Here is an 862495-nt window from a genome sequence, read left to right as displayed (position 1 = left end):
CTATGCCTACAGCAGAGGTCTTCAAACTTTTGGGTGCCGAGACCCCCCTGTCAACATTTTCAGTCGTAAGGACCCCCTCCTGACAAACATTTCTAAACCTGTAGGTAGGGCTTCTGGAATTACGAGGCAGGTGAGGACCAAATTACACGACAGGCTTGACTAAATTGTGTGGGAAGAAAATTTAAATAATGTTATGTGATGCCGCGTTATTTTGGGATAGAATTGCTTCATTATTTTGACATTTTTTGCACACAGTAACACTGAGGAAAGATTTCACCCCATCAGTACCAGTTTATAACCAAAATACAGCAATTAACATCAGAAAGATGTCTAGTCAACCTTTGGAATGGGCCTTCCACTCCGCAGGAATACGTGCTGCCACGTTAGAAGCTCACCTGGCCCTGGCCGGGAGCAGCAGGGGTCCCTTAAAACCCTGGCAGTCTTGTGCAGAGTTAAGCAATATACCCATGCCGCTTTCCTCTCACCCCTCCATTCCATCCCTCTCTCCTCTCCCAATCCCGGATCCCTCTCTCACTTTGCAGGCAATTTTCTTTCACCCCGTTTTACAACTTCTGAACTCTCCCCATTCAACTTCTCACTTTACCCTTAATCACTTCTTGCCATTCTGTCTTTTAACAGCCCTCATCTCTAACAGTTTCTTGCATTTATCTCATGGCCTCTCTGGCCCCATCACTTCCCATACCCATCTGCACTTCTCATTCACCTCAAGTCTCTCCATTCAAATTGTTGTCTATTTGTTTCTTACACCTCTCCAGTCCCCCAATTCATCTTTCACATCTTTCCTTTGTTTTTAAACACCTTCTGGAACCAATGTTCCTCTCCCCTGTTACCTCAGCACCAGTGCTTAATTTGAGCAGGTGGTTTCCGGTGCTCCGCACTGGCACCTGATTGTGCACACTGGCACTATGACCGTCTGCCACATGGTGGCTCTGTCTGTGTAATTTAGAGATGAGCAGAACAGCTGTTTGTGAATTCAATGTAAATTAAAAACGATAAACTCCTGACATCCATGCCATTCTTATAGCTTTGGGGGCTTGAAATAGTCACACTTGTACAGTGTTATGGTTGGTAGTTGCATAGGTATTGTCATTGGCCGCACACGCAAGGCAATGGGTGGGTGGTTAAAGTTGCAGTGGCCTACTGGTGAGGTCCCTGGCAAATGTTTTATTACAAATTAATCACTGCTCAGCACCCACCTCAGTACTCCCTCTCTTCCCCTATAGCTGCTGTCCCTCACCCCTGTTGCATCAAATTACTTTTTAGGTCACAGATCATCTCTCAGCTATCTTCTCTCACAGTCTGACAGCAGCCCTCCTCTGTGCCCTCAACTTTCCCTCACACTCACTTCTTGCATATCTGCACTTCCTTCAGCACTTCACATTTCTCCTCATCCCTGAACTCTTCAATCAAATTCTCTCACTCCCTTGCAGTCCTTTCTCATCCTCTCATCTCTCCACACCGAGCACACGGGTTGGACCCGTATGCTCCTCTTGGCCTGTGCCACTCTGCTTATTGTTCCCTAATTCAGGAAGGCATGAATTGTCTGTCTTGCTGTTTTGGTAAAGGCCACACAGTTATGGAACATGCACCTTCCTTTGCTCCACCAAGAATCTATTATCCTTTAGGAAGATATAAAAACCTGCCTCTATACTCTGTAGGTCACCCCATTTGGCAGGTTCTCCTTGCCCTTCTGTATGTTTCTCATTTGCCTTCAGGCAGCAGATGGCTATTAGCCCCAGCACACCTTTTGGTAACAGTAGCGCACTACAAATGTAAATAATAATAGTAATAGGCAGAAGCATGGGAGCCACTAGACCCAACCTTCGCGGGGGGCCTACACTCCCAGGCAGGGCTGGCCATAGCACTGGTCACACACGGCGCAACAGTCTTTTTTGGTGCCCCATCCCCCGTTTCCTCCTTCTCCATAAATTCCCTCACTACCACTCACCAACAAAACACCTCATCTCTCTGTAGCACCTTTCTGACAAAATTTTTTTTATAGTGCTACTCATAGTTTACTCACACTAAGTTCTGTGATCTGCATAGTACATGTTCTTTGTAGCAGGCACATTAACCCTCTGCACTCTGTGGATGAGAAGAGTGCCCATGTAAGTGCACGGTGAGTGATGCAACAGTGTGAGAGTAGGGAAAGAGAAGTGAGTGCAGGATGAGTGAGGTGACCATATGAATTTGGGTGCGGATGTAAGTGCAGAGTGGGACGAATGAATGCATGGTTAATTATGGGCTTGTTTGTGCGAGTTGCAAATTGAGCAGTGTGGGGGCAGGTGAATGAGGTGTCACATAAGTGCAGATGAGTAGTGTGACTGCAGGCTGAGGTACAGGGTGAATAACGCAAGTGCATTGTGATTGCAGAGTGATCACTGTGAGTGCAGGGTGAGACGGTGAATGATGTGAGTGCATTGTGATCAGTGTGAGTGCATTGTGATCGCTGTGAGTGGAGGGTGAGCGTGTGAGTGGAGGGTGAGCGTGAAAGTGAAGTGTGAGAATGAGAAGTGAGTTCTCTGAATGCAGGGTGCATTCCCAGACACTTGAAGTAACTCAGCATATAATTGACGGCAGCGTAGGGTTTAAAGATATAAGTTAAACTATTGCTATTATGACATTAATCAGGGATCGAGGGTGGAGGAAATAAATAATATGCTGATCCTGCTTCACACTTCCAGTCCTATGGTTAGGGTTGCCTGCTCATTATTTTGATGTCCCAGACGGTACAAAAATAAGAAGTCACCTAAAGCTGTATATTTCAGCACTCATCTGTGCGTACTTGGAACAGCAAATATAAATAGTGATAATTAAAGGGAACAAAGACAGAAGAAAAGTCACATTACGAATGAATGCATATGATTTTATTTACAATCCCATTTAGTGTCAAGAGGAGGCCTTTGCAGGCTCTTTAAACATCAAATGGCTGGTATTTTCCTTCTTGCAACACTACTTTATATTTCTTTTCATGAAATGCATTCTAACACACTGCTGCAGTAAATGTAAAATACAAATGTAAGGAAAAGGCAGAGTTGGGGCCCAGGGGGTACTGGAACTACAAAAAAAAAACTAAGCCTCAGTAACTAGTTTACAAAAGGTATGTAAACATGCAAATGGTCTTTATCGACCTGTGAAAAACTCAGGCCTGCCGGGCTGTGCTGGAGATAAGACTGCAGACACAGCCCAGCGTAGCCCACAGCAGCTCGAGCTGAGACACACTACGGGGGAGGAGGGGGGCTGAATCGCTTGTTGTCCGATGGGCCTGGGCAGACGTGTGACCGGGAATGCGCGACCCCCTTTCCATCACTTCACGGCCCCCCTGGGGGTCGCGCCCCACACTTTGAAGACCCCTGGCCTACAGAGATAGGACATGTGAAGAAAGAAGAAAAAACGCACAGAAATAAAAAAAAGAAATGCAAAAAGAAGCAACAGAAGTCCTCAAAGACGAAGAAAAGTGCAGGAAGAAGGATAACGAGCAGAAAGAACAAACAGAAGAGCAGAAAGAAGCCTTGTTGCAAAATCATCCTGTACCCTCAACTTTTTCAGACGGATACTGGTGGTAACTGAGTCTGACTAACCAGTCCTAGAGCCAGTGCTATGTTAAAAGACACTCAGAATACAGTGAAAACACCTACATACACTAGGGAACACTATGCGTTGGGGTCCCCCTGTGATCAGCATGACCTCCTCTGTAAGCCCCTAGTATATAATAGGGCAGGGGATTAAAACTACCTCTTAAAACGCGCCACGGGGCATGTTTGCACACGTCACCTCAGGCCCCGTCCCCTCACTTCCCCACTGTGTAAACACGCCCTGTGGCCGTTTTAAGTTGGGAGATTAAGTCCCCTTGAATCCTGAGGGTCCCTAGGGTCCAACTAGCCCACTAGTTACCTCCAGTAAGCGCCACAGAGCTGCGTTGCAGAGAGATGTAAAAAGGGGAACGGCCTAGACCACCTCTCTGCAACGCAGCACAGTGGCGCTTACTGGAAGCACCTGGTGGGCTAGTTGGCTCCCAGGGTCCCTCAGGATGGAAGGGGAATTATTTCCCCAACTTAAAACGCGCCATAGGGTGTGTTTGCACATGTCACCTCAGGCCCCGTCCCCTCCCTTCCCCACTGTGTAAACACGCCCTGTGGCCGTTTTTTAAGTTGGGAGATTAAGTCCCCTTGAATCCTGAGGATCCCTAGGGGCAAAATAGCCCACTAGGTACGTCCAGTAAGCGCCATTGCAGAGAGGTGTAAAAAGGAGCACGGCCTGCACCACCTCTCTGCAACGCAGAGCAGTGGCGCTTACTGGATGCACCTGGTGGGCTAGTTGGCCCCCAGGGTCCCTCAGGATTGAAAGGGAATTATTTCCCCAACTTAAAACGCGCCACAGGGCGTGTTTGCACACGTCACCTCAGGCCCCGTCCCCTCCCTTCATCACTGTGTAAACACGCCCTGTGGCCGTTCTAAGTTGAGAGATTAACAGGCACATGCATCAAAGTGACAAATTGCGAGTCCTTATTTGCGATTTTTAAGGAATCGCAAATAAAGACTCGCAAAACGCGCTGCACCAAAAAAATAGCGAGAAAATAAAGAATCGCAAACAATCGCTAATATAATAGCGATTCCGGCAATTGCGAACTCGCTAATAGCGATTTCGCTATTAGCGAAATCGTAAATACCGAAGTCGCATTTTGATGCATCTTGATAACATCAGAACCAGGAAGTGAGCAGCTCCAGCCTCATTTTCAGTGCACAGTCTCAGGGAGAGGAGGGAGCTGGCTCTGAGAGCTGAACAGGAGTGGGAGAGAGACATTACAAACACCTTGAAGCACAACTAAATGGAAGCCTCACAAACAGCAGAGGAGAGCCAAACAGGCAGGAAGCGGAAAATAAAGTTTTCTGAAAAAGAAATTGACACCCTCATTGAGGGAGTAGTCCACAGCCATGATAAGCTGTTTGGAAAATTATCCCTAAAAGTGGCAAAGCAGGAGAAAAGAAAAATCTGGCTCCGGATCCAAAACAGGGTCAAGGCCATTGGGGTGACACACCACACCATCGAAGAACTGAAAAAATGATGGTACGACTTGCGCAGTCGGGCTAAGGTGCGCATTGCTGACCGGCTCAAGGAGGCAAAGAAGACAGGAGGGGGAACACCAACAGACACTGGGAACACTCCCATGGAGGACTTGGTCGAATCCACCATCCAGGCAGAAACTGTTGTTGGTGGGACCCAGCTTGACACGTCAGGAGCAGCAAACACATCTGAAGGTTAGATGAATGCATGTTACCATTGTCCTAAAATGTAAAGGTGGAACATGACCTCAGAACAGCCCAAGTGCACACTTTGAACATCCACTACACAAGGTATTCATAAAGGGAGGTGCATTATGGGAGATGTAGTCAGGTGAAAACAGTCACAATGACAAACACACAAATCTGAGATAAAAAAACTCTAAATAGTGTAATATATTATAAATTTAATAACAAAACAAAAATTATTTTAGTGTGACATGACATCACAGACATTAATTAATGCAATTTTGCACTGTTTCACCTCACAGATGCACAACGTGTAGAAGCCGAGGATAGTGATTCCCACGACATGCAGGACACCAGCGCAGGTGAACACATGGACACACCCGTGTTGGAAAAAATTCCATCACGTGCCCCAAACTCACGCAGGGCACCTGTCGCATCACTGGTCACCATGGATTCTGATGATGAGGCTGATGCAACACCAGGTACCAGCCATGGCCAGGCCACTTCCATCCCAATACCCCAAACACAGGTCCACAGAAGCAACGTCAGAGTCCGGCGTAGAAGAGGAAAAGCACTGTGAACACAGCAGGAGGAGCAAACAAATGATGTCTGGGGTGGTCTTGAGGGACAGATGCTCCGTATGCAGCGCCTACAGACAAAAAACACATGTGCAGTGCAATTACAAATTGGCAAGATGGCAAGCAACATTGCAGTACTGTCCGATAGTGTGCAGCAACTGACCAAGGTCATGCAGGAGGGACATGTATCCCACAAAAAACACCATCGCGAACTAATGCAGCACCTCAAAATGTTTACCAAATCTAACAATAGGCTGGCCACGACAACTGCACTGCTGGCACGTAGGTCTGTGACCATGCAAACAGAAATGTGCCATTGGAGTGGGGATGTGGCTAAAGCACTGGACCAGGTGACCAATGCAGTAGAATTGCTTAATGCTTCCACAATTGCGGCCAACATTTCCACGCCGGAACAGGGTAGTGAGGGTGCCTCAAGCCTAAGTAGTTTGGCAATGCCAGTCGACACTGCAAGAAGACGCAACACACGCAGCAGTACCCCCTCCGCTTCCAACATTAGGGATGACCATGCTGGCTCTGACAGGCGTCTGGGTGTTCGTGGAAGAAAGCGCTAGACTGCCATGTAGAATTACATTTCACTATGGTGACGTAACCATTGTTGTGATCTGACCTTTTACTGACTTACAAGTAAATTTTGTTTAGCAAACCAATTATGTCCATTACACTGATCACATTGAAAGTGTGCTTCAACACTCATGTCATTCTTATTTAATTAAAGATCACTTTGATTGCAATATAAAGTTTCTGAGTCATAATTACTCACCTCAGAAATAATTTTGTGTGATGTCCAATCTCTTCCTGCGCCCTTCTGCTGCGCTTGCCCCTTGTGCTGCACGGTGGTCTGGCACTTGCTGGTTCCCATCCTCTGATTCGCTGTCAGACACCTCGATTTCCATTCCTCCCATTGTCGCAAGATTGTGCAGCATGGCACATGCTGCTACTATCTTGCAGCATTGTTCAGGGTTGTACTGAAGTTCTCCACCGGTCTTATGGAGACATCTGAATAGGCTCTTCAGCAGCCCAAATGTGCGCTCTATGATGTTCCTTGTTGAAATGTGTGCTGCATTGTATCTCTGTTGATTGGCAGATGTGGGATTGAGGTAAGGCGTCATGAGGTAATTACGCAAGGCGTATGCGCTGTCACCTACATGTATGGAAGCAAAGGGTCAGTGGCAGTTTGACATTGACATACGTACAATGACTGTGAGAAACAATTACACATATTTACCAAGCAGATGTCCTTCTCCAAATTCTCCCCTGACAAGACGGGTGTGTATGCCACTTTGCCTGAATATATAAGAATCATGTGCACTCCCGGGAAATTGCGCAACTATGTCAGTTATTATGTTTTTGGCATTGCAAACAACCTGAATATTGAGGGAATGGTAACATTTCCTATTTCTATATAAATATTCCTGTGCTGCAGGGGGACATATTGCCACGTGGGTGCAGTCAATACAACCCAAAACATGTGGGAAGCGAGCTATCTGGTAGAACTCCTGTTTAGTTTTCGCTACGTCAAGCGCGGTGGTAGGGAAATTGATGTGTGACCCGATCACGGCCATCATGGCATCAAGGAATGCTTTGAATATTCTTGAAAGTGCGCTTTGTGACACACCTCCCGCTACAGCAATGACTCCCTGAAAACTGCCTGACGCCAGAAGGTGTAGGCAACATAGGACCTGCACATGCATTGGGATAGCATTGGTCCCACGTGTCTGTCGTTGCAGAATGGGATCCAATTCATTGATTAGATCATGGATCATTGCTGCATTGAGACTATACTTATCGTATATCTCATCCTCTTGCTGTCCTAGCAAAGTTATGCGGACTCTGAAAATGCGCTCATTTATTCGCCTCCGTCTGTGTGCAGCAGCCTACAGCCTCATGCTCCTCCCCATCAGGTAAATCCCTGCCATTGTGAAATGTGCTAGCTCATTCTGGGTGTGTTTAAATAGGTTTTAGTTGATTTTCAGCTGTATCTGATTTGCACTCATGATTACCACCTGGTTGTGATCCTTCTTATTTTGCTCTTGCAAAATTGCGATTTTTGGGTAAATCGCAGTTTGTGATTTTTCATGCATATTATTTGCGATTCTTTATTTGCGATTCGCTATTTGGGAGATGCAAATACCGATTCGCAATATGATTCGCAGAATGTTTAGCTATTCTTTATATTTGCGAAAACCTGTGTTTTCGCAAATATACAGTTTGATGCATGTGCCTGTATGTCGCCTTGAATCCTAAGGGTCCCTAGGGTCAAACTAGCCCACTAGGTACCTCCAGTAAGCGCCACAGAGCTGCGTTGCATAGAGGTGTAAAAAGGGGCGTGGCCTCAGAACACCTGTCTGCAACGCAGCTCCCTGGCGCATACTGGAGATACCTGTTGGGCTAGTTGGCCCTCAGGGACCCTCAGTATTGAAGGGGAATTAATTCCCCAACTTACAACTGGCCAGGGGGTGCGTTTGCAGAGTGCTGCAAGGAGGGGGCGTGGCCTCCAGCGCGATGCCGGTCTTTTATTTATTTTATTTTTTTAAGAAGGAGGGCTGTGTGGCCCCCCTTCTTTTTCTAATTTACTGGCCCTGGGGACCCCATCCCCCAGGGACTGCACCCTAATTTTTTTTGTTGAAATAAATTAATTTGGCCCTCAATCGGCCCCGGGGACCCACACCCCCGGGTCATGGGCTTTTTTTTTTTTTTTTTTATTCTGTAGGAGGGGGCTGCGTTGCCCCCTTCCACAGGCCACTTATGGCCCCGGGGACCCCATCCCCCGGGCCGGCCTTTGTTTTTTATTATTTTAAAAAAATATATATTTACAGAAACACCTAGGACATGCTGGACAAACCGTATGTACCTATCACCATGACGATTTGCGTGATATTCATTAAAAGGCGACTATGCATAGAATGAATCCACATGAAATGTATTTACACCGCTAGTGAAGCTCTGACGTGTCTGACGCCCTATCGTGCCTAATCCCGGCGCCCCCGCCGGTGGGTACTCTCCAAGTAGACACCCTTGTCGTTTATTTATACAAACATGGGTAGCTATTGACGGGCACATTTAATATACATGCACACCAAGCCATTCAAAGGGGATTCGACAAAAATTCGACCAAACTATGCAAGAAACCCCCCTCATGGTTAATAAAACACACATCCACCGCCGGATGTGTAATACTTTTTATTTTACTCTCTGGAAAGGAGACGAACCTCACTTGAGAGTCACAGCGTGCTCCTGGCTGAGCCCAATGCTGTGTTACACCCACCAGTGCCCGCCGAGTGCCCCACACCTCTGTGTTATATTCCACCAGCTAGTGCGTATGCTATGACACTCTCTATCCCATGTGCACTGTAACACCACCCCGTGAATGTCATGCCACACTTGCCTTCGCCCGATTTTGCCCCATCTAACGTGCCTTCCTCGATGCCTATGTTATAACGCACAGCGCTATGTCATACATATTACAATCTGGGATCCATATCTTTGTCACAGTGCATATGCAACGTTACACTCCCCAGCACATATTTTATATTACAACTTTAGAGACTAGTTAGGTTACACAACACTGCCCTGTGCATATTACACTCCAAGGCGCATATCACATAGCACGCGCTAGTGCCTGTGCTATCTCGCGCTCCCCAATTAATCTGTCATTGCGCACAATGTATTGCATATTATATTTCACGCCCCGGTTCATCTTATATCACACTTTTTGGTGCATAGTTTATACCATATACTATATCTAGTTTTCATTTTCAACCGTGCTCTCAGGACTATGTTCTATATAACACTGCGTCCACCTACCCTTTTCACGGGCATTACATTTTGCGATGGGGGGTGGAGGGTCAGGGGTGTTTCTGCCAAGTGAGCCCGGAGTCACAGTCACAAACGTCCTCTTCTTCCTGAATAAAAGTGAGATTATGCTGCATACTTGTTCATATTTTAAGTAGTTCGCACAGACACACATTTTAAAAACAATAAAGTTCCTAATACCCACCTGAACAGTTAGCTTGCTGCCCCATCCACCTCCTCCCTATCGTCTGTAGTCTGAATCCATGGACTAGCCTCCTCCCTCCTGCCATGCATGGTCTGATGTGCTGCCACTGCCCTCCATTTAGCATGATGTACCAGTCCACTCCTCCTGCCCTCCATTGCCCAATTCTATGGCCCATCATTGACCTCCTGCTTAGCCTCTGTGCTTAGCTTGCTGCCCCTATTCTCCTTCCCCCTGCCCTCTGATGTCTTTGTGCATGCCCCTGCTCCATCCTTTTTGCCCACCATGTTCCATGGACCTGCCACTCCTATCTACTCTGAGTGTTCTGTTGAGCTGCCACTCCCCTCCCACCTGCCTAGCATTGTCAGATGACTGTAACCTGTCCCTGCCACCTCCACCCTGCCTTTCCACATGCCATGCCCCTATCCCCTTCCTCCTGTCCTCCATGGTCCATTTTACTGCCACACCCTTCTGCCCTCCCTGGTCTGTTGTGCTGCAACTGCTCCTCCTGCCTGCCCCGCATGGTCTGTTGTGAGGCCCCTTCCACTGAACTCTCTTGTCTGTGCCCAGGTCCTGACCCTCCCTTCTATCCTCCATGGTCCTTTGTGCATGCCCCTGCACCCTCCTTCTTGCCCATCATAGCCATTGTGCTGCCACTAACCCTCCCGCTTGCCATGCATGGTCTTCTGTGCTGCCATGGCCCCTCCCACCTTCCCTGTGTGTTCAGCTAGCTGCCCCTGACCCCCTCCCACCTTCCCTCCATGGTCTGTGTGTATGCCACCATAGTCTCATTGTTGCTCTCCATGGTGTGTCTTGTTTCTAGTGCCCATCCTGCCTGACCTCCATAGTCATCTTGCTGCTCCTGCCGTGCCCCCTTGCCCCCAGCCCTCTGTTTCCATGTGCAGACCCCTATTCCCTCCCTCCTGGCTTGTCTGTTCCATTGTAATGCCCCTGATCCGTCCGTCCTGTCCTTTATGGTCTGTTATGCTGCAGCTTTCTCTCCTGTCTGTCCATTATGGTCAGCTAGCTACCATTGCCTCTTTCCCCTCTGTTCTCTGTTGTCCATGTGCATGGTCCTGTCCCCACCCTATTGCTTTCTATGGATTGTTGTGCTGCACTCCCGTCCCGCATGCGCTGTGTGGTGTATTGTGCTGCTGCAAACCCTGATGCCTGCCCTGTAGGGTCAGTTTGGTGCACCTCTCCATGTCCCTCCTGTCCTCTGTTATCCGAGTCCATGATCCAATGTACCATACGTGCGAACATTTTGAACTTGGTAAGAGGGAGATTTTGAAAAACAAATGGGGTATTGATTTTCCCCTTTGAGTTACATTGAAATGGAGGAGATTGTAGACAGGAGACAGATCTAATAAAGCCCATTTGAGCTTAAAAACATTTGACGTTTCCTGGCTGAAATGGGTCTGTTGGCATGTATGGTTGTACTACCACTGCCTCTTCCTTCTGCCCACAATGGTCTATTATATTGCCACAGCCTCTCTTGCCAGTCCTGTATTGTTGGTTTGTTGCCCCTGCCCCCCTTTCCACTGCCCTCCATAGTCTGTTGTGCTGCCACTGCCCTTCCTGCCTGCCTGCCCAGTGTGGTCAAATTGTTGCCTCTGCACTCTCCTACCTGCCTTCAATTTTCAGAGTCCGTGCCCCTGACCTCTGCCTCTCAACAGTATCCCGAAGAACAACTAGATTGCTAACATTCTATATTTATTACAAAAGTGTGGAACGCCTGACGTCATCTTGATGTAGTCAAAACTGTAATACCTAGAGTATTTCCTTTAGAAATTACATATATGAGAGGGTCTTATTTGCATCAAAATTATGGTTAGTGCTCTAAAAAACTAAAATGAGGACATATTTTCTGAGTTTTCAAATAGCGACAAAGAACTTTTAAATTATTTGTAATCTTTATGTTTTTTTATCCAGTTGACCACTTGATTAAATGTTGCACCTAGGGGAGAGGATGTGGTGTTACTTCCAGAGCTGCAGACTTTGCAACTGGGGAACCAGGTTGGAGTTTCTGCTTCAGCTCAACATTCTGTAATTCTGGTCAAATCACTTAATCTCCCCATGTCTACAACCAAAATGAATTTGATCTTGTGTAATGCTCACGTAAAGCACTCCAATACCTGACAAGTCTGAACTATATAAAACTGCAAATACACAAAAAATAAGTGTTTTGCACACTTCTGTCATTGGGCTACATGTGGGCTACATCTGGGTGATATTTGTGCTGCATTTGGGCTCTTTTGTCTCTGGTGGCCATCTTGGGAGATTTATTTGTTATGAAGTTTCCTAATTTCCTCATTTACTGCAGTCTCCTCAGTAGGAAATGCTTTCAGTTTTTTACTTTGATTCCATCAAGAAGGTATTCAGATATGTCATAAATTTGCCATAAATTTTGAATGTTAGCACTCTAGTTGCTCATTAGATCACTGTAGTAAAGCTACTGCTCACCACGGAAGTCTGCTGCTGGTATTAAAAGTGCATGTTTCAGTCTGCATATCAGAATTTTTTTAATGAAATAGAAGAGGATTTGAGAAGTCACTCAAAATGTGCCCTAATTTTTCTTTCTTCGGCACTAATCATAATTTCTATGGCAAAATGAGCCCCCTCATTGTGTTCCTTTTTAAATTAAATGTTTTAAGTGTTACTAGTTTATTCCAATCAAGATGGCTTCAGGTGTGCCATACTTTTGTCATAAGTAAGACAGTAAGCGCTCTAGTTGTTCTTAAGAACACTCTGGGACATTCTGTCATTGGGCTATACTTGGGCTACATCTGGGTGATATGTGGGCTACATTTGGGCTCTTTTGTCTCTGGTGGCCATCTTGGGAGATTTATTTGTTATGAAGTTTCCTAATTTCCTCATTTACTGCAGTCTCCTCAGTGGGAATACTTTCAGTTTTTTATTTTGGTTCCATCAAGAAGGCATTCAGATGTGTCACACATTTGCCATAAATTCTGAATGTTAGCACTCTAGTTGCTCATTAGATCACTGTAGTAAAACTAATGGTCACCAGGGAAGTCTGTGGCTGGTATTCAAAGTGCATGTTTCAGTCTGCATGTCAGAATTTGTTTATGAAATAGAAGAGGATTTGAGAAGTCAAAATGTGCCCTCATTTTTCTTTCTGCAGAACTAATCATAATTTCGGTGGCAAAATGAACCCTCTCATTTTGTTCCCTTGTAAATTAAATGTTTTAAGTGTTACCACTTTATTCCAATCAAGATGGCTTCAGGTGTGCCATACTTTTGTCATAAGTAAGACTGTTAGCGCTCTAGTTGTTCGTTAGAACACTCTGGGACATTCTGTCATTGGGCTATACTTGGGCTACATCTGGGTGATATTTGGGCTACATTTGGGCTCTTTTGTCTCTGGTGGCCATCTTGGGAGATTTATTTGTTATGAATTTTCCTAATTTCCTCATTTACTGCAGTCTCCTCAGTAGGAAATACTTTCAGTTTTTTACTTTGGTTCCATCAAGAAGGCATTCAGATGTGTCACACATTTGCCATAAATTCTGAATGTTAGCACTCTAGTTGCTCATTAGATCACTGTAGTAAAGCTACTGCTCACCAGGGAAGTCTGCTGCTGGTATTCAAAGTGCATGTTTCAGTCTGCATGTCAGAATTGTTTTTATGAAATAGAAGAGGATTTGAGAAGTCAAAATGTGCCCTAATTTTTCTTTCTGCAGCACTAATCATAATTTCTATGGCAAAATGAACCCCCTCATTTTGTTCCGTTGTAAATTAAATGTTTTAAGTGTTACCACTTTATTCCATTCAAGATGGCTTCAGGTGTGCCATACTTTTGTCATAAGTAAGACTGTTAGCGCTCTAGTTGTTCGTTAGAACACTCTGGGACATTCTGTCATTGGGCTACACTTGGGCTACATCTGGGTGATATGTGGGCTCCATTTGGGCTCTTTTGTCTCTGGTGGCAATTTTGGGAGACTTATTTGTTATGATGTTTCCTAATTTCCTCATTTACTACAGTCTCCTCAGTAGGAAATACTTTCAGTTTTTTACTTTGATTCCATCAAGAAGGCATTCAGATGTGTCACAAATGTGCCATAAATTCAGAATGTTAGCGCTCTAGTTGCTTATTAGATCACTGTAGTAAAGCTACTGCTCACCAGGGAAGTCTGCTGCTGGTATTGAAAGTGCATGTTTCAATCTGCATGTCAGAATTTTTTAATGAAATAGAAGAGGATTTGAGAAGTCATTCAAAATGTGCCCTAATTTTTCTTTCTGCAGCACTAATCATACTTTCTATGGCAAAATGAAACCCCTCATTTTGTTCCTTTTTAAATTAAATGTTTTAAGAGTTACCACTTTATTCCAACCAAGATGGCTTCAGGTGTGCTGTACGTTTGTCATAAGTAGGACTGTTAGCGCTCTAGTTGTTCTTTAGAACACCCTGGGAAGCTGCAGTAGAACACAAAGGAATCAACTGACAGTCTCTACCCTTGTTGGATGTACATGTTTTACTGAGAATGTCAGACTTCATTCTCACATGACTGAGAAAGATAATGTGAATTTACAGAAAATATGCTCTCAGTTTAGCTTATAGATCACCTTCCAAACCTCTGTGGGAAAAGCATGAGAAAATAGGTTTCTCTCAAACATGATTCATGAAATCACAGCAGAAGGCTTTTTCACATGGTATGGTAAAATCACAATTCCTAAAATGAGTATGGTACCATCAACAAATGATTTATAATGTAACTAAAGTCTTAAAACCTTCTATTAACTGCAATGCTTTTTAATGAGGTGCTATCATGTATATTGGTCCCAAGATGGCTGCCAACACTTCTTGGATGAAGTGCTGACAGCCAATCAGATCTCACGATGAGATGTGTGGTTAGGCTCCGCCCAGATATATATGTGATTTTACTTTTGATTTTCTCAGGAACTACTGAACGGATTTACACCATTTTAGCAAAAGGCACAAGTTTGAACTGAGGACTACCTCTTTGCCAAATTTGGTGTAATTCCGTTCAGCACTTCGGGCTGTAGCTGCGTCAACAGGTCCTATGGGAAAATGCATGGGGAAAACGCGTTTTGGGACCCCCTTTTTTCTTGGCCCCCGCTTGACGACTCACTGTGAAATTTTCAGGATAGGAGCGGACCGGAGCTGGCCAAGGTTTGGAAAATTTCGTGAAGATTCATCAATCGACGCCAATGTTATTCCAAATAGAATGTTGCGGATTTCCTATGGAAAATAGGTCCTAACTATAACTACCTACTGGCGACTGCCAGTAGGTATTATATATATATAGAGAGAGAGAGAGAGAGAGACTGAGGACCTTTATACCTGTATTTAAACAGGTTAATTCTTATAATACCAGCTTTTGTGCAATTTATTTTGCCTACAAATTAACAAGCTATGAGACCCTGGCAATAATTATTTTCAGTTCCCCTCATATATATACTCATATATACATATATATAGTTTTTAGTCAGATTGAGTTTGTAATTCATATATTACCATGACAGGTCTAGCTATTTGCTGTTGCATGATGCCCCCTTGTTTTGATCAAATTTTAAATTACACAAAAACCTTTTTTTTTATTTTAGTATACTTATCAAGCACGTGGTGTTACACTACACTTTATTATCAGCATTAATTGATGGTTAAGCAACATCTATCTGTATTACGTTTCCTCTATTTCATAAGTTATTTTAACTTATAACAATGCCTTCATGCATTTATGCAGCTATGTTTTAAAGGTGACAGATTTTAACATCGAAACGTAATTCTCAGATGAGTATGATAGAGCTTTGTTTTAATATGAAATTTTAGAGCTATATTGAGCACATTTAAATTTTATGCACTGTGATGCGATTATTTATTAATGTGTTTTTAATGCTTTTTAATTGAATGATATTAGGCATTTATGTTTTTAATAATATCTAACCTGGAACTAGATTGATTTGTACTATGTCCAGTGAAATAACAAAGCACACATACACTCTTACATTTTTAGTATTCTTACTTGTGATTAATCAGGAGTATTTCGTTGCTTTCCATGCTGTTTTTTGCACTTTGCACTTTGCACTTTTGAAACTATAAAATGGCGGTTGAAGCCTAGAAGCGTTGTCATGTGATCAAGGTCCAGGAGGGACCGAAACGCGTCATGGCCGACTAAGCAAAAAATAAACGAATCTGCACTGAATCGTGGTCCGTGCCTGCTTTTTGTATCTCGGAGACTGGGGAGCGGAGTAAGCAGCATAATTGCATATATATATATATATATATATATATATATATATATATATATATATATATATATATATATATATATATATATATATATATATATATATATATATATATATATATATATATGTATATATATATATATATATGTATATATATATATATATATATATATATATATATAGAGAGAGAGAGAGAGTGAGAGATATTTACACACACACATATGTGTATATATATGTGTACACATATTGTATATATATATATATATATATATATATATATATATATATACATATATATATATATATATTGGGAATCTTGGCATGTTCTTTGAAAATTGGACCCCTCTGAACCTAAGGGAATTGAAATAACTGTGCTGACTTTAGTGAGTTTTTTATAACTTTGAGTGAAGGCGAATCTCACAGTAAGTGGCAGCCTGCATGTAAGGATGTTAGAGGGGCGGGAGAGAAAAAGAATAAAAGTTATTAATAAATTTGAAATAAAATTACTCTTAACTTCAATCCTGGTGCGATGTCCTCCTTGTTCAGGTCCAGGCAGCAGGCTCCAATGCGGGACTAAGAAACTACGGTGACAAATCCTGGTGCTGTTTTCATGCAGCATGAAAGAAGCACCATGATTGGGGGAAGCGGTCTTTCTCGCCGCTCCTGAGGGCACTAAAGCCCAATGCTTTAAAGGGCTTCAAACTGCGCATGTCTGGCTGACTGTCGCAAGCTGGCAGGGCAATAAGACATGCACACTTTAAACTTAAAGTGCCCTGCCCATTATTAGTTTCTGCTGCTCCCTGACTGGCACCTGCAGAAAGTCTCCCCTCCCTGCCCCCCCCCGTCCTGACACTCTGCTCAGGATGGGGCTTTGGAGAAAAAAATGGTAAGGAATGACTTTATTACCATTTTCTTTTTCCATATCTGGGGACAATTTGGTTAGTGGAGCGACGCTCCTCGACCTTAAAGGGAGAGCAGACCCTGCTCTGAGTTAGTTGATGAAATACTGTTTATGAACTTGTGCAGGTGTATTAGTGACTGTTTATTAATATTAAGTATAAATGCCATCAGAGACTTTGTGAATTGGATTTCAAGCACTTGGGAGCATTTAGGAGGCATTGTGGGACTTGACGGCTGCCTGTGTCTCCGAACGTGTAAAGAGATCAAAAACATAAACATTGCAAAATAGCAGGGGCGGTTTCTTCGTTAGGACCCAGGGGCTGCGCCCCTCTGAAATTCCTACACATTTACATGAAAATTATTAAATAGATCGATTTATTTAGAGATACAATCATATCTTTAAATACATTGATGTACTTAAGTCTGGACTGTTGTTTCAGGCTGCCTGCCCTGCCTCGCTCTGAAGCAGGAGACGGAATCAGGTTTCTTAACAGTGATTCACGATGCAGGGCTTTCTGTTGTAAAGCTCTTCATTGCCATTGTGGTATAGGGTTGTATGCACACCTTGGGCCAGTGACGCAATAAGCGTCATGTTTTCGGGCATCGGAGACTTCATCCCTGCGTGATTTCAGACATCTGTCATTCAAAGGCATAGATCCCACCCTTTCGTCATACGTGAGAGTGGATGGAAGCACGTCTGATCTGGTGCCTTGTTCTCGGTAATGGTAAATTTTTGCAAGTTAATGCTTTGTTCTGTTTATTGTGCTGAGACCCCTCATCATGCTAACCTCCTCCACTGTGACACCCCATGCCCTTACTGCACATCCCACGCTCCTTTAAAAGTGGAGCTGCTGCATTTGTTCTCTTGCGAAATGGATCCAAATAAGGAGCAGGGCTCGCTCTTCTTTTGCGAAGTTGATCCAAATATCTGAGTCAAGCCCAAAGCGAGAGGTATGTGCTTACTGTGTAACATGTGCTTACATTGGCCAGTTCTCTGATGTATGACATTAAAACTAGCCCTGTCTTCATGCCCCTAAATTAACCCTCATGCCAAAAAAATGGATTGACTTGCAAACAATGAATGTTAAAAACATCTAGGGAATGCATTTCAGCGCTTTAGTTCCTCTCTTATTTCACATGCTTTACTTAATCTTGCATTCCCCAAAAGTTAGCTATTTTATAATGTTGTTGTTTATCTGTATTTTTTTCTGTGCATACTTTGAGGCTTGAGCCATGTCAGATGTTTATGAGGGGCTTTGATTGAGCCCTCAGGCGCTAAGGCTGAAGCCAAACAAAGCGCCTGTCAGTGGGTTGGCCGCTTCGCAGAGCACACAGAACAATGTATGTGTATTCCATTTGCAACTGAAATTCTGTGGAGATGTGTGTGAAGGGGTGCCCAATGTCAAAATATTTGCAAGGCAAAAGTAAAAGAAATTGAAGTGCCTAAATTTGAGGGAGTACAGTGCATGTTGGGGGCAGTGAAGTGACAGAGATGCGAGGCAGTGCATTCGCGAAAAAGTGAAAAGAGGATGCTGAAGAGGAAAGAGAGGGGGTTGAAGATGTACAGATGGACAAGATATGCAGAGAAATAGCGGATACATATCTAACATAAAGCACACATAATTGAAGGCCAATACTCCTTCCACAGACTTCAATGCTATTTAATTCACAGACTCCCTATTTCAGAACTTAAACATTTCCAATGTTAATTATTTATAAGAAATCATTGTTGTTACTCATTTACCTTAAACAGATAACACCCAGTGACAAAGCCAATCATACTGACAGGCTTTGGATGTATGTCAGTTGTTGTGCGATTTATTTGGATAAAATTACATCTCAGAGAGAAACCACAATACTGGTCAGGTGGCACACTATAGGAATCACCTAAATGTATTTGACATGTTCCTTTATAGAGAGCACCCACTTTTTTCATACCACTTAAGGACCTTTCTGCACATATTTATATATGACTGGTTATAGCCAGCATCTGCGGGTGCTCTCGAAGTCTTGTTAGAGCATATTTACCCAAAGTTAATGCTGCATGCAGTGCAAGACACCAAGCAAGCATATCTTTTAAAGGGCTAAAGTTGACATGCTGAACAATTTACACATTATAGTAACTGTTGAACAAATGAATGCAAGAATATATGGAGCAGTTTTAATGTGTTTAATATTTCAAACTATACATTCCCACTGCTTAATAAGCCTTGCTTTATTGCTACATTCATTTGCATTAAAATGCACAATTTGCCAATCTTTTTTTCATTTCTTTCTCGGAAAAGGGACTCACCCTGGACGCCAGGTTTGTCCATTGAACTTGTTCACATTGCTCGCTATATAAAAGTCATGGGCAACATTTACGCTCACCACCTTCAAATGTCACCACCCGCCACTGCAAAAAAGCACACCTATTTGCGGAGGCGTATGAGTGAGTTCATTTTAATTTCCAGCACAGTGCCATCTGAGACTTTTTGAAATTGGAATCAAAACATATGGGAGCAAGTAGAAGGCTGTGTGGGATTTGAAGGTGCCCGTGCCTCCGAGCGTGCATAGACACTTTGAAAGGCAAACATTTAAAGCACATGCATTTGGAATATATATATATATATATATATATATATATATATATATATATATATATATATATATATATATATATATTATCTACTGGCGGTCGCCAGTAGATAGTTATAGTTAGGACCGTGTTTCCATAGGAAATCCGCAACATTCTATTTGGAATAACTTTGGCGCCGATTGATGAATCCTCGCGAAATTTTCAAAATAGGTGGGGCGCTCCACTCCGCTCCTACCCTGAAAGTCTCGGGGGAATTCGTCAAGCGGGGGCTGAGAAAAAAGGGGGGTCCCAAAACACGTTTTCCCCATGCATTTTTCCATAGGGACCTTTAGTCCAAGGTACAGCCCGAACGGCTGAACAGAATTACTTGAAATTTGGCATAGAGGTAGTCCTCAGATCAGGGATGTGCCTTTTGGATATCTGGAGTCAATCTGTTCAGTAGTTCCTGAGAAAATTGCAGTTAAAAGTACATATATATCTATAGGCGTGCACCGTGCGCGTCCGGTAAGCATACCGGACGCGCACGCTGCCGTGCGCGAGCGCAATTCTGATTGGTTGTTAGATGTCAGTAAACATTCAAATGGGTCGAAATCAGGAAGTGTCGGCCGCCATTTTGTCTCTCGCAGTCTGAGGCAGTGAAAAACAAAGGTGAAGAACGTGAAAAGGGGGCAGGGTGGACAGTTCCTGACCCCCTAGCCTTTGTCAGGGGGTCACTGAAGGACCCCCCAGGGCAAAAAAAACGTTTTTTTATTTTATCGAAAAACCGCGAGGTGCGCGCACCGTACGCGCACAGCACGCACAACGCATCGTGAGCATTCGGAGCGCGCACGGTGCAAAACCTGAAGAAAAAAAAATAATTAATAAATACATAACTTAGCATTTAAAAAACCGTACAAATTCACTTAAAAAACCATAGGTTTCACACACGTTATAGTTAGGAATTAGCATTTAAAAAACCTTGCAAATTCACTTAAAAAACCATAGGTTTCACACATGTTATAGTTAGCTGGACATTTCCCTCGTAAAAAACCAATGAAATTCCCCCGTTATAGTTAGTGCAGGCAACTATAACTCACGCGACCGCAATCCTCTGCTGATGATGTCAGATATTACATCACTGATGACATATGTGTCTTTCTGAAAAATAAATATTTGTAATATATGTATAGCTAAAGATTAATGGAAGAAGACATGGGTAAATAGGTGTCTAAATACAGTGATGTAATATCTGACATCATCAGCAGAGGATTGCGGTCGCGTGAGTTATAGTTGCCTGCACTAACTATAACAGGGGAATTTCATTGTTTTTTTACGAGGGAAATGTCCAGCTAACTATAACATTTGAATTTTGAATTTAAAAGCATTTATTGAGCGCACGTATACCATGCGGTTTCATGGCGCTTTAAGTGATGCAGTAGCGGTCGGTAGTAGGGCTAGACAGTGTAAGCTTGCTCGAATAACAGGGTTTTAAGATCTTTCCGAAACTGTATATATGAAGGAGAAGTTCGGAGAGCAGGAGGGAGAGAATTCCAGAAAAGCGGGGCGAGAACAGCAAATTTCGCTCCGCCAGATTTCTTTTTCTTGAAACGAGGAGTGGTCAGAAGAGCCATGTGGGCAGAGCGGAGCTCGCGACCTGGGAGGTACGGTTTTATGGCGGCGCAAATAAACTCGGGGGCTGTACCCGATCTAGCCTGAAAAGTGAGGCAGCCGAGTTTAAAAAGGGCACGCTCCCTCACCGGGAGCCAGTGCAGAGCTTTAAGCAGGGGAGTGGCACGATGGTATTTGGGTAAGCCATGAATCAAACGGGCCGCTTGATTCTGAATGAGCTGCAAACGATGGAACGCATATGCTGGAGCTCCATTGTAAATGATGTTACCATAATCAACTCTCGACAGTACCATGGCCAGCACAATAATTTTTAAAGCAGAAAGGGAGAAAAAGCGGGATACTTTCCTAATTAGTCTTAGAGAAAAGAAGCAAGCAGAGACCACTGAACCCACATGTGAGTGGATAGAGAGTTGTGTGTTAAGAAAGATCCCAAGGGTTTTGACCTTAGGAACAGGAAGAGGGGGAGCACCGAGTGACAAGGGCCAGTGGGAGGAGGTCCATGGACTGCAACCACCTCCGGTCAGGACTAGCTCAGTCTTGTCCGGATTGAGTTTGAGGTGGTTGCAGTTCATCCAGTCCTGAATGAATGTCATTACAGTCTGAACATTGGGGGCAGATGAGGGGGAATTAGAGAGATTAAAGATTAGCTGGAGATCATCGGCGTAATTAAACACCGTGACCTCCATCTGCTGTAAAGAAAAGATGAGGGGATAAATGTATAAATTAAATAGAAGTGGGGAAAGTGATGAGCATTGTAACATGTGTGAAACCTATGGTTTTTTAAGTGAATATATATATATATATATATATATATATATATATATATATATATATTCCAAACGAAGATGCTCAAACACTTGAGAGTGCCACACACAGCGTACAAATTATCCAATTTATTGCAGGACTGCAAGACATTAGCCTCCGTGATTACAGCTTCAATATCGCCATCATACCATACGCGTTTCGGGCTCTCTCAGCCCTTAATCTCTGGCTTGGCTCTGCAGGAAAAACAGCAAGAATAACATCGCACTCGCGATGAGCTTTTAAGTCCCGCCTCAGTGGGCGTGTACACCTTGTGCATTGTGGTTAATAGAGTTCAACTTGTCTTTAAATCCACAGTGGATACTGTTCTTTTCTTCCCAATTTTAAAATATATACCACAGTGGGTTGCTGCAAACTCACCAAGTCACTGTCCTGCATTTTTATGTCCATGCAACCGGGCACACTGTTCCATATTGCGCCTAAACTTCACAGGCAGCTGGACACGTTCTGTCCACGTCGGGGCACCCTCGTGGCCTGGAGCGGGCCACTACATATTCCAAACGAAGATGCTCAAACACTTGAGAGTGCCACACACAGCGTACAAATTATCCAATTTATTGCAGGACTGCAAGACATTAGCCTCCGTGATTACAGCTTCAATATCGCCATCATACCATACGCGTTTCGGGCTCTCTCAGCCCTTAATCTCTGGCTTGGCTCTGCAGGAAAAACAGCAAGAATAACATCGCACTCGCGATGAGCTTTTAAGTTCCGCCTCAGTGAGCGTGTGTATATATATATATATATATATATATATATATATATATATATATTACCTACTGGCGGTCGCCAGTAGGTAGTTATAGTTAGGACCCCTTTTCCATAGGAAATCCGCAACATTCTATTTTGAATAACTTTGGCGCCGGTTGACGAATCCTCGCGAATTTCTCAAAATAGGTGGGGCGCTACGCTCCGCTCCTACCCTGAAAGTCTCGGGGGGATTCGTCAAGCGGGGGCTGAGATAAAAGGGGGGTCACAAAACGCGTTTTCCCATGCATTTTTCCATAGGACCTTTAGACAAGGCTACAGCCCGAACGGCTGAACAGAATTACTAGAAATTTGGCAGAGAGGTAGTCCTCAGGTCAAGGAAGTGCCTTTTGTAGGTTTGGTGTAAATCTGTTCAGTAGATTCTGAGAAAATAGCCTTTAAATCAATATATATATCTGAGCCAGCTTACGGTACGCTTACCGTAAGCTTACCGTACGCGTACGGTGGCGTGCGCGAGCGCGATTCTGATTGGCTGTTACATCTAAGTAAACATTCGAATCAGTCGAAACCAGGAAGCGGCGGCCGCCATTTTCTCTCTCGCACTCTGAGGGGGGGGCTGTAAATAAAGGCAAAAAACATATAAAGGGGCTGTTTAGACAGCGCCCATGCACATAGCCATGTTAGTTGAGTCCTCAAAGGCCAAAAACGGTAAATTTTTATTTTTTGAAAATTTCGCCGATTACGCTTACCGTACGCGTACGGTGCGCTTACGCAAAAAATTGCATGGCATATTATTGTCATCACTTACAAATTAAATTTAACAGATTACCTATCACAAGGAAGCGCATAATATGTCCTCCATGTGCGCACAGTGCGTAACGTGGGCATGCGGTGCGCGTAGCGCACTGCGTGCCCACCTTGCGTGTATGGCACTAACTGCGTAAAGTGGGCGCGCGGTGCGCGAAGCGCACCGTGCGTGCACGGAACGAACTGCGTTAAGTGGGCGTGCACGCCACGAATGGCGTAAAGTAACTTAGCATTTAAAAAACCGTACAAATTCACTGAAAAAACCATAGGTTTCACACACGTTATAGTTAGGAATTAGCATTTAAAAAACCTTGCAAATTCACTGAAAAAACCATAGGTTTCAGACATGTTATAGTTAGCGGAAATTTTACTGATAAAAAACCAATGAAATTCCCCCATTATAGTTAGTGCAGGCAACTATAACTCACGCGACCGCAATCTTCTGCTGATGACATATGTGTCTTTATGAAAAAAAAATATTTCTAATATATGTATAGCTAAAAATTTATGGAAGAAGACATGGGCAAATAAGTGTCTAAATACAGTATTAGCATCAGCAGAGGATTGCGGTCGCGTGAGTTATAGTTGCCTGCACTAACTATAACGGGGGAATTTCATTGGTTTTTTATCAGTAAAATTTCCGCTAACTATAACATGTCTGAAACCTATGGTTTTTTCAGTGAATTTGCAAGGTTTTTTAAATGCTAATTCCTAACTATAACGTGTGTGAAACCTATGGTTTTTTCAGTGAATATATATATATATATACCACCTACTGGCAGTCGCCAGTAGGTAGTTATAGTTAGGACCTATATTCCATAGGAAATCCGCAACATTCTATTCCCAATAACTTTGGCGCCGATTGACGAATCTCCGCGAAATTTTCAAAACTTTTGGCCAGCTCCGGTCCGCTCCTATCCTGAAAGTCTCGGGATGATTTGTGTAGCGGGGGCCAAGAAAAAAGGGGGGTCCCAAAACGTGTTTTCCCCATGCAATTTCCCATAGGACCTTTAGCCGCAGCTACAGCCTGAACTGCTGAACGGAATTACACCAAATTTGGCTGAAAGGTAGTCCTCAGTTCAGGCTCATGCCTTTTGCTTAAATGGTGTAAATCCGTTCAGTATTTCCTGAGAAAATCAAAATTAAAATCACATATATATCTGGGCGGAGCCTAACCAGACATCTCATCGTGAGATCTGATTGGCTGTCAGCACTTCATCCAAGAAGTGTTGGCAGCCATCTTGGGACCAATATACATGATAGCACCTCATTAAAAAGCATTACAGTTAATAGAAGGTTTTAAGACTCCACAAAATTTTCTGAAACAGTGGACTACATTGCCTAGTTCTGCATGGACAGTTTCAGGGTGATTCGTCAAGCAGCGTCAAGATAATGGGGGGGGGGGGTTCCCAAAACCATTTTTCCACATGCAATGTCTATTGAGATTTTGTCATTTTTAGACATGGCTACAGGACCAACTGCTGAACAGATTTACATAGTATTTGGCAGAGAGCTGGCTGTTGGCCCAGAAAGAGCCCTTTTTGTAAGTGGGGTAAACCTAATCAGTAGCTTTGGAGTTATTAAAGAATAAAACTTTGTATATCTAGGGACAACGGTACCCACGGATCCAAGTATATATCACTTTACTTAAAAGAAACCGTGCAAATTCACTGAAAAAGCAAAGATTACAGGGACATTATAGTTAGGTTCACATTGTACCCACACAAAACCATAGAAATTCAGCAGTTATAGTTATACTTATAGTTATACTCATCTGAAGAAACTATAACTCATGCTGGTAAGTAACTTTAGGCCACAAGTTTTAGTTTCTTAACATAAATATAACTATAAGTATAATTATAACTGCTGAATTTCCAAAGTTTTTTGTAACTGTAATGTAATGTAAATGGATACTTGTATAGCGCACTACTCACACGCAAGGGTCTCAAGGCGCTTGTACGAATACCGCTGTGAGGCATCCATTCCTGGGCACCCCCACGGTGGAGGCCTCCTTTAGCGTTGTGGGGGCCGTTGTGGAGATTAAGCAAGCTATTGCCCAGAGTTGCAGAATGGGACTTCATGATTGGAATAGGCACCGAGGCAAGAATTATCAGGTCCGTGGAATTTTGAGCCCAAGACCCGCCGAGGCGGGGAATTGAACCCTGGTCCCGGGCCAGACCTCTACATCAGGGTCTGCCACTCTAACCATTGAGCCACACTTCTCCACTGAGGTTAAAACCTAACCCTAACTATAATGTCCCTGTAATCTTTGTTGTTTTCAATGAATATATATAAATATATATATATATATGTATATATATATGTGAATATATATATATATTCAATGAAAAAAACATAGGTTTCAGAGACGTTATAGTTAGAAATTAGCATTTAAAAAACCTCAGAAATTCACATAAAAAAACATAGGTTTCAGGGGTGTTATAGTTAGCTGGCCATTTCACTCGTACAAAACCATAGAAATTCCTCCGTTATAGTTAGTTTTGCTAACTATAACTTGCGCGCCCGCAATGCACTGCTGATGATGTCACATATTGCATCATTCATGACATGGTCAGTGACATCACTGATGACATCTCAAATGACATCACTGATGACATCACTGATAACATCATCCAGTGAATGTGGTTTAGTTTGAAATTTAAATATGTATTATATATATACCAATCTGTATTGAAGATTGAGTGGATAAATAACTGTCTGGATGGAGGATTTAGTAGCTGTCTGACTGTCTGTTTAAGTGAGTAATTAAAAGTGTCTCACTTAATACATGGATTAGTAACTAAACTATGTGAATGTGTGCATCACTGTCACTGTTGTTTTAACACGCTGCATCAGTTGGTCACTAACTACATGAGTGTGTATATTAGTTATTGATTAGATGGGTGAGTATTTGTATGGGACACTGAGTTTGTGTGTGGTTCGATGGTGTGTGTGTAACTCTATGCATAGATGTGTGAATGGTTGATTAACTAGGTGTATAGGTTTACGAGTGCATGTGGAAACAGTTGTTTGGGTGAATGAGTATTTATTTGTGTGTTGGTGAGCGAATATATGTTTTAGTTGTACATCTTCAACAAAGTAAAAAAATAAAAGGCATTGTATGTGAGAGTTGGTGTATATAAATAAGTATGTGTAAGAGTCAGTGATTGTGAGAGTAACTATATGAATGAGTGTATAACTGTAATGGTGATTTTTTAACATATTAACAATGAGTTACTATGTGTTTGAATAAATGAGGTGTTGTTGGATAATTGTGTAAGTGAGTAAATGTAAGAGTGATTAATTTTTTTCATGAGTGAGTAGGATGACTGCATAACCGACTAAGATGACTGCTGATGTGTCAATGTCTATATATGTGTATAAGTGCATTTGATAGTGTTCTATTAATTAGCGACTGCATGTATAAATGATTCTGTTGTTAAATGGGTAGTTGTGTGTGTGTAGAATAAGGAATCAGTGAGTCGGTATGTAGTAACTGGTATTGGTGTGTCAATGGTTTCAAATATGGTACAATGTATTTTACAGTGAGTGATGAAAGGTTATAATAGTGTATGATGAGGTGTATCAGATTGTCACGTGGATGATATCATCAGTGATGTCATTTGAGATGTCATCAGTGATGTCATCAGTGATGTCACTGACCATGTCATGAATGATGCAATATGTGACATCATCAGCAGTGCATTGCGGGCGTGCGAGTTATAGTTAGCAGAACTAACTATAACGGACTAATTTCTATGGTTTTGTACGAGTGAAATGGCCAGCTAACTATAACACCCCTGAAACCTATGTTTTTTTCTGTGAATTTCTAAGGTTTTTTAAATGCTAATTTCTAACTATAACGTCTCTGAAACCTATTTTTTTTTTCTGTGAATTTCAAAGGTTTTTTAAATGCTAATTTTTAAGTGTGATAGTAGTTATACCTATTTTTTTTGTACTGATTTTCTACATTTTTTTAACATGTTTATTTATAAAAATTTTATTCATTAAATAACATTATATATTTTTCTGAAAATAACAACAAAAAAATTTAAAATATTCAAACTGAAATATTGATTCATTTTCTTGTTTTCATTTTTTTATTTTAATATATTTATATTATTTTCTTTAAAAAAAAAATCCAATTTTTTTTCGGAGTTGCATACTCAAAGCGTACACATCACGGTGGGTGCGCGCATTCTAGCCGCCATTTTAGAAAAGTCGTGAAGGATCCACGTACGGTGTGCGACGGCTGCGTGTTTTTCAGTTACTTCATATACATTTAATATTACGTGATGTGCGCGATTGGTATGCGACCAGTCCGCGACTCCTGCTCCCGTGCATTCGCGACACATGCGCAGTACGGTACGAGATGCTTGCGCAGTTGCGGGTCCCGCGTGACGTTCTATACGTGCTGGGGCGCGCTGGGTGTGCGACTCCCGCAAAAAAAAATTATGTTCCAAAATGGTATGGATATGTCTTTTATATACATATTAGGGCAAGAGATTATCTAAGATATTAATAAAAATAATATATTTGTACTTATAATAAACTTATATTATTTTTAAATATATTTTCGGGAAGTCGGGTGCGTGCATCGTGAGTGCAGAGAACCAGGTCAGCAGAGCTGCTGTACAGCCAGAGAAACCAGGTCAGAAGAGCCGTTGTAGAGCCAGAGACTCAGGTCAGCAGAGCTGCTCTAGAGCCTAAGAAGCAGGTCAGCAGAGCTGCTCTAGAACCAGAGACCCAGGTCAGCAGAGCTGCTCTAGAGCTAGAGACCCAGGTCAGCAGAGCTGCTCTAGAGGTCGAGAACCACGTCAGCAGAGCTGCTGTAGAGCCAGAGAAACCAGGTCAGCAGAGCTGCTTTAGAGACAGAGAACCAGGTCAGCAGAGCTGCTTTAGAGCCATAGAACCAGGTCAGCAGAGCTGCTCTAGAGGCAGAGAACGAGGTCAGCAGAACTGCTTTAGAGCCAGAAAACCAGGTCAGCAGAGCTGTTGTAGAGCCAGAGAACCAGATCAGCAGTGCCGCTGTAGAGCCAGAGAAACCAGGTCAGTAGAGCTGCTTTAGAGGAAGAGAACCAGGTCAGCAGAGCTGCTCTAGAGGGAGAGAACCAGGTCAGCAGAGCTGCTCTAGAGCCAGAGAACGATGTTAGCAGCACTGCTTTAGAGTCATAGAACCGGGTCAGCAGAGCTGCTTCAGAGGCAGAGAACCAGGTCAGCAGAGCTGTTGTAGAGCCAGAGAACCAGATCAGCAGTGCTGCTCTGTAGGCTAAGAACTAGGTCAGCAGAGTTGCTCTAGAGCCAGAGAACCACGTCAGCAGACCTGCTGTAGAGCCAGAGAAACCAGGTCAGGAGAGCTGCTTTAGAGGGAGAGAACCAGGTCAGCAGAGCTGCTTTAGAGCCATAGAACCAGGTCAGCAGAGCTGCTCTAGAGGCAGAGAACGAGGTCAGCAGAACTGCTTTAGAGCCATAGAACCAGGTCAGCAGAGCTACTCTAGAGCCAGAGGACCAGGTCAGCAGAGCTGCTGTAGAGCCAGAGAAACCAGATCAGTAGAGCTGCTTTAGAGGGAGAGAACCAGGTCAGCAGAGCTGCTCTAGAGCCAGAGAATGATGTTAGCAGAACTGCTTTAGAGTCATAGAACCGGGTCAGCAGAGCTGCTTTAGAGCCAGAGAACCAGGTCAGCAGAGCTGTTGTAGAGCCAGAGAACCAGATCAGCAGTGCTGCTCTGTAGGCTAAGAACTAGGTCAGCAGAGCTGCTCTAGAGCCAGAGAACCAGGTAAGCAGACCTGCTGTAGAGCCAGAGAAACCAGGTCAGGAGAGCTGCTTTAGAGGGAGAGAACCAGGTCAGCAGAGCTGCTTTAGAGCCAGAGAACCAGGTCAGCAGAGCTGCTCTAGCTGACACTGACTGACTGACACTGACTGACTGACACTGACTGACACTGATTGACTGACACTGACTGACACTGACACTGATTGACTGAGACTGACTGACTGACACTGACTGACACTGATTGACTGACACTGACTGACTGACAGACATTGATTGACTGACACTGATTGACTTACACTGACTGACTGACACTGACTGACACTGACTGACTACTCTCCACTACTCTACTACTCACTCTCTACTACTCACTCTCTACTATTCACTCTCTCCTACTCACCCTCTACTACTCACTCTCTACTACTTTCTACTACTCACTCTCTACTACTCTCTCTCTACTACCCACTCTCTACTACTCTCTACTATTCACTCTCTACTACTCACTCTACTACTCTCTACTACTCTCTACCACTCACTCTCTATTACTCTACTACTCACTCTCTGCTACTCTCTACGACTCTCTCTCTACTACTCACTCTCTACTACTCTACTACTCTCTACTACTCACTCTCTACTACTCTCTACTACTCACTCTCCACTACTCACTCGCTACTACTCTGTACTACTCACTCTCTACTACTCACTCTCTACTACTCTCTACTACTCACTCTCTACTACTTACTCTCTACTACTCTACTACTCTCTCTACTACTCACTCTCTACTACTCACTCTCTACTACTCTACTACTCTCTACTACTCTCTCTATTACTCATTCTCTACTATTCTCTACTACTCACTCTACTACTCTCTACTACTCTCTACCACTTACTCTCTACTACTCTACTACTCACTCTCTACTACTCTCTCTCTACTACTCTCTCTCTACTACTCACTCTCTACTACTCTCTACTACTCACTCTGTACTACTCTCTACTGCTCACTCTCCACTACTCACTCTCTACTACTCGCTCTCAACTACTCTCTACTACTCACTCTACTACTCACTCTCTACTACTCTCTCTTACTCTCTCTACTTCTCACTCTCTACTACTCTCTCTACTACTCACTCTCTACTACACGCTCTCTACTACTTGCTCTCTACTACTCGCTCTCTACTACTCAATAGTACTCCCTCTACTACTCACTCTCTACTACTCTCTACTACTCACACTCTACTACACGCTCTCTACTTCTTGCTCTCTACTTCTCGCTCTCTACTACTCTCTAATACTCACTCTACTACTCACTCTCTACTACTCTCTACTACTCACTCTCTACTACTCCACTACTCTCTACTACTCACTCTCTACTACTCACTCTCTACTACTCTACTACTCTCTCGCTACTACTCACTCTCTACTACTCTCTACTACTCACTCTCTACTACTCTCTCTACTACTCACTCTCTACTCCTCTCTACTACTCACTCTCTACTACTCTCTACTACTCACTCTCTACTACTCCACTACTCTCTACTACTCACTCTCTACTACTCACTCTCTACTACTCTACTACTCTCTCTCTACTACTCACTCTCTACTACTCACTCTCTGCTACTCTCTACTACTCACTCTCTACTACTCTCTCTCTACTGCTCTCTACTACTCACTCTCTACTCCTCTCTACTACTCTCTATTACTCTCTACTACTCACTCTCTACTACTCACTCTACTACTCACTCTACTTCTCACTCTCTACTACTCTCTATGACTCACTCTCTACTACTCTCTCTACTTCTCTCTACTACTCACTCTACTACTCACTCTCTACTACTCTCTAATGCTCTCTCTGCTACTCACTCTCTACTACTCTCTACTACTCAATAGTACTCCCTCTACTACTCACTCTCTACTACTCTCTACTACTCACACTCTACTACACGCTCTCTACTTCTTGCTCTCTACTTCTCGCTCTCTACTACTCTCTAATACTCACTCTACTACTCACTCTCTACTACTCTCTACTACTCACTCTCTACTACTCCACTACTCTCTACTACTCACTCTCTACTACTCACTCTCTACTACTCTACTACTCTCTCGCTACTACTCACTCTCTACTACTCTCTACTACTCACTCTCTACTACTCTCTCTACTACTCACTCTCTACTCCTCTCTACTACTCACTCTCTACTACTCTCTACTACTCACTCTCTACTACTCCACTACTCTCTACTACTCACTCTCTACTACTCACTCTCTACTACTCTACTACTCTCTCTCTACTACTCACTCTCTACTACTCACTCTCTGCTACTCTCTAGTACTCACTCTCTACTACTCTCTCTCTACTGCTCTCTACTACTCACTCTCTACTCCTCTCTACTACTCTCTATTACTCTCTACTACTCACTCTCTACTACTCACTCTACTACTCACTCTACTTCTCACTCTCTACTACTCTCTATGACTCACTCTCTACTACTCTCTCTACTTCTCTCTACTACTCACTCTACTACTCACTCTCTACTACTCTCTAATGCTCTCTCTGCTACTCACTCTCTACTACTCTCTACTACTCACTCTCTATTACTTTCTACTACTCACTCTCTGCTACTCACTCTACTACTCTCTACTACTCAATCTCTGCTACTCTCACTACTACTCTCTACTACTCACTCTGTACTCTCTATTACTCACTCTCTACTCTCTATCTCTCTCTACCTCTCCCTCTACTACTGTCTACCTCTCAACCTCTACCTCTCTACCTCTACACCTATACCTCTACATCTCTACCTCTCTCTACCTGTCTCTACACGCACACATATGCACATATATATGCATATATATGCATATGTATTTATATATATATGTATGTGTATACATACCTATCCAAACCTGATGAACTCTGGGAACTGTAGTCAAAATTCCAAACTACAGAGGGAGTACACACATGTGACCATGGGGTGGAGTGCTCTAACCTATACGAGCGAGGCAGGAGATCTAAAGGTGTGGGTGGAGCAGCACCGTGATTACAGTGGCATCTGATGAAGGCGATGGAACGCCGAAATGCATTATGCCCGATGTCCGAATAAAGGCTTCCAAAAGGAACCTTCCTGAGTGGCCTCTCACTTCTCTGCACCGGAGGGGTTTGTGTTTGATGTTTTACACGCCTGCCAGAAGCGTGTTAATGAGGCCCCGTTCCACTAAGCGGCCGGAGCTTTTCTGGTTCAGCTGTTGCTGTTTTGGGTCACCAAGGGATTGGTTTGCTTCGGCCCGCCTCGGACAAAGGACAGAGCTGCTGCCAGGAGTAGCTTGTGACTACACAAGGAGCCGGGAATCATTGCATCTCGACTCGCGGCCCGCCGGACGTCTGCATGAGGGGCTGGAACGTCAAGGGGACCAGAGGAAGCCCCAGGACACTAAACAAACTCAGGACCATCCATTTTATCATTTTGTACCTTTGCCCTGGTTAGTGTTTGCCCACACGGGCTGGACATTCTTTTCCTCCCCCATGCACTACCTATCCCAACCTGATGAACTCTGGGAACTGTAGTCAAAATTCCAAACTACAGAGGGAGTGCACACATGTGACCGTGGGGTGGAGTGCTCTAACCTATACGAGCGAGGCAGGAGATCTAAAGGTGTGGGTGGAGCAGCACCGTGATTACAGTGGCATCTGATGAAGGCGATGGAACGCCGAAATGCATTATGCCCGATGTCCGAATAAAGGCTTCCAAAAGGATTCTTCCTGAGTGGCCTCTGCACCGGAGGGGTTTGTGTTTGGTGTATATATATATATATATATATATATGCATACATATATAAACATATATATAATCTGCATACCTATATAAATACAAATTTAAATGCATGCATACATATACATATATGCATACATATGCATGTTATGTACATGAAAGTTTGAAAAACACTAATACAAGCAAAGCTAAAAAGCCACCTAATTACAAACAGAATTGCTTTAACTTAAACGAGGGCGAGAGCTATTGCATTTTCAATGCTTGTTTACTTTGGTTCCATCAAGAAGGCATTCAGATGTGCCACACATTTGCCATGAATTCTGAATGGTAGTACTCTAGTTGCTCATTAGATCACTGTAGTAAAGCTACTGCTCACCAGGGAAGTCTGCTGCTGGTATTCAAAGTGCATGTTTCAGTCTGCATGTCAGAATTTTTTAATGAAATAGAAGAGGATTTGAGAAGTCAAAATGTGCCCTTATTTTTCTTTCTGCAGCACTAATCATAATTTCTATGGCAAAATGAACCCCCTCATTTTGTTCCTTTGCAAATTAAATGTTTTAAGTGTTACCACTTTATTCCAATCAAGATGGCTTCAGTTGTGCCATACTTTTGTCATAAGTAAGACTGTTAGCGCTCTTGTTGTTCTTTAGAACACTCTGGGACATTCTGTCATTGGGCTATACTTGGGCTACATCTGGGTGATATTTGTGCTACATTTGGGCTCTTTTGTCTCTGGTGGCCATCGTGGGAGACTTATTTGTTATGAAGTTTCCTAATTTCCTCATTTGCTACAGTCTCCTCAGTAGGAAATACTTTCAGGTTTTTTACTTTGATTCCATCAAGAAGGCATTCAGATGTGTCACACATTTGCCATAAATTCAGAATTTTAGCACTCTAGTTGCGTATTAGATCACTGTAGTAAAGCTACTGCTCACCAGCGAAGTCTGCTGCTGGTATTGAAAGTGCATGTTTCTGTCTGCATGTCAGAATTTTTTTATGAAATAGAAGAGGATTTGAGAAGTCACTCAAAATGTGCCCTGATTTTTCTTTTTTCAGCACTAATCATAATTTCTATGGCAAAATGAACCCCCTCCTTGTGTTCCTTTTAAATTAAACTACTCACTCTCTGCTACTCACTCGCTACTACTCTCTACTACTCACTCTCTACTACTCACTCTCTACTACTCTCTACTACTCTCTACTACTCACTCTCTACTACTCTCTACTACTCACTCTACTACTCTCTACCATTCACTCTCTACTACTCTCCACTACTCTCTCTCTACTACTCCCTCTCTACTACTCACTCTACTACTCTCTACTACTCACTCTCTACTACTCACTCTCTATTACTCTCTTTCTACTTCTCACTCTCTACTACTCACTCTCTACTACTCGCTTTCTACTACTCTCTGCAACTCACTCTCCACTACTCACTCTCTACTACTCACTCTCTACTACTCTCTACTACTCACTCTCTACTATTTTACTACTCTCTACTACTCACTCTCTACTACTCACTCTCTACTACTCACTCTCTACTCTTTCTACTACTCTCTACTACTCTCTCTACTACTCACTCTCTACTACTCTCTACTACTCACTCTACTACTCTCTACTACTCTCTACCACTCACTCTCTACTACTCTACTACTCACTCTCTACTACTCACTCTACTACTCTCTACTACTCACTCTCTACTACTCTCTCTCTACTACTCACTCTCTACTTCTCTCTACTACTCACTCTCTACTACTCACTCTCTAGTACTCACTCTCTACTGCTCTCTACTACTCACTCTCCACTACTCACAATCTACTACTTGCTCTCTACCACTCGCTCTCTACTACTCACTCTACTACTCACTCTCTGCTACTCTACTACTCTCTCCACTACTCACTCTCTACTACTCTCTCTACTACTCACTCTCTACTACTCGCTACTACTCACTCTCTACTACACACTCTCTACTACTTGCTCTCTACTATTCGCTCTCTACTACTCTCTACTACTCACTCTACTACTCACTCTCTACTACTCACTCTCTACTACTCTACTATTCCCTACTACTCTCTCTCTACTACTCACTCTCGACTACTCTCTACTACTCACTCTCTACTACTCTCTACTACTCACTCTCTACTACTCACTCTCTACTACTCACTCTCTACTATTCTACTACTCTCTACTACTCTCTCTACTACTCACTCTCTACTACTCACTCTCTACTCTCTCTACTACTCCCTACTACTCTCTCTACTACTCACTCTCTAGTACTCTCTACTACTCACTCTACTACTCTCTACCACTCACTCTCTACTACTCTACTACTCACTCTCTACTACTCTCTACTACTCTCTCTCTACTACTCACTCTACTACTCTCTACTACCCACTCTCTACTACTCACTCTCTAGTACTCACTCTCTACTGCTCTCTACTACTCACTCTCCACTACTCACAATCTACTACTCGCTCTCTACTACTCGCTCTCTACTACTCACTCTACTACTCACTCTCTGCTACTCTACTACTCTCTCTACTACTCACTCTCTACTACTCTCTCTACTACTCACTCTCTATTACTCTCTACGACTCACTCTCTACTACACACTCTCTACTACTTGCTCTCTACTACTCACTCTCTACTACTCTCTACTACTCACTCTACTACTCACTCTCTACTACTCCCTACTACTCACTCTGCTACTCACTCTCTACTACTCACTCTCTACTACTCCCTACTACTCTCTCTCTACTACTCACTCTCTACTACTCTCTACTACTCACTCTCTACTACTCTCTACTACTCACTCTCTACTACTCACTCTCTACTACTCACTCTCTACTACTCTCTACTACTCACTCTCTAGTACTCTCTACTACTCACTCTCTACTACTCACTCTCTACTACTCTCTACTACTCTCTCTCTAATACTCTCTACTACTCACTCTACTACTCACTCTCTACTACTCTCTACTACTCTCTCACTCTGCTACTCACTCTCTACTACTCACTCTCTACTACTCTCTACTGCTCACTCTCTACTTCTCACTCTCTACTACTCACTCTCTACTACTCTTTACTACTCACTCTCTACTACTCTCTACTACTCTCTACCACTCACTCTCTACTACCCACTCTCTACTACTCTCACTACTCACTCTACTACTCACTCTCTGCTACTCTCTCTACTACTCTCTACTACTCACTCTCTACTCTCTATTACTCATACTCTACTCTCAACCTCTCTACCTCTCTCTACCTCTCTCTCTACTACTCTCTACCTCTCTACCTCTACCTCTCTACCTCTACCTCTCCACCTCTCCACCTCTACCTCTCTACCTCTCTCTACCTCTCTCTACACGCACACATATGCACATATATATATGCATATACATGCATATGCATTTATATATATGTCTGTGTATATATATACATACATATATAAACATAATATATAATCTGCATATCTATATAAATACAAATATAAATGCATGTATACATATACATATACATATATGCATGCATATGCATGTTATGTAGATGAAAGTTTGAAAAACACTAATAAAAGCAAAGCTAAAAAGCCACCTAATTACAAACAGAATTGCTTTAACTTAAACGAGGGCGAGACCTATTGCATTTTCAATGCTTGTTTACTTTGGTTCCATCAAGAAGTCATTCAGATGTGTCACACATTTGCCATGAATTCTGAATGGTAGCACTCTAGTTGCTCATTAGATCACTGTAGTAAAGCTACTGCTCACCAGGGAAGTGTGCTGCTGGTATTCAAAGTGCATGTTTCAGTCTGCATGTCAGAATTTTTTAATGAAATAGAAGAGGATTTGCGAAGTCAAAATGTGCCCTTATTTTTCTTACTGCAGCACTAATCATAATGTCTATGGCAAAATGAACCCCCTCATTTTGTTCCTTTGCAAATTAAATGTTTTAAGTGTTACCACTTTATTCCAATCAAGATGGCTTCAGGTGTGCCATACTTTTGTCATAAGTAAGACTGTTAGCGCTCTAGTTGCTCTTAAGAACACTCTGGGACATTCTGTCATTGGGCTATACTTGGGCTACATCTGAGTGATATTTGTGCTACATTTGGGCTCTTTTGTCTCTGGTGGCCATCTTGGGAGACTTATTTGTTATGAAGTTTCCTAATTTCCTCATTTACTACAGTCTCCTCAGTAGGAAAACTTTCAGTTTTTTAATTTGATTCCATCAAGAAGGCATTCAGATGTGTCACACATTTGCCATAAATTCAGAATGTTAGCACTCTAGTTGCTCATTAGATCACTGTAGTAAAGCTACTGCTCACCAGGGAAGTCTGCTGCTGGTATTGAAAGTGCATGTTTCTGTCTGCATGTCAGAATTTTTTAATGAAATAGAAGAGGATTTGAGAAGTCACACAAAATGTGCCCTAATTTTTCTTTCTGCACCACGAATCATACTTTCTATGGCAAAATGAACCCCCTCGTTTTGTTACTTTTTAAATTAAATGTTTTAAGAGTTACCACTTTATTCCAATCAAGATGGCTTCAGGTGTGCCATACGTTTATCATAAGTAGGACTGTTAGCGCTCTAGTGGTTCTTTGTAACACTCTGGAAAGCTGCAGTAGAACACAAAGGAATCAACTGACAGTCTCTGCCCTTGTTGGATGTACATGTTTTACTGAGAATGTCAGACTTCATTCTCACATGACTGAGAAAGATAATGTGAATTTACAGAAAATATGCTTTCAGTTTAGCTTATAGATCACCTTCCAAACCTCTGTGGGAAAAGCATGAGAAAATAGGTTTCTCTCAAACATGATTCATGATATCCCAGCAGAAGTCTTTTTCACATGGTAAAATCACCTTAGAACATACCACAATTCCTAAAATGAGCATGGTACCATCAACAAATGATTTATAATGTAACTAAAGTCTTAAAACCTTCTATTAACTGTAATGCTTTTTAATGAGGTGCTATCATGTATATTGGTCCCAAGATGGCTGCCAACACTTCTTGGATGAAGTGCTGACAGCCAATCAGATCTCACGATGAGATGTCTGGTTAGGCTCCGCCCAGATATATATGTGATTTTAATTTTGATTTTCTCAGGAACTACTGAACGGATTTACACCATTTAAGCAAAAGGCATGAGCCTGAACTGAGGACTACCTTTCAGCCAAATTTGGTGTAATTCCGTTCAGCAGTTCAGGCTGTAGCTGCGGCTAAAGGTCCTATGGGAAATTGCATGGGGAAAACACGTTTTGGGACCCCCCTTTTTTCTCGGCCCCCGCTACACGTATCATCCCGAGACTTTCAGGATAGGAGCGGACCGGAGCTGGCCAAAAGTTTTGAAAATTTCGCGAAGATTCGTCAATCGGCGCCAAAGTTATTGGGAATAGAATGTTGCGGATTTCCTATGAATATAGGTCCGAACTATAACTACCTACTGGCGACTGCCAGTAGGTGGTATATATATATATATATATATATATATATATATATATATATATATATATATGTCGCTCCAAGTTGCCCACAGGCGAGGGAGCACTCGGACTACAGCAATCCCCAGGAGACCAAACACAGAGCAGGAGCAGCCTGACGCGTTTCGGAATGATCCTTATTCATAGGCTTAGTTCACCAAGTGCACAGCGTTTCTGACCGCACCCTTTATTTAAATTTTATACTGCCTTCCAATAGGCTAAGCATTTGACTCACGGCCCCCCACAGGATTATGGGACCTGTAGTGCAGCAATTCCACCCAAATGGGTGCCATGTACTCAGAGTTCCTGATGCATGCCCTTAGATGAGCCCCGCAGTGTGCAAAGTCTGGCGTTCTCTGGCGCTGTGTGTCCCATGTAGAGCTGAGCACGATTCACAGCTCCATGGCCCGCTTCCTTCCTCGCGATGGTGCTCCCTCCACGGCCGGGCCGCCGTGTAAATATGTCGCTCCAAGTTGCCCACAGGCGATGGAGCACTCGGACTACAGCAATCCGCAGTAGACCAAACACAGAGCAGGAGCAGCCTGACGCGTTTCGGAATGATCCTTATTCATAGGCTTAGTTCACCAAGTGCACGGCGTTTCTGACCGCACCCTTTATTTAAATTTTATACTGCCTTCCGTCAGATATTACATCACTGTATTTAGACACTTATTTACCCATGTCTTCTTCCATTAATCTTTAGCTATACATATATTACAAATATTTATTTTTCAGAAAGACACATACGTCATCAGTGATGTAATATCTGACGTCATCAGCAGAGGATTGCGGTCGCATGAGTTATAGTTGCCTGCACTAACTATAACGGGGGAATTTCAATGGTTTTTCACGAGTGAAATGTCCAGCTAACTATAACATGTGTGAAACCTATGGTTTTTTAAGTGAATTTGCAAGGTTTTTTAAATGCTAATTCCTAACTATAACGTGTGTGAAACCTATGGTTTTATCAGTGAATTTGTACGGTTTTTTAAATGCTAAGTAAATTATTTATTTTTTTTAAGGTTTTTCACCGTGCGCGTACCGTACGCGCATGGTGCGCTTCGCGCACCGCGCGCCCACGTTACGCAGTTCGCGGAATTTTTCCATTTCTACCGTAGGCGCACGCGACGCGTACTCTGCGATTTTTCGGTAAAAAATCAAAGGAAATTTTGGCCCTTGGGGGTCCTTCTGGGATCCCCTGACAAAGGCTAGGGGGTCAGGAACTGTCCACCATGCCCCCTTTTCACGTTCTCCACCTTTGTTTTTCACCCCCTCAGACTGCGAGAGACAAAATGGCGGCCGACACTTCCTGGTTTCGACCGATTCGAATGTTTACTAAGATCTAACAACCAATCAGAATCGCGCTCGCGCACGGCGGTGCACGCTTATAGATATATATATTGATTTAAATGCTATTTTCTCAGGAAATACTGAACAGATTTACACCAGACCTGCAAAAGGCACATCCCTGACCTGAGGACTACCTCTGTGCCAAATTTCAAGTAATTCTGTTCAACCGTTCGGGCTGTAGCTTGGACTAAAGGTCCTATGGAAAAATGCATGGGGAAAACGCGTTTTGGGACCCCCCCTTTTTCTCTGCCCCCGCTTGACGAATCCCCCCGAGACTTTCAGGGAAGGAGCGGAGCGCCCCACCTATTTTGAAAATTACGCGAGGATTCGTCAATCGGCGCCAAAGTTATTCCAAATAGAATGTTGCGGATTTCCTATGGAAACACGGTCCTAACTATAACTATCTACTGGCGACCGCCAGTAGATTATATATATATATATATATATATATATATATATATATATATATATATATATATTATATATATATATATATATATATATAGAGAGAGAGAGAGAGAGAGAGAGAGAGCGAGAGAGAGAGAGAGAGAGAGAGAGAGATACAGATGTGGAGTTAAGAATGGCAAATCTATACTGAATTCTATGATGTTTTGTTTGCTGATATTTCTGCTGATGGTGTTGTGGCACAGTAATTCTGTAGTCTATGTTCTGACATATGACCATGGGGTTTTTTTCTTGTGTACCCATCCTGAGAGGATGTGACCTCACATTTTCTGGACTATTTCTAGTGGAGCATCACCAAGACCAATTTGCACATGGCAGGTCTCTGTCTAGAGTGGCATACCGGGGAAAACAATGGTTTGCAATGTTTTCAGAGCAATTGTCAGTGACTGAGAATAATTCAAGCATTCCTTCCATCAATCTATTGTTTTCTGACATAAATCTAAGTAGTTAAGTAACTAAACTTGAGTCCAGTGTGAACAATAACCAAATGATATATACCAAGTTTATAAACTTTTTATCATAACGATAAATACTTTTGCATGTCTCTTGTCAGGTTTATTTTTACAAAAATAAATCAAACCATTCCATATGTTAATATTCATATACAAGAATTCAACTGGTCGTTTACAAGTTTCAGAATTTACAGTGTTATAAAACAGGTTTAAAAAACAATGTTTATCTTCATGCCCCATGCATTTTGGGACTTAGTCCCTTCTTCAGAGGCCAATCTGTAAAAGGACAAAATAACAACGTTCAGGGGTTGGTTTCAATCTTAAGAAAATGTCCATTATCACATGCTGCTGGTAAAGTAACTATTGTGTGTTATGCCTTCTTCAGTTTAAAGATCATCATTCATCATACCACTCTCACTCCTCTCCAACAACAACGCAAAATAAATCCAAAAGCATAAAAATACGTAACATCTTTGTCAATAGGGTTATAAAAACTGAGAAGAAGCAAAGTGCTTCAAGTGACTGACTTCACTTATTTAAACTGCAATAAAAGAAGAAACAAAATCATGCAAAGATAGTCCAAGCAACAGAACCGACAATATCCCATGTGTGCTAATTCACCAGTTACCTACTCAATGCCCAATGTCGACCCAGCCCTTCTTTGTATGAATATCTCAAGACATCCAATTGGAGAGTTTGCAATAAAAGATCTACTAATCGGCACCATTTTTCATGTATACTTAACTGTACATTCAATAACTTTAGAAAACTTCAATGATCTTACTTATGTGGTTCCAGCCTGTTCACCCGCTATGTTTCTGAATACTTCTAGTTTCACGACTGTGTCACTTCTTCTCCATAAGAAAGACTGAAGATCATCTCTTACTGAACTATTCCATGATTTCTGCCACAATGCGATATGTTCCAGGATCATAAACTTCATAGGTCATAGTTTAATCTGCCATGCCAAACGGTCTGGCAACTCCAGACGTAACATCGTGTAGCCTAAAGCTGTTCGATTTGAATGTATGATGTATTCATTGACATAAACAAAGGACGTCTGCACTTCATCCTGCCTCTATCTGTTTCGAATGTGCCATCTTTAAATGCTGTACAGTAAACCCCGAAAATGGATACTCAACAGTTACTCCCATCTAGAGATTTTTTACTACCTTTGATATAAACTATATTCATCAACCTCATGCCTCGTAGTTCAATCAGCCGTACCAAATGGTCTGAAAATGCCGATTGCAGACTCATGTATCCTACAGCTGTCCGATTTAAAATGTACGATTTGTTCATGTACAGAGAACATCTTCACGTCGTCCTGCCTTAGCCCAATCTGTAAGCGCCATCTTCAAACAGTGTGTAATACACACAAATTGAAACTGCTAAATAATTGTTCCCCTTTGGAGACCTGTAGATGAGAAGCGCTGACGTAAACTAGCTCATGACAAGGTAAACTCTGAGATCCATAACATCATCCAAAATGCCATACAATCTAATCCAACTCCCTATTAAACTACACGTTTATATAATCTCTTAATCCTAAATGCCTAAAAACCACATTCATCCCCACTAGATTTACTCTCAATAATCACTTACTCACTGTTTCACACTGTTGTTTTAACAAGTATCTATGTGTTATTGTGATAATCATACACAAACAAAATGTGATCATCTCTGATTGACCCTCCAGCCCAAAATGATTTAAAAAAATCTAAAGAATGCAATTTATTTTAAAAAATGTAGTTTGACAGAGTGTGTTGAGATCATCTGAGATAAGACCAATGCTGTAACTAATGCGTTGTCAAAAACAGCTGTGTTATAAAAAAAACAGCTCATATCCACCTTGTGATTGAGACCTCTGGGATATTGTTTGTCTAGCCTTTTTATCCAGAATATTTCTCTTTGTAATAAAGATCTGGTGATATCTTTTCCTGGCATTTATTTAACACCTCAATCACTTGAAAACGTAATTGTGATATCATATGCCTTGCTTCTGACCAATGCACCGCCAAACTTGAAGTTTTGCACTACGGATCCTGCTTTTATGTTCAGTTATCCTCGTTTTGATTTTTAGCTCTGTTTTCCCTATATACATTAAGGGACACGGGCATTTGATGGTGTAAATCTGATTTTTTGAGTTACAATCAGTCATGTGTAACAACTTTATGACTTCCCCATTCCTGGGATGAGTGAATTTCAAACCTGTAATTACATTGTTACAGTGCATGCAGTTCTGACATCTCTTTGTTCCTTCTGGTGAGACTATGCCCTATCAATCCAATGTTGCCAAAAGTTCTTGCAAATTCTTTGATTGAAAATATAATTGAAATCTGATTCATTTTGTTACAATTCCCATCTTGAATTAATGATTTTTTGATGGCTGATGAGCTAGTTGAATATCTGGAAACAAAAACATGCAGATGTTCTTTGTTTTTGGATTGTTTCAGTAACAAATTATTTCTGTCCAACAGTGAAAATCTTGATGTAGATTCCTCCAAGACATTCTTGGGATATCCTCTGTCTAGGTATTTAAGTTTTTATGCAGTCATGCTTTGTTCGCAAATCTGAACAAATCCTTTTGATCCTTAAGAATTGTGAAAAAGGTACATTCTGTATTAATTTCTTTGGATGAAAACTTGTATACCACAAAGCATTGTTTCTGTCTGCAGGTTTCCTATACACCTGAGTCTGCAATCTGGTCTCTGATTTGACAACTAATACATCTAAAAAAGAAACTTGAGTATCATCAATGGTATGAGTGAACTGAATCCTTGAATTATGTTTGATCAGCTGTTCTATCCTCTGTTCAAGACTTTCTTTTGACGGAGATCAAATGAGGAAAATGTCATCAATGAACCTGCAGTACAGTCTTAGATTGTTTTTCCAACCTGAATCCTTGAAAATGTGCTCATCTTTGAACTTATCCATAAATCTATTGCCGTATGTTGGTGGGCCCGCAAAACCCATAGATGTGCCTGTCAACTGTAAGTAGTAGTGTTCTTGCCATTGAAAGTAGCTGTGATGGAGACAGAAGTGTAGAAGCTCCAATACAAATATTTCATCTGCCTTGATGTTTGATTTTTGTAATAATGCCCACTCAACCGCCTCCATACCTTCTTGATGAGAGATTGAGGTGTACAACATTACTACATCTATTGTGCAAAGCACCAAGTTGTCTTTCTCAGGTCCCGCTAGTGTTTGTAGTTTCAATAACAAATCTGTGGTGTCTTTCATATAAGTACTCCATTTTTGAACAAACGGATGTAGGATGATCAAGACATTTTCCTAATGGTTTGAATAATGAGCCCCACCCTGATATAATAGGGTGAAAGGGAAGATCTTAGGGATCTTTATGGGTCTTTGGTAACATGTACAAACATGGTCTCTGAGGGTTAAAGACAAAAATGATTTAGTTGACTAACTAATCAATCCAATTTCCAGGGCTTTTTCCAACATATTGTTTAGTGTGGATATCAGTGTGTCAGTGGGATCTTACTCCAACATCATGTACATTGATGAATCAGAAACATGATGGTTGATTTTAGTCTGATAGTACTACGCGTCCATTATTACCAGTGCCCATCCATTACCTGCAGATTGAAAAGTAATGTCTGGATTATTGATCAAAGATCTTAGCACACTCCTCTCTGATTTGGACATGTTTTGTCTTTCTTCAAATGCAATTTTTTTATGTCTTTCTTCACCAAAATCTCAAAGGTGTCCAACATTTTATAGGAGACTGCAACCATGTCATCGCTACCCCTCTCTATCCTCCCACCAAGGACACACTCAGGAGAGTCATTACAATACATGGTAATAATGCTTTATAAGCATAACTAAAGAGAATACTATTGTTAAACCTGTGTAATGCATGACACCTTCTTTGCTACATCACCTCTGTGCCATAGTCATCAGAGTAAAGAAGGGGATGAGGATATGTCCTTTTTCAGCAGACCACCAAGACACTGTGGCTTTTGCAGTGGTCTGTAGTAGTGAATATGCAAGGATCCTTGAAACTAGGAAGAAACACATACTCCCCGAGCTGCTGGTGATACCACTGTCCACACCTCCGCTTTACCAATATAGTTCCCATCAAAGGACTGTTCAGAGTCCACTACAAAGTGATGGTAGCATTGTGTGGGAAGCCTTTATGAAGCCAGATCTCATTCATTTTATCTGTGCTAGTGCCTGTGGTTAGTGTGTATTTTTTCATAGAGCCATGTTACAAGCATTATCCTTTATCTTCCCTGGAGATCAGTGTTTTCTTTGGAAATGAGTGGAGTGAATGATCTTCGACTAGGGAGTTAACTTTTTCTCAGTTTATTTTGTTAGCTAACTTTAGAACAGTGGTATCTACATTTATTGTTCTAATTTTTGTTTTGAACATTTTACAGAGAACTATGGCTAATGTAAAGGCACCAATCTTTCTTGGAGCAACCAGGAGACGCTGAAATAGAAATGTTTATGTGGCTTGATTTGTTTAACGTCTACTTTCAAAGTTTTATAACAAGTACATTCCCCAGTTCAGAAGAAAATTGATCTTCTTAAATTGAATCTAGAAGCAGAAGGACTATGGGGGTACATGCATCTACCTGCATTAATTGAACCCCTACAGACTTTGGTGCTTAGAAATATGGCATCCATCAGATGAACGAGAAATATGGTAAAAAAATAATTATTGTTCTAATGAGAGATAAAAATTACTCATGTTACCAAGAAGAAGATGTGCGTACAGAACAATGCATTGTGGTATTGAGTTTTAGTTGGCGTGTGTGAATATGAAAAAATATTCTCAACGGTTTTCAGGGAGTAGATCCTGATTAAAACAAAGAGCAAAACAGTTCAGGAAAGAATATGTACTGGGACAGACATTACCTTGTCGTCAACTGTGAAGATTGTCATAAGTATAAAGCAAATTTAAGCAAAAGATATTCTTGAAGGTTAATTGGAGGCAAATGGTGTCACAAATTACAAGAAAAAATAAGGGAGATATTGGTGTAAGAGAAAAGAAGAATGGTAGTTGTTTCAGGTGTGGTAGTTTGAATCACTTAGCTCAAAAGAGGTTTTGTCTAGCATTGGATAAGTCATATAACAAATGTAGCTGCAAGTGGTCATTTTACTAGGGTTTACAAAGATTTCCTCAAAGCAAGTTTGATTTGATTTCTGAGTGCCACGAATGGGATGTTGCATATTCAGTGTGGAAGATAATTGCAGATCTGAAAACCATGTTCTGCACAGTGAGGATTTAGTAGATGAGGTTGTTGAGCAGATGGTGGGCTCCATTGGCTAGTACACCATTATGAAAAAATTAAATGGTTGGGAGATTGCAGGGAAATCAATATTTGTGTCCTGTTGGTGTGCAACCTTGCTGCTACACAGGTAACAGAACAGTCCTGAACTGTGCATCCTGGGTTGACTTGGTCTGAAAGAGTAGGAGAATGAAAGGAAAACCTATGTAGCAAAATGGTGTGGTAAATTGGACATCTGTTTCCTGTGCCCCCTTGTATAAAGTATGAGTGTGTAGTATTCCATGTGTCCCCATTCCCTGTATGTTTGAGCTGGCAACTGGAATGATGAGCTTGAATGATGTAACAGAATGTTGATGTGTAGTCTGGAGTTGAAGCTTGACGATAGGTGCAGTTGGAGGGAGGATGGAGTTGTGACCGGGCACATCTGCTGGTGCTGTAATCTAAGAGTCTAACTTGAAATAAACAATTTAGGTAATACATGAGTGGATCAAGACTCTTGTATGAAGAAGCTACCTTTTAACTTCAACAGAGGTCAAACATGATTTTGTGTCTAAACATGGAGAAATTGGGGTTTGCCCACTGTTTAACAGAACTGTCATTCCAGACTTTTTTCAAACTCAATTTTACAATGTATTTAGCGACTGTTTGGGAAACTTAGTGGGTTTTAAGCATTATCACATTTTAAAAGACAGTTCTATTCTTGTTAGACATTGTGTCATAAATGCTCCTCTGTAAATCTAAAACATGTTCAATTACTTGTGTCGCAAAGACTTTGTTGACTTAATAGACTCTTCAGGCTGTTTAACTTCAGTTGTTTTTTCACACAAATGGTTTAGGGATTTACTCCTGTGCGGTGACTAAAGAAGTCACAGTGAATGTATATGGGTGGATCATCCTCCATCAAACATGAGGCTTAATTCCTGCTTGTACAAGGTCATGGGCATAGGGCGGCTCTTGATATAATGAAGATATTTGGTTCTTCCTCAAAAAGAGTCTTTTGCTGTATACCATATAGCAGCGGTGGCCCCTCCATTACAACGAAAGAGTGTCACCCGCCGGCAGCAAGGGCAGCAAAGGTGAAAAATAAATACCATTTTTTTTCACTGTTCCCATCCCAAGTCGTTTTTGGGGGCGGGGCCACTGCTGCTGACTGGCAGCAAGGGAGTGGTGCTCACTCCAGTTTAGAGTGAGCATGTCACTTTGGCCGCCTATCTTGCGACGGCATTCCAGACATGTGCACTTTAAACCTCTCCACCTAGCTGTCTTAGACAGCTGAGTGGAGACCAAACACACACAGAGCTGGGTCGAGGCAGCCTGCTTCAAACAATCCTAGTACTGTTTCCATGCCGCTTAACATTATCAGCAGCATGAGAGCAGCACCTAGATTGGTGTAGAGAATTGCTTCAGACAAACACTGTAAACTTGCACTACCTTCAGCCTCAACGCCAGCACTCTCAGTTGTGGTACGTTATTGACACTGTTTATCAGAAGCCATGACTGACTGCCTTATAGAATAATATTCTACATGGTCAGAGGTGAGAAATGTGAGAAATATTATCACTCATCTTATTATTGAACTTTTAGAGGACATGTTGCGAGAAAGTTACAGTTAATGTTGGACAACAGAGTAAACTTTACTTCTGAAAATATGATATGTATTGGAGAGAACTGTGATAAAACTTAAGAGAGTGGCATTGTACCATCTAGAAAGACATTTTTTAACTTTAGCAAAGGAATCATGGTGTGAAAGAGGTAGTACAATTAACTGTAAAGTCCATATTATGTTGGTGCAACTCTTTACAATTGACTTCGGTGGATTACTGGTCTACCCACTCCTATTCAGGAATGGGGAATTGTCATTTGAGTTACTGAAATTTAGGGTGCTCACATCCAAGTAATGTTCTTGATGGTTGTCTGAAAGGAGGGGTATAAAGAATGGTTCTAAGGGTTTTTTGAACACAGAGGCAGGGCCGGCTTTAGCACTGGTGGCGCCCTGTGCGACAATGATTTTTGGCACCCCCCTCAATGACCACCTCCGCAATGGATTCCCCCACTACCACCCTTTAACTGTCTTTATAACCACTCTCTCTCAGATGCATTTAATTAGTTTTATAGTGTCACTCATAAAAGTGAAGGGTGTCAGAGCACTTTACATTGCACACACATTACAGAGACAATCAATCATGTGTAATTCAACGTATAGGAAACGTTACATAACACGGAAGACTACAAGGGGTAGGATTTATATGTCATCCATACTGGTAGGCAGTATAGTTTAGGGAGGATTGGTCTGGAGAAGCACAAACTCTGAATTTAAAATGTAACACCATGGTTGGGGGTTCTCTGTAATAATCAGAAATGATTTCTACCCAAATGAACCCTTTGTGAAACATTAGGATAATGAAAGTCTGGGGAAAAATCAATACGTTCTAATCCATACTTGAAATCTGCATTTCAGTTTTCTGATGACAGTTAGTAGCTTACTGTTTTACATTAAGTGTTTAACTTGTAAACTGCAAGTAACAAAAGGAATTTTCTGACGAAAGCAGTAACCCACTGACCTATTTATGTTATATTCACTTTGTCATTTGCATGGTACACATTCTTTGCAGCAGGCATATTAACCCTCTGCACTACCTTATGAGGAATCAAAACTTCCAGCAGTCAAAACTTCCACTAGACAAAACTACGATTTCTCTCCGGAAGAACATTAATCACTGGAGTTAACTTGACAATTATATTTTTAGCTTAAAATTGCCAGAGCCCAGGAACCAGCAGCGTGTGCTTTAAAAAACTATATAAAGTAACAAACAGGCACCCCCACGCAAAATCTGCACCCGGTGCGGTGGCACCGGTCGCACCGCCCTAGAGCCAGCCCTGCACAGAGGTAATTGGTATGATCCCAGCTCCCCGATCCTGGTGGAGCTTCATAGCTCTACTTGCTAGCCAACATCATCTTCAAAATCGACTGGATGGCTTACAATGTCATCACGACCAGCACTCCTGCTTATCTTACATACAAGTTCACCATGTCTGGTGGCCCTTGGAACACCAGCAGACAGGACACCATCAGACTGGTGACTAAGAAATATAGACAAGAATAAAAACAAGTCAACAGGCCCTTTCCATCTACGCACCCACGATCTGGAACAACATCCTTGTATCCATCAGGGCTACCTCAATGCTGCTCCAATTCAGGAAAAAGTTGATGATGTACCTTTTTAAACAAAACTGCATTGGGAAGCAGTAGCAATCTATTTCTGCTCCAAGAACCCATACACCTCTTCTGTCACTCACTGACTGTATGCTTGCCTTTGACCCTGTACAGTGCTGCGTAGCCTTTTGACCAGGTTTGTGCTACACAAATACCACATACATGCATACATACATGCTTACTGGCTCAGAAGATGACAGTACATGAGTCACAGTAAGAATGTGGTTATCTACAAGTGAAATGTCAATAGGTGAGGTTTGTGGTAGAGGTAGGCAAGCCATTGAAACCTCAAGCCATTCTCAAACCAGATACCTGACTCTGGCTCAGCTCGATGTTCTCTTGGACCCTTGGAGTCCAAAACTAGCCAATCTTTTGTGTGTTTTTTGTCTGCCACCAATGCTCTAACCTCATGAGCAAAGCATTTTAAAGACAAAGCAGTAACCTTTCATTTATATAAGCAGGCAGACAATATAGTGGCTGAATTACACAATATTAAACCTGGAATCAATCCTGGTTTCCGTGTTTCCCCAAATTGTTTGATTTTAGGCAAATATTTATTTGTAGTCACTGAATCTCCTATTTCTTCATTATCACATATGACCGCAAATTCAAAAACTATGACTGTCACTTTTAATAAATGCCTCTCATTGCAGTGATATTATATGACGTATTAAAGAAAAACACTTTAGCATGTGAAAGAAATGTCCTTTTTTGAATTTTGGAAAGATTGTATCATATTTTTACATGGTATTTGTTGTGTGATTTACAAGAAAACTATATTCAGGGCTCGGCTCATGCACAGGCTCTTAGAGTGAAGCCAGACCCTTGGCTTGGCTCTCCTTATTATTTTGTTCCCTCACTGATCTCTAGGTTGTGGTTGTACAATTCTCCCATACGAAAAGCCTTCAGACAGTGATAACTGTACCTCTAGGTGGTCGAATGCTTTGAAGGTTGCTGAAGTCTTTTCGCAGTGCAGTGATATTGGAACATGGCAGAGTTTGGAATGTGGGGCGAGTTTTAATACTTTCTTGGAAACTTTGGGACGAGGATGGGGAGGAGTTAGCTCTCTGGTAATGGTTTGAGGACTGATGCTGATGTTGGTTTAGTTAGGAGTTGGCTGTGGTGATGGCAGTGATAGTGTATTTAAGGGTGAACACCTACCTGTAGTCTAGATGCAGGTTTTCCGCTGTCGAAGGTAAGGGTGACTGTTTCCGGAAGCCATGCTGTCACCACACACTGGAACAAGTGGTAGGCAAGGCCACTCAAGAATCTGTCACCTTCTCAGGATGAAAAAGCCAAACGCATAAAAAACCTCCTTGCTGATGAAGTCTTCGCAGAGTTGGAGAAAGGCACGAGTCAGGAAGCCAGGCAAGGAAATCAGAAATCACAAGAGTGAAGAGTCAGGATCTGCAAGTGGAGGGAGAGAGGAAACACGTGAAGAACAAGCATTTGCAATGCAATAGGTCTCGCATTTATAAGAGTTTGAGCTATTGGCATTGTAAAATTACAATGCCTTTTATTTATGTTTTGGTTTTAAAACAAATAAAAGGCATTGTCATTTACAATGTCAGTAGCATAAACTCGGATAAAAGCAGTGTGTGGAGTGCAGCAGTGTGCGGCGTGCAGCAGTGTGCGGAGTGCTGCAGTGTGCGGCATGCAGCAGTGTGCGGCGTGCAGCAGTGTGCAGCGTGCAGCAGTGTGAGGCTTGCAGCAGTGTGCGGCATGCAGCAGTGTGCGGCGTGCAGCAGTGTGAGGTGTGCAGCAGTGTGAGGCGTGCAGCAGTGTGCGGCGTGCAGCAGTGTGCGGCGTGCAGCAGTGTGTGGTGTGCAGCAGTGTGCGGCGTGCAGCAGTGTGTGGTGTGCAGCAGTGTGTGGCGTGCAGCAGTGTGTGGCGTGCAGCAGTGTTTCGTGTAGCATTGTGAGGCATGCAGCACTGTGTGGCGTGCAGCAGTGTGCGGCATGCAGCAGTGTGCTGCGTGCAGCAGTGTGCTGCGTGCAGCTGTGTCGTGCAGCATGCAGCAGTGAGTAATGCAGCAGTGTGCAGCAGTGTGTGGCGTGCGGCAGTGTGTGGCGTGCAGCAGTAGGAGGCTTGCAGCAGTGTTTCGTGTAGCATTGTGCGGTGTGCCGCAGTGTGTGGCGTGCAGCAGTGTGTGGCGTGCAGCAGTGTGTGGTGTGCAGCAGTGTTTCGTGTAGCAGTGTGCGGCGTGCAGCAGTGTGCGGCGTGGAGCAGTGTGCTGCGTGCAGCAGTGTGTGGCGTGCAGCAGTGTGTGGCGTGCAGCAGTGTGTGGTGTGCAGCGGCATGCAGCAGTGTGTGGCGTGCAGCAGTGTGTGGCGTGTAGGAGTGTGCGGCGTGCAGCAGTGTGTGGCGTGCAGCAGTGTGCGGCGTGCAGCAGTGTGCAGCGTGCAGCAGTGTGAGGCGTGCAGCAGTGTGCGGCGTGCAGCAGTGTGAGGCGTGCAGCAGTGTGAGGTGTGCAGCAGTGTGTGGCGTGCAGCAGTGTGTGGTGTAGCAGTGTGAGGCGTGCAGCAGTGTGAGGCGTGCAGCAGTGTTTCGTGTAGCAGTGTGAGGCGTGCAGCAGTGTGCGGTGTGCAGCAGTGTGCGGCGTGCAGCAGTGTGTAATGCAGCAGTGTGTAATGCAGCAGTGTGCGCAGCAGTGTGTGGCGTGCGGTAGTGTGCTGCGTGCAGCAGTGTGCGGCGTGCAGCACTGTGTGGCGTGCAGCAGTGTGTGGCGTACAGCAGTGTGTGGCGTGGTTTGTAAACAACAAGAAAAGCGGACATCAAAGGAAGGGTGGGAGGGAACGAGCATATGGGGTGTGAGTTATAACAAAAGTTAATTGTTGTAAGAGGGGATGCAGGAAGTGAGGCCGAGCGCGCGCTGGCGAAAGCAGTCTGCTGCTTTCAAGTCCGATGCCAGATGCCAGCTTCGCACTTGAATGCCTCACATGCACTGGCCATAAACCGCATTCCTAAGGTCTTGTGCCCCTTACTAAATCTCTCTGAATGCGTGAGGCGGCGCACGCGCAGGAAGTAGCTGGTGGCAAATGGAATGCACGTGGTTGTGCGCGTAACCGCCACCCGATCCGCCTTGGAAGCCTTTGGGAGCATTTTCTGAAGCCCCTACATAAGTCTCGCTGAGCGATCGCTTACGCGATAGCCAGGCGAGACCTAAAAATGGGTTGCTTGAGCTGCACCCTCCAACTAGACTGAGTCCTTTAAACTGTAAAAGAACAGGAAATTGAAATGACATCTAACATGATATGACAGGAAACATAATCGAACCAAGGAAGAGGCAGCCATGATGGAAAGGGAAAAGAAACAAGAATGAAACCTGGACGTGGTCTAGCTGTGGATTTGCCTTAAAAGGTAGTTGCGAACTCTCAAGCAGGACATTCCCATTTTGGAGTGGAATTAAGAAAGAGCAGCAGCCAGGAGCCCAGGAGCATAATAAGAAACAGGCCTAGGTGAGAGACTCTCAGAGCCCACAGCTGTGGGCTTTATTTATTTATTTATTTATTTTAAAGTTTCCAAAACCTTTATTCAGCATGAACACAATATACACAGCCCCACGCCTACAACCAACCTGTGGCCGGCAGCTTGGTATGAAACTGAAAGTGGACGTGAACACAGCTGCCTGCCTACAACCCTCAAGGGGCCGGCTGCGGCGTAGGAAAGAATAAAGACAGTACAACCGCATGAAAGACCATATCTCATCACCAACTGAACATTTTGCATTGAATAATCTAACCACAGGAGTATGCCTACTTGTGGCGAGGCAACCTATAGTCACGTGCAGTGGCCTTCACATTCCTCATCCCAGCATAGTGCCCGGCAAAGAAGCAGGAGGAGTCCCACCCCGGGTGAGGCAACAATAGAGGACGTCCATCCCAACCCCCGTCGACCCAACTCCCGCTCCCGTCCCATCAGTTGGGTTGACGTCGTAGAAGTAGTGCACTAGAAGACAAGGGGTTAAGTGAGCAGATAGGTGTGTTACACCTGTGGGTGCGCTAATAGATATGTCTGAAGGGGTCCCCAGATGTCAGTCGGTCTAGAGGCGGAGGGCAGGAGTTCTGCATAGCGAAGCAAAGTATCTTGACAGTGTATCATGTCCCTGATCCAGTCCTTAAACTTAGGAGCTCTGCCCCTCCCCCATCTACAGGCTATCAGTCTTTTTGCCATGAGAAGGGCGACCGTGGCAAATCTACGGACCGGTGTTTTTATAGTTTTGGTGTAGCCCAAGAGTGCCTGCGTTGGAGAGGGTGACAATTGCACATCTATCATTTCCGAAAGCCCGGAGTACACTTTTTGCCAATAGTTGGCTACTTCCCGGCACCCCCATGCCATGTGAAGGAAGTCCGCCGCCGGGGCCCTACAGCGCCAGCAGAGATCCCCCTCCCTAAGGCCCACCCTATGCATATGAGCCGGAGTACAATAGAGCCTATGTAAAAACCTATAATGAATTACCCTGAACCTGCTGCTAGAGGAGATTTGTTCGGTTTGTAAGCAACAATAGCTCCAGAGATCATCATCTATGGGCATGCCCAGCTCCTCCTCCCATTTGGTGCGTGCCCTGCAAGGCAAGGAATCTGGTGTGGTACGTAGAGAGTGGTATAGGTGAGAGACTGCGTGCGCCGGGGTGTTAGCACAGCTGTGGGCTTTATATGACGTCTTGTGAGCCCTGTGGACTGCATGCCCCGAAACATACTGCAGTTCTTGGATGCCAAGGTGACCAAGAAGCCGCTGATGCAACATAGTGGTGCCTGAGTGGACAAGTAATCCCCACCTAGCCAGCGTGTCAGTCATCACAAGAACCCACAGATCTCATAGCTGTCTGGCTTAGGTAATTATAATTTGAATTAATCTTTTGTTCCTTGTTTAGTTTGGGGTTGTGGTACTGTTTTGTGCCTGGCAGGGTGTGGATGATTCATTTGTCGGTGCAAGCTATGAGCACTGATTTCAGGGCAGGGAGATGGTGCTGCTGCACTAACGCCAGGGTTAGGGGGAGACCATTTGCGCTCTGCCTGAAATGAGCGCCGTTGCCTATTTTTCATTTCCACTACCTCAGTTATTGTAGAAATAAAAAACAGACGACTGTGCTCATGCCTTGCTCATGAAAATCACCTTAGTGAGCTGCGCATCAAACTTCGATGTTCAGAGTTTAGAGCTGTTCCCTCCCATTTGAAGGGAGGTGGTTTTGCTTCTTAAGTGTTCTCCTTTTGTTCTTTATGTATATTTTGTTAGCAAAATCGTTTACTAAACATTTTTTGCGGTGCATTACCTTCCATGCCGATGAGGGAGGCTCTGTTCTCTTCCAGGGATGGCGCTGATGTTCCCAATAGCCTGGTACTATCCCCTAGTGCAGCGCTCTTGAGGTCCCCATTTTAAAAAAAATGTATCTCTTATTGTTGTTTCCAACGCTGGGAGGCGGCAGTATAATCCCACCACAGGCTGACGATGCCTGTGGGATGGTTGTTTACGACTCTCTGAGTGAAACGCATTGATTTTCACACTTTTTTAGGTCTCGGCTAGCGAAGGCTGCGCTTGCGCAGTCTCGCTCGCGAGATTTAATGACTTTGAGAAGAGGGGCTTGCACCCGCCCCTCTTCTCTCCTGTTCTCCATTGGCTGGCCTCTTAAATGCTGGCCTGCCACTGGAGAAGAGGTCAGCCACTCCGATTATGCCCCGTCCTTTTCGGATCGGGGGGCGTGGTTTTACCAAGAAGTCTCAATCGTGCCGGCCGTCCCCTTTTTCAGATGCTGGGCGTGTTTTTTTTTTTTTTGTTTTCCCTGTTTGGAAGGTCATTTTGTGTTGGTTGCTGTGAGGCGAAGGATTCCTGGAGCTGTGTGGTAAGTGATCTTTTTTTGGGGGGGTAATTAATGTTTTTTTTTTCATGTTTCCTTACAGGTCTCCAGCAGTGTGGGTCGTTCCGGTGCAGCGGCTGCAGGGAGCGCTTTCCTCGGTAAGTATGGTGGTGTTTGCGGGGCTTCGGTAATGTATATTGTATGTGTTGTGATTAACGGTGTTTTTTTCATGTTTCCTTACAGATCTCCAGCAGTGTGGGTCGTTCCGGTGCAGCGGCTGCAGGGAGCGCTTTCCTCGGTAAGTATGGTGGTGTTTGCGGGGCTTCGGTAATGTATATTGTATGTGTTCTAAGTAATTGTGTTTTTTTCATGTTTCCTTACAGGTCTTCAGCAGTGTGGGTCGTTCCGGTGACGCGGCTGCAGGGAGCGCTTTCCTCGGTAAGTATGGTGGGGTTTGCGGGTCTTCGGTAATGTATATTGTATGTGTTGTAATTAACGGTGTTTTTTTCATGTTTCCTTACAGGTCTCCAGCAGTGTGGGTCGTTCCGGTGACGCGGCTGCAGGGAGCGCTTTCCTCGGTAAGTATGGTGGGGTTTGCGGGTCTTCGGTAATGTATATTGTATGTGTTGTAATTAACGGTGTTTTTTTCATGTTTCCTTACAGGTCTCCAGCAGTGTGGGTCGTTCCGGTGCAGCGGCTGCAGGGAGCGCTTTCCTCGGTAAGTATGGTGGTGTTTGCGTATGTGTTGTAATTAACTGTGTTTTTTCGGTAAGTATGGTGGGGTTTGCGGGGCTTCGGTAATGTATATTGTATGTGTTGTCATTAACGGTGTTTTTTTCATGTTTCCTTACAGGTCTCCAGCAGTGTGGGTCGTTCCGGTGACGCGGCTGCAGGGAGCGCTTTCCTCGGTAAGTATAGTGGGGTTTGCGGGTCTTTGGTAATGTATATTGTATGTGTTGTAATTAACAGTGTTTTTTTCATGTTTCCTTACAGGTCTCCAGCAGTGTGGGTCGTTCCGGTGCAGCGGCTGCAGGGAGCGCTTTCCTCGGTAAGTATGGTGGTGTTTGCGTATGTGTTGTAATTAACTGTGTTTTTTTCATGTTTCCTTACAGGTCTCCAGCAGTGTGGGTCGTTCCGGTGCAGCGGCTGCAGGGAGCGCTTTCCTCGGTAAGTATGGTGGTGTTTGCGGGGCTTCGGTAATGTATATTGTATGTGTTGTAATTAACGGTGTTTTTTTCATGTTTCCTTACAGGTCTCCAGCAGTGTGGGTCGTTCCGGTGCAGCGGCTGCAGGGAGCGCTTTCCTCGGTAAGTATGGTGGGGTTTGCGGGGCTTCGGTAATGTATATTGTATGTGTTGTAATTAACGGTGTTTTTTTCATGTTTCCTTACAGGTCTCCAGCAGTGTGGGTCGTTCCGGTGCAGCGTCTGCAGGGAGCGCTTTCCTCGGTAAGTATGGTGGGGTTTGCGGGGCTTCGGTAATGTATATTGTATGTGTTGTAATTAACGGTGTTTTTTTCATGTTTCCTTACAGGTCTTCAGCAGTGTGGGTCGTTCCGGTGACGCGGCTGCAGGGAGCGCTTTCCTCGGTAAGTATGGTGGGGTTTGCGGGGCTTCGGTAATGTATATTGTATGTGTTGAGATTAACGGTGTTTTTTTCATGTTTCCTTACAGGTCTCCAGCAGTGTGGGTCGTTCCGGTGCAGCGGCTGCAGGGAGCGCTTTCCTCGGTAAGTATGGTGGTGTTTGCGGGGCTTCGGTAATGTATATTGTATGTGTTGTAAGTAACTGTGTTTTTTTCATGTTTCCTTACAGGTCTCCAGCAGTGTGGGTCGTTCCGGTGCAGCGGCTGCAGGGAGCGCTTTCCTCGGTAAGTATGGTGGTGTTTGCGGGACTTAGGTAGTGTATATTGTAGCTTTTGGAAGTAACTGTGTTTTTTTTCTGTTTCCTTACAGGTCTTCAGCAGTGTGGGGCGTACCGGTGCAGCGGCTGCAGGGAGTGCTTTAGTCGGTAAGTATGGTGGGGGTTGCGGGAGTTAGGTAAGGCATATTGTATGTATTTTAAGAAATTAGATTTTTTTTTCTGTTTATTTACAGGGCTTCAGCTGTCTGGGTCGTGGCGTTGCAGTGGTGTATCTTGGGCGGTTAGGTAAGAGTACGCCATTTTTTATTTCATTTCTAGATTTTTTGGGGGTACTGTTAGACGTTTTAACTTTAGTTAGTTTTGTTTGTTATGGATTTGGTTGTATAGCAATAGGGTTTTATGTCGTCGGAAGTGTTGTGTATTTTTACTGGGTTTGGGCCAGGGTTTGTTGGGAATCTGCGTATGTTGAATGTTCATTGTTTTCACGATGCAACGGTCGGCGGAAGAGAGCTAGAAACAGGTAAGTGAATTTGTATTTTACGTTTAAAGTTGGACTTTGAGAGTTAGTGGGAGGTAAATGTGTGGGTCGTTCCGGTGCAGCGACTGCAGGGAGCGCTTTCCTCGGTAAGTATGGTGGTGTTTGCGGGGCTTCGGTAATGTATATTGTAGCTTTTGGAAGTAACTGTGTTTTTTTTCTGTTTCCTTACAGGTATTCAGCAGTGTGGGGCGTACCGGTGCAGCGGCTGCAGGGAGCGCTTTAATCGGTAAGTATGGAGGGGGTTGCGGGAGTTAGGTAAGGCATATTGTATGTATTTTAAGAAAATAGATTTTTTTTTCTGTTTATTTACAGGGCTTCAGCGGTCTGGGTCGTGGCGTTGCAGTGGTGTATCTTGGGCGATTAGGTAAGAGTACGCCATTTTTTATTTCATTTCTAGATTTTTTGGGGGTACTGTTAGACGTTTTAACTTTAGTTAGTTTTGTTTGTTATGGATTTGGTTGTATAGCAATAGGGTTTTTGGTTGTCGGAAGTGTTGTGTATTTTTACTGGGTTTGGGCCAGGGTTTGTTGGGAATCTGCGTATGTTGAATGTTCATTGTTTTCACGATGCAACGGTCGGCGGAAGAGAGCTAGAAACAGGTAAGTGCATTTGTATTTTACGTTTAAAGTTATACTTTGAGAGTTAGTGGGAGGTACATAGAATATGTTATGTCTGATATCTAATTCTTGGCTATGTGTCTGTTTTGGTAGGGTCTTTCCGGTGCAGCGGCGTAACTTCGGCTATTAGGTAAGAGTACGCAATTTTACATCGTTTTATTAAATTAGTTTTTGGGGTACTGTTAGATGTTTTATCTTTATGTCGTTTTCTTTGTTATGGATTTCGTAGTATAGCAATAGGGGTTTTTGGCGTCGCAAGTGTGGGGTCGTTTTCGTGGGGTTGGGCCAGGGTTTGTTGTGAATCTGCGGATGTTGACTGTTCATTGTTTTCCCGATGCTACGGTAGGCGGAAGACAGCTAGAAACAGGTAAGTGCATTTTTCTTATACGTTTAAAGTTGTTGGTAGGTAAATATAATATGTCTATGCGTAATATCTCATTCTTTGTTATGTGTCCAGTTTTGAAAGGTCGGTCCGGTGCAGTGGCGTCACTTCGGCTATTAGGTAAGAGTACACCATTTTACATCATTTTATTCAATTATTTTTCATTGTACTGTTAGACGTTTTATTTTTAGGTTGCTTGGTTTGTTATGGGGTTTGTAGTAGAACAAAAGGCTTTTGGGTGCTCGAAAGTGTGTGTTTTTAGTGGGGTTGAGGCAGGCTTTGTTGCGAATCTGCAGATGTTGACTGTTCATTGTTTTCACAGCGCGACGGCCGGTGGAAGGAAGCGACAAACAGGTAAGTGTATATATTTTATACGTTTAAAGTTGCAGTTGGAGAGTAATTAGGAGGGAAATAAAATATGTTTGTGATTTTTTTTAAGTGTTTGTTATGTCTCAGTTTTAGGAGGTTCGTACCGGTGCAGCGGCTGCAGGGAGCGCTTTAGTCGGTAAGTATGGTGGGGGTTGTGGGAGTTAGGTAAGGCATATTGTATGTTTTTGAAGTAATTAGGTTTTGTTTTCTGTTTATTTGCAGGGCTTCAGCGGTCTGGGTCGTGGCGTTGCAGCGGTGTATCTTCGGCGATTAGGTAAGAGTACGCCATTTTTTTTCATTGCATTTCGAGAGTTTTTGGGGGTACTGTTAGACCTTTTAACTTTAGGTAGTTTTGTTTGGTATGGATTTGTTGTATAGCAATAGGGTTTTTTGGCGTCGGAAGTGTTGTGTATTTTGACTGGGGTTGGGCCAGGGTTTGTTGGGAATCTGCGTATGTTGAATGTTCATTGTTTTCACGATGCAACGGTCGGCGGAAGAGAGCTAGAAACAGGTAAGTGCATTTGTATTTTACGTTGAAAGTTAGACTTTGAGAGTTAGTGGGAGGTACATAGAATATGTTATGTCTGATATCTAATTCTTGGCTATGTGTCTGTTTTGGTAGGGTCTTCCCGGTGCAGCGGCGTAACTTCCGCTATTAGGTAAGAGTACGCAATTTTACATCGTTTTATTAAATTAGTTTTTGGGGTACTGTTAGATGTTTTATCTTTATGTCGTTTTCTTTGTTATGGATTTCGTAGTATAGCAATAGGGGTTTTTGGCGTCGCAAGTGTGGGGTCGTTTTCGTGGGGTTGGGCCAGGGTTTGTTGTGAATCTGCGGATGTTGACTGTTCATTGTTTTCCCGATGCTACGGTAGGCGGACGACAGCTAGAAACAGGTAAGTGCATTTTTCTTATACGTTTAAAGTTAGACTTGGCGAGTTGTTGGTAGGTATATATAATATGTCTATGCGTAATATCTCATTCTTTGTTATGTGTCCAGTTTTGAAAGGTCGGTCCGGTGCAGTGGCGTCACTTCGGCTATTAGGTAAGAGTACACCATTTTACATCATTTTATTCAATTATTTTTCATTGTACTGTTAGACGTTTTATTTTTAGGTTGCTTGGTTTGTTATGGGGTTTGTAGTAGAACAAAAGGCTTTTGGGTGCTCGAAAGTGTGTGTTTTTAGTGGGGTTGGGGCAGGCTTTGTTGCGAATCTGCAGATGTTGACTGTTCATTGTTTTCACGGCGCGACGGCCGGTGGTAGGAAGCGACAAACAGGTAAGTGTACATATTTAATACGTTTAAAGTTGCAGTTGGAGAGTAATTAGGAGGGAAATACAATATGTTTGTGATTTTTTTAAGTGTTTGTTATGTCTCAGTTTTAGGAGGTTCGTACCGGTGCAGCGGCTGCAGGGAGCGCTTTAGTCGGTAAGTATGGTGGGGGTTGCGGGAGTTAGGTAAGGCATATTGTATGTTTTTGAAGTAATTAGGTTTTGTTTTCTGTTTATTTGCAGGGCTTCAGCGGTCTGGGTCGTGGCGTTGCAGCGGTGTATCTTCGGCGATTAAGTAAGAGTACGCCATTTTTTTTCATTGCATTTCGAGGGTTTTTGGGGGTACTGTTAGACGTTTTAACTTTAGGTAGTTTTGTTTGGTATGGATTTGTTGTATAGCAATAGGGTTTTTTGGCGTCGGAAGTGTTGTGTATTTTGACTGGGGTTGGGCCAGGGTTTGTTGGGAATCTGCGTATGTTGAATGTTCATTGTTTTCACGATGCAACGGTCGGCGGAAGAGAGCTAGAAACAGGTAAGTGCATTTGTATTTTACGTTGAAAGTTAGACTTTGAGAGTTAGTGGGAGGTACATAGAATATGTTATGTCTGATATCTAATTCTTGGCTATGTGTCTGTTTTGGTAGGGTCTTCCCGGTGCAGCGGCGTAACTTCGGCTATTAGGTAAGAGTACGCAATTTTACATCGTTTTATTAAATTAGTTTTTGGGGTACTGTTAGATGATTTGTCTTTATGTCGTTTTCTTTGTTATGGATTTAGTAGTATAGCAATAGGGGTTTTTGGCGTCGCAAGTGTGGGGTCGTTTTCGTGGGGTTGGGCCAGGGTTTGTTGTGAATCTGCGGATGTTGACTGTTCATTGTTTTCACGATGCAACGGTAGGCGAAGAGAGCTACAAACAGGTAAGTGAATTTTTAATATACGTTTAGAGATAGACTTTGAGAGTTAGTGGGAGGTAAATAGAATATGTTATGATTTATATATCATTCTTTGTTATGTGTCTGTTTTTGTAGGGTCGTTCCGGTGCAGCGGCGTAACTTCAGCGAATAGGTAAAAGTATGCCATTTTACATCACTTCATTAACTTATTGGTGTAGTGTTAGACGTTTTATCTTTATGTCGTTTTCTTTGTTATGGATTTAGTAGGATAGCAATAGGGGTTTTTGGCGTCGGAAGTGTGGGGAACTTTTTGGTGGGGTTGGACCGCGGTTTGTTGTGAATCTGCGGATGTTGACTGTTCATTGTTTTCCCGATGCTACGGTAGGCGGAAGAGAGCTAGAAACAGTTAAGTGCATTTTTCATCTACGTTTAAAGTTGGACTTTCAGAGTTGTTTTTAGGTAAATATAATATGTCTATGCGTAATATCTAATTCTTTGTTATGTGTCCATTTTTGTACGGTCGGTCCGGTGCAGCGGCGTCACTTCGGCTATTAGGTAAGAGTACGCAAATTTACATCTTTTCATTTAATTGCTTTTGGGTGTAGTGTTAGACGATTTGTTTGTAAGTAGTTTTGTTTGTTATGGATTGTTGTAGTATAGCAATAGGGTTTTTGGGTGTCGAAAGGGTTGTGTATTTTTAGGGACGTTGGGCCCGGGTTTGTTGCGAATCTGCAGATGTTGAATGTTCATTGTTTTCACGGCGCGACGGCAGGTGGAAGAAAGCGACAAACAGGTAAGTGTATATATTTTATACGTTTAAAGTAGAACTTGGCGAGTAATTAGGAGGTAAAAATAATATGCTGAGGATTGTTTTCTACTTGGCTGTTATGTCTCTTTTCGTCACACGGTTTCTTGCTAATCTGCGATTGTTGACTGTAATTTGAGTTTTAGATGCTACATTGGGCGGAAGAGAGCTACAAACAGGTAAGTGAATGGTTTGTATACGTTTACTCTTTTTTAGTCTCTTATCAAGGTAAGTTACAGGTCTTATTAGCAAGGATTAATTTTTAGTCTGTTTATTTTATAGTAATACTGGTGTTTTGTGACGACAGTACTATCACGTGTGTTGTGTGTTATTCAATATGTGAGTACGTCAGGGTGGGGCACGTTTTTGTGATGAATCTGCTGTTTGGGTGTGTCTCATCCTTTTCCAGATCGGACGGTTGGCGTGACGCAGCTACAGACAGGTAAGTGCGAATCTTTTATACCTGTTATGTTCTATTTTGAATTATTTATAATGTGATTATAGTGTTTGTGTGATTGATTATGTATTTTGGTTCAAAGGGTTTTCGTATTTATTGCTGAATGTTACACTGTTTATTTAATTGTCATACAGGTTTAGTGATGAAAGTACTGTCACGTGTATTGTGTGTTATTCTATATGTGATTACGTCAGGATGGGGCACGTTTTTGTGATGAATCTGCTGTTTTGGGAGTGTCTCATCCTTTTCCAGATCGGACGGTAGGCGTGACGCAGCTATAGACAGGTAAGTGTGAATCTTTGATACCTCTTATGTTTTATTTCAAAGTATTTTTAATGTGATTATAATGTTTGAGCTATTGGTGATGTATTTCTAATACAAGGTCATCCTATTTATTGCTGAATGTTAGAACGTTTATTTGATTGTGATACAGGTTTTGTGATGAAAGTACTGTCACGTGTATTGTGTGTTATTCAATATGTGAGTACGTCAGGGTGGGGCACTTTTTGTGATGAATCTGCTGTTTGGGAGTGTCTCATCCTTTTCTAGATCGGACGGTAGGCGTGACGTAGCTACAGACAGGTAAGTGCGAAACTGTTATACCTGTTATGTTTTATTTGAAACTATTTTGAATGTGATAATAATGTTTGAGTTATTGGTGATGTATTTGTAATACAAGGTTATCTTAATTATTGCTGGGTGTTAGACTGCAAAGTTGATTGTGAGACAGGTTTTGTGCCGAAAGTACTGTCACGTGTATTGTGTGTTATTCAATATGTGAGTACGTCAGGGTGGGGCACGCTTTTGTGATGAATCTGCTGTTTTGGGAGTGTGTCATCCTTTTCCCGATCGGACGGTAGGAGTGACGCAGCTACAGACAGGTAAGTGCGAATCTTTTATACCTGTTATGTTCTATTTTGAATTATTTATAATGTGATTATAGTGTTTGTGTGATTATGTATTTTGGTTCTAAGGTTTTTCGTATTTATTGCTGAATGTTACACTGTTTATTTAATTGTCATACAGGTTTAGTGACGAAAGTACTGTCACGTGTATTGTGTGTTATTCAATATGTGAGTACGTCAGGGCGGGGCACGTTTTTGTGATGAATCTGCTGTTTGGGAGTGTCTCATCCTTTTCTAGATCGGACGTAGAAGTGACGCAGCTAGAGACAGGTAAGTTTGAATCTTCGATACCTCTTATGTTTTATTTCAAAGTATTTTTAATGTGATTATAATGTTTGAGTTATTGATGATGTATTTGTAATACAAGGTCATCTTATTTATTGCTGGGTGTTAGATTGTTTAGTTGATTGTGAGACAGGTTTTGTGACGAAAGTACTGTCACGTGTGTTGTGTGTTATTCAATATGTGAGTACGTCAGGGTGGGGCACGTTTTTGTGATGAATCTGCTGTTTTGGGAGTGTGTCATCCTTTTCCCGATCGGACGGTAGGAGTGACGCAGCTACAGACAGGTAATTGCGAATCTTTTATGCCTGTTATGTTCTTTTGGAAATTACTTTTACTGTGATTAGAATGTTTGTGAGTTATTGCTGATGTATTTTTATTCTAAGTTAATTCTTATTTATTGCTGAATGTTAGAACGTTTATTTGATTGTGATACAGGTTTTGTGCCGAAAGTACTGTCACGTGTATTGTGTGTTATTCAATATGTGAGTACGTCAGGGTGGGGCACGTTTTTTGTGATGAATCTGCTGTTTTGGGAGTGTGTCATCCTTTTCACGATCGGACGGTAGGAGTGACGCAGCTACAGACAGGTAAGTGCAAATCTTTTATACCTGTTATGTTCTCTTGGGAATTAATTTTACTGTGATTAGAATGTTTGTGAGTTAGTGCTGATGTATTTTTATTCTAAGTTTATTCTTATTTATTGCTGAATGTTAGAACGTTTATTTGATTGTGATACAGGTTTTGTGACGAAAGTACTGTCACGTGTATTGTGTGTTATTCAATATGTGATTACGTCAGGGTGAGGCACTTTTTTGTGATGAATCTGCTGTTTTGGGAGTGTGTCATCCTTTCCTAGATCGGACGGTAGGCATGACGCAGCTACAGACAGGTAAGTGCGAAACTTTTATACCTATTATGTTTGATTTGAAAGTATTTTTAATGTGATTATAATGTTTGCGTTATTGGTGATGTATTTGTAATACAAGGTTATCTTATTTATTGCTGGGTGTTAGACTGCAAAGTTGATTGTGAGACAGGTTTTGTGACGAAAGTACTGTCACGTGTGTTGTGTGTTATTCAATATGTGATTACGTCAGGGTGGGGCACGTTTTTGTGATGAATCTGCTGTTTTGGGAGTGTGTCATCCTTTTCCCGATCGGACGGTAGGAGTGACGCAGCTACAGACAGGTAAGTGCGAATCTTTTATACCTGTTATGTTCTATTTTGAATTATTTATAATGTGATTATAGTGTTTGTGTGATTATGTATTTTGGTTCTAAGGTTTTTCGTATTTATTGCTGAATGTTACACTGTTTATTTAATTGTCATACAGGTTTAGTGACGAAAGTACTGTCACGTGTATTGTGTGTTATTCAATATGTGAGTACGTCAGGGCGGGGCACGTTTTTGTGATGAATCTGCTGTTTGGGAGTGTCTCATCCTTTTCTAGATCGGACGGTAGGCGTGACACAGCTAGAGACAGGTAAGTTTGAATCTTCGATACCTCTTATGTTTTATTTCAAAGTATTTTTAATGTGATTATAATGTTTGAGTTATTGATGATGTATTTGTAATACAAGGTCATCTTATTTATTGCTGGGTGTTAGATTGTTTAGTTGATTGTGAGACAGGTTTTGTGACGAAAGTACTGTCACGTGTGTTGTGTGTTATTCAATATGTGAGTACGTCAGGGTGGGGCACGTTTTTGTGATGAATCTGCTGTTTTGGGAGTGTGTCATCCTTTTCCCGATCGGACGGTAGGAGTGACGCAGCTACAGACAGGTAATTGCGAATCTTTTATGCCTGTTATGTTCTTTTGGAAATTACTTTTACTGTGATTAGAATGTTTGTGAGTTATTGCTGATGTATTTTTATTCTAAGTTAATTCTTATTTATTGCTGAATGTTAGAACGTTTATTTGATTGTGATACAGGTTTTGTGCCGAAAGTACTGTCATGTGTATTGTGTGTTATTCAATATGTGAGTACGTCAGGGTGGGGCACGTTTTTGTGATGAATCTGCTGTTTTGGGAGTGTGTCATCCTTTTCACGATCGGACGGTAGGAGTGACGCAGCTACAGACAGGTAAGTGCAAATCTTTTATACCTGTTATGTTCTCTTGGGAATTAATTTTACTGTGATTAGAATGTTTGTGAGTTAGTGCTGATGTATTTTTATTCTAAGTTTATTCTTATTTATTGCTGAATGTTAGAACGTTTATTTGATTGTGATACAGGTTTTGTGACGAAAGTACTGTCACGTGTATTGTGTGTTATTCAATATGTGATTACGTCAGGGTGAGGCACTTTTTTGTGATGAATCTGCTGTTTTGAGAGTGTGTCATCCTTTCCTAGATCGGACGGTAGGCGTGACGCAGCTACAGACAGGTAAGTGCGAATCTTTTATACCTGTTATGTTCTATTTTGAATTATTTATAACGTGATTATAGTGTTTGTGTGATTATGTATTTTGGTTCTAAGGTTTTTCGTATTTATTGCTGAATGTTACACTGTTTATTTAATTGTCATACAGGTTTAGTGATGAAAGTACTGTCACGTGTATTGTGTGTTATTCAATATGTGAGTACGTCAGGGCGGGGCACGTTTTTGTGATGAATCTGCTGTTTGGGAGTGTCTCATCCTTTTCTAGATCGGACGGTAGAAGTGACGCAGCTAGAGACAGGTAAGTTTGAATCTTCGATACCTCTTATGTTTTATTTCAAAGTATTTTTAATGTGATTATAATGTTTGAGTTATTGATGATGTATTTGTAATACAAGGTCATCTTATTTATTGCTGGGTGTTAGATTGTTTAGTTGATTGTGAGACAGGTTTTGTGACGAAAGTACTGTCACGTGTGTTGTGTGTTATTCAATATGTGAGTACGTCAGGGTGGGGCACGTTTTTGTGATGAATCTGCTGTTTTGGGAGTGTGTCATCCTTTTCCCGATCGGACGGTAGGAGTGACGCAGCTACAGACAGGTAATTGCGAATCTTTTATGCCTGTTATGTTCTTTTGGAAATTACTTTTACTGTGATTAGAATGTTTGTGAGTTATTGCTGATGTATTTTTATTCTAAGTTAATTCTTATTTATTGCTGAATGTTAGAACGTTTATTTGATTGTGATACAGGTTTTGTGCCGAAAGTACTGTCACGTGTATTGTGTGTTATTCAATATGTGAGTACGTCAGGGTGGGGCACGTTTTTGTGATGAATCTGCTGTTTTGGGAGTGTGTCATCCTTTTCACGATCGGACGGTAGGAGTGACGCAGCTACAGACAGGTAAGTGCAAATCTTTTATACCTGTTATGTTCTCTTGGGAATTAATTTTACTGTGATTAGAATGTTTGTGAGTTAGTGCTGATGTATTTTTATTCTAAGTTTATTCTTATTTATTGCTGAATGTTAGAACGTTTATTTGATTGTGATACAGGTTTTGTGCCGAAAGTACTGTCACGTGTATTGTGTGTTATTCAATATGTGAGTACGTCAGGGTGGGGCACGTTTTTTGTGATGAATCTGCTGTTTTGGGAGTGTGTCATCCTTTTCACGATCGGACGGTAGGAGTGACGCAGCTACAGACAGGTAAGTGCAAATCTTTTATACCTGTTATGTTCTCTTGGGAATTAATTTTACTGTGATTAGAATGTTTGTGAGTTAGTGCTGATGTATTTTTATTCTAAGTTTATTCTTATTTATTGCTGAATGTTAGAACGTTTATTTGATTGTGATACAGGTTTTGTGACGAAAGTACTGTCACGTGTATTGTGTGTTATTCAATATGTGATTACGTCAGGGTGAGCCACTTTTTTGTGATGAATCTGCTGTTTTGGGAGTATGTCATCCTTTCCTAGATCGGACGGTAGGCGTGACGCAGCTACAGACAGGTAAGTGCGAAACTTTTATACCTATTATGTTTGATTTGAAAGTATTTTTAATGTGATTATAATGTTTGCGTTATTGGTGATGTATTTGTAATACAAGGTTATCTTATTTATTGCTGGGTGTTAGACTGCAAAGTTGATTGTGAGACAGGTTTTGTGACGAAAGTACTGTCACTGTGTGTTGTGTGTTATTCAATATGTGATTACGTCAGGGTGGGGCACGTTTTTGTGATGAATCTGCTGTTTTGGGAGTGTGTCATCCTTTTCCCGATCGGACGGTAGGAGTGACGCAGCTACAGACAGGTAAGTGCGAATCTTTTATGCCTGTTATGTTTTTTTGGAAATTACTTTTACTGTGATTAGAATGTTTGTGAGTTATTGCTGATGTATTTTTATTCTAATTTTATTCTTATTTATTGCTGAATGTTAGAACGTTTATTTGATTGTGATACAGGTTTTGTGCCGAAAGTACTGTCACGTGTATTGTGTGTTATTCAATATATGATTACGTCAGGGTGGGGCACGTTTTTGTGATGAATCTGCTGTTTTGGGAGTGTGTCATCCTTTTCACGATCGGACGGTAGGCGTGACGCAGCTACAGACAGGTAAGTGCTAAACTTTTATACCTATTATGTTTGATTTGGAAGTATTTTTAATGTGATTATAATGTTTGCGTTATTGGTGATGTATTTGTAATACAAGGTTATCTTATTTATTGCTGGGTGTTAGACTGCAAAGTTGATTGTGACACAGGTTTTGTGACGAAAGTACTGTCACGTGTGTTGTGTGTTATTCAATATGTGAGTACGTCAGGGTGGGGCACGTTTTTGTGATGAATCTGCTGTTTTGGGAGTGTGTCATCCTTTTCTAGATCGGACGGTAGGAGTGACGCAGCTACAGACAGGTAAGTGCGAATCTTTTATACCTGTTATGTTCTCTTGGGAATAAATTTTACTGTGCTTAGAATGTTTGTGAGTTAGTGCTGATGTATTTTTATTCGAAGTTTAATTTAAATTATTGCTGGATGTTAGAACGTTTATTTGATTGTGATATAGGTTTTGTGACGAAAGTACTGTCACGTGTATTGTGTGTTATTCAATATGTGATTACGTCAGGGTGGGGCACATTTTTTTGATGAATCTGCTGTATTGGGAGTGTGTCATCCTTTTCCAGATCGAACGGTAGGAGTAACGCAGCTACAGACAGGTAAGTGCGAATCTTTTATCCCTTTTTAGGTTCATTCTAAAATTACTTTGACGGTAATTAGAATGTTGGAGAGTTATCGATGCTGTAATTTTTGGGGATGTGTTCACTTTTTTATCGTTGTATGTTAGACGGTTTATTTCTTTGGAATACAGAATTTGTAACGGAAGTACAGTCACGTGTATTGTGTGCAATTCAATATTTGCGTACGTGAGGGTGGGGCACGTTTTTGGGTTGAATCTGCTGTGGTGGGAGTGGCACCCTTTTCTAGATCTCACGGTAGGCGGACGCAGCTACAGACAGCTAAGTTGAATTATTTGAAACGTAATATGTTCAATGTAAAATTGCGTTTCCTTTTATTGTAATGCTTGGAAGTTATCGTAAGGGCACGTTTTTTAACAGAATCTGCTATTGGGGGAGAGTGACAGTCTTTTGCAGATCGCATGGTAAGTGCTACGCAGTTATAAACAGGTCACTTGAAGTTTGTTCACCTATTGTAGGCATTACCTCATGTTGTTATTGGAATAAATTACTTTCGGTTTATTTTGCAGGTATGCCCCTCTCTGGCCCGTTCCCGGAAACAAAACGTGCTTGCACTGCTTTCCATGGGTATGTATAATGCGTTTGCCGCCTCTGTAGTAAAAGCATCTTGTCTGTCCCTTATCTAACGCTTGTATTTTTACTTTTTGTTCCACAGGGATTCCCCGGTCCGATCCGTCCTTGGGAAGCGTCATGCAAAGATTACTTCAGCCGGTATGTATGCTGGTGTTTGCGGCTCTTTAATAAGACATCTTGTCTGATTCATATTTCACTTAGACATTTTTTGGGGTTGTTTTACAGGGACTTCCGTGGGCCTGACTATCCCGGGCAGCATCGTGCTTTAGGAGCGTTACTCTGTAGGTATTAATCTTTTGGCGGGTCTAAGGTAAGGCATCTAAAGGTAAGTCTGTTTACTTATTTTCGTAATTTGCCTGTATTTAGAATGTTTTGTATTCGTAAAGGAGGTTTTAGCTTTACAGCGCATTTGCGGTGAATTCTCTTTGATAAAAACTTTGAACGCGGTCAGACAGGTTGGAGCCGCGTTTCCTTTTGCTGCATCGCTATCTGTCTCATGCATGCTTTCACATTCAATTCGCCAGGAATTCACACCTCCTTGCTAACGATAGCACACACTCTCAGGCAGACATTCCTTTCATCCAAGGAAGACCACCACCCAAACATTAGCATACGGCTAGACAACAAGATTTCACACGCGTGCTGTTCGTAAACAAGTGTTACTTCTCTATTGTTATTCATTTAAAGTAACTCCCCTTTCCTCCGGTTTGACTGTACTTAAACTCGAAGAGCAGCCATTCGAAAACATTGCTTGGTTACAGGTAATCCAGTATGAGCTAAACTATCTCTATTGCGAAAAGGTAAGCCACTTTATTTGTATTGCCGTTTTGTAAATAAACGCATTGAACGTTTTCTATCGTGTTTTGCTAATGTAAAGTGCAGGTGTTTTACAATGTTAACCTTAGCAAACATGTTAGGCGCTTTTATTGTTAGCAAAGTCCGCTCAGTATCTTGATGCCTTTAAATTTTCAAAACCGCGCTTTTATTTACTATCTGCAACGGGGAAATTGACTAACTTATATTGGGCAGGATTTAGAAGGGGCACGCACCCCATATAACCTTAATGTTTATGCTTTTGCCGGGATTACTATATACATTACGGGACCGCTTCGCCATCGTTTGGTATCTTGCTCCCTTTAATTGTCAATGCCGCGATTACTTACATTTTAAAACGAAAAACACTTGCTAATAAATATTTGTCGAAATTTGTGAGGACCACGCACACACACCACATTACCTTGCATGCTTTTTGTGTTCGCCGCTATTAATAAATACATTACGGTATCGATTTGCTATCGTTTCCCGTGTATTGCATACTTAGTGAAGCGCTCTCTGCATAATAGACTTTCCCATGCTTTACATTTCAGACTTGCTATTGTTGTCAGGGATCGTACATTTATTAGTTAATACAACTTAGAATGCCTTTTGCTTTCGAATCGATGGTTACATTTTTGAGATCATTTAAATTAAATACACTTCATTTCTCTTTTCCTCGACCTGAACTGGAACAGCAGCCATTCTAGACATTTCGTGGGTCATCCGGTACGAAGTATACTATCTCTATTGCAAAAAGGTAAGCAACTTCAATTGTATTGCCCTTTTTAAAATAAACTCAACGAACGTTTTCTATCGTGGTTTGCTAATGACAAGTACAGTTGATTTCCAATGTTAACCTTTGCAAACATGTTATGCGCTTTATTTGTTAGCAAAGTCCGCTGAGTGTCTTTATGGCTTTCAATTTTCAAAGCCGCACTTTTATTTAAAAGCTGCAACGAAAAGATTTGCTAGCATATGTTAGGCAGAATTTAGAAGGGACACGCACACACACCACATTACATTAATGTTTTACCTTTCGCCGCGATTTATATATACATTACGGTACCGGCTCGCCATCGTTTGGTATCTTGCTGACTTTAAGTTTCGAAGCCGCGATTACAATCTTTTAAAAAGAAATCACTTGCTAGGAAAGATTTAACACGATTTATAAGGAGCACGCACGCACACCACATTATCTTGCAGTTTTTGGGTGTTTGCCACTCTTACTATACACATTACGGTACGCGTGTATTGCATACTTAGTGAGGCGCACACTGCATTACAAAATTTTCCCTGGATTGCACTGCAGACTTGCTCTGTTGTCCGAAATCGTACAATTATTACTTAAAATACAACTTACAATGCATTTGCCTTTCGAATAGATGGTTACATTTCAGAAGACATTTGAATTAACTCCCTTTTATTTCTCTTTTCCTTGACCTAAACTGGAAGAGCAGACATTCTAGACATTTCGTGGGTCATCCGGTAGGAGCAAAACGATCTCTATTGCTATAAGGTAAGCAGCTTCTATTGTATTTCCGTTTATACAATGAACTCACTGAACGTTTTCTGTCGTGTTTGGCTAATGACAAGTGCAGTGGTTTTGCGATCTCAACCTTTGGAAACATGTTAGGCGCTTTGTAGTTACCACAGTGCGCTTCGTATCTGAATGCATTTAAACTTCCGAGCCGCGCTTTTTTGTCAAGTTTGCAATAAAATATTTGGCGAGCGTAGATTTGGGCACGAGAATTCATTTGTTTTTCTCAACAGCCCTTGTGTAAAAAAAGTTTAGCGCAGCGTACAGCTGTAGGGTTCACACACAGAAAATATCTGCAAAAGGAATCACTTCAGTGGACTTTTACTCTCTATCCTCTCTAACAACAGAATTTAGAAGGGACACACATAGACAGCACATAACCTGGATGTTTTTGGGTTTCGCCAGTATTTCTGTATACATTACGGTACCGCTTTGCCATCGTTGGGTATCTTGCTGCCTTTGATTTGCAAGCGTTACGTTTAGATGCCATCATTTCTTTTTTATCTTAAAACCAAACAGCTTTCAAAACATATTAGTCCTACTTTAACGAATGCACACGCAGTACATTGACTTGCTCTTTTTGCTTGCACCACTAATGCTAGCCTTATTACGGTAACGTTTTGCTTTAGTTTGCCGTTTATTTCATCCTCACTGAAACACTCTATGCATAAGATACTTTAACATCGATTGCATTGCAAATTTGCGACTGTTGCCAGTCATCTACAATTATATGCTAGTAAACAAATTTCGCACCCGTGGAATATTAATGCGCTTGATACTGTTCGTTACATGTCTTACGACTGTTTTACTTTTGTTGCCAAAATGTGTTTTGTGATGCAAAACATTTATGTGAAATGTTTTGGTGTGCATGCCTCCTTTTGGATCTGACTTTTGGCCTATGATTGCAGTTATGGTGCGCGCATTCTATAGATTTGGCTTTATTTCTATTCGTTTTGCTTGACATTTGAATACATTTACCATCTTCCGGTTGGGATTCTTTGCATATGCTCCAAGGTGCATTGTTTACGTATAGGTACCGTCTAAAACGCGTCTTTACCTTACTTAAATCTCTAAGGCTTCTATGCTAATTTAACCAACTGAAACAAGTGTGTGATGAGGGGGGCAAAAAGGGGGGGGGTTAACCTTATACTAGCAGTGACATTTTGTCATGTGATGTTTGTTAGACTTTTGGAGGGGGTGGGAGGGGTTTCACAAAGTACGCTAGCGGGACGAGGTATCCTTTTCTAAATTATTTCATCGCTCCTCGAAGGTTACTTAATTTTAGTGTTTGCTGTACAAACATTGGCCTTCATGTATGTATTACCCGCAGTAATGCAGATATTACTGTGCAATTGTTTTTGGGGAATCACGCGTTGGAAAAAAATTCATTTTTTCATTCAGAACATATGGTTCATAGCTTAAAAATGTCATGCACTGCTTGGCAATTAAGTCCTGCATTGGCAGTTTTTGGTATACTGCATATATATGCTCCTACTGCGCAACACTTTTTATTAACGGCTTAACTATAGACTTTCACACGCACTCCTCATCCAGTTTACACCATGCGTTCTCTGTTACACATTTTATAACATGCACTCTTATGCCTACTTTCTCCTTAATGCCCCTTTCCATTCACTCTCTACATACACACTGCTTGTGTGACTTCGCGCGTGTGCCTTGGCGCGTATAACTTAGCACGTGTCGAGATTATGTTGCATGCCCTCTGTTGCACGTGCTCTGTCATACGTTCTCTCATGCACTGATTTTACATACTCTTTACCATACTACCTGTTGCACACATTTTTATGTACATCTCCTCAACATGAACCACAGCTAATGCTTACATCTCTACTGCCTTTATCTTCAATACTAACCTTTAATATTTGTATACTACATAAATTACTCCTCTCGCTACTCCTTTATGTATATTACACACTGTATCTTCTTTAATCTTCTCTTTGTTTTCCATGCTTTTTCATATTTTACAACTATAAGTTGACAATAGCTAATGATGAGAAAGTGAGCATGCAGGTAAGAACCAATCTGCTAACTCAAATGGTGTTACTGACGTGAGGCTCTGCCAACTTTTTGTACAAGTTTTACCTTTTGCTATTCCTATTTTCAGCAGTAATAGCGCACACTCACCACCATGCATTTCACATCATGCATTCTCCAAAACACACTCAACACCACACACTCTTTAGCGCACATTCGAATTCACTCTCTTCTATCTACTCTCTACAGCACACTCATTGTGTAACTTAGCGCGGGTAACTTACCGCGTGTAACTTAGCGCGTGTAACTTAGCGCGTGTAACTTAGCGCGTGTAACTTAGCGCGTGTGACGCTCTGTTGCACGCGCTCTGTTGCACGCGCTCTGTTGCATGCGCTCTGTTGCACGCGCTCTGTTGCACGCACTCTGTTGCACGCGCTCTGTTGCACGCGCTCTGTTGCACACGGTCTGTTGCGTGCGCTTTGTTGCACGCACTGTGTCACACGCTCTCATGCACTATCATTTCACATACTCTTTAGCATACTACTTTTTGTACACATTTTTATATACATCCCCTCAACATGCACCACAGCAAATTTACATCTCTAATACCTTTATCTTCACTACTATCCTTTATTATTTGTACACTGCATACATTACTCTTGCTCCTGTCGCTACTCCTTTATGTATACTACACTCTGCCTCTTCTTTATACTCCTCTTTGTTTCCCTTCCTTTTCTCATACGTTCGACCTATAAGTTGACAATAGCTTATGATGAGAAAGTGAGCATGCAGGTGAGAACCAATCTGCAAACTCCAATGGTGTTACTTACGTGAGGCTCTGTCAACTTTTTCTGTTATTTTTTCCTTTTCCTATCCATGTTTTCAACAGTAATAGCGGACACTCTCCACCATGCATTTTACACCATGCATTCTCCAAAACACTCCACACCACACACTCTTTAGCACACATTCTCATTCACACACTCTTTTATCCACTCTCTACAGTACACTCATTGTAAAGCACTCTCTACATAATATACTTTAGCATCGCTTGCATTACAAACGTGCTACGGTTGCCAGCCATCTACAATTATATGCTAATATACAAATTTTCGCATTTGCATTTTCAGGCACTTGCGGCTCGTTACATATGTTACAACTTTTTTACTTTGGTTGACAAAATGTGTTTCAGGAAGCAAAACGTTTTTAATAAATGTTTTGTTATGCATGTCTACTTTTGTATCTCACTTTTTGCCTAAAAGTGCCATTATGGTGCGCGCATTCAATAGATTTGCCTTTATTTCTATTCGCCATGCTTTGCCTTTCAATACATTTACCATCTGCCTTTTGGCCTTCATTGCATATGCTTTCAAGGCACATTGTTTACGTATAGGTTACATCTAAAACGCGTATTTACCTTAGTTAGCTCTGTGAGGCTGCTATGCTACTTTAACAAACTGAAACAAGTGTACTAAAGCATGTACAGATTTATTCACACACACATTAAAAACTCGCATAGAAAATGAAAGAGATTGCCTCCAAAGATCAAAGGCAGGTACTCTTCAGCCATCAGCATCATTAGCTACTGATCAGCATATTCCCCCCTCAAAAAATTGCATTGTGCCTATAACAACTGCACAACTGACGCTACCTACCTGCACTAGCATAGATACAACAGAATATGCAAGTAACTCACATAATACTCCGACATACGCAAATATACTTAGAAATACACTTAGACACAACACAAGAGTCACGAGTTGTGATACAAAAAACATACATACACAAAACATCACAGGCTCAACAAGTGATTTGCATAATAACGCATATATACAAAGCTCCCATCCTACAAACAAACCTAACACTCGGGGTAACAAAATACTTAGCCCAAAAAGTAACACCAATACTATATTGTCCAAAATGCATATTAACATCAGGAACAAGATAGAACAAACTTTTTGGCCACAAACACAACAACATATAAATGTCGTAAATAGTACAGACAAACAGCAAACACAAACAAATCTTACACTACCATCAAGGTGTACACAATCTATACAAAATAGTCTATTTGCTATTCTACATAACTACTGTAAACCCGCACATAGTTGGGATAGTCAAGACTTGCAATCTATTATGGGACTTGGAAATGCACTATATATTAAAATGCAGTCTCTTAATAAAGAAAATTGTATGCAGCCACAATATTTACCCAATTACATAGAGCACAATAGCATTATATATGCAATTAAGCAAAAAAAGAGCATAACGATGGAGGAGAAGCAAACAGAAATGCAAAATGCAAGGCTTTTGAGAACCCTTACTTCAATGCATTTTAACAATGGTATATTGATTTGTTTTAATGCATACACTATTTCAATATTCAAAACGATTCATGCATACTTTGTATTTAATTCAAATAGCCAAAATGAGGAATTAATACCTCCTGCTAAGGGGACCTCTATTGCTTTACAAATCAAATCACCTGAGCAGGTTATTGATTACATCAGAACGTTGGCTCTCCAGAACAAAGTACCAAATTCATTAAGTTTTACTTTATACTTCACTCCAGTTACAGTACGCAAAATTAGCAAATTGTCACTTAAGGCAACACAAAGAAAACATAGAGAGAAAAAAGTTACACCTATAAGAGACATGTATATCCATACTACTAAGGTAACTCTACATGCCTCTATACATATCACACCTATATAGTTACAACTAGAAAATACACTTACAGAAACACTCAACAGTGATAGGCAAATGCATACAGAGAATTCCACAACCACAAGTCATATTGAATCTATCATAGCTATTAACAATCCCAATGCAATAACAAGCACATTTACACATAATGCTGGGATTCACAATGAACCAAATGCAATAGAAGTACAACCAAATAACTGTAACAGAAAAAGATTGCATGCACAAGAAACAGAGAATACACTTAATGCCACAAATATAACATCTTTGACAAATGCCACAATTAGTACTTTCCATGCACAAATTAAATATGGCCCAGAGTATGCTTGCACTATTTGCAATCAGTTATGGCATAAGCAAAGTTTGCAAACAACGCACAAGTTAAAAAAAAGGGCTAAATTCATAGAATGTAACATTAGTCAATATCAAACAGAAGATATATGCCGGACATGTTACAAATATATTGCCAAGGACAAAATACCACCATGTTCTTTCTATAATGGGATGACATTTCCTGATATCCCACCTGAATTACACTTGCATAATTTAGAAGAGAGATTAGTATCGCCAAGAATACCTTTTTTACAAATCAGAACGCTGCCGTGAGGCTTCCAAAAATCTCTCTCAGGTGCAGTAGTTAACGTCCCTGCCGATGTTATGACAACTGTTACTGTTTTACCAAGACAAATTAATGATAACATGACGATTCCAATAAAATTAAAACGCAAATTAAGCTATAAATCTTATACCCATTTCGAAAATGTAAGGCCAAACAAAGTAAAGCGTGCAGCTCTATATTTAGCAACTACTAGCAGTATGTTCCAAGAATATGGAGTCACTGTTAATAAAGATTGGGAATATACACCAGAGAATATGCCACCTTGTAATGACACTTCTGATGCAAACAATACATCAGATTCATCAGACAACATTACAGCTGGGAATTTAGATACTATGCTAACTAATGAAACTATAACTACAGAAAGCATTAACATTATTAACTTAGCACCTGCAGAATATAACACACCAAGGGGTCTATATGAAGACAAAGATTCTGAATATTTAGCTTTCCCCACTATTTTTTGTGGAAAGCGAAGGCCAACAAACAAAGAAAGGCATGTACCAATACATTACAGTACAATATGTCAATGGGAATTAAGAAGTTATGATTTAAGAGTAGCAAAGTCCATGACAAATGTTTTCTTCAAATTGAAAAAGTTGCATATTAAGCAAATACAGAGCAAAATATACATCTCACTTAGAAAATATTTTAACAATGGTAACATTATTACAGCAAAAGACATCAAACAAAAATTAGATAGCATTTTCCAATTTAATGAGGGATATAAAATACTAAAAACAATACGTGGCTCACCACCATATTGGGAGCAATGCAAAAAAGACTTATTTGCTATGATAAGACAATTAGGGATACCGACATTTTTTTTAACATTATCAGCAGCAGAAACTAAATGGTATCATTTAATCAACATACTATTACGCACTGAGAAAAAAAAAGAATGTACGGAAGAAGAATTCAAAAATATGTCATGGGAGGAAAAATGTAAATTAATACAGAGAAATCCCATTACTTGTGCCCGACATTTTGACTTTCAAGTTAGAAAATTCTTTAATTGTATATTACTGCATAAAAGTAACCCAATTGGCAAGGTGATAGATTACTTTTATAGAGTAGAATTTCAACAAAGAGGATCACCACATATACATGCAATAATATGGATTGAAAGAGCTCCACAGTATGAAACTTCAGAAGTTACTACTGTTACAGCTTTTATAGATAAATATATAACCTGTGCAAAACAACAAGATACAAATATCGAGCCTTTATTGCCACTACAAAAGCATGGACATACCAAAAATTGTCGTATTAAACATAAAAGAACATGCAAATACCAGTACCCAAAATATCCAATGCCAGAAACTTTTATACTGGAACCATTACCACTAGACAAAACTGATCAAGAGCTCTTACAGAAAATCGAACTAATCCACCTAACTATGAACACGCAAGAGTTCTCAAATTATTCCTTTGAACAGTTTTTAGATACGATGCAACTAGATCTAAGTCAATATGTAATATGTATACGCTGCATTATAGAAAAAAATACAATTTTCCTAAAAAGAACACCAGCTGAATGCTTTATTAATAACTACAATACGACAATTTTACAAGCATGGCAAGCAAACATTGATATACAATACATCTTAGACGCATATGCATGTGCCGTATATATAGTATCATATATTAGTAAATCACAGCGTGGAATGAGCAAGTTGATTGCACAAGCAGCAAAAGAAGTTTATCACAATCCAAGCATAAAAGAGCAGCTTAAGCATATAGGTAACAAATTCCTAAACTGTACAGAAATAAGCGCGCAAGAAGCAGCCTATCTTATACTTCAAATTCCTTTACGCAAAAGTTCTAGATCGTATGTTTTCATTAATACAAGCCCTCCAGAAAAGCATACCTACTTATTAAAAGACATTGAGACTATAAATTTGTTACCTGATACATCCAATCAAATACAATATGATAATGTAATAGTAAAGTACAGCAAACGTCCTACAGATTTGGAAACGTGTACATTAGCTGACTATGCATCTATGTATCATGGAAATCATAAAAATAGAAAGCAGAAAAATGCAACAGACCATGATAATTTCCTCACCGAAAACAACTTTTATGGCTCGGATGAGGAAGAACTTGAAATTAATATACCAAATGAAACTGCAGAAACAGATTATACAAAGCGGCAAAAACAAAAAATAATTCGATATTGCAGGTTTAATAAAAAAATGACCCTGAAAATTATTACAGAGAATTGCTAATGCTTTATTATCCCTGGAGAGTAGAAAATCAAATTATTGGTAATAAGGAAACATATTATGAAAAATACCTAGAACTTCAAAATATAGTTGACACTAATCATACTAAGCATAATAGGCATAATACCCCTTTAACACCTAATGCCAATGGAGACTGTACATTGGACGCATTACTTATACCTCCAATGGATATAGAAACTGACGAAAACCTTTGTCCTGAAGTTCAAACAAATGAACCACTATTATATGACTTGTCATTTGATTTAGGCATTAGAAGTACAAGTACTGATGAACTTTTAACCAATAATATAATGCCAGATGACCAATATCACAGTTTGATGCAAAATCTTACAAATGAGCAACTTAACTTTATATACCATCACTTGCATTGGATAAAAACCAAAGAAACACCTTGCTATACGTTTTGCACAGGTGGTGCAGGAGTAGGGAAAAGCTTCCTTATAACAGCCCTTTACCAAACATTACTACGCTATTACAATACCAAAGCAGGGGAAAATCCTGATAACATGTATGTATTGCTTACAGCTCCAACAGGCAAAGCAGCACATAACATACATGGTAAAACGCTACATAGTACATTCAAAATACCAGTTTCGCAATCGCTATCTCATAAACCACTCACTCATGAGAACAGGAGTGCACTTCATAATGAATTATTGCATCTTAAATTGCTAATAATTGATGAAATATCAATGGTAGGGGCAAATCTTTTCAATTTTATACATAACAGGTTACAAGAAATTAAAATGTCCAAACTCCCTTTTGGTGGAATATCCATATTAGCTATTGGAGATTTTTATCAGTTAAAACCAGTATTTGACACATACATATTTGAAAATTCTAGACATTCATACAGACCAGTAAGTACAAATTTATGGCAAACACACTTTAAGTTGTTTGAATTAACAAAAATTATGAGACAGCTAAACGACTTACCATTTGCTCAATTACTAAATAGATTAAGAGAAGGAAAACAAACTAATGACGATATTATACAAATACAAACACGCGAGCAAGACCCACCCCAAAACATTACCAAAACCATCCCTTATATAATGGCAACAAACAAAGAGGTTAATAATATTAATAATGAAGTTTTGTTACAAAATATAACAAAATACCCTGTATACACATCAACCGCAATAGATACAGTTGCATCTGACCTAAGCGAAATTGTAAAAAAAAAAATACTAATGCAATTACCTGCAGATGCAACTAAGACCATGGGCCTGCCATTTATATTGCATATTGCATTAAAATTACGATACGATCTAACATGCAATATCAATGTTAACGATGGCTTAACAAATGGTGCAACAGGTATAGTTGAATTAGTAGAAACTATCAATAGCATTCCAAATGTGATATGGATTCTTTTTGATAAAGAAAAGGTTGGCAAATTAACAAGACAGGAAAATAGGCACATATATCACAATAACATTTCACCTCATTGGACACCAATTCATGTTATCTCTAGACATTTTCAATTTACACAAAAATTTATAACAATAATACGCAAGCAATTCCCACTATGCCAATCATCTGCACGTACTATACATAGAACACAAGGAGAAACTATTGAACCACTTTACATCCATTTTAACAATAGTAAAATACATCATTTGCATTATGTTGCTTTAAGCAGAGCAAAATCATTAGAAAACATATATATTAAAAACTTTCAGCAGGACAAAATAGTTGTCCACCCAAAGGTTCATGAAGAAATGGCCCGCTTAAGGACAGATATGCTATTAGAAATATCAGTACCACAATTATGTAATTATCTGCTAAACTTTAATATTATTGTACACAACATACGTTCACTACAAAAAAATCACAAAGCTATACAAGCCGACACAAATATCATGAAGGCAGATATTATATGTCTCAATGAAATAAACACAACTAGGGAAGGGAACAGTAATTCATTATATATTGACCACTATCATCTGATGCTATTTGATAAATTCCATAATCAAAATACCAAGCATGGGATTGCTATTTATTACAAAAAAAATATTTGCCTTTTGCCAATTTATGAAACACAGCACGAAATTGACATTTTACATTTTACTTTAATTATAAAGAATTGTGATTACTTATTTGTGATAATATACAAACCACCACATGTACAACTACAAAAACTTTTTCAAGTATTAACTAGCGTATTGAGCTTTTACCCAAACTACAAATATATAATAATGGGCGACTTCAACATAGATTTAGCACAAGTATCACATAATGCAACACTACTTTTAGAATACATGCAAAACCAATTTCAATGTTAGCAAAAAATACAAAACTACACAACAGACTACAATTCAACCTTAGACCATATATATGTTAATGAAGAAGTAACTCACTTTGGTATACTAGAGTCCTACTATAGCGATCACAAAGCATTATGGGTAGCTATTTAATAAGCTGAAATTATCAATTGGTATGTTATTTTGCTTTAGGAATTTGCTTTCTTTACATGCTAGATTCAAAAGGTCTACTTACATTATTTGTCTCGTTGCAGATGATTTCTATACAAGAAATTAAGGAAACCAAACACGAGGAAAGCAAACCGTATCAGAAAGCAATACGAGCAAACATAGTCAAATGCTCTGCAAAAACACATTACAAAAACGCTAAGCAAGAAAATAAGATTTTATTCCACATTGCTCTTGCTGATGAAAGTGGGTCAATTAAAGGAACTTGCTACAATGATGATTTTTTCAAGCTAACAAAAGAAGGGAATGGAATTATAATTCGGAATTTTATAAACAAGAACAATGTCATCATCTTAACGAAACAAACAAAGATTTCAAGAATGCCACCATTAACAATCCCGGAAACAATAACCCAAGAAGCAGTATATTTGCTACAGCCGCCTGCACCCCCAGTTTCTCCAATAAAAACAATAAGGAAAGCTAATTTACGGACATTGATGAGCATATTAGGGACAATATCTGAGGTACGTATCATAAAAAAAAAAGGTGCTTATTAACTATTGCATGTAGTAGTCAGTAAACTTACATACTGTCAGCAACACTATCTGCCACACACACTTTGTAATAGCACTCTTCAAACCACTATGACATACATTCTATAACACATTTAGTAACTCCAACTCTTTAAAACACACACTATTAGCAGCACACTTTACTATAAACTATATACAACACTCACTACAACACACATGCTATCTACAAACATTTCAAGTAATAGCTGTTACTTACTCCTTTTACACACACCACAAGGTTACATATAGTTAAAAACTAACACTCTCTATCTCATTCATTGCTACATAAACTTTGCCAATACTCTCTAGTACAATCTACTACAAGCATACAACAATTTTTTATAGACAAATAGCATCTAAAGGCTATATTTAGGACTAATCGATGTAGAAAATCAAATAGAATACACAACGTTGCTGCTAATAGCACTATACTTACTGCACAACACATACAATTTCCTAGCAACTCTACTCGCTCATTTTACAATATAAATTATATTTAACTAATATAATTTACGAAAAAAACATTAAAATCTGTAAAAATACACGTCGGACACTAAATGCACTGTAAAGTGTTGATTACATGGAACAGTCCCACCAGTTTCAAACATATGTAAAGTATTTTTACTATTTATTTGAAACACTTGTAAAATTGATAGCTATACAGAATATCATCATCTACTCTTTTATGTGCACTCTCCTACAAATTATATCATATATATACTTCCATACAAAAGTCTCTAACACACACTCTCTAACATGCACACTGTAGCACACACTATTACACAACAAATAAACCACACCAATCAACAAACTTTTCATTCGCATGTTCTCTCCAATAAACAAAGATACAGCACAAGTGTATACTATCTATGCAAGAACCAATAACAATGATTGTTTATCAAATTTAACAGGAGGAAGAAACCAAAACTGTATTCATTGGAGGACAAGAAACAAAACTAAAATCAATAACAGTCAACGATGCAACAGACTCAGTGAAAATAACACTGTGGAGAGACGCAGCAGACTTTCCCATCGAACTTGGGAGCTACATCAAAATAACCCATCTGACAGTGCATGAATTTAACAACGAAAAAATATTGAATTCTACTCGGAATACACAATTGCAAGTAAGGACAAAGTTAAAAAAAAATGCGAAAAATAAAAAATGTATTCTTTACAAAGAACTTACTTACACATCTAGAACAGAACACTAATTAAATTCACCATTTTTATATCACACGTAGTAACATCAGTTGCTCTTTTTTCAACATACAATTTGTGATTCTACACATAACTCTCATACACATAGATGAAACACCAAAATACTATATCACCTTTAAATACATGCATATACATTCATACAAAACACTCTCTCTAAATATCTCAAACAACTTTTCTGTTTACCTTTCCTACAGCTCAACACCTAACGACAAACTGCAAAACATGTAGGTAAATACATTGCAAATCATACTACACCTTTTGGTCTAATAATTTTGCACACATTTTAAAATGCTAGTCCATAACCATGCCATAGTAACTTTTTTAGTCCATATCTATACCTTACCTACTAACACATGGAAACATAAAATAGCTTACTTTATATATAGCACTAACTTTCTATCGGAATAGCACCAGAATCATACATTACTACATCTCAAGCAAAGCAACATCCAACTCTCTATCTATGTCTATATTTACCTTTTTGGAATACATACTAATAAAAAACTGCCTTAAATGCACTTTTCAATTTTACATTACCTATTACTTAACTTCTAGTTTAGTTGCACTCTCTCACTACTTTCCTGTGCATATTCGAATTCTATTGCAAAGTTTTCACATAATGTGCTATATAAACATACGTTTCTATAAATATCTGTCACCTTTAGATCCTCTTGCATTACATTTAGAAACACTCTGCATCAAAAAAAATACAACACCTCCTTCATAAATTCCATAAGTACTAACACATAAGTACGCACTTTGGGTCTTTGCCTTTAACTAAATATACACACATTCTCCAAACCACGCAGAACAAATGCAATTCACAGAAAAATCTTGAATAAATTCCTTCAGCATCTATAGAAATTTTTTATTTCTCTCAAAAGCACGTTAAAATATAGCAAAAAAAAAACATACAGTAAAAAATGTGTTTCGTAACAGATGTTTTTTTCTTTTTGCAGAAAATTGAGCCACCCCAAGAACAACTGCAAATAACTATATATGGACTCGAAAATACCACTCAGGAAAAAAGCACCATCACCATACAAATTAAAGATAATGAACATTTAAAATCTGCACAAATAACCAATACGCTTTTAATGGACCACCTACAAATTCCAGCAGATCTGAGGACTTTGCAGAGGCTCTTATGCCACACCTACCGAAAACACTAAATATAATATTTCAAAATGAACACATTGTCGAAATTCTCGACGAAGATTAAATTATGCAATATGCAAAAAGATAACTATTTTTGTAACTTTGAATAAAATGAATACATACAAAATAAATATTTTAGTTAATAAAAATCTTAAATCACATTTGGCTTACTGTTTATTTTTTCTAAGAAATAATAATGTTTGATATGTACTTGCATGTATTTATGGGCACCATTTGGGTAAATAATTACACAATGACTTATGTATACATTTTGCAAGAATTGGGTACTAGTATTACAAAAAAAAAAAAATCTAAAATTTCTCAATATTACTTAATGCACTCTGCTAAGAATACTTACTCCTCCATTTAGGATATAGAACTTCCTATTCAAACCTTTCTCTTTCTCTTCACAACTATTACTCATGTAATAGTACACTATCTAAACACTAGCTCACCCAACAATACTACTATTGTTAAAGTTACAGCTATTCGCATTGCTCATGACATTTTGGTTTGCTTTTCTTTATAAAACAGTACAGAAAAAACATTAGTATTTACTGTATCAATAGCTTACTCAATATGTGTGTAGGTAACTCTGTCTGTAGGTCCAAAGGCAATAAATGTTGCATTTAAGACTTATTAAGGTATTAACATTGGAAATAACAATACCTTTTGTTTAAATGTTTTAAAAACAAAAACTTAACCAAAAAAAATGTCATAAACAATGCCAATAGCTCTAACTTTACTAATGCCGAGACCATTGCATTGTAAATGCTTGTGATTAATTGTCTCTGTATAATATATGTGTATGATGTAACGTGCTCTGACATCCTACATTGGGATGAATAGCGTGTTTTTTCCCGGAGTTTTATAATGCACGCACTTGACCCAATGTATCAGGAATCAGAGTGCTTTACATAAGCACCAGTTGCTTTACGCAAGGACAAATACATTTTTAGTCAGGCACAGGTAAGTGATTTTGCCCAGAATCACAAGATGTTGAGCGTCATTGCCGAAACTCGTACCTGGTTCCCCAGATTTGAGGTCAAACACCCTAGGCGTTAGACCACATACTCTCCCCTTTATAAAAGCGTTATAAAATACAATTAAATAAATGTGAGAGAGGGGCTTTGGTGAGACGAGGGGTACCCTTGGAGGGTGGCAGTGAGGATATCGTTGAAGAAGGAGGTCTTTGGGGGTGCGCCAACTAAGACTATTGCACTGGGCGCTACTAATGCAAAAGTCTGCACTGCTAGTTTGTTGTTTAATGTGTAAAGAAGAGAGTAGTGGCATCTAGCCATGTATTGCCAGAAGGTGTGTTTATGTGTGATGGTGTGGATGTTGGGAAGTTTGCATGGGTAAAAGCAGAATGTTGACAAGCATATAAAAGTTCAATCAATCAGGAATTGTAGAACGTGGCTATTCCCCCGGGAGAGTATCCAGGTGCTGGGACCCTGTAATCAGTCACAAAGCCATATCTTGAGTGGCTTTCTGAATTCCGTGAGCGATAGTGCTGTTTGGAGGTGGAGAGGAACGTCGTTCCAGGACTTGGTGGCGAGTTAGGAGAAGGAGGGGCTTTGATGGATGTGGGGGTGTGTGCGAGGGTGACTGAGAGCAGGTGTCTGGAGGGTTGGTGGTAGTTTAGTCAGTGGTTGATGTTTGCTGGTCCTTGGTCATTAAGGACTTTGTAGGCATGTGTCAACAGCTTGAATAGGCATCTTTTCTGGACGGGCAGCCAGTGGAGATTCCTGAGGTGGGGGGTGATGTGGGTCCTTGGGGAGAGGCCCAGGATGATTCTTGCTGCTGAATTCTAAATGGCCTGGCTTCTCTTCAGGAGTTGGGTGGAGATTCCTGCATAGAGTGCTTTGCCATAGTCAAGTTGGCTTGTGACTAGGGCTTGGGGGACTGTTTTCTGTGTGTCGACGGGGAGCCATCTGAAGATCTTCCAGAGCATGCGAAGGGCAGAGGTGACTGAGATGATCTGGAGTTTCATGGATGGTGAGTTTGCTGCCTAGGATGGGGCTGAAGTTGCGGCCGTGATCTGTCGGTGAGGGTGTGGGTGTGAGTTTGGAAGTTGAATGTGTGACTGTTGCCTGTCAGTCACTGGCAGGTGTTTATGTGTATGGATGTCTCACCTCCTCTTGTACTTCAAGCCTCAATATAACCAGTGTTGTAAGAGGGCCAGGGCCTGCCAGGACTCAGACCTGGCTTGTCCTTAACTGGCTGAAAAAAGCTGTACCCGCCTGTCACATGCTGAAGCTGCAACGAAATGTCACTGGGAGTGCAATTGCTGATTCAGGGATGAATCAGCAGGAAAGATACTGTCATTAACCATTGGTGTACCAGACCCTAACATTCAAATGCATTCCAGTGGAAAAACCAAGCTATTACCGATGCATGCTTGATTCCAGTATATGTTTAAATTTACCACGTGAAGTGCTTTATTGCTTATGGCCCAGGATAGCCATGGTATATAATCTGTTAAATAAGTATGTTGCTTTCAGCTCATCTTTGTACTCCAATTTAAACTTATTTAGAGTCTGGTGAACAGAGTACATTTGTCAGACGTGGCCGATGTCCCACCTGCCTTGTTTAGAGAGCCATTGAGTATAATGTCCTTGTAAAGTAGGGCGGATGTCTTGTCTGCACCGTTTTTTGACGGCGCACCTGTCCCTGAAACTCCAAATATGGATCTAAGACTCCAATTATGAATTTATCAAACACAAATGTATGTTTCACATGTATAAGGGGCATGCTTACTTACATCTGCCAGCCTTTAGTGGAGGTTTCTTGCACAGTTTCCTAGGCCACACTCCCTTTAGAATCCCCTTCCCAAACATCCATCTTTGTTCAACCCACTTAAGGCCCTGAATGCATCCTTGAAACTTTGCCGTATTCGATGCTCTCCGGTCAGCCCCGACCCTCCAAAAACACTTATGTTCTATCGGATGGCATGGAATGTCTGCCACAACCTGACAAAATAAAGGCGAGACCTGAAGGTAGGCCTCGCAGTGCCGTTATGACTCTACTCCAACCCTACCTGCTTTAGTGACACCGGTGTCACCGTCTTACCGACCACACTCTAGGCCTGGCGGGAATTGTGACGCTCTCTCCCTAGGCTAGGCGGTCACCTCTGACTCGGTAATTGTGTCACACATGGGGAGCATGGACGGGCGAGGCAAGATAACAGAAAGTGGAACCACCGAAATTACCAAATAACTCTCCGAGTATCGGACCGAACGGACGGCCAAGCGCACCTTCTCCGGGCTTCATTAAGGCCCAGGAAGAGCGATGGATTAATTGATACCGCTGTCACTTAGGGAAGCCTGAGCGCAATTAAACGGTAACCATGGAAACAGAAAAGGGCCATTGACAAGATGACAAACAGCCCCGCAGAATCCCAAGAAATGAGGGGAGAAGTGGCGTGACCGCGGGCGGGGCGGGGGCGCTGTGTCAATGACGGTCGCTGGCACTGAGCCCGATGAAAGGCTGGCAGGTGGTCAGAGGGCTGGAGGGAGTGGTTTGCGTGCAGAATGGCATCCTGGGTCTGGGGTACAGCTATCAATACAGGGTCTGACTCCTTTCTGATAAGGCAGCTCAGTGGGCTAATGCACTGCCTGAAGCGATCTGCTTTGAAAGTGCGAGCCACGATTTGAGTCTAGCAGGGCCGACCCATCCTGCTCAACAAAAGAACGTCGGCACATGAAATAAACCACAACTTGTAATAATACCAATTAGGCCTGCAACGTACCATGGGCATGCCAACCACTCAAAGACCATACCTTCTGACAGCCTTCTGGTGTACCCCATCAATCATCGAGAACATGTATCCACAGAACATAGGAGCTAACACCATCACCTAACAGTGGCGCACCATTTGCACTACTGACAGCCTGTAGCCTCGCAAGGTTGCAAAGACCCTAAGGCAAGCGGGGAAATGGGTCCCATTCCTATGGCTTAGCACTAAAAAAAAGAGCGTTCATTGGGGTAAGATGAGCGCCTCTGATGCCTGGGCTCTGGTGCCACTGCACCTGCTGAACCATTCGCAATTCATCCCGGACTCTCAAAAGCACTGCAATGCGATAGCCAGGATGGAATATGCTCTATTCAAATGCTACAAAAAAAACATGATTTTATGAGTTCTGGATCTGGCCATAATATTCATCAGTGACATCTTTCATCAGGGTCTGTTGACTGCAAGGATATGTTACAGATAATGGTCAGTGGACCCTGGAAAGGAAACATCGGGGGCTGTACTCTGAGGTCTGGACTGATTCCTAAGTGCAGCACTTTAGCCTTGAAGAGAACCTCAAGTGGGTGAGTTTATGTTCGTTCTTATTGAGCACGTTTTAAGCTGGCGTGGGGCATGCTGGGGATACCCAGCTGTGAATTCGAGTCCGCGGCCTGGCACAAGTCTTTTCTGACCAACAACAGCAGGGAAACCTAACAGAGGCCTTCTGGCCTGCAAACACTGATTAACCGTGGCGTCCCAGAAGCGTCTGCTCTCTTCCCTTAATCTCTTCAACATTCATAACACCCCCCCTCCCCCCACCAAACAATACCCTGGAAGCCCCTGAAGTTAGAGGTCACCCACAGACAGAAGTTGAAAGGTGGCCAGGGGAATGCACTAAGTGGCAACCTACCTGAAAACGGCCCACATTTGGATGCCGTGCGCCTAGCTCTGCCACCTAAACATTGCACTGGAATTCTGCTGACTGGCACCAATCTCCCTTCTCTTTCTACCACCCTGACTCTCTGTCCTCCTCTTTCTTGCAATACAGGAGGCGTTCAACCAGGGGGCGCTGTTTGATGCCGAAACTTGAGGCTGTGCTGCACAGAAGCCAGCGCTGCTGTGTCATTTATTTTATAATGTCCCTGTAGCTCTATGGTCTGGAGGCGACAAACGTTCTAAACGGGCAAGCATTTATTTACAAGTTGATCAACGTGAAATAAAGCAAGTAACTTGGGTGTCCTGCACAGCTAACATTTTGGCCACCTTCATTTTTAAAGACATTCTGCAACAAATATATCAAATATGGAAAGAACTCTTCCAAAATTTCAAAAATGTATTTATTCATGCAAAATTGATTAATCTTAGTAGGAGTAGTACATCAGACTAAAAAAATGCAAACATTTTTTTAAGGAATAGTTTTTGAACGTGAATTTTGAAACGTTCATGGTTCCATTCACCCTGACAATGCCAATAGTGAACTAAGAGGCAAGTCAGTTATATGCCACCTTGGGATGGCCTGGGTTGCTATTCTACATGGACAATATTTTATTACAATCAAATGTTGGAGAAGTTTTCATACAGCGTGTTAGAACTGGGGTCACCAATTCCGACACGATAGCTTGGCGCAAGGTAGGAAGGCACCCGAATGCAATGTGTAAAGCAGTTGTGCAGCATTCACTCACACGGATTCAGCCATGCGCACACAATGAAGGACACAACACCAAGTGGTTTGATAAAAACAAGTTCTTTTATCTATCCCAAGTGGGGGTGAATCAACTCATTTCAGGGCTAATGTAGGTAACTTCAAAGCCACAATAAATTCATTCAGGTCAAGCGATCGATGCGTTTCAAGGTAAAAATCAATTCATTCTGGGAGAATGAAGGTCATTCAGAATAGCAGTCAATTCATTCAGGTGGCTGAACAGATATCCGCAGGGCAGCCATTAATTCATTCAGTTAAATGGAACAGGGCATTGCAGGGCAACAATTAATTCATTCCTGTAACAAAGCAATGCAAGTCAGGGCATCAACTAACTCATTTCGGTAATAGAACAATGCATTTCAGGGCATCAACTAACTCAGGCAGGTGACCTGTAGGCAACTTCAGGGTAACAGTCTCCGTGCTCAATCTCACCCTGGCATGAATATCCCTCACTTCCCTCTCGCGGGCAGCCTCCTTCACTTCAGCCCAGCAGCAGGGGAATACAGTGTACCTGGGGGGCCCCAAGGCCTGGTTGCAGTCCCTGGGAGGTGAGGGGCGGTCGCGGGACTGCCACGCGGTTCGCGCAATGCTCCTCAGCAGCCCCGCCGTCCCCTCCGAGTTCGGACCACTCCCGGGGGTGTTACCTGTGGGCCCCGTCTCCCAGAAGGGTCTCGTGGCTCTATCCTGGCCTGGGGGCAGGTCGAGGGCTCCCGCTGGCTTCGGAGCCCCCGCGACGATGTCCGAGGCGGCCTCGGGGCATTCCCTCGACCCGGGAACCAATCAGCAGGCAGCTTTGCGTGGGCGCTGTTCCCAGGACCAATGGGGCCGCGCCTTCCACGAAGAACAGCCAACGTCACTCCTCGGGCCTAGCGCGGCCTCCCTCGCGGCCAAGGCGGCCCTCCCGGGCTTCCGGGGCCACGGCGGCGGATCTCCTGCGCTGCAGCGCCAGGGGCAGGGGCGCTGGGAGCCGCGACGGCGGACTCCTCAAGGTGAGCTCTCCCAGCGGCACGGTGCCCGTGCGTGGGTCCCGGGCCGCGGCGGTGATGGCGGGTGCAGTATTTCCCCCTTTTCGAAGCGAGGGCCCGCGGCGGTGACTCGGGGCAGTTAGCGCTACACTCCCGTAGCGCTAGGTTGTATTTCCCCGGGCAGCGGCGGTGATTTAAGGGCTTACAGCGCGTAGGGTCCAGCTCCTTGAAGGCACGGCGCTTGGTTGGCACAGCGCTTGAAGGCACAGCGCTGGGTAGGTACAGCGCTTGAAAGGTACAGCGCCCAGGGATGGGGCAGAGAAGTAGCGCTGAAAGGTGACTCAGCGTGCAACAGCAGACAGCTTCTTTCTCAGGGGCACAGTTCTGGCAGCACAGCGCTTGGGGGTCACAGCGCTTTACCTGTAGTTCTTGTAGGGCCCACAGCGACAGTCCATGTTTCCAGGGCAGCACTTATCTTAGGGGGGAAAGAGGTTGGCAGGTCCCCCTGGCAGGCTTATGAAGGGGAGAAGGGGGTTGAGTTGGCAGGCATCAGAGGCAGGGTGGGACTCTGCAGCACACTGGAGATGGTCCCCTGGGTTGCCCCCTTACCAGGCAAGATGAGCAGGCAGGCAGAGTCCCTCATCTAACTTGGGTACCGCAGGGCTTAGACACAGTAAGTCCCAGTAGTGTAGGTTTCTCCCCTAGGCCCAACCACCTACGCTCCAGCAGAGGTTTCCCCAGGTCCAATGGTGCCCCAACAGACTAGTTCAGCTTCCCTCCTTTCCTCTTATACCCCCAGGTCAGGTGACCCTCCTGTAAAGGCGGCAAAGCATAATCCCTCCCAGGGCTGGAAGGTTCCAGGAGCTTCCACATAACTGTCTATGGGACAAAAAGTGGGATGGTAAAGATACTGTATCAAGATGTCCCCGCCTGCTCCTAACCACTAGTGCGTGTATGCAATGGCCACTCCGCAGTAGCAGGGGCCTGTGGCAGCCATGTTGTTAGGAGAGAGCACCTGCACCTCAGCACTGTTTGCAAGTGGTAAGGAGCCCAGAGACCTAGGGCAAACAAAAAGATGGTGGGAAAAATGAGGTAAGACCACCCTAGGGCTGACAGGTCTAAAATGCGTCCCCCCCAGCCGAAAGTGGGGAGAGCTACCCAACCTCTAGGGAGTTCTCATCACTAAGGCAAAAGAACAGAGAGAGACCGTCAGCGTTGGCGTGGTCTACTCCGGGTCGATGTTCCACCCTAAAGTCCATCCCCTGAAGGGAGATGGACCACCTCAACAATTTGGGGTTTTTGCCTCTCATTTGCATGAGCCAGTGAAGGGGTCGGTGGTCGGTCTGAATGAGGAAGTGAGAACCAAAAAGATATGGCCTTAGCTTCTTCAGGGCCCAAACCACGGCGAAGGCTTCGCGTTCTATTGTACTCCACCACTGTTCCCCGGGGGAGTAGCCTTCGGGAGATAAAGGCCACTGGCTGGTCTTGGCCTTCCTCATTCAGTTGAGAGAGCACAGCTCCAATGCCATGCTCAGAGGCGCCTGTCTGCACGATGAATTCCTTGTTGAAATCTGGAGTTCAAAGCACCGGAGCGGTGCACAGCGCGTGCTTGAGGGTGTCAAATGCCTCTTGACAGGCAGCCGTCCAGATAACTTTACGAGGTTGCTTTTTAGAGGTCAACTCAGTCAGGGGGGCCACAATGGTTCCATACCCCTTGACAAACCGGCGGTAGTGACCTGTGAGGCCGAGAAAAGCTCAAACCTCCGTTTGGGTTTTGGGGGGCTCCCAGGCCAAGATGGTCTCAATTTTGGCCTGGAGGGGTTGCACCTTACCCCCGCCCACCAGGTGTCCAAGGTAGACGACAGATCCCTGTCCAATCTGGCACTTGCTATCCTTGATGGTTAGGCCAGCCCGTTGTAGATTACACAATTTATTTTACTCCAACTGTCCGTCCAGTGGTCGGTATTGGTGCACGTAGATGGAATGATGTGAAGGAACTGGTGAGGGGAAATTTTAACTTCACCAATAGGTGAGCAAGGAAACAATTCCTTTTGATTTAAGTACCCTCACACACCCTAGTGGTGTCATGCTTCATCATCGGGTCACCCCAACGCCTAAAAGGCGGGGTGGGCTCAACCACAATGTTGGGAGCTCTTTGAAGATATTACAGACCAGGGGGCCTAGAAAATAAAAAACCTCAGGCAGATCCCCAGTTTCCTTTTATTATTGGGTCTGTCTGGGTTAATAAATTACTAAAAATGGGGTCTTCATAGGAGTATTATGGTCCTAGGACCCTAGTGCCAACATGTTTCAGTCCGTATATGGCCGTAAAGGTCCAGGACTTTCTTCAGGGCAAAAGAGACCACCCTGGATAGCAGAAGAGGGAATTCCCTATTCTGTTTTTATGAAGCAAGGGCAGAGTAGCTGCTCCTTGTATGAGCGACTGATTAATTAATCTGTCATGCGTCGTATTCCATCTACAAGAGAGAACATAGAAAACAAAACAAAACAAACAACTTATACTTGTAGGTTTTCTTAGTGATGGTTCCAACGTGATGTGTCTCACAATCGTGCTTCGGGTAAAGAACAACACCTACATGTGCCAAGTGATTATAAGGCATAGTGGTGTACAGCTATATCCAAACATGTGCCACTCATAATTGTATCTGTACACAATTAATCGACGTGACAGATGTATTGTGCGGTGGCGAATTTGCTCGCATCCTCACTGAATCTTCATGCCAGTTAGTACATACTATCAATGTAAATGTAAAGGACTCTCCTAGAGTCCGCTCACACACAACATTCTTGCCATATCTGTGAATAAACGCAGTAAGTTGATCCATGCGTGATTACTAAAAAACATATGTGCATCTGTGAAATCAAACCACACACATGCATCCTTTCTTACCCGAATTTCGGATGACTTCCGTTTCCCAGGGGATCGCAGAGCTAATGGGGGTAGCTCTATAGTCAAACCCTATCATTGGAGCCCAAGAGCGAAAACAAGATAGGAAATGAAAATTTGGAAAAGGCGGCGTAAGGGCAGTGGAGATAATGGATGTATTGAATTCCCTCTCTGTAAAGATGAAGCATGCCCGTATCCCAGGCCATTCACCATATCCTCCCGACTTACTTCGTCAAGAGTCCTGCCCCACCTGTCCACCTACTCGGTCCCGATCCCCGGCGTTATGCGCCGTGTTTCGTTGATCGGTAGGTTTATACCTCCGTGTTCGTATTGTTATCACGGGATTGGTCAAAACAGACACGTGATGGATGACGTGAAATTGTAGTTCCAATGGTTCATAGAATGTTGGGAAGTGCGGTTTTTTGCCATATGAGGCCGTGATTTCAATAAGCACATTATATTACCTTATAGGGTACCATAGAGGCAACTGCTGACTAAAATAATTAGTCCCAGCGGAGATTTTACCCCCGTATCGTTAATCTGTAGGATTAGACTTCCGTGTTTGTGTTGCTATCATGGGATTGGTTCTATCAAACACGTGATGGGTGACGTGAAAACGTAGTCCTATCAGACACGTGATGGATGACATAAAAAACGTATACCCGATGGTTATCGAATCATGGGAAGTGTTGTTTTTGTCATTGGAGGCTGTGTTTTCAAACAAACGCTATATGTTAGTTCAACTGGTGCCCTTAAGGTTACCACTGACTAAAAATATTCAGTCCCAGCGGAGACTTAACAAAGAATGAAAAGAAAGAAAAAATTAAAACCATTTGAACTCATTGATGTCAAAATAATAATAATAAGGACACGTTAGTTACACGCAGTGTAGGATTATTGAATAGGAGTTCTAAACTCCTCATGGAGCATGAACATAAATATAAATATAAAGAGGCCCCGATAACGGTTATATTCTCAAGATTAAAGGTAGAGTGATGCACTATCAGCCATGCTGATCAATGCTGTGTGTGGGGGTCTCTTTACATATCTCAAGTGGTATGACCCTATAACGTGGTCTGACATCCTATATTGGGGGTATTTTTGATACATTTGTACCCACAATATGGACACAGACTCTCCACTTGTATTGGAGAGGCTCGTGATGATGCTTTAACAGTTACAACCTCTATTAATAAATAGAAAATTGTTATAATCAACCATCCAATTGACATATGGTCATACTAGAGGGACCTTAATCGAAGTGATGAAGGGAAACTTCTCAATTTACCTATTAAGTTGATTCCAGGGTATGCAATCGTTAAGGCCCTTCTCATGGGTCTTCAAACGATACACCCATCTTTGTTCTCGCTCTAAGAGTTTTTGCTGTTGGTTGCCCGTATTTTTGTCCTTCTCCAGTACGGTCCATTTAATCTCTGTATCTTTGTGGTTTTTTTCATGATAGTGTGCTGTTAGTCTAGTGGCTGTTACTGCTCTTCGTATGGTACTTCTATGTTCGCTGATACGAACTTTTACCTTACGACTTGTCATCTCTATGTACAACATTTCACATGGACATTTAATCATGTAAATTACGGATTCAGAATTACAATAGTGTGCGACCTTTGCTCCCACGGTGACTGTAAGCCTAGTTCCAATGTTTTAGTGGGTTCTGTAAACGGGCAGGCCGCACATGATCCGCAAGGATAATGTCCCATGACAGGCGATGTTCCCCATAGTGTCATCTGATTTGTAGATCTCTGTGTAAATGTGTTGGTGTGCACTAGGGCATCTCTTAGACTTGAATTATTTCTAAATGAGAACATAGGTTTCTCAAATGATAGTCTATTGGATGTTAATATGGACCATTTTTTGTTTCTTATCTTCTTCAGGTCATTAGATGAAGAGTTGTTCGTAGTCACACATATTAGTTGGTCCGGCTGTTCTTTTATATGTGTTTCTAAAAGAGCTTCTCGTAGAGTGTTACGTGCTCTTTTCTTTGCTCTTTCTACGATCTTGATGGGGTACATCTTTTGTTTAAGTTTGTTTGTAAGGATGGCTGCCTCTTTTTTGTACGTCTGAAGATTGGAGCAGTTTCCTCAGGAACTGACCTACTGGGATATTCTCTCTTAAGGAACGCGGATGGGCACTATCAAATCTTAATAGGCTGTTCCTGTCTGTAGGTTTTGTATATAGGGAACTTTCAAGAGTACCTTCTTTAGCTGTAAATGTAACGTCCAGAAAAGAAATACTTTCCTTGTGCACATTCATTGTGAAATGAAGGTGAGGGTTCAAAGAATTAAACCACGTCTTAAAGTTATCTAGACTCGTCATATCACCCTTCCAAATAATAAAGACGTCATCAATATACCTGTACCATTTACAGATATTTTCACTGAATGGATTACGTGTCCATATGTGTAGGTCTTCAAAGAAACTCACATACAGGCACGCTAGACTTGGGGCGAATGTGCTGCCCATCGAAGTACCGTGTACTTGTAGATATAGTTGATCTTCAAAGATGAAGAAATTTTCCGTGAGGGCCAAATGTATGAGAGTAATCACCCACTCAATTGGGGCTGCCCACAGCCAGTCCTCTTTTTTCAGAATTTTGTGAACCACTCTGATACTTTCTGTCTGAGGTATATTTGTATACAGTGCTTCCACGTCCAAACATACCAGAAAGTTGTCCGCTGGATTGTACTCCACCTGCATTAGAAGGTTAAAGAGATGTTTGGTGTCTTGGACATACGATTTTATCTTCTTCACTAAGGGGCGTAGGAACCAATCTGTGTATTTTGATAATGGTTCGAGGACAGAACCAATGCCAGAGACAATGGGTCTGCCCGGAGGAGGAGTCTTTCCTTTGTGTATTTTCGGGATTGTGTAAAACAGTGGAGTTCTAGGATCTTCCTGCTTCAAAAAGGCATATTCCTTTTTAGTGATCCAATCTTTTGTGAGGGCGTCTGCTGTGAGTACCATGATAGCAGTTTTAATACGTTGTGTTGGATCCCTGTTGATCTTCGTGTAATATCTAGTATCTGCCAAGAGATTTAGACAGGCCGTCCTGTATGCAATGTTGCTTTGAATGACCGTAGCTCCACCCTTATCTGCTGGTTTTATGACTATATCCGTCCTGGATTGAAGGATTGTCATGGCCGTGCGTTCTTTTTTACTCAAGTTGTTAAACCCATTTTTCTTGGGTTGGAGTAACTCAACCTCCTTGGTGACTGCCTCTTCAAATGAAAGTACCTCTGGGGGCATCATGTTAGTGGGGGGGAAAAAAGTTGATTTTAGTCTTAGATCGGTATAGGTATCATCTTCCATGGGTCTTTCTTTACCCAAAAAGAAAGTCTTCAATCGTATCTTTCTGAAGAACTCGCCCAATTCGCCCGTTGTAGAGCCTGTAGCACCTCCTGGAGGTGCTCCAGATGGTCCTCCCAGCTGCTGCTGAAGACAGCTTTGTCATCCAGGTAGGCAGCTGAGAAGGCCTCTAGGCCACAAAGCACCTGGTTGACCAACTGTTGGAAAGTGGCCGGAGCATTCTTTAGCCCGAAGGGCATCACACAAAATTGAAAGTGGCCCTCGTGGGTGGAGAACGCAGTCTTCTCCTTGGCTCCGTCTGCCATGGCAATCTGCCAATATCCTGACGTCAGGTCGATGGTACTCAGATACTGAGCTGCTCCCAGTCAGTCAATCAGCTCATCTGCCCTAGGGATCGGGTGAGCATCCGTCTTGGTCACGGAGTTCAAGGCACGGTAATCCACACAGAACCAAAGTTCCGGTGTGGTGCCCGGTGGGGCCGCTTTCGGCACCAACACCACCGGACTAGCCCAAGGGATTCTGGAAGGCTCAATCACCCCCAGCTCCAACATCTTGGCTACCTCACTCTGAATGCTGGTCTTGATCTTGTCGGACAGCCGGTAAGACTTGGTTTTCACAGGTGGGCTGTCCCCTGTGTCCACGTCATGGGTACACAGATGCGTGATCCCCGGAGTAAGAGAGAACAATGAGGCGTACTGCTCCAAGACCTGGCGGCAGTCCCTCTGTTGCTCAGGGGTGAAGGATGGGGAGAGGACCACTCCCTCCACCGATCCATCCTTCTCTTGGGCCGCCAGAAGTTCCGGAAGAGGCTCGCTCTCTTCCTCTTCGCTCCCATCCGTCACCATAAGGAGAGCAAGCTCGGATCGCTCATGGTGCGACTTCAGGCGGTTTATGTGGAACACCCGATGGGGTTGTCGGGGGGTCTTGAGGTCGACAACGTAAGTGGTCTGGCCTCTCTTCTCCACAATGTCGTACGGACCAGTCCACCGGTCCTGGAGGGCGCTAAGCTCTCCGGGCTCCATGACCCACACCTTCTGTCCAACATCCAACTCCACCGTCCGAGCGTTGCGGTCATACCACTCCTTCATGACAGCTTGACTAGCCTCCAGGTTGTCTGAGGCTTCCTTCCACAGTTGCCCATCTGGCTGTGGAATGCCAAAATGTAGCTGACCACGTCACGGGGAAGCTTCGTAGAAGTCTTCTCCCACCCCTCCATCACAAGACTGAGGGGCCCCCTAACAGGGTGGCCATAGAGCAGCTCAAAGGGGCTGAAACCGACCCCCTTCTGCGTCACCTCTCGGTAGGAGAATAGCAGACAGGGTAAGAGGATGTCCCACTTCCGTCTCAAGTCCTCTGGCAGGCTCCGGATCATCCCCTTCAGAGTCTGGGGGTGGTAAGGAGTGGAGAACCTGTAGGTCACTCCGTACTCCTTCCACATGGTCTGCATGTAGGCCGACATAAAATTAGTGCCCCTATCTGACACCACGACCTTGGGGAATCCCACCCGGGTGAAAATCCCCATCAAGGCCTGTGCCACCGCAGGTGCAGTGATGGCCCTCAGAGGGATCGCCTCCGGGTACCGGGTGGCTTGGTCCACCAACACCAAGATAAACCGGTGTCCCGAAGAAGTCGGCGGGTCCATCGGCCCGACAATGTCAATGCCTACCCGCTCAAAAGGGGTACCGACAACCGGGAGCGGTTCCAGAGGGACCATCAACCTAGTGCCAGTCTTGCCACTCGCCTGGCAAGTCTTACAGGTCTTGCAAAAGGTGTCAGAGGCGACTCGCATTCTGGGCCAGTAAAAATGTGGGACCAAACAAGCAAAGGTTTAGTCCTGGCCCAGGTGTCCTGCTAGTGGTATCTCGTGTGCCAATTCTGCAGAAAGGCCCGGTAGCATTGGGGGACCACTAAGGCCCTTGATGACCCATGCACCGGAGCCTTAGGCTCACTGTAGAGGAGGCCATCCTCTAAGTAAATATGGTAATTGCCGGTCTCTTGGTTCGTCACTTGGACTTCGGCCTGCCGCCGCATACCCTCAAGCGTGGGCCACTCTCTCTGTGCCCGACAAAATTCCTCCCCGGGTAGGACCTCCTTCTACCTGCCACTCTGCAGGGGTCGGCAAGTCCCCCACGGGAACAACATCCTCCCCGTTAACCCGTACCCTCTGCCGGTACTTGGCAGTGTTCGAGGGCAACTGTGTCACTGGGACCAGATCTCTATCCCCAGTGAGACCAGGGTCAGGCCTGTACACTCAACCCCCCATCGAGGGACAACTCCTCCCCCAGCGCTACACTAGCCACCCCGGGGCTCTTACCTCCTGTGGGGGCTGGGGTCCGTTTGCAGCACTGGGGATCCCCCTTGTAGTGCCCAACCTCCCCACATTCGTAACACCGGACAGTTCTGGGTTGCTGACTCTTGTCAGGGTAAGTGGGTTTCGGTGATCCAGATTGGGGTGGGGAACCTACCCCCTAACCTTGCGGTCTTTTTTGGGGGCCTTTGAAAAACTCCTTCTTTTTATCTCCCCACTCTCTCTTCTGTGGTGCTCCCTGTCCACCTTTCGGGGTGTCTCCCCCGGGTCCCTTGTGGGACACCCGAGTGCTAACCCAGGTATCTGCCTCTTCTGCAAGCTTCCGAGGGTCGGTCAGCTTACGGTCCACCAGGTGTTGACGCAGCTCTGGAAAACATTTATCGAGGAGGTGCTCTCTTAAAAGCAAGTTGTACAGCCCCTCGTAGCCGCTCACCTCGCTGCCACGCACCCAACCCTCTAAGGCCTTACGTGCATAATCACAAAAACCCACCCAGTTCTGTGTGAGAAGCTTGTGGCTGTTGCGGAACCTCTGGCGATACTTCTCTGGAGTGAGACCAAACTTTCTAAGCAGGGCCTCCTTTATGACAGGGTAATCTGTTCGCTCCTCTCTGTCTAAAGTCAAGAGTGTGTCCCTTGCCACGGGAGGCATGTACCGGTATAGGCCACCCCACAGTAACTCTCGGGCACCCCATGGGCTACCAAGGACACCTCATACGCCGCCAACCACTTGTCTATGTCATCCCCGACACTAAATCTGGCCACCACCTCCTTCGGTAGATAGAACTTAGGCTCTTGTGGAGCCTCAGCGGGTATGCTGCCACCATTCCTGTTGCCTTGCGCCCCTAGCTGCAATGCTCGCAACTCCAACTCCTTTAGGCTGAGCGCAAGCTTCCTTTCCTCCATGGCTAGCCTCTTCTCCTCTCTCTCCTTCTCCATCCTAGCAAGCCCCAATCTCAATTGCCTCTCCTCCCTCCTGTCCTCGTACTCCTCCACCGACACACCCCCTGCTGACACACTACTGCCTGCCCTGTAACGTCTCCCTGGCAACACATTCTCACTGATGTCTACCTGCAGTAGGTCCAACTCTCCTGGAGTGCCCGGTTCCCCTCGAGCACCCGGCTCCCCCGAAGCGCCCGGCTCCCCCTGTCCCTCGTCCCCTCTTCCCCCCGGGTGGGCCACTACCCATGCCCTCAAGGCTTTCTGAAGCTCCTCTCTCTTGGCGCCTCGCCTGACGGACACCCCCATCCCCTGACAGAACTCCTTCAGCTGCGCCACCGTATACATTTCTAGTTTGGTCAGCTCGAACTCCATCCTGACAGGTGGGGCCCCAGACAATTCACACGAAAAATACTAGGACGTAGGCAACAGGTTCAAAACAGGAGCCTATACAATCAATCAGACAATGAAGGGCAAATTGTTAGGCTTGTGATACAACAGGTGTCCAATTGCGGCGCACACTAAATCCCTGTAGGGTGCTGCACAAGCACAAGTCCCAATCCCACCACTGCCACTAATGTTAGAACTGGGGTCACACGAAGGCAATGTGTAAAGCAGTTGTGCAGCACTCACTCACATGGATTTAGCCATGCGCACACAATGAAGGACACGACACCAAGTGGTTTGATAAAACAAGTTCTTTTATCTATCCAAAGTGGGGGTGAATCAACTCATTTCAGGGCTAATGCTGGTAACTTTAAAGCCACAATAAATTCATTCAGGTCAAGCGATCGGTGCGTTTCATGGTAAAAATCAATTAATTCTGGGAGAATGAAGGTCATTCAGAATAGCAGTCAATTCATTCAGGTGGCTAAACAGATATCCGCAGGGCATCCATTAATTCATTCAGTGAAATGGAACAGGGCATTGCAGGGCAACAATTAATTCATTCCCGTAACAAAGCAATGCAAGTCAGGGCATCAACTAACTCATTTCAGTAATAGAACAGTGCATTTCAGGGCATCAACTAACTCAGGCAGGTGACCTGTAGGCAACTTCAGGGTAACAGTCTCCGTGCTCAATCTCACCCTGGCATGAATATCCCTCACTTCCCTCTCGCGGGCAGCCTCATTCACTTCAGCCCAGCATCAGGGGAATACAGTGTACCTGGGGGGGCCCCAAGGCCTGGTTGCAGTCCCTGGGAGGTGAGGGGTGGTCGCTGGGCTGCCACGCGGTTCGTGCGATGCTCCTCAGCAGCCCCGCCGTTCCCTCTGAGTTCAGACCACTCCCGGGGGTGTTACCTGTTGGCCCCGCCTCCCAGAAGGGTCTCGCGGCTCTATCCTGGGGGCAGGCGGGGGCTCCTGCTGGCTTCGGAGCCCCCGCGACGATGTCCGAGGCGGCCTCGGGGCGTTCCCTCGACCCGGGAACCAATCAGCAGGCAGTTTTGCAAGGGCGTGGTCCCCAGGACCAATGGGGCCGCGCCTTCCATAAAGAACAGCCGACGTCACTCCTCGGGCCTAGCGCGGCCTCCCTCGCGGCCACGGCAGCCCTCCCGGGCTTTGGGGGCCGCGGCGGCGGATCTCCTGCGCTGCAGCGCCGGGGGCAGGTGCGCTGGGGGCCGCGACGGCGGACTCCTCAAGGTGAGCTCTCCCAGCGGCACGGTGCCCGTGCGTGGGTCCCGGGCCGTGGCGGTGATGGCGGGTGCAGTATTTCCCCCTTTTCGAAGCGAGGGCCCGCGGCGGTAACTCGGGGCAGTTAGTGCTACACTCCCACAGCGCTAGGTTGTATGTCCCCGGGCAGCCGTGGTGATTTAAGGGCTTACAGCGCTTAGGGGCCCAGCTCCTTGAAGGCATGGTGCTTGGTTGGCACAGCGCTTAGGGGGCACAGCGCTTGAAGGCACAGCGCTGGGTAGGTACAGCGCTTGAAAGGTACAGCGCCCAGGGATGAGGCAGAGAAGTAGCGCTGAAGGGTGACACAGCGCGCAACAGCAGACAGCTTCTTTCTCAGGGGCACAGTTCTGTCAGCACAGCGCTTGGGGGTCACAGCGCTTTACCTGTAGTTCTTGTAGGGCCCACAGCGACAGTCCATGTTTCCAGGGCAGCACTTATCTTAGGGGGGAAAGAGGTTGACAGGTCCCCCTGGCAGGCTTATGAGGGGGAGAAGGGGGTTGATTTGGCAGGCATCAGAGGCAGGGTGGGTCCCTGCAGCACACTGGAGATGGTCCCCTGGGTTGCCCTCTCACCAGGCAAGATCAGCAGGCAGGCAGAGACCCTCATCTAACTTGGGTACAGCAGGGCCTAGACACAGTCAGTCCCAGTAGTGTAGGTTTCTCCCCTAGGCCCAACTGCCTATGCTCCGGCAGAGGTTTCCCAGGTCCAGTGGTGCCCCAACTGACTAGTTCAGTTTCCCTCCTTTCCTCTTATACCCCAGGTCAGGTGACCCTCCTGTAAAGGCAGCAAAGCATAATCCCTCCCAGGGCTGGAAGGTTCCAGGAGCTTCCACATAACTGTCTATGGGACAAAAAGGCGGGATGGTAAAGATACTGTATCAAGATGTCCCCGCCTGCTCCTAAACACTAGTGCGTGTATGCAATGGCTACTCCGCAGTATCAGGGGTCTGTGGCAGCCATGTTGTTAGGAGAGAGCACCTGCACCTCAGCACTGTTTAGCAGTGGTAAGGCACCCAGAGACCTAGGGCCAACAAAAAGATGGCGGCAAAAATGAGGCAACAAGGGCAAAAAAAACGGGGTGAGACCACCCTAGGGCTGACAGGTCTAACACAGCGCACATCCTGAAGGTCTGTATATCAAGATCGTATTATATGTAATAATAAAAAACAAGCATTGGAAAAGCCAAAAGGCTTCGCCTATGAAAAAACGATTGTCTTTGTCAATGTTTTTTGCACATGTTGCAGATGACTATGATAAAAATGTGAAATAACGGAAAGAGCCGCCGACTTGGGGAACCGGGTTCGAGTCTTGGCGTTGGCTCAACATTCTGTGGTCCTGGACAAATCATGTAATCTCCCCAGTGCCATAGAAGAGTGTCTTAATGCAACATAACTTGTACTCTTATAAAGCGCTGAAATACTTTATAAAACTTTTAAGTGCTTTTATAAAAGCCACTCATACAGTGAAAATAGGTAATCCGTACACTTTTAAGGTGTGAAAGTGTCTTAGGTGAGGAGAAAAGGAAGCCTGCGAGGTAGGAAACCTGTGAGGGGAGAGAGGGAGAGTCAGAAAGGGCTGAGGCGGCGGTGGAGGAGGCAGGACTCGCACTGCGTCACAGGGAGCACTGGGGCAGCAGACTGTCGCTAGGGAGCGGGGAGATAGCGGCCAGAGCTAGTTCTGGGTATGGAGTAGTAGTAAAATATAGCAATAATCGGTATTCATTGGGTTTCCTAGAGCTTTTGGCCCCTGTGCCACTGCACCCAATGCACCATTCAAATCATTATCCTTGTGCCGGCAAGGTAATTGCACTAGTGACTGCTTGTGTAGTAATAAAATATAGCAATAATCGGTGTTCAGAGGGTTTCCCAGAGGTTTTGGCCCCGTACCACTGCACCTTCTGCACCATTCAAAGTAAGGCCCTAGTGCCTGCAAGGTAATTGTTCTTGTGACTGCTTGTTTACTAGTAAAATATAGCAATAATTGGTGTTCAGCCGGTGTCCTAGACTTGTTGGCCCCAAGCCGCTGCACCTGCTGCACCAATCAAATCATGGCCCTAGTGCCTGCAAGGTAATTGCACTTGTGACTGCTTGTTTACTAGTAAAATATAGCAATAATTGGTGTTCAGTGGGTTTCCTAAACCTTTTGGCCCCGGTGCCACTGTACCTGCTACACCATTCAAATCATGACCCAAGCGCCTGCTAGGATAAATGAGGACATTTTTCATATCCAGTAATATATGTTTTATGACAAAGGCACGTTGCAGAGGGAATACATAATTATTGTGTAGCTAAACATAAACACAAAAGGTTTCATAAAAAGTGCCTATTTATCTTCTCCAACTCTCCAAAATGAGTTGCCACAGATATCATAAATGAAGCATATGCTTTACACATTAAAGTGAAAACCAAGCAGTGTTAAATTGTGTTACAGTGTGGCTGGGTCTTTCCTGTGAAACGATCTTATCCTGAGCTTGACAGTGAATGGGCCATAAACAGCGTAACTTGCCCAAGATCACCATATGTGAGGCCGACGCTGAGAACGAAATGCAGTTTTGTACTTTGTTCCTAAAAAGGTAGATTCACAAATTAAATGGACTCACTAAAGAAAACGAATTTTGCAAAAAACTTGCTACATGTGAAACAATCCTTGCAAAAATTCAAAAATGTATTTTATTCACATTGAGAACTGTTTCATCTTTGTAGACTAAATCAGTGGGGTCTGCAAACGCACTTCTTAACTTTGCATGCGGACCCCCGTTGAAAACCGTCCAGCATTTAATTATAAGTTAATTGAAGTGAAAGAAAGCAAGTAACAAGGGTGTCCTGCTCAATTAACTTACGGGCCACCTTAATTTGTAAAGGCATTTTGCGAAAAATGTGTTAAATATGAAAAAATCTCTGCAAAAAATTCCAAAAATATATTTCATTGACATGCAGAATCGTTTCATCTTAATAGTGCTAGTACATCAGGCTAAATTAATGTAAGTTGTTGTTGTTGTTGTAAGTAATAGTTTTCAAGCATGATTTTAGAAATGTTCATGCTTCCACCCACCCTGACAATGGCAACAGTGAACTTCATGCCCAATGAATGGAAGACAAATGTTTTTGTGCAGCTGAAGAACAAGATATCTTTTGAGATGGCCATGTGTGAATTAAAATAATTTTAAAAAAAAACACAAGCAGGCTCCATGGAGAAAGTACTCTGGATTCCTCTTTCTTGTTAACACTCTCACTTTGAAGTCAGACAAAAGCAAAAAAAACACCAGGCTTCCTTGAAGACACAGCCTGACATTTGACATTGTCCTTTGACTGCCCAGCAAATGTGATGAAGTGAGAACAAGATGTACAGGCCTGTTTATTACAGAAAACGAGTTTGTGGAAGAATTCTATAAACACAGTTTTGGTATGGGGAGGTACGACCTCAAGTTGGACATCCTAAAGCAAATAAAGCCAGCAAATGGAAAGTGAGAAACAGTGAGTTACAAACCAGGAAGCTAACAGCAAGCATTGGGCGGAATGTATTCCCAGGTCAACTTCCTGAAAGTCCCCAGATGTCTTCAGCATAGCCAGACAGCTATGCTGTCTGGTAGGCTGCGACCCAAAAAAATAGAAGAAAAGGTGCGATGACTGCTTCTCCTCATTCCTCAATCACGTGGGTCACCATGGATGTGCGCACATATTGAATGATGCAAATTGTAGAGGCCCTCCAAAAAGAAATAAATAAAAACACATTTTAAAGAATCACGAAGTAAGAGGTAACAGCTGGGTGGTTGGGGGATGGAGAGAAAACAGGAATTAAAAGGGGGCGAGGGACCAAAGGAGGCACGTGAAAAAACTTTTTGTAATCCAGCTCCAGGTAGCAGTAGAATCTATTTCTTATTTATAGGTTTTCTGTTATTCTGGACTTACATGAAATAGATGCAAAATTATGTATTCTTGAATAACAACATTTTATTGTTTTTAATGTGATTTGTTGTGATTTTTATATAGCAATAGAATACATTCATACTACTACTATAATGGCACCGCTCTGTTTTAACGTCAGTCGAGTACCCAAGAACCGAAAAAGGCACACAGATTGAAAACACTTTTGGGCCCATATAGATGTTATTCTCAAAAAGAGGAGCTGAGAGGCAGAATAAGGAGTCATGGGGCGCCCTCCACTCCAACAGCCAATGAAACAATGAGCCCTTGTTCCAGCTCTCCGCGTGCTACGCTTTCACATTAGGAAAAACCTTTACACTTGAACAACTTAGCTATGGATGCCCAGAACCAGTTTCTTTCTGTTCATAAAGGGTACTAATGATTTAAAACTATATAGAAGTGGGTGCTGCTGTGCAAGAGGTAGGAGACACCCCATGTAAGCAACCACCTTTAGGCTTCTTTAGCACGCTAACTCTGTGGCGCGTGAAACAATGGTCTTGTAAGGCCAGGCATGGGCCCCCTACTCTTTGGTGCTGCCCATTTTCAGCCTGGTAAGTCTGGGTTTCAACAGAGGTCCTGTGGGTAAACACCAATGCCCACTACCTGTGAAGTTTTCGAGGCAGGGCCGTGCTCTCCAGAAGCCGGCTGACTTTAATTGAGGAAGCTTTTTTGATTGCACCCAGGTGACAGGAATAGCTACTTATACTACTAAAAATCCTTTTTTTTATCAAGCATTGAGCCTTAGTTTCCCGATGCTATCCAATCAGTCGACCTTCTGCATTTGTGGCTTTAGAAATGAATGTGAGAAAAGCGAAATGCCATTTGTCTCCTTAGTGAGTGGGCGAGATGGCGGATTTTACCACACAATGGAGGTTGATGGGCTCAAATCACTTGAGAGTGCAGAGAAGCCAGAGGCGGCGGCTTCATCACAGGAAACTCATTATAGTATTGCTCGCATTCAAAATAATCGAAGCATCTATGTGCTCCAGGCACTTTAATATTCTCCTGCTCAAAATGCCCCATCTCCAAACCTGCCAACTCACACGGGCGTGTGGCAGCCGCAGCTTATGCAGGTGATAGAGCGTCATGTGGTTCTGAAATTGTAGGGGTGCATCATATTCACCGTTAGTCAGCACCCGCATATTAATCGATGTGTGTTAAGTAGTGTCATAGAAATGTATTGCTGAAATCGTTTAACATAGAGGTGATTAGAAATGTAATAATGCTTTCCGTGAAGGGTAACGCTGCAAATCATGGTGAATGTATTCAGTAAAATGCATAATGATTAGTTTTGTGTAATGCAATGTATTAGGTTAACGTGTGCCATGTTAGAATTTCACGTGCAAGTTGCTTACTCACCTATATGAGAATAATTAACTAATGCTTGGAGTGTGATTTAATGGCGTGATTTAGCAATGTGGTTAACAGTGTAAAGGCCTGATCGCATATATGTAAAGAGAAAGGCCTGTTCATTTTCTTATGTTAGCTAAACGTTGTAGGCCGAAAATGATTTCCCTTGGTAAAGGCTTTGGGTTGCAGGGAGATGTAAAATCTTGGAGACGTGAAATGTTTTTTGTTCCCATGCTTCTGTTGCAGGTGCAAGGACATTTAGCTCGTTAGTGAGACTAGGTCTTTGTTTTAGGAGCTAGGATGCTGCGAGAAGCCAACAGGGGAATACACTGGAATGTGAGGATGATGCTTTCAGCGGAGAAGGTGCCTGGGACCCAAGGTCAAGCTAACTGTCGTTGGATGCCAGACGAGCTTGTAGGAAAAGTACTGGAAGAAGACCTGGCTGAAGAGGTGTGCCGAAGGGCGCGTTCTACGATTTTTGGGTTTTGTATTAGGGACAGTGCCCCGTGGCTTGAGCAGTTGAGGTTTAGACGGGAAGCTAGAAAGAGCATCTTAGATCGAGCTCTGACTAAGTGAATGTACTTCTTAGGAAGTCTTCACTTCTGACACCTTTATTCTCTTGCCTGGGAAGGGAAATGTTAAGTAGGGATGCCACCTTAGAGATAGTGCAGGGATAGACTAACGCTTTTTCTTTTAGACTAATGATTGCTAATTTGGATATTGGCTTAACCATTGCTTTCTTGATGATTTTGGAGTCAGTGATTCTTTTTGTCTTGAGCCGGATGGGAATCCTCCGTAGACTTGCTTTTGTATTAGTGCCCATCTATCTCCTACACCTTGTATTGAGGTGTCTGTATGTTCAGCTATTTTTGGTTGTAATAAAATCTTATAAATTTTAGATTCGGAGTCAGTGGTCCTTTCCAAAGAAATCTAATTTTGGTGATTATGTTTTGATAATTGTATTTCCTCCCCTCTACACTATTTAGCAGATAAAAAGATCCTGGCGACCTGAGAGAATTCTTGGAGATAACCAGATAGGCATGAATCAGGCCGTATCACAGGTTAGAGCGGTGAGGCCGGGTGAGGGCGGATTTCGATGGACGATGACCAGGGAAAATTAAAAAAAGAATTGATTGCCCTGGTCATCGTCCATCGAAATTCCCCCTCACCCGGCCCCACCACTCTTACCTGTACCTTCCGCGGCTGGCGTGTGGCACACGATATCGGCTCCCATCACATGGTCTCCCCGTGAGGAGCTGATACAACAGCGTGGCAGGGAAAATAATCTGAAAACCACTGTAAATAGTGGTTTTCCAGCTTGTTTTCTGAGCCTTTGAACAGCAAACGTCAAATAACGGCAGGGTCGGATTGGGATCACAATTAGGCCCACATTCCCTGATCCTCCCTTTCATGGATCACCATCTGTTTAGTCTCACTGGAATCTGGCTGGTTATTTTTTGTTATAGTTTTGTAGTGTGAACTCGGCCCAAAGTCATTGGAGCAGTGTACATGAGCACCAGTTACATTACATAAGATCAAAATCATTTTCATTTTCGGATTAGAGATTAAGTGATTTTCCCAGAATCACAGGATGTTGAGCTGACGCTGGGACTCAAACCTAGTTTCAAGGTCTGCAACTCTGACCATAGCCCAATTTTATGCAACCCTCCAAGTCCTAGTAGACACTGGGGATGCGGTCATAACATCGGCCATTTCTCTTACTCACCCCCTCTCCAGCTCATGAAAGCCTCAGGGCATTTACCTGGCAAGGGAAGTGTCAAAAGCACATTGCTTTTGGTCAAGGGGTAGTGGGGGTGAGAAGGTCCCAATAAGACCTGCCCCCCTGTGTGGCCCTTTCATTCAACCTACCCTCCCTGCACCCGCCATGGCCTAAAAGCAGTAGCGGCTCGTGGAGGTAGTGCCGCGGGGCGGGCCGGGGGAGGGGCAGCGTGGGGGTTAGTAAACTCCGGCTCACGGCCGACCGGAGTGATATAAATAAATAAATAAATAAAACAAATTTCATTGCGCCTGAGCCGGAGTTTACTACCCCTCACCCTGTCCCTCCCCCGACCTGCCCCACCGCCCCGCGGCACTCCCTCCACGAGCCGTTACTACCTAAAAGTGATGGCCCGGAGAGGACAACTGCTTCTGGAAGGGCTCGCGAGGCAGTGCGCCGAAGTGAGAATGCCCCTAAGGCTAAAGTAACGCCTGGCCCCCAGCCTCAATTTACAGCACGGCAGGGGAGTGACCTAGACATTGGCACCACAGTGAGGTGGCCTGGCGGGGACTGTAAAAGAGAGTCGGTCTCTTGGGACGGTATACAGAGGCCTAAAAAAACGGCCCACAGGTGACCCCCGGTGCCCCGGCCTATTGACCAATGCCAGATTGCCCGCCTTCCCAATCTGAGCCTGATTAATGGGTGTGAAAACACCACAGGACATTGGCACTAGCCCCAGCAAGATTGTATTTCTGGGAGGAAAGGGTTTGGGGGCAGGGTGGTGTTCAAAAGTGATCTTATGTACTTCTCGGTACGAGGCCACGCACCCTCCTCACAACGTAAGATTTTTGTTCAGTTTGGCAGGTATGCAGCTCTGTTTGAAGGTTACCCTCTCCTGTCCAGGTTTACCGTCTTCAATGGAGCAGGAGTGAGTTTTGCAGACAGCAGTATTTCGTGCCAGCATGGGCCACAGCCTTTAAACTCCCAGGGTAGAGTAAAGATTAAACTATAAAATCATTACTTTCAAATTTATTTTAAAATAATTGACATAATGTTGAGATGGCAGACGTGGCAAGAGTCATGGGAGGGCAAATAGATTTCATGCAGTTTAATGCAGAAAAGGCAATCCAGAACCCAGTAAATATGAACTTGCTCTGTCACTCTCCTAGAACTTTCCCAAACAGATCCCTGAGCATTTCATCATCTGTCACCCCATTCTGCATCACATTCCCATCAGTGTGGGGCATGCTTACCTTAGAACATATCAACTCAACAGCACTGTTGCCCCTTTAACATTCAAACAAAAGTAGATGGCGCACAATGATGGTCGGTTTAGAGGGAACTAACTTACCACTTCCACTGCATATAAATCAAAATCTTTCAACAAAGTAATTTTGAGAGGCAAGCAATCTTTCTTTATTTTTCTTCAATCCTTAAACAACTTTGTCCACTTTTTTCATCCTCAATGTCCGGCTCGTCTGACAAATGAGAATGACATCCCCATCATCTCCCTTACCATTTTGACTACAACTTCCTTCACCAATGTCGTGCCCTTAAGCATCATTACATGTTTCCCTCTTCTCCAAAAGACTCATTTTCTAAACAACTTTTTCTTCATCAACCAAACTCCCATACCTCTTGGCCCTTCCTTGCTACTCTCTCTCCTCTTTTCTCGTATACAGCACAGCCCTACCCACAGGCTATGGCCCCTTGCCATTTACATTTTTATATTTAGCCTTTTGGTTTTCAACGGCCTGCTTTAAGTGACTGTAAATACTTTGTCTAATAAGAAGTTAATGTCACATGTGCTTTATATTGACTAGATTGCTACCCAAACCCAATAGCGGCTGGTATTAGGGCAGAGTGACGCAGCGAGACAGTCAGCAATGCAAAAACCAAAAACTGAACTTACCTGCTCTGCTGCCCGCCGCATCACCACTCTTGTGCTACTCACTGCAGGACAGGCTCCCAGTATACACTGCGGCCAATCCTGGTGCTGCTCTCATGCATGAGAGCAGCACCAGGATTGGCCTGAGCGCCCTCTATTTGCACTCCCAGGGAGACTGGGAGCCTGTGCTCTGCTGTCTCCAACCTAGCCAACCAGCTCGGGTTGGAGACAGCTCAGTGCGCATGTTGGTCTGGCCATCCTGAGACAGCCGGCCAAACTCACATGCACACTGATAGCAGTGCACCTACCACTCCTCCTGGTGACTGCCCCGCAATGGCCCTGCTCCAAGGACTTGGCCCGGCCTAGAACTTGAAAAATAAAACTATAATAATCTTGTTTTATTATCGTTTTATTTTCCAAGTTTTGGAGGCTGCTGGCAGGGTGTGTGATGCTCCGAGCTGCCGCACAAACCTCCATAATAGAATATTATCCACTCAAGTACCATTACTTCTTTATATTTGTTATGTTTATTTGAATAACAAGCTTATCACCCATGAGGGTATCCAGGTGCTTTGCAGGTCAGTAGGTGGCTGTCTCTCTGGTGAGCTTATTTGAAGAGACAGTCATTCAGCTTCTTCTGGAACTCAAGAAGCTATGAGGAGTGCTTGTAAATCCATTTCACTGACAGCTCTTCTGCCATCAGGATCTCTTGCTTCCAATATGCATATAATGGGCTTTGGATCAGCCCGCTTCAGCCATTCACCTATTTGGGGTCAACAGCCTTTCAGAAATTGCTTTGCGACTTTGTCAGTCACATCTCTCACCTCCTGCTTTTGGCTGCTTGACGCATTAGTCTGTCACCAAGGAACCCCTTGTAACGAACTACTTGAAGTGCACTGTTTTCAGCTTGTGGCAGGGACTAGTTGGTGCATGCAGAAGCCACCTTGAAATGCTGCTTCCCTCTCTATGATTGTCTTGTAGTCCCAGGTTCACATTTGTTTCTGACATTTGCTCTCTGGTCTTCTTTTCTCCCTTTTACACACACAAACATATAACTAATTGGTCTCCTCATGTTACATTTGCTCACCACCACCTTTCTCATGGTTGGTAACCCCAGGATATGGGCACTTAGAGTGACATTAACGCTTGTTGCTCCTCACTGGAATTTCAAAAAGAACAGATGATGGAGGGGATGCTGAACAAATTACTCATTCAGCCCCAGTCACGGATCTGGGTTAAATCCATTGTTTTTTTGCACGCCACGCCATTCCTGATTAGGACCAGCCATATGAAAATCAGTCCTACCCTGCTCCCCATGCAAACAGTCCAGCCCAAACTGCCAGGACAGGCCCTCCCTGGACCAGATACAAACATCCTGGGACCAGTTTCGGGATAATACCACTGAACCCCATGCTATTTATTTATTCCGCACTTTAGGCGTAAAGATGCGGCGGAAGCCTGGGGGATCTGAAGTGGCCCGGCGGTCATCAGGTAGGCCGCAGGGGGGGACTCTGACCCAGGGGAACACGCTGGTCGTGCCACCTGGGGGAGCTTTCCCTTCCCTGTCGCCACAGAAGATCTACCTGGGGACAAGAAGACACATACTAACTGCTTGAGGAGAGGCCAGCTGCCATTTTATACCTGGGGCTTCTGGAAGATGCCCTGCGATATCCTGTGGCCAGGGGCTGCCTGTCCCTGTGGACGCCATGGTGGGGAGGATCCCTGCTGCGGACTTCACCTGCTGCTGGTAGGTGTTATACGGGCACACTTGGTGCCCACAGCGTGGTGGAGCCACGCTTGCTGCCGGCAGGTGATTGTCTGTCCCTGTAAACAACATGGCAAAGAGGAGCCCTGCTATGGACCTCGTCTGCTGCATGTAGAGGGCTCTGGACAACACCAGCTCGGGGATCTCTCCAGGCCCAAGATCACCGTCCGCAATTGTAACAACACCCTGAAAGCCTAGCTGAAAGCAAGAACCCAAACAAAGGCGAGAAGATCATGCTGTGTAAATATGTATTTTATATTTTTCCAACCCTAACCGCTTTAACTTTCAATAATATTTTATCTTGAGTGAATTTGCAACTTATGTATATGTAACACTAACCACTTGTATCGGTAGTAGACTTATGTACTTACTGTCATGCTTATGTGAATTTAGAGTTCATCTGTGTGTATCTTTTTCTTGAGTTAATTTACAACTTGTGTCTATGTAACTCTAACCACTAGTATCTGTAGTAGTCTTCTTATGCACTGATTACCATTCTTATGTGAATTTAGAGTTTTTCTATTTGTATCGTTTATGTAACTCATGTAATTTGAAGCTCTTATGTAATATAACTGGTCCTTTTGTAAAGCGCTCTGAGACCTTTGGGTAAAGTTCGCTCTATATAAAATCGCATTCAATAAATAAATAAATAAATGAAGTGAAGGGGCTACTGGAATGTTCAACATTAAATAAGTAGGGCTGGGCAGTGTATAGCTAATGTATTCTGCAATACAGCAGCAGCCCCAAGATGCCTTCTTGGAAAGGTTTGTTCAACCACAGGTGCACGTCTTGCCTTAGAAGGCATTTGAGATCCTCAATTCCTCCCGCAATCCCCACCTCTATTTTGCAGAACAGTCACCAGTGCAGGACCTGATCTTGCAACTCTCTTTAGGAGGAGATTTAGTTATGGAATCCATAACAAAAAACATGAAGAAATCCCCTTGTGCAGAAAATTACATTAAAAAACTGATTTTTTTGCCAAACATTTGACAAGCATATTGCAGTCTCATTCAACTTGCTCTCAGGGCACCAAGCAACAGTATATGTGTGGTGCCGCGGGCTTGTGTTCACTCTTGGAAACACCAAGTTATAGCCTGTGGTATGGAGCTCTTGAGATGCTCACTCTGGACACCTACCATCAGCAAGGTCTGGCTTTCATGTGTTAACACATGCAAACAGCATTTGTCCATGCCTTTGCACGCGTTAGCACATTAAAACCGGACTTATTTGGCTTTGTCAGTGCTTATTACATTTTTATAACCAGTCTGGGTACATGACCAAAGGCAGTTTTCTGCCTCTCAACATCCTGTAAAGCCATAAACCAACTGACACGTTAGGAGTGATTACATTACATCAGCACATTGTCAGAGACAGTGTATTTAATGAGTTTTGAAAACATTTTTCACAACTTTATTGACAAATGTTACTACTCCATTGCTTGTTGCATGGGTTAACTGGACCTGGAATCCTGTGCCATAGTCAATTTTTAATTTGTCACTGGTCCCAGGCCTGGCCCCGCAGCCATTTATAGTGCAGCTGTATCACCCTTTTAAAAGTATCCCTCCTTGGATTTCATTGACCCTGGCGTTTTCCAGCCAATCTCTTCGTTGCTGACTGCCACAAAAACCCTGGAGGCCAATGTAGCCTTATAGTTAAGATCTAACTTGGAGCTCAATGGGCTCCTTGAAGACTTATCAGAGGGAAGCAGCCTTCACTACGCAATGCCTTCGCCACGCAGCCTTTACCACGCATGCGTTTGCCACACAAATGTCTTAACCACGCATGGCAAGTATATAAGGTAAGTATGTAATAGGTGGTAAGGGTAATTTTTGGGTTTTGGGGTAGGTAGAGGTAAAGGGTGGTAAGGGTAATTTTAGTGTTTATGGGTGGGTAGTGGTAAAGGGTCGTAAGGGTAAATTTAAGGTTTATGGGTATGTTGGGGTAAAGGGTGGTTAGAGTAATTGTAGGGTTTAGGGGTGGGTAATGGTAATGGGTGGTAACGGTAATTTTAGGGTTTAGGAGTGGGTAGTGGTAAATGGTGGTAAGAATAATCTTAGGGCTTAGGGTGGGTACTGGTATGGGTAATTATATGGGTTGGGTAGTGGTAATGGTGGTAAGGATAATTTTAGGGTTTAGGTGTGGGTAGTGGTAGTGGTATAGGGTGGTAAGGGTAATTTTAGTGTTTACGGGTTGGGAAGTGGCAAAGAGTGGTAAGTGTAGTTTTAGGGTATAGGGGTGGGAAGTGGTAATAGGTGGTAATGTGGGTGGGTAAATTATCATGCAATGCCTTTACCATGCAATTACCACACAGATGTCTTTGCCACACATGGTGAGTATATAAGATAAATATGTAATAAATAGTAATGGTAATTTTAGGGCTATAGGGTGGGTAGTGGTAAAGGGTGGTAAGCATAGTTCCCTCTAAACTGCGCGCCTGAGTGGGCATGCACACTTACATTTCTCTCCGCACAGAGACCAACAAACACCGCACACCACAAAGGATTCCTCTGCACTTGTAAAGTGCTTGATTTGAACCTTTGAAATGTGGCAGTAGTGCGCTGCTAAATGCATTTTTAAAGACCTGCTTTTGACCTCAAAAATCCTAATTGAGGAAGTTTAAACAACTTCTGTGAGGGTAGTCCAGAAGCAGCAGGAGAGCAATCAATGCATTCACTGCAGCCCAAGAATCCAATCTGAAGCATACATTCAAGATTCAGGTGTCAGTCACCAGTAACATTCCAGAAGCTGAAAACTTCATATCTAAATAAGAGTCATCAGTTTTGAAGCTTATCTTTTAAAATTCACTAGCTGACAGGACTGTGTATTTTCATTGCGTAACCCTCTCTTGTTTTAAAGGGCGACATGGATTGGTATTGTGCTGCTGGTGCAGTGGCGCCAGGTACCATCTGGAAGCTCCAAAATTAATGTGTGATTTAAAACTTCTCCGATTTTCACTTTTGCACCTTTTCATAGTTTAAAAAGTAATCAGTAAAATAAATCCTCACAGTCCGACTACTTAGGTAATTCTGTTTTCAGGGTCATCTATCCAAAGTAACAGATAGGTTACAGAGAGGAGTATCACATTACTATTTCCTTATAGTCAGGGCACTGGAATTGTGGACAGGGAAGACCAAATTATGTGTTAGGGTTGACTAAATTATGTGGCAATAAAAGGCAAATTATGCTGCACAATGCAGCACATTTTGTGATAGTATTGTTTCCTTATTTTGGCATTTTTGCACAGTTTAACACTGTCTTGAAAAAGGGATCACTTTATCAGTACCAGTTCAACTCCCAAATACAGCATCAAACAACGGAAGAGGACCAGTCAACCTTTGTAAAGGGCCCTCTGCTGTGTGACAACGTGCGTCATTGCATTTTTAGTAACATATTATCTGTTTGCGCTAGAAACAATCTGTTTTTGCTTAACTCTGCAGATTATGCAGCAGATGATAGATTATGTGGTAAATGCAGAAAATCCATAAATATGCAGAAAATGCTGCAACCATAAAATTTCATAATTCTAGTGGCCCTGCTTATAGTCTGCAAATGCTTAGGAAAACTCCAAGTACCAGAATCCTTTGCAGTGGTCTATCTGATTTCTAATGAAATTGACTACAGTGAGAGAGAATCAGATGTTTTATTCACATTTGTAATTCTGTTTATTATAAAAAAGATATGACAAAGGCAGTAGGCCTAGCTTGGTTATTGTGAAAGCATTTGTTAAAGCCAACAGGCCTATGCTGGGGAGTGTTATAGTACTTACATGGAATTTCACAAAATACTGTAGTTGGCAAGGGTTTTGTTATAGGCGACTTATTTGAATACACTGTGAGCATAGAAGATTTGCACTAAAATAATCCTTATTAGGCCTTCCTAGGGGGGATTTTTTTTATTTTCTAGACAACTTTAATTATGTATACCTTTGCATTTTTACTAATGGTTGGCTTGTAGTAAAGTTTATGCACAGTACAGCTACCCTTCCTCTATTACAGTGCTGAGCCAATGACAAATGGTATGGACCTGATTGGTCCATTGGGAAAACGTATTTCACATGCCATAGGTCTGATCTATCTGTAATGAAAAGTTCTGACATAGGCTGTAGGCCTGATTTATTTATTATGAAACACAGCTGTTAAAGCCTATAGGCCTTTATGGGTGGATTGTTATTGCACCTGCCTGCCTGCAGAAGCAATTTGTTACATGGAATCTCACAGATTCATTTTTAGGCAAGACTTGGTGTTTATTACCCTTTGGACAAACCTTAGAGGTACACGATTTGCGCTGCAATAATTCTTTCTAGAATCTCTCCAGAAAGTTTAACCGGCTTAGTTGTTTGCCAGGATCTTGCAATAAAAACATATATACCAATGTTATATATACACAAATGGTATATACACCACTTCAGTCATTGGCTCTGTGAGTGACGTTTGTCTGACCATATGTACGCAGCCACCTCAAAATGAGTGCATTTCAGTGCCAAGGCTGGTGAGCCAGTCCCTTAGTTTTCCATGTTCTAGTTACGTGGCCCTTTCATTTCTTTCTCTCTCCTCTTTATTTTCATGATTAAAGCCTGCTACATCTCCAGAGACAGTTCTAACTCGCTGCTTGCTTGCCGCTCAGTATAGTGTACTTCAACATGTACAGCCACTGCATCTAAACCACCTGACCACCGTGGAAGAATATTGTCCATAGGGTTTCATTGCTTTTATCATTGCAAAATGGTCAACAGGTTGGTTCTAAACGTGGCAATGAGATGCAACTATAAAACAATACACTTGCAAGATGACCACCTATTGCTTTTTTTCATTTGTTACTGCAAGTATATGTCTTTTATTTTTAGGATGATATTACATTTTCTTTTTTCTGTTTTTCTGTTTTTAATTTCTTGCATACGTTGCTGCGTTTGTGCATGCACTTTATTGTGGTTGTGTAAATGAGTGAATATAGGAGTTACTCAGTGATGAATCAAGGATGAGTAACAGAATACATGTATGATAACGTATTCTGTACCTAAACTCATCAATGACTAAGGAGGCACTTTACATATAAGCCAGACCTATTGACATTGCCAGTGCTTATCAACTTTCCAGTGGTAGCTAGTCAATTGTCCTAGTTCCACATCTTATCACTCGGTTGCGCACACAAGCTAGAAACGTGTGCATGCAAACATTCTGTTGCTGTACACGAGGAAGAATAATTAGAGGGAACATTGGTGGTAAGTGTACTTTTGGGTTTAGGGGTGGGTAGTGGTAAAGGGTGGTAACGTTAAAAGGAGGATTCCCCTAAAAAAAAGAAATGAAATTATATATATACACACACACACACACACACACACACAGGTTTTGCTTACCTTAAATATTTGTACCTTGGATAGTTAATGTATCGGCATGGTAAAGACATGTGTGGTAATGTCATACATCCCTTAATTGGTTTCAGAACTAGCACACCCTGAGAATTTCTATTCCATCACTCATCTTGAAACCCAGTTTGATCACATATGATAGCCCCCAATGCTTTTCTCCGTACCCAACTTTGTTCATTATTCATACTGACTGACTTTTAGAGCTATACATATCCACATATCCACAACTTATCTTTCAGTCTTGCAATGTATAAATCAGGTGTCTCCAACCAGTTGATCACAAGCTACCAGTAGCTCCCAAACACCTTCAGAGTAGCTCACAATCTTGAGTTCATTTTTAAATAAGCACAACATCATATTTTCCTTTTATAGTTAAGGAAAAGCCATGCTTATTTTATATTATTATCATCAGGCTCCAGGTATCAGGCCCCGATGATGAGTAGTGCACAGTCAGATTTATGACCCAGGCTGGGGCTGGGGCACAAAGGTGAAGAACTGAAGCAATGATGTATTTTTTGATAAACACATTTTTATTTTCTTTGTGGAAAGCAAAATCAAGGATGACATACAACAGTCTGATTAACTTTGCATCGATAAAACCTATCACAGAAGCCTTGACAATCAATCGCAAGACCCTTCCCACCTCCCCGACCCCCCGCCCCGGTTCCTCGTACTCCCCCCCTTAAAACAAGCCCCCAAGCCATTTCCCCCATACTCTGCGGAATTTTTTGGGGCAGCCCCGGGCAACGTACAGCGACCGCTCCTGTGCGGCACACCAGTCCACCCATCTTCTCCAAGTAGCACCTTTGGGTGGGTCAGTTTGCTTCCAAGGGGCTGCGATATCTCTTTTAGCCACCACCAGAGCAGTAGTTAGGAAATATTTTTCGTTACGGGATCCATCTAACCCATCCGTTAGGCCCAGCAGAGCCATCCTAGGGCATGGGGGACCTCCCATCCCAGGACCTCAGTTAATTCGGCTTCAATCGCGGCCCAATAGTTCCCCAGGCGTGAGCAGGACCAGACCATATGGAAGAAGTCCGCCGGATCTACCCCACACCGAGCGCATGCAGCGTCATGACGGAGGCCCGCTCGATATAGGCGGTCCGGGGTCAGATATGCGGCGTGGAGATAGTAAAGCTGGATGAGCCGCAATCTAGCCGATGTGGTAATCGTCCTGGGTGCCATAAGGGCGTCCCTCCAGTCAGCTTCATCCAGAGGACCCACCCAGGTCTCCCACCACTGCCTCAATCCGGTCCAGTCCACCGGGGTGTTATTGATCAGGGACCTGTAAATCCAGGATATTCCTCCCCTCCCCAGACACCCCAGCATCACCTGAGTCTCGGGCGGACTATGGTCGGGTAGTCTGGAGTCTAGAGGGATGTGAGATTGGACTGCGCGGCGCAGTTGGAGATATTTATAGAATTGCGAAGACTGTAAAGAGAATCGGTTCTAGAGCTCCTGGAAGGAACACATGTGACCCCCCCGCCAGACATCACCCAAGCAGTAGATCCCCAGAAGATCCCATGCTCGAAATCCCTCAAGCCCCGCCACCTCCCGCAGCCAAGTGCCATGCCAAAGTGGTGTGACCAAGGTCACCGTTCCCGACCAACGGGTATGCCGCAAGGCGGCGCGCCACGCCAGAAAGGGGGCCCGCACCACATCCGGAAGCCACCGGGGGACCGTCGCCCCATAGAGCATGTTTTGAATAGCTGAGAACCCGGTGAGCTGCACCTCGAGCCTATAAGCCGGATCGTCCCACCCGCCCGAGAACCAGTCATGAACCACCAGCAGCTGAGTGGCAAGATAGTACAAGTAAAGGTTGGTCATGCTCAGGCCTCCGTCATATGAAGGGACCCGACAACGGTCCAGGGCCAGACGGGATCTGCCGCCACCCCAGAGAAATTTAGTCGCCATCTTATCCAGGTCCCGGAACCAAGGGCGGGGGAAGGAGCAGGGAGTGTTTTGTAGCATATAGAGGAACTTGGGAAGGATCATCATCTTATAAAGAGCGATCCTCCCCAATGGGTTCAACGGGAGCGACTGCCACCTAACCATGTCCGATCTGGTCTTATTGACCACGGGAGCCACATTGAGAGCCCAGCAGAGCTCCGGAAGAAGGGTGACCCAGATCCCCAAATATTTAAAGGAGAGCCTCTGGAGGGGAATGTCAGATTGCCAGTCGAAACACTCCCTCGACGGGTGTAGCGGGACCAGGACAGATTTCCTGGGGTTCAGATGAAGACCCGACGCCTGACCAAACCAGCTAAGAATCCGATGGACCCGGGGCCCCGAGACCGCCGGATCAGAGAGATAAAGAAGGACGTCGTCTGCGTATAGAGCAATTTTATCAGGGGCCATACCCGGCCAGTCCCACCTACGGAGCGTAGGGTCCGACCGGATCAGGATGGCCAGGGGCTCCATTGCCAGAGCGAAAAGGAGGGGCGAGAGTGGGCAGCCCTGCCGCATCCCCCGTCCTATGGGAAATGGGCGAGATAGAGCCCCATTGACCAGCACTCGTGCTCGCGGGTCCGAGTACAGGACACGGACCATGGCGCGAAACCGGGGGCCAAAACCCATTCGTTCCAAGGTGTCTCCAAGGTAGTCCCACCCCACCGAGTCGAAGGCCTTCTCGAGGTCGACCAGCAGAAGGGCCAGATAGGGAGAAAGGCGCTCCCGGTGTGCCAGGGCGAGATGCAAGCGCCGCAGGCAGTGTCTGGTCCCCCGGTTTGGCATGAAACCACATTGGTCCGGGTGGACCAATGAAACAAGGAGTGGGCGCAACCGCTGCGCGAGGACAGTGGCGTATATCTTAAGCTCAGTATTGATGAGGGATATCGGCCGGTAATCCGAGCAGGACTGCGATGGGGGCTGTGTCTTGGGAAGGACGACTATAGTGGCCATGTCTGTTTCCCGCGGGAACGAACCCTTCTCCACCACTTCCGCAAATAGATCCCAAAGCCTCGGGCCAGGGTCTCACGGTAGTTAGCATAGTATTCCTGTGGGAAACCATCTGGTCCCAGGGTCTTCCCGGACGCCAGACGGCTGATCGCCTCATCAATTTCCTGCAGCGTGATGGGCAAATCAAGGGTCTCACAAGCCTCCTGCCCCAACTGCCCGAGAACCGCCCCGCTCGGCCCCAGCAGCTCCGCAAGGGAAATCCCCGGCGCCCGAGCCCGGTATAGTTGGGAGTAGTAGTCCGCAAAGGTCTGGGCCATTGCCACGGAGACCGTGTGGGTCTCACCCGCGGAGTCCCTGATGGCCGGAATGATCCAGCTTGCCCGGGGGTAGGTAGCCAGCCGATGGAGGAGCGTACCATTTTTATCCCCCCATCCGTAGACCCGGGCCACCGAGGAGCGCCAAAGAGTCTTTGCCGCCTCCAAAGAGTGCAGGCGTATCTCCTCCCGCAGCACTGATGTATTTAACTCTGAAATAAGTCCTTGTCAACTCAGTTTTGAAAATGTGAACAAAATGATGTTTCTGGATGCTTTCAAATGGGAGAAAATTAAAATGAAAAGTTAACTTAACGATTAAGTTAACTCTTCAATTATATGTTCTCCTATTTCAAAGTGTTGCATTTACAACAGTAGGCCTCTTGCCCCCAGTGGGCAGTAGACACTGTGCCATAAGTATAACTGAAAAATATAGCCATCTGTTTTAAAGGAGAGAAATTTAAAGTGCATAAAAATGTTCGATATTCTGAACATTTTTGCAGAACTTTTTCTGCACTTTAAATTTTTCCCATTAAAAAAATTACTCTATGTTTGTGTTATAAATGTAACAGACTAGCAGCAGAAAGATGCCAGGTCGGAGCAAACAGAGCTGTTGAGAAATGAAAAGCGAAAAAGGAATAATGATGTCCACATCTATTTAAAGAATTACATATTCTTGGAAAGGGGTGTATTCACAGAAGCTAAAGCTGGTTTCTCAGTCCTGAGGAGAACCCACAATCAGGTATGGGTTCAAAACATGTTGAGAGGTAAATAAAACCAGGGAGAACGTGCACAATTGGTGTTGTTACATAGGTATAGAAGATTTCAAACGAGGAGAGGTCACTACTGAGAGGTTTTAAGCCATAAAAACTGGATTATACCGACAACAGTGAAAAAATATATTCAGAACATCCCCCAAAATGCATTGGGCAATTTGCTCTTTCTCAAGAGAATGATTTAAGATAAAAAGTGTTGTCACATATATGCTATTATTGTCTTCAATTTATGCTAATTAAGTCATTGTTTAGGAGATTCAAGAGTGGTCATTGTATTAGAAAAGATTTCATGAGAGTTTGAAGACAATTAAAGAAACATGTTGATTATTCTTGATATATTCTTAACGCAGTGCTCTCTGGATCTAAGAAACAAGTGGTTCTTGGCTGAACATCTCATAAATGTAACAGTGCCACATATGGCGAAACGTAAGTTCTGTGCTGCAAGTACATATGACACAGGGTCTCAATCACCCATACAAATATATCCCATTCATACACACACATGTTCATACATCCCCAAAGACCACACTCTCACTGACACACTTGGCAGCCCTGTCTCGGTGACCCTAGTAAAAGTATTTTGTTCAAACTATATTATCTAGTTCTATGGATATTAGGCTTAAAGTCAATGAAGCTGGGCGTAGGGCTGTCTGGTAACACTGCACAAGTTACTTGGCCTTCAGTAGCTCACAAATGATTTTCACTGATCAGAAGTAGCTCTCACTTCAGAAAAGTTTGCAGACCCGCGTATAAATATTTGCTCCTGTAACATTCGGTCCACAATTTCCTAACATTTGCTAGTTGATAACAAACCAGAGAAATACTGCTTCATTTCCTCATGTGGCTGCTAACTTCACAAATACATTCTCTTCTCCATCACCACATTTCATTTGGGTGTGAAATGTTTCTGAATTTGTGGTACAGGTTCCGTAAATAGGTCCACTTACACATCAAATGTCGTCCTCTGTGGTAACTAAAAAGCTGCCTTTCCAGGACACTCCAAGAATGGTGTAGGCACATGCATTTTGTTATTACTCAGTTTCCTCAAATTATGGATAGTTTTGTTCTTGCAGTCATTCATTTTATTTTCCCCATACTGCCTTTCTTTGAACTGCTCTTTTAGCCCATATCCAATCCAAGCACATCCTGACACGTAGACTGGTCCTGCTCTCTGACTATAAAGGGAAACCTTTCTGTACAAAAACAACTCCCAGAGACAAATTGCAGCACGTGTATAAATTGGAATAATAATGAGGAGGAATAAACATATTTCTCCCTGTTACTCTGCCAGGGAAGGCGTAGCATTTTGATGCATTACCAGGTTTACTAGTCTGGGAAGGCACCATTAACCAAGGGTGGATGCATGGGAACACCCACGTTCCACACATGCAGTGCCTTCCCCACGCAGAGTAATTAACGCAAGGCAGCGACTTGCACTGCCTTCTGTTATTGCAGATTTACTATGCCACGCAGAGTCATGTAAGGTGGCTCTGCAAGGCATAGTAAATCTAACTTACGGCCTGTGTCGCCTTGTGTGATGCAAGGGCAACACAAGCTCTTAATAAATCTGGGCCAGATCCCAAAACAGGGACATGATTTCCCTGCAGCAGTGCAACCAGGAATAAATAAGACAAGAAGTCATATAACACGCCACTTTTGTTGCCTCAAATGAGAAGACACATTGGAAAATATGTGCAACAGTGTATAACGTGCACTCAAGGTAAAGTTCCCAGGAAGAAACCTCAAGGAACATTATAGGCATTGCCACAAAGCTCAGCAACCATGGTACAAAGTATCGATGGACTTTAGTACTGACATTTCTCCCTCAGAAGGCAAACAGTACTGTTAGTAGTTGTAGATTTCCTTACAAAGAGTGCACACTTCATTGCCTTTTTCAAGGTGTTTACAGCCCCTTTTTAACTATCACCTTCTTAGAAAAGGGATACCGAGGTTTCCCAGAATACCAGCAGTCATCATAACAGATAGGTAGTTCTAGTTTATTTTCAAATTTGGAAGAGCTTCACGGCAACAGTTGGGAGTCATACATAGTATATTCAGAAGTCCCTGTCCACAGACCACACATTGCCTGATAGGTTAAAGCAAACACTGAAACAGTACTTGAAATGCTTCTTGATGAATCATACAGGTCAGTGGGCACAATGGAAATGTATAGCAGATTTCTCCTGCAACACCCTCCATAGTTCTTTAGGACATTCTCCTTTTTTCTGATCTTCTGGTTTCTGATCCTTTGGCCTCCTGTATTTTCACCCTCTGCAGTCCTTTCAGTTCAGACCCTCCTGCATTACATACAGGAGATCCAAAGGTCAACCCTAAATAGCTTGAGACTTGCAAACGCAGGCCGTAAGTCTTTCGCTGATAGTAATCACACCCCTGGCTCAACGAGTAGTGTAGGTGAAAAGGTATGGTTGTCCACTGACTATCTTGCACTTCCTAATATGCATCCTAAGTTTTCTCCCAAATTTGTGAGTCTGTTTCCCATTGTGAAGATCATTGGACCACCTGCTTTCAGATTGGGGCTTCCCAGACATTGGAGGATACATCCTGTGTTACACGATTTTCAAATTCAGAAGGCACATTTTTTAACTTCTCCCATCCCCTTCCCACTTTTGTGGATAGAACCCCACAGCACGAGGTGAGGTCCATATTGGACTCCCTGCGGCATAGGGGAGAGCTACAGTATCTTGTCATCTGGAACAGGTATGAAACTTCCAATAACTCTTGAGGACCAGCCTTTTTTGTTCACATTCCACTACTGGTCTCTGAATTTCACAGAACATTTCCATCCAAGGCCAAACCCTAGCAGGAGAGGGAATATTTGGGGGTTGGGGTTAGGGATACTCTCAGGTACCAGACAGATTAGAGCATTAGAGGTCGCAGAGACCGGGGACATGGAGAAAGTCGAAATGGGAGAAGGGTGAACACGGAAGTGCATCAGCAGAACTACAAGTCCCAGAGTCACAATTCGGGGGTCCCAGCAACAGGTGAAATGTTCTCCACAGGTTCAGTTCCAGGTAGACAGTATATAAGACCTTAAAAGTACAGAAGCAAGTTTTCTGGCAAAATTGGTTGTTTTGACTCTCCCGACCCTCGTTATAGTTCTTACCTGGGTATTCAGTTTCACCTTGTTCGGTTGGCTCGGTCTCCATGTGGTTCCCTGAGCTCTGCCTATCCTACATTGTTACTTTCATATGTCAGTGATTTTCCCTCTACCAGGATCCCGGCTTCCCAATTCTGCAGTGACCTTCCATCCTTGTTCGGTTCCAGAGCAGGACTCCCTGTACAACTGTGGGATGAGTTACAGCTTATCATCGGCTTGCATCAGGTGGCTACCTCGTCCATTGTCGCTTGTGATCCTGGCCTTGTGCGGAGTATCCAATCCGGATAGTCTGACAACCAATTTACAGGAGTGTATCTCTCATTCTCTCTTTTAACCCCCTTTTCTCTTTACCACCTTTGATACCTTACCATAGGAGTAGGTGGACTTCTAAGCTAGAGAGAGAGGATTTGGTCTCGACCTCCACACATCAACACTCCAAGATTATGAATTTTAAATAAACCCTCAAGCAACCCCCAATATTGGCCCTACATTCAGCTAGCGGCTTACTTGCAGAAGTCAGGTGAAATCAGATAAGGCACCTGCAGCTCCATGATTTAAGGCCGATGTTGGACACTGGGCTGCTGATGCTCTAACCTTTTATCTTAGACTTGGAAAAACAAAAAAGTTATGGGTGAAATACTTGAATTCATCTCAGTCGCTGCTATTTTCTCTGTCTGCATTCAAATCCATCATTGTTTGCCCATTATGCCACTTTGGAGAGATATAGCCATATGCAAATCAGTCTTCGTCTTGCTCCAATAGAAACAATTCATCTCAAATTGCTAGGCCAGGACCCTTCCAGGTGTCCAGATGGGAACATAAGAAATTGCATACCTGTTTTGGCCTTTTGGGCCTGTTCAGACTTACTTAGAAAAACAAGAACATGATGAGTCTAATGCTTGACCGAATTTTGGTCACTGGTAATTACTCTGGCCATATTCTGCAATCTATCATTTTCTGATCACTATGTCACTTTAGATAGAGACCAGCCATGTGAAATCAGTCTAGACCCTGGCCCATTAATAACAATTCAGCCCAAACTGCAAGCTCAGGTCACCTTGCAATCGGTTTCCAAAAGACATGTCTTTAGTTTCAAAGATGTTTGCTTTGCATTTTTTCTTGAGGTCTTAAGGATTAATTTTGAAGCTGGGGAAACAGATTCTTCCATTGATCTTTCATCGAGCCCAAAGTTTCAGTTCTGAGATCATCTGATTACTTGATGACTCCCTTTCATCATCGTTTACGTTAAGGTTGTTAGTTCAGATCAGAAGAGAGCTAATGTTGGAGATGAGCTTACCTGGAGTGTCACTGGTCCAAACATTATTAGGTTATTTGGAAGATTGGAGATGTTGAAGGAAAGGGATCTAATGGTGGTTAGAGGAGTTGGTGACTATGTGGTCATCTACTGAGAGGTGTGATGGAGAGCTATAACCATATCCAAATTGGATCCCATAATATGAGCTGTTTCTGGCAGTGTTGTTGAAGGAATGTCATTTAAGGAAGGATGTCAGCGTGATCACTGCTTAATATGAGCTGTCGGTACACGGGCGACAAAAATTAGCAAAAACCTAAAGATTGTAGGATGAGTGTAAAAGGTTTGTAGAGTATTGAATGAGATCTTAGTTGAATATGATAGTATTACCAGGAGCATGATAAATTAGGCTGATGGTGAAGTTAGTAACACCAGGGTTGGTAATATTAACATGAGAGCATTCAAATCAGGGGTATTGTACTGACTGTATTTATTGCAGCTCATGGATACTTTGTGTTTGATTGCCGCTCCCCATCTTTTGTTTTCCTGGTCAGATTGTATTATTCACAGCCTGTTATGAGCAGGATGTCCAAAACGAGGAGTGAGGATTGGGAGAATAGGGTTTCAGTCTGCAGTGCTCAGTTGCTAATGGCATGGGATGCCACTGAGCTGCAGGTGTGCAGTATGCAGCATCATTTGGACTTATGGGTGACATTGCAGAGGCAGGCAGAGCCCGATTTCTGATTATGGAAAGATTGTCTCTGGGTGGTTTGCAGTCTGAGAATATCTGTACTAACTGGAGCAGTTTCATTACACGCCATTGGAGAGACCTGGTCCATACTGTCAACCCCTTTCCAATGAAAGCACATCCCTGCAAACGTTTGCACTGTAAAATATATCATGGGTGATAGTCTTTAAGCAAATGCGTGTCCATGCAGCTATTCACAAGCAGCCCACAGTGATACAGATGTTTTTACATCTTTGGAGTGAGTAACTCTGTGTCTGGGGTTTGGAATGCCCCAGTTAAACTGTATTTGTCACAAGCGGAGGCCTGAAATATGTGTTGGCATTTTGGGCAATGCTATTAGTTTGTTTGATGTTCAAAGGGCGTCAGATACATTAGATATTTACAGACTAGGCTGTGGTGAGAGTTCTGGTTGTTCATATATGCTATTTATTGTACATGTTTATTTTATCCACACACTTGTGTTCTTTCTGTGGGCATCCTTGTGTTATTATGTCGCTTGTAAAGAAGGGGACCCTGGTCCTGAAGAAAGCCTTAGATCCTATTCTGAGATTTCATACTAGCTGAAAAGATGTCAGCCATAGTATGGATCCAGGGAGTAGTCCTTACATTTAGTGTCCAACATTTATTTTACCTTAACATAGTGAGACTTCATGAACTACATTTCCCACAAGTCACTGTAGTTTTCTTATGTTACTGGACGTCAGGCCAGCAGCATGTATTGAAACCGCTGCCATTGCCTTCTGTGCTCCATAACGCTTCTTCTGCTGGTTTTGACGCTTCTATTTCTGTGGTCTGTGGATGTCTTCGCGTCCTTCTTGCTGTGCCTTTGGGTTATGTATGCTTCATTGCCTGATAAGAAACTCGTGGATTTTTTTTAAACTCAGCCAGCTTTCTGACTTGCCTTTTTATTCCCTGCAATTTATTGTTTTTTAAAAATAAATTGGGATTGAATGTAGCATTCTCCTTCTCTATATAATCTTTAAGCAACCCTAGACACATTTCACGTGACATTCAGTGCCTGTTCATAAGGACATATATGTTTTCTGCCTTTTCCTATGTTCTATCACGTAACTTGCCTATAAACTTTTTATGCAGTTATGTTATTTACCTAATCTGTTATTGCTCTTTGCAGCTCAGGGGTCTTACTCATCCAAGGCATTGTCCCCCCGTTTATCATTAAATTCTGTAGGCCTTGACGTTCTTCCTGGCCCCGTTTTTGTGTGTTTGGTTCGGTGGTTTGGAGCCCTGCCTCAGTAGAACCCTTTCAGTCACTAACACAATCACGCTCGATTCAGAGTAGCTACCTAAATGTTAGATTCTCCAAAAGAGATTTAGGATGGACATTTTGAAAGCCAAGAGCAAGTTCGTAACTGTTGCAGTTATGCAAACCAGACTAGACTGTGGTTTTATTTATACATATCACCATCCCAAAGGTTCAGCACCCTCCAGTCAAAGAAAGTGGCATTCATTGCACACAGTAAAACAAGCACACATGATTTCCAGCTTTAGTTGTGTACCTTTCGAACATGGAAGATGTCATCGACCTACCTCCCAGTGTCGTAATGTGTCAATAATTTGGCTCATAAGAGACAGAGATTAATTCAAACTTACAATGGTCTGTGTATAGGTTTGCTAGACTCAGCACCAATGATCCACCTTTAAAGGAACCCTGTTGTTGCTAGAAAACATCATGTAAGAACAAGAAATAAACCATGAGCAATTCTAGTTCAATCATTGTATCAGGCTGTCATGGGAACCAGAGTCAGGTTTTGCAAGTGTTATCTGACGAACTGTGACAACAATCTGCTTTGCTCCCTAGAGTTTGTCTCTTCCTGGTCGAAGCTCTGTGCATCCATATTTGTATGCATCATTAAGAACATGCAAAATGTGGATTTACTCTCAATTATACATGTATACACTTATGAAATTGAATTCCTATAATATGCAGATGTGTGTTAACTCATATTAACTAGGCATCAATTTTGTCCTGGTTGCCATCTTTTTCAAGATGGCTGTTTCCACCTGGTGAGGGAACGGAAACGGTGAATGAACTCGTGTCACACGAATAATCAATATAACATGAAATTTGTCAGGCAGCTCCCTAACGTCTTTGGGGGTTTAAATACTGCAGCTTCCTGGTGTGACTCAGAAGCCCTGCCTTTGATACAGGCTGGCTTGCTACTCACACTGCCCCAGTCACTTTTGTGCTGTCTAACACAATCTTAAAGGGATACGGCTCACAGGTATTCCCGTTGCCATCTTCAAACTCCTGATGCCTTGCTGATTGCAGACAACCTCATTTTTTAATGGTTCATTCTCTAAAGACTATTTTGCTGCTATCCATCTAATTCAATGTTTAAAGAAAAAAACTGGTGGAATGCCAGAAGTTAAATGGGATAAGATTCCCTGTGAGACATTTTGTGTGTAGATAGGGGAGGCAAACATGGAAGATGTGAGCAGTGAACATATGGCCATTACTAGTCAAATTAAAAAATCCTGCTTTAGAGTGCATTGGAGTTAATATGTAGCATTTGAAGTGTGTCACTTTTCTTTCCAAACAAGCCCTTGCAGTTATAAACACCCTGACACAGAAACCAGAGCCGGACTGGCCGTAGCGAGCACCCGGCAATCCCCCGGTGCGCCGCATGTGTGGGGGCCGGTTTTGGGCCCCTGGGGGCCGTTTTTGTTACAGGACCGTTTTTGCAGCATAGCTGCAAAATCGGCCCTGTAACAAAATCGGCCGAAAACCGGCCCTGGCAAAGAGCTCGGCGGCACCCTCAAGCCCCGGGGGGCGGGTCGAGCACTTTGCCAGGGCCGGTTTTGGTTCCCAGTCCGGCCCTGACAGAAACCCAAAAATGTGCTCAATCGGAATGTGTGGCAGCAATGAAATTTATCAATGAATATTAGAACATTGGAATGTTGTGAGCTCCATTGAAGGAAATGGAGGAATAGGAGCCTACAAATTCTGGTATAGGCCAGCTGCTCTCAGCATTGCACTGTCCTAATACGCAGGCTCTGCCTCAGCTGCTATCAACATCACAATGTCCTAATACACAGCCTCTCTCTTTCCCCTGTCTCTCCAAAATATATTGTTGGACAGGGATAAGCGAAAGGCAGAGCCTGTGCAGTAGGGCACACAGGAGCCTTCACCCCACCCTCCTCCTGTAGCTCAAAGTGTCTCTGGAAAGCACAAAGCACAAGCCAAGCCATCAAAATATTTGGCATGTAAAGTTTTGCAACTAACATCATAAAAACATGAGAAAGACCCTTCCCAATAAAAAACATCTTCAACCTTGGTGTCTCAGTTCAGGTTCAGTACATTAGAATATAATATCGAAGTTGACACAGAAAATGGAATGAGCCAGTGGGTAACATGCTGGGCCTGGCTCTACTTTGGGTTTCTACATAACGCAGAGCTGTGCCAGACTTTCGTCCCCAGCCAGGGTTGAGTCAATGCGTCTCTTCCACTTTTATTTGGATTACAGCAGCACCACCAAGGGAGTCCTACAGCATCGGCACCCGGAATCAACCTACACACTGGCATCAAGAATCCAGGCTCCTAAGAATGGCGTGTGGAGGATTCTGCAAGAGAGCAACATACCAAAACAAAATGTTTAGTGAGAGCTCGCGACCTGGGCACACTATTCCAGGAGAGCCTCTTGATGTGGAAACAGTTTTCCAAATGTAGCTCCTGAGCTTGTCACTTTGTGGCTTTTAGCACTAGACAAAACACATCAACGTGACCTAAATATTTTGGTACAATCCCAATGCTGTAGATTTGTCCTCCAGAATCGCACTAACGAATTTAGGTTTGTTCTCCAGAAATGGACACAACATTATTATTGCAGATGTACCTTCTGACCAGGGCACCTCATCAAAGTCCTGGACTCCGGCTGTTGGCCCAATGCTCAGAAGTTGTAAATCTAAACTGGGAGGTTTATATCTACGTCATATTGTAGGTTAGTAATTCACAAACATTTCCAGAAACCCACGAAGGAATCTGAGCCAGGGGCAGGTGTCCAAGCAGATTCCAGGAAAGTCATGTGATTTCCATATCAGGATCCAATCCCTGTGGTCTGGAGTTCTCAGTAGCAGAGAACGAAGGTAGCATGCGAGGAACTGGAGACACGACACCTCGACCTCTGCACCTTCTCCAGACTTGGGGATGTTTCATTCTCCTTTCCGCCTTGTAAAGGGTATTTACGTCAGATCCGTCCTGGAGTAAAAATCCGACTCTTTCCAGGGGAATGATAGGAGTTTGTGAATGCCCACAAATGTTTGTGGCAGTGGCGTAGCTAGGCCTTATGCCACCTGTGACGACCCCCATGTTTGCCGAATGTAAGGGGGGTGCGTTAGGTGCTGGCGATTCCTGCAGCCACCCTGCGACGGCCACAGGTAAGAGTGGTGGGGGTACCGCCCCTTCCCCCTTGCTACGCCACTGGTTTGTGGGCATTCACAAACTTCCAAGAATAAATATGCCTTGCAATACCCAGAACTCTCCCATTCCCAGCCTCTGAGTGAGATTTATAGGTGTGAAGAACTCTGGACGTGTGGTTCTCACACTCACAGGTAAATAGGCCATCGCCTACCCAGAATTCATTCATGAATTCCCGGCAGGTGTAAGGTAGATTTGCTTGTAAATTTGTGCTAAAAACCAAAGTTACCTTTGTGAGCAATCACCTAAATGTTGTTCTTTCTTGATTGTTTCAGGCTCTCATTAGATGTCACAAACCCTAATCCAAAACACGATCTTTACCTGTTCCAGATTTATTTCATACTGTGACCCGAAATACATTCTAAGCAGTTACGGCTGTATACAATGGTAGCAAAGAAATGAATGAAAGCACTGGAAATACTGCATTTTACCTCTGTAGCCGACTTTTCCAGTTTAGGTAAAGGTTTCCATTAACTCATTCACAACACTCTCTGTTAAAGCCTTTCAGAGGGAGAGTCTGTTGCAGGCATGGAAAATAAAATGAGATAACACATTACCAATTTAACCTCCTCACTGCTCTATAGTTTATTTTATATATATATATATATATATATATCCAAGTTACATCTGCTCCTTCTGGACAGCTAGCCCCATGGAAAGTGGCGTACATGCCAGCGAAGCAACTGGCAATAAATATCCAATATACCAAAGTTCCGTACGCTCTCAGGCAAGTAAACAGCACATCCAACAAATGATGGTGACCAGGTTTATTTCATTACGCGTTTCGACTGCGTCCGCAGCCTTGCTCACATGAAAACCGTGCATCATAGCACACAATGCGACTATATACATCAGGTACGGCACTCACTGTTTCATGTGAGCAAGGCTGCGGACGCAGTCAAAACGCGTAATGAAATAAACCTGGTCACCATCATTTGTTGGATGTACTGTTTACTTGCCTGAGAGCGTACGGAACTTTGGTATATTGGATATATATATATATATATATATATATATATATACATACATACATATATATATATATATATATATATAAATGTATATATATTAACTGCATAGGAAAGCCACTGCAGGAAGCAGCATTTTGCATGCCCGCAGCCATCACCCTGTGAAGCTGAAATGGAGCCTCCCTTACGGGGAGCTCCCGAGAGCTAAGAGGAGCTGCAGCACTGTACAATCCTATCACACGGGAGAGAAGAGTATGGTAGAAAGATACCTGTGCAGGGAGTACACACACACAAAGTGATTGAGGAAGCGAGGGGAGTGAACAGGAGTAGCCTCCTTAGTCCTAAACCCAAGGGGAAAGGAGAACAAGTAGTGAGGCTAATTACCACTTACCATTTTAAATCTGTTGAGTTAAGGGCTATTGTTAAGAAACATTGGCATTTAGTGAAATCGGATTTCACTATTGGGAAGCGTGTCAGCCCTAGCCCACAGATATCCCATCGGAGGTGCAGTTCACTCAAGGATATGCTGGTACACTCCTATGAGGAGACAGGGCCGTCCCTCAGAAGTACTTGGTTGAGGGAACGCCCGGGTTTCTACAAATGTGGTAAGTGCAAAGTTTGCACACATTGTACCAATGTAAAAATAGTGGCACCTCCGAATGACAGTAAATGGAAAATCAGGCATTTTATCAACTGCAATACTGATTTTGTTGTGTATGTCCTGGTCTGCGTCGGTGGATTGCGCTATGTGCGTTGCACCATGTTTCCTGTGAAAAAGAGAATTCTGGAACACTTGAGAGCTATCAGGAATAATAATGCATCTTACCCCACGGTGAGACACTGCAATACACTGCATGGCCCTAACACTGAGAATCTCAAGATTTCCTTATTTGATGTTGACAGGGTTTCAGTGAGAATGAGAGAGGGAGACAGAGAACGAGAGCTGAGGAGGTTAGAGTTAGGTACATCATCTGTCTACACCGTAAACAGCCAGGTGGCCTCAATTAGGATGAGGAGTTTCATGTGCACCTGGGTTGAAAGATGTAGCTACAATTCACCTGTTGCAGTGCTCCCCCAGATTAGGCTGTTGATCCTGGTTGTCCCCCCTTTTTCTGTCTACTCTAAATTGAGTTAATTCGTCACAAGATAGTACTCCCCATGTGTTCTACTTTCACTCACACTGGTTCAGGCATAGGTGTTCCGCCCCCCTCCTATTTTTTTTCTTTCCCCGGGTAACTTTTCTGATGTTTGGGGTTTTTGTGTTGCCTACCAGCTTTTTACCTACAGTATATTAGATGTTGAGCCAGCAAAGGGTCACTTGACTAGGCACGTAGGTGGCTATTTTGATTGCGGATCTCTTGATCCTGTGTAAGCAATATTTGGGATGGTGTTGGCCCACTCGCATGAATTGGTGACACAGAGCTGTTTGAGGTATTATGAGACTCATGTCACAACAGGCACTGGCCAATTGTCAACACAAGACTTTCTGTAGTTTGGTTTCACAGGATAGTGTTTGCATTGATAGAACAATACATATATAGTTCTTTGCATTATGAGTTACCTGGGATTTGGACTGTGCATTGATGATGAAATTTACTTTTATCTTTCATTATACTTAATTTCTCACATTTTGGTCATTGTATGAATTATATGGCCATTGTTTATATTGAATGTTTTCTCGTAACATTGAGTTTGTTTTCCAATGTACATAATCAGACTCGATGTAGTGTGATAGTCTTTCCATTATGTTAACACCTTGGAGTGTGTTTTGTTTTCTTAAGGGGATTGTGCACAATGAGAAATGTTGACTGTGGTTTGACAAAGACTTTGGTGGTCAAAATGCGTTAGCTTGCAATAAACGTGTGGTAAGAAACATTCCTGGAGTGCGGACATTTCTTGCTGCCGTGGAGTGACCATGTCGCATTACTGCTATATATATATATATATATATAGATATATATATAAAGTTTCACAAGCACCCAAATGCAGCGCGCACTCCCAGTCAGCTCTCTCCAAGTAAGGGAAGATACAGGTGCAACCAGCGTCAGCAGAGCCTGACGCGTTTCGGGCATATGCCCTTCCTCAAAGGCTTTTCTGCTACTGAATGACTGCTACCATCAAGATTACCAGCGCTGCATTTGGGTGCTTGTGAAACTTTATAGATATATATATATACATTCACTGAAAAAACCATAGGTGATGTCACTGACTATGTCATGAGTGATGTAATATGTGACGTCATCAGCAGTGCATTGCGGGGGCGCGAGTTATATTTAGCTGAACTAACTATAACAGGGGAATTTCTAGGGTTTTGTATGAGGGAAATGTCCAGCTAACTATAACACCCCTGAAACCTTTGTTTTTTTCAGTGAATATATATATATATATATATCACTGAAAAAACCATAGGTTTCAGGGGTGTTATAGTTAGCTGGACATTTCCCTCATACAAAACCCTAGAAATTCCCCTGTTATAGTTAGTTCAGCTAACTATAACTCGCACCCCCGCAATGCACTGCTGATGATGTCACATATTACATCACTCATGACATGGTCAGTGACATCACTGATGACATCACTGATGAAATCTTAAATGACATCACTGATGACATCACTGATGACATCATCCATTGAGTATGTGTTTCTGAACAGTTTTATTATGTTTAATATATATAGGGAAAGGCCTGTTGAAAAATAAGTGGGTGTACAAGTGTGTGAATGGATGATTTTCTAGGTGCGTAACTGAGTCTATAAGTGAGTCATTAAATTTATCTTACTGCAGACTAGTGACTAAACTGTGTGAATGTCTGTATGTGTCTGTGTGTTGGTGTATAAGTGGCAGCATGGTTTTGTGAATAGCTATATGAGTGTCTATATGGGTTATTGATTGGTTGTCTGAGTATCTGTATGGGTGCCTGAGTGTTTGTGTGGGTAGGGTGTGTGTGGCTCTGTGACTAGATGTGTGAGTGGGTGATTCAGTGGATGCATGTTTATAAGAGTGCATCTGTGATGGACTGTATGGTTGGGTGAGTGTATGTATGGGTGTGTTAGTGATTGAATGTATATCTCATTTGTACATGTGTCAGTAACTACATATGTGAAACGCAGTGTAGTGTGTGTAAGAGTAAATAACTATCTATATGTGAGAGTGTGTGATTTTGGGAGTGGCTGTATGCGCCATAGTGCAAGGATATCTGTGTCATGTGCTGTTTGTTTTTGTGCAGGAAGACACAGAATTTGTTAGTATTTTTATGAGTAAGTGAACTTGAGTATTTTTAACTGTATAGGTGAGTAAATTTTACTGTGATTAATTATTTGCATGACTGACTAGATGTGTCAGTACCTCAATGGAATGATTGGCGGTGTGTGAGTGTCTATATAGGTGTATAAATGCACAGAGTGACTGTAAGTATGAGTGAGTGTACAGGTGAGTGAGTGGAGATGTATGTAGACCTAAAAGTCAATGAGTGGGTGAGTAGTTATTGGTATTGGAGTATCTATGGTTGTCAAAATGGTCGTCTGAAATTTTGAGTCGGTGTATCAAAGGTTATATTAGGGTGTGAGAAGATGCACTAATTTATCACATGGATGACGTCATCAGTGATGTCATCAGTGATGTCATTTGAGATGTCATCAGTGATGTCATCAGTGATGTCACTGACCATGTCATGAGTGATGTAATGTGTGACGTCATCAGCAGTGCATTGCGGGGGCGCGAGTTATAGTTAGCTGAACTAACTATAACAGGGGAATTTCTAGTGTTTTGTACGAGGGAAATGTCCAGCTAACTATAACGCCCCTGAAACCTTTGGTTTTTTCAGTGAATTTCAAAGGTTTTTTAAATGCTAATTCCTAACTATAACGTGCATGAAACCTATGGTTTTTTCAGTGAATTTCAAAGGTTTTTTAAATGGTAATTCCTATCTGTAACTTATCTCTGAAGATATCATGAAAAGCATTCTTTTTTTAAAGTAGGGTGCACATTAGTTTTGTGGAAAAGCATCTTTGTGATTGGTTAAGAAAAAGCAGTTTCAACGTGGAGTACATATCATAGGATAAAATTTGCTCAGCTCAACCACACCTGCTACTTGCATTTGGAAGGCACTGTTCGAACTTAAAACAATCGTCAACTTTTAACCTGCACGTGTCGTTAAATGTTCAAGAAAATGTTACAAAAAAATATCGTAAAGTTTTAAAAACTTGATGAACTTTTAACCTGCACGTATTGTAGAATGTTCTAGAATAGATAGAATACGTTGCACTTCTGACTTCTATGTGTTGTTGAATATAAAAAAAAACGGTTCATATGGAAAATTAAAAAGAAACCAATAGAGAAGTTTTGAAACCTAAAAGAATCAAGGAACTATTCTAATTTACTCTTTAAATTTATTTATGTGTGCAGCAACAAAATTATACACAACAGCACTAGGAAGAGGAAGAAGCAGGGAGTGGGGGGAGGGGGGAGATGGGCAGAATGGCCCACATGCACAATTAAGTACAACACACATATAGACTAACAATGGCCAAAATGAAACACACCAACAAGGAGCACAAGTCACACAACCTGCCAACATCACACCACTGAACGAGCATAGAAGTGAAAACCACGCTGCATTCATACAGGATGTGTACAAAGGCCAGTCGTTGGTGTTGTGGGATGTCTGCGACCGTGGTCATCATGGATGAGATGTCCAGCATGTGGCACATGGTCGAGTTCACTGTGTGTTATGTTGCCAAACGGCTGCTCCTCCCTCCCACGAGCCCCCACACTTTTGTACGGTGAGCTGTTGTATCTCGTGCACTCGTACGGCACGCCATTGTAATGCCTATTTGCGCATGCCCTGCTACATTCCAACTACAACATCACAGTGCCGTTTGGAGGTGGTGCATGCCAGTTTACAACATCGACTGCTGCGGCTCTTGTAACAGGCCACACCAGAACACAGAGACACACTTACCGCACTTCCTGTACACGGACATGTCCGAGACACCCCATTCCCCTTGCCGGATAGGCACACCCCTGCACTGACCTGTGAATGACAGACCAGCACACACCAGTTGTGCATGCAGGAGGATGCATACGTAGCTACACATCCAGGCTCACTGCCAACGCTGAGGTGACAGCACACTGTGATGTTGCAGGGCTCGTGCATATCATGCTAAGACAATGACCACAGGGACACACTTACTAAGATGTGGGTTTGGGGGGCATTGGCGGTCCTGGAGTTGTTGAGATGAGTCTTCTGGCCCTCATGGGTATCCCTGTATCATGATCATTGACTCTATGGCACCTGTGGGTGTTCTGGTGTGGCTCTTGGCTGTGTTCCCTTTCATGGTGCAGGTAGTTGTCCTGCTTAACACCAGCAGAAAGCAGGTGTAAAATCCCTGGTGCTAACGTGTCTTATCGCCGGAATTTGTTTCGCATTGCAATTGGTGTGAAAGTTGTGATGTGATTTTTTTCGTGTGCACAACAATATACGAACTGAGTAGTGTATCTCGTCAAGATCCAGCACCTGACGCACTATTCCCAAGCAATATAAATACAATGAGATTTCTTAATAGATTTTGTGTGCACACTGTAAGTGCAGCCAATACCTCAGTGCAATACAATACAGGATTTTAGTATTTAGAATAAATCGCAAAGGTGCACCTCGTGTCTTTTTGCACGGGAACGGCTACTCTCCATTTCATTATCAGCACTTTAACGGAAGTAAAGTTGAGATAAATCTAACACACTATTCAGAAGTTGGTGCAAACTGCAGATATCACCAGTATTCCAGCGATAAGTGCCCCAAAATTTAACACCAAGGTGGACTCCATCAAATAACAGTAATAAGAACAAGAAAGAGTCACACAGCAGTTAAGAGAACAACCAAAAACATTATTAATTTTTTTTTCAAACTTTATTTTTTATAATAATAAATATATAAACGATAAACTATTTTCAAACTTAATTTTTTTATTAACATAAATATAAACAATAAACTAATAAACAAAATGTAACAACAATAATACAAAACAACAAGGCGGAACACTCCTGTGGGAACCACGGATGTCGACGACAGACCTGGAAAATCAGAAAGATTGTTAAAAAAAAACACAACATGGTATTCTCAACAAAATACCACAAGAAACAAATGATATATAAAATGTATACAGCTAACAAAATGTTATAAGTTTAACTGACAAAAACTGTAAATGTTGCTGCTTTAAAATATTTACCGAATCTGAGGAATTTTTTTTGCAGAAGGCGCCACGCCCACAACGTTTTTCTTCAGTGGTGAAGAAATTTTTAACTTTTTCCAAGGGACAAACAAAGACCAATGCCACCTTCTTCATACGCAAGATTTGCCAAAGAGTTTTGTTACGAGGGGATCCTAACAAAAAATACTCGTGAGGCACAGCAAGTATGATGAAACACCTAAGGACCCTTCATCCAAACAATCTTTCACGAGAAGAGTGCAAACAGATGAGAAACACTCCTGTTCTGTATCTGTAAAAAAGAATCACACATAAATGTATATTAATAACTTTCAAATGTATACTATTCCATTACTGTACAAACACATTTTATATAAAAACTGACTAAGAAACTATAGCCCTGAACCACAAGTGTGATGATCGTTAAAACACTACATGCATAGTGCATACTACTTTGAAGCAGTTCATGCCCTAAAGCCTACCTCACTAAAAGACTACATGCTAACTAACTAAATGATTACAGTACTATAAGGAGACACACTGGGTGAGTGACAGGTTGTTTGCTAGAAGAGTATGAATACTAACTAGGGAAATGAAGGTGTGAAACACAACTGTGTATGTGATTAGAGGCCTGCATCCATACTGCATAGGCATTTAAAGCAGTCCATGTGCTAAGGCCTGGCTCACTGCATGACTACTTGGGTACTGACTGAATGATTAGAGTACAGCGAGGAGAGTGCCTAGGTGAATTTATAAGTGCTAGGCTTTTCGCACAGGGAATGGATTAGTACTTGGTACTGAATGGGTCACTAGAGGAGTGCAAAGGCAGTCACAAGTGCTGGACTGTATGGATACTGACTAGGAAATTGAAAGTGTGAAAGACAAGTGTCTAGGTGGTTAGAAGACTGCATGCATAGTGCATAGGGGTTTGAAGCAGTCCATGTGCTAAGGCCTGGCTCAGTGTATGAATACTTAGGCACTGACTGAATGATTAGAGTACTGCAAAGATAGTATCTTGGTGAATTTATAAGTGTTTGGGTTTTAGCACAGTGAATGGATTAGTACATGGTGCTGAATGGGTCACTAGAGGACTGCAAAGGGAGTGACAGGGTATTTCCTAGAAGTGTATGGATACTGACTAGGGAATTGAAGGTGAGAAAGACAATTGTGTAGGTGGTTAGAGGACTGCATGCATAGTGGATAAGGGTTTGAAGCAGTCCATATACTAAGGCCTGGGTCACTGGATGAGTACTTGGGTACTGACTGAATGATTAGAGTACTGCAAGGAGAGTGCCTGGGTGAATTTATTAGGGTTTGGCGCAGTGAATGGATTAGTACATGATGCTGAATGGGTCACTAGAGGAGTGCAAATGGAGTGACAGGGTGTTTGCTGGAAGTGAACGGATACTGACTGGGGAACTGAAGGTGTAAAAGACAAGTGTGTAGGTGCTTAGAGGACTGCATGCATAGTGGATAGGGGTTTGAAGAAGTCCATGTGCTAAGACCTGGCTCAGTGCAAGAATACTTAGGCAGTGACTGAATCATTAGAGTACTGGAAAGAGAGTGTCTTGGTGAATTTATAAGTGTTTGGGTTTTGGCACAGTGAATGGATTAGTACATGCTGTTGAATGGGTCTCTAGAGGACTGCAAAGGAAGTGACAGGATGTTTCCTGGAAGTGTATGGATACTGACTAGGGAATTGAAGGTGTAAAAGACAAGTGTATAGTATGTTAGAACACTACATGCATACTGCATAGACATTTGAAGCAGTCTATTTGGTACTTAGAAACTGACTAAATAATCAGACTACTTCTAGGACAGTGCTTAGGTAAAACTTTTAAATTTTCAGTTCTGCCACAGTGAACAGAATAGTACATGGTACTGCACCTTAGTGTCAAACCCTGACTCATTTTATCAATGCATAAGCAAAGACTAGCTTCTAATGCTATTAAAACTTGACAACATGAGAGGTTTTAAATTAGTTATCTGTCAGCAAATACACGATGTTACCAAATGCTTCTCTCACAGTGGTTCTCAAATGCACACAGACTCACAGTGTGATTCTAGACAACAACCACTATACCTAGGAGTTTACCAAAAATCATTCACTACTGTGGAAGTGGTAAGCGAACTGCACACAATCTTCATATTTCAGGACTGCACTTTTATGTCAAAGCCTAACTCATATTATCAAAGCATAAGCAAAGACTGACTTCTAATGCTACTAAAACTTCACAACATGACCGGTTTTAAAACAGGTATATGTCAGCAAATACACGATGTTACCAAATGCTTCTCTCAAAATCCTTACCCAAATGCACACAGACTCACAGTGTGATTTTAGACAAGCAACACTATCCTAGGAGTTTACCAAAACTCATTCACTAATCTGGAAGAGTTAATGGTACTGCACACAATCTACATATTTAAGTACACCACATCAGTGTCAAAGCATGACTCATTTAATCAACGCATAAGCAAAGACTGGCTTCTAATGCTACTAAAACTTCACAACATGACCGGTTTTAAAACAGGTATATGTCAGCAAATACACGATGTTACCAAACACTTCTCTCACAGTGGTTACCAAATGCACACAGACTCACAGTGTGATTCTAGACAAACAACACTATCCCTAGGAGTTTACCAAAACTCATTCAATACAGTGGAAGTGGTAAAGGAACTGCACACAATCTACATATTTAAGTACAGCACATCAGTGTCAAAGCATGACTCATTTAATCAACATATAAGCAAAGACTGGATTCTAATGCTACTAAAACTTCACAACATGACAGATTTTAAAACAGTTATCTGTCAGCAAATACATGATGTTACCAAATGATTCTCTCACACTGATCCCAAATACACACTAACTCACAGTGTGATTCTAGACAAGCACCACTATCCCTATGAGTTTACCAAAACTCATTCACTACAGTGCAAGTGGTAAGGGAACTGCACACAATCTACATATTTCACGACTGCAATTTACTGTCAATGCCTGACTCATTTAATGAAAGCATAAGCCATAACTGTCTTCTAATGCTACTAAAACTTGACAACCTGACTGGTTTTAAAACAGTTATCTGTCAGCAAATACACGATGTTACCAAATGCTTCTCTCACAATCCTTACCCAAATGCACACAGACTCACAGTGTGATTTTAGAAAATCAACACTATCCTAGGAGTTTACCAAAACTCATTCACTAGTCTGGAAGCGTTAATGGTACTGAACACAATCTACATATTTAAGTACAGCACATCAGTGTCAAAGCATGACTCATTTAATCAACGCATAAGCAAAGACTGGATTCTAATGCTACTAAAACTTCACAACATGACAGGTTTTAAAAAAGTTATCTGTAAGCAAATACATGATATCACCAAATGCTTCTCTCACACTGATCCCAAATACACACTAACTCACACTGTGATTCTAGACATGCACCACTATCCCTAGGAGTTTACCAAAACTCATTCACTACAGTGCAAGTGGTAAGGGAACTGCACACAATCTACATATTTCAGGACTGCACTTTTCGGTCAAAGCCTGACTCATTTAATCAAATCATAAGCCATAACTGTCTTCTAATGCTACTAAAACTTCACAACATGACAAGTTAAAACAGTTATCTGTCAGCAAATACACGATGTTACCAAATGCTTCTCTCACAGTGGTTCCCAAATGCACACAGACTCACTGTGTGATTCTAGACAAACAACACTATCCCCTGCACTATACCAAAACACATTTCTTCATCTAGAAGTAGTACTACATTTTAGTATAGAAACATAACATAATTCATTTCACAAATTCATAAACAATGACTGGTTTCTAATTCTACCAAAATATAAAAACTGCACAGTTATCTGTTTACAAACACATGAAAAACACAAATGTTTATCACAGAATGGTTTCTACATGCACACACATTGTAGAGAAAAAAAGTACTCCCTACACTTTAGCAGGAGAAATACATTAATCTGATTAAAATCAAAATAGTCTACATACATCCCCTCACAATTAAATAACTCATCTTTCAAGTTCTTTTGTAGATTAAGAAGTATATCAATCACTTACCATATTTTCTTTTACAGAATCTCTGCACTGTGCACCTCTCAGCAAAAGCAAAGAATGAAAATGTTTCCCTTTCATTTTCCACACATATACATGTAAACATCAAATCACAATCCTTAGCACATAAACTCAAACGCAAACACACATTTCTATTGGTTAAACATTTCAACCCTTTCCAACTGAAATACATTTCAACCCTTCCCCCAATCTACCTTCTGCCTGATACTATAGAAACAGGTCATGGAACACTGCACTGAGCTCACAGGTCACAAGTTCAGCACACAATGTTCCTACACAAGACAGGAAGTGTGCTTGACTTTTCAACATATCAGCTTATCATATATAATGTTCCTTACAATCTGTTTTTGTTAACCAATAACAATCATACCTTTAAAAAACAGAAATATACACCCTACCTTTCAGTGTAGAAAGTTGTCATACAACCAATGATTTCTTGTCGGTTTTCAAAAAACGTTGCCGTGGATCCGCGCACCCACCGCGAGAGAATCCGTGCATCCAACGCGATAGGATGCGCGCACCGTGCGCGCATTTCCCCGTGTTTTTTTTTTTAAAGGGGGCCCCAGGGGGTCCTTCTGGGACCCCCTAAGCACCTCTAGAGGGTCAGAGTATTTCCACTCTGCCCCCTTTATATGTTTTACACACTTATTCCCCTTGCATCTTCAGCCTCGCTTCTACCGAGGCAGAAAATGGCCGCCAACAGTTCCTGGTTTCGAATGTAGAGAGACACTCGACAGCCAATTAGCATTCAGTGCGCGATCGGGAAGGTGCGCGCTGGGTTCGGGGAGGGTGCGCTTACGGTGCGGGTACGGTCCGCGGATCCTCCGCGGCCATAGATATCACTAACTTTTTTACCCTAATTTTCTCAGGAACTACTGAACAGATTCACACCATATATGCAAAAGGCACGAGTCCGAACTGAGGACTACCTCTTTGCCAAATTTGGTGTCATTCCGTTCAGCGGTTCGGGCTGTGGCTGCGACAACAGATCCTATGGGAAATTGCATGGGGAAAACACGTTTTGGGACCCCGATTTTTTCTCGGCCCCCGCTTGACAGATTACGGCAAAACTTTCAGGGTCGGAGCGGAGCTGGCCAAAAGTTTGGAAAATTTCGCGAGGATTCGTCAACCGGCGCCAACGTTATTCCAAATAGAATGTTGCAGATTTTCTATGGAAAATAGGTCCTAACTATAACTATCTACTGGCGACCACCAGTAGATAATATATATAGCTATATTACCTACTGGCGGTCACCAGTAGGTAGTTATAGTTGGCTTCCTTGCTGCCATTCAAAAAGTGTTTTTTTCCCAATAACTTTGAAGCTGGTTGACGAAATTTTCAAAACGTTGGTCTCGCTCCGGTCAGCTCCTATCCTGAAAGTTTTGGGGTGACTCGCCAAGTGGGGGCCGAGAAAAAAGGGGGGTCCCAAAATGTGTTTTTACTCCATGTTATTTCCCATAGGAAACTTTAGACACAACTACAGCCCGAACTGCTGAGCGGAATTACACCAAATTTTGCAAAAAGGTAGCCCTTGGTTCAGAAAGAGACCTTTTTTCTTTTTAAATGGTGTGAATCCGTTCAGTAGTTGCTGAGAAATTCAAAAAATAAGAGTCAAAAAATCAATTTTATATAGGAAACTTTATGCAAGGATACAGCTGAAACTGCTGAATGGATTTACCCCCAAATTTGGCAAAAAGGCACTGCTTGGCTCAGAAAGTGACCTTTTTTAAAATGGTGTAAATCCGTTCAGTAGTTGCTGAGAAAATTAAAAATAAAAGTTTCGATATTTAGAGCCGCGGAGGGTCCGCGGATCCACGTGGTGGATTCGCGCACCCTCCCGACCACGAGCTTTATTCTAATTGGCTGTCAATATTCCAAACCAGGAAGTGTTGGCAGCCATTTTGTGACTCGGTAGAACCGAGTCAGAAGAAAACAGGGAAACAAAGGTGACAAAGAAGAAAAGGGGGCAGGGTAGAAACACCCTGACCAGCCTGCTCAGGGGGTACCCCCCAGTGCCCAAAAAAGCATTTTTTTAAATAAAAAAAACAGCGGAATGCGCGCTGGGTGCGCGGATCCGGACAAAAAAAAATAAAAAACCGAAGCGAGGGCTTTCTCCCTTTGTTACTTTTAACCCCTGGGTGGGCCAGGTCCCAGGGGGATTTGTTGAATGAAAAGCGGAGGCCCCCGCAGCCTCGGGGACTGCCACCTCCCCGGGGCTATATTTTTTAAATAAAAAAAAGTGTGTGAGGGGGCTGCAGCCCCCCCCACATGCCCCGGGGACCACCACCTCCCCGGGGCTTTGGAATTGTTGGGAGGAGGGCTGCGTGGCCCCCCTCCTGGAGCCTGTGATGGCCCTGGGGACCGCCACCCCCCAGGGCCGGCTCCTACAGTGCTTAGGGGGGCCCACCCCCAGGACACTGTTTGCTACAGTAGGGTGGGAGCATGGTCTCCCGCCCTATCGTAGCAAACTGGTTTGGATTTTAGAAGAGAGAGCAGGGAATTCTGCTCTCTCTTCCAAAATCCAAAGGAGAATTGCTTTTCCACACGGGGAGTGGCATGTTAGCTGCTTCCCATGTGGAAAAGCAATGCCGGCTCTCGCAGGACGCAGGGAGCCGGTGGGATCGTGGGGGCATTGGGGCTCCACCGACGGTCCGCTATGAAGTGCATAGGCCCCCGGGGATGGGGTCCCTGGGGCGAATATAAATTACTGGTAGGAACCGTTTTTGTTTTTAATCGAAAAATTTGGAGTCGCGACCCTAGCGTGACGCTCAGCGTGGCCCCCTGGTCTGCACGCGAGGGGTGTGTGACTCCCAGCGTGGCCCCCTAGTGTGAACACGAGGGGAGTCCGACACCCAGCGCGACCCCCTGGTGTGAACGCGAGGGGTGCGCGACTCCCAGTGCGGCCCCCTAGTGTGAACGCGAGGGGTGCGCGACTCCTAATCGTGCTGGGTACGCGACTCCTAATACAAAACAAATAATAATTTTTTCTGTAAAAAGATATATTATATGTTAGCATCTTGGGTGGCTGTAAAAAGAGCCCTGTGTCAGGATTTAGCCGTGCGCCTGCCTAAAAAACTACATCTCCCAGGTTCACCAGGTTTTAAACTACCGTTCCCATCAGCCTTTGCGGCGGAACCCGGATATAGGAAGACGGTGGGGAAGACGTTCGCGATTTTGGGAGTTTAACGAGAGCGGCTGCTCTCGTTTTTCCGGAGCCTCTACGTGGCAACTTTGTCCGAAGATCGGGGGCAGACTAACGACAAAAGACCAGGTACCGTTTTCAGCCCGTCGATTGACACCTCGCGCTTGAAGCAAGCAGCTCCAGGAAGCCAGGTAACTGTCAGTGGACCTACCATAGAGGTCTGACAGTGGACGGCAGCTCGTGAGAGCAGAGTATTTGTCTGTTGCCCTTTGGAGGCATTTGAGTGGCGGATACAAGTGGCGGAGTGCTAGGGGAAGGCGTTCCTCTGCATTGCCATCACGAATTACAGATTACCTTGTGGATTACAGGTGCCAAAGCGGACGGCGGTAGTTGATCACTACGCCCTACCGTGTTTGGAGGAATCTAAGTTTGGAGGGAGATTATTGTCATGCAACCGGAGTATATGATGTAATATACCCCGAGACCGTTCTTTTTTCACTCATCAGGGATTGGTGAACCCTCAGGAAAGGGAGCTAGGGTCCAAGCACATTATCCTGATTGCATCCATTTTGGGGTCCTAGTTTTCAGTTGGCAAGGGTAGGTTAAGTAGAGATCTACAGTATTCTAGGGAGAAGGAGGACGATATCCACGCTGCCAACTAACGGGGTTCTCTGTGTTCTACAGGGAGAGGGAGGATCAGGAGAGATTCGTTGAAGTGCAGACCTTACGCTGAGTAACTTCAGGTGAACAGTCATTTAATTTAGCGAGACTTTATTGAGAGTAGACTATGATCAAGGTACTAACCTGTGTGTCTTGTTTTTCAGCATCCTTTCCCTGCTGACCCTTCCCTTTCCCTTCCTAAGGTTTTTTTCCCCGGATAGGGGTTTTTTCCCTCGCCGTATCATTCGAACACCCTGTGTCTTTATACACTTCAGGGTGTTCGGAAGGTCCGGAGGTGGAGCTTATTGCTGCGTCTGGATTCCGCAGAACAAAACCTGACAGAATCGCGAACCCAAGAATTGCGTTCTGCCCGGTTCAGTCGCAGCAATAATGGCGTCCATGGAGGATGTGTTACATGCGTTAGTCCTGGTACAGCAGGAGTTGGCATCGGCTAGAGCCGAAACTACTGCTCTACGAGACAAAGTGGAACAGTTGTCTAGGAACCCTTTTAATGCCTCTTCTTCTGCCTCTTCCATTCAAGTGACAGTGCCCCCACCCATTCCTTTGGCTACCCCCGAGAGGTTTTCAGGTGACCCTCGTAAAACACAAGTGTTTTTAACTCAAGTATTGTTACACTTCTCCTGTAAACCAGCCTCGTTCCCTAATAACCATTCCCGAGTGGCCTTTGCAATCTCTTATTTGGCGGGGGACGCCGCAAATTGGGCTGTGCCGTTGGTTAAGCGCAACGACCCCATTTTGTCAGATTGGTCAGCCTTTAAGATGGAATTTGAGAAGATGTTTGATCGTAGAGCCACTACCTTTAGTGCTGACAAGGAACTTTTGGAATTAAGGCAGGGAAGGAATGAGTTGAATACCTATTTAACTACATTTAACCGACTGGTGGCTGAGGCTGACTGGCCGGAGGAAAAGAGGATGTCTCTATTTTACCAAGGATTAAAAGAGGAGTTGAAAGACGTAGTGGCCCAAGCGGACCCTCAGCCGACAACCTGTGTGGATATGATAAATCTGGTGTTAAGACTAGATAGTCGTCTGTCAGAGAGAGGGGGTAGCCGGAGACGATGGGACAGAGGGTCAGGCAATTACGAGCGGTCCCCCCGTAAGCCATTGGGAGGGCTAGAAGACAGTTCAGAACCTATGGAAATAGGAGCAGTTAGAGCCCAGTTGTCCAAAGAGGAGAGAGAAGCCAGGAGAACGCAGGGTCTCTGTATGTACTGCGGGAAGAAGGGGCATTACGTTAGAGAATGCCCCTCGAAACCCAAAACAGCTAGCGCCAGTCGATTTAAGCGCGTTGCGGTCTCCTCTCTAGTGGCAGATAAGGGTCAGACTGAGAATCCAAGAGCTGGGGAGGAGGGAGGTCTCGAATGGAAGCTCACTTCAGTATCCACCTTTGGGGTAGGGGAAACTGAGTCGCATCTGGTTATAGGCATGGCGCTTGAATGCGGACACGAGATCCATCAGGTGTCGGTAATGGTAGACTCAGGCGCAACAGGCAACTTTATAGACGAAGGCTTGGTGTCCCGTCTGGCCTTACCCCGTGTTCCAAGAGAAAATCCTGAGGAAGTCTTAGCGGTGGATGGGCAGCCGTTGAAACCGGCCAGATAACTGAGAGAACAAGTGAGGTGGGGCTCTCTGTTGTGGCTCATGGGAAGACACATTCTGAGGTTTTGACCTTAAACATTATTGCAGCCCCCCAATACAAGGTTATCTTAGGCATGCCCTGGTTGCGAAGGCACAACCCTGTTGTTGATTGGAGAACCAAGGCACTTCGTTTTGTGCCCGAGTTTTGTCAGGAACACTTGTCACCCAGTCCTCCGGTACGTGTTGTAGTGCTAGCTACCCCCTACTTGGCGGCGACGGCAGTAGAAACCGATGTACAACTCCCCATTGAATACCGCAGTTATAGTGATGTGTTCAGTGAAGTTAGGGCAGAAAGGTTACCCCCACATCGGGAGTACGATTGCCGAATCGATTTGGTGGAAGGGGCTACAATTCCAACTTGCAGAGTGTATGCCTTGTCGGTACCCGAAACTGCTCATCTAAAGGAGTACTTAGACCACTACCTTCGCTTGGGATTTATTAGGCCTTCTAGATCCCCGGCAGCCTCTCCCATCTTCTTTATTGCAAAGGCCAATGGGGATCTACGGGCATGTGTGGATTATCGCGTCTTGAATAAAAACACCATACGCAACCGTTACCCTCTCCCCCTCATCTCGGTGTTGCTGGACCAGGTGAGGGAAGCAAAGATCTATACCCGTTTGGATTTGCGGGGGGCTTATCACCTGGTCAGGGTACGCGAGGGGGATGAGTGGAAGACGGCTTTCAAGACGCGATACGGCCTATATGAATATTTGGTGATGCCGTTTGGGCTTTGTAATGCCCCGGCGGCTTTCCAATTTTTTATTAATGACGTGCTAAAGGACTATGTGGACCGTTTTGTGGTCATGTACATAGATGACATCCTGATATATTCCCAGGACGAATCTTGTCATGTAGAGCATGTGAGCAGAGTGTTGGAGAAATTGAGGGAACATCGCTTGTTTGTCAAACTAAGCAAGTGTGAGTTTGGTGTGCATGAGGTGGAATTCCTGGGGGTGAACCTCAGTCCTAAGGGGTTGCAGATGTCGGATCGGAAGGTCCGGGCCGTGCGGGATTGGCCAGCCCCAAGAAACGTGCGTGAGGTGCAGAGTTTCTTGGGGTTTGCCAACTATTACCGCCGGTTCATTGTGCAGTTTTCTCACACAGCGGTCCCTATAACTAGGTTGTTGAGAAAAGGGGTACCGTTCGTGTGGTCCAGAGAAGCTGATGAGGCTTTTATTGCCTTAAAAAAGGCGTTTACTACAGCGCCGGTATTAGCACATCCGATATTGGAACACCCCTTCGTGGTAGAAGCAGACGCTTCGGAGGAAGCGATAGGGGCTGTGTTGTCCCAGCGTGATGCACACACTGGCTATCTACATCCTGTAGCTTTCCTGTCCAATAAATTGACTCCTGCGGAGGTCAATTATACGATAGCCGAGAAAGAACTGTTGGCGATCAAGAGGGCTTTTCAAGAGTGGCGGCACTATCTGTGGGGGGCTTGCCAGGCAGTAACGGTTTACACTGATCACAGAAACCTTCAGTACATGACCTCGGCTAGACATCTAACGCAACGACAAATGCGTTGGATGCTTTTCTTTGCTGAATACCATTTTGTGGTAACCTATAGACCTGGCATCGACAACCGGAAAGCCGACGCATTGTCTCGACAGGTGGTGCCCTGGGAGCAACCAGACATCGCTCCTCAGGCCATCATTCCGGCCACGAAGGTGGTGTGTGTGATCCGTGCGGAGAAGTTCCTGGAAACAGTTAGGAATTCTAGGTCTTTGGTAGCATGGGAACGATGGGTGGCGAGTAAACCAGGAAGGGTAGTGAGACAAGGACTGCCTTTTCAGGGGGAGTGTTTGTACCTACCCACAGTGGATATGCAGAAAAAGGCTTTCGTTTGGTGTCATGTAATTCCCATGGCAGGTCACCCGGGAGTGACTAAGACAGTACACTTGCTTCAAAGATACTTTTGGTGGGACTCATTGGCGAAAGAAGCCAAACTGTGGGTGCTGGAGTGTGAGGAGTGCGCCAGAGCTAAGGGGGAAAATACCAGAATGAAAGGATTACTAATGCCCATGCCCACGCCTGCTCAGCCGTGGCAGAACATAAGCCTAGATTTCATCACAGGGTTGCCCATGGATAAGGGGTGTTCAGCTATCCTGGTGGTGGTAGACAACCTAACTAAGATGGGTCATTTCCTTCCATGTAAGAACCTTCCCACGGCCAGCCAGACAGCACAACTGCTTGCTTCTCAGGTCATCCGATTACACGGCATTCCCCAGGTGATAGTGTCAGATAGGGGACCACAGTTTATTGCCCGTTTTTGGAAAACCTGGTGTAGGGCCCTGGGAATTGAAGCAGCACTTTCAACGAGTTTTCACCCGCAGACAGACGGGCAGACTGAAAGGCTGAACCAGACCCTGAAAAAATACCTGCGGTGCTATTCTAAAGAAGCTCACGAATCATGGGTGGATCTGTTATGGTTGGCCGAATTGGCCTATAACAATGCTTGGCATAGCTCCACTGGCATGTCACCTTTTAAAGTCAACAATGGGTACGAAGCCAACACTTTGCCCGTCAACATCCCTTCAGAAGTCCGCAACCAGCCTGCAGTGATGGCTCGCTTACGTATGTTGAGGAAAGTGCATAAGGTGGTGCACGCTCATGTGGTAAAGGCCAAAGAGGTATATAAAGATTGGGAGGACAAGCACAGGAACCCCGGTCCTCAGTTCCAAGTGGGAGACAAGGTGTGGTTGTCCACCAGATACATCCGCTTTAAGCTGCGAAGCATATTTCATCCACGCTTTATTGGGCCGTATCCTATCGTGAAACAAGTCAATCCAGTGGCGTACAAACTACGACTGCCGTGTTCCCTAAGGATACATCCAGTGTTTCAGGTGCACCTACTGAAGAAAGCTCTGACGTCTCAGAGGAAGCGTCCCCCACCGGTGCTCGGTGACGGAGGTCTCGAGTACGAAGTACGGTCCATACGCGATTCAAAGCTGCGTCGGGGGGTGCTTTGGTACTTATTTATTTATTTATTTATTTTTCACATTTATAGAGCGCACTGTTACCCAGAGGTGTCCTGGCGCTAGTTGAGTGAGTGTGAATAAGCAGGGGTTACTGTGTGAAAAGCCAGGTCTTCAGAGCTTTCCTAAAAGACAAGAGGTCCGGTAGTTGTCTGAGTTTTAGTGGTAACGCGTTCCATGCCTTTGCTGCTCCTAGAGAGAAACTCCTGCCTCCCCAACTGGCTTTCCTAACTCTGGGGATGACTACCAGACCCTGCTCGGCTGATCTCAGAAGTCTTGTTGGTCTATACCACTGAAAGAGTTGGGAGATACAGTGGGGGCCAAGGCCGTACAAGGCCTTAAAAGTCACGCAAAGAGATTTAAAAATAATTCTCTTGCGAACTGGTAGCCAATGTAGCTTAACCAGGTCCCGTGAAACAGAGGCAAATTTAGGTGTACCTGTGATTAATCGGGCTGCAGCATTCTGCAGAATTTGGAGTTTGTTGAGGAGCCCCTGTTGGGCGTTCAGCAGAAGGCTGTTACAATAGTCCAGCCGGGACAACACCAGCCCTGTAACCACGGTCTTCTTATGCTCTTCTGCAAGGAACGGCAGGACTTTTCGAATAGTTTTTAGAACAAAATGAGTTGCTGATGAGAGTGCATTAATTTGGGGCTTGAAGGACAAAAAGTTGTCCATAAGTACACCCAGGTTTTTAACCTTTGGGACCGGAGCTGGAGGAGTGCCCATTTCCTCAGGCCACCAGCGTGGGGACCAGAAATTATCGTTGGACCCGAAAAGCAGAACTTCGGTTTTTGTAGAATTTAATTTGAGGCAGTTATCTGCCATCCAGTTGCTGACTTCCCGCATACAGCCTCTAAATCTATCGGCTGTACTGTCAGTTTCCCCTGGTAGCAGAGATACCACTATCTGAGTATCATCTGCGTAAGAGGTTAACTTGAAGCCGAAAGATCTGATAACTGGTGCAAGGGTGGAGACGTATATATTAAAAAGGGTGGGACTCAAGGAGGACCCCTGAGGGACTCCGCAAGGAAGCGTGAAAGGGTCTGATTCATAGTCCCCTAGTGCAACCTTCTGAGTCCTATCGGACAAGAAGGCGAGCAGGAGTTTTAGCGCCTTGCCTTGAATCCCCGTAGCCTTGAGTCGGTCCCCAAGTATCTTGTGGTGGACCGTATCAAAGGCCGCGGACAGGTCCAACAGGATCAGGGCAGCTCTACCTCCTGCGTCCATCACTGTTCTCACGTCTTCTGTTGCTTTAATCAGGGCGGATTCGGTACTATGCCCTGCCCTGAATCCATGTTGGGAATGGTCCAGGCCCTGGCCAGCCCCTAGAAAGGCGCTTAGCTGAGTGTTTAGGAGACCCTCCAGGATTTTCGTCGGAAGGGGTAGCCTAGCTATTGGCCGAAAGTTGTTCAGGTCCGTCACTGCTAGATTCGGCTTCTTCAACAGGGGTAAGATGGAGGCTTGTTTCCAGCGTAAGGGGAATTCTCCTTTTTCCAACATGACATTGAACAGAGGGGTGAGCCCTGCGGCCACGGCCGAGGAGGCCAATTTGGCCACGCTGGCTGGGCATGGGTCATTAGGGGAGCCTGAATTTGTCCGTAGAAGTCTGCTCTCCACCTCTTCCTCCCTAATGGGGGAGAAGTTGAGAAGCTTCGGAAGATTAATGTCTGCCTCAGGGTTAGTTACTGGAGCGACAGTCTTGACCCGCATGTCTAGAGGACGGAAGATGTTATCTACCTTTTCTAGGAAGAAGTTCGCCAGCTCTTGGCATAGTTCGCGGCTAGGGGGTATCTCCACTGGTTTGATGACCGCCAGGGACGATACTGTGCGAAATAATTCCATAGCGGAATTACTGGCCTCCTTAATACGATTCGTATAGAACTCCTGTTTTGCCTCTTGAATTGCAGATTTATACCTTTTTATCTCTAAATAGAGAAGCTTTCTGTCCTCCTCTTTATAGTTTTTCCGCCAGATTCTTTCCTGCTTTTTACAAAGCAGTTTATGGTCCCTGATACGTTCAGAGAACCACGGCGCAGAGGGGCTAGATCGAGTGGAGTGAAACGTTTTAGGCGGGGCGAGATTGAGGCATGCTGCCTCCAGCCAGTTGGTATATGAGGTGGCTGCATCCTCCACGTTAGCCATAGGGGGCCGCAGGGAGGTTTTGAGCAAGCTCTCTAGGGCATCTCCATCTATATTTTTCCACCTCCTGATCGTTCTAGGCGGATTCAGACCTTACTAGGCCTGGAAGGCGGGGCAAGGCTGATTTCAAAATGCACTACCGCATGGTCGGACCAGGAGACCGGAAGAATTGCCGTAATTTCAAGGTTGGGAAGATTGGAAAAGATCCCATCTAGAGTGTGCCCTGCCCTGTGGGTTGGGCCGGTAACCCTTTGGTTAAGCTCAACCCCACGCATCTGATCTAAGAAATTTCGCGTATCGGGGTCTGAATCACATTCCAAATGAAAGTTAAAATCTCCCAGCGCAGTAAATGTTTTTGTGCAGAGTGCTTCTTCTAGCAAGCAACTGAGTGCAGGGAGGAACGGGACTTTGGGTCCGGGGGGCCTATAAATTAGGCCACCCTTAAAAGATTGATGGTTGGAAAGGGTCAGGTTATATATGAGGGCTTCAAATTGGTCGGTGGTACCCGACTGGAAAGAACCTCTGATGGAATTATGGTAGATTATAGCGAGCCCTCCCCCCCTTTTTTTTTCTCTGTTCTGAACAAAGCACTCGAACTCAGGGGGGGTAGCTTTGATGATATCCGGACATGAGGCAGCATCTGTCCAGGTTTCTGTTACGAAAGCTATCTGTGATTTAGATTCAACTATGAGGTCCGCTAGTTCTATACTGTGTCTCACCAGGGATCTAGCGTTAAGTAAAAGGCATTTAACTGCAGTGTGTTCTTTCCTTGTCCAAGGCACTGATGCGGCCGAACCGTGTTTACTAGTATGCCAGTCAAACTTGGGGAGAGCTTGATTGCAATTGATGCAAAGCGGTGGGGGGGGCCGCTCATCCACACGCATTTCCAATTTAACGCATCCTGAGCTCCCGCCTTTGTACCGACAAGCCAGAAGGGTGTCACGGCTGTAGGCAAAGTGAGTTAACGTTTTCCCTGACCTCGGACCAAGGAATCCGGCCCTAGGCACGGAACCGGCGCGGACGGGCGCAGACGGGCTTGCCTTTGGCGAGCCTTCGGCGCGCCGCCGGCGCGCCCGCTGCGCTCGTCCACTGCGCTTCCTGGGGAAGGTGGCCATTTTATCCCAATCGTGGAGTGAGGGGCGGAGCACTAGTCTGCTCGCCCACCTCCTCTGTCACGAGGGCGGAACAACGGGCCACTGGTCACGGGTTCAATCCCCGGATGTGCAAATAGCAATATTTACAAGCTGTGCAGTTTCAAGGTACTGGAATTAAAATATAACGAGTGCATTTAAAACAAGCAGCAGGTTAAAAGTATAGAACCACGTACCATTCAGCAATGTGCAAAGCTTAAGTCCCGGCTTCCGCCTCAGGACCACACTGTTCAAACACACGCAAACAACCAGCTGAGATGTGTGGGGCGGGAGGTTTATACTTGGTCTCATGGAAGGGGTATTCAGTGGAGGACGACTCCTGGGAGCCTTGGAACAATGTACACGCCCCACGAGCCATTGCGTCTTTTCATCGGAGGTGTCCGTCCAAACCCGGCCCTAGGAGGCGCTAGGGAGGGGGACGTACTGTCAGGATTTAGCCGTGCGCCTGCCTAAAAAACTACATCTCCCAGGTTCACCGGGTTTTAAACTACCGTTCCCATCAGCCTTTGCGGCGGAACCCGGATATAGGAAGGCAAGACGGTGGGGAAGACGTTCGCGATTTTGGGAGTTTAACGAGAGCGGCTGCTCTCGTTTTTCCGGAGCCTCTACGTGGCGACTTTGTCCGAAGATCGGGGGCAGACTAACGACAAAAGACCAGGTACCGTTTTCAGCCCGTCGATTGACACCTCGCGCTTGAAGCAAGCAGCTCCAGGAAGCCAGGTAACTGTCAGTGGACCTACCATAGAGGTCTGACAGTGGACGGCAGCTCGTGAGAGCAGAGTATTTGTCTGTTGCCCTTTGGAGGCATTTGAGTGGCGGATACAAGTGGCGGAGTGCTAGGGGAAGGCGTTCCTCTGCATTGCCGTCACGAATTACAGATTACCTTGTGGATTACAGGTGCCAAAGCGGACGGCGGTAGTTGATCACTACGCCCTACCGTGTTTGGAGGAATCTAAGTTTGGAGGGAGATTATTGTCATGCAACCGGAGTATATGATGTAATATACCCCGAGACCGTTCTTTTTTCACTCATCAGGGATTGGTGAACCCTCAGGAAAGGGAGCTAGGGTCCAAGCACATTATCCTGATTGCATCCATTTTGGGGTCCTAGTTTTCAGTTGGCAAGGGTAGGTTAAGTAGAGATCTACAGTATTCTAGGGAGAAGGAGGACGATATCCACGCTGCCAACTAACGGGGTTCTTTGTGTTCTACAGGGAGAGGGAGGATCAGGAGAGATTCGTTGAAGTGCAGACCTTACGCTGAGTAACTTCAGGTGAACAGTCATTTAATTTAGCGAGACTTTATTGAGAGTAGACTATGATCAAGGTACTAACCTGTGTGTCTTGTTTTTCAGCATCCTTTCCCTGCTGACCCTTCCCTTTCCCTTCCTAAGGTTTTTTTCCCCGGATAGGGGTTTTTTCCCTCGCCGTATCATTCGAACACCCTGTGTCTTTATACACTTCAGGGTGTTCGGAAGGTCCGGAGGTGGAGCTTATTGCTGCGTCTGGATTCCGCAGAACAAAACCTGACACCCTGTGCTTATTGGGAAATTTTTGTAGCTACATGTAAGTGCTGATGCAGAGTCTGAAGTTGTTGAGAAAGACTCTGTTTCCCTCACCTGTGAAATGTACACCATCTCTCCCTGTATATGCCATCCATATTAAAACGCAGATTGTAGTTGTATATGGACCCCATACTATGGTCTCTGAGATAAGCAGAAACAGCTTTATTGGCATTTTGTCTAGCTTTCTCAATCTGAGGACAAAATTGATTGGACCACTTCCATTTCTGTCTTTGGCATATGTTAGAGTAGACAAAGGCAGTTTGGGGGAAAAGCAACATCAATTCTGCAAAGGTGTCCTTCATTAGCATTTCCAGACCTACCCCAATCAATGTGCCTAGGTCATTGCCACCACAGTGCACAATCATGACGTGAGGGGGTTGGAAGTGCATAAAGGATTTAACCAATGGCATCAATTGGTGCCACTTCAATCCTCTCTGTCCAATCCATTTAATATCTACATTTTGTAAAGCTAGGTCTTTGTCAATACCTCTGCTTTCAGCATACCTTTTGCACCAGAAAACATAGCTGTGCTCAACAATCCACACTGAAAGCATCTTGAAGGGATCTCTGTAGGTAATCAGAAGATGTCTGTACCTGAGGTAGGCAGGTGGTAGAATGAAATCTATCTAAAATGGTGGACAAGATGCAGTTTTTAAGAAAGTAGAGATTTGATTGGCTGTTTAAGAACACACTACATTCTAATATAGGGTGCATTTTACTTTGTTTAGAAAGCATGTTTCTTATTGGTTATTTTGAAATGATTGAAAGGTATGGTTGCAAAGCCAACCCCACCTGCTGTTGTCATTTGCAACATTGTGTGGTGAACTTGTGACCTGGCAGCTAAGTTGAATGCTGCATGACCTGTTGCTATGAAAACTGATTTTAAGGACATGGGGTGAAGATGTATTATTCTCTGTGACCAATGGAAAATCGTTTTTCAATTTGAAAAACACTGGGAAGCACTGTCATTTGTGGGTTATGTGTATATGTATGGCCATTACTGGTTTTACATTGGAGAGTTTGCTGATCTACATTCTCTGTGACTACAAAAAAATCCTGACTAAGTATGTGAGATTTTTCATTCAACAGATTTATTTAAAAGGCGAGTTATATTTTAAAGAGATTTATGTAATATAAATTTTACATTTTTATGAAACTTTGCTGGTTAAATTAATTTATTAAATCTACAGATATATATTGGGGTAATTTTATTGTACTTAAAGTTTGTTTAAAAATAGTATGTGCACTAATATATATATTATTAAGTGTCTTGAAAGGTATAGTTGAATGATGCTTCTTATTTATTAATAATTGGTTTAATATGGATAAAGAATGTGTATTATCATTTTTTTTATATCAGGTGCAGTTTATTAGGTATGTATATTTCTTCTCAGTAAAAATGGTACAGTTTAATAAAATGGCAAAGGTATAGATAGTTTGGTAAAACGATGTAAAACTGTGCTGTTTGCAAGATGATCATATAAGGTATTAATGATTAGAATTCTGTTATTAGTTTGTACATTTTGAGTGGTTTTAGAAATCCTCATAAAAAAGGTGTTGTTGATTATTCTTCTTAATTAAGTCTGTTGAGAGGTACAGTTTGATGATGTTGCATATTTCTAGATTTAATTTGCAATATGTATTTCAAAAGAAAACCACTATACTTTACTCTTCTGGTATGTAGCAGTTGTCTCCTTAAAGAGAATAGTATGTCATGAGTCATGTATTTGTTTAGATGACATTTATATAGTTGTAGCTATATTTACTGAATTAATGAGAGGTACCTGATAAATTACAGGAGTGCAAAGGTAGTGAATATGTGATTTTATAAGTGCATGAGAAGTGTTGTTGTGGTTTTATAATGTCTAATTTCGTAGTTAGTATGTAGGTAAATGTGCACAATCTATTCCGTCCCATAGCTCCCTGCAGCCTACCGATTTACTCCTGCAAAAAGCCAAGTAGTAGCTATGTAGTTCAGTAATCACAGTGTGAGTATCTGTTCACTCTTGCTATCATCCTGACAGAAGCATATCCTTATCTAATCTCTGTGTCAAAACACAAGCACTTATAAACTCACCCTGCTGTCAACTACCAGCACTCATCTACTCAGTCACTGTGTATGCACTTGTAGAATGACTCAGGCATGAAGAGACATTGTGCTACAGTCAAATGTGCACAATCTATGCAGTTCCCTAACCCCCCTGCTGACTACTGATTCAGTCCTGCAATAATCCAGATAGTACTCATTCAGTGCCCTAATCACACTGTCACTCTCTGTCCACTCTTGAAATCATTCTGAGAGAACCATGTCCTTATCTAATATCTCTGCCAAAACATAAGCACTTATAAACTCACTCTGCTCTCAACTACCAGCACTCTATCTACCCAGTCACTGTATATGCACTGGTACAATGAGTCTGGCATTAAGATATATAGTGTTACAGTCAAATGTGCACAAGCTATGCAGTCCCCTAACCCCCTGCGGACTACTGATTCAGTCCTGCAATACTCCAGATAGTACTCATGCAGTGCCTTAATCACACTGTCACTCTGTCCACTCTTGAAATCATTCTGAGAGAACCATGTCCTTATCTAATCTCTCTGATAAAACATAAGCACTTATAAACACACTCTGCTCTCAACTACCAGCACTCTATCTACGCAGTCACTGTGTATGCACTTGTTGAATGAGTCTGGCATTAAGAGATATAGTGCTACAGTCAAATGTGCACAATCATTGCAGTCCCCTAACTCCCTGCTGACTACTGATTCAGTCCTGCAATACTCCAGATAGTACTCATGCAGTGCCCCAATCACACTGACACTCTCTGTCCACTCTTGAAATCATCCTGACAGAACCATGTCCTTATCTAATCTCTTTGCCAAAACACATGCACTCTTAAACTGATCCTGCTTTCAACTAGCAGCACTCTATCTACCCAGTCACTGTGTAAGCACTTGTAGAATAACTCTGGCATTAAGAGATACAGTGCTACAGTCAAATGTGTACAATCTATGCAGGCCCATAACCATCTGCAGACTACTAATTTAGTCATGCAACACTCCAGATAGTACTCATGCACTGTCTCAATCACACTGTCACTCTTTGTCCACTCTTGCAATCATCCAGAACCATATCCTTATCTAATCTCTGTGCCAAAACACAAGCACTTATAAACTCACCCTGCTTTCAAATACCAGCACTCTATCTACCTAGTCACTGTGTATGCACTTGTAGAATGACTTAGGCATTAAGAGATATAGTGCTACAGACAAATGTGCACAATCTATGCAGGCCCATAACTCCCTGTAGACTGCTGATTCAGTCCTGCAATACTCCAGATAGTAGTCATGTAGTGCTTCAATCACACTGCACTCTCTGTCCACTCTTGAAATCATTCTGAGAGAACCATGTCCTTAGCTAATCTCTCTGTCAAAAGGACAAGCACTTATAACCTCACCATGCTCTCAAATACCAAAACTCTATCTACCCAGTTACAGTCTATGCACTTGTAGAATGACTCGAGCATTAAGAAATACATTGCCACAGTCAAATGTGCAGAATCTATGCGGGCCCTTAACCCCTTGTACACTACTGATTCACTCATGTAATAATCTAGGTAGTACTCATGCAGTGCCCCAATCACACTGTCACTCTCTGTCCACTCTTGTAATCATGTTGACAGAACCATGTCCTTATCGAATCTCTGTGCTGAAACACAAGCACTCTTAAACTGATCCTGCTTTCAACTAGCAGCACTCTATCTACCCAGTCACTGTGTAAGCACTTGTAGAATAACTCTGGCATTAAGAGATACAGTGCTACAGTCAAATGTGTACAATCTATGCAGGCCCATAACCCTCTGCAGACTACTAATTTAGTCATGCAACACTCCAGATAGTACTCATGCAGTGTCTCAATCACACTGTCACTCTTTGTCCACTCTTGCAATCATCCAGAACCATATCCTTATCTAATCTCTGTGCCAAAACACAAGCACTTATAAACTCACCCTGCTTTCAAATACCAGCACTCTATCTACCTAGTCACTGTGTATGCACTTGTAGAATGACTTAGGCATTAAGAGATATAGTGCTACAGACAAATGTGCACAATCTATGCAGGCCCATAACTCCCTGTAGACTGCTGATTCAGTCCTGCAATACTCCAGATAGTAGTCATGAAGTGCTTCAATCACACTGCACTCTCTGTCCACTCTTGAAATCATCCTGACAGAACAATGTCCTTAGCTAATCTCTCTGTCAAAACACAAGCACTTATAACCTCACCATGCTCTCAAATACCAGCACTCTATCTACCCAGTTACTGTCTATGCACTTGTAGAATGACTCGGGCATTAAGAAATACATTGCCACAGTCAAATGTGCAGAATCTATGCGGGCCCTTAACCCCTTGTACACTACTGATTCACTCATGTAATAATCTAGGTAGTACTCATGCAGTGCCCCAATCACACTGTCACTCTCTGTCCACTCTTGTAATCATGTTGACAGAACCATGTCCTTATCGAATCTCTGTGCTGAAACACAAGCACTTCTAGACTCATCCCACTCTCAAGTACCACTGTATCTAGCTAGTCAAAGTCCATGCTCTTGTAGAATCATTGAGTCAGGCATTAAGAGATATAGTGCTACAGTCAAATGTGCACAATCTATGCAGGCCCCTAACCCACTGTAGACTACGGATTCAGCCCTGCTATAATCTTGATAGTACTCATGAAATGCCCCAATCACACTGTCACTCTCTGTCCACTCTTGCAATCATCCTCACAAAACCATGTCCTTATCTAATCTGTCTGCCAAAAGAGAAGCACTTATAATCTCACCCTGCTCTCAAATAGCAGCACTCTATCCACCCAGTCAATGTGTATGCACTTGTAGAATGACTCTGGCATTAAGAGACACAGTGCTGCAGTCAAATGTGCACAATATATGCAGGTGAAATTGAACACAGATGGCTGCCAGCTGCTTTTGTCTTTTCATTAGGCCTGGGCGGAATTTCAATAACCCCGTAGTAATCAGAGTAATTTCGGTTATTCTGCATTACTCGTTGACACAGAATTACTGATAAAAATATGAATATGCCTGTTTGCACAATTAAGAGCAATTCAAGGGAAAGATCTAACTGCAAAAGCACATTTAGTGAGCATTAGCTGTTGATTGTGCTCACTATTCGTGTTCTGTTGCATTTTGCACTATTACGTAGCGCAAAATGCCTCCACGCATCCAAAATGGCACAAAATGCAGAATTACTCTTCATGCGCTAAATGCATAATTACTCCTCTCGGGTAATACTGTGTGATCTTGCAGAATTTTGGGATAATTCTGTGTTAGCATGCTACACAGAATTACACAAGTTACGTCCACCCCTACTTTGCATGAGACTCGAATAGAAACCCTGACCAAATTTAAAAGCTGCCTTCGAGGAGTAGCTGAATAGATAAATAATAACTGTCTCATACTAAACTCAGATAAAACTGAAATTCTCTTTTTTGGAGCTAAATGCTGCCCCCCCCGCCCTCAGTCCAAAAGTAGGTGGCCAGCAGATTTGGACCCCATCACCCTGTACTGCTAGTACCTTAGGATTCAAATTCAACACCAACCTTCCTTTTGCGCCCCAAATTCAGACTGTTTCCCCTATCTACTTTGCAAAACTCAAATCACTAAAAACATTCTGCATTTAGTATCAGATCACATACTATGGTCACCTCCAGGTTGGACTATACTAACGTTCTAACATTTTATACATGGGCCTCTCTGCAGGGAAACAACGTTTACAACGCTGTCCTTACATCGTAGTACTATTACAACGTGGTCGTTACAACGATCGCGTTGTTAGTACGTGATGCATTTACATCGCAAGTCATTACAACGACTTGCTGTAGGGGGCACTGAGGTATTGGAAATTAATTTCAACACCTTCCCTACTGTTCCGAAAACTGGAGTAGGAATAGTAAATAATACTATTCCTAAGTCCAGCGCACCTCCTACTGCAAGTCCTCGTAATGACTTGCGATGTAAATGCATCGCGTACTAACAACGCGGTCGTTGTAAAGACCGCGTTGTAAAAGCACGCAATGTAATGCATCGTGTTGTGATGTGCTTTATTCCCTGCATATCCCCTTTAACCAATCAATTAATCGTCAATTGAAACTACTGCGTTGGCTACCAGCTGCTTAGTATATAGGGCTGTTTCCACAAGGAACGCTTTCCCATAGGATAAAGGGTAGTCCTCATTGTCAATCTAGATCATCTAGCAATCTTCTTTTGCTGCAAATCCCCAAAGTGAGCAGCACTAGAAGTGGAGGCAGGTCTTTCACATTTTTAGCAGCCAAATTATGAAATGTTCTCCCCATTGCTCTTAGGAAAACTCCATCTGAATCCATCTTTAAAAGGAAGTTAAAAACCTTCTCAACTAATTCAGTCTGTATCATTGTTTCTTTTTCCTGGGTGCCTTTCTCTGTGTCGCTTTCCCCTTAGTGCCAGGACGCCTCTTCGGAGGCAGCTGCCCGCTTTACAAATGGTTTTATTATCATTCTTATTATTAACCCCTTCTGTGCCACGCCCTTTCCCCCTCCTGTGCCGGGCGTTTTATTAGTGGGTGGGGTTCATGACGAGATAGTCTCGTCATGGGCACAGCGCGACCGTGCTCCATGACGAGACTATCTCGTCATGGGCACTGAAGAGGTTAAGGGCACGCGAGACACAAAAACAGCAGTGCTGGATTTGTCATCTATACTTCCATCTTGCCCTGTGTGGAGTTTTTTGGCCTCCAACTCCTGTGCTGAATGGATCTGTAAGTAGTTTGTTACAAGTATGTGATATAAATTGAGTGGCCCATATGTTCGTTTTAATGTACTGAGCTCCTCACACTGAGTCTTTTTCTTTTGTGGAGGATGTCAATTCAGCTCCCTGCAATGCCCTTGAGGTGAATGCCAGAAGTTTCCCCTTCCCATTCCTTCTCTTTTGCAGCAAGTCCACACCCAGTCAATTGCAACTAGCATTCATTCGTAATTCTTTGTGTTCAAAGGTTTCTGAGGCTGAGGTTTCACATTCTTTTTTACACATTCAAACACTGATTCGCATTCCTTTCATCACACACATTTTTAATTTTTTTGCAGGTTGGAATAGGTATTGCCTTACTTGCAAAATGTGGCACAAATACAGCATAAGACTTCACCAACCCAATAGGACCAAAGTTAGCCTTTAGTAGCTGGTGATGGAGCCATCTCAATTTCCCCCAATTATTTAATGTTTGCGTTCTCACTAACAAGCTTGTTCGGCAGTGCTGGAAATTCAGCTTGCCTAGTCACCTCTATCCGGAGGTGCAATTCATACTCTTATGGGTTCCGGGTCCGGTGCACGCAGGCAGAGAGATGCAATGAGACGTGGAGATGACCGAAGGAGAGACGCGGTAGCCAGCAGCCAGGAGGCTATAGGCAGTGTTGAGGCTGCACCGGGCATTTTCCCTGTGGGCTGCCAGAATGGGGGCCGGTTTTGGACCCCTGGGTGTCCGTTTTTGTTACTGGGGCCGGCAATATGGGCCCTTGTAACAAAATTGGCCAAGACTAGCCCTTGCAAACAGCTCAGCCGCACCCCTTCAGCCCCCCCAGGGGGACCACCTGAGCAGTTTGCCAGGGCTGGTTTCGGTTCCCAGTCCGGCACTGATCAGGAGCAAGTTTGCGCCCATCCCTGTCTGCGCCCACCCCCTGCTCATCCACCTCAGTGGACCACCTGCCTGACTGATTTTGCTCGTATTCAGTCCCAGCTCCCTGCCCTCTGTCTGACAACAGGAGTGTGGACGTCTTTACGGCTGCAAGCGGCGGCATGGTTCTAGAGTTGCGGCCTGCTGTCGGCAGGTGTGTAGGTGGCTGGCATTAGGCGGGGGCGGCTTGTGCCCAGGGCCGGACTGGCCGTAGTGGGCACCGGGCAATCCCCCATTTTTGCCGCATAGCTGCAAAATCAGCCCTGTAACAAAATCGGCCGAAAACCGGCCCTGGCAAAGAGCTCGGTGGCACCCCCAAGGCCCGGGGGGGGATGGGGTGAGCACTTTGCCAGGGCCGGTTTTAGTTCCCAGTCTGGCACTGCTTGTGCCTCGCCAAAGCTGAGCCTTGCATGTGCCTGCCTTGCACACAAGTGCACTACACAGCGTAGCCCTCACAGCAACGCAACCATCCTGCCCGATTTAATCCACCCACACAGAGCCTACCCACTTCTGCCAGAGCTCAACTTCCCTCCTTGGACCTGCTAAGAAACGCTGGGGCAAGGAGAAAGATAAATTGATGGACCATAAATCCACAATGCACTTAACTACATCAAAATCCACTTGCAATAGTGGGGCCAGATCAGCAACCCTCATTCAACACTTCAAGTCAAACAGACCCAGGGTAGCAAAAGTTTCAGGCGTCCTAAAATCTCCAATTGACCCAATATCATTGGTTTGAGGCAACACTCCGACTAGGATTCACACATCACCGTCACCCTTGATTCAGATGGTGGCTAACTACTCAAATTTACTTCCAGTCAAACTGCTAGTGAACGCGATAGAACAAGACCAAATACCATCAGAGCAGCAAACATGCCCCTCCATAGTTAAAGCCTTCTGAGAAAAAACACCCAGCCACTGGGGTGATTCCTCCCCATTCCACTAGTCACTGCATGGATAACGTCCTACTCGAAGGGTCACCAGAGGTCCCCATAGTGTGGCAAGATCTCTTAATGAGCCCCTTCAATGAGATCCACAACGGTGCCATGGAGCAGCATAACATTACAGCCAACTCTGGATCCAAACATGACTACAGTGTTCTGCTCTCCCCTATTAGGCTCCCGCAGGGCAATCCCACCACCAGGTCTGAAAATAGCACACAGGGCAAGGCCATCAAAAAGGGACAAACAGAGCAAAACATAGGATCTCCCTCTCCTCAATCTAGTGGCACAGAGGCATCAATATCAGATTACAACTCCACCAAGGAAAGCAACATATCTGTTCCTGCTCCACTGTGAGCACCCTTGCTGAACACAATGGAGGTGATCTCCTCTGCCTTATCATTCCATTCGGAAAAACTCGAAATCCAAGTCGAACTATTGAATGCCTTAGCCACTTATGTATTAGGTATCGACCAAAAACTGCAGGCCCTAAATAGCCTGATCAGGTGAGTGCAAGAAGATCCAGCCAGGCTTGTCACTCATGCCAATGCACCACAAACCTGGAGCGCTTAAAAACATACCAACCATTCTCTCTGATATTTTACCAGAAGTCATAACACCTAGTCCCCCAATAATGATTAACACAGTACAAACAGCCTGCCTCCCTTCTTCAGCTACCCGCCCCTCCCCAATCATCAGGTAAAACGGGTCTGGGATGATCAACTGTCATCAAGTCTGCAGGATGATCCCCAGCAGGCACCCTTAACCAAGATCCGGTGCAAGGACTCCAAGGACATCCGAGAAGACGTAAAGTTGTCCCCCAATGAAACACAAATAACAGAAACATCAATCAACCAGCTTTCCAAGGGGCCCACTTTACTTTTTCACCACTCCAGCACGGTGCAGAACATATCTCATCAACATCCAAGATCCTCCCTGACCAAAAGAGAGCACAAACACCTCAGGAAAGTCAGGAACCACAAGCAGAAAAGAATAGTAGAATAAAGCCCCCCTCACCTCAGCCACACCAATTAGGGCCCTGTCAATCAACAGACCCCAAAGGAAACCCAACGACAACAGGGGCAGTTCCCCCTTACCCACTATTCCTACAAAAAGAAGGGACTCACAAACATACTCAGCTGGTAGGGCCCAATTACTTCGATCAGGTAACGACGGGCCCCACAAATCAATATAAAGACACGCATACAACCCCTTCTTCAGTGATGCCAGGTAAAGCACCCTCCACCTTCAAACGCACTAAAACATCACATCCTCTGGAAACATTCCTGGCAGCCGCAATCAGAGAACAATATTCCACCACAAACCTTGCAGTTATCACTCGCGATCGGTCAAGGCAAGTATTTCCACTCTTTGCAAGATCACAAGGTCTCCCTCACAACACCTCCCTAACAGGAGAGCACTGCCCTAGTAATCTAGCAATTGCACCCACTCAGGCAACCGACACATGGTTACACTACCCCAGTTCAATTGAACCTTCTGTCATCGTCAAGGCATACTGCAGTGTCAAACCCGTTTTCTCCACGAGAAGAAGCCCCTGCACGGCTATATGGCCAGATGGCCTCAACCCAACCAAATCATCATCATCAAGGTACACTATCGTGTCAGATTCGTTTCCATCATGACAAGAACACCCAGTATGGCTATCCACACACTCAGGCTGTGGGGTTCCTCCACAATGAATATAACACTGACAAGGACTCAGAAAAGCTTGAACTGATCCCACGGTATAAGACGAGAGGACGACATGATGTCCTAAATAGTAATTGTAGGAGCACCATTTTAAAAATGGCAACACTCTAGATAATCTTAAACACCTACAAACAAATCAAATAGAAGGAGTAAAAATCAAGCCTAATCCATCCATCCCAGGCAGTGAAATAACGGTAGTTACCTGGGCCAACCCAACGACAGCCACTGCAGTATGGCAAAAAAGGGAGAGCTTCTCCACATGGGGCATGGAAATAAAAAGGCCAGATTTAGTGTTTTATTGGAGCCCCCTTCTCCCTCTGCTAAGACCATCGCTAAAGAAAGCCACACCTGCCAGTGGGGTAGTGTGGGGAGCCATAGGTCCAGCAGATCAATCAATTCACACACAGAGGACTTAAGCATCCGGCAAACCACCTCCCCAGGGGGCACCCATCTACATGAGGCATATCTCCCTGCAAACACAGCAGGGCCCCATTCCAGGAGGCATGAGGGAGGTACTGATAGAGCAGAGGTGTTTCCTCTCATCTATTTATGACAATTTTACACAGAAATTGTTTGTGACACTATTTTACATGAAAATGACAAAAATGTGCATTAGACTTCATGTTTCAAAAAACTACACAAAATGAAGTTCTGGTTTAGATACTGCATCATAAAAGCATGCAGAATGTTAGAAGTCATTTTTTTAATAACACAAAACAGTCAATAAGTAGATGTGCAGTGTGACATCTTAGGGGCATGTGTTCTTATGATAAAATTAACGTGATAAAAAAATTATAACACAGAACTTTCTATATGAGAATTAAATGCTTCTTGTGTTAGATAATTAATTACAGTATTAGGATGTATTATGTGAGCACTGACAATGATGAGAAAGGAGAAGTAGATGCTACATGAGGTTATCTTAAGATTGCATTTCGTAAAGTCTTTTTTTGATGTCCCTCTAAACCTTGTCTGCTGTAATAACATATAAAGTGCAAAAGAGACTTACTAAATTATATGTGAAGTGATTGTGATGTATTAAAAAAAAATATGAGTACCCTATACTTACATGAATTAATTGCAACTCATAATGGAGTGATATTAAAATGCCTAATTGACTAAATTAATGTACTATTCCATGTAATGCGAGATTCATATTTTAGCACAATTTCATGTTGTATGAGCTGTATTTCATGAAGGCCTTAACTTTGCTTCCTTTCCTAGTATGAACTTATGAACTGAATAGTCTGAAGCCTATGGGAACTTTTCGTAAAGTTACCAATTGTGTTCTAACTCTCAATCACCTTCTTTGACTTTTGTAGCTTACTCTACTAAACTTGCAACCAAAGTGTTACTTCCGAGAGCAAAGGCTTGAGAATGGACAGACGAGGGAAGAGAGCATGAAAATCGCCTACTTTCTAAATGCTACACATGATCCTATGACTAAACTACAGTGGCTCTAATGAAAGAGTGAGTAATGGATTACTTAATTCTTCCAGATCTGTATAATTTTACTTACTACATCATCTCATCCTATTGAGAGTGACCAATGGGACAGAGTGGTCCGACACATTTGATGATGTCAAGGGGTGTAAACTTGGAGTCGATGGAGTATAATTACCTACATTTTGAACTGAGGGGCATCTCCCCTTCACTCATCTTGTGGTACAGAGACTGACAATTGGGACTTCAGAAACAACGGGAACTGTGACAAAATACTGCAATCTGCTGCCGGCTGGAATGTAAGCGTAGTGGAACCTTTTCGGCAGAAAGGGTTCTCGTCAGAGCTCCTGTGGCATTGACGCTGCAGTGCGGGCAGAGACAGACGATTCTGTCCATAAACTGGAACTGGTCATTTGGATATTACTGCATTTTCCTTAAGGGTTGGTATGAGATGCAGAAGATTTCCCTGCAAATCAACTTTCTTTAGGATAAAAACCTCCCTTAGCTGAAGAAGATTTCTTTCATATTTGAATCTCGCAGTGTTTGCAAATGCTTATTAAACCCAATTTCATTTGCCTTAGATTGTATCTTATTCTTTTGGATCCTAAGTAGAAATACAAATTTAGATGAATTACTCTGACTCATTTGTTTATGGCTACGTTCAAGTTGATTTGGTGACTATCTAAACTAGAGGTGGGACCACTTGAGAGATTAATCATAATATTGTATATAAGTAATTATCTTATTCCTGGTCCTCATTTGATAATTGCTCATCCTCTAAATATTCCAGTCCCTTCCAGCACAGAACAAGATCCATCAGGGGATTAAAGAGACCTGATATGAGGGTAAAAGGTAATCTGGGATAAGAGAACATTAAACAATAAATTAGTTCTTGAGGCACAACCCGTTAACGCTATAACAGTTTTTCTGATAGCGTATTGGATGGTTTACTGTGTGGTAATACTGGGATATAAGTGGATGTATGATGAGGTCCCTATAGATTTTCCCAAACTCCAAGTTCAGTGACATTTGACTTAGTGCCAGTTCTGAAGAAAAAGACAAGACAAGTGGTGTGAGTGGTATAATATTGTTGCTTAAGTGTGTTATTAATGAGAATTGGTAGAGTAATGTTTTTAGCTTTCAATGTTGAAAAGGATGTTGTTGTATTGAAGTTGTTATAGAGGTCAAAAAGTGCCCTAAGATCCCAAAATATACACCAAAGGGTGGTCTCAGTGTGGCATACACTGAGTATGTTTGTCTGCTGTTTAAAAGGTGCTATGCATGAGACATCATTGGCAGTACCACCAGAGAAAGGAACTTTATGAGAGTGTGAAAGTTAAAATCGTTGGGATTTTTCTCATGTGCACTGAGATTAATCGTAAAGGTTGTAAGGTGAAGTCGCACTGGTTGAGATTTTGCTTAGGTTGGATGAAATAATTCTGGTTGTATGAAGATCTATAATCTCTTTTAGTGGAGCAGACTGGAATTTAATTTTGTTTAGTGGGTTGTTTAAGATCAGAGTCGAATGAGTTGGATTGTAAAGGAGGGGCCAGTTGCTGCGAGGAGTTGGTTTGACGTCATAGAGTGTTGCAGTGCAATAGGACGACTGATGTGAAACCATGCTGGGATTGGTTGAGAGTGTTGGAGAGAGCCACGCAGTGATTAAGAGCTAGATTAATAATAAGGAAGTGTATTTTCAGGTAAATGTGAAAGAAGGAATTCTCTTGGACCTATGAATCTATAATTAAGTACTCATACACACCAACCATGCATACTTGTGTTATATGTACAGAGACATAAGTAGGGACATCTCATTTCCACATACGAGACGAAAGGTAGACGACCCAGCGACACGCCGTTATCTGTGTTCACCGCATTTTAACGTGTGAAACCCGTGGCCCTATTTTGGGAAATACTCAGCGGATATCACTAATGTAACATCGTTTTAAACTGCCTTTGGATATTTGATCAGCAAATCCGTATGCATTTTTCAAAATAACGAAGGCCCAAAACTATTGATATGGTGTAGACACAGTTGGATCTAGATAGACCATGTGCAATTTTTAAACTATTAGTGACAGGACCGGTGATGTAATCAGCATCCCGCCCTCTTACACGATTAGCAGTGTATCAAAAAATTCTTAACATTTGTTGCTAGAGAGACAAGTATTCTTTAAGTCCTGATGAAGGTGGTACTGCAATAATATTTCACCACTGAAACGCGTTGACGCCTATCTCTGTATTGGGTTATATCCAGGAACAACCTCATGTCTAAATACAAACATGAATGAATAGACTGATGGTGTTTATGTATTTGATTCCTGTTGGCAATAACCTTCCTTTGATGAATTTAAGTGTTTCACATATAAGTTTGTGTCTCTCATAATGATTTTTTAATTTTTCTTTTCTGTATAGTTTTTTTGTAATTTATTTATTGTTAATCATTATTAATTTTGTAAAGCAATTTTAATGTTATTTTCAAATAAATCTTGACTGTAGTATATATTGGATTTTTTTTTATCTTTGTGTACTATGTAGTTGCCTTTTTGGGTTTAAATTTATGTCCCTACGTATGTCTCTGTACATATAACACAAGTATGCATGGTTGGTGTGTATGAATACTTAATTATAGATACATAGGTCCAAGAGAATTCCTTCTATCACATTTACCAATGGTACCCTGTCTCTTGGTTAGTGGGGTCACTCCCTGTTTTATTGTTAGTGTATTTTCAGGACATACGAGTGAAATAATTTGTAAGGATATAAAAAAATGTATTCAGAATCATGAACATTTTAAAGAGCATAAAAACATTGATACATGGAGATGTGCCTGTACCTACTAGAGATGGAGTACCAATGGCACCCAAAGGCATGCCAGCTTTATATATGACTTTGGAGAAAGGATATCATACATGTACATGGTTAGAGAATTGGCCGAAGTGTGCTGATAAAGATGGACCTTTAGCTTTCCCCTCACTCTTCATGTACGAATTCTTGAAAATTTAAGGAGGCAGATGAATGATATTAAACCACCACTAAGTCCTATGCAATTCGAAGTTCTTGGAGAATAGGAAATTGTGGCCCATCAGAAAGAGAACGAGGCAGACAGGGAAGATATAGGAACACTTTAAATAAGTATGTAGAGGCTAAGTGGGATGCTGAACAGAAATTGTGGAGAAGGGATATTGCAGAGGGAGCGCAAATGTATCCTGTATTAGTCACAGAAAAGAATGAGGGAGAAAAATGCAAAGAAAAGAAAAAACATCTTGAAAACTCTCAAGTTTTTATTTTAACTGATGAGAGTGGTGATGAGATCGATGATGAGTTTCTGATCAAATTATTGATTAATCGACCTCCACCATATAATGAAGAACAGTCACAGACAGGGTCAAATCAATTCATGGGAAATCAACCAGATGTAACTGCATGACTGTGGCACATGGAGAAACAATATGCTTTGGCTCGTTTTAACACAGCTTTATTGACTTTTCATTAGGGAGTCAGTATGTGTCTTTTCCGGTACTCTTTTCTGCAGTGCTTTACACGGGCGCCAAATTCTATGTTTACAAAAATATCTGGCCTTCCCTTCTCGCTTTGCAGGAGCTCTAAACCCCTCCCTGCTGCACAGGGGTACAGTCCATCTCTCCGGAGCCCCTCTGAAAGATACTACGGAAATGGGCACGTACTTCAGACAGCCACGCTCCTCCTGGAGCGCGGCGGGTCAATCTGTGGTGCCGGCTGGAGTCCGGCTCCCTCTCTCTCGAATCTCGGGGAAGAGGCTTCCGCTGGTCGGGTTTCGGTTCAGGACGCGACAAGGCTCTCTATTCTTCCGTCTCCTTTGGGGCTTCTCACCACGTTGGGCATGGAGTCCTTCCTCGCTCTCCATACAATTCCGCCTTTGTCACAGGGAACGCTGCCTAACAAGAGAGCTTCGGTGTTCTCCTCATCGGCAATTGCTTCTCGTGACGAAGTCACGTGAGGGTTCTTGGAACCAAGGTAGTCCCTGTAGTGAAAGGCGCCATCCCGATCCCTCCAATCTGGATCCTGTGAAGATGAAAGATAGAGGAGAAGAGAGACGTAAGGGGGTAATATGTCCCCACCTTCTCCCTCTATCGCGGCGTCTTCAGGTACGTCGTGACAATTACCAAATATTTTAAATTCAATAAATCCTTTCCTGACTGAAGAGCAAATGCCCAGAGGAGTAGGGTTTAATAACCCCATAATAACGTTGCTCCAGATGCTCTTTCAGTTCCAGTAACCATAGAACCTGTGTTTCCTTTGTATCGATCCAGTATGGAGGACAGCAAATACATGCTTTGACTGTTCCCACTGGATTGGGGGAGCAAATACTGTTTCACAGGAACTGAGTAGAAATCAAATCAATTCCAATTTGCCATTTTCGAATGTAGATATCTCACAACATGGGAATGAATCATGGGTTGGTGCAGGGACCATTCAAACTACTGTATCGCATTATTAAGTGAGACCAACCCCATTATCTAGTACTGCAGAAAGGCTTACGGAGACATTTTGAAGAAGTCCATTTTCTTTTGGACGAAACGCATTGGCTGGCTTTAACAGTATTGTCAAGAAGCATCAATAAAAGAGGAATATCTTTTGGATTTACGAAACTTCTCGTGGCTAATCGCTATTTTCCAAGATTATCATAAATATTTTGAAGGTGGTGCAGTTGTGAAAACATGGGGGTAAATAACAGCTTTACAAGATGAGGTGCCAGAAACCAAAAGACAGGGATGGATGAAAGCAGGTTGCACACAAAGGCAGGAAGCTGAAGTGGGGGTATACACAGATGGAAGACCAGTTTTACCTGATAGTTTGTTGTCACCAATGGCAAGTAAATACAACAGTCCCGCACATGTTGGAAGAGATGCTATGATGCAGCTTTTTCAACAGCCATGGTTTAATCCCCTATTCTGAGCTGTTGCAGAGGTGTTGTATCAGAAGTGTGTAATATGTCAACAACAGAAACTAGGAAAGAAAACACAAGTTACAAAGAGTCATGTTGGAAAATCTGGAGTACCCTTTAACAGGATGCAGCTTGATTTTATCAAGATGCCCCCTTACAATGGACTGAAATATGTTTTAGTGATTGTGTGTCTGTTCTCTCGTTGGTTGGAAGCCTAGCCAACCAAGGGTAATGGCAGTTTAACTGTAGCTAAACTACTCCTTAGAGAGCTTATAACATGGTTTGGATTTCTGGCCTCTTTAGAATCAGATAGAGGGACTCATTTTAACAATGAGGTGATGTGAATGCTTTGTGCAGCATTACAAATTGAGCAAAAGTTACACTTTGCATACTGACCAGCGAAGTCTGGAGTGGTCGAGCATGTTAATGGAACACTAAAGTCCCTACTGGCAAGGGTGTGTGCGTCCACGTCTCTGAAATGGCCTAGTGCTTTGCTGTTGGTTTTAATGAATTTGAGAAAGGTTCACAGACAGTAGAACTAGACTGTCTCCACACAAAATCATAATGGGGAGGGCTATGAGCAGGCCTACAGTCCCAACCAATCAGCTAGTGAATATAACTGATGATTTGGTTCTCGATTACAGTAAAGGATTGGCTGATGTGGTCCATTCTGTGTCTCAGCAGGTTGGGGAAGCTGCCACCTCACCTCAACAGGAGCAGTGCTATGACCTTTGTCCCGGTGACTGGGTCCTGGTGAAGAAACAGGTGTGCAAATTGTGTTTGGAGCCTCGTTGGTGTGGGTCATATCAAGTGATTCTTGTTACCACAACTGCTGTCAAATGTGGTGGTCTGCCTAATTGGGTACATGCCACCCACACTCGCCGAGTACTACGTCCCTTTAAAAATGCAGTACCTGTAGTGGGTGTGCCGGTGGTTACAGTGACTATTTATGAAAAACAATTGGTCCTTCAACCATGTATAAGTAAGAGAACAATGAATATAGACCAGAATCAGTACTATATTAGGTAGAGATGTCCATCCGGACATGTAGATTTAATATTTTAAACCATGGTCATTCAAAATCAAAGAGAGCGTAATAGAGTGGGACACAGTCCTGTATCCTTCAACAAACAACAATTAGGGACAACCACATAAATGTAGACATTTCTCAGGCAAAACAAACAAGCATAACGCCAATGCAGATAATAGAGGCGAGCTTTTTAGGAACTAAACAGAAATGCACTGGCTTTGACACATGAGTTTAATGTGCATGCTGTTTAAAAGAGTCGACGACGTTTCGATCTATAACAAGATATATAGATCATCATCAGGACGAGAGTTATAACAAGCCTGAAACACACACTGCCTAACTGTTCCAAATTGCAAGGTATGATTAAATTGTGTGGATGCAAGGCGGCACCGATGGAGCATGTAATCCAAGCGAAGGCGAAGGCGTCCGCGGAAGTTCAGGGAGCTTGTCGATAACAAGTGAGCCTGGTTTGCGAGTGCGGGGAGAAGGGGATCCGAGGTTGAGGATAAGGTAGCGTTGGCTAACTATTCCGATTTGCAAGGTAAGAATCCAAAGCGTGGATGAAGGGCGGCGCCGATGGAGCAGGAATTCCACGTGAAGGCAACCGCGGAAGTCCAGGTCGCTTGCCGATCACAAGTGAACCGTTGATCTGAATCGAGTTGAGCAGGATCGCTTGTCAGTTACAGTCAGACGTCTAACTTGGGTCAGTCACAGAGTATAGGGTTGCCAGCTACTACTGGGTCTTGAAGCACTGGTCCAAATGTCCGGGTGATTGTTTGCGCTTTACAAATGTGGATTATTATTATTATTATTATTATTATAATTAAATGAGGGTCGAGAGAGTCAGTCACTGTCAGGAACGAGGGTCATGGAGAGAGGGAACTGACTAGGCGAAGTATTGATGCAGCTGTTGTGAACAGTACAAGCGAGAAGCGAGTGATAAGTGGAGACCATTGGCCCCGAAGAACTGACAGATTGAAGCACATTTTGGCAGAAGGAAAAGTACCCCCAACTGTAATCGAAGTCTCAACTCAATCTGAACAAAGTGATATGGATGATGACGGACCAACAGTGAGAAAATTGAAAAGAGCTAAAGTACCAAATGGAAGATATGCTGCACCTGAATTGCCTTATTTAGCAGCAGCTAATAACTGGGAGATAGCATATAAAGCTTTTGGCTTCAAGGATCAAAATTCACAAACACCATCTTGAGAAACTGTTGCAATAAGGGACATTTTTCAAAGCAGAAAATCAAAAGAAATGGTCTATGAGTAATTGAAGAGACAAATATACACTGCATTATGCCAAAACGTGTAGCCTGTGAACTGTAAAAGTGAGAATAGACAAAGAAGACCTCACATAAGAGCTCAACAAAAATATTTGCTGCAAAATCCTACGTTATAACGTATTCTCGAAATTTTACCGAAAATATGAGAAATAAAATAAGGCAGTCAGAGCCATAGGTGGTCTCTCCATATACATTGAAACCCACCTTTAGTGATCCCAAGAATACATTAACCTGGGTCTAACTTGGGCACAAAGTGTCAAACTTTTAGCCCCTTCAACATTATGCAACGATTTCTGTCTCCTAATTTGCAACATTTATATCCACCCAAATCAGAAGAACAAAGCCGGAAAAATAGTAGTTACATTACTGTTACAGCAGGAGTGACTCCAAATCCGATATCCCCACAACACAGGCCATGGGAGTTATTAAAGGTTCACACCTGGATGTCAGAGACAGTGATATGTGTATCAAAAGGCTACCCCAGGGCCTCAGACCTACACTTTGTGACTCTCTTATAAGCCCCATCTTTTTCCTGAGATGGGCTCTTGCCTCTTCCCAGTGACCTCTCTCTGAATCAAAGAGTACCCTTTGAAGTGAAATGAAGAGCCTGGCTCTCCCTTCCTCCCGTGTGTCCCACCCAGCGAACAGGACCGCAGCAACCTACACATCTGTGTGGTAGAATTCCTCTATATACTGCCCCTGTGTTTTCTCCAGTCAGCCCTGGGTCTCCCAAAATGGAACCCAGAGTCTACCATGTTTTGTACCATTAACAGGCACACATAATACTAGCACATGCATATAGCATACACGCACTCTACAGTACTATATCCGTTGTGTATTGTACCATTCACAGGCACGCATACACCTCATATAATGTACACGCAGTGCACTGCACTATACCTGTCTTGTACCACTCACAGGCACACATACACCCAGCATGTGTACCACAGACACACTGAGTAGCACTACACACCAACCCAATGTAGGCCACAGGTGAGTTAAGCACACAGCAGTGGAACTTTGAATGAGTGAGCCTGTGGCCTCACTCCATTGACACAGGTAAAAAAAAAGATCTATTCTGTTTTACTGATCACTACCCAGTATGCTGCCACCACTGCACTCCCGCTGCTTAACTCCTGGTAAATGCAGCAACATTCCAGATCTATGAGGGTAGCACTTTTGGCACTCCTACTGGTCCAAAAAGACCACAATCCGTAGAGGAGCCTATGTTATGGCACACATGCATGATCTGTGTTCTCCCATGGCCACAAAAATCAGCATTAGGGATCCAGAAATGATTACATTCAGGGCACTCAAGGCAGGGTGCATGCCCTAAATTACCATACAATAGAGTTTTCCGCCCCAACATGCGGATTTTAAATGTGCCGATGTTTTAAGTTTGGAATAATGAAGGAACAATCAAAGATGATTGTAAAAAGAAACAGTGCTCTGGGAAGCCAGCAGGGGGCGCTGGGGTCCCTTTCATCACTCAGGCCTTGCTGCTGCAGCAGCCTCGCCACCCGTTCTGGGGGCTTCGTCCACAACAGCAGCTAGGTCCGCGTTCGGCCTGCGAGTGGGGCGGCCCCCACCCATCTGAGCCTAGACTGCTCCGGGGGACTTCACACACAAGATGGCCCCCGAGAAGAGGCAGCTCCCGCCAGCGCCGGACACCCTTGACCTGTGACACCCTGGAGGTTCCTGGGGGGCTCCTATGGAGGGCCCTTGGCTCCTGTGCTTTTGCCTTATCTGCGCTTGCTGCCTCCTGACAGGTAAGTGTTCACCGCCCTGCTTTCCAGCTCATGGGAGGTGTTTTCTTCAGGGGAAGAGAACCCCCCACCCTCACCTCACTATGTGTTGGGTAGAGAGGGTACATTCAACGCACACGGCACACGCTGCCTCGAACGCATCTGCAGTGGTGTTTTTTTTTCTTTGTCTTCATCTTGTAAATAAAACGGGATACTGGTATTTAAACGCGATACCGTGAGAAAGAGATTCCAGACACCACCACATGTAAAAACATGCTGCATAATTTTAAAAAGCTTTCCTGTGTATGGATGCGGTTTAATGGTAGTTGTGAAACTTGAGATAAAGCACCCAAGGGTTTATTGGGGGAGGTAGTGGTCCATCTCGTGGGGATTCTCCGGAAGGGGTTGTCCCCATTTGGAAGGGGTCAGGGGCTATGAAGAAAAAGTCAACTGTTCATGTGTTTATACAAGGACTGAAATGCGAGTCTACGTTTGTGCACCTTCAAATTCTGGCGTGTGTCTCCTTTGTATGTGTAGAACTTTGTATGCCCGTTTTTAACCCGTGGGCGTGTCTGTGTTGTGTGCACGTCTGTCTCTAGATGCGTCTGTGGGTGTGTTACTTTGCATGCCCGTTAGACGCTCAGCAGATGTTTGTAAAGTGGAGGGGTTTGCTCTGAATTGTGAAATAGTGGCAGAGTCTGTCCCGCCTCATTTTTTTCGGGATGGGTTGGAGGAGGAGTTAATACCGGGAGCATCTCTTCTGAAAAGAGGTGGAACCGTCGGTGCCGATTCTCAGGCATGGGTGGGCCACGGTGGATAAGGGGATTGATTCTGTTTTACGACAGATTGGAGACGGAATCAAATCGGTGCCCATTGGTGAAACACGCTCCTGAGAATGATGCAGCTCGGGTTTTGCGTGGGAGTGGAATACCTCCATATGGTTGAAGGTGTAATGTGTTTGGTGGGCGTGTTTACTAAGTTTTGCATATTCGTTAGTGTCGGTGAAGACCGAACTATTTTATACTTTAGTAATGCATGTTTGCGCGTGCAAATACTGACAAGGAAATGTAAAGACGGTGGTGCTTCTTTGAGGTGCAAGTCAATAGCTGCCGAATGACCCAGGTATATGCCCGAATACCTACTACTGGGTTTTCTTTGTAACCTGTGACTTGTAGTCCCGGTTTTAAAATGGGACTAACAAGACTACGAGTTCCAGAATGCAAAGAAACACATGGACTGGAGCAGCTAGTCAAGCGTCGTCCTTGGAAACGAGACAAGGCAGCGAGTCTACCCGTTTTATTACATGCCACAAGGAGGCTTGAGGAATGTGTGTGTCTATTTATGTAAATAAAGTGCAAGCGGTGCAAAAACATGTGTTTTGTAACCCAACGTGTGTTGGGGAGGCGCAGGGGGCGTTGTCGTGTGAGCTTCGATTGTGTGCTTAAGCGGACGCTTGTGTTCATAGTGTGTTGGTAACTGCATGAAGTTTGTGTGTGACCTGGAGCCCGGGTCGCCTGCTGATTTCGTCATTTGGGTAGTTTCTGATGCGGAGCTACCTGTCAGTTTATAGTTTGGGAAGAACGAGCTCATGCACTGGGTGGTTGGTTTGTTTTCTACTACGTGAGAGAAGAGAATCCGCGTTTTCAACTAAGAATTAATTCTTTGTTTTGGATAATTAAAACCGTAACAAAAAATACTAATAACATTGTAGATAATTGATGTTACATAAATAAAATGATTAAGTCATAATTACCACAATTCAAATATCAAGATGGTCTATAAAATCAGCCATGTACAGTACATTTAAGGAAAAATACAATCAAAGTGCAATATTGCCGTCATGCAACCTTACTCACCTATGCATCGGCCACAATAAAAGGTTAGTTTTGACCAAAAACTACAGCAATGTCCATTTCTATCTCAAAGTGATCCGTGCAGGTTAAAATCAGAATTGTATTCTGAAAGTTTTCTTTGGCATACTGAATCGTTGTGATTTATATTGCAGTCTTTTCGTGTATCGGCTACAATAAAAGTTTAATTTTGACCAATAAAATACAGCAATGTCCATGTAAAATCAATTCAAGCGAAAATGCATCAATACGTGTAATATGCCTTTATTCAACCTTACACATCAATAGTAGATCGGTCACAATAAGAGGTTCGTGTTGACCAATAAAGACAGTAATATCCATGTTCTACCTTTAAAATGATCAATGCATTAAAACAGTATGTGATACTGGAGCAATGTCCTTGTTTTACCTTCGTGATCAGTGCAGATTCAAATCGATATCTTATACTGGAGATTGTCTTTGGCTTACAGGATCATTCCCTTTTATGTTGTACGGCAATTTTATGTTTCAAGAGAAATTTCATCAACTTGCAATTAATTTGAAGGTCCTCCGGATCAAGGCTTTGTATTATTGCCGACCTGCATGTTCGTATGCCCCCAACAATAAAACTCTCTTTCAATAGTAGGACACATGCTTGTTTTAAAGTGGGGCATATACAGATCAGATGCATAAAGTTTTCCTTGTCAGATCCGCATAGCCTACATGCTGTGGGGCCACTATATTTACTGGACGGTTGGTCTGCCAAACATGGTAAAAGGCCAAATCGAATAGCCATGAGCGTTCTCTTTATGTGTACCGAAAATGCCAGGTTTAAGTATGGTCCTGGTTTCATCCTGTCGTAGTTTTTGAGGACCATTCAGGCATGCGTTGTAGCTTTATCGATGTGTAGAGATATTTATGATGTCTAGAAAGAGGGTCCTTTTTCAAGGCTGACCATATGACGTTATTTGGAGGGCTGTCTTACTTCGATCTAATTTTATACCAGGATTTTATTGCTTTGTATCTTTTTCCCAGAACTCGTTTCTCAGCCCTGATGCTTGCAAGCATTTTGTCAAATGTATTGGAAGTTTTCCATATGAGGACGGTCACTTCAGCATGGATTGGCTGGGTCAGGTTAAGTTCATAAGGAAGCCCTTAGATAGTTTATCTTGTTAACCCACGGGACTAAATCCATTGTTGTTTCAACTTTCTTAGCTCCTCAGTATCCTGGAATAATTCCACGCAGTCCCCTTCCATTTCCCATTGGTTTCCACTTTAGCTGCACCCTGACCTCGCTGGCTGGGGCTTCATTCTTTGTGTATGTTGACAACACTCGCAGATGGTCCTTTTCAATACCACCAGTGGTCCATCTGTGTTATTTTCCCACCTGACCCTTGACTGTTGATACACTAACTTAATCAAACTTAACCTACCTAGAATAGAGGGGATTCCCAGGAGACCGCCCCAACCAACTATGGATAAAGGATCTCTGGTTTCATTTAGTGGATAACAGTCCTATGCCAGCCCTTTGTCAACTCCATTTGTGAGCGATATTGTGTGTGTGGTCAATCAAATCCTCACACTGGCCACTCAAATTGAAGATGCCTATTGTGAGTGGTTGTTTAATTCACTTGGAAATACTGAACATCCCTCACCCCTTTACACCCTGCCCCCCATATGTAGCAGGATTGCATCCATTTCCTCTAGGTTAAACAACTATGTCTTGGTGACTCCATCAGGCTTCTGAGGTAGATATACGTATACAAGGTAGCAGTTTAGAAAATTGTATGATGGAGGACAAAGAAGCGATTCCAGCTCAGATTTCCCGTCCTTATTGTGCCTGAAATATTGTGGCTATGTTGTTAGGGCCTAGCACAATCTACATCTCCCATTTTTTTTCGGTCTCACCTAGGACAGAGCATGCGCTGTTTGAGACTTAATATTATTTTACAGTGGCCTTAGAGCCCACCCATTTCTTACAATTGATTGGTGTTAGCCCCGGGATCCCTGGTTGGCTGAGGTAGGTACCCTAGGCCAAGTAGGGGCCCACTTTCCAACGTCAGGGAAAGGAGCGTCACCTTCTTAGATAGCCCCACTCACCCCCTCGGTAGCTTGGCACGAGCAGCCAGGCTTATCTTCAAGGCAAATGTGTAAAGTATTCGCAACCATGCTCACATTAATCCAATGATGACCCCACACGAGTTTTATAAAACAAGTATAAACTTTATGTAAAAAGATATACGATAAGACCACACGCTATAAAACCAACATATGAGGTTTTGTAATATTTCTCCTGGACGGTTGTTAGGCCAGCTAGCCCTTGTAAATTCTGGCTATGTCAATGAGCACTTAAAACATTCTCCCGTACTCCTAATATCATGCCATACAGTTTGTAATGCTTGAATCAGGCACTTTTGCAATGTAAAAATACTGTAATGCGTAACGTAGCAATCAGCCACTCTGCAATGAAAAGAATGCAGTGCGTAACGCAACAATCAGGCACTTTGTAAGATAAAATAATGCAATGCGTAATACAACCACCAGATATGTCGTTCTGCAAAAATAAGGCAATGCGTATACACTAATCGGGTAATTCGTTATGCAGGAATAATGCAATGCGCAATACGCTAATCAGGTAGTTCGTTATGCAGAAACAAGGCAATGCGTCATACACTAATTGGGTAGTTCGTTATGCAGGAATAATGTAATGCGTAATACTCTAATCAGGTACTCTGTTATGCAGAAATGATGCAATGTGTAATACGACAGTCAGGTACTCTTTTCTGCAGAAATGGAATAAAGCGTAATACACTCGGGCCCGATCACTGGGCCTTTGGCGGGCTCTACGCCTTTCCGTCTGACCAGCAGTCAGCCTCACAGTTGCCCCCAACACAATATGATGTAATCCCAAAGTGCAGCTTCGCACTCCGGCCCCTGTCCCGCCACTCCCTTGACTATACGGGCCGCGATACGAGCCGAAGCAGAGGCTCGCGCTGCCAACACAAGAGAGAGGCCGAGAGCGTCTCCCTTCGATCCCGCGCCCTGCCCCAGGAGTTGGCACACATTACCTGGGGGGGGCGCAAACTCACTCGCCTCTCTTTGTCCAGTGGCTGGGTCTCCAATGCAGCTTTGTGAAATGGCAACGGCTACTTGGGTCGGCAGCTTGGCTCCTCCGGGACTGCCGGTACGGGCCGCTTCAATTACGAAGATCTCAGGCTGCCCCAAAGCACACGCACACAGTGTCGCTGAGTCTTCCTTCATTCCGGGTGCACGATCACTGGGCACTCCACACACAAGTCTCAGGCTGCACAAAGATCACGTGTACAGCGTCGCTGAGACTCACTTACCTCTGGTGCACACGATAACAAGGCAAATCCTCACGAAGGTCTCGCGGTGCCCAACGCACCCGCACACTGCGGAGATGAGACTCACTTGGATTCTGGTGCACACGATAACAAGGCGAATCCTCACGAAGGTCCTGCAGTGCACAACGCACACAGCGTCGATGAGACTCACTTGGATTCCGGTGCACACAATAACAAGGCAAATCCTTACGAAGGTCTCACGGTGCACATGCACACAGCATCGATGAGACTCACTTGGATTCCGGTGCACACGATCACTGAACAATCCTCACAAAGGGGTTCAGGCTGCACAAAGCACACCTCGTCGCTGATCTTTGGTTGGACTCCAGGTGCCCCCGATCACAGGCCGATCCTCCTGAAGGTCTCAGGCTGCACAAAGCACAGCACACACAGTGCCACTGAGAATCCCTTGGACGCCAGGCGCCTACGATCACAGGCAGTTCTTACAAGGGTCTCAGGCTGCAACAGGCACGCTCACACAGCGCGGCTGAGACTCTCCTGGAAACCTTTGCGTTCCTGTGCTCACCTCAGGCCCTTGGGGATAGTTACTTCAGGACACAGCACACAACAAAGTCCTTCAAGTAGGGGGAAACAACACACAGCAAAGTCCCTTTAGCCTTTCCTTGGTTGAAACAGCATACTGCAGGCCAGCCCCAGGTAGCACAGCAAGGGTCAGTCCTATCCTTCAGTCGTTTCTTCCTTGGCAAAGGTCCTCTTGACCACGAAGTCGCTCCAGTCTTGTTCACACTTGATCAAGCCATTCTCCAAAGTTCAGGGGCTTCAGCTCTCATAGTTCTACCCCTCAATGGCTTTGAAGTCTTTGTGCTTCGGGGGGGGCACTGACCCCTGCTCAAACCAGTTCTGGGTGTCTCCCTGCCAGTGACACCATTCTTCCTTTGATCAGTGGGGATCTGGATTCTCAATCACTCAGCAGGAGATGAGACAATTGTTTTATAGCAGCAACCCAGGCCTCTTTACCTCTAGGGGCTTCTCCTCCCCCTACACTCCAGATGCAGGTCAGCCTTTTGCTGTCTCACCTCCTCCCCTGGGTCAAGACATTCCCCAGATCCTATCGCTTTCAAATCCAGACAGTCAATCCACAGCCAGGCAGAGATGCACAGAAATGTCAGAGCACAAAAACTCAGCCATTTCTAAAAGAGTGGCTTCTGAACACACAATGCAAAAACCACCTACATAAAAAGATGTTATTACATTGTGAGTTCAGGCATACTAAACTTCACCTTTCCATCTTAAGGTTTTAGGAAGATAGGCTGGAAAACATATTACATAGCCTTCCCATTCTGTCCTATGGGCAAGATGGCCTTTCCACAGTGAAAAACAAAATGAAGATTATTTCACTGTCAGGACATGACACTCACCTTAGTACATTTCCTACCTTTCACATGCATTGCACCCTGTCGAGGGGGTACCCTAGACCTACCATAGGGGTGTCTGATGTGCCTAGAAAGGGAAGGGTAAGGTCTGGCAAGTTAATGCACTTGACAGAACAACATGGGAGTTTAACAAACTGCACGCAGGCCCTGCAACGGCAGACCTGAGTTCCCTTTTTAGGTCTCTCCTGGCGTTGCAGCGCAAAGCGCTGCTCGCTCGGCGAGAGATTTTGTGGATGAGGGGTTTTCAGAAAGGGACTCGAAGACCCGCCTCTCATTTCCATTGTCTTGCATCACTATTTAGGCTAAACGGTGGCCTGCCATTGGAAATGAGGGGTTTCTGTTGACGCCCTTGTAATTGGCAGTAGCTGGCTTTAGCGGCCCTGATGATGACTAGTTTCCGAGCCCTGGCACGACCGAGAGAGCAGGTGTGAGGTCGAACGGGGTGTGCCAGACCCACCCTGGTTCGATGTCCCGGAGATTGATGTTACACCAGTAGCATTGGAGATGCAGCACGCGCAGGTTAGGTGTCCCCCCCCCCCCACCCCCCCACTTCCCCAGTCTAGCACCAGTTCCACGCTGGAGAACACCACGCTCTTCGAGGCATTCTACCTTCCTTTCCCAGCACCGATCCGGGCAAGCCCGGCTGATGCCTACTGTGTCGTGAGATGGCACCCTTGCCCCCCTCCCTGCAGCGCTGTAAACCCGCACAGCAGTGACTGCGTGCTCCGTGCAGTGTGTGCGTTACACAGGCCGGGAGATGCCACCAAGCAGGGCGTTGCACCTCTGTTCGCAGTCAGTCGCCGCTGCTGCATCAACTGAAGTGCCGCTCCCTGAGTTCGGAAGAGGCCATACAAAGGACGGTAGCCCCTGTAGAGGGGCTGTAGCGGCCTTAGTGAAAAGCGGACCTTGCAGGCGTGGGGGTGGTGGGGGGGGGGGGGGTGTGGCGTGCATTGAAAATGCAATAGGTCTTGCCTTTCATTAAGTTAAAGCCATTTGCTTTGCTAATGGTATTGTATAGCAAAGCAAATGGCTTTAACTTAATGAAAGGCAAGACCTATTGCATTGTTAATGCGTGTTAAGGCTACTTGTGTGGGTGGCACAAATAGTGCTGCAGGCCCACTAGTAGCATTTGCATTACCAGCCCTGGCACACATAGTGCACTGTACTAGGGACTTTACTAGTAAGGCAACCATACCAATCATGGACAACCAATTACCATTACTTTATACAGGGAACACTTACACTTTGACACTGTTAATCAGTGGCAAAGTGTCCAAAGCATCTAAGTTGGCAACACCATGTCAGAAAAGAGGTCTAGGGGAAAGCAAATAGTTTAGGGACTTTAACCAAAAAGGGCCAAGTCCTACAATTGGTTTCATTGTCTCTCTCATTCGCTTGCTTGCTTATTTGTCAGTTTCTGTAGGCTTTCCTTTCTCTTCTTGTGTTAGTCCCTCCGCTGGAGCATGGAAGAATTACTTGTGCCCTTCCTCTTCTCATTTTTCAGTTGCTAATTTTTCTTTTTGTTTAAGCACACTACGAGAGTACATATGTATTCCAGCTGTATCCTTTATGTACTTCCTCCCACTTCAGTCTTCCTTTCTCGCCCTCCCTCAGTTGCTGTTCTTGCTTCCTCCCTGCCCACTTTCCCTTTATTACTTCTGCACCACCCTCCATTGTGTGTTTTTTTTTTTTACCCAACCCACCCTCTCTAGTCTGTGTGTTTTCCTAGCCCCTCTCACCCACAGTCCTTAGTGCTTCTTCCAATTCTGTGTTCCTCTTTCTCGCTCTTCATCAGTTGCTGTTCTTGCTTCCTTCCTGCCCACTTTCCTTTTCTTATTTCTCCACCACCCTTCACATTCTATGTGTTTTCTGAGCTCACCGGCCGTATTTCGCGTGTTTGCCTAGCACACCCTCTGTAGTCCAAGTTTTTTTCTAGCCCGTGCCCATGCTCTGTAGTCTGTGTGTTTTGCAAGACCCTCCCCCCACCCACTATCCAAAGTCTGCTTATTTTGCCAACCCACCGTCCATAGTCCACGCAGTTCATCATCCAGACTCATCCACCCTCCATAGTCCATGTGTTTTGCCATACACTCTTACCCACACTCCACAGTCTGCGTGTTTCCTCAGAGCCGACCTCCCACCCTCTACAGTCTGCGTGTTTCCTCAGACCCGGTCTCCCACCCTCCACAGTCTGCGTGTTTCCTCAGACCCGACCACCCACCTTCCACAGTCTGCGTGTTTCCCCAGACCCAACCACCTGCCCTCCACAGTCTGCGTGTTTCCCCAGACCCGACCACCCACCCTCCACAGTCTGCATGTTTCCTCAGACCCGACCACCCAACCTCCACAGTCTGCGTGTTTCCCCAGATCCGACCACCCACCCTCCACACTCGGCATGTTTCCTCAGACCCGACCACCCACCCTCCACAGTCTGCGTGTTTCCCCAGACCGACCACCAACCCTCCACAGTCTGCGTGTTTCCTCAGACCCGACCACCCCCCCTCCACAGTCTGCGTGTTTCCCCAGACCCGATCACCCGCCCTCCACAGTCTGCGTGTTTCCCCAGACCCGACCACCCACCCTCCATAGTCCGCGTGTTTCTCCAGACCCGAACAATCCACCCTCCATAGTCTGCTTGTTTCACCAGACCCGACCACCCACCCTCCGTAATCTGCGTGTTTCCCCAGCCCCTCCTGCACATCCTCCAAAGTCTGCATGTTTCCTCAGCTCATCCCGGTCCCCTCTGTAGTCTGCATGTTTCCTCAGCCCCTCCTGCACACCCCGTGTAGTCTGCTTGGTGCCCCAGCCCCTCCCGCACACCCTCTGTAGTCTGCATGTTTTGTCAGCCCCTCCTGCACACCCTCTGTAGTCTGCGTATTTCCCTTGCCCCTCCTGCACACCCTCTATTGTCTTTTTTTTTCCCACTAGCCCCTCCCGCACACCCTCTGTTGTCTGCGTGTTTCCCTAACCCCTCCCACACACCCTCTGTAGTCTGCGTGTTTCCCTAGCCCCTCCAGCACACACTCTGTAGTCTGCGTGTTTCCCTAGCCCTTCCCACACCGCCTCTATTGTCTGTACTTCCCTAGCCCCTCCCGCACACCCTCTATGGTCTGTGTGCTTCCCCAGCCCCTCCCACACCCCCTCTGTAGTCTGCATGTTTCCCTCGCCCCTCCCACACTCCCTCTATTGTCAGTACTTCCCCAGCCCCTCCCGCACACCCTCTGTAGTCTGCATGTTTCCCTAGCCCCTCCCACACTCCCTCTATTGTCAGTACTTCCCCAGCCCCTCCCGCACACCCTCTGTAGTCTGCATGGTTCCATAGCCCCTCCCACACTCCCTCTATTGTCTGTACTTCCCTAGCCCCTCCTGCACACCCTCTATTGTCTGTGTGCTTTCCCATCCCATCTGCCGGTCCTTTGTTGTCCATGTGTTTTGCCCATCTCCTCCCGCCTGCGCACTGTTTTCAGCTTGCTCTCCAAGATCCCATCCAACCCCTATAGTCGGTGTGCTTCCACATCCCTCACTCCCACCCTCCATTGTCCATGTGCTTCCCCATTCCCTCCGTTGTCAGCTTGTTCTCCTAGCTCTCCCTCCATTGTCCGCTTACTCTTTCAGCCCCATCCGCCCCCGTTGCCCATTTGCTTCCCCAGCCACCCACGCCCACCCCTGTTGTCCATGTTCTACTTCTTCATTCTCTTGTGTGTGCTTTCTTCCTACCAGTGTTCTTCTCTCCTTTCCTCCCTCCCTGTTGCCATGTCCCCACCCAATACCATTTTTATTTTTAAATAACAAAATGGGCATTTGGGATGGTGGTGATGTAGCGCTTTAAAAAAATTATTTTTAGTCCTGCTGCTGTTTAGCAAGGATAAAAATAATTGCCAGAGTCAATAGTTCCCATAGGTGAGACGTATTGGCTATACCAGTGCTTGTTTTTTACTGTTGATTTCGAAGTCATCAACTGAACAGAGCCATCAGATCTGCTCAAGAAAGAAGTTTTAATGGGACTGGGCCATCATCTTGCTGGTGTTTCAAGTCATTGCTCATCCTTCTTGAGCCAATGAAAGTTGCAAGTTTTTCTGTTGGTGGTGGAGACTTGGCTATGCCCTCAGTAGAATACTGCATTGCTCGGCCTGTACATGTACATCCTCTCAGCACCATGATACATTTAAGCAGAACACTAATGGAGGAAGTCCCCGTAACACTCATTTAGGCTTCCTTTTTTACATTCCTTCCTTTTGTATGCTGTTTTTATTTGTTATCCCATTTTCCGTTCTCTCTCCTTTCTGTCCATTTCAATTCTTTCCTTTTCTCATCTTTACGCACTGTTATTCTTTTTTCAATTTTCTGTCTCATTATTTTTGCTTCACATTCCTTTGTTCATTACCTCTCCTTTTGGTCTCAATTTCACTTTGGTGTTGTAGCTTTTGTCACTCGCACTGTTTCTCACATACTTTCTTGTGTTAGACTGTGAAGCTTCATTTACTCTTTCTTTTAGTTTGTCTTGTCTTATCACCTCGCATGATTTCTCATCCTATGGGTGTCCACATGCATGCTTTAGTTCTATCATGTCTAGCTCTTCAATTTTTTTTCTCACATTTCTGTCCTTTTATACTTATCTCTCTATTCTTTTTTTTAGGTCTGGCTTGACAGCTCAGCTGCCTACATACCTAATGTTAACACTTCTTTAACATTTATAGAAAGAGTGCTTTAGCTGCACACCACTGGACTGTTAACTTTCTTCAGCGTATGCTGCGGGCAGATATGCTCTTTCTGAGTGCTTGCATTATGCAGGCGGGTAAGCCAGATACTTCATGGTAAGAGCTGAGCCAGAGTTGGGACACGGGCCTGGCATGGCTCTAAGAGCCAGAAAAAAACAATCAGTGTCAATACCAAAAGAGAGTAGCAGTGCTCTGTATTGGCGAATCAGGTGAATGACACTCATATATGTACTTTACTGCCTACAACTGAGTAAAGCCTCTGTGTTACCTTTTTGAGGGTAAACTATGTGCGCATGCTCACCCATGACTGTGATGTAGTAGTTTGTTTTACAGGTTCGGACCTGGAGACCTGCATTTTAAATTCTGTCTTTGCCACTTGACCAAATTGTGTGGTCGTAGGCAAATCATTTTTCTCCTGTGCACTTTGGATACTGTACCTACCGAATTTGGGAGCCGTTAAATGTGATTAGCATTCAAATTAAGAAAGAGGACATTGAATATATATATATATATATATATATATATATATATATTCACTTAAAAAACCATAGGTTTCACACAGGTTATAGTTAGGTGGATATTTCACTCGTAAAAAACCAATGAAATTCCCCCGTTATAGTTAGTTCAGATAACTATAACTCGCGCGCCCGCAATACACTGCTCATGACGTCACATATTACATCACTCATGACATGGTCAGTGGCATCACTCATGACATCACTGATGACATTACCCTTGTGATAGAGTGGCGGTCGCGCGAGTTATAGTTTGTATTTGTACGGTTTTTTAAATGCGAAGTTATGTATTTATACAATTTTTTTTTTTTCAAGGTTTTTCACCGTGCGCGCACAGTGCGCGCGCTTTGGGCGCACCATGCGCTGCGCGCACCGTGCGCACACCCCACGATTTTTTTTGAAAAAAATAAAATGCTTTTTTTCCCCTTGGGGGTCCTTCTGTGACCCCCTGACAAAGGCTAGGGGGTCAGGAACTCTCTTCCCTGCCCCCTTTTCACGTTTTCCCCCTTTTTTCCCCCTTTCCTTTTCAGTGCGAGAGACAAAATGGCGGCCGACACTTCCTGATTTCGACCGATTCCAATGTTTACCGACAACTAACAACCAATCAGAATTTCGCTCGCGCACGGCACCGTGCGCGCACGGTGCGCGCGTATAGATATTTATATGCTTTTAAATGCTATTTTCTCAAGAAATACTGAACAGATTGACACCAGACCTGCTAAAGGCACTTCCCTGACCTGAGGACTACCTCTCTGCCAAATTTCAAGTAATTCTGTTCAGCCGTTCGGGCTGTACCTTCGACTAAAGGTCCTATAGAAAAATGCATGGGGAAAACGCGTTTTGGGACCCCCCTTTTTTCTCGGCCCCCGCTTGACAAATCACCCCGAGACTTTCAGGGTAGGAGCTGAGCGGAGCGCCCATTTGTTTTGAAAATTTTGCGAGGATTCGTCAACCGGCGCCAAAGTTATTCAAAATAGAATTTTGAGATTTCCTATGGAAACACGATCCTAACTATAACTATCTACTGGCGACTGCCAGTAGATAATAAATATATATATATATATCTGCTTCCTGTGCAACAGCCTGATGCACTCACGAACGGTGCCTGTCACGGCAGGGGTGCTCCCGCCTTCGGCAGCATCCAATCCAATCATTTCATGGAAAATGCACGGTACCTCTTAAAGCCCTGGATGGGCTGTGAACCCACTCTAATATTGCCCTGGAATGATGGCGTAAAAAGTTTTAAATGCAGCGACTTGGAGGCCGTCCTCAGTATAGTAACAATTCATTTCATATTGTAACGTGTCATAAAGTATTTCATAGATTATTGATCATGATACAAAACACAGATAGAGAAAGAAAACAATAAAGATAAAAAATATATATCACATTTCATGGAGGAAGAAAACCATTAGTCTCCCAGGTGGACAGCTAATTCTTCAATGCTATTTAGGCCGTGAAGACTTTTGCTTAGGCGATCAATAATATACCATGATTCTAGACGTCTAAATCTCTGAATCCTTCCGTCCCTCCCCCGGGATTAGCTGGTACATGATCTAAGCAATAGTATGTTAACAGATCTCTGTTATGGTTGTGATGTTAATTAAAAGGTCTCGCAACAGAATAAGCCTTATCACCACTGGCGATAGCTCACATGTGTTCAAGTATGCGTATCTTGGCAGGGTGGATCATGCTTCAGATATAACGAATCCAACACGGGCATACCAAGCAATACACAACATAAGGAGTCGTACAGGTTAGGAACTTTGGGATTCTTTTAGGTTGCTGTAAGTTTTTGTCGCTGTGCACACAGCTTAAGTTGTTACCGCCCTCGTTCCCCCTAGTTCTGTGGTTACGAAGTGCTTATAATGAAGATCCATTGTGCCACCGGCACCTTACCGGGAAAGTAGATCGAAGCCCGATCCCGCTGCCACCAAGATCCGACGGCCACCCTCCGGTTGTGAGGTGAAGTTAATCTTCCGGTCGCAATAGTTCTTTTCTATCGCAGGTCGTAACCACGGTGCAGCAGGAAATAATCCAATCTCTGCTCCCTTTGCACCAGCCTGATGCACTCACGAACGGTGCCTATCATGGCAGGGGTGCTCCCGCCTTCGTATATCGCTCTCACTTCCGCTAGGCAATCGTACCCTTACACAGATGACAGCACTCACGGGGGCGAGTTCCAAATTTATTCACAGGAACTCTGGGCGCACAGACACGTTTCGGCAACCGCCTTCATCAATGTTTGCACGAAACGCCGGTGTCGCCATTTTCTTTATATACATATATTACACAATCCCAGTTCATCAAAACAGTAAAAGGATCATTAGTGCATGATGTTATATAGTAAACACAAGAGTTCCGCCATCTTTAAATATCAACAACGGAATATGCATTCAGTAACTGTACATCATAATATCAGATACTACAGTTTGGCGAAATCGCCAACAGTTTACACATACTTGTTAATAAAATAAATTGACAATTGTGAATCCAGCCCTGTATGGGCCGCATCCAATCATTTCATGGAATTTGGAACTCGCCCAGTGAGTATGTGTATATATGTGTGTGTGTATATATATATATATATATATGAATCCAAGATGGCTCAGATGTACCCGACTTCAGGCGCTGCTCAACGGGTGCGTCACCTCGCGGTTGAGCCAAGCCGCCAATATCCACCACAGCACTCCCACAAGGGAAGAAGAGGTCGCACTCCAAACAGCTTTTAAACTCCGTTTTATTCCTTCAAGGTCGCAGAACCAACAAATTACCAACGCGTTTCGTTATACCAGATAACTTGTTCACGGTTGTTGTTTGCTCAATGCATTCGAAAAAAATGTTCATTTAATAAAGTGAATTGAAGGAAGTTGGCTGACATCATTTCCCGACATCTTTCACCATTCACCCTATGACTTATGGGTGATGTAGTCATTGCTTCACCAGTCAATTATTTACATGTTACGAATGTTCCAGGTTACGTGTTTTCACGTTTTTCAATTTACCATCACCATTTTATGAGTCTTGCAATTTTTAACTCAGGTGAATGGTGAAAGATGTCGGGAAATGATGTCAGCCAACTTCCTTCAATTCACTTTATTAAATGAACATTTTTTTCAAATGCATTGAGCAAACAACAACCGTGAACAAGTTATCTGGTATAACGAAACGCGTTGGTAATTTGTTGGTTCTGCGACCTTGAAGGAATAAAACGGAGTTTAAAAGCTGTTTGGAGTGCGACCTCTTCTTCCCTTGTGGGAGTGCTGTGGTGGATATATATACGCAATTAGATAACGACGTGGCCAAAACAATCATCATCTTCACAAACATCACCCTTTCCAAAGCAGAAGAGCAAATTCTGTCTTTAGGTCTCTCCTTCTGTCCCGAATCAAACTTCAACTATGCAAACACCAGGATGGATGTATATAGATTTATAAGAAAATTAAAATTAAAAAAATACCATGAATTAAAAGCAAGGTCATCAAAGCAAGAAGAAGATGATCAAAATATCCAAAAAAATCAAACAAATAAAGAAAAAACCCAAAAGAAAATGAAAACGGCAAACACACTCACAATGGAACCCTCGCAAATGTCGGAAGATCCGCTTCTTGAAACTTTAATGGAACTACAGGATGCTAACTACACTACAAAGTCAGCAGCAAATGTCCAAGTTCCAAATCCGGATGAATCAAGCCAAATCGTGAGTTCCCCGACAGGTGTAGCATTACCAGCTGACAGAAAAAATACACCCTTCAAACGGAAATCAACATTTAATCCTATAATGCCAAGAGATAGTATTGACATTTTTAATGAGCAAGTTACCAATGAAATCAAAAAACTGAACTACAAGCAGAATCAAAGAAATTCGAAATGGCATCCCAAGGACAGACGTCTTAAAATATTATTGACCAAACTACAAAACAACAAGAATGTGATTGTCAGAAGTGCAGACAAAGGAGGCAATATTGTCTTATGGGATAGAACCCAATACATGAAAGAAGCACTATTCCAGCTAAATGATAGAACTTGCTACAAAATCAGCAATTGGAGTGCTATCAAAACAATCCAAAATGACTTTTATGGTAAATTATTGGCCTGGAAATGCGCAGGAGTGTTGACTATGGATGAATACAAATTTATTCACAAAGAAAATCCTACTATACCCAACATCTATTTCATCCCGAAAATACATAAAGATGCCAAGAACCCCCCGGGTCGACCCATCATTTCGACTCAAAATAGTTTGTTGGAGAATGCCAGCCAATATATAGACTTCTTCCTTCAGGAACTAGTACAAGCATTACCCACGTATATAAGAGACACGAGCCACTTTCTGCAAAAAATTAACAATTTTGAATGGCCTGAGAACTATCTACTAATGACTTTGGACATAGTGTTTCTTTATACGAGTATAAGGCATATGGATGGAATAAGAGCTTTGGAATATTTCCTAGCGAAAAGTAATCCTAGACTTTCTGCACATAACATGATGATAAGTGATTTAACTCAATTTTGTCTGCACAATAACATTTTCCTATTTGATAAAACTGTCTACCAGCAAACACGGGGCGTGGCGATGGGGGCCAGCTTCTCTCCCAGCTATGCATGTCTTCACATGGGCTGGTGGGAGGAGCTGGTCCTCGGCGTTACGCATCGTTCGGCGGTAGAAGAACATGTCAAATTGTTATACAGATATATAGATGACATTTTTCTTGTTTGGGATGGATCTTTGCAGGATGCTGAAATCTTTAATAATAGCCTCAACAAAAATGATATCAACTTAAGCTTTACGGCAACAATTGATAAGCACAGCTTACATTTTTTAGATGTGGAGGTTTATGTGAATAATGGTAAATTGGAAACAAAGGTTTTCAGAAAATTGACGGCAGGAAATTCAGTATTACATTCATCGAGTTTTCACCCACGCCATTTGATTAACAGTATCCCCTACGGGGAAATGTTAAGAATCAAACGTATCTGTAGTTGCATGTCTGATTTGCAAAAGGCACAAGAAGATTGTAAAAAAAGATTTCTAGCAAGAGGGTACAACACAAAAACCATAGATCAAGCTATTGCAAAAACGATGAAACTAGAGAGGGAGTCACTTCTGGTGACCAAACCTAAAAAGGATGCTACTAATGAATTGCGACTAATTACCACCTATAATTTACAGCACAAAACCATTAGAAGTATAATAAAACGCAACTGGCCAATAGTATTAGATGATCCCATAATAGGATCACTGCTGCCAAAAAGCCTAGGATTAACCTTCAGAAGAGCTCCCTCAATAAGTAACAGTCTAGTTACAAGCAGCCCAGAGGTGATAGAACCGACAAATTGGCTCTCCCAGAGAAAAGGGTTTGTGACTTGTAAGAACTGTAAAGCTTGTATCCACGGCACTGGTAGAAAAACCTACAAAACTCCATTTAACGATGAAGAGGTGGAAATAAAAAAAAAGCTTTACACTGCAAATCGGATTACGCCATATATGTTTTAGAGTGCACCTGCAATCTTAAATATGTAGGTAGCACAAAACTTCCGGCTAACAAGAGAATCCTGCAACACCTTAGAGCTATTATTAACAAGGACCCCTCTTACCCAGTTGCCAGACACTTTCAAGACAAACACAATAGCGACCCTCAATATCTGTCATACTATCTGATTGATGCTGTACCCAAAAATAGAAGAGGAGGGGACAGGGAGAATGCATTACGCAAACTTGAGACCCGATACATTTTAAACCTAGACAGTAAGATACCGGGAGGTCTCAATGCCACTGAGGATCTTTACACCTGTATTTAAACGGGTTATTCTATGATGTGCCAGCTTTTGCACAATTCAGTTGGTTAACATACTTACAAGCGTTTACACCCAGGTAATAAACAGTTTCCGGTCCCCTCCAACATAGTTTTATATATATTTATTTATAATTTTATTTATATTTATATATATACATACACCTTTTCTATTTTTAGACAGATCGAGTCTGCAAACCGATGTAACCATGCTAGCTCCAACTACCGTCTGTCGTTTGATGCCCCTGTGTTTTGATTAAATTTTAAATCACATATAAAAATAACCTTTTTTCTTTCATTGAGCACGTGGTGTTACACTACACAGTATTTCAGCATTTAGTCATGGTTAAGCAACATCGACCTGGATTACGTTGCCTTTATCCCACAAGGTATTTAAACTAATAACGACGCCCCCATGCATTTACGTGGTTACAGTTCAAAGGGGATAAACGCCAATATTGAAACGTATTGCCTATGATATATATAATAGAACTTTGTTTTAAACATGAAATTTTAGAGCCATATTAGGCACATTTAAATGTTATGCATTGTGATGCGATTATTTATTAATGTGTTTTTAACGCTTTTCTATTGAATGATTTTAGACATTTATGTCTGTAATATTATTTAACCTGGAATCAAACCTATATAATACCATGTCCAGTGTTGTAACAAAGTTCATATACACTCGTACGTTTTTAAGTATTTTTAAGTATTTTTACTTTGTAATCAATGAAGAGTATTTTGTTGCTTTCCATGCTGCTGCTTGCACTTTGCACTTTTGACACTATAAAATGGCGGTTGAAGCCTAGAAGCGTTGTCATGTGATCAAGGTCCAGGAGGGACCGAAACGCGTCATGGCCGACTAAAGCAAGGAATAAATGAATTTGCACTGAACTGTGGTCCGTGCCTGCTTTTTGTATCCCGGAGACTGTGGGAGAGGAGTGAGCAGCTTAATTGCATATATATATATATATATATATATATATATATATATATATATATATTCCCCCCCCCCCTGAGCACACAGCAATGGTACAAACCGTGACCAATGTTTGATGAAGGTATTACCCAACATCATTAATATGCAGTGTAACACTAGATATAAAATAATTGCAAATGGAGCTGGGGGAGGAAGTCTTTTCACCAAAATACAACTTTTTACATGCTCCCTGGGCGTCCTTGCTGGTGAAACACACAGTTTGTGAAAAAAACAGCTTATAAAAATATAATTTCTTTCGTAAGGTCTGTCCCTTAATGATCAGTCCATTTAAACTGGCCTCCACTCTTTAGGGAAAAACAAGCATGAAGAAAAAACAAACAGTGGAGCCAAACGCTGCCTCTGTTGCGCATTTGTGGGTGGAGAATGAAGCGAAAACAAGGGCAGGAGGGAGACGTCACATGAAAGCTCGGCTCATTTGAGGTTGGACAACCATAGCAGACCTCGGGCTGCGCCAAAGCTGGACATCTGGCTCCAACTATAGGGCCTCGCCCACCCTATGCATGAGGGACTATATTACATCTCAAAAGTACACAGAATGATCACTCATTACATTATTTTTCTCCTAGATGCACTGCGCACAGAAAGCAATTATTTTTTTGGCTGCAGCAGTTTCTTTGAAAGGACTCAAAATGTAAACAGGCCTATTGTGTTTGCCAATGCTTATTCCGCTACCTGCACACTCATTTTTTGTTCAGTTGTTTTATATCTCACCTTCATACATTCTCGTTTGACTTTCATGTTTCATACATCATTTATTTTCCCCTCAATTTCATCTCCACGTGTTTGCTTTCTTGTGTCCTTCACTGTCTTTAGTGCTTGTGTGATGTCCAAGTACCAAATAACAATTCCAACAATAATTTCTCGTTTTCAGTTATAGACTTTCTGCTATTCTCCTTTCTGAGCTCTCTTCTTTTTTCCTGTACTCTGCACTCCACTTTCCTTAACATGTTCTCTCCTTTTTTCCCTCTACTTACACTTGTAATTTTCTTCACTTAATTGTCACTGTTCATTCTTTGTGTATACTGTTGCAGTGGAAGACTTACCAATTATCATTACTCCAAAAACTCTTATATTCATCAACACTAACTAGGCCAAAAACACTTACAATTTCTTCACCATCCTAATCATCAAAGCCTGGTCCGCCAACGGATCGTTTTGTTGAGCTAACAGGTACTTCTATATTTAGAGAACGTGAGGCAATTTCCTTACGAAGACCTGCAATAAAGAAATGCCAAATACATGTCTATTGCATCACTTTTCTCAGTGACATTAAAACCTCCTATCTTGAGACAAGAAAGTTATGACCCAAAGAAATGACACACATACAAGAATAATTACTCATGGAAAACATTTATCTAAAGCCTCAATATGAATGGAACAGAACATGAAATCGCACTTAATATCAGATTTAATATTAGATAATTAGTGCAAATAACTACACATTACAAAACAGATTCAATAATGAACATTTGCTGGTTGCCTAGAGAGAGTGCAAGAGAAACAATAGAAATTCGAGATTCATTTGTCATATCATACTAACCAAATATGGTTGAGATATAATAAGTCTTCAATAAGGATCTGGCCAAATCAGAACTATAGCACAGCGTGCCACAGAAGGAGTCAGTTAACCCTTCAGCCGAAAGGTTATTTCCTGCTCAACTTTCCCAGCCGGCAAAGGATTCATTACAGTCAGGAAAGTTCAGTTCAAAGGTTTTGGTACTGTGGTAAAATCAAAATTCCGTCCGACAGCATGCCAGGCAGGGAAATGGAAAAATGACAGCCACCCAGACTCCTCTTCCAAGGGGCAATTACACTTCCAAAAGTTCATGGTTTACACCCACAAAGTATCCTTTCAATCCGTCCATATGCTTTCCTTTGGTTGCTCACAGTGTGCTGCTCATGGTGTGATCAATACCTCACTAAGAAATCCGGAAGTAGTCATGCAAGAAGCACAGATTGGGAAATCGCCGCCAACATAGTGGTATTTAAAAAGAAAGACAAACCACCAGAACTACCAGGGTCTTGTAGGCCAATTTCTCTATTAAATGCAGATGGTAAAATATATGCAAGCATTTTGGCAACGAGGTTGGCAAGGGTGATTACCCCATTGGTCTCTATACATCAGCATGGGTTTATACACACCAGGAGCACGGTCAACCATATAAATAGAGTAGTTGCTTTAATAGACTATGCGAATGTACAACACGCTAAGCTGGGATTGATATTCCTGGATGCTGAGAAGGCGTTTGACCGTGTCTCCTAGCATTTTTTATGGGCAATTTTATATAAGATGGGGTTTGACCCATAATATGTTCAGGCTATTCAAACCATGTATATATCACCTAAAGCTAGAATATGTGTAATGGGTAGATACCGCCTGCACGCCTTTTTTTTTTTTTTTTTACTTTCAGCGCGTGGTGCGCGCTTATTTTTAAAACGGTCATGCAAATATAAACTTTTGTTCCATTCACAAAGGCAATTGCAAAACTTACCAGAGTGTTCTGTTCTGTGCATACCCTGCTTCACTAGTCTTTAATTTTTGCAGGGTTCAACTTCTGCATATGGAATAGTCTTTTTCCTTCCAGCAAGAAATAACAGTTAAAGCACTATGAACCAATGTACGATTCCCAGCAAGTTGTCAAATTCCACTTTCAACTTTGGAAAATTCCAGTTTGGAAAGAGTAGCCAACAAGCTTCTATGGCAGAACAAGAAAGAAAGACATTTGGGCTCTTCCAGCCGTGATCGACCTGATCTCATTAAGACCAATAATTCTTAAGTACCGTGCCCAGTCCGGTCTCCTCTCCTTACCTAAGAGAGCATGTGAAGATCATCCAGAATCTCACTCAGCCTCGGTTTCAGCAGCATAGTGGACATGTGCAGTGGGGCGGGGCTCCTTACATACAGAATGGCAGTACCCAAGATGGCCTCCACCCACTGCCTTCGGGGACTTGAAGTCCAAAATCAATTAATGATATTTGCACACATTAGAGCCGTTCTGTGGTGATGTGGGCCATTTCCCTAGCAAAGCCCTCTGCCACCAACATCAATGATCACCAACACCCAAGCCACTGTTCACAGATTCCCAAATGCATTTTGCCACATATGTGCCTTGATGTAGTTTTCAATGTAGCCCTAAAGGTGCAAAAGGGGTAATGAACCACAGGGATCCGGACAATTAGCATGTTATACCATATAATGGAACGAACTTGATCAAGGCTGATTGAGGTGAAGGGTGTACCGTATCACTGGCTTCACATAAATCATTGTTTTTACACCTGACTGCCAGAACAGCATTCTCATATTCAGCAACTATACCAAAAAAGACTTTTGGTTTGCCATCCAAGGCGAATGGTACACAGCTGCTCCGGCCCCTTGGTAATAGCCCCTGGACAAGCGCTGATTCAAACAGTTCAGTAGTTTCTGTAGCATTATCAGTACCAGAATAATGGTCAAACACATCACTGCTTCATCTAATCACCAGGCGTTTCCCCTTGCTTGTCTTTTTAATTAGAAATCTTGATCCAATCAGTTTTCCCAAAACATTCGATAATAACTCCATTCTCTAGCAGTAATAACAGCGGCTTTTTCAATGGGTTTTTGTTGTGGCCAATTGATCTTGCTTAACAATCAATGTTTCGCTTGGCATAATAATGTATAATAATTAACATTAGCCCAGTTGTGTCTGTAACATTCAAATACAATATGTAATTCTTCACAGAACTTTTGAGGGGCATCACATAAGCTATGGTATTGTTGCTTGATATTCACCATGACAGAGGGGGATAAGGAGACATGTATGATGACTCGACCTCCTACTCCAGGGCCTGGGTACTCTCAAGTGTACAGGGGCATCTGGTTTGATGCAGGCGATATCACTGGGGTCATCCTTGTCTTTTTGCCAGCCACAGTAATATATCTCTACCTCTCTCTCTACACCTCTCTACCTCTCACTCTACCTCTCTCTCTATTTAACCTCTCTCTAACCTCTCTCTCTCTCTAACCTCTCTCTCTCTAACTTCTCTCTCTCTCTAACCTCTCTCTCTCTCTAACCTCTCTCTCTCTACCTCTCTCTCACTACCTCTACCTCTCTCACAGAACTTTTGAGGGGCATCACATCAGCTATGGTATTGTTGCTTGATATTCACCATGACAGAGGGGGATAAGGAGACATGTATGATGACTCGACCTCCTACTCCAGGCCCTGGGTACTCTTGCAAGGGTACAGGGACATCTAGTTTGATGCAAGCGGTATCACTGGGGTCATCCTTGTCTTCTTGCCAGCCACAGTAATATATCTCTACCTCTCTCTCTACCTCTCACACTACCTCTCTACCTCTCTCTCTACCTCTCTCGCTACCTCTCTCTCTACCTCCCACTAGCTCTCTACCTACACCTCTTTCTCTCTACCTCTCTCTCTACCTCTCTCTCTCTACCTCTCTCTCTCTACCTCTGTCTCTCTTGTCCAATACAATATCCTTGGTGCAACAACATCAAGTGTTGCATGGCTAAACACTTATAAAGTCCCAAAGGCGAGACCTATTGGCTATGCCAATGCTTGTTATTATTACGTTTGTCTCTTTCAAAATATGAGGGTTATGTTAACAGGGGAGGAAGATGAAACAGTGGCAGAAACACCGTCAATATATCAGTTGTTGATGGGATCCGGGGTGACAAACTGTTTGTTTAAATTTTTGGAGTTAAGCTATTACAAGAGAACGCGATTCAAGATGGCAATAGCGGCATATTAAGCTTGGAAGTTATTTAGAAAGAGAATAGGGGTAACAGGGATTTGTTATTATACTCCTACAAACACTACCACAATATTGCCGCCTGTATTTTGGGATTTTAGAATGGAGAAATGGAGAGCAAAAGGGATTAGGCAACTAGGTGACTTTTTTGAGGATGAGGTATTTATTACATTTAAAATGTTATCAGATAGATTTGCGTTGCAAAAAATGTCTTCAAATATTTGCAAATAAGAGATTATTTTTTTAAGCGGAAAGAGCAGAGGGGGATGAAAAGTTGCCCCCTTGTCGAGGCAATTAGACGAGGGGCTAGAATAGGTACACTGCTTAAAATATTGATGGATGAACATCAAAATGATTTGGAAACGCAAGATAGGAATTGGGGTTCCCGGCTACATCAAGATGGATTGTATATGCAGGAATCAATAGATGTTGCAGGGAAAATCTTGCTGTCAGCTAATTTGAAAACCCAACATTTTAAGACACTATTTATTCTGTATCACACACCTTTAAAAATGATGAAATGGGGAGCCACAAATGATGGGAGAAGTTTTCGGTGTGCGATGGAGAGGGCAGATATTATCTGTATATTTTTGGGGTGTGTGCAATTAAACTTATGGAAGAAACACATTGAGGGGTGTTTATCAGAGATAACAGGGGTTAATGTACAGATAACGATGGATATAATGCTGACAGGTATTGGGGAATCCCTCAAACCGGGGCAAGTGTGCTATCCATTTAGATATTTGTAGCAGTGGCGGTAGCCGGGCTGTGTGTAGCATCACTGTGGTGGCAACAGGAAGCTCCTTCTTTTGAATTGTGGCAGGCAAAATTTTATATTTTTTATTTGGAATCTAGCTTATATTCTTTGAAAACAATGAAAAAACAAAAATTGGGCATGGGGGCCCATGATAGAGCATATGAATAAGTAAGTTGAATAAGGGATAGATTATGTATTGATTTGTTTGATTGTTTATTAATTTTTATTTTTTTATTCTGTATAAACGATATGGTGATTTGTGGGCTTATATATCTATGTAACTGATTTTGATTGTTATCTATCATGGATTGAAAAAAAATTCAATATTTTTTTTTTTTTACATCCGGAAGCATTAAGTAATCCTTTTGCAAATTCATTAAAATCCAAATTGTATTACAGTTTCATCCTTTCCACAGAAGAAAGAAACTTCTCTTTACTCAGTCTGTCCATTCCCACATGCTTTCTCTGGGTTTGCAATAATATTGAAACATTTCTGTCAAGAATGTTGTTCAATCAAAAGTAAACCTATTGTTGTCAAGTACGGGAAAGAAACTTCACGAAAAGTTCTCACAGCGTCTAAGTGACTACTTCAGCTTGATTCTGCCTTTTGAGCAAGAAAGAAAAAGCATCTGAGGCCTACATGAAATTTCGCTGAATCATTACCACGTTAAGATTATTATAAATCACACATTTAATAATTGTATTTCGACTTTATATTTCGACTACTCTTGAGTAATTCGATCACTATTCTTATTAAACAGTTACATGTCAATATTAGGCACTACTAAAAAAAAATGTATAACATCTTTTGAATGTCCATCATTTTCCAAAACAAATATAAACTTGTCACTCCTAAATACACGTTTTATCACATAACGTTAGAGAAAGCTGCAGTCTTTCATACTATCGATTATTACTGAACTCAGCATTTTAATCATTTCAGGAGCTTTATTATGCAGACATTTCACTTTGATATGTATTAGAAGTTATCGTCACCAAAACTCTGTTAACTAAGGTTTGTTTCTTAAAACATGTGTTTAAAGTCATTTAACCCCTTCGGTGCTCATGACGGAACGGTTCCGTCATGAGCGTCGGTTGAGCTGTGCTCATGACGGAACCGTTCCGTCATGACCACGCCCGCGCAAGAAACGGTCAGCGCTCAGCGGGAATCGGCGCCGCATCGAAGGGGTTAATATTTGCGCTCCATCAATAACTATACACAGTCTCTTTAGCCCTCTGTTTCCTAGAGCTGGTCGAGCCAACAAATAAACAGGGAGAGCTGAACCAAGGGTTGAATCGGGCTCTAAAAGTCTGCGCATAAGCTGATCCTGGAAAATATTTAGCATGCAAATCATGCAATAAACATCATGTTAGTACATGATCGGGTGTCTTCAAAATTCAATTTTTTTTATTTCATTAACACGCAGACTTGTTTCATCTTAGTATATCAGATATTATCTTCATTGAGAAGTATTTATAAAAAGAGAGTTTTTAAGCCTGCCTTGAGAAACAAGCCTGCCCTGGCGACACTCTATTAGTGAACTAAGAGGCAAGTCAGTTGTCATGTGTATCCTATACGTGGCTTAAATTCTTATTCTAAATGGAGCAACATTATAGGCTATTAAACACAAGGGTTTTGTACCGTCTGAACTCACGCGTTTGAAGGTGAGCTCATATGTATTAATGAAACAAAACGAGGCTCAGTGAAATACAGTACTTGGCTTGGATCGCACAATTTGGTCAATCAGGGAAGTTTGGACGGATCGTAGATTTTCTAGTTTTGCACTCTGAAATTCAGCTACTAAATGGGTATCTATCTCTGACATCTAATGTTAATGCTTTGCCCGTAATCCCTGGAGGATGAGATTAGAGGTGTGACAGGCAAAATCCCCATTTAGTTTTTTGCAGTTTTAAATAGCGTGATTTTTGCCCAAGGACATAAGAGTGCTAGACAAGCGACACAGACTATGTTACACTTTGATTTGGGCTCGGGGAGATTTACTATTATTCCCAGGATGATGAGCCAAGCCTGGAATCCCAACCTGATTCCCCATGTTGCATGGTGGGAAGCTGTAGCCACTAGACCACATTGCCTCCTGTGAAAGCTCAGCTCTTTTTGAACTAGAGATTCCCAGGGGACCTTGAGCTGAGCTGAGTCAGGCTTCTGTCTTGGCTATCAGTGGTTCTTCCACCTCTACTGTTGCCACTATCTCCCTTTCTGTATTTCCAATCTGTTTTGTTGTGACCGCCTCGTGCCAGAAGTAAGAAATAGGAATTGCGGAGTGTTCCATACATTTCCTCTATGAAGGAGTCCGCTTCAAATTGAGCATCTGTTTTTTTGACTGAGTGTGCCCAGGTACGTTACGGAAGCGCAGGTTAATGCACTACTGCTTTTAAAGTGCTAAGGGTTTCAGGCAAGGGTGCATCTTAAACTCTTTCCTTTTCTACATTATTTCACTGGATTTTGTATTACAGAGTAGGGGAAAGGATTACCAAGGATAGGGGAGCAGCCTGTGCTCATATTAATGTACGCCAATGATGCAGTGCTGCTGTCGTGCACGCCAATAGGCTCCAACACTTGCTGTATACTTTTAATGACTTCATAAAGGCGGGATAGGTGTTGACTCTCAGGCCTTGCCACAGATGGAATATTGTGTTTTTCCTAATCAATCTCTTTATCCAAACTATGCCTTTTGATACCCCCAACTTGTAGTGTGTGCTTTAATCATCTGCTCCACCCACACTTTCCGCCCAACTTTCTATAAGCTCAGTGTGTTTTGATTTGATAGTTTGAATGTCTGCTTCCTCTTTGTGACAATGGCACTGTGTTATAAAACGGTGATATTTAGCTTGACCTTTATTAAGATTTACCTGATATTTAGTCATTCTGCTTCTTCTTGGTATCATATATATGCTTGTTGTGATAAGTTTCATGATTGTAGGTGATGATAATGACCATAACAATGAACGTCTAGTAATTACTCTTCGGGCGAGGTGGTGCCTTCCAAATGACTACTGACACCGTAAGTGCTGGAAAAAAGCTGCTTTAATGAGGCAGGTGCGTATCACATTATTGACAACCTTGGCAAAAGCCATACAGACTAAACTCACTAATACATTATATTCATGAACGTCCCTGCCCCTCAACCCTCCCCTAAAACTCTCCCTCTTGTTTGCACAACTGACCTCCCAGGGACAGCAGTCTCTTTTGCTGTCTCTTACTTACCCTTCTGGCCAACATGACATCTATACCTAAGAAACAACTGTAAAACTCACTGAACACCCTGCCCTTGAGCTGATCCGCCTGTACTGCAGCGTAGCCAACCCTGTTTCTATCCTTCCCTACAGTGCACAACCTACAACCAGAAAAATCCTAACCAGGATTTTTTCTGCCTCCTTCAAGACCCCCTTCCCTAACTGAAGCTAGATAGATCTCAGTCGTCACTTCTGACAGATGTACCCCATCATCTCTAAGGAATTGCTTGAGCTGGTATTTGATGTCCTCATGCACAATCCTCACTACGGGCTCCTCCCTGCTGAAATGCTGCAACTCTCTGTTAAGCTTCCTGCATGCTTCATCAATAGCACTCTATTTGTGTATGCCTCGCCACTCCCTTTGAGGCATCAAATCTGTCCACATTATATCAGTACCAGCCCGGCACAACCTAACTTCCTTCAGCTCCTTTCGTATCTCCTTTAGTGGGCCTAAGCCTTTTACTTTTACCAGGGCGATCTTATTTTTTAAAGCCTTCTCATCTCCAGCCCCCTGAATCCTACGAACCCCACAACCCCATGCATCTGTGGCAATCACCATTCTGAAGGAATGGGTTCCAAACTCACATTCCAACACTCCCAAATTGAGTAAAGCTTTCCTAAAGACCTCCAACACTTGTCTGCTTTTCAACTTTGACCGAACCTGATGCCGAAAGATGCAACTCCCAGTTCCAAGTCTCCGCTTCAATGCCCCCAAGCATGTAGTGGACAGTAATCGGTGACTGGATATTCCTTTCCTTCCCAGTCCCTTCGGATCCGTTTTACTCTTCCTGATCAGCACTACGGGCACGTATCCCACCCAAAGCATTCCTTTTGTTCCCCGCCCCAATATCTCCAAAATGCAAAAACCCCATATTGCACCAGAAAATTGCACTGCCTTTTCCTCATTGTTACATCCCACATTCAGCAGAGGTGCAATCTTTTTCAATATCCCCACTGTAATCGGCCTACACATTCCCTGCCCAACCCCTCTCTGTCTAGCCCACCCATTCCGCATCCTTTTTCCCAACTCACCTTCTGAATACTCATAGCCCCAAAACATCTACCCATAAAAGGCCACTCCAGATAATTTCCCAGCTATGGACACCGGTGATAGTCCTTTATTGATCATGTCCATAATAAATTTGACAACATCCATGACTCTCCACCAACCCTTTACCGCCACCGTCTCTCCTGTGTGCTCCTGATCACCTGAATTCCAATCACAGTTGTCGATTAGCACTACTCGTAGATGGTACCAATGACCCTTCAATCAAAATTCAGCAACCTGCACCTCCTACTTTCCATAGTTCCTCTGACATAGGTGTTTTCTCCCTGTCTGCCACCAATGCAAACCCACGGAATCTCCTCCACTGTCGAGACGAACATTTGCCATGTCATTGTCGACTCCAGGGATGCGACTTGCCAGAGAAGTTACATTGTGTGTAAAGCAACTAAGCACAAACACCCTCAACAGCTTTAACACTTTAGCATCTATTGCGGACTGCCTGTTCACAATGTCCCCGACCGCGTTGTTATCAATATTTAAAAAACACTCTCCTATTCTGGAAATAACTGCCCACTAGTAGCAAAGCTGCAACTAAGGGAAAGAACAGCAGAAATGTAATATGGTGTACACCGTGCTTCCATGTTTCTGGCGATTTCCCCGCACATTCAAGACCCCGCACTCAAGAAACCCGCTGCCGACCCGAGCGAACTCCAGAACTACTGCACCATCTTGCTGCTACCTTTCGCTGCCAAAGTCCTGGAGAAGGCCATGAACCGGCTGCTCACCTAACACCTGGAGAGAAACAACCTGCTAGAAACCGGTTTCTGCGCCAACCACAGCTCCAAGACACGCAGATGTGTTTCATCTTAGTATATCAAATTATATCTCTTCATTGAGAAGTATTTATTAAAGGAGATAGTTTTTAAATCTGCATTAAAAAGTTGATCGCCGTCACTGATGACATTTGCACCCTACTTACTCCTTACTGGACGAACGCAGAGAATCTGCCTACCTCCCTTCACCTCAGAACCATCTGTGGCGTCCCTCAAGGTTCATCCATCAGCCCCACCCTCCTCAATACCTACATGACACCTCTAGCTGACATCGTCAGAACCCACGATCTCAACATCATGTCCTACACCGATGATACCTAGCCCGTTCCCTCGCTCTCGGCAGACCCCACCACCACTAAGACCAACTCCCACAACTGCATGAAGAATGTCATAGCCTGGATGAAGGAAACTGTCTGAAGCTCAATACTGACAATACCAAAGTGCTGATCTTTGGTAACCACACCTCCCTCTCGAACAACACCTGGCGGCCCTCCGAACTCGGACCCACTCCCACACCAAAAGACCACGCTCGCAACCTCTGCATCATCCTGGACAGCAAACTCACCATGAAACGACAGATCGACAAAATCTCCTCCGCTTGCTCTGAAGAATCTTCAAATGGATCCCCATCAGCACAAGAAAAACTGTCATGAAAGCCTCAATCACTAGCCGGCTAGACTTCGGCTACACCCTCTATACAGTAACCACCACTGAACTCATGAGCAGGCTCCAGACAATACAGAACTCAATGGACACACTGATCCTCAAAGTGCCCAAATGGACCCACATCACCAAACACCTGAGAAACCTCCAAAGGCTCCCCGTCCAGGAAAGATGGCAAGTTACTGACACACACCTCCAGAGCCCTCCACGACCAAGGACCAGCATACATGAACCACCTCCTGAACTTCCACCAACCATCCAGAAACCTGCCCTCCGCCTCCCTTGCTCTGTCAGTGTATCCGCCGTAGCCACAGGGGAGGCCGCTCCTTCTCCCACCTCGCCGCCAAGTCCTTGAATGCTCTCCCCCCCACTCTGAACATCACCCTACCTGATGGACTTCAGGAAAAGACTCAAGACCTGGCTCTATAACTAAGCCCAGCAACCCAGTGCCTGGATACCTTCACGGGTGAAGCCGTGCTATACAAGTACTGATTGATTGACCACCTCCCTTGCTAATATAGGCCAAAGCCTCACTGCATCCAAGAAAATCTGAATGGATCATGCCTTCTCTCCAATGCCATCCATTAGTATGCCATTACAATTGTCCAAAAGCACTTTCCAAACTCACAAATCAGCCTTTGTTTCTTGGCATGATCAAACTCTGTGGCGAGGCAACTATCAATGACAAACCTAAGCGCCTACAAAATGTGTGCTCCATCTTCACTACACAGCAGGCCAAATTCAGATGTCCTTATAGAAAATATATCTCCTGCACTGTAGCCTTTTTCCTTGCCAAAATGTCATCAAGCAACTGTAGCAGTGCCTTCTTTTTTTCTTCTGGCAACTTGGCCTCCATATCCTCTGTGTCTATCCCAGTGCCTAAATATGACAGCGCTTATTGCGGAGCTAGGTGAACCCCAATGTCTGTCATTATCTCCTGAAATTCAGAAAGCATTTTGGAATAATTTTCTGAATTCTGGGTCCCCACCAACAGAAAATCATACATGTAGTAAGTAACATTCCCATGCCCTGTATATCATTCAATGGCCTATTGTAGAAGGCAGCTAAACTTCTCAAACAGGACGCAAGAAATTAAACAATTCATGGGCAACACCAAATCCACAAAGAACTTTTCTTGAAATTGAACCCCTTAGCAGCTGAAAGTCCTCTGGGAGTACCGGCAGTAACTGGAAAGCTGATTTGATATCAAACTTAGTTAAGTAATCTCCAACCTCACAAACAATTGGAAGTCCACATTAATAGAAGCATAAGACACCTTTGTCAATTCTTGCAATATGTGATCATTGACAGAGCTACCTCATGGCCATGGTAGTTGCTGAATCAACCTATCCTCACCTTGGTCTTTTTTGGGAACACCTCCGATTGGGGAGATAATCAAGTTATGCAAAACCATTCCCTGAACAGTCCTTCTATGTCCTCTTCCTTGATCTCCTTCATCAACTTGGACCAAACCATGTAGGTAAAATCCCTAGCAGAACGCAAATTCTCTGCCTACTTAGCGTCCCGGGGGCCACTGTAATTCAACTTAAAGCCACTTGAAAAAATCCTGCCATAACAGTTCAGCGTCTTCCTCATGTGCCTTCATCCAATACTGCAGACTATCCAGTTTAACTGGAATTTGCTCTCTTCACTCCTATGCAGAAGGTGTCTCCCACCAGCACTCCTACTTGTAGGGAACTGCCCCAGGTCCACCTCCCTGCCTGTATTGTGCATGGGCCGCAGGTACCCCGCTGTGAGTAAGTAGGTGTCTGTCATTGAACCTGGAACACTCTTTTCAGAGGCAGCAGTACTCTTGAATGCATTACCCCTTGTTATAGCTCCAACACACTCCCTGTCCCCCTGCCACTCCAACGGTTCTATTGGTGCCGCTCAAACCTGTTTGGGTGGGGTGCCCCTGAAAGGGCCAATAGATCGACGGCCATCTACTAACCGTATAAGTCATGAAGACTGGCCTGCTAGTCGCCATTTTATGCACGCATAAATCATTATCTAGATCTCCACATTTTCACTCCACATCTGCTTAGACTCTGGCCCTAAAGTCCTCGTCCACAGGAGACTTCCAATAGTTATTTGGGCTTTTCGTGTCATGTTCATATATTTAAATAGGTCAATACAGTGTTGCAGATGTTTCTCACAGTACTCGCTTGCGTAAATAAGAAAAGCCACTGTTGAGTTCTCTATAATTACCGGCACTGTCAGCAGCCTCATCTGTACCTATTCTTCTTCCTTTGACTCTTTTTTTTCCCCTGTAAGCCCTTAAATATTTCCATATACTCCCCTTACTAAGTACTTTATTTTCTCCCCGTCATCAAATGGGCTTCTAATGGCTTTGCAATGCCCGTATAGGGCAACTAATTTATCTCTTTACTTTGCAGCTTGTCCTGCTCTGACTCCTGTTCCTTCGCACCACCCTCTTCACTGCTCTCGTCTGCTCCTTTTTAGGTCTCGCCTAGGCAGCGAGCATGCGCTGCTCTAGGAGGGCCTTTAGCCATCGGTCTTCACTTTTTCAAGCACTGCACTCGTGCTTGTGGTGGCATCCACCTTGTGGGAGCGAGCAGCGGCGCGGCCAAGTTAATTACAAACATATGGCCGCTGCTCGCTCCAGCAAGTTGGATGCCGCCACAAGCACGAGTGCGAGTGCTTGAAAAGTGAAGACAGTGAAGATCGCTAGTTTTCCGTTTCCTTGGGAAGGCTCTCCTCTCACACTGCACACGCTCCTGCTGCTTCATCTTCTCACCCACCCTTTTATCTAGCTCCCCCCCACCAGTCTGTGCCGTCATTAGGGACAGGAGGTGGACAGTAGATGCGGGGCGTCACACTGAATGTTAGGGTATTCCCAGATAGTGTGTTATACATGTGTAAACAAACTTTGTTGTATGCCGTGCCCCTTTAAACTACACGCCATTTTCATTTTTACCATCGCTGGTTTCATTATTTGAATTTGGAGGCGGCCTCCTTTTAACTAAATGCCCGCTTTCATTTTGAATCGTGGGTTCTCATTATTTTTTTATGTTGAGGCTGTGTTTCTTTTAACTACACTCTCTCTTAATGCAGCTCACTTGCTCTTCCTTTTCCTCCCCTGCACGAAGGCTCTTGCAACATCACCATCTCAGTGCCACACTATTCAGTCACTGAATATGTATGTGGCAGCTATTGGTCACATATTGCACCAGTAGCGCCCCATTAGAAACATTCTCTCTTGGTCTGGCGAAAAAAAGTTTGTCTGCCTAGCCCACTGTTGCTGAAATGTGTCCAGGTGCACCGTGGGCCAGCCATGGACTTAGGGCGCATTAGCAGTCTGCTCAAGGGGTGACTGTACCAACCTATCGGCATCTGTTGAGGTTCTCGTCATCCCTGTGGCAGAAGACAAGGAGCGCATGTGTGCAACAGACCAGAGGAAAAGGCCTGCCTAGGAACTAACTGTCCACTATTTAACTGGTGCAGTTTAATGTTTATTCCTTACACTAAAGCAGTGTACACTGACACTGCTTTGGTACCAATAAATGATTACAATCAAGGCTAGCTTTTTTCATGGGCGAACTGCGCAAGGGTCTTTATCTGACTGCGCTCCAGTTCTTCTTCAATAACAGATGTTCTCTTTTTTTCTCCTTTAATATGCTGCAGGCACTGTGTACTCCTGCAGTCTGCCACCCGGTCAACCCTTACCTCCCTCCCAACATGAAGTACTCAAGCCACTTGCTTGGAGTATTAAGAGTAACAAGCTGGAAAGTACAGCACAGAGGGCATACCACTTTTATACATCGAGGAACTTTTTTTGCAATTTTTATGTAGCGTGAACTAGCTTAGGTACACTACGTGACTTGTCCAGAATCACAGGGATTTGAGCTGATGCTGTGACTTATTTTTAAATGGCCCGCTAACTAACACTCACCCTCCTTTTCTCCTATCCTGTTTTCCACACCCAACCAATGAGCAAAACAAATCACTGGTTTTCTAGGTTTTCTATATGTTCTGGCTCTCCAGCTTTTCCACTTTTCTGTTGCCTGTTTGCCTTTGTTTGTCTGTGCATTTGTCTGCTATTTATCTTTTGGCTGTCTGCCTTTTTTCACTCTTTCTTTCTATGTATTCTCTATTGTGGCGTTCTTCTTCCTCTGTTAACTTCTGAGCCTTATTTCTTTGTGCATTCATCTACTTCTTTTTTATATCTTGTTCTATGTACTGTGCCTCACGTTTTTCCTTTTTCTGGCCTCACCTCTGCTGTTGTTCTTGGTATATCCCTGTCCCCTCTTATCTAACTCTGTCTGTGGTTGTTACAGTGTGTGGGTTTGTGTGTCTGCCTTGCTCTCTAGTTCTCTTGCCATGTTCTTCTGTTGTTCCCCTCTGTCATTTCCGTTTATTGGCTGGAGAGGCCCAGACATCAGGGGCCCCTGAGAGTGCCAACTAAACATATTCAAAGGAAAGCTCAAAAATGTCTTGAGCAAGGAGCGATGTCACCAAGTTAAACTCATTTTAGGCCTAAATGAGCCTTAAGGCAGGTTTGGAATTTGTATTTCTGCTTTGGGGTGCCTGCTTCTCAACATCATTGTAACCTACAAACACTCCGGTCTTATCTAATTTGGGCTGATACTAACCTTTTCCGTGAGCCTGAATTTTTCAATATTCTGTTGCACATAAAATGTTGTCACATCTTTTATGGTTACCTCAGGTAACCGCTTTATGCAAAGACCTGCTACCCTGTTGTAATAATAACACTGATCCCTTATTCTGAATGCGAGTCTTTTTTTCCTTAGATCGGGGTTTTTAGTGAAATATGGAAGTGCAGGGACTCACTTTACAAAGCACCCGTTTGCTCCTGAGAAATGCCACAGCTCGCAGCAGTGCTGAGAAGTGCTCCAAATAAAAGAAGTGCAGGGACTCGAAAGCAGAGAGGAACTGCCCATTATAGCACTGCCTTTGATTGCTTGTAATATCCTATATAGAGATCCTCGATGCACGTATTGATTTACCCCAAACTTTGATTTTTTTCTTTTGGCTAAAGTAATATATTAGACAATGTGTTGCATGGCTAAACACTTATAGGGTCCCAAAGGCAAGACCTATTGGCTATGCCAATGCTTGTTTTCGCTTGCACTGTACCTGTTTTTCCTATCTCAGCGTCCTTTGTGTTCTCCATCCCTGCCCCATGATTCACCACGCACTTACCTTTCCACTAATGTGGCACGCACTGCTCTCTGTCAGTAGCCCCTCCAGCCCCCTCTAAACATTCCACATTGATTTCCCCCCCCCCCCCCCCCACCCCCCCCCCCCTCCAAACCCTTCTTACTTGGCTGTAGGATCAGGGCCCGCTCCGAAGGCTTTCACTCAGCCATGGTTTTTATCACCTCCAGTTGTTTTTTCCTCTCTGTTGCCACATCAAAACAGCAATTGTCCTTGTGTTAACATCATCCCTCCCCCGACCAGTTCCCACATAATCTGCCCACTATTCGTATTCTCTACACAGCTCTCCTCTGTCTTGGTATATAACTTCACCCCCTGTCAGCTCATCGACTTCCTTCTCATAGTCCAATTTAGTGCCATCCAAACTGTGTCACATTGCTCCACTCGTACTTGGCTTTGTTCATCTCCATTATAACCCCAAACGCTTGCTTACCCAGACGTGTTCGCTGCCGAATGGGGGCCATCCAAATCCCACCATGCTCTTACCGACGATGATCTAACACTGATGTCCAGCTGGCTACATGAGACCGAGCCTTTACTTATCGCTAGGTCAGGGAATCCGCACCAGACCTCCCCAGCTCTTTTGCACCGTTGTCAAGACAGTCATTATGCTCTGCCTGATCCGCTGTACTTTCTAACAAGCATTTACAATGCAATGGTCTCGGCATTGGTAAAGTTAGAGCTATTGGCATTGCTCATGATATTATTTTTGTTTATGTTTTTGTTTTTAAAACATTTAAAGAAACGGCATTGTCATGAGCAATGCCAATAGCTCTAACTTTACCAATGCCGAGACCATTGCATTGTAAATGCTTGTGTTCAAGTGAGAGGGCATTTCATTGGAGCAGGGGTTATGTTAGGAGGCAGCATTGTAAATTGTGCCACACTGCCAAACAAGCAACCAAGATGATGTTAATGAAAAATGTTCATTTCCCCAGCTCCTACGTTAGGTGTTTAGAAAGTAAGTTGCCTAATTTAATTTAACTAGGTAATGTACTTTCTAGAAACAGTACGCAAAAGTCCAGGATATATGACTATACAAAGACAGTTCCAACTGCCATAGGGAGCTTCAAGCAAATACCGCAGAAGGCAGTACCCAGCAAATCCAAGCACTTAGATCTGAAATATTTAAAACCAAGCAACACAGCAAACTAATCGTGAGAAGGTACAAAGGCACAGAAGTCAGAATGCCAAAATACTTAGATCTTGCACTCTGATTGGAGATAAAAACAATTTCTACGATTGAAGTTTGGACTATGTGATGTAGGGGAGGTGTCACAATTGTGGAGACACGAAAGACAAAACATAAACTGACGTTTTTGTTTTCATAAAAAAAGAGTTCTTGCACATGTACTTTGCTGATGTGGGGCTGTCACACTAAACAGGAAAAGGTTTTTTAATCCAAACATTTCGGGAAGCCAACATAGGAACCTGTGCTTCAGCAATTTTCATATGTTGTATTTCTCCAATTGTTTTTGTTTTCATAAAAAAAGAGTTCTTGCACATGTACTTTGCTGATGTCGGGCTGTCACACTAAACAGGAAAAGGTTTTTTAATCCAAACATTTCGGGAAGCCAACATAGGAACCTGTGCTTCAGCAATTTTCATATGTTGTATTTCTCCAATTGATTTGTTCAAGGGAGAGGGCATTTAATTGGAGCAGGGGTCACGTTAGGAGGCAGCATTGTAAAATCTTCCAGACTGCAAAACAAGCAACCAAAATGATGTTTCTGAAAAATGTTAATTTATCCAGCACAACTAGGTAACGTACTTTCTAGAAACAGAACGTAAAAGTCCAGGATATATGACCTTAAGAAGCATCATTTATTTCTTCCCAGTCTGGCACAATTTGCAATGTTTTTGCTTACAAAGCCTCAGCAAGTGCCTAATTTATTTCCTGCTGCTTTCATTACACAATTAGCAGGAAAAGGAGAAGCGAGCAACAGGAGAAGGACAGTGAGAAAAAAGAAAAGTAAGGACAAGGGATAACGGAGGGGAGGGAAAGAGTAGAGATAGAGGGGAGGGGAGCGAATACTTTTGAAACAATTGTGTTGTCCACTTGGTGTTGCAGACGAAGTAACACCACACCAACAGCCTGCAGCGTTTCTGTTTCAGAAGTTGGCGGCTCCGGAAATCCTCACGCTGGCCGAATTTCAAAGCAAACCCCTCCCCTCCCAACTCGTCACCCTGTGATGACCTGGGGTGGTGAGAGGCTGCTGTCGTTGATTTACAAGCAGCCCCGGGAGTACAGCGCTGATACGGTACACACCCTGGGCTGCTTTAAAATGTGACGCTGCATCGCGTCATAGCTAGGAGGTCCCTGAGGACCCTAAGTACTGCAGACCTGGGCTGGCAGCATGTCAGCCGAAAGACTGCTTACGTTACAATGCTGCAACGGCCGCCATAATACTGGCACAAGCGCACTAGCGCAATGAAAACCTGCCTGTCGTCCGTTTTGGGGAACGAAGTGCAGACTAGGCTGGTTAAGTAAGGCACTGAGTGAGTGCCTTTATTACAAGGCAAAAAAAGTTGGCCATATATATTACTCTGTTTCATTTATTTTATACATACATTATGTGGTCTGCTCCACAATCTTCGCTATTTCATCCACTATCTTTAAATCAGGATTTCCTGTCAATACTTTTTCCTGTATCTTTGGGTTGCTGGGTAGAGCGAACCATTATCCCTAAATAAATGGCATTGTCATTTCTATTGGCATTAGCTTTTTTTTTTGCATATGTGAGGACTAACCATGTTATGCAAGGGCATGGCAGCCAACACACGCCATAAATGCCATTCTGCATAATAAACGTGGACAGTACCCAGATGGGGTCGTATGTACAGAGCGGGGCCTGATTTCCAACGACCAATCACACGATCACTGGGCTACATTTTATAGGGTTAAAGGGATATTCCTAAAGGGGAGAACAGTTACTCTTAAGTGTGCACCATCCCAAAACAGCAAGCAGTTTAATCACTTTTTTCATACTTTGTGCTCATAGCTCAAGGCAAGCAGAAATGGAGGCTTCGGAACTCGGGCCACCAGATGCATTGAACAGACAGACTCTGTATCCCCTAAAGAACCAGAACCAGACATTGCGGTATTAAGAAAGCCATTTCTGCTCATTAAATGGGGTTGTTAAGCCTGGGTGAATCCCACTAACACTATAGTACGTTAAGGAGAACAGACACTGGAAAATGAAGAATACGAGGCTATTAAAAAAGCACTGGTAAAGGTAACAGGTCTTGTTTTTATGTGCTGCCTAACCCATACGGCAGTAGCGCATTAAAGCGAGACAGACAGGAGAGAGTCAGCAGGAGTGGACAAACAGGGCTTTAGCTGTAGATTAATTGTAAGGTAGGAGCGGAGGAGAGAATAAGTGATTTGCCCAGAATCACGGGATGTTGAGCCGACGCCGAAACTCAAACCCGGTTTCCCAGATCCAAAGTCGGCAGCTTTGGCCTTAACGCCACATTCTGACTCAAGACTAATAGGGAATGACGACAAACTCTAACATTATGGACCAAAATATTCTCTTTGAACAGATGAGTTCTGTTATTTAAGCTCTGCGCTATATCCGGCTTTAAGATAGAAAAAGAACACGGGAGCTGGTAGAAAATTGTCTCTGGTTCAGACCAACGCCCGTAAGCATCTTGGTTCATGGAGGGGGCTCGAGTTGAGCGGCGGCAGACTGAAGTGCGAGGAGGATGATGGCGGCATCTGAAGAGAGGAGGAGCGCCCTGTGGGTCGGCCAGAGAGGACGAATGAGCTAACAAGCACACCACTGCCTTTCTCCGAGGCGAAGCAGAAATGCCTCGGAGAAACGCAGTGGCGTTTTCGGATTCGGGGGCGTGTTTTGCTTTTCTCTCCTCTTGCCATTGGCTGGAGGAGATAATTAGAAAAGTTGGAAAAAACACGCCCCCGAATCCGAAAAGGACGGAGCCTGTTTGGAGTGACGGACCTCTTCTCCAATGGCTGGCCAGCATTCAAGAGGCCAGCCAATGGAGAACAGGGGAGAAGAGGGGCGGGTTCAAGCCCCTCTTCTCCAAGTCATTATCTCTCGTGAGCGAGACTGCGCAAGCGCAGCCTTTGCTAGCCGAGACCTAAAAACTGCCTCAAATCATCCTGTGGGCTATCGTCTGTATCCTCCTCTGGTACCCAGACACACTTCATTCTGCGTGGTACCACTGTCTCTCCCCTAATTGTAGGCTGGACTCCTTCCTCCTTGCCCTGACTTCTGCAGGAAGCCACCCCATGGCTAATGTTGCCCCCCAACCTCTGCAATATGCCACAACCCCGTTCCAACGTGCTCCCAACTACCCCTCTAAACTATGGAAATCTGGTCTCCCCGCCTTCATTGCTAGGAGGAAAAGCCCCTTTGTGCCCGTTTTTGAATACTTTGCAGGGGATTGGAACCTTCCAATTCTCCTTGGCGCTTTTCAGGTGCTTTGTCCACCATGACCGGCAGAATCGCTAGTCTTCTTTCCATTGCCACGGCTGGTGATGGTGGGAGGGCTTGGCCGCACACAAAAGGATGCTTCTTTGGCAGGGCCGACTTCACGCCCGACCGCAGTGGCTCCTACAGGCCTGACTGTGGCATCAGGGCTCTGGGCAGCCTCTTCCACCTGCCTGTCTGCACTCTCTGATAACTCGCAGTCTCAAAAGGTAATGCCATTAGAGTATCTGCTTACTACCCCCTCGCCATATGATATCTGTCCACCCTGGTGGGATATTCTGATATTTTACTTGCTGCCCCCACACACTCAACCCCTGAATGGCACTCACTCTTCATAACAGGCCCTTTCTTTACTTTGGCCCTATTAGCGAGGGTCCATTTTAATGGTTGCCACCCCCTTCTGTAGTGCGCCTCTCTGGGCAGGTCACCCGCGGCACCCACACCTCATCAAGGGCCACGCTTGGTAAAGTTTGCCCTCCACTCCTCGTGCAGAACCTTTAGGGCCTCCAGGAACTTTTTATTAGATATTGCCTTGACCTACCCTTATTACTACAACCAATATACCCTAATCTGTGCCTATCTCGACTTCAACTGCCTGCCCAAGAACACAGCCCTACTCCCTACCTGACTCCTTGTGACCAGCGTGTACTAAAACGCCAAAGAGGACCTCCCCTAACTACAAGGACTTTTCAAGTTTCAAACCCCGCCCTCTTTGCACCCCTACTAAACCCTACCCAGCAGACTTCTGGCCGGCATCATTCGCCCTAAGGCCCCTGGTACGTTGCATGTGCTCGTGCATGTTTATATACTACTGCCACAGTGATGCTTCCAAACCTCTGCTGATCTGTCCGTTCATTCATCCCAGATATCGGAGATGTGGGGCTCCCTGTGCCACATCATGTTCATGCTGGTTCTATTTTAAAGTGCCGGTAGTACCACATTTTATCCCGCAGCGCAGTTTAGAGGTGGGCATGCTAGCAAATTAACAAGAAGAGCAAAGCAAGGGTCCGACTTGGTGCTAAGAGTCGGTGTAAGAGGCGAGCCATATAAACGTCTGGCTTGTAAATCGTGCAACATCCATCGTATGGAAATATTTTACAGTCTCTTCAAAATTGAAAAAGTGTATGTCTTAAACATGCAGAAGTGTTTCTTTTTAGTACATCAGGTTATATCATTGCCTTAAGAAGAATTTATTAAAATTGATAGTTTTTAAACATGAACTCGGAAACACTTCTGCCCCAGCTTTGACGATAGTGCAATTAGTGAAATAAGAGGCAAGCCAGTTGTTAAACCAAATGAAGGTTCCAATCAAGAAAAGGAGAAGTGTACATGCTTTAGAAAGTAAGTCTATGTGCAGAAATATAAGGATCATTGAGGCTTAAGAGAGGAAAAGAGATGTTCGCCTGGAATGTTAGCGAGGAGAAAGTCTTTAACTAAAACCAAAGCATACAATTAAATCATCAAATTCAAGAGAAGAAGCATCTCCTATAGTTCCCACCATAACAAAAACCAATCAAAATTCTGTGTTCCTGCCAGAAGTGATGGGTTGTGAGATTGACTATAATATCAAGCTGTGCCTTCTGAATATATGGGGCCCCACTGATCTCAACACCAAAGAGAAAATATGGGTGAATCTTGGTATGGCAATTGCAAAACGTAACATCGCAACATTGTGGGGGACGCAGGGTCCCCCGACCCTTATGGAGTGGAGAAACGACCTGGACTGGTGTATGTTGACAGAGAGAACAGTGTATGAACCTAGAGGGGGTCCCAACAAGTGGTCGCAGATCTGGGAGAAGTGGAATTATGACAGAGGAGAAATATGCGAGCCCCCGAGGCAGAGATTTGGGGATGTCCCATTGTGGACCAGCGAGTCAACTTGTTAAATGTATTATCTTAAGGACGTAGTCAGGCTCTGTACTTTATGTGACAAGTCAACAATGGATTCACTCTTGATTGCTTCCGTTTGTAAAATGTATAAGATGTGTGAACCTGTCATCAATAAAAAGAAATATTTAAAAAAAGGTGCTCAAAATCATCATCCAGCCAATATTCAATTATTTGCAACAAACATGGCCTGCACACAGTAAGCTCACAAAATTAATACATGTAATGAGAAAGCAGTGACTCTGGTGCCTAGAAGAAGAAGTAATGCACAGCAAGCAGAAATGCAACACTTTTATCTTCAAAATGGAGTCGAGTTCCTATGCCCAGGTCGACTCATGTCAATGTTGAGATGGACATATCCTTACTACTACTACTAAAAAAATATAAAAATCACTTGGTTCTCTAAATATAAAATAAAGTGTGTACACTAATAAGTAATGGTAAAGCACGTAGCAAGTTATCATTTATTTGCACTTAATATAATGTTAACTTTGCGTCACCAGGTTGATATTGTGCAGGTCAGCACTATAGGAGTACCATTTTCTCCTGCTTTACATCAAAAGCTAACACTCTCTTTTATTCTTGGTATATAGGTTAGTGCGTGGGTGGAGGGCAAAAGCCACATGAAAGCTTGGCTCATTTTGGGCCAGAGAGTCCAAGAGTACCTCCTGCTGAGCCAAAGCTCAGTGGCTTGCCCACCTCTAGCCGTATTTAATTCCTTACACTGAAGTGTTCTTCTTTGGTTTCTATTTGGTGATATTTTACCAGCATCCATGGCTGAGAATGTAAAAAGCAAAGAATATCGGCAAAAACAGTATACAACTATAAACACAATCAGCAAATACAAGTTCAAACCAATTTTAAAGTATTTTTATTTTAAAGCTCTCTAAACTTATAGTACTCTGGGCCAGAAGAATGCCCCTGGTGCAAACACTGGTCTGGCAGCTGGCAATTGCAGTTGTTCCGGCCACTGAGCATGGGATGGGTTGACTCTGCTCGGACCCAAGAAAGATGCTGGAGGGTGTGTCTTTAACTTTGTCCTGGCTCCCCTGTTCTTTTAATGAACCTTATGGAGAGTCTTCTCAGCTAAGAAGGGGCTCTCTCCTCACTCTTTACAGTGTGATCCCTGTCCTGGGGTAGTCACTGCCCAGAATTAACTCCCAAATCACCAGTCCCATTTGTTTTGGCCTCATTGCACACGGGTGCTACTGCAGAGACTGAGAGAGACATAGCAGCATAGGCTCTGGTTTCTGCAGGAAGTCCAGGAAAGGACTGCCGGGGCCCAAGAGCCAAAGATGAGGTGTCAGAATAAGGCCAGAGCTCACAAGCTGTTTTATATCGAACATCAATAGCTCATCATTTTTAGGTTTCGACCTTGCTATCGCGTAAGCGATCGCAAAGCAAGACTATAGAAAGCGGGTTTGAAAAGTGCTCCCAAAAAGCGGATTGCATGGCTAGCACGCGCACAATCACGCGCATCGTGCCGCCATGCAATCCGCCTTTTGGGAGCACTCCAAAGGGTCCGCTCCCCCGCCCCCAAGCGCGCACGCGCCACGCTCCGCCGGGCTTGTCTTGTTTAGTGTCGTCAATAAAGATAAAACATTAGCGTGCAGCTGTTACAGTTGGGTTTGTAAACGCATTCGAGTAATTGCTGAGTGGCTTAAAACAGCATCACTTTCTTAAAACAGCAATTTTGCAACAGCATATCCCCACCAAAAGCACATTTTAAACGTGTAATTTGCAGCTGTCTACATGATTACAGAGGAAGGTGACGCAAAAACGATATTTACACAAAGACAAAACTGGCTTTTGAAAAACACTCCGGGTGCTTTCAGTGCTCCGTGCTGTCTCAGTTTAAAAATTCAAAATGTGTGTTTTCTTTAATGCCTCATCTGTAGACATAATGTTCCTTTTACTCACTTCCTTCACATGTCCAACTTTTTTGTCTGGCCAGACTTGTTTGGGTAATCTCGGAATTGGCTAAGTGCAGCAGACATGACACTGACACACACTCACGGAGGGGAAAAAAGCAGAAAAAACTCCGTGGGGGAGGAGCTGTTTCATCTCAGATGAATGACAAATGACGAAAGCATTCCGTGCTCAGATGCCGTTCGGGAACAAGCATTGGCAAAGCCAGTAGGTTTCTCCTATGCGAAATCTATTGACTTTGTCTTTGTCACTGTGTTTTTTACATGTTGCCCAGCAATAAAAAAGTGCTATAAATGCAGCCAATGCTGGCTGCCTCATAGTGGTTTTTTTTGTTTGTTATTTTAAGCCATGTTGCACAACAGGTCAATTTCTTTGCAACTTGTAAAAAACATTGACAAAGCCAACAGATTTTGCATAGGTGAAACCTATTAGCTTTGCCAATGCTTGTTACTGTATGCGCATAGCTGTAAATATAGCCCATCTCAAGGCTTCCTCCTGCCCCATAAGCCTCTGGGTATGTTTCATCTGGTTGGGCCGACCTTTAGTAGGCAGCAGCTTTACATTAAGGCTTATGCGGCCGTTCCCTACGCTGCTGTTAATTACCCCCTTTGTTACCACCTCCCTCCTGTTGTTTAACGGAATCGGCTTGGTGACACCTATGCTTCCAGAAATACTCTAAACAAAACCCCATATGCCATCTCTGCCCTAACACCTGATCCTTCTATTTACTGGGTACAATCTCCTGTGATGCGTTTTACATTTCTTTGTGTTAGGCTCGCATTCAGTCAACCTTAAGCCACGCCCCTCCTTATCAGCTGCCTTTTGAACCGGAATTGTGTGACAGGCACCCTGCAGGCAAACAAGCATGGTGGCAAAAGGTGAGAAAGTGTAGGGAGGGGCTGATCTCTTCTATAGTTACATCAATATGGCTTGACGTCAGGTCATTGCGCAGCAGTGGACGTAATCTGTTTCTCGTTTTACCCTCTGCTGGTCACTGGTAAGGACAGCTAGCCGGAGCATATTTGAAAAGGAAAGACTTCCACTGGTTGCAGAGACTTAGCGGCCAGGCCATCACCAAAGAATAGCCAGACGAAGTCCGAAACTTCACCCACTTTTGTGAACAAAGGCCAAAGTTTCCAACTTTGCAAAGAAAATGTATATTTGTGCACCCGCTCTTCGGTGTATTATTCTCACCAACTTCTGATGTTGCTCCGTTCTGTCACCCAGTTCACACTTCTCTGTCATTTCTCCTTTCTGTCATTCCGCTCACCCGTTCACCCCTCTTCGCCCCGTTCTCCCCTTTCCTGTATCAATGGCTTCACCCTTTGCAGCGCTCTTTACATTTCACATTTGTCTAAATTAACTGCCTCTTGGTCCCTTCTTTCCAGTCGCTGTACTCTCCTCTTTATTTTTACGGTCTATCCACTCCTCCGATCCATCCCCCCCATTCACTCGTGATTAAAGTAAAAGTCATGAACCCATGCTATCAGAGCCACTTTAAAGGATTTGCTCAATTGTTCCTTTGGACCCAAAAACGTTAGTAGCTGAGCAGTTGGCATTATGTATGGAGGGTGCTAAATCTTACTTGTGGCGGCACAAGCCTTCTATGAAGAAAAAAAACATAGGCAATGAAGGGAGCAAACAAAATACAATTTTACATGACTAGTCATTTTTATAACATGTGTATCTACCCAACTATACTTCTCTTACTTCCATCTACCAGTATTGTGCACGGCCAGCACTATACCAGGCTTAACCATTGTCACACCGTGGATGCATAAAGTATGCCAAGAATTATAATTATACCAGGGTGTGCATTACACTGTGGAGGGTACCATTGCGGCTGGCCGCCATATGCCTGCAATTACCACCAGCATGCCAATGCCACCCTTATTCCAGGGAAATGAACAATGAGTCACACTCAAACTTCACTCGTATTCCAGATGATCAGATGGTGTTCCAAAAACACAGAATAATGTGTCTGTATTGCAAGTATAAAATACTCCTTTGAGAAATGCTCTGTAACGAGACTTAAATAAAATACATAATAAGCATTGGAAAAAGCTAATAAGCATTTGGCAGGCGAAATATTTTTTTTCAAACCTATGCAATATGCAAGAAAAGATCAAGCATACATATATATAAACACGCATTTGCAATGCAATAGGTCTCACATTACTAAAGTTTGAGCTATTGGCCTTGATAAATAATGCAACACCAATAGCTCAAACTTTATTAATGCGAGACCTATTGCATTGCAAATGCTTGTTTAGTTTGGACTTTTCCTTTTGATACTTGCAGTTCTGAATTTAAATAGCGAGCACTGCAGTTAACAAAATGCAAAGCAAAATCAAGCACTGGATGCACAATTGGTGCTTGGCATGGGAGCCCTCTGTAAGACAGGTGCACGAGGCGCTCAGGGCCTGGACAGGGAGCCTAGAGCTACAGGGAGAACAGGACAGTCAGGGAAACTGCAGACTAGGAAATGCAGGGGCGGTGTAGATGAGAAATGGAGCTTAGACCCATAGGGTCGCAGGGTCTCATGAGCAGAAAGCATCTGTAGTGGCAGCCACAAGGCTGGGGGGTAACACACCTCAAGACCCTCATAAAAGTCAGGGGTTGCAGGGAGTCTTCATTAGAATTAGCAGGACAGAAGGGAAGGGGACACACCGCTCTTATTCCCACTGCAGGGCACGTGCCCCGAATGGAGATCTCGAGGCTTAAACTGTAAAGAGAGCAAAAAGCTCCAAGAAGAGACACTAGCTTCAGAGAGAACCATGACCTCAAGGAAAAGCCAGGAGCTTCATAGTGATCTGGAGCTGCAGTGAAGCTAGAATCTGAAGGAAAGGTGAAGAAGTACAGTTACAAGATACTTGGTGCTGAGGACCTACAAGGTGAACAGGCTCTGAAGTGAGATCGATAATGGCAGAGGTAGGACAGTTGAACTTAGCCCTAGGAGATGCAGGGTCATCGATGCTGATGGGAACCGGACACTCGCAAGCTTCACTGAAATAAAATACTGCAGTGGAAGTCAAGGTGATGCAGGAAGTGCAGGATTTGCAGTCATAGGTCAGGTGAGAAGGGCATTCAGGAGTTAGGTCGACAGAAGTCGCACTGAGCACCAACCGCGGTCCTCCAAGGATTGAGATCAGGAGCGACAGTAGCAGGTAGCACCAAAACCTGAAGACCGAACCAGGCCTGTGGGATGGCCACAAGTTGCAGGGATTTATTAAGCTGAAGGGATACCTGGCATTACATTGGAAGAATAGGAATGCAGTTTGTACAGATACCCCTGGCAGGTTAGGAGCTTTAGGGAGGCCAGGAGGTGAAGGAGAGCAAAACCTTCCTGGAGACCTCGAATAACGAAGTTAGACAAGGGCATAAGAAATTCAGGTACATCAGAACCATAGGGAGGGCGTCGGCTGTCTGTGTGAGTACCTTCCAATGAGTGGGCTGGTGTTTATGATTTGTGTATTATAAGGAGTCTTGTATAGTATAATTCTGTATAACCTATTAGTACAATTTTGTGGTAGGCGTTGGCAGTCTAATTTATTTTTAAAGATTTATATTGGGCAGAACAATGCCAAAGTGACACCAGAATCCCTCACACTACTAATTACAAGCAACACACATCTTAAGAATGGATGTGGGCAATAACATCTTAGCTTACCTTCCTGCGAGTGACCTGCCTCTCCCACCCCTCCTTAGTGCTAGCCTCCATTCATTGCCTGATTGCTGAGAAAATTAAATCTAATTGTATCACCCCAGTTCTGAGGGTTCTTCATTGGATAGTATCAGAAGTGTGGACACATTTTAAAATCTCCGGTCTCATGTTCAAAGCTGAACACATAGGCAGACTGCGCTACCTAGTTAATCTAATGACCATCTCAAATGACTGAAGACATTCCTAGAGCAGGAACTTGCTTCTTTTGGAAACATAGAAATTCCAAACATCACAAGTTCTAAAGCAATCCTTTTCTGGCTTTACCACTACCATCTGGAACTCTGTAACATCCCATCTGAGATTAGCCCCGAACATCCTGTCATTCTGAAAAGGTCTACAGACTCCCTTTGTCAAGATGCACCTAGGCGTAACAGGCCCTGGTTAAAGCTCTTGCATATGCGAACACAGTGTAACAAGGGACTCTAAATGCTTTCTCAACACACCGGCCCATGGTTCTTTCTTGTTTGCCACCTTAGCTATTGCATTTTTATGTTTCAAAGTAAAGATTCCCCATCTGCCTTCTCCTCCTGGGTTCTGTGTAAAGCACTCAAATACCGCGTCGGTGCAGTGATGCTTCAGAAACAAAAATAAAAACTGTAACGGATGTGGCGGTAACAGTAATTTCAGCACAATTGAATTAGAGAAAAAGAGCTAGGAGTTTCACAGGTTTAATCTGCCCTGGTGGCAGTCTTGGATGAACTTCGATGCGAGCGGACAAGGGATAGTCAGTCATACTGATTCTATTAGACCTGTCCGCCGCATTTGATACGGTGAACCATAAAATTGTCCTGACAAGGCTTAATGAAGTTGGGATAACAGGCACAGCCTTAAAATGGTTTCAATCTTATCTGTCAAATACACAACAGGCAGTTGCACTACCCCCATATCAATCAGACTTCACTAACATTCAGCATGGGGTACCTCGGGGATCGGCAATTAGTCCAATACTGTTTAATTTCTACATGAGCCCCTTGATATCTGTCATCAAGTCCCATAATGTCAGCCTGGTGAACTATGCACTCAGCTCATCTTGTCACTGGAAGGGGACCAATCATTATCACTGGAAACTTCCATAAATGTATGCAGGACACTGCACAGCTTAAAAATAACTCTCTACAATTTAACAGTGATAAGACAGAGATCTTATGCTCTGCAGCCCAGCAAATCCCACGTCAGCTCCCGGCAAATTTTTGGCCATTCGCAGTGGATTAGCCACTGATACCATCTGAGGCTTAACGTAATCTAGGAGTAACAATTGATGAGCGGTTGAGCTTAGAAACTCAGGTAAATAAAACAGTGGGGACTAGTTTTTCCCTTATAAGAATGCTTATTGAAAATCCTCCCAATGCTGCCATTTTCAACTAGGGCACAGATAGTGAGAAGCGTTGTTCTGAGCCGGCTGGATTATTGCAATGCCCTTCTACTGGAGGCCCCAAAATACCTGATCGAGAGACTTCAGAGAAGTCAGACAATTGCGTCCAAATTAGCACTTATGAAACCACTGCGATCATCAGTCTCGCTGGCCCTCCGCGAGCTTCACTTTCTCCCAGTGCCACAGAGGAACCAGTTTAAATCTCTCTGTATTGTTTTTAAAGCCTTACACGGCTTAGGGCCCAAACCATTGCAGAGTAAATTTAAATGGTATGTCCCTACCAGAAGCTTGCGATCATCCTCAGCTAAACATGTAAAGGCACCTAGGTTTAAGAGAATAAAACTGGGAGGAAGAGCCTTTAGTACTGCAGCCGCTCGACTGTGGAATTCACTTCCGGTCAGCCTCCGACAGGTGGAAGATCTTCTGCAGTTTAGAAAGAAATTGAAGACCTGGCTCTATCTTAATGGTGCTGTTTTGGCCTTTTTTGGGTATGACCTTCACTGCAATATATGTGCATGCTCGAGTTAATGTACACCAGCGCCAGGATGTCCGTGCGGTGATAGTGCGCTTTATAAGTATGCCTAACATTTAACCTATCCAAGTGGTAATTCATGATGCAAGATTTCTAATATTATTATAAAAGTTTGCATTTTCCTAAATATACATTTTAACAATTCTGAAGATACGTACACGAAAATGAATTATTTAAGGTCACATGCGCATTTAAAAATGAACAGTAGGATATTGAATATGAGCTGTGGGATAGGCCTCCAAGGTATTTCCGGAGCAGGTGTATTTTTACAGAATGCTTAAATTGAAAGAAGTTAAGCAGTCTAATGGATACAGGTAAAGAGTTTTATCATTTAGGTGCATGGCCAGAAAAAGCCTTTGAAATGGAGCTTCTTTTCTTGAATCAGTAGATGAATCAGTAGATTCGTAGACAGTAGATTGCTGTTGTCTCTCAACCATATTTGTGTCCCCGGAGTTACTGCATGAGAAATTTCGAAGTATTCCGATGTAGATCTCTACATGTTAAACAGGCAGTTTAATAGATGTGTCTCGCCTCAATTGAGAGACTTTTTTTTAGGAGGAAATAACTGGTGTGGCATGGCCATTCTTAAGGTAATTTGAGACCAGACTAGCTAAAGAATGGACTGCAGTGGGAGATGGTATGCTCATTGTTGGAACTCTGGTAAGAAGACAATTTCCCTAATCGATGAAGGAGAGGACAAGAGAATGCCCTGCACTTTTTGGTGGACAGATATTTGAAAAGGTTTGAAGCTGTGAAGTAATTTTGCAGATTGTTCTACAGATTCACAGTTCATGTTTATCCCTTTGTCATTCATGTGGAAAGTGTGGAGGAAGAGAAATATACTTTGTTTTTTTTTTAGTTCTTTCAGTTTAAAGTGTACTTTTTAGTCACTCTTAGAGACTGGCTAAAACAAAGACAGAATTCAGTGATCAGAGCCTGAAATCACTTGTATGTAGAATGTGGTATCATCTGCATAGAGGTGATACTGAGACTCCAAATCTGTCAGAAAGAACCAAAGTGGTTCATCATAGATAATCAACAGTAAGACAATGTTGAGCCATGGGGATTTAACAAGTTAAAGGGATAAGATTCGAAGCAGTGTAATGCAGACTTATTACTGCAAAGCCTTTGTATGATAACAACAGAGGATAGTTGGTGCAACATATCAAGGTCTAAGGATAAGTCTAAAAGAATTAAGAGCTTGCTGTCATTGCCAGAGACTTCAGGTTTTAAAATGTCACCTACCAATGCAACCAAAGAGGTTTTGGTGCCCTGTCCCAAGAGAAAACTTGATTTGAAGTTGCTAACAAGCTTGTCTTTAGGTCTCTCCTGCTGACAGCGCATGTGTTGTCGCTGCGAGGGGTATTATTTACAATGAAGCACGCTGATTGCCTACCATTCGTTGGCTTCATTGTCGTTCTTCTTTTCTGCCTCCTAATTGGCCAGCACATGCTAGACGTCACGTCCTTTTCTTTCTGTAAAGCATGGACCAAGCAGAGATTGCTTCCTCCTGATCAGTGCCCATCTTCTGCTTGTGTTTATGATTAAGGTGCTATTTCTTCTTCCCCCTCCCACCCACATCTTCTCTGTGTTGCTTCTTCGTCCTCCCACGCACCCCTTCTCTGTGTTGCTTCTTCCCCCTCCCACTAACCCAACCTTTCTCTGTTTTGCTTCTTTGCCCTCCCACCCACCCTTTCTCTGTTTTGCTTCTTTGCCCTCCCACCCACCCTTTCTCTGTTTTGCTTCTCCGCCCTCCCACCCACCCTTTCTCTGTTTTGCTTCTCCGCCCACCCACCCACCCTTTCTCTGTTTTGCTTCTCCGCCCTCCCACCCACCCTTTCTCTGTTTTGCTTCTCCGCCCTCCCACCCACCTTTTCTCTGTTTTGCTTCTCCGCCCTCCCACCCACCCTTTCTCTGTTTTGCTTCTCCGCCCTCCCACCCACCCTTTCTCTGTTTTGCTTCTCCGCCCTCCCACCCACCCTTTCTCTGTTTTGCTTCTCCGCCCTCCCACCCACCCTTTCTCTGTTTTGCTTCTCCGCCCTCCCACCCACCCTTTCTCTGTTTTGCTTCTCCGCCCTCCCACCCACCCTTTCTCTGTTTTGCTTTTTCCCCCTCATACCCACCCTTTCTCTGTTTTGCTTCTCCCCCCCCTAACCACCCTTTCTCTGTTTTGCTTCTTTGCCCTCCCACCCACCCTTTCTCTGTTTTGCTTCTTTGCCCTCCCACCCACCCTTTCTCTGTTTTGCTTCTTTGCCCTCCCACCCACCCTTTCTCTGTTTTGCTTCTTTGCCCTCCCACCCACCCTTTCTCTGTTTTGCTTCTTCGCCCTCCCACCCACCCTTTCTCTGTTTTGCATCTTCGCCCTCCCACCCACCCTTTCTCTGTTTTGCTTCTTCGCCCTCCAACCCACCCTTTCTCTGTTTTGCTTCTTCCCCCCTTCTCCCTGTTGCAACCCCCACTTGCCTTCGTCGATGCTTGCCATACCCCCATCCCCTCCTTCTATCCTTGCTTGCTTGTCCCACCTGAAAAATAGCACTATGACCTGTTGCCAGTGCCGGCTGCGTCATAGCACTGTTTTTCTAACTTTACTTTTAGGAAACACCCAAAAGGTGATGGGAGGAATGCTTGCAATTTGTCTAACCTCTTAGGGTAGCATCCCAACCCATTGTTCTTTTACATGTCACCTAAGTTTTGACCCAGCTATATGCAAATCAGTCTTGATCATGCTCCTCATGGGAACAGACCAGCCCAAACTGCAGGCCATGTCCTCCCTGAACCGGAACACAAGCAACCCAGGACCGGTTTCAACATTTGAAATGGTCTTCTAGGTCTGTTTTATGCCACATAAAGTTGGCACTAAATTACCTGACCTTGGCTAATAGAAGTCATATGCTGTTCTGTTATATCTCGAAAAAAGCTTGTTGATGGCAGGGTGGAATTTTCTCCATCACCTCAAATGTTTTTTCGCATTTAAGATTAGCAAAAAAAAGTAGATAGTGGACCTTTTTTGCCATTTTCAGGAGTACTGCCTTGTTGATTGAAGTTAATACCATGTCCTCATATTGAGAGAGGAGGAAGGCCGTGTAGTTAAAAGAGACTTTTGCTACATTTGCTTTGAAGGCATCAAGTTGCTGTTGTCGCCCTCTGTAGACTATCAACATTTAGCTCCTTTAAGTTTCTGATTCAGGTCAATTTTCATAATTGTTGATAGATTTGATATGTATATTTAAGAGAGTGAATGTGATCAAAAGTTGATCTGAGCAGTCAATTGTCAAGAAGTAGACAATCACCAGAGAACCTGGTTTAGCAATGACAGAGCCCATTTGGGGGGATGGCAGGCAAGGGCTACTGGGCCACAGCAGGTCTGTTGTCCAGAGGCCCATCCGGCTATGGCTCTGTAGTCTGGGCCAAGTACAAGCATTTCAGCACTTGACTCTCCAGGGTAGCACTGTTAAGTAGTCACAGGCTTCACAGGGAAGTTAGTGTTGGGCTACTCCGAATCAGCAATCAACACTACACCCAGCAACCTAATAAGATAATTGTCCAGCCCAGTGCTTCTCTTTGAAAAAGACAAGTACTTTATTATACCGAAAAGCACAATACTACACACTATAATCATTCTAGATAACAGACATGTCTGTGAGAGTCTTAAACTTGAAAGTGGGGTCCCAATCTAGTCATTCACTCACCCTCCCTCTGTATGTCCATCCATGAGGTCTTGGGGTTTCTTGTGATGTATTCTTCAGATTTAGGTGTAGCTCTCTTGTGTGTCTTTCTTTGGATAAAGTCTCTTCTGAGCAATTTGGCCCGAATAGTCTCTCACCTGTGTCATTTTTGTCCAGCGCTGGGCCATGTTGGGTATTCTCGTGGGTGGTTTTTCCCTATCATCCTCCTTGCTATCCACCAAATGGCAGTCTCAGGAAGACTGATAATCAGCCCTCTGTATCAGAAGGGACTTAATTGCATTTCTAAGGGGAAGCCTGTCTCCTCTTTCCCCCACTCAGTGTCTGTGTTCCTTCCCTTCAGTCTGAGGGAGGTCAGCAGTAACCTTTCACTGTCTGGGAAAGAAGCCCCACCTTCATCTTGTGCACATTAACAGGCCAGGGGGCTTCCAAAATGGAACCCAGAGGCCTGTGTTACTTTGTTTTACTCAGGACCTCATTAACTGCTTACTAACTGCACTAGAATTCATGGTTATGTCCATGTGTATGGGATCTCGGTGCTAGGGTTGCAGTTACCCGTTGGCAGTAGAACTGGGTGAATGGGCCAATAGGCTCCCACTTGCATGATGTAGGTAAAAGAGCTTGGTTAGACTGTAATCACTTCAAGACACGGTATGCTTCCACCATTGTGTGAAACCTGTGACCGGGCAATAGTTCTGCTGTCTTTATGAGGACTTGCTTGGTGCATCCCTCCAGGTCCAGGGCAAAGTGCAGAACACATTTTAAGTCAAGGGCGGGGTGTAGGCCTTCGCACACACACTTGGATAACATACTCTCATTTTTAGCACGCAGGAGAGGCTACATAACCATGTAGGAGACATTTTGATCTCAACAAGTAATTAAGAGATCAATAATGCCTACTTTGGTGTGTGGGGGATTTGCAACAGATTGTAGAATGTTATGATTATTTATAAAGGAATTTAAGTTTTAAGTGGCCTTTTAAAATATCCCAGACGTTCACCTGTCATGTATCCCAGACCTCAGTAAACGTATCTTACTTTATCACCAAGGGTGGCTGATAGATGGTGTGGATTATTAACCCATTTTGAGACTGGGTATCCACATGTTTTGAGAACTTCAGATCAGTCTCATAAACTAAAGCAACCCCACTACCCACTTTTCCAGTTCTACCAAGTTTTCATAACATAATATCTCGGAGGAGTGAGTAGCTTCATACTTGGTTGGGACTTGTCTGGGCGCCAGGTTTTATGTAGCGCCATAAGATCCACTTACTTTACTTGTAGTCTTCTATTTCAGGACCATGGTTAGTTATAGTTCCACTGTATGGAGATCACCATATATTTTTCCCTTTGATTACTCACTTATGTCTGCTAATTGCAAGGTTTTTATGTGAATTAAGTTTGGATTACGTACACGTTTATGGTATTTGTGGCAACTGTTTAGTGTATGTGTGGTAGTTTTAAGGATATAGATATACTGAGACATTTGACGTACCAATAATTGCTTTGCGTTTTTGTATTTTCATTTTAGTGGGAATTTTTACTACTAGGGTTGGAGTATTTGTTTGAGAAGCTACCACATCGGTCTGGTCAACTCTGGTTACCCACTGATGTGATGACATAAGGCCTTCCAGGCCAGGCTGGCAGGGCTTTCTGAGAGCCTGGCAGTGCATGGCTGCTTGTCTGCTTTAGCTGAAAGTAGAAAGCACAGCTGCAGGAGGTTGAAGACTGGAGGGGAAGGTGATTGGGGTGGGTTAGGGATTGCAGATAAGGTTTTTTATTTTTCATTTTGGGACAGTGAGGAGAGGCGGGGTTATGTATGTTTCCCCTGTTTCTCCTCTGTCCCTGCGTAGCAGTTGAAAGCTGGGGGAAATGGTTTGAGTCCATAAATAACATAAAATTATAGATGGGTAAAAAGTGAATTACAAACATGTTTTTCTCATCGTGGTACTGAGTGACATCATGAAAACTCAAGCTTTGCTCTCATCTGTATCCACTGCCTGGAACTGAACTCCTTTGTTCGACTTTGTTATGAATTGTGCTTGTAAGCAAATATTTTTGCTCACCCGGTGAACTCACTGAACAATTTTATGAATGGCTTTTGTGCCTAATGCCACAAGATTGTTGCCACCAAGAAGATGAATAATCATGTCCGAGGGCAAGAGCCCTCCCACAACACAGAACGCTTCTGTTGCCATATGGCGCTGATGTGGACTTAGTTGTGGCCTGACCACTGCGACTAGAAGTGGCCGCTACTTCAACTTCAGGCGTGCGTCTGAGCCCGGCTTACACGTGCTGATTCAACACGCTGTGCGGGAGATTTGTGATCTTTGTCAAGTCCCTGCTTGAAAGGGCAGTTGGGTCAACATTGGAGTAATGTGCTGCCATGTTTGAATATACTGCAATCATGAAACAAGTACTTTGGGAGACTCAAGTCGAGCCCACTGCCGTAATGAAGATTTCTCTACACCCCCATCCCATTTGCCACTCGTGGATTATTCCTCTCGGTGTATGTAATCTCTGCCCTCCCGCTGTGTGTGTGTGTGTGTGCATATGTATATATATATGACGCTTTGTCTCCATAGGCAGCCATTGTCGTTTATATGTTTTTTATATATATATATATATATATATATATAATCAAAGAAATACCCTTTCAGGCATAGAGTGACGAATAAATTATGCAAAAAAGAAGCAGAGAACTCTGGGTAGTTCTCAAGTTTAGGTGGAAAGCAGCTCCTGTATGGAGCACTCTCAACACCAGCGACACTCTAGATCTGCTCACCTCAAATGTCTGTTTTTCTATCAAAATCTTTAAGCATAGGATTAGCACAGTGCCATCCACGCCGAGATAGAAAAGGACAAAGTCTTTTGCCATTTGTACAGCAAAGTCTTTTGCCATTTGTACAGCAAAGTCTTTAAGCATAGGACTAGCACAGTGCTGTCCTTGCCGAGCTGTAAAATGACAAAAGCCAATTACCACTCCAGGCACAGTATTACAGCTTTGAGTATATATCTCCAGTAGAAGGCAGTACGCCGAAACGCGTAGGTCTTGATTATACTTAGAAGGACCATGAAATGTGAAAAAAATCTATGCCAAAAATAAAGAAGAGAAACTAACCTGAAGAGTGAACCGGTGTTTTTTTTTATCGTGCCGCTGGAGTGGATGTTTTTGCGAAGAAACATCAATGGATATATAGAGATATATATATATATATTCACTGAAAAAACCATAGGTTTCACACATGTTATAGTTAGCTGGACATTTTACTGATAAAAAACCAATGAAATTCCCCCGTTATAGTTACTGTAGGCAACTATAACTCACGCGACCGTAATCCTCTGCTGATGCTAATACTGTATTTAGACACTTATTTGCCCATGTCTTCTTCCATTAAATTTTAGCTATACATATATTACAAATATTTTTTTTTCATAAAGACACATATGTCATCAGCAGAGGATTACGGTCGCGTGAGTTATAGTTGCCTACAGTAACTATAACGGGGGAATTTCATTGGTTTTTTATCAGTAAAATGTCCAGCTAACTATAACATGTGTGAAACCTATGGTTTTTTCAGTGAATTAGCAAGGTTTTTTAAATGCTATTTCCTAACTATAACGTGTGTGAAACCTATGGTTTTTTCAGTGAATTTGTACGGTTTTTTAAATGCTAAGTTACTTTACGCCATTTGTGGCGTGCGCGCCCACTTAACGCAGTTCGTTCCGTGCACGGTTTTTATCAACTTTAATAAGCCCTGTACATTTGGTGGCCTTCGGCCACCAAAAGCACAGGGGGTGAGGTCAATGTGGATAGTGTTTTTTTTATTTCGATTTTATAATTTCATGTTGCCAAAATTACGTTTTTTTTCTCTATTAATAAGCCCTGCACATTTGGTGGCCTGCGGCCACCAAAAGCACAGGGGGTGGGGTAAGTGTGGATAGTGTTTTTTTTATTTTTATTTTTTTACCGTAAGCGTACGGTAAGCGTACGGTAAGCGTACGGTAAGCGTACCCCGCGAAATTGCCGAAAAAAAAATAAAACCGTTTTTGCTCTTGGGGGATGTTTGGAGACTCCCTCAACATGACTATGTGGGAGGGAGTTGTCAAAACAGCCCCGTAACATGTTTTTGGCCATCATGTTTGATAAACAACACTCAGTGCGAGAGACAAAATGGCGGACGCCGCTTCCTGGTTTCGGCCGATTCGAATGTTTACTAAGATCTAAGAGCCAATCAGAATCGCGCTCGCGCACGCCACCGTACGCTTACGGTAAGCGTACGGTAAGCGTACGGTAAGCGTACCGTAAGCGGGCTCAGATATATATATTGATTTAAAGGCTATTTTCTCAGAATCTACTGAACAGATTTACACCAAACCTACAAAAGGCACTTCCTTGACCTAGGGACTACCTCTCTGCCAAATTTCTAGTAATTCTGTTCAGCCGTTCGGGCTGTAGCTCGTTCTAAAGGTCCTATGGAAAAATGCATGGGAAAAACGCGTTTTGGGACCCCCCTTTTATCTCAGCCCCCGCTTGACGAATCCCCCCGAGACTTTCAGGGTAGGAGCGGAGCGTAGCGCCCCACCTATTTTGAGAAATTCGCGAGGATTCGTCGACCGGCGCCAAAGTTATTCAAAATAGAATGTTGAGGTTTTCCTATGGAAAAGGGGTCCTAACTATAACTACCTACTGGCGACCGCCAGTAGGTAATATATATATATATATATAAGACATAGTTGAAGTGAAGTTATGGTTAGCTTTTCTTACAACATCTTAACATACAAAATACAGCTCAGAAATTCACCTCAAAACACAAACAGGCTCTCACCACTACAAGATTTTGCTTCGTACACCGTTAACCTCTGGTGCAGTGCTTAATGTGAGCCAGTGAGGGCAACCAACAGTCATTTTTCGGGACTGGCACACATTTTTCTGCATCAAACATTTACCAAGAGCAAGAGGGAACTCGAACAAAGCAGAAGGACGGAGGAAGAGAAAGATTGAAAAACACGCCACAAAGGAAAAAAGCAGGAACCTGCAGGAGTGAGAGAAAGAGTAGTGGTAGTGAAGTAAAGAGGCATAACGTTGATTTGAAATTACACAGCCCTGGTATTCACCGCGCCAACATTTAATTTCACCTCACCGGACATCTGAGCCGAGGTTCGGGCACCGGCACTGGTTCTTTTACAAAATGAGCCCTGCTCTGGTGGATGCTCGCCCTCGGGGAATGACTGGCTGGTTCCCTCGGTTGGCTACTCACCTCATGCACTGGATGGTTTCCATTGGCGGTTACTCCCTCCCACCCCCCTCCTTACCCGTGCATGTTGACCCCCAACGCCTAAGGCTTCTCCCTCGTGCCCTGTCCTCGCGGCTGCTCACTTCGAGCGCATGCCCCCACTTCCTGCTGCTGGCCGGCCCTTCTATGAAGGATGGATGACACTGCGTCAGAATGATGGAGAGATCAGAGGAGGGAGAGATAATACCGCTACCTCCAGGGGCCCTGCAAATGGCTGCGATGGTCATTGATAGATTGTCTATCACCCCCTTACTTTTTGTCTTTGATGGAAAGTTCTCTCAATTGTCTGTGGCCATTTCTCAACTTAATGTGCTTTTGGCTCTCATTTTCCCCTTTTTTTTGACAAAGGTCATTTATATGTTTCAAAATAATTGCGATCTGGATGAATGGAGAATTTCGAGGAGTGACAGTAAAACGTGGCTCTTACAAAATTCCTTATATTAATGGAACAGGAAAGGATTCAATGGCTTCTTGATAACATTTGTTTGGTGGCTGGGTGTGTTCTTTGCGCATTTGGTGTGTTTTTCTTAAGATATTTTGTATATTTTTTTGTTTCCTCTGTGGCAAATATTTTCATTACGCACTGATTGAAATTTCTTGGCTGAATTGATATATTATGTTAAGCAGCCCGTCTTTACCTTGTGGCACAAGGTGTATTTTCTTTGGGTGCTGGGTATGTTCTATAATGTAGGGCCTATATTTTCGCCAGCTGCTGTGTGTACACATTTTATTAACTGTGATGGAAATATTTAATTTGAGGGCATGTCTGTTTTATTTTTCTCACGCAATATTTTGTTTAAGGGCCACGATGTGATGCCTGTGCAGCTGAACATTACTTTATTGATGGGTCTAGCAACCTTTGAAAAACCATGAAAACGTATCCGCCGCTTTTTATTTCTAAAATATTAAATTACTTATTTGGCAAGTTTTTTTGAAAATGAATCCTGGTACTGTACTACTGGTACACCCTGACTGTCATTTTTCGTTTCAGGAAGATTATACTGAGTAAACTCGGAAATAAAAGTTCGGTAAAGAGATGAAAGGTACACATCTTTATAGAAGCCACAAGGAAAGGAAATATGCCTGTGTCCTTTGTCTATTAACAAAATAGATCAATCGTAAGATTTAAATAGAAATGTAAAAAAACGGCGTGACAGGATATTGACTATTACATCATGCGGTTATATTTTGGTCAGGATACTTCAGGGTGAATAAAAACTGCACACATCTAGTTACAACACTGAGCAGTCCCATCCCAACCAGGAGACATACAAGAATCTCTTCTTCGGCCACACTCAAACAGGTGCCGCGCCTTCTAAGTTACCACACAGCTCCATCTCAAGGGTGCTGTATTCCCACATTCACAAGGATGCAGCTCACCACCATGGAAGGGCACATTTCCATTCTACTCCGAGGAGTACACGCCATAGACGGGATCTAAAAATCGATAACCCTGAAGGATGTGCCTTTGGTGCGGCTGAGCTTGGCTTTCTGCTCCTTCAGTAGAGTTAGCAGTGCCAGACCACAGAAAGGAATTGTTTATCTCTAGATCCATGGCAAGATGGAAGATTCCTTACCTGGTAGCCCAGGGAACTTGCTTCTTCATACATTTTACTGTGGCTTAGTACAAGATGTACCTGGTTCAGGCGCTTCCCTTACAGAAGAGTCCAAATTTGGGGTTAGCATAGAGCTCAGTTCTTCTAGTCATGGGAGCCAGCTGTGTCGTGAGTATTCTGTCAGTAGGCCATAGTGGCATCCAAAGGGCTAGAGGAGAAGGATGGGTTGTCTGCGAGATGAATAGAAGAGTAGAATCCTCCTCTGTGGATAAAGGGCCCCTCCCGGGACACCTCTCTTGGTTTACCTTGTATTTTCTCTACATGGAGATAACAAGGGGCTCGATTATGTGTCTTTCAACTAAATGCAGAACATGGAACAGGAGCATTCACATGGGTAGACACTCTCTCTTATGTGTGCTTCACCGCAAAGCGCCGGGACACTCTTTTGAGTAGCTGTGCGATAAATCCCTATACATAAAAATAATCTGGGAAAGTGTAAGAGTACTGAAAGTCCCAGAGAAGTTTTCAGAGTACATCCTCAACCTGTTAAGAAGGCTGAAGAAAAGATGAAAGAGAAACTAGATAGTAAAGTTCAGGGTACTTTGTAAAGGAAAACATTTAGTCTAGTACCTTAAGGTATGAAATGCACAACTCACTAATTAAGGTGTTTTGAACAGGTGAATCCCAACTTGAGCAAAATCCACAAAATCGGAGCTGATATCAAGTCCGGCACCTTGTCCTCACCCAAATAAATGTAGCTGTCTCTGATGATGCCCTGTAAAGACTGACCATTATTAGAGTAACGAACGGCAAAGTGAATCCCCTCGCCGTTGCAAAGAATAACGGCCTCAAAATCTGTAGTGTGACAACCATCGAAAGAATCCCTCAACATGAATCTGTTATTGAAACTACCGCCTGTTACCGTTCACCTCCTTGTGGCAGAGCCATAAAGAAATGTTTCGTCAAAACAACAACCTGCTGGGTGCTTAACAGTTAATCTTCCGCCTTATTTGTGCTACCACGAGATTTACAGCTTGCTTCAAGAACAGTAAACTCAGGAGAACATTTCAACTGTCTGCAGATCATCAGTTCCAGCACCATTGTCAAATTCGATTTGTCCCAGAAGCAACATAGATGTCATAGGTCATCGAAAAAAGCTTTGCTTTCCTTTGGTAGGGTGAGGCACTCTATCGGAGGGCTCCTTTCAGAGCAACAGCAGAACACAACATAAGTGCTCACTAAACACTGTTCAAATAAATGAACTTAGAAAGTGATTCATTCAATGTTGCTTCTTCTTTAAGGCATGGACCTGGAAGGGAGAGACCAATATAAAGAACAGGCATTAAGGGTTAATAGATTGGAGGCAAAGCTGCAACAAGGCAGTTGTTTTCAGGCGTCTGGCTCTTGGCATAGTGAGGTATTATGGGTGGGTGGTGGATACCCACCTCAAATAATAACCTTAATCCTTGTCTGGGTAAACTTTTAAGGTCAATAAATTTACCTGGTAGCTATGGGACAGAGCATTTAGGCTTAACGTACAGGAAAGTATTTATGCAGTACTCAAACAGTAATAAAGTCACAAACGACACTGAAGAAAATCCCAAAACAATCTAGAAAAATAGAGTAAATTTTGATAAATACAATGACACCAAAATGAAAAGAATCCAGCGAGTAGATTTGGAGTTCTGAATTATTAAAGTTTAATGTACAAAATAGCTCAGAAAGTGCACACCACAGTCATCTAGTTGCACTTGACAGGGATCATGGTTTATGGTTTGTTCTGTAAAAAGTTGGACCTTCGGACTTAGTCTCTGGAACGGAAGACAAAAAGGCTCATCTGGACCAGACAGTGGGCTGTTGCCAAAGAGGGCTCCACATCATTGGATAGCTGATGGGCAAGGTCTCAGTTAAGCCGTTGACTTTTGGCAGGAAAGCTCCCAGTGGGACTAATTAAAATTTCTCGCCCACAGAAAGTCCCTTGTCGGCTGTATACTTTTAGTGCCTTCACCTGAAGATTTCTTCCTTTAGAATTAGTCACTTATTTGGAGTTTTGATTCTTCTAGCGAGGCAAGTCTGCAGGCTGTAGCTGAAGAGGTCTCCATAAGACCAGATACCTTCCCCGCAAGGTCCTTGCTGTTGCGGAGAAGAACTTAGTGGGGTTATCCTGAATCTTTGGTCCAGCGGCTATGCACCTTTGTCTGATTTGTTTGGCAGGTTGGCACTCGTTCCCCTTTGGTTCTCAGAGCAAGTTAGAAAAAATTTCTTCTAAGTCCCAAGTTTCAGGATTTTGTTAGGAGGAGTACACTTTGAAACCAGCCAAGGGTCCATGACCTTGCGGACAGCACTTAGGGGTCAAGACTCCAACAGAAGCCAGCAGCAGAGTCCAGGGAGGTCCAGTTCCAGCTGCTCAGCTGGCAATGTACTAAAAGGTCTCTTGAAGCTTGTGGTGTCCCTGTATCCCAAACACGAGGTCAGCCTTATTACTCTTGGAGTTCACATCTTTGTCCTTGGTACAAGAGGGAGAGCAGGTCCAGTATTCAGGGCTCTTTTCAGATGACAGACAGCAGGTTCAGTCCTCTTTCATTATTCCACAGGTCCAGATGTGATCTGAGGAGGGTTAGTGGGTGCTACCTTTGGACCCAGTGCCAGCCTGTGGTTGGGACTAATCCTGGTCTCTCCCCAACCAATGGGGCAAATGTTTCCAGGGGTGATCCAACCCATCTTTAGAGCACCTCTGGTGTATTTTAATGCAAACAATCTCACAGGGCCCCTCTATGCCCAAAGCTAATAAAAATGGTAGAACCCTTCTTGCTCTGAGCAGAGATTATGTGCCCACTGTAGAGATGTGGCCAGGGAAATGAGCTACCTCTCCTCTGTTTTCACTCAAAACCGGTTCTGGGGCAGCTCCTCTCCCACTGGGCCTTGTGCCTGACTGACTAGGGGGACAAAAGAAGGGGGCAGGCCTAGGTGTTGGCTCCATCTACCTGTGACAGAGCTGGCCCCATTGAAAGTAATTAAGTTAACCTGCCAGAGTAACAGAACACCTCCCCACACCCAATGCCTTTATCTCAGCTCAGGGAGCAAGTTTACACCTCATTAAGAGACCCATCCAGCTCCTGGGTGACAGTTGGAAGCTCGTGTAAATGGGCTTCTAGAAGCTTTAGGTGCGTAACAGGCAACTTTTTAAAAGTACCTGTTCTAAAATATTTATTACACATATGACTTTACCAATGAAATGGGCTTGTAGCGAATATTTTAAAAAGTCAGCATTTGTGGAGATAGCACATATTACATTTAATATTATACCTCAATACTTTCCTATGGAACAGTTATCCTTGCTACTGTGAAAATAGCTCTGACGACTTTTTCACTGTATGGACATTTAACATTAAACCTTACATGTCCTACTTTTAAATACCTTGCACCCTGCAAATGGGTATCAATCAATCAATCAAACAATATATCTAGATCACTGCTCATCACCCGTAAGGGTATCCAGGCGATGTACTGCGGGTCTAAGTCGAAGTGCCAGGTCTTGAGTCCCTTGCTGAAGCCCATTAGCAACGGTGTCGTACGGAGGTGGGGAGGAAGAGTGTTCCAGGATTTGGTGGTGAGTTGGGAGAAGGAGCGTCCTTTAGGGTGGCAAATGTGCGGCATCAGTGTGAGGGCAAGGTGAGCGGCGCAGAGGTTCCTGGATGGTAGGTGGAAATTCAGGCGGTGGTTCATGTAGGCAGGTCATTGATCGTGGAGGGGTTTGTAGTCATCGGTAAGTAGTTTGAATTGGCACCTTTTCTGGATGGGGAGCCAGTAGAGGTCTCTCAGGTGCCGGGTGATGTGGGTTCTCTTGGGTAGGTTGAAGATCAGTCTGACTACTGCTTTCTGGATCATCTAGAGTCTTCATGAGTTTGGTGGTAGTGGCTGCATAGAGTGGGTTGCAGCAGTCCAGCCGGCAAGTGATGAGGGCCTTAATCACTGTTTTCCTAGTGTTGGTGGGTAGCCACTTGAAAAATCGAAGGCGCATGTGGAGAGTGTGGAAACATGCTGAGGATACAGTGTTGACCTAACTTTTCATGAATAGTTTGCAGTCAGGCATGTAAGGTAAACTTGGGGGGTGGGGGGTGTCTTTTTAATATTTAAAAGACGGCCTTCTGTTAAGTTGTGCCGGCGCAACTTTTGGCGCGATTCTTTGGTTCACAAAATGTCAATTCTGTGTAATTAATTTCTGTAAAGAATTACTCATGAACCAAAAGTACCTTGTAAATACTGTTACTATTGTTCACTCTGCGTCGCTCTTCGCTGTGTCACTTGTCACTTGCGCTGTCCACCTTGTGTTTAACGAGTACTTATGTTTTTTTCGGGTTACACCCACATTCAGTGTAAACAGTGCTGATACTGTTGTCTTTCTATACATGTTCTGAATACAGAGCACTCCTTGCACATCTCTTAAACCCTGGAGTCTCCCTGCTCTCTTTTTTTGCAACTATATGTGCATGTTTTATTTAACAGCCTGTCAAATATTACCTGTTGAGACGTTGTTAAACATTCATCACCGAGAGCTCAACTGGGTTTACTGGTGTACTCCTGTTGTTTTATCCCTACAATTGGAATTATGTGGCATGCTGTGGAGTGTATTTATGTGGATTGTTATGTGGCATAGAGTGGTGCTATCTAGTGTGTAATTAAGTGGTATTGAATCATGTTGAGTGGTATTATGTGGAGTGTGATTATGTTGGGTGGTGTTGAACTGTGTGGTGGTGACTTGTGTGGTGTGGAATTATGTTGTGTTGTATGTCACACTAAACATCCAGGTATGCCACAAACTGCCCAGGCAAGTGGAGTGATTCTTTTTATTCCACATCTTCTTCAGACAATTCAGATAGGATTCATATTAAAGAAGATTACCGTATTTGCCTAATATTACACAATGTAGTTAAGTGAGAGAGTCGGGATTAAAACGCAAGTCTACCGGTTTCACAGTCAACAATTTAAGCTCCAGCTTTTTAAAGAAATCAAATGTATATATTGCTGATGATGTGTGCCCTTGTATGCACCTATGTTGTTAGGTAGTGGCTGCCATTTTGGCATATTATTTGAAAACCTTTATTTACATTTCCATGATGGCTGACTGGTACTTAAGAACGAAAAATAAAATGTTGCATGATTGGTCCATCTAGCATAAAAGGCCACTGTGCTGAACATGTAGATTAAGGCACTTCAGTGAGTTGAATGCTTACTGCTGAAATATTTGATGAGCTGAACCCCAGCAAGGCTGGCCCATTCTTTCATCCTTCCGAGGTAAGAGAACCGATTACTCTGTACAACGACAAATACTTTACAATTTTATAGATGTGTGCTGTGAAGCGCAGTATATAAGAGAAACTCCTTGTCACCTCTGTGTAGAGTGAGGGTATTATGAGTCACAAGAAAAGCTCTGTAAAGTTGGGCTTGAGTGTGAAGCGCCATTTTTTTACACCTAAAGACACTACACCTCGGTGGTTTTTTCATCTACATCATGGCTACCTAGAGAATAGTTAGGCTATCTGCTAGAAGTCAGAGTGGTGCATGTATGTTTGTGCCCTGTGCTGTGTAACAAAGGGTTGCTTTCCTTTCTGAAGCCAGACTTTTTTGTCTGTCTTCAGCAGACGGCCAAATCTCCACTGAGCTGGGTCTACCTGAGGCGAGAATATGTGCTCTGGCCCATTGTGAAATGCAAATGGTTTAAATGTCTTTTGTGTTTTTTAAACAAAGCTGGGAATTCCTGGTTTGAAGTTCCAGTAGGACGCCGGAGCTAGGAGTCAAAATAGGCCATTCCAAGGATCACACAAAGTGGTGAAGATGAGAAGCTGGTTTCAGAACTTTGTTCTTGTGTTCCCAGAATAGTCAACATGGCCTCTGGATTATCTCTCACATGCTTAAAACAGCAGTATTGTAGCACAGTTACTGTTAAAAAGCAGAGCACAGGAAGTGTGACATAGTTGCCTGAGTAAGAAGCATTGCCTGGGTAGCGGTAAGACATAAGGACCCAGACTCATTGCTAGAAAGGGATAGGAGAGGTTTAACAGTCTGCCTAGGTTACTCAGTCTCCCCAAAGTGACCTGTGGTTCTCGGAGACGTGCTCCCAGGAGATACCGCACTAGAAGAGTAACCAACCTTCTCAAGATCACATAGTGTGGGATCTAGAAAGCGAGACTCCAAATTCAAACCTCTGAAAACGAACCAGGAATTTAGCCCACTGGGTGGATCTTCCTAGTCCTTCCCAAATGCTATAATTGTCCTTTCCTTTGACTCAGAAGCACATTCAATCAGTGTCCGCTAATGGGAGGTCAGGAAATCTCGCCCCAAATCTCTTGTTTTATGGCTGTCAAGTACTGGAGAAGAGGTGATATTGATATTGGAGGGGCGGATATGCGAGAGCAGAACACAATAATGCCGTATGACCTCACCACCACTCCAGGGCAGTAATGTAGCTCCAGGCCCGAGCCCTGGCTCCGGAGCACAGAGGCACATCTGTTTGTCTCTTCGCCTCTCTGCGGGTTACGAAGGAGGAACTGGATTGTGCTATGCAACAATCGCAAGGCGAACACACAGAAAGATAGCTCTGCTGTCTATCACTAAGTGATGGTTTTTCAACAAGCCACATGTGTTAAAGGCACACACACAATCTTACCACCTACTTGTTTTGGACGCTCTAAACAGGCCATGCGTGTCGTACTCCAAGGTAGCTCTGCTTTCCACCAAAAAGTCAAACTCCTTGAACTGCTGCGATGCCACTGAGTGATGTTTCTCATAAAAGGCCCTACTGTTACACACCAAGATGGTTGTACTCTCCAATAACAAGTCATAGGTTTTACATAGGGTAAAATGCTGCTGTCTCAGGGGCCTGCAAATGCAAAAAAACAAGCATCTCTTAATAGTCAGCCATGTATCTTGACTCTCTTACCAGCCTTAAGTGCTTAAGTAGTTTCCTCCCCCATTGGTTTCTACATGCTCCCGTAGCCTTGTCTCCTCGTATCATTGTTTTGCCTCCCCCTTCCTTTCTGTCGACTACACCCATACAGACAGATTTTCCAAGAGTTTGCGTCGGGTATGATAAAACCCTAAGCCTGTGAGCATTAAAGTTTTCACTTGAAAACTCTTTTTTTTGGGCTTCAGAGTCAAAGCAAAAGTTTAGAGAAATGTAATTATTTGGGTGCATCGCTACTTGTCATAACAACCGTAGCTGCCGACTTCGAAACTGGTGAACTGAGTTCGAGTCTCCGCATCGGCTTAACATTCTGTGATACTGGGCAAATCATTAATCTCCCTGTGCCTACAAAAAAAGAATGTGTCCTTGTGTAATATAACTGGTGCTCATGTAAAGCACTCCAATACCTTTGGGTTGAGTTTGCGCTATATGAAAAGCAAAAAAAAGAAACCAGAGACTCTTTTTGAACTGTCTGGGACTCATCATAGGTATGTTGCAGTTGACATGCTTTGTGATTGAGGAAGTGCTAATGTTAAATGACTTAAACCATATGTCGAGTGAAAACTGGGAAAAAACATGAACATGTGCAGTATGAAGATATTAATTTCCTTTGACAATTCCTGCACCTCGAATTTGTTTCAATGCTCTCTCAAAAAATTACACCCCGAACCGAAGGGGTTCAATTTAATAACTTCCAAAATCTAAACCACAGACTAACCCCGAAGGCGGAGTCTTGCACTGCTGCTGTCAAAGAAACACGTTAAGCAGAGGAAATAAAAGGGATGAAAAAGAAAGTTAGCTACCTGCCCGAGGGAAAGCGGCATCAATAACTGGCAATTTGAATTAGAATGCCACATGAAACACGAGATGAATGCGATCTTCCTATACGCCACAGAGAATAGTTTTTTTAAACTTTTAACAAAAATGTTGGCAAAATCTGACCCTGGCGAGGCTCTCATCCCACAAGTAAGAATCGCTGGCTCCTGCAGACAGAGTGGCAGGCCAATACTTAACTCGTACATTATGGTCCAGGGGGCCTGGGCGAATCAGTGATAGTGCCGAGACTGCTGTGGGAATGTGTCACAGAAGATGATCTCTGTTTTCAGCCAGTAAATATCTGCAGTATCAAAACTAAAAGTTAAGGCATCAGGGAGACTGTTTCTTGATCTAGACTTTGATCTAGGGGTCTAGATCAAAAGCAAAACAAGATGAAGAGCGCAAACTCCCCCTGGAAACGCCTTCCCTCCCTGCTGTTTGTTTCATGTTTGCAGAGGGAGCAGTGAGGGAAAGGAGACCTGCTGGACAAGTCGGGTGTAGACATTTGAAAACAAGCATGACAGGTGGTGTAAACTACAAAAAACAAAACTAGGCTAATAGCTGTGCAGGATGGTGCCCCTCCATCTCTGTCCATAGTTCTGACCTCGCTCAGCAGCTGCACCTCTCTGTACTTGAGTTTGTTGATCTGTAGTACACAGGTGTTCCGCGGGTAGTTGCCCAAACAAAAAAACGTGGGGGCTGCACAGCAGATACTTGCAATCAAAGACAGTGTAATTATGTGAATTCTTAATGTGGCAGATGATCTGTGGCTTCTCCAGTGGGCTGCGCATGGTAGTGGTTATGACAGTCGGAACCGCTATACCGCGGCCCTTGCCAACAATACCTGAGAAATGCTCTTCCCTCAATCGGCAATAATAATAATGTAAACACTATGCGGTAAACTAATGCAACTGGTGCTTGTGTAAAGCCCTCCTATACCTTGGGGTGGAGTTCGCACCATGTAAATTATTATTTTTAAAAAGACACATTAATAACGTGAACACGAGAAAGCCTTGCTGGGAGGATGTGGGGGCGTGGTAGCTCCCATTGTGTGGACGCGTTGGGATGTGTTTGGAAACAGAAAAGGCCATCAGCTGAGTGTATTTGGAACCACAGCATTAATGAAAAATAAGCGAGTCCCCCAAAATATAATTAGGCGCTAAAGGTCAAAGAAATAGACTGAAGGGAGCGACTACATGTAATAGGGAACCAAACGCCAAAAGGAGGGACAAATAAAACCAATGCACCACTGAAAACCAAGGATTTCCAAACGACACACCAAAGAACAAATGAGAAATGATGGGTGTGCTCGAAGGCCATAGAGTAGATGCAGCATGTCTCAAAGTCATGCGCACCCTAGGCGAGACCTAAAAAACAAAAAAAATCACCAATTATTCAGTAGACTAACCACACCCCCATCATTCACTGCTCATATCGTCACATATTACATCACTTTTATGGTATGTTAAAAAACATCATTGATGGTATTTCCATTTACACCTCAAGTGAAGTATTAATGATACTGCTGTTGACATTATTTTTATTTTATTTTTTAAGGATGTGAAGGATGAATTTGGATATTTATATTATGTGAGACGTGAGTAAAACCTCTGGACGTAGGGACAGAAGTGCAGAGCCCTGTAATGGCTGCAGCAACTGATTATTCACCTCAGCATCCAGCAAGTCAGAGCGTTTCAGGTGCACAAACCTGGCTGTAGATTAAATGAAACCGACATGTCTGTCAAGAGAAAAAGCTTAATACTCCAACCGGGTTTCAATATTTTTTTTAATTGTGGTCTTGCGCGAGTCACGTGAACCCAGGTTTGCAGACCAGCTTAACAGCCCACATATCTCTATAACCTCTTAACACCCAGACGGAAATGTATTTTAAATGCTGATTTCATGAAAATGCTGAACAGATTCACACAAAACCAAGCAAAGGAACTTCTGTGAGTAAAGTTTTATACCCATGAACGGTTTAGTGTATTTCCATTCAGTTGTGCTTTTCCTTGAATAAGGAACAAATAATCCCTTGGTAGGGAAAAAGGGCAATGCCACTTCGGAGAGCTCCTCTATTTTTTTTGCCGCCCGCTTTATGGGTCATCATAAAACGTGCCATGAGGAACTCAGATTGGATGTAATTTTTGTTTAGAAAGTTTTATGTAGATTTGTCCGAGTTATTAAGAAAGCAAAAAATGCCTTTTCAATGGCAACTCTGTCCTACCCATAACTTTGCAGGTGCTTTCCGCTGCCTGAGTAATAATAGATATTGATTTGCATATAACTTTAATACCATTTGATGAATCTATAAGAAATTTGGCAAACATGTACATTTTGAAATTTGTGGGGATTCATCAAGGACGGGGGGTGTTTTTATTTTTAATTTTTACAAAAGTGTTCGTTATCATGAAATTTGGGAAACCTTTAGTATGTTTCATTTTCTGTTGGTATGTTAATTTCTATGCAGATCAGTCAAGCAGGAGTAAATATAAGGAGTTCAACAAAGCTTTTAAATGCTAATACCTTTGGTGCCTAATCAGAGATATGTAGGACATTTGGCTGGACCTTCTGATATTTATCTTACTCTTGATATTATAGGTTTCATGCACATTCATCAGAAAGGACTGCTTTAAATATGGTGGGTCAAAGAAGTGTTCACTTTATTATTACTTTGGCACAGGTTAATGCATTGCATTTGGTTGCTGGCAAGTCCCAGGGCAGGAATTTCAGGTTTCGGGCAAATCTGGCAAAGTTAAAAACTAGTAAATAGTTCAAATATTCTTTCAGTAGCTAATATCTTTGGTGCTGTAAGTCTTTTGGACTTGTTCGAAATCTCGCAAACCCAAAGCATGTTTAGCTTACCCTTAGTATAGGAAGTTTCATGCAAATCCGTCATTAGGCAGCACAGTTCCTGAGGGCCAAACTTTTTTTAATTTGCTAATGATTAGCTAGCTTGACACAGACTACCACCCTGCTTCACACAGTTTGGCCATACAGTCATGCCATATGAATAGTGAACCTCCTTTTAAGGGGTTTACAGACCAAATTTTGGTACCGCAGACTCGAAATGGGTAATGGGAGTGGAAAAGCTTCCTTGTCCAATGCATGGCTTTTATGTTTAAATCTAGGACTATGGGCAGTCTACAGACCTAGGGTTCAAAGACTGTCCGCAGACTAACAATCCAGACGTCTCTAACATTTAACCCTGTCAAGTCGACAAACACATTAATGTAATGCTAATTTCTGGAAAGCTTCCTAACAGATTTACACCAAACCATGTAACGGCACTTCACTGCTATCATAATTCCATTCAATGTTTCTTTCTCTAGTGGACAGCAAAGATTCCTAAGGGGTTTAAAATTGGAAATACTGTTTTTTTGACCACCTCCTTAAGTGTTCCACCCATGATGGGTGTGCATGAAACTCAAAATAATACAGGTAAGCTAAACATAAGTGTCTGCCAAGTGTTATACAGATCCGTAAAACTGTTCTAAAATGATTAGCCAAAAAAGGCTTTTTTGACCCACCTCTTTTAACTTTGCCCGCTTCCTGGATCTGCATTGGACCTCAGATTCCTGCACCAATGTGCTTAATCTGGTCCTTATGTGCTAACAGACCTCCAAATTTCAGGCATATTTAATAAGGAGCACCAAAATTATTAGCACATGATGTAGTTTACTCACCCCTCCCCCCCCTTTTAACGTTGATCCCCTTGATGGAGCTGCATAAACCTTGCCATACCCAGAGAAAATTAATCATGCTAAAGGTTTGTAATATATGTAAATTTGTGAAATGATGCAAAACATATAGGGACCCTCCCTTTTAAATATTCCCCTCCTTGATAAATCAGTATTAATTTAAAAGTAAAAAGAGTAAGCTGAACATGCTATGCATCAGGCAAATTTAGTGCAAACTTGGCGCTAAATTAATAGTCAAATCAAAAATATACCTTTCCGTCTGTCAAAATGTATTTAAAATTTAACCTCTTCATGCCCAGGCCAGAACAATATTTCAAACCTGTTGTCTTGGAGACTACTGCATAAACCAAGCAAAGGGACGTCCTTGAATAAAAATCTACTTTTGTGCCAGGTTTGTTATAATTTCTAACACCTGTATTTTACTTTATCGAGGTACAAAGAATTTTCTGGAAGGTAAAATGAGAAATTTCACTCTGAACCTCACACATATATTTGACCCCTCACAATAAATACGTGGCTGTGTCTGTGAACTTTCACGCCAAATGCAGGTTTGACCATTTTATGTATTTAGAGTTCTAGCCGAAGAATTACTTAGTGACGTTTCTGTATGTTTCATGTTTAGTCTTAAATTCAAAGAATTCAATTATGGCTAGCCCTAAAGAGCAAACTGGTTCTTCCAAAAGTGTTATAGCATGCAACAGCCACCTTAGTGTCGGTTCCAGTATTTGGGCCACATCGACGTGGCACTGTGTGTGTCTCTGCTATACAAGACCGCCTTCCAGACCTACACCCAGCAAGACAGTTCTCGCATGCTTCCCATCATGTTTAGCCACAAAAGGCTTCTTTGGTGGTGTTCGTGCACTCCAAACACATTTTTTACCATATTTAGGAGTACCAGTCAGCAAAAAAAATAAACTCTTTGTTCATCCTTCACAGGCTGTGTCGCAAAATGATGGAACTCTTCCTCCCTGTCCATCTTGGTCTTGCCTCAGACCTCATACTTATCCTCCGACTCTCTTGTACCTACCATCTCACTCACCTCACTCCTCAACACGGTTCTCTGTGCAGGAGGCATTCTATAACCTGCAGGTGCAGTCTAGCAATCTAAGGCCTATCCTCATCTTTCTGCTTCGTCGGTTTTTGTTTAGTTAATCTGGCATGTTCCATGTTTAATAAAATAATAAAAATGACTGGAGTTTATAGGTAATAGTAGTAAAATGCACGTAATAAGGAGTAGTGAAATGCATGTAATAAGGAGTAGTGAAATGCATGTAATAAGGAGTAGTGAAATGCACGTATCAAGAATTCCCTCTTGAAAGCCGGCAGACCCAACCAATTGCGCTTCCATATGACTGTGGATCGTCTGTGGCTAATACGCACAGGCGACTAACTGGGTTTGGCCTTGCAGTCTCCAACAGAGAGACCTACCCTCTGTCTCTGTGATGTCACTTGGAAAAAAAAACATTCTCACTTTGAAATGGCATGCTAGTGAAGAAAACCCTTCCCAATCCGTCCCATTTCTTTGGAGAAGCCATTCTTCTTTTATTGTGATACACCAGATGACATTTCTGTAAATAAAACCATTCTCTATCTTTTGATGTCACTGAAGAAAGCCCTTCTCTTTTTGTAGTTGCACTTCAGCGTAGAAAGTCGTTCCCCGTCTCTGAATTAAAGGAAGTCGTTCTCCATCTCTGACATCAGTCTCATGAGACGGAAACGTTCTCTAAAGTGGTCAGCTCTTTGCATTCAGCCGTCAGTCACTTTCTCTGGCTCTCTGCTCTGTTCATGTCTTTCAGCAGAGCTAGCTTCATGTGGCTTGCAGTTTGGCTAAGGCAAAAAGGCTCTCTTTGACCCATAAATCCCTTTGACGTACTAGCGCTTTTTTGGCAGCCTCTTTCCTCATTAGGACTCCTTCAATGTTGTAGGTCTTTTTCCCTCATGAGATGTAGCTCCAGCATTGTTCCCCACACCCATCCACATGTCCTCCTTATGTGAACCCCGGTTGCCTACTTATTCAGGTCTGCATGATAATTCTGCACACATGGAACAGGTATGTTCGCTCCTGATCCTAAGCCCTTTCTGCATGGCCTCTGTCACTGTGTAGTCTGACTGAAGATGAGTATCCAAGAGTGCGGCTCCACCGAGTGCTCACAGTAGGTAGGACAGGGTGGGTGTGAGGGTATTTTCAGAGTGGGGGCACTGATGTTTTGCTCCTGCCTTCTGACACAGGGCCAGCCTTTTGCTACTTGCAGGAATAACCCTGTACCGAATGTAGGTGGAGCTCTGGTCAGCAGCGTAATGGTCCCTTGTCCTAAAATTACAGACCAAGCAGTAATATGACTTAGAACTAGCCCAGGGTAGAATTGGAGTTCAGGGAAATGTTATCAGTTCCACATTAAAAACTGCCTGTGTTTGTGTCAGCGACCAGGAACCCTAGAAGAACAACGATTGAGTGGACGCAGGAGCTCTGAAGTAAGTTATAAAGTCAATTGTCCCTTGTCTCCGAATCCAAACCAGATAATCAGACCATTCTGGGGACCCAGCAGTCCACGCATGGTCATAGAACCCTAGCCTCAGGGCTCATTGGTGTTCCAAAAGAAGGTCCAAGCTACAGGATGTACTGAGCGATAGTCACGTCGAATATTTTCAAGACCAGCTGTCTGAATTCCCAAGGAACAATCACAACAACGATTCAGTTGAGACACTGCCTGAAGACAGTCTAAGGGTCACCCCCTACATCACCCCGTCCTCTCTGATCCCCTCTTTGCTAAAGACTGGAGGGCACTGCAGAGACCTGGTCTCTGATCTGTAGGGGGCCCTAATTGCAGAGTTCTTCTCTAATCAAATGAAAGAAGCACTACAGTAATCATCGAAGCCTATCCTGTAAGAAGTTATTGATCTGAGGGAGTGCTTGACACTGTGCCTTGCACACAACAGGGGCTTTATGGCAGTGAGAAATATTTTTTTCAAAGTCCTACACAACTGGAATTGGCCTCCTATTTGGACTGGACATTGAGTCTTTATTCACTAACATTCCGCAGATAGAGGTCACGCATGTTATCCGAAACCTACTTGATAGGAGACCCAAACCCACACGCATACCCACTGACTTCACCGTGGAATGGTTACAAATAGCTTTACAACATTGCTACTTTTTATACAAAGAAACCTTCTATCTCCAGAAAAAGGGTGTCTCTATGGGAGCTTCTTTCACCACGAAATTTGCCGTTTTGTATGTGCATGATCTGGCGAAAATTAAAAAATGCATTCCAGAATCAAATCACGTTTTGGTGACATTACATAGATGAAGTTCTGCCTATCTGGAAAGGCAATGAAGCATCACTTACACTTTTTGTGGATTGGCTCAGCAGTAACCAACCCCATCTTAAATTTACCTATGAGGAGAAAAACAATGATCTCCCTTTTTTGGACCTGTCCTTACAAGTCCAAGATGCCAAATTAGGCACATCGCTATTTCGGAAATCCATGGAATGTAACACACTGTTTCTGTACACAAGCAACCATCCTAGGGGACTCTGGGACGGGCTACCCTATGGACAATTCTTGTGCATCCGCAGAAATTGTAAATGGAAAAAAGATTATTTAGAGACGCCGCGTTACCTAAAAGAAAAACTGACATCCTGTGACTATCCGCAACAGTTGGTGTCACGTTCATGCAATCACGCAAGGTACTGCCCTAGGGAAACACTGCTTGCACCCAAGTCAAGCACAGAGAATAAACAGATACTTTTCGTATCCAATTTCAGCTTGGGGAGCAACAAGTTTAGCAAAATAATAAAAAAAAAATTGCAACATACTGCGAGCCCAACCTATTTTCTATGAACCACCTCTGTATTCCTATAAGAGGAGTAGCAATCTTGGCGACCACCTATCCAATGCCATTACATGGACACCGAAACCTAAGACAAACCAATCTATTATGGCCGCCTGGGGCCTCCCTCCCCTGTGATGGGCCACTTTAAATGCCAAAGTTGTTTGGTGTGTGCACAGACCATAAATACCAAAACATTTAACATAGATACTAATTCATACATCCTGAGACAATTGAGTAATTGTCGCTCGACTAATGTGCAATCAGATGCTCATACAACTTTTTCTACATTGGACAAACTAGCCAGATGGTAAAGCCATGGATTATTCAGCAAAAGCAGAATTAAATGCCAACTCGAAAACGCTTTGTCGGTCTCGCACTTCAAAGCCCATAAACACACAGAAAATGACTTCCTATAGCAAGTGATTGACCAACCCACTTTACCGTTGCATGGAGGTGAACTTTCGCAAATACTGCTAGGCTGCGAATGCCGCTGGATCTCCCACTGTAATTTAGTGGCCAATGGCCTAAACACTTTGGACGAATGAAACAGCATGATGTCCACATGAAGTCAGCATACCCACAAATTATGCATTTATTTTCACTTGCCGTTTAAATATTTCTTCATGGACACACAGTGTTCAGCTCTGCACTCAGTACATAATTTTAAAGCATGGTTGATACTGCATTATGATTTGTTAAGTCTCATTTATATGTCTTTGCTGACAATATAATTGCATTCAATTTTGATAATGGGACTGCTTGTTATTATTTTTTCTATTGTAATAAATTTGCACATGAGAAAAGTATATCCCCTCATTGATTGCTGTTGAGACATTTGCATGATACTAAGGTCTATAGCCATGCATGCTGGGTTATGCCAGGTATCGGGGCTACTTCCAGGATTTGCTTGAATTGTTGTAAATTGAGGGACAATTGTCCATTTTGATTAGAAAATTAAGGGGAGGAGTCGCCCTGCTGAATTTATACTTAATAATTTATAGTCTCTATTCAATATAGAAAGAGCCCTGAAGGTAGCTGCGTCTGTTGAATCTCAGCCCGGTTTAAGTATGCTTGTGACCACTACCTCCCTGGTCGTTTCTGACAGTCTCTTTTTACTTTTGGCCACGTCATATAATTTAAATAGTTTGGGTGCCAATATGGATACATAGGTCATATAGAATTGAATAGGAAGTCCGTCTGTTGCAGTCGTTTTCCCCCTAGCCACCGATCTGATTGGCTGCTTTATTTTTTGTGCTGTAATGGGGGTCCCTTGTTGCTCGTTAGTGGGTTGGGTGAGTGATATCTCTCGGGTACTGCTCTGAAACGTCCTCATCTTGGGGCATCGTGTCTGCGTATAGAATAGTGTAGTAGTCCTGAAATACTGTGTTTATTTCTTCCTTTGATGTATCATGGCCCCTACGAGTTGCAGATGCCTAGTATCGGAGCGAGCAGAGGCTGAGGCTTTATAAGCCATGCCAGCAGGCGTCCTACTTTGTCCTCTTCTGTGTGCGCCTGTGCCACTTGGTGCGTTTGGGTCAGCTGCTGGAGGCGCTCTTGCAGATCAGTGTGAATACACCATTCCCTTCCAAGCTTCTCAGCTACCAAAGTGTTGATGACCACAGCCCTTTCTAGGTCTTGAAGAAGCCGCTCCGACAGCTTTAAGCATAACTCCATTGTTCTGCGTGTCCCCATCATATTATGGATACATGTGCCCTGTACCATAACCTTATAGGCTTCTCATTCCAGTACCAGAAGGAAGCTGTGCCCTCATTATCTTTAGTTTTGAATAATTAACTTCAGGTCTTCCCTGATCACTGTGTTCTTTAGCCGTTTTGGTTGTAATTTACATGTAGTTATGGCTGTGGGTTTTCTTTCTACCCCACCTCAATTCTATTACAAGTGGATTATGGTATGATAGCGTTTGGAACAGGTAGGTTGTATGGTATACAGCTGGTCAAAGTGCTTCAGTATAAACCACTGTTTAAACCTTGTGTGAAGTTTATGTGGAATCGTGTATAAATAGTATTCTCAGAGAATTTGGTTCTCACTACGAGATACATCAGGCATGCCCTAATCTGCCAGCCACTTACTCGGGGCCTTGGCGTTGCGAACCTCTGGGGCACCCGGGAGTGGAGGTGTGAGTGATCAATGTTAGTGTCGAGTACGCTGTTAAAACCCTCTGCCCACTCCCCGATTACTCATGGGGTGACCATCCATGGCGCTAGTTTCTCTGATATTTGCTCCTAGAAGCTGGGCTGGTCGATGTTTGGGGAACACATACTGCCTAGCACCAGCGGACTTCCATCTAGTCTGTGCCAATTGGTGCATAGTGCATAGTGTCCTGTCTAGTCTAAGTGGGCCTACTCTGATTCAGACGGTGCTCCCACCCTGGGCCAGATCACCGCGCCTTGTGCAAATACTGAATATGTAATATAAAATAACTGGCCTATCCATTTCCTCTTTAGTTTACTACCCTCAATTTCTGTCAAATGCTTTTCTTCAAGAAATGCTATATGTGTACCACGCATCCTCAGATGAGCATGAACCTTATAGTGCTTATTCATTGAAACCCATGCCCCTAATGTTCCATGTGGTTAGAATGATTTTAACTTGTGGCCCCATCTTTAGTCAGTGTGGATCCCAACCCTTTGCAATGCATCTTTTGATGTTGCCAGTCTCAAGCCGCCCTGGGGGTGCCCTATTATGATGTGACTCTCTAGGGGTGTGTTGTTTCACCCCACAATTTCCAGTCAGGTGCAAAACCGCTAACCACCCATTGTATAACCATCTCTTAACTTTTGAGCTGAACTGGGGGGATTGTAACTGTGTGTTATTACTATATTGGCACTTGCGTGAGGGGAGTGGGGTTGCCATGCCCTACTTTATAATGTGAGCAGCCTGCAAGTGTTTGCCCGTTCTTGCTAGTACCTCATAGGAGTGTGCCGCTTGTCTGGGAGCCCAGTGCTTGGATCACAGACTAGTTGCACGCGGTATATCATTCATGTGGGAGTTTACTAAATATTCTGTATCCTGGCAATCAGTATTGGACTTAGCGCCCAGAAGGTCTCACGACCTCACCTAGCATTATTAGTGTGTTCGCTTATAACAGTATGCTGGATATGTATGTTGGCAGTACAAATACTCTGGTTAACGCCCATTATTGGCCATGCCGATAAGTAGGATGACTAGTTTGGACAAACGGTTACTCTTTTTGTTCAGGCTTGTTCCATTCATAGGATAGTGTCTCCTGTGTTCCCATGGGGAGGATCACAGTGTCCACTGGAGATTGCGCTTCCAGTTTCTTCTACTTTCTCCTCTTCAGATGGACAAGAGTCCATTGTCCAAAGGGTAGTTGTCAGTCAAGGAAATGACTGGCAGGGTTCCTGGATTTGCATTGGTGTAGGCATGGCGGTCCTCCTCCTTTGACCATGGCTTCATTCATAATGTCTGTGTTGTGTCCTGGGTCTGTGCTGGGATTCACTCATCTCATGTCGGGTCATCGGTGCTCCAGTTTGGCATTGTTCAGTCCAGAGCCATGCATCCTCTGGCATCATAAAGAAGTGCGCCTGCTGCTTGGTCATGCTCTTCAAACGAGCAGAGAAGAGCATAACATACGTCAGGCCCAGTTCTTGTAGACATTGTTTCACTGATGGGAATGATGCCCCGCAGCGCTGCACTCACACAGTAAAGTCTGGGAAGATCTTTACCCTGCAGTTTGCTATGGAGAGTGAGCTGGCAGATCTGGCCTTCTGCAGTATGGCGTCTCTTTCACGTTATTTCGGTATTCTTGTTACAATCAGGCTGGGTGGAGACCCAGGCAGTGGCTTTTCAACTGGTACAGGGGCACCTGCTCTACTGTGAAGTAGGCGAAAGTCCCTGCATGGTGATCTCTCTTCAGCCACGCCCAATGTATTGTCTGTATGGTCTTCCTCAGTGAGTTCCGGCAGGTGTACTATGCGTTTATTGTTATGTGCGCATGGCCTTCTGCATACTCAGCCATTTCTTTCAACACACACACACTCCGTTTTAGGCTGCAGTACCCCTCTCTCACTGTTCAGACTCCACACAGTGCTTCTCACTGCACTCCATCTCTCAACAGTCTGTGCTCTTGGTACACCATTTTGGGTCTCTACACTACTCTTCTCGTCAGGGATTCATTACAGCGTATATTGACTAGATAATGGGGTTTCTTGGACTGATGTAATCGGATAGTGTGGGCTTGCAGTGCAAGTTCTCTTAAGCTGCATCCGCCATGTTTGGTGGCTAGCCACGCCACCCTATCCCTTATTATTTTGGTTATTGTTTGCAGTTGCATCTGTATTTTTGCCTTCCTAATCTTCTACAGCCCTCTTAGCCTTCTTTTACTCCTTTTTTTTTTTTAACTTCCCTTTGTACACTTCTTATTCTACTGTGATAGTTTCAACATTATGGGTGGGGGGCGGTTTTGCCATGTTGTTTTATGATGTTTAATGGATTTCTCTGAAAATGGCACTATAAAAAAGACAAAAATTAAAGGCTTGCCCATAAGAGATGCCTTTAAAAGGCTCAGTACTACAGGGTATGTAGATCCACCCGTGTAGTGAGTTTGTAAATGAAGATTAGAGGAGGTATAGGCTTCAAGCACACATTCCAGTAGTCATGTTAAAAGGTCTAATGTTAATAACAATTGGTAGCATTCAGTGAAGTTTGAAAACCGAGTGCATCGAAAACTAGGTTTTAGAGCTCACATAACAGGATATTTGACCCCTGCATTGCCCATCTTTTTGTCATTAATAGGAGTCTCAACAGCTTGGAAGGACTATGATATACATCTTCCTGGAAGGGAAGAAACTCCTTTTTCAGTTGTACTTGTTGGTCTTCAAGGAGGGAAGAGATACTACTCAAGGCGAGAACCTACCTATCTCTTAATATACAAATCTTCAATGGTCCAGCACAACACCTCAGCATACGATGTCTACAGTTCAACGCAGTTCAGCTGTGCAAAGGAAAACATTCTTTTTGTTTTTTCCTGAAAGGGAGGCGAAAGGGGCTGAATTTCCCGGTCCGTGCACCATTGTGATTTTCTCCTCCCTAATATGGTTGGTGTGATGGTTGATTGCCTCAGCCTCTTTGTGTAAATTATCTATCTCTTAATCTACCAGGATGGTTGGGTGGATAAATGGCCCAGGAACTTATTGCAGATGAACTTTGACATCTTGAACTGGGTCCAATTGAGCAGTGGCGACTGTGGTGGGACACACAACTTCTTGAAATTTGAACATGCTAGCATTCAAAAATCTAGAGAGCCCAACCTTCTTTAGGGGTTCTCTCTGAGAATAATTTGTAGAACATAATAAGGGCAAATTGTACATTTTGTAACACAACCTCTGCATAAATGAGGTTTTGAAAGGGCTCCAATGACATATTCCAAAACATTTGTCATGTGCCAGGCAAGCCTTGGTTTTCTGAGCATGTTGCAACACACCTTATCCAGAAAACATTGACAAATGATTGCAAAACCAGTCACACTTTAAAATGATGTCTAATACACGTTGGTTAAATGGCTGTATTAGAGATAGTTCAGAACATAAGGTTATTTAAGGTCACATTGCCTAACAGTTTTAAAATATTTTTATCATGTGTTTCACTTCAGTGTTCCATCTAGTCCCTTCTAAGCATGTTCTCATTAATGTCTTATGGCATGTGCTACATGGAAGGGGAATGGTGAACGAATCAGAGTTATACAAATGTGACAATCGGAGGCCTTCAACAGGAGAGCTAGACAGATCTTACTCAAATAGTAATGCTACTGCTTTAGTCTACAGAGCTCACAGGAACACACAACAGACTGGTTACAACAATCTTACATGCCCATGGCTCACACAGCAGCAGTGATTATAAAGCTTTATCAGTATAGATGGTGAATGTCTCCTTGTAGTCACAAAATAGCAACTATAGGAGAAAGTATACTTTAGTACCAAGGAACAAATATAAGCAAAGTATCCCAAACTCAATTCAATATAAATTGTTATCATGTAACTATCAGCTGTAGTGTGTTTCAGAAATAATTTTGTCAGCTTGCAAATTTCTGAAAATTCAACATTACACATTGAAAACAATTTTGTTAATAAAAACATGCCCAGACAGAAGCTCGTCATTTTCAAGAACTCTGTTATTTTGTCCTAAAATGTTTAATTTTCATTTTTAGAAAGGTATGTTTGGTTCCCAACTATCAGCATGTTATTTTTACTAAACATTGATTATTGTCCTTTACAATAGACACATTCCGTGTTTCTAGTTCCTTAAACACGTGGATACTCGAAGTACAGCCCAAGACTGCCTGTGCCCCTCCTGACCTTTGCATGCGGCCCCCTAGGGAGTAGAAACACTGGGCTGCTGATTGCTCGAGAGAACACATATTCAGAAAGCAGATAAACGGGAAAGCATTTCTTTAAACTTAAGTAAAGAGAAGAAGCAGAACCGTGTCCTGCACCACTTATCTTTAGGGACGCATTCACGTTTAAAGTCACTCTGCAACAACACGTACAAATATGATAAACTTTCTTCAAAATTCTAAAAAATTGCATTTCAATAACATGTAGACGTATTTCACCTTAGTTCATCAGATGAGATCACTGCATTGATAGGCATTTTATTAAATGTGATAGTCTTCAACATGAACTTAGAAACATTCATGCCTCCCTCTGACCTGACAATACCATTAGTGAACCAAGAGGCAAGCCATTTGTCTTATGCACCCCCTCTGGGTGGCCTATGTTGTTGTTATAATTGGAATAACGTTATAGTTTATTAAATCAAATAGAGAAGAAGCTTTTGTACAGCCTAAATCCCAAACTCCTGCATTTCATATGTGATAATAAAGAAAAAGGAGGCAAATATTTGGTCAAGTGGGGGAGCCAGGATTGGTCCCAGACTTTCTGGTTTCACATTATGTAGTTCAGCGAGATAGGTATCTTTTTACCTTTCACGTTTTATATTAAAACCTAATGCTTTGTCTTTTATTTTTAGGTCGAGCCTAGAGCCAGCGTGCATGCGCTGCTCTGCAAGACTTATTGTAAAGGAGTAGGGAATAGAAGCCCCGCCCGCGCTCTGCCCATATTTGTCATTGGCTTGTGTCATTGTCCGTCCTAAATGCTGCCTTCTGATTCGTCAATAGGCTTGTTAGTCCCTCCTTAGTACTGCCTCCTTTTTATTTGTCACCTTCCATGGCGACTGGCCCCTTTACTTTGTTTGTTACACGCTACTTGTTATTTAGACTGTGAGCACTATTTTTACTCCTACTGCAGGAACGACATGCTTTGGTGCCTTCTTTACTCCCCCCTCCCTCCTGTTGTCGTGCCTTCTTCTCCCCCCGCCCGCCCTCCCGTTGTCCATGCCTTCTCCCCCACGTACGCCCTCCCATTGTCCATGCCATCTCCCCCTCTGTGCCTTCTCCTCCCTGCCCACCCTCCCTTTGTCCGTGCCTTCTCCTCCCCGCTCTCCCATTGTGTTGTCCATGCCTTCTAAACCCCCGCCTGCCCTCCCATTGTCCGTGCCTTCTTGCTCGATCTCCTGTTGTCTGTGCCTTCTTTCTCGCCTACCCTCCCTCCCGCTGTCAGTGCCTTTTCCCCGCCTGCCCTCCTTCCCGTTGTCCGTTTAGCCTACCATTTGCAATGCAATAGGTCTCGCGTAAATGCGAGACCTGTTGCATTGCAAATGCTTGTTGGTGAATGAGGTTAGAATGCAGATGGTAGACAGAAGCCACATGAAGGCTCTGTTAATTTTGGGCCTGGGGATCCAAGAGAGCCCAGAGCTGAGCCCAGAGCCAGGCCCCTGGCTCGAGCTTGGATCGAGTCTTCTGTGTCTCACTCTCCACTATTACAAAATAGGAATTGAGGGGACAAAGGCATTCAAAGGTTATGATTTGACCCTCAAAATCACTTCACTATTCACGGTTCACACTATGTGCATGCTTCACTTCTCTACATCCAAATTATACCACCCCTGTTTCTCACCTTACAAGCATCATTGCAGTCCCTCGGTCGTCTCACAGACCATACATTTTGGCCCCTTGAAAAATGTTTGCGAGTGCACATGCTTTAACATCATCCAATACCTGAGAAACCAATAACATGTCAATGGTTTTCGCTTCAGTTATGTCACTGAGTGCCAGAACTATGCTAAGAATATCCTTGATAAGTCAAGGATGTGCCGCTATTCACTGGTTACATTTTGTGATGAATGCCCACTGTAGGTAATGGAAAGGCCAATGTTATGCAGCGGTGCCAGCATGTTACCAAGATTTCCCACACTATGTCACTGATGGGGCACCAGTATATCAAGGATGGTATGTGTCACCATAAATGCTCACAAATATGTCACTGATGGCCCTCATTAGGTATGGGTGAGCCCCTCTAGACCTTTTACCCCAGGTACATTACACACATTCACACGCTCAACCAAACACAGTTGGGTGACTTCAAGAATTCCTCGAGGTCCCTCAAGAATTTCAGTGGGCTTCCTACAAAGTTCACTGGAGCCGGCAGAAGCTCTGTTGGGTGCCATTTGGAGGTCAGTTGGCCGACTGCAAAAGCCACAATAACTTGCTGCATTACATATCTGCAGGTCAGGTGGGTAGCAGCAACAGAATATCTGTTTATTTACTGTGGTAGCTCAGTGTTGCCCCTGTAGCACCTGTATGTGTTGTCTGCAAGTACTCTTGTAGTTGTCTTCAGAATGTCAGTGGAGTGCCTACAGAAGCCCATTGGATGCCTGCCCGGACTCATCTGAACGTCTGCATGACTTAGATTAGATACCTGCATGAGCTCAGTGGAGTGCCTGTCCAAACTCACTTTGATGCCTGCACGAACATAGCTCAGTGAAGTGGCTGTAGGAGCTCATTTGAGTGCCTGTGTGATTGTGTGCATTAAGTCGGTGAAGTGTCTTCAAGAGATCCCCTATCAAATGATTGAACACTTCGATCTCAAGTATATAAAATATCAGCTCAGCATTTGTTTTACATTTAACTAGAAAACAGATTCTTACCCTTATTTCCACCCAATTGTTCCCTTATTTCCACCCAATTGTGCCCTTATTTCCACCCAATTTCACTGTACAAAGTTATTGAAACCTCAGGTGTATATGTTGGGGATGAAGGAAGGGAGGGCTATTTCTGCATTTTAGTACGGGCTCCACTTTTTCCTTGAAACTGTTGTTGCCATTAGAAGGAAGTGAACCCAAAGGAATCCTGAATAAAGCAATTAATACCACTGAGTTCCTAGAAGCTTCCGGTGTTGAAGGATCACAAGAATAAGTATACATGGTGCAAGTACTGTGAACTGCAGATGAATATCGTATATAAAATCCGTTGCTATTGCATAGTATTTAAAATGTCCATCTACAGTTTATAGGTTCGGAATAAGCCTGCAGAGCCGTTCATAGATCTGAGGTTGATAACATTTGCACCGTGGATTAGGGTGGTAACAACACTTGTTGGTCCAGAACCTAATGACACATCAGATTGTGGCATATGTTCTGCACACCAGCCTTGGTATTATTACTCAACTTCATTCAGACAACTGGTCACTGAAGGGTTTCCAACCAAGCCGAAAGCAAACCTGTTGCCTCAAGAAAACACAGCAAACATACTCCTAAAGTACAGATAGTTACGTTCATAAAGGATTCCAGCTTCCGGCTGAAGCCACGTGAAAATCCGCGTTTCCGCTCATGAGCCACCACGATCTGGCACTAGGCAAGCTTGAAAACTCTCAATATCTGATGGTAAACCCTGCACTGTACTTTCAAAGCTTCCCACCCAGACATATATAGCGAGACCTTTTGTACCTTTTATGTACACCGTTTTCGATTACTGTCAATGCATTCTTCTGTTGCGTCCCAGATGAACCTGAAAATGTCAAAGCACTAAAATGCAGACGGGGTTGGCTGATGTTTAAGTTCACCGTTTACAACAGCATCTGGTGACTCGATGTGCTCTGCCCTTACACTGATTACTTCAGAAGGAAAGAAGCTGTGATTTTTAGGTTCCGAATGAAAAACTGAAGTTTTCTCGTGATGTTTAGTTGTTGCTGGTGAGATAGCGCTTAGATGCTTAAAGCTAGCTGCATAATGCTACCATTTACCATACACTAGTTCAAATCGCTCAGCAGTCTGAGAATGTAACAATGGCTGTTACACCAGAGCTAGGAGACGTCCCTCTTTGTGCTCTGTAAATAGTGAGTATTATTAATCTTCTCACCTGGCAAAGAAGGGGAAAGGCCTGATATTTACACTAAGTGAAAACGATGTTGGGTCCAAAGGCGGGAAAGAAAGGTAAATGGATTTAGCTCTCCCTCGAGGGCCAGAGGGGCCGCCACAGCACGCGCTGCCCACGAACAGAAAGCTCCATAGTTTACATTAGACATTTAGGAGCATTAAAGAAGAACCAATCCCCACTGTACAGTGTACAGAGCTGGTGAAGTGTGTACAGGGCCTGGTTTGACCTGACTCCCAAGTCATATCTAGAGGCACTGCAGACATATGCGCCATAATCCCCGAACACCCAGAGTGTGGATGAGGGCTATTCTGGCCAGAGAGAACAGTTTACAAGGAAGTTTAACCAAAAAAAAGAAATTCTGAATGTCTATGTGTACTTTCCATGCTCCCAGTCATTAATGAGGAAAACTCTAAGAATGAATAGAAACTTAATGAATTATCAACTGATAGCCCCAAACGCCAATCTTTCCAGCCAGCTTAGAGGCGGAGACCTTTGCCAGGATTCGTCTTCTCTTCTTCCATGGGGCCTGTCCTCCCAGGGCAGGAGTTGGCCAGGTTCTAGCTGCCTAATCAGGAGCCAGGATAGGGATGGTCTCTGACCCTTCGCCCATGCTCTATCCTAGCTGATGATGGGACATTGCTCAACTTTACCAAAACACGTCACCACCCGAACAGGCTCCTATCTTGAGCCTTGCTGTACTGCGCAAGTTCAGCTTTTCTAAGGAGTGGGAATGTGAGACAGGAGCTGAAACGGAAAGAGCCCCTCACACATGCGCAGTTGATGTGGACGTCTGCCCTGTGCGTTGACCTGCACTTTGAGCTGTCCTCTGTACAGGTATCGTAAAAGTAAATAGACGCACTGGGAAAATGTCTGTTTACAGTTCTGCCATCTGAAACTGTACCAGATCCCACTACATCTGATGTGCAGCTGATGGCGAAAGCCGTGGGTAAGGTTTGAGTCCGATGTGAAATTAACTCTTCATTTCCGACAGTGAGCTCAGCTGTGACCAGGCCTGAGAGAAAGTAATGTATGTTGATTTGCCAAAGTGCCAGGGAGAGTGTAAGTCACATCACAGGCCCATTGACCTTGAAGACGTAACATAGCTGCTGCACACTTAGGGCCATATGTATCAACACACTTCCCCATAGACACAGAATGGGCAAAACCCTTTGATACATTTGGCCCGTAGTCCCCACTAGGCCCTCTTGCTTGTTGCTGGGGAGTTAAATCACGGGAAAAGATTGTAAACCAAAGAGAGTAAAGGGGAACCTTAGAGCATTCTTTATTTTACTTTTTCTTCCAGCTACCCCACCCGACCAGGGCTTACAAGGGACACAGGGCTGTGACAAGTGGAGGGCAAAGTGGGCATTAAGCCCCAGGCCCTCATGTTTTTTCAGAGCCCTGCACTCCTGCTGCAAAATTAATTTATAGATGTAAAAGCAAGCATGCGTGCTTATTGATGCTGAGGCGTTAAATATGGTCACACCACTAGATAGTGCCAGCTGCTGTAGCTGCTGTGTTTTCTCTTTCCGAGGATGGTAATTTTTAGTTCTAACGTTGGGCAGATTTAGCCGTTTCAAAGTCCCTGTTGTGTACAATACCAATACTTACACTGCACTTGGGATTGTGTTTAGTCCATTGCTTACAATTGGGTGGCATTCTTGTCAATCTCATTACTTGGGGCTTTCCTTTCTCTTGTTTGTTCAGCCCTTGTGGTATAGGTTCTTTGACAAACTTTGATCGGATACCATGTATGCTTCCACACTTTACAATCTGCAAACTGCTTTTTAGGTCGAGCTTGGGCAGCGCATGTGCTGCACTGCGAGGCATGTTGTATTCGAGTATTGACTTGAAGCCCTGCCCACTCTCCACCCATATTTGTAATTGGCTTGTGTCATTGGCCTTCGTAAATGCTGGCTTCTGATTCGTTAATAGGCTTGTTAGTCCGTCCTTAGTACCGCCTTGTCTTCATTTGTAACCTCCCATGAGGACTGGCCTTTTTACTTCTGTTGTTACACAGTATGTCTTATTTAGTCTGTAAGCACTATTTTCTTTAATTCGTTTCTCCTACTGCAGGCACAACATGCTTTCCTGCAATATTCAGCGCACCATGCGCGCCTTCACTTTCCAAGCAGCCTAGGTCTCGCATTTACAAGTGTTTGAGCTATTGACGAGGTAAATGAGGATGCCTTTTAGTTAAGTGTTAATTATCAAAACAAATATAAGACATTTCCATTTACAATGCTAATAGCTTAAACTCTCGCTAATGCGAGACCTATTGCATTGCAAATGCTTGTTTCTTTTGTTTTCAGCATTCCATGGCAATGCATGTGTTTTCTTGCACCCTGGGCTCCCCTTTATATCAGTGTCCTCTATGTTGATCTGCCTCTCCTAACTCATCAGCTTTTACCCTACCCTACCCTGCTCACCTTTTTTTTGTAATAGGGGCTCCTGGATTGCTTACCGCTCCTTCCCTACTCATGCCTGCCCAATAGAGATGTTGACTTGATCCTCCGTTCTCCTTCACTACTCTCTCGCCCCCTTTCATTGCTCCTTCACCTCTACTTGTCCCATTTCTTTCCTACTTTTTAGGAGGGCTGACATCTGGAATTTTCTACCGGGCCACTCCTTTATTTAAATAGGCTTGCTCACATCTTAGAATGATACATTTGAATAAATGGGTGCTGTAGCATTATGAAGCAAACATGCCCGCGCATCGTGATGTGTATACGTCATCACCCAGTCACCACCTGTGTCAAGACCCCTGATGCCTAGTGACACATACGTACATATACATCTTGGTGATGGGTCTGGCTGTTGTGGCTTTTTTCATTTTTTGGCTGCATGTTCAGTATAGGTAAAAAAGCATTGGCAAAGCCAACAGATTAGATAGCACCTTTCAATTGTAAATACGTGTTATATACTTAGGAGCAAGTATTCCTGCCACCGGACATAAACTGAAGGACTGGTAAGTAGGGCTGCCACCTGGCTAGCCTTTTACCGGCCTTGGCAGTATATTTATGCCAATGCAGGTAAAATCAGGAAAGTCATCAAAATCTTTTGTTTCTTTTGAAACAGAAATTGTAAGCAACAAATCGAAGACGAAAATGAATCAAATGTATTTTAAAGCTATTTAGCGAATCCTTAAATTATTTGTAAGCAGTTTGAGGCAGAATCTGTGTTCCGAAAGAAGGCAGAGGAATTTTTTTGGTACCAACTCCAGATCCGCAAAACACAAACAAATCGCTAGTTTTCTCTGAGAAAAGTGGAACCCTATAGCCAATTGAGGCCTGGATGATGATTGTGACCCGGAAGCAGCTGAAACCTCTGACAGGTATGAAGGGCAGTTCCAGGCGTATCAAAGGAACACGCATAGTAGCAGTTGTCAGGCCTCGCTACCTATACTTGATGTCACTGGAAGGAATCGCTAAGAGTGCTTCCAGCTACTTCACACACACATACACCAGGCAAAGCAGGGGAGTAGCCACTGCACGGATAATCACACAAACAGGTGGTTTAGCACACATAGTAACATTGCAGTGACATACACACACCCACAGCTGTAGAGCAAACAAAGTATTAGTGGAAAAGTTAGTAGTAGTGGAAAAGTTAGACTTTAAATAAATAACTATAAATGTCTACCGTCCCTTTCCATGTATTTCTGGCCCCGCTATGCGTGAAAGCTCCGCACAGCTTTGGTAATTTTGACACAGTTTGACGTGTGAAAATAACTGTATCCTCGCTGCGTATAGTAGCAGTGACGATTCTCGCCCTCCCTTGGCAAGAGATGGGATCTTTCTTGAGGCTGATTCTGTACGAGGCCTCAGCAGGGCAGTTGAAAATCACTGTAAATATAATCACAAGTCCTCACGTCTGTCCTTGATTGACTCTGATGGGTAACATAAATAAATAATAAGTTGTTTGTAGCAATTGCTGCCACTTCCTTCACCTTCCAAGCTTTCGAAGCGTCTTATTTCTTTTTTTAGGTGACTGGGCCCAGGGGCATCGGTCGCATCAGGATATTTTTATATCACGATTTGGTCAAAATTATCACAACGTTCTAACATGCGAGCTTGATCATACGAGCTTTACCAATAACTTAGATGGGTTACAAAATCAGATTTAAAAAAAAAAATAAAACATACAAACATGTACACATCATGTAGGAGCTTATGATAAAATAAGGGGAAATTGATAAAGTAGTAATGTTTTTTTGAAACCGGAGCGTTCCAAGATTACCTTGAGTATTTGCATCATCAATACACAGGAGATGCAAGGGTTATTTCCATATGGTTTTGCTTAAGTCAATTTTACAAGGCTTCAGATAGGCTCCGTATTTGATACACATTTTGTGAGAGGCTTACAGTTCATTTATCACCATTTTGAAACCACCATTTAGAACTGTTAGAGTAAGCTATGGCACTAATACCGTCAAAAACGGACATTCAAAAAAACTTTTGCATGCATCTTGCTTAATGTTATTGTTTTCAATATTATTTATTCTGCTTACATCTGCCAAAGCATCTTGGCACTAGAAAAGGGGAGCCTGAAGAGATGGTAAAGAGACAATGCTCCATGAGAGGGGCAAACACACGATTGACAAGCTGGGATATGAGCCACAGGAAAGCCAACCAATGGTAAGCAATTGGCAGGCTCCAAAGCCCCTCTGTGTACTTGGTGAGCCACCACATGCCTCGCAAAAGACAGTGCATGCGTTGTCTATGAGGCTCGATCCAATGGCACACACGTTTTTAGGTCTCGCCTGAGCCAGCGTGCATGCGCTGCTCTGCGGGGCTTTAGTAAGGGCTTTAAAACTTTGAACACACGCTCGTGCGTGTGCATTTTTTTTTATCTCCACCTATTGACCTTTGCATGCGTCTTTCTAAGAAAGACAGCATGCAATTGGCCCAAGGCGGGTGCATGTCCCGCTTTCTATGAGCCATGGCCTAGGCTCCTCGGGAGTGAGCATGACCACCATCTGTTTCCAGTTATCATGACCGGTCGGTCACGTTAATTGGAAACAGATGATGGTTGCGCTGGCCCGGGTGCACTTTTGCTTGTTCTGGTTAGGTTCCAGGAACTGTTCTAGCGCTGGCTCTTCATTAAACAACTTGAATACAAACTAAAAAAAAATAGAACCATAACCTTTTCTGCTCATCCTGTTTGTTTGAATTTTCTAACCTTCATTCCCACTCACCCAGACACAGTCATTCTAGAGTCATCAGTTCCGGTGTTGCTCAGACAGTACGTAACGTAAACAATTGGAAAAATAGCCTGTGCATAATCCAACATTTTTGAGTAAAACTATATCCCTGTCTTTGAAACACCCCACAGCTTGAAGTGTCTAAATATAGGTTGGGAATAAATGGCCCAGTGTGCGATTTTTCACTCTGGCAGATGCTTTCATGGGCGATATGAAGGTAAACAGTTATGAGCTAAAGCCCATCCTTGCTTATGCGCAATTGATTACACAATTTTCCTCGCTGACTGGATTTGTACAGTTTCTCTGTTACCGTCTTGTTCTTTGCTGCTTTTGCCCCCGGCCCTCTCGATGTGCTCCTTGCACTGCTTGCTATATAATGCTTCCAACTGAGAACTCCACCAGAGGCGCTTAATGCCTGCTAGCAATGGCCTCGCCCTTCTGACCGGCTGGTTTGATAAATTTGGAGATCTGAGTGTCTCTGGCCCGAAGCTTGCCTGTATGTTCGTTTCCTTCCTCGGCTGCCTGTGTCGTGCTGACTGTGCTATGTGAGATCAGGCTGAGTGTGGAATGTTCAGGAACATTTTAAAAACAATAGATTCTGGAAAGTTCCATTCAGTTGTGAAGTGTCAGTTAGAGCAAAGACAATCCAGGAACACCAGGGAGTACTCTTATACACAGCAAGGAACACCTAATACAGAAACTACCTTCCTGTCCCCAGTGGGCCACCAGGTAAGCAGCTCTTAGTGGAGCCAACCTCGGATCACTTCTTGGGATCTTGGGTAGTGCCTGCAGTTAGTAGAGATTTTCTACTCTTAGCCTAAGGAGTTCAAGGCCTAAATAAGTTTGTAGTAACAAAAACAATATCTCAACAGGGAAATTATGTACAGGGACCAATAAGCACAAGATTTAATCAAACAGCCAAGGAGGGACAAGGGAGACCAAAGGAAATGAAAAAGTAATAATTTGTAATTAAATACACAATTGGTATATACAGTTTGAAGTAACCATAACAATCATATGTGCACTGATAGTGAAGTGAACAAGTGAACGGCGCAGTGACATAAGTGTTAAAAGGACAACATAGTGCGGCAAAGAACTATTCAAAAAATAAATTCAGGGTCAAGACAAAGATATATACAGTAGACAATTTACAAAACAGTATTTTTTAAATCCCAGATGGCCCTTTAACAAGCCGCGATTACTGCTGTCAAGTCGACGACGTTTCAACCTCCTTACGTTGAGGTCATCATCAGGACTATGGTTACCAGAGTATTAAAAATACCTATGTGTAAAAGGAGAACAAGAAAGAATAAATTGTGGAGCCCAGAAATGCCAACTAAGGTAAGGGAGAAGAGGATGAGATAAAGCATAAGGACGAATAATACCTGTGTATGAAGTTGTTTATTTCACAGCGTCATGGCTGAATACAAGGGAATATAAATCCTATGTGATTGAAAAGGAAAGAAGGAGAAGAAAATTAGGTACCAAAGGGGCAGGGGAGTGAAGGTGTATGCTAAAGGAAGCAATTAACCGAAAACCTTACCAAACGAGGGGTTGAGACAGAAATGTATTAAACCATCAAAGGAGGTCCGCCAGTGAAAGGAGGCACGTGTCTGATAATAGCTGGAAGGAAGGAAAGGAAACCTGATAAGGGTAATGAAGGGCTACTAATAATTAACGTGACAAAGCCATCATGGCAAGTACGCTTACCAGTGATATAAATGGGGTCTGGGAATCAAGGGCGGTTGGAGCAGTCAGCAGTGAGAGTTTAAGGCACTGTATTAATCAGCAATCTGTGAAAGCAAAAAAAGCGGGGGTTGTAGAATCGTGCAATTACGAAGGAATCCTAAATTACCGCACAAGAAACGGGTCCATTGACACATCAAAATAGAAGGAACTTACTCAAGGTGTCAAGCCTGATTGTCAAAAACGGGATCAGTCCGTGGAGAATCACTTCGTCGTGACGTCCAAAGCGTCTGGCGAGTGAGATACGCGGAACCCGGAAATAGATTAATCGGGTCATGTGATCTCGCGAAACAACAATGAGGAAAGACTACGGGCAGTGAAAGCAGCGGAGGGACGGGGAGCAAAGGCAGCGGGAGGGGGAGAAGAAAAAAGACACCCAATGTGTGAAGGCTTGCAAAGACATAATAATAGAAATTTTTGGTGATCAATCCATAAATTCTAAAACATCTTTGGACAACAATATGGATTCACACTAGAGAAGGAAAATATTTACAAAGCAGCAATGATATTAAGTTTAAACAACTTCATACACAGGTATTATTCGTCCTTATGCTTTATCTCATCCTCTTCTCCCTTACCTTAGTTGGCATTTCTGGGCTCCACAATTTATTCTTTCTTGTTCTCCTTTTACACATAGGTATTTTTAATACTCTGGTAACCATAGTCCTGATGATGACCTCAACGTAAGGAGGTTGAAACGTCGTCGACTTGACAGCAGTAATCGCGGCTTGTTAAAGGGCCATCTGGGATTTAAAAAATACTGTTTTGTAAATTGTCTACTGTATATATCTTTGTCTTGACCCTGAATTTATTTTTTGAATAGTTCTTTGCCGCACTATGTTGTCCTTTAACAATTATGTCACTGTGCCGTTCACTTGTTCACTTCACTATCAGTGCACATATGATTGTTATGGTTACTTCAAACTGTATATACCAATTGTGTATTTAATTACAAATTATTACTTTTTTATTTCCTTTGGTCTCCCTTGTCCCTCCTTGGCTGTTTGATTAAATCTTGTGCTTATTGGTCCCTGTACATAATTTCCCTGTTGAGATATTGTTTTTGTTATTACATATACCCGGTCTCAACTGGGCTAACTGGCTTGCTCCTGTTTTTCTTGTTTTTATAAATAAGTTTGTAGGGCAAGGCCTCTGTGAGTAGAACTGATACTAGTTTAACATGTACTGCATCTGCTATAAGAAGACTAACTGTGGTATCCTTCCCCAGCAAAGCATGCCGTAGTAGAGGAGCCTTGAGAGTAATCGGTGCCGTTCAGTACCTGTTACGTGTATGGTCACCTTGTGAGCAGTCAGTCAGAGGTTACAAAGGTATGGGCCGGAAGTGTTGTGAGTAGATATGCTCTTGGAACACTTTACTGGCACAAGGGCTTGTGTGTGAAGAGGCTCCATGCGATCAGTCTGTGGAGTACAAAGTCCGTTTTGAGGGGAGCATGGCAGTGTATAAAGCTATCCTGGGATGTCACGAAGGCGCAGGGCAGGAGCTCTCAATGCAAGGAATCTGTCTTAGATGTGCAGTTTGTGAGTAAAACCGAATCAGACCCAGGGTGACTTCGTCTTTTCTTCTCTTTTCCCCTCTTCAATTCCACTAGTACTCATGATTTATTTCGACAGTAGCTCTTCCTCTTAGTGCATGTTCCACAATGCTCGTATATATCGTCCCAGCAAACAGGTGACATCACCACAACAGGCTTTTTGTTTTACAATAGGGCCTATGTGTACTCCTTTAAATAATATAGCCACAAACTGAGATGTAATCCAAATTCACTAAAATGATTGTATAACTGCAACGGTGCTTGTTCATGCACCCTATGTTCTGATATAAAGAAACCTACCCTTGCAGTCTCTTCAAAGACCGTCCCACCTTTTGTTATAATACCTGTACTCTGGGAAGAGTAAAATAAACGAATATACATGAATACTGAGTGAAAAGTTACAAAGTGTGTGGAATGCCGAATGGGCTCAACACTGTTGTTAAAATAAGTAAGGCTCTGTAGTGGATCTCTTTCCCTTGCCCCGTGCTCCCTGGTCTCGCTCTTCATTCCTTTTATCCTTTTGTGTTCTCTCTCTCATTACTCTCCCATTTGACCTGGTGTCTTTTACATCCCTCGGTTACCATTCTGCTTTTGAACTATCATCTGTGTACTTGCCCCTATGCTTTGGATTCTCTTTCAGCTCTTAATTGATCCCCCTGTGAGTTTGGATCCCTCTCTTCCCTTCCCCTCTTCCTCGGGTGTTCTCTGGTTTCTTGCATTTCTCTTCTGTCCATCTCATCTCTGGGATCTCGTAAATCTGCTCTTCACCCTGTGATTTGGGGCATATCCCACCCACTCATCCTACTTTGGGCTCTCATTCCTTTCAGTTTGTTGGCCTCATCGCAGCCAAGGCTCTCCGTCCTCCTCCTCTTTGATGTAGGGGTGCTGTCTCTCATTTAACCCATTATCTGCTACTTCTTTCAACTCTCTGGGTCTTCCATAATGCCTCCATTAGTCCTCCGATCTGGAATCTCTTTCATCCTTTTTTCCGACAAAGATACAGAGTCTTATTTCGCATCTTGACACCGAGCTAGCATTTCTCATTACTCGTCACATGACACTGGGCAATATCCTAGCACTATGGTCACATAGCAGGGTCCTTTCTGAAAGACCGGCAGACTTGGAGGCAAATCAGTCAAATGTCAGTATTAACTCTGAAAGGCTGACAGAACTAGGGATAGTCATTCACGTGCCATCATCTGTGTAAAAGGCCAATGTGGATGGTTAAAGATCAGTCAAGTGGCAGATGTGCCTCTTGAAGACTATTAGGGCTATAACAATGGTTGACAGATTAGTAAAACTGAGATTAGTTAGTCACATACCCCCATTATCCCTGGAAGACTGTCTGGGCTACGAAAGATTCATTCATACATCAATCCATCTTCATTGATCCTTCTTCAGGAAGGGTCAATGAGTTGAGGAAGAGTCAGTCACATCCCACGTACCTTCATACAGTTGACTGACTCCAATCCAACACTACTGCATTACATGATAATAACAAACATTGGCATAGCCAATAGGTCTCGCCTTGGGGACCTTGTAAGTAAAAAAAAAAACTGAAGTATGAGACTTCATGTTTACATTTACTTCGTATTTAGGATGCAATAAATGTAAACGTGAAGTCTTACACTTCAGGTTTTTTTTTTTTTTACTTACAAGGTCCCAAAGGCGAGACCTGTTGGCTATGCCAATGCTTGTTAATCTTGGTTATATGGATTGAGAAAGGGCCCATCTGAGTGAGGCAAAAACACTTATGGCCAGCATCATACAACATGTCGTATTGGGAGGATGTCTCTCCTTTTTGTGCCCATTTAGCTTCAGAAAACGTCTAAACATCCACTTCTGCATTACCAATAGACAATCCTGCAGCTGACCAGTGGTGTTAGAAGAGGCCTGGTCAAATATTAGCAGCATCGGGATGTTGTCCACATAAGATAAGAACCTCATCTGTTCTTTCTCTGGACTTTCTTTTCTACTCTAACGGATAGCATTGTTAGAGTAACTTGTTTCTGCTCTTCTGTTTTGGTGTTTCGCTTTCTCTTACATAATTTACCATTTGGGTTTTCAATTTTGATATAAAACAGTATTGTGATGCTAGAAATGTTTCAGTGTGGAATAGCCCTACAATCTTAAATAATGAGATCCTTAATTTTAATTTCTGCAATTCATTATTTAGGCAAAATAACCTTGTCTGTTCATTTCCTAATTTTCTTTTGTTAATAAAAATATTTCAGCATAAAAAGAACCCAGCATTTATGACCATTAATAAGATTACGCATTAAGGTCTCAGGATGAACAGTAAAAAAAAAGCCACGTGCTGCTAGTGTTCCTAGAGAAGTAGGGTGGGTGGCCAAGATATTTATTGATAAGGTCCTTTTTTCATGGTACATTTAAATTGGGAGACGTGAAAGAGTGTAACACATTTGAGGAAAGTGTTCCATAATATAGGTAAATGACATGACAAGGCTCGAGAAGATGGTCTTGAAGATACGCGTTGTATCTTTGATGATGATTACTTTTGCTTAGAAGCATGCAAGAGGTCCCAGACAATGTCCGTTTTTGTGGAAGATGTTTGGGTAGTCTGGTACAGAGCCTTGTAGCTAAAACAAACCATTTTACAGAGCCATCTCGCCTCCCCTCGCCATTTTAGGAAGGAACGCACAGGTGTGACCTGGTTCATGACTAGCCAGGAAGTAGCATAGAGGGCAATTTTTAACCCCTTCTGTGCCCATGACGAGATATTCTCGTCAGGGAGCGCGGTTGCGCAGTGCCCATGACGAGACTATCTCGTCATGGACCCCGCCCGCTAATGAAAGGGCCGGCACAGGAGGGGGAAAGGGCGGGGCACTCAAGGGTTTAAAGGTTGAAATCTCTTTTAGGTAATCCAGTTAGGATTCCTTTGCCCTGATTTAAGCGGGAGACATAGCTGCCAAGGTTTCGGACTGCTTATGTGTGACATTTTCTGAATTTCAGTGCAATTACGAGTGACATTTCAATGACTGAGTGACACTTTCTCGCGAGCAAAATCAAGCAATGAAGAGGAGGGAAACATAGAAACTACAGCCATTTAAGCAATGAGAATCTCTCAGATCATCTTAAAAGTGCTGCAGAGCACCAGAAATGGAAGAGCTTGACATCAGGGTTTTAAGTGGGATGAACGAAGTGCGAGTCTCTAAAAGGGGCATGCATGGCCAATGTAATTAAGTGTATGGCTTACACACAAACTAAATTTCTCCAGTGGCAGCAACTTGCAGGAAGTATTACTTATAATAAAACAATTTTATTGCCAGCTTATATCACACTCCACAACTGGGGCAGAAATGTGCATGGTATAATCACAAGAGAATGCCCCGTCTTCAAGAAATGCTTACAAATTTGTGCAGTGTTTAAGTGGGAAAAAGGTTCCCCCTTAACTACAATGGCCTGAAACGCTTCCTATCAAAATGAGAAAATGAATGAAAATGTCCAGTTTACGGGGGCTTTAAAGACACTCCTATCTACCATTTGACTCCGCTGGGACACCTACGGATACCATTGGTTGGAATTTAAAAACGTGAAGCACTATCCAGGGTATGTTTCAGAATGGTAGATAAAATGGGGTCTGTCACGCAGTCTAGCGACTGTTAAATGGGTGGTATGAACGGAGTAACTGTATCACCTCAAGAAAACCATGAGAGCTACGACAGAAGCGAGAGCGAGTCCGTTATGTTGGTGAAACACAAGATGAGTATATAAGAGAGTCCGTTACACTCCGGTCAGTGATTGTAAAGGAGTTTTACAGGTCTGAGCAGTGCTTTATATGGAAAAAAATAAGTACAGGTACTCATTAAATTGAGTTAGGGGTGTGGCTAGTGGACGGGGTGAGACATGATGATAGAAACACTTCTATTGAGTATTCATTTTTCCCTTGCACTGCCCTTGACAGTTGTCTCAAACTTTCATTATGTGCAGATTAACAGGTGCTTATGCTAAAAAAGGGTGGTGTGAAATACTTCTGGGAGCAATGCAAGGAGCTTCTAAACCCTGAATGCAGCCAAACCATCAACAGTACTACCACCAGGATGAGAGAGACTGACATAGCATCATTAATAACAAGTATTAGACGCATTTCTTTTCAAATACCTCCTGGGTGTCCTGATTCTCTTCCTCTCTGATTTAGTTTCTCTGTCACCCTCAAACATACACACAACCGAGCAAACGCACACAAACACGCAGACTAATACTCTCTATCAGTCTTCACATCTCTAATCTCGCGATCCGTCCCCCACTCACTTCTCTCCCATTTGTATCCATTTCTCTCTCTGCCCCACTCTCTTTACCCCTAAGGTACCCTATAATCCTCTACTATCACTCTTTCTATTTCTAATTTGCCATCTCCGTGCCTCTCTTACTCTTTCCATAGCCGGATCGATCTCTGTCTGCACTTACCCTTTCTGTCTCTCCCCCCCCTAAACTCTCCTCTGCTCCTTCTATCTCTGGCCCCTCACTCCTTACCTTCTTTCACCCCACTCTCCTTCTTCTTCCCTCAGCAGAAGGCCACATGGCCGGAGAGCTTGCAGTGGCAGACAGTGTGCACTGCAGGGTTGTGAGCATGTGCAGAGTCCAGTAGGGCAGAGGTCAGGGGAAGAACAATACTGGCCTCTGATGGGCAGGCCAGTAGACCTCCTCCCACCTCACCTGGACTCCAGGCAGGCCGCGTAGGCCATCTCCACCACCTCATCTCTGTCAATGTCCCCGCAGGTGGACAGGGGTGCGGTGGAATTGCCCATTGGCCTCAAAAATGTCCCTTCACTCTTCTCTTTATCACACAACATCCTCTCTTTTCCGACATCTCCTCTCCAACGGCTTTGATTCACCACACTCCTTAAATAGGCTGCCACACCCTCAACTTTCTCACCCTCCTCATCCCTTTCTCTATCTCGCATATTCTCCGCTTATCCTTACATCTATTTTTTTTTCTCACGCACCCCATCTTTCTCCATTTTTTTACTCCCTCTATATTCCTTCCTTCACTTCACGGCATACGCATGACTGACTCCCTTCATCGCTATCCTCACCTTCAGACTTTTCTCAAAACTTTCTTTAAATTAATTTTCCACATCTTTTTTTTTTACTGCTTTTCACCCCCTTCTAAGGTTCTCCTGTAACCACATCTTCTCTTATCAACTTGCTGTCTGTCTCACACACACTCTCACACTGACTTTCTCACACCAGCCCCAAACTTTGCCTACACCCTCTCTTAAATCCAACTTTCCCTCATCAATCCTTATCAGACACCTCTTCCTCCTGACTCTCTGAGACCATAACCTCCCTCAAACTCTTCATGCATCTCTGCTTCTTTTTCGCATCTCCTATTTCTCATATGAATTATCACTCCCTCAGTTTATCAGACACACTCTGTTTCTCATGCTATCCCTCCGGCATGTTTTAAATGATAAATTTACAAATGTACACAGGCGACAAATCTGTGCTCCACAATTAGATAAACCTGACCCAGTGGCCTTGCTTTTGATGTCAGTTGAGCAAACCAAGCACATGGCTGAAAATCTAAGTAAGTGCAGTGATGATATCAAGCTAAAAATGGCTATTTACCTGTAGAAAAAAGCAAATAAAGATTCCTGCCATTTTGAAATTGCTAGACGTGTGTATTCTTCCATTGTAGGTATTACAGGGTTTAACTTATGCAGTTGGGGCCATAGGGGGCAGTCTTATCTGGAGCCCAGCCACCTCCTAAGTAAATACCCTCCTGTCAGGTGGACATGGGTGGGGGTGGAATTGCAGGAGCAAGTGAGTCAGGCGTCAGTGGGAGGCCAAGTGGTTAAATGGCTGGGTCACTTATGCAGGCTCTCTTCCCTCCCACCCATCCAGGCTGCACACATCACTGTGCCCCTGGCAGCCGATGTCCAATACACTAACAAGACTGCTGGAGGTCCGGCAGGGGGCGGCTGAGGACAATGAGGGCTTCGGGCGCCGAGGCCCACTTACCTCTGCGGCAGGCCTCCAGCAGGCGCCAAAACGGCAAACATACTGATAAATAAACGGGGCACCGCTGGCCCACAGGCATCGGCCCAGTGCCCATCTGATCAACCCGTGTACCAGTACTCTCCTTGGCACTGGAAAAGTGCCGGTACTCAGCTTGGTAAAAACAAGAAGTGCCGGTACTCGGTACCTGTGAGTACCGGCCCATTTAAAGCACTTGAGCCAGCCAGTGACATTTTCGGGGGCTTTGCATAAGGTTGCCTATGATACAGCGCTACTACATGAGATCACGGTGCGCAATCAAGAATGCATTATTCTTGGAATAAGTTAATATGCCATTGTTTTTTAAATAAAGCCCAGAGTCAAACATCGCCTTTCAATTGTGCGAAGTACAGTTCTGGCTAAAATGCATTCATTTGTATATCCATTTTTAAGTAGCAAAATGTAACGCTTTTATCTTCTAAAATGGCAGAGTATTTTTCGAAAATCGAAAGCACCTCAGGCGGATGCCGATATACTGCGAGGGTAATGCAGCTTTTCAAGCATAATGGCTTAAAATTGAACTATGGGAAGTGTTTCTTACAGGTGGATCGAGCAATAAACACCTGGGTGGATGTAACTCGGGACATCCAATTCCCATCTCTCCGAAAAGACCCCACCCTCGGCAATGTTCACTGCTTTGTAGAGTGAGAAATATCTAACATGCACTCACTTTAAAAGCCCCGGTCACAGGCAGACAAGGCGTCACCCCAGTGTTCACGAGAGGCAGTCTGCTATTAATGACAGAGACGATTAAGCAGAGTGACAAATATCTCACACGCACTCACTTTAAATGCACCACGCTTGCTGCAGCAGCAGTACTAGAGTAATAGTCACGCGCTCTCCTAGCATTACATTATTTGATTCATTGTGTTAATTTGACTAGTGGCTGGTTAACTTGCAGCGTTCGTTCTGGCCTTCTGCCCCCATGCTGAGGAAGGGTGACTCTGCACCGGTGACGACCGGCCCTCAGCCTCTCACCGCGTTCAGTTGACTGATGACTGCATGTTGCCTTGTGTCGGCCCTCCCGGGCTGCCGCAAATAATTCTCCGGCGGGTGGTGTGACCATTTAGTTCCTGGCCTGGTCCCACAGCGCGATGGGCCCAGCTGGGCAGGTCTTAGTGAGGTGCGAATAGCAGTGTGCTGAGGGCGAGCACCATGATATCCCGGCCGCCTGCAAATCGGCGAGCAGCCGTGCCAGTCGCACCAGAGTAAGTTCTCCTCGCAACATTTAATTACTCCCCGTGCTCTCTGGAAGCAGGACGTGGCGTCAGGCGTCCTGCTGTGGCGCTACGACCGGGCCAGTCTGGGACTGTGTCAATCACTGCACCTGGGCCGGCCTAATTGACATGATCTGTGCTATCTGATGACTGGGAGCCCGGCTGCGTATCACAACAGATACACTGTAGCGGGCAGCACTGGCTGCCACTCTGCGAGCGAGGCTGACCCTGAGCTGCTAGGAGGGCGCCCAAGCCTACCCGAGCAGTCCGTGCAAGCACTGAGGCGCTCTGCCAGCTGCAACAGACTGTTTGCAGTGCGCTTTCTGTGACAGCTCCAAGACTATGCATTATGCGTGACAATGCATTTCAGTGCGGTGATGCGGAGCACCGCACGGAAATGCGTTAGTCTAACGCGTGATGCGTGATACTTGGCAGGTCTGGGGAGAGTACCAATGTTTGCTCGTCAGGTTTAGATCCAGTTGCAAAGTCATTTTAGTTGAAAAAGATCCCCCACGTCCATCAGGCACAATCTGATGTCCATAATCACCCAACTCAGTAGTACAAATATTATTGATCTCAGAAGAATAAAATGCTGAGTACGGTTCAAAGAAGCAGCATTTAGGTTATATATGTAGATCACTTAAGTGATTGCTGAACACAGAACCATGTGCCAGCAATATGTCGAACATTTTTTTTTTATTATGCAGGAAGGAAAGGTAAATTATGACGTGAATTCTGTGGCAGTAATATCTCACTTTTTGACATTTTAACACACATTGATACAAACAGGACACCAAGGGGCATATGTATCAAGAAAGCATTTTGCGAGTCCTTAATAGCGAATTTTAGCGATTCGCTATTGAGGACTCGCAAAGGGCAATGCATGTAGGATTCGCAATATTAATTGCGATTCCTACGTATTTCTTAATTGCAAATCGCAAATTGAGATTCACAATTAAGGAATACATTCCCATTCATTCCTATGGGCTTACAGGCCCATAGAAATCAATGGGAAGACATTCGCAATTTGCGCGTACCCATTAGGTACTCCCAAATTGCGAATGCAATTTCAAGGGTGCAAGGGTGTCAAAAGGACACCCTGTTGCACCCCTGACATATGCAATTTGAAAAATGCTAAAAAGTGCAATTTTCTAGGAAATCGCAAATTACTACCAACTTGAAGTTGGTGGTAATTTGCGATTTCTTAAGGCAAATTCGCACAACTTGGGTGCTTCCAGAATTGCATTTAAGGAATCACAATTTGCGATTCCTTAAATGCATTCGCAAAATAGGGAATCACAAATTTTCGCATTCCCTACTTTGCGATGGCCTTTTGGGATGATGCATCCCAAAAGGCTTTTTCCCGTTCGCAAACGAGCCGATTCTGAGAATCGGCCCGTTTGCGAACGGGAAAAGGGCTTGATACATATGCCCCCAAATGCTATGCAAAATGCAAACATTTCTTAGGAAGGAAGTGTGTCTATGTACCAGGTCATATTAAAAATGTTATTCACCAACAAATGGTGTTGTCTTGCTTAGGACCTCATGAACACAATGTAATTCACACATTCCAGTCTAACCACTTAGGCATGTTTTCTTAATAAAAAGCGTACTTTTTTATTCTGCATTTCCCAGTTGTGGCTAAAAAATGGTGCTCAGTTTGAGTTTACTCTTCGTCTACACCTGTGCCTTAAGGAGCAGCTCTTTCTGTTAAGAAATAAACCCGCCAAACAGAATTTTACATTACATATGTATAATATAAATTATTAGTGCTTCTTAAGTCCATCAGCTGGAGACATTGATGCTGTCTGGGCAACAGTTTCATCTCAGCAGTACCAGTTTAATTCCTAAATACAGCAACCAGCAGCTGAAATGTGACCAGTTAACTTTTGCAAACTTTATAGCTCTGCACCTCGAATGCCTTGCTTCTTTTACAAACTTGATCATTTTGAGTAAGGAACATTTTTTGTTGAACTTTGCAACCTAAGCAGTAGATGTAATAAGTGTGATAAAGCCATAATTACGCGGGAAATGACACATATGCATAATAGTCCCACTTAAGTGGCCATGCCCATACCACACTCGGGAGCGCACAAGATGACGTGACGGAATCTCATCAGTATCGACCGGAACGTGGTGGTGATAAAGGGTGTTGTGTTTATCTACAAACCATCTGGATTCTTATACAGCTGCAGAGCTATAATGCACTAGTTTCATCACTAACAATTCTGTGAGTGAGCTTTTATACTGTGCCTCAAGTACCGCACGAGAGAGCGGCCACGAGGGGATCTATTTGTGATTCTCAGCCCCTTCGCCCGTCTCCTCCCTGTTTATCCTTTTTCTCAAGTTCTGTGAGGGAGTTTGTTATGTTACGTTATGTTGATTAATAGTGCACTAATCACCCGAGAGGGTATCCAGGTGCTTGAAGTTTATAGAAGACATTTTACGGTGGCAGCTCCTCTGCTAAGGTGAAGGAAAAATAAAAGAACTCGAAAAATATTATTTATAAATTTTCAAAACAAAGGTAGTACAGTACAATGCACGAGACATAACAATACAGTGGTGTGTAATCGACCATGTGCATAGCGGGAAAATGAGACCTATACAATTGTCCAAATCATTTGTGCGGTACGGTCAGTGATGACTTATAGATTTGGAGAGACCACAACCAACTTTTAATAGGTACTCAATGAAGTATACCTCAACTTAACAGTCAGGCAATAAGGATACCCCACCTGGAATATGTTATTAGATGCAGGCATCATTTCCTTTTAACCCCAGCTAGACCATACAATTATACATTGCATTCCGGAGACCCAACAGGTGCTGCAGCGTCCCCGGCACCTCCAGCATTAGTGGAATCTTCAGAGTGCGCCCGAACCCAGTCAATAAATGGCTCCCATATTTCCTTAGGGCTGGAGGTACGTGGCATGAGCTCCCAATACGTCGCTAACTAAGTTTGGCCATACGTTAGATCCCGTAGCCAATCTTTAACTGTGGGTTTCCATCTTTTACCCCAAACAATTGCGATCTGTCTCCTGGCAAACAACAGAAGCAATGCATGCAACTTGCGTTTTTTGATATGCATGTTTTTGACATATCCTAATAGACCCAACAGAGGGGAAGGGGCCCCCCCCGAGACCCAGGATCTGGTTAATGGTTCAAACATTTGAGACCAATAGTCAATAATGACCGGACATTCCCACGCCATATGAAGGAATGAGGCGGCAACCGCCCGCAGCGCCAACAACAGTCAGTGTCCCTCAATCCCATCCTATGTAGGCCAATTGGCGTTCTATAATAACGGTGAAAAAATTTGAAGTGGATTAGTCTAAGTTTGTAATTAGGCAAAAGTTCGGTCATTTGAGCACAACAATATGACCACTCGTCGTCTGTCAGGGGGAGGGGTAACTCGGCGTCCCATTTATAGCGAGCACTTGAGGTTACCACCGGAGCGTCAGTCTGCATGCCGCAGCGTCTTTGCGGGCAGGGCCGGGCTGCTCTACTTTCAGAGCAGGGGGTGAAGAGTGGTGGGCACTCTGTAAGTGCGCAACGACTGTTTGGCTGACCGAGTCATGCACACTTTGCATGTTCTCCACCCAGGCTGCATTACAGCCTGGGTGGAGAACATGCCTAGGCTTCCATTCCTTGGCTGATCGCCGAACCACTGCACTCAGACCAATCACAACGCTGCATTGCAGCTTCCTGTTCTGGCCCAGCAAGGGACGACACGGAGAGAGGACAGATGAGAGACAAGACGCAGCGAGGTGAATTTTATTTTTCTCTTTACCAGCAAATCGCCCCTCCACCCCCAATCTGTGCCAGCCACCACTGGACATTGTCATTTTCAAAGTCTGATGCATCACTGTTCCACTGCAAGGCTTCCTGGTTAGGATCACATTTCAGTTAGAGAGATCTGTTAATCTGCGGTAGCATTTTGTGTTTAAAGCCCACTAGGTTCTTGTTAGACTGCTGTGGAAGTGTTTGCTGCCTGCCAGCTATATTTGTTATTAGATTGGTGTGTTAATCAGTTTGAAACAATGGATGAAAGAGGTTATATCTCCAGTGACTCAGGTGGGGTAGCGTGCCCAGGGTAAAAGAGGACATGGCACCTTACAAAAGGAACGTAGCACTGTTAGTTTCAACAATCCTAAATATGGCTATGCAGTATCACGAAGCATATTAAAACATCTTGCTCACGTATACGTGACTCTTTAGGCCTGGCTTAGAACAGAGTTTTAGCTAGTTTGCCTAATGTTATAAAAAATAAATAAAAAATAACCACACATACATGCATGGAGGTGTTTTGGGTCAGCTCTCTTCATCCATTGGTCTCTTCAAGTGTAATTCCCATTTTGCTCCAGTCAAACACAGCAAGGGGCAGTGTGTCAGCCCTTTTCAGCCATTGGCTGCATTTCACAGTGAGTTATTGCCTTGTACTTGTGCACATTGCCTAACAAGCATTGGCAAAGCCAGTAGGTCTTGCCTGTGTGCCATCTGTTGGATTTGTTATTGTTATTTTTTAAAGTTTTTTTTTAGCCATGTTGTACGTGGCTAAAAGTTTAAACTAAAATCACTATGACACGGTCAGTGCTGGCTGCATCATGACTGTCAGACATAAAAGCAGCCGCAAGGCTGTGACACATGGCTAAAGAAACATTGACAAAACCAAATGGCTCTGTGGAGTGTTCTGTTCAGGAGCTCTGGCTGGGAGATCTGTGTAGTTCCCCAACTTTTCGAAGTGTCTTGAATGCCAATACTAAGGTGCCATGGGAGAGCTCGGTGGAGTTTCCTTGATCAAGGAATGTGACTGGGAGTTTTGTAGTCCCCCAGCACTTGAGGGGTGTTCTGAAGATCGAGTCTGGATTAGGTGCACTTGTAGAGCTGGGTCTTTTTCAGAAGATGAGGTTGTGAGAGCTGGGTAGTCCCCCCCACCCCCCCTCTTTGGAAGTGCCCTGAGGGCTGAGGTGATTAGCAGAGATGTGTGGGGTGAGGTTTCTGACCTTGAGTTTAGGTGGTGAAGTCGAGAACGAGTGGCTTTGGAAGAATTATGTAATTGAATTTGAGATTAGGTGCTTCGGCAGAGCTTTGTTCTAGCTCCTGGTCCTGAAATAGAATGGAGCGTGGTAGGCTGGAGATCAGAACAGATCGGTAAGCAGTAGCGACCGCTCTCATTGCGAAGTGGTGACATGGGGGGGAGGGGATCATGGAAGACAGAAATAAAAATATATACAATTGTACTTACTTGCCACTCAGACTACCACCTCCTTGCTCCCTATCCTCGCCTCCCAGACGTCCAGGAACTGCTACACACTGAGCAGGCGCCTAGGTGCCAATCCCGGTGCTTCTCTCATGCTGGGAATATTATTTCCAGCATGAGAGAAACCCTAGGATTGGTCTTAACGCCCTGGTTCGGCACTCAGACATGGACTGGAAGCCTGTGCTGGTTCTCCACCCAGCTGTATAACACAGCTCGGGTTGGAAAAAGGTTAAGTGCGCATGACAGTTTGTCCGGCCCTAAACAGCCGACCAAACAGTCATGCCCACTCAGCAGTGCCCACCGCTCTCCCCGGTGCTGTAGCTGCAGTATCAGACTCAATATGGATGTTCCCACCCCTCCCTCGACTTGGCTGGCAGCCTGCAGGACGAAAAATAAAATGATAATATATGTTTTATTTTAATTTTATTTGACTCTGCTGGCTTTCAGCAGGGGGGCATCGCTCCTCCGCCATAACAGAGGAGCCGCTCTGTCAGTGAGGGCACATTCCTGTTGCTGAAGCACTATTCAAGACTGGGGGTGCTGACAGGAGTGGGAGTGAAGAAGCCAGGCCAGGTGGCGTGGTGGGTGAGGCAGTGCGAGGGGCAGCAGGAGTTGCTGCAGCCCAGCTTTTAGTTGTGATGACGGCAATGATCCAGATTACTTGCACTTAAGATCACCACGCTTCACTTGTCTGCCTTTAAATGATCACCATGATGGATTCTGGGAGTTGTAGTCTTGAATTCCATTCTTGAAACTAATTGGGCAAGGTTATCAAAACGCACTGGTTTGCGAAAGGAAATTACTGGGCTGGACTCGCGTTTTAGGAGATACCTATAAACTAACCAGTCCTAAAGTATCACCGGTACTGGGAGAAGGTGCAGCAGAGGCAGAGTACAGAACATAAATTGATGGAACGCGGACACCTTTGGCTAAGGTGTACAGACAGGGATATGTGGGTTTCTAGTACTAGAACAGAAGAGAGAGTATACTTATCGAATTGAACCTTGGAAGAAGGTGTCTTGCATGGAGCATGAAGGCATGCCCACACCCAGGATGAGGGGTACTTTTGCAGTCGGCTCCGGGTGGCTAACAGGGGTGTAGGTGGGGAGTGAGGGAACAGAGACATGGCAGGTGGGAGGAGGAGAGAAGAAACGGGGATGGGAAGGTGGATTTGAGAAATAACAGGTAGGGGAGTCTGTACAGCCTGTATTTGACAAAGGTGTATGTGCGGGGACTCAGTTGCGGAAAGCTGCAAACGTCACCACCAATTAATGTGGAGGAAAAAAGTGTTCAACATGACAAGGAGACTACCAGTTCTCAAGCGCACTGTACTGAAACCAACCCAAAAGTTTTGCTAGCTGAATCGCGGCCTTTCAGAGGGTAGAGGCAGGCTGGTGCAAATTGTGCAAGCTGCGTGCCAACTGAACATTTATTGCAAGCAAGTTTGAAATAACGATCTTACACACTGTTCGGTGTGACAGTTCGGGCTGGACTGTTCCCATGGGGAGCAGGGTCAAGACTGATTAGCATAGCCTGGGTTTAAACTGGAATGGCATGGGGAGCAAATAAAAGATGGATTTAGGCCGACATCTCTGTACTGGGGTATATTTACAATTTTCAGCATTCTGTGCATCAATTGGTCTTTCTTCATTTGTCACCCTGAGTGAGATGGGTATGCCCAGAAGTGGGCCCCATGCTCTCCATGCCACTGGAATCAAGCTAGCCTGGCTGATGAGAGATGATACCCCGAAACCAGTCCCAGAATGCTTGTTTCCTGTCCACGGAGGACGTGTCCTGGCAGTGCGGGCTGTTCCCCTGGGGGCAGGATCAAGACTGATTTCCATATGGCTGGGTTTAAACTGGAATGGCATGGGGAGTAAAAAAAACAATGAATTTAGGCCCTGATCTTGGTACTGGAATGAATGTTTGACATTGTTCAGCATCAATTGTTCTTTGCAGAAGCACACACAACAAATACTTGCAATGTCAGTGGCACCGTGTTCAACCTGGGGCCCATGGCAAAAAGCAGAAGATGCTGGCAGCGTTTTTATATTGTGCCCTGGCTCGGCACCAGATAGCTCTCAGGTGGTTGGAAGTGCACGAGGAGGGGAATACTAAGCACATCTCGGAATATCACCACAGCAGCATTGCGAGGGTTCCGACTCTTACCGCACTATATATTACCTAAGTGAGCAGCACCCAAGGCTGACGCGATTGCAGATCGCTTCCGGTTAGGACCCTTCCGCCGACGAGAAGAAACTGAGTAGTACTCTGCATCAACAGCACCTCGAATCATGCTCCCCCTCCAGGGGGTAAACATTTTAAACGGTGGGAGGGGGTTGGAAAACAGGGACGGGAGGGTGGTTAAAGTGAAAAGAAAATTAAGAATAGTTTTTTAAAAGATCTGTGACGTGGCCAGTGTTGACCGCGTCATTGGGTAAATAGATTACTGAATCAAAGAGCGAGCAGTAGATGACCTGAGAGGGACACTAAATCACAGCTAATTAATCTGTACTTGGTCCCTGCACTGTCGACCGAAAAGTAAGTGTCGCATGTCAAGCGCTGCCCAATGAGAATGCAGTAAACAAGCATTTGCAATGCAATAGGTCTCGCAGTTATACGAGTTTGAGCTATTGGCATTATAAATGACAGTGCCTTTTATTTGTGTTTTAAAAAAACCAAACTTAAATAAAAAGCATTGTCATTTACAATGCCAATAGCTCAAACTCCTATAAATGCGAGACCTATTGCATTGCAATGCAATAGGTCTCGCATTAGTAAAAGTTTGAGTTTTTGGCGTAGCAAATAATGCAACACTAATAGCTCGAATTTTTAGTAATGGCGACCTATAGAGTGTAGTGTATGATGTATTATGAAAATAAAAGCTGATGTGTGAATATGTGCCAAATGAGAATGGTACACAGTAAAAAAAAAATGGATGAATAAAAATATGAAAAAAGGATCTTAAAATGCAAGATGGAATGTATAGAGGGTGACCCCCACCGCCTTGTGGGCCAGCGTAGGCACAGCACCTCCAGCGCCTTGGGGGCCAGGGTAGGCGCAGCACCCCCACTTGCAGCACCTTGGGTGCCACGGTAGGTGCAGGACCCCCTCCTCCTGCGCCTTGGGTGCCAGGGTAGGCGCTGCAGAGCAGTGCTGGACGGATTGGGGCGTGCTGGGGGTGGGGGGGTGGTGTCCCTGGGCAGGGAGAGGCTGGGGTGGGGAGCAGTGACGGGGGAGGCTGGTTGAGGTTGTGGGCCGACTGGGGATGTTTAGGGGAAGGCCGCTGTCCCTGGGGAGGAAGAGGCTGCAGGAGGAGGGAGTGAGAGGGAGTGCCAGAGGAGGCTGGCTGAGGATGTGGGAGGAGAGCGCATTCCTCGCCTAGATCGGAGGAGAGACGGGGTACTGCCAAGGCAGACAGACTCACAACGCAGCAGGCTGGAATACACACACCATACCTTGCACTCACAATGACTTGTGCTTACACACACACTGACACTCACACACAAGTTGCACACACACTTACACTCTCCCACACACAACATGCTGACACATGCTGACACCCGCACACCATAACTTGCGCACACACTGGCACACTCATGCACACATTCATACTTCCACATACACACAACTTGCACACAAGCTGACACACACACACCATAACTTGTGCACACACTGACTCGTGCTTACACGCATGCTGGCACACACAGCTTACGGACACACATCCAAATTGCACACAGGCGACACTCACACCCACCACTTAATCACACGCTGATACACTCACGGACAAACCCATACTTACACAAGCTAACTTATGCTCGCACATACACACACACACCGACGCGTTCATGCATGCACCCACAACTTCACACACACTGACTCATGCTTAGGGCACCGCTTACGTATGACTAAGGACAGGAAACAACACAGCCTGCCCATGGCACGAGACAGACAAGAAGGCTTGTGCAAAAATAATACAAAATATATCAGGAATTATGAAAGCACATTTGTTTTGTAATTAAGGAGTGTGATGCAAAGAGTTAAACAGAAGCAAAACAAATCAGAAAACTTTACTTGGTGAAGTGCAAATGAAACATATGTGCAGAAACTCTATTTCCAAACATTATTGTTTGTACACTATTTAGTTTTATCAGGAAAACTGCATGTCAGTCAGAAATTGAGTGGAGGCGTTTCAATGTAGAAATCGGATCTCTGCACCTTCTGTGCCAGCGTTTCGCTCTGCTGATAGGATGGAGGTGTCAACTCAGATAATGGCCAGAAGAAGAAAAGTAAATTGCGATGGCATTTGTCTTGAAAGTAATTACCACTGGAAATGGGGACATATGGCTGCGAGGGACAGGCGGGTGCATAGACTCAAGAAGTCAGTCGGGGTGCGGAAACCTGTGCAGTCACTGCATGTGCAGCGGAATTGGCAACGCGGCAAGGGCTAGTGGGGTTGTGCACTCAGAGGGATGGGGCTCTGAACCTGTGGTCGAGAGACAGATTTAGAATGTGTGTGAGAGAGAGTGTGTGTATGCGAAAGAGAGTGTGAGAGTGTGTGTGTGTGAGAGAGAGAGCTCGTGCCTGAGAGAACCATGTGTGAGAGAATTAGTGTCAGAGTGTGTCACAGTTTAAGAAATTCTTTGTGACAGTGTTTGAGAGAAAGAATATCTGTGTAAAGAGGAAACACGTGGGGATTTCTAAAACTTACTGTTGGAAGGAAGACTGGATGCGTGAGCCAAGCTCGAGCTATTTAGGGAGGGGAGGGAAGTCCTGCTGTAAGGGGGAGGGGCGCCCATGTGTGCTGCTCCTGCCCTGTGTGTCCGTAGGAAGTTGAGCATTTCTGTGCACTCTAGGAGCGGGTGTCGGGATACAGACATTCAGAAAATAAAAACGCAAGTCGCATACCCGGACTGTGACACGGGAGGAGGGCATGCATTAGCGCTGACAGCGCACTGGCTTACAAAACAAGGTGAAGGGAGAGGCACAGAACAAAAGAAAAGATAATGAGAAACAGAAGGGGTATAAAACGTGAGATGGGTCACAGACATAAAGAAGGGCACAGTGACAAAGACGGGCGCTGAGAAAAAGAAGGGCCATAGTGAAACACGAGACAAAAAAGGGTTTTAATACGTGCATATTTGCTTGAATTGCCCTTTAAGAAAGAGGGTCAAAGTTATCATTAATACATGCTGGCAGACGGGAGACAAACCAATCGGCTTCAGGGCAGCTTCACACGAACTGCGCTCTGAAACGTCAACCTAATCACTGGAGATCACGCACTCAATCGGCACAAAGCATTCAAACATGTGTGGTATGCGCAGATAATGCTACGGTGGTCCATTTGCCACGCCCACGTACTAGTGTCACTAAAGCTCACCTTAGCAGCTACTTTCTTTTGTTTGGGTTCTGGTTTAGGAGGAGCGGGTTTCTGAGGGGGAAAAATGCCACAATATTATCTATTCTGTACTATCACTACTTTTGTTTTTATAAAAACGCGTTAGGGGCAAATTTGAATCGTACAATACTTACAGACGATAACCGTGCACAGCAACTTTAAACAAGCATGCGAAAAGAACAAGCAGGAAGTGGGATAAGGGAGGGGGTGGCAAATGGCGTGTACATTTCGCGGGCGCTTTGATGTTCGCAGTGGCCGCGCGGCTCACTGAGAACATCAAAGCGCCCGCGAAATGTACACGCAGGCTGACAAATGGTGCGCACGCCGCATGCACTGTGTGAAAGTGATCGCAATCGCGATCACATCAAAGCGGCCGTGCGGCCCGCGAAAGTGAAAGCAAACGAGTGCTTTCAGGCCTCCAAATGGTGCGCGCGCCCGGCCGACGCACATGCACTGTATTTGGAGGCCTGAAAAGCCACTGTTTGCACTTCCAAAACTCGCTTACTATAAGTCTCGCCAGAGCAGCGCTAAAGCACTGGCTCAGCCGAGACCTAAAAAGTGCGACAATGATGACAACGAATGGTAAGCAAAGGGCATGTTCTAAGCCCATTATTGACTACAAAAGTCTTGCAAGCGAGAGCGCATGCACTAGCGCCTGATCTCGCAAGCTCGACCTAAAATTAAGTGCTCATTAAGATTTCAGCCATCTTTAAATGGTAAGACAGTTACAAAGATTTTGAAATACCATTCAAAGATGACCATCTGCTGCTCCCTCGAGTGTTGGTTTTATAGTTTGACTATTGTTGATAATTTCTTGTTTGTTTCTTATTCCTTCATTGTTTTTCTTGGGCGGTAGAGCTTTGTTTCCTGCGTTTTTATAGATTAATTTATTACGTTTTACAGCTTTCACTTCGGTTGTGACTTACTATTAAGAACGTTTTTCCACAACGTGGACCTATTAGGCTCTTTCAAATGGTCTTTCCTCTATTTTTGAGGGTGTCGTGTGTGCCTTGAGTTACACTTTGCGGTTTTCATGGAAGATGCAAGATTGCATCACCTTGATGCAATCTATAAAATAATAATATAAGCCATCTGTATAGCAAACAACTCAAACCAAAGCATTCCTTGACACTTAAATAAAGAGTTCTAATTACTCAGCTAAGTGGTACTTATTTGCTTAACTCTGCAAGATTTAAGGACTGCGTTGGCCGCATACGTTTTCAGACAAATCACCTGCACATTATACACATCTCTGTGGAGCAGTACTTGAATTAAGTGAACTATGTTACCACTTGATAAATTACATTATAAATGAATAAGAATTATTGTTTGTGCACCCACGGCCCACCAGTACAAGCTTCTCTCACTGCCCACTCGTGCTTGTGTCTCAGATATCTTATAAGTGCCTACTTCTCACACAAACTAGCATTGCCAGCTTCTCTCTGTCTCTAGTACCAACATCTCCCACTGAGCCTTAACATGAGCTTTTCACACTACTGTCCCTTGCTGGCTTCCCACCCTGCTCACCAGTGTGATCTTGTGACAACTTCTCGCACGGACCACTAATTAGCTCCTTCGACTGCGCTCCAGGGTTGGCTTCTCTCATTGCTAAGTTATTCTCCTACCCATGAGTGCTACATTCTCCTCGAGTATAAGTCCTCCCACCATCCATTTGTGGCAGCTTCTCGTATTGCTTATCCTTGCATATTAAGCCAGCCCTGTAGTGGGAAAAGTGGTTGTTCCATATTTTGTGCTCATGCATTTGTTAGCTTCTCGCCTAGGGCTGTCTACCAAGGTATTAATTAGTATCAGTTGTGATAGGACACATTATAGGTCTCTCCTGCAGACATCTTTTTGTCTGTTGGTGAAGATGTGTTGTGTATGTTGAAAACACTTAGTGGCCTTTAGGTCACCCTATTGCTTGCCATTGGTTTGCTTTCCTGTTAGTCTATTTTGCTTGCTTCTTATTGTTATTGGTACTTGATATAGCGCTTGAATCACCAGTAGGCATTTCGGCGCTAGAATAGCGGTAAAACATATGGCTTTCGACTGAGGGGGTCGCCTATGCAGTCGCTTCCTTCATCTAAACCACAACTTCTTTACAATCCTTTTGTAAGTTTATCCTTCCATGGCTCTACATTAGGAAACAACTTTTTTTCTTTTAATTGTATCAGTTCATTTGAGTGCATGTGTTTTCTAACTCTTTAAACTACATACATTTCCGTGAAATGTCTTCTATGCAACACTCATATAAGTTTTAAAATCATCCACAGCTACAGATACACAAAATGATGGGTAGGGACTTTATCCTACAGTCGGATCTTGACTAATAATGGCAACTTGATGCATACAAAATCATTTTTATGTAGTGGTTAAATGGCTCTGAGTTGAGTGTGTGTTGCACAGTTTTGTAACCATCTGGCTTATCTTGCCTTCCACTCCAAAATAAAAGAAATTCAGCACTCCCAAGATGAGGCACTCGGCAAAGCAAGAAGAAACACTTGGAAAAGAGACTTAGCACTCACAAAATGAGGCAAATGAACCTTCAAAGGGCAGTTTCAAGATGAAGGGTGGCATCTTAATAATACAACACTCTCTAACAGAAAGACTTTCCCAGATGTCAAATGAAACAGGCAAAACAACATGCAAGTGTGTGTGTGTGTGTGTGTGTGTGTGTGTGTGTATATATATGTGTGTGTGTGTATATACACACATACATACATATATGTGTGTGTGTGCAAATAATAATTAAACACTCACAAGTAATCAAACTTTCAAATGCAAGGGGTAAAATACGAGGAAATAATAATAAAGCACTTGCAAATAATAATGGAACACTCAAAAGTCAAATGCAAGGGAGTAAAACACATGCAAGTAATAATGGACATCCAATGCAAGAAACAAGCACGGTCAGATGCCAGGAATAAGCACTGCCAAATGCAAGAAATGAACTCATGAAATATATATACAAAGTAAATAAAACAAATAAATTGCCAAAAGAGCTGCCGTCATTCTGGCCAGCATGACTGGAGGAGCCCTTGACAGTCAGGCAGAAGTCTCGATCAGGACCCTCAAAGTTCCCTGCGGCACCACATCTGTTCCACAGTGAGCTCCTGTCTATGCATCAATATTTCCCACATTTAATACCTTTTCCTAACACGGAGAGAGACTTCTAGTAATTCCCCCCTTCATCACCTATTGTAAAACCAAGGCTGACCGTACATGTCTGTGTCGAGGTGAAGACGGAAGCTGGCCAGGCCTCCGTGTTTTGACTCTGAGACAGAGAAGTACATTCCTCTCTCATGCTTTCAAACTAACATCCCACATGTTCTGTTCCAAGCAAGGCTATTTTACTCTGTGCTGTGAAAAAGTGAAAACATCCTACTCTGAAGCTGCAAGAAGGCACACAATTAAATCGTGCAAGAGCACAAAATGATGTACATTGTATAAGTGCATGTAGCACTACATGGTTGCAGGATATATATATATATATATAAATATTTGTATATCTGGACGGTTGGGATTGAGGGTCCCACAGGAGTGAGCACTCTGATTAGCTGGCTGCAGCATGAGAAAAAAATATTCTGGTGGCCATTACAGGACTCTGGGGACGTAGTCTCCTGTCCTGAAGATTTTGGAAGAAAAAATCAATATAACGGGGAGGGTAGGGATACCCTGCCCCCAAAACCTTGGGGAGGGGGGGCGTGGGGAGTCCCAGAGGTACAGCCTTTGGGCCATAAATTAAAAAAAGAGATTTTGCCACAGTTCTGTGGCACTCCAGCTAGATTGCCGAGGGGAGAGACTTTCCCGAATTGCCAGGAGGGTGTATTCTGGGACTTGTGGTTTGCCGATGCTGGCTGCAAGGAAGCGTCATTCATTAACTCAGCTCAGCTGGTTCAAGGCGATTATCGCGAGAGCGAATGAACAGTTTAAAAGACAGTGTGGGGGAGCGATTTGTGTTGTGAAGGGCATTTGAAAAAGGTATTTATGCCGAAACGCGTCATGCCATCAGCATTATTAAAGACATTCTCCAGTTGTCCCTGTTGTGTCCCTCCGGTTCTTTCTGAGTGGGGAGAGCGATATCGTTATGTTTTGCACGTTGGCCCTTGGCGTGCTGGATGGAACCCGTCCAAGAAGCGTCTGGATCATCATGGGGCAATTGGTGAAGTACTCTGAGGTATCGGGATTTTTTCCAGACCGCAGCATCCACAGTAAGCAAAATGCCGCTGCAGACGCAGTCCATGATTTCATGGAGAGGCTCCAATCATGGTATGGCAGTCTCAGGAATTGCTGGAATGTGGAACATGCGGCTGGACGTTGGGAACACGGGAGAGGCTTTAATTTTTGCTGCAGCATTTATTTTGTGCACCCAACATTGACTTTTAATGCGCTCTTTCAATTCATCTGCTGGCCCTCGCTACACGAGGAAATCCGAGGGGAGAGACTTACCCGAATTGCCAGGAGGGTGTATTCTGGGACTTGTGGTTTGCCGATGCTGACTGCAAGGAAGCGTCCTTCATTAACTCGGCTCAGCTGGTTCAAGGCGATTATCGCTAGAGCGAATGAACAGTTTAAAAGACAGTGTGGGGGAGTGATTTGTGTTGTGAAGGGCATTTGAAAAAGGCATTTATGCCGAAACGCGTCATGCCATCAGCATTATTAAAGACATTCTCCAGATGTCCCTGTTGTGTCCCTCCTGTTCTTTCTGAGTGGGGAGAGCGATATCGTTATACATATATATATATAATTTGTATATCTGGACGGTTGGGATTGAGGGTCCCACAGGAGTGAGCACTCTGATTAGCTGGCCGCAGCATGAGAAAAAAATATTCTGGTGGCCATTACAGGACTCTGGGGACGTAGTCTCCTGTCCTGAAGATTTTGGAAGAAAACATCAATTATAACGGGGAGGGGAGGGATACCCTGCCCCCAAACCCTTGGGGAGGGGGGGGGGGGAGGGAGGGAGTCCCAGAGGTACAGCCTTTGGCCCATAAATTAAAAAAAGAGATTTTGCCACAGTTCTGTGACACTCCAGCTAGATTGCGGGGGTAAGAAATGGTGACTGCCATTGTTTTATATATCTTTTTTTAATTTAAATGACCCACAAGGTGGGCCAGGGCCTAAGGGGTCAAAATATATATATTTTTTAATTGGGGGGGTGGGGGGGATGCGAGTTGAGCCCTCCCTCCCTAAGCTGATTTCATGCCACGGGGACCCTGTCCCTAGGGCCTGCCAAATTTTGAGAAGAGGAGGGGGGCATGTGGCCCCCCTCCCTGAGCCTCGTAACCCCCTAGAGACACTTTCCTCCAGGGCCGCTATGTTTAAAAAGGGGCAACAGGGACAAATGATTTTTTTTGTTCTGTTTTTTAAAAGGGATGGGCGTACTTGCGCAACCTCCCTTCCTGAGGCTTCTTGTGCCCCTAGGACTCCACCCCCTAGTGCCAAATGGATTTTAAACGGGGGAGAGGGGCTCCATGCACCCCTACCCAAGTCGATATCAGCCCCAGGGACCCCATCCCCCGGGGCCCAAATCTTAACAGTGTCCTAAAACTTAAGTGCCCCAGAGAGCCCACCCCAGGGACATTGATGGCATACTCTACTCACACTCTCCTGGACAGGGAACTGTACTTTGCTCCCGTCCGACCGAAGCAGTAAAAGAATGCTGCGTCTGCCACGCTTGAACAAATTAAAGGTGCCAGGTCTCGCCAGCACCCGGTATAGTGCTGGCTGGGGGGCTGTGTGGGCCTTAGGACTCCTGCCGCGGCCCCCAACAGTGTCAGTAGTGTTGGGCACCCACTAAAGAATGTTGAAAAAGGGCCGGCTGTCACCAAGGGAGCCAGCTAGGGCCACAAAGGACCCCAAAATTTGGAGCTGTGGGTGCCCACTAAAGCAAAGGAATTGTCAGCTTCCACCGGTACACACTATGTTTACCCCTCGCAACAAAATTCAAAATGCGGGTGTCCCGGGTGGGCATCAGGACACCCACAAAAACTTTTAAAAAGGAAAAATGTGAAATAATAAATGAGCGGCAGGAGGCGCAATCTATTATTCACTGCTTCTTGAAGGAGTGCCCCATAATGCCCTGCGAGGGCTCTTGGCAGTTTTGTTGTTGTTGTTTTGTGGCTTGCTGATGTTCCTTGAAGGGGCAGGAGCAACGCCAAGCATTTTAATATTTTTTCTTAATGATGTGGGGGCTGTACTAGTTGAAAGATATGAATGGAGGCTGCTTGACCACGGAATGGGTTTTGTGGTCCTGACACAGCAACTGCAAAGACATCCAAGACTATGATGAAGATTCAGCCCTAACTGACTCCCAACGATTAGTCCCAAAAGTACAGAGGCTGAATTGTCTGTTGTGCAGTGCATGAAACTGTTCGGGGAAAGAAACCAACTGGAGCTTTCATCTCCTATCACAATCCCCTGAAAGATACAGTACTTACTTAACATTGAAAAGGTTTCTGGATTTCACCGTCAAGGTTTCGTGGCCCTGCGCACTTGTGGAAGGACCAGGCTTCCTGCACCACAGTGTCGCATACAGATGCATTGAAGCGCACTGGCCGTGATTGGGCCCAGGCTCTGAACAGTTTCAGTAATGGAAGATCAAAGACTTGGCTGAGCCTGGATGAGTGTTTTGGAGAGCACTGATTAAGGTCCTCGTCAGTTATAAATGCGCGGAGGAGCAGCGGCTACAATCCAGCCCAGGCACTTATTGAAGAGCAATGGACACAACTTGGCCTCTTCACTTACAGCTGTATATAAATAACAGTGCTCCCTCCTACCGCGGGCAGAGGCCGTGGCCAACCCTTATCATATAAACACGGGGTGATCGTGCCCATCCCAGTAACTAACCAGGTGCCAACCCCTTCTGGTCCACTCTAGCTGTGGAACACTATTTAATGCTGTGCTGAAATCCAGGTAGGACCCATCACTTGTAAGTCCCTGGTCACCCGTCGCAAACTCAATCAGAATTCCCTCTCACGACCTTTCCTCCTTGGCAAGAAGGTGAAAATGTTTTCCGCCCCTAGGCGCCCAGCACACATCCATTTTGAAAGGGAAACGATTGGAAAGTACTCCTGGGCCCACTTGAATGAAAGTCATAATGCACCGCGGGGTCCGCTGAGAGTAAGCGGTGCGTCAGTGAATGCGCGCGAGCTGCCACTTTATCCTTCAAGCGGTTACTTTGAAGGAACTGGAAGCAGTAGAAGCAGCTCAAAGCATCTCACCACTTTCAGATATTGCTAGCGATGAAACATCTTATCAATATTTACCAGTTAAATCGTACATATTTCAAGCCAAATTGCTTCTTGTCACTTAGATCAGTGCTTCTTAGACTTTTGACATCTGTGGACTCCAGTTATTCACTACTGGAAGCTGGGGACCCCCAGTGATTCATTATTGATATCAGGGGAGCCTCACTGATTCATTACTGGAAGCTGGGGACCCAGGCCTAAGCCTTTTCGATCATTTGAACTGCAAAACCGTGCACAAAAAATACAGAAACAAACGTTCAACAAATAGAGAAATTATGAATATTTTATTTAATAAAAAAATATTTTTAAAAAATGAAACTTTTATTGGGAAGGTTGGAGCTTTTCTAAATTCAATTGATGCCACTCATTTTCCATACTATATTCAGTTTGATGCACTGCTCCCACAAATCAGCCCGAGGACACCAACTTAACTTTTAGTCTCTAATATTACATTTCTTCACATTTACAGAACTTAAAATGTTCATCTTTACGTTTTACGTCTTTATATAAAAACTCTTTATTAATCTATTGAAGTTATAGAATTACATATATATATATTTTTTATTGATTACAACAACCAACCGTACAGATTTCACAGTTAATGCAGCGTTCCATTCACCATAATCATTGATGCGGAACACATGGGTCAGTTTCAATAAGTAATCCCAACCCTTGGTTAGATTGTGCTTGCATTTCAAGTATCTAGTTCGTCTGAGGAGGCTTGCGACGGTAACCTGGGCGGTACATATATTTCCCCCCTGTAGGCATTCCATTTACCCCATATTTGCATCCACTTTCTCGGACCCCCCTGTACACATGTACTATTTTCTCCCTGAACATGCACCAGTTCATATCTTTTTCCCATTCCTTCACTGTCGGTACATCCTGTGCCCCCCCTCCCATTTCCTTGCTATGTTTCTCTTAGCGACCATCTCACCCAGAGACACCCATATTCTCTCTCTACTGCCCAAATCTGTTGGTTCCCACATGTTTAGCAAACAGTGTCTCTGGTGCTAGTGAAGAGATTTGAATTTTCTAAGCAATGGCGGACACCTGAGCAGGCTTTGCGAACCCTAGGGGTCGCGGGATCACAGGTTAAGAACCATTGACTTAGATGATTGGTGTTTATTTTATTAAACACCTTTAAGTGTGGTCCAGCCTTTAGTGCTCAGACTACGAATGGATCTCTGCAAGCCTTTCATCTGGGATTTTTCCTCCAAACGACCTGAAAAGACACAAAAAAGACAAGCATTGGCATAGCCAATAGGTCTCGCTTTGGTGACCTTCTAAGTGTTTAGCCATGCAACAGTTGCATAACTAAATACTTATAAGGTCCCAAAAGCGAAACCTATTGGCTATGCCAAGCGGCCATGAAAGTAAAAATGATCGCGATCAAACATCAAAGCGGCCGTTGGGTCGCGAAAGTGAAATTAATCGTGGTAAAGCGCGGCATGCGCGCCCGCGCCCATGCACTGTAGCTCTAGGCTGGCCTGGTAGCACTTTTTGGAGCCCTCTTAATAAGTCTCGCCAGACCAGCGCATGCGCTGGGTCAGGCGAGACCTAAAAAAGAGGGTATTTAAAAATGTAAGTGGATGAAACAGCCGCTAAATAGCTGCAAATTTATACTGCCTCGTCGATTAGGTCTCAGCCTTGGTTTGGGCTTTCGTTGTTGCCAGGCACTAGGATTAATAAAGGTCCTTTCGGATCAGTGTCCTGGCCGAGCATCATCGTAATGAAATTCTCCCAACCAGATTATGGGGTAGGCCTTTGGAAACTATGTGTGGGGCTCTTGTGCAGTATTCTGACTTAATTAGTGAATTTTCAGTTTCACCATTTGTGTTATCCTCTATCCACTTGGGTAACATGGGCATCGGGGCAATGGACTACCAGTGCTAGCATCAGATTAGATGTTTTGCCTATGAAGGACAACTTTACTATAATGCTTGAGAGGAGCCGTTCTGAACGGAAATACTCTTTTTGAGACATTTCAAGTCCTGTAACATAATCATCCTTAGCCCAAGAGATTGCTTTGGCGAATCTAGTACCTTGTTTGTAAGGACTCTATGTAATTTCTTCTCCCAGGATTTTTCTTGATGGTAAAATAGATAAAACTCCTGATGTTTTCTGTTTTTTTTTGTTATAAATTGGGAAGGGCAGCCTTGATATTCAGGACATTTCCCCCTTGGCTCTTTCCTTTGGCTCTTGCCCCATGTTAGCTGTAGCATTATTTATATTTTGCTTACTGATGGCCATGTGGATTTGTTGAGGGGCTAGGTGACGGCACATATGTGTGCTTATTGTCGGCAATTTTTATGTTAATATCAGTGAAAAACGGCCCACCAGACCATAAAGCAAACCCACAAACAGCCCAAAAACCTGCCCATAAAAATAGGCCAACGTCTCTGACCTTTCAGACCAGCCCTATGGCATTGCTCTGTAGGCCAGGTGGACACTGCTGCTTAGACATTATCACAATTGTTGTACCCATTTGTTCTTGTCTAATTCCTGGCACTGACAAACTCATGTGTTGTTGAAAGTGGCTCCCATTTGGAATGAGGATCCCTGCTAATGGGGTAGATTTCTTATCGATCATTTTTGTCTCCTATTTCTGGTGTATAAACCACATGCCTATGGAACCGGGCTCCCGGCTATCAAGGCTTGCTTGATTTAAGGTGCAACTGATTAGTGGCAGGATTACATATTTGAAGGATTGGGCTGAACAATGGTACCTTAGTTTGATTGCATTTCATAGGTGACCTGTGGCTTCTTCCACACTTCATTGTTCCCTCCTTCCACAAACAAGCGCTGCATCATTTGTTCGCTCTGCTCTAGCATCTGCGTGAGGATGGTGGACTGTGGAGGTGAAGGCTGGCAGGTGCCAGTTTTGGGGAATTGTGCAGGCTGTGATACCACATTCCATGGGCCCTGGACATTGGAACCTATTGAGGGCACGGGTCTTTTGAGGCTTCGGAATGCTCCATCATGCCACTTCTATATAAGCTGGTCACTCACAAATGTGGTTTTATTTTTGTGAAGAAATCCCCATGAGAGCTTTTTAGATTAATCCTCCATTTCAAGTCTAGAAGGGCTCGCGACTGACTGTTAAATGACTTGGCACCGTTGCAAAAAACATATGAGTGGGTCTTATAGTATAGTACAATATGCTGGTACAAGGATGGAAGTGGAGGTCTAGTACATCTGTCTCTTTGGGATCTTGTCATAACAGACAACACTTTTGGTGTTTGCATCAGCACAAGTGGTGGGCTTAATTGAATTATTAGCATAGACGCGGGGCAAGCAACCGGAGTTGAAGGCAACGTGGGGATGAAAATGGGAGCACCCCTTGCTCCTGCCACATTGTGATATTGAGTTTCTCTTCGTGCTCCATGTGCCTCAACCTTAACTTTTTTATGGTGGTCCCAGGTGTCCTGCAGGGTTTTCTCCACTGTGCTATGAACTAACTTTGCCAAAACAGGGTCCTGATGGTTAAATATTGGTTTATAATCACTACAAATGACAAGGTAGCATGGCATAAACCACATATGCAGATGTGCGGAGAGTAATATGCTGTTTATTACTATTGTTGAGTGAGGGGAGGGGAATCATGACCCATTTGAATATTTGCCTTTCGTATAGATTATAGGTATGTGGTATTTGTGTAGCATGAACGTAGCCAAAATTCAGTGGAGTACAGTACATGTGAAAGAAAAAGATACATTCAGTAAATGTTTGGAGAAGAAGCTGGGTTTTTCGAGCAAAAGTAGACTTTTACTGCAATAAAGGTGTAGTGTTCTTTAAAGATGTGCTTCTTCAGCTCTTGTCGAACTAGAGCAGGGTTTGTGCGATCCTGATGGTCACAGCGATGTTCCAGATCCTGGCTCTATTGGCAGACAATACCAATACAAACATCCTTGGGTTTTTTGGGGTCTTTTTGCCTCCTGTCTGATAATATCCTGGCCTTGATTGTGTAGAGATGATGAGCTTGTCAGCCAGATTTGTGGGGTGCTTGTTGTGAAGGTTTTGTAAATGATGCAGCATTTTTGGGAGAATGTGCTGGCCAGCAAGGGAAACCAGTAGAGTAACATCAGAATGGGGATGATGGAGTTATATTTTTCAAGGTCAGTTAAACAACATAAGAGTGACAAGGGATAAAGGAGCAAAAAAGCACGGGCAAAAACCAAAAAGATTTGTTAAAAGAACCCTCACTCACCAACCTAGTTGGTGACATGCTTCAGCATCGGGTTCCCACCAGAGAGGCCGAGTGCCTCTCTGGTGTGCTGCGACGCCTGTATTACAGCGGAGCTGGTTTTTAAATGTGAAAGGGAGTGAAGTTAAAAGGTAAATGATTTTAACCAACAACAAATTTAATCTTGGCAAATCAAAGACCAATAAAAACGTGAGTTGGACAAGATCTGGTTTGTTAGGTTAACCAGAGCTTAACCAATTTGTAATACGGTCGACATGTTTCTGCTTATTGTGCCCAGTTGGCTAAGCTTTCATCAGGACCACAAGGGTCTCCACGGCGGTATGCGCACGCTAAGGCGCACCCTAACCTGTGGAGATCAAATGGTAAAACTCACGGTTTTACCGAAAAGCCATCCTATTAATCCGGGGCTAAGAATGTCTGAAAAAGAAAAAGAGACAGACAGACCACATATAAAAACATAAAGAGACATAACATTGTTGTTTGCATTTATTCGTCTTTACATGATTGAGTGAACAAATCATTTGATAATCCCGTGCTGTGGAGCGGGAGTGGGTGTCCAAATAGCACTTGTAGCTAAAAACGCCCAAACACGAGTGATTACTCGTCGCAAGAAACAGACTTATAGAAATATCAAGGTGTTTCCATAAGACCCTATACACTAATTGTGCCTGCGTTCGATTACATTAAGTGGTGTCAAGGCAACAGACAAAGTGCAATCGTAGTGGCTGTTTAGCCGTTGTGTTTGCCGTAGAAATAGCGGACTCGTGAGGTGGTAGGCATGCTAAAAACAAGCGCCTGAGGTGTTTGCCAGGCGCCGTTGCTCCAGAGCATGTCTAACGTTTAAAAATCATTATAAAAACAGCTGCATGGATAAACGGGTTGGTCCTCTTACTTATGTTCTTGGTGCTACTAACATCATGGGTCCGGGAGGGGGGTAGTGAGCTATAGTATCTGTCGGAATGAAAGACAAACCATAAATTTAAGAAAGTTAAGTTGAAAGGAACCTAGTGCTGTGTCAAGAATGGTTCGCCAACTTACTTCCATGCTCGCACACTCCCGCGATCTACCTCGATCTGTCCTCCTCGGCCCGGATATTAGTGAGTGAATGGGGAACGCGGAAGTAAATACTCCGTGGTTCCCGTCACGTGATTGTATTGACGCACGTATGCGTGTGATGCAGTCCGAAGGGGCGTGTGATTAGAAAGTTAGTATTCGTGTTCGTATTGGTTCTCCCTTCGTAATGGGGAGATTTGAACTGGCGTGCTTTATTCAACAGGCTTACAATGCTCGAGATGTTGGTTTAAGAGATTTTTTATATACATATGGGAACACGCCATTAGGAAGGGAACATGAAACGACATATGCCAAATATTTAAACTGTCTATGGAGAGTCTCAATCAAAGACAGACTATGTCACCCTAATGTTGGGGGTTGACAAGGGAAAAAGGAAAGTCGGAGGCTGCATATACCAAATAATTAAACTGTCTATGGGGAGTCTCAAACAAAGACAGACTATGTCACCCTGATGTTGGGGGTTGACAAGGAAAAATGGAAAGTCAAAGGCTGTTAAGGAAAAGAGCTACACGGAGGCTATTTGGGTATTTTCACCAAACTGGCTAGGTTGGGTCAGCAAGTCAGTGTTTTAATATGGAACCCCATGGGATATTGTCATTCAGACCCTTAAGATGAGTGGATAGACGATAAACCCAACGTTGTTCTTTTTCAAATAGCAACTGTTGGGTATTTGGTCCAGGCTTCAGTTTTTCAATGATTGTCCACTTCATGTCATTTGTTGTATGGTTTAACAGCAAAAAATGTTCCGTCAGTTTTGTACTCAGCTTGCGACACCGAATGGTGCTGCGATGTTCCCAGATGCGCTGTTTTATTTTCCTACTTGTCATGCCGACGTATCTCAGTCCGCATGGGCAAGTGATCAAGTAAACCACATCGGTGGAATTGCAAATAGTGTGCTTTTTTTGCATCCAGTGTTTATCTTGTTCGAGTATTAGATATTTCGAGGGGATGTCAGATGGCAGACACTACATGAGCCACAAGGGTAGTGGCCAATAATAGGAGGAAGGCCCCACGCACTGACGATGGACTGGTCTTGGTTCTTATCCTGAACTCTCGGACGGGTATGCACCAAGGAGTCCTTAAGGCTCCTTGCTCTTTTATAAGACTATGTGTGCCATGACTCTTTCTCACTCTCAATAGTGTTAATAACTTACATATTATACTTTATGCATGTGTGTGTGTGTATATATATATATATGTTCCTATAATGTACACAGCCCTTTGCCCATGAGTTGTAGATCATGAAATGCTCCTCTGATTCACAGCACTCAGTGCACATCTCAGGAACCTCCACAGTGCTGTCTAGAGGCATATCAACCAGTGCTCCCATTAGAAGCATCACACACAACTCCTCCCAGAGGCCCATTAGCAAGAGTTCTCTCAGGCGCACCACCCAATGCTCCTCAGAAGCATATCACCCATTGCTTCATGAAGGCACACAACCCAGTGCTTCGTGGAGATGCATCACCGATTGCACCCTAGGGGTGTACCATGGAATGCTCCTAAGAGGCGTATCGTCCAGTGCTCCCGAAAGGCATGTCGTCCAGTGTCCCAGGAGGCGTCTCTTCCAGTGGTTCCGGGAGGCACATTACCCAGTATTCTCCTGAGGTGGCACTTCTCCACTGTTGCCTGGTGCACATCTCCCTCTTTGTACCTGTGCATCTTGCGACATGGTATTATGTTCGGTGGTTGACCTGCATTAATTGGGCCGCTAAGCATGTGTCTATATGCAAGAGTGCCTGTAGGTTTGAAAAGTGTCTGGGTTTCACACTAGGGGTGTGTCTTCCCAGGTTTAGGTTTACTGTTGATTTGACTTGCACAGCACTGTGTTGGTGACAGGTTCAGGTACGCAATAGGGAACCATCCCTGCCTGCCTGTCTTTCCTTCTGTGACTTGCCTCACTCTCCCGTCTCATTACACATTTCATCTGTAGTATAGTGTAGCGCAGGGCCGCCTGATCACACCTTGCCAGCAAGACACCTACTTGCTCGTTCATGGCTCTTCCTTTAGAAATTGTCATCAGATGCATGATTCCAAATAGCTGAAAGGAAACAAACTAATAAGCCCTCTTACCGGGAGAGGATGTCATGTGTGCCAATCACCCCTGTCACTCTCTCCTGCAGGGGTTTGCTGAAGCCTGGAAGTAGGCCCTGGTGCAGGGTATGGTAAGGGAAGCTTGGGGTGCCATCTGGTACCCTGTAGACCTTGCATGCATGTTGGCTCTGCATGTTATCTCTTCATGTTTAGAATTTCTAAAATACAACGGATTCAACACACTGTTTGTGAAACAACAGCAATCCTCTCTGCCAAACCCACAGGTTCTTGACATAGTGTCAGCAATCTAAGTGAGGTAGACAGGGTCCCTTTTTGTGCAAGCCTACTTTTGTGGCGAAGGACTCATTCGGCCAAACTCTTAATTACGCCCTAACTCTTCTAGTCTTGGGTTAGCTTCACTCCTAATTATCTACCAAGTGTTCTTATCCTCTGATATAGTCAAATGCATTAATTTAATGCTGTAGATTGTAACACCAGTCTTTCCATGGACTATTGTGAGCTTTCACGCCACATCTGGAAAAATGTTGGTGACGTCGCCCAATAGAAACATAGAGATGATACTGTTTATACGGATAGATACATTCGTGCTAGTTGTGATTTTGCCTAAATCTTTGCATGAATGGTTCCAAAATAGGTATAAAGATTAGTGTGACATATTTTACTTTTGTGCTACAATTGTTTAGGGATAAAGTCAACCAGTGTAATTTTTCCAAAATAAGGGTTGAGGTTAAACACGTCGAAACCAGCTATCAGATGTTTGTGTGTCCATGTGGCAATGATGAGTAAACACATCCTTTTCATATGTGTATTCCTAACTTCTGTTAGCATGTATAAAGCCTATGTATCCATTTAGGCACCTCCGCATAGTTATACATGGAAGTCATTCTTCATGGCCATAACTTGGAGGCAAATGGAGAGGGAGGTAGTCGTGCCAGCTGAGAGGGTGTCTTGGATGATTTTTTTTCTTCTTGAATGCGCTCTGTTGAAGCATCACTTTTAATATCCTGATTTTTTTTTGTGCGCAGTTCTCAGAGAGTTTTATTAATTTCCTGTGATAACTACAGGGGCCCTGGTGCGGGTGTGTGGTTCTGCGTGCACTTTTGTATAGTTCCCCTTGGATGATTAATTTATATAACCAAGACACAACTTTTACCACAAAGACTAGAGTGGATTAATTTTATTAAATGCCAGGCAGAGATTTCATCCACTTTCATTATTTCACAAATTAAACTCCACGGTCACTTGCAGGTAATGTGCATGGTAAGCACCTTATTACTGTGCCATTATATAATTACAGAATGGAAACTTTGCGCCTGATGTATAGATTCTGTGTGCTTGCTTGAGAAAAGGGCAGCATAAATTGCACCTTTCCAATCTTTTCTGGCCAAGATCTCCTGCACAGCAACCTTCACCTGACAAATTCGAATGTATTCTAAGATAAAAGCCATACTCTTTAATAGAATCAGCCATTTTGAAAGGAGGGCTTTCTGTTATGATGAAGTGGAACAGGCTAGAACAAAACGTGTGTGCGTCACACGACGTCTTGGCTGCTACTTGCAGTGCTTTTCTGCAGGTCTGTTTTGTGACACCTTTGCACGCCAAAACTGTTTATTTGTATTTTCACGGTGCCTACACGAAGTGCTGTACAGAGGACAAGCAATCCTAGAATTACACTAGGCACAAAGAAGAAATGGTCAACAACAACCAGTTGAAGTTCACTGTGAAGTCTACTGGTGGGTTTAAGTCAGAAAATTGAGGAGAAACTCCCAGGGAAAGCCGGATGAAAAAGCTTGAAGAGTAGGAGGCAGTTTCATCTGCTGACTTCCAGGTATTCATTAATGACAGGTGGATAGAACGCTAGATTCGGAGGAAAAAGAAATGAGATAAATATAGAACTACAACTACTGTGCTTCTAGGTGTTCCCTGCATATTTTGATACTAATGCACACATTTACAAAATTTGCCTTCCCTTCCATGTTTTTATTTTAATACATTTCTTTTATTTCAATATTATCATCTACTCAAGTAATGCACCCCTCCACACGGCTGTGGAAGGCTGATTTTGTGGTTGGCTTAAATTGAGTTTTACGCAAAGCAGCGGTTGCTATTCTGAGCCTGTGTGTCTGTTGTCCTTTGAAGAGAAACAAGGAATTTATAGACCGTGACCTCAAGTGCATGATGCTTTGTCTGGCAAAAGCAGATGATGTTTTTGGTCCCTTTCAGTCTCCTAGGGACAAGCCTTAGGTACTTGGGACAGGGTGCACCATTACTACATAGTGACTCTTTCCTTGTAGCTTGGAAACTGGCACTATGCCTCTGACTGCACCACCGTGACACTGAAAACTGGCCAACACCTTTCCTAAGACTTACGTGCACAGTACCCCAGCCTTCCTCTGTGCTAGCCCTTTTCCCACACACCACGACACAGGCCCAGACATGAAGACCACTAACCATAGCATCATAGAGGTTCCTCCAAGCTGTTAGATTCACTCTAGAACCATGCCAGACTGCCCACAATCAGCAGCACCACAAACATGAGCTAGTCTTGTCCGGAGGCTTCTGCCCTGCTGAAAAGATCTGAAAACAGGAAAAGTTGCTGGTCTCTCCAGGATCTCCTTGTGGAAGAAAATAAGCCTTCTTGCCTACTTGAAGTATAAGCATGTGTATTGTAGCAAAAATATAAAAAATAATTATTCAGTGAAACAGCACACTGTCCTCTGAGATGATGAGCAATACAGTGCTAACTTCTCCCACAGTTTACTTGCTTTTATACATTTTCGACTTTCAAGCAGCAGCAAAACAAGCATTTACAATGCAATAGGTCTCGCAACTGTGAATTTTGGGGCTATTGGCATTGTAAATGGCAATGCTTTAAAAAAAATTAAAAGGCATTGTTATTTACAATACCAAAAGCAACACCTATTGCAATGTATACCGTGGTGTCCCTGAAGCGAGCGCCGCACTAATGACTAAAGTTAAGTAAAAAAGCATTTTTCAACTGATTTAATGCCTTATGAAGTTAAGCACAATTGAGGGGAGGGACGGTGAGGGGAAGAATAAATAAACAAGCCACGGCAAGTTGGGGAATATGGAATTGGATGGCAGGGGTTAACTTAAACTAGGTACAGAGCAAGAACCAACACTGCCACCTGAAGCATAGATACAGGGCTTCGTTGGCCACGCCAGGAGCACCCCTTTTGTCTACAAAGCACAACGTCCGAACTGTGACAAGAAGCTTTACACGTCTACCTACAGCGAACGCTCACACATTTCAGTAATGGATGGATCTAGACAACGAGTCAATGTAATGAAACCAATGGTATGTACCGTATACACACATTTCTGCAAAGGAGCAAAATGCACAGAGATGTTTTAATGGGATTGGATTGGAAGCGGTGCCCTGAATCTGGTATACACATAAACACGCGTGCGTCAGAGGCATTATAGCGCTAAGCAATCACAACAGAAAGGGACATATGACCTGTAGTGCGCAGACTCACAAACACCTGCAGAGTGTGGTGTGCATTAACCCTTGGAGCTGTCATTGCTAAATTCTAACCTTTTGATCAGTGTACGCACAGCACAGAAAACAACAGGGGCATTTCCTGTCGAGCTGTAATGGGTGGGAGCACGTGGCCTGCAGAAAATAAAGATGTAAAGCAGGGACGTTAACTCACCCACTTCACATACTGAGAGTGGCACCCTTGACCCGCTGGGCACAGCTAGCTCTCTCCGCAGCTGGGATATTAACCCGCCAAGCTTTCTTACTGAGACTGGAACCTGTGACTCTTAGTTACACTTATTTGGCAAATGAGTGCTCTACCCCTCCCCTCCCCGTACTGTGTGTGAACTGGGGTGAGGGATGTCTGCAGCAGGAGCATTGACCCATTGATCTGCCTCATCGGAAAAACGGCCCCCCAGTATCTCGTGCCTGCAGCTGAGGCTTGCCCCGGCCTTGCCGCTTCCTCCCTCCCTGGTTTATGGGCGCAAAAGCCGTCAGTGAAACACAACCTGGTATTTTAATCTCAGCCCCTCGGCAGAGGAAACAGGCTTCTCGGTGATTCAGAGATTGTTGTGGAAAGTAAGACTGGAGTCGTGCTCCATCATCCTTGTAACTCCCTTTTGGAAATTCCAGGTTTGGTTTACCGGGGTAATGGAGTTAGCGGTGGACTTCCCACGGCTGATCCCATCATCCTTAGGCCTACTCCAGGGTTCGGACGGAGAAGAACACCCTTTGGTTCTAGAAGGGAGGATGAACCTTCTTGTTTGGAGGATTTCAGGAATTCAGGTAGATATTCTCACCTTTCAGGCAAAGCTAAGAGCCTTTTGGAAGATTCATGAGCACCAGGAACCAGGAAAAGGTACACGGGGTCTGGAGAAAGTGGTCTTGTTGGTGCCTGAAAAGGGATCTGGATACCGTACAGAGCTCTCTACAACAGATAGCTAATTATCTTGCCCATCTCTTTGAGTCAGGTCTTTCTTATAGAACCATCAACTGCTACAGATCAGCAATTTCTTCGGGCCATGCCTTAATTAATAACGTTCCTATTGGTAGCAACCCTTTACTCTAAAGGGTAATGAAGGGTATTAGGTTAAGGAGACCACCTAAGGCTCGATACCAATCCCTTTGGGACGTTAACCTTATCTTTAATCTCTTCCTCTCCTGGCCTGTCAACGATTTACTCTACCATAAAAGGATCTCCATGAAACTAGCAACGCTTTTGTGTTTGATTTCTTTTTGAAGGGTCTCAGACATTAGAGCTTTGGATCTTTTTAATAGGTTCTACTCCTCGGAAGATGTTCACTTTGATATTTGGAAAAGAACTAAAACAATGTCAGAGTCCATCTTCTATCCCTTTTTTCATGAGTGCGAAAAGCTGTGTGTTGTGAATCGCATGAAGTGTTATGAAAATAAACTTTCAACGTTTAGCCCTGTTGGCTCTGATCAACTTCTGCCATCATATGTTAGTCCTTTTAGACCTGTTTCTTTAGCGACCATAGCCAGATGGGTCTGTATGGTTATGCATGAGGCCAGCATAGATCTCTCTAGATTTGGAGCTCACTCTTCTAGGGGAGCAATGGCTAGTAAAGTATTTTGGGCCGGGGGATCCCTGCCTGAAATACTTAAAGCAGCAGATTGGTCTAATGCTGGCACCTTTTCAAAGTTCTATTTGAGACCAATAGAGCATGTTAGCAGTGTAGCTCTACATGGCTTTAAACATGCATAATGGTAGCCTCCGGTCTTGTAATGAAATGACGATTCTCCAATTATTATGCAGAGAGAATCTTGATTTTATTAAAGACAAACAGAGGCTAACATTATCCCACCCTCCTCTCCCTGAGAGGTTTGGTCCGCATAAGACAATACCTGAAAACCAAAAGACCAGACAAGTTTTGCCAACAGAGCCATGTAAAGGTTGAATAAGATGGGACTGAAGGAGGACCCTTGGGGAGCACCACAGGGAAGCTGGAAAGATTTCACTCTGAAGTCCCCACAGCTCACCCTTTGGGTCCTATTCATTGAGAAGGATTCTAGGAGATTTAATTCACAATCCCACAGCCCTCCCTGATGCAGTCTTTGCTTCAGCCGAAGTGGAGATATGGTGTTGAAGGCTGCGGCTAGGTCTAGCATAACTAGAATGACGGGCCTCCCTAATCCACATGGCGACTAGAATCTGCTGATTCAGTGCTGTGGTTTCCCCTAAAGCCATTCTGAGATGTATCCAGAAGCTAATGATCCGTGAGAAACTGAGCAAATTCCTGATTGGTGCGTTTCTGAAAAATGCTTGCCATTGCGGGCAGCAGGTAGATAGGTCGAAGATTTTTCAGATCTCCCAGATTCCCATTAGGTTTCTTTTTGAGGGGAATGATCATAGCCTTTTTCCAGCCTTTTTCCAGACCCCTGACTCCAAAATCTGAGAATAAACGTTCTCCAAGAATGTAGTGATTAAGTCAGGTGCAAGTTGCAACACCGCGGGTGGGCAGGGATCATTTGGGGAACGCGATGTAATTTGTCCTAGAAGATTTTTAGGTCGAGGACTACCGGTCTGCCGAAGGCAGAACCGGAAGTCGGGAGATTTAATGACTTGGAGAAGAGGGGCTTGAACCCTCCCCTCTTCTCCCCTGTTCTCCATTGGCTGGCCTCTTGAATGCTGGCCAGCCACTGGAGAAGAGGTCAGTCACTCCGATCAGGCCCCGTCTTTTTCGGATCGGGGGGCGTGTTTTTTGCAGAAAGTCTCTTTTATCTCCTCCAGCCAATGGCTGGAGGAGATAATTAGACAAACACGCCCCCGAATCCGAAAATGCCGCTGCCTTTCTCCGAGGCATTTCTTCTTGACCTCGGAGAAAGGCAGTGGTGTGCCTTTTGCTCTGCCTTGTTTGGGAGAAGCGTGGGGGGCTTGGTGTGGAGCAGAGAGCCTCTTAGGTAGCTCTCAGCACAAGGCCCCCTCCAAGGCCCCTCCTCAACGTGGCATTATTTTGTAAATTGGCAGATGTATGAGTACAGATAGCTGGACATGGCTGGACGGAAATCAGGGAATTCTTTTTCCACCGTCACATCCTTTAGAGCACTGGGCAGGAAGTTGGAATTCTCAACAGTTGCCAAAATTGGAGTCTAAGTTTTATTTTCAAAATTACACCAAAAAACAAACAACTAGGTTAGGTCGATGGCCATTTAGAATGCGCCACATTTTAGAAATGCTCTGTACAGCATTATGCAAATGTTGTTTCCGCGATAACCACCGGGTGAAAAGCACACATTGTCTGTCTCAACGTGATTGCGTCGCCCTGTGTGTCAGAGCCGGAGGTCGCCGTCGTTATTTTGCGGAATCTGCGAGAGTTCAGCAAGTGACCAGCAACAGCACAGGGGCCTCGCGCTCGGGTCATCAATAAATCCATCCAGATTTTAAAGGATGGAGCTCCAAATGGTGAAGGTGGCAGCGCTCCTTATTGTTTGCGCATTATTCAGTACAAGAGGCTGCGACCGCCCTCCATCTTTCATCTCCCAGCACAGGCAGCGTCGAGGCTCGCGCTCTTCTGTCCCTCCAGCAGCACCACCGCAGGACGGACAGAGGCCATTATCAATCTTCCGCAGCAGCATCGCAGCAAAGAGGCCCTTCCCGCCCATACAGCACCAGTGAGGCCCACGTCACACCTCCGAGATGCCCACCTTCGTAATGAACACCAACATCTGCAAGGACGCCGTCCCCGAAAACCTGCTGGGCGAGCTCACCCAGCAGCTGGCCAAAGCCACGGGCAAGCCGGCCTCGGTGAGTGCAGGCAGTGTGGGGTGGGGGGTGCAGAAGCACGCCTCTCCCTTTCTTTAGATTACATGAATGTTTATTTATTTGTCTTGAAGTTTCATTTCGGCGAGGACAAGCCCCCTCGGATGTTAGGGCGCCTCGCATTAATGCAGTTTATAATTGATGAGGTACACATGGACACCTTACCACATATTGAAGAAATAACATATGGCAGGCGCGCAACACCCATTGAACTCAAAGGGCTTCAGCCCCCCCCCCCCCGCCTCCCCTCCCCCCCGTCGTGTGTGGCAGCCCGGGATGAGACCGCTTCCCGGGCAGACACAAATTCGCGCCCGAGCACTTCACAGGTCTTTAAAAAGACCATTTGCATGTTAATGAGGCCTCGCTGTTGTTTCACCCTTTCTAAGAGCCCCTTCAGCTCCACTCTGCCTAGATTCAGCCCCCCCCACCCCCGAAATCAGCGCCACTCTGCCTACTGTTTAAAGATTCAGCCCCCCCCCCCCCAGAAATTTTTGCTTAGCCCCCCCCCCCCCCCCCGAAATTTGTCTCTAGTTGCGCCTCTGACATATGGGATACAGAACGAGCTTGCAGCGCCCCAGCATCATAAATTACAAAACGTTTAAACACAAACAACAAATGTTTGTGATTGTAGTTTAGTATTAAAAGTCAGAAGACCAGTCCTGTATCTTCATTACACACGAGTGCATTCTGGGAATCGTAGTCCAGGTTTAGTTCACTTGGACCCACAGACCTGAAAAAATAAAGTCTGCGCCATGCTTTTGAAGTTGATCCAATTAGTACTGTTGAGTTGGATGATGTAGCTCGTGCTAGTCACAGCACTGAAGATGGGAGATTTTAATGGTGTTCTGTACAAAACAAACGCATTCTACGATAACGGTATTAAAGTAATATAAAAACGACAGTAAACATCGCGTGTGAAAATGACTTGTCCTAGATTTAGACAATAGTTTCACTGTTGCCTAATTTTATCGTACTCCGTCTTTCTACCTGGGAAGACTGGTTGGCTGAGTAGGCCTAGCTGCGATTTAAACTTGGAACCTCCATAGCTAAGCAATGAGCGTTTAGCTCACTGAGCCATCCAAGCTGTAATGTTTGCTTGGTTTCCAGTTTGGAGCAGGGATTGGTGCCAGTCTGCACATGTTCCGAATGGGAGCTGATGTAAATAATCTCCCATGCGTGAGGGGGCACATGGGGTGGCTGAGAGGAGTCTACAGGTGCTCAATAATCTCCCATGCGTGACGGGGCACATGGGGTGGCTGAGAGGAGTCTAGAGGTGCTCTACAAAACATTTTTGTGAAATCTATAAGAATGATTCAATTCCGGTTTGTGGGTGGTGGTTCTGAACACTTTATGGGGTCCTTTTTCAGGGCAGCCCGTGTGCGGCCCCTGGGAGCTAGGAACAGTACAAGAGGCTGCGACCGCCCTCCATCTTTCATCTCCCAGCACAGGCAGCGTCGAGGCTCGCGCTCTTCTGTCCCTCCAGCAGCACCACCGCAGGACAGACAGAGGCCATTATCAATCTTCCGCAGCAAAGAGGCCCTTCCCGCCCATACAGCACCAGTGAGGCCCGCGTCACACCTCCGAGATGCCCACCTTCGTAATGAACACCAACATCTGCGAGGACAAGCCCCCTCGGATGTTAGGGCGCCTCGCATTAATGCAGTTTATAATTGATGAGGTACACATGGACACCTTACCACATATTGAAGAAATAACATATGGCAGGCGCGCAACACCCATTGAACTCAAAGGGCTTCAGCCCCCCCCTCGTGTGTGGCAGCCCGGGATGAGACCGCTTCCCAGGCAGACTCAAATTCGCGCCCGAGCACTTCACAGGTCTTTAAAAAGACCATTTGCATGTTAATGAGGCCTCGCTGTTGTTTCACCCCTTCTAAGAGCCCCTTCAGCTCCACTCTACCTAGATTCAGCCCCCCCAACCCCCAAAATCAGCGCCACTCTGCCTACTGTTTAACGATTCAGCCCCTCCCTGAAATTGTTGCTTAGCCTCCAAATTTGTCTCTAGTTGCGCCTCTGACATATGGGATACAGAACGAGCTTGCAGCGCCCCAGCATCATAAATTACAAAACGTTTAGTTTAGTATTAAAAGTCTGAAGACCAGTCCTGTATCTTCATTACACACGAGTGCATTCTGGGAATCGTAGTCCAGGTTTAGTTCACTTGGACCAACAGACCTGAAAAAATAAAGTCTGTGCCATGCTTTTGAAGTTGATCCAATTAGTACCGTTGAGTTGGATGATGTAGCTCGTGCTAGTCACAGCACTGAAGATGGGAGATTTTAATGGTGTTCTGTACAAAACAAACGCATTCTACGATAACGGTATTAAAGTAATATAACAAGCATTTACAATGCAATGGTCTCGGCATTGGTAAAGTTAGAGCTATTGGCATTGCTCATTACATTATTTTTGTTTATGTTTTTGTTTTCAAAACATTTAAAGAAACGGCATTGTCATGAGCAATGCCAATAGCTCTAACTTTAACAATGCCGAGACCGTTGCATTGTAAATGCTTGTTAATTTTAGCCGTCGGAATAGAAAAGAATGTGTACAGTTCACCATTAGTGGTCCGCCCAATGGAGTCCTCCTCCATGGATGACAGGCCTGAGCAGTCCTCAGGCACCTGAAATTCAGAGAAGATCTTCATGAACTTGTCCTTAAAGAAAGAGGCCGCCTTATTGCAAAAATCCTGAGGGTTCTCTAGCTCCTGTTAAGCAAGCAGGGATGTCAGATCTCTTACCACTTTAAACAATTCCTTTGAAACACTGATAGAGGATCTTATTTTGTGGGGAAAATATGAGAATTGTGCCTCTTTGATGGCACTTTTGTATTTTAGAATCATCTTTTTATGTGTATTCTTATCTTCTGAATTAAGAGACATTCTCCACCTTCGTTCTTGCCTACGGCATTGCCGTTGGAAGTCCTTAAGTCCCTCAGAGAACCACAGGGCTGAGGCTTTCCTCCAGCCCTTAGTTTTGCTTATAGTGGGAGCGACCTCCTCAATAGCTGATAGCACCCATTTATTAAAATCTTCTGCTGACTGTCCCTAACCAGTCGGTCCTTTTTCTGACAATTGTTAAGGGCTCTCATCTGCTCTTGGCTGAAGATTTTGCTCCACCTTCTGAAAGTGGAGCATTTGGCCTGTATAGTCTTCGCTGCCTTTTCACTGTGAACTCTAACCCACCACAATAGTGATCAGTCCAAATAAAAGGCAGACAATCTTTCACAGACAGGGCCTCATGTTTGGCATAGATGTCATACAGTGCTTGTCCAGCTATGTGGGTTATAAGATCCATCCGTTAGCAAAAGCCAAAGATGTTCATCAAATCTGAGAGGGCCTTAGCATCATTGTAGTCTTTATCAAGATGAAATTTAAAATCCCCTAAAATTGTAAAATTGGTGCAGGAGATGAAGGGTTCCAACACTGTTTCCAGTTCTTAATGAACTGTGTTCTTGGACCAGGAGGGCTGTATACTAATAACTCTAAAAGGACAGTTATGTGGTTGCTTCTGATTCTGAAACATCCCACCTAACACCTCTCAATAATTGAGGTACTAACCAGCTCAAAGGAGCATCTCAACTGGTCCCTGAGAAAGATGGCCCGCCAGGCCTCCTCCACCCCAAGGCAGCTTGATCTAATCTCACCATGGTGTAACTTGGAGGAGTGGCCGCTGCCAGGTCAGGAACCTAATCTTCCCTTGTCCACGTCTCTGTGATAAACAGTCTAACTGTACCCTAACTAACAATTCACAAATGTCTGTGCTGTTTTATCAGGGGGTGGGCATTTACTAATGCGCAGTATAATGAGACCTTCTCCTCCATTTCTTCTGCATCCCTCTTTTCAGCACCATTGGAATTTGGCTCTACATACATCCCCATGTTCCCCGATTCCCAATTGCAACGAGAACAGCGCCACTTCACAACATTCAGAGGGTTCATACTTGCACACCCCTCTCTACTCACCATAAGGCAAAGTTCGAGGAGGCCAGACGTGGTATAAGACGAGCACTTCACATCATCCACCTGCTCCTCCAAATGTAGACGCAAAATCCCCAGATTTCTAGCGTACTTATGTCATTAGGTCTACCTATGCTCATGGAATGCCAGAGGTACTGCCAAACAATGAGAAAACCTTCTCAAGGTACCGAGAAACTACACATTCCTCTGCTCTGCCTCTTACGCGTGACATCATATACTGCAATGGCATCAAAGGATCGCCTGATCCACCAGGTATGCCCATATCAAGCCTCTTTCATCACTCGAGGTGCAACCTCTGTAGCTCTGACTCCGCTCTCATTCCGTGTTAATGCTTGGCTTTCAGATTTTTTTTTACTGCTGTTCTTCTCTCCACCTTTGCAATAAAGTGTGTTCATGCTGTCACCATTTATTTCCTGCTATGCACTCCCTAATACACCTGGTCCTCCCATTGGATGCCCCATGACATTATTTCTGCTATGTAGCAGAATATATGTATGTATATAGCTTGCATTGTGCCACTACTGTGGTTTTGCAACTCTGACGTAAGTACATACGTAGTGCTGCTTGGCCTGCTGTCCCGCCCCAAACGGATTGTTTGTTATACAGCAGGCGGGTTACTCTTCAATAAACGCCAATTTGTGCCTTACCCTCAACAAGTGATCCGGGAGTCTGTCTCTGTTTCAGCTCCCTCGATGCAGCAGCAAGTGCTGCTCGGCAATGCTGGATTCTCAGGATCTATCTGAAAGTGGGGGAAGGAAGGGGGTCCAGTCTGCTTTGCCAGTCATTCCTTTTAGGAAATGGTGGCTCGGATTTCCTGGTCGCCGCCATTTCTAAGGCCCGCTTCACATTTTACTCCTTCCTGCGTCAGATGTTCTTCGCTGAACATTGGCTGTTTGGCGAGACGAGCTCTTCTTTCCTCAGGGTGACTTTGATCTTAAGCACAAGACAAGTTGACTCAGTTGTGAAAGCGCCGATTGTGGCCAGGCAGTGAATGCTTGTTATTCTCCAGATGTCCACAGCAGTTTGTCCCTCGTACTCTTTTGTTCTGCTGCTTCCATTATGCATGGTTTGGCTGCTGGGCCTTCTCCCTCGATCCGACCAGAAGAGCTTGACCCAACAACAGCTTTTTTCTTTCTAAATTCCCGTGTAAAATGTGTTTTGATGCAGTTTAAAAACTGTGAATCCGGGTGTGCATTTGTCTTTTTTGTAGTAAGTTTGCACATACATTACTTTAACTACATGTCTTCGAAATGAAAATTGGTCGTGACTTTGCATGCATTTACATTTTGAGTTTTTACTTTGCGATAAGTACATCAGGAGTACTTTTATACAACGTTATGTTACGCCGCAGATAAGTTGGTGTTTACTTCTATATTCTCTCTCTCTCTCTCTCTCTCTCTCTCTCCTTGTATGTGTGTATATATATATATATATCCTAGAGGCGGTTACCATAGTTATAATTAGGTCTGCTTTGCCATAGAAAGAGTGTGTGTGTGTGTGTGTGTATGTTTATATATATATATATATTAGAATTTAATACATCTGTTTTTTAAATGTGAAGTATTGTTTACAATTACACTAATAACACTTTAAAATCCAATTTTATTTTTATTAAAAACAAACGTAATTTTAATTCTTATTCATAATGTTTACCCATCCTGAACCCTAAAATTCCTTTATTACCTCTAAGAACGACCTATCCCTGAAACCTAAAAACTCCTAACCACCCCTAAAAACTACCCCTCTGTGAACCCGAAAACCTCTAACTACCTCTAAACACTACACAGCCATGACCTGTAAAAAACTCTTACTACCCCAACTTCAACCCATCCCTAAACCTTAAAAGCTTTTTACTGCTAAACACTACCCATCCCTGAATTCTAAATCCTCCTTGCTGTCACTAACCTTCCCTGAACCATAAAAGTCCCTTACCACCGCTAGACACTACCCAGGCTTGAACCCTAAAAACATTTTACTACCCCTAAATACTACTCATCCCTGAACCTAAAAACTCCATACTGCCTCTAAACAGTACCAATTCCTGAACCTCTTTACTATTAAAAACACTAACCACCGCTGAACGCTAAGAGTCCCTTACTACCCCTAAATTTGAACCCTAATAAACTCCTATTTCCCCTAAACTGTACCTATCCCTAAACCCTAAAACCCCTTCTTGATACTACACACTGCTAAATACTATGCATTGCTCAACCCTAAAACCCTTTACTATCCATAAAAGAACGACCTATCTCTGAACCCTAAAAACCGGTTTAAAACCCTAAACACTTCCCTTCCCTGATTCCTAAAAACTCCTTACTACCACAAACATTACCCATTCCTGAACCCTAAAAACTCAACTCACCCTTGAACTCCATACTAATTATATACACTAGCCATCCCTGAACCCTAAAAAGTCAATACTACCTCTAAACACTACCCATCCCTGATACCTAAAACGCCAGGGCACATGTCCTTAAAAAAAGAAGTGGGGGGACTAACCTTGTTAGGCAGTATGCAAGTGACAACACGGCGCACAATATCATGACGCACATGACATTACGGCGCATGACGTCACGGCACATGACATTACATGTGGCATCACATGGAATTGACATCAAAGGAAGTGGCATCACAAGCCACGACTTTAATATGTAGGCTATGATGTAGGCTATGATGTAAAGCGCTCTGACACTGCTTTGGGATGAGACACTGCTTTGGGATGAGTAGCACTATACAAGAAAAAATAGTGGCACTTAATTTATTTCAATGCCTCCTAAGGGGTAGTAAGCGCTATATAAATTACATTTAGTATTATGTAAGTACTTGGAGAGACCAACACATCTGACATCCTTACAGTGCATGCATATCTAATAAACAGAGACTGAACAAAGTGAAAAGCTGCCTCTCTTGTATGTGTGAAGTGCTGACCTTTGTTTCCCCTCTGCTGCATTTGCTTCTAGGTGAGATGCTTCCGACTGCTCCTAATCTAACAACCTCTTTCCATAGAATTAGTGACCCTCCCACCCTAACCTTGGCCCCGTTATCGCTCACTCCTCTGTATGTTGAACCTCACTGCTCCATACCATAAAATAGACCAGTTGTTTATTCTCTGAATCTTCTCTGCCTATTCTCTTTGAATTTTTCAGCACAAAGTTGGAAATTAAAGAAAGCAGCTTTAAAACACTTGCAGATGTTAAAAGTTTAACTGGATTTTGGAACCTGTTATTGCACATGCATATTAGCACGCCATAAATGTGCATAAGGTATTTCTAACCAGTGGTTTGAAGTAGTCTAATGATAAGGAATTCCCACCCCTAAAATGAACGGAACTTTCACATGCCTAAATTGCGGTCACTGTAATTAGATAATAGAAGGAGCTCAAATACCCTCACAGTGGCAGAAGAGTCAAAGGCAAACATTTTGTCACTTGCAACAGAGCAATTTGCATATATTATATTACTGTCCCTGCCCGAATCTTTTTATTGGAAAAATAGAGCGGAAAGTCAAAGTGTGCTTAAAAGAACACAAATCCAATACTTGGAATAAAAATCCAAAACTTACAGTGGTCAATCATTTTGAGGATGCAAAGCACAACATTAACCAATTGGTCACTATAGCCAGGCCAGCTTTTATCCTGTCACTGGCGGTAGGGTATCTTTCGTATGATGCCACAACAAAAAGGGTAGCATCAAGTGTGATGTCACAAGATGTAGGCTCCGAATGTGATTGTGCTACATTAAGGGCAGCTCCATGTTTGATTTCACTGCATTAAGCTGAGTCCATATTGTTATGTTAAAGCCTCCGTCACTCAAGGAATCTTCCCAGAAGCTCACAGGCCAGATCCTCCCATTCTCATTGAAACCTACTCTAGACCCTGATAACCTAGCTAACTACTAGCCCATCACTCACCAACCATTCATTGGCAAGTGTGGCGTGGAACCTCGTGCAGGATGTGGTCGGCCACAGAACTTAGGCAGAGAACTCTCGTGTTTAAAGAACCCGGGCGGTGTGGCAGTTGGAAACCACTCGCCGTTGGATGAGGTGCAAAGTACTAAACACAATATTAACTTCAGTGTCGTATTGTCTTACCTTGCGCAAACACCACAATTCTGGCGACGCAGGACGGGATGCGATGTGGAGCACCTCAACAAGACGAGTAGCTGTGTATCTGTGGTAACGCACGGAAGTTACTAAGGACGGATCTGTGGCTGGATCCAATTGTCAGCGGAGTGCTGTTTCTTAGGAAAGCGGTCGAGGAAGTCGCCGATCCAAGGAGAGGCTCCGTGTGCGGTGCTGTGTTCAAGAGCTCTGGCGGAAGTTGTCTGTGAGCTAGTGTGAGTCTATGTGGAAGGTGCCGTTCAGATTTCAAGTGGACTGTTGAAGTGCGCTTTCTTAGTCAGTCTAAGGCATGGATACTCACAAACTCGGGGGCCAAATTTACAGTGTGGTTTGTGGCCGAGGGCCGCACCGGTGGGAGCGGGGTCAGAAGGGATGGGGCGGGGCTAAAGCAAAAACAAATTGTGACCATGAGGTTGAACACCGGTCCCTGCAGCAGACTCCTTCGTCCACTGAGCCACCAGACCCGGCATACACACATCTCTCTCTCTCTCTCTCTCTCTCTCTCTCCCCCTCTCTCTCTCTCTCTCTCCCCCTCTCTCTCTCTCTCTCTCCCCCTCTCTCTCTCTCCCTCCCCCTCTCTCTCTCTCTCTCCCCCTCTCTTTCTCTCCCTCCGTCTCCCTCCCTCTATCTCTCCCTGTCCCTCCCTCTGTCTCCCTCCGTCTCCCTCCCTCTATCTCTCCCTGTCCCTCCCTCTGTCTCCCTCCGTCTCCCTCCCTCTATCTCTCCCTGTCCCTCCCTCCGTCTCCCTCCCTGTCTCCCTCCCTGCCTCCCTCCCTGTCTCCCTCCCTCTATCTCTCCCTGTCTCTCTCCCTGTCTCTCTCCCTCTGTCTCCCTCTCACCCTCCATCTCCCTCCCTTTGTCTCCCTCCCTTTGTCTCCCTCTCTGTGTCTCCCTCTCTGTGTCTCCCTCTCTGTGTCTCCCTCTCTGTGTCTCCCTCTGTCTCCCTCTCCCTCTGTCTCCCTCTGTCTCCCTCTGTCTTTCTCTACTAGGGCTTAAAGCTGTAACTGTGTCCGGAGACTAAAGCTTACGTCCTTCATTATTTTGTCACAGGTTCTGTGTTCTTACTATGAATGTAAATAGCACGCCATGCGGTGAAAACTTAAATGACTTATCGAAGGGATTGTTTTTTTATATATGTTTTCAATACAGTTAAAGAGTTCTGTATTTAGAACTGAGCTTTTGATGTGACTTTGTGTCCATCAGAACCACACTATTTTTGCTGTGACCATTTTTATCCGTTCTTGCTGACTCACTCAGTGCAAGTATAAGTTTTTGAAAGTGTGAGTGGTCTAAAGGGCTCAAACTTACTGTTATAATGCAAAACGTTACTGCGCCACCTTTCTTATCTTCTCTTGGTGAGCCTGTAATTAAGTGGTCAAAGTGGAAGAAAGTGTTTTTCACTTATGCACATGTGTGTGGAACAAATCTGAGTGCGGAAAGGAAGCATGCATTGTTGTTACATTGTTTAGGGGCTGAGGGGCAAGATGTTTTGAAAGATCACCCTGAATTACTGCTAACGGAGGCTCGTGATCTGAATTAATTTGAGATCGCCATAGCTATATTAGATCATCACTATCTTCCAAAAGTTAGTACCATTTTGGAAAGATATCATTTTGGTTTACGCACTCAAGGGCAAAATGAGTTGGTAGAAGAATTTGTCACTAGTCTGAGGAAGCTCGCTTTCAGTTGCAAATTTGGGTCAGCAATTGAAGAGAGAATTAGGGATCAATTCCTATTGTGTTGCAACAGCGACAAGATTTGTGAGGAATTGTGGATGAAAGATGAACCACTTTTTGTAGAAGTTCTTTTTGTCGCAAAACATGTTCAGCATATGTTGAAGTATGTGGGGGAACTTAAAACTGATAAGGTTCCGAAAGTAACGGAAAAAGAAGAGGTTACTAATGTGTGTGAAGTCAGAACTCAGAAGTATAGCGGTAAGAAGGTAGAAGCTGCAGTGAAAGGTCAGAAAAAATCAGTCCCTGGATTTAATGGTACTTGTTTCAGGTGTGAGATGTTAGGTCACATGGCTAATGATAGATCTTGTCCTGCCTGGTCACAAACCTGCAACCACTGTGGCAACAAGGGACATTTTAGTAAATGCTGTCATAACAAGAGTAGAAGAGGATTTAAAACTAAGACTCAAGAAATATGTCAGGAAGTGGTGCTACAAGTGGGGGAGGAATTGTTTCCCACCGAGGTGGTTGGCATGAATGGTAAGCAGATTTCTATGAAGTTTGACTCTTGCTCTCGTATTACCATCATCTCCAAACAAACTTTGCTAGAATTGTTCGCGGGTGGAAAGGAATTGTTGCCCATGGACATACAACCTGGAAGTTATGTAGGAACAAAGATTGAGATGCTTGGGTATTTTGAGGCTGACATAAGCATAGGTGTTAAGGTGACGTCAGGGAAGATTTACATATCCTGCAGAGGTGATGACCTCTTGGGGTGGGTTCACCAGAGTACACTAGGGGTAAGTTTACATCCCAACAAAGTTCCCCAGGTCCATGTTGATGAGGTATCTCTCAGTAAAGACAAATTTATAAAGGAATGTGAAAGTCTTTTTCAAAACAAATTAGGGAAGTTACTAGGGTACAAGTATAAGATCAAGCTTAGACTAAATGCTTGCCCAACAGTGGCTAAAGTTCGTAGAGTTCCCCTTCACATGCAAGCAGCGGTGGAGGAAGAGTTGGGGAGATTGTATGACTGTGGAGTGATTGAACCGGTGGAGGCGATGGAGTGGTTGGCTCCTATTGTTGTTGCATGCAAAGACAATGATGACATTCGTCTTTGCATGGACTTACGTGCCCTCAACAAAGAGGTGATAGTGGACAAGTTTCCGTTGCCAAATATTGAGGAAATGGTAACGGCTTTTGCTGGGTCCCGGATTTTATCAATCCTAGTTTGGTGTCGACCTACCACCAGATTGAACTTCACAAAGATTTACAAGACCTCACTGCGTTTGTTACCCCATCTGAAACTTATCAGTTCTAGAGGATGCCTTTTGGACTGATTTCAGCTGCGGCAGTTTTTTCAGAGGATCATGGGTAGGATCCTGAAGGGCTTACCCGAGGTGAAGTGTTATCAAGATGACATTCTCATATTTAGAGCATCTGCTAGTAAACATGATCACCAGGTGAGGAATGTTTTGAGGAAGTTGCAGGAAGCAGGTTTAACGCTCAAGGCAGAAATTAGCAAATTCGGCGTTTTAGAGGTCAGTTATCTGGGGTACAAAATCTCAGAGTAGTTTAGAATCAAACCACGCCCAGAACTTGTGGAGACTATCAAATCATTTGAGGTGCCTAAGTCAAGGAGGAACTTGCATCTTTCCTTGGCATGGTTGAATATTATAGCAGGTTCATCAGAGACTTTGCTAGTAAGACCTTTCGCATGAGGAAATTGTTAAAGAAAAATGTTGAATTTATATGGGATCAACAACAAAGTGGACGGACCTCATATAGGAATCCAGATACAAGAATGACTCAATGCCATGTGCAGGGAAGGGAAAAAACTGTAGGTTTTTAGAAGAACCCTCCCCCACCAACCTAGTTGGTGGCATGCTTCATCATTGGGTTCCCAGCTGGGCTGCCGAATGCAACCCAACTGTGCTACGATGCCTGAATTACAGCGGATCAGGTTGTTTTGTGTGAAAGGGGTGATTTGAGGTACAGTTTTAAAAGTACCTCTAGGATCCTCTATTGCGGTTTTATTCCTGAGGTCCTAGGGCACGGTTAAAAACGTAGAGCGGATACTGTGAAGACTTAATCGGTCTTCCTTATCCATATAAAATGGTTGACATGTTTCAGCCTAAACAAGGGTTCTAAGGCTTTCTTCATGACCAAGAAAGTGAAGTGCATCAAGATTTTGGTGATCACATTAAATTTTCAGCACACACGCTAATGTGTGCTGTAAGTGCCGAGGTGTAGCAGTACTTACGGTTCCCGCCGTCAGGTGTATAATAAAGGCTACATAGTTAAGGTAGCTAATTATGACCCCTGAGGGGGCAGACACCTGTAGACATACATTCAACAAGTTAGTCTGTCCGCCATTAATACATAGTTTGGTCCTGCACGGGATCCCAACGGTCTTTGTATGGGACACACAAGGTATCAACGAGTTCACGGTTGTGAAATGAGAGTTGAATGATGCACCTTGTTTGAAATCCTATGGTCCTCTGGGTGACACGAGATTGGTATGTGGTGCCAGTTCCAAAGGTTTGGGGGCTCTATTAATCCAGATCAAGGATGGAAAGGAGAATTTGATAGCCTGCATGTCACAGACTTTGAGGGATGCAGAATGCAATTATTCTGTCATAGAGAGGGAATCTCTTGCTGTGCATTGGGCTAATAACAGGTTCAGGCAGTTTATGTGGGGCATCAGATTCACTGTCCATACTGATCACAAGCCTTTAGTTGAGATATTTTCCAAGAAAGGGCGTGACTCAATCCCTGCCCGTACCAGGAGATGGGTAGTTAGCTTGCAGGAATTCAGTTTTGATGTACAGTTTGTCCAGGTGCGAGCAATCACTCTGCTGACTGTTTGTCCAGGTTGGTGAATATCACCATGACTGACTTGATCGAAAGAGATGACACAGATGAGGAAGTGAGTGTGTGTGAAATTACTGACGGAACAAGTTCTCAAAAAGAATGGCTGGAGGAATTACCACTAGATGAAGAGATGCCTCAAGTTATCCGATTTGTGTATTCGGGTAAACTAAGCACTACTGAGTTGGGATGCCACAAAGGGAAATGGGGTAAGATTCTGGAAGAATTGGCTGTCAACAGAGGATTTTTGCAGAGAAGGACGAGATTAATCCCACCCATGAATCTGAGACAGAGAGTGTTACAACTTGCTAATCAGGGTCACATAGGCATTGTGAAAACCACTAGGGTGGGGGGTTCTTTTGGAGTTATAGGCTTGTTTAGAAAAGCAGATGAAGGACAATGGATCTTCCGGGCCAACCCCGACATCCTCCGGAGCCCCCATCGAATTTCGCCGCCCGACCCCAGGGTTGTGGGCTGAATGGCTGTGTAAGCAACATCCGGAGGGGGATGGAGGGTTGTGTTTCAATGCTTTGGTTTGGGATATAATGTTGGCCGATCATGTAACGATTTACTGATTCCTGCAATAAAAATAATTAAAAAAAAAAAAAAAAATAGGCATTGTGAAAACCAAGGGGAGACTTCTGAGAGAGTTTTGGTGGCCCTCTCTTGACCATGATGTTGAGTGTATGGTATAGGGATTTATGGAGTGTGTAACTTGTGACAAAGGTCTCAAAACCAATCGGTTACCCATGGTTTGTTGTGTACTTCCAAACTATCCTTGGGAGGAGGTTGCAATGGACATTTTGGGCCCTATATAGGGAGAACATGCCACTCTTTACATTATTGTCTTAATGGACATGTAGATCAGGTGGGTCGAAGTGTCATGTGTGCCAAACATTTCATCCTCAGAAGTGATCAGATTTCTTGAGGGTGTGTTCAAAAGAGATAGTTTTCCCAGATATTTAATCACGGATAATGGTTTACAATTTTGTTTGCATGAAACTGAATCTTATCTGAAGAAGTGTGGTATTGAGCACAATAAATCAGCTTTGTATCATCCTGAAACCAATGGTGCCATAGAAAGGGTGATTAAGACATTGAAAGGGGGCATACAGCTGGCAAGAGTCAATGATCTGGAATGGAAGAAAGAGTTGTCCAATAGGCTAGCTGGCTATCGTTTCTCTCCGCATGGTTCCACTGGTAAATCTCCTTTTGAATTATTCGAGGGAAGAGCTTCTACAATAAGTATGTGTCCTGGTTGGATGTCTGGAACAAGGACAGTGTTGATAATACACCAGGAGAATGGAGATTACTGCCCAACAGAAGAGAATGGAAACTTTTGACTCTAGCAAATGTGTGAGAAATGTGGTGGTTAATGTGGGTGATTTTGTGAAAGTTAGAGCGCCCAAAGGGTGTTCAAATTGGTCCAAGTTTGCAAGGAAGTTGCAAGTGATCAAATGTTTTAACAATGCTGTTAAGACACATGATGGTCGCATATGGAACAAGTCCAGAGTTGCTGTTCTTAGACAACCACTTGTACCTTCACTTCCCATGTCATCCCATCCACAACAGGTTGGAAGTGGGTTGGGTAGTTCAGGCTTGCAGTTTCTCGCAGTAGTGTTGAAACAACACCCAGGAGGAGTGTTAAAGAGATCAGGAAACCGGCCCATCTTAAGGATTTTGTTGTGTAATGCTTGTGGTTGGAAATTCTCCCACTTCCTAGTTCATATGTATTACATACTATTCTCATGTGTTATAATGCTATTGTTTTAGTATGTTTGGGGGTGGGTGTTGGGGTTTCGTTTATTTTTTATATAATTTTGCATTGTTTTGTATGGGACGGAGAAATGTGGCATGGAACCTCGTGCAGGATGAGGTCAGCCACAGAACTTAGACGTTTGAAGAACCCGGGCGGCGCGGCAGTTGGAAACCACTTGCCGTTGGATGAGGTGTGAATTAATAAACAAAATATTAACTTCGATGTCCTATTGTCTTACCTTGCGCAAACACCACAGCGAGATCATTTAAAAAGCAGTTTATGTTCAACTCCAAGATCACACTAATGCTAACCTTCACCTACAAGATTACCAGTCTCGCTTCAGCTCATGCTGTAGCACAGAGGTTGCTACTTTACACAAAGTGGGCGATGCTCTCATCAGACCATGGATGAAGATAACCCCCGCCTCCTGAAATTGTGGGGCTTTTTAATTAACTTCGCCTCAGTTGATCATTCCACCCTCATGTGCTCCCCAGGGTCGTGATTGAGATCCACTGCGAGATTGTTCTCCTCCTACTTTCCCATCCAACACCAGTTTGTTCACATGGGCACCTCCAGGTCTTAAAAGATTCCTATCACCGGAAGAGACCCCCACGGTTACATACTGTCTCCTGTCGACTTCAACTTCTACTTGGAACCACTTGGTACTCTTCTTATAGATAGCAGCATTAAGATTCACCAATATGCGGATAGTGCACGGCTCTATCCAGAAGCCTTGTCTGCTTCAGGCATCCAATGCCTCAGACACTGCATATCATCCAGACCTGCATAATCAGTGTTTACCTGAAACTTGACCAAGACAGAATTCCTGTGATTGCCAAGAACAGCAAACAGGAAACGGTACAAACCTGGCTCAGTGACATGAACCTTCATCATTCACAGAATGCCAAGTCATTTGGATTCAACCAGGGCATAAAACTCACCCTCAAAGAACACAGTGCCAAAAAACAAAGACAGCCTATGGCCACCTCTCGCTTCTAAAGAAAATGAAACAGTATCTTCCAGAATGTGACTTCAGAAATGCTGTTCAAGCCCTTTTAGTCCTGCATCTGGATGGTGGTAACACCCTACTCCATATACCCCCACACTCCACGATCTCCCCTTAAGGGCATATTCCCTGCCACAGCATGTATGACTCAATGCCTGAACAGATATGATAGCAGCACTCTCATCATGGTGGAACTCCATGAGCTCCCCTTACCGATCTGCACCATCTTCAAAACCAGCTGCATCGTTTACAAAGCCGTCACAACCCTTATCTTACAGACAAGCTCACCGTCTCTGGCTGTTCTTTGCACACTGCTGCCAGGACACCATCAGGCTGTAGATTAAGAAGCGTAAAAAAGAGAAAACAATGCAGCAGACCTTTCCCATCTGGCACTCCGGTCTGAAACAACATTCCTGGATCCTTTAGGACTTCCCCAAAGCTGCTCCAATTTAGGAAAGAGTCGAAGATGGACCTCTTTAAAGAACACATCTCAATGCACTAACAGTCCACAAACCAGCTACCTCTCCTATGATGCGTTGACTTTATGTTGAACTTTGACCATGTACAGCGCTCTGCTGCCTTTTGGCTAGGTTTGCGTAATAGAAATACCACATCTGAACATGCCTACATACATGTTATGGTGTTAACCACAGCGTTTACTGTCATGTTATTGACATGTCTTCTCAGTGCAATAACAGTAGCTTTGATTGTGATTTCACTGTAGTAAAAGTTGCAGGCAAAGTGCTGCCACTGCAGTGAAATAACTCAAATTATGATTTCTTTTTAGTAAACATAACTCCCTCTGTAAAGCCTCTGTAGTTCTTGCTTTAAGGCTAGTGCCCAGTGTGGCACCACTGATGTATGAACAGCTTTCATTTCTACAGTGAGTGTTGCACCCACTGTGATGCCATGCAGTATGGGAACTGCCAGTGTGATGTCACTACAACACAGCAGTTCCCAGTGTAATGCCACTGCATTAGTGTGATCCCAGTGTGCTGTCACTTCAGTAGTTACAGATCCCAGTGTGATGCCACCTCAATAAGTGGAGCTCCCACTATGATGTCCGTGCACTAAAGGCGGCTCCTGTGTAATTTGAGGGTAATAGGGCACCTTCCGGTCATGCCACAGTAGCAACAACTGCTCCTAGTGTTATATTGCTGTAGTAAGAGCGACTTTCCTTTTGATGTCACTGCATCCCATCAGCTCCCAGTGTAATGCCACTGCACAAGGGTTGATGGCCCCGGGTATTTCTTAGAATATTTGAATGTCGGCTGGATTTTCAGTGCTGAATTCATCATAATATCAGTCATATCTTTGTTTTTGTTTAATTTGATCATTGATTCATAGTCCCTTTATTTTCTTGATGCTTCGCTGGCAATAGTATGGTGAAGTGCAACTTTTGTGGATGATGACCGTCGTTACACATAAACTGGAAAATGACGGTAGATATATGCATGCTACTGTTGATGGTTACCTGGCGTTGTTGTAACCCAGGAGTCCTATTTCTCCCTATACTCTCCACAAGTAAATGTTGTGATGTGGTGTGCACACTTCCATCGTAATATGCTTAGAAAAGCCATATCCATGTAAACCTTGCACCACAAAGTAGACCTTGTCGGGTCAGTGGGATTTTCATAATTTAATTATTGTAAAAGCTTATAAATATGTCCCCAGATGAAGAGTTTACATTAGCTTCAGATGGTATCAAACTAATGACAGTGCGGAAATCTCTAAATTTCCACAAATAATGTTACCGTATATTTATTTAGAGAACCTGGAAGTCCCACGCTTTTCTAGGCCAGTGGATCTTTGCCACCATTTTCAAATAGAGCATTACATTACAGAGACATCAATAATTACTTACATTTGATGTTCAGTTAATAAAGAGAGTGTGTGTGAAGTTTTAAAAGTTTATTCGCGCATTTAGTAGATTAGTCGATATTTTCGTTCTTTTATTCAAATTAGTGGCAAATCAATTTTAATAAGTAATAGGTTGGTTAGAACAAGCATAGAAAATAAAATGGTGTGTTCCATTAAAAGTATTATCCCTATTCTAAATCAAGGACCTATTCTACCCTAACAAGAACCTGTGAAGTCTTTCTGGAAAAGAGCAAGTAGGGTTTGGAGTAGATTCAAATAGCTAAATGGAAGGACGAACTTCCCATGAAAAGGGTTGTTGTGGAGACTCAGCTGAGTTCTCCGGACAGTTGCAGTAACAACCGTCTAAAAGGGTGAGAAGGAAAGAATCACAGCAGCAAACATGATCCGCATAAACAGGAAAATTCTTCTCACAAAGTGTAAGGAAAACAAAAAGAATCACCGTAAGCAGTAGCTTATGGCAAGTCGGGCTAGTTCTACAACGCGACACGGGGCATTGCAGGGTAGGGATGCATGGGACGAGTCTCGTAGCTCTCTAGCTAGAAACACGTACTATATAGAAAGTGTCTAAACATGTTGCAAAAACATTGCAAGCTTCGTCTTAGCCCTTGTGGTAAATGTTCATGCCAGCATGAAGCCAGTTAGAAATGGCTACAACGTATTACAAGAAGTTACTTCTACGAAGAGTCTCATGAGAACCTTTTGCAAGCCTACTCTGTTAGCTGTTTAGTTTCTCACTGTGTAGCAATGAGCTGTTCTATGAAATGAAACATTCAAATTCTGGTATGTCCTGGTTAGATCATGAAATATAAGCTGCAGCAAGCAATTTCCTTTAATTTAATACTTGTTCATTATGCATATGTGACAAAGAAAGCAGTCTAAGTAAAGTGAAGTCATATGGTGTGAGGAAAGAAAGAATACATTTTTCTCTGGACACAGCACATTTTACAAAAACTGTCTTAACCCTCGAGTTTGATTATAACATTAAACTACTATTTTATTAAAAGCATTATTTTCCTTAAAGGGATAGAGCAGAATAAATGAATAGTGCAGCCTAGCAAGTGAAGAACGATAAAAATGAAAGTTTCCTGCAGACAATAAGCTGCATTTTTCACATTTGTGTGCTAAACAAAGGCATATTTTTTAACGTTTAACTTATGCATTTTCAGGTTTAATAGCCAGCGTTTTTCTAAATTATTATGTGGCAGAATTTGCGTTAAAGTTTTCAGCTTTATCACTGAACAACACACTAAGACCCCGATTTCGATGTCTGATGGACCTGAGTCCGTCCGGCATCGATGCGGTACTGGGACCGACCAACCTCCTGTTGGCGGTCCCAAACTAGAAATTAGGATGCGACCGAACACTGTTCGGTCGCACTCCTATCCTTTACAATGGGAGCATGCATTCTGACCGGAATGCATGCTCTCATTGCAAAGCGAAGAGGTGAAGTTCATCCCTGCATCCTGTGGCAGGCACCTTAAGGTGCCTGCCACGGGGTGCAGGGATCAACAGGAGGGCACCATAGGTGCCCACTCGGCCACCAACCGGAGGCCGTGCACCCATTGGGGCCCTGCTGGGGTCCCCGAAGTCGGCTTCCGGCAGCCTATCTGTGTCAGAGCAGCTGGCCCAGAAAGGATGTCCGAATCCGACAATGAAATTCTTCGAGCGGAAAGAGCTGCCCTTGGGATTACTGGAGGCTTTCTGAATGGCAGACAGTGGGCTCTCTGAGCCCGTCAGAAGCCATGCCGAAATCCAGTTCGGATTCCTTTCCGATCTACTCCATCCAAATGGGTCAGTCGAAAATGAATCTGAACAGCTGATTACGATGCCTTAGGAATGGCTCCGACCAAAGGTCGGAGCGGTTCCTACGGCATCGTAATCGGCCCCTCTGTGCTACAAGACTGAACACATCACCACTGCCTCTGAGTCTTATACTGACTGCCTCTAGAACAGAGAGTAATATTGAAGATGTTTTGCATTACTCACTTAGTATATTGGTAATGGGGTCCTAAATACCTGTATAAATTATTTCTGATCAACAAGGCATCTCGTCCTGAGATTGGCATCTGATAACAAGATCACCCATGTGTCTTTCAACAAGTAGGGTGCTGTTGCAAAAGCCTTGGGATCACTTGATCTGAAAGCCTGAAACCGCCTGCTGACCCTTCACTACCGCAAGACCAGCTCAGGTTAAGAAGTCAACTGAAGACATTGCTGAACCATCAGGAGTCCCTGACCTTACACCATGATTGACTGGATATCTGATTACATCACCAAATTAATCCCTTGGTGACATAGTCTGAGCCAAGCCAAGTGGAGTAACATCTAATTCCATCATGGGTGAATTAAGCTTGTCTTGTTTTTGAAGTGTTTAGAAGAAATCACACTCTCCCTCTGGATCACATGAAGTGAATGCTTCCCTAAAGTCTTGCACATTTGCATGTGTTGTCTGTTGGTGGTCTTAGTTGAAACGCATTTTCCTATGGCCAGCAACTCCCCCTGAATCCCTACTAAATCACATATTTTATGTTGTCCCCATATTAAGTACCAGCCCCACAATTGCTTTATTAAGAGCAGGATTTGTAACTGGCGCCACCCGAGCATGCCATCTTGGGAGTCTGGGGTCACTGCAGAGTCTAAAGAAATCTCTGCAAACATGTGTAGTGACATTTGACATCCAACTTCAGGAATACGCCCATAGTATGTAAACACATGTAACCTATTCTACAGGAATTTAGACTCAGGCTCCAGGAAACAAATAACCCAACACTCTTGGGATAGAGGGGACTGAGTATAAAGGATTCTAACATTCACCAACTGGAGTAAACCAGCAACCATCACAAATCACTAAATAATCCGGTATTACAGGAAACTAAAACACCATGGGTTTGGCATCCATCTACAGGTATAAACCAGTCTGAGAGTACACGAATCAGGTACACAAGAATCAAGTATAACTATAATTGTAGTTTTTTCTTAATAGCGCTTCATACCGCAGTTTATAAGCTTTGTAAATATAGGCCGATAAAAAGGGCTAAGTATACATGAATTAAGTGTCCATCACCTGGTACAAGTCAGTACTCTGAGAGAACATGAAGCTTAGTCCACAAAAATATAACTTTCTTAAATACAAAATGCTTTATTGATTTTCACAAGGTATACAGAAGGCATACTGCAGGGTAACCAAAATGTATCTCAGGTAGATTTTACATGTGATTACACGTTTTAGGGAACTGCACCATTCTGGCTCCCGTGCAGATAAACACGTCAAAACAAAGACCAAGAGAAAAGAAGGAAGGACAGGCAAATAGAGGGAAAGTGAGCGAGAGAGGGGAAGGAAGAGCCCGGCTGGGCTAGTTGTAGCAACGCCATTACTTATCTGCGTGTGTATCGGCGCTTGGCCTTGTATTCCTACATAGTATAAAAGCCTAGTGAGATTACAATGAACATTATATATACATACATACAGTTATATCCGGTGGGAAGAAAAGAGCGCAAAGTGGGGACCGTGGTAACCCCTTTGTTCATGGGGGTTCGTACTTTCATTCCCAGGACTGAACCAACACTCTTGGAGTACAAGGGTGCAAGTTTACAGGAATCTAGCATCCATTGGTAGGAGTCAACCAATGTGCTTTGAATACAGAGCACTGCTTCCTGGAATCGAGCATCCATCTAGAGTAATAACATACGACCTAAGACTATATTGAACCAAGGCTAAAGGATTCAAGTTTGGATCAAGCCATTTCTATGCGAATAAATGGAGCAGAGGGTACTGCAAACAAAGAATGAATGTCCACTCTTGCAGCACAGGACAGACTCTTTGATGAGGTATGGACAGGTACTTACAAGAATGGCGATTTCGTCTGCTGCTTCCCAAGTTTCTCTATCGTGAGCGATGGTTTTAGTTGGGCATAATCCTTGTGTTTGTATGTGCATATTTCTAGTATATGATGTACAGCTAAAATCCATGTATTTCTTTGTTTTGTATGTGTGTGCAGTTGATGTTGTTACAATCCATGTATTTCACGGTGTACATTAGCGCAGTTACTGGACTGCTAAAATCCATGCAATGCTTGTTGTGCATGCACAGATGGATTGCTAAAATCCCTGCATTTCTAGATGTACATTTATCCAGTTGAGTGCACTTGTAATTGTGTTTGTGCACAGGAAATTAACAGTTAAAATCCACGTGTATGTGGGCATCTGATGAAAAGCTGCAAGCCATGCCTTTTTCGGCGCATGTGGTTAGTTGGTGGTCTGATGAGGTGTTATATTGCTGTCACCACGATCACTAGCTGCCTTTACACTCCTTCCACTAAGCCTGCTGCTTGTAGCTGCGGTTTCTTTTGGCTAAGGGTCTGCTAACTGTTGGCCTGGATCCCGGTAAGGCGCTCAGTCTGGTTGGAGCATGCCAGCACTGCGTGTGATAGGAAGCATGCTGGCCTCCCTCCAGGCTGGGAGAGACTGAGTAGACCGCTTAGTAGCTTTCTAGGAAAATAAAACAACATATTAATGCCAAAAAAAACTATTGACTCAATGCCAGCTGTGGCTGTGACTTACTGCAGCAGCACAGGTTCCTTCCAGGATCCGGCCACAAGTCAGACAGATCTGCTTTATTGCCTGTTATAATAACTGTGGCCTGGGGTTTCCTGTCTTTGTGACTGCCAACAACAGAAGGTGGAAGCCCTAACCTGATCACTTTTTAGGTCTTGCTGAGCCAGCGCATGCGCTGCTCTGCAAGACATTTAGTAAGGGGCTTTTCAAAGTGCTACCAGAGGCTTTTGCTGGCCTCAAGCTTGCGTTCACACGCGCATGCACGCGCGCAGCTGCCATGTGGGTTTCTGTCAAGGCTCATTAAGCTTTGCGTGCCTCTCTCCGCCTTGCTTGCGCTTCAATTCCCTCCCCCTCTCCCACCACAGATCGTGTCACCACTCAAGTTTTTTTCTTTATTTCGGTTTAGCAAACGCGCGCACACAACTCCCGGGCTTGTCTTATTCAGCATCGCGTCACCACTCGCGTGTTATTTTTACCCGCACCCCCTCCAATTCTCAGCCGTGCCCACGCAGCCAAAACTGCCTCAGTGAAGTAAAAGTGATGACAATGCTGTGCCCCTGAGCGTCCGCAGCAACATAACAATTGCCCTTGAGTCAGTTTGCGACTAAATTGCTCCTCTTCGCCCTGTGAGGATGACTCATTGAAGCACTACAAATTCCATTTCTTTTCAAGAGATTATGTTACCTGCGTGTGAAAATACACTGCCCAGGTCACGTGTGAAAGCAGATGCACACACATTCCAACGATAAGCCAAGCTGCGAGCCACCACTATGTTCATAACTGAGACATATTTAAATGAATTGCTGGATTAAGATTTTGTGTAATATTAGTAGATTTCCTGTTTGTTTACTTCACCTCGCTGCTCACTAGTACTCTCAGACTTCAACATTAGACACAGCCAACTTTTATGGGTTTTCCACTCTTTGTTTATTTCATTGCGATTTATACTTGGTCGCAGCTCTGCGTCTCATGCACCGCTGTGGCCTACACTGAACTCAACATAATTGAGTTTTCATTCAAGTCAAACATTGAGATGCGACTGGGCAGTTTTTAAGAGCATTATTAGCTTAGACGCGGAGGAAACGAGCATTGGCATAGCCAATAGGTCTTGCCTTTGGGGCCTTTAAGTGTTTAACCATGCAACAGTTAATGTTGTTGCACCAAGGATATTGTGCTGCATAACTAAATACTTATAAGGTCCCAAAAGCGAGACCTATTGGCTATGCCAATGCTTGTTATATATCCGCTGTACAGCCTACTACTGTGGGACGAGCTGCTTCCTACGCCATGGCCCTCAGAGTACCCCATTGCCGATGCTGCATGAGACTGGAGAATCCCACAGATACTTAGTGGTACTAGATGCGATGCACGGTGAGGTGATGTGAACAGAAACTTTCACCCACAGAGGCTAGGTATGTCAAGAGTGTAGGGGGCGGGACCCCCCAAGTGGCACTCATGACACTAATAGGGCTTCTCCTATTCATTTGCAAGAACCGCACCCTAAAACCACACCCTGTTCCCTCCATGTGCTGACTTGACCCATTTCACATTCCAGGACTAGTCTTAGAAAGTGACACAAACTGTCCCTCAGGGCTGGTGCAAGGACGTGTTCTGCCCTTGACAGTACTGTATCTCTTACTTGCTGACATTCTTTGACCAAAAGTTTTGGATTTTTCAAGTATGAAATATGCTAGTTTCCATAACATGAACTTTAACCTGACCACGACATCACAGGAAATTACTTTATATGATATTTGTTCTCAATCCTATTGCAGGTAAAGACTATGTGGCCTTTAATGCTATGACACAGCCATGACAAGGAAGGACTAGGCTAAAAAGATAAAGAGATCTATGCACGTGCCATAGAAATATGGCAGCATATGAGGACTGCTGGCCCCATCTAGTGTGGCTATATACTACCTAGTCTCTATTTCCTGTCCATTTATGGTGCTGATGTTTACCATTGCTTTTGTCCAGTTTGGTTTCTCTCCTCCATCTTCTGGCCATCAAGTGTGTTTGTTTCCAGGTTTCCCATTATCTTCTTCGGCCATCAATTGTGCCTGTTTCCAGGGTTTCTGTTGTAATTTACCTGCATGTATTGCTTGAAGAGGTTTTCTGTAATAGTAGTTGTCCTGGTAACAGAATGTGAGTCTCATGAGTTCTAGGTTGAGACAGGCATTCTGACCGAGGAAGCACTGAAGAGCAGACCTGTTTATGTTGGTGGTTGAATACAATAAACCCTCCTTTGGATTACCATCATTTTACGGGATTTATTACTGGCAACAAGCAGTTCTTGATTGGGGACAAGCTACAACCACCGATTCCCCTGTGAACCCATTTATTTTAGTTTGGATGGACGATTTTTAAACCGTATGGATTTATGTCTTTAATGACATTCTCTTCGATCGCAAATGGACAAATGGAGAATTGCCTAACAGACTACATGAGGAGCGAAGTTTTGTTACTGCTTGTTTCTTCACTCAAGGACTTCCATATACGGTAAACTAAGTAACCGTTCATTACTTACTTTCGAAATTTTCCACGAGCATCTACGCGCGCTGCTGGCTCCATGACTACCATTCTTCATGCAACGCATTCCTTCAAGCTGAACGTCTCGTCCTGGAATCTCATAGTGACGCTGACGCTCGCATAGTGCCGCTGACTCTCACGTTACCCAACGTATCGCGTCATAGAACGTGGCGGCCATTTTGAATTGGGCTGTATTTCATACTTCGTGCATAGACTGAACTGCATTCAACGCGTGATTAGGGAGAAACCTATTTCTTTGCTCTTTCTGTATTTTCCGAACAGCGTGATACAGACGCTCACAATGACTGGCACATTGGTGATTGGGAAAGCACTATTACTATTACGGTGAGACATTTATCCCATAACTGGATTTTTTTTTGTAGTTGTTTTTCCATTTCCTTGTGCTATATTATAAAGGAATTATATATATTATTCAAACAAAATAAATAAATAAATAAAAAAATATGGCCACCTCCAGCATCATGTCTCAACCCCCAGCATTCTTATCTGAGAAAGGTGAACCTTTTCTTCCTTGGAAGAGGTGGAGGAACTTTTTTGACTCCTATTTAGTGGCTATTGGGGGAGAAAAAATTTCTGCGGTCAGAAAGCAAGCTATATTACTACATAATCTAGGTGTGGAAGGCAGAAACACTTATGACAGCATGGATGCTATAACTATTGGTAGTGGTGACGGTGAGCCAGCAGATGTGTATGACATGTCCATGACAATGTTGGAATGATATTTTGGACCACGAATTAACGTTGTTTTAGAACGCCATAGATTTTTCACGAGGGTTCAAGGTCCCACAGAACGAGTGGGAACCTACGTTGCTTCCCTAAAAACTTTAGCACGTACGTGTGAATTTGGTGACTTTGTCAGACTCTCTGGTGAGAGATCAGCTCGTAAGGTGCACCAACAGTTCAAGAGTACAGGGAAAGTTATTGTCTAAAAATCCTTCATTGACGGAAGCAATTGCGATAGTAGAGAGAATTGAAAATACTTCCTCTTGGATGAAAGAGATAAGGAAAGATCGTGAGGATTATGACCAAGCTCATAGTGAAAACACAAAGAAAAGTTAAGGAAGCGTCCACTCCATGTCTGAGTGTGACAATGAAGGTGATTTCTCTGAGGGCATTGCCAAAGTGTCATTAGGATCAAAGAATAAAGGCGTTTTGAAAAACACTCAATCACGCACCACAGGTAGCAAGGCTATCCAACTGCGCAATGAGCGTGATCCTCGACAGCAACGTTCTTTTAATCGCGAGAAGAATAATAGTGATATTCATAGAGTGCGTTGTTACAGATGTGGAAGTTTTTCTCATTCTTCCAGTTTTCCCAACTGTTATGCCAGGGAATCCGTATGCGTAAACTGTGGGATCAAGGGACATTATGCCCGGGTTTGCAAGTCTTCGAGGAAAAGCCGCAATGTAGAAAACTCTTCTGACACTATTCATACTGTAGTCATTTCCAGTATTTCAGAAGAAGGGAGTAAGGTGGATTCTGAAAAAATTGCCATTCCATTTTGCAACATTTCTGTTGATGCTAACGATTTCACTGTTATGGCTGACTCTGGGTCTCCATTCACACTGATTGGTAACAAAATTTGGGATGAAGTAGTTGGACTGGAGAATGTGAAGTTGCAGCCTCTGGATATTTCTCCTTTTAGTTATGGAGGGTCTCCTGTAGACATTGTGGGATATGTAACTGCAAAGATTGTATTTAAACAGAGGGAGACAATGGGAAAAGTTTATGTTGCTGTGAGGGGGGATAATCTTCTTGGCTGGAGGCATCAACGTGACCTAGGCATAATTTTAAATCCCAATGCCACAAACCCAAGAGATCAAGTCATGTTGATGGATGAAGTGTGTGAGAGTTTGCGTGGAAAGATTTTATCGATTGATGGTGTGGATGTTTGTGAAAGGTATTTCAAAGATTTTCCAGAGGTGTTCTCTGATTCTCTTGGTTGTCTAAATGGCTTGGAGCATTGGATCATTTTAAAAGATTCAGCCAAACCTTGTGTGCACAAAGTACGGAAGGTGCCAAATTTAATGATGGAGCCGTTAAAACTTGAACTAGAAAGATTGCTAAAATTGAAAGTGATTGAAGAAATTGAGGCTTGAGAGTGGCTATCTCCAGTAGTTTTGGCACCCAAAGATGGTGGATCTGCTGTGAGGATGTGTGTGGACTTGCGCGGATTGAATGAGTGGATCTGGGTAGATCGCCAACCTCTTCCAAATATTTCTGAATGCATAAGTTTGTTGAAGGGGGCTAAGATTTTTAGTGCGTTGGACTTGTCGTCCGCATATCATCAGGTCAAACTTCACAAGGATTCCAGGCATTTGACATCCTTTGTTACTCCTTTGGGAGCGTATCAATTTTTAAGAATGCCTTTTGGGTTAGCCTCAGCCGCGGCTTGTTTCCAAAGAATAATGAAGATGATACTTGGAGATCTTCCTAATGTCTTGTTTTTTCAAGACGATATTTTGGCCTATGGAAAATGTGAGAGTGAGCATAAGAAAGTTTTGAGATCTGTTTTGCGTAAATTGAGAGAGAGAGGACTCACTGTTAAGAAAGATAAGTTTCGAATAGGGTTAACCCCTTCAGTGCCCATGACGAGCTGGACTCGTCATGGGCTGCGGTGGCGCTGTGCCCATGACGAGTCCAGCTCGTCATGAACTCCGCCCGCTAATGCAAGGCGCGGCACTGGGCGGGGAAAGGGGCGGGCATGCAAGGGGTTAAAATCTGTGACTTATCTGGGACATGTTATTTCTGGAGAGGGTATGCAGCTAGCTGAGAGCATTGTCAAAGCCCCTGCACCTCAAGACAAGGAACAGGTTAGGTCTTTTCTGGGTATGGCGGAGTTTTACTCTAAATTTGTAAGAGGGTTTGCCAGCGTAGTTGAGCCAATCAGAGTTTTATTAAAGAAAGGAGCGCATTTTGTTTGGACACCAGAATGTGAGAAGCCTTTTAACTTAGTCAAGTCCGAGATTGGAAGAATGCCTACCTTAGGTCATTTTGACACTAAACTGAAGACTATCCTTACGACTGATGCCAGTCTCAAAGGATTGGGTGCAATACTTTCGCAGGTGGAGGAAGGGGAGGAAAAAGTTGTGGCTTTTGCCTCCAGGGCCCTTAGAGATGCAGAGGTTAATTATTCTTGCATTGAGAGAGAGGCGTTAAGTGTGTATTGGGCAATACAACATTTCAAGTTTTACTTATGGGGGATTCCATTTGTGGTAAAGTCTGATCATCGCCCTCTTGTTCAAATTTTCTCGAGTCATCACAGTGATCACTTGACTCCTAGACTTAAGAGATGGAGTGAAGGGCTACAGGAATTAAATTTTCGCGTGCACTATATTTCAGGTTTGAATAATAAGTCAGCTGATTGTTTGTCTAGGTTGCCAGCAGTTGATGAAAATCTGAGTGACGAGTTTGAGTATGTGAATTGGGTGATGGAGGATTCGCTGTTGGAGGAGGAGTGGTTATCTGGTACTGCTAAAGATAAAGTATTTATCTTTATAAAAGAGATTATAACCAAAGGTTGGCCAAGCTACAAAGATCTTGATCCAGCTGTGAAACCATTTTGGAGTGTAAGGGATGACTTAACTTTTGTGAAGGTAAATTGATGAGGGGTGATAGAATGGTTCCGCCTGACACTCTTAGAGATAAGGTAATTAATTTAGCCCATGAGGGACATCTTGGAAGAAGTCTCACAAAGGCACGGGTCAGGGAGAGATACTGGTGGTCAGGAATGGATCGAATGGTAGAGTCTGTTGTCAAAGACTGTCATTTATGTGCCATCAATGACAAGTCTCATGTGACCAATCAAGTTCCCCTCTCGCCTGTGGATGTGCCGGATGCAGTTTGGACCAAGTTGGGGTTAGACATCATGGGCCCCTTTGAGTTAATGCCTCACCAAGAAATGTTTGTTGTTCTCCTGGTGGATTACACCTCAAAGTGGGTAGTTTCCAAGTGCATGGGTACGGTTAATTCCAAGTCCGTGATTGAATTCCTTAAGGATGTTTTTATTTCTGAAGGTGTTCCTAGGTATTTAGTCACTGATAACGGGGTACAGTTCATCTCCCATGAAATGCGTGATTATCTTGATGGTCTAGGTATAGTTCATCAGAAGACTGCACTATTTTCTCCACAAGCCAATGGTCTCACGGACAGATTGAATAGAGTTGTCAAGGGTTGTGCTCAAAGGGCACTTGATTCTGGAGACTCTTTTAGTAATGTGTTGAGAGAGACTTGGTGGGCACATCGTACGGTTCCCAATGCAATTTCCCAAAAATCTCCTTTTGAAGCCTTAAGGTGGAGGTTAGCGGTTTCAAAATTAAACCCAGTTTGGCTTCCTGAGTGGAAGAGCAGGGGTGTGAGTGAGGATGTGAGGAGAACTAGGCTTGCTGAGCATCAGCGAAGATACAAATTACGTTATGATGACAAGAGGTCCGTGAAGAAAAGGAAGTGGAGTCTTGGTAATCGAGTTTAGGTGAAGAAAGTCAAACATTGTCATAAAGGGTTGTTTGATCTTCTTGGCCCTTTTGTCATCATTGCAATTTAAAAAAATGTTGTAACCTTAGACAATGGCTGTACTTGGAGTTTGTCTAGGTTGGTTAAATTCGTTGGTGCAGATCCTGGTACAGCCAATGCCCGCAGTTGTGTTTCGGGAGATAAGAATGGGAGTTATGATAATTCAAGTAGACGAAAGCATGTACCTTCAAAGTTCAAAGATTATGTTTCATATTAGTACTTTATAGATTCTAATTTATCTTAGGTTCTTGGTTGTTTATGAAGATTCTAGTAATGATGTACTTTCTCATTTTAGTTTGATATATTTATTCTTTAGTTGTACCGTAAGTTCTTTATTTTGTTTGTAAAGGGGATGTGTTGTAATTTACCTGCATGTATTCCTTGAAGAGGTTTTCTGTAATAGTAGTTGTCCTGGTAACAGAATGTGAGTCTCATGAGTTCTAGGTTGAGACAGGCATTCTGACCGAGGAAGCACTGAAGAGCAGACCTGTTTATGTTGGTGGTTGAATACAATAAACCCTCCTTTGGATTACCATCATTTTACGGGATTTATTAGTTTCTTATTACGCTCACACCCCACATGGAGTCCAACGTAACCCTTCCTCCCTCAGATACAGTAACACTATCATTATTTGTTAGTACCTTTTATTGCTTGTGGAGTTTTGTAAAGTATCTAGCTGCCCAAAGAACTATGTGTACCAGAAAGCTACTTGTCTGATGTGGGAGCGGACGTAGGAAGCCTTTTTCATTCACAAATGGCCCAATTCACAGAATCAGGCCTTTTGCGACCACAAAAAGGGTTTTTATTATGTATGAAACTCTAACTGCAATACAGCAACACCTTCTCAATCACAATTTGGGTTTGCGATCAAATGTCTATTTGATATTTTGAAGGGGAGTGTTTAGGACGCCCCTTCCAAATTCCGAATTGGCCAATAGGTTACAGGCAAGCACAGCTGAACACGCGCTGGAAGTACTCTACCTAAAAATTCTTTGACATTTGTTTTTGTATTGTCTTACCTGCTATTTTAATTTTGCTGTTTTCAGCTATATGGTCAGCTGAGGGTTTACGGTTGAGCGGAGATAGTTGAATCACTTTACTCTATTTGTGGCTCACGCTGCCATTCTGGAGTTAGCGGTGTAAATGCTAAACTCCACTTATCTACTTAAATCGATGCCGGTGCCAACCCGTCTGCTCCTGACTGTCGCCAGGAGCCAGGACCCCTGCCCCTCTTACACCAGAGGTCAGCCATCTTGCTACAATTACTTATTCTTCTGAAGCGCTGCATAATATTGAGAACTTGTTTAGAGTCTTCACTCTTATAGGCACACGGTGCACTTTTCGTCTTCCACACCACTTAGAAGGCCCTGTAGCCCGCCTAAAATGTAAGTTTCAATGTTTCTATGACTTGCCTAGTGAAGATGCACTTACTGACACGCACAAAACAAATTGCCAGCCTCTGCTCCCTCATGCTCCTAACTGCCTTAGCAGCTTTTTATGTAATATCAGGTCTTTGTCAAAGCGAGTGATTGAAATCTGGGACCTGTTTTCCTCAGTGTCGCCAGAGGTCGGTTTCCTGACAGAAACCTGGATGAGTTCAACCACTTTACTGGCACTTACGCTGGCACTCCCAGATAACTGTCGCTTGCTTAGATTTGATAGAGAAGGGAGGATGAGTGGTGGCATTGCCATTGTTTTCAAGGATTCAGTTAAAGCCTTGCATGTAGACACCTTAAATACTGGCTGCGCTGAGCTATGTAGTTTTAATCTTGAATTTTCCTCTACAGACTGCTGGAAAAGGGGCTTCAGTGTACCGTGATACAGGAACCAATAATAATTTTAGTCTTCACCTAATGGAATTTATTGCGACCTAGGGTTTAGCATCCCAACTGTTTCTCCTATTGGGTGATTTCAATAATTATGGGGAAGACTTGTTGAATACTGATGTAACTCTGCTTTTTTTCTGATCTAGCAATGCCTGGTCCTCACCAGAAAGTTAATGGTCCTGCCCATGTTTCAGGGTATACGGCTCTATCTACTTTTCACAAACTCTAAATCTCTGATCTGTCAATCCCCTTTACCTTTGATCTGGACCAATCACTCCCTGATCAGTTTCCTGATCCCTTAGTTAGACAAAACTGGAAAGTCAATAATTATGAACTAAACAGGCTGGTAATTTATCCAAAGAGCTATTTAAAGCACTCAACACTTTCATCAATCCCTGTGCCTGCTCCCAAGAAGTCCTGGTTTCACAAGAACTATGTGACTCTCTTGTGGACTATTTTGAGGACAAAATCAAAGTGATTTATCAGAACTTCCTGGCTCTTTCAACCACACACATGAGGAGGATTAATTCTAAGTCTTCCTGCCTCCAATTTGTGTATGTAGCTTAGGAAAATGTAAGTCCTTTTCTCCTGAGATAATTCAGAGGGCTCTTGAATTTGTCAAATCTGGCTCTCCTATGGACATTTGTCCCCCTAGAATTTCAGCATTATTTTCCCATCAGTTAGCCCCTGCAATTTGTTCTTTTCTCAATTTATCTGTTAACCCCGGGAAAATCCCTCTGGCTTGGAAAACTGCTCTGGTAAGGGCAATACAAAAGAATGTCATTATGGCTCTACTGTCCTTACAAACTATCGGCTTATCTCTTTGCTTCCACTCCTATGTAAGATGTTGGAAGGACAAATAAATAGCTTAGACTAAGGTGTTGAAGGTCAGATGACCTGCTCACCAGAAGAATTGGGAGATCTTTATGTATATCAAGGGATGCAGGGATAATTTCTCCCAGGGTAACATACGTCAAACAAAAAAGTATCCTTCTGCCTGCTGCGGAAAAGTGTGGTTTATTGTGTGTGTGTGTTGTGAATTGTTCTGGCAGATTTACTTTTAAGCTTCCACTTGATTTCACAAAACGTTACAGTAAATAAACTCAGATTTGTGTTGCAGCCCTATGCCTCAGTCACCAACTGAGGATCAAGGAGATGGCCCACGTTATGTAATTCTTGGGCAGATCACTTTATCGTATTATGCCACAGTTCCATTGTGTGCCGTAATTGTGAACACATACTAAGTGTGGTATCAATGCCTGGATATTTCCATTTTACAGCTAGTTAAACTCTGCAAAGTCTTGTCATAGTGAAGATGCTATGGGCTGTTTGCCCATGTAGGTTTGGCCTGCACGAGCAAAAGTATTTTTTCACTCATAAAAGAATGTTCTTGCATGAAGACTTTTTTGTTAGCATATCTATTCATTGTCTTGAAGTTGGTGGGAAATAGCCGTTCTCGAATACCCTGTGAGTTTCTCCGTATTCATCAACTATTTCGGAGAAAGTTACGCCTGATGCACAGAGTTACATCGTTTTACATGGTGGGAAGGGAGTTTCTCCATGGGGGTAATATTTCCCCCCTAGAGAAAATATAAATACCTTTTTACAAGTGAATTTGCACTTGCTCTGCAGATTTCAGCATCCGCAAATAGACACCTGTGTATTTGTTCATGGGAGAATGGAGTTCTCAAAAGTTTGCTAAAAATTTGCCTTTAAACCTGTGACTACCACAGGGTTCCAGGCCTGCTTCTGTAACCTGTAATGAATTCCCGAAGGAGTTAATGTACATCAGTGCAAGATCATTGACCTTTGAGTTGACTTTTGTGACTTTCTTTAAGTATGGGCTCCATGTTGATTTTTTTCAATCTATTTTTTCCAGATGGAGCATTGTATATAGTACGGTAGAAAGTCTTTACATTGACAGAGGTTGCAAAGCTTCCTATTGTAATGATTGTTTCAGCCGTACATTTGCACCGAGAGTTTGCCGCGGTTACCCGTGCAGGAAACTCAAGGCTGAACCTACAATTATGGCTACGCCGCTCGTGTGCATAAAACCAGACACGACAAACAGTGATTACAGCGGGAGGATGATTACACAGCGTTCTACAACAGAGGGGTTGTTTTAGGCAACACAAGAATGCTGTGTCCTTCAGATTAACCAGAAAGCAGCTAAGGTCATGTTACGTTCGGTATCAGGAGACGGTTGAAAAGAAGAGGACAACATGTGGCTAGGGCTTGGCATGACACAGCTGCAGTTACAGCCTGTAATAAAAGTCCGAAGTACAGCTTAACATGTGTCGCAGAAGCACATCATAGTATATACTAGATTCAACTATGTTTTATCACAGATCAATATCTTGCCTGGGCCGACGTCATCCCTGGTAGCAGCCTGGAACTCAAGCAGAAGTCTGTTGGGGTCCATATTGCTTTTACATCGATTCTCCATTGTTATTTTTTTTAAAACATTTGTGTGCATTAAAGATGTTTTAATAAATTGCACTACACGTAAGCAAAACAATCTTGGTCTATTTTTTTCCAAGTTGCATCTATTGCTTAGGCCATTGTTTGATTAGCAGATAACATCTCCTTCCATGCTTCCATGTTTCTGCATGTATAATCATGCAGAAAAGGAGCATTCTGAGAGACTTATGAATAGCCACAAATGTTTACATTTTGAACACTTAAACCCATTTTTATTTTTGAACTACTTTCTTTAATGCAATCTGAGTTTACAACTCGCTGTAGTTCCAGTAAAGACTTTGCGTTAATGAACAGATATACCAGTTTTTAACATATAGGTGAATAACCTGCCCTCGCAGCAGGGAATACTCTGGTTCTGTGGACAAAATAAATGTGCAGCCTTGTTGTCCATGACCCCAAACAATACGTCATGTGCAATGAGAATTCCACACCCCTGCATTAAGAAGAACGATGAAAAAGTACAAAGAGACAAGCATTCTAAGGGGAGAAAAAGGAGGTAGGTGGGAAAGGGGAATAGGAGTGAGAAGAGAGGATTGAAGACAATGAGAATAATGGTAGAAACAAAAGAGGGGGCAAGGATGAGGAAGAGTGGACAGAAGAAGAATTGGTAATGAGGGAAGGAAATGTGAGGAGCAAGAAAAAAGACTGGGAGGGAGAAAAATGAAGATAGAAGACAGGTAAGGATGTTAGGCGGAAGAGATGAAAGTAAGAAGGTATTTACAAAAAAGTAGGTGAACGGGAAGAGTTAATATTGTTGTTGTAGTAACTTTATTCGATATATAAAAATATCATAAAAGTATAAAACATTATAAAACAATCTTTTAAAAAAAGGACCCACTACAACATTAGGTTCCCCATATATACACAATAAAATTTTGACAATATCCAATACATCGTCATTCATTATCCCCAAAGAGAAACATATTTTGTAAAAAAAAAAAAAGGGGTGCCGTAAGAAGGGGGAGGAGTGGGACTATAGATGGTATTGCTAACAGACTAGGGACTAGGGCAGAGGTAAAAGTGATGATGTTCTTCTCAGTGATTGGTGCTGCTTGAGGAGCCTCTGCCTTATCCTCCAGGCCCCCCCCAAAAACTTAGCAGTCCCGCAAATAACACTGGGGACTGTCGTCTCGTGAGTTAAGATATGCAGGGCCACCCTATGTGACCTGCAGCCCAGGATGGCGCATACGGGTTTCAGCCATCTGGATCTCACTTGTTTATAGGCCCGGCAGGCGAACAGGAAGTGGCCGATAGATTCTGTGGGGGAAGCACAGCCTGGGCAACCTATATCATCCTCCTTCCCACCTCTCCACCCTGTTTGAAAATCATATAATGGTAATGTGCCATACCTTAGTTTAAGGTAGAGTGACCTGTCACTGGGAGATTCAATGAGGTCCAGAAACGCCTCCAAACTGGGAGCAGATTTAGCATCTAGAAATTTTTCGGTGAGGATGCCTCTCTGAGACCTCAGAGTAGCAGCAATAACCCAGTCCCAATAGATTTTTTTCACGATGGGTTTAGGAGGTGGTTGCTGATTCTCCCAGTACTCACCCAAACCTAGCTCTAACACCAATTTTTGTAGATTGGATACCCACGGTATCTTATGGCAAGCTCCAAGGTGATATATATTATTCAAAGCGGCGGTGTACTGGCTTAGGTCCGGGGACCTTCTAAGCCTCACCCAGTACAATAGGGGGCGCAGCCTAGCCACATCTTCTATGGAGTATCTACCAAGGTCACTACGAAGAGGAACTAATGGAGTAGACAGAGGAAGCGAGACTATGTCTCTAAAGAACTTATTTTCAGATTTAGTCAACTCTGTTAGATTTTCAAAACCCCATAGTTCCGCCCCATAGAGAGATGCTGATAAGGCATTCCCCTGATAGACCTTGGTTGCTGCAGCTATTGGCCGGCTGTATGATAGCCTCTGATGTCTAGCTATAGCTCCTGCGGCTCGTTTATGGTTCAGGAGCATTTTGGATATGTGAGGTGCCCATTTCAGCTTGTTATTGACCCTCACCCCAAGGTAATCAAAGGCTGTCACAAGCTCCAGGTTGCAATTGTCGACCCTGATGTTGTTCCTGAATCTTTTGGAGGGGGACATGGCCATTAGCTTTGTCTTTGATGTGTTGATCTTCAGGCCCCTAATATTGCAAAACTCGGTAAAGCGGGACAGAAGTTTTTGAAGACCCATAGGGCTCTTTGAGATCAGCAGCATGTCTTCTGCAAAAAGCAGAGAGGGCGATTTTTCCCCGCTCATGGCTGGGGCATCGACCCCGTCAACTCTCAAATAGTCTGCCACCCCATTAATAAAGAGAGAGAACAGGGTCGGCGCTAGAACACAGCCCTGTCGGACCCCTCCCCTAACTGCTATTCTCTCTGTCAACTGGCCCTGATGCCCCCACCGGACTTTTGCAAAGTTACCTTCATGAAGCCGTTTAAGAAGGTCCAAAATTAGGGGGGGGAATGCCCAGATCGGCCAGGACTTGCCATAACTTTAACCGAGGTACCAGGTCGAAAGCTGTTTTGAGGTCGATGAAAGCCAAATAGAGGCTACCCTTTTCAATAATGACAGATTTCCAGTAAAGTGTACAAAATCTGAAAACCTGGTTAATAGTTCCGACCCCTTGCCTGAAACCAGCCTGAAAATGTGACAGAATGCCATCTTCATCGATCCAAGCCTTAATCCTAGTTAGGAGGACCCTGCCTACCACTTTTTGGATCACGTCAATTAAACTAATTGGCCTGTAGTTGGCAGGGTCCTCTCTATCGCCTTTTTTGAAGATGGCCACCACCTCTGCCCCCTTCCAAGAATCTGGTACTGGGTGTCCTATTACTATATTATTCAAAGTTTGTAAAATAAACTCAGCCCAGAGTTCTCAGTCATAAAGAAGAAGGTCTCTAGGGAGACCATCTGGTCCGGCTGCCTTACCCGGCGCTATCCTTTTTATTGCTGATTGGATCTCACTGAGTCTAAACTGCCCCCCCCCCCCCCCCCTAAAGAAACTAAAGGCTCGGGGGCTGGTCCCAGTTCCTCCGGAGAAAGTTCATCTCCGGAAGAGTATAGACCGGAGAAATGATCAAACCACTGGCGCCCAGTTATGTGATTTGGAATTGGGTCTGCCCCACCCCTTGCGCTGATGTTTATAAGATCCCAAAACGGCGTTGAGTCTTTCAGTCGTGCTGCACACTTCAGGTCCTGCCAATGATCTTCTTCCCAAAGGCGCTTCGCTTTCTTTATAGAACTATAGTAGGATTTCCGAGCATATGTGATTAAAGGCTGATCCCTTAATTGTAGAGCCCTAACAAGTTCCTGTCTCCTTACCCTGCAGTCACTCGAAAACCACAGATTTACCGTATTCGATCTGGGTGGCTTGCGGTCCCCTTTATCATTTGGTTCAAAGAACTTCCCCACCTTTTCCACGGTCTCAAGGTATATCTCATTAAAACCCTTAGTTGGCATAGGATTGGAAGCACTGGCCAGGACAGCGTCCAGTAAGCTTGTGCTTTCTTTCACAATATTTTTAATCCGGCCCAGGTCCAGCTCTCGCTTTGTGACTCTGGACCATTTGAGCCGTCTGTTACAGTTAGATGGAACAACCTCTCTAGACCAGAGTATCTGGGCACTAATAGGCTCAATTGATGTAGTAAGCGGCTCGCGCTTAAATTGCATGCTTAACGGGTCGTGGTCGCTCTCATGCCTTGAGATGACTTCCATGTCAATGAGATCCGGCCACAGCTCGACATCCAGCGAGATGTAATCTATGCGCGATGGGGCCCTGGTTCTGGTAAATGTGGGTGCTCCCCTGGTGTCTGAACGAGTTCTGCCGTTTGTCGCCCTTAGGTTGAACTCTAGGGTCAGGGCATTAATTTGCTCTGCCCTTTTTGACCACTTTTTTAAAGGTGGGAGACTATGTGGGGGAATGCCTCGCTTAGAGTCAACCTCAGCCGTGCCCAAGATGTCGTCGTCGCTAAGGGGCTCAAAGGTGCAATTGAAATCACCGGCAACAACCACGCCCGACGCGGTGAGGATGGCTGAAAGTTCAGACTCAAGGGTTGTTATCGTGGGGCTTACTTGTGCACCTGACGACCCTCTAGCATAAATATTAAACATTTCTAAGCAGGAATGACGTTCTAACCCGCCAATAGATATGTGGAGAATATCTTGAGACACATTTGCGTTGTGCTTGACTATCCAGTTCAAATCAATGTTTACCCAAATTTGAAGGCCCCCCGATGGACGTCCTCTAGATGAGCTAATCGCCGGAACAAAATAGGTAGTGAACCCAGGTCTATGAAGGGGAACCAAGCTCCAAGTTTCTTGGAGAAGGATGATATCAAATTTATTGATAAAATCATTCCATACAGGATCGTCAAGGTTCCTTTTTAGGCCGGCGATGTTCCATGACAAGAACTGGATAACTCTCGGGGAATTCGGAATAGAAAAGGAGACTACAGCTTCTTCCCTGCTTTCTGGGCGCCCCCCATCTGGGCCCCCCCCCGGGAGCCACACCGGGTATCACAGAGTTAACTGATCGAGCCCCTATAGGATCTAAAAGGAGGGCAGGAATCAAACCTATTTCCTCTGGAAGGGGGTACTCAGGAGTTAATAAGGAGGTGTTTGCATGGGGATTGATTAGTCAGTCCACCTGTCTAAGCCCAGAATCCTCCTGCTCACTACGGTGAGACCAAACCGGGGAGCTGCGGATTTGGATAGAGGAGTGTGCGGGTGGTGATGTCCTATATTCTAGCAATATTAAATTTTCCGCTAGGGCTAGATCTCTAAACTCAATCTCCACACAATCCAGTAGCGAATTAGCTCTAGACAGCCGTCGCACTCTCAATATATCATCTCTAATGATTGATCTGCAACCTCTAATGTGCCTCAGCCAATGAATGACTTTATTGTGCAGTGACTCACCCCTTTCATGCTCCCCCCGATTAATCATTTTCGGAACATGCGTCATAAAAACAAGGGGCTTTGCAGGAAGATGGTAAGGCATGGGACCCCCAACCACAGGGCGAGAAGAAGGACCATGTTCACCCCTACTAGGAGAATAGATAGCTTGGGTACTAGACCTGGTTTGAGGGTATATATTTGACAGCCTATTAGAAGCCAAGTTTCGCGTGACATCGGCAAAGGACCTAGAGGTGGCAGCTGATTTGTTTTTCCCCTCCCCTGAAGCCCTGCCTTGGGCCTGAGCTGGGGGGCCTTTTGACTGACAACGGGTAAGAAGGGCCGGGACAGTCAACTTCAGGGTAGATGTTGACCCCAAAGATGATACTGGAACGGGGAGTACCTGAGGCATGCCCTGGCCCAAGGCGAGGGTCTCCACCCTACTGGTAAGTACTGCAACCAGCTCTTCCAACCTTTTAATCCTGTCCTGCAGTTCTTCTAGGCAACCAGCTGAAGACCTGGCAGGGCTGGCTAAAATTGAAGCCGCCCTATCAGATAGTGGGCTGGGATTGTCGGGATTTGGATCTAATAAGGAAAACCTGTTGGAACATGGAACAGGGTTAGGAAGGAGCTCATAATTATATGTGTCTGGTGCAGTAACATGGTCAAATGTCGTGGTCTGTACTTCAATAGCTAGGGGGTCTGCAGGGCCTTTGGTGGAGCAGTGGCTAGATCGTGCATGTTGTTTCTTTGGTGTTGAATAGAGAACATCGAGGGAATCATTTTCTCAGCATTTTTAAAAGCGGTCTTAACCGCTTTACACCCCCCTTGAGTTGTAGCATCAGTAGCCCCACTAGCGAGCGACTCCTTGCATTCAATGACAATTTCCTCTATTCGTGACCATACACAATTCATAGCGGCATGGGATGATTTTTTTGCTTTTTTGCCTCTTTTACTACTAGTCACCGGTCCTCCCTCTGTACATTTTCTCTTGCCCATGATAATAATCACAAGTAACAACGCAGATGGCGAAGTGTAAGTACCAGTGCAATAGAGAGAAAAAAAAAAGAAGAAAATATATATAACAGGATAACAAAAGTCACAGTATGCACAGCCTGGGAGCCCCCAGAATATTTATACGGAATTGATGCGGATCACGGTACCGTAAAACTCTCATCAATGGCAGAATTTCTGGATACCAGCCTCCAGGGGGATAGCCCTGCCCGGCCTCATCCGGCCCCTAACGGCCACAAACGGCCCGCCCGGCTCGTCCCGCGCGGGACGAGGGACCGCCAACAAGGAACAGCAGCACGCCAAAGGACTCTGCACCGAGCCCACCTTTCAGCGCCTCCTGGCGCGTTCTTCTGAGGCGTCCTGCCCCTAGGGATGATGGGAGTTGTGGTCTGGCGGAGCCAAGCCCTGTCGACCAAGTCGAGCAAAGTGTGGAGCCCCGGTGAGTGCTAGGCAGCGCGAGTGGGGGGCGGAGCCAGACCCGGCCCCAGAAGAGCAAGGGACAGCGACCTCACACCGCCAACAAGGAACAGCAGCACGCCAAAGGACTCTGCACCGAGCCCACCTTTAAGCGCCTCCTGGCACGTTCTTCTGAGGCGTCCTGCCCCTAGGGATGATGGGAGTTGTGGTCCGGCAGAGCCAAGCCCGGCCGACCAAGTCCAGCCGACCAAGTCCAGCAACCTGTGGAGCCCCGGTGAGTGCTAGGCAGCGGGAGTGGGGGGCGGAGCCAAGCCCGGCCCCAGAAGAGCAAGGGACAGCGACCTCACACCGCCAACAAGGAACAGCAGCAATATTGTTACAGGAAGGAGGAAATGAATCAAAAGAAAAGTTGAGAGGAGGAGAGAGGAAGACATGGAGTTGGTGAAGAAGGCACACAAATGTAGAGTTTGACTAGTGTGAACAATGTCTGTAAGGGAGAAGGAGGTAGATTTAGAAAAGAGAAGAAAGGGAGAGAACCTTTATGGGAAGAATGGAAGGATTAGGATGAAACGAATGAGTGGAGACTAAAAAAGGTGTGGGTGCAAAGGGATCTATACCTAGTGAAGAATGCAGAGATGTGTTTAGAGAGGGAAAGAAGTGGTGGAATGGAGATAGAAAAAGAGGGTGTCATGATGAGAGTGAGATTAAGGAAGAAGCATAATGTAAGGGCGGAGACGAGAAAGAGAGGCGGATAGAGAGAGAGTGAATGCAGGATGGAGACTATGGCCAGAGGGAAGGAAGAAGGTAAACAGACACAGGGGATATAATGAAAGGAAGACGTGTGACCTGGGAATCAACTTGCACTGAGTCTGCATGAGGTTCTCTAACTGCATCCTCTGCAGAAACGTAGCTGTCCTTTGTACCCCCACTACACTTACCGGCTCTCATCAAAGCAATGCACGGAGGCAGAGAATGAATACAGATCTACCAGCTCAGATGGTGGCATCACGTGTCTCATGGTATCATCACTCTTCACATGGTCATCTGGTGAGGGGCCAGTATCACATAGTGAACACGAGATGAACCAGAACGCCTACCCGGAGTAGGTTTCCATCCTGTTTGTAGGGAGGCTGTACATAGTCATTGGTCAGTACAGCTTTTGCAACCTGCCCTTTACATCATCAGATGCTGAGGAAGTGCCTAGCTGAAAAATGCTGCTTCTCTCCATGGCATTGGTCTTCCCATGCTCCATGCAGGCCTGCGCATGCAGTGAAGGACTCGGAGACCTGCACCCCTCAAGGCTGCGCCTCCTCCTTTCATAGGCTCAAGGGGTGAAAACGTTTTCAAGGTTGGGGTGGTCTTTGAATATTAGACGATGCGGACCACTTTCTTCGCAAAGGTTGCAGGCATTTATTGTTTTCAGATGAGGTCACTTACGGTATTGTAAATTCACATCTCCTTATTAAAATAACAATCGCTCCTTACCGTGGACTGGTTGATGTCCTGGTGACTTCGATGCTACAATCCTGGCTGCACAGCAGGACGAGGAACATAGCTGTCTACTTCTTTAGTGACAAACAACTAAAAGCCTGACTGGAAGGATCGAGATCAAACCTATAATCCATCTTGTAACTGGTCCTGTTCACAATGATGCACCACATACACAACACTAGTGTGTGGCAGGACATGGACAGGCATTCTCCCCCTGCTTTATGTGTCATTGATTTAACACTCAGGCCTCCCAGGTGCCACTCCCCTCTCTCCACGCCCCTTGACACAAGGCAAAAGATTTGTGACCCCTCCCAGATTTGCTTTAGCCCTCTGAGTTGTGTTGCTGTCTCATGAATCTGCACAGTGGGAAAACACTTCTGAGTGGGTGTAGTTCAGAGGGAGGGACTAGTAGGGAAGTTGTACTAGGATGAGGTACTGAGAAAAATGATGTAAGTATGATACATGGTACAAAGCCCATAGAAAGGGTTTCTCGTATTATTGCTGAATACAGGCAATGGCCAACATTAATGGGATTAACCTATAGCCATGTGTATTCAAGCAGTTCAAAACCACCAGGAACCAACAAAATCCTTTGCATTAGTGTATAAATATTTCCCATTACCCGATCGGGGAGCAGAGATTAGATGTGATAAGTCATAAATGGCGACATCTCGTGACAGCTGCCGAGATGCCGGGTGTTCAGCTGTGAAGAGCTCACCAGCTGTTTTGCATTGTACCAAGTGAGACAGGTATGTATATACAAGCTAGCTGAGTTCTGGCTGTGTGGTTTAACTCCTGAGTACTCCATTGCTGAATGAGGTGAGTTTGGTGCAGAGAACAGTATGAGCGTGAACACGGCAGGACCTTTTCACGCACGCACTCAGTGACAAAGCAGAAGACAGTGGGTGACTGAGAGTAGCTGGGTCAGGGCAAGGGGAGGTTGTCAGTGGATTCCAAAAGACTACACTCTACACATTGGCAAGACATCCGGCAGCACTGTATGTAGCTGCGATAGCTGTGGGGTCTGTAGTTAGTAGCGCTCTCTAAAACATGTTAGCCTATCCCCTAAATCAGTACTACAGTTGGCTAGTGTGATATCTTTGCCTTTTATCTATCCACCACGTCCTCATGTCTATCCATAACATATGAATATTAATGTGAGAGTCTGACAATCCCCCTTACTTTATCACTCTTAAAAGAATTGAGCTTGCGACAGTGCATGCGCTCTCGCTTGACAGACAACATTGTTTACGAAAAGGGCTTGCAGCCTGCACATTGCTCACCATTTGCTTGCTTCACTATCGCTCTTCTTTGCTGCCTCCTAATTGGCCTGCACAGGCCAAGCGTCACTTCTATTTCTTTCTGTGGTGCATGGACCAAGCATTGAGTTGACTTAATTAGGGCCTGTCTGCTGTTCATGCTGTGATTCAGGTATTATTTATTCTTCTCTTCCACTACCCTGGCCCCAGTCCGGAGCTACCTCCCTCCCGCATGTTACTTCCCCCATGGAGACCACCAGGGCTGGGAATCGAGCTCTCCCAAGAGACAAATAGAACCTCACTGAGTGTCTGTCTCTCTCGGTCAATGTTAGAAAAATCATCCTGAAAGAGCCATTCTTCGTCAGCCTTAATCTCCTCAAGAAACCAGACTTCAAGTCTTCAGCCTGATCTCTTATGGAAACTTGTACCGTGCAAAGTTTTCACATACATTTTTTTACAGGCCATTTTCGAAACAGTGTATAAAACCTCCAGGTTTCATATTCAGAGGAGTGAAAACCGTGAGAGAACTACAAATCCAAGATCAACTTCCTGCTACTAAAACTTGACTAAATAAGTAATTAATCAAATTAACCAGCTACAACCTTGCTAGAGCAGGTCATTACATTACTGCTCCAAGAATATGGGCTCTGCACGTGCTCCGCCCGAGTGCTGCTTTCTGCTGCAAGTACCAGGCAACCAACCAAGCAACCAATTTATTTATATAAAAAAAAATCCTGTAGTTAAGTGGTGAGGGTATACTATATTCCATTCACCTGATTTATTCTGTGTTGGGCTGATTGGGTTCGCCGAAGTGGCCAGGTTGGGGCAGTTCTTATCGCAGTATTACAGCAGCAAGCACATAGGGCTGGCTCAGCAGTGAAAAGTGCTTGGGCTGCCGCCGCTGAGATCTGAGGGCTTGCTTCTACCATGGTTGGAACTCAACCCAGTTCCAGATCATCTGTACCCCCTATCCGTGCCTAGTACTTGTATGTGATATTCTGAAAGTCTCTCTACCCTGTTCATCGCCAAAGGATGCCTTAAACCCTGATTTAGTTACATACACCTCCAACTGTACTACTCTACGCCACACTACTCCAAGCCACTCTGTGCCACTCCATGCTACTGTACTCCACTCTATGCCACTCCATTCAATGCCAATCTATGGCCCTCAATGCCACTCCACTCTACGCCATACCACTCTATGCCACTCTACTCTGTGCAACTCTGCTCTGTGCCACTTTACTCTGCCACTCTATTGTACACAACTCTACACCACTGCACTCTACACATTACCAATATACGCCATTCCACACTACTCAACTCTATGCTCCTCCATTCTACGCCATACTCTATTCTATGCCACTCCAAACTCATTCTGTCACTTTATGCCATTCTACTCCACGCCACTCTACTCCACTCAATACCATTATACACTACTCCACTCTGACACGCAACTCTAAGCCACTTTACTTCACTCTATGCCACACTCTACTCTCCACTCTACTTCCCTCCACTCCATTCTACTCCACCTTACTCTAAGCCTCTCTTCTTTGCACCATTTTACCGTACGCCACTCCTCTATGCCACACTTTACTATATGCCACTCTACTCCACGTCACTCTCCACTGTTCGCCAATCTACTCTATGCCACTCTACGGTATGTCACTCTATGCCTCTCCACACAGTGCCACTCTCCGCCACTCCAGATTCCCCCACTCTACTGTATGCCTCTACACTGTACGCCACTCTACTCTACCCCACTCTATGCCACTCTACTCTACCCTACCCTATGCCACTCTACTCTACAACACTTTATTGTATGCCACTCCACTCTACCCTACGGCAATCCACTGTACGCCACTCCATTGTACTTTACGCCAGTCTACTCTATGCCATTCTACCCCACTCCAGTCTACGCCACTTCACTCTAGGCCACACTACTCTACTCAGTGCCACTCTACTCTATCTCACTTTACCGTACACTACTCTAAGCCACCCCACTCCACTCTACACTGCTGTGCGCACCTCCATTCCTCATTACTCTCCTCCACTCTCCTCTATGCCACACTATTAACTTTTAGCCATGCTAATTAGCTGCCACGCTGTTGTACAACATGGCTAAAAGACATTAGGAAGGACAAGAGCTCTCACATAGGCGAGAGCAATTGCTTTGCCAATGCTTGTTTTTGTGTGTGTGTGTTTTTTTTTAATACACTTCTGTTACTATTATATGGTACTTGTATAGTGCACAGTCTTCCATTAGAACAGTATTGCAGTGCCTTTTGATAGTCTGGGGTTTCCACATTTTTTAATCCGGGTCTCATTCAGTTTTATGAAGGTGTGGTCAGGATAGGTGAGTGTATTGTTCACTTTGTTCCTGGGTTGGTAAGTGTGTCCTTAACCCGGCAAAGGTATATGTGTGATAAATAGATCATGGTTGCAAGCGCTAATAGGTGCCAGCTCGCCAGTTAATGATTATTCAGTCTGCGCTGGATTATGTTCATGAGTCTGCTTTAAAGTGGTTGGTTGTATGATCGTGTTAGTAGCCGACTATATATCTTACCTTTGCTTTGTTGGCTTGTAAAGGGTTCTGTCTAATGTGCTCTGCTTGAGCTTGGGTTATTGTTGAGTGCTATTGGTGTCCTGTGACAACAATGCAATGTGTTCCAGAGCTGTTTTGAATTTGCGGTCTGTGTTCTGTTCTAAGTGTACTGTTGGCTGAACGTTTTGAGCAACACATGGAAAGATAGCAAGATTCTTACCAATCGAAGGTCCAGCATTGGCAAAGCGAGTAGCTCTCGCCTTTGAGAAGTGTTAGGCCATCTTTCGGCTTTTCGGGGTTTTTTGCCAATGCTAAACCACTTTGACAAAAAGAAGTCAGCACATATGCGCACATATGTGTCATGATGCGGTGGCTGCCATTTTTTCGGTCTCACCTAGGCAGCACATGCTCTGTCTCTCAAGATATGCTCTTTCTACTGTATGGGCTTTCAGCACGCCCATCTGTTTTGATTTGTTACTTCATGTGTCTTCCGAAATTCATTAGGTCTCGCCTATGCAGCGTGCATGCGCCGCATAGGCAAAAAGACTTTTAGCAATGGCTTCAGCTTTTCAGCCAAAAACTTGCACGCGTTCCTTTGCCTTCAATGGCAACGCGTGCACGTGTGGCGATTCACTTGCGGGAGCGAGCGGCTGGCGCCATATGTTATCAATTATCGGGGCGCCAGCCACTCGCTCCCGCAAGTGAATCGCGCAGGCCCCCCTCCTCTCTCCAATCCCGCCGCTCGCGCTTGTGCTTGTTTTAGGAAGTTGCGTCCGTACTTTCCTTTCTGATAGCCAAAGAAAGTGTGTCAGCGTGACATATGTAGCATTGTTTGCTCGAATTTGGCCGCAGCGGGGCACCGTCCCTCTTGCCAAAGACAAGATACTTAACTGTCAAGCTTCTGTGGGTCATCCATCTTCTTCCACCTATCTACCCACCCGCGCTGAGCATGTGCACCTGCTGCTCGCTCCCCGGCTCTGCTTTCTCTTTCCCATTATGCCCTTGTCAGTTCCTCATTTTATTCAGTGATTAATCATCGTTTGGACAGTTCTGCTGGGGGGAAACAGTGAAAAGGCGACTTCTGCAGGTGGTTTCTCTCTAGCCAGTCAAAGCGGTAATAGCCTGCTGCTGGGGCTTTGTACAGTAAGTGGCATTTCTCCTGAAGGTTGCAGTATTTTTTCCGCCGGAGAATTTAATTGGATTGCACGCATGCATAAAGTAAACCTGCCGAAAAAAACACAGCTTTGCGGATAAACCTCAAAACACTCTTTTCGTTCGTTTATTCTACACTATGTTTTTTCGAAGCTCCTTTAAATAGAAACAATTTTTCACCTTCGTGGATTTGATAAGGATAGATCCGACCAGAACTTTTCCACTTAAGCAACAAGCACTGGCAATTCAAATATGCCTGGCTTGTGACTGAATCTGCCTCTTCAGTCATTGGTGAGTATAAGCTCTTAATAATTAATCATACATCTATTCTGACACCTATACTTGTACTCATACATTCATTCCTTCATTCATTCACGGACTGACTCATTCTTGCATTCATCCACTTACCCACCCACAATAGAACAGGCACAAAAGTTCAACACGCATGAGCAAAATACATTTGAAAAATAAAAGTAGAAATATTAAAAAATGCTGCCTAAACATAAATGCCATATCTACAATAAACACGCTTTTGGGACCTTATAAGTATTTAGTTATGCAGCACAATATCCTTGGTGCACCAACATTAACTGTTGCATTGTTAAACACTTATAAGGTCCCAATGGCGAGACCTATTGGCTATGCCAATGCTTGTTTGTTTTAGTTGGTGAATAGTTTACATTTGTGCCTCCTTAAGCTGTTTTTGTCATGCCCTGGAGACTGTCCCTGTTACATGGATCACTTCACTATTGGCCATATAAGTTAGCTTTGGCACGGTACTTTTACTTTTGTATGGGCTTGTTCGGCTTTCCGAACGAGCTCAGCCAAGGACTGCAAATCATGTCCTTATCTTGTTTTCCACTGTCTTTGGTTTCACTGGCGCTTTTTCAGCTGAAGGCTATGTTGTTTTTCATTCTATAACAATTTTGGTTTCATTAGGTCAAATGTCAAAACCTTAAATAATAAAATTACTTAATGTAAGTGTAGTTTAAGAAGACGGCCGACAGTAGGACCAGCCTTATTTACATTGTGCTTTCGACACTGTGATTATTTGGATACGATTAAAGAGGTAAACATGCTGTTATTGCTCAGTTTTATGAAAATTGAAGCAGCATTGAGTTGCGTGCTTTCAACTTTTGATGCTGTTTTTTAGGTTTCAATCGTTGGTGAAATAAAACCAATATCAAAGGATGCCTCCTCGTGCTCTCCAAATGCGGCATCTAAAGTGAAGTTACTTAATAATATATCCTGCAAGCAGACAGTGAAGCTCCACCTCAGCACCACTTCAGCAGCAGCACCACCTGAGCATCACTCAGCACCTGAGGACCACCACAACACCAGCACAGCACCACCTCGGCCCAAGCGCAGAACAACCTCAGCACCAGCGCACAAACTCTTCATCAGCGCAGAACCACCTCACTACCAGCACATTACTATCTCAGCATCAGTGCAGTATCAGCACCAGCACAGCACCAGCACCACCTCAGCATCACTCAGCACTACCACAGCACCACTGCAGCACAGCACCGACTCAGCATCAGTGCACCACCACCAGACCAGCACCAACTCAGCACCAGCCCGACCACAGCATCAGTGCAGCACCAACGCAGCACCACAACTGCACCAGTGCAGCACCAACTCAGCATCACTCAGTATCACTCACCTGAGCACTACCAAAGAATCATTCAGAACCACCTCCGTATCACCCAGCAGCACCTCAGCACCACGTCCGCACAAACACCACCACCTCAGCACCACTTCAGTATTACTCGGCTCCAGAACAGCATCAGTGCTGCACCACCTCAGCATCAGAGCAGCACTACCTCAGCACAGCACCACGTGAACATCACCGCACAAGTACAGCACCTCCTCCTCATCAGTGCTCAACTACCACTGCAGCACCAACTCCGCATCAGCGCAGCACCGCTTCAGCATCACCTCAGCCCAGTGCAGCACTCCCTCAACATCAGCACAGCACCATCTAACCAACAGCGAAGCACCTCCTCCGCATCAGTTCACCACCACCAGTGCAGTTCCACCTCAGTACCAACGCAGCCGCACATCAGCAGCAACTCAGCACCAGCACATCACCCCTTCAGCATCAGCGCAGCATCAACTCAGCAGAGCACCAACATAACATCACTCGCACCACCTGAGCACCAGTGCAGCACTACCACCTCAGTATGACTCAGCACCACAGTAGCAGCACTCAGCACCTCCTCAGCATCACTCGGCAGCATCACTCAGCACCACCTGAGCAATCATCAGCACAGCACTATCTCAGTATCAACACAACACCATTTCCTCATCAGCGCAGCATCGCCTCAGCACAGCACCAACTCAGCACCACCCGAGCACCGCCTCACCATCACTTGAGCACTAACGCAGAACCACCACCTCAGCATCACTCTGCACCACCACAGCAACCACTCAGCACCAGCGCGACATCAGGCAACATCAGCACAGCAGCACCTCTGCATCACTGCACCACCAGCAGCGCAGCACCATCGTAGCAGCTGTGCAGCACAAACATAGCAGCAGTGCAGCCCCACCACAGAATCAGCACAGCACCAGCGCAGCACCACCTCAACATCAGCACAGCACCATCTCAGCATCAGCACAGCATCACTTTCTTATCAAGGCAGCCTCACCTCGGCACCAGTGCAACCCCACCTCAGCAGCAATTCAGCATCAACACAGCGCCACTTCAGCAGCAATGCAGCACAACCTCAGCATCAACACAGCATCAACTCAGCACAGCAGCAACTCAGCATCACTCAGAACCACCTGTGCACCATGTCAACACCACCTGAGCACCAACGCAGCACCACCACCGCAACACTCAGTACCAGCACAGCATCACTCAGCGTCACCACAGTATCACTCAGCACCAGCGCAGCATCAGTCAACACCACTGCATCAGCACAGTAGTACCTCTGCATTAGTGCACCACCACAACACCAACGAAGTAGCAGCACAGAACCAGCGCAGCACTACCTCAATATCAGCACATCATCACCTCTTCCTCAATGCAGCCTGCGCCAGCGCAGCCTCACCTCAGCACCAGCGCAATCCCACCTCAGCAGCAATTCAGCACTAACACCGCGCCACTTCAGCAGCAATGCAGCACAACCTCAACCTCAACATCAACACAGAATCACCTCAGCACAGCACCAACTCCGCATCACTCAGAACCACCTGAGCACCATCTCAGCACCACCTGAGCACAAGGGAACCACCACCTCAGCATGACTCATCACCACCTCAGCGTGACTTATCACCATCTCAGCACCACCTCAGTTTCACCTGAGCACCACCTTAGCTCAGCACAGCACCATCTCAGCATTAGTGCACCACCACCAGTGCAGTACCAACTCACCATCAGAACAGCACCAGAGCAGGCCCAACTCAGCAGCAATTCCGCTACAACCCACCACCAGCGCAGGCCCAACTCAGCAGCAATTCCGCTACAATCCAGCACCACTTCAGCATCAGCGCAGCACCACCTCAGCATCAGCACAGCATCACCACACCAACTCAGCAAGACTCAGCACCATCAGAACCAGTGCAGCACCATCACGTCAGCATCACTCAGCACCACCCAGCACCACCTCAGTATCGCCTGAGCATCACCAGCGCACCACCACCTCAGCACCCCCTCAGCATCACTCAGCACCCTCTCAGTCTGCCCTCAAAATCTAACATCTGTTGATTTTCCCCTAGTGTCCGTCCACTGCTCGTGTTGTAATTAAGGTACTATTTCCCAACCTCCCCCCTCCTGTTGTTTATGTCACCCCATAACAAAAAAGCCATTACAAACTAGCATTAGAACAGGCAGGAAGACGTTGCCAGCACTGCAAGGACAACAAGCATTTGCAATGCAAATAGGTCTCGCATTTGTGAGTTAGAGCTATTGACATTGTAAATAGCAATCTTTTTACCTACACGTTTTATTTTTGGAGTGAATGTATGTAGTGTGCAAAATCCCTTGGAAAGGTCCTGCACTTCGTAATAAATATATTAGAAAAAGACGCATAGTGTGGATTCTGTCAACAATTGCTTGGCACGTACCTCATGGGTGAAGTGTCGCCACACATGCACACCGTGGTGCTTTACTAATGCGAAACTCATTAATAAAAGTAGTGCTTACAGACTAACCAACGTGATCGGGATCGGAGCATGTGAATCTGAATCCCGGCTTCTCTTTCTAGACTATTTGACTTACTCTCCTGCATCTTGGTTATCCCCCAAACACTGGGAGGCAATGAAGTTTGCCAAGGGGGTGGGGGGCAGGGGGGCTTCGGGTGTACATGAAAATGTATTCATTGCCTAGTTGTCAAAGGTCGCCTGGTGCTATTAGTTAAAAGTGTGCAGATTTCATTAAGATATTAAGAGTACTTTACTCGCATCTATGAGAAAATCGACATTACCTAAACAAAATGCCAGAATGCGTGTCAGTTTTCACAGTGTTTTAGACAGTACTGGTTGCTTAGTTTCATTGCATTAAATTTTTTATTTACTTTTACACAACATCCAAAGTAGGTTACCTAACCCCAAAGCCCCGAGTTATTAAATGACCCATAGAAGGGAGTGTTTTACAGTTGAGCAAATGTGTCCAAATGTAATTTTGGTAGTGTCATGGGATGATCAGCCAATGAGGTACTCGATGAGCAGGTATTTAACCTCTTCTGTGCCCATGACGAGATGGTCTCGTCATGGGCACAGCGCGACTGTGCTCCATGACGAGACTATCTCGTCATAACACCCACCCACTAGGGAAGCGCCAGGCACAGGAGGGGAAAAGGCCTGGCACCCAAGGGGTTAACTACACGTTCAAAACGTACAGTATTGTGGCTGTTTGTTTGTACACAACCACCTCTCTGAATGTGTTTATTAACACAGAGCTTCATCTACCAGACAGTGCTCACAGAGGGTCGACTAAAGCACAGAACAAAATGCGTTCATTTATCCTGAGTGTGAAGGCACCCGGAAGGCTTAGGTGCCCGCCCGGAGAGGCTAGGGATCCCAGCGCTTCTACAGACTCTGCCGTGCTCCTCTGCACCAGCAGGGCACAGCTCAGAATCTGCAGATTCTGCTAAGAAAAGGTGAGGGGGATGAGGTTGGGGCATGCAGGAGTTGCCGGCAGATTTCCAGGTTATTGAAAGTGATGATTCTGACTTGAGGCAATGGAGACTGACTTTGTCTGTCTGCACCAGTCTATTTCTCTGCCATCTACCGTGCTCACTGTCATGTGTCCATTCATCTCTCTTTGTTAGAGGTGCGCGAGCCAATATATTAATTAACAGGTAGAGCAGCCGAAGACGAGCCAAGCGTATACCAATCAGTGGGCGAGCCGTGAAAATGATCGGCATGTTAATCATACAGTAAACATGATGTAAATGTGCTATAATGTCTCTTCAGAATTCCAAAAAGTGCATTTCTTTAGCGCGTTACCTCAATATACAAGATTATAGCACTGAATTGAGAGGGTTATTAAAAGTGCTCGTTTTAAGCATGAGTTAAAACTCTGCCGCTCCTCCCACCCGACAACAATGCCATTTGTGAACTAAGAGGCGTCAGTTGCCATGGATACCCCAAATGTTGCCTAGAGTCTTATTATATTTAGAGTAACATTAAAATCTAGTTCTTTAAACACGAGAAGTTTTTGTACAGCACGCATCTTGAACTCGTATATTTCAAAGTGGCAGTAATAAAGATGAAAACGGAAGTGCCGGCAGGCAAGAAAACACGAACAGGGGTGGGGGGGGGGCGGTTCAAGGGTGAGAAGTCACAGACTGAGGGAGGGGGCGGTGGGGTGGGGAGACAGGGAAGAAAATAGTGTCAGGAGTAAAGGGGACAATAGCCGTGGAAGGATACAAATGATGTATGAGGAGGGACTAACAAGCCTCAAACCAATTGGAAGGCAGCATTTAAGACAAAAGCCAATGGACAGAGAGTGGCGGAGCTTCCACAAAGCTTCCACATTATAGTATATACTGCATGCCTCGCAAAGCGATGGCAGCGCATTCGTGCTGCAACGCTAGGCGAGACCTAAAAAACTATAAGACATTTTTTAGGTTCATTCTTTTTTTAAATGGGTCATTCAGTTGTACATAATTTATTTTTGTTTATACGTAAAAGGTGACAAAAATGCTTAAAACACTTAATTATAACTTTTCAACATGCTGCACAACAGCCACAATGCACTATCTACAATATAACTTAAAGACATTGGCAAAGCCAATAGCTTTTGCTAAACACTTTTAAAGTCCCAAAGGCAAGACCTATTGGCTATGCCAATGCTTGTTTTGTTTACCTATAATTTGTCCAGTTGATACGTATGCATGCTTCAACATGCAAATGCACATATGCATCAGAATGCTACAGTGGCCATTTTGTTTTTTAATTCACTGTTCTAAGATGGCAGAGTTCCTTTTTGGAGTGGTAAATTAACAAACAAAAGTGCGAACAAATGTATAATAGAGTAAGGAGCAATCCGGTATCAAATTGCTGCTGCTGGCACCCTAAAAACAGAAATAAAAAACAAAAAAAGGTTGTGGAAAATGGGAGCAATGCAACAATACCTTGGAGCTTGTAAGTGGAGGGGGCACAAATCAACCTACTGAGTGGCAGGAAGCAACCGAAGAGCTGAGGGGCAGTGGAAGCTGAGCTAGGGAGCTGAAGCCACAGTATAGTTGGGGTGATGGTGGAAGCATCACACAGGAAGGGAGCAAAAAAACACATAACCTCGTCAAAAATGGAGTAAACAGCAGTCCTTGCATTAAGATTCAGTGCTGAATACTGAAGAAGGCAGAGACACCCCAGAACACGACATTGACAGAAAGGGATACCAGAGACCCGTGCCCTCCAGATGGCATTTGGTCCATGTGTTCCGATCACCGGTGCGGTACTGGCAACCAGAGAGGCTGGTTGTTCCTATGAGAAATTTGTATGGCGATTGTTAGGTTGCTCATAGTGGTAGTGCCCTCAACTGTAATGTCTCATGAGCTCCTCTCTTCATTCCGGTCTGCAACATTTCAGTGAACCTCAAACAACTCCTATGGATGCACTCCAAACTTGTACAACTCATTCTGTTGATTGTGAATTTTGTGTATAGAATCTCCAAAGATGCCATGCAGGAGCCATCCTTCAGTCATGTATCTAAGTTCAGATTTGCACATCTAAGGATTGCATGTCTCCACGAATAATGCTGTGATATTCCAGTATAAATCATGTTTTCCCACTTCTGTTTTCTCTATGGTTTCCTGTAGGAGCCTAAAGACTGGATCTCGGAGTAAAGTTATTTCTAGGATTCCTTTATCTTTTCACAATGGCCCACTAGGGCCAGGCATGAGCAGACAAGATGCACCACCCAGCACCTCGTCTCTGTGTACCTCCGGCATTTCAGTGCCAGCGAGATCTGTTTTGAAAGGATCTATGTGAAATATGTCAATTTTCACACAGCAATATTAGTCTTGCTATGCATATAAATTAATAATAGCCTATCACTAATTTACCCAGTTGATCATCTTAAATGGATTATTCTCGATCCTAAGTGAACAAGTTGTGGTTGTGTGAAGCTAATCAAAGAGCATGGAATAGAGCAGCGTGGCTAGCTCTTAATTGCTCTATTTTTCTAGAGCTTTGTTTTTTGGGTAAAGATCCTAGTGTATATATTTCCATACCTGAAGGGACTTAATTAGAATACAGAATGGATGAAAACTCCTTGTATTGTGACATCTTTCATTCTTTAAGTGCTTGCCCTCTTCCATTATTCCCAGACCTCCCTGTTCTCATCTTCCCATTCAACCATAATGGAGATTCTGCGTGAATAATGCGGTCTAACTGTAGCTGTAGCTGTTTGTGTACTCTAAGCCAAGCAAGCCTGTTAGCCCTACTTCCCATTTTTACTTTGAAGCCTACAGTTTGCTAAAGACTTTTTGGGGACATTCTGAAAGCTTCCCTGGCAATGCATTCCACCCATTGCTTACCATTGGCTTTTTTATTTTGAACTCACTGTTGCTTTCTATTTGCTGGTTTATTTGCTTTAGGCTGTCCAGCTTAAGTTAGTCCCTCCTGTGGAGTCCCTCCCGTGGAGCACAGCCTGTTTACTTTATATTTCCACTAGTGCTCGCTTTCTATAAAGAAGCCTTTAAATGTTGTCCTTATCTTGTCTCATTTGGTGTGCATTCAGTGACAGAGGCAACCACGGCCCGTGGAGGTAAGAAAGGTGGGACCGGGTGGGGGGGGATTCGACAGGTGACCACAGGGGAATATTAAATAAATAATTAATTTACTCTTCTGGTAGTCTGTCGAAATCCCCCTGCCCCACCACTCTTACCTGCATGGGACACGGCTGGAAAGAGGTCAAATGTCAGGCTCTGTCTTCCAAGAGAGCATGGTGTTTACTTTTCTTGCTCTGACTTCTAAGGGAGAGGATGTATGTGACACTCTTGCTGGCCACTCAAGTTGTGAAACAAAAGTTTTTTTTCTACCACACAACAAAATGTAGATGTCTGTAAATTAGAATTAGAAAAGCACAAATGAAGCTAATTGTTTTGTAATTCTGAAGTGTGGTAGAAACAAATATTTGAATAAGATCTAAATCATCGATACAATCAGGAGCTCAAGAGGGTATGTGCCAAACCGCCCTCCACTCAATAGTCAATAAACCAAACAAGGTTAGGCACTAAAGAGGGAACTGATTTTTACTAGTACTTCGGACCCACACAGCTTCGAGAGACTACTTGTATGTCTTCTTCTACTGGTATTATATCCAGAAAGTTGTGGTCCTACTACCTTCAAATGTCAAAACAACAGCAACCCTCCGTTAACCGACACCTTCACAAAGAGAAGTCACAAGTACTTACAGAGGAGTGAAAGTGAAAAGTGAGAAGTGAGTGGGCCCCTCACGTACGCACCACCAGGGAGGCTGCCAGCCGGTTCTCGCTAGTATGCCCACGTTTTCTCATCATCGGATGCCCACTCACGAGAAACAAGAGTTAAAGACCAGTGAGGAGAGAGAGGGAACAGATCCCAAAAGGCTACTGTTTTACTGTTCCCATCAAAGGAAAAAGAAGAAATAAAAAAGAAAAAAGAAACCCGTGTATTGCAAGGAACAGATGTTCGAAGCAATATTTAAAGTTGAGTTAAAGACTCCCGTTATAGTCACCCTCTTTATTCAAACCGGTGAGCCTACTCAAATTAAAAACACAATGTTGTAAACCTTTGTAAAGGAGGCCAACATGTTTCATTGCCACTTAACTTTGTTCTGGCAAATTCGTCAGGGCAAGGGTTTCGATCACCTCACTGGATGTGTGTTTGTATGTTGCGGGAGGGCTGTTGAGAAATAAAAACCAGAAACAGAATCAAAAGGGCCTGTTTCATTATCAATTGGCACACATCAACCAACTATGATTGTAATCACAGATTAATACACAGTGATTACTATTGCTTTCAAAACGATGGAGTGTTTACCATGAGGAGGCGGAGGGCATTCGTACCTGCCTCCACTATGCCACTCGGGGTTCAATTGAATACTTTACCCCCGGTTTTTAAGACAGCAATCTTGTCAGCTCGTTAAACACCTGTGGAAAAAGAGACGTATATCAGGATGCGCATCACCCACTGATACACTATATATAGTATATCTGCGCCACACTCCATTCACTACAGGGTCCTTGCTCTCAAAAACAGAGCATTCCACACTCATTTGTAAGGACTCATTCCTAAAAAACGAATCGCACTGGCCCATAGCAGTCTATCGTATTCAGTCAAGGCGACCGTGTCTCTGCACAATCGCACTGCGTTGCTTTAAAGACCAAGATGTTCCGCGTTTAAAGTGGAACCCCCGGGAAACTGTGCCTGCCAGCAAACCGCCCTGTTCAAACCTAGCCACCCTGTTTGTGCAAGGAGAGTATAGGCACATAGTGTTGATATAAGCTTAAGCCCCCTCGCATACTTCTCACCGCAAACGCCTACTGGAAGAGCCGTGTCTCGTCCCTGCTTCGCTCTTCTCGTGTACAGCAGCAACTAATATTGACCAAACTGTGACACGCCCCTTTGCCGGCCCACGCCTCATGCAGCAAGGATCGCGCTATCCTACACGCTGTAATACTACACTGGCGGCCATATTGGAATGTATGCAGGGGTATTGAAATAACTCAAAAGCGGCATAAACAATAGAAAAAGAGTGCCACGGGAGCTCAAAAATTAAAAATTAACCAGCAGGTGCAAGCTGACAGCATTCTGGCAGAAACATTTTAAAGGCGTTCCGGTCTGCGGGGCGCCTTTAGTACACCGCAAGGCAGACATTTACATCTGGTAACCATAGTAACTCCGGTTCACCGGAATCGTGTGCGGGAAAAACCCCAAGGGCTCCCTCAATAAAGTTACCTCAATGAGGTCACAGCCAAAAGGTGCCCCAACAACCCAACCCTCTTAAAGTATGTACCTACACACTAGAGGACACAGAATGTGTGTGTGCACCATGGAGTTCCTGTACTACAGCCCATATCGCTAAGCATTTTAGAGGCAGTCTGATCTGCAGGGAGCCTTTAGTACACCACAAGGCAGATATTTGCATCTAAAAACCCTAATAACTCCGATTCACCGGAATCGTGTGCGGACATTCCACACATGCGATAAGTCCCCTAGGCTACCCCAAAAAAGTTACCTCAATGAGGTCACAGCCCAAAGGTGACCCACCAACCCAGCCATCTTAAAGTATGTACCTAAATCAATCAATACACTAGGTGATACCATTTTATAGTTGTATATCTGTGCAAATGTAATGGCAATTTGAATTGAAAATGTGTTCTCTGTAATGGCAGTGCGCTACCATTCCAAACATAATCCTCACTACATCTCTTCACTCTAACCCACACCACTCTACTCAGTGCCACTCTGCTCCACTCCACTGTACTCTACTCCACTTTACGCCACTCTGTACCACTCTATGACGCACCACTCCGTACCACTCTATGACGCACCACTCCACTGAGCGACACTCCACTCTACGACACTCCACGTCACTCCACCCTACGCCAATCCACCTTACGCCACTCCATCATGCACCACTCCACCCTATGTTATTCAACTCTACAACGGCCACTCCACTCTATGACACACCACTCTACTCTACGACAGTCGCTCCACTCTACGACAGCCGCTCCACTCTAGGACAGCCGCTCCACTCTAGGACAGCCGCTCCACTCTACGACAGCCGCTCCACTCTACGACAGCCGCTCCACTCTACGACAGCCGCTCCACTCTACGACAGCCACTCCACTCTACGACAGCCGCTCCACTCTACGACAGCCGCTCCACTCTACGACAGCCACTCCACTCTACGACAGCCACTCCACTCTACGACAGCCACTCCACTCTACGACAGCCACTCCACTCCACTCTACGACAGCCACTCCACTCTGCAACAGCCACTCCACTCTGCAACAGCCACTCCACTCTGAAACAGCCACTCCACTCTGAAACAGCCACTCCACTCTGAAACAGCCACTCCACTCTGAAACAGCCACTCCACTCTGAAACAGCCACTCCACTCTGAAACAGCCACTCCACTCTGATATGCCACTCCACTCTATACACACCACTCCACTCTATACACACCACTCCACTCTATACACACCACTCCACTCTATACACACCACGCCGCTCTACTCTTTGACTCGCCGCTCTACTCTTTTACTCGCCACTCTACTCTTTGACTCGCCACTCTACTCTTTGACTCGCCACTCTACTCTTTGACTCGCCACTCTACTCTTTGACTCGCCACTCTACTCTTTGACTCGCCACTCTACTCTTTGACTCGCCACTCTACTCTTTGACTCGCCACTCTACTCTTTGACTTGCCACTCTACTCTTTGACTCGCCACTCTACTCTTTGACTCGCCACTCTACTCTTTGACTCGCCACTCTACTCTTTGACTCGCCACTCTACTCTTTGACTCGGCAATCTACTCTTTGACTCGCCACTCTACTCTTTGACTCGCCACTCTACTCTTCGATATGCCACTTTCAACACGCCACTCTACTCTTCAACATGCCACTCCACTCTCTCTACGGTGTGCCACTCCAGTCTACGGCACGCCACTCCACGAGATGCCCCTCCACTCTGCGCCTCATCTCTCTACACAACACTCAACTCTATTCTATGACATGCCACTCCGCTCTACTGAATGACCTGCTACTCCCCTCTATGCCACTCTAGGATATGCCACTCGACTCTACAACACACCACTCTATGACATGCTCCTCCACTCTACCGCTCTCCACCCTACCACTCTCCACTCTTCGCCTCTCCACTCTGACAGTGTATGCAACTCCCTCTACACTACACCACACCACTTTACTCCACTCTACGACATACTACTTCACCCTACTCTACAACACACTATTCCAGTCCACTTCCCTGCTCCACTCTATGCCACTCTAGTCTATTCCATTCTACGACACGCTATGCCACTCCATAACACTGTACTTCACTCTGACACTCTACTCCACTCTGACACTCTGCGATGCTCTATGTAACTTTCTCTACACCACTTACGCCACTCCACTTTCTACTCCCATCTACAACACTCCACTCCACTCTACTTTACAACACTACTCACTCCACAACACTCTACTCCACTCTATGCCATTTCACTTTAAGACACTCCACTCCACTCTACTTTACAACACTACTCACTCCACAACACTCTACTCCACTCTATGCCATTTCACTTTAAGACACTCTACTCCACTCTGTGCCACTCCATTCTATCTACTTCACTGTACGCAACTCCGCCTTTGCCAGTCCATACCACTTTACTCCACTCTATGACACTACCCTCTATGCCACTACACTCTACCCCACTCTAGAACACTCTATTTCACTCCACTCTATGCCACCCTTCTCCACTCTGCAACACTCCTCTCTATGCCATTCCAATCTACAACACTACTCCCTCCACAACACTCTACCCCACTGCACTCCGAACACTTCACTCTACACCACTCTGTTCCACTCTACTCTACTCCACTTCACTCTACTCCATTCTCTGTACTTCACTCCACGACACACTACGCCATTCCACTCTACAACACTCCACGCCATTCCACTCCACACCACTCACCTCTACACCACTAACTTTTAGGCATGCTGAACAGCAGTCACTCTGGTGTACAACATGGCAAAAACACACTGGCAAAGCCAATAGGTCTTGCATAGGCAAGACCTATTGTCTTTGCCAATGCTTGTTTAATGTGAGGCCGTTATGGCCTTTTAATGCCATTTACAGGTGGAACGAGAGATGGTAACATGGGTTTGGGAACAAAATACAGCAACTGCGATGGCTGTTGGGCTAAGAAGTACAGCTCCGTTTCGAGCGCCTGACTTCAGGTCTGCAAACAGCTTCACCATCTTTAGCAATGGTTTGAACTATTTCCTACCACCTGGATTGTGAGGCCCCTCTTCTCCAGATCGATGTGTACTCTAATTGGGATCAATTTCACTTTTCACCTCTATCCAAAACATATTCTCAGGTTTCTTCTAAAGATATTCCAGTGTTTTTTAATGCATTTCAGAAGATTATTTGCAAACGTGCCTTTCTGACTTTTTGCACAACGGCGTTCACTTGTACTGAACTTATATTTTTTATGGACATCTTTGTGGGGGGGGGGGGGGGGCGGGTCTTCGCTTGTCCTTCACCTTGCAGATAGTGTAGTCAGATGTGTGCTGCATTACGCTGTGTTCAAGAAGGAGAGCTGGAAAGCTTTCTGTGCAAAAAAGGGATATTGGATAAAGCATGATTAATTAAATTATGTACATGGAGTTTCCTGAGGTTGAGTGCCAGGATACTGGGAGTGTAAAGGACAATTCAGCTGATCAATGGATGAAGAGGTTTGACCGTCATGTGCATACATTTTTTTTTTTACTTCTGGTTATTTTTTACTTATTCTTATAAGTTTTGCCATAAACGTATTTCCTAGCCCAGACTTTCTTATGTTCCACAGAGAGAGCTCCATTCTACACAATCGAATGTTTTTAGAGATGATAGTGAGTGTGATCTATGGTCTTTCCTCCGACCAAGCATGAAACCCGCGATTCAAAGATTGAAGAGAGAGTGATGTAGTGGGTGCTCAACACACTTAGATACGGATTTACGAAAGACACAAAACAGGGATGAATATTTGAACTAGACATGGATTAGGCCTAATCTATAGTAGGCCCAAACTACCCACTTCCTCTGGTGAGAAAAGTAAGGTAGCACTTCAACTCCCTAACAGATCCCAGTATTAAAGCTGCAATGCATACGCGATACAGAATCTATAACTTAAAGATATCAGGTTGTATCAAGGAAAGGAAGGAAATCTCTAAGATTAAAAAGGACAAGATGGCAGGCAGCATCCTTTGTGATGTCACACAACTCGATACTTCAGACAAAAGGTAATGATGTGTATGTATGTAATTTCCACAGCGTAAATTGGACTTCTATTTACCACAAAGCCATTATTTACCACAAAACTATTACTATGCATAAGCCTATCATTCGTTGTTAAGGCATACGTGGTAAATGGATATGCGTGTTAAAGGCAAGCTTGCTAAAGGCATGCGTGGTAAAGGGATATGCATGGTAAAGGCTTCATAATAACAGTCACGCGTGGTTGTGACTGCGTTTTAATGGCTGTCTCCAGTAGAGCTGCCTTCTCTTGTCATCCTGCTGTGTTTTATAAAATTTATATCTTTTGGTGCTGTGCTTGTTGTCTTTAGGGATTTCTGCGTCTGTCACATTCTCCATCGCTACTAATGTTTAGATTCCTAATGATATCGGTGGGCGTGGACTTTAAATATTATAAAATTAGTGTTGCCTACCCCCTGATTCCCTCGTTCTGTCTTGTCCTTATGTAGATGTAGTCCTCATTGCTTCAGATACAGTCACCAGAATTTGAGACTAAACTACAGCCCAGACTCCCAGAACTATAGAAGACATTTCAGGCATAGCTCCCAGAACTGAACAAGATACTTCAGATGTGGCCTCTGGAAATGGATTCAATATTTCAGGTGTGGTCTTCAGAGTCAGGCACAGTAGTCCAGCTGTCGTCTCTAGAACTCCATATGATGCTCCAGGTGTGGTTGATAGTTAACCATGACACTTCAGACGCGACCGCTAGAATTAAACACAATACTCCAGGTGCGGTCTCCAGCATTCAGCGTGATGCTCCAGGCATGGTCTATAATTAATAATTATACTTTAAGTGTGGCCTCTAAGAATAGACTTGCTACCCCAGGTGTGGCATCCAGAGCTCAGCGGGGGCTTTTTAAGAAAACATTCTTGTCCAGCATTTCTCTTGTTCGGATATATCCCACTGGTAATCGGTTTGACATATAGGTCTCAAGATTCCTTTTCTGTAAAGACCTCATCCTCTGTCTAGGACTATCCGTGACGTTTCTTTCTTATGCTTTTCTTAAATGTGATAGAGCTATACATAGATAATTTATGGTTTAATTGTTTTTATTAATAATAATTCACATGTGACAAGCAAGGTTACATGCGTATAACGATCATCAGACACAGCAATGATATACCTGACGGAAGTCCTGTAACAGTGTCATCCGAACTGGGTGCGCATAGTCGATTAAAGACCTTAACCAAAAGGAATTCTCAAGTGAAAGGAAATACTGAAACCCCCGAACCATAATAACAAAGGAACCCCCCCCTACCCTCATCCCTCCCCCTCCCCGTGCTCCACGTCTTCCCCCAAGCTATCCCGAACCCTTTGCGCTCCTGTCGAACGCCCTCCCCCGGGACCACTGCGATGCGTAGGAGCCGGAGATACTGGGCGCATGTGATTTCTGTAAACTCAGTGGCCAAAAGTGATAACAATGGCTGCCACAATTCACTGTATCGGTCCCCTACGAAATTAACACATCATCAGCATATAAGCTAATCGTATGGACAAAGCCCCCAAACTTTATTCCCTTGATCCCCGGATTCTGTTGCAGCCTCTGAGCTAGTGGCTCCATATAAAGGGCAAAGAGGAGGGGGGATAATGGACACCCCTGCCTCGCTCAATATGGAAGCGAGAAGAGATGTGGCCATTCACCCGGACCGTAGCTGTGGGAAACCGATAACAATTGAGGATAAACGTACGGAATCGATCTCCCAACCCCGCCCTCTCCAGCACCTGCTCCAGGAAGGGCCAGTGCACACAGTAAAACGCCTTTTCGGCATCGATGGCCAGCATCATAAATTCCCCCAGAACCCACGTAGCCTTCTCAATAAGATGTAATATCCGTTTCGTATTATCCGACGTTTGGCGCTCGGGGATGAAGCCCGCCTGGTCCGGATCAATGAGGCAGGGCATATGGGGACCGAGACGAGCCGCCAATATTCCTGTGTATATTTTAAAATCTATGTTGAGGAGAGATATTGGGCGGTAGGCTCCACAACGTGAACTATCTTTCCCAGGCTTGGGAATGACTGCTATGGAGGCTTCCAATAGGTCACTCGGGATCGCTCCCGGGACTGCAAAGGAACTAAACAACCGAGTGAGAATCGGGGCAAGCACGGAGCAGAACTTCTTGTAAAATACAGTGGAAAAGCCGTCTGGACCGGGGGCTTTCCCCAGCTTGAGACGAGATATGGCGGTTACGACCTCCTCCACCTGAATGGCTCTGTCGAGGTGTTCGGCTTGTGCCGCTGTCAAAACAGGCAAAGTGACTGAATCTAGGAACGCCGCCCCCTCAGAACGCTCTAGAGGAGCCCCCTCATAAAGCGCGGCGTAAAACTCCCGGAATGTCTCTGATATAGCCCCGTCATCCGTAGCGGACGTGCCATCCTCCCGCATGATCGCTTAGACTCCTTGACGCTGGCGGACCTCTCTCAATTTGTGTGCTAGGAGACGTCCACACCTGACCCCCCGCGTAGTAGGCAGGTCGCAGCCTCAGTGACGCATATTCTGCCCGATCCTGGTCAAGCGCCGCTAACTGTTGCCGAGCGGCTTTAAGTTGCCGCCACACTCTTGGGGCTCCCGTCCGCTGGTGCACCCGCTCTAAGTCGCGGACCTGCTGCGTGAGTTCCTCCCTTTTGCCCCCTCGTTCCCTATTGTCTGCCGCTGCAATCGAGATGAACTCCCCCCTGATAACTGCCTTCATAGCTGCCCACTGTGTAGCGGGCGTGGTGTCCTGATTTGCGTTGTGTGTAAGATAGTCGTGAATGGAGTGTTGAATGGGTTTAACCACCTCCTCGCGGTGTAGAAGAGTATCCCTAAGGCGCCACACTCTGACCGGTCGGGACATGGGTGGGAGGGTGAGGGTCAACAGAACCAGGGCATGGTCCGACAAAGAAGCCACCCCAATGTCGACCGCGGTTGTGAGCGCTCGGACCGGGGCTTTCACTAAGGAATGATCCAATCTAGCATAAGTCTTGTGTGCATTGGAATAAAAGGAGTATTCCCTATCCCTAGGGTGAAGGCTGCGCCAGAGGTCGCATAGCCCCAGATCCTGCAGTCGCCCCCGCCCCTCCGCAGAAAGTGCCCCACCTGGTGAGTGCGCTGAGCGGATCTGTCCTGAGCGTTATCAAAAACCAGGTTGAGGTCGCCCCCTATGATGATATTGCGATCATGTGTAGCTGTAGCCTCGGTGATGGCGGAATGTATGAATCTCTCCGGTCCCTCATTTGGGGCGTACAGGGAGCTAATAGTGAACGTCATTCCCCCCAGTGCAATGCGATATGTCAGTAGCCGCCCCTTGACCTCGGCCACCCTGTGCAAGACCTCGCTCCGAAACCTCTGAGCCACCAGGATCGCCACCCCCGCCGTCTTCGTAGGCCCGGAAGAAAAGAACTGGTTGGGGAACTTCCGGGATCCCATTCGGTGACAGTCGCGCGCCAGGAGATGTGTCTCCAGCAGAAGACAGAGATCGGCTTGTGAGTTCTCTAGGCATGATAAGACCGCCCTGCGTTTAACTGGGTTGTTAAGACCCCGCACATTGAGGGTCAAAATCTTAAGTGTGGTCGGAGGCATGATCGGTAGTGGACGGGGAATCCTGCAATAGAGGGAAGTCAACCAGCGCATCCCCGGAATGTTCGGTGTGTAGACGGGCCAGGAACGCGCGGCCACAGTAAGTCTTTAGAATCTCCAAGGTGAAGTGGACGTCGAGCACTAAAATCCCTACCCACCCCTTCCCCACAAACCTCCAAAAAAGGAACTGTCGACCACCAGAGTGTAGAACATGTAGTCCATCACTCTTCGGTGATCGGTGAAGAGTCATCGGGTTAATCCACCAATAGTGAAAGGAAGCCCTCCTCCCGCCAAGGATCTGAACATTGGAGAAGGAACCCCTCGGCACAGCATAGCGTTCAAAGTCAGCCAAGGGCCGGACCAGAGAGTTCCGCGGACACTGCATCCAGCGCCGATTGTCAGCCCCTCGTGATCTCCGCGGGCTGTGGTTTTTTGAGACGGCGTTTACAACCCTGCTGCCTCCAACGAGGCCCGGCTTCATCTGGTCCTGTCTTGGTATCCCCTTCCTCCTCCGGAAGATCCACTCCTAACAATTTGCTGGCCTCAGACAGAGAGCGTAATTGGTATAGTTTGTCATCCTTACGGAATACCAAGCGAAAGGGGTGGCCCCAGCTATAAGGTATGTTGTGTTGCCGCAAATGCGAAGTAATAGGCTTGAAGAGGCGCCTTTTCTGCAGCGTGAGAACAGACAAGTCCTGATACAGCACTGGCCTGTGTTCCCGAAACTGAAGGGGGTGCGACTGGCGGGCTTTTTGTAATATGTGTTCCTTGGTGCGATAGTCCTGCACGCATACTAGGATGTCCGATGGTGGAGCCGCCGACGCTCTAGGAGGGCCCACTCTATGCGCCCGATCTATACACAGAGCTGTTTCCAGGGGGCGCCCTAGGATGTGATTAAAGAGTTCTCTCGTATAGGTAAAAAGATCTTTTGAGGTGTCATCCAGTGTAACCCCCCTGATCCGGATGTTGTGGCGATGGGAGCGATTTTCCAGGTCTTCAAGGTGGGTCTGAAGGTCCACCTGCTGGTCATGTAGCCTGATGATCTCCTGCTGGAGGGCTGCTACCGCTACATCCCTTCCATCACTCTTACCCTCCAGGTCCGCAACTCGCTGTCCAATGCCATCCATGTCGCGGCGGACCTCTTTAAGTTCAGACGTGAACTCGCGCTTCAGCGTGTGGATGTCGTCCCGCAGCGCGGAGAACATTGACTCCAGAAATGCCTTGGTGATAGGTTCCGCACCCCCGGCCTCCGGCGAGCCCCGTCCCGTGGGACCCTCCTCCATACCAGAAACTGCCTCTCCGGTTGCCGCCTAAGAGAACAGATCTTTGAGGGTCTTATCCTGACGCTTCCTGGGGTTGGACATGGCGCCGCTCCCCGGACCCGAAGAGCTTCGTGCAAGAGACCTGTCTCTCCCCCACCAGTTCTCAGCCGAGGGACAGGGCTCTAAGGGCTCGATCAGTAGGGGGCACGAAACTCTGAATCTCCAACGACTTAGTAGGCCCTTCCAGTGGACTGCTCCCGCCCAGGACACTGTTGCCCCCGGTATTGCGCCCTCGTGCCGCGTAACTCGGGCTGACCACCTGGCTCTTCCGGGTGGGACCTCTGTCCCTCCCTGCGTCAGTGCGGCCGATCAGGAGTATGTTTCTCTACTAGCCCTGGCAGGCCACTGTCCATCCCCACTGGCGGCGGGCACGTCGGCCGTTGTCACCACCACTGCTCTCCGGCACACCAGAGTACTCTCCCCCACCGCAGCAGAGTCAAATCGTGGCCACAGCGTTTCGCTCCCGATGGTCTGCTGCCGCCTAGCCTCTCAGTCGATCCCCGGGCCCCAAACCGCAGAGGCCCTCAGCCGGCGCGATCAGTCTTATGGTGGTGGGTGGGGAGGGAAACGCACCTCAAGGGCCCTTACCGCTGCCGACCAGGCACCAGAGATAGCGGGCCTCTTCAGACTCCGACGGCGCCCCTCACCTGCTTACTCGCCGCCACTGCAAGGGGAAGGTCCAGCCCCCGGGCTCTGCGTGCTCACACCAGCCCACTCAGCTCCAGGCACAGCCGCGCGACATCCACCGACTGCTCAGCCACTGTGCTTCCATTTCCGACAACGGCCGATCTCCAAACTGTAGCCCCTGCCCGGGGTGAGGAGAACGCACCTCTCGTCTCCAGTGCAGCTCCCCAAGCGCGACGGGCTGCTCTTGGTCGGAGCTCCGCCTTCAGCTCACATCAGCTCCGTCGTCGCCGCTGCCCCCGAGGATCGCCACTCACCACCGTCTCGGCCTCCGGGTCCCAAGGGTCTAGCTCCAGCTCAGCTGGCCGACGTCGCTGCACTGACCTCTGGCCGCTCCGGGGAAGCCCGACCGCCTCACCTCGCCGATCGCCTCACCGTCTCGTTGGCCACAGACTTCGGCCGCCGGTCCAACCACCGCGGTGACCCCCCCTGGCTCCGGGGCTCAGAATGCTGCCACGCAGGGTCGTCGTCAGCGCTGTTGACGGCCTTCAGGCCAGTGGTGCAGAGATCCGTAGCGGAAGCTCTTGAGCAGGACGTCTGCTCACTCCGCCATCTTGGCTCCGACCCAACATAGATGATTTAAAGACCTTAAGCGAATAAATTTTCGATTGCGCTCCTTTGACTTCTTATGTAGCTTGATAAACATTCTCCCTCTCGTTCGCAATGCAGTGGTGGCAGCTTTAAAACGCTCATGTAGGTTTCATAAGATTTCCTGTGAATGCTGTATTGATTAAGTTAGGTAATCCTTGACAGCCCTAATATCTTACTGCATCTTCATTTTATATGAGCCCTTTAGCATTACTGTGAGCTTTCTCTTTTATTATGACTGTGTCCGTTGCACTCATTGAAAGCACTTTTCCCACAGGACTGAGTGGGTTTATTGCAGCCATTGATAGTTAAGGTATTTATTATGTTATTGATATTTGTCCGAATTAAATGCATTTTCTTATAGGTCTTAATAGATCTATTTTATTTAATGTTGCTCAGTGTATAAATCATACGCATTTATCATATTAATTCTGTATACTTATGAGATTGCGTTTTAGAATTGTAGTTTTTATAGTGCTGTTTTCATTGTAAACTTTATTCTGATACCGCGTTTCTCCTATCACCTTTAAAGGTAATGCCATTTACTCTAATTGACAACACTTTATTATTCGAGAAGATTTGTGTTGGCTATTGATCTGTAAGGCTTTAATTAGAATCATGTTTTTATCCCCCAAAAATTCTGTAATTACTATGACAACGCTTCTCCAAAAATTAATCCATAAACTAAATGTATAACTATAAAAAACATGTATATCTAAAACAATTGAACCAAAGACTTTTTGTTTGTTCCCTAGCACATATAGTTGTACAGAAAGTAGTAGTGGTTCTTCTTAACTTCCACATGTGTCTCTTTTCTACTTTAAGGATCCGCGGAGCCTGTGGGTGTTGGCTGCGGCGTGGGCCCTGTGCAGGTGATTCTGGAGCCTGGACGCCCGCTAGTGCTGGACTGCCAACTGGGCCCTGTAGATCAGCCTGCCAATATCAGCTGGTGGAAGGATGGGCAGCAGATCCCAGAGCAGACCTATGTGCAGACTTTGCCCAATGGGTCGCTATCCATCTCCCAGGCACCCTATGACCTTGGACAAGCAGAGCCGAGTGACAGCAGTGAGGGGAGCTACTCTTGCGTGCGACAGAGCACTGTTGGCACAGTGATCAGCCGTGGTGTTGTCGTTAGGCTATCAAGTAAGTCATATTTGTTGTTAAGTGCGCATGCCGGGCCTGATTGGATGAGTGTACCATTGTAGCAGAGATCTTCTTATGGATAGGGGTCTACCATTGATTTCAGAGTGCGGGGTCACAATGCATAGCATTGTATGCATCAGTTGAAATGGGATTCATTTACATTGTCGTGATTGTCCTGAAAATAAATTATGGCCCAAGCCTAGTAGGTCTACAGCTTAAGAAACCTGTCAGCCGCTCAGGAGGCTCCCTCCCACCTGTAAAATTGGAAGCGAACCTCCTGATTGGTTGCCAGAATTTTGAAAACTGCATATTTAGTTTGAACTATATTTTGGGTCAGACCTCTCACCTTAATTCACACATATATAGTTTACTATAATTCTGATTGTATGTACTTTATAGATCACTGCAAGATATTTATTTTCTTTTTAAATTAAGCTTGAGCCATTTTTGCATTCCTTGATTTTCTTCAGTTCTTCTTGGTTAATGGTGGTAGTTAGTCATGGGTACGTTGTGTAAGTGTTAAAGTTGGTATAGTTTGGGAAGTAGGCGACCATTGCTGTACATTTGGGATTTCTGGCTGTCCCACTGCAATCCTTCACAGAGGTGGAAGCCAGTCTTCAAACTGATCTGCCCAGCTCTGTCATCCCAAGCACACAGACGTGCATCTCCCACCCGGGTTTGGAAAGTGATGGGCCCTGGCGAGTTTGGAAGGAGTAAGGGCACTGGACTCAACTGAAGTTATGGCTTTCAAAAACAAACTCACGCTACGTTTGTTATGGTGTACAACTCTGGCAATTGGTATAACCTCGCAGCTCGGTCGGTCCAAGTTTAGGGACAATTCTACCCTGGTCTCGCACATTCTGTCACAGTGCAGTCTATTTTCAGGTTTAAAAACATTTCATTTTACCTAATTCTGCATTAGTGTCGATCTTTTGAGCATATGTTTGGTTGTGCGTGTGTAGTAATGATTACAGTTTTGGGGGGTGCAACTGACGGTCTTAACCAAATCAGGTGTGCCTTTTGGGAGCTTGGTATGTGGATTACAGTTGAATTATGCGTTTTAGAGGATTGAGTGTATGCCATTTTGTTAGGGACCGCAGCATCCCTATAAACGAGAGTAGCTCTTGTGTCGTGCTGGTAAATCTATTTTGTTGTGTCTTCGAGTGATAGATTGTTTTATGAAGAGTGGAGAGTTGTTGTGATCTCAGTGAGGTACAGCTGTATGCTACCTTTGACCTGCATTGATTGAATGTGCGTTGCTGTAATTAACATCTTCTTTCTTGTGTGGGATTTGGTTGCGTTTTTATTCTCATGGTTGGTACTTTTGTGAACTTTGTGATAACTAACTTTATGAAACACCTGACCTGTGTTGGGCCCAATATGTTCTGTTGGATACATGATTGTGAGAATTATGGCTCTTTGCTGCAAAACTCGTAGTTTGACAATGCCTTCCTTCAAAGCATTCTTGGTGTGTCTGCCTTCTGTTTGTTTCCATTCATTTATGACTGACCACATGACCGAAAATATGAAAACCGAAAGATACCACAGGCCACATGCTTGGTAGAAAAGAAGACAGTTAACACTGTAAAATATAGAGGTTTGGAGACTCATCATTTCAAATTTGAAGCACCAAATTCAATTGTAGAAGTAGAAAAAATCCGAATCTAGAGAGAAAATGGAGTATTGATATGCACTATCCTATTTCTCACCCTATACTTCTCACAATATATCTTCTACCCCAACTTTCTGACTCGTCTCAAACTTCTTGCTAGTACTCTTTCCCATGCACTACCCTATTTCTCACCCTATACCTCTATCAATATATCCTCTACATCCATTCTCTCATTTATCCCAAGCCCCATACCACTACTATGATCCTCAAAATAACGCTTTCTAGACTCTCCCCGCCTCTACTCCTCCTTGCATCAATAAAAGCCTTTCTAAACTCTTCCCTCTGACTCTTCCCCTCCACACCCCCTTTTTACTCATCTAAGGCCAGTCAGACGTGCACACTTTAAATCTCTAAACCCAGCTATCTTAGACAGCTAATTTGAGAGCAAGTGCAGGCTTCCAGGGGGCTGGGGAGCACAGAGAGATGCCCCTTCCGCCAATCCGGGCGCTGCTCTCATGCTGGTTAACAGCATGTAAGCAGTGTCAGGATTGGTCAAGGGAGTTTGCTGGTGCCTGCAGTCAACGAAAGAAGAGGTCTGGTTCAGAGGAAGTGTTCAGTAAGTGTTTATTTTATTTGCGTGCGCCCCCACCTTCTCCCCGTAGATGCTAGCCTCCACTGAAGGAGCCTACCTATAATGTTAATAAGGAGAGGGCAGGTCTCTGCTTTTCTGGGCAATAAGCTAGCCGAAGTACCATGAACATTAAAAGATGATGTCTATCCCTTAAACCCTAACTCCTCACACTCGCATGTCCCCGCCATCTAATTTCCAAAGTTGTTTCATAATTCCTTAATGTTCTTTCCTATTCTTTATCTCGGTTTCTTCTGTCCATCTGTCCTGCCCCCTTATTGCAGCTTCTCCAAATCCAAATGTTCAGCCTTTGGTGCTACCGTTTTGTCTATACAATGGTTTCATTTAACGCTGTTGTACTATGGATTATTAAAAGTGCTCTTTATAGACAACAACATGTATTCAAAGAACAAAGTGGGAGAAATACTGAAGTAAACAAGCATTGGCATAGCCAATAGGTCTCGCCTTTGGGACCTTATGTGTTTAGCTAGAGATATTGACTTTGTTTATGTTTTTAAGCTGTGCTGTACATTATTTTGTAGAATGCTTAAAAGTTATAATAAAGAAGTGTTGATAGCATTTTTGTTACCTTATATATGACCAAGAAAGCATTACGTCCAAGTGAAAGACCATATATAAAAGTATAACTTATAAATAATGTTTTTATCTAATTTTGTCCTATAAATGTTGGCAACTTGTTTCTGCGTGTGCCAATGCTTGCTTGTTATCATTTTTTTTGTTATGGGGGGGGGGCATAAATAACATGAGGCCGAATCTTGGGAAATAGTACCTGTGTAACAGTTAGTGTGATAGTTAGTGGGTTAGTTAGTTTGTTAATGAGAGAGTTAGTTAGTTAGTTAGTGAGAGAGTAAGTTAGTGACTGAGAGGGAGAGAGTTATTTGGTGAGAGAAAGAGATAGTTAGATAGTTAGTTATTGAGCGAGAGAGTCTATGAAAGAGAGAAATGAGAGAGTTTGTTTTGAAAGAGAGAGTCCGTGAGAGAGAGATAGTTTGAATTAGTGTTTTTAAAGAGAGTTAGCTAGTGAGAGAGTTAGTGAGAGGGATTGAATAATAGTTAGTGAGAGAGTAAGTTGGTGAGAGAATGAGTTAGTAAGAGAGAGTGAGAGAGTTAGAGTGAGTGAGAGAGTGAGTTAGTTAGTGAGAGAGAGAGAGAGAGTTAGTGAGAGAGAGAGTTAGATAAATAACAACGGTAGACTCCCTTGCCTTGATGTGTTATGCCGTGACTCACAGAGGCGGTCAGAGAAAGTGACCCGCTGATCTAAAGAGACGAATGTACTTAAGAGTTGTTTTTGCGAAAGCACACTGTTGTTGAACCACCCTATAATTTGGCATTGAAAACCTTTCTAATCTGACCTGAAAAGATTTCCAATAAGTGTGATTTGTTGACTTCTGATACAGGGCAGCATTTGAGAGAGGAAAGATTGTTCTAACTGTCAGAGGCTAGGATGTTCTCTTTAGCCTGAGGCCTAGGAGGAGGGAGAGATGCCATCCCCATTTCATTTGATCGAAGCAATTAAAACCCCTTTCGCGCTGCTTCCCGTGCTCTCACATGCAAAATGACCTAAGCCTCACGGGATGCTTTGTAACTCTTCTGCCTGCCGAGTCCATGCATCAGAATGGCCCAGAAGTGAGGTGCCTTGTGAAATCCAATTGTCTGCACAAAAACCTGCTCGCCATTAACTTTGGATCGGCCTGCTGAAGCCCTAGTGAGAGGCAAAAGATGTTCTGATGCGAGGCACAGAAAGAGGTTTTGCGAGGAAACAAAAGTGTAATGCCTTTTTCAGTTACAGATATCAGAATGATTTCTCCAATCAGAGAGGCTTCTCATTTCAGTCGAGGTCGAGACCGGGAATACAATCAACAACAGCTGAAATTTGCTGCAAATTATTGAATAATGTACGTTTTTAACAAGTATTTTAAATCAGTATTTAAAACAGCTGTGCCGTGACTCACAGAGGCGGTCAGAGAAAGTGACCCGCTTAGCTGATGTCAGAGGCTAGGATGTTCTCTTTAGCTTGAGGCCTAGGAGGAGGGAGAGCTACCATCCCCATTTCATTTGATCGGAGCAATTAAAACCCCTTCCGCGCTGCCTCCCGTGCTCTCACATGCAAAATGACCTTAGCCTCGCGGGGTGCTTTTTAACTCTCCTGCCTGCCGAGTCCATGCACAAGAATGGCCCAGGAGTGAGGTGCTTTGTAAAATCCAAATTGTCTTGCCATTAACTTTGGATCGGCCTGCTGAAGCCCTAATGAGAGTGCCACAATCGAGTCGGACATGGGGCGATGTCTACGATCCCGGGAAAGGTCTTTTCGTCAGTAAAACGAGCCAGGGAAACCAAGAGGGCATCGAGCAGAAAGTACACTCGAGGAAAACAAGCAGAAGCACGGCGCAGTGTCAGACGTGTAACCTGAAAATGAAACACGTTCAGAAAAGAAAGCCACGGCAAGACAAGCAGTTCAGAAGGGACAAAAAGGACTGTCTTCATTTTTCAAGCACTCGCACTCGTGCTTGTGTTGGCATCCACCTTGCGTGAGCGAGCAGCGGCCATATGTTTGTAATTAACGTGGCCGTGCCGCTGCTCGCTCCCGCAAGGTGGAAGCCGCCACAAGCACGAGTGCAGTGCTTGAAAAAAAGTGAAGACCGATGGCTAAAGGCCCACTTAGGGAAGCGCATGCGCGCTGCCTAGGCGAGACCTAAAAACTAAGAAGTCGACTATTTCAGGAATAACCAGAAAAGAGAAGTTTTTAAATGTCTATTGCAAGACATGAGAGTAGGTTGAGTTATTAATTAAGTGAAACACAGTGATGCTTCTTCAACTCTGAAGATCTTATTTTGTGCTTATGAGATGTTGAATATCTGCAAGCAGTGGCCTGAAGAAGTCCCAGGCAATGCCATTGACAAACTGGATTACAGGGCATAGGAAAATGGGCCAGTGCATTTGAAAAGCCATGCTGGGGCACAGCGTTGCATTTCTTGAACTATGATGTTCCAAATGCTTTGTGAGAGAGCAAGGTGCTCAGTTTGTACCCCCTTCATATCTGATTTTTTTTTTAGCATTTTGGAGAAAAATTTAAATAGATTCCACAGGTAGGATGCCAAACGTTTACTGTATTGGAACAAAGCCATGATGGGTAGCCAAGGCGGGTATGTCTTTCAGAATATTAAGCATTCAGATGCCAGGAGAACAAAAGGAGCGCTCTTTATAGAGAATGCATCAGTTGAGGCCAGACATGCAGAAAGGGCATTTCGTGCAGCAGAGCACTGTGAGGAGGAGGAGTTCACTTGCCTTGTTTATGAGAGTGATTGAAGAGCTCCTGCTGCACAGGGTGAAGCAAATTGCACATTTCATGGGACACTAACATGAAGGACAGGTTTACTAAGCAAATAGAGCTTAGCAGTAACACAGAATCTTGATTGGACGGCAGGAATATCATTCACTGAACTGTGCAAAAAATTCATTAGGACAGCAGAAGGGAATGTTCTGGTCTCACCAGATGTTTCTAATTCAGCCAGGGGAGAAGTACTCACCGCTGACTAATAGGGGAGGTATAGCTAAGGAGAACAGAGGGAAAGGCCAGAGAAGAGAGAGGGAGAAAAGAGTGGGGAGAGCTGACAGTAAGACATTTAGAGAGAGAAAGAGAGGTGGAAATCTGAGGGAATGACCAGGAGAGCATTCCATCCCCAAAGGGGAGAATGTGCTGAAAGGATGGTGGAAGGCAGATGCATATGTAAGGAAATGACTGCACTTTCTACCTAAGACAATCAGAAAGAGAAATTCAGTCAGGCTGGAAAAAATAAGGAGAGTTCCTTCCCAAAAAGAAATCTAGCAGTTATGTTATGCTAGAAATTTTGTAGAGTGTGACGTATAACCAAGGGTGTCTTGGTGCTAGCTAGACAGAGAAATATGTGAGGTAGTAGGAGACTAAAGATTGAAAAGCCAGGTTTTAAGGCACTTTCTGAAAACCTGTAGTAAGGAGGCCGATCTAATGTGTATTGGCAAGAGATTCCACTGTTTGGTAGCCCCAGCAAGGAAGCTGCTTCCACCCCATTTACTTTTTTTTATATCTGAAGCTGGTAACTTTGTAGGATCTCATTGATCCGAGGTTCCTATTAGGGACATACCCGGAAATGGCTTGTCTAAAAAATTCTAGTCTGAGCCATGCAAGCCCTTAATTGTAAGGCTGAGTGCTTTGAATTTGATATGGTTCCTAAGCGTCAGCCAGTGCAAATCTTTGATGGATTGGTATACTGCGTGGTGTTTAGAGAGACAAAGAAGTAGTCTAGCGGCAGAGTTCTGCAGTACCTGAAGTTTCTTGATATACTGTGCTTGAAGATTTATGGATAGGCCATTACAGTAATCCAATTTGGAAAGGATTAAAGAGGATATAACTGTTTTCCTGGAATTCATAGGGAGAAAATGTAGAATCTTTTTTATGATTCTAAGAGTATTGTACATGGACGATAGGACTGCATTAATTTGCTTGCTAAGATTTAGATTTTTCATCAAGAATCACCTCAAGACTCTAGGCTATGGGAGTAGGCGAGGGACGCGTGCCCAATTGTGATGGCCAGCTGGCAGTAGACCAGAATTTGGGATAGTTTCCTAGAAGGATCACTCATCAATGCACCAATTTCTCTCATACAGCTGTGGATTTGCAGGCTGGTGTAGTTAGCATCATTCACGGCAGATAAAATGATCTGCGTATCATCTGCGTACGAGGTGAGAGAGAAGCTGAATGATTGAATCAGAGAGTCTTGTTTTGTTATATATAAGTTAAAAAGGGTGGGGCTGAGCGAAGATTCCTGTGGCACTCCACAAGGCAGGGAGAATGTGTTGGAGCTAAAAATATCCAGTTTTACCGTATTTTCCCTGTTATTTAGAAAGGATTTGAGTAACTCCAAACCATACTTTTTATGCCAAAGGTCTCCAGGTGAGAAATCAGAGTAGGGTGGTCCATGGTTTCAAAAGCTGTGGAGAGATCAAACAGGATCAGAGCCGCTGTTCCTCCTCTGTCTTAAATGATCTTGAGTTCATTGGTGGCTTTAAGTAGAGCCGTCTCGGTGCTGTTATCCGATCTGAACCCAAATTGTGTTGGGTCCAATAGATTATTCTCTTTAATAAACTGGGACAGTTGACTATTAATGATTTTCTCAAGTATGTTAGCTGGGAAAGAAAGTCTGGAAATGGGTCGGTAGTTGGAGGGATCTTCCGCGTCAAGACTACCTTTTTTTTAAAGAGGAAGAATAGAAGCCCTCTTCCAAGGAGTTGGAAAAATACCTGTGTTAAACATTGAGTTAAGAAATACTTGCCAGAACATTGGCTGTTGGTTCCAGGATGGATTTTAGCACTGACGGGGGCAAGGATCATCCTGAGACCCAGACTTGGTGGGCATGTTGAGGTTCTCAATTTGCAATGTCGTGATCAGGGGAAGGTGGTCAGAGAGGCCCAGGGGGTGTTGTTGGCTGTATTGTTGTCACCAAAGCTCTTGAACACATGTGAAGTTAATATATTAGAATGGCTAAATAGATCATAAATTTGGTCGACTTTATTCCTTAAATGTAGGGAGATGGTGCCACAAAAGTTTTCACTGTTGCAGGCTCCTTTAGACTTCTGGTTGTTTAGTTAAATTGTTTATTACCTGGAAAAGTTCCTTAGCTGAATTTTTGTAGGATTCTATCTGGGAGATAAAAAATGCTGTTATTTGATAACGAAATCTGTTTGAAAAACGAAATCCATATGCTGTTATATTCTGTTATTTGATAACGAAATCTATATGCTTCCTTTTTGTGACATTTATTTTTAAGTATCCATTTACTCTCTTTTTGCCTGTAGCTTTGTTTTTCCAGCTGGAGTGCCTCTGAAAACTAAGGTGCTGAGGGCTTCTTTTTCCTGCCTTGATTAACCTTTTTTGTGGGCACTGCAGTGTCAAACCAATTTAAGTAACCCAGAGTGGCTTGCTCAGGATCATGCAAGGTGGAGAGGCAGATTTTGCGTGAGATGTAGCTGTAGTTGAGTGCAATCTATATTTGTCCACACTCTATAAGAAGTATGTGGCGCGGTGGAGAAGCAGACCAGGACACGGGGTAGGTGGAACTGAAAGTGTTTTATTAAGCGTAACACAAAAGCAGAGAATTCCTGGACTTGTAGTCCGATTCCACTCGTGCAATCTTGCTGTGATCTAGATCACGGGATTCTCTTCTCCCTTCCGCGTTCTCTTTAGACGACTCTTGAAGGGCGCTCTCCCCGGTATGGTAGGCAGACAAAAACAACAAAAGAAACAAAGAGAGAAGAGTTTGTGAGGATGGTGACCAGCCTCTTAGTAATGGGCGCGGGGAGCGAGGGAGTGCAAGGAAATGTCACCCGGTTCCTCCACCAGTGAATCAGCGCATATAATGTAGCCCAAAAACATGTGATACACTGTACGGGTCAGTCACTTCCAGCACCCCCTCCCTTAGTTCGTTCTGCTGTTTGACCCCACATGAAACCCAGACGTCCCCTTACCTTGTGTAGCCACGACCCTCCGGGGGTCGTGGCTGGCTTTTACGCGTTGCCAGCTAGGGCCTGGCTGCCCGTCTGTGGTCCTTCCGCTTTCCCCCGTGTTCCACACGTCTCCACACTACTGGCGGCGGCTCCGCTCCTTTCCCGGTCCTGGAAACGTCCAAGGGGCTGACAAAGAAAGTCTCCACGACCAACTCTCCCTTCCGAAGTCCGGTTCCTTTTTGGGTCCCGATGAGAGAGAGTCTCCTCCGGCGTCTTCCGCTTTTGCCCCCAGCGTGTCAGCTGACATTCCCATGTGACCCGGGAACATCACGGCCTTAAAGGCACAGGAGTCCTCGGACGCGTTCTGTGAGCACAGAAGGGGACATGGAGAGAGGTGAGGGTAAAAGTGTTCCGTTGTGGATGGTTTGGTCCCCGTGCATGGATCGTCCTCGTCACACACCCCTACCTCAGCCTGTTCACGATCGGGGAACAGAGGGAGACGGGAAAGGAAGTCAGCGTTTCCATTGTCCGACCCCTTACGGTGGATGACTTCAAATGAGAAAGGCTGGAGAGATAGGAACCAGCGTAGGATCCGTGGGTTGTTCTCTTTGTTGCGGCTCATCCAGAGCAATGGGGCATGGTCTGTATAGAGGAGGAAGTGGGCACCCTCCAAATAGTATCTGAGTTTGTCCACTGCCCACTTAATGGCAAGACACTCTTTTTCAATGATTGGGTATCTTTGTTCACGCGGGAAGAGCTTTCGACTGATAAAGAGGATCGGATGTTCCACCCCCTCCAGGGTTGTTTGGGACAAAACGGCCTCTAACCCATGTTCAGAGGCATCCATGTGTAATAAAAAAGGCTTTGAAAAGTCAGGGGAGCGAAGGACAGGGGCTGTGGTTATTGCGGTTTTTAGATCTTGGAAGGCCCTTCTGGCTTCCGGGGATGGGTCCTGGAGATCTTTGGTCCTGACATATTTCTGCAGTAAGTCAGTAAGGGGCGCGGGGACTTCTGAATACTGTGGTATAAACTGCCTATAATAGCCCAGGAGCCCCAGAAATGCCCTGACCTCTTTTTTTGTGGACGGAAAAGGGGCATCGGCTATGGCTTTTACTTTTTCGGTTTGTGGTTCGATTAGCCCGTTCCCAAGAAGGAACCCGAGGTATTTCACTTTCTTGAAGGCAGCCCTTGATTTCTTCGCGTTAATGTGTAGGCCTGCATCCTGAAGTGCCTGTAAGACCTGGCAGCAATGTTGGAGGTGTAATTCCCAAGTGGGGCTGTAGATAACTATATCTACAAGGTATGCAGAAGCATACCCCTGGTGTTGGAGCAATACCTTATTCATGAGTCTTTGGAACGTGGCAGGTGCGCCATGTAAACCAAAAGGTAGTACGGTGAACTCGTACAAGCCAGTAGGTGTAGAAAAGGCTGTTTTTTCTTGGTCTTCTGGTTTAAGGGGCACCTGCCAATAGCCCTTCGTAAGGTCAAGGGTGGTGATGTATTGTGCTTCACCAAGCTTCTCAATCAACTCATCAACTTGGGGAATGGGATAGGAGTCGCATTTGGAGATGGAGTTGACTGCCCGAAAGTCGGTGCAAAACCGTACAGAGTCGTCCGGTTTCGGCACTAGAATGATCGGCGATGACCACTCACTCTGTGACGGTTTTATGACCCCCAGGGCGAGCATGCTCTTCACCTCCTGTCCTATTGCTTCCCTCCGGGCTGCTGGTATACGGTATGGTTTTTGTTTGACTATCTTCCCTGGCTGGGTCTGGATGGAATGTTCAGCCAGGGAAGTCCGTCCCGGTAGGTCAGAAAAGAGGGGTGCATAGGGATGTAGAGTCTCCTATAGGGTTCTCCCCTGTCCCTCGGTTAAGTCTGGATTAACAACTAGCTGAGGCAAAGTGGATTCGGCGGGGAACGCCCTCACTGCTTGGTGTACGTCTTTGGGAGGAGGACCTAGCCATTTTTTTAGTAGGTTTGTGATAAACCTGTCTCCTTTTGTGGGTGATTTGTATTCGATATGACGTCAACCCTATTTTGTCTACGATACGATATGGTACCTGCCAATCCGCTCTTGTCCTTGCTATGACGTACGGCAAAAGGACCAATACCCAGTCCCCCACGTTTAACTGTCGCCATTTCTTTCCTTTATTGTAGAGTAGCCGCTGTTTCACCTGGGCCTTCTCTAGGTTAGTGTCAGCAAAGTCCCTCAACTTATGTAGTCGGGTACGAAGGCTATGAGTGTAGTCAAGAAATGACTTGGTCTCCTCCTCCTTCTCTTGTTCCCAGACCTCTTTGGTGATTTCTAGCAGGCTACGGGGTTCCCTTCCATAGGGAAGTTGGAAAGGAGAACAAGCCAGACTGGTTTGGGTCTGACTTCTAATGACGTACAAAGCTAGAGGAAGTAACGTGTCCCATTCCCTCCCTTCTATGGTCAGTAGTTTCTTCAGTGTCAGTTTTAAGGTGGCGTTATAGCGCTCACAAAGGCCGTCCGTCTGGGGATGGTAAACAGACGTCTTAATATGCAAAATGTCAAGCGATTTACAGATTTCCGACATCAGCTTCGAAACAAAAGGGGTCCCTTGATCCGTGAGTATTTCACGTGGGAATCCTACTCTGGAAAACATCTCAAGCAACCTCTCAGCGATGTTCCGGGTTGTGGGGGTCCGTAAAGGAAAGGCCTCTGGATATCGTGTGGCGTAGTTCACCACGACCAAGGCATATAGATGACCCTTCTTGGTTCGGGGAAGAGGACCAATGAGATCCATGCCTATCCTTTCAAACGGGGTCCCCACAATCGGGAGAGGTTGCAAGGGGACTGCCGGGGGTCTACAAGGGTTTTTCCGTCGGCATACCTCACACTCCTGACAGAAACAGGTGACATGCGAGAAGATCCCTGGCCAGTAAAAGTGCTGCAGCACGATCTGTGTGGTCTTCTGTGCCCCCCATGCCCTGCCAACAGATGCGAGTGTGCAAAAAAAAGGACCTGGTCTCGGAAAGTCTGGGGCACTAGAAGCTGGGGAGTGTCTCCCTGCCTTCCGACCCTATATAACAGATCATTTTTAACCTGGAACAAGGGATAAGTAGGAGCAGCCTTGCGGGCCGATTGACGGGCATGGTCCCAGGCTGGTTGTAGGGTTGGATCGTGTTTCTGTGTATACTTGAAACTCTTATCAGATATCCAGGGGGCCTGTGTTAAGAGGGCAGGGCATGTCTGACTTGGTGTTTTAAGAACCTGAAGCCTATCTTTCAGTATCAGTAAGAAGGAGGGATTGTCCTGTCCGATAATCATCTGTTCTGGAAGAGAGGGGACAACCCAAAGTTTGGCCTCTAAGGCCTGTCAGTCCGGGAGCGTGATGGGGAGCTGTATTCGGTGTTACACTCGAACTTCACCATGCACACACCTAATAGGTACGGTTTCTCTTGTTGTTTTGGGAAGGGGGGGATTGCTGACTGGAGAACCACAGATTGTCGGCACCCTGACTCAAGTATGGCTTTTACTTGTATGCCCTGTACCCGTACACTTACGTGAAAACTGGGTCCCATTTCGGCTGTATAAAAAATGGAACGAGGGATACAGCTAATGTCCATAGGTTCTTCCTGGAGTCTTTTTCTTGGACAGCTTCGTGCAATATGGCCCCATTCCCCGCATTAAAAACATTGGGGGTTTCTGTGAGGAGGCGGTTTGGGACGGAATTACCTTGGCCTTGGGATGTCCGGAGTGGATTTCACTGGCTTTCTGTCTTGTTTTCCGGGGACTCCGGTCTGTCGTGAGGGTTTCTTAGTGTCCCACAGCAAAGCACAGGGCTGGGCTCAATAGAATGAGATGGCCATTTCCACTGCTTGTTCAGCAGTCAGATGGTGGTGCTGTTTAAGCCACCGCTGAATAGGGAAGGGGAGGGCTTCAATGAACTGTTCTAGATATATCAACGCCATAATTTCGTCCTTAGTGTGGGTCTGTGGTTTTAACCACTTATCCGCGGCGGCCTTTAACTTGAAATACAGCGTTTTAGGATTGTCTGTGGAGGAGCCCGGTTCCTTTCTGAAACGGATCCTATGGGCCTGTGCATCCATTCCCATATGGTCTAAGATAATCTCTTGGTACGGGGTGTGGCCGTTAGGGTTGGCTACTTGGTAGGCAGCCTGTGCCTCTCCCGTAAGAAGGGGGGCAAAAAAGAAAGGCCACTTAGCCTCGGGCCATCCTGATCCACAATCTGCCCTTTCAAAGTTTAAAAGGAACGCGTCCGGATCCTCGCCTGTAGTGTACTTTTGTAGGGCTACGTTGGGGCCGTTTCCTGCACGTATTTGTAGCTGTGTTGTCAGTTCCTGGCAATCATCCGCTACCTTCAGCATCTGTTCTGCTTGGTTTGCCATACTGTTCCTTAACAGCTCCCTGTCTGCCTGGGCTGAAGTCATCTGCTTCTCCACCGCCCATTCCAGTTTTTCCTGTCCTTGGATTAGCTGCTGGATCAGGTTCTCTATGGTGAGGCGTACCGCAATCCCACTTCTGACACCACGTGTGGCGCGGGGGAGAAGCAGACCAGGACTCAGGGTAGGTGGAACTGAAAGTGTTTTATTAAGGGTAACACAAAAGCAGGGAATTTTGGGACTTGTAATCCGGATTCCACTCGTGCAATCTTGCTGTGGTCTAGATCACGGGATTCTCTTCTCCCTTCTGCGTTCTCTTTAGACGACTCTTGAAGGGCGCTCTCCCCGGTATGGTAGGCAGACAAAAACAACAAAAGAAACAAAGAGAGAAGAGTTCATGAGGATGGTGACCAGCCTCTTAGTAATGGACGCGGGGAGCGAGGAAGTGCAGGGAAATGTCACCCGGTTCCTCCACCAGTGAATCCGCGCATTTAACGTAGCCCAAAAACACGTGATACTCTGTACGGGTCAATCACTTCCAGCACCCCCTCCCTTAGGACGTTCTGCTGTTTGACCCCACACGAAACCCAGACGCCCCCATACCTTGTGTAGCCACGACCCTCCGGGGCCGTGGCTGGCTTTTACGTGCTGCCAGCTGGGGTCTGGCTGCCCGTCTGAGGTCCTTCCGCTTTCCCCCGTGTTCCGCACGTCTTCTACTGGCGGCAGCTCCTTTCCTTTCCCGGTCCTGGAAACGTCCAAGGGGTTGACGAAGAAAGTCTCCACCGACCACCTCTCCCTTCCGAAGTTCGGTTCCTTTTTGGGTCCCGACGAGAGAGAGTCTCCTCCGGCGTCTTCCGCTTTTGCCCCCAGAGGGTCAGCTGACATTCCCATGTGACCGGGCAATGTCACGGCCTTAAAGGCACAGGAGTCCTCGGACGTGTTCTGTGAACACAGAAGGGTACATGGAGAGAGGTGAGGGTAAAAGTGTTCCGTTGTGGATGGTTTGGTCCCCATGCATGGATCATCCTCGTCAGAAAGTAATACCTAGCTTTTTATTTAAATCTGCTATTGGCTCAGTGTCTCTTAACTCAAAGAAGATGGCTGCATGATCCGACCAAGAGAGTGGAAGAAGATTTAGATCAGCAATGGCTTTATTGTTTGAAAAAATGCCATCTAGTGTGTGGCCAGCAATGTGGGTAGTGTTTTGTATTCACTGGAGGAGAGCAAAGCCATTCCTAATTTCTGGCAGGCCCATAGTATCTTTATCTCTTTGGGACTCCTGGTGAAAGTTTAAATCTCCAAGGACCGTGAAGTCAGTGTTACAGATTTCGTCTTCTAAAAGGGTGCTGATGGAGTTAAGGAAATCACTTCTGGGGCCTGATGGGCGATAGATAAGAGATCCTCTAAGGAATTTCTTTTTGGTTAATTCGAAACAGAAGGATAAGACATCCCAGTCTAAATTACACATGGTCATAAATATAACCCTGATCTTATCCATATATATAATTCCGAGCCCCCTCCTCTTTTGAGCAGGCTCAGTGTGAGTCTGCATGGCATACAGAGGGATAGTAAAGGAGAACAGCCTGGGCAGACCCAAAGGTCATTGCAGACAAGGGAGACCCTATGTTGGGAACACATGTGGCGGAAATCGATCTGGGCTCTATTCAGAGCCCTGCCAGTAGGGGAATTAATGCAAAGCTTCTTCACCCGATACACCTAGAGAGAAGAATCAGGAGTCCAGATAAAAAAAGATCCCAGAGCTCAAAGCACTCTAAAATAAGAACTAGAGGGATTTTGGAAGAGACAAAAGATTTTAGGAGAGGTGAACTACTTCTTAATGCAATAGTAGGTGAGGTGAGAAGAGGCTCGATGGCAAGGAACCGAAGAGAATTCTACCATTTGGAGGCTGCAAACCCAGTGGCAGTCAAATAATGTATCATTTGAGCCCATTGTCATCGAAGCCTACAAACTACTTGCCGTATTAGGCAAGACTGAGAGAGCGCAAGGAAATTACTATCCTTATAAATCTCCATAGAAAACGAAACTGGAGCTGCAGAAATGTTTCTTTCATGATCCTATTTGATTAAAGCACCTACTGGCGTTCCAGTACCTAATGTGATTGCCAGGACACTGCATTCCTGACTTCTACCAATAATCCGGTACTTGGGTCCACACCAAGCTCAGTCCACCTTTCCTGATGGTCCAGTGCTGTTCACTCACACACAGGTCTTTCTGTGATCCATAAATGCTGCCTGCAGTACCTTATGCTATTCCAGCACAGTGACCCACAAAGAACTTTGTCAGTACACCAAATTCCTGACGTGCACTTCTTGCTGTTTCAGTAACTTGACCACATCGCTGTTGAAGCACCCCTTTCAATTTCTAAGCAAGAACAATCACAATGGGCAGTGCACCTCTGGCCTGACTTGACTTTCCACCTTCTAGTTTTTTTTGCCTCTCACTACAGTTCTTTAATGAATGATGCTTCCAGACAGTTATATAAATCTTTGTATTCCCTACTCCACAGGCATCTATTTAATACTAGGTGTTGATGTTACCCAACTCAATGGTACATGCTTAATTAGCCTCTTAATAATGTAAGGCGTAAACCAATCTATTGGCATTTAAACCTCTGACTTGCACATATCAGCAGGTGTGTAAAGCAACAGATACTTTACCAGCTACACGAGGTCGCTATACAATGGAATGCTAGACACGGCACTAATGGGCTGGTTCCCATAGCTTTCATGGCAAGCAGAATGTAAGTAGAACACTCCTGGGGGATGCGCTAGAGCGCATACTAAAAAGCTCCAGTGGCCGGAGCGTTACAGTCCTGAACCATCTGCCCAAATATGCTACACTGAGGATAGAAAATAAGGAGTTTGTGATCACAAGCGGCCGGTAATCCACCTGCAAGCAGAGAACACAGGCAATCCACGGGGAGCCCGTAAGCCACATTGGAGGATGAGAGCAGCTGAGCAGCTTGCCAGAACTGAGGCACGCAGTGTGGAGGCAGGCTCGGGCCTTTGAATTGTCCCGGGCACCTGGGAGAATAGAGGTGGTGCAGAATCCTGTGAACAACCCAAGGACTGGCTCTAACAACTCCTGTGGGCGGAACACGGACCTGGCGGTGCCTGCCGGCCGAGGTGATGGCTGACCAGCAGCCCAGCACGAGATGCAGGCTTGCTTTGATGACCAGCAAGTGCAATGCTTCCCCTTCAGGCTTAATGGGACTCTTAATCACCACAGGGCTGGTACAGCCAATGGGTTATGATCCCCACTGTTTTACAGTACGTTGTTGCAGCAGAGGGGAATTCTAAAATGCTCAGAGCTTAGGCCTGTTGGCTCATGAGCCTATAATTTGTCACTAGACCCACATAGTGGATTGACTCCTATTCCTGGGTGCCGGTGTCTAGCAGCCATTGCCTTTGTATGATCCCTAGCTCCAGGCCTGAAAGTGCTGCTATCTCAGGGGAGCAGTGAGTCAGGTGGGTCTGCCTCCCAGCCGGTTATTTACTTGTGGTCCACTCTGTAACTTGGTGTGGGACTGGTGCTGCGTGAGGTAGGGCCGGCCAGAAAATATGCAGATGCGGATTGAGATGGCCAAACCAGACAGACAGCAAACAATGCTCCCTTTGGAGAGCATCACGAAGCGGCGACAACAGGAATGCAACACTGAAATGGATACACCCCCCACTCCTTTGGCCACAAAGGGCCACAGCATGTAGGAGTCCGCTGACGTGAAAGCGATGGTGCTGGAAATGAGAGGCAGTGTGGCAGCATTCACAATGAAGATAGATTCTCTTACACAAAGAATGGACAATATGAAGGAGCAACTAGATCGACAGTGCGCGAGACTCGGCCTGGTGGAGAGGCGTATCTTGAACGTAGATGATAATGTGTGTCTCGATAACCTGGAAATGAATCTTATGTTTGAAGTAGATAAACTCAAATCCAAGACAGATGACCTTGAGGCCCGTTCACACCACTCAGACGTGCAAATTGTAGGCATCCCAGAGTCTACCAACATCCAGAAGCCTGAGCAACACATGGAAAATTTGTCTGGCCTCTGTGTTCGGTCGAGAGAACCTCTTCCCGGTGTCTGTGGTGGAGAGAGCACCGCGCTCGCTTGTGCCCAGACTGATCCCTGGAGCCTCTCCTCACCCAGTCATTGCCAAACTTTTCAATTATAGGGACAGAGATACTATCCTCTGCCAAGCCCGAGAGAAATGGAACATACAATTTGATGGTAATTCAATCTTCTATCCGGACTTCACCCAAACAGTCAAGAAGCACAAAAGAAACTCACTGCGATTTAAAAAAAATAAAAAATAAAAATGCAAGACATGGAAGTACCATATGCTATGCTCTACCTCGCTCGGCTACGCCTCAACATTAACGGACAAGCACATGTATCTGATTCACCAAATGAAGCCAGTAAACTTATTTAGCACCAAGTATTCGGAGCAGGCTCACCCTGGACTCGCTGGGTTGAAGTGGCTGTTTGATGGGGTGTAATTAAAGCATCCGACTCAGTACACATAATCTATCAGACGTCGTCCACCCTGCTTGCAGGAAGCGACTTGGAATGGCATCTCCCACCATATCATAAGAAGATGTCGCGCTCTGTGGCCCATGCTGCCCCTGACTTGTTTGGCGGGTGTGGGGGTGATTCTGATGCTGTGCACTTGGTTGGTGAAGCCCGGCACTCCATTGATAATTTTAACCATGGGATTTCACTTTCCTACTGCAAGAAACCATTAACTCAATGTAATTTGGCCGCCCTCAGGAATCCGGATAATGTTAACTGCACCAATGAGTTGTATTGCTATGTTTAAACATACTCTACACCTGCTGTGTTTTGGTGATGGGAAGCTTTCACCAAGACATTTGGGCTCGACGTGGGAGGGGGTGGGTAGGAACCAACTGTTAGGAATTTTTTGAGGCACTACATGACACAGGGAGGGCATTGTGCATACTCACACCACTAAGCACGGCTCCTTACAACCACGGGTGACACTCGCCCAACAGCATGCCACCCAACATGTGACACTAGGTCTTTCACATTACATTTCGTGTCCTAGACTGTTCGTGCCATAAACAATCCCCATAAAGCTTGATTAATCCTGGTGGACCGCTTATCGCTACTTTTCGTCCTACTCTACCTATTCCAGAGGGGTTGTGATCCTCGTTAAGAAAGGAACGCAGTTCAAACATCTCTATCATGTGGAGGACGTCCAAGGGCGCTATTTGCAAATGCAGGTAGTGCTCGGGGAGGCCATGTTACATACTGGACCATACTGGCACTTTGCCAGACAGGCAAACTTGCACTCATAGCAGACTCCTAGATACAATGACTTGATTTAAGCTATTCGATATTTACTGTGCCCACTGCTCTAACTCCACCAACTACTCATACTATTCGGCGGTACTTGGCTACCACTCCCAGCGGGACTACTGATTGGGATCCAGGGATGCCCTGGGTTGGACTGACTCCATAACATACCTGTCCAGGACTTTCACAGATTACTCACCAGATAGACTTGCCATAAATATCCCCTCGGTAACCTGATCTCTGAGATTGTGGAAGCTACAGACCACAGAATTGCTTCACCCGGTCTTTCCATCTAACATCAGAGCGGTCTCTACTGTAGCCGTACTATGGGATGCTTTTAAAGCAGTAATCCAGGGAAAATGTATCTCCAAGGCTCATGGCATTCTCAAATCAATATGCATGTCCCTTGCCAAACTAGATTCTGAAATTTGTAACCTAGAGCGAGCAGATAGCGGGAGGACAGAACTGTCCAGATTAGCGACCCATAACTTAGAGAGTGGAGTTCCTCGAGGGAGCTGAAAGGGAGGTCACATTTCTAAATAAATTCACAACTGCCAGCAGATATGAGGAAGGGAATAGACACCTGCGGGCATGATCCACCCTCTATAGCCAGCATTGGACAACATTACGAGTCACACTCCAGAGGGTGGACCTCAGAACACCCCCTCAGATTCTAAATGTGTTCAAGCACTTCTACACTGAGCTATATACAACTAAATCCACTAGCTCCGCACACAACATAGATGCTTACCTATATAAAGCTATGTGGGCCTGGATGGAACTGCACCAATGCGAACCTCTATGCCAGGTGAGTACAGTACAGAAAATTAAAAGTCTCATCCACTCTAAATGTAATGGCACTGCTCTGGTCGGAGATGGACTTCCATTAAATTTCGATAAGTCTTACACCAAAGGAGTTGCTCCCATTCTGCTAGAGGTTTATAGTGAAGCATTTGAGAGTGGAATTTTCCTGCCGATAACCAGGAAAGCCATTGTGATCACCCTATTTAAACTGTTTAAGCCACCTCATATATATGATTCCTACCACCCACTATCATTAATAAAAGTTAATAATAAAATCCTTGCTAAAATCATTGCGAACCATTTCTTACCATTGTTACTTGATATTGTCTGACCTGACCAGTCTGGTTTCATCCAGGAAGGTCCACCACTGATAACTTGCACACACTGTTGGCACTTACTCATCAAGCAAATCCTGATATGCCAGTGGCCGCTGTGTTTCTAGAAGCAGCCAAAGTGTTTGACTCTTTTGAATGGCCATAAATGTTTACTGTACTCAAGAGAATGGGAATAGGCAGGGACTTTCTACAGTGGGTTAAATTGCTTTATACAGGCCTATCAGCTAGAATTAAGTGAATTAAATCTTGAGTAAGCAGTGGGATGCGTGAGGGGTGCTCCTTGTCACCCATAATTTTTGACATTGTGATGGAGCTCCTGGCATGTATACTTTGGAAATTTCCACAATCACCGGGGTATTCAACTGGGTGGGATGCGACGATCATTATCGATTTATTCGGATGATATTCTGCTTCTTGTAGAAAACCCAATGTTAAACTTTGCCCCAATCATTGCCAAAATAATATTATTTGGTAAATGGTCTGCGCTGCCAACAAATTGTACGAAATTGCCTCTGACGCCGGTCATGTGTCAGCCCGTTTTATCCTGCCTGTTACAATGGCAGATGGAGGCGGTGAGATATGTGGGCATCTGATCCCACGCTGACATTACCATTATCCTTCAGGAAAACTATGCTGCTGTATCTCCAACATTTCAAACTTTCTCTAAAGATGGATCACACTCCCGATCTCAGCGGCAGGCAAGATTGGCCTGATGAAGATGGTAATCCTGCCTGAAATCCTGTATCTATTCCAAAACATCCCAATTCCTATAAAGAATTAATTCTTTGTGCTACTCAGATCCCTTATGATTAAAACTGTTGTGGGTTGGCAGTGACCCTAGAATAGCCTGGTCCAGGATGCGACTACGTATTAAACAGGAGGGCTTGCTTCAGCCAACTCTGAGTTATAATACCTGGTGGCCAATGCTAAGTTTGCCTGCCACTAAATACATAACACACGACACACCCTGTATCTTAGCCTGGAAGAGGGTCTAGTTGCCCTTGTCCCCTATGACATGTAGTTCTTTTACACCATTTACACCAAAAAGAAGAAATAAATGTTGTTAAATGCATGGGTTAGGCCTGGCCCAGACTTGCTGGCCTTGCTGACGTCAGTGACAGATACTCCCACATATCCCACTATAAGGTAACCCTCTACTAGTACTCATAACTGAAGCATGTGTATACCGCCAACTACAAGTGAAATCACTCAGTACTTTTGGTGATGTGTTTGTTGATCAACACTTTATCCCCTGCGCTGACTTCTTGCTGGGCTCCATCACCAGTTCTCTACAGGCTTTACTCTATCATCGCCTACGACACTCTCTGAAAGACCTTTATCCATTCCTCCCGGCTGAACCACCTTAATGGCCACTGCTCACAATGCTTATCACTAGACCCCTACTAAACAGACTGATCACACGTATGTACAATGCTGCTGCACTAGTACTGCCGAACCTAATGCTCTCTATGATGGAATTGTTGGAACTTGAGCTGGGACACACCATAACAAATGTACAATGAACATATTGTCGTGAACAGATTAAAAACATCTCAATAAACGGTCGTATTTTTTTTCATAAGGCGCACTATACTTCTGGACTATGCTGGTTTTCGGCCTCTCTCTGTAGTTGGCATGCTGGCGATGTGCTATGCCAGCTGCAGGATTCTTCCGCATGGCTTGGTCAGGCACTAGAATTGATTCCCCCTGCAGAATCTTGCTAATGAACTTTGAGAGATGATCTCTCCTACACTGGACATAACCCTAGTGCTGGCCCTGATAAGCTGTGTCAAAGATGTACCCAAACCTTACCACAAATTTGTAGCATTGGCTCTCTTGCTTGCCACCTCCACACCCAGGGATATCCGGTCTCCCTTGCCTGCCTATTTAACGGCTATCAACGAGATCTCCTGCAGTGGGGAGGTGAACCAGGTCGGAGAGACTGGAGGGGAGTTTTGAGAGAGACGTGGGTCTAATTTTTGTAATTTTATACTTTACATGTGATAATTGCTGCGCAATTGGATACTCACGTATTCCGATGACTATGCCCTCATGAAGAGTTATCATGATACCACTGTGAATTAAACAATACTTAATGTTTCTCTGTGCCTGACTTGAAAATGAAAAATAAAGATGCTAAAACAGGTAGGACACACTCTGTAGGCCAACTTAAGTGAGGGAATGAATCATCACATAGTTATCACAGGTAGAGGAAAGAATGATACAAGTGGGATGAGGGGAGACCAGTGTTTGATTGTAAAGATGGGTGGAATAAAGGATTTATTTTCCCGTTATCAATTTGGTTCCTGCCGGAAAAATATCTGTCTCTGGCATAGAACACCTCCGCATTTTGCTCGTCGAAAGAGGAAAAATGGCTCTGTCCTATATAGTGTGCATGTCTGTGTAGTCTTCCAAAAAACTGTGGATGACACAATGCAATCATAGATCTTACTGTCTTGGTAACTGCACTACCTTACACCACTCTATCATGTCATTGCTCTTAGGATTATGTGACATTAAATATGCCATCAGTGAGATTCTCAATGAAATCACTTGCCGTGACAACCCTTGCATCATTGATTGTAAATCCAAAATTTTTGTCTGTTGCATCCTGTTTCTGTAAGGCCTAATAAACACCATTCTTCTGCTGCATGGCTGCCAGTCTTAATGCACCCTACTTGGAGAAGAAATTGTGGTAACAACTAAAAAGGGGCACAATTTCTCCCTGTCTAAGGGGAGGTGCGCCTTGAAGCTTCACTTCTGCAAACTCCAACTGTATTGATAAACACAATTACTGGCTCTGTCTTATTTTGTAAAAAAATTTACATTATTTTTCACTAATAAAATTGTTCTTATCAGAACTGACATTGAACACATTCCAACACCTAATGTTGTCAACCATTTACTTTCCCCTATCGCTTCCAGTCTTGACTGAAGCACATACGCTCCAATCTCAAGCAATCTTCTGTCTACTTTCACCTGCCAGAGCAGACCCTGTAGCTTTCGTTTAGACTTGGGTCCGGCCATCTGACCCTGAGACCCGAGTCTCCTTTTAACAGAATAGCTATCCAAGTTGTTCAACATTTCTCTTTCATCTGGTATTGTTCCTATAGACTGGAAAACTGCTGTAGTAAAGTCACTTAAAAAAAAAAAACACATGGACCCCATAAACGTTTTGCCTGATCTCACACTTACCTTATTGGCCCAAGGGGTTAGACGAATTTGTATTTAGTCAATTCACGCATTATATTGACTCTCACAATCTTCTGAGTCCCTCCAGTGTGGCATTGTATCTGGCAGGAACACAGCACTTGTGGTCGTATCTGTACTGGACATCTGGCGACTAGTAGATAATTCGACCATGGCATTTGTCCTTTTGGACTTGTTGGCTGTGTTCAACTCCATTAATCTATTTTTATCTCTAGACTGCAGGAATTTCATCCTCTGCTAAATTTCCTAGTTCTTCTCTTATCTTTCAGATCGTACTAAATAGGTAGCAATTCCTTCTTGTGAACCAAAGCACAGAGCACTCAACGGTGGTGTCCTGCAGGGTTCCACAGTTTCACTACTGCTTTTTAACATCTATATGTGCCCTTTGGTCCAATTGCTATCTAAATTTAGGATTACATTTCACAAGTATGAAGATGTTATCCAGTTAGTCTTTGGCTTTGACCAATGCTCACCTCCCGCCCCAGTTCTGCCTCATGCTCTCATCTGGGCTGCTGGGGGTTTGCTAGGAACTTTCTCAGATTGAACCCTTCCAAGACAGAACTCCCTGTAGCTCCAAAAGGGATAGTAGGACATAATGTCTTCAAGTGGCCATACGCTATGTGCCCCCCACCAGAAGTTTCCTCTACGATACACAATCTTGGGTTACTCTTTTTTTTTTTTTTTTTAAAAACCTTTATTCGTGCATCTTAACAGAACAAATACGGGCCTACAACCGTCAGGCCGGCCACGATACAGTTAAGCACTGATACCAACATTACATCCCCTGTGCTTCAACGGTCAAGATTAACAACGAGTTATGAGTAATATATTGGAGAGATCCTTGACACCAGGGGAAGGAGAAGTGAAGGTTAATTTTAAGTTTTTAAGGTAATTTTATCAGGGAAAAAAAAGTCAGTAAAGGATAAGAACAAAAGAGATTCGAGTCCGCCAGATAGCTTCACCATACGGGAGAGCAGCAGCATTATTAAAACAACAATGGAAGTAAAATCTCAAGCAGTGAGGCGGTGCAGTGATATAACAGGATAGTCACATGAGCAATTACGCACCCCTCCAGAGCCGCCCCCACTCAATCCACCCCACACCCGGACCCCGAATCGAAGCAGGTATAGCGCAGAGACATAAAAGAAAAAGGCCCATAGAACTAATTAAGAACAGAGTATTACCCCCCCACCCTACACCAATGCGGAGGCTACGGCCTGCCCCCCCCCCCGGCATAGTGCCTGTCGCCCAATGAACCCGAAATATAGACAAGAGAGAAAGTAGGAATAGAGTAAAGAAAATAAGAAGACAGAAAAGAAGGTGGGGAGGAGCCCACGGAACACCAGAGCGCCCCAAACCATCAGCCAGCTATGGCCTCCACACTCCTAAGAACCCACTACGCCAAAAAAAAAAACTGCGTGCGAAAATAACGCGTCACAACAATTTAAGCGAGGGAAGACAAATCGCGACGAGTGCGCACAACACATACATACAGTTCCAGTCCCAGTCCAGTCCGTCCATGAACCATGGCGATATAAGTCATTCTAGCCCTGGCCCGATCGCGGGCTTGGGATTAAACCAGCCCCTACATGAAGGCCCCGCACCCCGAGCAGACAAAGACAAGATGGCCGCTTGTGAGAAGATGGTGAAGTAGGATCACGAAATGGCCGCCGACCGTCTATTGAGGTCCCTCTTTGCACCACATAAAATCCAGACCTGGCAAGTAGAGTACAGGAGTTCCACAGAAAAGAAGCAGTAGGCCACCGCGGACGATTCCTCGAGGCTGTTAGGTATCGCTCAGCAGGATATTCTTGCGGATGCGGTGAGGCAGGCAACAATGAAGCAGGCAGCCATGACCAGGGGAACAAAGTATCCGCAGTTGAGCTGGAGAGCGGTTGATCCTGGGTGCCGGGAACGCCGGATGCAGGCACCAGTGTAGCACAATCATACACCGCCGTTGCGTCCCCGCAAGAGGACAAAAGCACTGGTAGACCCACGCCTTGGTGATGACAAACAGAGCGCTCACGACCCGCAGCCGACAGTATGGAGTCAAACCGCTCACTCAGCGCCTGCAGGCCAGCACACATATGTAGTCGAAAGTCCCGCAGGACAGCCAGAACGGAGCCGCATGTCAGCGGAAGCTGGGCCCCCACATCGGCAGCAATCCGGGACGGCACTGTGGAGCTGGTGTCCGGAAGAGGGAGGGCGAAATGGGCAGCGGGCGAGACCGGAGCATCACCCCCCAGCCGCGAGCAGGCAATCAACGCCATGTTTTACCGCTGTACGGTGTAATGGCCAGGGGGGGGGGGGTCGTGGCACGGAGTCAATACCCCTCAGGTCTGCGCCGCAACAGGGAAGGCCGACAGTCGCCTCCCCTCCCGCGGGTTCTCTTTGCCGCCGGCTAGGCAATAGAAGAAGGGGGTCAGCAGCCTCCCACAGCGCGGTCCTCAGAGCGGGGCAGGAGACCCGCCGCACCGGGGCCCACCCCACAGCTCCAGTCCGTCAGGCGCAGGGTGCAGAAGGTGTCCGGCCGTCCCTCCCCGGGCTCAACCGGCGACGATCCGTGGTGCGGGGTGAGATCGGGACCGCGGGGCTCAGGTTTGCACTAGCGGGACCGGTAACTGCGGAGCTTCCAGGGGGCCGGCAAAGGCCACAATGGCACCGGGGTCCAGTGCAGAGGACAAAAGCACCCAGAACTCCGGCATCCGGGCGGGCAGAGACTCCGGGAAAGCGGCGGCGCGGTCAGCGCGTCTTCGCACACGTTGCACCTCGAGAATCGGCGAGGATGGGCATCAGGATAATAGTCCGAGGCCAAGGGCCGACGGAGCCGGGCGCTCAAGCGTCTGCTCCGGTCGCCATCTTGGCTCCTCCCCCTTGGGTTACTCTTAATTGTCTTTTGGTCCACACATGAAGAAGGTTACCAATGCTTGCTTTTACCATCTAAAACCTGTCTGAAACATTGTACTTTTTTTAATAGATGCATCCCGATAACCGCAATTACTGCTCTGATCTAGTTTCGTATTGATGATGGGAATTCTGTCCTCTTAGTTGCCCACACAAAGACAATACACTCTCTCCAGCTTGTTCAAAACCCTGCGGCACAGCTAGTTTGCAGCACCAAAATCCAAACATATTTCCTAAGGCAGCTACATTAGCTTTCTGTACGCCAACTGATCATTTTCTAGGCTATGAATATTTTCCTTTGGGCTCTCTGTTTTCAGGCTTCTGACGTCATGGCACTCGTGCAGCCTAAGGTATAATGATCTGTCCCTTCTGTTTCGCACCAGAACGCAGCTTTGCCGTTCTCTCTTTTTCTGTGGCCACGGCACGCCTGTGGTATTCCCTCCTAGTGTCCCTATGCGTTGAATCGGCCTTAGCACACTTTAGACAACTGCAAAGTCTCACTTGTTTCCTAGGTAACTGCATGGTTCCGGCTAGGTATATTAAGCTCCTGTGTATCATTAGCACCATAAAACGTTGTTATACGTACACTGTATAAATTCATTTAACGTGACAATACGTTTAATTAATTTCCGGCCCATCACAAACCTTCTGTTTCCAAGAAAGGAAAGATTGTTGAAAAGTAGTGCTGGACTCACAGGTTACTTTTAATTATTTCGATTATTTTCTTTTGTAGCAGTTTGAGTCACTACCACATCACAGCATGGAGGTCCTGGGAGTGGATGGTGTGTTCCTGTCTGTGGACAGTGCTGGCATTCGTCTGCTGGTGCGGTTAATTATTTTTGGTGCTTTTCATAGAAAGAGTTTTGACTTGAAGCCTTCTTTTGTCCTCCCTTGTCAGCTTGAAAGCAGTTGTCTTGAAGTGATTTGATTATTTTCTGTTATGTTATTTGTATAACACACAACTCACCCAGGAGGGTGTCCTGGCGCTAAAGCAGGAACTCTATGGGCCGAGTCAGGGCTAGATTAAGAGCCAGGTCTTCAGTTTCCTACAGAATTCAAGAACTGAGGAGAAGGCTCTGATGTGCAGGGGCAGGGCATTCCGGGTTTTAGGACCGAGGCAGGATAAGGCTTGACTGCTGGATCTGGTTCTCTATATACAGGGGCTGTGTACCAGTAGGAGTCCAGCTAAGCGAGGTGCCTGGTTGTTTTGTGGAAGTTTTGTTCGGTTGTTGAGGTATGTGGGGCCAGTGTTGTGTAAGGCGTTGTATGTGTGAGTGAGGAGTTTGAAGAGTGTTCATTGGTGGCTGGGGAGCCAGGGAACTCGTTGAGGTGTGGGGTGATTTGAGTGCAGAGTGGGAGGATAAGGGGGAGCCAGGCCACAGCATTTTGTTGGTCTGTAGTCTTCTGGTCAGTTGAATACTGATTCCAACATTGAGTGTTTTGCCGTAGTCCATCTTGCTGGTGATGAGTGCTTGGGTGACGGTTTTGCGAGTGTTAGTGAGGAGCCATGTGCATATCTTCTTGCCCATCTTCAGTGGGTGGAATCAGGAGACAGAGACTGCATTCATTTGGCCTGTCATGGTGGTTGGTTGTCGATGACTATTTTGAGGTTCTTTGCGTGGGTTTCCAGGAGGGGTGTGGATCTAAGATCGCCAGGCCACCAGGTATAGTTCCAAAGTGAATTGTCTTTGCCGAAGATTACTAATTCCGTCTTGTCTGAGTTGAGCTTGAGGCCGTTGGTTTTCATCCATCTGGCAACTCTAGTCTATTGGTGAGGGTGTTTGGTGTCTGGTCAGGGAGGGAGAGTAGGAGCTGGGTGTCGGCAGCATAGGATATGATCTTGATTCCGTGGGCGCAGATGATGCTGGTGAGTGAGGTCATGTAGGCGTTGAACAGAGTGGGGCTGAGTACGTATCCTTGTGGAACTCAGCTGATGAGGTTGAGGGAGTCGAAGGTGAAGAGGGCCAAGCAGCCCGACTGGATGCAGCCTGTTAGGAAGGAGCAAATCCAGAAAAGTCCAGTAGCTCAGATGGCAGCTCCATGCAGTTGTTGAATAAGGAAGAAAGTGGGAGACCATGTTGAAAGCTGCAGAAAGATCCAGTAGGATGAGTGCTGCTGTGTCACATCTGTCCATGATCATCCAGATGTTGTTCGTGGACACAATGAGGTCGATCTCTGCACTGTGTGTGGTTGAGCCTGAATCCGGATTGAGCGATGAGGATTCTGGATTACAGAATTCGGTCTCTGTAGATTGAACCCTCCAGATCCGCTAAACCTTTACTTATGTTGTGTGGGCATCTAGAAGTCCTTCTCATCACTTGTAGTTTTCAGTCTTTTGACAGAACCAGTTCGCGATCTTGTAACATGTCTATACATGAGCATTCTGAGGATGCTTTATAATATCTCTGAGTGTTGTCAGAGGTTGCCTTCGCACCCTGTACTACTAGTCTATCTGTGATTGAGTCCAGCAAGTAGTTTGTCATAAAAAGTATTTTTTTACTTCCTATTAATTGTTGTTTAACATTGAGGACTTGGTTCTTTCTTATGCTGGTTGTGGTTAAGTCGCAGGTGTATAGATGTGAGCCCTATGTCACCAGACGTCTGCCTTTTACTTTACTGCAAAACTAGTAGCAATAGCTAGTAAATACACTCATATTTTGTTTATTCTATGTCTATCAATCAATCAATCAATCATAGGCATTTGTATAGCGCACAGCTCACCCGGAGGGTCTCAAGGCGCTGGGGGGGGGGGAGGGGGGGGGAGGGGGGGGAACGCTACTGCTCGAACAGCCAGGTCTTGAGTTGCTTCCTGAAGGCGAGATGGTCTTGCGTTGTCCGGAGGTGGATGGGGAGGGAGTTCCATGTCTTGGCTGCCAGGTAGGAGAAGGATCTTCCTCCGGCGGTGGCTCTGCGGATGCGGGGGACGGTGGCGAGTGCGAGGCTGGCGGAGCGGAGCTGGCGGGTGGGCTTGTGGAAGGTCAGGCGGCTGTTGAGGAACTTGGGGCCCAGGTCGTGGAGGGCCTTGTGTGCGTGGGTGAGGAGTCGGAACGTGATTCTTTTGTTGACGGGGAGCCAGTGCAGGTCTCTCAGGTGTCCGGAGATGTGGCTGTGTCGGGGGATGTCCAGGATGAATCGTGCTGAGGCGTTCTGGATCCGTTGGAGTTTCTTCTGGAGTTTGGCGGCGGTGCCGGCGTAGAGGGCGTTCCCGTAGTCCAGCCGACTGGTGACGAGGGCCTGGGTGACCGTCTTCCTGGTCTCGGTGGGGATCCACCGGAAGATCTTTCGAAGCATGCGCAGGGTGTTGAAGCATGAAGACGAGACGGCGTTGACTTGTCTGGTCATCGAGAGGGAGGAGTCCAGGATGAAGCCTAGGTTGCGTGCGTGGTCCGTTGGCTTGGGGGTGGCTCCCAGGGTGGGGGGCCACCAGGAGTCATCCCAGGCGGAGGGTGATGATCCCAGGATGAGGACCTCCGTCTTGTCTGAGATCAGTTTCAGGCGGCTGTTCTTCATCCATTCGGCGACGTCTTTCATCCCTTCGTGTAGGCTGTCTCTGGCGGCGTCCGGGTCGCTGGTGAGGGAGAGGATCAGCTGGGTGTCATCGGCGTAGGTGATGATCTTGAGGTTGTGTTGACGTGCAATGGTTGCGAGGGGGCTCATGTAGACGTTGAAGAGGGTGGGGGTGAGCGATGACCCTTGTGGAACGCCGCAGATGACTTCGGTGGCCGCTGACCGGAACGGGGGGAGGCGGACTCTCTGGGTTCTTCCGGCGAGGAATGAGGTGATCCACTCCAGGGCCTTATCCTGGATGCCGGTGTTGTTCAGGCGCTGTACCAGGGTGCGGTGGCAGACAGTGTCGAACGCTGCGGAGAGGTCCAGGAGGATGAGGGCCGCAGTTGCCCGTTGTCCATTAGGGATCTGATGTCGTCTGTGGCTGCGATAAGGGCGGTCTCCGTGCTGTGGTTGGCTCGGAAGCCGGATTGCGAGTGGTCGAGGGATCCGTTGGTCTCAAGGAAGGCGGCTAGCTGTCTGTTGACGGTCTTCTCGATGACTTTGGCAGGAAACGGGAGGAGCGAGATGGGGCGGTAGTTCTTGAGGTCGGAGGGGTCTGCAGTTGGTTTCTTCAGCAGGGCACTGATCTCGGCGTGTTTCCAGCACTCCGGGAAGGTGGCGGTGTTGAAGGAGGCGTTGATGATGTCGCGGAGGTGGGGTGCGATGATGTGGTTGGCCGTGTTGAAGATGTGGTGTGGGCAGGGGTCCGTAGGGGATCCGGAGTGGATGGTGTTCATTGTGCGTGTTGTGTCTTCGGTGCTGACTGGGGTCCAGGTGCGGAGGGTGGCGGTGGGGGGCATCGGTTCGGTGGTGGGGTTTGTGGTTGGTGGGCCGAAGCTGTTGTGAATATTGGCGATCTTGTTGTGGAAGAAGGCTGCGAGGGAGTCGCAGAGGTCTTGCGAGGGAGTGATGTCATTGTTTCCGGCGTCGGGGTTGGAGAGCTCTTTGACGATGCTGAAGAGTTCCTTGCTGTTGTGGGTGTTGTTGTCCAGTCGTTCCTTGAAGGCTGTCTTCTTTGTGGCGCGGATCAGTTGGTGGTGTTTGCGGGTGGCGTGTTTGAAGTCCGTCATGTTGTCTGTGGTCTGGTTGGTGCGCCAGGTGTTCTCCAGGGAGCGGCAGTTCTTCTTGGAGGTGATGAGCTCGTCGGTGAACCAGGAGGCTTTCTTGCTGCCGCGTCTGCTGGGGGGGTTCTTCTTCAGTGGTGCGAGGGCGTCTGCGCAGTTGGTGATCCACTGTGTGAGGTTGTTGGCGGCTTCGTTGGGGGCGTTGAGCTGGTGGGGGGGTTCTGGCTGAGGAAGGTGGTGAGCTGGTCGCCGGTGATCTTGTTCCAGCTCCTGCGGGGGGCTTGTTGAGGGTGGTGGTGGGTCGTCGTTTTACTGAAGCTGAAGTGGACGCAGCTGTGGTCAGTCCACTGGAGATTGGTGGAGTGGCTGAAGGTGACGTATTTGCTGGATGAGAAGACTGGGTCAAGCGTGTGGCCGGCGTAGTGGGTGGGGGTGGTTACCAGTTGCTTGAGTCCGAGGTTGTCCAGCAGAGCAGTGGTGTTGCGGTCCTTGTTGTCCTCCAGGTGGAAGTTGAGGTCCCCCAGGAGGATGTAGTCGGTGGAATTGATGGCGTGCGGACTGACGAAGTCTGTGATGTCTTCGCTGAACTGTGTGCGTGGTCCCGGTGGTCTGTAGACGAGGATGCCTCTGAGCGTGGTCTTGGGGTCGGTGTGTATCTGGAAGTGGACGTGTTCGGCGGAGGTGAAGGTGTCATCGGAGTTGGTCGTGATGCGGATGGTGTTCTTGTGGATGATGGCGATGCCTCCTCCTGTCTGGTTGACGCGGTCCTTCCTGGTGATTTTGTAGCCTTCTGGGACGGCGATGGCGACGTCGGGCGCTGAGGAGGCGTTCATCCAGGTTTCCGTCAGGAAGGCGATGTCTGGTGCTGTCGAGTCGAGGAGGTTCCAGAGTTCAACGGCATGCCTGTGAACGGAGCGGGTGTTGAGCAGGATGCACATCAGGTGTTTGTTGCTGGGGCTCGGTTTAGCAGGTGCGGTGTTGGGTCGGAGGGCGGTGAAGCGGCAGGTCAGGCAGGTGAAGGGTCCGTGGGTGCGTCTCGGGGTGGCTTGGTAGCAGGCGGTGTTTCGGCCGGCGTTGAGGGTTTTGGCATCGTAGATGTGCAGGGTGTGCTGGCGAGGGCAAGGACCAGGGGGTCTGGCGCTGGGCACGGGCCAAGCGCGGACGGGCGCAGACGGGCTTACCTTTGGCGCACCTTCGGCGCTCATTCGGCGCTCCCGCTGCGCGCGTCTGCTGCGCGGTCGCTCTGGGGGCGTCATAAGTAAGGAGCCGGGAGGGAGGAGCAGCTGGGTGGCGGGAGCGGGGCGGCGAATGGAATCACAGGGGGGCGGGCTGCAGGGAGGCAGCGGCGGGAAATTCCAAGAAGCAGCGGGCAGCCGGAAATTCCCAGGAGCAGCGGGAAATTCCCAGGAGCAGCGGGCAGCGAGCGAAGGAATCTGCAGGCAGGAGGCGGCAAGGCAGGCAGGAGCGGCAGCAGTGAGTGGGGCGACCAAGCCCTGTGGAGGGCTGAGCGGTCTATTTGTTTATTCTATGTCTCACGTGTGGCTAGTATGCTATATAGTTATAGTTAGTATATAGTAAAAAGCAGTGTGAAAGCAACAACCCCCGTTACTTGTCTCCTGAGCACCGTTAATTGTGTGGTCTGTGTGCAGGAAGAGCACTTCAATCTTTGAATCCCTAAAGTGAGCAAAGTTCACAAGCAGAAGCACACCTTCTATTTGCACACTTTATTTTTGGAGCACTCTTCCAACCTCTTTCAGAAAAACACCTTCTTTGTTTCCATTCATATATGAACTTTCACACTGTGTGTTCTTAGTAATCTATAAAATCTGTCTGGACCTCTCTAGCTCTTTTTGATTGTTGTAGTCGAGATCTTGTGTAGAGTAGAGAGTGGGGTGGGGATTACCCCTGGCTTTACTCATGATCTGCCATAAGTTGATTAAACCAGAGCCGAGTGTTTGGTTATGTGACAAGCTGGATTTGGGAGTGTGTGCTAAGTCATGGCAGTGAGGCAAGGGATATGAAAATTGTGATTATTGTATGGTTTTTCTTGTGTGCTTTAGTTTTAAGCGTGATGGATTGCATTGTAAATGTTACATATTTTATCCTTGTTCAGTGCTCCTTCGCCATTTCAAAAGATTTGCTCTTTACCTAATGCAGTGAGTACAAAAAAATGTGGCATTATTAACGACATCCTGGATGCTATTGCAAATGATATCACAAGCAGCATAGGTACTGGCAGTGGTTTTAAGAGTGGCTGCTTTTTTAAAATAGTGTTGTGTATACTCTTCATGCTTTTTGACCCAGTGTAGAATGTGTGTAGCTTGGTTGTATTTTAGGATATCTGTCTTAGTAACACGGTGGTCAGTGTTATCTGCCCAGGTAGATGTACCATCTGAAATGTGTGACGAGGTTGCTTCTGTCAGTTGTATGTAACAACTGCATTGAAGCTTTATGTAGTATCTGTGCTTTTTATCATGAAAGGGCCGATTGAATGTCTTGGGGCTATTTGAAGGTTCCAAAGGACGAGAGCCCTAACCACTGGAAAAAATCCTACAAAGAAAATGTAAACAGGAAAACCCACCGTGAACAAGATTCCAAAGTGCAAATCATTTAGGTTTATATAAAATTACGAATCAGTACAGAAGGCAGTCGGGCAAATGGTTAGTCAGACAATTTAAATCAGTGAGGGACTAACATAAGGGTATCCGCTTCCAAAAATATTCTAAGTAAGAGACAAAAAAGTAAACACCAATGTTAAATTAATAAGCAGCTTTTTGTCAGAAGACTTAGTCTGACATACAACCTCCATCTTTGAAGCACAGCAAATGTAACAAGATAAATACAAAATGTAAAGGCATTTTTTTATCGCTCTTTAATGGACCAGTAGAAATCAGCTGGCAACCCGGGTCGTGTATCGCAGTTTGGGAAACCCTGGTATAAGTCATTTCAAGAAATACAGAATCTCGAAATGCTGCAGCATAGCATTTTTTAAACAGACTTCCATGAAACTCATTCTACTATCTTTTTGGCAAAAACTACAAACTCCTTTTAGGTGTGTTAAATTTACCAGTCCCGGTTTTGCTGTCATTCATGCTGTCTGCAGTTGACAAGAAAGAGCAAGACATCAATGATTTAGGTGATTTGTGTGAAGAGTGATGTTGTGACCATGTATTTAAGTATTACAGTAACACCTACTGTACATTAAAAGTTTATGGCACGTCATCTGGGACTTAAAAGACCATATAAAAGAAACTTTGGTCCCATTCCTCTATATGGTCATGGGGCTCCTTAGTGATTTGCAATATCCTTGTACTGTACGGCAGGGGGTACTTTTCCCATATATTTATTTATTTATTTATTGTTTATTAATTTGAGTTTTATATAGCGCTGGCTAGACCCGGAGGTATCAGACCGCTTTACATAAGGAGCAACATAGCGAGTTACAAGGTACATTAATGTAAACATGTGTTTCACATCAATTACAAAGTAAATGGCAACGCTGCTGCCTCCCTTTTCGCCAAGACTGCTCCCTAACTCCCATGCTTGACTTCCCCGGACCTTCGTCTTGCAGGTCGTCGACACCGATGCTCCCGTGGTCCAGAGCCTGTGCACGCATCCTACAGCCTTCCCTCCGCCTTTGGTTTTGTGGCTGCGTCTGCCCTCTGACTCTACTCAATTGAATCCTGCTCTCTTGGTTTTTCTTCTGGACTCTTGACTTTGGTGACTTTTGTGCATCCCGCCATTTTTGGAGATGGTCTCCGTCGAGACCCACGACCCGGAACCCCCTACTTTGTCTGACCTTTGTCCATTCCTTCTTCCCTCCCGACTCCTCCTGATGACCCTCAATCGTTTTTTAGGTCTCGCCTACGTATCACGCATGCGCTGCATAGGATGGCCTTTAGCCGTCGCTCTGCTCTTTTTGAAGCACTGCACTCGTGCTTGTGGCGGCATCCACCTTGCGGGAGCGAGCAGCGGAGCGCATGCTGATTGGCTGTTGCTCGCTCCCGCAAGGCGGATGGTGCCACAAGTACGAGTGTGCTTCAAAACAGTAATTCAGCGGACCCGCCCTCCTTAATGCACTACGTCATTGTGCTATATTATCGTTGTTCACTGCTCTCCCAAGCGCGCGCACGCACCACTCGCGGATGCACCCCTACGCCTCTCTCTTCCTCATTATAAAGCACGTCGCTGTGATCTAAGTGGCACGGTAGAGTCCATATCAAAGAGAATACTTCGAATTTGATCTGACTAGCAATATAACTTTCATGGCTGACAGGTAGTTGTTTTTTAGCTCATTTGTTAGAACCTTGATATTTCACTTCAGCAACTCTGTCATTTACTTGTCTCGTCAGGACTCCAGACGCGTGCTTCCAGTCTGTCTTTCATTTTTTATTTTATTTTTATTTTTGCAAAGCACTGTAGTCTGTCTTCTGTATCTAATGTAATTAGTCCCTGTTTCGTTTCTCTCTGGCTCTGTATTCTTACCAAGATGGCGACCCCCTTGGCGGTAAATTCAGGTAAGTGCTGATTGAGGGGGTTACACCCCTGGCAAGTGTGAAAGGGGGCGTGTGGAGCAAGGGGCCTGAATTAATTAAGCCACTATATGTTCCAGTGCCTCTCCCCATACACACGACTCATGCCCCTACCCCCTCTTAAGTCAGTTCCCTACATCCACACCTTAACTGCTCGCACTGCTATACATCCCTTCCTGACATTGCTAGAGCAGTATGTGCATTTTAGTTTATTTAAGAAACAGGTTTGTGGACCCACACTATGGCCTGTTACTGTCTCTTACTGCCCTGATCCAGACCATGCCCGCAGGTGTCGCTCTCAATTATGATCCGCTCTATTACCTCGACGGATGAGTGTTGACATCTGCTTGGCCAGCGTTTTACACCTTTCTCTTCACCTGCCTGGCAGTGACCGTGTCATGCCGCAACTGCACCCCATAATGGCAGCTAAAAGCTATTGGCCTATTAGAAACATAGTGCTTATTTCACGTCAATAGTGTCTCGACTAGTGCACTGCCTATGCTGGAAACAGTGTTATAGTGGTCTGCCTATTGCGCGTTTGTGTTGTTTGTAGCCCTCAACCCGTGTCCTATATGAGTGTGCTGTGCAGTCAGTTTCTCTTTTGCATTCTGGTACTTGTAGTTCTGCATATATAATAGACAGGTCAACGCTACCCTTACGTAGATTGCAAAAACGAACTAAGCCCAGACAACTGCATATGACGTCTCAGACCATGCCTGACATGCATAGCTTTATGGTGAACAACATGCTCCCAAACTCTATTTCTCTTGATTTATATACCTAAAAATTGTTAAACTGCAGCATGTCGGATTAACATAAGTGCGAATGTCGTATCATGGTTACCTTAACCCCCTGCTTGTATTCATAGGATATAGTCTGCATAGAGATCCTACGACCAACAGATCTACTGTGCATGACACATTAAGGACATTTGATAACTAGCGAGAGACTAGGTATATTGTGATTGTGTAATGGAAGGATAGGTTCCGGGTTTGCAGTTCACGAATTTCAGGAACTGGCATAGAGTAAAGTGCAGGGTTGTTGTGCACGTGAAGTCAAGGATGGCTGTCAACACTTTGAACTGATTTAACGCCAAGATTGGTCTCGCATGCTTATGCTGCGCGTTGAAAACATTTTAAACAGAATTTGTGAAGGCGATGGGTCTGGTTTCAGTGTTTCAACCCATTTAAACAGACTTTCATAAACGGCCTGTGCACAAATGTTGTTTCGTTATATTAAATCATACCCGACTGGCGTTGGCAGTGCTGGTAAAAGTAGCAGGCAATGATTGCCTTTTCTATAGCTTGCATATTGGAGATAAAGAATTGAATCTGACAAGCAGCAGGATTTTTTTTAAAATTTTAATATTTTTATTGACATTTGGAATACAGGACCACTGTACATACACTTCCATAATACAAGGTACAATATGTTTACCCTGCGTGGGCAATGCGGTCATCACCATTACAGTTATAATTTGGCGAGGTTAGGTTTATGATGTACACATAACATTGCTTTACTACCCCCTCTGTATTCATACAACATATCTAACATGCCTATGGTGGCGGACCAGTCCCTACATTGCCCGTCCTTCCTCCACATGTTAGTGGGTTGGGAACTCGCCTATATCAATTCAAAACATGGCCCGTGTGCAGTTCTGTGGACACAAGTGTGGTTTTGTCTTTTTGATTTTTGGATTATTCTATTTACATTTTCTCTCATCCCTGCTTCATCATGGTGCACCAACATGTGGGGTCACCCTTTACCCAATGGGCAAGATTCACAAAGGTAAACTTTTTCCTCTGTTCTGACTGTGGAGTCTCCACAGTCATAAACCTACTATTAAGTTGGAGTTTGAAAATAACAAAAAAATAGTAATCTTACACAAACGTGTACGTTTACCTTTGTGAAAGAGGCCCTGCGAGTGTAATTTACTACTAGTAAAATTGCTCATGATAAATAACACTCATAGTTTATGAATACCAAAAAGCAGTAAAGTTACTACAGTAAGTGTAAGCTTACACAAAATTGTAATTTCTGCCTTGTGAATCAGTCCCAATGTGTTGTGGATACATGCACAGATGTGTCAGTGGGAGGCTCCCTCCTCCTTCATAAAGGTGCTCAAACATGTGATGGCCACCCTATCTATCTATGGTCTATGCGCTCAGGATACGTACAGTATTGTGCCTGTGGAATGCTGCCTGCTTCATCATCATAGTGCATCAACATGTGTAGCCCACCCTATTCCCAATGTGTTCTGGTTCCATGGACCAATGTGTCTGAGCGATGTGCCTCCAGCCTTAACTGAACACTTATAAGGACCCAAAGGCGAGACCTATTGGCTATGCCAATGCTTGTCTCTTTTTTTGCTGGACTGCCTTAACTCCATCCCCTCCTCAGGTTCCCTTCTCTCCTCTCACCTATTTATATTTGAGTCCTGCATATTTGTACCATTATATAGTCCTGTTTCTGCTTTGTTAGGTGCTCGTGTTCTGGTTGAGTCACAGCGAGGCTATTGCAGACGTGGCTGCTGTACTGGGATACATTTACAAGGTACTCTAGATTGTTTGTATAGTTCTTGCCACAATAAGGTTGGCAGAGGTTGCTGCCTTGTTGGGTAATATTCCCATGTTGGAAGGTCATCTGGGTTATAGGCAACATATTTTGCACATTAAGGTTTATATGAACGGGATTCTACCAACTGAGAATACCCTTGGAGAGTCGCTATCAGTTGGAAATTATTCTTCAGTATCTGTCTCAGTAGCGGGTATAAAGTCAAGCTCATGACCATTAATGGGTACTGGTTAAACTGCACAGGTTTTTTTTATCCTTCAACAGAATTGCCACTAAGTGACGTGCAGAAGAGTAACTGACACAGAACTGAATAATACTAGGAAACTCATTTGTTAGGTTTCACTGTGAGAATTCAAGATGTGGATTGATTAATCCACATATTTTGATTTTGTTAGAAGACTTTTTCAAACAATGTTAAGATTTATTCATTACAGTTAGGTAGGTAGACAAAGCAGAGACAATGCAAGTCATAAAAGCATCACATGTAACAACACTTTGGGCCAGGCTCACGCTATCCCAGGAGATAAGAACAAGCCCCATCCAACCACTCAAATGACATTCAGTTTTCCACAACCACCCTCCACCCACTCTAAATATACTCAGTGTTCCAATTCAGATAGAATCACATACCCTTTACTGTTGCAAATCAGAAAGGAGTGAATCTTCCCTTCCAAGAGGGCAGTCCTGGCAGTACGCCAGTCACTCCATATGCGCAGGTCATTTGGCAAAGAAACAAGTATTGGCAAAGCCAATAAGTCTCACCTATGCAAGAGATATTGGCTTTGCCAATGTGTTTTAGCTATGTTATACACCAGTGTGAATACTCTTCAGCATGGCTATAAGTTAGTGGTGTATAGGAGCGTGGCATGGAGTGGCATAGTGTGTTGTGAAGTGGCATAGAGTAGAGTGGATTGTTGTGGAGTGATGTGGTGTTGAGTGTTATGGAGTGTCGTGGAGGTAATAGAGCATCGTAGAGTGTAAGGGCAAGGAGTGGAGTGTCCTAGAGATGAGTGGCGTAGCGTGTCATAGAGTGGTTTGGCATAGAGTGGAGTAGATTATAGTGGGGTGGAGTGGTGCAGAGTAAACTGGTGTAGAGTGCAGCGGCACAGAGTGCATTAGTTTTGAGTAAAGTGGTGCATAGTGTAGTGCCGAAGAGTGCAGTGACGTGGAGTGCGGTGATGTAGTGTTGATTGGAGTGACGCAGCGTAGACTGCAGTGGTGTAGTGTGGAGTGGCATAGAGTAGATTGTTTCAGAGTAGAGGGGAATGTCGTGAGGTTGTGTAGGATAGAGTGGAGTGATGGAGGGTAGAGTGCAGTGGTGCAGAGTAGAGTGGCATAGAGTGCAGTGGTGCAGAGTATATTAGAGTGGTGCAGATTGGATTGTTGTATAGAGCAGCGGTGTAGAGTGTAATGGCGAAGATTGCATTGGTGTAGAGTGGCATAGAGTGGTGTAGAGTAGAGTGCCGTGGCATAGAGTGCAGTGGTGTAGAGTGGTGTTGAGAGCAATAGCGTAGAGTACAGTGGTGCAGAGTAGAATAGAGTGGCACAGAGTGCAGTGACGTACAGTGCAATGGTGTAGAGTAGAGTGGCGTATAATGCAGTGGTGTACAGTGCAGTAGCGTAGAGTATAGTATTGCAGGGTAGAGTATAGTGGTGTAGAGTGCAGTGGTGTAGAGTACACTGGCATAGAGGGGATTGGATTTGAGTAAAGCGGCATGGAGTAGATTGTTTCAGAGAAGAGTGAAGTGGCTCAGAGTGGAGGGGTGTAGGGAAGAGTGTGTGGCATAGAGTGCAGTGGTGTAGAGTAGAAAGCAGTAGTTAAAGTACAGTGTTGAAGAATGCAGTGGTGCAGAGTAGAGTGGAGTCGTGCACCATGGATTGCAGTAGCGTAGAGTGGAGTAGTTTAGGATAGAGTACAATGTAGTAGAGTTCAGTGGTGCAGGGTATATTAGAGTGACTTTGAATGCAGTGGTGTAGAGTGCAGTGGCGTAATGAAGTGAAGTAGAGTAGAGTGGCGCAGATAGAGTGTAATGGCATATAGTGCATTGCGTAGAGTGGCTTAGAGTAGAGTGATGCATAGTAAAGTACGGTGGTATAAAGTGCATTGTCATAGAGTACAGTGGTGCAGAGTAGAGTGACGTGGTACAGAGTGGATTGTCGTAGAGTGCAGTGGCGTAGAGTGGTGTAGAGTAGAGTGGTGTAAAGAGCAGTTGTATAAAGTACAATGGTGAACAGTGAATTTATAGTGGTGTAAAGTGCAGTGGTACAGTGTAGACTGGCATAGAATATATTTTTGGGAGTAAAGTGGTGTAGAGTACATTGGTGCAGAGTACAGTCACGTAGAGTGCAGTAGTTTAAAGTAGAGTGGCGTAATGTACTGACGTAGAGTGGAGTGGCACACAGTGGAGTAGGGTGGCATAGTGTGCTGTGTCGTAGAGTGCAGAGGCGCTCAGTATATTGATTCAGAGTAGAGTTAAGTGGTGCGGAGTAGAGTGCAGTGATGCAGAGTGGTGCAGAGTAGAGTGGCTTAGATGCATTGGAATAGAGTAGAGTGGTGTATAGTAGAGAGGTGTAGAGTGGAGTGGAGTGGTGCAGAGTAGAGTGCAGTGATGCAGAGTGGTGCAGAGTAGAGTGCAGTGGTGCAGAGTGGAGTAGAATGGCATAAAATGAAGTATGCATGATGTAGTAGCACACTACCATTACAGACATAACATTTTCAATTGAAATGGCCATTACATTTGCACAGACATACAGTTGTGTTGCCCCCACAATTCAGAATTGCCAAAACACGTGCTTCATTTCTGCTTTCCTAATTTGGATAATTTCTGAAAAATCTGCACCGTTTGTTTTAAGACAAAAGTTTTTGTTTTGTGCTAAAAAAAATAACATTGTACGGCCCTCCTCCAGCACACTCTCAGTATCAAGCATGATTGTCACATAAATCCTCTCCCTTTGAAGTCTGAGAATGAAAAGTAAACACCAAGCTCCCTCAAACAGAGCCTGACACTTGACCTATGTCTCTAAATGCACAGCAAATGTGAAAGATAAGAGCAAGATACAAAGGCCTGTTTACAAATAGGAGTACTGGTGGAAGAATACAATGGGCCCTTGTAAACAGGCTATGCTCCACGGAAGGGACGGACTCGAGAAGGACAGCCTAAAACGAATAAAGCCAGCAAATAGAAAGCAAAAAAATGTGAGTTGTGAACCACAAAGCCAATGATAAGTGATGGGTGAAATGCATTCCTAGGGAAGCTTCACATTATCCCCAAGATGCATTTAGCAAACCAGACAGATGAGCAGTCTGGTAGGCTTCGAATGATTCAAAATAAAGCAATGAATTAATAATAAAGTGTTGTTCAATCAATTAAAATCATAACAAACCTGCATAAACCATTTATAAATTGATTAGTGAAGTAGAAGACTCCAATTATTTTATCCGTTAAACTTTTCAGGATACTCTTGTTAATTTTTTTAAGTGAGGGATAGATATTTTGCTGTCCAACAGAGCTCTGTAACATCTCCGATGTTCAAACTGTGTCTGAGGGCCTCCTTCAGCTAGAAATACTCCCTTTTTGTATGAAAAACATACGTGTTAAAACTGCTTATCTTTCCACTAGGCCCAGGGGACAACAACAACAAAGTAATCTAGTTTCCCTCTGATAATGGAACAGTCTGCATTGGAGTGATTCTTGTGCATAATTTGCCCTTCGTCTCCTGAAATCTTTTGTTGGGAACAACAAGAAGCTCATTCTTGTGATGCTGAGTCTGCGTTGCTTGTTAATTGTTTCCTTCAAATAGCATTGCATTGTTAGTGTATTATATAAACCCCTAATCAAGTCAGCATTCCTAAATTGGATGAACGAGCTGTAGTCATTAGCATGTGAAGTAAGCTTGAGTTGCGACTTTAAGGTGGACTGGGAGCTATTTAGCAGCCTTTGTTGCTCTATTCTGGGGTGAGTTCCAGTTCAGCAGTAGCTTTACTTGACGGTCTAGCCCAGGGATCTTTGGGGCTGTTTAACCATTTCTTGCAGGTGATAATTTAAAGTATCAGCCTTTGCTCTTAAGATAGAGGGAGTCTCTAGATCTAACTGTTGTAGAGTTTCCCCTAAATATGTTGGCATCAAAGGTGGTGGCAACAGTGACTGTAGGAAACATTAGGACATGTATTATTATCCCAGGTACTCGATGTTTGTTGACTCTGTGTTAGAGGAAGGCCAGTGCCTTCCCGTGGTTACGTTCGCACCTGGTGCTTGGTTCTGAAGTTTCCTCCCATTATTATCATATGGAGCAATAGACTGGGTGATACTAAAAAGCTATAGGGTTGAGTGGGACAGAGATCTCACAGTTGTGACTTTTTTGGTTCCCTGCCAGTTTCTTAGTGAAAATGTAATTTTGGTCGCTCTTTACCTGCATGAGGTGAGGCTCTGAGTTATCCTCTGAGTAGGTATCAGATAGACATCAGCGCCTTTGCAGTAGCACAGGAGTCAAGTTTCCCGAATTCCTACACCAAGCGTAATGAGTGCCTGAGATCATTGGAACAGAGGCAAGTTGCAGGCAGCAAAGATCGACTGCAGACACAACCACTGGACGTAGCACTTTACTGTGTATCCTGTTTCTCTTATGCTGCATAGGTGGCAGTGTGCAGGACAGCTTGCAAAGGTTCCATGGGATGGTTTGGAGCCTGGGGTCATGCCTCAGTTATGACACGACCACGACCTTACACCGGGAGCCAGAGTCACTGCTGTCAAGGACAATGTCAGGTGTAGGGCAGTAGAGCTAGACTCTGGCAATCTCATCTTCCTGCTTCCACACACTTTGCATTCTCTGCGAAATCTTCAGCTGGATCCCAGCCAACACCAGAAAGACTGACACTGAGGCCCTTGTCACCAGCCGCCTTGACTACGGCAACGCCCTCTACACCAGCATTCCCACCCAGCTCCTCCGAAGACTCCAGATCATGCAGAATGCTGCAGCCAGACTCATCATGGACCTCTTCAAACAAACCCGCATCACCCTCCCCACCTAAGAGACCTCCACTGGCTCCCCATCCAGAAGAGCAGCCAGTTCAAGATCCTTCTGCACACCTACAAGGCCCTCCATGACCTAGGACCTTCCTACATTAACCATTGACTGAACTTCCACTAACCCTCTAGACACCTGCGCTCCTCTTCACTCGCCCTTACACACACCCCCTGCAGCTGCAGCGGTGGTATCTCCTTCTCCTATATTGCTGCCCAAATCTGGAATGACCTCCAGGTCCGTACAGCCCACTTGCTGGCAGACTTGAGAAAGAGACTAAAGACCTGGCTCTTCAACGTAGTCACAGTGCTCAGATACCCCTAGTGGTGACAATGTTGTGCTTTACAAATGCTGTTTGTTTGATTGATTGACCAGAGCTATGATGCACGACATCCTTACTTAATTGGTACTACTCATTGCCACCACCCAGAGGGCATTGCTTTGGACTAATTCTTAAGGCGAGGAATCTGCAGGAAGATGTCTTCACCAGAAGTAACGATATTTCTGGTGGATGCGCAATCTTCCCTTCAGATTCCTCACCATCCTTCATCCTTCCTGATAAATTAGTGCTGATATAAGTTCTGAAGATATGCAAATGTGTTATATTCTGCTGTTGATGCTTTCTCTGTTGCTCCCCACACATCTCACTGGGGTGCGCAAAAAGGGACAAGAACTGACAGTGTGCAGAATGGCACATAATATAGGCCTGTGGCACCATGCCCGGCTGGTGGAGAGGAGTATGGAGGCACACGGCACCACCTGGTGGCAATAGAGAGTTACTTTGGAAAAGCTGTTCCGGACCAGTCTAATGCCTGGGGAATATTCTGAAGGTGAAGAATCTGCAAGAAGATTATGTATCCACCAGGAATTTCATTACTGAAGGGAAGTATATTTACTTCTTTTGCCACTGGATGCATAAGTTGCCTCTTCAGGAATATGTTTTAATTCTGTGGGTCTCCCGTTGAGTCTAGAGCCCTTCCAACGAAAGCCAGATTGCTGCCAGCATAAAGACAAATACGGAGCATGATGCTAAAATGCTGTAAGACTTAGACAACGGATTTTAGCGTGAGAGGCTCAATCATTTAAATATGTGTATGTTAGAGAAGAGGCACGAGGGAAGGGTATAAAGGTATCATTCCAAAAGAAAGCTTACAACAGTGAGGATTTTAGCCTGGCGACAATGCATAGGGACAGCATTCGAAAATATGTAGAAGAAAAAGAGAGGGGAATGTTGCTCTGCTTTATGCAGAAGAGACTTTCAGGCATATCTGAGAAGGCACTCAATCTGGAGAAACCATTGTTTGATCAAATCTTTTGCTGGGTGTGTGTGAGTTAGTAGTTTTTTTTACAGCAGTTAGATTCAAAATGGTTAGTGTGATAGTAAAGCTAGTGTATCTAGGAAGATCTTTGTGGTATTTTATAGGTATGTCTGGGTGTGTGAAAGGCTTTCTATTTTTCTCTTGATTGATGCGATCACATGGTCATTGCTGTGCCAGGCTACAGGGTTCACAAGTGAGGTTGGGGGCTTATTGCATTTTGTGACTGTGAGGCTGTCTTATCTTTCTGCTGATATTATATGTGTTTCAAGGGTTTATGTTGGTCTGGTGTCTGACAGTGCCATGGTTTTGCATGTCTGTAGATTTTGGAGCTGTGCTGTGTGCATGATGGTGAAGGGATCTGTCTAGCTCGATTTATCAGCAGTTGGCCAATGGTAAGTTATATTGGAACAATGTTGTGTGGTGGTGTTTTTGGCTGTGGAATGCTGTTGGGTGTCTTGTGTCCCAATAACAGGACAGTGCTCATTTACACAGACATATGACTGCTATGTAAATAAAAAAATACAAGAGAGCATACTTTCATGACAGCTGTCTAAGCAAATGCATATGATTTAGCACTGGGCGATTTCCCATGAGATCCTTCCCCAGTGTGAGCTCATAGTACAATGTTTAACAAACACTATCTTTCTTTATAGATATTCTTCTAATAGTGCACACAGACCTTACTGCTTTGCATCTCTGCATATACTTACACTTACCTATAGGGGTAAATACAATTTAAGGTGGAGTTTGTGTCTTGGGGCCGTATTACCCATTGTCATTGTTAGCGCCCGGCGCACCTTTTAAAAGGTGTGCTGGGCGCAAACCATGACAATGCGCCCCATTATAGTGAAAGCTCTGCCCCAGGGCTGCCGCAAACTAGCATTCCCCTGGGGGCAGCGCATTCATGTGAAAACACGGCACGGCTGCAAGCAGACTCTCCGTGTTTTCACAGTGCAGGCGGCAACCCGCCTATCACTTTTAAAGGTGATTAGAGAGCCCCTTGAGGGTGGGTGCAGTCAGTGGCTGCACCCGCCTGCTAGGGGATGTCTGGGCCCTCTTTTCCCCCTTCTGAGGGCTGCTCTCAGGGGCCGCACTCGCAGTGCGCCACCTTGAAGGTGGCACACTGTGAGTGCGCCCCCTGAGAGCTTCTTTGCCTCTGCGCCTGCTTCTGTAATATGGTGTGGATGCAGAGGCAAAGGAATGCCCTCATTTGCATAGGGCACGCCCCTATGCAAATGAGGGGACGCCCCCAGACGGTAGCGCCGGCGCTTTAAGTGCACCAGCGCTATCGGTATCACTGAAGGGGACGCACAAGCGTCTGCGCCTCCTTCTGTAATACCAAAGGGCCCCGGAGGCGCGCAAAGCGGACCAAAAACACCTGTTGCACCCCCGGGGCACTTATTGTAATACGGCTCCTGGTGCAGTGTGGGTTTTAGGGGAGTTATCACAAGTCACCTCAAAACCTCTTCTTAAAACAAATGCAAAGTCCGCTCCCAAAACTAGAAGGCAGGAGAATGTGCAGCACTACAAGCTGCAAACCAATTAGTAATATTTTGGTTTTTTTATGCATTAGTCTATTGCTTTGTAGTGTTTGGTGTCTGCTTTGTATGTCCAGTGCTAGAAATGCACAGAGAAAAAAAACAAATAGTGACCATGCATATTCACCGTCACAGATGTACACATCCTCCTGCAGTCTTACGGTTGGATGGGCAGCATTAAGAAACACCGAACAACTGAATGTGAATGCACTGGTTGCTCTACTTTAAAAAAAATACACATCATGCAGGACCATCCTACAGTTGCGTGACATGTTATCCGCATTTCTATAACAACTTCAAGGTTCAGCTTAGCACTGAAGCTCTTTACAATTAGAATATAGAGATGGAATCAGAGGGACTGTGACTATGTATGTATATACAGGGGGAGGGGGTGTGTGTATGTGGTGACAGCCTTTTGGCCTTTCAGAGAATTAAAATTTAATAGAGTTTATTAAAAAATATCTTAAGCCTAGGAATGTCCCAGAATAAGTAAGAGCTATGATACAAAGGAGGACAGAACAATTAGTAAACAATGGTAAATCTGGAACTTATGAAGGATTTGTGGAAAGGGACCCGGAAATGGACAGCCTTGAACAACCAGGTGGTTCTGACCTGTTGCTATGACCTCTGTTTCTAAAGCGCTGCCATTACTCCTATGCCATGCTATTTTTAAATGCCCTTAATAATATTTCTACAACTCTTCCCATTGGCATACATTTTATCCCCCATTCCTTTAAATGCTTTTATTTAACTCCGGCCCTCGGCGGGTGGCAGGAGTTTCCTTTGGTTTCCTGCTGTGTGTGTCAATAGTAAGGACCCCCGTTCTCCTGCTCTTCCCTGGGTGTGCCTTGGTTTCTGTTACTTTCCTCCTAATGAGAGGCTGCCTTTCATGGGGGCAGGAAGGGATGGTAGATTCTTAATCAGACCTCTTGGATTTGATGTGGTAATGAGATCAGAAGGTCGGATGTGCCTTTGTCTCTTCCCTGCTTAGCTGGTGTCTTTCATGTGCTGGAGCAGATAGATAATTGTTCCACTCCATGTTCTGCGATAGATGGATGGATGGAGAGGAGGAATGTGCCAGTCTTTGATCCCAGGGCTTGGGGAATGTGCAGGTCACACGGAGCCGAAGGAGGTGAACGGGGATGATCTAACGAAGAAGTCTACGCTGCTGAGTTGTTCAGCTGCTGCCGAGGAGATGATTCCCTGAATGTGCTTTAAGAAGCTGGTCAAAGCATGGGAAAGGTATCTGATCCGGGCCTTTAGGGGAGTTTGTGCTCTGGAGCTTAATTGGTCGCTTTGTAGCCAGTGAGACCGGGATTCTGATCTCACTTTGTGGCACATCAGATTGTGTGATCCTAAGTAAATTGTTTTGTTGCTATCAGAAGTCAGAGTGCTTATGAGGAGACCCAGCACTTGTACTAAATGCTGTTTAAGCCAAAGTTGCAGTGACGCATGGAGTGAGTTAATCTGTATTGTTGCAATATGGTGAGGTACACGGCTTTGTGCCACACATCTCTCAACTACTGTGCTGTTTGGCACTGCTTGCAGAGCATGGGACTCTGATTCTGAGTTTAGATCCTCACGGGCATGTCTGCGTAGCTGCCATGAGATTGACTGATATGGTGCATTGGCATTTGTTTGTGAGCAACCAAATAAAGCTGTAGTAGGAGTAACTTTAGCCTTGTCTCAGTAGGTTTTATGACAGGGGGGGGGGGGGGTCAGGTCTTATGTTCCTCCTATCCAGCAAACATAGAGCGAATTTGTCTGTCATTTTGGAGCCGTGGAGAGCCCCCGTTTCAATGTGTCACTCCTGCCCCTTCTTTGAATCCTAGTGAGTGTTTGTTGGAGTAGGCTTTATGCAGTGTTTGCAACAATGTTTTTTGACTGACCATCCCCACATAAATACAGCATTAGGACCCTGGTGTTGATTCTTGTGTCCTGCTCTATTCTTGGTACTTCCTGTGGCCTGTCTTTTCTAGCTCACTTGGTAGCTATGGTGTTTTGGTGCTACCTACCTCTGCCTGGGCCATCGCATCTGTCTGTACCTGCTACTTAGTCTTTCCCTTTCTTGCTCGGGTTGGCCCTAATACCCTCACCTTCCTGCCGCCTTTTTGTTCTCAAGTCCGTGTTAAGGTAGACTTCCTTTCCTAAGTATCTTTGTTCCTATGATTCTTAAGGCCTTTTGTTGCATGTCGCTCGCTCTTGGATAGTTTTGTGTGTGGTGAGTCCCCTATTCTCAAGTTAGCCATATTTCTACTTATGGTATTAATTGTAACTTCTCTTTACTGATTTTCTTGCATAAACTATGTATATACACTAAGTATCCGCATTGTTTTCATTGTAGCTTAGTTTCAGCAGCTTAACATACATGTGAGGCCCGTGAAAGTGTATAATCAGTTATATGCAAAACAGTAATCATGTAGCATCTCCCAGTTCGTACAGAGGCATTAAAAGCTGTGTGGGGCGATAAGAATCAAATATATTCAATTGTCATCCGTGGGGTCTGCCACCACTTCTCTCCCATCCAGCGTATACTCTCTAAAGGGGCCCCATACGTACTTAGGCTACATGCCCTGGGGCTTGGAGGGTGGCATAGATATCTGTGCTTTATTGTAAAGTATAGCATCTTTGAGCCGATCACACACCTTGGCAGTGGGGCCTCTCATACACAATTTCGCCCCTCTGCGCTTAGCGGGTAATATTAAAATGGCTACCAGCTGAGTTTCAGTGCGCGGGCATCAGTGACTTAACCCAGCAGCAGTGCCACTCTAGTGCAAGCTATGTCAGTAATTGTCTGCATGACATCGCTCCAATAATCTTGGACAGGTGGACAGCTCTGGGCTAGGTGTAAACAAAAAACTTCTGGGTCAATTGAGCATCGAGAGCACCTATAGGGGCATGTATAGTCTAGACAACAATTTGGGAGTATAATTTAAGCTGTTAAGAAAATGGAAGTGTATAAGTTTACAACTGTAGTTTATTGATACATGCTTTGTCTGCTCACACACTCGTTCAGGTCAGCCTCCCAGTGAGCCTTAAGATATCAGTCAGGAATTGATAGAGCTTCAAGTCCCACGCCCTTGTGGTAGGAGCAAGAAAACTTTTTGTCAGCAGGTTGAAACTCTAAGGCTCAGCAGGGTAAGAATACCATCAAGCTGTGGCAGCCTGACTCTAAAGCATTGGTCACACCGAGGCTGCAAAACTGCTTCAGAGTGAGTAACGGTACAAATATGAAGAGATGACCTATCTTCAAAAAGCCAAGACAGTGAAGAGTAAGCGTCATCAGCCTATCCATCGATGGGGACAATATGGGTTTATTAGCAATGGGTAATTCAGGAGAGTAGCTTCCTGATCTCTTCTCGATAGACATCGCTCAGTGTGTGCTCTGCCTGGTCTAATCGGGATGGTAGCGAGAATGGTATCCAGTGACCCTGTCTTGACTTCATCCCTCTCTAATTTCCAATTCTGGTAATCCAGTCACCTCCATGGTGCAGAGTCAAATGAACTTCTTGGGTGGTTGTCAGGTGCAGAGTCCTGCCAACAGACAGTCCAAAGATTGTTCCTGGTTCTACCACTGAGAAATTAAGCACATGGAGGAGTCTTAATTCTGGTCCGGACCTTTTACCAATTTTGAGTTCGAATTGCCTGTACTGCCCTCTGAGTATTACCCCCCGTATGACATACTCAACTATTAGGGTCTTCGCCATGAAGTCTCTCAGTTCTGCACTTGAAATTCTGAAGCTTATTCCAGAGGCATTAAGGAGATAGGTTTCACTTTGAGAACTTTTAATTTCAGTTTGGGTTATTTGTTTTTGGTTGATAGTGGATTGGCAGATCAATGTGCTTGTATTTAATTTTTTTAATTGCAGGTATGTATGCTTCTTGCAGATAAATATGGGACCTGGATACAGTTATTGAATCAATACTTCAGTTGATTGTGGATTAGCAGTTGCTTTAACGACTATTAGTCCGCAGTCAGCCTTAAAGGGTACCAATTCAAATGAAGTATTGATTCATTAATGTATAATGATACTATTGGCGATGTGGAGCTTTGCTAAAGATCTATGGATGTGTCTTGTTTTAGTTCTTCCTATATTATTTCATGTTTCTCATAAGACTTCTAGCCACAGATTCCTCACTTTCTGAATATTCCCCATGTCAGACTAGGTCCGGAAACTTCTCAGCAGTACCTCTATGTGTTGGTAGATGGTGCTGTGCGGCTCCGATCCGATTGCCACTGCTTCTCATGCTGATTTGAAGCTCCTTCTCGTCTCTTAGAGACACTTTGCCCCAATATTTTTCCAAATTTCCAACATTGTGCAAAAGATGTCTGCCCCCTCATGAAAACAATACATTTTAATCCCTGTAGGGACTGTCGCAAGCAGAGGTGTGTGACAGATCTCCATGAGGTGTACCTGTGGTGTCTGGGGTTCGAGCCACGACTCCAAGGCCTGCAGTGACTGCTCATCAATGATCCCAAAGACCATCTGTTCTGCTTGGGTTGTTGGATCAGATAGAACCCGCTCAACAGAGCCTCTCTAACCCAGCCAGAACGTTACCCCCTCCCTAGGGCCTATTCACAATAAGTAACCACATATATACATGTACCACCTAAGGACAGGGAATTCCTATTATATGGATATATATATATATATATATATATATATATATAGCAGCCTCGCGGTCTCAGACAGACCCAGGACTTCCTGCCCAGACGGCAGCCCCAGCCTCGCGGTCTCAAACAGACCCAGGACTTCCTACCCAGACGGCAGCCCCAGCCTCGCGGTCTCAAACAGACCCAGGACTTCCTGCCCAGTCGGCAGCCTCAGCCTCGCGGTCTCAAACAGACCCAGGACTTCCTACCCAGACGGCAGCCTCAGCCTCGCGGTCTCAAACAGACCCAGGACTTCCTACCCAGACGGCAGCCTCAGCCTCGCGGTCTCAAACAGACCCAGGACTTCCTACCCAGACGGCAGCCCCAGCCTCGCGGTGTCAAACAGACCCAGGACTTCCTGCCCAGACGGCAGCCTCAGCCTCGCGGTCTCAAACAGACCCAGGACTTCCTACCCAGACGGCAGCCTCAGCCTCGCGGTCTCAGACAGACCCAGGACTTCCTACCCAGACGGCAGCCTCAGCCTCGCGGTCTCAGACAGACCCAGGACTTCCTACCCAGACGGCAGCCTCAGCACGAGCTCATCCTATGATCACCGTAATACACGACAGGGGAATCAGGGTTACCATATATCAGATCACACAAAGACCACTAGTTGAGCACAACCTGTTCTTCAGTTCGAGGGGCTCCTTCCTCCCTCATTCAGTTACCACTTACCTGATCAGGATTAACATCTGTTCATGTCAAGTCATATCTGACTAGAAGAATAGGCTACCCTCCTATACAAGAACACACAGCACAGGTTGACTCACTACAAACTAAATACTTTATTTAGTTACTACATACACGCTCACAGAATACATCACATATAACCTGCAAGGAAAGTGAAAGATTAAGTTGTACACTCTAATAAAAAGGGGTCGACATCACCTTGGTCGTATGTAGCCTGCACTCAATGGCCATCCAGGTTCCCTTCCCGTCTGCGCCTCGGCTTCACCTGGAAGTCACACCTCTGCAGTCACAGATCTACTCCCTTCTCTTTTCTCCGATTCACTGGGACCTCTTCCTCATTGGCTACTCTCTTCTCTTTGGCTGCTGTGTTAGAAGAATATCTGTCTCTCGGTTTTTCTCCACCTTCAAGTTTATCATCTGTCTTCCCTGGAATAAATAGTAGCTTTACTGCTAACGGCCAGGTGCCGCCCACGGACTAAAAGCAAGTGCCAGTGTCTACCTCAGACTTTCACTAATATAGATGTGCATTTTCTCATGGAAAATTCCAGCACGTAACCTGCCGCCCACCAAATTCCTGTACCTCCCCGTGCCAAGGACACGTTCCCAGCCGGCCGGCCTGATGTAGTGTCTTCGGCATGAAGAAGAATACAATCCTTCGATAAGGGCCGGCCTGAACCGGTTCTCTCCAAGCGAATAACACCTCCTAACTAAAACACTGCCTATGACCTAGAAGCTTCCCAAGCTGCCAGAGCAGGAGGAAAGATGGAGTCTCTCCCGTTTAAGGCCTACCAGGCCTGAATTCAGCACGGCTCCATGAAATACCCTCACTACAGAACAGATTACCCCTAATGCTAACGAATCTATCCCCTAGGATATGTATGCAAACCCTGATCTATGGGGAAGAACACAGGATCATGTCGAAGTGCCTAATAAATAGGCTCTATACACTACTCTAACCCTTAGACTTGAATGGAAAGAGACTGAAGTCACATTAGGCCCCCTTTAACACAGAAAGGCCGGGGAAATCGAGCAATACATTTCACCCTTGACTTCAGTCTATTATACATTCATTAAATAGAACTAACATCGGTGGAAGAATAATATCTCTCCCGTTTAAGGCCTACCAGGCCTGAATTCAGCACGGCTCCATGAAATACCCTCACTACAGAACAGATTACCCCTAATGCTAACGAATCTATCCCCTAAGATATGTATGCAAACCCTGATCTATGGGGAAGAACACAGGATCATGTCGAAGTGCCTAATAACTAGGCTCTATACACTACTCTAACCCCTAGACTTGAATGGAAAGAGACTGAAGTCACATCAATAGCAGTACACCATCCGAAAGTTCGAAGTGAGACTTTACATCACAAAGCATAAGAAGACTCTTTTATTCGCAGTCCAAGGTTCAGTCCTGGTCCCTTGCTTGCTCCAGAAGTCATCGAAGCCACTCACGAGGCCGGTCTTTGTCACTATACAAATCTCCTGGTATGTCTAAAAAGAAATTAAAGCAGTACTACGGCCAGTCTTCCCACTCGCATTCCCCTAAGTAGGCGCTGGGGCGGTGCCATGGATCTAGATCTCGCTCCCGGAGTCGGCCAACTTCGGAGCTAATCGTGTAACTGGTTCTAGTGCAACTTGAGTGGTTCTGCCACTCTGCAGCAGATTGAAGAGTTCTGTGCACCCATGCTTCTGCTCTTTGGCTGCTTTCTGACTCCCTCTGGCGCACCTTAGGACCCCAAGGAACTGAGAGGCCCCTCCACCCGGAGTACTGCTGGTGGATTTGCCCTTGGCACCAGTTGGACCATCGAAGTCCATTACGACTACTGTCGCCGAACTCCGGCGCCGCAGTCCACACCAGTACTTGGGAATTGGATGCCGAAACTGAATCCATTGAAGCCGGACAAGGAACTATCAATAGTACTGTCCGACTGAGACCGTGCTGGTCCTACCTCACCCGATGCAGCGCCCTATAACAGTTGAGGTGCTGCTTGCTCTGCCACCTCCACAGGGAAGACATTATGTCGCGAGTGATAAGTTTGCTCTGCCCTATCAAGATAACAATTAGCATGATCCCTTACAAGAGGAAAGTGGTCTCTTTAGCTCCTCTTGAAATGTGCCTTCTCTTCCCTCTGGACCAACCACAGAGGAGTCCGCTTCCTATGCCTTGGTAATGCATAGCGCAGCTGAAGTCCTTAATCTTCAGTTCTCCACCCTAGAGGTAAAAGCTAACATATTGATAGAAGTTCTTCCGCCGGGGCAAACATCTTCTGAGCCTCTCCTGTCACTTAACAAGGCATTAATAGACACTTTATTGGGGGCATGGGCCAAACCTTGCTCTAGTCCATCAGACAACCGCCAAATTGCACAATGCCATCAGCTTGCCCAGGGCGATCCCGCTTTTTTATCTCAGTAACCCTCCTCTGAAGTTTTGGTGGTGCCCGATTCCGCAAGTAAGACAAATCCCAACAAATCACCAACTACTCCTCCAGACAGAGAGTTTAAACGATTTGAAACGTTTGGCAAACAAGTATTCTCTTCCACCAGCTTGGCGCTCAAGTCAGTGAATGCAGTCCTCCCAGGTGTTCGCAAAGATCTCTGACCTGTCCTTTTCCAGTCCATTTAGCATTTTAGGGATACTGTCCAGTTCAATTGTGACTTGGACACTACCAATTTTATTGGGCGGGCCATTGGCACCAGTGTTGCCATTTGCCACCTCACCTGGTTATGGTCACTGGGTTTTTCCGGTAATCTCCAGTCATCCCCTATGGACATGTTCGATGGGACGCGCCTGTTTGGGAACAAGTCAGACTCAACTCTCGAGCAGTTCAAGGAGAACAGAGCCACAGCCCTCTCCCTGAGCGTATCTGCCCCACCTCACCAGCTGCATCAGCCCAACTGCTCCTTTCACAGTTTCAGCAGATATACCTAGCATGGCACACAGTAGTTTCACGGCCCCCTTGCCAAGGTCAACGGGTTACCCAGTCCACTAACCCTTCTCCCCCCCGTGCAGCCACACCTGCAAAACCTCTTTAGCATGCCCTTAGTGAAGCAGGGACATCCCGGTGGGAGGCAGGATCCAAAAGTTCTTGCTGGGTTGGCGGGCTGTAACATCAGACAGATGGGTCCTGCAAATTCCTTTCTGCATTGCCACATCTTTCGCTGTCTCCCCAGTGACTAACGGAGGACCATCGTTCCGTTTTGTGGTTGGAAGTGCAAGCCCTTTTGGCTAAAGGGGCTATCAAGAAGGTGCATGCGCCAGAAGTAGGATGTAGTTGTTGCTCCCTCTACTTCCAGGTGACCAAAAAGGATGGAGGCCTCTGGCCTTTTTTAGACCTGCACACTCTCAGCGCCTTCGTCTGCTGGAAAAATAAAAAATGCTCACACTCACCCAGGTCTTGTGTGCCCTAGACCCTGGAGACTGTATGGTAGACCTACAGGATGCCAATTTCCATATAGCTGTCTTGCTGGACAGCCTGGGGTTTGTGATGGGACATGAGCATTTTCAGTTTGCTGTGTTTTCAGTGCTCCTCGGTGTTCACAAAAATGATGGCAGTGGATGCAGCACATCTTTAGAGGTCAAGGCTGTGAGTCTTCCCCTACCTCAATGACTTGGCTGTTGAAAGCAGTCTCACACCAGGCAGTCATTAACCCACTGTGGCAAACATCCTGTCATCCTTGGGGTTCACTATCAATGTGCCAAAGTCACACTTAACTCCTTCTCAGACATTAGCTTTCATCAGAACCATTCTAGACATGGTTCGGTTTCGTTCTTTTCTCCTGGAAAAGAGCGTCCAGGACATTCTGGCTACGTTCCCAATCTATTATCCTTGCTCCTGGAATTTAGTGAGATTGACTCTGATTCTCTGGGACTGGTGGCCTCCAGCATCTTGCTGGTGGAGCACACTAGGTGACATATGTGGGCTCTTCAGTGAGATCTGAAGTCTCGGTGGGCCCACCATTAAGGGAACTTCCCAGACCACATTCAGATTTCATAGGAGACTGCAAAAGCTCTGCAGTGCTGGTTACTGCATTGTGATTGGGTCAGTGGTAGACCCCTTTCACTTCCCCAACCAGAGTTTGCAGTGGTAACCAATGCTTCGTTTTTGGGTAGGGCTGGCCATGTGGGATAGGGACAGATCAGAGGCCTCTCAGCTCAACCTCATCAACCTTCTGGAGCTGAGTGCCATCCACACAGCATTGAAATCCTTTCTTTCATCCATCAAGGTGAGGCTGGTACAGGTACTCACAGGCAACACCATACCACCACCATGTGGTATTGCAACCATCCATCAAGGTGAGGCTGGTACAGGTACTCCCAGGCAACACCATACCACCACCATGTGGTATTGCAACCAACGGGGAGTGATGGGGTCATAGACTCTGTCCCAGGAGGCCTTGTTCTTCTGGAATTAGCTGGAACATCAAGAAATTTTCCTGGTGGTGAACCACCTGGCACTTTGAATGCCAAGGTAGATGAGCTCACCTGTCAGTGCCTAGCGAATCAAAAGTAGCAGTTACATCTGAAGGTGGCTCAGGCTCTCTTCGAAGAATAGCGAGAACCTTGGCTCGATCTGTTCGTCCCCTGCCTAAAATGTGCAGTTTCCGCACTTTTGCACATTTTCCAAGATGTCTTTCACTTGGAGACCTGTTCCGCCTTGAGTGATACTCAGGACTCCTGTATGCTGTTCCGCCAATAGCACTTCTTCCCAGAGTTCTCAAGAAAATCAGGACTGATTGGGCCCAAATCATCCTAGTGGTCACGATGGAGCATGGAGAGTATGGTATCCAGAACTCCTGGGCTCGAGCATCCGTCCTCCGATCAGGCTGCCCCTTTGGGAAAAGGGCAGATGGTGTAGCAGCAGGGCAAGGCAGGGCTGGGCTCTGCATCTGGGCCTTTACAGTCTCCTCCTTCATGCATAGAGATTAAACAGTGACAGCTGAACACCTTTAACCTTCCTCTGAAGGTGATTGATGTTAACTTTGGCAGCCAGGCTTTCCTTGACTAAAACTGTAAATGCCTGTGTCAAATTTGAGACTTGGTGCAATACTTGGCAGATTGACCCCCTTTAGGCCACTTTATCTGACATTTATGGTTTTTGTTGTCCCTAGCCCGGCAAGGCATTTGCCCTGGGCACAGTTAAAGGTTACCTTTTAAGTTTTTCTGCTTTTTTACAGTTGCCGGATCAGCCCTCTTTTTTCAAGTCCCCTGTTGTTATGAGATTTTTGGAACGGTTACATTTGTTTCCTCCCTCTCCTTTCGTCATGCCACAGTGGGCACCTTAACCTGGTCCTCACCTTTCTAATGTGCATTCCATTTAAGCAGCTTTGCAGCTGTCCCTCGCAGCCCCTCACCCTCAAGGCAGTGTTCCTTGTTGCCATAATATCGTCACAGTGTGTGAGTGAGCTTCAAGCTCTCTGTGTCAACCCGCTGTAGAACAGCTTCTTCTCAGACAAACTGGCTCTGTGGACTTGGGCATCCTTTCTGCCAAAAGTTCTGACACCTTCCACGCTGGTCAAAACATCACCCTGCTGATGATTTATACTCTGCCTCACCCCTCTCAGGAGGAGGAGAGACTCCATCACTTGGCTCCCAAGAGAGTTCTTACTGAGCTTCTACATAGTTTGTACCAAAGACCACTAAGTTGACGATCAGCTCTCTGTAAGGCTCACTGGGGTTAAAAAAGGCAAAAATGTGCAGAAGAGAACCATCTCCTGCTGAATTGTGCTCTGCAATGCATTGACCAAAAGCAGCGTCCGGAAGAACTATATGCCCATCCTACCAGGGTCAAAGCTGCTACCACTGTGTGAACACGTGGAGTCCCAGCCCTTAGCTTTTGCCAGGGGGCTACGTGGGCATAACTCCATGCGTTCACAAAGCACTATTTATCTGGACATTTAGATCCATCGAGAAGGCATTTTGCCTGCTCAGTTCAATAGGACTTTGTTTTGAGTCCATTCACAGCCCCAATCCAATTTGGTACTGCTTTGGTATCCAATTAGAATTTGAGGAATCTGCAGCTATGATTGGACTCTATCGGTTAATAAATTCCCAAGTCTATGAATCTGCACACTGGTCAGGCCAATTTGCTTTAAGGGCTCTGCGTTTGGGGGCACAGATAGTTTTAAAAGTGACTGACGTTAGTGCACAGAAGTGGGGCCTATATAGGCTCTGCACTTCATTTCCGGAGCAAAGTGGTGTTGGTGCAGGGCAGCACAGTGTCACCTACTGGTGTGCTGAGAAATTTCTAGTCTGACGCCTGGGGAATATTGAAAAGGTGAGGAATCTGCGGTTAGATAGAGCCCTTACCAGAAAGAGCATTACAAAAGGTTAGTAACTTGTTCTTTGTGAATTGTGTTTATTTCAATGTCTATATTTATTGTAATGAATTTCAAATAAATGTATATATGAAGAAAACATAGTGCACATGATTATTCAATCTTATCAAAATTCTGTATGCAGCTTATTTGATTATTGCCTTGGGAGGTAATTGTTTATGGGTTGGTTTATAACCCTGTTCCTTTCTGAGGGATTAGCCTCTTTCTTCTCTATGTTGGAGGGAGAGCCAACAGCAGATGTGAATTGCAGGGTTTCCCCCAGGACACATTCTCAGGAGCATTTGTGCTGTGTCAGCATGAAGACTGTTAAGGAGAGAAGACAGAGGCCCCTTTTAAGCTAAAGAGATTCCCTTTGCTCTTTCATGCCCGTTGTTCTCTGGAAGGGCTAACTCATGCCCCATTGGTTAACAGGTGGCTAAGTTGGGGGGACTTTCTTGACTTTATCTCCTTGTTTTGGTTTCTCCACCCCACCTTGGAGCTCACTCTTAGCAAATACCTTTACTGGACCAGTCTGAGTGGAATAAGCAAAAGTGCACAACTGCACAATACCTGTCACAGAACTGACCTATTGGAATAAACTTCTCCGATCTGCAGATTAGTCTAAAGATGGTGCCGAGACTTCATGTCTGTGTGCCAAGATTTAGCTACCAAAAATTCAGGGACTCCACACCAGAGGCTGTGGCATCCTCCCCAGCTTGAGTCCTACAAATGGACATGTCCCACACAGACCTTAGTATCTCACGTCTTTATTCGTAAGCGTATAACTGTGAACTCAACATTCGAAACCAGCCTTCATTGCATTTCGCTCTGACACTTCACAGATCTACACAGTCCACGATGAGCCAAGTGTTCTGTCATTTCTAACTCGCAAAACACTACATCTCCCCCTGTGTTAAATCAAAAAGTATTTTAAGTATTTTTTAAGTATAATAGATATGTACAAAATTAAATCTCTTCAATCAATCTTTTTGGCGCTTTAATTGATCAACCTGATCTTGTCATGGGAAACTGGAACCGTCAAAGTTCAGGATCTGCATTGATGGTGTAGAGGCACCAACAGTCACTGATGCTTCAGTACCAGTCTCTCCTTTAACATGTAGATCTGATGAACAATGAGTTAAATGCCGAAAATGAGAAGAGTCCTGGTAATAGACTTCCAAGGGCGCTGGGCAGTTACCATGTGTCCCTTGGTAGACACCACTTGAAAAGGTTCTGCATCAGATGGAGCATCAGATTTTCTTCTCCGTATTTGGCATGTGAGCACTGAATCTTCTTTCTTAAAGACGATGTTCTTCACATGTGGTCTTGGGTCAGCATACTCTTTTGTTTATGAACCAAGTCCTTCTTTCGAGTTGCATTCTTGTTTCTCTCTCTCTCTCTGATTGGTCCATTGAGGTAACTTGATTACCATTGCTCTCTGGAACATCACTGTTGCAGGACTTTCGACTGTGGTCAAGTGAGGTGTTGAGCAATAAGCTCTTAGGGTTGAGTTTAACACAGTTTTTAAATCGAGCTTCTCAAGAGTAGCACACTGCATTGCTTTCTTTAGCGTACTCCTAAAGCACTCAGCAAGTCTGTTGGCCTGCGACCACAGAGGTGTACTCTTCTGATGCTTTATATTCAGGTGCTCTTAGAAATCCCTTACTTCTCGACTATTGAAAGTGAGCTATAATCAGATTTCACTATGGCTGGAACACCCCATGTTGCAAAGATACCATCTAGTCTCTCAATGACTCTTGAGTGGTAGATGAGAGATCTTCAGTTAATGAAAATTGTTAAGTATTCGTTCATAATCACCATCAGGTGATGTCCATTGTCAAGTGGACCGAAAAAGTCAATGCTACTCTCTCCCATGAATGCTTCAGAAGTTTAAGGTGTGTTGAGTAACTTTTGTAGAAGGACAGTTGCATATATGACAGGCCTTTCATTCTTTTTCAACCCTCTCATCAAGATGAGGAAAGCAGACTCTGTCTCAGGGGCTCCATTTATGGCAATAATTCCACAATGTCCTTTGTCGGCCACAGGCTCTCCGGAATCAGGATTCTTAACCCCCGCTGTATAACTTTCCAGAGTTATGTACAGTTCATCTTTGACATTTTTATATTTTTAATATTCAGTCTCACTGGTGATAGGTCGAGTGTGTTTGTTCCATGACTGATGTGTAATTATATCTTTCAACCTTGGCATGTCACTATCATGGCTCATGGCAGTGAAAACTGGGTTAATGAAATGGCAGCGGGTGTGTTTGATTTTACAGTGAAATTGATATAGGCTATATTGGATGGATTACCGTGACCTTGTATAGGCACTCTAGAAAAGTAATCAGCAGGGTTCTGATCCTTCCATGGGCGATGCAAAATGGTATAATTGTACTCTTGTAATCATAGTCCCCATCATTCAATGCAAGGAGGCATCTTGGCCTTTGGATTGCCAAATATAGTTAGTAAAGCTTGAGAATCAGTTACCAGCATAAAAGCCTTACCTTACCGGAATACATGGAAATGTTCACAAGCTCATGACACTGCTAAACTTTCTTTTTGAGGTTGTGAATAAGCATGTTCTGTGTGGGACAAACTCCTACTTGCATATGCCACAATCTGCCTTTTAGCATTTGTGTGTCCGTTGTGCTGTGCAAGGGTAACGCCTAACCTGTTGGGGCTAGCGTCAACATCAACCTCTGTATGAAACTTTGGATTGAATTATGCCATTTCAGTAGCATTCTCAATGGCTTGTTTGATTTTCTTAAAACTTTTCTCACATTCATGTGACCATTGTAATGAAACATTCTTTTTTTTGTCAAGTCTCTCAATAGAGCACTCACAGTTGCAAAGTCTCTTATGTATCTGGAACCGTAACTGGTCATGCCAAGAAATGAACGCACCATAGAAACTTCTTGTGGGAGATCAGCATTTACAGCGCTTGTACTTTAGCAGGATTGGGCATCATCTTCCCATCAGAAAAGATACGGCTAAATAATTTTAGCTTTGTCTCACGGAACTCACACTTGTCTGCCTTCAAAGTCAAACCGGCATCAGCAAGTAAATGACATACTTGTGTGAGAGCATTATTGTGTTCTTTTTTTTTTTGTAGTTCCAAAAACCAATATGTCGCCACTATAATTGAACACCTTTATGACAGGCTGCGTGATACATCGAATAACGTCTTGAAAACGTTCTGCAGCCGATGACCCACAAAAGTATAGTCTTTTATATCGCAACAGACAGACACGGGTAGAAAAGGTTTTAATTTACCTGCAATATTTTTCAATTTCCCACTGATGATAACCATTATTCAAATCAAGGGGAGAAAAGACCTTTGCACCATTTAATTGCGTTATTTTTTCAGCAGTGTGTGGACCTGTATGTCGTCCTCGTTCAATTGCCTTGTTTGCCCGGTGCATGTCAATGCATATTGGTACAGCTCATTCACTGTTCTTTTTGGGCACTACCACTATGGGAGAAACCCATGGCATTGGACCAATAGAACGCTCAATTATATCATGCTTAAGTAACAATTCAAGTTCTTTTTCAACAGCTTCTTGTTAATGAAAAACAATTCTTCTATGACTTTGAGCAACGGGACGGACGTCCTCATTAATATGCAACTTTACTTTCATAGTCTTAAGCTTTCTTAAAAAATGCAACAATATAGGGAATTGACGTACTATTCCATGGTGAGCATTGATGTTGTTGTTTATGGAAATCAGTCCCATATCAGCAGCTGTGATAAAACTGAGATGACAGGCACTTGACGCTTTTCCATGAAGCACATGGATAGGGGCTTGCACCTTCGTTTTCTTGTCATTAATTGTCACTACAAATGAACCTTGACTTTTTAAGGACGTCGATGCAGCCCATGTTTATACTTTGGATTTTGATGGCGCGAGTTGTGGTAATGGAGACAATTCATTATACTTCTCCCTAGGCATAATGTTTATCGAAGCACCACTGTGGATGGTTAAATGTATCGAACAGCCATTTACTTTCAGTGTGATCTTAGGACAGTGATTGAATGACTTTGGTGCTTAGGCATGTGGACTTTTCTTTGACTGACCTTTTTCTTTGTCATGCTGCCAGAGGTAAAGATTGGCATGGCACAATCATCTTCTCTCATTTCACTTGATACTGATACAGAAGAACTGTTTGACAATGATTTAGATGACAGTCGACTTTGGTCAGTGTGGATTTGTCTGAACTCATGTCGCCACTCGGCCTTGTGGGTGTGCGTCGAATGTTGCTTCAGGAACTGTAGGATCCTTCTGCATGGGTACCCCCACTTTTTGCCTGGTACTAAGCTGTGTTTTGACTAGTCTGACTGGGATCCTGCTAACCAGGGCCTCAGACTATCTTCTTTCTTCCTACACTATTATGTTCAGTACCTAGGTACATCCTAGATTGGATACCTGGGTACCCTTGTCAGTCCCTAGTATATGGTACCCATGTACCCAGGGCATGGGTACCCCAGAGGTGTCCCATGGGCCTGCCATTGCAGCCCGTAAAAGTTGGTGCATACACCACTTACTAAAGATATAGGTTTACTATATCTAAGGGTCACTGCACTTAAAGCCTATGAGTCACCCCTATAGCTAGGGTGACCAACCGTCCGTAAATTTCACGGACAGTCCGTAATTTCGGCCGTCTGTCCATTGTCCGTGAAGGATTCTTTAACGGACGCCATTTGTCCGTAATTTTAACCGGGCACCGGTCGCACCACCCTAAAGCGGGCATAGCTTCCACCCACCTCCCTGCTTGACTCCGATGCTGTTGAGGTCGGGTGTAACAGACTCCGATGCAGTACCAAAGCTCAGATACCCGGCAGCATTGGAGAGGCATAGCGGGACGGCGACCCTCACACCTTCAGCCCTTGATGAGCTGTTAAGAGGTGCTTGAAGGTGACAGAGGGAGGGGCTGCAGCTTCAGGAGCAGGGGCATCTATTCAGATGCAAACAGCCCTTAATGTATCATGTCTCTGCAATTTAGAGGGGCTTCACACATTCCCTTTATACCCAGGGCCCCAAAAATCGTAGAACCGGCCCTGATTACCCCGAGGCAGCACGTGGTTCTCTTCACAGAGCTTAATTACTGTTACTAAATTATAAGCAAACCTCAAACATGCAGTTTATAATGTAATAAAATAAAGAAATGGCACAATTGCACCCACATTGATTAACAAAGTATGGAGGACAATCAGTTAAATCAGTTCTCCTGGAGTATCTCCTTTAAGTACTGTACAACACAGTGGGGGATGGCAAAACGAACATTTTAGAAATAGAGCCTGTCGTCTCGTTGCCTTGTCCAGGAGGGGGTGAGGAGCCCTACCTCACCCTGGAAGAGAACAAGATGATACTAGAATACTGCATGCTCACCCCTATGCCCACCCTGGTGGATCCTGTTCCCCCTCCTCTGATGGCTCCTGTCCCCCCATGTGGTGGCTACTGCCCCCCCCCCCCCTGTGGTGGATCCTGTCTCCGCCCTGGGTGGTTTCTGTCCCAGTCCTGGAATGGCTCTTGGAGCAAGGGTGAAGTTCTTGATGGGCCTCTTCTCAAAAAGGCTCGGCTCAAAATTATTTTTAAAAAGGTGAGCGAGTGAGTAAGTGAAGGGGTGGGTGGATGAATTAGTGAAAGGGTGAATGGATGAATGAAAGATTGAATAGATGGATAATGAGAGAGGATGGATGGATTGATGAGTGAGTGGAAGGATGGATGAGAGAAAAGGTAAATAGCTGGATGTATGGGTCGAAGAGTAGCTGAATGGGTTAAAGGGTGGATGGATGAGGGAAAGGATGGATGAGTGAAAAGGTGGATGATGAGTGAGTGAGTGGGTGGGTGGATGGATAAGTGAAATGATGGATGGATTGATGAATTGATAAGTGCAAGGGTGAATGGATGGACGGATAAGTGAAAGGGTAAATGTAAGGATGGATGAGTGAGTGAAAGGGAGGGTAGGTGGACAAAAGGATGAATAGATGAGTGAAGGAGTGAATGGATAAATAGATGAGAGAGGATGAATGAGTGATAGGGTCAATGGGTGGATTCATGAGTAGATGGATGGGTGGGTGGATGGATGGAAGGAAGGATGGCTAAGTGAAAGGGTCGATGGAGAGAGAAAGGGAGGATGGATGACTGAAAGGGTGGATGGGTGGAAGGATGAGTGACTGGGTGGATGGATGAGTAAGTGAAAGGATGGCTGGATGGGTGAAAGGGTAAATGGCTGGATGGATGAGTGAATGGATGGATGGGCAGAAGAGTGGATGGATGAGTGTACAGATGGATAGGGCGAAAGGGTGGATGGATGGATGAGTGAAAGGATGGATGAAGGGATGGATGAGTGAAATGATAGATGGAAGGATACATGATGGATAGGTTTGCAAATGGTTGAATATGTTTGGATAAGGCTGGGCGTACTTGTATACTATTGCACGAACTACTCTGATGTGTCTGTAAAACTTACCTATTGTCCTGAAGTTTTGTCCTGAATTTTGACCTCCTGTCCTGAATTTGTGTCCTGAATTTGGACCCTTTGTCCTGAAATTTTACACTCACTGTCCTGAATTTGCACCAATGCCAGTTGGTCACCCTACCTATAGCAGTTCTTTACAATCCTGAGTGCAGGGTGCTTGGTTTTAAGTGACAGGGAGCCCATGCATGAGCAGGACCCCTCTTGCAGCCCACAGAGTCCATTCTCCTGGGTTGTCAGTGAAGCAGCCATATTCTATATAGAGGGGCATCGCATAATCGCTCAATGACCATCTCGAAAAAGGCTACAACGAATCCTATTATGTTTAGTATCAAACATGTTGGAATCATACCCCTACACCATAAACAGTGTGGGAGGTTTGATTCCAAGCACCGGGAGAGCCCTCCGTTGGGCTCTGTGTTCCCGGTACCAGCCTTATAGTCCTGGACAGCACAAAAGAGTTGCTGACGACCAGAGACATATTTCTGCCCTCCTGCTGCTGAGCCAAGCTTGAGCAAAAGAAGGCAGAACAATAGGCATCATGTAACAGTGGTGTGACCACCTCCCAGTCAGGATTTAGTGTATTAGGGCTGGGTGGGTGCGCTTGCCAGCGCCTGAAAGTCTGCATGAGGGGCACATTTGGTGTCCCTGTGCATAGTCCAGTTCAAACCAGTCCTGGGAAACCGTTGGCTTCCGCTCTGGTGTGAAACTGGACAAAGGACATGGAAGTAACCTCCCCCCTGTCCAGACTCTCCCCTGGGAGGGTCCCCTGAATCTTCCCAACCCTTTCCTTAGGGTACTTAACGGCTTACCTGGGTGTAGGTCCCTAGATTCGTCGTGGGATAAGATTCAGAACTGAAACCACTGCACTTCTACCGTCTGGGCACTCTGGACTTCGTTTGGGCCTGACTTCGTCTCCCTTCCAGTCTGCTGCATCGTCTGTGCCTGTGCATCATACAGGAACCTTCCAAGGCATATGAAGCATCAAGGAAAACTGAAGTAATCTCCCTTGTAGTGAAGGAGTCACTTCCCTGCATTCGCAGCACTGCAACGAAGAGGACCAGTCTGCAGATCCTGAGCTCCTCCAGACTCCCTGGGCTCTGCAACACAGGTGGTAGTTTTCCTCAGCTCCCGATGCCTGCTCTTCCCTCTCATCAAGTTTGAGGCCAGTAGTCCTTGTGGGGTTGCAATAACCGAACCCCTGGGTACTACGTCCGTTTGCAGTTGCAAAGACTTGTTGACATCTTTGCAAGAAGATCTACGGGCACCAAGTAGCCCCAACCTCTAGCACCTCCAGTGACCAGAATTTTCAGCCACGCTGCATTGTGTGCATCGTGGCCTGCATCTTTTGGTGAGCTGCTTGAAGTCCTCTCGTGACTTCAGTGCCTCCGGCCTGTGGGTCCACTTGAGAGTCACACTTGATTCTTTTGGGCTCCCCTGATTGCTTGAGACCTGCCCGGACTCCCCTGCTTGTAGTGAGTCTCCTGGACCTTGTTGGTCCCAACCGTGCACCTTCTTGATTTCCTACATGGGTTGCATTTGCTAAGGCTTGTTGGTGCTCCCGCCAGACACCGACCACTCAGCCCTCAACATCCTTCGTGGGACATCTCGCATCTGGGTCCTGGCCATCCTCAGCATCGCCTGGTCCTCACAGCTGCAGAGTCAAGGTCACCGTCATCCTTCCTGAAGCATCCGACATCGGAGGGCATTCGTCTTCCAAGTCTCCTGGTCACTCCCGAGTGACATAGACACTATCCCCTCTGCTTTCAGATACTCCTCGTCAAGAATCCACATTTGGATTCCACCAGACTCTTTCTCCTCTTCTAGCAGGGGCACTTTCCTGAAGTCCTCCATTGGGTTAGATGGAGGTTTCCAATGCCACTTCACACCTATGCACCCGGCTTCCCTGGGATAGGTAACTTGGATACCACAGTATCCACGTGTGGGGTGGCTCTCCAACCTTCTGTCTTCCCTGGGGCTTCCTCAGGGTCCACTGTGAAGGGTCCCTAATCTTTAAAAGTCCAACCACGACTTGCACATAGACTTGTACGAAGCATGCAGTCGTGTTCACATACTGCACATACTCTCTGCGGGATCCCTATCTACTTACCTGGGCAGTTGTGTGGGTCCCCAGCAATTCTACATCCTCTCGACATTGTCCTGACTCGAGTCGTGGTTCTTAAACCACTTTCTTGGTATATGGTTTGGTCCTTCCCTCTCCCCCCACCCCCCGGGGCATACTGTGTATTAGTGCTATTTACTGTGATTTATTTGCTAAAGTATTGTGTGCTTTGTGTCTATCTCCGTGTAGGAGATACTATAACGTACTAGAGAGTGTTCTCTAATAAATACCTATTTTTATACATATTTTGTGTGGTTCTTTTTTATTTAATCTATACTATAAGATTACATCCTGGTAAAACAAGCTGCTTTACATTCCTTCAAGACTAAGCCTGAAAGCTGCTCTCCACAGTTATCACTTGGATAGCTTCCTAAGGTTGTCTGAGACCTCTTAAATCCCCCTAAGGGTTGTCTGGACTGGTGAAAGGTTCTCACTTACATTAGTAGACATCATATACCAGGCCAGCCTCTCACAGGAACGTTCTGGCGGCCATTTTGTCTTCGTGTCATGATGCACTTTTTCCTTTACTTCACAAACCGTCACAAAATTGATTCTTCTACCCACAACCTTTACATATGTGTCCAGTGGCAGGACTTTTACCTCCGTGTGGAAATGAAAATCCACATCTAAAACACAACTTCTTTTTATATGTAGACATTACTTTGTGCCCTTCAGTCTTTTGCTTCTGCTTACTTTTCACACTTATGACTGATTTATTTTGGGCACCACCACCCTCCATGTCAGCAGCTTGTCTATCAGCACAATCTTCAGCTCTGGCAGAGCCATTAACACACGCTCCAGACTAAGATTTTCTCTCAGCATCCATGAACTGAATGAATCTGACAAGCATCCATCAATAACTCTAAAACGCATAGCTTTTTCATCATTAAATTCCTTTAACTTAGTGTTTGATGAGTCTATCAAGTCTCTCCACAAATTCCTTAATGGTTTCACCAACTTTTTGTCCTTCTTGACTGAAAATATATCTTTTGTAATCAACATTGGGCATTGGATTAAACTTGCGATTCAAAGGTTTTTTAATATAATGGTATGCAACTTCTTCAGCATTTTCTTTGACTTCTTTTACACCAGGAACCTTTTTTTTTTTACTTTTTATTAAAGTTAAAGCACAGAATCAGGTTTACAGCAATTTCATGGAGTACAGCAGTCATATCATACAATGAATATATATTTGTTACTACAGATGTTAAAGACTTAAGGGTCTCCATTTCTAGTTCGTCTCATCGCCATATCTTCTGTGGGAGAAGTACAGATTTCCCCTCTATAGGTGTTCCAGCCTCCCCATTTTTTATCCCACTTCTTGGGGCAGCCTCTTTGTTTGTATACCTCTTTTCTGCAATCATGCATTTATCCATTTCCGCCACCCACCCGATCGTCATTGGCAATCTGTTGGAGCCCCAAAACAGCGCTACAGCTCGTTTCACCAACAAATATCCCAGTGCCACCCATTGTTGCTCCACTTCCGTTAGGTCGGTGGGCTCCCATATATTTAAAATTCCCATTTTTGGTGACAGTTGGATGTGTTTACCCAGTGTGTCTGTCATCTTCTTAGTAATCCTGTCCCAAAAAGGGCGTATGTGGGGACATTCCCATAGGATGTGATAGAATGTACTATCTTGGCTGCAACCCCTAAGGCAGAATGCATCCCTTCGGCTGCCTATTTTCACCAGAAGAACACCTGAGAGGTAGGTCCTATGGAGTATTTTCAACTGAATGAGGCGGAAGCTGTGATTCATGGCTGTGTCCCTAGGGGACTAGTGCTGTCTGCCAGTCGTCATCCTCCAACACCCCCAGGTCTGCCTGCCAACGGTCTCGAAGGGGCTGGAATGTATCCGGCAGGTTATTGCAGGTTTTACGGTATGTGCAGGAGATGGCTTTAGTCAGTAGTGGTTCAATGAGCAAACGGTCCTCTAAAGGGGAGGCATCTGGTAAGGTGGGATGGTCGGGATGTTAACAAAAATGGCGTGTCGGATTTGTAGATATCGGAAAATCCCTCCTTGTGTGAGGGAGTGTTTAGTTTGTAGTTCTTTGAATGTGAGGATTTTCCCCTTAGTGACCAAATCGCCTACATTAGTGATCCCGATGGTGTCCCACTCATCAAATCCCTTGTGGAAACAGAGTGATCCCAATTTTTGCGAGGACCATAGTGGCGTAGCTTTCGTGATTGTGTCCGTCCAACCTAGGCGTTTATTGGCCTTATGCCAAATGACCACCGTGTGTGATATAGGCCCCAGGTAACGACCCCTTTGAGCTTTATTGTAGAGTGCCCCCATGTATCCCTCTCGACCTGTTTGGTATTTTTCCAAGTGGAAGGCTGGGTTCGCTGTTGATCCGTGGATCCATTGATTGACGGGTGTTAATTGGGAGGCCCAATAGTAGAGGCTTAAATCCAGAAGGGCTATTCCTCCATCATACCACCCTTTGGTGAGTTTCTGGCGGGCAATACGTGGGGCTTTCCCGTCCCATAACAAGGTACGGAGTTCTCCTTCTATGGTGGTGAAGTAAGTGTCCGCTATGGGAAACGGGCAATTTTGAAGGACATATATAAATCTGGGAAGTGCTAACATTTTAAATAAAGCTGCTCTGCCCAGGAGGGATAGGGGCAGCGACCTCCAGTGTCTCACATCGTCTTGTAGCAGCTTTAAGGGGCCTAGAAGATTGTGTTCATAAAACAACTTGGGGTCAAGTGTGATAAAGATGCCCAGGTATGTAAAGCCTTCCAAGGCCTGTTTAATTGTGTATCCGCGGAGTAGACATGGCGGGGGTCCGTGCAGTACATATAATACTGAACTGGACCAGTTAATAGTGTATCCCTCGTATTTGCCCTTTTTGAGATACTTGATAATCTTTTCGTTCTCAGTCTCTTCAAATGCATCAATGTATTCATCAAATGTCTCTATCCAAACAATCCATCTTTCGCCAATATTTTTTTTTTGTCAATATCAAAAGGTGGTAGTGGTTTCAGGAAAGCGGCACCATTGTAACCATTAATGGGAGTAGCTGTCATTGATGGTGGAGCTTTTTATTTTCAGTTTAAAATGCTTTATTGAGATAACTTGAAAGAATACAGAAATACTGACCAATACTTATGATCTTAACAATGATGAATGAAAGAGACAGTAGGCCAATACTATCTAATAAGTAAACAAAAAGCATTTTATAAGGTTTTATGGGTGAGAGGGGAGGGAACCGAAGAGGGAAAGAAAGAAAGAAAAGAAAAAGAAAAGAGGAGGAAGGAGAACAGAAGAAAAGAAGAGAGGGAAACAATATGAAGAGGGTAGGAAGCAAACATGGCAAAAAAATAGAAGAAGTAGATAAGAAGTCAAAAAGTGATTGTCAGTTGAGTAAAGGAGAGAATAAACAGTATAGGAGATATGATAAGGAGGACAGAGCAGAAACAATCATTCATGGGGGTTTGAAATTCTCAGAAGAGCAATGTGAAGTACGCCTCGACGCCATGCGATCAAGGTATGATGTGAGGGGCAACCAAAACAAGTCTCTATTAAGAGAGGGAGTGGAGGAGGCAGCAAAGCGCACATCAAGCCTATGATGATGACAAAGGGAGTTCCACCAGCATTTTATGGATAGATTAGTGAGAGATTTCCAGTTAAAGGCTATGTGTTGGAATGCCAGGGCAAGCATAAGGTCGAATAGACCAGAGCAGTCTGAGGGGATACCTAAGGAATCAGAAAGGCTGCCTAAGAAAAGAAGAGGAATAGAGTAGGGGAGAGATATGGAAAATAGTCGAGAAACATAAGACCAAACCTCACGCCACAGAGTAGCAACAGGGGGGCAAAGAAAGAGAAGGTGAAGAAGATCAGCATCAGAGGCACCACAGGTCCAACAATTAGAACCATGAGTAGGGGAGAAACGAGAAATCGAAACCGGGGAGAGATATAATCTGTGATAAAGAAAAAACAAAGACTGAGTCAGGGAAGCAGAGCGAGATATTTTCAATGATCTGGACCAGATTTTATCCCAAAGAATAGTCGACCAGTCACAACCTAGATCTAACTCCCAAGCGTTCTCCAGCTTAGATTTAGAACGATTCAGAGGAGGGGACGAGAAAGATTTATAAATAAGAGATGCCTTGGGCAGATTGAGCAAAATTTGAAGGAGAGGAGGCTGGGAGATAGGAGATGATGAAGGAGGGAGGGAATAGTAAACATCGAGAAGGAGAGTCATGAGAACAGTGAATTTGCGAAAGAAAGACTGAGGACAGTGAAATACAAGGCGAAAGTTAGGAAAGGAGCATGGGATAAGTCCGTCAAAGAGCTGCTTAACCCATACGAGACCCTTTGACCTCCAAGAAGACCAATAAATAGGCCTGTTATTTAAGAGGATAAGTGAGTTATACCAAATAGGGGATTCTAAAAAGGATTCACGAGTGATAGGAGTAGAACAGACTAGAGAATGCAGAAGGGAGGAGGTATGTTTGAATAAAGGAAGAGAAGTGAATGGGTTTTTGACAGAGAAATGTACGGCTTCAAGAGGAGAAAACGGAGAGAGTAGTGAACGCTCAATAGAAAGCCAAAGAGGATCAAAAGGAGAGGGTTGTGAGATAAGCCACCTAGAGGCCTGACGCAGAGAGAAAGCCTTATGATAGAGACGGAAATCTGGAAAGTTGACTCCACCGTTCGGTTTAGGTTTACGAAGGATGGCTAATGCAATCCTGGACCTCTTATTCCTCCACAGAAACTTAGAAAGGCAGGAATCAATGCGTTTAAAATGGACATCCGGAATGTGCACAGGGAGCATGGATAAAGTATATATGAGAATGGGAGATACCATCATCTTAATCGAGTCAAGTCGACCCCACCATGAAAGATAAAGAGGGTTCCAAGAGGATAATAATTTATCAATACGGGAGAGAACTATAGACATATTCAATTGAATGGACGTGGCGATGGAATTTGAGAACCATACTCCGAGATATTTAATTTTAGAGGAGTTCCATGCAAAACCAGTGGAAGAGAATTGATGTGGGAGGCAATATTTTGTAAGGGGAAGAATCTCAGTTTTATCAGAGTTGATCTTATACCCAGAGACTTGTGAGAAGGAGGTAAACTCAGATAGTAGAGCTGGAATAGATTGTTCAGGGGCAGAGATAAATAAAAGGATGTCATCAGCATATGCAGAGAGTTTCAGATGTGTCTTGCCATACAGAAAGCCAGAAATAGAGACATTATTTCGAATAGACGTCAAAAAAGGTTCAAGGGCAAGAACAAAAAGAAGTGGGGATAAGGGACAACCTTGACGGACACCACGTTGGAGAGGGAAATACGAAGAGAGATGGCCGTTGACAAGAACAGATGCCTTAGGGGCTGAGTAAAGCAAGGAGATAAGGGAAATAAATTTAGGACCAAAGCCATGCCAACGTAAAGCAGCGAACAAAAAGGACCAGTCCACCCTGTCGAAAGCTTTCTCAGCATCAACAGAGATGGCAGCAAGAGGAATGGAAAGAGACGTGACTTTATTTAAAACGTTAAGGAAGAGGCGAGAATTGTCTGAAGTGAGTCTACCCTTGACAAAACCACACTGTTCTTTCCCAATGAGATGGGGCATAAGAGGATCCAGACGTAAGGCAAGGAGTTTGGCGAATAATTTATAGTCTACGTTGACTAAAGATATCGGACGGTAATTTTTACATAGTTGAGGATCACGACCTTCCTTGGGAATAAGGCAGATCGTGGCCTCATGGAAAGAGCCAGCTGCAGAGCCGGAGAGAAAGAAGGATTGAAAAAGTGACAGAAGTTTAGGGAGCAAAATATCAGAGAAATGCCTGTAAAACTCAACAGAGAAGCCATCGGGGCCCGGCGCTTTGCCTTTGGTGAGAGTCCTTAAGGCACTATCCAGTTCAGTGATAGAAAGGTCGTGCTCAAGATCAGGGAAATTAAGATGGGAGGTGGAGGGGGTAGGGAGCTTTTCAAAGTAGGATTGGAGAAGAGAAGAGGAAGGAGGAGATTCGGGTGTGTAGAGGGACTGATAAAAAAGTTGGAATTGGTTAAGAATCTCTTGTTCCTTGTGAAGAAGTAGGTTATCCGAAGAGTATATGGAGTCTATAGAAGTACGCTCTTTGCGGGTTTTAAGATAGTTAGCTAAAAGCTTACCTGATTTATTGCGACCCCCATAGTAACGAGCACTGCTCCGAAGCAAAATTGAAGAGGCATTGTCAGTCGTGGTTTTGTTAAAATCCATTTTAGCACGTATAAGATCTGGCAAAACAGACTTGCTAGAGGAAGTATAGAATTTATGCTCTAAAGATTTAATATGAGCCAACACACTTTTCTGCTTTTTAAGAAAATGTTTCTTCTTTTTAGAAACAAAATCAATAACAAAGCCCCGTGCAGTCGCCTTAAAAGAATCCCAAATAACATGAGGGGCCAAAGAGGGGTCGGAATTAAGTAAGAAGAATTCATTAGTAAAGGAAAGAAAAGAGGAAGAGAAAAGAGGATCTGTGAGGAGGGAATTATTAAATCGCCAGCGGGAAGGTTTAGGAGATGCAGGGAGAAGATCGAAGGTAGTGACAATCGGTGCATGATCAGAAATAACTATGGGTTCGATAGAAGAGGATAAAAGATTCTGAGAAAGGGATTGAGAAAGAAAGATGTAATCAAGGCGGGAGAGGGAGGCATGAGGAGGCGAGAAGAAGGAGTAATCAAGGGTGTCAGGGTGTGAAAGTCTCCATGAATCAATGAGATGTGACTGTGAAATGGTGTCGAGAAATTGTTTGTGTGATTTGTGAGGATTAAAACGGACAGAAGATTTGCGGTCAAGAAATGGGTCAACAATCTGATTGCAGTCACCTCCTAAAACAAACATGGTATCTTTATGCTGAAAACATTTCGAGGTAATTACAGGCCAAAAATTACAATCAGGGTGAGTAGGGCCATAAACATTAAGAACAGTTAGGGATACAGAATTGATTAACAACTTAGCTAATACCCATCGACCATCAGTGTCAGTATCTTGAGAAACAACTTTACATTTTAACCTTTTATGGCATAAAATAGCAACACCATTCTTTTTATTAGAAGAGGGAGAGAATAAAACCGTGCCCACCCAGCTTCTTTTCAACTTAAGCGATTCCGCTTCAGTAAGATGAGTTTCTTGTAAAAGTACTACATCGGGGTTGTAAGAAGCTAGGTGGGAAAGGACTCTCTGTCTCTTAATCGGGTTAATAAAACCTTTTACATTCCATGAAATAACTTTGAAGGCAAAAACAGTAAATGTTGAACATGGAAAGAAAGCCACAATAACAGAAAATAAGAAAAAGATGCCAATAAATACATATGAAGAGGAGAAGGAAAAAGAAGAATGGAAGGTGCAGTTAAAAGGGGATGAGAAAAAAGATGTAATAACAGAGTAGGCAGAGAAAAGATAGGAATAAATAACAGAAGAAGCGAAGAGGAAGGGGAAGAAGAGGAAGGACAGGAGGAAGGAAGTACAAGAAGAGACAGTACATATCCAAAAAGGACGACTGAAAAAGACATACCTGAGAGGGAGAAAGGGGAGATAATGGGGTTATGGAAGGATTCGACAAGAATGACCACCCAAAGCCAGGAGAGCCAACTGCACCAGGACGGAAAGGAACAAAACGAACCACATGGGATGGAGAATAATAATAATACACCAGCCAATCTAGGGAAGGAAAAAGATAATGCAAACAATTAGACTAAAAAACGACAATATAAAAGCAGAGAATATACATAGGAAACGGAAACACAATCCAACAACTAATAAAAAACAATGACAAAGGCGACAAAGTGAAGCCCACACCAAAACATTAACCGAGAAAACCTGCAAGAGAAGAAAAGAGGTTAAGATAGTCAACCATTGGCAGCATTGGAGGTATCCATGCCAGCATTAGTCTGAGTATGAATGAAATTTTTAAGTTCGGCAGGATCATGAAAAGTCCACGTTTGATTCTGATGGGTCACCTTGAAGAGGCAGGGATGGAATAAACCATACCTAGCACCCAGAGAGCGTAGAGAAGGTCGAAGACTCAAAAATTCCTTTCTTCTCGCAGCAGTAACATTAGAGACATCTTGCGAGAGGAACACCCTCTGGCCCATCCAGGAGACTTGACGTTTGGATCGGGCTGCCGAAAGGACCAGAAGGAGATCAGTGAACTTCAGAAATAGGATGATGACTCCTCGTGGTTTAGCTGAGGTTGAGGAGCGAGGACCAAGTCTATGTGCTCTCTGGATACTAAGAGAAGTAGTGGAGGGGATGTCCAAAAGTTTCAAAAGAAAAGAAGAGAAAAATGCAACAGGGTCATCTCCCTCCAAAGATTCCGGCAGACCATAAATCCGTAGGTTATTCCTTCTGTTTCTATTTTCCAAGTCCTCAGTGTGCTGTTGAAGTGTGAGAACAGACTTTTCCAGCGAGGAAATACGTTGAGAGTTAGTGTGGATATCTGTAATCTGCTGCTCCACGGAGGATACTCGGGTGTCCATAGTCGCCCATCTTGCCTCAAACATTTGCATTTTTGTATTGGTCTCTTCCACAAACGGGCGTAAAGCGCGAATTTCCTCCAGCAGTAGCTCCATAGAGATAGGAGACGGTGGTTTATCGGGAGGAGGAGAATCTTGCTTCAAGCGCTTAGAAGAAGTAGTAGGAGGAGACGCTTTATTAGAGGCTGATGATGATGGGGAAGGGCGAGTGGGAGCCGCTGCCGCCATTGTATCTGTGAGTGAGGAATGATCTGCTGTTGAGGAAGAAGAGGAAGAGGGCGTAGGAGAAGACTTCGAGGGCACAAAGACGAACTTTGGATTGCGTAGCTTGCCCATAGAGCCCAAACGAGCAGAAAACAGAATGAGAAGGACCCTGGCGAGCGTCGTGTACCACAAATAACAAAGTTCAAAAAATGAGGCAACCGTGTTCAACTATGCGTGGTAAAGCTCAATAACGGTCCATAGAGATGTGTGGAAAACCAGCAGAGACGTTTACTAAGGGGCAGCAGCACACCAGGTATCAAAGGTAGTCCCAACTAACGATGAGTTGACTTTCAAAGAGTAGCAAAAATGACCTGCGGGCATCCAGGAGCCATGCAGAGTATATTTATTTGTTAAGGAAAATGGGAAGTCTAAAACTTCTTATTCATACTTGAGGTAGAGAGGCATAAGTCACCCATGAGGCAGGAGTAATGGCTGGTGAGGAGGAAAAGCTGCAGCATAACATGAGGGAGAGTAGGAAGCAGCTGTCAAAAAATAGAGGCAAAGGAAGGTGCAGATGATCAGAAGCAGCGGGCAGGTATAGGAGGAGCCATCATGCGCTATCAACTGTTCTCCTGTGAGGAGAGTTTACACAGATTTGGCCGCGCGCGAAAGACGCGCCAGCCTCAAAATGGCGGACGCGCTGAGGCACCTACAGTTCCAGACGAAAAACGGAGCATTACCGCATATAGGACGGGTCTGGCGGTCACATCTGAGGCACACCACGGTCCGTAGGCGGCAGCCGAAAGAAACCCACAGGAACGTGCTGAAAAACAGCAGAAACGGAAGAGAAGTCCGTCTCGGCGCAGCGGAGCTCCGGAGTCAGGCGGCCATCTTGTTCGGCGTCCAAGCCACGCCCCCCGATGGTGGAGCTTTTTAGATATTGTCAGCTGTCCACTAGGACCTGTGTCATCTGCACCATCTCAAAAGCCTTTCAATGGATCAGCCTCCCGATCTTCCTGGACAGTCTGTGGGACTGTGGCTACCTTCTTGGTCTCCATCAGAGCCCTTCACTTTCTGAAGTCCTCTTGCGTTGTTCTGAGCCGCCACCTGGCAGCTTTGGTGGTGTGCCACTTCATGTATTGGACAGCTCAGTAAGCACAACCTCCGTGCTTCTTCTTGGGTCTCCTCACCCGGTGCTAAGGTCAGAGAGATACGCTTATCGAGGCTCTGGTAAGTGCAGTGACTTTATGCTTTCATGTTAATTGTTCTGTCAGCCAGAGCTTTTATATATTTTATTTGCATTTGAATACTGCAGTCTTTAGCGCTTATTTTCTGTATCTGTATGTATCAACTTTTGGCAGTAACTCCATACAGCGTATAACTTTATCTTGCCTGGCAGAGTGGTACCTTTATATATGGCCTGACCAGCAGGTTCTCGGCCAACGACATGTAGATTCTCTGCAAAGCTTTTTTTTTATCTTCAACCGCTTCATAGTAGTTGTAGCTGCACTTTGACTGCACATGAACTAAGCGTCCATTCTGCACTTTGACTGTACATGTGGCACGCACAGCTGTTTGCTTGGACCACGGCAAACTCTCTGGGAGAGCACTGTCGATCTTTGTGTTACTTATCCCATCCTTGTCTCAAGTTGTAGCGTCCTTCTTAGCTTGGGTACCCGCCAATGACTACTACTCCCACAGAACTTAGTATTACACGTCTTTATTCATCTGCGTGTAACTGCGAACTCAACTTTCTAAACCAGCCTTCATTACTTTTCACTCTAACACTTCGGTCACAGCTCTACAGAGTCCATCAGGAGCTAAAAGGGTTCCTTCATTGCTAACTCACAAGACACTAGAGTGGCGATGTGAAATTCTCAGTGTTCCAGGGTTGGAGTATCCACAGCCAACTCCCCTTGCGGGGTTCAGCCCCCAACCTCATAACTTTTATAAAAGTGCTAGGAGGGGATGCCGGTACTCTGCATCAATCATGAGAACTGACCTGCTGCTCAGGTGCTCAGCAGCAACATAGGAGTTGGCTCAGGAGAGACATAGGAGGTGTCCTTGCATGAGGGCGTCGCTACTCAGGAGAAGGGTTGAGACAAAGTGGTCAGTGGAAGGGATCTTCAACATTGCACAAGAGTGAGGCCCCAAGGTCCCCAAAGTGCTGTCACAGCCTGACTTCAGCTCCATGACTCTGTGGTACCAGCCTTACCAGTTGCTCTCCTGAGATCTTTAGACCTTTCCCATACATACTACCATACAAGGCTTTCCCATTCAGCAGCTGATGCAGTAGGGTGATTATAAACACCTGATACTTTTTGTCTTTGCTTAAATCTGAGCATTTTATGTATAGTATTATGTTGTGTGAGTATGTGATGTGATTTAAGTAAAGTACTTACTATTTTTAAAGAATTAAGAACTGACTGTACAATCCGTGGTTTGTGGAGTCCAGAGTCGTAAACCCCACATCACCTCCCGGTGTAAGCATCAGACTTCTGCACTTCACTACCCTGAGGTTCAATTGCCAAAGCTGCGAACTTGTTGCTCAGATTTGCATTTAATACTAAGGTTCTGCCCCAAGACATCAGTGGTAAGCTAACCTGATTGACACAGTCATGGCCCAGTAACCCCCGTCTGTCCTGGAGTTCCTAAAAGGGTACCCACATGTCACAGGTATTCAACAGCATGATTAAAACAGTGATCCTTAGCAAGGGAGATTATAGCCTATCTATGAGTGCCTGATTCTAGAATGCATGTTTCCTGAGAGGTGGTGAGAGACAAACTGTGGGGAAATTAAACGCAAAGAATAAGAGGCAGTCCACAGGGAGTGGCCACGATCTTTGTTATAGAGGGAGGGAAGAGCATTATGTCTTGGTAAGTGCAAATATTTATGTATCTTTTTGTAGGAGAATTCCATCGGACGTCTACCATGAGAAAAGTTGGGATGGGACCCCTTTACGAGAGTGGTCTACAACTCTGAAGTCTCCTTTAAGTGTTCTGCTGCCTGAGTGCCTAACGTTGCTTGAGTGACAAGCTCGACATAGGTGATTTAAATGTGCATAACAGGGTGTTCCACAGATCGCCTGCAATACAATGTAGCATTCCCCAGATGATTTTTTATAAATCGTATTGCTTTAGACAGGTTCACCCACTGGGTGAACATTTGCTGCTGCTGCAGGTTTTCATTGGTGAAAATACTGACGAGTTGATTCTGTTTGCTTTTTTATGTCCAGGTTTGTCGCGCTTTCACCAGCACCCAGAGTCGCAGACGGTTTGGGAGCATGGCTTGGCTCACTTCGAGTGCAGCGTTGAAGGTCTGCCGGTGCCCGTTATCACTTGGGAGAAGGATCAGAAAAGCCTGTCCCAGGACACCAGGTGAGCTTTTCCTGCTTCTAAACACCAGGTGACCATGTCCTTACAACCAGCCCTGGGTGAACATGCCCTTTTTTCTAGGACTGTTTAAACACCCGACCCCCCCCCCCCCCAGGCTCTCTTTTCTTCCCATCACTCTGTGAGCAGGCTTTGAATCAGGGGATCGGTATTGTTAAGATGGAGTTAATTTGTTCTTCATGTTGTGCTCAGTTACAACCTTCTGCTGCCTCTCATCAGTCAAACTCTGGCACAACAAGGAGACAAATCAAAGCAAGATCTGCTCTTACGGAGAATTCCCATTATTGCAGGAATCTCTTCTTGCGAATGTTGTTCGCTCCTGCAGCACAACCTATTAAGTAAATACCAATTGGGAATAGGGATGAAATGCAATGCTGAGACTGCAACCTTGCTGATGCGGACAATGCTCTGCTGGTAGCAGGGACACGTCTGCTGGTTCTTTTGGACTCTTCGGGTGGTATTACCATGGAGTCTGCTACACACGCTGGGTGTTTGGTTGGAGATAGCACCCAGAACTCAGCATTCCTCAAGGGAAGAGCCCGATCTGTCCAGCTGTAATCCTCAAACTCCAGAGGGTGTTCTTATGCTTTTTTAGTACGTCAGGGGTTGCTGTTAAACCCCTCAATGTTCAGCCTTCCCGGCTGAGGACACTCATCGCAGGAGGCTCCGGAGTATCCCCCACATCAACATGACAAACAGCTGCACTAAAACTGAGATACTTCAAAAAAAGATTCCTTCTCCTAGACTGTGGAAAAGAGCTGCCAGACCATCTGTCACCTCTGGTTGTCTCTTCAGCCTTAGTCTCATGCTAAACCTCCGAGCTTCATGATACGTAGATCTAAGCATGGAAGTTCATGTAGGAAAGATCACCAAAGGAAACTTCAACGTCGCAGACTTAGAAAAAATTAGCTATCCATCCTGATTCGTCACATCCTAACCCGCGTTCTTCTCAATGGTGGAATGTTCTTCTTGGTGGACAAAGCCTTGGTACACCCACCAGAGCATGGAACATGGACTGTATTTCTCCTGTCCTCTTGGAGTGGCTTGTTTTGAATGAATTCTCTGCAGCGCTCTGAGTTGCTGTGACATGTTTGGTGTGCTCTAAGTATACATAGCAATGCTCACACCAGATGCAAAAGCTTCAAGGTATAAAATGTCATCTATGTACCCAGACTGGTTTGCAGACTTGGACAATGCAGGCTGGGAGCTAGGATTGACTAGCCCAATCCCTCCAGGAGCAAGCCGGAAGCAGTGCAGCACACACTTTACAGTTCCAGGCTCCTACATGTGTGCGAGTGGCATGAGGGACTGTGCTCAAGGGTTCCATTGTATATTGTAAAAATGTACTTATTAGGAGAAGGTTAATTTTGTGATGGATGAGAAGCTACTCGGCAGTGTTGAATCTATCTTTCGTGGTATACAGGAGGCTTCTAGTTATTCATAAAGACGCTAGCCAAATTTAAACCCAAATATAAGATAGAGCTCTTAGAGGAAAAACCAGTACTGACAGGGTTAGCGGGGTGAGCACACGCATGCAGTCTCTGAGGAGACCTAGAAAGCATGCTCCCTGCCTTCACAGTGCCCGAACCACTCACTAGCTGTCTGCTGGTCTTGTCTGTCGATGCCCCTGTCCCTCATCCTCTGACGGCTAGGACGAGAGTCCATGTTCTCAGAGTACATTTTCCTCAATTTTATAAATAGACATGCGTATCTGTGTCTCTGTGTGCTCTTCAGAGAAAAGTAAATGTTGGTCGCTCTTTCGATATTTCAGAATGTCATTAAATAATTAACTGTGTTTATTATCTAATTTCTCTAAATTAATGACCACTTAATGCACAAACGCGAGTACACAGCACAATATGATTTTTAAAATGTTTCCAGCGTGGAACACGTTAAACTTGAGCTACTGTCTGGAGTGCTCAGTTTACAGTTTGTTCCAAGAGGCAGGAAAACACGTGTTTATGTTGCAGATGTGTGCTATGTACTGAATCCTACATCACAGAGTTTGCCAGATGTGGACACATCTGAAAGGGCCGCAGGGGGCTGTGCCGTGTGAAGATGACTAGAGGAAATATGTTTTTATTGTAATCTTGCAAAACAGTCGCCCTGCTTAGATAGCCTTGATGTTCCTGTGATGTTATAGTATCCATGCACCGCTTCCATCTCCAGCACTGCTCACAGACATGTTGGTTTTGACCCTGTCATTCACTCATCCCTCCAGGAGATTTGGACATCTGGCTATCCACAGGTGATGCTGGCGGTAGGTTTTTAGATGCATGAAATGGCTGCCAATTCCTTACTAACCAAGCACAAAACATTATGATTCCAGCATCCTATGGTAGGAAAAAGCTTTTGAGAAGTCTGTGTTCCTGGGCATTGTGCTTTTAGGGAAAGTCCTTACAATTAATTAGAGGCCCAACTGAACCCAATGGCAAAAGACTTCAGAAATAAAACAAGCATTGGTAAATGCATTAGATTTCGCCTATGTGATTAATAATAGGCAGTTTTTGTTGTAAGTTGTAGCTTGATGAGCAGTTGTGCAATATAAGTTATTGAAACTATAAAACGGGAAGTACTGGCCCATTTAAAGCACTGGCTACGTCTAGACCTCTTCAAGTGATATATCTACTAAACTCTGAAGGTATCCTGCATTTTATATTTAAACCCTAAGAGTTACAGAAATTTGTACAGATGTTTTACTGTCCCTCCATTATTTACTGAAACACATCTATAAGGTTGCAAATACATTGCATTAATTAAAATTACATTTAAAGCGCGGACACAACGCTCCAGTAAGGCACGAAATAACAATAATGACATACTAAGTTGGACAACAACGAAAAGCAGGTCCAACAACAAAGAAGACCAATCACCATAAAGCTAGCTGTGCCAGGGAATCAATCCTATAAACGCGCACCTAAGCAAATGCAAATAAGTTGCATTAATTATGAAATAGGATGCAGTAGCAAAGCTCTAATTCTATTTGATGAATGAAACTTACTAAAGAGCATAAGTCCCAAAGAATTGAGGGTCCAACAATCAGAGGAACCATCCAGCGTTGTAAATGAGCAGCAGTATCAGAGAAATGGGGTCCAACAGTTAAGGGAACCACCCAACGTTGGCGATGAGGAAAAAGGCAAAAGAGCCTAAAGCCTGCAGACAGAGGGAACAAACCCTGGAGTATCCTGGTAGAGACATAGCAACATGTAAACACAACCCAGAGAGTTTCGAGTGCGCTTAAGAACACGGGAGCTAAACATGGGCCGTAGTATGCAGCACAGGGCAACACAACTTACTTAAAGCAAGCTCGAACTAAGCAAAGCAGTGCATCAATCACAAATGTCAAGATGAAGAAAATGGAATCCAACCAGTGTACGCTTGCAAACTCGATTTTTAAAGAGGTGACGGGCGTAATTGGAGCAGGCCAATCAGCCGATCCCCACATAACATGCTGAGAATTATGGGAGATGAAGCCCCATATCATTACAATGTCAACATACAGAAAAAATTGCACAAGCGTATGCGCTGTGCACGCATAATGAAATAAAAAAATTGAACTAAAGTGATTCAGTGAAGCCCATTTAGTCTACAAAGCAATAGAATGAAAACATTAAAAATGAAAGCAAACGTTCTCGGAGGAAGACAATTATCAAGGTAAGCAGTCCTCTCAAAGTGCACCAGAAATAGAGGAAAATGGAGTACCAAAGTGTGATATTGCTCACAAAGAACAACACAAACAGCGCTGTAAACAAGATCAATTCAAGTGATAATGAAAGAATTATGCAATGCAGCCAGTTTGAGCTTCAATGCAAAACATTGAAAAGAGGGCGATTGTAATCAGAGAATTGCTGCCCTGGTTTGCCGTGTCAAGGATGTTAAGAGAACACTTACTGGAGCACCCTGGTCCTCGCATGGTCGCTTTCTGCCACTGGGTCGTGTTTGACTGCACTTGGCCATTGAGGCCACTGAAGATTTGCAGAAACTAGCATGCTAACCTTAAAGAGGGCTGGGTGGATTAATCAGTGTGTTGTACATCTTTCTGTGTTCACATTAAAACTCCCTTTTTTCATAAAAGCTAGTATTTGACTGGACAATCATCTTATTACTTCTACTGTCCTATTGTGCTGAGCTATGAGCCTATGTATACCTGCCTCCCCATGAAGAGTTTTTGACTGCTCGACCCACGCTACCACTGAAAGTTAAGTGCTGAATGGGGTTGCACTTGGCCCAGTTACTCGGGACCCATAGTAGGTTGGGCCCCAGGACATCTGGAGTAGAATACTTCAGGCCCCACGGTTGGATTCAGTAGCCCCTGCTTGAACTGTGGCCCTCTGATAGGGGTTCTGACAATCTGCAACTTTAACCATAACTTACTTTTAACAGTGCTATCTATCTATCTGTCTTTCTGCCTGTCTGTCTGTGTTCTGGCAACTTCACAGTAATAAATGTAGCTGCTTCATCTATGTGGCCCTGTATATACTGTATAAAAAGCATAGGTTACTTCAGACACTTTCTTTCTTTCGCTATTGACCATTTCTTGCCATGAGGTATGGAACATTTCAGTGGTATTTGCACTGAGGATTTTCACCAGCTCCTCCCAATCCTCTGTTTATAATGAGAAACTGTGATAAATTTTGGGTTGGTCTAGAATGCTGAGGTTTCAGAGTGGATGGAAAAAGTGTAAATCCTGGGACATTGTTTATCACCCACTTTAATACAGGGACCTTGCAGAGCCTAGAATCTCCGTGACGTGCCGCTTCCCACCGATAAAACCATACCATACAAGCTGCTGCTGGTGGGTAATTTGTACCACACCAAGGAATCGAGATCTGCAGCAGCCAGTGGATGGAATCCTTCTCTACATATATCTCCCCTGATGGTTTCATTTTTTCTGTATGTCCTTTGATTTCAATGAAGACACGTCATACTGTGTTGCACAGTGCATTTACTGGCAGCCCTTGCTTCAGTGGGGTATTTTTATGCCTGTTGAACACATGGCAGCTAAAACGTTTTGTATTGATATTTTTGGCGATTTCCTCAAAGGCAATGTGTTTAGTGCAAGTTCTTCTCTGTTTTCGTTGCGGCTGCCCTGTTTCCTCTGTGAAGAATGCACGTTGGCTCATCATGTGCATGGAAAGCTTCCTTACTACAGCACTGCCATTTTCCAGGTCTCTAGGTAGAGTGGGCTCGTGCTGAAGATGTCAGTATTGACAAGTTCCTGTCAGTGACACTCCTTGGCTTCTATACTTCTCAAATGCTTTGATTGGGTGAAACTAGAGCTTCAATATGTAAGATATCCCTTATGTACTGGGGGAACCCTTCTTGGGAAAGATCCCTGGTTCATCAACGCAACCCTAAGTTTTATACTCCCTCATGCAATGTAGATGCTCACCAGAACCATACTAGACATCTGTAGGGGATGCACCATTGCTTGCACCACATTTTCCTGACTATTATTCTTAGTTCTTAGACTTTACTGCAACAATTTATACTGAGAAACCTCATCTCTGCTCGCAGCCAACAGTCGTGCAGTGGCTGCAGATCACGCCAGGGAACTTTTGTTGGCTTTATTTGGGTAGAATTGTTCTAATTGCTGCTTCGTCAGTCAGTCATGTGCCGGGATAGTAGGCTTTTCTCTTATTGGCCTATGTGGTGTGACTTGTACTGTGGTTTTAGTAGCTTTCGGGGATGCCGAGTCCAAGCAGTCAAACTTAGGACTGAAGAGACTTCAATGAGCCTATTACTTAAAGTGTAATCCTGTTTTAAATTTGACTGATACAGAAGCACCAGGTGATGTTTCCATTCTGTGCAATACAAATGCACAAGCAGAGTTGTGCCATTAGGACCTGTGGCCCAGGGAAAGGCATATCAGCCAGGGCTAATTCTTAATGACTCGCTACAACCCTGAGACCTTGCGCACTATTTCATTGAGAGAGTCTCAGTGTACAACAGAGTACCATTGTAGACTGCCTCAGGATAGACTCCATGACTAGCCAAGCGATGTCAGACACAAAGGCAGTGGACAGTATCTTAGTTGGCAAGAAAATGTTGTTAGTTTAGATGACACTATTCTCAAGAAATCCATTTTTCCTCAACATACAAAGCTAGCTTATATGTGTGCTTGGCATATATTACAGACCCAGTAATAATGACTGTACTGAGTCTTTTTAGGTCTCACCCAGGCAGCTCATGCGATGTCTCTTCGAGACATGCTATATCTACTGTATGTGCTAAAAACACGCCCATAATATTAAATTTGTTTCTTTTTCTGCTGTTCATAAATCCTCGCTTTTCAGTGATGCATTGGTTTTATTTGTCTCTCCCTCTGGTGTGTGGTTCCTTCCCATGGAGACTGGCCCTATTACATGCACTCATTCCCTCCTGACTATTTATGTACGTTGTCGCGGACTATTTTTTTTTGTTTGTCTGGGCTCGTCTTTTTGGAATGTTGTTTGCTGCCTCTGCGGCCTTGGGCACACACTGCATTCAGCCCCGCTTGGATCCCAGCAGCCACGCACCCTCATGCTCCTGCATACAAATGTATGCAGCACTTTGGGCTCTTGTCGCCTTGTTTTTCTTCTCAACACAAACCTCTGTTAAAGCGGGTAACAGGAGTGTGTGGAAAATGCATGTGTGCAGCAGAGGGGAAGAGAGTGTGTACCAGGCTCTGCTGCTGAAACACGAGACACTGTAGCATGAGGGTGCCGGGGGCTTACTGATGCTAGCTCTGGGGCATGGGGGTTGTGCGCGTGGCTGCAACCAGGACAACAAGCTGCAGCCAGGGGCTGTGCCTGCTGCTCTGTGCCTGGCGCATAGGGACTGGAGCTCGGCTACTGCTGCCTTCCACAGCTACGGGTAAGTGCAGGATACTCTGACCTCCACTGGACCCCGGCAGCCCCAGTGACCCACCCCCACTTATGCGTGCTTAGAGTGTGCACCCCTGCAGTGCTGTGTGCTGCCCCACTCTGCTGACACATCCAACACTTGCAGCCACTGTGTCTGCCCCATGAGACATTCAGCCCCTGTGTAGTGCCCTACACTTTTCAGAGAGGCAGCCACTACGTGCTGCCCCTTGAAATAGGCAGACACTGTGTACTGCTCTACACCTCTATTGGAGGCAACAACTTTGTGCTGCCCCACATTTGGGACAAGAAGCTGTGCCTGCATGCAGCCTGAGCCCTAGTTGCCCCTGTGTGCTGCTTCACATATCTAACCCCAACAGCCTCTGTTTCCTGCCCCACATGTCTAACACAGGCAGTCGGTGTGTTCAGTCCAATGCCTCTATCGCAGGCTACCCAACCCTCTGACAAGGCAGCACCCATATGTTGCCCCCATGGAATTGATCCCAGCATCCATGGTGTTTTCCCCCTCCCCCACCATCCCTGTTATCCATTTTGTACTGCCCCACACTCTGACATTGCCCTGGGAGCCCATATTTACACAGAACTCGAACAGACCTCAGAAACACCTGTGTTCTGTCCCTTGCTCTCGCTCTGCGTACGGATTCCAGACTTCGGTATCCCCTGCGTGCTGGCCTCTAATGTGAAGTTCCAGGCAGCTCGCGTGTGTACTGCTGTCCCCTGGCAGTCCATGGCAGAGAGCCTTCCTCTTCTCGCCCCCATTCGAGGCTAGCACCATGAGGGCTCATGGGTTGGGCGTGAAGATCAAAAACGTTACAATAAGAGTCCAATATGTTACGCAAACCAAGTGTTAAACACACCTCTAATGCACACCACCCTGTGCATTCACCTATGGAGCCCCTGCAAGTACTCTACCGTTATGTCGATCACTGGTCTAGCACAGTCTGCATACACTTAATTCACAGTGGACAGCACCCTTCTCGTACACACTGCTTCAATGACTCATGCCACGGACTCAGTTTAATTCACTTCTGTATGACAACTCACTGTACAGCAGCACCCGCTGAGTCCTTTCGCAGCCAGTGTGCTGCAACCTCACATTACTTATGAATAACCTACATCCACTGTGAATCTCCCTGTCTCACGCAGTTGCTATAATGAAGCCTCGAATCACCCCTGTATTACATTGTTGGTGGGCAGCACCCTCGAATCACAGTCACTGTATGCACACAGTGACTGAAAATACAGTCACTGCAGCACCCTCAGATTCACTGTGCACCATATAGTCACTGTGCAGCAAGCAACCCCAGATTATCCATGCACTGCACAGTCACCCACTATGCAGCAGCTTTAGATTACCCCTTCATTACATAGTCACTGTGCAGCAGTATCAGATTATCCCTGCAGCACACAGTCACTGTGCAGCAGCTTTACATTACTTCTGTATCACACTTTCACTGTGCAGCAGCCTCAGCTTATCCAAGCACCACACATTCACTGTGCAGCCACACTATTCCACGCCACACAATTCCACAACTAACAACTCCAATCCAACCCACATAATTCCACTCCACACCACATACATCCACTCCACTCCATAACACATGGGTAAAAGACATTGTCATGTACAACATCAATAGCTCTAACTCTAGCAAAAGCGAGACCTGTTGACTTTGCCAATGCTTGTTAGGATATTGGCATTCCCCTTTCGGCTACCTGTTGCGGGAGGGGCATGGCGGTGTGGATGGAACCTGTCCTTGCCAGTATGACCCAGCTGTCTTGGGGACAGTCTCTCAAGATACTACTCTGTATCTGCATGACAGGGAGTTGAGCTTGCCTCAAGTCTTGCGACCATTGTTCCGATAGACTAGGGAGCTGGAAACACGGTGAGGTTATAGATGTCGTGCTGGTTCCTTTTCATAGAGTATGCAGGAATCCTGTCCCGTTAAGTGCACGCTACTATTTCCTTGGATAGTCTTGCCGTCAAGGTTATTTCTACAATAGGAAGCATATGATGCGCTCTCAGTGCTCACTGTCAATTGTTCACCTTCGAGGCCCCCAGTGGACTTCTTCCAAGCAGTGGTCAAAGTGCATTAAAAAAAAAAGTATGGGAACTGTGATGCTGCGCACAAGGGGGCGGGGTGAGTGAATGTGGGGGTGTGGTCAAAGGTGTGGCTAAAAAAATTAAATATTCTGTAACTTTATTTGCTCGTTAAAAGTGTTTCCAAAGTATAGATTTTTTGTGGCAATTTCTTTTTTAATAACTGTCTTTTAAAAGCACACACTTCACAGCTTAGCTGGTAGCTCCCTTACAATACCTCTCAAAAAGAATAAATGTGTGTCATCAGGAAGCTTCAAGTGATTCTGTTAGATAAAGCACCCTTTACATTTGTAGATTAAGATTTACCAGTTGCACACATTTACATTTCCTTTAGGCAGCTGGCACCCTGGCAAGAAGCCTGCCTTACACTTCAGATGAAGCATTTCAGCTCCCAGGGCGGATGTCTTTTCACAAAATGTAGGAGAACTGTTTTACTAAAATAAAAAATGGGCACATCGTGCCCCTCAGATTCTCCCCCTCGCTCCCACACTTCAACCCCCCGCTTTCAACCACTGCATCCAGGACATTTTTAACCTTTTTGTGCACATCGGGGTGATGAGGAGAGAATGTTTCCTGGGTGGGGGGTTAATGAATTTTAGGATTTCCTTACTCAGTGGTACTCATGTGAGCTTTCTCTGAAGGATGAACCTCTGGCCCTGACCTGTTGGGATTCGAGCCTGTGACCTGTAGATTACTCAGAGTAATGAATCCCGACAAGCAAGAACATCACAGCGGCCCACGAAAGTAACGTGTGTGTATTGGCGTCATACATGAAGCTGCATTAGAAGTTAACCTGACCACATGTGTCTTCTGGCGGGGGGAGGGAGGAGTTTACTTTTAGCTGTGGGTTAGTATGAGGCTGCTCATCACTCAGCCATAGATTGTAATATAAACAATGTCTCAACTGGACGTTTAGTTCGAAAAAGACAATTTACAAATGGTGAGTTCAATCACATGTAAGGCAGGACACAAGATAGGGAGACCACAGAGCCGGGAAAAGTAAGGGAAAAACAAAGATTTTTATGTATTTCTGTAAGCAGTTGAAGAGCACTACAGTACATCCATTTATACAATGACCATAATATACACACAAAAGGTGGGCATTGGACGTGCTAGTGAGAAGTGAACGGCGCAGTGAACATACCTGTGACACAGGCCCGGAGACGGTACCTGTTTCATCTATCTCCCTTCTGCCTGCCCGTGCCACTTCTAGTCTCTACCGGAAGTGAGAGAAACATGTTATATAAAACAATGGCTCTGTACCCTTGCCTGCACTATTCTCAGTGAATCCATGTCCTGTGTGGACTTCACATAGGGCGGGCCTTAAAATATCTCCTCCCCAACTTGCAGTGGCCAGACAAATCAATTGACTTCTAGTACTGTGGCAGTAGATGTGTTTGCTGTCACAGGGCCTCTTTGAACTTTCATGAACTATGAACTATGCTGATATGGGACATCTGAGGTATCTGAGGACCAGTTGATGGCCTGATTCAGACCACTTAAGTTTCTGTATCTGGTTTAAATTTGTGCTGAGACGGAATCCAGTCACTTCATGATTGTAAGCGTCGAAATTCAATGCTGAAAGTTACCATTTGCACAAACTTCTGGTAATCTTTGTGCTTGTCTGATTTAGCTTGCTGATAACATAACTTATGTTTTACCACATGCATGACTGCCTCTCCCTTGTCAGCTTCTGAAAGGAGGGTAGGGCTGGGGAGCTGCCAGTCACATGTTTGCTTAGTGCCCCCGTGTCAGGGCTAAATCTGCAGCCAGTGCTGGCTTATAAGCAAACAACACTTCTGCTGAGATGAGGAAGCGCACACTTATTACTAATACATCAAAACTACAAGTCACAGAAGACAGAACCCTGGACTTGCTTTAGCTGTCAGACTTAGCAGCACTGCAGACTCCTGTCAGGATCACCTCTCGAAGGATAGCAGACTTGGACGTAATCTCTTACATGTGACCATTGCCAGGGAATGGCTGGCAGGATTGAGGAAGATGGTTATATCCCAGGTTGACCGGTAAAAGGCCAGCAGGGGTGGTTACTTGTTATTCCCATGGCTCATTTACTTTTGAAATATTTGCAGGCAACTAGCAATAATGCATTCAATAACATGCAAGTCAAATCTAAGTACTGCATTCAAATTCTTAATATTTACTGATTGGGTACCACCGATATGTAAAGGAAAATCCAGTCTGCAAATGACTAGGCTCTAGCCAGCACTAATTTCTCACACAATGCATATTTATATGTATATTCCTTTAAAAAATACAAATTGAAAGAGAGTTTAGGTTAAAAAACACGTTAAGAATGGCTTTGCATATAAAACTACAAAAAGATATGAAATTCACCAGTTGAGGTGCTGCCTTCACCTTGTGTCCCAACCCTGCTATATTAAGTCAACTCCACCCCTATTATTATTTGAGAATGGTTAAAATAAAATGTGTTCGAAAGACTCATTGATTGTATTTGAGTGTGTAAAGTATTATGTCATGGTGCCATTTAGTTCTTGCCGCGACTATGCATGCAGAACTGGTAAACGCTGGCTGTGTTGGAGCATGATGGTATATGTTTAGGCATATTTTAATAGATGTGTGGGTGTATGATGGTGGATGCGGTGAGGTTGTGATGCAGGGCGAATGCAACACCTTCATTGGTGTATTTTATGGCTGTTGCTAACATAGTAGTTAACCTTAAGTTCCATACAAGTATAGGTTTTTTAGGCTATTGTTACCTTTTTTATGAAAGAAGTTGAACATTTAAAAAAAATGTTGGAAATTAAATACATTTATATATTTTATGTAAGACCTGTTAAAGGTTAACTCACCTCCTGCAGGGATGTTAATATATCTGCAGGTTAGAGATAGTAAGTGAATATTTTTAAAGATTATGTTTCACAAATGTTATGTTGTGTTTTTTGCTCTTCGTGCTTACATCTTGTATATTAGTGTGCTACTTCACTTTGCATGTTGCGTGTAATCATACAATCGTATCGAGAAAAATACAAACTTCAGTGCAGAGAGAATGTAATGCTTTGTAATGAGAATGTCAATTTCCAGTTTAACGGCCCTTTCAGCTCTTCGGGTGTTTTGTGGGTTTATATCTTTGAAATCATTTCAGTGTTTAGTTGGAGCTGTGAAAATGGCTTACTGTCTTTCTACTGATATCTGGATTTGTGAAAGTATCCGAGTTTAACAGGCAGAGTATTATGTTTGAGCACATACTATAGAGGCCGATTTAGGCAAAAGTGGTGAAGAACAGGGCTCTTTAAGCCTGGCTGCGCAGGGTACGCCTGAAATCTTCTGAGTTCGCCTTCCAAATTACAGAGACACGGAACACTCTGTTTGGCATAGGAACTTCAATTTTTAGCTGCAGCTAGGTACAGTTGTCCTAGAAGTACATCAGTGGTAGGTTCTCAGGAGACTGCAACTTCAATCCGTGGCTCACAGTCTTTTGTAGCGCTTGAATCCCCTAAAGCAACAGCCCCCTCAATGTGCAATAAAAATACAAATCATCGTCAAGAAAACATTCTTTGTACAAGATACAGGATAATGGGTAATAGAAATTCCTTCCCTAAGGTCGTGTTCTCTACCCGACCCTATAGGTCAGGTGGCATAGGCATTCCTTGGTTAAATTAATTTACGACAGGACGTGTTTGCGTGTTGAAGATGGTGATTCGTAAAACAACTGGAGAGGCCGAGAACGGTCACCAAGGGTCAATAGATGGTTATCTCGGGGATTAGTTGCTTTGAGCCGGGTCTCAGAATGGACTTAGCTCAGGGAAACAGGAAAGGTCCTGTAATATGTGCAACAGTATAGAATGTGAAAGAAACGCTATGAAGGTTGAAGGGGCCTGAGTGAGGGCAACAGCGTAATGGTGTTACAAGCAAAGATGGGGCCGTATTTGAATTTCCTCAGACACTCCTTTTGCCATTACTCAGGCAAAGAAGCCAGAGGCTGTTGTTAATCTGAATCGACTTCAATAGCCATGAAATCTACAAGCTGTTGTTGCAGCATTATCTTTGTGTTCGCTGCTTTCTGTGATACCGGATTTGGAACACACAGGGTGGCGCAGAGTCCGCATATAGCTGGACCACATTGTAGGCAAAGGCAACATGAGAAGAGAATAGCCAAAGTCGCTCCGACAAAGGTAAGAATCTTCCATCCCCATGTAGTCAGTAGTCCCCCAAACCATCCCATCAGAGACCAATTCCCTTCATCCTGGTGAACGGACTCAGCGATCTTATGTAGCTTAGAGATGGCTTGGTATACTGTGGGGGCGTTGTCTGGAATAAAAATGCAACAGCTAGATCCGATCAATCTGCATACGCCCCCACGGTCAGCATGGATGATAACTAATACCATCCTGTCCTGAAGCGTGACAAGGTGGTCAGCAGCGAGTTCTGCAGTGATGTTACTCAAAGCTCCAGCTGTTTCATTGACAGTGGCTTCTACAACTCGAATTAGTTGTCTTATGTCTCTACTATTGGCTATTGAGCCCCAGAATGGAAGGAGTCCTTTCAAGACATCCCTGACTTCTTGTCCTGACGTATCCTGGTCAGACGTCACCCCTCTTTTCTGTAAATGATGCTTGGCATCTGCTATATATGTAGGGGGCAACAACCAAGAGATATAACAAGTGCCTCTCCAATTACCAGGTAGAGAAGTGTAAGCCTTATTTCCACACACGAAGTATGTATTATGTGAGGGAACCATGCGAGGCCAATCTGTCCCATTCAATGTCACAATATGTTGGCAATTGCTTGTACCTTTATATTCTAACCCTCCTTTCCTAATACAGAATGGTGCTTGTCCAGGTACCACTAGAAAAGTTTGTCCTTTTCGAGAGGTTCTATTAGAGGGCAGAAAATACAAATCCGTAGATTTGGTTTGGCGATCAGCATATTCTGACTTCTCACTATCCGTCCCATATATCCTTTTTCTGTCCCGCCAACATAAATGATATAGATGTACTCCCAAGCTCCTTACTTCTCGAGTATCCCCATCTCCAGAAAATACCCAACTGGCGCTCAATTCCCACCATGCACTACAAGAGCCATAAAATGAAAAAGGAAAGGTAATGTATGGCATTCCAGTATTCACCGAACTTGGCAGAAGACCACAAACCCAACAGTTTGTCGCATTAGTGGCCAATTGATGTTGGTGTAGTATGGAAACAAATGTGTTGTTGCGGAATTCACTCCTTCTTGACTCAACATGAGGTGGTAGAGTGACATGTGTATGCATTTCAACCGTAACTTTGGGAGTAGGCTGTGTAAAAATTACGTGTAGTCCCCATCCTATACAAGACAATATAATACATATCAAAATCAATATTATTAAAACCACTATAAAACGATTATGCAATAATTTACAATGCTTTGTGCTCATTGTTTGTATTTTGTCCATTCCCTTGTTAACAGTCATTTCCAGCTCTAAATATTGCCCGTGACGGGAGGTTGCTTCACTCAGCTGTGATTGTCTGTAGTTCTTTATACTTTCCTACAAGTCCCACAGGCCTAGAGCCACATCTTGGGTCACAATTCTGAGACTTACGATCACGGCCCTGCAATCATGTGGAAATCGGGATAAAGACAAAGTCAATGAAGCACTATTGAGGTATTTTTGTTCAGTCTGGGCCTCAAATCGTACCTCCGGGAACCAGGTACAGTTTGCTCTTGGAAAAGGAGATGTGGCTTAGTAGTGTCCAATTTCACTGCCGGTGGTATAACTGTCTGGAGGACCTCGTCGTCGTCTTGTCGTGCTCCGGCAATGTCTAGGCGTGCATCGCTGAATAGTCCAAATCTTGGTGTTCTTCCGGTTTCAGAGTCACTAATTCGTTTATGAACCCATTGATCATAAGGCAATGGTAGGGGCACTTTCTTGCAATGTACCCCATGTACCCAGTTCTTTTTGCCGACCACCTTTACTGCAGTACGCGTCGTCCGTAGCACCTGACGAGGTTCTCTCCAGCGAGGTTCCAAGTTCTTTGACCTCTGGAAGTTTTTGACGCAGACCCAGTCTCCCGGCCGTATGGTGTGACCAGGATCAGTTGAAGCCTGGGGCAAAGTATCTTGTACCTGTTGGTGAAGGACACGTAACTTAGTGGTTAGATCATGTAAATAGTCAATCAACAATGTATGCTCTATCTCTGAGTATTTCTTTGGCCTTGGGACTCCCCAAACATTTGCAGGGCGTCCAAAGACAACCTCATAAGGACTAAGTCCCATACGGGAATGGGTGGTTGTTCTGGTGGATAAGAGAGCCAAGGGCAAGGCATCAGGCCAGGCAAGACCCGTGCTGGCTTGTATTTTCGCCAGTTTAAGCTTAAAGGTGCCATTATAGCATTCCACCAAACCTGCTGACTGAGGATGGTTTGCTGCGTGGAACTTTTGCTTAATGCCAAGGCCTGTACATACTTTCTGCATGATCTGACCCACAAATTCACTCCTGTTGTCACTCCAAATAATTTTCGGTAACCCAAATCTTGGCAGAAACTCCTTCAAAAGGACTTTGGCCGTGGATAGAGCAGTATTATCTTTCAGGGGATAGGCCTCTACCCATCGGGAGAAGGCACATTCCACAACAAGAACGTACTTCAGATTGTTACATCGTTCCATGTGGATGTAATCTATTTGTAAAACCTCAAAAGGGTAAGTTGGGGAAGCAAAGTGTCCAGCTGGTGTTGGTGTTCCCTTCCCCGGGTTATGCATCAAGCATACAATACAATGCTTAACCAGATTGGCCGCACATTTAGGGATCCCCACATTCTTCCATACCGGAGCCAGAAGCTTGCATATACCTTTAGCGCTAATATGGGCTGGACCATGTGCCATGGTAACTACTGGGAGTACATAAGCATCTGGTAACAACCAGCGTTGATGTTCTGACAAGTCTGTCCAGCACCCTGTCACATCCAATCTTCCTATACTTTCTTTCCACGTACTCAATTCTTTCTCTGTGGCCTCTGCCTGGATCGTTTTCACACTGTCCACAGTATTCTCACACATCCCTCCTTGTGCAACCCATCTAGCAGAGCCTGCAACATACATGCGGCTTGTAGTGTCTCTAGCTGTCTCTTTCGCTATGTGGTCTGTGAAAGCATTTCCTTGACCTACATCATCAGTAATCTTCTTATGTGCACTACACTTCACAATCGCTATCTGAGTGGGCAAGGTGAGTGATTCAAGGAGGTCATTTACCAATTGGCCATGCTGTATCTTAGTGCCATGGGATGTGAGAAACCCTCTTTCCTTCCACAGGCGGCCAAAACTATGGGCCACTCCAAACGCATACTGACTATCAGTATACACATTTACCCTTTTCCCTTCAGCCAACACACAAGCTCTAGTCAGTGCTATCAATTCAGCTGCCTGGGCTGAGTTATGTATAATACGCGCTGTTTCTACAACAGTGTATAAGGTAGTGACTGCATAGGCTGAGGTCGTTTCACCATTGGAAAGCTTAAGGTCCCATCTGGGTCTGGGAGTGGAGTATCCTTTAAATCAACTCTGCCTTTTGTCTCTTCCTCCGTGTGGAGGAAGCAGTCGTGTTGCTCCTGAGTGTCATTTTCTACTGGAATTGGCATCAATGTTGCGGGGTTCAAGGTATTACATCGCTCAATGTGCATGTGGCTAGCCAAGAGCGTCAATTCGTACCCCGAAAGGCGTGCACTCGTGAGGTGTTGGGTCTTTGTTCTATTTAGGAGGGTGTCTACAGCATGCGGTACCATGACCATAAGGGTATTATCTAATACCAATCCAGCAGACTGGCGAATGGAAACTGCCGCTACTGCTGTAGCCCTCAAACAGCTAGGTAATGCCTTGGCCACTGGATCTAACGTGGCTGAAAAATAGGCACAGGGGCGTTGCTTGTCCCCAAATCGTTGCGTTAAAACTGATAACGCGCAACCTTCTTTCTCATGAACATAGAGTGTGAAAGGCTTACTGTAATCAGGAGTACCTAACACAGAGGCAGAACACAAGGCAGTGCGTAAATCAGTGAAACTTTTCTGACATTCCGCAGTCCATGGAAGCGGGTGTGGTGTATCTTTAAGAGTGAGTGCCAACAAAGGTTTTGCCAGAAGGGAAAAGTTGGGGATCCATTGTCTACAATAAGAGGTAATACCTAAAAAGGCACGCACCTCTTTTTGCGTACATGGAATAGGCATTTGGGCAATTGCTTGGATACGTTCTGGGGTCAATCGCCGTCCCTCCTTTGACAAGAGATGACCTAGGTAGGTAACCTCTTGGCAGCAATATTGCAATTTTGATGGTGAAACCTTGTGGTTGTGGTCAGATAAGTGGCGTAACAGTGAAATGGTAGCATTTTTACAAGTGTCTTCAGAATCTGCTGCAACCAACAGGTCATCCACATATTGAATGAGAGTGGCCCCTGGTGGTAAACACTAAGTATCGAGCTGTGATTTCAATGCTTGACTATAAATGGAGGGGCTCTCGCAATAGCCTTGAGGAGCTCGCTTGAACCGGAAGCTTCGGCCTGCTAAGGAGAAGCCAAAAATATCCCTATTTTCCTCAGCAATGGGAATGCTGAAGAAAGCATTTTTTAGGTCAATGACAGAAAACCAGGAAGCTGAGGCTGGTATCATTGTCAGCAGGGTATTAATATCCGGGACAACAGGGAATTGAGGTACCACAATCTTGTTGACCTCTCTGAGATCAATCACGAAACGATAGACAGGTGGCTGAGAAGGGTTGGTTCGTTTAAAAACAGGCAGAACAGGGCTATTGCATACATTTCCTCTAGTCTCTTCGGCCACATCGTTTTGTACCAAATCATGAACTATAGTCAAAAGAGCTTTTTCGCCGTCACTGGAAATTTTATACTGTGGAATGCGAGGAAATTTAGTATTAGGCTTGAGTGTTACAATGTAGGGAGGAATCCGCAGGAGGCCCACCTCGTTGGGGCCTGTGGCCCAGAGGGTGGCTGGAAGAGATTGTAATTCAGGGGGAAGCTGATCTTTAGACAAGTACATCGGTGAGGTCAATTTCTTACCTAAGGTAAGACGCACACCAGAAGGGGAACAGTGTAATGTCGCATACAATCTCTTCAATAAATCCAAGCCCAACAAATTTTCACCACAACCAGTTGTTAAAAGGAGCGGGGCCTCCAATTTGTAAGGACCAATTGAAATGGGCAAAGGGCATGAAACTGGGTTTTGAACTGGGGCGCCAGAAAAACCTACAGAAACATTTGTACAGCCAGACAAAGGTGCCCCAGGGAGTTTAGAGTGAATCATAGAGCTCTTTGTTGCACAAGTGTCTAATAGGAATGGCTCTGTAACACCTAGTGCTTCCACATCAACATAAGGCCCACTTTGGTCCACTGGAACTGAAACTACTCCCGTACTTTGTCCATGGCTGTCCTAGCTAGATTGGGAATTCTGGCTCTCATCCTCAGTATAGTAATCACTGTTGTAATAGTTGGTAGACTGAACATTTTGCTGATCAAAATAATTAGTGGAGTTTCCAGGGGGCATTGAACGTTGGTTATTAGGCAGCGTACCTCGTCCTCTACCTCTTGGTGCTGACTGATAACCACCCTGGCCCCGTGACGCGGGAATACCGCTTGTGCGCTGTAACAAAACCGGGCAATTATACTTTAAATGGCCTTCTTCTTTACAGTAAGCGCATTGATTTTGGCCCAGTGGGGGTCGGGGAACAAAAGGCCCAGACCTCTGCAACTGTCTCTGGAATTGTGGAGACGGCTGATATTCACGTTGGGCAGGGCGAGGGGGATAAGCTTGTTGCAAAAGAACTTTTGTTTTCAACTATTTGGTCTTTTTATCAAGTTTCTCTCTTTCCTCCTTATCCCTATTTTCATAATACTGGGCAGAAGATGATACTGCCCACGCACTTTGGGAATTCTTCAATTTATTAGATATTTCCGGAACCAAATTTGACACAAATTTGTCTACAAACAGTCGTTGGCCACCTTCCGTGCTGTTATCCTGACCACTATGATCGATGAACGTCTCCTCGAAACGAGTGAAGAAATCAGAGACGTTTTCATCCGCTTTCTGCTTACAAGCTTCTAACTTAACCCAATTAACTCGCAGAGGGGGCATCATAGTTTTCAGTAAGGCAATGATCCTAGCTGGGAGTTCTGTAATTAGAGCCTCAGGTTTGGCACCACCCACTTGGAGTCTGTCCGCGGCGAGTATGGCAGCCCAATCACCCCCCAGTTATCTCACAGTGTCCTCCTTCCGAATCCTAGCCCATAACGGTTGTGGGACCACATTACCCATTAGCATGTCTATATCGGCCAAATTCATAATACATGCATCAACAGTTTGGGACAACTCTTTGTAGTACCCAGCAGGATTTTTACGGGGGTCCGGTAACGACGGCTTAAGGGCCAATACCTCCGATCGTTTCCACGGAACGTGTACCCACACACGATGAAAGTGAGCAGGTATAAGAGGATTAGCACCCTGAGCTGCAACCTCCTCTCCACACTGGGGGAACCTCTCTCATGGGATAGTGTTTTAATTTTCGCCTGACAGAGGAATCGCGTTTTGGCAAGGACCGGCAGGCAAGCATCATTCTAAAAGTGACAAGCGTTCCTACCGCGTCCTCAACCTCTGCGCCCACAATCAGCCCTTTATCAAACTCGGCCTGTACATCGAGCAGGCCCTGAGGGGCTCGTTCCAATCCCATATCCTCCCACTGACTTAAAATGTTACACATAGTATCAAAAACACATCTCTGCGTTGGTGCCTCCCACTGCTGAAAGGTGACCATAATATCTTGCACACTATACTGGGGGCCATTCGTGATCCACCTTCGGGCTTGAAGATCTAGCACTTCCCGTTCCTCCGGACCTGGGAGCTGACTACGAGTTTGTCTACGAGGAGGAACCGGGGTCATTTGAAATGTCCCAAAGAGAGGGGACAAAAGGCCAGAGACGGTATCAATCATTCGCCTCCGAGCGGAGGTAGAATTCGTCATTAGGACAGGAGACAGAATATTAGGCGGGGCAGAAGAGGGAGTAACATTTATGAAGGGAGCCGAAGGTAAGGGAGAGCTCGGCAATGCCGGAGAAAGCTGTGGTGGGGGTGCAGGAACCGATTGGGGAGCGACAGGTGGGACAACAGGCGGAACAGGCGGGGCAGGTGCTAATAATAAAGGTGCATTAGCTCCTGGGGCAGGCGGTAATCCAAAAGGTACATTAGCTCCCTGCGCATAGGGTGGGGGTAATCTCAACAGATGGGACATTAAAGGATCCTTCTCAGGGTCCACATTTTTCTCCGTAGGGGAGGTTGGCAACACTGGATAACATTTATCTACCGCCAAACGATGTTGCCTATCTGAGACCTCAATCGCATGATTGGTTTCATTATTTGTAAACTGTTGCGCAGCTTGTAAAATAGACATATACCTCCTATCTCTTTTAGCTTGTTTTATTTCGTTCTATTTGGCCTCCTTACGCCATAAGCGAAAAGAGTCAAACATAGCCGGCCGGGCTTTTCGCTTAAACAAAATGTTCTCCAAATTATCTAAAATATTGAGCTCAAAACTGCCGTTCTGTTGCCATCGTAAAACACCATCTTTCCTAGTATAGCGAACCCATGCCTTATTAAAAGCTGTGGGGCCAATACCATGTTTAGAATATACTTCATAAGTGGGAGTTCCGGCCGGAGGAATTGGACAAGAGTCCTCCAGTCGGGAAGTCCTATCGCGATTACAACAAAACCATCTTCCAAACTTACTGAAACCAGGCATTGCTACCACAATAGTTTCTTTACAAACTTCAAGGGGTTGATTAGTCACTTTATAGTACAAAAACTGCACTCACCCCTTGGTTTCGGCTTTTGCAAAAGTCGAACAAAGACAAAGGAGTGGCCACTATACTTAACTTAACCAGATGTTTCCGTACGCCAACAGAGGTCCGTCTGATGTCTTGCGATACAAATTACCAAGGGAGCCAAAGCGTGGCCGCAGTCAGGGCAGCAGGTCTTTTCAGCTGTTGGAAGGGAGAAGCCACACGGTAAAAACCTTCGGTCCACTTACGACATGCAGGGGTCGATCACGTGGTGCGCGTCCTCCGGAATTTCCTTGCTGGGCGCTTCACGATCCTCGGGCTGGACCCATGACCTCTGAAGCGGCCTCACAGAGGGCACCAATTGAAGAACCGGGCTCTTTAAGCCTGGCGGCGCAGGGTGCGCCTGAAATCTTCTGAGTTCGCCTTCCAAATTACAGAGACACGGAACACTCTGTTTGGCATAGGAACTTCAATTTATTAGCTGCAGCTAGGTACAGTTGTCCTAGAAGTACATTAGTGGTAGGTTCTCAGGAGACTGCCACTTCAATCCGTGGCTCACAGTCTTTTGTAGCGCTTGAATTCCCTAGAGCAACAACCCCCTCAATGTGCAATAAAAATACAAATCATCCACAAGAAAACATTCTTTGTACAAGATACAGGATAATGGGTAATAGAAATTCCTTCCCTAAGGTCGTGTTCTCTACCCGACCCTATAGGTCAGGCGGCATAGCCATTCCTTGGTTAAATTAATTTACGACAGGACATGTTTGTGTGTTGAAGATGGTGATTCGTAAAACAACTGGAGAGGCCGAGAACAGTCACCAAGGGTCAATAGATGGTTATCTCGGGGATTAGTTGCTTCCAGCCGGGTCTCAGAATGGACTTAGTTCAGGGAAACAGGAAAGGTCGTGTAATATGTGCAACAGTATAGAATGTGAAAGAAACGCTATGAAGGTTGAAGGGGCCTGAGTGAGGGCAACAGCGTAATGGTGTTACAAGCAAAGATGGGGCCGTATTTGAATTTCCTCAGTGGTTTGAGTTTTGTGGTGTGTGGTGGAGAGCGGGGCTTCCATTACTGGGAGTGCACAATCATTGAAAACCTAATGTAATTATTTTACACGTAAGAGGTAATGATTTTGGAATTTTGGAAATATTGTCGGTTCCCACCTTTTTTTTGTAATGAAGAACGGTCTTGTCTATTTACATGCTTACATGCTATACACTCACTTCATTTTTCCTCGCATTGCTCAATGTCAAACGTGCCTCTACCCTTCCAACTACAACCCAAATATATAGTGCATTGCAGCTTTAATTGTGTCATGACTGCATTTTGGAGATTACAAATGTGTCAGCGTTTGTCATGACAGCATAAGATTTGACAGTCCAGATCTGTTCCACAGAGGTGATGTCCATCTTAAGGACATTGCTAATGCTGTCTTTGTACGTAATCTCCAACGTTTCTAGATAATCACTGGCATTAGCATGTCTCCTTAAACACAGTGGCTCTTCTGGGAGTTACTATTTTATTTAACTCTATCTTAGTTTATTTTTCCCGCTTTATTTAATGTTTATTAATATCAACGAACATCAAAGACACGTTCACAAAAATCAGACCCAAAGTAAAACATTTTAATGATAAAATAATGTCTCATCTGCTTTTAAATCGTTTAGCAGTCTAAAAGGAAACCTTAGAAATGTGTGGTTGGTAATGAAACTGTGCATCTACGTGGACGCGTCCGTGGCACATTACTTTTCTCTAAATGGCGTTTGTCACTTAGCAATGTTGTTATCCAACTAGGTGTACTCCTGTGATCAACCTTAGAAGGATACAAAACTGTCGACATAAAAACAATGTACATAAAGTTACTTATAGATATCCACTGTAGGAACACTAACCCACCGAGCTTACTTAGTGGCATTATCCTTAGCCAACGCAACCGCTCAGTGATTTAAGGTTTACTGCCAACATCCACATTGATCTGCAGATCAGAGTTCGAAACCGGGCAAGACCGCCTCAGCCTTCCATCCTGCCAGGATTAATAAATTGCACCTGATATTTACCAACCTTAGAAGTTGCGGGAGTGGAGTATGAATCACTATGTAAAAGGTGAAAGGAAGCTCAGTGGGTCCTTACCTGCAGAGATGTGTGTGCTCAACCATGCTCATCATTCAATGCTGGTAAAATACTGCAAGTGGATCATGTGTGTTGCTGTTGATTGACACATTTGTTGCTGAGGTTCAAGCCTGAACTCCAGGCAGAAGTAAAACATTCCAGAAGGTAATGCACAAATTGGTAAGTACTACCTGTGATGCATACGGCATACATTTGAATCGCAGCAAGGATTAGTCAAACATTCATTCATCAGATGGGTCTTACACGCACATCATTGAGTGAGGGGTAGTGCTTAGCACTTATTACAGAGTTCTAAGAAATTATTACTTTTCTATTTTTTGGTACAGGTGGCCGTTGACAGTGTAAATATTCGCCTGCCTCAAGCACACTTCATTTATTGTCCATTCAGGAGGTGTTCTTGTCATCTTCTCTAATCCTGGAGACAGGATGCAGCACATCTTTGTCAGTTTTTAATGTCGCTTTGTTCTGTGCACATTTTATTCACGTTTTATATGGAACATATTTTTCCAGAGAGTTTGGGAAAGGTATGTCATTTTCATATCTCAGTTTAGTGCTTATCTTACAGAATTGAGGCAAAATGTATTTGTGAGGGGTTGACCACATCCAGCTGCGGTCGTTCACCCCCATTTGTAGCCAGGGCATTAAAATATCTCAAATAAAATTAACCTAATGATGTTGCATTATTGTCATATTGTCATTAGCTCAACAATTACTGACGGGGCTCGTGCCACCTCTATCTTGCCACCTCGTAGTGAAACTCTGAACTTAATGCTTATGTCAAGAGACTGAGAGAGTTTACCTGCCGGTGGCAGTAGGCCTGGGCGCATCTGTGAGTCACACATGGGTAGAGAACATGTTCATTATGCACACATGTAGAAAAAATGCACTACTGTCCTTCCTCTCAGAAGCTCCGCCTTCCCCAGACTTTTTGGATGTTTTTCCTGAGTTTAAAAGATGGCCCGTTATGTTTCTTACCTCGCTGGCAGTGAGGTTCAGCAAGACCACCACACTTGGAATACTTGTAGGGTATGTGAAAGAGCTCTGCATTGAGCATACACTTTTTCCTCCAGATAAGGTGCCCTCAGCTGAGGTGGTGATTGCTGACATTTTAACAGTTCTGCTGTGCACATCTCCGAGAGAACTGCTGCTGCCTTGATGCAGAACTGGGTGAACTCCTATTGCATTGTGAGCTTCTAGAAAGCATAGTAAGTCTGTCTCCCTCCACCTCCAGTAAGTGCCCAAAGATGAAACTTTAGACAACTCTACACAAAAGGGTCTGAGGCAATATACTACCGCACCTAACACCTTTGTGGGAAAGGTAAAAAATAACTTGAGCGGTGCATGAAGCCGGAAGGTCAACCCCTTTCAACTTCCAATAAGGAAAGAGAGCCTTCACATTAGCTATTTCACATGGCTCAGCACCACAATTCAAATAATATATATCCAACTTTGTTTATAGCAGACGTCTGCACAGGCGTTATGTCTCTCCGCACACACGTTGTATATAATTCACAAACTCTATTGACTTTGATTGAAAGATACTTTATTCATATTCTTCTTTTTTATCCTTTAAGAAAAGTGTCTTCTCTTTTCTTTACTTCAAATGTAGCCAACGCGTGACGTCACTACGGACTTCTTCAGGGCTTTATGTATGGATCCTTATTAGTACAATAATATGATGTTGTCTTTAATGTAGTGATGCATCCATGTTCCTAGAAGTCACTATTTCATGTAATCCTTTACAGCTCGACCTGAGCAATCCAATCCATGCAACACATCTTTGTGCTGAGTAGTTTCCAGCTTTTATGTGTGACTCGACTGTTTTAAATTTTCTGGCTTTGCCAATATGAGTTTTCTAAGTCTTGAGAGTTTGAGAGCTCCTATGCAAACAACAGGTCCTATGGCGTGTTTCCAGGCCCATTTGTTAAATGGTGAAATAACACACAGAGTGTAAAACCAGAATTGTTTCAAGCTGCAACTATTGTTACAGCTCACTAGTTTCGTTGTCAGCTGCTCTTGAACTCGGGGCACAAGTCCTAACAAAAGAAGTGGGGGACTAACCAAGTTATGCAGTATACAGGTGACATCATGGCGCATGACATCGCAGGTCATGATGTCACAGTCCTAAACACTGCACATGGCACCACGGGATGTGTGGCATAACAACCCTGGACCTCACAGAAAGGGACATCACAAGAAGTGTCATCAGATATTAATACCTCAAACATATATTTAGCAGGTCTATCATAAGAACATTTAAGCGCGTAATGAGATTTAACAAATAAGATTTTGCATCAGGGTTGTGCAAAAAACAGTGAGACAACTCGACGCAAAATCTGGGCCTCAACTTATAAATATATATTTTTTAGAATTCTGCGACAAAGAAATTGGCAACAGGGAGACACTTGGCATAGATCTGTTCTGCTTAATTGGTTGCAAAGTCTTCATATAAATATATCTCATGGGGTTAAGGCACCTACTGATGATATCTTTGTGTGCGCAGTAACCCTCAGGGAATTTTAATAATGGTAAGTCCCAGATTTTAATAAATATTGCAGAGAGGGTTAATGTGTCTCCTGCAAAACACATCATATAACATGCAGATGACAGATTGTTATTTGATGTCGATAGGTAGGTGGGTTACTGCTTTTAACAGAGATCTTTTTGTTACCTGCAGTTCATACATTGTAATCCTAATATAGCACAGTGAGCTATGAAGGACATGTCACTGCTACACCTTGTAACCCTCACTGGCTTATGTAACACATCTTATACACTGATTTGGATTATGTGTACGTTATGTAAAGCACTCTGCCATCTTGCATTGGAATAAATAGTGCTATAAAAGAAATAAAAATAAAATAGTGGTATTTAAATTGCTATTTGTGTAAATACTGGGACAGATCAACACAGCTGGCTTTCTTACAGTGCATGCAGTGTCTGAAAAAGTCAAAAGCATGCCTCTCTTAAGTACCTGTGACACAATAACAAGCTATGTGCCTTTGTTTCCCCTCTGTTGCATTTGCATCTATGTGTGAGGTTCCAGACCGTGCCAAGCCAGGATACAAGAACAGAAGGAGGCCTGGAGGCCTGATGGCCTCTTAACTTCGGCCTTCATCCTTGGCCCTTCTGGGGATGAAGAGAAAAAAGCCCCCCCCCCCTCGCTGCCTGCACCTTTCTGCTGGGAATGGAAAGCGGACAACATGCAGGCGCTGCTGAACGTGTCCCAGTGTCTGAAAATGTAAACCAGGACACGTTCAGCATATTTCAGTGAGGCCCAACTTCTTGGCAGGGGAGACGCCATCCACTCTGTGAAAATAGTGGGTGGACCCACGTGTACCCCAACCTATACCCGGCTTGTACTGCTTCATCCTGGTTAATATCAAGGATGGGTTGAAAGCCAGACTTCAAACTGACTGGCTGGTGATGGTGGTGCAGAGTTTTACCATTTGTAGAGGGGACCAACCCTTGAGATAAGTAAAAAGTTGACAGGTTTCGGATATCCATCACCCAAAACTTGCAGATATAAGTACCTATGTCCGCTCAGGAGGTGAGCACAGTTCAGGTTCATTTAGCAGCTGTAGGGCTGGCCCCACTCACTGAGGATTTGTTGTGCTTGACAGGTCCTTAGAAGAACACTGGGTGATTATTTTCTAATATAAAATACATTTGGATGCCAAATCCTTTGCAGGGCCTGAATGACACACGTCAGAAGTGCACATAAACAAGAGATGTGAGTGATTGAGAGAAACTCTTCTGACCCAAAAACTGTATTAGCGAACCTGGTCTTTTATTCAGTCATGTAGTTTAATGTTCTTCTAGTAGCCCAAAGCGTACATCTTTCAGGTAAGATAGCATGACCGTGTATTTTTCTGAGACAGTGGCGCATAATTCCATGGGGCAGTTTCCAGGGATTCTGAAGAAAGGAATGGATAATGCCACTTTTACCCAATACAGCACACACTTGTTATCTGGAGACTCCCTTGTGCAGATGGCAGATCATTCATTTCGTACAGTTACATTACCGAGCTGTCACATTATACTGTGATTCTGTCGGTCATGTCTTCTGTACAAGTTTGTTATAGTTCACTGGCCATAGTCTAAGAGTCTAGACAGGCCGTGCATGCTATTGTGGGATGTGATCATTATGTTATAAGGTGCTAATTCTTTGTTCTTTTTCCTCAGATTCATCTTTTTTCCAAGTGGTATCCTTCAGATTGTGGATGTGCAGATGTCCGATGCTGGGAGATACCGCTGCTTGGCATCAAACGTCGCACGTAAACTCTACAGCAATGAAGCTACACTCAATGTGCAGGAAGGTATGGTGGGGTGTTCATTTATAGGTCTTATCTATCTATATACTCCACGCCCTTGTAACTTATCAACTCTTTGTTTTACTTTGACCTCCCTATGTTTCTGTACTTCCAACCTCTTAATCTCTGTCCTCTCTTCCTCAGTATCTTCTTTCTCCACATTCCTCTTTTCTCTACCACTCTGTCATCTTTTCTCTCTTATTCTTGTTTTGATTCCATGCCTTTCTGTCAATGCCTTGTCCTAACCACTATATATCACCACGTGCGCCTCCCTTTATTTGCCTTTCTTTGCCTGTATATCATCAGCTTTTACTTGGTTATTCTCTTCAATTTGCTTGTCCAGTCAGTCTTTGCCAATTTTGACCGATACATTTTCCAGAAAACATTCCTAAACACTTTGAAAGAGATTAAGTCAAATGTCGGCGCCAAATGTTTCAGGGTTTAAACCCTGTCGAAGATGCTGCAATTAGATGTGCTTGTTGGATTTTCATGACATTTGTATGTGGTATCTGAATTTGGAGCATGATGCCACATTCTTTGATTCCTTAAACCCGAAGGCTGTCAAGGAGCGGGAGGCCAAGTTGTTCAGTGTGTAAGCCCATTGGAAGATGAAAAAGCTCGCTTCCTCACCCCCATGTAAGTCCCTTGTCTGTGTCAGGGAACAGTCCCCTTAGAGATCTTCCCATATAAAATACAAAAAGCACCATAGAAAGTCTTCTTCCTCTAAGAAATGGTCTCACTCCTTGGCCATTCCCTGACACTGGATTGTTCCTTGTCATTGGATAAGATCCTGATGCAAAAAGATGTGACAAAAAAGTTTCCTGATTTATCTGCCAACCCCATACAGGTGAGGACTGTCTGGTTACTTTGAATCTTTTCAGGATGGCTCCTATAGCATTTATGATAGTCTTCAAGGGGGAGCATGTTCCTGCACACTTGGCGACTGTGATAACTTTGACCCTGACACTGCACCTTCTTGGGCTCGGGAGCCTAAAAAAAAAGTCAATGCATGCCAATGTGTGCCATCCCACACTTAGCCGGATCCTTCTTCATTGTTTATGCTTTCGATGGATTGGGCTGTGCTACCACCCTTGAAACTGCTAATGTCAGCTAAGATTGCTTCCGTCACAAAAGGCAAATTTAAGGTGAACTTCAATTATGTCCCTTTGGTTGAGCACATTCATAGGGCTCAGAGCTTCACCAGGATGGAAAACTTATGCTGCACCGACTTCCTCCCCAAAGTGAAAAGGTTATGGTGGGGGAAGAGTCTCACTTGTCTACTAATTGGGAGACAACTTTCTCCCCTAAAATCTTCTGCTTGTGGGGGGGTGGGTCTAATGTTTCCACTTATTAGGTGATGAACATGACAGATGGGTGGATCATCCAGCTAGTCCTCAAGGGTTATGCTCTGCCCTTCCTATCCATCCCTCCGGACAACCCACATCCCACCAGGATGTGCTCCTCGGCACATGCCAATATTTTGGAGATGGAAGTTCTTATACTGCTGAGCAAAGAAGTCTTGGTGGTGGTACCTTTGGAAGAAATGGACATGAGATTCTACTCCCTTCACTTCTAGGTCCCCAACAAGGATGAGGTTTGAGACCCATATCGAATCTCTGTCCTCTGAATTTCTTTATTCAGTAAAACAAGTTCAAGATTCTGACTCTGGTCCAAGTTTTGCTGGCCTTGAAAGTGAAAGATTGGTTGACTTCACTAGATCCAGAGACGCTTGCTTTCTCGTTCCAATCCCTGCACCAAAGACACTACTTGAGTATCACTGTGGGAACCTAGTATCATCAATTCACAGTTCGCACTAACAACCACTTAACAAAAAAGCAAGTCATGGCAGTGTCTGTTGTCCTTGTATTTCTATATTCTGACAACTCCCTAGTGAAAACAGAGGGACCAACGCTTGTGAGGGAACACCTCCAGCAGACAGACTCTCCTTCATTACTTAGACTTTACCATTGACGCCCAGACGTCTCACCTCTCTTAAACGCAGAGGCTAACCTTCATTGGGTGTAACGGAGATGGCCGGCATGATAACCCTTCTTTCTCAGAGGATCACAGATATTCAGGAGATGATTCTGAGGGTTCTGACTCCGACTTGGAGTCAGATGCTGCAAATCATGCATGTTCTTGGCCTTATGCATTATGTGCCACATGCTAAATGGTGGAGGATATACGCAAAAGAGACAATTGATGGACGTAATGATGGACAATGCAAACATTCACCCCCAGTCACAAGGATTTGGGTTTAATCCATCATTCTTTTGCTCACTACACCACCCCAGTTTGGACCCAGCTATATGCAAATCAGTCTTGACCCTGTTCCTTATGGGAACAGTCCAGCCCGAACTGCCAAGTGGGACGGGTATGCCCAGACGTGGGTCCCGTGCTCTCCATGCCACTGGAATCAAGCTATCCTGGCTGAAGATGGGGGAAACCCCGAAACCGGTCCTAGGATGCTTGTTTCCAGTCCAGGGAGGACGTGGCTTGGCAGTTCGGGCTGGACTGCTCCCATGAGGCACAGGGTCAAGACTGATTTGCATATGGCTGGGTTCAAACTGGAATGGCACGGTGAGCAAAAAAATGATGGATTTAGGCCCAGATCTCTGTACTGGGGTGAATGTATGACATTGTTCTGCATTCTGTCCATCAACTGTTGTTTTTGAAATGGTGGAGGATGCCCCATCCTTGGTGCTTTAGGTCACAGTGGCTCCAGCATCTGGGAGCTACACAGCTCAGGTGCATATCTCCCATTCAGCTCATACAGATATGCACCGGTGCAGCCAGTCCACTTTGCCAAAAAGGCATTTCTCTATTATATCTCAGGGAGCAACATACAGATTCTTTCGAGCAAAACCACCATTCATTATAGCAAGAGACAGAGTGATGTGGGGTTGTGGACCTTAAGTTGGGATGAGATTCACCTGTGGTAGTGGGTCCAGAGGTAGGGAATTTTCCTGGTACCAACTCATCTCACAGACACCCTCTCTGAGAAGGCAGGGAATCTCATTATTCATACTGGAAAAAGACTAGTGATCATATCCAGATTGGGGTTTCCAGCTATTATTTCTTTGAAGTGATTTTGTACCATACACTTCATTCTGAATGGTTTCTTGTGGAATGTCTTCATGTTCACTTGGTCTTAGGGCCTACTGTATGCGCTTTTGCCGATTCATTTTGATGCTGTCAAAAGTCCTGCAGAAAGATTGGGAGTATCAAATGTGGCTTATTCGGATTGTCCCAGATTGGACAGTGGGGATATGATCGACCAATCTGTTAGCACTGAACTTTCGGCCACTGCTTTCTCTCCTGCACACAGAGCAGAACTGCTCTTGCAGTAAAATGGTCAGGTCAACCTCCCTAATCCCCAAACATTTCAGCTGCATGCGTGATGAAGGTTTAGACATTATTTTGGCAGCCTGGGAGCCTGCAACCAATTTCATCTACATAGGTCACTGGAACAAATTTGTTCAGTGCTGCTAGTCAGACGGCATATACCCTTTTAACTTTCACCTTTCCAAGGTTTTGTGATTTGCGTGTGTTGCACAGCAGTGCCTGTACAGTTCAGAGTTACTTGGCTGCCCTGACTGTGCTCCTGTTTAGATCGCACTAGTGGAGCGTTTTCTATAAGATATGCTTTACTTGTTTCCTTTTATTCCCTTTATCGTTCCTCAGTGGAATTTGAATCTTGTGTTAATTTTCTTATTGGCATACCCTCTTGAGTCGATGCACAGTTGCTCACTTTCTGGCTCCTAATTTTGAACACACTATTGTTGGTGGCAATTACTTCAGCTCATAAGGTTGGAGAAGTTAATTCGCTCTCAATTTATCCGCTATCACAGTTTGTCATCCAGGTAAGTTGGTCTTTGACATCTTCCCATTTTTTCCGAAGTGGTGTCTGCATTTCATCGATCAGCTCTTTAATCCTATGTCTTTCTACCCTCCTCCTTATCCCACCAAGGTGGAGAAACAGTTGCAAAAACTGGACCCAGAGGTTTGGTATCCTAGTGCATCAAGAGCACTTGGTGGAGCAGAGTGGATGATCAAATCTTTGTTGACTTGACAGGTGATAAAAAGAGAAGGTGGTGACCAAATGAACCTTTTCAGGTGCTGAGAGGTAGAGTCTAGGCTTAAGCCGCATGGAGGTACTTGGCGGTGATGGAGAGGTAGTTCTTGGGAAAGTATTGCAGACCATTTTAAAGTGTGGAAATTACAATCATATGTTTGGGGAATCTGCAGGAAGATTGTATACCCACCAGAAATATTGTTCGAAGGTAAGTAAACTTTTTCTTCAACTCCATCTTCCCAGGCGCGTAGCTAGGGGGGGCGGTGGGGGCGTACCGCCCCAGGCGGCACTATATTTAGGGCGGCCGCTCGGCACTGGTGGCCCGTTGTGGCTGCGGCGGCCTTTATAATTTATTTAGGGACACAGTGTGTCACAAAATAAATGATAAAGTCCGCCGCGGCCACAACGGCGCGCGCGGCCGGGCGGCCCAGTTTTAAAGAGTGCACTGTGCAAGCAGCGCACTGCGCGCACCTCACCTACCTGGTTGTAGTGCTGAGTGCGCCAGTGCGTCAGCGCCTGCTGCTGCATTGCAATCCGCACCATGACGTTGATCATTCCAGCCTGCTCCAGGGCCGTCAATCCTGGAGAGCGCGCGCCAGCGCTACCAATGATGGCCCTGGGCTACATTTTTGCCCGGCCCTCGCGATGAGAGCGTAGCGGTGACGCGTCACGCGCTTCACCACTACGCACTCTCGTGAGGACCCAATTGTGTCCTGGGGCAGTCTGCTGCGGCGGCAGCGTGGATAATTCGTTTTATATGCAGCCAGGAGAAAAGAAGTTTGTTTATTCCTAATCTCCTTTCCTGACCCCCGCAGCTGCTTATCACATCAGGCTGTGACACAAAGTTTGACTAATGGAGTAGTAGGTAAGAGAATGTGTGAGACTCTCCTTATTTTTGTTTTAAAAATATGCGCAGGCCCAGCAGGATTCGTACTTTGTGTGCGCTTCATTTAAACAGTTTTTATCATTATCATGGCTGATGCTGAGCAGAACAACAATAAGACAATAACAAATGTCCCAATAACGCTGGTGATTAATGATCCGCTGGAGAGCAATAATTTGTCTGTTAGTAGTTTTTAAATGCAGATGAACTGTATTTTGTGTGGAAGCTCAGTGGGTTACTGCCTTTTGTCACAGAGATCGCCATGTTACTTGCAGTTCAGAAGTTACAATCCTAACATAGGACAGGGACCAATGAACTGTCACCAAAGAGCTGCATACAATACAAACATGAATGGTATAGTTTTTTGTTTTGTGATATAGTTAGAACTTCCTCAGTCTTTCATCATTCTAATGTTGCTAAAATGAGTATGTTTGTTTGGGCAGAGATACGTTTTTATCAGTAAAGCTGACCCCCATGGAATACTCTTTTAAATTCTAAGGTTGTGTTTCCCCAGATCAAACCCTCTCAAAATATACTACCCACCAGTATGGATGACATGTGATTCCTAACCTTGTAATCCTCATTGGCTTATGTGACATTCCCTGTAGACTGATTTACATACTTGTATGATTAATTGTCTCTGTATAATGTGTTCGTGGTGTAAAGTGCTGACACACTACACTGATATGAGTAGCGCTAAACAACAAATGCATACGAGAGAGGGGCTGCGGAGCGATGAGGGGCACTGGTGGAGGGTGGCAGTGAGGGAATCTGAGGAGGAGGTAGTTGGAGGGGCTGTGGAGCGATGAGGGGCACTGGTGGAGGGTGACTGCAGGGCTCGAGTCGGGATACCAGGCGGGTGGACGGCGTCCCCTCACTTATTTTAACGGGAGCTCGATTACTGGAGCAAATGGAGCCACACATTTACTCTTTGGCCTCTCTGGGGCGAGATCGGAGCTCATTCAGAACGCTACTCACGCGCTGGCTTCTCTGATGCAATGGCATCTAAGGGGTGAGCGAGGGGAGGCAATGAGTCTGAGGGTGCAAGCCACCTTTCGTGACATCACTTGCTGTTGTGAAGTCAGCGTCCCCCCACTTCTTTTTTTAGGACTTGTGCCCTGGGTGACAGTGAGGGAATCCAAGGAAGAGGTCATGGTGTGGAGGGGGAGCTAGGGTGAGATGAGGAGCACTGGTGGAGGGTGGTAGTGAGGGAGTCTGAGGAGGAGGTCATGAGGGGGAGAGGCTACAGAGAGATAAGGGGCACTGGTGGATGGTGGCAGTGAGGGAGTCCAAGGAGGAGGTCATGAGGGGGAGGGGCTATGGGGAGATGAGGGGCACTTGTGGCGTGAGGCAGTGAGGGAATCTGAGGAGGAGGTCACTAGGGGGGCCATGGAGGGATGAGGGGCACTGTTGGAAGGTGGTAGTAAAGGTATTTACGGAGAAAGAGGTTATTAGTGTGGCGCCAAAAAAGACTTTCGCATCAGCGCTAAAGCCGGCCCTGTCATGGCCTTTCTGTTTTTGTTTATTTAATTAGCAGTCAGGTCATGAGGGCTACTGTGGAACATACTTTAAAGTGCATGCTAATTATATTTACTGCTATATTCAATGTTTTAAGTTTGAAGGTGATTTTACTAATGTTTTTACTGGGAAAAAGCAAAGTGGAGCCCGATGGTGCCTGATATGGGGCTGGGGCCCAAGGTGAGCTGTGAGATAAGGTGCACTGGAGAGAGGAGTAGTGGATAATCAAACCTGTAAGGGAGAGCGTTGCCGAGTCCAGGGTCAGGTGGAGGTAGTAATGAAGAGGGATTCTCCCTGAAGGCTCACACAGAGGGAGCCTGTAAGGGAGTGCGTTGCAGAGTCTGGGGTCAGGTGGAGGTAGTAATGAAGAGGGATCCTCCATGAAGGCTCGAACAGATGGAGCCTGAGTAGTATCACTTGCCTGATACTCCCACCTCAGAAACCTCCTCTTCCCATCAAAGGAATATTACATGGAAAGTGATAATATTTAGAAAGAGATTTGGAAAAGAGTGAGTTTTACTGGTCCTATTTTTCTTGTTTCTTCTGAATATTCAAGGAGTGCCGCAGCGCCGGAACAGTTTGTCCCGGGTCTTGGATAGAGTTGAACAAGTTCCCATGGCCCCCACAACTGTGTTTAAGGATTGTGATCATAATGTGTCGCCCCTCCCTGTATTTTAGCTTTGGGCCCCCAGGCAGGCTGTGCACCATGTGTGTGCTGAGGCTGCTGTGAAGGAGAGATGCACTATTACAAGCTGGTTTTGGGTACCAAGAGCACATGTCTTTTCATTCCCAGGGAGTTGGTTGCTGCTGCTTGGAAGTAATGACAGGGAGCGACCCCTGGTTGTTGCCTTTGGGCCACCAGAGTGGGCTTTGTATCCGGTCTGTGTTGGCAAGGTGGAGCTGACTGACCCCTTTGTGCTGCGTTTAGTTTTAAGGGCACACAGTGAGTCATTCCCTGTGAATAATTAATTTGCTGTTTTTGAAAGATAAAGAATCACAGGCTTCGACACTGTTAAGTTGGTTTTGGGTCCACAGAGCACATCACGTTCGTGCAGGTCCCTACTGCTTTAATGGGGGGGGGGACCATGATGTATGGTCATTTAATGTCAGCTGTAGATGAAGGTTACATGAACAGTGTCATGTATGTGCATGTTTGCATTGTGTTGAGGGGATTACCAGGTAATTGTTCGCGCAGCTCTCTGATGGATGTCACATGTGGTTTTTCTGAGTCCCCAGATAGATCATGCAGTCTGTGTGTTCTCTTTTGTACTGCCAGTCACCGGTGTATTCAACTGTGTAGCCTTGGACCGTGTCATGTATGTGCATGTAACTTGCACGATCAAGGTAACTATTAGCGGCGATACTACGTGTCTCTCGGACCTCTTTGAAGTGCATGCCATCCCCCCCCCCCCGGGGGGGGGGGAGGGGGGCGGCAATCTGAGGGATAGCCCCGGGCGCCACAAGCTCTAGCTACGCCACTGCATCTTCCTAACGCTATTGGTGTAACCCTTTCACCTTCCCGACTTTAATGCTCAATCCTTGGCTTGCTAATTGTCCTTTTCTTTTCCTCTTGTTGTCTTCCATTCCTTCCTCTTCTCTCTCTATATTCCCTCACACTTTCCAACTCCCTCTGTCAGTGTAAGGGGCCCTCACATTCTCTCTTGAGCTCTGTTTTTTTTTCAATTCATTTATATGATCTCTGTTTGTTCACTCTGCCCTCGACCCTGCGTAGTGTCTCCCTCTCTGATCCTCTTGTCTTGGAAACTGTCCTTTTGGAAATTTAGCATCATAGAGCCCAGGTATCCCCTTGTATGAATCTCTCTAAAGTGTCTTCTACTCTATCTCATATCACCAGGTTGGTCTGGGTAATATGTTCGGGTAAGATTTTTTCGACAAGTTTAATTCGGAGTGTTTCACCTTTCTAGTACTTAAGTGGCCCAAAAATGTACTTTGCTACTCTACTACTTGATCCAGTAAGAGAGGATGAATGTGGGAACATAACAAAGTCTGCCCTTCATTTCCTCGTTGTCTTTTCTTAGTGTTTAGTAGCAGCTGTGCATCAGTGGCCATCAATCTTTATGCCAAGAATTAATCTTTGGTCCACTTCCGGGAATCTTATAGCTTTTATTTTTGAGATGCTCTTTTATCTTCTCTTTAATAGGTTACGTTTGTTTTTATACTTTAAAGAAGTAGATAACTCAGTACAAATCTTGTTTCCGGTGATGAGGGCACTTTTCTTGGCTACATATCATCCTGATCTGCACGCCCACTTCAATCACCGATATTGATTAATCAAGCTATTATCACAGATGCTACAGTGCACATGCAGCAGGGAACTGCAGATAATTTGCTCCATCTAATGGGCCAAGCAAGTTGTGTCGTCAAACACTTTCTCGAGTGTAGTCTCTGTAGTAGCCATGCATGTGCATTAATGAGCAATGCCTGTCTGTGTCTCGCTTTTGCCTTTGGATGCTGATTGTACAACGCCAATTGGCAAATACCTCCGAAAAAAAAATAAACTACTGGCGCTCGACCCTGTTGATTATCATTTCTGCTTGTTGCCTGAGATTTTATGGTGTATTATTTGTCTGCCCTCTATTCAGTGCTGCTAAACGCTAAGTTTGGTATTAGTCGAATGTAATAGGAGAAAAAATATAAAAGAGGATGCCAGTTTTTGGGGCTGTTGGGCCGGGGCAGACTGGACTGCCATTGGTTCCATCCTTTGATTTTTTTTTCCTTTTTTTTCTTTTTTGGAACCCTTAGAAACGATAATTAGTTTCAAAAGATCTCCCATTACTTAGCTCTCTTTTCCTGGTCTGACTTTCTACTTCCTGTATGAAATATGATTTCCGGTAGGACTTGAAAGTGTCTGTTGATAAAGCTTGATCCTAGCTGGGAAGCAATGGAGCGATGTACGTTAATTCGAAGAAAGGGGGGGGTAGGAAAAGATACAAGATTACATACATCAGGTGGGGATTTTATATATTTGAATTACACATTTACCTTTCATCTTTTCTTTTGTACAGTTTTAGTCACAAGGAGGTTAAGTTATGTATCTATAATTGTAGCATGTCAGTCAGTTGCCGAAATGGGTATTAGAACCCAAGTTCCAAAGTTGACAGCTCGGCCACACATGCTGCTGTATGATTTATTGTGTCCTTCTTGATGCATGACTTCATGAATTAATTATTGCTCCCTTATATAGAGCTTTTCGTGCGAGGTCTGACACAAAATGTATTGACTGAGTTTGTTTTAGACTGCTGCCTCAATGAGGCCTCATACAGGAGGGCCTGAAGACAGTGGCAACTGGCATCAATGGGAAGGGGATGGCAGGCAGGTGCGCCCTCCAATTGAATAACAAAAATATCAAAATAAACGGGCGCACGCAAATATGAAATAAAATATATTATAATAAAACACTTACCTGAAAACAGGACTTCCTGCTCTGGCCCTCGTTGCGCTGCAGCCCGGCCACCAGGAAACTCCCTTGACCAATCAGGGCGCTGCTCTCACCAGCATGAGAGCAGCGCCCTGATTAGAGTGAGCGGCCTCATTCGCCGCTCCTGAGGGCACTGGAGCCCTGCACTTACTCTAACCCAGCTGTCTTATGACAGCTGGGTTAGAGGTTTCCAAGTGCACATGTGTGGTTGGCTAAAAAGACATGCGCACTGTGAAAAGTGCCGAGGCAACCCACCCTCCACCCACTCTCTGCTGCTTTCATTCAGCAGTGGCCCCACCCCTGTCCTGACTCTAGTTCAGGAAGGGAGGATGTCAGAATGAAAAATAAAATGGTATGGATGAATTACCATTTTTCATCGCAGATGCAATTAAGTGGGGCAACGCTTCTCTGTTACAATGGAGCAGCCGCCCCTGCGTGAGGAGTTAGGCAATAGTGAGTCACAGTGCTAATATGGAAGCCTCTTAGCTACACCAAACTCGTTAGTGTGTTCCTGTTCCAGTAGCTCATTCAGGATGTTGCACGGTTGGATGATGATGTTGCGTAAAAACAATGGTTCATTGAGGCCAATTTGTCTCGGAAATGTTTTTTCAAGAAAAAACACAGTAGGTCCTGTATTTTTTACTTTGGGACCCACATATACACAGTATATCAAAGGCAAGTGTAAAGCAGGACATGTTTTTCTATTGCAATGCAATTCATTTATTCACTGCAGATTATCATTTAATTTTTTATCTTTTTTTTGTACAAATAGTACGATCCAGTGCTCACGAAAAAAGTGAAAAAGCATGCTCTAGTGAGTGAAAAACATAAAACATGCATCCAGTTAACAACAAGATACTAGACTCCTTAGAACACTTTTTTATTTAATAAAATACGGAGTTAGTTTGTTCTATGGTGGATGGCGTTTCGATCTCATTTTGTAGCGCTCGTCATCAGGAGAGGTGTGTGAGCTCCAAGTATTTAAGGGACGGGAGGTCCAATCATGTAACAGAGGTCTAATCGTGGGGACTTTGTTTATTTTAGAACAACTTAATGGTGCCCAAGCGTAATGGTGGTCACGGTGTGCGGTTAATAGTAGTTGTGGGTCTTTTTTAGGAAACTGTGTTGAATTTTGCTCCAATTTTACTAATGGCTGTTGTCAGTGGTATCCAGGTTTTTGCAAGGCGTTCGTTCACCAGCCAAGTGAATCCAGGTACCGGGCAGTAGCTCCGGTTATCCAAGTGAAACCGCCCTCGTTGAATGGCATAGTTGCTTTTTAAAGTACATATCAGAAGACCAGAGGACCCCTCTATAATACAGATTTTGAGCATAGCACCCCTTCTTACATGCCCCATGGCCTATATGGAAATTATGAAGTAGAGAGCTGAGGTTTGTGGTTTTTTTTCCGAAAGAACTGGTAGAGTAATATAGTCAGGTCCATACATGCGGTTTTGGTTTCCTACGTAAGAAGAAAAAAAGTAGAATTTTAGGTGAAAAGGAAAATGAACATTCTGATTACTACTACTAGTTTGAGGTATGAATGACATCACCTGAATCTAATAAACAGTTAAGCTGCAGAACCGCTGTTGGGGGTAATTAATTTATTTCTTAAATAATGTGTTTATTCCAGAGTGCATTTCTCATCATTGGAATGTTCATCCATTTTAAAGTATCCCTTTTAGGGGCAATTATAGATAGTGGTGTGACATGAGAGGTTTGTTGTCCTCTCTGGTAGTCCCTCCCCCCCAACCCCCCCAAAGTAATTTGTGGGGCTCCCTGTTCACAGCTAGTTAACATTTATTACACATTTCTGCTAATTCAAACACACACAATACCAAACATTATTGAATAATGCGTTACATTTTCAGAAAAGGGGTCACACAAAAATAGCTGAAATAGATCTTGGCTGGGGCCCCAAAATCCTTAAGATGACCCTTGGTATTGATGGAGATGTGGGCAGCGAGGGAAAGAGGTTGAGCTAGAGAAATAGAGGTGATAGAGAGAGAAAATCACTTCCCCTGGTGTCCCTTGGAAGGGAATGCAGACTTAATTCTAGGGGTCACCCCCCTCCCCCCCCTCCCCCCCCCCTCCCCGGGTATAGGAAAAAAACTCAATAACAGCAGTCAACGCGGGGCAAACACTGGTGTTGAGAGTGTGTTAGTGTTTGCTCTGCGGTGAAATGTCTGCAAATCAGTGGTGGTTTGCTCGGAACGGGAATGGTGGGTGGGAGGGTTAAAAAACAGAAATTACAAAAATGAATTTACCATGTCCACCGCGCCGCTACAAGCGTCTCCTGCCGCCGCACGCCTCTCTGTCTGCTGGAAGCACCTAAAGCACCCAGGCTTCTGGAACTTCCCAGCCAATCACGTCGTGATTGGTCTGAGCGTCCTGTTTGGACGCTCAGGCAGTGCCTGGGGAGGATGGGCATGTTTTCCACAGATTCAATAGTGAACATGCCAAGTCCCTTGACTGTTTGGCTGGCCCTAGAGGGCTGGCCAAACTGTCATGTGCACTTAGAGGAGTGCAAACCACTCCTCCCCTGCTCTGCCTTCACTGAGCCAGCCCTGCCCGGACTCCTGCATAGAAAAAGAAAATGATGATAACATCACGTTATTATCCTTTTCTTTTTCGCACTGCTCAAATAGCAGCGGGGCGACTCTCCTCCGCCTTAGAGGAGGAACCGCCACTGCTGCAAATTGTAAGGATGTCCTTAGACTGAACATTATGCTTTTGAATCATTAGCAATGTTGCTTGAGCCCGCTCGCACCAAAGACAATCACATGTATCCGTGCACAAAGGACTTCACTCTGTGCAGGGGATGCACCACACTTTGTTGTGTAGAGAAACCAGCAGATTCATCACTGTTTTTACAAATTTTAACATCTCGTTGTAAAATGTCTTTGGACATATACAAGTGGCCACAAGTAATCGCCATTTCTGGGTTTTACTGCAGTATATTACAACATCGCACCGTTTGCGTACTGGACAGTGCACCCCAAGCCCATCAAAATGTAAATGACAGAAAAGCTTCGAAAATGGGAGATGCGGTTTAAGTATTGTACTAGACTAGAGGCGTGTTAAGGAGCGTCGGCCAAGTAGGCAATTGCTCCGGACCTCCATCTTCCAAGGGATTTGAGGAGATTTCACCGACGGCGGTGTAAACAGATGTTTGTGCCTGGATTGGAATTAGCAGCTGTGCCCACATTTTTCAAATACCTGGTGAATCTTTCCTGCGCACATTTTTTGGCGTACCTTTTCCCACGTAAAATCAGATGGAGTTTGTGGATAGGGAAAAACTATATTAGTCTGAGTTTTGCAGCTCGGAATAGGAGAAAACCTCACGTAACTGAATTATTCCTCATTCTGTCCTCAGAACTCAGATGGGCACACCATACTGGCGAGAAGGCGACCCCCTGGCATCTTTATTTTCCGGGTCGTATTACAGTGTAGTAATGCCTAATCAATAAGAATGAGGCTCAAGCTGTTTAGGTAAATTCCAAAAATGTGTTCGAGTTCTATTGGAGAAGTGTGGCTCACTGGTTAGAGTAGGCAGACCTGGAAGCAGAGGTCAGCCCGGGACCAGGGTTCAATTCCCGGCTCGGCTGGGTCTTGAGTCCATAAATTGTCCATGGACTCGATAATTCTCGCTCCAGTGCATACTTGATTCATGGGTTCACACTCTGCGACTCCGGGCAATAGCTTGCTTAATCTCCACAATAGCCCCTCGCGGCGGGATGCCTGGCTTTCACCTTGTGTCACAGGAGAATACCAGGACGGGTTCCCTTAGCAAGCGCTTAGAGACCGGTTGGTGATTTGCGCTATATAAATATCTGCACATTTACATTTACATTTACATTTACTTCATGAGTGCCAGTGTCTTCTCTGAATTCTGAGAAACGTCCGTCTCACGGGTATGTACTTTCAGAGAAGCCTCACGAGTGCACATGTGACAAGTCAGCGAGCCAGCATAATGAGGCATAAAACAGTAGCTATTCATTTCGAGATGTTCCTTATTTTGACCGTAGTAGCACGTGAACCTCTGAGAGAAAAAAATATCTGTAAGAGTTTCTCAACAGCCATTGCCAGGCTGGAGAAAACACTGCTGGATTTGTGAACCCTTTGTGATACTAGGGGGGTCACATTAGGTGTGTGTCCGCGAGCGTTTGGTAGGAACTAGCTGTCTTATGACTTCCTTGTTTAGTCGGAATTGGCAGTAGCCGTGGCCACGGTGTTACTCCGATAAGCCATCCATCTTTATCATACAAGTGTTTCCTTCCATTTCTCAGTAGAAAACTGTGTTTTGTTCAATAATAAACGCTCCCTGGCTTTTATGTGCATGAACAAAATTAGCAATAGGGTCAAACGTTCTTAAGTACCACTCCGCCCCTTAAATCGGCTCTAGACTGCACATTTTCACAGCAGCCTTCACAATGCACCCATAATTATATGGTAGTTGTATTTGTTCATGCTACACCCAAATCTTAAATGCCTGCCTTGGTGGTGATTAGAAACTGGCAGCTCCAGTGTGACTATCAAAATGGAGGAGGCGCGGCCACTCAGAGTACACATCACTGTAGGAGCAGTAGGTGTTGGCATTTTCTCAACGATTCCTTTTGAAGAGGGTAGCGAGAGGTGCAATGGCAGGGCAGTTGAGACCAATTAAATGTAGTAATTAACAGCAAATTAAAAACGGTCCCTCTCCACTTACTCTAGTAGTGGCTTGGCAGGCCCAAGAAATCCCCAGAACAATCTACTACCCCAGTCACCTCGCACCACCCGCCTCCACTCCAGATAGAGCACTTGACTAGAGCGACCGACCGTCTGACGTACCCCTTGTAGAACTCCTAAATTCTTCTAGTGTGATTTACAGAACTGCAACAGCCTCATGGACTAGAGGATTCTGTGAAACCATCCATTTCACTAGGGAATGCACTAACTTAAGGGTGTCACTCCTTCCAAACTGCCTGTCCCCCAGGCAGTCCACGCAGGATCCTCGAGCAAGAACAAAATCCGCATATACGACCTATTCACCGACTGACTGCAAACTATACCTCCTCATTGTTTCGGAAACAAGGATGGGGTAAGATGCTGTGCCTATTCTTCACAAGGCTATTGCAGATTGTTACCTAGACCTATTCCGAAATCATCCAAACAAGGAAAGTGGTTGGGGAATAGCAGTGAATAATAAAAATACTTTACCAGTTACCACTATTAAAGACCACACAACTCTGGAGTGCGAGTCCTTACTCTTACTCCGGTCACCTGACCCACATCTTTCTGCCTCATTCTTTCTCATCTGCTGATCATCCCTTCCCAGGAATCCCTTCCGAAACACTCATCTGGATTCTACTTCAGAAATGATCATAGCCTGCTTCCCCCCTCCCCCTTCAAATGTTGCACCTTGGGTGACCTCAGATCACATTGGTAATCTGTAACCTTGAAGCCCTCGACTTCCAGCAACCAGTCCTTGGATCTACGCTCTCTGCTGGTTATACTCTTGATTAAGTCATAGCCCGTAAGGGGCAGGAATCAGTGACTGGGAGCAACCCATCTACATTGAATGATCATCATTCATCACCTTTGCCCCCAAGCATCCCATCACACCCCTACCGCAAAATGCCTCATGCACAAACAAACTGACCAGACAATGGAAGATTCCGAACCCGGGTGGTTTTCGTGTGGAGCTGTCCACTAGGCAGCCATCCAATGAACGTCTGTGATTTGCACCAATGGCTTATTGAGATTGTCAATATTGCAATTCACACCAAAACCAACAACATTGAAAGGCGGCCTGGTTAAACTCTAGTGTAAAAACACAAAAAGGCCTTATTAGAACACATGAAAGACATGAAAGACATGGAGAAAAATACTAATGTGGTAAAGTTGAACTACAGTGACAGCACAGGATAAATAAAGCCATGAGATACCACTACTCACACCATGTTCTGAGTTCCTCAGGCCAAATAAAACCGCTCCTCAAAATGATATCCGAATTCTGAACCAGGACTGCAACTAAAACAGCAGAAAGCTACCCCGGAGCTCTGCAACTGCCTGGCTGATCATTTCATTGACAAAGCTTAACAGTATGAAACAGGTGATACCTCCATAATAAATACTCCAAGAATCTTAAAACGCTTCACTTTCAATATAATTTCTGCAAAAGTAACTACAAATCTGTCTCTGTCACTGAATCACTGACTCAACCATACACTAAAAGATATTCAAAGACATCCCTCTAGCATTGCCTGCCATCATTCCTGCCAGAGCAATCATCATTTCATCCCTCTCAACTGGTCAGTTCCCCAATGAGCTAAAGATATCCTCCAATAAGCCAGTACTTTAGAAGGAAATTTTCTGGCCTGTAGCAAATAGACAATTCTGTAGCAATCTCTGTGAAATGGAGCTTTTATGAAACTCTCAGATTTCATCAAGCAAAACTATCATCAGACTGACAACTGACCTTTTTATGCCCCAGAAGACCTTATTGGCAGCAATTTGAACTGTTATGTCCTCAAGAAACAATGCATTCTATCGATTTGTCAGCATGACTCCTTATTGACCGGTCATCGGCATTTGACACAGTTGACCAATCAACTACTGTTCCAAAGAATGAACGTCACTGGAATTCAAGGCAGTGGTTTCAACTGGTTTAAGACCTATTTGGCAGAAAAAGTCCAAACAGTCACGCTATCTCCTTCCTGCCCACCTCTGTTTACCAGCAGAGTAGGAGTCTCTCAAGGCATCCGGCTTGCCCACAACACTTTAATGTTTACCTGCCCACTCACAGAAATCATGCATACCTGCTGTGACAGTGCTAACAACATCCAGATCATCCTATTACAGTAAAAAGACACTTGATCTGGAAACATCAGCATTCGGCCAATGCTTGTGAGCAATAGGCACATTGATGCTCCACAAACTGAATTACCGCTCCTTAGACACAGAAGTCCTCACTTGTGGCATGTACAAACATCTGGGCTAGGAAAATGGACTACTGCCGAGCAGCTCTGCAGTGGTAAAAACAAACCTAGCTGTGATCAGGGACACAAACCTCTTACTCCCACCAAACACACTAACTGATTAAAAACTCCTTCTTCACACTGTGAATCACACATAGGATGTTTCCTCGCCTGGGATTTACCTACTCGGTTAATGCCTCAAGAGATCTAGTTTTGTCACTCCTTAGTTATGCCGTTTATAAGGAACAAGGAGACCCTAGGAGTCAGAAGGGACCAAGGGTGTAAATATTATTATAAAGGAACAGTGGTCCCATTCAATTCGAGTAAATTAAAGTGCCACAATTAGTTCAATGAAAAATTGGGTTTTATGTTTAAAGACAATGCAAAAATAACTAAAAAATTACTGTAAATAGTGAGAAAATTAATAAAACAGTGAGTGAGTTGGTGGCAGGGTAATAGGAAATCAGCCGATTTCCGGTACCCAGGCAAGTGATTTTAAAAGGTGACTTTTTGGTGCTCAAAGTTAATTGTTATCAAAAAGTCAATAAAACATTTCATACTCCGACATTTCAATTTTGTAATACACTGGAGTTTAGAAATGATTGACAATCATTTCTAAACTCCAGTGTATTACAAAATTGAAATGTCGGAGTATGAAATGTTTTATTGACTTTTTGATAACAATTACCTTTGAGCACCAAAAAGTCACCTTTTAAAATCACTTGCCTGGGTACCGGAAATCGGCTGATTTCCTATTACCCTGCCACCAACTCACTCACTGTTTTATTAATTTTCTCACTATTTACAGTAATTTTTTAGTTATTTTTGCATTGTCTTTAAACATAAAACCCAATTTTTCATTGAACTAATTGTGGCACTTTAATTTACTCGAATTGAATGGGACCACTGTTCCTTTATAATAACTCCTTAGTTATGCCAGCAGGTTTTACATTGGATACCCAAAACACTTAATTTCCAAATTACTATGGATCCAGAATGCTCCAGCAAGATAAGGGTTAAAGTTACGCAGACAAGAACACACCACCCCTGCACTCAACACTTTGCACTGAGTTTGCGTGGCCAGAATCATTTTTCCCCAGCTCTCTAAATTGCCCACTGAGCAATCCACTGGATGGGGACCCATTCTCTATCATTAATCCACAGGCCCTGCTCTAAAAATAAAACTTTGATCCAGAACGGCCCCACTCACGATCATCCCCTCTTTAAAAAATAATTAATTGGGTGCTCTGTTTTTGTCTGTAAAGACACCAACAATTAAGAAAGGGTGTAAAGAGCTGGATGTTCCCTAATACTTAGTACCAACTGGACAGAGCCCACAAGAACGACTGGTCGGTAGATGCAAGCTGCGATCCCGTCCCTCTCTCTCTTGCTATTCCACACATGCCGCTGCTCAGGACATACCTACCGCAACATAACTCCTCCCAAGTGGCGAGTCTCCCCCACCTCCTTTGTGCCCTTCTCCAGTACTGCGTCCCTTTCCCCTATAATCATTCTGCTGATGACATGATATGGTGCATAGAAAGGCCGCAGTTTTATTAAACATGATTCCTACATTTCACAACTTTTGGTTGGTCATTCATAAACATCATGTTAATTTCACAACATGTATTGTCCTCCAACATTTGTTTTTGCTCCTTTTTTTGACAGCATTGTCCTTATTCGAGGTGCCCCTTTAAGCAAGATCTCTATGCTTACGGTTCCAGGCTTCCCTTGCTACCGAATTTGTGGGCATCCGTTAGGACCTGCCCGGGCTGCAAGTGCCATTCCGCTTGTTTTGGACCCTGCTCCTCAGTGCCACTGCCTTGTGGCATCCCAAGGACCATGTGTGAGAATCTCATCTACTCTGTCTGTGTGCTGTCAGTCACCCACTCAGTGCCCCTGCCGTGAGGCAACCCAAGGACACTGTGGGAGCAGCTCATCTACCTTATGTAACGGTTTCCTTTTGGGTATTTTACTTGGGTTTCTACCGCCCCGCCTGTATCCTCTCCCTTGACCCTGCGGCTGCGACGCTCGCTTCCTTGTGGTGTGGGTGGGATTCCGATTCTTCTTCTGGGGTGCATGTGCCTAATCGGGGTTTGCCACCCCTTTGTGAACCCCCCCCGGCTGCTTGCCACCTCCTTCCCTGATTGGGTGGCTAGCGGTTGGTTTTGTGGGCAACCAATCTGGTGCGCCCCATTTTCGCGGGCCTGGAGGGGGTTCCCGCCCCCTTGAGGCGTTTGCCACGTGCCCCTGCGGGGTCCGGCTTCACCTCCCCGGCCCGTGTTCCGATTGCAGCACATCCCCAGTCCTCATGCCTGGCGCGAAGACCTGTCTTAGATCATAAAATGCTTTACAAATTGAGCGCATATACTTCTCCTCCTAGAGAAACCTTGCAAACGGTATGGAAAGCACTATATAAATACCAATACAAGACCGTTAATCAGACCGTCAATGATATAGCGACTTAACACTCACAGAAAAAAAGTGCAAAAATTATCATTTTAAAATGTCAAGCAAAAGTTCAGAGACACTGGCGAAAATGTTGACAATTCTGCATCTAACGCATGATCAGGACCACAGGAATTGCATGATTTTGGGGCATCAACGTTTCTATCTCAAATTGACAAAACGTTTATTTAAAAGGCTAAGAATGCAAAGCAGCGTGCAGTTCCTAGAACTTTGCAGTTGCTAGGACTCTGCAAACTTAACTTGTCATCTTTCACCTGTTAATTGCCAAATTTAAGATTAAAGATGTGAGTCTTTGCTCAGATGTTTTTCATATGTACATATAATGATCACGGTAAGGCTCATAGTTTGAAGAAGTAATCTAAAATCGCGCTTATTTAAATGTAATTCCACAGAGTGCTAAGAATAAGTCCTTTGTTCTTAAATTGTTACGTTTCACAATTCCTACTCATCCAGATTCACCTTGGGTTCTGAAAGCAGCAGTTGTTTCTAGACAAAGCTCAAAATTTAGAAGAATCCCCTAATAACGTGCATCTCTGTGTACAGTCTGATGCTTCCAATATTGTCTCCTAGTGTTCTGGGGGTACCCAGGTGCTCTAAAGGCCGTTGTATGAGGGGAGGTGACAGGGGCTTACTTGAAAAGAGTAAGAGACCTGCAGAGCGAGGTGTGTGGAACAGTGGCGGGTCCTCCGCTAAGGTGGAGGAGCGTTGCCTCGCTGCTATTTCAGCAGTGCAAAAAAGAAAATTATAATAACATGATGTTCTTATCATTTTCTTCTTCTATGCGGGAGTCGGGCGGGGCTGGCTCCATGACGCCAGAGCAGGGGAGGAGTAGTTTGCACTCCTCTCTTTGAACATGAAAGTTAGGCCGACAAACCGTCATGACATGTTCTCCATTAGGCTGTGTTGAACAGCCCAGTGGAGAACATGCTCTGGCTCCCCAGGCACTGCCTAAGCGTCCAAACAGTAATGGCTGGGAGAGTCCAGAAGCCTGGGTGCTTTCTGTGCTTCCAGCAGACAGAGAGGCGTGTGACGGCGGGAGAGGCGTGCAGCGGCGCGGAGTAGAAGGTAAGTTCATTTTTGTAATTTGTAATTATTTTTTAATCCCCCCCGCCCCTGGTCCGAGAGACCTGCCACTGGTGTGGAAGGTTGGTGGACGTGGCCTGTTAAGGTAGACCGCACCCGTGCGATGGAGTGCTCTGTAGGAGGGATGTATTAGATAAAGGTGATAAATATGTACCCTACAGTTCTGCAATGCAGTTTCTTGTTAGTGATGCTTCCTAAATTCATGTGGTGCAAATACAGAATATCCCTGAGAGATACATTAGATAGGTGAAAGATTTGAAAACATCAGGCTAATGTGCTTTCTTGAAACAAAAATAATTAATTATTGGTTGTTAGAACTGGGGGTCTCTAGTTGGCAGAGATAGGTACTTTTGACCAAATAGGGACCCTTGCTTCTAGTCAGGGTAAGGGGGTACACTCCTAAAATAACCCCTGCTCACCCCCTTGGTAGCTTGGCACGAGCAGACAGGCTTATCTCAGAGGCAGTGTGTATAGCATTTGTGAACACATACAGTAACCCAGTGACACTACAGATGGACACCACACAAGTTGTAGTATAAAAATAAGTATTTTTATATAGACTTAACACAAGACCACAAACAACAAAAATCCACAATACTGTACCTTAAAAATGGTAGAAATAGCTTCGTTTCCTTAAGATGTAAAATGCGTCACTTTGAGTTTAATGTACCTTAGGATACGTAACGCTATACAACGAAAGTGGTGCAGGGAAGGTGATGTGTCGGTTCCTTACACGCAAGAACGGTGATGTGTCGGGTCCCTACTAATGCGTAGGGGATGCGTTGGTTCTTTTCTGCGAGGGGAGGTGATGCGTCGATTTCTTATTGCGCTTTCGTGGCGATGACACCCGCAACGCCGTGATGCAATGAAGATCCGGTGCGATGAAACAAAGATAGTGTCTTCTTCTTGATGCGACACGATACGTGCACGCCCGACGGCCGTGCGGCGACTCAATGATTCTTCTGAGCCGCGACAGGCCCTGCGACACTCTTCCCGGTGATGCGGCATCATCTGATGCAACGTCAATCCTCTACTCCGGCGATGCGAGGCGCTTCAGCAACGATGCGACAACTGCAGCGGCGACACACTTTCCCAGCGATGCGACGACAGCGGCTGCAGCTGCGACACGATTCTCCGATGATGTGGCGGCGTCTGGTGCGACGTCGATCCTCTTCTCCGGCGATGCGAGGCGCTTTCGCGTTGTGAAGCGACAGTGGCAGTTTGGCAACACGCTTCTTCGTGTATCACGCTTCCAGCTCCTGAGGCAAGCTCTTTCTCAAGCCCTTGGAGATCCTTCACAAGTTGATGAAAGTACACACAAAGTTTCTCTCTCCTTTCTTTGGCAGTGAGGCAACCACTGCAGGCCAATCCCTCAAGCTTAGGGATAGTCTCTCCTCAGTCTCTCTAGTTCCTCTCCTCAGCAATGGTTTCTTTGTTTCCCAAAAGTAATCTAAAGTTCTGGGGTCTGGGTCCCCCTTTTTATACACAGTTTCTCTTTGTTCTCTGAAGGCAGAGAGGCCTTTGCCTAGTTCAAACCAGTTCTGGTCAGTCCTGGAGCACTTTGTTGACAAGACTCCTTCTTTTCTTTCACAGTGCAGGCCAGGGACATCAGACACACCACGGGAGGTGGAGCCAGCATTGTGGAGGGAAGGCACAGCCCTATTCAGGTTCCAGGTGCAACTCCTCCCACCCATCTACATGCAGATCTCTCTATTCAGCCCTGTGCTGACACACCCTGTCTCCTGGAATCCCCAGCCCCTGTCACTCAAACTCCAGACAAGGAATACACAACCTAGCAGAGGCAGGCTTGGTTAGTTAGACAAGAAAATATCTACTTTCTAAAAGTTGTATTTTCAAACACAGAATGTTAAAACCAACTTCACTAAAAGATGAATTTTATCATTCTGAGTTCAGGCATACTAAACTCTAATTTCTACCTAGTTCCCTGAGTCAGTTATGATTATAAGATGTAATAATCAAATTGCCCATTCTGGCCTATGGGGAACAGGTAGCCTTGCAATAGTGAAAAATGAAAATGACTGTAATTCACTATTAGGACTTGCCACACACACCAGGGCATGTCCTATCTTATACTTACAATGCACCCTGCCCTTGGGCCAACCATAGTGGTGTCTGATATGAAGAAAAGGGAAGGTTTAGGGAGTGGCAAGTGGATGCACTTGCCCAGTCAACATGGCAGTACCAGACTGCACACAGGCTTTGCAATGGCAGACCTGAGACACACTTTTAAAGGCTGCTTCTGTGGGTGGCACAACCAGTGCTGCAAGCCCACAAGCAGCATTTGGTTTACAAGACCTGGGCACACTCAGTGCACTGTACTAGGGTCTGACAAGTAAACCAAACCAGCCAATCATGGAATCACTAATCCATACATCAATTGACCATAGGGAGCACTTGCACTGTGGCACTTGGACAGCAGTGGCACAGTACCCTGAGCATCTATAACCAGCAAAAATACATGAGGCAACAGCAAAAAATGGAAGGGAGACCCACGCCAAGGTACCAGGTTTAACATTGGTTAATGACGCTGTCAATTGGTTCAGTTGGCTGAAGAGCTCCAGTGTCCCTGGTCCATGGACCACTCGCTCGTGCAGTCCATGTTTTGGCTTTAAAGGTCTGGACTTACTCTGATTTTATAAGGGGATGACTACAAGCCCAAAGCACAAAGCCTGTACTGGTTGAGCTACCCATTTCCCTAGGAAACTCTGGACGACTGAGACTGCGTTCAGTTTTTTTTTGTAAGAAAGCTCCTGATTTAATTTAGCATTGTGATCCTTTTTGTATCCATGACTGTGTCAAAGTCATGAACTAATACTACTATAGAATGTGCTGCATAATTTTCTGCTGCTTGCATTACCTGCTGCTTCATTCAAGCGAGTGTGATATCGCTCCCCTCTAACCTCCCAAAGAGATTGCAGGGATACTCCCCTGTCCCACACCTTGCTCCTCATCTGCCTCTGTTTGCTGTTGAGCTAGGAGTAATTAGAGCCAGTGCCTAATTTCAGCATGTGGGGACCACCAGCGCTTATTTTTCCCGCATCAGATAATTACCTAAAGCAAGAGAGGGAAGACACACAAATCGAAAAGAGGGAGCAAGAGAAAGGCGGAAAAAGTCATGGCATGGAGAACAAGCATTGGCATAGCCAATAGGTCTCGACTTTGGGACCTTATAAGTGTTTAGCCATGCAACAGTTGATGTTGTTGCACCAAGGATATTGTGCTGCATAACTAAATACTTATAAGGTCCCAAAAGTGGTCACAACATCGAATCAAACAAGCCCAAATCAGCCTTCCATCCTTCAGTGGTTGACAACATACGTGTCATTTAAAAGAACAATACTAACTTGTTACTTACAGCGCTTAGAATCAGCAGAAAAGAGCTGTATAAACAATCAGTTATTATTACATCTAAAGCGAAGACAATATTAAATCTAGACAGCAGGGTTCATCTTTTAAGACCTACACTATTATTGTCTTGTTCGTTATTTTCATGCCTATTTTTCATACTTTTTTAAAGCTCTGCGTGTCTACTTTTGGTTACTTCAGAACGCGAACGAGTTTGTGGTTATGTAGGCCACTTTTATGATCTAAAAACAGCCTTGGGCCCTTTACGAGCTTGCGTTACTGCCAGAGGCGAGAACAGGTCGCGCTTTAAAGACCCTAATTGCTGGCCACACAGTTGTCAGATTTCGACAAATTTTGAGTCGCAGATATTCAGCTCCAGAGGGCGCGGCGCTTGGGAACTGGGGCTGATTAGGTGCTAGTAATGTAACCGCTTTGTATGAAAGGGTAAAGAGCACAGATTTAGAGAGGAGGCCCACCCTAAACACAGCAGAGAGACAAACACAGCGATGGGTCGGTGCGAGTTTACGGAACTGCTGCTGAAAACGTGCCCAGACATAATCTCTAAGCAGGACCAGGCTTGCAAGCGATTGCCCTCCGAATAATTCCGATACACCTCAAACTTCAACCCTTACCAAATCCAGTGTTTATATACATCATGTATATCTGCATCTTACGGAGAATGGTTGCCTGTGTGTATTCCTCTCAGTATCTACGGCTTTTGATCATAACGTCATTGTGGCAGGCCTGACCTGGCGTACCAAGATGGGCTGGAGAAGGCGTCTTGTGCAATATTTTTGGAGAGGATTTTCGTTTCACCGTACAATCCCGTGAATTATGCGCTTTAGAACGCACAATATGCTGTGGAGGTTGACTTTAAAAAAAATGCGCACGTTCATTTCGTCCAAGTCCAAAATGAGGGCCAACGCACAATATGCTGTGGAGGATGACTTTAAAAAAATGCGCGAGTTAATTTCATCCAACAAGTCCAAAATGAGGGCCATGAAAGCAGTGCATTTCATGTACATTTACCCAAAAAGCTCATGGCCCTCGCGCACAAAATGCCACTTTGACAAGGCATCCTCCGCTAGCGCGAGATAAGAGGGCAATACATCGGCAGAGCCGACAGACGTGTGGCTCAGTCCATGTACAGCGTTTACCTTGCGGGAGCGAGCAGCGGCGGGTGCGATAATTGCAAACAGATGGCGCCGCTGCTCGCTCCCGCAAGGTAAACGCCGTACATGCACAAGTGCTCTTTGGAAACAGTGCAGTACATGCACGAGTTTCCCAAAAAGTACGGAGTGATTCCAAGAGGTCACTCCAAAGCAACGCTTGCATGCTGCGTAGGCGAGACTTAAAAAAGGAGGAACCTTCTTGAGTGAGAAAATGAGGCAGGGAGGATCTGGAAGTGAATTAAAGAGGCATGATGGGGTTTAAGGCTTCCAGCCTGGGTATTTGTCACGCATTACACCGGCCGCAGGCTTCAGAGCAGAGCTTTGACCACCGGCACTCATGCTTTTACAAATGAAACGCTGATGTATGGTGAGGAGTAAAACCTACAGTGTATAACTGCAGTTTCAAGAGCGCTGTTTGCTTTCTTTTCTGGTTTCAGTCGTCACAGCCCCTGAGGCGAAGAGTAGTGGGCAGTACCAGGAGCAGCAGCTGCTGCCCATGCCTCCCAGTGCTTAATTTGAGCCAGTGGTTGCGGGTGGGGCCCACCAGCACTCATAGTTCCTCCTCAGTCTTTGACCCAGAGCAAGAGAGTGAGGAAAGAAAGAGGAAGAGAAAGACAGTAAAAACGTGACAAACGGAGAAAGTAGGAACCTGTAGGATTGAGAGGGAGCGTCTGGCGGTGGATTAAAGAGGCATGAGATGGAATCAGCACTCTGCAGCCTTGGTATCTGCCACATCGGTACTCAGTAGCGCCAGCAGGGGGCATCGGATCACACATGTTCACTTATTCCTGGTGTTTGAGAACAGCTCGTTGTACTTGTTTTCAATTTGACAAGCGCGATATATTCATATCCAGTGCAGTTCTGTGTGTTTAAAAGGTTTGTGTGCTTAATGGAGACACGTATAATGTACTCTAAATTTATCCTAGAGGTAGGTGCTGTGTAACAATTACAATAAAATAAAGGTACACTGCCAAAACCAATAGGTGTTTTCTTTTGCACCTTTTGTTTCAGCTTTATTAGTACAATGTGCCGACGCTGTACAGCAAAAAAAAATGAAAAAGAAAAGAAAAAAAGGTGCCCGTTCTGTGGACGTACACACGCATCACCAATACATTTAAACACAAAGGCGGTGATCTAAGAAGTCCAGTTCACCACAAAGTGTAGCAATTTGTGGGATGTTCTACAAACATGGACCAGGCCTCGGTTTCACCCACAGGCTTGCACGTTCTCTATGCAGAGAGGCAATTGGGGTGAATGGAATACAAGGGAAGCTCTAGTACCCCTGGAAACGGCACCGGTTCCTCAAGGAGTGAAGACTTTGGGGGACACTGCCCCCCTGTGGACTTTAAAGGAAAACAAAGCTAGAGTTTGCACGAGACTTCCAGGCCCAGGGAAATCCTCAAAGGGAACGAGAGTTGTCAGCGCGCTGCAGAAACCTAGAAAACGACGTGCGGCTTTTCACACACACGGGAAGGAATGTCAGTCATTCTGATTCAGGGAGACGTCTGCTTGCGCTGCTTCGCCTAGAGGCGCTTACATCTAGGAATCGACATAATAAAAGCAAAATTGTTAGATGACGTCAGATCCCCGTACGCCCCAGGGGCATCGTGACTAACGGGCTGATGTTCTAGGGCGGTTTGGCGGCGGTGGGAGTTAACTTCTTAACTATGTCTGTCTAGTTCCTCTGGCCGTGGAAAATCGAGGATTTGCTTAACACAGAAGTTTTTTTTATTTGAATCTTTTTATTGGTAGTTTTGTCAGTAACAACATATTCAGTGCTCTGCATCATCTTAAAGCACGTATCTCGCTCGTCACGCAGAGCGTCGTTGCCGGAATCACATATCATATGCCTGTTTTGCACGAACTATATCGCAGAAGTTCGGTCGATAAAACAATATCACAATGGACAGCTATAACCCACAAATCCCCTGAAATGAAGGCATTGTTCGTAGTAACTTTACCTGCATGCGTGCTGACTGCCCTTACCTGAATAAAAGGTATTGATTTTGGCAAGTTCCTTTTCACAGGTCTGGAAGAACTTCTCCTCCAACTTGGCAAAATACCTCTTGACTGTGTCTTCATCTGTAACTGTGAGGAAGAAGAGAACAAATCAGATCAGATGAAATTCACATCGCAAGATATATCAAAGTTGCAGAAAGGACGAATGGCAGGAAGAGAACAAGTGGAAATGGGGAAGAGAGGAAGAAGTGAGTGTACAGCAGTGGAACAAAGAACTGAGCAAAGCGCACAGGCAACCTAGGCAGTGCACGCAAGAACACAAGCAACAAAGAAACCAACCCATCCCAATTAAAAAATGTGCCTTTCTGATCTTGATCATTTTATAAATATTTAATTTTAAACTGATTTTCAATAATTCCTCAAGAGCACATGTGGTAGTGTTCAGTCTCTCCCTATTTGTATTGAAATAGGAGCCGCAAGGAGCTAAGGCACTAAAATACCTTCATAAATAATAGATGTTAAGTAGTCCGATAAATATAAACACAGTCTCAGGTAGGTCTGAAGGAGGCCAGAGTCGAATGTAAGCTTTTAAAGCACATATTGAGCTTGAGACCTTTGCTGCGGCAAAGTTTGCATTTCAGCACTTTCTCAGAAAGATGAATGCCCTGTTTTTATGTTCATTAACAAACCATGGTTTATGTTCAGAGTTTATGACCAAACAATGGCTGCACATTTCACCCAGAAGGTCGCTTTAGCCAAATCAAGATACCAGCCTGAGAAGGTTAGCGTACAAAAAAAAGTGTGGATTCAAGTGTTCCTAAAAGTTAGGTGCGTTTAAGACTAGGATGTGTGGCACGAACGCTTGTAAGCGAGAAGGCGGGGGGAGGGGCGAAGGCAGGGAGCAAGCAAGAGGAAAGACAGATGGCACTGAAGGCTGGCGGTTCGCGCGTGCACGCTCGCGTAAGCTCAAGCTTGTTGCCAGCCAGCAGCACTTTGAAAACTCACCTACTAAAGTCTCTCCGAGCAGCGCATGCACGCTGACTCAGCGAGACGTAAAAATAGTGATGAGAGATGCCGAATCTTCTGCTACGGGATAGCAGCTTAGTCTCTGCTCTTCCTGTTGCAAAGCTTCCTCCCCAGCTGCCGCTCATCTCAAGAGCTCCTCCTTCCACCTACTATGGGGTGGGCATCAGCAATCGCGCCTTTAGCCAATACAAGTCTCTGATCAATAAACCTGGAGCTCTCCCTGGCAGCTGAGGATCTACAGTAAAGGCCCAGCAGACAGACTTCTAATGATTCGCGGTTTGGGCAGTGTGCGACACGTCACATGCCAGGGGCCACTCGCAGTGATCGTTGGACATTCCCATACCTTATGCAGGAATCACACGTCCACCAGGGAGCAGTAAGGGCAGGATCTGTCCACAGCACTCATTATGGCATTCAATCTATCTGGAGTGAGGTATGTGGCTTACAAGTAATTGAGCTGGGTATATCTAAACCTAGGGGCTCAGTTAAAACAAATGACACAACACTGCGCCATAAGAAAGGTGCAGGGGTGCATAGTATTTATGGCAATACGACTCATCTCTATCCTTTCCTTTGTGCTAGTGCAGGTTAGTCAGCCGTGCGCCAATACAGATACCATAACGCCGTGGCACAAGGGTGCCTGTGTTGAAATGTGGTTGTTTTTGTGTAGGAAGGGACACCTTTCTTCACAAAAACAATAGTTGTGCATGCTTTGGGGAGGCGCACAGTTTTGAAGCATTCCCAGATATACGCTATGTTGCAAATCTGGTAATGTACCAAATACCTTGAGCATTGAGTGGCAACACCCACCTCAACTGTAGGTGCTGCTCAGTCATCATGTCTTCAAATCTGTGCAACATGCTGTTCGTGTAACAGTCTCCGAGGATGAGGATCCCAGCTTCCGTCTGGTCAGCCATTCGTTGGGAAGAAAGATAGCTCCCTCTAAGAGTGGGGTAACCAATAAGTTGGAGCGCCTGGGCTTAGAAAGGTCTATCCTCAATTCTGCACACTATTACCTTCCAGCACCTCATCGCAATTGTGAGCATTTTAGTGGGATCAAGAGCATGTATCTTCCCACCCAGTAGCAGTGCCGTCGGGGCCCCCTCATTCTGAGCGTCACCCAAGGGACCCATCTCCTCTCCCCTCCCAGCCATCGTGCCAGCCACTGCAGATGCGTCACTGAATAGTATAATTCTATGTCAGGTACAGCTAACCCACCCTCCCCAAAAGGCCGTGGAAGGAGGCAGAGCAAGACCCTTTGTCGGCCACCATCCCAGAGGAGCTCCCTCATGAGAGCGTTCATGGCCCTGAAACACATCTGCGGGATGCACATTGGTAGCACGACAAACAAATATGTGACCCATCCTTCATGCTGCCATCTGTATGTTTATGATAAACCTTGATATCCAGATATTTAAACGTCGTCGGGTTCCCACTGCATGCGGAGGTTGAGCACTAAGTGAGGGACTTCCAACTTGGTGGGTAACAGCAGGAATGCACAGTTAGGCCAGAGTCCGGAGATTTCTCCAAAACGCTTGAGTTCTTGGGCTCCCCAGGGTACAACTGTCTCTGCATCCCCGATGAACAGCAGCATATCGTTACTTGGCACAGAAGTTGACCCATTTCTCTATTAATTCTACAACTCCTAGGAAAATCAGTAGTTTTGCTTTTTTCGTTAGATTATTGGTGTCGCGCATCGTCAGGTGTATTAAAGTGAGTTACAGATACTGGCACAGATTTGCATGCATTGCATGACACATGAGTGGAACCTCCGTTTGGGGACAGATTCCTATATTAGGCTATGTAGTCATGCAGGGGCGGCTCCTCTGCTAAGGCGGACGAGCGTCGCCCCACTGCTCTCAGAACTAGAAAAATAAAATAATATCGTTGTTATCATTTTATTTTTTGTAGGTTCAGGGCTGGGTTAGGGCGGGGTGGGATTGGTGCTACACGGGCAGGAGTGGTTTGCACACTCCAAGTGAGCTTGACTTTTTGGTCGACCGTCTTGGGCCAACCAAACAGTCAGGCACACTTTGCATGTTCCCCACCAAGCTGCATTACACTGCCTGGTGATTAACATACCCAAGCTCCCATTCCCCATCTGAGCGCCAAATCACTCAGACCAATCACAATGCTACTTGTAATTGGCTTAGATGAGGGAACCTGGTGCCTCCTGCTTCTGGCCGCGGAGAGATGACGAGGGACTACGGAGGAGAGATGCGGTGAGGAGATAAGTGTTTTTTGAAATTATTTTGTACAAATTAAGAAATGGGTTGAAGATTATGTGACCGGGCTGCATGCCTTGCTATGAATTTCAGGCCCGACATCTCTTAGCTGGCTCATTGACTGCGACACAAGGCATGTCCATGGTTTTGCCGTTGTTACAGGCATTGCAAAACCAATAGGTCTGGCCTTGGCAAGATGGTGCAGTGGTCATTTTTGAATTTTTATTGTAAGCATATCCCACAAATATAAACAGGCATTGGGAAAGCCAATAAGCATTGTCCGTGAGAACTGCTGTCTTTTAGACATGTTGTGCTGCTGTGCAACATGGCTGAAAGTTGAAAAAAAAGCGATAGCCTCGTCATAATTATTATTTTATTTCTGATAGGACGGGAGGGTGGGAGTGGGCAAGCAACCAAGTTCAGCTGTTAAGTCGAAGTTACTAAGGCATCCCTAGGGCAGCAGTAACTGCAAGAGCACACTACAGAAAGTCCCCTTTCAGCAAGAGCTGTGTTTTCAAAGTAAAGCCAGTTGTCTATGGGGGACTATTAAACGTCCACACTCACCAGTGCATTGGCTCACAAATTAGAACCTCTCCTCAGCTTTGGGCATACAAGTGAGCTTACAGAAGCCACATGGGCTAAAATCATTGGACCCACTGGATGATGCTTTGCTTCTGTGTATACAGAGTCACAGGTACATTAAGAGTGAACTGCTAGAGGCTCCATTAAAAAAAAAAAAAAGATTTATCTCCACAGCATCCCCCAACATAAATATTTTACTGTCCACATAGAGGGTTGACGCTTTTGTTGGCGACATAGTTCTTTGGCGTGTTTGTGGACCAACTAAATTATTCACTTGAAAACAGGCCTAATTGTGCGATGAAGGAAGTGTCTGGGGCAGACTGATGCCATCGTCAAACTGCCGCGGGAACGCAACATCTCTGCCTCGCAGTGTGGCTCTGTGTCTGTGTTCAACTGGATTCAAAGCACTTCCCATTTTTCACGGCTAGCATAATTGAGCCACAGTAGATGAACTGACCTACCCACGTTAACACAATTTTCTTAAGTGAGGAACCCCGGCTAATAAACTAGGTCTCCTGATTATGTAGCAAACGTATTCATAGAACACATCGTCACTCCTGCAAAGGCTCGCAGCCAGGCTTATGTCAGTCATTTGTTGATTCATTAACTCATTTAATTCATTTAATAAATCATTCAGAACAGCACACCTTTCAAGTGGACTGAGCGGAAGATTGGTCGCGTGGAGGAGATGTAGTCTACAGGAGGATGATATGGTAATTTTGTTAAAGCAATGTAGTTTTTCGGAAGGTGATGTGGTTTTGGGGAGGAGATGTAGTCTTTTGGAGAGAGAAGGGGTTTTCTGTAGGGGTGGTGTTCTACGGGGCGATGATGTGGGAGCAGTCGGAGAAGTGGTCAAATGGAGAGATGTGTTCCTGTGGAAGGCATCTGGCCTACCCGATGCGTTATAGTCTAGTCTAGGGTAGGAGTTGTGGTCTTTGGTACATTTGTAATTATGTAGATATGGTTTAGTGGTGGGGATGTGGCCTATTGGATGAGATGCGATTTGTGGTCCATTTGATTAGAGGTGGTCCAATAGAGGCCATTTGAATTGGTGATTTTAAAATTCCAACCTGAGTTGCTTGTCCAAATGCCTCACTATACTAAATTGTGTAGTCTTTGGCAAATTCCTTTACTTCCCTGTTCTTTGTTTATCATACTGGCAACCACCTTTTATTAATCAATTTACAATTTATATGTAACCGGACATATTACATTAAAGCACCTCTGTCTAGCTGCACCTCATGATGCAAACACAACTGAGCCTCTTCCTTTGCAATATGTTGTAAGTGTCTGCTGTTTTGTTCCCGCTATCTTTGTCCTCCATAACTCAGTGGCGTAACAAAGGCCCGCGATGCGGGGGGCCCGAGCTCCAGGGACCACCCTTAGCACAGTACCCTGGCATGACAGCTCCTGACTGAGTCCGGAAGGGTGCTCCTCGATGTAGTGTGCAGAGGGGCCCCCTCAAGTTTAGTTATACTAGTGCTGTAACGCCTGGAAAATGAAGGTTTCTGAACTCCAGCATCCAGCTGGAAATGAGCTCTTGTGAGGTTGTTGCAGCTTCCTGCGTGCAAGGCTTCCTATGAAGTGCTTCAAGGAGAAGAAAAAAGTAGCTCCGAAAGTTCGACCAGTGGAAGGACGCAAGTACTTGGGCCTAGCAAGAGGTGAGAGTCAAAGAGAGGGAGTGAAGAAGACACACGCTGACCAAGCAGAAGCAAGCAAATGAGAGTGACAATGAAGCCAACCAGAGGTAAGCAATGGGCAGGCTCTAAGCGTACAAAATGTCTTGTAAAGGACAGCGCATGCGTGTTAAAACAAAGTATGCCACACAGACAGGTCATGTAGAAAAAAGTTATAGATTTATTCTTCGAGTTGCAGCTTCAGCTACAGGTTACAGGAAGATTCTAAGTTCCATGTAATGCCCCACCAGGAGCAGCCTCCTTGCTGCTCCGTCCATTCACTCCATCTGATTGTTCTTCAAGCACAAACACTTTCAGCATTCTAATGACCTGACCACTGGCTGAGCAGCAAGGCAGAGAACAACAAGGGGGAGGATGCATTATATTAGTAAAGCAAGTAGATTACAACAGCGCTCTCTTAGGCGAGACCTAAAAAGAGAACATGCTTCCTAAATGTGGTGGCCTTTACTTGTAATTACTGGCAGAAAGAAAAGGCACTATCAATTTTTAATTACTGTAACTTGAAAGCATAGTTTAAACTCACAGTGGTGACTAAAAATTTAAAGGGTAAAGCATGCAAAGAAAAAAAGCATTGGCAGAGTAATTGTATTAGGCCACCATTCCTAGTGCTGAATGCTGAATTGCACTTCTTTTTAGGCAGATGTCCACATGATCAGGCAAAACACTGTCGGTTAACTTTGCAAGACAGCCAGTGGCTGAAATGGGCTGACTCATTACCCCATGCTGTATATGCTGTGGTGGAAGGAAGCAAAATATGAATGGAAGCTGAACAGACCATGCACGAAGAGGGCTGGCCCAAATACTATGTATTTACTTTTCTATCATTTTTTTCATTACATGAGGTTGGCAAGACCTAGACCATACCAAAATATTATGGCTTGGGAACATTTGTTTACTCCAGCAATATCCAATCCTTTTCATGCTACACAGATCCATTGCCACGCTTTATGATAGGATTTCTGCCTAAAATCAAGGCCCAGCTGTGAAGTTGCACACTCTTTCTCTGCAGAACGCACACTTGTAAGTTTCAGTGGATACACAGAAAAAGAGGAGCTTGCATATCACCGACTTCTGCTTCCACCTGTTTTTGGTATGAAATGCTTTGACGCTGGCAGGGCTCAGTGTGAACTCTTTACCTGCACGTCAGGTAGGTTTCCCAAACTATTTTCAGCACACAATAAATAAAAGAAAACGTATTTACATAATAGGTACCAAGGGTGGCTTTGACAGTTGGAAATGTATGAAGAACACATTACACCGCACCTTTATTTCGGCACCTTACTTATTTGAGTGGTGGCAGTACCCAACCCAACTTTGTAATTTACTTTTTCTTTGACCTCAAAAATGTGAAATTTAGAGTCAGCTCTGCTGGGGCGCTCTGGCCTTCGGTTTACGTTCACGTTGAAGTTCAGGCTGTAATTAGCTTGCGTGATCCTTTTCTGGCTGGCTAATGTGGCTGGACTTTCAGAATATCTACCGGAAGATGGGGAAGGGATTTTTTTAGGGGGGTTGAGGGGTAGAAGGGTGAAGTTGAGGAAATCTGTTGGCAGCTCCTGCTTTATGCTTTTTGCAAGATAGTCATTTTGCAAAAACAAGTAGCCTTCTGTGGCTAAAGTCTGAACGTGGAGTTATGGGCGATTCTTTACCTACTCAGTTGTTTGGAGAAGATTACTGAGCTTCAGCTTCCAGGGCTTTGCTATTTTTAGATAGAAGCTAAGAAAGAAGAAATGTTGTTTGTTGTGGGTGGGGGAGTAACCTTTTCATCCCTTTGGATATGCAGTAGTGGGTGTTCCCGAGAGGATGGCTATCATGCTCCACCAATGATACTTAATCCAGTGCCTTGCTAGAGTCACTCAAGGTTCCCCCACTATGACTGCAGAACATGCTTGTCCCCAGGAGTCTCGGTCACCACTGATCTGATGTTCACCTCCAGCCAGAGGAAACCCTACTCACCAGTGCCCTTCTCCCCGCAGGTAGAAGGAGCAGGAGATGGGCTGGTGCATGATTAGGAACCCCTTTTCTGTTTCAGTGGCTTCTTGTAAAGTGGAATGTACTGTGAACACCCAGTCCAGCCCCTCCGAAGATAGGCTGCTGCATACTCTTAGGAGAAATTGATCAAGGTAGGACAAAGTTGTAAGCATGCTTAGATTCCAAGTAGGCACAGGTCAAGATAAGATTCAAGAGGTCACCAGGGCCGAACTGGCCATAGCGGGCATCAGGCGTTTCCCCGGGAGGCTGGAAGGATGGGTCCAGTTCTGTTAATGGGGGTCGATTTTGCAGCAGTGCTTTAATATCGGCCCACAGTAACAAAAGCAGCAGTGCTTCACATTTGCACACCCCCGGGAGGCTGGTCCAACACAATTGCCAGAGCTGCTTTGGGTTCCCAGACTGGCCCTGGAGGTCCCACCCAGTGTCTAGCCTTGAAAAGTGTGAATAGGTATACATGTTGTTGCATGTACTATTTGAAGCACTTGGCAATAAGCTTTGGAGCAATTTTTAGGTCTAAGCAAAGTTAGCATAACTAGGAGCTGATTAGGGCTCAGAGCACTTAAGTGTAGATCTCTGGTTTTATTCAATTGTGGAATGATCACAGACATGATTTTTGGTTATTATCTAGATCCATATTTATGTCGAAGATGTGTAAAGAAAGTTGAAACATTGAGAATTTTTCCTAATATGAGAGAGTTACCGGTACAAATCCACATTTTTTTGTGTCGTGAGATGCATTAACAAGCAGGCCCCCTGCAGCAAATGTCTTTCTGGTAGAGAAGACTGTTGAGGAGCCCATTTTTGTTTTGTCAATTATTCTTTTCATTACTATGGCTATTTTTCTCTTTTTTGTTTTATAAGTATCCAGTGTAGTTACCAAAACAGCAGAATATAGTGGTGTCTGGATAGGTTTAAGGATTTGACCAGCCACTGAAAAGCCAGGTGTGTCATTCTTCATCGCAGTTCTGCATGTAGCTCAGGACTACTAGAACAAGCATTGGCATAGCCAATAGGTCTCGCCTTTGGGACCTTATAAGTGTTTAGTTATCCAGCACAATATCCTTGGTGCAACAACATCAACTGTTGCATGGCTAAACACTTACAAGATCCCAAAGGCGAGACCTATTGGCTATGCCAATGCTTGTTTCTTCCTGTCAGGCTCGTGGCTTGCCGAATTCTTGTACTAAGGGGGTGCGATGGAGCACTCTAGGGATACCAGGGCAGCTGCATCATTTCATACAACTTTCAGCATTTGTTTAACTTGCTGGAATGAATGACTTTACAACGACAGCACTTACAGTTAAAACGCCCGGCTGTCTGTCAAGAGCTCAGTGGTTCACTGTGTTTTCCTTTGGGGTGAAAAAAGTTCAAACACAGCCTTAACGCGGCGAATTGCTGATGTGTGTATTTCATGATATACTGTGCTCTAAAGTGCTCAGGGGCTTCATTGGCGCAAGAGGCGCTACATCATAAATAAAATAATCAGGCATTTGTATAGCTCCCTTCTACCGTCGGTATGCTTCTGTGCGCATTCAGGGTCTCAGTGTCCCCTGCAGTTCTGGAATTCCGTTGTAAAGAGTTAATGTGTGTCATGTATCTACTTTGATGACAAAGATGAAACTTTTAATAATAATAAGACGCAAGTTGAATTCGGGTTTGTAGAGCGCTATTGCTAGCCGGAAGCGTACTTTTTTCTTCCTGTCAGGCTCGTAGCTTGCCGCATTATTGTACTAAGGGAGTGCGATGGAGCACTCTAGGGGTACCAGTAAACGTGTGAACTCGAGAGAGAGAGAGGGGGGCTTAGTTCGAATAAAGGACGAGCAATGGGAAGAGATAATAGAACATCATAAGGAACACAGAATAGCAGGTTTAAGGAACAGGGTGGAAGAAACCGGGGTTAGAAAGGTCACCCCCTGAGCATTAGTTTCAGGAGCAAACTCAGAACTTTTAGAAGCTGCAGTGTCCCACGAGTGGTGCGCATGCTCGTGTGAAATCTGACACAAAACAGATGTCACACTGCGCGCCGCTGCTCGTAACCGCAAGCTGTAGGCCTTTTCACACGCACAAGCGTGTGAAAAGTCCAGAGCGATTCCAAGAGGTTGTTTTCCTAGAGCAGCGCATGGCTCGACCTAAAAAAGTGATTCCACTGCCAAGATTTTTTTCTGTGTATACAGTTCACTATCTTAAACATAAGTTCCATATTTTTGCTTTAAAAAAAGTTTGGATCTCAAACATATAAAAAGTTGTTAAAATTGCCTCCCATGGCTGAAAAACTGCTCCTGATACTTTTTTACAAGGTAACTAGTTGGCCAGTAGCTGTTGATTTCAATATTTAGTGTGGACAATATTGTCCAGCGAGTGTAATCATCCCTAACTGGTGGACTGTAGCAAAGAGTTTGTCTGCACCAGGAACCAGCCACCTAAAGTACTTGAATTTAATTCAAAGAAGGTTGAAAGAATGATCCATTGAATGACTGAAGCCCTAGGAATTTGGAGCTAGCGCCTAGAGAACCTAATAATAATCTCTAATCTGCTATCATTCAGCCTCTAGGTGTCTACCTGTTCAAATGACGCCTATCAATAGCGATACAACTAGGCCTGGGCTAAATTTCCGTTCCGCTCGCGGAAATTGCAAAAATGTCAAAATTTCCGCATTCCGCAGCTTAGCGATAATTTGGTTCTTGCTCGCGCTGTAAAATAATACATTCTCGCGTGCGCGCGATCGCCTTACCTGAATCCCCGCGTTCGCCGACAAGATTTCCCGATCCGGTCGCGTTCTCCACGAGATGTTGGATTGTTGGTAGCCATTTGCGCTGTCTCGCGACAGTTCGCGCCCTCAGTAACGTCATGCGTCGTGCGATCACGTCTTTCTTCTCGTGATCATGCACCGCGAGAAGAGTGAAAACAAGATGGCAGCGCCCGCAAGCAACCGCATGGGTAAGTTGGCGAGCCGTGAACACGCAGAAAATACCGCGAACGGGTGGGAAAAAAACTTCCGCATCTTCGCGATATTTCCGCGTGTTTGCGGAGATTTTAAACATTTTCGCGATAATTTGCGAAAGTCGCTTTCGAAAATTCCGCCCACCCCTAGATACAACCATACTTGCAATATTGCTACTGCACCTGTTCACTGCCAGTGGTTATTATACGGTGCTGTATTTTTCATGTAAAGCATTTAGTTGACCTTGCGGCTATGCCTGAACTATTCAAATACATTTGATGAATAATAAAACCCCTTAGTTATCATGAAAATGTTTTGATTCGATATTCATGTCTTTTTAATGTCTGATATTTTATGTGTGATCTTTTAAATCATAAAGTAGCTGTGAGTGAGAGACGCACAGAATAAACATTAAATTTACTGTAACCATCTGCTATGCTCTGCTAAGGTTTTACAAAAAATGTACGATGTGCTAAATAAATTAAGCATAACTTGTATTTAATTAATTGTGCACATATAGGTTATTACTGTGGTGCGCAACATTGAATATTTTTTATACAATATTTCTTATTCTGAGAGGTAGAAGAGAATATCCTCATAAAATGTTTTGTTCGTAGCATGTGTGGCTGCTCTGCATACTCTGCCATGTAGTTTTGGGTTCGGACATTGCAGCTAGTTCACTTCGAAGAAGCTTAATTCACATTTTCCTTCTCTGCTTCTTTTCAAGCAAAACTAGTACTTGTTGGTGAATAGCATTTTGGATAGGATTTTACGATTGTGTATAGTTTTGTTTCTTACGGAACCTACATATTTTATAGCATTTGTATCACTGTTTTTAATCAATATGTATTAAAATGTCAAAAATAATTTATAGTAATCGACAGAATGCTACATAATTTGCCTTTAATTGCATAGCAATGTGTTCTGTTGGGTCGTTCAATTGCTTAGTTTGAATGATAAAAAGTCAAACCAATCAAACACCTAAATAATTAAAAATTGAAGGATAAGTCAAGGGCATACCATACCACACACAAAGGGATGCACCCGGGGGTGCCTACTCTAGACCGTTTTCATGGCCCAGCTCATCCACTGCTAAATCTATTGATGTATCCAAAAAAGCAGACTTAACTCACCGACCACCTGGAGAACAACCTCCTCCTGGACCCATCCCAATCCGGATTCCGATCAAACCATAGCACAGAGACCGCTCTGGGTGCAGCCACTACTGACATTAGGTCTCTCTTAGACCAGGGGGAACTGCAGCCCTGATCCTGCTCGCTCTTTCAGCACCATTCGACATGGTGTCCCACCACACCCTCCTAAAAAAGCTCCACCAGATGAGAATCTAAGGCGATGCCCTCAGATGGATCTCATCTTTTCTCACCAGAAGAACACAGAGCATCCGCCTCCCGCTCTACACGTCGGGCCACAAAAACATCACCTGCTGCTTCCCCCCGGGCTCCTCTGAGTCCCACCCTGTTCAACGCATACGTGGCCCCCTGGTCACATTGGTCAGAGCTCACAGTATGAACATCATCTCGTACGCAGATGATACTCAACTTATACTCTATCTGCTGACCCCACCAATACCAGAACAAGCTTCCACAGCTGTATGACCAGCGTCGCCAGCTGGATACAAAACAACTGCCTCAAACTTAACACCAACAAAACGGAGGTACTCATCTTATGGAACAACACTTCCCCCTGGGACAACACCTGGTGGCCGGCAGAATTAGGCTGTTCCCCAACACCCTCAGAACACTCCAGGAACCTCAGCATCATATTTGACAGCAGGCTCACCAGATAAACTCCGTATCCTCAGCATGCTTCCTCACCTTATGCATGCTCCGGAAAGTCTTCAAGTGGATACTCATCAGCACCAAACACACAGTCACCCAAGCCCTCATCACCCTTTGCCTGAACTACGGCAACACCCTCTACGTAGGGATCACCAGCCAGCTTCTAAACAGTCTACAGACCATCCAGAACGCAGCAGCCAGGCTCATCCTCGACCTCCCGAGGTGAGCCCATTCCGCTCCTCACCAAAGATCCCTCCACTGGCTCCCCATACACAAAAGATGTAATTTCAGAATGCTGACCCATGCGTACAAAGCCCTTCACAATGTGGGACCAGTCTACCTCAACCCCAGGGTGAACATCCACCAACCCACCAGACAACTGCTATCCACTGCCCTTATCCACACTCCTCGGTACCGCCGCAGAAGGATAGGTGACCGCTCCTTCTCCTACCAGGCCACCAAAACCTGGAGCAACCCCCCCCCCCACCCCCCCAACTCAGGACCTCTCCCACACTGCAAGAATTCCAAAACGGCCTTAAGACCTGGCTGTTCAACTGATGACACCCAGCAGCAAAATACTCTCTTTCCCTCCAGCCCCTGGATACCCTCACTGGTGATAAGCTGCGCTTTAAAAATTCAGTTTGATTGAATGAGTAATTTAGCCTGATTTTGAGGTATTTTATCAGCAAGTTATATAACTTTAGATTAGGTGTGCCCAGAATAGCAACGAAGGGCCTTGCATTATGTTACACACAAACCCTTCTGATAGGCCTGCAGGCAAGAAAACATGGAAAAGTACAATGAGCAGAATATGACTGGAGGGAAAGAGAGGGCGAGGGATTATGTGCCTCCCAAGGCATCCTGGTCTTCTTGGGACACTTCTGAGTGGAAACGAAGAGTGGGCTGTAAAAGAAGGAGCAAGTGTGGATTAGGAAGACAGGTGAGAATGCCAATAGCCGTATTGCCATGCCCTCGTTATTCTTCGTAGCCATGGCCATAATAGCAGTACGGGCAACAACCGCTAATGCTTGCACCGCATGGAAATACTAAGAAATTAAAATAGTTTTCTAACTGGGTACCACCCTTACATCACAGTGCGAGCCTCCATCAGGCATCACAGTGGCAGGGAGATGTCCTTATGTCAGTGATATCATAAGGCAAGCTGGCATTACTACACTGACACCACACTCAAGAGCTGCACTTCCTGCCACATCACAAAGAGAACCGCCCTCGCTGCAGTGACCTCACATTGGAAACCAGCCTCACTGCCCTTAGTGCATTTATGCGAAAACTAATGATGGTTGGAACGCTGAACAGTGTCAAACATTCACCCCCAGTACAGAGATCTGGGCCTAAATCCATCATATTTTTTGCTCACCACGCCATTCCAGTTTGGATCCAGCCATATGCAAATTAGTCTTGACCCTGCTCTCCATGGGAACAGCCCAGACCCAACTGCCAGGCCAGGTCCTCCCTGTACCGGAAACAAGCATCCTAGGACCAGCTAGGACCAGTTTTGGGGTATCAACCCTCATCAGCAAGGATAGCTTGATTTCAGTGGCATGGTGAACACGGGAACCACGTCTGGGCATACCCTTCCACTCAGAGCAGTGATACTCAAAGTGCGCCCTGGAGGTCGCTTGCAGCCCACTTGACCTTTGTGTGGCTCCCCTAGTGAACACCAGCACGAGCAAGTGAACACTAATATTCAGAAAAAATGGTAAATAGGCAAGCATTTATTAACCTGCAAATAAATGCTTGCCTGTTTTATTAATTTTTTTTTTTAGACCTACTTCCACACTCCATGACCCACTACTGCCACCCTGCTGGCATCAATGCGGCCCTCGGTCACACCACAGAATGTACTTTGTGGCCCCTGGGCAAATGTTTGCGAGTACCCATGACTTAGAGCAACAAATGCAAAAAGAACAATTGATTTGCGCAGTGCTGAACAATATCAAATATTCACCCCCAGTACAGCGATCTGGGCCTAAAACCATAGCTTATTTGCTCACCACGTCATTCCAGCTCAGACCCAGCCATATGCAAATTGGTCTTGACCCTGCTCTCCATGGGAACAGTCCAGCCCCAACTGCCAGGCCAGGTCCTCCCTGGACTGGAAACAAGCATCCTAGGAACAGCTAGGACCGGTTTCAGGGTATCACCCCTCATCAGCCAGGATAGCTTGATTCTAGTGGCATGGAGAGCACAGGACACAAGTCTGGGCATACCCGTCCCACTCGGGGTGACAAATGCAAAAAGAACAATTGATGGACGGAATGCTGAACAATGTCAAACATTCACCCCCAGGACAGAGATCTGCGACGGCGGAGTGCATTAGGTTGCGTCGTTCATGCTTATTTTTAGTGCCAGGTGGTTGTCCCGCACTGGAAAATCAACCCCAATGACATCTTGCGAAGCTCAAGGGTGTGCTACTTCTTTTTGCTGCTCGAGTAGATGTTCTACTCGAGCCGCAGCTTCCTCAACGTGAACGGTAACGACCATCCGCGACCACCCGCATTGAGAAATCTCGCCGATAGGTTGTCTGAGTAGGATTTTCCTCACTAGCGCTCGCCAACTTAACGTTGGCGAGCATGAGGACAAAACTCCACTACAGGGTGCGCAGTTTTTCGGAACTCTGCGCACTGCGTGAAGTGGGAGACGCACTGCGTCGGATTGGAATTTCTCACCCAGGCCTAGTCAAGACTGATTTGCATAATGCTGGGTCCAAATTGGGGTGGTGTGGTGAGCAAAACAACGGTGGATTAAACCCAGATCTTTGTGACTTGGGGTAAAGGTGTGCATTGGTCAGCATTCCGCCCGTCATTTTTTTTTTGCGTTATTGCGTTTATATTACTGTTACACAGCACTGGTTCTTAGCTGAACACGTAGTGACAAATAGACACAATTGAAAATTAAGAACAAGAAAGAGAAGTGAATAACAGAATGGTGACTGAGGAGACATTGATGGCGGAGGTGTCCCTGAGGGGAGGGTAATGAATGACTCGGAGATGCATACGGACTTGTGAAGTGTGACTGGCAGGAGGTGGTGCAGTGTCAGAAAGTGTGGACAGGTGACTGGAGGGAATGGGTGAGTGACGACGAGAGACGGGCGATTGACTCTCGACCGTGTTGAGTGAAAATGGGAGGGCTATATGTATGGGACAGAGTTGAGTGACGTGGACAGGGAATGATAGAGAGCGGCGCTGGACATGGAGAAGATGTTAAATGGTGAGGCCTGATCGATGGCTCTCCAGTGGCGAGATGTGTATTGACAGGGAGGGATGTGACGCAGGGAGCGGCTCTGCAAGCTTCGAATGCCTCAAGATGTGCCGTGCAGCAGCAGCGCAGCATTGCTTGTGCTGTGAGAGAGGTGTCAGGCCGCATCTCTTCTCGAGATGACCCTGCGGTTGTCAGAAGATGCCTGCCCCCGAGGCACTGATGCACCAAGGCCAGGCCGCACGGTCGAGTGCAGAGCACGAGGTCACTGGAGCACCCAGCAATCGGCTTTATAATCCAGCAGACGACGCGGTCAGAGGCAGGGGAGAATCCCATAGAGTCTGTTTTGCATTTTAGTAAACATGCAGTTCTGAGGATAATTTGAATATGAAATGACTAAATGACCGAGGGCCGCCTCAGGGGAATACGGATCTGTGCTCAAATCTCGCACCGCCCATTCCTAACTCGGCCTTTCCGTTCAGCCTTGCAACCCAGTACGCCAAGTACCATTTAAAGCTCGCTTTCCTGCCTTTGCAGCCTTTCTCACCTTTCATCTGGATCAGATCTAGTATTTGAAAGCAAGACCCAAACAAGCATTGGCAGAGCCAAAAGGTCTGGAGTTGACTATCAAACTTTTGGATAAGTCAGTGCTTGTTTTTATTGTCACATTAAAAAAAAACACCTTTATTAATGGTTGATTGGTCAGGCGCTTGCCAATAAAAAAATGTCTAAACGCAAAACTATTTTCCGTCTTAAAAAAAGCACACTTTGCTCTAGTAGTCCCTGACACTGAAAGGAATTACTTTGTGAGAGGATGTGCACCGTGTGGAAGAACACAATTCAGTCACTTACTGTGAAGTTAGCCAGGGGCTGACATGGGCTGGCCCATTGTCCTAACTGTATGCTGTAGTGGGCGTAAGTAAAAAAGTGAATGACGCAACAGCAGATCAAGGGTTGAAGCGGGCTGGCTGAAAGACTCTATATGTAAATCTCTCTGTCTATCTGTCTGACTATCTGTCTATCCAAAAGGTCATGGCTAACACCAGACCAAAAAAGACTTGCACCGATGCTAATATTCAAATCACCGGGCAGTGGCAGACCAGCCCCTTGTGTGTTTTTAGCGCTAGAAGTTGGGACCCTGCTCCTTACTAGACGGCTCACCTCACTCTGTAGTTAAGCCAGGAAGTACCCGAAGGATATTGTAGGTAATAATGTGTAAATGACAGTGAGAGCTAGGCAGTCAGATCATTCCCTTCTTCCTGTGCGCCCATCTCCTTTAGGCCTTAACAAAGGAAGAGAATCAAGAAAGAACGAAAACAAACAAAATACACACGCACACAGTCACACTCCCTCCCTCGATTTCCTTAGGTATGCATTTATATGTGTATGTGCATACATATATATCGAGCGATCTATACACTTGCTGTGTTTTGGTGCATTTACTGTACACAATGCAGGGGGGTAAAAACTCGTATTTCTATTTCACAGGTACCCATGAAATCTTTTCTATATTTTGCAGACATTATGTTACAATAAGAGCCTCTGCAGAACTTCGTCGCTGCCGGTTCTGTAACTAGTAACCTCTTTATGAAAACTAAAACAAAACAAAGATATTCGGAACCTGTACAATTGCTCTGGAAGTTATTTACTCACAACATTTTAGGAATGGAGGTAGTAAGGCTTAGAATTCTATACCCATCAACCGGTAGGGACAAGGCACATCAGGTATGGACGTGAGGCTCGGCTCAATCTAGGCAACATCCATAAATGCCAGAACATCACGGCAAGCAAAGATATGGGAGTAATTCCTCACTGCTCCCACTGCCGCTCGTCTCCGGTTAGGGACCAGATGGACTCCACATCAGAGCCAGCCATAAACAACAAGGCAACCAGCCTAGGACGACACATGAAACATTTTAAAGCCTTGTTGCTCAATACTCGCTCCATGCGGAAACACGAGGCACAGATATATGATATACTAGTAGAAGAGAATCCTGACCTCATGTCCCTGACTGAAACATGGTTGTCAGACTCCTCTAACCCCACCATTGCATCCTCCACCCCCAAAGGCTTTAAAATCATGGTGAAAGATCGCCTAGATGTGATAGGTTGGGGCATTGCCATCATTTTTTAAACATGAGCTAGAGTGCTCAGCTTTGCCACTTGACCAAGTGGAAGGAGCAGAATGCCTGGGGTTTCGCTGCACCCTCTCTCCCCATCAATGCATTCCGGGGATGCTGATTTACTGCCTACCAGGCACACCGGGTAATTGTAACAGCACTTTACAGGAATGCATAACTCCGCTTGCCCTTAAATATAAATACTTCCTCATTCTGGGAGACCTGAACCTGCGTTTAGACAAGCTAGAGGACCCCCATGTGATGTCTATGTCTGAAATCATGGCATCCTGCAACCTCAGTCCCTTCATTACAGCCCCCACACATAATTGAGGTCACGTTCTTGATCAAATCTTCTGCAATATGGAATTGGAGGTGGACCCTCCAATCCCGCTAACGTGGTAGGACTATTTCCTAGTCAACTTTAGGATACCAGACATACGGAAGTTAATTCCACCGAGGGAGGGGTAGGCTGCATTCAACTATAGAGCCCTCAACAAATTATCCCTACCATCCCTGCAGAGGGTGCTCGACTCCTCAGCCCCCGCGTTCTGGGGCAATCCCATAGAGGATGCCTCTAGCCTAGACTCATGGCTGAGGACGAACATCGAGGCAGACTCCCTCTGACCTCACGTACCTCAAGGAGGTCAAGCCGCTCTGCCCTATGGTTTAATGGAAGAACTGAGAATTAGGAAAAGCGACTGCAAAGGCCTTGAAAGAAAATGGCGCACGCATTACTACTCATAAGACTTGATTACCTACAAGGCAGCGCTCAAATCTTACTATAAAATGGTGAAAATGGCTGAAATAAATTATCTTCAGAACAAAATAGTAACCGCCAGCAACAAGAGTTAGGAAATCTTTAGCATCGTGAAGTCGTCCACGGCTCCAAAGGCTGCTAGTAAGGAAGCTCCCCTGTCAGCTAAGTGGACAAGCCAGGTGGCCCACTGCTTTCACGATAAAATAACGACAATCCAACAGTACTTCTCCATGGAGGAAGGGGAGGACATCCCCTCTCCTTAAAGATTGTCCTGAGCGAAAACTATTTTGAATTCAACAACTATTTCCATCAGATACAGGGCGTCAGCATGGGGGCCTCTTGTGCCCCCAGCATAGCCTGTCTCTATATGGGACGCTTTGAACAGATCAATATATATAACGAAATGGCGCCCTTCTATGAAAACGTTCGAGCTTGGTCTCGATTAATTGACGACATCTTCTTCATCTGGAAGGGGGACCAAAGATCCCTGGATGAATTCGTAGCCTGGCTGAATGCAGCTGACATTAACTTGAAATTCACGGTCCACTCTAGTAACCTCAAGATTGAATTCCTGGATGCCAGGATTGAACATCACCAGAAAAAACTATTTGTTTCCTTGTACACCAAACCTACAGCCAGAAACACTTTGTTACAATACGGCAGTTACCACCCTAGATGCCTAAGGGACAGTATCCCTTTTAGCCAATTTCTCCGTATTCGGAGGAACTGCTCTGATATCAAAGATTTTCTGATTCAGGCTGATATTCTCAAGGAATATTTACTTAGTCAAGAGTGCCCGCATAAGTTGATCAAGAATTCCCTTAAAAGAGCCAGATATTTCAACAGAGAGTCCATGTTCGATACCAAGGAGATCAACCCTGTGGACAAGTTGGTATATGTTACCAAACATTCCAACATCAACCACAAAGCCAGACAGACCATCAACTCACTATGGTATCTCCTAAACATTGGCAATGATGAAAATAAAATCCCGAAACCTCTCTTTGCCTTCAGACGAAATAAGAACCTAAAAAACGTTCTAGTCAGAGGCAAAATCATGGATAAAAAGGCCCCCGTTCAAACTGCCATCTCGAGCCTAGAACCCATCAAGGGGAACCATCGTTGTGGTACTTGCCAGGCATGCCCCAAAGCGATTGTTGGTAAAACAATCAATTTTAATGACCGGTCCATCACACTTCATGAGATGACGAACTGTCGCACTTTCAATGTGATTTATATCATCACATGTCCATGTGACCTCATATACATTGGAGAGACAGGACGGGAATGTAGAGTCAGAATTGGCGAACATAAGTCCAACATTCGCATCAAAAAAGTCTCTGCCCCACTGGTCAGTCATTGGCTTGACAAAGGCCATAATGAAACGGACCTGAAGTGGTCCATTCTAGAAAAGATCTGTACCCTCCCTGGCAGAGACCCTAGCCGCATTAGGAAAAAGAGAGAGACCTTTTGGTTTTTTTATTTGGACTCTGTTCATCATGGTCTGAATGAGATTATCCCTTGGGAAAATGCGATTAACTAACTTGCTTCCCTTGTCCTTCTCATTTGTTGATTGGCCCCTCTAGATTAGATGTAAACTGTAGGAGTTCAGGCCATACGCACGCGCCTTGCCTTCGCTGATACTGCTCTTATGATTATGTTTATTTAACTCCTTTTGGTTGCTAATTTTGTGCAGAATAGATTTGAGCACGTCGATTTGCGATTCTCTATATATCCTCTTTCACCATTTGGTCTCTTTGTCTCTCAAGGCCATATCCATCGTCTCAACATGGCCGCTATAATACCATGCAGATTAGCACTTTGTTCAGTTCCAGTCTGTTTTTTATTTCTATAGGCCTCGCGTCACGCGCACCCCCCATTGGATTACTGGGAATCTGTGACACGTTAAAGAGGGCGGGACCTACTGGGTAATTTATCCAGGACGATTTCGGCACGCTGCCTGACCTGCGATCGGCGTTTTGCTATATGGTGTAACTAGTAAAGACAGGTAAGATCTAAATCATGTGAGGTGTCGCTATCTATTCCTTTTAGCTCGACCGCCAGCCCCATGCGACTGTGAGATATATGCCTTGGGTGCTATAATCCTGCCCCTAGGCTGAGGGCTTTATATGCTCTATTCGTGTTCCCATCCCCATCTGTTCCCTCTACCTTTCCTGTCTGTGTTTGTTTGTTTGTTGGTTTGTTGTGTTTTGTTCCTCCGTTCTCTGTTCGACTTCTCTCATACCCTTTCCTTTCCCGACCTTCTTGGTTCTCTATCCCCTTCCCCCGGGAGACTCCACCATAGCGTTAACCCACTATCTTCGTTGCTTTGATCCCATAACTACATAACTATTGCTGTGCTTGACCCTAGGATTTTTGGGCCATCTACGATTTAATTTATCTGGTATGGCACCTCATTTATATCCCATAAGAGGTCGTTATTATTTGTTTGAATTCTGCAGTTATATAGTGACACTCTTTTCCTCCTATTCAGAAGTATTTTTTCCTTTTGATGTAGAAAATATTTGTTGCTTTAAAAACACGATATCCATGACCCCGATGAAGCCCTTGTGTCGCAGGGCAGCTTATCTTTGAACCACCTGTATTCGTGTGGAAACCAGTTTGCATTTATAACCGCCCTGCCGCAAATCGCAGGTATGTCTGAAATACCCATATATTCCTTCATGAATATGTCGGTTACGGGATCTTGTCCCTGTGAAGTTAAACCTTCCTTCTTAATCAGTTTTTTCTTTTGCAATTTATTCTATTTTTATTTCCTCAGATCTAGTTGCACCTTCCTGAGCTATCCTTCTTAAACACCGCTAAATACATTTAATCATACTTGATCCGCCGGACCAACACTTTATAGAATCCTTCCTGCTATAACCAGTCGCTCGGGTAGGTCCCTTTGTAACTGAACATGACATCCCTTCCTTCGTTTCTGGATGAATATAATCTAGTGCAGATATTTGAACAGATTGTCCCTTGATTAATCTTTTCTAGATTGGACAAGCGGCCAGTTGAGTCTCTGAATTTATATACATACATCCAGTGAAGATGTGCACATAAACCCATTTGGTTGTGGATTTAGTTTTAAAGTATATATGAAGAATGGGACCCACATAGCCTGCGTTTATACATAAATAAATTTCCCTGCCTATTGACTTCGAGCACGGGTGCCATATATGCGGGTTGCTGTCTTTCTATCTATCTACATATACCTAACCTCACGGATTTCTTATTTTTCTTTATCCTAAACCTGGGTATAATGTATTGTTTTGACTATCTTCACATTGGAGGTTTTCTCCTACACATGCTCATTTCTGGTACCTATGGGACCTTTCATGAAAATAATGCTATAGATATCCTTCTTTGATTCACTTCTGGAGCTGATCCCTTTGGACAGATTTGTAACATTAATGATACTGCATCAATGTATATGTATATTTATTTATTGTTCATATATGTGTGTTTGATTGATTCTAGGTTTGGTTCATGTCCCCCACTACCTATCGGTCTTCGCCCTGATGAAGGTGGGGCCCAGTTTTGGGTCTGATACCGAAACGCGCGTTGGCGTTTGAACTTTCGGCATTTCTCACTCTACAATATCTTTATCTCCTAACTGTATGATATATGAGTTAACCACCTAGATGATCTCATCTGGAAGTCTCTCCACCCAGACCGTTATTTGTTAGCGTGATTGCTGACGGAATGAATGTATGTGTGTATGAATTTAGTGATGTGTGGGACATTGAAAAACATTGTGTATAACTGTTATGTAGCATATCCGTTGTTTTTCATTATTTAATGTTTTTATGTGTATAATCTAAAAAAAAATCTTTTGAAAATGCTGTATCCATAAAAATAAACAAGAAATATATTTTTCTATCTATCAATGTTGTGATGATGTCATTATGTAATCAGTTTGTCCATTCAGCTCCAGTTAGTGTTTGTCTTACCTAGGGACTTTTGTTTTAGGCACTACTATACAAACTTGGCGGGTGTTTCTCTTAGTTGATTTTGACTGATTTACCCCTACCTCTCCCGCCTTGCATTCCTTTTAGGGGTCCCCCTTTCATAATTGGTTTTTTATCCCCTCTCCTTGTAGTCAGGATGGTACCACTCTACAACTTGTGAGCCCTCGGGTAACCATAAAATGCCCGCCACTGCTAAACATTCCCGCCATCCAACCTGAGGAATCACTTGCAGCCTTTGTGGATGTCAAGGTACACCAACAGATGCATGCCATGCTAAATTGATACCTGCAGTCGCAGCGACCATAAACTACTCAGTCAATAAGGAATTGAACTCCTCTCTTGAAACAGGCTTTGTACCACCACTGTGGAAACAGGCAAGAATCCTTCCACTCCTAAAAAAACCTATTGCTGCCCAATCCACAGTCAAGAACCTGCGTATCCACATCGACAATACGCTCTCGATGTGGTCACAGGTTCAGGCACTGGTGGGAACCTGTTCTGGTTTATTGCGGATGCTGAAAAGATTCCTACCGCTTCTCCCCCCGGATTCCAGGAAGTTAGTGGTGCAGGCGCTGGTCACATCCAGACTCGACTATGCTAACGCCATATACCTGGGACTACCGGACTTCCTTCTCTAGCGCCTTCAGGTGGTGCAAAACGCAGCAGCCAGGGCGATCCTCAGGCTGAAATCTAGGTCGCATATGACCCCCATTGTAAGCAGCGGAGTAACACAGGCCCCCGCAGCCTCCGCAGTGCGGGGGGGGCCCCAAGCTCCAGGGGGCCCCCTCAGCACAGCACTCTTGCCGGAGAGCTCTTGATTTGAGCCTGGAGGGGGCCCCTTCACGTTCCTTGCAGGGAGGCCCCCTCAATTTTCGTTACGCCAGTGATCGTAAGGCCTTACATTGGCTCCCAGTGAGGGAGAAAATTTAATTCAAGGCCATGATAATCTTTTTCAAGGCCTTTCATGCCCTGGGCGTCGGTTATCTTAGAAAGTGAGCGTGCCGCTACACACCCTTTGGGGCACTTAGGTCATCCTCTGCCAATATAGCCTGCATTCCCAAAACACGCTTGGCGCGGAAAGGGGGTATGTCTTTCGGCCTGCTTTGTGCATAAGCATGGAACAAATTGCCGGCGACCTTGAGAGTAACTACCGACCTCCCTCACTTCAAGAAACTGCTGAAAACTTGGCTTTTTAGGAGCTAAGCCTTTACTGGGCAGCTTTCTGAGACCCTCCAGCGCCGAGACGCTCCTGTTGGAGCAGCTGCGCACTTTATAAATTCTGGTCATTCATTCATTCATTATACAAGCGCGGTGCATTGTGAACATCTACTAAACCTGCACTTCATTGTGTAAATTAAATATGGGCTGGGGAGAAGTACTCCAGCCTGCAGCTCTTCTGGATGGACAGACACCCGTGTCTTCTAAGGCCAGGGTCTTCTTCCTGTAGACTTTTGGTTGTGGGTTGGCTGAAAGTGAAGCACTCTTTGAGCTTTTTCTGCTCAGTAGGTGCAGCTGTGCCTTTCTCATGTTGTGCCCGGTGCCTCGATAAGTCCCTGCTCTGTGAATCTAAGTTCCAAAGGATCATCTGAACAGGGCAGTCTTAAGGTGCTGGTCTTAGGGTGTTACTGTACAAATATAACTGCAGTCATTTTAACATATTGCCCTGATAGTTCTGGCACATGTGAAGGAGGAATGAATGTCTAGGATATACTAGGGTGACAGTTTCTCATCTAGCCAGAATCCTTAACAGAGAAAAGGTCATTCATTGTGATTAGTACGTTAAAGTTGACTCTGTACTGGAAACCAAATCACCAATAGAAATGCTGTCAAAGCGGGTATCAAATGTATTTAATGTCAGGCTGAAATAATACATCATCAGCTGCTTTTGCCCATCATTCTTTCTTAGATGATATAAAAGTAGTTCAGTCTGTATAGCAGCAGGGATCTTATGATCTCCAGCCACTGTTGTGCAGGAAATAGCATGCACCTCCTTATCTTCATCTCTGGTTGAGAGATCCCTTAGCAACATCTGCAGAAAGGAGGGTTTCCAGTCGGATGTGATGAAGTGGATTCTCCATTTCTGTATCACCCTAAAGAGTGCTCAGCTCACCTACGACTAGTACTAGGATACGTTCGAGCATATTTAGTTATCGTTGATCCAATGGGATGCGGGCTTCTGTGGTCTTTCCCTGGTTGCCTGGATTCTAAGGTCTGCCTTTCAACTGGGGATGTAGCTGAATGTTATCGGTGTTCAATCTGCAGTGCATATGGTGTTGATTAGTAGATACTCCCTAATCACTGATACATGTGAAACTTTTTGTAGTTTATGGTGTGATGTAGATGTCGTGCTTTGAGAATAATGGAGACCAGTGAGTGACTGATATGAAAACAAGCATTTGTAGGTCTCACATTTACGCGAGTTTGAGCTATTGGCATTGTAAATGACAAAGCCTTTTATTTATTTCATTTCAAATGCTAATTTTTTGTTTTTGTTGCACGCTTCTCTTTGGCAGGGGAGCTAGGAAGGGGCTGGCTGTAAATCCATACTCGCTGGCCGGTGCCATGCAGAAACAAAAGCTTATGTTGAAGCATGGCGCTCACCTCAGCTTCTTAAATCTAAATTGAAAGTGGTGCTGTGTGTATAAATAAATAAAGGCCAGCACTTGGAGTCAAAGCAGCACCTTTCATAAATACATAAAACGCCAATAGACATGCTGCATTTGACCGAGCCATAAAAATCCAAAACGTGCAGTGCGGTGTCCATGAAGCCGCCGCTGTGCTGGTACACGAGCAGAGGCAAAGCAAAAAATAGTGCTCACAAGACTAAATAACACGTACCATGTAACAACCAAAGAAAAAGAGCCAGTTGCCCTGGGAAGTAACAAATGAGGACAAGGCGGTACTAGGGAGGGACAACAAGCCTATTTATAAATCAGAAGCCAGCATTTACGAAGGACAATAACACAAGCCAATGACAAATATGGGCGGAGAGTGGGCGGGGCCTCTATTCCATACTCTACTACAACAAGTCTCGCAGAGCAGTGCATGCACGCTGACTCTAGGCTCGACCTAAAAGGGAGTTCTGTGAGGAGATGCAAAATGCGAGATGGTATCCCCATAAGTGGAGTGACACTTGCACGTAATGTGCGCACCCCTAAAGTTCTGAAAAATGCAAGGAGAACTCCAGCGGACTCCTATTGTAGGCTTCAAAGTTAGATTTCTCTCTTTCTACAGAGCATGAAACTTTACTGTTACGTTCAATTATCATTCAGATATCTCTACATTTGCGATTTTACAATCAATTAAAACTTACTTGCCCCAATCGATAATTAACCATTGGTGTTAAGTACAAAAATAGTTTATGTATGGTTTCTTGTTTAATTGCGTCACTTCTTCACATAGTTATTTCCCTTTTTTAAAAAAATTCTTCATACCGTTCCATTTCCGTATATATAAATTATTTGGTATAATCTATGCACTCTTTCTATCCTGCTCACCACTTGTACTTCTAAGTTTCCTGTGAACTCATTTACCCATCCAACAAATATTTATTTAGACCAAGGAGTGTGTTTGGTAGAGGAACATGCTGCAACCAGAGAGCAGACCCAGCCCACCCCTACCTTTCTTACTGGGTGATCTGATGGAAGTGATTTTAGAAGTAGAACTGTGTTTGTCTGTTGGAATGCAGGGTCCTCCTGTGGGGATATCACGCACTTCTGGTTGGGCGTCGAGCTCTCTCGACTCACCCCGGAGGCCACCTCAAAGCGCTGACTGGAGGAGAGGATTAGAAATTCTTTTTATCGTCTCCCAGGTACAGATCTCCCCGAGGCACTGCCTGTCGCCTCAGGCCTCGGTACCCTCTTGCACTCCTTGCTTCATGGCTCTCTGACACAGTGCTTTAAATGGAAATATAGAAGTTCCGGCGCTCACTTCCTCCTTATACATGCCAGCACTTCTCTGTAAGAAGTATTGCACCAATGCTGAGAAGTGCTTATGCTCTGCCTTTCATACAAGAAGTGCCGGTACTCAGTTCCTGCTCATTTATAGGACTCCTGTTGCCCTCATATGCTCTCATGGGGAAAACGCGCTGTGAAGTGCTTCTTAAGCCTGCAGTTAGTGGGAGGGTTGGTCTTCATGGCACTGTGGAGCATCAGACCAAATTTGTTTCCAAAAAAGACTATTTGAGTCGAGTGTAAAATGGGGGAATGCCCCCCAGGAGGAGCCCTGGCACCCTGTTTGTTGGGCGCGGAGAGTAAGATAGCTGTCACTGACTGTGATGGCAGCACAGCAAACAGGCCATAAGCAACAGTCACACACTTCATTTAAGGAAGAAATCAAATTATACTGAACCCAGTACTGGCAAGAAGTGTTGGGGAATGGAAATAATGTACTTCTCTTACTCGCCATCTGAGGAGAGTTGGCAGCAGAGAAGGGGCTGAGGGTGGCAGAGGGAGCAGGTCCAAGAGCAAAGTGAGTGCCAGGCTGCACGTGGTCTGCCAGCACGCGAGTTCCTTCACATCTTATAACATCCTTCTTTTTCACACCTGTTGTCAGGTCAAAGAGATGATCCCAGCTGCACCGTCGTTTGTATGTAAAACCTCGAGGGGAACTGAGCCTCACAAAGATTCGGTGCTGAACGTGTGAGTCTGTCCATTTCCGGACCTGGCCGGAAGAGAAAACAAACTGCAGTGACAGAAAGCCTCCAGCACCTATAAAAAAACAAGCTTTTGCAATGCAATAGGTCTCGCATTTACGAGAGTTTGAGCTATTGGCATTGTGAATGACAATGCCTTTTATTTATGTGTTGTTTTTAAAACAGATAAATAAAAGGCATTGTCATTTACAATGCCAATAGCTTAAACTCTTGCAAATGCGAGACATATTGTATTGCAAATGCGATTGGTACCCGTGCTATAAAGATTTAAAAAAAAAAAACATTAGAAGAGAATGTGTGCAGGCAGGACAAAGCTATTTGACAAAATAGTGCTCCGAGGCTGTAATTAAAGCCTACCGAGTAACAACACATGTAACTGGGGGTGTCCTTTTGGGAGGTTAGAAAATGAAACAAGGCAGTACTAAGGAGGGACTACTAAGCCTATTGACTAATGAAAAGTCACAGTTTATGGTGGACAATGACACAAGCCCATGAAAAATATAGGGGGAGAGTGGGCGGAGCATCAAGCTTATACCTGAATGCATCATGCCTCGACCTAACAACAGTCCCAAGATTCACCACAGTGGGCCTGGACAATGCTGCGGCTATATATGCACTATGCAGGTCAGCGTCTGAAAAATGTCAAAATGGAAGGGGGCCGAGGCCTATGTTGAGTGGGGTGACCCTGTCAGTGTCTTTGACAAATTGATGGTGCAGAGCTTGCTCGAGAAAAACTCTGCTCTGTAATTAAGGCACGGGACTCTGAAGGATTAGTGTTTCTATTCAGACACAATCAGATTCTGAGCAGCAAAATCAAGCAGGCTTCCATGACCTTTCACTGTAAACCATGTATTCTCGGTTTGAAGAGAACCCAGAGTATAAAAAACCACATGTATTCTCAGTAGGTGGTACATCTTTCCTGTTGCCGTCAGAGTTTATTCTTCAATTCTTGAAATTCTTTTCTTTGCAGAAACACTGTTTCTTGGCAGAATGAATACATCTTCATGGTACTTATATTATTCTTTTCTTTTGCAGTTCTTCCTTTCACAAAGGTACTTGTGTAGACTCTAATAGTGAATTCTTTCCTCAGTGGTCACCCACATTTTTCTGGACCAACTGGTGGTTGGTGTATGATAGACGTACCATCTAAACTCAGGCGCAAGCATGACTGAACAAAACTCAAGCGGGAATTTGTGGAAATACAGTCTCACTTCGGCTCCGTGGTGTTAGGGGAAGAGGGGTGTCAATGCCGGTCCGCTGATGTCCAAGAAAGTAGCCCCTGGAAAGCCCTGGGGCTAGGTACAGATGTACCTATCCTGCTCACCAATTGTATTTCTGAGTTTCCTGTGAACTCATTTGCCCATCCTACAAACGAAGTCTCTGTAGAGGGCTTCCAAGAATGGTTCTATCTCAGCTCAAGAGCCTATCTGCAAAAGAGATGTTCCATTGTGGCACATTTTCAATTAAAAGCATATCGCTGGCACAAAAAAACAATACTATAAAGTGAGTAGAGAAGGGTGGGGTCAGAGGTATTGTATTGCAGCATTTATATAGCGCTTACTAATCCCTATGTGGGGCACTTGCCTTTATGGGGCAGCAAGCTACGCCATGTAGGGTGGTAGTTGGAAGGTTTCTGCCATTATTTTGGGATCTTCCATGGGAAGTGTTTCTATGTTGTGCGTGATGACTATAGAGGTACGGTTATCTGGGACTCGGGCACTTAGCAGCACGGTGAATGATGAGGTGTGAGAGATAGACTGGCAGTTCATTATTTTCAATAAGCTGGCAGCTTTGACCATAGTCATCTTATTTAGTTACTGCACTGGGTTGTCCAATTTGTATTTTTATTTTATCGTTTTGGTCCTGAGCTGGAGAGAAAACGGTGGTGCCATCTTCTGGGATGGGCTTTGTTACTATCATCCCATATTGTGAGATGTAAAGAAACTGTCATAGTGTATAGATAATTAGGACCTTCAGTGGTGGATTAAATTAAAGTCCTCCAATGGACTGGCAGTGTATGACAGATCCCTTCAGCTTTTTCATGCCTGTTCATTTGGTGATGGTTAGTGTACTGGCTGGTACATTACTGGTCATGGACAAGTCCTGTATTAGATGTGTCTTATGTGAGTGTAAAAGGGGTAATAGCTGGAGTGCCAACTGCTGAGTGTTATGGTATTTTTATAAGTGTGAACCAGAAATGTTGTAAATGTATTGACATAACTATATAATATCCAGGTGAACAATAGGTCTGGTCTTTCTTATCGTACCTGCATATAGAAAGTAGTTTGCTGGTTGGGTAGTTCCACTATCTGTGAATTGAAGGCGCAGTTGTCTTTCTGGGTTCATTCAAGGGATGTGGAGGATGATATAGTTATCTCTGAATAAGCTATGTTTTTAAATGTTTTTTGAAGTGTACATGCTCCCAGATACTACAAATGTTGGCTGGTATTGAGCTCCAGAGCTTGGCGTCTGACAAAGCAGTGCCTCAAATGGAATTATTATGGTGAGGTTGTATGATGAGTGGTTAAGCCTGGTTTTCAGTGTCCTGTTTTGTCTGTATTGTTTGAATCTAACTTGTAGGTATACTGGTTCTTTTCCTTGGGAAGCTTTGTGGACAATGCAGTGTGCCTTGAACAGTGACTTTCTAGCTACAGGGAGCCAGTGGAATGATTACAAGACTAGAGTCATGTGTTCCCCTAGGAGAAGGTCGCCTTTTGGATGAGCTCTATTTTGCGTGTGATGAATCTGGGTGCACAATGGTACAGGCTGTTGACCTACTTGCGCTTGGAGGTTACAAGTGTCAGGATGGCTTACTGTTTGTATTGGTATCCAATATGTGGTACGATGTAATGCAGTATGTTTATTGTGTAGAAGGTACTCTTTGTGACATTGTTAACGTGGTATCAAGGGTAGGTCTGAACCCATGGTTACCCTTAGGTATCTGACTTCTCTTGGTGTTGCTGAAGGCACCTTGAGTTCCTTGAGCCATGTGGTGGTACACTTGTATGTTTGCCAGCGTCCACAGGTCATGAAATGTGTCTTTGTGGTGTTGAACCTCAGATGGTTATTTATCATGCATTTGTTTATGACGTGAAGACAGTCATCACGTTTTTTGTTGTCATCTTCTGGGCCTTTCATTGCTAGAATGATTTGGGTGTCAGCTGCAATGTTATAACATGTGATGGTGAATGCTTTATTCAGGTTTGGTTAGGGGGTTGGGTAGATGTTGATATGTTATGATGGATGCCTGCGGGAACCCACAGAGTTTGGCGTTTGGAATCTGATGGGTGGTGAGTAAACTACACGTTAACATACTCTGAGATTATGGAGCCTTTGTAGTAGCTTGTGGTGGTGGACAGTGTAAAATACAGTTGATAAATCCAGAAGCAATTGGGGGGCCACTTAGTTTTTGTCCACTGTGAGCTTTATATAATTTCAAATGGATATGATGGATGACTCTGTCCCTGTCCATAGTCTGAAGCCAGACTGTTCATCTGAAATTGTCTCTATCTTCCGTAAAATTAGAAAATTTGGTAATCGTTGCTGTTTCAAATTGTTTTTGTTAAAAATGGTCCATTTGATGTAGACCTCTAGTTTGCAGGGCAGGTTGGGTTGAGGTTTTTCCTTTGGAGAAGTGGTCTAACATAGGAGGTTTTCAGTTTGGGTGGGAATGAACCTAGTTCCAAGGTCAAGGAAGCATCAGCACCTCCCCATCACAGGTTCTGTCAAGGATAACTTTGAAGATTTTTGGTGGTCCTGAGGGTCTGTTTGCGATGATAATGTTGAGGAAATCTTGTACTGAGAGGATTTTGAAAGTATGTAGTGATAGAGGATTGATTTGGTCTCTTTCTTTGTTGATTGGATCATGTGGTGGTGTGGTGTTGTCTATGTTCTTTTTAAGGTTATTGTCCATCCTTTTAGTTTTTTAGATCAGTTCAATGGAGAGTTTGTCCCGGAAGTTTTATGATTGTGGTGTTTCTCTGTTATGGCACTGGTTTACAGATTTTCGCTAGAATCTTGTGGAGTTCTTTTGAAGTGCAGTCAATTTCAGTTTTGTGTGTGGGGTAGTGTTACCATTGTGTGGTTCTGATGGCAGTTCTGTTTGGCTCTGTCATAGTGGCATAATGTGCATTTGTCTGTTTAATTTCTTGATTTTTTTCCACTGACGTTGTATTCTGTTGAGTTCTGTTTTCATTCCTATGATATTGTCATTAATTCATGTTGTGTTCTCTTTGTGGTCAATGCTGGAGGTCTTTATTGATATCTGTTTGTGGAGATCGAATTGTAGAAGGTATGTATGATTTTATTTCCATGGTTCTATCAACATAGGAGTTGAGTTTGTGAATGTCTAGTTCTCTCCATTGTCTGCATGAGCGTTTGTTGTTGTGTTTTAGTGTCACTATTTTGTTGTTCATACGTGTGTTGATCTTGAAGGTAATGAAATCGTAGACACTTCAGCATAAGGGGGAATTATCTGTAACTGTGGCTTGCTCTAAGGGTGCAAAGATGACATCCAAAGTGCGTCAGGCAGAGTGAGTTTGGCCGGAAACAATTTGTTCACGTTTTAAAGCTTTGAGGTGGGTTGTGATAGCTCTAGTTGTGGTTAGATTCTTCTGTCAAACCATATGTTGAGATCTCCAAGACTATATATGTTTGGGTGGTCCAGATGAATCTTGGCCACTGTATCTATTAAGACATCTTTAAGGTTTGCATTGCTGTGTATTAATCTATATATCAAGAGAAACAAATAAATCATAGTTGGAGTGGGGGTGACAACTTATAATTAAGGATTCACAGCTGTCCATTGTATGATTTTCAATTTGTGTTATTACTTTTAATGGGTGACCACCATGCCTCCTCCAATTTTTCTGATATGATTTTTGTTGATGATGCGTAAATCTGGTAGAGACATCTAGTCACAGATTCCTTACCTTTGAATTTCCCAGGCGTCAGACTGGAACTGGAGGATTCCAGTCTGACGCATGCCGGTAGGTGGTTTTGGTTGGCTCCGCGTGCTTTAGTGTTGTCCGCATCACCTATATAGGCACTAACTCGGCACGCTGACGTAAATTCTTTTCTTTCCGCACCAGTCAAGCGCTGATCCGTGAGGAGAGCTATACTCTGTCACTTTTTGACAGGCTTTCTTCGACTTTTGTCGACCCCTTTTTGGTGTGTAGGTTTTTTCCTGATGCCTAGGGAGACTTCTTGGTTGAAAACGTGCGGCGCCTGTCACTGGCCTGTGTCGGTGACGGACCTGCACCTGGTTTTCTTGTGGTGCCTAGACCACGACTCAAAGTTGTGCTCCGACTGCCGGGCCATGGCTGAGAAAGCTTTGAGGGAGCGGTCCCTAAAGCTGCTAGCGGCCCGATAGTGGGCACCACGTTGCACAAATCCTAGAAGATCTTGTTCTCATTCCTGGTCAAGAGGAGGGTCCGTGTGCCACACATGGACTCCAAAGTCCTTTTCATCCCACTCCAAATCATCGGGTAAGAGGTACAACAAGCACAAGAAGTCAAAGCTTCTCCCCATCCATCGGCCAGCGTGACAGAGGCCCCGTTCTTCATAACCTGCGCCTGGGTCAGCTTCGCACCCCCCCAATTTTCTGGGAAATGGAGCAGGGCCCCCGCCCAACTTCAAGAGTTTTATGAGGCCATGTGCCTCATTTTTGGGCGACCTGACCCCACCGACGAGCCATCAGGCCCTGTGGGGTCAGAGTGGGACCTCATCGGGTTGCGCGCCGGCTGCTCCGGCCCCAACACCAATGTTCCCTTATGGATCCGGTCTGACGCCGGGCATGCCATTGTGACCTTCCATGGCGCAGGCCCTGACGCCGATGCTCCCTGCGCTGCATGTCCCATCCTTATCCCTGATGACCCGGAGCCAGTAACACGTCGACCGATACCGGTGCCGACAGAACCTCCAGGTCCTAGCTAGTTTCCTGAGCCTTATTCTGATGGGCTAGAAATGGGAAAAGATTGGTAGGGGTCCCTGAACTATTAAGAAGACCAGCCTTATCAGCAAATGGACTGGTATGAGGAATTGGGTGAGGCCAGTGGACTGGATACCTCCGCAGATTCTGGCATGCTTTCTCCCGCTACCGTGGCTCTGGAGGAGGGAGCGTCATTTGCTATGGTGGTGCAAAGGGTGACTAAGGTCTTGGACCTTCAGCCCCCTTCTGTGGCGATTGACTAATATCTTGATGGAGGTCCTTCAGCCTGGAGTCTCCTCTTTGGAACCCTTGCTACCCTTTATTGAGGCCTTTATAGATGTCCTACCGGGAACCTGGTCCAAGCCCAGGACAGGGGCTCCTGTGAATAGGACAATTGCGTGCAGACACCACCCTGCTCTCTGCGGCCCATGCCTCCTCACTATCCCAGAGAGCTTGGTGGTCCAAGACTCTACCTCCCATGGTGCGTTCCCTTCCACTCCCTTGGACAGGGAATCCAAGCGACTGGATAGTTGGGGTAAGAAACTTTTTTCTTCCACCAGCCTTGCATTGCGATCAGTGAACACTGCATGCTTGTTGGCCTGTGGGAAATGGTTGCGCAAGTGCTGCCACAGGACCTGGAGGACCATTACAAAATAATGAGGTGACCCATACTAGTCCATGGACCTGGGTAATGCTCGGTATAGAAAACAATGGTCATAGACTAATTTCCTCAGGAAGGTGTTCATTAAGTCAAAATCTATGAACATGGTACACATAGAACTCAAGTCACATCATAAGTGTACCCCAGTAGTTTCTCAATTCAATTGGGGTACACTTATGATGTGACTTGAGTTCTATGTGTACCTTGTTCATAGATTTTGACTTAATGAACACCTTCCTAAGGAAATTAGTCTAGGACCATTGTTTTCTATACAAGACCTGGAGGAGGCCCAAGCCATCCTCTCCCAAGCAGTGTCAGACAGGAGGGATGCAGCAGAGTTCGCTATGCGTTGTGGTCTTGAAATGACCGACTCGCTGGGCAGAGTGATTTCATCAACAGTGGCTGTTCAACACCACACCTGTTTGAGAGCTTCTGGCTTTTCAGGGTATGTCCAGGCCTCTCTCATGAACATGCTCTCTAATGGCACCCGTCTCTTTGGAGAGCAGGCAGACATGGCGCTGGAGCACTTTAAGGACTCACAGGCTACGGGCAAGTCCTTGGACCTCTCAATGGCCAAATGTCCACAGTCTGCCTTTTGTGGCTACGGAAGGGGCTTTTAGACACACCAGCTCTATCCCAGCCACAAGACCGCTCAAGTTCCACAACTTCGGCATGACCAGAATTCGGGTAAGTCTGTCTCCCCCGCAGCCTCAGGCTCCAAACCCTCCTAGGCTTGCCCTTCTAGATTATGGTCGGCCAACGGGTGGCAGGATCAGCCAACACCTCCACCACTGGCAGAACAACACATCAGACAGGTGGGTCCTCCAGATACTCCAAAGGTGCTACTCCCTTCCCTATGAGTCTACCCCACCAGGCGTCCATTTTACGACCGGCTGACGGAGGATCATCTCCTTTTTTTTCAGGAGGAAGCCATGACTGTCCTGGCCAAGGGAGCCATAGAGAGGGTTTTGGCACTAGAGGTAGACTGTGGTTGTTATTCCTGCTGCTTGGTCCCGAAAAAAGAAAAGGGCCTTTGTCATATCCTAGATTTACAAGCCCTCAACTACTTCCTCAAAAAGGAAAAGTGCATGATGTTTACATTAGCTCAGGTCTTGTCTGCCCTGGACCGAGGAGACTTGATGGTAGCGTTGGACTTGCAGATACCTATTTCCTCATTCCTGTCTTGCCTGCTCATCTGCGCTACCTGCGGTTTAAGGTAGGCCATGAGCATTTTTTATTCACCCTGCTCTTCATTGGCCTTACCAGCGCCTCTCGGGTGTTCACCAAGGTGATGGTGGTGGTCTCAGCTCATCTGCGCAGATCAGGGGGTCAGTCTTTTCCTATCTCGAAGACTGGCTGTTGAAAGCAGGTTCGCACCAGGCTGTCATCTTCCACCTTCGGACGGCAGACCTCCTGCATTCACTGGGGTTCACTATCAACGTGCCGAAGTCACATCTGACTCCCTCTCAGATGCTCCCTATTATCCTAGCTGTTCTGGACACAGTGCAGTTTTGCGATTATCCTCCCGAGTGGTGTGTCCAGGATATTGAGGCTAGGATACCGATGTTTCAGCCTCTATCATGGATTTCCATGAGAATGAGTCTGAGGCTGCTGGGCCTCATGGCCTTCTGCATCTTGTCAGTGACAGGTGCCAGATGGCAAATACAGGCTCTGAAGTGGGGCCTGAAGTTCCAGTGGGCACAGCATCAGGGAAATCTCTCCGACATGGTCCAGATCTCAGAGGGACCTGCACAGGAATTGCAGTGGTGACTGACAGACCGCGATTGGGTCAGTGGCAGAACCCTCTTCCTTCCTCAGCCAGATCTCACAGTAATGACAGATGCACCACTTCTGAGATGGGGTGGCCATCTCGCAGAGGTGGAGATCCGAGGACTCTGGTCTCCAGGGGAATCCAGACTCTACTTCAACTTGCTGTTGCTCTGAGTGATTCGTTTGGCATTGAAAGCCTTCATTTCATCAAGGTAAAGCTATTACAAGTGTTCATGGACAACACTACTGCCATGTGGTACTGCAACAAACAGGGTGGGGTGGTGTCGTAAACCCTTTGTCAAGAGGCCCTGCATCTCTGTACTAGGCCGGAACAGCAGAGGATTTCTCTGGTGGTTCAACACCTGGCAGGTTCGTTGAATGCCAGGGTGGACAAACTCAGCCGTCGATGCCTAGCGGATCACGAACGGCGTCTCCATCGGAAGGTAGTGCAAGGTCTCTTTCAACAGTGGGGAGAGCCTTGGTTAGATTTGTTGGCCTCCACTGAGAACACGCATGTCAGCAGTTTTGCGCTCTCAAGTTTCCAAGGCAGCTCTCGTTTGGACATGCTTTTTGTCTCAAGTGGAGGTTAGGCCTCCTGTACATCTTTTGACCCATACCACTCCTGCCGAGAGTCCTCAAGAAGATCAGGAATGACCGGGCCCAAGTCATTCTTGTGACTCTGGACTGGGCACAGGGGGTCTGGTATCCCGAGCTTCTCCAACTGAGCACCAATCCACCGATGAGGCTGCCCCTTCGGGAGGATCCTTTGATGTAGCAGCAGGGGAGGGTCCTCTACTCACACCTGTCACCTCTACGCCTTCTTGCATGGAGTTTAAGCGGCGACAGTTGACGGCATTCGACCTTCCTCCTGAAGTATGTAATAATATTTTGGCAGCCTGCCGATGGAACAAATTTGTAATCTATTGTATAGAAAAGTCTATCAATATTTCTGCGTCCCTTTCTTAAGTTTTGATTTTTATTTTAACCCTTGCCCAGCAGGGCTCTCCTCTGGGAACTCTAAGAGGGTCCCTTTCAGCCCTGTCTGCCTTTCTGAGGCTGCCAGGCCAACCCACATTATTTAAATCTCCCACTGTAAATAGATTTCTCGAAGACCTTGTACATATGTTCCCACCTTCCCCTTTCATTATGCCTCAGTGAGACCAAAATTTGGTTCTCACTTTTCTGATGTGCGCTCCATTTGAACTTCTGCACAATTGCCCCCTTCAGCTGCTTACCATCAAAACAGCCTTTTTAGTCGCAATCACATCTGCCAGGAGGGTGAGAAATTTGCAGGCTTTGTCATCCAAGCCTCCTTACTTGACAATATTCCCTGACAAGTTGATGCTTTGCTCTAGGGCCTCATTCCTTCCGAAAGTGATACCTTTCCATGTAGGGCAATCTGTCACCTTGCCCACTTTCTATGCTATGTCGCATCCCTCTAAGGAAGAGGAGTGACTCCACCTCCTAGACCCAAAAAGAGCGTTGTCGTTCTACTTTGACCGCACAAAAGAATTCGAGGTTGGATGATCTTCATGGGCTATGTTGGGGCAAAGAATGTTGTGCTGTGCAGAAGAGGACTGTCTCACTATGGGTCATTCTCTGCATCAAGATTTAATGTGCTCTGGGAAAGAAACAACCTCCTGTAGGCTTAAGAGGTCATCCTCCCAGAGCTAAGGCTGCTACCACAGCATTGCAAGTGGGGTTCCAGTCCTTGACGTTTGTCAGGCAACAACGTGGGCAACCCTTCACACGCTTACCAAGTATTACTGCCTCGACGGTGAGGTCCGCAGGGAAGGCCTCATTGGCCGTTCTGTCTTGCAGTACTTTCTGGTCTAAACTTCTCCACAGTCCCTCCTCCAAGGATGGTATTGCTTGGGTATCTATTAAAAGGTAAGGAACCTGTGACTAGATGTCTCTATCAGAAGGACAAATTACTTACCTTCGGTAACGCCTAATCTGATAGAGACATAATCTAGCCGCAGGTTCCTTACTGACCCCACCCATCCTCCGTGCACTGCGGGCCGGTTTCTAGGTTATGGCTGATCCCTCTTAGGACCGTAGCTGTTCAAAAAACACCAATGTCTGTGCACTTCTTGGCTCCATGCTTCTGGTGTGGAAAGTCGTGAAAAGTAACTTTTGTTTTGTAAACAGGTTTTATTGATTTTCATACATTCAACAATATAGTCACTGCCTTCGTTGCTGACCCATCTGAATCTGAGAAATTACATTGTATATGCAGTAAATCATGGCAATGTCACACTATAACCTCTCAAACTATCCCCTCCACACCCTCCATGAGTCAGTACTACAGTGCAATAATATCAACAATCAGTGTGGCTTGGGAAGTGTGTCAGCATAAAAATCAAGGGGACATGGGACATTCATAAGCGAGCATTCCATCAGCGAGCATTCCATCTCAGTAGGCACGCAGGAGACGACAGCTCGGAGTCAAGAGGGATAGGTATCGCCTAGCAGGAGAAGCTCATGGTGGGCCTGCAGGCAACCCCGTAGGTGTGTCCGATTTTGTGTTGTAAAAGATATCTACCAAGGCTCCCCCATTCTGGGTTGTATAAGATATCTACCATGGCCCCCCATGCTCGGGCTATATCAGCATTTCCCATCTCTCTCCTAGCTTCTCGCAGCAGTATTCGTCCCTCGCATCCTGCCCACGTAGTAGTTAATAAACTTAAGTTCCTGGGGACCTTAAGCATTCTAGCCAGGATGTTATCCCAGTCCTTCACTATGATAGGAGTACCCAGCTCATCCTCCCACTGCGAGCGCAGTTTTTCCAACGTCCGTTGTTGATCTGTGTGCAGCGCTCTGTACAAGCTAGAGGCTGTCTTTATGGTACCTGCAGAGAGAGTTATATATTGACAGCTCAGTAGCGCCAGCGGTTTAGTAGTCCGTGTGCCAATGTTTGCTTATAGCAGATGTTAGTGCTCTATGCAGTAAAACATGCCCCTGGGCAAGTCGGATTCCATGCTAAGCTCCTCGAACGAGAGCATCTAGATATTTCTGTAAAGGTCTCCTACTTTTGTCACCTCAGCCTCAGTCCAGAGGTCAAGGCCTCGCCAATTGCCGTCATGCGAAAGTGCCTTCAGCATCTCCAAAGGCAGTTCAGATGAGTAGGCAGTCTTAATGCGTATGTTCTGTGACCCTCTGTACCAGCAGTAAACCAGCACTCTGAGTTCTTGCGGGTCAGTCCCAGCCTATCTTCTCATCCTGAGAAACACTCAAAGGAGGGAGAAATAGAAATTATTCTTGCTGATAGAATGGCTAAAATGGGTTATCATGTCGCAATGTGTGGACCTGGATTTCGTTCTTGTTCAATTCCCTTGTTTACCTGACACATGTCAACGCATATGCATACAGCTCCTTCACTGTCCTTTTTACACACCAATATTATGGGAGAAACCCCTGACGTTGGACCAGTAGAACGCTCAATAATATCATGCTTAAGTAACAATTCAAGTTCTGTCTCAACAGCTTCTTGCAAATTAAAACAATTCCTCTATGTCTTTGAGCAGCAGGACAGATGTCGTCATTAATATGCAGCTTTACTTTCAAAGTCTTAAGCTTTCCCAAACCATGAAATAAGAAGAGAACTGACTTACTATTTTATGGTGAGCATTCATGTTGTAATTCACAGAAATCTGTCCCATATCAGCAGCTGTGCTGAATCTGAACAGACAGGCATTTGACGCTGTGCCTTGAAGCACATGCATTGGTGCTTGCACCTTTGTTTTCTTATGTTTCATTGTCGCTACAAATTAATCCTGACTTTTGAAGGGCGTCGATGCAGCCCATGTATAAACTTTGGCTATGATGGCGTAAGTTGCAGCAATGGAGATAATCCTTTATATTTCTCCCCAGGCATAGGGCCCAATTCCGATGTCGGACGGACCAGAGTCCATCTGCCATCGTTTTGGAACTGGAACCAAATGACCTCCTGTCGTCGGTTCCAGCCCAGGAAATAGAATGCGACCGAACCCTGTTCAGTCGCAATCCTATACTTTACAATGGGAGCATGCATTCCGAACGGAATACATGCTCTCATTGCAAAGAGCAGAGGTGCAGTTCATCCCTGCACCCCGTGGCATGCACCTCAAGGTGCCTGCCACCGGGTGCAGGGATCAACAGGGGGGGCACAATAGGTGCCCCCTAGGCTGCCATTCTGCGGCTTTGCACCCATGGGGGCCCTGCTGGGGGCCCCCGAAGACTGATTCCCAATACCTTTCTGTGTCGGAAAGGCCCACACAGAAAGGCAGTGGGAATCTGCCATCATAATCCCTTGGCCGGAAAGAGACGGCTGAGGGATTATTGCAGGGTTTCCGATTGGCAGACGGCCTCTCCGAGATCGTCGGAGGCCATTCGGAAAACCGATTTGGATTCCCTTCCGACTGACCCCGTCGAAATAGGTCGGTCGGAATGGAATCCGACCAGCCGATTACGATGCGGGCTGGAGGGCTCCGACCAACGGTCGGAGCCGTACCAGCCCGCATCATAATCGGACCCATAATGTTTATCGATGCACCACTGTTGGTAATAAAAGGTATCGAACAACCATTTACTTTCAGTCTAATATTCCGATAATGTTTAAATGACTTTGGTGCTTTGGCATGTCGATCTTTCTTTGACTGACGTCTTTCTTCACAAGCAGCCAAACCAACATGCGCACGCTTTTCGGAGGTACTCATCGACATGGCACAATCAATTCCCTCACTTTCCCTTGATATTGACTTCGAAGAACTGTTTGACAATGATTTAGATGACGATCAACTTCATTCAGTGTTGATTTGTCTCAACTGATGTCGTCACTTGGCCTTGTGGGTGTGCATCGAACATTGCTTCTGGAACATTCTAGCGGCTATTTTGTCTTCGCGCCATGATGCACTTACTTTTTTCTACCCTTTGTAAACTGTCACAAAAAGGTTCTCCTTCCTACTGCCTTTACATATATGTCCAAGGACGCAGCATTTATCATCGTGTGGAACAAAAATCCACATCTAAAACACAACTTCTTTTCACATGTAGATTTCACTTTGTGTCCTTCAGTCTTTTGGCTTACTTTTCACAATCATGATGGATTTATTCTGGGCCTGTCCGGCCTCCATGTCAGCAGCTTGTTTATCAGCACGCGGTTCAGCTCTGGCAGCCATTAACACTCGCTCCAAACTGAGAGTTTCTCTCAGTATTCGTCTTCTGAATGAATCTGACAAGCATCCGTCAATAACTGTCAGACGCAGAGCTGCTTCATCATTAAATTCATTGAACTTACAATGTCTGATGAGTGTGTCGAGTCTCTCCACAAACTCATCAATGGTTTCACAAACTTTCTGGCATTCTTGGTTGAAGCTGTATCGTTCGTAATCAACATTTGGCATTGGATTAAACTTGAGATTCAGCACTGACGATATGTAACTTCTTCACCAGTTTGTGTTTTCTTTATGACTTATTTTACACCAGTAAGATTTTTGAGATATTTGATCATTTTTCTGTCATCAGTCTTTTAAAGTACATCAATGAAATCCTCCGATGTCTCTATCCAAGCAGTCCATCTATTGCCAATAGTTTCCTTTTTGGAGGTTCCGAGCAGTGGTGGGGGTTTCAGGAAAGTGGCACGAATGTAGCCATTTATGGAAGTGGCTGACGTTGAGGGTGGAGCTCTCCCCGTCTCCCTCTGCTGTTCATCTTGAACCTGTACTTGGGAGCCATCTCTGACGCCTGGGATGTGCAGGCCTCTGAATCATCCTTGATAACTTTTGGAAAGATGACCTCTGTCCTTGCCGCCATTGGAAAAGCAGCATTTCACTATTCCAAAATATCTGCGACCATTCTGATTGTCGCCCACTGCTATGTTCCAGATCCGGCCGCCATCATGGCCCTTCAGTCTGCTTTGCAAGACTTACCAGAGTCGTAATCACAACACCTGTGATCTGCCGAGGTTGCAGGGCCTGGCGCTGAGGTCATACCGGCTCACTTTACTCGGGTTCTGGTGAATAAAAAACAGCTTCATTCTTTCGCGTCTCTCTGTACTGTCTGACACCTGGTTAATCTCTGCCTACCGTCCTTATCACTCTGTATTACGCATGACTGTATATCGCACAGCAGTGTGGTACCTTTATGTACGGTCTGACCAACAGGTTCCTGGTGACCAATTTATAGATTTCTTTGCAATGCTTTTGTTGTTCTCAACTTCTTTGCAGCAGCTGGTTTGCGCTTTGAACCACATGCGTTAAGCGTCAGTTCTGTACTTCCACTGCAACAAGCAGATTCCTTGGACCACGGCGAACTCTCTGGGAGAGCACTGTCAATATTCCGGTTACGTATCCCCTAACTCCTCACCAATTGTGATGTCCTCCCCAGCCTAGGTACCTGCCAAGGACTATGCCACACATGGAGCTTAGTATTACTCGTCTTTATTTGTCTGTGTGTAACTGCGAACTCAACATTCTAAACCAGCCTTCATTGCATTCTGCTCTGACACTTACTTCACAGCTCTACAGAGTCCATCCGAAGCTAAAAGGGCTCCATCATTTCTAACTCGCAAGACACTAAACTGGTGTAGTTAGTTGTATATTAAAGATTCAGATGTCTTTAAAAACCGAACTGTTAATTCAGCAGTATTGGCGCATTTGAGCCCAGTTTATGACACACTCTCTGTGGTCATAGAGTGGCAAAGAACCTCAAGCGTAGGTGCATGCAGGCAATATCTATAGTAAAACGACAATCTAACTAATGGTGTAAATCAAAGTTTCCTTCATCTAAGGAACTTTTATGAATATTAATGAAGAAAAGTGTAATAATCCAAGTTACGAGGTGGCGCAGGAATCACTCAGAGCCAGATGTAGGTTTCCATTCTTTACTTCGGGCATGAGGTCACAGGCAGAAGCCCCATCAGGCGCTGGACATTGCATGCTCAGTCTGCAGGCCTACACTGCTTGGGCACAGAGGTCACTGGTGGAATCCGGGGAAGGGTAACATTTCAAGTACCTGAATCACACCCTCCATGCACCAACTCATTGATGCAGGGAATGGGAACACACACACATCACCCTTCTTGTACAAAATGAGCACCAAAATCGTCCTATGAACAACTGCGCATGTTCATGCGCGACAAGCAACCTAGAGAGACTCCTACCACGAGATACTGTGCACAACAGTATTCTCCAACCTACATCACATACACTGTGTACGACAACTCCACATTCTTCAACCTGTATGATAATGCAACATAGAATTGCAGGAGGTGGATGTGATATCCATCACCCTCCCTATAAAGTCTGTGAATTAGTTGATGGACCATACCAGCCAATGGTTTACTATATATATCTATATCTATATATGTGTAGCTAGCTGTACCTCTTTGAGTCAGCACAGGCTACTCGAGAAAGCACAACCCCTTCCAGGGAGCTCACTCGCTGCTCTGACTGTATAACTTCATACACCCACCAGTGCCAACGGTATACTGCTAGCTTCAACACCACACAGATAATATTTTCTATCAAATATGCCAGGGCCAGTTGCCCTTCAACCACAGTCATACTGCAATTCATGAAAACGTGCCCAGAACTGGTTCCGGCCAATGCTACCCGTACTGTACATCTTTTATCACATATCAGAGTATCTTTCAAACTATTATCAATGACCGGGTATCTTGCAGACTTCCGTATAATCAAAAGAGGGAGTCTCTCAATCCAAGCTCAACCACGCGGAATGTTGTATGTTATTTTAAAAAATGGAACACAGCCATGAAACAAAATTATTTGTGGCACCTGTAACACTGCTCTCCCCAAAGAAACGTGCACAATCTGTGGGTTCCCTCTGACTGCATAACTATAGGCACTATTCTGTATAACTGCACAAAAAGTGCTGTTTGACAGCACAACTAGTGCTCTGTGTAACTGCATGGCTAGTGCTGCGTGTAAATGTAAAGCCAGTGCTCTATGCAACTGTGCGTTCCATGCCCAATTTAACTGTACATCTGGGAGTATATGTACCTGCACATCCACGGCTCTGTGTAAGTGTACTTCTCAATGTACAAGAGAGAGATCATGTAGATGTGCAATTATTGCTTTCTTAAGTAGTGTGCGTCAAAACAACTTTCTTACATGGAGTCACCGAAGTAGGTTTCTGCACTGCGACAGCCCATTCGTTAATTATGAGCTCAAATGACACCTGTGCACAGCTCAAGCATCCACGTAAATATTTAAATAATCGAGAGACTCGGCTGCATTGATATTGGCTTTCTAAAACCATATATATGATGTAAATGAGTATCAGTCATTGCAAGTGTAAAGCATGGTCTATCTTTTCTTTAGGATTCCCGAATGTAACAAATATAACTTTCTTTCTTTTGGCATTCCAACGGATTATAATGGAATCATACCCTGGTAGCGACCAAATACATTAACATACAAATATTGTCTAATGATCCATCATTACCTTCTAAATATCACCTCACATGACACAATCCACAATAGTGGGAATCACTGCCTATGAATATGAATAAGCTGATATGTGGCATCAACACCCCTGCTGCCTGACTTAATATGATCCACGTTTTCCGCTAAACTCAAGTGATAGACATGACGCCAACCTCCAGACACAGATAACAAGCATTTGCAATGCAATAGGTCTCGCATTTACGAAACTCTTGTAAATGCGAGACGTATTGCATTGCAAATGCTTGTTTGTAAAAGCATCTATGCGGTACTCTCACTATACGGGGTTCAGGGATCAACAGGGGGGCACCATATGTGCCCCATCTGGCTCCAACTAGAGGCTGTGCACCCATGGGGGCTCTGCTGGGGGGCCCCCAAAGTAGTCTTCTGACAGCCTTTCTGTGTCGGAAAGGCTGTCGGAATCCGAAATTTTAATCCCTTTGGCGGAAACAGCCGCCCTTGGGATTACTGGTGGCTTTCCGAATGGCAGACGGGCTCTCCAAGTCTGTTATAAGCCATTCGGAAATCCAGTTCGGATTCCTTTCCGATCGACTCCATCCAAATGGATCGGTCAGAAATGAATCCGAACAGCTGATTACGATGCCGTAAGAACGGCTCAGACAGAGGGCCGAAGACGTTTATTATGGCATCGTAGTCGGCCCCTAAGCCTTGGCCACCCGCTTAATCAACACAAACCGCTTTCGGATTTAGTGCAACTTGTATTACCCGAAACAAAAATGAACAAGCATTTCCAATGCAATCTGTCTCACATTTGTGTAAGTTAGAGCTATTGGCGCTGTAAATTACGTTTTTTACATATCATACAGTGCTCCATATAATGCAGTGTTGTGTGAGTCCTATTAACAGGTTAATAGAGACAGGTGTGTAGTCATGACGAGTTCCTTTAACTATTTCCAAAGAAGAAGGGATCCTTGGAGACAGATCATCATTGCTGGGATGGTGGTCTTTGTGTGTAAATTCAGAGAAGTCCTGCTGCCATGACAACAAGCAACAGGCCATCCCGTGACAAGGACAACCCTTTCGGCATCTGTGAGGAGTGCAACTGCCCAGCAAACTACCAACCAGGCAGTAGCGTACTCTGGGTGGGCCATAGGGGCGGTTTTTAAAAAAAGAAGAAAAAAAATCTTCAGATTTTTACGGTTCCGCACCCGAGCAGTGCACCATAACTAGGGGTGGGTGGAATTTGCGAAATCCACTTTCGCAAATTATCGCGAAAATGTTAAAAATTATCGCAAACACGCGGAAATATCGCGAAGATGCAGAAGTTTTTTTCCCGCATGTTCACGAGATTTTCTGCATGGTTGCGGCTCGCCAACTTACCCATGTGGTTGCTCGCGGGTGCGGCCATCTTGTTTTCAGTTGTCTCGCGGTGCATGATCGCGAGAAGAAAGACGTGATCGTGCGACGCATGACGTCACTGCGGGCGCGAACTGTCGCGAGACAGCGCAAATGGCTAAAAACAATACAACATCTCATGGAGAACGCGACCGGATCAAGAAAACTTGTCGGCGAACGCAGGGATTCAGGTAAGGCGATCGCGCTCGAGAATGTATTATTTTACAGCGCGAGCACGAAACAAGTTATCGCCAAGCTGCGGAATGCGGAAATTTTGACATTTTCGCGCTTTACGCGGAACGCGAAAATGTCAAATTATCGCAATTTCCGCGAAAGGAACGAAATTTTAGCCCAGGCCTAACCATAACAGCACATGTTTTGTGCAATTACATATTTGTATAATGTTTTCATCTGCTGTGTTATTCAGATAAGAAATGAAATGTTTTTGCGTTTGTATAAACTGCACATTTGAGATTCATGTCTGCGGAGAGGAGAAATTCCCATCTGCACATCTCTGGCTCATCCGCAACTGACAAAGAAAAGCTCTAGGAGGCTTTATGACTGACCCATTAAAGAATGAGTACCTGCCCAAACACGAGACAAATCACTCGGAAAGTGATTGGGAAGAAGTGACAAGGCGCTAAGTGCGAGTCATGTGGAAGCAACGAGGAGGGGAGGAACTGGAAAGGGTTAAAGGCTGGGAATCGAGAGATTAAACACACAATGACATCTCCAACATGAGAGATTCTTGAAAAGAGGCCTCAGGGAATATGCTAAAGGAGGGGAGATTCGACGTGCAAAAAGCAGCCTTGCACTGCTCGACCTTCCCAAAACCACCAGCAGACCTCAACCATATCCCAGACATGCATCTTGAGAGAGTGAGGTGCGTGGCACAGATCTGTACCCATGGCCGGCTCTAGGGCAGAGCGACTGGTGCCCCCCACCGGACACTTATTTAAGGTGGGGTCGCCGTATATTATAGTTTTAAAAGCACCTGCTTCTGCGTTCCTCGCCTCCAGCAATTTTCCGGCAACAATAAAAATGTCATGATAACACTTGTGATTAACGTACCAGCTGGAGAGAAAGATCAGAGTTTTGTCTAGTGGAAGTTTTGACTCATGTAAGGTAGCGCAGAAGCTTAATATGCCTGCTGCTAAGAACGTGTGACATGCAGATCACAAAGTGCATAGAATGTAAATAGGTCAATGGGTTATCGTTTTTGTCCAAGAGATCCTATTGTTACTTGCCGTCTATACGTTAAAATCCTAATGTAGAACAGTGAGCAATTTACTGTCAACAGCTGCATGAAAACGGCAAGGTATAGGTTAGAAAGTTATGATTTTTCATTAACGTCATGTTGCAAAATGGGTTCATTTGGGTAGAAATCAATTTTTATTTTTAAAGAGAACCCTCAGCCATGATGTTACGTTTCAAATTCTGAGTTTGTGTTTCTCCAGGCAAAGCACTCAAACTATACTGCCTACCAGTATGGATGATATGTGACTCTTACACCTTGTAGGCGTCTATCTTATGTAACGCTTCCTATACACTGATTTACACACGTATGATTGATTGTCTCTGTGTAATATGTGTGTTATGTAAAGTGCTCTGACACCCTACCCTGGTATGAGTGGTGCTGTAAACTTAATTAAATGCATCTGAGAGAGAGTGGTTATGGGGACCTGAGGGGCACTATTAAAGGGTGGTAGTTAGGGAATCAAGGGCAGAGGTGGTCATTGGGGGCTCTAACAAACATTGTTGCACAGGGTGCCACCAGTGCTAAAGCCGGCCCTGTCTGTACCTTACAGAAGATGCCACGTGGTTGGAGCTGGGGTCTGCTTGTCTACAAAGTGATGTGAAGTCCTGAGTTGAAAAGCTTCACAAAAGTTAAACCTGCACTTCGACAAGGGGCACTCACAGTGAAAATAATTTTGAAGTGATGGCTTTTTATTGCACTAAACCATAGTTTACAGGCGCTAAAAAAGAAGCAACTTACACTCAGTAAAGCTCACCCAATGCGATACCCTCAAATGTACAAAAAACAGGAAGCAAGAATAATTTCCAAATGACGCCCAGAGTTATCAGGGTCAAGACTGATTTGCATATGGCTAGGTTCAAACTGGAACGGCATGGTGAGCAAAAAAATGATGGATTTAGGCCCAGATCTCTGTACTGGGGTGAATGTATGACATTGTTCTGCATTCTGTCCATCAACTGTTGTTTTTGCATTTGTCACCCGAGTGGGAAGGGTATGCCCAGATGTGTGTCCCGTGCTCTCCATGCCACTGGAACCAAGCTATCCTGGCTGAAGAGGGGTGAAACCCCGAAACCGGTCCTAGGATGCTTGTTTCCAGTCCAGGGAGGACATGGCTTGGCAGTTCGGGCTGGAGTGTTCCTATGAGGTACAGGGTCAAGACTGATTTGCATATAACTAGGTTCAAGCTGGAACGGCATGGTGAGCAAAAAAATGATAGATTTAGGCCCAGATCTCTGTACTGGGGTGAATGTATGACATTGTTCTGCATTCTGTCCATAAACTGTTGTTTTTGCAGAGTTATCTCAGCCCACACAATGACAGAACATGCGTTTAATTTACTATCACATAAAATGGTTGGAGAAAGTGAAAAGCTAAGGGAAAAAATTTGCATTTTTTTAGAAAAAGAGAACATTCCGTTTTGGTAGGCACAGGGAGATAAAGTAATTTCCTCACAATAACACACTGTTTAGCCGACTCCGAGACTCGAACCTGAATCAGCCGGTCTGAAGTCAGCAGCTGTGGCCGTTATGCCACATTTTCTCCCTGGGGAACTTGGGTAATTTGTTTGGATCTGCCTGGACATCGTTGTGCAAGTGAGAACCATAAATGATTCATGAACTGCGGAGCCGCCCGTTCTTCAGATGTCCTTAGAAAGCAAACGTGTGGTTTCTATGGCTCAAGTTTTCTGTAAAGCCTTGGCTAGTCACCAGATGCAAAGGACAAGTGCTTTCGCTTTAAATCTGAATCCTAATGTTCTACACTTGCGGATTTTTCATTAAAGCAAATGTGACATGTACTTTTTTAACTTTCAAAGGTAAGTTTATTAACAGTATGTCAAAAAAGGAACAAAAACACAATAGCAAGCAGCAAAGCAGCAAATATAAACAACACAAAACATATTATTAACCCCTTGGATGCGCATGACGGAGCGGTTCCGTCATGCGCATCGGATGCGCTGTGCGGATGACGGAACCGCTTCGTCATGGCCCCCCCCCCCCCGCGCACGAACCCTTCAGCACAGCACGGTAATCCGCGCTGAAGGGGTTAATGGCAAGTAGGCAAATGATTACATAATAGAAGAAAGGTCCATGGTAGGGATAATAAAAGAAAAGGGTATAAAGGAAAGAAGCCAGGTACGGGCACTATTAATTATGCAATTAAAGCAGAATTACAATAGAACAAGTAAAAATTGGAAGAAATAAATAAAAACAGAGAGATCAAGGGGATTGAGAAACTTCTTGAATACATGGTACTGGAGCAAAGGATCTTTTAGCGCTATCATCCAAAAACGCCGTAACAGGAGACCATAAGAGTCATCTTTTGTGTTTCAGGGACATGGGAAATACAAAAGTTGTGTCAAGTCTATGATTATGGCAAACGGAGTACTTGAGAGCTTGGAGGCATCATTCCAATTTTTTGTTATCTGCTGAAAAGCAGCAGCTAATAATAGGTCAATAGTACGACATGTACTTTTAAGCGCTCTCGACATTGAGTAGGTAATGGAAACAGTGAACTCTAGCTAGTGTTGATGGCTATAAAATTGCTTGGGGCAGAGGCTGCCTGGCTCACGTTTGAAACGCATGCCTCCAAATCGCTGTGCAATAACTGGGCTATCAAATAAATCTTCAGCATTCCAGACGCTGCATTGCTCGATTCTTTGCCAATCATTTAATCTCGCAGCTCTGCTAATTTCAATTAAACAAAATAATTTAAATTAAAGAAAAGCAGGGTTAAGAGGTATTATAAATTATAAGAAAAAAACAAGACAACATTGGAGGGTGATGCAGAGCTATTTGAGAAAATAATGCTCAGAGGCTGTAATTAAAGCCTACCAAGTAACAACATAGGTAACATGGGGTGTCGTCATGGGAGGTTAAAAAATGAGACCAGGTGGTCCTAAGGAGGGACTACCAAGCCTATTGACCAATAAAAATCCACAGATTATAGTGGACAATGACGCAAGCTACTTAAAAATGTAGGCGGAGCTTCAAGTCCATATCTAAATACAGCATGCCTCGCAGCAGATGTGCTGTTCAGGCTCTACCTAAAAACAAAGACTGGCCACTTCAAAATGCGAAGAAGTTGTTAGAGGAGCCTGGAGACCATCTTTTTTTGCCCAGATTCCGTGTGCAGACTCACAGAGCATTGCAAAGCACGCACCATGCTCAAACAGTCTACGCACTCGCTCTTGAAAACATACAAGCAGCAGAGTGGCTTTTAATTCCTCTTCTCTGCTCCTTCCTAAGCATTTTTCCGCTGACGCTACAGCCATATGAACCTTTAAAGTGGGCGCCACTCCTTAATAATTGATTGAAAGTGACAATAACAGTAACTTGCTGTGATAATCTTTAATACGTGTCGCGCAGCCACTCACATCCCTCCCATCCGTGTATTTTTTTGCATGATACAGTGCGGAAGTTCGAGGCTTTAGACTGGTTCTGCATACAGGCAGATCGCTTAACTTTTCTTTATTTCGGTTCTTTCCATCTTGGTAGCCTGTTGTTTCCCAACTGGCCTTTCTTCTAGTCTGTAATGAGCAGACACAGAGGTTCTTTCTAGTGGTGCTGCTAATGCTGTCTTTGTCTTCTCGTTTTCCTTTTTCTCTTTCTTGGGCTGCCTCTGCCAGGTGCACATTGGCACAGGTTGGGCCTGCTCTCTCCTCCTTTTCTACTCTAGGCTGCTGTACGTTTCTTCTCAGCGACCTCTCACTCCTCTGGGTTCTTTTCAAGACAACCCCATGTCAGTGTACTTGTCCAAGCTACCACATGCAGCAGGAATCATACAGAGCCAGTTGTTGGTTTCCGTACTTCAAGTATCCGGACACCGGCTGCAGCCCCACCAGGAGCTGAAGGTCTCTCGTGTTCCTGGTCTACGCTGCCTGGATCCAGGTCCCACTGCTGGAATGGAGAGGGAATTTTCACGCACTGGCATCACACACTCCTTGCACCAAATCAGGCATGCAGGAAATAAGGGCACACAGCATGCCACTAAACGTTTTTCCTCCACAAATATTCTCCAGGGTCACACGCTGTGAGGCGGGAGCATGCAACATATGAGAACAGCCCTTCTGGGGCACTGCTGAGACACCAAACCTCATACTTTCCACCTTTCGTATGCCAACCTGCCTTGTCGTCCGGCCTATCTTGTCTGATTTAGGGAATCTGCAGAATTCCCAAAACTCGATGGAACACTGGAGATTGCCTGAGGTTATACTACGTCAGTGTCTACATCGTCTCCATTTTTTCTCAAGAAGTCTGGCACCCTCCCCAAATTGTGGCGTGGAGACTGGGATGTTCCTTGCTGTGCAATGGAAGGGGAACTGTAGGGTGTCCTAATATTTCAAAAAATGAAAACTCTCTGATAGCTCTTCTGTGGCTGACGCATATCGCTACCTCTCTTGCCGCTCCTGCCATCTCCTCAACACCTTCACCTCATCTTCTTTTACCTTGTCAGCCTATTGTTTACATTAAAATTACCATTTCTTGGGGCATCTTCTTATTTCGACCTTTAGCTAATCACCAAGGCTTAATCATAACCCTTAATTTTACCTATGATAAATATTCGAAAATGTTAGTATTAATTACATTATTTTCATTGACTTCAGTTACATAATGTACCCTTTCCTTGACACACTTTCAAATCCTAACTCTGCTCTTTAGCGAAGGTAGACAAGCAGTAGATAGGAGTGGGCCACAGCGGGTTGCTGTGCTGGCTTGTGGGGTGAGGACTGCGGTGCTGAGCAAGCTGCTGGAGAGCGGACCGTTTGCACGCAGCCTCCCCTTCCCCCGTTTAGGGGGATGGTGTCGTGGGGTCTGCCACAGACTGTGGCAGTGGGCAGCCACTGAAAGCTCGAGTTAGACGTCTAGCTCCGGCTTAGCTCAAGGTCCACTTTTACTCTTGACCCAAAGCAAGCTGAGCTTTAATGTGACTTCTGCCTGTCTCCCACACTCTACCCTCATGTGGCAAGAATGAAATTTAATTTAACACAGTCCGTTCCCCTACTTCTTTATTTTAAAAATGCGTCCCAGGACGGCAGGAATGGTCCGAACGTAAAAAATATTACGCGATCTTCCAGTCCTGTCTGGTGCGCATTGAGGAAGGCCTCTGCAGCTGCCACAACCTCCTCCCCCTTCACCTCTGTATCTGTGGGCAGGGGCCTGCCCAGCAACACTGTAGGAGCATGTTGCACTGTAGGAGCAATCAATCAGCACGCAAAAATGGCTACCTATGGTGGCCCTGCTGCTACAGTGTGATTTACACATCATTTAGTGACGAGATCACCTGCTTGCCCCCACTGTGACCAATACAATGGTCACATCTGGATGGGATGCATTGGCGGTCCCACCCTTGACCTCATCTACCCTTCATTTTTGGGCTCACCTAGACCGATGAGGCCACAAGGAAAGGAAGAGAACTCCAGTGTGGAATTCGTGGCAGACTGTCCCTAAACCTTGGCGCTTTTTAAAACATAATAACTGTAGAAAACGTTTAATGTCTTATCAGTTTTTTTCTTTATTTTAGTTTATAAAATGTGTACTGCAGCTCTGTCTGTGTTCAGGGATGTGGTCTTCTTAAAAATACTGTTTACCTTTTTTAAGGATAAAACATAAATGTAGCCCGAGGTGTGCAGTTCTGTGACACCTGAGCACGCAAGCTCCTTGTGGACCCCATCCAGGGTCAGACTGTGAAAACAAATAGGCCAAGACACCAAGGCTGGACTGGCGTAATGGGTATCGGGCAAGAGGCTGAATTTGTTACTTCGGGCTGCAAACCCGCCCCCAGTAACAAAATCAGCAGGACTGTCCAGCACAATGACTAACTTCTCACTCTCAAAAACGCATAAATCACTGCAGAGTTCCCTGTAAACCAGGTAGTTTTCATGCAAGTTTTCGAGCAAAAGAATGATGAATTAAACCCAGATCCTTGTGACTGGGGGTGAATGTTTGCATTGTTCTGCATTGCATTCATCAATTGTTTCTTTTGCAGTTACTATTTTTCAGGCAGTGAATAATTTGAATTGAGTCACATCCAGTTGTTTATAATAGGGCACAATTGGGTTGTAGCTGAAGGCAATGCAAATTTCTCTCGATGTTGCAGAAAGGTATTCTGGCGGGAGAGGATGTGGCACTATGGCCAGAGCTACCGAATTTGGAACTGGGGAACCAGGATCAGGCTTCATGACCAGTACACCAGACCACTCTCCTGAGGAGCACGTCCCCTACTAGACCTTAGAAGGCCCCCGCGACACAATTAAAACCCTGGTCTCTTAGCACCAGCAGGTGGAGCCTCCCAGTGACCAGTGTGGGTTAACCTTGAAGGATTGTCCACCACAATCCATACTGAAGTTCACCTCCAGTCTTGAGGAAAGGCCTATGAAGCAGCACACCCTAGATCTACAGAAACTTTGTCACTGAGGTCACAAGACCCTTGAGGCCAGTCCGCCTCACCCATAGGTGCTTCCATTGGCCTTGTTCCAGCAGTAGTAGTACTAATTACCAGGGATCAGCAATGCAGGATTTGCACACACCCCAAACTAAGGGGCATATTTACGAGGGCCTTGCATCATGCTTGCACCACGGAACGTGGTAAATGCACAACGCAAATCTCCAAGTCATATTTATGAAGCCACTCAAAGCCACTTTGCATGGCTTTGAATGATTTCATAAGTATGGAGTAATGCAACACAGCACAAATTGTCGCTTTGCCTTACTTTGCTCAAGGGAGGCATTGCAGTGTGTGTTCCCACGCAACGCCCAATGGTTTTTGACGCATTCCCAGATTTACAAGGACTTGTAAACTTGGGAATGCATCAAAATCTTAAACCTCCCCAAGGGAGGCACAACAAGGAGAAATATCTTTATTTTCCTCTTTCTATATGTGCAGCACACATACAAAGAGAAAAAAGCCTCTCAGGATTGTTTTTGTGTAGGAAGGTGCCCCTTCCTGCACAAAAACAATCTTGCATGCAACGGAGGTACCCTGCGTTGGCGCAAGGCTGACGAAACGGCGCCAGCCCAGGGGTAAAGGACAGGAATGCACCGTATTAGATGAATACGGTGCCTTCCTTCCGTTTCCCTGTGCCACAGGACAGCACAGCAATGTAGCTTGCTGTGCCACCATTCCCGTAGATTTGCCCCTGAGTCTCTGCTTCATGCACAAGCACTTTTAACATGTGCTGCCTGCTTTGGGGGCAATGCAATTATGCAGCAATGGAGGAGAACATTATGTTGCAGTGTTGACTAAATTATGCAGCAAAGAAAGGCTGCAGCGTGTTGTGGTGCATTTTCTGATACTTTATTATTTTGACATTTTTACAGAAGCTAGCAGTCTCTGCAAAGATGTTGCCTCAATAATACCAGTTTACCATACAAGTGCAGCATTGAGAACGGTGATCAGTCAACCTTTGTGAACGGCCCTCCACTTCACAGCAGCTCAAGTCACGTTGTTTGATCCGTTTGAGCTACAAACAATTTTTTGTTAAAACCATCAGATTATGCAGCAAATGATGTATTATGTGGCAAATACAGCAGAGCTATAATTATGTGGAAAACATTTGCAAACCAGGAAATTTTGACATTCATGTTTGAACTTCTCTCATGCAGTCTCTGTTGGTTGATATTTCTTGACAGCTACAGTGCTCGTGGAGAGACAAAGGATGAAGGCGCCTAATAGTGATTGCAAAGGATAGTAGTCTGCAGGGGAGAAAATAACTGATTGAGATCATCCGAGGACCCCTACCTATTGCTGACTCTACCAATGTTTGAGTCTCATAATTTCAGAATGTATACATTTGCATTGCTCATTGCTAACTAACTTGAGTAGTAGTTACACAAACTACTAATATAATAGTTGTATCCCATCCATTTGATTTTATACTAAAAAGCATCTGCAAAACCAACAGGTCTGGGTTGTTTTAGGTGTATATATTCATTTTTGAGTGCTAGTTCTAGATACAATAACAGGAAACTAGGAGGCATCTAATGCTGGCTTCATGACAGGTTGCGTGAAGCACATAAAAAACGTAGGACCACAATTTTGAATTGACCGAGGGGCACAGAATGATGTAATCAACAGTGCTCCCCAACACGTGGGGCCTCCTGTCATAGAAATTAGCCCAAATTTTATGTTCAGAAATGGTTAGAAAAAGGGAGGAGAAGTGCTGATGAAAGAAACTGCTTAGCGCAGAGACAAATGGCTTCTGGTTCCACATATAAGCATATTTGGGACATTCTGTGATTGAAAAAGTATCCCACATTGTAAATGTATTTTAATGTCAATAACTCATATATTGAACCTCAAATAAACGTCTATCCATTGGTTGTATTAACCCCTTCGGCGCTCATGACGGAACGGTTCCGTCATGAGCGTCGGTTGAGCTGTGCTCATGACGGAACCGTTCCGTCATGACCACGCCCGCGCAAGCAGCGCTCAGCACAGCGGGGGAATCCGCCCCGCATGGAAGGGGTTAAATAACGTTATAAGCTGCAACTGATCAGTAAAATGCCAAACATACTAAAAATGGGTATGTTTTGCTCTTTCTAGCCTCACCTCTGACTATTCCAATTCACCCAATCCTCTGGTTATTCCCGCCCCGTGATGCTCTGCACACAATTCCCCTGCTTTATTCCCCCCCACTTCGACCACTGACTTTTGCTATTTAAAAGGAGAGAAAGAGATATCCCTCTAGTGGCTGAATTGCATATTCTGCAAACAGAAAACCTAAAATCAGTGGGTTCCCTGCTCACCCAACTGTAGTTCGAGGCAAATATTTGATTAGAGCGTATCACTTTTTTTAAGTCTCGCCTGACCCAGCGCATGCGCTGGTCTGGCGAGACTTATTTAGAGGGCTCCAAAAAGTGCTACCAGGCCAGCCTAGAGCTACAGTGCATGTGTGCGGGCGCGTGCGCCGCGCTTTACCGCGATTACTTTCACTTTCGCGGCCGCTTGGCATAGCCAATAGGTCTCGCTTTTGGGACCTTATAAGTATTTAGTTATGCAACTGTTGCATGGCTAAACACTTATAAGGTCCCAAAGGCGAGACCTATTGGCTATGCCAATGCTTGTCTTCCTTGACACATAAGACAGAACCTTTACATACGTGCGTTCAGGATGTGCAAAAATGTCTTGTGCTTGATTTAATGATCTACGATGCTGCTCCATCTATGAAAACAACCTGCACACATGTAGGGTACAGATGACAACTGACTTGCCTCTTAATTCACTAATGACGTTCTCATCAGGGCCGGAGAGCAGGAATGTTGCCAATTCCATGTTTAAAAACGACCCCTTTCCATAATGTGATGTGCGAAGGTAAAAACACTTCCTTGCGCTTGTTAAAGACGTACACTTTTTGAACTTTGAAGAGACTTGACATGTTTTCACATGACCTTTGTTGCATGTTTTACATACCAACTATTGTCAGGGCCCGGCTCTCCCTGCTAATTTGTTAGCCCTCTCACCGCTAAGTTTTACAGCCGTGATTGTATCCGGTGTCATTTTGCACTCGTAGAATTTGGCCACTGGCGTAACGAAAATTGAGGGGGCCTCCCTGCACGGTACGAAGAGGGGCCCCCTCCAAGCTCAATCAGAAGTGCTCTGGCCAGAGTGCAGTGCCGAGGGAGCCCCCTGGAGCTTGGGGCCCCCCCGCACCGCGGGGGCTGCGGGCCGGGCCTGTGTTACGCCCCTGAATGTGGCCACTTGTCCCCCCACCTAGGTGCAGGAAGTAATACATCCATCTCCCTCGAAGCCCCTTACCCCCCTCCCGGGGGTTAATGCCCGCGCCAATATGTAAAGGAATCCTTAAAGTTGTGACGTGGGCATTCGATTCAGTGTAAATGTAACGAGTGCGAAATCTCTGACGTGATGATGGAATAGCTTCGGGCCATGTTTCTGTTCCTCCAGGCTTCTGAAGCGCTGCCTTCCGGTTGACACGAGAAGCTATGTGGCGCGCTCATGGTTTGTTTGCGGATTTTTGTTTCAACACTGGTATTGTGCAAGGGATTAGTGGCGAGGAGGGAAGAATTTGTAATGTAAATACGCCTGCCAGGCAACGTGGGACACGTGGAAGGATGGGATGGTCTCTGCTGCCACCTCCTGGGCAGCTGGGAAACAGGTTCAAATAAGTTCAAGGCGACGGTTCATCTTGTTTTAAAGACCGAGCGAGACAAGCTGCTTATTTCACGCTCTTCATTTCTGCTTCTCTGTTGTGCTCTCCCTCCTCGTTTCTGTGCTCGTGATTTCTGTCCCATTCCAATTACCATTTTACCCCCACGCTCTAATGTAAAGCGCTGTGACACCTCGGGTAATGCGCGCTATGTAAAATCGCATAAATAAATGTGTGCTCCTGGTTCCCAGACATAGTCCATCGATCATTTAACTCGGATTTGTCACCCCCGAGGGTAACCAGGCACTGAGTTCTTGCTGGGATTAGTCTTGGTTGAGTCCCTTTCTGAGTTTCAGGAGAGAGGATTGTATTGTTTTGTAATTGCATTAAATAGCATTTACTACCCCTTTCAGCGAGTAGCACGCTACTCTGGAACCCCCAAAGGAATAGTGGTGAAATAGTATAGTGAAATATGAAAGTAATTTGAGGGGTGGATAGGTCAGTCAGTTATTTGGATTAAAAAGGATAGTGGAGGGATAGAACTGGACACAAAGTTTGCATTTATATAGCGCTTGCTACCCCTGAAAAGGCGTTGAAGTGCTTTTTCGGCGAGTAGCACGCTACTTCGGAACCCATAAAGGATTAGTGGTGAAGTAGTATAATGAAATATGAAGTAATTTGAGCGGTGGATATGCTAGTCTGTTATTTGGATAGAGAAGGATAGTGGAGGTATAGAAGAGGGAAAAGGTTTGCATTAATATAGCCCTTGCTTGCTACCTCTGATGAGGTGTTGAAATGCTTTTCGGTGAGTAGCACGCTACTCCGGAACCTAAGCAGGATTAGTGAGACATAATATAGCAAAATATGCAATGAATTTGAGTGGTGGACATATTAGTCTGTTATTTGGATTGAAAAAGAATAGTGGAGGGATAAAAGAGGGAAGGGTCACAAAATGTTTTTTGTTTTTGTTTTTATGGAGTTTTTAAAGGAGTCATACCTGTCCATACTAAAAGGTCAAATAGTAACAAAGCTTCAAACTATTAAAAAAGATTAAACTATCTTCAAAGCTGACCAATACTGTTAACCACTAGCAGAAATAAAAACCTTTGGCAACACACATGCATACACGTGCACGAGCCCTCACAACACACACACAAACCCCTTCCACCCTCCCTCACCTAACCCCCACTCATACCTAGTGATTAGAGTCTGGAGGATCTAACTGGGTTGATACTACAGAACAGGAACATGGAAGAGAAAAAAACACTGCCCAACCATCCCTTCCCAACTGATATCAACTTGCAAAACAAACCTAACACCCACTCAGCCCAGAAACATTCAATTACAGCTATAACCTCAGACCACAGGCGTTGCTGGAACATGGTTAGAAAAAAAGCATGAATTATCATAAATTACTTGATTTAATAAAATAAAAATCACCAGGAAAACATGGAAACAGGGACATGGAAGGGTCAGTAGGAGTTTGCTCTACACCAAGCAAATGGCTAGTACCGATGTTCAGATAATATCACACAAGTCATTCAAGGGTTTACCTGGGAGAAGTCCAATTAATGCAAACACCTTTTGTTAAGCAGTTACCCCCATGGTTTATCAGGCCATAACAAGTCCTCCTGGAGCGAATGCTTGAGTCAATATTGCACTTCCAAATGTTAGACTACTGATATAGGTCTTATACCTATGGGTGGACAAAAACTTAATCAAATGGGGAGGTGAACATGCAAACCTTAAGTTCAACTAACTGGTAAAGTGTCCTTCTCACTCAGCAAGGAAACATTGTCTTATAACTTATACCTAAGATCAAAGTAGACAACTTCGTAATCCAATCCAAAACATGCTTCGAATACTCTGAGTTCACTTTCCATCTGTCAAACAAGACACATACGCAAGGCCCACATAAAGTACAGCTAAAACCTATCTGGTGTAGGCAACTTAACAAAGTAAATAAAATCCAAGTACTTAAGAAATAAGACAGGATCCAAGATAGACCAAGAGACAATGATACCCGGTAAAACTGTATGGGAATACAGTCGTGGACAGGTGGCAGGCTAACATGGACTTATGCATGGCTGCCGTTAAGTACATTGTGAGGGCATAGGATGTCCTAAAAATCCCAAGGGATTGGGGAAACTGGAGTAAGTACCAATTCGTCATCTTATCAGTTTACCACCTAGCTATGGGTGTATGGACAATGCTTCACGCTAGGCCTGAGAGAGTTAATAGCTTTTGTTAACACCTGGATTATGCTTGACTGTACAGCAGTTGTTAATTTATAAATGCATCAAAGGATTATCTTTACTCATTGGTAATGCTATACACTGTTTATACAGCAAAACTGGCATGCATAAAACTTATGACATATTTAAAATATACTGCTATTTCTTGTAGGATTTAATGTTTTAATTCTATTTTCCTTAATGGCAAGAGAACTATAATTATAAAAAGCAGCACATCAAAACAAAGTCCCCTAGAGTCGACTTTTAGCCTCTGAACTTTTATTTTTCTCATTGTCTCATACCTAAAAATGACAGCTACTTCTCTACGTCGATCATTTGATGGGGACCATAGTCGAACAATGTTACTGGTTTAATATTCATGAAGCTGTAACTGCTTACATCCCACAATTTATGTAACCGGTTGCTAATCATGAAGGTGTAACCGGTTGCATCCCATGATTTATGTAACCAGTTACTAATCATGAAGCAGTAATGGGTTACATCCCATGATTTCTGCACCATGTTACTAATAATGAAGCTGTAACTGCTTACATCCCACAATTTATGTAACTGGTTACTACATGAAGTTGTAACTGGTTACATTCCATGATTTCTGTACCGGGTTACTAATCGTGAAGCAGTAACTGCAAGCTGTAATTGGTTACTTCCCATGTTTTCTGTACTGGGTTACTAACCATGAACCTGTAATTGCTTTCAACCCACGATTTCTGTAACTGGTTACTAATCATGAATCTGCAACCAGTTACATCCCACGATTTCAGTAACCAGTTACTAATCATGGAGTTGTAACCAGCTGCATCCCATAATTTCTACTCATGAATCTTTAACCAGTAACATCCCATGAATTTATGTAATTGGTTATAAAGTATGACGCTGTAACTGCTTACATCCTACTAATCATGAACTGTAACCAGCAACATCCCACGATTTATGTAACTGGTTTCTAATCATGAAGCTGCAACTGGTTACATCCATGATTTATATACCTGCTTCCTAATCATGACTCTGTAACTGGTTACATTCCACAAATTGTGTAACTGGTTACTAATCATGAAGGTGTAACTGCTTACCTACCACAATCTATGTAACTGTCACTAATCATGAAGCTATAACCGCTTACATCCCACCATTTATGTAATTGGTTACTAATCTTGAAACTGTAACTGCTTACATCCCATGATTTCTGTACTGTGTTACTAATCATGAAGCAGTAACTAGTAGCTTTAACTGGTTACTTCTCATGTTTTCTGTACCGGTTACAATTCATGAACCTATAGCTGATTACATCCCACGATTTATGTAACCGGTCACTAATCGTGAAGCTGTAACCAGTTGCCTCCCATGACTTGTAATCCTGAATCTGTAACCCGTTGCATCCCATGATTTCTGTAGCTGGTTACTAATCATGAATCTGTAACTGGTGCATCCCATGATTTCTGTAGCTGGTTACTAATCATGAATCTGTAACCCGTTGCATCCCATGATTTCTGTAGCTGGTTACTAATCATAAAGCTGTAACCAGTTGCATCCCATGATTGGTAATCATGAAGCTGTATCTGGTTGCATCCCATAATTTGTAATCATGAATCTGTAACCGGTTTCATACGATGATTTCTGTGGCTGGTTACTAATCATGAATCTGGAACCGGTTAAATCCCATGATTTATGTAGTTGGTTGCATTCCATGATTTGTAATAATGAATCTGTAACTGGCTTTATCCCATGATTTCTGTAGCTGGTTACTAATCATGAAGTTATAGCTCCCTGACCCCACTGCTCCTTATGCCACTTGTTAAGCCCTTGTCCTAGCCTTACCTGGGTGCCAGGGGGCTGCACAGAACATATTCCAAGTTGTCGTAGCATCCCCGGGTGTAAGGATTAACACTGCAGTGGAACTTGCCTGTCACCTGCTCAATGATGTTCGGAGGTGAAGGGGGAAGTCGTTTCAGGGCTTGGCGGCGAGGTAGGAGGAGGATCTTCCTCCACTGTAACTTCGGGGATGCGGGGAGTGTGTGTGAGGGTGAGGTGGCGGTCTGCATGTGTCTGGAGGTTGGTGGAAGTTCAGGCAGTGGTTGATGTATGTTGGTCCTTGGTTGTGGAGGGCCTTGTAGGTATGTATCAGCATCTTGAATTGGCATTTTTTCTGGATCGGAAGCCAGTGGTGGATCCTATAGTGGCGGGTGATGTGGGTCCATTTGGAGAAGGTCGAGGATGAGTCTGTCAGATGAGTTCTGTATCATCTGGAGTCTCATCAGGAGTTGGATGGTGATTCCTGCGTAGAGCGCATTGCCGTAGTCCAGCCGGCTGGTGGCTAGGGCTTGAGTGATAGTTTTCCTCATGCTGACGGGGAGCCATATAAAGATCTTTTGGAGATTTGGAGGGTGTGGAAGCAGGTGGAGAAGACTGAGTTGGTTATAGTGAGTTTGCTATCCAGGAAGATGGCAAGGTTGTGGGTGTGGTCTGTGGCTGGGGGTCAGATTTCGGAAGGCCACCGTGTGTCGTTACACGGGAGATTGTTGTTCCCAAAATCAGCACTTAGTTTTAAGATTTGTCCGTGTTGAACATCGGGCAGTTGGTCTTCATCCAGTCGGCAAAACTCGTCATGTAGTTGTGGAAGTTGGTCCTACTGGTGGAGTGGTCTGCTGAGAGTGAGAGGACGAGTTGGGTGTCGTCTGCATAGGATATGATGTTGAGGCCATGGGTTCTGACAATGTTGGCCAGGGACGTCATGTAAGTGTTGAACAGGGTGGGGCCGAGGGATGAACCATGAGGGATGCTGCAGATGGTGCTCTTAGGTTCTGAAGTGAAGGATGGTAGGCAGATTCTCTGGGTTCATCTTGAGAGGAAGGACATGATCCATTTGAGGGTGTATACCTGGATCCCAATGTGGTGGAGTCTCTTGATGAGTTTGTGGTGGGATACTGTATTGAACGCTGCTGAGAGGTCAAAGAGGATCAGGGCTTCTGTCCCCCATTGTCGAGGAGGGTTCTGATGTCGTCGGTGGCATCGATCAGGACAGTCTTGGTGCTGTGGTTGACATGGAAACTGGATTGGGAGGTGTCCAGCAGTTTGTTTTACTCCAGGTGTTTGGTGAGTTGGTGGTTGATGGCGTTCTCTAGGACTTTGGTAGGGAAGGGGAGCAGAAAGATGGGGCAGTAAATCTTGAGTTCACTGTGGCTGGCAGAGGGTTTCTTGAGGAAGGGTCTGACCTCTGTGCAGTTCCATCCATCAGAGAAGGCGGATTTCCTTGCTCCTGAGGATGAGGTAGTGTTGGGGGCAGGGGGTCGGTGGGTGCTCCAGAGTGGATGGAGTTCCTGATGGCTGTGACACCTTGTGTGGTGAGCTGTTCCCATGTGGTGAACCAGTGGTTGTGGGTGGTGTCAGTTGGTGTGAGAAGGTTGTAGAGGTCCGAGGGTTGGGGTTCAAAGTTACAGTAGATGGTGAATATCTTGTTGTGGAAATAATGCACCAGGGTGTTGCAGAGTTCCTGGGAGGGGGAGATCGTGTTCTCAGTGGATGATGGTCAGGAGAACTCTTTGACACTGCTGAAGAGTTCCTTGCTGTGATTGAAGGTGTCTCTTTTTGTGTCTTTTAGGCATTGGTGGTATTTGTTGAGGGCTGACTTGAAGGTGGCTCGGTCAGTGGGATCTCTGCTGATGCACCATATTCTTTCTAGCCGTTTGCAGTTGTGTTTCATTGTCCTGAGTTATATTGTACATCAACTGGCTTGTTTGGTGGAGCTGCTGGTCTTGGCTGGCTTCTTGGGGGCGACTCTGTCGGTGCAGTTGGTAATACAGGTGGAGAATTTCTGGACGGCCTATTCAAGGTTGGTTGCGGAGTCAGGCTGGGTGGTGTTGAGGGCGTTCAACCATTGGGTTTCTGTCACTTTGTTCCAGCTGCAGTGGGAGGAGCTAGGGGGCCTGGTGGTGGTGCATGGGTATTGTTGTGAGGTTACATAGGCCCCAGGCACAAACACTTCCATTTTACATGCTTACGTTTAAAGTTGACATCTTTTTATGCAATGACTTTTAACACACATTTTCTTGCGTGTCCTCATGAGATAATGTACTTAGAAATGGTATGCTTGCAATTACATTTCTTCGTAGGCATATTATCTGCCCTTAGAACATTCTGCACAAGGACTTAGTACTCTGCCCATAATATTATTTGTTGTTGTCTGTTTGGCAACAGCTGTGGGTGGATAGAATCAACTACAACAGGACCAGGACTCCGGCATGAAACGATTGGGTGCAGTTTAGTATATAAACAACACTATGCCTCTATTTAGACAGAGGAGCATCTCAGTGGATTGTCAAAGGTTGCCCCACGCCAGAATTCTAGACCAGCTGAATTCCAACACTATCCTTAAGAGGACAGCGGCCTGTTCTACGCCAAGCCTGCTTGCCAGATGACACATGCCAGCAGTTAAATGGGGAGTTGGACCACTCTAATGTATTCTTGCAGACCCACACACCCTTTCTTTTATAAGATAGGCAGCGCTTGGTAGGAGTGCAGTTATGTGTATTCATAATATCCAGTGCAAGTGCCCAATGGTTGAAGTATTCATGCTGTTCACCATTCTTGTAATGCTGGTAACCTTGTTTTGCTCCATTCTATCAATCATTGAGGCACACATATTTTACACGCGAGAACAATTGCTTCAATAAATGTTTGAAATGGCAATTTGCATACTTCTTCTGTCTCCCTTTGTCCATGCATGAGCTACTAATGAAAGGGTAAGATCTGTTTCCAGGACTCCCTTGGGGGTATTAGGGTTGTCATGTTCTGAGGTTGCAGACACCATCTGGTGCTCTGTCCGCTAAGGGGCCCAGATTGCACAGTGTGAGCTAGCCTGGAATTATGTCAACATATTCTGATGGTATGCACGGACTCAGTCCCACATAGTTTTGACACTAATGTTGCCCAAACGCACAGTCTTACTTGAATAGTGGTAACCGTACTACATGGGGACACCAACGTTCTTGTTTGGGTACTTATTTAATGGGTCTCTCCCGAGTAATTTTTTTAAGTGTGCCCAAAGACCCCACTCGCCAATTAACCGGAGACGTCTGTGGTGTTAGGAATAAATCCTCCTCAGCTAAATAGCGAATCCCTATTTTTGATGGTAAGTTGCTCAAGCATGAACCTTTCAAAGGATATTCCCACTTCAGCTACCGTCTATGAATTCCATAAATTAAAATTGCTAATGCAGCACCAGTAAATATACCGATAAACTGCAGACATGTAGTTACACAGAGGCTACAACAACACGAGCTCACCCTAACCGGGAGGGGGGGTGTTGTCTTCGTAGTAGAGGCACATGAAACATACAGAGCAGAAGTATTCTATTCATGGGCAACATTTCCTGCAGCAAATGAAGGATCAAGATATTTTCACAATTATACCAAAGCTGCAGCTCCCAACAACTACACAGCGTATGAAGAACTAGAAATACCATTAACACTCCAGGAACAACAAAATTGGTTCCAAGGTGCCCTACCAAATGAAAGAGAAAAAAGTTAGACTGGGTCCCATCAGCAATGAAGGGGCAACATGGCCAGCCTTAGCCGGTTACACACCTTACCCGGACATAGCAAACCTTACAGCACCAGAGCTATGTACATTATACAGAAGACTTGGTTGGTTATACAGTTGCATGATACAAAACATTATGCAAACTATGACAATAAACTTAGCGAGGAATGCTCAAGCTGCACAACCGCCTTTAGCAATGCTGACAATTAGTCGAGTAACTATTAATTCAATAATGGGAAAAGATCCCACCGGATGGGAGGAAATTCCATTCTGGATTGCACAGAAAACCAATCAGCTTGAAGCAGAATTTCCCCATACGGGACCTCAAGATAAACGTAGAATTCCCACAATGTGCCTACCATTAGGGATGGTTCCTGTGGTAGAAGACTGCACCACTTGGGACACAGTATTTGCTGCAGTCTATACCATAGCACATGGGACACCATCCATTGCTGTCTTGCCAGAGGTGCTAAAATGGCTCTTCTAACTTCATAATAAAAAAGGAAAAAAAACATCCACAGCAAATGCCATAATTTAAAAAGAAGAAAGTGGCTGGAATAAAAGCGAAATATGGCACACATATTGAGGACTCAGCTTCTGAACGGGGAGTCGGCTTTGACTCTGCTAGACACCGTGGCAGAAGTCACAATAGTTCGCCAAAATCTTCAAGAGTGTCTGACGGCAGTAGCAACTTGTGACTACGTCCAGGTGGAAACGTCGGAACAGAGACTAAGTGTTCCAACTCAGTTGTATGAATTACAACTCCAAATGGTGAGTGATATAACTTGCACTATTAAGGTTCTCTTTTGGGATAACTTATAATTTGGTTATGACATTATCTTGGCTGAAATGGATTGGCCACCTGACAACATGTTCCATGAGGGTAAAGTGTAATATTACCATCTCTCTCTGACCTTGTTCCAGAATCAATTAAACATACATACGCCAAGGAGTGGGCCTGTGCACAAGGCCCAGCGTTATACTGCAATCATGTGGGCTGGGATGAAGAATCTCCTCACCATATTATACCCATCACATCCGGCCCACAAGTGCAGCCACAATACCCCATCAAACATGAGGCTAAACAATAGGTTAGAGAAATTCTAGCACAACTTGAATATCAAGGTGTATTTGAAACTTGCACCTTACCTATGAACAATCCTTTGTTTCCAGAAGTGAAACCAGATCATTCATATTGCTTGGCCTTGGACTACAGACAAGTAAACAGTCACACATGCACATTTGCAGTACAAAATGTTCATGGCGCAGCACTAATGAACCATATAGTGCAGGAAAAACACAAAGCCACATTGGAGAATTCAAATGGCTTTTTCTGCAAAAACATAGTACCTCTAAGCAGTTATTTGACTTCATTAACCGCCCTCCGGTCACAAAAACCATTCCGTTGATTGCCACACGGGTATAAAAATAGTCTGGCTTGTTCTCTGCCCGGGTAAAGACTATTATAGTGCTTTGACAATGAAGCGTTGTCCTATGTCAATGACATATATCTCACAGATGATGATTTCGAAACTCATCTGGCCAGAGTAGATTGCATGAAATCAAAAGTTCCCTATCTCCGGTTTCCTGTTCTTGGGATTCGAGTTGTCAAATGGAGACAAGAGCTTAGCTTGTACTGCTTAGAGAGGTGTGCACTCTAACAACCATCAAATACATTAAAAAGACTCCAGACTTTATTGAGTTTTCAAAATTTTGGTAGAACGTACACACCCAATGATGCACAATGAGTAAAATCATTTTATGACCCTGATCTATCCAGACTTTTCAAGCACACCTTGGACACCGGAACATACACAGATATATTTTGCAAGCAGTACAAACTAACATGCTAGGTGCAAAACACACACACGTGTTAACACAACAAATTAGGTAATTCATGTAGTTGCGGGTACCACTGGATATACACGTCATATTCAATGAAAGTGACACTGTACCAATTGCATATAAATCACATTTATATTCCAATGTGGAAATGTGTTTTGCACCAACAGACAGAAATTCTGATAGTACAGACTGCTGTAGTGCACGAAAGATCATTGGCTTAGGGGAAATGCATAATTGTTGTGACTCCCATTCCAGCCTTAAAGGCTGTTATGAAGACCAGCGTTCCCAACGTGAAAGCTGCAGACAGCAACAGATATAGACTACATATTTGACTCTACACTACAAAGACAAGCTTACCTTCAGTATGAACAATAATACCCACTGCGCAGTAAAACAATGCCTCTAAATCAGTATGGTTTTATAGTTTACACTGATGGTTCTGCCCAGCCTGCAGTCGGAATGAAACACCAATACTGGGCCGCTTGCGCAGCGGTAAAAGGTAAAATGAGGGATGGAGAATTCCAACCTCTAAAAACATTCATGCAGTCACTCGGTGGTTACACCGCTCAACTGGCTGAACTGAAAGATTTAATTCTCTCACTTGAGAATATGGATCCAGAATTTCCCACATTAGGATGATGTGTTGTACATTTATTATGTTCAGTTTTCCAATGAATGTTTACACTCTTGGAGACAGAATGGATTCAGAGACTCAAAAGGTTATACTATCAAGCATAAATCGCTGTTGGGACACGTGACAAATCTTAAAAGCAAATTTGCCACAGCCTAATGTTATCCACACACTGAGCCACCAATGTGGAGGAATACACGTTGCAGTGAATTAATAGGCTGATGAAGCTACAAAGGCAGCAGTGCAAACTGCTGTTGCAGCTGCAGTGACTCGTTCTAATATGAGGATATATGGAAATATGATCAAGGCTGTCACAGCTCTGCGCTGTGGCTCCAGCTTACCATAATAATTTTCAGCAAAATGTTCCTACCTACTAAGTGCACAAAACATTTTGTTTGCTCGTCTGCCCAGAGTGGGGGATAGAGTGATAACAAATTTGGATTGCAGGTCAAAGTGGCACATGAGGGGTTAGCTTCTGCACACACTGGTGTGGTGATTACAGTTTCACTGATATAGCAACAATACTGTTGGCTTATACAAACAGACCAAAGACTATGTCCTGAAATGAAACATTTGTATAAAAAAAGACAAGTTTCTACCACAGCATGTCCAACGAAGACACCTCTCTTAGTTTCAAACAAACCTCTCTCCTGCGTCTACCTGGACCATTGTGGACCATTATACAGTGACGGCTCTTTTAAATTCATCTTATTAGCAGTGGATTCCTGCTCTCGATTACTATTTGTATGGCCACAAAGATTGGCTGATGCTCAAACTGCTATAAACGACTTGCAAGTCTTCATTGGGACATATGCAGTAGCTGCATTCCATTCTGACCAGGGCCCAGTATTTGCCTCAAAGGCTTACTGGGATACCATGAATATCTTGGGTGTGGCTGTGCACAATTCCTCCCCCTACAATCCTGCGGGAAACGCGATAGTGGAAAGGAAAAACCATGACTTAAAGCAGTCAACAGCTAGAGTATTAGGTTCAGGTCGTAGTTGTATTCATCACCTGTATGGTGTACACAGAGACTGGGTGGTCGGACTCCATCTGAGGTCCTGTTTGGGGTCAAGATGTGGGTTCCAGACCTTGACAATCCAAGTGCAGTGTCGGAGGAAATGCATTTTTATATCAGTGAACGTTTGCCTGTCTTTTAGGAACTGAAAAACTAGCAGAGAAATGAGCCACAGAAACCTTCAGCCATTTACGAAGTGAAGGCACAACCAGTAACTTCTGGCTGGATTCCAAAGATTGGGGATCTGAGTCAAGAGAAGATTGTTGACAAAAAAGGTAGTAAACACAAGAGATTTGTATCGATTGATCTCATAAAACCACACCATGTGTCCGGTTCTACATCGTAGGCCACAAGGGCTCCTGGTTAGATACCTGCCTCCTCTCACTACCGTACATGAAATCCCATTAAAAGCTTTAACAGACATTAAGGTTTCTACTCCCCAGCTGAGGATGTTGGATTCTGAGGTCTTGCTACTTCCAGTTACATCTCCCAATACCGTACAATCCCCATATGGAAGTTCCCAGGTTTTAACATCACGTGCCAACAATGAAGTTGTTTACTATGAGCCGCCATTGGAGTTAACTACCAGTTCTACACAACCCTGCGGGGTCCCTGTGTTTGCACAGGCTGCCTCTGGCTATTTTGCTGACTTTGCTGATTTCTCTTCGGCTGCGTCAGTCCCACCACCGCATGGAATTCGTGCATTTATAATTTGGCTCAAAAATACATATTTTGTTCCACCTTAGATTTATATTTGGATTGCTTCTGAATGAACACTATCTTCCAGAACGCTCTGGAGTTGTGCTGGTAACAGGGGTATTGAAGCCTCATTCTTCATCATACAAAGTGCAAAGAGACCTGTCCCTGGTGAACATTTCGTCGATTCCTGTACTTGATGAAATTGTTTGGGATATGGGTACCATAGGATGTTTTTGGACCAACAGAAACTTTATAGATCCCTTATGTATTTAAAATATCCCTGAATGAGATTATTACTCCTGGCAGCATCTCTGATTATTGGGACATTCGTAAATTCAGATCTATGTTCCACGAGCTACAACAGTATACTGTATTTGAACTTAAAGATATGTATAGTGGTACATCTAATTATGATTAAGTGTTTTGTTTTCACCACTATGTACACCATTACTTGCACATTGCTAGTACTCTACATGCAGTATTTAATCCCACAATATGGGAACGTTGCCCCACACTACCTATGGGTAGCTCCAAAACATTCACACAGATAATTGCATATTTTTCTGACAATAACCCAATCGACTCAGAGTCTTATTATTAGAAACTTCTCCCTTCCCGGGAAAGAAAAATAGGTTAACCGACACAACGCTCATTTATTCAGCCCCCTTTATTTCCCAATTGTCGATACAAGAGTATGACTTTCGGAAAGACAATACTGCTTTGAAGTTTGTTTTGGGCACTAAAGACTTGCAAGTTCAAGGCAATGAGGCTTTCTTTAGAGCATGTCTTATACCAAGACAAATGATTTTCCTGAACAAATATCCTGCCTCGGCCTGGCCAAGATAAAGAATATGAACACACCAAACATTCCCACATTTGCATGTTTTGAGAATTGGCAGAAATTCACAAATTAAACAGAGGAAGAATTCAACAATATGATCAAGAACGGCATATGCAATTCTTCACATTCCAGTCTAGAGGGATGGCTAGTGTACTAATGGTTGTCGTGCATGTTTTTTGAACAACATGAAGGGGTTTAGAATGAACACACCAGATCAAGGGTATGTGAAGGCACAGCATTCAGGAGTAGTAACAACATATAGCGTGGTCAAATTGAGCCTTGAATGGTTAAACATTCCATGTTAGATGAGGTGAAAGAACACTTCTCTCCTTTCTTATGATATGTATTTACATGATTTATTGTTAGGTCCTAGAAAGCCACATCAAAAATGCTTTTTGTATGCAATATACAGCGAATTGTGGAAGGTTTCCCAGCAGGAAGCTGCTGAGCTGATAACATGAAATTGACAGTTGATGATGGTTGACTGTTATTCACCAGAATGTATTCTCTGAGTAATATTGTGTTATCAGCAATTTACATAATACAGAGTGACATCTCCCCCTTACAACATGGAAAGAATCAGCTTAGATCCATCACATTATTGAGCTGGACTTTACAGACCCTGTACAAGGGTTGCATGCCCTTGGAGCATTTAAACACAACAAACCTAATCTTGCCATAAAATGTAACTAGAGAACAGAAAATGATGGCCAAGAAGGGCGCGACATACACAATGTTAAATATAGACGATCTAGAGAAATTACCATTCACTGTGGCAGAAACACTTTCAGCAGATTGAATAATTCATGGGTTTATACCTCTGCCAATTTCTTCATTTCACTTTACGAGCTGCTTATAACACTATCAAGTAGGCAGGTATGAAGAGTTAGGGGAGATATTTGTACACAAGATATATGTCCCTTTCAAGTTCAGGTGTAGGAATTGAGAGACTGAAGTTTTTCTTAGCGTACAGACTGCAAGAACACTTTCGTCCATTATTCGTTTACAAGGAAGTTTTACTTCATGGAGCTTGTAATGCGGCTGAGGCAAACTCAGCCTGTTATTTGAATGGTTACCCAGCTGCTGAAATTTGTCTGGCCTTTAGATCAAATGGAAGTTATTTTATGTTGAATGACCAAGGTTGCTGTGGTATTAAACCGGGAGTGCCCTATGTAGTGACGGATTCCAGGGTTGTGACCTGTTGTACAAATGTGCTTTTTCCACCAGCCCTACAGCTAGAGAAGTGCTGATTTGGCCTTGAATTTCTATCTTAAACGTGAACTTTGATGGTCTGAGCATACTGAAAGCCTTATTATTTCAGAAGTAAGTTTCTTTAACATCTGCAAGGGAGACGTTTGATCTTCAAGTTGCAAGGTCTTCTTCTGAAATCCAGTTACTACTACGCACTAATGCCTATCCACTAACCACCTATGGGTAGTACCAAAACATTTACACAGAAGTTTGCAGATTTTTCTGGCAATAACCCCATAGGTTCCGAGTCTTATTATTATGAACTTCTGCTTTCCCTGGCAAAGAAATAAATGTTACAATTCGGAGAACTTGTGCACTGCATTCGTAACACATCAAACACTGTGGGAGTAGTACATTTTTTCAAAGCGATTGAGTCTGGATTTGTTAGCACTTTCCAGAGTACCTTCGGAGTGATCCATTTTTTAGACACTGCTTGGTCTCCAGCATTTTCAGAGGCATACCACTTGTCCTGTTTCTGATTGTTAGGATCTTGGGTCTATTTTTCTGCTCCACAATGGATGTTCCGCTATGCGGCATGATAGGAATAGCACTGCCACTTGTGCTACTGTGTCGTGAATGCATGTTGCACTATTTTGGTGCACACTTACTTCGGGAGCTGAATGACAACTGGTTTGTGTCCTTTCTACCTATATGGTTACATTACATGCAGGCTGTGTTCTGCTGTCTGCAGTGCACTTTCGAGTGTGCTGTGCATACATGTCTTGGGATGCCAATGGTCCAATCTACGGATATGGAACTGCTGATGGGCCCATTAAGAATCTACCTGCAAAGATGTCCTGCGCGATTGCCAATGCTAAGAAATGCATATTAAGAGCAGGTGTTATTGTCCACAAATGTCTACAAAGCCTCATCAGGGGTAGTAAGCGCTATATAAATAACTATTTACACCAACGGCACAACCTAGTTGGTATGAATGGAAGCCCCCAGGTTTGGAGTGAGTCACGTGGACCTCCTCTTTTTCTGAGATTTCCAGTGTTACTGGGGGATTAGCCCTCTATCCGTGGGAACAAGGATTTGGGGGAGGGAGGAAGGCATTCAGAGGGTTCCAGGCCTGTTCATCGATAGGGCACCTGTGCAGTCTAGGGTGGCTGTGAGTGAAGAGCAGCCTTCCGCAAGGCAGTCAGCAGGTTGTTCTGAGCTCGCTTCCGCTATCACATGTGCGTAAGCCTGCCGTCGAAGAGGCGAATCTTTCAGTGCTCTGAACCACAAAGGAGCATAGCAGGATTCCTGGATGCCAAACTTTTTGTGAGCTTCAGTCTGAGTATCGAGCTTAGGTACAGAGCCCTTGATTTTTTTCAGTATCCTTCTATGCGGTGTGGGCTTGCCCGAGCACCCCAGAAGCCCTCTATTCGGCCTTTCTTCTGTGTTTATCAGATACAAAGATGTGAGGTTATAGTGAGGTTGGTGTGATGTCTTATGAAAGAGTTGTGTGCAGGGTCCATTCAGTTAATCACTCCAGTCATGAGATTGTTGTATGAACTAAAGGTCACTCTACATTTTTTTTTATCTGTTCCAAGAAATAGCATGACCTCGATAAGTGACAGATCCAACATTTAGCTAGTATTTTCCTCCACTGCCCACGAGGTTTCTCAACTCCTGATAAAATGTCTGATCATGTTACTCAGTGCACTTACCAAGCAATAGAATGTAATCTAAGAAAAACATGACATTCTTAATTCTATAGGCTGCGTGAGATGTTGAAAGGTTGCACCACTGACGCAACTCATCCAGCAAACTGTGTGCCGCACTTAAGAAGTATTGATTATAGGGCTTCCTAATGCGGTCCTTCTTGTTATGGAGAAGACTAAGCAATCACACTGAACACTTCAACTTCACCTGGTGTGGTCAACATCTCGTTTATGTTAAAAAATTAGGTGCCTGCCAACTCGGATGTCCTGTGTTGGTACGTACATGCACACACGCACATTAGGAATTTCACCCCCTCCTTTTTAGTGGTCACTACTACTTGAGCTAAACACTCCTAGGATTCTATTTACCACAATGGTACCTTCCTTCACTTCTTTATTTAGTGCTGCTTTAGCGTTTTCCTTATGAGATTTGGTACATGGCACAATTTTGCACTGACCACCTTCATGATTGTTCAGCACTCACTTTAGTGGCCAAAACTTATTTTTCCTCATCATACCTTAGCCCAGTGCAAGAGTCAGCAAACACAAAAGGGGGGGAAGAAAAAGGAAGAGAAAGGTGGGAAAACAGCAACAAGGGAGAAAGCAGAGATGAAAAAATGTGCAAGTATGAGATAAAGGAGCAGGGTACATCTGGTGTTGAATTAAAGAGGAATCCTGTGGAATCAAGACTACGCAGCCTTGGTATTCAGCACCTCCAATATTCATAGCACGGGTTTTTTGGCAAAACTTTGGGCTGCCTCATTTATTGTTTTACAAATTAAGCACTTTCCAAACACATTTCATCAACCTCAGTGGCATACAGTGGAGTGGTGTGGAGTGGAGTTGTTGGAGTGGAGTAGAGGGGAGTGGTATAGAGTGGAGTAAAGTGGCTTATAAGGAGTTGTGAAGATTGGAGTACAGTGTCAGGTTGTAGAAGAGTGTCGTAGAGGGGCATAGAGAGGAGTAGAGCGTTGTACATTGGAGTGGCATACAGTGAAGAGGCATGGCATGGAGTGGTAAAGTGGAGTAATGAGTCAGAGTAGAGTGGAGTGGCATAAAGTATAGTAGAGCATAGTGACAAGGAGTGGCGTACAGTGGATTGGTGTAGAGTGGATTAGTGGTTTAGAGTAGTGGAGTAGAGTGGATTGGCATAGAGTGGTAGAGAGTGTTGTAGAGAAGAAAACTGCCTCATTAAAACTCAGATTTCACTGATAAGGATATGCTGTTGCGATGGTTGTTGGTGCATTTCACCTATTAGACCCTGATTGACATTCCATGAAGTCCCCGAAATCATATGGATGTGAAAGGCCCTTTAAATTGACAGTATATCCTGCCACTCTTTCATAAAACCCGTCCCCTTGTGAATAAAATGTAGGTCTCCTGAAAACAAGTGCATGTTCCCTAAGGACATTTCGAACACAACTCCGGCATCTCCCACAACCTCAACCGAAGAACTCCCCTAAATCTTCAATCCCTCAACAAGGTCATGCAGATTAATGCCCGTCTGTGCAGTGCCCTATATTTCTTGCCATCTGTGGCAGCCAAGGCACATGAAAACATGGTTGCTAATGTTTCTATTCCACTGAATTCCCAGTTTCATTTCCTCCAATAAGCACATTTATTCAAAAACTATATTTCTTTTTTAGTGGAAGTCCCATAAAATTGATTCTTTCAAAATAAACTATACTTGACAAAATAATGCAATACATTCATAGAAAACAATTTGCGAAGCAGAGTATTGATAATATTGAACCACTAGAATGAGTATAGCAGCACTGTTGAAAAGGGCTTGAAATTTATATCGCAACTGTGAAAAACATTATGTGAAAAAAACAATGCCGAGGCATCTGTGAGAGGTACACCACTATCTATTCTAGATGTCCTGTTTGGCTGAGAGACCGAGATAGTTGCTTCACATTTTCCAGAACAAGCATTTGCAATGCAATAGGTCTCGCATTTACGCAAGTTTGAGCTATTGACATTGCAAGTAACAATGCGTTTTATTTTTGTTTTCGTTTTTAAAACCTAAATAAAAGGCATTGTCATTTACAATGCCAATAGCTTAAACTTGCGTAAATGCGAGACCTATTCCATTGCAAATGCTTGTCTAGAAGGCTGGCTTGTGTGTTGTGTGTATGTGATGCTTAATTTCCAGCTACAGTACTGTAACCTTAGATCTATTGCGTATCTTTTGGGTAGCCATCTTGGTAGACCTATCAATTCAGAGAAAGTCCCTAACAAATATAACGTCCTAGAGGCATTGGAAGCAGCATGTTATTCTAATTTGTAAAAAAGCTATTTATTTTTAACGAAACCAGGTAAAATTATGAAGAAATTCAAAATAAATTTGGTTTTGTGTGAACTAACGAGAATCGCCACCTGTTCTAAACTCACCCTGGATACTTTGTTTAAAAAATGTTTGCTTGCAGTAAGTTTAATGTTCTTTTACCAACCGGTTTAATAACCCATTAGCACAACAATTGTCGTTTCTAATAGAAAACACAGAGAGCGTGTTTTTAATAAGCAGGCACAGTCTCTAACGGCGGCCACGTAGTCCTGCCATCTTTAAACGGGTTTATCGTTATGGGCGGCTGTAGCCTGTTAGTCTCAGAGAATTGACTGATTTAAGAGTTCGTTACGTCATTAGGCTGCGACAGCCAAGTTTTCCTGCTGGCTTTCCTCCTACACGTGCGTAGATCTCCAGCAACTACCGAGACGGAAGCTTATCTGTCACCATGCCCTCGGCACTGGACCGTGTAGTGCAAGTACTATGGACACTGAACAACTGACCACTGACTGATTGAGGTGGTCCGGTGGGGGAAAACACAGTCGCTCCTGTTATGGCGTTTACATACCTTGGGGCTTATTTACAAGGCCCTTGCGCTACTTTTGCGTTATTTTTAACACGGGAAACGTGACGCAAAAGTGGCGCAAGGGTTTGTAAATCTGCCCCCTTCTCTTTTGGAGGGCTGGGTCTGCTTTGGGTAGCAAAATGTGTCACTCGTGTTCTCTGGGAGGGGCACTGCCTGTAAGGGTTATACATCATATTTTTCGGAGTAACCTGGAGCATTTAATTTATCCGCTTGAAGCAGTCTGGTGTATTTTTTGCATTCTGAGACTTGGTCTTTGTTCTTTAAATGCAGTACTACAAATTCCAAAATTAAATAAAAAATAGAAGAATGGATGTATTACTTAGGTCTGAGATGGAACATTTTTGGGAAATGTGTAATACTCCTTATTTCAGGAAGACTCCTTTTTTGTCACGTAGATTTTTCTGTATCAGTTGGATACCCCCTTTTTTTGTGTCCCCCCCCTCCTCTGACACCCCAAAGATTTGTTTTACTAAGTACTTGTGGCGCGGAAATTAAAGTTGTGCGAGAGTGTTACTTCTAATGTTGGCACCCTCGAGTGAGTTTTTTTCCACTTCTTTTTACCGGGTGACTTCCTTTGAAGCTGCACATTGTTTGGTATAACTGAATTAAGCGTTTGTTAGGTGAGCCCATCTGTGCATGCCTTGGATTTGTGCGCAGTGATTCAGACATTGACTTGACTATTCCTACATGTGTCAATTCCTTTAATTGGATCCTGTCAGACTCCTAGTTACTACTTTGTGCTCCCTTTCCAAAGAAGATCCAGTTGCTTCACCACTAACCATTTACCCACAAAATTCTGTACAGTTCAACTGTATTACACGGTGCATTAGGCCATTAGCAGGTTTGGGTGGAGTTAATTAAACATGTAAAGGTTAGATGGATGGTAGTTCCTGAGCAGTAACAGGACAATGTATACATTCATCATTTAGAGTTATTTTGGTATATTGAGGTTAAGAGAAATTGCAGTAAAATGATCTATGTCTTGCAGCCTTAGCGCAATCTTCTAAAAAAGCTCTGATGGAGCGCGCGTGCGCATTTAAAAAAAATAAATGAAATAGCATGAGGCTGCCTAGGACGTGCTTGTTAACGAAAGTGAAACTGCATGCTGGCTTGCGAGGGAAGGGGAACAGGAGATGTGCACGCCGCGTGGCTGTGGGCGCGTACACCAACTCAAATCCGCCGAGACCATGCGCGTGCCCATCTCCTGTCCCACTTCCGAGGCAAGTCAGCAACAATAGATCTCGCTGGCAACAGCGCTTCGCGCTGCGTTCGCCAGGCGAGACCTAAAAAACACTAGGGCTGTGATTTGCTGGCTACTGCCACAACTCGACAAAACCCAACACAAATAACTAAAACAGACATGTCAGCACAACTAACTAAAGAAAGGATATAAATAAGAACCATATTTTCAGACTCACTAATGCCCCATTGTAGCAAATGGGTTCCACCCATTTAGTTCACCAGGAACCTTTGGTGTGGGTAAGTCTCACTACCTAAGCCTCACTCACAATAAATTAATGGTAATTGAACAGAGCATGTTAACCACCAGAGTCTGCCATAAGGTCACTGCTGCACAGCAAGGGTAAGAGGCATTGGACTGGTTACACATAATGTGGGCTAGTTAGTACACCTGCAGGTTGCACGTGTGTGACAACCATTGTGCACAGCCATTATCTACACACAGGTATCCTGTTGCAGAGGCGACTCTGCAAGGATTGGTGCTGACCTGGGTTAGGCTTTGTATCATGAGTGGGCGTTCGTAGTGTAAGTGTGTAGGGCTTACTGGAAAATCTGTAGCGCTTTCACTGTATTATACTTTTGGGCAAACTCTGCCCAAAGTGCAGTTCAGCTCCCCTACAGGGTCCAGCCAAGGTATCAAACTGGGATAAAACATACACATAGAGTTTGTATTCGTAGTTCTCAACACACTACATCCACACCTTATGGGACTTCAGAAATAGTCCTATTTCTCTGGCAGTGATATCTGCTAGGTGCGGAGCGGAGACCCTCAGAGAAGCTATTTCCAGAGAAAGCTTTGAATCTGCATTTTAGGTTGTCACAGTATGTTGTGCAGCAGGCTTATATCAAGGATGGAGGGATGGTCATAGGATTTGGCAGACATGCCTGGCATCTTGAGCTTTTAAACCCCCACTTAAAAACTCCTGCACAAGAGGGAGACAGATGAGAAGGCCCTGGACCTAGGAGGTGACAACAGTGGAAAGGGTGCAAAGCTGGAAAGATTTGCCACCCCATGCTCTTCAAAGATAGACTAGGGACCTTGTCAGCAGCTGACCCTCAGTACAAGCTGGTGCTCTTCAAGACAGCCATGAGGCTCTGGATCCTGGAGAGTGGGAGCAGGAGGGTGTTCTGCTGGGTGCTCCCAGAGGGCCTGCTTAAGATGCCTGCACTAGCAGGAGAGGAGCACCAGGAGCCAGGAAGAGGAGAGGGCTTGCATATGGAGCCAGAAAATCCAGCTCTCTACCAAATGCATCCAATTAGAGGCCAGGAGGTCTTGTGAGTAGTCAGTCCCAGATTACCAAATAGGCAAAGTAGGCAATGGCCTATGGACCCCACTCCATTTAGGGGCCCCACAGCAACGTAGCAAAATAATATTGATTCATCTTGAAAGAAAATTACACTCAAGCTTTCTTAAATTGTTTCCAAAAGAGAGAAAAAAAATGAATCCAGGGGAGGCCCTGAAATTTCGACTGCCTGAGTGCCTTCACAGGGTTTAATCCGGCACTGTGAGTAGGCTTGACTACCAGGAGCAAACCCAGCCCAAGATGGAGAAAATTGGTCCAACAGATATGCCTGCTTGAAGATGTGTCCCTTTCTAAATTACCAACAAATAAAACAAGTGCGTGGTGCTCTGCTACCTCGCATTTTCAAAACCACCAGCATGAGCCTGAGACCCAGGATCGGCACATCTTTAGTTTATATAACCCCTTTGAGGAATAGGCATGTTTGGGGGGGCTCCTTTCCTGAATTTTTATTGCTCCCAGGGGCCCCATTATCCTGGTGGGCCGACGCAATAATGGTGGTGCTCTGGACCACATCCCTGAGGCCCAGAACAACGAGGCAGTTGAGACCCGGCACAATGTTCTCCGCCCCCGAGACCCCATCATCTGGGACAGCAGTGGCAAGGAGGTTGCTTGCTCTTGTGTCCGTGTTCGGTGGGTGGAGTGGTGGTGTTCACACTGGTCATGTGCTGCTTGTGGGCAGAGGAATCCAGAATGCTCCCACCATGGACGAGAGCCAGAAACAAAGGTTGCTCCTGCCAGGTGAGAGCAGAGGAAAGTGGCGCAGGCTCTTGCATCACCATGGAAGGTGCAGTAGGAGCCTGTGGAGTCAAGGTGGCATTGGGGCTGCCATCCGGGCCTGTAATGCAGGAAAAAAGCCTATTGCTACATCGGGAGGGACCGGGGCACCTCATGACAAACACTAAAAGGCCTTGATTAGCGGGGCGCAGCAGCTAAACAAAGCAAATATGCACAAAAGTGACCTGTAGTGCCCCATAATGCCCTGTGAGATATAATTTAATTTCTGCTTGTGGTGCACAAAGGAGGGGCACCACCAATATTTTAGGAAAGTGTTGAGGGTTGCTGCAGGAAAAGCAGTAGTCACCCACCCCCCCAAAGAAGTTGTCTAAAAAAACGTACCCTACGTTTCAGGGTATATTGAATTCAAGACCCCGAGAAGGCCTTACTTTATTTTCAAGCCTCCAAAAAGCTTGGATTGTTGCTCTTCAGCTCAGGCGTGTGGGAACCTCTAGTGTTCTTTTTGCTACATAAAGCAAGTAAAGAAAATCTTTAACACATGTTTGTGATTATTTTGAATATGTATGCTTTGTTGGGGCTATAGCTGACGCACAGGGCAAAGCTTATACATATAATTATTGTTTTTGAGTATGGTTATTGTCCTAATCCCTTTCAGTGGTGACACACTAGTGAATCATAATGTGGTTATTGACCAAGGCAGTATGCCTGCATTATTTGAACTGAAACCCCTTATATTGTGATGTTACATCTGGTATAGGTTGGGGCATTGTGATTATGGGGTTCAGTGTCCACTGATGGTGTAATATGATTAGGGCTCCTGGTTTTATGGTATTTATTTTTTGAACATTTATGTCTGTATCTATCCATATTTTTTTTTGTCCAGCTTAACGGTATTTATCCATATTTATTTTGCGGTTTGCTGATAAATGACGGTGTCTAATTGTATAGTTCCATATTTATTTAACTGATGGACGCGCACTCATAATATGATGTCTGTCATGTTTTAGCTATTTAAGCTGCCAAATATAACATAACGATACACCACTGTTAAATAGCACAATTCCACAAATGTATGTTGACATATGCCATTATTTGAGGAAATGTCATCCTGTTTTTAATTCCCTATGTTGTCTATCTGCTCAGCTGTCAGCCTACATTTCATGAAGCATCTAGTTTAATGGGGTGACCCAGTGCCCCTCAGAACCTGGGTGTACAAGAATGTGGAAAAAGTTGGTTCTGTCGGGTACAGAATTATTATTTGGTTTACTAAATAATAACCAAAAAACACACAACATTAAATAACAATACTCCAACCTTTCAGTAATACTCAATGAAAAGAGAAGGGATGAAAGGATAAACACAATAAATCCAAAAACAAAAAACAAAAACACACCAAGATTAAATCAATCAAAGTCTGTATTTAAGGATAAGTCCATATATTCTTTTGCACTTTGTGAGGTCACGGTAAAATTAGAAGGCTGTCAAAAGTTCCAACGGCGCAAGTGATACGGTGAAAAAGGTGCAAAGAAAGTGCTAAATGTGAACAAAATATATACAGTGCTGTATGGATTTGAAGAAACTGGACATTCAAAGGACATCCATCCCTTGGTACATGAAGCTCCGCACCACTTGGGTTTTGAATTTCCATTTCACATGGGGAGGAGAGATTAGTGTCAGGATTATCACGAGCACGTCGACGTTTCGACCCAGTGGGGTGCGTGATTGACTATTGGGCATGGCGGGTCTTCCTTAGGACAAGGTGATATGGCGATACAAGGGACAGCCAGAATTAATGAAAGAAATGTCTTCAGGGGGTGGTCCACCGGTAGTTGGAATCACAGTGGGATGACTGAGATAAGGTCCTAGATGGTGGTCATTCACATCAATAGGGCAGCATAGTTCGGTCGCTCTCCGGCGCGACTCTCGCAATGAAAGATAGCACTGAGAATCACTTAAAAGAAGCACAATTTTCTGTTTTTATCCACTTTAAAAAAAAAATACAGACAGAAAACACATTGTTCTCTGTCTGTATTTATCTGTAAAAATTGAAAAACAGGAGCTTTAAATATGATATGGGGGTATCACCTTAAGTAATTTCATATACCTGAATTATATATTTGTAATGTAATGCACAGTATTTAGTAGTGTGTGTGTAATAAAAGTACTTTTACTTTTTGAAAGAAAAAGCACTGACCGGATAATGATTTGAGTGTTGTTGTGTGCCAAACAATTGAGATTACTAGCCCACCCCACCTCCCCTGAATAGACCTTGGTCTGCTCTGCTACCCTGAGAGAGTTAAGTGCTACAATGGGGTACTTGGTTCCCAGTTAAAAGACAATAGTGGACTGATTACTTGCTCAAGGACTCATGTCAGTGTCCTGACTACATTTCCACATGTAGACTAATCCTTATCACCAGGTACAGATTATAGGAAACTACAAGCTGCGCCACACATGATTCCTCTGCAATCATGGGAGCAGCATGCTCTTCAAGCTGCAGTGGCACACTTCATAATAAACCCTCGCCACACACAGTTACAAATTTCCATCCGTACTAATGCCTATGTGAGCAAGCCGTGACTAGTATGGATAGTCACTGTCCCATGTGTAGTGAACACGAGGATGCTGTGCACGCCTTGTAGGTAATGCTACACCCAGCATCATAAAACTCGGAGGCATCAAACATACCCCATCAGAGAACCTGAGAATCTCTGGCCTGTACTTGTACAATGCCATGAGACCTCTGCCTGGTCCTAACAAGCACCAAACACACTTGATCCAACAGAAAACAGGGAGTGCTGCACAACCTTGAATCACACTGGGACTGTCCAGACCTTAACCCCTCCTGGCAGGAGCCAATGTAAGAGTGATGTGAATGGGCTCATAGCAAGATTTATTTTTGGTAGCAAGAACAAAGCAGCACTGCAAGAGTATACCTCTCTTCAGATGCTCAGAAGCAACTGCACTCTACAGGTGTAGACTCTCACAAGCACACAAATGCAATCAATTCGAACTCCTCACTCATGCATACAAGGCACTGCACAACACTGGACCAACATACCTGAACAACCACCTTCACTTCCACCAACCCATCAGACACCCATGCTCAGCCTCACTCTCACTCGCACACAATCCCTGCATCCGCAAATGCAGGACGGTAGGTCTAGCAGTCTCCTACATCGCAGCCAAAACCTGGAACGCCCTGCCTCAACATATCAGAGCCTCCGCCTCACCTCTTGAATTCTGCAAGAAGCTGAAGACCTGGCTCGTCGACTAAATAACCGAGGCAGACTCCCAACACCTTCAGCCTCACCTCTACACGTCTGCTCTGGCACCTGGACACCCTCACGAGTGACTTGCAGCGCTAAACAAATTCACATAACGTTTGCCCAAATACCTTCCTCAAACCACACTGACATCCACGCTTGGCATATACATGTATGCACACATTTTTATGCATGAACTCTGTCCGAGTATACATACACCTGCTCTCAAACTTCTATCTTCCTTGATCACATCTCTTCATAATAAAAGGTTCACTGGGAGCAGCCAGTGTAGTGGAGATCGTTCTAGTGAAGTTAAGCGATTGTGTGTTGATCAAACTCTGCAAAGCCATGCTGCCACAAGAGATAACAAACCCACTGAATGGGCTGGCAGTGGTTTACAGATTCTAGAACTCTCGAAGGTCAGGGACATCCCGTGCATCATTCAGATTATTCCGGAAGGGACTAGAACCCCTGAACTCCTCACCTCAATCTGACGGTTAATCAAAGGCCTGGGTGGACACCTGTCTGCACGGGACCCGGGGGACGCCAGGTGCGCGCGGACCACCACAGCACCGCCTTCAATAACAGCAGCTCGGTGAATAGGCCCCGTGGAGTGACATGAATCTGCCCAGACCCAGGCGGCGAGGGGCTTCATACCACGGCCCGTTGCCTGTGATATCAGAGGAGACCATGAAACAATGAACTGACCCAGGCAGGCGTCTCTCTGCAATAACAACCCCTGTGAAAACACCCCCTGTAATAACACCCTCGGTGCGGATCTCCCGGGGATCCCTTCAGGGACAGGCTTCCGCAGACCACGCGTTGATTAATCAGCTGCTGAATGTCTGTAAGAGCTAAATCCCAAATTCGTTCTGGGCGTTCACTGTCAGGGTCATCTTTTTCATCCTCGCCCCTAAGCCTCCCAAAACCTCCAGTGTCAGGTGACGCTTCAGGCGGGCAGGTTCATGGGAAATCTGGGGTGCTTTTTCCACGCATCCATTCTCATGATGTCTTCCAAGTTGCTATGATTCCTCCTCGGAATAATTTTATGCAGTTGCATTTCACAGTGCTTGCCTGAAAAGCCCTGGAGTGCAATGCCCCGGACAACCGGAGCAGGACACCCCTAATCCAATCTGATGCCGTGAAGACTGCCTACAGCTCCCCACTGCCTCGGTGCGCCTGGGACTCCTAAAGCTCAACTCATATGACATATTCCAGTCCATCCGGACAGGACTTGTTAATAAAAATTTTAGAGAAGAAATGAAATGTTTACCATGCTCTGCAAATTGATAGTTCAATACTCCCAATCCCATTCCACAGAACACTGCCTTGTTTTTAATATGCATGTTGTACTTTTACAGTTAGCGTAATATATAACAGTGTATCGTATTTTAAACTAGTAGGTGCTCTTTTAACTGTGAATTTTGTAAATGCTTTTAAAGATATCTGTGTTATATCTAAATAAAGATTATTATTATTATACAGTCCATCCGGCCCTCGGTACCCCTCATGACGGACAGAGCTCTCTGCACAGGTAACTCTGTGACACGCCTCGCCATGTTCCAGTTTTTGCCCATGAAACGCTGTGCCGGGCAGAGACTCTCCTGCTCTTCGCTGGACCAGCACACACCCTACTAAAGAGATCAAAACAACGTCCCTGTTCGAGGCAGAGTCCAGCCAGCCCCATACTACCAGCACTTAATTTGGGGTGGTGGTTGGAGGTGGGGCCCACTGGCACTTGTATTTGGGCACCGGCACTTATGTTTCCTCATCGGAGCGAAAAACACAAGAGGGGGAAAGGTGGAGGAAATGAAAGGTAGAAAAAGAGGGACAAAGGTAGAAAGCAAGGGCGAAAAAGAACGTGCGGGAGTGGGTTTGAGGGGCATGGAGTGTCTGGTGATGGATTAAAAATGCATGAGGGAAAATCAGGACTACACAGTTTTGGTGTTTGGCAACATGACCTTCTGAAGCGCGGACAGCAGCGTCTGAGCAAAACGGTTTGGGCCCCAGCACTGATTCTTTTACAAATGAAGTGCCAAAGTACTACCCTAGCAGCCTGCACGCTAAGATAAAGCTTTCTACCCATTTACCTGGTAAAAGCTGAGTCTGTACAGCCTCGCCCTGCTCCAATGGCACTCGGTGCCACATTGAGCCTCAATAGCCATCTCCTGGACCTGCAGACCAGAGCCGAAGCTCTCTGCCCATGTCATGCTGAGCTCCTACAACCTGCCCCTGTCTCCAGGGGCGTAGGAGACACTAACATTCTGGGGGGGACAGGGACAACCTTGTGCACTTTCCAGTGACCCTATACAAATCACCGCCCGTTAAACAAATACAATCACATACTTTCGAAGTGAAATATTGAGAAAAGCAGGCATGTAGTCACAGTTTGCATGTAGGCTTTTTTGTTATTTACATTCATATAGTAATGAGACCAAATGTTTAAAAAAAACATATATATGAATCTTGCATCTTAATGCACAAAGCAAACAAAGGCCGCTGACTTAGGGTGGGGGCGTCGTGTTTGCAAGTGCATCAATCAATCAATCATGGAACTTATATCGCGCACTACTCACCCGTAAGGGTCTCAAGGCGCTTGGGGAAGGGGGTCTGCTACTGCTCGAACAGCCAGGTCTTGAGCTGTTTCCTGAAGGCCAGGTGGTCCTGGGTCATCCGCAGGTGGACGGGTAGGGAGTTCCAAGTCTTAGCTGCCAGGTAGGAGAATGACCTTCCTCCAGCGGTGGCTCTCTGGATGCGAGGGACGACGGCGAGGGCGAGGTTAGCGGAACGTAGCCGGCGGGTGGGCGTGTAGAAGGTGAGGCGGCTGTTGAGGTACCCTGGGCCTAGGTCGTGGAGGGACTTGTGTGCGTGGGTGAGGAGTCTGAACGTGATCCTCTTGTTGACAGGGAGCCAGTGCAGGTCTCTCAGGTGGCACGAGATGTGGCTGCATCGGGGGACGTCCAGGATGAGTCGGGCGGAGGCGTTCTGGATACGCTGAAGTCTTTTCTGAAGCTTGGCTGTAGTACCGGCGTAGAGGGTGTTTCCGTAGTCTAGTCTGCTGGTGACGAGAGCGTGGGTGACCGTCTTCCTGGTCTCGGTCGGGATCCATCGGAAGATCTTTCGGAGCATGCGGAGGTTGTGGAAGCAAGCTGAGGAGACGGCGTTGACTTGTCTGGTCATCGATAGGGAGGAGTCCAGTATGACGCCCAAGTTGCGTGCGTGGTCCGTCGGTTGAGGTGCGGTGCCTAGTGCCGGGGGCCACCAGGAGTCGTCCCATGCGGAGGGTGATGGTCCCAGGATGAGGACTTCTGTCTTGTCCGTGTTCAGTTTCAGGCGGCTGATGTTCATCCATTCAGCGACGTCTGTCATCCCTTCGTGCAGGCTGGCTTTGGCGGTGTCGGGGTCTCTGGAGAGGGAGAGAATTAGCTGGGTGTCATCGGCGTAGGAAATGATGTTGAGGTTGTGTTGGCGTGCGATGGCAGCGAGGGGTTTCATGTAGATGTTGAAGAGAGTGGGGCTGAGCGACGATCCTTGCGGGACGCCGCAGATGACTTCGGTGGCCTCGGAGCGGAACGGAGGGAGGCATACTCTCTGTGTTCTGCCGGAGAGGTATGAGATGATCCATTCCAGAGCCTTCCCTTGGATGCCGGTGTCGTTGAGGCGTTGGACTAGTGTGCGGTGGCAGACAGTGTCAAATGCTGCGGAGAGGTCTAGGAGGATGAGTGCCTCTGTTTCGCCGTTGTCGAGCAGGGCTCGGATGTCGTCGGTGGCTGCGATGAGGGCGGTCTCGGTGCTGTGGTTGGCTCTGAATCCGGACTGTGATGGGTCGAGGGATCCGTTCGTCTCGAGGAAGGCTGCCAGTTGCTTGTTGACGACCTTCTCGATGACTTTGGCGGGGAAAGGAAGGAGCGAGATGGGGCGGAAGTTCTTGAGGTCGGTCGGGTCCGCTGTTGGTTTCTTCAACAGAGCGCTGAGTTCGGCGTGCTTCCAGCTCTCCGGGAAGGTTGCTGTGTTGAAGGAGGTGTTGATGATGTCTCGGAGGTGGGGTGCGATGGTAGAGGCTGCCTTGTTGAAGACATGATGGGAGCACGGGTCGGTCGGAGATCCGGAGTGGATGGTGTTCATCATGCGTGACGTGTCTTCGGGGGTCACCTCGGTCCATGTCTGGAGGGTGGCGGCAGGGTGCGAAGGTACGACCGATGGGTGCGGGGGTGAGATGTCGAAGCTGTTGTGGATGTTGGCGATCTTGCGGTGGAAGTACGAGGCGAGGGAGTCGCAGAGGTCCTGTGAGGGAGTGATGTCGTTGTTGCCGGTGCTGGGGTTGGAGAACTCCTTGACGATGTTGAAGAGCTCCTTGCTGTCATGGGCGTTCTTGTCCAGTCGTTCCCGCAGAGATTTCTTCTTGGTGGTGCGGATGAGCTGGTGATGTCTGCGAGTGGCGAGTTTGAGTGCTGTTCTGTTGTCGGCGGTCTTGTTGAGGAGCCAGGCCTTCTCAAGGGTGCGGCAGGCCTTCTTGGAGTCCTTAAGTTCGTCGGTGAACCAGGGGGCCTTCTTGCTTCTGGGCCTGGTGAGGGGGTTCTTCAGTGGCGCGAGGTCGTCGGCACAGGAGGTCAGCCACTGCGTGAGGTCGAGGGCAGCTGTGTTAGGGTCCGTGGTCCTGACAGGTGGGCTCTGGCTGAGGGAGGTGGCGAGCTGGTCGGCGGTGATCTTGCTCCAGTTTCTGTGGGGAGCCTGCTTCGGGTGATGGTGGACCGTGTTCTTTCTGAAGCTGAAATGGACGCAGCTGTGGTCGGTCCAGTGAAGTCCGGTGGAGTGGCTGAAGGTGACGTGCTTGCTGGACGAGAAGAGTGGGTCGAGCGTGTGGCCGGCGAAGTGGGTGGGGGTGTTGACCAGTTGCTGAAGTCCGAGGTTGGCGAGGTTATCCAGCAGGGCGGTGGTGTTGCGGTCATTGTTGTTCTCCAGGTGGAAGTTGAGGTCCCCGAGGAGGATGTAGTCGGCGGAGGGGAGGGCGTGAGGGCTGATGAAGTCGGCGATGTCTTCGCAGAACTGTGCGCGTGGTCCCGGGGGTCTGTAGATGAGGGTGCCTCTGAGGGTAGTCTTGGGGTCGGTGTGGATCTGGAAGTGCAGGTATTCGGCGGCGTTGAATACGTCGATGGAGTCAGTCGAGATGCGAATGGTGCTCTTGTGTACGATGGCGATGCCTCCTCCGGTCTGTTTGACGCGATCCTTCCTGATGATCTTGTAGCCGTCCGGGATGGCTATGGCGATGTCGGGGGCTGAAGAGTCGTTCATCCAGGTTTCCGTGAGGAAGGCGACGTCTGGAGATGCGGTGTCGAGGAGGTTCCAGAGTTCCACGGCGTGTCTGTGGACGGAGCGGGTGTTGAGCAGGATGCACTTGAGGTGGTTGCTGTTGTCCGTCTTGGTGGGCGTGGTGCTTGTTTGGAGGCAAGAGAAGTTGCAGGATCGGCAGGCGAAGGGTCCATGGGTGCGTCGCGGGGACGCTCGGTAGCATCCGGGGGCTCGGGCGGTTTTGAGTGCGAAGTGCATTAGGGTTTGAAAAGTACCTGCTGCTGCATTCCTGGTCTCCAGCAAATTTCAGGCAACAATAAAAATGTGAAGATAACTTTGGTGATTAATGTTCTTTTTTTGAGAGAGATCGAAGGCTTGTCTAGTGAAAGTTTTAATTCAATAGGTCAGTGAGTTACTGCTTTTGTCTGAGATATTGTTTTGGTATTTGAAGTTTATAAGTTAAAATCCTAACATTGAACAGTGAGCTATTAACCGTCATCAAAGAGCTGCATAAAAACTTCAATGTATAGATTAGAACGTTATGATTTTTCCCCAGTCTTTCCCTATCCTAATGTTGGAAAATGGGTTCATTAGGATAGAAATCAATTCTGATTATTGAAGAGAACCCCCCAACCATGGTGTTATGTTTTACATTCTGAGTTTGTGTTTCTCTAGTGTTGCAAAGCCGCCCTGGGCACTCCCCAACTTTTTGCTGACTGGTACTGGTGGTACCTGACTGACTGACCCTGGCCTCTGCCTAAACAGCCAGTGCTATTCTGAAAGAGGCACTTAAAAATACAGTGAAAACACCTACATACACTAGGGTGCACTATGGGTTAGGGTACCCCTATGATTGGCATGACCTCTCCTATAAGGCCCTAGTACATAATAGGGCAGGGGGATTAGAACTACTTTTAAGTCCCTAGAATATAATAAGGCATGGCAGTTTAGAGGCCAGCAGCCCTTTCTGCGCTTGCATGTGGGCACTGCTGAAGCCTGAGGTCAGTTTAAAAGTAGCCCTGTGTTATAGGGCTGCTTTTAAAATGCAAATTGTGCCCAAACTCGACTTTTGGGTTTGGGGAACTTACAAATTGATCAACTACAATGTTGGGGCAAAATTAAGTGGAAACATGTTTTCCACTTAACTATGGCTGTATCATATTTGCCACATAATACATCATCTGCTGCATAATCTAACGATTTCCTCCAAAACAATTTTGTAGATCAAACGGATCCCAAATAACTAAAAGAAATGTGACTTGTGTTGCTGTGAGGTTTAGGGCCCTTTGCAAAGGTTAGTAAAGAAAACAAATCCTAAGAAAACAATTGGTCCCAGACATTCCTAATGGCACTCAAATTAATACCTGTAGGAGAGTGTAGTATGCAATCAATTCATACAACCAACAATGTATAATGTAAAGGCACATTCAACAGGGAAATCTCATCGATAAGAGGCCAACCAAAGTCAATTAAATTGCAAACATCAATTTATTTCCAGCTGAATCATATTCATAAAATGCAAACTTAGGGGCTGACTACGATGGCAGGCGGACTTCAGTACCACCGCCATCGAATTGGGGAATGGGACCGCTGGCCTTCAAGGTGGAGGCCCCACGATAGGCATTAGAATGCGACTGCCACTACGGTGTTCGCAGTGCCTATCGTTTACATTGCAGCAGGTGCTGCTGGCTGCATCATCCGCCGCAAGTAAAAAAAAAAAGGAACATGTTAAATACATCGGTGCCTGCCACATGGTGCAGTGATATGTTGTGGGGCATCATAGATGCCCCCAGGACCCATGTCTGAGGGCCAGGGGTAAAGGGGCCTGCTACGGGCCCCCAATGTCCCTTTCGCCAGCATTTCCATGGCAGGTGAACCGCCATTGATAAGCTGGCGGGTAAGGGACATCGTAATCCCTGCTGCGGTGCATGGTAGGCACCACCAGCATTGTAGGAACCACGAGCCCCTCCACCACACCGGCGGGCTCAAGAAGCCCGTCGGGTGCGTGGTGGTTGGTCTTTCCGACCGCCAGGTAACCACCCGCCATTGTAATATGGCGGGCTGTGATGCAGTCACCAATGGCGGTGGGACCGCCACCGTCGGGGTGACGTGGCGGTCCCACTGCCATTATAATCACCCCCTAAGTTTGGTGTGCATGCAAATCCTACATTGCCAACCCCTGGCAAGTTGCACTGCTAGTGCTGGAAAAAGGCCAATGGAGGTACCAATGGGTGAGGTGGACTGGCCTCAAGGGTCTTGTGACCTGATTCACTGTCGATCTACGATGTGCTTCTTCATATGCCTGACCGTAAGACTGGAAGTGAACTGCAGTATGGATTGTGGTGGACAGGTCCACCTGCGGGTGCTAAGACACCTGGGCTTCTAAGGTCTATTGGGCCTTCTAAGGTGTAGCATCGGAATAAGCTCTGTCAGGAGTGTGGTATGGTGAACTGGTCATGAAGGTCTGAACATGGTTCTCCATTTCCAAATTCAGCTGCTCTTGCCAGAGTGCCACATTCTCTCCCACACTGAACACCATACTGCCCCACTGAGAGAAACTCGCACTGCCTTCAGCACAACTCAATTGTGCTGCGACTAAATTCAAATTATGCACTAGACAACAGTAAAATGCTGCCTGAAAAAAAATGAATAACACCCTGGAAAAAGCAAACACTCATAGGGAATGCAAGAATAAGCAAAGCATGTGAACTGTAATCAGAAAAAAACATGGTTACCTTAACGGTTTTAAACTCATTATTCAGAAATCAGTAAGTGATTTTGCCTGAAAAGTTCAAGACATGGCTACAGGACCAGGAAGGGACCCCTTTCAATGTCCATTGCTTATATCCTTTCAAAATGTATGCAGTTTGGTTTAAAAAAGACCACATCCCCAAACACAGAGCTGCATTTTATAAGCTAAAATAATTAAAAAGTTGAAAACGATCATATTAAACGTTTCCACTCTACCCATCAACCAGGTATTGCAGTCCCTTTAGGAATGGAGCACTTACCCACCCTGGGAAAACAATGTTGTTCAAAGAAAGAAGATAAAAAGAAAGTAGCGCTTTCACTGGCAAACTCTGTAAAGTGGCGCTAATGTGTGTGGGTGTAAATAACAGTCTGGCCTGTCTGCTGTCCACTCTGTATTGCTTTATTTAGGTATTTAACTATTTTTTCTCTCCATTCCGAGGTCTTTCTTTTCCATAGAAAACGGTCAGAAAATGAGGACATTTACAGCCAAAGTGTTCAGCCTTTTTTGGATCAATTTCACAGGGGAACAAATAAAAAAAAGGAGAGGCAAGAGAGAGTACCTTAAGAGCTGCCTCTTGAAATCAGCACGTAAGCAGGAGCGAGACAGAGACAGAAAGAGATGGAGGAATAAAGAGAGGAGGGCAGCCGCCAGAGGCAGATCAGGAGTAGTGGACACGGTCCTTGCCATGAAGGAAAAGAGACAGCGTTTATTTTTTCTCCATTCTCTGCCCTTCCCAGAACGGCTGAGCCTTCCTGCAGCATAACAAAAGGCAGAGGGCGGGTGGTCTCTGATTCCAGGCAGGTCAAGTGCAGGGCCATTAGGTAGCGCTTTGGCGTGCTAATGGCCCTGCGATAACAGAAGGGAGAGGGGAAATTCTTTTGTCCCCTCGTCCCCCCCACCCATGTCCCCCGTGTCCCCCCCACTCCAAAATCTGGGGGGGGATATATCTCCCGCGTCCCCCACACTACCTACGCCCATGCCCGTCTCACGGTATCAGGAAGACTTCTAAAGCCAATGGCCATGTAATGCTGTACCCCTACACCACCACCACCACCACCACCTAAAGCTCGTTTTGCCTTAAGCCCCAGACAGACCCAATTAATGCCTATACTGCTCCCGTGGACAGGGTCTCAGTGAATGTTCTGCATCCACATAACTGTATCCCTTGCAAAACTCCTACAGCCCTGCTCTGATCCAGTGCACCGGGACACTTCTCATGTTGCCTATGCCGCTCCGGCTACACTGCCCACGGCGAGGCCAAATCAAACCTGAGCTGCCGTGGGGGGGGGTGAGGGGATAAATGGGGTACCCTAGGCCTGTGCTGTCAGCCAGGAATGTGAGATGAGTGTCTGGTCCTGAGGAGATCTCTAGAAGACATCAGGCTTTTTCTCTCGGGCTGCTACAAGAGCTGTCAGTTTTTGACTCTCTGTGGTGTGGAGGTGGGGATGCTTCCACGTGTCTCAACACACAGATGAGGGAATCAAGTCCTGGCTTGGTGCTGTACTGGGAAGGTCGAGTGCAAGGATTGCACTCTCAGGCTGTGTTTCACGCCACCCTTTGGTTGGCTAGGTCAGTCATCACCATGGCACGCTTGTCCCGGTTCGCGGGCAGTTCCATGATCTCAGGAAGGAGGAGCACGTATCCGTGGGTTATGCATGTATTCTAATCCGGCAAGAGGAGGCTTCTGGTCCGTTGAGAGCTCTGCGGGCAGCAGTTTCCGGTCCAGGCATTTTCTGGTCAGGGTCCTGCCAGGCGTTGTTACCAGCTTGGTACCTGCTGGAGAGCAACTGCTGCAACCAGCACTGACGTCCAGTAAGCACCTCTCTGGTCCATTGAGGTGTTTAGGGCGGAGCTCTTCAAAGTGGCGGGCCAGCTCCAGAACCCACATAGTTGCATGAACCAGATCACCACTCAAGAGCAGGCAAGGGAGAATACTGTGGGGGTACTTTAGGAGTGCCCCTATAATACCCAGAGACTACAGCTAAGCTGGCGAGCACTTGGAGCAGACACCTAGGTGGTTTATTCCAAGAGATAAAAAATTAAGGGATTTAGGGTCGAAAACCCCTGACGCAGTAGCATCCGGCTTCTCATTTTCTAATTCTGACTAACTTAAGTATGTGTCCCTGTGGAGGAGACGTGTGTCCGAGCCTTCAGCGAGGTGCTGGACTTGGTGCTGTTGCTCACCAGCAGATTAATAGGCTCTTTTGGGTGCTAGGAATACACCCTAAAATGATGCTCCTTTTAACATGAATGACTACTGCCCCCATGTACAGGCCATGGCGCAGCTATGGTTAATGTCAGCCGATTAATAATTGTGAGGTGTAGGCCATTTTACTTTCGCCCCAGTAGGGAGACTACCTTCAGGTTTTTCCTGTAAACATCTATGCCTTTGGACAATTTTCTGATTGCATGTGGTGTGCATAAGTAGTGCTTGTGTACTGGTGGGGTGGGGTAGCTCCAGGTTGTGGACCCTCTTAATATATGTGGTTTCTAAGATTGCACCGTGCCCCATAGAGTTTAGAGGTATTCGGTGCTCTGTCTTCCCTACCTGTCGTTTTGTGCTGCTTCTTTGTTTTCCTCCCTCATTACAGTAACTGTTATAAATCCAAGTGTACATGTCTGGTCTGAAATCACCTGACAGGAGCACAGAAATCTTTTTATGTTCATCTCCTCGGGTCGAAGCCAGTTCCAACATGTCAGCCTATTGCCCGACAGTAGCAACACTTGAAGAAAGACTGTGCCACTGGACATGGCAAAGATATACCTCAAATTTAGAGATGGGCTGGCTGCCTTTGTCCGCCATCCTTTGTTCTGTTTTGCCAGAGAGCCCAGGACCCAGCATCAGCATCTGATTGGTAAGAGGCTGACTGATTTATATCCAATCCACAACCTGAGAGTGACCATTCCACTGATGGGTGGTTGCCATGGAGCTGTGGTAAGGAATTAGCTCCCCTGAAAGATTGGAACCGACTTTGAATCTAAGTGGCCAGTTCGTTCATGACCACCTGCCCCTGTCCTGGGTATAAGTTCAGCCTTTCGCTTACCCAGTGTACACCATTTGCTTAGAACATTCCCTACTTCCTTTGTGGAGGAATTGTGGGGACCAGGGACGAGAAACTTGAATGTCTTCCCTGGAGGGTTCAGGAATAGGTGTCAGGACATGGGAGAAGACTGCAGTGCTGCAATCTGTGGAGGAGACTGCGATAGACTGCTTGGTTTGTGGAGGACTGGCCTTTCCTTTAATCATAACCCAAGTCTAGCAACCATTGCAATTAAGGATGGTTTGGTAGGCCCAAGAATGCCGAGGCTGAGAAGGCTTGCAAATTCTGTCCTCTGCAAGTAACTGTGGCTCTCTGTAGGGGGTCTGGGTGCCGCCATCAGTTATCACCCAAGCTTGTCTACTTCTGACGATGACCATGAGTGCTTCCTTATTTATCACCAATCTATAGACCATCTGGGAGTATGACTCTGCATGGTGTCTTGAATTTGCATGGATTGCCAGCAATGCAAATTGTGACTGCAACTCTGAGTTGAGGGGTTGTGTGCCTTTATATTCTTCATCCTCTCACATGCCTGCATGTGACTGTACCGCCACCTGTTACCGCTACATCGCCTGCTCCACGATCCTAGTGGCATCCTCCCAGCATGAGGGCCCATGTGCCGCCATCTCTACTGCCATCCCCTTTTCACTTCTCTTCAAGATTGGTGCCCTCAGGTATCCCCAGACATCACGGGGAAAGAGGCAGTGGTTGGCACTGACAGTACTGAAGCCGCGTATTAATTCTCTCATGAGTTGGGATCAGAGACGGCGAGTGAACTCCACCTGTAGAACCGAGTGAGATACCTGACTGTGTGGCCATGGCTGTAGCTGTCAGTCTACTCATTTGTAATTTTATCTCTGCTGAAGTCTGTGTAGGTGTTAGAGACATAGAAATACATTGTAACTGTGATACTTTCCAGAGTAATAAACATGCCTTTGGACCTCCCGAAGTTACCAAATACATATCCTTCATCGTAAGTAACTTCTTATTCATTTTTCAGAGAAAGTGAGTGATTCAAGTGAAAGCTGAACTAAACCTTCTTGCTCTCATCACCCTTCAAGAGTAAGCCTTGACCGTGACTCTTGCTATGCCTGCAAAGTCAAAGCAAGTATTTGGCAATTCAGTGACCTTGCAGTAGTAATTGTATGCTGTGATACCAAAGGGAAAAGGCAATACTATTTACAAGGATTGTTGAATTTTCCCAATATTCCCACAGACCCTGGTGAGCTGCATGATAGTGGTTAGCTGTTGCATTTAGCCTTGGACGTTCACCTTTACAGTTGGGCTTCTTCCCACTAGCATGAATGGGGCCTCGCTTACTTATGGTCAGACACTGAAAGACTTCAACAGTCCCAAATAGACCATCTCTGTGAAATCCCTTAGCTATGGGCATCCCTAGATAAAATGACTTCTGCTATTTTCAGTGTTAAAACACCAGATACAAAATTATTTTAAAAAGTAGCACACTGTGAGACTGAGTTCTATTAAATGTAACACCAGATGAAACATAGTAGCCATGAACTTATTTCTGCAGGACCATAGTTCTTTTGAATGTTAAGGACCATTTTGATGGTGTGTGGATTTCCCTTGTGTTACCAGAGTCTCCTGGTTTGCACCTTACTCCATGAGAACTGCAGCCTGTACTATTTGATGCACAGCGTGTCGTGCACAGTTAGATGAGGATTTCTGATGCCTAGGGCTGAATACACATAGTGGTTGAGGATTGGGACTCCAGGCAACACAAACTGGCCGATGCTGCTGAATGTTCCAAGTGTATACAGATTTTCTTCCACCTGCATGTGCTTGCTGCCTCTGTAGCCTCTCTTTCTGAGGTAGGGACTTAGATCAATAACTGACAAGTAGCAATAATCAGAAACACCAGACATGGTGCAAGGGCTGTTGTTTTCTGGACCACATCCTGAAGCACACTTGAAGTGCACAAATGGGGTTAATTAATCGACTTGACTCCAACTAGGCAAAGTGGAGGTAGAGTGGGAAATAAAGATTCTGGAAAGTATCGTTTGATGGATGGAGGATGTGAGAGCCTTGTGCCTCCAGGATTTCACAGGGCACAGAAGAAAGCAACCGGTAATGGCCAATTATACTGCCATGCAGGGTGACTACCCAGGTTGCTTATCTGAGATTATAGTCCTTGTTGGCCAGCTGGTCAGTCTTCTGCTTTGGATTGTTGGGTCTGGTTGCTTGTGACAACAGCTCTGTCTGCCTCTGGAGTGTTGATAGACTCATCCTGGTGAGGTGTCCTCCTTACCATGCCTTGTGCTCACAGGCCATGGTCAATAACGATGGTACCGTGCAGAGCCACATCCAGGAAGGCACTTACCAATATTCATTTAGTTTAGGGAAGCTTCACTCTGCGAGAGGGTACTCTGTTGGCCTCTGGTCTGAGATCACTTGAAAATGAACTCTTCAAGCAAAAAGATAACAATATCCAACTCGGGACAGCATTATCCGCCGACTTTGAACTTTCCCCCCTTACTAAGGGAGTCCTGATGATAATTGCTCCTGAATTCTGGGCCAGAATCCAACTCAGTACCTTCCAAAGGCCTGCCTGTGTCGAGGTGCACCCGTCCATCCACATATAGTGGTACAGTCCCAGCCTTTTATCTCACAGCTGTGGGTAGCAGTGTGTTTGTCTCCCATCTTGTGGGTGCCCACAGCAGCTGTTACAGTACTCTGCTTTGGCAGCAGAGATTGTCTCAACCAGAGTTACAAATGGACCAAATCAAGTTAATTAGTTTAGACCTCGACTGAGGTCAACAATTATAAAGCAATAAAATATTCGTCATTTATTTCTATACATCATCAGCAGTATTATTTGAAAAAGTTTCAAAAATGTACAAAAAAACGTAAAAGCATTGCAAGATGCATATTCGTGTGTAGGAAACATTAGAGTAATCAGTTTATCAACTCTTATTACATTAAATGTAAAATATAAGAGAATTAAGTAGCAGCTATGTGGTACTCGAACTGCGAGACATGTGAAAAGTGCATGTTTTAAGTCTTGATTCCCTTCATTACTCAGATTGCATAAACTAGTTTAATTTTTCAAACTGAGCCAGTGGCTTTTGTGTGCATTCAGTGGTAAAATGCCCAACCTTAGAGTGAGTATAACCAGCCTAACTTCATCAGCTAATGAGAGAGATACATACTTTTGAGAGCACTTATACTCTAGGGTATAGAAAAAAATATGTTCACAGTTTCAGTTTCTTAAAGTAGATACTGTCCTCAAAGTAAGTGGGTTCACATTTAAAAAAAATGTCTAGTTTGTTAAGGAGACCATGATTTTAAATGCTCTATCTTGCAGTCTAGTTTTTCTAAAATAAATGTGAGATTTCCAATAAAAGTAAAGTTTTTCTTGAATGCTGCAAATGTTTCCTGCTTTAATCAATATCTATGGGTGCCTTCCGATGCATGTGCTAGACAGTAGGCCCAATGTACCATATTTGCCTTTGCGATAGCAAAAGAGCTAGTTAGTCCAAGTTGCAAACTCAACGCCTAGACTGGAATTGCTTGGTTTACGGTTAATTTTTGCAAAACCTTCCCTTCGTGTTGGTTTAAAGGTGACCATTTGCTAATTGGAATGTACTCAAGGGCTGGGTGAGTATTGGTAGAAATGTTTGATAGATTTTTAATAAATAATTAAAATGTCTCTTTCCAGACGCTGTAAAAAATGTATATAAAACACCACCCTTTAAAGAAGCCTTATTTCCTAGATATGAGAGATGTAATTTACTGTTGAGGCTCTAGGAAAACAGTCTACTGAGATATGTTTTTACCATTTCTAGGGTGTTTCCGTCTAGCTTCCAGGAAAAGGGACAACAGTGTTTTCTTCACTTAAAGCCCTGTACTTCAGGGTTAGATATGTTAATATTTAAGAAATTCTACTCTGCATAGGTATTTAGGGCACACAAATATAGTTGAAGGCCAATTGGGGTAGATCAAATAAAACCACGTCATCTGCATACATTAACACATGCAAATCATAGGATGCGATAGTCAGTTGGAGGTTTTCGCTGTTTGCAAATTGTGCTGGTAGATCGTGTCGAAAGATAGAAAAGAGGAGAGGAGCTAGCAGGCAGCCCTGTTTGAATCCATTCTTTGATTGATTTTCAGCGGTGAAACCTTTATCCCCACCCATCAGTCCTCTGCACCAGGTACAACAAATGCTGTGCTAATATCAGTCTTAATAGATTTGCAGCAATGTCTAGTTCAAGTAATTTCCTCCATGGGGGCCAGCCTATCCATTTTGTCAAATGCTGTAGTAAAGTCAAAAAAAGCGGTATACAAAATGTGTGACTTTACAACAACGTCATTGTCAATCGTAGTTTGAACAATAACAATGTTATAATTCACTGAGTGTTTGGGTCTGAAACTGGCATGTTCACATGGGATTATTCTGGTTGCGAAAGCCCAATCCTGAAGCATGCTTGGTGATACTTGCCGCAAAGATCTTTTCTGTGGCATCAAGAAGAGCGAATTGACGAAAATTGCTTGAGAGTGTTCAAGAGCTTTATTATGTGGTGGTGATATGATACTGCTTTCCAAGAATGAAGTATTTGCCGTGTCTGATAACAATATTTGAAGAGCGCAGTTAAGAATTTTACCCTTGCCTCAGGATCTTTTTTTAGAACGTGTGAAGGAATTTTATCTGTGCCCATTGCTGAAGAGGCTTTTGCTATTTTTATGTAACCTTTTCACTGTATAGTTTTGCTATATATTCAATCCAAACTGGTTCTGGAATTGAGATGATGGGTGGCGCTTTTTTAGATTCACTGTGTGCTACAATTAAAGTCTATAACTGCTATGAGGTTTGATTTTGCACTGCCTGCTGTAAGTCGAGCCCCTTCTGGATGCCTGTTTTCTTTTTTAGTTAGGAGAATCCATTTCCTTTTTTTCTGGCTGTAAAGTTGTGGGGCCCTAGGCCCCCATGCATATTCAATAACCACACAGACACGGTTGGTGAGGGTGTAGAACTGGTCCAGGGCACATGCACCCGGCCCATTTTATTATCAGGGTCACATGTTCTGTGACACCTGAGGTGGATGAGTGTGGGGTGGGCTGTAAGCCAGCCCACTGGGAGTGGCTGGTACATCAAACAACTAGAACAGTGACCAGCAGGTCACTACATCCCTCCAAAACGTTATTCAAAATGGAACAACAGAGTCCAAACTGTGGGAGAGAATAAAACAATAAATAGGAACTTCCACTGAGTCTGTTCAGTGGCTTGCAGAAACAAAACGATGGTACGACTGCAGCTAGGATCACCAGTTCTGCTTGGCACAGTTCAGTGTTGCCCTGCGGGTCCGGTACTCCTAAGACTTCAGGCGTGGAAGTTGCCACCAATGTCTCTATATCTGTACTGCTCTCTGTGACGGTGCAGGTGGAGTGACTCATCAGTCCTGGTTGTTGTATCATCCTCACAAGTGCAGCATTGCTTCTCTCTATATAATGGCGGAGTAGCTGCAAACATCCCTCTCACCAGGATGCCCCTCTCGCAGGTGTTCTCCTTTCACAGGATGTCTCGGAGGCCCTCTTCACCAGGCATCCACTGGACTGGGTGTACTTTGCCGTGTCACTCCAACACTACGCTCTAGGTATGTGGAGGAACCGCTTTCAATTCCCTAGCTCTGCCTGAAGAGTAGTTGATTACTCCTGCCACTTAGCACAAGATCTTCCTCTTCCTGGCACCTACGGAAGAGCGGCTGTAGACTCCTAACTCGTGGCGGCACCCGCTCTCACCTGCGTCCCTGAGGCCTTTGCCCCTGGGTCGTCACGGTCTGGTATGGAGTGGTTGGATCCTCTTCTTCATAACGTCCGAGCAGCCCCACTATCCACTCTCCCGTGTGACCCCAAAGGTGGATGTCACAAATGTCCAGCCTGCTCGCTTCTGCAATCACCAGGTTTGCTCAGTGTTCTGAAGACTCAAGGATAGCTATTTCTCCAGGTGCCACCGATGTCCTCCAGGTACTGTGCTCCATGCCAGATGTTCTTGCACTCTGTCACCTTTGCCTTCTGGTGTGCGAGTTGTCAGATCACACACTCCTCTCTTCTTCTTGAAATTTCTTCGGGATGGCGTCATGCCACACAGTTTACTCCTTCTTGTTCCTTCGCTTCGCGACACAGTCTTGTCCCCTCCGGTCTTGCACTTCTCTGACCAGGCCTCTCTGTGTGACATGCACTTCATACGGGTCTCCCTGGTCCTGTCCTACCCCTAGGACAATGCATTCCCTTCTCTCGGTGACCAGACCTGTCGTCACAACCTTCTTCCGTTCATTACTTCTGTCTTCAGGTCAATCTTGTCAGACCTCTCCTCAGTCCTCTTGTCAGATCTCTTCTCAGGTCACCGCTTCTCTGACCTTTTCTCAGGTCGCCGCTTCTCTGACCTCTTTTCAGGTCGCCGCTTCTCCGACCTCTTCTCAGGTCACTTCTCTCTGACCTCTTGCAGGTCACTTCTCTCTGACCTCTTGCAGGTCATTCTTGCCGACCTCTTGCAGGTCATTCTTGCCGACCTCTTGCAGGTCATCCTTGATGACCTCTTGTAGGTCGTCCTCTTCTCATGGGATTTCCCGCAGGCCCTGTTCACCCCGCTTCCACTGGACTGGGTGTTATTCGCCGTGTCACTCCAACTCCAACCTCTAGGTGTGTGGAGGAAGTGCTCCAAGTCCCACCTTCAAGTCCCTAGCTCCGCCTGAAAGGTAGTTGTTTACTCCTGCCACTTAGCACAAGATCTTCGTCTTCCTGGGACCTGCAGAAGAGCGACTGTAGACTGAATTTCTGAAGACAGCATATTCAACAAATTTGACGCGAGCTAGTTTATTTATTTCCGCGAAGATGTTCCTATTACAGGCATTACTTGAGGTGGTTCTCTCTTTTTGAGCAACTTTCTGGCATTTCTGATCATGTAATGTCAGCCATAACATTTTCAAAATGACTAATTCAATTATCCTCATTTTTCATGAAGAGTTCCAATGAGAATGAAGTGATTTATTAATTTAATCAATCAAATGAGAATTCTTAAATATTTTACCCTGCTTCAGGTCTATGGTTGCTTTACCGTTGCCTGCTTCCAAAGACCAGTTTGCTGTTTGTTGCAGCCGAGAGTCCAGAATCATACAAAGGTTGTATGGTCACTGCTTTGATGCAATTGGACAACAATGTAGAGAAATGTAGAACACTGGTCATAGCTAGATCTTAAATAATCGATAATGGAAATGCTTGTGTTGCCTCTTCTTGTGGGTAGCACTTCAATCTATCAATCAATCAGGGAATTGTAAGCGCGCAATTCACCTGTGAGGGTCTCAAGGCGCTGAGGGGGGTGGGGGGCACAGATCTGTTTAGCTGAAGAGCCAGGTCTTGAGGGTCTTCCTGAAGGTGTTCAGAGAGGGGGTGCGTCTGATGTCTGTCGGTATCTCGTTCCAGGTCTTGGCTGCAATGTGAGAGAAGGATCTTCCGCCTGCTCTGGCTCTGTGGATGCGCGGGGTTTCAGCCAGTGCGAGGTTGAAAGATCGGAGGTTTCTTTTGTGTACGTGGAAGTTGATTCTGTCGTTGAGGTATTTGGGGCCGTTGTTATGTAGGCATTTGTAGGCGTGAGTGAGGATTCTGAAATTGACTCTTTTCTCCACGGGGCGCCAGTAGAGACTTCGTAGGTGTTGGCTGATGTGTTCGTGTCGGGGATGCCGAGGACGAGTCTGGCGGGGTGTTCTGTATTGTCTGGAGTTTGCGGATTAGGGACTTGTTGATGCCGGCGTAGAGTGCGTTTCCATAGTCCAGTCTGCTGGTGACTGTATTCCTTTACTCAGGGGGGGATCCACTTGAAGGTCTTGCGGAGGATGAGTAGGGTGTTGAAGCAGCTGGAGGTGACGGCGTTGACCTGTCGGTTCATGGTGAGTGATGAGTCGAGTACGATGTCAAGGTTCTTGGTGTGGTCTGAGGCAGTAGGTGGGCTACCGAGGGCGGTCGGCCACCAGTTGCTGTCCCATGCAGAAGCGGTGGTACCGAGGACAAGGACTTCTGTCTTCTCGGCGTTGAGCTTCAGGCAGCTATTGGTCATCCAGACTGTAACGTCTTGCATTCCTTTCTGGAAGTTGAGTTTGGCAGTGGCGGGGTCTTTGGTGAGGGAGAGGATGAGTTGGGTGTCGTCGGCGCAGGAGACGATGTTGAGGCCGTGTTGTCTGACGATGGCTGTGAGGGGGGCCACGTAGATGTTGAAGAGGGTGGGGCTCAGTGATGAACCCTGTGGGACTCCGCAGGTGATTTTCTTGGGGTCGGAGAGAAAGGGTGCGAGTCTGATCCTTTGGCTTCTTCCGGTGAGGAATGATCGGATCAAGTCCAGGGCTGTTCCTTGTATGCCTGCGTTGTGTAGTCTGGCGACTAGTGTGCGGTGGGAGACGGTGTTGAAGGCTGCTGATAGGTCGAGTAGGATGAGGGCTGCGGATTGGCCTTGGTCCAGGAGGGTGCAGATATCATCTGTGGCAGTGAGAAGTCTCTGTGCTGTGGTTGCTTCGGAATCCGGATTAGGACAGGTTGAGGATGACGTTCTTTTCAATGAATTGTGTCAGTTTCCTGTTGACTGATTTCTCTGCAACTTTGGCTGCGAAGGGGAGGAGCGAGATGGGCTGATAATTCTTGAGGTTGGTGGGGTCAAATGTGGGCTTCTTGAGCAGGGGTCTGACTTCTGCACGCTTCCAGTCATCTGGTAAGGTGCCTGTTTTTAGGTCTCGCCTGAGCTATCGTGTAAGCGATGCTCTGCAAGACATTTAGTAGGTGGGTTTAGAAAGTGCTACCCACATTTTTGTGCTGGCGGCAAGCTACAGTGCACGATGGCGTGCACACGCACAGCTGCTCCCTGCATTCCCCCCTCCCTTCTCGCCCAGCCATCTGTCTTTCCTGTGCCAGCCTTCAGCACCATACCCCTCCCCCCGCTGCTGCATGCGCATCCCTAGCGTGCGTCATCGCGATCACTTTCGCTTTTAGAGTGATCGCGATCGCGCTGACGGATTGTCAGTGTGTAAGTGCTTTCACTTTAGCCGGGGCGGGCGCTCGCGCGCACCAGCCCTCCCCTGCTGCATCTCCATTAATTGGAAACATATGTGCTTTCACTTTAGCCGTGGCGGGCGCTCACGCGCGCACCACTTTTTGTCTCTGGGGGAGGTAAAACACTGTATGTGCAAAGTCAGATCCACGCTTTTTTCTGTTCAGAGGAATATTTATCTTCCAATAAAATAAGCAGAATACAAAAAGCTGTAACCAGGTCAAACTGTACAATTTGTATCAAGTTTTCCTCTTAAAGTAATGCCTTCTGCCTTAACGCTGCGCGCACCACCCCTCCCCCGCAGCGTCTCCGTTAATTGGAAACATTTGTGCTTTCACTTTAGCCTCAGCGGCCATGTTATCTCCATGCACATTCTGTCTGATTACTATGACTCTGTCTTTCTCTCCTACTTCGCAGTGAACTTTCTGCTTCTGTGTGTTGCCTCTGCTCCATCACTCTATTATCTCATGCAGTTTCTGTCTGAGCTCCTTGTGTCTGCCTCTCTGTGCCCTTTAAGTGTGTCGCTTTGATTTATGGAGTCTCTCTGTACCCCTTTTGTCTCGCAATGCTGCTTCTCTCGTTCTAAGTAATTTTATTTGTTCTGTGCCCCTTCGGTCATTCTGTTCACTCTCCGATTTTTACGTCAGTCTTCATGTGGGGACGTTGGCCAATTGTCGCGATTTACACTGACCTTCATTCGCTTTCTTCATGCTCCCATTTGTGTGTCTTCTGTCATATTTGAGTGTAAAAGTGCTAGAGGGAGGTGGCTCACCAGGGAAACTGAATGCCAGATGACAAATGGCAAGTTATCGATAGAGGTTAGATAATTATCACCTTTTTAGGTAATACCATGCATGTTTTTGTGCTTACCACCCCAAACTCTGCAACTCCTGGTAAATTCAGCCACTTTTTCTTCTGTTAAATTCAGGAGGAAGTGTGCAAACTTTATTTCAACTAGAAATGTACCTTTCTCCTCTTAGACCATCATATACAGAAGAGGCTTTTCAGCATGGTGCCTAATAAATTACTGGCACATTTTTATTTGAAGAGTGATTACTACTCTGCTTCCCAGGGGTCTGCATCTTCAATCAGAGTTCCTGAATTCACTTTCAAAGACAATGTGGCACAAACGGACCATTAAATATAGTTTGGAACCAGAGGAGAGATTTACCTGAGTGATGTTTTCCCTCATCCTGTGGAAGAACCTCTCTACAGTCACTTTAGTTCTAAATGCATGAAAGCATCTCTAACAAGCATTGGCATAGCCAATCGGTCTCGCCTTTGGGACCTTATAAGTGTTTAGCCATGCAACAGTTGCTGTTGTTGCACCAAAGATATTGTGATGCATAACTAAATACTTATAAGGTCCCAAAAGCGAGACCTATTGGCAATGCCAATGCTTGTTAAGGTGGTGTTGATGGTGCGTTGTAGTTCGGGTGCGATGGCGGCCGCGGCTCTGTGGTAGATGTGATGGGGGCTAGGCTCGGTGGGGGCCCCCCGGGTGGATGCTTTTCATGGTCCAGGTGATGTCTTCGGCCGTGATCGGTGTCCAGTTGGAGATGGTGGGCTGGCTGGTGTTTCTGGGGTATCATCAATCATGGAATGTGTTGGCTTCTATGCAGTGAAGGAAACTCACAAATACCTTTTTGGTTTCTCGTTTGATCATAAATGTGAACTGCTCTAATGGCACTCAGGCCCCGATCACAAGTACCCCGAACATCCGGAGGTATTTACCCCACTCAGAAAATACCATTACCCCTGGGTGCGGTATTTACCGTATACAGTAATCGGTTGCTATTCCGGTTTCCACAACTAAAATTGGGAATTCCATGCGATCTTTGTACTTTTCACACCAAAGTCCAGAAGTACAAAAATGTACTGACCATTGTTTTCTCTGATTAATGTCTGCAGCTTTGAAAGATGCCGTGGATGGAATAGTGACTGCAGTAGGCGTGATTCCCATATGTAGGCTAACAAAAGTTACCGCACATTTTGAAATTTAACAGGGCATGCGTATCTGGATACTATATGTGAACATGCCTATCAAAATGGCAACTCTGCAGTACCGGTTACCATGTCTATGGGTTTGGGAATTTGGGGGAGGAGAAAGTGTGTGGGTGTGGCTATATGTGTTTTGTGTATGTATTTTTTTAAGGCGGTCACATTTTCGCACTCTAATAAGAATGAAAGGCTACCTCTGATGTATTTCTCTTCCAGAGGACTTCTTCAGAGCAGTACATCCGATTCGGACATGAGAAAAAGCTTGGGAATCTGTATTCATATTAACCCGCTTGTAAACTAGTTGTGTTCGCAGCTGCTTTGATGGTCATTAGTTTTAGACGTGTGGATTGGGCCGCAAATCTTCACCCATGACGCCGCCTTGAAAAGTTTCCGGTGATCAGTTTTCTACTCTCTGGCGCGAGGTAGCCTCTGGCCCTGAAGTACAGCCTCGAGCGCGCCAGCTGAGCATATCCTTCCGCCAGCACGAGGCGGCGGCCTCCCAGCACATCAGTCACTCTGCTCTCTCAGTGATGCAAGCGGGCAGGCGATGCCGCCCAGGGGCCCTGCCTTACCGGAAGGAGGGTGCCTGGGGCTGCCTTCAGGGGTTTAGGAGCGAGTGCTGTGCTGGGCTTCACTGCTCGCCGCCTTGCAGAGAATACTCTCATTGAATGTGAATGTGGAGATGCATAGTATGAACAAGCATTGACAAAGCCACAAGGGTAAAGTTTATCTAGTCTCCGTCATCAGGGGAATAGCTTGGTCATTAAGATTGGGTGGGTGTGAGCTTCAGACTTCCCGACAAGCACGCTAGGATATAAATAATGTTAAAATAGATTAAACGAACAGCAGGGTGCATGAGGGGGGGCCTAAGGAGCAGTGGAAAAGGAGAGCACTGCGGATTGGTAGGGGCACTGCAGTGGCGGCTTCTCCACTAAGGCAGAGGAGCGTCCCCCCACTGCTCGCTGAGCAGTGCAAAAGAAAACTAAAATGACAATAACGAGAAGTTATTATCACTTTATTTTTCTTTGAGGGACTCTGACTCCAGCCAGGTCGGGCAGGGTGGGGCTGGGCTCCCCAACATCAGAGGGAGCAGGAGTGGTTTGCATTCCCTCCCTAAGTGCGCATGAGGGCCTGGTCGGCCCTCTGGGCCATCCTAACAGCCATGCGCACTTGGCATGTTCTCCCCTGGGTTGTGTTGCACAGCCCAGTGGAGAACATGCCCAGTCTCCCAGTTACTGCCTGAGAGACCGATCACGAAGCTGCACCTGTAGCGTCGTGATTGGCTGTGAGAGTCCGGACGAATGGGTGCTTCCGGTGTGCTGCGAGGAGAGACATGCAGGCGCGGCAAAGAAGGTAAGTACATTTTTTATTTTTATATCATGCCTTTCCCTCTCTCGACCCCCTCCCGCATAACCACCCCCGTACAGAGGCAGCCAGCCGCCACTGTGAGAGAAAACACAATATTTTGCAAAATAGTTAAGGAATTTCAGAATAGAGGGAAAGAGCGTATTTGTGCGTTTTTGTCTGTGCGCATGTAAAAATTTCTGGTGAGATCCACCTGACACCTCACCATACCTGACTGATAGTACCAGTACCTAACTATTTATCAGGAACTACATTTATTAAGAGGGTGTAACACCCCCACTGAATCTATGCCCCTGTCTGCCATTCACCTCCAATCTTGAATCCAAAGCCATTCAAGATATGTAGGCTAACAGATGTTACCGCACATTTTGTAATTTAACAGGGCACGTGTGTCTGGATACTATCTGCGACTATGTCAAAATGTCCATTCTGCAGTACCCGTTACCATGACTATGGGTTTGGGAATTTGAGGTGGAAATGGTATAGATGTATGTGCTTGTGTATATGTATGTTTTTTTTTAACTGCAGACACATTCTCCCACTAGAATTGGAATGAAAGGCTACCTCCGATGTGTTTCTCTTCCAGAGAACTTCTTGAGAGCAGTACATTCGTTTCGGACATGTGAAAAAGCTTGGGAAACTAAAGACATATTAACCCGCACAGTTGCTTTCATGATTAATGGATTTGGACTTGGGCCACTAATCCTAACTCCGCAAAGATGACGTCGCCTTGAAAAGCTTCAGATGAGAGCAGGTTTCTGCTCTCTGGCGCGAGGTAGCCCCTGGCCCTGAAGTGTGGCCTCGAGCGCGCCAGCTGAGCACAATCCTCCCGCCATCGCGAGGCAGCCACCTTCCAGGACATCAGTCACGCTGCTCTCAGTGATGCAAGCGGCAGGCGATTCCGCCCAGGGGCCCTGCCTTACCGGAAGGAGGGAGCCTGGGGCTGCCTTCAGGGGTTCCACCGCGAGGGCCGTGCGCTTTGCTGGCCTCCACTGCTCGCCTCGCACAGAATAAGCTCATTTGGATGTGATTGTGGGGTCGCATGCATGGGATAAACCAAGCATTGACAAAGCCACGAGGGTAGACTGTTACGAAGCAGAATCCGCATAGTTTTCATGAAGTATTTATTGGATGAATCATACACCACCAATAATGTCAGCTTGCCAGTGCAGCCCCCAGTCTCCAGCTGACACCCAATGGAACTTCACTTCCATGGAGACTGTGAACATTCCTGGCATGAGCTGCTTCCATACATTTAAAGGAAAATGCACTTACCATATATCTACAACACAACCAAACTACATAACAATAGAGGAAAGAAAAGCGAAATATAAACATGCAAACCTTAAATTGATATAAATATTGAGTAGGTAAAAAATTAATGTAAAATCCTCAAATTTAAATGAATATTACAGAAAGAAAAGAAACAAATCATGCTCTACAAGGACCATGGAAGCACCTGTCAGACAAGCACTATTTCATGATGTAATCTCTATATCAAACCGGTACTTTCCTAGGTCCCGTGGTAGGTTTGACTAGAGGAACACTCCCAGGGACACTCCTCTTGGAAGAGTCATTAGATGAGCTCATCTCACCCCCATGTGTCCTTGCTCCTGGCAGGACAGTGTCATTTCCACCCGGCAACCTGTTTTCATGGTACTTCACCCACCTGGACATGCTCCACCTGCACCCTGTGTGAACCGTCACCACATTTCTCTAAATGGGAGTGATGGCAAAAGGGCACATAAACTCCGTTACCCCTTCCTCTCCCCCCTTGGTTTCTTTATTAGAACAAAATCCCGCACATTCCACTTTTTGCCTTTTATGGAGTTCTTTACATCATATCTGAGTTCATATCTTTTGATGACAGGACTTGATTCTGGCCGCCATCTCCTCCTTGTCCAGGTTAACAGTTTTCTTAATCTGTAATCACTCCGGATTAAATTTAGAAATGGCGACTCTGCCCTGCAAGAACTCAAAAGGGGACTTCTCCATCACACAATTGAGGGTGATGCTGGGGCTATTCATTACTGTACTTTTGGAACATACTTTGTTAATGTGTTGTTTTTAAAGTGCATTTTCACTTTGAGGTCCTTCTTGGTGCCCGGCCAGGTAAAAGCAGTGGAAGGCGTGAGATATCTAGTTCATCGAGCAAGTATACTTAATTAGGAAAATCCACAACTAGTAGGGGTGTGGAGCCACTAGAGACCATCCAATAGCCACGTTTGAACCTTTTTTATGACACTGAAGGTGATTCATAATCGGGTGAACAGGAGAGACCAGAGAGCTCCTGACAGGGGTTGCTCTCACACCCACTTTGCAATTCATTCCTTCATCTAGTTACTTTCAGTTGAGAACTGGAGACACAGTGTAAAAAGCAAGATGATGATTCTGCCCTTAATGAACCTGGGATTTGCCAATAAAGCGACTTGTGAAGAAAACACACCGAATCTTGAAATCCGATTGCTTGGCGACAGGGAGCCAATATGGTTCTTGCAAAAGCAGACTGGCTTGGCCGGTGAAGGTGACTGCAGAGATCTTATCTTCTTAAATCAAAGAGGTAAATGTTTGCACATGTTTTGAGCTGATAGCAAACAAATGGATAGCACAGGCAAACTTATGGCTGCAGTGAAAGGTCGGCATAACAATTGTTGCCCATTGGAGCTGGCTAGCCGCCTTTCTCTGGAGGTAGAATGAAGGACCCCAGAGGTTCCCATTACCACCCACAGCGCAAATCTTCATTTTATCAGAGGTCAGCTTGAGCCACCGGCTATCCCAGTCCTGCTTACCATGCGATGTGTTTGGAAAAGGAATGACTGCTGCTTTTGGACCTCTCTCAAGAGGTGAGGAGGCTCTGAATGTCTTCTGCGCACCCGTCGTATAAGAATATGTGTGTCTAGCCAAGGCAAGTCAGAGGAATAACAAGACAGCCCTATGAAGGTTTGTGTGAACATATTCTGTAACCAGCGTTTTCCATTAGTTATTTTTAGTGTGTTTGTTATTTAGCTACTCAACCGAGACATTATGAGCACGCACCATTGGATCCCTGGGGCGCAATTTCGCCCCAGCATCATATGGGACTATGGATTGATGGCCTTTGAAAACTGATTTGCCAACAAAGAAATTCCCTTGAAAACCGACCACCTTCATATGATTTCCCAAAACATTACCACCAAACTGAAGGATAAACATGTAGGAGCCCTCTTTGTCCGTTGTGTGTTTTAGTGGGCACAGTAAATCATTACTGGGAGCATGGGGTGGAAGGGAAGTCCTAGTGTTTTAAAATTGTGTTTAAGGCTTGAGCTCCCAAGGCATCTGTTTTATTGGTGCCCCACCCCCCCACTCCCCCTACCCACAAGGTTAAACAAGCATTAAAAATGCAATAGGTCTCGCATTTACAAGAGTTTGAGCTATTAACATTGCAAATGGCAATGCCTTTTATTTTTGTTTTTAAAAGATAAATAAACGGCATTGTTATTTACAATGCGAATAGTGTAAACTCGCGTAAATGCGAGGCCCATTGCATTGCAAATGCTTGTCTCGTGCTGGAACCGTAATCCTGCCTTCCGGTCCCTGACTAGAGGGCAGCTAAGGAATGACTTTCCCGAAGATAAGACCTTATTTATTATGAGGTCTTTGAGCTTGACATGAAGGCCCATTGATGTTCACAATCCCCAGGGGTCGGGGGGGGGGTGTTTATGGCCTTCACAGATGCCTGCCAGAAGCTTTTTAAATCTTAGCTGTATCTGGGTCCATGCGCACTCATCATAGGGCCTAAACACCACAGGAGTGTGGGTTTCCACATCAGTGCTCTTCCATCACTTTCACAGCAGATTCCCCATAATCCTCTAGTGACTGTATGAACCTCTCCATGTTAGACAACAAGTCACGATATAGCTGCATGCCCATTGTGCTGTCACCAAGGCATATTTGTTCACGTGACTGTGTGAATCTGTTTTAAATCACGCAGAGTTCGAATAATTGACTGCCCATTCACACCCAACATTGTGCTCCATAACTTCACAGTACAATGCCCCCCAGCAGGAACACGGGAAGCCCCCAACCACTGCCCTCTCACTCGGGACTTAAGTCAGAATCAAACAGCACCTTGAAGGTGAGGCCATGAGCAGACCTATGGAGTTATAACATCCAGAGATACATTTCATCAGCTCCCCAACTCAGCGGCCTACTTCACGTGACATGTCTGTGTCATAAAGAATGTTGACATAGATACAGAGTAGACATGGCATCCATGAGCATGTTGCTGAACCAGGGATAATAGGAATAAATGCACAAAACGCACCCTGAGATGGGGCACAAACCCCCAATGTCTAGATGTGCTTCTTAAAGAAGGAAAGGTTCGCCTTCTCCCCCACCCCAGGACTGCATCAACCTCCCAGTGTGTTCTTCCTATCACCTGCCCTCGAGGGACCTCTGCATAACCCGAAGACATTGCTCCCTGTATAGCGCCTCCTCATCCCTCCCCAGACAGTGCTTCACCCCTAGTCACCCGGGGCCTAAACGCTGCACTCCCCATTCGTGGGTGTAGCGCCCACCAGTGCCTGGCACTGCAAACCCCCATACTCCTCCACTTCCGAGGAATCCCTCGGCATTCCTGCCACATCTGGAAGCCCACCCCACCCCTTCCACCTGAGGCCGAAGAGAAATGAGGATAGCGGGAGGGGAGAAACCCAGATGTAATTAGCCTCTAGGTGCTGTACACCTTGTCTGTGCACATGGCACCTCCCTTCAACATGTAATGAGACCCGACGCTGCCTCTCCCCAGTGCCCCCTGCCCCCACCCCTCCCCCGGCGCACCTTCGTCCCCCTCCAACCCCAATCAATGTGCGTCAGTCTGTCCCAGGACCACCCGCTGCGCCACACCCGGACAAAGTCCGCCTCCCCGGACCTCTAACAACCTGCCCAGGACCACCGGCTGCTCGTCCACACCGAAAACCGCACCCTATCCCACCGGCCCAAAGTCGACAGTCCCGCCCACAAGGCCCGTCGCCCCCCCCCCCGGGCTCCCGATCCCGCCTATTATTGCCTGCTTAATAACATTCCGATCCTCCTTTCGCAACCTCCACAGTGAGCCTGCAGCCCTCCGAGAAACAGTTCCCCCTCCCAACCGCTACTCCTGCAACCAAACCCCCCAGGCGCCATGCGACTTTTACACATCACCCACCCATCCAAACCAGCGCCGACACTCCGGCCATCCCACATCAAATCCTCCGTACTGCCCCTGATCCTCCACAGCTAGCCACATGCCAGGAGGCTGAGCCCAGCCCGGCAAAAACATCCATCCTCTCTGAATGGTGCTCAAACCGCCGCCAAGCCTCCTCCCAGCCTTTGCGCATACCCGACTCGTCTAGGAACGCCCACCTCCCCTTCACTCCCCATCCCACACCCTCCCACGCAGCACTCCGACCCCCAAAACCCACAACGCCCCCCTCCTACCCTCAGCCGATCGCCCCTGCTTCCTTCACCCAACCATCCCACTCCGCCCACACTCCAGAACAACACCTTTGCCACTCCGTCCGATGGCACCCTGACCCCTTCGGGTAAAGTCCGAGTTATATAAAAACGCATAAAATAAACTCCCGTGTCGCCCTCCCTTCCCTTCAAACTCCGCCCGCTCCTACGGTTACCCCCTTCCCCCCCGAATTTTACTCCGTCCTTTAATTTCTTGCACCCATCACAAAAGTCTAGGCGACCACAACGCCAGTCACCGCGGGCATTCCAACACCGCATCAACCCTAGATCGCAACCAAGCAGCCCACTCCGACCTCCACAGACCCCAGCCACCTGGTGGCTCCATCACCAACACACCCATCCCCACAAATGTGCCTTGAGGAGGAAATCCACCCTCGGGCGGGGACCTCGCCAGACGAGCCACAATCGGTGAAAGGTGAGCTAGGTGAATACACCAATACTCAGAAATATCCTGCAACTATTTCCCTTAGCACTTTATTAATGCGCCATAACGTTCTTGCCGTTTATTACCATTTCAGTTGGTAATATTAACGCCGCCAGCTGCCCCACATATCTCTCCCACCCTCTCCCCTGGGCAACGGCACCTCACCCCTCCCAAGGCCCACTGCTCCCTGCCCCTCCTCACCTCACACTCTGTAGCAGCAGCACGTGTGGTAAACTTTACTTGATTCACAACCTGGAATGTAGAATGCACAGCATGGTTCGAGCGCATATAAACACAAGCGCTCGCCATGGCGTTTTCGTTTGGCTTTTCCTGCCGTGGCCTCGCCTGTCAAAAAGTTTCTTGTCTTTATGGGGCCATGTGTTTGGCCCCATAAAGATAAGAAACCTTTTGCGACCAACGCAAAGCAGGCGAGGCCGTCCAAATGGGACGGCTCGAAAAGCCAAGCGAAAACGTCACCGGCACGTCTTTCCCAATGGCTGGCCGCCGTTTACCATAAACGGTGATGCCGGCCAATGGGAAAGAAGGGTGGGGCTTAATGCCCCTTACTGAAAATACCCTGTTAACACTAAATCTCGCCAGCGAGACAACGCATGCGCGCAGCCTTACGCTAGCGAGACCTAAAAAGACAAGCTGCACAATACCTATTGAGAGTAGGCCAAAAATATATATGGGGTCTTCTAAGAACATAATTAACCAACAGGCCACCCGCCCTCTGGAAATTACAAATCCCACTAATCAAGATGCCCAATGAAATAAATGTTTATTACCTCTATAGTTGATGGATTGGCTTATATGTAGATATTATTGAGGATGATGATGTCATAATTACCTAACCTGCACACAATAGATTGTAATCAATGTTTTGTATGTCACTATCCAAATCCTATGTAAACTGCTTGTCGGGTTTCAGTTTTGCATAGGTATATGCTTTGTCTATGCCAACTGTATATTGCAACTACCCTGTACACAAATTGCCAGGAAATGTTAATGACTTACTTTTATATACAACCTGTTAAAAATAGTGTTTAGTAAAAAAAAAAAAAGGGGGGTTACTGGTCTAACTCTCAGGCCCTGCTTTCCTGTTTGTCCATAAGGTCAATGTGCTTTAGCATCATTTTTAATCCAATGTTTTCATCAGGACCAGTTCTTACTTTCATACACAAAATGTATGCAGGAACCTATTGATCACATGTATGGGAGTTTTACAATGGCTCAAACAAGACTGGACCTCTGGGTAGTGGTAGTTCCTGGTGGTGCGAGCAAGAGGGGCTGGCTTTAGAGCCCCGACTGAGCGACTACTTTGTGATCTCAATGGGCCATCGTCTTGTCGGGCCATAGGGGGCTGCCTTCCCTGTAAATTCATCAACAGACGTCACTTGTTGCAGGCAGTGCTCTAAGCCCAAGCAGGGCAGAGAAACGCAGTCGATGTTGACTTGCGGCTCACACATGCCAGTTACACTGTGAGACGGCACACTGTATTTTCCAACATGGGAAGAAACCTGGCTCAATCTGTTCACCACTGCAGAGAACGCAGTGTCCAAGCTACTTCGCATTGGAGTTCCCAAGGTGGTTCTCCCTCTGGGACATCTGCTGCCGGGATTGGGGTTCGGAACTCCTGGACACCTTTCCGCCTCTACCTGTTCCGCCCAGAGTTGCGGGAGCCTCGTCTTCTTTCATATCTCGTGTGCTCAGATGGAAAGTCGGCTTGTAGCGGCATCCGGTCCCAGAAACTCTGATAAACCTCATGGATTTCTGAGTGTGAGACCAGGCCTGGCCCACTTGGCCACCTAACCAGTTAGGTTTTAGGAGAACTATATAATGGCTAAAACAATAAAGTAACTTCCCTTATTCCATGTCTCCTCTGTCTGGCTTTCTGAGCTGATCACTATTGTCTGGCTGTCTCCATTATCCTCTTCCAACTTTCCTCATACTTTTTCCTTCAATAGACACACCTCGTTTCTCAGACTTTCCCCCCAGTCTTATGATGTGGTTCACGGAAGATAATATAAATGTCTAGCTCCTTTGCCTCCAGTTATTTTTTAAATTTCAGATATGAGATTTATTGAAAGAAATAAGTCAGCGACAACATTGCTTTTGGCCATTCTTTTAATATATTCCTCTATTCCTCACATCACGCAGAAAATATTTGACTTGCTTACTTTCCTTAACCCTGCACATGTCTTGTAGGAGAACTTAAAAAGCCTGCTGCAAATCAGTTATGTCTATATTTATTAGAGGACTTGCCCGCAAGTCCTATAAAATTCCTTAACTTGCTTGTTGTATTTAAAGTATTATAGAATAATTGTGAGAAAATGTGTTTGTCATGTTTGGAGGGGACGATGATTTCAGTTTACGCAGGGTGCAGAGAGCAGTCCAAAAAGCATTGAAGACCATTGCTGTACTTTCTGCAGCCCAGTTATTCTGGTTGCTTCTCATGCCTGCTTTCTCTTGTGTTTCTCAGCTAGTTCCCGGCCTGACGGTGACAGTGTGGCCATCACGGCAGCCCCAAGAAACACCACAGTGATCGCTGGGCAGAGCACCGTCATGGAGTGTCAGGCGGCTGCCAACCCACCACCCCTGGTTTCCTGGATAAGGCAGGGTAAGTAAAGGTTTTCTTGGGAGAGGCATTCTGCATATCCGTGTCCGAGCTAAGAACAGGTCCTCTGTCCTACTGTATACTAGGTAAACTGCTCAGAGAATGGAAGTACTGGGGCAGAGTGCTCCATCAACAGTGCTGCACAGCTCAAAGGTGTACTGCGATAAACAAGCCGTTCAGCTCAAAGCTTGATAGCGCTTGCATTTATCGTGAGAAATGCAGCACATCTTTAATCCTGAAGAGCCTAATTCTTAGGATGTTGTTAAAAACGGGAGAATTCTTTTAGCTATAGATCCGACACTTTTCATGATGCTAAGTACCTCAGATAATCACTTGGGAATTATGGTGAATGATTTATATCTCAGTGCATATTACATTTCTCCTCACCGCGTGTGTGCACAGTTAAGTTTGTTATTGTTTAGTTAACACAAAAGCTCCACTATGTTTTGCCGTTTGTTGGTGGGCTTTTCTTTAACTTGTCATTGGGTGTAGCGAGCATGGCAGTGTTTGCGACTTATTGTGTTCATTATGTGTTGCACACCAACCATAACTGGTGAATTTCAGAGGTTTTGTGTTCGGTAACTGTATTTTTTTCAGTGAATTCTATGATGTAACTCATTCCCCTGCCATGTACGTATTCTGTGCTACAAAAGACCTCTGTCCAGACCCTGCACCCAATCCCCTCTGGCCATACACAGCTTGAGATTAGGTTGCCAGGCCTGCCTGGCCATTGACTTAATTTGCTACCTCTCTGCCAATTATCAGGCAGATTCATCAAATCGTGCCAACGGTATCAGTTAATGAAACTTTTATTTCCCCCATTTATCTTCGCCACCTTCGGTGATCTGTTTAAGACTTGACATAACCAGCAGAAAACTAAACCTACATACTTCATGCAATGTATCAAACATTGCCACATTTATTAGCAGGTGAACACTTCTTTGACACCCTGTCTTTAAATCTGACCCCTCCCCACGTATGCAACTGGAAGAAACTGAGAAAGCCAAGAGTAGGCTAAACATGCAGTGTCTCTGCTAAATGTTGTGCAGATCAATTAGACAGTGTCAAAGTTGTTAATAAATCAAATATGTTTTAATGCCTCCTTTAGCTCCCCCACCGTCAACCCCCACTCCGCATTGTGTCCACATGAAACCTGAAAAAACTGCACTTGTTATAACTTAACTGCCTCACACCGTTGATGCAGATTCAATAAGCAGCACCAGAGTTAGAAACAAATAAAAGTTGTATTGCCCCACCTTTAACTTTGCCTCTCCTTAATTGATTGGCACACAACTTGACATACCTTTAGAAAACTGGGCCCAGCGGTTGATGTAATGGCATGAATTTGAAAGAGTACTCTCAACATACCAAGTATCACCAGATGTAGATTTAATTAGTAACCCTTTCAAGCCCACCTTCCACCTTTCTTAAATGCTAATGTCTCAGAAACTACTGAACGGATTTGCACTTACTTAGTAAAGTTCTACTTTCATGCCAAGTTTGATGAAAATCTGTTCAGCAACTTTGGCGGAAGGTGTGAGCAGAATTTGCTAATGAAGCTAAAATTTGAAAACACTACTTTTTTGACAACCCGCAGTTTAACTTTTTTTTCCACCATTCAAAAAGGGCCTGTGTTGACACAGTTTATAGGATTTCATGCTATTACAAATACATGCAACAAAGGAGACTTAACATTTTTTGCTGAGCTTTATTTTCGGAAACAATACTTTTTGTTCTTCAAAATGGTTTCTGGACAAAAAGATGTCGGAAGACATGCAGAAGAAGAACTGGAAGTTAATGAGGCCGAGGTTTCCAGATCACTGCCTTAATTCATTGAATGGAAAATCTTCACTATTTCACCTTGTGGAAATTGAGGTCCATTCTAATCATTCCAATCATTGTTGCAATGTGTATACTTGCACTTTATGCAGGAAGAAGTTCAGCAGGGGAAACCGAGTGAAATGCAGCTTTAGAACAACATTGATGCACATGCTTCTTAATGCCTGGCATGAACAGTGGTCCATTGCAGAAAAAATTAAGAGGAAGAGGGACACCAAAAGGTTGAGTGAATTTAATGCAACCTTGTCCTGTGCCATTGCTGCTGGAGATCAATTGCCTGAAGAAACTTTACAGGTAGAGCAAGAAGCCAGAAATCCCTGTTATCAACCTGTGATATTGCATTGTTTTGTGTGTGGCACATTCATCTGCTGTGGTGATTAAAATGTGGATGCTCAGTTGAAGGAAAATAAACACCAAAAGATTTTTAGAAATCATCTCTGTTCTGCAGTTATTTCAGTTTTTGATTTAATTGTTCTACTTTTTATGAGAAATAGTAGTGACTTGAAACTAAGGCTTTGTTTTCTTTTCACCCAAAATTTAAATTCACAAAAAGTATGTCTATAAGCCCCCAAAAACGACTCCTCTCAGAACCAGCATTTCAAAAGTAAAAGACAAATGTGTTTTGCATGTGAGTGAGCAAAAGTGTAAAGAGAAAGCAAGTGAGTGAGGAAGAGAGAATGCATAATAGAGGATTACTGAGAATGTGACTGAGAGTCTAAATGAGAGGCGGTGAATAAAGAATAAGGGAGAGATAATGAGTGCATGAGAAAGTACGGCCCCCAGCCCCTTGAGACTAGCATCCGTGGTCAAAATCGTTTTTGTTTAAGATCGAAATGCCCCAAGGTCAGCATTTTCCCAATTTCAGACTTAATTGTCACAAAAGCTTTTTCACAGTCACTGGACCACTTAAAACGCACTTTCTTAAACAGTGCCCTGATAGGCTCAACCACACTTGCAAACCCCAAGACAAATTTGGAGTAAAACTCTGCCAGTTCTAAAAAGGACCTCACTTGCTCCTTATCCATGGGTGTGGGAGCCTTCACTATACTCTCAGCAAGATCCATTTTAGGTTGAATTCCTTCTCCAGATATGACATGTCCAAGGTAGGTAACAGATCTCAGACCAATACAACACTTCTGTCTTTTTACTGTAAGACCTTTCTCCTTCAATTTTTCCAACACTCTTCTCAAAATCACCCCATGCTTTACTTCATCTTTTCCGTAAATCCGAATATCATCCTGAAAAAACAGGACATTAGCCAAATCACCAAGGACCACCTTCATAACTCTCTGAAAACAAGCCGCCGCCGAGGCTAGTCTAAAAGGCATCCTCAAAAAGCGATAAGCCTCCAAAGGAGTTACAAAGGAAGTCAGGTGCCTGGAGTTGTTATGTAGAACAATCTGATGGTACGCAGATGAGAGGTCTAATACATTAAAAATCTCGGCACCCTTCAACAAGCTAATGGACTCGGAAGAGGCTGACGATCCACCCAAATCCACTCGTTCAACCCTCGCAAGTCCACACACATCCTGACACTGGCACCACCATCCTTAAGGGCGAACACAATTGGAGCCAACCATTCCGAAGCCTCTATTTCTTCAATAACTCCCAAATCCAACAATTTTTTAAGCTCTATTTTTAAAGGTTCCATCATCATGTTAGGCACTCTGCGCACCTTATGCCCACATGGTTTGGCCCCCTTTTTCAAAATAATGTGGTTTAAAACCCTTGAAACATCCCAGCGTATCTGCACACACCTCAGGAAAATTTTCAAAACACTCCTCACCACACCTCATAAAGTCAACCAACATGACCTGATCCTTAGGGTCAATGGCACCAGGATTCAAAATAATACCCAAATCACGCTGATGCCTCCACCCCAACAAGTTGTCACCCCTTTCAACCATGTATACCTTCCCTACGGTATGTCTGACTCTAAATTGAATTTTCGCTACAACATATCCAAGAACATTAATGCGTGAACCTCCATAACTAACTGGATTGTTATCAGGAGGCAGAAGTGGCACGTTACTTAATCCCACACTTTCATCATACTGTTTGTTACCAATCATAGTGAAAGGTGAACCAGAGTCAGCCAACACAACAAAATCTCGCCCGTCCACTGCAATGTCACATTTCTGCATTTTCACCTTTAAAAAGGTGTAAAGAGGGAGGTTATATGGTAACGTAAAGAGGAAATGGCGCCATAATATATGTTTTAGTTGCAAAATCTTGCCCTTGTAAAAACAAAGTCTAAATATTTTGTTTATTTGAAAATATAATCGTTGGTTTACTGAAATGTCTCAGTTACAGCAAAGACAAACACAATCCTTGGTTAATTTGTAATGTTGCCAGTACAAATTGTAGTTCAAAGTTATTTTAAAATCTCACAGTATGAGTGGAAAAAGCCTTTCCGCCGACATCGGCGGTTAATCCAGTGCTTACTGTGTCAGCAGCCACTTCACCAAGATGGCTGCACGTCGTGTAACGCAATGACGTGTACGTCGGCGTTAGTGTACCTAGTGTGTCAAGGCCATAGATGACAGAGGACTCGAGAAACAGGTGTGTGAGCTTGCGAGCTGACAGTCGAACAGATGTGAGCCTCGGGGAGCAAAAACAATGGTTATTTTCCAAGTGCTCACATTTATGAAGAAAAAATATGTGATGAAGGTCGGAAATCTGGCTCCTTCTTTGGCACAATTGACGCAAGTAAAAATCCGGTTTACACAAACCTCAAATGCTTTTTCCAGGTTAAAATCCATACGGTTAATCGGAATATTCCAGGTTTCCGTTGTGGGTCCGCGTATGCAAGCAGGGAAATTGGTGGCCAGATCGCCTGTCCTCAATCAGGCAAAGTCACTCGTCGCCAGTATTAAATCCAAGATACTGTAGGTTTCAACATTGTTTTATTCATCAGAGGGAAACCACCGACATACTAGCTGGCCAGCTATGCATTAAATGAATGATCCATGGCCTTCTCATAAAATCACTTTATTCCATGGCATGAGCTGGCATTCCAAATACAGTCATGAACAAGTAGATTATAACAGTTGTCGTGATGGATGGTGGTTTGCTTGACTTTGGTACATTTTGAACTACATGACCATGTCTATTGGAATCATACGGTGGCTCCCTTATCATAAGTAATAAATACGGAAATCTTTTCAGCACTCGCCCCCTAATGAAGACTGACACTCATGGACATTGCCTGTGCACCAGATATCATATCTTTTAGGTGCGAAATTCTTGCTTACCTAAGTTGCCTGGACTGGTAGCTCAGTGGAATAATGCAACAACTCCATGAATCCATGTTTGATCTCTTAGTCACAGGTTCAAATCTCTACTCCACTCAGCCTTTCATACTTCCATGGTCTTCAAAACGAGTACCAGACATGCCAACCCTCCCGATTCAGACGGGAGACTACCGATTTAAAGGCTAGTCTCCCGCCTCCCGATTCAAGCATCCAGAAACCCGATTCCACAGGATACAGCAGGAATTACAGAATGACCTGCTTGAAGATATGACTGTGTTTGCTCAACTGGAACAGAGGCCGAAAAGTAATCACTGCCATCGAATCCTTAGCGAATTCTTGGAAAAGGGGCTCGCGGCTGCTTCTGGGACAGGAACCATCATCAGCTGAACAAAGGTTTCCTGATAAGGAGGAGGAACATATTACTCACCCTTTGTCACTGGATTGGTCACAGATGCATCTTAAAAGCATAAATGTGTCAGCACGGTCAATAAAAGCACAATGCTGGCCAAAGATGCTACTGAGAAAGCAACACTGGCAGTTCTTCAATACTTTTAACAGCAATGCTATAAGAAACAGCCTTCTGCGCTCTACTTCAGTACAAAAATCGTATTCAACAAGCTTCCAAAATGTCAGTCGTTTTGGCTTTTGTATAGTGGCAATATTTTCTCATGGTTCGGTACACACAGAACTTCTTCGGGTGCTTAAAATAACTCAAAGTTGAGCTAAACTGAGAGCTCAAAATGACGTTGGCTCTCCAACCTTTGTTTTCCTCCCCACCTCCCGTAGTTGTGAATATATTATTGCCTGAGGCAGCCCAAAAGCTATTGGTTTAGAAGTGAGCTTGGGCAGGCCGAGGCTTCAGGACACCGGAAGCAAATGTATTTTCCTGCCTCCGAGTCCTACGCCCTGCGTAATAGTATTTCTGGACGGGCTTCAGCACTGCAGGCATCTCTCCAGAGGCTCAGAGTGAGGCTCGAAGTACTGCACCTCCGGTAACATGTTCCTGCAGCTAGTGCACAATATTGTCAAGTTCCCTCTGCCTGCTATGGCGTGCTCTGTCCTGACACAGGTTAAAGAAAGGTAAGGAAAAAAAACATTTAGTGAAAGTGAGAAATAGCCTTGGGAGAAAAAACTTGTTTTAAACAGTTTTTGCTTGAAAACTTTAAGCTACCAACACTAAAATGTTGATGCCAGTCTTCATTCACACACGCTTTAATCTCCCTCTCCAAGAATTACCTCAGACACCAAAGCTTAATGCTTTGGCCTTAATTCTTGGAGAGGGAGATAGGAGCATGTGACAGGAATCGACATTTTTGGCAGTTTTACATATTATTAGTGCACCTAAAAACAGAGTCTAAAACTCTGTTAGAGCCAAATATGAAATACTGATTTTCCCTATTCTCCTGATGTGGTGTTAGGGCCAGAGTTGCAGACTTAAAACTGGGAAACCAGTTTCAAGTCCTGGAGTTGGCTCATCATCCTGTGATTCTGGGCAAATAACTTAATCTCCCTATAAACAATGAGTGGTGACATTGTGTAATGCAATCGGTGCCTATGTAAAGCACTCCAGTACCTTCAGGTCGGTTCTGCTATATGAAAAATGAACAACAAGGTAAAAACAAAGCATTAATATAAGTAAAGACTGTTTAGTGCCTGATGTGTAAATGGCTTGTCTGCTGAAATTGTGATCTTGGACAAATACTTTTTTTCACCCAAACGTGTTGTGAGAGGCTGGCCTGGTATATGATCTCCACTTATGTAAGTGGGCACCGTGCACCAGTCCAGACAACCCCATACAGTGGTTTTAGAGGTCTTAGACAACCCTAGAAAGCTCTCTAAGTGGTAGCTGTGGAGAGCAGCCTTAAGGCTTAGTCCAGAATGAGTGTAGAGCAGCTTGTTTTACCAGTATTGCAATCTTATAGGTATAGATTAGATAAAAAGAACCACACAATGTACTGATAAAAATATGTATTTATTATACAGAACTCTCTAATACACACATATATCTCCTACCCAAAGATAAAGCCAATGCACACAACACATTGCGAAGAAATGATGTAAGTAGTACAGAATACACAGTGGGCCCCAGGGCGGGGCCATAATATATATGAAGAAAGTGGTATAAGAATAACTAATCGAGTTGACACACTGTCAAGAAGACATAGAATTGCTGGGGACCCAAGGAGCCACCCAAGGTAAGTAGAAAGGGATCCCACGGAGAGCGTGTGCAGTGTGCAAACACAACCGCGGTCTCCGTACAATTCAATGTGTATATTAGTGCACGGTGGAAACAGTGCTCCAAAGTGCTCTCTCCACCTCATTTTCATCACCAGCTCATCTTCCAGGTATACTGATTTGTACTTTAGTGCTACAGACTGTTACAGGTATTGACTCAGATTACAACAAGAACACAACTAGTGTACTGTGGGCAAAAGCACCTCTTTGTAATTTGATGCCTTCTTCATTACCCCCTTGTATTTGTCACGGTCTTTTCTTCCAGGTGTATTGGCTTATACAGTTTCTCCCATTATGTTGACAGGTGTATGTATCACCTATTTCTATAAAGCAGAAGATATTTCTTGAAGATGGTAAAAAAACATCTCTCCCAGTTACTCCTGCGATCCATTTCGTGTTACGCCTGACCCCTTTCGTGTTACGCGTTATTCAGGTTTTTGCACCCACGCATATTTCTCCCTCTTATCGAAGTTGAAATGTTGGCATGTATGGAGTACCATTGAAATCGGTAGCAATAGACCTCGCTTTACAAATGCACATTGTTACTTTCACATCACAAATTACCCCTTCCATTAATACAGGCACATATAAACACTCTGTCTTACCATACAGTTCATGAACTCTCAGATGGAGAGACCGAATGGTTCCCATTAGCTCACACTTGATCCAACCAATCTGACGCCAGTTTGACGCCACCGCGCCCTCATAAAATGATGAAAATATTGTCCAGGGTTCAGGGAGGCCAGTCTCTGCCTCAAGCTCAGGCCTGCTATTTCAATCAAGAGGCAATAGTCAGTTCGGCGGCGCCGCCGCCTCGTCGACTGACCCGTAAAACACGCTTCCGGTCCGGCCTTTGATCCGTGGCGGGCTCGCTGACGTTTGTGACGTGTCACGTGACACTTTGAAGGTTCTGGAGAGGCGACGGACTTATGAGCCTTCGTTTACGTGTGTTCGCGAGAGAGCACCGGGCGACATCTGCTGCTACTTTGGGAGTCTCTATTATCTTCCATTTTTACAAGTGTGACGTGGGGACACCATGTAACGCGAGACAGAGATGTTTGTCAGCTTCGCTAGTCTGATTTAGTCGGTAATGGCCTTTCATCGTAACTCTTGGCCCACCCTGGAAAGTATAGTGCAATTTTACTTTTACAGTGGGGGAGGTTACATATATCATCCACTCAGGGGTGGCCAGAGTTAGACAATCAAAATACCGAGACGTTCCACAAACATAGATGTAGGACTACAAGTTTGCACTGACCGATGGGCACAGAATGATTTAGTTGGTAGCACTTATCAACCTAAGAAACACAGACAATGAAACATTAAGGGTAATTAAGTGCAGCTTTTACACACGGTTTCGTGTGTTAAACTTCTTTCTGATAAGTGCTGCTAACTAGTTCTTTACGGAAACACAGAAAAACCTGCCTCCATTTGTGTTTAGTTGACCTTATGCGAATAAAGGGAGGTGCTAAATTTACGAAAATTTGGCACGACATAATTGCATAAATTCGGGATGCCTGGTCACCCTGCAGGCGGAAGGAAAGTGTTACTGCGCGATAAACTATGTACTTGCCACTAAACAACTGAATTAATTTCTAATGACTAATTAAGTATTCATACTGCCTAATTCCCTGGTAGTTCTGATATCGATCTTGAAATGATCAAAGTGTTGATCTGCAAGAATTCAAACATCAAAATCTGCCGGTTACATGCAGATTTCTGTTGGAAATATGCAACACACTTAACTAATATGCCATGTTTTCTACCTCCGTTCTGGGATTGCCTGTTGCTGTGACTACAGTGATAATGCCGCCCCAGCCTTCCAACCACCTCTCACCACCACTTAGTAGACCATAAGAAAGAGTAGACCAGAGGGCAAGGCGGGAAACAAAAGCTAGGAAGGGGTCTGGGGGCTAGCTCATCTGGTAGTTGCACCAGGACCATCACATGTAGGGTCATTAAGGGCAATATGTTCCAGGCCCTGTAGTTGTGTCCAGGGCTGAGCTCCAGGATTTTTTTAAAGGGGGCCTCGAGACGGGTCTCTATCGGGCTCTGTTTTGTGCCCTGGCACAGGCGGTCGTCTTTTTCCGGACTGCTGTGACAGCAGGCCCATCGATGTGCTGCTCATTCCTCACGAGTGGAGAGGTTACGGCATGTTGTCCTGCCAGGTGAGCCTTGTAGGGGAAGGCAAATCCTTTAAACCTTCATTTTCTTCTCTGGATTTCCCTTCTCTTTTGGAAACTCAGGAGCAGCAACATTGTCGTGGTGTCACCAGGGCTTAAGTCCTGACTTGTTGTAGGTATGGTGTTACTTTTTGTATCATATACCTGGATACAGTGACCGAAACAGCAAAATACAAGTCAGGCTGTACACTATGTTAAGCACATACTTTTAGCTTACATGCTTTTAAGCCACACCCTTATTTGCATTGGCCATGCCCCCTTGAGAGACCCCCCTCCCCCGGTTTTTCATCCCACTTAAAGCCCTGGTTGTGTCGATCAGGTTTATCTTAGCTATTAGAGTATTTGTCTCTCCTCTTAGGATGTTGGTTGTTGCGGTGTATCTGTCCACCTCCACTCACGTGCTTGCATTGGATTGCTTTCCAACTATTTCCCTCATTATTTGGAGTAGAATTCAAAGCCAGTAGGTCTGGGTCTAATGTGATAATACATGCAGGTGCGCAACGCCCATTGGTCTGAAAGGGCTTCAGCCCCCCCCGTCGTGTGTGGCAGCCCGGGCTATGACAGCTTCCCGGGCACACACACAGCCGCACCCGAGCACTTCACAGGTCTTTAAAAGACCATTTACTTGCTAACAAGGCTTTGTTGTGTTTTAACCCCTTCTTAGAGCCCCTGCATCTCCACTCTTCACATTGTTAGAAGAATCAGCCCCCCACCCCCGAAATTTTTAGCAGCCCCACGGACATTTGTCTCTAGTTGCGCATCTGAGCATATGTATATTAAAACCAAACAAGCAAAGAAAGGTGGAATGAGTGGAAGGCAAATGAGCTTTCAACACAGTCTACCTTTAGTATGTTGTCTGATTTTATTGTGCATTCACTGCACATTATCACATTAAATATAGGCCTGTTTGCTTTCACGGTACTTGTTTTATTAATGCTGTGGGACCGGGCAAGGAATGACTCCAGATGCTGTAAAAAAAATTAGGAATTCTTCCCTGGAGGATAATTTTAGTTGTGGTCTAGAGACAGCTTTTTCTTTTGCTCCAGCCTCACATTTTACATTCATAATAAAAAACACATATGTATATTATTACATATGCTTTCAGCCAGCCCTCTGCTTTCATTGGACTGGTTCAGGTGTCATTCACATTTTGCATTTGCCCACCATGGAATGCATCAGGGGGCAATGGGTAAGCCCACTTTAGCCACTGGCTCTCTACACTGTGTGAGTAACTGCATTGTTCTTATGCACATGTGTACATATGCCTAAAAGGTAATAGCCCATCTCAGTGGCAACGCTGGTGGGCCAATCTCAGCTTAAATGTCTGCTTTCATATAATGTGTTTTTTTTTTTTACTTTTACGCTGGGGTCATTTTAAACTTTTTTATGGCAAACAGTTGCAAACCACCTCTAGACAGCAGAATTATTGTTTATTAACTTTTAACGTGTACCACGAATGTTTGCATACATACAAAATTGTTTGCTGCCAAGGCCAGACCCAGTGGGTTTGCCAGTGCTAGTTTATACTTTGAATCAGTTGCTCTTGTTACCTAATATGATGGGAGAGTTGGAACGTACATGTAGTTTTATCACCCAGACCCCACAAAAAACCTCTGACAAGCATGAACTGCACAAAACCGTTAGGCCCTCATTTGGTAACAGCAGACTGACCAATTGCCCCCAAGGATAAGCCTTCTTTACATACACACACAGAAATTGGATTAATAGGTAATTGGCATTGCTTCAATTTAGAATTTAGGGTCGGGGCACGCTTACAGCGCAGCCTACAGATATGGTGGTGTTGAGCTCAAAGTATCACGGTAAGCAGCTCCAGGACCATAACGACTGGGTTTCAAGTGCTTAGTTCTAGCCCCAGTACACCCGCATGCTACCACCGCAGTGAGAACCCTGCTCGGCCCCTGTTATTCTGGAAGAGTCCAGTATAACAGAGGCAGAGCATCCGGTTGCCCATAGATTGCCAAATACCTTGTCAGCCAAGTGCCACTTCCCTGTGCGACATAACGGCAAGTACCGGTGTGTCCTATACCAAAGGAAGTGTTTGAATAGTGTCTTTGTCACAGGTACAGTTGAGCTGCTGTGAACGTGTGTGTTGCACTCCTGACGGGCCCGGTCATGACACTCAGCCTGTTCCGTGTGCAGGCTACTTGACCTAGTGCCACCTGCGCCCAGGAGTGCGCTATGCACACTCTGTTAGATGGCCCTGCTTCACCTCCTACTGCAGCTCACCAGTGGCCTGAGGGGCAGGCAGCTGGCCCAATCTGGAGCTGAACATTGCAGCCCCAAGAGATGTCTGATGTGATGTGAAAAGCAAATCATCTCAAATTAGGAGCAATGTAGAATTGCAGCAACTGTAGTTGGGCATATGAGAGTTTATATTGATGACTTTAGAGGTTAACTGAGAGATTGGGCAAGTTAAATAAATTGTCGTAATGTAGATTCGCCTAGCTGGAGGAAAGACTGGATTCTGTTAGAGAGATATGGCAGAGAAGTAAGCTGTAACTCTTTATTTACAATGGTAGATAAGTGCATTTTGCCAGAGAAATCTTGAGCAATCAGGGTTTGTCATCATCATGGACAAGTCTGGCTATTCTTCTAAGAGGAGAATAGACTTTCTGGAGATAACGATTGAGACAGAGACACTGAACCTCATTAAGTGGCATCATTTCAAGACACTGTTCTTTAATGACTCCATTATCAAATATTACACCGCCGGAAGAGCCTTAGAAAAGGAAGTATAACAAATAACAAGATGATGCGAAGGAACAAATCAAATAATATTTCTCTCACAAAATGAAGGAAACCACAAATTATCCTTCACGGTAAATTAATTAAGTATTTGAATAAATCGTCTGGCATTGATATCATTGTCTAGACACAGTGTCATTTGATAAATCTCTTTTATCAATGTTTGGATAAAGATTCACAAACACATAATTCGATAGATGAACATAGAAACATTGCTCAAAACCAGAGAAAAGCATAAACAAACTTCAAAGAAAATGTAATCCAATCCTTATTCCCCTAAAGTAAATAATGGATGTAGACACTTCTATCGTGAACATTCCATTAGTCAAAGACGCCCCATTACGCAGTACTGAGAGGTATTGAAGCTTACACCTCTAAACATGATTTCTTAGTGCTACATATCTCAGTTAGACAATAATTCAAATTCCTCCGGGGCTCTTTGTAATCAAAATAGTCAACGTGTTTCAGCCCAACTTGCTTGAGGGCCTCATCAGGACTAGGGTATATAAGGGAAAATCTCCTGGAACCACATCTATAATATAAACAAACATATACAATATGTATAATAATCTATATATATACACTCTCTATATACAAAAATATACAAACTCTCCGTGAAATGCAGAACCTCTCTGGGGGTGGCAGTATTGTTAATAAACCAAAGATCAGACTTGAAAGTGCAAAGAAGAGTAACTTAACCACCACGAGAGTTCAATCACCCGTGTCGTGTAATATCATGCAAAAGCCAAGCAGAATAAAGAAAGATACATCCAGAAAATTACAAAAACCGACTATGAGGTACTCTCACGTTACCAATTTCGCAGTTATCCCATCATATTCCTACGTGGGAATGTCTCCATAGCGAGACTGAAATTCTGAATAAAAAACGAAAAAATGAAAAAATGAGGGACTACGGTTAAAACTCAAAATCGTAATTACTGTGTAGAAAATGGGCTTGCACTAGAGTCGAGCATAACTAGATCTTACCTCTAGTACCAATCATAAGCGGTCCGTAAGATGTAAAGGGGGTGTGTAAATCATCAACCCGTAATGTCATCTGTAATGGTAGTAACTTCTACCGAAAAAAGAGAGACAGAGAAGAGCCAAGTAGTCAACCTTGGGAAGCAATGGAACTATAAACCAATCCTAGTTGTATATGCGGAACATATCCCCTAAACGGTCGTACCTTAAATAATTCGGGATCTTTCACTAACTGGACCACCTCTTCACACGGTTCCCAAAGCGGAATCACGTACTCGGAGGAAACGGAAGTCTAAAATACTGAACAGGGACAACGGACTAATACGTGGTATTGCGTGTCTCCCAATAGACATAGAGAACAGCGCGTACTAACTAAGCCCCAGTGAATCTAAAAAAGTTGATAATTTTGAAACCACTCCTATTCAGCAACTAAGGAGAAATGCGCAGGAATGAGCATATAAAGTCAAAGAAAAGGAATAACACAGAGAATATAGCTCAGACCGAGTAAACACCAATTGTGAGATGTACTACCACTCCGTACAGTATTACTAGATAACAATTACACAAGGCTCATCAATGTATACATGTTGAGATCACACTGGACTGTGCCCTTGTACGTGACGATTATTATAACCTCACAAACACAAGTACAAACAGACACATATATTGTATATTGTAGATGTCAATAAAGTTAAGGGATCGAATACAAACGACCAGGAAATAAGACAACAAGTAAAATGCAAAAAGTAAAAAGTTGTCCAATTGATACTACCGGGTCAGGGGATTTTTTCAAGGGTCCTGAATCAGTGACTACATTTCGTCTCTGTCATTCAGGCCCAACGTTGCTGTGTGATATTTTTCTATAAGTCTCGCTTCTGATCTGTTCAGTTTAGTTTGAACGGTATCTTTATTAGTATCTCGCACAACCAACAGTATAGACCAATGTAGATCATTTTCTGTATGGTTATGTGAGAGAAAATGTTGGACCAGTGGAGCTCCCTGTGTCTTACATTTGATCCTTGACTTATGTTGTAAGATCCGTTTTTTTGCAGTCTGCGTCGTTTGTCCAATGTAAAACTTTTTACATGGACAATTAACACAATATATGATGTTACTTGTGTTACAGTTTGAAAAAACTCTCTGATCGTGTTTGAATCCATTGATGATTATTTGTTTGGAATCACTAGTCATTTTGCACGCCACACAGTTTTAACATCTATAGTGTCCTGTCACAGGCGGCAGACTTAAGAGACCCAAAAGGTCTCTTCTTGGAGGATCCTTCATTCTTGCTGCTCGTACAAGATGTTGTCTGATGTTCCTACCTTTCTTGAATGCAAACAGTGGCTTCTGAATGTCTAAGGTATCAATGAGTTTCCAATTAGATAGAATTATCGTTTTAATCTTGTTTGCTTTGGGCCCATATGTCAGCACACACGTGAGAGATGATTTGTCTTCACGATGTTTAGGGGTGAGTAATTCTTTTCGTGGTGTGTACCATGCTCTTTTAAGTGCTGTCTTAATCAATTTCTTGGGGTAACCTCGCATAATTAGTTTATTTTTTAGAATTTCAGCACAAGAGAAATAATCCTCTTTGTTAGAGCAATTCCTCCGAATCCGGAGGAATTGCCCATATGGCAAATTCTCCTTCAAATTGCGTGGATGTCCACTGGAAAAATGCAACAGCGTGTTGCGATCAGTAGGTTTGGTATAAAGGCTGACTTTCAATTGGCCACTCTGGTGTTGTACGAGAACGTCTAAAAAATTGATCTTTACTTTATCTTTGGAGATGGTGAATTTAAGTTCCAATGTTCTAGCATTAAGCCAACTATGAAAGTCTGACAGTTGCATTTCATTTCCTCCCCAAATCATAAAAATGTCATCGATATAGCGACACCAAAAACAAACCCAAGATTTAAAAGGGTTGGTGTCGCTATATATCCATTTTTTCTCAAACTCATCCATAACCAAATTGGCTATCTCGGGTGAGAAACAACAGCCCATTGCAACTCCCATTATTTGAAGATACAGGACATCTTTAAAGCTAAAAAAATTATTTTTTAGACATAATGTCGCTAGCGATATTATGAAGTCAGTTGGTACTTGATGTGGCCTTTCTCTTTCCTCCAATTTAGATTTCATGACTGCCAGCGCCTCGTCTTGTGGGATATTAGTATACAACGATGTGATATCGAAGGATACCAAGAGTTGACCGTCAACGTTGTACGGGAGATTTTCTATTTGTGATATGAAATCCATCGTATCTCTCACATACGATTGAGTTTCTTTAACCAACGGGGTGAGAAAAGTACCGATGTATTTCGCCAATGGTTCCAACAAGGAACCACAGGCTGACACAATGGGTCTTCCCGGCGGGCATTCAGTATTTTTATGTACTTTGGGGAGTACATATATATTCGGAATTTTGCATATGTCTGTATTCAAAAAATCGAATTCATTTTTACATAGCCACCCCTGATTAAGTGCTTCCAACGTAATCTCCAAAATTTCTGCCTTTAGCTTACGTGTGTTAGAAAAGGAAGGTCTCACATGAAATTGGTACCTCTTCTCACCCTTTATTGACACTGAATTAGTTTTAAAATAACACACTTCGCCTTTGGTCATGACACAGAATGTAGACAGTCCCAGTTCCTATGAAAAGACACGTGCATTCTATTAAGGGCATGAAGGCAAGCAGGATCCCACCTTCGGCTAGAAACCATTAAGATATTGCTTAGGGATCTTTGTTTGGGTACATGTTGATGCTTCCACCGTCCAAAGCCAGTTTTACAGGATGCTTTCTCATTTTGCTTAGGATAGAGATGATTAGGAAGGCCTGGATTTTGATGTGCAGTTGCCAACTTCAGAACCATAGCATGTGGATATCGAACTGATGTTCATGTGAACTGTAAGAGTTACTTAAATTATTCATTCTTCTAGGTTCATGATGTGTGGCTTAGGCAGTGAAATTAGTGTTTTTTGTTGCCTTTGTCCGTTGCACTTAAAAAATTTAAATATATTGCTCGTCTTCTGCTTTACTCTAGAGTGAACTAATTTTTTTGACAAGCCATTTGAAAGAATGAAAGTCGAGGAGAGGATGTGTAATTATACTCATTATTAATAAGTAAAAAATTACAACACACCCATCATTTTTTTCTTTTTGTTTTCTATTCTTTATTACCAACATGAAAAAAAAGAGAGAATTAATACATACTGTTCAGTTAAAGAAATTGTAAACACATTAGTACAAACATTAATACAAGCAAGTATATCAGTTCTAGAAGTATCTTACTCTTCATATCTACAGATATGCATATTAGCCCTCATGGCAGAGATAATAGAATAAGTGGGCATATGGCTCTGTTAAAAAACAAAAACAAAAAAAAATATTTACATATTATACTTTGAACATTTCAGAATAGTACACCCCATATCTTATTTAGTTTACAGAGTGCCTTCGTCCCTATCGTTTTTGCCAATGCTGATTCCATATCATATATTTCTTTAACTAATCCCCACCATTCCATGACCGATGGGGGTGTTGGTAAGATCCACGCACGAGCGATTGTCAATCTTGCACTAACCAATAATATTGAGATTAAGTTTGCATGTCTACTTGTAATGCTCTGGGCTCCAACTAATACCTCTATTGCTGAGAACATCACTACACTCCCTAATTTCTGAGAAATCACTTCAGTTATCTTCGACCAGAAGTTCTCTAATAAAGGACATGAAAGGAACATATGTTTTAAATCCGCAGCCTGTAGATTACATTTTGGGCACTTTGTACGCTCGCTAGAATGACCATGGGAGGACCACTTTGATATTCTTTCTGGTGTATAGTATAGTTGACAAATTGTTCTGAATTGTTGTATCCTGAGGTTAGAGGAATATACGGAGTTATTGAGTCTAGAGAAAGCACGTGATATAGTATTAGCTGTCACTGATATCCCTACATTGTGTCCCAGGCGTTCAGCTGATCTATGACAGTCGTCTAGCTTAAATGTGCATAAGATGTTATATCCAGTACTAATTATTGATTTTAAGTTATCCTTATACATATAATCCCATATAAGCGAACCTGAGATATTCGTCAATTGCATGCTACGGATAAAATAATCTCGAATTTGAAAATAATTGAATTGCATGCCCAACGTTATCTTTCAGCGCGGGGACACACCGTTAGGTATAACCATGCGCTTTACAAATGAATAAATAAATAAATAAATCTTATATATAGTCTTTATTTTCTCAAAAGTCATAAACCCATTTTGATCATATACATCACCCAAGTATTTTATGTCAAAGCTAGCCCATCGTTTACCCTCCATATCCTGAAAAATTTCTGGTAAACCTGGATTGCCCCATATGGGTAGTTTATCATGATAAAATGATGTATTGTAGTTGGAAGTAATTATGAACCATATATTTGCAATATCTCGTGCGACCTTAAATCTAACCCGCTTGAAATAGTTCGGATCGTTAATTCTGTACAGGAACATTTCATGTTCCTTGCCAAGCATAAACTTTAAAAAAAAGGGTGCGTTGCATCCTGCGGGGTGTATTAAGCTTCGTAGCCGCCTAAAAAAGGCTGCCCAAAAGTATAATTTGAAATCTGGAAAATCCAGACCCCCTTGATTATATGGTAGCTTAAGTAGTCGAATTGCTCTACGATCCTTCTTATAGCCCCATATGAAACTGCCACAGATTCCGTCTAGTAGTTTAAACAAAGACGTATTTAGTCTTAAAGGGATAGAGCGAAATAAGTAGATAAACTTAGGCAGTATTTTAATTTTAATTATGTTTATAAGGCCACCAATACCTATAGGAACCTTGTGCCATTTTTTAAGCAGTTTTGCAGTCTCCTTAAGAAGAGTCTCATAGTTTATTTCTATGATTTTATCTATTCTAGTAGTTAACTTAACCCCTAGGTAAGTAGCCGTGTTGCATAACCCAGTTATTATTTCACCGTCTTTATAATTCATTAATATTTGGGTTTTATTGATGTTAAGTCTGTAGCCAGATACCAAGCCATATCTTTCTGCTTCATTGACCACCTCATACAGTGCTGTTTTAGCATCCGCTGAGTATACAGCAATATCATCAGCATATGCCGTAATTTTTAATTCATTTGAGTTATGTACAAAAGGTATAATCCGAGGTTGGGTTTGTAGTGCTAATATGAATGGCTCTATTGATAGTGCAAATAAAAGTGGTGAGAGAGGGCACCCCTGACGGGTACCCCGTAATATTGGAAACACGTCAGATTGTAGTCCTGCATAGGCTAGTTTACCTGTGGGATGATGATATAAAGATTTAATCAGATGTAAAAATTTACCCTTAATGCCAAATGCAGATAATGTTACCCAAAGGAAGTCCCACCCCACTCGGTCAAATGCTTTCTCTGCATCTAGTAATATCATACCGAGTGGGGCTATTTTTGTTTTGGCAACATCGAACGCTGCTATAGCCGTGTTCACATGAGATGTAGTATCCCGTCCTAAAATGAACCTATGTTGTTGGGGTGAGACAAGTTCCGGCATTATTGGTGCTAAGCGAGTTGCTAGAATTTTGGCGTAAATTTTCGCATCCGTATTTATAAGCGATATGGGTCTATAGGACCCACATTCCTCTGGAGGTTTATTCTTTTTAAAAAAATTTTTTATCCGAGTCATATTCCAGGAATCTGGAGCGTTCCCCCCTGCTTCGATATACTTAATGAGTTGAGTAAAAGCTGGAAGTAATTCATCTAGACATAGTTTATACAGTTCTAGGGGGATTAAGTCATCTCCAGATGCCTTGCCTTTATGCCAAAGAGGAGATGGCCGCTTTAATCTCATCATGCTGAATATCATCTGACAGTATTTCTGATATTTCATTAGCTACCGTTTTTTTTTTTAGATGCATCTGAACATATTTTATAATATCAAGCATTTGTGGCTGAGCCTCTGGTGTATATAAATTTTGATAGTATGTAGCAAACTGCGCAAGTATCTGACTTGGCTGCTCATATATCTCGTTGTTTGAGCCTTTAATTTTTTTATGTGTGTCTTAGCTTGTTGATCAGCCACTTTAAAAGCTAAGAGCTTCCCAATTTTTTCCCCACTTTCATATTGAGATAGTTTATATTTATTAATTTTAACCACTATCTTCTCCCTAAATGATTGTTTTAGTGTTGATTTTAAATTTATTAATTCATATCCTATAGTTTCTAGGTTTTGAGAGCCGTTTAATAGTGCTTCTGCTTGTCGGTTCTCTGTGATCTTGATATCTTTAATAATCTCATCTACCTCTATCTTGCGCTGCCTATTCTGTCTCCAAATGTATTGCTGTTTGAATCCTCTGATGCTGGCCTTGCATGAGTCCCAGACTATTGTTGGTATTGCAGAGCCATTATTAATTTCCAGATATTCCCTCAAGTGTTGCTTAATGTTTGCTATATAGATTTCATCTGTTAAGAGATATCTAGGGAATGAGAAACCCCTCATCTGTTTCCTCGCTGATGGTATCTTAAAATTCAAGAGGATGGGGTTGTGGTCTGAAGTGACCCTGGAACATATCTCCATAGTACAAAATTCTATAATTTCATCTGATGCCCAGGCCATATCTATGCAGGAACATAATTTATGCGCAGCAGAATAATAGGTATAGCCTGGTATATTGGGGTATAATGTCCGCCAAACATCTCTAAGAACATGTATTCGTCCTAGCTCATTAATTGCTGTGCGTGTCTTTTTTTATCCTCTGGGATGCATGTCGCCTTGTAGTGTCTATCTCGTAATTCATAACACAGTTAAAATCCCCCATCACAACTTTATCGCCTTCCCAGCTCAGCAATTCAATATTCAGTCTATCTATTATTTATAATCATCACTATTTGAGCCATATACTACGCACAGAGCACATTTCCTACCTTCAATCTGAGCCTGCACAATAGCCCACCTACCACTTTTATCTGTTAGCGATTTTTCAATTGTACATTTTAGATGTCTATGCCTTAGGATAGTTACACCTCTAGTTGAAGTATCTTGATCCGAAGCTGTATCGATTTCATATCCCAATTGTTTAAGAAGCCCTTTATCTTTGTATGCTATATGAGTTTCTGATAATAAGACTAAATGTGGGTTATACATCCGCAGTTCCTCTTCCACCAAACGTCTCTTATTCCTACCATTGAGGCCTGCAACATTCCAGGCTAAAATCTTTACTTTAGCCATTCAATAAAAAGAAACCCCATCTTTGCTTGTTTTATGTCAGTAGCACAAAATATAGTGCCAAAATTATTTGAAATCACTTTCATGTCGTTTTTTTTATCCTTTTTGACAGCTATCTTTTTATGCATCGTAAAAAACCACCCCAACCCCCTGACACCCTTGCCACCCTTCACACCCACCCTGTTCCTTGGAGGAGGAATCATCCTCTTCTAGTAACTGCTGCTGGTATGGCAGTCAGCTAGGACTCATCCGCCCCACAGCCCCCGGTCTAGAGACCCCCCCCCCCCAAACCATTTTTGATAAGGAAAAAAGGAGTAAGTAGAAAGGCCAAAACAGGCCTATAAATTATATGCTTGTATTAAGACAGATTGAAAAATTAAAGGTTTTTTTTTCTTTCCCCTTCCCCCTTATTTTTAAAGTCCCTAATTTAGCCTGAACCTTCCCCTTTCCATTTCTGCAACGTTTCCTCTGCCTCCAATCTGGAAAAAAAAAGAGTAGCTTTGCCCATTCTTAATAAGTTTGAGCCGGGCAGGCTCTTGCAAATAAGCTAGGACACCAAATGCCTTTAGCGGGTCGATCAGTTGCTTCAACTGCCATCTCTTATCCATCGTAAATTTGCAAAAGTCTGATCGAAAGACCAGAGAGAGAGAGTCCACCACCACGGGCGATCTAGGGCCAGCTTTTAGAGAGACAGCTTGGCGCAATAAATAGTTACCAAAATAAAGTAGGAATGGCTTAGGATATTGGAGATTCTTCTGACGTTGTACTATTGGGAGTCTGTGCGCCCGCTGGATCTGGCAATCCCAGTCCCCGTCCCCAAGTTCGGGAAAAGCCTTCTGCATAATCTGAACAATATAAGCTCTAGGATCCCCTCCCTCCAAACCTTCAGGAATCCCAAAAATTTTAAGATTCTGTCGTCTCTGTCTGTTCTCCAAATCCTCCAGTTTAGTCTGTACTTCCCTTAGCTGTACTTCTTGTCTCTCCACGGAGCTAGCCCTTTTAGATGAAGCCTCTTTTATGTTGACAACTCTCTGTTGAAGCTCCGCTATCTCTTCCGTCACACACCCCACTTTCTCCATTGCTTCTTTCATTGTCTGCTGAATTGTTCCGTTATCAACTCGGACTTCAGAAAAGAATGCCCATGTTTCTTCCCTCTGGCATGTGGATATCGAACTGATGTTCATGTGAACTGTAAGAGTTAATTCAATTATTCATTCTTCCAGGTTCATGATGTGTGGCTTAGGCAGTGAAATTATTGTTTTTTGTTGCCTTTGTCCGTTGCACTTAAAAAATTTAAATATATTGCTCATCTTCTGCTTTACTATAGAGTGAGCTAATTTTTTTGACAAGCCATTTGAAAGAAAGAAAGTCGAGGAGAGGATGTGTCATTATACTCATTATTAATAAGTAAAAAACTTACAACACACCCATCATTTCTACAATGTAATTTTTTTTTTAAAACAGCAACTTTACACAATGTGTTACGCTGCACTTAACTGCCTTTTAGGATGAGTGAATTAGGGATGAATAAATAGCAAAAACCAAGCCTGCAGGACTGAAATGATGTGTCTCAGGGGATGGAGCGTCACTCTCGATCTTTCCCAGCGTTGTGATGGCCTTCGTGAGGCTCCACCATTTCTGCTGGAGGTTAGCAAGGCGTAGACTCACACAGGAAACCTAGAGTTGTTACTTACCTCAGGCACAACTTTGGTTTGAACAATGTCCTTCGTGAGACATCCTTACTTCCTGCACCTAGTATCTGAATTCCTGGGGCAATCTCGAAATGTGTTAATCAAATGTTTTTTCTTTTTGTTTGCAGATGGGAAGCCGATTGCACCGGATGTGATTGTTCTTGGTGAAGCTAATCTACTCATTGCACACGCTCAGCCACATCACTCCGGGGTCTATGTCTGCCGTGCTAACCGGCCACACACCAGGCACTTTGTCAATGCCTCAGCAGAGCTGCGGGTACTTGGTAAGTGCAGGGGTAACTAGGCAGGCAGAGTTTTCAAAACTAATGAAGACTCGGCAAATACAGCATCACATATGGGGCAAGATTTAACAATTCCTTCATGTAGTTGTTCAGGCCAGAGTAACACTGGAAACTGAGGGCATATGGGGAAAGTGTAAGGCTAGAAGAACCCTGTGGTCCTTATCTGCTGTCAGAATGCAGCATAGCTTCCCAGCCTCAGTGTATGTTCGAGGAAAAAATGCACAGATGGACTCCTGCACAATTCCTAAAATCAAATAACAAGTATATTTGTATTTGCATTTGATAGCAAGTGTTCACACATTACTCTAACATCTTAGTGATTCTTTCCAATATTTATACCAACAGAGAGATGTTATTTTTTCCCTATTGGCAGAGGTGTATTTTTGGGTATCCTGTCAGTAGTGATTGTCTCACATTGTTTTATTTCTTAGCGCCTCCAGTTATCACCCACCATCCTGAGAATGTGTCCCGCCCTCCAGCCAGCACAGCTAGGTTTGTCTGCAGTGTAGAAGGAGAGCCAACCCCGTCCATTTTCTGGCTGAAGAATGGCTCACCAGTCCTGCCTAATGGGCGGGTGAAGACCCCCAGCACCGGCAGCCTGGTCATCACCCAGATTGGACTGGAGGATGCAGGATACTACCAGTGCATTGCAGATAACAGCCTGGGGACAGCGTGCGCCACCACTCAGCTGTCCGTCATTGTCCGTGAAGGCTTACCCAGTGCCCCAAAGGGTGTCACGGCAGTGCCTTTGTCAAGCACTGTGATAGTCGTGTCATGGGAGATGCCAGAGTATAACAGCGAGCAGATCATCGGATTCTCTCTTCATTACCAGAAAGCCATTGGTAAGTGGAGACTCTGTGAAATAGATGAGGGTTGTATATAGTGGGTGAAGGCCTCGTACAGTCTGGTGTCGTATGCATTCAGTGTGGTGTATTCTTTCCCCGAAAGGTGGAGACTTTGCGCAGCGAATGGAGCCTCCCTGTGGTGGGTGTAGATTATCTGCTATGGCTGAAGGTTGCCAACTGTGCTCAGGCGCTGTCTGTAGCGGGTGATGGCTTCCTACAGTGGATGGTGACTTGGTACAGTGCCTGGGGGATCTGTATTGACGGTGAAGGTTACCTGTGGTCTGGAGGTTCAGTATCCCAGTTAGAGACTTTTTCCTGATAAATCTGTCTCTCCCTCTCAACGCCATGTTCTTTTTTACACTGCCTCTTCAGTGGTCTCGCAGGCTTTCTGAAGTTAATCGGCCTCGTCTGTATCAGCTGAATATTGAGCATTCCCCTCATCATGAGCTTTGTACACTGCCGTGGAATCTAGTTTTTCATATCTCCATCCTCATACATTGCAGTACAATCTAATTAACTCCACATTACTGAAATGTTACTGTTTAATATTTAATATTTCCTAAGTTTAAACTGCTCTTCAGTGGAATCTCATCATCCCCTTGACCATCTTCCTCATCGCAGACTTTCCAGTGACTGGGCGAGTTATCACCCTGTAGACAAGAAAATAATTTTCTTCCTCTAAAGTTCAAAAGAAATTAGTTTCTTGCCTCTTTTTATTCAATTTAGGGCTGTGTCCCTTCGGCCCGTAACTTGGCCATCTGCCCATCCTGCCACCTGTGTTTAGCTTCCATTGGAGAATAGTCGCTTTGTGCTCTTTGCTGCCCGAATGGCAGGTGAATGCCTGAAAGCGCCTGGCCAAGGGCATGCTTGCTGTAATAGGCTACTGCTGTGCTCTCTCTTACACCATTAATGGCAGGCCTTTCTTATGGGGGCTGTTCTGCCACCCAGCCTTAGTCACCGATGCTTCAGATGGGGTGGAGTTGGAGTGGGTGTCATGCTCAGTGTGTTTGACTCTTTCACGGCCCCCAGCTCGCACTGCACCATACAGGTCAACTCTGTTGGAATACATACCATAGCCTTGTGATGTACGTTGTAGTAGTAGTGACTGTGGTTTTACTACAGTCTGCAGCCTGGTACAATGCACCTGTTGATGGTGCTAGGCCATGTACACACAAAGCGTGGTTCGGCTTACATTATTGATACTGGGGCACTTGGTAGCCTTGACTGTTTGCTTCAGGAAGTCTGAAACAGCTATTGTACTCACTGACTTTTCACCAGCTGGAGGTAGGCTATATTTTTCTTTCCTGGTGGAAAGCGAAGCAGTGTCTCCATTAACTATAGTCCCTGCCTTTGGCTTTTGGAGCTACCTGGGCCCTTGTCGGCGCTCAAACTATGGACTTTGTTCCGATAGCACAGCAGACTCTGGGGTGAAGGGACATATCCATTGGCTGTGTTTTTTTTTCCTACAAGGCTGTAGCGTGCTTCTCTCACACTCCACAAGGTTGTTTTTGGCCTCAGTATCTGGGATTTCCAGTGCTTGCTCCTTCAGTTGTGGTGTAATATCAAGTCCCACTGAGCACAGGTGGCGCCCACTGCCCATGCTTTGCCATCAAAGGTCTTTGAAGGTGACTCCAGCTAAATAAAGGCCCCAGGGTTACCAGGCTCTATAGTTCTAGGCTGCTTTGGGCTCTTTTCACTGTCCTTCCTCAGTGTTCCCGGATTTGAGCATCTGTATTACCTTGTTCAATTCTAAGCCCACACAGTCTGTCTTGGCACTGCCCATGGAAAGTTTGAATGCTTGGTTTATATGTAGACCATCAACACTCACCTGGCGGGCTACTACAAGAGCAATCCATGTGTCCACAGTGTTGTAATGATCCCCCCTGGCAACTGCTCTGTCACTAAACATCAGGATTTGAGGCCCATCTGTTCCTCATACCTGAGACTGTGCTCATGCCCTCTTTAAACACAGTAACATCATAGAGTTGCATTCAGAATTTTTTCTTTAAATGCCTCCTTAGCTTGTGACTTGTGTTCTAGGCAAGTTTACAGGTATAATAGCCAAGGAGGTCCTTCGACTGGCACGAAGCGTAAGAGTCTTGTTCCCAGGATACCACTGTCCGGCAGTCCTTCCAGAACATTGATGCTGGTTCTTGGACCCATGAACTGGTTCCACATATTCAGGCCATTTGATTCTGCAACTTATAGCCACAACTTCTCACATCTGAGGTTCTGCAAGTCATAAGCACAAATCCAGTCAGATTTTCAAATTGATAAGTGATGTACTAATTGAGTTAGTTAAAAACATCAGCACACACAATTCATGCTCCCCTCTTGAGTTCAGGTGGCACAGCGTTCACAAGAATTGTCCGGGTGGCCCTACAAATTGTTTCAGTATGACCATGTCTTTCTATATTGATGTTGGTGTAGTGTCAATAAGGCTGTCCTGTCAGGAGAGCAGTACTGACCGGTGCAGCCCTGGTGTAGACACAGTGGTGACAACTGTATTCAAAGTAGATTCAGGAGGCGTTCCCTTGGGGGACAGGGAGGTGTTGTGCTGCCTCACGTGAACTGGTGCTATGCCATTGGCTATATTTCAAAGGGTCCCATCAAAGGAATTTGGTCATAGGTCATCTGTCCTGTGTTTGATTTTCATGGCTATTTATTCCAGCTTTTACTGTTGAATGGTAGTCCACATATGGCACTGTAGTCTGGCTTTGTCTTGTTTGCTTCCTGTATGGTGAAGGGCCATCAAGGAAGATGGATGAGGTGTTACTAGCCTCATTACGTATGTGTAATTTTCATTGCTTGGAGTCCAAGGCTTTCTCAACATTGTTCTGAATTTCTGCGCTCATCGACTTGTTCATCATCCATCGACTGTGCATTTTCTAGTCTGATATTTATAAGGCGAGAGTGAAAGGGGGAGAGAGCCATGTTATAGGCAAAGGGAATGATAAAATGATTCAAAAGAGAGTTCTAGGGCAGAATGCTTCTTTTCATGCTGGTAAGTACTTCTCTGTCTTCTGTGTGAGGATGTACCCACATAAAGTAAGCGCTGTATTTGGGACCTTCAAGCTCCTCAGTGAAGCTCCTCTCGCTGCCCAAAATCATTGCTTTATGTACTTCACTGGAGACTCATCCCTTTCAACCAAATCATGACTCATACAGTCCTGCGGAGTTACTTATTCCACAGATGACAGCACTCGTACACTCCAGAGGAGCATCAGTTTTTGCCCCACTTCACAGCCTTCAGATATTTGAGTGGCGTTTCACTTATTCACCCCAGCACCGTCCTCGTAAACCTCAGTGCACTCATTCATTCCCTACATCGCTTGCCTTGAAATGTTGTTCAGTCGCATCACTGATATATTCTGCCAGACTCTAGCATTCCCTCACATCCCTGACTCGCTGGTCTTTTCCAATATCTCAGTGTACAATTTTTATACACAACAAAACAACTGCCTGTTTGTATCTAGTTATCCCGCCTCCTTCTACTGATCTTCAGCCCACAAGTAGACCGATTAGATGCATGTATCTGGTAGGAATTTGGGAGCCAGTACTCAGTCAGAAGAAGTTATCATCCCTTGCATATATATCTCTGCACTGTTCATCCCATGATGTGGTGCTCTTGTTGGAAACATATAATGCTGTGTGTGACGTTTGGCCACACTCCTTTCCTACCTGATGTCCTGAGCTCTGTCTTCTAGGCACAGACAACATTGAGTACCAGTTTGCTGTGAATAACGACACCCTTGAGTTTCACGTCAAAGACCTGAAGCCGAGCACCAGCTATGTCTTCTATGTCGTTGCTTACTCCCAGCTGGGGGCCAGCCGCTCTTCCTCGCCCGTCACCGTGAAGACCTGGGATGATGGTAAGTGACATCGCCCGCTGCATGGATTGTGAGACTCTGTACGGTTTCCAAACAATTGAGATCTAGGAGAATATAAAATTAAATTCACAATATTAATAACTTGCTTTTATATAACACTTGATACTGCAATCTGGACATTAGTAAATGCGGTAAGTTAACTAATTAATGGTACTCGTTTGAAAGATGGGAAGTTGAAAGGTGGAGCCTTTAATTGTCATCCTGTAGGTCGTACACAAAGTATCCATTTAACTTAAGTTAGCTATCACGGGGGTTCTCACTTCAACTACCTTCTAATTGTGATTTTAAATCGTTTTTATCAACATGGTTTATCCCTGAATTGACAACCTATGCTAAATGTTCAGGTAAATGTTTGTCTTCTCTTGCGATTACAATGCGGATAGAGATAGAGGACACGGGCCAATTACAGGATCTTTTTTCAGAGAACAGCTGGTCTTAAATTGTAAAATGACATCCTTTCTACCACTGCACTGGTCAAAATAGAGGAAACTGGCTAAGGCTCCTTCGCCACGGCAATGCTACTCCTTTTGTTTATTTCCCCTGACATGTCTTTCCCTAATAAAAGAATAAGGAAATTGGCAATGTCTCAAAGGAGATTGTAGGAGGACAGAAGGATATCATCTCGTTTGCACACACTGCAGCAAGGATGCCTGGATTCTAAAATACAGTGTTGGACTTCCTTGAAGGGGTAAGGACACCACGGTGGTATGTGCAGTCCAGACCAGTTCTGTTCTGTCAAGGCACTTCGGTGTATCCCTCTTGTATGTGCAGGTTGCCACTCCTGATATAGAGTGTTTTCTCAAGTCCCATTAGTCTGGGCTACCATGCAACCCCGCTGCACTCATCAGGGTTCACCTTTCCAAGACTGAGGTACAGGTGAAAGACCGATAGATAGGAAACCGTACTAAACATCATCATCGCACATCAGCATTTCTGTTGGCCAGAACTTTCACCATACGAAATCTTGTCAATTATTATTTATTTTTAAATAGTAATTTCTTTATCTCCCCAAACAAAATGTCTCCACAGGCTTCCAGCTCAAAAACGTGTACAGTGCCGCAACGCTTGTTTCACACCATCACTGCGTGTTTCAGTAGAAGCCATCTCTCTTCCTCTGTTTTACTGGAGCAAAATGAATAAACTACTGGATATAGTTTTAACCAGGACCAACATAGTGGTCGCTAACTGAAGACCAGCTTTGAGGAGTTTTGAGAGGTATAGGGACATAACCCCCTGCTCTGTAATCACCTCGTTAATTCAGTGGCGCTGCATCTGGGAGCGCGGGAGGTGCTGCAGCAACCCCAGATTACCTTGAAGTAGTTCACTCTGAAAATTAGAAATAAAGAGGCCTTGGTGGTTTTGTGTTGCAATATCAAATGTTTTCAAAGATAGAATGTCAGATATCTGAGAGCTTCAACTGACCATTCTGTTAATATAGTGCAGTAGGGGCTCCACATACACAAAGTGGAGGGGCGGTGCTTGGGACGGAGCGCAGGAGTGGGGAGGGGGGGGTGCTTGGGGGAACGTAATAAGAATAACTTTTAAAAAAAAAGATAAACTTACTTGCTGCCGGCCTCCTCCAGCGTACGCGTCTTAGGGCTGAGACCTCCCAGCAGACTCCGCAGACTCGTCACAGACACCCTGTCCAATCCCTTCACTGCAGAGCAGCGTGGAGATTGGCCTGAGCAGGCTAGAAGACGCCCTGCTCAGACCAGGCAATCTGGGGGGTTTCTCTAACTCAGCTGTTCAATGAAGCCGAGTTAGAGAAACCTAAGTTTGCATGTGAGTTTTGGTCGGCCTGGGATTACCGGCCAAACGCACATGAGCACTTAGGGAGTGCACTAGCACTCCTCCTTCCCCCACCCATACCTCAGCCCCGCCCCTTCCTGCTCACGCTGGCTGAGCCAGTGACTAAAAAATAAAACAATACTGAAATATTGTTTTATTTTTTTGCTGCTGGCCCTGAGCCAGTGGGGCGACGTTCCTCCGCCAATGCGGAGGAGCAGCCCCTGATATAGTGTTTACTTTTCCTTTCTCTGACTCAAAAGTGAAGGCGTTATGTAATGTGACACTGTTGCTGGGGGTGTAGCAGAGTGTAAAAGGAGAAGGCTAAAATATTTCAATATTTTATTAAACATGTCAATAAAAACAATTGTTTGGGTTACAAACTACATTTTTCGAGTATTGAAAAAATTAACAGACATTGAAACACATTAGGGCTCATGAGACCTACTACTGCACCCAGTAAAAAACAAGCATTTGCAATGCAATAGGTCTCGCAATTGCGAAATTTTGAGCTATTGGCATTGTAAATGACAATGTCTTTTTTTTTTGCTTTTCTTTATCAAACATAAATAAAACGCATTGTCATTTAAAATGCCAGTAGCATTAGCGAGAGTTTAAGCTATTGGCATTGTAAATGACAATGCCTTTATCCATCTGTTTTGATAATTAACACATAAATAGAAAGGCATCATCATTTACAATGCCAATATCTCAAAGTCTTGATCATTTCTTCACTCTCTGTCAGAAACACAGTACAATCTCGACCCTCAATGTATCTGCCCCGCTCAGGCCCCGGCTCACATGGCCCTGTCAGATTCATTGTACATTCTACTTGTGTATCGTATGTGTTAGTGTGAGGACGTTTGTGTGTATCTGCGTGTAGTAGAAGGTAGGTGTATGTATTAGTGTGTGAGTGTGTCTTTGTGTGTGTGTCTGGGTACGTGTTTATGTGTATTTGTGTTTTTGGGGGCGTGCTTTGGTATATATGCGAGTATTTGTTTTGGTGTATGTCTGAGTGTGTGTGCCGGTGAATATGTGTGTGTAATATGTGCGTAAGCTTAATTGTGTACTAGTGTGTGTGTCTGTCTCTCCAAGTCCTTTCTGCACTGGGTTGCCTCGGCTGACTTTTCCTATGCAACACCAATACATCAATAAAAGTCTGTGTGTTATATCAGCACTAGTGGTACGGACTTACAGTGCGGGGCGGGCGGAAGGGGCAGCGTAGGCAGCCAACAGCATGCCGTGTACAGTGTGGTGCCTCCTGCGCACAGGTCTAGAAAATTGCAAAAAGCTATGAGCCTGCACACCTGTTTTTAAAGTTATTCACATAGTATTAACTGTTGATTAAGAGGTGAGGATGTTTGCAAAGCGTGCTGCTATGTGTTATGGTTATAGCCCTGAACCCTGTATGAACAATGAAAGCAAAGGAGGAGTGGGTTGACCCAGACCTACATAGCGCACAGCTGAGGAACTATAAAAGTTTCAAAATGGTTTTAATTTTCAACTGAATAGTTAAAGCACAAAAGGAAAACACTTAGAACTGTGCCAATTATTACAGGTAAATACCAATATTCCAACGGTTACACAAAAGTAAGAGACAATTAGAAAGAACAAAACATATGAGTTCAGGCGACTTGTTGATGCACAAGTTATATGAGTTAATCATGGTCAATGTTCATTGTAAACGAAGGTCCCAATGCATTTCAGGTTGTTCAACCCTTCTTCAGGGGATGCGAATGTACAAAATCAATATTCTGAGAGTCCACCGTAAAGGCAACTACAACAAAACAAAGAGCAACAATGGGTGTATATCCTTGATACATAAGGGAAATCGAACTAGGATTTGCACTCAGTGAGAAACATAATAAATTGAAAAGCAAAAAGACCTCCAGTGATTACGTAGTTCAGTGAAGCCACAGCCGTGTGTAAAAAGTATAAAACATAACATTAATTGTGTGGAGATCGAGAATGTCAAGACCCAAGTGTTGTGCATGAGAAAACAATTATGGGCTTGCTCGAAACAGAACCTAAGTTGTGAAGGAGTTCCTAGTGAACATGGCCGCTAGCTCTGCCCATGAAAATTTGATTACTCACATAAAGTGATACTCTGTAGGAGTAACACGAAGTTGGGTATCAGGGATCTGTCTTCTAAAAATAATAGTAAACACAAGATAAGCGCGGTAAAACAAGGTGCCTGGTCATTAGCCCTTGAAGGGAAAACCTTAGTGTTAATGTGCGCTTACCGGAAAGAAACGAGGTTTGTTCCCAGATTTTGAGAGAGCCAATCTAAACATAAAAATTAGAGTAACGAAATTATTTAGAGCCTGAACTCATATGTTTTGTTCTTTCTAATTGTCTCTTACTTTTGTGTAACCGTTGGAATATTGGTATTTACCTGTAATAATTGGCACAGTTCTAAGTGTTTTCCTTTTGTGCTTTAACTATTCAGTTGAAAATTAAAACCATCTTGAAACTTTTATAGTTCCTCAGCTGTGCGCTATGTAGGTCTGGGTCCTCCCACTCCTCCTTTGCCTCCTGCGCACAGCCATGTTTGCAAGCCCTCACCACTGATGTTGAAACCACACAGCCACCAAATAAGCCGCCTTAGGCCATGAAATAGGGCGTTACAATCATCCAGATGTAAGTGCGCACCCAATCAATAAAATAAACAAGCATGGTACCAATCAAAGAAAGCGCTGTGAGCCTTGCGCTCGGATTTCAATTGTATTCAAACTCCAGTGAACATATGTACGTGCTCGTACAGTAAAAACAATCAGCCCTCGCAACTTTGTAGTCGTACACAGAACTCGCGGCTTGGCAGCAGTCCGCCCTCCTCCGAACGGACACTTGTTCGCTGCAACCTGCAGGCCCGGGTCTTTGCTGTGTACCAGGGACCGGGACAGCTGAGCTGGTCCGGCTGGGAGGTAGGTTCGGTGCGCAGACAGCCGGGCTTTGCAGGGAAGGGCATGCACGGAAGGAGTGCAGAGAGGTGTGGCCGGCAAATCACAAGTCGTCTATCGTCAGGTGTGAGCTGCACACCTGGTGGTATTTTTGTCTCGGCAGTCCCTCACTTGCAGTTTGCCTTTCCCATGATTAATCCGGGACTCTTAGCACCAGAATGCGGATAAATAAACACGACAGGCAGGATAAGCTATAAATAGGCGTCACCCCTATTGCCTCTGACGAGACTGGTTAATGGCCGTTTGTTTGCCAGGCCAATAACTGTTAACTGTCACGGTGCTGCCTGTCAACCGAGCCTTAAGACAGTTGGCAGACTGGTTTTCACTCCTCCACGGCAGCATGACCCCTGCCACCAGCTCTGCGCGTGAAGTCACTACCAAGCTACCGATTCACCCCCGATGCATATGTGTTGATGAACCCCCACAAGCCCGTGTGTGCAGCTGCCTTTGGGGTGCAGTCTCTGGGGGCACACGTGAAGTAAACTGTTGGCACTGCCGGGTTTAACAAGGTCAAGAGGAGATCGCAAGTCGGGAGGGGTGGAGTCCAGTGGGCCAGCGTCATTCTGCTATTTATTTAAGGTTGGGGAACGCAAGCCCCCAATCCCCCAGCCTGTGGCCGAGGGAGGAGGGGCTGGGCCGTCCCTTCACCTTGTGACCCCCACACCAAGCCCATTGACTTCACATGAGCAATCACTGCCTGCTGGGGCATACAGTTGCAGTGCCGTCTCAAGTTGAATTTTAACCCCGCCCACGGCAGTGGTCTCTGAAAGGGCCCAGGAGGGGTCCTCTTTGTTTTTGTAACCCATGCGTAGGGGTAACTACCCCCAATTTACACTTTCATTGCTTAACGAGGTGTACGCATTTCCAGATGGACGGTGGAAGCATTTGTGTGCCACGACTTTAGCTAAAACACACGCAGCACTCAAAACATTAACGCAAATACGGTTATCCTTTTAAAAGTACGCCCAGCACATTTTATTTCCTCAGAGAAAAAAAAACGGCCGTTTCCAAATATCGGAGGCCCCCGTTTGTTTCACAAAATGTCCTTACCGTGAGCCTTGTTAATTTTGATTCTCCGATAACACGTGGAAAACGTAAAAGCGATTTACAAAAAATTTAAATCAATTAAATCTAAACTGTTCACAATTTCTTTTCTTTTTTTTAAAGCTTAGCGCGGCAGACGCGTCAAAGCTCTAATACAGAAGTATATTTTCTATACCGCACACCAGAAAAGCGCTCCCAGAATAAAAGCACGCGCATCTGAATTTCTAAACTAGTACAATTAATTGCCTTTGATTTTACAGGACATCCCGGAGACAAGTGTTACCTTTAATAGACAAACGCTACCGGCTTCAATGCCAATCCGTGGCTTCCATAGTATATCTTTAACTGTCAGGCAAACATGCAGCTGCTCGTTATTTCATAATGAACTAATGCTTAAATGTTTATGGAAATGGTTCAAGTACTACTCCGGAAAAGGGCTGGAGTAACTTCCATGCCAGTGTGGGAAGGGAAACTGAACAATCACAATCTTTGAGGGGTACAGGGAAAGATGTTTCTCCACAGGGACAATGAAATTCCGATGAAGAATAAAAATAAATGGAAACCAGCGCGTGTCGAAGCCACACAAGGCAGCTTCTGTATCGCAGCTTTCGATCTAGGAAGCCAGCCTTGCATATGTCCAGTCCGGGCGCGTGCACATGCCCTGTCCGGGCAGGCACGCGGAAGGAAGACAGGGAGGGAACCAAACATGCTTCCCTCCCATAGGAAGCACAGATTTGGCGGGCGCACCAATAAGAAGCGTGGGTAGAGCTTCCACCCTCACTTCGCAAGTAAAGCGACGACAATAGATCTTGCCAGGAGCAAGCAGCGCATGCGCTGCGTCGCTAGGCGAGACCTAAAACTACGCAGTACTTACCAGGTGTGGTATGGCTTACCCATTCCGAGTACTACTCCATTAAATGAGGGATATTATGCTAATAGCACCTTTTTCAATGTTTAGAGTTGCAAAACTTGCAATATTGTGACCATTTCCTAAATGAATTCTTCCAGGTTTAACGCACAAATTTCTGATAGGAAAAAGTGCTGTATTAGTTAACTAGTGGGAATCCCAAACCAAACACAAATTTCAGGGCAGAAATCTTCGCTCTACATTTTAGCCTTATGTTTGTTAATGTGTGCTCCAAAATGCACCATTGGGCTCCTGGCATCATCTCCATTAGAACAGGGTCGGATTGGGACCAAAAATATGCCCAGAAAGCTCATGTGTTTTGCAGCAGGCACATTGACCCTCTGTCCTAACTTATGATGAGTCAAAACTGTTACTAGACAAAGCACAGATCTTTCCAGCAAGTATTTTTGTTATTGTCTGGAAAATGGGACATGTGCAGATAAGTAAATGTTAAAATTTGGGCTGGCTGGGTCGAGGTTAAAATGTCCCAATAGTGACAATACTTAACCTGGCCTCTCAGCGAGGCCTCCGAGTCTTTGTACATTCTCACACTCTCTAGCATACATGCCAACATTTTAGAAGCGGAAAGTGGGAGATTTAAAAAAATATACAATCTGGAGAATGTATTTCCCCCATTGACTTCTACTGAAGCAGAGGCGATTTCAGGGAGGAAGACAACCAAAAGTAAGCCATTTTGTTTCCTTAAAAACGGGAGCCTCCCGTCTGAATCAGGTCTATTGGCATGTATGCAAAATGGCCTGAATGCGACGGCCTGGTAGAGAAGTCAGGTGAAACACATTGCTTCTGCACTGGGCTGGCCCCTTATGGCTGAGGTGACCACGGCCCAAAATGTAGAGCAACACCTGGCCTCTCGGCGAGGCCTCTGAATACTGCCTCCACTCCCCCGCCTACCTCGGGATGAATGTGAAGTCCCGGTGATGAAGGGATCATGGAAAAAGCACAGCCTTCAGGCTGCGGGGCGGCCCTAGGTGAAATGGCCCAATGGTCATAACACCTGATCTGGCCTTCCAGCGTGGCCTATCAGCCTCTTCACATTCCCTTCTCCTGTAACCACCATGGCCACAGTGTAAGGTGACCAGATTTTGAAAGCGAAGAGGAACTACAATTTTACATCAGCCCAGATTATTTAAATTACAGCGCTCATCCACACAGAGGAGACACTAAGGGACTAAATTGAATGGAACTTTTAAACCCAGCCTCTGTGTGTTAATTAAACTGCTTTCTTTTAAGAGCAGCTAGCTCATCATACCCTGGAAAACATGAAAATATGCCTTCCCTATTTACAGTCGAACCGTTCTGAAAACCGGGCCATGTGCAAAATTTGCCGAAATCTGCTGGGAAAGATGGCAGTCCTGCCAAGTACCACGCATCAGGCGTTAGACTAACGCATTTCAGTGCTGTGAGCCACATCACTTCACTGAATTGCGAAGTCACGCATTATGCATAGCGCCACAGCTGTCAAGACAGTTTATAGCACTGCCTAAATAAAACTGTGGACTGGCAGTGCGCACCATGGCATGCACACGCTTCTCCGCAGGCTTGGGGGCCGCTCTGCTGAAAGACTGCTGAGCTTAATGCTACAATGTAGCATGAGGTGCACGGGGACTGACCGAACGTCACGTCCTGCAGCCGGAATAAACTTGTGGGAGGCAGGAGTTGCAGCAAATCATCATGGCGGGGGCCGGCAGCGCTGCCTGCTCGCACCGCCGGCCGCTGCCTCCTTCGTCACCCTGCAGCTCACCTTTCTCCGAGAGAGGAGCCGAGCAGCTGCTGTAAATTTGACCGCCAGTCGCCACAGCAAATTAAATTGCTTACAAAGGAACTGGCCGCGGCTGGGAAACACGGGACTCTGTTCTCCAGGAGCCACGGCTTACTCTCTGCAGTATCATGACCTGATCACTGTTAAGGCCCCAAGTAACTCTTCGGTCTTGTGCCCCTTAAGACCACTGGGACAGAGTCAGCTACCTGGCAAGTGAATTTGAATGTGCCGGCTGATGCGTCGCCTGTTTGCAATTCTGCACAAGGACAGCATTTTTTCATGGGCAGATTAAAGCTGGGGTGAAGCACACGTCTTGCCTCAGAGTAAATGTTTGTGACAAGCATCCTCTGCCATTGAAATGCAGGGCCCAGGAGACCTTGCCACTGGAATCCATTGGGCTCGTATACTACTTAGGAGGTGCGTGGAGGAAAAATGTGTTTCATTTTAGGAAACAATTCGGCAAAGCGAGTCAGACAACGAGTTTAATGTCAGCTGAAGTTATAATTCTGCTACATAAGTTGCAGAGAGATGAAAGAAGGGAGACACTGGGATAGTAAAGATAGTGGACAGAAAGAAAGGTATGGAGAGATTTGAGAAAGGCAAGAGGTAGGAGGGGGAAATGAAGAGGAAGGAAAGAGAAGAGGTGGTGGTGAAAGGAAGCAGGCTGAGGCAAGAAAAAGAAAGCGGACGTGTGGCCCTAAAAAGACCAGATGTAAAAATTATTAAGGAGAGAAGAAGGGGAAGAAGATAGAAAAGATAAAAGTGTGAGGAAAGGAGATGGCTTGATGGAAGCCAGTGTTTCATTTCAGTTTTCAATCTATGATGCCAGCTTTGCCCTAGCTAACAGCGATGAATGAGTTGAGGATGGAACCGCCTTTCTCCCACTGTGAAATTATCTTATATTGATTTTATCACAGTGAAAATATATTTTATTAATTTTATCATATGATCATAAATCGCTTTCGTAGAGCTGCTGCCAGGCTGAGATTGTTCTCTCTTAAAGGGGCATGCTCTGAAGAGAAAGCAACAGACCTCCCCTGCACCACTAACAGACACCACAAGTAAGCATTCCAGAATGTTATTTCTTTGATGACGTCTGCTTGGATGTTGATGCCCATTGTAAAATCATTCACTAGATGGCTCTTTAATGAATGCTCTTGGGTAGCACACAAAGTATGATTCAGACAATCTTGTTGCTTAAGTGGGTGTGATGTCTATTATTTATGTTTTCCTCAGCTTCGTTGCTTGATTTTGCTTGCCAGAAAGTTACACTCGTAGTCATTGAAATGTCACTCATAATTACACTGAAATTCTGAAACTGTCACTCATAGGAATCTGAAACCTTGGCAGCTATGAGATGGTGAAAACCCGGGACTGTCCCGGCAAATCCGTGATGCCTGGTCACCCTACCTTAGTGTGAGTGCCGTGCAGAGGAGCATAGTAAAGCGGAGCTGTTCCACCCACCAACCCTCTCCCACAGGGGCAAAGTTGTGAATGCCCTAATGGGCAGAGCAACACCTGGCACCCCCCAGCAAGGCCGATGCACTCACCTCCATCCCTCATCTATCATGGCTCAGTGTGATGGACTGGCGGGAGAGAAGTGGGGGAAAAAAGCACTGGTTCTGGAGTCTGTGCCAAGCTGGAGACGGCCCAAACTACAGCCCAAAACTGGCCTCTCACCGACGTTACCGCATTAGACTGACCAGCCGTTCCGATTTACCTGGACAGTCCCAGTGTTTGATCATCTGTCCCGGCAGATTTCACTAAATTCAGTAGTTGTCCCGGTTTTTAGAGAGGGTCGACTGAACTAGCATTAATTTATTACAGTGCAAAATTTAAGCACTATTCTTTTCAGAAATCAATTTAATTAGCACTTACGATAGTCTGTGTTAAAGTGGTGTTTCATTTAGTCCCCTTAGTGCCTCGATGCCTATGTTTTCTACGTAGGTGAGCGCAGTCTTTTAAGTCATTATACGCTCCTCGGTCAATGCGAAACTGTAGTCCTACTTCTATTTTTGTGAAATGTCTCGGTTTTTGATTTTGAAAATCTGGTCACCCTACATTGCAAGCTCACGCTCCAGCCTCTCTCATGTAAGTACAGCACTTAGCGCCTGCAGCCCGCCTACCCATGCCGACCCCATATAACAGTTTTCCAGTCAGGTAGACATGGTGGGGTCTGGGTGGTCAGCTGGTTCGGATAGGCAGGGCGGGCAATCAACCTTTACCCAAGGGGCCACAGGCAGAGGCCAGATGGTGGGCCGGTTTTTCTGCAGTGGATAAAGCAGCTCCAGATGCCTCGGCCGATACTGCATCTGGTGCAGAACCCAAAAGGCTGCTGCAGCCTTTGGTGAGAGTTGGTCTTAGCAAGTAACTAAGTCAGTACTATTAACAGTTATTTTCATAGTGAGAATGAGCCCTCCAAGCAGCCACAGCACGTGGTAATCCTCCTCCCTTCCTGTGAGGCAATTCTTCTGAGCCGCACAAGTCTTGGGTGTGGATCAGAGGCTTTCGGTCCCTGCAGCAGGCCACAGTGACCGGAGAGACAAGCTGCAGTCGCCTTCTGCCAGCGTTCTCGGATTCAGATTGGAAGTTTCATTCCTGTGCTGTGCTGTGAATGGAACAGAAAGCAAGCATTGGCATAGCCAATAGGTCTCGCCTTTGTGATCGTATAAGTTATTAGTCAAGCAGCACACATACAGCTGACACAACCACCCTGGAGTGAAAGAAACCGCTCCCTGAAGCCAAGACCACAGGCCGCATGCACCCAGACCATGTCATATATTTGGGGGTTCAAAGGTCAATAAAGTCATAGGAAAATTAAACTTGTTCCCAAAAACTATACTTAAAGCAAACGACGGCTGGTGCATTACATTTTGACGGTGTATACAATTTGACAGCCACATATAGACTTTCCATTTACCCCACTGTACCTGGTAGAGGTGAAGGGCCCGATCCAGTAAGGTTTTGCTTTTAGGAGGTGTGACTTAATCTTGTCCAGGAATAAACTGGAGCTTGTATATCATTACAGAACCCTGCTTGTTCCCCATGTTGTTGTTTTGTGACTCCTTCATAGTCTAATAAATAACATTTTATTTGAAGGCATTTAAACATTAAATAAAGTTCGGATAAGGGCTATTTACGGTTCAACATAATTGTTAACTGTTTTGAGAAAAAAAAAGTGTTTTGTGCCCTCGGTAAACATTTAAGCGTTAGAAAATAAACAGTGACAAAATACACTGCTAGAGATCCGAATGAGTATGTGGGTAAGCAAAAAGGGCTTAAACAGGAATATTCGTATGTTTCATGATTAATAATAATCGGTGCAAACAGCGGGTAGTTATAGGATAGGTGCGCACCAAACGGAACAACCAGACCGAGAAATCAGTTAATAATCTGAAACGTATGCAGGAAAACATGGCAATGAAATTGCATGTTTAAAAAGGCGATAAAACATGTGTTAAATGTGTGTACCCATTTTATATGGAGTATTGCCTCGTGCAAGGGCACAGTACATACAGCCAGAGCATGCTGCCTTCCCCATCACACCAGCCATCCCTTCTTGCAGCCAGAGCTGCCCCCTCTCCACCAGGAGCAGCGCACTCTGCCATCCCAACGTGTGCAGGCCTGGCCTCTTCAGGTTCTATGGTAAACAAGCAATGAAAGCAACAAAAGTAATGTAAAATACACAAATCTCCAATAACATACCTTGCGTCCTTCAAACCTGCTCCAACACTTGTTAAAAGAAATGGCACTTGTAAACAGCTTTCTGTATGGGGCTAAAGAAAAGAATGCTTTTAAAGCAGGTGCTCCCAAGGTGTATGCTGAGCATGCTGCCAGTCCTGCAGTAAGGAGTGCCACCAGCACCAGGAAGAGTATGTAGCAGTGCTGAAAACAAGATGGCGGCACAGTTTTGGAACGTGTCTTAATTATGCCCCTCTGCAAGCATCTAAAGTGGATCGAGAGATACAGAGCCTTGCTGCAGTCTGCTATCAAACTCTGGAACATTTGACGCAATCAACAACATGGGAGGAGTTGCACTGCCGTTCATAAATAAAGGTACGTGTGTTAAAGCACGGCGCTCACCTCTGCTCCTTAAATTTAAAGTGAAAGCAGTGGCGTTCATAAATAAATAAAGGCGCTCCTAAAGTCAAAGTGGCGCCATTCATAAGTGAATAAAACTGCATCAGACATGCTGCATTTGACTGAGCAACAACAATCCACGCCATGCATAACAAAACAAAGACGAGGGGCCGCCATATTTAATCATAAAAGATAAAGCGCGGCGTGCTGCACTAATGAAGAGAGAAAGCGCCATTTGAATCTGAAAATCTAAATGCCATCCAAAACGTAAAGTAAGACCACACGTAACAGGGGCAGTTGTCTGGGAGGGTACGAAACATCAAAGAGTGGGACTAATTAAGCAATGTCTGCCAAAGAAAAGCCGGCATTATGAAGGGCACTAACAGGAGCCAATAGAAAAGATAGTAGGTGCTTCAAGCCCATATTCAGATACAGCATGCCTTGCAGAACAGCGCATGCATGCTGCTAGGCTGGACCTAAAAAACACTTAAGAACCCCAGACGCTTTAAATACATTTAAAGACATGAATAGAAATGGGCAAAAAGAAAAACAATTTTTCACAATGTTGCTGTAAAAAAAACTAATTCACCCTCCATCTTAGGATAAAACGAGAGGCAGAATAAAGACAGAGAATGGAAAAAACAGAGAGACTAATGGAAGTGAGAGGAAGAGGAGCAGAGAGACCAATGGGAGCGGAGAGGAGTGATAAAACTGAGAAATAAGTTTGGGAGCGAAGGTCAGGAAAGAAAAGAGAGAAGAAAATACTTCTGAATAAGGAGATAGAGTGTGAGAGGAAGAAAGGATAGAGGAAGCCACTAGGAGAAGATGAAGTATGGGAAGATAGAATAAGAGATCACTTGAGACAAAGTGAAGGGTGGAAATCAAAAGGGGAGAGAAAGGAGATTACAAAGGAAGAAAAAGATGGAGCAGTGAATGATGAAGCAAAGTATGTATGAAGAAAATGTTAAGAGGTTGCGTGATCAGTGAGAATAAGGAAAGTATGGATTAAGGCCTCACACACTCTCCTTAGTTCTCTGACAGTCCAGCAGTCTACGGCTTGATTTAGAGGTTGGTGGGGTACCTAGAGAAGTGTCAAACCTGTTATAGAACCAACCAGTGGAATTTCCTTCAATAGCAGGATAGTACGATAAAGTAAATACCACCAGCGCATTCTCCTCTGGTTTTAACACTTCCCCAGAAATAAGTGAACTTTCCATTACCAACCAACTCTAAAACAGGCTCCTGGTCTGTCCACTACCAGAGGTAGAACGAGACCGCTTCACTTCCCTGAATCACCTTTAAAAGAATGCAGAATTCGAAGCATTACAAAGACAGCAATCGATTGAATGTCTATGGGGAATGGTGGTCTTCTTGAAATGTCATGGTTTGCTACAGCAGGTAGTTACTAACTGCTGCCAGACAATAAATAAAACACAGCGGAATATAACAATAGACCTAGTATAGGACACAAAGGATTTTAGGAGGTTGGGTGGAAATTAGTGTAACACACAAACACAACTGAAGAACTGGAGCTTACATTTGAGACAGGAGTGAGAGATGATGTGTTTATAGGCCGAGAGAAAGAAAGGCAGAGAGGGAAATAGAGGACAGGGTGAGAGAAATGGGGACCAGAGGGAGTGAAGGTTAAGTGGTCTTAAGGCATTCATTAGAAGCCCTGTTGGTGTGCTACAATAGAATAATGGTGTCTCCAGTCTTAGATAACATGACTGGCTTTAGAACCTTGACAAATCTTAGTTTACTATACATTTCTCCCCAAAGGAACCCCCTGATATTAACCATACCATGCATGTCTCATGAAAGGTTGCACTCTGCAAATGTGGGCCACTTTTGTTTGCGTCCCCTGGCCAATTTTTAGTCCTAGTCCGACTCAGGTGGCCAGTAGGATATTGTGGGCGGTTGTCTCTATGAAACCTACCCACAGCTAGCAAGCACATCAGGCACTGGCCCATTCCAACCATGCGACGGCAACTCTATGCTCGCTTTCTACAAAAGCGCAAGGTACCGGAATATATTTGCCTAAATGTATTGCGTTTTCCTCAATGAACACTAGAGGGCAGTGACAGTCCGTGATCTTTAATCCCTGCTTCTACCGTACATGCCTCAATGTTTTTGTTTTTTGTGTGAAAAGGCCCTTCTTGAAGGGAGCCTGCGCATTTCCCATGATGGAGTAACTGAACATCCAGAGGCACATTGCTGCTCTCAATTAGGGAGGAGTTTATACAGAAAACAAGCTGCTTTCTCTCTTGCGTCCCTTTGAGGACCGCAGCATGGACAGTTTTAGAGACCTGGATATAGTCAGTGACACCCTTTCAGCTGCCTGAGGGTTGTCACAATTACTTCCTTTGAGGCCAGGCATCGCATGCGTTCCCAAGCCAAGGCGTGTGGCCTAGAGCAGAGGTACTTAACCTGGGATCGGGGGTGGCAGGGAGGGGGGCTTTAGGCTGCAAAGCCTACTCAGGTCCGCGCCAACTCAGAAAAAGCTTAATAAAATGTATACGAATGAAAAAGCAAGATTGAAAAATGTAAAACATTCTGTTAACGAGAAGGAATTTTACATCGGAGGCGAAAAATTAAGTTGCTCGGATTGATTCGTGGGAGCTGTGCAAGTACATTAAACAGAATATTGTATGACACTGAGTGGAGTCAACTGAATTTAGAAAAGCTCCAATCTTCCCATTGAAATTAAGAGTTTTATTTTTATTTGTTTGTGATTTAAATAACATATTGAATCTTTGTGTAATTGTTACATGAATAAATGCTTTTTCACGTTTTTTGTTATATTTTCTCTGAAGTTCAAATTATTGAATATGCTTAGGCCGAGTTCCCAGCTTCCAGTAATGACTCAGTGGAGGTCCCCACATCCCAGTAATGATTCGGTGGGAGTCCCTGGGTTACAGTGATGATTAAGTGAGGGTCCAGAGCAGTCAAATGAGAATTGACATTTTACTACTTTACCATGACAGAAATATCTCAAAGTTATGAATGAAATAGATACATAGTATGTTTTCCATTTCTTTTACTCTCACCAGTCCACATATAAATAAGCATTGGCATAACCAATAGGTCTTGCCTATGCTGGAGCTATTGGCTTTGGAAATCTCATTTAGCCATGTTGTACACCAGTGTGACTGCTGTTCAGCATGGCTAAAAGTGGTTAAGGTGTAGTGTAGTACATTGGAGTGGGGTAGATTGGATTGAGGTAGATTTTTGTGGTGTGCGAAATATTGGAGAGGGGCAGAGGGGCATAGATTGAAGTGGAGTGTGGTACAGTGCTGTAGATTGGAGTGGGGTGGATTGGGGTAGATTGGGTGGGGTGGTGTGGCATAGACTGGAGTGGGGTAGATTGGAGTGGGGCTGGGTAGAGTGCGGTGGAACAGTTTGACGTAGATTGGAGTGGGGTAGATTGGAGTGAACTGGGGTAGATATGGGTAGATTGGAGTGGAACAGATGGGGTAGATTGAAATGGAGTGGGGTAGATTGGGATAGATTGGAGTAGAGTGGGGTAGATTGGAGTGGAGAAGTGTGAAACAGAGTAGTGGAACAGATTGGAGGGGAGTTAGGTAGATTGGGATAGTTTGGAGTGGGGTAGATTGGGGTGGGAAAGAGTGGAGTGGGGTAGATTGGAGTGGAACGAGGTAGAGTGGATGTAGATGTGGGTGGTGTAGGGTAGATTGGAGAGTAGTGAGGTAGATCTGTGTGGAGTGGGGTAGATTGGATTGGAGTGGGGTAGATTGGGGAAGATTGGGGTGGGGTAGTTAGTTGGAGTGGGATAGATTAGAATAGATTGAAGAGGAGTAGAGTAGATTGAGGTAGAGCGGAATGGAGTGGGATAGATTGGAGTGGGGTAGTTTGAGGTCGATCGTAGTAGAATGGGGTATATTGAATTGGAGTGGAGTGGACTGTGGTAGATTGGAGTGGACTGGGGTGGAGTGGGGTAGATTGAGGTGGATTGGGTTGGAGTGGGGTAGAATAAAGTTGAGTGGGGTAGATTTAAGTGGAGTGAGGTGGACTGAAGTGGAATGGGGTGTATTGGGGTAGATTTGGGGTGGAGTGGGGTAGATTCGGGTTCAGTAGGATAGATTGGGAGGAGCGGGTAGATTGGCACAGATTGGAGTGGAGAGGGCTCTATTGGAGTCCAGTAGATTGGGGTGGAGTTGGGTAGGTAGATTGGAGTGGTGTGGGTAGATTGGGGTGGAGTGGATTGGGATAGAGTGGAGAGGGGTAGATTTGGGTAGATTGGAGTGGATTTGGGTAGATTGGAGTGGAATTGGGTAGATTAGTGTGAAGTAGGGTAGGTTGGAGTGGAGTAGATTGGAGTGGGGTCGATTTGTGAAGTGGGGAAGATTGGAGTGGGATGGATCGGGGTAGATTGTAAGTCAGGGGTGGAGTGGGGTAGATTTAGGTGGAGTGGGATATATTAGGGTATATTTGAGTGGGGTAGATTGGGATGGAGTAGAGTAGATTGGGGTAGTTTAGAATGGAGTGGGGTAGACAGGGGTGGGGTAGTATGAGGTAGATAGGAGTAGTTTGGGGTATATCGTTTGGAGTAGATTGGAGTGGATTGGGGTAGATTGGAGAGGTGTGGGGTAAATTGGAATAGGTTGGAGTGGAGTAGATTGGAGTGGAGTAGGGTTTGATTTCGGTAGATTGGAGTATATTGGGGTAGAGTGGAGTGGATTGTAGTGGAGTGTGCTAGAGTGTGGTAAATTGGAGTGGAGGGTTGTAGAATGGGGTGGGGTGAGTAGAGTGGAGTGGGGTAGATTGGAGTGTAGTGGAGTAAATTGACAGCTCGTTCGGTGTAATCCATATATGAATGAGGACACGGGTTTTAAAGATAAATGGATTAACTACAGTGTTGCCCAAAACTGGCACACGTCAAAAAGGCAATAAACGCAGCCTACAAACACAAATGCAGTCATATAGACTGCTTTAATAGTCCGTGCCATTTATTTGTTTGTGTAAGAGAATGCACCGAATTCCAAAAGAAATTAAGGCAAAAATAAACACACTTTTACTTCATACAACGAAAGGAATGTAAGTTAAAAGCAACCCAAAGGTGTTGGCAAAAGAAAGCACAAAACTGAGAAAAAAAAGTCACAAACTTCTTCAAGAGTCCGTGGCATTTGCGTGATCTCTCTGCTCCAGTCCTCCTGCCAGCACTAACTAGAGTGTGACTCCCCATGGATCCGCTTGTATTTCTTCAGAAGATGGAAGAGAGGGGTGGAAGGAAGTGGGGATTGTATGATTACCTCGGGAGGTGGGAGTAAGGTAGGGTCTATTGATCACAATACCAGGACCGTTACCACGCTAAAGTAACTTCAAACCATCTTAGGTTCACGTGTCTAAAATGGGAATTCAAATCTCAGTTGTGTGACTTCTCTGACAAGGTGCCCCACCCAAAGACAACACACATTTTGAAGAAGTACCACAAATCCACAACATAGACCACTGGTCCCTCCTGCTAGGTTTGTCTCAGCATCACCTGCCACAGAAGTGGGGAGTAATAGAAAAGAACCCAAAAGAAAGCAAAAAGGTGCAACTTATGAAAACTTGCCATGTGATCGTGAAAATAAAAGATCGAATATGCTATAATTACTACTTAAAATGTCTAATCATTCAAAAACAAATAGCAAAAATAGAACATGAAAACCGTCAAAGTGTCCTGCTAACGAAAAATAGCCAACCAGATATCGGAGTCCTTATAGTAAACATTCCACAGACGAACACTAACAGAGGTTAAACATGATATTGTATTGTAGCATTAATATAGTGCCTTTCACCCCGTTGACTGCTGACCTACATAATAAAGCTCATTCTCGAGTTTCAGCAGCCAATTTTCTACAGTTCATATGTTCAGTTCTGTCAGTTGATTTGATACCCTTGCTCTGCGTGCTGTTTTATTCTTATGATTTAGCGTTATTATAATACATGGGATTCTGCAATCCCTGTATAAAAGGCTGCCTATAATTTCTTTATAATTGGCAACTTGTGATGCACCCAGTCGCTGACCATAAAGAAATTAACTCAACTATAATAACTTGTAGTTGAATTCTGAAGTCACAGTGCCTGCTGCCAGAGCCTGCAGACGAGGGGACAGGCACGTCAGGTCACGAAGCATAAATACATAAGTTGTTTATAGAATGAAAACACATTGCTTTTCTTTCTCCTCCTCAGTTTTTCTAGCTGTGCAGTAACAACCAGAAAGGAGATATTTATGGCAAAATGTTTATTTTGTTTCTCTCCTTAGGTAATTAGACACGTTCCAATCTTTATGCATGTTTCTACACATTCTGGGCAACTGTACCTTTTTTGAAAACGAAAACTGCCTTGAATTAAACTCATTTAAATATATTCTTGCAACAAATATCTAACATCTTTTTTTTGTGTTAATTCTTGCACTACAGATTCTATTTTATTGTTAATGTTTTGAAACTTGCCCACTGTTTCATATGAAAGAGCCACACACCAAGGATTGAAGTGTTTTGTGGATTAGGTGATGGTGTGACCATGTATCATAAGGAATAAAGTACCCCCTGGCGTACATGATTAGGATATTGTAAGTCATCCCAGGATTAGGATATTGTAGGTCATTGAACTCCTCGGTAACTTGTAATATGCTTATAATGTACAATATGATTCTTTATCCCATGTATAATACATTGAAGTGCTCTTAGTTTTAACGGGTATTCATTGTCTATACAGTTCCAATGAGGCTAAGGTCGATATTTTAGACTGGAGATATCAAAAGAGAGCTGATTAGGACATTCGCATCTGTCATAAGCAATATGTGTTAGCTGAAAGGGAAGGTAATGATTTGCACAGTGCACTGCTGAAAATGTCTGGTGCCAAGCTGGGGTCATTCGGAGCATATGTACACAAACTTATTTTTAATTGTGGAGCAATGCCAACCAAGCACACTTTAAGGGATGCTCTCTTAAGTACATGACAAGTGTTACCTGCTATCTTGAAGGAAGAGTGGTGAGAAGGACTGTTGAATCTTCTCTTTGAGTCTCACCTGTGTTTATATTGATAAAACATGTGTTGCGCCTTTTTACCGATCTCAGGTAAGAATGAAAACAAGCACTGTATGTTGCAACGGTGTTAGAATATGATGTCCAGCTTGGGCATTATATGCAGGCAGCCTTATGGGAAGGTGGCAGATACGTTGTTGAAGGGTAGCTAGTGCTATAGATGATATTTTTTTCCTCCTATATGAGTGGGTGCTTATTTGGTTTATGAAGTGCATTTTGGGATTTATTTTTAAGTGATGGTTGAAGTGTTCCTGTTGGGCTTTGTTTGTGTGTCTTCCTCCATCCTATCCTACATCCCTACCTCAAGTGAAAATGCAGTGGTAGATTAGGAAATGGCTATTGGAGGTAGAACCACTATCCGAGAAATAATGAGCTGTCGTTGCTGTGGATTTTGCAAGATACAGCGTGGTAGGGTACAGTAATAAGTGGCAAATAAGTAGCACAGCATCCAGACTACAGCTGTACAGTTACATTTCATAATGAGATATCCTCACTTGAGGATTATTTGCACATGCTAGAGTCAAATACTGGTGTGCAGTTTGTAGTGAAATGAGTAAATTCTTGTAAGCTTGTGGTGTAGAATTTGTACCACCCACAAGGGAATGACCCGGATAAACAAGGTTCTTAGCAAGTGTGCATGGGGGTCTGTGACCAGTCAGGTGCCATGAGTACCAGGTTCCGGGCATGCCATAATAAGCTACATTCTTGAGCAGGGCTCACACCTCTTCAGCTCATAGGAAGAAGGAAGGTTTATAGGGTATGTTGAGGTTAGCTCATAATTGAGTATTAAAGATGGTTCTGTCACAATGTGTGCAGGTTTCAAATGACTGATGGCTCGGAATTTGTCTGTTGATATCATTAGAGGCAACTATCCCTGGGAGATGGGGAAGGCTTTGCAACAACTTAGTTAATCAAGGCCGGGGAAGAACAGAGTTGTTAGATCAAATATGGGATGCTTATGTAGTAGTGTTCATTTCCGGGAAACAGCCATAACATCGCATGCGTTACATCGCATGCTTTTACAAAGCGGTCGTTACAACGACCGCGTTGTTACAACGGGAGCCATTACATCGCTAATCAGTCTAACAACTTGCTGGAGGGGGCGCACTGGTGTTGGATTTACAATCCAACACCTTCCCTGCTGTTGCACAAACTGGAGTAGGAATAGTAAATTTACTATTTCTAAGTCCAGCGCGCCCCCTACAGCGAGTCATTGAAACGACTTGCGATGTAATGGCTCGAGTTGTAAAAGCATGCGATGTAACGCATGTGATGCTAAGGTATATATTCTCATTTCCAGAAGGTTTGGGTGTGGAGTCAGTATTATGTGTAGTTCTTTCTGACTTTCATTTTACGTATGTGCCATATGTCTGCATGTTAAATTTGTCTAGTTTTGCGCTTTTCGGCAGCTGTTGTGTCCTTGGGGCTTTAATTATATAAACTGGAAGCTAGCTGTTGGTCAGGTCGGTGGAGTCTGTGCTTGGCTTGTATAATGTGTGAGTTTTTTTCTGAAAGTTGCTTTCTTCTCCTTGCTTGGTGTGCAGCTCACCCACATTGGATGCCCATGTTATGTTATACAGTAAAGTATTCTCAACTAATTTAGCATTTCTTCTTGCATTCGAACCCGACTGAAGTGAACATTTGTTTGCAAATGGCCAGCCCAAAGGGATTCCCCATTGAGGTGAATGGTGGGGGGTTCCCCACCCACTGCAGGGGCTGCGAGGGCCTCCGTTACAATTCTACTTCCTTGGCAATATCCTGCTGACTGACATATGTAAGGCTGCCACCTGGTTAACCCCATGCACATTCACTCAGCGTCGGCTTCTACAGAATGGGGGTGGCATCCACTTACCTCCTCTGCAGGGCCGCTGTGTCTCCTGTGGCATGTCTCTCCTCTGGAAACAGGAAGCAAACAGGATCCTCTAAGCCAATCCCGATGCCTTCACCATGACAGCAGCGTCATGATTGGTCTGAGCGCCGTGGTTCGGCGCTCAGGCAGGTAGTGGGAGCCCAGGCATGTTCTCCACCCAGGCTGTGCATTATAGACCGGTGGAGAACATGCTAAGTGTGCATGACTGTTTGGCCGACCCGAGACAGCTGGCCAAACCATCATGGGTACTTAAGGGCATGAACCCCTTCCCCCCCGCTGGCTGTGAGACATCCCAGCCAGCCCCTTAAAACTGCCTCAGTGAGGAAAAATAAAATGATAATAACAACGTGTTATAGTCATTTTATTTTTCCTTTTTTCCACTGCTGAAAATCGAGGGGGGCAACACTCCTCCGCCTTAGCAGAGGAGCCACCACTGCATTCACTTAACATTATTGTGTGTATATCATAGAGCATCAGATGGCTGTGTTTGGCCAGACTTTGTTTCAGACATCTACATCAACCACACTCTAGCCACCGCTAGTAGGGGACTCCTTTACAGTCTGTGCAGAGCATGTGTATTTACTGTAACACATGCTATGAATGGAAAGTGTTACACACGTTAACCTCTGTTTATAGCTTGTAGTGCTATCTATTCACATGGGCCCACCCTCCTCCCCAGAAGTGTGTGTTTTTACTTGCAGATCTCTTCTTTTATTACTTAACTTACTTTCACATACTGCCTTAATTTGCCACTGCATACTTAATCTCACCTGCTGTGCGAAAAACAATCTAACATGGCATGGGTACTCCTGCTCATTGCCCACTAAGTCATAGTGCATCCTGTGACTCCAAAGCCTTCTTTGAAGAAAAACAACCTGCAAACATCGGAGCCCAAGGCTAGGTGTCAGGCGTGTGCAGAGTATGTGTATCAACAGCACTACACTTGATGAACAGATGCTTACAGGGCAAGTAACCTTTTACTTTATAGATTTTTCTAGTACTAAACATTATTTTATCTGTAAAGTCTGTGTAAAACATTATCACATATCAGCAGTAAACCATCCCTCCAAAGAACACATGTAGAGGGTAGCGACCTGTTTGTTCATTTCTTTCTGAAGCTTATTAAGTCTCTCTTATTGATGTCATTACTCAGTATATGAAATGACTGATCTAGGCCTGTGGTGCCCCACGTGATTCCAGGAATGCTGGTTCAAGACCAGATTTTCAGATAGATTTCCATACCATTAAATGAAAGGAACTGATTGTCATAGAGGTTATCCAGAAACTCTGGCATGATGTTTATTGAGCTCCTAAACAGCAATTGTTATACATTGGTTTGCCCTTTGATTCTCGTGTAGACTATGCGTGACTAGTCTTCTCTTGTACTTCCTTAAGCTGCATACATCCTGTGCATATAGTGGCAGGGTGGGATTGGTTAATGTAGCACAACAATTCAAGCCAAGCCAAAATGCCTCTCACCAATGGCATTGACTACAACACTGCAGCTCCTCTCCAGTGGATCTTTGACTTGCAAGGCAAGTTCCTCGTCCAGGTATCACAGAATAACAGTTAAAACTGGTCTGAGGAAAGCTCTACTTATCTTACACAATGCATACGGAGAGGCACCACGGGACCCTCCCAATGGTTGAAAAGCCATTCCAGAATTTCTGGAAATGCAATAGTCCGGGAGAGGGCAGCACCTTATACTCTCTCCTCTTAATGTGTATTCAGTTGTTCTGTTCAGTCTCCTCGTTCTCTGCTTCTCATGCGCTGTCTCGCTCTACCTGCGCTCACCTAGGTTCTTTGCTGGGTGTTTTTCCTGCGGGCACGCATGTACCGTGCAGGATGTTCATTACACTCCATTATTTACTGTCTTCTTTCTTTTCATCTTCAGTGCCGGAAGCTGCCCCCCAGCACTCCTTGTCCAGCAATACTCCAACTGATATCATTGTGAGCTGGCTACCTCTTCAACCGGAAGTGAGCAACGGCAAAATCATAAAGTATCAAATTGACTATTGCACTGTGAAGGAAGGTAAGCCGTGTTTCTGAGCTGAAAGGGTTCAGAGGGAAGGAGACCTTTCTGTAACACTATAGGAATTCTAGATCTTTCATCAATATGGTTTACAGTCTGTGTCATTTAAAAGGTGCAACAACAGCTGTGACCAATCTTGTTGTTTATTGTGATGAATTTGAGTTATATGGAGACTTTGATGCAGCGAAGGCAGCAAGTTTAGCAGATCGTGTTGCCAGCAAAGTTAAACCATTAGCTATTTAGTTAAATATGCCATCTCAAAGCGCTGGTAAACACAATGGGATAACCCAGTGCCCCTCAGAGCCTGGGTAAATATATATAATGCACTACAGCGGCTCTGTCGGGGAGTGAAAATTACTTTATTGGACGGAACCAATTCAAAACAGAATTACAGAAACTTATTTTTACTTAAAGAGTCCAGTAGTTATTTAAATAAACCAAATCTATGCATGCAACAGAGTAATAGCAAGTATCAGAACCACAAGAAAAGTAAAAAAACTCAACATTTTTTGTACATCAGTTATTATTATTGTTATTCAGTTAACATGAATATACATATGTTAATCTGTTCAGGCTGTCTGAATAGAATAAAATGCAATAGTGAAAAGTGTTTCAAAGTGACATAAGTGCTCAGTGCAGGTGACAAAGTGTATATGTACAATTGTGAAACCATGTACAAAATATATACAATTGTTGAAAATGGTCAGAACAATGATTATCAAGATCACTCTGGTACAGGGCCAAATTGCTCAAAGATCGGACCCAGAGATGTCTAGGACTGGTCTAAAATTAAATGTCGACGTTTTGACCCTAGCAACGCATAACTAATGTGTCGCGGTGGGTCTTCTTCAGGACAGGAGGACAGCCCCAAACCATCTTAAGTAGGCGTCCCGCGTGGTGTGGACTGCCAGAATGATATGCTGGTGTCAGGAGGGATGCAGAGATGTACAATCAAGAAAGGAGGAAAACCTCCCTATCAAAAGAGGAGCCAGTGCCCTGTGGCTTGCTTTAAGGGCTAGCAATTACAATTTGAGATGGTTCAGGAACGTTATACTGCAACTGTGTAGATTCATAGATGGTTATCCTTATTATTTCAGGAATTGCAGCGCCGGCCCAATGAGGAACTACCCGATGATGAAGCATGACACCCCTCGGTGTGTGTGAGGGCCCTAGACTCCCTTACACCTTTAAGCCCTGAGTTGGTTGCTATACTCCCATATTTATTCGTTTGCTCCTCTCCCAGTTCGCTATTTACTAGCTAATGTGATGTTCTTTGATGCCTCCTTCTGTAACTGTGTCGTTTGGTATTCTTAATTTACGCCTGTCCTCCCTTGATTACCTTCCTTCCTGCCAAGTGTGAAGCACTCTCATATCCATTGGGATCATGTTCGCACTATATAAAACTTTATAAATAAATAAAATAAAAATTGTATCTCGTCAGTGGGAGCAGCAGTAGTTTCCTTTGTCAAGGAATGAGAAACCGTATTGTTTCATGTTTCCCTGGGGCAGGAAATTGTGGAAGGGTTAACCGCAGTGAATGGTATACTGGACTAGGCTAGGCGGCATGCTATGCCATGCAGTGTGGTATCAGGGGGTGTAGCATACTGGGCCGAGATATGGATGATGAGATGTTTGCCTAGACTTTGTTGCCGGAAATGTTATACTTGGCCAATAGTGTGGTATGCTGGTTAGGAAATGTACTGTGCTGTGCTGGATTTGTTGTACGCCAATCTGGGTTTGACCCCATGGTTACAGTTCGAATCCACTGGGTCCGCCTGGCCTTTCACCATCCTGAGATAGATAAAGCGAGTATTACTGAGCTTGGTAGCAATGAACATGTGTCTTTCAAGGCTAAAGTGTGTGCAAGTGAATGTTTCATGATGTTAGGTTACATCATGACCTTTAATATAAGGGAAGCCCATGGCTGCTGGGCAGTGGTTGTAACCTCTAGCCCAGGCAGTGTACTTTCGTGGCTGGTAGTTATGGTAAGAGCAAATACCGTTCCCAGAAGGCAAGCTGATGTTGGATGAAGAGCTGACTGAAGGGGTGATGCATCACTTGGTCACTTGGCACCATGTGATGGGACTTCTCGCAGGTAAAGTTAGAGGCAGAACAAAAGACTATTTGACGTATGTCAGAGTATTCATCAAAATAAACAGTATTGTCTACTTGTCACAGTACCTAAGGGCAGGTCCTGTTGTAACATAAAAACATAGACATAATAGTAAACTGTAAGGCTCACGTCTTCAGAGTCAATTACAAGTCAAGAGATAACAGAGGCATCCAGGAATCATCCATTTTTTCCAGTGTGCAGCTCACGGTTTCCAGATTATCAAGCAGAGATTTGCCACTTAAAAGTTAAGTCCTGTCTCTGACATGGCTTGAATTTAGGGATGTCAGGGTTCCCTGGTTCTTGAATTGTGAGTAGAACCAGCTGAAGCCGGTCTGTGCTCGAAATGGCTTTGTAAACTGTTTGGTGGCTGGCCATTGCACAGAGAGATTTCTGAACTCTAAGATTACAGCAGGTTTGGTAATCACTTCAGTACCCTACCTTATGGGCCGGCAAACAATGGGACCACGCTCCTCTTTATTGTAAATTGAGGACATACAGCAACCTCGTATCGCAGTCAGAGCAACATGAAACCGAGTTTTACCAAAGTACCCCGCAGGACTCTTCACCTTGCTTTTTCTAGTGTCTCCTAGATCCGAAACCATTTAATGTGCAGCCGCCCTTGTTACCTGGAGAAAGGTAGGCAGTGATACATAGCACATGTATCCCTGGCCACCTGGTCATACATGAGTTCCATCGCATCTATTTTGTGACTGTATTGAACTGCACAGTCAAACCAAAGCATATTCTTTGCACCTTTCCTATCATCAAAAATAATCTGAACAGTGTGTGTTTAGTTAAAGCACAGCCCAAGCTGACATGCCATAGAAAACAGTGAAGCATTGGTGCCAACATAGCATACATCAGTTCGGCATAAGGTTGGCATGTTCTGACATCTTTTCTTGTGTTCTGGCATTGGCATTATGGATTTTTATATCTTACTTTGTCCAGCCTGATTGGGTAACTAAAATAATTAGTTTTTCAGTTTGTGCTTGCAGCCATTGTCTTCTATGCTCTTCTCTTCCTGCAGTGGATAAGGTGTACTCGGTGGAAGTTAATGGGAATGAAACTGAGGTGACCCTGGACTCTCTGCATCCGAACCGGGCTTACAAAGTTCGGATCGCAGCTGGCACAATAGCTGGTTTTGGCGTCCCCTCGGAGTGGATGCAGCACCGCACCCCCGAAAAGTTCAACAAGACACATGGTAGGTGTCCATGCAGTAAACCAATAGGAGCGGTGAGTTAGAGATCACCTGTAAACCTCTCCAACCACTGATCAAAACGACAACGTATTGAATTCCTTCCCTTCCCTCTGACTATGGTCTTTCCTTCTGTACCCCTTTTTCCGATTAAATTCTTTGTCTCCCCTTGTTTCTTCATTTCTCTGTTTTCCCTCTCCCTTATTCTCTTCCTATTCTTACTTGTTCTTTGTCATCTGTCTATAGATCATGGCCCTTACTTTTCTTCCTATTTTTCATGGGCTGTCATTTTCCTTTCACCATCCATTGTCTACTTTTCTCTTTGCAATGTCCATCACCTTCACCCATTAGTCATGCTCTTTCCTCTCTCCCTTTTGTTCATTGATCATCCTCTTACTGTTTTCCTTCTCACTGTTGACTCCTAGCCTTCAAGTTCCTTCTACTCCCTGTTATTCTTTTAATTCATTTCTCCTGTTTCTGACTATCGTTCCTTCTCTCTCAGTTGCAAGAGAAGGCCCTTCCTTCTCCTTTTGTTCATCACACTTTCTCTCTCTCTGCCTGTTGTTCACAGTTCTTCTTTTCTTGCCTGTGTTTATTTTACTCTTTCTCCCCTCATTGTTAATAGTCCTCCCTTCACACAGTCTATGTGATCCTTCCTTCTCAGAGTGGATGGCCCTCCTTCCTCTTTCTATTCTTCATTTTCATTCTATCTATGTCAGTTGTTCATACTGTGCTCTTCTTTCCATCTTGCTTACATTCATTCATTTATCGTCCCTGATCCTTATTTCTGTCCATATATGTCTCTTCCTTCTGCTTGTTGAACTCCATTCCTTCAGAGGCACTCATGGTTTACCATTCTCTCTCTTCGTTCTTGATTCATCGTTCTTTCTCCCTCTTACATTCAGGGTGATTAATTTTCTTTATTTGTTTTATAGTTCTTCTTTCAATCCATTCTTTTTCCCTTTTGTACAGTCCTCAACTCTCACAGTTGTTCTTCTTTTCTTTTGATGTTTGTTTGCCATAGTCCATTCTCTCTCTGCTGTTCATAGTCTTCCCATGGGCCTTTCTTCTCTAGGTCTTGCATTGTGTTGTATTGTAACAATACAATAGATGATCCTTCCCTCTTCAATGCTAATTTGTCTCTCTCCTTTTCGCTTTGCATGTGGTTTTCCTTCGCTCCCAGTCACAGTGACCTTTCTGTCCCTGTTGTTCAATCATAGTCTTGCCTTCTCTTTCTCTTCCATAGTTCCATTTGCGCCTACAGAGTTGAAGGTTCGGGCTAGAATTGACTCCCTGTTATTAAGCTGGCTGCCACCTTCTAACTATGCTCAGATCTCTGGGTACAAGCTCTTTCACCGTGCTGTGAGCACAGATGAGTCCGGTAGTGAACATCCCTTGAAGGGCAACGAGGAAAGCTGGGATGCAGGGCCAATCAAACTCAAGAAGAAACAAAAACAGTATGAGATTCTTCAGCTTGGTAAGGATGGACACACATTTCCTACTGGAGTGCAAAATATACAACCAGTCCTGAAGAAGGCTTGTTAGTGAAACCCCCAAGCCAGAACTATGCCATTAAATTTTTTAATGATCTGTAAGTGAGGGTGGAGTAGCTTCATACAGATTTTTGTGTGTAGGGAAGTTAGAAGGCTGATCTAGAAAAAGCCACTGTGTATCACTCCACCCTGCTTGCTCTGAATAATTGTCACATTTATTGGCTACTAACGTTTCTTCAGGTTTGTTTACTACGTAGGTGTACTACTGCTACCTATGGATTAGATAAGGCTTAATATAGTTTTTTGGTCTACACAGACACGTTATAAAACCGTAAAAAGCATTAGCACATCTAATGCATTTGCAAACTAAGTAATACACTATTCTGCCTTTCTAAGAAGCTGCTATTAATCAAATGGGTGTTAGTTGTTTCAGTTGCTTGGGTAATATCTAAGTCATGCAGGCACGCAGTTCTAACAGATTTGAGAACTGTACATCTTAGCATTACATAATGAGTGGTTTCTGCTTCATCTTAGCGAAGACAGCAAAAACATGGACTCTTCTTTATGGCCATACTTGACTCTAGCTTGGACAAAACAGGTAACCTAGTCTACACAACATAAGAAGGTGTATTTATCTGATAAGAGGCCACCATATTGCATGATGTTGAGCACTTCCCCATAAATGTGAATCGTAAAGTGTAAGATAACTTAGTCAGTAACTGGGTAGCACTAATATTGCTTTTTTAGGCTTTATTATTGTCCTGCATCTACAGGCTCACTCAAATATATTCAAAACTTAGGTTTTCTTGTAGCATGCCTGAATGAACTGGAGTTTGTTCTGGCTTACTATACTTCAATTTGCATAATTTCTAATTAACTCCAGAAGAATATCTCTAGCAGTCCCCACATTTATTTCGGTAAACACAAGCAAAGTAACAGATTGTAAAATCTTCAAATTAGTTGAATGAATCCCCACCTCAAGTCTATGACCTTGAATAGGAATAGAAATGTGTAATGAAAGTGTCTTCCTTATTAAAACACCAGCCATTTTAGAATCACCATTTTGGTGTTAAAAAAATCACTCGAGTACTCTTGTTTTAAACCAATGTATACATGCTTTGAAACTCATGAACCACTACATAAAGTAACAATTGATGAGCATTAATCATTGACGGAGTTAAACATCTCTTACTGAATTTCCACCCCCACACCAAAAGTGTATTATTACAAATGGATGCCATCATGGAGTGGTTTTGTAAGTGCTATTGCTAACTTCTTATAGTACCACCGTAGGTTATTCTGGGGGTGCCTAATTGATTATCAGCTTAATCCAAGATACTTTTAAATTCATCTACGCCATGGTCATTACCACGCATAGGGCGGCCTAAAGTGATGGAACCCCAGCACCCCATCTTGGAGGTTAATACCAATGTACTGACAGAAGTTGTCCAGCCAGGGCAAACATCTTCTCAAACCCTTCTTCCATTTAATGAGGCAGTAACAAATATCTTACTGAGGGCTTGGGCCAAACCATGTTCTTGCTCCTCAGTTAGTCGTCAGCTTGTCAGGCACCATCTCCATGATTTAAGATGGTCATGATGCAGCCAAATTCTTGATTTGTTGCGGCTTGGACCCCCCCGATTCCATCAGGTGGGTCATGAGCACCAGTGTTGCCATTTGCCACGATGCGTGGCTGCAGTCGACTGAGTTCTTAAGTGATTTTCAATCCCTGCTGATGGAAATGCTGTTTGCCAGAACTCGCCTGTATGGGGACTACGCAGATTGTGCTCTAGAGAGTTTTAAAGAGAATGGGCTACTGCATACTTCCTTGGCCTGTCCCCCCCACTTCGTCAACTGCAACAATTCTCCCACTCTTTTTGCGGATTTGACCATGGTTCCCCCCTACAGCCAGCTTGCCCATCCTCAACAAGGAGCCCCCCGTCTACTAGACGTTGTATGAATTCGTTTTTTCGAAATAGGGTTCAAATAATTGGTTTGTTCTCAGACAAGTCTCCTACGGTGTCCTCCGGTAGGGCTCCCTTCCAGTCCTCCCACACCACGAGTCTTGTCTTTGGTTTTTCCTCTGGCACCGTCAGGAAGAAATGAGGCCCTCAGAACTAAAGAAAAAGAATACCATATACAAGACTGCTGTCCAGTCTTCCACATGTAGTGCTTTGTGCTAATTTTAATGCCTGTTTCACTCACCTCGCTGACAAGTAGTGACTGTTTGATGTACTCAATCCACCACACACCCTCTCCATGTGCTCTGGCTGAGCCGCAGTTAGTGGTGCCCTCCAATATCCTGCCACCAATCCAGCAAACCAAAGAAACAAGTCAGCCTCCTGGGTTGTGGCGTCTGGGACCGTTGCACCTTCCTCCTTATGACCACGGGATCTTTGCACTTTATGATTCTGTTCTACTGGGTTCCCAGATTCCACCAAACTCCAACCACTGCTTTGCTCCAGGTCTTCCGCCAGCTCTCCTTCTTCCTGTAGCTAGTCCTGCTCTTCAAGACCATCCTCCATCCTCTGACACAATTTGTGCGGCTCTACAGATCTACACCTGCTCCTTCTCTATGCTCCTTCCTGTGCTCCCTGTCACCAGCTTTTTGAGCCATCTCTCTTGTGACATCTGCTCCCGCCACTAGAACCCTCACCACCTTATCCCGTTTTATTCCGTTGGTGATGTTGTATTGCTTGCTGCCTTCGACATCCTTGTGGCAATACTCCCGTTTCTGGAATGGCCGCAGAGATAGGATGCCTGGAGAGATTTGTTTGCAGTGTGCCTGGTTGTTGATAAGTCTTAAATGAAAAGGGTTGCAATACCAAAAATCACTGCAGTATTCTCTGATTAATGTCTTAATGTTGCACCAAGGTGCATGATCAGTAAGTAAGACTAAAGAGCGACCTACTGTCCATTTGGTGACTAAACATTCCTTTTCTCAAAAAGAGTTGACCGCTGATATAGAGGACAGGTAATAATGCTCCAGAGTCATCCAGCTGAGACAGTACTGCCCCAACCCATGTCCAGACATAGTGTGAAGGACAAAGGGTTTCTGGAAATTAGGGCAGATCAACACAGGGGCATTACACAGACAGTCCTTCAGCCGCTGGAAGCTGGCAACTTTACTGGGAGTTCACGTATCAAGCCTGGTAGGGTGGTTCTGTAGTAGGGGATCTCTGTGTATAGTCATAATCTATGAATAGTCCCGCCCATGTGCGGGGACCCCGGAGCAATCAAAATATCTCTTAAGCTGTCCTGCATTTGCAAACCTGCAAAGACACTTAAGAGACAGACAAAATAATACAGCCTAATAACAATATGGCTGCACTGGCCAGCACTTCATCTGAAGTGAACACAAAAGCCAAAATAAAGTTTAAATGTCATTTTTATTCACATCTGACATGTTCCTTTATTGTATCACACTCCCTTCACCAAAATCCCTTTAAACAATATAGAGGAAGGGGTGGACAGACAAGCCCTATAGGCTGTCACTATGTGTCTGCTAAAAGGATACCGTGCCTTTAAGGAACTCTCCAGAGACCCCCGGTATCCCAGGATGCACAGCCAAAGCAAGTTACTTTCAGTTCTTTTTGAAGGTGTATAACAACAGGCCTGATACTGTCAGTTTTACTCCACCGGGGAGGAGGGAGGGTCGCTTATGACTATAACAGAGATACCCCTACTACAGAACTGGAGTTACAGGTAAGAAACTACTCCTTCTGTAGTAGGGGATCTCTGTGTATAGTCATAATCTATGAATAGAATGGCAAGCCCATCCCAACCAAAAAACAGCTGTGGAGTAAAAACCGAACACCAACAAATTACTGTGCAAACAAATTCCTCAGCGAAGCCTGTCCAACCTGCGCATCTGCCCTAGCATCAGAGTCCAGGCAGTAATGCTTTGTAAACGTATGGACCGACTTCCAGGTGGCAGCCTTACAAATGTCAGCGATTGGAACATTCCTAAGCAAAGCCGTAGTCGCTGCTTTGCCCCTAGTTGAATGCGCTGTAGGCTTAGCCCCTAACGTCTTATTAGCTTTCTGATAACAGAGCTGAATACAGGACACAATCCATCTGGAGATGGACTGTTTTGAGGTAGCTAGACCAGTTCTTACCGAACCATAATTTACAAACAGTTGATCCGACCTGCGGATGTCTTTTGTCTTATCTAGATAGAATTTCAACACTCTACGCACATCTAGTGAATGCAGCGACCTCTCCGCCGGAGAGGAAGGATGCTGAAAAAATGTAGGCAAAGTTATCATTTGATGTACATGGAAATCCGATATCACTTTAGGTAAAAACTTAGGATGAGTACGCATTACCACTTTAGAAGCATGGAATACAGTATACGGTTCTTGACAACACAGACCCTGAATCTCACTTACTCTCCTGGCCGATGTAATGGCCACAAGGAAGGCAGCCTTCCAGGACAAATGCTGCAACGAAGCCTTATGAATAGGCTCAAAAGGCTCCCTCATTAATCTGGTCAACACCAAGTTCAATTCCCATGGTGGAGAAGGTCGTCTAACAGGGGGAAACACCTTACGCAAACCCTCCAAAAAATCTTTAATCACAGGGATTTGAAAAAATGAGGTTTGGGAAGGGCCCTTTCTATACGCAGTCAAAGCTGCGAGATGAACTTTAATAGACTGAAAGTTAAGCCCAGATTGAGCTAACTGCAGCAGATAAGGCAGAATAACATCTTCTTTACAGGATGTAGGGTCAATGTCCTTTGCCGTGCACCATAAGCAGAATCTCTTCCACTTATAGGCGTAAGAAGTCCTCGTAGACGGTCTCTTCGCCTCTTTCAAGATCTCCATACAGTCCTGAGGTAGGTTCAAGTGTCCATACTGTACTAGCTCAGGAGCCATGCCGCCAAACTCAAGGACGAGAGATTGGGGGGTACCATCTGTCCTCCGAACTTCGTGAGAAGGTCCGGCCGACACGGCAGGCGCCGGTGTGGTAGAACAGACCGGTGAAGAAGGTCGGTGAACCACCATTGCCGCGGCCACTCCGGAGCAATCAGGATCATCCTGGCTCTGGATTGCGACAGCTTGATCAGCACCGCCGGAATCAGGGGAATGGGTGGAAAGGCGTAGAGAAAGCTGTTTGACCAGCTGATCCATAGTGCATTCCCCAGCGTCCCTGGTTGGTAGTACCTGGACGCGAAGTCGCGGCATTTGCTGTTTTCTGCCGTAGCGAACAGATCGATATCCGGAGTGCCCCACTCTGCGAAGACGTCTCTTAGCATGTCGTCGTTTAGCACCCACTCGTGATTTTCTTGAACGAGCCTGCTGAGCGCATCGGCTTGGGCATTCTGCACTCCCGGCAGATGGGTTGCCGTGATCGTTAGGTTCCTGGCCACCAGCCAATTCCAGATCGTCTGTGCCTCCCGAGACAGCGTGCGTGAACGGGAGCCCCCCTGCTTGTTGAGGTAATACATGGTAGTAGTATTGTCCGTCTGAACTAGCAGGGAGTTCGTCTTGAAGGAGGGATGGAACGCCTTCAGGGCCAAGTGTACTGCTCTGAGTTCCAAAAAGTTGATGTGGTAAGTCATCTCTGTCTGTGACCATATCCCCTGAATCTGAAGAGGGCCCGAATGCGCTCCCCAGCCCTGGAGAGACGCATCGGTCACTATGGTCTGGACCGGAATATCCTTGTGAAAGGGAGTCCCCTTGCAGACATTCTCTGAGGAGCACCACCATTTCAGAGACTGTAGAGCGTGTTGGGACAGATGAATCTTGTCCTCCCAACGCCCCCGCCTCTGGTCCCATTGATCCTCCAGACATTCCTGCAGAGGCCTCATATGCAGACGTGCATTGGGGGTGAGAAAGATGCATGAAGCCATCGGCCCCAGTAAAGAGGCCACCGTCCTCACTGCAGGAGAGTGGGCTGAGAGGAGGTGCAGGGCCTTCCAACGGATAGATAAGCGTCTCTCCTCCGAAGGACACACGCTTGCGTTCAAAGTATTGACTGAGGCCCCCAAGTACTGGAGACACTGCACAGGGATCGGCACTGACTTCGTCATGTTGATGTGCAGTCCCAGGCGATGAAGCAAGGCAGCTGTCCTGTTGAAATGACACTGGGCTTCCTGGTACGTGGAAGCTTTGATCAGCCAATCGTCCAGGTATGGATACACAAACACTTTGTTCTTCCGCAAGTGTGCCGCCACCACTGCCATGCACTTGGAGAACGTCCTTGGTGCAGACTTCAGACCAAACGGGAGTACTGTGTACTGGTAATGGTTGTTGCCTACCAGAAACCTCAGGAACTTGCGATGCTTTTGTGCGATCGGCACATGAAAGTAAGCGTCCTGCAGATCTATGGCGCACAGCCAGTCTCCTCGATGCAACTGAGGGTAAATCTGATGCAGGGACAGCATACGGAACTTTTCTTTGCGGATCCACTTGTTTGCTTGACGCAGATCTAGAATAGGCCTGAACTCGTTCTTGTCCTTTTTTCTGACGAGAAAGAACCTTGAGTAAAGACCTTTTCCTTTTTGCCTCAAAGGAACAGTCTCTATCGCCTTCTTCTTTAACAGAATGTCCGCCTCCCACTGGAGCTCTCGCTCCATGTATGGAGAGCGCACTGGTGGGATCTGTGGAGGCGGGCTGGTGAAACGAAGACTGTACCCATTGCAAACAATATTCAGCACCCACTTGTCCTGAGTTATTGTTCTCCACTCTGCCAGGTAGTATTGAATACTTCCCCCCACCGGAGCGGGTAACGGATGAGGGGGAAGTGACCTTTCAGGGCTTCGACCCGGCCGGGCCTTTGTTCCCTGACGAGGATTGATGCTGTCCTCTGCCCCTCTGGCGCTTTTGGAAGGACTGCCTCGGGAACTGCTGTTGTTGCTGGAGTTGCTGTGGTTGACCAGACTGACGCCCTTGGCCGCGTTGTTTAGAATAACGCCTGCCATAGGAACGGAATGATCTCTTCTGTTCCTTGGGTTTTTCCAACCCCACGGCCTTCAGGGTTTCTGCTTCGGCCTTCATGCGGGCCATTTCGTCATCCGCATGAGACCCGAACAACGTCGTGCCAGAGAAAGGCAAGTTAGCAATCTTTTGCTACGCTTCAGGCTTTAGAGAGGTAAGTCTCAGCCAGGAATGTCTCGTCATGTGTACTCCATGACAGTACCCATGGGCCGCCAGCAATGACACATCCCCCGCTGCACTGATGATCTGGTTGGAGACCATCATGCCCTCATTCAACACTTCCTGGAAGTCTTCCCGTTTATCCCTAGGCAGGGAGTCAGCAAACTGTTGCAGGGAGTCCCATAATGATCGGTCATAGCGACCCAGCAGAGCGGAGGCGCTAGCAGCCTTCATAGTCGTGGCCAACGTAGAGCACATCCTCCTCCCCAAGGAGTCCATCTTGCGACTCTCCTTATCCGGAGGAGCTGTTGAAGAGGGCGACGTGGAATGTTGTTTCCTAGCCGCAACCACAATGACAGAGTCCGGGGGAGGGTCCACCCTGAGGAACGCCGGGTCCGAATCAGGGGCCCTGTACTTCTTCTGCAACCTTGAGGGAGCAGACTTCACCACGGCTGGTATCAAGAAGACCTCCATGGCTGGTTCCTCCAGACCTGGAACCAGAGGGAGGAGGGGGCGTGATAGATGCGCCTTGTGTAATGTCTCAAATATCACAGAGGTAGGGGGAACTGGTACTGTCACTGAGATTCCCAATTTTGCCGCCCCTCTCATCAGTACATCTTGGAAAATGGCAATATCATCCACTGGCGAGATTCTAGTAGGCGGCGTTTCCGATAACGTGCGGGAAAGCCGTCCAGTACCAGACGAGTCCGTATACCTCGTGCCTCTGGATCGAGATCTATACCACCGTCGTCCATGCCTTGTGTGAGTGGACGATCTGTGTCTGCTCCGTGACCGCCGGCGAGATCTAGAGCGTGATCTCAGTCTGCGTGGGGTCTTAGGAGCCACTGGTAGCCGCGGAGAAGGAGGGAGCTGTGGCACCGGAGGCGGTTGTAGCGGAGGTGGCGTAGGTGGCTTAGGAGGCGCCACAGGGAGCCGGGGGTCCGGTGGAGGAGGAGGAGGAGGAGGAGGAGGAGGAGGAGGAGGCGTAGGAGTCTTCTGAGGCCGCGGCTGAGGGGGCAGTGGCAGGGGGTGCATTGGAGGCTCACTCCGGCCATCACCCCTTGCAGGAGAACCCGGACTAGCTCTGTCCGGACATCCGTCCCCCATTCTCTTCTTTGCGGGTCTACCCCGTGAAGAGGCTGAAGTGAACGAGGGAGAGCCTCCTCCTCTCCTAGATCCACGACTGGAGATCGTAATCACTGAAGAAGTGTTACCAGGTGATCTCGTCCTCGATGTCGAACTGTGCGTCGACCTCGTACGGCTTCTCCACGCCGTTGAACGCAAACAGCGTCCCCTCGACGTCAAACGGCGTCCCCTGTCTTTCCTCGACGTCGAGCGCCTTCGTCTCGACGGCGAGCCTCTCGACGTCGACTGTGAGCGATGCCGCCTCGACGGCGATCTCCTTCGCCTCGATGGCGATTTCCTTCGCCTCGACGTCGATCTCCTCCGCCTCGACGGCGATCTCCTTCGTCTCGACGGCCTTCGCCGGTGTCTCTGCGTCGATGTCGTCGACGTTGATCCATGAGTCGACGGCGAAGGAGACGAGCGGGCTCGCCTCGACGGCGAGCGGCGCTGTCCGCGGGGCGCAGTACGACGTCGATGGTGTGTCGACGTCGACTGTGAAGTCTTCGACGGCGACCTAGTCCTAGGTCTCGCCGGCCCCTCTCTCGACATCGAACGTCGAGGACGCCGAGATCCAGAGCCCTGGATCGACGGCGAACACACCGGTGCTGTACCTCTCGCCGTCGTACACGACGTCGAACGGGATTTTCCGGCCGGTAGGCGTCGTTTCTGCTCCTTTTTCTGCCCGGAGGTCCCTCCAGTGGCTGAAGCATGGGCAGAGGATGGGGAAGGAGATCCTCCATGCCCAGAGGTCCCACCTGTTCTCTGCTTCTCCTGTCCCTGAAGGCGAATCTTCTCTCTGTCCCTCAGGGTCCTCTTGGAGAAGGTCTTGCAGATGTCACATGTAGCAGGGACATGTGAAGATGATCAGCAGAGAATACAGACATCATGTGGGTCCGTCTTGGCCATTTTCCTCCCACACTCAGGGCATTTATCAAATAAAGCCATGTTAATTAAAATAGAGTGGGTCAAACTGCACCAAACTACAGGATGCAGCAGAGAAAGGCTCTAGACGTCGAATGAACAAACTTTTATCTTCAAAAAACCAATTTTAGTCCAAAACATCCACCCAAAAGGGTAGAGCTCAATGCTCCCGGGTCCTGCTAGCAGGAGCCGGAAAAAAGAACAGAGATACGCCTACTACAGAACTGGAGTTACAGGTAAGAAACTACTCCTTCTTATTTAATACATCTGTGAGAGGTATAGCAGTCCAAAACATGTAGAATAAACTGCCTGTAGTAAGCAACTAATCCCAGGAAGGATTGTCCTCTGTTGTATCACTGCTACCTTGTTGACCAGGGGTCAAATGGGGCCCGCTCATTTGGAAAATCCCAGATATTGTATATGATCTGTAGCCAGAGTGGTCTTTTATGGTTTACCTGTCAGTCCTGCCCGTTCTAGAGCTCCTAACACCACCTCTATATGGACAAGATGGGCCTCCTATGTTGGACTAAAAACGACTATAAAGTCTAGATACACTGCTGCATATGCGCTTGGGGTTTCAACAGTGCATCCATTCACTTCTGAAAAGTGGCGGGTGCTCTATCAAGCCCAAATGATAGGGCTTTAAATTGGTAGAGACCTGAGGGAGTGGCAAAGGGTGTTTTCTCTCGGACCTCAGGGGCCAATGGAATTTGCCTAAACCCTTTTGTTAGGTCAACTGTGGATATAATACGGGCATTCTCTAGCTTCTTGCTTAGCTCATTTATTTGGGGCATGAGCGTACATGTCAAATTTTAAAATGTTGTTTACCTGTCTAAAATCAATACAGAATCATAAGCTGCCATTTCCTTTTGGCCAAGCACAACTGGATAATACGAGGCAATCTGGGATGGCTCAATTATATGCCCTTTCAACATGGCTTCTACCTCTTGTTCCAGCGCCTTCCTCTAGCTGCGGTGATCCTGTCCAGTCTCAGCATCACCGTTTGTTTCTCTAATGCAGTAATGTTATGTTGAACTAAGGTAGTTCTCTAGGACTTCAGGAGAATAGCATGGGATATTTCTGCAACATCTAATGGAGCAGCTGATCTGCTCCTTGGTAGCAACATTACCAATGGAAACAGCCTCTTTTACCATTTCTTGGGCAGGATGTAAAGTTATCTCCAGGGGACGGGTACTGGTGATATAGTGACCTGTAATTTCCGTGATTCTCCCCACTGGCCCTGGTGCCTCCCATGTTTTTTTATCAGGTTGACGAGATAGATCTGCTCTTCTCTGTGTGTGTGAGGAACAGCTACACATTATGTGACCAGAGTCACCCTTTTACAATATCTCATATGGTCCCTACCACTTAGCTAATAATTTGTTTTCTGTGGCAGCAGTATGAGTACATGATCTTTATAGGATACACGTGTTTGATGGACCTGGGCTTTCTCCAAATTCTCATGTCCTTGTTCCCATAAGGACGTGCTGGTTTGTTTGAGTTTTACTGCATACTCGATAAGGACGTCCCCTCATCTTCCTCCCTCCATGGCTATGTCTAGGAGTGTACAGAGCTGTCATCCAAAAACTAGCCCAAAAGGGGAAACTCAGTGGACCCATGAACATGGCACTGGATGGCAAAGAGATCTAAGGGAATCTTGTGATCCTAGTCTTTCCCCGACTCATGATGATTTTCTTTAGCAGAGTTTTAATAGTCTGAATATAGTGTCCTACCAATCTGTCAGTTTGCGGATGGTACACGGATGTTCATATTTGTTGTACCCCTAGAATTATGAAAATGTGCCCCATTAATTGAGCCAAGAAGGGGAACCCTGATCTGCCAATAACTCATGTGGGAACCCAGCTCTGGAGAAGAAAGTGATCATGGCCTCAGCTGCAGTGGGGATGGACATGCAGGGTAAGGGAATCGTTTCTGAATAGCTAGTGACCTAATCCACAAAAATGAGGCGAAATTGATGTCTCAGAGCTGAAGGCGTCAAAGGTCCTACTAAATCCATCCCCACTCTCTTAAAGGGGATGTCAATAATGGGGAACGGGTAGAGAGGGGACCTCTCCTCTGTCTCCGGGGGATTGCTAAATTGGCATTGCTCACAAGAGGTGCAGAATTTGGTTATATGTCTATACAACCCCGGCCAATAGAACTTTTCCAAAAGGCATTTTTCTGCTTTGTCTTTCCAATTGGCCCCTCCGCCTACTTGCCCTTGAGCTAGGTGCAACACTTGTTCATGGAAAACCCCAGGCCCAGTAATTGATATACGCGCTTCTCCCCATTTCTGACCACTTGATAAACCATCCCCTTTTTTAACTAAAAATACCGTTCTACTTGGTCTTGGTTCGTCTTGCTGGCTTGATTCCATGCTTGTGTCAGGGTATTTGTATTCCCTCTGTGCAGCCCTGAAGCTACAGTGGTGCTCCCAGGCCACTTCTGTGGGGGAAAGTACATGAGTTATTTCCCTATTACACTTGGTCACAAACCCCTGTTTCTCTCATCTTCTGTCCCTCCTGGGTTTCCTTTACCTATGGGGGGTGTTTCTAGCTTAATCTCCACAAAAGAGGCTTCTCTGAACCATTCACTCTTCTGATCTATTGGGTCTGGGCGGGTAAGGAAATGACGAACTTTGGTATGATCAATACCCATTATCAATTGCTCAGCTAATGTCAGGTGTTCCACGTCAATACCTAACAACACCTGAGCTACTGGGTATGTTTTGTCATTCCCATAGTTGCGCATGATAGAGATTCTCTCCCCGTATTGTATTTGGGTGGGGTGGACCCCTTGTTGATTGGTCACGGTACAGTAACAGCTAAATGATTCCACCTGTTGCTCAACCTACACTACTTCCCAATGTAGATACCTGTCCCTTCATATACCCCACCTTCATTGGTTCAGGTATTTGGGCTTTCTGGGGGCAGCTGTGAGCGATATAGCCCCATTCAGCACAATGAAAGCATTGCGGTTCTTGCACGATCCCTGCAGGAACAGGCTTATTCGTTGGTGTGGCCATGTTTGGAAAATGGGGCCCTAAACTAGCTGTATTGCCTCTTGTTAATTGCAGCTTAAATTCGGGGAAACTGTGATGAGCACATGGCAAATCAATAGCGGTAGTCACTGTGAGATTTGGTTGTTTCGGAATCTAGACTTCGGTGCATATGGGTAAGGCTTCGAGGAACTGCTCTAGATAAACCTTCTCTACTACTTCTGCAACAGTGGCAATTGGCAGGTTGCAGCCATCGGTTCTCTAAGTACTGAATGCTATAATATAATTCCCTGTGACTATCCCCAGCGACCCATTTTAGTTTGCAAAAGTTAACCTATAGAATTCAGCATCACTTCCTACTTTTTCCAGTATGACATTTTTTTTTATAAGTCTACGAAAAGAGTAGGCAGTTCCTTTAGGAAGAAGGTCGGTAGTGAACTGAGAAATCAGATCAGGGGATCTGATTGCTCAGGAGCAAGAGCCCTCACACACTCAATGGGTCTCATGCTTTATCATAGGGCAGCTCCATGTTAGGCCGGCCGTGAAATGCTCAACGGGCCACTCGAAAAGGCTCTATACCTGAGATCTTCTGATTTTGTTGCCGTATGTGAAATGTAAGGTTTTCAGTTATTTCAGAGGGCTATGTTACATAAGGAAAAGTATAAGTTGAGTAGTGAGGTGTTAGAATCCAGCCAGTGAAAGGGTCCATAATGTGATATTCTTCATCACACCACTACCAAGAGAGTCGAGTTTCGTTGTAGGGGAGCCAGAAAAGTTATTTTTTCAAATTCTTCTTGAAGCTAATGTAGTTTGGTTCAGACCTCAGGCATTTCACTACCTTGGGCTTGGGCTCCAATGGCCTTCATTCTGTGTTTCATCCATCTGAAAACTCTTTGGGTGATCAGGTGTGGTGTGGAGTGATAGAAATTTGTGTATTTGTCATAGTGGGGTGCAGATATATTGGACCCCTGCCTCAGTACAGATAAACTTTAATTTTATTCTTTACCTCCATTTGGACCCCTAAAGTGCATTTTGGTCTGGTATGATGTGATCTCTGCTGCTCCTAATCACGTGACCTCAGGCTATACCTCATTGATGCTTAGGATTCTTGCTTTCATTTTTGAATGTGTCGTAATGCTCTCCTGGTTATATATATATATATATCCCCCAGGGAAATTCTGCATGATACCATACAGGTAGATGATTCACAGTCTTATTTGGACTTGTTGGCTGCAGTACAAAAGGGAGGATGTGATCCATTTCGAGGCAGTCGCAGACAATCCGATCCATTCCTTGGGTTCAAAGCACGCTCTTATGATCCCTCTAACTGGATATGTGCATGGAGATCCATCCCAAATCTCTATCCGAACTTCATTCGTTCTAATTCGGTAAATTAATAAAATCCTATATACAAGTAGTTGTTAATGCCTCAAAGTTAAGTAACCCCGTTCAAATTCCCTCTTTACTTGCATATTAAGTGAACAGCCACAAGGTGCTGCAAGGCCACCTACCCATATGTCATCTGTAGAAGATGAGCTACACATCTGTACATGCATGGAAGCTCTGCAGCTGAGCTCCTAGTTGAAAAACAGCGGTATGAGAAAGCAAGCATATACTGGGCCTAGTTTATGGAACGCTGTTCTTATCTACATCTGCACAGAATTCAACGTCTCACAATTCATAAACAAACTTGAAATGTACTTAACAGTTGTGACACCCTACCGGAAACTGAGCCATTTCCTTCATTGGCCCCACTCCTCTTACACATGAATAGGTTATCTATGTCCAACCTAAAAGATCTCCAAGTAACTTGAGAAGATTTGTACAAAATATGCAACTAAAATGCCTACTACTTTGGTAGATACAGCCTCAACAATACAAAGCAACAATTTTTTGTATACCCTGTGGTTTACACATTGTGTAAGGAACAATTATTTACTTTTGGTAAGAAGTACTCAGAAATCCACATAACCAGCTGTAGCATTCCTGCAAAGCGCATGATCTTGCTTGGATTCCAGACATAGGGTAGTGTCATGATCTGACATCCATGCCTTCTTTCTGTCCACTAAGGATGCTACACTCATTTCTCATTTCTTACCACCAGTGCCTGACACCATGTACGAGATAAAGTTAGTGGCCTACAACAAGCATGAAGATGGATATGCTGCTTTGTGGAAGGGGAAGACTGATAAGGTGTCTGCGCTTGGAACAGGTGAGTACAACATGCTCTGTATAAACAAAAGTTAATCTTTTGTCTGTTTTAAATAGGTGGTTTCACTGGGATTTGGGGGTGGGGTGAGTATCTATTCATTTACTAGGTTGATAAAAGAATAGAGAGAGAACCCGTTATCTTTATTATTTTGGCGGGTTCTACAACACTCAGTCTGCTTCTGGATGTCATATATTTTACCGTTTTTTTTCTGGAAGAAACTGTTGTTGCTCAAGGAATCTGGCCTTGTTCTCTTGTGTCACCACAGAATACTGGCATCAGTCCATGACATCAAAACAATGCTGGTGCTGAGCACCGGAAAACACCAGCATAAATTCAGCACTGTTTCACATCTTTTGTTTCAGGCTCTGACATGCTCAGGTGAACTTAGATCTAACTTTATACCTCTCCCCAATGCTTTTCTCAGACCCACAGGTTCCAAAAGGCCCCCCACTCCCTCCTACGTATTTAGAAGTCGAGCCCAGAAGTTCCACATCAGTATGGCTGAAATGGAGGAAACCGGACTTTAACAGTGTCAAGATTGTCAACTACACTGTGCGCTGCAACCTGTGGGGTCAACAGAATGCCTCTCTGGTCAAATATCACACCAGGTAAGGGTATGAGGCTATGGGAACATCAAAATGGGGGAGGTTACTCATACATTAAGAAAACGTGGTGAGAGGTTCACTTTATTGTGGTGATGTATGATCTATGTAAAATATGTGATACCTTTTATTAATAATTTTTCACTATGCCACAACGCTTTCTCCCTTCAGTGCAATATGCTGTTTTTTACTTTTTCAATGTGATGGTTGTATTTCTCAAATATCCGAGGTGAAACCCCCATTTCTCCCTTTGGCTCCACCCTGCCCTCCATTCCTTCTTCACTTTATAAAATACGTATTCATACCCCATCTGCCTCCTGGTTTCATAGGTCTGTGTCTCAAGCTCAAGTAAACAAAAAAATGATGGCAGCTCCTTTCTTTCTGAACACAAGCAAGCCAAGACAGGTTTTGCCCTATTTGGGGCTCTTCAGACCATACAGAACACAACAGGCTCATCTTGAACCTCGAAAAAAGCACCCATATCACCCCCCCACCTCAAGATCCTCCACTGGCCCCGGTCAAGAAGAGATGCTAGATCAAGCTCCTGACACACGCCTACAAAGCCCTACATAACCAGGGACCAGCATACATGAACCACTGCGTAAACGTCCACCAACCAGCCAGACACCTGCGCTCCATCTCTCTGGCCCTCGCTCGCACCTGCCTCAGCGGAGGGTGTGCCTTCTCCTACCTCGCTGCGTAGGCTTGGAACTACCTGCCCCTCCACCTACGAACATCACCCTCCCTGGCAGAATTCAGAAGAGAACTCAAGACCCAGCTCTTTGGATGAGACCAGCGATAACCTCAGCATCCAGATACCCTCAGGGGTGAGGAGCTGCGCTTTACAAACTAATTGATTGATTGATTGTTTCAGTCAGGTGCAGCACACAGTGAGCACGGGAACCACATCTTGGCATACCCGTAGCACTAAGGGCATCATACTGAAGTAAACAAAAAAGTGATGGGTGGGTTGCTGCAATTATTCTTAGCCACTGGTAATTACTTCCAGAGCTTTGTTTTTTTCCTCACCATGCTGCTTCAGACGCAAATCTTCCTTAATCCTGCTAAAGTTGGAACATTCCAGCCTCATTTGCCAAACTAGGTCACCTCTGACCCAGAACACAGGCAACCCAAGACTGGTCTCGCCCTGAATAGGGCTCGCCAGTCTGGTGTTGAGAGGAAGCAACACACAGGGCGCATGTGGGAGGAGCAGAAATGAGCGAGGAGGAGGTCGCGGGTGGGAGGAACAATGGGAAGAAGCACATGGGCAAGCACAAAATGGAGGAGGCGAGGAGAAGCATGTGTGCAAAATAGCAACACAGAGTACTAGGTAGAGAAGTAAACAGAGGAGACAGCTCAAAAACATACACACTCATGGAGTGCTTAACATAAAAGAAAAAATAAGTTCTTGAAAAGCAAGCATTGGAAGCAGCAAAGGCCATCAATCAAAAAAGATGTAAAGAGACATTGCTCCATGGCCGGGACAAACATAAGACTGAATAGCTGGGATACAAATAAGAAGCAGGCAAATGAAAGTGAAAAGAAAAGCCAAACAATGGAATGCAATGGGCGAGCTTCAATCCCTGTATGTTCTTGATGAGCCGCGATATGTCTCACAATGGACAGCACATGTGCTTTCTAGTAGGATTTAAAGTAAAAATGAGACTGGATACCTATGCAGAACTGTAACTAAGGGCCTGATTTGGATCCTGGCAGTCCAACCGCCAGCCTCATGTCACGGCGGTCTTTGAAACAACGTCAAACTGATGGCGGTCCGCCCGCCCTATCAAGATGTATACGAGATAGACAGAAGACTGTGGCGGTCTTCTGTGCTGGCGAACCGCCCAACGTTGCCATCCTGACAGCGGGGTCCCCCGAGAAGATCTGGATGTTCCTATTGGCCTGGCAGTGTCCTGTCAGCAGAGTACTGACAAGGGGTGGACCTGGAGGTGGGAAGACAGGTAAGTGACTTTTTTTAACATGAGTCACATATATGGTCTGTAGGTGTACATATGTGTCTGTGGGATATGTGTTGTGTGCATCATGTGCACATTCTGCACTGCATCCCACTAACATACAGACCATACAATCTATACCCACACACACCACCAACACTTACTCTCCAGTCCGCCAAAACGGGATGCTGGTCCGTTGAGGTCAAGGTGCAGCAGGACAGCGGAGAGCTGACGAAGGAGAAGAGGAGGAAACCATAGCCTGAACTCCAAAAAAGGTGAGTATTCACCCCTTATTGTCCATTTCCGCCGACTCGAAGTAGGAGGGATTCCGGTTTGAATTCCCTCCGAAACAAGCCAGAACCAGATTCCGACAGTGGTAATCCTGGGTGGAGTCCCACCGCAGCCTCTTACAGCCCATCCTGCTGAAGGGGCGGGGAGCCAAGTCCTGGCGCAGTCGGTGGGACCGCTGCTGTCTTCTTGCCCATTGTAATGCAGCATCTAAATCGGGCGTGCGGAACGCCAGGTAGGGGTTTGGGAAAACCGCCAAAAAAGCCCACTCCGCTGCGGTCAGGCCAACATCTAAATCAGGCCCTAAATTACTTTGAGATTGTGGCAGATAGAACCGCAGAGAACAAAAGGGAGCTAGAGTAGAACAGGACTGGCAGAAATAGAAACTTACAGGGTGATGCAGATGTTTTGCAAGCAACAAAACTGTTTGCAGTACTGGTATCCCACCAAAAGTAAAAATCAAATCAAAAACTCAGAAATCTCTTGAAGCCTGCCAATACTTGGAATGCATTTGCTTGTTTGGCTGTCGCTGAATTAATTTAGTTTTAATCTCATACTTTTTTTAACCAACATAAATTCGCTGGCCTGTTTTTTGGTAAAAAACATAATGCTGACAGGTAACATATTTTTTTCCAATTTTTAACATGAGCAAGAGCTTACTTAAAATGTTCCTTTTCAGATTTGGAGAACTTCTTTAAACAGTTTGCCAACTTCAATTTTGTGTAACATGGGTTGTATCATGCATTCCAGAATGCAGGCAGTGTGGTTGGTGTTAGATGGACTAGGTTAGCTCAATAAAATGTTTTAATATTTCCCAAGTATATGCCTACTTCTGCTTTGAGTCTATGGAATTTTTCTAGTAGAAGTCTCTATTTTAAACGGAAACTTCCTTCTAGGGTGCGAAAGGGAAAGACCGTCTCCTACACTTCAGATCAGTGGTTACTCTATAATGAGTTAAAAACGAAAACTGATATTAATAATTACTGGGCTTTTCAAGCGCTATCACTTGTATTTGTGTTTTCTTTTACTCAAATGAATCTGTCCAGAAGCCTTCCCAAAACTATCGTATCCTTGTCAAACTTAAGAGCAACTATCCTACCTAATCAGATTGTCCGTCATACACTTCTGTTTCTACAAAGCTATCACAGGATATTTCCAGTTGTTCCTATGCGTTGGCATCAATGATACTTTGCACTATCACAAAACAACAAACAGCACTTGGCTGAGATGCCTCAGTGTCACCCTGGGAGTCAAGCTGTACCAGACTGTTACATAGAACAGGGAGGAGGAACAGGCGATGACAGCCTAGCACATGGATTTCTGATTAGGGAATTCTTGTACAGGGAAACCAAACCTATGTGCAGGAGGCAGAAATGAGATTCTGCAACAGCAAGAAATGCATGAGTGAAAACAGGGGCTTGTGGTAGGGTCGGTACATGATAATTTGTCATTAGTTCCTCTCATTTATCTTCAACATCTCCACTAAATTGTGGTGAAATGCTGCTCAAAGACGACCATGCTGCTTATGCAACCCTTCTTGTGGCCTCCTATGGACCGGGAAGACCGACCAGGGCGACCCTAGTGTATGTAACGCTGCACAGAGCCTGGATATAGGTCTGGAACCTGTGGGTATCAGACCAGGAGCAGAAATAAGATTATCACCCATTGTCCACTTCCAGAAAGGCCCTAGACTGCTCTGCTTGGTTCCTGAAGCGTATGCTTGTTGTCCAACATAAGCTGGTCACACTGTTCCTGTGCAATTACAGTTGCGCCACATGCTTCCAACATATCGCAACACACGTTCATGTACCACCAGCTCCTCGGTGTTGTGTTCAGATTCTAACAAGTTACACAAACTGGAAATCATCCTGTGGTGAATAGTGAAATACACCTTCGTGCTTGAAAGTTAGCTTACTTTCTCGTGCTGTGTTAGCTGTTCAGAACAACAGTTTGTGAAATGAGTGCATACGCATAGCCAGTTTGGACTTCCTGTGTATTTACCTACAACATGAAAGTTGCCAAACCTCCATTCCTAGCAGTGATCCTGAATGATCAAACTGCAAATATGTGTTTTGTTTTTCTCTCCACAGCACGGCAGAAGGTATCCTGATCAGCGGATTGAAGCCTTACACAAAGTACGAGTTTGCTGTGCAGTCAAATGGGCTTGACGTTGACGGGCCCTTCAGCAGCATTGTGGAGCAGGTCACCCTTCCAGATAGTGAGTAATAGGCATGAGTAGATTTAGGTGCTTTTAGGATTCTGCGCTCACCTGCCCATGGTGGGGGCAGCGCACGAAAGCTGTGGATGGGGGTGAGTACCTGGTTGACATGAATGATCCGGTGCCTGGTAAGGATAGAAAGCATTCCCACCTATTTTAAAAATGTGTTTGAAATATCACTTTTCACCTAACAGGAATGCCTTAGAAAAAAATGTTTTACCCAATAACAGTTCAGTGTATCTTCCATTTATCTAAAGCTGCAACAATTGTATTATAACATTAATTTCAGAGTTGCAACATAATTTTGATGAACAATTAAGAATGAAGATTTAGCATTAACTAATTTGTATTTTCGATTTGAAGACACATTGGATGTCAGCAACATTTTTGATGATTTTTTTCTTCTGTACATTAAAATTCGGCGTGGAAGCTAAAAGGGATAATCTTTACTAAGAGAAACAGATGGAAACTATAGGCTCTGGAACTAGGGAGTCCAAGGGGGGCTGCAGCAACCCCAAAATAACCATGCTGGAGTTCACAAGGTGAATGACCTCTAAAAATACCAATAAGCTTTGTTTTTGTATCTTGTCACCTTTGCTATGCGTTTAATGATAGAGGTCGCATGTCAGGCTATATCTTCTTACAAATTGCTATTTACTCTTATAACATGTAGATTTGTGTTTACATTTCTTTCTCTGGCTCCAAATCAGGAGAATTTTGTAAAGTGTACTATGTGAGAATACCTGGGGCACAGGGAGTGTCAAGGGAAAGGCTGTAGGATGTCAATGTTTTAAATAACAATTTAAATATCTGTAAATGAGCTGTTCAAATAATTCAAAGTATATTAGCAGATATGAAAGCACAACCGACGGAGATTTTTTGTAATTCTGAAGTATGATGGAAACAAAGATTTTAATAGAATAAAAAAAATCAGGACACTTTACATGGCGATGCACATATGACAAAAATGTGCTGAAACCCAATTTCCACTGATGATTATCATTGGTGCACTATGCACCTTTATCAGTAAAACAGCTAGTATGTGCAAATTTGGTGGCTATTACAATGACAAATGTACTGTGTAAATCACATTGTAAATGATACTGTGCCACCACTCCGTGCGTTAGTAATATATTTGCAACAGTTTGCTCTACAATGCACCACTGGCTATATACCACGCACTTATCACCCTCATGCTAAATGGGCATGGCTTATTTGCTAGACTTGTCATTTTTGGGAGGCTTGGATTCTTCACAAACCCTACACCTTGAGTGACGTAACATCGATGGCAGCACCCCCACTCTGAAAAATGTTCCAGCACCTATGATGAAATGTTTCCCATTTGTTCAACGGATCGTTTTGGACCTATTAGATACAAGTACTCGGATTGGATTTTCTTGTGAGAATTCCCACTGAAGAAAACTTATGTTTCGGACTGTGGGTCTGGCCTGCTGGGGCCAAGCACATAATGCGTCTAATCTCTTCGCCCCTAAGCAATTTCTAACACTCCTTCTACTTTCTTGGATTGCAGTTACTCTGTTCTCAATTTATACAATTCCAGGAAGGAAATAATCAGTCACTTATCAAATGTCTGTCATAAATATAATTCTTTTCAACCAGTTTCTATGTTAAAGTTGAACTTGTGAAAAAAACTTTCATAATATGCAGTCGAAAAGAGACCTTGTTATTCTAATATGCTCCTGGTGAAACTGGTTTGTAATTTGAGAGGCGCTTCTCAGTGTCTACAGGTTGCCATATTCTGGGTAGAAATCTCTCCTCCAGGGCTTCAGTCAGGCTGTGTGAATTGATCACAGGCTATTTATTTTTCTGCTGAACATTGCAATTCATGTGTTTGTCTGTTTTCTTGTATGATCCCTTGTATTGAGCTTCTTCTTAAGGCAGTACTTATCTGTAAGGGTGCAAATTGTGGTATGTTTGCCCACAGATTTTTAGCACATGGTACCAAGCCTTTCCTGTTTGGGTTTATGTTTTCTCTCTGCTTTCACTATACCAGAGGGCGCATGGTTCGGGGTTTACAGCGGTTGACGTTATAGTATTTCTTGATGCCTTTAAGCTTGTGAAAAGTGAAACTTTCCAAGAACTGTGCCTGACACTGAAGAAATGGCTAGATGGGGTAGTTCCTAAATGACTGAAGGTATAATATAGATAATGTTTCAAATTCAGTAGGATGTCTCATCTTTATTTATTCCTGTAGGGCCATCGTCTCCTCCCTTGGAACTCCAAGTCAACCCAATCAGCTCGTATGCTGTCAGGATGGTGTGGCGCCCCCCCATCGAGCCTAACGGTGTCATTGTGGAGTACATTATCCTGTATGTAGCAAACAACACACAGCCCGACCATATGTGGACACAGTTGACCAAAGAAGGTACATTTGAATAGAACTCTTGAAAAGAACCCTGGTTTACATCCTGCTGAAAGGGTCAAAATCTTTTCAGAATTGTTCAACACTTCCATATGATTATGTGAGTTGTCACACATCCCCATGCGTGTTGTATTTTGTTGCATCTTCTCCATGTGAATCGTCTTCTGTTGCACCATACCCATGTAATATGACTTTTGTTGCACCATTGCTTACCTCTGCCTGCCAGTAAGTACCTGCAACTTGAGCTCCATCACACATTCCTCAACCCTCATTTTTATTTGCCCAGACAGATTGCTATTACATTATTCTTCAAGCCTGTAGTCAACCATTGCTCATCCCAGATTTCCTTATTCCCCTGCATTTCAAGGTTTTACAGAAATTTGACTTTCCCATCCTTTTTCCTTAGGATGCTTTGCACACATGAAAATGTATGTTTTTTGTCTTCACATTTGATTTTAAACAGGAAATATTTCGAGGACAGAGATCCGGGGCCTTGAGAGTGGAACACGGTACTTCTTCAAGATGGGGGCAAAGACGAGTGCCGGAACTGGGCCATTCTCTGTTGTGAAAGATGTCCAAACTTTGCCGGCGAAGGCTGCAGGTACTGAGGTTCCATTTCCATCTTTCCATCCTTTGAAGGGCGGCCTGTGCCCCTGATTTGGCACCAAGTACTATAACGAGCATGCACTCAATTGGAGACAAACTGGTCTGTAGTAAAACTGGAGAATTTCTCAACAAACTGGGGCCTCTGAATGACTGGGAAAGAGTCAGTCACATGCCTCTGAATTTCTCTATTGAACAGACTGCTTCAAAATGCAGCAGTCCACCAAAAAAGTGAGGAGTAAATAAGACTGTATGCACAACTTATGTAGTAAGAGCAGCTAGTGAAAATAAAGAGCTGTGCTGACTGCCATCAAACTAGGTAACTGAGTAGAGTGAGTGCCCCAACAGAGGTGGTTCCAAACAATGGGTCATAGGTTTGAATCCTGTGAAGGCTGACTTAGTCAGGGCCAGTCTACCCAGGCAATGTGCAGTTCAGCTTGTCTCACTTTCCCATTCTAACCACTCCCCTTGTCTGTTCCTCTCTACCAACTAGAAGTCCTCGACATCCATTCAGTGACTGGCATCATTGTGGGAGTCTGCCTCGGGCTTCTGTGCATCCTCTTTTGTATGTGTGCCAGCTTCCGCAACAGCAAGCACAGGTAAGCAAGGGTGAAAGGCTGGTATGGGGTGTGAAGTTAGTGGAAATTTGATCATGAAATGTGAAAGAGGGGAGGAAATCATGGAGGGGTCAAAACAATTGTCACCTCTGTGGCTGGAATATTTCAAGTTTGCGGCCCTAGTATGGCAAGGAATCACATTTACAAACAATGGCCAATTAATTCCTCAAACAGCAATCAGAGGTTGCACACTTTATGCTGGAAACATGGCAGGAAGAGAGTCAAGTATGGAATACAGCATTTAAGTTGCACGGCAGTAGTGGCAAATAGTGGACAGGCCTTTGCACGGATTGCATACACACCGGGCAGGGAGTGCAATGGGCCCAGCATACCATAAACTAAGCACATAACCGGATGGCTTTACAATAGATGTACATCTCATAGAGCACAAAGTACTTAGGTGCATGACATCTGGTAGAGTAGCAGCCTGGGTATAAGGAAGATTAGGTAATCCACCGACAGCCCTTACACCAGATATAAAAGGCTTCGGGTACAGGAGGCATACAACAGTGTGTCTGAATACTTGAGCCTCATTAGGTAAATTAAAGCTAAAAGTACATTCAAATGTAGAATTATTAAACATTGAGCAGTAGTGGGACGAATTCCTTCATGTTAGTGAGGGATGGCAAGGAATGTCCCCACCTCCAGATCTCACTAGAAATAGTACTAAAATATGAAAGTCTAATACAGAACACATGAAGTACCGCTAGCACTCTACAGAAGGCAGCATCTCTCACCAGAGAGCTCTCTCGGCTCAAATGAATCCTCCGTACCGTGTGGCTCTCCTTTGTAAGCTCTATTTTCCCCTCCCTTGTTCACCCTCTTTTGCTTCCCTGTAACCTGTCGCCCGTTACCCCCTAGGGCCTATGGCCACTGTCTTCTTTTTTAACTGTTAATTTTGTATTTTTAGGGAGAGCTAGATGGAGGGGCTGCTGGCCCCTCCACCTTCAAATAAAGCACTTTTCTGCTACTACATTTTATGCTCTTGCTTAACAACACAGCTGTCACCAAACAGTTATGTGAGAATCACCAGGAGCGGGGCTTTGGCTCCGTCAACATATTGGGATCCAGGATTCATAAGCCTGACCGATTGGCATTACCAATGCTTGTTCATGTTTCTAATTACCAAACCAGCTCGAATCGGTAAATAAAAAAATGGTGTCCCCGTCATTTTGTAGGCATGCATAATCACGCATGCATGCATACGTGTCATCGCACATGCGTGCCCCAACAAAATAAAACCACCTGTTTTTTGACTTTTTTGTTAACTTTTTGGTGATGCTGCACAGCATTGCCAACAGTCATTGGCAAAGCCTGCAAGGTTTCAAAGGCGAGAACTATTGGCTTTGCCAATAGTTATTTACTACTGAGGTTGTAGCAGTTTAACTTTAACACCGCTTTGACAAATTCTGGATATGCTCCTTACTTCCCTTTGCTCCATTCTTCCTTTTGCGATAGACAATTTTCTTATGTACAATTCAGAATGTTCAATTTGACAAACAGTGTCTAGTGCTGCTTCTAGGTTTTGGATCTTCTGTTGAACCTTTTTACTGCCGCTTTTCTCCATCAACTGGTCTTGAATAATCTCATCCTTAGAGTCATGGTAGTTGTAGGTGGAGACTAATGTTTTTAATGCTGCCATAAAGGCATAAACCAGTTCCAGTGGCTGTTGTGCACATTGAAGGAACTTGTGTTTTTTAAAATTTTCTACAACTATATTCCTGCGAGGGTTGAACCATTTGTCTAAACTTTAATGATGTTGACATACCTACCAACCACCTCTACCAAACTTCCTTCATCACTTATGCTTATGTAGACCACTTGTATAGGTGTAGCCTGAGTTATGCACAAACAGAGCTGTTATCTTTTTAGAAGCAAAAATATCCTTGTGTGGGCCAGGCAGGGAACAGATACGGCAGGTCATGTGCTACAGAGGATGATTTATTTGAGAGGTAGGGTAAAGTCACAAAGAAAAAGTGAAACAAAAAGAAAATTAACAAAAATGGTAGCCACTTCCATCAGTGGTTCTTCATGGATGGGTGTTCCTGCTCTGGATCTTCGCGCAGCTCAGTATCGCCATAGAGGAACCGGGGAGGGAGAAGAAAAACAACAAACAAAAAGAAAAGAACACCTCCGTCAGTATGTCTGTCTGATGTACAAGGAGAATTGGGAGGGGTAGTGAGGGGGGAAAAAAGCAAGTGCACCGCAATCCGTCACCTGTGATTGATAGTGTAGAGGGAGCAAAAACTCTAACAGCACTCAATAACACTAGCGGGGCGTTTGCGTGCCTCCCTCCTCCCCGATGGTCGGTCTCCCACCCTCGGCACCTCTAGAGAATACGGCTTGGATACGAGCACGTACCTTTTGTCGCAGTGCCAATTCGGGTCCGGTGCCCCCTTGGCAGTAGAGAGATCCGTCTCTCTCGCGTCCCTCTCGTCTGCTTCTCGTCCTGTAACTCAGGTGTCTGGTATTGTAGCAGGCGGAGGACTCGTCAGCTGTTCCGGCTTCTCCCTCGTCCGGTCGACTTCCTCTTCAAGGGTTTCCACTGGCCCCGTTATGATGCTGGAGGTCGGTCAGATTCCTCCAATAGAACTCCAGCTTCCTGGTTGGTGGGCGGGGCTAGAGTCCCAAACGCCCAGATACTTAAAGGCCCACAACACCTCCAAAGCAGAAGAAGACTGATAAGAGAGGAGGGGGGAAAGGTAACGTGGGACTGTATCGGGATCCTCGTCCTCCGACTGGTCAACAGCTGGCACCTCGTCACACCCCATTAATGGCATCTAAGTAAGTTGAAAGGCCTACTTCCATTGTTGCCAGGTCAGAGATTGAGTTCCCGAAACGGCTGGGAAGCAGTGGTGATGGAGGTGGTTGTGTGACTCCTTTCTTGTTGCCATGTGAATATGGTCGAATGCAACTGATTTTGCTGAGATGCTGCTAGTTATGCCCAGACCATCCACAAGAGATTGTATAGCCAAATTCCTCAAGTCATCCCACATAATTGCCGTGCTCACCTGTACAGTCGCCGTCGAGCATCTATCACTGCAAATTTTATAAGCAGTCCCTGGCAGCGATGATATGTCACTACCATAAGGGGAATAGCTCCCCTGCTACAGAGCATCATGGAAGCAGACAGCATCAAAATGGCTGCCATAACTATGTGCATCAATGCACAAAGCATACATGTGACTCGTCAGGACCGCTTAGATGACATTGTTGTGCCTGGAGCCGGACCTTCTTTTCTTCTATCCTTCAAACACCCCTGGGCACTTGAAATTGAACTGCTAACACAAATATTGATTCTAAGGATGTCTCCAAGCAAAACAAACCGAAGCACTGACATCTATGGAGGATAGTATTAATCACCGATGAGGTGGTGCTAAACACAGCAAGCGGAATTCGGATGCAAGTGAATGAGAGTTGAGCACACCGTATGTTTATATTAATGAATTTAACAGAGAACCAGTACAGTTCCAGTAGCTCTTCAAAGAAAACAGCAGCTGCCAACAGAGAGAACTCTTGGTTGGAATACTAATACTGTACACACGGTCACACACAAATCCACCATTAGCATCCTCTCTTCTGGAGGTGGGATTTGAGGTGATGCATTGGTTCATGTTCTCCCTCAACAGCAGATATCACTTTCTTCAAATGGCATGTCTGGGTCTCTTCCCGGCTCGAGAGGCTCACTGATTATACTCAATGTCTGGAGGCCCCCACACAGACCCTGCAGATCAGACACGCAAGAACGCGGACAACACCCAACTGTTCCTAAGAATATTGCCAGTCCTTGATTTCTGCTACCTCTATTCTGTGGCTGTCCACACTTACCTCTGAGGGGATAATTAATTCTCTGAGCCGCCCCCAAAGAGACTCCACCCCTTACTTCTGCTCCCTGGCTCTGCACATCATCTGATTCACTCCTTTCCAGTGTTACCCTCCCCTACCTCCTTGTCCAGATTGGCCATCTCAAGAGCTACGTTTAGGACCCAAATGAAGGGTGGCTTGCATCCCATCAATGTTTTAATATCACTTAAACCAACTGAACTGTGTTCATTTGAAATGTCATTAATTTATTTAGGTATGACATACTGTAATTGGTCCCATAAGTAAGTCCATTCATTTAATTGTATCGCAAGTGACAGGTGTAGTATTGCTTATTTAGTTGTTGTTGTCTTTGTATTGATGAGAAACTACGGATCGTTTTCGCTTGGCCTTCTCATTACCATGGATATTAGGTACTCCCGCTTTAAAAAAGCATTGTTAGCAATGCCAATGCTTGTTTAAAGTGGAAGTGATCTGAAGTGTCTGGAACAGGTCTGGCTTTAAAAGAATGTTGTATGGTAATGTGAGTATTTCACGTAGCTAGCGTGAGAATGGATGTGTTTGTGTTGAAGCAAAGAACTGCAGAATAATATTGGTGTAGGTTAAACGGTCAGGTTGCACTGTCAAGCCAGACCTAAAACTCCATGTAGGTCAATGACTGCCCTCCTCCCATCTGTTCTCATGCCAGAGAAAAGCTCCATAAATTATCTAGTTCTCTAAGACAACCTAATAGCATTTGTGTGCCCCTGAAACTTCTACCTCGACAGCTGGATAAATAAACAAAATGATCACAGCTGTGTGGAGAGCAATCCCTGCTTTGTGGAAGGACACAACTGTTGCCCAATCATAACATGTACTCCTGGCTCCCAGCTTATGAGCGGAGCCGAAGCCCCTCGCCATGTGTTCTCACATTATTGTCTGGCGACAGCTGCGCTGTCAAGCCGGGCCATTTAAAAAAATGGGCATGTGTCCAACTCCTCGTGCCTTTAGAAGTGTGGCAATGAGCAGGTTTGATCAACGAAGGTAGGTTAGCAAGGGCAGATAGAACTATTCTATTCCGTTCTAGTCCTAGGGGGTTATAAAGCGCATAGCTACCCAAAAAGGGCTTCCCAGCACTATTGGAGTGAGTGAATTAGAAAGCAAAAAGAGTTTTAAAACTTAGGGAAAAGAGAGGTTTTACGTTTTTTTCCTAAAATTGACACGGTATCCTCTCTTCTGATACTTAATTGGCAATGCTCTGGTGCAAGATAACTGAAAGACCTGCCCCTGCTTCTGGCACTCTCTTTATTCCTAACTCTTAAAACAGTTTAAGCTTCAAACAACCACCTTCAAGTGCATTTCATGAACTAGCCTTTTTTTCAATTAGCTATTTTAAAATATGTTAAGCTTTTTGGTCTGGGTTGTGATGGAAGGTGATCCCCCTAATTGAGCATTTCTGTTTTTTCTTCTCTAGAGAGAGCACAGTAGGATTGGAACCCCAGGTATCTGGAACCCCATCCTATTGCCACCGGGGAAGGCAGAGTGTGGGGACCCAGGGCCCCAGTTCAAATTCACATGAGCTGGAATCTCTCATGCCTCCTCGGGCTGAAGAAGTGTGCCCGACACCAACAGAGATCACAGAGCTGTCAGATGGACACACACCGGCCAGCACTGGCCACCCAGAAGATGACGTGCTCGTTAAGTTGAAGGTATGTCTACTTTTGATAAAGTGTGGTGTTAGTGACTGTGTGTCAGGATTTATTGAAAACCACTTTAGAGCTTGGTTCACCTTTATTATAGATTGCATGTCAGATTTCTATTTAACAATCTTCAGTAACACTACTCTTTTCACCACCGTCAATCAGATCAACACCAGCATCAAAATCTCCAGCACAAGCAACCTACCGTCATCCCTGCACACACCCCCTAGTGACAACAACTACCAATCAAACCATTTCACGCTTCCATAATCACACCACCATTCATACCACAGTACTCACAGCGTTTCTAGGCCACTTATGCCCTTCATAGAGACTTCCATCAGTAATGACAATACTCAAACCTGGTTTCCTTTTTTTAGCACATCAGCCCCTGATGAAGGGCTCACATGCCCAAAATGCATTGGGCACTTTGAATGAATGTACAATTCAAAGTTGATGGAATGTTCAAAATGAAAGTTTATGAAGAACAGAAACTAAAACTAATGATACTGATGACATCACGATTGAAGTAATGTATTAATGATTGAAACTCACACCGAGTGCATGAGGGGGACACTCTCTCAACTAAAGAAAGTGCAATTAAGCTCATATCATCCTCATACTCAGGAGGACTCACCTGACTGCACCACCAACCCTATTACCATCTTCTACACAATGATTTAACACCCCAGGAGTGCGAAACACTCTGTTTTTCCACAATACTCAAACCACAACCACTCACAACACCCACTCTCCTGTCACTGCTACCCAACACATGCACTCCAGAAACAGACTGAAATCATTAACTGGATGTGCCCAAAACCAGCCACAGGAGTAGTGTTTGTGTGTTCTTGTAATGAGGCAGCACACGGATTAGATAGCACGCCAACACACCTGGAAGAGAGACTGTTCAGTCCAGTCCTGCAGCTGGAAGGAAGGCTCAGAGCCGAGGCCACAGGAAGAGAGTGCTCATTATGGATTTCGATTTGGGAATAAAGGCGTCAACAGTGGCCTGCAGGATGGGACAATGATGTCCAGCGCTGCACCCAGTGAGGGTCAGCATTTCAAAGCAGCTCACTTTCTTTCCCTGCCCCTCTTTCTGTCTCTTTTCATTCTCATAATAGGTGTACATAATTGATGCCTTAAGAATGAAACGAATGCCTGAAATTTGTGATTTGAATTAACAACAAACTGAATCTATTTCCCATATACAGCGATGTCACCCTACATTAAATCAGATACGCAGAGTTTAAAGTTTAAAGTGAAAGTTTATTAAAACAATTTGCAAGAATACGAATTAATTAATCATTACAAATATCATTAAGAATCGTGAAAAAAGAAAATACAAGAAACACCAGCAGAATGACATAAATGATAGCATTATATAGAACAAATGCAAGATAAGCAGTAAAATATCCCAAGAAATAAAACGTAACATCATAAAATAGAATTAGAATTAGTAATAAAAACTACATCATGGAGGTTTTGGTACCTCTTCAATTCGGGGTTTATGAGAACTGGAAGTTCGAGCGGACTTATCTAGAAAGTGTGTGATTGGGAGCCATGAAAGGTCTCTTTTAATAGCTGACAAAACAGGATGTATGTGAGCCCTATCAAGTCTATGGTGATAACATACACCACACCACCAAGCTTGAAAGGAGATTTGAGAAGAGTCTTTCCAAGATTTGGTAATCTGCTGGAAAGCTAGGAGTAAATCGATTCTATAAAAATTATCAGAATGTGATGGCCAATAATCAGAAGCACTTGCTAGAAAAAGATTAATAAAAATTAAAGGGAAAGTGGGAGTTAAAAATTAAATTAATCTGCTTCCAAACTTTTAACCAAAAATCATAAGTAAGGGAACATTCAAATAACAAATGCTTGAGATCTGCGAAAGGATGAGCACAGGACCAACATTTGGGAGAAAGTATGTGATCTAATTTATGAAGTCTGACAGGTGTGATATATAATCTATTCTATATAAAAAATGTTTGTGTGGTGTTAGCCGCTCTAGAAGACTTTCTTATTTTAGACCAAATCTTATTCCAAAGAGAAGTGGGAAAAATTGATTGTAGATCTATTTCCCAACAAATGTCAACGTCGGTTTTATCCCTGTACCCAGGAATTAGAGTTCTATGTTTATATATTTGAGATGCAGAAGGTAGTGTATCTAATAACTTACAAAAAGGAGAAGGAGAAAATTAGGGTAATTGCTCAGAAGAGAGTTTGTGAAATGTGTATTGTATTGCTGAGGTGAGTAAACTATATTTATTTTCATATGATGCCGGAAGTGAAAAAAGAGTTTGAGCTTCAGCAAAAGGAAGACTGGAGCCATCTTGATACAATTGAGATACGTGTTTTAATCCTTTAGAATGCCAGTCTCTCCAAAAAATAACTTTGTTATTGATTTTAATCAAAACATTATACCAAATAGAGGAGGTTAAAAATTTCTCTCTAGATGTTTGGAAAGAGATCAAAATGAGAGAGAGAATCCTGCACATATTCTTGAATATTGGAGGAGACAAGAAAGAAGGTTTAAAGGTAAAAGATAGACATTCCAACAAAGAAACGGAGTGAAACAGGCTTTCTCTAGATCGGCCCATAAAGGTACAGGTACATTATTGTTGTCTTGTAATAAAAAGGCTGATTGTTTAAGACAGAATGCCTGGTGATATTTGATGAAATCTGGAAAGTTGACACCCCCCAGAAGTTTTGTTTTTTTAAGTTTACATAAAGACATCCTACATTTTTTCCCAATCCACAAAAATTTAGATAAAATTGAATACATTTAAAAAAAATAATGTTTGGGAATATTTACAGGCATTTTAGAGATATAAAATAATATAACGGGAACTAACATCATCTTGATGGAATCAAGACGACCCCACCAGGATAAAAATAGGGGATTCCAACGAGATGTAAGATCAGTTAGGGATGCAGATAAAGAGTTCAAGTTCAAGGTGATAGAATTCTTAACAGAATCGGAGAACAATAACAAGATATTTAATTTGAGTTGGATTCCAATGAAAAGAGGCTACACTGAAATCAGCATGGAAATCTAACTTATTTAAGGGAAGAATTTCACATTTATCTGCGTTTAACTTGTACCCCGAAACCTTTGCAAAATTATCTACTTCTAATAAAAAGGCAGGTAAAGATGATTGGGGATGAGACATAAATAGCAGAATATCATCAGCATAAGCTGAAATTTTAAGTTGAGAATTTCCATAGGAAAAACCTTTAATTTGGGAGTTAGAACGAATCTTTATTAAAAAGGGTTCTAGGGCAAGAATAAATAATAAAGGGGAAAGAGGACATCCCTGACGTACACCTCTATGTAAAGAGAAATAAGGAGACATGAGACCATTAGCAAGAATAGAGGACTTGGGAGAAGAATAAAGTAAGGATACATATTGACTGAAATTGGGACCAAATCCAAACCAGAAAAGAGTATCAAAAATAAAGGACCAATTAACCCTATCGAATGCTTTTTCTGTGTCTAAAGAAATCGCTGCTAGGGAGGATTTATAAGATTTGGATTTACTAATCACATTAAAGAATAAACGAATGTTATCAGAAAGAAGTCTACCTTTGATAAACCCACACTGTTCTCTCCCAATTTAATGAGGTAACAAAGGCTCCAGGCGTAGAGCTAAAATGTTTAATAAAATCTTATAATCTAAATTAATTAAGGAGATTGGACGATAATTTTTACAGAATTTATGATCTTTTCCCTCTTTTGGAAGAAGGTAAATCAATGCTTCTTGAAAAGAACCACTGGATGATTTAGTTGAAATAAAATAAAGAAAGAGCTGATGTAATCTAGGAATAAGAAAAGAAGAGAAATGGGAGTAAAACTCAATGGTAAAACCATCAGGGCCAGGAGCTTTGCCTTGTTTAGTAGAGCGGATAGCAGTAGAAATGTCTTGAATCTGAATGTCTTGTTCCAATAAAGAGAAATCTAAGACAGGGTGAAAGGGTTCTGAGATGGAGGATGGATAAATAATGGCATCCTGTGTATCCGGTTGAATTTCTGGGGTATAAAGGATTTGATAAAAAAATTAAATTCTAAAAGAATATCCTCACTTTTATAAAGAGTTTGATTGGAAGGAGAGATAATAGAATCAATAACCGTGCGTTCTTTCTTAATTTTGAGATAATTCACAAGAAGATTCCCTGATTTATTTTGTCCCCCATAGTATTTCGCACTGGCCTTGAGTAAGAAAGAATTAACATTATTGGTTGAGATTCGGTTAAATTCAAATTTGGCCTTCAACAGATCATTCAAAGTGTTTGTAGACTGAGATTTATAATAAGAATATTCTAATGTCTTAATCAGTGAAGTGAGAGTCTTTAACTTATTGGTAGCTGGTTTCCGTTTATGGGAAACAAAATTAATAATGAAGTCTCTAGAGGCAGCTTTAAAAGTGTCCCAAACAATTTGAGGTGTATCCCAGGGGTCTCATTTTCCTTAAAGAAAATATGAGCAACATTTTCAAAATTGCGAGTTAAAAGTGGATCCGACAGGAGAGCATTGTTAAACCGCCACCGTTGAGGACCTTGAAGAGGAGGGAGGAATTCTAAATCAAAAGTGACTGGTGCATGATCTGAGATCAGTATAGATCCTATTTCAGAATTATTAACTCTCTCAGTAAATGTGTTGGGAATAAAAATATAATCTAGCCTAGATTGAGAAATATGGGCAGGAGGAAAGAAAGTATATTCTTGAAGACTGGGATTACATAATCTCCAAGCATCGACAAGAGATCGTTGGGAAAGGGTTGATGTAAATTGTGAATGTATGTGAGAGGGTATGAATTTGGATTTAGAATGTCTATCTAAGATAGGGTCAAGAACCATGTTACAATCACCACATTCAATCAAATAATCATCAGAATAGGTCATCAATTTAGATGATACTCCTGGCCAAAGAGACTTATCAGGTGTAGTCGGTGCATACAAATTAACAATAGTTACTGGAATCTTATCAATAAGTAATGAAACAGAACCCCATCTACCATCACAGTCCATATCTTGAGAAAGCAATTGAATATTAAGACGTTTGTGACATAAGATAGCCACCCCATTACGTTTTCCTGATCCTGGAGATGCAAAGACCTGACCAACCCATTGACGTTTTAACTTAGCAATTTCTTTATCAACAATGTGTATTTCTTGTAACAAAATTATATCTCCTTTTAAAGAAGAAAGATGAGATAAAACCCTTTGACGCTTAATAGGAGATACTAAACCTCTAACATTCCAGTAAATGATTCTTAAAGTCATTTATCACGAAATGTTAATTTAAGAACATTAGCATATATGAAAATAACAGGAACTGGTGCATTATCAGAGCAATAAGAAAAGTAGCATAACGGATAATTTTGAAAGAGTAAGAATAAAATAGAAAAGCTTGCAAATAGGACAAAGAGATAACGAGTATGAATTAGAGAGGAAATGAGAAAAGGAATAGTATAAATATCTATTCTTAAAAAACATCAGATTGAGGAGAAAACAGACGAGAAGTGTAGAGATAATTGATAAGAAACAATGAAGGGAGAGAGTAAAGAAAAAAGAGAAAAGCTAGAGGAAAAACATACAAGAAAGAGGATCATATAAACAAAAAGATACCAAAACCATATACAAGATACAAAAAATGAGATACCAAAAACACACACAAAAGTCGAGGGTAGTGGTGCCGCAAGGGGAATGGCACATCAACCGGAACTCCACTGACGGGAACGGAGGAAGGACAAAATATCACCAAACGGACAGATAATCACATGAATGAACGTGAGGGAGTTGAACCTAATGAGAAAACAAATAAAATAGATTATATATAGAATAACAAATACATTATATAAACCAACAACCAAAGCATTTTAGCAAAGTGAAAAATCATAGCAACATTAAACACCAAATCTTGAAACGTCCATGTCTTCCTGTCTGCAATTGTCCAAAAATCGTTGAAGTAGGCGGGGATCTTCATATGTCATAGTCTTATTTTTATACGTGACTTTAAAGATACAGGGATGAATAAGGCTAAATCTGGCATTGATATCACGTAATGCCGGTCTCATGTCCAAAAATGGCTTCCTTCTATCTGCTGTGGCTTTGGCATAATCTTGTGAGAAGAAAAGATTAGAACCTTGCCAGGAAATTCTACCTTTGGCCTTTGCAGCTTGTAAAACTTTCAGCAAATCTGTATATTCCAAACAGTATAGTATCACTCCTCCTGGTTTAGCTGAAGAATTGGACAAGTGAGAGACATGACCCAAATGATGAGTGCGTTGGATGTTCAAAGGTGGAGAGTTGGGAATGTCTAATAGTTTCGGGAGGAAAGATTGAAAAAAGGAGAGCGGATTCGTACCTTCAAGTCCCTCTATCAAGCCGTAAATGCGAAGATTGTTATGCCTGTTGCGATTTTCAAGGTTTTCAACTTGTTTCTGAAGATTTGAAATCTGCGACTGCATTGATGGAACTTGAATCACAGTAGACTGGAATTAATCTACTTTATTCTCCAATTGAACCACTCTACCTTCCATATTTGACCATTTTTCATTTAATTGCTGAAAACGTAAATTGGTCTCTTCCATATAAGGTTTAAGCGCACAAATTTCTTCTAAAATTAACTCCATTGAAATAGGAGGAGGAGATACTGTTGGTGAGGGGGGATCCTGTTTGACTCTCTTCACAGGTGATTGTGTCGAAGTGCCTGGCAGCATTGATAATGTCTTAGGAGTGGGTAGCGGAATATTAGAAACAGGTGGGTTTAAAGAAACCTGGTCAGAATTCGCCATATTATCCTGAAGAACGCTGAAAGGATTATAGTCCGCCGCCTGTGTAGAAGACATTGCTTTGGAACGCTGAGCAGATTTTGTCCTCCCCATACATGAAGGTTACACAGTAGTAAAAGCAAAGAATTTGAGGGGAAGAGTCGTGGTATATAAAGTATCCTTACAAAAATGCTCAAGGAATATCAAAATCTCAAGAACTGAAAAACACATTCCAAAAGTCATTGAGGAAGAGTAATATAAACACATTAGAAAAAACCCTCATTAAAAATTATGAAAAAAGGGTAATAAAACATGTGTTTCTTATGTACAGAATCATGTTGCTTCATACTGTGAGGAGATATCCCGCTCGCGGCAAAAACAAAATGTCGGACGCGAGTTTCAAACCCCCCGCGTCAGCACATAAAAGATAAAAATATGGTGCCGCTTACCGTGGTGTTGAGTGCCGAAAATATAAAGAAGGCTCCTGGCCTTTCACGGAGCTCACGGGAGAGCGGCCATTTCGATTGGCGTCCAAGCCACGCCCCGGACTCCAGTAGTTTTGACAGGAAACATATAACCTCAGTGGAGTACACACAGTTCATGGTAGGCGTTGCCAATAGGCAGCTGTTTGTGGTGCGCGCTTGTATACATCTTCATAATTCCAACGGCTTATCAGAGGGCGGATTTCAATTCCAGGATCCCAGAGTTCTCCATCCGTGATGGTTTGCATCATCACCTGCCTTCATTTAAGATTATTACCAAGACGATTCCGCCCTGTGCCGTAGATTGTTTGTCTCAATGTGTCCAGCTAGAGGAGACAGCTCTCTACCCTGCCATTAATATCTCTTCTAATGTTAGTGGTTGGTTATATATTTCACAGATTTTTTTCGCTGAAAATACTAAACATCTTCCTTTACTGTATTTAGTTAAACAACTATTTATTCCTGACTGAAACTTTGTAACTCCCGCTCCCCTTAAAAAGATTGTTTCCTTTAGAAATTGTTATTACCGAATGTACCTTTTCTCAAAAAAAGGCAAAATATATGACAAATGAAAACACGTATCCTTGGCTTCACTTTCCAATCCCATCAACTTTTTCACAAAGAGTAGTGATCTTTGCATTCACTGTGCTCTGATTTGTGAACAGTTGTTTGGGCAGTTTGTTTTGATTATTATTAGCAATCAACATGTTTTCTTTATTTACATGTATGAATTTTGCATTACTAGCCCATCATAGACACGTGATGCTACTATAGAAATATCTGGCAGCGAATTGAACGAGTTTCTATGTGGCTTCCGTTAACAAGCACGTTTGATTGTTCGACGCTGTCTTTACTGTAATGTCTAAGCATCTTGAAGCTTCTTCCTGTATTAAGCATTGTGCCATTAACAAACAAATCACTCTGCATACTGCATCACTAAACACATGACAATAGACAAATTGTATTACAATCTAGGTACTACACTCCTCGCAGTACGCTCATGAATACACACCCACAATTGCTACACACTACCACATTCCTTACTCTCACTAGACCTGTTTTAGAACATCACCACATACTAATTTTCTTATAAGGAATTACCACACAAGCAATCAGACATATAACTTCACACAGTACTACTATCCATTAAACTGCTTCATCACCACACTGGCAGAAACACCACACATACTAGCTCTGCATCCATTACACATTATCTGCTGCTGCTGATAGGGCTGATTGAACTGATGTGTGCGCCGTACACACTGTGCTTCTTCCTCTGTGTCTTGGATTCCCAGCATGCTTATGCAGAGTGTCCAATATCTGTACTCAAGGATGCAGAAGGATTAGCGCCCTCTCTCCCACACCATTTCCCTGCCTCATGGTTCACTTAACCTGGCCTCAGGACTTTCCTCGGGCCTGTAATGCCCTGTTTGTACAGATAGCGTGCTGATGCTGAACCTGGACACGCAATAACTTACAATTAAGCTTAGTGAGTTGATGTTCCAAATTATTTAATGAAATATCAAACGAGTAACAGAACCCTATCTAACCCCTATTTCTATGGGATTCTTAAATAAAATGATCCAAACATATCTTAGTGGACGCCTTAGTATGTGCCTGATCAAAAATCCCACCAAAAAGAAAAGCAATTCTGTTCAAATTGAAGCGATGGCCGACGCTCAGTACTCCTATTGCTATAGAAATGTAAACTAGAAGCTGCAAAAAGGCAGCAGAGCATAACAGTGAGGTTCACAAATCCAGTACAAGAAGCAGACAATCTAACAAAACAGCTACAGGGGGTGTGCTAAACATTAACAGCACAATCATACAATAGGAAAACATTTGATATAATGTCTTCCATAGTGCAGAAAAGAAATCTACATGTCAATGAGTGTGGCGGAGCAGCCCCCAAGTGTGTCTTCACTTTCTAACACACAATTAAGCAGCAGGAAATACAAGAAAGACGCTGAATGGCAAACGAAGCAACTCTTGCCTGGGGAAACACATTTTAGTGTGAAAATGGACATACTGATGTAACAATCGAAAATTTCACACTGCCTATAAACTACGACAAACAATATAAAAAGTGTGGAAGAAGAGTTCTACCTACTAATTTCGGAAACAGTATAGGGGCCAGCTTAACAATCAGTTATCGCAACCTTGTCAGCTATCTCATGTCACATTATGTAATTAGCCTCCAAAAGATGTTATGTATTTAGCAATTTATATTTATTTTGTCATTTTTATGTAGCGCAAACAAGGCATAAGAGCATCACAGTGCTTGGAGTGTCATAAGTCAGAAGGAATAATAGTCGAAAACTGAAAAATATACAAATAAAATATTATATAGACGATAAACAGAGGGGAATAAGCCATAATCAGGACAGGGACATAAATACACAGTATAAAGGGAGTCCTCAGAGTACCTTCGGACATCAAATGCCTCAAACACTGCCTGCCCTCCAGACTTGATATCCAAAGCGTACGTGATGCTTAACCCCATCAAGACAGAGTTCCTGTTATTTTCCCAGAAGAACAAATAAGAAACATTGCAAACCTGGCTCAATGAGATGAAACTTCTTGCCTTCAAACTGTAACTTACCCTGGACACCATCCTCACCCTCAAGGCACATAATGCCAAAAAACAAAGGTGACCTGATACAATCTCTCTAATTGAAGCAAAAAACAGTGAAACTATTTGTTCCAGAAAGCGAGTTCAGAACTGCTGTTCAAGCTGGTGTACTCTTGCATCTCGATGGTGGTAATGCCCTGCTCCATTGCCTCCCTGGTTCCAGACTGGCACCCCTTTAGGGATGTCCTGTATGCTGCAGGTTCTCATGCAGGACTTGAAGAAGTATGATCACATCACTCCCATCCTGATGGAACTATTGGCTCCCCTTGCCCCCACAATCTTCAGAACCAACTGCATTCTAGATAAAGCCATCATAAACAGCACCACTGCTTATCTTATATGCACATTCACCGTCCCTGGTGGGTCTTAGCACATCTGCAGCCACAACACCGCCAGGCTGCAGTGTAAAAAAGGCAGCATGCCTTAGCCATCATCTGGAACAACATCTCCGTATCCACCACTGCCGTCCCAAAGCTGTTCCAATCTTGGAACGAGTTGAAGACTCACAATGCAATGAACATTCACAACTCCGCTACGCCTCCTATCACTTGTTGACTTTATGCTTGTCTTTGGCTCAGTGCAGTGCTCCTCTGCATTTGGGCCTCTGCATTTTGGCTAGGTTCACTGTATAGAAATACCATATACATACATACAAACAAGTTGTATACAAAGCAATTTAAAAAGTCAGATCAGGCGCTCTTACTGAGCCTATCATGTGTGACAACCAAGAACAAGCTCACTAACAAGGAAGCAAAGAGAAGCTTAAGCGCAGGCAAGCGAAGATTCATTGATGGTCTGGCCACAGAAGCCCAGAAAGCAGCAAGCCATGTACACTTGAAAGAACTCTACAACATAACAAGGTACCTCTCCGGCAGATATAACAAGCCAGAAAGAACTGTTAAAGACAAAGCTGAGAAGACAATCATGGGTTACAAAGACCAACAACGAAGATGGATAGAGCACTTTGGAGTCTTGCTGAACCAGACTGTGACACAGTCTCCACTAGACATATAGCCAGCTGACCACGACTTGCCAATCAACTGCAGCAGACCAACCAAGAAAGAAATATGGCTGCCATCAAACATCTGGGAAATGGGAAAGCAGCAGGACCTGACATTCCATCAGAGGCCCTGAAGGCAGACATTGAAACATCAGGTGACATGCTCTACCCCATGTTTGGGAGGATCTGTGAATATGAAAAGGTGGCATCAGATTGGAAGGAGGAATATCTGATCAACATCCCCATGAAAGGTGACCTGAGTGACTACGTAAACTATTGTGGGATAACTCTTCTATTAACCCTAGGTAAAGTATTCAACAGATTTATCCTGAATAGAATGAAGGAACAAGTCAGTACTCAGTTACAAGAACAGCAAGCTGGCTTCTGCAAGATAGATCCTGCACACACCAGATTGTAACATCTTTACTGCGCAATCCATGGAATGGAACTCACCCCTGTATGTCAACTTAATTTACTATGAGAAGGCATTCAACACCATGGACAGTGAAACCCTTTGGAAACTCCTTTACCACAATGGTGTGCCAGATAAACTGGTAAGAATCATCAAGAACTCTAATGAGGGAATGACCTGCAAGATATTCCATGGAGGACAGCTGGCAGAAGCCTTTGAAGTGAGGACTGGAGTTCACCAGGGTTGTTTGCTCTCGCCTTTTCTCTTCCTGATGGTCATAGATTGGATCATGAAGACATTCCCTGCAAGGAAAAGAAATGGGATCCAGTGGACACCTTGGATGCTGCTCGACGACCTGGACTTTCCAGACGACCTGGCCCTACTCTGCCATACCCATATGTAGATGCAAGAGAAGACCGACAAAGTGGCAGCTACATCAGTACAACTTGGCCTCAAAGTCCAAAGGGGAAAAACCAAGATCCAGAAGGCTAACAGGACCAGCACAACTACAGTCACTCTTGCACTTGCAAGCTATGCACTGTAGAAAGTTGACGCCTTCTCCTACCTGGCCAGTGTCATAGACAAGCAGGGCGGCCCAGTCTCCGACGTCAAGGAAACAATAGGCTAAGCAAGGGCTGCATTCGTTCAGCTAAAGAAGACCTAGATCTCCAAGGACCCTAACACTGCAAACCAAGATTAGGCTATCTAACACCAATGTAAAATCTGTAATTTTGTATGGAGCGGAAACTTGGAGGGCAACAGTGACCCCCACCAGCAAAGTCCAGACCTTCATCAACACCTGTCTGAGGAAAACCCTCCAAATCTGCTTGCCAAACACCATCAGAAACCACAATGGCACCAGAATTTACAACTCCCTGCGCATGATGAAATCATGAAAAGACAATGGGGCTGGATAGGTCAAGCTATCTGCAAGCTCGCATCAAACACTACCAGACAAGCCCTCACCTGCAACCCTCAAGGGAAAAGAAAAAGAGGAAGGGCAAGTACATCTGCTGTTGAGGATGCAAGGCTGACTGCAAGGAGATGGGTTACACCTGGAGTCAGAGTGAAAGAATAGCCCTAGACCGAGATGGCTGGAGAGTCATGGATGCTGGCATACATCCCAGTAAGTAAGTACAGGGTAATCCAATAGGAGTTGTGCTCATTAGCAGGCAGCAATCCATTAAACTATGTGGAAGAAAGTCTACAGTATTTATGGCATGGATGGACGGGAGTGAGGAGGTCCAAACATTTGGTGCACATCTAGAGAATGACTAATTCATTGTCTGGATTTTGTTGAATGCAGGGGGCACTATAAGGGGAGTGTTAGCACTGCATAGTCCCCAATTAAATATTTAGTCTGCCTATTCCTGATTGAATGTGGGTATTTTCTTAAATTACATCACAATCATTCATTATACCTAAATAATAGCAAAATAACGATGGATTAAACCCTGATCTGTGACTGGGGGTGAATGTTTGACAATGTTCAACATTCCGTCCATCATCTTTTTGTGTTGCACTTTCACCCTAAGTGGGAAGGGTATGTATGCCCAGACGTGGGTCCCGTGCTCACTACGCCACTGGAGTCAAGCTATCCTGGCTGATAAGGGCTGAAAGTCCGAAACCGGTCCTAGGATGCTTGATTCCGGTCCAGGGAAGACATGGCTTGGCAGTTCGGGCTGGACTGTTCCCATGAGGCACAGGGTCAAGACTGATTTGCATATGGCCATGTCTGAACTGGGGTGGCGTGGTGAGCAAAATAACGATGGATTAAACCCAGATCTGTGACTGGGGGTGAATGTTTTGCCAATGTGCAACATTCCGTCCATCATCTTGTGTGTTTTGCTGTTCACCCTATGTGGGAAGGGTATGCCCAGACGTGGGTCCCGTGCTCACTACGCCGCTGGAGTCAAGCTATCCTGACTGAAGAGGGGTGAAACCCCGAAAGCGGTCCTAGGATGCTTGATTCCGGTCCAGGGAAGACATCACTTGGCAGTTCGGGCTGGACTGTTCCCATGGGGCACAGGGTCAAGACTGATTTGGATATAGCTGGGTCCAAACTGGAATGGCCTGGTGAGCAAAAAAACGATGGATTTAGGCCCAGATCTCTGTACTGGGGTGTATGTATGACATTGTTCTGCATTCTGTCCATCAATCGTTCTTTTTTGCATTCAACTTCTTTCAAGTACAGTTTATATTATATATTTTTATTTTATTTATACATTTTTAAATATATTATTTTCAAACTGATGAGCATTCCTTTTTTGAACTTTTGCTCGCTAATGGAGGGCCAGATGAGTTTAATCAATTAGCGGTTGTCAGGCAGGTCGACTTTTGGTTACTGGTGTGTTTCCTATAGCAGTTTCCTTGAGTCTAGTAATTTTACCTTTTTGTTGTTGTAGTCCTGAGCGATGCCTGGAAAGGAAGCCTGCTGTAATGCATGCACTAGTGATGGTGAACCACGTATTGGGCCAGATTTTCCTTGTCATTGTGATGGATAGATGGCTGGTGTGGTGATTTTTGAGCTAAAGACAAGGGAGAAAAGTAGGACTGATCCTTGCACATGCTGACAGCTAGTCATTCATCTGCATAGGTTCTCTTCATTATATCTTGGTATTTTCCTGTGCCAGGCTGGATCGTCAGCGTGGTGTCAGAGGAGGCTGGTAGCAGACATGACTCTTGCCCATGCCAAGATGGAAAGTGAGCTGGCATCACGATTGTACTGCAAATACTGTTTGTCTGTGTTGTACCCGTCCCTGATGGGATGTCAGATGGCCTTCAATTGTTGGTATTCTTGGAAAAGGAGAGTTTGGGTTTCGACTCAACTGTGGGATGAGATGGGTTGTTTAGCTTAGCGTAGTAGAATGTGGCGCATACATTTAGGAGGAACTAACTCTAGGTTTTGTAATTGGCTTGGTTATTGGCTAGAGTCTTTCAGTTTATAGAGAGAAAGGACGAGTGGGAATGAGATGGGCTAGTATCTGTTGTCAATAACCAGTAGGAGTGGAAAGGTCAGTGGAGGAATGACTAAGGGACGGAGTACCATTTTAGAGTTAAAGGGGTGCTAACAGCTGTATATTTAAGATGGTGAGAGATAAACAAGAAAAAGAAAATGAAGAGGGTCAACGTGTCGAGTGTAGTCATGAGTGAGCTGAAAAGAGGAGGATGAGACACGAGAAAGGGTAGGAGTAATATGACTCGGCCAGGTATGCAAGGCGGGAGGGAGTGAAGGGGGTTGTAAGTTCTTAATCTGGAATGGTATTGACTTGTAGACCAGGTCAAAGGTCATCCGAATAGTTGGGTAACATGGAACCTTCCTGGAGGAGAAGCTGACCTTTTTATAGGACGAGGTATGAGGGGTTGATGGGCACTCTGTGAAGAGTTTTTGTAAAGATAAGACATTCGAGGGGGTCAAATTCTGAGAGGGTAGTTGAAACTGTTGGTAATCAAGTTGCCCGGTGTTGGTTTTGGAGCCAAATGTGAGAATAGTTTTTCATACCATCAAAACGTCTTTGTCTTTTTGTGTTACTCTGGTCAGAGAGTGCTTGGTGCGGAAGGGAGATAAGGATACCCTGCAGGACAATATGATTCCAGTGCTGGGTAACCCAAAAAAGACCAGTAAATACCACAGTGGTGGGTCTATGCTCTATGCCCAAAATTAGTGATGGCCCTACCCCTAGATTGATGTTATGTACCTACTGTTCTGCATCCTGAGTTTCCACACTGAAAAGGATGTTGTACTATCGTTGAAGAAAATGAGTGGGCCTGTGGGGCATCCCCAGAACGACAATGACTCTATCCAGTAAAAAGATATAACACAGTTAGATGTCTATGGGGTATATCTTGAAGCACCACTGGCTCTTCTTGAGGAAACTGTTCGCCCCAGTATTCGATCTCTGATTGTACCCAGACTTGATGAAGATGCTACTCACAAAAAAGAGTGCATTTCTACTATGTGACTTTTGAGAGCTGGAGCTGTTTGAAGGTCCTCTGACCTTGTAACAGTTATAAAATGTCTGAGAATTGGATGGAGTGAGGGGCCAGCCTTCTGGCCCAATGCTTGTCCTAGCAATATCAGTCCCAAATAAGGATCTTTCTACACGTCTTTTCGACTTCTCCACTCTTTTTCCTGAATTCCTGCTTTGGAAGCTTTGAGAGGCGATGTCAAGTATTAATAAAGGGTATTCACATACAGCTGATGGGAAAGCCATGTGATTTATGGAAATTACAGGGTTATACTAGAAAGCATATTGGTCAATAAATTGCCCTGCAAATGACCAACTGGACCAACCTAGGGTGAGCGTTAGAAAGGAATGCAGCCAGGCCTGTATGACTGGGGATGAAACCTGCTCCACAGAGAAAGGCCTTAGGAGAGCGAGGTGGAAAAGTTGTTATGAGCGAGGGATTACATCTGCCGAGATATACCACCTCCTCCAGTGTGCATGCACAAACAATCCAGGCAGGATGCAATACAGCAAATTTCCGTTTTAACCCTAGTACCACAGTTGTTGAATGGATCAGCCACAGTACAGTAAACAGATACAATTGCATCGAAGTTGAAGACTTTTCAGGTAACTATCCATTCTGGTTGCGCTCTGTCAAGACAAGCAAACCTCACTCAAGATCTTTGTTGCTTACATCTTTGGGCTTTGTAATTGTATATTATGTTTCTTGAAGTTCAAAAAATGTATGGTGATTTCATTTATTATAGTGTGTATCCTGTCTGCGAACCTTGTTTTGTGGCTTTCATGAAATTATTTACTATCTCTTTATCGTGGAGTGCAACTTTTAGTTTGCTATTTAGGCGCAGTAGGTGATTACTATCATTTTTTCAATTAAAATGTCCCTGGGTGAACTCGTAAAGGACCATTTACCCATACCAATTTCCAGGTATTTTTTATTGGAATGAGGTCATTTTTCATCCCTCTACAGTGTGCGTTTATATCCCACTTGTGGCTCCCTTACTGACAGGCTTGGTTATATACACAGTCGCAGCCGAAACATTTCCCTCACGTTGTTCGCAGATGGTCCTAAACCTCTGTACAGACAGAGCCAAGCCAGAAGATCTCAGTGGTTATGTCAGCAAGTTACATTTGTAAGGGTTTGAGAACCTGAGGTGACACTAGCTGAGAATTCTTTATATAAAGTTTAAAATGCTATCCTCTGGCGTAATAACGGTACCGAGATACGAAAAATTGACAATTGGCATCATTTTTCATTTTCTTAACTCTGAACCTACTAAGCATGTTTATACCTAATCAAACCATAATCTAGTCTGATTAAAGTGTTATCTTCATGCCCCAGATTTGATGTAAATCTGACCAGTGTCGTTCGCAGTAGTAAGGAGCACATTTTAAGATGTACATTTTATATATAGATCATCGATTACAAGCTTGCAAAGCCTATTAAAAACAAGCATTGGCAAGCCTGATGATCTTGCCTTTCAGTGGCGTTAACCAACCTTTGGCTTTGCCAGTGATTTTTGCCAATGCTGTTGTGGATTGGGCAAAAAGAAAAAAAATGCTTGTTTGCCAATGCAGTACAGCATCAGTAAAAACAAGCCACCACCGTTGGTAGCAAATGTGAAAATGGCATCATTTTGCTCAATTCAGTTTGCAGAGTTTGCATCTTACCCTCTCAGCATTGTAAATAAATTGATACTTGTATAGCGCACTACTCACCCACAAGGGTCTCAAGGCGCTTGTACGAATACCGCTGTGGAACCCATCCTGGCTTTCCCTGTGAGGTGTCCACTCCTGGGCACCCCCAAGGTGGAGGCCAGGCATCCGTAGCGTTGTGGGGGCCGTTGTGGAGATTAAGCAAGCTATTGCCCAGAGTTGCAGAGTGGGTCTCCATGATTGGAATAGGCACCGAGGCGAGAATTGTCAGGTCCGTGGAATTTTGAGCCCAAGACCCACCGAGGAGGGGAATTGAACCCTGGTCCTGGGCCAGACCTCTGCATCAGGGTCTGCCGCTCTAACCATTGAGCCACACTTCTCCATTCAGATGTATTCACATGGGGGCGGGGGAGGGGGTTTGAGAAAAACTCCCAAACTTTAGAATTTGTGTTTTTTCATTTTCAGCATTCTCCACTGTGCACATTTCTACCACTACTACTGTGCTTGTGGTACATAAGCACTTGTAAACCCTGGAACCTTCTCTTCAGCTCTGTCTGCAATGGGTCATTTATACAATACAACTGTACCTCTCAGCAGCAAATGTTAATGCCTCCTGCTCTTCTTAACAATGATTGATGGGACTTAGCTAGGGAACAGACACTCCTTAATGTGTTTGAAGATGATCGAAACTTTTAATCAAGGAGCATACTAAAACGGCAGACAGTTCTTAGACTTTAGTATAGGTTTGAGGACTTTAAAGGAATTACTTGTAACTAATTTTCATGGAGATTTGCCCTGTTCAACATATCAACACAAAACTTGACGTACCAACAGAGAGACTGAAACTGTGTGTATCTTGAGAATTTCAATTTCACGTAGTTTTGACAAGGAGCACTAAGGCTATTAGCAAATTAGGCCAAACAAGCGGACCCGATCGGCTGCATAGGTTAACACGACCTGTTTTCCCCTGCCAAATGGTCAGCTTGGGATACTACAGACCGATCGGATCTTAGAGGCATAACTTACTCAGAGTCAATGTACTCCGATCAGAGGTCTTGTGAGTAACAATCACAACCCACTACACTCACAGCACACTTTAGGGTGTGTGCTGATACTTGCACCCCACGTGGCCTCCACCTATTTTTAGGCCACACACACTTTTTTGGTCCTGAAGAAAGCCTAAAGAACTATTAAAGGCTGAAACTAGTAGACCTTTATATAAGGGATACTAGGGTACATACCACACCCTTGTAATGATCCCGATCTTGTTTTTACTTATGTCCTAGGACATTCCTAAGAGACATTTTTAACTCATAATCACTTCTCACATAGCACACCACTTCCCTCTCACCAAACAACCTGCTCCGCTGTAACTCAGGTGTCGTAGCACAGCTGGATTACATTAGGTAATCCAGTTGGGCCCCAATGATGAAGCATGCCACCTACTAGGTAGGTGGGTGAGGGTTTTTTTTACAACAGTTGTTAATTCTCCTTGTCACTTTCGCATAAGGTAACGGCAAAAAAAAAAAGTGTGCCTAAAGATACCTTGTCAAAAGAAATTGTCCATTTTGTTTCTTAAATAATTGCTGGGGAAGAGGACAAGTTACTCTTTTTTCCTCGCTCTCTTCTTGATTATATATATTAGCAAATTATAACTTTTTTATTACGTCCTCCTTTAACTTTGGTCCCTCTTTGTCAGACCTTCACGAAACTTGGGATCCTCACACGGGATTTGTAGATATCTACCAAACTTTTATGTGGATTTGTCAAAAGTTATTAACCATGCCCTCCTCCCCTAATGGATCTGCACAACACTAAACGTATCAAGAGTAAGCTAAATATACTAAGAGCTTGTCAAATTTTGTGCTGGTCTGTAAAATGCCATCAAAGTTATTCGCAAATCCAATTTTTGACTCCCACCCCCTTTTCCTTCCCCCACGGTCACACCTCATTGAAACCTTAGATCCCTGCACTGGGTTTAACTTGCTAACAGCCTGCCAATTTTTATGCAGATTAATTAACACCAATGATATTAGCATACAGGCATTGTTTTGACCTCCCTTGTTAATTCTCCCCCCCCCCCCTTTTGTGGATTTGCATAAAACCCAATACATCAAGTGTAAACTAAAAATGGTAAGGGTCTGCCAAGCTGCGTCTTTGGCCTCGTGTCTTATGATCTCACCAGAACCCCTCAATAATGGCAATATTGAAGTATATTACACAATCACCCCTTATGTATCCTTTATCTCTCTGTCTTGCTATATATATAAAAATATATATGTGTGGGAGTGTATATTAATTCACTGAATAAAATAATGGTTGAAATGGTGTTCTAGTTAGGTGTTGAAATGGTTTAAAAACTAGTGTTCATAAATTTTAAAAAACACGACAATTTGCCAGTTTACGTTGAGGGAACTAACTATAAATTACATTATTACATATTACGTCACTCGTGAAAAGTTATATGGTGCACAGTTTAACTGCCAATAAAACTTTAAGTGCAAACACTTCATAACTTACTTCATTTTAACAAGGTAGAGACTGAGTGTAACTAGTGTAATTTCCAGATGTACATTACAAATAGGTTGCGGCTTAAATCAAAGTCCTGTTGTCAAAATATGTGAGAAAACTAAAGCTGATCCTTACAACACATTGTTAGCCTGTGGATTTCTGTGCACGTGCTGATGTTAAAGAGTTGTCATGTAGTGCTTAATATGTAGCTTAATAAGTTGCAGATATTTTTTTGTAGAAGTTCAGTGAAAAATTCTGAGATATTTTACATTCTACATTGTTGAAGACTGACTTACAAACCGTTAAATTCCCAGTCTGATTTTAAAGGCTGTCCTAATAGTGTACTTCATTCTGCTCATTTCAGGAATATGTGTAAGGTAGTTTTACAAACTACAGAGTTGTGTGAATGTCTTATCAGTGGCTAAGGCATCGATGTTAAGCAGTTTACTTAAAATTATATATCAGATGAGGTATTTAACAGGTACATCTTATTAAGGTAAATAATCATCAAACATTCTATTGAGCAGTATTCAAGGTTTAATAAATTGCTAATCACATTAATATGTACGGACACATTACTGGGGCTATTCACAAAGGTAGCTTACAATTGTGAGTAATTAACACATGTAAGTTTACTCTTACTTAAGTTGCTGATCACATTAATGATCTACAGAGACATTGTTTCATACACACCTGAATACCAGTAAAAAGAGCATAATATCTACTAAATGTGGGTGCTTCATGTTCTGCATGTTGCGAAAGGTTACACCCTTTAGCACCACATAGGTTATAGAAAATTAGATCCAGATGTACCTCGCTGAATACCTTCCTATATGAAATGTGTATAGCAAACTGTCACATTTATTGGATTATGTCACCAGTGATGTCATCAATGATGTAATTTAATGTGTAATGAGTGATGTAATATGTGTGGTTAAAAAAAGTGCTTAGCAGGTGTACAAATTACAGTTTGTTCACTGAACTATAAATGACGAACTTCGTATTTTTAGTTTAGAAATGTTCGTTTTCAACTCAGTTCTACAGCTAAGTATCACATGACTTTAACCTTTGTGTTTCTTCAGGAATTTCTGGGTTTTTAATCAAAGGGAAGATCATATCATCATACTTTTGTTATTTTCGGTGAATTGCTGAGTTTTTTCACCATATTGACCAGTTCCCCAATGGCCTATGCCTACACCGTGGGTGGCTCAACCACATCGGCCTGCCCTCTGTGGTCAACTTACAGCCCCTTCTCCCCTCCGACCTGTCCTCTATTCACCATATGCATGCTGCCTCCCTCCTGCCCTCTGTGGTCAGCTTTCTGTTCCTGCTATCCTGTCTTAAATAGTCAGCTTGCTGCACTTGTCCCGCTCCCGTCTGCCCTCTGCTCTCCATCTACGCTCCTCTGCCCCCTTTCGCCTGCCTTTCATGGTCAGCTTGCTACCCCTGCCCCTTCTGGCCTGCCCTCTGTGGTCCGCTTGCTGCCTTGCCGGTCTGCCTTACATAATCTGTGTCCATGCCCTTGCCCCCTCCCTACGTCCCTCTATGGTCCCTTGTGCTGCCCCTGCTGGCCTGCCCTACGTGGTCAGTGTGCTACTCCTGACTCCTTTCTCCTGCCCTCCGTTCTGTGTGTGTGTGCCTATGCCCCCTCCTTCCTGCTCTCAATGGTCAGTTAAACTTCCCCTCCCTTTGCTGGCTGGCCCTTCATGTTCAGCTTGCAGCCCCAGCCTCACTCCCCCAGCCCTCTATTTTCTGTTTTAACATCACTCTGTATGTTGTGATAGTGTAGACCCAAAATGGAGGGCAGGGTTAAGAGCATAACAATTAGGCTCAGAGCGCAATAAGCTGTTGACTAAAATCTTGTGACTCACTGATAGTTTTTCAAATGACTTGGATCCACTTGTCAGTGGTATGAATAAAATAGTCGGTGATTTTTCTTCCTTTTTTCTTTTTCCCCAATCCATAATCCTTACATTATTGGGTGGTAAATAAAAGTTTTTAAAAAAAGTTGTGATATGAAAGCTTTTCATTGTGACCAGAACCAATCCATCACTGCCCACAAAGAGCACATATAATTGCTGTAACATTTCTGACAATATGACATGGCAAGAGGGGCGAGGAGCAGAGGTGCAGATGCTTGCATTCTGCTGACACTGCTCTGGAAACAAATGCAGATGTTAAATACACCTTTATTGTCCAGAGCAATGAGCACATACTTGAGATTTGGTTCATGGGTCTCAGCACCACATGCATAGCACATCTCTTATGTCAATGTGTCAAAGCAGGACCAGGATTCCTTAAGAGACGCAGGAAAAGAAAACCAATATACTGACACCACGCAAGCTTCCATTATGCAAACTCACATTAAAATGTACACTTGTCATTCTGCCTCAGCTTTCATCCTCAGGGGACTGAGTCTCTGCTCTAAGATTAGTGGGGCAACTCTGTGCACCCACATTAACCCTGATTTGTACCCTACCCTAAGTTTACTTCAGAAGAGACAGTGGTGTATGTAGAGTTGTGGGCCCTAGGCCCACATGCTACAGAAAAGATGACAGACACTGGTGATGGTTAGTGAACTGGACATGAGCATGTGCATTCTTGCCCTTTTATTAGCAGGCCAACATCACTTGTGATGCCTGTGTTGGATGGGTGTGAGTGTGGCTAGCCCTTGAGGGAGTGTCTGGTAAAACTGGTGCCTGCTGAGACACTGGAAAGTGTTCAGCAGGACACTACATTCCTCCCAATTATTAAAACAAAACAAAGTTCAACCTGTGGGAATACTAAACACCATAGCCTCGAGAGGCAGTCAGCAGGACAGGTGCAGCTGGGAGCACCCGGGCTTCTTGGCACATGCCCATAAATTAACCAGCTACCACTGGGCACGAACACTGTGTAGACAGAGTCCGAATTCTTTGGCAGCCTGTCTTCTGGATCAATGTCCACTTACATACGGTTGGATGGGCTTGCATGCTTTCGCAGGAATGCTGTTGGTGTCAAACACTTCAAACATGGTAGATCAGGAGCATAGGTGGAGCCCTGCTGCAAAGTCTTCTCTTGGTGCATCTGGGCACTGTGATGACAAGTCTTGCCAGCGGCTCCTCAGTCTCTGGGTGCTTTGCAGGTGCAAGGCTCCATCCTGGTGATGAGTTGCGCGTTCGCTGGTTTGGGTGATGCATATGGCAATGATGATGTGGTTGCTATTAACCCCTTCAGTGCCCGCCCCTTTCCCCGCCCTGTGCCGGCCGTTTCATTAGCGGGCGGGGTTTGTGACGAGCTGGTCTTGTCATGGGCACAGCGCAACCGCGGCCCATGACGAGACCAGCTCGTCACGGGCATTGAAGAGGTTAAACCTGGACGGCAGGTGGTGATGATTCGCCTGGAGTGAGGATGACTGGAGGGACTTTGCAGCCACTTATCTTTGCCGTTCTCCTCCCATGGCATCTGCGGTCACAAGCAGGGATGCCATCAGACTCAAACTGCCGACGCTCGGGAACTGCGGTTGCACTGGGAAGCCTAGGGGAAGAGACGCGGTTTGCGCTTGCTGGGGGCTTGACGCACACAGTCACTGAGCATGGTGACAGCAAGGTGTTGGAGACTGTCCTCTCCTCCTTCAGGGCTAAGCTAAGGGTCACCCTCTTCTCAGGCAATGTGCCCACTTTACATGGGCAAGCTGCGGTGGCAGTAGGGACCCTGATCTCCTTCTCAAGGCAGACGATAGCGGCGAATCTATTGAAGAACTATCCTCCCCTTTTTCCATGACTGATGGCCGCAGGCAGCACGGCGTGTGGGGTCTAGAACCCACGTCACCATTGTAAAGTCGTGGTCCCTAGGCCCACATGCTACAGAAAAGATGACGCAGACACACTGGTGATGGCTAGTGAACTGGCCACGAGCATGTGCACTTGGGCCTTTTATTAGCTGGCCACGTCACTCGTGACGCCTGTGTTGGATGGGTGTGGGGTGTGAGTGTGGCCAGCCCTCGAGGGAGTAGCTGGTAAAACTGGTGCCTGCTGAGACACTAGAACGTGTCCAGCAGGACACTACAGGGCACAGGACAAATATAAAGGCCTGTGGGCCGTCCAGGAATCTGCAGTGGCAGCTGGAACGCAAATATGAACCCCTATCTTGTGCACTCAACAGATAGTACCCCTTTGCTCCTTAACTTCCATACTGGATCAAGTAAACTGCCAAGATGAAGCTCAATTAAAAGACATTTAATCCCAGAAGTATTAATCTTACCGACGTCTGCTGGAAGAACTTTCTATGCCCCTATTAGCTCCAGCTTCAATTTCCAAAACAAAAAGGGAAGTAATACCTTTTGTCATTATTGGGCTCAACTCCCCACTGAGTCCAGGAAACTGAAAGCTCCGTCGCCTGGTTTGATATATTTACTCCAATGAAACCCATGTAATCAATGCAACGGATTCTTGTTTAAACAGGAACGGCTCTCTTCCCCGGCAGTGGTCCATCGCCATAGAAGTCTAAGTGGGGAAGCGAGCTAGGCTGGGTGAGGGGTTCTGCCCCAGCACAGACCAAGGGTTAATACAGTCATACCAGCGTTGCCAGAAACTTTATTTCCATTAGAAGTTGCTTTTTTCCAACTTTATTTGTTCCTATCTTTTTATCTGTCTACAGAGCTTCAATGTCAAAAGCATGTAGCAGTAGAAATCTTAATCTATAGCATCCATGATAGCAAGGAAACCTGGCAGTCTGCTTTCACTCCTACTAAAGGGCACTGCACTGAGCTTTTCATTGTTGTTAATTTTTCACTATGAGCGTAATTCTCGATATTTTTGCTATTACTGTTGTTGCGCCTTGGTACCAGTGTCTATAAATCGAGCTGTTCATATCACGCCAGTGCACATTTCCTGTTTTCATTTAAAAAATGTTTCTTGCAGCCCACATGGAACGGGTCGATAAACCCAAACTGGGTGAACAACATTACCATATATGGGGACGCCAAGAGCCCCGCCAGCACCGCCAACGGACTGCTCCTTCCACACACCGACATTGGGAAGAAACCGACCATGTCAGTGGGGACATCGGATATTGCCCAGGTGAGCATGTGGGATGCCCGCCTCTACCTTTTCTGTGTAGTCTTTTAGTTCTTTCAGTTTCTGGTGTACAACCCAACTCTCTTTCAGCGCTGGATAGCCTGTCTCTGAGCTACGCTCTAGATAACCCAGTCATCAGTGTTATTGGTAAGTAGTCTCCTTAGCAAGCAACTTATTTGGTTTTATAGCAACTTCTAAAAAACCAAATGGGTTCCTTGCTAAGGAGCCTACTTTCCAATGACCCTGATGACTGGGTTATCTAGAGCGTAGCTCTGAGTTCGTGCTCTTTGTTTATATTCATCACTAAGGGAGATGAACGAATGCCTTTGCTTCCTCCTCTTTCTCTTTACTTTGTTAATTAGTCTGAGTCTATGGTAAAATAATCAGTTGATTATCTGATTGTAGCAGGGGACTGTGAGGAAGCAGAGCACACTTTTTATTTCGGGGCACCTACTTCATAAGCAAGGCCTAATACTCTTCAAATATTCCTCTGCATTTCTTTTGACACGGAATCATTTATTTCATATATCTAATTTTTGCCACCTGGAATCCTATTTTCTGTAACTAAAGCCCCTTTTATGGTCTGATTTGACAGCGCAGTTGTGGCCACAATTCTATGAGAAAAACCAAGAACCAAAAGAGGGGCTTTGGCTCCGCCCACATTTTGGGAGTCAGGAGTATATGTTTTGATTAGGCAAAAGTTGTGTGCTTCCACAAAAAAGTGCTTGCCCTCCATGCAGCTGTGATCATTTTGTTTATCCAACTGCTTGAGCTTGAACTTTCAGGTTCACATGTGACACTCTATTGCTATTGAAGTGTCTTAGATAGCTAGATAATGTATGGCGTTGTCTTTCTGTGGCAGCATCACAGATGGGAAGAAGGCAACTGTGGAGAATGCATTGTATTCCCTCCATTCTCCTCTTCCATCATTAATTTTGGCTTTCAGAGTGCAGATTTGTGTTTGAGAGCAGTATGCGATGTCCAGGGCTACACCAGTCTGCATGGATTTTAAGCTCTGGCCTGACAGTGCAACTGTTGCTTGAACTTATATGATCAACAAAGATAGATTTTTCAGAGAACTACTGAGAGAGGAGATAATGCTCCATCCACATGTTGGTTCTCTTGAGTACAGGATTGATGGACCAGACTATAAACTAATGATTGCACCTACTTGATAAATGAAAATCACAGAGAATTTCAAGGCTGCGGTTTGGGCAACATGTATGTCACACATGGAAACACTGATCCTTGGGCAAGATGCCCAGCCAATTCTTATGCTTCTTGACTTGTTTTACCCAGACTCACTTAACTCTGTGTTTTTTCATCCGATCTCTCATTATGGGAACTAAAGAGTCTTTTCCCCACAATAATAATATATGAATGGGTTACACAGGCCGGGAGAGGATAGGTTAAGCATAGTTTCTCTACGGAAAGAGTGATGGTAGCATGGACTGCCTTTGTTGGGGGCAGTAACAAGAGGATGTTCATTTTCTAATTGTATATATAATTCTATAATACATTCAGTGTAAAGAATGATCAGACCATGTGTTCTTTGAGAGTAATCTTTAAGTTGCTAGGGAAAACTGGCCAATCTTGATGAACCTGGTGGACTCTATCGCAGGTTCATTTTAATTGGCTTTGTACAGATCAATGTAATTAATTCTATCTGAGCCTTCGTTATTTCTAGACACATTGAGAAGAGGCCTGGTAGACCTATGGAGAAATCGGATTCCTAAAATGGGCTGCGGCTTTCAACAGACCATTTGGAGTGTGGCAATATCAGGTGCATATGTGGCACTCCGACACCAGACTGTTAATCATTATTAAGGCTCCCACTTTTCCATTTTTACTTATGTTTACATATAAATACAGAATTAAAACAATGTGTTTTCATGTCTGTATATATTTTTATAATGGAAAAATACCGAAAGTTGGTCTTTTTCCCCATAACTCTGTGCTATCATTCAAGAATGCCAGGCCAAAATGTGTGCAGATTGGCACCAAAGTAAGTCAACTGTAAAGGGGAAGGATTTCCCTAAATAACTACCAGTGATTTCATATTTTTTTACAGATAAAATGAGCAAATCATAAATATAAATAAATAGAGTGAAATGATAAAAAAAATACCATACAACCAGGAGCTTGCTAGATTTGTAGATCACTTATAAAATAAGTGCAAGAAGGAAGAGCAAAGCTTCTAGAAATTTTCAAGACGCAATGCCCACATCTTTTCAGAATACAAGTTGGTGATCAAGGGAAAAATGGACATTCTAGTGTTCTTGAGATTTTTGCCTTTAGCAGTGAAAATGAGCTTACCCTCCGCTGATCAGGCACTGTGGAGCTCATGTGAAAGCACTGCAGGTGAATGTATATTTTTAGGCCTCAGCAACATTTTAATAATTCAGGGGAAATTGGACTAATTTCTGTAATTCTTTTTGTTTTCTTAGTTTTATATGCAAGGTTAACAAAACACCCATAACATATTACAATCCCCCCACCACATTACATGTTATCCTTTATTCAAAAGACAAATATAATCCAGTTTGGCACAGCATAGTATCTCCCTCTTACGTTTGCCACATCAGCAGTCCCGGCCATAGACAGCTACTAATATCCATCCCATGTACTCCACACAGGTAAAAATAAGCTATAGGCTCCCACCCGGTTAGACCTCCATTTAATCAAGTCCAGAGGTCCAGCCACCCCAAATGTTCTTATATATTTCCTGTCACACCCCCTACCATGATAGATTTCCCTTTCCATCAGCCTACAGTGGTCAATTCCATTTACCCATTCTTAGCGGGTGATTACCAGTTCAACAGTCCATTGGACCGCCAAAGCCATGGTGGCAGTCTGTAAACTGCCAGACTGACGGTATGCCCGCCATATTCTAGGTTTGGTGGTTGGACCGCCAATGGACCACTGCGGCCACCAGGGATCCTGGATCTCACGGCGATGGGGCAGTGGTCAGGCTGAATAATATGCTGCCGGTGCCACTGTGTCACCGCTGAGCATATTACGATTTGCCTCACCACCAGCCTTTCCATGATGGTGAGCCTGCCATGGAAAGGCTGGCAGTGAGGGAACAAAGGGGGCCCTAACAGGCCCCCTGCCATCGGCGAGAGAAATGGAATGGCGGCAGGGAGGTGAGGGGGTTAGAAAACAAGAGAAAAAAAAGAAGACTTAGATGCTGGTTGCCAGCCGCCGCCTCACCTCCGTCCTCCCTCTTTTCCTGGCTCTCGGCAGCACCTAGGTTCTCAGACTCGCCTAGCCAATTACAACGATGCTGTGACCAGCATGATAGCAGCGTTGTAATTGGTCTGATCGGCCTAGTTTGGCCCTCAGACAGGGAGTGGGGGCCTGTGCATGTTCTCCACCGAGACTATGCAGTCCAGCCGGTTGAAGAACATGCCAAACGCGCATAATGGTTTGGCCGGCCCAAGACGGCCGGTCAACCCGTCATGCGCACTTATGATGCACCAAACACTCTTCCCTCCAACTTGAGCCCAGCCCCGTCCTGCCCTAACCTGGCTCCAGACTAAATATAAAATGATAATAACGTTCTGGTCTTATCATTTTATTTTTCCTTTGCATTGCTCATAGAGCAGTGGGGCAATGCTCCTCTGCCGTAGCGGAGGAGCCTGTGCTGCCTCCTGGCCCTCCAGGGCCTGGGGGTGGATGCAGGGGGGCACATGTTGTGCCCCCCTACAGATAAGCACACTGCTTCCTGCATGTGCAGTATGCACCACATGGTTCATGCTGCACCATGCAGAAACGTGCTGCGGCGGTGGTGCCAGTTTGAGGAACACCTGTGGACCTTTAGACAGGCACCGCCTGCCCACCAAGGATTACAATCGTAATTCAGCAGGCGGCGTGAGTACGACTTTGGTGGTCTTCCCGTGGGGTGCTGTTGTGGCGGCCCGCAGGAGGACCGCCTAAGTTGTAATTAGGCCCTTAGTGTTGAGGAAGTGTCCTCGAACCCTGAGCTATATCTCTTTTCACCACCATGCATCCTAAATGTACTAAGACCTTGTGATAACCAGGTATGATCTGTCTGTCTCCATATTCCCAGCAGCGCAAGCCCAGGCTGGAGCTCCAGGGGTGTCTCCATTGCATCTTCCAAAGTTCCACTCACTGCCTCCCAAAAGCTCTCAAGTCTAGGACAGCTCTAGAGCATATGATAAAGCATGCCCTCCTGACCACACCCCACAAGACAACCAACATCCGCAGCTCTACCCAGCCTATGGATCAGTGTCTGTGTGTACTAGACTCTGGGAAATGTTCAATTGGATCAGGCGGAGAGTCGCCGTGATGGCCACCACTGCTGGAAACATTAGTGCCTCTCGCCAGTCATCCTCATCCAGGTCCCCGTAATCCCGCGACCATCTATCCCGCAGACTGGTCTGGGGGAATTGTGTATTTCTCATCAAAGTCCCATATGTTAGAGAACTCAACTTTTCCCTCACTGGCTCATCCAGCAGTCTCATTTCCAACAGTTAGTCTTCCTGTGTCTCCTCGTCGGGGGGGGGGGGGCATTTGAATGACAACAGCCCTCATTTCAGCATATTGCGTATTGAGCATCTGGTATTCTGTTTGTAAATGAGCAAGTGGCACAACCCTATCAGCACCCCAAACTTCTGCTGGGGCCGAAATGCCATTTTTTTTCCCAACTTTGAAAACCTGTCAGTGTTGTCAGACATGGAAGCCTGGACCCCTCCTATCCCATAATGGTGTTCTTTGGGTCAGCCTACTTTCCATCCCATCTCCTTGGTTAATTTTCTCTAAGTTCGAACCACCGTTTCTGTAGCTGGACACATAGCCGGGTTCAGTCTGCCACCGTACAACCAGTGTAGGTAACTTCTGTTCCCCATAGCTTGTCGGTCCAAATGAAATGCTGGGACCCCCAATTGGCATACGCCCAATCGTTGACCACACTGACCTGCACAGCTTCATAGTATTTCCAATTTCTGTAATTTTGCTTTACTCTTGTGACCTGAAATTACCAAAAATAATGTAATTACGTCTGCCTGCGTAATTTGGGTAAAAATGCCTCTGCAAGAGCACAGGAACAGAACATGAGCTGCTTTTCCGTTTCTGTTGCATTTAGTGCTATTTCCTTAGCACAGATTTATCCTCCGATCCATTTTTGGATGAGTGGTGCATTTGGCACTAAGAAAATATCACTAACTGCAGAATTATGCTACTTGTGTAATTCCGTGTAATCTCGCATAATTTTGCTGTAATTTCGCGTAATTCCACTACAGTAAATTAAGCGAGTTACTCCCACTCCTAGTGTTTTTAGAGAATGTGCATTTTCTACTGCTTTTTGTAGTGCTATCATTAAGCAAACAAATGGAAAAAAAATACTGCCGTAAGGAAAGCAAATAATTCATAGTTGTATTGTTATTAAACATTGGATCTAATATTCTTTTTAATTAGACTTCATGTGTTTGGCTTGTTAACAATGTTAAGATATTTAATTAACACATGATTACATTCAAACATTTGAAATCGCTTTAGGAACCTTTTCAATATGTGTTAGAAATCATTTTTTTACAGTTATCGAATCAAAATCAGCTTTATGACTGCATGTCAAAGCTGGATGAGGTGTGTGTATTTTTGTACAACTGTAATGAATGTTATTTTCTTTAGCCTGACACAAAGTACTATTACATCGGTCGATGAGCAATGCTGATACATTTCCAGCCATACTATGAATGGTTTTCTCCATAATTTCTGCCACAGCAATATTCCCCCTGATTTCTTCACAGGGTTTATTACTTTATTTAAGACCATTATGGCTGTCCTATAACTTTAGCATTAAGAATTTGGTACCCCTCCGTAGACATGCTCAAACATTTTTAGTTTGTCCTGATGACGATCAATCTCTGTGTCCCATCAAAGGTCAAAACATTAAGTTTACGAGTAACCATAGAGCACTAGACCATTGAATGATTGTTAATGTTAAAAAATTAAAGGTTGATTTTCTTTTTTTGCACAGGAAACCATTATCACATCACTCGTGGTTGTTCAGTGCTATATGCTTTCTATAATTATTATACTCTGCACAACATGATTATTGAGCACCACGCTATCATTTACTGCTAATACAGTTTATCAATTGCTTTGTTTTACTAACTGCTTGCAGTAGCAGCTGGTATTTGAAGGCGGTGGGGGCAGGTCACGGGGGGAAGGAGGGAGCTAATTAAAAATTGAAATACTCACCTGTCTGCCGCAGCCACCCCGCTGTCGCCGCCACCTCCTCTGGGTCCACTTCAGCCCGCTTTCAGGGCAGGAAGCACCTTGCTCCCAGCCTCCTGATAGCCAAACATAACACTGCAATGCAACATTGTGATTGGTCTGAGCGCCATGGATCGGTGCTCAGTCAGAGAATGGGAGGCTGGGCATGTTCTCCATGCAGGCTGTAATGCAGCCTACATTGCGAACATGTAAAGTGCGCATGACAGTTTGACCGGTCTGAGACTGCTGGTCAAAGTGTCCTGCACACTTGGAGTGGCAAACCACTTCTCCCCTGCCCTGCTCTGTGAGCAGAGCAGCCCCGCCCATACCCACCTGCGCAAGGGGGCTGTCATTTTATTTTTTCCTTTTTCGACCTGCTCAGTGGGGCAACGCTCATCCGCCTTAGCGGAGGAGCCGCCACTGGTTGCTTGAGTCCTAATGATCCACATTCATGACTAAAGTTTTGATTCAAGCATTGTACAAATACCTTATTGGATGTTGTTTCCGTGGATGAACTGTAGTTTTTAGTTTCATAGTAATTATATGTTGAAAGGGAGAATGGCTGCCTGCTTCTGCTTTGTACCCACCCCCGGCTCTGGCATGTGTGCACTGCTTCCTCTTGGTCTTTTCTGGGCAGATCCAAAGAATCAAAACAGAGGATTGTGCAGGCTGTTGAACACCGTCCGACTTTGCATGCTTCTGCCAGCTTTTGAGAGAAGGACTTTCAACCAGTCACTTAAGTGGCCCTGTCTGCGATACGTTGAAGAAGCAAATGTTTCTAACAGACAAGTGGACTGGCAACAGGGGCTACTCTGCCAGTTGTACAGTAAGGGACTGCCATCGCTCGAAGTGCCTGTTTTATCATTGCTGGAAAGCAGACTTCTTCGTAGCAGCACCTTGAGGGAGGGGATGGATGCCCGCTTACCTGGCATACCATTTGTGCTATGGCAATGGCAAGTGCATTTTTTGTATGGCACTAAATACAAGACACCTGACGTGTTTGTTTATCTTTTTATTCCATGCAGAATGAAGTCCAGAAAGCTGGCCACCATCATCCGGCCATTTGCAATCGTGTGGAAGCTGAAGTCATTGTCCATTCGGACTTCTCTGCCTCTGAGAGGAGCTGTGAATGTGAGCAGAGCAGGTCGGAGAGTGAAGATATCATCACTGAGGTGGACGAAGAGCGGGCATTCAGTCCCTTGGAAGAGATTCTGCCTCAACCTGCCACCCCCTCTCCGCCAGGCAGAGAGGATACTGAGCACCACTTTGAAAGACCAGAAGAAGCTCACCAAATGCAAGAAGAACTCTTCCATGTAGACAAAGATACCGAAATATTGGAAGTCGCTATAGCACCTAAGCTTGCCAATGGCTTCCACAGGGATGGTGAGAACATCAGCCCTCTGAGCAACAGAGAGACGGACTTCCTCACGGAAGGCACTGAGATCTCACGGCTGGATATGAGTTGCCTCAAGGGAGGTCGAGTAGTGTTGCAGGTAGAAATGAACTACATGGAAGATAGAGGGAGCTCTGAGGCAGACAAACAGCCTCTTCTTTGCCCAGGTCTGCAAGATACCTCACTGTGCAATATCTCCTCTTCAAGCAATTCAACCTCAGCATCTGAGCAGACATGTTCCTAAATCTCACCGAGCCAACCCAAACTTTGATCATGCGGGTAGCTTCTAGATATAACCAATACAACATGTCCTACCGTGATAGCCATTAAAAACCACAATACAGGGGTCAGATATAATCAGGAAATTAGGGCTTGCATGATAGCTCTGTGGGTAAAAGCCAACTTCAGAGAATTGTGTTTCTCTGCTGGCCAGAGTTTCAAATCCAAGTGTTCTGACTCTGATTGTATTCCTTTTGGGGCCAATAAAATAAGTACCATTTGGTTATTTAATAGGTAGCTGTTGGTAATATAAGGTAATTACGTTTCTCAGCGTGCTATATAAATCATTAAGATCACTTTTAAATTCATGGTTAAAGAAATAGGACCAACGCAGCTACTAGGAAGTCTTATCATTTCTAATCATAACTTGAAAGGCTGCAGTGCGAGACGACAAGAATCAGAAGAATTCACTGAATGTAATACTTCTTTCTATTGTGGCTATATTGACTTCCAGCATACCACATAACGTGCCTTTTGCTCACTTGTTGGCCTTTTCAGGTAAAGAATTCTAGAAAATGGCTGTCAGAAAAAAACAGCAGTAGCCCAGCACACCTTCTTACTGAGTGTTTTTCTTGTTTCCTTTTGGCATCCGTCTGTCCTTGTACAGCAGAAAGAAACGAACCTTTAAACGGACTGCAGTAGGAAGTCATCTAGTCATTCACTGCCATACTCCATATTGAGTTTTGCTGAGATTCGACCACCAGGAGTTCTTCAGAGTTTGTTTCACAGAGCTCAGATTTATTTCCAAATGCAAAGGAAATATCTATATCTTTTTTCAGACCGCTAGAGGTTAGATGTTTTAAGGAATAAAGATCTTTTGAACCCGGTTTCTCTGAGGTCATTCCTGCAAATACTGCCTGCATTGCTTCACTGGCCTGCACACTCTGCCTTCTTGCCATTTGCATGAGTCGCAGTCATCTGGGGTCTATAAAAAACCGCTGCTGTTTCGTGACCAAAGGTATATCACTTCCAAGTGAGGAGATGCAAAGTAAGTACACATCTCCTCACACTATACAGACTTTGGTAATTTTAATAGATACAGGGCTGTTGCTATCATTGATGCAGCAGGTGCAGTATAAGCAGGGGTTGGCGGAATGTTTCATTCCAGCAGCAAAATTGTCGGAATCTTGCGACTCCTTGTTAATCTTGTAATGAGCAGATCTGGCCAAATTCTGCCAATGGCCACCTGGTGGAATTTTTTCCCCGCAAGACTCCAGAAATTAGAGCGAGGTCCTACCACGATTTTCTAGCATGGGTGGTCGCGAGCAGTCACCGTTAGAGGGCTGCTTTTTTAGTAGATTTGCTGCCACTCAAGTAGATTTCTACTCGCACAGCAGCAAAATCAAATCAGATGGCCGGGCACTCTTGCTCACAGCATGGTGCCATTCACGCTGATTTCTCAGTGCTGCTCGTGCTACTGGCCCTAAATGGCAGTGCGGCGTGCATTTTTTCGTTCTCTTGGTGGAACTCCATGGACTATTGCAAAGTTTTTATGTAACTCCGCGTAGTTTCGCACTACAGAATTCTGTGAATTCCGCCCACCCCTAATTGCCGTGGTGACAGATATGATGGGTCTGCTGCACCTCAGTAATGGCTGCTCTTTACAGTCCAGCTAGTGGAATGTAGACGCATTTTGCCATTTTCCTTGTACTTCCCATTCTCCTCCATGATGGTTGCCTTGCTTCAGTCACTCTCCTGGGCTTCTGGAACCCATTGGGTGAAGCCTCTGTGCAACAATTGGACCCACCATGTTCCATACTTTCATGTGATTACTAGCTCTTGTAGACGTGCCCATCCACATGGGAGTTTTTTCCAGCATGTGCAGCCACACATCATCTTCGAGACGTGGCACTGCTTTGTTTATTGAAGACTTTCTTCAAGAGACTTCTGATGGAGTTCTTTTTTAGTGAATTGGAGCTGAGATGGAGTCACCACCCCTCTTGTGATCCCTTCACTTGCTCTACAGGTTTATATTGTTCTCACGTGCAGCTCCCAAATTTCCTTTGCAGGTATAAGTGTGCTATACCAATATTTCGAAGCAACAAGTCAGTCCTTTGCTCTGGCTTTTCTTCCAGCACATAGTCGAATGGGCCGCCAATAGCTTCTTACTTCTTTGATGATGGGTCCTTCCAAGACCAGAGTTGGGAATCCAAGTTCTCTTCCCCCACAGACACAAGCCGAGATTCTGATTGGGTCAGTGAAGCATGTGGAATAGAACTAGCCTGACAAATGGTTTCTTTCATGACTTAAGGGAAGACACCATGGATTGGGATCAGGAATGCAGAAAGTGTGCTGGTCACCACCCTACTACAGAGGGAAGAGTAAAAAGACCAGAGTCCCACTTCAGGGGTCTAATAAAGTTGCAAAAATAATCTGACCCTGTTGACATCTTGGCTCTGTTGCAGTGAAAATTATAGTGCACGCGTACAGTTTTCCCTCTAATGTGATCTTTCTATTGCTTCTGCTGTTTTTCACATTCTCAACATTTTTGCTGCCTGAGAGTAAGGAAGCGTTAAGTGCTGAGGTGCCTTCTGATAGAATTGAGTATTAATTGGACAGTGCTCTTATCAGTACATATTTCTGCTCCACAGACAAGGCAAATCATATGCATTGCTGTTTGCCACTAGCTTGTAAGAGCCCACTGAAAATTTCAAGGAACATCATCCATCTTTATCACACAAGAAGTGCATGTGATGCTTATCAGATCCAACGATCAGAGAGATGGATATGCTGTGTGCCTCTTTAATGGCACTGAAAGACTGTGAGGGGCATAGCCTTAAGGCCATCACTGATGTGCCATGTGCTGCTAGACTCCTCCCACCTCACATAAGGAGCTCATCATTTAATTTACTTGGAAGTGCCTCTTTGGCTGTCAAGCAAGGAGATCCTTGCTCAGTTCAAGACCACATTGACTGTGGCCAAATTGTCCTCCATTGTTATGGAAGAGCTGCAACTTATATTGTCTGAAACCTCATGAGGTGCTCACTGGACAGGCCATTCAAGAATCTCTTGTGGTTTTCAGGACTACTTTGCTAAGAGCACACATCATTTAGTAGTTTCAGGTAAGAATTAAAGAGGTCTTTCACTGGCTTCCTTGACGTCACATTCAGGGAGGCCTAAAACAAGAAACAATATACACCGCTATCCGAGAGGTCAAAGAGTGTTGGCAGTGTATTTGTGCGAGTGGTTGCAAGTGGTGGACATCGGTGCCTATTTTGGGGGATCAGAACTTATTTTTTGATCATCAAGCTTTGACCTGTAGGAAGAAAGATAAAAGCAGGAAGGTTGAAAGAAGGAGGAAGAAAAATATGGGAAACTCATGACAAAGATAGAAAGCAGGGAAGACAATAATCTGCCGTAGTTAGATAAAGAAACATAACGTGTAGAATGGCAGAAGAAAGAGTAACTGGGTGGAAACAAGACTAGGCAGCCTTCATATGTGGCAGTCTCAGCAAATGGCAGCACTTGTGACAAGCTCATGATAAAAACTCTGGCCCCTGCACATTTTTCTCTAAATTGAGCATTGAGTTCTGCTTTCCATATGAGAGCGTGTTTTAGGATTTGCGGTGGTTGGAAGAAAATTACCAAGGGCCCTAAGGTTCTGTCAGTGGTGGGCAAGGATTTTCAGTCTGTTTTATCTGATTAGTTGTCCTTCTTTCCACCGTAGGATCATCATGTGAAATCAGACGTCTGGTCAGAAATCAAAACACTTCTCTTCCAGAAGCAATCTCCTCAATGGAGATTGGTCAGATTATTATTCCATAATCTCAAAGGAAGGCCCACACATTTGTGGTTTTGAGAAGGCACTGTCCATTGGGCCAATTTTAACTCCTCAGTTTTCACCAAGGTAATGGCAGTGGCTCACCGTGCCACTGAACCCAGCTACACCCTACCACAACCAGGGTGAAACCAGTCTTGAGCTTCTTGTGTTCCGGCTCAGAGAGGACCTGGCTTGGCAGTTCAGGCTGGACAGTTCCCAATGGAGTAACCAAGAATTATTTGCATATGGCTGGGTGCAAACTGAGGTTGCATGGCTGGAATGCTATGCCAAGCAATTGCTAGTATTTAGACATACTGCAAGCATCCTCCCATCACCTTTTGTGTTTTCAATGTAATGTCCTTTGTGGCCAAGGGTATGCCCAGACGTAGGTCTCTTGCTCATTGTGCCACTGGAACCAAGCTAGACTTGACTGGAAAGCACCAATCAGGGAAAACGGTCTTGGGTTGCTTGTGTTCCTGTTCCAAGAAGACCTGGCTTGTTAGTTCAGCTGGACTGTACCCATTGAAGCAGAACCAAACCTTATTTGCATATGACTGCTAGGTGCTTTCTGAGACTGCCTGGTGGGCAGCATGTGGGAATGCTACCCCGAGCTATTGCCAATGGTTAGACTTATTGCGAGCCACCTCTCGTCACTTTTTATGTGCTTGAGTGACTGCAACCTGCCTGGGACAAAGAATAACACCTTTAACCTTGTGTAGAGAATTGGCAGATCAGGGCTGATTCACTTTTGGCTACTCTTCAATGTTTGAAATCACAAATAAAAAATAAGTGGATCATGACCTGGCGTACTATTGGAGAACGTCGCTCTGGTTCCAGCATTATACTTGTTTATTGATTTATATTGTGCTTACTGGACATCTTAAAGGCGAGAGAGGTCAGCTAGGAGGTTAGTGTCGTAGGTAATGATGCTGCTCAGGTCCTGGCACAGCAAATGTGGTATTTACTTTGAGTGATAGGTGGAAAGTTTGTTTATTTTCACCTTGCCTCGAAAATATTTTACCATGGATCCTTCTAGGCATTTTTATGTGGTGAATAGGATCTTGAATGTTACACTCGCTTGAGTGGGGATTCACGGCTGCTAATGGTAGGCATCTTTAAAAATAAGACATTTTGCTCAGTTTTAGGGATTTTTGAAAGCTTATGATTTGATATGTGGGTTATTCTGCATACAGAGCATGGCCCAAGTGAAGACGCAAGTTGCTTTTACTTCCACATTGTACTTTTCTGGGGATATATGTAGCAGGGTCCTTTTAAGAGTCTGAGTAGTAAGAAGACTGACTTTACTGCAGCTCCTGTTTGTGTGTTTAGTTTGAGGTCATCACCCACATGATGCCATTTTATGTGACCTTAGTTTGAATGGGACAGTTTTAGAGATGAATGTCACCATATCAATCTCCTTTATTTAAGGAAAATATATTGGGCTTGGGCAGGATTGCTTTCATCTGCTAGGCTTTGGCTGTGGTATCGCAACCAGACTTCATGTCTTCCAGGTCATTTGATATCACTAGTGATAGTTTTACCCCGAAAGATAATGGTTTCTTTGCATGCCTTCTGCATAGGAGTGGAAGGTGAAGTAAAGGTGGTCATAGGCAGAGGAGATGTGTATGGGTTTCAACGTAAATGTTTTAAAGTGGGTGGAACAAGTCTTCTTATACACAGGGGGTGACCCGCTGTAAATCGGAGGAGGCTTCCCCTTGCTCTCCCTGCAGTTATACCTCTTTCAGAGGTCGGGTAACCACTAGGTTTAGAGTTGCCGAATCTCTGCTTGCAGCTCTTCCATCAGAGACCTATGACCCTGTTGTCCATCTCCCACAGGGCCACCGAGCCAGTACATCAGAAGACCCACCTCATCCAGGGGCAGGCCTTCTAGTGCAGATTTCACCTGCTTGAAACTGACATGCAATGTGTGTAGACCTGCGCAGTGACACCCACGTGCAGTGTGAAAACTCCCTATGCGTAAGGAACATTGATTTTTTTTCCTATTCAGAAATAGGAATCGCGACGCGCTGGGGATGTCTGAATACAACAGGTGGTGCTCTGTAGGTCTCGAGGAGGCAAGGACCTCCGACGCACTTTAGGCTGGTGTCCACCTGCAGGTGTCTAAATACCCTATGAGTCTTTAATGTCCAGGTGCGGTCACATAACAAGGATTCGTGCCTCTGACTGTGGAGAATCTTTTTTGTGATATACCATGCTGCATGTGACTGATGGATTAGGGAGGATCCGCATGCTGACCGAGCTTAAGTGAGTTAGCTTTTTATGTCACCCGAAGAGAGATTAGGGCTGACTTGGTACCATGTTGTGGGTTAAAATATAATTGGCGAGTATCTAGGATTTGGTTGGCTTCCATGTGCACCATTTATTTCCAGATATTTCAGACTTTTATAATTGCATGGGTACCCTACAATGAAACAGTAGTGTCAGCTCTGCTGAATCTAGGGTGCCTCTCAAATAATAGGGTTATCAGGCAGTGTTTTAGGACATCTGAGTCTTCCCTAGCTTTGAGGGAGAGTCTTTTCCAGACCTGAAGGTTAGTTGTGCTACAATGATTTGAATTATTGTAGGGATAACAGCTGATGTACACTGGGGTGTGTAATTAATGTTTGTATTACTTTGAATATGCAAGGTCATTTTTTTTTACTTTTTTAAATTTAGATTTTTATTATTTAAAAGTCATAGAAGTGCACACGCAGTAACACATTGACATTTAGGCACATATTGACCCCACATTTAGAGAGAAACAAAGACGATCTTACCACTGTACGAATAGTTTTAGCTGGAACACTTAAAAACGTTAGTCCGCGCCAGTGTTGGTGTGTGGATCTGAACAATGTCCTTCGGTATCTTGTGTCTGTCACTTCTGTACTGCCCTTCTCTTTCACTTGCTTAAAAAAGGGCGCTCTTTCTGCCTACTTAACAAGACCAGTTATAACACAAAACCTTTTAACAGAGGGGACTACAGCTTGGAATACATCTTGTGGTGAGAATGTGCAGGCCAATTTGCAGGGAAAGCATCTGATGCCTTGGCCATTGGAAGTGACTATTTTTATTATTTGTTGTTTGAAGTGAGCGATGCAAGCTGCCTTCCACACAGTACCAGCATAATAGTGCAAATCGTTCTCTAAATAAGTTGGCACTTGTGTGTAATCCTCTGGCTTTCTTTTAGCTGTCTTATATTCCTTACCCACCAAGTTGTTGAAGTGGCTTCCTCTGATTTTCTTGCCGTTATGCATTTAATGGAAGCAGCTTTAGCTCTCTTTGTTAAATCGTTTTTTTGCAAAACAAAACAAGCATTTGCAATGCAATAGGTCTCGTATTTGCGCGAGTTTGAGCAATTGGCATTGTAAATGACAATGCCTTTTATTTATATTTTGGTCTTTAAAACCTAAATAAAAGGCATTGTCATTTACAATGCAAATAGCTTAAACTTGCATTGCATTGCAAATGCTTGTTTTACATTCCTGCGTTAAACTCGTCCAAGGACAACCAAGCAAACATTGCAGTCCGCATATTTACAGAGCACGAGCTTACTGGTAGTCGAAATGTGGCAAGTGTAAGGTAACACTTTTAGCCCATTCAGTCAGCCTGGATTATGGCCACTGCTGTTTTTCTGAACAGAGATGAGTGAATGAATGATTTTCAAAACAAACATGGACTAATTGTCAAGGTGCTCTGCTTGTATAAATATTATTTCTCGGTGTGAATGGCTGCTCCCCTGGAATTTCAATAAATAGAGAATTGCACTGCTGTGCTGCTATACTGCTTTTTTCGTTTTAAATAAAAATAAATGTCATTTGATGCCGTATTTATTGAAGAAAGGCGAGAAGCACTTCAATGAACTAATACCCGCGCATCTAATACATAAATAACAATAATAATTTTGTCCTAATAGCCTTCTATATCTAAGTGCTAAAAGCAGCTGGTGTTCCCATTAGGCAAGAGAAGCAATTCAGTTCAAAGTGAACACTACTTGCACCATTCAATTTGGCACGTATACCTCTTTCTATGGATGCGGCACAGCTCTGTAAAAGTACTTGATAAAAACTAAAAATATTTTCAGAAATACTAAATTTCATGCTTCCTGTGTATTTGTTACGGTAGATGCAACGTAAAACTTAGTTCAAAGTATACTTTATTAAAACACATATAACAAGAACGGCCGCAAAAGTGAAAGCAAATCGTGCTGCAAATTAATTAAATAAACAAGCGCGGTCCCCAAAGTGAAAGCGGACCGCGCTGCAAATAACAAAAAAATATAGTGCTTACCGACGAATTGAAAGAGACAGTTAGAGACAGTATAACACCACAAGTAAAAGATCCAGTCCTGATGGGCAGTCCCAGAAGGAGACGGGCGGTAACAAGGAGGGACTCAGAAGCCTCATTATCAATCAGGAAGCCAGCATTTACCATGGACAATGACGCCACCCAATGAAAAATATGGGCTGGGCTTCCACACCTTTTCTAAAAAATACCCTAAAACAGCATGCCTTGCAAAGCGAGCAGTGCATGCGCTGCAACGCTAGGCTCGACCTAAAAAGGAAAGTGGTCATTCTCCATATACTTTCCCAAAGCTCTGGTAATATTTTGATGAAGCTTGGATCGGAATAGCCCAATTTTTGCACAGGTGCAGAAAAATGTGTGTTTCCGTCTTGACCCCAGTCCCCAGTGTTCAGTTGAGTATGGTACTCAAAATATAGTCTGCACTAGTTTCCACTGGAGTTTCCTGCTCCGTTCGCCTCTACAGAGAATGTGCTGTCCCCACTTTGTGTACTGGATGTGCAGAGGATCAAACTCCCCAGGGAACGCCTGTTTGCTTTTTCTATTCTGCCTTGAAGGTATTCAGAAAGTGCTAAAGAAAGGGGTTGTACAAGGATTTTTTGGTACCCCCAGTTGACCCAACCACTTCACGTTTTTGAGACAACTGGAGCTGAGCCACTTGCCCCACTGATTCCCTCTCTATGGGTTCCTGACGATTTTGAGTACTGAACTTTGCGTGTTGTTGAGCCTCGCTGCACAGAGCCCTACAGGCTAGCCACTGATCGTCTAGGTCTTTCGATGATATCAGTAGTGATATTCTATGAGGTGGCAGGAACCTACAGACTCGAAGATAGTGAATGAATACGTTCTAGTAATTTAAACTGTGGGTTATGGAAAAACGTAATCCTCTTTATAGACATTTAGTCACTTTATAGACATCTTTCTTTTGCTTCAAGCGTAGACCGTGAGAATGAGTGGCCTCTTAATTCCGATGGGACCAGTAATAGCAGCGTTGCTACATAATCCTAGGAGCCCCAACAGTGTAAAGCTTTGCAAAGTGGTTTGGGAGCTTTCATTATGATTATGAAACCCAGATTTCACAGAAAGCCATGAAATATTTCCCATATATGGGGATTATATGTATTACATTATATGTGAGAACGGGTTAGAATAATTTTGGGGGAAGGGCAAAAGGGAGGATCAGAGGTCCCCCTGATTGCAGGTGGGGCACTGGGTGTGCCCTGGTTCACATGTCCTAGAGAGGAACATGTGCCGTTCAGAGGTGCTTTGCTGCGGTCTCTTATCTCAAGACGCTTACAAGGACCACTAATAAATTGACTGAAATCTTTTGCAGTTGTCCCTCATTGCGTCTGCCTCACAAGCACGGGAAGCTAACTCTTCTGTGGTGGGATTTAAAGTTGATTCTGGGCTGGATCCATATCCCAGTCAAAAGAAACAAGGTAAAGGGTTGTTAAGAGACCTGTGGAATACCTGTCCTATTGATACAGTGCTCCCTTTAGCAACAATGCTGTGAAACCTGGTGTGCTTTGTAGAAATGTGAAGTGAAGTGGTGCTAAAGCATATCTTTTTGTTTTATCAGGTGTGCATTATGCCACACATACCTGACCTCACAGAAAACCCTCCTGGCTGTACGGCATCCATTACCTCAGGCATTCCACCTGGAGTAATTGCACATCTGACTCAGGAGTTTGCTTGGTGCAGCAGCATATGTGACGTGGCAGATGATGTGAGGAATGAAACACGACTTGTAAAGTGCACGGTTTCTTGTAATGCATCGTGGTGCTAGGGTAGAAGCCAGTAGCTCAACTGCAGAAACTTCGAGAAAGATGCTAACTTGGTTCAGAACGGCATGTGTTGGTTTAGGAATCCTTCGCAGATGGGGTACGTATGACCTGGTCAAAATGAATTCCCTCCACCAAGGGTGGAACGCCACCTTCCCATTGCTATTTTCAGCCACTTAAGAATTCCTTATGAAGGTATACTGGATATCCCGGGGAGTTTACCCCGTGTCAGTTTGTAATCACCATTTAACTAGGCGCAACTTGATATTTGTTGTACAGGACTTTACTCTCCCCTCCCAGTGAAGCAATTGCTACGGCTGCGTGCTGAGAGTTGTTTTGCGTTGTATCATCAGCAGTATAGAAAAACCCTTAATAGATCAGTGACAACTGTGAGTTTGGGAGATAAAACTGGCACAATTCCTGACCGTGGTGTGCTAAATTCTAAGGGACAAGGGTTCATAGTTGCAATTCCACTTGTAGCATGCGCTCTGCGAACATAAGCTAGGTTCTACCTGACCTCTGAACTACAGCTTTCATATTGATACCCATCAACTAAAGGGAATTACTCCTGGTACAGTGCCATAAGGAACCTTGTTGTAATGTCACCAGTACTGTGACATTAGGGTATCTTTGTATATAATTGAGTATTAAGCCTGCTGTTACTGGCAATTGCTTTCAAAAGTGTGGCAGTGGGCTCTTAAACACGCTCCATTTTTCCTTTTGTACCTCCTTCCTTTTTTGTGCCCATGCTTAAATTAATAATCTAGCTCCAGAACTTGAGACTGGAATAGATCTGTTCATGGAGGCACTAGACCTCCTCTGCTGACCAAAAGCACTTGACGTGATGTCATTATTTAAGCAACCAATGATAGGCTACATACTAAGCCTCTCGCCTTACTGAGATGAGATTCCAAGAGATGGCTCATGACTCGATATTTCAGTTAATGGTGCGAGTCACATCTAAATATAGTAGTCTAATGTGAGGCATTTTTTGTAAAAGCATCAGAGCATAGTCAAGTTAGTGTGTCATATGTAATGTTTTGTTTGTTCCCATTTTTTACCCACTGTAAAACATCCACCACTATCCCTTAATTTCATTCTAGCAATGGGTCTATTGTATATTCTGAGTGGCTTCCTGATTGTCCACACAATTGTTCTATTTTGTGTAGGCTGTTGTTATACTTGGTGCTTGCTATTGTAGTAGATGTACACTATCATCTATGTTGGTACACTGTTCTCGTTGATGGGTTATTGTATTTGAGAAGTCGGTTCATGGCAGTTTAACTATTAGGTTTTTGTATGACAATTAATATTTTGGAAATTGACGTTGTACATGTGAGCAGTAACCAGTATTCAAGTTATGGGTATAGCACATGCTTCTGGATAGATTGTGCTGTAGAAGTGCACACATTAGGGTCCTAGTGTCAAAATGGTGTATTATAGTTGTGGATATACATAATTCAGATTATAGAAATATGCTAGTCTGTTATCAAGTGTTCTACGGGTGGTATGCATTAGTGGCAGGTATTCTATTACCAGTATATTAAATGCTAGCACTGACTATATTCAGATTGATTATTGTATTCTCACAATGACTATTCCTTGGGTATTTTTGCTTTGTAGATACGCGTAATTTAGCAAATGGTATATTTTTTGCAGGTGATGGATGCCCACGAATTGTGTAATGTGTAAATGGAGGTTGTTCTGTGCCTAGCTCTATGTATACCAGGAGTGAATACAAAATTTCAGAGTTGGGGATATTTGTCAGATATTTCTCAATCTCTAATTGAAACCAGTTTGAAAGGCATTGCTGTAATTTGGGTTAAAGTGAAAATATTGTAACATTTTAGGAGTACGAGATTGTGAGACTTCTAGGAGAATGAGTGGTGTGCCCATGTGTGTGATGTTAGCACTACTATGGCACACTGGATTAACATATCATTGAAGTTTGATTATCCTCTGTTCCAGCCATGCCTTATAACAGTATTTTCTTTAGTAGTCACAGCGAGGTTTTCAGACACACAGGCCACATCCTCTTTAACTCTTGCGTGTCATATCTGTAAGTAATAAACGCAAATGAGAGCGACCGTCGAAAAGTGAATGCATGAAACAATACTTCATTATGTTTACCCTGCCTTCAAGACACACACAGTCCATTCCACTGGTTAAGTGGTCAATCTTTTCAGCTCCCGCATGATCAAAGTTCTGAGAGTCGCTCGTCAGGTTCAGTAGGGCAGAAACCTCCTCTGACCAGCTGATGGAGAGGACAAGTGCCGCTATTACACACTCTGGGAGTGTCTGTGACCTCATGGACCAGCAAAGAAATCTCTTGCAACTTCTGGGTTCCTGTGATGATCTGGATTTTGTCTTGGGTTCTCTGTGCCTAATAATTTAGGTGTGCATTATCCTTTTTGTGTATAATTGTACAGTATGTTTTAGGGTCACCATGCCTAATATTTTAGGTGGACATTATCTCTTTACTGAGTGACAGTGCATTTTGTTGCTTAACGTCATCATACCTAAAAAATTAGGTATGTGTTCTCTTTTTCATGTATGACTATGTACATTATGTTTTTAGCCTCTTCATACCTAATATTTCAGGTACAGAAGCTCTCTTTTGATGTAAGACTGTATACAGTAGATTTTTAACACCCTTTGGTTATCTGTATATTATTTAAACATATAACGTGAAGTAGCATGCAGACTTTGTAAACAAATTCTTTGACTGTCTCTCTTTTTCTTCACTTTTTTATTTTACTTTTTAATTTCTTAAGAACACAACTACCTCATGTACTTTAACCAGTAGTTGCATTTTCCAGTGTCCATTTTTTTAATGTCACAAGCTTTATTTTCATGCAAAGAGTACAGTGTTTTGGCTCTAGAAAACTGAAGCACTGATTAAAAAGGACCTCTCTGTTGCTCACAATTTTCTGTGCAACAGAATTGATGCGACACGCAAATGTTCTACTGGTTCTGTATGAAAGATCTGCTGAAAGGTGAATTAATTTGGTAAAATGATGTGTTAAATGAGGAATTTTCTGAAAATGGCAGTTGTTTTCCAGTGAACGAAAAATTTAGGATTGCTGAAAATACTAACAATGAGTTTTTCCAAAGGGAGTTCCTTTAAAATAAAAATTAAAGGGATTAGAGGATAAATAAGTGAAACAGAGGTATCGCGAAGGAGCACCGCTGTTCTGGCACCGCAGACCACAGCTGTAAACAGGCAGTAGTAACTCTTCAGGGTCTTTTGTCCTCACGTCTCATTCAATCTCAGTGATCTGGAAAAGAATATTTGGGTTCTACTTTGGATTGTTCTATGTTTGCACTTTGAAAGTGCCAATTTTAAAACTTAATTGAGACATTTCTTGCTGCACCACTACCCCTGAAAGGCCAACAGTGTTGGGGCAGAATCAATCACTTGTGAGGCATTAAGTCTTTCAGGGGTAACAGTGCATGTGGCTGTAGCAACAAAACAGGTGTCTGATATTTAATATGTAATGCTAATGTGTCTCAGCCGATGGTTTATGAAGTGTTTTCTGGATTTATCACTCAAAAAACAGTATTTTAGCTATATTTTAATCTGGGAATTTAGGCCCATCTCTGAAGATTTGGGGCAGTTGTTACTTTAGAGAAGTTGTTATAATGTGGAGATGTTTTTTACTGACATCTTTGTTCCACATTGATTTGACAATTCAGAGGAGGACGGAGTACTGCCATTGTGCCAAACAGCTGAGTCATTCTCCAGTTACTCAACACGATTTAATTATAATAACATATTAAAGGAATGACTTGCTAAATACATCCATATAACATGTTGAGATAATGAAATAGATTTTGAGTATCCCGGGTCTCACAGCTTGATATATTAGGAGAATTAAGACAATCTGGTGATGAGCCAAGAGCTCTAGGGACAATGGCTGCCAACTGTGTTTCTTGTTTTAAGAGTCATGTTAAATATCTGGCAGCAATATTTCATGACTCAAGACCTTGCTGTAAGGCGGTCACAAACAAGGAATCTTTCTTGTGAGCTTTATAGACGATAACTGCCAGTAGATTAACTGAAGAGCTCTTGATGAGGTGGCTGTCTCATTAAAATCTTTAGTTAAAATAGGCACCTGCATTCTTATGTCACCTAGAGCCCAGACAGACACGTGTCAGCATATTTAATTAACAAATGAAGATGGTTGAGACAGAGAACCGGGTCCCTGTGAGTCTCAAAAGATGGCAGGCATTGTGAAAACAAAGCTTTATTCAAAATGTAAGAATCATTACATAAGACAAAAAGAAGATAGGCAAATCCAAATCAGAATCACTAATTCATCAAATTATGCAAATTGAGAGAGCAATCAATATAAGGTCTACCTCGAAAGGAAGTAAATAGCCAGAAACAGTGTCATTCAGCAAGAGGACAAACATGGAAATCTGCTCAAATAGTCTAAGTATAAATTGACAGCCACACTAATGTGCAGTCTGCTCAGTTCAAAAAGCAAGAAAAGTATACGTTTAAATCAGTAGGTAGACTAGTTCGGAGCCTGTACAGTTCAAAAGGTGAGAAAAGCCTGACCCGCATCCCAAAAAAGGCAGATTTTATAGGTTTCAGTCAGTGAAAACTACATTTTCTGCATGATGAGATCATACATTATTGGACTGTACTAATAATGTTTCATTCACACAAACCAATAGGAAATTATAATAAATCAAAAAGAAACATTTCATGCTTAATTATAGTAAGGCATACATAAGAAATTAAGTAAATAACATGACATTTATGCAGTAAATTAAAACAATACACAATACAACTACTTAGAGCTGTCCCAGGTAAAGACATTTGAATTTGTTGCATATACAGGAACATTCTGCACATGGTTTTTATCTTTAAAACACAAATTACCACATTTGTTATGTTATGATATATTGACTTGTATAGCACACTAATCACCCAGGGAGTATCCAGGCACGTGGGCAGTTGAGTTTGTTTGTGGTCCCCTTGGTGCTTATACGAAGAGCCAGGTCTTCAGTTTCTTGCCACACTGAAGAAGTGAGAAGGAGGCTTGAATGTGTTGATGGAAGTTGTTCCATGTCTTGGGTGCGATGTAGTAGAATGAAAGCCAGGGATCAATTCCTTCAACAATAGCTTGGTTAACTTCTTAGTCACCCGGTTTATTTGAAATGCCTACAGTTTTGATTTCTTTTCCAGAGAGGGGTAGGTTAGGAACCTCAATGGGCTGAGTTATGAGCATGTAGCACTGAGATACTGGATGACTATTCACTTTCCCTTCCACAAAAGGACCATGCTGTCTACCTCTAGGACTACACCAAACATGCAATCCTCCTCTCCTCTCAGGCACCGTTGTTGTGATTGACTCAGTCCTGTAGTAACTGTAGTAACTGCAAATTTTGGAAAATTTTAATTAGTTACTAAATGTCTTTGCAGAAATCTGAAATTTGGCAGAAATCCCTGCATGTTATTTTACATGGGTTGTTGGGTAACTGGGGCTAAGCGAATATTCCCATTGAATTGCCTTGGGTTCTGCATGTTCTGCACAGAGGCCAGTAGGGCTTAGACGACTGATTCCGTCATCCCATCCTGTGCCATTTGATTAATATTCTGCTGAATTTGACCATTAGCAACTCATTTTGAAATCTTTTTGGATTTAACCTACATTCACTTTTCCAGTGCCCATTTTTCCCACAGATTTGACACAGACTACTTCTCATCTATGCATTACTAATACCCAGTACCACTGGAATTATGTGGGACGAGGGGGTAAAATTATGTGGCATGGATGGATAAATTGTGCTGCAAGAAAAGGCAAAGTATGTATCATAATGCAGCACTTTTTTTAATACTATTTCTTCATCATTTTGTCATTTTTATACTTGTTAGCACTGTCTGGACATTTGCTGCACCTCATTTGTACCAGTTTAACAACTAAATATAGCAATAAGCAACAGAAATGTGACTAGTATAGCTATGCAAAAGGCCTTCACGTATTGCTGTGTTTTTTCGTAACCTTTCAACCGTTTGAGCTCCAAAACTATTTTTGGATTAAAATCCGCAGATTATGCAGCAGATGATGAATTATGTGATAGATGCGGCAAAATCTTATGCAGAAATACTCCACAGCTGCACAGTTTCATAATTACAGTGGCTCTGCTAATACCATTCCTTACATTGCAATCATTATTAAATCCTATACATCTATCACAAGGACCACCATTTTTTCCTTGTACAAATTAGACAACATTGCCTTCTGCATTAACCCCTTGCATAGTAACACTTACACCTGAAAGACCTTTGTTTGAGCCACCATCAACTTCTCTTTCGTCATTTTTCTTTTTAGCATCACTACAAAATTAGGCAAGGATTTCGTCGAACAATTTTGCTTGCCGGCACATCACACTTTGCTGAATACAATCACTTATCTCCGGATGTAATCCAAACACAGATAATGAGACACACCTTCCTTTTCGGGGTCTTCATTGCCACTATACTATCTCTAATAATTAGTCAATCTGCATGCACTGACTCATCTGGAGTTTGCATTTCTCTAATGATTTTTGACCAATCAACTTGGTTCTTGGTAATCTTTGTTTTCAAATGCTCGATAACTCGATTACATTTCCACTGAACAATTCGGAAAAGCTTATTATGAGAAGCTTCTCTCTGTGGTTATTCCTCTGGCCACTGTACTATAGATTTTTACTCTGCCCACAAATCTTGAGGCACAACAATTGAAAATAATGCATTGAAGTCAGCCCAAGTTGTACTTTTGAAATCTTTCCACCTCTGTATGACACTACTCAGGCTCCTGTATGCCACTATTCTTTGTAAATGTTTAACGAACACTTGTTGTCCAAGGTAGGTGTGCATATGCTACACCCTGCCCTTCTCTCAACCCTTTTCAATAACAATTTCATATTCAGCATCACTCACATTTTTCTTTGTTTTACTCTACTTTGATGTTTCAGGCTTGTCGGGTTTTTACTTTTCAGTCTTCTCTATACCTTATCATATCTTCTCATTCTTTGATCTTCCCAATAGTTTGCTAAAATTTACTTGCAGGGTTCCAAGATCTTGTTTTTGTAAGTCACTTTGTCGATTTCATTCTAAATATTCCACAAATTCTCTTTTGTTCAAATCCTCATTAAATTCTTTAGTAAATTTCTCAGGCTTTTCAAATGCGTTTTGTGCATGTTTTCCTTCTTCAGCACCCAAAAATGTTGAAATGTCACTGTAGGTGATCTCACTTTATTCAACAATTTGTCCCTAAACTCACCCTTTCCCTCACAGTCACTTGCATTCTTTTTAATCTCATCTTTTACTCATTGTTGAGTTTTAGCACTTACTGATACCATGCCTTCTTCCATAAGCGCAATCTCATATCCAGCCATTTGTTAACAGTCTTAACAATTTGTCCTTTCAATATTTAAAAAAAAAATAATATTTTTATTCAAAGCATTTTACATCTTTTCTCCCCAGGCTCAAGTGGACAGCAATAAAATATATTTCATAACAAGCAGCAAAGACGCATTTCTAATAGCAAACAATTCATTAATAAATTAAGAATTTCACTCCATCAATAATCTGTGAACATTTTGGAAATAATAAAACCACTTGCACTCCCCAGACATCACTTCCTTATTATCCCTCCCACTTCCCCCTTACTATTGGCTTTCTAAAATCCAGTCGGAAATAGGCAGCCACAGCCGCATTCCTTTTTCCCTAGCTTGTTTGCCTTTCATGCATATAGAGCCTGTTCCAAATTATAAATTCATAAAAGCTGTGCGATCTATTGATAAGAAGAAGGGGTGGGATCAAGCCAGGCTGATGCCATGCCTAATCTAAATACAGTCATAGCAAAGAAACATAAGTAATTGAGCGTGGCTAGGTACCACCTCCTTATGTACCCCTAACAGAATCAATTGGGGGGGGGGGGGCGGGTTACTGTTATTTGTATTCCTAGTTTGGCATAGCAGAAATCCTTAATCTCCTTTCTTAAACCATCTAAAGAAGAACAAGTCGCAAACATATGAGTTTAATCAGCCCATGTGGTTGACATTGGGGATTGGGGGCAGCGCGTACCAGCCTACCCGCCCCATCTGGCAATTTTTCCGGGGGTATGATATAGATTAAAGCAAGTTTTAAAATGTTGAACTTGTTAATTATCCATGAAGTTGCTGATATGGGTAATATCAGTCCCGAGATGCTCACACCATGTAGAGATGATAAAATCATCCTGAATCGATTTCATTCAAAAGTTTCAACTCGTTTAATTGTAAGATCATCATTTTATTGTTCGTTTGTGCAAATTGTGAAACCGGTGATCTCCAATATTCAAATGCGTGTATTATGCTCAATCGCCTTTGATACAGCATGTTAGGATCCCAGTTTCTTAGAAATACAAGATGTTTAACCCAATGCATTTCGGGCACCTTCTGCCCTTCGTCAGGGGTTTGTATCTGTAAAGTTAAGAATCACATAAATGCTGTTACAATAGTGTATGACTTTTCACCAAACTGGCATTTAAACAACAATGTATCCATGTGAGTAGCCGATCTTAACGCTCCCAACTATACCGCTTTCCCGCTAAAAAGATATTCAACACATCATCACGATTTTACTCCAAATGTACTGATCAATCACATTACTCCAAAAAAGTTACCAACCGTCTAAACACAAAACATTCATCTAAATATTCAATACAGCTTCTAGCCTTTAGTTAGAACAAAAACCCCGCCCATCCCTAAATGGTCAATTAAATGCGATTTAAGTTGAAGATGCAATATACCCAAACCATGAATAAAAATATAAATAATGCGATGACCTCAGAACTTTTTTGGAGTAATGTGATTGATCAGTACATTTGGAGTAAAATCGTGATGATGTGTTGAATATCTTTTTAGCGGGAAAGCGGTATAGTTGGGAGCGTCAAGATCGGCTACTCACATGGATACATTGTTGTTTAAATGCCAGTTTGGTGAAAAGTCATACACTATTGTAACAGCATTTATGTGATTCTTAACTTTACAGATACAAACCCCTGACGAAGAGCAGAAGGTGCCCGAAATGCATTGGGTTAAACATCTTGTATTTCTAAGAAACTGGGATCCTAACATGCTGTATCAAAGGCGATTGAGCATAATACACGCATTTGAATATTGGAGATCACCGGTTTCACAATTTGCACAAACGAACAATAAAATGATGATCTTACAATTAAACGAGTTGAAACTTTTGAATGAAATCGATTCAGGATGATTTTATCATCTCTACATGGTGTGAGCATCTCGGGACTGATATTACCCATATCAGCAACTTAATGGATATTACTTCGGCGCTACCAGGATGAAGCGTACTCTGAGATACCTCCCCTTAATGGAATACTTTACGATAAACTTGATCTAAAATGGTGTGCGGGACATACAAATATACAATTACGAACTTGTTAATTAGACAGCAATGTAGATTGAGCAAGATCCAAAGAATCTAAAAAGACAGTGTTTTCAATCTGCAGTTTCTCATGCTATTCAGTCACCAATGCTGACCTTTCAACATTTTCTTATGTGCTTTTTCATTTGCTACGTAGTCCCACTCATTCAAGGCTTCAAGCTGTGCAGGCCTGGGCTTCAGTTTACTCTCAAACATGACATGTCTTAAGTCCTCAATCATTTACACTTTAAACATACCATTCACAGGAAATTGTAATTAGGTCTCGCCTGAGCCAGCGCTCATGTGGTGCTCTGCGAGACATAAGACGTAAGGGCTTTAAACTTTGGAACATGCGCTTGTGCGTGGTGTTTTGTTTTCTTCACCCGCTATTGGCCTTTGCATGCGTCTTTCTAAGAAAGACCGCACGCAATTGGCCAAATGCGGGTGCATGTCCCGCCTTCTCTCTGCCCTGGCCTAGGGTCCGTGGGAGCGAGTGCGGCTTTCCTCCCTCGTCATGGCTCATTAAGCTCAGTGTGCACTTTCAGCTCCAAACGCAGTCACTTTAAATTTCGCGTACTGCGCTTGTTTTATTTATTTACTAGAGCGCCGTAATGCCTTTCTGCACATAACACCCCTCCCACCTCCCAAACATCAACCAGAGCGATGCCGTGGCTTGTTTCTTTTCTATGTGAGCCACTCTCACTACAGACAAGACGTGTTTTTTTTTTTATTAACGGAGCATTGCGCTTTAATGTGTTTTCAATTTTAAATGCAGTACTGGGCTGTACAGAGCCCTCATTGCTGTGCGTGCGCTACATGAATGGATATTTGTTAGTTGTGTAGTGTGCAGTACTGGGCTGTACAGAGCCCTCATTGCTGTGCGTGCGCTACATGAACGGATATAATAGGCCCTTGCTCTACAAGGTCTGCTGGCTGTTTGTTTTGCAAATTCATACAGCGCAAGCTAAACTCAAGAGTAGTAGAGACCTTTACAAGACACCCAGGGGCATATGCATCAAGCTAACCAAAAGCGTTTCCTTAATAGCGAGAAATAAGGAATCGTTATTAAGGAATCGCTTTTGGGTATGCATCAACAGATTCGGTAATTATTAGCGATTCCTTAAAAATCGCTATTTTTACAGATTATACAATAGCGGGGCATGCAAACTCCGAATAGCTATTAGCGAGTTCGGTAATTCCGAATTAGCAAATAGCGAATTCGGTATTAGCGAAATCGCAAATGACCGCGTCGCCCCGGGAACGTGCAGATGACATCACCAACCAGGAAATACAGCAGCCCCACCCTCATTGCATCGACAGAGGAGCAAACAGGAGCACTGACTGCAGACTGCCTGTGCAGACTGAAGCCACACAGACTGTTCCATCTGCAAAAAAACACCATCCATGGAGAAGGAAGCCCCATCCAGCGCTGAGGCTGCGCGCAAGCGCAAGTTCTCCGACAGGGAGCTGGAGCACCTAATCGAGGGAGTCTCGAGCAAGCACGATCGCCTCTTCGGCAAGCTGTCCCTCAAGGTGCCTGAGGCGGAGAAGCGCCGCATATGGCTGCGGATCCGCGAGAGGGTGAATGCAGTTGGTGTGACACCCCGCAGCATCGACGACCTAAAAAAAAGGTGGTACGACCTGCGGAAGCGCGCGAAGGAGAGGATAGCAGAGAGGCTCCGGGACGCTAGCAGAACGGGAGGCGGCCCTTCCACGGTCCAGGCTAACACTGCCCTGGAGGAGCTGGTGGAAGGTACAATTGAGCGGGAAGCCGTCGTGGGAGTGATCCAGATGGACACGTCTGGCGCAGCCACAAGTGCCCAAGGTAAGATGCATGCCTGTTGCCATACCCAGCATAGCGTAAATCCCATTCCAGGCCCCCAGCAGGATCTGAGTGTGCATGCAGCTTTGCAACACACAGCTTTACTCCTAACACTAGTGCATCATGGGAGTTGTAGTATACTCAGGCAAGTGTGCATGTACAGGGGTAAATGCAATAACCATTCACCAGATCAGTAGAAGCTGGGTATAGACAGTATGTTTAGTGGATCACAGAGGGACATGTATGTGTGCAACACTACGTAGGTCTAACTATCCCACTAACCATGCACTGTTTCACACACAGATGCATCACCTGGGGATTCAGATGACAGCGGCCGGCTGATAATCTCCGAAACACCGGTTGAATCAGACCTTGAGACAGCGCAGGATGCCCTCACATCACCTACACCTGCCACCCCACCAGCACCAGCAACAACAGCACCAGCAACAACAGCACCAGCAACACCAGCACCACCAGCACCAGCCACACCAGCTGCTGCCACGACAGCCACCAAAGCGCCGCGGCGCAGGTCCCAGGTTGCGCCCTTGGCTGTGATGGAAACACCCACCACACAAACGGGACACGGTCAGCGCGCCATCACACCACCTGATGCACCACCTGTCCGCGCCAGGCTAACACAGCGGCGCAGGTCTCGCCAACGTTCGGTCTCCTCAGGCAACCTTGATCTCCAACACACTCCTGGCATTGAGGAGAGGATGCTGTCTGTCCAGCGCGTGCAGGGCCGCCACATGGCAACCATCAGCACCAACATCGTACACCTTGTTCGTGAAATGCGAGCCATGACTGCCGCAGTAACGGCCATGGGCACGGCGGTCAGGGACATGAGCACTGTGGTGGCAGAGGGCAATGCTCACCTCAGGGATGATGTACAAGAGCTCACCAGTGCCATGAGGGAGGGCCATGAGTGCCAGAAGAGGAGGCACCGACAGCAATTGTTGCGTTCCGCTGCCGCTACTAAGGCTATCACGCGCCACAGCAACAGTACCGCAGTGTTGGCACGCCGCACTGTGTCCTTGCAGGTCGACCTTGGGCACTTCTGCGGGGATGTGGCAAAGGCACTTGGGCAGTTGACCACTGCTGTGGAACACATCCAGAGCAGCACATGCAGTGCTGCAGCTTTGGGGGGGGATGACGCTAGTGAGGCTGCCTCGAGTGTGAGCAGCGTGTCTGTGGCAGAGGGCAGCACCAGGCGCCGCAGTTCGCGGGCATCCACGGGGACAGGCCGTGGTGAGGCTTTGGAGACACCTGAGCGGAGGCTTGGGGTACGTGGGAAGCGCCACTAGACAGTTGGACATGCATACAGGACCATGGTGGGGCAACCATGGACATCCACTTACGGAGTATGCCCAGGCGTGACTTTAAGGCACCTTTTATTTTACTTTATGCAATTGGAGCATGATTTACATAGCTAGTTTTGTTGCACAAACATCAGTGCTACTGTGCATTAAACAGTTGCACCCCAAACTAACTTGTAATGTTTCATTCTCACATGTTTCAAAAATGATTTTGCATGATGTATGTCCGCCTCCTATGGCCCTCTGCTGTGTTAGGGACGTGTGCCTGTCGTTGTTGGGCGGGTGGTTGGTCATCCCGGTGGTCGTCATCCCTGTCCACCTCTATGGGTATCCCCCTTCTGGTCGCAATGTTGTGCAGCATTGCACATACAGCAATTATCCGGCAGCATGTTTCAGGTTTGTATAGCAAGGCGCCGCCAGTCTTGTGTAGGATTCTGAAGCGACTCTTCAGAATCCCAAATGTCCTCTCTATGACATTCCTAGTGCTGATGTGTGCAGCGTTGTAGCGATGTTCCTGCGGGGTTGCTGGATTGATGTATGGGGTGAGTATGTATTCACGCAGGGCGTAAGCACTGTCACCTAGAAGATAGAAGCATAGACTTAGCATTGGTGATGTACATACATGTGTGGTGTTGGTGTGGGGAAGCGTATTTTTACGTACCTAACAGGAGTCCCTCTCCAAATTCTCCGTAGATTAGTCGCCTGTGCATTCCACTGTGGCGGAAGATGTAGGAGTCGTGTGTGCTCCCTGGGAATTGTGCCACTAGGTCCGTTATGATGTTATTGGCATCGCACACAACCTGCACGTTGATTGAGTGGTATGACTTGCGGTTCCGGAAAATGTACTCATTTGCTGCGGGTGGACATATGGGGATATGCGTGCAGTCGATGCATCCAATCACATGTGGGAATTGTGCCACCTGGTAGAATGCCTGTTTGGTGCGGTCCAACTGCTGTGGGGTTGTGGGGAAGCTGATGTGGGTGTATAGCCTTGTCAGCATGGCATCTAGGAATTTCTTGAAGAAGCGTGACAGTGCGCTTTGCGATACGCCTCCGGCCACCGCAATTACCCCCTGGAAACTCCCTGAGGCCAGTAGGTGCAGGCTGCATAGGACCTGAACATGCGCAGGGATTGCATTAGTCCGGTGTGTCTGGTGCTGCAGTAATGGTTCCAGGTCTGCAATCAGGCGCATGATCATTGCACGATTGAGGCGATACTTCTCGTACACCTCGTCCTCATTCTGCCCGAGCAAGGTTATGCGCAGCCTGAAAACTCGCTCCTGGACCCTTCTCCTGCGCTGTCCTTCTGCATTGATACGCATCCTCCTTGCAAGCACGTAGAGGGCAGCCATTTTGTGGGAGCCAACAGGGTCTCCTGGGTCACATTTAAGGGTTTTGTGATTGCCTCAATCATTTGCACATGTTGAAATTTTTTTTTTGCATTTGCGTTTTTTTTTTTAACTTTACCTCCAGGTTTTGATTCCCCTTATTTAGCTCTTGCAAAATAGCGATTTTTGGGATTTTCGTTATTAGCGACTGTTGTTGCATTGGGGTGCGATTCGTTATTTGCTATTGGCACTTTCCGGGAGCTAATAGTGATTTAGGTAACTGCTAATTCGGTATTTAGCGATTCGGTAATTTTGCATTTTGGTTATTAGCGATTCGGTATTTTGGCGGATTTATTTTAGCGATTCGTTATTTGCTCACGTTTTGGGTTCATGCATTTGAAGTGGGTATTTTTTAATCGGTAACGGGTGATTTTTGCGATTCGGTATTTTACCGACTGGATTTTGGCTTGATGCATGAGGCTGCCAGTTACATTACATAAGAGCACATTCACACAGGATCACATTGCCTTTTAGAAGGCACGGGAGGTTAACTAATTTGCCCAGAATCACGCATTGGTAAGCCAACGCCGTGAGTCGAACAACACCAGCTTCCGCACGCGATCATCATGCGTGATTAATCAATTAATCGCACGCGATCATCATGCGTGAGTAATCAATTAATCTCCCCATGGTCCCCCGTTTACTAAAAACGGGGTGCTAAGGAACATTCACATGCGCTATAAGAAGGGACCACCCCATTAGATCTGTTTCGTGTTCTACTCTACTCTATATTACCCAATAGTCGTCCAACACCACGTCCAACACCACCACCACGTCCACCACCACGCCCACCACTAACACATCAACCACCACCACGTCCACCACCACATCCACCACCACCACATCCACCACCACCACGTCCACCACCCCATGTCAACCACCACCATGTCCACCACCACCACGTCCACCACATCCACCACCATCATGTCCATCACCACCACATCCACCACCACCCGTGACAGGTAAAGTGTCACTGGAGGGCAGCGGTAATAGGAGTGTCAACCCCGGCTGTACATGGGACATTTAAGGCTGCATTGGGTGCGAGAAGACGGGAATAGGGGCTAGAAGTATTACACCAGACCCAAGATACATTTTGAAGAGGCGCAATGTCACAGGGGCTCCTGTAAAAGCACTTGGAGCATCTCTGCCTCACAGTGTCAAACCTGCACGAGCCACTCACTCAAAACGAGCATTGGCATAGCCAATAGGTCTCGCCTTTGGGACCTTATAAGTGTTTAGCCATGCAACACTTGATGTTGTTGCACTAAGGATATTGCACTGGATAACTAAACACTTATCAGGTCCCAAAGGCGAGACCTATTGGCTATGCCAATGCTTGTTTTTTAATTGTCATCAGTAATCCTATTAAGCCACAGACATGTGTGCATACCTAAGTTAAGGACCATCTCATGGGCTGGGGTACCAACCGAGGTGGGAGTCTCTCCCCCATGGGTAGGAATCACAGACTTATCCAAAGTGCACCCATTTTAATCTCCACCTAGCTTGGCAATACACAGCGAGACACCAAAACGCAATACATAATGTTAATAACCAAACAAATAAACCTTTTCTGCCTACCGGGGTATGAAACAGAAAATCAAACTCGCCACAGAAAGGGGATAGCATAATGGTCACACCAAGATAGGCTCTCGATCAGCGGCAACCTACCTTTAGAATCAGCGTGTCTATCCTCCTACACAGAATAACACCCCTATTCAGGATTATTTCTCATATGTACAACTAGACTAGACTATCACATGCCTTTATTCAGCAAACAGCCTTGCATTATCTCAAGATCATAGATTTTTATAAATCTGTAACCCATATACATAGATCAACTTTTCTCATAAAATCATATTTCTTCATCATAACACAATTTAAACAGCTTTAGCAATTTGCATAGCACATTACAATGCAATGCAGTTTTCAACACCTGAAAAACAAACACAAAACACCACTGATAAAACACACTGTAAAGCAGGCACAATTACAATGCAGTTTTCAATACGTGGAAAAACCACCAGTGATAGAACACACTGTGCAGCAGACACAAAACGAATGATTTCACTCCAACCCACTTCTGTCTTACTCGGAGTGTGCAAGACCATTCATCACTCAGGGTCCTATTAACATGTAATTCAACTCCAGATTACACCTACAGGTACACCAGTACATGAAAATTAATTTGCACAACTCCCTGCATTCTCCACCAAAATTCGGTCGTTGCTTTTTATTAGGTCTTGCCTGGCGATAGCAGCGCATGCGCTGCCCTCGCCATGCAAGTGCCTTTTGCGATCGATTCTCTGAAAGCTTAACATGCATGCGTAGGGATGGACAAAGATGGCTGCTCTCGCCATTCATCCAAACCTAAGAACATGCACGCGTACGTACGTACGGACAGTGGACAGTCCAACGCCATATTGTGCCGAGCTTTCCATTGTCATGGCAACTAAGCTTCTTATCAGAAGCTTTGTCACGCTGCCTTGTTTTTATAGCGCAAAATTCACCCGAAGGTATCGGGTATCAGAGCGCTGTACATGAACACCAGTTGTGCTACACCAGGACACAAATGTGACACCACGTCACGTGCAATGCGCTGACTCTTGATCCAGCAGCAGGCCCGTTGCGTGGTTTCTGAGCCCACATCATTTGTAATCCTAGAGAATGCAAATTAAACTGCTTGTCCCAGAGTGCACATGCCAGGATTTAGTGATCGTATCACACCTGACTCTTGGCGGCTCGTCACACCTCGGTCACCTTGTCAGGACTGTAACTAGTGGCTTGTCAGGAAAGTGTGGGCTGAGCGCAGGTGCCCCAACTGGCTGAGCACCTTTTCCAGCATTGCTCTTTAATTACATCGGACGTGGCCTCGCCCATGGTAATAAAGCGCCTCTTTCGACTTCCTGCGCGCGAGGTAATTGATCCACTGCCAGGTTTAGGAACGCGATCCATTCCGCCGCACCCTGCGCTCCTCTGAAACCTCGAGAGGGATGTGCGGAGGGCCTGGCTCACCTTTATGCTTTCGAGCCCTTGGGACGGCGCCCGGTACAACTATCCTTAGAGTGCCTGGAAGGGTGCGGTAATCTGATCACCGGAGGTGTAGACTTGATCTCAAGACACCATGACGTTCTCAACGAGACCCTATGCAGTGGCTGCTGAGTGACCTGCATGTCATGCTTGACACTTTCCGCTGGAACTTCATTTTCAGAGGACTGCGCTTATATATCTGAGTTTGGGCCTGCAAATATGTTGACAACAAAACTACAAGTCCCAGAATGCAACATTCTGTGAACTAAAACCCAGGAGTGACTGATTGCAGCTCATATGACATGCCACCATTTGGCGGAATTGGTAAGTGCTTTTTTGGGGCTGTGAAATAATATTAACACAGGGCTCTGAAACCCTGATCCCAAACCTAGCGAACGCATCCGCTACAGCCTGCCCTTTCCTTCTTGGAACTTACAGACCTGCATTCATTGTAGGATAATATGGAACTGAGAGTAAAAGGGCTTCAGAAACCCTCCATGGGGTAAGAGCAGGGCTTGAAGTGGGATGAAAAAACTAGTGGGTCTCTCAAAGGGGCAAGGCTTCAAAACACATAAGCTAAAAATCTGTGCTTAGCATAGTGTGCCACCGACGGCTATGTCAATGGTTGTTAGTTGCAGAAGATAAATAAGCAGCAACTATGGCTTGTATATAAAGCTTCCACTTAAAGCCCTGCTGACACCAGGGCAATGTTGCTGCTCCTGAGTTTCAAAAAGAGAAGGGAAATCCAGAGAGAAAATGACTCTCTTTGAAGGATTTCTCTTCCCCTACCATGCTCACCTGGCATGACGTCTTGCCGTAACTTCTCCACTAGTGAGAAGTGAGCAGTGTGAGCAGCGCACATCGATGTGCCAGCTGTCACTGCAGTCCGGAAAAAAACGGACCACCTGTGCCAGGGCACAAAACAGAGCCTGATAGAGACCCGTTTCAAGGCTTCCTTTAAACAAGCATTGAAAATGCAATAGGTCTCGTCTTTCATTAATTTAAAGCCATTTGCTTTGCTAATGGTATTGTATAGCAAAGCAAATGGCTTTAACTTAATGAAAGGCGAGACCTATTGCATTTTTAATGCTTGTTTCTAAAGTAAGAGTGTTGAGACACAGGACGGTGTCATGCGAGTCTCAAAAGGCAACATCCTTGAGCAAATTTTAAAAAAAAACCTACACAGGAAAAAGAATTCAAAGTCAAAAACTAGAAAGGTTTATTAAAATGTAAGAATCATTAGAAAAGGCAAAACGTAGCTAATTAGTCAAAGGGAAATCAGCATCAATATTGCATGAAATAGCGCACATTGCAAGGTATCCTTCTCCAACGCAAGAATTTAGACAAAGTATTGTTAAGCAAGAAGAGTAACTTGGAAATTAGCTCAAATAGTAGTCTGCTCACTTTGAAAAGCAAAAAAAGTCTAAGTATAAATCAGTAAACAGGCTCATCCATGTAATTTCTAAAGCACATTTCTTTCGGTCACTGTCAAGTCAAGTCAGAGGCACTTATATAGCGCAAAACATATCACTCCGAAGAGTCTCATGGCGTTTGCAGCGGCTCTGGACAGACGGAAGAGGAGTTACTGGTCAAACAACCACGACTTCAAGTTCTTCCGAAAACAACTGTGAACAGGGATGGAGTGTAGGTATAAGGGCATTTTATTCCAGGAGGACGGCGCAAGATACGAGAAGGATCTGCCACATTGTCTCGCTGTGTATACTCTAAAAGGGGTGAGCAGTGACACAGTGCTAGACCTAAGTGTCCTCTGAGGCTTATACCAGTAAAGCTGTAAAATGAAAGTTAAAGCAGTCAGACTTTGGCTTATTTATGCTAGCTGAAGCCTGCTTATGCTAACTAATACACATTTAAATCAAGCTTTATTTTCAATTTACTAAAAATGCATTAACACATGGCTGCCAACATTAGGTACTAACAGAAAAGCATTGTGTTTGTTAACCTCCATCAATGCTTCAACACTGAGAGATTAAGATGGCTCCCTGAAGTGTACCTTTAATAAAGAGAATGGGCTTAGATGGCAGCAACAATGTTTCTTCACTGAGACTCTTGAATGAAAAATTGTTATGATATATATATATATATATATCCAAAGCACCGAAGTAAAATTTGCTTGCAAATGCACTCTCAGGACGCGAAGAAAGTTGCAGCAAATAAAGTTTCAATTAATTTTCCCACTTCACGTTTCGTCTGCTACGCAGCCTTGACCACATGAAAATTCATCACCAATCGGGTGCATGATAAAAGCTGTGTATGGAAAATCGACAAAGGACATGTTGTAACATGTCTGGTGAAATGAAAATACATTGTCGCCATATTAGGCTGTCCTGCGGTTCAACAGAGCATTCATCACAGGCATAACATGAGAAAATTCATACATTCATAAATAAAGTATATATTCTAATCGTATGTTATACCAGCACTATGAACAGTATTATTGAGTAACACAATGATCAGCAGGGGGAATTGGAAAATCACTTTAAAATGACATAACTGGACTTATCGTCAGTAAAGAAAAATGGACCATGATTTAGTGGTGCTGTCATTGCGCTACTGCAAGCACTGCCATCTCTTACTTCCAAGTGCCAAATCCTAAATGGTCTGTATTCCCCTGAAAACCGCGGGAAGATTTCATCTAAACAGAATAGATCGGGTTTGTAGTAAAGATGAAGGAAAATGGTATAAATGCCATGCCTGGATTGCGCCGAGAGCAGTACTCGGACATCAAGGATCACAAATGTCCGAGATGTGGTAATTTGACCCATAAAAAGGGGAAGGGGACGTGCAGATATCCCAGAGGGTCTGTGCCCACATACCAATGTATAACATGAAGGGATTGTTGTGGGCAGGAAACCCATAAACTAGTTTCAAGAGCTTGTGGGGGAACATAGCCTGAGAATGGAGACACATACTCTACAGACAAGTGCACATGTGTATTTGTGGACAAAGTCCCAGCTATAGCATCCTCCAACGAGGGTGTAACATGTGGGAGAGTACAGGGATACTGTGAGTACAGGGTTCCCAGAAAAGCGGGGACTAAGATCACAGTGGTCCATAAGACAATGTGGTCTAAATCAAAATGGAAACAAATAATTCCCAGGCGTTCTTGTCTAGTGTACCCCTCAAAAGGTAATGATCTGAGAGCTGTCCCGGGGAGGTTAGACACAGCAAAGTACAGAATAAAGAGGAAAAGTGCAGAAGTATTTTCCGACGGTGCTCCACGCATATGTGCCTCTGAAAAAAAGGGTAAGGAACCTGTGTAGGTGAAACTGCTGAAGCAGAGTGGGTCCCTTCCTTTCCTCCTGTAATCAAAGAAAACGTATAACAAAACTTTAAAATCACTATGTGAACATCATGGTACATTCATATGTAAAACAAGTCCCTAAAAAGAAGGCACTATGTAAGAGGATATGTTTAAAAGATAAGTGGGCTCCCCTCTGATGTAACTGGCCGTAAGTGGTGGGGACCCATCGTACAATGGCATGGGGATTGGGGGAGATAAGGAGTTTGTCAATCCTCTTGTAAATGGACTCACAGTTCCTCAATCAGGTTAAACCCTTCTGGGATCTTGGTTTGTAAATCAATGATGTACCTGGATTCTCTTTTTCTGAAATGGAGTACTCTGTCCCCCCTCAAATGATGTTTGGTATCTTCTCTATGGTATAATATGACAGAAGTGAGCTGTCTGAAAAAGGTTTGTCCTGGAAATGACACGCTACAGGATTAATCCGGGTCTGTGTTTGTGATGGACCTCATTGGAACCCCTCTGAGGCGGAAAGCCGGAGGTTTTGTAAACTGCTTTGCATTTTTAAAACTGTCACCTTTTGTGTTGTTATTTTAAAAATAAGACGATCTAAGCTCACCTGTTAGAAAGCGCTGCTGTTACGCGCTAAGTCAGACCCTCCAGATTCAGGGGAAAATGCCCTCACCGCCAGCGCGGCAAAGGTGTAGCCACGCCCACTGCGAGGCCACGCCCATAACAACTATTACAAATGTGCCGACCTCCCCAGCGCAGCGGACGAGCGCAGCGGGAGCGCCGTCTGCGCGCCGAAGGCGCGCCTAAGGCAAGCCCGTCTGCGCCCGTCCGGGGCAGACCGGGGCCTGGGGCCATAACCCCTGGTCATAATTACACATATTCCACTTCCTCATTGCTGTCACTTAGGCCCACTGATAGCGCCGGACTCGCCCCACCCGCTTTTGTTCTAAAGCGTGCCGCCACTTACGGCATTTTGAAGCCCGAATTCTCTCTCGGCAAGGCTCCTAAGCCTAGGTCCTATGTACCTCATTTTTCACCCAATGACTCTGAGGCCATTCTCAAATGCCTATATCTAAACACTAGATCCATGGTTAAACACCATTTGGATATCTTTCTCTTGCTCCAGGCTGAACAACCTGATTTTTTGTTTCTCTCTGAGACTTGGCTCACCGAGGGTTCCCTACCCGACATTTTAGCGGCAGTTCCCTCAAACTACTATATTCTACATGTCGATAGACCAGCCGGTAAAAGAGGTGGGGGGGTTGCTGCGATTATTCGCAGCACCCACAAAGTCTCCTCTTTACCATCCTTCGACATATTAGGAACAGACAATCTGATCTTTAAAATGGATACTAATACTGGATCATTACTTCTCATCCTTATATATCGCCCCCCTCAAAATATGCCCTCTTTTGCGGCATCCCTAGCTGAACAACTTGCCCCTCTGATAATCTCCCATAATAAAATCGTGTTGCTGGGAGACTTCAACCTTTGGCTGGACTCTGCCGAGTCTGACTCTCAGGCAGCTACGCTGAAAGAAACCCTCCTCGATATGAACCTTATTCAACATATTCACCTTCCAACTCATGACAAAGGGCATAGCCTAGATCAAATCTGGTCCCAAAACATTTCCTTGGCTATTAAGTCTATCACGCCCTGTATTTGGTCGGATCACTATCTGATCAACTTTACTATGACCACCGGGAAAAGTAGAAATCCCCTGCCCAAGCTAGGAGGAAAAACTAGAAGATGGAAGAATGTTGATGTCCCCGCTTTTATTGGTTCATTAACTTCCTCCCTTCCCCCGCTTGATCAGGACATCGAAAAGATGGAAGAAGCTTTCTCAGGATGGCTACTCCAGGCAGCGGACGCTCACGCCCCCTGTACCTACTTTCCACGCTCCCGCACCAATGACGCCCACAGGTGGTTTACACCCCTTCTGAAAACCCATAAACTTGAAGTCCGTCAATTGGAGCGAAAGTGGCGAATAGCCTATTTAGAACAAGATAGGGCTAACTATTGCAAGGCTCGTAAAAATTACCAAAAGCTTATTTTAAAATACAAAACCGACTATTTTTCGGAAAAAATTCTTAAGGCTCATAATAAATCCAAAGAACTGTTCAACATTGTGGAAGATCTTAGCACCAGTGACAGAACCTCCCTCCCGACAGTTCCCACTCAGGAACTTTGTAACTCATTAAACTCCTTTTTCTTTGACAAAATCTGCACCATTAAACAAAACATTCCTACCACTCAGCCTCCCCTTTTATTTGCAGACACCTTTTATAACCCTGTTACCCTGGACTCCTACCCCCCCATTGAAAGCGCTAACCTATCTAAACTCCTTTCTAAGATCAAATCCGGCTCCCCTGATGACATCTGCCCCCCCTTACATCCTGAAAGAAGTGGGTACCAGCATTCCTGGGAGCCTACTTCCCATGCTGAATGGTTCACTTGCTCAGGGTAAAGTTCCAAACAACTTCAAAAAAGCCCTCCTTATTCCCCTCATAAAAAAGGCAGGAGCCAACCCATTAGACCCACTCAATTACAGGCCTATATCTTTGTTGCCATACTGCGCCAAACTTTTGGAGTCTCATGTCTGTGACAGCATCTCCACATTCCTGGAAAAATCAGAGTATCTTGCACCTAATCAGGCCGGTTTCCGCCCTTGCCATTCTACTGAGGCGGTCATCCTCTCGGTGCAGAATACCCTGAGGCGGAATGCGGATGAAGGGATCCATCAGGCTCTGGTGCTTTTGGACCTCTCTGCTGCTTTCGACACGGTCGACTATACCATCTTGGTCGACCGTGTCGAACAGGCAGGCCTCAGGGGCCCTGCGCTGAGCTGGATCCGCTCATTTATCACTGACCGAACTCAATCGGTCAGACTGGGCTCCTTCACGGCTCCCACCATATCTACCATCTGTGGAGTACCTCAAGGCTCCTCGTTGTCTCCCCTGCTTTTTAATTTGTATCTACGCCCTCTTTTGTATTCCCTCAGGCACGCTAAGGTCACCATTTTCAATTACGCCGATGATTTGCAGCTCATCTTTTCTTTGAACACCAAGGACTCTGTGGTAGAATTCCAAAACACCATGTCCCACATTTTGAGCTGGATGAGCTGCAATCACCTGAAACTTAACCCAGGCAAGACCGAACTGGTCTTGCCTGGACAGAGCACCCTCAGTTGGAACCCCAGTTTCTGGCCCTCCTGCATGGCCGCCCCCCCATCCAAATCATCCTCGGTTAAGAGCCTTGGCATTTTCATTAGCGAGGATCTCTCCCTGAAAAAACAAGTTGGAGCTGTTGTTTCCTCCAGTTTTTTTCAGCTGAAGAAAATAAAAAAAATCGCCCGGTACTTCTCCTTAGCTGCCCTTACTCAGATCGTTATCTCCCTGGTTTTGTCCAGATTGGACTTTTCCAACAGTCTATACCTTGGGCTCCAAGCTGGAGAGCTAAAACGCCTCCAGTTGGTTCAAAACCAGGCAGCCAGACTTCTCTTGAACATCCCTAGGAGGCAATCAGTCAGACCTGGCTTGAAACAGCTGCATTGGCTTCCGGTTGAGCAACGCGTGGCCTTCAAAGCAGGGTGTATCCTTTTCAAGTCCTTACATGACATTGGGCCCATTTTCATTAGAGACCTATTTAAAAGATACAGCCCCTCCCGCAACCTCTGCTCTGCTCATAAAGCCCTTCTGACTATCCCTCCGTACAAGAAGAAGCGTCTCGGAGGCAGCTGCTTTGACCATCTTGCAGCTGCCCTCTGGAACTCTCTCCCTCTTCATCTGAAACTTAGTGATAACATCCTCAGCTTCAGACACTCTTTGAAGACCTGGCTCTTCTCTCAGGCGCATCACTAAGCTGCCTTATCTCCACCAACCAATGGCCACGCCTGTTCCTCCCTACAGCGCCATGAAGCCCCCGGGCGTACGAGCGCTTAACAAATGTCAAATAACATTAACATTAACATTAACATGTGTTCTAGCACTTTATTTTGGCCATCTGCGCGGTACTACCCATGTACCTCAATCTGCAAGAACATTCCAAGATATATATATATATATATATATATATATATCAAAGTTAGAGCTACATATCAGGAATTGGAAGATGGTCTTGGTGGTGTTCTTGTTGGCTGTCATGTATTCTTTGTGCATGCAACTATTCCTGCAGGCCTTGCAATGTCCGCTTGGGAAAAAGCCTTGGAGATTGTTCCTTCACCTGTCCGGGTATCATAATGTCACTGTGTACAATAAGGATATCTAAGACTCCGTCCCTTCCTATAGGTGATCCTGGGTCTTTCATGGATCGTGTGTCCTATGGTGGGGTCACTGGTAAAGATGTCTCAGTTTTTGACCAAAATTCTCTGGATATCTTTGGAATTCTTATTGTTTGTGAGGATGATCCTAGTTGTCTCTTCTTTATTGTCATTCTTGCTGGTAATGGGTATGAACAAAGTCTGAGCTCTTGTTACTTTGCTGGCTTTGTTCGTGGCCTTATTAAGAACCCACTGAGGATATCCTCTCTCTCTGAATCTCATGTTCATGATAATCTGTTCTGCCAAAAATGCCTCATCTGTGTTACAATTGCGTTTGGCCCTCAGTAGTTTCCCAAACGGAATACTTAATTCAAGGGTATCTGGGTGGCTGCTGTTGGCATGTAAGATGCTATTGCCCACAGTCTTTTTGCTGAAGAATTTAGTGTGTATGGTGTTCTGTAGGATGTCAATTCTGACATCCAGATAATCTACTGTGGTCCTGCTCATGGTGTGTGTAAGAAACGGGTTGATGTTATTGTTGTTTAGTTTATCAATAAACCTACTGGCCTCTTCTTCCGTCCCTTCTCAGAGGATGAATAGATCATCAATGTATCTCAACCAGAGGATGACCTGTTCAACCTCTAGGAACCTCTAGAAAGTTCTCACTGTCTTTAAATATTTCCCTCTTCCCACAGGCCTAGGAACATGTTAGCAAAACTCGTTGCAAAGCAAGTCCCCATGGCAGTCCTTAACACTTGTTTAAACAAGAGAAAAGTTTTATTCGTCAAGCAATGTTCAATCATGGTGAGAATCGTCAGTTGGGCTTTATATTTGTCATGTCTAGTCCGAAGAAAATGACGGCATGCTCTAAATCCCAATAGAGGCCTTCAGGTTTGCCTAGAAAATCTTTAGTATCCCTGACGTGGGTTGGAGAGGTTGGATACCAGGTCCCTCAAAAAATGACCCACATATTTTCGAGTGCTGTCCCCATGTATGAGACTATGGGCCTCTTAGGTGGGTTGGTGGAGTCTTTATGCAACTTTGGGAGTAGACATGGTACCGGTAATTTGGGAGAAGTCCTTGTGCAAGAAACAGTACTCCTCCCACTCAAGTATTCCTCTGTCCTTCTAATCTGCTAGTTTCCCCCAAATATATATGGCACTGTAAGTGTATGTCTCCTTGTTGATGGTAATATAGAATATTTTATCATTGAGTTGCCGGTGAGCTTCTCTGATGTACATTTCCCTAGTGAGCAGTACAATGTTCCTTTCTTTATCAGCGTGGTATATGATTATATTAGGATTCTCCGCCAAAGATTTCAGTGCCTGTTTTTGTGAAAATGTGAGATTATGAAGCGGGCTGTTTTTAAACCATGTTTTATGGCGAAATTTGATAAGATGTTTGATAATCTCGTGGAATCTGTCACTGTTATCATGTGGTAACGTGATAAAAGGTGGAAAGGGGCTTGAATTCCGTACTAGCTGCGGTGTCATTAGTAATGCCCATGACTTCTAGTAACGTGTCAGTATCAGCACTGCCTCTCTGCTCTCTTCAGTTTGTAATTCATGCAATGTGAGAAGGGTATCAATATCCCCAATATTAAGATCAAGTTTAAAATCACAATCCGTGTGTCCCACAGTAGTTCTCGGATTCTCCTTCTTTTAACTTAAGCTTTTGTATATACTTAAAAGATCGATCCGTGTTTCAATGTAGTTGAATGGGATCGTTGGACAGAATGATAAACCAAGGCACAGTGTTATATTTTTCCATATCATTTAAGAGTCTGGTGGAAAGAAAAATTATGGTTTTTATTCACTCTGTTAATATAATAATAAATGTTTATAAAGCGCACAGCTACCTCAAACAGAGGTTTCCCGGCGCTATACAGACTACATCAGCAACCTCGCAACAGACAGATATTATCCCTGCTTACAGAGCCAGGTTTTTAAGGCCTTCCTAAACTCATGTTCTGATTCAAGTTGGCGCAGGTATGCTGGTAAAGAGTTCCACAGTCTAGTGGTCCTAACCGAAAAGGACCGAACCCCTTGTCGGGCCTTAATATATTGCGGGACGCAGAGCAGTCTCTGGTGGTTGGATGTAAGCGTCTGTTCCTTTCGATATGGGCTGAGGTGGCGCTTGAGATAACCTTGGTCCTATCACCCATAGCTCGTAAAGCAAATGTCAACGCCTTAAATTCAATCCTCTTAGCCACTGGGAGTCAATGTAGGTGTCTCCAGTGGGGGAGATATATGCTGCCTGAAAGGGACCCGGCGAATCAGCCTTACCTCTCCATTCTGAACCATCTGTAGTCTCTGTATCCGGTAGTCTGGAAGCCCCAGATGCAAGCTGTTGGTGTAATCCAACTGGGAAGTCACCAGCGTGTGGACTATTGTACTGCGGCTCTCCTCCGGAAGCAAGTGGAGGAATTTTCCTTATGCAACACAACCTCCCAAAGCAAGCTGACAAAATCTGACGTACTTGTGTTGTAAAAGATAAATCCGTTTCTCACTTAATGACAAGATTTTTAGCCACCTCTTTTTGAATTGGCTGAGGTCCCATGTCTATGGGCCACCAGAGGCACAATGCAGGAGGAGGTGATTGACTAAGAAACAGGACCCCCGTTTTGTCTGCATTTAATTTCAAGCAGTTACTATTCATCCAGCTTTAGATATTTGTCAGGCATTCCTTGAAATTGTGGAAGGCGTCGTCGGAATGTTCTTTGAAAGAGAACGACAGCTGGGAGTCATCCACATAGGAGACCGCCTTCACCCCCCCCCCCCCCCTGCTGCAATGAGGGCCGACAGTGGTACCAAATAGATATTAAAAAGCAACGGACTCAGAGCAGAGTCCTGAGGCACTCCGCCCACTAGCGTTTTTTGAGTGAATTGACATGGTCGTAGGAAAACCTGTTGTGAAGGATCATCAAGGTAAGATTGGATCCAGGAGAGAGCCACCCCAGAATGCCGTACTGATTTAATCTTTCCAGTGAGATTCAGTATGAGACCGTGTCGAATACTGCCGATAGGTCTAACAGTACCAGCATTGCTGATGCACCATCATCAACAGTCATCCTCACAGATTCTGCTACTTCAAACAGGGCTGTCTCTGCACTGTATCCAGTGCGAAAACCCGATTGGGTATCATGAAGGAGGCCATTCGCCTCTGTGAAATCAGCTAGCTGTCGCTGAACCATCTTCTCCAGCATTTTTGCGGATGCCGGCAGAAGGGAAATTGGTCGCAAGTTACTTAGCACGGCTGGGTCAGCGTTAGGTTTCTTCAACAGTGGAAATAAGGATGCCTGTTTCCAAGTAGCTGGAAAGATGCCCTCTTTCAGCAAGGAATTCCAAATATGGTTCAACGCTGGGTTTAGCAGTGGGGCCCAAGATCTAAAAAACTATGGGGGGGCAAGGATCTGCAGCAGAACCTGACTTGCATCTCTGCAGTTCAGCAAGAGATTCCTTGGCTGTGATAGAGCGAAACACCATAAAGAAGTTTGAGGTGTTGTAAGTAGCAGGTTGCTGTATAGTCACTTTATTTACCCTAGCTGGGAATGAGGATATCATTTCTGAATTTCTTCCTCAAAGAAGTCTGACAGGCTTGCGCAAAGGGAGGGGGCGGGTGTATGATACCCTCCGATGCTGATGGTTAGTAAAAGATCTGACAAGCTTAAAGATTTCTTTTGCAGAGTTTCCTGAGCTCTCTATGCGGTTAACCAGGTATTCTCTCCTTGCCCGCCTCATTGTCTTGTGTAATTCCTTCAGTGCCTCCTTATACAAATCCTTTGCAATGGGATTGTAGTTCTTCCTCAAGCAGCGCTTTAACCTTTTGCATCTGCTCTTTTCCATTTTTAGTTCAACGTAGAACCAGGGGGCAGGTAGTGATGTTCTTGCGGAGATGCCTGACCTAAGTGGAGCCACTGTATCTAGGGTGGATGTAATCCACGAGTTAAAACAAGAGTAGTCTCTGTCAGGATCATCCAACAGCTGTGTCTCCGTTGCCTGTAAGGTAAACCCCTATGTATCTATATTTATCTTTTTCCAATTTCTCTTTAACTCACTTCGCTTTCTACTAGGCGATTGCTTTGTCTATAAGTCAACCAAAAAAAGAAACCAGAAAATAGTCCGTCCAAGCTAAACGGAGGGGGTACTCCACTTCCAGATCTTGGATGTTAGAAAATATTAGATCTAATGTGTGTCCTCCCCTGTGAGTTGGAGAAGTGACAAACTGAGTGAGTTTGACACCATTAAGAGTCGAAATTAGGTGAGAAGCCTGGGTGCACCACGTCATCGACGTGTAAGTTAAACTCTACTAGTACGGTAAAGTTGTCATAATGTAGAGACAACTGGACAATGGTATTACACAGTTCTGGCATAAGGGTATGAGGGCAGTCTAGTGGCCTATGTAGCAATAGACCAGCAAAGGTGCAGGCTGGGGAGATCTTAATGCAGAAGATTAAACCATCAATGTTGCCTAATTTATTCAGTTTCGATGTAGAGATCTCCAGGAGTCCTTCAAAATAATAGCCACTCCTCCCCCCCTTCTATCACCCTTCTATCACCATTCTAATTGGCGCATTGGATTTGGAGATGGGGGGGAGGGGGGTAGCCAGGGTCAGGTCTGGATTGGAGTCCTGCTTAATCCATGTTTCCGTTCGGACATCCGGTCCCATGACTTATCCATCAGACCCACATATATGTCATCAGCATGTTTAGGTAGAGATCTACAGTTGATTTAGCAAGCTCTTACCCTTGTGTCTTTCACATTAGAAAATTCAATTGATGCTCCCTTTCCCCCTCTGACCTGACATGAGTATTGAATTCAAAAGTACACTCTTGGCAGCGATACTCAGAGAGTCCATCCTCCAAGTTTGCGCAAGGATTACCTGAGCATGAGTTAACCCTTAAGGCCATAAGCGATTCTCTTGACCATATTCTGGTCTTATCACCTGCAATTTGACCAGAGTGTCTGGCGCTGGCGACAGTCCAGACGTGGATGGGCAGAGACAGGCTTGCCTTTGGCTGGTTGCATTAATTTAGCGCCGGGGAGCCAGTCTCAAATGTGTCCCTGCCCCTGGAGGAAAGATGGCGCTCCGCACGGGACCCGACAGCAGAAAGACTAAGCTTGTGCCCACTTTCGCAAGTGAGTGCAGGAATTAGGTGAAAATTGTGCTAACATTTATACAAATCTCAGTAAATTCAGTAATTAAAATAACGGGAAGCATAGAGTCAGAGCCCCGGTATCCCCAGCAGCGCACCCTGCAACACGCAGAGATGCACTGCCACAATAGCCCTCTGCCCAGCAAGTACACACAATGATCAAAACTCGAGTTAAAATAATTAGAAGCGAGGAGGTCAACTGCTTACTCGCATAGCAGTCCGTCAGACTGATTTCTTGGAGCTTGTAGTGCTGGTTCCCATGTGCCCTTTTCCTCTTCTTTTTTCCATCTCTGTCTGATTCTTATTGGCCTCTTCCGGCTCCTCCTCGGCCTCTTCCTCTTCCCCTGGCCTCTCCGTCCCGCTCCCTGGCCTCTGGATTTCAGTATTGGTTTTCCTCTTGTTGTCTGCTGGCCCAACGTAGAAGCCGGTACTCATCTAAAAAAGTAGCCGGCTTCCCACTTCGGTCGCTCCCAGAAGTGCCAGATGTGTCGGTGTCATTGTCACTTGTAGTTGCCGGTTCTAACAGGGATGCCTCCAATGCCGTGGCGGGTACTACAGGACCAGAGGTTTGAGACTTGAAAACATGGTCCTATTTGTAGCTAAAGGGTAGGATTCCTCCGCTCTCATAATCCTCACAGTCTCTGTGCTGTCTGGTTCTGTTACCTTCAATCACTGGTGTAGATGTGGCTGCTATCCAAGTTTCTAACTGAAAGCCTTGGGTAAGGAGGTCAGTGTATTTTTCTTTACTCAAAGCTGACAAAAGTGCCAGCAGTGCTTCCTCTAATGCCTGTATAGCTCTTGCCATTTTTGCTGATGGTCATGTGGTTCAGATGGCTAGCAGCAATGTTTTATTACTAAAGGGTCCAGTTTAACACAGAGTCTAGAGAACCGGATTATAATGTCTGCCTGATATATTTCATTATGTGAGTAAACCTGTTATCACCTAAGATTCTTCCTCTGGAAGTAGTCTCTCCTTGGACTCAGAAAAGGAGTACCAAACAGGACAACAGAGAAGAGGGAGGAGATGGAACCGGTGTGGTTTCTTCCCCCCTAAGCACCATTTGGGAATCGCCCACAAGGTGATAACTCATGGTGCTGACCCCCTAGCTTTGGTCCATCATCATTCATACACCAACAGAACATGCCTTGGTTTTACTCTACCGAATCTGTTTTAGGGAGAGGAAGAATGAGAGGCAGAGGTAAGAGAAAGGGTGTCTGGTAGCAAGGCAGGGAAACCCAACAAAGAACCGCATCCACAAATGAACAAACCCCGAATACGAGCAGGACTTGAATAGCCACAAGAACATAACTATACATTTCAGTGAGCGTACCCTGACTGACATAGAAAAGAAAGTCCTTAATAAAGGGCTCGGCTTCGTACCCACCCCAGAGTCAACATATGCAAACTGAAGTCAGAACTCATCGAGGAACAAAATAACCATCCTCGTCCCACGCAGAGTCCATCGTCGGTGGAATCTGCGTGGGACGAGGATGACCTGAAGAACACGGAGTAAGTGTGACAATTTGATCACGGCCCCACGACGGTCCCGGATTCAGCAAATAGCTGTGAAACTTGGTTATTTTGTTCCTCTACGCAATTGCATAACAGGAGATATGGAGATTATCCAGTGACTAAGACCTGAATGCGGGTTAAGACCAAGAATTTTCTTAAGGGATCAATACCCTGACGAAGGCCGCCGTGATCCCTGGGGGCATACATTTAGGCCGAAACATGTTGGTTCCTGCAAAGAGGATATAGGGGTATTAATTCCCCCGATGTATCCTATACATTTTTAATCCTATTGTGGGTGACCAAACATAAAGGAAACCTCAGTTCCCCTCAGATAGTTTTACCATTATTTTCTGTGTTTTGCACTTTCTGATCCCTTCCTGAAGGAACTACTCTTTTCCTTCTTTCTCATTTGTCTTTATATTCTTTATCCTCACCACTTTTCACTCTAAAAAATAGCGCTCCGCTCAGTGTGTTGGTCTGCACCTGGGCGTCAGATGCGGCTCAATGATGAAGCATGACACCGTAAGGTGTGTGAGGGCAGTATTAAAGAAATTAGATTTCTTTTCCACACCCACACCCCCATTATGATTGGGGTACAATAGTCCCCCACTCGTTTTAGTTTTTTACGTCCTTTTCTTTATAGTGAGTAATCACTTGTGGATGGGCTGAAATATACAGTCAAGACGTCACTGCTGATGATGTATTGATGGATGTCTGATATCATACTATTGTGTGACTACAGAGGGCATCGTCCCTCCCCAGATTGGATGGCGGGTATTCCCTGAGTGAGGGTAAGAACCGGGACCATTCCGTACAATGTGCATGTTTGTCTGTCACTTTTTACAAGTGTTCTTGTTTGTCGTGTGTCTTGCAGTGCCATTTCACGAGTGACTCACAATAAGGTCCCTGACCTCTGAATGTTACAAATACTATTACCTGTCTGATGAAGTTGATAAAAGATCTCCCTTTTTATTTGTCTATTGTTTTTAGGTAAACTAGTGCTGAGAACTCGAACAGTAGAGGCGATTAAAATTGGGGCAGAAACATGTTTGCACAAGGACGATGGTCCAATCCATTGCGCTCTCACTCCATCCCATAGTTGTTTTTAGATGCACCAGAGGCTACCACTATTAAAGGTGAAAACCCAGTTACCTTTAGGTACTTTTATTTTAAACTGGATCCCCTGTTTTGTTCAGTAAAATACCTTAACTAAGAACGGTCCACTAGGAGGTCTGGTCCCCCCTAGGAGTATTGTCCTACCAAGGTGGGGCGAGGTTGCCTGTGAGGAAGCATGTTACATTATGTGAGTGAGGCTTCCTCCTTCAAAAGATTGGTCTTTCTTCTTTTTACCCCTTTCCATACTAGAATCTTGGTAAATAGTGAACCAGTGATTTGTACAAACAACACTGACGTATAACGTACTACACAGCCACCTTACCTTTTTGTGTTTTGGATAGTGCAATATCTACAGTTGTGGCTGGCAGATACCAACCTGTCCTGTGGCAGGTCACTCTCCCTTCCCCCCACCTAGAGGTCATGATTGTGATGAATGTGTCGCTGCTGGATTGGCAAGCGAGGGCGATCCATCTGGCCCTGAAGGCCTTCCTGACATCCATTAAAGAGAGACTGATGCAGGTCCTCACAGACAATATGACCACCTTGTAGCACTACAACAGGCAGGGCCGAGTGAGATCCCGGATCATGTGCCTAAAGACCTCATACCTCTGGTTGCCAACCAACTTGTGGGGTTCCTAAATGCCAGAGCTAGTGAACTGAGCATGAGTCTCCATGCCAAGGTGGTGCTGGTTGTTTTGATCAATGGGGTTGTACACAAAGCCTAACTGAACTTAAATTAATCTTGATTTTTGCTGCATCTGGTACACACCTCCTTCTCCTTCACCACAGGAACAGTTTTCACATTCAAAGGATAACATTCCACAACAGTAGAATGAACATAGGAAAGATTCTATACTTACTTAGCTATATTATAAATTTCCAACCTCCACGCATCTTTCTCCTTAAGAAAATTAAAAAATACAGTTCACTAAGATAACTTAAATTTGGAAGGAAAATTAAACGTATGGGTATACAAATTAAACTAAATTACTTTACAGAATTGTAAGATCAAACTCATAAGACTATCAACACCCTCTTCCGTTTCCAACCTTAAGCCCAATCGTCCTCCTCTAACAACCAACCAAACCTTTGATTATATTTCTCTTGGTAATCCACATTATCTTTATAAACATGGGTCTTTCCTTTACATTTGCCAGTCCTACTCATACCCTACACCCTTCGGTCAGTGAGATGAGAAGAATTAGAAAAGTCGTCCACTACTTCCAATGGTTCTGAGTGCACACTCTCTCCTTTCTGCACCCTGCCACATTTTTTACACAGAGAGTGCCACTCCTCCCTAGACCTACCTCTTTCACTCTGTCTCATACCATAAGATTTTCTGTATACGTCTTGTGCTTTCTTGATGTTGTTTCTCGTTACTTCTATCGACCACTTTACCTGTTTATCCTGTGGCATCCAACACAAATTATCCTTGGCAAAGGGAACTCTCTCTTGCAGAATGGTCTATACCTTGTGACAATGGCAAAAATGTGATATGTCCAGACCAATTTTACTTCCAATTCTCATTTTTTTGTCTCCCTGCATGTCAGTTGCATTATACCCTTAATAACTTAGTTGAACCTTTAAACTTTATCCAGGATGGTACGTAGAAGTGTACTTATGGTCAATACTATTCGATTTGAAAAAAATCTCAAATTCCTCTCCTTTGAATTGAGAGCCATTCTTGGTGATCACCCTTCTGGTTAACCCTTCCCTTTGGAAGATACTGTCCAGTAAAGTTATAATACTACTATATTCAGCACACTTTACAAATTCAACCTTTGGACACTCGGAACATTAATCAATACCTACCAGAATGAACAGGAATACTCCATCGCTTGCCACAGGGCTCTTAATATCTACACCTATATTTTCCCAAGCCATGCTGGGACACTACATGTGATGTAGTGGGGTCTCATCACCTGTGCTTTATCAGTGTCGTACAATCTACACAGTAATGTACTCTTCGCTGCAGGTCACAATCCACTTCTGGCCACCAATAAGATTCTGTCACTCTTTTCTTCTCTTTAATTATCACACAGTGACACTCATAGCGTGAACCTATAATTTTAGTACTCATCAGTTTGTCATCTTCCTCAGACAGTTTATGGCAGACTTCCCAGATGCACGCACATTATCAGACTTGTCTTTTTTGTGGCCAATAGGACATTGCATACTCTCATATCCCATAACAGTTCATTCTTGTAGGCATTAATCTGCTCTTCTTTCAAACGCGCCTCACATCCACCCACATCTTCGACCAAACAAGCCACACTGTAATCCTCCTAGTCATGTCTGGGAAGTTGTTCCAAAGGAAGTGGTAATCTGCTGAAACAATCTGTTTGTTACCTTTTTCTTAACAACAGGGGCATTTTCAGTTTTGTAAAGGTCTCATAGAGAATCGTGCTATCCTGGGGGTGATAGAAAGCCATCCTTCCATAGTCAAGAGCTTTGTGAGCAGTTTATGACCACACCTGATCAGAACTTTGGACCCCCAAACAAATTGTCTAAAATGTTTTAAACCCCATACCACTGTAATGGTCTCCTTTTCTACAACAGACTAGCATTCTTGAGTCAGGGCTCTTGAAGCAAAAGACACTATTACTTCCTTTCCTTATTTACTTTGTATCACAAATGCACCAATTCCCCTGCAACTTGCATATGTTGTAATTGTGCACTTGCTCATTGAACCTTATTAAGCATTCACTGTGCATATATCTGTTTTAACTTTGAATGGTTTTTCTTGTTGCCCTCTGACCCCTCAAATGTATTCTCTCCTTTAACAGTTGTCTCATGAAATGTTTTTTCTGCAAGGCTCTGTATAAACCTTGTATACAATCCACTAGACCTAAAAGAGCTCTTAAGCTATCTTTATTTGATAGGACAGGTCTTGTTTGATAGCTTCTAATAATTTCTCTTTTGGATTAATATATTCTTCACTGGCCTCATGTCCAAGATAGTGAAATGTCTGCCCTGCAAACTTATACTTTTCAAATTTTGCAGTCAAATCAATCCCCCTCAAAATGCTTAACACCTTTCTCAACCACACATCATGCTGCTCTTCACTTTCTTCCATCACCAAAATGTCACAATGCATCCTGGAAAACATTGTCCTCATAGTGTCTTTCAACAACCAGTGCATTCGTTATTAGAAGGCTTCCACTGCCGACACTAACTGCATAACATCATACAGACATATTGGAAACACCCCATGGACGTCAAACGTGTAGTTAATTTCCTACTCTGTGTACGTTTTTAGGTCTCGCCTAGCTATTGCGTAGCAGTTGCTATGCGAGACTCTAGTAAGGGGCTCCCAAAAGTGGATTGCATGGCGAGCACGCGCACAATCATGTGCATCGTGCCGCCATGCAGTCCGTTTGGTTGAAGTGCTTCAGCCCACTGGTGCCCTCGGCATCAAACTTCAAAGGGTCCATTCCCCCGCCTGTAATGCGCTCCCCTGCCAAGCGCGCGCGCCACGCTCCGCCGCGTCACAAATTTGCTTTCACTTTCGCGGCGGGCGCTCGCTTGCGTCCGGACCACTTTAGAAGCCGGGCTTGAATGCTGCCCTTAATGAATAATGGCGGGCGCTTCGTGCTTCTTGTAGTTGTTCACCACGTCCGTCTAGTTTTCAAAATATTAAGTACACATTTTAAGTCAGATATTCTTTACGTTTAAGGCTTTCCTGCCTAGCGCTGAAGTCAGCTGGCAAAAAGGCAGAAATCCGAGTGCCCTGTGAGATCACTGGGTAGATTTACTTCCTGGCGATTCGCGTGCCGCCCGGTAGCTTTGGGGACTGCAGCTTGCTGGGTCTCAGACCATGTTGAGCCCTGCGCGCATGCTTTCTCGGTGTCCTGTGTGTTTGGGATTGCTCAGGAAATACCCTCCGTCACACGCTGGCCTGTCTCAGGCCCAGCAGCACCAAGAGCTGAGGAGAAACATTTTCACAGTGGATGAAAAGTACCAGGTATGTACCAGCAAGTAATTCAATCATTTATTCTGCACGCAGGGCGGAGGAAATTAAAGGGGTAGTCGGAACTCTGTGTAAACAAAATGCTTAATCTGAGACAATGAACGCTCAAATGCAGAGTATATTCGTTGAATTTACCCGGGGAATTTGATTTACAAGTTGTGTGCTGTGGAAAATCACAGACGGGAGGAACAGAAACATGTGTGTTGGGTTTTCTTTAAATTCTCATTGAAAGTTTCCTTGGCAAGAGCGTGCTACGTGCAAGCTGATTTATTGGTCGCCACCTGTTCCTCTTCTCAAGCTTATCCAACCATGGCGGAAAAATTAAACCTCAGTGAGGAACTACTTCTTGGAGGGAATGAGCCTCTGCGCCCCAGAGACCAAACCAATTAGCACCTACCGTGTTAAACATTGGGCCTTTTAGTGAACGACAAAGGCAGCCAGAAACCTCGTTATGCATTATCTAATTTAAAGATAACATGCTGCTCCGTGGGATGGGCGGTCGCTCGGAGTAGAATTCATATGTGGTCCGCCTCAGAAGTAGAATATGCTATAACGCGTATACCTTAATTTATCAGCAGTAAATGAGTGCTGTTGAAGTATTTTTTAAATATGTGGACTAGATGGCTTTTCTAATTTCGTTCGATATTTAACCGTGATATGGTGAGTCAGGTGTAATTGGAGTATTAGCTTGTCAGTTGATGTAGTTGTGGTTTATCAATGGTAAATAAGAAAGTAATGTATCAGAGCTGTGGGATCTATAACGTGTCTATCCTGGGACCCTTGTCTGCCCTGCTTGCTTCCTGAACTTTCAGAGATCATGATGTTGCTTGTAACCTACTACTTATGCAAATTACTTTCACAAATGTGCTTACCTTCGCATCAATCAGTATGGATAGTATGTTGTATGTATTCTCTTCAGTTGTAAAGCCTTTGATATCTACTCTTGTGTGTCTACAATGCTTGATTTGTACCTATGGTCAGAAGTGGTGGGCAACAGCTCTCATTTTTGGGAAGCAGGAATTAATTTGTCATTATCAGACTTTTATAGTAACGGAGAGGAAAGGAGCAAAGGCAACAACATAGCTGCACACTGTTCCGTTTTTTACGGGACAGTCCCAGCAAGGTGGGGACTGTCTCTGGCAATGCAATAGGTCTCGCATTTACGCGAGTATAAGCTATTGGCATTGTAAATGACAATGCCTTTTATTTACATTTTATAAACCAAAACATAAATAAAAGTTATTGTGATTTACAATGCCAAGAGCTAAAAATCATGTCAAAGCGAGGCCTATTGCATCGCAAATGCTTGTTACTTGATAGCATTCAGGGGAGAGATCAATTGATGAAAACCTTTGCATTCCTCCAGATATGGCCATCATCTTGTTTATCTTAGGGGAGACATCTCAACAATGATGTTGCTGCTTAGAGCTCTAAGATCAAAGCATAAACATATTTCCCTATTAGCTCATCTGGCCGCGACTAAAAGGGCAATTCACCTTGTTGCTTCAGTAGGCTTTAAAATACCAGCTTTCAAAAGTTTCCCAGTCTCTTATTCGTCAACTTCTCTCACTACCATGGTAGATTGATCATCTTGTATACCTTTTGTGTGAACTTGTTCCCTCTTTCAAAACTATTTTGTGAGAGAAACCCTTTAATACAGTCATTTTCCCCAAAACACATGCTCGCCAATGCCTCCAAAATCTCGTAACCCATGCTGACACTCCGCCCCACCTATCGCTTCCCCACAACTGATACCTCCTCCTGCCTATTTGGATTGAGTATGAAATCCAGTGGTATTCAGTCGATTGACCCTCACACTGATAGAGCTTCTTCCGCTGCGATAATTTCCCCATCGCCTTCCAGCTCTTAAACTCAAAAGCAACAGTCATCGGTATGGGCTTCCTTTTGAAACTCTCTGGGTTTATAATAGATGGTAGTAACTCATGACCCTGAAACTTTCTCTTCCCAAATATTTCTATTTACCATTGTATAGGAGAATACCTAGTCTCCCACTACCATTATCTCAACGCCCCCTAACTTTATTGTGCTCACTGGCTTATTGTGCAAACAATTGTTGATGACACCTTAACATCCTTAATCTCACCTGATTCTCAACTCCCTGACTCTGAGTCAGAGCTTATTCTTTTCTCATTCACCAGCTTAATTGTATTGCCTCACTTGGTCTTCCTGCATCTCTTGAAAAAATAACCCCTAGTTCTATATGCTATGCACTATTGATTTACAGCAGGGCAATCCTTGCTAAACACTAAGGTGCCAATTACGATCCGGTAAAAAAATGGCCCGTATGACTCGTATCCGGTCTTTTTACCGTACGAATCGTACAAGTGCCGTACAAACTGCCAACTACGATTCGCATGGGAAAAAGACCATGCGAATCGCATTGGGAATAATTCCCCACACGTCCTCGGGTCGGAAAACGTGTCCGACACGTCCCCGGACGAATTACCGTATAAATGTGAAAAGTGAAGTCCGACCGCGGAATCACGATCCATCCCGTGCGTCCGATGTTACAACCGTATGGAAAAAACACCGTCCGCACCGAACTCCCATAGCAACCATGGCGACATGTGCCCGCATACGCGCCGAACACCCCCCAGCCCCCGTACGTTTGAGTCGTACCCCCACCCGTGTACGTTCGAGACGTACCCCCACCCGTGTATGTACACCCGTGTACGTGTCGCACCCCCCGTGTATGTACACCCGTGTACGTGTCGTACCCCCATGTATGTACACCCGTGTACGTGTCGAACCCCCGTGTATGTACACCCGTGTACGTGTCGTACCCTGCGTGTATGTACACCCGTGTACGTGTCGTACCCCCATGTATGTACACCCGTGTACGTTCGAGTCGTACCACACCCGTGTACGTTCGAGTCGTACCCCCACCCGTGTATGTACACCCGTGTACGTGTTGTACCCCCACCCGTGTATGTACACCCGTGTACGTGTCGTACCCCCACCCGTGTATGTACACCCGTGTACGTGTCGCACCCCCGTGTATGTACACCCGTGTCCGTGTCGTACCCCCACCCGTGTACGTGTCGTACCCCCGTGTATGTACACCCGTGTACGTGTCGAACCCCCGTGTATGTACACCCGTGTACGTGTCGAACCCCCCGTGTATGTACACCCGTGTACGTGTCGTACCACCACCCGTGTATGTACACCCGTGTACGTGTTGTACCCCCGTGTATGTACACCCGTGTACGTTCGAGTCGTACCCCCACCCATGTATGTACACCCGTGTACGTGTCGTACCCCCACCCGTGTATGCACACCCGTGTACATGTCGTACCCCCCGTGTATGTACACCCATGTACGTGTCGAACCCCCATGTATGTACACCCGTGTACGTGTCGAACCCCCGTGTATGTACACCCGTGTACGTGTCGAACCCCCCGTGTATGTACACCCGTGTACGTTCGAGTCGTACCCCCACCCGTGTATGTACACCCGTGTACGTGTCGTACCCCCCGTGTTCGTGCGAGTCGTACCCCCCCCTTGTATGTACACCCGTGTACGTTCGAGTTGTACCCCCACCCGTGTATGTACACCCGTGTATGTTCGAGTCTTACCCCCGTGTATGTACACCTGTGTACGTGTCGCACCCCCGTGTATGTACACCCGTGTACGTTCGAGTCGTACCCCCACCCGTGTATGTACACCCGTGTAGGTTCGAGTCGTACCCCCACCCGTGTACGTGTCGTACCCCCCGTGTATGTACGAACCGTACCCTCACCCGCGGACGTATGGAGCGTGCCCCAACACCAGCACCTTCACACAACATCGCGCATGTACGAGTCGTACCAAGCCAGACACAAGGACAGCACTGTACAACAAAATGCCCGAAGTACACACCGTACACACGTTAAAAACGCACGTACACAACAAGGAAAAAGCTAAACAACACAAGAATACACCATTCGAATGGCACAAAGCCACTAAACATGTCCAACAAGCTCAAAAACAACACAATCACTGACCTGCAACTGCCAAAATCCAAAACAGAGGCCCAAAACACAACCACTCCTTATAACACACCCACTCCTTATAACACACCCACCCAAAGTTCAAACACAGCAACACCCACCAATGGACCAATAAAAAGGGACCACACACACAAACCATGAGCCTTTGCAACAGACTCACTGCTGCCAGACCCCACAGACAACCTACAGCACCATACTAGAAGCTTTACCACACCTTACACTTGCACACCTTCACACACACACACCTTCACAAACACCCCCACATCACATTCACACACACACCCAAACAACCACACCCACACACCCACAACCATCCACACCACCCCCCCCACCATCCACACCCCTCACCATGCCCACTAACAAGAATCCAAAGTTCACTAGCCGAGAGTTGGAGGTCCTTGTCGATGAAATCCTCAGAGTTGAGCCACACCTCTTTGGAACATTGGTCAGACAGACCAGCATTTCAGAAAAAACATCCATGTGGCAGACCATCGTCGATGCTGTGAATGCTGTTGCGGACACCAGAAGGACCAGGCATGAATGCCAAGCCAGGTGGTATGATCTGCGGAGGAGGATCGAGCCAAAATGACGGACGAACACAACCAGGCCAACGTCACTGGAGGAGGGCCGCCCCGCAGACGCGTAGAATACCATCCCTGGGAGGAGAGGGTGATGGCCATACTGCCGGTGGTGGCAGTGGACGGATTAGAAGGACTCCGAGACCCGGGTGAGTACACAAACAACTCACCTCACATGGGGGGAATGTCATCCACAACCAAACTCACAAACAGGCACGCAACCACCCCAAGCTATCGCATGACTCAACCACACTCCATGAACACGCACATGCCACTGGCGCCACCATGCCCCATGCACCCAGCTGGACAATGTCAAGTCACAGGCCACAGAAAACACCAACACATGACACGGTAAGCCAGATGGCGGGAGTGTGGACCCAAAAAATCACATAGTGCAAATCAGAAGCAGACAACAATGCCCTCTGCCCATATGGCCTAGGTCACAGCCAGACAAACAGTGTGTCCCCACACAGGAAAGACTCGCCAGCAAATGGCGGACGCCTTGCATCAACACATGGGGGTGACGGCACGTTCTTGCACATGACAGCAGCCAATGAACAGCCAACACTGTGAAAGAGTGGCAGCACACACCACCACAGCAGCAGTGCAGACACACACACTACACCCAATGGGTGCCTGGAGATCAGAAACAAACTCACATCAACAATCCAAGGGCCATTCAAAGATCTGCTAACAGTCTGTGCCCAGGAAGCTGGGCTGAGGTGACAGAGGGTGACACACAGAGGGAGGGAGAGGGGGACAGAGAGGGAGGGAGACAGAGGTGGACACAGGGAGACAGACAGAGGGAGGGAGGAGGGTGACAGAGGGAGGGAGAAAGGGAGACAGAGGGAGACGGACAGAGGGAGGCGGTTGACAGAGGGAGACGGACAGAGGGAGGGAGAAAGGGAGACAGAGGGAGACGGACAGAGGGAGGAGGTTGACAGAGGGAGGGAGAAAGGGAGACATAGGGAGACGGACAGAGGGAGGAGGCTGACACACGGAGGGAGGGAGAGGGGGACAGAGAGGGAGGGAGACACAGGGAGACGGACAGAGGGAGGAGGCTGACGCACAGAGGGAGGGAGAGGGGGACAGAGAGGGAGGGAGACACAGGGAGACGGACAGAGGGAGGAGGCTGACACACAGAGGGAGGGAGAGGGGGACAGAGAGGGAGGGAGACACAGGGAGACGGACAGAGGGAGGAGGCCGACACACAGAGCGAGGGAGAGGGGGACAGAGAGGGAGCGAGAAAGGGACACACAGGGAGAGCAAATCAGCCTTGTGGGGCGTGGGAATGTCTGCTCGTCAGCAGGTGGACTGCGTGCATGTAGACAAGGGTGGCCAGTGCCAGAACCCCCCCTCTTCCCCATGGCAAAACACAGGGCCATGTCACAACCTGTGCACGAGCACAACGACAGCTACCTGCATTATCTAAGTGTGTGGAACCACTCCATGTGCCCACGTACAGTGCAACACGGAAGGCACCAATGCATGGCTCGCCACACCTGCCCACTCCACTGCTGACTGCAGTCACAATTGACGCAGCAAGTAACACTGTGCCACACATAGGTAAAGTCGCAAAAGCTGTGGCCAAGGGACCTACCCATGTACAAGTGCACTGTGAGTGGAATGCAAGACATATCCAAATTCCCAGAGGAAATGTGCCTACTTAGAAACCAATGAAACATGGATGTTGCATGGAACAAAATTAACATTGTCTCTCTCACACACAGGTCAACGTCGTGGATCACCCCCCAACACTGGGGGGGAAGACTCACAGGACCCGGCTCGGCGGGATGACGGAGCCACCGGCAGCGACGACTCTCACCACTCTGTGGACGAACCCGCCCCCGACCAACCTGGCCCCTCTGGTGTCCAACGACCTGCAGCACCTGCGTCAGGTACAACTGGGCCAACCACCACCCCCACTCCTGCCACATCCCAGGAGACACCCAGGATCCCTGCCCCACTACCACAATGCAGCCAGGCTGGCCAGGAGGGACACGGTGTCCCGGGCACCCAGGAGGAGGCAGGCGGCAACGCAAATGCCACCCCTCAGGGGTCCCAGAGACCCGATGTGCCCACAACGGCAGGCCAGGTGCAAGTGGGCAGGGGTGGTGGGAGTGGAGGATGGCGGAGGCGCGAGCCTGACCAGTTGGCTGGGGAACCGGTATATTCCCATGTCCGAAACATCCTGGACACATACCGGCAGGACACCACGGGCATGGCCCAGGTTGTGTCCATCCTCGAGGGAATCAAGACCCAGCAGGCCCAGCAACATGCGGAGCAACATGCCTGTCTACTGCAACACCAACGGAGGATGGAGGACAGACAGGCTGAGCTCGTGACGGTGTTCACGGGAATTCACAGTACACTCCGTCGGATGGCCGACAACATGGGCAACCCTCCCTGTGCCAGCAGGCGTAGAACATCACCACCCACAGGGAGGGATGAGGAGGAGGAGGAGACATCCGACGGAGCATCCCAAACATCGTCACGGCCTGCTTCTGAGGGTCCCCGCAGGAGGGCGGGTCGTCCACGGAAAAGACCGTGAGGGTCGGCGCAACAGCACCATCTCCCAGGACACCTGGCCTGGCACCTGGCCCACTGGAGCAACAGCAGCACAGCAGCAAAAGACATTCTCTGCCACATGGACTTGCTGGTCACTGTCTGACCAATGTTGACAAAGACTGTGGCATGGACTCTGAGGATTTACAATGGCAAGGACACCAAGTCCCCTAGTGAACTTTGGATTCCACACACCCGGAAAGCCCCTCATGTCAACCCCCCCCCCACCCCAACCAAAATAAAAAGTCACACAATAAAGAGAAGATGCCGACTGATTGCATTATTACCTTACATGTGTCTTGTAAAGTCTAACTATGCCTGAGTTCTCATTTGACTTCAACCATCCACACCCTGGGGCCTGAGTCTGGCACAGGACACACATGGGTCACATTGTATTAGGCAAGACAGACAAGGAGCACCATACACACCCGTGATGGGCCCAACCAGCTGAGGGGGTGGCCGCACAACCGTGCCGACAGACATATTGAGTACAGCGACAGCCATGCGCAGAGGTCAGGGATCATGTGGAGTGTCCTGGGGGGCACCCAGGTATGTGTGGACAGGTGGCAGAACCATGTCCTGCAAGCTTGAGTCAGGTGGATGCAGTGAATGGTGGCCTGGCCAACGTTGGATGCATGGGGATGGCACATGTCACAATACCCACACAGTCATTGACTACATGCACAATACAGTCTAATCCCACACAAACAGCTTGCATCTTGCTACTCTACACATAGACACATAGCCACTATCACGGAAAACCATGCCAGACATGCCGGATGCACCTTGGCAACACACCAGCATTGACTGAGAAGAGGCACCTTGGAGGCATAGGGACACCTTTATTAGTCATGTATTCGGGATTGCATAGGCAACTCGGAGTACACATGAAGGGGTCATATGGAGTAACATGTGGGTCCAACACTGGAACCCCCCTTCTGCAGCACAAATGCGTGATAGCCATGGAACTGGCACACAAGTGTCGGCTAACAGCTAAACACCCCCTGCTGCTCACGGAGAGATTGCCATACACCATTGATCCGCTGATGTGGAAGTCCCACAGCATGTCAAGCCAAGGCAAACCGTATGTGTCCGAGGGCAGTGTAACACACATTGATGCCATCATCACATTCCACAATCCCATCACTGATGACTGTCAACAAGTCTGACCATCTATTCAGGTGTACTCAGCTGCATATAATGTGTTCCATGGTGATGCGACATGTCTGCAGAGGAACCAAACATCGACAGGGGCAGTGTGCATACATCGTGAACAACTGCCACACCCAATACACCCCTGATGCATCCCTTACCCTAAGGAGACTTCCAAACTTGTCCGAGCGTGTAACGCTGAGTCAGCACACGATGACGTGTCCATGAGGAATAGCAGTGCCACAACAATGCAACCAGCAGACGGCATGCGCAAGTACCTGGGGATGAGAGACACACAAGAAGTCAGCCACAAAAAGCACAGCCACTTGCATGTGCATGTACACGACACATGTAAGGATGACAACATGCCAGGTCACAATTATGACTGGGGAAATACACATCACTGCCACCATCACTCCAGTGACACATCCACACACACCTCTGACTCACGTCGCATACATGCAGATGGACACACACATCGCAACACATGCCACACAGGGACGAATGCGTGCACACACAGACACTGGTACTCACCACTAAGCAAAGAAGTCACGTATGAGCCGAGTCCGGATGTCCTCTTGCGGAACCACGTCCTCCACATCACTAGCCCCATTGCCAAGCCCTTCGTCCTCCACGGGTGGATGGTCCTGATCATCTTGATCCAGGATGAGTGGCACAGCTTTCTCAACTGCCATGTTGTGCAGCATGCAGCAGACCATGAAGATTTTGCAGACCTTCGCCGGGGCATATGGGAGCGCGCCGCCGGTCTTGTGGAGGCATCGGAATCGGCTCTTCAGGAGGCCAAACGTCCTCTCTATCACTCGCCTTGTCCGGCCATGGGCGTTGTTGTAGCGGAGCTGGGCCGGTGTGATGGGGTTGCGGAGAGGTGTGATCAGCCATGGCATGTTGGGATAGCCAGCGTCCCCTACATGGAAACCACATGGACATAAGTAGGACAGGAGAAGCGGTTGTGCTGGAAGTCTACGCAAAATACAGGACACACAGACTGTACCCACCAACAACACATGCTCGTTCGTTGCGCAGCTGTGTCATCATTTCAGGCATCCTGCTACGCCTCATGATGTAGGCATCGTGTGCTGATCCTGGAAAACGAGCACAGACATGTGAAATCACCATGTTGGACAGACACACCACAAGGGCATTGATGGAGTGGTAGTGCTTGCGATTCCTGTACGCTACCTCCTGTGCCTGTGGTGGTACCAAAGCCACATGTGTCCCATCTATGGAACCAATGACATGGGGCATCCCTCCCAGGGCATAGAATCCACGCTTGACCCCAGTCAACATTGCAGGGGTTGGGAAATGGATGAAGTCATCCAGGTGAATCAACATGGCCTCTAAGAAATCATGCAGCACACGGCAGAACATGCTCTGGGACATGCCACCAACATGAGCTATGGTATTTTGAAAGGTACCCGTGGCAAGAAAATGTAGGGCTGCCATTACCTTCAGCTTGGGTGTCAGTGCCGTAGGATACCTGTGCAGCGGTTGCAGGTGTGGTGCCAGTCTCGCCGTCAACTCCAGAATCAACCGTTGGGAGAAGCGGTAGCACCGGATACAGTCATTCTCCCGCATGGCAGCTAAGTCCGGAATTGGTCGGGGAAGAGGCGGCGCTCTGCAGTAATTTGGAAGTGACAAGGAAGAGTGAGTGCACCACAACAACAATTTATTTGTACTGAGCACATGTTAATCTGTCAATACACATATGCTACATACGCAGTCAGGTATGTGCCACATGCCCTGGACACGTATGGCTGCCAGGTGACACCCCTACCAAGACCCAGCTACACACGGAGATTGTGAACCTCCACATGCCATGGCATGGGATTAGCTGTGTCCCAGTGTAAGTGAACAGCCAGACGCAAGACAGGAGTGGCATACATCCACACATAAGCAGAAGTAGGATGTTGATTGCAGAGACTGGTAGCGGAACAATAGAGCCACAGGTCACATGACATTACACTAGGACAGCCCACACACCTTGCCATGAAGGTGTACATGTGATGACTCACCACACATTCATAGACAGGATGCAGACATGTCCTTGTTACGCTACTCCGTGTCCCTTGCATACATACGCACCTCACATCCAATACCACATGTGGCATGGTGTGCGGTACAGTGTGCCATGTCAATCTACACACAGACACATGTTGGTTGCTGCCACAGCTGCTGCTTTTGAGGGAGCTCCAACATCAACCTAATGGGAACCCCCCACACATACATGACATAGTCACATCGTGCACCGTGGGTAGTGACATGTCAGGTGTGGTAACCCCTGTACCGGGCCTCAGGGGACACTTGCGTGTGTTGTTGTCCGTGCCATGCCAGTGACGCTCATCCCAAGTGTGCAGTACGACATGCACACATGTCAAAGGAGTCAAGGGCATGCCTGGCACACATTGCACCGTCACACATTACATGTGTACACATCTCATCATACATCTGGTACGTTCTCGACTCAGGAGTAATGTGCCACATCACAGCCTTTCACACCTGTGCCCCACACATGTAGTACTGCACAGACAATGCCTTGATGTCCATCCATGGACAAGTATGTCAGCCCTATTCCTTCCTGTGTGCTGCCTGTCACCACTGTGATGTGTGAAAAGCACCGTACTTTCGCAAAAAGGGCCTGTGTACGTTCCCGTATCACTATGGGAGTGCTGCCGTATGTGTACCCCTAGGGATAGTGAGCGTATGCACGCGTGTATGCTCCGTCTCACTATGGGTGTTCTCGCGTATGCGTACTCATAGTGATAGTGAGCGTACAGGCGTGTGTACGGTCCGTACCACCATGAGTACGCATATGCGAGAACACCCATAGTGAGACGGGCCGTACACGCGTGTGTACGCTCCGTACCACTATGGGTGTTCTCGTGTATGCGTACTCATAGTGATAGTGAGCGTACAGGCGTGTGTATGGTCCGTACCACCATGAGTACGCATACGCGAGAACACCCATAGTGAGACGGGCCGTACACGCGTGTGTACGCTCAGTCTCACTATGGGTGTTCTCGCGTATGCGTACTCATAGTGATAGTGAGCGTACAGGCGTGTGTACGGTCCGTACCACCATGAGTACGCATACGCGAGAACACCCATAGTGAGACTGGCCGTACACGCGTGTGTACGCTACGTACCACTATGGGTGTTCTCGCGTATGCGTACTCATAGTGATAGTGAGCGTACAGGCGTGTGTACGGTCCGTACCACCATGAGTACGCATACGCGAGAACACCCATAGTGAGACGGGCCGTAAACGCGTGTGTACGCTCCGTCTCACTATGGGTGTTCTCGCGTATGCGTACTCATAGTGATAGTGAGCGTACAGGCGTGTGTACGGTCCGTACCACCATGAGTACGCATACGCGAGAACACCCATAGTGAGACGGGCCGTACACGCGTGTGTACGCTCCGTACCACTATGGGTGTTCTCGCGTATGCGTACTCATAGTGATAGTGAGCGTACAGGCGTGTGTACGGTCCGTACCACCATGAGTACGCATACGCGAGAACACCCATAGTGAGACGGGCCGTACACGCGTGTGTACGCTCCGTACCACTATGGGTGTTCTCGCGTATGCGTACTCATAGTGATAGTGAGCGTACAGGCGTGTGTATGGTCCGTACCACCATGAGTACGCATATGCGAGAACACCCATAGTGGTACGGAGCGTGCACACGCCTGTACGGGCCGTTGCTATGCATTTGGGGTGCCCTAGGGCCCCGGAATGCACCGTACCTGTGTGTGAAGCTCCAAATTACATAGGGGACACATGAGGGACAAGTATAAAGGCCTACATGCATGCTGGTTGTCATGGAGACCAAGTTTAAATTTTGAATTTTTTCCGGAAGGTGCACAGCAGAAGTCAGTTGGAATGAATCTACTTTGTTGCAATGTGGTTCTGGAGTTGACATCATGCTCAAGAAAAAAACACATTAAGAACCCACTGACTGCTAGGTTTGAAGGGATTGGAGGAGACATAGGATGCAAATGTGAGTGACCAATCACTCTGTACTCCTGTGCATGAAACAGGCCAGCAAGGCAGATATAAGGCAGCCAGGTCCCATGAGGGAGCACTTGCCTGCACATCTTTGTATTCCACGACCCAGCTGCTGCTACTGATTCCCTGCAACCATGTCAAGGGCTGTGGAGAGGTCACAGCCATTCACCCTGGAGGAGAACCTGGCTTTGCTGGATGTGATCCTCCCACAGTACCCCATGCTGTATGGGCGAGCAGGTTATCAGGTGAGTGCAGAGTCCACTAGCACAGACTGTGTCCCTTTTTTGTGACTGTGACTTCTGCCATTGTGTCCAGGTGTGACACACATGCTATGTACTGTAGGGGGGGTCACAGGGGGGGAATGCCTGATGTCTCACAGCCAGAGCATGCTGTGGTGTATGTCTGCCGTCCTCACTAGCATGGTGTTTACTGTGACAATCACTGCATGGTGCATGCCACATTCTGCCTGTCTTGTCCTCCTGGGAATGTAGCCTCTACAGTCCTCATGTGATTCTGTGGTCACCCCAGTGTGACAGGTGACTGTACCCACAGATGTGTGTTAGTTCTGTGTACCTGTGCTGAGAGTGTCCACATGATGTGTTCGTACCCTGGACATCGGTGTGTGTGTAAGTCCCCTGTCATGTGGGTGGGTGCATATGTGGAGTGTAGGACCCCAGCTGCATGAGGGATGGATATACCCTGGCCATGTGATGTGAGCAGGGAGCAGTGCTGTGTGTCTGACGTGCAGAGCCAGCCCCACACCTGTGAGCCCCACCCCCCCCGTCTAGTGGCACATGTGCAGAGTGAGGTATGTCGCTGCATTTGGCAATGGCAGGTGAATGTCCTGTGCCTGTGTGTGTCTGTGTACTCTGCAGCGGTAGCGTCAGTGGCCTGTGGCATGTGACTGCTTAGAGGTGCTGCACATAATCCTGGTGTAGCTTGTGATGCACAGTGTGAGCCTGGATCATTGATTGTGTAGTTGCCCTCATTCCACCTGTGTCCTTTCAATGGCACGTACTGCTTTTGCCCTTCCCCAGAGGATCATGTCCCTATGACAAAGGTGCAATGCGTTGGATGCATACTATGCCTTGTTGTAAACAGCAAATGTGTTCTAATATGTGTCTCTGTGACATGTGCCAGGTGTATTGATGTAGTGTCACTTGTTCATCCTCACAGGTAGGCGCCTCTGCCAAGGAGCAGATATGGCTGTCCGCCGTCAGCGCCGTGAGGAGTGCGGATGGTCGGAAGCGGCGCCTGACCCAGGTGAGGAAACGCTGGCAGGATATCCGGTGCTGGACGCGGAGGATCGCACGGGTCCTGCTGGGGGACTCACCTGAGAGCCATAAGAACCACGGGCGCCGCCTACTGACCCACATCCACAAGCGTGTGCTGCCGGTGGTATTTCCAGACTTGGAGAGGCGCTTACAGGAGAAGCAGCAGCAGGAAGGGGGTAGGTACATGTGTGTTTGTTGTGTTTCACCAGCATTTGTAAGTGCACAGTTGCATGGATACACTGCCAGGGTTTAAAGGTGCTGTGCAGATCCAGTTACCCACAGTATAGCTGTGCTCTCCTGCCTCCCTTGCCCTCCTCGCAATGTGTTCCCTGGTCTGTGTGTAGTCACTCCTTCACAAGGTAATGTAGGCTGGCGCTTTCTCCACGTGAACTATGCCTGTAGCATCATGTGTGGGGGTGGTGTGTAACAGGTTTGGTGATCTTGGCTGTGCCCTGTCCAGTTCAGTACATGTGGGTTCCATGTCAGTTGGCACTGATGCAGAGTCCAGACATGGGAGTTAGTCTCACAAGTGTCATGCCTTACAGTGCGCATGTCCTATGTAGTGGCCTGTGACATGATGTGCATGAGTGTGCGATACTCATAGTGCAGGGATGGTGGTGTGTGTTGCAGTCATTCCCATTCAGGACCATGGAGTTGTGTTGCCACTACTGTCCCCTGGGGCATACTTTCCTAGGTGTCATGTGTGTAAGCACAAAACGTGGACACTCTCAGTGTCTACAGCATAGGTTGTGCTCTGTGCCATTGTCCCCTGGCACCATGTATATTGACGTGAAATGTAGTACTAGTGTCCACTGTACAGCCTGACCTGATTTTCCTTGTTCATAGTCACAGTGGCCAGTGCCTGTGTGTCTTGTTACAATCATCTGATGATGGCCATTTGTACATGATTATTTGGACAGGCGCACCTTGGGTATTTGGCGTCCAATCTTGCATTCATGCAGCCCCTGTGTATTTCACCCAGACTAAGAGATGTAAGTGCCACCTGTGTCTCAACAAATTGTCTCATGTAGGGGGTGGTTGGTGCGGGCCAAGCCTACATGTCAAAACCAGAATTCTCCTTGCTAGGTCTGGCCAGTGTGTGATGTTTGTCTGGACATACACTCAAGATGCAGTGACCCATTAATGTTGGGCATGTTTTTAAGTATTGCCTTTGCAGCATGTGCCTACAGTTAATAGACATGGTTCCTGCTCATCCCTTTTTACGCCAACGCTGTGTGCTGCAGATGCTGTGCTGGATTGTCCCCAGTGCCTGGCTCCTCTGTCCAAATCCATATCATGTTATTTGCTATTGTGTCATGCTCTCCATAGTTGGTCAGTGGCATGGTGGGTCAACCAACTGTGTGTTGCAGGGCCTACATATGTGCCTTGTATTGTAGATGTTACTCATGTTGCTTTTCAGGCTATGCACTGTAACCTATGTAGATTGGACTCATGTGACATATGTATACAGGTGTGTGATTAATTGCTGTCTCTTCACCTTGCCCACAGCATCATCGGGGGACACGGAGGGAGACATGAGCACAGACGGAGCGGAGGGACCGAGCACCAGTGCCAGCGTTGACATCGTGGCTGGCACATTGAGTGGTACAGAGGCGGAGGAGAGTGAGGCCGAGGACCTGTCCACTGGCACCACCGAATATGAAGCGGACGGGTCCGAGGATGATCTCTCCGAGTGGGCGGAGGCTGCACCACCAGCTGACAGCGGCACAACATCGCACCCCGCCCCCTCCATTGCCATCAGCCGCCTCCCACTTGCTCGTGTCCCTTCCCAACGTGCCCGGTCACCACATGTCTCCTTCCTGCCAGGCACCGCACCCCCTGCCCCTGTCTCCACTGCTGCCGCCAATGCCGAGTCTGTGGACATCCAGCGGCAGTTGCAGATTGGTCAGGTTGCGATCCTTAATGTCCTCCATGGCCACAGCCAGGTCCTCAACAACATGGAGGCATACTTGGAGGGCATTCACTCATCGCAGGCTGACCAACGCAGCTTGCTGAGGTCGATAGACTCGACACTGACTGCAGCAGTGGGTCTCCTGCAGCGCTTCATCCAACCCCCTACCCCTGCCCCATCCACACTTCCCACTCCCATGCCTGTCCCACGTACACCCAGACGTCAGCATGCACCCACCACGACGGACACAGGCACCACACCAGCAGGGAAGGTCACCCGCACACCTCCTGGCACGCACACACAGGGTGAAGTAGGCACACCCACTGGATCGGGGGGCAAACGTAAGACACGCAGCCAGAGTGGGAGTCCGCATTCCACCAAATCCACTCCCTCCAAATCCCCTCCCCTCAGCTCTCCTGGCCACATATCACACAAAGACTCCTTCATGTCCGCTCTGTCCCTGAGCCCCACAGTGACACCACCCCGCAAGCGGTCAAGGGAGTCCCTGGTCAGGGTGGTTGAATCCCCCCCCTGTCTACACCCTCCCCCAGTGGCGCTGCGACCCATCCCTCTGACCCCCCCCCCCTCCTTGGGGCCTGTGGTTCCTTCGGGTGCAGGGGATTCCTTGGAGGACCTTGCTAAGGTGTGCAGCGAGATCCTGGCCTCCGCCTTTGGCCCTGCCCCACCCCCTGTGGTGGAGTCCTCAATCCCTGCACCCACGACGCCTACCCTTCGCCCTCATGTCCCTGCGGTGCCTGGTCCTTCCCCCTCACATGATGCCCTCACCCCTGTGGAAGACGACGGTATCTAAATGTGCAGGCAAGCTAGGGGACACGCATCCCACTGTGTCCCCCATCCAGCTGTGACTTCTGGACTGCCCTATGGGCTTTGTAAATATTGAACTTCCTACAAACAAGATTTTTTGGATCATGTTGAATAAAGCAATTTATTTTTTTCCCTTGGAACACTACTGCTTTGCTGGTATTGCTGTTGGTGGGGCTGCTACATGGTTTTGGGTGGTGTTCATGTGTTGGGTGTGTGGGAAATGTAGTAGTGTGCTGCTCATAGGGGGGACCCTGGGATCTGTGTGCCATCACACGGTGTTAGCTAGGTTTCTCTGTTCATGTAAGCAGTTGCTGCATGGTGAAATTGTCCCAAGGTGTATTCCTTCCTCTGTGTACCCTGATATCTTCCCTGCAGGGTGTTCCCAATATTTAGCGCTGAGCTGTGTGTACATTAGCTGGGTGTGTGACGGACTCCTTCAACTTTGCACATGCATGCTGAGCGATGTCTCCACCTGCATCATTCGTGGCATCCTTGGTGGTCACTGTACTTGTGTATGTGGACTATTGACATGACTTCATGTGGACATGTTTTCTTTTCGGCGCTATGCATGCGTATACTCCCAGCCTCGCACACATGTGGTACATGTACTGCAGGGTCTTTGTGCACCTGACTGACATTTGTGGGCATGGTATCTGTGGCTACTCCACCCTTTGCGTTCCATGGGCACTGCTGGGAGTGTTAGGCACCCACCCCTCCTGTCTCTGGGCACTGCTGGGAGGACTCTGCACACACCCCTCCTGTCTCTGGGCACTGCTGGGAGTGTTAGGCACCCACCCCTCCTGTCTCTGGGCACTGCTGGGAGTGTTAGGCACCCACCCCTCCTGTCTCTGGGCACTGCTGGGAGTGTTAGGCACCCACCCCTCCTGTCTCTGGGCACTGCTGGGAGGACTCTGCACACACCCCTCCTGTCTCTGGGCACTGCTGGGAGTGTTAGGCACCCACCCCTCCTGTCTCTGGGCACTGCTGGGAGTGTTACACCCACCCCTCCTGTCTCTGGGCACTGCTGGGAGTGTTAGGCACCCACCCCTCCTGTCTCTGGGCACTGCTGGGAGTGTTAGGCACCCACCACTCCTGTCTCTGGGCACTGCTGGGAGTGTTAGGCACACACCCCTCCTGTCTCTGGGCACTGCTGGGAGTGTTAGGCACCCACCCCTCCTGTCTCTGGGCACTGCTGGGAGTGTTAGGCACCCACCCCTCCTGTCTCTGGGCACTGCTGGGAGTGTTAGGCACCCACCCCTCCTGTCTCTGGGCACTGCTGGGAGTGTTAGGCACACACCCCTCCTGTCTCTGGGCACTGCTGGGAGTGTTAGGCACCCACCCCTCCTGTCTCTGGGCACTGCTGGGAGTGTTAGGCACCCACCCCTCCTGTCTCTGGGCACTGCTGGGAGGACTCTGCACCCACCCCTCCTGTCTCTGGGCACTGCTGGGAGGACTCTGCACACACACCTCTTGTCTCTGGGCACTGCTGGGAGTGTTAGGCACCCACCCCTCCTGTCTCTGGGCACTGCTGGGAGGACTCTGCACCCACCCCTCCTGTCTCTGGGCACTGCTGGGAGTGTTAGGCACCCACCCCTCCTGGCTCTGGGCACTGCTGGGAGGACTCTGCACACACCCCTCCTATTTCACAATATGTACGCTTAGAACATACACGTGTGTGGGTTCGCTCCATGCATACGAGGTGGGGGTACGTGTCGTACATACACGGTTGGGGTGGGGGTACGCTCCATACATACGCGGGTGTGGCTTCGGGTCGTACTTACACTGTTGGGGTGGGGGGTACGCTCCATACGTACGCGGGGGGGGGACGGGTCGTACTTACACTGTTGGGGTGGGGGTACGCTCCATGCATACGCGGGTGGGGTTACGTGTCGTACTTACACTGTTGGCATCGGGGGTACGCTCCATGCATATGCGGGTGAGGGTACGGGTCGTACTTACACTGTTGGCATGGGGGGTACGCTCCATGCATACGCGGGTGAGGGTACGGGTCGTACTTACACTGTTGGGGTGAGGGGTACGCTCCATACATACGCGGGTGAGGGTACGTGTCGTACTTACACTGTTGGCATGGGGGGTACGCTCCATGCATACGCGGGTGAGGGTACGGGTTGTACTTACACTGTTGGGGTGGGGGGTACGCTCCATACGTACGCGGGGGGTACGGGTCGTACTTACACTGTTGGGGTGGGGGGTATGCTCCATACGTCCGCCGTTGAGGGGACGTGTCGTACGTACACTGTTGGCATGGGGGGTACGCTCCATGCATACGCGGGTGAGGGTACGGGTCGTACTTACACTGTTGGGGTGGGTGGGGGGTACGCTCCATGCATACGCGGGTGGGGGTACGGTCCATACGTACACTGTTGGCATGGGGGGTATGCTCCATGCATACGCGGGTGAGGGTACGGGTTGTACTTGCACTGTTGGGGTGGGGGTACGCTCCATGCATACGCGGGTGAGGGTACGGGTCGTACTTACACTGTTGGGGTGGGGGGTACACTCCATGCATACGCGGGTGGGGGTACGGTCCGTACATATCCGTACCCACGCTGTGGAATGCTTGTGCGGGCCGTACCCAGGCCTTTGCCACGTGGGTACGAGCCGTCCCGCCATTGTTGGGGTGACGTAGGTGTGGGCGTGGTACGATTCGTACCCACGCTCTTAAGGCGTGGGTACGGGACGTACCTGTATTGTTGTGTTGCCGGTTCGTGTCATCAAGAACTTCCGTTGTGGCGGTCGCTGGCTTAGCTGGACAAGCCCCCACCCCCTCGTAGTGACCAGGGCCTGAGGGTCAGGTATGTCCAGGGCATGTGTGCTGTGTGACTTTGGTGGGGGTTTTGTGGCCTGCCCCTGGTCCTGCCCCCCCCCCTTTCACCCCTCCCTTTGTTGTTCTGACCTTCTGCGGCGTCTGCGTCCGAACCTGTAGAGGAGGTCGACTGCTATGAGGGCCGGGATGACACGTAGGTTCGGGTCCATGTCTGTCCGTCGCGTACAGGTACTCCTTGTTCGCTTCGTCCTGTCTGTCCGTCGCGTACAGGTACTCCTTGTTCGCGTCGTCCTGATTTCCCGGCAGTTTTTGGCAGCCGGAAAATATTCACCGTGCGGGATGACGTCGGTGCGAATCGTAATTCCTGGTTCGTGAATGGCAGGCTGCGTGCGTCCCGACGTCACGTCGGCGCTTTCCCGGTTCGCATTTGTAGGTTTATTTTCGTCGGTCGGGGTTTTGTACGATTCGTACGGAAATGGTGTTTCCGTGCGAATCGTAATTCCATGTTTGTATATTTTGACGACCGGGTACGCGTCGGACGGAGAATATGCTCCGTCCGACGGCTCGTACCCGGTTTTTACAGGATCGTAATTGGCACCAAGGTATTTTAGACTACCACACCTGTAACACATTTGTTAACTTCCCCTACTCTTAAACTATTTGTATTTTCGGTTCTCAGTTCTTTCCTCCTTAGGTCTCCCATGACCCCTAACTGGAGATAAGCTATGTGTTTGGAGGTTTTGTTTTTTGTTGTTTGTAGTACATTGCCAATAATCTTTCATGAGTTAGAGGACATACAAGCAACTACTGTTTTGACACATTTGTTAGAAATATCTACCTTACGAAGCAGTAAAATCAGCCATATGTGAAACCCCTATGTACCTATAACCTATCTTATACATTTTTGTCATTCACATGCATAATGATTTGGTCCCTTAAAAATTAATCCTGTAAATCCCCAAATTTGCAATTGATAGCGAGTTTTTACGACAAGAGTACAGAATCATCAATTGGCTCAGTTTCCCCTTGTTTCCTACTAAAAAATGTAATCTGCCAGTCGCTTTTCATACAAGGGGAAATTTAGTCGTTCAAATCACCTAAGGGATTTAGAAAACCAAATGCCCTTCTGTAGGTGGTCTTGTTTTCTTTTCCATCCTATTGTAGATTTTGAGACTTTGTGGCCTCGCCGAATGTAATATGATATTTTTCCTCCTTTCTGGAGTAATGTCTTCATCATCACTTGTGTCGTATAATTAGCACAGTCTTCCTTTCGCTCCTGGCACGTTCAAGATTGATCTCCCAGAGTGGTTAAGGAGGAGTCAGGAGCACATTGTAAGTAGTAATGGGTGTAGCTATGAAGTATATATATACATGATAAATTATACATTTTGCACACCTTAGTATAAATGGTATCACTACAGTAATTATGCTCACAACCATATGGTATTAGATGATAATACAGAAGTACAGTGTTCCCCTAAATTGCACACTTCAACAGTATAAATGACCAAAACTTATTAAAAATTATATTTGTTAGAGGGTGCCTCCTTTAATATTCTGATACATTGGAAAAGAGGAGCAATCTGCATTAGAAAGCAGATACAGCCACAATGAGGCAGACAGTAGACTAGAGCCGATGCTCTTGAGAAAATGAACAACAGGAGTTGCACTGGATGCGCTAATGATTTGAGGTACCAGGTCAGCCAAGTGTGTTGTATATTGTGTTCTGAGATATGTCTGTATCTCTGAAGAGGTGCGAGCAGTTTGTAAATCAAAAGTCTTGGTAGCTGGCATTAAAACAACATCCTTCTGGAGGAAGACTGCAACAAGGTTGCTAATTTTGTATGTTTTGGGTTTGTACTCTGGGCCAAGGGACACCTTCAACGACTTGCGTAGGTAGGGGATAGAATGTTCTTCTACAGCATTTTATCGCTTTTGATATTGTCAACAAACCCCTTCAGTCATCCAGCAACAAGTAAAATTTGCTTAAAGAAGTTATGACCTGTTTGATTAAAATGTGTATCATGTTTGAATACTCAATGTGGGAGTCCCTAAAAAAAACATGCTAATCCAGGCTTTGAGCCATTACGGAGGCCATGGAGAGAGATTGAATCGCACAACAGCGAATGCCCTCGTTTTCTTTTTTTAAACAACTACACACTTACAAAAACATCTGTGTATTCATTTAAACAATTGTACTCCAACAGGAGTGTCCACCTCTGATCTAGAAATTGATCATGAATTATTTCGTACCATCTCAAGGACTGATATATTTGGCAGTCATTGAAATGAAGTTTCATTGTAAGTGCAATTGTTCAAAATCATGGAAAAAGCCAAGTTATCGCTGGTGTGTTATCTACTGAAAATGGTGAGGCGAGAACTAGAAGCACCTGAAGCAAGATTATCTAATTGAATCCAATTGGGTAGTAAGGAGTGTACCAACGGCTTCTAGACATTCCTAAAGAATGGAATGGTTCACAGCAAATGTTGATGCAGATAAGGCTAATTATACAAGGGTTTTAACCAATTCCAACTTGGTCGCAAGTGCAGATATCATCAGCAACTTAATATCCTGAGCCAAATTAAATCTTGTTGAAAAATGTAACGAAGCACACTAGGAATTCCAGTGGGCACCGTATATGCACATCAATGAGGTATTCCAAAGTCCAAATAAGTGTTGAATATATTTATTCTCCTCAGTTTTTTTCATATCCCTTGTGGATAAGACGTGACATCAAAGAAAGGCAACAGCTGACTTGTATAGTCTTATAGACTTTTTCAAGGCTGTGGTCGCAAGTAAGTTCGGACGCCAAATGTCGTGGAGTAAAAGGTCTCTATCACTGCAATCTGTTCTGCAGTCATATTAAGTACCAGTAAAGTGAATGCCAAATGTGTCGGTCCCATTCAGATAATTGAGCTGTCAGTGATGCCTCCGGCAGTTAGGTAGAAAATGCCTTGGGTGTGCTGTAAAGCTAAGAGTCTTGCTGTTTCTCGTTAATTATTTTCTAGGTTTCAGAATATTCTACATCCGAGAAGCGTGTCCGCGAATGCAGCATTCTGCAAACCCCCACTGATGCACCGTGTGCCAGACGGCCCACCCATCACTCATCCAGCCATCATGGGTGGCTGATGAAACTGGTGATGCTTCAGTACATTTTTCTACAAATCTTTGCTCCAGGCTGACTATCTCAAGTTTGTTGGTAGGGTATACGTACCAGGAGATTACCAATTTACAGTCAATTTCCTCTATACTAAATATTATATTTCCCTAACTACGAACAGCATTTGGATGTGCGGACATTATAGCACAGCCATCACTTGTTATTGTCCAACTTAAATCTTGCTTGGTTGGAGTAAAAAATACAGTTTATTTTAAGGAAGAAGGTTGTTTGAGTGGGTAGAGCCACTTCCATCAGGTTTTCCATTCCATGTAATACGGATATTGGTCAAAAATTTGAGAACTGGGAGGGATCTGCTTCAAGTTTTTTCAAGATTGGCAAGTCTCTAGCTAACGTGATTTGACATGGACCAGGTCAGAATGAAGGGCTTAAGTTTGACCTGGGGAGGCAGAATAGCTGTTTTTATCCAGTTAAGCGCCAATGCAGGTCAGGGATTCCGAGAACAAAGTCATATATGACATTCTATTGAGACCTGTGACCCAATAATTCTAGGAGAAATATGACATTTTTTGAACAAACTGACAGCAGTGCTGATAACATTTTAAATAGTCATTAGCTCCTCCTGTAGGACAGTAACATAGGCTCTGAGAAGGCCTAATGAATGGATTATGTTAGAGGGCTGTCAAGCAACCCTGATACTGTCTGAAAGACGGTTCTCAGAGTCTTATCCCCCTAGAGAATTTTTGTAGAGTAGAAGAAGTGGTATTGAGTTTTACAAAGACTATTACGTATAAGTAAAGAAGCCTTATACTCAAGCTTATCCTCAGGATCGTAGGAGTGTTGTTCTAAACCTTCTGCTCGCATCACTTTAGTTTTCTCTAATACAGTTTTAGGGTGGATGAGTTTATCCTTGCGAATTCTAGTTACGAGAGAATCTTCAGTGTTTGATGTCCAAGTGCAAAAGGATGCACAGATCTCTGGAGAGAGATGCATTAGAGTCTGATGTGGAAATCTTCATGTGTACTGTGCTCAAAACTGAAGAATAGTTCTTAGTAGGTATTCTGTTTTTAATATTGAGAGTAATTTGTTCTGGTATTGTGATGAAAAATGTAATCTGTGCAGTGATCTGTCCAGCTCAAAGGAGAGGACAACAGCTTCATTAAAAGCAACTCTTTTGCCCACAGCAAATGCACTGCATAAGGTCAGGCTCGATAAGAGTAGTGACCGTGAGGCTTGTGCCATTATCGAATCAATGAGTGGCATCTACAACAGGGCAGGAGGATGAGGAAGTACTGAAAACAGTAACAGGGTCAGTTAATTTCTCATAGAAGGCAGGATTGCTGCCAAGAGCACAGCTGATAATGAGTCCTGAGTGGGTAGAATTGGAGAAGGGGTTGGGATCTCCCTACCTAGGCCGGCGGAGCCAATATTGATGGCTGGTCCAACCCTAGTGCTTAGAAGAATGGTTGACTTGAAAGGTAAGGTAATTAGGTGGGGGGGAGGGCAGTTGTATTATCAAAGCTTGCAGTGGGTGAACGCCAAGTTTGATACAGCAGATATGTTTCTCCAGATCAGAAACATGGTGGTGAGATTCGAGAGCATCTTAGCAGGCGCTATACCCTGCGGCTTGCAGTATACACATAGATGTTGACGGCAAGTACAGTAAACTCCTAAACTAGCTTAAATTGGAGCCTGTTTGCAACCAGTAAACCAGTTAAGTAAGCCAGAGCAGTGTGACAACCGCGTTTTCCTTTGTTGTCTGTGTCTCTGTAAAATAATATATATGAATTCAAGATTGACGGGCGGCCCTAGGGTTGTTGTCGTTGTCGCTTATCATCTTGAGTGTGACTTTCTTAACTCCATCCCCTTTATGCCCCCCAAGTTGTGGTTTCCGAAGTAACTATTTTCCATTTCCAGTTGAAGGCGCTATGCACATGCTCATAACTTTAAAGAGATCAGGATCTGAGACCCAAAGAGCTTACAAAATGAAGAGTATGACCCAACACAAGTCTCTGGGGAGCAGGGGGGGGGGGTGGTGGGGTGGTAGGGGACCACTATATTTTGAGCTTTTGTTTTTGTAACCAGCGTGAAGTGACACAGTCAGACCCCATTGTGAAGCGACATTGGTGGGCAAGTCATTCCCTGTTTATATGAATATATTAACGCCTTAATCCTGTCCTTAAAAACAAATCTCGTCGACCTGCTTTCATGGCGGCTGGACGTGCACTCAGAAGCCCCGCCTCCCTCAGCAAACATCTCAACAGTACCAGACTTTATCCCCGCTTGACCCCATCCCCCCTTGCGTGCGAGAAGGTCTCCGAAGCCCGAAGTGGGCATTCTCCCACGGGGACCCTTTTCTTGCAGCAGGGATCAACCGGTTGCACCCCTTCTGCTAGGAATAATCCCTTTCCAAACAGGCTGAGACGTTCCAGGCCCTCCCTCCAACCCCCCCTCCCCCTCATCCCAACCATTTTCCGGGGAAGAGGACGGATTTATTACCGCTATTAATCGCCCTGTAATCAAAACCACCCTGTCCCTACGCTTCCCACGTGTTCCAAAACATTCTAGTATCACGTGCTCTGGAATGTTCTGAGAGTATTCTAGTGCCATACCTTGCAGTATAACAATTTGCCATTTTTTAAAGTACATTTGCGCCCCATACAGAAAGCTGTGGTAGCCTGGGTCCAGAATATTTTATGAGAATGTTTTGGAAAAATTCGGATTCCACGCATATGGCATGTCCAAGAATATTCAGAAACAACATATTTCAGAATATTCAGGTAGTTTATGCTCTGGATAGTGCTGTACCACGTGCTCCAGGCTGTTCCAATGCCACATTTTGGGGTAGTCCTCACCTCCAGTTACCAGAATGTTCTTGAAGAATAGGCTCGCAATATGCTAATAGTATGAATCGGAACATTTGGTTGCCGCAGTGTTTCGGAATATTCAGCCGCTTTATGTGGCCCAATATTTTAGTACCATAGGTTTGGAATATTGTGGTACCAAATGTTGCCTGATGTGACCATGCAGACAAATATTACATGCTGTGGAAAATCTTGGTAGCACGTGATTGGAAAAATGTTGTCAACACATGTTCAAAATATCCATCACACTGAGTTATCCACCCAGTACACCAAACTTTAGAACTTAATGCCTGGTCAAATTAGGAGTGTTCAATCACCTGCAAAACTGGAAAGCATTAAAAGATGACTATGGCGATCATTATAACCGTAAACTGCAGAGTACTGACTATAAACATTGGGAAGTAGATATGCTTGGCTATATCTACGCTGACAGGATCTACATCACAACATGCGTATGCACTGCGCGCCCCACCATTTCTTATGGTTACCTCTTCATGGAGATTCCTTGCCTTATGAATGCTCCCGGGTGCCAGAATGGATCTGAAAAATCTTCTAGCAGTAGCTCTGCAGATCCACCAGGTGGCGCCACATGGCTCCAGTTAGAGCTCGATCTGTCCTATATTAGCCGCCATCTGTAATGTAGATGCCTGTTCTAGTTTTTCAGCAGTGTTCTGATGAAGTACGGAGCTATTCTTTTGTTTTTTTTACTGTTTTCCAACTTTATACAGCACTTTTTCAGCAGGCTAGGACAAGTGTCACCTCTCAAGGTGTTGGGGATTGAGCCCCGTCGATGATGCCAGGACAAGTGTCACCTCTTAAGGTGTTGGGGATTGAGCCCCGTCGATGATGCCAGGACAAGTGTCCCCACTTAAGGTGTTGGGGATTAAACCCCTTTGATGATGCCAGGCTAAGTGTCCCCACTTAAGGTGTTGGTGATTAAACCCCGTTGATGATGCCAGGACAAGTGTCCCCACTTAAGGTGTTGGGGATTAAACCCCGTTGTTGATGCCAGGACAAGTGTCACCTCTTAAGGTGTTGAGGATTAAAGCCTGTCGATGATGCCCAGCCGGATCCCCATCATCCCACGCTTCTGCTTGTGGTGCCTGATGATAGATAACAATCCCTCACCTGCCATGTTTGCACGTCCATGCATCTGAAGCCATCAATCAGTGAGTGAAAGGTCAAGCTGTTCCTAGCTCATGCATACAGGGAGACCCCAAAATGGCCCCTCTCTGCGCCGTCAGGTGCCCAGATAGGAAGCAACCCTCCAAAGGATCCTGTTATAAGAAATACAACAGACAGAGCAGGAAAGACTAGTTCTCTTTTTTGTTGGAATTGTCTCGCTCTCTGGACCTTTCTGAAAGTCAACAGCGCCGGCCTCCATACTGATCTATACATTATCTCTCTAGGGGCCAGTTCTGGTATTGAATCTTCAGCAAAGAAGCTTCACCCACAGTCTCCGACTCCTTCTACCGACCCTTCTTAAGTGGATGTTTTTGGCAGACTATGCTGGACTTCCTCAGGGCTTCCTCTTCTCCATTGGGGCCCCTCCAGCTCCCAGTGGCAGATCAGACCCCCTCGGATCCATCTACCCCAGCTGCCCTGGTCCTGACACCATCCAACTCTGTGCAATTACAGGCCCCAGCCTCAGGACCACTTCTCAGGAAGCTTCATCTACCGGCATATAGGCAAGTTTGGCTCCCACTGTTGCCACTTTTAATTTCCTCTCTGGCATAATTTTTGGAGCCGCATTTGGCTTAGCACCTCCTCGGCCATTAAAACCTGTTGAAATTCTAAGAGTGACAATAGAGGAGGTTAAAGCATCCTTTGAGAACCAACCTCTTGTGGACTCCCTACTCAGAGACTAGAGTTTACCCACATGGAAGAACACTTTGGCTCGGATTCAGATGCTCTGAATATGATGAACTTGGAGTTCTGGAACACCGCGGAGGATGATTTAGACACTGATACCCTCCATCCCTCCATCCCTGAGAGCATACTTTTAATAGATCATCAAAATGGCAGAGGCTTTGATATGTCTCCAGAGGGAAATATTTTCTATCCTACAGGCCTTCCCTCAAACAAAGTTTATTCATATACAGCCTTTGTTCATATGGCTGCGGTACACTTGAATTGGACTTTCTCACAGCTGAGCCCAAGCCCCAAACCCTTACTTAAATTCTACAGCTACCTTCAGTGGCTCCTGAGTCATTTCTGTCCTTCAATGATGCCTTGCTCAAGCCAGTGCTTGCTGCAAGGGAGAATCCCTTTGAATTTCCAGCAGGTCAGACCATCTGACACAAAGATTGTTCTTGAAAAATCTGGTGGTTCAGACATCATCAGAGAAACTGAATTAACGCCATATCTGCTCCCCCTCCTGACCGCTCATGCCTCCTTGAATGTTGTGTTCATGTGTTGTGCTTTCAGGGCCTGATGATAAAGTCTCTCCAGAATGCTTCCAGCGTCGGAGCAGTCTCCAAGTGAGTGTAGATCCTTGCTTCCTCCCAAACCTCTGCTGGTCCAATGTCAAAGCAACCATATGGCCCATTTTAACCCCCTTCCTACTGCTCTCACAGGCTACGGCGATGACAAATGCCTCGTCTTTGGGTTGAAGGAATCACCCTGGGAAATAATGGTACATGGGTTTTGGTCTCCAACAGGGCAACGATTGGACATCAGCGTGCTTGGGCTGTGGGTCACTGACGTAGCCATGAAAGTTTCCTCCCCTCTATCTTGTGCTAAGTTGTTCAAAGTTGCCACTACCTCAACAGGGAAGATGAATTCTGCTTCAGGATCCTGTGCTTGGTGGCCAAGGGTTTGTGGCAGTGGTTTCTGATGCACTGATTTCTGGTGGAAACACACTTTGCAGGGGCACTGAACATTAGGTGGATGCCTCCAGTTTTTTTCTCTATGGACCATGAATAGAAACACAACCCCAAACTTGTAGGGGGTGCTTTCTCTTAGTTGAGGGACACTTGCATCAACCTCATTGCCTCAACCTTCTATGGGACGTTTCCTCTGTTTTACGCCCTGCACTTTCCATCACATTGCTCTGTGAGAGACGCCATTCACATGGCTCTCTGGTGGTCTGCTTTATGAATTCCCTATGATTAAACTAATTTCATGAGTGATGCAGGGGGTGCACCAGGATGCAGTTCAACTCATTTTCGTTGCATTATATAGGGCAAGGAGGATTTGGGTAAACCTATATGTTGGAACTTAGTGTTCAGTGGTGAGGGTTTCCAGCCAGTAGCACTTCAGAACTCCAGCACTTGGCAGTTTTCGTCTCAATGCATGATCTAATGCATAAAGGCAAATTCATTTCAGAGCCTTCGATTATGAAATCCTACTAGTATGGGTGTATGTTTCCATGCATCATTTTGTTAATATTATTCCAGTAGAACCTTTAACAGACTTGAGTTGTTAACCTTGCTTGTATTAGATTCACAGCTCAATCGAAGATCTGTGGGTAACTAGTTAAGCTCACTATGTTAATAGGGAGTAAAAGCCTCTTTGACAGGCATATGACTAGATAGAACATTTCAAGGATGATTATGTAAATGGAGACTGATCCTTAGTGAAGTAATGACTGCTGTATATTCAGTTTTCTTTTATACTGTAGTGTTTGCCGGAATAAATTGCACCCAGCACACAGGGCGTGGTCACATTGTGGATGCATATCAACACCATGGATGTGAACCAGGCAGCAAAAGAAGGTTGGTCTCTCTGTCTATCCCATTCACTTTCCTCCTACTGGTGTGTTGCCAGTGGCAGCAGCTTGCTAAGAGGATCATCACCCCACTGCTCACAATGAAAAATAAAATGATAATAATGATCTATTGCAGTCAGTGGCTCTGTTTCATGCGGGCGGGCAGGCGGGGCTGGCCAGAGCAGGGAGTAGGAGTGGTGGCACTCTCTAAGTGCGCATGACTGTTTGCCCGGCACTTTGCATGTTCCCTACCAGGCTGTAATGTACTGCCTGGTGGGGAACATGCACAGCTTCATTGTCCCTGTCTGAGCACCGACCAATCACAACGCTGCATTGTGATTGTGTTAGGGTTAGCCCAGGTGCTTCCTGCTGCCGGCACAGGAGACAGGAAGATGAAGAGGATGGAGGAGAGGTGGCGGCTGACCGGTCCTAGGTAAGTGCTTTTTTTTGCTTTTGTCTTTCATCCCCGCCACACCACCCCGTCCGGTAGCAGCCGCTACTGTGCGTTGCTTGCCCTGTGATACTCTGTGGTAGTAGTCACAATTGAGTACGGGAGTGCTGGATCAGTGTCCCTCATGCAATACCAGTGACAGCCCAGTGCAGATAAGTGCATGTCATCTTCTTCTGGACAGGGCAGATCTGCATTCAAAGCAGGGTGGTTGAATCCCCCACCCCAATCCCTAGATCTTTCGACTGTATATGTGGAGATTGAGGGGGGGGCAATTAAAGGTTTTCAGCACTTCCTTTAACAATAGCAGATGTTATTCTAGGTGCCAGGAAGCCAGCCACTAAGTCTATTTATACTAGAGGCTGGAAAAATATGTTTCTTGTGTTTGGGGAGAGGACGTGGTCTCTTCTGAGGGTCACGTGTCACATGTTTTATGATTTGCCAGACCTCCCACACCTCGGTTCTGACTTTTCTAAGAGTGTCTCCTTTTGAGCCACTGCGCAGCTATCCCATATGCCTATTGACTCAGAAGACGGGCCTTTCTGATGGCCCTTGCTCCATCCTGCAGGGCCAGCGAGTAAAAGGTTCTGTTGTTCTCATCACCATATACTAAGTTACCCAGGAAAATCGGCTCTGCACATTTGCCCAGTGGTGGCCGGAAATTCAAGCAGGAGGGAGAGGGCAACTAAGTCACACACATACACACATTCATCTACATGTACATTGACTCCCCCATGCATTCACCAGCGTTCACACATACACCCACCATTCACAAGCACTCACAAATACACGTGCATTCATACATACATGCATGTATTCACCAAACGTTACAAAACATAGCACTTCCCTCCTCGAGATGCTGCAGAAGGTAAGTCTTGAAGGTTCCAGAAGGGTTGGGACTGCTGCCTCCTCACATGGCTGACCTTAGGTGGATGGGTGGGGTCAGTGATAGTTGCTGACCCCACCCAAATCTGTGACGAGGTATCAGTGATAGACGCTCAGCCGTGGGCACTTCAGAGCTTAAAACGGAACCACCAGGGTCCTGGGCTGTCAGTGACGCTCTCCCTCATCATGAGGTCTTTCCCAGTCTGAAGCGGTCACGCCTTAAGGAGCTGTGAAATCTTCAGCCCGGGAAAATTGAGCACAAGCAGCTAAGCGTATATGCATTTAGGGTATGTCTTGTTCCTGGCTCCCTGGCCTGAAAATAAAGACTATCTGTTAGGCTGAGCAAAGGTCAGCCTGACAGACATACTTTATGTCGTCCAAAGGTGGGGGCACGGGGGCATGCCCCTCCACTCTTAAGGATGGGCATCTCCTGCACTTGCCCCTGCTTTTTGCCTAAGGTGAGGTGGTGTCCACTTTCCACAGAGGCCAGTCTGTCACTACATCTTTCTTCCCTCCTGGTGACCCTTCTAAGGAGGATCAGGTGCATGTGCTGGATCCTAAGATGGCAGTTCCATACTACATTGATCAGATGAGATTGGATCAGGTTGATGTCTAGCTTTTTGTAAGTTTTACTGAGGTGAAGAATTAGAAAGCCGTGTCTAAATATATAATTTCATGTTAAGCTACTCTTTGGATCAAGATCTGCTATACGTTGGCATAAAACACTGGTCTGCAGGCATTCCGGATGTTCCACTAGAGCCATAGCTGCTAGTGCAGATCTGGCTAGAAGTGCTCTTTTGGCTGATATTTACCTGATCCTCATCGCACACTTTTGACAAACATTATTTCTTGGCTGATTAGGTGAGATGTGAGGCCTGTTCTGATTGGCCTCGATATGATGGCCTGTGCTGATTGGCTTCAGTGACTAATCTTAACTACACAGTCCTGCCTCCAGGTGGCTACTGCTTTAGGACCTCTTCAAAAGATGAGGAATCTTCCAGAAGAAGTATGTATCAGAAGAATAAGTTACTTATCTGCGGTAATGCTGTTTCTGGTGCAAAGGGGAATATTCCCTGGCATAATGGTAGTCTGAGAGTATAACAAATGGGGTGACCCGTAAAGCCACTGGACCTGGGTAAACAATGGTACAGAAAAAACGGTCACAGTGGACAAGTATTTTTCGGATTTCATAAAAGATCGAACGTAAATCAAATGCATTAAATAGTTCAGACATCACTGCAAAAAACAGGTAAATGCTTGTGATTTAATTTTTCATCACCGATATAGAATGAAACAAAACATAATAATAAGATATTAATCCTCATTGGTACACATTGGTGCTCAGAAAAAGAGGGGAGGGGGGATTGAGTGCTCAGGGAGAGTTGAGTGATTATGTGCGGGTACGGAAAGGTAATGTGGTTCCAAAAACATCCAAATCTTTTGAACCAATCCGCCTTTTTGTTTGGCAACAAAAAACATATAAATATAAACATAACATTCTAGGCACAGATAAACATGTCTTTGTTGCCTTCATGTCTTTGTTTGATACATGATAAGGAACCCTCTAATACTTTGACATGTGTAACTACATACACCCTATGATGAAGCATGACACAGCTTGCTGTGTGTGAGGGCAGTTTTACAATTTTCCCCCACTCACTTATTGGTCTTCACAAAATATGTTCTTTATCCCTCTTCTTTTTGTGAGATTCAATTCCTGAGCGGGAGGTCGAAGAGGGATCTACCTCTCACCCCTCTGTAGTTTTTGTGTTTTGTAACTACATACACACCAAGATCCAACTTGATAAAAAAATCAGTGAACAAACATCGGGAGATCTTGAACACAGGTACACTGACAATACCTAAACCCAAGTTTGTGTTCAAGCTTACTAACAATTTGAAAGATATGTTAATACATACGAGACCCAAGAACAAGAATAATTCTAACCAGAGACAACTGTGGGACCTCCCCCCAGTCACGGGACACTACCCCTGCGGCTCATTTACTGTGTGTCCACAGACTAAACACACTAAACAACTGGTTCTTTCAGACACATTTACATGGACGCTGACCAAACACACCAATTGTAACACATCACATTGTGTGTACATGCTGACATGCCCCTGTGAGAAGAGATACATTGGCATGACCATGAGGCCCATTAAGACCAGAATCACTGAACATAAGAGCAGTATTCGCTGTCAGAAAACAAACACCAAACTATAAATCCATTTTTCAGAACTAAGACATCCCCCAGAGAGTTTGCGCTGGGTTATCCTTGAGTCTCACCAACAAATAACACACACAGCACTGTTCAGGATTGAACAGAGGTGGGTATTTCGACTTGACTTAGCTAATAACGGATTGAACGATGACATCCCATGGAGCACTATCAACTAACAGTTTATTTACATGCATATAGCTATTGTGCTCAACACAAACCACTATACATCAGCACTACCTGTATAGGAATCTCCTCTCTGTCAATTTTGTTTTGACATACAACATCTTTCCCATATCTATCACTACAGAGAAATAGCGTAATAAGAATACCGATACACACTGACAACATAGCATTAAACTACACTCCAAGATGGCCGCCGCGAGAGCTCCTTTAGTGACATCACCCACAAACACCTGATGTTGCCATTATCAAAGGCTACCAATTTTCCTCAAAAGGCAGAGACACACTGAGATAACCAGGCGCCAATAATTTACAGGCCGACATGGCGGACACGTTATCATCCTTTATGACTTGGGGTTTTTAGAAGTCTGAACACCAGTATTTTTTAATAATGAAACAAGACATATCTTGAATTTTTTCAATTTTAGCACTTTATAACAGTAGGCATCAGCTTTACTTATAAAAAATTACCTCTTAATTACCACGTATTTATAAACTAATAAGGGGTGCGCCTACAGCATACTGAGATAGCTTTGATTGATTTAAACCACACTCTAAGATGGCCACCATGATTCCGTCAAATATGACGTCATTCGATACCACCAGGCTAATTCCTTTCAGCTGCAGCCAATTTACCCTGCTTGGCGGCTTCAGAGGCAGGTATTTAAAACAGGTCCCATCTGTTACACGGTACCTTCCTGATGCAGCGGAGAGGGTAGGTGAGCCACGAAGCTCCGAGCGGGAGCAGGTGAGTAAGCACTACCATTTGGAGGCCAACTCTGACACCGGCAACTAACTGAGGTAAGAGGTATTGGGAAGTGGTGTTAGCAGCCTTAAGTCTTAAATGGCATAATGACACCTTTGTTTGTTTATTTTTGAATACCCGCCCTAGTCGCGGCCAGGTTACTGGAGGCGCTAAACATTGTGCCTCATTATTATTTTAATTGAGGGGCATAGAAAGCGGCAAGACTACCAGACACACGGGCCTGACTTGAGCACCCTAATATTGAATAATCGTGTCATATGTTTAGATTTACAACTACGGGCCTAGTCCACCCTGATCCATACCTCCTGCACATCGTAATATAGTTAACCAGAGCCAAGAAGTGAGCGCTTATCTGAAGTGCTTGCAGCCTACTTCTAGCTGATACTCTGTCTCCTTATACAACAGAGACACTACACTGTGTGTCCAAATTACTCCGCTGTGATCTGATGAGGCAGCACATGAAAACCAAAGAGGTGAGCATATGTTCACTCACCCACCATGGTCTGAACCATGACCTTTCTGAATACGGTTACACAGGGGATATATGTATATATGAAGGCACACACAGAGCGCGATGGGTTTGCATGACAGCACTGTGTGTTTTTAAAGTTTTTACATGTTTAACTTTGAGAATGTATATAGTGAGACACATCCACTGCATTTAACCAGGATCATTTGCCATTATCTTGACATGGTTTTTGATCTTTCTCCTTTCTTGTACTCTAGGTTTGCTGCCCTTCTCCGGGGCATTAACCCTCGGATAGAAAGAGTGGTAGGTAGCGTTGCACCACACCACCCACTGTAGATAGTTTTTTAGTCACCTGGTCCTGAGGAATCGCCAACTGATCACTTCGTGACATTCTGAGGCGAGAAACATGTTGACCATCTGGGGGTAGAGTGAATTTTTGTCACATTAAAACAAAATAGTCGCCCCCCTCTCTTCCGTTTTTAGTCAGGTTGGGACCTTTCCAGAATAAAAATAATCACAAAGGATTCCCTTACCTGTTTTAATCCACACACCACATCTACACGCCTCTAGGCCCCTTACATCCACGGCACCTATACGGCAAGGAACTAAAGATCTCTGAAAAAGAGCCCCTTTATGGGTGCCCGTCGAGCATTGCAGTGCCGGCTCGACGAGGAGCAGACCCATATGATGAAGCATGACACCTAGCTTGCTGGGTGTGTGAGGGTCCTAGTTCCGACAGGAGGTATCCCCCACCTCCTCACTACCTTGAGTACACACCAGGTGGCCAACTTGCCACGGAGGAACTCCGTATCTTTCATTGTCTTCTAGCTTAACTCAGGGCAAGTACGTTGGACCTCTATTAAGCCCTAGCTGTCCCTCTCTTTGTTGATTCCGTAAATGCTGCCTTCAGATTCGTTAATAGGCTTGTTAGTCCCTCCTGAGTACGGCCTTGTCTTCATTTGTACCCTCCCATAAGCACTATTTACTTTATTGAGTTTCTCTTACTGCAGGCCGGACATGTGCTGCTTCAGTTGAAACCGCTTGTAGTTTTTTTAGCAGCACAGCCGTCCCCGTAACACAGGAGCATGCTTTCAATCACTTTAATCCAGTATTATCTTGTGTCCGTTTCAACCCTCCCCCCCTGCCCCCCCCCCAAGTACAATGGATTTAGAAATGATTAGCAAATTAAGTCGTGTGAATTCCAGGTAGCACATAATCCTGTGCTGATGGGCTGAAGCTGACAACAGCACATCTGTGTTGCATGTCATCTGTACTAAAGCCACCTGGTTATTTTCAATAGTATTTCTTATTATCACCACCAATACCACCACCAATACCACCCACATCAATACCACCATCACCACCAACACCACCACCATCAATATCACCACCACCAATACCACCACCACCAGTACCCCCAATGCCAATACCACCAACACCAATACCATCAATACCACCACAATGCCAATACCACCACCACTAATACCACCACCACCAATACCACCATTACCAATACCAATGCCAATACCACCACCAATACCAACACCTGCAATACCACCACCAATATCACCACTGCAAATGCCACCAATACCACCACCGCTACCACCACCACCAATACCACCACCACGGTACCACCACCACCAATACCAACATCCACCAATACCACAACCACCAATACCACTACCAATACTATCAGCACCACCAATACCACCACCAGTACCCCCACCACCAATACCACAACCAATACCACCACCACCAATACCGCCACCACCAATACCAGTACCACCACCACCAATACCAATAACGCCACCAATACCTCCACCAATACCACCACCACCAATACCACCACCAATACTATCACCACCACCAATACCAATACCACCACCACCAATACCATCTCCACCACCAATACCACCACCACCACTACCACCACCACCACCAATACCAGTACCACCATCTCAGTGCCTATCACTCACTAGTAATAGCAGGGGCACTGTTCAAGGCTGGAGCTGCAGCTGAGACCATCCCTTTCTTCTTCCATGCCTGCCATGAAGCACTGCCCGCCCTGCACCAGGAGGTGAAGCCAGGGCCCTACCACAGCTGGAGTGTTTTTTATTAGGCCAAAGATAGCAATGCCATTACGCAATGCCACACTGCACACTCAAATCACTGAGAGGGTAGGAAATAGACCCCCCCCCCCCTTCCTCCTGAGCCGCAACAGTGTAATCGCAGAGCGAAAGGTGTTGGAGCGCTTTGTTAGTGTTTATAGCTCGAATCATATGTAACTCTCACTTCACACTTTGTGTCTGTGTAATTTACAATACTTGCATATCTTCTTCACTGCACTATTCATCACTACTTTGAAGACGTTCCAGGCCGGTCTTTTCCTCTGATATTTACAATCTAACAAGCAGTGACTGTGAATCTTTTTTAAACTTTTCCAAACTTTTTTAAGGGAAAACCTTGCAAAAAATAATAACTCTGGTTCCCTTCATCAAATTTTTGATGTCTATTTGAAGATAAAGATATACTCTATTTTCATAAACTGGAGTGGTGTTTTTATTGTGTTGTGTTTCTTACTTATTTACAGTTTTGGTGATGATAAATTCTTTACACTTGTTTTCCTTTGAGTTAAGCCTGACCATTCTGTTCCATAGCTACCTAGAACTTAGTTAAGGTTTGATTTAAAGAAACTTACTAGGCTTGATATTGAATACTGACATTATTACATAGGGGCCGATTACGAGTTTGGCAGCCCTCCTGTAGGACCACCACCGCTGCACTTCCAGGAGGACTGCAAAGCCCGTGGTGCACCCGCCCGCCAGATTCAGAGTTGAATCCAGGCTGGTCGGTGCGGTGGCGGTGTCACTTCAGTGGTCTGTTAGGCTCACAGGAGAGCCCAACAAACAGACCGCTGCCGTGACAGCGCCTACTGCACGTTCCTGCATGGTGTGCCATGCACCATGTCGTGCATGCCACACTGTGAAGGAACAAAGGGGCTATTGTGGGGGGGCACAACATGTGCCCCCACGCACGCACGTTCATGTGAAAATTTGCCGGGGACCCTGTTAGGCCCCCCCTTACTTGCATGTCCGTCACCATTTTCATGGCAGGCCCACCGCCATGAAATGGGTGGTGAAAATGCAACTCGGAATATGCTTGGCGGTGCTGGCATTTGCGTCACCAGCATATTTGTGCCCCTTTCCACACTGCCACCACTACGGGATCCTGGATCTTGGAGGAGGCGGTGGTCCTGTGGGGGTCCAACCGCTACACATGGATAACGGCAGGCGGACCCACAGGAGTGGTGGTGGTCCCAGGACAGCTGTACTCGTAATAACCCCCTTAGTGAGGTCTCACAACCACCCCAACTAATATTCCACTTTTCTCACACCCAGGAAGTCATGTAAGAGTGGGTGGGATTACCTGTGGGAATTTTACTTCTATTGGTTAGGGAGTCTCCACCACCCAGAAGCTAGGACCAGGCATAAATGCGACACCTTGGCTACCTTCCCCAGAACACCTTTGTGTCTCTGGAAAACCTGTTGAACCAAAGGTGTGGAACTCAGAAGAAGGGATTAGCCTGCTGTTTTACTTGTGGAGAGGAACCCCAAGTGCTGGACCTGCTCCCACTTAAACCAATGACAGAAAGAAAAGTGGAGTCTAAAGGCTAGTTGGCTAAACTTCTGCTAAGCTCCTGGAACACAAAAGCTACAAGCGACTTGCAACAAAGAAGAGCCCAGCTGACCAGTTCCAACTGGATTTGCCCTGAACGCTGCTGTTGGCTTCTGGGATATTAAGTCCCAGCTCACCACATGGTGCTCAATTAGTCAGGACCCTTGGCTCATGTTAGAGTGTACTTTCTTCCCCTCATGATTCCAAAAGAGGACACATAAACTTTTTCTGAACTTCTTCTTAACAGAACCAGAGGCAACTACAGGACTGCTGCCGCTGTTGTCACATCGCCAGTTTGATTCAACTTGCTGGTTTCTCCCACTGAAAGCAGAAAAGTTTCTAAGTCTCAATGCCCGGTGTCGTTTAGAACTCCATTGGACCCAGTCGGCAGCCTGCCTGCCGACGAGCAAATTCCTCCAGAAAAATGACAAAGTCAGAAGGTAAACTTTTCACCATGACGAACCTGTTCTGTGTAGCTGACCTGTGCTCCATTGCAGTCAGCCTTAGCCTTTGACTTTGACCCGGTTTAGCAAGACCAAATACCTATGGTTGGCACTTTGTGCTTTTTGGCCCTAGAAAATTCTAAAACTCTTAAATTTGGGTTTTGTCGCTTTGGTGTCTATTTGATCATTAGAATTTGCACTATACATTATAGTGGGGCATTTATTGTGTTGTGTATTCGGCTTATTATTTTTTCCTTTGAACTAAGCCTGACTGCTCTGTGCACAGCTACCCAGGACTGAAATAAAGTTTATATTAAAGTACTCTAACTTGACCTGGTACAGAATAGTGACATTATTACTTGGTAAGTTCTCACAACCACGACAACTAATAATCCACTTTCTCACAGTGACTATCCTTGCAGTGGCGGCCGGCATGGCTCGCGGGTGGCGGGGCAGGCGGGTCGCGCGCTTGGGGGGGGGGGAGATTGGTTGTGCATAGTTAATAAAAAATACATTTAATATATAAACGTACCTTTGCACCGGGTCCCGCGTCTCCACTCCTGATCTTCTCCGTCTCGGATGGAAGAACAGCCAGGCCCTACTGACCAATCACAATGCTACAATGCAGCATTGGGATTAGTAGGCACCCAGGCTCCCCTGACCAATCACAACGCTGCAATGCAGTGTTGTGATTGGTTTTGAGCGTCCTGGTTCGACGCTCAACCAGGTAACGGGGGCCTGGACTTGTTCTCCACACAGGCTGTAATGCTGCCTGCATGGAGAACGGGGAAAGTGCACATGACTGGTTTGGGCAGCCCAAGAGGGCCGACCAAACGGTCATTGTGTACTTAGGAGTGGGCAAACCACTCCTCCCCCGCCCTGCTCCTAGAGCAGAACAAACCCGCCCAGCCGCCTGCAAAGCAGCGCGAAGCATAATATAATAACTTAAAGTTATTATCACTTTATGCTTCTTCTCTGCACTGCTTAAAAGCAGTGGGGTGACGCTCCTCCGCCATAGTGGAGCCACCACTGTATCCTTGGTATAATAGTGATGCTGATATAGTAGTGACCTCTTTGATATCTTGTGATCATTGTTGACATATTTGTGGCTGCCCCTGGGATAATAAGGACCCTAGCCTAATGATGGCCATCATTGAGATATTGTCACTTGTGTATTGGTATTTCATCATCTTTTTATGGCACTACTTCTGCTGCCTGAGGCATAAGCATGTAAGATTACCGTAATTTATGTTCTTTCTGGTTCTCTGTAAGATCTCTGTGACCTGAACAGTAGTGCTGCTATAAGATGTGTTTAACTCTGCTGTACATATGATTGTGAAATTTGTATTGCTGCCAGTTCCAGTAACTTCTCAATCATGAAGATATGTCTGAGAATCTACTTGGAAGGGGCGGGCAAGGAACGTAAATGTGACAAAGGATGCTATATACATTTTGAAACAATATAAGTGGTGTACAATTGTGTAGCCAAATATTTCAAACTGTCTGTAATACTTATAGGCACTTTTTAGGGATATGTTACTGTAAGGCACTGTTTTGCCGTAATTTTCTCAATGTTTTCTTGAGGAGGGTGAATCCTGATTACTTTTAGGGAGGATAAGGCTTGGCTGACATAGGAAAGTCTTCAAATATTTAATTAGCGCCTTTTGTGCTGTGACTTTTTTTTGACAGTTTATGTGGAAATTGTGCTATAAAATGCACCATTTGGCCCTATTTTTTTCCAAAATATTCTCAAAGACCCCCACCAGAATTCAAACGCTACATGGCAAAACACCAGAAGGCGCCGCACTGGTCTTGCTCCAGATCAGAGTCGAAGGCGAGGACCTGCTGCTGCTGTTGCTCCCCAAGACGTTACTGATTTAGATCTTCCTTGCAATCGAAGCCCTCAGGTAAGTTGAAGAGGAAACACAAGAAGTCTAAGCAGGACTCTACTTCTTCCCACCACTCTGGGCCTTCTGAAAATGAATGATGGTGTCACTGTGTCTCCAGGTCTTGATCTGTTCCACTGAGGAGCCAGTTCCATATCTGATCCCGATGCACCTGAGTTTCTGGGTCCATTGGCAATGTCGCAACAGGTAAAGGACTTTCATGAAGCCACACTCGTATCTTTGGCACGCTTCTGACTCTCTCTCATGAGCCTTTAATACCCAAAAAACTGCTGCAATGCTCACTACGGTTACCACTGGTGCGGTCTGGGCCCCTTTGGCCCATTTCAGTTTCTGTGCTAGCATCAGGACCACAATGGAAACTGGGTCCGGCTCCTCTGGAGTCAACGCTGGCACTACTGGTGCCAGAGGAAGACCCACAACCCATTGTGGTGTCTGACTCTGAGCCAACATCGTCTCCACATCGGCCACATCCAAATCTTGATGTACCTCAGCCCCTGCTGCACCCATCTGACTCCCATGCCACACGGTTGCTCATAGGCATTACACAAGCTTTTTGACTTGGACTCTGTCCAGAGCCAGTCTTACGGAGACAACACTGGTGTTGATGGGAAAGGGTTTGCCTCATCTTATGATGATGTTGAAGACAACTGGTAATGGAGCTACGAGATGCCAGTGGGCTGCTGGACATTTCACCCGATACTGGGCTGGTACTGCTGGGCCACCAATTGAGGAAAGCACATCATTTGCCACAGTAATAAAGAGTGCTGGAGAGGTCCTTCCCCTCCCCACTACGGAGGTTAAGACGTGTTAACAAGGGTCCCACAGCCTGGCCAGGCACTTACCGAATCTGTCAACCTTCAATGATGCCCTAACTGGCACGCTGCTAGGCACTAAACCACGCTCTTGTGTCCCCAGTCAATCAACAGGTCACCCGTCCCCTTAGACCTGCTCCAGGGGACCTGGATTTCCTCATACAGCACCCAACACCTGAAAGTCTGGTATTCCACTGATCTAGCTGTAGAGTCAACCCTAATGCATTTCCTGCCATGCTCCCGGATAGAGAGTTAAAATTAGTGGACACATTTTGAAAGCATATTCTTCTCAGCCATCCTCACCTTGAGGTCGGTCAACTCGAGCTGTTTATTAGGCCGCTACACTCATGTAGTCTGGGTCATGGAGGATGAGATCTTGCCCGCAGTCCCAGAAGACTGATGGGTTTCTGTAGCCCAAATATTCAGGATGGTCGCGAAGCGGTCAGACTTGGGCCTGAACACCATGGACTGTCTAGATAGGGTTATGGGAAACAGAATGGTGCTTCAACCTGACACTTGGATGAGGTCCCCTGGCTTCTCAGGAGATGTCTTGGCATCTTAAATGAACATGTATGTTGGCAGGTCCCACCTGTTTACTGAGAACGCCGATTCGGCCTTAGAGCTTTTTAAGGAGAGCCAAGCCACAGCAGGCTCCATGGGCCTTTCAACTCCAGTCAGACATTTCTCCCCATCATTTTGTTCTTTGCGGAGATATGCCAGGGGTTAGTCAGACCCCCCAGGATATTGCGGCATGGATTGGCAAATTTAGCGGCATAAATATGGAAATTTAGCGGCACAAATGTGGATATTTAGCCGCATTTTTGTGGCACTTTATTTTACTCATAATCATTCATTTTCAGCCTGAAATCAATGGAAACTGTTTTAGAAGTATTCCACTTTGCAATAGGCATGTTTAAAGTGTCTGCAGCTCTACGGAAGCACAGCTGCAGTCCTTACTTCGTGGGAGGGTGCTGTATTTCTCCCTGGGATGTTCTAGCGCCCATGAATGCACCTCTGCCGGGGCACAGCTGCCGGGGCACCGATGCCTCCCGGATCTGTGAGGCAGGAAACCTCTTCCTCTGGCACCCTAGGGTGCAGGGTCGTAGTGGCTGATCCAAATAAGTGAGACAGTCTGCATAGGGAGGTAACCTCCTGCTTACTCATTGTTTGGACATGAGTAATCCGATATGGTAGAAAAAGGTGAGGAGTGAAACCATCTGCTATTTGGAGAATTGTGTCCAGAGTTTCATGGACCTCCAGTTGTATAAGATTAAATACATCACCTCGAATTATATGAGTGATCAGATCCTCTCTTATGTTTCGAAAGCTGGTTTCAGTTCCCCCTCGAAGGTGGAGACGTAATCATTAGCTCATCAAGATTCCATTTGGATGCAGGCAAGAGGAGTGTTGTAATGGGAGTAACTAATGTAAGGAATTCTCAGTAATATCTTATCCAATACCTATCTAGGTAACATGTTACCTAATATCTATTTCAGTAACATCTACCAAATACCCCCCTCAGTAACATCTTGCCCAAAACCTACCTCAGTAACATATCACCCAATACCTATTTCAGTAACACCACCCCCTAAGTAACACCTTACCTTTTACGTTTCTCAGTACTATCTTACCCAACACCCCCCTCAGTAACACTCACCCAATACTGGGAAAGTTTGTAGTGAATGTCAGTGACTCCGGAGGGGGCTCTATGTCTGGGGGGGCTCTGTGTGTCTAGGGCTCTGTATCTTGAGGGGTCTGTGTGTCTTGAGGTCTCTGTGTATCTTGAGGTCTCTGTGTATCTTGAGAGCTCTGTGTGTCTTGAGGGCTCTGTGTATCTTGAGGGCTCTGTGTGTCTGGAGGGCTCTGTGTGTCTGGAGGGCTCTGTGTGTCTGGAGGGCTCTGTGTGTCTGGAGGGCTCTGTGTGTCTGGAGGGCTCTGTGTGTCTGGAGGGTTGTGTGTATCTGGAGGGCTGTGTGTATCTGGAGGGCTCTGTGTATCTTGAGGGCTCTGTGTATCTTGAGGGCTCTGTGTATCTTGAGAGTTCTGTGTATCTTGAGGGCTCTGTGTGTCTGGAGGGCTCTGTGTGTCTGGAGGGTTCTGTGTGTCTGGAGGGTTCTGTGTGTCTGGAGGGCGCTATGCACAGTCGTTTGAATGCATGGGCAATGTGGGCTCTGGCCCCCGATCCCAGCCTTTCAGGGGCCCCTGATAGAGCCAGCTCTGTTCTGCAGTCTTGCTGTGATGACCTGAAATCAATCCTACACTGATAGATTTAAGCACCGTTTTCCTTTAATTTATTTTTAATGTGGGAATGTGTGAGAGTCTATTTCAGACAAATGCAGTGACGTTTTGTTTGTTTCATGCAAGAGCCATAAAAAAAAATTCTTTTAGATGTTAACAGGTCCTCACATATGATAAATGGAATGTGGGGTGATGGGGGTCACAGAGATTATTGTAAGTCTGCTTTTTGCTTCATTCTTTATTTACAGCCACTCTCTACTTATGCTTTATGTTAACATTGATTTCCTTTGAGTCTGCCATAGTGCAAGTGTCCGGTCCACAAACTCCGAGTGAAAACATAGGGTCCCAGTGACAAAGCGCCATCTGTGTCGTCTAAGCGCATGCACCTGGAATCATCCTCCCCTGAAATAAATCACCCCGCTCACCTGGCCCGCTCACCTGGCCGCATGCCTCCCCCACCCTTCAAACCTCAGACCACGCCTTCTCACAGACCTTCCTTCTGCTTCCCACCTACTGAGACCCTTTCACACTCCACAGACCTGACTCCCTGCCTCACCTCACGTACCTACAGACTGCCGTGAACCGACCCACATGGCATGTATTTAGTGAGTGTTTGCTCAACTTTCCCCCCACACACAGCGGCATGTGATGGTGAAGTGAGAGCACAACCCAAGCGCTGTCTTACTCTGTTCTTTTCCGCAGACTTCCTCTTTCCAAGATCTTGTAACCCAGGTCTGTACTCCTCCCATTACCTTCCCACCTGCTACCTCACACTTACACTACATCTCCCAGTAGACCTTGCGCTGGGGCTTGGCGTCTGCTGCAGGCCTTCTCTCTGGACATTGTGCATGGACACTGTTGTTTCCCATAATGTCTGCCTCTAAGTTAGAAAATATCTGTTTTCACACCCCTTCGTGAAAAAAAATAAAAAAAATATCACATTTTCGAAATTTCGCGGGCAGTTTTGTAAAAATCGCTGCATTTTTACAAAACTGCTGATTTCGCGACTTTTTTGCAAATCGCGAAATCCTGGAGGGTCTGGTTAGTGCATCAGCAACATCCGGATCCTCTGCTCAAACAACATGCTTTCTAGTCCTTTCGGAGTCAGGGCTGTGGGCCCAACATACAGCGACTTGACCACCAGGGGTAGCATTCATCCCAGTCTTCCGCCCCTCCCACCATAACTTCCAAGCCCCTGTAGTACACCCTTGCCAGCATACAGCTACCCATTAGGAGGCACGATCAGTCACTTGATGGAGGGCTGGCAACAAATCACATCTGACAAATGGGTCCTGCAGATTGTTCAACAGGGCTACGCCCTGCCATTCCTTTTAGACTAACGGCACCAGCCACGTACTTCAGACCACTTCTCGAGGACCACATCTCTGTTTTATGCCAGAAAATAGAGGCTATTTTGGCCAAAGGAGCCATAGAGAGGGCACCGGCCTCAGAAGTAGGGACTGGGTGTTATTTCCACTACTTCCTTGTGCCAAAGGATGACGGAGGCCTCTATCTTATCCAAAACCTGTAAACTCTCATTGCCTTTCTATGCAAGGACAAATTCAAAATGCTCACCCTGGCCCAGGTTCTCTCTGCCCTGGATTCTGGTGACTGGATAATGGTGCTGGACTGCAGGATGCTTATTTTTACATCCCCGTCTTGCAGGCCCACAGATGCGATCTGCGGTCCACAGTGGGCCACAAGTACTTACAGTTTGCTGTGCAACCTCACCACTAAAGTGATCGCTAAGGTGACCACAAAAGTGCTACCCATCTTCGGAGGTTGGGGTCAACCGAGTTCAGGGTACCAGTCTTTCCCTATTTTGACAACTGGCTGTTGAAGGCAGACTTGCCACATTTAGTTGTGGACTACCTCCAGATGATGGCAGGCCTATGTATATCTTTGGGGTTTTCAATTAACTTTCCAAAGTTACTTCTGACAATTTAACAGAGACTCCCCTTCTTCTGACCTATCCTGGATATAGTGCGCTTTCAAGACTTTCCTCTGGACCAACTAGTCATGGACATTCATGCTATGATCCTGCTGTTTCAGACTCTGTCCTGAGGAAATTCAAATTCGACCCCATCCCGTTTTGGTAACATCGTTGCGCTGTTGCCCTCACTCAGGCACCTTAAACCTCTATAGCGTTTCTTTCGTATTTCATGCTGTTGTACATATTACACGACCTCTCCTCTTCTCTCGAGCTGAACCCATCCTGAACCTCGTGAACCTCGGTTCGAAACAACCAATTCTCGAGATAAGCATCTATTGACCCTTGGTGACCGTTCTCCGGCCCCTACAGCTGTTTTACAAATCATCATCTCCAGCATGCACACGCGCCCTGTCGTAAAGTAATTTAACTAAGGAATGGCTAAGCCACCTGACCTGTCGGGTCTGGTAGAGAACACGACCTTAGGGAAAGAATGTGTATTGCCCATTATCCAGCATCTTGTACGAAGAATGTGTCCTTGTGGATGATTTGTATTTTTATTGCACATGCAGGGGGGTTGTTGCTTTAGGGGATTCCAGCGCTACAAAAGATTGTGAGCCACAGATTGAAGTGGCAGTCTCCTAAGAACCTACTTACGATGTACTTCTGGGACAACTGTACCTAGCTGCAGCTAAATAAATTGAAGTTCCTATGCTAACAGAGTGTTCCGTGTCTCTGTAACTTGGAAGGCAAACTCAGAAGATTTCAGGCGTACCCTGCGCCGCCAGGCTAGACAGAGTCTGGTTCTTCAAATGGTGCCCTCTCTGAGGACGCTTCAGAGGACGTGGGTCCAGCCCGAGGATCGTGAGGAGCCCCGCCAGGAAATTCCGGAGGACGCGCACCACGTGATCGACCCCTGCATGTCGTAAGTGGACCGAAGGTTTTCACAGCGTGGCTTCTCCCTTCCGACGGCTGCGAAGACCTGCTGCCCTGACTGCGGCCACGCTTTGGCTCCCTTGGTATTTGGTATCGCGAAACATCAGACGGACCTCTGTTGGCGTACGGACTGATCTGGTTAAGTTAAGTATAGTGGCCACTCCTTTGTCTTTGTTTTGTTTGGTTCGACTTTTGCAAAAGCCGAAACCTAGGGGTGAGTGCAGTTTGTGTACCGTAAAGTGACTAATTAATCCCCTTGACGTTTGTAAGAAACTAGTGAGCTAGCGATGCCTGGTTTCAATAAGTTTGGTAATTGGTTTGGTTTTGGTTGCAATAGGGATTCCCGACTGGAGGACTCTTGTCCAATTCCTTCGGCCGGGACTCCCACTTATGAAGTATACTCGAAACATGGTATCGGGCCCATAGCCTTTAATGAGGCGTGGGTCCGCTATACTAGGAAAGAGGGTGTTTTACGGTGGCCGCAGCACGGCAGTTATGAGCTCAATATCTTAGATAATTTGGAAGACGCCCTGTTTAAACGGAAAGCCCAGCCGGCTATGTTTGACTCCTTTCGCTTATGGCGCAAGGAGGCCAAACGGAAAGAAATGAAACAAGCTAAAAAAGATAGGAGAAATATGATTATTGTACAAGCTGCTCAGCAATTTAAAATTGACGAGACCGATGGTGCGATTGAGGTTTTAGATAGGCAACATCGTATGGCAGTCGATAGATGTTATCCAGTGTTGCCAACACCCCCTGCAGAGAAAAATGCGGACCCTGAGAAGGATCCCTTAATGTCCCACCTCTTGAGACTACCACCGCCCTATGCGCAAGGGACTAATGTACCTCCCGTACTGCCGCCTCCCCCGGGAGTGAATGCACCCTTATTGTTAGTACCTGCCCCACCTGTTGTTCCACCCGTCGCTCCCCAATTGGTTCCTGCACCCCCATTACGGCCTCTTCCGGTATTATCGAGCTCTCCCTTGCCTTCGGCTCCCCTCGTAAATGCTACCCCCTCACCTGCTCCGCCTAATATTATGTCTCCTGTCCTAATGACGAATTCCCCCTCCGCTCGGAAGCGGATGATCGATACCGTTTCCGGCCTTTTGTCCCCTCTCTTTGGGACTTTGCAAACTACCCCCGTTCCTCCTCGCAGGCAAACTCGTAGCCAGGTCCCCGGTCCTGACGAACGGGAAGTGCTAGACCTCCTTGCCCGACGGGGTCCCAGTATAATTTGCAGGATATTATGATTACCTTTAACCAGTGGGAAGCGCCGACACAAAGATACGTTTTTGATGTGATGTGTAATGTTTTAAGTCAAGAATGGGAAGATCTGGGATTGGGGCCAGTTCCCCAGGGCCAGCTAGATGTGCAGGCCGAGTTTGATAAAGGATCGATTGTGGGCGCTGAGGTAGAGGACGTGGTAGGGACGCTCGTCACGTTCAGAATGATGTTTGCTTGCCGGACTTTGCCGAAACGCGATTCTTCTGTTAGGCGAAAATTAAAGCACTACCCTATGAGGGAGGTTCCCCCAGTGTGGAGAGAGGAGGTCGCAGCTCAGGGAAACAATCCTCTTATACCTGCTCACTTCCAGCGTGTGTGGGTGCACGTTCCTTGGAAACGTTCCGAAGTATTGGCCCTTAAGCAGTCGTTACCGGACCCCCGTAAAAATCCTGCTGGGTATTATAAAGAGTTGTCCCAAACTGTCGACGCATGTGTTATGAATTTGGCCGACATAGACATGCTCATGGGTAATGTAGTACCACAACCATTATGGGCCAGAATTTGGAAGGAAGACCACCCTGCGGAATTGGGGGGTAATTGAGCTGCCATACTTGCCGCAGACAGACTCCAAGTGGGTGGTGCTAAACCGGAGCCGTTAGTTACGGAACTCCCACCTAGAATTATTGCCTTACTGAAAACTATGATGCCCCCTCTGCGAGTAATTGGGATAAACTAGCAGCTTGTAAGCAAAAAGCGGACGAAAATGTCTCTGATTTCTTCACTCGTTTTGAGGAGACGTTCTTCGATCATAGTGGTCAGGATATGAGCACGGAAGGTGGCCAACGACTGTTTGTAGATAAATTTGTGTCTAATTGGGTTCCGGAAATATCAAATAAATTAAAGAATTCCGAAAGTGCGTGGGCCGTGTCATCTTCTGCCCAGATACTGGCCACTGCTCAGTATTATGAGAATAGGGATAAAGAGGAGAGAGAGAAACTAGATAAAAAGACGAAAGAACTGAAAACGAAAGTTCTCTTGCAACAGGCTTATCCTCCTCGCCCTGACCAACAGGAATATCAGGCGCCTCCACAATTTCAGAGACCGTTGCAGAAGTCTGGGCCTTTTATTCCCCGACCGGCGCTGGGCCAGAATCAATGCGCCTATTGTAAAGAAGACGGCCATTTAAAATATAATTGCCCAGTTTTGTTACAGCGTACGAGTGGCATCCCTGGGTCGTGAGGCCGGGGTGGTTATCAGTCAGCATCGAGAGGTAGAGGGCGGGGCACACAGCCTAATAACCCACGTTCCATGCCCCCTGAAAACTCCACCAACTATTTTGATCAGCGCAATGTTCAGTCTACCAACTATTACAATTATGATTACTATACCGAGGATGAGTGCCAGAATTGCCAATCTAGTTAGGACAGCCTTGGACAAAGTAAGGGAGTAGTATCAATTCCAGTGGACCAAAACGGGCCTTATGTTGATGTGGTAGCACTAGGTGTTACAGAGCCATTCCTATTAGACACTGGTGCGACAAAGAGCTTGATGATTCACTCTAAACTCCCCGGGGCACCTTTGTCTGGCTGTACTAATGTTTCTGTGGGTTTTTCTGGTGCCCCAGTTCAGAACCCAGTTTCACGCCCTTTGCCCATTTCAATAGGTCCTTACAAATTGGAGGCCCCGCTTCTTTTAACAACTGGTTGTGGTGAAAATTTGTTGGGTTTGGATTTATTGAAAAAATTGTATGCGACATTGCACTGTTCTCCTTCTGGTGTGCGACTTACCCTAGGTAAGAAATTGACGTCATCGATGTATTTGTCCACAGACCAGCTTCCTCCTGAATTACAGTCTCTTTCTGCCACCCTCTGGGCCACGGGCCCCAATGATGTGGGCCTCTTACAAATTCCACCCTATATTGTAACCATTAAGCCCAATGTTAAATTCCCTCGCATTCCAAAATATAATTTTCCAGTGACGGCGAAAAGGCTCTTTTAACTATAGTTCACGATTTGGTACAAAATGGTGTGGTCGAAGAGACTAGGGGAAATGTATGCAACAGCCCTGTTCTGCCCGTTTTTAAACGGACCGACCCCTCCCAGCCACCTGTTTATCGTTTTGTGATTGATCTCAGAGAAGTCAATAAGATTGTAGTACCTCAATTCCCTGTTGTCCCAGACATTAATGCCATATTGACAATGATACCTGCCTCAGCTTCCTGGTTTTGTGTCATTGACCTCAAAAATGCTTTTTTCAGCATACCTATTGCTGAGGAGAGTAGGGATATTTTTGGCTTCTCCTTAGCAGGCCGAAGCTTCCGGTTCAAGAGGGCTCCCCAAGGGTATTGCGAGAGCCCCTCCATTTACAGTCAAGCATTAAAATCACAGCTCGACACTATGCCTTTACCACCAGGTGCCACTCTTATTCAATATGTGGATGACCTGTTGGTTGCAGCAGATTCGGAGGGCACTTGTAAAAAGGCCACTGTTTCATTGTTACGCCACTTATCTGACCACCACCACAAGGTTTCACCGTCTAAATTGTAATATTGTTGCCAAGAGGTTACCTATCTAGGTCATCTCTTGTCAAAGGAGGGATGACGATTGACCCCAGAACATATCCAAGCAATTGCCCAAATGCCTATTCCATGTACGCAAAAAGAGGTGCGTGCCTTTTAAGGTATTACCTCTTACTGTAGACAATAGATCCCCAATTTCTCCCTTCTGGCAAAACCCTTGTTGGCACTGACTCTTAAAGACACACCACACCCTCTGCCATGGTCAGCGGAATGCCAGAAAAGTTTCACTGATTTACGCACTGCCTTGTGCTCTGCTCCTGTGTTAGGTACTCCTGATTACAGTAAACCTTTCACACTCTATGTTCATGAGAAAGAAGGTTGCTCATTATCAGTTTTAACGCAACGATTTGGGTACAGGCAACGTCCTTGTGCCTATTTCTCTGCCACATTAGATCCAGTGGCCAAGGCGTTACCTAGCTGTTTGAGAGCAGCAGCAGCAGCAGTTTCCATTCGCCAGTCTGCCGGATTGGTATTAGATAATACCCTCATTGTCATGGTGCCACATGCAGTAGACACCCTCCTAAACAGAACAAAGACGCAACACCTTACGAGTGCCCGCCTTTCGGGGTATGAACTGACACTCTTGGCTAGCCACATACACATTAAACGATGTAATGTCCTGAACCCGGCCACATTGCTGCCGATTCCAGTAGAAAATAGTACACCGGAGCAACATGATTGTTTCCTCCGCACGGAGGAAGAGACAAGAGGCAGAGTTGATTTGAAGGATACTCCACTCCCGGACCCGGATGGGACCCTATGGGTGGACGGTTCCTGTTTTAAGCTTCCCAATGGCGAAACAACTGCAGCCTATGCAGTCACTACCTTGTACACTGTTGTGGAAACAGCACGGATTATGCATAATTCAGCCCAGGCAGCTGAATGATAGCACTGACTAGAGCGTGTGTGTTGGCTGAAGGAAAAAGGGTGAATGTGTTCACTGATAGTCAGTATGCGTTTGGAGTGGCCCATAGTTTTGGCCGCCTGTGGAAGGAAAGAGGTTTTCTCACATCCCATGGCACTAAGATACAGCATGGCCAATTGGTAAATGACCTTCTTGAATCGCTTACTGTAGGAAGGTGGATATCTGACTATGGTTACCCCCAACTTTTTGCCTAGTGTCTAGCTGGTTTTTCGACTTAGTTGGCCTGAGATTCTGCCATTCAGGGTCTCAGGCTGTCTGCTCTCTCTTTAAAATGGACTCCATGTACCCTAGGTACATAACCAATTGGTAAGGATCACCTTATTGGACCCTGTACAGTGTACCCTAGGTACCCATGGCATAGGTGTACCCTAGGCCTCCCAGGGGCTGCAGCATGTATTATGCCACCCCTGGTCTGGCCTTCCAATCAGACACAACTGGCTGATCACTCAGCTGGGGCAAGGTCGTGTAATCACCCCTTGCTTAGGTGTAGTATTCCTATACCTACCTTATATATAGACACATGTGTACCTATCAGTCACTCCTATGGCAGGCCTTAACAATCCTGGAGGCAGAGTGCTTGGTAACATGTGAGATGGTGCTCTAGCATGAGCTGAGCCTGTCTGCAGCTTTCGGAACCATGTCCTTATAGCTGTTCTATGATATAGCCTACCATATACTCTTAAAGTGCCTTATAATCTTAAACGGTTATGGTAACTATGGTTTGGCTTTATCAAAACATGTCGTGTAAGGTGTCTAACACTTTGGAATAATACCCCCATACCATTTCTGGTGATGAGGATATTATTCCTCCCCCCTTCTAGAGGGAGAGACATGTTAAAATCCTACTTTGCTGTTTAACTCTAACCAAAGCCTCAGCATCACAAAATGGATGCTGCTGCCACAGACACAAGTCTGACCTCCTGCTGCTGGGAGTGATCCCGGCCAGGGAGGCTTGGACAATAGGTTTCCTGCTTGGGGAGGTGCTAGCACCTCCCCAGACAGACTTTAGTGTATTGGGGCAGGGAGGGCTGAAAGGAATGAGACATGCCTGGGGCACACAAGGTGTCCCATGCATAGTCCAGTTCAAACCGGTGCTGGGGCACTCCAGCCCCAGTCCTGGCGCGAAACTGGACAAAGGGAAGGGGGTGTAACCACCCCCCTCCCAGGTCCCACCCATAAGGCGTGACCTAGCAGGTATCCCCGCCCCCCAGATTAGTATAAGTGTGGGAGTTGGGCCTCAAGACTTTGGATTATCCTGAACCTGCAACTTGAACAGAAACTCTGGACCTTCGACATTCGACGAAAGAAGAAGACTGAAGAATCTCCCTTGTGGCCAAGGAGTGGCTACCCTGTGCAAACAGGCACCATCAAGAGACTACCCTTTGCTTTGCTCCAGTTCTACGAGGGACCGACTGCAGAGCCCGACCAGAGCCTTGACTTCCAGACTTCTCCGACCCTGATCCACATCCACAGCCGTGCTGAGATCCGTGGAGGCGACGAGAGACGTGGGACCGGCTACCTGGGAAAAGTGGCTAGTATCTTCAAGCGCAGCTTCTGAGGCACCCTCGAAGTTGTGCACCGGGGATTGAGAAGCCCCAACCCCAAGCACCATCTGCACCGAAGATCAGCCCCCCACACTCCACGAGTCCTGCGTGGGGCCCTTCTGCATTTTCCTGCTTGCCGCGTCTGTCCGGTTGCTTGCCCGCTGGCTAGTGGCCTTTGAGACGACGCACCCTGAAATCTTCAGCGCTGGTTTGGCTCCTCCAGACTGGCTCCCGCTTCTCTGCAAAGAAGAAGCACCCCAGACCTTCCTGGTCTGCACCAGAAGCAAGTCCTCCGTTCTTCGTGGGTTCCGCTTGCCAAGGCTTGGTGAGTCCTAGTCCAACTTCGACGCCGCCGACAGCAAGAGCCTTCGTGGGACAGCTCGCCTCCTGGTCCTGGTCGTCCTCGACGTTCCCTGGTCCTCGTGGCTGCAGCGACAAGCTTCACCTTCACCTGCAATCTTCACGACATCGCCTGGTTCCTTCCTGGTTCCACGTGGTCACTGGCTAGTGACCTTGACTCTGTCCCTTCTGCTTGCAGGTATCCTTTCTTCCTGATCCCAGCCTTGGGATCCACCGGACACTCTTCACTGACTGCCTGTCAGCATCTTTCTTCAGGCATCCATAGGAGTCGACGACGAAACCCGACGCAACTTCACCCCTATGCACCCGCAGCCTGTGGGCTAGGTAACTTGGGTACTCCGGTGCTCATCAGGATAGTGGCTATCCTAGTGTCTAGTTTTCAAGTCTCGACTTCCTAGCTACTCCGGAAGTTTCCTAAATCTATCTATTTCTAAACTGTACTATTGCTAGTGACTTTTACGCATTACGCGAGTGTTTCCACTCTGCACCTGAATCCCGTGGGCCTCCCACTTCCTAACCTTTGGTAGTATAGTGTAGCCCCAGCGATTCCCTAGGCCTAGGCCTATCCTATTTCCGTGACAGTGGTCCTTATACCACTTACTTAGTATATGGTTTGCGTGGCCCCTAGGGCCTAACTGTATTACTTACCTGTGTGACTTAATGTATGCATAAATAAGACTGTGTTGTACTTACCTCTAATCTCATAAAGAGTGCTGAGGGTTTGTCTAGAATAAATACACTTTATTTTATATATATATCTGTTGTGGTGTCCTTTCATTTGGTATTCAAGGGATTATATATGGTATCACAGCTGGCTTCACATGCCATTCAGAGTTTAGCCTAAGACTGCTCTTGTCCATGCTACCACTAGGATAGCTGGTCTATAAGGCTGACTTTACAACCAATCACCATAAGGGTATTTGGACTGATATAAGGTGTACAGTAGAACTAGTGACATCGTACATCAGGCCAACTTCTCACATTGGTGAGCAGCGGTTGGGATCTGAGCTTGCTGTTGTAATACCATTGTAATCTTGAGATACTAAATTGAAAGATCACACAGATATTGTTTAGGTACATATAACATAGATTATAATACTTAAGTCCTACTGGACTTAGTGGTTGTAGGTTGAAGGGAGTAACACACCCTGACTACAACTACTAGAGAGGTTTAGTAGATACAACTAGTGTAGGTAGGTGCACACACCACACCCTCACTAGAATCATGCCCCTGGATGGAGATCACACTGATGCTCCCTCAGGAGAGGAGAATCCTAGACAGGTTCCCTCTAGGTATGATGCATTCACTTTCCAGGGGATGAGACAACTGTGTACCTCCAGGAGATTAAAACAGGGTTCCAACCCTACCCTTAGACAGCTAGTGGAGCTTCTGGAGGCCTATGATGCTGAAAGAGCTGCCCAGGATGGGACCATAGCTATAGATAAGGGTCTACCCACCACAGAGGAGTCAGATGGGGCTTCAGATGGAGAGGTAGACAGCCAGGGCCAAGTAGGAAGACTTAGCCAGGCTAACCTAAGTTTACATGGGAGTTTGCATGGGATCCCCCCATACAGACCCCCAAGCAGGCTTAACCAGAGAAGCAGGAGAGACAGATCCCCTTCAAGGGAATCCATCCACTCCCATGTCTCTAGCATCTCTAATGCTTCCTCTCACAGGGGAATGACTTCCCCTGAGAGAAAGGAGCATGAAGCCAGAATGAGGGAAGCTAATCTGAGGATTCAGAGGGAAGAACTTGCCCTTGCCAAGGAGAAGCTTGCTCTGGCTAGAGAGCAACAATTGTGTGGGTCAGAACCCACTGGTGGCAGCAACATTCCTAGAGATAGGGATAGGTCTTATGACCATAGAAACCTAAGCAAGATAGTCCCCCCATATCAGAATGGGGATGACATCCACAAGTGGATGACTGCTTTGGAGAGGGCCTGCAAAGTACAGCAGGTACCCCAGAGTCAGTGGGCAGCTATCTTGTGGCTCTCCTTTTCTGACAAAGGTAGAGACAAGCTCCTCACAGTCAGTGATGAGGATGCTAACAATTACAAAGTCCTGAAGAGTGCTCTGATAGATGGGTTTGGCTTAACCACTGAGCAATATAGGTTGTTGTTCAGAGACACCCAGAAGACACAGACACAGGACTGGTCTGATTTTGTGGATTGTGCCACTAAGGCTTTGGAAGGTTGGTTTACTGGCAGCAAGGTGCAGGACTATACAGGATTGTACAACTTGATTATGAGGGAGCAGATCCTTAGTAATTGTCAGAACCAGCTTCTCCATCAACACCTGGTAGACTCAGATTTGACCTCTCCCCAAGAATTGGGAAAGAGGGCAGATAAATGGGTCAGGACCAGGATTAGGCCTAAAAATCAGGGTGGTGACCAAAAGAACGATACCACCAAGCCTCAAGAGAAGGGTGGGGATAAAACAAAAGAGAAATCTTCCTCAGGGCCCCAAAACTCCACACAGGGTGGTGGGTCCCAAGCTCCCTCCTCTACCACAGTTAAAAAGCCTTACTGCCATGAGTGTAAAACTCCTGGGCATTGGAAAACTGACAGCAATTGCCCAAAGGCTAAAAACAAAACTGTTCCTCCAACTACTCCTGTCACACCACCTATTACTGTCAGCAGTAATCCCCCAGGTGGTGGGAGTGCCCCCAAAAATTTGGTTGGGTTTTCTTGGGGAACACAGGGGGACCCTGGCTTAGCCAATTCCCCTACAGCAGCTACTCTTGTCTGTGATGGTGGCATGGGGTTTGCCAACTTCACTGCCTGTCCCGACACTTTGGGTAGGTACAGACAGGAACCCTACATCAATGGTAGAAAAGCTGAGGCCTACAGAGACACTGGAGCTAGCATCACTATGGTGGCCCATAGGCTAGTTCTCTCTGAGCAGCTTTTGCCTGGTTTCTCATACCAGGTAACTAACATTGATGGCAAACAGAACAGTCATCCCATGGCAGAGGTATGTCTCAGCTGGGGAGGTGTCACTGGCCCTAAAAGGGTGGCAGTGTCTCCAACCTTGCCTGTGGACTGCTTACTGGGGAATGACTTAGAACTCTCAGCTTGGGCTGGAGTTGAACAAGACACCCATTCTAGAATGGTAGGCCTTTCAAAAAAGGGTAGTGGGGTTGTGCCAGTCACAACCCCTGTCCAAATAGATTTCCTCCCTGAAAAGGTTGGAAGGGCAGTGGTAGCCACAGCCCAGGCAAAGACAGACTTCCCTGTAGGGATTGGCAGAGCTGTGACAGTCACAGTTCAAACCCAAACTGAGTGCCTCCCTGAAAAGGTTGGCAAGGCTGTAATGGTCTCAGCCCATACTCAGACTGACATAGGTGTAGTGAAGCCTGAAACTATGGATCACTCCACACAAACAGAGAGTAGTGGGGAGGAAGAAAAGTCTCCCTCTCCCCAGACATTAGGAAAAGGTCAGCCTCCTCAGGGATCTGACCTCACCCCTTGTGAAGGAACTGCCCCAGAGGTAGCCAGGCCTGGCCTGGCAGAGCCTCTGATGTCAGTGGCCCCTTCCAAGGTGGGACCCAGTCTGGTGCAGGTAGCCTGCCTCTCTCTACCCTGCCTCAGTCAGCCCAGGGCTGCAGAGGTCAGGGAGGCCAGTGGACCCCAAGAGGGCCCCTGTCCACAAGAACCCCCCATCAAAAGAATGAGGATTGCCTGGCTAGTAGCCCTAGCCAGGTGATGGTTAAAAACATTCCTGAGGGATCTCCTTTACAGGTAGTTAGGGACCTCCCCCAGAGGGATTCTGTTGGGCACAGGCAAACATGGGACCTTAGGGCCCCAAACCTGACCTGTCCCTCCAGTAAGCCCACAAAAGGGACCCAGCCTCCAGCTTTAGGTAGCCAGAGGCTGACCCTGAGAGCACAGTGCAACTCAGTTAAAGAAAGAAAGGCATCCATGGTGGAGGATGATTGGAGGAAGCTGAGGCCTCACTTTGAGGACACTCACTTCGGTACTCCATCTCAACACCAGCCTTTTACTTTGCAAAGACACACCCAAAGTAGAGATTCCCTATGGTGGAGACCCTATGATACCTTTAGGATGAGGGATTGCTTAGTGGACCATGAGACAGGGGGTAACCATGCCAGTGCTGGTTCTTCCTTATATGGCCACTTAGGCAATAGAGGCTTACCTTGTCAAGGCCAGCCTTATATCCTTTCGTTTGGGGGGGGGGTTGTGTAGGAAGGTGGATATCTGACTATGGTTACCCCCAACTTTTTGCCTAGTGTCTAGCTGGTTTTTCGACTTAGTTGGCCTGAGATCCTGCCATTCAGGGTCTCAGGCTGTCTGCTCTCTCTTTAAAATGGACTCCATGTACCCTAGGTACATAACCAATTGGTAAGGATCACCTTATTGGACCCTGTACAGTGTACCCTAGGTACCCAGGGCATAGGTGTACCCTAGGCCTCCCAGGGGCTGCAGCATGTATTATGCCACCCCTGGTCTGGCCTTCCAATCAGACACAACTGGCTGATCACTCAGCTGGGGCAAGGTCGTGTAATCACCCCTTGCTTAGGTGTAGTATTCCTATACCTACCTTATATATAGACACATGTGTACCTATCAGTCACTCCTATGGCAGGCCTTAACAATCCTGGAGGCAGAGTGCTTGGTAACATGTGAGATGGTGCTCTAGCATGAGCTGAGCCTGTCTGCAGCTTTCGGAACCATGTCCTTATAGCTGTTCTATGATATAGCCTACCATATACTCTTAAAGTGCCTTATAATCTTAAACGGTTATGGTAACTATGGTTTGGCTTTAGCAAAACATGTCGTGTAAGGTGTCTAACACTTTGGAATAATACCCCCATACCATTTCTGGTGATGAGGATATTATTCCCCCCTTCTAGAGGGAGAGACATGTTAAAATCCTACTTTGCTGTTTAACTCTAACCAAAGCCTCAGCATCACAAAATGGATGCTGCTGCCACAGACACAAGTCTGACCTCCTGCTGCTGGGATTGATCCCGGCCAGGGAGGCTTGGACAATAGGTTTCCTGCTTGGGGAGGTGCTAGCACCTCCCCAGACAGACTTTAGTGTATTGGGGCAGGGAGGGCTGAAAGGAATGAGACATGCCTGGGGCACACAAGGTGTCCCATGCATAGTCCAGTTCAAACCGGTGCTGGGGCCCTCCAGCCCCAGTCCTGGCGCAAAACTGGACAAAGGGAAGGGGGTGTAACCACCCCCCTCCCAGGTCCCACCCATAAGGCGTGACCTAGCAGGTATCCCCGCCCCCCAGATTAGTATAAGAGTGGGAGTTGGGCCTCAAGACTTTGGATTATCCTGAACCTGCAACTTGAACAGAAACTCTGGACCTTCGACATTCGACGAAAGAAGAAGACTGAAGAATCTCCCTTGTGGCCAAGGAGTGGCTACCCTGTGCAAACAGGCACCATCAAGAGACTACCCTTTGCTTTGCTCCAGTTCTACGAGGGACCGACTGCAGAGCCCGACCAGAGCCTTGACTTCCAGACTTCTCCGACCCTGATCCACATCCACAGCCGTGCTGAGATCCGTGGAGGCGACGAGAGACGTGGGACCGGCTACCTGGGAAAAGTGGCTAGTATCTTCAAGCGCAGCTTCTGAGGCACCCTCGAAGTTGTGCACCGGGGATTGAGAAGCCCCAAGCACCATCTGCACCGAAGATCAGCCCCCCACACTCCACGAGTCCTGCGTGGGGCCCTTCTGCATTTTCCTGCTTGCCGCGTCTGTCCGGTTGCTTGCCCGCTGGCTAGTGGCCTTTGAGACGACGCACCCTGAAATCTTCAGCGCTGGTTTGGCTCCTCCAGACTGGCTCCCGCTTCTCTGCAAAGAAGAAGCACCCCAGACCTTCCTGGTCTGCACCAGAAGCAAGTCCTCCGTTCTTCGTGGGTTCCGCTTGCCAAGGCTTGGTGAGTCCTAGTCCAACCTCGACGCCGCCGACAGCAAGAGCCTTCGTGGGACAGCTCGCCTCCTGGTCCTGGTCGTCCTCGACGTTCCCTGGTCCTCGTTGCTGCAGCGACAAGCTTCACCTTCACCTGCAATCTTCACGACATCGCCTGGTTCCTTCCTGGTTCCACGTGGTCACTGGCTAGTGACCTTGACTCTGTCCCTTCTGCTTGCAGGTATCCTTTCTTCCTGATCCCAGCCTTGGGATCCACCGGACACTCTTCACTGACTGCCTGTCAGCATCTTTCTTCAGGCATCCATAGGAGTCGACGACGAAACCCGACGCAACTTCACCCCTATGCACCCGCAGCCTGTGGGCTAGGTAACTTGGGTACTCCGGTGCTCATCAGGATAGTGGCTATCCTAGTGTCTAGTTTTCAAGTCTCGACTTCCTAGCTACTCCGGAAGTGTCCTAAATCTATCTATTTCTAAACTGTACTATTGCTAGTGACTTTTACGCATTATGCGTGAGTGTTTCCACTCTGCACCTGAATCCCGTGGGCCTCCCACTTCCTAACCTTTGGTAGTATAGTGTAGCCCCAGCGATTCCCTAGGCCTAGGCCTATCCTATTTCCGTGACAGTGGTCCTTATACCACTTACTTAGTATATGGTTTGCGTGGCCCCTAGGGCCTGACTGTATTACTTACCTGTGTGACTTAATGTATGCATAAATAAGACTGTGTTGTACTTACCTCTAATCTCATAAAGAGTGCTGAGGGTTTGTCTAGAATAAATACACTTTATTTTATATATATATCTGTTGTGGTCTCCTTTCATTTGGTATTCAAGGGATTATATATGGTATCACAGCTGGCTTCACATGCCATTCAGAGTTTAGCCTAAGACTGCTCTTGTCCATGCTACCACTAGGATAGCTGGTCTATAAGGTTGACTTTACAACCAATCACCATAAGGGTATTTGGACTGATATAAGGTGTACACTAGAACTAGTGACATCATACATCAGGCCAACTTCTCACACTTACCTTGCCCACTCAGATAGCAATTGTAAAGTGTAGCGCACATAGGAAGATTACTGATGATGTAGGTCAAGGAAATGCTTTTGCAGACCAGATAACGAAAGAGACAGCTAAGGACACCACTAGCCGCATGTACCTTGTGGACTCCGCTAGATGGTTTGCACAAGGTGGAGAATACTGTGGACAGTGTGAAAATGATCCAGGCGGAAGCCACAGAGAAGGAATTAAGTACGTGGAAAGAAAGTATGGGAAGGTTGGATGTGACAGGGTGCTGGACAGATTTGTCAGAGCATCAACGCTGGTTGTTACCAGATGCTTACGTGCTACCAATAGTGACCATGGCACATGGTCCAGCCCACATCAGTGCAAAAGGTATATGCAAACTTCTGGCCCCAGTATGGCAGAATGTGGGGATCCCTAAATGTGCAGACAATCTGGTTAAACACTGTATTGTATGTTTGATGCATAACCCAGGGAAGGGAACACCAACACCGACAGGCCACTTTGCTCCCCCAATGTACCCTTTTGAGGTATTACAAATAGATTACATTCACATGGAACAATGTAACAATTTGAAGTACGTTCTTGTTGTGGTATGTGCCTTCTCCCGATGGATAGAGGCCTATCCTCTGAAATATAATACTGCTCTATCAACGGCGAAAGTCCTCTTAAAGGAATTTCTGCCATGATTTGGGTTACCTAGAATTATTTGGAGTGACAACGGGAGTGAATTTGTGGGCCAGATCATGCAGAAAGTATGTGCTGGTCTTGGCATCAAGCAAAAGTTCCACGCAGCAAACCATCCCCAGTCAGCAGGTTTAGTGGAATGCTATAATGGCACTCTCAAGCTTAAGTTAGCGAAAATTCAAGCCAGCACGGGTCTGGCTTGGCCTGATGCCTTGCCCTTGGCTCTCTTATCTACCAGAACAACCACTCATTCCCGTATGGGGCTTAGTCCCTATGAGGTTGTGTTCGGATGCCCGGCAAATGTTTGGGGAGTCCCAAGGCCCAAGAAATACTCCGAGATAGAGCATCCATTGTTAATTGATTATTTGTATGAACTCACCACTAAGCTACGTGTCCTTCACCAACAGGTACAAGATAATTTGCCTCAGGCTTCAACTGATCCTGGTCATACCATACGGCCGGGAGACTGGGTCTGTGTTAAAAACTTCCAGAGGTCGAAGTACTTGGAACCTCGCTGGAGAGAACCCCGCCAGGTACTTCTGACAACACGCACTGCAGTGAAGGTCGTCGGCAAAAAGAACTGGGTACATGGGGTGCATTGCAAGAAAGTGCCCTTACCTTTGCCTTATGATCAGTGGCTTCGTAACCCAATTGGCGATTCTGAAAGTGAAAGAATACCAAGATTTGAACTGTTTAGCGATGCACACCTAGACTCTGCCAGATCACAGAAAAACGACGGCGAGGCCTTCCAAGCAACCGTAGCACCGACATCGAAATTGGGCACTACTGGAACACATCTCCTTTTCCAAGAACAAACTGTACCTGGTTCCCAGAGATACGATTTGAGGCACAGGTTGAATAGAAATTCCTCAATAGTACCTCATTGACTTTGTCTTTTATCCTGATTTCCACATGTTGCAGGGCCGTGACTGAAGTCTCAGACTTGTGACCCAACTTGTGGCACTAGGCCTGTGGGACTTGTAGAAAACTACAGACAATCACAGCTGAGTGAAGCAACCTCCCGTCACGGGCAACCTTTAGAGATGGAAATGACTGTTAAAAAGGGAATGGATAAAACACGAACAATGAACACGAAGCATTGTAAATTATTGCATAACCGTTTTGTAGTAGTCTTAATAGTATTGATTGTAAGGTGTATTATATTGTCTTGCATAGGATGGGGACTACATGCAATTTTTACGCAGCCTGTTACCAAAGTTACCGTTGAAATGCATACATATGTCACGCTACCACCTCATGTCGAGTCAAGAAGGGGTGAATTCCATAACAACACATTTGTTTCTATGCTACACCAACATCAATTGGCGACTAATGCAACAAACTGTTGGGTTTGTGGCCTCCTGCCAAGTTCAGTGAACACTGGAATGCCATATATTACCCTTCCTTTTTCATTTAATGGTTCTTGTAGTGCATGGTGGGAAATGAGTGCCAGTTGGGTATTTTCTGGAGATGGTGATACCAAAGACGTAAGAAGCTTGGGAGTACATCTGTATCACTTATGTTGGCGGCACAGAAAAAGGATATATGGGACCAGTAATGAGAAATCAGAATATGCCGATCGCCAAACCAGATCTACAGACTTGTACTTTCTGCCCTCCAATAAAACCTCTCGAAAAGGACAAACTTTTCTAGTGGTACCCGGACAAGCACCATTCTGTATTAGAAAAGGGGGGTCAGAATGTAAGGGTACAAGCAGATGTCAACATATTGTGACATTGAATGGGACAGACTGGCCTCGCATGGTTCCCTCGCGTAATACATACTTCGTATGTGGAAATAAGGCTTATACTTCCCTACCTGGTAGTTGGAGAGGCACTTGTTATATCGCTTGGTTGTTGCCCCCTACATACATAGCTGATGCCAAACATCATTTACAGAAAAGAGGGGTGGCATCTGACCAGGATACGTCAGGACAGGAAGCCGGGGAGGTCTTGAAAGGACTCCTCCCATTCTGGGGCCCGATAGCTAACAGTAGGGACATAAGGCAACCAATTCGAGTTGTAGAAGCCACTATCAATGAAACAGCTGGAGCTTTGAGTAATCTCACTGCAGAACTCGTTGCTGACCGCCTCGTCACGCTTCAGAACTGAATGGTATTAGATATTATTCTTGCTGACCGTGGGGGCGTATGCAAATTGATCGGATCAAGCTGCTGCATTTATATTCCAGACCACACCCCTACAGTATACCAAGCCATCTCTAAGCTACATAAGATCACGGAGTCCGTTCACCAGGATGAAGGAAACTGGTCTTTGATGGGATGGTTTGGGGAAATACTGTCTATATGGGGATGGAAGATCCTTACCTTTGTCGGAGCGATTTTGGCTATTCTCTTCTCATGTTGCCTTTGCCTACAATGTGGTCCCGCTATATGCGGGCTCTGCGCCACCCTGTGTCTTCCACATCCTGTGTCCCAGAAAGCAGGGAATGCAAAAATAATGTTGCAACAACAGCTTGTAGATTTCATGGCCATTGAAGTCGATTCAGATTAACAACAGCCTCTGTTTCCTTTGCCTGAGTAATGGCAAAAGGAGGGTCTGAGGAAATTCAAATTCGACCCCATCCCGTTTTGGTAACATGGTTGCGCTGTTGCCCTCACTCAGGCACCTTAAACCTCTATAGCGTTTCTTTCGTATTTTATGCTATTGTACATATTACACGACCTCTCCTCTTCTCTCGAGCTGAAACCATCCTGAACCTCGGTTCGAAACAACCAATTCTCGAGATAAGTATCTATTGACCCTTGGTGACCGTTCTCCGGCCTCTACAGCTGTTTTACAAATCATCATCTCCAGCATGCACACGCGCCCTGTCGTAAAGTAATTTAACTAAGGAATGGCTAAGCCACCTGACCTGTCGGGTCGGGTAGAGAACACGACCTTAGGGAAAGAATGTGCAAAGGTTGGTCGCACACTGCTCGTCACACCAGCAAGTTGCCCCAAGGGACTGTGGTAAATGTAGTGGCGACGGCGGGTACGCCTATGCCACGGTGTATAAAGAACAGTATGTGTTGCGTTAGCCATCCCTGGACACGTGTTTCGAGGTAGTTGCCTCTCGTCAGCAGGAAGCAGGTCAGTGTAAAGGGGTGCCGCGTGGACTGCCAAAATGTAATTAAAACAGGTCAAGTACCTCTCATGGCGCGCAGGTGCAGATCCAAGGCTCGTCAGCCCGTTGGCTCAAGGGAGCCGTAATAAATTATGCAAAGGTTGGTCGCACACTGCTCGTCACACCAGCAAGTTGCCCCAAGGGACTGTGGTAAATGTAGTGGCGACGGCGGGTACGCCTATGCCACGATGTATAAAGAACAGTATGTGTTGTATTAGCCATCCCTGGACACGTGTTTCGAGGTAGTTGCCTCTCGTCAGCAGGGAGCAGGTCAGTGTAAAGGGGTGCCGCGTGGACTGCCAAAATGTAATTAAAACAGGTCAAGAACCTCTCATGGCGCGCAGGTGCAGATCCAAGGCTCGTCAGCCCGTTGGCTCAAGGGAGCCGTAATAAATTATGCAAAGGTTGGTCGCACACTGCTCGTCACACCAGCAAGTTGCCCCAAGGGACTGTGGTAAATGTAGTGGCGACGGCGGGTACGCCTATGCCACGATGTATAAAGAACAGTATGAGTTGCGTTAGCCATCCCTGGACACGTGTTTCGAGGTAGTTGCCTCTCGTCAGCAGGGAGCAGGTCAGTGTAAAGGGGTGCCGCGTGGACTGCCAAAATGTAATTAAAACAGGTCAAGTACCTCTCATGGCGCGCAGGTGCAGATCCAAGGCTCGTCAGCCCGTTGGCTCAAGGGAGCCGTAATAAATTATGCAAAGGTTGGTCGCACACTGCTCGTCACACCAGCAAGTTGCCCCAAGGGACTGTGGTAAATGTAGTGGCGACGGCGGGTACGCCTATGCCACGATGTATAAAGAACAGTATGTGTTGCGTTAGCCATCCCTGGACACGTGTTTCGAGGTAGTTGCCTCTCGTCAGCAGGGAGCAGGTCAGTGTAAAGGGGTGCCGCGTGGACTGCCAAAATGTAATTAAAACAGGTCAAGTACCTCTCATGGCGCGCAGGTGCAGATCCAAGGCTCGTCAGCCCGTTGGCTCAAGGGAGCCGTAATAAAGTATGCAAAGGTTGGTCGCACACTGCTCGTCACACCAGCAAGTTGCCCCAAGGGACTGTGGTAAATGTACTGGCGACGGCAGGTACGCCTATGCCACGATGTATAAAGAACAGTATGTGTTGCGTTAGCCATCCCTGGACACGTGTTTCGAGGTAGTTGCCTCTCGTCAGCAGGGAGCAGGTCAGTGTAAAGGGGTGCCGCGTGGACTGCCAAAATGTAATTAAAACAGGTCAAGTACCTCTCATGGCGCGCAGGTGCAGATCCAAGGCTCGTTGGCTCAAGGGAGCCGTAAGAAATTATGCAAAGGTTGGTCGCACACTGCTCGTCACACCAGCAAGTTGCCCCAAGGGACTGTGGTAAATGTAGTGGCGACGGCGGGTACGCCTATGCCACGATGTATAAAGAACAGTATGTGTTGCGTTAGCGGTCCCTGGACACGTGTTTCGAGGTAGTTGCCTCTCGTCAGCAGGGAGCATGTCAGTGTAAAGGGGTGCCGCGTGGACTGCCAAAATGTAATTAAAACAGGTCAAGTACCTCTCATGGCGCGCAGGTGCAGATCCAAGGCTCGTCAGCCCGTTGGCTCAAGGGAGCCGTAATAAATTATGCAAAGGTTGGTCGCACACTGCTCGTCACACCAGCAAGTTGCCCCAAGGGACTGTGGTAAATGTAGTGGCGACGGCGGGTACGCCTATGCCACGATGTATAAAGAACAGTATGTGTTGCGTTAGCCATCCCTGGACACGTGTTTCGAGGTAGTTGCCTCTCGTCAGCAGGGAGCAGGTCAGTGTAAAGGGGTGCCGCGTGGACTGCCAAAATGTAATTAAAACAGGTCAAGTACCTCTCATGGCGTGCAGGTGCAGATCCAAGGCTCGTCAGCCCGTTGGCTCAAGGGAGCCGTAATAAATTATGCAAAGGTTGGTCGCACACTGCTCGTCACACCAGCAAGTTGCCCCAAGGGACTGTGGTAAATGTAGTGGCTACGGCGGGTACGCCTATGCCACGATGTATAAAGAACAGTATGTGTTGCGTTAGCCATCCCTGGACACGTGTTTCCACCTGTTTTAATTACATTTTGGCAGTCCATGCGGCACCCCTTTACACTGACCTGCTCCCTGCTGACGAGAGGCAACTACCTCGAAACACGTGTCCAGGGATGGCTAATGCAACACATACTTTTCTACATACATCGTGGCATAGGCGTACTCCCCGTCGCCACTACATCTACCACAGTTCCTTGGGGCAACTTGCTGGTGTGACGAGCAGAGTGCGACCAACCTTTGAATCATTTATTACGGCTCCCTTGAGCCAACGGGCTGACGAGCCTTGGACCTGCACCTGCACGCCATGAGAGGTACTTCACCTGTTTTAATTACATTTTGGCAGTCCACGCGGCACCCCTTTACACTGACCTGCTCCCTGCTGACGAGAGGCAACTACCTCGAAACACGTGTCCAGGGATGGCTAATGCAACACATACTTTTCTACATACATCGTGGCATAGGCGTACTCGCCGTCGCCACTACATCTACCACAGTTCCTTGGGGCAACTTGCTGGTGTGACGAGCAGAGTGCGACCAACCTTTGAATCATTTATTACGGCTCCCTTGAGCCAACGGGCTGACGAGCCTTGGACCTGCACCTGCGCGCCATGAGAGGTACTTCACCTGTTTTAATTACATTTTGGCAGTCCACGCGGCACCCCTTTACACTGACCTGCTCCCTGCTGACGAGAGGCAACTACCTCGAAACACGTGTCCAGGGATGGCTAATGCAACACATACTTTTCTACATACATCGTGGCATAGGCGTACTCGCCGTCGCCACTACATCTACCACAGTTCCTTGGGGCAACTTGCTGGTGTGACGAGCAGAGTGCGACCAACCTTTGAATCATTTATTACGGCTCCCTTGATCCAACGGGCTGACGAGCCTTGGACCTACACCTGCGCGCCATGAGAGGTACTTCACCTGTTTTAATTACATTTTGGCAGTCCACGCGGCACCCCTTTACACTGACCTGCTCCCTGCTGATGAGAGGCAACTACCTCGAAACACGTGTCCAGGGATGGCTAATGCAACACATACTTTTCTACATACATCGTGGCATAGGCGTACTCGCCGTCGCCACTACATCTACCACAGTTCCTTGGGGCAACTTGCTGGTGTGACGAGCAGAGTGCGACCAACCTTTGAATCATTTATTACGGCTTCCTTGAGCCAACGGGCTGACGAGCCTTGGACCTGCACCTGCGCGCCATGAGAGGTACTTCACCTGTTTTAATTACATTTTGGCAGTCCACGCGGCACCCCTTTACACTGACCTGCTCCCTGCTGACGAGAGGCAACTACCTCGAAACACGTGTCCAGGGATGGCTAATGCAACACATACTTTTCTACATACATCGTGGCATATGCGTACTCGCCGTCGCCACTACATCTACCACAGTTCCTTGGGGCAACTTGCTGGTGTGACGAGCAGAGTGTGACCAACCTTTGAATCATTTATTACGGCTCCCTTGAGCCAACGGGCTGACGAGCCTTGGACCTACACCTGCGCGCCATGAGAGGTACTTCACCTGTTTTAATTACATTTTGGCAGTCCACGCGGCACCCCTTTACACTGACCTGCTCCCTGCTGACGAGAGGTAACTAACTCGAAACACGTGTCCAGGGATGGCTAATGCAACACATTCTTTTCTACATACATCGTGGCATAGGCGTACTCGCCGTCGCCACTACATTTACCACAGTTCCTTGGGGCAACTTGCTGGTGTGACGAGCAGAGTGCGACCAACCTTTGAATCATTTATTACGGCTCCCTTGAGCCAACGGGCTGACGAGCCTTGGACCTGCACCTGCGCGCCATGAGAGGTACTTCACCTGTTTTAATTACATTTTGGCAGTCCACGCGGCACCCCTTTACACTGACCTGCTCCCTGCTGACGAGAGGCAACTACCTCGAAACACGTGTCCAGGGATGGCTAATGCAACACATACTTTTCTACATACATCGTGGCATAGGCGTACTCGCCGTCGCCACATCTACCACAGTTCCTTGGGGCAACTTGCTGGTGTGACGAGCAGTGCGACCAACCTTTGAATCATTTATTACGGCTCCCTTGAGCCAACGGGCTGACGAGCCTTGGACCTGCACCTGCGCGCCATGAGAGGTACTTCACCTGTTTTAATTACATTTTGGCAGTCCACGCGGCACCCCTTTACACTGACCTGCTCCCTGCTGACGAGAGGCAACTACCTCGAAACACATGTCCAGGGATGGCTAATGCAACACATACTTTTCTACATACATCGTGGCATAGGCGTACTCGCCGTCGCCACTACATCTACCACAGTTCCTTGGGGCAACTTGCTGGTGTGACGAGCAGAGTGCGACCAACCTTTGAATCATTTATTACGGCTCCCTTGAGCCAACGGGCTGACGAGCCTTGGACCTGCACCTGCGCGCCATGAGAGGTACTTCACCTGTTTTAATTACATTTTGGCAGTCCACGCGGCACCCCTTTACACTGACCTGCTCCCTGCTGACGAGAGGCAACTACCTCGAAACACGTGTCCAGGGATGGCTAATGCAACACATACTTTTCTACATACATCGTGGCATAGGCGTACTCGCCGTCGCCACTACATCTACCACAGTTCCTTGGGGCAACTTGCTGGTGTGACGAGCAGAGTGCGACCAACCTTTGAATCATTTATTACGGCTCCCTTGAGCCAACGGGCTGACGAGCCTTGGACCTGCACCTGCGCGCCATGAGAGGTACTTCACCTGTTTTAATTACATTTTGGCAGTCCACGCGGCACCCCTTTACACTGACCTGCTCCCTGCTGACGAGAGGCAACTACCTCGAAACACGTGTCCAGGGATGGCTAATGCAACACATACTTTTCTACATACATCGTGGCATAGGCGTACTCGCCGTCGCCACTACATCTACCACAGTTCCTTGGGGCAACTTGCTGGTTTGACGAGCAGAGTGCGACCAACCTTTGAATCATTTATTACGGCTCCCTTGAGCCAACGGGCTGACGAGCCTTGGACCTGCACCTGCGCGCCATGAGAGGTACTTCACCTGTTTTAATTACATTTTGGCAGTCCACGCGGCACCCCTTTACACTGACCTGCTCTCTGCTGACGAGAGGCAAATACCTCGAAACACGTGTCCAGGGATGGCTAATGCAACACATACTTTTCTACATACATCGTGGCATAGGCGTACTCGCCGTCGCCACTACATCTACCACAGTTCCTTGGGGAAACTTGCTGGTGTGACGAGCAGAGTGCGACCAACCTTTGAATCATTTATTACGGCTCCCTTGAGCCAACGGGCTGACGAGCCTTGGACCTGCACCTGCGCGCCATGAGAGGTACTTCACCTGTTTTAATTACATTTTGGCAGTCCACGCGGCACCCCTTTACACTGACCTGCTCCCTGCTGACGAGAGGCAACTACCTCGAAACACGTGTCCAGGGATGGCTAATGCAACACATACTTTTCTACATACATCGTGGCATAGGCGTACTCGCCGTCGCCACATCTACCACAGTTCCTTGGGGCAACTTGCTGGTGTGACGAGCAGTGCGACCAACCTTTGAATCATTTATTACGGCTCCCTTGAGCCAACGGGCTTACGAGCCTTGGACCTGCACCTGCGCGCCATGAGAGGTACTTCACCTGTTTTAATTACATTTTGGCAGTCCACGCGGCACCCCTTTACACTGACCTGCTCCCTGCTGACGAGAGGCAACTACCTCGAAACACGTGTCCAGGGATGGCTAATGCAACACATACTTTTCTACATACATCGTGGCATAGGCGTACTCGCCGTCGCCACTACATCTACCACAGTTCCTTGGGGCAACTTGCTGGTGTGACGAGCAGAGTGCGACCAACATTTGAATCATTTATTACGACTCCCTTGAGCCAACGGGCTGACGAGCCTTGGACCTGCACCTGCACGCCATGAGAGGTACTTCACCTGTTTTAATTACATTTTGGCAGTCCACGCGGCACCCCTTTACACTGACCTGCTCCCTGCTGACGAGAGGCAACTACCTCGAAACACGTGTCCAGGGATGGCTAATGCAACACATACTTTTCTACATACATCGTGGCATAGGCGTACTCGCCGTCGCCACTACATCTACCACAGTTCCTTGGGGCAACTTGCTGGTGTGACGAGCAGAGTGCGACCAACCTTTGAATCATTTATTACGGCTCCCTTGAGCCAACGGGCTGACGAGCCTTGGACCTGCACCTGCGCGCCATGAGAGGTACTTCACCTGTTTTAATTACATTTTGGCAGTCCACGCGGCACCCCTTTACACTGACCTGCTCCCTGCTGACGAGAGGCAACTACCTCGAAACACGTGTCCAGGGATGGCTAATGCAACACATACTTATCTACATACATCGTGGCATAGGCGTACCCGCCGTCGCCACTACATCTACCACAGTTCCTTGGGGCAACTTGCTGGTGTGACGAGCAGAGTGCGACCAACCTTTGAATCATTTATTACGGCTCCCTTGAGCCAACGGGCTGACGAGCCTTGGACCTGCACCTGCGCGCCATGAGAGGTACTTCACCTGTTTTAATTACATTTTGGCAGTCCACGCGGCACCCCTTTACACTGACCTGCTCCCTGCTGACGAGAGGCAACTACCTCGAAACACGTGTCCAGGGATGGCTAATGCAACACATACTTTTCTACATACATCGTGGCATAGGCGTACTCGCCGTCGCCACTACATCTACCACAGTTCCTTGGGGTAACTTGCTGGTGTGACGAGCAGAGTGTGACCAACCTTTGAATCATTTATTACGACTCCCTTGAGCCAACGGGCTGACGAGCCTTGGACCTGCACCTGCACGCCATGAGAGGTACTTCACCTGTTTTAATTACATTTTGGCAGTCCACGCGGCACCCCTTTACACTGACCTGCTCCCTGCTGACGAGAGGCAACTACCTCGAAACACGTGTCCAGGGATGGCTAATGCAACACATACTTTTCTACATACATCGTGGCATAGGCGTACTCGCCGTCGCCACTACATCTACCACAGTTCCTTGCGGCAACTTGCTGGTGTGACGAGCAGAGTGCGACCAACCTTTGAATCATTTATTACGGCTCCCTTGAGCCAACGGGCTGACGAGCCTTGGACCTGCACCTGCGCGCCATGAGAGGTACTTCACCTGTTTTAATTACATTTTGGCAGTCCACGCGGCACCCCTTTACACTGACCTGCTCCCTGCTGACGAGAGGCAACTACCTCGAAACACGTGTCCAGGGATGGCTAATGCAACACATACTTTTCTACATACATCGTGGCATAGGCGTACTCGCCGTCGCCACTACATCTACCACAGTTCCTTGGGGCAACTTGCTGGTGTGACGAGCAGAGTGCGACCAACCTTTGAATCATTTATTACGGCTCCCTTGAGCCAACGGGCTGACGAGCCTTGGACCTGCACCTGCGCGCCATGAGAGGTACTTCACCTGTTTTAATTACATTTTGGCAGTCCACGCGGCACCCCTTTACACTGACCTGCTCCCTGCTGACGAGAGGCAACTACCTCGAAACACGTGTCCAGGGATGGCTAATGCAACACATACTTTTCTACATACATCGTGGCATAGGCGTACTCGCCGTCGCCACTACATCTACCACAGTTCCTTGGGGCAACTTGCTGGTGTGACGAGCAGAGTGCGACCAACCTTTGAATCATTAGGGAAAGAATGTGTATTGCCCATTATCCAGCATCTTGTACGAAGAATGTGTCCTTGTGGATGATTTGTATTTTTATTGCACATGCAGGGGGGTTGTTGCTTTAGGGGATTCCAGCGCTACAAAAGATTGTGAGCCACAGATTTAAGTGGCAGTCTCCTAAGAACCTACTTACGATGTACTTCTGGGACAACTGTACCTAGCTGCAGCTAAATAAATTGAAGTTCCTATGCTAACAGAGTGTTCCGTGTCTCTGTAACTTGGAAGGCGAACTCAGAAGATTTCAGGCGTACCCTGCGCCGCCAGGCTAGACAGAGTCTGGTTCTTCAAAACAGAGTCTGGTTCTTTAGTCCTGGGTCTCAGTGAGCTTGACCCGGGGGCTTCTGGACCTACCAGCCTTTCGCATCCTGCTCACTGACCAGGCCAGGTGACACATACAACCTTTACATTGAGACCTGAAGTCTCAGTGGGCCCAACACCAAGGGAACGGGTCTGATCCCATCCAGGTGTCGGGGGACACGACAAAAGACCTGAACTGCTGTAGTGGTGGTGTAATGGCAATTGGTGCATGTGCAGAGCTTATATGCAATTCATTCATCACTTCCGGAACAGAATAGCATTTAGGCGCAGTGCATGGCGCCACCTACCAGGCACACACAAACACTGCTTTTGAGTTTCTGGATCCTGTTTGGCGCCTGGAGAAAATTCACAAGGTGAGGAATCTGCAGTTAGATAGAGCATCCTCTAGAAAGAGTGTTACTAAAGGTAAGTAACAACTTTGTTGTTCATGTAACATGTTTAAACCCTAGAAGTGATGGATGCTTCTGGTATGTTCTAGTACATGTCAGGGTGGCACCTGCTGCTCACTATTCTGTTACCATATGATGTGGAAACTTGTGGAATATTTCTGGGATATAATTGCGAGCCTTATTTTTGAATAATCTGGTACCAATTTTCAAACCACCTCTGCTGGCCGTCTTCCCTAAGAGGCCATCAAGATAAGTATCCACCCGCCTTCTCGCCCTCATCTCAACTCCTCAAAAATCCATAAATAGCTGACTGGTTTTAAGTCTGTGGCATGCACAATGTGTGATTTGGTCTATATTTGTATTCTTTCTTCCTTTTCTAGAAATCCATTAAAATGAAAATCACTGGAATTGTTGTTATTGCTGTGTGTTTTACAAGTGAATTTAATTCATTGTTGAGTACATTAATACTACCAAAAACAGTGAGAAAAAGGAGTTTCAAAACGGATACAACCCCCCCCACACACACACACAAAACCCCCGTTTTCAGCATTCGAGCGTGCCTAGTTGGGAGGTATCTAATGCACAGTCTTCCTGCAGTGCCTGCTTGCCCCAGCGTGCCTAGTTGTGAGGTATTCTAATGCACAGTCTTCCTGCAGTGCCTGCTTACCCCAGCGTGCCTAGTTGGGAGGTATTCTAATGCACAGTCTTCCTGCAGTGCCTGCTTGCCCCAGCGTGCCTAGTTGGAAGGTGTTCTAATGCACTGTCTTCCTGCAGTGCCTGCTTGCCCCAGAGTGCCTAGTTGGGAGGTATTCTAATGCACGATCTTCCTGCAGTGCCTGCTTGCCCCAGCGTGCCTAGTTGGGAGGTATCTAATGCACAGTCTTCCTGCAGTGCCTGCTTGCCCCAGCGTGCCTAGTTGGAAGGTATTCTAATGCACAGTCTTCCTGCAGTGCCTGCTTGCCCCAGCGTGCCTAGTTGGGAGGTATTCTAATGCACGGTCTTCCTGTAGTGCCTGCTTGCCCCAGCGTGCCTAGTTGGGAGGTATTCTAATGCACGGTCTACCTGCAGTGCCTGCTTGCCCCAGCGTGCCTAGTTGGGAGGTATTCTAATGCACGGTCTTCCTGCAGTGCCTGCTTGCCCCAGCGTGCCTAGTTGGGAGGTGTTCTAATGCACGGTCTTCCTGCAGTGCCTGCTTGCCCCAGCGTGCTTAGTTGGGAGGTATTTAATGCACGGTCTTCCTGCAGTGCCTGCTTGCCCCAGCGTGCCTAGTTGTGAGGTGTTCGAATGCACAGTCTTCCTGCAGTGCCTGCTTGCCCCAGCGTGCCTAGTTGGGAGGTATTCTAATGCACAGTCTTCCTGTAGTGCTTGATTGCCCCAGCGTGCCTAGTTGTGAGGTTTTCTAATGCACAGTCTTCCTGCAGTGCCTGCTTGCCCCAGCGTGCCTAGTTGTGAGGTATTCTAATGCACATCTTCCTGCAGTGCCTGCTTGCCCCAGCGTGCCTAGTTGGGAGGTGTCCTAATGCACAGTCTTCCTGCAGTGACTGCTTGCCCCAGCGTGCCTAGTTGTGAGGTGTTCTAATGCACAGTCTTCCTGCAGTGCCTGCTTGCCCCAGCGTGCCTAGTTGGGAGGTGTTCTAATGCACAGTCTTCCTGCAGTGCCTGCTTGCCCCAGCGTGCCTGGTTGTGAGGTATCTAATGCACGGTCTTCCTGCAGTGCCTGCTTGCCCCAGTGTGCCTAGTTGTGAGGTGTTCTAATGCACAGTCTTCCTGCAGTGCCTGCTTGCCCCAGCGTGCCTAGTTGTGAGGTATTCTAATGCACATCTTCCTGCAGTGCCTGCTTGCCCCAGCGTGCCTAGTTGGGAGGTGTCCTAATGCACAGTCTTCCTGCAGTGACTGCTTGCCCCAGCGTGCCTAGTTGTGAGGTGTTCTAATGCACAGTCTTCCTGCAGTGCCTGCTTGCCCCAGCGTGCCTAGTTGGGAGGTGTTCTAATGCACAGTCTTCCTGCAGTGCCTGCTTGCCCCAGCGTGCCTAGTTGGGAGGTATTCTAATGCACGATCTTCCTGCAGTGCCTGCTTGCCCCAGCGTGCCTAGTTGGGAGGTATCTAATGCACAGTCTTCCTGCAGTGCCTGCTTGCCCCAGCGTGCCTAGTTGGAAGGTATTCTAATGCACAGTCTTCCTGCAGTGCCTGCTTGCCCCAGCGTGCCTAGTTGGGAGGTATTCTAATGCACGGTCTTCCTGTAGTGCCTGCTTGCCCCAGCGTGCCTAGTTGGGAGGTATTCTAATGCACGGTCTACCTGCAGTGCCTGCTTGCCCCAGGGTGCCTAGTTGGGAGGTATTCTAATGCACGGTCTTCCTGCAGTGCCTGCTTGCCCCAGCGTGCCTAGTTGGGAGGTGTTCTAATGCACGGTCTTCCTGCAGTGCCTGCTTGCCCCAGCGTGCTTAGTTGGGAGGTATTTAATGCACGGTCTTCCTGCAGTGCCTGCTTGCCCCAGCGTGCCTAGTTGTGAGGTGTTTGAATGCACAGTCTTCCTGCAGTGCCTGCTTGCCCCAGCGTGCCTAGTTGGGAGGTATTCTAATGCACAGTCTTCCTGTAGTGCTTGATTGCCCCAGCGTGCCTAGTTGTGAGGTTTTCTAATGCACAGTCTTCCTGCAGTGCCTGCTTGCCCCAGCGTGCCTAGTTGTGAGGTATTCTAATGCACATCTTCCTGCAGTGCCTGCTTGCCCCAGCGTGCCTAGTTGGGAGGTGTCCTAATGCACAGTCTTCCTGCAGTGACTGCTTGCCCCAGCGTGCCTAGTTGTGAGGTGTTCTAATGCACAGTCTTCCTGCAGTGCCTGCTTGCCCCAGCGTGCCTAGTTGGGAGGTGTTCTAATGCACAGTCTTCCTGCAGTGCCTGCTTGCCCCAGCGTGCCTAGTTGTGAGGTATCTAATGCACGGTCTTCCTGCAGTGCCTGCTTGCCCCAGTGTGCCTAGTTGTGAGGTGTTCTAATGCACAGTCTTCCTGCAGTGCCTGCTTGCCCCAGCGTGCCTAGTTGTGAGGTATTCTAATGCACATCTTCCTGCAGTGCCTGCTTGCCCCAGTGTGCCTAGTTGGGAGGTGTCCTAATGCACAGTCTTCCTGCAGTGACTGCTTTCCCCAGCGTGCCTAGTTGTGAGGTGTTCTAATGCACAGTCTTCCTGCAGTGCCTGCTTGCCCCAGCGTGCCTAGTTGGGAGGTGTTCTAATGCACAGTCTTCCTGCAGTGCCTGCTTGCCCCAGCGTGCCTAGTTGTGAGGTATCTAATGCACGGTCTTCCTGCAGTGCCTGCTTGCCCCAGCGTGCCTAGTTGTGAGGTGTTCTAATGCACAGTCTTCCTGCAGTGCCTGCTTGCCCCAGCGTGCCTAGTTGGGAGGTGTTCTAATGCACAGTCTTCCTGCAGTGCCTGCTTGCCCCAGCGTGCCTAGTTGTGAGGTATCTAATGCACGGTCTTCCTGCAGTGCCTGCTTGCCCCAGCGTGCCTAGTTGTGAGGTGTTCTAATGCACAGTCTTCCTGCAGTGCCTGCTTGCCCCAGCGTGCCTAGTTGGGAGGTGTTCTAATGCACAGTCTTCCTGCAGTGCCTGCTTGCCCCAGCGTGCCTAGTTGTGAGGTATCTAATGCACGGTCTTCCTGCAGTGCCTGCTTGCCCCAGCGTGCCTAGTTGTGAGGTGTTCTAATGCACGGTCTTCCTGCAGTGCCTGCTTGCCCCAGCGGGCCTAGTTGTGAGGTGTTCTAATGCACAGTCTTCCTGCAGTGCCTGCTTGCCCCCACCCACGGATTATGTTAAACACACGCCGCATTAATTCTCACGCGCGGCGTTCTTTCATTTTACATGTCTTGTTGCGACGTCCTCTCTACAATATAAATATACTTCAATAAAGCGGAATGCGTCTGGCCTGCTTTCTACAACTGGGTTATTCATGTCCGCCGCACCTGGCACCTCGAAAGCAACAAATACTGTCCAAAAAAATAAAAATACAACTGACACTTTATCACAAAAAATTCGCACACACTGGTTCTATCAACAGCAACAACATGAGAAATAAAGAGTACAATTTAGAAACCCAACTCCCCATCCATGGAAAATATCAGTGATAACATAAACATTGCATACAGCGCCCACAAGATTCATAGGACAGTATGTGGCACTATAAGAATCACATGTCTATATCTTCTTTACAACAATAGAAGGATCATAACTCCAACACGTGTGGAGATGTGTGTGTACCATGCGACATGCTAAACATACGTCTTGAAAATTGGTATTTTGTGTTGAAGAGTAGGCTCCGGATCACACATCAAAACAAAGGGGGGAGGGAGGGAATTAGAGGGGACAAAGCAGAAAATGCCATAAGCTTCTATCATCTAGTAAGTAAATTGCGGGTGGGATATACAACATTGTCACCCTATAACCTGCTCTATTTCTGGATTAGTGCCGATTCTTTGGGTGTTTTATTGGAGGCATAAAGTCAAGGCATGGGGCCGAGAGAGCAGCGCGCTCCTCCCTTGAGGAGGGAGGGGGGGGGGGCATTCTAAGGCTAACATTAAACCCCCTTGAAATGGACACCCCCCTCCTCCAGTTCAAAGTGAAGGGGCATCTCACGCTTTCCTCCTAATGTCTAGTTATAAAAGGGCTGCTCTTTTGTTTCCCCGAAGGGCCTCCGGAGGACTGAGGGGGGAGGGGGGGGGGGGGAGGTGGAGTGTAGGCAGAGAAAGGTGGAAGGAAACAGAGAGAGGATGAAAGAGGGTGAGGAAAAGAGAAAACGTGGAGAGGGAAGTCGAACGACAGGGCGGTGGGAAGTCAGTAATTGAAGCGAGGAATAAAGAGGGATGGCGGAGGGGTGATGGGAGGACGGGGT

The 862495-nt window shown here is 45.0% G+C and overlaps 1 protein-coding gene across 1 annotated transcript; it reads left to right on the top strand.

Annotated features, from left to right (window-relative positions):
• The first annotated feature begins 176669 nt into the window (after positions 1 to 176669).
• On the top strand, positions 176670 to 752431 carry IGDCC4 (immunoglobulin superfamily DCC subclass member 4). The gene is made up of 20 exons (XM_085644585.1): positions 176670 to 176936; positions 377707 to 378024; positions 455503 to 455644; positions 482728 to 482861; positions 623325 to 623462; positions 645748 to 645903; positions 646353 to 646763; positions 650474 to 650638; positions 674029 to 674166; positions 677307 to 677480; positions 678721 to 678951; positions 693216 to 693323; positions 693748 to 693931; positions 698259 to 698386; positions 700602 to 700772; positions 701233 to 701370; positions 701866 to 701971; positions 707265 to 707499; positions 731826 to 731984; positions 739247 to 752431. The coding sequence occupies exons 1-20, from the start codon at positions 176879 to 176881 to the stop codon at positions 739856 to 739858; spliced, it is 3906 nt and encodes a 1301-aa protein (XP_085500711.1). The 5' UTR covers positions 176670 to 176878; the 3' UTR covers positions 739859 to 752431.
• The last annotated feature ends 110064 nt before the right edge of the window (positions 752432 to 862495 follow it).

Source organism: Triturus cristatus, chromosome 3_1 (genome assembly GCF_964204655.1).
Source record: "Triturus cristatus chromosome 3_1, aTriCri1.1, whole genome shotgun sequence".
Lineage (NCBI taxonomy): Eukaryota > Metazoa > Chordata > Amphibia > Caudata > Salamandridae > Triturus > Triturus cristatus.
The sequence above is the reverse complement of the archived record's forward strand: the minus strand, read 5'-3'. Positions and strand labels throughout refer to the sequence as shown.

Coding starts and splice junctions, on each gene's coding strand:
- IGDCC4 (XM_085644585.1), top strand. CDS start 176,879: ATGGAGGGCCCTTGGCTCCTGTGCTTTTGCCTTATCTGCGCTTGCTGC. Junction 693,932..698,258: donor CTGGTCAAATATCACACCAG/GTAAGGGTATGA, acceptor TTCTCTCCACAG/CACGGCAGAAGGTATCCTGA. Junction 698,387..700,601: donor GCAGGTCACCCTTCCAGATA/GTGAGTAATAGG, acceptor TTATTCCTGTAG/GGCCATCGTCTCCTCCCTTG.